General features: G+C 46.1%; 1 protein-coding gene across 1 annotated transcript; it reads right to left on the bottom strand.

The window, feature by feature from the left end:
• Positions 1-214,234: 214,234 nt before the first annotated feature.
• On the bottom strand, positions 214,235-1,019,352 carry RNF138 (ring finger protein 138). Its single transcript, XM_069620970.1, has 8 exons — positions 1,019,197-1,019,352; positions 1,018,656-1,018,947; positions 830,257-830,422; positions 718,432-718,547; positions 461,110-461,178; positions 454,689-454,794; positions 372,227-372,334; positions 214,235-214,416 (listed from the first exon to the last, which is right to left on the bottom strand). Exons 2-8 carry the CDS (start codon positions 1,018,793-1,018,795, stop codon positions 214,348-214,350), a joined length of 774 nt encoding a protein of 257 aa, XP_069477071.1. The 5' UTR covers positions 1,018,796-1,018,947; positions 1,019,197-1,019,352; the 3' UTR covers positions 214,235-214,347.
• Positions 1,019,353-1,084,168: the final 64,816 nt, after the last annotated feature.

Raw genomic sequence — 1,084,168 nt, 5'->3', positions numbered from 1 at the left:
GTCTTGGCTGCTGGAGCTGCCACAGGGCACTGTGGCAGGTCTTGGCTGCTGGAGCTGCCAGGGGCACTGTGGCAGGTCTTGGCTGCTGGAGCTGCCAAGGGCACTGTGGCAAGTCATGGCTGCTGAGCTGACAGGGGTCACTGAGGGAGGTGCTGGATGCTGTTGCTGCAATGGGGCACTGTGGCAGATGATGGCTGCTGTTGCTGCCATGGGGTACTGTGGCAGGTATTGGCAGCTGAAGCTGCTGGGGCACTGTGGCAGGTCTTGGCTGCTGGAGCTGTCTGGGGCACTGTGGCAGGCCTTGGCTGCGGAGCTGCCAGGGGGCACTGTAGCAGGCCTTGGCTGCTGAGCTGCCAGGGAGCACTGTGGCAGGCCTTGGCTGCTGGGGCTGTTAGGGTTACTGTGTCAGGTGCTGACTGCTGTTGCTGCCAGGGGGCATTGTGGCAGGTGCTAGCTCCTGGGGAATAGAAGGGGGCACTGTGGCAGGTGCTGGTTCCTGGGGAACACACTAGGGGGCACTGTGACAGGTGCTGGCTGCTGGAGCTGCCATATAACACTGTGGTAGGTGCTGGCGGATGGAGCTGTCAGGGGCACTGTGACGGGTGCCGGCTGCTGTAGCTGCAAAGGGGCACTGTGTCAGGTGCTGGCTGCTGTTACTAACGGGGAACTGTGTCAGGTGCTCGCTCCAGGAGCTGCCATGGGGCACTTTGGCAGGTCCTGGCTCCAGTTGCTGCCAGGTGGCACTGTGACAGGTCCTGTCTGCTAGACCTGAGAGGGACACTGTGGCAGGTGCTGGCTACTGTTGCTGACAGGGGGTACTGTGTCAGGCAATGGATGCTGGACATTCAAGGGGCACTGTGGCAGTTGCTGACTCCTGGAGCTACTAGGGGGGCACTTTGGCAGGTGCTGGCGGCTGGAGCTGCCATATAACACTTTGGCAGGTGCTGGCAGATGTAGCCGCCAGGGGTACTGTGACAGGTGCTGGCTGCTGGAAGTGCCAGGGGAACTGTGGCAGGTGCTGGCTGCTGTTGCTGACAGGGGGCACTGTGGAAGATGCTCACTCCAGGAGCTGCCAGGGGCACTGTGGCAGGTCTTGGCTGCTGTTATTGACAGGGGACATTGTGGTGTTGTGTTCACTCCAGGAGCTGCCAGTGGGCACTGTGGCAGGTCTTGGCTGCAGTTGCTGCCATGCGGCACTGTGACGGGTGCTGGCTGCTGGGGCTAGCAGGGGGTACTGTGAGAGGTGCTTGATGCTGCGGCTAGCAGGGGGCACTGTTGCAGGTCTTGGCTGCTGTTGCTGCCAGGGGACACTATGGCAGGTGCTCGCTCCAGGAGCTGCCAGAGGGAATTTTGCCATTCGTGCCTATCTATCGTCCTCATCAAATGTTTTGTTAAAACATTTGTGGTAAATGTCATGTCAACACACATACACACAGCACTTAAAAGCCTGTGGAACCGATGTGCATACAGGGCACAGACCGGTTACACTCCTATCCATGACTGATCCGGGGATCTCCAAGTTCTGTACGGCAAAGTAAACACAAACCTCCTAATTTAGATATTAACATCACAGAAAAGGCTACTTCAAGGAATGTCTCCAGTCTTTACCACGGGAAGTGACATAACAAGTAGTTGCCATGAGGAAGCAAAGAAACAACATTTGTGGTGTGAGATACATGTGGTGCAACTTCATGGTTAAGTAAACCATGAGTGGGGCTTTATGACAAGTTAAACAATAGCATACGTTGTGAACTAAATACATTGCAGGGACTGTAGATAAGGCAAAGATTAGGTAATTTGACCAAGATCACACAAGTTGGTTAAGTGGTGAAACTGATGTGTTGGTGCTTTAAGCAATTGCCCCTTAATATTTTCAAAGCTGTAAATACTTGTTTAGGTTTCATGTGTTTAAATAATATTTTTTATTGTCATGCTTTGAAAAGTACACAAATTGCATAGTACAGCATTAAAAAAAAGTATGGTTTTAGCTTTATTTTCCCCATCCCAATAGACAGTCACAGTGGATCTGCCTAAATAAATCTCCCTTGGGTTTTACAATTGTTGTTATTATTTCACACAGCATGCAGCATTATACAGCCCTCCCATTTCTTATCACCCGCCATTCGCACCTCCAAAGGGACGAGAGTCCTTACCAATAACCTCTTCACTGCTTTGTCAGCTTCAGTTAGCCTCCAATTGCTCTAAGAAGAGATTTCTCACATATCATTGAGCCCTCTGCTGCCCTGGACTTCAAATGTCACAAGAAAGTGTGAGTGAGCGGGAAGTCTTTGATCCTGATGGAGCAAGCCGGGACATTTGCGGGATGTCAGACACAACGTATTAACTCGGGGCAGTCATGCAAAATACGGGATGGTTGGCCACCCTAGTTACCAAGGGAAAAGTGGTAAAAACACAACTCCATTGCCTCCACATGAAATAAGTTGATTTATGTGACCGCCACAACATGCAGATCATGCCGCGCAATCCGCCTTTGCTAGGGGGTTTTCAATGTTGCAGGTCAAGGTTAAACTCATTTGCATTTTCATTACCCTGCATTCCAGAGCCTGTAACTCTTTTACTCCCGGGAAAATAAATGATAATCTATTATCCCATACATTTTCTGTACGGTTGGATTGTCGACTAATAATGTTTTTAAAAAAGCTAGTGGGTGAAGGGTGCCCTGTTCATTGCTTCTGGGCACTGGGGTTGTCGTTGATGCTTGGAATATTACCGTTCATGATCACCTACTAAGCATTAAATGATATACGAGTTGCATATTTGCCTGTACCCTTAAAATGCAGTTGGTTACATACACATTTTTTAGTTGGGGGAGGGGGGGAAGAAAAACTGACCAAAACATGCTGTGGTTTGTGTCTGCAGCAAAGTCCCTGTTAAAAGGGTTCTAAAGTTTGTGAGATTTGTGGACAAGGAATGGTGGGTGGACACCCAATCTTTTTGGGACCAGCTATGCTCAAGCCATGAAAGCCTTTTGACCTGGGAAGTGGTAATGTTTTTACGTGAACTGAGCCCTCTGAAGTGAGACACCAAATTAAAGGAATTTATACTCTGAACTGCTTTTCTTTTTCTTAATTTTCTTCTGTTTTCTTTTCTTCTTTTCTCTCGTTTTATACAATGATGATATATGTAATTTAATATGCACTGCTATTTTAATTTTGTGAAAAGACAAGTTCTTTGACTAAAACACAAGTGGTGCTTAGCCGTGTGAAGGTTACCATCTGAACAAAAGTAAAGCAGAACTCTCAATGTAACAACTATACAAAATATCCTCACCGCCTATCACCAGTGTTAGGCAAAGTTTGTATGCAGTACCCTCTGGGACCACTACACACAACTAGGACTACAGGTGTAAGCAAAACTAACCTTTGGTATAAATCTGTACCACACAGTTCTTGGTAGCGAGCTCAGCAGCCAGGCTTATCTCAAGAGGGAATGTGAGCTTGTAAGGGTGTTACACAGAGGTCTAAAATTACAAGTATTCAGATAGACACTTATACTCAAGGTTTCTTGGTAAAACACTTCTTAATTTATTACACAGTCATTTAGAAAACATTCACTAGAAGGAGGCTAGAAGGAGGCAATCAGTATCACATGGAAATATACTACAGTACTTTACACTATCAGGTTCTGAGACATTTAAACTACTTTGGAGTAAGAGCAAAACGGCATTCAGAGCATTTGAATTAGGATCAAAAAGGCATAAATTAATAAAACAAATAATGGAGTTACTCTTCAACAGTACAAATAGTTTGAGTTCACCAGAGGAGTTGATTCAATGCAATAGGTAGGCCAAAGTCAATGGACTAGTGTCTTGTATAGGTAAAAACGGTTCTGGTATTTAAACGGAAAAGTCTTTCCCACAGTTCTCAGAAGTAGTCCACGGAAGAAAAGTTCATATGTCGGGTCACAAGCTGACTAGACCTGCAAGTTGCCAAATTTGTACGCACTTTCGCAGTGAGAGGTAAGTTCTCTTGGTCATGTTTTCACAGTACCTTGTATAGAAGAAAAAAATGCAGCTGAAGACTTCTGTTCCTAGCAGTTTCTGCCGATCTCGCTGTTCCTGAGCCTCAGTCGTGGGGACAAGAGGGAGGATGTCGGGGGACTCTTGTATTGCACGGGGACTGGTCACAAAGCTGGCAAACTGCCAAATCTTCGATTACGGTTGCTGTTCTTCAAGCACACAAGCTGGTGTCCTTCCCTCTGGTTAATCCTAACAAGCTCTGAGAATGGTATCCAGGTGGCTTACGAGTTGATTGATCCTACCAAATCAAAGGGAGAAGTCGTCCTTGAAGGGCTTCTCTGTCGAGATGAACTTGCTGATTTGGACCTGCAGCAGGGCTTCACTGGGCAAACCAACGGTCCAGGAGTTGCAGCAGCTGTCTTCTTCCAGCTCGTCTTTGGTTCTTTCATTCCAGTGGTCGACTCTGCCTTTCAGTACAAGAGACTCGCCTTTTAAACAGTTTTCTCCCATTCATTCCAGCCTAGCTGCCACTCACCCAGCAGGGTGGCTGTCCTTGCCAGACAGTCAGCCGGCCAATCACGCCAGAGTGTATTTGGGTCTCCTAGGAGACTAAGCACAGGGAGTTTCAGGCACCTCCCTCACTTCCTGCCCACCCCAGACAATCGGGCATCAGAGGCAGTTTCAGTCATAAAGCCCGCCAAAGGCGTAGGAACAAAGGGACCAAACCTAGATTGGCGTGGAGAGACAAACTCTAGAAGGACCTTTCCACAAAGAAATGGTGAGAAAAGAAGACCGGACCTGTTTAAACAAAGGGTGCTCAGACACCATCTTGAAAAACATGGCTCCCGTGATTTTTAGCTACCGGTGTTCGCGGTCTGGAAAAATCATGGTAGTTAGTTGTAAAACCACTGCCACCAGCCATTTCAATAGGAACGGGTACCATTAGACTACTACATGAGTTTCGAGACATAGGGGATACTAGGTAACCCCTCCAGCACTCTATAGTAAGATAGTGTGAGCTGGGTCTAGGAATTTAAAAAGTCTAGTAAAGTCAATTTAACTTTACATTCTCTGGGAAACAGTAGTTTATCCCAGAGAAGGTATTTAAAGGCTTCCCTGTGTCACTGCACTGAGGGTGCTGTGTGATAAACATGAAAAAGATAATGCCTATGGAGTTGTCTAAAACTCCGTAATCAAAGAACACAAGAGTAAAACACACATCAAAATACATGAAAGAGTGGGAAAAAAGGATCACACTCTTTCCAGGTAAAAAAATGTCAAGTCCTCAAAATCCAGCAAAGTTGCTGGAGGTCTCTAAGGTGAAGGGAATTAGCACATTTCTAATTTTTTTAAAATTTTTTATTACAGTTTGTTACAAACTTTTAAAAATTTTCACACAACTTGTTACCTAACGAGCGCTCATTGCTTTTAAAAATCAAGCAACATATACTCTATCTACTCACCCTTGTTACTTAACGAGCACTCTGTACACTATATTCTAACTTTTCGCTATCAACGCATATTTAAAGTTTATTTTTTTTCATACAAATTGCTCTTCTCTACACATTCTCCTCAGACGTCATTGCAACCGTTGACTATCTCATCTTTCATCAATAGCTTCTGCAATTCTTCAAGATAAAGTGCTAGTGTTATGGTGTGCCGCTGTTAGTCATCATTATGGAATTTGATCCACCATTCTTCGTGGCTATATGTCATGAATTTCGCCAGTTCCACTCCTAGGTGCCGTGTTCTTAAATCTTTCAGATTGGAACACTCTAGTATGAGATGTTTCAACATCTCCTCTGACTTTGTACCGAATCGGCATAGGTCGTCTTCGCTTCCAGGTTCTTGCCTTAGTTTTTGGATCTTTTTGGTCTCAAATAAGTTTAACCTGAACCTCATATATAAGTTTCTGAGGCGCTTGCGAGGAAATATTTCCAGGTATTTAGCACGAGTGTTCAATCCTCTAGCTTCCATTGGTCTATTTTTCATGCATTTGTGTTGGTCACGTTTCTCAATTGTCTGAATCCAGTCTTGTTGGAATAATTTCTTTTTGACTGAATTTGGGTTCTTAGTTAGAGTTGTTTCGTCTGTGTTCAATTGTCTTAAGATGTTTTTGCATCCGGCTCTCCAACTTGGTAAGAGATCTTCTTTCTTAACGTTTTCAGGTTCCCACATGATCTCAAATTGTGGTATGTTTGCTTCTGCAGTGGTCTTACTGTACAGTGCTAAGGTGTTCCACATGAATCTCGCATTCAGTGTGGAAAGGCTCAATTCATATAGTAGACAGGCGGTCGGAACGCCTTGGGACAGCTGTAAAATCTTCTTCCAGGAGATGCCTTTGCATCTTCTCCAGAGCTCATTTGAGCATACAAACATGCTTTCCGTTCCATATACTAGCACTGGAGTTACTTTGCTTTTATAAAACTTTAGTACTGGTGTATAAGAAAACTTGCCATATTTTTTGTGGATTAAGGCACCTTGCGCTGTCAGTCGTTTGCATTGACTCGCAATCTTCTTTGTCATCAGGTCATCGTTTACACTAGCATTGATGTATTTTCCCAAGTATCTGCTGCATTGTACCTGTTTTATTTCTTCTTTTCCAAGCCTCCATTTGAACTTTTCGTTTTTGTTCTGTGAGCCTTTTAGATTTTTTAATATTAGAATCTCGGATTTCCCTCCGTTGATTTCCAGCCCAATCTCATCAATATAGGCTTCTAGGGCATTCAGCTTCCTCTGTAGGCCTATGGGGGTCCGGTCCAGTAGCACTATATCATCTGCGTATAGTGCCTATCCGATGTGTTTTACTTTGACTTTCGGTGGGAAAGCCACAACCCCATCCATTGATTCGCCAATCTCTGCAATGTAGAAATTAAACAGGGTGGCTCCCAGAGGACAACCCTGCTTGACCCCTCTGGTAGTTATTATAGGGTTTGATAGATGGCCTTCCTGGTCTAGTCTGACTTGTATTTCTGTGTCCGAGTATAGTTCTTTTATTGCCGCTATTAGCCCTGGTGAGCATCTGTGATGATTTAGTTTTGTCCACAGTAACTCGCGATCTATTCCATCGAAAGTGTGAGCCAACCCCACAAATGCCATGTACTCCTTCTGATGGTTTTTAATCGCCTCCATCTTCAATAAATTTATGATGAGAAGATTCAGCCCACAGCCAACACCCTTAACAAAGCCAAACTGTCTCACATCAAACTTGCTGTTCTTTTTAATCCATTGGGTCAACTGTGCTTGTATGAGTGTGGCAAATATCTTGCCAATCACGTCCAGAAGCGCTATAGGGCGATAGTTTGCCAGCTCTGTGCGACATCCTTTGTTAAAGATTGGCACTATAATAGCCGTTTTCCATGAGGTTGGTATTCGTCTTTCCTGGATTATCTTTTTAAAAAGCACATCACAGAACTCCGTCCATTCCTCTGGATTATTTTTTAGCATTTGGTTCGATAGTCCGTCTGGGCCAGCGGCTCTTGATGAGCTGCAGTTATTTATTGCTCTTCTGATGTCATCTTTTTCAATAACAATATCCCAAAACTCCGGACATGGTATGTTTGGCTGATTCGAATCTCCTTGTTTTGCGAACAGGCTACTATAGTGCTTTGACCACTGGGTGTCAGAGACCATGTTTGTTATGGACGCTTTTTGTGGATTTTCAATTTCAATAATAAGCGTCCAGAACCCTCTTGCATTCCTTTGAGTGAGCGTCTTCAATATCGCTTCCGCGTCTCTTTGCTCTAGGGTTCTTTTATGTGAAGCTATCCAGTTCCTATATGTTGTTTTTAATTTTCTCTTGATATCCTTATAGTTATGATTCTGACTCCACTCCAACATACCTATCTCTTTTCTAAGCTCCTTTTTCTTTTAGCCACTTCAGGATCAAATTTGTGTTTTCTGTATGTCACTTTTTTTGTTCCCAATGGTTTAACCTTGTAGATTTCCATAAATTGAGTGTATTCAATCGCATCACCTTCTCCATTCTGTTTTGTGAAGCTCATAGTTTCTGTTAGGTCTCGAATATCATCCTGATCAAGTCGAAGACGTTTGCAATTTGGTTCTAGCGTCACATTGCTACTCCAATACTCTCCAATTTTTGTCTTCTTGTTTCCAGGTTAGTATTAAAAGATTATGGTCACTTTTTGGCATCTTTCTTACCTCTAGGGCTACATTCTCATCGACCATTGACTCTGAGACAAAGAAGTAGTCAATAATTTACTTTTGGGATCCTCTTTCCCAAGTTTCTCGTGCCGGGATATCTCCAGTTATGTTTCAGTTCATCAAGTTCATGGACCTTGTGTCCATTTCCTCTAACCAACACTTTTTTAATTTTTTTTATTTTTCTTTCCACTTGTCTCTGCCAGTTGGGGGTTTTATTTCTTCGATTAATTTGATGTTTAAGTCTCCACATCAGACAATATTGGGGTTCTTCTCCGATGCCATTATGGAGTCTATTACATTCAGTACACTTTGGATGAACGTGTTACTTGTTACTGCCTTGTGGTTCCAGTATATGTTTAGCAAATGAAACTCTTTCTTCCTTGTATTTTGACAATTTACCATCTCCACCTTTGCGCTCTGTAACTATGGAGAATGGTTACATGAAGATTTGATTGATAGTCCACTCTTCAAGTTGGCTAGGATCAACTGCCCTGACATCGGTCTTCCTTTAGTTTGTTGGATTGCTGGATTAAAAGCTATTTCAAATCCATCAATACATGTGCATGCCGCGAGCCATGTCTCTTGCAGACATATGAGTTCCAGTTTTTTTAGCTTGTTGGCGACAGAGCCCAGTAAGTGACTATAGCCTTGTGTGTTCCAGGACCCTATTGTTTGGAATACTCATAGCGTTAACTGGATCGTGGGTCACTTAGTGAGCGCGCTATCCAGCTCCATTGATCTGCTTGCTCACAATTTTGGGTCTTATCGTCAGATGTAGATGCACCTGCAGACTTATCTTCTATGTTCTCTACTGTAATCTTTTTTTCAGCAGCAAGGGTTCTGGCACACGGATATTTTTGCCTTTTATTGTTTTTTCTTCTAATGTTGCTCTTGGCTGGTCCTTTCTTTGGTTTCTACAACTTGCATCTTTGTTCATACTATCGGATATCAGCCTGTTTGTATCTTGTTGTCCTCGGAAAGCCGCTTTCATATTTTTTTGTTGCGTTACATCGGGAAAGGTGGAGCTCAGAAGGCTGTCAATTTCGTAAATTTGAAAGCCGGCTTCTAGCAATTGTGCTATTTTTGCTGATTCAGTGTGCAGAATTATTCTGTCCAGTTTCGGATCGTCAAGAATTTCCACTCTCTTTATATCAGTGCTTTTTGTGGCTGTCAGCGCAGGGATAAAATGGAAAACTTGCACCATCAGACTTCGATTTAAGGTTGGATTTTTAGTTTTTTTCTCTATTCGCCCCACTAGAAATCTGTAGCTATTTTCAGTTGAAGGCAACGCTGTTTTCATGGCTACTTTCTAACTACCATCAGCCACTGTGTCTTCGCTCCAGCACCTAGCCAAAGGTATTGGTTGTGGTACATGTATATCCTGTGTCTCTCGTGTTTTGCTCTTTCCATAAATGTGATCATTTTCCTTTTTTAGTATCCCTCTCCCTTGGTGGTGTCATTGCGGGCTTAGTGCTCGCTCACCTGCTTGTTTAAGGTTCTTTTTAGTTTTTCTTCCATTGTGTAGAAATCTTGTTTTGGACTTACTGTGGATGCATCAACACATTCTCTCTCATCCTTTTTCTTCGGAGATGGCAACATTTTTACACGTCTCGTTCTTAGTTTGGTGTCTTTCGAGAGGGCTTTTGCCTTTTCCGCTCCTGACATCTCACTCTTTTTTTCTCTCAATTCAAGTTCTTTTTCGGCAGGCTTTAAGTTCCCCAATTTCTCTGGGCTTTCTTTAGTTCGTTCTTGCTTTTTTGCATTTATCATCTCTCTCTTTTCTTCTATGTTCTCTTTGAACTGAGCTTTTATTTCTTGTTGGTTAGTTCTTTCATGACATTCATCATCCGGAGTGCTGTATATTGAGAGATTCATTAGTTCTACGTCACTGCCGTCAGATTCTTCTATTCTTGTACAGGAATTAATTTTAGCCTTTTGTGTGCGTGCATCATGTTTCCCACTGTTTGCGGATCTCAACTTTTCTTCCTCAAATTTTTCCAGGGTTTGATCTGAGTTTTTGTTGTTGATCGTCGCATTGAGAGATTTAAGATTTCTAAAGAAGTTTGAAGCATTCTTTGCGTTCCTTTTTGGGGCCACCATGTTTTTAGTCTTTTTTTTGCATTTGCCCTACTTCTTAAACCCATTTTCATTTTTTGGAGGGCTCACTACTTTCCGTGGATGCTGTGTCCTTTCAAAATTGTCATACCATTCTGTGTCTTTTGTTGTAGGTCGATCTTCGCTCGAGGTCCCTGTTAGTTTTTCCCTTGCTGGCTCTTGCACTGTGAGTCTTATCGGTTGTGCGGTCTCTTTTGCTGGAGGTGTCGCCTCACCCACCTTCGATGTTCTATTTTCACTTTGCAATTCTTGTGCTATTGGGCTTGTACTTGGGTCATTCAGTCGGTCTTTATCTTGTGGCACTAAGTTTGACTTCGTTTGTAGTGCATTGGTAGCTGCTTCTAAAGTGGGTGTTGATACACCTATAGTCCTTCCAGATCCGTTTGTCGGTATCATCATGCTTGCATTCGTTCTCAGTTCATTCAATTTTTTGGATTCACTAACTACATTTCCATTTATTGTGTCGGATTTCTTCCGCTGCAAAGCGTGTTTGGTATCTGACCTTTGCCCATTTGTAGAACAGCAGCAGCATTCCAGTTGTTCACGGTATAGGATTCATTCTGGTCCTCTTATCTGATCTGCACTACTAACCTCTGTACTCACTCTTGTGTCACGTTCTTTTGCCAAAATGGCTACCACTTCTCTGGCTACTTTGGCTAATAGGGTTTTATCTTCTGTGTTGTTTTTTTAATGCCTCTTTTAGAACTAGCATCACCAATTCATTCTTATTCCATGCTGCAGTATTTTGCGTAGTCATTTCGTTCATGTTCTTTTCCAGCAACTCTATCTTTGTGTTTAAGCTTATTAGTAACGAGGCTTGATCTTTTAGATTGTCATTGATTTGCTCATAAAGTTTCGTTAGTGGACTTACTGCTATTGATGTTGCAGACATCAGGTTTGGGCGAAGTTCGTTAATCACCTTTGTTACTACTCCGTAGATCTGTGTTGTGTCCATCCATTCTTTATCGGACCGTTTTCTTGAGATTTTTGGTCTAACATTCCTCTCAATTTCGCTTGTCATCTCAGACTCTGATGAGGACGATTCAGAGGATGGCAGGATCAATCCTGGAGCTCTGCCGTTAGGTCCAGATATCCTTAGTTCTTTTCCCGCAGCTTTTTTTTGTTTCGTTGCTGGGCTTTGTTGTAGCTCTCCTCAACCTTTTATGAGAATAATGGAATTCGCTGTCTGAGCTTTTTTCAATTCTCCGTTTCCCTACGAGTTTTACTCGTTCTGGTGTCTTTCCTCCAATGTACTCTCTTTCTTCTAAATCAGTTCTCTTGTCGTTTCCAATGTTGTTTAATCCTTCCAGCTCTGGTGTGTGATCTATCGGTGGGTTTCTGGGATTGAGGCCTTCAATTCCCTTTTCTCCATCTTTTGACGTCCCTGTTGGAAATACAAATTTTGCATTTAATTTCATCAGGTCTCGAATCAGCTGATCTGCCACCGCAATCGAATCTCTGCGTGGTTTTGTGCGGAGTACATCATTTTTATCCTCCTCCGTCAGTAGATCATTGATGGGAATCTGAACTTCCCACAGCTCGTCTCTGATGGGGTTGAGCACCTTGTCATTAATCTCCTCCGTCTCATTTGGAACCCTGTTTGTGCCTAGTTCGGTGTGTACCTCTTTTTTATTTTCTGTGTCTGTTCTTTGTGGTACATATTCGATGTTGTCACTTCTGTTTTGCTCACCTTGGTTTTCTTTCAAACCATTTAGTGTTTTGTTGTTCTGCTCAATCAGCTTCCATGCCAGGTTTTTGAGGGATTGTATTTCCTGGTCTTTATGCCTTAGTGTGGTTGCTTTTTCAGTATTCCTGTGCATGTCTAGTGGATCAAATGGATCAACTAGTCCACTGTTATCCTCAGCGTCTGCGCTCTGCTGTTCATCCAAAGTGCCTTTTGGCATTTGTTTGTCTATCTGAAGCCACTGTGGCCGTGTTGCACTAATTGCATCAGTGTGAGCGTTTTCAGCGATGCTCCCGGTCATTCTTGGAACAACCCGGGTGTTACCATCTTCCATCTCTTCGTTCCTGTCTTCATGCATAGCCTCGCCTGACGGCTCTTCGCTACCCATCGTCCCGTACATGTCCTGTGCATTGCGGCATTGGCAGTCTTGCAGGGGGGCTTGCTTTTTATCAGCACACGTGAGGTCCTGTTTAGCTGCACCCTGTATCACTGGGTAAGTACACTCGCACGCGTTGGAGTTTATTTGGACTATGGGGGTTAAGGGGGGGATCGTAGGCGGCAGCCCGGATGTTGCTGCATTGAGATCGGCTGGTGGAGCGCTACAACTCACCCTCCCTTGCCCATCCCCCTCAGCCTGTTCACTTACTTCAGCATTTTGAAGACCTGCATTTTGGAATCCAGCTTCTTTTCGTCTGCCACACTGACTCGAGCCCCCGGGATGTTCGCTCTTGGTCAGCATTTTACAAGCGGACTCGGTCCCTCCTTGCTTCACTTGCACCCCCGTTAGTGGGATTCCAGTTCTTTTCTCCATCGAGCGCAGGGTCGCCAGCCCGCACGGCCCACGAGGAACACGAGAAACACTCCTGCCACACTCCGCGACACTCCGCGTCCAGCAGGGTGTTTTAAAGTTTTGCTCCTCCTGCAGCAGTTAAGGTGAAGGAAAGACTCACTCTGGCAGCACCTTCACACGAGAAACACTCCTGCCACACTCCGCACATTTATGAGAATTCTCCCTAACAGCTGTCAATGGTGAAGCCTAAGGATTTTGCTGAGTCTGAGAGTTGTGGATCAAATCCTTCTAGGCGCATATCATTGAGCTGTTGACAGACAAGTTGTTTTTTAGCGGGTGGACTGATGACGACAAATTCAGTCTTGGATGTGTTTATTTTGAGGTAGGCATTCGACATCCAGGACTGGATGATGGATAGGTAATGGTTGGGACAAATTATGTCCTGCATGCTATTTACTCTCATGTACAACTGAGTATCGTCTGTGTATTGGTGGATGGCTATTTTGGGATCTTTGAAGAGAGTGCCCAGAGACTGCATGTTAAGGTTAAAAGGATTGGTGAGAGGATGGAGCCTTTGGGGACTCCGCAGGAGAACTGGAGTCGGTTAGAACACAACAAGTTCATCTCGACAGCCTGGTGTCTGCCTGAGAGGTAGGAGGTAAACCAATTCAGGACAGTGCCAGAGAATCACAACCTGTCAGGAACTAGGGGGAGAAGGATGCAGTGGTCAACAGTGTTGAATGCAGCCGAGAGGTCAACGAGGACGAGGAGGCATGAGTCTCCCTTATCCATGATTTGGAGAGCATCATCCACCACCTAGATGGTGGCTGTCTCGATACTACACTTTGAGCAGAACCCTGACTGATAGTCATTTAGGAGGTGGAGTTGTTCGATTCTGGCGAATAGTTGTGTAGCAACTATTTTTTTCCAAGATTTTTCCCATCAACAGGAGGTTCGTAATGGGCCTGTAGTTGGCCAGGTGATCTGGATCTCGTTTTTTGTTTTCAAAATAAGTCATATTAGACCAGTCTTGAGGGTGTCCAGGAATGATTCTTCTCTGAGGGAGGCATTGATGATGCCGAGGAGTGCATTGAGCACCAGGCCCATCAATTATTTAATGATGGAGGCTGGAATTGTATCGTCAGAGTAAGAAGTAGGTTTGAGATGCCAATCATTTTTAGGAGATCCGGTGAAAGAGAGAAGAGAATTTGGTCCAGAGGGGCAGTGTGCGTGCTGGGGTGCAGGGAATGCTAATGCTGTCAGAGGTTGATTTCATGGTCTCTCAGATTTTGTCTATTTTTTCAATAATAAATGTGCAGATTCTGTCACATTTCTCTTGAGTTGCTGGTACCTCGGAGTCGGGTGAGGGTTTGGTACAATGATTTACTACTTCAAAGAGTTTGCTCCTGTTAGAGGCTGCTGCAATGGTGGTGGAGTAGTAAGCAGCTTCAGCCTTGGTAATCAGAATCCCACAGTTTACGTGCACAATTTGAGGTTGGTGAGGTCTCCCGAGTCATGGTTTTAGCACCATCATTTCACTAAGGCTCTGGTTGAGCATTAGTTGGAGGCTAGCTCGGGGGTGTACCATGGGGTGGATGGTTTGTTCTTAGCCCGGCTGGATTTTAGGGGGGCATGAGTGACCACCAGCTTCATAGCAGAGTTGCTCAGTAATTCCAGGATGTCCTAGGCATTCCCTCTGGTGGGGAAGTCTGCAAAGTCTGCTTCTAGCTCATTGACTGGGATGGTTTTTAATGAGCAGTGTTGAGTGAGGGGGCATCATGGAAGCGGTCAGTGCGAAAAGCGTTTGAGTGTGGTTCTCAGCCTGTGACTCTGGAATGTTAAAATCGCTGAGTAAGACATTATTTAAATGTGCTAATTTGGCAGAGGAGAGTAAGTTGGAGATGTCTGCAATAAAAGAGTCACTCCTGTGAGGTGGTCTTTCGATGAGATGGAAGGTGATGGATTCCTTGTGCGATAGAGGGAACCGGCAAGCAAGGTATTCAAATGAGCTTGTTCTGGTAGAGGGGATGATGGAGCATTGCCAATCGCTCCTGTGGCTATTGCCACTCGGCCTCATGCCCTTCCTGGCCAGTCGGCATGTTGAATGCAGTCGCCTTGAGGTAGGAGGATGTCGAAAAACACATGGGGAGGACGGTGTAAACCATGTTTCAGTGATGAACAGGGCATCAAGGTTGTTGTACGCGATGAGTTCAGCGATCTCTGCAGCGTGAGTGACTGCTGAGTGAGCATTGATCAACATGAGAGGGCTTGTGCATGATGTATGTGGGTGTTGGATGGGGCATGGGCAAATACTGATGAGGTTCGCTAGGGTAGCTTGGCGGGGCTGCCCAGGACACATGGCCATTGAAACCCTAGTGATAGTGGGGATGGGCTGTGGAGGGAGGAGACACATGGTGATGTATTTTGGTAAGTAGCAGTAGTAGCGATTAGTTTGTAGGTGAAATGCAGGATAGAGGTCAGGCCCTTGGCCCTATCAGGCCTGAACAGGGAAATAGGTGAGGTCCTTATCTTTGCACGTCCTTTGCTGAGGAGGCCGGCGATGAGGACATCTAAGGAAGACTGATTAAATAGGTGGTGGGCGGAGCAACTGAGTGGCAGGGTGTGGTCTTGTGACCAGCAGCCTACTCACTGTTCTCTGCCTGGAGCGAGCCTACAGTCCTTAAGTCCTTAAGTAGAGGCTTGGAAGGTACGAAAACCCTTGAAAACTCTTAGAGATATTCTTAAGGCCATCTGTGACACAGTACTGAGGCAGCAGAGGTAGGGGGCCTTAGAAATCAGTTAAGTGTAATCAGTGAACTGCGCCAATTAACAATAATACAACAACAGTTAAGTTATGTTTTTAATTCCATTCCACAGCCTGACACGTGTTTCGAGCAAAGCTCTTTTTCAAAGGCTGTACATAGTTTCCAATATAAAGTCAATAACATATTCATTATTGTATACACATCATATCAATTGGGCAAACACCAAGGGGTTGAAAAGGGAAATTTGCCAAAAATGAATGTGTGATACTTAACAACATTGTTTAAATCATTACAATATTGCACAACCATTATGATTAAATAACATTAGATAATAGTGAAAAAATGAAAAATTCATTCAGTCAATTACCGTTTTACAAGGGGCATCCATCCGGTTCCAAAACCAATAAAAAGGATGACAAAACAACATGGTAAGAAAATAAGTGCGTGCGGTGATCAAACAACCCTAGATGAATTAATGGGCTGAATCAACTAAAATGAATCAAGACTATCAAGGTATATTTACCGATGAACCTTGTCCAAGATGAAATCTGTACAACAAGAATTAAAACCAAGGTCACAAAAATTACAAATTGCCGTAGCTATTAACAATCTGAAAACACAAATTTTTTCCAATATATTGCACTTACCACTAGTGCTGTAAACTCTAGGGAACGATTCCAGAACTAAACAGAATAGATATGCCAATCAATGTTAAAGCTCATGAACCAACCGAAATTGCGCGACACTTTGTGTAAAAAATTTTATTTTTCATTTTTTTTATTTTTTTTTATTTTTTTAGAGGAATTACCTTAATATTACTTGCAATTTTGCAATTGCAATGACAATTAGAGCCAATCTGCAATAATCCACGTACGAAGGGGAATTGTTGCCCACGAAGATGCAATAATCAACCAATTCAGGATGACACACATATCCAATGTCAGTAGATAATTGAACAATTAGCAAAAAAGAAAAAGAACCAAGCACGGGATTAGGTGAAAGCGCATGATTGAAAGGCAGGGACCGTATCAAAGGAGCATGAGGACCGCTTACCAGCCTTCCGGCAACAACAGTATCCAAGGGAGAGCGCGCGCGCGTGATGCAGCTCGTGTAGTTAAAGAGGAAAACTAGGTCGAGAAAGCATCAACGTGACAGAACATCCAGCGGCGGCCATATTAGGTGAGGGAAAGGAACGGCTACAGTCAAGTGACATGCTACTGAGCCTTAATTTAACGCTTGGATCAACTAATATATTGTGTGATTAAAACAAATCTGCTGGCGCTATTACATGCATAATTTAGGTGTTAATACGAAATAAAATTAGCGCACTGAAAATTAGTGCATCCTGGTTGTGTAATCAACCACACACACCCATTGGTGCTACTAAGCCTGGGTTACCACTTGAGCCTACAATTTCATTTAGTAAATGATGCGAATCATCTGGCGCAATTATATATATTATTAATGTGGTAAGAAGAGTAAAAGTTAGCGCTCTGAAAAGATATGCCATCCTGGGTTGTGTAATCTGCCGCACACACCTATTGACTCATCACGGGGCATAATCACAGTAAAGTTAGCTCCCATTAAGATCAAAAATAAAAATAAAAATAAATAGCATAAAGAACACGATAGTCGAGTATAGCTACCTGCAGTGTCAATGGCACAAGCAACCAATCTTACTAGTTGCACCCAATATAATCATATATTCAATAACAAAAAACCTGATAGGAAATGTATACAAGATCCAGTTATACATTAGCCAACACATAAGTCAGCGACTATATGCAACCCTATATGAGTCAGAATCAATATGATTAAAGCTGATTAAAACCATACATTAATACGAAATTATCTGCAATAAAGGGTAAATCATAAGAAAACATGAAATTCATGATCGGAATTAAGTCCACAATTGACCAATCTATGTTTACAAATAAGTCTTGCTTCCAATTGTCTGAGCCTGAGTTCCATATTGCCACCTCTTTTGGAAGGACGTATTTGAGCCAACCCAATAAATTTTAAGTCCTTGAAGTCATCCAACTGGTGTAGAGTCTGCCAATGTAATGCCAATGGATATTTAGCATCCTGTTTATTCAAAGAAGCCAAATGCTCACGGATCTGAATTTTGAGTGGCCTGATGGTGCTCCCAACATAGAATAAGCCACAAACACATATGATACAGTACACTACAAACTTTGTGTTACAATTAATAAATGAGTTAATTACATGCTTGCCTGTTGTGCCAAAATCTAGAGCTTCAGATTGAAATGTGTGTGAACACATGTTGCAACTCGACATTTATGAAAACCATTCAAGCGCCCTTGATCTAACCATGTTTTGGCAGTGGGTGCTGGTGCCATAAAGGACGGACATAAGAGATTTTTAAGAGTAGGAGCTCCACTAAATACTATTGATGGGTGTGGTTCCAATAGTTTGGTAAGATGCTTGTCAAGATGGAGCAAGTGCCAATGACGTTTGAGTATAGCATACACACCATTACTATCACTGTTGTACCGAGTGATCAATCTAATTTTATTAAAAGGCATATTAGCTGAATTTGTTCTAGTTTTGGGTTTAAGTAAATCAGCCCTCTTCATACTAGACACTTCACGTTCAACCTTAGTGAGAAGATTTGGTTGGTAGCCACGTTGTACAAATTGGTCATGTATAAACAGTTTTTCCGCATCAAAATCAGCATTGAGAGAACAATTCCTTTTAGCTCTAATGTATTCACCTTTCGGAATATTGTTGATAACAGAACGTTTGTGAGAACTGGATGAGTGTAAAACTGCATTAACCGAGGTAGGTTTACGAAAAGTTTTAGTGATAAAACCCATAGGGGACACTGAGATATTCAAGTCAAGAAAGTCCACAGAATCATTAGAATAATGATGTACAAATTGCAAACCCCAGTTATTAGCATTCAGAAAATTGCTGCAACTATTGATAAAAATTTTAAAACAATGTACAATATATTGAGAAGGCATCAGGATGAGGTCAAAATGAGAAAATGTAGAAAATTCTCTAGAGACGATAGGGATTACCGAGATAACCGGGTCTACACTTATCAGCCCAAGTTTGATGAAGTGTCTAGATCACGTAATAGTAGTGCTGCCTCATCCCCTGCCAGTTCTGATGTAGAAAGTGATTCAGATAGACCTAGGAATAAAATTGCTCCAGGGAATGCACCCCTTGAGGATGAGGCTCAGGATGAAGAGGATGCTGACTCTGTTGAATTGCCTGAACAACCCATTTTGGCTCCGGCACCTTTTTTAGAACAGATGAGAAGATTCAAAAAGGGCAACAGACAAGAGGCTATCAGAAAACAGGTCAGGTTTTGCTTACCACCCGCTGCCAATATCTCAATGCTCGGGCCCAACCAAGGGGCTCAAGGGGCGGCCAACATAGGCAGCGCCAACGCCGCTCCATTAGGTCAATGGCTAACCAGAGCCTCTTACCAGAAATCGATGCAGAATCAAACCGATCCAAATCAGTTCAGATAGATTTAATACATAATTTAAGTCAATATCAGCTCTCTCCAGAAGAACACTCACTGTTAAACAAAGGTTTATCATTTGCTCCATCCTGCATGAATGACTGTGTGCAGGTACAGATCGATCTATTTAAGTTTATCAGAAAGCTCAAGTTAAAAAAGTTTTTTGCCACACAGGTTAAACAATACTCCCCTATGACGCCTGTCGCCGAACTATCAGAACTTACACTGCAAACAATGATGAGTACACACATACTTATGTCTATCGATGAGTCAATGTCTGACAGTGAGTCTAATCTTCTTGATACCATGAAAGAATTAGATATACAGCATCGTAATTTGACAATTAAAGAATTTGCAAACAAATCGAAATTCACTCCTATTTTTTCAGATGATAATGTTATAGATACTTTTCATCGGGTTGTGACTAATGATATCCACACATTGTTTGATCGTTGTTCTTCTCGTTCTCATCATACATATTCCAATCTATCATCAGCACAGCGTTTTGCCCTTCACAAGTTAGCATCTAATGACTCACTTGTGATTAAGGAGGCTGATAAAGGTGGAAACGTTGTAATTATGGATAAAGAAGATTACATCTCTATGGCACTCGACCATTTGAACTCTCCAGGGTGTTATGCCATTTTGAAAAATAATCCTATCGCACATATACGCAATAAAGTTCACTCTCTAATTTACAAATGGTACAAACTAGACATTATTACTGATGTGGAAAAATGCTTTCTGTTCTCTGACAAACCAACAATGCCAACTGCCTATTTTTTGCCTAAGATTCACAAGCCGTTTGATAAAATACCTGAAGGCAGACCCATCATCAGTGGCCAGGGTGGAATCTTGGAACCAATATCAGTTTATGTTAATGAATGTATTGCACCACTGGTTCACTCCACACCCACATACATACGAGATACTATGCATATTCTTGATATTCTTGCACAATTGCCTTATATTTCTGAAGTATTATTGGTCACACTTGATGTTAAATCACTATATACTTCTATTGATCATCAGAAAGCAATTGCCAGCATTACCTACATTTTCCGACACAAATCAGCATCATATCATCTTCATATTGAAATGATCAAAGAATTTATTTTTTGTGCTTTGCTAAATAATGTTTTCCTTTTCAATGAGACATATTACCAACAACTGATTGGGATTGCAATGGGAGCTAGTTTTGCTCCTTCTGTGGCGAATATATTTATGCACCAATTTGAAGAACAATATGTGTTTCAGAACAAAGTTTTTTCTCACTTGATATATCTTTGGAAAAGATACATTGATGATGTTTTTATGATTTGGACTGGCAATGAAGTGGAGCTAAGTGAGTTTGTAAATTTTTTGAATGCTAATAACTGGGGTTTGCAATTTGTACATCATTATTCTAATGATTCTGTGGACTTTCTTGACTTGAATATCTCGGTGTCCCCTATGGGTTTTATCACTAAAACTTTTCGTAAACCTACCTCGGTTAATGCAGTTTTACACTCATCCAGTTCTCACAAACGTTCTGTTATCAACAATATTCCGAAAGGTGAATACATTACAGCTAAAAGGAATTGTTTTCTCAATGCTGATTTTGATGCGGAAAAACTGTTTATACATGACCAATTTGTACAACGTGGGTACCAACCAAATCTTCTCACTAAGGTTGAACGTGAAGTGTCTAGTATGAAGAGGGCTGATTTACTTAAACCCAAAACTAGAACAAATTCAGCTAATATGCCTTTTAATAAAATTAGATTGATCACTCGGTACAACAGTGATAGTAATGGTGTGTATGCTATACTCAAACGTCATTGGCACTTGCTCCATCTTGACAAGCATCTTACCAAACTATTGGAACCACACCCATCAATAGTATTTAGTAGAGCTCCTACTCTTAAAAATCTCTTATGTCCGTCCTTTATGGCACCAGCACCCACTGCCAAAACATGGTTAGATCAAGGGCGCTTGAATGGTTTTCATAAATGTGGGAGTTGCAACATGTGTTCACACACATTTGAATCTGAAGCTCTAGATTTTGGCACAACAGGCAAGCATGTAATAAACTCATTTATTAATTGTAACACAAAGTTTGTAGTGTACTGTATCATATGTGTTTGTGGCTTATTCTATGTTGGGAGCACCATCAGGCCACTCAAAATTCGGATCCGTGAGCATTTGGCTTCTTTGAATAAACAGGATGCTAAATATCCATTGGCATTACATTGGCAGACTCTACACCAGTTGGACGACTTCAAGGACTTAAAATTTATTGGGTTGACTCAAATACGTCCTTCCAAAAGAGGTGGCAATATGGAACTCAGGCTCAGACAATTGGAAGCAAGACTTATTTGTAAACATAGATTGGTCAATTGTGGACTTAATTCCGATCATGAATTTCATGTTTTCTTATGATTTACCCTTTATTGCAGATAATTTCGTATTAATGTATGGTTTTAATCAGCTTTAATCATATTGATTCTGACTCATATAGGGTTGCATATAGTCGCTGACTTATGTGTTGGCTAATGTATAACTGGATCTTGTATACATTTCCTATCAGGTTTTCTGTTATTGAATATATGATTATATTGGGTGCAACTAGTAAGATTGGTTGCTTGTGCCATTGACACTGCAGGTAGCTATACTCGACTATCGTGTTCTTTATGCTATTTATTTTTATTTTTATTTTTGATCTTAATGGGAGCTAACTTTACTGTGATTATGCCCCGTGATGAGTCAATAGGTGTGTGCGGCAGATTACACAACCCAGGATGGCATATCTTTTCAGAGCGCTAACTTTTACTCTTCTTACCACATTAATAATATATATAATTGTGCCAGATGATTCGCATCATTTACTAAATCAAATTGTAGGCTCAAGTGGTAACCCAGGCTTAGTAGCACCAATGGGTGTGTGTGGTTGATTACACAACCAGGATGCACTAATTTTCAGTGCGCTAATTTTATTTCGTATTAACACCTAAATTATGCATGTAATAGCGCCAGCAGATTCGTTTTAATCACACAATTTATTCGTTGATCCAAGCGTTAAATTAAGGCTCAGTAGCATGTCACTTGACTGTAGCCATTCCTTTCCCTCACCTAATATGGCCGCCGCTGGACGTTCTGTCACGTTGATGCTTTCGCGACCTAGTTTTCCTCTTTAACTACACGAGCTGCATCACGCGCCCGCGCTCTCCCTTGGATACTGTTGTTGCCGGAAGGCTGGTAAGCGGTCCGCATGCTCCTTTGATACGGTCCCTGCCTTTCAATCATGCGCTTTCACCTAATCCCGTGCTTAGTTCTTTTTCTTTTTTGCTAATTGTTCAATTATCTACTGACATTGGATATGTGTGTCATCCTGAATTGGTTGATTATTGCATCTTCGTGGGCAACAATTCCCCTTCGTACGTGGATTATTGCAGATTGCCTCTAATTGTCATTGCAATTGCAAGTAATATTAAGGTAATTCCTCTAAAAAAAAATGTAAAAAAAAAATCTTTTTTACACAAAGTGTCGCGCAATTTCGGTTGGTTCATGAGCTTTAACATTGATTGGCATATCTATTCTGTTTAGTTCTGGAATCGTTCCCTAGAGTTTACAGCACTAGTGGTAAGTGCAATATATTGGAAAAAATGTGTGTTTTCAGATTGTTAATTGCTACGGCAATTTGTAATTTTTGTGACCTTGGTTTTAATTCTTGTTGTACAGATTTCATCTTGGACAAGGTTCATCGGTAAATATACCTTGATAGTCTTGATTCATTTTAGTTGATTCAGCCCATTAATTCATCTAGGGTTGTTTGATCACCACACGCACTTATTTTCTTACCATGTTGTTTTGTCATCCTTTTTATTGGTTTTGGAACCGGATGGATGCCCCTTGTAAAACGGTAATTGACTGTACGAATTTTTAATTTTTTCACTATTATCTAATCTTATTTAATCATAATGGTTGTGCAATATTGTAATGATTTAAACAATGTTGTTATGTATCACACATTCATTTTTGGCCAATTTCCCTTTTCAACCCCTTGGTGTTTGCCCAATTGATATGATGTGTATACAATAATGAATATGTTATTGACTTTATATTGGAAACTATGTACAGCCTTTGAAAAAGAGCTTTGCTCGAAACACGTGTCAGGCTGTGGAATGGAATTAAAACCATAACTTAACTGTTGTTGTATTATTGTTAATTGGCGCAGTTCACTGATTACACTTAACTTGTTTCTTACTGAGGGTTCTTGGTCCAGGCACCCTCAAATTTTCAAGTTGAACGCTGCCTTTTTCACACTCCTAACAATCAGTATTAGCGCTGGCTGTTCACATTGGCCTTTGGACCACACTGGCCTTAGAAATCAAGCAGTAGCATAGGCCATCAACACCCGTTAGATCACAATTCATCAGAAAGTCATTGATGTGCACCCAGTTCTAGGGGTCACGACTCCCTTCGCTCTCATTCCTGCGACCTGCCGGCTTGATCTGGGGTCTGTTTCCTATTGGACCTACCTTATGAAACCTATAGTACTATGGTGATCTAGGAGCTCTAAAACCATATTTTCCCATTTCACTTCCCTTCTGGATGCCTTTTGGGGTTTTGTCAGCCAGTATGCATCTTTATTCAAAAGTCTATGCTTCCCAGTATCCCATTCCCACTGCTTCATCTCCACGGTCGAAGCACAAGGTTGACTGAAGGATAAGGAACACCTGTGGCTGGCAGGTGCCAACAAGCATCACACCGTAGGCATGTGATTGTTAGCCAGCTCTAAAAGCCTCTGTTTGCTTCAGTTCAGCGATGGTCATTGTTGCAGGGTTCCTGTTTGTAGCTGGTCCCTTGTTCCATCTTCTTTATTCTATATTTCTAGATCCCAGTTCCTTGATTGTTGTTCCTAGATCCCTGGATTTTGATTTAGTGTGCTTATTAGTGTTTTAGTGCTTTTACACTTGTTATGCTGTTTAGTGCTGTTATCAGTGCTTTTACAATTGAAATGCATCTGAGCTAGTAGTGCCCCTTAGAGGTGTTTGCAACTTCCCTCCTTGTTATGCTAACAAAGCACTTCATTGCATTACATATGCGGATGACACGGTCATCCAAGATCGAATGCCCATAGGGTTGCAACACTCACTAGAGGCCCTCCATGTTTTTGCACAAGAGCTGGGACTGAGCCCCAATCCCACAAAAAAAAGATAATGATTGTGGGTAAAATTGGCGAAGGGAGCGATTTCTTTCCCCTGGAAGTCAGCTGGATGTCATGATGCCTGCCGTCGGGCATCCAGACCAAGTCCATCAACCCAGGAAGCAGGCATCATGTCATCTGGAGCAAGCCCAGCAACCCCTGTTAGGGGCCATCTGGGTACAGTCCTGGCGCCTGTGGCGCCAGGCTCATATGGGACATCAGTCCTGGCGCCATAGGCGCCAGGCTCATATGTTTAAACTTACCTGATGCAGACCATGCTGCAAGGAATCCAAGCCCTTGTGAGGCTTGGAAGGGACTACTTTACCTAGGGAACTATTTTGATACTTGGGCGTGGTTGTGGAGGAATACGTGGTTGTGGAGGAATACTTACCTGGAACTACTTTGGTGCTATTTAAACCACACCCGAAGAGCAGCACATGCTTCGCGTTATTCTGCATCCTGCAGCATGACGCTCACCGTGCCTGCAGTCAGCATCCAGCATCCAGCATCCTGCCACGCCCGCTTCGAGTCCAGAGCACCTAGAAAGGAGGAGAAAGAAGAAGAAAGGTTAGAACAAGAACATTACTGGATTTCTTACTTGATTTCGGATTCAACTCATCTTTGAACCAGAAAAATACTTAATTTTAAACGCGTCGCTTCGCCAGCAGCAGCGCCGCTCCATACTTACCGTTCCGCGCAGCACCACCCCGGTCCGGCGCTGTCTCCATCACTTGGTTACCGCATTCCAGCACCTAAGGGGGAACAAGGAAAAAATGACAAGGTGAGCCAAGGGAACAAACAAGGACAATCTCTTTCCATCATATATTTACCTGATTTTACCGCCGGAGGTATTAATCACCAGCACGCCAAATCCTCTTTCGCCGCACCTGCGTGAAAAGAGAAAGCAGCAAGTTTAACCTTGGCAACTTTTACCGGACAGTGTTGGATAACACAGACTCTTACCTGATCACTTTCAGCTGCCACAAGACGACCTTCTTTTGGATCTAAGCTGCAACAGAAAACAAAGGAATTCGACAGAGTGATTACTCAGACATTGTGAACTCTTTAGAACTCTTCCAATATCTTCAAGCCAGTGAAGTAACTGGCCATCAACGCGCCCCTGCATTCCTCGCAGGATGGAGAGCTCATCGTTCAAAACTATATGGTGAGCTTTGTGAAAGGGAATATCGGAGGTGATAAGTGGGAATGCAGTGAGGTGCTAATACTCGAATCCACGGGTGGCTAATTCTCTTTCCCCGTCTTTAGGAGACTAATTCCACGGGTCAAGCAGACGAAGCTAGGTGGGCCAGTTCAGTCAGTCATCTCTGCACTACGCATCACACTGGTGGAGACCGTGGGAGTCCAGTTCCGTCCGACACCCCTGTGGGATCCAGGTGAGCGTAACAGAACGCGAAGACTTCCTACAAATCCTCACCCGGGTGTCATGGAGACCTCAGAGACTGACCAATTGGCCCAATTATTAGGAGAACTTAGGGCGGAAGTACATGCCGCTAGCCAAGAAACTAATACCCTCAGGAGAGAGCTGATTGTTTCTAAGGAACGCACTGATGACCTTGCTAGACAATTATTGCAAAACCAAGCGGGGCAAACCCCTCTACGGGACTCGGGGGGATGCCAACCCCTGTTACATCAAGCAACCCTGTGCAAGTGATTCTACCAGGAAATATCCCTTTAGCCCCGCCAGAAAGTTTTGCGGGGGATCCGAAAAGATTTGCCGTGTTTATGAACCAATGCCGTTTTCACTTTTTATGCAGACCCGGAGCCTTTCCAAACGATCAAGCTAAAGTAGCCTTCGTATTATCTTATCTCAGCGGTAGTGCAGCGGTTTGGTCAATCCCATTAGTCAATCAGGATGACCCTATTCTTCGGGATTTTCAGGGTTTTCAAATGAACATGGAAAGACTATTTGCCCGACACTACCAAGGACAGGCCCTGGATAACGAACTTTTGCCCCTGCGACAGGGTAACCAGGATCTGCTAACCTACATCGCAACCTTTAATAGGCTGGTGGTGGAAACTGGATGGCCCGAGGAAAAAAGGGTTACATTATTTCATCGTGGCCTTCGAGGAGAACTTAAAGATGTTTTGGCTCAAGTCGTGAACCCACCGCAAGACTGTGCTGAATACATAGACTTAGTGGTCCAGTTAGATCACAGACTTCAAAATCGAAAGGCTGATCGAGCCAAGTTCGAGAACCGGGTGTTGGTTAAACCCAATGCTAAACCCAAAGGAACAGAGGCCTCTGAACCCATGCAAATCGGAGGAATTAAAGGACCCTTGACGCAAAAGGAAAGGGAAAAGAGGCGGCAAATGCAATTATGTCTATACTGTGGAACTTCGAGACATTTTCTACAGGATTGCCCTGTAAAACCACCTAAGAAAATGGTAGGAGCGGTTGATAAAAGCCACAAGGAGCCTGACTCGGGAAACGACCACGCCCGACAAGCGTAGAGGTCCGCTTGCCGAGCTTGAAGAAGAATACTCAGACCTCGCATTTCATCATACCAATGGTCATTATGGATCCAAGGCAGCCATCACGTATGCACGCAGTAAGGGCATACATTGATAGCGGGGCCATAGGAAACTATTTGGACCACGAATTGGCTTCTAGGATGAATCTACCTCTCTGCAAAAAGATCACTTCAGTTGTCATCACCACAGTCGATGGAACTGAAATTGCCTCTGGGTCGGTAACCCATTCCACTGCTGAAATGACACTATTGGGTCAGGATGGGCATCGAGAGACGATTGTGTTTAATTTAATCAAAGCCCTGCAGTTTCAAATAATACTGGGGATACCTTGGTTGGAAACACATAATCCTTGTATTGATTGGCGAGAAAAGAGAATAACCTTCCGGGATTGTGCACATACCTGTTATCTAAAACAGACCTTGAACAAGGACCTGGCCACCGTCGCTACTCCAGCCATGCAGTTACCTCAAGAATATCAGGAATTCCAGGATGTTTTCCAAAAGGAGCAGGCAAACACCTTACCACCTCACCGGTCATACGACTGTCAAATTGATCTCATCCCTGGTGCACAACCTCCATGCAGTAGGATCTACGCCCTTACGGAACCCGAGAACCTTCACCTACGACAATACTTGGACCAATACCTTGCCAATGGCTTCATTCGTCCATCCAAGTCCCCTGTATCTTCAGCTTTGTTCTTCGTGCCAAAAAAGGAAGGTGACCTTAGAGTGTGCATAGACTACCGCGCATTAAATCAGATCACGGTTAAAAACCGATACCCATTGCCTCTGATCCCCGAGTTACTGGACCAAGTAAAGGACGCTTGCATCTACACAAAATTAGATCTTCGAGGGGCATATCATCTGGTACGTGTAAAGAAAGGCGACGAATGGAAGACTGCTTTTCGCACGAAGTACGGATTATTTGAATACCAGGTGATGCCCTTCGGGTTGTGCAATGCACCAGCAGCCTTCCAGTACTTTATGAACGATGTCCTTCGTGAACTCATTGACGTCTGTGTTATTGTATACATAGACGATATCCTAGTGTACTCCTCTTCAGAATCAGATCATGTGGAGCACGTTCGTGCAGTCCTCGAGAACTACGCCAGCACAAGTTATATGCAAAATTGGAAAAATGCGTTTTTCATACTACAGAAGTTGAATTTCTTGGATTTATCTTGACTCCAAAAGGAGTTCGAATGGACTCTCGAAAGGTGGACGCCATTCTCAAGTGGCCATCACCCAGTTCAGTTAAAGGAGTAAAAAGCATGCTCGGGTTTGCTAATTTCTATCGCAGATTCATTCCAGATTACTCGCACGTTGTACATCCTATCACAGCACTTTTGCAAAAAAACAAACCCTTCTTGTGGACTGAAGCTGAGAATGCCTTTCAAGAACTGAAAACTAAATTCACGTCTGCACCGGTTTTAAAGCATCCTCGCCCTGACCTTCCATATATAATTGAAACCGACGCATCCAGTCTAGCCATGGGAGCAGTTCTGTCCCAGAAGGATCCTGAAACCGGTCAACTTCACCCAGTAGCATTTTGGTCCAGAAAGTTCTCGGCACCCGAGTTAAACTATGCGGTTACCGATAAGAAGTTATTAGCCATCAAATCTGCCTTCAAGGCTTGGCGGCACTATCTTCTCGGCGCCAGGCATACCATTACTGTAATCACTGATCACCGAAACTTGCAGTATTTAAAGACAGCCAAGGCCCAATCGTCTAGCCAACTTCGATGGGCATTGTTCTTTGCCGAGTTCGATTTTGTGATCACTTATCGACCAGGCTGTAGAAATGGCAAGGCAGATGCCTTTTCCCGAATAGGAATGGGAGAAGCATATTCGAACCCGGAACCGGTGCCTATAATTTCAGAACAAAGAATTCTTGGCATAACTACTTCACAAACACTAGAGGATATTCAGGGAAAGATCCAACAACTCTTTGATCCAACAGCCCTGCAGGACTGGGTAAAGAAAGGCTCAGACTACTCAGTCATCAATGACCTACCTTATTATCAAGGACGACTATTTCTACCACTCCAGGAACTACAAGAACTAGTCATCTGCAATTATCATGACACCCTGATGGAAGGGCACCCAGGTATCGCGAAAACTGAAGCTAAAATTAAGAGACAATTCTGGTGGCCTACCTGGCGAAAAGACGTAAAGTCATTTGTAATGTCGTGTGGCATTTGCGCTCAAAACAAAAGTCAGAAGAAAAAGCCAGCTGGTCTTTTATAACCTTTGGATATTCCACCTACACCATGGCACACCTTACCACTAGACTTTATTACAGACCTACCTCCATGTGGTGGATTTAACACCATTCTGGTTATTGTGGATCTTTTTTCCAAGATGGCCCACTTTAATCCTTTAAAAGGATTACCTTCTGCTTCAATTCTGGCCAAGGAGTTTCTTGAAAACATCGTTCGAATACGTGGATTTCCCTCCGTATTGGTCTCTGACCGAGGTAGTCAATTCATTTCACATTTTTGGAAGAAATGTTGTCAATTAGCACAAATCTACGTGAGGTTGTCAACCAGTCACCACCCCCAGACCAATGATCAAACAGAGAGGACCAACCAGACTCTTGAACAGTACCTGCGTTGTATGTTACACCAGACTGAAAGTAATTGGAAGGACATTCTATGGATTGCCGAATATGCATACAATAACTCTGTACATTCGGGAACTGGACAAAGCCCCTTTTATACCATATACGGGCAACATCCTCGAACCTCAGAACTTGACTCACCTCAACACTTAGAAATGCCCGCAGTGAACCATCTGCACTCTACTATTACACAAGCCTTCAAGGAAGCAACTGAACATTTGAAACAGGCAAAAGAAAAGGACAAGAAAAATGCTGATCAGCATCAAAGTGATGCTCTACAATACCAAATTGGGAATCAAGTTTGGTTGGCCACAAGACACATACCTCTAAAGGGAAAGCGGACCTTTAACCCTATATATTTGGGACCTTACCCTGTTAAGGCCATTATCAACCCGGTGGCCATCAAATTGGAATTACCTGCTAGTATGCGAATTCACCCTGTCTTCCATGTGTCACTTCTGAAGCCAGTACAACCTGGGACAAGACTAGCCAAGCCACCTGAGCCCCTCCTGATAGACGGGGAACCCGAATTCGAAGTAAAAAGTATCCTGGACTTCAAAATGGTTAAGTCAAGACTTTTTTATTTAATTGACTGGAAAGGTTACGGACCACAAGAAAGGTCATGGGAACCTAGTGACCACGTTCATGCACCTAGGTTGGTGAGAAGATTCCACCGGAATTTCCCAGACAAACCAAGGCCAAGGGGAGGAGCGACTCTAGGAGGGGCCTTGGGGGGGAGTGCTGTCATGATGCCTGCCGCCGGGCATCCAGACCAAGTCCATCAACCCAGGAAGCAGGCATCATGTCATCTGGAGCAAGCCCAGCAACCCCTGTTAGGGGCCATCTGGGTACATTCCTGACGCCTGTGGCGCCAGGCTCATATGGGACATCAGTCCTGGCGCCATAGGCGCCAGGCTCATATGTTTAAACTTACCTGATGCAGACCATGCTGCAAGGAATCCAAGCCCTGGTGAGGCTTGGAAGGGACTACTTTACCTAGGGAACTATTTTGTTACTTGGGCATGGTTGTGGAGGAATATGTGGTTGTGGATGAATACTTACCTGGAACTACTTTGGAGGCTATTTAAACCACACCCGAAGAGCAGCACATGCTTCGCGTTATCCTGCATCCTGCAGCGTGACGCTCACCGTGCCTGCAGTCAGCATCCAGCATCCTGCCATGCCCGCTTCGAGTCCAGAGCACCTAGAAAGGAGGAGAAAGAAGAAGAAAGGTTAGAACAAGAACATTACTGGATTTCTTACCTGATTTCGGATTCAACTCATCTTTGAACCAGAAAAAGACTTCATTTTAAACGCGTCGCTTCGCCAGAAGCAGCGCTGCTCGATACTTACCGTTCCGCGCAGCACCACCACGGTCCGGCGCTTTCTCCATCACTTGGTTACCGCATTCCAGCACCTAAGGGGGAACATGGAAAAAACGACAAGATGAGCCAAGGGAACAAACAAGGACAATCTCTTTCCATCATATATTTACCTGATTTTACCGCCGGAGGTATTAATCACCAGCACGCCAAATCCTCTTTCGCCGCACCTGCGTGAAAAGAGAAAGCAGCAAGTTTAACCTTGGCAACTTTTACTGGACAGTGTTGGATAACACAGACTCTTACCTGATCGCTTTCAGCTGCCACAAGACGACCTTCTTTTGGATCTAAGCAGCAACATAAAACAAAGGAATTGGACAGAGTGATTACTCAGACATTGTGAACTCTTTAGAACTCTTCCAATATCTTCAAGCCAGTGAAGTAACTGGCCATCAACGCGCCCCTGCATTCCTTGCAGGATGGAGAGCTCATCATTCAAAACTATAAGGTGAGCTTTGTGAAAGGGAATATCGGAGGTGATAAGTGGGAACGCAGTGAGGTGCTAATACTCGAATCCACGGGTGGCTAATTCCCTTTCCCCGTCTTTAGGAGACTAATTCCACGTGTCAAGCAGACGAAGCTAGGTGGGCCAGTCCAGTCAGTCATCTCTGCACTACGCATCCCACTGGTGGAGACCGTGGGAGTCCAGTTCCGTCCGACACCCCTGTGGGAGCCAGGTGAGCGTAATACTGGGGTACATTTGGAACAGGTGGAAGAGTACAAATACTTGGGAGCATTAGACCCAGAATGACTGTGGCACACATACATCAATCCATATAGAGCAAAGCACGGAAGAAATGGCTGGTATTAAAGAGAACCATTGATCTTCATGCAGGGCGATCTGTGGAGGCGAAGATAAGAGCATACATGTGCTCTATTGTCCCTTGTATTGTGTATGCCCCAGAGGTCTTTCCAATAAGGTAAGTCAACTGGCTCCCTAAACTAGATGCAAATATTCTACGTTCCCTAGTGGGCCTTCCTGTAATGGTCCCAGTAGAGGCCACACAGTTGGAGTTGGGGCTTCCTTCTTTGATATCACATTTGAGGCTGGCGGTTTGCAGGCTGTGGCAAAAATGGGTTGCAGGAGGTAACACCACTGAATCTCACAGCCTTGCATGCCAGACACTTCTCCAAAAGTGGCTGGTACAGCAAATTGCCCCAACTGGTATCCTCTCACTTTAATGAACTAAGCATAGAATCCCTCCCCTCTCCTGGGAGGAGTTTTACCTACTGTAGCACAAGTAGATGTAATTAACACAACAAGAGAATTTTGAAACTAGAATTCTAAAACCAATCTCTGGAATTTCTTTACTGTGTATTGTTGGTCATGTGAACAGTGGAGTCACCATCTGATTTTTCCTGCTTCAAAAGCAGTTATATGTCCTGAAGATGGCTCTATAAATAGTATATTGTGTACACGTGGGTGCAGTGCAACACGAGCTAAGAGCCGAAACACTTGTTGACAATCTGGATAAGAACGCTGTAGAGATTCACTTATCCTGTGCTCTTGTTAATGAAAAAGACATTTCAACTTTTCCCAAAGTGTCTATAAACATGGTATCATATCACCTACATACTAAACCTCAGTCACAAGTATTGTTGTGTCTAGAACTGCGGCATGAACAAAGTTTTGTAACCATTGTGTATGTCCTTTTAGTACTGTGTGAGTATGTACATGAATGTTTTATGTCAATTTGTTCAGCCATTTCTTGAGGCTCTTAATGTACAGAACAAATAAAAATAGTGTTATGTTAATAAAAAACAAATGAGTGACATGAGCCTAGTAGGTTTCACTCTTTCTCTTGAGCTGGAAGCATAGGTAAAAGCTGGTAGTTTTGTAATTCAGAAATTGAGAGCATTTGTGCTTATTCTACAGTAAGGGAGGGGTAACCAGTCTCCAACAGGCAGATATTTGTATAATCTCTTTCACATTTGAGTCTGGTGCCCTGATAAAAAAAATAAACTAGTGGAAGTACTCAATATATTATCACTACATCAGTTGGAACAGAAAACTAGACAACTGGACAAGTCGCATGCAACTAGACAACCACTTAGCTAAATTACGCCGATATGCAGAATATTCCCAACAAGGGTTTACAGTTGATGCTCCGAGCAGCTATTTAACTAAATTAAGTACCCTTGCATTGACTATGTTTATACTTGCTATGCGCCTAAATTTCCTCCCAGTGTTTGAAAATACAGGGTCATTTATTTTTTATTTTTTTATTTGCATTTATAAAGCGCACAAACAGCCCTTGGGCATCGTGGCACTGTTACATAAGGCTTAGTTAGTTACATAAGTGCTTACAGAAACATACATGGTGCCTATCCCCATGTTGCAGGGCGGCAGCAGCATAAACTGCAAAAATCAATTAGGCGGCAGATACATGGTGCCTAACCCCATGTTCCAGGGCGGCAGCAGCACACAAATGCAAAAGTCAATTAGGCGGCAGATATATGGGGCCTAACCCTGTGTTGCAGGGCGGCATCAGCATACAAATGCAAAAGTCAATTAGGCGGCAAATAAATGGTGCCTAACCCCATGTTGCAGGGCAGCAGCAGCATATAAATGCAAAAGTCAATTAGGCGGCAGATACATGGTGCCTAACCCCATGTTGCAGGGCGGCATCAGCATAGAAATGCAAAAGTCAGCAGCAGCATATAAATGCAAAAGTCAATTAGGCGGCTAGTACATGGTGCCTAATCCCATGTTGCAGAGCGGCATCAGCATACAAGTGCAAAAGTCAATTAGGCGGCAATTACATGGTGCCTAGCCCCATGTTACAGGGCGGCATCAGCATACAAATGCAAAAGTCAATTAGGCGGCAGATACATGGTGCCTAACCCCATGTTGCAGGGCGGCAGCAGTGTATAAATGCAAAAGTCAGTTAGGCGGGCTCTATCGGGCTTGAGAGAATGGGATAAGGAGAGGGGGAGGAAGGAGAGTAATTCAGGGAGGGCAGGGGGATGAAGCGAGAGAGCCAGAGGGGGGGCACAAAGAGCATCATGGGTGACACGAAGGGGCACACACAGCATCATGGGTCACCAGGGGGGTCACACACAGCATCACGGGTGACCAGGGGGGTGGGGGGCACACATAGCATCACAGGCGACCATGGGGGTGGAGTTCACACACAGAATCATGGGTGACCATGGGGGAGGGGGGCACACACAGCATCACGCGCAACCAGGGGCAATGGGGGGCACACTTAGCATCACGGGTGACCAGGGGGGGCACACACAGCATAACGGGTAACCAGGGGGCTAATAGAACATCACAGGTGACCGGGGGGGCACACACAGCATCGCAGGTGACCGGGGGTCACACACAGGATCACGGGTGACCAGGGGGTGCACACACAGCATCACGGGTGACCGGGGGGGCACACACAGCATCACGGGTGACCGGGGGCACACACAGCATCATGAGTGACCAGGGAGTGTGGGGGGCACACACAGCATCACAGGTGACCGGGGGGCACACACAGGATCACGGGTGACCAGGGGGGGCACACACAGCATCACAGGTGACTGGGGGCACACACAGCATCACAGGTGACCAGAGGAGGTGGGAGGGCACACACAGCATCACAGGTGTCCGGGGGGGCACACACATCATCACGGGTAACTAGGGGGGGTCACACACAGCATCATGCATGACCGGGGGCCACACACAGCATCACCGGTGACCAGGGGGGGCACACACAGCATCACGGGCAACCAGGGGGGTGGGAAGCGTACCTAAAGCAGACAGGGAGCAGACAGGGGCCTCGTTGTGGGCCTTGGTTCAATGGACCGGCCCCCAACTCCCGGTTGCTGCTATTGGCTAATGAGGCCAAGGGCAACCAATGGGAGGGGAAGCTGGGCCAGGTCGAGGTGAGAGGCTCCCAGAGATCGTGGTGTGGCCATGTTAGAGAGGCCAAGGCACAATGGAAGTGCAATTCGCAAAAGCACCGAAGTCAGAACAGAACACAAAGAAAGGAGCTGTAGGTGCAGATGTTCTATTTCAGGGGGTCGCAGGTTTGGAGATAGAAAAATGAAGGTAGAAAAGCTGCATTTACAAAACACACGGTGCCGGCATGCACAATCCAGAGCACAGTCCCAGGGTTAGCTAGGGACAGCTGATGAGCAGGCAGATGGTGAGTCCAGCGCTGAGCAGACTGCGGGACGCAGCAACGCTGCATCTTCATCAGATGCAGGGAGAACAAGGGTAAAGGCGAAAGGGCCTTGTTGTGGGCCTTGGTTCAATCAGCCGTCTCCCGCCTCCCAGTTGCTGCTACTGGCTAATGAGGCCAAGGTCAACCAATGGGAGGGGAAGCTGGGCCAGGTCGAGGTGAGAGACTCCCAGAGATCGTGGTGTGGCCATGTTAGAGAGGCCAAGGCTTGGTATACCAAGGGCCATGGCTGGGTATACCAAGGAAATACCGGTTGTGCAGACTGTGCGGGACCCATATTGAGACTCAAAGGCACATACTTACCAACTGTGCAGCACTGGAAGAGGAATATAAAAAAGTTTACAAGAAATGTAGGCTTGCGACAACAGACCAATTTTGGGCTATGATATTTGCAGCTGAATCCCTGGTGATAGCCTCGGCCGCTTATCATATTTGGCAAAAGGCATTGATAAACATTTTAATTGTATGAATTAACTAAGTGAAATTACATGAATTGAATTACTTTTTAGATTTTAGCTAACAATGTTAAGCAGATGCCTTGCAATGAAATGGTGATTTGAATGTTTTACTTTATGAGATCTTTGAGTCTAGCAAGCAACTGAATGATCGAATAATTTTAGTGTTTTGCATAGGGAATAATTGTGTTTCTTGTTTTATTGTATCATGAACAATATTTAGTGTGAAAGGTTGGCGATGTTCTTCCAAATGCACTAAAATAAAAAATAAAAAATAAAGAAACAAATTCGTTTTTTGGTTCCTCTGTTTTGAGTCAGCACTTTCCAGCGCTTTCCTTTTCCTGTATAGCCCAGTTTGTCTTTGTTCTGTATTTCTTTGTCCTTGCGCTGTTCTGCAATTTAAACTGGATCCTTTAGACACTGCTCATTGACAGAATTCCTAGTTTTGTACCTTTTCCTTTCCTTCTCTGGGAGGAGAGGGGGCAATTTTGAGCTGGTAATTTCGTTTTCCCTGCTCATGTTCCTTTGATCCAACTTGGAGTATGTTCCTTATTTTCCCCTGCACTTCTGTCTTGCTTCACTTCAATTGATTGTTAGGTAAGGTGTGCTGCTTTGTGCTGCTCCTTTGTGAATGGCTATGTTTTCCTCACTATCCTGTAAACACTATGCCTACTTGTCCCTTCTCAATCATCTTGTGTGTTAAATATCCTACCTTTGCTCCAGAGAATTTTGTCCCCTCTCCGCAAGGGGGAGCCAGACCCTTTGGGACTAGGTAGGTGAGACCACTAAGACTAACACTCCCTAGGGGACAGGGCAAGCAGGATCCGACTGGGGGTGACCCCACCCCTTAGAGAACAGGACACCGTCAAAAGGGATATGTGTTACCCTTCCTTTTCTCATGAAGCTAAAATCTTTGTTTGATATATGGTGATTGCAAGAGACAACTGTGTACAAATCCCTAGACATGTGGCTGGTGTGGTTTCTGGCTCTTTGCCGTTGCAATCCTTGAATGAAGCGCAGGACCAATGGCTTGCTTCCTCTCATTGCAGGGAGGAGCATAAAGGTCCCACCAGTCTGACAGAGACAAAAAGAGAGAGAGAGAGAGAGAGAGCGAGAGAGAGCGAGAGAGAGAGAGACGCAAGCCTGCAGAGTAACACAGATGAGGGATGGGCCCACTTGAGGAGGAGCCAGGAAGCAGGACTAAGATGCCTTCTATCATGGCCAAGAGCCAGAGAAGCTCGGACCCACTAAATGAAGTAGAGACATGACTGCCTGAGATGCAATTCACCAGCACCTGCTGGAACCGACTATGAAGTCCTGTCGAGGCCAGATGGGTGGAGCCAATGCAAGCGAACCGACGAGGAAGGCTGGAGGGAAACATGAGTCACTGTTCCACACTGATTAAGGGGAGGGCATTGCCTGAGGAACGTTGCTGCCTAGAACAAGGTACGGGGTACATCCAAGGAACCAGGAGTAGGGAGGAAAGGCCTGGTCATAGGCCACAATGAGGCGAGAAACCAGATGCCTCCCAATAAGTGATGGGAAACTGGATTGCCTAAGATGAGGTATGAAATCAGAGACTCTAAGAAATGGAGAAAAAACTGATAGCCCATGATGCGGTGAGACATCAGATAACCCAAGAAGGGTGATAAACTTGATAGCCAAAGACAGGGCGAGACCTCAAAAGGTGGTGAAAAACCTGATAGTCCAGGAAGGGGTGGGAGAACCGATAGCCAAAGACGGGGTGAGAAACCAGATAACTTAAGAAGGGTTGAGAAACCCAATAGCCCAAGAAGGGGCAAGACACAAGATATCCCAAGATGGGGTGAAAGGCAAGACAACCAAAGGGGGTGAGTGAGAGACAGGAGAGCCCTAGGTGGGTTAAGATACAGGAGACCCCAAGACCAAATGTGAGAAGTCAAACGCCAAGGTGTGGTGCGAATAACAGGACCCCAGGGCAAGGTGTGAGCAACAAACCTCTGTTTAGTTTAGTTTAGTTTAGTTTCTTTATTTATACCGCGCGCCGAACCCTGGGGTAGCTGGGCGCCGGAGACTTAGATGCAGTAACAACATGGCAAGACTTAGATGCAGTTACAACATGTCAGGAATATACAATATACAATAATACAAGACTGTGAAATAACAACAATAAGTGTGGAAGACCAGGTTATGGAAGACCAGGTTACAGGCTGGTCGACAGGGACATGCGGAGAGGAAGTACATTAGGCACAGTTTCTGTTGGAAAGCCAAGTTTTAGTTTTGGCTCTAAAAGTCCAAAAGGAGGGTTCTGTTCTGAGGATTAGCGGCATAGCGTTCCATAGTTTGGCAGCTAGGACCGGGAAGCTGGCGCCGCCGGCTTTTTTAAGGGCAAATTTGGGAACGGAGAGGCAGTGTGAGTATGGCGTTCTGGTTGGTCTAGTTGAGGTGTAGTTGTGGAACTTGTCTGCCAGGTATTTGGGTGCATCATTGGAGCGGCATTTATGGACAATGACGAGGGATCTGAGGGTGATTCTGTCTCGTACCGGAAGCCAGTGAGCATCTTGCCTGATGCTGGAGATGTGGGCGTGTCGTGGGATACTGAGGACGGCTCTGAGGGCATTATTTTGAAGCACCTGTAGTTTGTTCAGGTTGCGTTCTGACGTGCCGCGAAAGAGTGTATTGCAGTAGTCAATTTTTGAGAGCACTAGTGCCCTGGCTAGCGTAATGCAGCTGGAGGCAGAAAGGAAGGGTTTGCAGGCGTTGAAAAGCTTATTTGTGTAAGCTGTGGATGAGGCTGTGGCATTTACCTGTCTTTTGAGTGAGAGAGTGGAGTCTAGATAAACCCCAAGGGTTTTAATTTCTTTGGCAACTGTGATTTGGTTACCGTCTATGTTGATGGACGCGTAACGGGGGTCTTGTTTGTTTAGCCGTGGTAGGGAGCCGACAAGAAGGAGCTCAGTTTTCTCATCGTTGAGGCATAGCCCGTGCTCTGCAATCCAGGTTTGGATCACCAAGTATAGATTGTTGATTCTGGTGGAGTCTTCATCATAGCACCCTGATAGGGTGATGAGAACCTGGGTGTCGTCAGCATAGTTTGTGTATGTGACACCCAGGTTGTCTAGGCGGTCAAACAATAGCTTAGTGAAGATATTGTATAGGGTCGGCGAGACGCACAAGCCTTGAGGGACGCCGCATGTGATGGGGACAAGGAGTGCTGAGGCCCCCGGGGAGAAGACCCGGGTGGTTCGGTTAGTTAGTTAGGAAGGACTGGATCCAGGCAGTCGCCTGATTAGAGAAGGCCGCTGACGTCATCAGATGTTCCGTGAGGATCTGATGGTCGACGAGGTCGAAGGCTGCTGATAGATCTAGTAACAAAAGAATGGCTAGATTACCCTTGTCCTTTGCTTCGTCCATCTGGATTTTTAGGTCCAGTAGGGCTGACTCTGTTCCGTGCCTTGGCCTGAAACTGGATTGTCTGAGACCCAGGAGGTTATTGTCTTCCAGGTGCTTCTGTATTTGCAGATAGGCCACTCTGTCTAAGATCTTTAGGATGTAGGGAACGGTGGTGATTGGCCTGTAGTTGGTTGGGTTATTGGGGTCTAGACTAGGTTTTTTTAGCAGTGGCATGACCCAGGCCTCCTTGAGGGTGCTAGTCACTAAGCTTGATTTGAAGGATGCGTTGATAAGGGCTGTTATGAATGGGGCCAGCATGTTGGCGCCTTCCTGGATGATGGGAGCTGGGCATGAGTCCCCTTGGCATCTAGAGGGTTTGAGGCCCTTAATGATGCTTTCTACTTCTTTAGTGGATACTGGTGAGAAGGAGAAGGGGGGGCAGGTAGGTGTTTTGGGAGTAGTGGACGGTAGATGGTTTGTTTTTTTGGTTAGGTTAAGCTTTTTCTGTTCGATTTTGGATTGTAACATGCTGATTTTGTCTGCTAGTGCTTTTTGGATCCTCTCACACCAGTCTGCATTTTTCACGCAGGTTTCTGCCAGAGTGGGGGGGGGATTCGAGTTCTCTGAGGATATTGAAAAGCTCTTTTGTTTTGGATTTGGCGCTCTCAATTCTGTAGTCATATGTCTCTTTTTTGGCCTTGAGGATGGCAGTTTTGTAGGTGGTGGCTGCTATTGAGAGTTGTGTTTTGTTGGAAGGGTTGGGCGTTTTTCTCCAGGTGGCTTCTGCGGCTCGTTTGGAGTTTTGGAGCATTTTTTGGCTCTGGTGTGAACCATTTGTTCATGTGGGCTGCCGGTTTGGCTTTGGTGAGTTTCAGTGGGGCGATGGTGTCAACTGCTGATTCTAGTGTTTTGTTGTATAGGTCAGCAAGTTTCTCCGCATCTAGGTTGACATAGTTTGTGGGGGTAAGGATGTTGTCTAAGAGTGGGCTGAGGTTTTGTAAGGTAATGTTGCGGTTATTTCTGCTGAGGGCTTGGGAGATAATGGGGGTAGGAGTGTTTGGTTGTGGTTTCCCTTGGATGGAGAAGGAAATGGCGTGGTGGTCAGACCATGCAGTCCATGAATCCTGCAGAATCCTCACAAAAAGACCCTACCGTAAGTCTCCCCCCAGGTGGCCAGGGAAAGGCAGACACTTCCTTATTCTGACCCTGGGGTTGGTATTAGCCGGGAGGATCACCTTGGAGGAGAAGGGCCCCAGGGGATCAGGAGGACTGCATTGGGTGAGACACAGTATTTGTCTTCCTCTAGGGAAGAAATATCATCTAGGCCAAAATATTTAATGGCTTGTTGTCAGAGAGAGATTTTAACTTTCCAAGTTGAATATCTTAATGTGGGTAAAAACATTCATAACCACTTATGCATTGAAATGATATGAATATGATAGGTTATTTATAACGTGCTTAATACCCAGAGGTTTCTAAGCGCGGACCTGGGGATCGAACCTGTGTTGCTCCGTGTCGTCTTGCTTCCAAGGCGAGCACGTTGCTGCTGAGCTATCCTCCCGAGACTATTAAATTGGCAGAAATTAAACCCCTTTTAAAAACATGGAGATTTATAAAGGTTGAAAGCGAGCATCCCCCAAAAAAGCATTTAAAACTCCACAGTGAGAGTCAATAATGGACACAACCCAGATGGGAATGAGACCAAGATCAAGTGCGGGTGAAGTTAAAAGTTAAACGTTTATCCAAATCAATATAGGGCAAGCAGAGAACTCTGCAAACTCTGAGAGTGCTCTGCCAAACATCCTCAAACATTCACATTTTGTTACAAAACCACATCACCTATGACGTGGGAGCTAAGGGATACATGAATTGATGAGATTGGGCAGTGGGGTTGAGGCACATATACATCCATAGGGGTGAAGCTCCGGGATTGGCGAGGCTTCTTATGGTCTCATTGTGATGCTTGCAGGTCAGCTGAACTCATCAGGGTGGAGCTCTGGTCAGATGATGGTTGATTGATACCTCTTGGACTATGCTAGCATTTGCCCTTGTGGCCACACATACTCATTCAGCATTCATTATAATTCATAATGCCCTGAAAATCCTACAAGTTGTTAATCTAACATCACAAGAGAAATAGCACATAACTCTGGGTGCTCTTATCTCATCACCAGAAAGACACTGTGCCTCATTACGACCCCAGCGCTAAACCATGGTGCTATTAGCACCATGGTCCATGCCGGGGTCCGCCATGGTGAATGGCGGAATTACTGCCCCATTCCAAGGTTGGCGGGGCGGTAATTCCCCATTCACCATGGGCCCTTCCCCATTCCCATTTTTGCCCCATAGGGCTCAATGGGAATGGGGAAGGCGCTAAGTACGGTGCCGCAAATTGCGGCACCGTACTTAGCACCAAGGTCCCTTTGCGGGTCCCTACTTTAACGGCTGGTAAAACCAGCCGTTAAGTTCGGGTCCCGCAAAGGGACCTCGTAATTAGGCGCTAATAGGTTAACGGCACCGCAGCCTTTTACGGCGCAGTTAACCCATTAGCGCCTGGGTCGTAATGAGGCCCACTATACAATAAGGGGCTGCTTCAGGAGTTCAAGTACTCTATCAGGGGGCACACGACTGGGATACCTCTATCATTCTGCTTTGTTAGATCTAGTGGGGGACATATTTATAGTATGTTAGTACAAGAGTAAATATACTGCCACCATGGTCAGTCGGGGTTGGGGTGAGCTTGGATACTATCCGGACAGAGGGCACATAGGAAGTACATCAAACAGGCAGCGAGATCAGAGGCATGTTACCTATATTTCTTTTAACCAAGGCCTCGGGGTATCAAACATGTTTTATGATGTTATTGTGGGTCTGGGAGTTAAGGGGAGGGCTGATACTGGGTGCAGGCTTAGGGGAGAAGTGAGAGGTTGCAGTTACAACATCACATTATCAATGTAATAAGGGCCTTCAGTTGCCAGCCCGACCTGAGGAGGGGAGGAAGGTGGGGGCTGAGCGTGCGGCGCTGCAGGAGAAGGGAGAGAGGGCCCTGTTGCTTCTAGCTCGTCTATGTTATAGGGTTACATGCACATCTTTTAAAATGCGAGGTAGGATTAAGCCAGTGCAGGTTACACGTACATCAAGCATTATGCGAGCTTATGAACATTGTATATATTACACGTTTATGTTTATCATGAGTACCATGTTAGAAAATAACTTCTATCAACAACAGTCTTGTTAGCATCACATCATTCATAAGGCTAAGGTTTCACATCCGGGCCCAGCCAGAGGGGGAAGGTAGATGGGGGCTACTGTGTGCGAGGTGGTACCTGAGAGGAGTGAGGGGAGAAACGGCCTCATAGCATGTTGGGCCCTATATTCTCTGCGTTGTGAGGGACACACACAAAAAGCTTGCATTCAAAATGAGGTTAGTGTGTGCATTGGTACAGGGAAGAGTCTGCAACGTTCTGCTTATAATATGACTTGCGTAACTCAGTGCTCAGAGGGTAAACAACTGCTACAAAGGACACTCTATTATACAGTCAGCACTCATTACATTAAAAACCATACATATTGCAACACTTTATTGCCAATTTGTAAACTTGTACATTTTTAGGAAATCATCATGTATATATGGATATCATACATTATTTTGTGTATTGCGCAATTTTTCTCAGACCCCAGCTTCAGCCCGGTCATCTGCAGTGTTTGTAATGTAGCTTGTTCGCGCCTAGTCTCCTGTGAGAACAGGCCTGCAGCAGAGCCGCCAAGGGGAGGAGGGTGAGGGAGGCGCTGTGCTGGGTTCGCTGTGCGCGGTCAGGAGGGGAGAGCTGCAGCCCTGCAGACTGCTTGTGCCAATGAGGCCTAAATTATCATGTTCAAAATGGAATCTGAGTGTATCACAAAATGGAGTCTGGTACCGCCCTGACAGACGAGCCGTGTAGCCCCATGTGTCGGCCCGCAGCCGTCCCGCACCCGGGGCCCCAGGTGCATAAATGGCTGCTGGACGAGTCATAGGCTGCATGTTGGTGAAAAATGGAGGGGAGGGGGGCCCTAAAGACCTTTCCTGCCATACATTCCCCCCTTTAATTACTTAAGTAACGAATATTGCAGCTCACCCAACCTCCTTCATTCTTCCTCATCAGCTACTGCTTCGTCCCACGCCGGTGTTCCCTTGCATGGCATCCAAGCCCTACACACTTCCCAGAGGCTCTGTCCTGCTCTAGCATATTGATCAGGAGTGCAGGTCATGTATATACACCCCCCATCTCCCTTCAAGTCCACCCACACTTCCTTGTACCACTCCAGTGTGCGGGGCTCCTTTATTGTAGTGTGGTATAACCTGTCCACTCTGTCCCCATCATAGTACAATGGTACCATTCTATACTTGGGCCCCGGATCCTCACCTGTTTGTACTTGTGCTTCATGTGTCATCTGTGCCACTCCTCTGGCATTGCCCATTGTCACCATCATCCTTGCACCATTGGGGACTGTGTATGTGCAGCACCGAAGACCTAGCTGGCACACACCAAAAATTAGGAGCATAAAGACGATGATGGGTACCAATAATTTGACCGTCATCCCGAGCCAGGAAGATACCCAAGAAAAAATGTCATCAAACCACGAGCTTGGCTGCACCCCTCCTTCTACCTTTATCCATTCGCCAAGGTTGTGCACGGCTGTGATAACACGGGACAGGGTCCCATTGTCCGCGTCTGCAGAAGGTACGAACGTGCAACATGCGCTCCTGACCTTTCGGCAAACCCCTCCATCTATGGGCGTCAGCAGGTCTAGGACGTATCTGTTTTGCATTGTCATTAGCCGTAGGGCCCTTAGCTCTACCTTGATCACGTTGAATCCTTCTTCTGTGTCGTTAGCCAGTTGGATCAGCGCCCAGTGCGTAATTTGGGGCCATTTTGCATTGGCTTGCGCCTGGATACTTGGGACGAGGGAGGCAAAAAAAAGTTCTGCGGAATTGAACAACCGGAACCTCTCTGGAATCTGTGCCATGCCTTAGATATGTAATTGGACAACCTTATTTTTCTTGATACTAGGCTTTGCACGTTCTCTGCGGATAGGGCATACACTGGGGCCTCATCGGTTGGTTGTGGAGCCCCTTGTTCTTGGACAGTTTGCAGCCCCTTCCCTCCTTGAATATGACTCTCCGGGACCACCAACGGGGAGGAATGCAGCATTGCCAGAGAACACGTGCCCCTCCATGACTGTGGGAGGTGCAAGTATGCCTGTTTACTGCAAACCCAGTAAGTGTCCATTAGAGCAGCTGTCCCTTTCTTCATGTCTGGGATAATGAGCGTTTTGTTACAGTTCTTATTTGTGCCCATGTTTATTTTTCCTTTTCCGAGAAAGCACAGTTCGTAGGTAATTTCTTTTTGCAGTTTGAAGGGCTTTTCCACGGCTGTTACCCAAGTGAGCTTTGTGATGTGTTGGGCCAATAACGGAGCGCATTTTTTCTCGAACCACTGCAACTTTTCTGCTGCCAACCCTCGTAGCGCTTCTGCCTTGTATGTAATTTGTTCGTCTTGCCATTTATTGTCCGAATACAATGTCCCCTTAATCACTAAAAATGGTTCCTTCAGGCACACCACCACTTTGGGTCTTGAATAGCATTTCGAAAGAAATTGTGTGTGCCTGGAAGGTGTTCTTTATTCTGCATAAGGTGAGATGAAAGAGACACTGGGCATCTGCAATAGGTGATTCTTGTGGCTGGAATACCTTGGGGGTACCTGAGGCGCGCGGGATGAGAGAGCACACATAACAGCTCTTGTTAGTTGTTTGTTTTGCAGTGGAACTCATGTCTGCATACCACTTGTTGGACTGGTGTGGGTGTCGTGGATCTTTTATTGTGTCTAATCCTAATCCAGAATACTCATCATATTTCCTCTTCCCCGCCTCCCTTCTTTGTCTTTTATTGCCTTTAGGATATACTCTTTCTTTCTCAACATCGTGCTGCGTTAAAGGTGTGCCCCCTGCTCCCCCCTTTTCCCATTCATTGTATAGGGCAAGAAACCTCTCGGCTGTTTCCACATTTTCTTGTTTTGCACTTGTGGGGGATTCATTACCTATAGAAGTTTCAAGTAATGGTGTTACAGCAGTGGTGGTGTCCTCATATAACCAAGGTAATTCAGAAGAATTTGGGTCATTCAGCTCGTAAATGTCATATTCTGATGCATTATAGAGGACAGTGGGACGTGGTAATACCTGTTCATCACTCGTACTATTTATATGCTGAGTGCCACCATGGTGTGTACCATGTCCCCATATTAATTTAAAGCTGTCCCATATCCTTGTGTTATCATGCTCGTCCCATTCCCTCCCCCTCATTTATATCAATTGATATGAATGCTACTGCCCAGTATATTACTAGTCCAAACATCATTGTAAAGAATATTACAGCACACACAAACAGACCACACTCATAACTGTATTTACGCAAGTCAAAATTACTATTTCCATTTCTATCTATTCTAGCGTTGTTTACATTGCGGGCCCCCTCCGTTGCCATGGTTTCTCCTACATAATGACATATAAAAGCATATTAAGGGACTCATACATGACATTTTTATCTTATTTTCATTTTGTACGTTTCATTTTCTTGTCATAACGATTTTCTTTATCTAATTATCGTCAGCATAGCATTACTTTGCATTGTGAGAGGGAAAGAGAGAGAGAGAGAGAGAGAGAGAATAATATTTCTTACATTCCATTAATCTTTATTATACACAGCATTATATTTCTTCATTTAATGCTTCTTGTCACATTTGTACCTCTGAATTTACACCTTTCTCCTTTGTGTTTCTCCTTCTGCCATTCCCTCTTCATTTTCCTGTGTTACACTCTCATAAGCTTTTCGCACGTTTGTTAAATGTATCCAATATCTCAGCCCCTTTACCTTTACGGCAGTGGGTGCGCAATACACCACTTCATATGGGCCATGCAATCTTGGAGAGTTCCACCGACGTATGAAACTCCTCACATACACCATCTCCCCTGGCATTAACTGACCTGTTTGACTGTCTGCCGCTTGTGTCATTGTGTCACTTGTTGCTTCTTGTGTGAACAGGGGTGCTAGCTGCCTGGCGATCATACAGGCTGCTTTTGTGAGCTTAGTCAAGTATTCATTAAACTCTTCCCCTAGTACTGTCGCACTTCTGTGAGTCTGCGGAGTGGAGAGTGGGCTGTATGCATGAGTCTTCATGTCACAATTTCATGGGGGGACAAATGGTGGTCCTTGCTGGGTTGATTTCTCAGTTCGAACAAGGCCAGGGGTAAGCAGTACACCCAATTCTTTTTTAGCGTGAAACACAATTTCGACAATCTCCCTTTCAGAAGGCCGTTTATCTTCTCCACCACACCGTTCGATTGCAGGTGGTAAATAGCACACAGTTTATGTGTTATTCCCAGCATTGCTGTTACTTCTTTGAACAGATCATTGACAAAATGTGTCCCATTATCTGAACGTATTACGTCGCAGATTCCCCAAGGTGGAAACACTTCCTGCACTAGGAACTTTGCAGCGCACTTTGCATCCGGGTGGGCGCACGGTCCTACCTTGAAAATGGGCAAACCACCACTATCATGTAGCGCGACCCATTGCATCGTTCTCCCATGTCAGCATAATCAATACGCAGCTCTCTAAATGGTTTGGGCAATGTTCCTCGCAGTGTTCTGAGTGTCATTCCCGAATTATATATCTGACATGTTATTCATTCCATGGCCATTTTTGATATTTGCTCTGTAGCCCTAGTGCAAACCAATTTTTTTGTATCTCTGCGGCAATGTGTTGTTTGGCATTGTGAGCCAGGAAGTGGAGCTGTTGGAACACTATTTCTATTAATTTATGGGCATTTCTACTTTACCTGTGTTGTTTTTATGCCAAAGGAGGTCTGTGGATGACTGGCTACACCCTCTTTTTTCCCTCAACTCCTTCTCCTCACCTGTCGCCCCTTATTGCAACTCTAATATCTGGGAAATGGGCATTGAATTATACCCATCAGGGTGATCCTCTTCCACACGTTTCTGCACTATGTACTCACCTGCTCTTCCCTTTGCTAAATACGATGCTTCTTTCGTATCATATCTAAAGAGATGCCGTCATTGTTATTTGTATGGGCCTGGCATTTCACTATGGCCACAACTGTAGGTTCCTTTAGTGCTTCTATCAATTCTTTTAGCAGCTCAGCGTGCTGCCTGGGGATCCGTCTGCACTGTGAAATCCTCTTCTCCCCCATCTAGCCAATCCCGTATGTACTGTCGTGGTCATGCATGCAGAGTCTGAAGGGGCCCCTGAGGGACCCTTGTTTGTGGAAAGAAGGCACAATCACCACACACGAACTGATACGCCAGAAACAAGGTTGTATTCCCAAAATCTAGGGTTTATTGCAAAGCAAATAGTCTCAGTTGGCCAACTGGTCCCACGCCCCGCGACGTGTTTCTACCAGACCTCAGGGGACGCAAGAGGGAGAAATTCGTACAACAGTTACATATATACAAAACAAGCATCTAGTAATCAGTAGTGTCACAACTTATACCGCCCCTACTGCATTTCCTTTGAACTAGGCACGATGATTGACAATGGTGACCAGTATGACACCTTCAAACATTAATTTAGTAACAGTTTGCAATTTTGTAAGCTCACAGACATAGGTCTTTGTTTTAAAGAACACAATGCTTCTGTTTCTACAAGCAAGCTGTGCGTGGGGAGAGACACATTCCAGACCTTGCTATCTCCTCGTTTCTATTCGTGTACTGGGGGTCAACTTGCTCTCAAGGGCTCTACCGGGCTCAGGAAAGGGGGGCCGCAAAGAAGAGCATAATTCAAGTCATTTAATGTTTGCTCTAGCATTTCTACTGTGCTTACCGAGATTAGCTGGCACCTGCTGTACTGATTAGAATGCCTTGCTGCTCACTCTCCAAGGATATGCGAGGGAGGGAACCGGGCATTTCTGTCCGGGTTACTGCGTTATGTTTCAACATGCCACTTGCGGCCTTGCATTGTGCATCAGTGAAGCAGAATAATATTTCAGCAAAGCAGTTTTACATGAGGCAAAAAGGCAACGTTAGAGAAAACAAAAAGAAAACAAAATGGCGATTTCAGTCACCTTAAAATGGCAGCACCATGGTTAAGCTTTTGCTACATCTTTCTATTACTAAACACATGAGGCGATTGGTCTTCGGCCAACAAAGTATAGTGCCTTACGATCGAGGGGGTGTCTATTCTTTCTGGACTGACAAAACCCTCCTTTTGGCTGTATGCCAAACACCTCATCCATACATTGCATCCTCCTCCGACCGAGTATCTGGATCAGATTCTGAATCTTGCACACTACTGGTCTCATCTTCATTATCATCAATATCAATTGACATGAATTCTTTTACTGTTCTTGATTCATCATTCCCATGAGGATTTGATTTAATAGTGCTCTCCTTTTCTATCATATGTACACACTCTTCACTTATTTCAGTGCATATTACAGGTAGGCAGTGTATGCAGCAACAACATGTCATGAATATTCCTAGTACTCCTACTAGGATCGCAAATAGTTTCCATCCCCACGAATATAATAACTCCCAGAACCAGGAGCGTATCTCCCAACCCCCTTTTTGGGTATGGAGTTCAGAGCTCAAGACATGTAGCTTTCTTATCGCTTCAAAAATCGTGGGAGAGGAGTCGTTTACAAATATGATCCCACGATTTTGAAAACACTGCCACGATCAACCAGGATTACATCAAGCACCATTCTATTTTATAGTGTCACTAACCTAACCCCTTTCTCCTCTAATGTCATGTTGTATAATATATCTGTTGTTCCATTTTTTGTTTTTTCTAAGATTCTGGATAGTTGTCGTTTATTATAGGAGTTTATTGCTTGGCCCAAAAATTGTATAAATGATTTTGCTACGTCCTCTACTATTAATCCGTCTTCATTACTTCTCCGTGGCCTTGATCTAGATCGTTTGGCTATGTCTGTTGTTTTTAAAAGAAACACTCCTGGGAACAAAAGTTCCAAATAACAAGTACCTCCCCAGTTTCTAGGCAACCAGGGATACGCTTTTTCCCCACATATAAAATATACAGGGTCACCTACATACACTGGTTCTACTTCCCTATTAAGAATCGCTGTATTCATACATCTAGTGAATGTCCCTACTGAATAGGAGCCCTTCTTCTTTAAGCAAAAAGGAACAGAACGTGGGCTGTAGTTTACTGTATGGGAGGGAGGCACTGCACCTTTATTTCCTTCTGATCTCATACGAAATATGATTACAGATGATTTTTCCCGCATGAACAATCTATCGTGTGGCATTGGTTTGGGCGTAGCTTTTGGCATTATCATTCGTGCTCTATGAAATATGGAGCAACCTATAGGTCTCATAATTATCTCCTCAAATTCATTCATGTTTGTGCTATCTAATTGACCCGTTTCACTTTTATTCCATTTCCCATAATATAATGTACTCAGGGATGCACTGCATGCAGAACTTAATGTTAGTGGCTGCACTTACCAACCTATTCCTTTGCCACCATGTTGTGGCAAATGAGCACACACCCAACAGTTATTCTTTTTCAAAATTGAATGTGTCATATTCATTGTTTGCAGTAATGTGTTGTTTCCATAACCTTCCCTATGTTTTCCTTCCATTGGGGACAGAGTGTAAGTAATTACATGAACAGGGCTTTCAGTGGTGGAGATGTTTCTTATGGGCAAGAAAATTTCTAATGGGTGCATGTCTTCCAAATACCATAATACCAATACTGTCATTATTGGGGCCAATATCCTCATTATACACATTATTATCGTTAAGCTCAGCATACAATTTTTTCAACCATTTCCTTTCTGTGACCTTTTATGCGCTACGTTTAATCATTATCAGCAGTGGAGCAGGAGGGGGCAAAAGCTGGTTCCGGCATTTTTCTCTCATGGTCCTTCTTCTTCTGCAGTGTTCGTCTTGAATGTCTCTCGTCATTGCACTTGTTGGAATGTCAATAAGTTCGATAAATGTCAACAGTCTGTTCTGCCAGTTCTTAGCAGCCTGGACTGCTACATGCTGGGCAAGATCTCTGTGCGTCTGCACATTGCTCAAAGAACTCCAAAGCAGTTATCAATTGCCTTCGTACCATGTGCGCCCCGTTCATTCGCACGGGTTCAGGACACATGATTTTATGTTAGCACCGAGGAGCCTCGTTTATTAGGCTGTCCGATTTGCACAACCCTCACGCGGCTCTCCTCTAGGCCTCTGGTTCCTACTTCATCCGAGAATAGGAAACAGAGGCAACAAAAAGATGAACAGAAATGCAGGTTTGATCACTCCTTCTTCCTAGGGCGCAAACTATATCGCCTTGCTCCTGGTATCGTGTAATCAATGAATAGTGCGGATGCACTTCCAGACTGCAGCTCGGAGTCAGCCTGTGGCGCAATAGCAGATGATGGTGGGCGCCATAGTGATGATGCAGCTTTCGTTTCAGGCTGTGGCACAATGAAAGAGGGTGGCCGCCAAAGTGGTACACGTTCTATGTCTGCCAGCATTGATGCAGATTCTGCTGAACAACGTTGGGGCACTCCTTGCCTTTCCTCTTTTACAGCAATCTTTTCAGGCTTTGTTTCAGGATCAGGCAGATTTTGTGGCAAAGAACTGGCAATCGTTTCTTTCGTTTCTGGGACAGCTGTCTCTTTCTGGTCGTCTCGATCAATCAGTTTTCCAGACGGTGATGGGACCTTCTTGGCGTGTGTCGCGTGTATCCATGCCTTCCTCCCATCCACCCGAATTGCCGTCTGCGTAGTTAGGAGGATCAGATAGGGTCCACGCCATCTGGGTGCTAACTATGTCTTTCGCTCAAAATTCTTGATTAGCACCCAGTTTCCTGGCTCCAGTGCGTGTCCCGGGCCAGTGTATCTTATTGGAAATGGCTCCTGCACCTGCTGATGAATCAAATGCAATTTTTGAATTAAAAGATTACAATAAATGCTGAGCACAGGGTATTCGAGTTCCCTCAGCCTTTTTGGCTGAGGTGCACACCAAACATTCGCCGGTCTCCCCATAACGATTTCGTACAGGGAGAGCCCAGTTCTTGCCTGCACAGATGTGCGCATGCACAATAACACTGGCGGTAATGCATCTACCCAGCTTAACTTGTTTCCCGCGCATATCTTGCTTATCTTAGATTTCAAGATACCGTTGTGGCGTTCAATAAGACCGGCAGACATGGGGTGTCTAGAACAATGAATCGCTTATCAATCTGGAAACCTACACAAATCTGTAATATTACTGCGCCCACAAAATGTGGACCGTTGTCTGACCATATGACATGGGGCAGGCCAAAACGGGAGAAGTATTCCATTAACATTACTTTCACCGTGCTCATGGCAGTGCAGTCTTTCAATGGAAATGCTTCCACCCATTTGCTAAATGCACATATGACCACCAGAACATACTTCAGGTTTTGGCATCTCTCCATCCCTATGAAATCAAAATGGATTACCTCAAAAGGCATAGCGGGAGGGCCAAAACTGCCTGTTGGAGTCACTGTTCCCTTCCCCACATTGTGCTGTAGACACGTGATACAATTGTGGACCAACCTCTCGGCATTTTTCTTTATGTGCGCATTCTCCCATACTGTGGCTAAATGTTGGACTATCTTTTTGGCCACAAATGTGAGCAGGGCTGTGGGCCATCGTGACCATTGCAGTTACATAGGAATTGGGCAGCATCCAGTTCCTACTCTTCTTGTCTACCCAGCAACCCTCCAGATCTAATTCAGCAGAGCCCTCAGCCCACCCTTTTATTTCATCTGCAGTGGCTTCTTCCTGCATCTCTTTGGCAGTGGCAATTCCATTCTCCATCATGCAGGGCACTTCCTCTGACTGTACTGTTAACATTTTGGTATTCAGGTCAGTGGCAGTTTGTTTCGCAATTCTGTCTGCAAATGCGTTTCCCTCTCCCACTTTGCATGTTACTTTTTTATGCGCCTCGTATTTTACTATTGCCAGGTGCTTTGGACACGTAAGTGCAGACAACAATCGTACAATCAAAGGGCCATGTTGTATTCTAGCCCCATGTGATGTTAGGAAACCTCTCTCAGCCCAGAGTCGGCCAAAGTTATGAACCACGCCAAAGGCGTATTGGCTGTCAGTATAGATGTTTACGCTCAGATTTTCAGAAATCTCACAAGCTCTGGTCAAGGCTATTATCTCCGCCGCTTGTGCAGAGTTGTAGGGGATTCTTTTACTCTCCACAATACTTTTTAACGTGGTGATAGCGTAAGCAGCAGTTGATGTGCTATCCGGCAATTCAAAACAAGAGCCGTCACAAAACAACTCTCCATCTGGCTCTTTTTGTGGGCTATCTGTTAAATCAATTCTCCCCTTCGTTTCTTCCTCAGTAACCATTAAGCAATCATGGGGAGGTGATTCATTCCCCTCAAGTTTTCCCATGGGTAGTGGCATTAATTCAGCAGGATTCATAGCGCTACAGCTCATAATTTGGATGTGTGGCGCAAAGAAGACAATTTCATATCTAGTCAATCTAGCAGAGGTGAGGTGTTGCGTCTGCGTTCTATTGAGTAGAACGTCTATGGCATGTGGCACCATCAAAATGAAGGTGTGCCCCAATACCATCCCTTCCATTTGTTTCACTGACGCAGCAGCCGCTGCAACAGCTCGCAAACATCATGGTAGTGCGCGCGCTACAGGGTGCAGCTCAGAAGAAAAATAGCCGCATGGTCTATTTCTTCCACCTTGTTCCTGTGTCAAAACAGCCAACGCGCAGCCTTCACTCTCATATACAAACAATCTGAAAATGTTTTCATAATTTGGTCTGCCCAAAACTGGAGCAGAACACAACGCAGTTTTGAGCACCTCAAATGCTCTCTGACATTCTTCATTCCACTGCAAAGGCATCACAACATCCTTCTTTGTCAACTCCACCATTGGCTTCATAATCAGGGCAAAATTCACAATCCACTGCCGACGACAGGAAGCCATGCCTATTATAGCTCTGACTCCTTTCTGCGTTTTTTTGGAATAGGCATACCAGAAATGCTCTCTGTTCTCTCTACTTTCGGAAATATTGAAACTTCTTTAAACTCGCTTTGTGGCCATGTGCTGCCACGTGTGTTAATAGTAAAACAGTACTCTCTTTACAAATTTATTCTGTATCTGCAGCGATCAACAAATCATCTTTATATTGTATCAATACACAACCTGCTGGTAACTCTAGCATGTCTAGTTGTTCTTTCAATGCTCTGCTGTAAATACTTAGGCTTTCTGTGTAGCCTTGTGGAATGTGCGTGAATGTAAACGATCGTCCTCCTAACGTGAAGGCGAACAGATGTCTACTTTCCTTGTGCACTGGAATGCTAAAGAACGCATTCTTCAAGTCAATAACACAAAAATACTCAGCTGAGGCAGGAATCTTGGTCAAAATCATGGTAACATCTGGGACTAACGGGAATTGAGGATCTACCACCTTGTTTAATACACACAGATAAATTATGAAACGGTACGGTACCTCATTACCTCCTTTCTTATACACCGGAAGAATGGGACTGTTACATGTACTGCCTGTAATCTCTTCAATCACCCCCAATGTTACCAAATCAGAAACAATACTTTTCAATCCTTTCTCTCCTTCTACTGAAATTTTATACTGTGGAATACGTGGTAACGTTACTCCTTCTTTCAAAGCAATTTTCACTGGTTCTATCTTCAAACATCCAACATCATTGTCATTTATAGCCCAAATACAAGTTGGCACCTCACTCGATTCGCCTGGCAAAGGTTTAGACACAAATTCGGATACTGGTGCATTCTGTGGTGAAATGGTCAAAAATACTCCATCTGGTGTACAGTGGATTACTGCACTCAATTTCTTCAATAAATTTAATCCCAAAAGATTCTCCCCACAGTTCTCTGTTAAAAGGAATGGACAGTATTCAGTGAATGGGCCTAATGTCACTGCTACTGGTCGGGACACTGGATTTATCACTGGGGTGCCTGCAAACCCTACTGAAATATTTATTTGCCCTGACAGTAGTATTTCTGGAACCAACTGATGGTCTATCGAACACTTTTGTGCCCCCGTATCCACGAGGAATCTGTGCTCACTATTCCCGACTTTCATTTCTACGTAGGGTCCTTTCTGATTCACGGGAATAGACACTGGCTCCAACTCCTGTCTTGGGCTGTCCTATTGAGGAAACAACACATCATCCGATGTGTAATCGCTGCTGTTATTATAGTACGCATTCGCATGAGTATCGAAAATGTTCCCGCCCCTTCCTCTATTCCCATTTTGCATGTTCTGCTGGCTCTGATTCTGATTAGAGGTTTGATTCTGAGCTTGGTTCAGATTTTGGGCACCATTCCCTTGACTATTTTGGTGCTGCTGCATGCTATTTCTGTTATGCCCATTTGCACCTGGATGCCCCCTATGCTGTCTTCTCTGGCCGTACCCATTTCTATTTTGCAAGTGTGGACATTGCGCTCGCCAGTGACCTTCCTCTCTGCAATACACGCATTGATTCAGTCCCAGGGGCCCTCCATGCATGTTCGAATTACCTCTGTCCTGGGCGTGTCCTCTAACTCTATTGTGTCCCGCTACCTGCTGGAGTAGCACCTCAACCATTATTCGTAATGCTTCTATCCTCATTGGCAAGGGGTATTCATTACATATCTCATGTATCTCCATTGTGGGAATACTAGGATCTGAAATCCATTTCAACGCCTCTCGTATACACCCTTTTAGTCGGTCGCCTGTCTGTCTTGACGATGACAAATATCGCCGCTCTATATAGGGCTCTACCGCTTCAGTTCTATCTCTCCTAATATCTCTACTCCTATACCCAGGTGTGGCAAACATTTCAGCATATTCATTATCAAGTTCATTCTTGAGTTCAAAAAGTCAGTCTACATGTTCCCGCATCTCTTCATCCCTCCCTCTACAACGTGCCAATGCATTCAAATCCAATAGTCATTGCTGAGGCAGCTTCCCAATTAACTGTTTCCATCTTGCCACTAAATATTACCCCATGCATTCCAACACTACCTGTCTTTCGTTGCTCCTCCTGAAGTCGATTATTGAAGCCATCGCTTGCGTTTTATCATTCCCATCTATATACATGTCGGCCTGTTCTTGCAACTCTCGCTTCCTCTCCTTACTAATCGCACTACGAGTTACTCTCGTACATCCCCTTTGTTCAGCCCCTTCTTCTGTTTCAACAAGTTCAAGTTCAATCACGGAAAGGGCAGATGGGACAGAACCGATCTCTTGAGAGGGAGGTGCAGATGGGACAGCAGGACCGGGAGGTGACTGTTGCGGCGCTGACTGGCTAATGGAAGGCACTGTTTGTGCAGTGTGGGGCTGGGATTTGGCTAATTGGAAGGGGCTGAGCAACAGGAGGGGCTGAGCAGTTGCTACTGACATGATCGTTTTAGTCTCTCTTTTTGGACCTTGCTTTGTGTCTGTCAATATTTTATCTATTAATTTGTCTGATGAATGCAACTCCCGTTGTGGGTATATCTTTTCTATGCTTAATTGCTCACGTCTATTTGACCTTCTCAAACTATCATTCCACTCCTCCTCTTCCTTTTCCTTCGCTCTCTCTGCTTTCGACTTATGCCTGCGCGCATGTTTCTCTCTACTTTTCCAGCGAACCATTGCTTCCCTTCTCCAGTCCCTAAGGATATCAAATGCTGCAGGGCATGCTTTCTTTTTCATCAACACCTTCTCCAAATTATCTATTCTCGTCATTTCAAAACTCCCATGATTCGGCCATTGAAGATCTTCCTGCCTTCTGGTTTGCCTATGCCAAATCTCAAAAAACATTATCGCTCTACACCATACTTCACATACATCTCATACGCCGGCGACCCCTCGGGTGGTGCGACCTGGCCAGTTTCCAAAGATTGTCCGCCGCAGCGGAAAAATCCTGCTAGGGTGGACAATACCCCAGGCATGTTTTAACCTTACCCTTGGCTAATCAAACTTACACTGGGAGTTTGATTTTGCAAAATCAACTCTCAACCAATATCAGGATCACTTTTGAATTGGGGCACGACTCACCTGATCAATCAAGACACAATTCGTCCGTATACTGACGCAACCAATGACATCATGTCTGCGTATCTTGGCTCACTCTGCCTCGTTTCGGGACGCTCGCCCCCTTGTTCTCTGGCCGGGCACGTCGATCAGGGATCAGTTGTGTGCAGATCTGCAAAGGAATCTCTCATCGATTTCGCAGGGGCGCCCCTAACACCTCTTGATCCCGGCTCGATCGTCCCGTCCTCGCCGTTCTCTCCGCCTTCCTTATTTTACAGCGTACATGATGGAACAAGTGGGGGAGGGTCCCTATTCGGGCACCATCTTGAAGGGGCCCCTGAGGGACCCTCATTTGTGGAAACAAGGCACAATCACCACACACAAACTGATACGCCAGACACAAGGTTGTATTCCCAAAATCTAGGGTTTATTGCAAAGCAAATAGTCTTAGTTGGCCAACTGGTCCCACGTCCCGCGACGTGTGTATACCAGACCTCAGGGGACGCAAGAGGGAGAAATTCGTACAACAGTTACATATATACAAATCAAGCATCTAGTAATCAGTAGTGTCACAACTTATACTGCCCCTACTGCACTTTGAACTAGGCACAATGATTGACAATGGTGACAAGTATGTGTTATAACCCGGTTTGTGATAATGAAACACAACAGATACAGAAGGAATGTCTAAAGTTCACTTAAAGGATACAGACTGGTAGTTGCAAAGGATACACTCGATGTCTTCTCCCATCTACTGTTGTCAGAGGTAGAACGTAGTGTCTCAAGAGAAACCTTCTAACTAATGTCACTCTCTGACTAGTAAAACCCACAGTCAAAGAGAGCTATTAGTGAGAAGGGTAGGAGTGGACCAAGATTCACCAGGCTGTCGATAGAGAGTGGACTAATTAGAAGGCTATTGGTACAAAAGGACAGTAAGAACCTATGTTATATACACTAACCTGGATGTACAGCCACAGATCAATCCCAACAATGTCCGATGAATCCAAGAAAAACAAGGAAGGGTAGTGAGGAATCTAACCCGGGCGGAACAAGGGCCGCACTAGAATCGGGTTGGTGCACACAGGTAAGCGTCCAAAGTTCTGTGCACTTTGTAGTAGGAGGAAAAGAAAACCTTGATCCAGGAAGACAAACCCTTTACAATAGTTGAAGGTCCAGTTGAGTCCTGATCTGGAGTGAGTACAGAGACTGTCAGACTAAACTCTCCTGCAAGTAGGATGGGATTTAGCAGAGGTAGAATATCCACAATGGAAGTAAATGTCTACGGAGAAATGACAAAGAGTAATAAGGTTAATAGTATTGCCGAACTGGATGGATATTGAGTGGAACTCTGCCGGGTATTGATTGCAGTCCGTGGAAATTACTATGTCTCGTAGGAAAGTGGCAGGGCTCTGTCTTGGAACGAAGCAACAGGTTGAAAAGCGTTGCATAGAAACGCGACGGAGCTCCGTTTTGGAACTAGATTAAGTTAGTAGAAAGCTGCGTAAGAACGCGGAAGAAAGGGGTCGCTCTGGGACGAGCTGGGAGGTTGCCTGAAACTGCATAGGAACGCGGGGAAAGGCAACCGCTCCTTGCGATGGAAAGATGAGCGTCTGCGAAGAACAGCAGAATCAAGCTCCGAAACGCAGATACCAAAAACGATCAGAAGCGCAGCTGTAAGGCATCAGCCTCGTTAAATAATGTCAGCTGACGTGCACCTGACCAACGTGATGACGAGTATATTGATCATGTGATGCGAGCTCTTTCAGTGGCGTCTCCCGGCCAATTTCTATTGAGTATAGAACGGCCTGGCCGTTCTGAAGGCTGAGGAAGCTGGAAAATAGGAGCGTTTGGGGTAAGTAACGGATCCTGGGGTGGCAGGCATGACAGTACCATCCCCCAAAGGGCGTCCCACTCCTCTCACCGCATGGAAGCGACGAAGCAACACAGGAGCGTGAATATTCGACAATGGTTCCCATGATCGGTCTTCTGGACCATACCCCTTCCAATCAATGAGATAGTGGGGAACCCCGGCTCGCATTCTCATACCTAGGATAGCATGGACCTCATATTTGTCTGTGCACTTAACTGAAACCGCCAAAGGTCGGACAGGCAACCGGGTTCTTGACGTACATGGTTTGACCAAGGAAACATGGAACACTGGGTGTACCCTCCAACGTGCGGGCAGGTCCAGCCGTACAGCAACAGGATTGATCACTTGTGTTATTTTGTATGGTCCGATGAATCGAGGCAGAAGTTTCCTCTTACCCGGGATCTTTAGTTGTTTGGTAGACAACCACACTGACATGCCAATTCTGTAGCACGGAGCAGCTGCCCGACGCTGGTCTGCATAGTATTTGCCACTAGTTTGGGCCTTTATTAGCCGTTTTTTTATTTTGGTATGAAGGGCGGTCAGAGCTTTTAACTTGTCAGTTGCCTCAGGTACTGTGTCGGTCAATTCCAAATCTACTGGGATGGATCGTGGGTGTTGTCCATAAAGAGCATAGAATGGTGACATACCCGTTGAGGAATGCTGTGAGTTATTATATGCGAACTCAGCTGCCAGCAACAGCGAAAACCAAGAGGAGTGGTACTGAAGACACAGACAACGTAGGTATTGTTCCATAGTTCCGTTAACCCGTTCTGTCTGCCCATCTGTTTGAGGATGATAGGAACTGGACATGCGATCCTCCATAAGCAGAGCAGAAGTTAGTGCCTTCCAAAATCGGGATGCAAACTGTGAGCCCCTGCTGGTGATAATGATAGAGGGCAGAGCAAAGAACCTAAAGACGTGTTTTAGGAACAAATCGGCCAAAATCTTAGCAGTGGGAATGCCCTGACAGGGTATGAACAAGGCCATCTTAGTGAAGTAGTCGACTATGACCCATATCGTGTCGTAACCATGGACGGAAGGTAATTCGACTACGAAATCCATGGAAACCATGTACCAAGGTCTGTGGGGAACCGGTAATTGGCATAGTAATCCCATAGGTTTACTCAGTGTGTTTTTGCATTGTGCACATAGGGCACATGATAAGACATAATCCACAACATCACTGGACATTTTGGGCCACCAGCACCATCGTTGTAGCAGTTCCAACGTTGCTTTTGGCCCTGATGAGCTGCTACCAGGGAATCGTGACCCCAATGCAGTGCCTTGGTACGTGTCTCCTCTGTCGGTAGGTACAGGAGGCCGTTCATAAACGGAAGACCATCTCTGATATTGAGACGCAGTTCATGTACCTCGTGAGGATTACGTGATACCTAATCTAGGATCTCCTTCTTCAATGAAGGTTGAACTGAACAACCACTGACAACGTGTTCTGCCAGTAGAGGTGGTTTGGTGTTGTTTAAGCTATCCACCCCGGAGTGCATACGGGAGAGGGCGTCTGCTTTGGTATGATCCTTAGCGGGTCTGTAGGAGATGCGGAAATCGAATTGGGCAAAAAACAAATGCCAACGGGCCTGGCGAGCCATAAGGCACTTCATGGTTTTGATGGCCTGTAAGTTACGATGATCGGAATACACAACCACCAGGTGTTTTGCTCCAAGAAGATGGTGTCGCCATGTGAGGAATGCGTCTTTGATAGCCAACAACTCTTTCTCGGTCACCGTATAGTTTCTTTCATATGGAGCTAGCTTGCGTGAGAAAAACACCACTGGATGTTCCTGTCATCCGCCACCACCGCCGCAGTTGGCGGCTTCTTCCACGTTGGAGACTGCAACCCAGACGAAAGGGTTTTTAGTCCTTCCTTTGTTTCTGGTCCGGGCCCATTGGCCGGACGCAGGGCTGCCGGGTGTTATCTTCTCTCTCTACCCGGAAGTCGCTGCGTTTCAACCGCTCGCTGACTTCACTCCAGCGCTCCTGTTTCCTTCGCTCCCCTTGGCCCCGCTTGATCCCTCCGCTTGCCTCGGCTTACGAAGCGGATCTTGGCGCCTTCTAGTTCCGCTCTCCTAGCGTTACTATTTTTTCCTGTCTTTTTCCCCTTCCTCTGCCTCTTCCTTTGCGGTTCCCTTTCTCCCTCCGCTTCCCTCGCTTTTGCTGCCTCTGAGGCGTGCGTTTTTTTTTTCTGTTCTCCCTTCTCCTCCCTGGCCGCTCTCTCTCTCTCCGTGGCGGTAAGGCTCTCCTGCTTCTCTTCCCGCTGCCTTCTTCCTTCTCTGGGAACTGTTCTCTTCCCTTCTCTGGCCCGTGTTCCTCGGTCCACCCAGCACCTACTAGCCGCCTTATCTCAGCGGTCTGCTCCTACTTCTTAGGACTGTCTCACCTTCCTACGGAGTACTTCTCGACCCTTCAGCTACCGGTCTCCTCTTCGTTGGACTCCACCGTACCTGCATTTTTGGACTGTGTCTTCTCCAGCCTTGTCTGCGTGGATCTTCCAGACTGCAACGAACACTCTGCATCCTCAAGGGTTTTTTCCCCGTGTGGGTTTTTCCCTTTTCCCGGCTTGTTTCCAGAAAAGGAGTCCCGGAACTGCTGTCCATCCAGCGGTAACTGTGGCTTCCTTCCGTGACAGGCAAGTGCCCCTAAAAAAGGAAAGAGACTACCTGAGTCGGCGGAACCTACAAGACACAGACTCAGGAAGTTCAGGTGAGGAGAGTGTGGAGGTACAGGGGAGAGACGTGGTTCGACAGCACGAACAGTCACAGATTGAAACGCCAAAGGTTATCAGAATGTCTGCAGAGGAACAAGTTCAGGAACTATGGAAGGCTTTCCAAGCAATGTCTCTGGAGTTACAGGGTGTTAAGACTGAGAACCCTCTTCTTAAACAGATGGTAGCAGCCAGGGAAGTTTCCCACCCTCCAGAACTACCCCCATGGCTCTTTCGTCTGGAAAGTTTGATGGTTCACCCAAGAGAGTAAGAGAGTTCCTAGAGGGCTGTGCCATCTACTTTACCTTCAGACCCCACATGTTTTCAACGGATCAGGCCAAGGTGGGGTTTCTTATCTCCAATTTGACTGGGAACGCATTAACCTGGGCCACTCCCTTGGTGACAAGTAGAAATGCCATCCTGCAAGATTTCTCTGGGTTTCAGAGCCTTTTGAAGCAGACTTTTGAACGTCCCGAATTGTCTTTCACTGCCTGTGAAGATTTGCTTGACGTAAAACAAGGTTCTCTAGATGTACTGTCTTACATCTCCTCCTTCAAGACGCTGGCGGCAGGTACCGGGTGGCCCGAACAGGCGCAGTATGCTGTTTTCAGAAGGGGTTTGAGAGAAGAGATCAAGGATGAGTTGGCCAGATCTCCCCGCTCTCCCACGTTCTCAGGTCTACTGGCAGCTGCTCTCCACATTGAGTACCGTCTCCAAGAGAGAAGGACTGAACGCCGAAAACTAAGAGGATCAGGATTTCCAGTGGACCCCCCTTCACACTCATCCTCTGGGCGCTCCTCTTCTAACCCTGCCGACGAACCGATGCAGATTGGCGCCACAAGAACCCCACTGTCATCTGCAGAAAGCAGACGAAGAAGAGAGAAGGGACTGTGTGCATAATGCGGTTCCGATCAACACATCCTAAAAGACTGCTCAGAATTACCAGAGAAGAAGGCGGGAAACGATTACCCTCGGCGCCAATAGGGACTAGTGTCCGGGGGAATTCAGAATTTTTTCATCGTCCCTATGTTACTCTATCTGTGTCAGCATCAGATTCCCAAGATGATTCCAGACTGATGGTAATATCGGTTAGCCTTAACATCAAGGGCAAATCTGTAGAAACCTTGGCCTTACTGGATTGCGGAGCGGCCGGAAACTTCGTGGACACGCTATGGGCAGACAAGATGAAACTGACCCGGATAGCCCGGAAGGAGGGTCAGAAAGTGGAAGGAGTTGACGGTGCGCCTTTGTCCTCCGGGCTCATTACTCATACCACCAAGCAACAGTCTTTAGTCATCAACAGACACACAGAGGTCCTTCAATTCGACATCATCCGGGCCGCCCATTTTGCCATAATCTTAGGAATCCCGTGGCTTCGAAGGCACAATCCTCACATCAACTGGACCGAGAACCAACTGAGTTTCGGTTCCCCATATTGTGCTGCCAACTGTCTTCCTTCAGAAGCCAGGAAGAATCCACAGTCTGTCAGGATTCTCTTGAACGATCATGTGGGGATTCACACTCTCCCTACTTTTTGTGCTGAATTTACTCAAGTTTTCCAAGAGAGCATTCACGCCCGACTACCACCTCACCGGCCAGAAGACTGCTCAATTGATCTCGAACCCAATGCTCTGGTTCCATTTGGGCGGATGTTCTCCCTTACCCAATCAGAAAAGAGGGTACTAAGGAACTATCTTGACACTAATATGGAGAATGGACTGATCCAACCTTCGAAGTCTCCCGCCGGAGCCTCCTTATTCTTCATCAAAAAAAAAGACAGCACCGACCTCAGACCCTGCATAGACTACAGGGGTCTCAATAAGGTGACCGTCAGAGATCGATATCCTATGCCGCTCATAACCGACATCATCGAGGCGGTGCAAGGAGCTCGGGTATTCACTAAGTTGGATCTCAGGAACGCATATCATTTGCTCCGCATCGCTGAAGTGGACAAATGGAAAACAGCTTTTCGCACCCCTTACGGTCTCTATGAGTATAGAGTTATGCCATTTGGTTTGGTGAATGCTCCAGCGGCTTTTCAGAGATTCATGGCTAGGATGTTCTCAGATATGCTTTCAGTCTCTGTCAAAATCTACCTTGACGACATTCTTGTTTTCTCCTCTACCATGAAGGAACACGTGAAACACGTTACTCAGGTATTGTCTCGTCTTCAGGAGAATCAGTTGCTTGTCAAGGCTGAAAAATGCAGGTTTGCGGTTTCTTCGGTGCACTATCTAGGCTTTATCCTTTCCGAAGAAGGTGTTGCCATGGATCAGACCAAGGTTGAAGCTATTCTCGACTGGCCAGCACCTACCTCCATGCGAGAGGTACAAAGATTCCTGGGCCTAGCGAACTACTACCGAAGGTTCATCTCTAACTTTTCTGAAGTGGTGTATCCCATTACGCGACTGCTCAAGAAAGAAGCATTTCCGTTTTCCTGGTCAGACGAAGCCGGAAAGAGTTTCAGTCATCTTAAGAGTCTTTTCTGCTCCGCTCCAATTCTGCAACATCCAGATCAGACACGACCATTTATTCTGGAAACGGACGCCTCAGCAGTCGCGGTAGGAGCCGTTCTTCTTCAGGCCATACAGGATGTGGAACATCCGGTGGCCTATCTGTCAAAAACTCTTTCTCCCAGCCAACTGAATTACTCTGTGCTGGCAAAGGAACTGCTGGCCATGAAACTTGCCTGTGAGGAGTGGCGCCATCTGCTAATGGGGGCCAGACATCAATTCCTGATCAGAACTGATCACAAGAATCTCAAGGTTCTTCAAGAGATGGAGTGTTCAAATTCCAGACAGGCCAGGTGGGCTCATCTTTTTGCACAGTTCGAATTCCAGGTCACGTATATCCCTGGATCCCAGAATAGTTTGGCAGATGCTTTGTCCCGCAAAGACTCCATTAAAGAGCACAAAGCGATCAGGAAGGAGTCCATGTTTAATCGCAATCAGATTCTGGCTTGCATCGGATCTTTCCTTCAAGATGTTAAGACGGCCCTGGTTCAGGAAGGACCTTAATTGTCCTTACGCTCCACTTCCCCCTTTCAACAAAAAGGGGACTGGCTTTTCTACAAGAGAAGACTGTACATCCCTAAGGGTCCTCTACGCACTAAGATCTTGAAGTGGAGCCATGACTCTCGCTCGGCCGGTCATAGAGGAGCAGATAACACTCTTGAGCTCCTTTTCAGAACTTTTCTGTGGCCCAACGCGAAGAAGGAGACCTACGAATATGTTAAAGCCTGCCCGATTTGTGCCAGAGCCAAATATCGCCTGGGTAGACCTTTAGGTCTGTTGGCTCAAGTCGAACTGCCTTCTCGTCCTTGGGGGCTAATCTCCACCGATTTCATAGTCGATCTGCCAGCCTCTGAGTCCTGCACTTGTATCATGGTTACGGTGGATGCTTTCTCCAAACTGGCTCATTTCTCCCCTCTTCCAGGTCTGCCCACTGCAGCCAAAATGGCAGAAGTTTTTTCTCGAGACATCTTTAAGCTGCATGGTCTACCCGATAAGATAATTTCTGATCGGGGAAGCCAGTATATCTCGAAGTTTTGGACGGCCTTGTGCAACCGGTTGGGCATTGAGAGGGCTCTGTCTTCGGGTTTTCACCCAGAATCCAATGGTCAGACGGAACGACTTAACGCTACACTAGAACAATATCTACGGTGCTACATCACCGAACACCAAGACAACTGGGTCTCTTTGCTTCCTACGGCTGAGTTCTCGTATAACAACACCAGGCACTCTGCCACCGGACTCTCTCTTTTTTTCTGTACTTATGGGGTCCATCCCCGTTCAGTGTTTCCAGAGGTTCCCGGGTATACCAACTCCCCGGCTGCGGAGGAAGTCTTAGGAAACATCAAGGAGGCTCAAAATTCTGCTATCCGGAGTTTGGAGGCTAGCAGAAAACGGTCCAAATCCAGCACAGACCGACAACGCAAGGATTGTCCGGCTTGGGAGCCTGGTGATCAGGTCTGGCTATCCACCCGGTTTCTGCCCAGATGGACACGGCCTTCTAAACTATCCCCTCGATTTCTGGGACCTTTCCTCATTCTTTCTAAGGTTAATCCGGTTGCGTATCGCCTCCGGCTTCCTTTCTCTCTTCGCCGTATTCACCCTGTTTTTCACTCTTCTCTTCTCAAACCTTATTATCCTGATCTGCACCTTCAGCCCATCCCTAAGTCTGCTCCAACTCAGTCTCAGGAGTCAGAGGAGTATGACGTATCCCGCATCTGCGATTCCAGGTTTTATCACAGACGTCTAGAATACCTTTTGTCCTGGAAGGGATACCCTGAGTCGGAGGACTCATGGGAACCGGCTTCACAGGTTCATGCTCCGAGATTGTTAGCCCTGTTTCACCGCCGTCACCCAGGGAAACCCGGGGCGGTTAGGTGGAGAGGAGGGCATACTGTCATCCGCCACCACCGCCGCAGTTGGCGGCTTTTTCCACGTTGGAGACTGCAACCCGGACGAAAGGGTTTTTAGTCCTTCCTTTGTTTCTGGTCCGGGCCCATTGGCCAGACGCAGGGCTGCCGGGTGTTATCTTCTCTCTCTACCCGGAAGTCGCTGCGTTTCAACCGCTCGCTGACTTCACTCCAGCGCTCCTGATTCCTTCGCTCCCCTTGGCCCCGCTTGATCCCTCCGCTTGCCTCGGCTTACGAAGCGGATCTTGGCGCTTTCTAGTTCCGCTCTCCTAGCGTTACTATTTTTTCCTGTCTTTTTCCCCTTCCTCTGCCGCTTCCTTTGCGGTTCCCTTTCTCCCTCCGCTTCCCTCGCTTTTGCTGCCTCTGCGGCGTGCATTTTTTTTTTCTGTTCTTCCTTCTTCTCCCTGGCCGTTCTCTCTCTCTCCGCAGCGGTAAGGCTCTCCTGCTTCTCCTCCCGCTGCCTTCTTCCTTCTCTGGGAACTGTTCTCTTCCCTTCTCTGGCCCGTGTTCCTCGGTCCACCCAGCACCTACTAGCCGCCTTATCTCAGCCGCCTTATCTCAGCGGTCTGCTCCTACTTCTTAGGACTGTCTCACCTTCCTACGGAGTACTTCTCGACCCTTCAGCTACCGGTCTCCTCTTCGTTGGACTCCACCGTACCTGCATTTTTGGACTGTGTCTTCTCCAGCCTTGTCTGCGTGGATCTTCCAGACTGCAACGATCACTCTGCTTCCTCAAGGGTTTTTTCCCCGTGTGGGTTTTTCCCTTTTCCCGGCTTGTTTCCGGAAAAGGAGTCCCGGAACTGCTGTCCATCCAGCCGTAACTGTGGCTTCCTTCCGTGACAGGCAAGTGCCCCTAAAAAAGGAAAGAGACTACCTGAGTCGGCGGAACCTACAAGACACAGACTCAGGAAGTTCAGGTGAGGAGAGTGTGGAGGTACAGGGGAGAGACGTGGTTCGACAGCACGAACAGTCACAGTTCCACTCCGGTGTCCTTGCAAACCTGAGAAATGATTGCACCAATAGCCTGATTTGAAGCATCCGCTTCTACGATGTACGGTAGTTCAGGATCCGACTGTTGCAAGACCGGAGCCGTGGTGAACGCCTCTTTAAGTAGATCGAACGCCTCCTGGGCCTCCGATGTCCAGTGAAATGGATTTTTGGGACTGGTTAGTGCAGTGAGCGGTGCCACCCCTCTTGAGGAGAAATGGATGAAGCGTCTATAAAAGTTTGCAAATCCCAGAAAAGATTGCAGGGACTTGATAGAGACGGGGACTGGCCAGTCCAGGATGGTTTTTACCTTGGATTGACTCATTCTAACTCCATGGCTGGTGATGTCATATCCCAAAAACTGTACATCCTGAGAGTGAAAGACGCATTTTTCTGGCTTGACAAAGAGATGGTTTTCTCTTAACCTTTGAAGTACCTTGGATACATGCAGTATGTGTTCCTCTAAGGATGCCGAGTATAGCAATATGTAATCTAGGTATATAACCACAAATTGATCCATGTAATCACTAAAGATATCGTTCATAAAATACTGAAAGGTTGCGGGGGCATTGCACAGACCGAAGGGCATGACGAGATACTCATATAAACCATACCGGGTCTTGAAGGCGGTCTTCCACTCGTCACCTGCCCTGATCCGTACAAGATTGTATGCACCCCTCAGGTCCAGTTTAGAGAAAACAACTGAAGAGCCCAACTGATCCAACAGGACGTTAATCAAAGGTAGAGGGTACTGGTTTTTAACCGTTATGGCATTAAGAGCCCTGTAGTCAATGCAGGGTCTCAAGTCCCCTTCTTTTTTAGGGAGGAAAAACAAAGGAGATGCAGCCGGGGACTTTGAAGGACGAATAAAGCCTGTCTGGAGTGCCTTATTGATGTATTCCTTCAAGACTGCATCTTCCTGTTTGGTAAGAGAGTAGACTCGACCGGTTGGTGTCTTGGCCCCGGGAATCAATTCGATAGGACAATCGTATTGACGATGTGGAGGCAATATTTCAGCCTTGCCTTTGTCAAACACATCAGAGAATTGTTGGTATTCCTGAGGTATCGGTGACTTAGGTGACTTCAGTGCACTTATTCTCGACAACCCTTCGAGGAACGCCAAGACGGGGGTGTCATGAACCCCACCGGAATCCAAAAAGCAGTTCTCATTGCAATGATCCAGAGGATACTGGATATGACCAGTGACCCAATCAATCACAGGGTTATGTAAATTAAGCCAAGATAGACCCAAAATGAATGGATATTGAGGTGCCGTGATTATGTCAAAAAACATTTTTTCAGTGTGACCGTCAGGTAAGGATACTGTGATAGGCAAAGTTTCTTCCGTTACCAGACCAGAAGATAGTGCTGAACCATCGACTGTCTTGACTGACTCGGGTACTGCTTTAGTAGTCATAGATATAGTTGACTGTCTGGCAAAAGTGATGTCCATGTAGCTATTAGTTGCACCAGAGTCTATAATAGCCTGGGTCTGAACAGTGGTGTCGTTAAAACACAAGGACACCGTTACTGCAATGGAAGCATTTAAAGACAAAGCGGGGTCCGTTTTGGTACTCGGCAAAGGGACCCCCACTATTGCCGAGCTCTGGAGTTTCCCGGCTTTTTTGCCGGTTTTTTAGGACAAGAATCCAGTAAATGATCCGCAGAGCCACAGTACATGCATAGATTATTCTTGCGATGGTTTTTCGCTCAGCGGCGGATAAATGACCCCGAATAGCCCCTATTTGCATGGGTTCAGGTCTATTAGAGGCGGTCTGAGTAACTCCAGGTAGGTTTGGCGCGGGCAGGAAGGGTTTCTTTTCACCTTTTCTAGTGGATCTCTGAGCATCGATCTGGAGAACTAGATTGAGCATCTCCATGTATCCTGATGGCACGACAGGGACTGTTGACAAGGCGTCTTTCAATTCCTCGGACAGCCCTTTATAGAAGACCGCAGTCTTCTTATCTTCCGGCCACTGTGTTTCAGCTGTCAATTGATTGAAACGTGTGAGATAGGCCACTAGTGGTTGGCTACCCTGTTGCAGATTCAACAATTCTAAATTGGTTGCCTGAGTGGCATACCTCATGTCAAAGACCTTGCTCATTGCTGACAGCAATTTGTCGCAGTCATATAACAATGGGATGTTGGTCTCCAGCAAAGGGTTCGCCCAGGCTGCTGCATTGCCCCCCAAATGTGACAATACAAAAGCTGCTTTAGTTGTCAAGTCAGGAAATGAACTGGGTCTACACAGGAAGTGGAGACGACACTGATTAACAAAAGTGCGGTAGGTCTTGGGGTCTCCCGTAAACCTTTCGAGTGGAGCCAGAGGGAATTGTGTTGGCATTAGCACCTGAACGGATTCCCTTTGAGGTGCAGACAGGCCTGAACCGGAAGCAATTGGTTCTGGGGCAACCCTTCCTTGTGAGGAGGCCTGTATGGCGTCTTGCATTACGTCCATACGATGGGGCATGGCATCCTGTGCTGTGATCATTTCCTGTCTCAAATCCGCAGTCAGGGGATAGGAACCCTCCATCATGGCTTCTGATTCTGTTATAACCAGGTTTGTGATAACGAAACACAACAGATACAGAAGGAATGTCTAAGGTTCACTTAAAGGATACAGACTGGTAGTTGCAAAGGATACACTCGATGTCTTCTCCCATCTACTGTTGTCAGAGGTAGAGCGTATTGTCTCAAGAGAAACCTTCTAACTAATGTCACTCTCTGACTAGTAAAACCCACAGTCAAAGAGAGCTATTAGTGAGAAGGGCAGGAGTGGACCAAGATTCACCAGGCTGTCGATAGAGTGTGGACTAATTAGAAGGCTATTGGTACAAAAGGACAGTAAGAACCTATGTTATATACGCTAACCTGGATGTACAGCCACAGGCCAGTCCCAACAATGTCCGATGAATCCAAGGAAAACAACGACAAGGAAGGGTAGTGAGGAATCTAACCCGGGCAGAACGAGGGCCGCACTAGAATCTGGTTGGTGCACACAGGTAAGCGTCCAAAGTTCTGTGCACTTTGTAGTAGGAGGAAAAGAAAACCTTGATCCAGGAAGACAAACCCTTTACAATAGTTGAAAGTCCAGTTGAGTCCTGATCCGGAGTGAGTACAGAGACTGTCAGACTAAACTCTCCTGCAAGTAGGTTGGGATCTAGCAGAGGTAGAATATCCACAATGGAAGTAAATGTCTACGGAGAAATGACAAAGAGTAATGAGGTTAATAGTATTGCTGAACTGGATGGATATTGAGTGGAACTCTGCCGGGTGTTGATTGCAGTCCGTGGAAATTGCTATGTCACGTAGGAACGTGGCGGGGCTCCGTCTTGGAACGAAGCAACAGGGTGAAGAGCGTCGCGTAGAAACACGACAGGGCTCCGTATTGGAACTAGATTAAATTAGTAGAAAGCTGCATAAGAACGCGAAAGAAAGGGGTAGCTCTGAGACGAGCTGGGAGGTTGCCTGAAACTGCATAGGAACACAGGGAAAGGCAACCGCTCCTTGCGATGGAAAGATGAGCGTCTGCGAAGAATAGCAGAAGCAAGCTCCAGAACGCAGATACCAAAAACGATCAGAAGCGCAGCTGTAAGGCATCAGCCTCGTTAAATAATGTCAGCTGACGTGCACCTGACCAACGCGATGACGCGTACGCTGATCATGTGACGCGAGCTCTTTCAGTGGCGTCTCCCGGCCAATTTCCATTGAGTATAGAACGGCCTGGCCGTTCTGAAGGCTGAGGATGCCGGAAAATAGGAGCATTTGGGGTAAGTAACGGATCCTGGGGTGGCAGGCATGACAATATGACACCTTCAAACATTCATTTAGTAACAGTTTGCAATTTTGTAAGCTCACAGACATAAGTCTTTGTTTTAAAGAACACAATGCTTCTGTTTCTACAAACAAGCTGTGCGTGGGGAGAGACACATTCCAGACCTTGCTATCTCCTCGTTTCTATTCGTGTACTGGGGGTCAACTTGCTCTCCAGGGCTCTACCGGGCTCAGGAAACGGGGGCCGCAAAGAAGAGCATAATTCAAGTCATTTAATGTTCGCTCTAGCATTTCTACTGTGCTTACCGAGACTAGCTGGCACCTGCTGTACTGATTAGAATACCTTGCTGCTCACTCTCCAAAGATATGCGAGGGAGGGGACCGGGCATTTCTGTCCGGGTTACTGCGTTATGTTTCAACATGCCACTCGCGGCCTTGCATTGTGCACCAGTGAAGCAGAATAATATTTCAGCAAAGAAGTTTTACATGATGCAAAAAGGCAATGTTAGAGAAAACAAAATGGCGATTTCAGTCACCTTAAAATGGTCGCACCATGGTTAAGCTTTTGCTACACCTTTCTATTACTAAACACATGAGGCGATTGGTCTTCGGCCAACAAAATATAGTGCCTTACGATCGAGGGGGTGTCTATTCTTTCTGGACTGACAAGTCAGTATATATTGTTACTGCACATCCCTTTGCTGCATGTAGTGCTTCAATCAGTGCTACTAACTCCGCTGCTTGTGCCGAGTAGTGGGCAGGTAGCCTTTGTTGGATGAGTACTTCATATTCACCTTCCTCTAGTCGCACAACAGCCACTCCCACATGCTTCTCTCCTGTATCTGAATTTATTGATGCTGACCAGTCTATAAAGTATATTTCTCCTTCAGACAAGGCATTTTCACTTACTGTGGGTGTGTCTCCATCTTCTCCTCTGTATGTAGCACAATCATGTGTTTGTATGTCTTCCACTGTGCAGGCTTCTGTGATAAATGTTGCAGGGTTAACTGTTTTACATTTTACTATGTGTATGTTGGCGCTGGATAGGATAATCTCGTAAGCTGTTGCTCTTTGTGTTGTCAGTGTGCTTTCGGATCTTTCTAATATTGCAAATAGGGGATGTTCTACAAATAGGGTCACAGAACATCCCATCACAATCGTTGCACTTTTTTCTATGGTGAACACTGCGCTGCGAGGGATTGCTCACAAGCAAAGTGTCCTTGCATGACTGCGTCTAGTGTACCAATATAGTACGCTAGAGACTTGTGACCCAATTATGTTTTTTTGTGTTAGTACTGCTGTCATGAGTGTCCCATTACAATTGAAAATAAGTAGAACTCGCGTTCATAGTCTGAGTTCGCGAGCACTGGTGCTGTTGAGATCAGTTCTTTAAGTGCTAAAGGCCTTGTGCATTTCCGCTGTCCATTGTATTTCTGTGTTTTCTCTTTGTACTTCTTTGAGTCCCTGCAGTAATGGCTTTGTGTAGCCTGCATATTCTGATATCCAGACGCGGCAGTAGTTGCACATGCCGAGAAATGTCTGCATTTATTTCACTGTTTTTGGTTCACTTACTGCACATACTGAAGCTGCCCTGTCTGGTATGATTCTTTTACCATCTTTTGATATCAGTTTTCCCAAATACAACACTTCTTTCTGACACTATTGTAACTTCTCCTTGTCCACTTTGTAACCTTTGTGGGCCAACAATGTCAAAAGCGTAATAGAGTCTTTCCTGCACTCATCTTCATCTTCCCCGCAAATCAGATCATCGACATATTGAATGATTGTGCTCTTTGTGGCGATATTACCTAGATCTTCATGTAAGATTCTGTTGAATATACTCGGGCTTTCACAGTATCCCTGGGGTAACCTGCAATGCTCATATCTTTTCCCTCCCAGGGTGAATGCTGTCAAATATTGGGATTCTGAGTCCAGTGGGACTGAGAAGAATGCGTTCTTCAAGTCTACCACTCTAAAACATGATGCATCTTTTGGTAAACTACACAAAATTGAGGCTGGATTTGGGACCAAAGGAAATTCTTTTTGTATGATGTCATTAAGGGGGTGTAGGTCCTGGATCATCCTCCACGCCCCACCCTTTACTTTCCTGATGGGGTAGATGCAAGTATTACATGGAGAATTTGAGGGCACTATTATCCCCTGCACTAACAGGGCATATATAGTTTCTTTTATCCCTTCTTCTGCTTCTCAGGAAAAGAGGTATTGCTTTACCCTGGGCAGCAACGCCCCAGGTTTGAGGTTTATTTTTACTGGTGTCACTTCACGCAACAATACTACATCGTGTGGGCCTGTGGTCTACAATTCTTGTGGTACCAATTGCATGTCGTCATCAAAGTAGGAAGGTGGCGCCCATACCACTGCCATTAGCTCTACTGGCACCTGTCTTGTTTGTATCATGCTATCGCAGGGGATCGCGATCTCCATCACTATTTCCCCGTCGTTGTCTGAATCAGTAAAAAGGTCCTTGTCGGACAAGTCTCGCAGCGCGATGTTAGCATTCATGCATAATACTGTTTGCCACTGACACCCAAGTATGTCCATTCCTACAACTGCTATTCTTTGCGCTGACACCTGTACTGCATGCAAATCTAAGGACATCACTGTTCCTGGCATTATTTCTGGGCGTGCTATAGGATGGAAAATAAATTCTGCGGGCACTCTCCATTCTTGGCGTTTTAACTCACGGACCACTCGTGCTAATGTTTTTAGACCCTGGATGAACATGTCTGGATGTGCACTACCAACATTACTCGCATTGGGCAAATCCCTGGGGTCGAGCAAACTATCCCTCTTTCTGTGAATGATATAGTCATGTTGAGCTTGCTGAGGAGATCCTTCCCCAGCAAGTTGATCAGTGATTCTTCATAATACTGTAAAGGTGCTTGCACTGTCTTTCCTCCCACTGTTACATCCAAATCTTGTGTGTAAGGAACTTCGACACCGCCCCAGAGAACCCCTGCGTTTCCAATTTATGATTAGATAGCGGAAACCTGCATTCTCGTAGGCATGATTTTTCAGCTCCCGAATCTACCAAAAAAATGAACTGTTTATTTCCTATCTCCGCCCCCACCAATGATTCCTCTGCTGCATCGAGGGTCGTTGATAGTACTGGACATGCAAGTGCTCTCTGTGGGCTGTCCTATGCTGGGTGCCTTGATGTTCCCCCGTTGTCAAAAACATTTCCTGACACTACTGCCACTCCGCCAAAGGGGGCAGGCACACCATTTGTTGTTGTGACGAAAGGGTTACCTTGTGCATGCATCATGTGTTCACTGTATTGTGGGTATTGATGAACATTACGCTGTGGTGCCCTGCGCTTATCTGTGCATCTCTGATCATATTGTGCTTTTCTTCTTCCGTTGCCCTTTGGCAGCCCATGTGGGCTTCCTGGGTGGGGGGCCATGCTGCTGTTCATTTTGATAGTTATTCATGGGTCTGCTTCTACACTCCTGTGAAAAATGTCCCCACCTTCTGCAATTCCAACAATTCCCTTGTCCTCCCCTTGGACCTGGGCCACCGTACCCGCCATATCCTCCATACCCTGGACCACCTCCTCTTAGCCCTCTGTACCTAGCTTTTCCTTCTCGGGCACTCCTCACATGCCACTGTGGCCCTCCGTATCGTTCCTCACCATTCCACTGCTCCTGTCCATTTCCTGCCCAATTGGCTGCCATCCTTGCTTGTATTACTGCTGACCCTTCCTTCTCCTCTCTGTTCCTGTCTGTGGGGAGCGCGGCTACAGCTGCTGTGACCTTCACTAGTTTTGTCTGAATTAACTTTGCCTCGTCTGCCAGTCTTCTCTGTGCTATCTCTTTCTCTCTTTCTTTGATCCTTTTGCAATGGTGTACTATAATACTTTGTATCTCGGGCCAACCCTTGGCTTCAATCCCGGCTATTTTGTGGAGCGCCTTCTGCACTTCCTTTGGGAGCCCTCTTTTTATTATAAAGTAAAACAGAGAGGTTGACTGATCCCAGGCCGTGCCCGCCTCCGCTCTCCGCAACTCCTGCACCCATAAAATGAAGACCATTGCATCTTCCTCGTCATTCATTGTGCATTGCATTACTGACTGTAAGTCAGGTGTGTCTGTGAATGTGTCCCTTAATGCGTCCCATATTCTGGCCCTTACTGTGTTAAAGGAAGCACCATCATGTCGATCACAATCTAACGTTATTCCGGGGAAGCCCGCTTTCGCCCAAACCCGATCAGCTTGATCACCCACCGCAGACACCAGCAAGCTTTTAACATCACCTACTGCCAATGGGAACCATGCAGTGTTTTTCTCGAATGCATATATCCATTTACTAGCACCTCCTGACAGTGAGGGCAGTAATTTCAACAAATTTGCCTTGTCCATCTGTGCCCAGGGTATATAATTTGACCTCCCTCCTCCCCGGTGTATCAGGGGCAGCTGCAACCTTCCTTTTGTTCATTTCCCCAAACTCACCTTTGTCCCTCGTTTTCCCACTACAGCCATTCTCCCCACTCTGCTTCTTAGTCTTCCATTCCATTCTTCTTCCATTGCCCTCCCCAGAGGTGTTTCATCTAACCTCACTGGCGCCCCTCCTGCCGCAAGCTCTATTCTTCTTCTTTCCCGCTCATCTTCCTCTATGTCACACCATAACTCTTCCGCCCCTCCCGAGGTCATGCCTTCTCCCACTGTGTCTCCCTCAGGCGTGTGTTGCTCTAGCTCTATTATTCTTGTTGACTCATCGTGTATTCAGAATAGTGTTAGTCCAGAAACGACCTATAGATTGTATATATATATATATGTATATATATGTACAAACATATATCATATTGGCCAGAAACCAATCTCATCATGTGAAATACATGTAACAAACATCGCAAACAAAGAACCGTCAATGGAACCAAAGGGTGTCCATTTTGTGAAAATATTCGCCATTTGCTTTTTTCCTTTCTATCTAAACTGCTTTGCAAATGTATTCTATGATTCAAGCTCATACACGGTGTGAGGCCACAGCCTGCATGTTGAAAGATCAACCCAGACAGGAATGCCAAACAGTGCAGAAATACATTTTTTTCCTCCCTCACAAAGTCATTGGAGGCAAGCAGAAACAGCATTTAATCAGCAGCCCAGGTGCCGGCCTGTCTTACCAAAGCTGTAGCAATAGGCAGTTAAAGCATGAATTATATTCTTTTCACGGTCCTTCTTTGCGGATCTGCCTCGGAACAATCTGACCCCTAGTTCACGAATAGAAACTGGTAGATAACATACTAAGGAATGTGTCTCTCTTACGAACAGGATATCCTTGCTGAACAAGTGCTTTATGTTCTCCATAACAAAGAACTGTCTCTACAACTGTTGCTAGAATAAGTATAATTAGATTGAATAAGAAACTTGCAATAATGTGTCATAATTGTCATGATTGTCATTCAGCGATCCCAGGCCCTAAAAGAAACATTATGGGCGGTTTGAATTGCCTTCAAAGATTGCATGTTTGTATATATGTTGCTGCTTGAGCGATGCTCGCTCTCTTGCATCCCACGAGGTCTGGGTGACACACGTTGCGAGACGTTAGACCCCAGCCGGCCGTCTGAGCATACTTTGAAATAAACCATATTACTTGGAAAATCGAACCTCGTGTCTGTCGTGTCACTAGTATATGGTGATTGTGCCTTAGTTTCCATATGCGGGGGTCTTCACGGCCTAGCAAAAATGGCGCCCGGATAGGGACCCTCCCCCTTTTGCTCCATCGTATACGTTAAGTTTGAAGAAGGCAAGAACGAGTTGAGGACGAAGCGGTCAAGCCGGGATCGAAAGGTGTTCGGGGTGCCCCTGTAGAAGTGATGAGAGACTCCTTTGCAGATCTGTACACAGCCGGTCCCTGATCGACGAGCAGCATCCAGAGAGCATCGATGTGAGGGTCCTGAAACAAGGCAGATTGAGCCAGACACGCAGTCACGACGATTCTTGATTGCCTCTGTATACAGACGAATTGTGTCCTGATTGACGAATTGATTGATCAGGTGAGTCGTGCCCCGATTCTTAAACGCCCTGATATTGATTGAGAGTTGCTCTTGCAAGATCAAGCATCCAGGGTAAGAAAAGGGTAAGTATTAATTATGCCTGGGAAAATTGTCTTCCTGCCTAGTGGGATTTTTCCACTGCGGTAGATAATCTTTGGAAACTGGCTAGGTCGCGCCACCCGCAGGGTCGCCGGCATTTGAAATGTATGTGAAATATGGAGTAGGGGCAATAAAGTTTAATACGATTTGGCATAGGCAGACCAGACATGTATCAGACTTGCAGTGGCCTAATGCTGGGAGTTTTGAATTGACATGTATAGAACACTTAAAATCAGTATTGCTATGCAAGAAATCACGCCCAGGGGCATTCGATGTCGTGAGAGACTAGAGGAAGGAAGCTAATCTCCGTCTGAGAAGTGGAGAAACATGCGCGCAGACATAAATCAAATGCAGAGAAAGCGCTAGAACGTGATGAGCATCAACAGACAGAGGATCTTAGGAGAATGGACAGGGCTTTCCAATTTGGCATACAGAAAATATATCCACAACAAGATTTGCATACATCAGATGAGCTAATAAACAAAATCTTGAATGAGCGAAGACATGAACATCCTCAAAGTAGTACTGACCCCATTGCTCCTCCACCTTATCTCCCTCCCCCCACTCCCTTTGTTCCATCTGTCCCATCTCCCCCTGAGTCTGTGATATTTCCTCCACCGCCGTCAGAGAATGAATTAGCAGCCGCTTTGGCAGGCAGTTCTACAGAGATGGGGCCTGCGCCACAAGGAAGCACTAGAGTAACTCGTAGTACGGTTAGCAAAGCCAGGAAAGAGCAGCTGAGAGACTGGCCAAAAATATATATTGGAGGTGACGATGAGGGAGCCGTGCAGAATGCCATGTGTGACTATAGAAGGCTTGGCGAACAGCAGGTATTGTTGGAATGCATGGGGGAGTATCTTGTGGAAAAATTGTGTGAGTTGACTGACACATTGGCACCACAAGAGTTGCATGATCTAAATGTTCTTTCGTGTTTGCGGCATAATGCGTCGAAAGTACAAGAACATGTAGGCCGGCTATAGGTGTTTAAGGAAGAGCTTGATCAATTGGATAGAGAAATAATGAAGAAAAATAAACGGCATTCGTCATAAGTGCAACAACTATTTTTGACGCCATTAAAACCTGTTAATGAGGAGATGAAAATTTGTACACGGAAAACGATAGATGGATTACTGACGCCACCATTTCTCCAATGGAGCAGCATGATACGTTTAGTCAGTATACACTAGAGATACAGAGGAAGGTATTGCAGGTCATGGTTGAATATTTGCAAGATGAATATTTGCAGAACAAGACATGTTGTCCCGCTGATTTCATGACGATTTACAAAAGAGCATTTTCACCTGAAACTGGAATGACTGCCTTTTCTCTCGATTTAGCTTTATTGCTATGCAAACAAGCGGATGTAGAATCACCTAGTTTGCAATTGCCTATGAGAGAAGTGCCCCCCACATTTGTCCCGAAAGTAGAAATTGCTGCCGCTGATGGAAATCCAGCGTGCACGATAGAAGCCCATTATACAGTGCAGTTTGTGCATGTCCCTTTTTCTAGACAGGAGGTAAAAATATTAAGCAGACGATCCCTGATCTTAGGAAAAATCCAGCGGGATTCTATAAGGAAATTTAATCTGTTTTGAATTCCTCTGTTTTTATATTGAGTGATATTGATCTATTGTTTCCCATGATTCTTCCTGTAGACATATGGAAACAGGTTAGAAATATAAATGATGCAAATATATTGGGTGACACATGTGAGAATTTGACTAGAATTGATGGTGAGAGAAAAGCTGGGGAAAAACCGCCGCCGGTCATGTTGGTTTACCAGCGCGAATAGTACAGAAATTGAAAACTTTGATACCTGAGAAGAGAATAGTGTGGGATAAATTAACTGCTTGTTTACAGGGCAAAGATGAAGGTGCGACGGATTATTTTAATTGATTTCAGGAAGTATTTGCAGATTTCAGTGGCCAAGACCTGAGTACTGACCCTGAGAAGAGGTTGTTTGTTGATAAGTTTGTGCGAGGGTTGTTACCGAAAATCCCCAATTTAATAATGACATCTGAAAGTGCATGGCAAGCAAAAACACAATGTGAAGTATTACACATGGCCCAATATTATGTGAACAGAGTAAATGCAGAGAAGGAGAAAGAAATAAGGGACAAAGATAATTTGAAAACAAGGGTATTAATGCAGCAAGTAGCAAACAATAATAGAGGTGGCAGGAACGCACAAGCCAGAGCACAATTCTCCAACATGCAAGGTGGTCAAATAGGGATTAATCAATGTGCCTATTGTAAACAAGAAGGCCATTGGCGAGCACAGTGCCCGCAGATACAGAATCGGAATGGGACTTTCCTGAGAAGGCAGAATAGAGGTCGCCCAGGAACACAAGGACAGAATAGAAACCAAAGAGTGCCACAATTGCAGAACAACCAGGGGAATCACAACCAGAATCAGAACCAAAACCAGCAACAGCAGAATAGCACAGGAGATGGAAATGTTTTTGATAATCAGTCCAATGCATATTACTTTGGCGACTTTACATCCGATTATGTATTGTTTTACTAGGACAGCCCAAGACAGGGGTTGGAACCAGTATCTATTCCCGTAGACCAGAAAGGGCCCTACGTAGAAATGAAGGTTGGGAATAGGGAACACATTTTTCTAGTGGACACAGGTGTGCAGAAATGTTCAATTGACCATCAGCAGGTTCCAGAAATACCACTGTCAGGGCAGAATAATGTCTCAGTAGGGTTCTCAGGTACACCAGTAATTAGTCCAGTGTCACAATCAGTACCTATAACACTAGGTCCATTCACTGAGTCTTGCCCATTTCTTTTGACAAAAAATTGCGGTGAAAATTTGTTGGGTTTAAACTTATTGAAGAAATTGAATGCGGTTAATGATTGTTCTCCTGATGGAGTGTATTTGACAATATCACCACAAAAGACTCCTGTATCACAATTTTTGTCTAACCCATTACTGACTGAATTGAGTAAAGTACCAACTTGTATATGGGCAGTGAATGATAACGATGTTGGTTGTTTGAAAGTAGAGCCAGTAAAAATTGTTTTGAAAGAAGGAATTACATTGCCGCCTATTCCGCAATATAAAATCTCGGCAGAAGGGGAGAAAGCATAGAGATGCATTTTGTCAGATTTGATTAAAAGAAACGTAATTGAACACATTTCTGGTAGTACTTGCAATAGTCCGATTCTTCTGGTTTACGAGAAAGGAGGTAATGACATACCGTACCATTTCATAATTGATCTGTGCGGATTGAATAAAGTTGTTGATCCACAATTTCCATTAGTCCCGGATGTGACTACAATTTTGACTATGATTCCAGCTTCTGCATCGTATTTTAGTGTTATAGATCTGAAGAATGTGTTTTTCAGCATTCCAGTACATCCAGACAGCAGATATTTATTTGCTTTTACTCTAGATGGACGTTCATTTACATTCACACGAATTCCGCAGGGTTACACTGAAAGTCCAAGCATTTACAGTAGATCGTTAAAAGAACAACTAGACATGCTAGAGATACCAGTAGGTTGTGTTTCGTTACGATATATAGACAATTTATTGATACGAGCAGACACAGAAGACATTTGCAAAGAAAGTACAGTTGCACTATTGACACATTTGGCTGCATATGGACACAAAGCCTTGTTGAAAAAATACCAGTATTGTCGAAAGGAAGTGGCCTACCTGGGCTCCCTCCTTTCGAAGGAGGCAAGGAGATTGACACCAGAAAGGATAGAAAGCATCTCTAGTATGCCTATTCCAAAAACACAGAACGAAGTCAGGGCTTTAATTGGCATGGCTTCATATTGTGGGCAGTGGATCGCAAACTTCTCCATGATTGTGAAACCAATAAAGGCATTGACAAGGAAGGATGTTGCCCTGCCTTTGCCATGGAGCATGGAATATCAAGAAGCATTTGACCTGCTCAAAGATGCATTATGCTCAGCTCCAGTTTTGGGCACACCAAATTATGACAAGAGTTTCAAGTTATTTGTGCATGAAAACAATGGTTGTGCTTTGGCTGTTTTGACCCAGGAACAAGGAGGGAGAAATAGACCATGTGGTTATTTTTCTTCTATGTTGGATCCTGTTGCATGCACTTTGCCACGCTGTTTGCGAGCTGTTGCTGGAGCTGCCGCGTCAGTAAAACAAACCAAGCGTATGGTTTTAGGTCACACTTTAACCGTCATGGTGCCCCACTAAGTAGACGTTCTTTTAAATAGAACGCAGACGCAACACCTTACATCAGCCAGGCTGACAAGGTATGAAATAGTTCTATTTGCACTGCATATTCAAATTATGAGGTGTTGCGCTTTGAATCCGGCTGAGTTAATGCCTCCTCCCAATGAAAAAACAGGTGAAAAATAATTCCCCCATGATTGTTTAATGGTTACTGAACAAGAAACGAAAGGAAGAATTTATCGAACAGATACCCCACAGAAAGAGCCAGATGGAGAACTGTTTTGTGACGGTTCTTGTTTTAAATTACCCGATGGTACATCAACTGCTGTATATGCCATCACTTCATTGAAGAGTATTGTAGAAAGCAAAAGAATACCATACAATTTAGCACAGGCTGCAGAAATAATAGCGTTAACCTGTCACGACCCTCGCCCAAAACCCCCTCTGGTAAACCCATTGGCCAGGTGGAGTCAGGACTCGGGCCTATAGAGCCTGGCATCCTCTTCAAAAGCCCTCCTGGGGCCTGTCCTGGCGCCTATGGCACCAGGCTCATACACCATGAAAAAACAATGTGCTTGGGAACTGCTTTATTGTATTGTCAGCCAACATGGAGGCATCCGCATAGCTTGGTTCCTAGGAACCAAGCTATGCAGTCTAGTGTTTTGGGTGTGGTAGCCTAGGGACTACTTTACCTGGACTATTTAGTTGGGGCTATTTAAACCACACCAGAGCAAGACAACACGCTTTGCGTTACTTTGCAGCTTGCAACGCTCACCGTGTCCAGTTATTCCACCCGAACCTCGGAGAAGCAGAATCTGCAAGGAGACAAAAGGAACATCATTAGCAGCAGCATTTCACCTGCAGTCTTCATCTTTAACCACTCGCAGCTCCTGAGAACAGCTTCCTCGAATCTGCACGCCTCCCGGACAGAACGACCTGAAAGAGGAAGATAGAGGCAAGATTAAAGAAAGCAGTGGAGACATTTGCATATTACGAACTGCTCAAAAGGCTTACCTAACTGGTCGCCGCTTGGCTGGCACCACTCCGGACTTTCCACTCGCGCTGAAGAACACCGCGACCTACAAGGAAGGAAAACACAGGTTAGCAAAGTGAAGACTTTGCAGCGCTGCGCATAGCGCTTACTTACCGCATCATAGCACTCTTAATGCGCCATCATTTACCAGCGGGGCTCAACCAAGCCAGTCCGCCACGCTGAAGCTCCGCATATCTAAGGGAGAAAAAGAGACATTTTAAAACAAAGAAAGGCATGCAGGATAGCAACAATACTAAAGAACAGCAATGAAACCTACCTGAACAATATCAGACGGGCCGGCGTCAGTGCAGTAACTGGACCGCACACGCCCACGAAAGACAATGCGCCCCTGCAAGAAGGCAGGACGGAGAGCACGCCTAACTCTACCACAAGGTGAGGAGAGGCTTCCAGAGGGGCTGAAATCATGCGGGGGTGGAGGGAGGCTACTTACCCCGGTCGGTCAGTCTTGAACACAGTCCTCCTGTATTTTCAGGCAGAACCTTCCCCGCAGACCACAACTGGGCAAAGTACACCAGCGAGTAACCCGGCTGGGTGGCGTCCCTGTGGATACAAGGTGAGCGTAACATAACCAGAGTGTGTGAAATGTCTGAAAACCTAAAAGTAAACAAATACACTGACAGTCAGTACGCATTTGGGGTGGTACACAATTTTGGTGGACTATGGGCTGAAAGGGGTTTCCTGACATCACACGGAAGATCCAACATGGCACTTTGATAGTAAGACTGTTGTCTGCACTTGCGCTTCCCTAACGATTACCAATAATGAAATGCAAAGCGCATAAAAAGGTAACATGTAACATTGGAAAGGGAAACGCATTTGCAGACAGAATTACGAAACAAACTGCCACTGATTTACACACAAAAATGTACATTGAGAAGTTGAAAGAGGTACCTCGCATGGTAGAAAATGGAATTGCCACAGTTAAAGAAATGCAAACAGAAGCAACTGCAAATGAAACAAAAGCATGGTCTGAGGGTCCAACAGAATTAGACATAGAAGGTTGCTGGGTGGACAAAAAGAATAAAAAATGGATGTTGCCAAATGCCTATATAACAGCGATGGTCACAATGGCTCATAGTCCAACACTCATAGTCCAACACACATATCTGCTAAGAAAATGATCTAACATCTAGACACAGTATGGCAGAATCCGCACATTAGAAAAACTGCTGATAGGCTAGTTCAAAATTGCATGACTTGTTTGCAACATTACATTGGAAAAGGAACAGCGCCTCCAGTAGGTCGTTTTGCCCCCACCTCCCCCTCAATGCCATTTGAAGTAATCCATTTTGATTTTATAGAAATGGAAAGGTGTCAAAATTACAAATACGTCCTTCTGGTGGTCTGTGCATTTAGCAAATGGGTGGAGGCCTATCCCCTAAAAGTCTGTACATCAATGTCCACACCGAAAGTGATGCTAAAAGAATACTTTTCCCGCTTTGGCTTGCCACGTGTCATATGGTCAGACAACGGTCCGCATTTTATTGCAGCCGTGATACTACAGATTTGTGCAGGCCTCCAGATTGATAAAAGATTCCACTCGGCCAGGCACCTGATGAGTGCCGGTCTTGTGGAACACCAAAACGGTATTTTAAAGAATAAAATCAGTAAAATATGTGAAGGGAGTACGTTTAGGTGGCCTGACGCATTGCCACTAGCTCTGTTGTGCATGCAAACCTCTGTGCAGGCAAAGACTGGACCCTCCCCCTATGAAATTATCATGGGGAGACCAGCAAATGTTTGGAGTGCCCCACAGCCTAAGCAATTGAAAGACATTGAATACCCTTTGCTCATTACATACTGTAAACTGTTAACTCAGAACTTGCATTTAATTCATCAGCAGGTGCAGGAGGCTCTTCCTGTCAGATATACCGGCCAAGGGCATTGTCTGCAGCCTGGAGACTGGATCCTCGTTAAGAACCTTGAAAGAAAATCTTCACTTGCATTGCGGTGGAAGGGGCCTTATCAGGTCCTCCTGGCAACACAGACTGCAGTCTGAGTGGATGGCCGCAAGTCATGGATACATGCCACGCATACGAAAAGAATTCTGTTTCCTTTGAAAGAGCTGCCTGATCCGAACACCGAAAGAGAAACAGCTGCACTTGATCACAAAGATACCATCACCAGTTCTCTGCCAGGAGTGCTTCCTAAGCCCAAGAAAGGGCCTGGGGAGATTGCAACAAAGATTGAAAGGCCAAAGGTGCCTCAACTTTGTCCGACTGCTGCCGCATCATCACTCATTGCATCGCAGGCTGGCACTGATCCTGCATCTGGAAATGAGAGTCCATTGTTCATTGATCAGACAGTACCTGGAGCCATAAGGTACAACCTACGTTCAAAAAGTAGGAAGTGATCTGCGTGTTTGTTTTGCCTCTGTTCCCAACACGGATGGAATGGGAAACGGAGGCCTAGGGAAATGGAGAGTTTGAGCTGTATCAATCCGCATCAAATTGAAAGCTCTGAAACACGGTTTCCCGGTGCTACCTTTGGAAAGTGAAGGACCAGTGCGAGCCCATGCGGACAAGCGGGAGGCATATGGTACCGACACAATTGATGCTTGCTCCTGCCTTTTTGGAGCACTGTGTAAAAACACATAAGCTTGCTATCATTTATTAAGCAGGCTTACCTGAACTGGCCTGAATGCTTTGCTGCTAAGTGAACGCTTTGCTGTTTTACATGTGTTGCTATGGAGAACACTTCCGCAACGAACATTGAAAACTTTTCCTGAAAAAAACATTACAGAAAAATGCCTACACTTGCCACTGCCTCCCCCTCCTCTTCCTGCACCAATGCTGTTGATATTGTAAAAATAGAGACTAAATATGATTTTAGAAAATTCTGGTTTGGAAAGAAGATACTAATAATTACAATACTGCTTTGCATTCTGATCATACTGGTCCCAATATTGTGGTATCTGGAAACTATGCATCCTTTGAATGTTCTTTTGCCCGCTACCAATGTGCCTACCACAAACAGCCCAGTAAACGTGCTTTCTTATACTCTGCCCTCACAAGAAGTGAGACATAAAAAAGGATATGATAATAACACATTACTTCTGATTATGAATATGATGCAAGCTATCTTGAATAGATCCAATTGCTGGGTCTGCTCCCATTTGCCCCAGCATGGTGGAAAAGGAATGGGTTAGTATGTACAGCCTCTGCCACTGAATACTGCATGTTATGCATCATTGAAAGCGTTATTTTATGGAAGATGGAACGACAGTGATACTGGTCAATTTGAAGATACAAACATAGTTGAGTTTGAAAGGGTAATATAAAGGCCGGTGGGTTGTTCCATATTTCAAAGAGCAAGTGTAAATAAAATAAACAAGGTACCAACACATCCAGTAGATAGGCTCTCGATGCCTTCTGAATCCCTAATCACTTTCAACATGGCTCCAATGGGAAACAAAGATGCTGTGCCCCCCTCCTATACTATTAATCACAGTCCACGTTCTGTCCCATTTTGTTTACGAAAAAAGGGCTCCTATCCATTAGGAACATTTACTAGATGTATGAACACTGCCGTACTTGGACAAGAAGAAAAAACATTATACATAGGAGGTCCTGTTTATTTTGTATGTGGAGATCAGGCATACCCATGGCTACCTAGAAACTGGGAAGGGACCTGTTATTTAGGAATACCTTTTCCTGGTGTATTTCTCTCCAAAACATCAGAAATATCAAAACTATCTAGATCTAGGCCACGACGAGATGATACTGCATCACTGATTGCAGAAGATATAGCAAAGTCATGTATACCATTTTGGGGACAAGCGATAAATTCATGGAATATAAGGAGATTGTCCAGAGTGTTAGAAAAAACGATAAATGGAACTACAGATATACTCTATAATATGAAACTAGAAGAGAAAGCAGTTAGGTTAATGACACTTCAAAATAGAATGGTCCTTGATATAATTTTGGCTGACCATGGGGGGGGGGTGCAAAATCGTGGGGTCAGTGTGCTGTGTATTCGTAAGTGACTCCTCCCTCATGATATTCGAAGTAATAAAAAAAATTGCATGACCTAAGTACTGATCTTCTTGTTCCCAGAGGTGGTTGGAGTCTGGATATAAGTTCATGGTTTTGGGAACTGTTACGATCATGGGGATGGAAACTAATTGCAATTCTGGTCATGATATTAGGAATCCTCATGTTATGTTGTTGTTGCATACAATGCCTGCCAATCCATTGCTCCCAGATTACAAATGAATGTGCACAGGCCATTAAAACAAGACACCCGCAAATATTAAATGAAGGTACGCACAATGAAAATGAAGCAATCAAAGAATTCATGGCCATTAATGTTTCTGATGATGATTATAGTAGCATGCATAGCTCAGAATTAGACACATGGTCAGATGAAGATGCAATGTATGGATGATGCTCTTGGCTTACGGCCAAAAGGAGGGTTTTGTTAGTCCAGAAACAACCCTATAGATTGTAGAGTATATATATATATATAAATATATTATATTGGCCGTAAACCAATCGCATCATGTGAAATACGTGTAACAAACATTGCAAGCAAAGAACCGTCAATGGAACCAAAGGGCGTCCATTTTGTGAAAGTATTCTCCATTTGCTTTTTTCCTTTCTGTTTAAACTGCTTTGCAAATGTATTCTATGATTCAAGCTCATACATGGTGCGAGGCCACAGCCTGCATGTTGAAAGATCAACCCAAACAGGAATGCCAAACAGTACAGAAATACATTGTTTATCTCCTTCACAAAGTCCTTGGAGGCAAGCAGAAATGGCATTTAATCAGCGGCCCATGTGCTGGCCTGTTTTACCAAAACTGTAGTATTAGGCAGTTAAAGCATGAATTATATTCTTTTTGCGGTCCTCCTTCGGGGATCTGCCTCGGAACAGTCTGACCCCTAGTTCACGAATAGAAACTGGTAGATAACATACTAAGGAATGTGTCTCTCTTACGAACATGATATCCTTGCTGAACAAGTGCTTTATGTTCTCCATAACAAAGAACTATCTCTGCAACTGTTGCTAGAAGAAGTATAATTCGATTGAATAAGAAACTTGCCATAATGTGTCATAATTGTCATGATTGTCAATCACTGAACCCTAGACCTAGAAGATACATTATGGGCGGTTTGATTTGCCTTCAAAGATTGCATGTTTGTATATATGTTGCTGCTTAAGCCATGCTCGCTCTCTTGCATCTCACGAGGTCTGGGTGACACACGTTGCGAGATGTTAGACCCCAGTCGGCCGACTGAGCATACTTTGAAATAAACCATATTACTTGGAAAATCGAACCTCGTGTCTGTCGTGTCACTAGTATATGGGGATTGTGCCTTAGTTTCCATATGGCGGGGTCTTCACGGCCTAGCAATAGTATCCCCCCTTTTTCCACCCTTCTTCTATGGAACTATCGGGTGTCTGCGCCCACTTTGTTCACACATATCTCTTAATCTGGACAGTTCATTTCGGGCCATTGATAACCTGGAGTCTAAATCTTCTGTTAATTTTTCATTATCTATTGCCGGGGTACTCACCTGTCCACTCGCTCTTGGGCACTAATATGGTGGGGGTGCTGTGGGTCGTGGTGTGGTTGGGGAGATGGGTTTTGACACATACACCGAGTCGCTATATCCCTCGGCGGGCAATGGTTTGTTTAAAGGGGGTATATTCGTGCAACCTCTACTGGCCTTCCTTTTCATCGCCCTCCTTTCCGTTATTCTCTGTTACCAGGGGAGATGCTGCAATCTGCTCCTTTATTTGCTCTTTTCTTTTTATTGGAGGCACCTCTTCAAATAACCTGCAAAGGTCTAATATCTCTCTTCTATTTTGTAATTGTTTTCCTTTATATTTTACAAATAAGCATGTGGCCACCATATCCAACACGCTTTTGTCAAATGATCCTCCATGGGGCCATACCTGTGGTAGCCCTTCCCCTTTTAATTCTGTGATCCACTGGTCATGGTACTTAGTTATACGCTCCGCATAACCCGGTAAGCTCTGACAAATATGGGCCAATGCTGTTTCCGCACACATGTTACTTTCCTGTCCCCCTAGTACCTCTCTTTAGTGGGTGGGTGTTATGTAGTCACAATGCTGATTATGCCAATATTTTACCGCTAATATACCACTTTTATATACCGCATATACTAGGTCTTTGAAAGGTCACACTTACATTGACCACTTATTTATAGAACAACTAGACAGTCATTTTAACTATTTACCAAAACATTGTGATCACAAAAGACATAACCAATTCATACATAACATTGATCGACAGACAGTTCACATACAACATGTAACATACACCTCCCTGTCTGCTTTCCACTGCTCTTTATCCAAAATATCTCTTTTACCCCAGCCCGTTACGCCCCTTTACCCTTAGGTTGTCTGAATATCTTCCCGTAGATTAGAAGAAGAAAAAGAAAAAGGCGTTTCTAAATTGTACTTCGAGTCTTCCCCTTATGCGATACTCCCTCTTATTGCTTCTATTTTCCACTTATTCCCAGTACTAGTCAAGATAGCACTATGCGGAGCCACCTTCTACCCCCTTGCAGAGCTAGCTTCCCGTATTCCTTTTTCACCTGCTAATCTCCTTAACTCGTCCTAATGGCCATATGCAAAAAAAGAAAAAAGTATAGGATAGTATCTATTATATCCCCAAGAGCCCCATTTGCTCTATCTGACCTCGTACACTATGTTCTACATCCAACTCCTTTTAATGTCGCTCGCACTTAATACTCACGTCTTGATCCGAGACCCTCCGGACCCGGTCCGTCCAGGCGGCGCTGCCTCACACTCAATGGCCGCCCCTGGCTGCGGCGAGCAGTACTATGGGTTTTGTGAAGTGGGACCCGTACCCTCTCGCCCTACTGCGTGCGCACGTCTAAGCGTAACAGTTGCCGTAGGCGGGCAGCTCACTTGAGGGGGCGTGCCGTGCATCTCTGCTGTCGCCGGGGACGTCTCGTGCCGAAAGGAATGAAAGGACAAATCACGTCCTAGGGGTCACCACTTGAAAGTGAGCGTCCCACAACAAAGCATTTAAAACTCCCCAGTGAGAATCAATAATGGACACACCCCAGATGGGAATGAGACCAAGACCAAGTGCGGGTGAAGTTAAAAGGTAAAAGTTTATCCAAACCAATATAGGGCAAGCTTTATTTAATTATTTAATTGTTGGGGAAAAATGGAAAATGTTTAATTATTTAATTGGTTGTTTAAAATATTTCTTTAGTTTGTAAGGCCATGGAGCCAGGTAAGCGTTTAATTGTAAGCTTTGGCCTGTCACATTAAAGCAACCTTTTCCACTTTTAAATGAGTCTGGGTTTTTGTGCAGTAAGCCAAAAGGCAAGTTGCCGTGGAAGGAGTCGGAAGCCGAAGAGGCTGAGCATTCTGCGATATTAGCATGGATAGTCATGACCTTGTTAATAAAGAACTGAGATAAGGAGTCACAGAGCTCCTGGATAGGTCAAATACTAGGGGTGCATTTAGTAGAGGAGGATAGAGATTTAACAACAGCAAAGATAGCCTAAGGCTGATTTGTCGGGCAAAATAATGTTTTTTTGCAGCTAAAATGGCAGCAGAGTAGGCTGAAAGACAGGCCTTTTATTTATGTGGGTTTAGCACTGACAGTACCTGTTACAGCAATTGTGGGTGGGGAGATTGCAGACTTTCATTGTAATCACAAGGAGCTTCTAAGTGCTTACCACACATCTCTTTTCAAATATTAGTATAACTTTTTACTTGCACATCCTGGGCTTTAGCAGCATGTATCTTGGTCCCTGAGTGCATGTTTGTTGATACATTTTTATGCACCATGTGATCCTTTGCACATTTCCCTATCCATATCCCCACCCTTTGACTCCCCATGACACTGGGATACACCTGCATAGCACCAGACCCATAAGTTCTGAATCTCGCACCCTTTGGGTGCTGGGAGGGTGGAGTGGGGGAGGACGTTCAGGTAGGCAAGAGGCCTATAATGGGGTGAATGCTGCTGGAAGCTCACCGAACAGATGAACTACAGGAGGGGTACTGACACGATGGATTCATTTTGGCTTATGTGCCGAGTTCAGGATCTCACAGCAAAAGGCCGAATGGCTGGTGCTGCCCAAATCCAGTAACAATGTGGGCCACCAAGGCCTATGCTGCACAACTGTGTTGAGAGCTGGAACACAGACAAAGCACTGAAATCATGTGTATTCCTGTGCAAATGACATCCTCCCTCTCCACACTCACAACATTATGTGGCAGGAAAGTGCCACTGATGACCCAGAACTAAAAGCAGCCTGCGAGAGGCAAGGGTGCAGGGTGTCCTGGAGCCCCTCCTCGCTGTCGCTGCAGACCCCTCCCACCAGCCCATGAAGCATTAAAAAAACTCCCCGGCTGACCCGCAAGGGTGAAGCCTGCGGGGAGGCAAGGGCGCGGTGTGTTTGCATCCCGCGGGGGTGTTTGCGGCCTGCAGGGGATTGCTGCCTGTCAACTGAGAGCAAACATGCCTATTGTCAGGGACCGCTTCCAGCTAAGGTCTGACCTACCCTTCCCATTTTTGGTCTTTGTTTTTGATCTCCGGCTCTCGCAGTGTGGGACTTTCAAGGTTAGAGGATTCTAAAGCATGTAACACAACAGCTAAAACCTATTTTATTCAGTTTGTCACTTTTTGGAAATCTAATCTAAATCACGTAAACGCTAATGGGCACTATCATTGGCACTGGAAACTTTGGGAAACGCTGCATCTTATTCTTTCTTTGCTTTTTTTGCTTCCTTCCCCATGGCACCATTTATATATTTCATGTCTGAGAATTCGGAACTGGCACATGATTCTGTGGAGCAACCCATTCCCCTCCCCATTTTTGAACCAGGGCTTGGCCTGGCTTTTGGACTTGGCCTAGGGCCGAAAAGGAAAATTCTATCTCTGAAGCGCAACAAACAAACTAAAAAACCCAACCATCTTGATCCACTCAGGCGGTGCTGACCCTACACCTTCTCTCAGATTGGATGGTGCCAGCATCGCTGGCACTCTTGGCACCGAACATTTACTAATCTATGAAATCCAACAATTCCTGGATAATCCCAATGCCTTTAACAGTTTGCTTCAAGGAGGGGGGACAACTGCTGGAACTGCTGCCCTTACTGATATTGTCATCAGCGTTCCAGCTCCGGGTGTTCAGACCCCTGCCATTTCATCTAGCATCTCATCCTGTCGAGTGACGGCTGCTCTGGGTTTGACCCCCAGACCCAATTGGATCAGCAGGTCCATCTGGTTCAACATCTGGGTACATGGGTGCTCCCAAACATATTGGGCCTGGTGGGTCAAGTCTTTATTCAGCCACTTAGCTGCCCCGGCCCTACGCAGAGGGAAACCTCAATTGCACCCCTTTCCTTGATGGACGGGCAGGAGGATGTCCGTACCCTAGCCCAGGTATCTACCCACGAGGCCAAGGAGGCCAAGCAATCTTCAACCCGAACTAATGATGACACATATAGCCAACAGCTCCTCCCATCACCAGCAGGTGTGGGTAGCGAGGCTACGGGGAGCCCGGCCAGTGCCATGCCAGCAACCAATTTAGATCAAATGGGATTTCTGCCTTGTCTAAAACCCAACTCGAAAGAAGTGCCCAGCATCCTTCTTATGGCCAATGGGGAGGGGACTTTAGAGGGGAGGGAAAACTGCCATACCTGCAGCCTGCTCCTACCCCTTAGTGAAATGGTCGGAAAAAAGCAGAACCAGCCAACGCACCAGTTAATTTGGGGGGGATGAATGGGACCCTGCCCAGGTCTAATGTACAAAGATCAGGAGGATCTCTTGCCCATGGCATTTGCTCCACCCTCCCCGAGGCAAACAAGGGGGCAAGCGGGAGCCTAGTTGGGAATGGAGCACTCCCCACTAAAGCAATTGTTTCAAACGAAAAGAAGCCGACTCGCGGATTGCAGGTTGGCAATAACATAGGGGTTTTTAAGACACAAACGAATGCAACCAGGGGGTTAGCCGAAGAGCTGCCTAATTCTTTTTATAAATTTATTGTGCCCCCTCCCGTAAAAACAAAATATTTTTGCATGGGGTGCCAAAACCGCCCCCCAGACGAAATGAACAAAACGAAGCACTCTGAAACAAATGTTTACGCTGGTTACACTCTGTGAGGGGGTGCCTCTTTGTAACTATGGACCATATTGTGGATTGCACCAGCAAACCCAAGATGGGGGAGGACGAGACTGACTCTGTCAGGACAACCTTAAGAAATCCAAATTTGGCCAGGGATCTAATGAGTTGGAGATGACAATGTAACCCGCCGTCAAACAGTACTATTGTGATGAGCTCTTCTGTTTGTGGAAATCCACCCTCCGGGTTAGTCCTGACAGGAGCAAATGCTGCTCCCCTAGTTGTGAGGCATGAGGGGTTTTTGCAGCATAGGGTCACTAGTGGGTCTATTATATCACCCGAAGGAGCAATCCTTGCATTAGCCCAATATCTCCTTGGTCCCTGAGATTTCTGTGATTTATTTAGGTCTATGTCTGTTTTGGATATGTACTGTGATGCTTATAATTTGAGATGCCGAAACGTTTATGGCCTTGAGCCGGAATAAAGTTGAATGATGATAAAAGGATACATGTTTTCTATTGATTGACATCTGCAATGCAAGTGAAGACAGTGCATTTCCCTTCAATTAGGACAAGTGTCCCATGAGGACGCTATCATACCTGCAAGGGGCAGCATGCCAACATGGCCACCTTCAGCCATTCCCTTTTTGTGAAAACAACTCTATATGGTGGAAGCTGTTGGCCCTTGGGCTTCTTCTTTCAATAGTAACAGTGAATCTACAATTCCCAAAATGAAAACTGTTTTTGGTAGGAAGAAAAGGAATGCTAAAGGTGGCATCATTCCAGTGAGTTAAGAGTTTTGAAACGACTGCTGTTTGTGCAGCAGCCAAATCTGAGCATGTGACTTGTTAAGGTTATCAACACAACCTTCCCCCAGCCACCCGGCAACACACTGCTCATGGCTCCAGACATGCTACCACAGATGGCGTCACAGATGGCATCACTCGTGTTTCCTCTTGCATAAGGAACACAGAACGAATTACAGGGGGATTATTTATGTATTTTTCGTAATGGACAGTGTTATGTCGATGGCCCGCGGCCTGCGCGCGGGGGCTGGCGTAATGCGAGTAGGCCGCGCGGCCTGTGGCGCAGCTCCAGCGGGAGCTGAAAGAATCATACACCCACGCTCATTACAGGTCGGCCCCGGAACTGCCTCCCGAACGCGGGGGCGGGGCTTTTATTTAGGACGCCCTGCGTCACCGCGTAGCGGGACGCAGGGCGGAACGTAACATTCCTCCTTTATTATAAAACAAAACAAAACACACAACTCTAACTGCCAAACAACGGCGAAGTCCAACATAGGCTTTCAGTCTTCAACACTCAGCCACCCTGCCATTGGGGTTCATGGCACCAATGCACCAGTTACCACACATAGTCACTTAGCTTGGCTGGCGGTCTCGTCGTTGTTCTCAGTCTGTATCGCCCTTCGCGGGGGTCATTCCCCATTGCTTCAGGCTCTGTTCCATCTTCGCTGTTCGGGCCCTCGAGGCCAGGTTCCTCCACCGGCTCCCAGTTTCCATCCCGCGCTCCATTCTCCTCAGGGATGGCCTCCGGCTCTTCTTCACTGGGAGGAGTGTCCTCGCCTTCCCGATGGCCCTCCTTCTCGGTCCACAGTGTACGTGGTATGGCCTTGAACCATGACGCATTCCTCGTCACTTGGCGGCTTCCTCGTGTCACAGTTACCATGGTTCCATGCCGGTTGCTGACGGTCCATGGAAGTTCCTCGTACCTGGTGTCGAGTTTTGACTTGGAGGGGTTTCGTAGCATGATGACCTGGTCACCCACTTGATGATGGGACGGCCTCGCTCTCCGCTTGCCACTCATGTGTTCGTTGGCATCCCTTCTCCTTCTCTCTGTGCGTTCCTCGTTCACCGTGTCCGGGGTTCTGCTTGGGTGATGCGGGATCGAGGATCTGATAACGGTGCCGAACATGAGGTCCGCTGGCGGTACGCCGGTTGTGCTGTGAGGCGTGACCCGGTAATTTCGGAGGAATCGGAAGAGGTCAACCTTCCAGGGGCTGGCGTTAGCCTTGGATACTCTGAGCACCTTGTTGATAGTCCTCATAAATCGTTCTACGTCCCCATTTGCCTGGGGGTGTCTTGGAGTGATGTGATGATATTTCACATTGAGTTCCTGTAGATACTTTTTGAAGTCCTCCCCTGTAAACGGCGGCCCATTGTCGCTTTTGATTGAGATAGGTAGCCCGTGGGTTGCGAACATTTTCTCTAGGGCCGGAATGACCACTTCAGCTGCGGTGGACTCAACTACCTCAACTTCCGGGTATCGGGAGTGATCATCGACGGCCACCAACAGGTGGAGGCCCTCTCGGAGCTTGCAAAAGTCAATGCTGATGGCCTCCCAGCGAGAGCGGCCCCGTTCTGCTGATATGATGGGTTCCGGGTCTGGCGGGGCCCCCGTTATCTGACAGGATAGGCACGTGGCAACGAGTGTCTCGACCCGCTCCTCGATCTGGGGAAACCATACTCGGTGCCGAATGCGGGCTTTCGTCCTTACCAGTCCTTGGTGTCCTTCATGTGCTAGGGCCACTATCCTGTCCTGTAGTTTGAGAGGGATCACGATGCGGTTTCCTCGTAGTAACAGTCCACCTTCCGTGACTGACAAGTCTTGCCGCACTGTGAATATGCAGGACAAAAACCCTTTTGCTTCCGCTGTTCTGTTGTGTGTGTGTCTCATGAAAGTCTTCCAGTCACCGGAAAGGATGGCATCTTTCACTAAGTCACAACACGGGTCCTGGTGCGTTTCCGCCTCGATTTCCTCGATGCTCACCGCCTTGGGCCTCATTGCGCGCACCACTTGGCATATGTGTTCCTCTGTCTCTGCCGCTACTTGGATCTCTTGTTGAGTGGCCTCTCGCGGATGCCTGGAGAGAAAATCCGCCGGGTTTCCGCTGCCTGGTTGGTAGACGAGATTAAAGTCATATTGCTGGAGGTGCAGTAACCACTTGGTGATTCGTGCCGGAGGGTGTGCTGATGTTCCCATCATGAAGATTGGAAGTAGGGGCTTGTGGTCCGTGATCGTCGTGAAGTGACGCCCATATAGGTAGAGGTGAAAATGTCGGCACCCCCACAGCACGGCGATGGCCTCCTTTTCGATGTGTGAGTACCTTTGTTCGGTCTCTGTGAGGGCTCTCGATGCATATGCAATCGGTCTCTTCTCCCCTTCCCTCGTGACTTGCATTAGGATGGCTCCGAGCCCCACGGGGCTGGCATCTACGAATAGTTCTGTGGGCAGTTCAGTGTTATAGTAGGCCATCTTGGTGTCAGCTGAGAGGGAGTCCTTGATGCTTTCGAACGAGTCCTGGCATGTTGGCCCCCATTCCCACTTGACGTTGGCCTTCGTGAGTTCCCGCAGCGGCTCAGATAGTGTGGCCAGGTTTCGGATGAACCTCCCGCAGTAGGTGGCCATGCCTAAAAAACTGCGCACTTCTGTGGGGGTCATCGGTGGGCTTGCCGCCTGGATGTCTGCGACCTTCTGCGGGTCAGGGGAGATGCCTGTGCTGCCAAACTTGTATCCGAAAAAAGTGATCTCCGATTTGAGGAACTCGCACTTTTCCCGGTGTATTGTGAGCCCAACATCTTGTAGTCGGCCCAGTAGGGCGTGAAGCCTCTTGATGTGTGTTTCTTTGTCGGGGGCGTGAATCAGAATATCATCGCTCACGTTGAGAACACCAGGGATGCCCCGGATGACCTCCTGGATGGTTTGCTGGAACACCTCCGCAGCAGACGATATTCCGAAACTTAGGCGTTTGTATCTCCGCAGCCCCAAATGTGTAGAGAACGTTGTTATGTATCGAGAGTCTCTGTGGAGTTTGAGTTGATGATACCCCGCCTTGAGATCAATCTTTGAAAATATACTCGTCCCTGTGAGGTCAGCCACAATCTCGTCGATTGTTGGGGTTATGTGGCGTTCCCTTTTAATGGCAGTGTTGGGGAGGCGCATGTCTATGCAGATCCGCACCTTTCCAGGCTGCTTAGGCTTCCGTGTTACCACCATTGGAGAGACCCACGGTGTGGGCCCTGTAACCTCCTCAATGATACCCGCTTCTTCCAGTGCCTTGAGTTCCTGCTCCACTTGTTCTCTCATGTGGAAAGGTGTTCTCCGGTGCCGGACGGCTTTCGGCTGCACTGTCTCATCAATATGAAGTTTGATGGTTTTGCCTCTTAGACAGCCTATGCCTTCTTGCAAGTCAGGGTATTGGTTCAGCATCTGCTCCACTTCCTTTTCTTCGTTGACATGGCAGATGAATTGGACCACTCCCAAGTCCTCCGCTGCGTCCCCACTCAGGAGGCTCTCAACACCTGCCTTCACAACATAGACTTTGGACCATAGTCTGTTTTTTCCGTGTTCCAGCGTGGTGCGGAACCTGCCAATTACCGGCAGGGGCTTTCGACAGCCGTATGCATACAACAGAGTGTCGGTGCTTTTCAGCTCTGGTGGAGGACTTAGAGTCAGGAAGATGCTTTCAGGCATGACGTTCACCGAAGCGCCTGTGTCGATGGTCATCAGAATGCACTGGTTTTGGATGGTTACCATGCATTTGCGCCTTCGGGCGGCTTTTCTTCGAGGTCCTCGGTCCTGGCATAGTGCAGACACCAGGTATACCTTCCTTCCTTTCCTGTCTGTGTCCTTGGAGGGGGCCTGCAGCATCGCCGAGACATCATCCCCTTCATCCTCCGTGGAAGAGCTGGCCACTGCGACCCTTCTGGCACTGGCTTGTTTCTTTTTCTTGGTCGCGACCTTCTCCGGCTGGTTCTGCAGGGGCTGTATGGGGGTGTCCGTTGATCGGCATACCTTCGCGTAATGGTCCTTCCGGCCACATGCTCCACATGTGGTGCCTTGAGCAGGACAGTTGCGACGGCCATGTCGTGGGCCACCGCACCAGCCACACTCTGTGGGTCCCGGAATGCGCGGTTGCCACCTGTTTTGGCCGTATCCGCCACTGTTGTCGTCTCTCGAGGATTGTTTGTTGCTGATGCGGGCCACCATAGCCGTGTTGAGCGCAGGTTGCAGCCTGTGTAGCGTGGCCTCCATGTTGGCCGCTCTGGTGTGTGCCAGTTCCCTCTGACGTCCTAGTTCAAGGATCCGCTGTAGGGGGATGCCCTTCTCGCTAAGTATCAGGCGCCTCAATTTTTCCGAATGAATCCCGTTGATGATCTGCCTCCTGATTTCCCTCTCCACGTTCGTGAATTCACAGGACATGGCTAGTTTTCTCAGGCGGGTATGGTACGCATCAAGGGTTTCCTCCGCTGCCTGTAAGGTGGTGCAGAAAAGAAACGTCTCATAGTCTGGGTTTAGTTGAGGGAGGAAGTGATCGGTGAGGGCATCTTTCGCGCTTCGGTACCCATCCAGGCCATCATCAACGTTCAGGGAATTGAAAATGCGCAGTACCTCGTCACCCACGCTGAGTAGCAGGTGTGCCTTCAGTTTCCTGGGCGCTGTGATCTCTTTGCACTCCATCGCCATCTCGAACTTCTGGATCCACAGCTGCCATCTGGGTCCGCATGACGACGGATCCGTGAAAGGGTCAAACGGCTGGACCAGTGTCGACGAAGTGCCTTGTGTTCGAAGTGGAGGTGGCGTCATGGACAGGATTGCCGCAATTCCGGACGGCGTGGAGGGCCCAGGCGTGGATGTGCCGGCCGCCATGTTGGCGTGGACCTGATCCGTGTTGTCGTAGGTGCCTCCGACGGCCACCAATGCTGCGACGTTGGGCCTACCTTGGAGGTGCCGCCGTACCCAGGCGCCGTGTTACAACTCAGGGCCTGGCACTCCCCACACACTGTGATGCTGCTCTCTTGTGTTGGATGTCCGATGCCACCTGGTTCTCCCGTTTCCGGAGGGAAGGACTATGGTCTTAGTGGCAGAGAGCATGAATGGATGAGGGAGAGAAAAAAAAAAAATTTTTTTTTTTTTTTTTTTTTTTGGGGTGGGGGGGTCACGTGTGTGATGGCACCCCCACCGGGTGTCCAAAAATTTAGCCGCGATGGCTGTGTGGCGTTATGGTGCCTTCAGAGCACCGAGCCTGTCGTGGAGTTCGTCTCTCCTCGTCGCCATTGTTATGTCGATGGCCCGCGGCCTGCGCACGGGGGCTGGCGTAATGCGAGTAGGCCGCGCGGCCTGTGGCGCAGCTCCAGCGGGAGCTGAAAGAATCATACACCCACGCTCATTACAGGTCGGCCCCGGAACTGCCTCCCGAACGCGGGGGCGGGGCTTTTATTTAGGACGCCCTGCGTCACCGCGTAGCGGGACGCAGGGCGGAACGTAACAGACAGGCTCTCGTAATTCTGCTCTGACAGTCCTTCCCCCTTCCAACAATTCATTTTGAGAGACCAAAAAAAAAAAAAATGATGACACGACACACACACACGAATAACAATATTAATGAGAGTCAAAATATGTGGGAAAGGTGTTGAAGAGTTGAATGCAACCATTTATTGCATGAAATCTACTGCACAATCTGCTGTCTGTCAGCACTTTGCCCCCCACTGCACGGGGGATGGTTCCACCCTCCAGCCGCAGGTTTGCCCTTTCCTCTTTCCTCTTTTATACCTGCATTTGCCTTTTTACTTGCCCCATAATCATTGTCGACTCCGCCCCGCCCCCATACACTCCTGCCTCAAGCCCTCCCCTGTTTCATATCCCCTCCTTCCATTCTCCTTGCATCGCTTTCTTTTTTTCAGCACTAATCTCGGAGGGATTCCTCACCTTCTGCCCCCCCACCTTCATGTCCCAAGCTACATGAAGCCTTAACCCCCCCCCCCCTCCAACCAACCTCCATTCATGTCTACTCCCCACTCCCTGTGAACCCAAAGATTGTTCACTTACCATTTCCTCCTCATGCACGCCCTCTCCGCCCCGGAACTCTATCGCCAGCTGAAAAGGAGCATGGTAGACAATCACTGGCAAGGAAAGTCAATTGCTTTATTAAATGACCTGCAGTTCCAAAAACTCCAAGCACCCAGGAGCTTCATGCTGCGATGGACGCTCCATGGCGAACACACACCTTTCGGGTATGCAAGCACTGCCCATCTGGTACCACATATCTCCTCTTTTCAACAAAAGTTAAACTTCTTAGGTAATGTGTTTCTTTCCAAGTCAGATATCTGCCCGGGAATGTTGCTTCGCTTCTGGGTTTGGTCCTCTGGACAGCATCAGCAATCTGGGGAGAATGATTGAGAGATATTCGTGCTTGAGCTCTACACATTCTCTCTCCAGGGTCCCCACCCTGCTATCATCTGTGAGGACATAGGTGTGTACTCTCTTTAACACTCGCTTGGGAACACTGAACTTGGAGAGCATTTCCTCGTCCTCATGATTGACGTTAGCATAACCCAGTCTCCATCTTGTATTTCAGAGGTCTGGGCTGCTTTGCATGTATCCTACAGCTCTTTTCACTGATGTTGCTTCTTTTTAATCCTCCACCGAATGAATGCCTTCAATGGGCACAGAGGTGTCTTCTCTGATGTCAGGGAGATCGGATGGTTTGGTGGCAGAGTATGCCCCGAGTCCCCGCATAAGTTGAAATGGGGATGTGCCTGTGATGGCGTTAGGGCCGAGTCTGTGTGCTTATATAACTGCACTCATAGTGGTGTAGGGGTCAGTGTGTGATGCCATTGCAAGCTGCAGGCTCCCGTTGAATTGATTGGTCTCTTCTACTGTTTATTGTACTTGTCCAAAAAGTCTGTAATCTCTCCAGGTGGCAGCTGTACTCAGTTATCAGTGATTAGATATGTTGTCAAACCTCGATGGAACATCTTCCTGAGAGTTCTAATCATTGTGGATGTGATTTTGGGGATGACGTGTGTCTCTATTCACTTTGTTTGCTTGTCCACTGTCACAATACTATATTGGTGGTCATGACCCATGTGGTCCAACGGGTCATTAAGTTGATCCTTCTCCCAGGGTTAGTTGAGCGTATCCACATTACAGATGCTTGTCTCAGTTTAAGCCTTGTATCAATTTAAGCCTCTTGTCACTGTTAACTTATGTGTGGTAATGTTCCAGTGCACCATTAATATCTGCATCCATCTGTGGCCACCAGTACGACTTTCTGACACATCCAGGGGCGTTGCTAGGAGGGGGGCTAAGGGGGCTATAGCCCCTGATCTTTTGGTTGTAGCCCCGGATAGAATCTCAGGAGCTACAGCCAAAAGACTAGCTAGCCCCCAGTCCCAACAGTTCCGACATCAGCTTAGCCCCGGGTCTTTTCCAGACCTAGCAACTCCCCTGGACACATCTATTGGTAAGTGTTCCGCCAAGGTTTCCTGGTGAGCTCTCTTTACTATGGACAACCTGACATGAGGAGGGGAGCAGGTTTGCTCCCCTTGAAACAAGACGTCTTGGGATATGGGCTATTCCGCTGTTATTTGTCTGCATATTTGAAACGCTGGTAACAGCTTTCTCTCTTCCGGGTACCCGAATCAGGAAGTGCATTACTTTCTCTAGTGTAGCGTCCACTTTCATGGCACCTCACCATTCTTCTGCATTAATAGCTGGTGTGTTTTCCTCACAAACGTCTTCTAGCATGGCAACTATACGTTTGTCTTGCAGGAAGGTTTGTACTCTTAAAGAGTCTTGACATTCAGTCTGCTAGATTATCTTTCTAACCCTGTAGATGATGGAGAGAGAAGGTGTATTGGGGAAGCTTTGCAGCTAGTCTTTCTAGCCTATGGGTGGATGTTTTGGTTCCACCATTGCTAAGCATGTACAAGGTTTATGGTCGGTATACTGATTGAATTTGCTCTATATATGTATACACGTGGACATGTTTGGAGGCCCACTCCCAAGCTAACATCTACTTTCCAATAACCGAATAGTTTTATTCTGCTGTTGACAAGGACTTTGAGGCAAAGGCTACTAAACATTCCTCCTTGTGGCCCTTAACGCCTGGGTTGGAATGAGGTCTATAGTGCCTGTAGGATGTGCCCTTTGTCTTCTTCAAGCCCTTTCAAATGGATTGTGTCCCCCCACGTATTTCTCATCTTAGATATTCGTATTGTCAACTTTGCTGCTTCGGAAAAAAAAAAATTCCACACCTGGGGGCGCTGTGTTAGATGGTCATGGTGTCCATGTCCCTTGAAGGCTGCCGTCAAGTATCAATGTCATCCACAGTATAAATAGCTCAAGCCACGCCCGTTAGATTCAGTTCTGTTTTTCCGAAAGCTTTCGCTTAGTGTGTATGAAAACGGTGCTCATCCAATCCTTCTACCCCTAAAACTGTCTTTAAAAAGTGCCAGAACTGCGGGAGGAAAATGTCTATAACTGATCGCCATTGAGTGTGCCTCTGGTGCCTTGGTCCCGACCATCGAGTGGACGACTTGTCAAGCTATGACAAATAAAGCTCTCAAGGAACGCTGAGGTAAATTGGCGGTGGGGGAGGAATCTTCAAAGGGCTCTTCGAAGAAAAATAAAGGCTCTGCGGAGTCTAGGGACAGGTCCCGTTGTAAGTTAAAAAAATCTAGATCAAGGAGTCGGTCAAGAAATTCTTTCTCTTCTTCTTTGAAGAAAACCAAGAAAAGGCATCACCGAAATCCCTCTTCTTCGACTTCTTCATCTTCTGATACAGGGGTTATCACTTGTCCTTCTAAACATGATTCCCCTAGAAAATGGGAGGCTTTTAGAGCCTCGATGATGCAAATCTTTGAGAATGCGGCCCAACCCCCTTGAAGAAATCACGTGAAGCCCATGCCCCAGCTCATTCTAAAGATGACAGAGGAAGGTCAGAGACTAGACGCTCTAAATCCGGCAAGAAATCGTTGAGGGTGTCGTCGAGAGAAACCTCTCTGATACCTCATAAAAAGAGCAAAACAGGCCTATTGGTGCATAAACTGAAGGCAACATCAGACAAAATGGCATCAGGTCAGTCATCGAAACCTGTGTCGAAGGTTTTTTCAACGCTTTTGTCAAAGACTTCCTCGACATCTGTGTCAAAGTTTTCCTTGACGCCTTTGTCGAGGGCTCCGTCGATACCTTCCTCTGCGGCGCCTCTATCGAAGGCATCTTCGACTCTATCGAAGGCGGCGTCCACAGCGTCGATGCCATCAATGCCTTTGTCGAGGAAAACACTGATTCCGGCACCATTATCAACGCCATTGGCAAAACCAAGGTCGATGCCTTCACAAACCACAGATAAGATGTATACCCATGTACCAAGAAAATACTTTTTCAAGTCCATGGCCTCTATTTATGAGGAAGAACAATCCTCAGAGGAGGAGACTTCCCCTTTTGGGGTTTCATATGATACAAAAGATGTTCCGGAGGAACTAATTGACCCTCAATAAAAAATGTCTGACCTCTATGACTGTCCCCAAACAGCTAGCGGCATAGACACGTCACCTGAATTGGAATTCGACAGGCCTGACCCAGCTGATCATGCTGACTCAGCTTATAGAAATATCATGAATAGGGTAGTGGAGTTTATGGGATGGGAAAGAAATTCACCCATTTATGAACAGGATGACATGACAGATATCCTCAGTCAAGGCCCTAAAAAGGATCCTATTCTCCCTTTCCATACAGCACTTCAGAGGAAGGTTATGGCCGCATGTGAAACCCCAGATTCTGGACCGACGGTCCACAAACATTTTGCAAGAAAATATAGACCCTCATCCTCTGACTCTGAATATCTAACTAAGCACCCCACTCCGGAAAGCTTAGTTGTCCAGGCAGCTACGTCCACCAGACAATCTGCATACCCTTCTATTCCCCCAGATAGGGACGATAAGAAAATTGATGCCTTGTCTCGCAAGATTTTTTTCTTCAAGCAGTATGGTTTTAAAGCCAACAAATGTGACTCGCACCCTTGCAAGATTCACATACACCCTGTGGCATTGTATTACTGGGGCGGCTGAACACATTTCTGAGGGCGAGGAACGTGATGGTTTCCTGGCGATTGTTAAAGATGCAAAGGAGGCTATGGGGGAATGTCTCCAGTCAGGACTGGACACTGCTGACAGCATCTGCAGGTCCATGGATTCTAGCACAGTGCTACGCAAGTTTGCATGGCTGAGGAAGTCAGGCTTCACACCAGATGTGCAGGCCAGACTTCTTAATATGCCATTTGACGGCTTGAGGTTGTTCGGCAGCAAGGCGGATGAAAGTTTGGAGAAGCTGCAGACCTCTAAGGCGGCGGCTAAGTCACTTAGCGCTTCCATACGACAATCTCAACAACACTCCTAGTCAGGCTCATCTTCCTGGAGGAGTCATCCTTTTCATTTTTATTCCTCATTTGTAAGAGGAAGAGGACAGGCTAGTCAAAGAGGACAGCAAAGAAAATGTCCTCGTGGTGGAAAAGGAAAGGGTGCTAGATCAGTGAGAGGCAAAATCTCTCGGCATCTGAACGAATGGCGGGGCATTACTTCAGATGCTTGGAAACTGCCTTCCTTTTCAGAAAAGGCCTCACGATCATCCATCACGATACAACTCTATCAAAATTCCGGAACTGCTCCTTGTGCAGGAGATTTTAACCCTGCTAGAGAAAGGTGCAATAAAACATGTACCTGTAGCGGAAAGAAACAAGGGTTGGTACTCCTCTTACTTTCTCATCCCAAAGAAGGACCGAGGATTGAGACCCATCTTGGACTTAAGAAACTTGAACAAGTTCCTCAGGAAGGACAAGTTCAAGATGGTAACCCTTTCTCAGATCCTTCAGGCTCTACAACTCCAAGACTGGTTGGTATCATTAGACCTTCAGGATGCTTTCTTTCATGTGCCAATTCATCTCAAGCACAGGAAGTACCTGAGGTTTGCGGTTGGCAGTTCTCACTATCAGTTTCTAGTTCTGCCATTCGGGTTGACCTCCACCCCAAGGGTTTTCACCAAGCTGATGGCAGTAGTGGCAGCAAGTCTCAGGAGAGGGGGGATTCACGTCTACCCCTACCTAGACGATTGGTTGATCAGGGCACGTTCACCCGAACAGGCCCAGGAACCTCTGACCATGACCTGCCACTTCTTACACAGACTGGGCTTCTCCCTCAATTGCAAGAAGTCACAAATACCATTCCAAAAGCTCCAGTTCATCAGAGCAGTCCCGGATACTTCCTCGGGGAAAGCCTTGCCTCCCGAGGTGAGAGCTCAACACATTCTGCAGATGGTAGCAAAGTTCCAGAATGCCCAGCATCTGCCGGCCTTCAATTTTCTGAGGTTGCTCATCCTCATGGCATCCTGCCTTTTTCTGGTGCCAGAGGCAATATTGAGAATGAGAACCCTTCAATGAGCCATTAGGACTCAACGGTCCCAATTTTCAGGAAATATGTCAAATCTTCTGCAAGTTGCAGCCAGAGTGGCTCAAGATCTTCTATGGTGGGCTTGCAAGGACAATATTCTCAAGGGAGAATCTTTTTGGCAACCATGGCTGGAGTTAACTGTAGTGACGGACACCTCACTCACAGGGTTGGGATCTCACACCAACAATCTGACAATCAGCGGTCGTTGGTCTCCATCGGAGTCCAAACTACACATCAACCTTTTGGAGCTGAGGGCAATCAGACTAGCGCTGAAGGCCTTTCTGCCCTCTGTACGGGGAAAGAATATCCTAATAATTACAGACAACACAGTGGCCTTGTACTACCTCAACAAAAGAGGAGGTGTGGGGTCACTATCACTGTGCAGAGAGGCAGTGCAACTCTGGTTCTGTGCAATACAAGAAAGAATCTCTCTGTCGGCAGTTCGTCTAGCCGGAGAGAAGAACACAGCGGCGGACGCTCTGAGCAGGCAGAGCACAGTCTCCCACAAATGGGAAATAGCTCAGGAAGTCCTTCAAGAGATCTTTGCCATTTGGGGAACCCCTCAGGTGGATCTGTTCGCGACCTGTGTCAACCGGAAGTGCGATCAGTACTGCTCAAGGGAATTTCCTTCAGGAGGAGCTTGTTCATTGTGTAGTGGGAATTGCCACTCCTGTACGTGTTTCCTCCAGTCCCTGTGATTCCTCACGTAATTAGGAGGTTGGGAAAGTTCAGGAAAACCATTATCCTAATTGCCCTGGATTGGGGCAGGAGGACTGTAAAGACTGGAGGGGGGTGTCTGTACTCCTGCTCTCTATATGGCAAAGGAGAGTCACTGCGGACCCCAGCCAAGATTCTCTATTATTGGTAGCAATGGACGAGCAATCAGAGCCTAGCTTCTCAGGAGGTGATGCAGGCTGGTTCTTAAGTATAGTGTAGTCCCCAAGCCCCCACAAAGGAATGTCCACACACTGTATTAGTTAAAACACAGTCTTTATATAATTAAGTTCAAGGTTATGTACACAATCACAATAACTCACTTTGTGCTCAGTGAATCTACAATGGCAAATATATACAGTTCTAAGCGGTACCACAATTATTATTAGATTCCTTTAAAGTGCATCAACTGTACTCTGGTTAAATGTCACACAAATCAATTAATAGAGGTAACCAACAATAGACATAGGAGGAAAGCAGTTGGTTATAACAATTGGCAGAATACTGGCTCCGTTACCTAGACACAGTTCTGTGTGGAGATCCCCCCACCTGGGCAACCTGTAAATAAAGATATCATACAAGCCCAGTCCATATATTGTTCACAAGAGCCTTATTTCCTTCTAAAATATTTCTACCACCCCAATGTACCTGGAATAGCAGAGTTCATCATTGGGTCGTCGACAGATCCTTCTTGAGCGACTCCCTTTAAGGCAGGAGCCACGGATCGTCAAGATCCCACAAGGAAAAGGGTTGAACGACGACGGTGAGGTGGCAGCTTCATTCCTAGCGGTGCTCGTCGATGACCGAGCGTTGGCGTCCTGCAAGGAAGAGGCGTGCGGGGCACCTCAATGACGATAGATCAGGACCGCAAAGAGTTTGAAGAACTGTGGGCCAGCAAGGGCGTCGAGTCGTCGGCATCTCTGTGGTCTTTAGGTGGCGGGAAACTCACTGGTGGATGCTTTTGGTGCGTGGGCGGCCTTGGCTTTCTCCGGCGGGACAAAGCTGTCGACGGTGCAGGCGAGAGCGTCCTTGGATCAAATATTACTTAGGCAAAGGGAGCACGGCGGCTCCGGTCCGCGATGGTGGTTGTGGACGGTGATGGACAACAGTGTCCGGGCGCTTCTCCTTGTGATTCCGCGGCGGCCCCCGTCTCAGGTCGTCAGCCTGTCGTAGGTCTGTCTACCAGGGAGCACTGGCAAAGATTAGCAGTGCACGATGGTCCCTCGTAGCTCGAGAAGAAGGCGCCTAACCAGGTCCTCTCTGTGTCAGTCCTTGGAGACACAGCAGCTTTCAGATTGGTGAAGTAGAGCAGCAGCAAGACTTCTCTTCCAGCAGGGCTTCAAGGTTAAGCTTCAGTTTCAACTCCAGCTTCTCTTCAGCTTCTGAACACTTTCCAGTGGTGAGAGGTCCCCAGATATACTATTCTGTCTCTCATCCACACTGCAGGGTCACACTCAGCAGCCAATCATACAGAAGGGCATTTATGCAGTCAGTCAGCCAATCTGACATACAGTGCATTCAGGCCATACTCCTCCCTCTCAGACACTCACAACAAGGAATGTGTATTGGGACAAGTACCCAGCCATTCAACACTACACACTGCATTCATACCAGTTTCGGGCAGGGCTGTCTCAGTCATTGTGTCAAACACCAGAAACCAGACATCCACAACAAGAAGTGCATATTGGTCACACACTCCATTCACCCAGGTCCCACCCACAGGGTGTACCCACAACATACATTCACTGGGCGGGCTCCAGCCAGTCTGGCCTGGACTTCACAACAACACCATATATGGAACTTCCACCCAACAGTCAGTCAGGGGGAAGGGACAGAGTCAGGGCTTCCCAGGACTTTGGGAAAACAAGGTAGCAGGCAATAGAAAGCAAGAGTCCACAGGGGGCATCTTGTTTCCTATCAGGAATCAACTGATTCCAATGGCAGGGCCTGGGTATCCCAAAATGGAGGATACTCAGAGCACCTGTCAAATTCAGCATGGAGCTGCCACCAGCCCATACCCTGCTCTGTGGGCCACAGACAGGCGCCCAAAAACATACACTAGGGGCACAGGGTTGTACCCCCACCCATGGGTGCCATAAGGGTATCCCATGGGTCTGTACACCAAACCAAAAACAGGAAGGGCTGCACTGCCAGGAGTCCCACATGGACTCCTGGGCAGAAAACAATACATAACACAAATGAAAAAGGACTACAGGACAAGGTGGCCCTGTCCCTCCAATGCATTTCTAGCATCACAAGGACGTGGTACCCGGATCTTCTGGACATGTCCATCTGCCTTCCAATACATCTTCCACAAAAAGAGGATCTTCTCTCGCAAGAGGACGGTCGGGTTCTCCATCCAGAGGTCAAGACACTCAGCCTTCACGCATGGTTTCTGAGAGGCTGAGATATAAGGATTGGGACTTTCCGGACGACGTAATGGAGATTTTACTTTCGGCCAGGAGGCCAGCAACAAAATCCCTGTACCGGTGTCGTTGGAACAAGTTTAGTAACTGGTGCAAGGATAAGAATGTGGACCCGTTCCTATGTAGTACACCTATGGTACTTTCTTTCCTATTGCATTTAGCCTGGGGCTCCAGATTGGTACAATTAAGGGATACCTAGGTGCGCTTTCTATTTTTAAGCGCTCCTCAGAAGAAGTGTCTTAAAATTCCACTGATTTTGCAGTTTTTAAAGGGTCTCACTAATGTGTACCCTCCAGTCCAATTTCAAATACCCGTTTGGGATCTAAATTTAGTACATGGGGCCTCATTAGGACCCTGGCGGAGAGGGTATTACGCCAGCGTAGTGCATGGCGTACCTCTCCGCCATACTACGAGTTCCCGTAGCGCCATGGAGGTTTTCTCCGCCTGGTTTTACCAGCCGGAGAAAACCATGGCGCTACGGGACCTCGTTGTTAATTACGCCACCGTATTTTACGGTGGCGTAATTAACTCCTTCCCCACTCCCATTATACCCTATGGGGCAAAAATGGGAATGGGGAAGGGCAGAATGGGGATTGGGGATTTACCGCTCCGCCGAGGTCGGAATGGGGCGGTAAATCCGCCAACCCCCATGGCGCTATCGGCGGCTTTCCGCCATGCTTCGCGGTGCATTTAGCACCGCGAAATCCGCCTGGGTCGTAATGAGGCCCATGCATTCCTTTCGAACCTTTGCATTCTTGTCCGCTAAGGCTTCTCACTTTAAATACAATCCCACTAGTGGCTATTACATCAGCCCGCAGGATGTCATGGCCACTGGTCCAGGGCCATTCACTTTATCTCCTGCAGGGTCCCAAATGAGACCCAGTCTTGGCGCCTCTGGCACCAAGCTTATTTCAAAGTGTGCTCTGCAGACAGTATGCTCAGGGCATGTGCATCTAGGCCGGGCGGGGCCATACAAATGCATGGAAGGCATGTGCAGAAGACAGGGGGAGTGGCAGGGTGGGGCCACAAGGCAGGGCCTAAAGGGAGTGGCTGGGGCCAGGCTATATAAGCCAGACCCACCCGCATGCTGGCGCTTCGCTTTAGTCTGCTTGTGCAATGCAACGCTTACCGCCGTCTACAGATCCTTACCTGTTCAGAACGAGCATCTTCAGTCTACGGAACCCATCCAGCATCTTACCAGGAATCAGCCACGCCATTACTGGAAGTACCGCTGTCCGCTTCCCACTCTGCAGCTACCACGCACATCTTACCTGAGATCAGCCTCCCAGCACTTCTACTCGCTTCCAACCCAGCAGCGGCCACACGCCTCTTACCTGTCTCCTCGAATCCACTTCGGGCGGTGCCTTGCACTTACCTGCCCCGAACTCCCAATCAACACGGGGTCATCTTCCAGCGCAGCATCCTCACGGATCTTCTCATCTGGCAGCCGGCAGGAGTTCGGAGAACCGCTTGCCATCACCTGCAAAGGAGACAGAGAGCACAAGGTTAGCAATTGCATACACTCTAAACGCTGGCCAGCGCAGCTCGCGAACTTGGTGCATCACCCGGAAAGTCAATTTACCACTTGTAGGTTTTCCGGATTAGACTCTCTTCCATCACCACGCACTCGTGGGCCATCTTCATACCTAGAGAGAGAGAAAAGGACAAAATAACATTAAGGACAGTAATCATTGGGGAAAATCACCACAAAGGATACAGACAATAATCATTGTTATGAACACCTACCTTCAAGGCGTAACAGGTCGCAGCCGGTCTGGACCTCCACACTAAGGACCAGTGACGCAACTAGGTCCATCCATGGCGCCACTGCTGAGAGAAAGCAGGACTGAGTGCTCATCCTTACATTAAAAACAGGTGAGCTTGCATGGGCAAACTCTTGCTCACTCCATACTGGCACAAAAGGGTTGAGGGGGATCACAACACCACCACGCCACTCTCACTGCCTCTCATCTTCTCTCAGGGGCAGTACCAGTATCCTGAGTATTCGATTTCGCAGCAGCTGGGGGAGAGAACAGATCCAAGAGAGCCAAGTCCTGGGAGGGCTCCAACCGTGCCACAACATCCCCGCAGAAACCAGGTTAGCGTAACACAGGGTGAGTGAGTTACAGGCTCTCTCTTGTAAACCTCCTCACACCATATTCCATGAAGACAAAGTTATGCTTAAAGTCAAACCTTCTTTTCTACCAAAAATAGTCTCTGACTTTCATTTGTCTCAGAAGATCACTTTGCCTTCTTTTTACCCACCTCCTCATGCAGGTAAGGAGGAGAGGCTCCCCAGGCTGGACCCAAAAAGGGCTCTAAGCTTTTATATTTCTAGACTGTCAAAATTTCAGCAAAGTGATCAGCTTTTTATTGGATATACCGCCCGCAAATTGGGCCTACCAGTAACAAAACAGACTTTAGCCAGATGGATAATCCTAGCGATTACAGAATGTTACAGGCTGGCGCGTAAAGAACCTCCAGAGGGGCTAATGCCTCATTCCACTAGGGGCATGGCGACTTCCACGGCTCTTCAGAGGGGTGTACCGGTGCAAGATATTTGTGCAGCAGCCACCTGGTCTTCAATGCACACTTCTGTGAAACACTTGCTTGGATTCGACCTCTTCCAAAGGAGGTCTTTTTGCTAAGGCCGTTCTACATACGGTCCATGAGTAGAATTAATCAGTACGCCCTCCTTCAAATTCTCACTGCTTTGGGAGTCTATCTAAGATGAGGAATAAGTGGGAGGACACAATCCATTTGAAGAACAAGTTACTTACCAACTGTAATGTTCTTTGAATTGGATGTTCCTCCCACATATTTCTCACCGACTCTCCCAACCTATCCCGCCGTACAGTTTATGTTTTTACCCTCTATGTTCCTTGAGAGCTTACAGTCTAAAGGCACGCCTTACCAGCTCCTCAGTTGAGAATATCGAAAAACAGAACTGAAGCCAATGGGTGCGGCTCAAGCTATTTATGGGTGCGGCTCTGTCTGAATACAATAGACCAACTGATTCAATTCACGTTTGAGTTTTCGAAAGAGACAATCCACTTTTTGGATGTGAACATAAGTACCACCGCTATGGGTTATAAAACCAATGTGTATCAATGTGTATCAAAAGCCAACAGACCGAAATAATATCCTTCATAAACATAGCTTCCACCAATCAAGTTTGATAAGGAATTTACCCTACAGCCAAATGTTGAGGGTGAAAAGAATTGTGAGCGACCCTACAGATTACGAAGAAGAAATAATGCGAATGGGGGAGAAATGTCTAAACCGAGGTTATACAAAGACAGAGATTAAATTGGCGGAAGCACGACTTGCAAACCAAAGAAGAGAAGAGTTGTTGAAACCCAGACAGAAAACTGAAGGGACACCTCCAATGGTGTTTGTATCAAAATATTCTAAACAAAGCAATCGTATCAAGAACATAATAAAAAAGAATTGGAGAGTGTTAGCATTGGATGAAAGGGTTGAACCACAGTTCAAAAAATTACCTACCTTTGCTTATCAAAGGAGCCAGAATCTCAAAGACAAGTTAGTGAAAACTAGAAATCTGAGCACCAATAAAGATAGAAAAAAGACTGGCACATACCCTTGTTTAAGCTGCAGTAATTGTGGATATGTACTCAAAGGGAACATTGTGAACCATCTACATACAGGAGAGAAAATAAGACTCCGCAACTTTGCGACCTGTGCAACAAGCAACATAATTTATTCCATCAAATGCCCTTGTGGTCTGTACTACGTGGGCCAATCCAAACGAACAGCCAAAATAAGATGGAATGAGCATCGGTCCTGCATACGAAATCACAACATGAATTCTGCGGTGGCACGCCATTGGCAAGACAAGAAACACAATCTATCGCAAATTAAGTTTCAAATCTTGGAAGCAATAAGAAAGAGAGAACCACATGAAAACATCCAAAGGAGATTAGGCCAAAGGGAGTCCTTTTGGATAGACAAATTATGAACATTGGCCCCCAAAGGACTAAACGAAGAGATAAACTTAGCTTGTTTCTTGTGAAAAAATAGCCAGAAGTGATTTGACACAGTGTGAGTATGCTACATGTTGATCTCTGAACACAATTGTTTATCTTTCCTCAGTCTCCTTACCTAGTGCCAGTTGTGGTTCGATAACAGACACCATTCATTTGTATTTGAATGTTCATAGGCATGACAACCAGTTTTTGAACTTTGCTTAATACTAACAGACTTGGAGGTAGACATTGTTAACACATATCCATCTTTTTTCAGTTAATGCATATTGTTGGAGATACACAACTCCATTTAACACAACATGAGCATCTGCATTACATTACAGTAGGAAGACAAGACTATCTATATAGCACTGCAGTGTTTGTACACCATCCCTAGATGCTCCAGTTGGAGGCATCAAAACCTTGCATTAATAAGGAGGGCAAGGGAGTTTGAGCACCATATGGTGCTCGTAAAGTATGTCATTTATTCATCTTTACATTTCATTTCATTTTTTGTTTTGTGAATTAGAATTGAGGTCACCAGCTGATCTGGAACTTTGCAATATACGTATATAGGTATGGATGCACACTCCTTCTGTTTTCGTCAAGGTTAGAGATCAATAACTCCATTGATCACAGCATGAATACGCCCATTGTATTATAAGAGGAAGGTTAGACTAACCACATTCGAGTTGCTGAACAATTCGCTGTGATGTACATACATCGCTGGATGAATTGGAGGCAGCACAGCTTTTGCAACAGTGGACAGGACCTAAGATTCTCATTCCAGTTTTTTCAGGGGTTGACAATTATGAGTAAATGTACAGATCAGCATACATTTTAATCACCCATTTACAAACATACAAATATGCATTTTTTGATAGCAAGGGTGAAGCTATCATCACCATTCATATTTATATTTACATTGAGAAAGGTTTGAACACAGAAATTCTGCATCGCTTTGAGCGAACGTCGCCATGGTAACCACCCATCCCGCCTACCCGTTTCTATGGGGAAGCGGGACGCGAGGTGCGCCCGTGACAGCCATTTCCGGCCGTCGGGCAATGCCTGCAGGGTCGCCAATGATAACATTTAAAACAATGAAACTCTGCGCGTTCGCGAGCAGTGTTTCACGGCATTTAGGTTGGAGAAGGAGAACTCAAGAGGTAAGCACTGAGAGAATCTACAATAAACTGACAATTGACGTGCTAATAAAGGTTAGATGGCCACAATATCCTGTATGTATATATTACAGGCAGACCTATGACATCCCATGTCAAGGATACATGCTCATTCAGAACATGAACGCTAAGGTAAAATCACTCCCACTAATTGGTAAATCACAGGGTGAATCTTAAATCATGCTTACTGGATGGTGGTATTTATTGCAACTCTCCTTTTGTTTTCTTTATGAACCAGACCACCAATAGTACACAATTTGGAAATGTAATTCTGGTATGTCCGCTTTATGTTGCAATATTTTGTGATTTTTGTGTTATTGCGAATATTTTTGGAATAACTCTATAATTGCTATATATTGATGTTGTGAATTGTGAACATACAGCCCTGAAGATGGTGTAAGACACCGAAATGCATTGGCAATAGCATGTTCATAACAGACCATTGAGTCTCCTTTACGCCTCAACAAATCGTGTAAATAAAACACGTTTTATATTAATTCAGAATACTTGGATTGTAAATATATTTTGATCAAACACTTGTGAAGAATTATAATAACATTTTTGAAAAAATTGAAAAAATTGAAACTTATTCAACCTCTACATAAGAATAACAAAGACGTATTTGAAGCAAATAAAGGAATTTAGCTCCCAAAAGAGCAAAGTGTGAGCACCAGAACCCATTGGGTGGTTTCCACCTGATTGTTTTTGTCTTGCAGTAATGAACTAGACTTCCCCATTGATGAACTGAATAGTTTGCTTGTTTGTTTGTTTGTTTATTATTTATAATGCGCATCATACCCTCGGGTAACATGGCGCAGCAGTTACAAGTATATGCAAAGCTTGGTTACACAGCAAAGTATACAGTTTTACATATAGGTAAATAATTACAATAATTACATTACAGGGTGTATATGTAAGGGTACATATATACAGGCATAGAATACAGAAAGTTTAAGAGAAATGAGATCAGTGCAGGAAGGTTACCATAGTAGTTCAGGTATCATGTCATATGGTGGATACCGGAAATTGTCCGATCAGTTCTAACTGTGTCCTAAGCAAGGTTATAAATGCTGGTTATTAGTTTTCAACCATAAGATAATATTGGATCTAAACTTGTGGTAAGACTGATCTATTCTTAGACTAGGAGGCAGCAAGTTCCATAGTTTGGCCGCTTTCACTGGGAAGCTATTGCCACCAATTGTTGCACGTTTGAAGTCTGGTATGGCGAGACAGTGGCCCTCATTACGACCCTGGCGGATTTTTTCCGCCATCGGCGGACTTTTCCGCCATGGCGTAAAGTCCGTTTACGCCATGGCGGATGGCGGACTTACCGCCCCATTCCGAGGTCGGCGGGGCGGTAAGTCCCCATTGACCCATTTACCCTTCCCCATTCCCATTTCGGCCCCATAGGGCTCAATGGGAGTGGGGAAGGCGTTAATTACGCCACCGTACATTACGGTGGCGTAATTAACACCAAGGTCCCATAGCGCCATGGATTTTTACGCCCGCAAAAAGCGGGCGGAAAAGTGACCATGGCGCTTTGGGAACTCGTAGTTGGCGGTAAGGGGTCGGCGCAGCTAACGCTGACGTAAACCCCTTACCGCCAGGGTCGTAATGAGGGCCAGTCTCTGTTAGCTAGTCTTGCTGGTCTCAAAGAGGTTTGTTTGTGGAATCTCTCCCTTAAGTAAATAGGTGCGGCACTGTTGAGTGATTTGTAGGTAAGCGACAAGGTTTTTAGGAGTACTTTGTCGTGGGTTGGGAGCCAATTGTTCTGTCGACAGATCTCTGAAATAGGGTATCTTCTAGAAATGCCTAGGGCTGCTCTAAGGGCATTATTTTGTAGGGTTTGAATTCTTCTAATAGTGGCTTTCGTCGATCCTAGATAGAGGGCATCATAGTAGTCCAGGCGTGACAGGATAAGGGCTCTGGACAGAGTGATGCAGCTACTATCAGAGAGGAATGGCTTACCGGTGCGTATCAATTTGCACGTGTTGGCCGTAGAGGAAGCTAGTGAGTTGACCTGTTTGGTGAATGAGAGGTTTGAGTCAAGGTAAAAACCAAGTGTTTTTATCTCGCGTTCTACTTTAATAGTATTGCCATCGATTATGAATGAGGCGTAGTTGGGACCTAGTTTTTTTAGGTTGGACGGTGTGCCCAGGATGATGAGCTCAGTTTTATCATCATTCAGGCACAGACCATGTGTGGCCATCCATGCCTAGATGATGATATACACTCTATTTACCAAGGCCAAATCCTCTTCATAATCCCCTGAAAGCGGGAGGAGGATCTGAGTATCATCTGCATAGTTAGTGTAGGTGATACCAAGATGATCCAGATCATCGAAGAGGGGCTTAGTGAAAATATTGTAGAGTTTGGGTGACACAAAAGATCCCTGGGGCACACCACAAGTGATAGGTATGGGGTCTGCAGCTGCTAGCGGTGAGAAAACCCTCATTGTTCTGCCGTTTAAGAAGGATCTGATCCATGTAACCGCATCATCAGAGGAGTGTGCTACTGTGTTTAGGTGGCTGCATAGAATAGTATGATCGACCAAGTCGAAAGCAGCTGACAGATCTAAGAGGAGGAGTAGTGCTGATTTGCCAGAGTTTTTAAGCTCATCGATTTGGGTCTTAAGATCGATAAGGGCAGTTTCCGTACCATGTTGGGGACGGAAGCCTGATTGTCTGGCTCCTAGCAGGTGGTGTAGTTCCAAGTGCTTTTGTATTTGCGTGTATGCTACCTTGTCCAGGATTTTTAAAAGGAAAGGCACAGTAGTGATAGGTCTGTAATTGGTGATTATGGATGGGTCAAGAGTGGGTTTTTTTAAAGAGTGGGAGTACCCATGATTGTTTCAAGTTAGAGGTGATGATGCCAGTAGAGAAAGACGCGTTCATGAGTTTGGTGATGAAGGGGGATAGGTTTCGGGCAGCATCCTTGATAAGCTGCGCAGGGCATAGGTCGCCCTTGCAGTTCGAGGGTTTGAGGGACAGAATAATTCTTTCCACTTTGGGAATGGAAACTTTGGTAAAGTTGAATCTGGTTGATTCATTAGTGTTGGTATTACCAGTTATTTTGGGTGCAGGGGGGTCATTTAAGACAGTTCTTTTGCATGAGATTTTGTTTTGTAAGGTGGCAATTTTATTGGCTAGGGCGTGTTGGATGTCCTCACACCATTTTTTGTCTTTCGTACATGTGTCAGGTACTGCTATCGGGGTCTCTATTTCTTTGAAAATGGAGAAAAGTTCCTTTATGTCCGATTTAGCGTGGGATATACGGGTGTCAAAAGATAATCGTTTTGCTAGGAAAATTTCTTTTTTTATAGAGGGAGGACAGTTTAGTAAGTTTGATCCAATTTGCATCAGACGGATGTTTTTTCCATGTGGCCTCACAGTTTCTTTTTTGTTGTCTTAGATTTTTTAAGTAGGGTGTATACCATTTATTCAGGTGGGTTTTCTGCTTGCTAGGTCTCAGTTTGGCAGGGGCAATCTGGTCTAAGGAAGTGGTCATGATTCTGTTATATTCTTCAACCAATCTTTCGGGATCAGTGTTGTCTGGGAGAGAGTTGAGAGTGGGAAGTAGTGCTGGGATAAGTCTATCCACAGCAATACTTTTTTATTTCTGGTTAGTGTAGATGGAGCCCTAAGGGCAGGAGGGGGTGGAAATCTATTAGTGGAGAGCATAAAGGACACAAGGTGGTGGTCCGTCCAGGGTAGTGGTGAGATAGACAGGATATTAGCCTGGCAGTTATGGTCTGCTACCCAGTCAAGTATTCTACCTTTGTTGTGGGTGGCGGTATTACTTCTTTGAGTGAATTCTAGTTCTGATAGGGTATTGGCTGTGGTTGTGGCAAGCAGGTCTGATTGGTCATTGAAGCCCATGTTCAGGTCACCGAGTAGGAGTACCTGCGATGAGCTTTTAAGGTTATTGGTTAAGATAGTATTAATATCATCTACAAAAGTTTCAGATGGGCCAGGTGGCCGTTATATCAGATAGATATTCAGAGTTTGGGCATTGGTCAGGGGGACTTTGGCTGATAGTAGTTCACAAGAGTGGATGTCAATAGGGGTAGTAAGTCTCATATCAAGGCAGCATTTGTATATGATAGCGATATATCCTCCTCTGGATTTTAATCTATCATGTCTCAGGATAGAGTAGCCATCAGAGCCTGCTAGCATTAGCATAGGGCCTGCAGCAGGGTGTAGCCACGTCTTGGTGATAGCGAGAAAGTCTAGGTCATCATTCTGGACCAGATCTGCTATTTCCATGGCATGTCCACCAATAATCTGGCATTTATTAGGGCTCCTTTTATCTGGGGGCTCGTAGTGGTTAGAATAGTTGGTTGGGGACTTTGTGGGGTTTTTTGTTTCCTGCAATTGGCAGTGTTTTTGGTAGGCCTAGGGTCACGATGAGGAACTAAGGGTGTACCTAGAGTCCTTGTTCCTGGGAAGGTGGGGAGAGACCTGAGGGTGGGCTCATATAATTTAGCTAGTCTCGCTCTAATGCATAGGTTCCTGTCTGTGGTTAGGCATGGCTTAGATAAGATGTGGTTAGTGGAATCTATCATGTCTATGGATGGTATAGTGGTCGAGTTGAGCAAGGTAGTGGAGGTCAGAGTAGGCAGAGATTTGCTAGTGGGAGTAGTGAGTGTCATGATATAGAACGTAGTGCACAAAGTAGGGACTATCATGTAGATAGGCAGGTTAGTCACTGAAGGGAGCATACTGATGCTCGGTCCAGTATGGACTAGGCGCTAATGAATAGGGTAGGTGTCACAGTAGTATATTAGATGGCTATGGGATAAAAGACAGTAGGTATAGCACGTAGGTCAGCAACAGCTATGATTAGTGCAAAATAACTGGGTAAGCATTGTTGGTCGCATAAGGGTATTGCCTAGACTAGAGGCTTCAAACAAGGTAGTCAGGTGATGAATCAGGTGTCAATAGTGGCATGTGCAAGGCTTTAAGGTACAGCAGTATTTACAAAGGTTGGCCTATTGGCAATTCTAGACAATCTAAATGCAACTATGCAACTGTAGGCTAAAATAGGTTATGATATGATATGATATGATATGATATGATATGATATGATATATGATATGATATGATATGGTATTTATGACGTGCCTTTACACAAGTGTTTCAAGGCGCGACGAGGCGGGGAGGGGAAAAACAGTGGAAGACAGACAAACGATCCTACTAGGCCAAGTGACATTCAGATCGTGCAAGTGCAAGGGAAGGGAGAAGGGAAAGTGCCAGGGGGAAGGGAGAGGGGAAGTGCAGTACAAGGGATGGAGGAATGGATACGGTAGGAAAAGGCCTGCGAGTGGCAAGTGCAAGGTAGAGCAGAAGTGCAGGTGGGGGGGACTGAGGGGATACAGAAACAGTCCCTAAGTGCAGGGGGTTCCAAGGGATGCAGTGCAGGAGTGCAAACGGTGGGACCTGGCCCCAGGGTCAGAGGGGTGGCCAGGTAACCAGAGCAGGTTAGGCCGGGGTTTCAGCAGGGGAGAGAGGCAGAGAAAGCAGAAGCAAAGAGGAAGGTTTTTAGGTGTTTCCGGAACCGGAGATGGTTCTCCTCAAGTTTCAGGGAGGCTGTTCCAGAGCGAGGCTCCTGCCGAAGAGAGAGATCGACCACCAACTTGTTGCTTGGAGAAGCGGCTGACCCTGAGGGAGTTGGAGGCAGATGAGCGGAGAGCCCGAGAAGGAAGCTATTTAGGAAGAGAGAGTTGAAGGTAAAGCGGCCCCAGGCCCTAGAAGGACTTGTGGATAATGCAGAGGGTTTTGAACTTAATCCTTGCAGCCACTGGGAGCCAGTTCAGAGATTTCAGTCCTGGAGAGATACCATCCCTGGGCTTGAGGCCAAGGACAAGTCTCGCAGTCCTGTTTTGGATGAGTTGCAGAGGGCGGAGAGTAGAGGCAGGCAGGTTTAGATAGAGGCTGTTGCAATAGTCCAGCTTAGAGAGAACCAGAGCTCTGGAGACGGTGAGCTTCTGGGGGAAGGACAGGAGAGGAAAGGTTGGCAATAGGTTGAATAGTAGTACAAGCAACCACTGCACACTACCAAGACATGCAACAGAGGAGATAGGGAGCAGCAGAGTTGAAACCTGTGCAGTGAATGACACAGGCCTAGGGCTGACCAGAGAACCCTCCGCATAGCCTTGATGGGCATTGCCTCACTTGGCACAGGAGACAACCAGAGAATAATTGACCACAAGGACCCCATATCTGGATGGAGGAAAATGGAGGTTGGAAATGCGGTGGGGTTACGGGCGCTTATAAAGACTTCTTATGGAAATTCCAGCCCGCAAGGAGAGGAGATGTGAGGAGCTGTCAGAAACCTAGAGAGAGATTGGCCCAGGGAGCAGCTGACTGGAATGCCCAATGGGAGCTGAGAGAACCTTCTAGACAGGAAATGGGGGGTTATAGAAAGTTAGCAGAGTCAGTTGTCAGTCAGAGGTGTTCAGGTGAGGACAAAGTTGGTGAAGTAGGAAGACCAATAGGCCAGAGATGAGGGTGAAGAAGGTGGAGAAGGACTTGTGAAACTGTTTGGTGTTTGGAGACAGTTAAGGTAAGGTGTTGGGCTTGAGAGAGTGGTACCAATTTGGGATAATTTTACATATGTAGGTGAATGTGTGTGAGAGAGAGAACTGAGACCAGAGGTAATGGGAGTAATGGTGGTAAGGAGAAGGAGGGGCTGTATGTGTTTTGTGAACCGAGCACTATATTGCTGGGTGTGTTTTCAGTGAGCAGAACACTATATCCCATTGGACAGTTAAGTGATCAGGGAACTATGTCTGTGGATGTACTTTTCAGTGAGCAAAGCACTATATCCCTTGAAGATGAGTAGGGCACCATATTCCTAGAAGAGGATGGAGGAGAGTAGAGGTAGGAGTATTGATGGGGGCCAAGATCAGGAAGGAGGTGGAGAGAAAAGAGACATGAGAAGGGAGAGAAGTGATATGATAAGGGGACAAAGTGTAGACAGGGAGATAGAGTCAGGATGATACAGAAGAGTAGGAATATGTTTAGTGAGAGGAAAGTGAAGTTCAAGTTTGCATGCTGGTCATCCAGATAAAATACATGCCAGGGAAATCCAACAACCCCATTTTGGTGAGCTAGGAAGTTCCTGAGGGAGTCAGAGAGATAAGGCCAAGGCCTTTAGGCCTATCAAGATTATGGAAGATTAGACAATAGGGAGGGATACCCTGGCTTTAGTAAGCCAATCATGGACCAACCCAAAACTGTAGCCCCAATTGTCTGTTTTTTTTTACATATTGTGGCGAATCATGGGAATTTGTCCCTTTGAAGTTAAGGAGGAGAGCCCGCTCCGCAGCACCCTCCCTAGGGATCGAGGCATGCAGGACCTCACCGGGAGAGACTCCCTATATGGGGACAAGGATTCCCATTCCTGTGAGGAGCTCCCTAACGATCCTTCCAATATTACCTCTTCAAACATATTCCACCAGGATTTATATGATGAAGGAACAAGGATGTGTTATTGCAAAACAGAAAATGTGGATATCCTGTTGAATGGAAAACACCATTTAACTGGGATGAGGAGGAGAAAGCAGGAAAACAAGAGGTTGCAGGAAGCAGAGAGAGAGAGCGAAACACACAGAGTTATGCTGGGGAAAGCCCATGCCTCTGTCACAACTGAAATTGGAGGAGACTGGTAACTCCAAAGAAACTGCGAGTTACGAACCGGCTGGTGAGCCGAAACAGAAGTGCTGGAAGCATTGTGTCTTTAAAAATGGAGAGTGAGAGAAGTAGCGAGTGGTGGCATGACCACAAAGAGCCTGTGGGGGACCGAAGATCCTTGTAACGATGCTGAGACCACTACGCAGTTGAAACCGCATAACATTCTGGAACCATGGATACCGGCAGGCTATCCTGGATGAAGATACGTAGTACAAGAGGCTGAAGGAAGACAAGAAGCCAGTCAGGCGAAGAGGAGAGCCCAACCCAAATGAAAAGAACCCCCAGTGACGTTATCCCTGAAGTTGACAGGTAACTGGCAAAACGTGAGTCCCAGGAGGGAAAAAGAGAATCGTTATAAGAACATTCATACTCATCTCAGTCAAGATAAAGAGACAATATCAGTGAAAGCAAGAGAAGTGAATGAGAATCGTTGAAAAACATTGTCTATAGGCGCATTATAAAAACCTGATAAATAAATAAAAAATAAGAACATTCATACTCGTCTCAGTCAAAATAAAGAGACAATATCAGTGAAAGCAAGAGAAGTGAATGAGAATCATTACAATAGTATTCATGGTCGTCTCAGTCAAGATAAATAGACGATATCTGTGTAGGCAAGAGAAGTGCATGAGAACCATTACAAGAGTAATCATACTTGCCTCAGTCAAGATAAGGAGACGATATCAGTGAAAGGAAGAGAAGTGAAGGGCAATTGCTATAACAGTGCTCATACTCGTCACAGTCAAAGTAAAGAAAGCCTCAGCAAGGAAAAGAGTACAGCTTTAAGAGAAACCCCAGAGCACAGTGATACATTAACTAAAACCATTGATAAGAAAAGAAATAGTAGCCTGGAATCAAAGAAATATTGTGAGAAGAAACCAAAGTATAAGGAAGTATTGAGAGAACTGTGTGAACTGATCAAAGAAGTCAAAAGAAACATTTTAAAAATCAGCTATTGAATAAGATGATTGCAAGAAGCAAAACCCAGAAGGAAGTCATTCTCCTCTCTTTAGTTGTTAAGTTGTAGGGTCAGTTACGGTTAGTTTGGACGGTGGACAGATTCTTTTAAGACATTCACTGACGACTGATGGACACCTTAGCTAGTTTGTTAGGTAGGGAACACCCCATTTAAATAGGGAAAGATGGGCATTATCCTTTCTTTAATGAAGACACCCTTGAAAATGTCTTACAAGAGTCTGCATCCTTCTTCTGAACTGCCACAATAATTAGAATAAAAGTTGAAAATGTATCTACATTCACTTATTGAGCAGTTTTTCACACCAGCAATAGAATATATACAGGGAAAAGTATTACCAAAGACACAGGGCCTCATTAGGGTGAGGGCGGTAAGGGGTTAACGGCGCCGGTAAAGGTGCCGGAGCCGTTTACCCCTTACCGCCCCATTACGAGGTCCGCTCGCGGGACCCGCTCAGGACGCCTGGTTTTACCAGACGTCCTGAGCGGGTCCCGCGAGCAGCCCAGCATGCTAACAACGGGCCCGTTGTTAGCATGCTCCACATTCCCATTGAGCCCTATGGGGGCTCAAATGGGAATGGGGATGGACAGGGTTCCCTGAATGGGGAAATACCAGGCCCTCCAAGGTCGGAATGGCCCGGTATTTCCCCATTCAGGGAACCTGGACCCGGGTTTAGGGGTAGCCATGCCCTTAATAAAGGCATGGCTACCTCCAAACTCGTAATGAGGCCCACACACAAGGAACCACTGAGATCCATGATATATATAAAGATTGGACAAATAATAAGAATATGTATATCGTAGACTCTATAATTTAGTCAATTTTCCACTTTGACCATTTTGACTTGTGGGTGAATATATTTTGGATGAAATCTAAGATGAAACTGGTGATATCATGTGGGATAACATAATTGATGATGTGATATGCGAAAGTCATCTAATATTTTTTTGCAGTGAGTTTGTAAGTCTTCATACTGATAGATAAAATGCGTTTGTAGGGAGGCAATCTTACTTCACATTAAAAAAAAGATCAAAAAGTGCCTTTCTTGCTTTTTATAAATACTATGATACATCATAGTTACACACCGCAGGAAACATGGATACTTGGCTACAGGCTGTTTTAGGTGTATTCTCGGTGCAACACTCAGTGCACATCATGTGTGCATCTAATATGGTTTGAGGGCCTTTGGCTTTGTCCCATGCTTAATGCATTTGTAGAAAACATACTGTAGAAAACATACAGACCTCATTACGGGTTTGGCAGAGTGACAAACAAGTGGTCATAACAGAATTAACATTGCTTTTGCCACTCTACAAAATCCTGAGTTTGGCCTTGAAGTGGAGGATTTACCTCCAGCACCATATTGGAGGTAAGCCCTCCACCTTTGCGCTGATAAATCTGCAAAATCAGTGCACTTACCAAAGGCAAAATTACCACCAGTGGTAATTCTGCCAAAATTCCCATGGAGTCCTATGGACTCCACAAAATAGGTACTTACATCGCCTGCCACCACTTGTCATACCACAGTAAATCCGAGGGACCAAGTGTTGGTAAAGATAATTCTGTTTGGTTATGGTTCAGTGGAATTATGGCCAACTACCGCCAAACTCGTAATGCGGACAGCTTTTGACCATGCACAGTGTGTATCACACGCACAGTGTGTATCACACAGATGCACTTAACGACGTCCACAGACAATGCCAGTGTCCTTTGTTAAGTGCATGTGTCGTGTGCACAAAGTGCATGGCCTGTGGCTCTGTACTCTTTATAGCCAAAACATAGAATGTACAAGGCATGCTGTTGATGGTTGTAAGTCTTGTAAAATGAGTCTGATTGGAACACATACATGTTAAAGAAATGGAGTGTATGTTTTGTCTGTGTGCTGTGAAAAACCTGAGGGTATTCTTAATCCGATTCCCCCTGGATCCTCTCTGTAGGTGATAAGGGACAAGCCATCAATTTTGGATCCAGATCCTGGGGGTGAACAAGCGAGGGAGGATCACCTAAATGGAGGGTCCTTGAGGATTGGAATTGGGATGCCCATGGGTGAGACACGGTATTCCACATCCTCCTGTCAGAAAGGAACCGCTTTCCCAGAAGTGGTCATGGGATATCGTTCATCTTGTTCCCGGGTATCTGAGAAAGGTAGAAGACACTATCAAACCAGACCTGTTAAATAGAGGAAGATACAGTGTGGGAAGGAGCTACTTTGTAACAAATTATGATATCCCCCTGATACTCATGATAGCCAATGCAACCTCCCCCCGACCTTTATGGGTCATTATTAAAGAGTTCCACTTCATTCCCCCTTTGACACGCATAACAGTACGAGGAAGAAACCATTAGGATGAATGAGGATTACATGCTTTACTAATTTGAATACTGTGACGAAGATGATGTTTGGAGCTCAGGCTTGTCCCATTGGTTTGCTTAATTGTGGTCAGGCAAGTCAGATAATGCAAAACCCTAACTCACACCTGCAGCCTGTTCACCCTACAGGTGTATAACAAGAGGGGATGCTGGAATGAGAAGGTGAAGGTGAAGGAGAAGGAAAGTGGAAGCCATGTGAAAGTAAGAGAAGCCAGGACGCCAGGACGCCAGTACGCCGAATGAGACCCTGGGAGTCCCACTGGATGGTGCACGCAGACTGGAGCTCTCATAGAGGGGAAGGTGGCAGCAGGTGCTGCCGGAGGGTGAAAGTGAAGCTACTCACAGCAGCCGGCAAGTGCTTAGTGGAGCACCAGGCTCTAGCTTTCCTTCAGGAGTTGCCAAGAGTGGGTAAGTGTCGGGGACACTTAAAATACCCAGGGCATTCGAGCAAGACCATGAATGTAGTAACGGTGAATGAAACAAGTGTGTGTATCTTATGGAATTGAGTGAAAAGAGGAGAGTAACTTCTATTGAATGCCGAACTGAATGAAACAAGTGAAAGTAATTTATGGAATTGAGTGAAACGAGGCAAGTTACTTTTATTAAGTACGGAACTAAATGAAACAAGTGAAAGTAACTTATTGGATTGAATGAAACAAATCAGAAGTAATTCTTATTGGATACTGCATCGAATGAAACAAGCAAGGAGGCATTTATTTGAATACTGAATTGAAAGAAACAATCCAAGGTATACTATATCAAGTAAAAGCCACAGTTATAAGGGAAAACAACATCTTTGGCAAACTGAAATACTTGCCTGAATGAAAGAAACTTTGAATAAAGCCAAAGCAAGATTAAAGAAACGATATATGTGATAAAGCTGTGAAGTTGTGGTTGATAATAATACGTTTATTGTGAATTAGTTCAAATTTGAACTTTACACAAACAATACAAATATGTATAATAACTTAATACAAACATACATACAATCAAAACATTCAATATGAAAATTATATAAAATTGTATACAAATTGTATAAAATTAGACATATATGTAGAAATCAGACACAATACAGTACAGGGATAATACAGTACAAGGGTAATGTGTTGCACATTCCATATATATCGTATACAGCCCAACAAAAAAAATATCTGACACAAATAAGCGCATACCACAAGCACTGAGCACCAAGTGACAATCATAATAATCAAGCCTCGAGCTTCGGGCTTAGGGACTGATTCCTGGGGGCCCTCTTAATGTTCCACTAAAGCCGGCAGGTTTGGTAATAAACTTTTAACTTTAACCCAAACCCTTTATAGTGCCAGCTGTGTCCTGATTGAGTTTGAATTTAAGCAATAATCCCAGAAGGACTTGCCCTTGATGGTCTCATAATTGTTTACCAACTTTCCCAGCAGACACATATACAATGGACCCAAACGGGGGCACATAGTCAAGACGTGCCTGGTGGTTTCTAGATGTTCTCCCTTCTTGCAGATATAACAGAACCTTCGTACCTCTTCAAGGTTGACGGATGGATGTAGTTCTGAGTCCAGTCCCATTTGTTCATTTTTTGTATGAAGGATTTTTTTTTATGGATAAATGGCATTCGCCGCTTCTTATCATGAGACCAATCTATGTCGGCAAAGAGAGACTTGTTTAGCTGTTTATAGCTATTGCCTTGAGGTGACTTTTCATTATCAAAGTTAGCACCAGCCAAGCTGAGAAGTTCACATGATAAGGAGAAAATAGCTTTCAGGTAAGACACACCTCGAGCTCGCAATGCCATGCCTTTCAGGGAGGTTAAACCCAGTTCTAACCTAAGATACTGAACCGAACAAGCCGGGCCCAAACCCAATAATGCTCGCCAGTACAGCCCCTCAAGTATATTGAGCCAGTTCATGTCTTGTATGGCTAATGCCTCCAAGCCATACAAGACCGCGGGGACAAAGCACTGTTGATAAAGTCTGATGATCCCCGCAATACTAAACCCTGCTGTTCCTTTGGCGAATTTACAAGCCTGCAGTGTAAGAAGTTTTGCCCGCCTCTTTTTTTTTGCGAGATGATCAAATGATTATTGGGTTAAGTATCAAATTCTAACCCCAAGTATGGGTATGACTGATCAATACTTATTCTCCCCAGGCTTGTCTCGACCCCTGAACGACAAGGGCCACTTTTGGCTATTACCAATATCTTAGTTTTCCTTAGGTTAATAGTAAGCCCCAGTTGCACCGAGTATAGGGACAACTCCTCAAGCATGCTCTTTGCTCCAGACAAAGTGCGATCAAACAATATTAAGTCGTCTGCATAGAGCATGCCTACAATAGTTGTGTCCTGGGGGGCAATTTGCTTTGGCAGCCATCCGGGGTAACAGGTCAGCTATATACAAATTGTAGCACATGGGTGCACCCACACAGCCCTGTTTTACTCCCGTATTAATAGGAATGAGATCAGTGGCCTCTCCCTCGTTAAGTCTGACCCTGGCACTGTTGTTACTATGTAAGCTCACCAATACATGTAGTATCCAACCAGGGCACTTTAAGTCCCATAACTTGTCCCACAGGGTCTCCCTCTTAACTTGGTCAAACGCACTACAAAAGTCAACAACAAGTATGTACAGGGTGGCATTTTTGTTGCTCAGAGTGTTATTGATCAATAGATCCAGGACCCTGATGTTATGTGCTGTCCCAGAACTAGGTCTAAACCCCGTCTGTGCATAGTTCAGGATATCATTTGTTGTAACCCAAGTTTCAAGTTCTTTAAGGACAAGTGTCATGAACATTTTGCTGGTTACGTCAAGCATGGAGAGAAGTTGGTAATTACCAGCATTACATCAGTCTCCCTTTTTATGCACTGGTATAAACACCAACCTTCTCCATGAAGACGGAATCACAGTCGATCTACAGATACGTGAAAAGAGTGTCAGATGACTGTGGTTGAAGGAACTGCTTGTTGAACAAATCATTGAACTCTAAAAGAAACCTGGAAGTTCCTGGTTGCGTGACATGTAGTGGGTGGGCCATGTGGTCTAAAACTGCATCAAGACCAGAGAGGTACTATTTGTGAAACAAAGGATAATGGAAATTTCAATGCTAAGTTCTTGGTAGCGTGACCTGTAATGGGTGGATCGTGTGGTCTAAAACTGCGCCTAGACCAGAGAACCTATCCATGCCAACAAGGAAGTTTACTTGGATGAAAACAGGAAAACTACTGATGATGAATATCAGCCTTGGGGAAGGCAACCCTGAGTTATAAAGCATTGCAAAAGCCCAGTTGAAAGGCCAAGCTAAAAGATACTTCTTTTGGTATTTACTTTAAACTTGGTAAAGGGAACCGCAAGAATTGGTGCCTTGGAACTGTGTTACCCTGGAACTTTGTTGAACTTGGGGAAGGGCACCCCGATCGTTACAGATATATGAAAACTGTATTTTGGAAGACACATTGAACTTTGTGGTGCACTTATTGACATTTGGGAAAGGAAGCTAAAGAGTAAGCCAGAGCTAGCAAACAGCTCAAAACTTTATGTTTGGAACAATCTTTTGGTTGCCATCCCTACACATTGCTTTGTATTAGTTGTGAGGGCCAGCATAGAATTTGGACAGAGACAGACTCTTAAATTGAACATATTGACACAGACTTTCCTTCGTTTCTTTAGGTAAGGAAATCCCACCTTAGTATAGGGCACGATAGACCTTACTCCATCCAGACATTTTCTTAATAGAATTCTATTGTTCAGCTTGGAATCTATAGTCTGTGTCTCCTTCCATGATGCCAACCTCACAATGCCATGTTTCATTTATCTGAGTGGTACATTTGAAGTAACTACTGCTTGGGCTTTCTTTAGAAAAGCCTGTGAATGTGACCTGTTGCTTGTTCCATCCATTGAAAAGTGTATGCCAGGGATCTACTGAATGTGTCATCCATTGAAAAGCTTGTGACTGTGACCTTTTCTTACACCAATACTTCACAAGCGTTTCATTGCACCATCAAATGATCAGCCTATGTTTGTGGCCATTAATCAAACCAATCCTTCAAAAGTGTGTGATTTAATTACTAATTGCTTGTTACATTTATTGAAAAGCTTTGATGGTGACATCAGGAATCAGCTCTGATTAACTTACAGATTTGCGGCACCACATGTCGCGGTGCTCTCTGGACGCATCATAAAGGTGAACTCTGTCTAGGTTTGTTTGCATGTGCCCAGCCATTGTATTGTATTGTGTTGGTTTTTGTAGAGCGCATACAAAATCTGAATGGCATCAAAGTGCTAGGAGGTGTGAGAGAAAGAGAGCCACTTCAGCCCAGCAAGGCTAGAACAGGACATTTTTCAGATTATTTCTTAAAAGAAGATATTCAGGAATGTTGCGGGGTTCGGGTGGCAAAGCGTTACAGAGCATGGTGGCCAGTACAGTAAAGGATCTTCCTCTGGCTCTGGCCCGGCGGAATCTGGGAGTGCATAGCAAAGATTGGTTAGTCGAGAGAAGAAGTCTGCTGTGTTTGTAGGGTATAAGCCTAGATCGAAGAAACTCTGCCCAGGTATTATGAGTAGCACGATGAGCGAGGCAGACGATTTTAAATTTGACCCGGCTCCTAACAGGGAGCCAGTCCAGTTGGTGGAGTAGGTCCTGGGAGTGTGTTAGTCTGGGAGCTCCCAGAGCAAGGCAGGCAGAATCATTCTGGAGAGCCTCAGATTGGCCTAGATATATTCTGTTACAGTAGTCTAGGGATCCCATGATGGATGCAGTCCCAATTTTTGTCCTAGACTCAAGCGGTAAGAACGGTAGGACTTTTTTCAATACTTTCAGTTTAGTGAAGCCAAGTTGGCAGACTGCAGAGATGTGGGCTTCTCTAGAGCCTGTGGTCATTAATTTGACCCTTAGGCACTTCATTGACTAGTCCATGTTGTCCCGTCACTATGTCCTTGTCTTCATGTAATGCGCTCTAAGGCCGGCGGGCTTCAGCACTTTATAAATACATAAATAAATAAATAGGCTCTTCACTACCAAAGTGGGCTCAGGACATGGGCCAAGGGAAGTAGGGCAATATTCACAAGTCCAAGGCTGTCCTATATTGTTAGACCTAACCAGCAAGACCTCTGTTTTATCTCTGTTGAGTTTGAGCCAATTATTGGCCATCTAGTCCCCAACCGCAGATAAACAGTCTTTCAGTTTTGGGTTGGGGGTCAGAAGATGGCACGTTAAGGCGAAAAAAGGGTCTGCGTGTCATCAGCATATGAGAAAAATGAACCCCATGCCTAGCAATCAGGTTGGCCAGGGCCCGCATGTATAAGTTAAACAAGAGGGGAGACAGAGCAGACCCCTGGGGCACCCTGCAGTTAAGAGATGTAGGAAAAGAGGTGAAAGGGGGATGAGAAACCGATTGAACCCAGTGTTAGGGAGAATTCTCATTTCTGTGCTAATCCCCTTCAACTTTAGAGACCCCCAGCTCTTTTGCTGGACTTAGGACTTTTTAATTTTAACCCTGGTGCGAGTGAAACCTTTTTCTTACTCTCTTGTGTGTTTTTACCTGATTTGAATTTTGTGTTTTCACTGTTTTTGGAGTATGACAACTCCATAGGCATCTGCTTTTTGTATGGTGACACACTGAAGCTTCAGTGCAGTGTCACAGAGAAATCGTTTTAGTTTTCCGATAAGGTTTAACTACCTTTTCTTGTGTGAGAATAGTAAAGTGAAATTGACTTTACTTACCTTTTCTCTTTGTAGGTCCAGCACACACCATTTTATGTGGAGTGCTGCAAGGCTACCTAGTAGCCCCTTATCCTACTCTCATGTAAAATAATTGATGTTATCCTCACTACTTTAAATGACTGGTGGCAGTGGTTTACTTTTTCCTACCATTGTGCTTTTCTACCGCAGACTGAACCCTCAGCTGCAGTACAGCACCCATGGGTGACTATTTTGTCAAAATGGCCACTGTTTTCATTTTTTCACTTTTTTCTGTTTGTGAGGCCTTTCTTGGGTATTACTCTGGGAGGTGAGATTTTAGCCCTTTGTCTGTCTTGCCTTTGGCGGGCTTCAGCCCAGAAGCCCGCCCCTGGCTCCAGTGTGTCTGGAAGGACAGAATGTGAGGAAGGGTCCCAAAACTAACCTGTCCTTTGTCTCTAGGAATGCACAAATGCAACTAGTCCTCATTGGCTGGTTGACTGTCCTTTTAGGACAGCACCCCTACTGTGTGATTGACAGCCTAGGCTGTGCATGAATGGGAAAACCTGCTTAAAAGGTGAGGGTATTGGGACTACCGGCAGAGTCGACCACTGGGAGAAACACCCGATGAAGAAACCATGAACAAAGCTTGCTACAACCTCCTGGACTTTTGAATTGCCCGGTGAAGCCATGCTGCTGTGCTGAACTCCTTTTTTACCTCGACAGAGAAGATCCGGATGGAACGACTTCTCCCCTTGGGTTAGTGGGACCAATTAACTGCAAGACGAACTCCACTGGACACCATCCCTGACTGGCTGTGCTTCATCGTTGCTGTGAGAGCCGAATGCCCGCGGTCGAGTGTCCGTAGTCCAGTGCAACATCTGCCGTGGAAGGAATCCGACTAGAAGCTCCAGCATCTTTATATACAAGGGTCCATGTTCCCGGCACTCCGTAGGAACGTGGGGGGCCGATTCAAGTTTTTGTTTGATGCCGAATAAGCGGCACAACCTGCCCTCCTTTGGTATAACTAGCTCGAGACAAGTAGCTGCTACCACGGGTAGTTTATTTACACGTAAGAGTAATAGAAATGTCCTCAGCTCAGGGGATTGGCAGAGTGTCAGGTACATTTGCAGGGTCTTACATTTGTGGATTAAGTTCTCCATTGGTGCGCGATAATATTTCAGAGCTGCCAAATGGTTGTAATTGGCACACCCATCCCATTATTCTAATTTCAGTATCATCCCCTTCTTAATCGTGTGGAGGTTTTCCTTCCAATTCGGCCATCTCGAAGGTCTTAATGACCAACAACTCAAGGGTAGAGCAAACAGAGCGTCCATGTTGATTCCTCATCAGTTGAGGCAGAGGGCAGTATGGAGCTTTCTTTGATTTTAAATACAGAACACAACTCCTTTGAGCGCCATAGTGCATAATGATATAAGGCCTAATTCAAGCCCTATTATTTTCATCGGGATCCTAGGCCCCAGCTGGGGAATAATGTGCCAAAACTTACCTTCAATTACCCGGAGCCTGGAAAAATCCTCCATACTAATTGCTTCTAATCCATACAACACGGTTGCACAAAAGCATTGTTTGTATATAGTTAGTATACCCAGTATACTAAAAACCAGACGTAACACCAACAAACACATTTCTATATTGTGTTTCTTAATGCATTTTCCTTTTTTTTCTTTCCCACAATTAGAGTCTGGTAACCACTCCGAGAAGTCATCTGCAATCCGAGATATTTAAAACAGGTTACTTGTTCAATGTGTTTACCATTAATGTTCATGCTCAGAGTGGAGATCCTCTTATTTGTAAAATGCATAATGTTTGTCTTTTCATAGTTCACAATCAGCTCTAGGTCATCTGCGTACCCCTGCAGTGCGATCAGTGATCTCTTAAGTCCAGACAAAGTGTGGTCGCTCACCACGAGATCGTCAGCATAAGACAAACAATGCATAGTTTCAGCAGCTACTTTAGGGGGGCAATTGTTTACCTGGGCCAACAGAGCCGGAAAAGCAGCGATATAGATGTTAGAGAGCAGGGGTGACAATACGCACCCCTGCTTCACTTTACGTCTGGTTTCTATAGGTTGAGAGACAACCTACACTCTAATCAGATTGGTACAGATGTTTTCTCATAGAGATCACGTATGGCAACTAATAGACTCTACAGGCAGCCGTAAGCTTCCATTTTATTCCAGAGCTATCATCTATTAACAGTATCAAAAGCTGGCCAAAAATCTATCATGGCCACGAATAGATTTGGTTGTCCCTTCGCTTTTGCTGCCCTCATAGAGTCCATCAGCCACAAACAATGTGTAATACCTGAGCCAGGTCTAAACCCCATTTGGAACTTTCCTAGTAGATCTGCTGAATAGACCCACTATCCAAGCCTGTCTAGTAGCAAGGATGAAAACATTTTTCCAGATATATCAAGCATGGCAAGTAGTCTATAATTTTCTGTTAGAGATCTATTGCTGTGCTTGTATATTGGCACCAGAATTGATCTGCGCCAAGAAATAGGTATGCGCCCCTCTTCACAGACTTTAGAGAATAAAATAAATTACAACCTTGCCCAAAAAATAGAGGTTCCCTTAACAACAACATCAGACAAGCCATTAGGTCCCAGTGCCCTTGACTACTAAACCTACACATTTTTGCTTCAATGTCATCTGCATCAAAGGTTATACTAAACCTGCTGTTAAGATGCTGAGAGGGGACTACAGTATCACTACCTTGGAACACATCCTTAAGATGGCTCAGCCATTTCTGCTCACCAAAACCACATACTACCTGTGTTTCCTTTGGACTATTAAATGTCCCCAGCAGCTTCCGCAGCATCCTGCTGGTACCTTTAAGTTTGGCCACCGCTATCAAGTGCTGCCAATGCGCATTTAATTCTGAGGCAAACCATGCTTTCACCCACCTCCTATACTTCTTCTAAGCTATTCAAGAGGCACGTGTAGCGTCCTTAAGGGAGTGCAGCCCGTTCTTAATTTTACATAGTTCACTTCGCAGTGAACGGTTAGCATCACGTACAATTAAATCAAAATGATGCCTTTTATTTGTCTGATTCAAATGTGAATAATATACCTTTTCAATAGCAATCCTTCACATTATTTTGGATACTAAAGCCTCTATGCCGTCAGCCAACAGGTGAAAGGCCTGTTCCAATAGCCATTCAGTATTTTCAAGATAAAACTCATTGGCCCTCATTAGGACTCCGGCGGAAAACCATGGTGCTATTAGCACCATGGTCGATGCCGGAGTCCGCCATGGCGGAATGGAGAATTACCACCCCATTCCAAGGTTGGCGGGGCGGTAATTCCCCATGCCACCATGGCCCTTCCCCATTCTCATTTTTGCCCCATTGTGCATAATGGGAATGGGGAAGGCAGTAAGTACGGTACCGCAAATTGCAGTACCGTACTTACCTCGCGAGTCCCTTTGTGGGCCCCTACTTTAACGGCTGGTCTAGACTATCTATACTATCTAATAGCACCATGGTCCATGCCGGTAACTATCCGACTCTGCCATGGCGGAATGGGGAATTACCGCCTCATTCCGAGGTTGGCGGGGCGGTAATTCCCCATGCTGCCATGGCCTTTCCCCATTCCCATTTTTGCCCCATAGGGCTCAATGGGAATGGGGAAGGCGCTAAGCACGGTGCCGCAAATTGCGGCACCGTAATTAGCACCAAGGTCCCTTTGCGGGTTGGTTTTTTAACGCCTGCTGAAAGCAGGCGTTAAAGTGTCACCCGCAAAGGGACCTCGTAATCAGGTGTTAAGGGTTTAACGGCGCCGACACCTTTTACTGCGCCGTTAACCCCTTAACGCCTGGGTCGTAAAGAGGGCCGAAGTGTTGTAGATCACATCTGCACCATCTACTTGTTCATCCTGTCCATAGTCATTGCCCTCTATATCGATGACCCCTAGAGATTGATGCCTTGCTCATTGATCTTCACTATCTGCTTGCAGTTCTACAGCTGCAATGAGGTCACCCGCCTCATTATTCGATTTAACTTTAGACAGACCTGCTAGGTCCTCCATGATCTTCCCACACATTCGCAACAGAACCTTCATAGCGAATTGCAGTACAGATAATTGTGCTTGCGTCTTGTTGTGTTGCATCGTTTTATCCGCCAATGTGTTTAATACCTACAAGGCTGATTCCGAGCCAGCATCCAGTGGGCACGTAGTAGGAGATGCCGATATTCTCTTTCCTGTGCCATCAGTTTGCGGGAAGATTTGCTCTCTTGTCAAGGCATCTGGACCTACCGTGACCTCCACATGAAATGGTTGAGAGATAATTGTTTCCGGGGTCTTCAGAGGGTTCAAAGCCGAAAGATTATCTGAGGTCAGAGTGTCACGTAGCGAATAGCACAGAACAAAGAGGGAGTTTTTATTGTCGATAGCAGAGAAAGAGGGATTGGTATTGTTAATGGCTTTCTCCGTGCCAGAGGTTGATGGGAGACCTTCAGTTACTTGTACTGTTAGTGCCCTAGGTGGGATAGCAGCTTCACGTTGAAAATAAGCCTTAATTGTTCCCGCTCCGCCCTCACTCATTAGTTTACCCCCGGGTAAGCCGGTAGATTGTTGTTTTGGGTTTACGCTTCTCGTATCCCTGGAGCATTCACAAGTACCAAAAGTAGCCTTGTCTTTTTTGTATGGGGCATTTTTCCTTAGATTATAGTTATTCACCCTCGGCCTTAATTTACCAGGCATTGTGGATATTGCACACACAAATGAGTCTCAATCTTAGTTCCAATATTACGTTGCTGACCCCCCCATATCTCCTATCACTTATGGCAACAGTTGAGGCAAGCACACAATGGCACAAAAAAGTCTTGGCAAATTAACAAAATCACTTCCTACCAGAAGCCATGCAGCCGACAATATCACGATACAATAGGGTGTTAACAAAGGTCGCCTAGCTTGATGGTTTCCTGCAGAACTGGCCGGTACTCACGAAGGGCATGGTGTATAAATCAACAAAACACCGGTGAACACCGTGAGTGGTCTCACCACACTCTGCCATGCTCCACTTGTGATTGAGGTTTTTAAAGGTGAGTTCCTCCTCTGTTCCAACAGCACTGAAAAAGGACTGGCAAGGAAGCAGTCCCAGGTAGAGAGAAACACTGTGGCATACCATGAACACTCTCCCCACACTGGAGACAATGAGAAGAGACAAACTGAGGGAATGGAGTTGCCAAAGTAGATCATCTCGGTCTTCATAATGTTTAGGCAGAGTTTGCTATCTATTTGCCAGCCCGGAATGTAGATTAGGCATTCTGAGATATGATGGAGAGCCGATACAGATCCCTGAAGACAGACGGCCATCCCCACATCATCCACAAAGGGTTGAAATATGGTGGTGATTGGGGTGATGACGTTTGTCAGAGGTTTTCGGTAGGCAATCTTTTGGTATTCTACATAGTTGAGTGGTGGACTTCTAGAGGAAAGGATCTGACTTGGCCTAAATCTCCCTGGCCCTCATTACGACCTTGGCGGAGGTCCATGGTGCAATTTGCACCATGGTCCATGGCGCTAAGCTGCCAACTCCGCCATGGGGGTTGGCGGACTTACCGCCCCATTCCGAGGTTGGCGGGGCGGTAAGTCCCTAATCCCCATTTACCCTTCCCCATTCCCATTCCTGGCCCCATAGGGCATAATGGGAGTGGGGAAGGCGTTAATTACGCCACCGTAAATTACGGTGGCGTAATTAACAACAAGGTCCCTTAGCTCTCATAGGCAAATGGGAATGAAACAGGCATGTGTCTCTGAGTCAGAGATAGTGTTAGGAAAGATTTCATCAATATGTCATTTTCCCTCCATTTGTGGACCCCCCAAACTTTTGTTTGGCTTTCGTATACTGACTTTTGCCAGAGGAGCCCAGCCTTTAGCTGCACTTCACTGGGCTTTTACTCACTTGTTATGGGGAAACTGACACTCCTTCAGACTGTCAGTACTGGAAAACTATGTTTCCCTTAGTCTTTGACTATGTCGCCATTTCTTGGTAACATTTTAACAGTGCACAATGTACTTTCCAATAGTGTGCTGGGGTCCTTTTTGTTTTATGGCCCTAGACACCCTTGAAGGGTGTTTTGCTGATTGTACGAGTGTGCCTAGGACGAACTGGTGGCAGCACTTACTTTTTATAAGTGTTTTACTTCTTTACATGGTATCATATCGCGTTTGGTTCAAGACTGTGGCCTGGTCCGAATATGGCAAAGCCACAACGTCTTTTGTTCTGTCCCATGGCCATTTTGTCCCTTGCCTTCACCCAGGTCGAGTAACCTGGGTTTTCCTTATTTGGGTATGCAGCCTCCCGTGAAAAACAATCTCTTTCGCAGGCTTCTGTATGTCACATGTGTGTGCCCAGGAAGCGGGTTGGGACTGTCTAGTCCCAATCCACACTACTGGTGCCAAGATGTCTGGAGCTCCTGAATGACTGGGACCACCTCGAACCATGATTGGTCCATGACTGGGATGCCTGCATGAGAGCAGAGCTTCGATTGGAAATCCTCGATTTTGGCATGAAGCTAATCTTGGATAAGAGAAGGGGCTCTGCATCCATTCCAGGTTGATCACCTGAGTCCTCTCCGAACTACAGAAGGAGCCAAGTATCTTGCAATGAAGTAATGGACTTGTGGAACTGCCAGAGATGCTTTGGAAGGTTTGGCATCTTTCAACCTCTGCTGTCCTGTCGTAACCCTGTTTCTTCATCGATCAAGAAGGCCTGGCAAGGTGCTTTGCCCCTTTGGAGTAGTGGGAACAACTACATTCGGCGCCTCCTGCTTACTCACCGAACAAGCCCCTTCGGAAGTGTTCCTGGGCCATCCAGTGAACTGCCCAGCTCTACCTCAGGGTATCCTGCAGAATCGCCTCAGTCTCAAGTTAATACCCGAGACTTGGGACATTGCTTGCTTGTGGTCCTGTTAAGCAGAATCCTCTGCAGTACCCTTAGGGAACACTACAGACAATTAAGTCTACAAGTGGCAGTACAATTACACCTTTGGTACAAGCCTGTACTACACAGTTATAGTGGTAGCAGTGGCGGAGCAGCCAGACTTATCTCAAGAGCAAATGAGCAGTAATAGGGATTACACAAAGACCACAATTACTGTGACTCAAACAAACACTGACTCAAGGTTTCTGGTTAAAAAATATAAGTACATTTATTTTTAAACCATCTGTTCACAAAACACTTCACTTCTATTAAACAAAACCATACTCTAAATATACCACAAACAACCAATTCCTTTGGTTCAGCTCAATTCAAGGTAAGTACATTGGGGTTTGACAGATCGGTGTGCGAAACAAAAGACGTTACAGGGGGTTTAAGCAGCGCTCACTTTTTGACAGTAATGACAGTTCGGTCTTATGAAAAAAAAGCGTACCCGCGGGAAGAATTGTAACCGTCGTCAAAACACATTTAGCACATTGAATAAAAACCAAGGAAAAGGGGATAAAAATCATAGGCAATACTTTTGTCAAGGCACTCGAATCACAGGATGTATTCTAAGAGACAGATAAAGTCAATAGGATCACACGATTAGAACAGTTCGAGCTTAACGTTGCCAGGAGTACTTGGATATTGTCAAAGGGAGGCAAAAGTTATAAGAGGGAAGGAAGAAAGGACAAGCCTTCGGCAAGAAAAAGGGTTCACCCCGATTCCTCAAGGTCGGACTGAGAGAACGACCAAATGGACACAGTACCTTATTCGAATGAAGAAAGCTGGTGCCACAGCAGTTGTTCCTGGTAGTTCCTGCAGACTCACGGTTCCTAAAGCTTCGGTCGTGGGGACAAGGAGGAGGACGTCTGGAGCGATCTGCACTACCCAGGGATGAGGCCAGCAGCAGCAAAGCAACGATGAATAAAAGGTGCGCGCCTTTAAAACAGGAGAGGGCTCTTCCGATGGCTATCCGGACCACTACAGCTTTGTGCAGCGATTACGACCCACGAGAGGATTCTCTGGCTGTAAAAAGGTGAGCTGGTTGATCCCTCCGAGCTCAAGGGAAGAAGACTCCGGACTGGATCTCCTCTGTCGTTGAAGGGTAGATAGCTCAGGACTGCAGCGGGGCTTCACCGGGACTCGGGAGTTGCAGCAGCCATCTTCTTCTCTGCTTCTCTTCGGTTCTTATAGTTCCAGTGGGGACTCTGATTTCCAGCTCAAGAGTCCTGCCTTTTATGCCAAAATCCCCCATTCACACAGCCTGGCTGTCAATCACACAGCAGGGGGGTTGTCCAGCCCAGACAACCACCTCAGCCAATGGGCACGAAGTGCAACTTGGGTCTCCAAGGAGACACTGTGCAGGGGGTTACTAAACCCCTCCCTCACATTCAGCCCACCTAGACACCCAGACGCCAAAGGAGGGCTTTTTAGCAGAAGCACGCCAAAGGACGGCGAACAAAGGAGGCAAACCTGGTTTGTCGCGCAAAGTAAAACACAAGAAGGATATTAACACAAAGAAATGGCGACTAAACCCAACCGGAGCCAAAATAAAATGTATTTGGTCAAGCGGGTTTATGTTCGAGGCTAATGCAATAGCCTAAAACAGTACCACGTTTATATTGTATAATCGCGGTAGAAAAGATAGGGTAGATACAACTGCCATCAGCCAATCCTTAGTGTTAAGGGAGCGAAACAAGGCTCAAGGAGGTACAGACAAAAAGGGATCAGAGTTAACCCTTTCCAATACTCCATGTGAGATGGGGTGTACTGGGTCTGTAGGTAAAATGACTACATAAAGTCAATGGCAACTTTACCTGTTTCTGGGGGACAGTAGTCAGCCCCAGAAAAATGGAGTCAGTGGGAAGTCTTAGAGACAACCCTGTGTCACTGCACTGAAGGTGCTGTGTAACACACACAAAAAGTTGGGCTCATGGAGTGGTGTGGCTCCAGAGCCCAAGATCACACAAACAGCAGAAATACACATGACAAAACACATGTAAGAGTGGGGAAAAGGTTCACACTCTTATCAGGTGGACAAAATAAACCCCAGAAATCCAGCAAAGCTGCTGAGGGACTCACTAGGTAAGGGAAATTAGCCATAAATGAGAATTCTCCCTAACAGGTCCAGTGCCCTCTTCCGCCAAATTTCGCAGCCCTAGCTGCTCTAGGTCATGAATTAGGAGAGTGCGTAACGCTGCCTGCATCTGTGATTCCCGCATCACTACCTGTTGGTCACGGTCACTGTAGGTGCCTTGCTGTTCTGCTCTCCTGTGCCCTGAATCCTGCTTCACCAGAATATTCTTCATACCACCTTCGGAAGCTGAGGAGATCGTTCTATCCTGCAGCCGCTGAGAGCCAGAGCATCGCGAAACTGCAGGACTCGGACTTACTAGCGACATTGACTAAACTGGAAAAGTTTGGTCCAGACCATGCTGTGGGTCGGTGAGTACTTGCATCACTTACCAGTGGTCCACTGGCGCAACCGATATCCTTTACGAATGAATATCCCTAAAAAGGTATTCGCTTTTGGCTGGGTTAGCCTGTGCTCCTTAGTTATTCTCACCTTTTAAAACTGCTCTGCTGCCAAGTGCATATCCTATTAGAATAGTGGGAACCAATTCATCATCGCATCAAGCCCCTTCCTGACTTGCTACAGCTCTCCCAAGAAGATGCACTTTTCGTTCTGTCTGCACGATCGTGCGTTTTTAAGCACACCTGTACTGTTGAGCACACGGCTCCCCACTTCTTAGGGCTGGACTCGAAAGTTAGGGAACGACTCCAAATAATTGTTTAATACTCCTACTGTGTTAACTCAACCTTCTCTTTACAGGTTGTGACTGTGTTTTACTCCTTTGTCGCATTAGGAAACGTACTGTATATATGTTGTATAGTAGAGCATTTTGTGTGGTAACTGTTTTCATATAACTAAAGTTTACTGGTGTCTATTCGTCCTGCTGACAATAAATGTATAGATAATTTTCATATACACTTGTCTAAGAGTAATTTGTGGGTCGTTACTGTGTGTGCTCATTGTGGGCTTCCGATCACTCTCACCCCTCCTGAGACTTAGTCTTGACCACCTGCCAAGCTACCTAGATTGGTCTGGCTTGTACAGAAGGTTCGCCTGTTTCATTAAACTGAGCGTAGCCTCCTAAACTTCTGCCCACAAGGTCAGAATTTAGAAATCCATCTTAACAAATTGATTGCAGCGGTGGGATAAGATCGGAGGTACCCAATTTTGCACACTGGTAAGGTACCCAGGTTATTGTTTGTTTATTGATTTTGTATGGCCCGCCAAACCAAAGGTAGCTGGGCGCAACAGAGAGCAGAAAAAACATGAGTACTTAAAAGCTTAGTTACAGGGTAAGGCACAATATAAATATAAAACATTACATTGCAAATCAGTTAAAGAATATACATATATGCAGTCAGATTGAGTAGGATCTGTTGGTGTAAATAGAGGCATGGTTAATCTTGGACAAGAAACACAGTGTCCTTAGGATAAAGCTAACTGTAAGCCACCTGCCTTTACTTATAATATGAAGGCAATTACGGACATTGCTTTGAGTGCCTCAAATTCTAAGACACTAAGAAAGATTTGTACAGAAAGGGGCCTGGCGGCCACAGGTACCAGATCCGAAATGGTCCAAATGATCATAGATTGGCAGGAAATGAGGATTCAAGCGTTGCCCTCCTATGATAGCGCAGAAGGTAGTGGGGCAATCCCAAGTACCAGTAATGAAGTAACTGGTGCTATTATAGAAAGGGACTATGATGATGATGGTGTGTCCCATACTTCACTGACCGGTTCAGACGCTGAGGCCATGTTGTAATTCAAGAAGCAAGAGCTACTGTTTAGGCAGAAGGAGCTTGAATTCCGCATGGCTAAGCTATACCTGGAGAGGTCAGAGAAGCAGAAGGTCAGGGTCCACCAATTGGAGCTTGCTATACTGCAGAATACCAATGTTTCTTCTAGAGTGTCTGGCAATGGATTTAGCCCCTCCTCTTATCCAAGATTTCCAAAAGATCTGCTTAGTGTATATGATGACAAGAATGACATTATGGACTGGCTGACTGCATCTGAGTATGCATGTGAGAAGTAATGGATGTTGGTATGTTTGTGTGGTTGCTCAGTGACTACACAAAACAGAAATCTGAGAACAGCTTCTCCCGAGCTAGTTACTAAGCAATCAATGCACAGTCCTTACACTCTCCTTAATTGGAAAAAGGTATCTATCCTGTCCCTTCGTGGTGCCACTAGCCCTAGGCAGCGCTGCAGTACCGACTATCGAAAAAGGATAGAAGAAGGGAAAATCACCCTATTCTTTACATGTGGTGAAATAATTTACAAATATCCATTGCCACAATATGTTTTTATCGATATCCTAATTTTTGCACAAAGTGATTATAAAATTGCATCTTAGGAACACACATCTCCTATCTGCACACTATGGTACAACGGACAGTTCACGTGGGACTAGACGTCACAACTTTGGACCATTTGCCCTCCGCGAAGTATGTCAGATTGTGCCAAGTGTAGTAGAAAACATTTAAGAATATAAATAACTCTCTCAACATGTTGTCATACCCCCACACATTGTCTCTCCCCTTGGAGTATACACAAGGTTTGGTGTTCGTGAGAGAACGTGATTTTCACATAAAAAACTATTTAGAATGTCCACATCATAAATTCAATTATCCAAATTGCTCAAGTCCACTGTGTGTCGCTCTTATTGAAGCGGCATCTAAAAGTCGGGTCGACCGGTTTCAAAGATCTTCTTTCGTGTATCATCTTCATCAGGACCCATTACTTCTTTTATCAGACCCAATCTGTGCGCCCCTCAGAAGCGTAATTACGGCAAGTTCTGAGTTTCTCGTTGTACGTGCACTTCTGTGGCATGCCTAATTCAAGGATTTTGGACAGTTCTTGTTAACCAGGTCAAATCACCTGTGTCGATGCCTGATCTGACTGAAGTTTTGATATCACACTCCAAAGCTGGTTGAGTCAATAGTGAAGAGAACTGTTGTTGTTATATCTGGGACGGTCTTAATCTGTTTTACCGGCAAGGCTACCTCCAAACTTGTATCCGGATCCGGCACCCGCGAATGGGCAATTACAGGGCTATTCCGGCCCAGCTGCACCTGGTAATTACCCTTTCGCAGGTACCAGTGCTACCATCATGTTCTGCTCGCGGGTGCTGGTACGACCACCAGGTCAGACCTGGTGGCTGCAAGGGCACCCGCAAGCAGAACTCCTAGTATGGCGGTACGGTAGCAACGGTGCCGGTAGTGATACCGGTGCAATTGTTGCCTTACCGCCAGTGACTGCCAAGTCAGTTGCTCAAGCTTCCTGGCATATTTACTAGGGTTGGCTTCCCTAAAGAAGTTGTGTTTGACATAGGCAGCAACTTGGTGGATAACTTGGGTGCCTCCAAGTACCTTAGCACATTTGACCTTCAGGGTATTGGCAAATAGCCCTAGCGGAGCATGCCAAGGGGAAGACAGCATTTCCAACTCCAGAAGGCCTTTACCAGTTCAGGGTAATGCCCTTAGGGTTGGAAAATGCACCTGGCACTTTTCAGACGCTTGCATATCATGTTCTAAATGGGATGGATGAATTCTGCATAGCATATCTGGATGGTATAGCAGTCTTCAGTGCCACCTGGGAGGAATATGTGGAGCACCTTAGAATTGTGTTACAGGTTCCTCAGAAGGTCCACTTAACCATAAAGGCCAGCAAGTGACAGATTGGTCAAGGATATGTGGTCTACCTTGGGCAAGAAGTAGGTGGAGGGATGTTCAGCCTCTACCCAGTAAAGTACAAGCAGTACAAGACTGGCCTACCCCCACTACACAAACCCAAGTTAGAGTCTTCTTAGGACTCACTGGGTACTATTGAAATGTTATGGCAGACTATGGCACAATAGCTGCCCCTGTGACTGTTCTCACAACTCCAAAGAAGCCTAGGAAGTTATCTTGGTCTGAGGAGTGTAAGAAGGCCTTCAATTACTTAAAAGACTCCCTGTGCTAGGCCCCTGTCCTCAGAGGCCTTGACTACAAACATGCTTTATTGTGCAGACAGATGCTTCTGAAACTGGGATAGGTGCTGTACTATCACAGATAGATGATAAAGGCAAGGAACACCCGATTGGATTCATTAGTCGCCAGCTTAAGGACAGAGAGCTCAGGTGGTCCACTGTGGAGCAAGAATGTTTCTCTGTCGTGTGGGCCCTAAGGAAGCTGAGGCCCTACCTCTATGGGACCTAAATCACTGTGCAAACTGACCATAAGCCCGTAAAGTGGCTAATAACTATGAAGGGAGATAATCCAAAGTTGCTTAGGTGGTCCATAAGCCTGCAAGGGTTTGACATCACCATTGAGCACAGGCCAGGTGTCCAACATAGTAATACTGATGGGTTGTCCAGAATGTTAAGCCGACCTGAACATGAGGGCCATCCAGGGGTGTATTAGTTCCTCCTGTCCTTGGTCTGGAAGGGGCGAGTGTTAGGAAAGATTTAATCAATGTATAATTTTTCCTCCATTTGTGGACCCCCCCAAACATTTTTCTTTTGTTTGGCTTTCCTATCCTGACTTTTGCCAGTGGAGCCCAGCCTTCAGCTGCGCTCCCCTGGGCTTTTGCTCACTTGTTATGGGGAAATTGGCACGTCCATCAGACTGTCAGTACTGGGAAACTATGTTTCCCTTAGTCTTTGGCTATGTTGCCATTTCTTGGTAACTTTTCAACAGTGCACAATGTACCTTCGAGTACCATGCGCTGGGGTCCTTTTTGTTTTATGGCCCTAGACACCCTCAATGGATTTATTGGTTATTGTACAAGTGTGCCTGGGATGAAATGGTGGCAGCAGTTACTTTTTATAAGTGTTGTGCTTCTTTTTACAAAATCATATTACGTTTACCACGTTTGGTCAAGACTGTGGCCAGGTCCAAATATGGCCGAGCCACAAAGTCGTTTGTTCTGTCCCATGGCCATTTTTGCCCTTGCCTTCACCCAGGTCGAGTAACCCGGGTTTTCATTATTTGGGCATGCAGCCTCCTGTGAAAAAGGATCTCTTTTGCTGGCTTCTGTGTGTCACCTGTGTGTATCCAGGAAGTGGGTTGGGACTGTCTGGTCCCAATCCACACTGCTGGTCCCAGGATGTCTCGAGTGCCTGAATGACTGGGACCACCGTGAACCATGATTGGTCATGACTGGGATGCTTGCATGAGAGCAGACCTTCGATTGGAAGACCTAGATTTTGGCGCAAAGCTAATCTTGGATAAGAGAAGGGGCTCTGCATCCATTCCAGGTCGATCACCTGAGTTTTCTCCGAACTACAAAAGGAGACAAGTATCCTGCAACAAAGAAACTGACTTGTGAAACTGCCAGAGATGCTTTGGAATGTTTGGCACCTTTCACCCTCTACGGTCCCATCGGAACCCTGCTTTCATTATCAATCAAGAAGGCCTGCAAAGGCAATTCACCCCTTTGGAGTAGTTGGAAAAACTACTCTCAGCGCGCCCTGCTTACCCACTGAACGAGCCCCTTCGGAAGTGTTCCTGGGCAATCCAATGAACTGTCCAGCTCTACCACAGGGTATTCCGCAGAATCGCTGCTGCCTCATATTGAAACCTGAGACTTGGGACATTGCTTGCTCGTCATCCCGTGCCCTCTCCTGCCAGATTTCGCAGCCCTAGCTCCTCTGGGTCCTGAATTAGAAGAATCAAATTGGACACCCCGCCCAGGCTCCAGTCTGTCTGTGAAGGCAGGAAGCGAGGGAGGAGTCCAAATCTCCACAGCCCATTGTCTTCCTCCTTGCCTGAATGGGGACAACTCCCAGTGGGGGGCTGGCTGTCCTGATTGGACAACCAGACCGCCCCTTGTTGTAAAATGCAAGGAGAGAATGCAGAGGTTGTGCTGTAGTCCCTCTTAAATATTCGGAACCTGCAAGATGAAGACAAGTCGACCACTGGAACCAAATCAAAGAGGATGATGAATGAAAAGTGGCTGAGATGATTTCCAGCGACCGGAGAGCCTGCTGTGTAACCTGGGCCTACTATAGCCCTTCCTTTCAATCAACCTGGAAATGGTGACCCTGATCCGAAATCTGGTGAGATCCACTAGACTCAAGAAGACCTGCATTTTGAGCCATCCCACGTTATGCTGTGACCTCGCGGGCTGCAATACCCCAATACCCTGGGACCTCAAGCCATGCAGCGGTGCATGGTCTTCCAGATTGCGAATGGTACTAAACCTTTGTGGGCATCCTGCTGGAACTCCAGAGACATGATTCAAGTGCAAACAGTCCCCTCACCAGAGTGCTGGACCTTTGTAACTACGAGAATCCGATCTGTAATATTAGTTCTTCATCAGTGCTGTTTGAAAGGCCCTGAAACCACAAAGAGCCACTGAATCTAAGAAAATCCATAGCTGACGAAGCCCTCTCCTGAGTACTGCTGCAGGAGCCTGCCAGAAGTCCTCCCTCTAGTCCCCACGACTGAGGCACAAGAACAAGGGTCTGCTTGGCAATGAGGAATCCAGCTGTAAATCTTTCTTCAAACCAGAGGTACTGTGGGAGCTTGAGGTACTTACCTTATTGCCATAAGTCGTGCTTTCTCACTTGAGAAGTGCATTGGCTTACCTCTCTGAGTTGATCTCAACTCCCCTCGCAGAGGCTTAACAGCTTGTATTCCTCCAGTAATTTTCATGAACTATCTGACTTTGTGAAAGATTTTATCCGAAGAAGTGCATCAGAACTATTGATGTAGTCCAATTGACTTTGGCTGGCTTGGCTCTTTAAAGGCACCCTTCTACATCTATTGACTTTGGCATTGCTTGTCCCCTCATAGGTTGTCCCCTCACTGCTGGGAAAGGCTTACCTAGATTTTATTAGAGGATTCAAACTGTCTTCACATTATAAGAAAGTGTGTTCTAACCTTTCTGGAAAGAAAAGAAATGTTCTGCCATTCTGAAAAGTAGATATAAGGTTATTTTACTCACCTGTGAATTGGTTGTGCCTCTTCCCCAAAAGTAATGCTGTTGGCTTCACTTAACTATTTATTTCAGAAAATCAGTGTGTACGTTTCCCACCTTCGTCTTGCTTCCTCTGACTTTCTGTTAGCCTGCCTGAATAAGTCTGCATTAGGTTTTACCTACCTAGAACAACCTTGAGTCATTTTTTAAGAGTAACACTGGGCCTCATTACAACTTCCCTGGTCCGGACTGCGGTGATTCAGCGGCGGTGGTAATAAAGTTTCCGCGTCCGCAAGGTTGCAGAAAGACCGGCCGATTACGTGCTGTCGGTCGTGCACACCACACGGACGCGGAAACGGTGTAACCGCCGCCACGGAAAAACCCACGGAAATGGACATAGCGACGCCACAAGTAGCGCAAAACCCGTTTCCTCCACTGTCGCCACGGACATGGAACCGGAAATACCATGATCGCCAAAACAGGAAACAGAGAGGCGGTCATCATATAAACCACAATCCATTGCCATCCAGAGTCAGCACAAGCAAAATCCACACTTTGAGAAGCCAGAAGGGACCACCAGCATGTCTGCCAGGATTCCAGCCCAGAGGCAGTGCAAACAGCGCTTTAGCGAGGCAGAGCTAACTGTTCTGGTTGAGCATGTTGAGATGCGGTTCAGTGCCGATCAACGGCGTGCTACACAGCAGCGGAGGAAGGAAGCGTGGGCGGAAGCAGCACGCAAGTGCACCGCTGTGGGCGTGACTGTGAGGAGCGTAAAGGACTGCCACAAGTGGTGGGATTACCTCAGGCTGAGGGTGCGGAACCTGACCCCACTGAGGCTGCAAACATGGGAGGAGCGCTGCAGCAGTGTCCTCCACCTTGAGGGCATCCATGGGATCGGGGATGCTGAGGCAGGAGTGAGTCCACCTGCAGATGCTGGTAAGTGCGCAAATTTGAATGCCATATGATATTGAGGCCAGGAGCGGCACAAAGGACCCATTAACAACCCCCCCCACCCCCAGGCAGTGCATGACTGGGCCGAAGGACCCATTAACAACCCCCCCCCCCCAGGCAGTGCATGACTGGGCCAAAGGACCCGCATGACTGGGCCAAAGGACCCATTAACAACACCCCCCCCCAGGCAGTGCATGACTGGGCCAAAGGACCCATTAACAACCCCCCCACCCTCAGGCAGTGCATGACTGGGCCAAAGAACCCATTAACAACCCCCCCCCCAACCCAGGCAGTGCATGACTGGGCCAAAGGACCCATTAACATCCCCCCAGGCAGTGCATGACTGGGCCAAAGGACCCATTAACAACCCCCCCACCCCCAGGCAGTGCATGACTGCGCCAAAGAACCCATTAACAACCCCCCCCCCAGGCAGTGCATGACTGGGCAAAAGGACCCATTAACAACCCCCCGAGGCAGTGCATGACTGGGCCAAAGGACACATTAACCCCCCCCCCAGGCAGTGCATGACTGGGCCAAAGGACCCATTAACAACCCCCCTAGGCAGTGCATGACTGGGCCAAAGGACCCATTAACAACCCCCCCCCCAGGCAGTGCATGACTGGGCCAAAGGACCCATTAACAACCCCCTCTCCCAGGCAGTGCATGACTGGGCCAAAGGACCAATTAACAACCCACCCCCCCCATGCAGTGCATGACTGGGCCAAAGGACCCCTCATGATCCAGATGGTGACCCATATCACTACAATGCATTACCGGCAACAAGCAGATGCATGGAAATGCTACAATTAAATGATCAACCTGTATGATGCATGTGATGCACCCATCAGGCACCACCACATAACTAAATGCATGCCCTTTGTGTCCCCACAGCTGTATCGAGTGACATTGATACTGCACAACAGCCCAGGCACTCAGCTCCTGCACGTGTGCAAGCCAGCGCCCCTGCCCAGGAGGATGCTGCCAGCAGTTCGACATCTCTGCCCCCAGTAGCAACTACAACACATGTGCCGGCCACCATCACCAACATCTCCACCATGTCCACGCTGCCTGATGCAACACAGGTGCCACGGGCACCCATCATGCCAATGCAACCCACCACAGAGAGCATCTGTAGTGCAAAGGAGGCAGCATGTAGTGACAACAGTGCCCCGGCAGTGCAGTCTGATACAGGGCCACAGGGGGAGGTGCCCACCCTGGATGACTTGGAATCGTTCCATCAGCTGGAGTTCAGATCCACAACACTCCACAGTCCTAAGAGGTCACCTAGCCCCTCAATGGCAGAGCTAAATTCCAGCATGCAGCGGATGGAGGACCAGCAGGCTACCCTCACCCAGCTGGAGGAGAGGCAGCTTGAGGAATCTAGGCTGCAGAGGGAGTGCTACAGCACATTGGTACGTCGCCTCTCAAGGTCCATTGGACGCTTTGCCAGCACTATAGTCACCCTGGCACGCCATGTGCAGGAGGGCAATGACAACACCTCGAGGATGATTGAGTCCATGTTGATTGGCCAACAGGCGAATCTTGCACATATGCCACCTATTCCAGATTCTGTGCCACCCAATACCACCACCCCATCCAGCTCCACCACTGACAGTCCACGGAGGCGCTCGAGTCGGCTAACAGGGCTCTCGGGCAAGGATGCACATAAGCGCACACGGAAATGATGGCATGTGTGTCGGACACTGCAGGACACATGTGGACTAGAAGGGTGTGTGGGGGTGGGTACGTTTGGGTGGTGGGGAGGTCCATTAGGGGGTTTGAATATTGGGGCCTGGTTGGGGGTGGGTACGTTTGGGTGGTGGGGGAGGTCCATTAGGGGGTTTGAATATTGGGGCCTGGTTGGGGGTAGGTACGTTTGGGTGGTGGGGGAGGTCCATTAGGGGGTTTGAATATTGGGGCCTGGTTGGGGGTGGGTACGTTTGGGTGGTGGGGGAGGTGCATTGGGGGTTTGAATATTGGGGCCTGGTTGGGGGTGGGCACGTTTCGGTGGTGGGTGGGCACGGGTGTACAACTTCCCTAAACATTGCACCTCCTTCCCTGTTGTTAATTCATCAATATATCATCATTTCAAAAAAACATACTTGAATGGACATCCATCATTTCATTTGCAGTACAACAATTCATTTATTGGCATCACCATAGCCATGCAATGCTGTGAATGTGCTATCTCTCAAAAGTAAATGTGAATCAGTGCATCCCGTGCTCGTTGTCCATCTAGTGGACCCCCAGGAGAAGGTTGTGCCATCCCATCCCATCCCCATTCCCATCTCCGTCTCCATCTCCATCCCCATCTTCATCTGCGTCTGGGGGCATTGGAATGTTCCTGCGCAGGCACAGATTGTGCAGCATGGCAGAAACGAGCGTGATTTTACCCGTCTTCGCTGGGCTGTACAGCAGTGATCCGCCAGATCTGCTCAAACAGCGGAACCGGGCCTTGAGCAGTCCAAATGTCCTCTCAATCATGCCACTTGTGCGGACATGTGCCCTGTTGTACGCCTCTTCATGTCTGTTCCTTGGCCTCCGTACAGGCGCCATCAGCCATGGCGTGAGTGCATATCCAGCATCACCTACATGGGATGTAGATGGGGGGGACATGTCAGTGTTTGTGGTATCATGTCTTCATCAGATGCAGTGCAATCTTATGTCATTGTTCATTCATGCATATGTGGCATGCAGTGGTGGATCGGTGGGTGGTACTGTTCTTTGGCCAGCGCAGAGGACTTTGGCAACTGGACATTGACCAACGCGTTGGTGTGCATGTGTACTCTGCCCTGCGGGTGACATTGGCTTGTGAGTATGGCATTGTGCAGTGATGTGCACACATAGCAGAGTCAGTCCACCGTGATGAAATAGTCGATGCAGGACGTCTCATGTACAGGCATCATGTGCATTGGGTGGGCAGGGTTGCATATTGTGGGTGGGTGTTTGCAGTGGCTCCAGGTGTAAGGGCCAGTGATAGTATCGGCTGTGTGTGGTCATGCGTTGCTTTGTGATGATTTGGTTCCGCTGTCTATTCAGTTGATGGCCGGGGGGGTGATGCATGTGCAGTCACAGCGGCACACTCACATTGCTCATTGCCCTGGACACACACACACCACTTCCACAGGATCGCTGCATTGGCAGCTGTACTCACCCAATAGCCATGTGCTTTGTCCAGCATAGGGTTCCATGTACCGTGGCAATGTGGAATTCCGCAGTACCATTGAGTCATGGGTTGAGCCCGGGAAACGTGCGCAGCAATGTGTTATCACTTGCGTGGCATCACATACCATCTGTACATTAAGTGAGTGGTACTGTTTCCTATTGCGGAACACCATCTCAATTGTACGTGGTACTGTCAGCTCAATGTGGGTGCAGTTGACTGCACCTATGCAATTTGGCATGCCTGCTATGGCATGGAAGGCCAACTTGGTGGCAATACCCTCGGGGAGGGTACGGGTAGGGCTATCTGTTCCGACACATGGCGCAACAGGTCATCCAGTACCTGTGCCATGATTTTGGAGAGACAGGGTTGTGATAGGCCGTGCAGCTCACCAACTGTGTGTTGATAGGTGCCGGTGCCGAGGAAATGCAGAACAGACACAACCTTCAGGAGGGGGGATGGCGGTGGGGGTGTCTATGTGGCTGCTGATGTCGTCCTCTATCATGGCGGTGATGTAGAGGATTGTTGGACGGTCCAGCCGGCATACTGTGTGGATCTGTCCTGGGGTAAGGTTCCAGGGTGAGGCCCTGATGCGTGGTATTGCAGGCTGCCTGCGGGGTGGTGCCGGCTGGACAATGGGATTTGCCATGGGTACAGGGTTAGCTGGTTGCCGCCTGCACCTCCTCCTCTGCAACAATACTGCCATCATGTGCAGTGCTACCTGTTGGTTGAGTAGGCCCAGTCCCAATGCTACTAGAGCAGCTGTCTGTATGGTTCTGTTTTGTGTTGGGCTGGGTGTGGCCCTTTTGTAGGCTCCCAGTGGCCTGCTGGGTCCAGCTGGGGTGATTTGGTGCACCTGTGCCCTGATTCAGGTCAGCAGGGACTGTTTAACGTCATGTTCGCGGTGGCGGCGGTACCGCCACCGTGATCATGGTTTTAACGCCATTTTTCAGGCGTTGTTTCCATGTCCGCACTAGTTGTGATGCTCGCGGTGTTTAGTATTGCCGGTAATGGAGGGGTTTCCGTGCAGGCGGAGTTTATGGGAGCCTAAACTCCGCGGTGGTGGTTGGAGGTGGTGCTATTTCCGGGTACGCAGGTCATGATTGGGCAGATGCGGAAACAGTGCCGGTATGGTTATACCGGCGGCATTAAGTCCGGACCGATGTAATTGTAATGAGGCCCACTGTGTTTTGCTTTCCGGTTCTGTTTTAGACAGAAACAAAACAAGTCTTAGGTTTATACCGGCCCCAAGTTGCTGATAGCTCCTTGAAAAAGTATATGGGTTTTACTTACCTTGAGTTAGCTGTGTACCATCCTAAAATAAGTTACAAGAGTTACTTCTTATGTCAATCTGTGTTTCACTGATCTCAAAAGCACCTGCAATTGAATATTACATCCTTAGGTTTTACTCACCTAGTATAACTGTGTGTTATCACAAAAGTAGTTATAGGTTTTTACTGTACCTAAAATAAGTGTTCCACTATTCACAAAAGGTATATTGCCCAGTTTACTTATTATGTGATTTCTTGCTGAGCATCACGGTACAACTGTTAGGGTCTACTACCCTGGTATTACTGAATGCACTCCCTAATAATAGGTGTGTCCTATACTGAATGTGTTTAAAAAGGTCTGACTTCCCTAGAACTACTGTTGGGTGTTCCAAATAAGGTTATATGCTTTGGTCTGTGTACCTTCAAGCATTGTGTGTTTTTCTTTATAATGTGTTTGACTTTGACCAGTACGTACCCCAAGACGTAACTTGTCCTAATTGTATTTAAAATAAACCTTTATTTTGTATAATTTTTAATTTTATTTTTATTTTATTTATTCTTGGTTTAACCTAAAAAGGTTTTTACAAGGTGAATCAACAAACTTTTTCTAAAATCTCTGTCTTGTTTCTAATTGGTTTCGTTTTGTTTGGTTGTGATTTTTAAAATCAAGTCCATGATGTTTGCCGTGAACGTCACCCATGCTGTCTTCTCACCTCCCATCAGCCGAGTCCACCAAAACTCCTCCTCGTATATGTAGGCCGAGGCCAAGAGGTTTTTCAGGTATGGTTTTCTAATGTGATCGACCTCTGGGCATGAAAGTAGCAGGTGTTGGATAGTTTCCACCTTATTTTGGTTGTTACAGAATCTGCATTTATTGGAATCGGATTGGCTTCTAATTTCCAAGATTTCATTGGTGTGGAGGAGGTTCAGTCGTGCTCTCAGGAATGTGTTCCTGAGCTTTCGGTTGGATATTTGGCCAGGAAAGCTTGTGGCTTGTGGAGCTTCCATGCCTGCGGTGGTAGATGGGTGGCCATTTTAAATGTTTCAGCTGTGTCCAATGTTGTGATCCAGTCTCGTTCATTCAGTCTCTTTTGAGTTTTTGTGGGGTTTTTGGTCAGTTCACTTATCGAGCTTTGGATCTCTTTGATTTTTGCCTCCTGGGCTTTGGCCCATTGGTTTAGGAGTTTACAGCAGGAGCCTATTAGTTCTTTGTATATGACTTCCAGAAGCTTTGGGTGGTCTTCCAGGAGGGGTTTCCTATATATAGCATCAGGGTGTTCCGCTCTACCACTGCCTCCAGTGACAGCTGGCTCAGTTTGCGTCTTATGAGCACGATTGGTGTTGAGTTTGGGAAGTTAAGAACCTTTCTCCAAAAATAGCTTTCCAGTGCTTTCCAGATCTTTTTGGGCAACGACAGCATAGCTTCTGCTCCATAGCAGATCGATGGTATGACCTTTGCTTTATAGAAATGTATGACCGGCACTAGGGAGAAGCAGCCAAATTTCTTATCCACTGCTTGAGCCTGGGATGTTAAACTTCTCATTTTTTCTCATAAAGTCTGCATGGCCTTCTCCTGGTTTGAACTGTCCAGCATGACTCCGAGATATTTGAATTTGGTTACGCTTTCAATCGGCGCACCTTCAAGCTGCCATTTGAATTTTCCTCCGCCTTTACACAATGACAGAATTTTGGTCTTGCTCTTGTTACGCGAAGTTGGTCAACTGTCTCTGGAGACCAATGGCTGTTTGGTCTAGCAATATAACGTCATCAGAGTACAGCAGTCTTGAGATTGTTACTTGTCCTAGCTGCGGGGGAAATGAACGCACTCTTTGTTCTGTATCTTTATATTCTCCCATGTAGGACAGGAAAAGTGCCAGGGCCAGCGGGCATCCCTGTTTTACTCTGCGATTTGTAGTTATTGCTCCCGAAAGTATGCCTTGGTTGTTGAGGCGAACTTGCATGCTGGTGTTGTTGTGTAGGGATATGATTGGTTGGAGAAGTTTTTCTGGGCATTTCCATGCTCGTAGTTTTTCCCACAGGTTAGATCTATCAACTTGGTCAAAAGCCTGGTAGGTCTATAAAGGCCAGAAATATTCAGACTGCTCCTGTCATCGCCTTGCCTTTGAGGATGCTCAAGGTCAGGATGTTTATGGTGGTGCCCACGTTCTTCTTAAACCCCGACTGGAATGGGTCGTTGCATTCCGCATCTTGTGACCAGCTTTGGAAGGGGCATAGCAGGAGAGATCCATAGACTTTTCCGATCACATCCAGTAATGCAATAGGGCGAAAGTTGGTTGGATCTTCTCTGTTGCCTTTCTTGTAGATCGGGACGACCACAGAGGAGGTCCAAGAGTCTAGTAGCTGCTTGGCTTTGGAACAGCATTCGAACACTAAGCTGATGAAAGACGCCCATTCCTCCGGATGTTTTTCCAGTTCGATATTTGTGAGTCCATCAGGACCAGGGGCCCTGGAATTTTTGAGCTTTTGAATAACTTCAAGGATTTCCACCCTGTCATGGAGCTTCAACCATGGTGTCTTTTCGCTGGGGTTTCCAATGTTTGTTCCTCAACTCCAGTTGTTTTTTCCTCGGGTCGCGCCGTGAAATAGGGTCTTATAATGAGTCATCCAAACATCCTCGCCTATGGAGTTAGTTGGTGCGTTGTTTGTCTGACGGTCAAAGATCTGATCAGAGACCAGAATTTACGTGCATTTTCCCCACAGAGCTGTTTCAATATGTCCTCGAAGTTGTTTTGGTAAAGAGTAAGGCAGTAGTTTTTCATCCATGACTTGTAGTTCCTGGAAGCTACCAGGAGAGATTTTCTGTTTGAGGCCGTATTGTCTCAGGCTGCAGCTCTTTTTAGGCTTCTTAATGATTTTCTTTTTAGGACCAAGATTTTATCATACTTGTGGGAAAGCTTTTCTGGTCTTGCTCCCTTGTTAGCAGTCCGTTTCTTGTATGCAATGAGAAGTGGGCAATAGTCCGGCTTGGTGTCTGTCAGGTCGTAAAGTCCCAGCAGAGAGTAGTTGGTGGTAAGCTTAGTGATGTTTCTGGCACTTAACGTGAGGCGATTGCACTTATTGTTCACTTCCAGCTCTTATTTTAGTGTCTGGTTTGCTGTGTGGAAAGAGGTCCATGTGGTGCTCAAGAGATTGTGATCACTTTCTGCGGTCTTTAGTACATCAAAAGAGGTAATCGCCGGAAGTAGTGTGCAAGAGGCGAAGTTGTAATCGATCGTTGCTGAAGATTTTTCACCTTCCCAAGATGGCAAGTGGCTTTTATGTGCATATATACTATCCAGGTTGACCAACTCCCTTGAGCCTATCAGAGACAACCAGGCACAACCTCGTTCTTCTGCCAGTGTGGTGCGAAGAGACAGGTGTTTCTTTGTGCATACTGCATTTAGGTCTCCGCAGATGAGGAGGTGGGTGCCTGGTGTTCAATGTAGAACAGGTCTATCTCGTTTTCCAAAAGGCTGAGGAAACCGGCGTTGGAAATGGCCTCCGGATTCCAGTAGGTGTTAATAAATATTGCTTGTACTGCAAAGATCTTCCATGTTTCCGCATTTTGATGATTCCATGTGACTAGCACAGTTAGTAGGAAGAGCGACGTTGTGAGAATTTCTTTCAGTATAATTCCTTTTACCAAGCGAATTGCTGTTAGCAGGCCAAAGAAGGGGCAATCTCTTGTTCCTTTTTTTGCTGGTGCGAGAGCAAGGACGAAGCCATCTAAAGTTGGTTTCTCCATTAGCCATGTTTCCTGAAGGCATAGGATGTCAAACAAGGCCAGATCTACGTCGCCAGCAACCGTCAGATGTGAGAAGCCTCGGGTGTTCCATGAACCCAGTCTCATGGTAGCTGCTTCTTGCCTTTGCGTTGCAGCCAGGTCGAGGCTCCGTGGTTTCATGGATTGCTACTTTCGGTGGGAAGACAGGGCCTTTGGAATCCAAGCCCACAATTGGTGTAAGGGGAGCAGTTTTTCCTTCTCTTGGTCTGTTCCTGCTGCTTTTGCCGGCACCTGGACCAAGGTTCTTGTTATTGCGGGTAGGGGTCCCAAGGGCCTTCTTCCCGATCTTTCAGGCACAGGTGCCAAGGAAGCATTGCCTTGTTTCAGGCTTCTTGGAGCTATGATTGATGTAGTAAGTGGCGGACCATTTCCTCTGTCTATCATTTCCCTTGTTGTTAACTTCAAGTCGATGGGTGGTAGACCCGAGTGGTCTTTAGAAGTCAGTTTCTGTCCATGGCTGCTAATCTGAGCAGGTCTCGAGCTGCTGTTGACTTCATCGCTTTTTAAGGTCCTTGAGTGATGTACTGTTGATTTCTGTCCATGGCTGTTTGACTGAACGGGTTTCGAGCCGCTATGGCCTTCGTCGCTTTTTGAAGGCCTCGAATGATGGAGTGGAGACTTCGAGGTGTTTGAGAGTAAGCGGGCTTGTGCAGTTCCTGTTATTTCCCTTAAGTCGTATAATACTTCTGGTTGTCAGTGTTTCTATTGATTTATTTGAGTTTTATAGAATTTTAGTACCTGTCTACAGCCCTCTCCCCCTCCTAAAATAAGCTTGGTTGCTCTGTCTACGCTACCGCAAACTCAGGTGGAACAGCCTTATATTAAGAGTGGAGTCTTGTACTGTCTCAGTTGAATGGTTTTGATGAAGTTGGGTAGAACTTCAGAAAAACTGTCCTAACAATTATATAGTGCAGTGCATCTAGCTCTTTAATGTCTCACAGCCCGTGTGACTTTCATAATAGCCGAGTCATGTGAGCCAGGGACCTGAACATAACCGAAAGGCCGGTCTCTGTGGAATCAATAATTTAGGGCATGTCACACCTGTGGATGTGTTGGAAAGGATTTATCCCCAAAATGTTACAGGCTAGTGCGCATGAACATGTATAGTATGGGCCGGATTCACAGAGTATTTTCCTATGGGATTGCACCATTGTAAAACGCTTCTGTGAATCATGCCCTATGTGTGCAATCACCACATCATCGAATAAGAACTTCTTTATATGCAGTTGGCTTAGTTACAACGTTCGGCGCCCCACCTGATACAGAGCCTTGAGCCAGGGTCATAGGCCTCTTAGGTCTCATCAGTCAATAATTATTCAGGCCCGTGACAGTGTTTCTCCATGGGGATGTCTATAGCATCTCATACTCCTTATGTGTGCCTACATTATATCCTTTTTCTTCCCAGTCTTGACTACATGTGTCATAGCATTCCAGTGGAACTTATATTATGCCCTTCCCATGAAGCCTATGTCATGGCCAGACAGTGCCACTCTACTGACTCAATGAGTCCTGCTTCCTCTGTCCTCAGCTAGAAAATCCTACATTATGTTACATGAAACACGTTAATGTACCTGGCTCGGTTTTCCACCAGTGAGTGGACCCAGGGATATTTCTCACTACAGAAGTTAAGAAATGCATCCACATATGAACTCTTAGATGCAATGATTACCTGAACATGCAGCTTTGTGACACTGCCCGCTGTTCTCCCTTTGCACCTTGTAAACTGTCTGCGAGGTGCGCCCTAAAAACATGCAAAAGCAGCTGCGCCTCCCGCAGTGTGGTAAGATAAAATGCCGCCCGCAGCATGGAAAGACAACCTTATTGGGGGAAAAACACCTTGTGTGGTTGCATAGCACTCAGAAGCAGAAGTACAAAAAACGACTGCCTGTTGGGAAACAAGAGCCGCACAGATATAAAACCACCCTCGACCCAGAAGTAGCTACCAACTACAGGCCCATCACCACTGTGCCTTTCCTGCTCAAGATTCTTGATAAAATTGCCTACACACAAATCCAGGATTATCTCGAAACCAACCATATTCTAGGCAAAAGACAGTCAGGCTTCCGACCAGGTCACGGAACAGAGTCAGCCTTACTTGATCTGAAAATACAACTTGCAGACACTATGGATAAAGGCAAACCGGCACTCCTTCTCCTACTGGATCTATCTGCCGCCTTTGACCTTGTCAACCACGACATCCTAGGCATGCACCTAAAAAATGAAGCACACTTCTCCCCGGAAGCCATTGCATGGGTGGCCTCATTCCTAAAAGGCAGACTCATGAAAGTCTTCTCAGACACTGCCTCGGCAACCCCTACTACCATCCACTGCGGCATCCCCCAAGGCTCCTGCACCGCCCCCACTCTCTACAATATATTCACCCTTCCTCTCTTCAATGACCTCGACTGTCGTAACATAGCGTACACCAACTACGCAGACGATACACAGGTACTACTCCCGCTAACTGGGACCTACGAAGAAGATGCGACAGCACTAACCAAAATCTACACAGCCATCCAAACTTGGATGGCGGCCAACGGCCTCTGCTTAAACGGGGACAAAACCGAAATCCTCATAGTAGGGACCAATGAAATTCTCAACAAACTCCCCCCCCAATACAAATCCTTCAACATCGACAACTCCACCATCACAGTCTCCAAGACTGTTAAAACCTTAGGTGTTCACCTAGATGCCTCACTATCTATGTCTCGCCAGGTCAACGCCATAGCCTCTTCCTCAGCACTCACCACCAAGGTGATAAATGCTGTCAAGCCTTTTCTCTCCACTAAAAACTGCCTGTCCATCGCCAGAGCCACTATAGGTACAAAAATAGACTACTGTAATGCCCTGTTCCTAGGCACCTCCGCCCACAACCTAAAAAAACTCCAAATCACGCAAAACAACGCGCTCCGGGCAGCGCTGTCCATTCCAAAAAGAGAACACATCTCGCAAGCAAGGAAAGATGCTCACTGGCTACCCGTGAAGGAACGCATACTTTTCAAAGCCATGACCATCACACATAGATGCCTCTCCCTGGATGCCCCACCCTATCTCGCAGAAAGAATCACACCGAAAGCCTCCATCAGACCCACCAGAGCTCACCGCACCAACATGATTGATGTCCCCACGTTTCAAAGATCCAGGGCGGGAGGAACCAGCTTCCAACACCTCGCACCTAAAAACTGGAACTCCTTACCTACCTCACTAAGGAACGAAAAATCATACCACACCTTCCGTAAAAACCTCAAAACCCTCCTATTCCGCTAAAAGTCCTCCACATGCACATTCATGCTTGCATTGTAACCACAGCATAGCATAACCCCTAAGCTCAATGTTTATTACCAATGTGAAACGTACTCTGTAACTCGGTTTACATCTGTAAACATATTCCTATGTTTGTGTTCAAGACTAAGTCTGCTGTAACAACGCCACGATGCCCCAGGGCAGTTTTGTGCGCTTTATAAATGCAAATAAATAAATAAAATAAATAAATATTCAACGTATACTTTCTTCACCTCACATCATGTCAATAAAGCCTGTGTTTCCAGATTGTGATCTCCTTTCTAAAGACATTGGGCCTCATTACGCGGTAGGAGGTAGCCATGGTGTACCCCCTTACCGCATACGGGGTCCGGGTTCTCAGAATGGGTACTTATTCCAACCTTGGAGGACCCGGTAAATCCCCATTCTGAGAACCATTCCCCATTCCCATTTGAGCCCCCATAGGGCTCAATGGGGAAGTAGCTAATAATTTGCGGTACCGTTATTAGCTCTGAAGTCCCTTAGCGGGTCCCTTCCTTAACGCCTGGTCTGACCAGGTGTTAAGGTCGGGATATGCCGGTAATCCCTTACCTCCTACCGTGTAATGAGGCCCATTGTGGGCGTTGACGAAATTCACCCACGATGCCTGATTTACACGTGACCATTTTGGAAAAAACAGATAGTTCTTCAACATAATTTCCGCCATTCAGGTCCTCTCCTGCTGACCTTTACCCCTTACCTGCCCCCACACACACACACACAACTCACACACCCAACACACACAGAAACAGCACATATAACACCCGAGGTCTCCAGAACGTATGTTATGCGCCCAGGCATATAATACATTTAATAGGCAACCGTAGTAGAGATGATACCAGAACGAACATAACACTAATAATTAACGTATTGCAATAATCGAAAGCATGTAAGGTACTACAGTCACAAGAAGGTAGCGTTAAAAAAACGGAGGCAGCGCCGCCTTTTTTCGCTAGAAGCTATTATCAACATCAAATAAGAAACAAATGGAACTTTGCAGGCACAACACAAGCCGTTAATATACAACACAGTCCCGCATTGATACACTGTACTGGTCTAGGCCGCTGTGGGCACAAGAAGGAAACGTAGGGTCCATTTACACTTGTGTGTTCGAAGGAGTCATTCTCTATTTCGCCCTGTCAACAGCACATGTCGATAGATCATATGTATACGAAAATTACGGGGTTCGCCAATGTGTACAGCAACAGAGTAGTAGAGGCCTTTTCTTTTTAATAGGTCATCAATGCACTGAAATCCCGACCTTCGGGGGTCTAATTGGATCCTCTTACAGATTTTCAGGGATGGACATCGAATTGCCTAGATGTTTATGCAGAAAGAGAGTCCGAAAATTCACGAATTTAACATTCCCATTGCCAAATGTGCAAACTCTATTCCTGATATTTGGGAAAAACATACAGCGGCCACAGATAGAAATTAATTTAGGTTAACAATTTTTGGGGAATGTATTTCTCAAACATTCCGCCAGATGGCAGCGCCGCTTTAGTTTTCTTTATTTTACTACCATACGAGCACATGATTTCCTACAAGCTTTTTTTCATTTTAGTTCTAGGATTATTGTGTGTTATATTAAATTCCGGTATTACTGTTAATACTGTTGCCCAATCTATACATTGAGTCATAACATATGAATGCTGAAAACCTAAGATGTCATAACAAATACGTAGTGTCCTGTCCCATGTCGGTATCCATAGATATGTGATATGTAATCGAGAAGGTGGAATAAAGAAGCTGATACATTCCGAGCTCCGTGGTGAGTCTGCAGCTCATTACTACGTCGTTCCCGCTGCATGCCTTGTGCACACAACACTGGCGACGAGCGGTGGTGTATGCTGCGTGTCTATAGGGTCTCGTCACGAGGTTTGTGGAATCCCATGGTAATTGTGCCGGGATACCGGCAACACAAATAGCGTTACTGCTACTCGGTCCAGCGCAAAGTAGTGGTAACGCAGTACATCCCCATTCCCCATTGGGTCAATAGGGTTTTTCGGCTCTATTATCGCCGGTGCAATTTACGCCATGCTAATAGTGCCGGAAACGGGAAAAAAGTGGAGATTCTTACCTCCAGCAAAAAGCTGTAGGTAAAACTCCAACTTTCCGTCCCAACTCGTGATTGGGCGGACCCTTAAATGGAGCAGTAATAGCGTTAGCGCCGCATTTAAGGGCTACCACCCAATTCATGATGAGGCAGCGGCTGTGAACCCGACACTGATCCTCGTGCTGGGTCGTGGCATACCAACATGTGCAGGGTCCATCCTGCAAGCCAGCCCATACATATGCCACAACGCACTGCAGGGTGAGGGAACACTCAACATCTCAGAGCGGCCCAGGTAGGGCTTCCGGTCGACGTAAGACGCATACTGCAGAACGAGGGAGCATGCGTCTGCTGTGTTGCACCCTGGTGGGACTTTATTAAAGGAACGTCAACACAACACGGCCACCAGCGGTTCATTTTGCAACCACATTTATGCGCTGCAGCAACTACCCACCGGTACATTGGGAAAAAGCCAAGAAGACCCCTTACAAAAGCTCACACCCCAAGAAAGGATAGGGAACAGACCCAGTGCTGCAGGTTTAACCTGTATTCGGCCTCATGATATCAGAAAGTATCATTCAGCATCCTATGTTTGATCTGATAGTTCGGTTACATTGGGCTTCATTATGAGTGAGCTGGTTCGGAAACAACGGTGCTGGTAAGCGTTCCCGGCACCGTTTCCAGACTGGCACACTGCGACTCTGTGGGCAGTTGCTGTCCTGTCTGCCACGGTCAAATCCTGGCGTGTTGAACGGCACCGCCTGCAGGGTTTCACGGAAGCACCGGCACCATTAGTAACGGTGCCGGTGCTTCTGTGGTCACCATTCCCATGGAGCCCTAGTTACCGGCGCCTGACTTTCCAGCCGTGAGGTTCAGAATACCCCAGCGTTACCGGGAAGTCAAGCGCTGGTAAAATTCACAAGTCCGGCAGCAACCTACCAGTTTTACCGGCACGGTTACCGTCGGGCTTGTGATGAGGCCCATATTGTGGATGACGCTTTTGGCAAGGCCCCATAAGTAACAGAAATTCTGCCACTTGAACGTTATTCATATTACAACAAACACAAAACAAGTGGGCGTAGGTACAAGTCTGATACATTTCTTAGAGCTAGGAGAGGAAGAGTCAAGGTGGTCCGTTAATATCTAAATGCTTTCTGGAGCAGAAGTTAGAGTCATAAGGTAAAAGTGTGGTAGAGTCAAGCATATGAGTCATGGGTGGGGAGGGCACATGATTTGGTTATTGCGTGCATGTATATCTTGGTTAGAATCTTCTGTTCATGGCGCCACTTTTTCATATTAGTTTTTAACCTCTTCTGGATGTATTCTGTTTTTAGATTTTTAAGGTCAGGCTTGTATAATAGGGTAATGCAAATGAGCTAGACCGTAATATAAAAACTAGTTTGTTATTTCAAGAGAAAGCAAATGTCAGGTAATGGCTGTGGCTTGTGCCTTATTACATCTTTTTGAATAGGTAAGATCCGTCTGTGTGCGCTGCTAAAAATCATCTGAGCAGTACCCAAAACCTAGCTTGGCTAGAGCAAATGCGCACAGCTTAGAGGGTACATTGGTAACAGGGCAAATTGAAATTGAATGAATACTAATATCAGAGACAGCAATGGGCAAAGAGCAATCAAAACAGGTGGAGGAACCCCCAAAAGGGTCGCCCTCTGTGACGATTCACCTGGACTTGTCACTTTTCCCCAGAGGGGAGCCCTTTCCTCTGAGGCATGAAGAGTGCCAAACAGACTTTCCCAGATGTTGTTGACATTATGCAAGGGCGGAGTCAACAATATAAAGAAGAAAGCAGGGACGGACTAGAGCACTCTCATCGCGGAAGTCAGCAGCATGTAAGTCCTGCTGGGAGATTCAGACCGTGAGGGCCAGAGATGAGGAAAAGCTGTTCCTGCAGGTGGAGGCCGCAAAGAAAGGGATGCTTCTGCAAGGTCGCAGGAGCCAGTTGGGAGCTGTGAGAAACCAGAGGGTGTTTCACAACCTAGTCCCTGGGGATCCCGTACTCAGGTGACCGGGGGAAGGCAATCGCTTTTGGATCCCGACCCTGAGAGTGGACAAGTGAGGGAGAATCACCTGGGTAGGGTGTCCTCAGGGGGTGGGGAGAAATACTCAATGGCGAGACATGGTATTGCCCTTTTTCCACCAGCCATTTAACCCCTATTCCCTCTTATTTTATGCGAAACTACAACTCCCATAACTCCTCCCTACTTCTCTCAGACAAAAGTACTGCACCAAAGAAGATGAGGAATGAGATTAGAAGGATTGTCTCCCCTGACTTTCATTGGCCCTGTCCCTGTAATGAGGCCAGGCAGTCAGGCATTTAACTTCAACAATGTACAGCTGCCACTTATTACCACTCCATGTGAAGATAAAAGGTCACGCACACAAGCACACTTTGAGCGAGGCTGGGGACGAGAAGGAACAGCTCTTCCGAGGCTGTTGCAAACCAGGATGAAGAGAAAGCCAGGCAAGATTTCCATGCTTTTGGGAGGCCATGAGCGTTCGAAAAGCAAAGCCGGGCGAGCGGAGGAAAGAAATCTTCAAGTTGTCCGAAAGCTGCCCACTACCCTCACAGGTGAATGGCGGAGTTGGGGAGGAGCAGAAGAGGCGTTGGTAACGGCCTTGAGCTGCAGAAAAGAGATGAAAGAAATTCAATTAACATAGTCGGTACGTTATTGAGGGAAGCAAAAGTCTGGTTGATGTTAAAGGGAAAGTGACTGTAATTTGCAAAGGTGAAGATGACGCGTGTGCCAATAAAACACGAATGAAGAGAATAATTCTCAGGATAAAAGACAAAAATAAAAAGTAGCAGAGTGGTCCTGCGATAGAAAGTCGCACATTTGAAAGTCTCTGTGAAATGTTTATGGAATATGAAAGATACTTAAAGCGGAATGAAAAGGAAACCGCAATAAGCAAAGAAGATTGAATAAAAGGAAAGTGATATTTGTGAACTGTGAATTACGCCAAGAGGGCAAAAGTAAACAATAACAACTGTGGAGAAAGGCCAAGAAGGCAAGTGGGAGAGAATAGAACTACAAGTACCAAGAGGCATTGGTGCTACCAGAGAAAACTACAAATTGAAGGATTGTTGAAAGAGAGGTCGAAGTGGTCATGAAGAGGTCTACATAAATTCCTTGCCTTCTCAAAGGTCTTCGATAGTGAGAAAGATATATGAGATAAAAACATGGGGAAGGGAACCCCCACAAAAACAGGACAGGCTTAAGCCCGGCAGAGGGATGCCTGTGCAGAACTGTGAGAAATTGTGTAGTAATGTGAAAAAAAACAGGCTCAAGCCTGGCAGAGGGAAGCCTGTGGAGAACTGTGAGACATTGAGAATATATGAACTGGGTATTGATGGCAAGGCAGGCGAACCTGAAAGAAGTGATTGGGCTACCAGAAGTTGAAAGCCTAAGGGTGAACTTTTCAATTGTGAATATGATACAGGTACACACATACCCCAAGTGTTGACCCAGTGCAGGGCAAACCTAACACCATTGTCTGGAATAGGACAACATCTAATAACTAAGAGAGGAGATAGAAAAATACAATGTATAACGATTTCAGAGGTCACCCGCAGCCTCTCCCAACACATCAGGTCCAGTACACAAAATAATTGGAACTAGGTAGTCTTAGTCTAAAAATACAATTCAATTTTATTTCATAGATAAATATAAGTCAAAAATATATTCAAAGCACCCAAACAACAATGTTCTGATACGCAATCCGGACACAGCTCATACATCAAAATATATTTTAAACAATACTATTTTGTGAATATAACATAAAGACACAATGAGACACCAACTAAAATAACTACTGTGTCTCCAGAGAAGAACCCAACATGTTTCTGTCCTTAACACCACTTCGGTAGGACATTCATCAGGGAGTATCCTGTTCCGGTTCTTGTTAAATTTCCGAATTGATGTGTCTTGGGTGAAGTTTCTTTTTTTTAAAAACTGTTTTTCATGCACAGTAGAATTCTGTTTAATGGAAGGAAAAATTCATTAGCCCTTCTGAAATCGTTATACATTGTATTTTTCCATTAACTGTTCAATTGTACCAGTAAGCCAAAGTGTGCAAGACTGACAGAATTGTGTAATCCACACATCCTTTGTTTTTTTGAGAAACTCTCTAGACCGTGTGGCGTTGAACCTGGGGAAGGGAGTTGGTGCTGAAGCCATTCTAACATTTCCTTTTGAGACACTATTTTCATTTAGTATTCCCTTAACACATTTGTTATTCTAAGAAGGGGGGCAAGGTTAGGATTTCATAGTATAGGCCTTTTTATTTTGACCAGACTGACTTGGACGTGTTTTGTTATTGTTTAATGGTTGAGAGTACTCCCATTGTAGAGTTAGGGCGTGTTAGGAATTCTACCATCCCAGTCAAAAGTGTAAATAAAGGTTTTCAAAAATTGTATCCATTGTGTCGGTGTCTACTATTGATACCATGCCTTCCTCACAGAGCCGAATCGCCAAAAGGAAGAAGCAATTGAGGTGGTGGCACGGCCACAGAAAAGTGGACCGTGATGTCTGGAAACAGTGCAGAGACCACCAGCTGGAGCCTGCCGCGGAGCCTCACAAGTGTTGGAAATCGCAGAGGAAGGAACACATGACCCCAGGAAGAACCAGAGCCATGTCCCAACAGAGAACAAGGTAACAGAACGGCGGGAAGACCGGGAGGGGTCCGGGAGCCCAAACCAAGGAGCCAGAGTGCATCAAGAGTTATGTCCCCATCGCAGTATTCAGCCAAATACCACTACTCAAGCAGAGTGTCATGCCCTCTTGGAGATTATGGGGTAAATGGCGACGCCATTACTAGTTCCATCACGCTCAGGCCATACTTCCATTAACGGTCTAGTTGTTTATTTTTCCATCATGGCTGCCGCCGTGTATAAATACACACGCTTCCCGCAACATCACGCGTTGCACTTGTTTTTTTGTGCTCACGCTGCTGTGTGACTAAGCACGGATCCGCTGCCTATATTTTTTCTGCATTCCTCCCTTTGTCTGTGTTTCTCTTCGTCTCCTTACCTGTTTCCCGTGCCCTTTCTTCCTGGTTCCCAGTTGTCCTGCTACGCTTCCTCCAACAACTGGCCTCCTATTATTCCTTACCTTGCTTACTGCTCAGTTCTTCCGATCCGGAGTCACGACCACCGCGGCCCTGCTTGCCATCATCATACCTGGGACTGTGCGGCTCAACCTAGCAGCAGTAGAAGTCTGCAACTCCTTCTTTCTACACGAGAAGTCCGGCCATCCAGGGTTTTTCTGCCGTCAGGCTTTTCCCTATGAAATCTTGGGCTCACTCCCAGGGAGGCCACTCTGTTCGGGTTTACCCAGCCGACAGGGTGGCACCCCGAGGAGAGAGACCTTACTTACTACAAAGAAAGGAAAAGAAAGGAAAGCAAGAAACTATGTACGCCAAAAGACAGAGAAAGAAGCAAGGAGGAGAACAAGAAAGAGATCAACTGGAAGAGACATGTGAGGAGGAAAGGAGGAAGGAAGAGTCTGGGATTGACAGCAAGTGTATTGGGAATCATCTCTCTCATCACAGTGGGCAGCCAAATACCACTGCTCAAGCAGAGTGTATTGGGAATCATCTACCTCGTCACAGTGGTCAACCCAATACCACTGAGCAAGCAGACTGTGCCAGGAGTAATCTCCCTCATTGCAGTGGTCTACCCAATACAGCTGCCCAAGTAGAGTGGAACGGGAGTCATGTCCCTCAACAAAAAGGTAAATGGAAGCCAAATAAGGCTATGAGTTTTTTCTACTTCCTGGAAGGAGTTAAAGAGACTAATCCAAGTTTTCTGCAAGAGTGCTTAAAAATCACGGTGGAGAACTTTGATAGAAGGACCAGGAGAAGGGTGTCATTTCCCTGGTCCTTTGTGATGGAACATTGACGGAAATACTTCTATTATAAGACAGAAGCAAGACACCAAGCAAAGGGAGTCATTCTCCTGGTAAAGAAACACAAACTTCACTTTAGTTAAAGGCTTATGTTTATAGAGTTAGGGTTAGATTAGTAGGTTTCTGACAGGGCGGAGAGAATTTCATTTTGATGGACTTTCTGACAACTCAACAATGTTCTTCTAGGTTGAGGCACAGCAAGCCCCTTAGAAGTAGTGATAGGTTTCTTTAACTAGCTTGGTTTAATACATGTCTGTAGCCAACAAGATGACTCCTTGTCAGTCTCCTTCTTCTACACCCTCACACCGGCCATTATACCTTTACTAAATGTAATGGTACTACTTGCGATTTTTCAGAGTCTTGGCATTTTTTGACCCGATGTCATAAACAAACACAGTTCACAATTGAAGGGGCATTTAATTTGGACACGTTAGGGGCCGTCAGACGAGTGCTGGAAGCGCAGGCGAAAATAACACTGAAACAGTGGGGAGCATTATCAAAGTGGTTAGAGGAAGGAACAGCAAACTGGAATGACAGTATGGGCTGAGGGTTGAGGGAAGTTAAGGACCGATTGCAGGGACAGGTAGAAATCCTGAGCTTCTCGGGGGCGGCAGACAAGAACGTGCCGGTCAAGTGGCACAGCGAGTAGAGCGCTCGCTTTGACATCCGTGCAGAGCCTGCTAACGCAGGTTCGAATCCCGGCGGGGCCAAACTCAGCCTTTCATCCTTCCGAGGTCGATAAATGAGCACCACACACTGTGGGTAATAATAAGCAGCGCTCAGATACCTGAGGGTTTGTAGCGCTATATAAATGCTAAATTATTATTAAATTATTATAACCCCAAATAGTGCAGGAGAAGGAAAAGGAGAAGGAAAAGAGCAAAATAGAAAAATAGGAAGATCAGAACAGTGAATCAACAGAAGACAGTAGCAAATTCTTTAATAATGGGCAGGCGGCTGTGAAAGCAGGGTAGAGACAATAGCAATCAGTACCACCAACGCAAGGGGAATCTTTAGCTCAGGATTCTGTACCATTTTTATCTTCTGGACCAGTGGCACCAGGGCCAAGCGGTCAAGGTGCCACTGGGACACATGCTGATAGATGCACCTCACTCATTTACTTGGCCTGTGATAAGGGGCAGTACAACATGGAGAAGGGACCCTCAGGTCTTTCAGGTGCTTCTTAGACAAGTGTTCATTGAACACCCAGAGATTTGAGAAATTTGGAAGAGTTCCTAAATATTAGGGAGGAACTGCAATGTTTTGTGGAAGAATTGAAGACAGTTTTACAATGCTCCAGGGCTGGCACGAATCAGCTCATTATGCCACCTGAAGTAAGACTACGGTTGATAGAGCGGGCTGCCTGGTGCTCTCTAGACACCTAGTTCAGTTGAGGGAGAGAATAGTACCTACAATTCCTGAAATATGTCAGATAAAAATGGATTGGGCCTACATTTCAAACTGTAAACAGACCAAAAGCGAATTCCCGGCTGATCATTTGGATACATTGAAAGTGGTGCTTGCCCAACTTTCTAGCATCACTAAGCCAGATGAGACAACACAGGAAGCAATAGCAAATTATTTTGTTACTGGCATTTTACCTAAAGCCCAGGCACAACTTAAGAATGTGTGCATAGGGTACCTGGCCAAACTCTGTCGGAGGTGGTGGCGGTTGGTTGCAAATCACTGTGTCATGTGTCAGGAACAGAAGGAGACCTCTGAAATTAAACTGATGATCTTACAGATGCAGAGCTTGCAGGGACAGGGACAGATGCAGAAAGTGTAAACTAACCCACAAGATTGGGCAGATCAAGGAGTAAATGCTGGGGGGCGCCAAATGGACGACAATGTAAACATGGCAAATGGGCAGCTGCTCAGAGGAGCCAACCCAGCAATGACCATTGGGGTCACCGAAACAACCAAAGTTGTGTGGCCCACAGGCCAGTCGAGACCAAAGGAATTGCTGAATCAGCAGGTCCCAAGGGTGGCCATGCCTGCTCCCTTAGTTTGTAACTATTGCAGACAAGAAGTGTTCATATAGACCACAGAGGCAGTACCAGCAAGGGAATGTTTGACCTGGGAGTGTCCTGATTCCCCATCTGGGAGGACTAACCACTATACCTGAAACTTGACAGGGGGCTCCACCTCTTCTTCCCAATCCTACAATCCTAATGTAAATCAATTTTTTCCTGTGGAGCCTAAAACTACCCTGATGGATCAGGATACTTTCTGACAACCAGACGGGAGGGAGCCCAGTAGATCAGGAAAGCCCATTTGTCAAATGTCAGGAAGAGGAAAAAGCTGTTAGATCCTGGGGTATAGATGCTTTCCCAGATATCCCTATATCTGCACAGAATGTCAAGTATCTCAAACACTCCTATTGTCCACCAAGTTGCAGTGCCCCTCACTATTACAGTAGGACCTATTACTGCCTAGCATGCATTCGTTTTGAGCCCAACTGCACTAGTGAATTTCTTACACAGGGATCTGCTGTGTAAGTTTAGATGCACCATCTATTGCACCCCAGATGGAGTGTTTCTGGGTGTGCCCCCCTGCAAATACAGAGGCAGGTTTGGCAACTCCGGGACGAGAAAGGAGATTAATCAGAAATTAATGAGTAAGAGTGGGCAGATGATTTGAGGGTGCTGATTGATTCAATGACTGATTCCTTGTGGTCCAGGCATGATAATAAGGAAGGATTCCTTGTGGTCCACGCATGATAATGAGTAAGGATATATATGTGTTGTTATATACACACGCTGAATCTGTGTAGATCAAGACAGATCTGTTTAAGAAATGACCCAATATTGCTCAATACCACCTGAAGCCTGAGGCCGAATCTGGTATCACACCTGTCCTTGAGTCTCTCTTAAATCAGGGAATCATTGTTCCTAACAGTAGCCCATGCAACGCTACGATTTTACCAGTGAAGAAACCAGGAAAATAAACATAGGTTTGTTCAATATTTAAGGGCTGTTAAACCACCACCTTTTCCCTGCCACCATACTTTCATGTAGCCCTCCCGAAGCCATTTATTTTATTGTAGTGGACCTATGTTTATACATAAAGATAGTCAGTATCTATTTCTGTTGGTACATAGCGGGGTCCAGTACACATGGACAACATTAACACAGGGTATAAAGATTCTGCCACTGTGATAAATCTTGAGGACTGAACCCTGATTCCCATGTGATGATCTCCTCTCACATGGCCTGGGAACGGGAGCCACTGCCTGATCCTGACACTGGGGGTGGTATTATGAGGGAGAATAATGTGGGAGGGGACTACTGGGAGGAGGTGATAACTCCCTTAGGAGAGATGCAGTATTCTCCCCCCCCTTATGAAGAAAACCCTATGACACCTAGGATTCTGACGGCATACTGTCATTTTGAGCAGAATGCCATTCACAACTCATATATACATAACACATGCATAACATCTCCTGTCTCTGATGTTTTTGTGCTAACCAAAAATCCTAAACAAAATCACCTTAGAAGTCCTATAAATCATATGGACTCCATCTCCCATAACACCTCATGTACTGAGACAAGGAAGAGGAAGAAGGAGTTCATATGGATCAAAGGAAACACTAAGCTGAACATGCAGGCTAGTTGTTGTAATGAGACCCACCTGTGCTGGACATTTAAAAATGGTGTCCGCATCGGAAGAACAAAGAGAATCAGAACGGAAGAAGAAGGAAGCAGAACCATGGGAGAAGGAGGCCCCATGGGAACGGACAGCGCTGAAGAAAGCAGGTGCTTTCAGACTGTCGCTTGCAAGCAGTACCTACTAGCATGGCTGGAAGCTGCAGAAGACACCACATGCACTGTAAGAGAACTGCTGAGGCAGCAACAGCAACGCTACCAGGAGCGCTGTCGTGTCCAGAAGCAGCAGGCTTACCGACGAATTAATGCAGAACTGGCGGGAGAGCTGAGAGAAGGTCTGCAGAGCAGAGAACGCCATCCCAAAGTGAAAGCTTCACCTCGGCAGTGTTCCATGGTTGGATACGCTACCAGACACTGGTGAGTCTGCCCAGAGATGTTGGGGACCCCGGGGCATACCTACAGGCATCTGAGCCATTAAGAACTTCTTTTGAGTATCAACCAAGCAGAATACAAAGACAGCATTTGCCCAAATCCTCATGTTTGAGGTGTAAATATGGGGAAGGTTGGAGCAAGTATTGCCACAAGCCAATGAATATTAGTGAAGGAGTTAAAAGACAGAACTTGAACAAATCTCCATATATGAGATATCAATGTGGGAAAAGTTGAAACAAGTAGCACCTCAAGCCAAAAATGTATAGACAGTGAAGGAATACAACTGTGCTGTATTGAAAGACAGTGAACACATTAATAGAAGCCCTGGTGAAAAAAGCACATCAGACACTGAGCATTTGGGGAGATGATAATTGGCAGAGAAGCATACCAGGAGATCTGAAATCCCCAGAAATATATTCCTGACAGGGGAGTACACCAGGTAATCCATTTGAAATACACAGAGGAATAAGACATTGTGGGTGGAGAGTATACCAGGGGATCTGATGAACCTACTAAAGACTTCCTGGTAGGGGTGTATACCAGGAGGTTCTCCGTAAGAAGTGGTTGCTTGAAAGAGACACTTTTGGCATCTTTAAGGAGTCATCGTGCCATTGTACCTGAAACATCCAGAGGAGGGCAACCACTGTCTGGATCCAAGGATTGTTTTTGAGCACATTTTTCCAAACCTACATCAGAGACACTTGCCTTATACACTTAGTTGTTCACTTCTAGTGTGAGGGTTAGATTAATATTTTGGACACAAGGACAGTGTACATCATTTTGACAACAAGACACAGACTGATCTTTAGTTTTAGTTTCCTCAGAAGGGAAAGTCTCTTTATGATCGGGACAGATAGGCCTTTATCCAACCCTTTTATTTGTATAAAGATGCCTGACGTTGAAAACATTACTACTTTGTGTCCGCCTCTCATTTGTGACCCCTCAAATATGGTGTCAGTAATGGGATCGGATTCAGTTGACACAAACTGGGAACCCATAAGTTTGAGAAACTTAGTAAGAGATCCCCTGATCCTGCCATTGCTACTGAACATCCTATAGGACTTGGTTTATACACTAGTATGGGAGAATTGCTTCAACCTCGGGATCAAACCTTGATACCCACTAATTCAGTCCTGCTACTTACATTATACTGGCCTCTAAGTCAGGTTTGGTCTGGCAATATCGGTTAGACATATTGACTGGTGTCATAGACCCCAACTAAAGAGGAGATGTAAAAGTGATGATACAAAATGATGGGAAAAAACCCAGCCAAATTAGAGCATGGGAGAAATTAGCCCAAGGGATTTTGGAGAATGCTCTACTTCCTAAATCCCAAGAAATCAAGGGTTGTGACCAAAGTGGGAGAGGAACTAAAGGTTGTGGAGAAGCAGTTATAGTGCTCGCAATTGAACCAACAGTAATACCAATCCCTATAGCAAAAGAAGAGTCTGAGGTTATTCGGATCTAACCTTTGCCCAAAGAAATGATACCTTTTTTTTTATTTTATTTTAATTTTATTTTTGTATGGGTTAAAAGAAAACCTTTTAAAAAAAAAGAAAATTAATTCTCAGTTACAACACTTCATACGAACACACACCACTTAGCATAGGTACACGTCTCATAAGGGCATTGTAGGTGTGGGGTTCGATTCAGCCAAATGGGTTTTCAAGTCCTTCAAGAACAATACCAAACCAAACAAGACTTTGCGTTCAGAACAATCAAACGTAGCTTTCCACCAATCATTAGCAGGATATTTGCAGAAACAACAAGTGAGGTTGGAGATTTTCTTCGATGCCCAGGTTCTTGTACGATCTTTGGTCAAGAAAAGGTTAAGTCGAAAATAGTAATCTCGAATTCTGATCCGGAGATTGGGTCAAACAAAACTGTAGTTTGTCTAACTCTCTTGCTTCTGATGGTGCATCTTTTATAAGACAAGAGCTTGCTCTGTCAGCACAAGTTTGGTGCCAATCCGATCTCCACAGCTTTAATTTAGCCTTGTCTGGATTTTCCAATATGTTTGTGATTTTTATATTGTTTGCATCAAGAATTTTTGTGCATAAATTACTCCATTTGGAAAGGATTGTGTATTCCGGGTCTGTGTCTGGTTATGTAAGATTTTAAATTGTGGGACTGGGTTTGAAAGTAGGGACTTTCTGTATAGATTTAGTGCATTCCAACACACTCCCGTTTGTATAGATGTCAGGCCCAATTCATATCTTATGTTACTTGTCGGGCATCCCTTGGGGAGGTGCAGCGCTCTAGTCCAGAAGTTATTTTCTAATGTATTCCACAACTCCTGTGGACAACCAAACATATTTTCCGCACCATAAATAAGAGCCGGTATGGCCTTTTGCCGGTAAAAGTTGATCATGGGTTTTATGGAACATTTTCCAAATGTTTTGTTTGTAATAGCAGCTTGGCAGGCTAGCTGTTGACACTTCTGTTTGGTTGCCTCAACCCATGGATTGTCGTTTATGTTGGCACTTATCAAAGATCCCAAATACCTTATGTGTGAAGAGATTCTAAGGGATGTTTTTAACAAGTGCCAAACAAATTGTGTAGATCCTCTTTTATGAGATGCCAAGTTGCGTAGAATCAGGACTTCACATTTTTGCTTGTTAATGTGAAGCTTGTTTTTGTTTACGTATCTTTCCAAGGCATCTAGTCTCTGTTGCAAGCCGACAGGTGTGGCGTCAGAGTATTAAGTCGTCAGCATATAAAAGCCAGCCTAGTTGTGACCCATGAATTTTCAGTGGAAAAACTGCTGCCTCGTTAAGTGAGTCCCCAATATCAGAGACAAAGAGATTGAAAACAATGGCAGCCAAGGGGCAGCCCTGTTTCACACCTAATCAAGGTTTTGATTAGAGGAGATAAAGTGCCTCCTTGATCCAGTCTGATTTGGATGGTCGTGTTGGAATGCAGTTCTTTTATTGCATCCAGAAGGTCAGGTGGACACTTCCAGGCTTTAAGTTTCTCCCACAAGATTTGATGGTCGACACTATCTAAAGGCATGTGAAAAGTCGATAGTTGCCACATAAATCGCAGTGTTGGTTCTTATTGTCTCCATTTTTATTAGGTTCAGCAAGAGAGTGTTGAGGCCACATCCACCACCTTTAACGAAGCCAGCTTGCCGGTGGTCATTATGATGGTTTTCAGTTGACCAGGATTGCAGCATTTGTTGGAGTTGGCTTGCGTAGATTTTACCACGTACATTGAGAAGGGCAATCGGTCGGTAGTCTCTCGGGTCCAGTCTGTTGCCTTTTTCAAAAATGGGTACAATAATGGCATTTTTCCACAATCTTGGGGTCGCATGTTTCATTCGTATCCTTTCAAAAAGGATGACACAAAGGTTTGCCTATGCCTCAGGATTTTGTTTCAAAGTGTAGTTTGTGAGGCCGTCAGGTCCCGGAGTTCTCGATGCACTAGAGGTCTTGATTGAATTCGTGATGTTAACTTTATCGAACTTCAACACCCAGGGGGCTCCAACTTCAATCGTTCTTTCGGGTTCGACTTTCGATGTGCTAAACAAGTTTGTATAATTTTTTACCCAGGTTTCTTGGGAAATTGGGGAAGCTTGAAGCGCCTCCCGAGGAGCGGCAAGATTGTTTACAAGGCTCCAGAATTCTGCAGAGTTTTTGTTCTTGAGTTTTTGTAGCATCTCCTCAGAATCATTCTGGAGTAATACCGCATTGTGGGTTCTCCAATTTCTGTATTTTTGTGCTGCACGTTTTTTGCCTGCACAATAAAGATCTTTATCTTCTCGGGGCAGCTTCCTTAGTTCTCCACGTAGTAGACATTTGTGTTGCAACACCTGGATGTCGAACTTATGTTTATGTTGCATCTTACGTTGCTTAAGACCTTGTTTATGTTCTGAGAATTGAGACAGAAGGTGTTGGTATTCAGTCTCATCCGGTATAGCCGACAATGCAGTTGCTAACGAGTTAACATCACTTGTTTTAAGGTTGAGACGAATCCTTCCGGATCGATAGGTATGGCGTGAGGCCATGATTTTTGTAGTGTGTTATAACAAGTGTTAAACGTCATCTTTAACATGTCATGATCGCTATGTTCCATCTTGACGATCTCTAGGTGATGGACTTTTGGTGCAAAAGATTCCGACACAAAGAAGTAGTCCAGTGTTGAGGAGTGTTGGTCACGGCTCCATGTTGGATTTGCGGGAATCTTTCCAGGGGTGTTCCCATTCAGAAGTGTTAGTTTTTCGGGAATTCATTTCGGCCCCCCATGTGTAGGCAGCCGCTTTGTTGACCTTTTTGCTGGAGGACTTTGTTTTTGTATGAATATTCATATTCAGGAAATCAATGTTTAGGTAGCCGCAGATTATAATTTGAGAGATGCTTGAATTTTCCAGTATCATGTCTAAGATCGTGGTCACTTGATCAATGAATTGAAAGATTCCAGTTGCAATTTGGTTCCAGTAAAGATTAATAATATACAAGAACTCAGGTTTGCGAATACCAGGTGTCCTCACTTTGGCAGTTTGAATGTATTGTGAGACATTCTTTGTCTCTACGATTCTGAGGCCACAATCTTTGTTTGCGGCTATCAGGAGCCCAGCCATAGGCCTACCTTTAAGGGGCTTAATCGCAGGATTTGCGGGCTATCTCAAACAAAGAAGAGATAGGGCAAGTCGTTAACCATGTTTCCTGTAAACATATCAGGTCCAGATTACACATCCAGGGGAAATGGAACAGGTGGGCAAAGCCTTGTGTGTTCCAAGATCCAAAAGTCATGGATCAGCTTTTACGCTGTTCCTGGCATTAATTGCAATGTTTATTATTGAGATTTGCAGCCAACCATGCCCAATTTTCCTTTTCTGGAGTGCTTCTATTCACATCCTCGCACGGGGCTGTGTCGTCGTTTACGCTTAGAATTTCAATGGTTATTTGAATTTGCACATTTTCTGTGAAATGGATTGATTCTTTGTTTTCAGATTTTGATATAAATTCTGACGATACCTTAGACTCTTGGCCTTTAAGGATTTTATGCCTTATGTTCATGGTTGTTGCTTTCTAAGTTTTCAAGATTTTGTCGTGCATTCTGTTGGGAGAGAGCTCCGCTGGTAGGACATCTTGGCACTGAGAATATAAGTCGAAGCCTAGTGACAACAATGCTGGTACAGCATCTAGTAGTATATCACAGATTATTCTTGAGGCAAGATGCAGAGTCACCATATCATTTCTTTTTTCACAGTGGAACTCCACAATTTTCAGATCGTCAGAATGCATCATTCTCAAACTGGGCACGAGATAGAATAACTTAGTTATGTACTGTCCTTTTAAGATCTAGTTGTCGCAAGAGTCTAGTCTTTCCATAATTCGTTTTTCATAGGCTGATACCTTTTTCGTTATTTTGGAATTCATCAAGTTATGTTTAAGGATTGACTGTGTTGCAACTGAGGTATGGCCGTGAGGAAACTGGGACTCAAGAGACGTTTGACTTAGTTTCGGGTTAGATCACTTCCCAATTTTTAGAGAGGCATGAGTTGCCTAAGGTTGACTGGTTTCGCGTTCAGTTTCAGTGACTCTTTGCCATTATTTTCAAGCGCTTTTCCGCCATTGTTAGAAAAAGGGGAATCAGGTTCGGTAATCTTTTCTGTATTCATTGCAACTGGTCTCACGATCTTGCAAGTCCTTCATAGCCTCATTAATTTAGAGGCTCTTGGTAAGTCAAGAAGCAAAGATTTGTCTTCACAACTATTACCAGAGTTTGATTGCACCATTCAGGTTCAGCGCATGTCGGGGCTCGTGGTTGGAAGACCAGCCTGCTCGATTTGGAAGGTTTCTTCTTCATCATCATACATTGATAACTGTATCAAATCAGATTCATCATTCTGGATCACCTGAGAGGGGTTTGAGCCAACGTTGGAACTTGCTGCTTCACACACCGAGTTTGAATTGGGAGGGGTAGGGACTTTGCATCCAGTGTTGTGAACTGTTAAGTTTACAGTTTTTAAGTTGTGCAAGAATTTCCCAGAGCCATTTCCACGCCGTATCTTAGTTGCAGGTTGATTTTTGGATTTTTTTCTTGGAACTTGGGTTTTCCCAAATGCAAATGTAGGTGCTGGTATCGCCGGACATTGGGTACCCTTAAAAATATCAAATACATCTGAAGTCTTTGAGGTAGATGGATCAGCTTCGCATGCTGATACTTTGCCATCTTTGGTGCTTTTTCCGTGAAGCGAGGAATCAATTCTTGAGGAGGAAGGCATTTGGGGGTTTGATAGTACAAGGTTGCTGGGTCGGCGGCTAATTTCGAGCACCTCGTCAAAGGATGCCACGTCATGCTGTGCCAGGTCCTTAGCATGAATGTTAGGCTCAACTGGATCGACACCTATAGGTAAGAAGTCAATACTTGGTGTCCTAACGAGCTTCTTCATAGGGCAACAGGAAATTTCATAAACGTCAACATGGACTTTGTTATTGCTGGTTGAGGAATCATAAGGGGATCATTTGTTGACTTTGGATCTCGAATTGCGAGAGGCAGTATGAGTAAACTGCAATCATCTGACAGTGACTTGGGGTTTGTTGATATTGAATCGTGCACCAGGTCTTTGTCTTTTACGACCTTGTCAGGGGGGGTTGCTTCCAGGTCAAGAATCTGAGAGCGAGCATCAGATTTATGCTTAAAGAGTTCCAGAGCTTCTTGTGAAACTTCTGCCAGAAGTTATTTGTACTAATTATTGTTTTGAGTGGATCCGGAAATATATTTTAACATTAGGTCCATTTTGCTGCTCATGGTGGTTAAGTCTTCTTTACAGACAGTTCCTTTCCTTTTAACTTCAGTTATTTTTGTATTGAGGAGTGCAGTCAGTGTCGTGAGATCTTTAATATTTTCGTTCATATGTTCATAGAGTTTGAGAAAGGGCAGAATGGTTATTCCCATTGATTCCATGATCGTTGTCTGTAGCGCTTTAGGAAGAGATGAGTTTCGAGGAGCATCGAGGTTCCAGTTGGTACTTGCCTGTTTGTGTCAGTAAATGCACCTACTTGATCTGATTTTAGGATAAGGGCGCTCCATAATTGAAGAATCAGTGGAAGAGGTTTCTGAAGCAGAGGAATGTTGGGGTTGTCCATCAGTAGCCTCTATGAATTGTGCTTCACGTTCAGGGGAAGAAGGCGCAAGTCCTTTTTTTGTTTTCTCAACACAGGTTTGTGGGTAAGTTTCAGTTTTTTCAATTGAGAACATTGCAAGGAAGGTGAACTGCTTACATGAATCCGCCTATGTTTTGCCCCCACAATGTCTCTGGTTGTGGGGTTGGTCATAGTATTTGAGTCAGTGGGCCTTATTACGAGGTTGGAGGTAGCCATGGTGCTATTAGCACCATGGCTACCCCCTTACGGCATTCCGGGGCCGGGTTCTCAAAATAGGGACTTACCGGGTCATTCCAACCTTGGAGGACCCGGTAATTCCCCATTCGGAGAACCATACCCCATTCCCATTCGAGCCCCCATAGGGCACACTGGGAATGGGGATGGAGATAATAACGTGCCCACTATTAGCGGGTCCGTTATTAGCTCCCTGGTCCCTTAAGGGCTCCCACAAAGGGACCTCAGAATACGGAGGTAAGGGTTTACCGGCACCAGAATCCTTACCGGTGCCAGTAAACACTTACCTCCAACCTCGTAATGAGGCCCAGTGTCTCGTGCATCTTGTGTTCTCCATTGATTCATGTGTAAAGGGTTTGCAAGAGGTACAGGCTCAGAATGCAAGTTGTGGCGGGCTTGGCTTATCTGCACTAATCCGATACTAACTTGTTTGCAATGTCTAATGAATTAAGGCAGTTCTCTATAATGTGTGCAGAGAGTAGTGCATTTGTAGGTTTGAGGTTTTCTCTGATGAGGGACTAATAATTGAAGTAATCTGCACATCAGTAAGCAAACTGCCTTTATAGAAAACCTTGTCGCTGAAGGTCTTGGGGATTTTGTCAAGAGGTGTAGCCGAGGCACTGAGAAAGATAGAGCGACTGTGTTTAGGTGAGACCATGTCCCGGATTGGGATTGTCGTTAGCGGTTGGGCGCGCTCATCACCGCAACTCGGTGGTATTGATCCGGTGAAAACAGGTGTTTCATGGGAAGGGGAAAGGCAGGGGCCCAAAGAAGCTGTTTTAGCTGCACCATCTTCAGGATTGATATTAGGTTCTACAGCCCCGGAGCAAAGTGACTCCACGCTTCTATCTTAAAGTTTCCCACCACCTCCTAGAAGCATAAGCTCAGGTACTGCTTTATTAGCTGCCAGGGGTAGGTGGATAGCAGAGGAGCAGGAAGGAGGTTTGGTAGTGTTTACAGGCAAGTGGGACTTTGTGTCTGACATTTTTTCATTCTCGCTAACATTATCGGATGACACAGGCGCTGCAGGCACAGCGTTTGGACAGCCGTCAGCATCTGTGTCAATAGAAGCGATATCTTGATCTCGTAAGCATGAAGGACTTACTTGGGCCATGGTGGGTCAGCGTCTCTGGAGAGCAGGTTGGTTTGTGACGTCTTGCAGGGGTTCAGAGGGCTTCCTTTTTTAAGTCTGCGCTCGCGTCTTAGGAAGGGGCTGATGTGCGGCTGGGGCTGGAGATGGGACAGGCGCCGCATCGGGGCGAAAAATAATTTCTGCCGGCTGTAGTGCAGAGACACTAACGAGAAGGGACTCCGCTTTCGCCACCAGACCACCAAACAGCTAAACAGCACAATGTTTGCCCTTTCGCCGAGGGCTTACGCCGCAAGGGCTTGGAGGCGGCCTTCTTATAGTCAGCTGACTCTGCTGACTTAGTGTTTTTTAAAGGCACATGCACCTCCGTATGGCTGATAGATATTGCAGGTATTGCTGCTGTATATATTTCTACAGGGGTACTGCCCCACACAAATCTGGTATTGACCCCTCCTACTAAGTGGGGATATAATCAATTTAAATTACAAACAAAGGAGGAGTACTCATCCTTAATATACATTGATATTGTCAGAATTGCACAAAAAATGGTAAATACCTGGACATCACCACAGACACTCAAAACTTGTCAGTATATGTCCTCAACAAAATGTTCCATATAACATATTTTAATATTCAAAAAAATTCAAAAACATTAAAAGCTACAAGACCCTGACAATTAGATCTAAAACACTTAAAAAGCATATGCACATGTTACAATACAATATATACAAAGCAATAAACAACAAATGTTGACATTTAAAAGACACAGGAAACAAAAGTTAGAACCTGAAAAAAAACCTAGTACAGTGCCAAATTAATTGTTATTGTTACACACTGTGCCCAACATAGCCCGACTTATATAAGTTTCTGGCCTTAATGTTGTGTGTTAACTGGACATTCCTCAGGGGCAATCATATCGCTTGTGCTCTGAAATGGCGGTCTTTTTCCACTCAAAATTCTATTCTTAGGTTTCAAACAATGGTACTCCAAAATCTGAAAAATTCGTCCCAAGAGAACAATTTTCTTAGGTCAATTAAGTAACTCCTCAGTTCTGTTGACACTGGTCGTCCTGTCCAACAACAGTGCACACGGTCCCACTTAGTGGAACCGTTCTGAAGTGTAGCAATTCCAATAGATTGTAAGTGTCCCAATAATCTTCAACCGTCCCCAAATGGATTAGGTAATCAAATGGTATTCAACCTCCAAAGTTGGTCCTTACCAAGGGCTCGTAGTGTGTCTACATGTAAACACCCTTTACTGAGACAAGAAAGCAACTTCACTCGCTCACTCCGTTTGGAACAAAGCTCAAATGCTTGTATTGAGCATGTATTGCTGCTGAAAATACGGGTCTCTCTCCAGGTATCCAGGCAAACTCCAAACTCCACAGCTAAACAGCACAATGCTCGCCCTTTCGCCTTATTGGCTGAGTCCTTTTTACAGGGCTTACCCGAGGAGGAAGGAAGAGAAAATGGTGGGCCATTCTTCTTCTTAAAAGCTGGGTTATTGTGTAGGAGTGATGTTGGACCTGATGGTATTCTTAGGATGCAAATAGTGGTGCCTAAAAGTCATAAAACAATTGTTTTAGAAATTGCTCATTCTCATCTGACAGGTGGGCATCCAGGAACAGCTAAAACCCAAGCCCAAATTGTGAACCGATTCTATTGGCCAGGGATAAAAACAATGTTGTCAGTACGTGTACCCTTTGTCAGAAAACAAGTAGCCAAGTACCTTCTCCGCTCCCTCAAAACTCTTACCTATCATAGACATACATTTTCCACATATAGGTATGGATATAGTTGGATCCTTAGAACCAACAAAAGTTGGGAAACCGATACATATTAGTGAGACTGGACTATGCAACCCGTTATCCTGAAGCTTTCCCTTGCAGAATAACACCTCACAACAGATTCTAAAACATTTAATTCCCTTTCTTTCGAGAGTTGGTTTCCCAAAGGAGATCTTGACGGATCACAGGTCTACTTTTATGAGTAAACTCATGTCTGAGGTGAAGGAGATTCTTCAGATTAAAATGTTGCATACTTCTATCACCCTCAAACTGATAGCTTGGTTGAGCGATTCAATATGACCTTAAAACACATTTTAGAGAACCTAGTAGAAGTGGACGGAAAGAAATTGCATGTTATGACACCATGGTCCCTTTTTGCCTTTAGAAAAACTACACAATCTTCCACAGGATTCTCCCCATTAGAATTATTCTATGGGAGAGAACCAAGAGATGTTTTAGATATGTTACGGGAAACATGGGAAGAACGAGAGAAAGCCTCTCTGCGGTTATCCCAAGCTGCTAAGCGGTTGAAAGAACATATGGCAACTTTTCAGTCCATAGTACAGACTAATATGACTAGAACCCAGGAACAACAGAAGGAGTAACATGATAAAAAAAAGCTGTGTTAAGATATTTTTCTGTTGTTCATAAGGTCTTAGTGCTCCTTCTGTCTTGAGAAAATAAAATGCTCTCTAGGTGGCGTGGTCCCTATGAGATTACAGAACAGACATGAACTTCTAACTATCAAGTCTCACAACCAAACAGAGAAATAAATACTCACATCTATCATACAAATCTTCTCAAAGAATGGAAAGCAAATCCTGTTGAAGACACCTCAGTGATGTTAACTAGTCTGTGATCTGATGAAAATTACACCAATAATGTAATCCTTCCAGATTTGGCACAAGATCAAAAACAAGATTTAATGGATTGTGTAAAACAGTTCCCTGATATTTATAGAACAGAATCAGGAAGAGTGAAAGTGTGTATCATTATATTCATACCCATCCAGAAAAGGTTATTCATTTAAAACCTTATGGAATACCTGAGAGTAGAAAGAATATAATTCAAGAACAGTTCGAAACCATGTTAAATGCCGATATTATAGAACCATCTCAAAGCCCATGGTCTTCTCCTATTGTGTTGGTCGCTAATCCAGATCAATCATGGAGATTTTGTATTGATTTTAGAAAAGTCAATGAGGTTTCCCAATTTCACAGTTATCCCATGCCTAGAAGATGATCTTATTGACAGGTTGGGAACTGTGGTATGTCTCTCCACGATTGATCTTACTAAGGAATACTGGAAAGTTTCAGTTAATCCCTCAGATAAACCAAAAACAGCTTTTTCCACTCCCCTAGGTCTTTTTCAATTTAAAGATCTGTTTTTTCGTTTAAATGGGGCACAAGCTACCTTTCAAAGGTTGAAGGATCAAATTCGTCAACCCTATGCTTCCTTTTGTGGAGTACATATTGATGATATTATCATCCACAGCAAACCTTGGAGAGAACATATGTATCATGTATACTTGGTTACTAGAGCCCTGATAAAAACAGGACTTACTGCAAATCCAACGAAATGTCATCTATATAGATCTTTGTAGGGAATGGACTAGTTCAACCCCAAACTGAAAAGGTCAAATCAGTGAAAGAAACCCCTCCCCCAAAGACAAAGAAACAATTGAGAGCCTTTGGGGCTTAGTTGGATATTATGGATGGGGTATTCCTAATTTCTTGTCTGTAACCTCTCCTCTCACAGATAAACTCAGAAATGCAGAACCTCAGAAAATCTAGAGATGCATAATTTGCTAACATAATAATGTGGGGAAGTCTGTTTCCTCCATACAGGGGCACATCCACCTATTAATGGTCCTTTGTTGGGTCTCCAAATTGATTTCTTACAGTTGCTGTGATGCAAAAGCTGTAAGTACCTTCTTGTTATTGTGGATGTGTTCTCCGGATGGGTCAAAGGCTGTCCATATAGGAAGCAGGTGCAGCAACAGTTGTTTTTATGATTTTGATACACTTTGTTCCAAAAAAAGGGGGTTATGACGATTCACAAACTCTTGTTACGTCCCCCGAGAGGGGAGCCTCTTCCCAGGAGGCTAGGGAGGTCAGGCCGCTACCCAATAGTCCCTGTAGGGGTGGTAATATGCAGGAGAACCTCATTGAGAGGGATTCCTCCCTTGGGGACAAGTACATTGATCTGGAGAAAGTCTCCTCTAAACCCCAACCCAGCAGGGTAACAATAACATCAAATCCCTCTGGGTTGAAAGGCTTTTGGTCCCATGAGTAAACTCCCTCACCCTCTCATTCTTCAGGCCCCGAAACCTGTAAGAATTATGGAGGGTTTTGCCAAAGATGCCCTTTGTCTTATGTAGTACCTGATGGTAATCCTCATTTGAACAGGATTAGGAAGAGGAAGATTAAAGGATTCACACCAACCACTCCTCTGTTAAATAAGAAGATACCAGGACAAAGAAGATCACCAGAGACACAAAGATTTCATACTCTTCAACTACTGGTGTGAGGTGGCCCAGAGGAGGCATAAGGATTCAATCATCAACCAAAAGAGTCAAAGGACACTTGCAATCTGGCTGCGAAGAACTGGATACAAAGTATAAAAAGCAACAAAGGACAAACAGATGGGAGAAGCCCAGCCGCAGAGCTGAACACAGCTGTAACGAGAAGCACAGTGGTGGCAGAAGCAGTAGTATCTGGTCCAATTGGGGAAAGCATCTGGTACCCAAAGTCTCCAGCACGGGAGATTCAAACGCCGACTGAAAACTGTGAAGAAGAGCAGAGTGGCAAGAGGACGCCAAGGAAGTTCTACACCCATAGAATGAAGGCAGACCGAGAAGTGTGCCATGGTCCCAGGAAGTCCCAGTATGGTACCAGAGGTACATGAAAACCGGAAGGGACAAAGGGGTTGACACAAATGCTAGAGTGGCTTTTCCCCAGACCAGTATTAGCAAAGAAGTTAATGGGCATAACAAGAAAAAATTCTGGACCCCAATAGTATAAAGAAAAGCATAAGAGAAAATCTTCCTCGGCGTAGTGGACAAGCTGGCGACTACATTCTGATAAAAGGGCACCAGCAAACACTGCCCTGGCCCCTATGTGAAAAGATGTGTTCCCTGTCTTCATGACATCTGACTCGGCAATGAAGGTGCATTATGTGACAAAGTGCAAGAGAGGGGTAGCATGAGCAGAATGAAATATTTGGTTGTTATAATCGTTTTTCTTTTTCTACTATGCTGTACCCTGATCTTTGCTATACCTAACATTATTGTTTTTCAATCTGTGAAATAATACAACATGACTAACATACTTACCACTTCTGGCTGTGGTATATAAATAGGTTTATAGTGCATGGCAAAGGGGATATCCTATTTAGGAGGGACCCGGGAGTGTGGGGTGGATTTGTGGCAAGGGTTTATCCCACGGACAAATGTCCATATGGAGTTGTCCCTTATCCATGTGAGGCACTTCCGAATTGGATGAATGATGAGGACTACATGCAGGCTTTGCAGCAGAGTCTCTCAGATTCTACCAATAACCTCACTACCTGAAACTAGGAATAGAAATTAACTAGTAGCTATTAGCCCTACACCAACCTCTGCAACATTTGTACGATATCAAGAGCCTTCCATATATGCAATTTGATTTATTATTGCTATTCTGTACTTTTCACTAAGAGAAGAAACAGGATGATTTCCAAGCTGATCTATTGGTCAAATACCAGGCACTACGGTAGTGATGGCGTGAAAACAAGTTTGCAGTAATACAAGCCTAACATCCGATACAGTGACTTTCCTCTTGCAATGCACCAAGTTGTTATGCCAGGGTATTGTGAGATTGATTACCTCAATGAGATACTAGGCAACAGTAAAGGGCATTCTGTATCGTTGGAATGTTAACTGGTGACTATATAAAATTATAAGACTGACACTACAATGATAAAGATCTGTTCTAACTCTACTAACGCCCTCTGCCATTTTTCTGAGAATCTAGATAATGGGACTTGTACGATGATACAACACTGTGTGAGAAACCTGAAGGTGTCTCACCTGCTAGTCCCTGGAGATCTGTCATGCAGGTGGCCAGGACACAGCCATCGCTATTGGATCCAGCTCCTGGGGGTGGACCAGTGGCGGAGGATCACCTGGATGGGGGGTCTTCGGGGAGTGGAAGTGGTACTTATAACAATAGAATACTCAATGCCAAATCTGGGACTAAGGAGCTTTTTAGCATCCTAAGGGAACTGGAATCCCCAAACCCACCCACAGACGCATGCATAAAGGACGCAGATTGGTGGACCAAAATACAGAAAAGCATTGCTGACAAAATCTCATTGCTTCAATCCAAAATAAAGGATAAGAATACCCTGGTCAATAGCTCCAACACCAGCCAACCACCGGACCATAGCGTCCCTCCCTGCATTCCGTTTTCCTTCTTGCCAGTCTCACCGACTGAAGTTTAAAACAACATCCGAGGTCTAAAACCATCTAGGACTTGGCACCATTCACTGCAATCCTGATCAACTCCTCGTTCAAGTCCAGTACAGTCCCTAATAATCTCAAAGAGGCTTGGGTCATGCCCCTTCTAAAAATAAAATGTAGACCCTAACATCCAGACTAATTACCGCCCCTTTAACACTGCCCCCTTCCTCCTTAAAATATTAGACAGAGTGGCTTCCCTCCAAATCCACAACAACACCTGGGGGCTAATAACTTACTCTGGCTCAGACAATCTGGTTTCAGACCAAAACATGGCACCAAAACGACCTTCCTTGACCTTAAAATCCAAAAGGATACAGGTAATTTGGCCATCCTCCTGCTGTTAGACCTCTCTGCAGCATTCGACCTCGTCGATCACCAGATCCTCAGACCATTTGACCACAGCTGCTCCCTTCTCCAGTGACACTTCTAATTGGATCCAATCATTGCTATCCAATAGAACCACTAGGGTCTTTGCTCCTTCAGCCTCAGTGGACTCAATCCCCATCCACTGTGGCATGCCACAAGGCTCGTGTGTGTCTCCTATGCTTTATAACATCTTTACAAAGCTCCTCTTTGACCGTCTAGATAACTGGGATGTCCCATAAACGAATTACGCTGATGATACCCAAGTTCTCATCACGTTGACTGGGTGTTATGAAGATGACACTAAATGGATTAATGATATCTACCTTGAAATCCAGGCATGGATGGCAGGCCATAGCCTTTGCCTCAATGACGAGAAGATGGTGCTCTTGATCGTCGGCCCACAAATTAGGATAAAAAAACTTGACCCCCAATACTCATCATTCGATATCGACGGGAATGCCATCAAAGTGGCCAAGGAAATCAAAACTTTGGGAGTGTAACTAGATTCCACCCTTTCCCTCAAGAAACAAGTGAGCGCCACTGCATCAACAACTGCCTATACAAACAAATTGATCAATGCCTGCAAAGCATTTTTGTCACCTCACAGCTGCATCACGCTTGCCAGGGCATTGGTACTTTCTAAGATTGATTATTGCAGCACTCTGTTCCTAGGTTCCTCTGAACGGAACCTCAATAGACTTCAAGTCTTACAAAACAATGCTCTAAGATCAGCGTTAAGCATACCTAGATCCAGCCATGTCACCAGTTTCAGACAGAACACCTGCTGGCTTCCGGTGCGTGACAGAATTTCGCTCCGCACCATTGTCATCACCCATAAATGCTTATCCAACTCTGCCCCTATATATCTATTGGACAAATTCTCCAAACATCAATCAGATAGACCAACTAGAACCTTTTACTCGCACTGCCTTACCATCCCGAGGTACAAACTCAAAAGAGCGGGAGAAGCTAGCTTCCCAGTTCTGGCCACTAAATGCTGGAACACTCTCCCTCTAACCCTCAGAATGGGACCTTCCTTCTGGACCTTCAGAGATAAAGTAAAGAGCTGGCTCTTTGATAAACAACACTAACCGACCACCACTTCTACCTTCTTCACCTACACACCTATGCCTATCCCAGATCCTCTTCGCATATAACTGCTATCCACGCGGTGTGTTTATATTTCTCTCTACTTGTACTCCTGCCCAAGATTTAACCACAGACAACCTTTTCATGTGCTTACTTGTATCTATTGCAAAATTGGCTTATTCTGTAACCTCCGGTCGACTAGCACTTCTGTTGTAAATTTGGATGCCTGTGACATTGCTTTAAGTTCCAGAGCCATGATGCCTCAGGGCTTGGTGCGCTATACAAATACTAAACTAAACTAAACACTGATGGATGAGATGCGGTATCCCCTTCCTTATAATACCTTTTCCCCATCCTACTCCGTAGGATACTTAGAAGCTCTACCCCCACCCCACTTTTCGACACAAACACTTTCTTAGACTGTGAAAAACAATGGACTAACATCAGAGCCGTTTACCTGACGTGTCCCAACACCAGGGTAAAGCAGAGTCAGACAATTGACAATAACTATACACACCTGCTGACCATTTCGCTTCCCCACATGGATAAAAGGAGGAGCACAGGAGCACACTTGGAGCAAGGACAAATGCACGAGGAAGCAGCTATTCCAGGATGGCAGTCCAAGAGGAGAAGAAAGGCGGTGAGACCGGAAAGAACAACAAGGAGGGAAGTACCCTTGCCTTTTTGACCCAAGCCCGCAAAGTCTCTGTGGAAGAAATCATAAGACCGGGAGCTACAGCTGAAGTGTGGTGTAACTGGTGCCAAAGGTACATATGACCCTCCCGCACTAATAACCAAGGCGGGGAGGAGCATTTGCAACCGTGGTACCGTCCTTGACTCCAGAGACAAGAAATGACAAGGAGGTCAGCATAGCCGGTGAGTTGGAGGGAGAACCGATAGAAAACCAGACCGTATTGAGCGAAGGATGCAAATGGCAACTTGTTATGAACAAAGGACTTGGGTGGTAGTGAACTTTTAAAGCCCAGGGAAAGACCAGCTGTAGAGTGGTCTGGCTCCACGTGGGTGTTCATTCGAAAGACTCTGACTGGTCCCCTTTTCTTGTGAATGTTACAGTAATAAGCGGCCGTAGGAAAGGCTGACTTGAAGAGTTAAGGTGGTCATACAAGGGTCAAGCCAAAATCCCTTGTACAATGGAAAGTCCTTAACCCATTACCAAAGTTGTGACAGTGTGAAAAAGGCGTGTGCACCCAGATGAGGGAAAATGATTTATGAATGATAAATGTGGAAAGCGTAACTGGGGGCTCGAGAGAAAGCCTGACTGGGGGCTAGAAGACGCTAAGGGAAGGGAATCCTGCATGTTGTTGCAACTGAATAAACTGTGTTAATCTGGCAAATGTGAACCCGGCTGAGGGATGCCCACGAATAAGAGCAAAATGTAAAACCCCACAAACATTGTGTCAAATAGCGTGAACCCGTCTGAGGGATGTCCTCAATGAGCGATTGTTTGAAAAGACATTGAGACTCTTGAATGTTACAAGTTGCTGATATCTGGAACGAAAGGTTGTAGTGAACCCGACCTATGGAGGACAACGCTGCAAAAGAGGATCGGAGCCCGGTTGAGGGGCATTCACAGGTGAAGGGAAATCACCCGACGGGAAGATAACTGAAAGGAACTTTTTGCTTGTAGTTTAAAGTATATCAAACCCTGTGAGGCAAGAGACTTGGTGTAAAAGAGACTTGGCCCCAGAAGGCCCTGATATTTTGGAAACAAACTGTATGCTTGTGCTGGAGAAGCCCAAGAGTGTGGAGACCCCAGTTATGCAATCCTAACTTATCATTTTTGAAAACTTCTTTCTTTTCTGATGAACATTATCCCACACTATTTTGTAACTTAGCGGTAAGGATTGGCAATCGTTTTTTTTAGTATAGACCCTTTATATTTGACAAGACGCCACTAGGACTGCCTTATTATTATTTGATGGTCGTAGCTTGCTCCCATCTTAGCTTTAGTTTTAAATTAGGCGTTTTTCTCACCCATTTATAGAGTTTAATAAACACTGTTGAACTGTGATCACTTGTGTCTGTCTTTATGGTTGCCACCATGAGTTTCTTACAACTGGCGTTCCCCAGAGTTCAAGGTCAGTGAGTTTATGAGATATACTCAGATACACAATTCAAAACATTGGTACAATACAGTCTCTAAGCTATATAGGGCAGGATACCTGTATCTTGTGTTAAAAGCAACCTTAGATACTGACATAATTACTGTTGCACAAACCATTTTCCCAACTGCTCATGAGGATCTGGAATATGGCTTCAGCAACAGGGAGACGAGCTGTTCGGAGGACAACAGAAAAGGGAAGTAGTCAATAAAATATGGAGTGTGACAAATACTGTGCTTGCAGCATGGTTTATATATATATATATAAAGGGACACATTTAGACGCCCATGTGGACCATCTTGAGGAAGTCACTGGACTTATATCTGTGGCAGAGCTTTCTGATAGTAAGGCACATATCAGTGAGTTACATGTCATTGGCACCTTCAGCTGGTTGACCCGAGATGCACTAAATCGACCGATGAACAGTGTGTTAAATGCTAGAAAGAATCTAAAATGGCATATGTCTTGTGCAGAGGCGCAAGTCTACCTGAAGTTGAGTAGGTCTCTATCTGAAATGATGTGCAACACAACAGCTGGCCAAGACTGCTGTGAAAGGATTCGGGAATCGCACAGTATATATATGTGGGCGTGAGAAACCTCTGGATATACAGTGTATGGTTCTGCAAAGCAAAAAACTGCTCCTTTACAGACAAAGGCCCAATTAAAGGGCTGTGATCTCCAGTGAGTCGAATACTGGCTGGTTCTTGGGCAGGATGTAGCCGGAAATGAATGACTAACCAAGAAGTATCGGAAGTTACACTGACATTGCTGCCCATTACACAAACTCTGCCACTGGTATAACCCCTAATTTTGGTTTGGAATTGGCTTCACTTGGGAATTATGGCCTTTGCATCCACCACAGTTACAAAGTCTAGATAAATTAGATTGCAGTCAGATTATAGTGGTAGGGAATCGAATATGCTCGGAAGGAGAGACATCTGGATTTACTTTGGCATGGAGAAGATTATTCCGAGGTACAGATCAAGGTATAGAACATGTTTTACCACCTGAAACTGATATCCACATTGCAGTGCATAATGAGACAATACAGTTCAATGTGTTCTGGCCTGCAGCAGAAAGAAAGATTGTGAAGGCGCTGTGACAAATCTAGGGAATACATCCCTTTTTCCCAGGGGGGGAGTCACCCCCTTGGAGGCTGGGGCAGTGGGTCTGCTAAACAAAACCCTTTGTAGGGGTTTGGGAAAGTGGGACCTCATTGGGATAAATACCTTGTCTGCCTATATGGGAGTGGAAGAGACTGATGTTATATCCATTGATTGGAATCCAAAACATGCTGGCATTGCTGCCATACCATTGGCTAAAGGTAATACTGGAATCCCCATGAATCCAACAGCTGTTGGGGAACAAAATGCCCCTTGGAAGTACAGTGGCGTGTATAATCAGACGACAAACCTTGAGTGGCGGATGAGAAATCCTACGCAGAGGCGAGCCTCTTACGTGAAAACGTCCTGGAGGGATGGAGCCGTGGCATGGAGAGAGACCAATTCATGGAAGAGAGACACCGGGAGTCCAGCATAGAGAGGTGCAATTTTGCGGAGGCAAAAGCGGGAGAAACCCTTTCTTACCTGGTAGTATGACCACGCTGCCTCTGTGGTGGACCTGGGGCCTGTGAACAAACGTCAAGACCAGGGTGCAACAGAGGAAGGAATCCTCTGTTCTCAGTGCTGGAACCGAAGAACGTGCCAAAACGAGCTGAACAAGGAAACTGAACTCTTACATAATGGAGAAACTGTAGAGAATAAAGAACAGCAATGTCCCAGCTGAGACGCCACCCCGTTGGAGCACACCCAAAGGCGGTGAAGGTACCCGGGTTTCTCAAGGTGAAGGGAGGCAAGCAAGAAATGGGAAAGAAAAGCAAGTGGCATAAAAATATGTACGGGTCAGTCAGACCCCCAGACAAGGAATATCCAGCAGGGTTACAGGGAGCCCTAGAAACCCAAGTATTGAGCATTGGCAGAGGCCCAAAGAACAGCCCCAAGAGCTAAAAAGGTTTGAGGGCCAGAGTGATCTGGAGAGCCCTATTGAGATAAGTGCAACTTGGCAAAATACAAGTGAAAGGGAACCCTTGAGGATTCAACCAGCTAAACCAAGTGCAGGAACAAGGGAAATGTGGTGGCTTTCTTTGTATAAAACCAGTAGAAAGAGAGCGACATAATTGGTGGAGACAGATTATGGGAATCATCCCTCCAATAAAAGAACATTAGCCATTTCCTTTTGTAAAAACTTGAACCTCGCCTTGAGGAACCTAAGGAAAGACTTGGGAATGTTTCTTTGATGAACTGTCAAGAACGAACATTGCATCTATGACATGAACTCTGGTAGAAACCCTAAGAGACATGAGTCAGATTGATCTAAAGACGCCTGAGCAAGGGAGACATTTTTATTTTGCATTTTTAAAGCGCTCACACAGGCCGCGGGAATCGAGGCGCTGTTACAGGAATTGTTTTTGTTTTCGTTGTGAAATTGTTTTTTTTTCCTAGTTGCGTATTTATAACGCGCAACCCAGGGATCGAACCTGTGTTGCTTCTGTGTTGTCTTGCTTCCAAGGTGAGAACGTTGCCGCTGAGCTTCCTCTGGCTTATTCTTATGTGGGTTTTCTTAAAGTGGTAGGGCCAGATAGTTAATAGGTTTTGGACTGAGGACTATTGTTTTGTTTTGCCTAATGACGAGCAACTTTAGTTTGGTGATAAGAAGGGAAGTTCCTTATACCAATAGGGACAGATAAGCAATTGCCTTTTTGGTTAAATAAACACCCTTTAAGTGATGTCCTCAAGTTTGACTACTTCTTCTTGTTCGCCACAGTGCATGTAGCACACTGGCCAAAGTTATTGCACCGAAGATTAGAGGAAATAGAGAAGGTTGAGATGGAAATGAGAAAGATCGCTAATATCAGTAAGTGTTTACAGGTGCTAGAGGGAGTGTATAGTGCAGAAAACTGTGCTTTCTACCCATACTGCTACTTTGTGTACACGTGGAGATATTTTATGTGCAGTTCACCAAGAAGTAACTGAACAACCTTACAGTACATTAACCGTGTGTCTAACCATATTCTTTTGCATTTTGGCAGGAGTAGCGTCCTGTTGTCGTAAATGCTGTCCTAACATAGTGAAACCATAATGATCAGCACATCACCCTTCAGCTCAGCTCCCATTCGCTCAGCTACTGATAGGTATGCTTCATTTGCCATTTTGGGGGTGCATCAAGAAGCCAAAGCACTGGAACAAGAGTCAAACAGTTACTAAATGCTTGAGAAATTTCTCATAATAATTGCCCTAACTGCAAAACAGGGAATACATTAGAGTGCTATAGTTAGACTTTTGCTGTTTCCCTACACAAAAGAATAGCAGGGAAAAGTGATAGAATTCCCTGTGCAAAGGATAAACAGGTACATTGAGTACACAATTGCTACGGTAAGGAACGTTATGTTAGTTGTGCAGAAAGTCCAAATGGGGCCTCTTTCAGCAGTGACACCCTATAGATTAGGACAGATGAGAAACATGATATTGTTTCCTTGCCTAGTGAGTTTAGTTGAGGGTATTCCTTGGACTATTGGCTGTTGACAATGTTTGCTCTGAAATCCAGCGGTGGAGCGTGCACCATAGGGAGTGCTAGGCTCAGCACGTTGGGACTTTTTGGGGCACTGGGGGAAAGGACACCCAGGCGTTATCTTTGGACTGCTCAGGTTATACCCAGTCTTACCATTGGAGTCTTCTTTTCTAGCAGATACACGTCACAGGGGGTGGACCTTCGCCCCTCCCCTGAGGAGGACAAGACTGGAAGTTGCTGATGGGATTGAGGTGAACTGGATGTACATTGTCACATGATGTTGGGCGGGTACTAGAGATAAATGATGGATTATAATAAAATAGGAAGAGTTTGTCTCATGGGGTGGGAAAGACTGGCCGGAAGCCATGTAGGGATGACTGTGGTCGAGTCACTGGGGAGGTATAAGGGGAGGTGAGCTGAGGAGCGAGGCAGGTTGGTTTAGGTTGCAGGGTAAAATGGGATGCTGTCAGCTTCTTGCAAGAGGTGGAAATAAAGGCCTTGCTTGTTCATCTCTTAAACATAAATTTGTTAATTTTTCTGTTACGTTAAGACAACCTATGCTTTCCACATTACACCAGCAGTTGTAACCATGCTTCGTGCGGTTATTCCTACTAAAACAGATAAATATTAGACAAAGGTATATATATATTTTATACTGTTTTTATTGTCTACACCATGGAACCTACCCACATATGCGTAATTTCAGGTGTGTAGCATGTTGGGAAGTAGGCTGAATATTTCGAATAGACAACACACACATCCACTAATTGCCCCCAAAAATAAATTAGAGAAATTTATATTTATACATATACGTTTTACATTGTCTATACCGTGGAACCTACCCACATGCCATATTTCAGGTGTGTAGCATGTTGGGAAGTATGCTGAACATTTCAAACAGACACACACACATCAAAGTATTGCAGACGGCTTAAAGAAAATGCTTAAAAAGAAAATGTAAATTTGATACTTTTTCCATTGTCAAGACCATGGAACCTACCCACATTTTACATTGTCTACAATATGAAACCTACCCACATGCCAAATATGAGGTTTGTAGCATGTTGGAAAGTATGGGGAACATTTCGAACAGACACACACACATATCCACACATTTCCACCCCAAAAATAAATTAGACAACGGCATATATATAATTTATACTTTTTACATTGTCGACACCATGGAACCACCCAAATGCCAAATATGAGATTTGTAGCATGGTAGCAAGTATGCTGAATATTCCAAACAAACACAAACACATTTCCAAGCAATGCAGACTTCTTAAAAAACGCTTAAAAATAAAATTAGAAAAATGTATATTTTATTCTTTTTACATTGTCTACACCATGGAACCTACCCACATGCCAAATTTCAGGTTTGTAGCATGTCGGGAAGTATAAAGAAAATTTTGAACAGAAACACACACATATCCACAAATTCCCCTCAAAATAAATTAGATAAAGGTATATTTATAGTTTATACTTTTTACATTGTCTACATGATGTAACATACCCACATGCCACATTTCGGGGGTTGTAGCATTTTGGGAAGAATGCTGAACATTTCAAATAGACACCCACACATATCCAAGCATTGCAGACCGCTTAAAAAAACACAACTTTTTTTTTACAAAAATGTATATTTTATACTTTTTAGATTGTCTACACCATGGAACGTACCCCCATGCCAAATTGCAGGTTTGTAGCATGTTGGGAAGTATGCTGAACATTTCGAACAGACACACACACACACACACACACACATATCCACAAATGTCCCTTTTATATATAAAGAGATCCAAATATAGATAGCTGACATATTTCATTGCTGTAGTTAAATTGAGTTTTGAAATTAGTGGTGTAATATGGGAACACGTGTGAGCTAATAATACAGTTCAGTAGGAAAGTAAACCTGGGGTGTTGTCCATGTCAAGTTAGAATTCAAGGTTTGTCAAATATATGGCAGAGCTCAATTTCATGATCTGAGAGAGTGGCGCATGGGAGACTAATGAAAGCAAAATCTATTGTTTGTGATTGGTTTTTTAACGTTCCATGTTTAAAGTTTTTAAATAATATGTTGTATTGTACAGCCATGTACTTTGTTTCAATTTCCTGATTTTGTTGGTTAATAGTGATATAACACTTTCACCAAAAGAAGAAACTATGAACTGCATTCGTGTTTTTATCTATTCAAACAGGACAGTATTTGCGACTAGCTAAATTATGTATTTTCGATCCGGGGGGGCAATGCCCAATTTGCCACTGGTGGGAAACTGATGGGAAATAAATCTAGCTTCCTAACCATAAGACCCCTTTCTTACAAATACTCGGTTTTTCCTCTTTCATTTGGGGTTAGAGTAAGATGTGGTGGGTTTGTGATTCTGGGGTCCTGTGAGCTTGATTCTGTTCTTGGCATACTACCTGCCTATATGGGTATAGGGTCACTGTCCTTAGCTAGGTTTCACCTTGAGCCGAAAGATCATTATCATTAGGTCACAACTTAGTGTTAGTATCCTAATGGGTGAACTAATGTTATTTCAGATTGCTAGTGTTTCTAGCCAAAAATATTCATCTTGAATCACTGACAATAGGTGAGTCTGGGTTTCCTACAACAACTCGTGAGTGTTAGCAGAGGCATAGTCAGGGTAGGGCCTGAGCGGGCAAGTCCCACACGAAATCTGTAAATGCCCACTCAGCAGCGATGTGTGGGTATTTACAGATGTTAATGTCCCTGCAATGGCCCCAACTACATTAGCTTCAGGCCCCACTTGTTCACAATCCTGGCTACACTTCCGAGTATGATTAATTAGTTCAAAAAATACTTAAATAGGTGAATAATACATTTATATTGACTTAACATTTTTATGAACAGAATTTATGATAACTACAAAAAATGTGTTCCACTGAGGAAATGAGAATTCATCTCAACAGGTTAGTGAGGTACATGTTTCTATTGAAAATGTCATACTTTAGTCCAAAATTAATTAAATGGCTGTCTTATTAATTGTAGGATTTACACTCAGGACTACCCCAGACAAAGAATATAGAATTATTTGAAACGTGTTGGGTTACTATACAATGGCCCTACAGTGTCTGAAGAACCAAGGCATTTCACATTGGAGCATCAACGAGAGATGCAATTTGGTTAATAATTTGTCAATAGATTTAACCACAAATGAAAAACCGATCATTTATTGTATTGTATGAAGAAGTGATGAGAATCCATTTTTGTGATGTAAATTGGACGAATTGTTTATTAAATATGCCTATGTATTATTAAGGACATTATTTATTACATTTTTTCTGCAACTAATTTGGACGATTAAGAATATTCCTTAATATTTGAAATAATTAAAGGTGAAAAGTGTATTACTCGATCAGAGTGCAGGAGGTATAACACCAGCAGATCTGTTGTGATTATTTGATTGCATTTTCTAAGGGTTTCTAAGGCTAGGAAAACGCAATTATTTCTAGCCCCGCGAAACCTGTCATGATTTAGTGAATGACACATTGAAAGTTGCTAAATATCTGTGAAAAAATATCGAGTTGCCCAGATTCCCCAGATTTTCTCAATATCGGAAGGTCACCTGGAGAGAATGTAAAGTGCACTCTCAGCTCTTTCTCTGCAGCTGGATCAGCTCTGCCCTGCTGCTCTTCACTGGTCATGTGCGGTGCAGGGTGGTCTTCTCCCAAGTTAGCAGGTTCCTTGTGCAATTAAGTGGTATTCTGCCAACGTGCACATCTCCTTGTCCAGGGGAGGTGCCTTGCGATTGCACCTACTGGCAATGTGCATCAATCACTGACAGAGGTTATCTTGCTCTGGAGAAATTCAAATGGCTTTTGAGATTCACAGACCAACGGATGTCAGCCATCTTTGGGTGTGGGGATCTTTGTTTTATTATTGACAAACTGGGCAACCAGAAGGTTTGAGTTCTCATCACAGCTTCATAACTTGACCTTCTGCAAACTACAAACTACTTTCTCCCCTTGTGCCTCAATTCTGTTAGGCAGCAAAATTGGAAGCACTTGAAGCAGACAGACCACCAATAAAAGACACTATGCAACGTTAGGCACCCCTTTGTCCGACCTATTACAGCCCAGAGGTGATTTCATTTCAGGGCTGTGCTATAGATGTCTGCATGCTAAGAATACTACATGTTTTGGAGTGATTTTGTAAACGTATATTTGATTTGTAATGCCATTTTAAAACCAATCTGGCACTTTTCCTTGTGCATATTTTCTGTTTTATTACTCACTCACGAGTCCTTTATTAATTACTGTAATTTTGAATTGTATGGCTCCTCAAGTAAAGCAATTCAACGTCTTGGAGGTATTTAAAAACTCTTTGCTAGATTAGCATCTGGCCTGCAAATCAGCAAATAAACCTCGGCAATGATATGATATGGCATTTATAGCGCGCCTATACACAGGTGTTTCAATGGCTTCAGATTGCTCGTTACCTATTCTCTGAATTCACATACCTTTCTCAGTGGGTTCCCCAGGTGAGATCGCCCGTTTCCAATGCCACAGGGTGTGTACATGGCAGAGGGGTGAGATACAAAAGTGGACTTTTTCAAATCAAAGCCCCTTTTGTTCCATTATTTTGATTGACTTCAGCATGTGTAAACATGACTGTGTTTCAGCGCTCACATATGTTCATTTGTCCGGCTATAGTATCTTTGCAAGGTTTCAAATGTGTGTGTTCATTGTACCATAAGCATTAAGAGCAAACCTACCCTATAAAGCCTCCTCCCCCCACCAGAAAAACTAGCACAACCGTAACAACTTGCAATAAACAGATTAATAGGAAATACAGCATTGTGTTATTCAAGATAAATCTTGGGCAACAGCTAAGTGTTTTTGGAGGTTCTATGTCATTTCAACGGAAATAATTACTTCGTTGTAATTTACTTCGTGTAGAATACTTCGAATTTTACTCTTGATTTATTTTGGGGGGCACCATGCCCCCCTTCCTCTTCACTACCACCCCCACCCTAATACCCGCCCGACCCCCCCCCCCTCAACTCCTTAACCCACGAATACCTACACACATTAAAAGTAATTCGATGTAATATAGACGAAGTAAATTACAATCGTGGAAACAATGGGAGACCGTTTTTGGAAGCCAAATGAAACAATGGGAATTTGCTTGTGGCAATATCGAAAAGTGCAACACACGTTGTGGGTCGTTTTGTATTATTAATGACCATGCACTAGGGGCAACACAGCGCCTTGGGGAATTTCACATTTGAAACCCTCCCATGCATGGGCTACAAAATTGCCATGTGGATGACTTGGTAGGGGGTCCTGCAGTATTAGATTCCCTTACAGTGCCCTAAAGCTTTGTGGCGCAGTCCACTCCACAGCCACTGCTCTGATCTTTGCAGGGGAGCCAATGGGCTTACACAAAAAAGTGAAGTCGTTCTTTCACCTTTAACCCCCACTGAGACATTTATAAAGGCATAGGGGTTTCCACAAAAGGAAGCGTAAAAACGGTACAATTCATGATCTATGCACACCTTGTGTGCATGTTTCAATACGGAAATGCGCCATCTAGCTACTCGGGCTAGGCTTCTCGACTAACCCAACAGAAAAATCCCATTGGATTTTAAGGACATCTACAATGAACCTGCATGAGAACATTTTACATAGAATGCCATGATTTACACATGGTAATCCATGGTCAATTCCACTACCTCGTCACCTTATTCGTTACATGAGGTCTCCTCCCCACATATCAGGACTTTCACAAAATCATTTGCTTCATCCCTACTATCTGTGAGCCCTCCCCTACTACCATGAACACTAAGCAGTGTCTGGGGCATTGCATTTCCTCTTATAATCCTTGCTCATCGACCTGCCGCACCTCTGGGTTCCGGGCATTCAGGTCTGACTAAGGTGACAAGGGAGTAGAGCTGGAATAATGGAGAATACCATGCGTAATCATGGCATTAGCCACCAGCTCACCTACCTTGTCGCCTTCCTAATGACATACCCTAGAGAGTAACACACTACCTTGACACGCAACACCTTCTTCTGTGCAAGCAGCCCATCACACAGATTATATCTGATACATCATACTGAATACTAAAGCACCAACACCTGCCCTCTCCAACATTGAGATTTGAAGTCGATAATGTTCCATGTAAGTGACTAGGACACCCACATAGCCGCTTTACAAATATCGGCCATAGAAACATTAGGGCCTGTTTATATGTCCTGGAGATGACCTTTCTCATCCAACACCTCAGAGATGAAATTGCTGGTTTAAAACCATGTCTCCACTTGCCAAATGTTATAAACAAATTGTCACATGTCCTGAGGGGCTCTGTCCTGCCCAGGTACTCTATGACTGCCCTCCACACATCTAAAAGATAAAGATTCCTTAGTTCCTCTGAACTTCCTGCCTAGCCCTGATTGCACTTGCCTTTTCCCTCTCTTTGCCACTTCCCTCTCTCCCTTCCTCCTGCACTTTCTGCGCTGTCGACTTGCACGATCTGAATGACACAAGGCCTACTATGATCGTTTGTCTTATCCTCCCTTTGTCGCCCCCTGTTCTTGTCCCGCCTAGAAACACTTGTGTACAGGCGTGTTGTAAATGGCACATCATATCATATCATATCTGGCCTGTGCCTGCTGGCCCTTCAGTGTCATCCTCTAACCTACCTGACTAGGTTCTTTTGTCAACACAATGGAACATAATGTTATCAGGGACATCCCTTATTGCAAGTTCTCTGGAACAAGTCACCATCCCAATACATTTTTATATCCGGATATATTGGGATTTTCCCTTCATACAGCTGGAATGAGGGAAAGCATATAATTGACCATGTGTTTCAGATGATAATGAGCATAGGCCACCAACGGTACTGTCACGCTATCTGCCCTTGCACCCATAACCATTCCCTCGCTGCTGCTTTCTCTAATGACAGCAACAAACCCAGAGAAAACCTCAGTTTCTTGGCTTCACTACTGGAGGGAACACCAACCCCTGATCCACTTATATTGTGACTCCAATTAAGTCCAGTGTTTGACTTGCTACCAGATGCGACTTCTTCCGATTGACATCCACATCGATCTACTTCCTGACAAACTCTGTATATGCAACACTGATCTTCAACTGTTATGTAAAATCAACTAGTCACCCAGATAAGTGTGGGCTTGGGTTATCACTTTTTGAAGGAGTGCTGCCACTGGAGAGACCAGCTTGGGAACATTGTGTTGGGCTGACTTCAGCTGAAACGATAGCACTGCACACTCAAGATGCTGAATGGCAATGACAAACCAGAGAAATATCACAAGCTTGGGCAGAGTTGAGAGGTGATGGTATGCATTCTGCAGTTCCAATTCCATCAATAATAATAATTAGTACCCGGCGAGGGCGCAATCAGAATGCAAGAGCCATTCTGATTGGCCCTTGCCGAGTCGTTACCAGGCCGGGAATCCCTCCGTCGGGATTCTACGGCCTTTATCCCCGGCGGGAGGGCGTGGCAACTCCTCAGCCAATGAGGAGGCTGAAAGCGGGGCCAAGTAAGTCTCCACACGGCTGGAGGCTTCTCTTGTCCCTCGCCGGGGACGAAGGTAAGTTTTATTTTTTTCCCCATCCCACTCCTGCCCTCCCAACCCCACTTACCTTCTTTTTGATCCTTTTCGGGAGCGGACGCGCTGGGAACACTTGTGTTCCGATGGCCTCCATTTTCCCTTTCCATGGCGGCGGCCATTTTCTTGGTCGTTTCTTTTTTTTTTTCTGTCCCGAATCGCAGTAGTGTTTCGAGACACAAAAAAATGCTTTTAATGCCCGTCACGCACATAATGCGGGCCGGGGTACTAATAGCAATATGACCCTCGCGGCAGGGGCATTACCGACTCAGGTAATGCCCTGGGGCCTTCGATAAGGACCTTATACCTATGGGCCCCGGGGCATTACCTGAGTCGGTAATGCCCCCGCCGCTCGGTTCATATTGCTTAATTAATAATAATAATAATAAAAAAATATCAAATACATCAAATATATCCCTGGTCGCAGCAGGGGCAAGATCTTTTGAAGAGGCTCTCATTTTATCAGGTGTTTCCAATTCTCCACAAAGGCTCACAGTCTTCCCTGATAGGGACAATCTGACTGACTCCGGGGTGTAATCAAGACTGCTGTGGTATTGCTGATGACATGAAAGGGGCCACCTGATATTTGCCTCAAAATCCTGGCTTCACCTTTGGAAATCCTCTTCTCCTAAATGACCAATGTTGGGATCCTGAATATGCCATTTCCAACTATGGATTACCTTGAAAGCGTTCATGGGGTTCAGAGTAGGTTCGACCTTGGTAAGAATTTTTAGCCATGGCGTCCAACTTTGGATTAAGCATCAAATGACCTTGGAAGGGCATGTGCAGCACTCTACTGGGCACCACCCGCTTCCAGTCCTTAATATAAATCTGGCGCCTAGCTACTGTGATTGCACGACATTGAGAGCTGCCAATGAAATGACATCCATAGTGGTAGCCAGCACTATTTGTACCTGTTTGATCTTGTACAACCCTTTGCTACAGTCCTCCTCAGCGTCCATCTTGGTATGCATCCCCTGCAGATCTTTAAGGATGGCATCTGCAGTGTATACTTGGTAGACACTTGACCTCAGAGGCAGATTATGTTCCCCTTTTCTAGGGCAGAGTCTGTTCCTCTGTCGGTAAAGCCCTGGGTGCCCTGTCGTCTGTGGGCACGAATGGTCTCCCTGCCAAGTTGCGGATCAGTGACTCTACTACTATGAGCTGCCAGCTCTCGATCACTACCCGTCACATTATGTAAGTTTGACAAAAATGTAGGCACAACAAACCTTTCTGCATCTTGCCACTCCCTAAATATCGTGTTCCGGATGGTTTCGATAATTGGAACATTGGATGCTGCAGGGATATCACATCTACTGCGGAAGTTCTTCTGCCACTCCTCGGTAATTTCTTTAGCTGGAAAATATGAAAATCTGGAGTCTCCCAGATGTGCTGTAATAAAGCTGGAGGAACCCGCGTCGATATGTATCTGTCATTTGACGCCGGGTGACATCATTCCCTATGGATTAATGTGCTTTATCCTGCTTCTCTCTTTTTCCAGTGCCTCAGTAATAACTGTATCAATGAGGAGTTTGAGTTCTTCCTTCAACTTAAGGGGGCCCAGGGACGTGCAGCCCTCACGCCATTCTTTTCTCAGATTGCCCTGCAACCTGGTGCATTGCCTTCTGTGCTCTGAAAACCAACTGGGGTAAGCAAACATTGTAGCGGCCTCTTGCACTTGGTGGAATGGGATCTGGAGCTGACCGACCATTCTCATGCCTAGATATGCAATAACATATTCTCAGTAATACTTTGGGACAGGGGTCTGCAACCTTTGGTTCTCCAGATGTTTTAGACTCTACATACCAAGATCCCTAATCAGCATTGTTAATGACAAGGGGTCATGGGAGACGTAGTCCAAAATATCTGGAGAGCCACAGGTCTCAGACCCCTGCTTTAGGCTAATTGTTCTGTGGGATAGCAGCAGGTGCTATAACTGCTCAGCCTGAGAGATCTCTGCATTATCAGCGATTGGATACAGTCCCATTGGTTCAAGGCACTGTCATCACAGACGCTCTCTCAGCCCAGGACAACAGCAATCCACTTACATGTGTGTCCCACTGCCATCTTGCATGGTCTGTGGAATTTCCCTTCTGGAAAGCCCTGGAACAAATTGGCCCGGATGCCACCCGCACCTCTGTGCCTCTATTTTCCTGCATCGATTCTGAGCCTCTCCTGTATTACTGCAGGCCATGAAGCTCCTGGATCCTTATATTACATTCCTGGAAGCCACCCAGTCCCACCCACAAGAATCAGTCTACCGGCCCATCTCCTCTAGTAAGTGCTATGAACTATATTATGGCTGGACCAGCCCAGGCGCAGACTGCCCATACTAATACTGCAGAGAAAAGAACAGAAAGTGTAATGCCCCAGACTCTGCTTATAGACAACCGTTGTGGGGGAGGAGTCAGAGGCAGTAGGGGAGGGGCGAAAGATCTTGTGAAAGTTCTGATATGCGGGAAGGAGACTTCATGTAATGAGGAAGGTGGTAAGAGAGCTTGGTGGGGAGTGGGGGAGGGGGTGAATTAATGAATTTCAATGGATTTTGTATGCAAATATTTCCGTTATTCTGAAACCATTACTGAATTTTAATTTGCAGGAGTCTGAAAAGCCATTTGTCACTTGAACGTTATACTATATAGCACATGTGGCGGGTACATCTAATTGTTCTTACTGTGCATCCCATATTGTATATTATGGAATTCAGCCCTCTGTTTTATATTTTGAATGAATCACCTCCCAGTGTGAGGTTGTGGGAATGCCAAACAAGATGTAAAATAAGCGTTGAGTCTAGATTTCTCAAAACTCTTATTCTAATACTCCTTTGCCTGCATTTAGAAAGATCTAAAATTAAATAAATGTATTAAAAACAGCAATGAAATTAACCGAAGTACTGAAATGAAGACGGACACCTCAGCAGGAAAGTTAAGAGGATATACCCGTAACACCCCATGAGTGTGAAAGATGCAGCCAAAAAGAGAGGTGAACGGCTTCCCCCAGGTCTTCTGGGTTGATTCTGCCATGTGAGCATGCCCTGGAGCGTGACACATGCAGACACACCACCCACATACAGTGCCAGAGCATACCAAGATACCTTCACACTCTGAAATTCGTGAACCCTCTGAAATTGCAGTGATTGTGCCCGGTTTTATTGAGCCAGAAAAAAACAGCATCAATGAATACTCTTGCATGATGAGGGTGGAGCAGGCACAATGATGGCTGCCACTGTAATAACAGGCCCCAGCATTTCAGATCTCTACCATGCACATCTGCGCAAATGGGAAGATCCAACCAGATTCATTGTATATCTGCATGAAAGAACCCTGCTAAGCATGGATTAGCTGCATGGAGCAGACTCTTATGGAAAGGGTGTCCTCTGGCGTTGCTAACTGCATGGTGGAAACTTCTCCTTCACTCACCCGACATTGCGAGCAGGAACGAAGCTCCTGTCGGCTTTCCTGCGCTTCCTGGAGGAGGCGGGGCTACAGCGGTGCACGTGACCTATCACGTGACACAGGCCGCCTTCATTAGATCGAGGCTGCCGGACGAGCGCTGTGTCCTCTGGCGTTGCTAACTGCATGGTGGAAACTTCTCCTTCACTCACCCGACATTGCGAGCAGGAACGAAGCTCCTGTCGGCTTTCCTGCGCTTCCTGGAGGAGGCGGGGCTACAGCGGTGCACGTGACCTATCACGTGACACAGGCCGCCTTCATTAGATCGAGGCTGCCGGACGAGCGCTGTGTCCTCTGGCGTTGCTAACTGCATGGTGGAAACTTCTCCTTCACTCACCCGACATTGCGAGCAGGAACGAAGCTCCTGTCGGCTTTCCTGCGCTTCCTGGAGGAGGCGGGGCTACAGCGGTGCACGTGACCTATCACGTGACACAGGCCGCCTTCATTAGATCGAGGCTGCCGGACGAGCGCTGTGTCCTCTGGCGTTGCTAACTGCATGGTGGAAACTTCTCCTTCACTCACCCGACATTGCGAGCAGGAACGAAGCTCCTGTCGGCTTTCCTGCGCTTCCTGGAGGAGGCGGGGCTACAGCGGTGCACGTGACCTATCACGTGACACAGGCCGCCTTCATTAGATCGAGGCTGCCGGACGAGCGCTGTGTCCTCTGGCGTTGCTAACTACATGGTGTAAACTTCTCCTTCACTCACCCGACATTGCGAGCAGGAACGAAGCTCCTGTCGGCTTTCCTGCGCTTCCTGGAGGAGGCGGGGCTACAGCGGTGCACGTGACCTATCACGTGACACAGGCCGCCTTCATTAGATCGAGGCTGCCGGACGAGCGCTGTGTCCTCTGGCGTTGCTAACTGCATGGTGGAAACTTCTCCTTCACTCACCCGACATTGCGAGCAGGAACGAAGCTCCTGTCGGCTTTCCTGCGCTTCCTGGAGGAGGCGGGGCTACAGCGGTGCACGTGACCTATCACGTGACACAGGCCGCCTTCATTAGATCGAGGCTGCCGGACGAGCGCTGTGTCCTCTGGCGTTGCTAACTGCATGGTGGAAACTTCTCCTTCACTCACCCGACATTGCGAGCAGGAACGAAGCTCCTGTCGGCTTTCCTGCGCTTCCTGGAGGAGGCGGGGCTACAGCGGTGCACGTGACCTATCACGTGACACAGGCCGCCTTCATTAGATCGAGGCCGCCGCCCTCGCGGCGTTAAGCCCGAGGGAGTAAAGCACATCGGCTGTTGTGCGGCTGTTAGGCGCTGGTGGTGCTGGAGGGAGACTGTGGAGACTAAACTCTCTTTGATCCCCCCAGCAAAGATACACATATCCTGCAAAACCAACACACCCTAATACACGAGCAGAACATACAAGGTAATCGTGTTGGGTTGTAGCCAGTGGCAGGCAGCCAGCTACCAGGAAGACTCTTGCCCATGGATACCCGTTCATTGACTCGTCTCAAAACAAAACAGCCCTTGAGTGAATCTGGCCGTGACTCCCCTTTGATTCAGATGTCTGGTGACTCAGACTCCATTCCCCCGACAGCTGTGCTCGGGGGCAAAAACAAGCTCAACAACCCAGGAGTGCCTCCCCCAACATCAGCACTTCCTCCCTCAACACCGACCATAGACATTGCACAAAATGGATTGTGCCCTGTGGAGAGCCACACTTCACTTGCTGCATCCATAGCCAAGGATATCTCAGCTTCTGTCTCCCAGGAAATTGTGCGAGACGTATTGGATCACCCTCACCCCAGAGAGACGGCAACCCGTGAACGAACTGGTTGCTCAGATGTCCAACGAGACCTGCCAAATGCGGGTCTCCGCGAGAAAATTGCAAATTCTCCTGAACACATGCAATCGAACACAGAACTTGCTCCTGTTTTAAACATTGATTGCCTGGAACAGACATGCAAAACACATTTCGACGCTGCATGCAAGATACAACATCCACGCTGTCCACCAGAAGAGAGTAATGAAGATGGAGACGAGCGATTTTACTCTCCCTTTGAGGTGTCGGATGCCGAGCTTCTAAACTCGGATACCTCACGCATCAACCAAATCCCTAAAACGCTACGCTTTCATTTTCGTAATAAGGATGTGGCTCATTCTGCTGTCACTTCAACTTCCCGCAGATTGTCTCAGAATAGTCATCCCCTGAGCAATCAATTGACAAACAACACACCGTTCAACTTAAGTACAGGACACAGTTACAAACCAGCTCACAGCAATAAAAATAATACGTCAGTGAACGCTACACACTCTACTCCCTCCATAAGACCATTAAACACTGTAACCGATTCGTCTGGTCGGGAGGCTCGACTTACACAAAGGCTACAAGCCGATTTTGACTTAATGAAAGCAAAACTCTCAGAAAGTTTCCCTGAAGGAAAAGACGAAAATGGTCCTAACAATCACACAAGGTTAATTTTGGGGTCACCTACCAATGTTGAAGCAGGAACAATAAACCACCAACAGAAATCTAGTCCTCAAGATAAGGAAGAATATACATTGGTTACCTCACCGAATCGGGGGAGAGGTGTCGCAAGTCCACTTCGGCCCCATATGCTGAAAAATGATCGAGCTGAGGAAGTGGGAGAGATTATGCTCAGACCAAAGCTCGTGACAAACAAAGGTGGTGACACAGCCCCAAAGTGTTCGACCCCTTTGCATGTTCACAAACTTGTATCCGCTGATGCAGGTCGAGAGAAACAACATCTACCATTTCAACCGGACGACTCCGAATATAACGGTCATCACAAGCCAAAACTGCTTAATCCAATGGACTCAATCTCTGAAGCAAAATCTAATCTTTCGGTCGCTGCAGCAATTCAAATACATAACAACGTGCTAGCAGCGACATCTCAGGCTCTAATACCCTTCATAAAGTTATACGAAAGCATGAATGAAACACTTCATAATAATGGTGCAATCATTGGTCACCTGACAGAAAAAGTATCTCTGCTGGAATATAACTTTAACCTGCAGCTAGAACAACGAATAAAAGATCATTTAGAGACGGAAGATGGCCTCAGAAAAATAGTCCTGCTGATCGAAAAAAATTCAAATGAAGCAAAGACTCAAATGGATGACCTGTCGACATTCATGCAAAAATCTCTTCGGCACACAGGTCCAACCCTGTCAAAATTGTTAAATTCCGAAAACGGATTTCATCATTACATAAACTCGGGTGACACAGCTGCACTGCCAATAATACCCCCAGGGGAAATAGCACAGGTGAACGTGCAAGGTGTTACTTATCCTCAAGCAAATGCGGAAGTAAATGCACTAAAGCAGGTATCAAAAGCGAAAGAAACAAGCTCCAAATTTGACACTCCCGCGACACCTCAACCCTGCTCAGTGGAAGGCTCTCAATTGCCTAATGAAAGCGAAGTACATCAAAATTTAAAAGGAAAAGTCCCTCCCAGTATCTGGGACCTCCCCCCAGCAGCTCCTAGCTGCTCAAATCTAAAGGCTTCTTTTGGTATTTTCCATGGGGGCGCAAAAAACCTCCAAACTGGAAAGATTCCTAGCTCCATACAAAATAGAAAACCAGGAGGTCCTCCAAGTAGTAATCCTCACAACAAAAAGAAAGAAAAGACCAGATTTACAACGGCCCCAAAACAACCCCCAATCTCAAAGAAATTCATTAGAAACTTAACAACACCTTCAAAACCAAAAACTTTTGTCCGTGACAACACGTCAGGAAATTTGTTAAAGAGACAATCTCTATTCCAGACCCCGGTCTCCAACAGAGAAAATTGCAAAAAAGCAGAAGAAAAAACACCCAACCATCCACCCCTGAAGAAAAACACGCAAAATTATGCGACTAAGTCAATGAAACCAAATCCACACAAGCGAAGGAGGGTCGTCTCGGATTCTGGCAGCGTCTCAACCATAAATGACCTTGAGGAACTTTGTAACCTGTCCACTTACTCACACGACGTGAGTGTGGGCGGCGGCCATATCCACGACGTTAACATGTCAAATATTGACAAGTCCCCCCTTGAGCATCACATTCAACTACACAACAACCCTTGGAAAAAAAAAGAAGAAAAGCAAACATGTTTGCCAACAAAACTGTGTGAGAAATACACACAAGATGCAAGAAAGTCTGATAGCAAAATGATTGGAGAAAAACATCTTAACCTAAAGACCAACGAGGAAAAGCTAGTCGCAGTTCTAAACCCAAACCGTACAATCGCCCAGAATCTTAAACTCAGGGACACAAGAGGAAAACGCTCCCCTGTCGACCAACACCGAATCATGACAGCAAAGAAAATCAAACTGGCTAACGTGTTGGCTGACGACTCTGATGTAAACTTGAATCGTGGCAATGTCATGCGCCTTCTGCATTCAGTTCCTTCTTTAAGGACAATTTCATCGGACGACATCCAAATTGTCGAATACTACTCCGAAGAAAGACTCGATTGCGTATTACTACATGTCAACTCACATGCAGTTAGAAGATCTATGATGGGAGCAAGAGAAGACATATTACGGCTCGGCTTTGAAATCCTTGAATACCTGGAACCAGCCAAACAGTACAGAGATAACCCATCTGAGGATCCTGAACAAAAAACCATCCTGAGCTATCGGCGTGAGCAGATTCGAAGGCATCTGTACTCAAACTTGACACCTGCCAAGACAAACAGGACCTCACAACACGATAAGAACAAACATTAACTAGACAACGGTGCACCCGAGGCCGCTAACACCCTGATCTCATGGAATACCAGAGGATTCGGCCACTTATACAACAACTTCCCAGTGGATCTCGAAGACAACTTTATAATATGCCTGCAAGAGACCTGGATGCGACAGCTTCCCGTAAAAGACGGCTACCAAATACTAATAAACCCTGCAAGCAAAAACGCGAGAGGTCGCCCGTCTTCAGGCTTACTAACATTGATAAAAATAGGAACAGGTTGGGAAGTGGCAGATACATTGAACCCTAATGGCCATGTCCAGTCAACTCTACCCGTAAGAAAAACCAGCGAACCTAGAAAAGACCTCAGCTCACCTCAACATCTGTTGCTAATTAATGTATATTGGAACCCTGCAAAGATCTCGGCTGGGGTTTTTATTCACTCAATAACTACAATAATCGACATAAATATAAGAAATCTTCACAATCTCTGGATAATTGTGTGTGGTGACTTAAATACATCCTGGTTCAATGGAAACCACTTAGACGTCAATCATCGCTGCAATAAGAATCTTAAGGACTCTTCTAAAAGAACAAGATGGCAGGAAGCTATGGAAGCAAGAGATTGTACAATGTTAAACGGCAATGTCCCGGGTGACACTCCACCGCAAACTACGTGGACGAACATGGGATTAAAGAAAACTCTGGATTACATCTGGGTGTCAAATAATCTGATGCCATCAATTATCAATATGCAGATTACGCCAACGAAGAACAGCGACCATTTTCCGTTGAAAATGCACTGGCAACCTCACTGTAAGCGTCTAAGCAGCACGACATGCACCGACTTAGAGGTGAACGCCAGCCGAAACAGAATTCGGATGTCCTCTAAACAGATACAACACCTCACTGCCGACTTTCAATCAAGAAATGAAGCATCGACAACCTTTACCGATTATCCCGCCATTCTCCTAACCGTGGCCAGCTCCTACCCAAGAAAGAACACGTCAGTGTCCAATCATAAACACACATGGAGTGTAGCCCAGAACAACGAGAAGAAGAAACTGAGGAAAGATCTGAAAGAACTAAGAGCGGAAAGCAGTGTTAATAAAGTAGCAAAAATTAAACACCGAAAACAACTATACCGAAATTGGACAAAAGCTTTTGCCCTCCAACGTGACCAAGAACGTGGCGAGGAGATGTTGTCCTTGATAAGATCTCAGAACACCAGAAACATTTGGAAAATCTTAAATATGGATCAGCCAAATCAAGCTGTAATCATGGCAAATGGTATTCCCGAGGCGGCCTGGGTAGCACATTTTAGAAACATCTTCTCACCCTCTAGCACCATGTTGGTGGATGGGAAAAATGGTGGAGACGTACGCTGGGATATTGCTGAGACCGCAAAGACCATACATGGTGCCATATCAAAGTTAAAAAATTCCCGAGCAGCAGGCCCAGATGGCATATCGAACATCATGCTTAAACAACACCCCCACGAATGGGCAAAGTTCATGGCCGATCTATTTGTGACAATAGCCTCATCCAGGATAATTCCGTCTTCCTGGTTGGAGGCCATTATCGTCCCGATTTATAAAAAGGGCAACAGAGATGTACCTGCCAATTATCGCCCTATCGCGTTATTTGATACTATTGGGAAAGTCTTTGCCTCGTTCCTTCAAGAAAAGATCTCAGCCTGGGCACGTTGCTGCGGATTAAACGATGTACGTCAAACTGGCTTTACAAAAGGAGTGGGCACTGAAAACAACCTTGCTATACTCAATCTACTAAAGTTGGAAGCCATGAGACACAAGGGAACCCTGTTCTTTGCATTTATAGACCTGCAACAAGCTTTCGACGGAATCAACCGAGAAAAACTTTGGGGAAAACTGAATAAATGGAACTGTCCTCCAAATATATTAAATCCCATAAAAGCCCTACATGAATCTACATCAGTTAAAATAAGGTTGAACAAGGATGGTGTTCTTTCTGAAGCTATTCCAACGAAAAAGGGAGTGAAACAAGGCTGCCCCCTAGCAGCGGAACTCTTCAAATTATACATTGCAGATGTATCAGACACATTAATAAACACCCACTGCTTTCCTCCCAAACTCAATGGATTCCCTGTAAGTTATCTGATTTACGCCGATGACTTTGTCTTAGTTGACAAAACGCAAATAGGGCTACAGCGGCTACTAAATGCATTGAACACCTATATGATGGATCATGACCTAAAAATTAATGTGGACAAAACAAAAATTCTGAAATTAGGTCATGGCCTAACTCAGAAAAATAAGAAATACAAATGGTTTCTAAACAACGTCCCGATTGAGGAAGTGACCTCAATTCGATACTTGGGCATTCCATTCTCTATGTCCATAAGAGAATGGAGCTGGGTGTCCGAACTTGACAAAAGAATAAAAACCTTATCTTTACAAGGTGCAAAGATACATTCACAATTTGGAAAATTCTCTCTGATTCCAGTACGAACCTTTTACCAAGAAAAGGTGATACCATCCCTGACGTTTGGTGCAGAGACAGGCTGGAATATCGACTTCAGAGTCTGGCCTAAATTTGAGGGCTTATTCTGGCGCCGCGTACTAAGATTACCTAAATACCTGTCAGTAACAGTAATCCGCCATGAATTGGGACTTGAACCAATGTACGGAGCTGTCATTTGGAAATCAATGACCTTACTACGAAAGATATCGTTGGAGAAGGTTGAACCAGCATATAAATTGTTCAACCCACAAACAAACTTAAATTCAAACACCCTACAAGAAGTATGGGCCGAAAAAGTAAAAACAATTATGCAAGCTGCTCATATCAGCATGGAGATGCTGATAGAACGACCCCAAAATGCAAAAAAAAAACTGAGACGTCATCTCTGGATTGCCAACTTGGAAAAACTCAATGAATTAAAGATTGCAATAGACCTAAGCATGATTCCGAACAAACTAGACTGCTTACCAAAATATCTGAGTACATTCCCGTCTCGCCATCATAGAGATGGCTTTTTACGCCTAAGAACAAACCTCCACAAAACCAGACAAATGTGCTTTCTACGACACATTGACAACGTAAAAGACCCCTCATGTAGGTTCTGTGGCAACCACTCAGAATCACTAAAACATCTTCTGACTGATTGTCACTCACTGAAGGACACAAGGTCTCTGCATTTACTTAAGTTCGCCCCTCAAACCGACTGTATGGATGAACTATGGTTGAAAATTTTAAGCGGGACCTCAGTTCACTTGACCTGTGCAGTTATAAACTTTCTGGAGCAAATTTTGAAGTCATGAACCAAGGAGCTAGCAAAATCCAGATGTTAACGTAAATGCAGGGTGAAGCGATTAAGGAAGAAAGTTGCAATAAAAGTTTGTAAGAAACTAGAAATTGCAATAAAAATAAAAAAAAGAAATAAAAAAAAAAAAAAAAAAAAAAAAAAGAAAGGGTTCAGATTACTCAAAGGACCCTAAATGGAATGCGAGCCTTGTCCAACCAGAGTTCATACTAGCTAGTGCCTCCATGTAATTAGAACTGAATTAAAAGTTGCACCTGTGTTTAAATCGCCAGTGCGGATGGGATAGCTACTGTGCAAACCTCACCAATGGGGATTCCTGAAGGAGGGGAAGAAGTGGACTGGACCCCTACAGTCCTTGGTGCACAACCATAAATGCAATGGGCAGTGAAGAACAAATTTGAAATAACTGCAGCAAATTAAACACATTCACAATAAAGCGAGGAAATGGGAGACTTAAGGCACACACAAGAATGACTGCAGACCCAAGGCAATGATTACTGGCACCAGGGATGCCAGGCAGAAATTAATTTTAGTAGAAAATGAATTGGCAGAACAAAATGCAAGGTCAGTGCTAGTAATAGACAATCATGGTAGAATAACATGCAAGGTACATGCAAATGATACAGCACAAGGCTGAATAATAACAGCTAACTCTGACACGGGCAGTCTGATGTGAAAATAGTAGTTATACAGTTCAATGGGGGAAGACTTTACATGAGGTTGAATATTAGAGATGCAGAATAAATGCAGACAGTTCAAAATATGCACGGATATTCTATATACAGAGGCAACTGAAATTGTTCAAATTAAACACTGTACGCTGTAACTTTACACAAAAGATAGTTCTTAGAACAGCTTCCAAATATACATACCCAAGAGTATGGCGGTAGGGATTTACCGGTACTGGTAAAATACCGGTACCGGTAAATCCCTACCGCCTTACTACGAGGTCCCTTAGCGGGTTGGTGCATTAACGCCTGCCTTTTGCAGGCGTTAAAAACCAACCCGCTAAGGGACCTCGGAGCTAATTACGGCACCGCAAAATTGCGGTGCCGTAATTAGCGCCTTCCCCATTCCCATAGAGCCCTATGGGGCAGAAATGGGAATGGGGAAGGGCAATGGCGGAAGGGGGATTTACCGCCCCTCCAACCTTGGAATGGGGCGGTAAATCCCCTTTCCGCCAAGGCGGTGCCGGTATTTTACCGGCATGATCCATGGCGCTAATAGCGCCATGGCTCACCGCCTACCGTGTAATGAGGCCCTAACTATGGTAGGGTATCTGATTAACTACAAACAATTCCAAAAAGAGCAGGGAAACGAGTGAACCTACTCCCAATAACCTCGTATTATTCAGCTACAACTTGAATATTGATGCTCAGCACCTGGGGCCTATTTGCAATAATTTCACTTATTTACGCTGTTTTTTAGAGACATGTGGGTATTATCCAAACAGTACGTAAGGGGGGAATACTGGTCGGGTCAAGGGCTAACATACTTGGAACAAGTTCGGCTAGAGGTTAATTTAGGGGATATAAGGCAAGTGGGAGAGGAGATCCACCACAGATGCATTCCACAGAGCGGGGAAAGAACGTACTGGGCTTCCAGCGATCGGGAGACCTTTTCTTTCTCCTCTCGTCCTCCGACACTGCAGCCAGAAAGGGGTGAGAAAGGGCAGCTGGGGCAAGCTTCTGTCTCCTTACAGTTTCAGGGGATGGCGAGCTCAGGGTAACAGTACAGTCGGTAATAGCAGCAATGTCGTGGACCTTCACCCTCTTTCCTGTTTGATTTTCAGGCTTTGTAGCTGGCTCTCTCCGATGCTTAAGTGGGCTGCGTCTCAGCAGGGGACACAGCTACCTCAACTGAGTCCCCCACAAGAGCAATTTAGTATGGGTGCAGGAGAGGATAGGGCACAGGGTAAAACACTCAGCAACAGGGCCTCAGAGCAAGGCCTAGCTCAGAGCACACTTGGGTGCAGGAGGTTGGCCTGGAAAGCGCAGCGTGGTGCAGCAGCAGGCTCTCAAGAAAGGGGCAAGATAGGTATGCCAAACTAGGGCATGGCTCAGTTTTTTAAGGGTGTGGGTGTGAAAACATATCAAGTGCAGGTGGGGGTTCAGGAAATAAAGGCGAAGGGTGCGTGAACTATACATTTTTCAACACAGACTGTATGACTGGAAAGCTGGTGAAAAACAGTGAGCAAGGAATTAAAATTATGCAAATCCGAACATGGGTATAGGCACATGATCAAATAAAGTTAATTAATTAAAACATCCACACATTCCTGATGCACATCCAGGGCAGTACCAGGTCAGAGGTGTGGGCATTCAGCTCCTCTTCCAGATCCCATGAAGTCTGAAAAGCAACTGAATGTAAAGTATAGGAGAACAATAGGTGGCAGGAAAATTGGTTTGCATCATGAGGGTTTCATCTGAGCTGACAAAGAAGCAAACACAGGCCAAAGGTGGAAGCGGAGGAAACTTGATGGCTGCAAAGAGTTCTGAGATTAGGAGAGATACAGCTCTGTTCAATCATTGGGCCTCATTATAATTGTGGCGGGAACGGTATGAACGGTGCCGGTAAGGCACCGGCACCGTTCATACCGTCCCGCTGCATTACGAGTTCTGCTCGCGGGTTCCTGACAGGTCTTACCTGGCGGGCTGTGCGGCAACCGCGAGCAGAACTCGTGTTTGCACCGGCACCGTTATCAACAGTGCCGGTGCAACCATGCTCCCCACCCGCATTCTGCCCTCTGGGGCAGAATGGGGATCGGGAGCCCGGCAATATCGCCACCCGCGAATGGGCAATTACCAGCCCATTCATCTCGTAGTGGGCCGGTTATGTCCCAATTGCAGGTGGCGGGGCCGGTAGCGAGCATGGCGGTAGCCGTGCCTGCCATACAGGCACGGCTACTGCCATGCTCGTAATGAGGCCCATTGTCCCTTGAAACACATTGCTGCTCATTCAAAGACCTGGATGTCCTTATGGTTCAAGGCAAAACATGGACACGAAAAATTGGTTACCCCTTTCTATGCTGACAGGAATTTCGATTGGTGGTGTTTTTACACACTCTTCATGTTTATATAAAAGAGGTTGCTAAATCTCAGCCTAAATTTGAACAACTCATCATGAAACCACATATTGTCGTTAAAAAACTGATTTATTTATTCATCACAGAGAGATTTTTAATAATCACAAAACATTTCTTAAAACAAAACAACATATATATGCATATTGTCAGAAACTCAACATGCATATAACCTTTGTTATTAAAAAGCAGTTCAGAAACTTATAAATGACACACATTGTGCCGGGGTACCGGATGCCATGTATATGTCTGTACATACACACTCAAATCTTAGGTTCCATGTAATAATGCCCCTTCAAAAATATCGCCATGCAAAAATGTCACAGAAAAATAGCCGTTTTTTGTGGGGACATTATTGCATGGAACATGCGGGGGACACCCCCGCAAACCCCAAACCCTTTTTTATTTTTTTTGCTGCCCCTATCCCCATATGTATGGTCACCCATATAATATTGCCACAACCTTTTCCCAGCGATATTATGTACGGCGACCATATATATTGGGATAAGATTACCTGATACCAAATCTTATAGGAACAAGCCAAGTAAGATAGAGAAAAAAGAGAGATTGTTCTTATTTCAAAACTCTTTTAGATCGTCAACATGTTTCGCCAATGATTACATTACACACTATCTCTAGTGTATTTTCCTTCTAGTTCTGCAGGTCTTCTTCAGGACAACAGTATTTCTTTGAATAGTGGTTTACTCCTGTATACCCCTTTGATTGTTGATCAGACACACATTTTTTAACTACTGTCAGCATGAAGGTGAATGCTCTCTCTTTGGCGGAGAAACACATTTCTTCTAGGACACTGTTGAGTCCAGGTAGCAGATTAATTTATCATTCACTTATTCCCCAGAGAACAAAGTTGGAATATTCTCCTTGTTACCTTTGGGTGGTGTGAGAAAAAGCTTCCATTGCTAACTCTGAAGATTTGTTTTCAGAGAACACTCCTCTTGTATCCACAGTTATTTAGTAGGCCAGGCGAGTGGCACAGGGTGACACCATCGGATGTTATTTATGTGTGCTCAGGTCATCATGTTATTGACGGGTCACATTTTATGGCGTCGAGGAGCACAGTAACGATTTTCACACGAAGCCTCAATGCACTCAAACCCCACTGGTTAGATGGATTTGACCGAAGGTCAGAAAAAAAGAAGAAAAAAAACTAACCAGTGAGGTTTGAGTGCATTGAGGCTTCGTGTGAAAATCGTTACTGTGTTCCTCCACGCCATAATAATGTGAGCTCACAATGCATGTTGTGCATCCGCGAAAAGTGGTTGTATGTGAACTACTGTACATTAGGGCTAATGCAATAATGCATGCACAAAAGCCGATTGCAAATGCACTATTGCATTAGCGCTTGTGCAAATTCTATTTGCACTACCACTAATACGTTACACATGTACGAAAATGCTGTTTGCGCATACACAAAAGGCATTTGCGCCTGTTCAATGTTTTGATAAACTGACCCTAGTTGGGGGATTTTTGGAAACAATAAAAAAGGCTACGAAATAAAAGTAAGAATGTGTGCCAGTCTCCATGAGGATCCACAGTTTAATACAACATTGCCAGTTTTACATGAACACCGTATCCGTTGATGCTAGTCACGCAGAATGCCGCAACCCAATTGCACATGGAAGCAAGTGTGTGCTGCATTTTAAGTATTCACTAGCACAGCGATGATGCTACAACACTTATTCCTGCCACAATGGTCTTGTTGATAGTGAATCCCCTTTTTATTTTGTATACATTTCAGATTACTGAAAAGCCAAAGGTTTTAGCTTTTCCTTCGCAGATAGCAAAAGGTTACGGGACGGTTGCAGCTTCAGAGGCTTAGATTGAAAGACTGCTCCACTGCAGCTTGGAATTGCGTTTCTTCATCAAGCTGAAAATCCTGAAAGTAAAAATAAGAACCCATTAAAAAGAAATGTGCATATTGGTTTCCCACAAGTATCCTTTTTTTTATTCATAAATGGGTCTGATTACGAGCTCAGCACTGCACTTAATAAAACGGCAGCAAAGGGTCAGCCATTCTGTTACCGCCACTTTATTGCCTCATTATTGCACTGCTGTACCATGTGTTTTGGTGGTAATATGGAGGAGAAACCTCCAGCAAAAAGCCAGATGTAAATCACCCAATTTACTGCCAGAAATCACCAGAATTGCTGCAAGCAGTGCAGTCATTTAAAAAAGAAATCCCCATTGAATCCTATGGACTCCAAAAATGAGGACTAACAAAGCTGTGTACCCACTCGTGATCCCTTAGTAATTCCATGGGACTGAGTAGCAGTAACGATAATCAATCGAACCATCAAATGCGTAATAATCCCAAACGTGTTGTTATCTGCATTGCACTTAGGTGCTTGGCATGGGAGGTCCTCTACCCTCCAAACAGAATAATCACACCTTAGTTTCCATATACAGCATACCTTTCCTTGATCTGTGATTGTACACAAAAGTAGGGATTAATCAAGCATACGAAGACACGTTAGGTAGGAGATCGAGTACTCTAATCTTAAAGTGTGTCTAAACATAGAAAATACAAAAAATTTGAAAGCGACATGAAGTCCCCTTTCTAGTGCCTTATGTACTGGTAGCCCTAGTTCCATCCAAATTACCAACCAATGGGACCTGTTGTTATCTTGCGAAAGAGAGCAAAAAAGATTTGTTGGGGCGTGGCTGGCTGCGCACAAGATGGCCGCTTAAGCGAAATTCCTGTGCATGAAGCTCAAATTTAAACATAAACAACGTGTATTAGAATACTCATACCTGCATAAATGCACTGTAATTGAGCAGCAGAATGAGGAGAGATTAAGCTGGCAGAGAGGGGAGAGGCGGACACGATACCACCGGTGGGAGATAACAGAGGAGTGCAGAGGCCTTGAGTTATCCCACATGCGGCCTGCTAGGGCTTTCACTGTACACCTGCAGAGGCAGCAAACAGCACCGTGGGGAGTCGGCACGGGTGCACGCTCTGAAGTGGAGGAAAAAGAAAAAGGAGTGGAGCTACCTGGCAGCGGCATCGTTGTAGCACTAGGTAGTAAGGAGAATCAAGAGAAGGTTCACTGTTTAGTTAAGCCACCTAACTCTGGGAAGCAGAAGCATAGTCTAGTAAACACATACTAAAGCAAGCTACTGGGAGCATATCTGGTGGCCCATTGGAACAGCAACTCATACCTGATATAAAGTACTTTCCATGGAAAGAGGCAAATACCACACCCAGCCTAGCAACAAGCAACACTAACCACGTCCAAGTGACCTGCACCTAAAAAAATTAAAAAATAATGCCAATGTGCAAAGAGTTGTTTGCTGGCAAGGAGAAAGGGAAGATCAATGCCGGCCAAATACAACAAACAAGAACAACACCACTGGAGATACGACCCCCGAAACTAAACCTTACGACACAATATTATGAAAGTGCTAGAAACGAGGAGAAATGAAAGACTGCTGCAGTGAATTAGTGAATGACATATATGCTAGACGAAATACAATGTATTAGAGAGTAAATGAGATCACTAGGTGGTAGAATAGCAGACACCAAACAGCACATCTCCTGGATGGAAGACCTCATTGAAGGACTGGAACATCTCCAAACAAGACCCAGGGAATTGGAAACAGCATGCATGAACATGAAAGACAGAAGCAGGAGGGATAATATTTGCTTCTTTGGGCTCTCTGAAAAAATACAGTAAACCAATGCAGTGAAATTGATGGGAGAGCAGATACCACCTGCGCACCAACTAAAATGTCATCCCCCTTTCGAGATTCAAAGTTTACACAGAATACGACCACGAGAAGCAATGAATAAGCATGTCCCCAGACCCTTAATATGGCTCCTGAAGCACCAACAAACACAACTCATACTGCAAACTGCAAAGAAGCTTTTGCAGATACTATACCAAGGTAACAAGATATACATCTCGGAAGACTACTCCAGGGAAACCAAGAATAAAGGTAAGAAGTCCTTGGAATTTCATCTGGAACTACGCTGCAGCATGGACTGAACAGCCCAGAAAAAATTATCACAACAAATAAGGAAGGTGGCATGAAATAATTTTTCATAACCAGAAGATGTCCACAGATTGTTTCAGCTCAGCTGACCCAAGAGAGATAAGAGGGGAAGAACCAACGTTGAGGATCTCAAAACGCAACCTCAAAATAAAGTTGATAGCTGGTGAAGATTCTGCTATTATAAAAGCACCCAAGCACCTCGAAAGACGACATCCCACCACAAGAGCATCTGGACATGGCACACAAAGACGTGCATAGAGACAAATCAGGTTCTCCAATCAAATCTTGCACAACATGAAAATAGCATGGCTGTACCATAGAGGGCTGAGAGAATCGACACAGCCCTGCCACAAAACCTGCTCAATACTGGCCCAAAATAGTAAAGCACGCCACCTAGCAATCTGAAATCATGTGCCTGCGCACTCCCACTCGCCTCACACCTCTACGCCCCAAACAAGAGAGAACTTACAAAGGTAACCTGGGGAGTAATGCAGGGCTGTAGGGCACTGCAGCCCTTACAGCCAGTGCCCCATGACGGAGTGTCAATTGGTGGCAACCAGCAACCCCCATCATGGTGTCACACGCATCACACTCACACAAGTGATCTTGACGCAAACCAACTCTACTACATTCAGAGCTTCAGTTGGGTCAAATTTATTATCCACAGAATGGCTGAATAGGAGGTATCCAATAATGCCATGGAGACAACCAACAAGGTGTATGAACCCCCACTACATCTCTGTCCAATCCTTTCCCTGGCACGCTACCAATATTAATGCCAGAATATCAGTATGAGCACTACCCATTAAACCGAACGACATGGCAGGACTAACAATCATCTCTTAATGCAATGGGTTAGACCATCGATGTTCAAAGTAGAAACAGAGTCTTGCTTACTTTAGGACCCAGAAAGCAGATGTCGAGCTACTACAAGAGACTCCTATAACCACAGAAGAAACCCAAAAACCTAAACGAGGATGGGTGGGGAAAGTATATTATAGCTCTGCATCTGCAGGCAGGAAATGCAGATTAGCAATTTTGCAATGAATCCTACGGACTCCTCACTAAATCCCTGCGTAAAGTCTCCTCCCAGGTGGCCAGGGAAAGGCAGGCACTTCCTGATCCTGACCTTGGGGTGGTGTTCTGCGGGAGGATCACCAGGGAGGAGAAAGTACCAGGGAAATGAGAGGACTCTGTGGGGTGAGACGCTGTATTTGTCTTCCACTAGGTGGTATAGTTGTACAAATGCCAAAGTATATAATTGCTTGTTGTTACAGCAATCTGTTTGTTTTGCAACATCTTAATATGGGTTAAACCAATCCAAAATCCTATGGCATTGAACAAAATATAAACCATTCTAAAACCCGGGAGACTTATAAAGTTAAAATCTCCCCTAACTCCCAAAGAGGCAGAAAGTCTGTGGATAATAACGGTTTGAACTACCAGAAACTCTTTTCCTCTTTTCAATTAAGTATGATGACTGATCCTTTTGATAATTTGTTAAAGGAAAGTATCTGGAAAATAAATAAGTTAAAGACTGAACAAGAAGTGAGAAAAACTAATTTTGTCACTCAGGACTTCAACTCCCACAAGTCCCTAAGTTCTGGGAAGAGGAAGAGGGCTGAATAGGATCAATGCTGCAGGAGTGGTTGGTCCATTCATGTGAATTATCCATACCTGAGGCAGACTGAGGGGCTTAAAAGGCCCCCTCAGGAGTTCAACAACCGAATTCAGCAATATTGTTAAAAGCTCAGGCATACAACCATTACCCAAGCCAAGAGAAACCAAAAACTAAGCAATTCCAGTCCAACAGATATTGCCAAAGGTGAAAGGGGAGTAATGGAAGGCTCAAGGTTTGTGAAACTTGTTATTAAGAAACACATAACAACAGCTGATACAAACAGACATTCCCAAAGCCAGGAAAGAAGCAGAATAAGACTTTGTCATTATCAGTATTTGGTTACTTGTGCAGTGGGGCAAATGAGAGTAGCACAAAGGCTGCCCTTCTGAAAAAAGTCATTTAGAAGGCGAGGAGCATAATTTGCACACAAGTATTACAATGTGAGCCTTGTTTTCTCAGAAGAGTTGCTAAAAATATTTAATGCTACAAAATAACGAACATTGTGAAGCTGTTGTAAAGCTGTTTAAGTTAGAGGTTACCACTGATGCTCATTCTGTTTCGTGGAATGCTGTTCGGGCAGGGGAGTATACCCGGATGACAAACCTTTGAAGTATTAGGCCTGGCATGGGAGTAAAGCAGGTAGCTGTTGATGAGGTGCTGCAAAGTGGTCCTGACAAAGACAATGGCCCTCATTACTAGTCCGGCGGTAGCCGTGCCGGTAAAACCGGCAGGCTGCCGCCAGACCTGTGGGGATTTACCGGCTCTGGACTTGCCAGAATTACCGGGGAATTACAGCCCCGGTGATCTGGTCATTCCGGAGCCGGCATTCTGTAAATCCCAATTCATGTGGGGTCCCATAGGACTTCACGGGAATGGGGAAGTGGAAACACCGGCACCAGGTGGTAATGGTGCTGGTGTTTCAGCATCCGTCTGCGGCCGGTGGCGTTACGCCCGCCAGGTCAGACCTGGCGGGTGTAACACCACATGGCCACAGAACTCGTAGTTAGCCAGTCCGGAAAACGGTGCCGGTACGGTTTTACCGGCACCCTTGAATCCGTATCGGCTAACTTGTAATGAGGGCTTATGTATGGCATTTGTGGTGCGGAAGGAAGAACTGTATAAACCTGCTGTAGAAGAGTTACATTTCTTCAGAAGTATTCAGTTGAGGCAAATTATCCTGACAAAGACAATTATTGTTGCTTATGTGAAGAAGATCATTCTGAGACTCATTCTTGCTGAAAGAAGGGAAAGAACATTCTATTTTCTTTGGTCTATCATTGAAGTGTCAGAACCTTCTGTTATCAAGTTGAAGTTACAAAGAACTGTGTTGGAACTTTGTTACAAACAAGGATTTTCTTATTTATTTTTGAACTGTGTAGCAGATTCCTGCTTCAATCTGGGGAAGGGGAATTCACCCAGATGATAAGGGATTGTGTTCATATTACAAATTCAATTGTTACATTAATTTTGTTGCTTTGAACTGCCATGTATTTCCTTATTGATTTATTGAAGGTACAAGTGTGAGTGACATATATCCTTTGTTAGATTGTTTCCTTTAGTTTGTTTTAGGCAGGGAAATACTTGTCACGGTAGGGATCATGAGGCATTTATCCAACCTTTTTAAATGGCAAATATATTTTGACAACTCTTCACAAAGTTGTAAGCCTCACATTTGTTACCCCTCCCACCACAAAATATCAACACCGGAATATCTAAAACTTGATCCGATGGAGAGGGAAGACTAATTTTGGCTAAAATTCAAGTAGCTATTAAACCCATTATCATTGGCTCAGTATTCACCCTTATGTCGGAACACAACAGCCTTCTTAAATTATCTAAATAGAATAATAACTGATCAAGCAAATACACTGCTGATAATGGGAGGAAATTGAAACCTAGCAGTGTATCCCTTCATACACAGGACAGGCAAACCTGATCTCAGCCACAACAGAGAATGGGGAATTCTTAAAGACGTTATGCAGGAGAATGGCCTAAAAGAACCACAGAGTCTGCTACACCCTAACAGTAAAGACTTCACATTTATCTTGTGTGTCTATGGGACACTTCCACAAATAGACTACTCCATTATGTCACAAACACTTCTGTCTAGCATACAATCCTGTGAAATACTAGCAGCAGGAATAACAGACCACTCGTCCATACTAAGTCAACTGGATCTGGACACCCCAAGGTCAACACAGAGTAAATTGAGAATGAACATCAACCTCTACAAACATCCAAGGTAAAAAAGAATCTCTGCAGTGGAGTGTGACATACTTTCTTGAAATCAACACAAGTGGCCCGCGGTGACACCCTATGGGTGGCCAATAAAGCATACCTAAGGGGTATCATGATCCAATAAGCTTCATTACACAAGAAACAAGACACATAGACATAGAAAAGGAAATAAAGCACATATTTCAAAAACCATCTGACGTCCTTCTGAGGAAAATAACAAAAACAAAGTGTACCTTAAATACCCTATTCTCGGAAAAGGCACAATATGCACTTTTCCGGCTCAAACAAAAACAAAACGAGCAAGGTGAGAAATCTGGAAGGCTACCTGTATTTCAACTACGTCAAAGAGACCATTTTATGGGGATCCTACTCATCAAATTGACAACAAAGATACTATTACCAACCCATAGCTCATTAATAGAGTTTGGAAAGTTCTACAGAAACATATACACTTCAGAATCCAGCCCCACATCAGCAACCAACATGCAGACTTTTCTACAATGCATGAACCTACAAACTCTATCAGAAGCAGACAGGATCACGAATAACAGAAGTTGAAATACGAGCAGCTAAAAGGTTCCACCAAGAAAGCACCCGGACTAGATGGCCTACCAAGCAAATTCTACAAAATCTGTAGTTCTCAAATTTTGTCAGTACTGAAAACCCTCTTCTACGAAGCAACACTCGACCAATACATTAGACCAGAATTTAATCAAGCGTTAATAACACTAATCCCAAAATCAGGCAAAGATCACACCAAATTCTAAAATTACAGCTCTTTCTACTCCTAAATACTGACATGGAAATCCTTGCCACAATATTATCAACAAGGTTGAGTAAATACATACCACACATAATCCAAAAGGCCCAATCAGGATTTCTACCAGGAAGAATGGCAAGGGATAATATGCAAACACATCTGCATATTCTCTGGAATGAGAAACAATCCCCAAACTCGGCTGTCATTAGATGCCAAGAAGGCATTTGACAGGGTCGAGTGGCCATACCTCTTTGTGATTATGGACAGGTTGGGCTTGGGACGAGAATTCATATCTAAAGTGGGCATATCTCAGACCCTTTTGAAATGCTGAGGGCAACCAGTCAAGCATGCCTGTTGTCCCCGCTGTTTCTAATCGCACTAGAGCCATTAGCATGAGTAATCCGAGACCATCAAGAGATAACAGGAATAGAAATCCCAGGGAGCCACACTAAGATGTTCTTATTCACAGATGACAGCTTACTTACCTGTATCAACACAAATGCCTCTATCAGAAACACTATTGCTCAACCTTGTCAGGCTACAAAATGAATTGGGAAAATTGAAGCACTACCCCTGCCCCGCACCCAATTAAGAATGAAGTCACACAGTTTGTGTTTAAATGGACACCCTATAGGTTAAGGTTTCTAGGCATCAAGATCAACACAGTACTCAAAACGGTTTCGTACAAAAAGACCGAGTTGAAAAGACCTACCCAACCAAAAGTCTGAAACAAGGTACTACCAAATGTTCTACCTTCTAAAAGGTCGATTTTTGGTTGGGTAGGTCTTTTCAATTTGGTCTAGGGCTGCAGGGGCTGTGGGAGTGTCCCCATGACCCCTGCTCACTATACTGTGAACAGGGATTACGGGGTGTCCCCTGCAGCTGTTCCGCAGTCCCAAAACCCCCCAATAAAGGGCTGCAGGTGTGTCCCTTGCGACCCCTGTTGACTATACTGTGAGCCGGGGTTGCAGGGGTGTCCCCCACAGCTGTCCTGCAGTCCCCCCAAATAAAAGGCTGCAGGGATGTCCCCCACAAACCCCCGGTTACTATACTATACAGCATAGTGAGCAGGGCTTGTGGGGGACAGCCCCGCAGCTGAACCGAAAAAAAAAAGAAAGGACCCTGGAGCGCTGGTTCCCGATCACGGAAGTGAAAGGGAACCGGCGTCGCAGGGAACGAGCGAGAAATAATCTTCTGTCTTTTCTCCCACTTCGGACATTCAACCCCAAATCGACTCAAACACATGATAGAGTACAACTACCACCCGATATACAAAAATATTAAAATCGTCTTTGACAGATGGTTTGCCCTTAACCTCTCCATATGGGACAAGGTCCAATGTCTGAAAATGATGGTAATACCTAGACTACTGTACATTTTCAACATGGTGCCTCACACTCTTAAAAGATCTTGGTGGGCAACATTAGAGAGAGATATAAGGAAATTCCTATGGGGCCAATAAAAACCGAGAAGCATGACAAAAATGCAATCTAGTACCCGAATGAGGGTTACATCAGCCTGCCCAGAATTATACTTCCTTGCCTCTCAACTCCATCAGGTGATATTCCTATACTCAATACACAGCAAATGCCCTTATGGTCGAAAATAGAGAGGAACTTGTTGAAAAAAAGCTGTGGTAAAGAGGAACTGTTCAGTATTAGGGCCTCACACCTCACCCACCTATCTTGAAAACCAATGCAGACACCTTGGAATGAATCCATAAAATCACACGTATTCCAGCCTATATCCACAAAGAAGCCACCCTATGGCTCAACACAGCAATTAAGATAAACAAAAAAACAATACATTGGGCAACATGGTGTGAGGGGTCAGAAATGAGAGACGGACCCAAAATTGTATTTTCATCAATGTTTGGCATAGTTATTAAAAGTAAAGATGGGTGAGATGAAAGCCTATCTTTCCCTATCGTAACAAGAATGTTCCTGCCTAGCAAAGTAAAACTATAGAAAAAGGGCCTTGTATCCAAATGTATCTGACCCTCACAATAACATATATAACCAAAGTGCATACAATAAATGTATCTGTTTTCAGTTCAACAAAAATGTGCAAACGTTCACACTTCTAATCCTCACAAAGCACTCCTTGTGACCAGGGTGTGGTCCTCTTCCCCAGAATCAATTCAGGAAGACCTTTGAAAAAGACCTGATTCCACAAAGTTCTATTCAGTTCAAAGCAAAATGTCTATTTAACTTGGTAAAGTAAATATCTCTTTCACAAAACACTTGAAGTAAATGTCTCTCTCACAAAACACTTGTTCAAAACCCAAGCAACTGTTTCTGCCACACAGTGATTCCACAATCATTGGTTCCATGATCGACTACTGCAATGTCTTATTCACAGGCACCTCCTCGGGAAACATCAATAAACTGCAAGTCATACAAAACAACTTAATATCCCTTAATATCCCGAAATGAGAACACATCTCCAAAGCCAGGAGAGAAGCGCACTGGCTCCCCATCCGGGAGTGTATCGCCTTTAAAAAACACTCTCCATTGCCCACAAGTGCCTCTCCAATTCAGCGTCCCCCTACCTCACCCAAAGAATCACCAAAATTCACTCCACAAGACCTACTAGGGCCCCTTACACTGACGAATGTTCAATGTTCATTAATGTGTACCATACGTCCAATATTGAACATTAATGCCTCTGAATAAGCAATACATGGAATGCTATTAAACGTTCATTAAAACAATAAAGCTAAATGGACGTTTTACTGCCATTTGTCAACAGGCAGCACCACAGCTTACAGCAGTGAACCAAGTGACCGAGCTACAAAGCACTTAAGCTGTTCATCTTGCATCATCACTAAACTAAGAGTGGCACTGAAGATACACCTACACAGAGGTGTCCTTTGTAAGTTTCTAGCTCCTAGGAACTTTTCTCTAAAAAAAGTAATAAACAAGCAATTGATTAGGCCTTCATTTGTTATGTTCCCTCTAATGCAGGGTTACGGATACTGGAGAAAAATCAGATACCCAGTAGTCACAACTCAGTGGTCCCTATTAAAGGTGCGGATCACAGGTGGGTGCAGTGCGTTTGTCTAGAATTCAATCAACTAGCGATCACCTTTAGACAATCAAACTGGGAAAGTTTTTTTCATATTATAATATATGTCTCATTTATGTTGTAGATATGGCATGTTATGTGAATGGGGAATGAAATTAATCTTCTAAGAAAAAATGAATGTCCTGAAGATGGCCCAACATCTGTTTTATTGACCACCGCAGACAACGGTGGTACTTTATTAAGGGCCGAAACATATGTCGACCGTAAAGGGAAACTAAATGTTTTTTCCTATGTCATGCATATCACAAATAACTAATATGCTAGAAGAAAATCTAAATTGCAGTACCCCGTGTTTGTAAAATGTATGAGTGGAATGATAGGTATGATTGCTTTGCGTAGAAGTGAAGAACATGTTTTAAAGATGATTTAATGAATTTATATTAAAGTGATTTATGTGTTTGCCATATTGCATTCAATTGTAATAATTCTTTCCCACAAGGTGCTTAGTCTGCACAATAAATAATTAGTTTTACTGTACCTAGCCCTGTGTCTTCACAGGCCCACTAGAGAGGGGAAGTCAGTCTGTAATGTATTTTTTCTCTTTGTAGACTATCCCACCAGACTTGACCCACCCGATAACAAAAATAAGGGAGTACCCACTCATATAGCTTCCCCAATTCTGCTTCCTGCTGCGCGTACTCTGCAACACGGAACACCTTCTCTTCCTGCGTCTGCTTCTGCTGGTACTTTCCCTTCTGCTTCGACTTTGGTTTCTTTCCTGACTGCTTCTATCTCTGCTACCCCTTTCTCCACCTGTGGATAATTCAGACATTTAAATGTCCTGCTTAGGGGATGTGAATTGAAACAACTAGACTGCATGGTCTTCTTAGTGGTACCATTGATCATCATTAACTCTTTGCTCCTCTTCCTCATTCTAGTACCATAGGCATTATGGATCTTGGAATCCATAATGGTTTTAGGTTTTCCATGGTTATTTAGTTTTGATTGATTTGTGATTAAGGGATCCTCATCCTCATAAGGAAAAGAATACCACATCTCTCCTAAGGGAGCCACCACTTCCCCCTGACAGCCATCTCCTCCCATGTGATTCTCCCTCATAAAAGCACCCTCAGGGTCAGGATAAGTTAGCGGCTGCCTTCCCCAGACCACATGGAAGGAGACTTTAGGCTGGGGATCAGTGATGAATCTGCAGGATTCATCACAATGGTTATAACGGGGGATACATAAACTACAAGATATAATAGACCCACCCAGAAGCATAATAGCAGTTTGCACATTGCAAGAAAGACACTGGCTCCACAATTCGGAGTTCTGGAGATATCACCAATTGCGACATTCCATACATATTCTGTGGGACCAGGAATCAAGTGCACTATCGCTTCACCCTGCTCGTCTATGCTGAACAAAAACATAAGGAGAGAACCCACCATAGCCTCTCTCTACTTTTCACTGACAGAGATTACAACATCTGCAGTAATGAGTGTATGGGTACAGAAGGAGGAGACTGACACACACATGGTACAGTGATTGCTATAGATTTATTATTTTTTTCAAATATTTCTTTTTTTGCAATTTAAACTTTATTGAGCGTATTTTCATCTTGCACAGTTGGTCAATACATTACATCAACACGTAACTTGACAACAGTTGTCATATTTCCTGTACGGTTCCATTGACCATTTCATAGTTAAGCCTAGTAAGCATGTGCCAGAAATCCTTGCTGCGCATTGAGGCTATAATCTGTAAGAAATAAAAAAAACAAGATCTAAAACGAAAAAGAGAGACGCTCAAACCCAAATCAATATCATAAAAGAGAACCGAATCTAAATGTATACTAGACTTTTATTATTTTGAGAAATAAAGAGAAAACCTAACTTTCCCTAACTCTAAGAGGGGTTTCCCTGCCTCTATGGGACCTCTGGGTTCTGTCAGAATGTCCTTGTAAATAAATAGTCCACCATCCTGTGTCAAAAAACCTACTTCTGTCCAAACACTTAATACTAAACTAAAGATAAAGTAGACCTTCTTGGTTAAGAGGAATGGCTCCCTTCTTCAGGCTGAGGGTAGAAGTTTGTTTCAAAGTGTTGGCTTCATCTTAGGGGTGGTGTGGGTAGTGCAACAAACTCGACACATTCTGATAAAGGATCTGGAACAGCTTCTGCTTCTGCTTACAGACTCACATACCAAAGTGGCTAAAGCAGCAATGCAGCACAGCTTCTCCCCCATGCGGGCAGTAGACAAGCATGAAACAAGGTGGGTCACAACAGCAATAATGGCAGCCAAAATAGGAATTAGCAACACGTGGAAAAGGAAGGATAGCCCATCATATATAGTATTGATGGAAAACATGGCATCTGTGGGAAGTTATGAAAAACTGTCCTACAGACTGAACTACAAGGAAAACACATTCCTTGAGGTATGGAAGCCTTTCCTACAGTTATTATCAATGAAGCGTCCAAACACACGCCCACATTTCTCCCTTCTCCCCCACCATCATGTCGATCACCACTCTGTGACTCCTCACCCAAACAACAAACCTATACAGGCTTACCAAGGAACAGCGTTATGTACAAGATACCTCCATTCAAATTGACAAGGGGGGTCCTGGGAGTCTCTCTGCCAGACATTAGTCCTAGTTGCGAGAGACCTACCCAGAGGCTTTAGCTCACTATCTTTCACAGAGAAGAAATATCCCAAACATATCAATCTTTGTCCTACCCTGGGGCAGTCCAGCACCGAAATGCTAGGCAATTCTCCTCTGAACAAGAGTACCAACAGCATCCCCAGACACGTGTTTCGGTCTGGTTGGACCTCATCAGTAGGGAGGAGCTGTGCCTCTCTGAGAATACTCTCTGTGGTATCCCACAATACTTATATTCAGTAAGAGTTGCACTAACTTAAGACAGTTTTAAATAGGCATGTAAATTCTTAGGTGAGGTGTATCAGCATAAAATAGGGAAGAAAGGAAGGTAAGTTGTGAACAGTGGTAGAATGCTTTCTTTAGTCTATATGTACAATTCTGTGTGAAGATACCCCCACCTGGGCAACCTGTATGGGAAAGGTTAGGGAGTAACTTATCTTGTCTTTTATAGCCCAGTCCAATAATGTTGAATAACCTGATTTAAAAAAAAAAGGTTCTACCACCCCAAAGTACCTGAGAGGCCACAGGAGAACAGGATCCAAGATGAATGGGGGACCCCGGGACGACTCCTGAGGCTATAAGATCCTCCTCACGCCACAGTACCTTTGGTGCCTTGGCGGCGAAGTGGCAGAGTTTCTCGGTTTTACTCGACGATTCCCTCCGAGGATGGACCCCCCCTTGGATGAACGAGCCACTGGGATGTGGACTCCAAGAAGAAAAATTGAAACCAAAGTCTTTCTGCAGCAGTTTTACTCTTCGTGGTATTCTTCTTTGGTCGGCAATTTCTCTGATTGTCGAGGCCCTGTGAAGATAAAACTTGCTGTGGGCTCCTTAAAGGTTTGGCAGATAGGAGTTAGACACCTGAGACCTTTCAATCACCTCTTGCGGTGACGGAGGCATAGGTCACTTTTGGTGTCGGGTTTCGGAATATCGCGTTTTTTTGACTTTTGGTTCTTTGGTGCTGCAGCCGCAGCAAAGACATCTGCACAGTTTCTGGAAACCTGGACTCAACCAATGAAGTGGACCACAGACTTTCATCAAGTCTGGAGACTCGGGACGTCTTCATTAGCTTCTGGTGGCAGGAAACCCACTGACGGACCTTCCTCTGCACTCAGCGACTCCGGACTCTTTCTGGCAAGAAAAGGTGGTCTGTGATGATGGCAAGGATGTCTCTTGAAATGTTCTTAGGCAGTTTGGAACTTTTGCAGCTCTGGGTGTCCAGCAGCACTATGCCAGGGTACCCCCTCTTCTGGGCAGTAGACAGCAATGTCTTCCAGCGGTCACGAAAACGCACCTGCGGACCCTGTGTGACACCAGTGGACTTCTTTGGCTCAAGATGTCCGGGCACTCCTCTTCAGGGCTCACGAAGACCCCTTCTCTGGATAACAGGCACACAGGACTGGCTTCCAGGGTAATTCTGATAAAGAGTAGCAGATTGCACAATGGTCCCTCGTAGCTCATGGAGAAGTCTCCTTTGCAGGTCCCCCCTGGATCAGTTCTTGGAAGTATCTCTAATAAGGGTTCCTGGTGAGCCTTGGTCGTCCAGGTATACTATAGGCAAAAAACAAAAATTGCCAAGTCTATTATGTCACACTCCCCACCTTTGGTTTTTCAAACCAGTACCATGACACTTTTTAATTTCTCATAAAAACATCTGTTTTTTTATTTTGTACCAGAATGACACATATAAACTTTTTTTGTTTTTTAAACTGTTCATTTACGTACAATCATTGGACAAAAACAAGGCCTTCGTACAGTATTTTATACAATGATAATAACACATATCAATTATCAATTTCAGGCACAAGATCCGGACCCTGGTGTTTTCCAGTGTCCTATTTCAATTTCTTTTTTCTCTTTTTTGTGTAAAACCTTCCCTTACCTAAGCAGTGCTGGTGGTAGCTGCATATAAAGGTCGACACTGTAGTTTCTAACGTACACAGCCAAATGTGTATTGTCTCTACAAGAGGAACAAAACACAAGGGGGAGTGACATATTTCTTAGATGAGGACATATAATTGCATCTAAACATAAACTTGATAAGCCAACAAATGGCACGGCTTCCTGCCTTGTTGAGTAGTAGCCCAGCAATTTCACCAAGTGGAGACAATCCCCATATTTGGAGTAATTTCCACTAACTGGGCGTATTCAGGGCCATCTGCCTACAAAGGAAATACATTGCTTTGAGTCTCCAGCGTAATTATGCGAGGTAAAAATAGCATAACCCCAGCTGGATTCCTACCTTACAAAAGGAGGCCTCATCACAGAGATGTGGATTGCCTGCATTTAGGAGTGATGAAGACCAGCGCCAATCTCAGTGTAGAAGGGCAGGTCCCCGTCCATGTCCTAATTAGCGAGTACAAGAACCTAAGGACAGAAACCGAGGCATAGGGCCATCAGTACTGGCACTGTATGTCCATTATACAAAACATGTCTCAGGCACCCCGCTGTCACTGTGCAGAAAATCCATTATTTTTAACTATACAATTTTTACATGCTTTTATTCAATGCCTAGTGGTAAATCCCAGGAACGTCCTGTGCGCCTAGCTGTAACCATGCAGGGATTCTTCTGTTTTTAATATTCATTTTTGCAGATTTTTTTGTGCCCCGTGGTAAATCATGGGAGGCTGTTCTAGATGTAGGAGAGCTAGGTCCCTGTCCGTGTGATGGACAGAGACGTAGAGTGGGGGGGCGCACCATCAGTCCCGGCACTGTATATCCATCTTACAAATTACATTTTACAAAATTCAATATGCCCTCATATTGTGGCAATTCTCATTTCTTTAGTATACATATATACATATACTTCTTCTGAGGTGCCTAGGTCCCACTACAGTGTCCTACGATTTACATGTATAAAGTGCTGCTAGCGCAAAGTTGCTCGTGAGTGCACACAGGTGACCATCCAGTGTGTGATGACACCATGCGGCTAGTGGATAGCATCAAACTAATCAATGTTAGTAGAAATGAAATAAACGATAATTAATAATAGTGTTGATTTACCACTATGCATTGAATAAAAGCATGTCAAAATTGTTTAGTTAAAAATAGTGGATTTTCTGCATGTTGACGGCAGGGTGCCTGAGACGTGTTTTGTATAATGGACATACAGTGCTGGTACTGATGGCCCTATGCCACAGTGTCTGCCCTTAGGTTGTTGTGCTTGCTAATTAGTACATGGATGGGGACCTGCCCTTCTACACTGAGATCAGTGCTGGTCTTCATTACTCCTGACTGCAGACTATCCACATCTCTGTGATGAGGCCTACTTTTGTAAGGTAGGAATCTAGCTGTGGTTATGCTATTTTTACCTTGCATAATTACACTTGAGACTCAAAGCATTGTATCTCTTTTTTAGGCAGATGCGCTGAATACGTCCAGTTAGTGGAAATTGCTCCAAATATGGGGATTGTCTCCGATTGGTGAAATTGGTGGGCTACTAGTAAACAAGGCAGGAAGCCGTGCCATTTGTTGGATTATCAGGTTTATGTTTACATGTAATTATACATCCTCATCTAAGAAATATGTCACTCCCCTTGTGTTTTGTTCCCCTTGTAGACACAATACACATGTGGCTGTGTACGCTAGAAACTATATTTTGTCCTGATGAAGGCTGTACACTTGTGACACTGCAGTGGGTGAAGAGACGGCTGAAACACACTGTGCTGCAGCTACCACCAGCACTGCTTAAGTTAAGGAGGTTTTACACAAAAAAGAAAAAAAAGGAATTGAAATAGGACACTGGACAATACCAGGGTCCGGATCTTGTGTCTGAAATTGATATGTGTTGTTATCATTGTATGAACTACTGCACAAAGGCCTTGTTTTTGGCCAATGATTGTGGGTAAATGAACTGTTTTTTTTTTGTTTAAAGTATATAAGTGTCATTCTGGTACAACATAAAAATAGATGTTTTTATGAGGAATTAAAACGTTTCATGGCACTGTTTTGAAAAACCAAAGGTGGGGAGTGTGACATAATAGCCTTGGTGATTTCAGTCTTTTGAAGCGCACAGCAGCTTTTGGATTACACAAAGAAAATGCAGAAGCAGACTTCTCCAGCTGGGATTCAAGTAGCAGCTTCTTCTTGCTTCAGTTTCGACTTCAGCTTCTGAACAAATTGGTAAGTGAGAGGCCCCCAGATATACACATCTGTTCCCCATACACTCTGGCTGAGCCAGGGTCAGTTAGCCAATCACGCAGAACGGCATTCATGCAGGCAGGCAGCCAATCGGGCTCACAGGCATTCAGGCTATTCACTCCACCCAGACGCCAATAACAAAGAATGTGAATTGGGCTAACTATCCAGCCTTTCAGCACACTAGACTGCATTCATGTCAGTTTCCGTCAGGGCTATCTCATTCATTGTGTCACACACACAGCAACCAGGCACCCACAACACAGAATGTGAGTTCACTTCAGACTCCATTCATACAGGTCCAACCCCTAGGGTGTACCCACAACACACAACACCTGGGAAGGCGCCAGTCAGTCGGGCAAGAGGCAGCGCCAGAGCCATATATGTTATTTCCACCCAACAGCCAGTCAGGAGAAAATAATACCACTTTGTACTTGGAAATACCTATTCCAAGAATGGCAAATATATACACTCTATGCGGTACCACAAAATACTTACATTCAGTAAGAGATGCATTGCAGTCAATTTTAAATGGCATTTGAATTATTAAGTGATGTGTATCAGCATAGAATAGGGAAGAAAGACAGGTTAGTTGTGAACAGTGGTGGAATGCTTTCTTTAGACTAGCTATACATTCTTTTTTTTAAAAATGTTATTGAGTGCTTGTTGGTCAAATTTGACCTTTTACACTTTAAAAATATATACACAATTTATAAAACACAATTCATAAAACATTTCAAGACATCTCATCCAAGAATTGATGTTTGATTAAAAAACACATTCAAATTACTTGCCTACATAAAATTCATATTTAAACCCAAAAACCTAGTTAGTCAACTAGTATGCATCTAGCTATTGTCCCGGGGTTGTCTGTCCATGAGCAGCATCTCTCTTAACCCTTTCAATCTTGCCCCAAACCCTTTGCCAGACATAGTATGCCGCAGCTGTAATCACAAGTGAGTCTGCTCCAAAGATTGCATTCCAGAGTTGGTATGCCTACTGCATTTTAAACTTAGCATACCCCTTCTCGTATTCCCTAGTGAGTGCTGGACATTTTGTGAGTATGTGTCTCTAGGATTCCACTGGACCAGCTCACAGGTGACACCGCCTTTCAGTCCATGGGATCTCATCCCATGCCCCGGAAATTTCCAACACCGGGAGAATGTTTAGTCTCAATGAGAGGATGAATCGCGTTAAGGCGGGGGTGCTAAGTTTTGTATGGTAAGTTCTTGGCGAGTCCCTATCAAAGCCCTGGTGGGAAAAGGTTGTATATTTTCGCAAGGGTAGCCAACTGTTTCACCCATAGTGAGATATCGTGGAATTTGGTTTTCCTCACCAGCTTTATCATTAAAGTGTTGTGCCACTGTGTTCCCCAGTCGCATACACCAATTGCTTTTCTTCCATTGAATTGAATGGGGAATGGTGAGGCTCAGTATTGTCAGCTCCCCAGCATCTCTAGGCTGTATTTTTACTTACAGTTTGCAGGCTGCGGTCTTCCAGAGTGAGAGCAGTGAAGGTAGCCCTATTTCAAGACGTACTGCTTCTACTGGTACACTAGATGGAAGACAGAGCAAAGAGCGCAGAATTTCTGCCTCTAGCTTTGGGAGCCAGTCTATCAGATTTAATCGATAGATTTGTAGCGCATATCGGATTTTGGGGACTATCGACTGTCTATATACTGTAATCTTGACCTCCCTAGAATGGCCACCATGGGTGTCGATGATCTTTTTCAGCACCAGCCATTTTTTCCAGACTCTGCTTGTCACTCCCTGCCTCAAATGAGTCTGGGTCAGTTTTGCTCTAATCATCGTTCCAAGACACCCATATTCTTACATTTGTTCTAGATTAACCACACCTAAGTTCCATCTAAATTAGGGGGCCCCATATGCTCCTCTCCCCACCGTGAGGACTTTGGCCTTTGTGCTATTAGGGTATAGCCCATGTTCTCTGGAATAGGTATACAAGACATCTAACGAGCGTTGTAGGCCTATGGCCGTCTGATCTAGGATAACAGTATCACTGGCATTTGTGAGGCAGCTGAGGACCTCCGTTCCAAAATGGGGTTCCGGGGTGATTATGTGCCTTCTCAAGGGCTTGTACTAGCTCTGACGTACATAGGTTATATAGCAAAGGGGCCAGAGGGCATCCCTGCTTGAGACCTATATTAATTGAAAGGGGCTCTGCTAGGGTTCCTTCCTGGGAGAGTCTCACCTGAACCTCTGTTTCGGAATAGAGTGCCTTGGTGAAGTATAAGAATGAGGGGTCTACTAACTTCTCCCATAACTTTTCTCTAATTACGCTATCGAACGCAGCTGTGTAATCCACAAAAGCGATGTAGAGCGCAGTGCCGGGATAGGCATGGGTCTCTGTTATCAGGGTCATCAGAGCCCATATAGAGTGGGTTGTTCTGCATCCCTTCCTGAAACAAGTCTGGTGTAAGGGGATCAGACTTTCTCTCTTTACACACTCAGCCAGGAGTTATAACAATAAGGTAGCAAAAATCTTTGCGCTAGTGTCCACCATTGCCAGTAGTCTAAAATTTGATGGTGTGTTATGGGGGGGCCTTCTTATGCACTGGTATGAGTATGGAGCTTCTCCAGCTCTTAAGTAGGATCCCTGTTTCGCAGATATGGAGGACGAATAATTGCAGTAGCGGTCCCCATAATTTCGGTCACTTTTCATCACTATATTACAAAGACCGTCAGGCACCATTGCCTTTGAGAGTTCCATTTTAACTAACAACCCCTCCATATCAGATCCTCTTATGTGGTTTTCCACCTCTGTGTATCTCATTGTGCAAGCCTCCATTTGGTCTCCTGGCTCCTTGTCCTGTCTGAAGGTTTTCCCGACAAAGACATCCCATTGTACCTCGGTTACCCCACACACCCCCAGAGCTATGCTGCCCATCCCACTACTGCGAGTGAGATGTGAGAACTTCTTGGTGTCATTCGTTTTCATCAGTTTGTCTACATATCTCCAGGCAGCTGAGTGTTGCCCATGTTTGTAATTCCGCAGCTATACTTTATACCTCGTTTTGGCCTTTTTTGGTAGTTCTCTCTTTTCTACTAGTGTTATGCTCACCTGGTATCCACGGGGACGCCGCCCAGCCCTGGTTGGATGATTTGCACTCTTGAACCCTCTCCTGGTCCCTTGGTAAGGCCTCTGGTTAAAGATGGGTCTGCAATATAGGAGAGCTGGATTCAATACCAGATTGTCTTTATGTTTTCCCACCTCCCTTGGCCTCAACTCCTTCCTCCCCCTTGGGCCTTATCCTCACCTTAATATTGTAAAAGATGGATTCTCCGTCCTGCTCCTCATGGCAGGGGCGCATAGATGTGGGGGGCAAGCAGCGACCAAGTTACTTCACTGGTGCAAGCCCCCCTGTGGGAATCCAGGACTGATGAGACTCCGTAGGTTTGCTGCTTTACAGTCTTTATATGCAGTTCTTATTTTCCTCTTAGTTCGAATAATAATGTCTTGCTTCTTTCCTTTTAGGTATGGAAAGGTATTTTGGTGTTGTCATGCAGTTTGAAGATGAGCATGGGCAGGTAGCCGAAAGCGATGTGTGCGCGATGCTGTCCGAAGAGTAATGCGTGATGCGCGGTGCTGTTTCGCCTTTTATATTGCTAACCTGTGTCTTTTATCTCCTTGCAGGTTGCAATGTTCCTCGCCGAGTGCCGTAATGTTCCAGCAATGATACTGACAAGGAGATGACTACCTAGGTAAGAATTGTGTGGCTTTCTTCATTCGGGAGGAAACGTGAGTAAACGCTTACTAATGCTGTCTTTCTTTCTCCTCTTTCCAGGTTATGGTATTCCAGGATGCATGCAGTGCCGGATGATGGAGTTCGTACCTTCAGGTGAGTGGAACTGAAGTCAGCGATGGATTGAAGACAGGATACTGTTCCAGGTAAGTTTCATACTGTTCTTTCTCTCTCTGCAGGTCCTTGGCTTCAGGTAAACTGGCATCAAAGAACTGGACACAGTGAGCGTTATGCTGCCCACAGCAGAATAACGCAAAGCATGTTCTGCTGTTTGGGTGCGGTTTAAATAGTCTCAGGTAAAGTAGTCCAGGTAAAATAGTCCCAGGCCTGCCACACCCAAAGTGGTCCTGGTAAAGTAACCCAGGCCTGCCATACCCAAAAGACTAGACCGCATAGCTCAGTTCCTTGTAAATGAGCTATGTGTGTGCCTTCATGTTGGCGGAACAACCCCAAGTTAAATAGTCCCAAGTAAATAGTCCCATTCTAATGTTGGTCTTCATGATGGTTAGTGGCTGGCGCCAAAGGCGCCAGGACTGACTCCAAGAGAGTCTTGGATGAGGTTTTAAGGCCTTTGACCTGGCCCTAACTGGAAGGCTGACTTGCCAGTGAGGGCCAGGGGCAAGGGTCATGACAGCACACCCCCCCAAGGCCACTCTCACGGTGGCACTTTTGCCTGGTCCTGGTTTGGATGGGTAATTCTGATGGAACTTTTTAATTAAGCGAGGTGCATGGATGTATTCACTAGGTTCCCATGATCTGTCTTGAGGGCCGTATCCCTTCCAATCAACTAAGTAGTATAGTTTGGATCTGGTGTATTTTGAGTCTAGGATACTTCTTCTGAGGTGCCTAGGTCCCACTACAGTGTCCTACGATTTACATGTATAAAGTGCTGCTAGCGCAAAGTTGCTCGTGAGTGCACACAGGTGACCATCCAGTGTGTGATGACACCATGCGGCTAGTGGATAGCATCAAACTAATCAATGTTAGTAGAAATGAAATAAACAATAATTAATAATAGTGTTGATTTACCACTATGCATTGAATAAAAGCATGTCAAAATTGTATAGTTAAAAATAGTGGATTTTCTGCATGTTGACGGCAGGGTGCCTGAGACGTGTTTTGTATAATGGACATACAGTGCTGGTACTGATGGCCCTATGCCACAGTGTCTGCCCTTAGGTTGTTGTGCTTGCCAATTAGTACATGGATGGGGACCTGCCCTTCTACACTGAGATCAGTGCTGGTCTTCATTACCCCTGACTGCAGGCTATCCACATCTCTGTGATGAGGCCTACTTTTGTAAGGTAGGAATCTAGCTGTGGTTATGCTATTTTTACCTTGCATAATTACACTTGAGACTCAAAGCATTGTATCTCTTTTTTAGGCAGATGCGCTGAATACGTCCAGTTAGTGGAAATTGCTCCAAATATGGGGATTGTCTCCGATTGGTGAAATTGGTGGGCTACTAGTAAACAAGGCAGGAAGCCGTGCCATTTGTTGGATTATCAGGTTTATGTTTAGATGTAATTATACATCCTCATCTAAGAAATATGTCACTCCCCTTGTGTTTTGTTCCCCTTGTAGACACAATACACATGTGGCTGTGTACGCTAGAAACTATATTTTGTCATGATGAAGGCTGTACACTTGTGATACTGCAGTGGGTGAAGAGACGGCTGAAACACACTGTGCTGCAGCTACCACCAGCACTGCTTAAGTTAAGGAGGTTTTACACAAAAAAGAAAAAAAAGGAATTGAAATAGGACACTGGACAATACCAGGGTCCGGATCTTGTGTCTGAAATTGATATGTGTTGTTATCATTGTATGAGCTACTGCACAAAGGCCTTGTTTTTGGCCAATGATTGTGGGTAAATGAACTTTTTTTTTTTTGTTTAAAGTATATAAGTGTCATTCTGGTACAAAATAAAAATAGATGTTTTTATGAGGAATTAAAACGTTTCATGGTACTGGTTTGAAAAACCAAAGGTGGGGAGTGTGACATAATAGCCTTGGTGATTTCAGTCTTTTGAAGCGCACAGCAGCTTTTGGATTACACAAAGAAAATGCCGAAGCAGACTTCTCCAGCTGGGATTCAAGTAGCAGCTTCTTCTTGCTTCAGTTTCGACTTCAGCTTCTGAACAAATTGGTAACTGAGAGGCCCCCAGATATGCACATCTGTTCCCCATTCACTCTGGCTGAGCCAGGGTCAGTTAGCCAATCACGCAGAACGGCATTCATGCAGGCAGGCAGCCAATCGGGCTCACAGGCATTCAGGCTATTCACTCCACCCAGACACCAATAACAAAGAATGTGAATTGGGCTAACTATCCAGCCTTTCAGCACACTAGACTGCATTCATGTCAGTTTCCGTCAGGGCTATCTCATTCATTGTGTCACACACACAGCAACCAGGCACCCACAACACAGAATGTGAGTTCACTTCAGACTCCATTCATACAGGTCCAACCCCTAGGGTGTACCCACAACACACAACTCCTGGGAAGGCGCCAGTCAGTCGGGCAAGAGGCAGCGCCAGAGCCATATATGTTATTTCCACCCAACAGCCAGTCAGGAGAAAATAATACCACTTTGTACTTGGAAATACCTATTCCAAGAATGGCAAATATATACACTCTATGCGGTACCACAAAACACTTACATTCAGTAAGAGATGCATTGCAGTCAATTTTAAATGGCATTTGAATTATTAAGTGATGTGTATCAGCATAGAATAGGGAAGAAAGACAGGTTAGTTGTGAACAGTGGCGGAATGCTTTCTTTAGACTAGCTATACATTCTTTTTTTTAAAAATGTTATCGAGTGCTTGTTGGTCAAATTTGACCTTTTACACTTTAAAAATATATACACAATTTATAAAACACAATTCATAAAACATTTCAAGACATCTCATCCAAGAATTGATGTTTGATTAAAAAACACATTCAAATTAGTTGCCTACATAAAATTCATATTTAAACCCAAAAACCTAGTTAGTCAACTAGTATGCATCTAGCTATTGTCCCGGGGTTGTCTGTCCATGAGCAGCATCTCTCTTAACCCTTTCAATCTTGCCCCAAACCCTTTGCCAGACATAGTATGCCGCAGCTGTAATCACAAGTGAGTCTGCTCCAAAGATTGCATTCAAGAGTTGGTATGCCTGCTGCATTTTAAACTTAGCATACCCCTTCTCGTATTCCCTAGTGAGTGCTGGACATTTTGTGAGTATGTGTCTCTAGGATTCCACTGGACCAGCTCACAGGTGACACCGCCTTTCAGTCCATGGGATCTCATCCCATGCCCCGGAAATTTCCAACACCGGGAGAATGTTTAGTCTCAATGAGAGGATGAATCGCGTTAAGGCGGGGGTGCTGTGTTTTGTATGGTAAGTTCTTGGCGAGTCCCTATCAAAGCCCTGGTGGGAAAAGGTTGTATATTTTCGCAAGGGTAGCCAACTGTTTCACCCATAGTGAGATATCGTGGAATTTGGTTTTCCTCACCAGCTTTATCATTAAAGTGTTGTGCCACTGTGTTCCCCAGTTGCATACACCAATTGCTTTTCTTGCATTGAATTGAATGGGGAATGGTGAGGCTCAGTATTGTCAGCTCCCCAGCATCTCTAGGCTGTATTTTTACTTACAGTTTGCAGGCTGCGGTCTTCCGGAGTGAGAGCAGTGAAGGTAGCCCTATTTCAAGACGTACTGCTTCTACTGGTACACTAGATGGAAGACAGAGCAAAGAGCGCAGAATTTCTGCCTCTAGCTTTGGGAGCCAGTCTATCAGATTTAATCGATAGATTTGTAGCGCATATCGGATTTTGGGGACTATCGACTGTCTATATACTGTAATCTTGACCTCCCTATAATGGCCACCCTGGGTGTCGATGATCTTTTTCAGCACCAGCCATTTTTTCCAGACTCTGCTTGTCACTCCCTGCCTCAAATGAGTCTGGGTCAGTTTTGCTCTAATCATCGTTCCAAGACACCCATATTCTTACATTTGTTCTAGATTAACCACACCTAAGTTCCATCTAAATTAGGGGGCCCCATATGCTCCTCTCCCCACCGTGAGGACTTTGGCCTTTGTGCTATTAGGGTATAGCCCATGTTCTCTGGAATAGGTATACAAGACATCTAACGAGCGTTGTAGGCCTATGGCCGTCTGATCTAGGATAACAGTATCACTGGCATTTGTGAGGCAGCTGAGGACCTCCATTCCAAAATGGGGTTCCGGGGTGATTATGTGCCTTCTCAAGGGCTTGTACTAGCTCTGACGTACATAGGTTATATAGCAAAGGGGCCAGAGGGCATCCCTGCTTGAGACCTATATTAATTGAAAGGGGCTCTGCTAGGGTTCCTTCCTGGGAGAGTCTCACCTGAACCTCTGTTTCGGAATAGAGTGCCTTGGTGAAGTATAAGAATGAGGGGTCTACTAACTTCTCCCATAACTTTTCTCTAATTACGCTATCGAACGCAGCTGTGTAATCCACAAAAGCGATGTAGAGCGCAGTGCCGGGATAGGCATGGGTCTCTGTTATCAGGGTCATCAGAGCCCATATAGAGTGGGTTGTTCTGCATCCCTTCCTGAAACAAGTCTGGTGTAAGGGGATCAGACTTTCTCTCTTTACACACTCAGCCAGGAGTTATAACAATAAGGTAGCAAAAATCTTTGCGCTAGTGTCCACCATTGCCAGTAGTCTAAAATTTGATGGTGTGTTATGGGGGGGCCTTCTTATGCACTGGTATGAGTATGGAGCTTCTCCAGCTCTTAAGTAGGATCCCTGTTTCGCAGATATGGAGGACAAATAATTGCAGTAGCGGTCCCCATAATTTCGGTCACTTTTCATCACTATATTACAAAGACCGTCAGGCACCATTGCCTTTGAGAGTTCCATTTTAACTAACAACCCCTCCATATCAGATCCTCTTATGTGGTTTTCCACCTCTGTGTATCTCATTGTGCTAGCCTCCATTTGGTCTCCTGGCTCCTTGTCCTGTCTGAAGGTTTTCCCGAAAAAGACATCCCATTGTACCTCGGTTACCCCACACACCCCCAGAGCTATGCTGCCCATCCCACTACTGCGAGTGAGATGTGAGAACTTCTTGGTGTCATTCGTTTTCATCAGTTTGTCTACATATCTCCAGGCAGCTGAGTGTTGCCCATGTTTGTAATTCCGCAGCTATACTTTATACCTCGTTTTGGCCTTTTTTGGTAGTTCTCTCTTTTCTACTAGTGTTATGCTCACCTGGTATCCACGGGGACGCCACCCAGCCCTGGTTGGATGATTTGCACTCTTGAACCCTCTCCTGGTCCCTTGGTAAGGCCTCTGGTTAAAGTTGGGTCTGCAATATAGGAGAGCTGGATTCAATACCAGATTGTCTTTATGTTTTCCCACCTCCCTTGGCCTCAACTCCTTCCTCCCCCTTGGGCCTTATCCTCACCTTAATATTGTAAAAGATGGATTCTCCGTCCTGCTCCTCATGGCAGGGGCGCATAGATGTGGGGGGCAAGCAGCGACCAAGTTACTTCACTGGTGCAAGCCCCCCTGTGGGAATCCAGGACTGATGAGACTCCGTAGGTTTGCTGCTTTACAGTCTTTATATGCAGTTCTTATTTTCCTCTTAGTTCGAATAATAATGTCTTGCTTCTTTCCTTTTAGGTATGGAAAGGTATTTTGGTGTTGTCATGCAGTTTGAAGATGAGCATGGGCAGGTAGCCGTAAGCGATGTGTGCGCGATGCTGTCCGAAGAGTAATGCGTGATGCGCGGTGCTGTTTCGCCTTTTATATTGCTAACCTGTGTCTTTTATCTCCTTGCAGGTTGCAATGTTCCTCGCCGAGTGCCGTAATGTTCCAGCAATGATACTGACAAGGAGATGACTACCTAGGTAAGAATTGTGTGGCTTTCTTCATTCGGGAGCAAACGTGAGTAAACGCTTACTAATGCTGTCTTTCTTTCTCCTCTTTCCAGGTTATGGTATTCCAGGATGCATGCGGTGCCGGATGATGGAGTTCGTACCTTCAGGTGAGTGGAACTGAAGTCAGCGATGGATTGAAGACAGGATACTGTTCCAGGTAAGTTTCATAGTGTTCTTTCTCTCTCTGCAGGTCCTTGGCTTCAGGTAAACTGGCATCAAAGAACTGGACACAGTGAGCGTTATGCTGCCCACAGCAGAATAACGCAAAGCATGTTCTGCTGTTTGGGTGCGGTTTAAATAGTCTCAGGTAAAGTAGTCCAGGTAAAATAGTCCCAGGCCTGCCACACCCAAAGTGGTCCTGGTAAAGTATTCCCAGGCCTGCCACACCCAAAAGACTAGATCGCATAGCTCAGTTCCTTGTAAATGAGCTATGTGTGTGCCTTCATGTTGGCGGAACAACCCCAAGTTAAATAGTCCCAAGTAAATAGTCCCATTCTAATGTTGGTCTTCATGATGGTTAGAGGCTGGCGCCAAAGGCGCCAGGACTGACTCCAAGAGAGTCTTGGATGAGGTTTTAAGGCCTTTGACCTGGCCCTAACTGGAAGGCTGACTTGCCAGTGAGGGCCAGGGGCAAGGGTCATGACAGCACACCCCCCCAAGGCCACTCTCACGGTGGCACTTTTGCCTGGTCCTGGTTTGGATGGGTAATTCTCATGGAACTTTTTAATTAAGCGAGGTGCATGGATGTATTCACTAGGTTCCCATGATCTGTCTTGAGGGCCGTATCCCTTCCAATCAACTAAGTAGTATAGTTTGGATCTGGTGTATTTTGAGTCTAGGATATCCTTTACTTCAAACTCTGTTTCTCCGTCAACTAATACTGGTTTTGGTGGTGTTGTAACCTGAGTATCAGGTTGTACCGGTTTCAGGAGTGATACGTGAAACACAGGATGAATCTGCATAGTGGGTGGTAGGGCTAATTTAACTGCCACTGGATTTATTATGGATTCAATAGAATAAGGTGCCAGATATCGAAGACGAATGGTCTGAGTCCCTTTTATGGGTACATATTTTGATGCTAACCAGACCTTGTCTCCAATTTGATAGTCGGGGGCTTTACTACAATGTTGGTCAGCAAATCTGTTTTGTCTGTTCTTGGCTTGGAGTAAATGTTCTGCTGCTTCTTTGAAGGCCTGGGAAATAGTTGTATGTAGGGTTTTAACCGCTGGCATTTCCAAGGGGGTTGGGAGATCCAATTCTGAAGTACGTGATGTCTACCATATATAGTGTAGAAAGGGGTTTGTCCAGTGGTGGTGTGCAATGAATTATTATAGGCATATTCAGCTATCCATAACAAGTCCTTCCAATTTCTTTCCACTTGATGTAACATGCAACGTAAGTATTGCTCGATGGTTTGGTTTGTTCTTTCTGTTTGGCCATCTGTTTGTGGATGGTGTCTTGTGGATAGTCGAATGTCAATTTGGGCCATTGAACTGCATTTCCTCCAGAAGTTGGATACGAACTGACTACCTCAATCTGAGATCAAGACCGATGGAAAGCCATGTAGCCGTACGATTTCCTCCAGGAATACTTTTGCTGAATTGGATGCATTTGGAAGACCCTTAAAAGGAATAAAGTCTGCCATTTTAGAGAACAAGTCTACAACTACTAAGATGGTGTTGAATCATTGACTGGGAGGTAGATCTGTAATGAAATCAAGGGACAGTGTGTGCCATGGTGCGGGAGGAATTTCCAATGGTTGGAGAAGACCAGCTGGTTTCTGCTTTTGGGACTTGTTTTGTGCATACACACCGGAAGATTGGATACATTGTATGATGTCTTTACGCCATGTGGGACAACAATAGTTTTGTTTTACTTTAGCTAGAGTATTGGCAATTCCAGGATGACCTTCAATCAGGGAGTCATGATAACCCAAAATAACCTGCTCTTGTAAATCTTTACTTGGCAAGTATAGACAGTTCCTAAAATATGGTAACTGGTCTTTAATGGTGTAATGTTCTCCTTGAGTACACCACTCTTGTGAGAAAGTGGGATCCATTAAGAGTTGGATCTTGTTTTGGCGTTCACCCTGTGTCAATATTGTTGTAAGACCCAGGAGTTTGTCTTCTGGAATGATGGCTACTGGATCTGGAGTTATGTATACCTTTTCATCAACACCCATGCGGGACAAGGCGTCAGCCTTTCCGTTTCGGACTCCTGGCCGGTAGGTGATCACATAGTCATATTCAGCGAAGAAAAGAGCCCACCGCAGTTGACGGGATGGTTGAGCATTTGTTGTTTTTAGGTATTGCAGGTTTCAATGATCAGTTATGACCGTGACAGTATCTCTAGCACCAAGGAGATAGTGTCGCCATGCCTTGAAAGCTGATTTTATAGCCAAGAGTTCTTTGTCTGTGATAGCATAGTTGAGTTGGGGAGGTGAGAGTTTTCATGACCAGAAGGCCACAGGATGTAACCGGCCAGTTCATGGGTCCCTTTGTGAGAGAACAACTCCCATAGCCATGATAGAGGCATCTGTTTCATCTATTGTCATGATTCCTGCCGCTCATGTCCCAAGCCCTCCAAGATGTCAGGCTGGAGCCAGGCCACGATCACCTACATGGCCCTCAAAGGCCTCTCCATCCCTCCAAAGACCCACTTGGAGTCAGACTTGGCGCTTGTGGCACCAGACTCACTCACTCCCATAGGATAACATTGGGGATTGGACTTGTAGTGCATTGATGGGGACAAGATGGATGCCTCCACATATTTCGGTTCCCAGAACTGCATGTGCGGTCTAGTCGTTTGGGTGTGGTTCAGCCCAGAGACACCTAGAATACCCAGAGACTATTTAAGCCACACCCAGGCTGAGAAACATGCTTTGCGTTTTCTGCACCTGCAGCGTGACACTCACCGTGTTCGGATCGGTCTCCAGCAGGCCTGCATCTTTCTTCTGCGCTCAGCTCCTGCAAGAACAAGAACACTGTTAGGGACAGCCTTACCTTGCGGCGCTACTGCCCATCATTTTTTTTATTTTTTTTATTTTACTTGTTATAATTCACAAAAAATGTTTACAAGAAAAGAAAAAGAGAATATAATACAATTCTCAACTCCAATTGTCCCATCACTTCATCTATCGAATAACATCAGTAGTTTCAGTAGTCCATAGACGGATCTTTTTCAGGTCACATCCCCCGAATGATTCCACCTTGTGTTTTTAATGTTTCAAATTCATGAAGAACTGGGAAACCGCTATTACGTAACTGATGTTGTCTCCCTCGATTAAGCGGTTCCACCAGTCCTCCTCGTTGCACGTTCTTGACTCCTTGAATAAATGGCCCAAGTGTGCCATTCTCAGCCTTGTTAAAGCGCCACACACTAAGAGTAAGTGCCGCAGCGTCTCTAGTTGCATCTTGTTTTTACAGAATAAGCAACTATTGTCAGATGTTAATTTCCTGATCGCTTTGATCTCATTTGTTGGCAAGAGGTTCATTCGCACTCTTAGGAAGGTTTCACGTAGAGTTTTACTCGTTATTGGTGGCAAGTGGCTTATCAGTTTACTTCTTTGGTCCAAAGATGTTGTCTGTATCCAGTCATGTTCCTGCAGTTTTCGTTTTACTTTATTCGGATTCAAGATAAGTTCTTCCTCAGAGCTATTTATTTCCACCAGTTATTTTTCGTGTTCTTTTGTCCAACACATCAGAATTTTGCTTTTCTGTGCTTCAATTTCCGTGTGAATAATAGACATTACATTCGGGCAGGTGCTAGTCAGTGACTTCCTGTATAGCATTAACGAGTTTCTAGCAACCATCGATTCCAATGATTGCAGACAAAGTTCCTGGCGTATGGTCTTTGCCGGTGTGGATTGCGGTAGGTTCAAAGTATGTTTCCAAAACATACCTTCTAGTCGTTTCCAAAAGTCTGAGGGTATCGCCAGTAGTGCGTCTGCACCATAGATCAAGGACGGGACCACCTTCCCTTTGTAAAATTGAATAAGTGGAATTGCTGTAAATCGGCCAAATCTTCTGTCAATTATTTTTGCTTGACATGTCAATTTATTTGCCTTCTCTAATAGGTGCAGTTGCATAGGGTGCTCTTGTTTGTTATTGCTGAGGATTACCCCCAGATATTTAAATTGCACCACTTGTTCTATTTTCTCATCTTCCAGGGTCCAGGTAAAATTCCCTGTGTGGGTAGTTTGTTTCTCCATGATCATAACTTTGGTTGTGGCCCTGTTGATCTCCAAGTTGTTCTTCTCTATATATAGTGCCAAAGCGTTTAGTTGGCGCTGGAGACCAATCGGAGTGTAGTCCATTAAAATAAGGTTGTCCGCGTAGAGTAATCTTGGGATCTTGACCTTCCCTACTGTAGGTGGAAAGGACCGTATCTCCTGGCCGCTTTCTTCGATATCCCAGAGATAGGAGTTGAACAATGTTGGTGCAAGAGGGCATCCTTGCTTTACTCCTCTCCCCGTGGGAATTAACTCAGTTAACATCCCTCCTTTGTTTAAACGTTCTCTAATATAGGTGTTCTGGTGTAATGCTCTAATGGGCCCCAAGATGTTTTCCGGACAGTTTCTCACTATTAGTTTTCCCCAAAGTATTTCACGATTTACCTGGTCAAAAGCCTGGACCAGGTCAATAAAAGCAAGGTAGATCTTTTGATCTCCTTCTTGTATCTTGCTTTTTAGGGTGGTTAGTAGGAGAATGTTTGGTGCCGTTCCCCCATCTTTCACGGACCCTGATTGTAGGGGGTCCTCGTGTCCTGATTCCCTAGACCATTTTTGAAAGTTTTCTAACAACAGTGAGCCGAACACCTTCCCAACAACGTCTAACAGTGCGATCGGTCGGTAGTTCTTAGGTTGGTCTCTTGGCCCCGACTTATAGATTGGGACAATTGTTGCTGTAGCCCATGACACGGGTATCAATCTTGTTTCGTTGCATTTTTTAAGTACCTCATATATAAAGTTTGACCATTCTACAGCATGTTCCTTCAGGTCTGCGATAGTAATACCGTCGGGTCCAGGGGCTCTTGAGTTGTTCAGTCGGACAAGTTTTCTTCTTATGTCCTCCCGATCCCATACGTTTTCCCAAGTTGGATTTGGCAGTTCTTGGTTATAACACAAAAATCCATGTTCTTTGTTGGGAAGATCGACATAGCCCTCTTTCCGGAATACTTTCGTGAAGTGGGTTGACCATGCTTCTTCTCCCACGTAATTATTTATCAGATCTTTTTGTGAGTCTGACGTATTCCTGATTAGGGTCCAGAAATCTCTAGTTTTCCTACTGCATATTGTCTTCAGCATACCTGCTGCATCGGCTTGGTTCATGCTTTCTCTGTGTTGTCTTAGCCAGTTTTTATAGGTCCTTGTTGCTATTTTCATTTCAGTAACTAATTCAGCAGTAGGTGATTTCTTAACTTGTTGCTTTAGTTTCCTCATTTTTTTCCTTTCTTCCACAATTCTTTTGTTAAATTCGTGTTGATGGATTTTTGATTTATCATTTGGCCGCAACTTTCTTTTGACTTCATATACTTTTAACAAAGGTTGATAGTCAATATTATTTTCCGTGTTTGCTCGGTTATTTACTCTGCTGGTATTTATGTATGAGTCTGTTAGCTCCACAACTGCACTAGCCGACAGTCTTAATTTTGTACCGCTACTGTCGGTCTCAATTTTTGCTTCCATGGTTGATTTTATTCTTCTTGTGCACGCCCATTTTACCTTTAATAGGTTGTGATCACTATTGGCCGTTCTCACAACCTCGTACTCTGTTATGATGTTAAGTAGCTCATCAGAAACAAAGATGTGGTCTAAGTTTGCTGCAGAGTTATCTCTCTCCCATGTCGGTATTCTCGGATTGTCTCTGTGTACTGATGTTTGTAAACTCTGCAGATCCCAGGCAGTCATTGCCTTAATCCAGAGATGCCCACGTACCATGTTCAATGGCACCTTCTTACCAGTCCCGTATTTCGAGTTGGGTTTTGGGCAGATCGCGCTAAGGTCTCCACATAAAATGACAAATTTTGGTGTCCATTCAAGATGTATTATTTCCAGAATGTTGTCTGCCATTTCCAGGTAGTCCTCGTTTTTAATCACTGCGGGATTCCAATATGTGTTCAACACAATTATTACTTCGTCCTTTGCAGTGTTTTTACTGTTTACTGACAGCTGATTCGACCAGTTCAAAAGAGACCCTTGGAAATGGCTGTTTGAGATCACCTATTCGACGTAATGTAGTCCCGATCCAGATCTAATGGCAGTCAGCAGGCCTGAAGAGGGGCGTCCTTTATTTGAACGATCCGCGGGGGCTAGATAGGTTTCATAACCCTCCAAAAATGGCTTCTTAGTTAGCCACGTCTCCTGCAGGCAGATGACGTCAAACTCTCCCAAGTTGACGTCACTCTCTGTCAGGAGGTGGCTAAATCCCCGAGTATTCCAACATGCCATGACGATGTTATCCTCTTCCAAAGGCCTCACGACGTCGGTCCCGGGTCCTGCCTTGATATCCTTCCGTGTCTTGCATGGCTACCTTCTTTTTCCTGATGCTTTAGCGGCAGCCGTCTTAAGATTCAGATCTTCTCCATCTCCAGGGTTAGTACTTGCTGCTGGTTCATCGTTGACCATTTCACTAACTTCTTGAACAAATGTGATTTTTATCTTCCGTAGGGACCTTTTGGGTATCTATCGTTGTTCACAGCATCATGATCAATGCTTACATCTTCGTTCGCGTTGTTTGGTTTTACTCTTTGATCATCTCTGTCTAGGATGCTTGTCTGCTTCTCTGTCTTTGTTCCTTCTTTTCTCTGTGTCCGCTCTTTGGTTGAACCAAAAGTAGTCTCGTCCTGATTGTTAAATGAATCCTTTTGACTTAATCTCAGATTTGCGTTTTGTGACTGTTGTAGTTTCGCACCAGTTGTTCGACAGTCCGATAAGTCATAGCCCAACATTTGAAAGCTTTCTTGTTCTAAAGTCAGTATTTGTCTGATTACCGGGGAGGGAATATATAAATAAACACAATCTCTTTTACCCGTGGTACTGAACTCCACGATCTTAATGTCATCAGTGTTGATCTGCCTTAATTTTGGAATGCAGTTCAATAGGGCCATGATGTTTTTCCGATTCAGGATCAAATTATCTCTGTTCTCCCCTACCCGTTCCAGTTTAAAAGTTCTTTTGCTGCCTAGCTTTTTACTGTACGGAGTATGGGTGTCTTGTTCTTTGACTCGAGCTTGTTTTCTATCAGCCTTTGTATTGCGCTCCTTAATTTGATCCAATATGAATCTGCTCTTTTCCTCTTTGTTGTTGTGAGTTGCAGATCGCGACTTCTCCTCTATACCGGAGTTCGTTTCTCCCTTGGTGTGAGGGGCTATAGACTTTGGATTTATTGCTACGGCTGTCCTAGTGCTCCTTTTGTGGTCTTTCTCTGAGTTCGCCGATTCCAGAGGATATCGATTCGAAAGTTGTTTTCCGCCATATGCCTTAGCTACTTTTTCCCGTCTTTCTGCCAAAGTAAGGAAAGGGCTCAAGTATTGGGCATCTTCATTTGCTTCAGTTCCGCAGTCCTTTCCCGGAGCACTCACTTTTTGCCTCTCTGATAGGGATTCTAGTTCCGAGTTTTCAACCGAGTATACCCAAAAAGCCAGTAAATCGATACTTTCTGCAGACTCATCTATGATCTGGTAGTTCTTGGCTGGGTTGTCGGCCAAGCTCGTTTCTTCTGTATTCGATGGTTCCGTATCCTGGAATACCACCGCTCTGTTTTTTGGTTCTTTGTTTTCCCTGACTTTTGTTTTCTGGTTTTCTCTTTGGTCCTTTCCTGCTACTACCTTAGAGGGTTGGAGGTCCTCAGTTGTTGCATTTTCCCCTCTCTTGTTCGGTGGTCTTTTTCCCTTTGCAAAGAGCGGGTATAGTTTTGTGGTTTTCCCTCGATTGTCAAGTTCTTTTTGATCCCTGGGTCCGGGATTATTTGATCTCTGAGATTTACTTTGTGGCTCTGTTTCCGGTTCCTCCACAATCTCATCTATAGTGAATGAGTCGTTTTCTGCAAACGTAGTTACACAGCCACTTGATGGATGCTTCTTGGATATAGGCGGGGCGGCACGCCTCTGTTCTTTGCGTGTTTTTGTTGACTGTGCTTTTTCCAAGGTTTCCTTAACTTCCTCTAAGGGTTTTGATTTGACTACTTCGTTCTGTTGTTCCCTCAGTAGCTGCACGTCTTCTACCACGATTGTATCGGAGGCTACTTTTGTAGGTGACTTCATTTGTCCAGCCAGCGTGACTTTCCCTGATATCGTCTCATTCTCCACTACCACGGCTAGATTATCCGGGTTTCCTGTGGCATCACCCTGTGGTTTATTAAATGGCATAGTTCTCCCATTTCTCATTTCTAATGCTGTGATATACCCTTCAATAAATGTCATTTTTGTATAGAGCATTGCCACCAAAGTTGTCTGGTCCTTTAATGCCTCGTGGATGGATTCGTACAATTTGCAGTATGGTGTCAAAGCAATAGTTATTGCCGACATTACTGTCAAGATGTCAACTTGTTTTGTGGAGGTTTCTTTCTCATTGTTCGAGTCCATGGTTGAAGATCTCCTATTCCTCGATGGGGATTGTAGATGGGTATTGTGCAAGGTGTTCGACCCCTGTTCTGTGTTCTTTGTGTGTTTCTCAGCATCACTGATCACGTCCCGTGGGACTCCCGATGGTTCCTTCCTTCGGTCCACGCCAGTCCTTGGCGTTTCCTTCGAGCTGGGCCTCGAGTTTGTTTCTCTTAAAGGGAAATCTTTATAATCTTTATCAGATATCATTGTGTGGAATGTTTCTTGTCTAGGGGTTGATTCAAAGCTCTTGCCTATGTTTGCCTTAATAGTTTCACTCAGGGCCAGAACACGTCCGTTTGTCGTGTGATTTTTGCTCGTCCCCGGACTGTCAGTCCGGGACTTCGGTGAATCCTCGTGTGATTCCTTAGTTATTGACCATTTAGATTGTTGGTTCCCTTCTAGTTGTAATTCGGGGTCTTTGAAATACCGAATTCCTGTTTTTAGGAATGGACCGGAAGGGTACGTTTTAATTCCTGGCCAAACACACTCCCCCCTAAATGGGGTTTCATTTGTAGACATGCTGGTCCCATCTAGTAAGTCCGCGTCAGACACTTCCTCCAGCATCGTTTGATCCTTCCTTAGCGTGTTTTGGAAAAATCTTGTAATTGAATTTGAAGCTGCAGTCTTTGCTCTCCCTCTCAGGGTGGTTTTACGGATTACTCTCCTATTGCTTAGCTTAGAGGATTCGTAGAAGGACGTTTTGTACGTCAATTTAGCTGTTCTTTTTGTGCTGCCTTTTCTGGCAGAATTTTCCCTAATGTGTTTTCCTTTAGGGTTTAAAGTCATTGGTTTATCCTCTGATAGAGGAGAGTTGTTGCTTTGTTCTGCTTCTTCGATTTCGTCTCTATTGCGATCTCCTAATCCATCTTCTTTGTCTATGTTTGTTCCCTTTCCATCAGTGAACTTTAGTACTCGAATGGCCCCTGGCAATGTTAGATCTTCTTTTCTGGGTTCTTCACTTGGGCTAGTTAGGTCTGGTCCTGTCATTTGGTGATGAATCTGGATAATAACGTTCGACACGTTATTCGGGTTCACTTTAGCTGCGCCGACGCCTGCAACTCTCTTAAGTGTTGCCGTGCCTGGGGTCTGTGCCGCCCCCTCCACGGGCTGGTCCGGCGAGGGCATCTCTTGGGCCATGCCCCCCCGACTCCCGGTGACGACGGACCCTGGAGCTCCGCCCCTCTCGCCTCGTCGAGCAGCTCTGCATCGCCCACTGTTTGGTCCGGGCTCCTCTCTCCCTCCATACCCCCTCCCGTCGAAAACCGCAGCTCCGGCAGCGGCTCCCACAGAGAGGGCAAAGACGGCTGCTCGTCCACGCCGGGGAGCACCGGAGGACTTCCTCCTGCTCCAGCAGGGAGCACGCCGGCCCCCCCGACTCCCACGCCCCCCTCCCCCTCTCCAAACCCACCCCCAGGTAGGGGGGACTCCAGGGTTGGGCGGGAGGGTTGAGGGGGTGTTTGGGGGTGTTTGGGGGGTATTTGAGGTGGTGTTTATGTTTTTACCAACAAGGAGGAAGGGGGGGCAGGGGAGGAGGAAGAGACTAGCTCCTGAGCATTGTCCACGTTCTCCTTTTCCTCCTCGTTTTCGATCGTGGAGTTTTGAAATATTTTAATTATTTCGGATGTTTCATCCACGAGTGGTGGGGAAACACAAGGGGCTGTGTTGTGGAGCGTTGATTTTGGAAAAAGAAAGATGTTCTGTTGCGTACCTGACTCCAGCTGTATGTTTATAGGTGACGGTGAGACCAGTCGTCGTTGGCGCAGTCTGGGTAACTGCTTCAGTAGGCTTCTCTTGTCCAAACCAAAGTCCTCACAACCAGATCGTTTGCTCCGCGTGCTTCATCCTGTGTCCTCCATTTTTGGATACAAGCAGACGGGCAGGCCACCCCCGTGCAGCCCCGGACTGCACCAGACTGCTTCCACCTCAGCTTCCAACTCCGCGTCCGCTCCGCGGTGTGTGGTGGTTTTTCAAGGGTGGGCTCCTCCTCCAGTAGCAATGGACAACAGACTGCTCAGCACAGGGGGGACTGCACCAGACTGCTTCCACCTCAGCTTCCAACTCCGCGTCCGCTCCGCGGTGTGTGGTGGTTTTTCAAGGGTGGGCTCCTCCTCCAGTAGCAATGGACAACAGACTGCTCAGCACAGGGGGGACTGCACCAGACTGCTTCCACCTCAGCTTCCAACTCCGCGTCCGTCCGTGGTGTGTGGTGGTTTTTCAAGGGTGGGCTCCTCCTCCAGTAGCAATGGACAACAGACTGCTCAGCACAGGGGGGGCTGCACCAGACTGCTTCCACCTCAGCTTCCAACTCAGCGTCCGCTCCTCGGTGTGTGGTGGTTTTTCAAGGGTGGGCTCCTCCTCCAGTAGCAATGGACAACAGACTGCTCAGCACAGGGGGGACTGCACCAGACTGCTTCCACCTCAGCTTCCAACTCCGCGTCCGCTCCGTGGTGTGTGGTGGTTTTTGAAGGGTGGGCTCCTCCTCAAGTAGCAATGCCCATCATTCATTGCTCCTTCTGTTCTGCAGGCATCTTCGCCGGTGTCATTCCCATCCCGACACGCCGCTTCCTAAGGAAAAGGGAAAAGAACAGAAAAAAGGCATTAGTAAGCATTCTGCAAATCTTCGCTTATTTTTAAATACTGTACGAGCTTCTGACGCTTACCTGAATCCCAGCCGCTCTGGGGGAACTCTGTCTCCGGAACTTCTCATCCATCTGCAAGAGGGAAAAGACACTCCAGGTCAGTGTGGAAACATCTAGAGGTGCCGCATACCGCGCTTATCCACCGCATTTGTTCTTCATAACCAGCATCCACGCTGAAAACGTTGCGGCACCTAAAAGACACAGAAAAAGAACTCAGTTCAATGCAAATATGAAAGGGGTGCATCGTGCATCGCTTTCTCACTCACCTTCAGCGCTACTCATTTCAGCAGCACACCGCCATCCCCGGACGCCGGCCATCATCTAAGGAAGGAAAGGAACGAAGTTAGAGAACTGTTCAAAAGACTCATTATACTTACCTGTCGCACTCTTTCCAGTGAAGTAACTAGGCAGCAACGAGCCCGCATCAATCAACGTGCCCCTGTGCTGAAAGCAGGATGGAGAGCACACTATTCAAGAAAACAAGGTGAGCTGTGGAATCAAAGGGAAGGGTTGGACCCCGGGGAAGAAGGGGTTCAAGCACACAGAGACAATAGGAAGTTAAACTCTACCAATCCTGTGTTTCAGGCCCAGTCTCCAGTTGAATAGCCTCCAGGGAAGGGTTTGAGGTTGTAAGAGGTCGGAACAGGCTGAGTGATGTCCCCGTGGATACCAGGTGAGCGTTACATCTATATAAGGGAGGTCTGGGCGAGGATGGCGTAGAACTGGAGCAGAAGTGAATTTTTTCTTAAGTTCTTGAAAAGCCTTCTCTGCTTATTCGGTCCAATGGAACTTTTTATTGTTTTTTCTCAATAGTGATGTAATTGGATGCACTATTTGGGAAAAATCTGGGATGAATCGGCAGTAAAAGTTTGCAAAGCCCAACATACTCTGGATTCCTTTAAATGAAGTTGGTGACGGCTAGTTAAGAATGGCATCTACCTTGTGCCTATCCATTCTGATACCTTTTGGTGTGAGGATAAAACCGAGGAACTCACCTTCAGTGACATGAAAAGAGCATTTTTCGAGTTTAGCATACAGTTTATGTTGGCAGAGTTTAGTAAGAATGGAGCGGACATGCCTGACATGGTCTTCTTTTATAGCAGAATACACTAAGATGTCATCAATGTAAACCAGGGTGCAAACGTCGATTAACTCCTGCAAAACATCATTCATAAAGTACTGGAATGCAGCAGGACCGTTGCAAAGTCCAAAAGGCATTACCTGGTATTCATACAAGCCGTATTGAGTACAAAAGGCGGTTTTCCATTTGTCTCCTTTCTTCACTCGAACAAGATGGTACGCCCCCCCTAAGGTCCAGTTTGGTATAGATTTGGGCGTCTTTGACTTGATCCAATAATAAATCCATTTGCCAGGTACTAATCAAGATAAGATTTCAAATGGAGGTTTTCTGGTTCAGTAAGTGCATAGATTCGACCACAAGGAATTTGCGCACCAGGTATGTGGTCGATCTGACAATCGTAGGGCCTGTGCAGTGGTAGAGTATTGATTTGTTCTTTCTGGAACCTGTCTTAAAAAGCTTGGTATTCATTTGGTAGAGTACCAGTCACACCTAGTACAATCGCCGCCGTACTGGGAGTAGCAGATGTACATAAGTCTGTTTTCCCCTTTTCTTGGTAATAACAGGTGCGAGCACAATCATCAGAAAAGGCCAACTTCTTGGTACGCCAATCTATTAGAGGGTTGTGAGCTACCAACCATGGCATCCCTAAGATTAGTCAAAACTGAGGAGCTTTGATGAGATTGAATGCAATAGATTCTCGGTGTCCACCCTGGCACACTAGGCTTACTAGTCCGGAAGCTATTTCTGTACCATCAACAGTAGTAGCTTTTTCAGTAGTCGACTTAGAGCATAAGGGAAGCCCCATCTCTGCTGCCAGATCTTGGTCTACATAATTCCCAACAGCTACGCTGTCTATGTATGCTTTGACAGCATGCATCCGAGACGGTTGTTGGTGATTGATCAAAATTACTGGTAATGCAAAGTGTGAGGTCTGTGGCTCATCCTTCTCGCTAGACAAGCGGACCTCTACACTTGCCAGGCTTGGTAGTTTTCCAACTCCTTATTATTATCTTCCTTCTCTGTGGCTCCAACAGTTCTCCTTGGTGGTTCCACTGGTCATTCTTTGAGGAAGTGGCCTGATTTTCCGCAATATAAGCATAATTGCTGTTGCCTTCTCTTGTCTCTTTCAGTTTTAGTTAAAGGTGGCCGTACACCTCTGATTTGTATGGGTTCTACCCTGTTTTCTAATGTATGTGGAACATTATCTTTTGACCGGACATACACAGCTCGAGTGTCTAACCTTATTCAGTCCGCTTTTCAGTATTTTAATCTGTGATCTAATTGCACCACAAGGTTGATGCATTCTCCACAGTCTTTAGGTAGGTTAACCACTTGAGCAAGGACATCGTTTAGTTCCCCTCGTAGAGCCCGATGAAATAGTGTGGTCCTTTTTTCCTCAGGCCACCCAGCTTCAACGACTAGTCTGTTAAATGTTGCTATATATGTAAGCAAGCCTTGACTTCCTTGACGGATTAACAAAAGTTTGTTGTCTAATGCTTGGCCGTGGGTATGACGAGCAAAGAGTTTTTCCATTTCCATCTGGAAACCCCCAAAGTCAATTAACAACGGGTTATCCTGACTTACCAATGATACCGACCAATCCGCAGCACTGCCACTCAGATATGACAAGACAAAAGCAACCCGCGCTTGGTTGTTAGGAAAAGAGCCAGGTCTGCAAAGGAAATGAAGATGACACTGGTTCATGAACGTTGCGTACTTCTTGGGGTCCCCTGTAAATCGTTCAGGTGGAGCTAAAGGAACTGCCCCAGGAAGGGTTATTTGTACTGGATTGGTGGAAGAATTTGGTACAGGTGCTGGCAGAATGTTACCCTGCAATGGGGTCTGTCCTGCCTGTGATTGGAGCAATTGTCTACTTATTCGTCGGTACGATCCTTAGTAACAATCAAATCCCTCCTAAGTGTGTTGGTTTCTTGCCTGGCTGAATGTCCTACAGCGCGTAATTGCCCCAACAACTGAACTAACTGGTCAGTCTCTGAAGTCTCCATGACGCCCAGGTGGTTAATATTATTGAGGCTTTGCTTTCTGTTACGCTCACCTAGTATCCACGGGAACGCCACCCAGCCCTGGTTGGATGATTTGCACTCTCGAACCCTCTCATGGTCCCTTGGTAAGGCCTCTGATTAAAGATGGGTCTGCAAAATAGAAGAGCTGGATTTAATACCAGATTGTCTTTATGTTTTCCCACCTCCCTTGGCCTCAACTCCTTCCTCCCCCTTGGGCCTTCTCCTCACCTTAATATTGTAAAAGGTGGATTCTCTGTCCTGCTCCTCATGGCAGTGGCGCGTAGATGTGGGGGCGAGCAGCGACCAAATTACTTCACTGGTAATCCAGGCCTGCTGCGACTCTGTAGGTTTGCTGCTTTACAGTCTTTATATGCAGTTCTTATGTTCCTCTCAGCTCGAATAATAATGTCTTGCTTCTTTCCTTTTAGGTATGAAAAGGTATTTTGGTGTTGTCATGCAGTTTAAAGATGAGCATGGGCAGGTAGGTGTGCGCGATGCTGTCCGGTGAGTAATGCGTGAGGCGCGGCGCTGTTTCGCCTTTTATATTGCTAAATTGTGTCTTTTCTCTCCTTGCAGGTTGCGATGTTCCTTGCCGAGCGCCGTAATGTTCCAGCAATGATGCTGACCAGGAGATGACTACCCAGGTAAGTATTGTGTGGCTTTCTTCATTCGGGAGGAAACGTGAGTAAATGCTTACTAATGCTCTCTTTCTTTCTCCTCTTTCCAGGTTATGGTATTCCAGGATGCATGCGGTGCCGGATGATAGAGTTCGTACCTTCAGGTGAGTGGAACTGAAGTCAGCGATGTATTGAAGACAGGATACTGTTCCAGATAAGTTTCGTAGTGTTCTTTCTCTCTCTGCAGGTCCTTGGTTTCAGGTAAGCTGGCATCAAAGAACTGGACACGGTGAGCGGTACGCTGCCCACAGCAGAATAATGCAAAGCATGTTCTGCTATTTGGGTGCGGTTTAAATAGTCTCAGGTAAATTAGTCCAGGTAATATAGTCCCAGGCCTGCCACACCCAAAGTAGTCCAGGTAAAGTAGTCCCAGGCCTGCCACACCCAAAAGACTAGACCGCATAGCTCAGTTCTTTGTAACTGAGCTATGTGGGTGCCTCCATGTTGGCTGAACCCCCCCAAGTTAAATAGTCCCAAGTAAATAGTCCCATTCTAATGTTGGTCTTCATGATGGTTATGAGCCTGGCGCCAAAGGCGCCAGGACTGACTCCAAGAGAGTCTTTGATGAGGATTTAAGGCCTTTGACCTGGCCCTAACTGGAAGGCTGACTTGCCAGTGAGGGCAGAGGCAAGGGTCATGACACCAGTGGTATGTTGTGGAATCATTTGATTTTCCTTGTTGGTGAATTTAATTCCCCTTTTGACTTAAATATTCCAAGGTCAAATCTAGGTCTTACTTCTCCCAAATGTTTGGCAACCACTGGCTGTCTGGTGGGGGGATATTTGGACAGTATATACCCCAATCTCTTTAAGTCTCAATTACAATTGCCCAGGATTTCTTCTTCACTCTGACCAAGCGCTCTACCTGATTGGCTAAAATGGGAAACCCCGGCCCCTGACCAGAATAATCTGTTTCCCTGCAGGTTTACCATGGGGTTGGCTGGTCCCGCAATGGTATGTCTATCCATTTTTCCATTACACTTCATACTGAGTGTAGCATGGTCGTTTCTCGGGGCAGGGAGTATTTCAAACTTGGGGGAACCCCTCTTGATGGTCGTGTTTACAAAGATGAAATTGATACTGCTCTTATATGTTCCATTTGACCATGTTGTTTGTGCTTCCCTGACTGTTACTACCAAGGGGAAGAGTTCAAACTCGTCTAGGGCCTCTCTCCAGTGGCCTGCTCTAGTTCCCAGGCCATCCTTTCTCCCCGAACAAATAAGGCCTGCATGATTGTAAACACAGTCAACACTGAAATCCCCAGTCAAAAATGTCTACCAAGACCTTTCTCAGAAACTTCGTACTCTCCCACTCCTGGGGGGGTCACATGGCATTATGCAATTCTGTTTGAAGATCCCCCCACCTAGGCAACCTGTAAGGGAAAATTCAGGGAGTTACTTATCTTGTCTTTTACAGCCCAGGCCAATAATGTTCCATACTCTTCTGCTTTCTTGTAAAAGGTTCTACCACCCCAAAGTGCTTGAAGGGCCACAGCAGAACAGGATTCCAGATGAATCAGGTACCCCTGAACGACTCCTGGGGCTATAAGATTATCTTCCTCATCACAGTACCTTTGGTGCCTTGGCAGGCTAAGTGGCAGAATTACTTGGTTTCACTCGATGATTCCCACCAAGGATGGACCCCCCCCTTGAAAGAAAGAGCCACTGGGATGCTGAGTCCAAGAAGAAAAATGGAACCAAAGTTTTTCTGAAGTGCAGCAGCTTTACTCTTCGCAGTGCTCTGCTTTGGTTGACGATTTTTCAGACTTTAGAAGTCCTGTGAAGATGAAACTTGCTGTGGGCTCCGGCAGATGCAAGTAAGATCGCTTTGACCCTTTGATGACTTCTGTCGGCGACGGGTGCATAGGTCACTTTTAGTGTTGGGTTTCGGAATATTGCAGTTTTACGAATTTTGGTTCTTCAGTGCTGCAGCCACAGCACGGACATCTGGATGGCTTCTGGAAACCTGGACTCAACCACTGGAGTGGACCTCAGACCTGCACCAAGTCTTGACCCTCAGCACGTTTTTCTTAGCTTCTGGTGGTGGGAAACCCACCGTCAGACCTTCCTTTTCATTCAGCGACTCTGGACTTTCTCTGGTGGGAAAAAGTGGTCAGTGATTATGGCAAGGTTGTCCCTTGAAATGTTCTTAGGCAAATTGGAACTTTCGCAGCTCTGGGTTTCCAGCAGCACTATGCCAGTGTACCCCTACTTCTGGGCGGTAAACAGCAACGGCTTCCAGCGGTAACAAAACGCACCTCTGGACCCTGAGTGACACCAATGGGCTTCTTTGACTCGAGATGCCTGGGCACTCCTCTTTAGGACTCACAAAGACCCCTTGTCCAGATGACAGGCACAAAGGACTGGCTTCCAGGGTACTTCTGATGAAGAGTAGCAGTTTGCACGATGGTCCCTCGTAGCTCGAGGAGAGGTCTCCTTTGCAGGTCCTCTCTGGATTAGTCCTTGGAAGTACACAGCAGCTTTTGTATTACACAAAGAAAATGCAGCAGCAGACTTCTGCTCCTCTTCAAGGACCAGCTTCTTCTTGCTTCAGCTTCGACTTCAGCTTCTGAACTAATTGGTAAGTGAGAGGTCACCAGATATACACATCTGTTCCCCATTCACTCTGGCTGAGCTAGGCTCAGTCAGCCGTTCATGCAGAACAGCATTCATGCAGGCAGGCAGGCAGCCAATCAGGCATTCAGGCCATTCATTCCACCCAGACACCCCATAACAATGAATGTGGATTGGGCTACGTACCCAGCCTTTCAGTACACTACACTGCATTCATGTCAGTTTCAGTCTGCGCTGTCTCATTCATTGTGTCAAACACACAGAAACCAGACACCCACAACACAGAATGTGAGTTCATGTCAGACTCCATTCATACAGGTCTCACCTCTAGGGTGTACCCACAACACACAGCTCCTGAGAAGGCTCCAGCCTGTCTGACAGGGGCAGCTCCAGACCCATATATGGCATTCTCACCCAACAGCCAGTCAGGAGGAAAGGGAACAGCGACATATATGGTGTTGCCAACCAACAGCCACTCAGGATGAAGGGAACCAAGACAGGGCTTCCCAGAACTTTTGGAAACAAGGTAAACGGCGATATAAACCAAGAGGCCCCAGGGGGCATCTTGCCTTCTATCAGGAGTCCATTGATTACTATGGCAGGGCCTGGGTGTCCCAAAATGGTGGACACTCATAGCCACTACCAAATTAGCATGTAGCTGCCACCAGCCCATACCCTGCTCTGTGGGAAACACAGAGGTGCCCAAAACACTCATGAGGGTTACAAGGGTGTTCCCCCTCCCATGGGTGCCATAAGGGTGTCCCATGAGTGTTGTTCTCCAAAAGATAAAATGAAGAGCTGCACTGCCAGAGGTCCAGCTGGACCTCAGTAGCTGAAACATAGAGAAAACACACACAGAGAAGTGGTAGTACAGGCCGAGGAGGCCCTGTCCCTCACTAAAATATTTCCAACATCACAGACACCAACTCGTGCACACACCCATGTGCCTAACTGTACACCTAGCTGTGCACTCACCTTAGTCGCATGACACTTCACAAAGTATGCCCAGAGAAATGTCTGGATATTCTCTATGCCACAGCTATCTGGGGCAGAAGCAAAACATATATAAAGAACAAGTCCATCATCCAGATTCTCCTCTGGGTCCTGGGCAGAGAAATATGATTTTGTTATAAATGCATCTTTCTCGTACTTCAGGATCTCTGGGGCTCCTTTGGAATGGGCTGCTTTGCCTCAGGTCTGAATGTACCCCTCAGGCTATTCTTCCGTTGGCAGCCAAATCTGGGGGCATAAGGGTGGGACTTAAGGAGCAGACCAGACCCCCGAGAGGACGCAAAGGGTCAGGGCAAAGGGGAAAGGTGTAAGTGCAATGACCAGATTATTTCACGCTGAAGTCATTGCATATTCTCTGTGGGCTTCTAGATTTGGTTGCCAAGAGCAGAATAAGAGACAAGATGTATTTTAAGTTCAGAAGCAAACAGGTCCATCTCCATCAAGACTGTTTTGGTGGTCTCATTGCAGAAAAAAGGAGTGGTAGGTGAATTATTGAGATACAATATGGATGCAGATGTGAAAACCGAGGTGTTTATGGGCGCACGCTATAAGTCCCTGAGCTAGAGTCACAGTACTGTTCTATGTGGTTCTTGGCAGTAGTGCTCACGTATGTGCTTTTATCCAGAGGGGACAGTCAAAGATCTATTACATTATAACCAGAAAATGTGATGGATGAAAGGCTGTGAGTTAATCTCAGCCACTGGGAATGCTCTGGGCAACCTTTCACATCACACCACAATTTTTAATCAATCTATGCCATCGCAGAAGGGGACCAGCCATATGCAAATCAGTCTGATACTGACACCAATTTAAGAAGTCTCCTTCCCAAACTGCTAGGGTACGTTCTCCTCTGCACGAAAACTAAAGCAACCCCTGACATGTGTTGGGTTTGTTTGGCCTCTTCAGTGAGGTGCACTTTATTTTGGTTCTCTGTGGCTCAACGTTCAAGGGACCCATGTCTGGGCAGCCATGGCAGAAGGTTTCAAATGAATCTTAAAGGAATAGTGCGCTCAGAAATATTATTGTCCCGAGGGTTCGGGCATGTGTTTTTAAGCATACGTTGATCGATCGCACAAACATTTCCAATGCACCTTACCATAGTTTTCCTCTTTTGTACACATGCAAAATAAGGCAGCAGGGTGCGGCCATCTTGTGATAATCTGATCAGTTGCTGCATCGCCCAGGGTGGACTTGGACTGCCCTGGCGGCACTAAATCATATCCCCCGCCCCTGAGCCTGACATCACTAGACGCGTACCGCGCATTTCACAACGCCAAAGCACGTCTCGTGTCAACATTCTCTGCGCCTCAGCTAATGACGTGTCACCATGGAAATGGCAGGACGCCTCTTTCCTCAATAAGTATAAACAGATCGCTTCACAACAGACAACATCAGATTTTCTTTTCCATTCCTCTCACTGTATTTAGAGTATTCTGTGCCTCGTTTCTGCGCTCTGGTCAGCTACCTTTGTTGCGTGTAGCCCGTGCAAACAGATACCAGTACCATTACTATAAATTATTTTTGTTTGTTTCCCCCACAATGGCAACAATACAACCCTGCCAGTACAAGCCAGAGTATTCCGAGGCGGAATTACTCGAAAGAGAAAGATGTGGAAATGATGGGCCTTCGGACGACATTTGGGAGGACGATTCAACAGATGAAGATCCTGGTCCTAGCCGCATGGACGGTGTTTCCACTTGGTGTACCTGCAATCGGTGCGCACTAATGCCAACTGAGGAGGAAAACTGGTGCTGCCGAGAAAACTCTGGATGCTTGTTCTATATATCGCAAGGCGAGCCACGGCTGCAATGCGTTACCGAGCTGCCAGTCGTCAGGGAAGCCTGCCTCACGCGGTCCGTGTTGAGGATTTTGATGGTGCTTATGCACAAACTTCACGCAACAGTTCGCCCTCGGAATCCAAGTAACGAGTAGGTATACTCTGTTTGTGAGGTCACTTAGGCCACTACTATTTCAAGGTTGTCTCCTACATTGTCGTAACTTCAATATATCATTGTCAAATCAATTTAGTCTTGCAATTCTCTAGTAATATTCGTATAATAGTCGTTCAATATTGTACAGTGTCTAGGTAGCATTTGCACTGCCAACAATGCCATTGGATACAAGAATTGTCATTGGCAACTAAGGTTTAATACACTTATCTTGGTCATTTAAAACAGTGTGTATCTTTCTCTTTCACAGGTGGTACGGGCTAGTGGTCTATCGTTCATACACATGGTGGCTTCATGGGAGGCTTAGACACTGCGTTCAACGAGTAATACCCGCCTGTGCCGTTGGTGCCATTAGAGACACATTTCCCAGTGGCATCGGTCAATACAGGGGATTTTCCCTCACTGTGCTGCAACCTGAACTTTATAATGTGTAGTACATTTGTGTCATAAAATTAAGAAACAAAATAATGCACTACAGAACTTTTATCAATGGTTGTTTCAGTTTTTCAGTGAATCAAGTGTGTCTCCATTCAGCAGTGTTCAGGCCCATCCATCCCCCCTCCATTATCAAAGGCAGTTGGCATCAGTGGATGTGTGCTGCCAAAGGGGGCTGGCAGGGGCGGGAACGGCCAAGGTGCCAAACACCATGTACACTTCAAAGGTATCTTCTGCACAGGGGCCATTCTACACATGGCCTATGTAGACCCCGTGTCTCCAGGCAGGATCCCCTGAAGCAGGCCGTGCCCCTGCAATCCACATAAGTGTGTCTCCATTCAGCAGTGTTCGGGCCCTTGTCTGCACGCCTGAGGCCCACCCATCCCCCCTCCATTATCAAAGGCAGTTGGCACCAGTGGATGTGCGCTGCCAAAGGGGGCTGGCAGGGGTGGGAACAGCCAAGGTGCCAAACACCATGTACACTGCAAAGGTATCTTCTGCACAGGGGCCATTCTACACATGGCAAACGGAGAGATGAGTGGGCACCACAAAATTCAAAAATTAAATATTAAAGTCAAATAAAAAGAAGAAGAGTTAAATGTTCAGAATAGTAGTTCTGAAGGAGCTGGCTGTGATAAGTCTGGAGACACCCTGGCTCAAAAAATACAACAAAAGCTAGAGACCAAGTGGCAATACTAGGTCACACAGCCGCTCTCTTTTGGGCCCAATCTGGGTATGTAGTTATTCAAAGTTCAAAGCAAAATGATCAGGTATCAAAAATGTATATTGCTTAATCAAAAAAGCGGCTGTGTGACCTAGTTTTAACACTTGCAGGGTAATTCATAGAATTTCGCAGAAAAGTGTCGCAAGCGGCTGGCGCAGAGTGTCCGCGTGCGATTGTCTGCGCCAGGCGCGTGCGCCAAAACCGATTTCTGCGCACAGCGTATTCATGGATTTCAGGCTCCCAAACCAGCCGTGGCGCAGAGTATCGCAGCGACCCTGCAGCAGCGGCAGTAACGCCCCCAAGAAAGCCCTCGCGCAAGGAAAAGCCATCAAAATCGCTAAATCATCGCAAAGGGCTGCGCCAACCCTGGACCAGTTTACAGGGCTGCCAAACAAGGAACGCAAAGCGGGTAACGTTCATATCAGGGGTACGCGGGAAGTATTACATGCGATTAGCCAGGGTACGTGTATTACAGGGGTACGCGGGAATTATCACACGCGATTTGGCTGGGTACGTGTATGACAGGGGTACGCGTGAAGTTTTACACGCGATTAGCCGGGGTACGTGTATTACAGGGGTACGCGGGAATTTCCACACGCGATTTGGCTGGGTACGTGTATTACAGGGGTGCGCGGGAATAATCACACGCGATTTGGCTGGGTACGTGTATTACAGGTGTGCGCGGGAATTATCACACGCGATTTGGCTGGGTACGTGTATTACAGGGGTGCGCGGGAATAATCACACGCGATTAGGCTGGGTGGGTCCTCACAGGTGTTTCCTGTACACCCCCCACCCCCCCCCCAGCAGTGTGGGGCACCCTCCACCAGGCCACCACTCATGTCCCCTATCACCCCCACCCCCCAGCCACCATGGGCAGCCCCAACCAGGCTCCCACCCATGTCTACCACCACCCCCACCCCCCACCCACCATGGGCAGCCTCCGCCAGGCCCCCACTCATGTCTCCCACCACCCCCCCAGCAGTGTGGGGCACCCTCCACCAGGCCCCCACCCATGTCTCCCACCACCCCCACCCACCATGGGCAGCCTCCGCCAAGCCCCCACTCATGTCTCCCACCCACCCCCACACCCCCACCAGTGTGGGGCACCCTCCACCAGGCTCCCACCCATGTCTACCACCACCCCCACCCCCCAGCAGTGTGGGGCACCCTCCACCAGGCCCCACCCATGTCTCCCACCACCCCCACCCCCCAGCACTGTGGGGCAGCCTCCACCAGGCCCCCACCCATGTCTCCCACCACCCCAACCCCCCACCCACCATGGGCAGCCCCCGCCAGGCCCCCACTCATGTCTCCCACCACCCCCACCCCCCCAGCAGTGTGGGGCACCCTCCACCAGGCCCCCACCCATGTCTCCCACCACCCCCACCCCCCAACCACCATGGGCAGCCTCCGCCAGGCCCCCACTCATGTCTCCCACCCACCCCCACCCCCCCAGCAGTGTGGGGCACCCTCCACCAGGCTCCCACCCATGTCTACCACCACCCCCACCCCCCAGCCACCATGGGCAGCCCCCGCCAGGCCCCCACTCATGTCTCCCACCCACCCCCACCCCCCAGCAGTGTGGGGCAACCTCCACTTGGCCCCCACTCATGTCTCCCACCCACCCCCACCCCCCAGCAGTGCAGGGGCACCCTCCACCAGGCTCCCACCCGTGTCTACCCCCCAACCCCCAGCCACCATGGGCAGCCCGCGCCAGGCACCCACTCATGTCTCCCACTACCCCCACCCCCCCAGCAGTGCAGGGGCACCCTCCACCAGGCCCCCACTCATGTCTCCCACCACCCCCACCCCCCAGCATCCAGGGGCACCCTTCGCCAGGCCCCCACTCATGTCAAATTGTGTGGGGCACCCTCCACCAGGCCCCCACCCATGTCTCCCACCACCCCCACCCCCCACCCACCAAGGGCAGCCTCCGCCAGGCCCCCACTCATGTCTCCCACCCACCCCCACCCCCCAGCACTGTGGGGCAGCCTCCACCAGGCCCCCACTCATGTCTCCCACCACCCCACCCCCCAGCCACCATGGGCAGCCCCCACCAGGCCCCCACTCATGTCTCCCACCCACCCCCACCCCCCAGCAGTGCAGGGGCACCCTCCACCAGGCTCCCACCCGTGTCTACCACCCCCCCACCCCCCAGCCACCATGGGCAGCCCCCACCAGGCCCCCACTCATGTCTCCCACCACCCCCACCCCCCCAGCAGTGTGGGGCACCCTCCACCAGGCCCCCACCCATGTCTCCCACCACCCCCACCCGCCACCCACCATGGGCAGCCCCCGCCAGGCCCCCACTCATGTCTCCCACCACCCCCACCCCCCCCAGCAGTGTGGGGCACCCTCCACCAGGACCCCACCCATGTCTCCCACCACCCCCACCCCCCATCCACCATGGGCAGCCTCCGCCAGGCCCCCACTCATGTCTCCCACCCCCCCCAGCAGTGTGGGGCACCCTCCACCAGGCTCCCACCCATGTATACCACCACCCCCACCCCCCAGCCACCATGGGCAGTCCCCGCCAGGCCCCCACTCATGACTCCCACCACCCCCACCCCCCAGCAGTGTGGGGCACCCTCCACCAGGCCCCCACTCATGTCTCCCACCCACCCCCACCCCCCAGCAGTGCAGGGGCACCCTCCACCAGGCTCCCACCCGTGTATACCCCCCACCCCCCCAGCCACCATGGGCAGCCCCCGCCAGGCACCCACTCATGTCTCCCACCACCCCCACCCCCCCAGCAGTGCAGGGGCACCCTCCACCAGGCCCCCACTCATGTCTCCCACCACCCCCACCCCCCAGCATCCAGGGGCACCCTCCGCCAGGCCCCCACTCATGTCTCCCACCACCCCCACCCGTGTGGGGCACCCTCCACCAGGCCCCCACCCATGTCTCCCACCACCCCCACCCCCCACCCACCATGGGCAGCCTCCGCCAGGCCCCCATTCATGTCTCCCACCCACCCCCACCCCCCAGCACTGTGGGGCAGCCTCCACCAGGCCCCCACCCATGTCTCCCACCACCCCCACCCCCCAGCCACCATGGGCAGTCTCCGCCAGGCCCCCACTCATGTCTCCCACCACCCCCACCCCCCCAGCAGTGTGGGGCACCCTCCACCAGGCTCCCACCCATGTCTACCACCACCCCCACCCCCCAGCAGTGTGGGGCACCCTCCACCAGGCCCCCACCCATGTCTCCCACCACCCCCACCCCCCCCCAGCAGTGCAGGGGCACCCTCCGCCAGGCCCCCACTCATGTCCCCCTGCCCACAGTCCCTGACAATCCTCAAGCATGTGCCTCATGGCCAGCCACCACAGCCCAAAGACACAACCAAGTATTACATGTGCCCATGATACTACTCCAATGGAAACAATGTAAATCAACACATGTGTCTCACACACACACAATGGTTGCAAGTGAACCTGAAAACCCATATCATGACATGCATGAAAACAATGAGATGAAACCACACATTGAAGAATGAAAAAATCCAAATAATGTATTAAAAACAACAGCAATGGCAATCAAAATTAACCAAAATACACAAGTAAAAAAGATAACAAAATTAAGCTGGCTGTCCCATTTCAAATTAAAATCAATAAATGATAATCCAAAAAAATATCTTCCAAAGTTCAAGTCCATGAAAAGGAAATAAAGGGAAAAAAGAAATAGAAAACCATTGCTCCATGGGAAAAAATATTCATAGTAAAAAAAATATCCAAATCCAAAGTCCAACTATGTACAAAGTATTCAGGGTCCATCATCCCAAGAGAAGAAATGAAACCTACCAAAAAACCTATCTAAAATGGAACTATATACAAAAGGTGGAGCAGTGTCCGTCGACTCCAAATAAAAATAAACTATAAAGGAAACCTATCACTAAATAACTATATACAATGGCGGCGGGCCAGTCCAGCGGCTCACTTAGTGGTGTTCCGGGCCAGGGCATCATCGAACTCCTCGTCTATGTCCCGGAGGCGGTCCTGTTCCATGGCCCGAGGGTCCGCAGGGACGCCGACATGTTCACCTCCAACTCCCTGCGGATTGCCTCAAGGCACTCGGCACGCCTCAGGGCCCTCCGCATGGAGTACTCCGCCCTGACCATCGTGAGCCGCGCCTCTTCCGCCCGCCGCCGCTCCGCATCTATGGCGTGGCCCAACCGCTGCCACACGGAAGACACTTCCCGTCCAGGGTCCTACTGCCCTCCGGCCGATGCCTGCCCCTCCGATGTTGAAGGCCCCGAGCTATCGTGGCTCCCACCTACAGCCTCCTGCTGCTGCAGCTGCTGCTGTCCATGTGCCCTGTCCGATGGTGCCTGCACATCCTCCTCCAGCTGGGGTGCAGTCGTTGATGTGGCCACCCCTGCTGGACATCCGACTCCCGACTGTGGCAGGGATCTGTTGTCCACCAGCCTGGCCGCACGGTCGGAGGCAGCTCCACAGGGCACCCAGGTGACACATGGGTGGGAAGATGGCATGGAGGACGACTGGGGCATAGGGGGTTCTGTGGAGAAGGGGGTCGGAACAAGGTCCAGGAAACGGAGGAATCCAGCCCTGGTGAGCTGTCTCAGTGGGTCAACGCGGTCAACGAGCCATGCAAGAAGACGTGCAGACTCATCATGAAAAGACTGCAGGTCAGCTCGCATGGCCCGTTGACGCAACGCCACCCCACCCTGGACAGGCTCAACCTGGTGCAGGATAGCCACATCCGCATGGAGAGGAAGGCCAGGTGTTGTAAGCCAATCCTCTCCCTGAGAACGGGTCTGGAGGTAGGCATCCCCGCTGGTGCAAGATGATGCAGTGACAGGAGCAGGGACAGGATTGCACACAGGCACCTCCGCGGCGGCCTGTGCTGCCTCCTGTCCCTGATCCTGCACTGCACCACTAGCACCAGTGGAATCCCCGCCTCCAGACCCCGCCACTGTCGCTTGCACGGCCTCCTCCTCCACCAAACCCCCCACCAACCTGGATGACTCCGTGCCATCTTCCTCCGTTGGGCCCTGTGGGGTCCCATCTGCCCCTTCTGCTACCGAGGAGTCCAACTCCAACCTCCGCCTCTTGGACCTCCCCTTGGCAGCTGCGGCCTGGGACACGGCACCGGACTCCTCCGACTGGTGGTGCGACCCCTGCCAATGTGCTCCACAGCACCTTCTCCGCCCTCTTCATCAGTTGACGCTGCAGACAAGGAGAAAGAAAACACAGGCATCAGGGCAATGTAAAATGGACTCATACACACATGACAGTTATACATGAGTGGCATTGGTAAACCTCAGACATGGCATCACAATCCCCAACACACATGTCATTTCAACTTGCACACATGAGCCATACCACAGCCATATTGCAACAGCCAGCACCATCCATTCACATACAACAGCATGAGCAGCCAAAGGTCATCCACACATCACATGCAACATAGGGAGTACACTACACATGCACACACAACACCAAACTTGCATGCATGAATACACCTCCACCAACTGTCGCAGTGTTTTGATCGACATCCATGTCACACCTGACAATCATTCCTCCACATCCTGTGCCATGCAAGCCCACACACACAAGCACCATCCATGTGTCACACATGAGACCCCTCGCATGTGTCACCCTCACGGCCCTGTACACCCCCCCTACTTGGCCACATAAAAATACATGTTCAACCTGCACACTCCTGGCACACCACCACACGCACAGCTTACAATCAGTATGCATGTACACTTACCGCTCGACTCCAGACGGGTCTGCTTCTCAAGGACCTGGATGTGGAGCGCTGGGGATATGCGTTCCACGACCCTCATCTGATCTTCCGACAAGTGGCCCCGGCGCCCCTTAGCATCCGCTGCCTTCAGGAGGCGCCTGGCCTTGTTGAGGGTCCTGGACCTGAAGTCCTCCCAGCGCTTCCTGACAGGTTCGTAGTCGCGGACTGCCACCTCCTCCGCGTTGATGGCAGTCACGATGTCCATCCAGATCCGAGTCCGTCCTTCCTTGTCGGCGCGCAACCTTCCGAAGAGGGCATCATACTGCCCCAGGACATGCTCCACCAGGACACCAACTTCGGCGGCAGTGAAGCTGGTGCCCCTCTGCCTCCTTGGCCGGGGGTTGCCACTGGTGCCAGATGTTGCAGTGCCCGACATGGCAACCCCAGAGGCAGGAGTGGGTGGGCAACTGGGTTCTGGGGATGGGCTGTGGGGCGATGGAAAAGCAGTCGGGAGTCTTCGGTTCCAGCAGGGGTGGTCACAGCAACAGCACCCCTGGCTGATGTGCAGGCAGCAAATGGCAGGGCACGTGGGCAGCAGGCAGTCAGGCAGCAGCAGATGGCAGGTGGGAGCGTGCTCAGGGCTCTGGGGGGCAGTAATTTGGCCTTCTAGGCAGGAGCGTGGTCTTCCGTGTGTGAACGCGTGGCCAGCTTGATACGGAGTGATTTGGCACGTGAAAATCCAACACGTCTGCGTGTAATTCGAGGAAAGGCCCTTAGCGCGTAAACGCGTCAGCACACTGTACATTCATTGGCCCAAAGGCCACCAGCGTATGCGCGTCTATGAAGTCACGTGCACGTTGAATAGGACACACGTTGGAAATGTTGCGTGTTAAAAAAATGAAAGACACGTCCGAGTGTCAAAGCGTGTAATTGGTGGAAATGGCCCTACACGCAGAAGTGACAAAGCGTGTAATTGGTGGAAATGGCACTAGCGCGTACACGCGGAAGTGACAAAGCATGTAATTGGTGAAAATGGCCCTACACGCAGAAGTGACAGAGCGTGTAATTGGTGGAAATGGCCTTAGCGCGTACACGCAGAAGTGACAAAGCGTGTAATTGGTGGAAATGGCCCTACACGCAGAAGTGACAAAGCGTGTAATTGGTGGAAATGGCCTTAGCGCGTACACGCGGAAGTGACAAAGCGTGTAATTGGTGGAAATGGCCTTAGCGCGTACACGCGGAAGTGACAAAGCGTGTAATTGGTGGAAATGGCCCTACACGCAGAAGTGAGAAGGCGTGTAATTGGTGGAAATGGCCCTAGCGCGTACACGCCGCGTAAGTGACGCTGGACGTGTGGGCCTGCATAAAAGGTACGTGTAGAACACCATTTCCTTGTACGTGCTTTTCGTGGAGAGCGAGTGGGTGAATTCTGTACTTCTTGTCATTTCACACGCGATTTACTTCACGGCGTTTCAAGTTCGTACTCCCTGTTACCTCTGACAGCTTTTTCTCTTTTTTCTCTTTTTCTGGTTTTCCTGGGCCTGTTCCCTCAAACAGTGTTCCCTTCTACTGTTGTCCTGTCTCCTCAGACAGCGTAAAAATCTTCTTTTGGCGGGGGTGTTGCCAACCAAAAGCGCTTCTTTTTCACGCTGTTTTTCCTGGCAGACGGTGAGTCACGCACGTATCTAACATCTGTGCTTGCCCCGTGTGTAGCCTACCCCTTCAGAGGTCATTCTAGGCTGCGTGTGACACGCATACGTTCATTCTTGTGTTACTGGGTGCCACAGCGTAGTGCAGGTTTTTTTTCCGCACACGTGTTCTAGGAGGGGTTGCGTGCACGTCATCTCCCTTTTTTGGGCTTCCTGTGCGTTGCGTGACCCGTCATCTTTCCCCAGGGTTCACATTCAGCCTTGCTAGAGCACTAGGGTACAATTACCATCTGGTACCCAACCCCTTTGACCCCCAATTGCCCAGGACAATAGTTTACAGCCACTCCCATACGCACATTAACATCAGTGCCATGGTTGGGAGGCGAGGATTCCGTAAGGGTGGCAAAGGTGGACGAGCCACAAGTGGTGGCCGTGGTGGATCCGGTAGGGGACGTGGTCGTTACTTGCAGGGTGACCCTGTCCCCCCATGTGTGGAGGACCAGTCAAGGGCACCCATAATCCCCCCCCCCCGGTTGAGGCTGATGTGGCTGACACCATCCATGCTCAGCCCTTGTTGGACCAGCCCATTGTGGCACCAGACCTGGCTGACTCCATGGCTGACTTCCAGGTCAGCAGGCCTATGACACGTGCGCTGGTGCACGTTGATGTCATCAGGCCACGTGGATCAGGGGCAGCAAGGTCATCTGCTGCCCCAAGTAGGCAGAGTGGAGAGGCTGCAGGGGCAGCTGCGGCTCCATCGACCCCAGCTCTCACACACCCAGCTAGGACAGTGTTGGTCCTACTCCATCCTGCTGACATTCCCCCTGACACCATTACACTTGAGCCAATGCCTGCACCAACTCCCATGCTGAGTGTGCAATCCCACACTCCTGATACAGAGTCCACCAGGGCTCCTGCCCCTAGTGTCCAGAGCGGCGCAGGACACTCAGGATCACCACCACCTTACAAGCGGAAGAGGAAGAGTGCTCGTCCGGCACAGGCTGATGCCCCAGACACGGCTACACAGTCCGGCCCGTCGAGGAAGCCCAGCTTCACGGATGCCGAACTGAATGCACTTGTCGAGTATGTGTCCGCACATGATAACGAGATGGTCATTGTTGCAGGATCCAAGACCACACCCGCACAACGCCAGGCACACTGGCAGACCGTTGCGGACATCGTAAGTGCCTTGGAATCGTGAGGCGCACAGCCAATGATTGCTATAAGCGCTGGAATGACCTAAAGCGCAGGGCAAAGAATAAGCTGGCCTCAAGTCATGCCGCAACTCTAGTGACTGGAGGTGGGTCTCCAGTTGAAGACATGGAACTCACTCCACATGAGTCAGTCGCTGGGACCTACGTCACGGAGGAACAGATCCAAGGCGTGGGAGATCTGCCTGATTATGAGGCATTGTCCGGTGAGTGCACATGCATGTGTGTGTCATCCATGTGCATGGTGTGTGTGTGAGGGCTTCTGTTTGTGTGCCAGGTGAGGGTGTGTGCGCCTGAGTCGTTTGGGTCACCCATGTGCTTCATGCAATACATTCTGCGCAGCAGCATTTGGCCATAGCAGTATCCCTTCTGCCAACAGTAGACATCTAGGCCAACAGCACGCCAGTTGCCCTTGAAGTGTCACCTTGCCGCAACATTGTTGCTTATTTTTCTTTGTTCATTCAGGCAGATTGTTTGCATTCCACCACTTTTACTAGGCATTTCTCAGTCCTGTAGTCACATGTCTGACATGGCTATGGTAAAGTGGAGTGACTTTGTTACCTGGATATCATTTGTTCATACATGTCCCTGTGCAATCGGACCATTTTGGACTGGCAGCTCCAGGTGAAAAATCAGACCTGTTTGAATTAGAAAAGCTATAACATGCGGGAACTGGACTGAATGAATAAGTGCTGCCCTCCTCTCCATCTTCACTCAATAGCAATGGTACATGCCATCTGTGTGATGGCATGTGTATTTCACCTGGCAATCACAGGCCAATGTGTGATGCCACTGCCAGGCAGCATGCAGAAAATGTGTTCATCTTCCATCTTGGTGTCATCAGTGTGTGCCATTTGCCTGCCCTTCATACGCAGTGAGGGTGCATGCATGGGAGGGTTTTAGTCATGTGGGACATGTGTCAATCAAGTACTGGTTCTCTTGCTTCTCAGCCCTCATTGTGTGCCATGGTGCTAATGCCTGTTTCCATTTGTTTTCTTTTATGTCTTTGCAGGGGAAGACGCACCTGATACTGCTGGGGTTGTGGAGATGGTGCAGACCCAGGAGGGGTCCGAGGGCCGACCGACCACCAGTGAGGGACGTGGTGTGGTGGTGGGTGAGAACCCACAACTGCTGCAGGTCGTGCTCTCAAGGGGTGTCTCTGGCTGCACCTCCCCCGAGCTGTACTCAGGTGTTGATTCGGATGATGAGACCTACGTGCCGTCGCAGGTGAGTGTTCCTGGGAGGGATTCTGTTCTGTCCCACCCACCTGCACCAGGGTCAGAACCCTCAATGGGGATGTCAGTGTTGGCAGCTACGCCTTTGGTGGTTACGGATGCAGGGTCACACTCCGCGACATCTGATCCTGTTCCTGGGCCAGCAGATCAGAGGGGGAATGCAGTCCTGCAGCCTCAGGCAGTGCCGGCACAGCAAGGCGCAGTTCGCCTGCCCCAGACAGGTGTGGTGCCCGCCGATGTGGTGGCCGTACGCCACCTGGCAATACCGCATGGGAGCAATCCATTTACGGTATGGCAACCCAACAGGCAGCATCATCAGAGATGATGGCTCAGGCCATGGATAGGGTGGCCACTTCCATTGTCCCCCCTGAAAGGCTGATGGAGCGACTACAGCAGGCAACCGACTCCATCTGCCAGTCACACAGGGAGGACATGTTGGCGTCCAACAGGGACAGGCGGGCGGCACTGGCGACTCTGCAGGAAGCCATCTCCATAGAGTCCCAGGGCCACAGGGAAGCCCTGAGGCAGGAGCTCCTTCACCTCAGGACGACTCTTGTTGAGCTTGAGGCTTCAACAAACCGAAGGACAGAACAGCAGCTGGAGCGTCTCACCCGTACGCTCTCAGCTGAGATGCAGGCAACTAGGGCGGAGGTCCGGGCATCCCGTGAGTTGTTGCATGGGGACCTCCGCACACTCATCCTCCAGAACGAGACCTACCACACCCGCATGCTTGCAGCCATGGAGGAACAGACTAGGGCCTTGCGTGGGCTGCCTCCCATAGTGCAACCACCTCCGGATGTAGCTGCACAGGGTGATAATAGTGACAGCAGTGATACTCCCACAATAGGGTAGCCATGTGGGCCATGAGCCCATGGAGGTGTTTTTTTTTTCCCAAGATCCACACAGGTGGGTTTTGGTGTGCACCCTGTCCTCGGATCTCCTGGGTGGCCTCCCCAACCCCGCCGGGCCCATTAATGGCCATTTTTGATTTTTTTTTTTTTTTTTTGGGACAATGTGTTGCCTTCCGTGGCTCCTGTGGGCATACGCTGCATTGTGGCTGGGCACATGCAGGCTTGTCATGTATTTGGTTCAGAGGCTTGGGTTTTTGTCACACACACCCCTCCTGCTTCCCGTTTCCATGGGCTTGCAAAGGGTGTGCCCAAGTGACATTGACGTACATGGTGACATTGGACTCCCACTACATGTGTGGGTAGTCTAGTCAATACTGTGTATACATTCCTAGTGCATATTGCTGTTGTGTTGTACACTGCATGTTGCATTGATGTGTAACTCATCATCCGTGTCTACCTCCTAATTTGCAGGTCCTTTCCTCATGTCTACACAAGGCCCTCTACTTTGGAGATGGGGTCCATGTTGGCAGCAGTGCACCTACAACTGTCATGATGCCTACCTCTAAGGAGCCAGGCCGGGCCCAGCAACCCCAGAGGCAGACATCATTTTCCCCAGGGAAGTCTCAGCGGGCCCAAGTCGGGGCCCTTTGGACTCAGTCCTGGCGCCTTAGGCGCCAGGCTCATAGCGGACCCCAGTCCTGGCGCCTTAGGCGCCAGGCTCATAGAAGAGGATATGTGTTTAAGTGCTTGGGTGCACACTTACCTGATGCAGACCTTGCTGCTTCATCCAGGCCCTCTTGAGGCCTGAATGGGACTATTTAACCTGTAGGACTACTTCACCACCCGGGTGTGGTCGGGGAAGGATACATACCTGATTGGTGGAAGGATACATACCAGGAACTTCTTCCAAGGCTATTTAAACCCCACCCGAACAGCCACACATGCTTCGCGTTGTTCTGCACCTAGCAGCTGGACGCTCACCGTGTCAGCTCCTGCATCCTGACTTCAGCCACGCCTGCCAGCACCCTGGAACACCTGCAAGGGGAGAAAGGAAGAGAATAGGAGAAGAAAAGCCCTTACCTGCTAAATCTGCATCCCGGAGTCATTTCTCCAACGGCCCTGAAAAGGAAGACATCATTTTAAAGGCATTTCGTTTCGATCGCTGCAGCGCTGCATTTTACTCACCTTTGCAAGGCGCTTCCATCTTCAGCAGCGATCTTCCGGATTCAGCTACGCTCCGGTGCCTAGAGGAAAAAAGACAAGAACAAAGGTGAGAGGGAGAAAAGGAATAAGGAAAGCTCAGTTTCCTTTTAAGTCTTACCTGTTGGATTATTCCCACTGCATTTCGGGTCCTGCCGCTTCCTGGCATCTCCGGACCCCGGCCCCTATGGGGAAAAAAGACAAAGACATTGAATGAGCGAATGCAAAGACATTACCTGAGCGCTCATCCAGAACTGTTTCACTTCGGGTCGGCGTCATATCTCCGGCACTCCGAACCCCGGCCCCTAAGGGGAAAAAGACATAAGCATTAGCGCTTGCTGCAATTAGACAACGAACATTATTATTAAGCTTGAACTTTTGAACAGAACTTTTACAGCGCCTTACCTGAACAGTCAAGCTTACCTGAACTCCCATCAATCCTCAATCCAGTGAAGTAACTGGGTTTCAACGCGCCCCTGCATCAGAAGCAGGATGGAGAGCTCATCCTTCCAAACCCTAAGGAGGGTATCCAACGAGCCAGGGAAGCCAGAATAGAGGGGCCCTTCCTGTCCATTTTCAGAGTTCTGCGCCTTCGACGCCGCGCCTCCGTGGGAACCAGGTGAGCGTTACAACAACTCTACATGGCGGCAACACTGTACAGTTGGAAGTGGTGGGAGTGCAGGCATTTCCAGGTGATGAGACTACTAATTCCTTACATTCGTAATGTCATGTTAATGGTAGTTTTGAGGGTCAGTGGCTGATAAGTGTTATTGCTAAATACCTGCTCAAGTGTGTTGTTGGTCCTGCATTACTGTGAGCATTTCAGGTGTTGCGAGTTTCAATTAGGGACACTGTACATTGTGACACGTGTGTCATGTTGTGGGGATTACTTTGTTTACCTGCACATAGCATGACATGGCACGGTGTGTCGTGTGGCGGTGCTGGGGATGGGTTGGGTGACATGGCACTGTCCTCATGTTGCATTTTGCAAGTGGGTATTCATTTTAGCTGCTTGAATGTGTTTTTTCACAAAACTGCATTGGTGGTGTCTGTGTAGGTAGGGATGCACAGATTGTACACTTCCAGGTGAACAATCTCAGGCTGATATGGTTTTGACGGTTGATTCTCCAGACATTCAGGATCAGTGTCAGGTTGAGTCATCATTGATTGTCAGATGGTATGTGCCAGGGCAGTGTGCACTCCACAGGGGTGTGATTTCTAGGTGAAGTAATTAGCCACTAGCTGTGTACGGGCTGCCTCCCCCGTGCCCTTTCCCCTCCCATGCGCAGCAGCCGTGCATGTGGTTGGGGATGTGGGGCCACCACCATGTCCACGGCCAGGCCCCGGCGTGTTGCAACGTTGTGCAGGACACATGCTGCCACTATGATCCTGCACACTACTGGGGGAGCATATAACAGCTGCCCGCCAGAACGGTCAAGGGAGCGAAAGCGTGACTTAAGCACTCCGAATGTGCGCTCCACTATGCCCCGGGTTGCAATGTGGGCTGTGTTATATCTTACCTCGGGTGGCGTGGTGGGGTTCCGAATTGGCGTCTTCATGTGGGGGCTGAGAGGGTAGGCACTGTCCTCTGTGGAGGTGGTGATTGGTATCATTGGTGGGGTTGTGACCTTGCTCAGTATCTGACATGCATGCATGTGCAGTGGCATTCATACTCACCAATCAGCCATGTATCGCCATGCCGCCCAGCTTCTAGGTCCCGGCTTAGGGTGGACATTCTGTAAATGAAGCTGTCGTGGGTGGACCCGGGATAGTTGGCATATACTGAGGTGATGATTCCCTTGGCATTACATACTACCTGCACGTTGATGGAATGCCAGTGCTTGCGGTTCCTATAGATGTGCTCAGATGCCCTGGGGGGACGTAGAGCTACATGGGTGCAGTCGATGGCACCTAGCACTTTGGGGAATCGTGCCACACCGTAAAAATCCAGGGCGGCAGCATGCCTTTCTGCAGGTGTTCTGGGCAGGTATATGTGCCTGCGGACTGATGGGCGTGCAGTGATGATGTTCAAGACCTGGTGTAGGCAGCGTGACTGCGTGGCCTGTGACACCCCACCCACTATGGCACTTGTCCGCTGAAATGATCCGGTGGCTAAGAAGTGCAGTACATTGAGGACCTTCTCCAGGGGGCTGAGTGCTTGGGAGCACAGGGTGGGTGATGTGAGGTCATCCTCCCACTCACTCACCAGGTCCAGTATTATGTGTGGTGGAAACCTGTACCTCCCATAAACCTGGTCATCAGGCATCCCGAAAAGGCTGGTTCTGGGTGTGAATATTCTGGCCCTAACTATCCTCCTCCTCCTCCGTTGGTAGCCCATGGCCACTGCTGCTAGGAATGGTATATTCATCCTGGCGTCTGAGCTTGTTATTTTGTTTGCGCGCAAATGTATGCGTCGCGGGTCGACGTATGCCTTCTTCCTACTGGCGTACGTGTTTCTTTGCGCGTGTTGTAGGCGAGCGTGTGAAACTTCCCACGCACCCCTGAAATCCAGTACCCAGGCCAATAGCGTGTGGAAATTCCCGCGCACCCCGGTATACACGTGCGCTGATGTACTCGCGTGTGAAACTTCCCGCGCACCCCTGAAATCCAGTACCCAGGCCAATAGCGTGTGGAAATTCCCGCGCACCCGGTATACACGTGTGCTGATGTACTCGCGTGTGTAAGTGCCCGCGCACCCCTGAAATACACGTACATAGGCCAATCGCGTGTACGCGCACTTTTGTCCAATTACACGCGATGACACTCTGACGTGCAGTCTTTCCACGTGTGCTCCGTCATCACGTGCTATGAGGGAAACACCCGTGCGGGTCACGTCACAGACGCGCTTACGCGCTGAGGGCCTTTGGTCCAATAGAATCGCGTATGCGTGCTGACGCGCTTACGCGCTAAGGGCCTTTCCTCGAATTTCACGCTGACGTGCAGGATTTTCACGTGCCAAATCACTCCGTATCAAGCTGGCCACGCGAAAACACACGGAAGACCACGCTCCTGCCCAGAAGGCCGAATTACTGCCCCCCACCGCCCCGAGCAGCCTCCCACGTGCCATCTGCTGCTGCTGCCTGCCTGCCTGCTGCCACCGTGCCCTGCCATTTGGTGCCTTCACATCAGCCATCTGCAGGGGTCCAGTTGCTGTGTCCACCCCTGCTGGAACTGAAGACTCCCGACTGGGATAACATCGCTCCACAGCCCAGCCCCAGGACCCAGTTGCCCACCCACTCCTGCCTCTGGGGTTGCCATGTCGGGCACTTCCACACAACCCCAGGCCAGAGGGGCAGAGGGGCACCAGCTTCACTGCCACCGAAGTTGGTGTCCTGGTGGAGCATGTCCTGGGGCAGTATGATGCCCTCTTTGGTTCGTCCCGCGCCAGCAAGGAAGGACGGGAGAGGATCTGGGCCGACTGTGTGGTTGCCATCAACATGGAGGGGGTGGCAACCTGCGACGTCCAGAAGATCAAGAAGCGCTGGGAGGACTTGAGGTCCGGGACCCTCGTGAAGGCCCGGCGCCTCGTGGAGGGGGGCCGCATGAGTTCCATCCAGATGAGGGTCCTGGAACGCGTACGCCCAGCGCTCCACACCCAGATCCTTGAGGGGGGGACCCGTCTGGAGTTGAGCGGTAAGTGTCCAAGCATTGCTGTGTGAGACAGGGCATCTTGCGGTGTGCTGGTTGTCTGATACTTGCCTGTATGTGTGACATAGGCCATGTATGCATGTATGTGTGCAGGGACATCATGGTAATGCATGTGCGACCAGTGATGTGTGAACCACATGGTTGTTGCATGTGTTTAAATGCCACATGGGGAGCCCTATGCAGATTTTACACATGAGAGCATGCCAGTCTCTGTTCCTGGACATGGGTGGGGGTGAGGGATGGGTGCTGATGCCAGGTACATATATGGTAGCCATGTCTGTGTGTCTGACCTGCGTGTCTGTGACTTGTGAATGCCATGGATGCATGACACATGTGTGTGACAATGCACAGATTCACTGATGCAGCTTAGTTACCCTTGTATCCGCTGTGTTTGGGGTGTATGAGGCCAGATGGATGTGACTGAGGTGATGTGTGTGCATGTGATAGGCATGACCCATGATGCATGTGAGTTCCATATCATTGTATGTTTCAAGAGTCCATTGGACATGTATGGAAATGTCCATGGCATGCACCATGCCTGTTACTGTGTGTGTTTTGCCTGGACTGACCCATGTGTTGTGGAGGGACATGATGGAAGTGCACTTTGACAGTGGTACTCATCTGCTATTGCTTCCTGTCTAGGGGACCATTGAACAGTACCCTGATGCTTGTGTTCTATGTCTCCCTCTACGCAGCGGCTAGTGAAGAAGAGGGCGGAGACGGCGCTGTGGAGCAAGGCGGCGGGGATGCCCCCACGGCTGCAGCGGAAGGGGTGGGTGAGCCCCCACAGGGGCCTGCTACGGCGGTAGACGGTGAGGAGCCATCCAGGTTGGTGGTTTCCACAGAGCAGGAGGAGGCCGCCACTGAGGCACACATGGGGCCTGGTGGGGGCATCCCTGCTGGTGCAAGTGGTGCAGTCAACGGGCAGGAGGCAGCACAGGTCACCGTGGAGGGGCCTGTGCATGTCGCTGTCCCTGACCCTGTGAGTGCACCACCATGCACCAGAAGGGATGCCCCGTCCGGAGGTAGAGGGGATGTCCATGTCACCCGACTCCCCTCCACCTGCGGACGAGGGGACCCGTGTCCGTATGGAGAAGGTCCTGATTGGGGTCACGATGCGCGCGGGGGCAATTTGTGATGACGTGCGTGCTTCCCGGGAGGAGCACGCACATCATCACGAAGAGCACCGTGCCGACGTGGCCCAATTGGGATCTTCCATGTTCGGGGGTTTCCTGCATGTGTCGGCCAATCTGGCGGCCCTCTCCTCCTCTGTGGAGGCTATACGCCGGTCGTTCTCCTTGCCGTCTTCCGGCCCAGATACCACCAGGGCCCCCTGTGGACCTGCCCTGACCAATGCAGCCAGCTCGGTGGGGATCCCATCCCTGCCACAGTCGGGAGTCGGAGGTCCAGCAGGGGTGGACACCACAGCAACTGTACCCCAGCAGATGGAGGATGTGCCGGCATCATCAGGCAGGGCACGTGCACGACGGCGTCGGTGGATTCCACCAGCCTGGATGCTGTCGTGCTGGCAGAGGCAGTTGCGTCAGAGGCAGCAGCAGAGTCAACGTGGGAGGCATCATGGCTCGGGGCCATCAACATCGGAGGGGCAGGCATCGGCCGGAGGGCAGGAGGACCCAGGACAGGACGTGTCTTCCGTGTGGCTGCAGTTGGGCCAGCAGATAGGTGCGGAGAGGCGGCTGGCGGAAGAGGCGCGGCTCACGATGGTCAGGGCGGAGAACTCCATGCGGAGGGCCCTGAGGCGGGCCGAGTGCCTCGAGGCAATCCGCAGGGGGTTGGAGGAGCAGATGGCGTCGTCCCTGCGGACCCTCTGGGCCATGGAACAGGACCGCCTCCAGGACATAGACGAGGAGTTTGATGATGCCCTGGCCCGGAACACCACGGAGTGAGCCGCTGGACTTGCCCGCCGCCTTTGTATATAGTTCTTTAGTTTTAGGTTTCATTTGTTTCGTCTTATGATTTGGAATCGACGGACACTGCTCCACTTTTTGTATATAATTGCATTTTAGTTAGGGTTTTTTGTAGGTTTCCTTTGTTCAGTTGGGCTCATTGACCCTTGGATGTTTTGTACATAGTTCTTCATTGGATTGTTTTTTTTTTTTATTTTTTATTTATTCTCCATGGAGCAATGGTCTTTGCATTTATTTTTATCTCTCGGATTGTTTTTATTTTTAATGTGACTTTGAACAACATTTTTTTGGATTTGGATTTGTAGTTATGATTTTTTTGGACGGACATGCAGCTTATCTTTTTTTCATTGCCATTGTAGTTTGTTTCATTTCATTTGCATTCAATTTTTTTTAATACAATTTTGTTTTCATACTTCACTGTGTGTATCATCTCATTGGTTTCATGCATGTCATGTTGGGTGTTTTCCCATTCATTTGCAACCATAGTGTGTGACGGACATGGGTTCATTTGCTTTATGAACATTGGGGGTGTAACATGTAATTTCCATTTCCATGTGGGTGAATGGGTTACTTGGTAGGGCCTTTTGGCTGTGGAGGCTGACCATAACGCAGATGATTGGGGATTGTGAGGACCTGGGTGCAGGGGGACATGAGTGGGGGCCTGGTGGAGGGTGCCCCTGGATGCTGGGGGGTGGGGGTGGTGGGAGACATGTGTGGGGGCCTGGTGGAGGGTGCCCCTGGATGCAGGGGCGTGGGGGTGCAGGGGGACATGAGTGGGGGCCTGGTGGAGGGTGCCCCTACACTGCTGGGGGGTGGGGGTGGTGGGAGACATGAGTTGGACATAAGTGGGGGCCTGGTGGGGGATGCCCATGGTGGCTGGGGGTGGGGGTAGACATGGGTGGGAGCCTGGTGGAGGGTGCCCCACACTGCTGGGGGGGTGGGGGTGGGTGGGATACATGAGTGGGGGCCTGGTGGAGGCTGCCCCTGGATGCTGGGGGGTGGGGGTGGTGGGAGACATGAGTGGGGGCCTGGTGGAGGGTGCCGCTGGATGCTGGGGGGTGGGGGTGGTGGGAGACATGAGTGGGGGCCTGGTGGAGGCTGCCCCTGGTGGCTGGGGGGTGGGGGTGGTGGGAGACATGAGTGGGGGCCTGGTGGAGGGTGCCCCTGCACGGCTGGGGGGTGGGGGTGCAGGGGGACATGAGTGGGGGCCTGGTGGAGGCTGCCCCTGGTGGCTGGCGGGTGGGGGTGGTGGGGGACATGAGTGGGGGCCTGGTGGAGGCTGCCCCTGCACTGCTGGGGGGTGGGGGCGGTGGGAGACATGAGTGGGGGCCTGGTGGAGGCTGCCCCTGGTGGCTGGGGGTGGTGGGAGACATGAGTGGGGGCCCGGTGGAGGGTGCCCCTGCACTGCTGGGGGGTGGAGGTGCAGGGGGACATGAGTGGGGGCCTGGTGGAGGCTGCCCCTGGATGCTGGGGGGTGGGGGTGGTGGGTGACATGGGTGGGAGCCTGGTGGAGGGTGCCCCACACTGCTGGGGGGGTGGGGGTGGGTGGGAGACATGAGTGGGGGCCTGGTGGAGGGTGCCCCTGGATGCTGGGGGGTGGGGGTGGTGGGAGACATGAGTGGGAGCCTGGTGGAGGGTGCCCCTGCACTGCTGGGGGGTGGGGGTGCAGGGGGACATGAGTGGGGGCCTGGTGGAGGTTGCCCCTGGATGCTGGGGGGTGGGGATGCAGGGGGACATGAGTGTGGGCCTGGTGGAGGGTGCCCCTGGATGCTGGGGGGTGGGGGTGGTGGGAGACATGAGTGGGGGCCTGGTGGAGGGTGCCCCTGGATGCTGGGGGGTGGGGGTGCAGGGGGACATGAGTGGGGGCCTGGTGGTGCCCCTGCACTGCTGGGGGGGTGGGGGGGTGGGAGACATGAGTTGGACATGCGTGGGGGCCTGGTGGGGGCTGCCCATGGTGGCTGGGGGGTGGGGGTGGTGGTAGACATGGGTGGGAGCCTGGTGGAGGGTGCCCCACACTGCTGGGGGGTGGGGGTGGGTGGGAGACATGAGTGGGGGCCTGGTGGAGGGTGCCCCTGGATGCTGGGGGGTGGGGGTGGTGGGAGACATGAGTGGGGGCCTGGTGGAGGGTGCCCCTGGATGCTGGGGGGTGGGGGTGCAGGGGGACATGAGTGGGGGCCTGGTGGTGCCCCACACTGCTGGGGGGGTGGGGGTGGGTGGGAGACATGAGTGGGGGCCTGGTGGAGGCTGCCCCTGGATGCTGGGGGGTGGGGGTGGTGGGAGACATGAGTGGGGGCCTGGTGGAGGGTGCCCCTGGATGCTGGGGGGTGGGGGTGGTGGGAGACATGAGTGGGGGCCTGGTGGAGGCTGCCCCTGGTGGCTGGGGGGTGGGGGTGGTGGGAGACATGAGTGGGGGCCTGGTGGAGGGTGCCCCTGCACTGCTGGGGGGTGGGGGTGCAGGGGGACATGAGTGGGGGCCTGGTGGAGGCTGCCCCTGGTGGCTGGGGGTGGGGGTGGTGGGGGACATAAGTGGGGGCCTGGTGGAGGATGCCCCTGCACTGCTGGGGGGTGGGGGCGGTGGGAGACATGAGTGGGGGCCTGGTGGAGGCTGCCCCTGGTGGCTGGGGGGTGGGGGTGGTGGGAGACATGAGTGGGGGCCTGGTGGAGGGTGCCCCTGCACTGCTGGGGGGTGGGGGTGCAGGGGGACATGAGTGGGGGCCTGGTGGAGGCTGCCCCTGGATGCTGGGGGGTGGGGGTGGTGGGAGACATGGGTGGGAGCCTGGTGGAGGGTGCCCCACACTGCTGGGGGGGTGGGGGTGGGAGACATGAGTGGGAGCCTGGTGGAGGGTGCCCCTGCACTGCTGGGGGGTGGGGGTGGTGGGAGACATGAGTTGGACATGAGTGGGGGCCTGGTGGGGGCTGCCCATGGTGGCTGGGGGGTGGGGGTGGTGGTAGACATGGGTGGGAGCCTGGTGGAGGGTGCCCCACACTGCTGGGGGGGTGGGGGTGGGTGGGAGACATGAGTGGGGGCCTGGTGGAGGGTGCCCCTGGATGCTGGGGGGTGGGGGTGGTGGGAGACATGAGTGGGGGCCTGGTGGAGGGTGCCCCTGCACTGCTGGGGGGTGGGGGTGCAGGGGGACATGAGTGGGGGCCTGGTGGAGGGTGCCCCTGGATGCTGGGGGGTGGGGATGCAGGGGGACATGAGTGGGGGCCTGGTGGAGGGTGCCCCTGGATGCTGGGGGGTGGGGGTGGTGGGAGACATGAGTGGGGGCCTGGTGGAGGGTGCCCCTGGATGCTGGGGGGGTGGGGGTGCAGGGGGACATGAGTGGGGGCCTGGTGGTGCCCCTGCACTGCTGGGGGGGTGGGGGAGGGTGGGAGACATGAGTTGGACATGCGTGGGGGCCTGGTGGGGGCTGCCCATGGTGGCTGGGGGGTGGGGGTGGTGGTAGACATGGGTGGGAGCCTGGTGGAGGGTGCCCCACACTGCTGGGGGGTGGGGGTGGGTGGGAGACATGAGTGGGGGCCTGGTGGAGGGTGCCCCTGGATGCTGGGGGGTGGGGGTGGTGGGAGACATGAGTGGGGGCCTGGTGGAGGGTTCCCCTTGGATGCTGGGGGGTGGGGGTGGTGGGAGACATGAGTGGGGGCCTGGTGGAGGCTGCCCCTGCACTGCTGGGGCGTGGGGGTGGTGGGAGACATGAGTGGGGGCCTGGTGGAGGGTGCCCCTGGATGCTGGGGGGTGGGGGTGCAAGGGGACATGAGTGGGGGCCTGGTGGAGGCTGCCCCTGCACTGCCGGGGGTGGGGGTGGTGGGAGACATGAGTGGGGGCCTGGTGGAGGCTGCCCCTGGTGCCTGGGGGGGTGGGGATGGTGGGAGACATGAGTGGGGGCCTGGTGGAGGGTGCCCCTGCACTGCTGGGGGGTGTGGGTGCAGGGGGACATGAGTGGCGGCCTGGTGGAGGCTGCCCCTGGATGCTGGGGGGTGGGGGTGGTGGGATACATGAGTGGGAGCCTGGTGGAGGCTGCCCCTGGATGCTGGGGGGTGGGGGTGGTGGGAGACATGAGTGGGGGCCTGGTGGAGGCTGCCCCTGCACTGCTGGGGGTGGGGGTGCTGGGTGACATGAGCAGGTGTGCAGGGTAGTCCCCTGTGGTGTCGGCTGCCTGCAGGGGCCGTGGAGGGTGTACAGGGAATACCTGGGAGCACACAGCCAAATCGCGTGTGGAATTTCCCGCGTACCCCTGTCATACACGTACCCAGCCAAATCACTTGTGGAAATTCATGCGCACGTACCCTGCCAAATCGCGTGTGGGACTTCCCGCGCACCCCTGAAATCCACGTACCCAGCCAAGTCGCATGTGAGACTTCCTGCGCACCCCTGAGATCCACGTACCCAGACAAATCGCGTGTGGAAATTCCCACGCACGTACCCGGCCAAATCGCGTGTGGAACTTCCCGCGCACCCCTGAAATCCGCGTACCCTGCCAAATCGTGTGTGAGACTTCCCGCGCACCCCTGAGATCCACGTACCCAGACAAATCGCGTGTGGAAATTCCCACGCACGTACCCGGCCAAATCGCGTGTGGAACTTCCCGCGCACCCCTGAAATCCACGTACCCTGCCAAATCGCGTGTGAGACTTCCCGCGCACCCCTGAGATCCACGTACCCAGACAAATCGCGTGTGGAAATTCCCGCGCACGTACCCGGCCAAATCGCGTGTGGAACTTCCCGCGCACCCCTGAAATCCACGTACCCTGCCAATCGCGTGTGAGACTTCCCGCACACCCCTGAGATCCACGTACCCAGACAAATCGCATGTGGAAATTCCCGCGCACGTACCCGGCCAAATCGCATGTGGGACTTCCCGCGCAACCCTCAAATCCACGTACCCTGCCAAATCGCGTGTGAGACTTCCCACGCACCCCTGAGATCCACGTACCCAGCCAAGTCGCGTGTGGAAATGCCCGCGCACGTACCCGACCAAATCGCGTGTGGTACTTCCCGCGCACCCCTGAAATCCACGTACCCTGCCAAATCGCGTGTGAGACTTCCCGCACACCCCTGAGATCCACGTACCCAGACAAATCGCGTGTGGAAATTCCCACGCACGTACCCGGCCAAATCGCGTGTGGGACTTCCCGCGCACCCCTGAAATCCACGTACCCTGCCAAATCGCATGTGAGACTTCCCGCGCACCCCTGAGATCCACGTACCCAGCCAAGTCGCGTGTGGAAATGCCCGCGCACGTACCTGGCCAAATCGCATGTGGTACTTCCCGCGCACCCCTGAAATCCACGTACCCTGCCAAATCGCGTGTGAGACTTCCCGCGCACCCCTGAGATCCACGTACCCAGACAAATCGCGTGTGGAAATTCCCACGCACGTACCCGGCCAAATCGCATGTGAGACTTCCCGCGCACCCCGGAATACACGCACATGTTATTTTTCAGTCAGCGGGTGTCCGTATTTGTGGGTACCCCTTTGCACGTCATATGTCCCGGAGGGCCACAGTATAGGACATTCATCATGGCTGTATATAGGTGCTATTTGTTGGCGCACCTTTTGGCGCACATTTATTACAGGCGCAGAGACGCTACCGCCTGCTTTCTTGTGGCGGTCGTGTTTGTGCCTGTGCACTGGTTTGACTGTGCGCTTTTTTGCCCTATTCGATTCCATGAATACGGGTTGTAGGCGAGCGTGTGGGCGTTCCGCGCACTTGCACCCTGTACTTCCCCCGTGACGCCCACATTTTGGCAAGTTGTTCCCCATTCCGAGTGTTACGCTCCGTGTTACGCCTACTTTTGTTGTGTGCGCTGCGCTATGTGCGATGTTCACTGTGGTCTGTGCGATTTTCGCTGTGACCTGGCGTACGCCGTTAGATGGCCTGTGCGCCAACGTGCGCCGCGCACTTTTTTAGCGCACATCCGATGGTTTTCTCGCGCACGGCCTTCCATGAATCGATGTGCGCTGCTTTTCGTGCGATTTTCGCACTTGCACTGCGATTTTCGCTATTCCACTGCGAATCGCACGTTTTTGGCCACTTGCGCCGCGCTAATTATTCCATGAATCGGCCTGTTGGTCTGTAGCTTTTGTTGCCATTCTACACATGGCCTATACAGACCCCGTGTCTCCAGGCAGGATCCCCTGAGCAGGCCGCGCCCCTGCAATCCACATAAGTATGTCTCCATTCAGCAGTGTTCCGGCCCTAGTCTGCATGGCTCAGGCCCATCCATCCCCGCTCCATTATCAAAGGTAGTTGGCACCAGTGGATGTGTGCTGCCAAAGGGGGCTGGCAGGGGCGGGAACGGGCAAGGTGCCAAACACCATGTACACTTCAAAGGTATCTTCCGCACAGGGGCCATTCTACACACAGCCTCCCCAGACCCATTGTCTCCAGGCTCCCCTGAAGCAGGCCGCGGCCCTGCAATCCACATAAGTGTGTCTCCATTCAGCAGTGTTCCGGCCCTTGTCTGCACGCCTCAGGCACATCCTTCTCCCCTCCATTATCAAAGGCAGTTGGCACCAGTGGATGTGTGCTGCCAAAGGGGGCTGGCAGGGGCAGGAACGGCCAAGGTGCCAAACAGCATGTACACTTCAAAGGTATCTTCCGCACAGGGGCCATTCTAAACTTCTAGCCAAATAGCTTTATTTTTTCATTCTGTTATTACCAAAAGGGACTTTGTGAACTTATGTGTGAAACAAAAGTCTTATAATTGAGAGTGTGTTTATCAAAAAGGTTTTGAAAAAATTGTACACTTTGATTAACATAACCCATGGAGGGTTTTTCTATTTCTCTAACGTTGTAAATCTTTGTATCAAGGAACTGATCTTACTGACATTGGTTGGATCTATGAATTGTCAAAACTTGTGAATTGAACTAAGAGCGTAAAACACAACTGTCTGGTGAATTAACATTATCTCAACATCTCGAAAACTTAGCACTTCAAATCCCAACATAAGAAATTATAACCACATTGAAATTTGTAATAGCAAGCAGTGGGGCCCTTATTAGACCTCACGTGCCTGCGACACTAATGAATTTTGGGGATTGTATTCCCTTTGGAGTGCCCTCAGGGTTGGCAGGTAGCAATACATGCCTTTTCTCCCTAGTGCCATTCTACACATGGCCTTTACAGACCCCGTGTCTCCAGGCAGGATCTGCTGAAGCAGGTCGCGCCCCTGCAATCCACATAAGACCACGACATATACACGTCATTCATTCACATACAAACCCTCTTTTCTAATTCTTTATAAACCACTTCATATTTATCATGAAAGCATCTTTGAGCACTGCAAGTCAACTTGTGAACATGCTACATGAGAACCTCGGTGACCACTACGAATCTGCTCGTCATCGTGCTACCTGAGAACTTCTGTGACCACTGCGAATCTGCTCGTCGTCATGCTACCTGAGAACTTCTGTGACCACTGCAACTCTACTCGTTGTTGTGCTACCTGTGAACATCTCCCTGTTCTCCTGCCACTAACTACCGTGATTGCTGAATATAACTGTTTGTTGGTCAAGGTAAGGGCATGTCTCCTAATAATATCTCCTTGATCTTTAAATTTCTATCTATTTCGAGCGAATGTACCCAGTAGCGTTATGTTCATTCGTCTCATTGCCATTGACTTGAATTTAATTTGTTATGTTATCGATATATCAATTGTCATCAGTGTCAATTGGCATCGAATTGCATCCTTAGTGGACCGTGTCAATATTATAAGCATGTTTCCTTTTGATGCACGATAGTACATTCAAGGGACGAGTAACATGCTCTGATTTTCGTCACATCAAAGAATTGTTTATGAAAGTTATCCTATAATGCAGCTGCCCACACTAAACTGGTTTTGCTGTGGTGAACAAAGCATACCTTGCATAGAAGAATGTATGGTATTATCCTTCTTTCTCACGTTTTTATGCAAAGTAATTTTCGAATAATGTTGACTTTTTTTTTGTTGCAGAATTTACAATGCCTGCATGTGCGATTTTCAGTTGCCCTTCTAAAACCCATGAGAAATCTGAAGGCACTACAAGGCATGTATTCCCAAAGACTGTAGATCAAATAAGAGAATGGGTCAGATATTGCAGATATGCGCTGGAAGAGCTTGAAAGTAGAGTGAAATATGTCTTGGAGGACAAGAGGGGTGATCGATTCCGCATCTGCAGCCTACACTTTACCCATAATATGTACGACCCATCCATGTACACAAAGAAGAATCAACTCAGAACGACTCGAAAATTGCTCCCAAACGCAATACCGACTCTATTCGTTCACATGCCGCCTCAGGTGAGTCACGGTTCCAGATTTAGCTGTAGCACTTGGGGTAGTGAACAGGTAACTAAATGGACGGATTGGTGTTGTAGGTGTTTTTGTCCCTTATAATACTTTTCATATTAGTAAGATTGTATTGCTTTTTAAATAAAGACCATTTTGCTAAACATCTGTCCTTGGTTTTAGAAGCCTCATAGAAAATTGATTTATGGGCACAGATAACTATGCTATAGTGTCCTTTGAAATAAGCATAATGTTTTCGTAATCTGTCTACTTACATGCCAATTTTTAAGATTAGCATTTCTAAATCAAATAATATTTTCCCTTTACAACTCCATGACTATGCACTGAATATGAAGGAGCAGGATTCAGCATCCATGTCTTGCCTGGAGTCGACAACCACTTTGAGCGCGTATCAGGCAGTCTTACTTAGCTATTCAGATCCGGAATTGCTTTATGCATGGAATTCGAGATAATCTGATCATATTTACGTACCGTGTCATTCGTTTACACCATGTTTCATTCGTGGATTGCTATTGATATGTACCAATGTCTGCGTCACAATGTGTGTGTTCAATTTCAAGTACTGTGTTTCAGGGAGATGCTGAAGATTCGACTACAATTACATCATCCCTTGTAGTTGATCCAGAGACAGATGTATGCGTACTGACAGTTCCATCGAATGAGATAATATCATATTTACATATTGGGCCTCATCACAAGGTTGGCGCTCCGGTAAGAACGGCACCGGTAAGGCAATACCGGCATCCATTACCAGGCCGGTATATCATGACCCTAGATGCCCTTGCTACCGGCATCATCAAGGACCCGCTGTGGCCGTGCACCACCGTACCGGCATGCAGGCACGCGCGCAGATGGGGAGGCCTTAATACCGGCATGCCGCAAAGAAGATGACACCACGAGTCACACGTACAAGTACATACCGGCACCGAGATGCCGGTAAGAAGGGCCACCATGATGCCGGCAATACCGGCATCGCTGACCACCCGTAAACTGCAAACTGCTGTGTAACCAAGTGCCAAAGGTGCACTCAATCAGCACAGGTGGAGGCAATGGAGTCAGGGTCAGCACAAAAGGAGCACACCCACACACCACACCCCCCTCCAAGGCAAAATGCTACCACTTGTACTTGCCATACTGGGCCTGGAGGACATGCCTGCACTGCTACTCCTTGAGCAGGCAGTACAACAGGAAACACAGAGGAGACGCCGGAGGAGAAGGAGGGTGAGACATGCCCAGCAAATCCCACCAGTGCAGGCAGTCGCTCCCCGCAGACAGCCAACAATCCAACGTATAAGGGCCAATCCATTTGACTTAACCCCAGCACAGATCCACACCCTGTACCGCCTGGACAGAGACACCATCACCAACATAGTGGAATTAATACAGGATGACTTGGTCAGCCTGATCAACATCCGCACAGCCATCCCCCCTTTGCTGAAGGTGGCATCTGTGCTCCACTTCCTGGCCACAGGCACTTATCAACACACAGTGGGTCAAATGCATGGCATGTCCCAATCATGCTTCTCTGTTGTGTTAAACCAAGTGCTGGATGCACTACTGAAGCACGCAAATGCCTACATAGCCTTACCAAGGACACCACAGGAGGCAAATGTCACCAAAATAGCATTCCATGCACTGGCAGGCATGCCCAATGTAATTGGTGCCCTCGACTGTACCCATGTAGAGTTGGTAGTCCCACATGCCATGGAGGCGGTGTACCGCAATCGGAAACTATACCATTCCATCAATGTGCAGATGGTGTGTGATGCCAGCCAGATAATAACACATTGCTGTGCCAGATACCCAGGATCCACGCATGATGCCATGGTGCTGCGGAACTCCTCACTACCCCGCTACATGGAAGGAGACGTACGAAGTGGCTGGCTGTTGGGTGAGTCTGCCCTCTGGGCCATGGGGGCAGATGGATTGGGGGGGAGGTACATGCATATGCTAGGGGAATGCCCTCTGGGCCATGGGGGTAGATGGATTGGGGGAATGGTAGTTTCTTAAGTCATCCGCCGACACACAGCCCTCACATTTGCATGCAAAATGCCCCTAGCCAAGACATACATTGCCTGGTGCTTTAAAATCCTAGGACCCTAGGTTGTGTATGTCACACAAGGGTCCCTCTATGGATTGGCATGCACTGTACAGGGCTGACAGTCATGTGGATGTGGCTGCCAATGACGAGATAGTGCATATGAACTTGAATGGTGTACAGGCTGAGCACACCTGTCAACTGAGCCTCATCCTCACACATACCTCCTTCTGCTCCCATGTAGGTGATGGTGGATATCCCTTGAAGCCGTGGCTACTTACCCCTGTCAGGAACCCGCAGAACAGGCATGAGGAGGACTTCAATCGTGCACATACGCGTACACGTGTGGTCATTGAGCAGACGTCTGGCCCTTTGAAGGCACGGTTTCGCTGCATCAGCAGGTTGGGAGGGGCACTCATATACGGGCCTGAGAAGGTGGGCAAGATCATCACGGCATGTGTAATGCTACATAACATGTGCATCCGGCGGAACATACCCCTGCCACCAGACGTGGAGCTGCCACCACCTGGTGAAGTAGAAGGAGAGGAAGGAGTAGAAGTAGGACATAGGCCAGGACGCGAAACTCGTGAGGGTCGCGCAGTGCGCAAAATGGTCATAGACCAATCATTCTGATGTACTTTAATGCAGAGGGTGCCATGTGTTGTGTACTGTGGGCACTGGTTGTGTGGGCACATGTGAACGAATCACCATGAAGCAATAAATTGACATCCAAAAAATCAGCAATGTCCACTCATGTGATGTTTGTTACACAACTGGTGTATTCGTGAGAAATTAAGTACAACATGATTCAACAATCCACGCCCCACCACCCCTCCACCTCCCCCAACCTACTCCCATGCCCATAAACACCCCAGTACTACACACTACACCCACCACCACCCTCCACCTCCCCAACCTACTCCCATGCCCCCAAACACCCCAGTACTACACCCACCACCACCCTCCACACAACCCCTAACACCCAAAGTCAACTATGGCACGACATGTGTCTGGATGTATGCCCAAAGGGATCATGCAGGGTGGACCTGCTACTGCGCGAACTCCGCAGGGACATGGGCACGGGGCTGGTCTGCCTCGAGCCCGATGGCGTGGATGATGCGGATGACCCAGATGGTTGTGATCCAAGGGGCAGGGTTTGCCGTTGGTCCATGCGGTCAGCAATCCTGGTGAGGATCTGACCTAAGGCATTGAAGCCATCACGCACTTGCTGTGCACTTGAGTTAATGGCCTGGATAACGGCCGCGGTGCTGTCCTGGATAATACGGCGTGTTGTCTCCCCTTCAGCAAGATACTGCTGCAGATAGCCTTGCATCACCTCCTGCCGGGCCTCCATCCTGGAGAGACGTCCCTCAAGGTCCTGTATGGCAGTGTGGGTTGTGGTTGGTGGGTGATGTGGTGGCACAGCATGGATCATGGGGCTGTGCTTGGCCGGAGATCACTGTCCATGGCTGCCCTGTTCGGATGAGTCCCACTGAGGTGTGTTCTGTGGGGTGGCCTGCGGGCTTGGTGTGTGCACTACAGGCTCTGAGTGGACAAGTCCTGCATCGCCCTCATTTTCCGGCCCAGCTACCTCATCAACACTATGATCTGCCGATGCAGGCATCTCCCCAATTGTGCTGGCAGCAGCAGAATGTGTGCCATCCTCCATGCCTGCTGTGTCCTCGGCCAGTGTGGATGGTGTGACCACGGATGCAGGTGCAGGTGTCAGCTCGCCTGTGTACTTGTCTGTGGTGCTGTTTTTGCACCGGTTCTTGGCCCGCTTCCCGCATGGCCCATCCTTGGTCCACTTGAGGTTGATGGACCTGTGCCATCAGATTGCCTCGTAGGCCTTTTGGCTGGTGTTGTGCATTGTGCACTCCCTTGCGTTTCATCACTGTCAGCATCCGTACCTGTGGGGGACAGAGAGTGGCAGGATATCAGTGATTGTTCCACTTGCATTGTGCATGCATTAGTCATAGGACATGTGGCGCCATCTGATCAGTTGCATTCGTGGCTTTGTAGGGGACTGTGTACATGCAATGTTGAAGAGTGGATTTTGATAGCGTAGTCGTGTCCACATGTACGCATTGTTGGGTGCAGTTGGACATTGATGTGTTTTGGGAGGGTCGTCCTGGGTGGCACATGCCCATGAAATGTGTCTTGTGGGTGTATTCGTGTATGACCGCAACATGCATTGGGATGGGATGGTGGTAGACCCAGAATGTGTACATGGATATGTGTAGGTGTGCATGATGGCCCATTTGTTGGCTGGTGTAGCAGCCACATTTGGGGGAGGATGATTATGATTATTTTTACTGTTTCAGTAGGGACACTCACCTTCATCTGCCGATGTTGGCACGCCAAACTCTGCTTCACCGACTCCTTCGATGGACTCCACGTCTATGATGGAGCTGCAGGTCTCCTCCCATCTGGCCAATTTCAGTGGGGAGTGTGGTCCTCCTCCTTATGCCAGCCCCTGGCTCCGATTAGCTGACAATATGTGCCGGACTCTCAGCCTGAGGTCGTCCCAACGTTTTTTGCAATCAACCACTGTGCGTGCGGTGGTGCCGACTGCACTTACTTTCTGGGCAACTTCTTCCCAGATGGCCTTTTTCTTGAGCTGGGCTGGACGCCTGAGGTCGTTGCAGAACACCACTTCTGCATTTGCCACAAGGGTGTCGGCCAACATGTTCAGCTCATCGTCTGTAAAACGTGGTTTGCGCAGGCGGGCCGTGCCTCTCCGGGTGGTCTTCGACATGTTGTCCGTGGTGGCCTGGGAGTTGGGGTGTAGAGGGTCCTGTAGGTGGAGGATGGCAATGGATTGTGTTTTTAAAGATGGCCACCATGGCATTTCCCGTTCCGGCTGTTAGGGAGAATTCTCTGTTTAGGCTGAATTTCCCTCCCTAGTGAGTCCCCCAGCAGCTTTGCTGGATTTCTGGGGTTTATTTTTTTCTCCTGCCAAGAGTGAGACTCTTTTACCCTCACTCTTGGACATGCTGAACTGTGTTATCTTGGACAAACCTTGTGTTGAATGGGCTATGGGGTCTTTTACTCCATAGGGCCTCATGTATTTTTGTGATGTGGGTTACACAGCCCCCTCTGTGCCGTGACCCAGGGGTGTCCTAGGGACCCCCCAACATAGACTCCATACCCTGGGACTGACTACTGTCTCCCAGGGCATGTAAAGTCACCAAAGACTTTGCTAGTCTTGAATCCTGAACAGAACCAGTACAAACCATCATATTGTGGACGTACTGGCTGGGGCAATTCGATTGCCCCAGGGTCTGTTAGTCGAGGGGGCACGTCTCCGTCCCCCCTGATCGAGTTTTGGCTGGTGGCAGTGGAAACTACGTTTTATATTCGACCGCGAATATTTTCCTATGGGATTTCCCATTGTTTTAGGCTAACACATTTAATTATTTATTTACGGTAGCCTTAAACATACCACCGGTTTATGTATTTATTTTTATAACTCCGGTTGGGACTTTTTGCCAAAACTTGATTCTAAAATGGCGTTGGTGTTCGCCTCTGTAACTCTGACCCAAAGTGGAGCCCTTTGTTCCACTTTTGGCGGGCTTCTCCACAGAAGCCCTCCAAAGTGGTGCCACTCTGTCTGGGGTACTTAGGAGGGGTGGAGGGGGATTTAGGCACCCTGGACTGAGTTACCTTGGTAACTCAAGTCGCACTCCGTCCTGATTGGCCCAAGTGGTGAGCCGCCCGGCTCACCACTTAGCATGTTTGAGTGACAGCTAGGCTGGGTGAATGGGGGTTTGCTGCATAAAAGCAGGGCTTTGGGGACTGGAACTTCAGAAGTCGCCACAGGACCAAGAATCCGACGAGGGAAGAGCTGAGCCGACCTGCTTCGACGACACCACCCGGTGGAGCCCTGCTGAACCGTCTCACCACTTTTCCCGACGACCGAGGAGAACTCCTAACAGAGTGGCTCCTTCCCTTGACTGGTGGGGACAACCAGTTTTCGCCTTCTTTTCGCTTCTCGAGGTATCTCGTGGCCGCCTTGCCAGTGCCAAGCACCCCGGCAACCGGAACCCCACCACTTTTACCCCAACCACGAAAGTCGGTACAACCCTTTAACCGGAGGACTCCGCGGCTGGTTTCTTCCCGGGCAGTGCAACGACCCTCTTCTTCTACTCTTCAGCGAGAACTTCTTCTTCCCTGACCGACGTCGAGCCTTGCTGCCACTGCCTGGAACAACTGCCACCGCTGGAGGACCCTTTTCGCTTAAGGTACCGTGTTCCGCCTGGCTTCCCTTGCCACCGACTGTACGGGGTAGATTTAGCCCCCGGCTTTCGAACCTGGGAGTGCCTGGAACACCCTGGCTAAACTTTCTAAGCCACTCTAACCTCTTTCTAACTCTTTGCAAGACTTTGAATCCCTAATAACAGTGTGATCTTGGGCACATTTTCGCTCCGGCTACTCTAAGAGTGGGCCCTGCCTAGTGACTTTTGCTCACCTGTGACTTTGTGCTTCTTTGAGCCTATTGCAAGTGTTCTGGACCTTAGAGTGGTGTGTTTAACCCATTTCTGTTTCTTTTTTATCCCTTTCTTGAACCTACTAGAGTGTCATCTAACGTTAAGCACTCACCTCTGTTCGAATTATGTGGTGTTAACCTAGAGTTGTCTAGATAGGAGTAAGGGTTGAAACTGCTTTCATTATAACTGTGTTTGAAGTGTTTTTACTATATTTTTTTCTAGAGTAATTTCAACTTATGTGTGTTTAATAAATAACTATATACTTTTGAAACCAAGCTCTGGTCAGTGTTTGCTTGTGCTATTGTGTCTGAGTACATATTGTGTATACTTTGCATACTGCCTAACTCTTCTTGATGGAAGTCTGACTGCTCAGCCACAGCTACCAGGTAAATCTGGGTGGTGCAGACTGCTACCAAGTGGGTTTACTGCTATACCTGTAGTCTTAAATCTTTTGCAGTGTTCCCCAAGGGAACTGCACAGGTTTCTGCCTAACACTGGTGTACAGCGGTGGGATTTGTATTGAGTATACATTTTATTGTGCTTTAGATACCTTAGTGCAACTAACCACAAAGCTTAGCACTGAAAAAGTAAAACCTCTAACATGTCAGTTATAGAAAGCTATAGTCAAGAGTCCCTTGCAGCCAAAACTGCTGATTGTTTAAGAGTGCTCTGTAAACATAAGGATCTCCTGACTAAGGGCAAGAAAATGGAGCTGATTGAAAGATTGTTAGCTAACCAAAGTCTGGGTGATGGTTCAGAGGAACCTACCACTCCAGCAACTGTAGATGACAGTGTTGAAGTTAACATGGAGCAAAATGTTGATGATTCTGAGGAAGAGTCAGAAAAGGAGGGTGAGGCTGTTGTAACTGTCCCCCCTAGGCCTCTGCCTGCTCTACCTGCTGTGCCTACTGGACCTTTACCAGGTCCCACATTTAGTCCTCAGTACTTTGAACTGGAGAAAATGAAGCTAGAATTGGAGTATAAGAAACTTAATGCTCAAACTGACAAAGAACTAAGGCTAAGGGAAATGGAGCTCAAGTATGACTTAGAAATGAAGAAATTATCTGTTGAGAATGTTTCTCTCTCTGGCTCCTCTAGAAGTTCCAGTCCTAAAAGACCCCGGATGCCTAAAGAATTGGTTGGTATGTATGAGCCTAAGTTGGATGTGTTGGATTGGTTGTCTCTGTTTGAATATAATCATGGGCTCCAGAACATCACAGGAAATGACTTACTCACCTGGTTGTTCTCTAGGCTTCCCCCTGTTGCAACTGATGTGGTAATGGAGATGGGGGAGGAGGATAGGAAGGACTATGAATGTGTGAAACTAGCTTTGATAGCTAGGTTTGGGAAGACCCCTTCCCAGTATCTTAAGAGGTTTAGGAACCTCAAAAAGCATGATGGTACCCCTTGGGCTACCTGGGTGAGTGAATGTTTGAAAAACTTAGAGGGATGGATTAAGGGTTACAAGGTGAACACTTATGAAGGTATGAAGAATTTGTTTATGTTGGAGACTATTTATGATGCCTGCTCTCCTGAGCTCAGACAACACTTGGCTGATTCCAGGGAATTGGATTCCCGGAAACTAGCTAAGGCTGCTGACTTGTGGGTTGCCAACAGGGCCACTCACAAGGATTCTGGGGTAACTCAGAAGAAGGATGGGGAGAAACAGTCTAAAAAGGACTCCAAAGAGAATTCTAATACTACAAATTCCAAAGAGGGCCCCAAACAAAACTATAAGGGTAAGCCACAAGGGAAACCAAATCAGGCTAGTGTACCTTCTGGTCCCAGACCAGAAGGAGGTCAGAACAAGCCTCCATTCCAGCGAGCCTTTGGCTCATGCTTTGTTTGTAAGGCTACTGACCATGTGAAAGGAGATCCCAGATGTAAGGGTAAACCTTCAGGGGTCCAGCTTGCCTCCTTAGCCTTCGCTCCAGAAGAGGAAGTACATATGGCAAGTGGAAACTTTCTATTACTAGCTGATGAACCCACTGGAGTCTCAGCTAGTGTTTCTTTAGTCTCTCTGGGGTTGTGGGAGCAACAGAATTTAGATGTCTATAACTCTATCCCAGATAATACTAAAGAGTATTATAAGGACAGTGTCCAGGTGAATGGTCAGGAGACTCCTGCCATTAGGGACACTGGAGCCAGCATAACTGTGGTGGATGAATCATTTTTCAAGGCAGAGGATGTTGCTAAGGCACCCAAATGCCTCACCAAGTTAGCTGGTGGGCCTGTGCAGATGTGTCCCCAGTTACCAGTTCTCATCCAATGTAATGATATGGCTGTAAAAATACCTGTCAGTGTACAATGTGAAGTGCCAGGTAGGGTTCTGTTGGGTAATGACCTCAAAGCTCTTGGAGTTGTATCTCATACCCCCAGACCTCCTAGCAAAAGGTTCCAGGAACTCACAAAACCTGCAAGGGAGAAAACCCTGAGAGGGTTATCTCAGAGATGATGACAGAAATCACTCCTCTACCACTGGAGCAACTTACTGCAGTAACTACCAGATCAGGAGCAAAGGGGCAACCCAAGACTCCTAGGAAAAAGCCAGCAGCAAGCACTCCAGTGCTTCCAACAAGGACTTCCCCTAGGTTGTCCAAAGTTACACCTGTAACTCCACCTCCAGCTGAGGCTGAGAGGGAGGTACAACCCTGTGTGGTTGAGCTAGACTCTGAGGAAGAGCTAGAAGGAGGCCCCAACCTTATTGGAGATTTGGACCCTGAGGACCATCCTGAGCTGCAGTCTTTACTGGCAGAAGGTGGGCCTAGCAGGGCAGCTTTTCGTAAGGGGCAAAGAGAATGTCCAACTCTGGAAGGTCTCCGCCACCAGGCAGCTTCTCAAGCTGATGGGCAAGAGCCTGGGAAGTATAGGTTGCACTGGGAAGATGGCCTCTTCTACAGTGAACCCACTGAGTCTGAACCTGGAGACTACAAACGCCTTGTAGTCCCACAAGAAAACAGACAACAGTTCTTACAACTAGCCCATGAGATACCTTTGGCTGGCCACTTGAGTTTCAAGAAGACCAAGGAAAGGCTCTCACTCTACTTTTATTGGCCAAAGATGGGGGCTGAAGTAGATAGATATTGTAAGAGCTGCCATACCTGCCAGACTTCTGGTAAGGTTGGTTCCAAGAATGTGGCACCTTTAGTGCCTCTCCCAGTTGTGGGAGTCCCATTTGAGAGGGTAGGGATTGACATTGTTGGTCCCCTTGATCCTCCAACCTCCTCAGGCAACAGGTTTATCCTTGTTGTAGTAGACCATGCTACTAGGTACCCTGAGGCCATTCCTATGAGGACTGTTACAGCTCCGGCTGTGGCTAAGGCCCTCCTTGGTATTTTTACCAGGGTTGGGTTTCCTAAGGAGGTAATCTCTGACAGGGGGTCAAACTTTATGTCCCACTACATGAAGGCCATGTGGAAAACCTGTGGAGTTACCTACAAGTTCTCAACCGCCTACCACCCTCAGACAAACGGGTTGGTTGAAAGGTTTAACAGAACCATGAAGAGCATGATAGGTGCTTTGGAAGAACCCCTTAAGAAAAAGTGGGACCTTCTACTGCCATGCCTTCTCTTTGCTTATAGAGAAGTCCCTCAGGAGGGAGTAGGTTATTCTCCCTTTGAGCTTCTCTATGGCCATCCAGTCAGAGGTCCATTGGCCCTGATTAAGGAGGGGTTGGAAGGTGCTCCTCCCCTCAAGCCAGTCAGAGTGACTGACTATGTGATAGGTCTCCGGAGGAGAATGTCACACATGATGGCAGAAGCAAGTGACAACTTGAAAGCTGGTCAAGCCCTGGTCAAACATTGGCACGACCAGAAGGCTAACATGGTTGAGTTTACTCAAGACCAGCTAGTTCTAGTTATGCTCCCAACAAGGCAGAGGGCCTTGCAAGACAAATGGATGGGACCCTTCAAGGTTGTGGGAAAACTTGGAGAGGTCAACTATCTGGTGGATCTGGGCAGACCCAGGGAAGCTCCTAGAGTCTTCCACACCAACCGACTAAAAGCATACATCTCCAGACCTGATGTAGGAGCCTTGCTTCTAGCTTCAGCTGCAGAGGAGGAAGAGAGTGAATCTCTCCCTGATCTCCTCAGAGGTGTACCTTTAGATGAAAAAGTTGAAGGAGTCAATCTCTCTTCAGACCTGACACCTGAGCAACAAGAGGAGTGCAAATCTATGTTAAATCAGTTTGCCTCCCTGTTCTCACTGTCACCAGGCTTGACCCCTTGGGGCCAGCATGAGATACTCACTGGTGACTGTCTGCCAGTCAAAAGCAGAGGATACAGAATGTCAGAACATATCAGAGCCCACATCAAAGGAGAGGTCAAGAAGATGCTTGATCTCGGGGTAATAGAGCCCTCTACTAGTCCATGGTCTAGCCCAGTTGTGTTAGTACCAAAGGCAGGATCCAAAGACTTGAGATTCTGTGTGGACTATAGAGCTCTAAATGCAGTCACCAAGACTGATGCCCACCCTTTGCCCAGGACAGATGAGTTGGTGGATAAACTTGGCGCAGCCAAGTACCTCAGCACATTTGACCTGACGTCAGGCTATTGGCAAATAGCCCTGACAGACCATGCCAAGGAGAAAACTGCATTTTCAACCCCAGTTGGCTTGTACCAGTTTAAGGTCATGCCTTTTGGACTAAAAAATGCACCTGCCACATTCCAAAGGATGGTGAACCAAGTTCTGGCTGGGATGGAAGATTTCTGCATGGCATACTTGGATGACATTGCAGTCTTCAGCCACTCCTGGGAAGAACATGTGAACCACCTAGGACATGTGTTGCAGGCTCTGGAACAGGCCCATTTGACAATCAAAGCCAGTAAGTGCCAGATTGGTCAAAGTAAAGTGGTCTACCTTGGACATGAGGTAGGAGGTGGAGAAATAAGGCCTTTGCCCAGCAAGATTGAAGCTGTGCAAAATTGGACAACACCAACTACTCAAACCCAAGTGAGAGCTTTTCTAGGCCTCACTGGATATTACAGGAATTTCATTGAGAACTATGGGACCATAGCTTCTCCACTGAATGTAATCTCCTCTCCCAAATTCCCTAAAAAGGTAAAATGGAATGAGGAGTGCAATCAGGCCTTTGAAAAACTGAAGAGAGCTCTTTGCCAAGCTCCAGTATTGAGAGCTCCTGACTACCACCAACCTTTCATTGTACAAACTGATGCTTCCAATGTAGGTATAGGTGCAGTTCTAAGCCAACTGGATGAGAAGGGTAGGGAGCACCCCATTTGCTTCATCAGTAGGAAACTGAAGGATCCTGAGACAAGGTGGGCAACTATCGAAAGAGAATGCTTTGCTATTGTGTGGGCACTGAAGAAGTTTAGGCCATACTTGTATGGTTCTACTTTTGTTATTCAGACTGACCACCAACCCTTGAGATGGTTAATGCAAATGAAAGGGGAAAATCCAAAACTATTGAGATGGTCAATCTGCCTGCAAGGGTTTGATTTCACCATTGAGCACAGGTCAGGGTGTCACCATCAAAATGCTGATGGACTCTCTAGGATGTATATCATCGACTAGAGGTATGAGGTTCATCCGGGAGTGGATTAAATCCTCCTGTCCCTTAGTCTGGGGGGGGCGAGTGTTAGGGAGAATTCTCTGTTTAGGCTGAATTTCCCTCCCTAGTGAGTCCCCCAGCAGCTTTGCTGGATTTCTGGGGTTTATTTTTTTCTCCTGCCAAGAGTGAGACTCTTTTACCCTCACTCTTGGACATGCTGAACTGTGTTATCTTGGACAAACCTTGTGTTGAATGGGCTATGGGGTCTTTTACTCCATAGGGCCTCATGTATTTTTGTGATGTGGGTTACACAGCCCCCTCTGTGCCGTGACCCAGGGGTGTCCTAGGGACCCCCCAACATAGACTCCATACCCTGGGACTGACTACTGTCTCCCAGGGCATGTAAAGTCACCAAAGACTTTGCTAGTCTTGAATCCTGAACAGAACCAGTACAAACCATCATATTGTGGACGTACTGGCTGGGGCAATTCGATTGCCCCAGGGTCTGTTAGTCGAGGGGGCACGTCTCCGTCCCCCCTGATCGAGTTTTGGCTGGTGGCAGTGGAAACTAGGTTTTATATTCGACCGCGAATATTTTCCTATGGGATTTCCCATTGTTTTAGGCTAACACATTTAATTATTTATTTACGGTAGCCTTAAACATACCACCGGTTTATGTATTTATTTTTATAACTCCGGTTGGGACTTTTTGCCAAAACTTGATTCTAAAATGGCGTTGGTGTTCGCCTCTGTAACTCTGACCCAAAGTGGAGCCCTTTGTTCCACTTTTGGCGGGCTTCTCCACAGAAGCCCTCCAAAGTGGTGCCACTCTGTCTGGGGTACTTAGGAGGGGTGGAGGGGGATTTAGGCACCCTGGACTGAGTTACCTTGGTAACTCAAGTCGCACTCCGTCCTGATTGGCCCAAGTGGTGAGCCGCCCGGCTCACCACTTAGCATGTTTGAGTGACAGCTAGGCTGGGTGAATGGGGGTTTGCTGCATAAAAGCAGGGCTTTGGGGACTGGAACTTCAGAAGTCGCCACAGGACCAAGAATCCGACGAGGGAAGAGCTGAGCCGACCTGCTTCGACGACACCACCCGGTGGAGCCCTGCTGAACCGTCTCACCACTTTTCCCGACGACCGAGGAGAACTCCTAACAGAGTGGCTCCTTCCCTTGACTGGTGGGGACAACCAGTTTTCGCCTTCTTTTCGCTTCTCGAGGTATCTCGTGGCCGCCTTGCCAGTGCCAAGCACCCCGGCAACCGGAACCCCACCACTTTTACCCCAACCACGAAAGTCGGTACAACCCTTTAACCGGAGGACTCCGCGGCTGGTTTCTTCCCGGGCAGTGCAACGACCCTCTTCTTCTACTCTTCAGCGAGAACTTCTTCTTCCCTGACCGACGTCGAGCCTTGCTGCCACTGCCTGGAACAACTGCCACCGCTGGAGGACCCTTTTCGCTTAAGGTACCGTGTTCCGCCTGGCTTCCCTTGCCACCGACTGTACGGGGTAGATTTAGCCCCCGGCTTTCGAACCTGGGAGTGCCTGGAACACCCTGGCTAAACTTTCTAAGCCACTCTAACCTCTTTCTAACTCTTTGCAAGACTTTGAATCCCTAATAACAGTGTGATCTTGGGCACATTTTCGCTCCGGCTACTCTAAGAGTGGGCCCTGCCTAGTGACTTTTGCTCACCTGTGACTTTGTGCTTCTTTGAGCCTATTGCAAGTGTTCTGGACCTTAGAGTGGTGTGTTTAACCCATTTCTGTTTCTTTTTTATCCCTTTCTTGAACCTACTAGAGTGTCATCTAACGTTAAGCACTCACCTCTGTTCGAATTATGTGGTGTTAACCTAGAGTTGTCTAGATAGGAGTAAGGGTTGAAACTGCTTTCATTATAACTGTGTTTGAAGTGTTTTTACTATATTTTTTTCTAGAGTAATTTCAACTTATGTGTGTTTAATAAATAACTATATACTTTTGAAACCAAGCTCTGGTCAGTGTTTGCTTGTGCTATTGTGTCTGAGTACATATTGTGTATACTTTGCATACTGCCTAACTCTTCTTGAGGGAAGTCTGACTGCTCAGCCACAGCTACCAGGTAAATCTGGGTGGTGCAGACTGCTACCAAGTGGGTTTACTGCTATACCTGTAGTCTTAAATCTTTTGCAGTGTTCCCCAAGGGAACTGCACAGGTTTCTGCCTAACACCGGCGCGATGACGTTACTTCCGGGTCCGGTATTAACGCACCCCTTATTTGCACTATGTTAATAACGGCAACGGTATTTATGGGTTGCCGAGGGAGGAGCTGTTCTGTGTGTATTGGTCGATGCCGCTGTGTGGGGGTTTGGGGGTCGTTACCGGCATGCCGGTACGGCCGTAACCGGCGTGCAGGGATGCACGGGGCTGCGCACTCTTGATCATCCGCAATTTGTGGGTTGGTGCCAAGCCGGACATGTTATTACCGCCATGCCGGTACGGGCAGATTTTTAGCGCCAACCTTGTGATGAGACCCATTGTGTAGTTCGTTTGCACAAGGGGCCTCATTACGAGGTTGGCGGTAAGGCAAAAACGATGACGGTATGGTAATACCGGAATCGTTTACCGCTCCGTTGTATTCCGACCCGCAAACCCGGTATTAGCGGCACCCTAAATAACGGTGCCGCTAATAGCGGCATAGGCGCGTACACGCGCCCCTTTAGGGAGCAAATACTGGCATGCCGGTAATAGGGGAAATCCCAACCCACGCAGACATGCATATACCGGCATCGCAAAGCCGGTAATCATGGGCTGCACGATGCCGGCCATACAGGGATCATGGACCACCCGCAAATGGCAATCAGGATACAAGGCAACTGCTACAGGTGCACACAATCCCCACAGGTGGAGTCAATGGAGGCTGGGCCAGTATAAAATGAGCACACCCGCACACCACACCCCTTCCAACACCAAAATGCTACCACTAGCTGTTGCAATCATGGCGCTGAAGGACATGCCCATACTGCTACAACTACAGCAACAACAGCAACAACAACAACAACTACAGCAGCAACAACAGGCAGCACAGAGGAGACGCAGGAGGAGAAGGAGGGTGAGACAGGCCCAGCAATTACCACCAGCACAGGCAGCAATGCCTCGTAGGCAACCACCAATCCCTTGCACCAGACCCAGCCCTTTCAACCTAACCCCTGAGCAGATCCACACCCTGTACCGGTTGGACCGTGACACAATCACCACCATAGTGGACATGATACAAAACGACATTGCCAGCCTCATTGAAATACGCACTGCCATCCCCCCGCTACTAAAGGTGGTGTCTGTGCTACACTTCCTGGCCACAGGCACCTACCAACACACAGTGGGCCAGCTGCATGGCATTTCACAGCCACTATTTTCACACATGTTGAACCAAGTGCTGGATGCCCTCCTGCATCACGCAAGCAGCTACACATCCCTACCACGGACTGCCCAGGAGATAACAGACACCAAAGTAGGCTTCCATGCACTGGCAGGCATGCCCAATTGTGTCGGTGCACTCGACTGCACCCATGTGGAATTGGTAGTCCCCCATGCCATAGAGGCGGTGTACTGCAATCACAAGCAATTCCACTCCATCAATGTGCAAATGGTATGTGACTCCAGCAAGATCATCAGACATTGCTGTGCCCGATTTCCTGGATCAACACATGATGCCATGGTACTGCGTAACTCCACCCTACCCCATCACATGGAGCGACATGCTGGACCACGTGCCTGGCTGCTTGGTGAGTTGCACAACCGTCCCATGGCAGTGCTTCGGGGCACTGATGTGTGGGGATGCATAAGGGGGGGGAATACTGCACCTGGGTGGGAAAGGGGGACTACTGCACCTTGGTGGGAAAGGGGGGGATACTACACCTGGGTGGGAAAGGGGGGGGATACTGCACCTGGGTGGCAATAGCCGGTGATTGGAGAATGCATGCAGAGCTAAACACTCCTGACCTGAACCATTCAAACGGAACATGACACATCACTGGGCCACATATCACAAATAATGCATATCGATGTCAACAAGTAAGAGGCACAACCAGGCCACCATGTTGATGGCAAGCAATGCATGAATGAACAGGATGGCAACTGTGGCAATGTGGTCAGTGTGACCATGCATAGTGGAGAATGAACAGCATGCATTGGGGCTAAACATTGTTGCAATAGCACTGCACATCTGCCTCAGCATGCATGATTACACCCTGCATCATCTATTGAACGCCATCCAGACTACCACACCTCATGACAGTATAGATTACATCTAGGTAACATCGTTGCATGCGTACAGGGACATGTGCATGCCCACACTAAATAGCTGCCGCCATGCCTGTGCTCCCTGAAGGTGGCAGTTCAGAGTGACACACGCCTATTTGTGTCTGCTTGCAGGTGATGGAGGATATCCCTTGAGGCCGTGGTTACTCACCCTTGTGCGGAACCCGCAGAACAGCCATGAGGAGGAGTACAATCGTGTGCACACCCATACCCGTGTTGTGTTTGAGCAGACCTTTGGCCTGTTGAGGGCGCGGTTCCGCTGCCTCAGCAGGTCTGCTGGGGCACTCCTATACAGGCCTAAGAAGGTGGCAAAGATCACCATGGCCTGTGTCATGCTGCACAACATGTGCGTCCGGAAGAATGTACCACTGCCACCTGACATTAACATGCATGGGCCGGGTGAGATTGAAGGGGATGAAGACGGAGGCGAAGGAGCACCCCTGCCAGTACGTGATGCACGGGATGGCCATGCTGTACGCCAAGCACTAATCCACAAATACTTCTGAAACACACACTGGACATGCACACTTGTTTTGTTTGAAGTTCGCCACTGTACACCATCACACATTAAATGTACATGCACAAAATGAAGTATGTCCAGCCATTGATTTTCTTGCACACAACGGGTGTATTTTTCAGACAGGTAATAATGTAAACATTCCCCTCACAACCCCCAGTGAACTCCCTCACCCACCCTACAAACCCCATAAATACCCTAGTGAACTCCCTCACCCACCCTACAAACGCCAAATGTCCCCAAATGTACACCAAAGATTGTTCCCTTGACCAACGTCCATTTGTCCAACAACTTTGTCTGGCCACTCTACTTCTTCGCCTTTTTGGGATCCGGGGGTGGCATGTCCAAGCGTCGTGCACTCCTCCGGGTCATCCACACGGGGCTTGAGGGGGCTGAGGTCGAAGGGGTCGTAGCAGTGGATGTGTCAGTGGCCGGTCCCATGCCTGCTCCAAGGTGTGGGCGCTGCATTTGAGGCAGGTTGGACATCAGGGCTTGCGTAACTGCCCCCAGACACTCCCTCATGGCAGTTGTAGACGCCTCAACGGCAGCAGTGTTAGCAGCGATGGCTGTAGCGATGGCCCTCATGGAGTCCTTCCCACCGGCAATATGTTTCCGCAGTAGGTCTAGCATTGACTCCTGTCGTGCCTCCACCCTCGACAGGCGAGCCTCAAAGGAGTCGTTGGAAGCGGGAGTGCTGGTGGCTGGGGTGGTGGTTGCCAGGTTGGTGGTAGCCAGGGTGGTGGTAGCAAGGGTGGTGGATGGCGCTTGCGTGGGGCCCACGTCCAGAGAACTGTCCTCCTCGAAGGGGCATATGTCGGACTCTCCGAGGTCGGAGTCGTGGAGGCAGGGATCGTCGCTGCTGTCGGCCTCTGTATGGGGGGGAGGGTGGTAATGGGGCTTGGGGTGGGTGTGGTGGACACAACTGTGTCACCCTCGTTGTCCACATCAGCATCCGCAACGTCCGCAGTGGTTGGCAGTGCGGGAACGGAAACACCTGCCACTGTTATGGGTGGCTGCTGCTGGACTCCATGTGTGTGGCCCACACTGGCTGCAGGTGTTTCCTGCTGGGTTTCTGCCCGGTCTGGCACACTGCCTGTTAATCTGGGCAGTTTCTCGGGCTGTGGGGTGGGGGTGGTGGTGGCCCTTGTCCCTTGCCGTGATGTAGATGCCCTTGGTCCCCTGTCCTGCCTGCCATCTTCCTCATCGGTGCCTGGGGGATAGAAGAGATGCAGGTCATCAGTAATGGTGTCACATGGCAGCGATATTCTATAGCGCTGTGATATGTTCATACATTCATGCAACCAATTATTACAGAGGTGTGGCATTTGGTGTTCTGAGGGGGCATGTGGGCAATCAATGCATGGCTGGTGGCATGGCATTGATATGGTGTGTGTGGTGAGTTACATGGGCACGGTCGAGTCATGTTGCCCGTGTGTTGGGATTGGGATTGGCACTCAGCATGCATTTGTGTGTGGCAGGGTGTGGCATGCATTCTTGACTGGATATGTTGATGTGGGCCTGGGACATGCATTGCCTTGCCTAGTCTCACTTCCACGTCACTTGTGCCACATCATGATTTAACCTACAGGGATGTGCTGGGTCACTCACCTTCTTCTGGGGATGATGCGGTGCCCATCTCCATCTCTCCGAATCCCTCTATAGACTCGGGATCTATGAATGAATTGGCTGTCTCCTCCCATGGCGTCAGCTTTGCTGGTGAGTGTGGCCCCCCGCCTGTCGCCATGGCGGCCCTCCTGTTGACTGCCAGGATGTTCCTCACCCTGAGGCGGAGGTCGTCCCACCGCTTGCGACAGTCGCACACAGTCTGTGGGGTGGTTCCCACAGCTGACACCCTCTGGGCAACCTCCTGCCAGATTCTTCTTTTTCATCTGGGCAGCATGCTTCATGTCGTTAGACCTGATGATGTCTGCATGCTGGGCCAGGGTGTCTGCCAGCATATTAAGCTCAGCGTCAGAGAAACGCTGTTTCCGCTTCCGGGGGGTCATCTTCCTGGTTGCCTTGGACATTCTGAGTATTTTCTGGCACAGCACAACACAAATGGACTGGTGGTTGGGGAGGATGGCAATGGATTGTGTTTTTTAAAGATGGCCCCGGCCCATTTCCCATTCCTGCGCGATGATGTAATTTCCGGGTCCGTTTTTTGCGAACACAGTATTACCATGGTGGTATTACCGTGCCGGTATTTAGGGGTTGGTATGAAGCGGTACCGCTATGGGCAGGTCCCGCGATGCCGGTATAGGGGGGTTGGAGGGTCTTTAGCGGCATGGCGGTATTGCCATTACCGGCATGGGGGAACGCGCGTGCTCGCGCACTCGTAATCACCCGCTATTAGCGGGTTCATACGAGCACGGACCCGCTCATTCTGGCATTCTGGTAATGAATCCGCTTTTACCGGGCTACTCATAATGAGGCCCAATATTTCATTTGTGTTTTTTTTATAGATATGTACCATTGTCTAAATTTCAAAGTTTTCCAACCATACTAATACAAGTACTGTGTTACAGGTAGATGATGAAGCTTCGACGACAATTACATCAACCCTTGTAGTTGATCCAGAGCCGGAGGTATGCGTACTGACAATTCCCTCGAATGATAGAAAGTCAGTCCTAGATCTGATACTATTAGACAGTAACAGTATTAGAAACAAGCAGTTTTTGCAAATTGCTTGAGTGCAACATTTCGAAGAGTGTGCTTCGGACAGTCAACTTTGATCGAGTAAACTAGCCACCAATCAGGTGAAATCCCAAATGTATATTTTGACTAAATGACGTACACGATGTACGGGTTTATCTGAGTAAGCCATGTGTGCGAAGGAGTAATTCTATTTTGAATACAAATGACTCAACAAATTACTTATTTTAAATGGGTACTCTTTTCTAAGGATGTATACAAGATCCAGCTATAGAAGAGGAGGCACGTGAACCCAGTTTGGTGGACCAGCTTGCTGTTGCTGACGTTACAGTAAAGAAGGTTTCAACGAAAAGCAAGAAAAATAAGGTAATTTATAAACAATTTCAATTTTTAACCAGTGTTTTGTGCTGGGGCCTTCATAATATGATTTTTTTTAATGTAAACTGTCCAATACTGTATGTTGGATTTACATTGAACATCTTTTTCCAACCTGTCTTCTAGTTGCCTGATGGTGTACAGACTATGCAGACACATGAGAGATGCTGCTTGCCAAACTGAAATGACAGAGACTGAAGCATCAATACAATTGACTGAGGAACTAGACAAAGATCTCGACTACAGTATGTCCAGTTTGGCTGATATGCCAACCACAGTTCAGTCAGAAACAACATTAATGCAGGATGACAGTCTAATAAAGGAGGCCAAATACATAGTATTCGACAGCAGCTTGATGGAGATTATAAAGATGCTGAAATGTGTGCATTCAATGAGAGGGGAAATATGTGGGAAGCCATTGGTGAATGTGACTCATGTATCACAGGGCAGTAACCTCAGAATACATGCCACCTGTGAAATGTTCCATGAAAAATGTTCATGGTCCGCTCAACCAATACTGGGGAAACTGCCAGCTGCCAATCTACTGTGTGCAGCAGCTTTACTTTTCAGTGGCTCTAATTTCATTAAGTTGTCCAGTTTCTGTCAATTTCTGGGACTCCATTTAATTTCTAAAACGCAGTACTACAAATATCAATGTCAATATCTTTTCCCTGCCATTAGTGAAGCTTGGAAAATTCAACAATTGACAATTCAAAGTACATTCTCCGAAAAACGGTTCAGGTTAGCTGGCGACAGCCCCGGATTTTCAGCAAAGTACTGCACATACCACTTTCAGGACATGGAAAGTAAAAGAATTGTGAGTTTGGTGGTCATGCAGGTGTCCGAATGTAAATCCTCAGTGGCCATGGAGAAACTTGGTTTTCTAAAATCACTGGAAGATCAACAATCGAGGGGAATGCAAATTGCCCTCATAGCCACGGATAGACATGTTTCAATAGCCAAGACAATGAGGGAGCAGTTTCCAAATGTTCGCCATTAATTTGGCACGTTGCCAAATCCATCAATAAAAAAAGCTTAGCTGCAGGGAAAACAAATGGACTAGAAAAATAGCGGTCACTGATGCACTACTGTTCCAACGTTCACTCTTGGACAGAAAACCAACATTTCCACCAATGTGAACATGGGCCTTTGTCGCTGGAGCAGGAAAGGAAGATGAAGTGGTTGATTCTATCTTCGCCTACACACAAAGCCCTTGATAAGATTGTGTTTGATAAAACTCTATCAAGAGATCTGAAGTGACTCACAGCATTCTGTCACACGGGAGACTTGGAGGTGTTCCACAATATGTGCCTAAAGTACAGGCCAAAGAGATTGCATTTCGGCATTCAAGGGATGAAATATAGGACATTACTAGCGGTATTAGCGCATAAGGAGATTGTAGGCTGTGCACAATCGAGGACTGCGGGAAACCTTGGGATGCTACACTACACTATGGCCTTTACAAAAATAAGCAAGAAATGGGTGGTCAAGCCAGTATATGAGGAAATGGAATTTGATTTTGTGAAAGATCTTATTATTAATGTTTTGGAGAAGCATAATCATGGAATTGCATGCGATTTTGTTCCGAGTACACATACATTGCCACAAAGCATTGCCAACGTGCCCTGTCCACCTAAAGCAGAGCTCGTGGAACAGTTCAAATCCAGGTACAAATGATTACCATCTGTTTTTTTGATCAACAATGTTTTTATGAAGTGTCCAAATAAAGCATCCAATTTGTCTGTTAAAATGTATCCTCTTTGTTAGTTGTTTTTTTCAACTAGTGCAGTTTTTATAATTGCCTTAAAATGTAACGCTGTGCTTTCACAGTTCACAGTTTCGTTGAGCTACTGTGGGACCTTCACTGGTCGTGAGAGGGCCAGATGTATAATAGTGTGAAATAAACTTTGCGGTTCGGAAGTTGCCTTGCCATACAGTTGCCCAAATAGCTGAATAACTGCTTGTCCCACAAAAGGGATGAGACCTAGGCTACATAAGGGAAGGAGGCTGTGACATAAGCAGAGGTGGGCCTATTGCTAGACACACTTTGACTCCATTTTGTGTACCCTCCACTCCAATTTTGGAGTAGGGTGCATTTTGTCCTTGCCAAGTTTCCCCTACCCCTCAGCAGCGCCACGAACATCGAGCAAGGACAGCCCCTGCATTTTTCCTCCTGTGCCCGTGCATCACAATTCCAGTTCTCATGGATGCGGTGAGCCGAGAGGTTGCAAACTAAGAAAGTATCTTCATTCTGAGTGAAGGTCACCAGCTTTGAATTTTTGCTTGTGAGCAGAGGAAGCCGACGCATCGCACACATAGTATAAGGGTCAATTGTTTTTTTACCTTGAGAGAAAGGGACCATTCCGAAAGGAATTAAATTAAAGGAGGGGTGTAATAATGTAAGATATGCAAAGGTTCTCCATTCCAAAACTGGACTTAGGAACATGTAAGTTCAGCTCATGAAAAATCATTGATGCGAACGGAGTCTGAATGGAAATGGCAAATATAATATAAGTTTGACTTTCGGCGATTTTATACCCGAATGAGCATCAACTTATCATTAGCTGACCGTTATTGCTGGGTTACATTGTACTTGTTTGTTCTGTGTGGCATATTGCAATGAAATGTAAGTACAACCTTTGTGTGTACTAGTCTTTCTACCGGGAACATGGGCAATCCAGCATCGAGATGCATGTAGACCACCACGCGGTTCCCCCAGGTTCAACGTTAATATTTCATTAAAATGCCATCTATGTGCACCCCGAATTGTAGGGTCAGCTTCCATATCCCGTTTAGAGCTGAACATACTCCATAGCACTATCCTCGGAAGCAAATTGTGTAGTACTATCATGGTTACTGGGTAAGGGCCCAGTACTTCACTTCCTGAAGGGTCCCAATGGACACCGTCTTGGCGCCTATGGCACCAAGCTCATTACAAAGTGTGCTTTGCACACAGAACACAGAAAGCACGTGCAGCAAGGCCTGGCGGGGCCCTATTAGTACAAGACAAGACACGTGCAGGAGACAGGAGGAGGAGCAAGGTGGGGCCACAAGGCGGGGCCTAAGAGAAGTGGCTGGGGCCAGGCTATATAAGCCAGACCCAACCGCATACTGGCGCTTCTTGTTAGTCTTCTAAGAGCAGCGTAACGCTTACTGCTGTCCAGAGACCCTTACCTGGTTCAGCACGTGCGTCTTCAGTCTCCGAATCCCTCCAGCATCTTACCTGGTCCAGCACGTGCATCTTCAGTCTTCGTAAACCTCCATTATCTTACCATGAAGCCTCACCATCGCTGGAAGCACTGCCATCAGCTTCCCACTCTGCAGCCGCCACGCGCATCTTACCTTGAAGCCTCACCATCGCTGGAAGCACTGCCATCAGCTTCCCACTCTGCAGCAGCTGCGCGCATCTTACCTGGATACTGCCACGCCACCGCTCGAAGAAGCACCGCTATCGCTTCCGACTCTGCAGCAGCCGCATTCATTTTACCTGTCTTCTTGAATCCTCTGCGGGTGCCGCCCAGCATCCTTGCCTGTCCCGAACTCCCATCAACATGGGGCCATCTTCGGGCGCAGCACCCACGCGGATCTTCATCTCCGGCAGCCGGCAAGAGTTCGGAAACCGCTCACCAGCTAATACCGATCAGCCGCATCTGCAAAGGGAATAAGAAACACAAGGTGAGCAATCACATAGACTTTAACACCTTAAAGCAGCGCAACTCACTAACTTGGCGCAACTTTTGAAACTGTCTACTTACCACCAATGGGTCATCCGGAATAGACTTTTTCACCATTACGCGCTCCTGAGCCATCTTCATCAATAAGGGGGCGAGAGAACTATATATGGTTACGAACAATAATCATTGGGGAAGAATTAACACAAAGAATACGGACAATAAGCATAGTTATAAACACTTACCTTCAAGACGGAATGGTTGCAGCCGGCCTGGACCTCCACAATCGGGACCAGTGACACAACTAGGTCGATGCACAGTGCCCCTGCTGAAGGAAAGCCAGACAGAGAGCTCATCCTTACATAAAAACAGGTGAGCTTGCATGGGCAAACTCCTGCGTACTACTTTTTGGCATGAAAGGGTCGAGGGGAACCGCGATACCACCACGCTAGCCTCACTGCCTCTCATCTTCCCTCAGGAACAGTTCCAGCAGTCCGGGTCCACGGAAACGCAGCAGTTGGGGGAGAGAAGCGATCCAAGGGAGTCAACTCCTGGGATTGCTCCAACTGTGCCCTAATGCTCCCGCAGATACCGGGTGAGCGTAACAGAATGCGAAGCTTTCCGAATCTCTGCCTGGGCGCTATGAATACCTCTGAGACCGACCAGTTAGCCCAATTGCTGGGTGAACTATGGCTGAAGTGCATGCCTCCAGACAAGAGACAAAGAGCCTCATTACACGGAAGGCGGTAAGGGTTAACGGTCACCGGTAATGGTACTGGTGACCGTTAACCCTTACCGCCTGATTACGAGGTCCCTTTGCGAGTTGGTACTTTAGCGCCTGCTTTTTAGCAGGTGGTAAAAAACAACCCGCAAAGGAACCAGGGTGCTAATTACGGTACCGCGATTTGCGGTATCGTAATTAGCACCTTCCCCATTCCCATTATGCCCTATGGGGCAAAAATGGGAATGGGGAAGGGCAATGGGGCAAGGGGGAATTACCGCCCGCCAACCTTGGAATAGGGCGGTAATTCCCCTTTCCTCCAAGGCGGTGCCGGTATTTTACCGGCATGGACCAAGGTGCTAACAGCACCTTGGTCCACCGCCTACCGTGTAATGAGGCCCAAACTCTTTAAGCAGGGACTTAATCGTTGCCTGAGAACGTACTGACGAACTGGCCAGACATGTGCTTCAAACTCATGCAGGGCAGGTCCCGTTACCTGGAATCGCGCCAACCCCTTTGCCACCATCACCACCAGTTCAAGTGGTACTCCCAGGGGCGGTACCATTGGCTCCACCTGAACGGTTTACCGGCGACCCCAACAAATTTGCTGTATTTATGAATCAGTGTCGCCTGCACCTTTTGTGCCGCCCAAGTGCATTCCCGAACGATAGTTCCAGGGTGGCTTTTGTACTTTCGTATATAGGAGGCAGAGCAGCGGACTGGTCAATACCCTTGGTCAACCAGACAACCCTGTGCTGCACAATTTCAGGGAATTCCAATGGGAATTGGAAAAGCTGTTTGCAAGGCACACGCAAGGACAGGCCCTGGATAACGAACTGTTGTCCCTAAAACAGGGGAATCATGATTTACTGGCATATATAGCCACATTCAATCACTTAATTGCACAAACCAACTGGCCTGAAGAAAAAAGGTCCACAGTATTTTATCGAGGACTACGTGGGGAACTAAAGGATGTGTTAGCCCAGGTGGTCAACCCTCCTGAAGCCTGTGCAGAGTAAATGAATCTAACGCTGCACTGGATCACAGGTTACAAGACAGAAAACTGGATTGCACAAGAACTGAAGGGAGATCAGTCTACATGCGACCCAGGGACAATCCAGGCAGGGCCCACGAAACAACTGAACCGATGCAGATAGGGGGGGTTACGGGCCCCTATATCTAAGGCAGAGAGAGAGAAAAGGAGGAAGCAACTGTGGTTATACTGTGGCAAGGCAGGACATTTTCTTCAAGATTGCCCCACTAAACCACCCAAACAAACCCACTAAACTGTAGGTGCAACGGATAATACCAATAAGGAACAAGACACGGCTTCAGAAAACTCCAGTGCCCGACAAGGGTAGGGGTCCCCTTGTCGAGCAAAAACAAGAAGGTAGTTCAGACCTCACATCTAGTCATTCCAGTACTCATAGTTCACTACCAGCAACCATCAAGGGTACACGCCTTGGAGCCGTATATAGACAGTGGAGCAGTAGGTAACTATATTAATCAGGCTCTAGCCGCATGAATAGGCCTCCCTCTTCGGCATAAACCACAGGCGGAAAACATAACTGCAGTGGATGGCTCCCCACTATCCTCCGGACCAGTAACGCAACACATCGAAAAGGTTACGCTGATATGTTAGGACGGTCATCGAGAAGACATCTCTTTTGATCTTATTGGAGCACCGCAGTTCCAGATGATCCTAGGAATGCCGTGGCTAGAGACCCATAACCCCAGAATTGACTGGAAAACATGAGTGCTGACCTTTCTGCAAGAATGCGCGAAAACTTGTTATCGTAAGGATCTGCAAAAACCCAAAAGCAAGGCAAAAACACTTCTGGCTCTTGCTGGTGCCTTACCTCCAGAATATTTAAACTATCAAGATGTATTCCAAAAAGAACAGGCAAATACTTTGCCTCCACATAAACCCTATGTTACGTCATGCTACAAACGTTGGTCTTTTTGGCATCGCGGTAGGTCTTGCCGTTCTGAATTCATTAGACCTTCCAAGATGGCCGTAGGCCTTTCCTGTTATTCCATGAGCAGCGGTTCGGTTTCTACAAGTTCATCCCCTACGTTGCCGACTGGTCATGTGAACGCATATATGGGCCTGAGGGAACTGGCTCAGTGCTTTGCTACTCCTAGTCAAGACGCTACGTAAGTTATCGCCATCTAGGGATATCTATCGTTTTCTACCTCTTACCATCCTCCTGACCTTTCTTTCTTTGTGGGCTCAGGTTCGGCTGTTCCCGGCTTCGAAACTTCTCTGGCTCCGCCCCCCGAGATTCTCGTCCTTTGCTCTATGGAACTCTGTTGTCAGCTCGTACATCTGTTCCGCTTGTGACCTGCTCGCAAAGACCATTCTTGCATATCAACACGATTGCATCCATACAGTACAAAGTATTTGTTTTCCTATGAAAGCACACGATTATTCTCGACTCCATTAGACTAACCCTTTCACCCCTTGTTTAGGAGACATTTCATCTTCCTGCAGCCCTTTGCATTTCAGAAGGTAGAAAGTATAACGGATCTATATTAAGACCCCCGAAGTTGATCTAAGGTGGGTGGTATTTCTCTGGGGTTCCGCTCTGCTTACCTCTTTAAACACCTTTCTTACCTGTCCCTTTTTCATCCGCAGAAGCGCCTTCCCAGCGAACTTGAAACCTGCTCCCGAAGGCATATCCCGGCTGCATTCCCGCTCCAGAAGACACAAATTCATCTGACTTTCCACATCTCTGCACAGGGTTTTTCTCCCCTAGAGGGTTTCCCTGGGAATGCTGTCCCCTCTGCCCCTGGTTATTCTACCCAGGTGGAGGGTGACAGGACTTGTGGGGAAGTTCTTACGTTCATCCTAAAAGAACTACTACCGTCCAGGTCACTGCTGTCTATTTAGGTTAGTGAAATTTAGAGTTTATTTGTACAAATTGATCATTTTCACCGCTAAGCCGTAACACCCTACGACTGCCAGATCGTCCTGATACCCGGAGCTCAAATCCTGTGCAGCTGAATTTATGCTTTGACGGAGCAAGAAAATCAACGTCTGCGAACCTATCTAGACCAGAACCTAGCTAACGGATTCATCCGCCCATCTAAATCTCCTGCTTCCTCAGCGCTCTTCTTCGTACCCAAGAAGGAAGGTGACCTCAGAACGTGCATCGACTATAGCGCATGGAATCAAATAACGGTTAAGAATAGATACCCCCTGCCATTCATCCCAGAATTACTCGATCAGGTAAAGAGCGCTCAAATTTACACGAAACTGGACATACAGGGCGCCTATCACCTCGTATGAGTTAAAAGTGGCGACGAATGGAAAACAGCATTCCGGACCAAATATGGACTTTTCGAGTATCAGGTGATGCCCTTTGGGTTATGCAACGCACCAGGGGCATTCCAGTTCTTTATGAATGATGTACTCCATGAACTACTGGATGTCTGTGTTCTCGTTTACATTGATGATATACTGATATATTTACAGTCCAAAGAAGATCATGTTGGCCATGTAAGAGCAGTGTTGAAAAAGCTCTGTCAGCACTGGTTGTTTGCTAAACTAGAAAAATGCTCCTTCGACGTCATGGAGGTCGAGTTTTTGGGCTTCATGCTTACTCCATGAGGGGTTCATATAGACACACGTAAGGTTGAAGCTATCCTTAAATGGCCATCCCCGACATCTACCAAAGGGGTACAAAGTGTACTGGGATTTGCTAACTTTTAAAGATGATTTATACCACAATTCTCGCAAATCGTCCATCCCAGGGCTCAAGTCGAGGGTACACGCGGGGGACGTAGTCCACCCATTTTATTCAGAGGGTGGACTCAGTCCCCCCACCTAAAATGACAAACATTGGATGACCTCTTTGAATTCATGAATTAAAGATGACCTCAGGGATCAAACCACAGTCATCAGGTTTGTGGGCTGAAGACTTCACCACTGCACTTGATAACCTGATGAAAAATAATAACCAACTAAAGGTGAAATGTCGCATTTCAGTACTGCAAGTTCCAAGGAAAATATTTGTATTGGTTCTTGGAGTTTAAAACATGCACACCTTCTAATGTTTTCAAAAACACTATTAGAGGAAAATATCTTCCCTTGGTTTTGTGTTTGTGTTGATTTTATGAAAGGCACATTCCATTCGTCCTGTGCAATTTGGGTGGTTATGCAAAGCCAATTTAATGAAATGTGCATATTTCACCTTGATATGCTCATTTCTGGCAACATCGCATCCAATTGCATTTGTTGAGGAGTCCCCCACTTACATTTTTAGGACTTGACCCCTGGTCCATCCGATCACATCTCTTCTAAAGAAGAACAAGAAATTCTTTTGGTCAGTTGAGGCTGAAAACGCCTTTCAGGAATTAAAACAAGCCTTTACCTCAGCGCCTAGACTTCGACACCCTCTGCCTGATCTACCATATGTGGTCGAAACTGACGCCTCCAGTATTGCCATGGGAGCAGTGTTATCACAAAGGGACCCTGAGATGGGGCAGCTCCATCCCATAGCATTCTGGTCCCGCAAGTTTTCTGCACCTGAACGGAATTACACAATTACCGACAAGGAGCTCCTGGCAATCAAGGGAGCCTTCAAAACTTGGAGACATTTGGCCTAATTACGACCCTGCCGGTCGAGAAAGAACGGTGGTGGTAAAACTGCTGCCACCATTCTTTCGGGACCGGCTGATTAAGAGTCCTGCAGGCAAGAGGTGTCACTCCCTCCAGGTCTGACCTGGTGGGTTTAACACCACCCGCCTGCAGGCAGACATGTTAACACCGGCTCTGTCATAGACTGAATCCGGTGTTTCCATTGTCCCCATCCCCATGAAGTCCTTTGGGGCTCCATGTGAATGGGGACTTACACAATTATGCCTCTGGAATTCCCGTGTCACCGGGGTCGTAATGCCCCGGTAATTCCGGGAATCACAGAGGCGGGATGGTAATACGAGTCCGGCAGTAACCTGCCAGTTTTTCCGGCCCAGTTACAGCTGGACTAGTAATGAGGCCCATTATCTTTTGGGAGCAAAACACACGGTTACTGTTATTACCGATCACCGTAATTCACAATATTTGAAAACAGCCAAGGCACAATCCTCACGCCAACTCCGTTGGGCTTTATTCTTTGCCGAGTACGATTTTGTAATAACCTACCGGCCTGGAGTGTGTAACGGAAAAGCAGACGCTATATCAAGAATGGGAGAGGACAAAGACGCCTTCAATCCATCTGATCCCATAGCCATTATTCCCGAGGAACGGATTCAACACCAGATAGCTGCCACTACCTGCTGGGAAGATTTAAAGACTGACCTCCAAGCTCAGATGGACCTGACCGCCCAAAAGGAATGGTTGAGTAAGGGAGATCAATACTCCATCCGAAATAATCTGCTGTACTTCCAGGGAAGACTATGTGTTCAGGACAAGGAGATACGTACTAAGATCATAGCCAATTACCATGAGTCATTGGTGGAAGGATACCCAGGGATCGCCAAGACCAGAGCCAAGATCCATAAGAATTATAGGTGGCCCTCTTGGAGGAAGGATGTCACGCAGTTCATTACCACGTGCGGTGTCTGCGCACAAAAAAAATACCAAAAGCTAAATCCGGCAGGACTATTGAGACCATTGGAAGAAACACCAACGCCATGGCATACATTGTCCATGGATCCATCACCGATCTACCACCCTGCGATGTGTTTAATACAATCCTGGTCGTGGTAGACCTATTCTCCAAAATGGCACATTTCATCCCACTGAAGGGGCTTCCCACCGCTGCTACTTTGGCCACAGTATTTTTGGAACAGATCGTCTGACTACATGGTTTCCCATCTGTATTGGTTTCTGACAGGGGAACTCAGTTCATTTCAGCTTTTTGGAGAAGGTGTTGTAAACTAGCCCAAATTGATCTTCGGCTTTCTACGAGTCACCATCCTCAAACCAATGGTCAAACGGAGAGGATGAACCAGACTCTCGAGCAGTATCTGAGATGCATGTTACAACAAAGGGCAGGCTCCTGGAAAAACATTCTCTGGTTAAGTGAGTTCGCCTACAATAACTCTGTTCGTACCAGCACCAGACAAACCCCATTTTACAATATGGAAGTTTTCTACTTTTGGTTGGTGTGGCCTTAACTATATAATACAGCCTACTGAGACCTGCCCAAGGCAAGATGGAGTTTCTCAATAGGAGCTCTGATTGCCTAGAGAGGACAGCAAGATTAAAAATGAACATTCTAAACTGCCTCTCTCTGCCTTTCATCGTCGTAGCTCAGCTGAGTGGCCTTGTCTTGTAGTTGCTCCTGCTAAAGCTTGGGCGTTGTGGATCTGAGCTATCAGGTCTCTAGCAGTCGAGCAGCTACTCTATGGGGGTTTTCAGGTAGAGGTGTCAGGACTTTCAGGAGATAACTTTGGAGATTGGAAATCCTTAAGCAACATTTGAAGACCATACTAAAGATAAGTGACTTTGGGGGTCATTACGACACGGGCGGTAAGGGATTACCGGTACCGGTAAGGGCACCGGTACCAGTAATCCCTTACCACCCTATTACGAGGTCCCTTTGCGGGTCCTCCCTTAAGGACGGGACCCGCAAAGGGACTTTGGAGGTAATAACGGTACCGCAATTTGCAGTTCCGTTATTACCACCTTCCCCATTCCCATTGAGCCCTATGGGGGCTCTAATGGGAATGGGGAAGGGCCCTGGTGAATGGGGAATTACCGCCCCCGCCAACTTTGGAATGGGGCGCTAATACCTCCATTCACCAGGGCGGAGTCGGTATGGGTTTGGAGGCAGCCATGGTGCTAATAGCGCCATGGTTACCTCCAAACTCGTAATGACCCCCTTTGCCTTTAGATGTAAATACATTTGTCAGTGATTACCTTGAATTGTCATTCTGAGGAATTCAAGATTTTGGCATGTAAATAGTTTTTTCTTGACGTGAGAGAACAATTATCCACACTTTTTAAAGGAGCGTGTGTTTGCTCGTTTTCACCGGTTAAAGGCGCGCGAGGATTGTGTACGTTTGCTCTGCGCGTGCGAGGCCTCGCTGTGACGTGTTTTCTTCAACGCTTGCGTACAGACTACTCTGCTGCGTGTGAACTCCTTTGCGCGTGTGTTAATTCTTCAGCGCGTGTGCGTAGACATTTTAGCTATGTGGTTTCTTCTACGCTACTGTGCGGTCTTCAAAACTACAAGTTTTCTTCAGCATGTGTGCATGGTTTTCTTCACTACGTTTTTATCTACTACGTGTGCATGCGGTCATCAAAAACTATGTGTTTACTTCAACACGTGTGCACGGTTTTTCTGCTACGTGTTTTCTCTCTCAAAGTATGCACGCGATCTGCATTTCTACGTGTTTTCTTCATCGCATGTGCGTGTTTGGTGTTCAAAGTATAGAAACATAATACTTTAAAAATGAACATTAACTGGAACTAAGTACAAATAAAAAGCAAGAGTCAAGGTTTATAAGGAGTGCTAGAAAATCGAAGTTAAGGTTTGCTGATTATTTCAAGAGACTCAAGAAAGAGGTAGAAAGAATTCAGTAACCTGGATATGTTGATGTGGGCAAAATTGTACAATCTTCTCTGGGATATTTAAAGAGAACAATCAGGTATGTTTTTTAATTCTTTAGTTAAGGATAAGAATTTCCAGCTTTGATATCAAGGAGTAATGAGGGAATCTGGATTTGTTTATGTATTTACTGCAGGATCAGCATCAGCTAGTCTTGACGTCGCCAACCTGATGCTTTTTATGTTATCCACTTCCCCCTTTCCCTTAGGAGTGTAGTAAGCAGAGCTGTATAATATCTAGTTCTGAGTGTTACACTTCAGGGGGATTGTCGGGGGTTCAGCAGCTTCCGCGGATGCAGGAATACTCTCAGCCTGACATGTGTTGGAGGAAAGTGGTCTGAGTGAGGTAAACCTTGAGAGAAGCAAACTAGTTCCATAACAGAGCTCTGATTGTTTATATGACAAGAACAGAGGGGAAATGTATTGAAGAGTTCTGTAGGCAGTGAGAGGAAGTTTGCTGCCAAATGGAATCATATTCAAAAGTCACCATAGCAAGGAGAAAACCAAAAGCTTCCAGAAAGAAACATTTGACATGTTGAGAGGTGACATCACATAGAAAAGGTTGAACTAAGGTAAATGAGAATGTTCAGATGGGCAGATAGAGATGGAGAGAGTTGATATACAAGGAAAAAAGAGGACAAAATAAAAAAATGGAAGAAGAGAGAGGAGCTTGATGTGAAGAGAGGAGGTTTGGGCCTTCTGACTGCTGTGGGTTGAAACTCAAGAGGTCTGCTCTTGGGTATTGGATTTTGGTCATGATAAAAGATGGTTTAAGGACTAGACTGGGGAGAGCGGGTTTTGAAAAAGCCTTATCTGGCAGTGAGTTTGTGGGAGATGAAAGTCCAGACTGTGGAAGAATACAGTGACGAATAACCGAGGCCGGGAGGAAATTTGTCCCAGACAAGGCCAAGGACATAGAACACAGGGCGGCAAATAATCATTTAGAATTGTAAGTTATATCATAGAAAAAGTAAATAAATAAAGTGCATTGCATAGCTAATTGTCAGTCAAAGTGTCAAATTTGTGATAAAACAGCATTTTGCTGACCTTCTGATACTGAGAGTTGATGGTAAAGTGGCCAGCAAAGGGAATAAAGACACAGAGCTTTAAAAGCACAATGGGCCTCATTAGGACCCTGGCGCTCCTGAAATGAAGGGGGCCGGTACGGGACCGGCCCCCTTCATTACGGGAGTGCCGATTACGAGCTTCCCTTTGCGGGACCCGGATCGGACGCCTGGTAAAACCAGGCATCCTTTCTGGGTCCCGCGAGGGGAAGAGGGAGGTAACAACGGGACACATGTAATGTGCCCGTTGTTACCTCCATCCCCATTCCCATTGAGCCCTATGAGGGCTCAAATGGGAATGGGGAATGGTTCCTGCAAGGAGGAATTACTGGGTCCTCCTATGTCGGAATGGCCCGGTTAACCCTCATTGCAGGAACCTGGTAAAGGAGCCCGGTTTGGAGGCAGCCATGGCGCTAACAGCTCCATGGCTGCCTCCAAACTCGTAATGAGGGCCAATGTATTTTTTTCGAAGGTTATTTAAATTGGCACATTAACTTATGAATGCGGTAACCACAATAAATTGTTCATTTTGTAATTTTAATGCTAGGTTAAATGTTGGTTTATAATGTAGATAAAAATAACTTTCATATATGTTGTAGACTGTGTGTAACATTTTGTACATCAGAGAAAACTGTTTAGAGTTGTTGAGATTGTATAACTATACCATAAAGATGTGTTACGATGAGAATGTGTGCACGGTTTTATTCATGTCATACAGTGACTAAAAACACTTTGCATAATCACATAACATTTTGCTAAGTATGATAATGCCTAGTTGAAGGTCCATTAAAAGAAAACAAAGGGACATAAAGTGGAGAGACAAGCAAAGCTTCCAACAAGAGGTGTCTTGATTTGAATGTTTTATAGACAAGAGTAGGTTGGACACGTGTAAGTGTCTACTGGAGGAGACAGAAGTCTCGGAGTTATGACTGTAACTGCTCCTGTCTTGCATTGCTGTAAGCTTTTATAAACTGATCATAAAATAAATAATTAGTAAGGACATATTTGTTTTCTTCATTTATGGTTACTTAACAACTTGTATAATGAACATGTTAATGTATGCAAATCAAATAATGAATAAATAAATAATTAGCACATGGGTTAGTCTGGCCTGGTTTAAGTTGTATCCACTGCCCCAGTTTCCCCACCTTTCCACCCAATTCCAGGGAATGCACAACCTGTCGCTATACCCCTCTTGCTCTCCATCCCCCACTACAATGCCAGTACCACTTACAGCTCCCTGGATACCCACCAATGGAACAGAGATTGTTTAGAATAGCGCAGAGTGGTATTGGCAAAAGGGCCAAAGGCTCCCTTTAATCAACAAACCCCCTGGTAGGTATAGGGGAATATGACCATCTAAGGTGCTTTGGAGTGGGTTGACTGACTGAAGAGAGTGGAGGAACAAGGATTACTAATAGAGAATGTATCTAGGGTGATTAATTGTTTGGTAGGATAATGTGTAACCATATTGCCTCACTAACCCCATTGTTATAACCTCTCTTAATATTATAAAGAGAAGACAGGTGACCTGCATGCTAAAGCACACAGATTAGGGGCTTGGGTGGGGGCAGTGGAAGCAGGCGAGTTGACCAACGGGCCCCAGGTAATAGGGATATACTAAATCTAAATATATATGTGTGACATATTGTGGGCTTAGCCAGAAAATTGGGTGATGGAGACTGGCAAGAGTTTGTGGCACAGTATCTGAGTGCCTGATTGGGCGATGAAGACTGGCAAGAGTGTGTGGCAAAGTATCTGAGTGCCTGCTTCCAAAAACCCTGGACAGTGAGGGAGGTAGTTAATGAAGGATATGTAACCTACTCAGTTCCAGCAATAAAGAGGCCAAAGGGGCACCGAAATGTAGGTGTTCCGAACTGGGTTTCTGTACCTTTAGATGTCTCCATTGATGTTATATTCAGTTCTTTTGGGAGTATTGTCTGTCTATGCTTAGCCACAAAATGTCTCCTAAAGCTGGTTATTCAAATGTGTATAACACAGGTATTCATGTTCAGGATCATTCCCGAACCTTTGGGGCACTGGGAGTAATTCTTATTTTATGTAGATCAACACCTAATGGCAAAGGAAGAAGCTGGATCATCATAGAAGACTTTAACACCGCATTGAGGGACTGAGAGAATGTCATATGGACAATGAGATGTATGGTACACTGTCGCCTGTTCCTCTGGTTACAGCCTTCTACGAGGCAGGAAAGTACTTGACAGATCTGGCAGTGTGCAAAGGGTTCAATCCTCATAATCAAAGAACGACATCTGACCAGCCCCAAGTGTGAACATTTTGCTTATCATGTTATTGGAGCTTAATCGACTATGGCATGGTTGAGGTCCAATCCTGGGACATGGTGGTGAATATGAGGGTGGTCCTGTGAATTGAAAGCAAACATAATCACTTGGTTTCTTCATCTAGGGGATGAGAAAAGGTCATTCCCAGCATAAATAGGGTTTTACCAGCAAAGGTGGAAGTGGTGACAGCGCTGCAGTGGTTTTCTGGGGCGCTGAGAAAGAAAGGCCTAACATCTCTGTATAAAGGGGCTATGCTGATCTTGGCAACAGAACCTGCATGGTTCGCTCCAATTCGCCATATGAGTGCCCAGCCCTACAGATATGAGGTGTCTCAGCCACCTTTACTCCCAAAAATGGGCATATACTTTCCAAAAATAACAAAAAGGGAGTATAAACGCTCCCAACTACAAATAGGAAACCAATACATAGGACCTTGTGCCCCTGATTTTGCCCACATGGCTCCATGGATATGTTTAGACTAGTCCTGTATGTAGTACTACAGGAAGAAACTACTATTATTACTGACTAATTTTTGGAAGAAGTAAACATTGATCTTTTAATGTGTATGAATAACTAGGAGCAAAGAAATTTTTTCAAAAACATTTCTGTTTTCCAGTTAAAACATATATGTACTCACTTATAAAATACTCCCATTGTGAATTGGACTTGGATTTTACACCCTAAAAATCATTTTACTCACAACTTTAAAAAGTAGGGAGTAAAATCTTATCTGCAGCACTGTGAGTGCCTAACACTTGGCCACTGCCCATATTTCCTGAGCCCTGATGGCCTGAAGGCATTGAAAAAAACACTCCCAAAAAGAGAAGGTGCAATACACCTTACCCAAGCCAGGAGAGAGTATGGAAAGTTGGTTAGATCAAAGAAGAATGCAATATCTCAAAAGGCCTGTCCGGAGTTGGAGGAAGCAATCTCTAGTGAAGATATAAGAGTTTTGGGAGCAGTTGGGTGGGGGCATAGTGGATGTGGTTTGGCTGTTTTGACACAGGAACATGGAAGAAGAAGCAGACTGTGTGCTATTTTTCCTGCAAGTTAGACCCTGTTCCATGCGCTTTGCCGAAATGTCTTAGTGCTGCAGCTGCTGCTGGCGCCTCAGTGAAACAAAGTGAGGGTATGATTTTGGGTCACTCCTTAACCGTGATGGTACCTCACTCAGTGGATGTTCTGCTGAATAGAACACAAACTCAGCATCTCAATTCTGCCCAACTAACTAGGTATGAGTTGAACCTATTTGCACCTCACATCAAAATTAAGAGAGGCTGTTCTTTGAATCCGGCTGAACTATTGCCTCCCCTGAATGAGGGCTGCACCAATGACGTATCCCACGATTGCCTGTATGTCACTGAACAGGACACAAAAGGCAGGATTAAATTGAGTGATACACCCTTGCCATCTCCTGATAGAGAGCTATTTTGTGATGGTTCTTGTTTAAACTGCCTGATGGCACTTCTACCACTGCCTATGCAATCACTACCTTAGACACTATTATCTAGAGCAGGAAAATTCCTCACAACTCTTGCACAGGCTGCAGAGATAGTTGCTTTAACTAGAGCTTGTGAGATGTCCCAGCGGCTTAGTGTAAATGTCTATACTGATAGTCAGTACGCCTTTGGAGTAGGTATGGGCTTAGAGGGGATTTTTAACATCTCATGGTACAAAGATTCAGCATGGTCTCTTGATAGTGCAACTGTTATCTGCACTGGCTCCCCCTTAACAGCTACCTATAATAAAATGTGCAGCTCACCAGAGGGTGACTGACGACATTGGGAAAGGGAATGCCTTTGCAGACAAAATAGCGAAACAAAACTGCCACTGACCAACAATCAAGAATGTATGTGTTGGATCCTGCTAGGTGAGTTGCTGAAACTGGCACGATGGAGGAGAGCATTAGAAGTGTGAAGGAAATAAAGGCTGAAGCCACAGCAGAGGAAATTAAGCTTTGGGGTTCCAGACCTGCAGGGTTGGATAATGATGGTTGCTGGGTTGACCACGAAAAACAGAGGTGGATGCTGCCCAACGCTTATGTAACAACTGTAGTTACTATGGTACATGGACCAGCTCACATCCGTGCAAAGAATATTGGTAAACATCTAGACCACGTTTGGCAGAATGACAACATTCCCAAAATTGCAGAGCGTCTAGTTCAGAACTGTATGATTTGTCTACAACACAACATTGGAATGGGAGCACCAGCACCTAAGGGTAGTTTTGGACCTCCCTCTGTGCCATTTGAAGTGATTCACTTTGACTTCATTGAGATGGAGCGATGCCAGAACTACAAATATGTGTTAGTAGTAATATGTGCATTCAGTAAATGGGTTGAGGCTTTCCCTTTGAATGACAAAACTGCCTTAACCACTGCCAAAGTTATGCTGAAAGAATACTTACTTAGATTTCGGTTACCCAGAGTAATGTGATCCGACAACGGACCTCACTTGATAGCCACTGTCATACTACAGGTTTGTGAGGGGCTACAGATTGATAAACGTTTCCATTGCGTGAGACATCCTCAGGGTGCCGGTTTGGTGGAACGTCACAACCGTATCCTTAAGAACAAGCTAGCAAAGGTGTGTGCACATAGCAAACTGAAATGGCCTGATGCCCTACCACTAGAATTGTTGTCTAGGTGAACCACTGTCCAGACTAGAACGGGGCTTTCTCCCTATGAAATTGTAATGGGGAGACCTAAGAAGCTGTCAGATATTAAGTACCCGTTATTGACTGATTATTGTGACCAATTGACTCAAAACCTGCGTTTGATTCACCAATAGGTTCGAGCAGATCTTCCTGAGAAATACGAGGGACCTGGTCACCGCATTCGACCTGGTGACTTTGTTCTCATCAAGAACTTTGAAAGGAAGTCCATTCTTGCTGCACGTTGGAAAGGTCCGTATCAGGCGTTACTCAGACGGCTGTTCGCGTCGAAGGTAAAAGACACTGGATCCATGCGGCGCACCTGAAACGAGTGCCCTTGCCTTTGCCCTACGACAAGTGGGTTAAGGAGGGGGTTGATGATCTTGAAACCAAGTGTGTGCCTTTCAGTGATGACATCCATTCTAATCCTGAGCACATTTCTGAGCCCATGCAGCCCAGTATTTCATCATCTTCTTCAGATACTGATCCTTTGTTCATGGACCACTCTGTGCCTGAAGCATCCAGATATAATCTTCAATCACAGAAATAGTTAGGGAATGACATTTTTGTAGAATAGGAAAGTGTAGTATGATTACTGCACCCACAAGAAACCAACAGAATTCCGCTCCCTCCAATACCCCTAATGATGCTTTAAGGAGTTGCAGAGGGGGGCAGATAAAGAAGACTACAAGCAAGATCGGCCATGTGGTCAGGTGTCACCCACGGATGAACTTATAGAGTCTGTTTCAGTGAGGCTTCTTAACGGACACTGAAAACTATGCCTATATTTGGGTCATGTAGAAACGAGGATCTGGTTAGTTTCACTACTGGAGGGCCCACTTTTCAAGAGCTTTGGTCCACAAGGGACAAATGTATTGTCATCATCTTGATATCTGTATTATGGTATTTGGAGAGTTCACATCCACTCAGTACACTATTGCCTACTGTTAGTTCAACCACGTTGTCTCCTTACGATGTGCACTCACATACTCTTCATCCGCGTGATCTCAGACATAGAGAAGGGTATCACAACAACACCCTTATCATGATTATGAACGCCACACATGGAATCTTGAACAAAACCAACTGCTCACCTACCAAAACACGGTCAGAAAGGTTTAGGTTGGTACATACATCCACTTCCACTATCAACTTCTTTCTATGCATTGCATCATTTAGAGCTCTATTTGTTGAGAAGTGGAATGATAGTGCCACTGGTAATTTTGATGGCATAAACCTTAATGAGTTTGACCAATTAGTTTTGTTATCTCTAGGTGTTCTGCCTTTGCAAATAAAAGCACAACCATTACTGCCTCCACCAGGAATACTGATATGAATTCTAGACCCTACCAATCTATGATCTCATTCCGAATGTCCCCAGTAGGAAACAGGGAAGCGTTTCCTCCATCCTACACCATTAACCATGATCCTGATACAGTACCATTCTGTTTATGTAAGGAAGGTTCCCAGTATATGGGCATGTATGACAAATGTATGACCACTGCGGTTTTGGTAACTGAAAATAGGCCCTTATACATTGGGGGATCCATTTACTTTGTCTGTGGGAAGGAAGCGTATCCATGGTTACCTAAAGATTGGAAAGGAACTTGTTACCTGGGGATATTATTGCCAGGAGTTTATGTTACATCAACTGCAGACATACTGAAACATCGCACTAGGAGGGGGATCGATGATGTCACTCCTCTCCAGATTTTGGGAGCTGTAGTGAAATCCATGGTTCCTTTTTGGGTAAAGTAATAACTATCAGGATATTAGAAGGCTAGCTGGAATTCTGGAAAACACTATCAATGGAACTACCGTTATACTGTTTAACATGACATTAGAGCAAAGGGCCATTAGGTTAGTGGCTCTTCAGAATAGAATGATTTTAGACGTCATGTTAGCTGAGCGTGGCGGTGTATGCAAAATGGTTGGATCAGCGTGTTGCGTGTACATATCTGACTCCTCCCCTACTGTGTTTCAAGCTATTAAAAGGTTACATACGCTGAGTTCTGAAATACACATTCCTGAAGGGGATTGGGACATTAGAACCTGGGCTTGGAACATGCTTAGAACTTGGGGGTGGAAAATATTCTCAGCACTTGCTATTATCATTGGGATAATCCTGTTCTACTGCAGCTGTATACAACGCTTGCCTGTTCGAGGTTCTGTACTAGGTAATTGCTGCTCCACATCATTGATGAGATTGAAAGTTGGTCCTCATCCCCCTCTCCATATGACTAATGCCTTGATCATGCAAGATGTTGTGATCAAACAGTTTATGGCTATCAATATATATGACTGTGATGATTCTGTTGATTCCGATGATGAAATATGACTTCAATGTGTTAGCTAAGGCTAATAGGAGGATTTGTAAAAATGCATTCGCTCTGTGAGATAATATGTTAGCCTTAGCACACACATTGAATCGCTCCATCCCAACTCCATCTTGGCTATTCTGCTCATTTTCACTGGGTTTTCATTCCGCATATGCTAAAAGGTTCACAGACCCACAGCTTGGAAAGCTCTTAACGTGTGAAATGCAAAAAATGCTGACTGTATTGTTTGTCTTTAACTCAGACTGGCACAAATGTAGATAATTGGTTGTTTACATCCCTTTTTGTCTTCCTGGCTCCTGACTCTCTAAGGCTAATTGCGCGACTCGATGATTAAAAGAAGCACAAGTCAAACCATGTATATTTCTGAGAGCCTGAAAGGCTGACTTACTGAGACGAAATGTAGGATGACCTTTTAGTTAGAAACAACATGTAGACAATAGGGCGCGAGGAATGTTACCTTGTGTTAGGGCATGATGAACTCCCACACTTCGCTCTGCTCTGTTCTCAGACAGTAAATTGTCTGAAGAATGACGCAGAGCAATGCAGCACATGTTGCCATAGCAAAATGCCCACGTCTTATGTCATGACGTATTAACACACAAGGAACTGGAACCAATTTGAACCACTCCAAGAAATGTATAAAGCATGTCTGCTCCCCCATACTTGTACTCATCTTCTCTATGACTGTCTTTCTGCGCCATTGCATAAGGGGACCAGTCAGATGCAAATCAGTCTGAACCTGCCACCAATGGGAACCATCCATCCCGATCTGCTAGGCGATGTCCCCATTGCACGGAAACACAAGCAACCCCAGACATCTTTCTGCCTTGTTGGGCATCAGAAGTGAGGTGCAGCTTGGGGCATCAAGCAAGGGTCACAAGTCTGGGCATACCCTCTCTCACATAAGGAGACAAAATGTAACCAAAAAAGTGATGGGTGGAAGGTTTTCAATGAATCGTAACCACTGGCAATTGCTTTGGCCAACCTTGTACACCACCATTTTTTAAACCTGGCTGTGCTATTGCACGATGGAACCACCCATATGAAAATGAGTTTGGACTGCCAACCAGTCTCTATGACATGGAAAATGTCTTTGCTGAGGTGGCAATATATTTAAAAATCTATGGGGCACTATTCCATGGCATGTTAAAACTGTTAATTATCCCTGCATTTGGTGGGCTAATTGAAAGTACCACAGATCTAAAATACTATGGGCTTACCGATAAAAGTAATGTGCACAGTTCAGATAGTATCATGCAACCAGACTTCCCCTAGAACTCATGTTGTTAAAGTAGCATACAAGTGGAATTAATATGCTGTACAGAAACGCTCATGCAGGGCATGTTTCTTTCTGGCCTGGGTTCTGCTTGGCCTTCGCTTGTTAAGACCACAGGAAGTAGGCGGAGGAGTGCATTTCTAAGCACATATGTCTAGGCTGCTTTCATTTCTTAAGTTTGCACCTCAAATGGCCTCATTTTGGATCCACTAAAACCATGTGTAAGTAGTGTATGCATGGTTTAATTTCTTTTTAACCACTCTGGACGATTTTGTTGTATTTATCAGGTGGAGCAGGGGCGCAGATCCTAAAGGACAAAAAAAGGAGCATCTCCACACACATGTAGCTTGTGGGAGGACAGCTAGGGACTCCTAAGGAATCGGCCAGCTTTTTGCAAATGCTCAAAGCTGCCGGATTCCATAGTCATCCATGTAAATGCCTTCCACTAAACAAGAGGCATTTTGGATTGCTTGTATCACATGAAGGAAAATGCAGGGAAATAGGGGACCACCCCAATTTACATGCATTGATTAGACCTTGTAGTGCACAGAGGGAACTCCATGCATGGATGCGCACACAAATGATCCCTTATTAAATTAGGAATACGCACTGGCCTTCCCTTTTCAAGTCTAATTTGACATGATTTGTATCTGTCTGGCATAGCCAGGACAGAGAAACTTGTTACCATGCAGTGCATTTGTTACCAGCTTGTTTTTATTTTTTTAAACAATTTTTAGTAACTTTTTACAACAATCAACACAAAACAAACTTAGCGGTATATGTTATACATTTTACATAACTCGTATTCGTGTCATATTAAACCATAGCCGCTGATTACTCTTTACCATCCCCCCTAAACCTAAGCCTACTCCATTTCGCCTACCGCCCTATCCTCTGGGGATGTTCCCTCTTCTGTGTCTTGGAGGTATCATCTTCGATTGGGCTTGTTTGGGTGGAACCCGATAATGTGGCCACTAAGTGCCTCCATGCCGTCAAATTGTCTGTCTCTTCTTCCCCCGCTTTTGACTGCCTCAGTCCCGACTGCCGTTTTGGTCTCAGCCCATTTCTTAAGATCATTCCACCTAACCTCCACCTTAGGTCTGTTGCATGCTTTCCAGCCCAAAGGGAACCCCGCCACCATATAAGCCCACACCGACCCCACATCTAGCGTGATGCCTTTCTCTGTCAGGCAGTGGGCCACTTCTTTTCAAAATTCACCAATTTCCAGGCATGCCCAGAACATGTGTGTCATCCCAGCATTCACTTCTCCATATTTGGGACATGTCTGTATTCCTGTGTTCTTAAATCTGGCTATCCTCTGGGAGGTCATATATGCTTTATGAGGTATATATAGTTGGATTTGTTGCAACCTTGCATTCCTAGACACATTTTATGATACCTCTGAGCCCTCCCCCATTGTCCATCATTCGTGCTTTCTCCCACCTCCTCTTCCCAATCTCGCCTTAGCTGGGTCACTTCCTTCCCCACCCTGGTCATCAGCAGCTCATAGGTTCGGTATACCTCATGACCCCCTCTGCAATGTCATATATTGTGTCTATGACTGTGTCTGGTTGGTCTTCTAGCGCTATTTCAGACCACGTTTCTTTTACTCATCGTACCAGTCTGGTGTATGTGATATATTGCCCGTAGGCCCGTTTCCTCTACCAAAGTGTCAAACTCCAGTATTTTCCCATCTTGCCATATATCTCCCATTGTTGCAATACCCATCGATTCCCAGTGCTTGCGTATCGTCTTCCTCAGTTGCACATCCCCTTTTGTCAGTGCCACTAGCGGCACTTGTGGGGAGCACAGAGTCGGGTTTTCCATGGCCTGGCAAGATTTCCGCCACATTTGCCATCCCAGTTTCAGCATTCTTTGACACCCTTTTAGCTCTGTTTTGGGCAGCCATATCCATTCTTTCAGAAAAAATTGTCATGATCTCTGCTTCCAAAAGATCAGGACTTGCCCGACTCCCTTGGAAGCAGACCCATAACCCCAGTTCCGAGTGCCAGCCAGTCCCAATTGGGACCTTTTGGACCCTGTCCTGGCGCCAGTGGCACCAGGCTCATAAAGATGCCCAGTCCCAGCGCTGGAAGCGCCGGGCTCATAATGCTTGGGTGGACTTACCTGCAGCAGACCATGCTGCTTACTTACCAGCCAGTTGAACCCCTGATCCTCTTCTGTTTGGGACTACTTTTCCTGTTGGGTGGGGCAGGAGCCACTCCCTAGGTTCAGAACACTGGAACTCTTCTGGAAAGCAGGAACTCTTTTCTTAGGCGTGGCTGTGGAAGGAGACACCTAAGCACTACAGGAGGCTATTTAAACCACACCCGATGGATGAATCTTGCTTTGCGTTATTCTGCATTCTCTGCAGCAGAACGCTCATCGTGTCTTCTGCTTCTGATCCTGGGCCTAAGGGAACAAAGGCTTACCATCCTGGAATCCAGTCTTCAGCAGCACCTGTAAAGACAAAGAAAGAACAGGTTAGCACTACGGTCTTCAGTGGCAGCGCATCTCTTACCTGGTCCATCGGCTGTCACCAACGCCTCGCGCTGCATTCCGGCATCTGAAAGACAAAGGCTTACCTACTCTTTGCATGCTCCGGAGGTCTTCGCACTGCATTCCGGCATCTGAAAGACAAAAGCTTACCAGCTCTTCGCACGCTCCGGAGGCCTTCGGCGCTGCATCCCGCATCTGAAAGAGAAAAGAAGGTGCGTTTAAAGACATTGGGGAACTTTATTACTCACGTGCCATTACTCCTTCCCACGCCGAATCCAGTGGGTATTCCAGAACCCTTCAGCTTCTCTAAAGCTCCGAACTTGTACCTGCAAGATAAAAGGGACAGTTAGTGCGCATCGTGAAGCAGGCTACAAGCGCTTACTTACGTGCTTCTAGGCGCTTCTATTCCTCACGCGGGTTCGATCCTCAACTCTCATCAGCCCGCCATCGCCGGAACCCTGCAAAACAAGAGATATCATTACAGAAGACTTTTAAGACATTTGAAGTGCCCAGAACTTACCGTTTGTGCAGTTAACGACGGACAGCAGTCCTCTGAGGTCAAGAGGCCTGCACCCTTATCCAGTGAAGAAACTGGTTACGGCACCCTGCCCCGAGGCAGATGGAGAGCTCGGCGTTCACTTACCTAAGGTGAGGGTGTTAACCTTTGGGGTTCTACAGGAGAAGAGAAAGGGAAGAGGAGAGAGGCACCCAATAACCCCAGTTCATTAAATCCCATATTTTCTATCTGCAGACATCTTACTCTTCGAGTCAGACATACAGTGCACAGAGGTCCAGCCCAAAGAGCCAACCGTGTGTTACACATCACCTTTGAAGATACGGCATTCACCCAGTCAAGACCGGCGCCTCTGCGGGAATCAGGTGAGCGTTGCAGAACGCAAAGCCTATCGCAAAACTCCCACCCAGGCGCTATGGAAACCTCGGATACCGACCAGCTAGCCCAGTTACTTGGGGAACTAAGAGCAGAAGTGCATGCAGCCCGTCAGGAAACAAATGCTCTAAGAAGGGAACTGATTATTTCCAAGGAGCGAACAGACGGTCTCGCTAGACAATTGCTACAGTCACAAGCCGGACAAACTCCGTTACCCGCATCAGGGGCAAATCTTCCTTCAACATCCTCTACGAACCCAGTGCAGATCAACCTACCTGGGAATGTACCTCTGGCTCCGCCCGAACGGTTTTCTGGTGACCCAAAGAGGTTTGCAGTATTTATTAATCAGTGCCGGTTGCACTTCTTATGCCGGCCAGCAGCCTTTCCAACTGATCAAGCTAAGGTAGCTTTCGTGCTTTCGTACCTTAGTGGCAATGCGGCAGACTGGTCGATCCCTCTAGTTAATCAAGATGATCCGGTTCTCCATGATTTTCGAGCTTTTCAGCTCAGTATGGAAAAACTGTTTGCAAGACATTCACTGGGGCAGGCCTTGGACAATGAGCTCCTTTCATTGCGACAGGGTAATCAAGACCTTTTGGCTTATATTGCATCTTTCAACAGACTGATAGTGGAAACTCGATGGCCTGAGGACAAAAGGATTACGCTGTTTTATAGAGGTCTACGTGGAGAGCTCAAACATGTGTTAGCCCAAGTAGTGAATCCCCCGCAAGACTGTTCGGACTATATTGACTTAGTCGTTCAAATTGACCACAGACTGCAGAACAGGAAGGCCGATCGTTCCAAGTTTGATGCTCGAGTATTTTCCAAACCACCAACTCCTACCAAAGGAGTAGACTCCGGGGAACCCATGCAAATAGGGGGCCTGAAAGGACAACTAACACAAAAGGAGCGGGAAAGGAGAAAACAGCTGCAATTATGCCTCTATTGCGGAAACTCGGGGCACTTTCTTCGAGACTGTCCGGTGAAACCAGCCAAGAAGGCAGTAGGAGCTGCAGTTACCAGGGTCACAAACTCTGAGCAGGGAAACGACCTCGCCCGACAAGAATAGAGGTCCTCTTGCCGAGCGTTAAAACCAGTTCCGTGACCTTGCATTTCGTGATACCTATGGTCCTCATTAGCCCTGAACATCCGGATCGATTACATGCGATTGAAGCTTACGTCGACAGCGGTGCCATCGGCAATTATGTGGATCATGAAATGGTTTTGAGGATGAATCTGACTCTTTGTCCAAAGGCTGTAAAGGACGTCATTACTACGGTGGATGGTACGGAGATAGCCTCCGGACCAGTAACGCATACCACCCAAGAAGTGACGCTAGTAAGTCAAGATGGACACCATGAGAAGATTGTGTTCGATGTGATCAAGGCCCCCCAGTTCCAGATTATTCTAGAAATTCCTTGGTTAGAGAAGCACAATCCTCAGATCGATTGGCGAGCAAGAACGGTCCAGTTTCCAGAATGTGTCTCTACTTGTCACCCTCGACCTGGTGTTGCACTGGCAGCAATTTCCTTGGAGGCTCCTCAGTTACCTCCTGAATACCTAGAATTCCAAGATGTTTTCCGGAAGGATCAGGCTAACTCTCTACCTCCTCATAGGTCTTATGACTGCCAGATAGACCTGATACCTGGATCTACTCCTCCTTGTAGTAGAATTTATGCCCTCACCGAGCCTGAGAATCTTCACCTCCGACAATACCTGGATCAATACCTAGCGAATGGGTTTATTCGTCCTTCCAAGTCCCCTGCTTCCTCAGCTTTGTTCTTCGTTCCAAAAAAGAAGGGGACCTTAGAACTTGTATAGATTATCGCGCCCTGAACCAGATCACCGTTAAGAATAGATATCCGTTACCTTTGATCCCTGAACTCCTGGACCAAGTCAGAAAAGCATGCACATATACAAAGCTGGATCTTAGAGGAGCCTACCACTTGGTACGAGTAAAAGAGGGCGATGAATGGAAGACGGCCTTCCGCACCAAGTATGGGCTATTTGAATATCAGGTCATGCCCTTCGGACTTTGCAATGCCCCGGCCGCCTTTCAATATTTTATGAACGATGTCCTCAGAGAGCTCATAGATGTGTGTGTTGTTGTTTACATTGACGACATCCTCGTTTATTCTTCATCGGAAACTGAACATCGGAAACACGTGAAAATGGTCCTCGAGAGATTGCGTCAACACAAACTTTTCGCTAAGTTGGAAAAATGTGTTTTCAACGTGACTGAAGTTGAATTCTTGGGATTCATATTATCACCTAGCGGAGTGCGTATGGATTCAAAGAAGGTCGATGCAATTCTCAAATGGCCATCGTCATCCTCCGTAAAAGGTGTTCAAAGCATGGTAGGCTTCGCTAACTTTTACCGCAGGTTTATCCCCGAATTCTCTCGAATAGTCCAGCCGATCACCGCCTTGTTAAAGAAAAACAAACGTTTTGAATGGTCTACCGAGGCGGAACAAGCTTTCCAGAATTTGAAGACTAGATTTATCTCTGCACCGATCTTAAAACATCCTCGCCCAGAACTCCCCTACATCGTTGAAACTGATGCTTCGAGCCTTGCCATGGGGGCAGTTCTATCACAAAAGGACCCAGTAACCAATCAGTTGCATCCCGTGGCATTTTGGTCCCGCAAATTCTCGCCTCCTGAAATCAATTACACTATTACTGATAAGGAACTTCTAGCTATCAAGTCCGCCTTTAAGGCTTGGCGGCATTATCTTCTGGGGGCCCGACACACCGTTACTGTGATTACAGATCACCGAAACCTGCAATATTTGAAAACTGCAAAAGCTCAATCCTCTAGGCAACTCCGTTGGGCACTATTCTTTGCCGAGTTTGACTTCATAATTACCTATCGACCTGGTACAAAAAACGGTAAAGCTGATGCCCTTTCTCGGATGGGAGTGGAAGAACATTTGATCAATCCTAAACCTGTACCTATCATTCCCGAACAAAGAATTCTAGGTGTAATCGCCACACAATCCATAGAGGAAGTTAAGGATAAAGCCAGGCTACTGGTAACTCCAGCAGACATACAGAATTGGCATCTGCAGGGAAAGGACTTTACGGTGAAGGACAACCTATTATATTTCCAAGAACGGTTATACCTGCCCAGCACAGATTTACAGAAAAAGGTAATCTCTTGTTATCACGATTCTTTAATGGAAGGACATCCCGGTATGACCAAGACCTTGGAAAAGATCAAGCGCTACTTCTGGTGGCCGTCTTGGAAAAAAGATATCAGAGACTTTATAATGTCCTGTGGAGTATGCGCCCAAAACAAGAGTCAAAAGGAAAAACCAGCCGGCCTCTTATGCCCTATTGACATCCCGCCTCGCCCTTGGCATACGCTTTCTATGGACTTCATCACCGATCTACCTCCATGCTCCGGATACAATACGATCCTAGTAATCGTGGACCTATTCTCCAAGATGGCGCATTTCATTCCACTCAAAGGCTTACCAACAGCAGCAACTCTGGCCCGAGAATTTCTCGAAAACATCGTCCGACTGCACGGTTTTCCTTCAGTTCTAATTTCGGATCGAGGTAGTCAATTTATTTCTCATTTTTGGCGAAGTTGCTGTCGGTCGGCTCAAATTGATGTGAGACTTTCGACCAGCCACCACCTTCAAACCGACAGACAAACCGAGAGGACCAATCAAACTCTGGAACAGTATTTGCGCTGCATGCTACAACAAACTAAAAAAACTTGGAAAGATATCCTTTGGAAAGCCGAATATGCCTACAATAACTCTGTCCACTCGGGAACTGGGAAGACCCCGTTTTTTCTTTTATACGGTAGTCACCCTCGAACCTCGGAATTGGATCCACTCCAAGATCTTGGAACACCAGCAGTAGACCACCTGCATTCTACAATCACCCAAGCCTTTAAGGAAGCCGTTTCTCACCTTCAAAGGGCTAAAGAACAATACAAGAAAGGAGCAGACCAACATCGGAAGGAAGCCACCCAATATCAAGTAGGAGATCAAGTCTGGTTATCCACCAAATATCTACTTCTAAAAGGACCACGCACATTCAACCCAAGATACCTTGGTCCCTATTCCATCACTACCATAGTAAATCCAGTAGCGGTCAAGTTGGACTTGCCCCCTCACATGAAGATACATCCGGTCTTCCACGTCTCTCTATTAAAACCTGTGCAACCTCAAACCCGACTAACTACATCTCCAAAACCTATTCTAGTTGATGGAGAACTCGAGTTTGAAGTCAAAAGCATCCTGGATTCCAAGATCTCCAAATCTAAACTATTTTACCTGATTGACTGGAAAGGCTACGGTCCCCAAGAAAGATCCTGGGAACCTGCAGAATATGTCCACGCGCCTCGTCTAATCAAAAGATTTCATTGAACATTTCCTAACAAGCCCAAACCCCCGGAGAAGCCCGGTTTGGGAGGGGCCTTGAGGGGGGGTGCTGTCATGATCTCTGCTTCCAAAAGATCAGGACTTGCCCGACTCCCTTGGAAGCAGACCCATAACCCCGGTTCCGAGTGCCAGCCAGTCCCAATTGGGACCTTTTGGACCCTGTCCTGGCGCCAGTGGCACCAGGCTCATAAAGATGCCCAGTCCCAGCGCTGGAAGCGCCGGGCTCATAATGCTTGGGTGGACTTACCTGCAGCAGACCATGCTGCTTACTTACCTGCCAGTTGAACCCCTGATCCTCTTCTGTTTGGGACTACTTTTCCTGTTGGGTGGGGCAGGAGCCACTCCCTAGGTTCAGAACACTGGAACTCTTCTGGAAAGCAGGAACTCTTTTCTTAGGCGTGGCTGTGGAAGGAGACAACTAAGCACTGCAGGAGGCTATTTAAACCACACCCGATGGATGTATCTTGCTTTGCGTTATTCTGCATTCTCTGCAGCAGAACGCTCATCGTGTCTTCTGCTTCTGATCCTGGGCCTAAGGGAACAAAGCCTTACCATCCTGGAATCCAGTCTTCAGCAGCACCTGTAAAGACAAAGAAAGAACAGGTTAGCACTACGGTCCTCAGTGGCTGCGCATCTCTTACCTGGTCCATCGGCTGTCACCAACGCCTCGCGCTGCATTCCGGCATCTGAAAGACAAAGGCTTACCTACTCTTCGCATGCTCCGGAGGTCTTCGCACTGCATTCCGGCATCTGAAAGACAAAAGCTTACCAGCTCTTCGCACGCTCCGGAGGCCTTCGGCGCTGCATCCCGCATCTGAAAGACAAAAGAAGGTGCGTTTAAAGACATTGGGCAACTTTATTACTCACGTGCCATTACTTCTTCCCACGCCGAATCCAGTGGGTATTCCAGCACCCTTCAGCTTCTCTAAAGCTCCGAACTTGTACCTGCAAGATAAAAGGGATAGTTAGTGCGCATCGTGAAGCAGGCTACAAGCGCTTACTTACGTGCTTCCAGGCGCTTCTATTCCTCACGCGGGTTCGATCCTCAACTCTCATCAGCCCGCCATCCGCCATCGGCGGAACCCTGCAAAACAAGAGATATCATTACAAAAGACTTTTAAGACATTTAAAGTGCCCAGAACTTACCGTTCGTGCAGTTAACGACGGACAGCAGTCCTCTGAGGACAAGAGGCCTGCACCCTTATCCAGTGAAGAAACTGGTTACGGCACCCTGCCCCGAGGCAGATGGAGAGCTCGGCGTTCACCTACCTAAGGTGAGGGTGTTAACCTTTGGGGTTCTACAGAAGAGAAAGGGAAGAGGAGAGAGGCACCCAATAACCCCAGTTCATTAAATCCCATATTTTCTATCTGCAGACATCTTACTCTTCGAGTCAGACATACAGTGCACAGAGGTCCAGCCCAAAGAGCCAACCGTGTGTTACACATCACCTTTGAAGATACGGCATTCACCCAGTCAAGACCGGCGCCTCTGCGGGAATCAGGTGAGCGTTACAAAAATGGAGCACAGTCAGATCTCAGCAGTCTGGACTCAGCTGTTAGGTCTTCCGATAGCCACCTGGCCACATATTGTAGCTGGCTGGCCCAATAGTAGATCTCAAAATTGGGAAGTTTTATGCCTCCTTTATCATATGTGTTCTGTAGTTTCCACAGCGCTATTCTATTTCTGGTGTTGTGCCAGATGAAGCCTCTACATATGCTCTGGAGTTTAACAAAGAATCACTTAGGTATCAGGTAAGGTATATTACTGAAGAAGTGTAACAGCCTCGGCAGCGCCACCATTTTCAGTAAAGCTGCCCTCCCTACCATGGCCATAGGGAATTTAGCCCAGAATCTCATGCTGTTCTCAATGTTTGCTAAAGCCTTTTCTGTGTTACATTTGTGTTTATTTTCAACAGCATGGTAGATGTTTATTCCCAGGTATCTAAAGGTTTTGGTCTCCCAGGGTATTTGTAGCCTGGGTAGGTGCTCTCGTGGAATATCTTTATATCTTCCCTGGGGGAATATACATGATTTTTTGGGGTTGACTGCAATGCCCGAGAGCGACGCGAATCGCTCCATCACTTCTAGGATGTATTGCAGGTTTTCCTCCGGGTATCTTAGTATAGCAACATATAATCTGCATAAAGTGATATTAGATGTGGTCCTCCTTTCGTGAAAATCCCCACCTCTCCATAGTGTTGTCTAAGGTATATTTCTAGGTGTTCTAATGCAAGAATATATAGCATCGGGGAACAAGGGCATCCCTGCCTGGTACCTCTGCTAAGTTGCCATCTTTCTGAAATAACCGCACTCGTCTTAACTCTGGCCAGTGGTGAACTATACAATAGTTTAACCCATTTCAGATACTCTGGCCCTATTCCATATTCCTGTAAGGCTGCCAACAGCCACGGCCATTTAACAGAATCGAAGGCCTTCACTGCGTCTAAGGAAACAATTGCCACTTCCTGCCCCTCTCCTTCTGTCTGTTCCATGATCCGGTGGAGTCTCCTAAGGTTATCGGATATACTTCTGTGCGGGACATATCCAGTCTGATCGGGATGCATAACTTTGTGTATCACCTGTCTCAATCTCCCCGCCAAAACAGCTGTGAAAATCTTGCTATCCTGATTCAACATGGATAGTGGTCTATACGATCTGCGATGCAAGCTCGGCTTATTCAGTTTAAGAATTGGGACAATTATTGCTTACCGTAGGGATTCTGGCAATGTTCCTATTTCGAGAGCTTCATTTAGCATAGCCAGCAGTGGGGGAAGCATTTCTGTTTCATATGCTTTATCGCACTCACTAGGGAGTCCATCCGCCCCCGGAGCCTTGCAAGTGTGTAATGCCTCAATCACTGCTTCTAGTTCTTCCAATGAGATTGGGGTTTCTAAATTCCCTCTTTCCTCAGCACTCAATTTGGGCAGGCCAATGTCCCAAAGTGTTTCCACTATCTCATCCCATTCACCTCCCTCCGTATTTCCATACAATTGTTTATAAAACTCGAGGAACCCTACATTCACTCCCTCCTGGGTATCAAGTATCTGTCCTTTCTCCCCTTGTATTGCTCTAATTGTCGGCCTAGGTGTCTCGCTTTTGTATAACCATGCAAGCAACCTCCCTGGTTTGTCCCCCCAGCGTGCTGTCTCTCCATGTATTTCCTATAGTTTACGTTACATAGTCTTTCCCAGTGTTCTTCACAGACCTGCCGTAGTTTCTTTATAGTGTCAGCCCCTTCCAGGGTATCATCGCCCCTGTGCATAACTGCCTCCAGTTCCTCCTCCGCCTTCTGCAGCCCTTGCAATATGCGTCCTTGCAGCCCTTTGGATTTTGCTATCGTTGATCCCCTCACCACCACTTTAAATGCTTCCCATAGGGTGCTGGTTGATTTTACGCTACCAGTATTGTTTTCAAAATATTCAACTATTTCACCCTCAGGTCCTCTCTAAACGCTGTGTCTTTCAGTGCTTTGGCCCTCACCTGCACGTTGGAATTCTAGCTCTGGGAGCTTGGTGCTGCCATGTTAAGATCAGCGGTGAGTGATCTGAAAGGACTCTAGCTTTATATTCAGTGTGCACTATCTCTCCTATTATCTCCGGGGAGGCAAACAAATAGTCCAGCCGTGTGTACAAACTATGTGGTGCCGAATAATGCGATTAGTGTCTGTCATATGGGTCGTGTAACCTCCACACGTCTTCCATCTTAAAGTCTTCACCAGCTTGTTAATGCATTTTGTACCCACAAGATGGAACACTTCTTTGTCAATCGGACACTATTAACTATAGGGCAATAGACCTATTTGTTTCCTTTGAGTCTGGCGATTTACTGTAACATCTGCTCATGGATCTACGTGAATACAACACATTTTGTACTGCAAATCCAAAACCATTGATTTTTTAGTGGTTGATTTATTTTGCACATTTCATCGAAAATATGTGGTGGGAGACACCCCTGTGACGAATCAACTTCCGGGGCACCAGTGGTCCAGGGATGAATATCGGTTTCTAAACCATCAATCAGCCCCACACCTCTAGTACACCAGAAGTGATCCAAACAGATTGGAAACACAGGCAAATTATAAACCTCCTTGTCCAATTTTAGTAACGTGGACTGAACGGCAGGCTTCTCTCTCTGCAAGGTCGTCGATCGCTGGTTAGTTGCAACTTAGCGAAAATACAATTATTACCCAGTGATAAAAGGGACTGTCCAGTCAAGGTTGTATAGAAATATCTACGTTATTATTATCACAGCAGACAGTTCTAGCACACTACAAAATACGAACCACTCTGTAAAGGAATGCAGAGGACAGACAGCTCAAAGAAGGAAAAGGGATGCACTCTGGATGCTGACAGGAGCGTAGTCAATAAAGTAATTAATCGCAAAAGTTCAAGGATACTTGGTTTCAACACAAAGGGAGGAATGGGTCGTAAAATGTCACTAGGGGCCTTTGGAGAAGGGACAGGGGGACAGAACCACAATGTACCTTGTGCTTGTAGAAGTTCTTGGTGTTCGACAGTGTAGAATCGGATTCAGGGCTTTTGCAGCTTCTGCGACAGAGTTCAAGAAGGGAGACAGCTGCGGGTATCAGGCGGCAGACAGTTCAGCGAGTGAAGCTGGACGGTGGCTCAGGGTCAGGAATCGGTATCTCAGTGCTGGTCGGTAGGTTTGAAGTACTGGTCGAGGCATCTCGGACAGCGTGAGTCAAAGGTGCAGTTGGTTGCAGCTTGAGGGGCTCGATTGGCTCGAAAATTTCCTTTAAGGCGGACACTGGTGGATGCTTGTCGATGCACTCCTCCTCGCTTCTTCACTGGCTTGTGTCATCCTTTATGCGGATGGCCCAAATCTGAGGAGAGTGTTACAGGCAAAGGCCTTGTCCTTGGCTTGGCTCAGAGACTCTCTGGCACTTCCCACCTAGGAAGCTTGCTTGCAGAGCCTAACAGGGCACGCTGTGTGCTGGCTGGGGACCGGTTCTGGAGCTCCCTGAGGGTCCTCTGGATTCAGTATCTCCCCCTGTTCCCCGGGAGATGTTTAGGGGAGGGATCTTGCTTCCCTCTTTGGAAATCCTGGCCTTCCTTCAGTGGCGGAAGCTGTAAGGAAGACTGTACCTTCAGCCAGGGTCCAAATGAGTTCTTCTTATTACTCCTTGCTGTCCAGGTCTTATCTTAGCCCTCTGTAGGAGCTGCTGAACCCCACAGTCCTTCACCCGCTGCTCAGAGCCTCACTTTCAGTTTACAGTGGGGATCAGGTCAGCTGGAGGGGGAAAGGGGAAATGGGACAAAAGAAAAAATGACACAGGAGCTCTTCTGCCGCTGGTTGCACCCTGCATTAGGTTTAAAAAGGGTTAACATACATATCTACACAAGAAAACTTCCAGAAAATAGACCTTTGAGCAAATTGTACCTGTGACTCCTCCGCACCCTGCCTGGAGGCGGGGATATGCATGTGTTTTCACTGACTTCTTATTAAAAGCCTTCCAGTTCTCACACTCTCTCTACAAACAGTATTCTTAGGCTTCTCAAGAAGATTAAGTCATTATATTGAACTGAACTTTTTACATCACAGTTGTTTCAGAGGAACAGTTATCCATGTGCTGCTTCCTCAATTACCACCTAGTTTGTTCACAGTAACTCGCTTTATAGTACAGTTTGCCCTTCATAAGGTAGAAAACAAGCTCAGCAACTTTTGAAGAAATTACTGCTTTTGAATTGACTTTATACTCCTAACTGCCTTAAGTGCGCACCTCTAACTACGTGTCCCAACCTGCTCAGCAACAAACAGCTGTCTTTCCAAATGCGCATGCGCGCCTTCATAGAATCACTGAAACAAGCAAGGCCATCAAAGTTATACTTTTCCAGCAGCACGCGAGAACTTATGGCTGTCACTCTACATTAACTCAGCGTAGGAAGGTAATTCCTATGCTTTCTCTGCCTTCCCTTTGTTTCTTGCGAACGCTGGTTAATTTCACTTTCGCCCAGACACGTAAGCTGAAAAAGTCGCTGTGTGCATGGGTGAAGCGCCGACTCCTTGCCTAAATGCGCAGACACCGGAGCGTGTCTTTCCAGTATATAACACGCGAGGTGTCGCGCATTTTGGGTAGCTTCACTAGTGTGTGATGTTGTCATTTGTTCCCTTGTCACGTGGGAAAGGACACGGGGCAACGGGAAGGGGAGGGACGGGCAGTACGCTCACTCAGGCAGTTCCTGGGTAGCTGTGTTTGAATAAAGACGTGTTAATCGAACCGCAGTAGTGTCTGTCCATTTCTTTGGAGAAGCCCATCGATATGAGTGCATGATCCTGTGTGAGACCGATCCACCTCTTTACATTGGCGACGAGGAGGAAGAACCACCGCCAACACAGCCACGCAATCCCGGTGTTTTCGCGCTCGGAGACATCGAGTGCCGGAAGAGCAGCAGGCTGCGACCCTGCCAAGACGCGACGGTGAAGGTAAGGCGGGTGGGAGTGAGAAGACTCCCCGCCAGCCACAATCCTCGTTAGGATTCCGGGCGGAGTACCGCACGTACCCGCCAACGGCAACAAAGCACCCGGCAGGTGGAGCGCGTCGGCTCCCTGCGACGGCAACACAACACCCGGCAGGTGGAGCGCGTCGGCTCCCCGCAGCAGGGGCGGGTCATCCCATCAACGGTGTTTGGGCCCGGGGGAAGAAGGAGGCTGCCCCACGTCCAGGAAGGGAGACAGCGGTGGGTGGAGCACATTGGCTCCCCATGTGAAGGTAGGCTGTCATTCCCCATACTACTCGCCAGAGGCGGACACACGTGAGTGGAGTTCATCGGCTCCTCACACCATTTCCCGCCAAGAAGGCTGTGGCCCAAGTGGGTGGAGCGCATCGGCTCCCCACATGCAAACGGAATCCCACTACTCGCGCCAACGCACGTGGGTGGAGCACATCGGCCCCCCACGGGATTGAAAAAAAAAATATATATATATATATTATATTTTTTTCTCTCCTCATTTCGTCTCGCATTAAAACGGAAATTCACGTGGGTGGAGCACATCGGCTCCCCACGTCTCCTTTAACCAACCGCACAAGCAGCGAAGCTGCATATTCACAGTATACCAAGGAAGATTTGTGTACTTTTGATAAACAACACACACAAGAACAACGAGAACCAGATATTGAGGCGGGACCTAATTGCTGCCACCTACTGCGACAAACAGTAAGTGAACGAGTATAAAAACTGTGTCATGCTGGATGATTCATCAGAGGATTCACTTACTGTACAAACAACACCTGTCCGGGTAACTCGCACAAAAATGACGGACAGCCTAATCTCACAACTGCCCCCCAATTTTGATCTCAGTGACTCCAGCACATTGGGGCCCAGGTGGAAGAAATGGCTGAGGGACTTTGAAGTATGCCTCAAAGCAGTGGGCCCTCTGGAAGATGAAAGAAAACACAGTTTGCTCACTCATGCCATAGGATCTAACGTAAGAGACATTCTAGATGAAATGCCTGAAGATACCATAGACACCTATACCAGCTTAAAAATGACTCTCACCGACTACTTCACACCACACACCAATGTGGACTATGAACGGCACATCTTTCACACCACGAAACAAGTGAAAGGTGAGACAATGGACGCGTTCGTGATGAGACTAAGAGTAAAAATGAAACACTGTGATTTCAACAAGTATTCGAATGAGGAAGCACTTTGCTCGCAAATAATAGTAGGAAGTGGTGACTTCAGGAAAAGACTATTGCAAAAACCACGTAACCTGGAAGAGATTCTACGCCTAGCACGATCAGAGGCAGCCCTAACAGCACAGGTGGAAGGTCTTGATGGCATCACCATCACCCACGGGAAACATGAGAGTCTACATAAACTGGAAAACACCCCAAAAGGGAACACAGATCCATTTTTCTATCGTTACGGACATGAATACCCACATGAAGGCACATGCCCCGCCATGGGTCAAATCTGCTCTGCATGTGGGGGAGAAAACCACTATAAGGCTGTATGTTTCATATATCGCAGTAAAATGCGAGGAAGTGGAAGAAACAGAAGATCCACACCAGAAAGAGAGCCGAGACGTCCAAGTCCCAGTCGCGACTCACACAACAAAACCGAGTCGACACGTCACAGGAGTCGTGAAGAACCAACAGACCGAAGACAAGCAAGGTCATCACAGGATTGGAGAGACAACAAATCTGCATCCTCAGGGCGAAGAAGGCTCCCTCGGAGATATGTCAGGTGTTTGGTGGAACAATCACAATCGGACAGTGTCTCCAGCGCCTCTTCAGAGGACAATCCCAGGAATTAACTGAAACCACGAAAAGGAGAACCAAGGGTGAAAGGCTACTTATATGCACTCAGGAACACCACTGCGAAAGAAAATAGCCCCACTCTCATAATACAAGTCAACAAGGTGGCTGCTGAATTTCTGGTGGACACGGGAGGCACGGTCAATGTAGTAAGTGAGGAGGTATATAACAACATGCCAAATGCACCACGCCTGCAACGAGCCCGAGCGCTCATATTTCCATATAGCTCCAAGACAACCCTTGCGTGTAAAGGTTTCTTCACGGCCTCATGTAAATACAAAGATCACGTGAAAGAAATACCCATGCATGTTCTAGAAGCCGCCACACACAGTGGATGCATTCTCAGCTATAAATCGGCTGTCGAGATGGGGCTAATACATATTCTATACAGACTCATGAGGCACAAGCATCTGGATCCCACTGCAAGCATTGAAGTCTTCCCTGCACTATTTAAAGGACTAGGAAAATTGAAAGACAGACAAATTGAACTACACATAGACAACAACATCACGCCTGTAGCCCAACACTACAGAGGAATTCCTATTAACATACAAAAACAGGTAGAAAACAAACTGATCAAACTCCTAGAAGCGGACATAATTGAACCGGCAGAAGGTCCGACCCCTTGGGTGTCCCCCATAGTACCCGTACCAAAAAAAGACTCCCCAGCCATTCGCATTTGTGTGGACATGCGAAGACCAAATGAAGACAATTTTAAGAGAACGTCATCAATCTCCCAGGATCACAGATATGGTACATCTACTCAATGGCGCCACCGTCTTTTCAAAACTGGACCTCAACAAAGGGTACCATCAACTAGAACTGCACAAAAGATCCAGATATATCACCACTTTTGCTACTCACCTGGGTCTCTATAGATACAAAAGACTCAGTTTTGGAGTCTCTTCAGCAGCAGAAATCTTTCAGTCAGAAATCCATAACGTAATCAACTATGTGCCAAATTGCCTGAATTACAGCGACGACATTTTAGTTTTCGGACAGACTCAAGAACAGCACGATGATACACTCATGCGGGTGTGCATGGCGCTGGAAGAAGCGCATCTCACTCTGAACAAGGAGAAGTGTGAGTTCAGGAAAACAACACTACGATTTTTCGGACACATCTTCTCTGAAAGTGGAATGACACCGGATCCTGAGAAGGTCAGTGCCCTCACAAACACCACACCACCAACCTCCGTCACCGATTTGCGATCATTTCTGGGTTTGGCAAGCTATTGCACAAGATACATCAAAGATTTTGCATCGATCAGCGCACCCCTAAGAGCCCTCACCAAACTCATTGCAGAATTCAGATGGTCAGACAAGTGCCAACAAGCTTTCCAAATCATCAATAATCGCATTGCGGATGCCATAAACATGGCCTATTTCGACCCCCAGAGACACACAGAACTAATTGTGGATGCAAGCCCAGTTGGCCTAGGGGCCATTTTGACTCAACACGGGGACACGGGGCAACGGGAAGGGGAGGGACGGGAAGTACGCTCACTCAGGCCGTTCCTGGGTAGCTGTGTTTGAATAAAGGCGTGTTGATCGAACCGCAGTAGTGTCTGTCCATTTCTTTGGAGAAGCCCATCGATATGAGTGCATGATCCTTTGTGAGACCGATCCACCTCTTTACATAGTGCTTCCCTCTTCAATCATGAAACACAAACACACCCAAGTCATAAATTACTCCAAGCCTCTTGAAAACTGTTCTTTTTCTCGCAAAGATGCTCGCCACGTTAACAAAATGTGCGCTCCGCTGACTCACTAAAACTTGGTTTGCACATCGCGTTTTCAGCAAAAACTCTCTCCCACTTTCCTTTTCACTTCAAGGTTTACGGTTGATTCACACTTCTGCTGCACTGTTTTCATTACTCAGTTTCCTACACTGTTGCGCTTCCTCTCCAAGTTCCTTTCGAATTACTAACTCCTTATTTACTAACTGCTACTGAAATTGATTTAAAAAGCTGCACTCCCACCAGTAAACAATAGACTGTAGATCTTTTCAAACTTGTTTCTCTAAGCTGATCTTCAGGTCCAACTGGGGTAGGCCTAAGGGGGAGCTAACTAAAACATGACTGACTGAACTAAGAGAAAACAATGAAAGGCAGTTTAGAATGGTTTGCCTCACCCTAGCTGCCTTAAACATTCCAATTTAGATTACTGCTGTATGCTGCCACCATCTTGGTCTGGGCTAGAACCCAATCCTCCATTTTGTGAAACCAACTCTGCAGCTCTCTGGGAACATATATTAAGGAAAACAGGCATCAGTTTAACATGGCACTTAAAGCTAAAACCCCCAACTTATACGTTCTACAGACTCTCTGCCACCTAATGTCCCTGACACTTGCAAAGTCTTCAGATGATCCGCCCAAAAGAGGGACTTGAACCTCTTTTAAACCAAATGGTCCACAGTGATTGGTGTAGGCTAAGCCTACCTTAATGAACCAATCCTGGGTCCCCACCAACAATCTCCTGTATGCCCGACGTCATAACCATAGTGCTTTGCAACACAAAAGGTAAAGGGGTGAAAATATCTAATACTAAGTCCCACCCATCTTCCTGTCTGTTGTGGATCAAAGGGTCTCTCTGGTTAATTGAGCTCTCTGTGGTTCCTGATTAAAGCGGCAGGTCTCCCTTGAAGCTAGTGCAAGAATAGACTTTCTGTCTCCATCAATCCATATACTTGTACCTTCTGAATGGTGTCCCCCTGCGGGTGTTCCTTACTGTAAACACATAGTCGCAGACATGACAGTTTACTGCCCTTGATTCTTAGAGGCGGGAGCTGGCTTCAGGTTGACAGTGCATATCAAAGTGTGTTGGGGTTTTCTGTCTCCTTTGTTCAACTCTACAGCCAGGCCCCATGTGGGCCTGTTTGAAGTATACTCTCTTAGTATGTTAATTATGTTAATTACTACCACAATCTGCAGAGGGTAAACAAACGGACAGGGCGGATCCATGGAGCCTTTGATAGTTAATTAGGCTGCCCATGGCAGGAGGAAGGTTTTGGCCCTTACCCTTCTGTGATGCATCATGTACTCCACCTGTGAGATCCCAACTAAATATGATAAGGAAGACTGCACCTGTAGGCTGTGTCCACCCAGAGTACACAGGTCTATGTGTATGTTGAAGTAATAAGCACATGGATGCCCAATAACATTCCCTTCAGGGGGTCTTTGCACACAAGAATCCAGTTAGAGAGAGGTTTTCCATTACGCCAATTACGCAAGATATGCTTAACTTAGATAACACTAGGTGTTCCTAACAGTCACCTCCCGAAATGGATACGGATTCAAACCATGGTTACCTAGTGGGCAGACAAGTAACATGATGATTTACCGACTCAACAAGCATTCGCACTAATAGACTGTATTTATTTGCGTCTAAATGATGATATTAACGTCACCCGCTGACGTTGTAAACACAGTGACATCATCACGTTTCTACGTGATGACATCAAAAAGCACAAATAGCATTCATTTTGTGCGTAATTCGCAAGGAGCAGCGCGGAAGACAGCATCTACTCCAGGAGCCCGCTTCTTCGGAGGCCGGTAAGATAGACGCAATGAGCAATCTGTCCAAGTCCAAGTGTCAGCGCATCGACACTATGGGATAACACTATGGGATAACTAGTATTTTTCCAAGTAATTTGTATACACTCGGCAGGCACAAGCTGTTTGCTCACTAGGAATCAGGGACTTACTGTTTCCATAGAAGCAGTGATTTGTTCTCTAGGTTACTATGTAAATAAATTCTAAATAAAACCTAAATCTTACGACATCATAACCATCCATTAAACACATGTACATGTGTTTTTCAGATACGATTTGGGTACTTATCTAAACCCAGAAAATCTCCACACCACGGGACTTTCCCAGCGGTCTAGCGGTTGCATTATCCAACTAATGAAGTGGCACCGCACGTTAAGATACGACAGGTAAAAATTTAGTTGCTATGTAAAACGTTTCAATAATTTTAGAATTTTAACTTCTTGTGGAATGTGTTCAGATGTATGTAATTTTAAGGTTTTGTAAATAAAGTTATTAAAAAAAAGATACGACAGGTAAATTTTGATGCACTCAGTGTACGATATTGATTATTGATTTCCCTTTACTGTATATAAACTCTATACTATAATTCAGGACAAATCCCCCCATTGTAATTTAGCCTTTTTCTACTGTTTTTCTATTGTTTTTATAGGGTGCATAACTAATTGTGAATGCATACAAGACATCAATTTTTATGAACATCAAGTTATGAGATTATAATATTGGACATCCAGGTGATTATTATAGAATCGGTGATCAAAAATAACATGACAGATATTAATTAAGGCAAAGACCTGAATACTGTATTATATATTGTAGGTGAAAAAAGTAAAAAGAAATAAAAGAGGGCAAACAACTCTTGAAGAAGGGGACAAAACCAACCCCGAAACGCGTTGAGTAATATATGTCAACACTTTCTATGAACAATATATGGTATAAGGCAATTCTCCACAGAATTGAGGGAAGTGTGATAAACATATTGTGTGCCCACAAAGAATATTGCGCCAAAATTGAGTGTGATTTAAAAATGTGTATGTTCATGCTATATAAGCAAATGTTGAAATCCCATTAACACAGTTGCTAGAATATCTAATGATTGAAAATGCAAATTTGGAACTTGTGCTTTATAGAAAAATTAAATTGATGGTCATCATTTTTTTGACATAATCAATGTCTCAAGCCATTTTTTACAAATATTGCTCAAAAACAAATTGTTACAATTGATGAATTGTTGATTGTTTTTACAATTGATTGGGTGTGCAGGGGACGGGAGAGTTCCACAAAAGTGTGGACATCTGTTGGTTCTTTCTATGTGAATGTCGTGCAGTGAGCATAGGAAAATGTGTGCCCTTTAGCCCCACACATTTTCCAAAGGTTGATCTACCATCATTCAATTTCATATAAAATTTCAAAAAAGCCTAGGTGAGCGTACACCCACTGTGCGAATGGTCGAATTCCTCACACCGCTGCAGCACCCCAAATCTCCCCACCTCATTAATACCTCAACCCAACCCTCAAACTATTTATGCGATGAAATGTGCAAAAATTCGATGTAAGCATTTTTTGTTTTCTGATTCGCAGTAATGGTCTGCAATGTTTTGTAGTGAGCCCTTCGCTAAAATTGAAAATCTCAATTAGCATTGCTGCATGGGGTAATGATGGAGTAACAGTAATCCTCTGCATTATTCATCTTAAAAGGGAGATGCGTTATTTATCCTTTTGGAGTCCATAGGGACGTACATTATTATCACATATGGTAACACCAAATAGGTCAATACTGCCACAATTACCATCATTTTAAGGCAGTTATTACTTCCACTCCAAAGCAGGCAGTTTCCTAGGATTCGGTACCGAAACTCATAATTAGGTGCACTGGTAAAACAAGCAATATTTAGAACTACCACCTATTTTACCACTATCATCTAAATGGTAATGAGGCCCATACGTATCAGTTAATATATGTGCTTCGGAAACCAAAGCAGTTTGAAACTTTAATTCATTATTTCAAAATACCAAATAAGAAACAGTCAAAAAAACTGTAAAATAATATTTTGTGGTAAACTCATAACGATTTGGAAAGGATATTAATGGAAGCTGAGACATAATTAAGGTTCACAGTTATCTTACTACTCAGCATATTTCGTGGATTAACAACCTTTTTTCTAATGGTGGGGATCTGACACTGTAATCCTATTGGTTTTATGAACAGCTGATGATTCATTAGGAATTTGGTGGTATTTGCAATGCTAACACCTCCAAACAGAATTACTGAGTTAGTTGACTTTTTTCCGCATTCTGACATCGTACCGCTAATTCATTTTCGGTGTGCTTGCTATCTAATGTTACTTGTTACCCTCATTAGTACCCACAATGTGGCACTTCACTTATCACAGGAAGGGCTGGGGGTGGGAGGTAGTGCTGAGTCAATCCAATCATGGTATCGAACAAATGCCACACGTCATCTCCCCTGTTCCCAACACAAGCACATTGCACTTGAGCTATCCTTCCCCTTCATTGGGATGTGGAGGTAGTGGTACTACCAACAGCACCACCTGCACCATTGTCTGGAAGTATAACTGCCATGAACATGCAGGCATATTTACAGGAGGTTGCTGGTAAGTTGCTGGTTGTTAACGGTGCAGGTTGGCCCGAACCACCGGCAGGTCAGGCCTGACAGTAGTTCTCTGCCCCTAGCGGCAGACTTGGAGTATGCCGGTCTGGAAAAGGTGCCGGTAACCATTGTTACCGAAACCTTTTTCTGGACCAGCATGCTGGTAATGAGTCCCAAGGTTTTACAAGTCGATAATCAGGCAGACCGAAAAAACAGGTGGTAACACTGTGCACCATTACTGCCTGTTTTTTCAGCTGACATCACACACATAATGAAGACCAAAGTCTGTCTCTGGAAAAAATCAGAAAGAACATCGGCGGAACTGTTTGCTGTCTGAATGCCAACCCTGTCCTTGAATGACACCTTACAGAAGTGCAACCCGCACAAGAGTATAGTCATTTGTTCCGAGCTCAATCACACATTTTAGGGGCAGGGCATAGAAAGCGGGCTTTCTTGAATTATTGAGCTTGAAGTGAAGCTGGATCCTTTACCTGCGATTCTTTCGATATCGTGAGATACGCCATGATAGCTGACTAGCAACATGCATAAGGAAGGTGATCAATATTACTCATCTCTACCCCACCAAGACAGTCTGCATTTTTTTATGATGGGTATCCTCATAATACTGTTGTACACTGGCACGGAATTCATTAATTTTATAATAGTTCTAATATTTCCACTGTATTCTGTTCCGTGCTTAGTCATATGGATATGGAAATTGTGAATTTTATAACAGTTTTTAATATTTTATTGCAATTCGCTATGTTATATGCTGATTGCATATGATACATGTTTTATGTGTTTTGTCCGAAATAAACATTATTTGATTGATGTATTTCAAAGTGTTACATTCATCAGTGGAGTAACTTTGCAGAAAATGTTAGGTGGGGGGGATGACATCTGATGAAAAGGTGCCCCAGCCAAATGAATGGGAACAAAATGGTGTGCCATGAAAGTTGGGGGGGGGGGGCAAACACGCCCGCCTCTTCCCCTAAAATTACGCCCATGACATTCATCCCATGAAGGATTTTTGTACATCTGGGAAGGACGTCCCCAATCCCTGCAGCCGCTGCATCAGTTACCACGAGGAGGTAGGATGGTGCGTCGGTAGATGTAAACAATTGCTTCCCCAGTATGAAACCACTTCTTTGAGCCCTTTGCCCCACAAACCAAGAGTGTGTGATTGTCCCAAGTCCACCCTGGACGCCTGAACATTTCTATGGTTGCCTCACTTCCCTTTGCTTAACATATGAGCGGAAGCGTTACTTCCTCTTAGTATCATTCAGCTTTTCTAATGATTTTTTCCTGTAGTGATCTTTTGAGTAACATATTCTATATTGTTGTATTTTCCTTCCTTGATTGACGGCTTAAACTCTCTTCAAAGGGTATTATCCTATGCTGGGTTTTTAACGAGGACGCTTCCCTCGTTTGGACATTAATCATGCATTTTTCACCAGAGTCGTTTTTGTCGATTATTTTTTATATACATGGTATGTGTGGGGGTAGAGGATTTAGGCAGTGGGTGGCAGGGTAAGGTGGGTTAGATGGGGTGTTAGGAGAACCCCCCATTTAAAACAAAAGAAAAACTTTGGTGAAAATGACAGTGTGGAAAAATGTACCAGTAATGTGCAAACGAGGAAAATGACCTCGTTAAAAACAAGTACAGCCGGGATCCGGTGTGACCTAAAGACAAACATGTAAACATTGTCTGGCCTATATAGCTAAGTGATATCACAACACAGTGCAGCTCTTGAAATAAAGTATTGTGTATAGGCGCCAGATTGCAAATAATGCCCTCTGCTTCTTTCAATTCATTTGGGGTTTTGTATAGCACTAGTGTAGCGCAAGTCAGACTGTGGTCACTTTGTAAACACCAGTAGAGTAGGACAGATTGCAGGTAGCTAGAATCGCTTTGAACTGGGTGGAGGAAAGACCTTGGATAAAGGACAGGGTGAACAGTTGCAAGAGGACGTTACAGTTCAGAGATGCTGTGTGTTTCCTGCAGCTGTGACTCACAGAAGTGCCAGCTGGCCATAACGGAAGTTGCAGTTTGCTCGACGCAGTGGCTGGCTGGAACTTCTGTAAATCACAGCTGCCTGACTTGATCATGGCGGCGCGTTAATCTCCTGCCGTGGCGTGGTTGGACAGGGGGGCCCTGGCAGCCCACTTAAAGTGTCACTTGCATAAAAGACTGAATCAGGATCTTAGGAATCACATGAGATGATTTTGATGTTTTCAGTCTCAAGAGCAGAGTCAAGCATTTGAGTGAGTTCCCAACTGTATCCATACTGAACGTCCCAGCGGCCAGGGGTGGATTTGCCTATATGGAACTCTAGAGATTTCCCAGTAGGCCTCTCCACTCATGGCCTCTTTTGTGTGGTAACCTATTTTATTTCCAAATGTTCTCATAGCAAAAGGGTTGGGCTTGCTGAAAATGTGTAATACCGGGCCTCTATTTCCAGGGCCTCATTTGGATCCTAGTTCACCCCTGCCAGAGGCAACACGTTTATGGCGCAAAATGGCGCAACCTAAACAGACATTTCAGTAGAAAGGCGGTGTGCAAGCTGCAATTTGTATGTCTGATGTGGTAACAAGGCTGCTGCTGTGCCATGTGGGCACGCAACAGCGAGGTAACATCTGAACATTAGCACAATCATGTCCTTTCCTGGAATCTGCTGTGTTGAAATGTAACAGAAGTTCCTCTCCCCCCATGAGTTTTTGCCATCTTTGGGGTGCCTCTAACACTGGGGTGCACAACATATGGCCCGCGGGCCATGTGCTGCCCGCCCTATTGTGTTTTGCGGCCCCCCAGTGGGTAGAACTATCATAATGAAGTGCGGCCCACTTCAAGCCACAAAACAAAGAGGGCTGCACTTCATTACAAAGTCTTTTTTGACTGAGATACTTGCCAATGTATCCCTAGAGGGCTCTAATTGCCCCCCTAATTGATAGCCTGCTCCCTACCTCCAATCCCCCTCTCCTGCAAATAACTTTTTCCAGGAGCATCAAAGGTGCTTTGTCCATCTGTTCACACACATTAGCAGGCTAATTTGCACAGCCTGTGTTCTTTCTTCTGGCCAGAAAGGGAAAACACTGGAAGCAATGGCCATGAATATCATTGGAGTGGAGGCCACCACTGATAAAAGCAGGCTACCTCCATGGTGGACACACTATTGTTTTCCAAATGTGTAGCTTACACTTGTTTAGAAAAAAAGCACATTTTTCAAACTTAAACATGCTTCTTGAACTTTCATTAGTTTTCTTTGAAATCAGTTTATTTTTTTGTCGACTGCCACGGAAATACCCTGTGATTTATGTGTCCCTTCCTTTGTGTTATATTTCTAAAGGTTGTCAAATTGCTTAATCACAAATAAATGCTTCTATTGCACTTACGTGGTTGCCAACTTTTGATTTTCACTATGTGGGCAAAATTCCCCCACCCTCGCCCTGAATATAAGCAAGCCCAACACATCCCGTGGTCAAACACATTTTATAGCACTTGGTTTTATAAGGAATTACAAAAAGTCTAAGATTTGCAGCCAGGGATGGAGGCGCGGGGGGTAACTCTGTCCTACCTGTTTCTGCGTGTGTGTGTATATGTGTGTGTTGTGTGCATGTTGAGATGCGAGGTGGGAGGGATGTGTCAGGTCTGCCTGTATTTTTGTTTTTGTGTGTATGGCCAGTGTATGCTGAGATGGGGGTGGGGGGTTCGGTTCTGTATGGGTGCATGGTGTATGCTTGTTAGTTGTATGCTGAATTAGCGGGTTCGGGTCTGTATGTTTGCTTGGTGCATGCTTGTTAGTTGTATGCTGAGTTGGGGGTGGGGGTTCGGGTCTGTATGGGTGCATGGTGTATGCTTGTTAGTTTTATGCTGAGTTGGGGGTGGGGAGTTCGGGTCTGTATGTATGCATGGCGCATACCTGCCTACATTTTAAAATCAAAATTCATGAGATTTATGCCCCGCCCACAGCCAAACAAGACTGCCCATTTGCACGTGGCTCCGCCCACACGCTCCGCCCACCTGTCAAAAAGGTAAACTCGGTTGTTGTAGTCTTCCTTTTGCTTACTATAGCATTGAAAATAATGTATTCAATGATATAGTAAGCAAAATGAAGGTGGCGGTGCTGCCGAAATAATAGTGCCTACAATCCATGTCATTGGATTGAAAGCACTGTTATTGAGGCGGCGCCTTCAGTTACCCATTCATCACTTACCCACGGCAGCAATTATTTAATCTGGTGCAAAGCCTAGTGATGTCGTGTTTTAACAATCCTGTTTCCCAATAAAACTAACAACTCTATAAATGACTCGCGCATCCTACCTGGGAAACCATTGAGGGGTTATCTCAAATTAAACTACAGACAGAGGAGTACTGATGGCCACTCCCAGCTCCATGGCATGCAGCTATGGGAAAATGCCTCTCGAGATTTCCTTTTCATTTCTTTCTCCACGCTGTACCACCAGTGCAAAACCTATTGAATGCCTCTATTTGACACTGCATGGCCTTTCTTTCCTTAATGTTCTGCTCAATGAAAAACAGTATCTATTCCCAGTGATTCACTGTGCCCTAGCCTGGCTCTCCACATCACCAAACAGAAAACATGTATTGTTGGTGGCACCCTGGCCAGGCTCTCCCAATCAGCAAACAGAAAACATCTATTGCTGGTCATCAACGGCACCGTGACCAGGTTCTCCCAATCACCAAACAGAAAACATCTATTGCTGGTCATCCTCTGCACCCTGACCATGCTCTCCCAATCACCAAACAGAAAACATCTATTGCTGGCACAGTGTTTGGTTGGGGGGTGGGGGCCATGGGGCATAGTGTTTAGTTGGGGGGTGGGGGCCATGGGGCATAGTGTTTGGTTGGCAGCCATGGGGCATAGTGTTTAGTTGGGGACCATGGGGCATAGTGTTTGGTTGGGGGGTGGGGGCCATAGGGCATAGTGTTTAGTTGGGGGGTGGGGGCCATGGGGCATAGTGTTTGGTTGGGTGTTGGGGGCCATGAGGCATAGTGTTTGGTTGGGGGTGGGGGCCATGGGGCATAGTGTTTGGTTGGCAGCCATGGGGCATAGTGTTTAGTTGGGGACCATGGGGCATAGTGTTTGTTTGAGGGCTGCGGGCAATGGGGCATAGTGTTTGGTTGAGGGTGGGGGCCATGAGGCATAGTGTTTGGTTGGATGGTAGGGAACATGAGGCATAGTGTTTGGTTGGGGGCCATGGGGCATAGTGTTTGGTTGAGGGTGGGGGCCATGAGGCATAGTGTTTGGTTGGATGGTAGGGAACATGAGGCATAGTGTTTGGTTGGGGGCCATGGGGCATAGTGTTTGGTTGGAGGGTGGGGACCATGAGGCATAGTGTTTGGTTGGAGGGTGGGGGCCATGAGGAATAGTGTTTGGTTGGGGGCCATGGGGCATAGAGTTTGTGTTTGGTTGGGGGCCATGGGGCATAGCGTTTGGTTGAAGGGTGGGGGCCATGAGGCATAGTGTTTGGTTGGGGGCCATGGGGCATAGTGTTTAGTTGGAGGGTGGGGGCCATGAGGCATAGTATTTGTTTGAGGGTGGGGGCCATGGGGCATAGTGTTTGGTTGGCAGCCATGGGGCATAGTGTTTGGTTGTGGACCATGGGGCAAAGTATTTGGTTGAGGGCTGTGGGCCATGGGGCATAGTGTTTGATTGGGAGTGGGGGCCATGAGGCATAGTGTTTGGTTCGATGGTGAGGGCCATGAGGCATAGTGTTTGGTTGGGGGCCATGGGGCATAGTGTTTGGTTGGAGGATGGGGGCCAAGATGAATAGTGTTAGGTTGGGGGCCATGGCGCATAGTGTTTGGTTGGGGGCCATGGGGCATAGTGTTTGCTTTAAGGGTGGGGGCCATGAGGCATATTGTTTGGTTGGGGGCCATTGCGCATAGTGTTTGGTTGGGGGCCATGGGGAATAGTGTTTGGTTGTGAGTGGGGGCCATGAGGCATAGTGTTTGGTTGGATGGTTAGGGCCATGAAGCATAGTGTTTGGTTGGGGGCCATGGGGCATAGTGTTTGGTTGGAGGTTGGGGACCATGGGGCATAGTGTTTGGTCGAGGGCTGGGGGCCATGGGGCATAGTGTTTGGTTGGGGGTGGGGGCCATGAGGCATAGTGTTTGGTTGGATGGTGGGGGCCATGGGGCATAGTGTTTGGTTGAATGATGGGGGCCATGAGGACAAAGTGTTTGATTGGGGGGGCCATGGGGCATAGTGTTTGGTGGGAGGGTGGGGGCCATGAGGCAAAGCGTTTGGTTGGGGGCCATGGGGCATAGTGTTAGGGGCCATGGGGCATAGTGTTTGGTTGAAGGGTGGGGCCATGGGGCATAGTGTTTGGTTGGAGGCCTTGGGGCATAGTGTTTGGTTGGAGGGTGGGGAACATGGGGCATAGTGTTTGGTTGGGGCTGGGGGCCATGAGGCATAGTGTTTGGTTGGATGGAGGGGGCCATGGGGCATAGTGTTTGGTTGGGGGCCATGGGGCATAGTGTTTGGTTGAAGGGTGGGGGCCATGAGGCATAGTGTTTGGTTGGGGGTGGAAACCATGGAGCATAGTGTTTGGTTGGGGACCATGGGGTATAGTGTTTGGTTAAAGGGTGGGGGCCATGAGGCATATTGTTTGGTTGGGGGCCATGGGGAATATTGTTTGGTTGGAGGGTGGGGACCATACGGCATAGCGTTTGGTTGAGGGCTGCGGGCCAAGGGACATAGTGTTTGGTTGAGGGTGGGGGCAATGAGGCATAGTGTTTGGTTGGATGGTGGGGGCCATGGGGCATAGTGTTTGGTTGGGGGCCATGGGGCATAGTGTTTGTTTGAAGGATGGGGGCCATGAGGCATAGTGTTTGGCTGGGGTCCATGGGGCATAGTGTTTGGTGGGAGGGTGGGGGCCATGAGGCAAAGTGTTTGGTTGGGGGCCATGGGGCATAGTGTTTGGTTGGAGGGTTGGGACCATGAGACATAGTGTTTGTTTGGGGGCCATGGGGCATAGTGTTTGGTTGGAGGGTGGGGGCCATGAGGCATAGAGTTTGGTTGGGGGCCATGGGGCATAGTGTTTGGTTCGAGTCCATGGGCATAGTGTTTGGTTGGAGGGTGGCGACCATGGGGCATAGTGTTTGATTGAGGGCTGAGGGCCATGGGCCATAGTGTTTGGTTGGGGGTGGGGGCCATGAGGCATAGTGTTTGGTTGGATGGTGGGGGCCATGGGGCATAGTGTTTTGTTGGGGGCCATGGGGCATAGTGTTTGGTTGAAGGGTGGTTGCCATGAGGCATAGTGTTTGGTTGGGGGTGGAGATCATGGAGCATAGTGTTTGGTGGAAGGGTGAGGGCCATGAGGCATATTGTTTGGTTGGGGGCCATGGGGAATAGTGTTTGGTTGGAGGGTGGGGACCATGGGGCATAGTGTTTGGTTGAGGGCTGCGGGCCATGGGGCATAGTGTTTGGTTGGGGGTGGGGGCCACGAGACATATTGCTTGGTTGGATGGTCGGGGGCCTTGGGGCATAGTGTTTGGTTGGGGGCCATGGGGCATAGTGTTTGGTTGAAGGATGGGGGCCATGAGGCATAGTGTTTGGCTGGGGGCCATGGGGCATAGTGTTTGGTGGGAGGGTGGGGGCCATGAGGCAAAGTGTTTGGTTGGGGGCCATGGGGCATAGTGTTTGATTGGGGGCCATGGGGCATAGTGTTTTGTTGGAGGGTTGGGACCATGAGAGATAGTGTTTGGTTGGGGGACATGGGGCATAGTGTTTGGTTGGAGGGTGGGGGTCATGAGCCATAGTGTTTGGTCGGGGGCCATGGGGCATAGTGTTTGGTTGGGGGCCATGGGGCATAGTGTTTGGTTGATGGGTGGGGCCATGGGGCATAGTGTTTGGTTGGAGGCCATGGGGCATAGTGTTTGGTTGGAGGGGGGTGGGGACCATGGGGGATAGTGGTTGGTTGAGGGCTGCGGGCCATGGGGCATAGTGTTTGGTTGGAGTCCATGGGCATAGTGTTTGGTTGGAGGGTGGGGACCATGGGGCATAGTGTTTGATTGAGGGCTGAGGGCCATGGGGCATAGTGTTTGGTTGGGGGTGGGGGCCATGAGGCATAGTGTTTGGTTGGATGGTGGGGGCCATGGGGCATAGTGTTTTGTTGGGGGCCATGGGGCATAGTGTTTGGTTGAAGGGTGGTTGCCATGAGGCATAGTGTTTGGTTGGGGGTGGAGATCATGGAGCATAGTGTTTGGTTGAAGAGTGAGGGCCATGAGGCATATTGTTTGGTTGGGGGCCATGGGGAATAGTGTTTGGTTGGAGGGTGGGGACCATGGGGCATAGTGTTTGGTTGAGGGCTGCGGGCCATGGGGCATAGTGTTTGGTTGGGGGTGGGGGCCACGAGACATATTGCTTGGTTGGATGGTGGGGGCCTTGGGGCATAGTGTTTGGTTGGGGGCCATGGGGCATAGTGTTTGGTTGAAGGATGGGGGCGATGAGGCATAGTGTTTGGCTGGGGGCCATGGGGCATAGTGTTTGGTGGGAGGGTGGGGGCCATGAGGCAAAGTGTTTGGTTGGGGGCCATGGGGCATAGTGTTTGATTGGGGGCCATGGGGCATAGTGTTTTGTTGGAGGGTTGGGACCATGAGAGATAGTGTTTGGTTGGGGGACATGGGGCATAGTGTTTGGTTGGAGGGTGGGGGTCATGAGCCATAGTGTTTGGTTGGGGGCCATGGGGCATAGTGTTTGATTGGGGGCCATGGGGCATAGTGTTTTGTTGGAGGGTTGGGACCATGAGAGATAGTGTTTGGTTGGGGGACATGGGGCATAGTGTTTGGTTGGAGGGTGGGGGTCATGAGCCATAGTGTTTGGTTGGGGGCCATGGGGCATAGTGTTTGGTTGGGAGCCATGGGGCATAGTGTTTGGTTGAAGGGTGGGGCCATGGGGCATAGTCTTTGGTTGGAGGCCATGGGGCATAGTGTTTGGTTGGAGGGGGGTGGGGACCATGGGGGATAGTGTTTGGTTGAGGGCTGCGGGCCATGGGGCATAGTGTTTGGTTGGAGTCCATGGGCATAGTGTTTGGTTGGAGGGTGGGGACCATGGGGCATAGTGTTTGATTGAGGGCTGCGGGCCATGTGGCATAGTGTTTGGTTTGGGGTGGGGGCCATGAGGCATAGTGTTTGGTTGAAGGGTGGGGGCCATGAGGCATAGTGTTTGGTTGGGGGTGGAGATCATGGAGCATAGTGTTTGGTTGAAGGGTGAGGGCCATGAGGCATATTGTTTGGTTGGGGGCCATGGGGAATAGTGTTTGGTTGGAGGGTGGGGACCATGGGGCATAGTGTTTGGTTGAGGGCTGCGGGCCATGGGGCATAGTGTTTGGTTGGGGGTGGGGGCCATGAGACATATTGTTTGGTTGGATGTGGGGGCCTTGGGGCATAGTGTTTGGTTGGGGGCCATGGGGCATAGTGTTTGGTTGAAGGATGGGGGCCATGAGGCATAGTGTTTGGCTGGGGGCCATGGGGCATAGTGTTTGGTGGGAGGGTGGGGGCCATGAGGCAAAGTGTTTGGTTGGGGGCCATGGGGCATAGTGTTTGATTGGGGGCAATGGGGCATAGTGTTTTGTTGGAGGGTTGGGACCATGAGACATAGTGTTTGGTTGGGGGCCATGGGGCATAGTGTTTGGTTGGAGGGTGGGGGTCATGAGCCATAGTGTTTGCTTGGGGCCGTGGGGCATAGTGTTTGGTTGGGGGCCATGGGGCATAGTGTTTGGTTGAAGGGTGGGGCCATGGGGCATAGTGTTTGGTTGGAGGCCATGGGGCATAGTGTTTGGTTGGAGGGTGGGGACCATGGGGGATAGTGTTTGGTTGAGGGCTGCGGGCCATGGGGCATAGTGTTTGGTTGGGAGTGGGGGCCATGAGGCATAGTGTTTGGTTGGATGGTGGGGGCCATGGGGCATAGTGTTTGGTTGGGGGCCATGGGGCATAGTGTTTGGTTGAAGGGTGGGGCCATGAGGCATAGTGTTTGGTTGGAGGTGGGGGCCATGAGGCATAGTGTTTGGTTGGGGGTGGAGATCATGGAGCATAGTGTTTGGTTGAAGGGTGAGGGCCATGAGGCATATTGTTTGGTTGGGGGCCATGGGGAATAGTGTTTGGTTGGAGGGTGGGGACCATGGGGCATAGTGTTTGGTTGAGGGCTGCGGGCCATGGGGCATAGTGTTTGGTTGGGGGTGGGGGCCATGAGACATATTGTTTGGTTGGATGTGGGGGCCTTGGGGCATAGTGTTTGGTTGGGGGCCATGGGGCATAGTGTTTGGTTGAAGGATGGGGGCCATGAGGCATAGTGTTTGGCTGGGGGCCATGGGGCATAGTGTTTGGTGGGAGGGTGGGGGCCATGAGGCAAAGTGTTTGGTTGGGGGCCATGGGGCATAGTGTTTGATTGGGGGCAATGGGGCATAGTGTTTTGTTGGAGGGTTGGGACCATGAGACATAGTGTTTGGTTGGGGGCCATGGGGCATAGTGTTTGGTTGGAGGGTGGGGGTCATGAGCCATAGTGTTTGCTTGGGGCCGTGGGGCATAGTGTTTGGTTGGGGGCCATGGGGCATAGTGTTTGGTTGAAGGGTGGGGCCATGGGGCATAGTGTTTGGTTGGAGGGTGGGGACCATGGGGGATAGTGTTTGGTTGAGGGCTGCGGGCCATGGGGCATAGTGTTTGGTTGGGAGTGGGGGCCATGAGGCATAGTGTTTGGTTGGATGGTGGGGGCCATGGGGCATAGTGTTTGGTTGGGGGGCATGGGGCATAGTGTTTGGTTGAAGGGTGGGGCCATGAGGCATAGTGTTTGGTTGGGGGTGGAGACCATGGAGCATGGTGTTTGTTTGGGGGCCATGGGGCATAGTGTTTGGTTGAAGGGTGGGGGCCATGAGGCATATTGTTTGGTTGGGGGCCATGGGGAATAGTGTTTGGTTGGAGGGTGGGGACCATGGGGCATAGTGTTTGGTTGGATGGTGGGGGCCATGGGGCATAGTGTTTGGTTGGGGGTGGAGATCATGGAGCATAGTGTTTGGTTGAAGGGTGAGGGCCACGAGGCATATTGTTTGGTTGAAGGATGGGGGCCATGAGGCATAGTGTTTGGCTGGGGGCCATGGGGCATAGTGTTTGGTTGAAGGATGGGGGCCATGAGGCATAGTGTTTGGCTGGGGGCCATGGGGCATAGTGTTTGGTGGGAGGGTGGGGGCCATGAGGCAAAGCGTTTGGTTGGGGCTCACGGGGCATAGTGTTTGACTGGGGGCCATGGGGCATAGTGTTTGGTTGGAGGGTTGGGAACATGAGACATAGTGTTTGGTTGGGGGCCATGGGGCATAGTATTTGGTTGGAGGGTGGGGGTCATGAGGCATAGTGTTTGGTTGGCGGGCCATCTGGCATAGTGTTTGGTTGGGGGCCATGAGGCATAGTGTTTGGTTGGGGGTGGAGACCATGGAGCATAGTGTTTGGTTGGGGGCCATGGGGCATAGTGTTTGGTTGGAGGGTGGGAGTCATGAGCCATAGTGTTTGGTTGGGGGCCATGGGGCATAGTGTTTGGTTGAGGGGCATGGGGCATAGTGTTTGGTTGAAGGGTGGGGCCATGGGGCATAGTGTTTGGTTGGAGGCCATGGGGGATAGTGTTTGGTTGAGGGCTGCGGGCCATGGTGCATAGTGTTTGGTTAGAGTCCATGGGCATAGTGTTTGGTTGGAGGATGGGGACCATGGGGCATAGTGTCTGATTGAGGGCTGCGGACCATGGGGCATAGTGTTTGGTTGGGGGTGGGGGCCATGAGGCATAGTGTTTGGTTGGATGGTGGGGGCCATGGGGCATAGTGTTTTGTTGGGGGCCATGGGGCATAGTGTTTGGTTGAAGGGTGGGGGCCATGAGGCATAGTGTTTGGTTGGGGGTGGAGATCATGGGGCATAGTGTTTGGTTGAAGGGTGAGGGCCATGAGGCATATTATTTGGTTGGGGGCCATGGGGAATAGTGTTTGGTTGGAGGGTGGGGACCATGGGGCATAGTGTTTGGTTGAGGGCTGCGGGCCATGGGGCATAGTGTTTGGTTGGGGGTGGGGGCCATGAGACATATTGTTTGGTTGGATGGTGGGGGCCTTGGGGCATAGTGTTTGGTTGGGGGCCATGGGGCATAGTGTTTGGTTGAAGGATGGGGGCCATGAGGCATAGTGTTTGGCTGGGGGCCATGGGGCATAGTGTTTGGTGGGAGGGTGGGGGCCATGAGGCAAAGTGTTTGGTTGGGGGCCATGGGGCATAGTGTTTGATTGGGGGCCATGGGGCATAGTGTTTTGTTGGAGGGTTGGGACCATGAGACATAGTGTTTGGTTGGGGGCCATGGGGCATAGTGTTTGGTTGGAGGGTGGGGGTCATGAGCCATAGTGTTTGGTTGGGGGCCATGGGGCATAGTGTTTGGTTGGGGGCCATGGGGCATAGTGTTAGGTTGAAGGGTGGGGCCATGGGGCATAGTGTTTGGTTGGAGGCCATGGGGCATAGTGTTTGGTTGGAGGGTGGGGTCCATGGGGGATAGTGTTTGGTTGAGGGCTGCGGGCCATGGGGCATAGTGTTTGGTTGGGAGTGGAGGCCATGAGGCATAGTGTTTGGTTGGATGGTGGGGGCCATGGGGCATAGTGTTTGGTTGGGGGCCATGGGGCATAGTGTTTGGTTGAAGGGTGGGGCCATGAGGCATAGTGTTTGGTTGGGGGTGGAGACCATGGAGCATGGTGTTTGTTTGGGGGGCATGGGGCATAGTGTTTGGTTGAAGGGTGGGGGCCATGAGGCATATTGTTTGGTTGGGGGCCATGGGGAATAGTGTTTGGTTGGAGGGTGGGGACCATGGGGCATAGTGTTTGGTTGGATGGTGGGGGCCATGGGGCATAGTGTTTGGTAGGGGGCCATGGGGCATAGTGTTTGGTTGAAGGTTGGGGCTCACGGGGCATAGTGTTTGACTGGGGGCCATGGGGCATAGTGTTTAGTTGGAGGGTTGGGAACATGAGACATAGTGTTTGGTTGGGGGCCATGGGGCATAGTATTTGGTTGGAGGGTGGGGATCATGAGGCATAGTGTTTGGTTGGGGGCCATGGGGCATAGTGTTTGGTTGGGGGCCATGAGGCATAGTGTTTGGTTGGGGGTGGAGACCATGGAGCATAGTGTTTGGTTGGGGGCCATGGGGCATAGTGTTTGGTTGAAGGGTGGAGGCCATGAGGCATATTGTTTGGTTGGGGGCCATGGGGAATAGTGTTTGGTTGGAGGGTGGGGACCATGGGGCATAGTGTTTGGTTGAGGGCTGCGGGCCATGGGGCATAGTGTTTGGTTGGGGGTGGGGGCCATGAGGCATAGTGTTTGGTTGGATGGTGGGGGCCATGGGGCATAGTGTTTGGTTGGGGGCCATGGGGCATAGTGTTTGGTTGAAGGATGGGGGCCATGAGGCATAGTGTTTGGCTGGGGGCCATGGGACATAATGTTTGGTGGGAGGGTGGGGGCCATGAGAAAAAGTGTTTGGTTGGGACCATGAGACATAGTGTTTGGTTGGGGGCCATGGGTCATAGTGTTTGGTTGGAGGGTGGGGGTCATGAGGCATAGGGTTTGGTTGGGGGCCATGGGGCATTGTGTTTTGTTGAAGGGTGGGGCCATGGGGCATAGTGTTTGGTTGGAGGCCATGGGGCATAGTGTTTGGTCGGAGGGTGGGGACCATGGGGCATAGTGTTTGGTTGAGGGCTGCGAGTCATGGGGCATAGTGTTTGGTTGGGGGTGGGGGCCATGAGGAATAGTGTTTGGTTGGATGGTGGGAGCCAAGGGGAGTAGTGTTTGGTTGGGGGCCATGGGGCATAGTGTTTGGTTGAATGGTGGGGGCCATGAGGCATAGTGTTTGGTTGGGGGTGGAGACCATGGAGCAGAGTGTTTGGTTGGGGGCCATGGGGCATAGTGTCTGGTTGAAGGGTGGGGGCCATGAGGCATATTGTTTGGTTGGGGGCCATGGGGAATAGTGTTTGGTTGGAGGGTGGGGACCATGGGGCATAGTGTTTGGTTGGATGGTGGGGGCCATGGGGCATAGTGTTTGGTTGGGGGCCATGGGGCATAGTGTTTGGTGAAGGATGGGGGCCATGAGGCATAGTGTTTGGATGGGGGCCATGGGCATAGTGTCAGGTGGGAGGGTGGGGGCCATGAGGCAAAGTGTTTGGTTGGGGGCCATGGGGAATAGTGTTTGATTGGGGACCATGGGGCATAGTGTTTGGTTGGAGGGTTCGGAACATGAGACATAGTGTTTGGTTGGGGGCCATGGGGCATAGTATTTGGTTGGAGGGTGGGGGTCATGCGGCATAGTGTTGGGTTGGGCGCCATGGGGCATAGTGTTTGGTTGGGGGCCATGGGGCATGGTGTTTGGTTGGGGGTGGGGGCCATGAGGCATAGTGTTTGGTTGGATGGTGGGGGCCATGGGGCATAGTGTTTGGTTGAAGGATGGGGGCCATGAGGCATAGTGTTCGGCTGGGGGCCATGGGGCATAGTGTTTGGTGGGAGGGTGGGGACCATGAGCCAAAGTGTTTGGTTGGGGGCCATGGGGCATAGTGTTTGATTGGGGGCCATGGGGCATAGTGTTTGGTTGGAGGGTTGGGACCATGAGACATAGTGTTTGGTTGGGGGCCATGGGGCATAGTGTTTGCTTGGAGGGTGGGGGTCATGAGGCATAGTGTTTGGTTGGGGGCCATGGGGCATAGTGTTTGGTTGGGGGCCATGGGGCATAGTGTTTGGTTGAAGGGTGGGGCCATGGAGCATAGTGTTTGGTTGGAGGCCATGGGGCATAGTGTTTGGTTGGAGGGTGGGGACCATGGGGCATAGTGTTTGGTTGAGGGCTGCGGGCCATGGGGCATAGTGTTTGGTTGGGGTGGGGGCCATGAGGCATAGTGTTTGGTTGGATGGTGGGAGCCATGGGGCATAGTGTTTGGTTGGGGGCCATGGGGCATAGTGTTTGGTTGAAGGGTGGGGGCCATGAGGCATAGTGTTTGGTTGGGGGTGGAGACCATGGAGCATAGTGTTTTGTTGGGGGCCATGGGGCATAGTGTTTGGTTGAAGGGTGGGAGCCATGGGGCATAGTGTTTGGTTGGAGGCCATGGGGCATAGTGTTTTGTTGGAGGGTGGGGGCCATGAGGCACAGTGTTTGGTTTGGGGGCCATGGGGCATAGTGTTTGGTTGGGGGCCATGGGGCATAGTGTTTGATTGGGGGCCATGGGGCATAGTGTTTGGTTGGAGGGTTGGGACCATGAGACATAGTGTTTGGTTGGGGGCCATGGGGCATAGTGTTTGCTTGGAGGGTGGGGGTCATGAGGCATAGTGTTTGGTTGGGGGCCATGGGGCATAGTGTTTGGTTGGGGGCCATGGGGCATAGTGTTTGGTTGAAGGGTGGGGCCATGGAGCATAGTGTTTGGTTGGAGGCCATGGGGCATAGTGTTTGGTTGGAGGGTGGGGACCATGGGGCATAGTGTTTGGTTGAGGGCTGCGGGCCATGGGGCATAGTGTTTGGTTGGGGTGGGGGCCATGAGGCATAGTGTTTGGTTGGATGGTGGGAGCCATGGGGCATAGTGTTTGGTTGGGGGCCATGGGGCATAGTGTTTGGTTGAAGGGTGGGGGCCATGAGGCATAGTGTTTGGTTGGGGGTGGAGACCATGGAGCATAGTGTTTTGTTGGGGGCCATGGGGCATAGTGTTTGGTTGAAGGGTGGGAGCCATGGGGCATAGTGTTTGGTTGGAGGCCATGGGGCATAGTGTTTTGTTGGAGGGTGGGGGCCATGAGGCACAGTGTTTGGTTTGGGGGCCATGGGGCATAGTGTTTGGTTGGGGGCCATGGGGCATAGTGTTTGGTTGAAGGGTGGGGCCATGGGGCATAGTGTTTGGTTGGGGACCATGGGGCATAGTGTTTGGTTGAGGGCTGCGGGCTATGGGGCATAGTGTTTGGTTGGGGGTGGGGGCCATGAGGCATAGTGTTTGGTTGGATGGTGGGGGCCATGGGGCATAGTGTTTGGTTGGGGGCCATGGGGCATAGTGTTTGGTTGAAGGGTGGGGGCCATGGAGCATAGTGTTGCACTCCGAGAGTGAACCCAATAATAAAGCTAAAACAGCCACCATTAGGAGATGTACCTCCTTTGCTTTTTGTGGAAACCTTATTCAAAGAAGGCCATACTCCTCTTGGCCAACCCAAACAGCAAAGTATAGCAGTCCAAAATGACGGAATGTCCAATTAGTGGTCAATAAAATATATATACCTTAATTAAACAGACGATATGCAATAACTAAATAGAAATAAATAAATGGAAAATGTGTAGTACAAAATGCAATTCTGAAATACAAATAAACACTGTTACACCTCAAAAACGTATTCTTTTTCCATGTTTTTAATTATAAGGGGGGTGTTGAAAAGGCCTCCTGATACGCCATGCCCCGTCACGCCTATCGCCACACCCACATTTACCTTTCGGCCATGTAAGGTATTTTCGGCCCTCTGTCAAAATCAGTTGTGCACCCCTGCTCTAACATATCTCTAAAGATTATCCCTGACTGTACCTTCAGCAGATACACTGAGCATCTTACTACATGCAGCAGGATATTCCAAAAACGTGTTTTCATCATTTACAAACAGGTGCATTTACCTGACAGAAAACCATATGTCTGTGACTTCTCCAGCCTGCCAATTAAAGTTGCTGCAACCTGGATAACTAGAGACGGATCCCTGTCCTCTCAGAAGTCTTAAAACATCTCTCGTCGAACATGCATGGGATAGACGCCACTTAGATGTCTACTGTGCATATATCGATTTCTCTGCAGCTTTCGATACTGTGCTACGCAATAGATTGCGGCAGAAATTGAATATGTGGGGCATACCACAAGGTCTCCTAAAAATGCTCATCTTGCTCCACTCTGATACCACAGTTCGAGTAAGGCTAAATGCAGTAGGGCGTTTATCACATTATATGTCAACCTGCTGTGGTGTTATACAAGGACGTATGATTGCAGCCATCCTGTTTAACCTATATCTGGCTGACATGAAAGAGGCATTTAACTTATCTGAAGCAAACCCAGTTAAGATCAATAATGTCACTATAGGATGGCTTGCGTACGCAGATGATCTGTTAATACTTGATTACACACCTGCTGGCCTGCAGCGTATGCTCGATTCCCTAGCAATATATTCTGAGGCTAATGGTTTGTCAATTAATATTGAAAAAAAGTAAAATTATGGTTTTTACAAAAAAACATAAACCAAAGAGATATAGGTGGACATTACAGTCGAAAGTGACCGAACAAGTTAGCACATATAAATACCTTGGCATCGTTATCAACGAGAAGTTAAATTGGGAAGCTCATTGGTCGGATTGAAGCAACAGTGTCTTATGTCCGCCAATGCTTTGAGTATTTACATTGGAAGAAATAATGGCTACTCTGTATCAGCTATTATTCCAATCTATATGGTGTTTGGTTGAGGGCTGCAGGCTATGGGGCATATTCCAATCTATATGGCAAAAGTAAGGGCTGCATTATTATTTGTAGTAGAGATTTGGGGCCATAAATATGAAAAACATCTTGTAGTCTTTGAGTCAAAACTTCCGAGAAAACTACTGCGAATTTCTGTATTTAGAGTTTAACATAAAAGGAATCTGGTATGCCTATGTCAGGCAATGTGTGATGTCCTATGAAAAGATGTGTACTCTGCAAATAGACACGATAATTGTACCATATGTAAAAGCGTTCTTGCGGTTGGATGGAAATGTGTCACTTGGTACCATGGGAACATTATATAAAATACATAAGAAATGGACAATGGGTAGGGAATCCGTCCATACCATAAGTGCTCTGAAAAGCTGGGTAAACAGGAGACTGAATGATTTTACCTATAAGCAAAATATGATAAAGATAGCATCACATGCACATAGTGGTGCATATTGTGAAGAGCAACTTACTAGAATTATGTCCCCAATGTACACTTTAGCCCATCCAAGCATAATAACGTTCCTTACCTACTTACTTTTAAAATGTAATGTGTCTGAGGCATTGGAGACCAAAGGTGATAGATTAGGACTATCGATTGAGTCAAGAAAACACTGATTATGTGGCAACCAAGTGATAGAATCACTATGCCACCTGATCATGAAATGTGAAAGTCTGATGTACTTGCGAAATAGGTATTTTAAATCCTACGATAATGCTATTGATATTAAGGAAGTCCCTAATTTATGGATGATTTTTATGAGAGGAAATTATATTAATTTAATATATTTTATTGTGCTATTTTACATGAAGATTGTAGAAATATTAAGATACACTGAATAATATTTTTAAGATGTTGTGACATGTATTACAGTGTATGTTTCGGACCACCGTTTTTACCTTTTTGGAAAATGTTTAATTGTTATATGTCATGTGTTATACAAAGCCCAAGTTGGCTGTAAGTATATCTAATAAAAACGTGAAACTTAAAATATTACAGGGTTCTTGGACACCTAGGACAAAGCACTAAGTTTGCAGTGGGAAATCAAATGGCACACCTACTAAAGCAAGGGTCTGCAACCTTTGGATCCCCAGATGTTCTGGGCTACAGCTCCCTTCAGCACTAGCTGGAATACTTAATGATGATAAATCATGTGAGTTGTAGTCCAGAACACTGAGCAAGCCTCAGGTTATAGAGTAGATAAGGCATAGGATCCACACCAATTGATTCATGCACCATAATATATCACATACAATGTGGTTCTAGGAATTCAGGTGCAAGTGAACAGCTACTTTTTAAATATCAAAAGGTAAATTACACATCTCAGTAACAGGTGAGATGAAAAATGAAAAGTTAAAACAAGTGGTTTTCAAGAGTTATATATGTGTGTGTGCATGCCTTACTATGGTTTGTGCACTTTTCAAGTCATCTTTTATAAACAAAGAAATATGTAACATATTTCTATATTTACAAAAGATGGCTTGAAAAGTGCACAAACCATAGTAAGGTACACACACAAATCGCTTTATATGTTAGGCAAAACGTTTACAATTGTGACCACCCCCACATCTTGATGGACTGCAAATACCAGAGGGTGCTCAGTGATCTAATCTGCAGCAGATTAGATCACTGAGCCCCCAGCTTCGCTCACGGATAAAGACGCCTCAGGCTCAGTGATCTGTGCACTGCAGAGCAGATTAGATCACTGAGCCCCCAGGTGCGCCGAAGGTCAAAGACGCCTCAGTGACCTGGGCAGGGGGTGCAGGCATGATTCAGCCCAATTTGCCCACAGGCAACAAAGGGACTGTAACTTCCTCTTGTGACCCCTCGCAGGGGTCGCGAGAGAAGTTACAGTTTGGTGACGCTGTGTGTTTCCTGCAGCTGTGACTGACAGAAGTGCCAGCCAGTCACAGCGTCACGCAAACTACAACGTCCTGAGGAAGTTGATCATGGCATCGGCTGCGGCCGTGGTGGGATAATGTCTTGTCGTGACGTGGTGGGGCCGGTGGGACCCAGCAGGGCCCCGGCTCAGCCTTACTTTTTTCCAACTTAAAGCACCGACCAGGATTATTATTTCATGTCATCCTCTTGGTTCACTAACATTGACCTTTTGGACTGCGATATTTATTTATTTATTTATGTATTTACTTGTATATAATGAAAATATATGATTTTTACAAGGCTGAACATCAAACAGCAAAATCAAGCGAACTAATCAAGTTAGCAGAATGCAGAATTCAAGTCTGATAACAGGTAGACTACGCTTGACCTGTGTGTAACAAAGAGAATTTCCGTGAGGCACCTTACATCTTGCAAAATCAGGTAGCGCGAAGCACCTTGCTAAATTTCGCTAAGTCCCACGGCGTTGATTTTAATAAACGCTGCTTCCAACAGTTTGGCTGATGCTATCACCCAGCGGGTTTTCTCCCCTGAAATGAGACGGCATCACCAAGTATTTTCTTCTGTCAGACGGGGGTCGGGCCAGCAGGGTGATAGGAAAGCGGTGCGTTCATTCGTTAAGGAGGGACAATGCAAAAGAAGGTGACGAACTGTCTCAATAGAGTCTGGGGCTTTGCATAGCCTACAGCTTTTTGTGGCTGTTTGTTGTCTTATTGTCAAGATTTCTCTTGTGTGGAGTAAATTCAAACGTGCTCTTATAAAGGTAGATCTTAATTTTCTGTCTGGAAATTGTGAACAATAGGCTAGAGGAGTGTGCAGTCTATTGAACGTAGGAGGAAGATGGGTCAGCAGCTTACATGCTTGTACTTGTTCGTTGGTTGTTATCCAATCCAGATCCTTCAGTTTTTTGGCGACTCTAACTGGGTTGGTGATAAGATCGTCCACGGAGCACATGGACTGCGATATTGCAACTAGTTGTATGCTGGTTTGGGAACATGTTTTTATAATAATGAAAACTGTAAGACATTAATTAAAGAGAGAGTAACAGGAAATATTTACCACATATTCGCCATAGTCAAACTGGTGTCTCACGTTCAGGTGTTGAACAAGGTTACTTATCGGATGGTGAGGAACTCCCCAAGGCGTTGACACACAGATGGGACACATCTAAGTAAAAAATGGAAAAGAAAATTATTGTATTTCAGATAATGGAGTAGCATTTGGAGTGTGACATTCTAATGCTAGCAGAAAGTCGGTTTGGTGATGCCTGGTGCCCTTCCATTGCTTTACTGACTCTGCAGGACCTCAAAGCCACCACTGGCCTCTGTGCTGATAAAAAAACTGGGGGAATGGGCTGCGAATCTCCCACAAGGAAGGGCTCTCATTCCCGTCTTCAGCATTATAAACAATTCTCTTAAGACACTCTAACTTCCCAGTAAATGTGTACTGCCCCGCTGACTGTGATGCAGACTTCCTTCATCTCCATCCTTAACCAGAATGCTTGTGATGATTCAAACATCTGGATCGATGACACTAAAAACTCCATGGCATTCTCTTTCTTCCATGGCATTGCACCTTGACGGTCTTCCTGAATGGTCTAGGTACCACCCACAATGTTAGTTGCACATTATATCTGGTCTCGACTTATGATCCTCCCCTTTCTTCCCCAAATCTCTCTTGTCATCTACTGCAAAATATATAGCATTTCCTATTCCTCCAGCTCCTCTGCAGCTCACACAGTACATCTAAAGTCCCCACTATTCAATTGAAATGTATCTAACCAGAAAATTGCCTAAATCACCAAAGCGTTAATGTCTGCTTTTTTCGCTTAAGCAGGATTCCCTTTTTTTGATCAAACATGTTGCCTAGTTTATGCCTGCAACCCTCCCATCACATGCTCCCTAGATGAGATTACTCCCCTCAAGAACATGTGCTTTTGTAAGAATGACAGTAGAAGTTGATTCACAAAAACCCCATGCCTCTGAGGTCCTAAATAAAAGGAAAGAAAATAGAGGAAATTTAAACTTCATGCATCTCACTACAAAGTCACGCATATTGTCTACAAAAGAGCCGCCAATCCACCTAAAACATCAAACTCCTAACCACGCTACAATATTGCTCAACATGTTCGCTCCATTTAAAGCACCTCATTGTCTAGTTCCTCTCAAACTGGTGTGCCGACATCTGGAACAATACGCTCTGACAAATAGTTAAAATAAAAACTCTGTTTACCTTAAATCCTAAGTGCTGATTCACCGAACATTTTCCTATGGGATTGCGCCATTATAAAATGCTTCTGTGAATCAGGCCCTAAATATTTACCTCTGCCTTTCCCCAACAATATATCCTCCCCTCCAAACACCTTCACCATTCGCAAAGTCTAAAGGAAGTGTGGAGCCAAAGAAAATAAAGCCATACCCCTGAGGAACCCATTGAGATTGCTGCCGTCCTCACACCAGCAAATACAACCGTAACATCATAGGCCATGCAGTACCCAAGCCTTGTGATCTCTCGTTCCCTCTCACTATCTAAACAGCTTCACATACAAGCATGGATGTTAGGCAGAAACCTGTGCAGTTCCCTCTGGGACCACTGCAAAAGATTTAGGACTACAGGTGTTTGGCAGTAAACCCACTTGGTAGCAGTCTGTACCACACAGATTCAGTTGGTAGCTGTGGCTGAGCAGTCAGACTTCCCTCAAGAAGAGTTAGGCAGTATACAGAGTATTCACAATAGGTCAAAAGAACACAGTAGAACAAGTACACACTGACCAGAGCTTGGTGTAAAAGAGATATAATTATTTATTTAAAACCACATCTAGAAAAACACACAGGCACTAATAGTAAGCAATTCAAAAACACGGTCACTAAAAGATATACACTCCCTTAAAAGAATACTTAGACAAGTCTTAAGTAAAGCCCCACTTATTTTCAGACAGCGATGAGCGCTTAACGTAGATGGCACTCTAATAATTCGTTTTTAAAAAGGGAGAGAAAAGCAGAGAATCAAATGTAACAGATCCCAACACTTTTTCACGAACACAACAAGAGAGGAAGGCAAAGTAACACTGTGAATTCAGAGTCAGTAGGCCGGACCCGCTTTAAGAGGATCAGAACGAAAGGTGTCCAAGGTCACACGGTTGCAGTGCACAAAAGTCTTGTAACGGTTCAAAAATAAGTTGGACCAAAGAAAGGGACCAGTTAGAGGGTCAAGGCGGCCAGCCCAGTCCAGAAGGTTAAGGAGTTATTATTACCTTGTAGCAATCTTTAGAAAGGGAGGCCTGGCGGACACGGTACCTTAAAGTGGTGAGAATACTCCAGCGGGGGCAGTTGTTCCTGGCAGCGGATGCAAGTCGGTGCTTCGTCCGGGGGAAGAGAGGAACTCGTCGGGGAGGAAGACAGGAGTCCGTTGCACTGCCAGGGAAGAAACCAGCCGCAGAGTTTCTCAGGTACAAGGAGCGGTCCGTCAGCGGTAAGTAGCTATCCGGCTGCCGAGGTGCTTGGCACGGGCAATTCTACCACAGACCGGTCCGGGGTGCGAAGAGAAGAAGCTAAACTGGTTGTGCCCACCAGTCAGGAGAAGAAGCCACTCCAGCCGGGAGATCTTCTCTGTCGTCGGGAAGTGGTGAGTCGGTTCCGCAGGGCTCCACCGGTGGTATCGTCGTGGTAGGTCGGCTCAGCTTCTCCCTCGTCGGATTCTCAGGTCCTGTGGCGACTTCTGAAGTTCCAGTCCCCAAAGCCCTGCTTTTATGGAGCACACCCCCATTCACTCAGCCTAGCTGTCAATCAAACATGCTAAGTGGTGAGCCGGCCGGCTCACCACTTCGCCCAATCACACAAGAGTGCAACTTGAGTTACCAGGGTAACTCAGTCCAGGGTGCCTAAACCCCCTCCCGCACCCCCTGTGGTACCCAGATAGAGTGGCACCACTTTTGGAGGCTTCTGTGGAGAAGCCTGCCAAAATGTGGAACAAAGGGCTCGACTTGGGTTGGAGTCAAAGAAGAGAACACAAACGCCATTTTAGAATCGAGTCCTGGCAAAAAATACCAACCGGCGAATTAATATTAATTAAATAAACCGGCGGTATGTTCGAGGCTATGAGAATTAAATAATTAAAGTTGGTAGCCTCGAACAATGGGAAAATCCCATGGGAATATATTCGCGGTCGAATATAAAAAGTAGTATCCACTGCCACCAGCCAAAACTCGATCAGGGGGGACGGAGACGTGCCCCCTCGACTAACAGACCCCGGGGCAATCGAATTGCCCCGACCAGTACGTCCACAATATGATGGTTTGTACCGGTTTCTGTTAATAATTTGGGACTAGTAAAGCCAATGGTGACTTTACATGCCCTGGGAGACAGTAGTCAGTCCCAGGGTATGGAGTCTATGGTGGGGTGTCACTATGCCACCCCTGAGTCACTGCACGGAGGGTGCTGTGTAACACACATAGTAAAAACACATGAGACCCTATGGGGTAAAGGACCCCATAGCCCATAAAACACATAAACAGTCAAAGGAACACCATAAATCATGTCCAAGAGTGGGAGAAAAAGAGTCTCACTCTTGGCAGGAGAAAAAACAAACTCCAGAAATCCAGCAAAGCTGCTGGGGAACTCACTAGGTTAGGAAATTCAGCCTTAAGAGAGAATTCTCCCTAACAATGGACCTTATCAAGATTGTAGAAACCTGCATATTTATAGGCATTATGATAATACCACCTATTATCCAGTGCCCATTCCGTTGGCTATGTCTGCTTTATGTAATGTTAAAATTATAATATAAATTTATTATGACACTCCATCCCAAAATACCCTAAACTTTCTTAACGTTGTCTCTGGCTTCTTCTCAAAAATATTCAAATCCATTCTAACAATACAGCACCACTTCTTTCTCAATCACAACTTTATATTCAAGGCTCTATAATGTGGTTTGAGTCCTTCCCATGAAATTTGAAACTGCAATTTTCAAGGTCCTGGGTGGAATTTAGGTCCATAGAGAGACGTGTCTAATACCGAGGAATATGTATCTGTACACATGTATCTCTACTGCATTCTAAAGACTGTTCTGATGAATTCCTACTTTCCAAGAAGTGGGATGGTCATCCTGGGAATTCGGTCAGAGCAAGAAAACACAGCATGACAAAGCCCCTTACATAAAACATAGCAAAGGAAGCTGTGAAGAATGAACACATCAAAAGGAATCTGAATAGGGGGGCGCTGTTGCGCTCGAATGTAGATGGCCGCATAAAGAGAGACCTGCGAGGAAGGGCCCCGACGCCTCTGAGAATGGGGTGCCCGACTGCTGCCGTACTCTGCACTCTGCACTTGATCCCCCTGAGACCGCTGGAGCGGCCGCCGAGGACCTCCTGCCTACTGGACTCCGGCAGGGTGCCTGGGCTAGCTGCTGAGCTCCTTGCCGCCTGCAACTAGATCGCACTGTGGCACAGGAGCCTCGAGGTGGTCTCCTTTCCCACTGATGCCTGCCAGGTCCGGCTGTGCACATTAAGGTAGGAGCCGCTCCACTACTTCCCCACTACATCCAGCTCCATAGGATAGCGCATGGGGCTGAAGCGGGGACGGGGTCCTGTTACCTTTGCTTACTGGATCGCAACCCCATCAGTTGGTCCGGTGCCCATCTCTGTGGAACCTGGGAGCCCCCGGACACGAACACGCTTGTGACCCCCCACCCCTGAGCCACACGCCCAGAGACACAAGCTCCGGCTAATACCATACTGTTGGGGGGGGGCAGCCTGGTTACCCCCCTCCCTCCCAACCCCCTTTCTTTTTTTTTCTTTTTTCATCACTGCATTAGCCACAATAGGCCCAAGCTATTACTATAGGGGGGTGTGTGGACACGCGGACAGAGCCGTGGGGCCCACTTCTACTTGGAATCCATAACAACATGATCTGATCATTGTCATTACGTTGGAGGCCACGATCCACCCCCCGGAAACACGGGCAACACCACTTCTGGTGGCATTCACCTATAATTCCCCCTGCCCTGGCACAATTGATATCCAGGAGTCGCAACAATATTACGATAACTGAGGGCCTTGTGTGCCTTCATCCTCTGGCAATTAGAGATGGGTGTGGTGCCGGAATCCACTACTTGAGGGAGTACCCTTGGGCAGCATGCCTAGAGGGGCTAATAAAAGGCAGAGCTCGATTGATATGTTCACGAAAACAACGCAGAAACCAATGGAGCCACAACCGGAGCGTGGGGCAGCCGCGGCATCAGTCCCGGACAGTCCCGAAACGTCCAAAATGCTTGAATACATGCGTGAGGGATTCACTGCTCTCCACACCAAGCTAGACGACATGAGTGGAACAATTTGCTCTATCAAGGCCCACATGGAAAAAACAGATGGCTGTGTGACGGAAGTCGAAAACAGAATGAGCACGGCCGAGGACGGCATCAGCGCCCTACGAACGGAGGTGAACACATTGTTCAGGCGAGTCCATGAGATCGGTAAAAAGAATGAAGATCCCGAATCGCGCTCCCGGCGCAACAATATCCGCATTATTGGCATCCCTGAACATGGCATCGAGGGGCCCATGGAGGACTACGTCGAGCGGACCCTGTTGTCTCTGCTGGACTCCCCAAAACTATCTCCCCAATTCGCTATTGAAAGGGCCCATCGATCCCTGGCGGCCAGGCCCAAGCCCGGGGCCCCGCCCAGCACTGCCCCATCATAGCTAGGGTATTAAACTACCGTGACAGGGATGCGCTACTGCGGGCTGCGAGGGTCAAGGGGGACCTCCATCTGGGATCCGCTAGGGTCCACCTATACCCTGATTTCTCTACTGCTGTCTTCTCTGTGTCTTCTCTGTGAAAATACTCCATGCTGTACCCGGCCAAGCTCAGGGTAGAACACGCAAACCAGACCTTCTTCTTTACCATTCGAGAGGAGGCGAGCAAATTCATTGAAGAACACTTCCCTGGGTGACGGTGCCTCTGCGGGGATGCTCAGTGGCGCTCTCACCCGAGTCACCCAGAGGGACTACTCCCAGGGACATTTCCCGGCAGCCTCCTGAGACGTGCCACTTTCCATGCGAATCAGACATTGAAGCGCTGTTGTCATTCATCCATTTGTAGAAGCATTTTACTTGGCCCTGGGCCGTGCCCCACATGTTTGTAACAGATTGCAATACTGAAGTTTTTGTCAAGTGATCTTATGCCGCAATGATCTAGTTAATATCCCAGCATGTGCGTGCTCTAGTTCGTTTTCGCTAAGACCCACAGGCATAGTAGTCGATGGCTGAGTTTTGTTTTGGTTCAGGGTCGGGGCTCATCCTTCCAGTTGGGGGAGGGAAGGGGTTATATCAAGAAAATTGCTTGGCACGCACCTGGGGACTGATGTCTTTTTAACACTTGGAACACTGAACCTCCTGCTTCACAGACTGAGGCGGGGATAGAGGGGAGAGACTATTGGTCCAACCTAATACTTACTGGTGATACACAACCCAGTGAGGGATGGTTGATACGGTTACTTCTATGAGTTGGAACATAAGAGGTCTGGGTAACTTCTCCAAAATGCGGAAACTACAGCTATATGCCGAAATACATCATGTCAACGTGCTGTTTTTACAGGAGACACAAAGTCTGGCAGGCACCTGCGATTAGCTTTGCTAGGGCTTGGCACCCGCAACAATATTATACTGTTTATTCCTCTCACAACCGGGGTGTAATGACCATTATTCACAAAAGTCTCCAATTTACACAAAAGGCAGTTCACATTGATCATGTGGGGTGATATATTTTACTCTTTGGCACTCTGCAGTGCAGGGAAGTTGTACTATTGAATGTGTATGGCCCGAACATCGATGATCCTGATTTTTATGAACAACTCTCCACACTACTCTCTGGATTCCTGCTTGTTCCGATACTCTGGGGAGGCGACTTTAACACCATTCTTGATGTTCAATACGACAGATCTGGCTCCAAACCTCGCCAACTTACCAAGGCAGCTAAGATAATTCTAGATTTACAAGCCCACTTTGGGCTGGCTGACCCATGGCGGGTGCTCCACCCCGACTCTCGCACATTCTCCTTCTACTCGTCAGTACACGACTCCCACTCCTGCCTCGATAGGTGGCTCATCACAGATGCCTTACTAGCAACCATCACCCACACCGCCATCCTCACTAGGGCATTTTCTGATCACTCGCCAGTGACAATATCCCTCTGATGGTCTGTGAACAACCCTGCAACTCGGACATGGAGATTTAAACCTCACTCTTTGCTAGAGATCGCATTCGAAAGAGATTTGGGTGGTGATATTGACAAATTCTTTACACTAAACATTGGCTCAGTCACATCCCAAGCTACCTTGTGGGAGGCGTTTAAAGCATACATTAGGAGAATGGCGATTTCTAGAGAAGCAGGGGTGCTCCGAACTATTAGGAGAGACATATCCAAAAGCGAAACTAGAATTGCCACCCTAGAAACACAATATGCCGCAATACACTCACCTGACATACTAGCCGACATAAGCAATGAACTGGATACATTCCGCGCCCATGACGAACGCAAATGCAAATTCCTAGATAAACCTCAGGTGGTGCGAAGATACGGCGAGAGTGAGCGCCCTGGTCGAACTCTTGCCAAATTGATTCGGTTTGAAAGGGGGTCATCGTTTGTACCGGTGATAGAAAGGGCAGATGGTACCCGGCAACTGACGTCGCAAGAGGTAAACGCTGAATTTCGCTCATTTTATGAGAAGCTCTATGCCAACTCCGACACAGCTACAGACGACGATATCAACACATTCCTGGTTGCTCTCCCACTCTCGATTCTCTCTGCGGAGACGAGGGAGGCCCTAGATATCCCAATCACTGCCGAAGAATTATCCAACGCTATAGACTCTCTGGCCTCGGGAAGAGCAACGGGTTCCCGATCGAATTTTATAATTATAAGTCTCGCCTTATTCCTCCCTTACTATTCCTCTGTGATGAAGTGTGCCTCACTGGTATCTTACCCCCCTCCCTCCGTGAGGCGATAACAGTATTGCCTAAACCAGGTAAACTCACTACACAATGCGGGGTCTGTACTAACAATCGGTGTTCAACTCAATTCCAGATAGCAAGAGGCACTAGACAGGGGTGCTCATTCTCCCCCTTGATATTTGCGCTGGTCATAGAGCCACTGGCCGACAACATCCGACAGCGTCATGCACACAGAGTGCTGAGCCTGTCTGGCCCCCCCGAGATAATTTCGCTATATGCGGACGATGCTCTTCTCTTCGTCCGACAACCTGAAGTTAACCTTTCCCCCATACTGTAGGACGTCATTCGATTTGGCGAGTTGTCGGGTCTCCGAGTGAATTGTACTAAATCAATTATTTTCCCACTGACGGAGGCCACTGTCCCCCCACCTGATCTTCAGGGATTTACGTGGGCCCAATCCGATTTCACGTACCCGGGCGTAGTGTTCACATGGCACCCGGTCTCCCTATATGGCACAAACTACAGCAACTACCTAGCCAAACTAGCTTGGAAATGCGATGGGTGGGCAAAACTTCCAATAGCCCTAGCAGGCAGGATCGCTGTACTTAAAATGGTGATACTGCCCCTACTACTGTGCAGGTTCTTAAAATGTCCCGATCTGGCCGGGCAGAGTCTTCTTCACCACTCTAGCTCGAATCACCAACAACTTCCTCTGGCACTCAGGCGCAGTCCTTCTGAAGCTCAAGACACTGACAACCCCTTTGGTGGGGGGGGGTCTCGGTACTCCCAACTTCGAGGGGTACTGGATAGCAGCCCAAGTCCACTACGCATCATTCTGGTTTATGCCCACAGACCCGCCTCTTCTTGTTATCCACTGATGGCTATGACATTCGTACCTTAGTGCTCCCTGGCTGCACGGCTAGGTTCGAAGCTGATGATCCATTTGGAGTTACAGTCCAAGCCTTAACCAGGCTATGGAAACAAACAGTTAACATGCACCCATTCCATGGAGAATTCCCTCTCTGGAATTTGTTTCTCAACTCCCCCCGGGTAGACAGTTCAACTGTGGACCGATGGGCAGCGGCTGGTCTGCTGGCAGTCCGAGATGTCTTCAAACAAGGCACCTTTACGGAGTGGAGTGCCCGCCCGCGCAACTTTGAGGCAGGCCTACCTGCTGGCTACAATACGCCAGCCTGCGGCGTGCACTTAAATCCAGAATCCCTGAGTTTCCCTCCATCCCACAGGATGATCCAATCCTCTCAGAAATCATCAACATCACGACCCTTAGAGGTAGGGTCTCTAGAATATACACTATATTCCAGACTCAGGCATCCCCCTGTTTACCAAACTCAAAGAGTCCTGGGCCAGGGATCTGGAAATCGAAATGACCGATCAACGTTGGGACTATATGTGCTCCTGCACAAGGGCAATTTCTTTCAACTCCCGTTTCAAACTGATCCAGTTTAAACTACTACACAGATTCCATTACACACCAGCTAGGTTACATCGTATGTCACGAGATTACCCCACATGTGCCCAAGATGCTATGCTGCTGATGCAGACTGCATACACATGATATGGACATGTTCCCGAGTCACCCAGTTCTGGACATCAATATGTGCTTCACTGTCAGACATGCTAGAATGCACCACTGCCCCATCCCCAGCAACCTGTCTTGTTTACGAACTTCCTACATTAAGCTGAGATTCTAAGAAGTTGGCGAGCCTGGGGCTCCTGTTGGCAACCCGCTGCATCCTCCAGGTATGGCTCCGGCCCAGCCCTCCTACACATAAGCAATGGCTACGCTCTCTAACGTGGGCCTCAGACACTGAGGAATGCTGGATGCTAATGCAACCGAGTAGATCCAGACCAAGGGACATTTGGGGTCCCTTCTGGCTTTACCTCCATGTAACAGGCCGACAATTCCTCCTCCCACCCCATCCCCCCACCCCCTGGCATGTTTGAGAGGAAGTAAGTGATTAACTAGATTCTACCTACCTCTGTGTACTGCAATCCTGTCTGCGCCCCCTTGGGCCCCATGTTATTGTAAGTGTACCAAAAGTGAGCTCATTGAATTGAAATGATTGTTCCCTGTTGTGATGCCAAGCTAATTTTAAATAAAGTAAAAAAATAATAATTAAAAAAGGAATCTGAATAGTGACACTAGGAGTTAGAGAACTAATACGTGTTGGGACTGTGACAAGGTACCATGCCTGGCTCGGGAGGGCCCTTATATGGTGACTAGGTGACTCCCCAAACAAGTAGATGATTAGACTGGGGTATTTATGGGTAGATTCCCCTGGTCACCCCGACTTAGGACCCATCTCAGGGCAGGGGATGGTCTCATGAAGCCTAATGACTACGTCCCTTTTAAAAGGATCAGCCTTTACTTCTTCTTCAAACATACTTTTATTCGCCATTTTAACCTTTAAGTTATAAAATACAGTTCATACAAAAAGAATACAAATGTAAAAATATTCAAATTTGATAAAAAGAGATCCATACAGTGACACTATTTATGACATAATCGGCAAATAGGGCCAGAAATTACAATACAAGGTAGTATAGATACTGGACTTCACAATACAAATTCCTGCTATTGTTTGTCAATGTTTGTCTATGATCCTGCCAAGATATAGGTGCAGTGACTTTCGGGGAGACCAGAGCTCGCAGCCACTGAATTCCCTCACCCATATCTATGTTGACAGGGCCATACTTAATAATCCTGACTCTCAACAGCCATGCCCTATAGATGAAACGCACAACGCGACAAACCATATAGGGGAGGAGGCATTCTCTTAGGAATCATAGAGCTGGAACTGCTTGGCGAATTCCTGCATTGTTCAGAATACGTTGCAGGTACATGCATCTCAAACACTCTGTTTTTTTAAATAGTAACAGGAAATGCAGCATATTTTCGGATCCAGAGCCACACATTGGGCATAGCTCTGATTGGGACCCCTGCCACCTCCTAGTTAGACAAGCCACTCGAAGGGATCCAAGCCTGAAGCGGATATAAAGAGATTTCTCGAAGGGCACAAGAGTGGAGTCAAGGTAAGTCTTGAACCTCAGTTCTACTGAGTTATCAAGGCATTCCCAACCAAACTTCAGTTTTGTGGCATTGACTCCAAGTTTGTCGTGCATTTGCTTTTTAACCATTTTTCTTAGGTCAGTCAAATTCCATACCAATGGTACCTGGGGTTCACTCCATAGCTCAGACATGCCTAATTCTAGGAGACAGTCCTTCACGTGTGCTAACCACTTTAGGCTTTCCCCCCCTTCGAGGCTCATTACATGTGACAACGCCTTCCTATGTACTTCCAACCCTTCCCTATTCCAAATCCTTTCCCAGAACATAACTGGTCTATTCAAAATTCAATCCGTGAGCCTATTGTTATCTAGTTAAAGGTGGATCAGGACTGATGGTGCCGACACTGGTAGGAGAAATAATTTCTTTAGAAATGTATTTTCACATGCACATAGAACACAGGAGTTAGTATGTCCCCATAGTTCCGAGCCATACATGGCTGCTGGCACTGCTTGTTATAGGGTTTCAGCCTTTACATCAGGTAATCTAAAATTGACTGACCATATTGTTATACATATTCTCCTATCCTCATTCAGAACCCATTAATTCTGCCAGGAAGTAGTTACTGTTAGAGATACTGTTCCTATAAGAGAACACAGCTCTGCAGCACAAAGCAAGCCATGCTCAAATCTTTACCCATGAAGCCCTGCTGCTGAAGCACTGCAACCAATCCAATTATATATGTTTAACCAGCTTGTGGAGACCGTAAACCCAAAACAGAATCTTCTCATGACACCACCTGAGTAAACCCACTGTGAGAAACCTGAGGACGTTCTCACATCTACTTCTCTTGGATCCTCTGCGCAGGTGGCCAGGGAAAGGCCATCACTTTTGGATACTGACCCTCGGGGTGGAAAAGCAAGGGAGGATCACCTGGGTGGAGGTTTCTTGGGGAAGGGAAATGAAATGTCCTCAGGCGAGAAGCAGTATCCCGTCTTTCCATTCTATTATGAATCCCTAGTCCCAGAAGCCTTGATGGGATATTGCTGCCCCAATCCCTTTGGTCAGAGTAACATCAGGAGAAAAGAAAAACCTCAAAGACCCAGAAGGAGAGTGAGAAAGAATAAGGTGCCCTTGGGCGAGACATGTTAGCCCTCTTTCCCTATTGACAGCCAACCCAACCCTTCTCCAACCTTCATGGGCTGTTATAAGCCAGTTCCCCTCATTTAACCACAATTAACACTTGACAGTGCTGGGACGAAGAAGAGGCAACTAAGAGAATTGAAGACCGTGCTCTTTTACCACTCTGGTACTGGGGCAAGGAATATGCCAGCTAAGAGTTGTAAGGGTCAGGCAGGCCCAATTAATTGTGGTCAGGCATGACTAATTGAGCCCTCACACCTGCAGCCTGTCAAGGGGCTGCACGTGTATAAAAGGAGCTCAATAGAGCAGCAAACGAGTCACTCTCTATAACCTTGCAACGGTTTCAGGACCCAACAAGTGACTGGCTCAACAATTATGATATAACAATTATCATTCAAACTCTGATCATTCCCAAATTGGATGCTTGTAACGTCTTACTAGGGAGCACCAACTCACTGTAATTCAGACATTTCATTTTCTACAGAGATCAGTAGTGAAGCCAATTTCAAAGTCAGGAATATACCACCTTGTGGTCCAAATGTTGAAGGATCGTTACTGGTGACAATTCAAAGAGATATGCAAATTAAAAGATGTTTTCTGCAACCACAATGCACTTTATGCTATGTTATGTTATGAATATTTGTAGCACGCATGTACACCCAGAGACACCTTGGCGTGGAAAAGTACATAGCAATGCCACACAGGATGGAAAAAAGCAAATCGGCAGAAAAGAATAGTCTTAAGTAGGTGACGGAATGTTAGATAGAGGCCTTTGAATCACATCAGTTCCCACACTCTGACAAGACCCATTCACTCCTCCAACATGAATTTGAGTGGTCCCCCACTTTACAAATCCCCATCCAGGGTGGTTGTCGATTGTTAGTGGAGTACAATCTCCATGGAGTGCTTTACCCCATAATATCAGAGTCATCTATGATCTTATGCCTTTCAGAGAAAATTGGAAGATTCTTCTCTTTAGATGATTTGCCTAAACCATGTATTTCATCCAGTCACAAATTGTAGCCATCTCTTCAGGAACATTGAAGGCATGATGAATGCATGCTTTACAAATAACCAAAATAACAACATTGGTAATAATATTGTGAAAGTGCTACTTTCCACATATTTTTCTATTTTGGGGTGTGTCATGTTACGTGTCAAAGTAACAAACACAACAACGTTATAGCAATAAACACCATGTTCTGGGATTGCCAAGGCTGGTAATGGCAAAGCCAATGGAGCCAGGTAGGCCCAAGCACAGCAAGGGACCCATGAAGGCTCAGGGTTGTTAACACCCCAGAAAGCAGTGTTTATAACTATTAGCATCGCAGGGCTTTTGTCCAGGGTGAAAATAGTTTTTTAAGAGAGATAATGTGGCTGCTGTTTGTGTGCATGCCCATTTCCCCTTAAAAATCTAAAAACAAACATGGCCACTTCTGAAAACAGTTAACAGAGTAAGTCCCTTTACTATGTTCATGATGGCCATTTTGGGAAAGGAAGAGGCGACCTGTATCAGTTACCAAGCAAGGAAATGGATGGACAGTGAGGAGTAGGGGTATTGAGGGAAGGAGTGGGAAGTGATTCCAGGGAGTGGTGTGTTCGGGGGCCACACAGGAGAAGGTAAAGGGCAAGAAGATAATAGCACACCTGGGGAGAGGCACAGGAGGCCAGGAGAGAATGCACATTATTGTTATATGAGTTTTCAGTAGTATGTTGGTTTATTATGATACACCTTATGAAACAAGAAACAAGGATACAACCAACTAACAATGTTCACAACTTTTCTTTGTACATTAACAAGTGCCAGAGATTAAAAAAAAAAGGTTCTGACCATTTGTTTGGCAATGAACAACTAAATAGGAAACACTATTGGTTTTGCCAATGCTTGTTTGAGGAGTTTCCAGTCATATGTCCCTTCATCATGATACACTTTACAAATGGAGGTGTGAAGCTACAGCCATTTCCTTGTCCTTAAACAACTAAAAAGACCAAAAGATTGGCTTTGCCATTTCTTGTTAGATTAATTTTCACTCGTATGTTCATATATGTTCCTAGGGAATGATATTGGTATTTATGTCATACGTTGATGCTAATTCCACTATCTCCAGGTGCTTTCGCAGGTCAGAAAGAGAGGGGTGTGTGTGTTAGTTCAGTGGAGAAAGATGGGAAAATGCAAGATAGCTCTGCTGTTGTGTTGATGAATGCAGACCAGAAGTGCCCTGATCCCTGTGTGGGGGTCCTTTTCAAGGTGTTCTGTGTCAAGGGCATAGATGCATGTGTGTCCAAAGGGAAGGCTTGCGTGCCTGTGGTGCTAGCATGCATTGGCTGTGAAATGGTACATAATGTTCCAGACACCCATTTCAAATTCCCCATTATGTGGTTTGGTAGGCTGACCACCATCTCAAACCTCACTCTAACTTGCCCAAGTGCTGTGCTCTGTGGCTAGCTGTGACTTTTGCAGATCAGGTTAATGCCCAATTGAATTACGTTTGTCAGGTGTGCATCAAGCGATGTGGGCAGGGGTTAAAAGTAAGGTTTTATTGCTAAATATGGATACATTGTGGCATGTGTTACACAGTAAGACCGTTTCTTGTTTATTTTGGGGGATTGAAAGTTTACAAAAATAATAAACTTTCAAATGTAGTGTACATTGTTAAATGATTGCATATGTAAAAATTATGCATTTTGCATATAACACATTGATATGTAAATGGTCCTTTGTGCATGCACTTTTGTTCCTTGTTTTAATACACATGCCATATAAGTACACTGCCTAACATTACTATGTATGCACAAGCATGTATAGAATGCATATACATGTACATTTCCTGATTTAAAAAAAAATAGTTTTTTAAATTATATGTTGTACAGAAGTTTTAAGAAAGTATATAGGAACTCTTGCTTAGTATACATTGTTACAAGTGGCGGTATGTTAAACATATGCATTTTACGTGCAACACATTTATACATAAACAGTCCTTTGCACATGCACTTTTGTTTCTTGTTTTAACATGCATGAGTTATAAATACATGGCCTAAGGTTACTATATGTACAAGTGTGTGGCAAATACACATGCACTTACATTTTCCTGATTATATATGAACATCATAATAAAATTACATTTATTTTTTGAATTAGATGCTGTTACAGACATTTCAGAAAGTATAGTGGAATGTGAAGTTATTTTTATGAGGTTATAAAAAAGTAATAGCATTAATAAACACATGAAAAAGTGAATGATGTTCATATCACATCTTTAAATATAAAGTGCTTAAAATGAATCAAAAATGTACAATTCATAAAATGCCAAACACGCAACATAAACATAAAAAATATATTTTTTAGAAACATGTCTTATATCATATGATTTTAATTTGTTCAGGTGAGTTGCAGCATTTGTTTCTCTGACCGCAATAATAGCTCCACATTTAATGCATCTGAAAAAGGTGTTTGCATATTCCATATTAATACTGGGTCAAGTTGGCAGAGCCACACACTCACAAACCTCAAATTTATTTTACAATTTTGAAAGGAATGGGTTAATTAAGTGGGTTATCACTAGCACTTGAGGAATGTTTTTTCTTCTGTTTAGGTTTTGCATAGTGGTGGGAATTGCACTACTTTCAATTGGTGCTTAAATAGCGGGGGGTGTCTTTGTTGCCATGTTTAATATAAATGGTATCATGTTTGTTACACATTTGTGATACCACTGCAGAATTTCTAAAATGGTATTTTGTGGGATTGCACCTTTTTAGGTACGCTTTGCATATTGTGCAAATACATTCAGATAAGTTTCTGACATCATTCAGTTGCAGAATTTCAAAGTAATCCCAGAGCCAAGATCTTAATTTTCCAAATGGAATGGGTCCAAAGGTTGCTAGATTTCTTTGTGTTTTTTCTGTTTTTCAGAATGAACAGCAGTGGCAGCAGTCGTACATGTACTTTGCAGTTAAGGTTTTTTCAGTTGAATAGGGGTAGTTTGCACATTTGAGACTGAGGGTATGTAGGGATTTTTAATTTTAATTATTTGAATGTATTTATTTTTGTTTTTTTATCGATAGAATCAGGATAATGAGGCATGCTTTGCACAACATTAATATTAACATTACTACTATCAACATAAGGGCACAAGGGACAGCATCGTCTCACACGCTTCTCGTAACCTAGCTAATTCTGTATGTGTGGTAGGTCTGGCACTCACCCCAGTATGGGTGGACACGGCTGGGGTCTGCTAGGATTGTTCCCCCCGACACGTAGGTCAGATTTATATACCCTGATACGGGTCGGTTTAATAATAGGTAAATCCCCTTCATTTACTTCGCCGTCTTCTCAGTTTCCCCTGTACTGTTTGTCTTCCCATCATCTCCTCCTTTTCATGGGCCACTGTTTCCTCAAACTATCTCCAGAGGTCCAATATAGTATCTCCCTTCTGTTCTGTAGTGGTCTACCCCTATACTTGGCAGTCAGGTAGGTAGACATATGGTCTAAGGCACACCTCTCGAAGGACTCCCCCTCTGGCCAGGAGTTGGGCATCTCTTCTCCTTTTGTTTCGTTCACCCATTGGTTGTGGTATTTCTTGATCTTGTCACAGGCAGGGCTTTGCATATGTGGTTTAGTGGCGTGTCTGTCCACATGCTGATACTTAGTCTATGTCGTGTCAGAAACTGTTAGTGCTCACAGGCTCCCCACTCAAGATAAAACAATGTGATTCCCCTCTTACCCCTTTCCCGTCACTTTTTGGGCCATATCTATAAGCTGGTCATACCTAAGTGATCAGTCAATACAGTGGACAGTATTCATACCAAAACCAAACAATTACTTAGATTCTTTCCCCCAGACCACCTTCTTTCACTCCCAGAGCACTCCTCTTACACACACTAACACACACACACACCATACACGCCCCTCCTGGGCCTCCTCCACTCTATCTTTGTTTCCTGCACTGGTTGAGACAGTGCACTGTGGATCCACCTTCCCCCCTCTCTCTGGGGGTGGGGGCTCCCAGAAAACAAACTATACTTTCACTTCCATTGACTGCGTGTTCCCCCTTTCACACTGCTCCATATCCTAACCCAAGCATTGTTATACCTTGCAATCTATACTCGCGTTTTCACGTTTTTACAAAAGCCTCCATTCGCAGGGAGTCCACACCAGATCTAGGCCTCTCCCTGGGGCCACACCCCACTCAAATGAGCAGGCAGGATTTCTGTGAAAACAGCACCCACAAGGCCACACAGCGTACGCGTTTAAGGGGACTGGTCACCGTAGGTGGGCGCGGCCCTTCCGGAGAGCCCACCTGGATACCGCTGCAAGTACAGGAGCTATGGAATCATGTCATACGGGTCATCAAATGAAGGCAGGTCCCTCTATGCGCACACTCCAGAGTAAATACAACCCGCTAGGGAAATAGGCCAAGAGATAGCTTTGCAAGGACAACAAGGTTTAATTGTACAGAATACAATTGCCAGCAAAGAACTTTGCTGCTCGAGAGCCCTCTGGTCTTGCAATTACGAACAATGGCTTATGAACAAAAAAATTGTCACAACATAGGGTACGATCCGGGGCCATTGATTGGAGGCACCCTACACATGGGCTTGCTCCATAGGGGATGCCAAGCAGTAATTGGCTGGCTTTTTCCTGTCGATCTGGATCCACGTGGATCAGCTTGGCTCATCCTCGCAGTGAAGGTCAGATCATGCATAAACTACAATGTTTCCTATCTAAACTAAACAAGCTACGACAGAATATTAACTCATGGTGGCAGGCACCTGGGCAGCATGGGAAACGGTGCCAGGAAGAAGGGAGGATAAAACACAGTCGTGCCGACCCATTCATTCAGGGCTTCATTGATACTGCAGTTCCCACACCAAAGGTCTGATATTTAATTTACCTCTCCCAGTGCCTCATGTTACAGGGGACGTGTTGTTGCGGCTAGAAAGAAATACAGTCGCATAGGCTTAGATCGTTGGTGCATAGTTTATGGAGGTTAGGACCTGGGGGTCCTGCGCTTTATCAGGAATCCAAGCGTGTGGGATTCGAGCCAGTAGTTGGAGGCTGACTCCGGCCTGGCTGGGAGGGCGTTAGGGGCCTGATGACAGTTTAGTAGAGATGGATGGAAGCAGCGTGGAGCCTGGTGCTGTCTCACTCTCTTGCAGAGCGCTTTTCAGTGAACGATAATAATTATTTGCAACACTAAAAGGATGAGAGGGAAGTGGACTTCTGTGGGAACAAGGCTAGCATGAAGCCAGCATGCTGTGCAGAAATTGTGCTTTGTGAGCAGTGTGAGTCTTCAGCCTGTCCCTTCTGGGTCTAACAAAAAATGCTGTTGTGGGTTATGGACATTTCTAGTGTTATGCATCAACTTCTATGTGTTGTGGGGTGGCCAAATAGAGCCCGACCAGTTGGCTCGCTCCCCCTTGTCTGTTATATTGCTTTGTATGGTGATCGCCGTATTTGGAAGCATTTGGGATAGGCTCATTTCCATCCCAACATGACCACGAAGTATGACTTGAGGTAAAGGTCTAGGTGTAAATAGCAAAAGTGAAGAAGGTTCCACCAATGTTTTAGTTGTTGGTGTGGAAGCTCTTGAGACAATGTTCATGTGGCTCTCTTCAGGTTCCAAATCATTTTGTAAAGTTGTGTTTGGTAGAAGTTGCCCGCAAGAACGTGTGAATGTTACAGCAAGTAATAAGCTACTTTCAGCGTGTGTGTCTTCATTATATTCATCAGTATGTTGAGCCTTTTAAGTACTTCTAGTAATTTTTTTCCTGGATACTATTTTTTCAACCAAATCCTTCTCAATGTCCACCTATTCTTCAATTTCAACGGAAACAATGGCATTGGGTTTCTTTTCCTATTTTTGTGTTTTCTTTTTTGTTTGGTGATGGTGCTTCTCTTTATGCATGTGTTTTCTTTTTTTATTTGCTAGAATGCTTATGTTTTCTGATTGAAATGAAATAACAAAGGACAAGCATGTTTGTCATTTTTAATGTTTATGATTTGGACAATTTATTATAAAAATAAGAATTATTTTATTTACTAGTCTCATAGTGATACTTTTTATAATACTTTCCCTTCTTTACATTGTGTTGATACTTCTCTGGAATAACACTTACTGTTATATGTTCCTGCATTCAAGGCACATTTGGCTTGTTCTCTGTGAAAAGAATCAATATAATCATAGAATGTGGATATGTGTATGTATATAAACATGACATTGTGATAAGCTTTGTATGTTTATTTCTTATTTGTAAATATAACTGCATTTATTTGTAAATATAACTGCATTTATTTGTCAGTACTTTTTAAATATTGACAGGGTAATTCATGGAATAAATGTGTGCCGAAAAGGGGAGCACAAGCGTAAAAATCGCAGCGCATGCGTGCTAAATCCGCGCATGCAGCCGTTCCTTGATTCATGGAATACGCTGCACGTGTAAATCCTGGGATGTGCGCCAAATCCGTTGGTGGCGCACACGGGCGCACACGTCACTAAACGCTGTGCGCGATGCGCACAGCGAAAGCGCACAACGTGTAGCGCACACAAGAAAAGTGGGCAGAACACGGGGAATGGGGAACAATGCGTGAAAATGTGGGCGTTACGGGGGAAGTACCAGAGGTAAATGCTCTCAGCGCCCACACGCACGCTAACAACACGTATTCATGGAATCGAACAGGGGAAACCCGTGCGCTGAAAAAGACGCGCTAATCCATAAACACGTACGCCAGCAGGAAGCAGGCATAAGCGGCCCTGCGCAGCATAAAAGTGCACGCAAACAACAAACACGTATATACAGCTACGATGAATGTCCCATTCTGTAGCCCCCTAGGAGAAATGAGGTGTCACGCAACGCTCAGGCACCCCAAAAAATAGAGAAAAAGAGATACACGACCCCTGTAGCCCACGTGCGTGTGAAAAACCCTGCGCACCCCCGAAATACACGTACCCAGGCCAATTGTGTGTGAAAATCCACGCGCACCCCCGAAATATGCGCAGGCAGCCCATTCAACCTCCCCATGCCCCGCAGGTAGCACACACCATAGGGGGGACTTTTTCCATGCTACTTACCTGACGCATGCGGGGTACACGTATTTGGAGGGGTGTGTCTGGGTTTTCACACGCGATTGGCCTGGGTATGTGTTTTCCACGTGTTTTGGCAGCCACAAGCGGGGTACGCATATGGAAGGGGGTGCGCAGGGAGATTTCCATGTGTTTTGGCTCCCGCGAGCGGGTTACCCGTATTCAAGGGGGTGCGCGAGTACATTTTCACGCGTTTTGGCTGCTGTGAGCGGGGTACACGTAATTTGTCACGCGATTACAGTGTAGCGGTCCTGTAAATTGGTCCAGGGTTAGTGCGGCCCTTTGCGCTGTATTGGGGATTTCGATGGCTTTTCCTTGCGCAAGGGGCGTTCTTGGGGTGTAACTGCTGCTGCTGGATGTTCGCTGTCCCACGGCTCGAAATGGCTTGGGAAATCCATGAATACACGGTGCGCCAGGCTGCTATTTAGCGCACATGGCTGGCGCACGCTGGCGCACATGGCGCACGCTCCCTCTCTGCGCTGCTCGCGTGCGCTGCTTCTGCGCTGAATTCTATGAATTACACTGTGAGTATGTTACATGTCTACATTTTATTGTAATAAACCCTTTAATAAACTTAGACAGTTTTGTTATATTTTTGACATGTAGTGTTTTGCTTATTATTATGTAGAGTGTGTATGCCAACTAGGGGTGTACCGAATAGTAGATTTAAGTATTCGGCCGAATACCGAATAGTTGGACAAGTATTCAGCCAGAGACGAATATCGGAGCCGAATTGTTGCCTTTTCAATAAATACATTTATGTAAACAAGAAAAGCACTTCGTAAATTAAAAACATGCTTAAGCAAATCCATTCTTTATTGCATTTCTTTACTTTGCTGTCTTCGGAAGATGTTTGTGTAAACCATGAAAGGAATACATTATTAGAAAATAAACTTTTCAATAACAGCACTGGTTGTATTTTTGTGCATTCATAGGTGTTGTTTGTTGGGCAGAGGCCAAGTAACTAAGGCTAGCCCAAACGTATAGTATGCAATCACTGGGTGGGGAGGGGAGGAAGACTCGATGTGTCTACTTGTGCTTTCAAATGTTCCTTTTAGGTCTGCTCATCTTTAGCCTTCTGGCTCCAGCAAGACACTGACACACAAAAGGAGTGATTGCCTCAATTAGCACCTTGCTGATTTCTGAAGTGCTACTAAATACAAACCTTTGGGATGCTGAAGCCATGCTTTCTACCTGTGGTACGGAGTGGGGATGAGGCATTTGAAAAGTGTCTTTTCATTAATGAATAGTATTTTTCTTTCTTTTTCAGGTCGGGTATGTTTGTGGTGGTTCGGGGCATGGTAAAAGACACCAGACAAAAATATATAGGGAATGCTGAGTCCTCCACTTTTCTTCGCTGATCCTAAAGGGAAGGGGCAGTATTGATTTTCGGAACTTTAATTGGCAGCTGCATGTTTATTTTGCTTATTTGATTCACTTGTACATCCATTTGGTCCAATGTTTCTAAACTGTAAAATGTTATCTTCTTGTATTTATTACACACATATCCCTCTTTTTTAACTCTCTAATGGGAGGAATATTTCTGCTGCCACAGACTGGGGCATTTTGATTAATAATACCACGTTCTTTAGTAGCATCTGTCACTTTTACTCCATTTAAAGAGACTCATTTTGGCAATGTGAGAAAGTAGGAGGGCAGGAATCATAACCTATGTTTTGATATTACAAGCACATCTCTGCCACAGGCACACTCCCCATTGAGCAATTTTACTTGCTTAATGATGTTGGCCAGAAGGCTGAATGCAGTTCCTTTCTGCAGGCACACTACATCCTGAGCTATTTTACTCTGGGTTTGGAACTTACTAGGATCTCTGAAACAGCTATATTAATCCACTTAATGATATTATTTGCGTTGGAAATTGGCTGGATTGGAACCTGTAACTTTCAGATTTCTCGCACAGGTCATCTATAAATCAATTAGTGCCATTTTCCAAATTCCACTCCAAAAATTATTGTTCCAGATCAATGGTTTTCAACTGCAAGATACAGGGGAGACCAAAGATAAATTCAAAATATGTATAATTTTCTTTCAGCTCACCCATCCCCAGCAAAAACCAAGTGGAAAGTCTATCTGTCCAGCACATGAAAGGCAGGGACATTGTTTGCACTTCCACACCTCTGCTCTGCCTGTACTCAATCAAAAAAGTGGCAGCAGTACTTGTTTAATGGTCCTTTTAAAGGATAAACATGACATGCCTGAATGGTGCCAGGCAGCAGTCAAAGCAGTCCTTAATGTATTTTGCAGGGGAACCTATTCGGCTTTGGGTGATAATTAAAGTATGTTGCCGAAGCCAAATATCTAATTTTCAACCGGAATTTGGCTGAATACTTACTCGAAGCCGAATTTCGGTACACCCCTAATGACAACAGAGTAATTAGGCATACAAAGTGCATATAACACACATATTAGCAATCTGACTAAACATGTATAAACATTTACAACATATACACTATATGGAAAAATGTGTTTTTCATACACTACATAATCAAATAAATTAACATATTAAAAGGACTAAGTGATACATTTAACATTTTTGTAAAAGGTTTAACAATAGATTGCTAGTATTTTTTAAAAGGAAGGGTACTGTACACTTTTACATGTACATTTTTAGTAAAAGCTGTAGTACATTGCATACATAGCTACGTTACTGCTTAAATACAGCACGTGTGATTGTGCATATGTTTTATAAGCATAGTATGCATACTTACACAATAATATGCATAAACCATTGTAGGGAGCTAAAACCATATATAATATTGAGTACCTTTGTAAAACATAGCACCTACCCTTCCTTTATGGCATTGCATGTGCATTTACTACGTTTAGATAGGGTACGTAAATTATACATATACTATACAAGCGTATACCTAATTGTGAAGGTTGTGCATTTCATAACATAAAGTAACAACACATAGTAGGTGAGTTGTACATAACTCGGTACATATGAAAAAAAATATAATTACATGTAACATTGTACACATGAAAAAAAATGTATACATTGCATTTTTTAGTAAATCTCCAGATTTTATAATTGCATTTATACATAATTACACAGGAATGTGTAACCTTTGTTGGCATAGCATATACCTTTGTCAAATACTGTTGACCTACATTTACTGTGCACAGCTCAAAACGGACATACATACACATCAAAGGATATTGTGTACAGTTTTTGAATATTCAATTACATGTGTTTTGTGCTTATTTATGCACACAGCATATATGTGCACATTATTGCATTTTTTTTAATTTAGGTGGCTACACCAAATTAAAAGGTAACATTGTGCTTTCGTAATAATGAAAGTGTTTTATTACATGTATACATAATTCAAAATAATATCTAACTTTGTGGGTATTTTATAAACCTTGGTAAAATACTGAGTTTACTACATTTACTGTCGGAAGCTGAAGTCAGGCATATGCACATATAAAAGAATCCTGTGCATGTTGTGTTAATATTCAATTGTAAGCGTATCATGCTTACAGTAATAAATTAACTAAATGTAGACAATGTATACTGTGGCAAGCCAGAAGAACTCGGACCAGAGGACATACTGTTCAACTATCTTTGTTCAACATAAAACGAAAACTTCTCACTAACCCTATTGCTAATTCCAATCAAACTAAATTAAGGTGCTTGTCAATAGTCAACAGGAAAATAGTCCTCCATCCAACCCTATCCACTAAACAGACCCTACCACTTGGACAACAAATAAAATAAATGTAGGTGGAGTGCCCTGCACTCAATGTTGGATACTACAATATTGCCATGGGTTTCCAGAAATCTCCTGTGGTTTCAGTGTTCTGCAATTTAACAGTTCCCCTTATTTCACAGTTCCTGGCAGTTTATCGAAATTCCTCAGGTTTCCAAAGTTCAATAACAAAACTAAGTCTTAAGTTCCAGAAAAGACAAAATATCCAATGTTCCTTAGATCCCTCTTCATGACTTGTGTTGCTCTGTCCTCACTAGGTTCAGTGTCTGGTTGCCTCCGGCCCCCCTCGTGTATATTCTTTGTTTTCTTTATTGGGCTTCTCTGGCTTCCTTGGATTTCTTGGTCCCACTACTTCACTTAGCTCTCTGGAGTATCTGTAACTCCTCTCTTCTTCTTGTGGATCTCTCAGCTCTTGTGGAGCCTTGTGTCCCTTCTGGAGGTTTATCCTGCTCGAGTTTCTCAGGCTCTCGTAATACCTTTCATTCTCTAGTTTAGTCTTTCTCTTGGGGTCTCTGTGTGCCTGTATTTCATTTAGCTCTCTCTGTTCCTCCTCGACCCGGGCAACCCACGTACCTTCTGTATTGCAGGGTTCGCTCCAGTGAGGGTATGTTTCTTCAGCAGCAGTCGAGCTCCTCTCCACCTGCGGGTCTTCCATGCTGGATACGAGGGATTCTTGGACTTCACTCGTCGTAGCATTCTCTTGCCCTTCTGCTCTCTCGTTGGGAGTGGAGGATTCATTCCTCTCTCGCTCCCTAGTTTTGGCATTAGTTTGCGGGCACCGGGGCCACCACATCCTCAGCGTGTTCACGCCACCAGGTAAGCTTTGCTTTAGTTGGTCTTGACTTCTCAGCCCCAGTAATGCTCTGTATCAGGTTGGTGGCTTCTCCCTTTGGCGTTCACCTCTCTCCGTGCCATATCCGGTTCACGTCAGAGCCTCGCCTCTGCATGTGGATTATCCTCCTCCACTCAAGGGTCATTAGCCCTTTATTCTCGCTCCTGTAATGAGGGAGGGAGTAAAGTTCACCACAGGTTGTCGAACAGGTGTAAAGTTCATCATTACCTTGAGCCAAGCACAGGGAGGTCTTGTCCGTATTATAAGCATTACTGATTCCCATGTAAGCAGATAATATCTGGTGTATAGGGAGTTCACCATGGTAATGGGAGCCCTTGTCACCTGAAGGGGAGCCACTGGCAGTGCACTCCCACCTTCCCAAACCTCTAGGGAAGGTTTTGCTTTGCAGGCTCACCTCCCTAGCCTCAAGGGGGTGGCTTCCCCTAGGGAAGAAGCAACGAAGTCTCCAGATTCATCATACTACATAATTATACAAACAGTGCACATGTGCATAGCTTGTTATGAATATTGCGTAGTTTGAGAAAATATTTAAAATGTAAATGTTTTACTGTAAAAGTGTTTAGGGAACATTTCAGCTATACTTAAGTAATGGGTGGATTGTACCTAACTACGTAGAGTTGCAAATGTAAATAGAAAACAAGCATTGGTAAAACTAATCATTTTGTCTTTTTAAATTGTTTATTGCATTTTACATTGAGAAGTAAGAATGCAGTAAATACCAGAGTCCTACTTTTCCCATAATTTAAAACCTGCCTGCAAGTTACTCTTTGCAGACACATACAATTAGTTATATATTTAGCAAAAAGACTTCTGTTCACTGTGCTGTATCAAAGTAATTTACCAATTTATATTACTCGTGTCAGCAAACACTAACTTTTCAGATGTGTGGAACTTTTAAAGTAAGTATGGGTATTTCAGGGGTTAGCTGGAGTGGTGGAGCAGGGGCGAGCTAAAATTATAGAGGGCAGAGTGACATTGGACGGAAGGCAGGGGTGGGCATGGTAGGCTTGTGTGAGCTATGGTGGGTGAGTTGGTAGGGGTAGGCAGGGTTGATGTAAGGAGGGTTGGTGGCAGAGAGGTAGTCAGTGGGCAGAGAGGGGTGAGGTAGAAGTAGTGGGAGGAGTAAGAGGGAGTGAGCTACAGTACGGTCAGAGAGGGGTGAGGTAGAGTGTGGGCAGAGGAGGAGGTGTTGGTGGCTGCAGAGAGGTGGCCAGGTGGTGGGTGAGTAGAGAGTGGGTGTGAGAGGTGAGTCAGAAAGTGGTGGGGAGGCAGGGTGGAGATTGCAGGGCAGAGAGGGTGTGCGAGGGGGCAGAGAGGGGTTTGGGAGTGTCACTGAGGTGGTGGTGTGAGGGGCAGAGAGTGGGGGGGTGAAAGGGGCAGAGAGTGGGTGGGTGGTGCAGAGAGTGGATGGGAGGTGCAGAGAGTGGGTGGGTGGGACAGGTAGAGAGGAGTTGGATGGGTCAGAGATGGGGTGGGTGGATGGGGCAGAGATGGGATGGGTGGATGTGAAAGATATAGAATGGGGGATGCGCAAGGGAATCAGCATGCTGGGGGAGCATAAAAGACTAGTGGGTGCTAGGAGGAGCACAACAGAGGGTGGCTGAATTGTCAGTGCTGAGAAGTTGGACGTGTATAAATGAATGTGTGGGGAAATCATGAGGTAAACAGTGAGTGAAAGGAAGGGGAGGCACGATGAACTTGAGTCCAATATTATCATCAAGATTATATTTATTAATGTGAATTACTATAAACTAGGAGTGTGGCCTTGCAACAACCCTCTGCATATAGCACAGGAAAAAAGGTGGGAAAGGGAGGAACACAATTCAGTAGAAAGGTGGAATAAGCAGAGGCATTGCTAGATGGGGGCTGAGAGGGGTATAGCCCTGGGTCGTTTTGTTGTAGCCCCGGAGAGAAGCTCAGGGGATACAACCAAAATGCTAGCTAGCCCTGGGTCCCAACAGTCCCGACATTAGCATAGCTCCAGATGTTTTCCAGACCTAGCAACATTCCTGGCAGCAAGAGATAGAAAAGGGAGTAAGGTGATGGCCAAGACACTATATTAATGGAGTAAAAGAAAAAGATTAAAAAAGCGCTGAACCAGAAAAGAAAAGGAGGACCCACCCCACGCACACACAAGTAAGAACCGCAACATGGGCCACTGCAGAGCAAACATCGCAAACACAGAAGACGAGCATCTTCAGAGCTGGCTACCAGAGGTCAGTATAAGCTTCAACATTAAGGATCAATGCCGAAGGAAACAGCTTGCTTACATTAAGGTAAATAAAAGTTGTAACCCAGCCACTATGGCATCCTGTGATACATGAATGGTAGACAAACGGTGCAAGGCATAGCAAGGTGAGGCGTATGACAAATGGGCTAGAGAAAAAATAACACTTGTATTGATAAGAAAACCTTCTAGGCAAAGACAGGCTAGTGGTTTTAAAGCATTTCTATGTGCTCCCAATAGTTGTAAATAAACTGTCTCAATAATCATACATATATTCACGGAATAAAACTTTAGTTGCAGGGACGTTAAGGTGAAAACTTAAAGCTCCAAAACCCTGGAAATTCAGCTAAAGCACCTTAACTTTATGCCATTATCGATGTAATCAGTTAAATACAATGTAATTCGAGTTGTCACCAGTGATGGAATTAGTAATGCCATCAGTGTTCTCCTGCAACAGGTAATTAGTGATATCATCAGTGATGTCAACATTGAGGTCACGGCTGCGCAACAGGGGGTGCAAAGTTAAGGTGGCTTTAGCTGATTTCCAGGGTTTTGTTGCATTAAGTTCTCACCCTAATGCCCCTGCATCTAAAGCTTTTTCCTTGAATTTCAAGTTTTGTTTTTAGAATGTATTACTCACCTTAACGTTCCTGCAACTAAAGGTTTTGCTTGAATTTCAAGGTTTTTTTTTACAATTTATTATTCACCTAAACATTCCTGCAACTAAAGGTTTTCCTTGAATTGCAAGTTTTAATTTCTTTTACAATTTATATTACTCACCTCTACATCCCTGCAACTAAAGTGTTTGCCTGGAATTTCAAGGGTTTTGTTACTCCATACATAATTGACATTAATAATACAATCAATTGGGCTAATGAAAACGATGTGCCATGTGTAGAAAGTAAAATAAAAATAAATTGCGCAAACACACTCCCCCCAAATAAACCTGTTCTTAAACCTTGCATATTTACTTAATTTCTTTAAGTGTTTACATTTATATGCACTGTTGATGATTAGAAAGTTTTAAAGTGTTACAGTAACTGTGTACAAACACTACACTCAATATATCCTGAAATAAATCTTTACAAGACTACTGCCCACATATATATGTAGATATGTTTTTGTTTTAAACTGTTTTATAGCCGCGGCTACCAAGGATGCATGCACGGCTGAATGCAACAACAACTGGGGGGGCTTACCCACGACTTCCAGATGGGTTTACCGCCGCTAAAATGAAATACATAAGGATATGTAATTTTTTTTAACACAAACTGGGCCTGATCATGAGTTGACCGGTAGCCCTTAAATGCGGCGATAATGATGTTACCGTCGCATTTAGGGGTCTAACCAATCTAGAATCTGGAGTGTTTACCCCCAGCTCAGAGCTGGGGTAAATACACCAGAAAAATTGCAATTTTCAGCGCAATTACCACCAGCGGTATTACCGCGTGGTAATTGTGCCAACAATTCCCCAGTGGGTCCAATGGACCCAATGGGAAATGGGGAGTAATAGTTAGCGCCCAACCTGTGATCCGGCGATACCAGCCGGGATACCGCCCAACTCGTGATAAAGCTCACTGTATTGAAAGGATCAATTAAAGGTCTTTGATCCATATATATACAGTATGATTTTTTATTGTCTATTTTTATAACTGAAAAGTTGGCCCTGAAAAGGACCATTTTGGGGGATAAGGAAAAAAAGAGGTAGGAACTAGGAAGGGCAAAACACTAGGATTCGTACATATAACAAACGGTTAAAAAAAAGAACATTTGTTTTGCATTTTATATTTTTAACATTTTTTTCTTTTATTTTCTTCTAAAGAATGGGGTAAAAAGATGGACACTTAAAAATATACCTAGTGTTGGAAATTAGCCGTATATTCTGAAAGAGCCTTGCCCCAAGCGTGTTGAGTGCCACCTCCCACCTCAATCAAGCTGTGACAGGTTTTGCACATCACAATAAAGTTAGAAAGATCGGGTGCAGGCAGGATGGACTGAGGTTGGGTGTCAGTTGGTGGTAAATAGCTAGGAATGGTATTATAAGTTTGTGGCGCAGATAATAAATATTGCTTTGCTGATCTTGCTCCATGCGCTTTCACCTTATGTTTCACATGAGCCTTCCTATATGAGTCATCCACTTCATCCCAATGAACACGGACAAGATGTTGAATTAAGGTGGATGTGCCCAAGCTTTGCAACGGCTTGTGAGAAGGTCCCTTCCGCAAAACCTTACCACAGAAAAATATTGCCAACTGTCAGCTACGTTTTTTGTGCACATTGCTTCTTCCGTGGCGGTAAAGCTGAAGCTACCCACACCAGCTCATCATTACTGCTGGTCGTTGTCATTTTCAAATGCAGGACCGTGGAGAAAACATTAGAACTATAAAAATACACAAAACAAAAAGGACTCTCAACTAAATATCAAAACACTTTTTTTTTTTAAAACAACAAGTTCAAATAACAAAAACGGACAAACTACAAAGCACAAGACAAAGGACAAAGGTATAGGAAGAAGAATGCTAAAAAAAGGAATGGACACTGCTTTTGAAAAATTCCTGAAGGCTCACAAAGAAGTTCACCCGCCAAGAGACAAAAAGCTATGACAGAAAACAGAAAAGAGGTGCTTGGGAGAGCGTCTAACCACATTTATGCAATATAGCGAACAGGGATGTGTTTTCAATAAGCGCGGGTGCGCTGAACCGCAATGATATGTTTGTGCTTAAATTATTGACCAATCTCCTAGCTTGTTGACATGGCTATGCAGACTCGTGACTGTTTTTGACAGCCAATGAGATCACAGGCTGCACTCACCCGCCTAGCTGCGTCAACAAACTACAAAATCACACAGTGCCGAATATTGACGCATCTACAGCCACGCCTTCTGATGAAATCCACGCGTTGCGAAATTGCCCAATCTGACATCATACCTTGTTGATAAGTCTACGCATCTTCGTGCTTCATGCGGCAGCCAATCAGAATGCACAATGTGGTTACGTGCCTGCATATGACTCTTAGCCTCGTCAATGAACGGACCAATTGCACGCTGCAGTGTCTCAACGCGGCTACGCCCGCGGCGTATGATGACATTTGTGCATGCCAATTGGCCCAATTGGACATCTGTCCTTGATGGCGCATCTTCGTGCCTCATGCGGCAGCCAATCGAAATGCGCGTCTACATGTGATTCCTATCTGTGAACCAATCACACATTGTGGTGTATTGACACAGCACCCACACTGTGTTGAAGTGGGAGAATGGGATAATACCCTCCCCCCAATCTCATCCAGACCATGGCCTAGGGGATCACGGCCCAGACACCCTCCACAAGACGAATTTGCCTATCTGCTAGATGACAAAATACCCTGGTTCAGGAACTTACACATAAGAGGAGTATGCCCACCAGTACGACGAACACCAGCCTGCACGGCTGATGACGACAACTGCGGCATGGATGAACTCGATTAGAACAACGACTACCAGTATCCACATCGTTAGAGATGCCATGATGACATAGCTAACAGACAAGAGCACACGTGCCACCATGCACACTGGTCACTCACACACCAATCTACACGAAGAACATACTCAGTGCTATGATGTAGCGGACTGTCACACCCACGGACGTGCATCGTTTTTATTTTTCACATAGTCCTTCGGCAGCACCGCAGAGACGCAAAACGTTTTTGCGGCATTGTCTTTTTAGTGTTGTCATTTTTGGTATTTTACATTTTCTTTCCCAGTTGGACATTTCGACATGTCTAACCATGACAACAGTAGCAGTAGTGATACAATGGCATCTGGGCCCCCAATCCAGCACCACCCAGGCAGAAATCTACAGGAATAAAAAAACCTGCACACAGTTGAAGATATATCAAGGTCTAACGACAGTGCTCTAAAAATGAGGCGGAGGATGTTGTGCATGAAGACTCTAAGAGGTGGTCCATCAAATGTGCCGTCGCAAAGCCTCTGTGATGATCAGTCATCTGGTGAGAGTGTATTGGAATGATATGGACGATACATATCGTAAATCGCACGAACACAACAAAACTAAAATGCATGAGGCTCATGCATTACGTGCACGGAAATCGGCACCACGTCCAGGACCTGATTCCACCAGTACAGCGCCATTGACATTGAATGAACACGCGACTTCGGCAGCAGTGTTTTACCCGTTCCCAATGATGTTTCAGTTATGAGAGTCCTGTGCGATCTATTGCATGCATAGGTAGTGGTGGGAGGTGCCGCAACTAAGGATTGGGACAAGTTAATCGTTGAACACCAGATTAATTGTCATCTTAAGTTTGTTTTTAACCAGAAATTTCTTTTGCCACTTTTTTCAGAAATAAAATGTAAATACAAAAAAAGAAAAGCCCCCCCAAATATATATGTTCCTTTTTATTTTCATTCCCTTTGTTATATGTTTCATCCTTATATGTTTTCCTTCCCTGTTCCACCCCTCCTCTTTCCTTCCCCCAAATAGCCCTTTTAAGGGCCACCCTCCAAGTTACAAAAATAGATGAAATTAAACACAGACTGCAAAAATACATTACAATATATATTGTAATTTATTTTATGCAGTTTGAGTGTCTTAAACCAACAAAAATGTTGCATTCATTAATCATGCTACAGAGGAAAAAAAAACTCTTGTTGCCGAGAAAAAAACCTCTTTGACATATGTAAAATATTTTACAATAAATATATGTATATATATACAAATTATATACTATCTCACTTTATACAAGTATCTCTATATGAGTGGTTTAATAAAATTGTTAACAATTGTATAAATAAACATGTCAACAAAAATCTTAAAAGAATAACAGTTTCAAAGAGAAGTGGTATCTAGAGTATACTATAGATAAAATAAATGCTGCATGATTATCTCAACTACACTAAACATTTAGGTAACTACGAATATGGTTTTGCATCAGCAAATTATAAATAGAATGGCCCACAATGTCAATAGTTTGTGCACCTATAAAGTCATTTTACTACAATAAAACTGTGTTTCAATTCTGTACAAAAATGATAAAATATTAAATGATGAGAAATGTGCAGATTAATTTATGCAACCTTAACCACGAAACCAAGACATATAACTCAAGTATGTCTTCAGTTTTACAAATAAATGTATAAAAACATGCAAACATTGTAACATTATTTTGAGTATAAATCTTTTTAAAGGCTAGACATACCAATATTTTAAAAATAGATAGACAATAAAAATGTTTGTGTGCGTAAATGTAGTAACACTTAGCACAAGTCACACTAAGAACCTAACAAATGTACAAGGTATGTCCCTTGCTTTGATGATGAAACAAGATTTGGAAAAACACCATCTTTATCTTTTCCAATCTGACTCTGATGCAAAAATTGGAGATGGACCACCAGATTTAATGGTAAAATTGAACAATCATGGCGAAATGTTACTAAGGTAGTTTTAGCATTCATGACAGACCACAACCAATTATGTATTTCAAACAACAACATACAGTTCTACATAACCATTTTGTATAAACATGATGGCATACACCTAATCGATGAATGCAATGTGATCCTTCATAACATCAAAGCAGTACTCCAAATGTGCTAAAATACTACACTAAGTGTACCCCAAAACAGTTCTTTCAAGGACTACATATCACATATAAATACACAAAACCAATGAAAAAACACCCAAAACATTCTTCAGTATAACCGCGGCTAGAGTTAATTGACTTTTTTTAGCTGTGGTTACAAGATGAAACTTGGGGCAGAGATTTACATGGGCATATACATACTTATGTAATAAGTAGTCCTTAAAAGGATTGTTTTGGGGTCCACTGAGTTCAGTATTTCAGCACATTCAGAGGACTACTTTCATGTTATACTTTTTTTATTCTGACAATGGGCCTCATTATGACCCTGCCGGTCCAGAAACAAGGGTGCCAGTAAGCTCACTGGCACCCTTGTTTCCGGACTGGCAAATTACAAGTGTGCCTGCTGGAGCTGCTGTGCCCGACAGGTCTGACCCTGCCAGATGCCGCAGCTAAGGTAGGCAGAGCCGTCACGGTAGTACCGGCACCGTTAGCAACAGTGCCAGTTCTTCCGAGGCCGCACTTCCATAAAGTTCAACGGGAATCTATGGGAATGGGGACTTACATTTTATTGGCGCCTGACTTTCCGGGCCGCCGGACTTGTAATCTCCTGGAGGCATCTGGTGTAGTCTCCAGGAAGTCAGGAACCAGTAAAATGTTACAAGTCTGGCGGCAACCCTCCGGTAGCACCGGCAGGGTTACCGCCGGACTCGAACTGAGGCCCAATGTGTCAAAGTCTGCAATTACCTTATGAGGTCCATAAGAAGATTGCAAAAACAAATTCAATGTGTCTCTGTGCACTTTCCTCAGATGCTGTATTAAATGCCTTTTCCCAGATATAAAATATCTTCTACTCCCTACCAAAAATCGCCTTTTACAAATCATATATCCCACTACTCTTCCCACATGAACTTAGCCAATGCTTCTTAAAATATTCCCCCATTTCTTCAACATCATTGTTTGATGTTAAGTCGAAAACGCTTATTCCTCTGCAATCCTCTAAAAAAGATTCACGACCTGAGAAATCAGTAAAAGAGTTTCAGCGTCTTCTTCAGTATTTCAATCCATTTTTCAACCTATAACAATATTAACATAAACAGTACTCCTTTCTCTTCATTATTTTTATCTTTGAGGAATTTCCATTTTAAGAACAACACTCCATTTTGTATTGAGTTTTTTTTTGTACAGTTTTCTTCCTTTTTTCTCCACAGTCTCACATGTAAGAAAATCTGGAAACACACTGCCAAAATAAATAAGACTCCCAAATACTGTCACTGGCGATGGCCAATTTTCACGCCTGTCGTCACTATACCTATAAAAATACCTTTTCAGAATGCATAAAACACAAACACCCCAAAATCTATTGCAGTGGGCAGGTAATTACTGACACCCAAGGCTATCTGTAGTCCTGTATAGCCCCGAATATAGCTGCAAATATTGGAGAAACAGCCACAAACCCAAAAGCTTTCATGTCCCTCATGCCCTCACAAACTGGCCCTCTCATCTGCGCCAGCTCCCTCCACTCTCCAGATGGCCTCCTCAGCTCCCCTGCCATCTTTGTTTCCCCACACAACACATGCTGTTTCTGTGACGCAGTTTGCTGTGAGATGTTGACTATTCGAGGCTATAACCGCAGCTACAGAAAAGTTTGTGTTGCAAACTCAGCCCCTGGACCTCCTATAACTTCCCAATTTCACTTGGTATCCTCCAGCAACCTCCCCACCTCTAGACTAATGTCCTTTGGAATTATTTTAGCCTGCAAACCACGTTTTAACTACTTTTCTTTTACCATTATCCTCGGCTATAACCCTCTCAATGACCATCATTTGATATGAACTGCGATTGCAATCATTAACCTCAATAGTGTTATGAAAGATCTTGACCTTTTATAGGAAATCCAGATTGGGAAACCTAGCGGTCCCGACAGAAATATTAAAATGCCGAGATTGTACCCAAGACAGCTGCCTAAGGAGATGGGAAAAAATGTGGAGGCCACCCTTAGTGAGTTGAATGTTAAGTTTGAGGACTTGGTGGCCAACCCAGTAAGCGTGAAAAAATTGCTTCAGATTATCGACTGGATAGCAACGGTGAAGAGGAGAGGTGCTGACTGTCTGAAACCGATCCTGAGTAGGGAGCAGAGGGGTTTGAATCAGCGACCACTCTATTTGCAAAGGTTTCCCTCTGCCCATTATAGATCCTCTTCTAAGTTGCAGATTGAATATTATGCACACTAGAGAGATTCAACTCTCTAGGAAGAAAATTGATTAGTTAAATTCACATTGTAGGTATTGTGGAGTGGGGGGTAGGACGGAAACTTTATTGCACCTAATGACATCTTGTAAATTGCTCGCTCAGACTCAAGAATACTTTTTATGGGGTCATGTCGCCCACTCTCAAACTCTATCGACTGAACAATGGTGGGAATGGGTTCTCTTTGGTGTGAGAACTAGCCTGATATTGGTGGCCATGAAGTTTCTTGTATTTGTCCCAATCCTGGATGGAAATCTAGGAAGGGAAGCTGACGTGCCTTCTTTTGCATTTTAAGAATGGATTGGAATCTCCTCTCTGAGGAGCTGATGTTGTCAAATGTGTAATAGGTTTTAACTTGTGAAACCAATAAACATTAGTAAAAAGAAAAGTAACCACGGTTGTCTCTTGCATTGAAAGAAAAACAAGATGGCGGTCGTTTCAGTTCTAAAAAAAATGTTTTTGGTTATTTAACCAAGATACAGCTATCTAGGTTTGAGAAGGGGGCACCCTCTTCTCCATCAAATATTTATTCTGCACCGAACAACCCCAAACCAAAAATGGATCGCGAGTCAATGCCTCATGCCCAAGTTGTTTTGGACCTGGTCCAAATCCGTCCAGCGGTATGGGCTGTGCGCTTTGCCAAAAACTGACCTTGTTTGTCTATGGGAAAATGAATGGGAAGTAGGCCACAACTTTGCGAAAACATTTGTTGTCTTCTTAATAACATTTTCATTTTTTAACAGATCTTAAAGGAACTTTGCAGGCTTGGGGGGCCCGCGAGTCCCTAATCAGTTTCGGAATTTCGGTTAAATCGTTACTCGAATAAAAGGTTATTAATGATAGAATTTTGAGGGGTTCCTATGGGAGACCGACACACCTTAACAATAGGACGGGAACACCGCCCTATTATATATATTTATACATATATCTATATATATATATATCATCCGCAAAAACATTGTTTAAGGGATGTTATGGTTAAGTTGCACTACTAAAAACCTATGAAATTCAATGGAAAAACGTTGCTACAGGGACGTTATGGTTACAGGTAAAACCGAAAAATCCCACAAATTCGCCAGTTATGGTAAGGTACGCAACCATAACTCGCGCCACCACCGTGCATTGCTAAGACTAACACCCAGGACATCAAAGATGACATCACAAATGTCATTGATGACATCACTGATGGCATCACATGTGAAAATAATTTTGATGAAAAGTTCCTCTTGGAGGTACGGGAAAAATGATGCTGGTAAAGGATTACCGGCATTGCTTACCGCTCCGGGCTATTCCGACCTGCCAACCCGCTATTAGCAGCACCGTAAATAACAGTGCCTCTAATAGCTGCATGGGCATGGGCATTCGGCCCTTCGTGCCGGCATGCCGTAAACAGGAGGACATCACAAGTCAGGAGCACATGCAAATATCAGCATCAAGAAGGCACTAAAAGTGGATACCGGCATGCCGGCAATGCCGGCATCGCGAACCACCCGTAAACTGCATGTGCAGTGTTCTCAACTGCCACAGGTGCACACAATCAGCACAGGTGGAGGCAATGTGGACTGGGCCAGCACAAAAGCACACCACACCCCTTCCCACACCAAAATGATTCCAATTCTAGAAGCAGTACTGGGGCTGGAGGACATGCTTGCATTGCTACACCAGCAACAACAACAACAACAACAGGCAGCACAGAGGAGACGCAGGAGGAGAAGGAGGGTGAGACAGGCACAGCATGCCCCACCAGTGCAGGCAGTTGTACCACGCAGGATGCCCCCAATCCCTCGCATCAGAGCCAGTCCATTCAACCTAACCCGAGCAGATCCACACCCTGTACCGTCTGGACCGAGACACCATCACCACCATTGTGGACATGATACACAACGACATCACCAGCCTCATTGACATCTGTACCGCCATCCCCCCTCTACTGAAGGTGGTGTCTGTGCTCCACTTCCTGGCCACAGGCACCTACCAGCACACGGTGGGGAAGATGCAACCATTATTCTCACGCATGCTGAACCAATTGCTCAATGCCCTCCTGAAGCACACAAGGGACCACATATCCCTACCACGGACTGGCCAGGAGATTTCCAACACAAAAATTGGCTTCCATGCACTGGCAGGCATCCCAAATTGCTCTCGACTGCACCCATGTGGAATTGGTGGTCCCACATGCCATTGAGGTAGTGTACCGCAAATGTAAGCTATACCACTCAATCAATGTGCAAATGGTATGTGACTCAAACAAGATCATCACACATTGTTGTGCCCGATTTCCCGGATCAACCCATGATTCAAATATCCTGCGGAACTCCACAATACCACACTACATGGAGCGACATGCCGGACAACGTTCCTGGCTACTTGGTGAGTTGCATGGCAAGCACATGGCAGTGTGATGGGGGAGATGCATACTTCACCTGGGTGGAATTGGGTGGGGGAGAGATGCATACTTCACCTGGGTGAGATTTGGCAGGGAGGGGGAGATGCATACTTCACCTGGGTGAGATTGGGGGCGGAATGCATACTTCACCTGGGTGAGATTGGGGGGGGAGATGCATACTTCACCTGGGTGAGATTGGGGGGGGAGATGCATACTTCACCTGGGTGGTATTAGTTGAGAGACTGAACAATGCCCATCCTGAAATACACTGTGCCCCAAAGCAGCCCAGACTGAACCTGACACCTGAAACCAATATGCAAGACATAAGCTGCACAACAATGACAACATGCCAGTACTGCAACCATATCATATCCATCATATCCATAACTTCACATCATAAAACCGTACCCTCTGCAACACAATGCAGCAACATGCTGTCAGTATGCCCAATGCAAATGACCGCTGAACAGCATCACACCGGACATGCGTCCATGAGTGCGTACAAAGGAATCACAAAAAGCCAATATATAGAAAGTCACTGGCACACCACCATAGAAGTGCAGCATGACAGCATGAGGACATCAACCGTGGAATGGCAGATCATTAAGAGTCTGGTTCCAACAGTGACAGGATCAAAGCATACGATTAACTACATATCACCTAGATCATGGCAACAACTGCCGTAGGCATCCACGGTGCATGAACACTAGCAAGGAATGGGACACCCTGCATCAACTAGACGATGCTACACACACCTGTGGACCATGTGACTTCACACATTGCGGTTACTTTGAACATCTCCATTCATGCAGGGATATGTAGATGTGAGCAACACATTACTGCAGGCTTGTGTGTGATAGGTACAGGTTCCATTTGATGAAATCACTTACACATAACCAATGTTGCACCCATGCAGGTGATGCTGGCTATCCCTTGAAGAGGTGGCTCCTTACCCCCGTCCGGAACCCGCAGAACAGGCACGAAGATGACTACAATCGTGCACATACCCGTACCCGCGTGGTGATCGAGCAGACCTTTGGCCTTTTGAAGGCACGGTTTCGCTGCCTCAGCAGGTTGGGTGGGGCACTCCTGTACGGGCTTGAGAAGGTGGCCAAGATTATGATGGCATTTGTCACGCTGCACAACATGTGCATCAGACAGAACGTGCCTCTGCCCCCTGACATTGAACTGCAATCGCCTGGTGAGGCTGAGAAGGAGGAAGATGGGGTTGCACGTCAGCCAGGTGGCGATGCACAGGAGGGACGTGCTGTGCGCCAGAATCTGATAGACCAATATTTCTCACATGGATGCGGAGGGTGCAATGGATGTTGGACTCAGGGCACTGGCTGTGGGGGGGACATGGACACTGTGCACTGTTCACCAATAAAGCACACATACACAATAACCAGTGTCCAGTCATGTGATTGTTCTTGACACAATGGGTGTATTAACCATAAAGCGTATAGAAAGTGCATAAACCCTCCACCCCAAACACCCTCTCCCTCCTCCACATCCCCCCACAACTCCCCCAAACACCCTCTCCTCCTTCCCCCCACAACTCCCCCAAACACCCTCTCCCCTCTCCCCCTCCTCCTACAACTCCCCCACACATGGTGTGCACTTCAGTGCAGCATTAGTCAGCAAGAGTTAACAATAAAAGGCTGCCCCTACTTCCCATGTCCTCTACCAGCATTGGGTTGCTGCATGTCTGGCCGTCGCAAGGTCCGCGCGGACCTGCGCAGGGGGCTGGTCTGCCTGTAGCTGACAGAGGACGAGGTGCCTGGTTGCTCCAGTCACTGTGCGGGTTGCTGGCTCTCCATGGCATCCGCGATGCGGCTGAGGACCTGCCTCACAGCTGCCAATTCATCACAGATGCATGTGGTACTCGCTTCTTTTGCGAGTTTAATGGCCGTAGCGTATTCACGGCACTCCTCCCTCGCCAGGGCACCTTCGCTAACGTGCTGGCCAACCAGCGTAGTGTGCTCCTCCTGGCGCTGTTGGATGAGGCTGATTTCCTGGTCTCTGTCCCTGACACAGGTGGATGTTGACGCAGCGTGCGGCACGGGTCTGCCACGGGTCTGCCATCAGGTGAGCTCTCCCTGGGGCTCCATCTCCCTGGCAATGACTCACCACCAGACAGCTCATGGCTGGTGGCATTGGATGTGGGGTGTGGGGTGAGGTGGGGTGACAGCTGCGGGCTGGGTGTGCCATGTCCTACGGGTGTTTGGCATTGTCCCTCTTCATCCAACAGGGGTGTCGTGGAAGCTGCTTCTCCAACCGAACTGTTGGCAGCGGACAGTGAGCCTTCTGCCACTGGCTCCTGTGTGGTGGTAGCAGCTGTTGTGGGTGCTATCTCAGTGTCAGTGCCCCTTTCACGCCTTGGTGACGTTGCATCCTGAGTGGCTTTGGGCTTCTGCAGCAGTCCTGGTTTGCCAGAGCCCCTTGATGTGGTAGGCCTGTTGCCTCCTTCCATGCCCCTGGCCTTCTTCATGGGTGTTGTGGCCTTCGCCGCGGAGTCCTGGTCCTCACTGTCAGATTGTGAGGCTGTGGGGGACCAAGAGAGACACAGCATCGGTGATGGTTCTACGTGCATCATGCATATATTGGTATTGTTGCAGTTCTCTACATTTGAGGTTATTTGGACTTTGAGTTGTGACATACAGGTTGCTTGCCATATGGGTGGGTCATGCAGGCATACGTCTGGTTGACACATGTATGAGGTGCTGCATGCAAGGGGATGTGATGGTGCTGTGGACAGCCTATAGGCAGGGTTGTGTACATGTGTGTGTGATGCCCCATGCTTTGGCTCATTTCACTGTCACATTTGGGGGACATTGTCATGCTTTGCATTACAGTGGTTTGTGTGGACACTCACCTCCATCAGTCGATGACGGCGCTCCACGCTCCATTTCCCCCACTCCCACAATTGTCTCTATGCCAATTGTGCTGACACATGTCTCCTCCCAGTGTGTCATCTTGATCGGGGAGCCTCCTCCACCACCTGTTCCCATGCCCTGGCTCCGATTGGCTGCAAGAATGCTCCTGACACGTAGGCGCAGGTCATCCCAGCGCTTGCGCATGTCCTTTACAGTGCGGGGGATGGTACCCACCAGCACCTTTCTTCAGGGCCTTGGGCATTCTGATGGAGTGTTAGGTGAAGTTGGGGCTGCTGTTGTGCTGATGCAGGTCCTGGGTGCTGAGGATAGCAATGGATTGTGTTTTTAAAGATGGCCGCCATGCTCTTTCCCATTCCTGTGCGATGACCCTACTTCCGGTTCCGCTTATTTACGGTCACCGCTAATGCCGGATCCATCGATGGCGGTAGTGCTAACAGCGCATTCCTTGATGCTGCTAAGGGACATTTTTGGGTCTTTAGCGGCATGCCGGTAATGTCCTTACCGGTATGGCGCAAAGCTTGTGCCTGGGAACTCATAATGGCCTGCTATTAGCAGGCTCTTTACTACACAGACACGGTATTTGCTCCATGCGGATAAGGACAGTTACTTACCTCCAACCTCGTAATGAGGCCCATTGTGTTTATATAGTTCAGGTGATCGGAAGACCTATCATGAACAACATAATCATTAAAGAATGTACTCATCTAAAGTCATAGTATGGGAGTGTTGTTGTTAATACAGGAACCTCAACATATGTAAGCATAAGCAATGAGGGCAGCATGCAGCATAAAAGTGCAATATTTCTAATCTTGTAATTTTGGATAGTACAATCATGAATGCTACCTTATCAGAGTTTAGAGTGATGGCTAACATGTAATAAGTAGCTAACAATTGAAGACTTACTACACTTGTGCTCAAACAATATATATGAAGAACCACAATTCCTACAAATCAGAGGCACATACAGGGAAACTAAAGTAAGGACAAAATAAACAGGATCATGAGAAAACGTTAATTATATTAAAGTTTATCTTCATGTATACAAATGAATTGTGTGTTTGAGGCCTGCTTATTTCCCCATGTATATGCACCATGAGCTGAGACCAAACCTTAAGGAAAATACGTTAAGACCATATGACAAGTTTAACGTCCACTTATATAGTACCTTTTCAATGTTAATATTCTGATTGTCAGTGAACAAAACAACCTAGCCTAGATATGTCAGTGAACAAAAACAAGTAGCCCAGAAATGTGATGTCATCAATGACATTTGTGATGTCATCTTTGATGTCCTGGGTGTTAGTCTTAGCAGTGCACTGTGGTGGCGCGAGTTATGGTTGCGTACCTTGCCGTAACTGGCGAATTTGTGGTGGTTTTCGGTTTTAACTGTAACCATAACGTCCCTGTAGAAAGGTTTTTCCATTGAATTTCATAGGTTTTTAGTAGTGCAGTGTAGCCAGAAAGTTCCTTTAGCATAGTACTTTCAGTACAGGGGGTTTGTTTTTAGTAGTGCAACATAACCATAAGGGTCCATTACCAGTGTTTTGTGCTAGTGAATGTGGTAGGTTTTTAGTAGAGCACTGTAACCAGAATGTTACTTTAGCATACTGTTGTCTGTGAAGGTGAAAGTTGTGAGGTAGAGCAACTGAACCATAACGTGCCGTTATCAACATGTGTTCATGTAATCCTCATGAGGAACTTGTTCAAAGTGCAAATGCCCTACTGTATGTATCCATTAGTGCTATGCCTTCCCTTTGGTAATTGTGTCTCTGAATCGTAGAAATTAAAGGTGTGGATGTGAAATATTGGGGAGTGTGTGAGTGGTTTTTCTTTTTCTGTTAACAGTGCATGGTGAATCTGTGGCGCACAATACTGTATCAGATGGTTGCAGGGGAGTAATATGCAGGTTTCCCAGGGAGACGGCACTTGGCTGCCATATGTGCAATCACAGTACAAATTTCCATTGCAGTCCAGTACTGGGCGCATCTTCCAATGCACGTGTATACATTTGTGGGTGTGGACATCTGTCTGTTGCACAGCTATTCACATGCGTAGGGCATCCTCTGTGTGCTGGTAACACCGCCCCTGTCGCCAGACCTATAAATTCATACAATAGGCTACTGCATTTCAAGTAGTCATAGCGACGGCGTGGCTTGTTGTGCAAACCTACCAATGGATGTCTGCCGCATGCCTGCCTGTATGAGGCGCACTGGAAAACAAGGAACAGCAACTTCCAATGTATGGTGAGCGTCTTAAATGTCACATTAATTTGATTGATGTACTGCTTGCCTTTCCATGACCCATGAAACAGGCGCGCCGTTTTTGCAGTGAGCACTGTGACGGAAAGAGTAAAGGGTTTGCCGGTGGGTCGTACAGTTGCTGTAAACATTTAATTGCAGGTGTAACAGTCTGCAGTGAGACTTCACAATGGCAAAACTGGTGCGCCCTCCTCATTGAGAATGTAATGAAAAGTGCACAAACAGAAGATTCTTTGGAGTGCAAACATTATCAGTCTTGAGTACAAAAGTAATGTAGCCGCATGGGTGTCGCTGAATGTTTGTCTTCCTGCTGCACGTAAGGAAGGTGCATTTCAAATTGTTGTAAACATTGTTTAATTTCATAATGTATGCATGTCCGTGAATGTTGCTTGTACAGCTAATGGCATACCATGAAGTGTCCATACTGCATGTGATGAGAACTTAAATGGAAGCACATAGCATCAGTCGGCAGGGTACTGCCCTACCAGCAGTGCAGTACAATCATTTCATGTGCAGAATTCTGCACAGCGGCTCCAGCCGCCAACAGGAACAGTAGTGTATGGCAGCGGATCCTTAAAACATCCTTGCAGGGGAGGCCACCAGGGGGCGCGCAGGCAATGGCTGCCTGAATGTACTGCTCTCCCCGAAGCCAGGTGTCTAGAGGGAATTGAGCCCCCCCTGATACCCCCCCGGCAGGCCCAACGCGGTGAATGGGACAGGTGAACCCTCGGGGCGCCCCGTGAGAGAAAGAGCGGAGTCCGATGACCCCGGGGTTCCCGAGATCGGGTCCAGCGGGAGAGGGCGCGGCCTGAACACCTGAACGCGGCCCGAACGGGCCCCACACCAGAGGAGGGACGAGGCCTCCTCGCCTTGACAAGAGGCCGAAAGCACTGCGAGCCCGGCGGCGGCTCGGGAGACGGGCTCCCCCTTCCCCTCCCCCCCACCGCCCGGACCAGAGAAGCGACGGATCAACGCCCCCGGCCCGTGAGACCGTCCCGGAGCGCTCGCGGTTGGATCCGCTTGAGAGGAGCGGACCGGCGCTCAGACGCCCTCTGCCCCCATCAGGAGTCCCCGGGGCAGGCTGCCGCGGCCCTCGGGGTCCCGGAAGAGGGAGGCGAAGAGAGTGAGCGGCAGCGACGCGGGGAGACCCGGGCCCGCTCCCCCACTGGCGCGGGTGGGGATACCTCCCCGCACACCCGGATTAAGTGCGGGGGGGGCCCCCGGAATGCATCGACCCCACTCAGGAGGGTCCAGTGTTGGGCGCCCCGCCCCCCCCCACACCACGAGAGCCTTCGGGCAGGGCGTCGGGGTCGTGGTGCCCAGGCGACACGTGACACCCTTCTATGGGGCGGCCAGGAGAAGCCCCGGACCACTGCGGCAGACATCGAGCGGGGTGTGAGGCCCCCACCCAGGGACAGGTGGGGCGTGTGCCCGCACCCCTCCCCCAAGAAAAGACTAACCCCCAAGAAACAGCCAAGGCCCATCTGTTTCGCGAGCGGAGCGGCCTCGCCGGGCCTCCCCCCCCCCTTGCACCTGCGCCCCGGGAGGGAGATCGAGTACTGACCCGGAGTGGGCGGGGGTCGATACTGCGAGGTGCAGGTAAATACCAGATGAACTGGCGAGAAGCCTTACAGGGATACCGTTTCCAGGAGACCCCCAGAGGTAACATGGGTATGAACCCCAAAGGAACTATGGCCCAACCCGAGGATGCGGCCCCCTCATCGGCAGCAATGGAAAGAGGCTTCGCCTCAATCTTGCAGGAAATCAGGGATATGCGTTCCGATATAGCCCAGAAGTTTGAAAAAATGGACCAGAGGGTGGACAAGGTCGAAGATAGACTATTACAAGTGGAGGCCAACCAATCTTCAACAGCAGCCCAGGACATACAACTATGTATGAGGCTGGAGGCCCTGGAGAAGAGGGACGAGGAAAGGGCCCGACAGATGGTTGACTTTGAAAACAGGGAGAGGCGGAACAACCTCAGAATTTTCGGGGTACCTGAAGCGGAGGGGGAAACGGAGAGGGACGTCACCCGAATAGTGAAGGACATTATCACCCTCCTATTCGCAGAGGAGATGACAACCGAGCCCACATTCGACAGAGTGCATAGGGCAGGGGGCAGAGCGGGGGCCCCCCGGTCAATTTTGGTCCGGTGCCACTACTACTCGGAAAAGACGAAGGTGCTGGAGGAGGCCCGAAAGACCAGAGAAATCACCTACAACAATGCTCAGGTCTCAATATATCAGGATCTTTCCTCCTACACGCTGGCCAAGCGCAGAATGTGCCGACCCCTTACGCTATTATTCAAAGAAAAGGGCGTGCGTTATAGATGGGGCTACCCCTTCTCCCTGAACTTTGAATACATGGGCCAACGCTCAACCCTGATCACGGAGGAAGACATTCGGGGTGCTATTCAAGAGTACACAGTGGACCCACATCCCCGGAGGGGACCAGTGGGACCAGAGAACCTCAGAACAAATAGCCCCGGCCCGTCCGGAGAGAGGAGAAGGCAAACCGGTGCAAGGAAATTTCGAAAAATGAACACCCCATCCCCAGCAAAAGCGGGAGAACGAAACGACCCTGAGGACTGAGAACGGGGGTAACCCACCGAATCCGGGACGGATATGCACAGATTCGGAGATTCTACCACTACTATCGTCCCCACGAACAGCAAGTACAGGGGACACATGGTCGGATTACAGCCGGTGGGGAACACTGGGGGCTCGAGGGGATGAGCTTTATGTGTGAAATGCCTGGCCGAGGTGGGCAGGCTGGTGGTTCGGCCAAAAGCCAGCAATGGCAGAACTAATTGGCTGGACGCCGGGGAGGGGGGTGGGGGTGTTTACGGGAGTTGGGGTTGTTCAGACATGGTTGGGGTACGGGGGGCAGTTGGGGTGTTTTAGGCCCACCCGGGGGGGAGGGGAAGGGAACAAAGGGGACCACAAAGTAGAACCAAGGGAGCACGAGAAGAAAAGAGATACGAGGGTATTGACCGAGAGGGAGGGAATCTGGGACTATGGCTGATAGTCTGCCTGCCCTGGGAGTGGGCTCCCTCAATGTACAGGGATTGAACACGCCCACAAAGAGATCCCTGGTCTTCAGAGAGTTTAGAAGGGCCATCCTTGACATCCTCTTTTTGCAGGAAACCCACTGGCCACGGGGAAAGGAACCCAAAATTCGGGGAGGAGGTATTGGGGAGGTCTTCAGTGCATCCCACAAAAATAAAAAGAGAGGGGTGGTCATCTTGGTGGCGAGGAACGTGGGGCTCGAGAAAGAGGCCGTGCTGAAAGACCCAGAGGGTCGCTACCTTATGGTGCGGGGATCCCTGCAGGGGGCCCCACTTACCCTAGCCGTTGTCTACGGCCCAAATGAAGGCCAAATTCAGTTCTGGGAGGAGGTGAGGGACAAACTCAAAGGCTTTGTCCACGGGACGGTGGTGGTGGGGGGACTACAGGCTCCAACTAAAAGACTTCCTCCTCCACAAAACAGAGAGAAGCCCCCACCTGGTTAAACAAAAGTATTATGAAAAAGGGGACAGGGCGGACAGGATCTTAGCTTGGAGACTGAGGGAGGTACAGAGGAGTAGAATGGTGAAAGCAGTGAAGAACGAGGTGGGGGAGCTGGGATATGATACTCCCCACATTGGAGAGTCCTTCCGCCGATACTATGAAAGGCTATACTCGTCCGAATACAAGGGGGATGGGGGGGAGATCGAGGAATTCCTAAACTCCATACAGATCCCGTCCCTGACTAGGGAGATGGCGGAGGGGTTGGAGGGTCCGGTGACCGAGGAGGAGGTGGAACATGCGATCAGTGGCATGAAGGTGGGCACTTCCCCGGGCGAAGATGGCTACTCAGTCTACTTTTACAAAAGGTTTTGGTCAGCCCTCGCCCCCCACCTGGTCAGGGTGTTCAATGCGGTACTGGAGGGGGGCCCTCTCCCGGCTCCATGATGGAGGCAATCATTGTAGTGCTCCCCAAGGACGGTAGAGACCCCTCGGAGTGCTCCTCCTGCCGCCCGATCTCCCTGCTGAATATTGATGTCAAGATCCTGGCCAAGGTCATTGGGAGCCGGGTGGAGGGGATCCTGCCGAAGCTGGTCCAGGGTGACCAGGTGGGATTTGTTAGGGGGAGACAGGGCTCAGATAATATTCGTAAGACTATAGACTTGTTTCACTACGCCCAGGTGTCAGACCTAGACGCGAGCGTCCTTTCCCTGGACTCAGAAAAGGCATTCGACAGGGTCGAGTGGAGGTTCATGGAACTCACCCTTCAGAAGATGGGCTTCGGGACACACATCAGGGACTGGGTGGCCGCGTTATACAGGGCCCCAAAGGCCAGAGTCCAAGTGAATGGTAGATTGTCAGACCCATTCCCCCTATCACGGGGAACAAGACAGGGATGCCCACTCTCCCCGCTGATCTATGTCCTAACTATGGAACCCCTGGCAATAGCAATCAGAACACACCCAGACATCAGGGGGATCAGGAGAGGTGATGTAGAATTCAAGCTCTCCCTGTTTGCGGATGATATCCTGGCCTATCTGGTGGACCCAAGATCCTCACTCCCCCCCCCTCCTGTCCCTGCTGTCCGCATTTGGGCGCTTTTCAGGCCTAAAGATCAACACATCTAAATCAGTCCTCCTCCCCATGAGAACTCGGGACCCAGGCCTGGACTCCCGGGACAGTCTGGGGGGAATAGCGGTGGGGAAGACCTCTATTCGATACCTGGGGATCTTTTTGACCTAGGACCTGTCTAATCTCGCCCCTGCCAACTATGACCCCGTTATGTCACAGGTCACCGCCGATTTAAGGAGATGGGGCTCCATGATCCTGTCCTGGTACGGCCGTATGACGGCAGTGAAAATGAATATACTCCCGCGCTTACTATACCTCTTCACTGCTCTCCCTACCAGCGTCCCCGACCAGACCTTCAGGGTTCTTCAGAACGCGGTGCGCGAGTTTGTATGGCAGGACAGGACCCCGAGGACCGCAAAGGCCATTCTTACCTTACCTAGAGAGGAGGGGGGGTTCGGGCTGCCTGACTTCCACCTTTACTTCCGCGCCGCCCAACTGCGCGTCCTCCTGGAACACATGAGGGAAGGGATGGGCACATACTGGTCGTACCTGGAGGACATGGATGCGCACCCACTCAAGGTACGCGACCTCCTATGGGCCCCACACAAATTCATCCCGAACAGACTCAAATCCCACCCAACACTGGGAGTTCTCTGGGCAATCTGGAGGGAGGGCCCCCAGACGGCACATCTGACATCATGGCCGTCCCCGATGTCATCCCTTTGGGGTCACCCCCTTAGACTGGGAAGCAGGGGGTTCCGTAATGCACAGTCCTGGTCAGATTCAGGGATAGAATGGGCTGGACAAATGTTTAAAGAGGGAGAATTCCTACCATACGAAGATTTGAGGGTCGCTCTCGGCCGGGAGTCAATCTCCATATTCGAGTACCTCCGCCTGAAGGGTATCTTATGTGATCAATCATGGGGCCAGAGTCTAAAGAGACATATGACCCCCTTCGAGAAACTACTCGACACTGCAACCTCCAGGAAGGGGCCGGTATCTGCAATGTATAAAATCCTTAACACTGCTGACCTGGGGAGAAGGAGGGGGTTCCGCACTTTTTGGAACGACCTGGCCGGGGAAGAAATCTCGGAGGACTCCTGGTCGAGGATATTTAAAATAGCATTCCACGGGAACTTGTTCACAGCGGACATGGAGCACAAATTTAAGATCCTACAGGGGTGGCACAGAGACCCCGTCAAACTGTCAAAAATGTTCACGGGAACATCCCCCGTCTGCCCGAGGGGATGTGACCAGGTAAGCACGAGGGGCCACATGTGGTGGCACTGCCCGAAAGTGCAAGCATACTGGGAGAGGGTAAGGGGTTGGATCGCTGAAGTCACGGAGGAACTGCTTCCCCATAATCCCCTGATAGTGCTGCTGGGCCTTCCCCCAGAGGATACGGATGTATACAGATACCCGAGAATGTGGGAAACAATGCTGAGGGCTGGGAGGGTGGCCTTGGCCCAGAAATGGAAGAGCAGGGAGACTCCCGCAAAGGAGGACTGGCTACTTAAGGTTAAAAACATGTTCTTGATGGACAAATTAACGGCGATGATGAACAATGACATGAACTCTTTCCAGACTAACTGGTACGGGGTGCAGCAGATCTGGGGATGGGAGGTCCACTGACGCTCTGGGAGGGAACATGGATGGAAAAGGGCGCCCACGGCCCGGGGGACAGCGGACGACATACAGCCAAACATGCAGTTGAAATCCTCGCTCTTTCCCGAACTCCGGTCACACAAAGTTTGCAATGCGTCTCCCTGTAAAGGGGGTTCTACTGGGTTCAAGTTATTGGGGGGGAGGGTTTGTCTTTTTGGGAGGATGAGGGGGGGAGGGGCTCTTTTTCTTTTCTTCCTTTTTTGGGCCTGTGACTTGTATACTCTATGGTAAAGCTTTCAGCCTGTTTGTTACATTATGAAAATGCTAATAAAATAAAGTTTTAAAAAAAAAAAAACATCCTTGCACACCTTATGCTGCTCTGCACACCCATACCTGCCAAACGGAATTGTATTGTGCGTGTACTGCAACGTTGCGACTTTACAAAGTAAAGTACTTCTAAGTGCCTGGGAAAGGTTGGTCTGGTAGCATGACAATGACTGACACCTATTTAAGTGAGGGCCACCCAACATTTCCCGTTCTCTTTCTGCATGTCCCCTATGTTTTGCCTCTACGTGGTGCCCCTTCCGTACCTGGCCTTAACTTCTTTTCGTTGTGTGTGGAACATTGCAAGAGCAAAATAAATGGAAAGCAACAGTAAGAGGAAACAAGGTCAATGAAAAAAGCTGCTTTTACAATTCAAAAGGCGCAAATAGATCTCTTCACAATGTACTGCGCTTTCTGCATTCCCACACGAAATGAAAAATAACGCTGACATATATGTGTCTGCGTAATACCATAAAGAGATATGCTTACAATGGGAAACATGCGCATGACCTCGGCAAGTGCCTCCTTTATCGCAAATGGTACAGAAACTCTGGTAACATATTGTGCAGTTTACCCTCCACAATGTACAGCAATACTGAAGGCATCATTGCGCGCCACCAAAGTCTCATAAACAGAAACCAAAAGCTGGCACTGCATTTGAGGTACTCCATAGCAGTAGAAATCCACATAAAGGAATTCAAAATGAGCAGCTAATGCACATTGTGCTCCATTCATTTTCAATCCATGTATTCCGACCTCCCCCAAAAACTGTACCCTGTGCCTCGTGAAGCACACAGCCTTAACCGCTACTTCAGTATTTGTATGGAGAAGTGCACTGTGAATTCAACTTTGGCCGTTAAACCCACACCCAAAAATGTTAATCAGCAATGTCGTTGCGTGCACAGGGCCATTGCTATGGCGGCCATCTCCAGTAGGGCCGAATGTGGTATGTGCAACCTTTCATCTATCGCGATGTCCGCTGACTTGTGCTGCTGTGCGCGCAGGAGTGGGTTAAAAAATGACAACCTGGGTAGTGGATTCGGTTTGTAGTGGTGGCTCTGAAAAGAGCTGTTTTGTATTTTTGTGTTCTAGGTGGGTCAATAGAAACAATTTATTTTTTCTCCAGTTTCCATAAGTGTTTTTGTTTGTTGCACTTCGTCTCACATTCTTGCAATAGCGTCTTCACTGCAGTCTGCAGATTGGAAAACAAAATGTAATTTCCACTGGCCGACAATGAAAGGCCATTTCCATTGAGAAGTTGCACATATCGATAGCCAACGTTGTCAGACAGGAGTACATCCCAGCAGCACGCAAAAACGTACACATGCTTCTTTTGATAAGACGCCTTCCAACCTCTGGCTGATGACAACTTTCATTGGAATAGTTATATACTGGACTTGGTGGTATACATGAGAAAATTAGATTTGCAGTAGGAAAAATGCACTTCACTGCTTTCATCATCTTTTTCAGTAGACGGTACACACGTGAACAAGCTATTGAACCCAAAAGCAAGGCTCCGTAGTGCACGACCACTACGTGTACAGTACCGAAAGTGGCCACTCGCCGACATTCTGCAATCAAATGTGCCAAAGTACACACATCCACACCGCACCATAAAGCCTCCACTTCCTCCAAATTTAAATTGCCATTAAACCTCTTTCAACGGCATACTGGAGCAGATTTTGGAATCTCCCACTATAAAAACTGCGACTCGCCATCTCTGCCAGCCTCACTGCACACAGTACTCTAACTAAATATGGCCACCCTTTCCTGTGATGCACACCCTGAGCACCTGATTGGACAATTCCCACCGTTGCATTTCCATTGGGCAGCAAAGTGAGAAGCACAGATTGTGCCACGTGCGCTCTCCATTTCACATTAGTGATTCGCTACAACGTTTCCCTGCGTACACACCACACTCACAAACGTTGTTGCGTAATCCCTCAGCTTCCACAGTCTCATTTCCATGGGCACCCTCCTCAAATTTCCCGGATGACCCTTTCGTGCTGCGTGCGTGCGTGCGTGCGTGCGTGCGTGGGGGAAGAAATATCAACCAGGGTAAGGGCTTTCGTCTGTAGGAGTGACTCTCAAAAAAGACATTTTTTTTTTATCAGTTATGTTTTTTTTGTTGTTATGATGAGCTTCCAAAGAAATAGCTGGTTTTCGGTTTCATACAGTTGTGTGTTTCCTTTTCATCCTCATATTCTTACATAAACCTTTTAAGAACATCTTGGAGATGACCATAGAAAACAGCGTTACCAATGGACGAGAACGACATGCCATTTCATTGGAAGACATCCGCATTTCATGAACTAATTATGTGATTGTTACAGAAAAACATGCCAAGAGCGCACATAAAATCAGACTTGCTTCTGTTAAGCTGACAACTCCCAGCCTCTGCTGGGTTCAACAGCCAATATGACTGGTCCATACTGTCCTTGGTGGTATGGCAGAGCACACCACCTTGGCAGTGCGAAGAAGCGTCTTCACTGTATTCATCAGCCTCTTCCGTCGACGGAGCTAACGTAAACAACACACGTAACCCAAATGCAAGCGGCCATAGTGCATGACGCCACCATGCACAGCTCTCTGCAAACTCCTTGCATGCCGGCTAAACTGAGGTCATTGACAGCGCACCACAATGCGTCGACTGCTTTGAAACCCACATTGGCAATAAAGTTTCTTTCTTTGGCATACTTGTGCAGATCCATCACAAATCCATCACCCGACCTCAACACAATGCCTTTCTCCATGTCAGGCAGCCTCACTACGCATATTACTGATTACCAGTATTACCACCCCTTCCTGTGACCCACAACCTCAGTACCTGATTGGCTAATTCCCATTATGCCAATTCCATTGGCCAGCATGCTGAGAAGCGCAGATTGTGGCATGTGCACTTCCAAAACTGCCGTTAGGGCCGCACCCAAGTGCAGCAACACTAGTCCTTCTTCCCTTTCCACTATCCTCTTCCCAGCACACCCTTATTGGGTGTTGTGAAGCAGTCACACACGCATCCACCAATGCCATCCAAGACGTCAGCATCTAACACTGTCAGTTGTCCATAAGACCTAAAATGTACCGTTACAAATTCAGCCTACAAATGTGCTCTTATTCCAAAGCACATCCAGTTGAAAGTTCAGAGAAACATCACACGATTTCTGCATACACATTCATCAACATGAGCTGGCATAAGCACAAAATGAAGGTATGAAGATTTTTTGTGGCAGTATGTGTACAACTCTGTTATAAGTGCCTCTGTGCACGATATCTGCCACTAAGCATGATATGATATGGCATTTATAACGCGCCTATACACAAGTGTTTCAAGGCGCGACGAGGCAAGGGAGGGGGTACAAAGGGAGGACAGACAATGTTCCTACTAGGTCAGGTGTCATTCAGATCGCGCAAGTGCATGGGATGGGGGGGAGGGACAGTGCAGTACATGGGAATAGATAATAGCAATAAGTAAGGTAAGGGCCAGCAGGTGGCAAGTGCAAGGGTAAGTGCAGACATCAGGTGTCAAGTGCTGGTAAGGGAGACTGCAGGGATACAGAAACAGCCCCCAAGTGTGGGGGTTGCCAAGCATGAAGTGCAGGTGTGTGAGACTGGCGGGGGAGGACCATTACCTTTTCCAAAAGCATACTGGTTTTCCTCCCATCTCCTACCATAAACTACCTATTTTATGGTATGTCCTTCCACCATTTCCATTTACCCATATCATACAGTATATTAGCCAAAGTGGAACTCTCGTCTTTCCTTGTGACAATGCTATACATTGGGCCTCATTACGACCCAGGCGGAAAACCATGGTGCTAATAGCACCATGGTCCATGCCGGTAACTTACCGACTCCGCCATGGAGAAAGGGGGAATTACCACCCCATTACAAGGTTGGCGGGGCGGTAATTCCCCCTTCCTCCATGGCCCTTCCCCATTCCCATTTTTGCCCCATAGGGCTCAAAGGGAATGGGGAAGGCGGTAATTACGGTACCGCAAATTGCGGTACCGTAATTAGCACCGATGTCCCTTTGCGGGTCCATTCCTTAACGGCTGGTAAAACCAGCCATTAAGGTGGGAACCCGCAAAGGGACCTCGTAATCAGGCGCTAAGGGATTACCGGTACGGGTACCCTTACCGGTACCGGTAATCCCTTAGCGCCAGGGTCTTAATGAGGCCCATTGAGTTCCCCACTAACCCATCTCCAACACACATTGTAAAAAGATACCACCAAATGAACCACTGAATGTGTTTTACCAACCTAAAGGCAGTTCTGAAAAGGTCATTGGGTGCATGAGTGTGGTTCTTTCTATGGTGCACTATTGCCACAACCTCTTTTTAACTGTGCCAGCTTTCACTCTACACCCCCACCACCTCCTGCATCGAAGGACTGCACGACTTGTCCTTCGCCTGAACACCAGGGATCATATGTGTACTGAAGTACAATATCTGCCATTGCTCCCAGTGGCTGCAAAGAATACAATGAAAGCCCTGTACATTATGCAGAAGGCCTTCTGGTCCGTGGAACCTCAATACCTTGCACTCTCACTTCCAAAATATGTGCTTCCCCGCCTTGCTCCCTCATCCACCTCCTACTCCCTGACGATGAGTTGCTTCTGCACGTAACCACTTGCTGTTAGATGTCTTTCTTCCTCTGGGGCCTCCCTCTGAAACAGGCTCCCTCTCTCCCTGGAACTTGAGCAGAACCATCTTAGGGTTTGCAAGCACCTCAAAACTTTTCCATGTGCTTCTTTTTTTCCTCTCCTCTCCCCTGCTCACTTCCTGCCTACAAATCACTGTGCACTGGTTTCCTACCCACCCTCTATTCTGTGCCCCAGGCCAATTTCCTCCCAACAGTTCCACCCCTGCACTGCCTTTCTGTAAACCTCCGCACTAGGGGGATATTTTCTGTAACCCTAACAGTCCAGCCACCACTTCATGGCTACTCTTCTCCTACCACTTGCAAGCACCGGCCATAGCGCACTTATTGCTATTTCTTATTCTTCCCATTTACTCCCCTGTCACCTCCCCCGTCCCATTCACTTTCGTACTCTGTGTCACCTGGCCTAGTGGCATCAATGTCTCTGTGTGGCCTCTATTCCCGCTCCCTTTCCTCGTCACGCCTTCACACACTTGTGTGTAGGCGCAATAGTAAAGACACAAAATACCATATCACATCATATCAATCACATCATATCATATGATACACACACTGCATTCATAACAGCAGGATGCCGGCCACGTAACTTCTAAACTTCACAGAATGGTATTTCCACTGTAAAGCATGCACTACAAATGTAGGAGAAGTCATCCGACAAAACCACCACTGAATGTATGTTAGCAACGTTAAGCACGCCCGTGAAGTGCATGCATACAAACAGGATGTCATGCATCTTGCACACTTTCACCATAGCCTCCTACTTTTTTCATGACAAATACACCTTCTGCCACATTCTTTGTCTACGCAACACAAGCAGCAACCACATTATGCAATGGCTTAGCCTCAACAATGGCAATGCCGCAGCTGGCACCCTGAAAAGACCCGGATGTGATACGCCTACTCCTGAAAGTACTGCGGTATCTGCAGATTCACCATCCTACAAACAGGAGGTGTAGGAGGTGGCGGGGGCTGGGGGGCAAGGTGAAAGTGGGTAGGGGATTATTGTGTCTTCAGTTTTGTCTCTGAAAACACTTATTTTTGTATTTTTGTTTTTTTATGTTTTTGGTATGTACGTGCGTGCATAAATTTTTCTTTTTTTTGTCTCTCTTTCGCTTACTGTCTGGTTGCTTCTCACATTTTTTGCGAGTGAAGGTGAACGCTTCTCTTACATTTCTACAGGATTCTCTGCAACGCCTCGGGCAGAGTGGCAAACAAAACTGCATTGCAAATGGAGGTAAAAATAATATCATTTCTTTTGAACCACTGGAAATCTTGCTGGTTCTTAATGGTTTCGTAGTTGGTGCAGAACATCCACCTCTCCACATAAAGTCACACATGCTTCTATTTATCTAACACCTCCCAACCTCTGGCTGTGGTCAAATTACACCCGCATGGTCCCATGCTCCTCTTGGTGTTAGCGATGAGAAAATCACCTTCACGGTTGGAAACATCAGCAAAACTTCTGTCATCAACTTCTTTAAGTCAGCGAGCAAACGTGAGCACAACATGTACCCCAATTGTAGTGCTCCAAAATGCACGACCACCACATCAACAGTACCGACAGATACAACATATGTGCAAAGGAGATCCATGCAACCGAAACCCCACTCATACACTGTGCCCCAAAACGCCTCCACTCCTTCCAACTGAAAGGTCGCTGCAAAGCCTCTTTCCACGGCATACATGTACAGATCGTGAACAAAGGTATCGCCGACGATTAGCACTCTGCGTCTCGCCATCTCTCCCAGCGTCACTGCATCGAGTTTTGGGTGAAAAAGTTACTGCCTCTTCCTCTGAACCACACCCTCCACATCTCATTGGACAATCCTCATATTTCCGTTTGGAAAGGTACCATGCTCATAAGGGCAGGATGTGATACGTGCGCTTACCAAGCTACAGCGAGGGCAGCACTGGCATTTCTCCAACACTCCCTCATTGGATTCAGTCAAATTTGCAAACACCCGTGCACCAAGCACATACTAAACCTCTGCATTGCACACTATCATTTCTGTTCAGCACTCCATATTTACCCTTACACACTCTCATTGCACGTTCCGTTTCCTTCCAAAGCCCCTCCTCCAAACACTTCTGTTAAAGGGTGCACTATTTCAGCATCGGCAAAGATCCTGAGGGCCACCCAGCACACCTTTGCCCATGCACACAACAGTACAGCCCTTGCCCACACCCATCACACCACTACGGATCCATGCATGCTACCATGTGCCCACCTAACATTATGCACAAACACATCATACGTGGCTGCACTTCTGCCCTGCTACCCAACACCATAAAACGCCCACTCATGGCAACAGGTCACAATCAGCAGAATTCACAAACAAAACAGAGCCTCCACCACCCCTACCCACTCTATTCACAAACTATCGTGTCACTGCCAACAAAACTACAACATTTCCACGTCATTGGCCCACTTTGCCATGTCTGCACACAGCACAGTAACCAAGCACATATAAGCTCCACTTCAACCATACCCTCTTCCATACTGACGCAAACACTGCACCCAGTGACATCTCTAACCACACATCGACAACTTCACCATGTTCCAACAGTGACCTCACCTGCGAAACCAAACATACTTGCATGGCAGCCCACTTCTGCTGTTCTATGGCTTCTAAAATGTGTTCCACACCCATTCTTTACACGTCACGACCTTCTAACTAATGCACAGTCAAAAATGCATTACTCGCGTGGGTGGGCTGAACTCCTATGCTCTTGAATGCATGGTGTATGGCCTACGGCCTTCAGCCATGCTCCCTATTCGCTAGTCCTTCAACACACCCACCGCAACATAATGCCACCATTCTTGTCACCATTTCACCAACTATGACAATACACATACACACCACTGCCACAAACACTCCTACCCAACCTGTGCACCCCCATAGAGTTTTGCAGCAAACAATTGGAACAGTTACCATATTGCCGAAACAATATACATTGTGCAGCCCTTGCCCACACCCACCACATCACTATTCATGCATGCATCCAACCATGTCGGCAGCCAACATTATGCACTCACGTAACAAACGTAGCAGCACTTCCACCCAAATCCCCCACACCATAAAACACCCATTCATGAAAACACGTCACCATTACCACAAATCGAAAACATACCACAGCCTCCACCACCCCTACCCACTGCCATTCACAAACATTTGTGTCAAATCTGCACATAGCAGAGTAACCAAGCACATATAAGCTCCACTTCAACCGTGCACTATCTCTAACCACACATCAACAACTTCACCATGTTCCAACACAGAACTCACCTGCAAAACCAAACATCCAAGCATGCCAGCTCACTTCTCCTGCTTTATTGCATCAGAAATGTGCTCCACAACCATTCCTTACACCTGCCAACCCTCTACCTAATGCAGAGTCAACATTCGATTACACCCGTTGGTGTGTGCAACTCCTAGGTTCTTGAGTGCGTGGCATACGGCCTACTGCCTTCGGCGATGCAGCAAACAATTGCAACAGTTACCATATTGCTGGCAAAAAAAACACTGTCCGTCCTTTGCCCACACCCACCACATCACTATGCATGCATGCGACCATGTCGGCAGGTAACATTATACACACACGTAACATACGTAGCAGCACTTCTACCCAACTCCCCCACAGCATAAAAAACCCATTCACGCAAACAGGTCACCATCACCACAATCCACAATCATACCAGAGCCTCCACCACCCCTACCCACTGCCATTCACAAACTATTGTGTCACTGCCAACAGTCACCTCACCTGCAAAACCAAACATACACTCATGTCAACTCACTTCTGCTGGTCTATGGCGTCTGAAATGTGCTCCACAACCATCCTACACAGGTCATGACCCTCTAAGTAATGCTGCGCCAAAAAAGCATTACTCCCACGGGTTTGCTGCACACCTAGGCTCTTGAGTGCATCGCCTTCGGCCATGCACCCAATAGTCTAGGCTTGCAACACAACCACCGCAAAGTAATGCCACCATGCATGTCACCATTGCAGCAACTACAACAATCCACATACACACCAGTGACACCAGTACTCCTACCCAACCTGTGTGCCACCATACAGCTATGCTGCAAACAATTGCAACAGTTCTCTCCTGCACCCCTCTACACTTCCATTCACATACTACGGACGTACCCACTTCCACTCATAAAGTACTCTCTCACTGGCAACCTGGCCACATACTGTTTGCAACATTTCCGTACTCCAACCAATCTGCACACACTACACAATGCAAGCACCACCCTTTACCGCATGCCCACTGACAAATGCATTTCTGCGGTGGGTATGCTAAAGCCCTACGCTCTTCAGTGCATGCCCTGGGGCCTGCGCCCTTTGGCCATGCACCCAATAGTGTAATCGTTCAACAGACCCACCGCTACTTTATGCACCCACATGCATGCCACCATGTGCCAAACTACCGCCATCCACCTCCGGAGCACAGCCACCCACACTCCCACCCAACCTATGCCATGTGCAATTCAGTCCCCTTCTCAAATTCACCTGCCACCACTCACCAAGGAAAGAGGTCGCTGCAAACAGTTCACGGCGGAAGATATCAGACCGTTACGACAGCTGCCTCCAATCACCACACAAAGTAGTCGCCTGTCTACGTACCCGTGAATTGGTGCAATACACACTAATACTGCAGCCACTCCTCCATCTTCTTCCACCTATTTACATATATATCACATTAACCACTTGTCACTCCCCCACCCTTTCCCTCCTTTCGTGCTGCCAACACATGGCGTACGGTATATTTTGCTGACCCTTCCACCGGCGCACTGTCCTCCGATACACCATGGCAGCGTTTCTCAAAAAATTTTGACGCACAGCATGCTTCCCTTCAGCCAACCAGCAGCCGCGTCCAAAGTTCTCTGACAGCATGCCGCATCGCAAGCCAATGACACTTCTGCCCGCGGAGCGAACAGGGAGATGAGTTCGCGGAGCAGACCCAGATATCAATAATTTTTAGAGATGTACTTTTCAGTTCTTTGCAACAGCACTACTGCTCAGATTTCCACCAAACACACAAAAGCGCAATTTCTGACCCAAGAACCCGCCCCTGCCGCAAATTTTGTGAAAATCTATCCAGCTGTTTGGTCTGTAGCCGTGCGCAACGTTTTTTTCGCATTCGGTCTATGGAAAAAAATAAATGTTGGCACCCCCCTATAACTTCAGCCCCCTTGCACCAAACCGCACCCAACTTGGCGAAAGAATTCAGAGCCACCCATATACTTTCTTTTCAAAATTTGGTGCAGATTCGTCCAGGGGGAGCCAAGTTAAGAGCCGCCGAAAAAAGTTAAAGAAGTTAAGGTGGGGCCTTAACACAACAAAACCCCTGAAATTAAGCTAAAGCCACCTTAACGTTGTGCCCTCTGTTACACAGCCTATGAGCACAAATCATAGATCACATCACTGATGACATCACTAATTACATTACAACAGTAACTGGCATTAAGCATGGCCTTCAGCCATGGTCAGTGTGCATGGCCAAATATATTTTAACACATGAATGGGTACTAGTCATGACTTTCAGTTATGGACAGTGGTCACAACCTTCACCCATGTGCACTGAATATTTTAAAACACTAACAGGCTACCAACCATAGATTTTGGCCTTTACTAGTGCATACAGCTTTCAGCCTTGTCCACTGTATATTATATACACTAGTCCTGGACTTTATCACAATACTGGCTAGTGGCCACAATCTTTGGCTGTGCCCACTATATATTGTAACATATAAATAGACCTCACTAGCCATGCCCTTTGACCATGAGCAGTATGTACATCTTATGGCCATGTCCACTGTATATTTTAACATAATAAAATGCCATAAGCGATGGCCTTTGGCTGTGCCCACTGTATATTATATACAATAACCAGCTACTAGCCATGGCCTTCAACACAATACTAGCCAGTGGCCATGGCCTTTGGCTGTGCCGACTGTATAATCTAACATATGAATGGACACTAGCTATGGCCTTTGCCCATGGCCACTGACTACAGCTTTCAACGCTGCCCACTGTATATTTTAAAACAGTGATGGGCTACTAGGCGTGGCTTTTAACCATGCAGATTGGTATTTTTTAACTCTAATCGAACACTAGCTATTGCCTTTGCTGCTGGCCACTGACCGCAGATTGTCATGGCCAAGTCCACGGCTTAAATTGTTATTAAGGTAATTTCATGAGCTAACTTATAAATTATGTTCTGTCTAATTCCATTATTGATGTAATCAGTTATGTACAATGTAATTAGTGTTGTCACCACTGATGGCATCAGTGATGTGAGTTGTAATGTCATCAGTGTTCTCAAACAACATATAATTAGTGATTTCATTAGTGATGTGATCTCGGATGTCATCATTATGGTCATAGGCTGTGCAACAGGGGGCGTGAAGTTAAGGTGGCTTTATTGAATTTCAGAGGTTTTGTTGCATAAAGTTCTCACCTTAACATCCCTGCAACTAAAGGTTTTTCCTTGAATTTCAAGGGTTTTGTTATTTCATAGATTTTTAGAACGCTTCCAGACTCCTAGCATGGTCTTCGGCCATGGTCAGTGGTGCCCACTGTCCATTTTAAAACGCTACCAGACCACTAACGATGGCCTTCGGATTGCAGGCTTTGAGAACTCAAAATGTTTTTAGGCAATGAGCAGTCAGACTAGATTTTTTGCCATGGACCACACACTTTGGTTAAGCAGCGTGCTCCAGGCACTACACCCCCTTTTCGCCGCCGTCATTTTGCCACACGCCGATTTGGTGCAGCCATTCCACCACAGCGCCCATTTCGGTGCACCCTTTTTGGCACAAAATGTACTCCGGCGCTGTTATTTTGGTGCCAGGGATGTTTGGACGTGGCTGACATTGCAGCCACGTCTAAATGCACTCATGCCAAATAAGATCACAGGACTGCACTGCAATGAACCTTGCCACCTCCCAGTTGCGTTGCTTTTCTTTTAATTACATTAAATTAGTTCAATAAAAAAAATACAGTCTTGAACCCTGGTCTGCCAGAGTTCAAGGCACAGCATTTAACCAGTACACCACAAAGGCTTGCTGTTTTACATGGCATACATTTAATACTTTGTCTATAATTTAATATGTTCAATGGTAAAAGGCTAGGTATGACACTTGTGAGAATCCAAACAATAACATCATTGTAGCATAATGGTCAAGTGCTGCATCTCGAACTCCTGCAGGCCTGGATTCTCCAATGGCAGTTTTCAACAAAAATGTGTGTTGTTTTATTTCAGTTTTTCTGTTTTATAATGTTGACCAGAGACGGTGTAGTCCCCTTTCTGAATATATGTGCAATATAAGGGGGAATGTGTGGTACAAGGGTGTGCATGTCATCTGAGAGGGTGTGCATGCAATGTGTGTGTGTTTGATGTGAGCGTGTGTGTTTGTACATGGTGTGAAGGTGTGTGTGAGAGATTGTGCGTGCTGTGTGCATTTGCTCCATGATGGCGAGTGTTATTATGTGCCCACGCATGTGCACCCATGTGTGTTTGTGAGCATTGTGACACGTCGAATGTGGGTTTTAAATGCAAAGTAAAAAGGAAATCCGAATGATCATCTTCCAAATAACAAGGGACGTGTGGCATATAACAATATATACAACACATGTAACTTGGCTAGATTCATGATTTCCCCTGCACCTCTATTGGTCTGGGTTGAATGGCAGTAGGGGATCTGTATGTTGTTGAAGGAGGAGGTATGTAGTGTAGAATCAGAGGCGGGGGGACAAAAGTAAAATATGTTTTTTTAAGTTGGGGAAAGTGAGAAGAAGAGGCTGTAGAGGAGTGGTGTCTACCTGACCCACCGTTTTCAAAGTCTAAAAGTAGCGCAATAAATTAAGGGAATAATGGGACTGTGTGGCAAGCCCCTCCCCTGAGCTGCAAAGAAAGTCTTGTTTGCGCTGGCTCACGTGTATTGGAAGACACACAACTATTATTAACCCATTGGTAGTGCAGCTCAAAAGACCTTCTAAAATCATGCAGTGATTGGGTGAACGTTTCCCTGAAGGAGGCCACATGGATCAAAGGCATTCCTGTTAAGACTACATAGTGCAGAATACAGAGTGTTTACCAAAATAGACTGTTTTAAAATAAAAAATAAAAAAGTCTTGAACCCTGGCCTGCAGGAGTCCAAGGGCCAGCATTAAAACACCACACCACAATTGCGCAGTGCTTGATGGTGCATACATTTCATACTTAGCCTACAATATAATATGTCCAATTGTAAAAGGCTAAGTATGAAACTTGTGCAAATCCAAACAATAATATAATTTTAGCATAATGGCTAAGTGCTGCATCTTGAATCCTGCAGGCCAGGGTTCTTGAAGGCAGCGTTCAGCAAAAATTTGTTTTTTTTCGTTTTTTCAGTTTTATAATGTTGCCCAGAGATGGTGTAATACATGTTCCATTCTGTTTTATAATGGTGCAGTAAATAAATGTGTTTCATGTTTAATATGTGTTCAATTTTGCAACAACGCTGTAATACATGTCCCATCCTGTTTTATAATGTTGCAGTAAATAAAGGTTTTTCATGTTTCATTCATATTCCAAAATGCAAAGTGCCTGCAGGTTCATGCCAATTGTGTCCTCTCGCCTCTAACCATCCTTTCACAGAGAGGTACAAAATCCAAAGTGCCTGCAGGTTCATGCCGTGCCAATTGCTACCTCTCGCGTCAAAACATCCTTGCGCTGAGAGGTCCCTGCGCCCAACTCGCTGTGTCTAACTGGGCACGCCCAAACAGGACCTGCGGTGAAACAGTCACGCCATAATGCTGTGCGCCTAACTGGCTGTGCCGCACACTGCAACATGCCCTGTCTCACACAGCAATGCTTGGCCACTTACCGCGCAACTCCAGACGGGTCTGCCTCCAAAGGATCTGGGCGTGGAGCGCTGGGCCTACGCGTTCCCGGACCCTCATCTGGATGGTACTCAGGCGTGCCCGGCCCCTCTCCACGAGGTGCCGGGCCTTGTGGAGGGTCCTGGACCTGAAGTCCTCCCAGCGCTTCTTGACGTGCTTGATGTCGCAGGTTGCCACCCCCTCCGCGTTGATGGCAACCACTACGTCGTCCCAGATCCTCTCCCGTCCTTCCTTGTTGGCGCATGATGTTCCGAAGAGGGCATCATGTTCCAGCAGGGGTGGACACAGCAACTGGACCCCTGCAGATGGCTGACGTGCAGGCACCAAATAGCAGGGCACATGGGCAGCAGGCAGACAGGCAGCAGCAGATGGCTGGTGGGAGCATGCTCGGGGCTCTGGGGGGCAGGAAAATGGCCTTCTGGGCAGGAGCGTGGTCTTCCGTGTGTGTACGCGTGGCCAGCTTGATACAGAGTGATTTGGCACGTGAAAATCATGCACGTCAGCGTGTAATTCGAGGAAAGGCCCTTAGCGCGTAAGCGCGTCAGCACACGTACGCGATATCATTGGACCAAAGGCCCTTAGCGCGTAAGCGCGTCAGCACACGTACGGCATATCATTGGACCAAAGGCCCTTAGCGCGTAAGCGCGTCTGTGACGTATTGTGCACGGGCGTTGCCCTTTCGCGTGTAGAACTTGCCACGCACCCCTGAAATTCACGTACTCCCTCGACCAGGGCCCTTTCGCGTGTGAAACTTCACGCGAACCCCGTAATACACGTACCCTGCTCAAATTGCGGGTGAAACTTCACGCGAACCCCAGGAATACATGTACCCTGCTGAAATCGCGGGTGAAACTTCACGCGAACCCCGTAATACACGTACCCTGCTGAAATCGCGGGTGAAACTTCACGCGAACCCAGGAATACACGTACCCTGCTCGGCCAGGCCCAATCACGTGTGAAACTTCACGCGAACCCCTGAAATACACGTACCCAGGCCAATCGCGTGTGACACTTCCCGCGCACCCCAGTAATACACGTACCCTGCTCACCCAGGCACTATCGCGTGTGAAACATCCAGCGCACCCCTGGAATACACGTACCCCGCTCCCCCAGGCCCGATAGTGTGTAGAACTTCACACGCACCCCTGAAATACACGTACCCCGCGCCCCCAGGCCCGATCGCGTGTAAAACTTCCCGTGCACACCCGCAATACACACACACGCTATTTTTCACACAGCGGGTGTCGCTGTTTGTCGCGTACCCCTTTGCACATCATTTGTCCTAGGGGCCACAGTATGGGACATTCATCAGAGCTGTATATTCGTGCTTTTTGTTAGCGCACATTTTGGCGCACATTTATTTCCAGCGCAGGGACGCTACCGCCTGCCTTCGTGTGGCGGACGGGTTTGGGTCTATGCGCGTCTTTGCCGTGCGCTGGTTTGCCCTATTCGAATCCATGAATACGTGTTGTAGGCGAGCGTGTGGGCGTTCCGCGCACTTGCCTCCTGTACTTCCCCCGTGACGGCCACATTTTCACGAGTTGTTCCCCATTCCAAGGGTTACGCCCCGTGTTCCGCCTACTTTTGTTATGTGCGCCGCACTATGTGCGCTTTCGCTGTGGCCATGGCGCACGCCGTTAGATGACCTGTGCGCCGGCGTGCGCGTGCACTTTTTCAGCGCACATCCCTGATTTTACTCGCGCACGACTTCCATGAATAGATGTGCACTGGTTTCCCTGCGATATTCGCACTTGCACTGCGATTTTCGCTCTTTCACTGTGAATCGCACATTTTCGCACGCTTGCGCCGAAATTTTCAGCGCACATTAATTCCATGAATCGGCCTGTTAAGATTTTGAACAAACGAACCTTTACATTTTTATTTATATATGTTAGGCAAAAACTGTGCAATTGTGGCATTATTCCTCCCCTCTTGACTGTGAGACTACAACTACCAGAATGCAATTCAGCAAAAGGCAAAAAATGGTCTCAGAGTGCAAAACTTTCAAGGACTGACAGTAGCACGGTTTAAAAAAAATAATAATTTGGATGCCCATTTGGTCGCCCATCCATGCAGTAACCGGGACTATCCCTGCTTAGCTTCAAAGTGGGACTGACCCTGCTTAGCTTCAAAGCAAGGAAAGGGCCGGCACATTTCTCTAAGCGGTCTTATGACGTTGGTTTATTTATTGGGAAACATGGCCTAAGGAGGATGGCACGTTCCTCATTTTGAAGCTAAGCACAGTCTGTCCTGGTTACTGCATGGATGGGAGATCTGGATGGCAATTGCGTAACTGGCCATTCCTTCGGTCATGGCCAGTGATTTTTCAACCCCGACGTCACTATAGCTGTAAAATATCTTTTGGAGAAAAAAAACTGTAACCGTGAGTACTGAACTACACATACCGTTGGCTGTCCGTGGTCCTTTATAGCTGCGAATATCGGCAAAACGGCTGGAAACAAAATGCTTTCCTGCCACCCTAGCCCCTCACCAAGGGCCCCCTCATCGGTGCCAGCTCCCCCACTCCCCAGATGGCCTCCTCACCTCCCCTGCCCTCTCCCATTCCCCCCACAACACACGCTGTTTCTGTGACGCAGTTTACTTTGAGATGTCAGCTATTGGAGGCTATAGCAGAGGCTACAGAAAGCTTTGTGTTGCAAACTCAGTCCCTAGACCCCCTCCAACTCCCATATTTCACTTGGTGCCCTCTACCCACCCACCTCTAGCATGATGGCATTTGCATTTTTTTTACCTACAAATAGCCTTTTTCCTGTGTTTCATTTTCCCATATCCTCAGCTATTGCTGCGGATATCTCTCGCATCGAGAGAAAAAAAAAGATGGCGGTCGTTTCATTTCTAAAAACCCCCAGTTTTGGGTAAATCCCCAAGATATCTCTATCTATTTTTGGGAAGGGGGCACCCTCTTCTCCGTCACATATTTAAAAAATGACTGAACGGAATAACTCCAAACCATGTATGGATTGCGAGTCAACACTTTGTTCCCAAGCTGTTTCAGACCTGGTCCAAATCCATCCAGTGGTTTGAGCTGTGCACTTGGAAAAAAATGTACCTTGTTTGTCTATGGGAAAATGAATGGGAAGTAGGCCACACTTTTGGAAAAAACATGGAGTCTGACTTACCTTAAATATAGGGCAGCTATCGCCGCCCTATAATGTGTATTTATATATATAGACAGACATGATAACACTGATCCTCTAGGTTGCTGTTCCAATTCGCTTATCGCTTGATGTGCTGTGCACCCTGAAGTAAACTGCACTGAGAATGGGTGCATGTGGGTGAATGACATACCCCGGAGCAGACATTGGGGGGAAGCGAGAGTTGGTGTGCTGCTGCATACTAGGACCTTCTGTGCTCTCCCCACCTGCCACCTCACCCTGGCATGGTTCAGTTCATTGCGATGCATTGCAGTGCAAATATCTTGGAAACCATGCATCCTAAGGCATGGACCTCGAGTTGTGTTCCTTGTGCCGGGACCGGTGCTTCTATGACCACATTGATGTTTCGCCGATTTCAGACAACCGTCTCATGTGTGAATGTGCTGAAATCTGGGGAAAGGGGTGGGGTGTTCAAATGTCATGTAACTAGTAATGTCCAGAGGGTCCTAACAGGTAACTATGCAAAATGTGGGGCAAATTGGTGAAACAGTGTGGAACTGTATAAGGAACTATGCTTTGCCAAGCCACAAACCCGCAAATTTTGACTTGTGCTGAAATCTGGGGAAATGTCATGTAGCCAGTAATATCCGGAGGGTCCTAACAGGTAACTATGCAAAATTCGGTACAGATTGGTGAAACGGTGTGGAATTGTTAAAGGAACAACACTTCATCAAGTCACAAACCCACAAACAAATGTTGACTTTTGCTGAAATACAGGAAATGGGGTGGGGTATCCAAATGTCATGTAGCCAGTAATGTCCTGAGGGACCTAACAGGTAACTATGCAACATTTGGTGCAGGTTTGTGAAATGGTGTGTAATTGTATAAGGAACAACTCTTTGCCACAAACTCTCACCTTTTTCTGCTAAAGATGAATCCTCCTCACCTGTTGCACTTGTTGCAGAAGAGGAGGAATGTTTTTCCATGGTGGTGATCTTTCTTCTTGAGGATTTCCACCCCTCATAGAGAAAGCGTCTACCCCGAGAGGAAGCCACAATGCCAAGCTAAACAATGCAGTTCGGGTAAGGGGCCACCCCTCAGGTGTAGCCCAATGCTGGGAAAAAGCTTCCTTGGCAGAAAAAAACCAGTCTTCCAGGATTGCACAGAATGGGTTGAGGAGGGCTAGTAGATCTTTAGTAAAGGAAGTCGGTAGGAATGCTTGGTAGTCAGGAAAGTGCTGCAAGGTGTTACCTTCACTGTAGAAACAATAGGGTTCTGAGGAGGACTTCAATGACCACAATGCTCAGCACGGTAAGAGGACCTTGCCGTTATTGTAGTAGAAGTATCTCTGTAAGCCTGGGGTGGGAAGGCCAAGCGAAAATGGTAATATCCAAGACTACGGAAGACAAGATTAGGCAAAGTAAGGAGCGGAGAAGATGATCCGGTAAGCGACCACAATACAGCTGTGAGGTAAAGAGAGGGAGCAGCGCGGGAAATGAGTAGGTGCTGGAAGGATACGGCAAACCGGTCAAGCAGAAGGTAGCAACAAAAAAAGAAACAAGCAGGCAAGCAAGGCAAAGAGTTCTTGACAAAAAAGGGGATTAGCATCTTACCCAATGGCTGATGGACGAGGGTTGCAACGTTAAATGCAGCCAGCAGCAGAAAAACCCAAGGAAAACACTAGACTGGCAATATGCGTTTCCGGAGAACATAACGGAACACAAATGGCGGCTCCTCCACGAGTCCCACAGCTTCCAGTGGGTTCAACTCGTGACCGTAGCCCACAAACCCACAAATTTTGACTTTTGCTGAAATCTGGCAAAATCTGACAAAAGGCGTGGGGTGTCAAAATGTTGTGTAGCCAGTATTGTCTGGAGGGTCCTCACAGGCAACTATGCTAAATTGTATGCAGATTGGTGAAACGGTATGGAATTGTATAAGGAACAATACTTTGACACAAATCCCACCACAAACACATTTTTACTTTTATATATATATATTTATAGATTATGCCTTCACACTAGCGTACGGCATAGTTAAGGTTAAGGTGAAGTCTCTATGCCGTTTCAGAGATTACTTTTCTTAAACTTTCGAACACTTGCAGGAAAAATTCTGAAAATATTCTTAAGTAATTTTCCAGGGCAGCCGCTTGGGCATGCAAAATTTCAGAAGTGTACATTAACAGCTTCATAGATAAATGATTTTTTTACTTTGATCGCATTTTGAACAGCTTTTAACGTGTGGCCTCTTCGATTTTTCTATTTTTGCAGACACTTAGATTTTTCATGGAATTAGTGCACTGAAAAAGAAGTTTAAAAATTAACTTGCCCAATTCTTAAATAATAGGGTTTGAAATATATATATATGATGCATGCACAGAATGAATGTGCATATTTCATATGAACCGTACACAGAGGGAATGATTTTTACAGTTTGTACATTACAAGAATACCAAAAGAAATATATTTTTCATAGTTAGAAAAAGAGTAGCGAACAGGCAGTAGACAAAACACATTTTACATTTACAGCATTAAAATCGTTCTTATCAAAAATATCAAATATTAAGATCCACACCCCTTTTTCAACATGGCTCCATCACTAACACCATCGCCATCGCCAAATAAAAGTAGTAACGCTACAAACAATCCTGTCCATCTCTTATTTCTAATTCATATACAAAAGCCTGCCATACCCTTATAAGTGCCACTGTTTTTGCTAAACTGTGTGGCAGTCAGTGATCGAAGTGAGCGGGAACGATCGGGAGCAGTGTTCCACTACTTTGTACGGCCATATTCCCCATTCTATATAGAAGATTTGTCCTTGTGCAAGTGTAAAGGTGTAATAGGAGCCTTAGTTGCTAGTCAGTTAGACTATTGTAATGCCCCAGTTGCAACACCTTGTTACTTTTTGTACTATGCTTCCGTCTGCCCTCTACCTTGCCGAGACCACAGTTCCACTACTTTTTTCGGTACAATTCTACCACTGGTGGCAGTTTAACCAGAACGTTTCATTGCATACTTTGTGCCAAGTGTCCACCTTCGCTATGTAATACCTAAAATAATATTTTAGCATTCCCTTACATGAAGTACATGTCAAAATGACTCAATTGTTTCTACTTCTTTGCATAGCTGACATGCGCGTTCTTTAACAGGTATCTTTAGCCACGCACCCTTGACTTCCAAGAGACCGGTAGCTTATTTAACTGCATTAACATGAACGCACATCTGAATGGCGGGCATGGAAATTAATATATGTATTTTTGAAATTTCCTATAAGAAAAATACAATTTACTAAATGTCTGCAATGATTTCAATTGCCCTATATAATCATGGTTTTCTGCCTAATCCTATCTTTGAGCAATTTTTCAAAACTGCTTAATTGTGTCCCTATACCTTCTCCCCCTTCTGGAGACCACATCATCTTATTAAAAAACTTCTCATTTATGTTCCTAAATTCCCTTAGCACTCTACAATGATCAATGATAATCTCATTCTTTATCAACAATACAATTGACTGACTCTCTGTACACACTGGGCCTCATTACGGGTCTGGTGGTAACCCTGCCGGTGCTACTGATGGGTTGCTGCCAGCCCCGTAATATTTTACTGGCGCCTGACTACCAGGCGTGACCCGCTCATTACGGGTCCAGCGGCCCGGGAAGTCAGGCGCCGGAAAATTGTAAATCCCCATTCCCATAGAGTCCAATGGGACTCTATGGGAGTGGGGACATGGAAGCAACAGCACCGTTAGCAACGGTGCCAGTGCTTCCGTGAAAAGTCTGCCTACCGTGGCCGCAGCGCCCAGCAGGGTCCGACCTGTCGGCACAGCGGCCATAGCAGGCAGACTCAGAGTTTGCTGGTCTGGAAACAAGGATGCCCGTGAGCTTACTGGCACCCTTGTTTCCGGACTGGCAAGCACATAATGAAGCCCATAATCTCAATATATAAATTGACCCTATTAATTGCAATAGTTGTGTTTGGGGAAGTTATGCCCAATTCCACTCTTCTTGCCTGGATCAGAGTTGCTTTGAATAGCCCTAAAATACAACAGCATATGTGACCTTCGGCCCATTTGTCACAGGCTGTATAAGAACATTCCACAGCATATCCTATGCTGGTGACACATTTCTGATGATACAATGTTACTATACCAGCCAGGCTAAAACCAGCATCCGTAATTGTTAATGGATTGCATGTTGGCAATAGCCCTTGCGTGTGTACTTGCCAGTATCACCTTTTCTTTAGGCTTTGCTTCCACCTCATAGCCCAAGGTTCATACATTACACAATTAACAGTTTGTACATTACACGATTAGCATCTCCTAAAAACTCACATCAACGGCAAGCCTCCGTTGGCTTTGATGTCAGTTTAAAAGCGATGGAATAAATGTGCACTTTCATATATATATATGTACATTTTGTACATGTTTCATACAAACATTTACACTTTAGAAGCCATGCAGTGCATGAGCAGAATGAAGGCCTATTTTATATCAAAACCCTACACGTACATTTGCAATATTAACATTGTGTATATGAACACTAATAACATTCTCTTATGACACATGCACCAAATACGTATGTGCTTACTACACATAACATGTAGACATATGACAAGTACGACACATGCACCTGCCACACATGAATCTATGATACACGTGCCTACGACACACGCTCCTACCACACATCCTCCTTCCACACACGCTCCTATGACACACTTATTGCACACTTTTACGACACACTTTAATGACACACACTCCTATGAAACACGCTGCAATAACATGTGCTCCTACAACACACACTCCTATAAATCACTATTGTGTTTGTGTGATCTATAGATCACAGGTTCAAATCTAAGAGCAACAGCTATTTCATAAATGCAAGATCTGCAGAAATATGTATATAACGTGTTTATCACATTGCAGGATCATTGAGATATTGCAATGTTTTAAGTGTCTGCTGCTGAAATGTGTGTACATCTGCAGATCACTAGCTCCAATCTTGGTTGGGGTTTCCTGAATATCTCAATGGTTCCTTTGCACCGATGTGCGCACTCTAACCTCAGTAAAATAGATCCATTGGCTGAGTGCCTACAAAAGAGATCTGTTCATATCTGGAGGTCCCTGGTTCCTTTTTATGTGACATCTCTAATTGCATTAACATGTTTACAGCATTTCCTTCTCATTTTCCTCTCCCTAACTCTCCTTTCTCTGCCATTCATTCATCCCTTCTAAACTTGCATATTCCAAGCTCAGACATTATTTCTTTGCTCTGGTTTGCACACCTGCAGATTTTCTGTCACTCCTCCTTTCACACCCCAGAGATACCCCTTCTCTGATTTTCAGTAGACCCCCACTAGCTTATCACCTCTCACCATTCCATCCTATCGCCCTATTCAACACTCCCATGTCACTCTTCTCTCCCACCAAGTACGACCATACCTTTGAGGAAATGAGCAGGAGTATTTAGACTAGGAAGCGAAGGGGAAGCGTTTTGCGTATTTGGAAGCACAGCAGCCTTCACTGTTAAGGTCCGGTGTCCTGAAAGACTTGTGAGATGGAATGATGGCCAGGTGGCTGGTTACAGCAGGTCTTGCCTGTTACTGCCAGTTGGAGGGCCGCCGTAGGGCCAGCGGTTGAGCATGAAACCTGACATTATGTGTCTGTCTGCCCATGCCCAGTATGAAAAGTTTAACAGCCACCCCATGCAGTGATGTATAAATGAAGATAAATGGTGGATACTTAAAATGTCACTTCCGTAGCTCTATTCACTCAACTTCCTTTCTCTTTGGCTCTCTCCCTTTGCACCCTGCCATCCCCTGCATATGTGCTCTGCTCTGCCACTATATGACATTGCCCTTTCTTATACCTCTCCATTTTCCCACTTCTCTTTTGTTTTCTGCCACTCTCCCTTTGTGTCTCTCTCTTCTCTCCTTTATTTATTTATTGAACATTTGTATAGCACCTATACACAGGTGTTTCCAGGCGCCACAAGACAAGATAGGGGGTGGGGGAACATGGGAATCAAAAAGGTAGACAACAAAAACGGTTATGACAATCCATCCGTGCAAGTGCATAAAAAAGGTGGTAGGTGCAAGGGTAGGGGGAGAAGTGCAGGAGTGGGGTATCCCCAAGGGAGGGGGCATGCAAGTGCTGGGTGGGCCAAGGTGGCAAGTGCCAGGGGAAGAGGGGGGAAGGGAGGATGATTGCAGTAAACAGGGAGGACCAAGTTGGACTAGTCTGGGAAAGGGAGCCCGAGGGCAAGTGCTGGGATAGGTTGCTGGGATACTGGTAGGGGGTGGTCTGGCCCCTGTAAGACTTTGAAAGGACCAGGCCCAAGTTGCAGCAGAAGATGGAGAGTTAGCACGGGGGAGGGAGAGGGAAGGAAGAGGAGAAAAGGAAAGTCTTGAGACTTTTCCGGAGCTTAAGAAGATCCGGCTCAAGTCTGAGGGGGGTAGGGAGGCGATTACACAGGGAGGAGCCAGCCAAGGAAAGGGATTATCCTCCCACTCTCGGCTCAGAGAAACGTTTGACCTGCAGAGAGTTGGAGCCAGAAGACCAAAGGACTCTGGCAGGAGGTATTTGGGGAGGGAAAGCTGGATGTAAAGAGGTCCAAGGCAGCCTTGTGGATGATGCAAAGGGTCTTGAATTTGATCCTTGTGATCACCAGTCAGTGGAGAGATTTTAGGGCTAGAGAGATGTGGTCCCTGGGCTTGAGGCCAAGGATATGTCTTGCAGTCATATTCTCGATTAGTGGAAGGGTTGAAGGGAGGAAAGAGGCAGGTTGAGGAAGAGGCTGTTGCAGTAGTTAAGTCTAGAGAGAACCAGGGCTCTGGAGACATTGAGCTTCTGGGGGAAGGTGAGTAAAGGTAGAGGAGATGAAGTTGAAAGTTGGACTTCTTGGTGAGGCCCATGATGTGTGGCGAGAAAGAGAGAGAGGAGTCAAAGATGATCCCACGGTTTTTTGCCTCAAAGATGGGTGAGGGCAGAGGACCCAGGGAGTCTGCCCAGAGAGATGGGGGGGGGGGCAAGGAGCAGGCGTCCCAATGAGAAGGATCTCTGTCTTACTGGCCTAAAGGCAGAGATCACTGGCAGAGCACCATGCCTGAATAGCAGTCAGGCAGTCGGGTATGAGGGAGGAGAAGGCGAGGTAGGGGAAGGCAGTGGGTAGCCAGTGCAGAGCAGAGGGCCTGGGAGGGTGGAGGAGAGGAGGAGACTGCGGTAGGATCGGCAAGTTCTTTGCAGATTTTAAAGAGTTCAGCCATGTTACTGGTGGCTCCAGAGGTGCTGGCTTAGACATGAGCCCTCTTCTTGGAGCAAATGGAAGAGAGCTTTGTGTCACCTGCGTAACACTGGAAATGAGGGGAGAAAGTGAAGATCAGGTGGGCCATAGGGGCCAGGTAGATGGTTATACGAAAAAGCCCTGAGGGACGCCACAGGTAGAGTGTGGGGTGGAGGAGAGAAAAGGACCGAATTGCATTTGAGACAGTCTGTTTGAAAGGAAGGAGGTCAGCCATGCCAGTGCCCTGTCCGTGAAACCTAGGGTATCATGGAGACAGTTTATGAGGATGGAGTGGTTGATTGTGTCAAAAGCAGAGGAAATATTGAGGAGATCAGAACAGAGGGAGGGTCAGATTCCAGATTAGAGAGTATGTGTTCTCGGGTGTTTATGAGAGCAGTTTCCTGGCCTCTGGCTGCCCTGAAACCGGACTGGTGGTCAAGGAGGCAGCCCGCCATTTCATTGTGGAGGGTCAGTTGGGGGATGACCAACTTCTCCATGAGTTTTCCGAAAAAAGGGGTGATAGAGATAGGACGATAGCTGGGCAAGAAGGGTCAGCAGACAGCCTTTTTAGGAGAGGGTGCACAAGGGAGTGCTTAAGGGGTTGAGGGAAGGAGCCAGTGGTAAATGAGTGGTTGCAGAGGTCAGCCAAGGCTGGAGAGAGAGACGCAATGTTGTCCTTGATGGCTCTGGAAGAGCAGGGGCACCTGTTTAGAGGCGACTTTCATAGAGCTGACAATTCTAGAGATCTCATCTGGTGTAATGGAAGAGAAAGAGGAGAGTATGGGAGGATGTGTGGGGCCAAGGGAGGCACAATAAGGGGGATGGGGGGATGGGGGGAGCAGACGACAGAGAGGACAGGATTTCCAGAGTTTTTGAGGAAAGGTGGGTAGCCAGTGCAGAGCAGAGGGCCTGGGAGGGTGGAGGAGAGGAGGAGACTGCAGTAGGATCGGCAAGTTCTTTGCAGATTTTAAAGAGTTCAGCCAGGTTACTGGTGGCTCCAGAGGTGCTGGCTTAGACATGAGCCCTCTTCTTGGAGCAAATGGAGAGACGGTATTGCCTTTGAAGTAGGTGGCAGGCCAGTTTGTCAGAGGATGAGCTAGATGCCTGCCACTTCCCCTCTGAAACTTTGCACTTGCGTTTCAAAGCGGCCAAGTCGGAGTCATACCAAGAGTTGTATTTGGAGGCATGCTTCATGCAGATCGTCCTGATGGGGGCAAGGATGTTAAGGATGTTAGAGATAGAGAGATGAGGTTAGGTAGAACAGAGTCAGAAGGAGAGTCTGATGAAGGGGGCAGAGGAGGGGAGAAGGGAGAGGCAAATGCAGCGACTGAAACGGTTCATCGGTCGAATGAAGGAAAAGGAGACTGGCAGTGCGGGCGGAAGCATCAGGGAACAGGGGAGGTCAAGGTGGGTAGAGAGGAGAAAGTGGTCAGACCAGGACAGAGGGGTAGTCAGAGGATTGGGGAGAGAGATGACAGTGGCCACATCAAGAGAGTCGAGATGGATATTGAAGTCCCCAAGGAAGATACGTTTGGGCGAGGAGGCAAAAAGAGAGGAGGACAGGTCTGCCTATGCTGAGAGGAACAGGGAGGTTGGTCTGGGGGGTCTGTAGATGGTAGCGAGAGTAAGAGATAAAGTTGGTGAGACAGACAACATGCAGACTAGGCTTTCAAAGCATGAGTAGGTTTGAGTGGGGATGATGGAGGCAGGAACCCACTCAGGGAAGATCAGAGCCACTGCACCACCAGGCCGGGAGGGCCTGAGATTGGACAGGATCTTGTAGCTTTCAGAGAGGCAGTAACAGAGCTGGCCTTGAACCACGTCTCAGTGAGAGCAAGGGCGTCAAAGTCAAGGTCTTGAAGGAGGTGACAGATGTCTGAGGAGTGTTTGATAGCATAGCGCAAATTTAAGGTAGTTAAGTGAAGCTGGTTGCCCCCTTTAAAAGATTTGTGAGGGGGGCACGTGGGTGGGGTGCCACCACTGGGGGAGAGAGGGGATGAGGGAAGCAGAGGGGGGAAGCTGAAGAGAGATGGCAGACACCTGTCAAGAAGGAGGAGGTTGGGCTGGGAGCCCTGGGCCGTGATAGTGCCATTACGATACACATTAATGGTGCATTTCCCATCTGGTGCCACCAGTAATGGGTGAGGAGGACAAAGGGGAGAAGACCGAGACAATATGGAGTCCATCGGTTAGAAGAAGAAACAGCAAAGAGAATGTCAGTGAGCTAGGAAACACATGAGTGGAGGCTGTATTCTGGGCCTTTTTTGAAAGAGGGGGGCAATGGATTAATGGAAGAAGTGAACAGGGGGAACGTATAAGAGAGTCTATTGGTTCAAAGTCACTGATCCCATATATTGGTAGATAATAGCATTTCCTCTTGAGGAGCACATAAAAACGTTGGGCTTGTTACGGCAGCGTAACAGTGTCACGGCTTTCACTGTGCAGTCACATTCTCAAACTCAGCTACTGACTTTATTAGCAACGGCATAGCAATGGTATACCGCTTTCTGTTCTGTTGATTTTAATCAGGGATTTGAGATTAATTACAGCCGGGAGACTGCAGGTAATATCCTTTGATCCTGTTTCTACTGTGTGCTGCAATTTCCTTTTTATCCATCTCCATATCCAGCATAACCGCCTGCTCCCGGCTGTTCTCTTCTGTTTGCTGCTGCCTCAAAGAGCCACCTTACCTATCAGCATAAGGCCATGCTGCAACCTTCACTTCATTTTTAAAAGTTGACCATGGCGGCACAAAGTTGATTAGTCTTGCGACAAACGCTTAGCCATTTGCCCCTACCTGAGTAGTGTTTGCAATCTGGGACAGTTAATAATGAAGTCATCTAACAGCACTTTAATAACCATCAAAAGTCTATTAAGTGCCTGAAGCTAAGTACACATGCTTTTCCCCCAAAAATAAGAACAAAATATACTGTGAAACCTGAGCGTGTCCGTCACATGCCGCCTTCCAAAAAAGGTCAACAATCTTTCTATAACTTGCTAAAGCGCATCAACAAACCAGTTGTGAGTTTTAACAGCGGTACAATGAGCCAATCCAAATTAAAAAAACAAGAGCCTCTTACCATAGGAGCAATAACCAAATTCTTCTCAACTAATGATCAAGTGGGAAAATACTATTCAATTACAGATGAAGTGGAACCAGCTAATGCAAACATTACTATTCCCCAGGACGTCACCAACTATGGCGACATAGACAACAACTCACTTCTTGAACTGTGCTTATCTATGCAGAGATCAATGACCCCGGCTCCGACGAATTTACCAGGGACACACCCTCAAGGCTCGAATCCTGGAGAGTTTCACTCCCCATGGGAGTACTTTGCAGATTATCGGCATCTCCTAATCTAGCCATACACCAGGAACCATCTGTTGCCGGAAGCTGCAACGAGTCCAACGAAACTTCATTGTTCAACCCAACAGCTCTGGCCGAGCTACAATCATCTATGGCTGCCCTACAATTTGCCCTAAAAATACTCCTAAAAATGTGCGGCCGCATCATTCCACTCTAAGCCTTGGGCCGAGGGGCCAAGCAATAGATAATAGTAGTGCTGAGGATGTTACAAATCCAACTCTAGCAGATGGTGGCTCAACAAAGCCAGCGCTGGATCTTGAGCCAGATTCTGCTGCGGCTAATAACTCAGTTGTGTTTTTCTCCCGTAAGCAACATAGGGCCTCATTACACGGATGGCGGTAATGGTTAACGGCCACCATTAATGGTAACAGTGACCGTTAACCATAACCGCCTTACTACGAGGTCCCTTAGCGGGTTGGTGCTTTAACGCCTGCTTTTTGCAGGCGTTAAAAACCAACCCGCTAAGGGACCTCGGAGCTAATTACGGCACCGCAAAATTGTGGTGCCGTAATTAGCGCCTTCCCCATTCCCATAGAGCCCTATGGGGCAGAAATGGGAATGGGGAAGGGCAATGGCGGAAGGGGGATTTACCGCCCCTCCAACCTTGGAATGGGGCGGTAAATCCCCTTTCCGCCAAGGCGGTGCCGGTATTTTACCGGCATGAGCCATGGCGCTAATAGCGCCATGGCTCACCGCCTTCCGTGTAATGAGGCCCATAGACTTGCCAGAAGAACGGCAATGAGTAAGAAGCCCTGTGAAGTGGCCTCCCCCCTGCCGCCAACTGCTACCACGGGGAATCCCTCCAAGAAGGCCAAAAAGAAAGCTACTAAGGCCAAAAAACGTAAGGCCAACGTTGCAGGAATATTAACTAGCTGGTTTATCCCAGACAACGAGAATGAGTCCCTGAGAGACGCAGAGGAGTCACTCGACCTGGGGTCTTCACAATTAAACAACGACCTGGATAAGATCTCGTCGACTCCAAATAAAAACCCTGTAACGGCTGACAAAACAAAACTCTCCGATATAAACAAGACTAATTCAACTGATCACTCGGGTAGCCGTATCTGTATTATTATTAAAAACCTCTACCAACAAAGTGAATGCAATTGGCTAACCAGATCAAATGGGGGAAGAGAGAGAGGCTGATAAGATGTGGACATGGAGGCCGATTCTTAGAACTATTGATGACCAGACTCTATTCTGTGCCCCAGCTACGAGTTCTTAGATCTGAAGATTTTGAATATGTTGAGCCTTTACATGTGACAAACCCTAACGTATCAGCCATCCACTGTAAGTTTCTATCCTCTGCCCAAACGATACAAAGCTATAAGGAGAGCCTACTTGTGGTGGATACAGAGATCAATGACGATCCCGAAATGGAAGATCCAAGCTGGCCCAAGACAGACAATAAAGGGACTGCAGAAAGTGCTGCAGTTTCTTCCTTAGCCATAGCTGAACAAGTTCAGCTTGCCAATATCCAGAGGGTGTTGTCCTGGCTTGCAGAATCGCTTCCTCTAGCTATAAATAAACAGTGAGATCATACCATCGTCTCATGGCATTGTTGTAGATTCTCCCATCTTTTGTCCCCAGACAGGTCCCTCTCTTTTCTAACCGATCATTCATGCATTTGCCTACAAGAAACTTGGCTAACCCCCCCCCCAGTCACCCTTAACGGCTACCTGATTTATCAATCACTTGTCAAAAAAGGAATAAGGGGAAGACCTTAAGTGGGGCTGATTGTGGGAGTCAGCGGATCAAGAGGATAACATCATTGCCATTGAACTGGTAGGGTCTTTTGAAGATGTTATTGAAATAATACTACTTATAACCATATATAATCCCCCAGGTGCTAACATCAGCAAGAATATCCAGGAGGCCCTTCATGACCTTCTTATTCTTTGGACCATGACAGCAGGGAACAAATCTGTTATCATCCCTGGCGACTTCAACTGCCGCATAAAATGCGCAGTGTGAGCTACCATCAACCCCCTATTAAAACCGACAAGTGAGATGCCCTACACCCCTGCAGATTCAGAAGGTCTAGGTTGGATGAACTTCTTTTACAACTGGGACCTGGAAATCATTAATGGTAGGTCACATAGCGACAACCCGGGGAAGTACACCTGGAGTAATGGCCGGGATCATAGCACACTCAACTATGTGTTAGTCAGCCCAGATATCGCTTCTCGAGTTAAAGACTTGGGCATATGCCCGAATAATTGGAGCGACCATAGTTCACTTACACTATCAGTCACTGCCGATGACATAGCCCCCTATGTTAGACCTATGGGCGATATGAAAGTCAACCAGGCAGGGACCAATCCTTGTTGGCACAAAAAGAATATCCACAATGCGGCCCATTCTGCGCAATCAGAGCTAACTTATGTTACCCACCTTTTACCTCATTGTCTGTTAATGAGATTAAAAGGAGGATCGCCTCATTTGCTTCCTCCATGCCACAGTTTCCACTAATGTTATAGTCAAAGTTGATAAGCAGAGTAAACCCTTTGACAGAATCATGAGAGATGCAAAGCGAGAACTCAAAGCAAAAACCACCAGCATATCTCAAGCTTCCTAGGAATCAACATGCAGAGCACTTAAGAACAAATATAATGCCTGGATTAAGTCAAAGAGAAGAGCGGAAAAGATAGGTCGCTGGCAGAAAATGGTCCAGGTTATGTGCTCAAAGAACACCAGAAACATCTGGGGCTTGTTGGGTAAATCTAGGGGCTCTGGGAATACTCATAGTTTGACAAAATTATGGTGACCAGTCAAATCCCGGCCTCTTGGCAAACCTCCTTCTTAATCCCAATATTTAAGAGAGGACACAGGATGGAACCTGGTAATTACAGAATACTTTCTATGCTCGACTGTACAGGCAAACTATTTGCGTCGCTATTGCTAGAAAAGCTGGAGCAGTGGGCTGATAAAGCGGGCATACTGAACCGGTTCCAAAGTGGTTGTAGAAAAGGCTATACAACTACCCAAAACCTGACAATCCTAGATCTTCTGCGCACCAGGGCCAAGAAAAACAGCAATCTTCCACTCTATGCCCTGTTCATCGATTTTCGAGCCGCCTTCGACCTAGTACCACAAGACAAACTATGGCGGAAACTGGAACAACTGGGTTGCCCTGAAGAACTCCACTATTACCTGAGGCTTTTACATCAGAACACCACCACTAGACTCAAATTGGATTCTCAGGGCACGATGACTGATTTAATCATCCAGAATAGGGGAGTCAAGCAGGGTTGCATGACGGCTCCCTTTTTGTACAATGTATTTACCCACGACATCCCCGCAGTGGTTTCTGCAGTGCATAACTGTCCCCCTACAGTCAGAACTGCCCTGTACTTGCTTATGCCGACGATCTCATAATTTTGGACCACACATTTAGCGGGCTACATAGGTCGGCCATCGCACTGTGGGGTTATGCAGAGACAAATGGCCTAATCATTAATCAAGAAAAAACACAACTTAGGGTATTCTCAGGATGGACGTTTGCTCGCCCCAGATTGATCATTCAAGATCATGAAATAAAATATACCTCCACATATAAATATCTGGGAGTGGAGATTGACGCCACCGGTGACTATACCTCCTGTATTAAATCACGCACAATCAAAGCTGCACAAATAACAGCTCTCATCTACCAATTCACTATTAAGAATTGTGGTGACACTATAAGAGGAGCTTGTCAGCTATATACACAGGTTCTCGTCCCTATGGTGGTCTATAGTCTGGAGGCGTTGTTATCCATTGATTTGAAATGGCTTCAAGTGGTGGAGGGAACATTTTGGAGGAGGATATTGGGCCTCCCTCAATGCATACCAATGGCCATTGTCAGACTTGAATTAGGACTTGCATCCCTAAAATCAATTGTGATGAAAAGAAGAGTCGAGATGTACCGTAAGATGAGTAGTAATACTGCGAATTTGCTTATGGCCTCCATTTATCAAGAACTTTCCAAGGAGTCCACCAATGATCCCTTATAAGCGAAAATGTAATGTTTTTATAAGGAGATATGTTGGACTCCTAGTCGGAGTGGAACTGGCGATTCAATGAAAATTGCTTTGTCCAAACGGGTAAACCTCTGGGACTGGCTGGAAAATTATGAGCATTTGAGCAAACTTAAAAAATACCAGTTTGTACTTTATATGCTGTACTATTCTTTTTTTTTTTACTTTTATTTATTTGGCTTGGCAACACAAGAACAGGCGAGTAGCATAGAAGGCAATTACAATCAGAGCAGTGGAAATAATACAGACATATAATGCAGAATCAAAACCAGTCTGAACACATCAGAGATGTACAAGGGTGGGTATGTGGCAGAGGGGGAGTAGCTAAGGAGGCGGAGGGGGAATGGGAGGGAGAGAGGGCTGGAGATGTAGTGTCTGAAACAGTATCGTTGGGAGACATATAAGACCGAAACTTTAAGCAAACGTCTCTGGGCCTTGAGTGGGTTGGCTGTTGTACAGCCCAGGATTCTTCAGTATCTGAGGCCCATGTGACTGCCCTGAGCCATTGAGTGTGGGTAGGTGTGGTAGGCCGAAGCCAGCAGAGTAATATGGAGCGTACTGCGAGTACCATGCAAACACCAGCTAATTTTTTGGAGTCTCGGTGGAGTTCAGGGAGTTCATGGAAGAGACATCTCATTGGGGATGGAGTGATAGGGACTTCAAGAATGTCTGACATAGTTGAGCACACTGCGCTCCAGAATTGGGCGAGGCGTGGGCAGGACCAGATCATATGAATATAGCCAGCGTTGTCGGAGCCGCACCTAGGGCGGCCAGGGAACAGGTCGTTCGAGATATGGTGCAGCCTGTTTGGGGTATAGTGGTATCTATGAAGTACCTTGAATTGGATCAATTTGAATCGGGAATTGTAGGATACTCCATGAGGTGAGCACACACATGGGCCCATCGCTCGTCCGTCGTTGTACTCATTTAAGAACACCCAGAACTACCTGAACTTGTGCCCTTCCAACAGACTCAGACGTTTTCTTCTTCTCTTAGACTAGAATAGACAATCTACCGGTCCTTGCCAACAAAGGAAGCTATAACCAACTGTCCTCTACTGAAAGATTTTGCCGGGTGTGCAAAAATGTTACAATCATTGAAACAGCTAAATACCTACTGACTGCATGTCCTTCTCTGTTAAAAGTATATCACTTGTACTATGGCAACCATGTCCATGACCTGGAATCTGTCGAGGAACGTATGTTTTGGTATGGTTGTGTTAATTTGAACACTCTAAAAGTACACATGGCAATGTATAGCATATCGCTCACGATTGAAACATTGTTGGGCATCTCTAAGACAATACTATTTGCTCATAGTGTATTTTTAATTGCTTTCTTCCATCAAATCCTATTACCATCATTCTTTACTTATCTATTTTATATTTTAATGTTATATCGTTCCTTAGTTACTTTTCTCGTTATCATTGATCATCCTTTATTTTTACTACTGTCTATTTTAAGCTCCTGAGTAACGTTACAATGCAAATTAGTATTTTATCGTCAAAGACATACCCACTAAATATTTAATTTCTATTCTTGAGAAATATGTGGTAACTAATTGGTGTATTATGTGTTTCTTAAATTTGCCAGAAATTATGATATTTTTCTTTCTTTTTTTATTTAAATATGTGTAACGTTTATGCATAAAGTGTATCACATTATTAATAAATAACTAATTTTGATAAGAACAATTAAAATTGTGGGATCGAATTACACCAAAATCATTCACTTTACAGGAGCCTCTGACTACAATCTAAATTTGGTGATGTTCTATTCAGCACTTCTCATGCTTCATGAGAACCAGACTCTAACATGGAGATTTTAATAAGAAAGAGCCTTCAGTATCCATCCCACCACCTACGTATTCTGGTACCTCTTGAACATTCTGATCAAAGGCAGCTAAATATTATTAGTTGGTCATCTGTGCTAGAAAGTTTGGTGAAGAAATTTCAAATGTATAATGCTTATCATTTGTCATTGCATGAACATCAATAGATTATTTTCCACAATACATGGGAATGGCATAAACCCTGTGAATTACAGATTTCAACCAATGGAAACATAATTGGTGTTGATCATTGCACAAGCAGAAGCTCTTGGTGTGCATATTTTCAATAGGAAACAGACAAGGGAGCAAAAGGAAAAACACAGATTGATAGAATCACAAGCAGTTTCAATTTAGGAGTTACTTAGTGAGAATGATAGACAAGTCAAAAAGATGTCTAACAATCACCCACAGAGATGAGGCAGAGTTGATACACACATTTATTTATCCTAAACTATCATATATATTTACCACATTGATGATCTCAAAGCGGTGCCGGTTGTTGCAATGCTCCAGTAAGCGTCTCCTGCATAAGTTGCTTTCTGAACACAAGGGACATTTGTATTTGGGAAGTGTCCTAATGAACAGAATGTAAAATCATAATTTAGGATAGTGTTACCAACTAAAGCACATTTTGCCCAACTATTAACCAGTGCTGATATATAATTCACAAGGTGGAAATCCTATAAGAAATTGCAAAGTTGATGAAAAGACCATTGTGAAATCTGTCACCTAATGGACAGCCATATTTTGTCAAACGCATAGTACCTTTGCTAACCGCTCAAGCAGCCCAAGGATTTAGAAGCTGCTCTGGCACCAGGCTATGTCCTGAGGCCAAATCCCAGGTACAGTAAACTATCCTGCAGTTCCCACTAGGCTTTGGCCTCAGCCTTCCCATTGGTCACCGATCAAGAGGCAGAGCTATTGGCCAGGCCCTGAAAACAGAGTCCACAACTTGCATGAACGCTAGGCATGACCTGCATAATCAATAACATCATTTATAACCTCACGACAGCCATGCCTTATGGATGCTGTGCTCGTTGCATGCCATATACACACATACGCATACCCCAAGCACAGTAACCTGGCTCAAAGTACCCACAGGCATGGATGCAGCTATGCCCAGAGAATCTCACACCCCATTAACAATACCAAAAGGGCCTGCCTAGGGCCATGCCTACGGGTACTGGACGCCGTGCATGCATATGGATATGGACTGTGCACACTACCCTCTCCAATTTACCCTGAGAATGGGAACAACACACACTGAAGTACATAGAGTCATGCACAGAGCACAGCATGCCTCCTATCAAAAGTACTGAGCATAGAATATGCACATGCCCTATGGCTATTAGAGATAACAAATTTATTTTGCTCTACAAACCAGGATAGGAGCAACCGTTAAACCAACACAGTCAAGGTACTAGTACTGATAAGTGCAGGGAATGTGTGTTAGGCTCACGGTCGCTCTCTATTGGGGTTGTGCCCTTGGACAATTTCATGAACAGCAACAGTTCATAGTTAAGGTGTCCACGACAAAGTCGCTCACAGTTCTTGGTAAGCAGGCCTTCCTCTTGACAAAAAGAACAAGGTCCTTCCCAGTTACTTTGGCCTGGTGCTGCAAAGCCCTTGGTGATAATAAAACATCTCTGATGGTTCACAGTCCTAGGTTTCAGAGGCAGGGATGAACTTGTCACATTTGATTTCTTGGGTCTGAATCAAGTAGCCCTTGTATGCTTTGGAAGTCTCCAAGCAAAGGCTGGCCTTCCTAGACCTCTGATACAATGTTGCCTTTGTCAGTCTATTTCTTCCCCATCTGTCCAGGGTGAATTGCCAGGCCTTCATCTTTATATCCCCCCTGTAGGCACTGTATCGTGTGGTATTCTTCTCTTGATGCCCAGACTCATATTAGCCTTTTACAGGCTTGGCTCTTTGGCTCTTCTTGCTTATATCCCACATCCTGGATCAACCTCTGGGACTCCTTCTGGTCTCACATGCACAAGGCGCCTCAAGGTTCTGGAATGCTAGGCAAGTGTTCTGCAGTGTCATTGGTTGTCCTACAAATTCCACAAGATTCGGTCAATGGCTACCTCCTAGCGTGGTTTCTCCTTCTGGTCTCAGTCATTCCTTCTTGGGTCAGGTATTCTTTAGAATTGTTGGTAGACTTGATATTTGCAGTAGATCTGGTCTACAAAAAACAGCTAGCCTCATTATGGCTTACTTGTTCAAGACTGTTTCTGTTTAGGCCCTGCCATTTTTCAGTCCCAGGTCAGCAAGGCTTTCCACTATCTGAATCTGATGGCCTTGACCTTTTTTACAGCTTAGAACCCACTCTATCTGCCAATAGGTTTCTTCTGAGTCTACTAGACATGGCCTCCAGCCGTGGACACTGTACATGTTGGAATAAAAGCTTTCTTTGTGGCCCACTTGCCATGGCCCTTGGTCGTAGCCAGTGGCCAAGTTGCACCAATAGGTTTCTTTGGGGCCCTTTAGACATGGCCTTTGGCCATGGCCACTGTATATGTTGCACCAATAGGTTTCTTTGGCACCCACTAGCCATGGCCTTCGGCACAGAGACCCATTACCCCCTGCCTAGCAGATGTAATCGCTGCAGGTGTAAAATATAAATGTTTTCACCCTCTCCCCATTTTTGCAGGATTCCCCCGATATTCCCACAATAATGGCAATGAACTAAACATACAGCAGCATTGAACTACCCAAGGCGATATTCCTCTGATAACGCTCGAAATTTCCAAACTCTTCCCTGTCCTCACAGGTACTAACTAAGAGCCCCCCTGCTCTTTCCGTGGTCCCTCCACAGCCCTCAATTGCTTTTTTCCTCCCTTCCCCTCTTCTAGCTATTACCCCCTATCACTGTTTGGTTCATGTGATTCATTTTCATCTCCAAAGTGGACTTGATTGAAATGCAAGTGCTGAACTTCAGGGGTGTTGTTGTGTTAAATCTGATCACCTTAAATCTCTCTTAACAAATGTTTATTTACTGAATTTCAAGGGTTTTGCTATACCTTAGTTTCCACTGGGCCCGCTAGCCATGGCCTTTTGCCATGGTCACTGTACATGTTATACCAATAGTATTTTTTTGGGTGCACTAGCTATGGCCTTCAGCCATAAAATAATTTGGCTGAAAACTGTTGTGTTTTGTTTTCTTAATAACTTCTTCATTTTTCAACGTATTGTGCCTAACATTTTCAGTTTGGGTGAGCCCTTGGCAAAAGTTTGGCTTTCGTAAATTTCATCCAAATCCATCCAGCCAGTCAAAGGTTATTAGCAATAGAATTTTGGGTGAAAATGTCTGCTTTTTCTTTTCCGAAAAGCCTCTCAGCCTCCCTGCTGCAAAACACCATGGGAGATATAGCTATCATTTTGGGAGAAGATGGCAACCCCTTCCCCATTGAATATTTTAAAAACTACTGGATGGAATAACCCCAGACCCATCCCAGAAACTGACTCAACGCTTCGTGCACAAGTTGTTTCTTATTTGTTCCAATTCCGTCCAGTGCTATTGGCCCTGCATGGCGCAGAAATGTGGATGTTTTCTATATGAGAAAATGAATGGGGTTAGGCTGAAAAGAGCATTTTTTTTTTCCTTAGTAACTTTTTTAACAAATCTTTCTCAAAAGGTCCAGTCTGGGGGAGGTCGTGACAAACCTTTTGTCTGCTAAAAATCAGTCAAAAGGTATTAGCAATACAATGTTTAGGTTTCTTATGAATCATGCTAATCACATTAACGACTGCCACACTATAATATATTTCTTTGTTTATTTTGTCCCTGGTAGAAGTCCCACTATTTTTAATACACTCATAAACTGGTTTACCACTTGTTCTCATCTTTTTTATATTGTACAGGCACCCTTTGGGGGAATGCCTCCACCATCTGTAAATATGTTATTTTAAGTAATTTCTGATCAAAATTGACACGTCTGCTCTTCAAATAAATACAAAATAATACAATAAATACATACTTAACTCTATCCCCCTTCTCCCATTCGGCTTGTGCTCTACTTCACTCTTCTCTCCCTCTGGGATCTTGAGTTTTTCTTCTGGCCAGGGCATAGTTCATTCTACGCTGTGCCGCCTCCATTCTCCTTATTTTGTTCACTTCTGAATTGTGTCTGTTAGACAGGATTCTGGCCCCCATTTACTTTCCATCTCTATTCCGAGGTTGGCATTGACTTCAATTCCCATTATACCTCTTGCTGTGGAGTTAACATCTTGCCTTCTCTCCACCTTCACTCTTCCAACCACTTCCTTCATCCTTTCCATTTTCTTGGACCACTGCTTCATCTTTCCGGCTCTTCTGACATCCACTGCTGCTTGTCTAAAATCACCCACCAGCTTGGCAATTCACCTTTTCTTTTTACGTGGAATGTGTTTGTCTGACAAGTCAGTTGCAGAAGGGTAACATAACTTCTGGAGGCACGCCAGGTCTGGGCCTCCAAGTTTGCAGAGTCCAACTTTACTGGTCCTCTTCCGGGTCACACCGCCTAGGGTGTCTTGTTGGTCCAGGGCTTCATAGTTCCCTTTCTGGCCCACCTGCCTGCATATGACATCCATCCCTAGTTCTGCGCCATCTGGGAATGAAACAAAGGGTCGCCATTTTAGGGTCAGACTGTGCTCGACTTCTGCTGAAGACTGCAATTGGCCTCCCACTCCACCATCCGTCAGACACCTCTCAAATCCCCTGCCAGCTGAATTATCCAGGTAGATCCCAGGTTCCTGGAGTACTTCAGTCCTTTCCTAAAATGTGCTGCAGTCTCAGTTGTCTCCGCACAACTGGAACGCTTTGCTCTTCCTCTGGTCCCATAGTGAATAGCAAACAGGAAGTTCACTGGGCCTAGCAACTAGAGAGAGCCATTCACTTTTGACCCATTAAGTCATTCCACTCTGTGGAATTAAAGGTTTGGCTAGCTAAACCTGGGTCCAAGTCCAGGCTATCCCATGTCACGATGCCACATAGGCAACCCAGGTTTCCTTGTTTTTTGGTGCTACTTGTGAGGTTTAAACATACATGAGAAGAGTGGCAAGGTAAATGCTCTCCTGAGTTTGTGTGCATGCTCTCTAATTGTTGTGCTCTCTAGCTCCTTCGTAGTGTAGATCTCACTCTTTTAGTACTGTACACAATCTTTATGCTCTATAGTGCATCCGCCTGCACCATTGAGCGGACAAGGCCCAGTGTGGCATCTCTGGCACCCAATATATACATACATACACTTTAATAAATGCACAGACTGCTAATTAATGGACGACTAAATTAAGGCTCACTCGCTCAAGAACTATAGCACAACACCACAAGTCTTGTGTTTATCTCATGTCTACACTAGCAATAGTCTCAATAGAAAATGTGTCCCACTATTCATTTGAAATGATCTAGCCCTTTTTAAACATGTTTCTTGTGGAGGATCTTTGTATGGGACCCAAAGTACAGTTCCTTTTAAAACATACATGTACTGTCTACATAGGGACTTATGGAGGAGGGTTATTCAGGTGTCCCTCTAAGGTGGTTTAGTTCATGTTTGAGTATTGCAGAAAGCATGAATTGGAAGCGCTTACTGTTTTCAAAGAGGTGGGGGGGGGCAGCCACTCCCTAATGTGGAGGCCGGCATTGTTACAGGCTAATCATGGTCCTCTTACCTATACTCAACTTCAAGGATCTCTGCCTCCTAATGGCTTCACACTGACAAGTGAACAACCCTCCTCTCTCCGCTTAAGCTTTCATGCCAAATCTCTCAAAGATGCACCCCATTGGGATGGGTCACCTCTCCCAATGTCCTTGCACACTCCAGGCCTGGCCCTTTGTAATCTGCCTAGCTGTTGCTTGGTAAAATGTATTCAATTACGTAAAATGAAGTGGACAGCCTTTTCCGGTATGCACATGAACTAGGTTTTTCTAATTTATTATTTATTTAGAAAAACATCTTAATTGAATAAAAAGTAATACACGTGAAGAAAACAGAAAGAAAAGAAAAAACAGCAATAAATAAATAAAATAAGCTTACAAATACTGTCAAACAATAGTATATCACCCTGGAACAGACACATTGGCCCACATTTCTTAACATGTACATGCTTACCTGCAGCAGAAGACCTACCCCACATCACCACTTTGGAAACAACCAACCTTGCTACCCTCACCTTATCCCACTAACCAGCCCACTCTCCTGCTTCACTTTCAAGAAGCAAAGTAGAGGGTATTCAAATGTCAGAGGTCGCCTTACAAAAGGCCAAATAACATAACAAAAATGCAGATCACACATTGATGTCAAAGTAAAACTAAATCAGATTGTTAAGACGTAACCCCCAGAGGAACCTATGAAATACCTGTGTGTATTATTTGAGTGTAATTATATGATTTCACTGCTCTCATATGAAATGTGAAGAAGCAGAGATTAATTAGAGAAACTATCTTGTAATCCCGGTTCCGTATAAAGAAGACATTATTCTGGGTGGGTAGATGCAGATCGGTTATAGGGGAAAGGGTCTAAATACAAAGGATCGAATGGCATTTTTTCGAGTCAAAAGGATCGGAAAAAAAAGGGTCGAATGCATTTTTTTTATATGGTGGTTCCCACCCCAACCCCTCGTTTTCTTTAAAAAACTTTTTTTTAAGTATATTTAATTTAAAAAAAAGAAACATAAAAAAAATGCATTCGTAAAAATTGTTTTGCGATCCTTTTAACTCAAAATGTTTGTCATTCGATCCTTTGTATTCGATCAAATTACTGGACACCCTGCAGATCACAGCCCTTGATTAGAAAAAAAACTCAACAGCCTACAGATTTAATGGAATCGACCAGTACCCCTACTTCTTGAACAGACCATCTAAATCACTGTAATCAACATTTATCATTCAATAATAAAAGAATATACCAACCTTTCATTGTCTGGAAATGCTGCACAATTAGATGAGTCTCTTGTGCTATCCAATGTTGATGTCCTGTTACTAAAATAAATAGATTGCATAAATAGAGTAACATTAATGTAACAAACAAGTAAAGCAGTGAATTGTATTAAAATTGGCATCATGGTCTGCCTATTCATTGCCTAAATACTGTCCCTTTTAATATATGCCTTTGTTGTTATACATACATATATGTATTAACAGTGGGCCTCGTCATGTAGCTGGGATCCAAAACCTTTGGCTCTTCATTTGTCAACTACTACTACAACTCCCATCAACCGTACACAGCATAGGCAATGGTGAGCCACCATGGAGGTGGCGGTCCGTTACATCTGGGGAGGCGCAGGTTGCAGACCCCTGCCCTATAGTTAGATAGACTGCTTGATCAACGGACTTTCCCAAACTTCTATGGCTAATAACATTTGGCCCATTTGACAAATCAGCTCGGCACTTTACAAACAGGTTTGTCAGCCCAGTACACAGAATCTGGAAGGTTTGGTGCAAATTTGTCAAACTGGTCAAACGTGTTAAAGCACAAAATAAAAGTGTGATTTGAATTTCTGCACTGACTTTCTAACAGGGAAAAATTGCCAGTAGTTTTCTTTTCATTGTCATAGAGCAGGATATCTTGGGCACCCAAAAACATTTAGATAAATATCGCTTTCCCATAGTGCACTGTGATATCTGTGCAGGATTTTCAAGAGGAGGCAGTACCTGGGCTGAGCGAGCACCTCTAGGGTTTTTCTAGGGGGCAACTCTGCTTCACCGGGAGGGGAGCTCAGGAGTTTTCTTGTGTGAGGTGAATTTAATGTATTTTTATGTGTGTTCTAATGTGTTTGCTACCATGTGTTGTGAGGGGTCAGAAATGAGGTGGACACACAGTTGTAATGCTTTCAACATTACTCATTTTTATTAAAATCAAAGGGGGTTTGGATAAAGGCCTATCTGTCCCTACCTATGAAACTAAAAGTAAAGCAAGCTGACCTTATGTCTAAAATCTCTCTGACCCTCACACTAGCATACACAATCAAAAGCTGCAAGGTAAATGTCTCTGTTTCCAATTCAACAAAAGTGTGTAAAAATCCAAATGTGTAATTCCAACAAAACAATTCTGGTATCCAGGGTTTGGTTCCCTTCCCCTGAACTGTTTTAGGAAAACTCTTGAAAATGTTCTGGTAAAGTTAATGAAAATGTCTCTTTCACATAGTGCTTTGCTCAGGATGGCAAAGAAAAATGTATTTTCTACAACACTGTAGGAGTATACAAAAAAGGAAGTCTTTTCTACTTTACAGGATGGTAACAATGTTCAATTTCAACAACTGCTCTAAAATGATTTCCTGGTATACTCTCCTGCCAAGAATGTCTCAACTGCATCTTTAGATAGCCTGGTTTGCTCTCATGCCAGGAATTCCTTCTTTTGGCTCTTGCAGATCCCCTGGTGTAATCTTCTGTCCAGGTCTCTTTCCAAAAAGGGTTCACTGCCTGATGTGCATCCTGCACCAGGTCTTTCTACAATGTTCACTTTCCTTTCAAGTATAACACTGTTGCACTTCTTCACTGCTTATACTTCATTGACTTCAGCTATTACTTATTCCAACTTCCCCCGTATTGACATCCCATATATGGGGGTTTGTTCAGTTTTGTCTGTCAACTTCTTACTATCTCTTGGCTATTGACAATGCGTATTCCAATTTTCACCCAAATTGACGTTTCATATAAGGAGATTTGTACAACTTTAGCATTTCAAGGTCGTCCATAGTGTGTCTGGCTTATGGAAATACTTGTTTCAAGTTTCCCAAAAATGACATCTCATATAAGGAGATTTGTACAACTTTTGCCCTTCAATTCTACTCGACTTGTATTCAAAATAATTACCCAAGTGTTAACAAATGTGTTGGCACGCCCTGGGGCCCACAACTTCTCTGGGTCAACTCACTGGTGTAACGTGCAGCTGAGGTCAAGGTATATTGTTGGGCAGGCTTCCCCTGTCAGGCAGACTCTCATTCAGTTCCTGTGTCGGCTTTTCACCTACTCGCAGATGAAACCAAGGCAACCCCACAGGACGGCGTCTTCTACGGTCTTGCCGCCACTGTCTTTGTTCCTGTGGTCCCTCCAGGGCACCTGCTGTGTGTTTATTGGACTCTTGTTTCTCTAGTAAGATATGCCTCCAGGCGGTTGTCTGTAAGCATTTGGATCATCTAACACGACTCATCTCCTTGTGTCTGCCTCTGCCTTTGAGTTTGCTTCCCGCTTTGCTTTCTCTGCAGCTCTCCTCTCCCTGTTTGCCAGTGATCTTCAGGTTTAAATGTCCCACGCAGCTGATTGTGAAGCTGACAACTAGACCTCAAGTTGAACTTTATGTTACTTTCATTCCATATTGACTCCTTCCTCCTCTTCTTCGTCTCGGTACTTGAGGCTTTCTGGGACTTGGAGTCTAAAGGATTTTTAAAGTGTTTTAAGTTATATTGCTGTACACCTTTGTTTAAATAGCAACCATCATAAAGATTAGATGTTAAAAAGAATTAGGGGTGTTATGTACACATGAAGAGTGAATAGTATTCTGCCTGGAATGTTTGACAAAAGGGGGTTTCAGAGTTTTACAACTGAGTGGTTCTGAATAATCACAACATGCCATCAGGAACTCTGGAATTAGAGGGTCTTAATCACAGGAAAGAGAAGAATATTGCGTCTCTCCTGTTGGAGTCACCACTTTTCCCCAAAAGCCATCTCCTCCCATATGATTCACCCTCAGAATACCACCCCCAGGTTCAGAATCAGATCACGGCTGCCTTTCCCTGGCCACATGGGAGGAAACTTTAGGCTGGGGATTAGTGATGACTCCATAGGATTCATCACAATGTGCTTTATGTGCTTCTGATATATGGTGAGGTAGGGGTGACTGCAAGCTTGTGTACATGTGTGAAAGAGTGAGTAATGTGGGAGCCTGAGAGTCTGTGTCCGTATGTGCAGGAATGGGTGCCTATGCGTATATGAATGCATATGTGTATATGAATGCGCATGCACATTAGATGAGTGTCCTATAATAAAATCCTTTCTTGTCCTCTCTGGGATCAGTGTTAATGAGGCCTGGATCAGGGATGATTGAACTAACATATCCCATAAAAGCTTCCGGGACTTCATCTCCCTCACTTATCGTTCCGTTGCGATACCACATCTCACCTTCGGACACTCTCCCCGCTGTTCCCATGGACCCCTTGCCCAGGTGATCCTCCCTCGCTTGTCTGCCACCAGGGTTTGGATCCAAGAGCAATGGCCCTCCCCTGGCCACCTGAACAACGGATCCACGGTGACTACTTGTGAGACGCCCTCAGGTTTCTCACAAGTCCTAACTTTGATGCGCATTTTCATACGTATATTAGTGTACATGTGCAAAATGTACCTTTCCTACATGCACATGTACAGGTCAAATAAAAGAAGTACATTCCTTCTGTGCATGTGTGATATATAGATATAACTTAAAAGTTTAATATCTTGAAATTGGTGTCAAGATGCAAATCCTGCATCCCAAAGGTGGTGGAAGTACAGGCTATAAAAGATACTTAGCAAGTCCTTAGGCCTGGGTACTGACGCAGTGGTCACAGGGTTTGGTGATGTCACAGGGTAATGAAGATATACAGATAGTTGAGCCACACATCAGGGAGCTGTTAGGTTGGGAGCTGTGCAGAAAATGACATGTGCATGGGGTAGTTTTAGAGGGAACTTGGGTCAGTGCACCTATTGTATTAGGGAAAAGGGCAGGTAGGTTGGGCTTGGTTTTATTGTGTAGGTTGAATTGTATTAAGCAGCATTTTTGGTTTCTGCAGGGAGCCAGAGGACGGCCACATTGGAGCCAGTGAGTGTTGAAAGTTGCAGAGTATCATGGTTTAGCTAAAGGCCACAGTATCAGTTCAACTGAATTTTATTTTCACTGTTGGGCAGAGAATCTCATGGGGTGAAGGTCATGATGGAAAGGGATGCCAAACAGCCCAATTAATTGTTGCAAGGGAGTATTTCCTCATGGGCATGAAGTCGCTCTCCAGACTGAAGGTGCCTTCCCAGACGATACTAATGAATACACAGTGATTGTGAAAGACACATTCTGGTGCACAAGGGGGCTCAGATCACAGCCATGCGAATATAGAGAACTGGGATGGGAGCAACAGCGCCCCCATTGCCAACAGGGCCTTTGAATCAAGAATAAAAGTGTGTGGTAGAACAAATAAATAGAAGGAATTCATTTCTAGCAGCAAGGTCGTGCACACATTTTATTTTAAGCAGCTGTTCATCGTGAGAAGATAACTAGAAGGTTGGTGCAGAGTTGGCAACATGCATCGAAACAGGAGGTAGTGAGCGAGCGGGTTCAGGGGATGAGAGGATAAGGAATCCATACAGGAGGGGATTGCATTGTTCTGGGAAAAGTAACATAGCTTTCTCCTCACTGATTTCCACTCATAAGGTCATTGGTCCTTCTCTGTGGGATGCTATTGTCTGGCGCTGTCTCCACCATAAGTGCCCAATCAGCACCTAGCATTCTATCAAGTTGTGCTACGAATGATGCCAACCAATCCAAGTGCTGAGTATTGTGCTGACTATCACATCAGGTAATGTCCAAAGGGTGGTATCTTTATTTGCCACGGGAAAGGAACCCACCAGTTAGATTTATCAATGCATAGCGTTCGTTAGGGGCCTGATTTCGAGCAACCAATCACCATGTCAGAATTATACTAATTGTTCCAATTCTTTGCTTTAAAAGGAGTAGGCCAGAAGTATACTGTTGAGAAAATGGTTCCAGTTCAGTTCCACAGAGCCGTCTGTTTTTTCTCCCAGCTGTGTTTGTTTAATAATAATTGTATTTTTTCTTGCAACTTGTACACTCAATTTTTGACTACTTTTGGATTGTTACTTGGATTGCTTGGGGGACCATGCTTTACATTTGGATGCCCCAGTGAGATCCCCAGTTCCCCGACAAGGTTATGGGCTCCCTGCCACACACAGTGGAGAAACTTTGCTGAAAATGTTGGGGGGGACATGACCTCTGAAGAAAAGGTGCCCCATTCAAATGAATGGGGACAAAATAGTGTGCCATGAAAGTTGGGGGGGACAAACACCCCTGCCCCTCCCTAAAATTACGCCCATGGCCACACACCTTCGGTGTGCGGCACTGGCCTGCACAGACTAGATTGAGTGCACAAAACGAGGAGGTTTTGCAGACGCCGAGTTTGCCGAAGGTCTGCCTGATCCTGTGGGCCGACCGTGATCTGGGTGTTTCCGGAGTTGAGAGGGGAGACTCAGCATCGAGGGGACTCAGAGGTCTCAGAGTACATGAGTGTACCAGTGCATAAAAAGATAAAAATTTAAATTTTTTGGTTGATTATTATATCAATTATTAGAGTAGATTGAAAGGGATCTCTGTTGTGGGAAAATATGGCACTTTGTAGTATTGTAAGACTTTTGATCAGATATTGAGGAGGAAATATGAAGTCATTAGTATGACAGAATTGTGAATTGGTTTGGGAACTCCTCTCAGGAGTGGACAGAGATCATTGTAGAATATATTGTAGAGGTAGAATATTTGTTTTTGTTGGCCCAATAAGTGGAGTGAGAAAATATTATTGTTGTATGTAGGAGCGAGTTTTGTTTTGTGCATGTGAGGCGATTTATGGTTCTATGAGTATAGTGGATTTGTTGAAGTGTTGTAGGATTGTAGTACAATTGTTAGGGTGGTGCGGGTATCAATGTACTGGAGTGAGTGAGGATTGTGTTTTGATTGGTGTGAGAAGTAGGAAAGGTGTGTGGTGATTGAAGGGTGAGGTGTGAGTGGTGGCAATGTGAAAAGAAAAAAAAGTGTTGAACATTTGAGGTTTTCAAAATTGTTTTTGGGGAATTGGGGGACTGTTGTAATACGATTGAAGTTTTTCCAAATTGGGTTATTGCAGTGCCACAGAAGTGTGGTGATACACAACCCTGTTTGATTAGTGTCGGTTGGTCACGCTCCGCAAAGTGATGGGCTTAATTGGTATTATGGAAACTCGGTTGGAAAACATATGCAGTACACTGCCACAGTATAGAGATACAATAATAAAGTACCACATAGAGTGGGTGCAGGACACAGCAGGAACAATTTTCAAATCCTGGCCCTCAGAGGGTACCTTTGAAAGGGAAATTGTAGAGAACATGTACTCATATTTATTGGCTGCACACAAACAAGCAAACTGAAGAGTAGATAAAGCATATTAGAGTTGTGGAAAATATTTGAGGAGGAGGAAGCTCCTGACAAAATGGCAGCTAACAGTAATGACACGGTTACAGTACCCTCTGCCCTGCACCCTAATGGGTTCTTTCTGGCTTTGCAACCCGTGTCAGGCTACACCAACCCCGATCATGTACCTGCACCTGAGGATCAAAAAGGGGCGACCAAGAAGAAACAAGGAGCTAGTACGACTACCTAAGCGGGTACCTCTAATAACATAACTACTACCCACACAGCAGCAGACACTGTTGGGAGCACACTATTTTTGGAAAAGGGGAAGAGCACACAAAGGCAGATAGAGGTTGTGCTGAAGGAAGCAGAGGGGGAGCTTGCAATCGCTGCACGTGAACAGGCAGAGGGGCGATGCACATGGATCACACCAGAAATATGTAGTTTAAATTAAACAGTAAACCCTATTTTGAAGCGGAACTCCCCACTTTAGAAGCAGTGAATAGTGACTCATGTGAGGGGTCAGAAATGAGACGCGGACACAAAGTTGTAATTTTTTCATTATCGGACATTTTTATTAAATAAAAAAAGTGGTGGATAAAGGCCTCTCTGTCCCTATCCTAAAGAGGGTTTGCCTGCTTAGGAAACGAAAACTAAAGATCAGTCTGGGTCAAGTCATCAAAACATATATATATATAAATATATATATATATTGAAACGAAAAAAGAGGAGAAAGTAAACCGCACTCTCCGTGGTCAGTTGAGAGACCAAGATCCATGAGAAAAGCACAAATAGCACAGCTCGCAAGAGAAGTAAAGGTCTTAAAGTGTTTTAATATAACCAAAGAAATGGACAAAAAAATATACATATTACGGCTGGGGAGCAGCGGCAAAAACAGAGGCAGGACGCCGGTACGCACGGCCCGCACACAACGCGTTTCACACTCAACTGAGAGCGCTTTTATAATTTAATAAAAATAGTCCTTTTACTATTTCCCTGGAATAACTTGAGTACCTGCATAGACGAACAGGCGGCGGCCATATTGGAATGGAATGGAATGGCAAAGAATGGACAAAATGAAAGGCCAAGTGGCGCCACAATAAATAGAGCGCAAAGTGCATGAGAATATAAACAATGGCAGAAAAGCCCATGAAGTAAAAACTGGCGCACGCCTTCCGTGTAGGGCAGGGCCATGGTTCCAGGGTACCACCTAATATAAATAACAATAGTAGTACGAAGTTGTAATCAAAGATACACTAACACAGTTGAAAAAGTATTAAATACACTACTCTAATGAATAAAACCATTATATGAGATAAAATGGAAGTACACATGCCGTCTAGCAGCCACACTAAAGGAATCATGACATCAATCTGGAGCATCATAGGACATAAATATACATGACTAATGCCGATGGAATGAACATGATATTAAAAGCATTACTAGCAGCCAATTAATGTGCAAAAATACAAAACAAAAATAACAATGATAATATGTGTAAACAAGGCAGATAGCAGCATTCGGGCAAATGGAATAAAGTGCAAATGCAGGTGATAATAGCAGCATGATTATGGAGCGCAAATGCGCTACAGCGAGGTAGCAATATAGAAATCTAAAACAATGCAAGAGACAGAATAATGGCCCTATAAAAAGTAGTAGTAAGGTGCAAGTGCAAGCAGCATACTAATGTGCAAATATACGGGGCCATTATTACAGAGTCAAAAATTGCAACAATTGCAAAGTGTCAGCACCATTAAAAGGAACAATCGCAACCTCGAAAGATGTAATATATAAGAGCCGGAATGATAGCAAGAAACACATATAAAATCACACAGTATATGGCTAGCCAAGAAGGGAGAAAATGTTATAAAGGATGCCCAGAGGCATAAGCCCTGAAAGAGTGGTGGAAAGACAGAATAATTAATATTAACAGAAATATGCTAATACAAAAGTACAAATGAAAAGAGGGGGGAACGACTGTGAAGCTACGTCAGGGAAAAGGTGGAACCGCAAAAATGGGAGAAATAAAAGGACAATTAATAATAGTAGTAAGAAAAAAAACAATAAGGAGCTCAAGTCCCATCAAATCGTGCTGCAGCAAATAGACAAATAAACATACATAAGTCTAATAGAGGAAAAAATAAATACAAGGACACCAAGAAAATAAGGTGTAAGGTAACTCAATTAGGCCAAGGATACAGAATATAAAGGCAAATGGAGGTTAAAGACACCGAAATCAAAGAGAAATCGAAAGAGTCAGCAAGAGGGAGAGCATAGCTGAAAATGAAAATGTCAACAGCCTTAAGTCCCAAGGAACGTATAAAGCTCCTCATCGAGATTGAGCCCATTAGGGAACTTGGTATCAAGGTCCAAAATAAATAGTGTCTCCGATTGTCTGAGCTTTAGAACGCGGACTCCCCCCTAGGATGAATGGGAATGTGTCCCACTGCAAAGAAAGTAAGCAGGTTGGAATCATTCGCATGTTCATGCAAGAAGTGTTTGGCCATGGGGTACGCGGGATCAGAGTTTTTAATTGCCCTAAAATGCTGGAGAATCCTAAGTTTAATCTTAACAGTAGTGCTCCCAACGTACCACTTCCTGCAGGGGCATGAAAGAACATAGACAACATAGGTAGTGTCGCAGTTGATGGAATAATTGATAATTTGCTTACTTTTGGTAACTGGATGTAAGTAAAATTTGCAGGGAGAAAGAAGCGTGGGCACACGCTTTACATTTAGTACATTTGGTAAAGCCAATGGGGGAGACCGCCAGCCAATTGGAAGAAGGTGGACTTTTATCAATGGGTGACAGAAAGCTGGAGACTAACTTGTCTCTGAGTGATGGTACTCTTTTGTAGGTGATGGTGGGGCGTTTGGAAAGTACAGAACATAAATCTTGGTCCAAAGTTAAAACATGCCAATGTCGCTCAATAATCCTGCGAACATTCTTGGAGGCATTATCGAAGGAGACAATGAGTCTGGGTTCATCATCCGTGGCAGTTTTACACGGTTGAATGCCATACAATAATTTGTCCCTACACAGTCCTCTGGCCTTGTTGTAGGCCATTTCAATGTTCTTTTTGGTGTAACCTTGTTGCAAAAAGTCAGAGGCAGCTCGGGCACAATGCTGTATATATATATATATATATACCGTCCTTGTGCCTAAAACCTACTAATCAGACCCTCACCCTAAAACTAATCGGACCCGCACCCTAAAAATGAACAACTAAGGTTGCAAGGTTGTTTGGCAAAACATGCTCACAAAAGCAAGAAAATAAACCCAACAGAAATAGTCTTTTCCAAGGTGAAAACCGTTGGTTACAGAGGGTGGTTTGCTTCCCCTGGATATTTCAGGTAGGATGGCAAAAGTGTCTCTTTCGAACAACTGCTTGTTAAGCACAGCAAAAGTTCCTCTTTCAAACAATTGTTTCTTAAGGATGGCAAAAGTATTTCTTTCAAACAACAATTCCTTTGGTTCTTTATATTAAAGTCAGCAAGCTCTTGTGCAAACAATATATCTCATACCATTTAGCTTTTCCTAGACTTTCTTTATACTGAGTTCACAAAAAAGGATCTTGTTCAAATAAGATATTCCATGTAAGGTTCTTTTTAGTTTATGTGGGTATCTTGGTAGATCACCTAATGCACTTGTCTATAAGGAATCCTCCTTTGAGCTCCCCATGTCCTTGGGTTTTCCCCTCTGCCAGATATTTCAATCTCAATATTAAAAACAGGTTTTCGATCAAATTCTAAGCTTCAAATATCTGCTATTCTAGAGTCTTTGATACACTTTTCTACCATATGTTCTACAAAGTAAGTATGTTTCTTTCTGTGACCTTAGTGAACCTCCTGGTATACTCCTCTCCCAGAAATCCTTAGTAGGTTCTTTAGATTCCCCTGGTGTACTATCCTGCCAGGTATCGTCCTACAATTTAAAAGTTCTTAATTACCTTCAAAGTGCCTGTTGTGCTGTTTGCCAGGAATCCCTTTCATCAACTTCTTAGATTGCCTGATATACTCCCTTGCCAGGAATCCAGCCGCAATGTCTTATATTTCCATATACTTGGAGTGAATTGCCTGGTACACTCCCCTGCCAGGAATCCCTTTATGGGGTCTTGCAGATCCCCAGGTATACTTCTCTGCAAGTTATCTCCCCAAATGCTCATGAACTGTTGTGTTCATTATACCAGGTATTCTTCTCCTGGTTTCAATGGGGGTCATTACGACCCTGGCGATAGGCCTGCCGGTAAATACCGGCACGGCTGCCACCGGAGTCATGAATTTTCCAGCACCCAGGAATGGGCATTTACCGGAGCATTACAGCCCTGGCAGACCCAGTAATCGCCCATTCCCGGGCGCAGGAAAATATGACTCCCCATTCCCATATTAGTCCCATTGGACTCAATGGGAATTGGGAGGACGGATGCACCAGCACCATTCATGAAGGTTGCACCGGCACCATTGATGAATGGTGCCGGTGCATCTGTCAAGGTCTGCGAGCGGGTGCCTTTCTGCCCACCAGATCAGACCTGGTGGTCAGAAGGGCACCGGCTTGCAGACTTGTAGTTTGCCAGTCCGGTAACAACAGTATCGGCAAGCTTACCGGTACCATTGTTACCGGACCGGCAAACTTGTAATTAGGCCCAAATGTCTTTAAATGTAGCACAGTTTTATTACTTGACTGTGCTTTCACTTCATTGGCTGATGTACTACTTTTTACAACTTTCCCCACATCGGCATCTGATGCATGGGGACTTGTTCAAGTTCTGCCTTTTAAAATGTTAATTAGTATTTATTGGCTTGTGGTAATACTTGCTCCAAATTTCCCCACATTGACATCTCTTATATGGGGAATTGTTCAAGTTCTGTCTTGGTACTTTACTTGGTCGGTATTCAAATATTTGTATTTGCTTATGTGCCTGTTAGTACGCCCTGGGGTTCCCAATGGTTCTGGGCTGACTCACCTGCGTTTTATAGCGTTCTTGACCTGTACCACACTGCTGCAAAGAAGCCTCCTCTCCTGGGCAGCCTCCCTCACACTGCAAACTCTCCTCTAGCATGCCTGGCCACTCCACGCTCAATCGCTGGTAAGATTGCTGCCTCTCTGTACAGCCGTGGCTCCAGTAACTTTGCTGTAGTTGCCAGTCCTCTGACGGTCCTCTCACAGTCCCTGCTATGTCTTTCATGGCCTCTCGTCACACCAGCATTTAGTTGCGAGCGCCTGCCTGTCCTTCGCACTTGTGTTCCATCAAAACAATTAGTCTGTATGTTTAATTTTGTGTTTCTTTCAGTCTGGAAAAACTCCTTCTTCCTCTTCCTTGTCTCAGTACTTGCGGCTTAATGGGAGTTGGAGTCCATACAATTTTTAGGATTCCCAAAGCAATACTGTTTAGGATTTTTTATTAGAAAAATATTAGAGATAGGAGGTGTTAGATGTGTGTATGAGGTATGAATGGGCTTTTATGGCGACAACAAGCCATCAAGAATTTAGGAACTATGAGGTCTTTTTCCACAATAAGGGAAGAATACTGTATCCATCCTGATTGGGTCACCACCTTCCCCCGACAGCCAGCGCCTTCCAGATGATCCTCCACCATGGTACCACCCCCAAGGTCAGGATCAGGTAGCGGCTGCCATCCCCTGGCCACATGGAAGGAGATTCTTGTTGGGGAATCCGTGATAACTCCATAGGATTCATCACACTCTGCAGATGACTATTGTCAAGTAGATGATAACGATAGGGAAAGGGAGAGAGTTAGAGAGAGGGAGAGAGGTAGAGAGAGGGAAAGAGAGAGAGAGGTGTACTGAGATTGGTCAAAATGACTTAGGAAATGGCAACCCAGGATAGCAGTAGCAAGTAGCGCGAAGGGGGACAGACCTTTGCAGCTTCAGAAGCGGTTCTTACTTTTAAAGAAAGGTAGAGGTGGATCACAGTATGCACCATGGCCAAATATGGTTAAGGAAAACGTAATAAACAGCTTGCCATCACTCACAGCAGGGGCAGGCACATGGATCTACGCACTTCAAAAAAGATAAAGCAGGTGTTATCTTGGCTATAGGTGATATGAAAAGCTTATTATTTAATGGGCAAGCAGCTGGATGGGATTTGGAAACGGGCACGGTATGATGGGGTAACATTGAGCAGTAATTCCTATCATTGTGGCCCATTCAATAACTGTTTAGCACATGTATCGAAAGTGTTAAGGATTATGTACCCAGATACCTCAGACATGCAATCAATTTTAGCACTCACTATGAGACCAGAGGAGGACCCTGCATTATAGATACAGAAAACACAGGAAATGTGGAGGTTGGAGACGCAACAGCCATGGGATAGGAACATTCCCGGTTTTTATCACATATTATCCAGGGATCTCACTGCAAACGTGCAGGCATTGTTGGGGAAAGTGGGAGAAATTGAGACAAAGGGATGGACTGAATGTGAATGTAGAGTAGGCCCCAACCACTGTATGGCCAGGGTGAATCCCCAGCATATCAGACACTTACCTGTGCCCCACAGCCATAGATGCAGCCCCCTCCGATGCAAATACAGCCACCAACGCAGCAGATGCAACCCCCACAACCACAGATCCAGCCACCACAAATACAAGTACTGTTTCCCACAAATGTTCAAGACACAACGCATCAGTTGCCCCCAGTATTACAAGTTCCGTAGAGCACTATACAGCAACAGCAGATGCCTCAATAACCACAACTGAAAGCCCTGCGAGCACAAGCATAATCACAAACACCAGCCCAAAAATGGAGCAATCATTTGTCACCCCAAAATACAGTACCACACCACACAAGAGTGACCGTGTTCAGGGAAAGCCCTTTCTCATTTGTAGGGGCATTCACAACCTCCCAATAGCAAAGCTCACAGAGAGCTCTAATGTGCACAGTCCTTTCAGTGACTGCAGACCCATAAGCGGAACGAGAGGTTGCAGTGAAGATAGTCAACAAAGAATTTTCATTTTTGGTCGATGCGGGAGCCACCAAGTCCTATATTAGGGAGGGAAGGTTTCCCATGTTGGACAAAATAATGGACACGCAGGGTTTTACGGGGGCTCTGGTAACGGTTCCTGTCATTGAAGATTTACCTCTTACCATAGGTACACACGAAATTGTAGCGCCCTCGCTGTACTCACGGGAAACATCAATCAACATATTAGCCGAGACATTATGAGCAAACTGAACACGACCATTTCGCTTTCAGAAAAGGGTACCATGTGTTCCACTCCAGGCATCTATCATACACTATCTATCATACACAGGTCGCGGTACTGATACAAGCAGTCTGCGCACACAGCACTTTGCGTACACCACTCTACCTGAAGTTATTCCTTTATGGAGTACAGGTATTGTTCAGATGAGTTACCAGGATTAAGGACCAAACCATTTGATTACCCACCAAGACTTATTCAGACCAGCAGTGTACAGGGAAGTAGCACAGGGCACCACTATCTTTATCTACTTAGAAACAGCACTCACAAAGAGAGACATGGTGGTTTTGCAGGGCACTGTTACGCTCACCTGGTCTCTGCGGAGGCGTTGGGGCATGGTTGCAGCCCTCCCTGGAGTTAGATCTCTCTCGATGTTGTTTTTTTCACTGAATAACGTTCCTCTCTGTTTTCTCTCAAATAGGTGGAAATGTGGCCTAACAACGGCTTCAGAGGCGCGGAAAGCGGCTGAGTGGAAGATGGATGCAACCGCGATGTCCAGCAGCAGGTGAGTGATGGCTTCAGGGAACGCGCAAGGTTTTAATGGCAGCGCACCCTTAAAGTAATGTCTGTTTAGTGTCTAACCTTGTCTTTTGCCTTTCTCTTGTAGGTGCTGCATGTTCTGATGGCGTGCGTCGTGCTGTGGTGCCTAGATGATGCTGTCTGCATTCCGAGATGTTTGCCGGTGAGCCGCTTTACCAGGAAGAAGATGTCTGCGCTCCGAGATGCTTGAAGGTGAGCCACGGTGCCAGGAAGAAGATGCCTGCACTTCGAGATGTTTGCAGGTGAGCCGTGGTGCCAGGAAGATGTCTGCGCTCCGAGATGTTTGCAGGTGAGCCGCGGTGTCAGGAAGAAGCATACAGATGAGAGCAAGATCCTCCAGATGGTAAGTACGGATGAAGATGGCAGGATCTCTCCAGGTAAAATGAATCCCAGGCGATGGGGAGCGTTACGCTGCACGGAGGTGCAGAATAACACAAAGCATGTGCCTTTGGGTTGGGCTGCCTTTTATAGCTGAGCTCTTAAGGCCACGCCCCCTAGCATAGTCCTGCATGCCGCACCCTGCCACTCCTAGAAGTTGCACATGCAGATGCAGATGGAGACCACACCCGGACAAGTTACACACAAATGAGAGTTCTTGAGAGTATTGCTGCCCATAATAAAAGAGTTCCTGTTCCATTCCAAGCACTTCTGCCCATAATGAAAATGTCTTGTTTAAGTTCTTCCATGAGCCTGGCGCCAAAGGCGCCAGGACTGTGTCCAACCAGGCCCCCCATGTATAAACATCCCAAAGGGACCTGTGTGAACCATGATGCTCCCTGCTCCCTCCACTTGATGGTGCCGCTCCTGTGATCCTGGGCAAGTGGCCATGACAGGCACATACAATGAAGGTACTGAATGGTGCACTGTCGTATGCAGTGACCCAACACTTCACAGACTTGATGGATGAAAAGCTCTTTACAAATGACGATGACGCTGGGGAAATGGTTTTCCAAGCATGCATACCATGTCAGTTGGTTCTAGAACACAGAGAGGCTCCCCAGAAAATACTTATCACAAAGGCATTATCAACACACTTACAAGTAGATTTAAACAAGGTGCCCAAATAAATATGGACCAGCGGCCCCCATGATGTCGGCCTGCTGAGGGAATAGAGGCGGTTCGCATCAAGCTGAAACAAGGGGCAATTTTTCTCAGTGTAAAACAGTACCCCCTGTCACAGGAAGCTGATGAGGAAATGTATTAAACAATCTTAGCTCTGTGGTGACAAGGAATTATTAAGATATCAGAATCCCCATGTAACAGCCATATACCCTGTAAAGAAGGCAAAAGGAGGTTCTTGGAGCATGATTCAGGGCCTCTGCCCTTTAAATAACATAGTGGTGTCGTAGTTTCCAGTGGTGCCAAATCCAGCCACAGTTTTCTGTAACATTCCCACAGGAGCAATGTTCTTAACAGTAATACACTTAAGAAAATGCTTTTTCTCGATTCCCTTGCACCCAGACTCACAGTATCTCACCGCGTTTACCTACCACAGGACCAGGTTCCAACACACTCCTTTATCACAAGAGTACTTCGAATCCCCAAGCGTTTTCAACAGAGTACTACAAATGGATTTAGGTAACTTGCAAATGTATAGCATAGTGATTCAATATGTTGATGGTCTCTTAGTGTGCATCCACTGGAGAGCAGTGCAGAGAGGATTCAGTAACACTCCTGACACTATTGGCTGACAAGGGATACAAGGCTGACAAGGACAAACTGCAATACTGCCAAAAAGAAGTTGTGGCGCTAGGACAGATAATATCCTTGGATGGGAAGAGGCTTACTACCATACACAACACACCACAACCACGCCCATTAAAAGAGATGCAGCAATTTCTGGGACTGTGCAATTACTGCAGGTCCTAGAACTTTGATTATTCCACCTACACCAAGCCCCTCCTCCAGGGGTTGAGGGAAGCACAGAAAGAAAAAAGCCCCATAAATTGGACAGCAGAAATGATCGATTCTTTCCAAGAATTAAAGAATGAACTCAGCAATGTACCTGTTTTAGCAACTCCCGATTATACAACAAATATTTTTTTTCTTTTCTCAAATACTAATGGTTAGGTGATGATGGCTGTCCTTGCCCAGAAGACCTCACAAGTACACACGCCATTGGCTTATTATAGTGGTCTTCTAGACCCAGTTATGCAGGGACACTTACTATGTGAACAGACACTCGCAGCAGCAGCTTTTGCAATACAGAAATTATCCACAATCACTATGGGTTGTCCAGTGATGCTCTATGTGGAACACGCAGTATTTGTCATCTTGGCCAAATCCAAATCTACCCTTACCACCCAACAAGTTTCTGGGTATGAGGTAATACTGTTCAATCCTTCCATTAACATAGTGCGATGCCACATTGTCAACCCATCTACATTTCTCATGGAGCCAGTGTAGGAAGGTCCTATGTACACAACTGCACTAACTACCAGGACGTATCAGATGATCTCACTACAGTTAAGAAGATCCTTTTTAGGGAAGAGAGATAAGTTTCATTGATGGGTCATTGACGATTGATCAGAACTCCGGTTTACGGCAAATGGGAGCAGCTGTAGTGCGCTATGTGGAGGGGGAGATTGAGGTAATGTCAAAGGTAAGACTGCCCCTACACTACACTATTCTCCACAAGCAGCAGTACTGGTGGCACTAATAACAGCAATAAAAATGTCGAAAGGGCATGGTGTTACCATCTACTCAGATTCGGCATATGTCACATCCACAGTACGCTCAGGGTTGTCGAGATGGAAGAAGAGAGGGTTCAGGAAAAGTGATAGCACACCAGTGCAACATGCAGATTTACTTTCCAGACTATTAGAGGTATTGCCCCTTCCATCAGCACTAGCAGTTGACAAATGCACAGCGTACACCAAAGCTACAGATTTATTCGACAGGGTAATGATGCAGCAGAAACCACAGCTAAAGAAGCAGCATATTTGCAAAACTTTACAGAACAAGTCCCCATGTTCACAAATCTCTCATGGCAATGGGTAGTATAGCTCAGTGGCAATGTGCTTGTCATGGGAGCAAGACGACACAGAGCAACAAGGTTCAAATCCCGAGTCCGCGTTTAGAAACCTCTTTGGTATTAAGCGCGTTATAAAAAGCCAATTATAACACACTATAACAAGTGCCTCTCATGGACCCATATAATGCTCTGCCCATGGTCTAGATCATAGAGCAACATGTACATGCCCCGCAGCAAGAACAGGACCTATGGACAAAGAGAGGGTGTTCCTTATCACCCAGAGATGTAACATGGAGACAGAACAGTACAGGAAAGCCTGCAATGCCCAGGAGGTGCTTATGCTTTCCCTGGATAAATTGCATTACCCAGCGCACACATCCAAAGAGTTTATTGCAGTGTTTCTTCAGGGACAGTGGTTTGTTCCAATTTACAGGAACACATGGCAGACTTCATCAACTTTGTGACTTGCCCGTGGTACACCCCTAGGTACACACTGAAAACAATTAAAGCAACCCCTCCACGCCCCTCAGGGCCATTCCAACATTTACATATTTATTTTGTAGACATGATTACCAGGTGTAACAGATTTCACTATTTTATTCTTGTTGTGTGCCAACTCTCCCATTGGCTTGAAGCAGGACCCTGTGCTCAAGCTGATGCCAAATCAGCAGCTACATTTCTAGTACTTGAGGTTTTCCCTCGCTGGGGTGTCTGTTAGGTGTTGTGGTCTGACAATATGCCAAATGTTTTCAATGACCTCTTCAAAGAGATAACTTCCCAATTGAGCATAAAACAGAAGTTATGCTCTGTGTATCACCCTTAGGCCAATGGAATAGTGGAGCACCTCAACGACGTGCTTAAAGAATGCCTTACGAAAATATGTGAAATGCTTCACAAGAGTTGGCGGCACTGCCTGCCACTTGCTTTGTTTGCTTTGCATAACCAGCCTAGCTCTGGCCACCACCTCACTCCGCACAAGACTGTTACAGGCAGGAAATTGCAAGCACTGTTCACTCCTGCACATACCATCTTGGATGCTCACAGCTCTGCTCCTCGCAAAAGCTGGTTGGCTGCATCATCTGCAGAAACCCCCACACCACAAGAGGAAGAGTCCCCACCGCAGCAACCGCCACTGTATCCGAGGGATAGGTTTGTCATAAAGAAATTTACAAGGCAATGGAATGAGCCCCGCTTCATGGGACCTTTCACGGTCACCTATGCAACCCCGACAGCAGTCAAGGTGGAGGGCCGGCGGGTATGGATCATATCACGGACGTCTGCAGGAACAAAGGCAACACACCCGTCCCGGGAGAAGAAAAGCATTAAGAGTAAAATGTAGTATCCTCCAATGGACTGTTACATTGTTAACATCCTTTTCGTCTTTTCAGGAGGCCAGACTATTTGTGTTCCACCCTGCAGCACACACGACCTGGAGGAATGTGGAAATGTAGAAATGTATTGTGGTTTTGGTTGTTTCCTTTTTTCTCTCTCTTCCTTTCCTTTTATTCAAAGTAGCATGTCCCAATGGTGATGAAGATGTAGCAAAAAATGGTAATATGTTAGTGATCAGAGGTAAAAGGGAGATGTGAACATCAGAGTTGATTTTGGGTAGCGGTAGAGGAGAGCATCACACCAAAACCGACAACATGCGGTATAACCACATGAGGGAAGTGGGAAGAGAGAAGGCAAATGGCACATGTTACGTCTGCTCCCTTATTTCACATATGACGATGGCAGAAAACGAAGAAACAAAAGATGTGCTGGTACGGTGTTAGGAAAGATTTCCATTTATGGGTAATTTTCCCTCCAGTTGCAAACCCCCCAACTTTTTGCTTTTGTCTGACCATCCTAGCCTGACTTTTACCAGTGGAGCCAAGCCTTCTGCTGTACTCTGCTGGGCTTTTGCTTATTTTGTTATGGGAAACTGAAATGCCCTTCAGACTGTCAGTACTGGGAGACTGATTCCCTTAGTCTTTCACTTTGTAGCTAGAGTGCGCTGGGGTCTCTTTCATTTTTAAGGCCCTAGACTCCCTCAAAGGACTTATGGTGAATGTACAAGTGTGTCCAGGACAGAGATGATGGCAGCAGTTACTTTTAAAGCATTTTTGACTCTTTTCTATGGTCCAAACCGCGTTTACCGTGTTTGGCCTAGGACAGTGGCCAGTGCCTAAAATGGCCATGCCACAAGGTCCTTTGTTCTATCTTTTGCCCATTTTGTCCCTTTGCCTTCCCAAGGTCGAGTAGACCCGAGAATCCCCTTATTCGGTCATGCAGACTCCTGCGCAAACCAAAGCTTTTGCAGGCTTCTACGTGCCTTGTGTGTGTGCGTTCAGGATGTGGGCTGAAGCGGTCTAGTTCCAATACACATCCTGGGTGCCAGGATGTCTGGTGTGCTGGGAGGACTGGAACCACCATGGTCCATGATTGGTCCATGTCTGGGATGGCTGAATGTGGGCAAATCTCTTATTGGTTTCTCTCAGTTTTAGCACGAAGGTGATTTTGGATAAGAGCACCCTAACCCCATTCCAGGTCGACCCTCTGAGTTCACACTGAGCTTAGTAAATGAGCCAAGTATCCTGAAACGAAGAAGCAGATCTGTGAAACCACTGGTGACCCACTGGGAGGTTTGGCACCTTGACCCCACCGTTGTCCCATCAGAGCTCCTGTTTCTCATCGATCACAGAAGACCTGCAAGGGCACTTGAACCCATTAGAGTAGTGGGACTAACTACTCTCTGCACCTCCTGCTTAACCTGTAAGCGAGCCTTTTTGGAAGTGTTCCTGGACTGCCCAGTGAACTGACCACCTCGTACAGGACTTTGCCCTGGAACCGCCGCCATCTTGAGTTTCACCTTGAGCCTTTGGGGACTGTAAGCTCTTGTTAGAAGGCACTCTCCGCCGAGTTTCGTACACCTAGCATTCCTAGGTCTGGAATTAGGAGAGTCCACCTGAACCTGAGCATATGCAGTTCCTGTGTCGCCCCGCTGTGGTGACGATCTTCGAGGGTGCCTTGCTGCTGTGCCCCCAAGTGCCCCAAGATGAGCTGCAGCTGAACTGGCCAGATCCATTCACCAGAAGTGGAGAAATCGCCACTGTCCTGCCATGGACTGAGGTCCCGAAACCCAGCCCTTGAATGCGGGAGAGTGAATCGAAACTGCGAACAAACTGGACTTGACTGGCAAAGTTTGGTCTGGATGCGTTGAGGGTCTGTGAGTACTTTCATCACATAATGGTGGCCCCTGGCGCATCTATAGACTTTTACGCACGAGTGTCCCCTGAGGGCCACTCTCCTTTTGTGAAGGTAGCCTGCGCTACCATCCTATTCTCGATTCCTAAAAATCGCTCTGCCCTCTTGTGGAGACCCTCCTTGAATAGTGGAACTTTATTCTTCATCACCTTACCCACCTTCGTGCAACACTACAGCCCCTTGAAGAGACCCATTGTGTATTTTAAACGCACGATTGAGTGCTGGCGCGCAGAGCGTACTTTTGAGCACAAGGCTCCACACTTCTCAGGGATTAGACTGCCTATTAGTTAGGGTTTGAGTTGTTGAAGGACTGCCTAAAGTATAATTACACTGTGTAATCCCTTTCTGTTTCAGGTTGTGGATCTCTACTTATTGAAAATTCCTTTAGGCCACGAGTTACTGTATATATGTTTTATAGTATAATGTTGTGTTTGTTTTGTTAATATTGCTGTGGTTTCACTTGTTGTTTGATTTAAAAGGCCTTTAATAAAAGTATATGTATTTTTGATATATACACCTGACTGAGAGTATTTTGTGGTGTCGTTTGCTGTGTGTGCTCATTTTGGACTTTCGATCACCCTCACTCCTCCTGCGACCTAGTCTTGACCGCTGCCAATGCTACCTTGATTGGCTGGCTTGTCCAGAAGGTTACCCTGTTCCAAAAACTAGGCTGGCCTTCTGAACCTCTGCCCACCAGGTCATAGTTCAGAAATCCATCTTAACATATGATTTGAAACAAAGGGAGCGAGAAGGGGGATCTATCATTTACAATGCAACACACACTGTCCTGTGAGAATGAAACAGTTCATGTACTGCCTGGTGTAGAACGAGGCTGTGGCTGCATATAGAGGTTGCTGGTTGGTATAACGATGAGTGGGTGGAAGGGTTGGTAGGGTGGAAGGGTTAATGGGGGTTTCTAAAGAAATGGCTGTACATATCAACAAAATTTGTTTTAGCATCTGGGAAAACAATGTACAGGCATTGACCTGGATTGATGAAAACGATCCACCAGTACAAACAAAGGTCCTTACACAATGTTCCTTATGTTTCAGATCCAAGGGGAACATCCACCTGGGTACCAACAAAGCATCCCGGAGACCAATGGAGTTCCCAAGAATGTGAGCAGGTATACTCATGGACTACTAATGGGCCTGCAACACCTGTGCGTATACCCAGCTCCCACCATGCTGGGATGGACTGTGTTCATTGGACATCCTGCATTCCTGCGCACTTGTAGTGCCTCACTCGGACCTTATACCAATTTCTGAACATCCTGCTCTTCAAAATGTGCATCACAAATGCATCACGAGATGCCTGAACTTGCAGATGCACAGTTGTATTAATAATTACTGTTCACAGAAATGCGCGGACAGACTAGTAGCTATGCCCGTGAAGTTTTGCCACCTTAGTAAAGTGGAAGTATTTTTCACATCACTTCTTGCAGCAAGCATCCAAACTGCTGCCAATACCAAATGACTGCAGATAACCCACTATGAATTACTGCAGCTGGTCAATGGCACAGAAAGGAGGTTGAATGCCATCAGGGAAGAGTTGAGGGTAGTTAGTTTGACCACTCTGCAAAATAGGTATGTGTTAGACATGATAACAGCGATGGAAGAAGTGTGTGCAAAAATATGGAGCAGTTGCTGCATATTTGAAACTGCAAATGATGCCCAGAACGGAAGCTTGCCTCAAGCAATAAACACACTGCACACTCCATGTGACTATGGAAAAGGACACAAGCAGAGTGGTTGATGAGGACTGGTTCAATAAAATATTTTCGTGGGTGCCCGCCTAGTTAACAAAGATTGTAATGGTGTTTGTCCCGATTCTCAGAGTGGCTCTCATTGTTCTCTGTGCATGCCAATATATATATGTTGTCACTCACAGTGAAAAGGTCCCAGAGCGCCACACCCCTGTTCAGAACTATTCATACGCAAACAGACTAATGGAGGGGGGAACAAGAGAACTGCATGGTTTTAATAGGTGATCTGATTGGTCCCCCCGGGACACTGCCTAGCACTCCTGCAGCCCCTGAAAACTACAAAGAATATTGTTTGGATTGTTATGGTGACGGTGGGTGTTGTTTCCAGACTTGTACAGCAGAGGAGTGTGAAGCAAGCTCGGAAGGTTTACGCAGGGTTTGTAAAATATGGATTCCGAAAGACGATGGAGATAGGAAGAAGGAGAGGTTATCAGTTAATGAATTAACTGAAAGGGATTTGATTGATTGATTATTTATATAGCGCCTATATACAATCTGTTCAAAGTGCCTCAAGGCAGGGAGGGAACAAGAGAGAATACAGTGACATTCTTACAAGTCCTTGATACATAAAGAATGAGAAATTAACTATCATACTCGGCCTAGCGACATTTCTCATAGTGCAAGAGCTTTGACAATAAAAAGGAGGGCAACGAAGGCTGGAAAGGAGACCGAGTCAGAAAAGCAGCTACCTTACTAGGCCTGACGACAATTGAGATAGTGCCGGAATTTAACAAGAGGTTTGGGGGGAACAGGGAGAAAGAGAAGAACAAAACAAGCAACTATCGTACTAGGCCTAACAACATTTCAAATAGTGCTGGAGGGGGAGAGGGAGGAAAAACAAATGCGGGAGGGGGGAGGAGACAAACAGGTTGCTAACATACAGGTCAGGAGACATTTCTGATAGAGTAAGAGCTTTGACAATGATAAGGAGGAAAGTGGGGTTGGGAGGGAGAATAAGACAGACCTTACTAGGCCTGACGACAATTGTGGTAGTGCTGGAATTTAACAAGATGTGGGGGGGTAAAGGGAGAAGGAGAAGAACAAAACAAGCAACTATTGTACTAGGCCTGACGACAATTCAGATAGCACTGGAGGGGGAGAAGGAGGAAAATGAAGTGGGGGGGAGAAAAACAGACTCCTATCATACAGATCAGTTGACATTTCTGATAGGGTAAGTGCTGAGGATGGAAACAATGAAGGGAAAGGAGAGAGAAGGGGACATCAGGGGGCGACAGACATCTCAAGCAAGTGGCACGGGGTCGAGATAAATCAGGCAAGCGTGCAGGCGTCCAGGGGGGAGGGGGGTAGAAAAAAAGGATAGAAAGAGAGGTAAGGATAGGACAGATGATTGCAACTAAGCTAAATGCATCAAAACACAACCAAATTTGAAACAAGCTAAATACATCAAAACACAGCCAAATTTGAAACAAGCGAAATGCATCAAAAAACACAGTCACATTTGAAACAAGCTAAATGCATAAAAACACAGCCACATTTGAACCAAGCTAAAATGCATCAAAACACAGCCAAATTTGAAACAAGCTAAATGTATCAAAACACAGCCAAATTTGAAACAAGCTAAATGCATCAAGACACAGCCAAATAGGAAACAAGCTAAATGCATAAAAAAAGACAGACCTGACAAGCACCCAGATACAGAAGTTATCAGAGGGTGTGAACAAGCAGTGTAATCAGAAGTGCAATCATGGGGAGCGAACAGAGAAGGGGGCTGACGCAAGAGAGGGTAGAAGTGTGTCCTGGGTAGGGAATGTGCCCATAGTTATGGAGGAATGATTATGGAAGTGCGGAAATCAAGCAGAGTGGGGTTGAGGCTTCAGAAGGTTTGAGTGAAGAGGTGGAAAGAGAGTACCTCCAGTAGCGTTCTGGTAGAAGACAGGGGCCTTTTTTGTGGGCCTTAGATAGTGGTGGCCGGCTCCTGCCTCCCGAGTGCTCGGATTGGCTTAAAAGCCAGTGCAACCAATGGGAGGGGGAACTGGGCCAGACCAAGTCAGCAGGACCAGAGGAGAATGGGGAGGCCATTTTTAAATGGGAAAAACCATGAGGCAGGGCTGCAAGATGCCCAAAAAACAGGTGACAAAGGCAGTGAGAGTGAAACACTGCTGGACAAGTGGATTCCTTGGGGTGCGGCATGAGTGAGGCATTTTTCAATGCATTTTTCTTTTTTGGTGCAGAGAAATTATGTCGCGCCAGCGAGCGCTGCAGAAAATAAACCAGGCTTACCCCAGTAATCTTGATGTTATGGCAGCATGGTGAGGAAGAGGGAACGTCTCACACGGCAGCATCGGTAGCAGGAGCAGGCAGCAGGGAATTAGCAAGATGAATGCAGGGGCCTTGTTGTGGGCCTTAGTTAGTGATGCCGACTTCCGCCTCCCCGTTGCTCAGATTGGCTTAAAAGCCAAGCGCAACCAATGGGAGGGGGGAGCAGGGCCAGGCCAAGTCAGCAGGGCCAGAGGGGAATGATGAGGCCATTTTGAAATGGGAAAAACCATGAGGCTGCGATGCAAAATGCCCCAATAACAGGTGACAAAGGCAGTGAGAGTGAAACACTGCTGGACAAGTAGATTCCTTGGGGTGCGGCATTAGTGAGGCATTTTTAAATGCATTTTTCTTTTTTGGTGCAGAGAAATGATGTCGCATCATTGAGCGCTGCAGAAAATAAATCAGGCTCACCCCAGTAATCTTGATGTTATGGCAGCATGGTGAGGAGTGTAAAGATGCAAATCCAGCATATCAAAGGGGGGGGTGCATGTAAAGGCTACAAAAAGTACTTTAGCAAGGCCTTAGGCCTGGATAGTGACACAGTGATCAGGTGGGTTGGTGACATCACAGGGAATATACATATAGTTGCACCACACATCAGGGAGCTGTTAGGTGTGGGGCTCTGCAGAAAAACACATGTGCAGAGGGGTAGTTTGAGAGGGGACATGGGTCAGTACACCAATAGTATTAGGTAAAAGGTAGGTGGGATTGGTTTTATGTAGGTTGAATTGTATTAAGTAGCATTGTTAGCTGCTTCGTGGAGCCAGAGGATGGCCACATTGGAGCCAATCAGTGTTGAAAGTTGCAGAGTACCATGGTTAAGTGAAATGCCACAGTATCAGTTTAATTGAATTTTATTTTCACTGTTGGACAGAGAATCTCATGGGGTGAAGGTCATGATGGAAAGGGATGCCAAACAGAGTCCAATTAATTGTTGCAAGGGAGTATTTTCTCAAGGGCATGAAGTTGCTCTCCAGACAAACGGTGCCTTCCCAGACAATAAACTACTGAACGCACAGTGATTGTGAAAGACACAGTGTGGTGCACGAGGGGGCTCAGATCAGAGCCATGCCAAAATATAGAACTAGGATGGGAGCAACAGCGCCCCCACTGACCACAGGGCATTTGGATCAGGAATAAAAGTGTGTGGTAGAAAGAATAAACAGAAGGAATTAATGTGTATGCTGCTGTTCATTGTGAGAAGGCAACTAGAAGTTTGGGTCCACAGTTGGCAACATGTATCGACACAGGAGGTGGAGAGCCAGCAGATGCAGGGGGTGAGGGGCTAAGGGATCCAATCAGGACTAGGGATTGCAGTGTTCTGGGGAAAGTAACATTTTGCTCTCGCTGATTCCCACTCATAAGGTCATTGGTCCATCTCGTGGGATGCTATTGTCTGACGCTGTCTCCACCAAAACTGCCCGATCGGCACCTAGCATACGATCAACCTACACTATGAAAGATGCCAACCAATCTATGACTATCACATTAGGTAATGTCCGAGGGGTGGTATGTTTATTTGCCATGTGAAAGGAATTCTCCAGTTAGATTGTCAATGTATAGTGTTCTTTAAGGGCCTGATTTCCAGCAACCAATCAACAAGTCACAATTATTCTAATTGTTGCAGTTATTTGCTTTAAAAGGTGTAGTCCCAACGTAAACTGTTGAGAAAATGGTTTCCAGGTCAGTTCCACAGAGCTGTTTGTTTTTTATCCCAGCTGTTTTTGTTTAATAAAACTTTTATTTTTTCTTGCAACTTGTGCACTCCATTTTTGATTACATTTGGATTGTTTCTTGGATTATTTGTGGAGCCACACCTTTACATTGGCAAGTTGGATTTTCACATTTTTTTTCATCGCGTCACATCCTGATAAGATCTGTGTGCATGCCAAATATGTTGAAAATCTAAGCCGTCCATTTTGACATATTTGGGAAGATTTTGTTTCTTTTCCCTATGGGAAAACCTCGTGTTAAACGCTGTTCAAAACGCAATAAAAACATTTTGGATACAACATCCATGTAAGATTCTGAAATGTTCCATGTAGAGGAGAATGCCTCCAAATTTTACTGTGGACGTTGTTCAGATATTTCCATGGAATGGTACAAATGCTATTAAAAAATGTATTTTCTGCAGCTCCATACACAATTGGACTTAAACTTAGCTATGTCATGCGCTAACGTGGTCCCATAATATGTGTAACCCCAGATACATTTATAAATGTATAGTCATTAATATTCATGAGTTTGAATTATACAGAACATTCCATGCCCCTTGAAAATATAGAAAGATGCATGAAAATTATTACATGAGCTGTGTTTAACTGTAATACGTATCTGTGTGTTCAAATGTAAACAAAACCTATGGAGAAAATAGAATTGGGCTCTATTTCACTGCTTAGAACTTACCCGATTGGCCATTTTCCATAAAACGACTTCCAGGGGTTGTGTCCGAGAAAGAGTACACCTGGATTGGCTGAGGAAACTCCCCAAAATGACCAGCGTTGTAGTGTTAATGCAGGGATGACATGAAGATAAGGCAAGTACATATGAATTTTCTTTGAGCAGGGAATATAAATTATAACACAGTATCTACTCTGTCAACAAATGCCCACAGTTCCCCCAAACTTCACTTACCGAATCTTGGAGCCCCCAAAATTCTATCCCTCGCTCAGGTCCTTGTGCTGCACACAGCGTAACAGCAACTTCTTCCTTACTGGGCCAAGAACATGTAAGCTGCCTGTTGCGTGCCCCAGAGTCTTGGGGAAAAATCAAATCCACAGTCCTGCAAAATCATATCCAAGGTCCTGCAGGCATTTCTCCCCCACGATGCACAAGATGGGGATACTAAAGAAAAAACCTTCACTACTGTTGAGAAGCTGCATGAAGCAGTCAGGAGATGCACAGGGCACCATAGGTAGGTTAGTAATTTGCTATTGATATAAAGCGCGACAGCCAAGCACATACAGCAGGAGAGTAAACAAGAAGGAAGAACAGACAAAGTAAATGAGAACAATTAAACAGAAAGAAAAGTTGGACTGCGATGGTGAAATAGAAGGGATGGGAACAATGTACTGGACAATGTACTGGACAAACAATGAGGAATCTCGCGAGGGGTGTAGCCAGGTCAGACGTGAGACTACCCACAGAAATAAGGGAAGCTTAATGTCTCTGTGCAAGGTACTCTTACAGGCACCACACCCTGCAAGCTCAGGGACGGGGGAAGCAAGAGTGGCTTCTGTATCTTAACCCCTATGTGCAAACAAGGAGTGTACTCAAGACAAGCCTGTTTGGGTCCATCCAGAACATACAGTGGATACCTTCTTTGGGAACAGCTAGCGATACACAGTTACATGAAATACACTACAGACTACAGGCAGGACAAGACACAGTAAAGGGCAGAGATTGCCTCTTGAGTATAAGAGCCAATCGCTGTACAAAGTAATACACAGAGGCACGGGTGTAGACACCATCCAATCCTTACCAGACACTGAGAGCCCTAAAAGGGAAATACGAATTCAGAACAGTAAAGCAGGAACTGGTAATGTATAAAACTGTAGCACAGAGCTGGTACGGGGAAACAGAGACACGAAACTGGTACACGGTAACAGAGGAAAGGTACTAGAACAAGGAAACTGAGGCAAGGTACTGGTACAAGTTAATAGAAACAAGGTACTGATACAAGGTAAGTGAGCATGGTTCTGGTAGAAGGTAAGTGAGCAAGGTACTGGTACAAGGTAACTGAATCTATGTAACAAAATCAGGCTGGAAAACGGGTCTGGAAACACAAAGTATGCAAGGCAAGACTGTGGAACACTGGACTAGAACTAAGGCAAAAGGTACAAACAGAAGCAGGGGAAACCAAGCCTTACTAAGCTTAGCAAAGCCTGAGACAAAATAGACCTGAAAGTCAAGAGAAGGCAAAGCAGGAAACAGAGAAGGAGACTGATGGGAAACAGCACCAGTAACAGAGGTTGAAAGGTGCAATAAACGGGGCCTGTGAGTTGCAGGAAATCAGTACAGGAACAGGAGTTGACTGCAGAGACACTTCACAAATGTAGTAGAATATACACTGGCATCCAGCAAAAAGGAGTGGACTGAGCCACAGTGCAGGGCTGTGGAATTGGAGCAAGGCTACACAGGAGCAGGGATTAGGCACACGCACAAGGCAGAATGGTCAGCAAAGCAGAGAGATGGTTTTCATCTCCACGTGGTTCAAAGTTCAATGCATTAACATGGAGCTTGAGGATGTGGCACCGTATAAGCACTGCTAGCAGGGAGGAAAGCCACGGTGGAGCTGTATGATTGGGCTGCGCACAAGCAATCACAGGTGTTGTTAATGGAAATGCCTGGCATAGACACTGCTGACAGTGCTGACAAACTCCAGGTGTTTTTGAACAGAAAAAAGTACAATGGTATTTCGAGTGTTGTAGTCCATAGAAATGCACCTGACTCCTTCCAGTCACTGTGAAACCAGTGTGCATGCCACTCAGGGTCCAAAAGAGTTTCTGAATTAGGCTGCCAGGTTTTCCATATATCTTGCAGGTGCATTATGGAAGTGGTAGCCCATGTTTATGGAAATAAAGTTGTGTGCCATGAAAGAATAAATAGTGATTCAGGGTAATCTCAAGTGATGGTTGACAATGTCCCACCAGACTACAGACAACGCCACCAAGAGGCATGAAGAGATGTGATACAAGCTATCCCAGCCCCATCTGTCTTTGCCACTGGTCTGCAGACCAGATTCCATCCTGGTGAGAAACATAAGTCTGCTGTTCTTTTTCCATTTTTGGGGGGCACTAATACATGTTTCTGTTTTGTTTTGGCAGACTGCTGCTGCTGCTATTAGTAAGCTGGGGGGTTTAGGTTTATGGCTCTTTTGGGCACCTTAACTGAAATGAAAGCACTGTTTACAGTTCATTCATATTTCCTTTTGGCATATGCCATGCCTCTTATTTATTGGCATATGCTTGCCTAAAACTTGCTAAAACATACTGTAAGATCCCCATTGTGACTATATGTACTGCATTTGAAAGTTCCCTCTGTGAAAGTGTAGAGTTGAGGTAAGATGCCCTATACCACTATTCTTTGTTTACCGCTAATCCAAAAACATAGGGATTCTGACCTTATCTGCAACCCGAGTTAGAGAGAAAATACAGAAATATCCCATAAGGGGGTTTTATATTCACCTTTCTTCTGCTTCTGTATTATTTCACACTGGAGTTATAAGATTGGGTACTCCCAGTTTTTTGTTATCGGGGGGCGGCACTATCTATGGGAGACTTATACGTAAACAGCAAGAATTGATAGGTCGCCTACCCCTACCTTGGGACCCTGAGTCGCACACGGCTATGTCCAAAGAAACCTCATATAGTTTTAAGGTCACCGAAACAACAACATCCCTCATTCATATATGTAAATTATTTAACAGTTTACAATTTATTTTTCAAAAGATTCATATAAAAAACATAGGTATGAAAAACAACGCCTAAGACAATATAAAAACAAACTGTGCTATTCACTTACAATCTGGCTAGTGAAAATGCACCAGGCCTTTCAAAGAGGTCAAACAATCATCTCGAAAGGTAACGGGAAGCAAACAGTATAACTTACTGTCAAAGTGTACATGTGTACTTTCAAGGGAGAGTCAACTTGTATTGTGGTCTCCCAACTGCTGATGTATACCTCCAGGGTTTATAACCTGAGTGAATGGTCTAATATTGTGTGTTTTGATTTATTGATCACTCTGTTTGGAATAGCTTATATAGATATAGGGTAGATATAGGGTAGCTAGGGGGTATTTTATACACACCAGCTATCCTATTATAAATAGTTCAATCTGAGAGGTAGGAATCGGCTAATACACACGTTCCTAATAACACGTCGACATATGTTTCGGCCTATGTGACTCATACGGGACTCTCTCTGGAGCCGTTGGTCATGGTGTGGATAGTGGCCGTCTTCAGGACAGGAGCGGATTGATTTTTTCGTAGTGAATACTTTCCCATTAGAAAAACATCTGTGAGAGACTCAATTTCTTGAGGTCCGGTGGTAAATATCGATGAAACTAGATCAATTCAAGTGGGTTCCTACAGGAATACCATCCCTTTCATATAATATAGGGTGTCTTTCATGATACGGTCTTGATAAACTGATAGGCTAAAGAGGGCTTCACTTGGCTCGATTTAGCAGAAATGATGATATTCTTCCATTTATTGATGTAGCGCTCAGGCTTCCACAAGAGCCAAAAACATGTCCGTTCCGGAATAGGGTCTTGTTAATACGCCTTGTTTCACACTGGAGCCAGGCAAACCAGGAGTGGAGCCACCCTAGGCCGAATGCCTATGCCATGCTTGATATGAGGTTAGAATCAACCCCCGGGCTAAAGTCCTGGCCTGGCCTGTGTTAATTTGTACCACTGTTGGTACCACTTAGTTCTTCAGGCTTTTATTTTTGTTGTAGACCATCATAAGGGAAGGCCCTCCATGTTGCAGCGCAAAAGGGGGAGTGGGTATTATAAAACAGTCTATCAACCCCTAGAGCAACTGTCCACAGTTGAGGGCTCCGCTATACTTTACATGCATAACATATGCACACTGAATAACATGAGGTCACTTGCAAATTACATGCATAATTTTCAGGTATGTCAAAGGAACATTTAACACATGTCCTCTTATCTGTACCATTTGGTTATTGCCCTACAAATGTCTTTTATTGGATGCAAGTGGGAAGGTGGTAATATACAACCATCTATATGATTATTTTATGTATTTATTGCGATATAGTTCAACAATTGAACTTTTCGCATATAAGTGCAAAAGATATGCATGCAAATACACTCAATTTATAAGACCATCTTCTTAAGAATGCACATTTAGATAAGAATCACAAGAAATATTAAAAATTAAATGGAAGCATATCAACTTTAATATCAGTATCAGCAACATATACAGATGATTTAAACCGTTGGGATAAAATTCTTTAAAAATCTTATTAAATTGATTTTACATAAAATGTGAGGGCCTTCAAGTAAAACAAACGATTAAATCAGTAGGTTGCACTGTAGTAAAGTGATTACAAATGCACCAAGAAACTTTGCTCTGAGCTCAGTGGCACCTCTACGTTCCAGTACGACTTGTGCCATTTATGTTTGGTCAGCAAAGGAAACTGACTTCTAAAGATCATGCAGCCTTGTGGGCCCCCATCCAAGGTGGAGACCCTGGGCACGTGCCCCTTTTGAATCGTATCTTTTCTTTGTACAAGGCCGGCCTTTTAACTCTACCACACCAGAAGTTCCGGTAGTGGATCTTAGCTTTACTTGAGTTCCCGAAGATAAAAACAAGTCCCAAACAAGCTACCCAATTATGTTGCACATTTCGTTGGGGATATAATTGAACACAGAAGGTGGAGAACCATCTTTTTCAACAAATATACAAGATGGGACAGATCAGTTAGACCATATATGATAAGATTTATTTAAACAGCAAAAAGCAAAACACATTCAAACTGATCACTAGATCAGATGTTGAAAAACAAGACTTTTTGAAAAAATACACAAAGTCCTTCAATACCTGTTTCATGTACTGCCCTGCTATACTGATTTCATGTATAGACGAGAAGTGATGTTAGTAGACTAATGAGTGACTTTGTATAGTTCAAATAGATACAGCACAAGCCCTCATATATACATGCTTACCGCCTATAAAGTTTTTTTAAAGCAACGTTTATTCCTGCGCTCACTTCTAGGGCCTATGTATATAGTTTTAGGATGGAAGGAGATTCCTTGGAAAACATTTTTTTTTAAAACTTTGTTTATTCGACTTGACAACACACAAAGACGCACAGGTCAGCAAATGCACATCGTGACATTAATTTGCAAGTCACAAATACAGAGGTTTCACTGTACAATGCAGTATTAATAACACAGAACTTAACAGGCTTATAACAAAGATAGCTTTACAATTCGAGTGGAAGAGAAAATACATCCCACCCAGGTTCAATGAGGGGAGTGGGTCGGAGATGAAGCCTCCGAGTCTGAGGGACGGGCGGACAGGTAATCACGGAATCTGCGCCAGATATCCCTTGGCCTTGAGTGGGGGTGTTGTGTAGCCCCCCATGCCTCCTCAGTGTCGTGTGCCCAGGTAACTGCCCGGAGCCATTGTGCGTGCGTAGGTGCATAAGGGCGAAGCCAGCACAGTAGAATACCGCCGACTGCCAGCAACATACAGAAGCCTGCAATTTCCTAGAATCGCGTTGCAGTCCTGGAAGGTCGTGAAAGAGGCATTGCATTGGGGAAGGGTCTATGGTGCAGTCTAGTATGTCTGATATAGTGGAGCATATGTCCTGCCAGTACTGTGTCAGGTGTGGACAATCCCAGAGCATATGGATGTAATTAGCTTGGTCAGCGCCACATCTGGGACAATTAGGCGAGGTCTCATGAAACATACGATGCAGTTTAGTTGGTGTGTGATGATACCTGTGTAAAACCTTAAATTGTAGTAGTTTGAACCTGGAGTTGTACGAGACTTCGTGGGTTCGCGCACACATTCGGGCCCAGTGTGCGTCCGCAATCTGGACTCCTAGATCTTCCTCCCATTTAGCTCTGAGTTTGGCAAAAGAGGGGGCGGCTCTGGTCTGCAGTAGATTATATAGTCTAGATATTTTCCCCCTGAAGGAATCGGAGTTGCAGAGTTCAGCTATTATAGGGTCATCTGGCGGAACTGTAGGAAATTCGGGGAATTTGGTCTTTAGATTTTCCCGAAGTGAGGAGAATTGTAACCATGCTGATGGTTTATGCCTAAGGTCAGGGGGGAGGTCCGACCACTCCAGAAAATTACCACAGACAAAGAAATCCCGAATACTTAAAAAGCCTGCCCCCGTCCATCGGGCAACAATGGATTGGGGAATATACGGTACTTCAGGGAGAAAATTCCAGAGTGGGAGGTCCCCGTGAAAAGGATTAGGGGTTGCAACCGCTGTCCATATTTTGCTAAGAGCAAGCGACGTGCTAATCACTGGGTCAGGGGAATCGGGATCTGGCGGGGGTGGTTTGAGAATGAGGGACCCAATCGTTCGCTCGCTAACCTTTAATTTTTCAAGCCGGACATGAGGAGGGGGGTTCGTTGTACTAAACCAGTAAGAGGCAAATTGGGATTGCGCAACCATCCAATATCTGAGAAAGTCGGGGGCACCGAACCCTCCCAGCTCCTTGGGAGCGGTGAGAGTATTCAGTTTGAGTCGGACTGCACCGGAGTGCCAGAGGAATTTGTTAGTAATACTGCGTAGTGTCTTAAAGAATCCATCACCCGGCCAGAGTGGAATGTTTGCAAAGCGGTATAGGAGTTGGGGAAGTACGACCATCTTTAATATTCCTATTCTACCAGCTAGGGAAATGGGGAGTCTGGTCCAACTTGCAGCTTTGGTGGTCAGAGTGGCTAGATAATTTTGATAGTTATCGTTGCGTAGTTTCTCAACTTGACGGGAGACCGATATTCCCAGGTAGGTGAAGGTGGATTGGGACCAAGTGAAACCCATCAGGTCAGAGGGTGGTGGTGTATTGTCAGTAAGTGGGAATAAGGTCGATTTAGAGCAGTTAACCTTAAGACCAGATATGTGCCCAAAGCTGGTAACGTCATTTAGGATTGGAGCGAGGTTTATTTCTGGAGAACGGATGTAGAGCAAGGCATCGTCAGCGTATAAGGAGACAATATCAGCTAGTCCTGCTGAGCGTAGGCCTCTATGAGAGTGTGATTGGCGCATCATGTCAGCGAAGGGTTCAATTGCTATTGCAAAGATTAACGGGGAAAGGGGGCACCCCTGTCGCGTTCCTCTGGCTATCTGAAAAAGGGTGGAACATCTGTCTTCGGTGCGGACTCTTGCCACTGGGTTGGTGTAAAGTAGTCCGACCCAGGACCGAAAGTTGGGGCCAAACTTACATTTTTCCATGACTCGCCACAGATACTCCCAAGACACCGAGTCGAATGCCTTCTACATGTCTAGAGTGGCCGCCACCGCCTGTGTTTTTGGATTAATCCTACTAACCACATTAAAAAATCGTCTAAGGTTTAGGGCTGTGGATCTACCCGGGACGAATCCCGCTTGATCGGGGTGTATGATATCAGGCATGAATGAGGCCAGGCGGTTAGCCAATAGTTTAGCAAATATTTTAACATCACAATTTATTAACGATAGGGGGCGGTATGAGCCACACTGGGTGGGAGGTTTACCAGGCTTGAGAAGGACTGTTATCATGGCCTCGCGGAGCGAGGGGGGAAGTGTGCCTTTTTCACATGCCTCCTCCCATAAAGCGAGTAATTGTGGGACCAAAATAGATTTGTAACGCTTATAACAGTCTATAGGCAGCCCATCCGGACCGGGGGCCTTCCCTGCAGCGAGTGCTTCGATGGCCTCAGTCAGTTCCTCAGAGGTGAAGGGTCTGTCTAGAGATACAGTAGCGTCGATGGAAAGGGCTGTGAGAGGGAGTCCTTCCAAATAGGAATCAATTTCTGAAACATGGAGTCCATCAACCTTCGAATATAGGGACGAATAGAATGTGAAAAACTCTGTGTTGATGTCATGCGGTGAAGTAGCCAACGTGCCGTCCGGTCTCTCTATCGCCGGAATGTTGGGGGCTCCAAACTCATGGCGAAGTAGCCTGGCCAACACTCGGCCTGGCCGCTCCCCCTCCCCGTAACGTCTAACTGCCCGAGGGTCCTCAAGGAATTTAACTTCTCGCTCAGCAAGATTACTGAATCTTGCCAATTCATGACTCAGTGACGCCAGTGTGTCAGGGGAGTGATCGTTAGAGTATTGGGACTCAAGGCTAACAAGGGTCGACTCGCTGTCAGCGATATCTTCCCGGATGTTTTTTAGGATGCCACCCCCTTTAGACATGGCGATGCCCCTGATATAGGCTTTGAATGATTCCCAGAGGGTGGCTCTAGAGGGTACTGAATCTGTGTTGAGCTCAAAGAACTCCTCAATGGATAACTCGAGCTCTGAGGCAAAGGTATGGTCTAGGAGGGCATGGGGTCTCATTTTCCATTGCTTTGATTTTCCGGGATCATGTCCCCAATTCAGGGAGATGACCACCGGGGAGTGATCGGATAGAGTTCTGGGAAGAATCGCCAGATTGGACAGGGACCTAATTAGTATGTCAGACAACAACCATCTATCTATCCTAGAGTGTGAGTCGTGAACTGAGGAATAGAAGGTATAAGTACGGGAGTCAGGGTACATTAAACGCCAAGCATCGACCACCGCCAGTCGGGGGAGAGTTGTAAGGATCGTGTAAGCTGCCCTTGAGAGCTGGCGGGGTCTGGAGCCTGATCTATCTAGGGTGACGTCTAGAATTGTGTTAAAATCGCCGCCCCATATTATTGGGATCTGAGGGTAACTCTCAAGGATCGAGACTAGGTGAAGATAGAATTCCGGGTCGTCTACATTGGGCCCATATACATTCAAGATAGCTACCTCTTGATTCTGCAATTTACCGACAATAAGTACGTATCTACCACAGGGGTCCACCAGTGATTGGGAGCAGCTGAATTTAATATTTCTGTGAATTAAAGTGAGGGTACCTCTGCTTTTCGTAGAATAAGCTGTGTAATACCTCTGGGGTCCCCACTGTCTAGCGAACCTTTCGCACTGTTCAGAGCATGCATGAGTTTCTTGTATACCTAGGATTTGTGTACCATGGCGTTCTGCGTAAAGTTGTATCTGCCCCATCTTTTTGTGGTTACCCAGCCCCCTAACATTCCAGCTCATAAAGGTTAAGTTTCTATCCGCCATTAGTATGGAGGGGTCGTTTGGGTTTTTTTATATAAATTTGATATGGACCAGACCATTGCGGGCTAAGCCCGCGTTCCATACTATCTGTAATTCTGTGTTGCAATAGCATATCATGTGTGGTCTCTCTTGTTTGCCAAGACTTTTTTAACATAACTACCCCTCCCGCCCTTTCCCACCCACATCCCTCCCCTAACTTGAGGAATGAATCCCAAACCCATCCATAACAACAACAAACTTCTCGGCATCAGTGCCTGGGGGCCTGTTGACTAACCGAGCAGTGGCGCAACGGACTGAAGAGGGTGAGGATAGTGTAAATACAGCCGGAGTCTCTAGTGTATTCAGTTTACAGTGTACACGTGCACGTTCACGGTCCCGACACGAGGGGGCTGCCACAACATGTTGATGCATCACCATAGGCGCCAGGCATAACCCCCCGTAGTCACAACTCTCCCGGCCCCTGCAAAAAACAGCAGGAAGCCTGTGTGTGTTTGGAGTCTGAAAACACCCATAGGGTATCAATAACCCAACCAAGGGGTCAAAGCCAAAAGGATCAATATTATAAAAAAACAAAACAAACATTCGATAACTTTTTGAATAGCCACAACCAACGTGAATAAGGCTAAATACTGTCCAACTCAACCAGGACCCACTTCTTAGGTAACATTACGGACTAAATAGCGGTGACTAGTGATCAGCCAGGAGAGTGTTCATCAAGGAATTTAGAAGCTTCCTCTGGGATCGTGAAAAAAAAGGTCTTTTTGGAGTGTTCAATGCGCAATTTTGCAGGGAACAGCATGGAGTACTTGACTCCCAAGTCTCGGAGTCTTTTTTTCACAGCCGCAAACGTTTGGCGTTCCCGTTGCACCGCCACAGAGTAGTCTGGATATATATGGATTCTGGCTGCTCCAAGTATAAGTTCACCCTTGATCCTGGCCGCTCGTAGGAGTGCATCACGGTCCCGAAAGTTTAAGATTCTGGCTATAATGGGCCGAGGGGGTGCGCCTGGTCTGGGTTTCGCGGTTAGGGATCGGTGTGCTCTCTCGATAGCAAACTGTGGGGAGAGTTTAGGGGAATCCAGGAGTGTCATGAGGATCCTTTCGATGTAGTCTTCCATGGGTTCTGTAATATTGTCCTCCGGTATTCCGACAATGCGCAGATTATTTCGCCTCGATCGGGATTCGAGGTCATCATTCTTCTTCTCTACCACCGATACTCGGTTGGTGAGCGTAGAGACCGCAGCGCGTAAAGAGCCCAGGTCATCCTCCGCAGCCCCCAGTCGAGTCTCGACCTCTGCGACTCGTCCATCTGTTTTCTCAATGTGGGCTTTTATGGAGGAGATGGTCCCATTCATGTCATCTAGTTTAGTGTGAAGTGTAGTAAAGCCATCACGTATGTATTCAAGCATCTTCTGTGAGTCGTCGGAAGTTGATGGGGCAGAGACGGGCAAAAGATCCTCAGGGTCATCTGGGGGAGGTTTGGACGGCGTTTTTGTGAACATGTTCAACGAACTTTGTTTTTTCCCAGTGCCGGCTCCTTTTGTCATGCTGGAGGCCGGGTCGGGGGACCAGAATCTTGAAGGAAAGCAGATAAATTAAGACAGTGGAGTCCAGGGGTATCCGGGTGGCAGGCGTGTGGCTCCTGTGTCAGTGGGTCAGCGTCAACGCACGTGGAAATGCAGCTGTCAGTGCCGGGGCCCCGGGAACGTGTAAAGCAGGCCCAAAAGTGCAGGACCGGGCTCTCCTCACCTCCAGTGCCCGTGTGTTAAGTATGGTAGGTATGGGGCACGGCGCTGTCTCAGGCCCACAGGGCAGGCCAGCTGGGTGAGGCGTGGGGGTAAATTTGGGTTAAGGGCAGTGATTATGTTGCATTCGCTACCTCCCAGCAGGTTCTGTCATATAAAAGGAGGGATAAGTTGGTATGGGGGGAGGGCAATCCCTCGGATCGACGGAGGCACTGTCCTGGGCACCCCGCGGCCTCCCCCACTCAAGGGCGCTCTCTCCGGTGCTCCTGGAGGAGTCCCGTGCGCTGTAGGGTGTATTGGGGCTGAAGAGGGAAACCACAGACCTCAGCGGGGCCCCCCCCAGGGTGCCGCGGCGACAGCGACTGTGGGCAGCAACCCCGCCGTAACTCCAACAGGATTCCACAGGTTAGGGGGGAGGGAGATCCAGGCAACAGCCGCGGGGGCCAACCCAGGGGGGGGGGTGTCCATCCGCCCACGGCCAAGCGAGCTCCTCACCTCGTCGGGATCCCCGCTGGAGCACTCCATCCGGGGGGTATGTGTGCCGGCAAGGTGGTCACGGCGGTTCCAGCGGCGCCGGGGCGTTCAGTCCAGAGCGGAGGGACCCGCGAATCCCGGGCTCCCGTCGCCAGCACGCAGTAGTGTAGGGCGATCCTCAGGCTTTCGGCTGGTCCGGTGGGCAGCACGGTGCTCCGCTCGCCACTGGAGTCCCGCTGCCCCTCCCCCACGCAGGCCACCCACGCCAGGGCGCCGGGTGGCAGCGTGAGTCGGCGATCCCCAGAACCCTGTATGGGACGGGATAGGCGTCCCCGGCGCCGCGCCTCCCACAGCGATAGCGCAGCTTGCAGAAGGTCTCCGAGCCCCAGAGTCGGGATGGTCGCAGGGGGCAGGTTTACGTCGCGGCTACAGAAGTATGAATCGGCACAGCTGTATTTTGGAGGATAAATCTGCGGATACGTGCCCTCGTAGTCCGGAGCTTCACACTCAGGCGGCCATCTTGTTTCGGCGCAACAGCGCCCCCCCCTTGGAAAACATTTGATGGAATGTTCTGGAAACAGTGTTTAGGGCTCCCTTGAGGTACCCCCACCTCTCAGCTCTGCTATGAGTTATGCCTTCTTTCACTTAAGGCCATAGCTATATGGGAAGTGTTTTCTCTGCTGTGAAAAATGTACACAGCATCTAATCCCTCGCTACTACTTTCTATACTGATAGTTTCTCAGACTAGTAGAACCTCTATTTTAGCTACTTGGGTGAATAATTGTACGCAGTTATTATCGGTCATGGATGCCTCCCCTGCATCTTCGAATCCAAAATCCCTTAAAAGTAAAAATAAGATTTGGGAGGCTGACTGCAACTCGCTCTCCCAGCGCCATTATATAGTTCCTGATGGTAAAAATCAAACACACACTATATTATCAAATTTCCCGATTCAAGATGGCGATCATATTATTTAAAAGTCAGGTTCAGCGTATTGCACACTAACGAAATACTTGCTGAGAGGTGGAAGTACCTAAAGGGAGATCAAATTACTAGAGAAGAGGAATGCTGCCGTTTTTGTATGTCCCTAAACCTTTAAAAAATGTCACCCCTCAGAGTGATTGCGTTCTCACGGTATGGTCTTCAAAAAAGCCTTGCGCATCCCTTCAATAGCTACAATGTTACTTCCCCTATAATAATAGTGAGCCTTTATATATTGCACACCACAACCACTTGTTTCTTTGCTCTCCAATGCTAACACTGCTTGAACAAGCATTGGCAAAGCCAACAGTTTTGACTTGTATATAAGTATTACGTATGTTTGTCCCAAATCCTCGTTCCCTGCTGCTTACGGACTTCCTCACTGCATGGCATAACTAGCCTCCTCAATCTAGTCAAGGGCTGCTTTGGAGGGGACTAAACCACGTTAAGAAGCTGTGACACTTTGTGAACACGAAAACCGCATGCATCTTCATTGTTAGCTGGTGACAGTAGTCATCCACATAGTTTATGTTGACTTGCAGGATAGCTTGCTTATGTATTGTTTGTAGGATGGGTCTTACTGCATGTCACATGTTCAAGTCCCAGAATGGCCAATTAAGTTTTCTCTTTTACTGGTATTGTTTAATTGTTTGCCCATTAAAATGGCCAAGGGCGGCGTTAGGGCCGTTCAACCTTTTCAGTTGAAATCGGCCCGAGCCCCATGGGGACTAACCCCCACCACCCACCCCCAAAGCCACTGCCCCCTTGAATTATGTCGTTTTGTACATTAAACTGTATTTTGCCATGTACGGGAGACATGCTGTCTTTGTTGCTGCCATCACCTACTTGAGACTTGTGGTATACAGTAGAGCACTAATGTTATCACATCAGTTCCTTTCCACACAGGTGTTCAAGGACATTAGCATTCATCACGTCGGTGCTGGCAATCAGAACCAGTGGCTTGTGTTCTTTTCACGTCTTTGTCATTCTAAAACTAAAGCTCCTATCCATGTACCCTGCCGCGCTGTTTTTTTAGCACCTCATTCGAGCATTTACATAACATTGATGTGGAATCCCCCTTGTGGTCACGAGGCAGGTTGCTGTCTGGGACCGGGCTACGAAATAACTGCAGCCGGTTTGCTGCTTTTATTGTGCTCCTGTCTCACCTGCGATCTGGCGCGAGCTTTGCAGCTTGAACGTTCTCTCAAAGCAGGTTGCTTGCGTGATTTCCTGGCCTCACTGCTGTTTACCAATCTTAGCCTGTATAAGCTTCCAATGCCCCAAACTGACTGCCTTATTCAGTGTTTGCCTTGGCAAAAACAAAGAAAACATGCCCTATTTGACGTGTTGCTGTATCCAAGCCCATGTGCTCTTTCCTGGTGTGTTGCCCTCCTGTTTTGTGACTCCTTCGCAGCACCCCATATATTCTCTGCTCCCATCGTTTTTCATGAATTTCTTTCTTGCACTTTTCATTATGTGTGGCCAGGTTGCTTGTATCCGTGTATCTGTGTTTACATTAGAAATTATAGGAGATAGTGTGTCAGGTTCAGCGACTGTAGCTGAAATCTGTGCTAAGCTACACGGCACTGCTCTTTTCTGAATGTTGTGAAGCCAAATCTGCCTCTTTATTTTTTTCAGAAAGGGAGTTTTGTTTTTTGAAAACCTGTTTCTATTTGACTTTTTTTTTATATACTACCAGCTTGATATTTCATGTTAGTCGTGTATTCCAAGACAGATTTACCCAAGAGAGTACCTGCACAGGGTGCATGCAAAGAACAGCACGCAGGTGTACCCGTCTGGCATGGTTGATCCCAATCAGACCTTTGAAATAGGCCACTGTTTATCTTCAGCTGCCCCTGAAAATGGCTTAAGCGACAGTGCTGTGAAGCAGGGCACCAGTCACTATATAAAACACATCAGCACTATCCGTTTATCTGTAGGCACATGCACGACGCATTTTCCAGATTCAGGGCAAAATGCACGAGAGAGAATGCGGGAGTGCTATTTTAGAAATGGGTGTAAAATATTTGAGATTCAACGCTACAGTCTCGTATTAAACTCCCCCTCACTTGCACTGCAAGAGTCCTAAACACACTCCACGACTTCACATCCCACTCTCACCTGCTCCCGAAATCGCCTTCCTTCCCCCATACTTCAACCCACAGCCCAAATCCCCACCCCCAGGCGTATCCCCCAGAGTGTTGAGTTGTAACGGGGATTCATTCATTAAAATAGAAGTGCTGCTAAAATGTAAACATTGCATTCTATGGCATGACAGGCGGCTTCATATTATGCATTACAACCTTTACTCTGAAACCACAGCAGCAAAGAAAAACTTTTACAAACAAAAAAGTTTCAATAACAGAACTAAATAGAGTTCAATGTCAATGCAAGGGGAGCTCCCCAATCCATCATGGAGGACAGGTCATGCCCTGTAGGGAACCAATGAGCAGGGACTCTCCTCTATATATGTCCTTTACTCTAAACCCAACTCCTCTTTCTTTGCTGCTGACACCGCAGCTAAGTCACGCCTTTTAGTTGTGCTTTGCATGTTAGTCAGTGGTTGCCATGTGAATTTGTGTTTCATATATAATATGTGGGGTGCTTTACCCATGTTCACCTTGGGAATTGTGTTTCCTTATTTTGAGTTTATTATTGCAGTATTGTAAGAACTGCCACTTACTTCGTGGCCTTTAACCAAAATATTGGGTTGTGAGCGCTCTTGCTTTAATTGTGGTGTGGTTTCCTGAAGTGAGTATTTCACTTTTCAGAAACCTTTTGTATCTACCCAACGCCCGTCACGCGTGGGTTTGGGGCGCCGGGCAATGCCGGCCTCTGTGTTTATTTATTTTGCTTTTCTTTATAAAACAGAATGCGAGCTGTGGCGCGCGGGTCTTTGAAGCTTTGGCTTCAGACCTCGCGCGCACAGCCTTTTGTTTTTTTTTTTTCACGTGCTGCCCTTTTAGAAGCTGTAGCTTCAGGCCTGTCACGCGTGGGTTGGTGCGCCTAGAGCGCCAGGTTATGTTTCCTTTGTTTAGCATTATGTTGTCAGCTGTGCGCGCGGGTCTTTAGAAGCCTTGGCTTCAGACCACGCGCGCACAGGTTGCTGTTTCTGCTTTCCTCCGTCGAGCGTGGCCCTTTCAGAAGGTTTCGCTTCAGACCCGACGCGCGGCGGGAAGCCTTCTGATTAACACGTTCGTCGGCTATGCGACGACCACCCCTCCCTCCCCATTCACCTCGCGCGCGGGTATTGAATCCTTGCTTTGCTCCCGACGCGGCGGGGGGCTTGGGTTGGGAATTTTTTCCCTTCTGGAGCAGCGCTCTGGTACTTGTAGGTTCGTAGCGCTATATAAATTAGGAATTATGAATGACAAATTATTCAATTTGTATTCAATAAGGTACTAGAGTGATGGGAATTGTTTCCCTTCTCATACGCTGCCCCAGGCCCAGGGGTAGGGTTGAGCAGCGCTCTTATACCTGTGGGTTCGTAGCGCTATGTAACTGCTCAATTATGAATGCTCAATTGTTATATACACAATAAGGTACAAGAGTGAGGGGAGGTTGTTTCCCTTCTTATACGAGGCCCCAGGCCCTGGGGTAGTGTTGAGCAGCGCTCTGATACCGGTGGGTTCATAGCGCTATATATGAATGCTGAATGCTAAATTGTTCAATTTATACCCAATGTGATACAAGGGTTTTTCCCTTTAAAGGAAACATTATGGGAAAAGTGCAAGTTTTCCACATGTCCCCACCCGCGCCCTGGCAACAGCTTTGCTTACTGATGCGCAGGTCAGGGGAGCGCCATGTACCATCTGCCTTACATTTTGGAAATTAAATACAAAAAATACAAAGTGTCTCTCACTGTTTGGGGTATATTGTGTCAGACCTTCGGCACATACATTTTGAGTGCCGCTGCCTGCTCGGCTTCAGGTTTCATCTGAGTTTGGATGCAAGGGTTGTTCCCTGGCGGGCTGTTGGTTTCCATACCCTGCTAGGGTAAACAGCTTGTGGTGCGCTTGCTCAGCATATTCCTTTGTTACAGCAATGGTTAAGCTGTTGTGAAGCATTAACACTTCCCTTTTGTTAAAAGAATGATTTTGTTTTATTTATTTTTCTCATTTTATCCTTCAAAGAAAAAGACAGGGGTTGGTGGAGGAGGTCGTTAAGTGACCTAGGGGGGCTTGGGCCTTCCTATCCAGCGATCATGATGGCACAATCCTGTACTAGCATGATATTTCATGTGCCTTTACGGGGGAAAAAATGTCTGTTTAGTTACCCCTCTCTCTCTTTTTTCCATTAGGTAGGTTCAGGACAACTCAGTCTGTTTACTTCCCTTAGGTTTTTCTCCTCCCCTGAAGGGGTCAGGTACGCAGGTTAGGGGGGGTACCCACAGTTCTGGTCTGTTCCACATAGCCTGTTTTCTTAGTATATATCTCCGCCACTGCATGGTCCTTGTTTCTGTGACAGATAATTTGGAGGACCCTACTTGCCTTCAGAGCTAACCCTCTCGACATGGATTGGACAGTCCTTGGTATCCTTCTTTGCCCTAGGGGAAATAAGGGCAAGGACCCTACGAAGGAAGAGTGGTAGCTGTATATTTAAAACATGTATAACCCAGTTTGCTCAGCTGGCTAAAGAGGGATGTAACCTCTGTTTTCAATATTTGATGTCCAAGTACTGGGCTACTTGATTGAAATCTGTTTGCCTGCTCGGCAACGACGACGCCTCTGCTCTTACAGAGCGGCGTAATTACCCCTCTTGTGAGGAGGGATGGCTCAAGGGCAACGCACTCCTCTGAGAGGTAAAACAATACAATCCAGGTTCGAATTATAATACTAGCACTTAAAAATGTGCCGATCATGAAGGATTGTATTATAAGAGCGATTGCCTGCTCGGCATCGATGAAACACCTTCATGGCCACAGGATGACGTAAGCCCTTTTCCGTGCGTCTTCATCTCAAATTATTATTGAACAGGTGGCTTTTATTAAGAGCTTTGCCCCTCAGGAGAAGGGAGCCAGCTCCTGTGGGTGTTTTTCCCTAAGTCTACCTATCCGGTAGAAGGCGCATCAAGAGTTGCGCACAGTTACTCCTCTGCTCGCTGGGCTTGAGCACTGTGTTTTTGTTCCTTTGGAGAGATTGTGCCGGCAGGAGCCCTGCTAGTCATAGGATATCTCCTGTAATGCCTCAGGTGTTCACCAGATTCTTCTTAAAGGATGTTCACCTCAAACCCCTGGGGGTTGCTGTAGGTTAACAAGGATCCAATGTTGTACATTTCCTCTGTCAGTTTTCCCTTGCCTCCTTCCCCAGTAGTCACTAAGGCAAGTAACATTTTTTGGAAGGGGCAGTGATACCAGCCTCCCTCAAGGTTTTTCAATTACGAATGAGATAACCCTGCACCCACTAATTGGGAGTGGGCATATGGAGTACTTCTAATAATTACCTTGCCAGTCTTAACATCTATTTGGGGCACCTTTAAAAGTGGAAGAGTTTTATGCTCGTTGTTTCCTGTCCCTTGCCGGAGGGTATGGTCAGGTTAGGCCTCGAGGATGAGTGCTGGGAGTTCCAGTGTTTCCTCCTTATCAGGAGTTTCCTCTTCATTTCCACTGATGGGTTCACTCTTATCAATGTCCTTCCCTTTCGATTTGCCTTTCCCATCAACCCCCTGGTGCGTTGTCAAGTTAATGAAGAGGGTGATAACTCACCTCAGTTACAAGGGGTTCTGGATAATGTTCTTCTTGGATACAGTTCGAGGTGTCCCTTCTGCAATCATGGAGTTTGTTCTTGGGTATAAGAACAACATTAAAGCTCTACATCTTATCCTTTGGGATGATAGACTCTACTTAAGTAAGGAGGTATCCGTCTTTTCCCCTATTAAAGGAGGTTTTTTCCCTCAGCTAGCTAGTCTGGATGGGCCGATGGCTAGCTCCTTCCATGTCATTGTTCCAAACATCTTCACGAGAATAGCGTTTGCATTTAGATCAGCCTTTTGGAATTGTTAGCGCCTGCTGACGCAGGATCGAATCCCGGCAGGGCCAATCTCAGCCTTTCATCCTTCCGAGGTCCATAAATGAGCACCACACTCAGTGGGTAATAACAAGCAGTGCTCAGATACCTGAGGGTTTGTAGCACTATATATATGAAAGTTAAATTATTAACTATCTCTTTGCCGCTATCTTGTACGGTTGGAGTTCCGATTGAGTAATCTCTTTTCCCTTGTGAGAATGTGGGTGCCAGTGCACTGTCTTCGGTCTGTTTCTCCGGGATTGCTCAGTTCCTTTTGGTGTGTCTTCCTCCTTTGCCAGGATGGTAAGGGTTGCGAGTTCGGCTGCGCGAGCAGGAGACAAAACTAGTGTTGGCCTTCTCGGGGGTGGGGGGGGTGTTGGGGGAGTTGGTTCCCATCCCTATAGGATTTTACAGTGCATATTTTTCTAATATCATCCCTCTCCACCCGCGGCCTATATCTGCCCGACAGTTTTATGAATGGTTCCTTCAAGGGTCCTCTCTGTTATTCATTAGAATATATCTTCATCTCTTACTGGAGCTGCCGAGGTTTTTCGCAGTGTTCTATCTGGGTCATCAAGGACTTTGGGATAGCCTTTAATAAGTCTGTTCTTTTAGCTGGCAACGGTTCGGTGAGTAGCTATGTGACTCAAAAAATGTTCGCTTCTGTTTCTCCCTTAGCAGAAATAAGGGTTTCTGAGGGAGCTGTTTACAAACGGTAACATTACATGTCGATCATTGCATTTAACTGCCATTATCTCAGAGACACATGGTCACTAGGGGTGAAAACAGTGGTTTGGCAGTTCTTGGTGCGCATGACCTTCAGGTCCATTGGCTTTGGGGTTCCACCTTCACTAGGTGTTTTCTTATAAGCAACAATTACTTCATATGGGATTACCGCATTTTCTCTTTCCAAGGAGGGATTGTCTGTGCTACAACTGTTTTTCAAAGCTATCCATGTGGGTCTTTCTTCCTGTTAAAGTGCGTCTCCTGTATCAGTCCTTCAGATGGACAGTTGAATGTTTCTCCCGGAGGGCGGGGAAATCGCTTTTTATTGCCAGAGGGGGCACCGTTGGGTCTCCTCCATCTATTATCCAGGTTACCAGGACATTTTGTAATGAATGAGTTATTAAGTGTTTTTTAAAATGCTTAAATTGGACTAACTCCTAATACCTCTCAGCTGCCTTTCCTGTGGGAACTCTTTTGCGGGGTCTCCTGCCCTTGGCCCTTTGGGTTAAGTAGGTTTTACAGAGAGAGGGAGGCAATTGCTCCTTTGGTGCTTCAGGAAGATGCTATAGTGTTTAGGACATTCTCCTGTGGGGAGGGAATTATCTAAGCAGCTGATTGGCCATGGGATACTGATTGGAATAATTTTATTATTACAAGCGTATTGCTCAGGTTGGGATTGGGATGCCAGGGCTTTTAACTTGCATAATATGAAGCCTCCCGTCATGCCATAGAATGGAAAATCACCCTCACTAACGTGACAGGGGGTTTATATTCTATTAAATACAGGAGGCGAGTATTATCCCACCCTCCCTTTGTTTTTCCGTTTCTTATTGCACCCACCCACCCTGTTCTGTTTCATTTTGTTTCAGCTATCGGGTGAGAAGTTCTATCCAGGAGAGCGTCGTTATGTCTTCAGGATGCGGAGAGGTTGAGATCCCTCCAGTTTCGCTGGATCCTTTCTCCGCGCTACACAGTTGAATCGTTTCACTGGGCGTCTGGTGCAAGACAGCTGCAGAAAGAGGAGTTGGGTTTAGAGTAAAGCACATATATAGAGGAGAGTCCCTGCTCATTGGTTCCCCACAGGGCATGACCTGTCCTCCATGATGGATTGGAGAGCTCCCATTGCATTGACATTGAACTCTATTTAGTTCTGTTATTGAAACTTTTTTGTTTGTAAAAGTTTTTCTTTGCTGCTGTGGTTTCAGAGTAAAGATTGTAATGCATAATACTCGCCTCCTGTCTTTAATAGAATCTAAACTCCCTGTCACGTTAGTTAGGGGGATTTTCCATTGTGAAGCATCTAACCGGAAACCATTTTATTTACCACCTCCGTTCATAGGCGTCCCTAGGGGAGTGCTCCCCTCATTTGCTGTTTTGCCTCCCCTCCCCCATTGGTGACCCCCTGCCCACCGGAACCCACCCACACCCCTTGTGGCAAAGAACTCTTTCCAGGCGCCTTTAAGGTGCACCGTCTCCCAGCCTTCATTCGAACGTTGGCAGGCTTTATTTGCCTACCCTGAGTTCGTTCTTTTGGCCTGAAAGCGACACCACGGGAATCATTGGGGCATGACTATCACTGGGGTGGGGGCCATCATTGTTAAACGCAGACTACCTACATGCTGGGTGCACTATTGTTTTCCAAATGTGCATCATACACTTGTCTAGAAAAAAAAAGAAGTTTCCAAACTTAAACATGCTCTTAAACCTACATTCACTAGTTTTCTTTAAAATGTGTGTTTTTTTTGGACTACTATGCAAATAACCTGTGATTTATGTGCCCCTTCCTTTGTGTTTTATCACAGGATATATTTCTAAAGCTGTATATGCTTGTCAGCCTGCTTAATCACAAATACATGCTTCTATTGTGCTGACAGCAGCTATTAGGAAATTAAACTGTGGATTCATAGGTGCCAGCTTTTGATTTTCCCTATGGGGGTAGAAACTCCCTCACCCTGAATATAAGCAAACAACCACCCCAACCCATCCCCTGACTGAACACATTGTATAGCACTTGTTTTAAAAAAAAAAGGAATCGCATAAGTCATAAGATTTACAGCAAGCTTTAAATATATAACATCTTAGCACCAGTCACTCAACCTGCTGAGCTACCCTGATAGCCTTCTATTTTAGGACATGTCTATGGATCCTTTAATGTGTGAAAAATCGCTAAATTAGCAACAGTGCAGTTCATGTACGTGACTTCAAAGTCAACAGTATTTAATCTCCAGCTCCACTGACACTGTTCATAGATTCATTGACGGTGTATCAGTGGTGGCTTCTCCATAATGGGAAAAGAGCGCCGACCCACACGCACCCTCACCCATTATGGAGGAGCCAAAGAGCCAGTCCAGTGTAAACACTGAGCACTTGCTCAGCTGCTTTTTTTTAGCTGAGGGAGTGCTCGTTGGCTGGCTTGAACCGTTAAATGAAAACACGGTTTCCGTTTGACAGTTCTGCTCCCCAGCTTTGCACATCCAATAAGCCATGCAAAGACGGGGGTGTTTTGCTTCCCCAACATTGCATGGCACATTGGGGATGCCAGCTGAGGAATTGAATGTTTGTATGTTCGATGGGAAGCGCTATTGTGGCTTTTCACACATACAAACAATGCGGGCCACTTCGTCATCAGCGCTCCAGCTCTGTGCACGAGCCAGGAAGCACTGTTTCCTTCGTGCTTCCTGTTCATGCTGCGTGGAAGCTGGAGCACTGGGAGGGAACATCAGGACAGGGCAGAAGGTATGTCAATTTAAATATGTTTATGTATGTGTGTATGCTTGTGTTGTGTGTTATGAGTGTATGATGATGGGTATGTGTGTCAATGAGTGACTGCATGCTGTGTGTGAAGGTTGTGTAAATGTGTGTGCGCATGTGTTTGTACTGGGACATGGAGCTTTTTTTGGCAGGAAGGGGGTTGTGCATCAGCCAAAATCAGCTCCCTGTGCAAGGCGCTGGGAAGGCCCACAGGGCAGGCATGGTATTTGTTTTACTGCCTATCTATGATGCACCAAGTCTATCCATTTCTTTCTGTGGCATGATATTTTGTATTGGGCCTCTGAAAAAGTGAGCATTATAAGTGTTATTACATGGCTAGACTGGCCTTTTGATGCAGCCAGTCTAGCGATTTCTTGTTGTGGTATGCCATTTGTATTGGAAATTTTTGATTAAGCAAACATGATAAGTGCTACTGTGTAGCTAGATTGGCATTTTGGTGCAGCTTGTCTAACCATTTCTTACTGTGGCATGATATTTTGCATTGTGCATCTTTAATAAGGCAAGCATGATACGTTTTATTATATAGCTAGAATGCTGGCATTGTGCGTGAAGAAAACATGAATGTGTGCTTAAATGGGAACACTGGCATATAATGGTGCAGCCAGCATGGAAATGTATGTGTGCAGCCAGCATGAACATGTTTTTATATTGGCATATATTGTGGGCAAAAGCCACCTGAAAATGTGTTGGCGAAATGCTCCTCCTCACTGTTGGTGACTTGCATCTATTGGATTTTTTCATGCATTACCGTACGAAACCAATTGCAAAAAGTTAGTAATTTTACCCAATTTCTTCACCATTTTAGGCCATTATTTAGAAAAAATTCTCTGGGTGGGAAGCCCCCCCAACACCTCTTCATTGGTTCGAGCTATGCTATGCTCCATCACACTGGCATATTTGGGGAAATATTTATGCCCCTCCAATAAAAAAATTCACCAGCCACTACTGGGGTGTACAGCAAAAAACTGAAAACTGAACAATTCTGCGGAGGCAAAGTGAGATTCGTGCAACCATTGCTAAAGAACCAATGGAACAGTTACCTCCTTTTCCCCAGTACTTGGCACCTTTATGTGATATTTCATCGGTTAAACAGACTGTCCTTGACTATCATTTGAAACTGACGTATGATGGATATCTCTTCTGTTAAACAGACTATTTTTGACTAGCTATTATTTAAAGCTGAGCAGGAAGTGATATCTCTTCTATTAAAAACGACCTCGAAGTACACATTATTTAAAGCTGTGCTGGGAGTGAGGTCTGCTTGAAGTAAAACTGCAAGGGCATTTTTGCAACTGTTGAACATGAGTTAACATTTTATGATGTATATTAACAATGTAAAACTTTTATTGCATTAAACCTACTCTGAACATGATTGGAAACATTACACAGCCACGGTAGTGACTGTGTAGTTATGGTTAAGTTGCTGTTTCCATAGGAAGAGCACTTTTTTGGGCGGCGTATAACTCCGCTCCCCCTGGACGAATCCTCACCAAACTTTGCAGAAAAAAAGGCATATGGGCCACTCTGAATTATTTTGCAAAGTTTGGTGATGTTTGGTCCAGGGGGGATAAGTTATAGGGGGGGGGGTCCCAAAATGTCTTTTTTTTCCCATAGAATGAATGGGGGAAAAACTTTGCACACGCCAACAGGCCAAACCGCTGGGCGGATTTTCACCAAATTTGCGGCAGGGCCAGGGGCTTGGTCGCGAACGCGTGCTTTTGTACATTTGGTGACAATCCGCCCAGTAGTTTCCATTAAAACGACCAAAAAGTATGTCTCAAAAAATGTGTGATATCTATGTCCGCTCCGCGGTCACACTTCCCTGTTCGCTCCGCGGACAAGATACCGATTGGCTAAGGGGCTGGCGTCATGACCGCGGACACGCGACAACTCCGCCGATTGGCTGCAGTGAGCCGTGATGTGCATCAGATTGTTGGGATGCGCCCGACATCTTTGATCCGCCAACAGCGCAGCGGCGACCAGAGGCGAAATGCTGTTTCGGAAACTGTTTTGGTGTGTCAGAGTGCTTGGGGAGGTTCAGAGAGTAAGAGATGGGTGAAATACTGTATTTGTTTAGGCGGCAGGTGTTAATGATGTATTCCTTTTGCCTGCCTTGTCCGGGATGTTTGTAAGTACTGAAAATGAGGGGTCTAATAAGGATGGTACTTCAGTCCGTGCTGTGCGCAGGCAACTTGAAACAGTTCTAAGGACACACGTGGTGTTAGCGAATATTAAAATTAAGTACATGCCACAATGGGTGTAATATGCTGTGGTGGTTCTGGCCAGGACTTAGAGTCTTGGGTGCATGGCCAAAGGCCATGCACCCAAGAACAAAGTTATAAGCAGTGAAGTTATAAGGCACCATGGGTTTTATATGTTGCAGTGGTTGTGGGCAGGACGTTGAGTTTTGGGTGCATGGCTGCAGACCGACCGTAGGCCATACACCCAAGAGTGTAGACCAGGGGTGCACAACTGATTTTGACAGAGGGCCGAAAGTACCTTACATGAGGGCTATAGTGGGCCGAAAAGTAAAAGTGGGCGGGGCGGTAGGCGGGACATGTCATGAGGCTTTTTCAACCCCCAATTTGTATTAAACACATGGAAAAAGAATATGTTTTTGGGGGCTAACGATTTTTATTGCATTTCAAACTTACATTTTGTACTATACATTTTCCATTGTTATCATTTATTTCGATTTAGGTATTGTATTTCGTCTGTTTAATTAAATTATATATATTTTATTGACCCTTGATTGGACATTCCGTTATTTTGGACTGCTATAGTTTGCTGTTTGGGTTGCCCAAGAGGAGTATGGCCTTCGTTGAGTCAGGTTTCCTCAAAAAAGCAAAGGATGTACATCTCCTAACTGTGCCTGTTTTAGCTTTATTAATGAGTTCACTCTTGGAGTGCAACACTATGCCCCATGGCTCCCACCCCCAACCAAACACTATGCCCCATGGCCCCCTCACCCCCAACCAAACACTATGCCCCAAGGCCCCCTCACCCCAAACCAAACACTATGCCCCCTGTCCCTCATCCCCCAAGCAAACACTATGCCCCCTGTCCCTCACCCCCAACCAAACACTATGCCCCCTGTCCCTCACCCCCAACCAAACACTATGCCCCATGGCCCCCTCACCCCAATCCAAACACTATGCCCCATGGCTCCCATACAGACCCAACCCCCACACCCCTCCAACTCAACACACACACTCTCAAACATGCACCCATACAGACCCAAACCCCCAACTCAGCACACAAACTCTGAAGCATGCCCCCATACATACATCTCAATATACACAACACAAACATACAAAAACAAACATTCATGCACACCCGAACCCCCCACGCCGCCAACTCAGCACACACACTCTCAAGCATGCACAATGCACCCATACAGACCCGAACCCCCCACCCCCAACTCAGCACACACACTCTCAAGCATGCACCCATACAGACCCAAACCCCCCACCCCCCAAATCAGCACTCTCAAACATGCACCCATACAGACCCGAACCCCCCACCCCCCAACTCAGCACACACACTCTCAAGCATGCACCCATACAGAGCCGAACCCCCCGCCCCGCAACGCAGCACACACATTCTCAAGCATGCACCCATACAGACCCGAACCCCCCACCCCCCAACTCAGCACACACACTCTCAAGCATGCACCCATACAGACCCGAACCCCCCACCCACCAAATCAGCACACTCTCAAACATGCACCCATACAGACCCGAACCCCCCACCCCCCAACTCAGCACACACTCTCAAACATGCACCCATACAGACCCAAACCCCCCAACTCAGCACACAAACCCTGAAGCATGCACCCAACATACACAACACAAACATACAAAAACAAACATTCATGCACACCCGAACCCCCCACCCACCCAACTCAGCACACACACTCTCAAGCATACACCATGCACCCATACAGACCCGAACCCCCCACCCCCCAACCCAGCACACACACTCTCAAGCATGCACCCATACATACCCAATCCCCCACCCCCCAAATCAGCACACTCTCAAACATGCACCCATACAGACCCGAACCCCCCACGCCCCCAACTCAGCACACACACTCTCAAGCATGCACCCATACAGACCCAAACCCCCCAACTCAGCACTCAAACTCTGAAGCATGCACCCATACAGACCCAAACCCCCCAACTCAGCACTCAAACTCTGAAGCATGCACCCATACATGCATCTCAACATACACAACACAAACACTCAAAAACAAACATTCATGCACATCCGACACGCCCCCCAGACCTCCATCTCAACATACACAACACAAACACTCAAAAACAAACATTCATACACATCCGACACGCCCCCCATTCCCCATCTCAACATACACAACAAAATCACTCAAAAACAAACATTCATACACATCCGACACGTCCCCCCACCCCCCATCTCAACATACACAACACAAACACTCAAAAACCAACATGCATACACATCCGACACGCCCCCCCACCCCCATCTCAACATACACAACACAAACACTCAAAAACAAATATTCATACACATCCGACACCCCCCACCCCCATCTCAACATACACAACACAAACACTCAAAAACAAACAATCATACACATCCGACACCCCTCCACCCCCATCTCAACATACACAACACAAACACTCAAAAACAAACATTCATACACATCCGACACCCCCCCACCCCCCATCTCAACATACACAACACAAACACTCAAAAACAAACATTCATACACATCCAACACCCCCCACCCCCATCTCAACATACACAACACAAACACTCAAAAACAAACATTCATACACATCCGACACCCCCGCACCCCCGATCTCAACATACACAACACAAACACTCAAAAACAAACATTCATACACATCCAACACCCCCCCCATCTCAACATACACAACACAAACACTCAAAAACAAACATTCATACACATCCGACACGCCCCCACCCCCATCTCAACATACACAACACAAACACTCAAAAACAAATATTCATACACATCCGACACACCCCCCACCCCCCAATCTCAACATACACAACACAAACATACAGCTGAACAGACCCGACACACAAACAATCACACAGACCACTTACCGGAGACGTGCTGGAAGGCAGGTAAGCTGGAACGCTGGCGAGGTAAGTGGAATCGTACTACGGCTGGCGTGGCAAGCAAGGCTGAAATGCCTTCCGGCATCAAGCCTTACTGGCCACGCCAGCCGTAGTGCTGGCACTCCATTGGTGTAGCACACACGCACTACGTGGCTCGTAGGAGTGACGTGGTGCGTGTGTGCTGAGCCAATGACGGCCAGTGTTTTGTCCGGCCCAGAAGACAGCAAAGACTTTCCTAATGGAGGGCGGCCGATGCTGCTTGCGGGCCGCCCTCCATTAGGAAAGTCTTTGTGACTTGCGGGCCGGAAAAAACAGCATGGCGGGCCGCAACTGGCCCGCAGGCCGTATGTTGTGCACCCATTGTCTAGAGTCTTGGGTGCATGGCCGCAGGCCACAGGCCATAGGCCACACACCCAAGACTCTAGGTCCTGCCCACAACCACCGTAGCATATCAAATTCACACATCACACCCATACAATCGAATATCTATCTGGTAGGCGTGGGCAGGGCCTACAGTCCTGGGTGCAAATTGAGTGTATGCTGCAGTTAAAATGTGCCATTCTATCCGTGTGCTATTGATTTATAAGCCACCTTGTGTGTGATATGCTGCGGTGGTTGTGGCCACAATCACCGCAGCATATCACAGCAATAGATACACCCGTAGTATCGCATATCAATCAGGTGGTTGTGGGGAGGGCGTAGCCAAAGGCCATGCACCCAAGACCAAATTTATACGTAGTGAAGTTTTAAGCCACAATGGGTATGATATGCTGTGGTGGTTGTGGGCTGGACCTAGAGTCTTGGGTGCATGGCTGAAGGCCATGCACCCAAGAACAAACATATAAGTACAGCAGTTATAAGCCACAATGGTTGTGATATGCTGCAGTGGTTGTGGCCAGGAGTTAGAGTCTTGGGTGCCCAAGACTGAAGTTATAAACACTGAGGTTATAAGTCAGCATGGATGTGATGTGGTATGGTGGTTGTGTGCACGACCTAGAGTCTTAGGTGCATGGCCACAGGCCATGCACCCAACACCAAAGTTATAAGCAGTGAAGTTATAAGCCAGCATGGTTTTGATATGCTGCGATGGTTGTGGGTAGGGCCTACAGTCTTGGTTGCTTGGCCGCAGGGTGTAGGTCGTAGGTTATACATCCAAGACTCTAGGCCCTGCCTACAGCCACTGCACAATATTACTGCCATAAATCAGACGTATAGATTTGAATATGTATGACATGTGTGAAATGATACTTACTGTTTACTTTGTTGAGATTCAATATATTTCTTACATGACTTTAGTACTTGGCGGAAATATCCTTTTTAAATGTCTGTGATAAAAGAAAAGAGCATGTTAGTGTTTGTATTTTATAAAGACTTATTACATTGCACAATAGACATTTTATCTTTTTTTTTACCCTCTTATTTAGTTTACAAACCAGTGTACTGTGCATTTTGCTCAGTTTCTGTGTTTGTTTTTCAAATCCTTGGGTCTGGGGGAAAAAAATCCTTGTCGGATTAAAAAAAAACTTTCTTTGCTATGCTACAAACTATTTCTTTGTTTCCTTTGAGTGTTCACTTGTTGTTTCTGATTAATGTTATGTATGTGGGCTTGTTGCAGATTTTTTAAACAGTTAGATACCTGTTGCCGTATTCTAACTGTGTATCTTTTGTTACGGATCTGTGGTATTCATTTATCTGTGTGGTTGTTATACACTCTTGGGCAGTCAGATACCTGTTGGCGTATTCTAAGTGTTTCTAGTGTTTTACTTGAATTCTTGTTCATGTTGAAGTACACATTAGTTATTAAATTTTGGCTTTAAGAAGATTAAATATGCGTTTGTAAGATTTGCTGGCAATCTCTGCTTTAGAGTAATGGTACTATCATTACATTCAAACCATCAACATTTCTTTTTAATATATGCAGTGTAGTGACCTGCATTGGTTGTGGCTCCTGCGTGGAGATTATACCTATTGTTGTAAAGGTCTTCTTACCAAGTGACACTTGACCGTGTGTGAATCCAGTCAGCTTGCAGTTGTTTTTGGTACCATCTGCATTGTAACGAAGAAGCATTAGTATTAGGTAGTTACTATGTGTTTTTATCAGTAAAGTGGAGCGATTATCTGAATTGCAGATAGTACATAATCTGCCATGGTTTGCATTCTGTAGAAGTTGCTGAAATGGAATGGATTCACAATTAGGTATGGATACATACACAAATCGCTCATTTGGGATTTGTCCCTGTGTCACATTGTTACAGAGAGTGCATGTATGTTTCCACATGTATGAAAACTGGAAGATTTCATTTATAGGTATGTTTTTGTTTTCCAGTACTTGTAGTAAGTACATTAGACATTCTTGTGGATCCTCTTGTGAGTTTATAGTGAATCTCACCATTCCAGCACAGTAGTCCAATTCTTGTCTCATTCTGTGAACACTATACGTGTTGTCAGGATTGTTTGTTGCGTTTCTATGAAGGACTAACATTTGCAAACACAATTGGTCTGTACTGTGTAAGTAAATGTTGTTAACAATTGGTGGCAATTGAAATAGAATATTCATTGCTACATTTGCGTAGCAACTTACACCAGTTTCATTTGAAAATTTGAATGGACCAGCTAGTTCTGTCTCTGAGTGATTTTTTCGGATTTTCTGTTCCTTCTTTGAAGAAGTACCTGATTTACTTTCCCTAATAGGTTCTTCTTTGCTTGTGGTAATTGATGAAGTTTTAGCTTCTTTTGTTTTCTTTGAAGGATTTGTCGTCAGATTCTGTTGCATTTCTGTTTGAATTAGTTTTCTTTTACCACGTTTTCCTTTTTCTGGAACAGGATATGATTTCAGATGGGGGTGTACAGTGAACGCAGTCTATTGTATTCTAAAATACAAGGAATACCAGTGTTCACTTTACTTGCATCAAAGTTGATTAGAAATAGACCGTCAAGTGTACGTAAGTGCTACGTAGCTCATGTCTTCTTTAAGGACTGTGTTTCCTATATCTATCAATACTTTGTCTAGGATAAGACCTTGGGATTTATGAATGGTGACTGCATATGCAGGAGTTAGAGAAAATTGTTCTCTACGTTCATACATGTCTTTAAAGAGAAGGTTGAGCTGTTGAGCGCCCTATCCTTTTCACTTTTGAAAGTTTGTCAAAGTGAATATTGAAAAACTGAATGTTGTTGTCACGTGGGTATGTTTAAAAGCCAACAACTGTACCCAGTGCCCCATTAACTAGCCCTTGCTCCACGTCAAGGTTACGTTTAAGCATTACTCTACAATTTAAGGATAAATGTAATATTTTTTCCAACACAGCTGTGTTGGAGATTGAATTTTCTAAGGTGTTTAGTCTTGTTGTGGCTTGCTGACACATGGGTAGTGTCATACCATGTACGTCCAGTTTGTCTGTGGAGCAAATTTCCATTATTGGTTGAATTTCTTTTTTAACATTGTTTCATTGAATTTAAAACAGCTTGCAAGAGTTGGCATTAAGGCCATACAATTGCCATTTTTGTGCGCTAATTGTTCCATAACATCAGTAGCACATGCGTTATCGCCATAAAGTGCATGAATGTGCCGGTTTTTCAATATTGCTTGTGCTTCTTGAGATAGTACACCAACTCTAATACTTTTTAAAATGTTGGCGTAAGTGAGATCTGCAGATTGAAGGATGTTTTCTATTAATTCTCTGTATTGGGAATGTTTCCAAAGGTTGACATTTCCTATGCTGCCAACAGTTTTACAGCACAGTTTGTGTCCTAAGGTTTTAAAAATAGGTTCACCTTTCACTGGTGTCAATTGTAGAAGATCTCCGAAAGCTATAATGTGTTTCCATGCAAAGAGTTATTCGTAGTTTGTTTTAAGTACTTCTTGCAATCTGAGGTGAATCAAAGCCAACATTAGGTTGGAGACCATGCTCACTTCATCTAGGCAGCTAAACCTGTGGGGGGCAGTCACAACAGCTGACAGTTTGTTGTTTGTCAATTGTTGAAGGAATTTGCTGATGACTTTGATTAAGAATGTTTTTCCTGACCCAGCTTCACCACTGACGTACAGCAGTATAGGTTTGTAATTTTGGCAGGTACATTCTTTATTTTTGTGTTCTACACCATCTGCAATTGATTTTGTTACTTCTTCAAAAATGGTGCGCTGATCTTTATTAAGTTTTGATTGTAGTACAGTTAAGTCTTCTATATCTTCTTCATAGTGACACATGGGGCCTCATTACGGGTCGGGCGGTCCGGAATTAACAGTGGCAGTAAACCCGCCGCCACTGTTAATTCCGGACCGCCCGATCCCGACCCCTGCAGGCGGAAGGTGATCTTCCTGCCAGGTCTGACCTGGCGATTGAACACCTTCCGCCTGCAGGCGGACGTGGAAACACCAGCACCATCACGAGATGGTGCCAGTGTTTCCACTTCCCCATTCCTATTGAGTCCTATGGGACTCAATGGAAATGGGGATTAACACCATTCCACCTCCGTGACTCCCAGGACACCGGGGCTGTAATGCCCTGGTAATTCCGGGAGTCACGGAGGCGGAATGGTAATACGAGTACGGCGGTAACCAGGCGGTTTTACCACCGCGGTCACCGCCGGACTCGTAATGAGGCCCATGGTGTTTTCCACTACTGTCATAGCTAATTCTGCCTCATTTGCTATTAGTGGCTGTCCTAGTGGTTCTTGACTTCCTGTTACAGAAGGTTGACTACTGTCGGAAGTGTCCTTATCTAGTTGGGCCTGAAGTTCTTCTTCGTGTTGCTGTTCATTGTGCAACATTGTTTTGTACTACATAAAGTTCACATCAGTGATAGTGCTTTCATTTGCGTTGAAAGCATTGTCATAGGAATTATAGTTATCTAGTATCTCTTCCTCTTTTCTCCATGGTTTAAAAAGTTGTAGCAGGGACATGTAATATATTTCTTTCTGTTGAGGAGTTTTTAATGCCAATTTGACATGATTAATTAAGCTTCGTTTGATAAGTTTCACTAAGCTGCCTTCACAATCTGTCACTCTATATCTACCTTTGCTTTCATTGGATTTTATATTATTTTTGTATGTATGCAAAGTTTTGAGCGATGTGGTATGGACAGATGGTTTCCAAAGTGGTACTCCTGTTCGGGTAGTACGTGTCCAGTAAATTGTTTTTTAAAATGTCTTGGCTGTTTTGATCATTTTTGGCAATTGTTTCTATGTCCTCATATGATTTCAGAACTCTTTCTCTAGATTCAGCAGGACCAAGACTTAGCCATACTATATTTTCTGATTTTCCATACAAAGCAGTACCGGTTAAACGATCTGAAGCTTCATAGGTGCCGCATTCTCTAAGAGAGAGCATTTATATGCCTAGGCTGTGCAATTTCTGAGATAGTGTTTTGTCTGATGATAGGTCATTCCAGAGGTCTTGAAGCTCTGTTTTTTCTGCTTTTGTTAAGTAGGCTGTAACATATCGTGCAACTGAAGTGGAATTGTCTGCAATGTACTGCACATCTATGTTTGCATTCCATAAGAGGGCAATGATTGCATTGTAATCATTGATATATTTTGATTCTTCTGTTCTTTTTATGTTATATGTGTTCTTAGGTGATTTACCTTTAACACTATGTCGAACTGAAGACATGAAGTTGTTCACTTCACCTGTTTCTGTAACTGGTCTAGGGAAACCAAAGCAGCATTTGGTGTAGTATTTCCCTTTGCTTTTGTATTTGCAACAAACATATTTACCACATTTGTGTCTTTGAAATTGTAGAATCTGTCTATGAAGGTCACTATGTGTCCGTTGTGAAGGGATTTCACAATTGACATATTTTTGGATGAACTGCAACACAGTGGCATCACTGTCCTGACCAAATTTAGGTGCACCTTTGATCCATAAAAACATGTGAATATGTGGTGCTCCTCTGGCTTGGTATTCTTTTCTCCAAAAGAAGTGTTGCACTTCTCCGGGGGAAGGAACAGTTTTATTACAAATAAAGTGTAGCATAGCAATGAAACAATGATGGAAATATCTTGACACATTAACAGGATCTAGAGAGCAATGTTCTCCAGGTGTTAGTATATTTATGTTGGTTTTGTTGTTGTTTGATATGCATAGGAAATCATGTAAATCTTCCCACGCATATTCTGCTCAATTTAATGTAACAAACCAAGTGGGTGGTCCAAGGTTTCTGATCATACAACGTACATCTCTGTGCCGTCAGAACCAGTAGTCTTTTGTACCACCCATGTTTGCAAACAGATTTGTTATACTTGATCGTAAAACCTCATCTTTTTCTTGCACCTTTTGTATTAATTGCGTAGCTGACATATTTTGAAAGTGGGTTCCAGATTTCAATATGTGTGCAACTCCGTAACCTAGGGTTGCTAGTTCACTTTCAAAGAGTAGGTGGAATATGTATTCCACATTTTGTCTAAATCTGGGATCTTGAGAATACATTCGTAATGAGCAGTATTCTGATGCTGTAATCTGAGTGGGTCTATCATCCTATCTTCCGCCTTTGCCAGTAGGAAATAGCAGTGGAAAAGCATGTGCTTCTATACTTTTTTCCCATATGCTCATTGGTGACCCTTTGGTTTGTCGCATTTGGTAAGTTTCTAGTGCATCATCTATGCTCTCATTAGAGTGCAATGGATGAATTGTGTAATGGTCCAAAAGAGTGGTTACTGCAGCAGGATCCAGAAGTTCAAATTTACCAGTTTTTTTTAAATTTTTTTATTGTTGCATGAATAGTTTACATAAAACCTTATACAACATAAAGTACATTTCAAACAAATAGCAAAATATATTTCATTTTACGAAGAAAAGAACATTTTTGACACATTTATCAACTTTTAAAATCATTCCCAGCCGTAAAATCAATATTCCATATGTTTATATACAAATTACATTTCATATATCATTTCATGTACCATTGGATCTATCTAGTCTCTACTCGTTGAATTCATTATTTTTAACTTCCAGTTCCTCCTGAATATTAAGAAGGAGTGAATTCAATGCGAGGATTAGGGAGATATTTGCACCCCACATGCAGCGACTCCAGAACAGATTCTTCGACATTTCCCAGTCCCCCTCAAATCTATCTGCCAGGTAGAGAGATCTTTTATTCCCAAAATGGGTGCATGTCAGAAGAAGGTGCCTGAGAGTTTCTGTCATGTCGGTCGCTCCACAAAATCGACATGCGAGATTTTTAAAATTATCCTTCGATCCTTTTTCTCTATGGTTCCAATGGTAGATTCTTTCTAGAGTGGGCATCTGATTTAGTCTGAAACGCATGAATGTATTTCTCGCCTTCTGGCAAGGAAATCTTTGAATATATAGAGGAATTGATTCCCTTGCATGGAAAAATTTAGCGTACTCTTTGTAGGTAACATGGGATTCAATATCATTTACTGTGTCTACCCAGTCTGACCTAAATAAAGATTTTTTGACTAGTCCCGGTCGTTGAATCAGATCGTCTAAACAGAGTCCCAGCGATTCCAGCAACAAGAGCATTCTATCGCTGAAACTCTTAATGGATGGTACCGTCCCTGTTTTGACAACCCTATTCAACAACTCATATAAAGTATTTATCGGAGGAACATATATTTTTCTAAAAGAGGAGAGTTGCCTCCACAAGTATCTGGCTTTAAGAGATATGAGACATAACTCGTGCCGAATAATGGAATTGGGGATAGCCCTAGAAAGGCCCATAGCTTCCTTCCACAAATTCCCCTGGATCACATTAAGATGAGAGCTCAAGTCTTTTGTACAAATATCCAAACCGTATAAAAGAACCGGTTCACATTTCGCAAGGTAGAATCGTCTAATAGGCAGAAGCGAAAATTTACAGACCTTTCCCCTCAGAAACTTCATCTGATTCTTTAGTTTAGCTGTTTTATTCCCAAGATTCAGTTTCCACATCTTTAAGCTAGATTGGTTGGAAAAATTATAACCTAGATAGGTTATGGCCTGAACCTGATCCACCGAGTTATCTCCCATCTTCCAGATACAAGGTTTGGCAACTCTTTTCCTAGAAATTACAATCGTTTGGGATTTCGAAGCGTTGGGGGAGAGATTATTCGCCAGAGCGTATTGATAAAAAATATCCATCTTTCTGCGAAGGCCCCTCGGGGTACGATCAAAGAGGATAAAGTCATCTGCGAAGGCCATCCACTCGATAGCCAAGCTACCCAACCTGACCGGAGTAATAGAAGGGCCCTGCCACAGGTCCTCCACATCGCTGACGTACAGGTTAAAGAGCGTGGGTGCAAGGGAGCAGCCCTGTTTGACCCCAACCTCAGTAGCAACTGCCTCGGAAAGGGAGCCTTCTTGAGATAAGCGTACCCTAACGGTGGTATTCCTGTGTAAGAGGGCCAAGATTTGGACAATCTTGCGTGGGACGTTCATAGCTAACATTTTTGTCCACAATCTAGCTCTAATGACCCCATCAAAGGCATTAGAGAGGTCCAGGGAAGCCATGTATACATCTCCCATTTTAGTTTGGTGGACTGTATCCCTTAAATGAGCCAAAATCATCCCATTTAGGTCGGTTCCCAAGCCCTCTCTGAAGCCCACCTGGAATTTACTATAGCAGGCCTTCCCTCTAATAACCTTATTAAGGTCCCTCAAGAGCAAAATGCCAAAGACTTTGCTCGCTGCATCTAACAGTGCAATAGGCCTGTAGTTCTGTGGATTTAGGACATCCCCTTTTTTGTAGATTGGAATTATAATGCTCTGCGACCAGGTTTTAGGGATAGTGTGATATCTAAATACATCATCAAATATGGGTTTGAGTAACTTAGCCCACATTTCTGGGGCCGCCTTTATAACAAAGGGGGGAATACCATCGGGGCCCGGTGCTCTAGAAGGTTTGAGCTTGTTAATGGCCCATTTGATATCTTCTATATCCCACAGACACTCACTTACAACCGGAGGGCCCAAGTTCACATCCTGTTCCCTAGCGAGATTCTCGGGTAGAGCGAACTTTGCTTTATAAAAGAGAGTCCACACATCCGCTTGAATGGGGCAATCTAATTTGTCTTTAGAGGGCGTTAGTATGGAGTTGATGGTAGACCAAAATTTAACCTCTCTGCCCTTACATAGATTATACATCATCAGTTGATGTGTTTCTTGATAGTGATCCATTCTAAGAGACTTGATAAAGTTTTTATAGTTCTGAATTATTTTTTTCTTTTTCAGCCTAAATTCCTCGAGAGGAATAGATCCTTTTTTCAAGGCTTTAATTTCCCTATATTTAGTATGCTTGGCTGTTTGAATTCTGGGATCAGCCACCCGCACCCTCAGTGTCGGCACCTCCAGATCTCTGGCCCTACTAATTTTATAAACACATGACAAAATAATGTTATAGTAGGAACCTCCCAACTCAATGTCATCCTCCCTGATACTTTGAAGCTGCACCTGTGACAAATTTTCCAACACCATGGTATTAAATTTCTTAATTATTTTCTTATTCCAAATAACTCTTCTCCCATTGTTTCCCACCTCTAAACCTTGCAACATGGGATTGACAGAAATACTCCTGACGGGGATCAAGAGAGAAAAACATAAGGGAACGTGGTCGCTTAATTCGACCTCCATATGTGATAGTTTTCCACAGGCTTGCTTCCAGCCATTAGATACATAGAAGAAATCTATTCTAGAGCTCTTACTTCCTCTTTTCCAAGTATGTTTAGGAAGATTCCAATCTAAGGCGTAGTCTAAAAGACCCAAATCCCAGTTATCTAAGTAGTTGTCCCACCTTATACCTCTTTTTGTCGTCGTACTAAGAAGTCTAGGTAATACCCCTCTTTCATTAAGCACCGAACCATCGGCACAAGCTGAGTTGAAATCTCCTCCCAAAATAATGCGATTTCCTAACCCTTTCTCAAACCAATTTCCCAAGATTATATCTAGAGAGTCCTCCACTTCCTCAATGTCTACTTTTAGCGGATTCCAGTAGAGGTTCAAAAGGAGAATCGGCTCTAGATTATTCTCCCTAGATAGCATAAGAGCCAGGAGCCAGTTACTCCTAAATATCACCTCACCTACTAACCCCAAATTGCGATCGATTGCAATAACCAGGCCTCCGCTGGGTCTGCCCAGCTGACCCCTGGTAGCTACTGAAGAAAAAGTGTAGAAACCTTCTATGTGCATGTCTGAAAGCATCATAGTTTCCTGTAAGAAATAGATACGGGGGCGTACATAATTTTCCCTTTTATTCAAAAACGTGTTGAGATTGATTCCCCCACAAGAGTTCCAAGAGATCACCTCAATCTCTATATAGTTAGGAACACCTTTTGTCTTGTCTAAATGTTTCCAGGGTTTTGAGTGCCGGTTGTAACCATGACCAATCCTGATTATTATTCAGGAGGCTTGAAATCAATGCCAACCCTGGGCCCAAGTTTTCAAATTTATTATTATCAAGTTGAATAATTTGTTTGATTTGACTGTTATTCGGTTCCTGATATTCAAGAAAATTATTGGCCTCTTTCTTATCTGCTAATGAGAGTAGATCATAGCCCAAAGAATTAAGATTTTTTTCTTGGGCACGCACCATATCTGCCACCATTTCTGAATGAAAGCAACTTACCATTCTGTGGTTGTTGCAGTTGGGAAGAGATATGGCATCTATATCATCTGTAGTTATAGCTCGTAACACAGGGATCTTTTTAAACAGATTTAAAAGATGAGTTCTGTTCAAGTTAACATGTGAGTCTGTTATATTATTGTTAATCCAACCCACTATTTTCCCTGTACAGAGCTTAGTAGGGGCCTGAATAACAGTGGATTGTTTCTTTGTATGATCTACTCTAAAAGGGCTCATAGCTTCATCTTCCGGATCTTGTGTTTTAGGGGGTTGTATATTTTGAGGATTTCTTTCCATAATATTAGCGGTAGAACTGCTAGCCCCCCCACACGATTCGGTCAACTCCTCAACGGTATTGGCATTAATATTTACAGCCGGCTGAATTTCTTGGGAGACCGTGGGGAATTTGACCTGTTGTGTGCCTAAAGATGTTCTGGCGTGTTTAGTGCTAATTATTGTGCCAAAAGCTGTCATCTTTGTTTGTTTGGTTTGAATAAGTTCCAATCCGCTTTTCGGCAAGTTATTCTTTTCCTTATTAGCATCTATAGTAGTTTCCCCACAAGCCACCGGGCCTTTATTTTTCTTGCCCTGGACTGAATTATCTTCCTTATGGGCATTCTTGGGACCCCCCCTCACTTCCGTCTCTTCCGGACACACGATGTTTCTAATTCCTTTAAGGTTGGCATTTCTACCTTTGATTTTCGTATTGGGCATGTTTTTACTTTTTTTAAGTGTCCTCCCTTGCTTTTTAGATTTATTACGCTTACCCACTGGGGATTGGGGCACCTCATTTATATTGTAGTCAGAAATATTCACAGGCACTTTTCCGTCCTTATTACTCTTTGCCTCCAATTCCATCTCTTGAGTTGGTAATTTATTATCTCTATATTTGGTCTTGTGTTTGCTTTTTAGCCCTTTAATTGGTGTAGTGTATTGAGGGGATCTTGTATCTTCACTGCTGATGTTCAATAGTTCTATGTCATTGAGGGATACTCTCGTATGCATCTGTGTACTATGGTTATCCAACTCCTGATCTTCGGAGCCTCCTTCAGTTGCCATCATTATGACATCTATGAGTGTTGAAGGACTATCGGGAGAAACCATTTTCTTTCCGTAATTATTATTATTGTCCTCGTTATCTTTTTGGCCCTGGGAATCGCGTTCCCCTAGCTCTCTCTTAGACGAAGTGGGGCGGTCTCCTGAAAGCATAACTTCCAACAGAGTGGTAATTTTTGCATCCATGGTAGTTAATCTTATGTCCTGTTCCTTTCTAAATTTGTCACATCGACTCTGTTCTTTAATGATGTGCTCCTTCATGGTCTTGCCCTCTACTATTCCCTCCAAAAACGCCAGACGAGACACCAGCTGATTGAAAGCCGCCTGTTGCCCTATCATAGAGCCCGCCATGGTCTCTTGAGACTCCCCCAGTGTTTTCAAGGCCAGATTGAGACTAATGTGTAGGTTTGATAGGAGTGGTAACAAATAATCTCCATTCTCCTTCCTACTTAAACCAGGTGTTTCTTGTTTGTTTTCCTCTACTACCTGGATTTCTCGTAGAAATTGCTGGGAATCCGTAGCTTTGTCTTCCATTTGCACTATAGTTTCCTCCCCTTTATCTGTTTGAGTAGAGGCTGTTTTGTTGTGTATAGACGAATTGACCATTTCTAGGGGCAATTTAACCAAAGATTGTTGCGTACCCACTAGTTGATTCCCAGTTATGTAGTTGTTTTCATCATCTGGATTAAAATAAGAAGGTGCTCCCTCCGATAGGCTCCTTGTCCCCTTTCCATTATGCACAGATCTACCTGCTGGAATCTCAAAATCCACAATTTCTTTAAGCAAAACACCCGTAGCATCTGCCATAGTAAAGAAGGAGTCATCTAAGTCGCTTTCCCCAATAGGTTGATTCGGATTATACTTAGGCCGACTAGAGTTCCCTTTAGGATGGCCCCCCCCCTCATTTAGTTTAAGGGTTTCTATCCTTGGAGAATTTATGGGAGACTGCACATTATCGTTAGTCTCCTTTCCGAAAATGAATGTAGCTGGCGAAATATGTGGAAATTGCATGAATCTGGGTGGGTTTATACCCTTCCAGGGTAACGATTCTGAACTTTGTCCAGCTTGTGATTTAGTATTCAGAATCTTCCTCTGAAGGGGGGTAGAAGCGTGATAGCGGACTACCTTTTTAATACCAATAAAACTTTGTTGGAGGCATTCTTCATCTGTAAGTTCCTGTCTGAATTCTGGTTTGTCCTTATGGACCCCATTAAATTCAGAATCTACTGATTCCATAACCCCATTACCAGGGGCTACGTTATCGGACACTACGAGGTCGGTAGTAGAGGAGCTCCTTTGACCCCCTTCAATACTTAAAATAGACTTTTCTTTAGTCTTATCCACGATTAAAATAGGATTAGGCATATTTCCAGTGAGATTTGTGTGCACAGATGTGTCGCTAAGCCTCCCTAAGCCGGGTTGAACCTCCATTGTAGGTGCTTGGTTCTCAACAGTTTCAAACCCACTTCTAAGTGCGGGCATGTTGAAAGTAGATACACAGGTATTAAGTTACTTACAGAGGGGAGCACAGCTCGCAGCCTCTAGATATAAAAAATGATCCCTCCGAAAAGGCTCTGAGTAAAAGCAATAAAAACAGTAGCTGGGAACAAAAGATATGCGATTAAAAAAGCATATAATGTTTATCAAGTACTTTTAAAATCAATATCACAATCGTATGAAAGCATCACCTTGGGAACGCCCGATGGCTTGAGGAGCAGCCAGAGTCCGTCTCTCCTCCCCAGTGTCCAGCTAATAGCAGCAGTTGACCCCTGTAGAAAATACTTTATAAATGAGACCCAGCCGGGCTTCCTGCGCCACCCAGAGCCAAACAGCAGCAAAACAGTACAGCTAAAGACAGACTGCAACGCCCTTTACTCCGCGGACGGGCTGGTGGTTTGGGCTGGTCTATCAGGCTGCACAAAGTCACGTGATTGCCCACGTGATCGCCGGTTGGCTCCGCCTCCTCCAGGAGCGAGCGTGCCTCAGCAAGAGCCCTCCGTGGCTCGCAGTGCCAAGGATACAGTTTCCCAAAGAACGTTCGTGCAGGTGTAGTAGCTCTCTCCTCTCACAGCAAAATGCACCACAAGGGCGGTTTGGGCTGGTCTATCAGGCTGCACAAAGTCACGTGATTGCCCACGTGATCGCCGGTTGGCTCCGCCTCCTCCAGGAGCGAGCGTGCCTCAGCAAGAGCCCTCCGTGGCTCGCAGTGCCAAGGATACAGTTTCCCAAAGAACGTTCGTGCAGGTGTAGTAGCTCTCTCCTCTCACAGCAAAATGCACCACAAGGGCGATTTGGGCTGGTCTATCAGGCTGCACAAAGTCACGTGATTGCCCACGTGATCGCCGGTTGGCTCCGCCTCCTCCAGGAGCGAGCGTGCCTCAGCAAGAGCCCTCCGTGGCTCGCAGTGCCAAGGATACAGTTTCCCAAAGAACGTTCGTGCAGGTGTAGTAGCTCTCTCCTCTCACAGCAAAATGCCAGTTTCTGATGACTCCTGAATTATTTCAGTTGTTTCCCTTAAGCTTTCTTCAATATTTATTTCTTTTTAGCATTCATTATTGTCTTTCAGATATTGCAAAGCCTGTCTAACTTTATGTAAGTCCACCAGTTGTTGGCAATTTTTTTTGTCTTTTGTTGGTACACCATTTACTAAGATAATTAAAGAATGCTCTATTGGACATTGCACTCCTAGAGTGTGCACATTTTCTGTCAGATCTAATGGCAAATAAACTACTTTGCCACCAATGCCTTTCACCAATTCAGAGGGAGGTAATTTTGCTGTTTTTGGTTGAAGGCGTATTATTGCTTGAAATGGGTGAACTGTTTGAATTATGATGCTCTCATACAAATTGAGTTGTTGCAGGGGTTTTGGTAGTGGGAATAATATCCAAATTATTGGTGATAGCATGTGAAGGAGTTTGGTTATTGTCCAGTTTTGTAGTGCAGTAACTGTAACATATTAGGGGTTCACTTATATGGTATTTGTTTTCTGCTAAAAGGTAGAGAGCTAATTCAAACCATTTGGAATCTTCATTGTCTTCTATTTTGTATGTTACGTCTATATTTTTTGTGTTCCTTTTGTAAAACGTTCTGCGGCAACACACACACACACATGGTTTGGTACTTCAGCCGATGTACTTTTAAATTTTAGTATTTCTTTTTTGTATGTGTGTAATAGAAGGTTGCTATGTGCAGAATTGTTGCTAGTCTGTTCTAAAACTATTGCATTTTGTAAGTGGCTTTCACTTCCAAAATATTTTCTCTGGATGCGGTCGACTTCTTCTTGTAGGTATTTAGGTGTACCATGCAGAAGAGTGTTATTTAAATTGGCTAATTATAAAACTGGACTTTTAGCATAGTGCAGTTTATACACCAGATTTCTTACATTTGAATGATGTATTGATATCCTTTTGATATCATGGAAAGTGCTTTTGTAAATAGGTCCTGAAATGCAGGCTAATGAATGACCTTGTAGTCCTGTGTATTTGCGCACTGGACAGATATCCATATTTTGCAGCACTTTCATTTTGATGTTGTCTTTACCTTTCACACACTGATTGAGGAACTGACAAAGATTTGAAAGATTTGTTAGGAATGTTACACATTGACATGCACAGCAATTTGTATACTGGACGGTCTGGTTCAGTTGAATGGAGAGGTAACTCTGAGTTTTCAGGGCATACCTTTGTAAGCAGTGTTTCTTGTTCCATGATGGTATTATTGATTTTTTCATACCCTCGTCCACTGCTATGGATTGCAATTGTGTTTGTTTGATTTTGTTTGTATGCTTCTTCATTAAAATATGGTTGTGTGGTTGTTGTGGGACTCCATTCACCTCCACAAATATTTAAGAAGTTATTTTTGTTGACATTCAGTTTATTGAGAAGTTTCTTTTGTAGTTTAGTACTTAGTTTTGTTAGTGGTTTCATCCTATTTAACACTAAAATAAATAACTTCCTTTTGAGAAGGATTGCACTGTCTAGGAGAGCTTGTAGGATTCATTTTCTACGGTAGGTTTTAAGGGTTGAGGATGATTTCGCTCCTCTTCTTATAAGATTCTGAAGGACTCTGTGGCGAAACATTTTTGCTAAAATACTTTTTTTACTATGGGTTCTTGCTAGAATATCAGGATTCATAGGAGCATTGTTAGCAGTACTGGTAGCCGAATTTTTGTAAAGCGTTTTCTGTTTCGTGTCACATTTTGATAGAGGAGCCAAAGTTTCGGTAGTTGAAGCTTCCTTTGTTTCGCTAAATGACTGTATTAGCTGTTTTGTTTCAACGTTCTGTACAAACTCTGCTAGAGATGGATGTTTACTTTGGACACTTTGGACACTTTTATTTTTATTTGCTCTATTTCTGCATTCCTTTCTATGGACTTGCTTTTTGGTAGGCATTCTTTGGGGTCTATTGAAAAAAAAGAAGGCATGGTTTAGTCTGTTTTACAATGTATGTGTGCTGTGTGCATGCGTGCATGAGTTTGATGGGGAAGCTGTTTGTGGTGGTGTGTGAATGTGCATTGGGCAGTTACAATGAGTTGGGAAGGCTGTTTGTATATTACTACACTTTGCTTCAGATGAGAGTAGAAAGTGAGCTAGTTGTGAGGAGAAGCATTAATAGTAAACGTAATGGTATAAAATTAAAACAGCTATTTGTTTTGTAGTACTAACATTCTAAGGCTTTGTTATGTTATTTGTGTTACAAAAACACAGGGATTTGTGTGCCATTCTGCCTGTTATTCTTTGTTTAATAAATGGGAATTTGTGGGTAGAATGGTTCAGAAATAAATTTATTTTTGTTGCGCAAATTACATAAATAACCCACACAGTCTCTTTGAGGAACAGTAAGAATATAAAGGTAGTACTGTTCTTACTTTTTTTTGCAGAATGACCAGGTTTCTTTGGATATGTTGTTTGCAGTGTAGATGCTGTTGATTTTCAGGAGAGTAGTCTTCACTGCAATTGTAAAAGGAAGAAGTTAGTAACTTTGTCTGTTTATAAAGCAGTGATGTTAATGTACAAGTTCATTTTGCATCTTTCGTTGGAGTATTCTCCTTTGATATCTGAACACAGTGCATGTGTGCATTTCATTTCACTATGTGCAGCCTTTATATGTTATTTGCAGTATGTTAGTTGAACCTGCTTCGCAAATTAGTGCAATTTTCAGTTCATGAAATTCCCTTGTTTTTTTAAAGCTGTGTTGTCCATAGCAGAGAGGTCTGGAAGTGATCGGTCATTATAGTAGATGGGAAAAATTTGACTACTTTCATATTATAAGTACGAATGCGAAAAATTGGGACAACGTCAGAGGGAGATGTCACCACAGCAATCGGGAACGTTTATTTTTCTCATACGATCGCATTGGAAGTAGCATCAATTTAGGTAGAAGACAGTAAACAATTGTGACATTTTCTAATGGAAAATCGAGTTTCGCGCCTAAATCGGGAGGTTTGTTATGTATGTATAGGTTTTGTGGGAGACAGTAAGAATTAGTGCGGTTTCTTAATTGAAAAAACGGAAATCTTGCACTTCAAGGGGGAGCGTTGGTATGTATTGGCTGTGCAGATTTAGTGGCATTAATTTGTTCAAATGGAATCATAAAGGTTGCACATGTTCTCTGAATAAAATATGCATACCTGTACTTTGTACTCATGCATGTGCGTATGCATGGAGCTGTAAGTAGAAATCCACGACACTTGCAGTTATTTTTGAAGTAGGTGCTTTGCAATGATATGCGACTTGCATGCAGAGTGATCAACAGTACATTTGAAGTGCGGAACTCTGATGACGGAGTTAGATGTAGAGATCTTGAATGTGATTGGTGGATGGTTGTGTGACTGCTTAGCTGTGTTCAATGAGGGAATGGATTCGCAAGTGATGTGGAAAGGGTAGAAGGACTGGCTAAGAGTTACGTGCCGCAAAGACACCGCGCTTGTCGGTTAGGGCGTGCCACATACGGGGTTCTACAGCAAATCCAGCATGGAAAGGGGACTGTACGCATCAGCCAATCAGATGTTCACATTGTTCATTTGTGTCGAAAGACAGTGCGTGCAGTGAAAATGGCAGAGGTGGAGACAGTCAGGGTGTTGGTGCTCGGAGATATTTTTGTCCATGTTTACAGCACTATTCCGAAAGTATGCATGTGGCACACAATTTCGATGTCGGAGGAGTGGAGGTGGTGTGGAGCGCTGTGACTGATTGCAATGTTGTGGCAATTCTCCAAGTTTGCAGAGATATACGTAGGATGACCAGTCCCCATGTGGTAGTTTTGCACTACGGTGCTTGCCATTTGGGCTACGTGAGTTCACCTACTTTTTTGGAAGATTTGGAACAGTTGGTGCAAGCAGTCATTAATATCTTTCCAATTTTTTTCTGGCTTACTCCCTAGAGGAAAATGGGACAACAGTTCTGTTTTTTGTCCTGATCAAAGTATTGGGAGGTGTACCATCAATCGCGGCATGCGTGCTTTCATGTTACGAGATGGTATGTTTTTCTGCAGCCACAAGAACATTGTTTCCAGTAATGCGGCTTATTTTGAAGCAGATGGTGTTTTGTTACCTTTTTTGGGAAATGCTATGTTCTTTTGGAATGTAAGGCTTGCTTTGGAGAAGGTTCTGTAATGATTGTAGGAGTAAAGTAAGAAGAAGAAAATCAAAAAAATACAAAATAACAGGTGTCTGTCAGGCATCTGCCAAAAAAACGGCTCTTTTCAGAGCCCACCTTAAAGGGAAAAAGGGGAATACTATTTAAATGTACAGTCGTCATGCTCAGATCCTCTACGTGACCGCGGACATGGCGGTAGTCATCAATGACATTTGTGATGTCATCTTTGATGTCCTGGGTGTTAGCGTTAGCAGTGCACAGTGGTGCGGCAGTTATGGTTGCTTAGCCTACCATAACTGGCGAATTTCAGGGGTTTTCCGGTTTTACTTCGAACCATAATGTCACTTTTGTTTTAGTGAATTTCATAGGTTTTTAGTAGCGCAACTTAACCATAATGTCCCCTTAACAAAGTTTTTTTTAGTGAATATAGGTATACTTAAACCAGTTTGGCCGGTTGACCCTTATTTGGTGTGCCACCACCCCGCCCCACCATGTTGTATTTTTGCCGCCCAGTTTGCCCCCCCCTCCCCTAATACTGATTTCTAGTGACGCCACTAGAATCATACTCCTAATACAAATTAACCCTCTCTCCAAATTACAACCCAATATATAGCTATTCCCAGATGAGCACCCTGACAGTTTCCCTTGAAATGCTACTTGTTTATCACTTTGATTTCAACAAGAATTAAGAGGGTAAGGAGCCTGAAGGGATCCTGCACAGGATCAGCGGTCTCCGCCTTTGTCATTGACTGTGCATGGCCTCTTCCCTTGTAGCTCCCTCAGAGCCTGGCTCTGCCCACACTACTGTGATCCCACAAGCCAAAAACTCCTTACCTGTTTTGGTACAACCCCATTTAAGAACTCAATGCCCCCTCCAAGCTGCATGTGGTCTGGTCTTCTTCAAACTGTGGGCTGTGGCGTTACAGCTTTTGTACGCAGGGCTATCTTAAGCACTTTTGGGGCCCGGGGCACGGACACCTTTGGGGCCCCCTCCACCAGACCAAAGGAATTAAGGGATATAGAATATCTAGTGCGCCCCACCCCCCCGTGTCACGATCACAATCCATAGCTTGATATTCTACCTCGCAGAGATCACAATAAACATGGTAAATCCCCTTCAGGCTCCTTACCCTCTTAATTCTTGTTGAAATCAAAGTGATAAACAAGTAGCATTTCAAGGGAAACTGTCAGGGTGCTCATCTGGGAATAGCTATATATTGGGTTGTAATTTGGAGAGAGGGTTAATTTGTATTAGGAGTATGATTGGGGGAAATTATTTGAGGTGTAATTATTTTTCGAGAAGGTTTACCTTAACTACAGTCTAGTGTATTGACAAGAACCGAAGCCAAGATGGAGGACCCGGACTGTGAGCTGATTGGTTGGGAATTCTTTTTGTTTGGTGGATTGGAAATTCCAACTGCCTTTCATCATTTGCCTCCATCTGAGCAGGTCTGGTGAAGCAGGTGATTCAGTGTTTTAGGCCTTTCCCTAATGATGAACAGGAACAGGAGTTTTCAGGAGAGAGATTAAATCCAGAGCTGTTAAGAACTGGTAGCTGAGTTCACAAGGAGCTGTAAATACAACATCCATGAAGATAAGTGACTATAAAGTTTGTTTATTCATCTGCATTGTGTGGAGATTGGAAAACATTGCCGTTGGTTTTACTAAGACTCTTTCTCATGATATTTCGTTTTTTATTGTACTTTGAACCTCATTATTCTTAATTAGATTTTTAAGCGCTGGGTTTATTGCGCAGTTTATTTTATTTCCTGCGCGAGCTCTGATTGATCAGTTAAGCCAATTTATGGCCGCCTGTGCAGTTGGAGAGCTATGCAATGAATCCTGAAGACTTGCTCTTGAGTCTTGTCTTTGTAAATAAAAGCGTTATCTTTACCCTCTCATGCAGGTTGAAGCCGTGTTTATTTACAGCCGTCAGCTGTAATCCAGCGTGTGCGGTTCGCAGAAGTAAACAGACCCTTATTTATTAATTGGTTTTCCGTTACTGCCCGCACTGCTTTCAATGTGAAAAAGCAGGACATCAGCTGCAGTGTTGCCGCCTGAGTTTCGGTGGCAGCACGCATTGGGCCCAATGGACTAAAGTGAGAATTTTATTTATATATAAGTAATTCATTCCCATTTGAGAGCTCAGAGTGGACAGGGAATTGTTGCACTAATATTAACTGGTAAGCAGGAGTTTATGAATACAGTTTCACTCAGGAGGCACAGTTTTATTTATGTATTTAAAGTGGAACCACGTGACAATGTGATTGCGCGGAGACAGATCCATTCATCCGTGGAGACAGGAGCGCGGGTGAAAATTGGTCTGACTGCAACAATATGTTTTGGAAATAGAAGAAGTCAGAATTTAGACAAGGCACAAGTAATTTCAACATCCTTTATGTAACTCATGCCATTCTTCAAAATATTTATTTGTGTTAATGAAAACTGTTAACAGTACAAGAACTCCAAAGGTGTGGGAGTCTTTTGGAACAGCATTTACATAGAGGTACATTCAGGTTATTTTTGAAAAGCAGAATTTTTAATTAACTAAACTTTATTGAAGACGCAAAGTTCCTAGTAGAAGAAATTGCTGAGAGTGCTTTTTCAAGCTAGGGTGAAGATTCATCCTCTGGGCAATAAGCAGAGGATAAACAGGTATGCAGTAATAGTGGTTACCAGTAATATGGGAAATTAAAATGGTAATAGTATTTGTGTTGCCAAAACCTGTACTTCTCTCCTATGCTGCAGATGATCCTGAGGGTCTGGAGGTCCGGAAGGAGTCTGTTCTTTGTTATTTTCTCCCTTTCCCCCTTTCCCCCGAGGGTGTGAGATGCTTAGCTGTGTTTATAGTAGTTGAATGTCTTACATCTTTGTGGGTCTGGAGGGGTTCAGCAGCTGCCGCAGATCAACGGCTAAGGCTCAGCATGACAGAATGAAAGGCCAAATCTTTTAAATCTGCCTGACCTGCTGTAATCTCTTCCAGACCACAATGGATGTGTTGAAGGACATGATTAGAGAGTTGAGAGAAGAGTTGAAGGTTTCTCACGCTGAAACCGAGAAGTTAAGTAAAAAGATGGAAGAAATTAGTGAGAAGGTGACCAGTTTACAGGAAGCTGAGAATAGAAGGGTAGTACCTCTTAGCGTCCAGAGGGAGGTGATCCACCAGTGTTGCTTCGGGGGGATGAGAATAATGCTCAGGCAGGGAGCAGTGGAGTGGTAGGGAGTGCCGATCTTTTTTAATGCCTTTTCCTTTGGCCGCTCCCGAGAGGTTTGGGGGGAGGCCAAAAGGTTTCAGACTTTTAACACCCAGTGCGAGTTACATTTCCTAAGCAGGCCTGGGTAATTTACTTCTGATACTGCCAAGGTAACTTTTGTAATGTCCTATTTATCAGGAGAGGCAGCTGCATGGGCTGGGATATTGGTTAGTCAGAAACATTTGGCTTTGAGAAATTTTGCACTCTTTCAGGAAGAGTTCCGAAAGATGTTTGATCGGTGGCAGGTCACTATGGAAGTTGATGGAGAATTATTGGAACTCAAGCAGGGAGGAAGAGAGTTGGACGCTTATATTACTCAATTTAAGTCACTAGTGTTGGAGAGTAAGTGGCCGGAAGAAAAGAGATCTTCACTCTTTTATAGAGGGTTGAAAGAGGAATTGAAGGATGCGTTATCTACTGTGGTAAATAGGCCAGCTTCATGTGATGAATGAATGGACTTAGTCATTCAGTTGGATTTCCGTCTAAATGAGATGAAGGTAGACCAGAAAAGAGTTTTTGGTGAGGTCAGAGGTTTGGGTAGAGGAGAGCGTTCTTCCAGAGTAGAATTTGTGAATAAGGATTTTAGAAGTCGGGGAGTTGAGTTAAAGGGGTCTGATTAAGGTACGAAGGTGAGGGGCCCTTTGACTAAAGAGGAAAAGGAGAGAAGGCGGGTAAATAAACTTTGTTTGTATTGTGGTAGAAGTGGTCACTTTTTGCCCGTACACTCCAAAGAGACCTATCACTTCGGCTATTAAGGAACAGCAAGTGGCGAATACTCTGCAAGCAGCGGTTCCACACATAACAGTAAATGTATCCTTATTGGTAAATACTGAATTTAAGGGTTCTGGGCCAGTGGTTATAGATTTGGGGGCCACAGGAAATTTCATGGATTGGGGTGTGGCTAAGGCACTGGGAATTACATTTATGCACAAAGGAGTGGTGGAGCAGGTCAGGGCGGTGGATGGCACTGCATTGACTTCAGGCCCCATCACTCATGAGACTGAGTTAATGAACATGGTTATGGCCGGTGGTCATAGAGAAGAGATCTCTTGTGAGTTAATTGATGCACCGCAATTAAAAATCATTTTAGGTATGCCATGGCTTACTTCCCATAAACCTAGGATAGATTGGAGTCGGAGGACAGTGGAATTGCCATCTGACTTTTTTATGGAACACTGTTTTCAGGGAGAGTTTCAGGTAGAGGAAATTTCTGTATCAAGAATATTGGCTGAGGAAGGAACATCAGCATCTTCTTACACTATTGGAGTGTTGGTTGGAGAATTACCGGATTGTTATCAAAATTTTTGGGATGTGTTTGATGAGAAGATTGCGGGTGAACTTCTTCCGCACAGACCGTTTGATTGTAAGATTGATCTAGAGCCAGGGGCGGTGTTACCAAGTAGTAGAGTTTATTCCCTCACAGAAAAAGAGAATGAATACTTAAGAGTACTTGACTGAGAATTTGAGTAAGGGGTTCATTCGGCATTCACAATCTCCTGCGGCCCCCCCTTGTTTTTTGTTCCGATGTCAGACGGATCTTTAAGAACTGGTATCGATTATCGCGCAGTAAATAAGGTGACTATTAAAAACAGGTATCCTCTTCCCTTAATTTCAGAAATGTTAAACCAAATTCAAGGTGCCACAGTCTTTTCAAAACTTGATTTACGAGGAGCTTACCACTTCGTTCGAGTTCAACAAGGGGATGAGTGGAAGACAGCCTGTAAGACTAGGTTTGGGCTTTTTGAATATCTTGTCATGCCATTCGGTTTATGTAATGCCCCTGCAGCTTTCCAGTTTTTTATTGATGAAGTACTTCGAGAGTTCCTCGATGTGTTTGTGGTGGTGTACATTGATGATATTTTGATTTTTTTCTTCGGATTTAGTTCAACATCAGATTCATGTTCAAAAGGTACTTCAGAAATTGAGAGATAATCATCTATTTGCTAAATTACAGAAAAGTCAATTTCACACTGACTCTGTGGAATTCCTTGGATTTATTATCTCTCCTAAAGGTTTAGAAATTAATGCTTGAAAGATTCAAGCGATAATAGATTGGCCTTCTCCTTTCAGAGTAAAAGAAGTGCAAAGTTTTATCGCCTTTGCTAATTTCTATCGCCGTTTTATTGAGGGTTTCTCTCAAATTATCTCTCCAATGACTAAGCTGCTCAAAAAAGGGGTGAAGTTTTTGTGGAGTGCAGAAGCTGAGAAGTCATTTCAAGTGTTAAAGGCTTGTTTTATTTCTAGTCCCATTTTGGTACATCCTGATCCTGCAAAACCATTTTTTGTTGAGGCAGACACTTCAAATTTGGCAATCGGGAGCGGTATTGTCTCAAAGACATCCAGAAACAGGACAACTGCATCCTGTGGCTTTCTTTTCCAAAAATGTTTTGCCAGCGGAAGTAAATTATACTATTTCAGACTGGGAATTATTGGCAATAAAGTCTGCTTTTGAGGAATGGAGTCATCATTTGTTGGGAGCAAGAAATACTGTAACAGTCTTAACTGATCATCGCAATCTGCTTTTCTTGAAATCAGCTAAAATGTTAACTCCTAGACAATTACGATGGTCATTATTTTTTGCAGATTATGACTTTGTAGTCACTTTTAGGCCAGGAAAGTTAAACGGTAAGGCAGATGCCTTGTCTCGCCAATTCCCAGGAAGTGAATCGGTGAAAAGTGGGTGTGATCCTCAGCCCTTGATTGCTTCGGAGCGTTTTGTGTTGGCAGTTACTCAGATTAACAGGAACTTGGCTGAAGAGATTAAAAAGGTGATGACGGCAGAGCAAATGGAGAGTTGGGAGCGGCAGGATCCAGTCCGCAGAATCCAGAATGGTCTTCCTTTTTTTGATGATCGATTGTATTTACCATCGCTGAAGTTGAGAGAACGTGTGTTACAGGACTGTCATGATTCAGTGTTTTCTGGACACCCTGGATTTGGAACAACTTTGGAATTAGTTCGGAGGGAGTTCTGGTGGGAAAGGATCCGGCAAGATACATTAAACTTTGTAAAAACATGTTCAGTCTGCGCACAGGCAAAACATCATTCTGGAAAGCCCATGGGATTGTTGGAGCCTCTTGCTGTACCCCCTCGTCCTTGGCATACCATAGCTGTGGATTTTATTTTGGATTTACCCAGAGACCAAGGCTGTACATCAATCTTAGTGGTAGTTGATATTTTATCTAAAGAAGGACATTTTATTCCGATTAAGGGAGAGGTTACTGCAGAGAGTCTGGCTCAGAATTTTCTTCAAGGGGTGGTCAGGTTGCATGGATTACCTAGTAGAATCATTTCTGATAGAGGACCCCAGTTTATTTAAAGGTTTTGGAGGGCATTTTGTAAAAGTTTGGGAATGGAGATTAGTTTATCTTCAGGTTATCACCCAGAGACGAATGGACAAGTTGAGAGAGTTAATCAAGAGTTAGAAAAGTATTTGAGGTGCTATTTGGATGGAAATTCGGAATGGGTAGATTTAATTTGGCTGGCAGAATTTGCTTACAATAATAGTGAAAAGGATTCTACCTCTATATCTCCTTTCTTTGTTGGAAGGGGTTTTCATCCTCGTTTTTTGTCTGAGGTCATTGACAAGGAGGAGTCGAATCCAGCAGTTGAGGCTCATTTACATGCTATGAGATTGAATCTATTAAGAGCTAAAAAGATTTAAATGGAAAGTAAAACTAAGTATAAAAAGTATGCAGATGCCAAGAGAAGCGAGTGTCCCCAGTATAAGGAGGGGGATTTGGTCAGGTTGTCTACGAGACATTTGAAAATTAAAGGGAGAAGTAAATTCAGTCAAAGATATGTTGGTTCATTTGCGGTGGAGAAGGTGATAAATCCAGTTGCAGTGAAATTGAAATTACCACTAGTTTAAAGGTCCATCCCACATTCCATGTTAGTTTGGTTAAACCTGTATTCAGGAGGACTAGATTAAGAGTTCCTTCGGGTCCTATTGTGGTGGAAGGTGGGTTGGAAGAGTTTGAGGTCAAATCCATCTTGGATTCCAGGTTGGTAAAGGGAAAATTACAATACCTTATTGATTGGGCAGGGTGTGGGCCAGGAGAGCGTACTTGGGAGGATGTTGACGCTGTTCATGCCCCATGTTTGATTGCCAAGTTTCATAAAAAATGTCTTTGCAAACCAGGCCCTGAGACAGGGCTTTGAGGAGGGGGTATGGTTATGTATTGGTAATTTGGAGAGAGGGTTAATTTGTATTAGGAGTATGATTGGAGGAAATAATTTGAGGTGTAATTATTTTTCGAGAAGGTTTACCTTAACTACAGTCTAGTGTATTGACAAGAACCCAAGCCAAGATGAGGATCGGGGCTGTGAGCTGATTGGTTGGGAATTCCTTTTGTTTGGTGGATTGGAAATTCCAACTGCCTTTCATCATTTGCCTACATCTGAGCAGGTCTGGTGAAGCAGGTGATTCAGTGGTTTGGGCCTTTCCCTAATGATGAACAGGAACAGGAGTTTTCAGGAGAGAGATTAAATCCAGAGCTGTTAAGAACTGGTAGCTGAGTTCACAAGGAGCTGTAAATACAACATCCATGAAGATAAGTGACTATAAAGTTTGTTTATTCATCTGCATTGTGTGGAGATTGGAAAACATGCCGTTGGTTTTACTAAGACTCTTTCTCATGATATTTCGTTTTTTATTGTACTTTGAACCTCATTGTTCTTAATTAGATTTTTAAGCGCTGGGTTCATTGCGCAGTTTATTTTATTTCCTGCGCGAGCTCTGATCGATCAGTTAAGCCAGTATATGGCCGCCTGTGCAGCTGGAGAGCTACGCAATGACTTCTGAAGACTTGCTCTGGAGTCTTGTCATTGTAAATCAAAGCTTTATCTTTACGCTTTCATGCAGGTTCAAGCCGTGTTTATTTACAGCCGTCAGCTGTAATCCAGCGTGTGCGGTTCGCAGAAGTAAACGGACCCTTATTTATTAATTGGGATTCCGTTACTGCCCGCACTGCTTTCAATGTGAAAAAGCAGGACATCAGCTGCAGTGTTGCCACCTGAGTTTCCGTCGCAGCACGCATTGGGCCCAATGGACTAAAGTGAGAATTGTATTTATATAGAAGTAATTAATTCCCATTTGAGAGCTCAGAGTAGGCAGGGAATTGTTGCACTAATATTAACTGGTAAGCAGGAGCTTATGAATACAGTTTCACTCAGGAGGCACAGTTTTATTTATTTATTTAAAGTGGAACCACGTGACAATGTGATTGCGCAGAGACAGATCCATTCATCCGTGGAGACAGGAGCGCGGGTGAAAATTGGTCTGACTGCAACAATATGTTTTGGAAATAGAAGAGGTCAGAATTTAGACAAGGCACAAGTAATTTAAACATCCTTTATGTAACTCATGCCATTCTTCAAAATGTTTATTTGTGTTAATGAAAACGGTTAACAGTACAAGAACTCCATAGGTGTGGGAGTCTTTTGGAACAGCATTTACATAGAGGTACATTCAGGTTATTTTTGAAAAGCAGAATTTTTAATGAACTAAACTTTATTGAAGACGCAAAGTTCCTAGTAGAAGAAATTGCTGAGAGTGCTTTTTCAAGCTAGGGTGAAGATTCATCCTCTGGGCAATAAGCAGAGGATAAACAGGTATGCAGTAATAGTGGTTACCAGTAATATGGGAAATGAAAATGGTAATAGTATTTGTGTCGCCATAACCTGTGCTTCTCTCCTATGCTGCAGATGATCCTGAGGGTCCGGAGGTCTGGAAGGAGTCTGTTCTTTGTTATTTTCTCCATTTCCCCCTTCCCCCCCCCCCCCGAGGGTGTGAGATGCTTAGCTGTGTTTATAGTAGTTGAGTGTCTTACATCTTTGTGGGTCTGGAGGGGTTCAGCAGCTTCCGTAGATCAACGGCTAAGGCTCAGCATGACAGAAACATTAGCAGTCTACAACAAGGGCACTGTGTTCTAGCATAGGCACAGTAAACATTTCATCAATAGCAGCCATGAGGAAGATGTTCCGGACATAATATAACTGCAGGGCACAGATTTTAGGACAAAGATGCACATAATCTAGAATAGACAAAACGTTCAGATTAGCTGCCTCACAGACAGAAAAAGCTACACATACCATAGCATAGAGAGTGGATGCCGATTTGAAGATACCAGGAAGGTGTCTGTATCCAGACAGACTCAGATTAGAAGTGGGACATGTGTTCAAGCAGTGTTGCCATTAGAGAGCAAATAAACAAGTGGCTGTGGTGTGCAATATATCAATGCTCACTATTATTATAGAGGAAGCAACGCTATATGTAGTCGGTGAAACCTGTCTTCTTTAAAGATCATACCCTGAGAACGAAATCACTTTGAAGGGCTGACAATTTTGAAAGGTTTAGGGACTTCCAATCTTGACAGGTAAGGAAATACAAGATTAAATGAGAAACCCAGGTTCGCACATTGGTTAAGAGGTGAAGCTGGGGTTCGCACCCACTCTGCAATTTATGCTCTTTACCAATTTCTTTTCTAGTTCTTACCCGGAATTAAGATGATCCCATTTTACAGAACTGACTTGGAAAATATGCAAATAACATAACCCAATGTAAACATGTTTTAAAACAAAACGTTATAGGAGCATATTATGCAAAATGGGAATGTTTCTAGCTTCTTTGGCTCCATCATCAAGGGAAATATATAAGTACCAGCATAGCAATGGATTTGAACTTAAAGGATTTCAGATAGGTTACTCTTTTGTATGTTAAAGCTTTAAATACACACCAAACACAGGCTTGTGCAATGGTATTTAAAAAAACATGCAGAAAAACTTTGTGCAATGGTATTTAAAAACGTGCAGAAAAACCTTTGAATTGTACAAAAAAGCAAACTGTGTTGTTGCATAAGTACACCTTAAAATATGCTTGCCAGAAGCACACAATATCTGGTCTGCTCTCTTCTGTCTAGAACGCCTTCCATTCAAATGTCCTATACAATGGTAAAGATCAGGTAATTAGCTAAACAATGTCACCAGTATGTGAAAAGGCAAGCCTTTTCATAGAAGGCAGCACAGTACTGTCAGTGATATAAGATTTGTCCAGGATCACTGTATTGTCTGTTGGCAAAGCAGAATCCAGGCAAGAACACTTTGGTTCTACAGTCTGAAATTTGGATGCATAAGCACCTCTTTGGACTAACACTTTGTCATCATTGGAGGTGCCTGCCTAGGTTTTACAACCCCCCATTTAAACAAACCAATTTCTAGACCTTCACCACACTCAAGCTATGTCAGTTTCTATAGCAACCGCGACCTGGTGCAGGTACATTGTTGATAACAACTGGAGTGCTGAAAAACAAAGTACATATACCTGCAGGCCTAACCACTTCATACATTGAAAACGCTGAGCCGGCCTTGCTGGAATTTGGTACTGTAATCTTGCATTCGAACACAGATCTCTGCAATGAGTGCTTAACACACTGAGCTGTCCTCTGAACCATCGGGGCACTCACATTTATCAATATCCATTTCAACTATGGCTATTGCACATGATCATTATAATCCTCACAGAATGGTGAGAATGCTAGAAGTGTTGTGCCACACAAACAATGCATACCATAGAACACAGATTTACAGGATGAAAAGATCAGAGCAGAATGTACTTGTCAACAACAGACAGGCAATAGGTTTATAGACTCAGCAGCACACTATAAAAAATCCTGATGTGTGATATCGAATTTTGTTTACTAATGGGAACTGACATTTTTAAATAAGGCTGCCTTCTGGGGGCCCGCTCCAAGGTGCGGGCCTGGGCCAAGTGCCCCTTTTGCCCTCCCATAAAGACGTCTCTGTTTGTACGGCGACAGAGGACCGCTCCGTTGCCAATTATTACACCGGACACCGCCAATATGGCGTTGTAGCTTCTGTACAGCGATTGAGGACTGCTGTGTCGCCAATAATTACACTGGACACCAGCGATGTACTTACTCTTCTTTATTCCACATAACATTAAACTCCCTCAACCTGGAACCCCATCCCACACCCCGCGTCACTTCCTTCCCCATTCGTCACGAATGTGGGCCCTCCCCTAACCCAACGACAGTGATGGGCTGTGCTACCAACTGCACAACATCACAACAGCCGCCTTTTTAACACAATAGATAACATTTTACCCCATCTCTTCAATCAGTCTTCAGAGTTTTATACGAGACCGCTGAAGGCGTCTCTATTGTCCTGGTGGTGCTGTCTCATGATCATCACCGAGTCTGGTGGCCTCCTCCTCGTCCTCTGACAACTCACCATCTCCCAAATATGAATGATCTGAGTCAGAGCCTCTTCAGTTAACCCGGGTGGGGTACCACGGGTGCGTGTCTTCACCTAGACATTTCCTGAAATGTGAGGTGTTGCGTGTGATTGTCTTGCAAGACCCTCCTTGTGCGGTCATCATTGTTCCCCTCTTATATGTTATGACCAGCCGTTCAGGGGTAAAAGGGGGATCTTCTTTCTGGTGTTGGGGTTGTTGCACTACCACCTGGTCTCCCACTTGTATATCGCTTTCCCTGTCCCCCCGCCTGGCATCCACCCTGTCTTTCATTTTTCTCTTCTCCTCCTGGTTACGAGCCTGGTGCTTGAGGGGACTCTTGGGGTGATTAATCGGACCTTCTGGTATTCGGGTGTGTACTGCCCTTCCAAACATGAGGTCATCAGGACACACTCCCATGGTGCTATGCGGGGTGTGGCGGTACTCTCTAAGCAGTTGGTATAGGGTGTGGTCTGCGATTCCGTTGGCTTTTGGCCACAGCGGTGTGATCCTCTTATGTTGGATCCCCATATACCTTGCAAAATTCGCAAAGTCCTGGCTGGTGAAAGGAGGGACTTGTCGGATTTGATGACTTTGGGTATTACGTATGTCGAGAGCATTCGATCTAGTACGGGTATGAGACAGGTGGCAGATGTGGACTCAATCACCTGGGGATCCAGAAAAACGGGAATGTTCATCAATCAGTACCAACACATTTGACCCATCTCCCAGCAGGCCGAAGAAGTCCATGGACAGTTCCTCCCACACACCCTGCAGGAGCAGGCACATGTGTAGAGGGTTGGGGTGAGGTGGCAGTGCTACCACATGACATGAGGCACAGTTCTAGATTGTGTCCCCTACTATGGCATCCCGCTTGGGAACCAGACCTTCTGTCTTAACAATCGTTTTGTGGACACCACCTCACGGTGCCCTTCATGAACGAGATAAACAACTTGTTGCCGGAGCGTGCTGGGCAACACGACCCTGCATCCCTTCATGACGATGCAATCTTCCACCACTGTGAATTCATCGTACACCAACTCCAGGCTGCGCACATCCTCCTGCACGATCCCAGCCTGACTCTTCACCTGTGCTCTGGCATGTTTCATCTTTCCTTTTTTCAGACAACTGGTGATGATGTATAACGTGGGATTTGATCCGTTTCACTTCTCAGGGTGGCCCAGTCAACCGTGAAAGGTTACATGTGGTGCACTACATAGTTGAGGTACGCATCTGCAATGGATGGGAGCGCCCCTGCCAGCCCTGTCGTGTGCCTGGACAGGTAGTCAGCAGGGGTTGCTTCTTTCCCTGGGCGGTACACAATAGTGAACTTGTAATCCTGTAAACTAAGGCCCCATCTTGCGATCCTTGTGAGCATTCGAGCAATGAACGCCTTGCTGTATAAAAACAGATGAAAATACTCAAAGGCCCACACACCAGCCAGGCTCTCCTTCTCGGCCTGTGAGTATGCCTGCTTTGTGTGCATGAGTATCCGGCTGGCATACGCTACTATGAACTGGTTATGCCGATTGGTCGCTCTTCCAAGATCTCTGACCGAGGATTCTTAAAATTCTTGGATAAATATTCAATCCATCTTAATTCTGGAACCAAATTGCAGAGGGTAACAGCATAATTGGTTTCCAGTTGGCCCACAACTGACCAGACCTTCTTGAATTATTTTCATTAACCAGCCTCAACATCTGCTCTCCGTCAAGTTGTAGGCGGGCCATCCTTCGATTTACAGATCATTGCCTATAATCATGACGTACTTTTCTGGCTTCCAATGTATATATTTTCATAATGGGGTACTCTTTCTTCAGCCTTCTAAGTTTAAGTCTAAGCTCTCTTTTCCTATCTCGAGTTTCCTCATTGAAGGAATGCATATAGGCTTGCTTCTTTCCGCTGAGCGAATCACTGGGAGGGAGAATTGACCAAATAAAATGTATGAAACTTTCCGGGTGACAGTTTCCCACCCAAACTGAGACTGGGACTTTTTCCAATTTTCTATTTTTTTTTTCCATCCTGCCTATATTTCACAAGCCTGATAGGGTTTCATGTCAGTCACAGAATGATGCTGTCTCTGCGTCTATAAGCTCGCCCACAATGTCCCTTACTGCGGGGCCAACTGCAAACAAGAGCACATTTTTCACCCTGGCGTCATCTATCGCCTGTTACCTTGTTTTCCCGAAGTCCTGGGAATCCCTGACTCTGTCCCTTTCCCTGACTGACTGTTGGGTGGTAGTTCCATATATAGTATTGTGGGGAAGTCCAGGCCAGGCTGGCAGGAGCCTTCCCAATGCCTGTATGTTGTGGGTACGCCCGTGGGGTGGGACCTGGATGAATGGAGTGTGTGACGAATACGCATTTCATGTTATGGGTGTCTGGTATCTGTGTGTGTGACACAAAGAATGAGACAGCCCTGCCCGAAACTTACATGAATGTAGTGTGGCGTGCTGAAAGGGTGGGTGCTTGTCCGGATCCACATTCTGTGTTTTGAGTGCCTGGATGGAAGTGAATGGCCTGAATGCACTGTGAGCCTGATTGGCTGCCTACCTGCCTGAATGCCCTTCTGAATGATTGGTTACCTGAGCGTGACCCAGCAGACTGAATGAGAGACCGAAGAGTATATCTGGGGACCTCTCACTTATGGAAATCGTTCAGAAGCTGAAGTCAAAACTTGATGCTTACCTTGAAGCCCAGCTAGAAGAAGAAGGTTTTGCTACTGCTTTCCTTCGACGCAATCCGAAAGCTGTCGTGTCTCCAAGAACTGATCCAAGAGAGGACCTAGCTAGGAGACCTCTTCCCGAGCTACGAGTGAATATTGTGCAACTGCTAACCTTCACCAAGGCTCCCTGGAAGTCAGTCCTTGAAAGGCTGCCGACCGGAGACAGGGACCGCCGAGGAATCTGAAGTTTAGCACCAGGACATCGAAGCCGTCGACGACCATCACCGTTGATCGAGGTTCGGAGGACCGCTGCAAACTTGTTGGCCCGGAGCAGCAATGCTCCATTGCCTAAGACACTTTGAAATGGTTCCATGTAATAATGTTGCTGTTAAAAAGTTGTCAGGTTCTGGCGACATTTTCCGGGCTACCAAAATTCTTTCTCCAAATATTCTAGAAGGGCTATAATTATATATTATTACCTAAAGTTCTAGATTATTTGGGGAAAGTGTTTGATAGCCTGGAGGGTGCATCATGAATGCATTTTTTTTCTGATACCTGATACCTTTGAAATCAAGAACTCCGTTGCTCATCACTGCCGACCGCTTTGTCCTGCCAGAGAAAGTCAAGGTCGCCGACGAACCGAGGAGAATCTACCAGTGGGTTTCCCACCACTTGAAGTCCTCAAAGACGCCAACAAAGATCTAGAAGTCCCGATCGCCAATGCCAAACGTCGACGACCCGACGCATTTGCCGGGCCTACGTTCTTCATTGTCTCTGCTTTGCGGCAACAAACTCTCATCATCATGCCTCATCTTTGCAGGACGTCCATGACCGATCCTCGACGAGCACCGCAAGGACCGAAGCGGCTGCCTCGACAACATTGTTCACCTCCTCTTCAAGGAATCTCGGCGATCCGTGACTCTGCTAAACCAGGTACATTGGGGTAGTACAACATTTTTATAATGGAACAAGACTCTACAAAACAATATATGGACTGGGCTTGTCAATATACGTTTTTTACAGGTTGCCCAGGTGGGGAGATCCTCACACAGAACTGTGTCTTTGGTAGGGACCCAGTATTCTGACAACTGTTTAACTACTTGTTTCTCTCCTATGTCTGATGTTAGTTCACATTGCCACTAGACTGGTATGTCATTGCAACTGTCGACTGTTGGTACATTTTAAAGGAGTCAAGAGTGAATTGGCGTACCACATATTGTACATATTTGTCATTATATGATTGCTACACTGTGTTATTGTATGTGTATATATTCTGAACCTTATTTACATAAAGAACTGTTATCACTAACATAGTGTGTGGATATTCCTTTGTGGGGGCTTTGGGAACTACACCGTACTTAAGAACCTGCCTGCATCACCTCCTGAGAGCTTAAGCCTTGATTGCTCGTCCATAGCTACCCTATGGAGAATCTTGGCTAGGGTGCTCTGTGCTTCTGCTCTGCCATATAGAGGGTAGGAGTACAGATACCCACCTCCAGTCTTTACACTGGTGGCAGCGGTGGGATGCTTATGGTTTTAAGAATCAGTGTGTAACCTTGCCACTTACAAAATATCCACCCTTTGTGAATCTGAGGTTTAGTTGTGTACTAGATAACGTCAATACAAGCAATGGAATCTATTGCGAATGGTAAACTGACTTGGATGAGCTTGGAGGATCTCCAGAATGCTAGAGAAGCTAGGGAGTTAGACTTTGAAGATAAGTCTAGGGCTGGGCTGATAGCTGCCCTGGTGGATTACCAGACCGATTGTGAAACTCTTGATGAAGGTGGATGCAACTATTGGGCACCCTGCCCCTGGGGTTGTTATTTAATCTGTTTCTGGGAGTGCCACCACTCCTGCTGCCTCTATTCCGAAACCCAGCAATGTTTCTTCAGGAAATTCCTTGGAACTTGAATTATTGAGGATGAAATTGGCCTTTGAATATAAAAAGTTGGAAACTGAACTTAAGAAAGAGGAGTTGGCACAGCAAGTGATCCTTAATGATTGAGATCTTGAACTCAAAAACAAGGACACTGAATGTCAGAGAATCCAGCTTGAGAAAGCTAGAGTGGAGACTTCAGTTAAACTAGTTCAACGTGTCAGGTCCCCTGCCACCATCTTTATGAAAGATTTGGTTGGTGTGTATGTGAAGGGTTCTGATATCCTCCAATGGATTGAAGCATTTGACATGGCTTGTGGAATCCATGATGTTGATAAAAGAGATTGGGCTAAGTGTTTGTTAAGTAGAGTGCCTCAGACTGGGTATGACTGTATTCTGAAACTGAGTGTGGAAGAAAGGGGTCAGTATGAGTGCATGAAGTCTGCTTTCATTGCGAAGTTTGGCAAGATGCCTATCCAATACCTTCAGAGGTTCAGGGAATTTAAGAAAAGAGAGAATGTCTCTTGGATTGACTTGGCGAGTGCTGCAGATATGAGCATGATGGGATGGATTGATGGATACAAGGTAAAAACATTGGTTGAATTGTCCCACCTTTTGTTTTTTGAGCATTTTTCTGAAGCCTGTTCACCAGAGCTGCGTCAGTATATTGCTGATCAGAAAATGTTGGATTCCTTTAAGCTGGCCAGGGTGGCTGACAAGTGGGTCTCCCACCGGGAGACCCCTAAGGAACCCAGTCGGAAGGGCAAGGTCAAAGAAAAGGGGGTCTGTCAGAGGTCTGAGGAGTCCCAAAAGCATTCAAAGTCGACTAAACCACAACCTTCCTCTCCTAAGACCCAAAAATCCAGTGGGGATAAGTCCTATGTGGGTGGGAGTAAGAGTAATGTTTCTCTTCCTTGTTTGAATTTGTTTGGAAATTATAAATAAAGATGATTTAAAAAAAAGAGTAATGTTTCTCCTGCTGTAAAGCAGGTTCCCAGTGGCTCCAGTACCATACCTCGCCTTCCGGCCACTTGTTGGGACTGTGGGGCTCTGGACCACAAGAAGTGTGACCCCAAGTGTAAAGGTAAGGCACTTGGATGCCAGGCTGTCAGCATGACTTACCCTTACTTCATGCCTGAGGTGGAGGTCACTGTCCTCCCCTCCTCTGCAGGAATCTCATTTGGTGCTCCTGCAGAGATTTCCCTAGTGTTCCTTGGGCCTGGGACCAGTATGCAAAAGTACTGGCTAAAATCCCACAAAACACTTGCAGATATTTGAAAAGTGTCCTCCTGACGGCCAGCCTTCTACTAGTTTGAGAGACACTGGGGCAAGTATGACAGTGGTGGACAGGACACTGCTTGTGCCAGAGGACTATGTAGGTGCTCCTCTGAGAACTACCAGGTCAGCTGGAGGGCCTCCCAAATTATCTCCTGTTGCCCTAGTCACAATCATGATTGGAGACAAGACAGCAAAGCTTCCTGTTCTGGGTTCAAGACAATGTACCTGCTAACATTTTGTTAGGTAATGATCGAGTGGATTTGGGGTTGATCTTGGATGGTCTACCCTGACTACTGCTGCAGTCACTAGGTCACAGGTCGCACCGGGTCTGACTGGGAGTCAGGTACCCAAGCCGAAGGGGAGACCCAAGGCAAGACGGAAGAGTAAGAAGGCCACCTCTGTGAAGGGGGCTCCTTCTCTTCCTGCTGCTTTAGCAGCCCCCACAGGGATTCATGCTCCGGACCGGCTGGGTCCAGTGGTAACCCGAGACTCGACTCCTGAGGGAGAAGAGCCAGAAGACCCTCCTGCGGGAGACGTATTCAATCCAGAGGATCACCCTGACCTTCAATGCCTGCTGGCTGAAGGGGGTGCCCTCTAGGGGTGACTTCTGTAAGGGTCAGAGAGAGTGCCACTCTCTTGAGGGTCTGAGAAAAGGGACAAGGGGAAGTGCCTAGATCTTTCAGGATTTATTGGGAGGGTGAGCTGCTTTTGTAGTGCGCCCACTAAGCCTGAACCTGATGCCCTCAAGAGGTTGGTGTTACCGCAGGTTTACAGGCCCTACCTGTTGCAGTTGGTGCATGAGGTACCCTTAGCGGGTCATCTTAGGACGAAGAAGACGAAGCAAAGGCTCTCTGCCCATTTCTACTGGCCCCAGATGGGAGTAGAAGTGGAGTCCCACTGCAAGACCTGCCCCACTTGTCAGATGTCTGGCAAGACGGACGGGAGGCAGTGTCATTGCCACACTGCAGCCATTGCCAGTGGTTGGCACACCATTTGAGAGGGTTGGCATCGACATTGTCGGTCCGCTTGACCCTCCTGCTTCAAGTGGACATTGGTTCATCCTGGTCCTGTTTGATCATGCCACCAGGTACTCTGAGGCAATACCCCTTCGGACTGTGACTGCCAAGGTGGTTGCCAGGGCTCTCCAGGACATTTTTACCAGCGTTGGATTCCCTAAAGAGGTTGTCTCTGACAGAGGACCCAACTTCATGTCGAATTACATGAAGGCGATGTGGCAAGAGTGCAGAGTAGCCTACAAATTCTCCACCTCCTACCATCCCCAGATCAATGGTCTGGTTGAGAGATTTAACAAACCCACAAGGGCATGCTGGGTGCTTTGGAAGAGCCCCTAAGGAGGAGATGGGACCTCCTCCTGCCATGCCTGTTGTTGGGAGTGTTGGTTGAGTGGTTTCAGCCCCTTTGAGTTGCTCTTTGGACATCCAGCGAGTGGGACCCTTGCCTTGATCACTGAAGGTTTAGAAGCTACCCCTCCAGGTCCTGCCAGGCAAGTGGGGGACTATTTGTTAGGCCACACACGGAGGGTGACAAAGATGATGGGCCAGGTGACAGCAAATCTTAGGGCAAGCCAGGAATTGAACAAGTACTGGCATGACCTTAAAGCGTTGCAAGCGGATTGGACTCCAGGACAAGAGATCCTTGTGATGGTGCCTAACAAGCCTTGAGCTTTGGCAGACAAATGGACTGGACCCTTCAGGATCATTACCAAGAAGAGCAAAGTCAATTATCTGGTTGACATGGGAGTCCCTGGGGTAGCCGCTCAGGTATTCCACGTCAACAGGCTCAAGCCTTTCCACAGGCGAGCAGAAGTCTCATGTCTCTTGCTAGCTTCAGAGCAAGAAGAGGATGAGAGTGAGCCCCTTCCTGATCTGCTGCATAGCAACCCTCAGGATGGCTCAATAGAGGGAGTGCATCTCTCTCCAGATCTGACACCAGAGCAGCAGAGGGTCTGCAGGGCTTTGCTCTGGCAGTATGACCCTCTGTTCTCACTGACGCCAGGCCTCACCCCATGGTACGGGCACGGAATTGACACTGTTGACAGTGTGCCTGTCAAGAGCAGGTGCTACCGAATGTCAGACACGGTTAAGAATCACATTCAGGCTGAGGTCGCCAATATGTTGGATCTGGGTGTAATTGAACCCTCAACCAGTCCCTGGTCCAGTCCAGTGGTCTTTGTCCCCAAGGCAAGTTCCCAGGCAGGTACCAAGGATTGGCGGCTCTGCATGGACTACAGAGAAGTCAATGCTGTCACCAAAACTGACACACACCCATTGCCCAGGGCTGATGAGGTCATGGACACCATAGGTGCTGCCAAATTTGTGCGCACCTTTGACCTTACCTCAGGCTATTGGCAAATAGCTCTGACGGACCATGCCAAGGAAACGACTGTGTTCTCAACACTTGAGGAACTCTACCAGTTTAAAATCATGCCTTTTGGGTTGAAGAACGCACCTGCCACCTTCCAAAGATTAGTCAACCATGCGCTCAGTGGGCTGGAGGCCTTTTGTGTGGCCTACCTAGACGACACTGATGTCTACAGTTCCACCTGGGAAGAGCATTTGACTCATTTGGATAAGGTGTTGCAGGCCTTGAAAAGGGCTAACCTCACTATCAAGGCCACCAAGTGCCAGAGAGCTCAGGGGAAAGTCACTTACCTTAGTTATGAGGTAGGAGGGGATCAAATCCAATCTCTCCCCAGTAAGGTACAGGATGTACATGACTGGGAGACTCCCACTATTCAAACCCAGGTGAGAGCTTTTTGGGCCTCACTGGTTATTGTCATAGCTTCATGGCGGACTATGGAACCATAGCGGCCCCTCTGACAGCTTTGACTTTGCTCAAACAACCGAGGAAGGTTAATTGGACGGAAGGCTGTCAGAAGGCCTTTACTGGCTTGATGGAAAGTCTGTGTAGGGGGCCTGTGTTGTGTGCGCCTGATTACAGCAAACCCTTTATCGTTCAGACTGATGCCTGCGACACCGGAATTGGAGCTGTCTTGTCCCATTTGGATGACAAAGGGAGGGAACATCCTATCATATTCATCAGTAGGCAACTCAAAGGTAGAGAACTTAGGTGGGCTACAGTTGAAAAGGAATGTTTTAGCATAGTTTGAAGCCTTAGGTGTTTTAGACCTTACTTTACAGGGTCTACCTTCAAGGTCTAAACAGACCATACACCCTTAAAATGGCTTATGCAGATGAAGGGTGAAAACCCAAAACTACTCAGGTGGTCCATTAGCCTGCAAGGGCTAGACTTCACCATTGAGCATAGACCAGGGAAGAGTCATAATAACGCAGATGACTTTTCTAGAAGGTATATTGATTGTCTGGATGAGGGTATCAATCTCGTGGGAGATTAGACCACCCTAATCTCAGTCTGGGGGTGCGACTTTTATGCTGGAAACGCATTGGAGGGACAGAGCCTCCCTCTCCTTGTCCTTTACTCCTTTTTCATGTGTGTTCTGTGTTATTTTTGGACAGGAGTCCCGCGGGGACACCTTGCAGTGCAGCTCTTCCTCTTTTTGGTCATGGTGAACAGACCCTTAGGATACCCTTATGTCACCCAGGGGTGGAGGCACAACTCAGGTGCCCAAAAACATACACTAGGGGTACAGTGTGTGGCCCACAGAGCAGGGTATGGGCTGGTGGCAGCTCCATGCTGAATTTGACAGTTGCTCTGAGTATCCTCCATTTTGGGAGACCCGGCCCTGCCATAGGAATCAGTGGATTCCTGATGGGAGACAAGCTGGCCCCGGTGTCCTCTTGATTTCCATCACCTGTTACCTTGTTTTCCTGAAGTCCCAGGAAGCCCTGACTCTGTCCCTTCCCCCTTCACTGACCAGCGGGCAGCGTTCCATGGTTTACGGTGGTTCAGAGCTGGAATCCTTTTCACCCTTTGTCAGATTTGATCTGCAGGAATAGATCGACCCTGCAAGCTGTTTTTCAAACAGGGTTAACCGCTACCCTAGGCTCCCCTGGACCAACGAGAAAACACCTACATCACCCATGGGGAGTGTCCCCTAAACGTTGACAAGGTGCCACAATGAGATAAAACAAAGGCATTGATACAGGAACTAAGAGCAGAATGAAGGGGGACAGAACATCTTTGATCCCCTTAGACCATCAGAGAGACATGCAAACCCGCGGTACAATTCCATCAATTATTGCCAGAGTTTTTCAACAGCTTGGCGCAGCCCAGCTTGACAACAATATAGTTGTAGGGGCGGAGTGTATAATATGGAAGAATCAACATGTTTTTAACAGCTGGGAAAGAATTCAATCCCACACCAGCTTGAGATGCTTTTAACTGTTTTTTACATCTACATGTCCTGATGAGGTGCACTGGTTGGAAAGTGTTTATCGATTAGTTGCCCGAAACTTGTGTCGAAACAACCATTGTCCTGACTCGCTCCAGGAGTTGGACATTACTTGGGTTATTTATACAAACACTGTGGTAATTGAATATATTGAAAACAATGCGATAATATATACCAACTTTTAAAATTTATACTGATGCACTTTATGACTATAAATAATAGGTAGCATCCATAGGTCTATGGGTTAGACTGGTTGTTCTTTTTTAGAACATACAATATAGATTGCAGTTGTTGCAAAAGTATGAATGATATGGGTTTGAATGGGTATGAAAGGTTATGAAGATGAATGTGTTTGTAATTTAAGGTTACAGGTTGGTGTGGTGCTTTTTTATAACTCAGTTTTTAACGATTGTTAATGAATTGATTGTAATGTTTTTTGTAGACACATTTCTATGATAATATCGGGGAGATTATTAAAACAAGAAAATAAAATAAATCAATTGGTGATTTCTGCCTACACTTATAATTTGTTCAGTATTTGGTCCCCATTGGAAGGGATTATTTGTTTTTCTTCGGAGTGTTTTATACGTAAATGCCAAGAAGGTCGGTACTTGTCCATTGACATTTGTACCCTTTGTATGGTCTCTGACCCTTGCCCCGACTGGCTGTTCGTTGAAATTTCTATATATGCTATTGTGCTGAAGTCCAGGCCAGACTGGCTGGACCCTTCCCAATGACTGTATGTTGTGGGTACGCCCGTGGGCTGGGAAATGGGTGAATGGAGTGTGTGCCAAATGTGCATTTCATGTTATGGGTATCTGGTATATGTGTGTGTGACAAAAAGAAAGAGAAACCCTGCCCGAAAGTGACATGAATGCAGTGTGGTGTGCTGAAAGGATGGGTGCTTGTCCGAAACCACATTAAGTGTTGTGAGTGTCTGGATGGAAGTGAATGGCCTGAATGCACTGTGAGCCTGATTGACTGCCTACCTGCCTGAATGCCCTTCTGAGTGATTGGTTGCCTGAGTGTGACCCAGCAGAGTGAATGAGAGACCGAACAGTATATCTGGAGACCTCTCACTGATGGAAATCGTTCATAAGCTGAAGTCGAAACTTGATGCTTACCTTGAAGCCTAGCTAGAAGAAGGTTTTGATGCTGCTTTCCTTCGATGCAATCCGAAATTTGTCGTGTCTCCAAGAACTGATCCAAGAGAAGACCTGGCTAGGATACTTCTTCCCAAGCTATGAGGGAACATCGTGCACCAGCTAACCTTCACCAAGGCTCCCTGGAAGTCAGTCCTCGAAAGGCTGCCGACTGGAGACAGGGACTGCCGAGGAATCTGAAGTGAAGCACCAGGACGTCGAGGCCGTCAACAACCATCACGGTTGATCGAGGATCGGAGAACCGATGTAACCTTGTCGACCGGAGCAGCACCGCTCCATTGCCTAAAACACTTTGAAATCAAGGAATCCCTTGCTCATCACCGTCGACCGGTTTGTCCCGCCAGAGAAAGTCACGGTCGCTGACAAACTGAGGAGAATCCGCCAGTGGGTTTCCCACCACCCAAAGTCCTCAAAGACGCCAGTGAAGATCTAGAAGCCAGCCGTGGTAGAGTCCTGATCGCCGACGCCAAATGCTGATGACCTGACGCCCTTGCTCTTTATTGACTCTGCTTTGCAGCAACAAACTCTCATCATCAAGGTGCACTGCACGCCTCATCTTTGCAGGACGTCCATGACCGATCATCAACGAGCACCGCAAGGACCGAAGCTGCTGCCTCGACAACATTGTTCACCTCTTCTTCAAGGAACCGCGATGATCCGTGGCTCCTGCCTTAAAGGGAGTTTACTCAAGAAGGATCCATCCATGACTCGTCAAAGAACTCTGCTAAACCAGGTACATTGGGGTAGTAGAACCTTTCTAGAAGGGAACAAGACTCTGCTAAATAATATATGGACTGGACTTGTCAATACACATTATTTACAGGTTGCCCAGGTGGGGGGATCCTCACACAGAACTGTGTCTTTGGTAGGGACCCAATATTCTGCCAACTGAAGAAACTACTTGTTTCTCTCCTATGTCTGGTGTTGGACCACATTGCTACTAGACTTGTATGTCATTGCAACTGTTGACAGTTGGTACATTTGAAAGGAGTCAAGAGTGAATTGTGGTACCACATGCTGTACATATTTATCATTATAGAATTGCCGGAGTACAGAGTGTGTTATTGTATGTGTATTTATTCGGAACCTTACTTATATAAAGAACTGTGTTATCACTAACATAGTGTGTGGACATTCCTTTGTGGGGGCATGGGGACTGCACTGTACTTAAGAACCAACCCGAATCAGCTTCTGAGAGTTTAAGCCTTGATTGCACGTCCATAGCTACAATATAGAGAATCTTGGCTGAGGTGCTCTGTGCTTCTGCTCTGCCATATAGAGGGCAGGAGTACAGATACCCACCTCCAGTCTTTACAGTCGGGTGTGTGGACAATTCTTTCCTACACTTTCTCTCTGTGTCTTGGCCAAAAGGGCCTTGCCGTCGGGATCAGCTGGCCCTCACTGCCCTGCTGTGATGTGCTCCTGCAACACTGCAAGCACGTGTGTTAGAAGAGACTGTGCTTTCATGCCATGAACACTGAAACTGGTGTCTGTGCTCTCAGTCCTTGCTCACACACTGTTATTTACCAGCATTCAATGAGCCGACCTTGGTGTCCTTTATTTTTAGAGGTGCTTTCCTTTTTAAGGATTCCCTGGATGACGCTGTGTGTTGCAGCCGCACTGTGCCTGCTTCTGGCGTGAAACCGAAAGATGAGAGAGATGCGTCAATGCACTAAATTGCTCGGCCGCACCGTCCCGCAACGCTGCCCGCCTCTCTGTGTTTTAGGGTCAGGAGTGGGGCACACCTACACAGCCACACGCTGCAAACCAAACACAGCCAGTTATGACGCGGCTGGACTTCCACGGCTTTCCTCACCACTCTAATGTGCACAAATGTGCGGATCGGGCGCCTTCCGGTGGGCTGGTCCTGTCGTTGCCAATGTGGCGTTGTAGCTTCTGTACAGCGATGGAGAACTGCTCCGTCGCCAATGATTACACTGGACACCAGCGATGTGGTTACACTTCTTTATTCCACATAACATTAAAATCCCTCATCCTGGAACCCCATCCCTAACCCCTTGTCACTTCCTTCACCATTCCGCCCAAACCTGCACCCTCCCCTAACCCAACGACAATGATGGGATGCGCTACTAACTGCAGCACAACATCACATGGATCAACTCAGAGCAGACCGATGGGCAAAAATACAGCCATGTCAAGCTACCCATTCCCCCCAATACACGTAAAGATCAGCCGTACCTTAAAGGCAAGATGCACTTACTAACGGCAGTCAATACTCAGAAGCGTCTTAGGTTCAACTCAAAATAGCAACAGCCATCTGACACCTAGGCCCTCATTACGACCCTTGCGGAAATCGAAAAACGATGGCGGAAATGCAATACCGCCATCGAATAGCGCTCGGTGCGACTATGACCCGTCACCGTAAAGTACGATGCCATTAGCGACACCGTAGTGAACGCCAACGCTAACTGCACCAAGTACGCGCACGCGCGCCATGCCAAACCGTAATTACCACCATGGCGCAACGGTACGCGAATTCTGACCCTAGCGGACATGTACCTAACGCCATCGAGCATGGCGGAAAGTACCATTCCGCCATGGTGAGAAGTACGGCATCGCGAACCAACCGTAAAAGGCCCTACTGAGTGCCTGTACACCACTCCCTGGCCACATTGCACAACTCCTCGTAGGTGCAATGAAGTCACACAATGCAACCAGTGAAATGTACAAGTCACCCATGCATGCCAACGGACAAATGAATCTAGGGGCTCCAAGTGCCTTGTGAGTGGCCATCCATATTTGCCATGGCACCATTGCCGTACTGATGCAGCACAGGCATGTGAAGGTTCAAGTACAGCAACATGAACTGAAATATGAGACAAACAGAAACAGGCCCCCCATCGCCTGACACCAGTGTAAGGCAACATTCAAAGCAGTATCCTGAGTGAGACTGCACCAGCCCTGTACTCCTGCCAGTAACCAAACCAACCATCAGCATAAGCATGTACCACACAAGTTGGCAGAGTGAATGAGCAGCCAGGCTCATCTCAAGAGGGGCCAATGGGAGCTGCAGGGCACAGATGGCATGAATACAGAAGCTATTCCAATGGACATGACCTCAGTCTCCCTCCAAGAAACGCACGCAAACACAGGCACCTGTGACCAGCCATATTCTGATAATCACATCATTCCACCAATCCACCTGGCTGACCGGCATCTGTTACACAAAAGCTAATCCCCCGCCCCTGAGCATGACATCATTAAAACAGTCATAATGGCAACCCCTATCCCTGACCTCACTGGGCTTCGTAGGCAAACGCGCCCAGCACAGTACCACGCAACTATACTCAGAAGCCGGAACCCAATGCAGATCTCCTCACAATACATCGCTCCACAAATAGGAATATGCCACATTACTTGCAAAGAATAACGCTACACGGTCAATATCATAAACAAAATTTAATGCACAACAAAATCACCAAGCCCATACAGCTATTAGGTCATGAACTCCAAAATATATTTCATCAATGTGGGCTGCATCCGCAATAAATGACCAGCTTCCTCTTGTGTGACGCCCTGTTCCTTCATGGTACACAGGGGCTACATTCACGTCCAAAAAGGCAACATGGAAGCGCCTAGAACCGCAGGGCCGTCCCATTAGGTAGGCACTAGTCCAGGTGAAAGGTCGATATGTTGCTCCTAGCCACTAGTACTGCGTAAGGGCATGTGGCCCATTGGCGATCGTCCCATAAGATCGTAATGCTGCTCCACTGATTAACACGAAGCAGCAGGTGTCGGGAGTAAAAGCCATCTGCAGGAGTGGCATACAGATGGCAGTGGCAAAAGGGGAGGAGATACCTGTCACCCAAATGAAATGAAAAAGAATAGTATGGCCATCAGAACTTCATTTGAATCACTCACTTCAATGATCACACTAAATCCACAGCCATATGCATGCTAGCCCACTCAAAAGGATCAATCCCACCCAAAAACACTTGCGAATCATAACTATATAAATCGAGGTGAAAACACTATTACAAACGAGTGTTTGTGTGCATGCGTCTGTCAAAACAGAATACATTAGATGGGATTAGTAACGTGCATAGACACAAGTGTTTGAAGGCGCGTCGAGACAGGGAGGGTTCAACAAGGGCAGATAGACGATGGTCCCACTATGGCAGCCCTGCATCACATAGCGCAGGGGAAGTGGATAGATTCCAAAAAGCCATGTACATGGCAAACTCACTATTAAATCATCTGTCCATGCATCCATGCATCATTCCCTCATCCCGGTATGAAAACGCCTGATCATTTACTCACATAACATGTGAAATTTCCATTGAGTCTGTGCGTAATGCAGCCTGCAAAATCCACTGTGCGCCAGCCCGGAATTCCAGTGTTGTGAAGTAACATGTATTTGGGAACGTCCGGCCTTATCGTCCACTACGCTATTGCGCATCCCATACCATTCATATCAATCATTGCATTCTCGCCATGGCCCCTGTCCGAAGGACATTAAACAATAGAACTCCATATCTGCAGTCAGACCTGTGGGCGTCTCCTCGCCGCTAGCTGAAAACCGAAAGCGCTGTCCTTCGAATTCCTCATTTGCAACATCACGTCGAAAAAAAGGCATCTGTGACCGCTTGGAATCACAAATTCATCCATGTAGTGCGGCAGTGTGTGAAAATGGCAACTGGCTTCACTCACAAATGGGACGCCCCGCCCGTCGGTGAACCTCGGTACAGTGCTGCATGAGGGTCCACCGTTAATCGAGTACTACATTCCACTGACCCTTCACAAGTTTGTTCGCGACTGCAAAGATAGTATGTGAAACAATGGGACCATAGCAGAATGAACATATGAACCAATATTTCACTGCCATCGGGATCAAATACATGATTGTAATAGCAAGATGCCATGCGTCGAATTGCAGCGTTGTGTGCGGGACGTGCTCGCCCAAAGGGGATAGCAGCTTGCACAGGTGGAATGAATCACCACAGGTGGAGGCTATACAGCCTGAGAACACATAAATTGCACACCCAACCCCCTCCCACAACCACACCCACTCCAAAATGCTACCGGCAGGACTAGCGATGTTGGCCCTGGGGGACCTGATAGCACTGCAAGTACTCCAACTTCAAGAAGAAGACGAACACAAACTACTACAACAACCGGCCGCACAGAGGAGACGCAGGAGGAGGAGGAGGGCAAGGCAGGGCCAGCAAGGGCCGCCAGCACAGCCACTACCACCACGCAGGCAGCCCGCAATCACACGCCTCCGAGCACATCCGTTCAACCTCACTGATGAGCAGATCCACACCCTCTACCGTTTGGACCGGGACACCATAACCGCCATTGTGGACATGACACAGGCTGACCTTGTCAGCATGATAGATAGCCCAACCGCCATCCCACCCCTACTGAAGGTGGTGTCTGTACTCCACTTCCTGGCCACAGGCACCTACCAGCACACAGTCGGACAGTTGCATGGCATTTCACAGCCAGTGTTCTCACGGACACTATTGCAAGTGCTCGATGCCCTCCTGAAGCACGCAGACGACTACTTCTCTCTACCACGCTCGGAGCAGGAAATTACGAACACAAAAGTGGGATTCCATGCACTTGGCGGCATACCGGGTTGCATTGGTGCCATCGACTGCACCCATGTGGAATTGGTTGTCCCACATGCCATGGAGGCCCAGTACCGCAACCGAAAACAATATCATTCTCTTAATGTACAAATGGTGTGTGACTCCAACAGGATCATTACACATTGTTGTGCCCGATTTCCTGGATCAACCCATGATTCCATGGTCATGAGGAACTCTACAATACCACGCTACATGGAGCGACACGCAGGGAACAGATCCTGGCTACTCGGTGAGTCTCATTCCATGCATGATAATGTGGGGTATGTGATGCGGCAATGACCTGCCAGGAAGGGGGGGGGTGCGTACGTAGCAATGTCATTCCACAAACATCCTTTATTGTCCACATACAGGTGATGCCGGGTATCCACTGAAGAGATGGCTCCTTACACCGCTCCGGAACCCACAGAACCAGCATGAGGAGGACTACAACCATGCCCACTCACGTACCCGTGTAGTCATAGAACAGTCATTCGGCCTACTGAAGACTCGTTTCCGCTGCCTCAGCAGGTCTGGCGGGGCACTCCTGTACCGCCATGAGAAGGTTGCAAAGATGGTCATGGCATGTGTCATGCTACACAACATGTGCGTACGTAGAAATGTGCCCATGCCCCCTGACGCAGAACTGCAAGCACCTGAAGATGGTCATGATGAGGGTGGGGATGTGGCAGCACCTCAAGGAGTCCGCGAGGCACAGGAGGGCCGTGAAATTCGTCAGATTATCATAGATTCATGCTTCTAGCACTCACGCCTGGTGGCTGATACATGGACACAGGACTTGTGGCACTGTGTGTGTCTGGAACATGCACAATATGGACTGTACGCCTATAAGGGCCTCGTACACAAAGATCAATGTCCACACATCTCATTGGATGATTGTGAAATATTTATAGCATATGTGGAATTAAGTTACACACCCCATCGACCCGCCACCCAAGTAAGCCCAACACACCCCCTCCACCCTCCTACCTCCCCCCCGAACACCAGTGTCCAAAGATGCTCATTGTCATTGGGCAGACGCTATTGCAAGCCCCCTCTCCGGGTATCAGGGGCACCCCTGCCTGTAGAGCGCAGGTTCCTCCCAGATCTACGTTGGGGGCTGCCCTGGACGGAACTTGCAACGGATGATGTCTCTGCCTGCTCACATCCATGCATGTCCCTAAGGGTTTGTGAGAGCTCAGTGAGCACACGGCGCACAGCGGCAAGTTCAGCACATACGTCTTTGGACGTCGCATGCAGTTCCCCCCTCAGGCTCTCGGTGCTTCTCTCCATTTGTGCCCTTAGTGTCTCTGTACTTCTCTCCATTTCTGCCCTAAGTGTCTCAGTTGATGTTTCTATGGCTGCCTTAGTACCCCCACATTCATCAGCATGGTCCTTGAGGAGCGTGGCCAGTTGCTGCTGTTGCACGATCACCTGGTCGAGGGACTGTTGCCTCTGCTGTGCCATGGCCATTTGCGGTGGTGTCACAGAGGGGCTGGTCACCTCATGTTGCCTTGCCACGGGGCTTGGGGGGGATGGCCAGTCGTCGTCTTGTGGGTGCCCCTGCGTGGTATCCTCATGGTGTACGGGATGAAACAAACAGGGGGATTGAGACAGGTCACGGATGGATCCTAGATCGACATCCCCGTTTTCTGTGTCGGAGCATGCTGCCATTAATGCAGTGTCACCTATGGTGCTGCTGCCACCAGAAGCAGTGACTTCTGTGGCATCCATTGGGGGGACCTGTGGTGGTGCTGTTGTGGGCATGCTGGCTGCTGGGGTGCCTGTTGAAGTTCCCTCCTGTGTGCTGCCACTTGATTTGTGCTGCTGCCGTGTCTTGATCCGTGCAGCTGAGGTGGAGGGTCTTTGGCCGTTGGTCTTGGCCCTCTTTGCAGGTGTGCTGGTAGGGGTGTCCTGGAGCTCGTCGTTTGAATCGGACCCTGTGGTGGAGTAAAGGAGGGCGGGCGTTATTAATGGGTCTGTGGAAATTGGAATGGCAATGTATCACATGCATCGGGGTGGTACCTGAGGGTGATTTGGGTCAGGGCCTTGGAGGTGGTTTGATTTTTGTGTGGATTGAGGATGCAGTTGTTTTGCAGCCTGCAGTTAGGGTGTGCCTGCTGCACGTGTAGAGGGTGTTTTTAGGATTTTAAATTATTTATCTATTTAATGTGACTTTTAAAGTGCGCTATCAGGCCTATATATGTGGACGTTCTCCTGGACATGTGTTTCTGTTGCATTATGTGGACACGTGGTGCTTCACATGATTGGACATTGTGGATTTGGCATTGTTTTATTTGGCCCACCTACCTGATTCTTCGGATGTCTGCACTCCTTTCTCCATCCCTCCGACTCCCTCTATGCTCTCCATTCCAATGGTGGAGGCACAGATTTCTTCCCAGGGGGTCAACTTGATGGGTGATTCCGATCCTCCCCCGGTAGCTGTGGCAATGTTACGGTTGGCGGATAGTATGCTCCGTACGCGTATCCGCAAGTCGTCCCATCGCTTTCTGCATTGCTGTGGGTTGCGGGGTGCGGTCCCCACCGCACTTACCCGCTGTGCCACCAGGGCCCATATGGCCTTCTTGTCCGCAAGTGCCGTCCTGGTCATTTGCGTCGAGAAGACGACGGCAGCATTCTCCTGGAGGGTCTCTGTGAGCACGGTGAGTTCCTCACGGGAGAAGTGGACCTGCCGCTTGCGGTCGCACGCTTTTTTCGCTACTTTTCCCATTTTAATTGTTTTCACTGGGGTGGCTACCGGTTTGGGATGTGTCTCAGGGTAGTATTTTTAATGGTTGTGTGGAAATTCTGATTTTATAGGTGTGCGGCGTGCGGTTTCCCGTTCCGGGACCATGTTTTTACTTCCGTTTCCGTATATTTACGGTCACCGTATTTTCCGATTGCCGCTCATTACGGTGACCGCTATGATGGGTGGCGGAATTGCACCTAGGGCGCCGTACGACGGCAGTGAGGGGCGTTTTGGGGACATTTCCGCCATCGCGGACTTTGCACTTCCGCCATGGCGTAGTGCTCGTGCCCCATGGGTCAGAATTGGCCGCACTTTACTCCGTCGTGCAATGGCGGAAACGCTATTTACGCTATGGCGGTCCGGTCGGTTACTTTCCGCCAGGGTCGTAATGAGGGCCCTAGTCTTTTTTTAAATATAAAAATATCCATTATAGTCTACAATTGGAAGAAAGAGTGTGACGGTGTGTGCAGGGTCACATCTGAAACTTGATGAGGAAAAACAAATTAAATCACAACATTAATCCTAAATGGAAATACTGACACTGCAATTATGTGTAAATACATGTATATGATAACATAAAACATTAAGGGTCTCATGGCTGGGAGGAATACAAAAAAGATCAATGTCTGAAAGTAGCCCAAAAATAACCCAGATGTATGTGAAATAGCTTAAAACAGCCCAATAAGGCAAATCACATTGCAACTGGGAAATGGAAAGCCCGGCCGACTTGCTTCTTATAAAGCTGATGATTGGAGCAAATCTTGTTAGGGAGCTCCTCATTGGGTGGTACAGGGTAAGAGATTGGAAAAATACATTTTAGTGAGTTGGCCATTTAACTCCGTGGCATTGGTGGTTGCTAGGCCAACCGGATATTCTCAGTTCAGAATCCCATTTCCTGCTCTCTTTTGTAAGATTGGTTTTGGTAAATTTGTGGCTGCACTACAAAAATTTGCCACAACCCAAAATATGCTCTTCTAATCTCAGTCTGTCTGGATACGGATCTGGACCCCACTTGTTAATTTGCATATTTAAGTAACTTTGGATCTCACCCTAAGTTACTAGGGGAATCCAGACGTGGACCCCTTGCTCACTATTCTTAGAGAGGTACAGCTCCACCCTACTGATGAGGTCCAACCAGACCAAAACACCTGTCTGGGGTTGCTGTTGGTACTCTTCTTCAGAGGAGAATTGCCTAGCATTTCGGTGCTAGACTTCCCCCGGCCAGGACAAAGATTGATATGTTTGGGATATTTCTTCTCTGTGAAAGATAGTGAGCTAAAGACTTTGGGCAAGTCTCTCGTAACCAGGACTAATGTCTGGCAGAGGGACTCCTAGGACCCCCCTTGTTAATTTACATCAAGAATTGTACAATTTGTTCTGACAAGGCCTTTGCACTTCCCGCCATGGGAAAGTCTCCTGTGAACATTTCATATGTCTCACATTCATTCACTCTGCCCCATTCCTTTCTGCCACTACATATCCTTCTCTCACCTTGTCTAGTCTGTTTGCGACTTGAGCCCAGGACTTTGTGCTACCTCCTACTTTGCGTGGCCTTCCCCTTGTCGGCCATTATGAAGCGCAGTTTCCTGTGCTCCGACCTTGGCCACTATTACAGCGCTCTCTCCACCACCTTATGTCCAGAAGTCTATTCCATCATCCATCCATCCATCTAACTGTCCACCACTCAACAATCCGTTACTTATCTATCTCATTGTCATCGTTCAATTACTCTGCATGTGTGTAAACATTCAGTCAGTGAGGAATCTAAATTTGGATTTCTTATCTGCAAAGTGACTTGTAAAGCAGCTGTACCACAGATTTGTTTTTAGGGAGAACCGGATAAACAGCACTGTAGAGAGACATGAATCCTATTGGATTTGGAAGCTCAGCTGCTGCTGCGGAACTGCAGTCATTTAGAAAGGTATCTGGTGTAGGTATGATTTGCAAAGGAAGCATAATATAGATATATGTGACAATATAATGGCACTTTAGTGAAAAAGCATGCAAACAGGGCAAGGCACTAGTGCAAAAACAAATATGTGTGAACATTAGGCAAAGGTAGAGATACAAAAATTGAGCTCTGCAACAAAAAGAAATATGGATGCAGAATGCCATAGTACAGTGATAATCAGTATGCAAGCATGAATACAAGTACTACTATACTGATGAGAACTTATGTTGAAACGTGATATTAAACTGAAATAAAAATACATGACTGGCTGAGCAAAAGTAAGCTGTTTGTCTATGGCTGGTCAGGGAGTTCAGCTTGGACTGCCCAAGGCAAATTTTACTGGTATGAAATGAGACCAGTAAGTAGGATATGGATATCATGGCACTTTATATCATTAAATGACACTATAATGAATGGCTGTGCAGTGCCATGATAGAATGCAATAGATTTCATAAAAATCAAAACCAATGTACAGAATTGCCTTCAAACCCCAGTATAACAACATTAGACTTGCAATAGTAATTTGAAATGTACCTGATGTTTTAACAAGTAACACAGTTTTCCATAACTGCAGCTATATGCTCTGCCATATTAGGACAGAACAATTATTCCCCCATGTGTGCAGCAAGTACCACTTTGACCATGTGAGTAGGGTAATGCAATTGCATGAGTCTAATCTGCAATAATGCTATTCAGATTACTAGTACTAGTTTGGCTTTGCTTTCCTGTCGCCACAAGGCATCAGTGGAGATATTGAACATCCCCTTCGTATCCACAACTGTTTCTCCTCTGCCGAAGCACTCCCATGAAATTACATTATTTGCCTGACTGGTAATGTATTGTAGCCTTCCTTTAAAATCATGTTGCGCACACGAATACGTGTGTTCAATTTGGTATCAAAGTCCGTTATTCCTAGACAATATTCTGCGTGCTTTGCTTGTGCATCTGCTGCTTTGTTGCCCCGGGAGACTGTGTCCTCTCCCCTTGTGTGGGCCTGGAATTTCACAACACTATTGCTGCTGGGAGTTGAAGCGCATCTATGAGTCTGCCCAATAGGAGCGCGCGCTGCACTGGTGTGCCATCAGCATGACAGAAGCCCCTCCTCAGCCATAGTGACAGTCCAGAGTGTACGGTAGACATCACATACGCAGAGTCAGAATACACTGTGATCTCATGGTCTTTGCGTGCTTCTAATGCTATTATAAGAGCTACTAATTCTGCTGCCTGTGCTAAAAAAACGTGAAGGCAATCTCACGCTTGCTATTGTTTCTGCTGTACCGTATGCTTTTTATATAGACTGTGTTGATATGATCCAGGTGTGCCAGGGCTACCGCTACATGATAGTGGTTCTATGCCAGTTTTCTGATGGATTCAAGCTGATCCCTGTTTGCACCCCGATGCCGTCAGGGCTGGAATATTCCTCACTAGAGAGGTGTTCCCATGATGTGTGGTGTGTGAGGTCCTGCGGTCAGACAATGGACCACATTTCGTGAATGAGACTTTTGAGCATATCATAACCCTACTGGAGATACAGCACACATTCTCCTGTACCTATCACCCGCAAGTGAACAGCATGTGCAAGTGTCTAAACGGCCTTCTAAAGAAGAAATTTGCCAAGATAAAAGTAACTTTGAAAAAAGGATGGCTTCAATGTTTACCTGTAGCATTGTTCCGATTGCACAATCAGCATGGTTCCGACCACCACCTAACACCCCATGAGGTGGTAACAGGACGGTGCATGTGACTTCCCCAGGCTCCTCCCACTAGGGCATTAACAGATGCAAATGCAACATGCAATGTTTTCGGAAATTAAATGTATGAATATGTGGCATCTTTGATGGCTAGTGCGTCTTTTATTTCTCGTCAACTGCAGGTGAAGAACAGTGAAGATGACAACAGCACGACAAAACTGAACGATTACTGAGACAACCACTGTTGTACCCAGAAGCTACCACCTTGCTCTGCAGCTTTGTGAGGCCGTGGCACAAACCACAATTTGAGGGTCCCTTTATTGTTGAGAAAGCCACAGACTGTGCAGTAAGGCTACATGGCAAAAAGGTCTGGAACTACTTTTGAGATGTCAAGCCCTGCTGAGGTGAGGCCTCTTCCTGTCTAAAAGAAGACAATTTCATGCATGAAGAAGACAAAGACAAAGAAGAAGAACCACAGTCACGAATAACTAGATCCAGAGCAAGGAAGCGAGTAAAGGAACAATACATACACATGAATTAGGTTCCTTTCCTTACAAGCAGCATTGATCGAGGAAGTAGACTGTTTTTACCGTATGATCTTTCAAAGACGTAACTCGTTCTAGGAATGTTTAATTTGACATGTCAATCTGACAGAATCGGAGCGAATGATACCTACAAGACTATTTTCTCATGCTTTTCTCTTATATGTATGCCACACCTATCCACAAATGACATATGGAGACCCATTCATTGTTTCTTTACTGGGAAACCCGAAAATACGTATAGTGTGGAAACGATTGTTCTATACAGCACTTGCCCAATATTACCGATGTACAGCTTGAATTAACACACTAACTCGATAACAATGCATATTTTAGGCTTGTCAGCATTAATTCACAGACACCTGGAGCACTGCAAGACATCAGAATGGGAAATATCATACTAACTGTTGTGATAATGTTTTGTGCTTTCTTCTGTTTTGACTTCTTTGCACTCCTTGTTTTATGAAGATTGTTGTTTGCACATGCACAAACATTGACCCCTGCTAACATGACCCCAGTCCATGCTGTTACGGAAGCCATATCCAGGCAGGCAAAGAGCACTGCTAAAAAAGTAAAAACAGTTAAGTGCAGTGCAGAGGTAGATTTCAATCATGTAAATTCATACATAACTAATTCATTCCCATACATCAAATAACATGTGGTATAACCACATGGCTAAGATGGGGACACAAACAACAAGAGAGAGCCTTTATGTATGCTCTTTCATACCCTGTGCCATGAGTGCTTCCAGACGTTCATGGCCACTGAAATTCCAGCGGCAAGAGCACAATGCCTCATGCATCTATCACTTTGTACCACAAGAGGTTTATTTCAAGGGAAGCGAGCAACACTAATGTGGATGTCTGAGAAAGCATTTCCGTATGAAGATAACTATATAAAGACTCAAGAAAAAACAGGGCACCTAGAGATGGTAGGAATGCCCAGGATGTTGGGAAAGACTGCATATGCTGGGGTATGGACAAGTATACACCTCAGAAGGATGGAAAGAGGGAGTAGGTGGGAGCAAAGCACATGCTCTCCTAACGATTCCAGTGGAAGTAGTACAGCAAGAAAATGACAAGTGCCTCAAGGAATGGGAAGCGAGCGCCAAATTGCTCACATGGGTAGAAAACGAAGCATGACCCATGCCCATCATACCGCTCAAGGAAGCTGCTTTATGATTCCAGAACACTGGAGGAGTAGAGGTTGGGGAGAATGAAGGACGCAAACAGATTTTGAAGATACCAGACATGAAGGTCAGACCAGCAGACCTCATGAACCACTACTGGACCTGTGGGTCAAAAGCATACCTGCAGATGCCACCCAACTCGGGGGGAATATGCTCGATAGAACATCTGAATTCCCCAGCATTAGTAGTGCCTCAGAAGGGCATAAAAATGGAAGGATCCCCAAAGATGGACAACAACAAAAGAGCTAAGAGGTCGGCATAATGGACATGAATAAAAAGGGGGAACTATGCCTCATCAGACATGGAAAGGGATTAGATACTATACCACCTGAGCACAGTCTGTTCAGCAGAACTGAGATGTTCTTTGCACCCATTGTTCCAGCAGTACAGACAAGCACGAATGCCAAGTGGCTCCCAATGGGAGCTGATGCAGTTGATAAACTCAACAGTCAAGGGTTTCAACACATCAAGGAAGAGCTGAGATCGTTCAGGCTAATGGCCCTCCAGAACAGATACGTTCTGGATCTCCTCACAGGCATGGAAGGAGGCGCTTGTGCCAAGATCGGGTCTCCCTACTGTATAATTGTTCATGCCAATGAGATAGATAATGGGACGCTGACAGAGGCTATAACCAGGCTTTCTGAAGTACACACGAAGATGGAGGTAGAAGCGAAGAATGTCGGGAAAGATGGAGGCTGGCTGTCATACATATTCTCATGGATGCCAGCATGGATGGCAAATGGACTGGAGGTATTAGCAGCAGGATTAATATTCATGTTGCTGGTACTTTGTGTCATCCGGATAATAATAGGGCAGTGTAGAAAAACAACTAAGACTTGGATGAAGGTGCTGATTGACATAGAGACAGAAGAAGATAAGGAGACAAAAGCACAAACTGCATTGAGAACACAACTGATGCAGTGCCCTCTGTTCCCGACAGGAGCAATGTTTGAGTACCCATACAATACCTGTGACTATTGGGGAAAATGAGTTTGGTGCACCCCTGACAGAGACTGCAGTTATATCACATGGAGCCTGGATGACCAGGCCAAGTATTATGGAGTTCTCGGAGGGCTAGCAAAAGTGTGGCTCCCTAAACTGGATGTAGGTGATTATTTCGAATATGAACATTTTGAAGATGAAAAGCTCACATTCTAAATGTTTGTATTCAATATAGGCACCCCACTACTAAATGCCCTTTCTACACCCCGCTCCCCTCAGCCCCCTACCTACCTTTTTTGCAGCACCCCTCGCTGTGTGCCAGCGAATCCCCTCAGCGCTAGTTCCCTTCACTTGCGTGCAGGGTCCTTTTCTTTTTTCTTCTTCCAAAACCTTTTATTTTGGATGAGGGGGACACCCCCGATTCCATTATAGCGAACAAGGGTACGGGGGATATCTCTGCAACCCCCCGCTTCCTTTGTACGCTATGATAAAAACAAATGGTTGAAATGTTCGGTATTTTCGGCTGTATGTAATTTTGGTACAGCCAAAATCCAAACTACAGATGAGTAGTGACAATCGTGTAGGTAGTGTGGTTCAATTGTCGGACAGAGGGGTCATTGAAGATGAGGGGCCAACTCTGACCCTCATGCACCCCACACGACTCTCGACATGTAGACAGCAAAATGATAGAGGCCCATCACACTTGGGCCCGTCACTGCACTCATCGATGTATTGCAGGTGTGAAAAACAATATTCTCTTAGACAATCTTTCAGACCATACCCAACTGATGATTTGGACGACATGCAATTGACATCAATCGATCAGGTCGACTGACTGGGAAACCAGAAACCAATGACGTCATCATTGACATCATGGCATAGCTGCAGTTATACATGAAGCACATATTCATCCATTCATGAAGCTACACAGACCTGCACTAGTTTACTGCATATAGGCACACAGCAGATGCTTATGACCCACTTAGGCAGAGGACGAACATTTGAAGGGGATCGGGTCCTCCGACGTATTCCATATCTATGACAGGTAATCACCACAGCTGTGCTGCTTTGGAAAACTTTCGGCGTCTGCGTCCTGCATCAATGACATCGATACGCTGTCCTCGAGGGCCTCCGTCGAGCCGACGTCACTGGATGTTATAAGTAGGACACATGACGCCCGTAGCCTCAGTTCTGTTTTTTCTGCGAACGTGTTCGCTTCGGAGATCTCGGCGCGCCTCGGTTCTTCTGAGTTATTTCTCTATCGGTTCTTCGAACCTGCTCATTTTGTGAAGTTGTTATGTCTTCCTCTTCTTCTACCCCACGGCCGGGTTTTAAGAAGTGTCGGGACTGCGGTTCCAAGATATCGCTGACGGTCCCGCACGATGCCTGCATCTGGTGCCTCGGTGAGGACCATGCTACGGACTATTGTGATGAGTGCCAGTCGTTAACATCAAAGGCCTTGCGGGAGCGTAAGAAGAAGCTTTCGGTAGGTAAGGTGTCCAAGCCCCAGAAGTCGAAATCCACTGGGCTTTCGACTGAAGATTCGAGGGGGCGACTCTCCGCATCGTCGGCGTAAGTCCAGGGGGTCTCGGTCCCAGAGTGGGTCCCACCATTTCTCTGCCTCTTCGAGGCACTCACAGAAGCGCTGTCACCGGTCGCCTTCCCCGTCCTCGTCCGAGGACTCCACCCGTCAGCAGGTTGCTTGTCCCAACAAGCATTCCACTCCTGCGGAATGGGATTCATTTCATAAGGAGATGATGGCGATTTTTCAGTCGCAGGGCTCTGTTCCGTCTGTGCCATCGAAAGACACCAGCAGGGAACATGCTAGAGACGCTGTTTGCACGCCTTCGGGCTCGAGCGGTCGTCGCAATCACCAGGCACCTTCGAGGTCCCGGTCGGACAAGGTAGATCGCTCTAGCCATGCCCGCTCCAGGTCCCGGTCCTCGACGCCCTCAAGACCGTCGGAACCTGTGAGGTCTTCGAAGAAGACTTCGACGCCTTCGGAGCCGAGGCCATCGAAGGACTCTCTCGAGGCTCCGCCTCCGAGGAAGCCGTTGACACCATCGGCACCCAGGCTGTTGAAGGACACGCTCGGGGCTCCACCCTCGAGGCCTGTGTCGATGCCTTCGGCGCCACGCTCGACGGCGACGCCGATTCTGTCGACGCCCTCAGCGCCTTTTGAGGAGGCTTTATCGGAGGTGCCCCGGAGACCGGTGGACACTCCGAGAAAGGCCCTGCAGAAGTCAGTTAGGCCTGTAGTTGAGCCTTTTTCTGTGCCCTCATCCAGGGATTTATTCCAGCCTCTGGATTACATCTCTGAGGTGGATGAAGGGTCTGATGATGGTATGGTTCCTGAAGAGGTTCCTGATGAACTCCTGTCTGGTCACTGTAACGCTCACCTGACTCCCACGGAGGCGCCGGCCTGGTTTGCGCTGCTGTGACCTCTTCTAAGGTGATGTGCAGGGTTCGGAAGACGGACTGGACCGGACCCCCAAATCTGGCTTGTCTGGCTCGCAGAAGTATCCTTCTGTAGGCGAAAATAGGGGATTAACTGTCTGCGGGGTGATGCAATCAGCCTCCCACTTTCCCCTCTCACCCTCCTCGAAACCCTTCTGTGATTCCTCGTAGCGTCTCACCTTAGGGTCTGGAAAGACGAGCTCTCCATCCTGCTTCTGCTGCAGGGGCACGTTGGTATCCAGTTACTTCACTGGATTTTCGGATTGATGAGAACCAAACTTGCTTGGCTTCCAGGTAAGTTTTTTGATAAGAGGTTCCCCTTGTGTCCATGCATTAATGTATTAATGCTAGTGTCTTTTTCCCCATAGGGACCGGGGTATGGAATGCCGGGGAACAGGTACCGACCCGAGATGAGAGGTGAAATCCTTGTAGAAATCAGGTAAGTCTTTAATGAGTGTTTTTTTGTAATGTCTTTTCATTCGCTCATTAACGCTGATGTCTCTTTTTCCCCTTAGGGGCCGGGCTCCGGAAATGCCAGGATGCGGCGCGGATCCGAAATGAAGAGGAAATGAATCAACAGGTAAGTCTTAACATGGAGATTTAGCTTTCCTTATTCCCTTCTCTCTCTGACCTTTTGTTCTGGTCTTTTTCTCCCTAGGCGCTGGGGCGTGACTGCGAATCCGGATGATCGCTGCTGAACATGGAGGCGCCCTGTAAAGGTGAGTGGAATGCGGCGCTGCAGCGATCGACGCGATGAGCTTTTAAATAAAAGTCTTCCTTTTCAGGATTGTCGGCGATATGTCTCCGGGATGCGGATTTTAGCAGGTAAGGACTTTTCCTTCTTCTGTTCTCTTCTTCTCTTCCTTTGCGGGTGATCCAGGATGCTGACAGGCGTGGCAGAAGTCAGGATGCAGGAGCAGACACGGTGAGCGTCCAGCTGCTAGATGCAGAACAATGCGAAGCACGTGTGGCTGTTCGGGTGGGGTTTAAATAGCTTTGGAAGAAGTTCCAGGTATTTATCCTTCCTCCAATCAGGTATGTATCCTTCCCTGACCACGCCCGGATGGTAAATTAGTCCCACAGGTAAAGTAGTTCCTTTCAGGCCTCAAGGAGGCCGGGATCCTGCAGCATGGTCTGCATCAGGTAAGTGCACCCAAGCACTTCCATAATGAGCCTGGCGCCTATGGCGCCAGGACTGATGTCTTTTATGAGCCTGGCGCCATAGGCGCCAGGACACTGTCCAAAGGGGCCCTACATGGGGTTGCTGGGTCCTTCCTTGGGGATTGGATGTCCGCTTTCGGGGACGCAGGGCTTGAACCGGCTCCCCGGGAGCGGGCATCATGACAGTCACAGCCAGCTAGAAGACCTGCGTCAGTCGTTGCACGACACCAGTGGTCTGGACACCTCTCCGGAGGTTGAGTTCGGTAGGCCTGAGCCTGGCACGCACGCTGGGTCCTCGTACCGGCGCCTTATGTTGAGGGTGACAGAATACTTGGGGTGGTCTGTGCCACCAGTGGATTTTCTGCAGGATGACCTGACGGATATCCTTGACCAAGGTCCACCAACTGACCTGGTACTGCCATTCCATATGGCCTTGCAAAGAAGGGTGGCAGCGGCTTGGACTGCTCCGGAGAGTCTCCCGCCAGTGAGCAAGTCTTTGCCAAAGAAATACCGTCCAGCCAGAAGCGACCCCGGCTACTTGACAACGCACCCTACTCCGGAGAGTTTGGTGGTGCAGGCGGCTACGGCCCCAGCAAAACAGGCGTCGTACCCTACCATCCCTCCTGATAGGGACGACAGACGTTTTGATGGCTGGGCGAAGAAAGTGTTTTCTTCAGGGGGTATGGCTTTACAGGCAGCCAACTCCATGTGTGCCTTAGCATGTTTCACTCATACTCTGTGGAATTGTGTTTCATTAGCGGCTGAACATATTCCCAAAGGGGAGGAACGGGATGGTTTTCTTGCCCTCGTTCAAGATGGCAAGGATGCCATGTGTGAATCCGTTCAGTCGGGTCTGGATATGGCAGATTGTGTCAGCCGGTCCATGGCGGCGAGCACCGTGATGCGCAGATTTGCGTGGTTGCGGAAGTCAGAGTTTGCTCCTGACGTACAAGCCCGGCTCCTCAACATGCCCTTTGATGGTGAACATCTTTTTGGCAGCCAGGCTGTCGAGAGCTTTGAGAGGTTACAGACCTCCAAAGCTGCAGCGAAGTCGTTGAGCGCTGCAGTTCGCCAACCTCCGCCTTTTCATTCTAGGGGACAACAATGGAGGGGAGGTTCCTTTCGGTATTACTCATCCTTTGGTAGATCAAGAGGAGCTGCAAGTCAAAGGGGCCACCGTAGGAGTACCAGAGGTTGAAAACAAGGTACTGGAGGTGCCAAGGCCGCTCGGGCAGTTGCCTCTTTACCCTCAGGAAATGCTGCAGCCGCTTCAGCTCAGTCATGAGGCCATGTCCCATGGTTCGCCGGTTGGGGGAAGGCTGGCGCAGTATCTTGTAGAATGGCATGCCATTACTTCAGATGTGTGGGTTCTGGAGATCATAGCCCATTGCTACTGTCTTCCTTTCCGGCAGAGGCCTCATGACAATCCACCAGGGAATCTCTCTTTGAAGAGTCCGGATCCGCTCCTTGCGCAGGAAATACAAGCCCTGCTGGAGAAAGGCACCATAGAACTGGTGCCTGTAGCGGAGAGGAACAAGGGATGGTATTCCCCTTATTTTTAGATTTCGAAGAAAGACGTAGGAATGAGACCCATCATGGACTTTCGTGTTTTGAACAAGCTCCTCAGGAAGGACAAGTTCAAGATGGTTACTCTCTCTCAAGTCCTCCAGCCCCTTCAACTTCAGGACTGGTTGGTGTCTCTCGACCTCAAGGACGCTTACTTTCATGTGCCGATCTATCCCAAGCACAAGAAGTACCTGAGGTTTGCGGTTGGTGACTCGCACTTTCATTTTCGGGTCCTGCCGTTTGGATTGACCTCCGCCCCGAGGGTCTTCACCAAGCTCCTGGTGGTGGTGGTAGGGTATCTCAGGAAAGGGGGGGATTCACGTCTACCCCTACCTGGACGATTGGTTGATCAGGGCGTGCTCTCCCGAGCAAGTCCTGGATCATCTGTCAGTCACCTGCCACTCCCTTCACAAGCTGGGCTTCTCCCTCAACTTAAAGAAGTCCCATTTGACGCCAACTCAGCGGCTCCAGTACATCGGAGCAGTGCTCGACACGTCCCTGGGGCAGTGTTTCCCTCCCCAGGTGAGGGCTCATCACATTCAGCAGATGGTGCACAAGTTTCAACATGCCCAGAGTCTCCTGGCGTTCGATTTCTTGAGGTTGCTCGGCCTCATGGCATCCTGCATTCTTCTGGTGCCAGAGGCCAGGTTGCAGATCAGATCTCTGCAATGGGATCTCAGGATGCAGTGGTCACAGTCCTCCAGCAGGATGTCGGACCCCGTTCAGGTGCCGCCCTCGGTCGCCCAGGACCTTCTGTGGTGGGCCGTCGAAGGCAATCTGATGAGAGGGGGCTCCGTTTTGGCTACCCTGGCCGGAGGTGACAATAGTGACTGACGCATCCCTCACAGGATGGGGAGCTCATGCCAACGAGTTGACAGTCAACGGCCGATGGTCTCCGTCGGAGTCCAGACTCCATATCAATCTGTTGGAGCTGAGGGCCGTCAGGCTTGCCCTGAAGGCTTTTCTGCCGACTGTGCGAGGGAAGAATGTTCTGATTCTGACAGACAACACAGTAGTCATGCACTACCTCAACAAAAAGGGGGGGGCAGAGTCACTTCCTCTGTGCAGGGAGGCGATACAGCTCTGGTTCTGGGCCATCCAGCAGGATATTTCGATCTCGGCAGTTCATCTGGCCGGAGATGAAAACGAGAAGGCGGACGTTCTGAGCAGGCAGAGCGTGATCTCTCATGAGTGGGAGCTGGCTCAGGAGATTCTCCTGGAGATATTCGCCCTTTGGGGGACTCCGCAAGTGGATCTCTTCGCCTCCAGTGTCAACAAGAAGTGCGAAAGGTTTTGCTCGCAGGAATTTGTTCCAAGAGGAGTCTTAGGGGACGCGTTCGTGGTGGAGTGGTCCTTCCCACTTCTGTATGCGTTTCCTCCAGTCCCTGTCATCCCACAAGTGCTGCGGAGGTTACGGAGGTTCGGTTCCTGGATGATCCTGATTGCTCCGGCATGGGCCCGGAGGACGTGGTACCCGGACCCTTTCGACTTGTCCATCTGCCCTCCACGCCGTCTTCCCTACCGAGATGATCTGCTCTCATGGGGGGGGTCAGGTTCTCCATCCAGAGGTCACATCCAGAGACACATCCAGAGATCCATAGGTTGGATCCTCGGAGAGCTTTAAGTTTCTACATTTCACGCATGTCCTGGGTCAGAGTGGACGATCAGCTCTTTATAGGTTACGCTGGAAGGCGTTTGGGACAAGCTGTTACTAAGCAGACTTTGTCTAGATGGATTATCTTGGCAATTTCTGAATGTTACCGCTTGGCGGGTAAGGACCCTGCGGTAGGCTTACAGGCCCATTCTACTAGGGGTATGGCTGCCTCTACTGCCCTGCAGAGGGGTGTTCCTATTCATAACATCTGTGATGCAGCCACTTGGGCTTCGGTCCATACTTTTGTAAGACACTACGCCCTAGATTCTATCCATGGGCAGGATCTGGCCTTTGGCAAGGCGGCCCTTTACTCTGCAATTTGATTGGGCATTCTAAATTTCTATATTCTAAATTATTTTCCCTCCTCCATACGTTGGTACTGCTTTGGGAGTCTGTCATAGATATGGAATACGTCAGAGTACCCAATCCCCTCGAAGAACAAGTTTCTCTCTTACCTGGTAACCTTCTTTCAATGGAATGGTCTGACGACATATTCCATATCGCTCCCTCCCTGCCTGCCCTGCTACAGAATTTCTTATGAGATTGCAGCTTACGTTTCCGCAATGCTTTCTGTGGTCATACTGGCAGAAGATTGGTATCACACGTTCTGGGGAAAAAACTACAACTGAGGCTACGGGCGTCATGCGTCCTACTTATAACATCCGGTGACGTCGGTTCAACGGAGGCCCTCGAGGACAGCGTATCGATGCCATCGAAGCAGGACGCAGACGCCGAAAATTTTCTGAAGAAGCACAGCTGAGGTGATTACCTGTCATAGATATGGAATATGTCGTCAGACCATCCCATCGAAAGAACGTTACCAGGTAAGAGAGTAACTTGTTCATCTCTATAGTCATATCTTTTGCCAAAGGTGAAACCGCAAAGTATTTGTATATCGAGCTTGCACATTCTTGACAGCTACTAACATGGAGAAGCCATAAGGAATACTTGAGAGGTTATATGCCTTTGAAATGAACAAGAAAGGAGAGACAGATTCTGACTGCGCGGACAAGCTGACATGATCAATGCAGCCCGAGGCGAGCAGAAAACAGGACACCCTGCCAAGGAAATTGGAAGTGGGAAAATTCGAGCTACCGAGATAGTGAGCCACATGCAGAAATTCAGGCTAAAATCCTCATAATTACAGACGAGAGGGCTTAATTTCGCGGTCTCGACACATGTGTCCTAGACAGAGACAACTGTTCCCAGAGAACCAGAGAGAAGAAGATACGCGTGTTTCCCATGATTCGTTAACTGACTGCATACTCAGAGGCTTGGGTGATCAGAGAATAGCAACATTAGGGAATGCTTCGCACCTCCATGTTCTTTCTCATTACCTTTAAGAGGTACATTTATTCTAAAAACTGTCTAGGGTCCCAGGGATGGGAAGACACATTCTTCTCAATCCAAATTCACCTTTCACGTGGGGATATCATTTGTTACAGTAACTTTGCCTCTTGGCTGAGTCTTCCGCTTGTGGCTGGGAGTTTCAGAGGGGAGCAAGTGTACTTATCTCTGACTGTCTGTCTGCTATCCAGGAGTGGTGTGTTGCCAATGACCTATGCCTTAATGCCAGTAAGACTGAGATTCTCCTCATCGGCACACCCGCTCCCTCCTTTCCTATCACTCTCTGGCCGGCCTCTCTTGGCCCTCCTCCTGCTCCAACCTGTGAGGCTAAAAACCTCGGAGTGATCTTTGACTCCACACTCTCCTTCTCTCCTCACATCTCTGACATCTCTAAGAAGTCACACTACCAGCTACACCTCCTCAGAGGTATTCTACCTTTCCTCTCCTTCCCCCAGAAGCTCACTGTCTCCAGAGCTCTGGTTCTCTCTAGGCTGGACTACTGCAACAGCCTCTTTCTAAATCTGCCGCCCTCTACGCTCCGCCCTCTGCAACTCATTCAGAACAGGACTGTGAGACTTGTCCTTAGCCTCAAGCCCTGGGATCGTACCTCTCCAGGACGGAAATTGTTGCACTGGCTCCCAGTGGCTACGAGGATTAAGTTCAAAACCCTCTGCATTGTCCACAAGGCCTTCTGGGACTTGGGACCAAAATACCTTCAACTCTCTCTTCCTAAATATCTTCCTTCTCAAGCTCTTTGCTCATCTGCCTCCAACTCCCTCAGGGTCAGTCACTTCTCCAAGCAACGAGTTGGCGGTAGATCTCTTTCTTCGGCTGGGGCATCCCTCTGGAACAGCCTCCCTGCCTCCCTGAAACTTGAGGAGAACCATCTCCGGTTCCAGAAGCACCTCAAAACCTTTCTCTTTGCATCTGCCTTTTCTCCTCCTCTCCCCTGCTGACCTGGCGGATTCGGAATCAGCACCGGTGACCTGGCCACCCTCTGTTCCCGGGCCCAGGCCCCTCCCACACCAGTCACACACTCCTGCACTGCCTGCCTGGCATCCCCGCACTTTGGGACTGTTCTGTATCCCTTCAGTCCCAGCACTTCACACCGGATGCCTGCACTCACCTTTGCACTTGCCACCTGCTGGCCGTTACTTTACTTATTGTTATTTTATTCCCATGTACTACACTGTCCCTTCCCCCTCCCACCCCCCGCACTTTCCCCTTTCCCCTTTCCCATGCAGTTGCGTGATCTGAATGACACCGGGCCTAGTATGATTGTTGTCTGTCCTCCCTTTGTTCCCCCTCCCTTGCCTCGTCGCGCCTTGAAACACTTGTGTATAGGCGTGTTATAAATGCCATATCATATCATACTCAGCTAGTAATCGTGGTGACTGCTAGAGGAGCCCAACCACGCTATACACAATCTGTCACTTAACTTGTTTATAGCACTCCTTCCCAGCAAGCTCTCTCTTTTTGAACAACACAAATATTTCAATACCATCAATCTCCTCCTGTGGCACATCATCTTTCAACACTGCCAAAAACATGTTTTTCTTGACACTCAGGAGTCTCTACTATCTTGTCTCCTGCCTTCTGTTCTTCTCTCACTGCACCTCTCTCTCGCTTGTGGTTTGTCCTCACCTTTGTCCCATTCACCCAGATCTGAAAAATGCTGAATAGCATTCACTACTTCATCAGTTGCCTACCCAGTCATGCCCACTAACAAAGTCATAATGACACTCATATGCGGGTGGGGCAGTTCTTATGACCATATTTCTTGTTGACACTGACAATGACACCACCCCCATATGCATTGGTTCATCTACATAGCATGTTGTCTGATTTTCTGAACTGCCTCCTTCAATGTATACCACTTCATTTCCTCAGTGGGCCAATACGTGGTGATAAGATATTTGCGGTTACACCCTTGGACTTCTAAGTGCAACAGAGATACCTGCGCAGCTTGGCCGTTCGAATCTGGAGGAGGCCCTGCCCACAATGCTTCTTGTATATTAGTGTCACTGGACAGAGGCAGGAAACATGTGGAATCAACTAACAGGCGCCCAGCACCCCATCATACATATGCACCATCCAGGTGAGTATAGGCTCCCCTAACTTCTGCCTCGGATGAGTGATAATCTCACCATCTTCCTGTTGTGTGTAATCTCCCAGTGTGGTCAAATTTACAACCCCCCGTATTATGGGGATGGGGGCCATCCTTGCGCCTAGTTACTGGCTTAGCAGTTGCAGCCTTTTCATCCTGTTTTAATTCAGATTCTGCTCTCACCTCTGGGATACACTCCGAGTCAGTAGAATTCCAAATATCAGGACCCCAATCTGCCCATGCAGTGGCAATCACAGCAGCAACTTCCCTGTTATTGACACTGCCACAATGCTTTCTATATTTATATCGAGCAACTCTGACAGCCGCCCTTTCAGCAACCTCCTGATATTTCTGTGGTTTATCATGCCAGATTTTCAATTTTAATTGCTGCATCAGTGAAATGTGCTTCTCAGCAGCGAACTCCTTTTCCAAAAGCAAAACATCCCCGCTTAATTCAACATTCCTCTGGTGCATTTTTCTATATGCATGCAAAAGAATCCACCCACATCTCGCAAGAGCGGTGAATTCTTTCCCTTTACCCACATGGACATGTTATAAACAAGACGTTACCTCAGCGGGCCCAGCCAGGCCCATATCTTCCTCCCATGGCTTGCACAGCCTAGCACTGCATGCCAATCCATTTGCTAACTTATCATATGGGCCCTTCGCCCAGCCAGGAATAAGGACACTAAGAAAATCTCTGCCTGTGGAAGACACCTTATCTCTCTTCTTAAACAGGGTATTCATATTTACAATAATGTATAATGATCTATGCACAATAACTTATTCACTGCAGCCTGAAAGCAGTCACGCAAAGAGCACACACAAAACGCCAATTAACAAAGCCAGGCTCTCACTTCAAAGAAAGAGAGAAAGAAAAAGCTTGCACCATAAATGTTGCCTTTCAATGTACAGGCACAGATTCCAAGATGCATGGAACATTACATCACAAGACAACCTCAATGCTCACAGCGCCATATGTTTTGCTTCTCATTAGTGCACATTAATCTTTTTTCACAGCCCCAGCACACAATGAAAAGAGAAACATTACTCGCTGAAAGGCGATAATCCACATAGCACACTTAGCGAAAATGTAAAATGGCTGTTTATTCAAATCAGCATACATAAAAGAATAAAAGCAGTAAAAAGAATACATTAATGTTTAAAAATACTTCACTGTTAAAGCAGCAGTCACAAAACTCCTCATCTCGCCAGCACTGCGCTGGAAAGCCCCAGAAAAGGCAGGCACAGAGATTTGCTTAACAGGCATAGAAAGCAGTGCATCCACTCTTTCTCCAAAGCTTTTCTCTGTCTGCTTAATCTGGTGCTCTCCGTTTTAAACCTCCCCCAAATGCAGGATGGCATTTTCCAGAAAGTTCTGACTCCCAAAGTCCACCTGCTGCCAATTCCCATGGATCCTTGGCCGAAATGACCCATGGCAACCTCAAGAGGTAAACTCTTCCATTTCTCATGAAAGTGCAAAAAACAGCATAACTTTCCTTCCACTCTACAACGTTATTGGACATAATCTGCCACCTTTATTCAAAACAGTCCTTGAAGCAATGCAGACAAACATAGGTGAGAAAAACACGTGTTTCTAGTGATTCAGAGTTCACATTAAAATGCAGCTTTCACTGAGGCTTGAACCACTATGACCCTAGGCGCACCCAGAATGCATTTCGCATAGACGCCATGTTTTTTGTCAAAAGCATTATTACTCAAAAGCATTACAGCAAAAGTGCCTCAAATGGTTGAGAAGGCGAACATGGTGCGTATGGTGCAGGGGTAAGAGCACATTAGACTAATAACCATTATCGCAACTGTAAGTCGGTTGTGTGTTGACCAGAGTTCGTTATCAAAATCTTACTGATAACAGTCATGCCAGAACTATATACCAGACGTGCAAATCCCAATCTTATATAGAGCTATGATGATTGATTTGTCATTTGTAATGCACACAGTCAAGTACTCCTCAAAACTGGTCTACAATTCATTAATTGACTAAGTGTTCAGGATGGAACAAAACAATCAGTTATGTAGTAACACTTCATTCGGTAAATGATAACATAACAATGTTTGACATGTTCAGACCATAGGAAGTGTTATGTGGGTCCACCCACAAACAATGGAGACAGCAAACAGACTGTCTCAGGAGAAAACGTAATGGAGACTGCCAAAGACTGCAGTCACCTCTGCGGTCAGCTTCGTGGCCGCTCCACGGCCATATGAAGTGTTATGTGAGTCCACCACAAACAATGAAGAAACCAAACAGACTCTCTCAGGAGAAAACGAAATGGAGACTGCCAAAGACTGCAGTCACCTCTGCGGTCAGCCACGCAGTGCGGCCATAGGAAGTATTATGTGGGTCCACCCACAAACCATGGAGACAGCAAACAGACTGTCTCAGGAGAAAACGAAATGGAGACTGCCAAAGACTGCAGTCACCTCTATCAACAATCTATGGATTATGAGCTTCAACTTCCTGGCTTAGTAGCAAATCTAAACAATGAGCAAGAAGCAATTTTCAAAGAAGTTATTGAATACATTTCTCATGGTCTTGACCATGAAAGAAAGGTATGTTCATGCTCCGATTTTTGTCATTAGTTGATGTATGTAAGTGGACAAACTGGAACAGGGAAAGTTTTCTTAAATCATGCCTTGAGAGCTGTTGTCCATGAAAAGACCAGCTCTACTCTGCCTTGTGTTCTGACTGCTACCACTGGTTTGACAACAGTTAACATAAGAGGTGTTGCTCTGCTTCGCTTGTTGATGTTACCTGTTGAAATGACAACAAGCTGTATTTTCGTAAAATCTCTGAAGAAGCTGCTCGTGAAGTTGACAAGATTCTCAGTAAAATGAAAGTTCTCATTATTGATGACATTAGCATGGTGTCCAAACTCATGCATGCTTGCTCTCATATATTTGAGAATGCAGGAGGTGCTGAAGACAGACTAAGAGGAACTGTTTGGTGGAAAACATGTGATTGTTTTTTGGTGACCTCCTGCAGTTAACTCATGAAAAAGGTCAGCCTGTTTTTAAGATCCTGAGTAGTAAAGATTCTCAAAAGTGTATTGGCAGTATAGGAAATGCAAACCTCTGGTCATATTTCCTGTCAACATGAGACAATCTACAGCTTTTGAGTATGCAGATATCTGAAAAAATGTCTGTGTGTGAGTGTTGAATGATGGTGCACGCACGCTAGGCTTATTTCTAGCATATTCCAGAAAGGAGGCAGTGCTTCAGAGGTTGTGTTGGATTTGTGACAAAGGAAAATAGAATGTGTTTACTTGTTGTCCTCTATTGCAGAAAGTGACCGATTCAACTCTGTAATGATGGCAAGAGAGCATAAAGATATTGTAGAAATAAAATGTGTAGATTTTTTGGAAGGCCAAGCAATGCCATTAGATTTAAATAGAAAAACAAAGGCACGCCTGGTTGACTTGGAAAAGTAAATATGGTTAATCAGATTTAAAATTGGGTGTGAGACGTAACTTAAATGTGGAGTTGGACTTGTTAATGGAGCAATGGGAAGAGTAGTTGGTTTTATGCTCTAGTCCCAGAGTACTTCAGTACAGTTTATTCTTGTGCAGTCTGACCACATTAACCCCTTAACTGCTGAGGGTTTTCAATCCCAGTGCTGAGCTCTTTTTTGGACATTTCAGTATGTCCCATTAACTCGCTTGTAATTCTTTTGTTACAAGTGATGTCCCGCTAACTTTGCACTCTTTTCTTCCCACATGTAGGCTGTCATAATGCCACCAAGGATTAGTCATTTGCTGTAGGGGGGGTGTGAGAAAGTAACAAAAAAGTGACCACATTTTTTGTTTTAAAAAAAATGCCAATAAATGCCAATAAAATTATGTACAAAGAAGACTGTGTTTTTTTTCTTATAAGAGCTTAGAACAAATGCTTTGCAGTTCTGAATTCACCATTTCCCAAGCTTTCAAGAACAGGTTGAGTGGAAACAAAAAAACATTTTTCATAAGATTACCATCAGTTTTGAAGTAGGTGATTTTTCCCTTTTTATTTAATAGGACATGCTTGGATGGAATGGAAGAGGAGGGTAGGAAAGCTCAATGGGAACACAGAGAGACATACATTTATAGAAAGTAGACAACATTTCAAGTTCAGGAAGGGGTCATTTGCACAGGTCAGGCAACAACTATGTACCTAAAATTCCCATAGTTTGGGAAAGAATTGGCAAAGTGACAGAAAAAAAAGGATGTGCTGGACATGTTTGCACTTAAAAGCAATGCACCACTGCATTCCCCCGACTCTTCTAGTTAGGAAATCACACATTTTCCGTAATGTTTCACAAAACAAGGCATACCACAAGCCAAAAATGGAGCCATGGTACACAGGATTTGTATGCTGACGGCCTAAACAGACGTACTTAGCATTTAAAAGTAAGGAAAACAAATGTGGTGAAGAATGGCAGGCATACATTTTTTGTAAGGGCACAGGAAGAATGTTTGAAGGGTTGGTGGCTTGTGCAGGTTACAAAAGTGTACAGTGCCTAAAGCAGCGACTAAATGTAGGTCACATTTGGGAAATAGAAGGGTTGTGAAACAAAGTGCAGTAGGACATGTATGAAAAAGTTATCAAAACCAAAAGAAAACAACAAATGTCTTGAATTGTTTGTTTGATTGTTTATTTATTTATTTATTTGCGCGCCGGACCCTGAGGTAGCAGGGCGCATGTGACAAGAGGGCTTACAGCTTAGTTACAGACGTTACAAGTTTGCAGAAGTTACAAGTTTACAGAACATGGTAGAACAGTTTTCTTGGCTCCACAGGATGAGGGTTAGGCAATAGAGTACAAGTACAAGCGGTATGCTGACAACAAGTCAGCAGGCTGACGTAACAAGATAGCAAATCTATATCAGGTACAATATATGCGGTAGGTGCGTGGGGAGAATTAGGGTTACATAGCATTCTCAGTGAGCCATTTTATTGTGTTCTTTCTGAATTTGTTGAACGTTAGGTCAGATCTAAGTGCGTGAGGTAGGGAGTTCCACAATTGAGCTGCCCTAACTGGGAAGCTGGACCCTCCAATAGTGGACAGTTTAAATCTGGGCACTAGAAGGCAGTTGGGTCTGGTTATTCTTGTTGGTCTAGTAGAATTGTTTCTAGTAAATCGTTCTGTTAAGTAGCTAGAGGCTTTGTTGTTTAAGCATTTGTGGATGAGGGAGGCAGATTTGAGGTTGATTTTTTCTTGGGTAGAGAGCCATTTATGTTTCCGTCTTATTTCAGAAATATGTACTCTTCTGGGAATACTTAGGGCCGCTCTAAGTGCATTATTTTGGAGAACTTGCATTCTGTAGATGGTTTGTTTAGATGCCCCTATGTAGAGGGAATTACAATAATCTAATTTTGAGAGGATAAGGGCTCTAGATAAGATTAGGCAACTGTCATCTGATAGGAATTGTTTCCGGCTCAAATTAATTTACATGTATAGGTCGTGGATGAGGCCAATGAGTTTACCTGTTTGGTCAAACCTAGTGGTTTTACTTCTCTGACGACCTTGATGGTGTTCCCATCGATGATGAATGGTGAATAGTTAGGGTTGAGTTTAGCGATGCGAGTTGTGGTACTCAGGATGATAAGCTCTGTTTTATCATCGTTCAGGCATAGGCCATGGGTTGGCCATCCATGCTATAGACTCTGTTCACAAAAGCCAGATCTTCCACATAATCCCTGGTAAGTGGTAGGAGAATCTGGGTATCGTCTGCGTAACTGGTATAGGTGATACCCAGATTGTCAAGATCGTCAAAGAGAGGCTTGGTGAAGATATTGTAGAGTGTTGGCGAGACACAAGATCCCTGGGGCACTCCACAAGTGATAGGTATCGGGTCTGCTGCCGCAGAGGAGGGAACACCCTCATAGTCCTGTCACTAAGGAATGACTGTATCCAGACTATAGCCTCCCCTGAAAAGTGGGCCGCAGAGTCCAGTTGATTACACAGGACTCTGTGGTCCACCAGGTCAAAGGCAGCTTAGAGGTCTAGTAGGAGGAGGAGTGCTAATTTACCCTCGTCTCTGAGTGAGTCTATTTGGGCCTTTAAATCGATAAGGGCAGTCTCTGTGCCATGTTGAGGTCGGAAAACCAGATTGGCGGGTGCCAAGAAGATGGTTTACCTCAAGGAAATTCTGAATTTGGGTGTATGCTACCTTATCTAGTATTTTTAATAAGAAAGGCACCGTAGTGATGGGCCTGTAGTTTGTGGGAATGTTAGGGTCCAGTGTTTGTTTTTTCAGAAGGGGGAGTACCCAGGATTCTTTTAGGTTACGCAGAATTGTGCCAGTAGTGAAGGAGGCATTGATGAGTTTGGTGATGAAGGGAGCTAGATCTCTAGCAGCGTCCTTGATCAGTTGTGCTGGGCATTGGTCACCTTTGCAGTTAGATGGTTTAAGTGCAAGAATAGTTTTCTCTACATCGAGCACTGAGACCTTAGAGAAGTTAAATTGGGTGAGTTCTTTGAGTTTCGGTACAGGTGTTTTGTTCAGGGGAAATTGGGTTTGGGCTGATAGTGTAGCTTTCTTTAGAGCAATTTTAGTTTGGCGGTTGGCCACTTTGTTGGTTAGTGCCAGCTGAATGTCTGTGCACCAGGTTTTATCTTTAATAGAGTCATCCTGTGCTACAATAGGGGTTTCCAATTCTTTTAGAATAGAGAAGAGCTCCTTCATACTGGAATTGGCTTGGGTAATCCGGTTGTTATACGTTTCTTGTTTGGCCAGGATGATATCCTTTATGTATTGCGTTGAGATATTTATTAGATTAGTTTTATTTTCTGCAGTGGAAAAACGGGTCCATACCGTTTCAAGTTTTCTTTTCTGTAGTCTTAGGTTTTATAGGTGGGGTGTAAACCAGGAGTTAAGATGCTTTTTTGGTACACTTTTCCTAAGTTTAAGCGGAGCAATGCTGTGGAGAGCATTGGTCATAGCATTATTGAATTCCTCCACTAGGAGGCCTGGGTCAGTATGGTCTGGTAAGGAGTTGAGATTAGGTATGATATGTGGCAAGATATTGTCTGCGGTGATATTTTTCTTGTTTCTGGTTAGTGTGGGTACAGCGAGGGGTGTTAGAGCCGTGGGTCTTTTACTATTGAGAGTAAAGGAAATTAAGTGGTTGTCAGTCCATATTTGGGGGGCGATGGATGTAATGGAGAGGTTACAGTTGTGACTGGCAACCCAGTCGAGAGTTCTCCCTTTGGTATGGGTGGACATATTCACTTTCTGCATGAAACCTAGTTCTGTCAGGATGTTGGCTACGGAGGTGGCCTGGTGATCATTGATATCATTGTACCCTAGGTTAAAGTCTCCTAGCACTAGGGTTTGAGAGGATTTTTTAGCTTCTCAGAGATAACAGCGGTGATATCTTCATTGAAGGTGCTTATTGGCCCTGGGGGTCTGTAGAGGAGATGTATATTTAATGTTTGAGAGTTGGCGGTGGGTAGTTTAATGGAGAGAGACTCGCAAGATTTAAGGTTGGGTGTAGAGGTGATTCTCATGGAGAGATTGGTTTTGGAGATGATCGCTATTCCACCACCTCGTGCATCTAGTCTGTCAGCTCTAAGGATAGTGTAGTTGTCTGGGACTGCTAGCGTTAGTGCTGGACCTGCTGCCTCATGGAGCCAGGATTCAGCAATGGCGATGAAGTCAAGGTTATTTTCCAGGATAGTGTGTGCTATATCTGTAGCATGAGCAACTAAAGATCTAGCATTGATTAATGCGCTTTTAAGGTTGGGTTCTGTCTGTATAGTAGGACGCAGTTTGGCAGTGGTAGGTTGGTTAGTAGTGGGCTTGTTTCTTTTAGGGTGGTGTTTGCGGCTAGGAAGAACGTTGGTTACCAGAGGTGGAGGTAGTTTCGGTCGAAGGTGATCCAGGTTAATGTTATGTTTATAGACCGGTTAGAATATTTTGAGTAGTCGTGCCCGGAGTCTGTGGTTTCTCTGTGCTATATTGCACGGGAATTTGGAGATAGGTTGCATATGAGGGGCTCCTACGCCCTCTGGGGGCTGTATGGAGGGCATGGAGATGTAGATAGTAGTAATAAATAGAGCTATCAGATTAAAGAATGATGCTCAAGAGACTGGGGTTGGCAGGTGAGAGTACATAGTGTTGTGGCTAGTCGAGCTGGGGCCTGCTATTACATGCATCGATCGAATATTAGATAGCATAGGGCTAGTTATTCGGCAGAGTGGGCTGGCTATTGGGCAAGATAGGCTAAGTGCAACAATCAGATAATGGGCAGCATAGGCTAAATGCAACAATCAAGTATTGGGCAAAAGTAGGCTAAATGCAGCAGTCAAATGTTGGGCAGCATAGGCTAAATGCAACAATCAAGTATTAGGCAAAAGTAGGCTAAATGCAGCAGTCAAATGTTGGGCAGCATAGGCTAAATGCAACAATCAAGTATTAGGCAAAAGTAGGCTAAATGCAACAATCAAGTATTGGGCAAAAGTAGGCTAAATGCAACAATCAAGTATAGGGCAGCATAGGCTAAATGCAACAATCAAGTATAGGGCAGCATAGGCTAAATGCTACAATCAAGTATTAGGCAAAAGTACGCTAAATGTAACAATCAAGTATTGGGCAAACGTAGGCTAAATGCAACAATCAAGTATAGGGCAGCATAGGCTAAATGCAACAATCAAGTATTTGGCAAAAGTAGGCTAAATGCAGCAGTCAAATATTGGGCAGCATAGGCTAAATGCTACAGTCAAGTATTGGGCAGCATAGGCTGAATGCTACAATCTAGTATTAGGCAAAAGTAGGCTAAATGCAACAATCAAGTATTGGGCAAAAGTAGGCTAAATGCAACAATCAAGTATAGGGCAGCATAGGCTAAATGCAACAATCAAGTATAGGGCAGCATAGACTAAATGCTACAATGAAGTATTAGGCAAAAGTACGCTAAATGCAACAATCAAGTATTGGGCAAACGTAGGCTAAATGCAACAATCAAGTATAGGGCAGCATAGGCTAAATGCAACAATCAAGTATTTGGCAAAAGTAGGCTAAATGCAGCAGTCAAATATTGGGCAGCATAGGCTAAATGCTACAATCAAGTATTGGGCAGCATAGGCTGAATGCTACAAGCAAGTATTAGGCAAAAGTAGGCTAAATGCTACAATCCGTGTGCTGATCTGGAGCCGCTTAGACCTTTCAACGCCATGGGACTATCAGCGTGAGCCGTTAGGAGAGAGGTATATAAAAGGGCTTGTATGTGCCACCTAGTGCAGATTATAATATGGAGCTGCACCCAGTGGAGGAGCTTAGGAAGGCAGTGGGCTTGCGTGCAGGCATGAGCATAGGTAGGGCACTGTTTGAACAGGATGGAGTCTGGCTGGCTGCTATAGCGTAGGAGCATACATTAGGTTGCAATACTGGGTTATGGTACAGGTAATATTGTACTTACATCAGATATGCAGGTACCTATAAGTAGAAGTTGGTTCGTGCAGTATTGTCCGCATTAGAGTGTCACTTAGCTCCGAACCGTGGCGAACAGGGGCAAACAGGGCAAGCAGCCTTATGTTGGCCTTAGGTGGCTGCCGGCTTCCGCCTGCTGGCAGATTTTTTGCCTCAAATGCAGGCTAGACGACGTTGCTTAGCAACGGTTTGGGACGCCCAACCTCTCTTTCAGGCCGCATCGCGCCCGACATTTTGTTTTTGGAAATGTCGGCGCGTGCGGTCCTAGGGGGCTGTAGAGGCTGCAGGGGGCTCCTTTGTTGAGGTAGAGTGCTCGGAGGGGGCAGGTGCAGGAGCAGATGGATTCTGCTTTTGATCCTGTGAAGGGATCAATGTCGCCTCATGTAGCTGAAGGATTTCGGTCCGCGAAGTCCTGGTCGAAGTCCTGGTCGGTGGTGGGGGGCTCCTGCCTGCTCCACGGTGATGGTGGTCTGTGGGGGCAAACAGGGCAAGCGGCCTTATGTTGGCCTTAGGTGGCCGCCGGCTTCCGCCTGCCGGCGGATGTTTTGCCTCAAATGCAGGCGAGACGGCATTGCTTAGCAACGGTTTGGGACGCCCAGCCTCGCTTTCAGGCCGCATCGCGCCCGACATTTTGTTTTTGGAAATGTCGGCACGTGCGGTCCTAGTGGGCTGGAGAGGCTGCAGGGGGCTCCTTTGTTGAAGTAGGGTGCTCGGAGGGGGCAGGTGCAGGGGCAGATGGATTCTGCTTTTGATCATGTGAAGGGATCAATGCCGCCTCATGTAGCCGAAGGATTTCGGTCCGCGAAGTCCTGTTCAAAGTCCTGGTCGAAGTCCTGGTCGGTGGTGGGGGGCTCCTGCCCGCTCCACGGTGATGGGTGTCTGTGGGGGCAAACAGGGCAAGCGGCCTTATGTTGGCCTTGGGTGGCCGCCGGCTTCCGCCTATTGGCGGATGTTTTGCCTCAAATGCAGGCTAGACGACGTTGCTTAGCAACGGTTTGGGACGCCCAGCCTTGCTTTCAGGCCGCATCGCGCCCGACATTTTTGTTTTTGGAAAAGTCGGCGCGTGCGGTCCTAGGGGGCTGTAGAGGCTGCAGGGGGCTCCTTTGTTGAGGTAGGGTGCTCCGAGAGGGCAGGTGCAGGGGCAGATGGATTCTGATTTTGATCCTGTGAAGGGATCAATGCCGCCTCATGTAGCCGAAGGATTTTGGTCTGCGAAGTCCTGGTCGAAGTCCTGGTCAAAGTCCTGGTCGGTGGTGGGGGGCTCCTGCCCGCTCCAGTGATGGGAGTCTTAGGGGGCAACAGGGCAAGCGGCCTTATGTTGGCCTTAGGTGGCCGCCGGCTTCCGCCTGCCGGTGGATGTTTTGCCTCAAATGCAGGCTAGACGACGTTGCTTAGCAACGGTTTGGGACGCCCAGCCTCGCTTTCAGGCTGCATCGCGCCCGACATTTTGTTCTTGGAAAAGTCGGCCTGTGCGGTCCTAGGGGGCTGTAGAGGCTGCAGGGGGCTCCTTTGTTGAGGTAGGGTGCTCGGAGAGGGCAGGTGCAGATGGATTCTGCTTTTGATCCTGTGAAGAGATCAATGCCGCATCATGTAGCCGAAGGATTTCGGTCCGCGAAGTCCTGGTCGAAGTCCTGGTCAAAGTGCTGGTCGGTGGTGGGGGGCTCCTGCCTGCTCCGCGGTGATGAACTTCCCACATTCCCACAGTTGTCCTGATAAAAATGGTACCTCACATGTTTGGGTGCACTGACCTGGGCGCAAAGGGAAAAGGCTAAACCATTGGTACATCAAACGCCCTGGCGAAGACTGAATATGGCTTTTTGGGTTGACTGTCCCCAAGTCCAGCGGCGGTCCCACAGAGCCCTTTTAGGGTCATCATCCGTTCCTGGAGGGAAAAGCTGTCGGGGTGATATCCCTGGACATGGGCGCCTGTCTCCCATGTGGGTTGCTCGCCCCCAAGTCCAGCGGGAGTCCCAGGGAGCCCCGGCAGGGTCCCCATCCTCCCCGGAGGTAAACACTGTAACGCAGCTCAGCCAGAGCTCTTGGATGGCTGCGGATGATGGCCCCAGCCTTGGGCGCCTGTCTCCCATGTGGGTCGAATGTCCTCAAGTCCAGCGGTGGTCCCAGGGAGCACCAGAAGGGTCCCTCTTGGATGGCTGCAGGTGATGTCCATGGCCTTGGTCGCCTGTCTCCCATGTGGGTCGAATGTCCTCAAGTCCAGCGGCAGTCCCAGGGAGCACCAGCAGGGTCCCCATCCCTCCATGGAGGGATAATCTGTAACACAACCAGGCCAGAGCTCCAGGATGGTCAGAGGTGATGTCTGCAGCTTTGGGCGTCTGTCTCCCATGTGGGTTGACTTTACCCAAGTCCAGTGGCAGTCCCAGAGAGCCCTGGCAGGGTTACCATCCCTCCCCAGAGGGAAAATCTGTAATGCAGCGTAGCCAGAGCTCCAGGACGGCCGGGGGTGCTGCCTTGGGCTCCTATCTCCCATGTGTGTTGACCGTCCACAAGTCCAGCGGCAGTCCCAGCAAGCCCTGACTGGGTTCCCATCTCTCCCTCGAATGAATACCTGTAACGCAGCCAGGCCAGAGCTCCAGGATGGTTGGGGTGCTGCCCCTGGCCTTGGGAACCTGTCTCCCATGTGGGTTGACCATCCACAAGTCCAGCGGCAGTCCCAGCGAGCCCCGGCTGGGTCCCCATCTCTCCCTCAAATTAATACCTGTAACACAGCCAGGCCAGAGCTCCAGGATGGTTGGGGTGCTGCACCCGGCCTTGGGCGCCTGTCTCCCATAGGAGTCGACGGTCCCCAAGTCCAGCGGCAGTCCCCACGAGCCCCGGCTGGGTCTCCATCTCTCCCTCAAGTGAACACCAGTAACGCAGCCAGGCCAGAGCTCCAGGAAGGTTGGGGTGATGCCCCCGGCTTCGGGTGCCTGTCATGTTGGTCGACCGTCCCCAAGACAAGGTCCCCATCCTGCCCTGTAGAGAAAAGCTGTAACGCAGCATGGCAAGAGCTCCAGGACGGCGGGGGGTGCTGCCCTCAGCCTTGGGAACCTGTCTCCCATGTGGGTTGACCATCGACAAGTCCAACGGCAGTCTCTGGGAGCCCGGGCAGGGTCCCCATCCCTCCCCGGATGTAAAAGCTGTAATCCAGCCCAGCCAGATCTCCAGGAAGGCCGAGTTTGCCGCCTCTGGCCTTGGGTGCCTGTCTACCATGTGGGTCGACCGTCCTTAAGACCAGCAGGGGTTCCAGGAAACCCCAGCAGGGGCCCCATTCCTCCCTGGAGGGAAAACCTGTAATGCAGCCGGGCGGGAGCTCCAGAAAGGTCGGGGGTGATGTCCCCATCCTTGTGTGCCTGTCTCCAATGTGGGTCGACCATCCCCCAAGTCCAGTAGCAATCTCAGGGAGCTCCGGCAGGGTCACCATCCCTACCTGGAGGGAAAAGCTGTAACGCAGCGCAGCCAGAGCTCCAAGATGGTTGGGGGTGACGTCCCTAGCTTTGGGCACCTGTCTCCAATGTGGGTCAACCGTCCACAAGTCCAATGGCGGTCCCAGAGAACCCTAGCAGTGTCCCCCTCCCCAGGGTAAAAGCTGTAATTCAACCCAGCCAGAGCTTCAAGGCGGCTGTGGGTGCTGCCCCCGGCCTTGGGCGCCTGTCCCCAATGTGGATCAACAATCCACAAGCCCATCAGTGGTCCCAGGGAGCCCTGGCAGGGTCCCCATCCCTCCACAGAGGGAAAAGCTGTAATGCAGCCAGGCCAGAGCTCCAGGAAGGTCGGGGTGATGCCCCCGGCTTCGGGTGCCTGTCATGTTGGTCGACCGTCCCCAAGACAAGGTACCCATCCTGCCCTGTAGAGAAAAGCTGTAACGCAGCATGGCAAGAGCTCCAGGATGGCGGGGGGTGCTGCCCTCAGCCTTGGGAACCTGTCTCCCATGTGAGTTGACCATCGACAAGTCCAACGGCAGTCTCTGGGAGCCCGAGCAGGGTCCCCATCCCTCCCCGGATGTAAAAGCTGTAATCCAGCCCAGCCAGATCTCCAGGAAGGCCGAGTTTGCCGCCTCTGGCCTTGGGTGCCTGTCTACCATGTGGGTCGACCGTCCTTAAGACCAGCAGGGGTTCCAGGAAACCCCAGCAGGGGCCCCATTCCTCCCTGGAGGGAAAACCTGTAATGCAGCCAGGCGGGAGCTCCAGAAAGGTCGGGGGTGATGTCCCCATCCTTGTGTGCCTGTCTCCAATGTGGGTCGACCATCTCCCAAGTCCAGTAGCAATCTCAGGGAGCTCCGGCAGGGTCACCATCCCTACCTGGAGGCAAAAGCTGTAACGCAGCGCAGCCAGAGCTCCAAGATGGTTGGGGGTGACGTCCCCAGCTTTGGGCACCTGTCTCCAATGTGGGTCAACCGTCCACAAGTCCAATGGCGTCTCACAGAACCCTAGCAGTGTCCCCCTCCCCAGGGTAAAAGCTGTAATTCAACCCAGCCAGAGCTTCAAGGCGGCTGTGGGTGCTGCCCCCGGCCTTGGGCGCCTGTCCCCAATGTGGATCAACAATCCACAAGCCCATCAGTGGTCCCAGGGATCCCTGGCAGGGTCCCCATCCCTCCACAGAGGGAAAAGCTGTAATGCAGCCAAGCCAGAGCTCCAAGACTGGCTGGGGGTGCCACCTCTGGCCTTGGACGCCTGTCTCCCATGTGGGTCGACCGTCCCCAAGTCCAGCTGCAGACATTGGGCGCCCAGCGGGCTCCCGTCCCTCCCAGAGGGAAAAGCTGTAAGGCATCATGGCCAGAGCTCCAGGATGACCAGGGGGCTGCCTCTGGCCTTGGGCGCCTATCTCCCATGTGGGTCGACTGACCCCCTAGCCCAACGGTAGTCCCAGAGAGCCCCCGAGCCCCCGCAAGGTCCACATCCCTCCCCGGAGGGAAAAGCTGTAACGCAACACGGCCAGTGCTCTAGAATAGCCGGGGGTGTTGCCCCCAGCCTTGAGCACCTGTCTCCCATGTGGTTAGATCATGCCAAATCCCAGCAGCAGTCCTTAGGAGCCCCGGCTGGGTCCCTTTCCCCCACTGGAGGAAAAATCTGTAATGCAACCCAACCAGAGGTCCATGCCTACCAGGGGTGCTGCCCTTGTCCTTGAGCACCTGTCTCCCATGTGGGTTGACCGACCTCCAAGCCCAACGGCAGTCCCAGAGAGCCCGGCAAGGTCCATATCCCTCCTAGAAGGGAAAAGCTGTAACACAGTCCAGCCAGACCTCCAGGATGGCTGGGGGTGCTGTCCCGTGCCCTGGGCACCTGTCTCCAATGTGGGACAACCACAAGTCCAGCGGTGGTCCCAGGGAGCCCCGGCAGGTTCCCAAACACTCCCCAGAGGTAAAAGCTATAACACAGCCCAATAACAGCTGGGACAGCTGGGGGTGATATCCCTGGTCTTGGGCGCCTGTCTCCCATGTGGGTTGTCCATCCCCAAGTCCAGCAGTGGTCCCAGCGAGCCCCGGCTGGGTCCCCATCTCTCCTTCGAATTAATACCTGTAACGCAGCCAGGCCAGAGCTCCAGGATGGTTGGGTGGTTTGTCTTCGACCTTTGGTGCCTGACTTCCATGTGGTTCAACCGTCCCCAAGTCCAGCAGCAGTCCCAGGGAGCCCTGACAAGGTCCCCATCCTGCCCCGTAGGGAAGAGCTGTAATGCTGCACAACAAGAGCTCCAGGATGGACGGGGCATGCTGCCCGCAGCCTTGGGCACCTGTCTCCAATGTGGGCCGACCATCCACAAGTCCAGCCGCTGTCCCAGGGAAACCCTGGCAGGGTCCCCATCCCCACCAGAGAGAACAGCTGTAGCACAGCCGAGCTAGAGCTCTAGGACAGCAGGGGGTGCTGCCCCCGGCCTTAGGCACCTGTCTCCCATGTGGGTTGACCGTCCATAAGACCAGCGGTGGTTCTGGGGAGCCCCAGCAGGGGCTCCATCCATCCCTGGAGCGAAAACCTGTAATGCAGCCAGGCCAGAGCTCCAGGTTGGTCGGGGGTGATGTTCCCATCCTTGAGTGCCTGTCTCTCATGTGGGTTGACCGTCCCCAATTCCAGCAGCAATCTCAGAAAGCTCCGGCAGGGTCACCATCCCTCCCTGGAGGGAAAAGCTGCAACGCAGCACAGCCAGAGCTCCAAGATGTTCGGGCTGATGTCTCCAGCTTTGGGCACCTGTCTCCAATGTGGGTCGACCATCCTCAAGTCACAGGGAGCCCTAGCACTGTCCCCCTCCCTGGGGGAAAAGCTGTAATTCAGCCCAGCCAGAGCATCAAGATTGTTGTGGATGCTGCCCCCGGCCTTGGGTGCCTGTCTCCAGTGTGGGTCAACTGTCCACAAGTCGAATGACAGTCCCAGGGTGCCCCAACAAGGTCCACATCCCCCCCCCCCAAGGGAATAGCTGTAACTCAGCTCAGCCAGAGCTCCAGGATGGCCAGGGGTTCTGCTCCAGGCCTTTGGGGCCTGTGTCCAATGTGGGTCGACCGTTCCCAAGGCCAGCGGCGGTCCCAAGAAACCCTGGCAGGGTCCCTATCCTTCCCCAGATGGAAAAACTGTAACGCAGCCCAGCCAGAGCTCTAGGGCAGCCGGGGGTGCTGCAAAACAGCAGCCTTCTGCCCCCAAAGTAGGCAAAACAACATTGTGCCATCTGGTTGCCATTTCCCGGGGGTGAGGGTGGACTGGCCTGAGAGAGTGGGGGAGGCCCACCCGGAGAGCCTGACCCAGGATCATATTGCTGGTGGCCTAGTGGTCCTTGCTGCTTCCCATCGGTGGCAAAAGGGCCAGAACCTCAATTTTGCCCCCACCAGTGAAGCAGCAAGGGGCTGCCCATCCTTGGGGTTGGGGGATCCTAAGTGGGCTGGCACACAGGCACAAGGCCATCTCCCTGATACCCCCAAGCATTCCACTATATGTGGAGTGTAATGTTGTGTTGCCTTACTTGGGGGCAAAAAGGTGCAAAATTACACTGATCTGCCCCCAAATAAGGCAAAACATCAATATGCCATCTGGTTGGCCTTTTCTGGGGGTGGTGTTTGGGGGCTGATTGGCCTAGCCCCCCTCCCATCACTGGTGGCCTAGTGGTCCTTGCTGCTTCCCTGGAGTGGCAAAAGGGGGTCAGACCCTCAATTTTGCCCCCCAGGGATGCGGCAAGAATCTGCCCATCCCTGGAGGGATTTCTGGGGGGGGCTGGCCCACAGACACAGGGCCAGCCCCCTAATGCTCCCAAGTCTGCCTTTTTGGTAAATGGTTTTTGTTGCTTTCCTTGGGGGCAAATGGGGGCAAAACAGCACACGTCTACCCCCAAAGAAGGCAAACCATTGTGGCATTTATTTCTTTTTTGGTGGGGTAGGGGCCTGTTTGGCCTGTTGGGAGCTAGGGGGGCCCACCCCCAAAATCAATGTGCTGGTGGTATAATAGTCATTGCTGGTCGAGGATCCAATGATCCTCGACCAGCGATCTCCTGGAGAGTCTCCCCTTTCTAAGGAGCCCTCACTCAACGAAATCAGGCAAAAAATGCCCTTACAGCACGCAAAAGCGTGTCTGCAACATTTTCATGCTGAAGACTTTTCGCACCAGCATGTACATTTTATTTCCTGATGACGTTGGTGCACGTCACATGCACCGATGACATCACATCTGCGCCCAGACCCCCAGACATGGAAGGGGATGTCTTCCCCTTCAAAGGATGGGGGTTGGGGAGAGCAGTGCACCAGCAGGGGGGGTGATCCATCCCCCTAGAGGCTAGTAGTGCAGAGGACAAGATAGCTTATCCCCCGCACTTATGGGTTTAAAGAACCGCAGTTGGGAGGAAGGGCTTCAGCAAGGTTTCACATTTTTAAAGACATGTATGCCCAAAGGGCACAGTTCTCTCTGTGCTCTGGTTAGACCATCACAGAGAACGCATCTCAAGGTTTAAGTTTAGATGCTGCACTAGTGGATGTTGAGTGGACTGTCTTTAACAAAGGCATGTCAAATGTGGCATTGTCTCGTGTGAGAGGTTTGCAAGGATTATATTTAATAGCGTTTGAGGAGTCCAAAGTTGCTGTTGATGTGGAATGTGTTGTAGAATATAACTGTTTATATTAATACAGATGGTGTTACTGAAAGACAAAGAGACAAATTATTCCATTGAAAAAACAAATATTGGGGAAGGAAGAGAACCGTACTGTTTCTTTTCATAGTTTCACTGAATTAGCTTTCAGTAACACAACACGAGTTGAATCCTATTGCAATTCAACTGTGACTTTGCTGTTTCAGATGACAATGTTAATGTAAAGTGTAAATACTTGTGCAGAGAATATTCTCTGTGGGGAATTAACTACTTTCGAAATACTGATTAAGGCAGCTCCACAGGATGTATATTGTGCATCTTCAATTCGCCACATGGTTGCACCTGCAAGTCAACGTTCATATTTTTCTGAAACCTCTCAAGATGCATGAATTTCTCATGTCAATCTTTGAGGTTCTGCAAAAGGAACATGCTCCTGTTGACTCTTTTTTCGGTTTGTCATATGAGTGGTTACATGGTTGTTCTGTTGTCATAATCAAATTGTGGACTGTGAACCCTTTGAGCGGTTTGTGAACCATTCAGTACCAGACCATGACAGTGTTCAATTCTGTGATCTGGTTATTAACGTTTGTCAGGACATGGTCTGTGGTCAATGTGTTGCTTACTACTACAACTCTACATTAAGATATTTGCAGTTTCAAAAGTATTTGATACTTTTGTTGCAGTGAAATAGAGATGACAGTACAAACATTAATATCAACATTTTGAGGTTTATACACAGTCAGGTTTCAATATCCCAAAGAGCATTTGAAACTGTTGAAATTATATAACACAAGGAAGTGAGCAATCACAGCGGCCATAATACCATTTGGCTGTGACGAGAAACAAAGTGGCTTGTCTGCAATGTTTGTGTTTCTTTCAAGCCTCCATTGCCTAGATATCTTAAAAATGATAACTTAATATTATTGAAAGCAAAATGTACAGTGTAGTTTTAGTTTTAAATAAAGATGAATGTATCATACTCAATTAACATTGATTTTGACAATCATCAATGATTTTGAGTTTTTAAAATGTTTATTTAAATTGTAATGTAATTAGGTAGTTGTGAGTAAGCATATTATATTGCTTCTTGTGACGAATCTGAGGATGTCGCCCCTTCTTCCCTAGCGGGAGACCTTTCTCAGGGGGCCAGGATGGTGCCTCCAATGTACAATAGTCCCCCTGGGGGTGGTTCACCGAGGGAGGATAACATGAGGAAGGAATCTCTCTAAGGAACTAGGGATGAACATCACCAGAGAATGTGGTATGACCTCGCTTCAATACCTTTTACCTCTTCTTCAACCCTAAATCTTCCTTCCCCCTCTCCAGAGTTAACATATGTTGTTGTCAAATCAGTCAAACAAATACACATGACTGGACTGAGAAACCAAAACTACAAAGTGTTTTTATGCAAGTTGGAAACTGGTACTATGAAGAAGATGACCAGGAGTGTGAAGATCACTCAGGAGAAGCAAAGTGAGTGGTCTAGCTTCCTACTACAAGTGATTGATCCAAAGTAGTATAACTATCCCACCTGGTAGTTTCAAAGCAGATCAGCTTGGATACCGACGAGAGAGAGCAGTCCTCTGAGGAGGAACAGCAGGAGCCATGCAGCAAGGCAACTGACGCAAGCCACAAGAGAAGCTGAACGGAGAAGAAAGGAAGAACACAAAGGTGGTCCACCAGGAAAGCACTACTTAGGTTGCCGCTGGGTATATTATCTAGGCATCCCAGGCATTGGCGAAGTGCGCAAGAAGGAGAACGTTTAGCCGAGGAACATCAGGAGGTTGCTGAGCCACTGCAGACCCCGCTGGAAGCCCAAACGCTACTGGAGACTAACAGAGGGTCGCAGCTGCCCGGGAACCACAGATACCTGCAAGAAGGAAGGCAACAGGTAAACAGGGTGTGCAGGAGGTGTAGGAGGACTTGGGAAGTAACGGGAACCCTACACACCTTGAAGAAGAGAGTCTGGGACCCTGAGTTGTATACTTGGCAGGAGAGTGAACCAAGTGTATTCAGAGTAGTGCAAATCTGGGACCTGCACCCAAATAAGAGAATCAGGGGGACTGGGTCCCTAAACGAGTTGTGTACTTGGCAGGACAGTGAACCAAGTGGATGCAACACCACAGTGCAAGTCTGGGACCCGCACCCAGATGAGAGAAAGATGGTCTGGCACCCTACCAGTATAAATAACAGACAGTGTGCTAAATAACACTGGTTTGGCAGGAGAGTAAACCAAGCTGTGTGAAGTATTGCAAATCTGGGACTCACACCCACTTGAGAGATTGAAAGCAAGAGGATAAAGAACCCTGAAACTGACAAAAGGAATCCTACGCTTGATAGCGAACTGTGCCAAGTTGCTTGGATAAAGAAAGCTGAACACAAGATGCCATACCTTGTGAATTACACAGTAACATTTTATATGAGAGAAAATAGGGCTTATTAGCCCTAAAAGAATAATCACAAGACAAGAAAAAGTCTAGAGGAAAGGATAACAACCCTAGAATTGGAATCTGGTATTTCTGCATCACATTTTATTACCAGAGAGACTGGTAACTTTTCTGTTGATTGAAAACACAAAGAACACTTTTAAACTTTGAGACAAGATCACCTGTGTATGGTTATCTTAGATTGTTAGTGTTGGGGACAGAGGTAGGTTTGTGACACAAGAGTGACAGACATTTTAGTTTTGGACTTCCTGACAATTTAACTATTTTTCATTGAGTTTTAGGAAACCCCTCTTAGTAGTGTAACAACTTGAACGTGGCCCAAGTGTGGATACACACAATTTTAGATTAGTGTTTTTATAAGAATTTTTACTACAGTTTTCTATAGATAACTCCAGGATTTCAAAAGTGTATTCATTTAGATCTTTTTTGTAAAAACAGTATATTGATTGTGCATATAGTTTTTAAAGAAGGTCCTAGTTTAATATAGGAATTCATGAAACGTCTGAATCATCAGTACTATTGTATCTTTGTATATAATACGTACTTAATGCTTTTGCATTCTACTGAATTAGTCTAGAAACATGTGATTGCATGGTGTAAACAATTCCAGAAAATAATGTAGCCTGCCCTCGTGGCTTTATAGAATTCCGTAAAATGTATGATACAATTTAATGTAAGTATCAAAGTTTCTGTGTAAAGAATTGGAAAATAATTATGCACGTATTACTAATATGGTTTTTATATTGGTTTTTATATTCGTCTTATGTTATGTTCTCATCTATCTATATATCTATCTATCTATCTGTCTATATATAAAATGAAATTTGTGGATATTTGTGTGTGTCTGTTCCAAATGTTCAGCATACTTCCAAACAACACCTAAAATTTGACATATGGGCAGGTTCCATGGTGTAGACAATGTAAAAAGTATCAAATATACATTTTTTCAAATTTATTTTTTAAAGTGGTCTGCAATGCTTGGATATGTGTGTGTCTCTGTTCGAAATGGTCTGCATACTTACAACATGCTCCAAACCTGAAATTCGGCATGTGGGTAGGTTCTATGGTATAGATAATGTAAAAAGTATAAACAAACCTTTTTTTGGTGGTCTGCAATGCTTACCCCTGCCATATGGCTCTTCATGCCATAGTTCTGCTGTAGTTCTATGTTCATTGTTCCTAAGGTTCTTCAGTTCATTGTTCCTACCCTTTCCACACTATCAGCATTCTAACTGACATTAGCAGCACTCCCTTTTGAAGTTATGCGGATGACACAATACAGTGCTTTTGTAGTGATGTGGGTGACAGGAAACGGTGCATGTCTCTTAAATAGTGTCCGCAGTGACGTTGTCTGTCACATTGTGGCAAATCTCTCATGAACATCTTAATTTCCCACGGAAGTTGATGAATGTATGCCATCTCAACAATACGAAGCTTACATGCTTCAGCTGTACACGTACGAGTATGGCACTACAAGCTTACATACTTCAGCCCTACACGTACGGCACTTATGCTGAGGTAGCTGCTGCCTTGGATGTTGATCGGGGCACCAATAATGTTGATCGGCACTCAAAGTATTTATGTCAAATTCATAGTACATTTACAATCTCATTCTGTCAATGAAGCAGAACAACGCATACCATATATGATGATCTCAAAGTTACATTAATCTCACATCCATATTCCTATTATTCAACCTCAAAGAACTAATAGATAATGATTAAAGGCAACTTCATTGCACATTTACAATCTAATTTCATCAATAAAACAATCAATTTGATTCCATGTATGACAATATCAAGATACCATTCATCTAACAAAAAATGTTGATATTCATGTTGTTCAACCTCTTAAGTTATTTAATCCACAAAATGTACTACAAAAATGTTGTTTAAATCATTCTGTGAGTAAGCTATTATATGAAACATAAAAAATCCCAATCTACATTAACTCCCCTAGCTTCCAATGCACACATCTTTTCATACCAATAAATTCCTCTTTGCAGTAAAATTGAATTTATATCTCCACCTCTCCCGAGTGAAGACACTTGTTCAAAAATAACACATTTCATTTGTGCTACAGTGTGTTGTTTTTTTACAAAATGAATAGCAACTGGAGACTTTTCATGCCTTGTTTTTACATTTGATTTGTGTTCTGTCCATCTCACTTTTTCGCCTTACGGCTAGTCAACACAACATAAAATATTCCACATAGGCATCTAATGCCATAAATAACATTGAGAGAATCACAAGTTGATGAATGATTTAATGGAATCTTTTCTCCTGTATTTGGATGACAAATTACATTACCTCTTATGATATTGTTACAATGCTAGCAATTAGTAAATTGCCTAGTTCCTTGTTTAGAGATGGACACTGTAGAAATAGGTGCATTGTCTGTCTTCAACAAATAATTCCTCAATGAATTGCTCTTTTTGTATGCAAATGTGGGAACACATGGGAATAATGTATCTAATGCTTTTTTTCCCAATTTCAATATCTCCCAATTTATTTTAATGATAATCTTGTAACTTAAAAGTGAATCAGTTATAACGTATAACAATTCTAGAGATTGTTTATCTTTCTTCTCTTCTAGTTGTGGCTTCCTAGAAATTAGTTGGACTTTTCCTTCTATGGCTGATAGATCTCTTACCTTGCGATTTCTCACACAAAACATCTGCTTCAATGCAGCGCTCCTTTTTAAATATTCCATCTGGTCAGAAATAATATGTCTATATCTTTAAAACGGCTTTATGGAATACTTTCCAATTTTCTAACAGTAAACTATTTCTATCCATTGTTTTGAATATACAGTGGTCTGTAACTTACCTTCTACTAAATATTTGTATATAAAGAAATTGGATTCTGGTCAAGCTATGGTGACAGGTAAACTTGATTCTAAGATGTACGTTGTTAATATATATTTTTTAAAATCAAGCAATTCTTTCAAAGGCCCATGACAAACTCCAAAAATGTCATCTATATATAGTGCCAGTAACTCTTAATTATTTAATCCATTGTTTCGATGTTAGAATGAAACATGAACATATTTGCAGAGTGGGGCCATCACTGCCCCATTGATGTTCCCGAAACTTGCAAGATAAATCGATCTTGATACATACATAAATAAATTATTAATTAGAGCAATCTTCAAAAAAATCAATGTAAAGACGTTATCTGCTCTACACTCCTCTGTATTAATCAATAGCCATTGCATGGCTGCCATTCCTTCTTCATGAAGTATATTAGTGTAAAAACTCATGAAATCCATAGTGAATGAAATATCCTGTTCCTAAGAATAATCAATCTCATTCAATTTTGTCAAAGTGTGACCCATGTCTTTAATATATGTCTAGCTACCTTCTAAAATAGGTTGTACCACCATATCTACATATATATTGTGACACAGGTTCCAGAATACTTTTTGTGGCTGCTATAATTGGTCAACCAGACAGTTTGATCAGAGTGTTATGAATCTTGGGTAGTATGTAGAATACTGGTATGATTTAACTATTTACATTAGCTAAATACTTTCAATATCTGATTAATTTAAAATAGTTAGCAACAGCCTTTTCTGTAATCACTTTTTAGGAAGAAAGTTTTATACAGCTCTAGAAGATGGATATAAAATATCCAAAATGCATTGAGCTATGAAAAAAAGAAAACATCTTTTAACATTTGTTCACTGAAAACTGTTAAAAAAGAAGTCAACATACAGATAAAGAAGAGTTTTGTGAATATGTATGTTGTACATTCGAATTGTTGAATATTGTGACTTGTAAAAAAAACATTCTAAGATATCAACTTTATGAAACCAATTAAAATAATGTTTGATTTGATGAACATAGCTACATTCATTTAGGCAAGGTTGATCCAAGTTAAAGTGCCATTGGGATCTGCATTAGTAATAATGGGATACATGCACATTTATTCATGAAGATCCTCTTAGCCAGGGATCGATCGTACCCAGGAGCACCATAATTTGTAGAGCGAATGAATTAGAAAGTTCAATAAAAAAACAATATTCTATATAAAACATTACTGTGCTTCCCATAAGTTCTATTTAGAATATAACAGTTCCCAGACATGAACGGGCAGAGGGGGAAAATCACGTTCATGCCTATGTGGGAGAAGGGGAATTCAATGATGGGTATGGGGGATCCTTGCCTACATTTTAGCATGAGGCATTCTGGCACTCAGGGCATTCTTAGCAGAACCTCTGAATATCTTGGTGAATGCCCGGACACAAATATTGAAAACTCTTAAAAGTAAAAGTTGCTCCTCCAGTAATGCCAAGTCCCACCAACGGTCCATGCCCACTTCTGTGGCCAGTCATTTAGGCTAACTAGATGCAGGCTTTCCACAAACCTGGGTTCAGGATTGTATCCCTGGACCTCTTTTCCTTTTGATTCACTGATCTGAAAGTAACCTTCCTGTCCATGTCTCGTTCCTACTCCCAGCATCTGGTGCAAGCTTGGGCTGACCTGATGGAATTTTCCATTCCTTGCTGCCTTTGTCACCACCTTCCGCTGTGGTTATGGCCTCCTCCTTCAGTTCTCTACCCTCTCCTGATGTTGCTATTTCCATAAGACTTCTGCCACCTCCTTTGCTTGTCACCGCCTTGTCCAAGTCTTCACTCCTCCTCCTTTAATGTTACCATTTCCTTCCAACTCTCACCATCTCCTCCAAGTATAGCCACCACCTGTATGTTACTTCCTGCTCCAGATCTTAACCTCCTCCTCCTCCTCCTGATGCTACCACCTCCTCCGATCACCTAGCACCATTTCTGATTCCCTAATACTCTTCTCACCTCCAACAGTCTCCTATCCTCAACAGTGTTTGTAGAATGCTCCAAGCTCCTCCAAACATCAACACATACTGCTCCAACAACATATTGTGCACCCTCTTCCACCTGGATGGGTCTTTGCCTAAGGGTCTGCACAAGCAAGTGGTAACTGAGTGAGGGATAGGGCTGGTTGGCTCCTCTGAGTGCACCTGGGGCTACTTGAGGCCTTGGGGGTTGGACCAAGTCTATATTTAGCCTGCCACCACCTTGGAATTAGATGTAATCTCTGACCCTCTCAGGCTGTCTGCACTGAACTGAGGACTGTGTTACAAAATAAACTGTTAAACCTTCTAGATTTTTAGATCCGTTGTCAGTATTGTGCGAGCGAGGAGCGCTGTTTCCCCAGGGTATGATTTTGTCACCAGGGAACATGAGTATTGTGACTCTGCTTCCTGTGTTAGTTTCTTCATGTTTGGAAAGTCGCAGGTTGGAACTATTGTGTCCATGGAATCAGGGTGCTCATTGTGGGTTCCGCAGACTGCCAAACATAAATCTTTTGCTGTGCCAGGGACCCTACAATAGTAGCACTATATGCGCTACCTTCCACCTATTCATAGGAAGGGTCTCCCTTAAACGGAAACCCCTTGTTTCCAGTATGGGGGACTTAGTTCTGGGTAAAGTCAGCTTTATGCTCTCTCAATTGCAAGGTCTCCCTCTAGCCTGCTGAGTATTACAAGAGTTTAGGCCAGGGTTAAAGCCTTTAGGGTTTGTTCTGCCTTGTTGGACCAGTGGGTTGGGAAGGGACTGGAGCATTGAGAGGGGCCTCTGATATGGCAATGTGACTGTCCCCTGCCCTGTGTGGTTATCAGTATCCACTGGCTCAGGGTGGCACCCAGTCTCCTGAGTCACCTTGCTGATAGACCTCCAAATCAGGCAGGGGAACGCTTCTCAGGGGGTACTCTGAAAAGACAATTCACCTGGCTAGAACCGGGGCAGAAATTATCTCTAGAACCTCACTTGCCATTCCCAAGTACAGAATAGACAGACTGTGTAAAACATCAGATTAATCATGACATACTCAGAACAAAGTACCAAAGTCTACAACATTTTGAAAAAGGATTGCTCACCATGGACACTGACCCAGAAGATGTCATACAAAGCACACCACAGATTACTTTCAAACCCACTGGGAACCTGCGCTAAACCCTGTGCCCTAGCAAAATGAAGGAATCTGCCACGGCAGGGGTTACATAGCTACCACCACAGCCATATAGTTTATAAGCTTGTATGAAATGTAACTAGGGATTGAATAAAATCAAACAATTTCAGTAAAACACAACCATACAATCTTCAACATTAAACAGTCTATTAATTGCCAATTTGACATTCATCATGTTTGCTCTAATATACCCCTGCAAAATATCTATGGGGATTGGTACTAAAAGACAACCAAAACCAAGAATTTCTGAACACATGACAGACAGTATCAGAACATAAGCTTGCCTGTAGCTATACATCAGAAAATGAATTTGACAAATGACAAGTTTCATTGTGCTGAACGGATGCTGCAACCGTCACATGGGGAGCAACAAAAAACTGCTACTACGCCAAGCTGAATCACAGTGGATCCTGCCTCTGTGATGTACAGGAACTCCCCATTTCACATGGTTCCATTACACAGCACTGCAAAATTAAAATTAGCTCCAAATATAAAACCAATCTAGCTCTCAGGCTTGCCAACGCTCCACCCAACCAATCCTGCGAGACCCTCACTGCCAAACTCCAACTATCTCACAACCGGACTCTAACCATACACGTGGTATATAGACCTCCTGGCCCACTCGGCTCTTTCGAAGATGACCTAAACTGCATCCTAGCCCATAATACCAAAGACCATTCGCAAACTTTGCTTATGGGTGACTTCAATCTTGGATTTAATGATAACAACGACATACAGGCTCTCTTGGTCACTGCCATGCTAAAGGATCACGGCCTGACACAAAATGTCACTTCCCCGACACATATCAAAGGAAGGACCCTTGACTGGGTTGCTGCCTTAAACTGCAACATCACTATCACTAGCACCATACCACAATCATGGACCGACCACTCCCTAGTCACCTTCTCTGCATCCCTTGACCTCATCCGCCCTAATACTATAGACATGGCACCTTCCCTCCCGACTAGGAGCAAAAAGGACATCACAGCAGAAAAGCTACTACCACATCTCCTCCCGGACCTCAATAACCTACCCAACAATATAGACCCCACCTCACTAGTCGAAACCTATAACCGCACCATGACCAAAGCTTTAGACACTATTGCACCAATCAAAACTCGTAAAAGTAAACAGAAAGCCCACCTCAATGCATGGTTCACACCCCATCTGAAGGAACTAAGGGCAAAAAAACGCAAACTCCAATCCATTTGGAATCACTCTCCCACGGAGGAAAACAAGCTTAGACTAACCAACCTATCCAAACTGTACAAAAAAAGAAATAATTAGCACAAAAAAGGACACGTTCAACAATAGAATATCGAAGGCCAAATCAGACACCAAGGAACTCTTCGCTATCCTCCGTGAAATGGAATCTCCCATAACACGGGTGGATAACACTCCCAAGGATAAGCCATGGTGTACTGAAATTCAAAATGCCCTCTCGAATAAAATTACCTCCCTCCAGGTCAAAATTGCTAAAAAGAAAGACTCCCTGCTCCTCCCAGTAGTGACCATACCCCAACAACAACCACCTCCTCTCACCCATGACTGTACCACCCCCACCATTCAGCTTCAGGAAAGTCACTATTATCGAAACAGAAAAAATAATTCTCTCGCTCAAACCTTCCAATTGCAAAGGTGACAGCTGCCCACCCCAAATCATAAAGGATGCAGCCAGAGATCTAGCTCCTTTCATTACTAAGCTCATTAATGCCTCGTTCTCAACTAACCAAGTGCCAAACAACCTCAAACACTCCTGGGTACTCCCACTGCTCAAAAAACTAACTCTTGACCCCTCCATCCCAACGAATTACAGACCTATCACTACAGTTCCTTTCCAACTCAAAATCCTTGACAGAGTAGCGTACCTACAAATACAGGACCACCTAGATGCCAACAACCTACGAGGTACTCGCCAATCCGGCTTCCACCCCCTCCACGGCACAGAAACAGCCTTGATCGACCTCAAGACCCAAATTGACGAGCTAAAGGACAAAGGGAATTCAGCTATGCTACTCTTCCTTGACCTATCAGCGGCTTTCGACTTAGTGGATCATACAGTCTTATGTGACCACCTCAGGTCAGCTGCCCATTTCTCAAGTGATGCCATAACCTGGGTTCAATCCTTCTTAGCAAATCACACAATGAGAGTCTTCTCCCCTCTGGCAGCCACAGACCCTATTCAAGTCCCCTGTGGGGTACCTCAGGGATCCTGCGTCCCCCCCACCATGTATAACATATTTATAAGCCCCTGTTCGACAAGTTGGATGGATTGGGTGTCACCTACACCAATTACGCAGATGACACCCAGATCCTCATCCCCCTTTCGGGCAACTTCCTGGAGGACTCAGCCTTTATAAATAGGATATACCACCTCATTCAGGCATGGATGCCATCCCATGGCCTCTGCCTGAATGACGATAAAACTGAACTCCTAATGCTAGGCTCTGACACTGCCTTAAAAAAACTCGACCCCAACTACGCCACCTTCAATATCGACAACAACGACATTAAAGTGGTACCGGCTGTCAAAACACTTGGCTTCTATCTCGACTCTGCGCTTTCCCTTAAGAAGCAAGTCAACTCACTATCATCCTCCACAGCTTATACCTGCAAAGTGATCTGAGCTTGCAGACCATTCCTCTGTGAAACTAGCCACGTCACCCTAGCCAACGCACTAATACTATCGAGACTGGACTGTTGCAAGGCACTCTATGCGGGCTCCAATAAATACATCTTAGACAAACTACAAAGACTCCAAAACAATGCCATTAGAGCAGCTCTCAATATTCCTAACAGAGAGCACATTTCTGCATTCAGAAGAAATGCTCATTGGCTCAACATAAAAGACAGAGTCCTACTCAAAACACTATCCCTGACCTCCAAATGTCTAAACAATATTGCGCCCCCGTATCTTATAGAAAGAATCAATAGGAAAACCTCTAACCGACCCATGAGATCAGCCAACGCCTTCACCCTTGAGACTCCCAGGTACAACCTGAAGAAAGCCGGCGGCTCCAGCTTCCCAGTTACGGCTGCCCAATCCTGGAACAAACTCCCACTTGAGCTCAGAACCGACCAACCCTACCCCGCATTCAGGCGAAAACTCCTAGCATGGCTATGGTCCAATGATGCCTAAACCCAGCGCCAGAGGTACCTCCCTTACCCAGACAGCGCACCATACCTCCCGCCATCCGCATATATGCCATCCCACCACCAGCAGATACTCTAACTTCTTCTCTCAGTAACCTGATCACCTACTACAGTCAATTGAACTGATGTCTATGTCTGTACTATAACCTGTATATAAGCCTGTTTTGTATATAAATACTATGCATGTAAATCTTGTATATTTATAACAATGTGTAACTAAGCTGATAAGTATCCTTGTAATGCTTGCGCCCAACTACCTCCGAGTCTCGTCTGCGCCATATCAAATAAACAAACAAACAAACATTATGGAGCACAAGTGTTATTGAACTTCACCTTGATTCCTTCTGGTTTGCATGGGCCGCAGCCACCTTTCAGCGGTTTATGGGTTTCCTACTTTGACCACACCAAGAGTATGCAGAAGTGTACATTGATAAACTACTCAAGAAATTATACTCGCAGGAAAAATAGTAATTCATGACAATCATAATATATGACAGTGCCTCTGCATAGGTCACCATATCTCAGAGTCGCTCAGACATGGAATGCTAGTGTCTATAAATAGCTGGCTAAGTTTAATGTACATAATCATTTGAAAACATTCACATTTCATGAAGAACTGCATGGCTTAAATGTTATATTCAGCACATCTTTCATCACCAACCTGTGCACATTTTGAACCAACACTGGGCACAATACACATAAAACACCTGTAAACATTCAGGCTTTTAAATGACTGTAGAAATATCCAAGGCCGTGCCTGCTGACGTTCAGGCTTTTCTAAGGCTGTAAATTAACAGGGGGGGTCCTGGGAGTCCCTCTGCCAGACATTAGTCCTGGTTACGAGAGACTTATCCAGAGTCTTTAGCTCACTATCTTTCACAGAGAAGAAATATCCTAAACATATCAGTCTTTGTCCTGCCCTGGGGCAGTCCAGCACCGAAATGCTCGGCAATTCTCCTCTGAACAAGAGTACCAACAGAAACCCCAGACACGTGTTTCGGTCTGGTTGGACCTCATCAGTAGGGTGGATCTGTGCCTCTCTAAGAATAGTGAGCAAGGGGTCCACGTCTGGATTCCCCTAGTAATTTAGGGTGAGACCCAAAGTTACTTAAATATGCAAATTAACAAGGGGGGTCCTGGGAGTCCCTCTGCCAGACATTAGTCCTGGTTACGAGAGACTTACCCAGAGTCTTTAGCTCACTATCTTTCACAGAGAAGAAATATCCTAAACATATCAGTCTTTGTCCTGCCCTGGGGCAGTCCAGCACCGAAATGCTAGGCAATTCTCCTCTGAACAAGAGCACCAACAGAAACCCCAGACACGTGTTTCGGTCTGGTTGGACCTCATCAGTAGGGTGGATCTGTGCCTCTCTAAGAATAGTGAGCAAGGGGTCCACGTCTGGATTCCCCTAGTAACTTAGGGTGAGACCCAAAGTTACTTAAATATGCAAATTAACAATTAGAGAGGCACAGATCCACCCTACTGATGAGGTCCAAACCAGACGCATTTCGGTGCTGGACTGCCCCAAATCTGCTTTTCTAAGGCTGTGACACAAAGAACAAACTAGTTTCGGCAACGCTTACTGTAAATGGCCACCTTCGTCAGGGTGAGTATAGTTGTACATACACATCTTAACAAACATTGCAACACATTTATAAATGCTCCTGGGTCCCTCGGCCGAGGAAACCACCTGCAGTGTCGCAGCACCAATAATCAAAACACCAGGTATGTTAGAGTTGAATCAAGATGTGCATGTAGTCAGACATCTGCATACTTGCCAACATTCTGTGGCCAAAAAGATGTAGGATTTTTCAAACGTAATACTTCGAATAACAATTACATCACAGGAAAAAATACAATTCACGCTGTTGGCACCACAGGAACATTCTAAAATACACAACCCATCAAACAACCCAACATGGAAAGATATTCGAATGTTTAAAAGGTATAATTCTGAATGGCAAGTTAACACCGAATTCAATTATCTAACTTCACAGAAAGTAATCACACAGAGCTGGTAGGCAACGTTTGCCACTGCTCTGTAGCAGCAGCATGGGCAATACATATTTATTCCTGCAGTGCAAGATGCATAACAACAACAACATGGAGACTGATCCCCTCCTCAGTCCGATATGCAGATGCTGTTTGATGGTCTGACACGTGCCTTCACTGGTGGTACACCTAAGACCTGTCCCTGCCATAGTCATGTAGTTGTAGGGTCACTGGATTGGACTGAGCCCATCACTCAAAGTAATCACTTACCCGCCAACCGCACAGACAGACAAACTAATGTGCTGCATGCTTTGTCTTGGGGCAGTCTCAAGCAGCCTGCCTTAGAGTCACATAAATGACCTGCCCCTGTAAAAAGCAGTACGATATGTCACCCAAATCTGTAGGCGGTAGGACTGCTTAAAAAGCATTAGCCTACTGCCTAAATCAGTAGGGTTGGCAAGTATGCATCTGTACTACAACGCTGGCATTACAACGTGTTTGTGAATGCTCCTAGGTCTTTCAGCCTAAAGGAACCATCTTCAGTACTGCAACCTCAATAATAAACACATGGAGTTGAATAGAGGTGTGCATATGGTCTGGCATCTGTGCTACAATGCCGGCTTTGACGCCGATTGAGAAGAAAAACGGAACATTGATGACATATTGTTACAAACTGTAAAACCTAGAAGGCGCGGAGTCCAGGTGCAGAGTCCCAGTCTGCCCCAGTCTCCCTGTTCTGTTTGTGTGAGAGGAGCTGCACGACAAGCAAGTCCTGTTTCTGTTTCCATCTGGCAAGGAGTTTAAAAACTCTAATCTTGCATGCGGCGCGGAGTCCAGGTGCAGAGTCCCAGTCTGACCTAGTCTCCCTGTTCTGTTTGTGTGAGAGGAGCTGCACGACAAGCAAGTCCTGCTTCTTTTTCCATCTGGGAAGGAGTTTAACAACTCTAATCTTGTGTGCGGCGTGGAGTCCAGGTGCAGAGTCCCAGTCTGCCCCAGTCTCCCTGTTCTGTTTGTGTGAGAGGAGCTGCACGGCAAGCAAGTCCTGTTTCTGTTTCCATCTGGCAAAGCATTTAAAAACTCTAATCTCGCGCAGAGCATGGCGCGGAGTCCAGGTGCAGAGTCCCAGTCTGCCCCAATCCGCCGCCGTCCACAATGACTGCAAATACTGGCCACGAGGGTCCCACGACACGGCGTAAAATGCTCCAACAACGCCATATGCAGAATCCGTGGAGTGCATTGAAAGCCGACACAGTTACCAAAATTCTGAATGTAAGCGTCCCGAAGCAAACAACTCTTGACATTTTTGCCCCCTTGCATGAGTCTGCCTTTGTCCTTTCCACTGGCACTAATGTGCTGGTGGAGACGCCGGAAGAAGCTGCAGTGATCGTGTCCACGGCGAACTCAGGATCTCGTGGAGAGGAGGCGTTCCCTGCTTCACAACAGCCGTACAACTCGGCGGATGCTGAGGCTGTCGAGAACGAAACTGAATTATCCAAAATTGCTGCAGTCACGCAGTCACGCACTCGAGTGAGGTGATCTCCCTCGGTAACATTTTGATTGAGCCTGCTCAGGAAGTGGGATCAGTGAACAAGCAACAGCATTTCAAACCTCTTACATTAAATGATCTACCACTTGTTTCACTTAGATCTCCCCTTCCAATGTTACTCACATCAAGCGAGAGGGAGAACACAATTCCTACTCCTGAACCCGCCAACGTGTTTTTTTCTCCTTTTGACTATACAGATGCAGAGTTAATGGAGGCTTCTCAAGACGAGGACGCGATTATATTCCACCCCAAGTTAAACATCCCTACCAAACAAATAACCGCCATAACGATGGAGTCCCCTCCAAAAACAGCTCTTGTCATTGACAATGAGTTTAGACTCAAGAAACAATTGGTCTCTAACGGTCACAATCAATGTCCAAGTCCCGTAACCACAGTGCACAAAAAGCTTGATGTGAACGTAAATCAGATAATGGGCCTCATTACGACCCGGGCGGTAAGGGAACAACGATGCCGGTAAAGGATTACCAGCATCGCTTACCGCTCCGGACGATCATGACCCGCCAATCCGCTATTAGCGGCACCGTAATTAACAGTGCCTCTAATAGCGGCATGGGCGCGAGCATGCGACCCTCCATGTCGGCAATACAATACTGAGATAGGGGAGGGAGAGATGCATATTTCACCTGGCTGAGATGGGGGGGGAGAGATGCATACTTCACCTGGATGAGATGGGGGGAGATGCGTACTTCACCTGGCTGAGATGGGTGGGGGGGAGATGCATACTTCACCTGGCTGAGATGGGGAGGGAGATGCATACTTCACCTGGCTGCGAGTGCCTGAGAGAATGGACCATGCTCATACCCCAAAGCAGGCCAGACCGGACCTGACACCTGACCACATAATGCATGATGTAAGCTGCCCTTCCCGTGTGAATGATGCAGTGTCACAACCATTCCATAGCCATCTACATGTGCACTGTAGTCAATCAGACCATATCCCCCGCAACACAATGCAGCTACAAGCAATTAGTATGGCCAATAAACAGCACCAAATACCATCAACAGAAAGGACCGTCCTCCATTACTGCGTACAAAGGAGTTACATGAGGGTCAAATACATTAATACACCACTACACTGACACAGAGGTGCAACAAAACTGCATGTCACCATTTGTTGGGCATAGTGAGATCATCATGAGGCTGCCATCAACAGTGACAGGATGAAAGCATACAAATGACTGCACATCAGCCAGATCCTGGTAACAACCGGCGTGGACGAACACAGTGCATGAGCACTCACAAGGAACAGGACCCCCCCTGCACCCACTAGACGATGACATGCACACCTGTCCATAAGTGGAATACACACATAGCAGTCACATTGTGTGTATATCCATTCATGCGTGGAAATGTGGTTGCAATCAGGAAATAAATGCATGCTATGTTGTCATTGATACAGGTCCCATATGATGTGATGACTTATACATATACATTGTTGCCCACATGCAGGTGATGCAGGCTATCCCCTGAAGAGGTGGCTCCTTACCCCAGTCCGGAACCCACAGAACAGGCACGAGGAGGACTACAATTGTGCGCATACACGTACCCGTGTGGTGATTGAGCAGACATTTGGCCTCTTGAAGGCACGGTTTCGCTGCCTCAGCAGGTATGGAGGTGCACTCCTGTACCGCCATGAGAAGGTGGCCAAGATCGTCATGGCATGTGTCATGCTACACAATATGTGCATCAGACGGAATGTGCCTATGCCCCCTGATGCTGAACTGCAACCACCTGACGAGGAGGATGAGGAGGGTGGAGATGGGGCTGCACTTCAGGGAGGCAGCGATGCACAGGAGGGACGTGCCATGCGTCAGACTCTGATCAACCAATGTTTCTAGCACACATGGACGGGGAGTGTGACATGGAGGTGGCACTCAGGGCACTGGGTGTGTCAGGGACATGGACACTGTAGACTGTTCACCAATAAAGCACACGTATACAATAAGCAATGTCCGCACATGTGAATTATGATTTCTCAACAGATGTATTAAAGAAATATAGCAAAGTGCACAAGCCCTCCACACCACACACCCTCTTCCCCCTGCCCCCTCATCTCCCCCACACACCCTCTCCCCCCTCCTCCCTCAACTCCCCCACACACCCTCTCCCCCCTCCCTCCTCAACTCCCCCACACACCCTCTCCCACCTCCCCCTCCCCCCTTGACTTCCCCACACATGGTGTGCAGTAGCGTGCAACATTAGTCCATATGGCACCAGTATGCCTGGCTGTACCTACAGCCCTCCCCCTCCTCCAGCACCAGGTACACCCCTGTCCGATCTGCGCAGGTTCCGGGCAGACCTACACACGGGGCTGGTCCTGGTTGAACTTGCATTTGAAGATGTCCCAGGTTGTTCTGGCAACTGTGGTGGACGCATGGCCTGCATTGCTGCCACCATTTCGGAGAGGACGTGCCGCACTGCTGCCAATTCGGCGCAAATGTCCTTCGAGGTGGTCTCGGTTGCTGTTTTCAGGGATGCAGTACATTCCCTAATGTCATCCCTTGCCCGGCCAGATTCCGTTATATGCTGCGTCAACAGCCCTGTGAGCTCCTCCTGGCGCCTCTGAATAGCCCAGATCCCCTCTTGGCTGGTTGGAACTGGGGTGGATGTGTGAGGGGTTTCTACCATGCTTTATTCATCATGCACAGTTGGCGTGTTGCTGGAACTTGCGGGCCATGAATCACCAGGTGACAGCCAGTGCATGCTGCTGTTCTGCAAGCTGCATGGGGATAGTTGTGGTGAGTGCAGGGGGCCTGTGGCGCGTGTTTTGCGCCATGCAGCTGAACGTCTGCCTCATCGTCCGATACGGCTGCTGTGGCAGCTGTCTTACCCACTGTGCTGCTGGCAGCCGATGCTGTGCCTTCTGCCACTGCCTCCTGGGTGATTGTGGCTGGTGTGGGTGCTGTTGTGGGGGCCGTAGTGCACATTGGTGCTGTGGCCGCTGGGGTTTTCTTGGCCTTCCGCAGTGGTGCAGGTTGGCCTCTACCCCTTGAAGTCGAGGGGCGGTGTTCTCCCTCCTCGCCCCTGGCCTTCTTTTGTGGTGTGGCATCTTCCTCCCTGGTGTCCTCGTCACCGCTGTCTGAATGCGTGCCTATGGGGTACCAATAGAGGGAGAGGGTTAGTGATGGGTCTACAGGCATCGGGCATGCATTGGGGTGGCTGCATTCATATGGAATGGCAGATGATTAACATTGGGGGAGTGACATACGGGTTGCTTGGCTTTTGGGTGGGTGATGCATGGAGTCGTCTGGGTTGAAACACATATGGGGCGCATTATGCATGTGGACAAGATGATGCTGTGCACTGCCTGTAGGAATTCTTGTACATATGTGTTTGGTGGACCCTGTTCTACATCCTTGCACTGTCAGTTCTGGTGGACATCATCGTGGTGGTATTAGCATTGTTTTATTTGGGACACCTACCTGCATCGGCTGATGACGGGGCTCCTTGCTCCATGTCCCCCACTCCCTCAATTGCCTCCGTCCCTATGGTGCTGGTGCATATCTCCTAACATGGTTGAAACTTGATGGGGGAGTCCGCACCTCTGCCTGTCGCCATCCCCAGGTTGCGGTTGGCGTAGAGGATGCTCTGCGCGCGTAAACGCAGATCGTCCCAGCGCTTACGGCAATCGTTGGGAGTGCGGGGTGTGGTGCCAACGGCACTTACTTTCTGGGCGACCTCTGCCCATATCTGTTTCTTGCGCTGCACTGCAGGGCGGGATATGTCGGAGGAGAACACGACATTGGCATGTTCCTGCAGCGTCTCCGCCAGCATGGTCAACTCCTCTCGGGAGAAGCGCTCCTTGCGCAGGCGATCTGTGGTTTTTTTAACAGCTTTCGGCATGGTGAGATGCAACAGGTAGTGTTGGAGGTGTGGCAGAGTTAGTTCTGGGGGTCAGATGGCTCCTGATTGTGGTGGATGGCAATGGATTGTGTTTTTAAAGATGGCCGCTGTGCTCTTTCCCGTTCCTGTGCGATGACGCTACTTCCGGTTCCGCTTATTAGCGGTGACCGCCAATAGCGGTTACCGCTACTAGAGGTGACCCCGGTCACTGCTAATGCCGATGGCTTGGATGCCGGAGGAGCTATTTGCACTACGTACGATGCCGTAAAGGGGGATTATTCGCCCTTTTACGGCATGGCGGTGGGGTCATTACCGGCATGGCGCAAAGCTCATGCCCGTGTACTCATAATAGACCTCTTTTAGCGGTCTACTGGCAGCACAGACACGGTACTTGCGCCATGCCAATAATGACCAGTACTTACCGCCCGGGTCGTAATGAGGCCCAATGACTACAAACGAGATGCCGGTAAATTCCTCTTCCCACATGACTGACGGTCCGGGGAGGCAGTTAAGTAAAATCAAGTCTTGATTACCTGAGCAAGCCCTGATTAATAACACGCACCTCGGCCATCAGGGTCCTGAAATACGCTTTAATGGCAATCTGAAATCATTTGCGGTGTGTGAGCTTTCATCTGAATCGACTAATACAAATCCAGAGGAACCAGTCATATGTATGTTCGATGATGCTTTACAGCCGTTGTTCGTCGAAAATCCAACACACTGCGAAACAGAAAGGCTTCTTCAAGCACCCCACGACCGGCAGGATTAAGTCCTATACTATTAAATCCAATGAGTCCCTAATGTGCTATGCCAGCAATAAATACATCAATAATGGGCGATTCTCACTCTGACACGGGTACCAGCCTGCATTCGTCCACAAATGAGAACTCTGGCTCAAGTGCTAAACCCAGCCTTTCCTCAGCAGCTGCCATGCAGATCTACAACAACGTCCTTGCAGCATCCTCAACAGCGTTGCTACCTTTTCTGAAGATGTACGAATCACTCCTTGATGCCGTAAAAGATCAGACTTCGCTAATTTCAAACTTAAAAGAAAAAAATGGAAAACTTTGAAACTGTGAATTTGTTTCTTCAGAGCCAACTCCTACGTGAAGCAGATCAAACCACTCGTTGGCAAGAAAGGTTGAGCGATTTAGCAGCACGACATCACTGTCAGAATGACACCCTGACAGAAGGCCTGCTTGAGGCTGTCAACTGGATGCAACACTCGTCTGCTGGGACGCTTCAAAAAGCACCAATTCCACTGGTTTACGACATAATATCTGCTGATTCCAGAGATATGACGAAATCTAATCATCAACAACACACTTCCCGATAGAGCGCGAAGATCGTGACGTCAAAAGCCACGCCAAATACTGTTTAGCAAACAACACATTTAGATGACGTGGCCGAAGGAAGACCTCCAAAAGAAGTCGTAAATTTGTCTAACACTCAAACAACTCCTGAGCCTCAGCAAAGTAACTCTGAAAACTTTCCTTTGAACGAGAACGATCCAATAGTCGAATCTTCTGACGAGCCTAGTCGGGCAACACAACAGAATCTTTGTAAAAATATGTCTAACAACTTGGCCAGTCTACCGGTATCTCTTGCGATTTTTGAGGGCGCTGCAAAATCAATAACTTCAATCCCGACGCTTGACGCCAAAACAACTGCAAAGAAAAAAAATCTTCAGAAGCAACCGATAATTAAAAGAATCCCAGTTTTAAAAAGAGCACAAAGGGCAATGAAACAAAGAAAATGTATCAGAAATATGGGCCCCCTAACTAAAACTGGGTTGTTTAGCAGAAATAGGACATCGACCTCCTTGACCCCTACAGACATCGAATCCGAGGATCTTATGTCGCCTGAACAACGTAGATTAATAGTATGCTCAAATAAACGACGCACAGTCGACTCTGAAGTTGACGGGTCCATAGAAGAGTCAACCAGGTCTGTCACTGACCTCTGTAACTTATCAACCTATTGTGACGACCAACCTGAGTTGTCCGCGGGTCGCGAACCCGGCGACTAATCGCGCCGCAAAAGAAATCCAAAATCAATTGAAAACACAAAACAGGTTGAACAGTGCAACAAGCAAGTGGAAAGAAAGAGAGGATCGTCGGTGCACAAATCGTCAGTGATCTCAAGACTAAACCCAAAACAAACCAGTGTTCAGAATAACACCTCAACCCACTATATTTCCCGTGTTCATCAAGTTGAAAGGTCCGGCTCCACAAACTGTAAACTGCGGTTACAGAATCTCCAGTCGGAGGATGAGGATCTAAACTTGAACCGCCGAAATATGATGAAACTCTTTAGCTGCATTTCTTCACTTCGCACTATCACGTCGGACGACATAAAAATAGTCGAGTACGCAACTGAGAGATGTTGTGATCAAGTTCTACTCCACACTGTATCTGCATCAGTGCGCAAAACAATTCTGAAGGCTGCAGAAGAATTGCTTGTATTTGGCTTTTATCTAACTCTTGAACCATCTAACACTTGTTCAAGTGTGGGAAATCCGAGACTGAGACCTGAGTCTCATGACACTCAATCTGACAGACGTTCTGAGATACGCAAAGCCATGAAAGTTCCTGCCAACTCTGGCCAAACTAATATCAATTCTCAAAGGAGCCTCTCTCATACCCATGACACTCTGAAAAACACAGCAAATTGTAATTAGCCACGACAAGCCGTATGTGACCAATCATGTGAATTCCTATCGTGGAACACAAGAGGATTCACTCATCTATTCAACAGGTTCAATGTCTCATTGGAAAACGTTTTTGTCATATGTCTTCAGGAAACTTGGTTAAGTGAGGCTCCATCAAGGGATGGTTATGTCACTTTAATGAATCCAGCCATTAAAAGTGCACAAGGGCGACTGTCTTCTGGCCTTTTGACACTAATAAAAATAAATCCCTGGTGGTCAATTGTGAACTCTCGCTGTCCAAATCCCTTTGTTCAAGCTGTCCTGATGCAGACTGGTGATGAAAATATATCCACAAGGAAACATCTGCTAATCATAAATGGATATTGGAATCCTGAAAAAATCAGCACAAAGGCCCTTCTAAATTCCATCACATGCTGCATAGACGAGGTCATAACATTGCACTTGAATATCTCTATCATATGCTGTGGTGACTTAAATTGTACCTTGTTTAAAATCGACCCTGCATCACAGCTCTTTATTCCTCTACCAACTGAAGAAGTAAATGTAAGAGGTCAGATGTGGAGTTTGGCATTGCAAAACCGAAATTGTAAAATGGTCAATGGTAATGTGAAAAGCGATCAACCACCTTGTGCAACTTGGTCGAACTCAAAATCAAGATCAATCATTGACTATTTTTGGGTATCTCAAACCCTTTTTGCCCAAGATTTGAAGTTAGTGGAACGTGAGATGACAAATAGCGATCACGATCTGCAGTGCTTGACTTGCATGTTGCAATGGTCACAATGCGCTAAGAAATATGCTTTCGCGCTATCAGTGAACGCAGGGGGTGAATAACTCTCAAATTTACACTTTGAGTCAACAACTCTTCAAACAGAATGAAGATCCGTCGGTTGACTATGCACCACTTCTGGCTAACTTCATCACTGCCAAAATATCCGACAGGGTGATGGGCATTTCCCACAGACACAGACATCTCTCATCTTCATTAATAACAACTGCAAAGAGGATGATGCATCGAGACATAAGAGCACTGAAAAAGTCATCTCTTACAAGACTGTGTGATACCAATCTTAAAAGTGCAATTCGAGTTCGACGACAAACATATAGGAACTGGTTAAAATCTCAAAAATGATCATCAAACAGGACAAAGCCGAACTAATGATGAAACAACTACTCTCAAAGAACTTGCGCAAAATTTGGGCAATTCTGAACGCAGGAAACTCGCATCACTTGCCTTCTTTGTCAAATGAAATCGAAGCAGCCACATGGGAGACTCACTTTGTGACTATTTTTAGTACTCCCTTGAGTGAACCATCGATTGATTTACTTCACAATCTGACCTTGTGGGATCTGCAAATCTCTCAAGATGACATCAAAATTGAAATACGTGCTTTGAAAAACTCCCACGCTGCCGGTCTGGATATGATATCTAACATGATGCTAAAACAAAATGAAGCGCAATGGTCAGTCTTTATAGAGGCCTTGTTTTCCTTACTGTCTTCCTCAAGGACATTCCCTGAGTCCTGGCGTGAAGCCATCATCGTGCCCATACACAAGAAAGGCAATCGGGCAAATACCAACAACTATCGCCTGATTGCCTTGTTAGACACGATAGGAAAATTGTTTGCCTCTTTCTTACGACAACAACTTGTCCAGTGGTCTAGGAGTGAAGAGATCTACGATGTCCGCCAAACTGGTTTTACCAAAGGAGTCGGAGTAGAAGTCAATCTACTGATCCTAAACATACTGAAATCCGAAACATTAAGGGCAAAAAGAAAACTACATCTGGCATTCATTGATCTTCGGGGTGCGTTTGACAGTGTCAATCGCGGCAAGCTTTGGCAGAAAATGTCAAATTGGAACTGCCCGCAAAATCTGCTGCAACCAATCAAGGCGCTACACTCTAGTACCTCTATTCGAATTCGCTTAAACAACCAGGGAGATTTATCAAGGAAAATACCAACCGAAAAGGGAGTGGAACAGGGATGTCCTCTGGCAGCTGAACTCTTCAAACTGTTTATCTCTGACCTCCCGACACATCTGGAATCTGTCCGTTGTTTTCCGCCAAAGATAAACAACACAGACAATAGTTGCATAACCTATGCCGATGATCTTGTTCTATTAGATCTCACGCAGATTGGTCTTCAACGTCTTCTAACAAATCTGCATGAATATCTTAACAAGAATGATCTCGTATTAAATATGGAAAAAAACAAGATTGTGACCATTGGGGCAGGTGGAACCAAAAAAAAAATTTTTTTTTGTGGAAAATGAATGGTACCACACTGAGTTTGGTGAATTCCATTCGATATCTTGGTATAACATTCAATACTTCTATCAATGAACATCATTGGAAGTTGGACCCTTGAACCAAATGATTCAATTCAGTATCCAAGCATCAAAAATAAACAAGTCATATGGAACATTTTCGCTCAAACCAGTCCTAATCTTTTATGTACAAAAGGCCCAACCTGCAATCACCTTTGTGTCCGAATCAGCTGGAATATCAATGTCCAGTTCTGGCAGAAGCTCGAAGGTCTATTTTGGCGTCGGGTACTGAACCTACCCTCTTATATCTCAATGACGTCTCTTCGCTATGAACTTTCATTAAATTCAATGCACAACTGTGTCATGTGGAAATCTCCGATGGTGCTGCGCAAGATGAAGTTGAATCCACTGACTCCGTCATATCAAATCTTTGAACACCTCCCGTGTTGTGGGCGACCGGGTGTCCTTGAAGAATGGCAGCAGTTACTGGAAGCAGTTCTAGCCAATGCTGATCTAAATCTAGCTGATCTGCTTAGTCAACCTCAATGTGTTAAAAAGAAGTTTGACTCGTGGTGTTGGATTCAGAACTACGACCTGTTGCAAACGATGCCTACGTTCTTGAGATCAGGGATCAGAGAACACAAACTCAATGTTGAATGTCGATATCTGGTAGCCTGTCTATCACAACATCACTGTGATCAATTCTTGAGGCTACGTTTGAACGCACTGAACACCAGGGAAATGCAATTTCTCTGACATATCAACGAAGCAAATGACAACCTTTGTCGTTTTTGCAACCTTCAAATAGAATCCATTGAACACCTAATCGCTGGATGCCCCGCGATAACCTCATGACAGTTGCGCCACCTAGGGGATTTTATACCTGTTGAACTTGACATCCAGAATTGGTGGTCTTACGCTGTTGCTGGGCATAACATCAGGTTGACTTGTGCCATTGTGATTTTTTTAGATTCTTTACACCTAAACGAGAAAATGATCCCAAAATGAACTTGACAACCAATGTCAACTTAATGGTAATGACACATAACACTTTTGAAGGACGGAAGACACTTCATAGACTGCCAATGATTTCATGGGAAATACGAAAGAACAGGATGTTTTGCTGTAATAAAAGTTCGGCGTCCTGTTAGTTCACTTTCAGGGTCGCTGAGCTGAAGTTTCAATTAAAAAAAAAAAAAATAGAAGACCATATGGCATATCTAATTTTAGTATCACAAACCCTCAACAAGGTGGGATTGAGCACAGATCCAGCCAATTGTTATCTGGCAACCACTACAGTCAAATATTCTGGCTTTCAAGTCGGTAATGTACCTGAATGAGTACAATCATGAGGGGGGCGTGGCCTCTGCTCATGTAGAGCAGACGTGACCTGCACAAGCTCCCACTGAGATCCTGATTTAGATCCTGCATACGGAGCCAAACTGCATTTCTAGCACAGCAGAAAAACATAGAGAGCGGCACACACACGGGACCGGTCTGTGCTCTGAAACGGGTAAGAAACGGAACTTCTGGAGCCCAAATAACTGCACCGTAACATTGCGAGATGAACAGCAAGATGGTGACCTGACCTGGCCTCTCCCGCCAGACGACTTGCAGAGGTGGACGTGGAGAGGAAGCTGTGTCAGACTGCCACAGGCTGATGTCGAGACATCCGCTGCATTGGAAAGCTAAGGTGCGCGCAGCCCCCCGACGATGGGAAGAGACTGCTGAGGAGCTGCTGGAGTTGAGGGACAGAGGTAGCAGCAGATTACGTGGTGAGTGTGCCGGGAAGGGAAGATCCTCCAGTAAAGTCGGAAGCACGGGCAAGACCCGAACTGCTGTGATGGAGGCTGCAGGAACACACAGCGTGTGCAGAAGGCGTTAGCAGGAAGTGGGGACTGCGTAGGCACAGGGGCAGCAGGAACCGGACCGGGAGCATGCTAGAGAAGGTGCAACAGTGCTGGATGTGGAATGAAAACTGCGCAGACTCCTGACACATGGAGCAACAGAACGGGAGGTATTGGAGAACTCTGAACTCCTTGACACATGGGGGAGTGGAGCGGATTAGAATTGGTGAAGCACACACTTAGACTAACTAGCTTTGGTGCTAGAAAATGGGCAGGCAATACTTAACACTGGTGCTCAGAGCTAGTGGAGGCAAGGTTCTGTTTTTGGGCAGACATTGTGGAATCTGCTAACCGGCCTGCTTATTGACACTGCACAGGAGCCAAAAGCTAGGTGAGGATTGTGGGGATTTAGCTGGCATTGGATACACTGCTGCTAGTTTCACAGATGGTAAGCACATTGGATAGTATGCAACCACTTTGTGGACCTTCGCAAGCACTGCTAGCTGGACCAGAGCGAGTCACGCACTTACTCACGGTAGTCGCCACGAGCTGGATGGTGCTGCAGGTGACCAACCTGTAAATCTAAAACTGGTTGGACAATACCATAGCACAGCCACCTAGAATATGCCACGCACAGACAACACTTCAGGTATGTCCCCCATGAAGAACAAACAGAAGGGTTCAATAACGGAATCCTTTGTAGGACAAGCAAAGGCCCAAGATGCGGCACCCTTGGCTGAGGCAACAACGGGAGAAGCATTAGTGTCACAGGGGGACCCTCAGGAATCTAAGGTTCTGGCTGCCATCGCGGACTTGAGAACATCATTGAAGGGGTAAATAGATGCAGTGAGGATTGATGTGCAGAAACTTTGCCAGGACATACGCTCACTTTCTAAGAGAGGGTAATGAAGGCAGAGGCAACCCTGAAGGATACGCCCACTGCCACGCGCGATCTGACAGTGAGAAGGAAGGAGCTGGAGTCGAGAAATGCCATATTGGAGTAGCGAATGGAAGAAAGTGAGGGAAGATCTCACAAGAACACTATAACGGTGATAGGTTTACCAGGGGACATGGAAGGCAGAGACCCGAAGAGATACATTGAAAACCTGCTCTTACAAGAGGTTGGCCCAGGGAAGCTGTCACAGGAATTTGCAGTACAAAGGGCGCACAGGACCCTCCAAAAGAAACCCCTGCCTGGATCCTATCCTAGACCGGTCATCAATAGGATTTTTTACTTAAGAGACAGAGAAGTAATACTTCAATTTTCCAGAGAGGGTGGGACATTACAATGTGACAACGCAGCAATAGCGATATACCCGGACTATACACCCATGGTGCAACAAAAACAAAATAGGTTTGTACCCATTAAAGCACAGCTACAACAGCTAGGAATAAAATGCATGTTGATGTACCCAGCCAGACTGAAGGTTATATATGGCGGGAGAACACCATTTTTGGAAACACCATAGGCGGCAAACATGTGGCTTGAACATAACAACCTGGGGAATAGAGAGGAAGAAGACACCCATGGACCGAATGAGCCACCTATATGATCTGACGCTGGATGAAAGCACTAAAAGAGGTGTGATTTGCAGCAGAGACTAGATCCCTGCTCACCTGTTAAGACTATTATAATCTTTCAGAAACTCCCTGCTGCATTTGGGACAAACAAACTCCAGTATTTGCTGTAACGGCCCTGGTCTTATGGAAGCCACAATGTAAGGCAGCGCGCTGGACAAGACCGTTTACACAACACACTGATGTGAGAAGGTCACGGTGTGACAGCTGAGAACAGGGGAGATGTGCAGCGTCACTGCTGGGTGGTGCTTGGGCAATGCCAAGTTTAATGTTAACTGTTGCCAGCTGTTTGCTGGCCTTTACCTGGTGCACAATGGCTAAGTATAGCTTTGGTGGTACGGGTATGCCCGGATGTGGACTTTCTGTTGGGCGATGTTTATCCCCAGGGTTCAGGGGGTTGTTGAACCTCGTTATGTTTGTTTATTTTATAGAGCTCAATGACGGTGTGATGGGCGAGGGGAGGCGATGGCTCAGTTACAAGAGCTAGGATGGACTACATTACAAACTATCATATGGCCAAAAGGTGAAGTGTTGGGCCTACAAAGTATTGGGGAGTAGGGTACGAGATAACAAAGTGACACGGACCGCAGGGGTCTCAGAACAAGGTAAAGGGTGGCTGGATGTTAAATACCACTATGACACAAGTAAAGTTTTTGTCCTGGAATGTTAGAGGACTGGGATCTTATATAAGAAGGAACAGGATGAAGTCTTATCTTCAAAGGAAAAAGATTTCCATAGCTTTGCTGCAGGAGACCCACCTGCTGCCTGAAGGGCAGGAACAACATTTGTCAAGATAGGGTGGGTTGGGATATGGCTCCACGTTCTCGCAATTTGCTAGGGGAGTCCTTATATAGGTGGACGCAACAGTTCCCTTACAAGTATCAGATGTGGTGATAGACAAGGTGGGGGAGATATGTCATCCTGTGTAGCTACCTGGGTCAAAGGGGTGTGTGTATTGAAACTCCTACTTTCCTAACAGCGCTATTCCGGTGCATTTGCACACACTTGTGCGCAGTTTGATTACACTAAAACGGGATGTGATGTTATTGTGGGGAGATGATTTTAACTGTGTACAAGATGTGCTTCTGGATAGATCCTCACCTGCCCCCTCGGCCCCGGACGCTCCTCCCCTGCTACTGATGCTCTGAATGCAACCATTTCAGAGCTTGCTATGAGGGCTATATGGAGGGAACTACACCCGAATGCTAAGGGGTACACATTTATCCCCACATGGCCTACACACAAGAATCGACTACATATTCGCGGGGTGGAATACCTGATGGAATTTCCAAGTGCAGAATATGCAGATCGAACTGTGTCAGACCATTCACCACTGATGGTTACATGGGAAATGGGGTTAACCAGGGTCCCTATCCCGGCATGGCATATGCCTACAGATGCCTTACTGAATGGGCTATTTAAAGACATGCTACACCTGGATAAACCTATCTCCTTGGAGGAGGTGAGTGAGGCAATAACAACACTTGCTACTGGTAAAAACCAGGGGAATGACGGACCTCCGTTGGAATTTTACAAGACGTATAGTTCACTGTTTGTGATTCAGCTAGTAAGGGTTTATGAAGAAGCGTACGAGAAAGGCATTCTCCCGCTGGGTATGAGAGAGACGATGGTAATACCTATACCTAGGGTGCTTCTTGTACATCGCAGAAGCAGTATGGCATCCTGCGGGAGCTCCTGGAAATAAACGACCGCTGGTCGGGTTTGTACATCACTCGTGTCACAAGCATGCGATGACAGCTATGGAAGTTGGTTTACTTCGACGTTCCTTGTGCATGGATGATGTAAAAAGCTTCTATAATATCGTCGTTTTGTGGGGAGATGATTGCTCAACTCACATCGTGAAAATCTAATTCTTGCTCTAAGGTTGCCAGCACCTTACAAGCTTCCACTTATATTGGAAGCTATATTTTTTATTGTACTTTCCTGATGAAGAACTTCTACGTGACCCTTACACGTCAATACCGGTCGAGAGAAAAACTGGGGATGTGATCATGTTATGTATTGTAAGGATCCACGCCTTGAGTAGACCAAATAGGATATAATTATTTTGGTCTTGTACATTGAATGCACTATTCTAAAACCAAAACGCCAATGTTGGGCGTTAGGTTCTACCACATTTTTGATAGCACTTTTATTGATTGTTGTATGGATGATGACTGTCTGTGGATGAATGAGTGTATGATCTATTGTCAATTGTATGCAATGTTCTTAATAGTTAATTCCCCTGCAATGTAAATCATGTATTGAGTTTTGATTAAATTATGATTAATTAATTTATTTAAATAATGTATCAGGTTTAATAAAATTCCTTTTGATACTTTATTTATAAATCAGTTTCCTCTGGCCTGTTTTCTGAACCCAATTATTTTAATAATACCACAGCCCAGAGTGTAGGGTTCCCTGCGCCTTTCAGTGATATATAATACCTATACCTAAACCAGGGAAACCTATGGAGTGCTGTGACTCTTATTGGCCACTGGCCATGCTGAATTAGGATGCCAAAATCCTTACAACTATATTGGCGGGTTTCCTCTGCAAAACTATAACCACCATAATACACACTGATCAGACGTGGTTTGTACCTGGCCATAGCATGGCTTCTAACCTGTGTAGGTTGCACCATGTCATAGATCAGACCAATGGGAAGCCGGAGCAACTAGTGGTTGTATCACTTGATGCTATTAAGGCCATTGACTCGTTTTTTTGGGAGCGGATGTATGCAGCACTAAAAGGTTTTAGGAGGGATGAGTCATTCATTCAGTGGGTTAAACTACTGTACAACACCACGGTGGTTAGGGTGAAATCTGGGAAGTGCGTATCAGAGATATGGAACATACAAAGGGGAACCCGGCAGGGGTCTCCCTTTTCACCAATGCTGTAAATACTGGCGCTAGAGCCCTTGGCGGTATAACTTAGACAAGAGTACATAGAAGTGGGAGTGTGATGCTGGAAATGCATTGGAGGGACAGGGCCTCCATGGCCTTGTCCTGTACTCCTTTTTATCATGTGTGTTCTGTGTTATTTTCTGTGCAGGAGTTCATGTGGGACTCCTGGCATTGCGGCTCTTGCTCTTTTTGGTTTGGTGAACAGACCTTTGGGATAACCTTATAGCACCCATGGATAGGACGACAACCCTGTACCCCTTGTGTATGTTTTGGGCACCTGTGTGTGGCCCACAGAGCAGGGTATGGGCTGGTGGCAGCTCCATGCTGAATTTGACAGCTGCTCTCAGTATCCTCCATTTTGGGATACTGAGACCCTGCCACAGGAATCAGGGGATTCCTTATGGGGACAAGATGGCCCCTGTGGCCTCTTGCTTTCTATCACCTGTTAACTTGATTTTCCGAAGTCCAGGGAAGCCCTGACTCTGTCCCTTCCCCGGACTGGCTGTTGGGTGGAAGTTCCATAAATGGTATCGTGGGGAGGTCCAAGCCAGACTGGCTGGAGCCATCCCAATGACTGTATGTTGTGGTTACGCCCATGGGGTGGGACCTGGGTGAATGGAGTGTGTGACGAATATACATTTCATGTTATGGGTGTCTATTTTCTTGTGTGTGACACAATGACTGAGACTGCCCTGCCTGAAACTGGTATGAATGCAGTGTGGAGTGCTGAATGGCTGAGTACTTGTCCCGATCCACATTCCTTGTTGTGAGTGCCTGGATGGAGACGAATGGCCTGAATGCACTGTCAGCCTGATTGGCTGCCTGCCCGTCTGAATGCCCTTCTGAATGATTGGCTGCTGAGCTTGGCCCTGCAGAGTGAATGAGAGACCAAACAGTATATCTGAGGACCTCTCACTTATGGAAATTGCTCAGAATCTGAAGTTGATACTTGAGGCTTACCTTGAAGCCAAGTTAGAAGAAGCAGCTTTTGCTGCTGCTTACTTTCAACGCAATCCGAAAGCTGTTGATTCTCCAAGAACTGATTCAAGAGAGGATCTGGCTAGGAGACATCTTCCCGAGCTACAAGGGAACATCGTGCACCAGCTAACCTTCAAGAAAGTTCCCTGGAAGACAGTCCTCGAAAGGCTGCCGACCAGAGACGAGGACCGCCGAGGAATCTGAAGTTTAGCACCCAGACAATTTAGTCCACCACCGTCGACCGAGGTTCGGAGGTAATGCTGTAACCTTGTCGACTGGAGCCGCAACGCTCCATTGCCTAAGACACTTGGAATCAAGGACTCCCTTGCTCATCATCGTCGACCGATTTGTCCCACAGGAGAAAGTCAAGGTCGCTGAAGACCGAGGAGAATACACTAGTGGGTTTCCCGCCACCCGAAACCTCAAAGATGCCAACGAAGATCCGGACGCCCGCCGTGGTCCCGTCCCGTTCACCTATGACACCGCTGATGACCCGACGCCATTGCTGGGCCGACATTTCTTCATTGTCTTCCCTTTGCAGCAACGAACACTTGTCATCGAGGTGCACTGCACGCCTCACTGTTGCAGGATGTTTACCACCGATCGTCGATGAGCACCGCAAGGACCAAGGCTGCTGCCTCAACGACATTCTTCACCTTTTCCTTGTGGAATCTCGACGATCTGTGGCTCCTGCCTTAAAGGGAGTTCACTCAAGAAGGTTCCGTCGACGACTCATCCAAGAACTCTACTAAACCGGGTACATTGGGCTAGTAGAACATTTCTAGAAGGCAACAAGTCTCTGCTAAATAATATATGGACTGGGCTTGTCAGTATACTTTATTTACAGGTTGCCCAGGTGGGGGGATACTCACACAGAACTGTGTCTTTGGTAGGGACAAGTATTCTGCCAACTGCTTAACTACATGTTTTTCTCCTATGTGTGGTGTTGGTTCACATTGCTATTAGACTTGTATGTTATTGCATCTGTCGACAGTTGGTACATTTTAAAGGAGTCAAGAGTGAATTGTGGAACCACAGAGATATTGTGTACATTTATCATTATAGTATTGCCTGAGCACAAAGTGTGTTATTGTATGTAAATATAACTTGAACCTTATTTATATAAAGAACTGTGTTATCACTAACAGTGTGTGGACATTCCTTTGTGGGGCTTGGGGACTACACTGTACTTAAGAACCAACCCACATCATGCCCTGAGAGCTTTAGCCTTGATTGCTCGACCATAGGTACCAAATAGAGAATCTTGGTTGGGGTCCTCTGTGCTTCTACTCTGCCATATAGAGGGCAGGAGTACAGAAACCCCCCTCCAGTCTTTACAGGGAGGCACTAGACATCTTATATCACTATATGCAGATGATGTTTTGCTATACTTGTGCGAGCCTTCACACCCTCACCCTATTATTTTAGAGGTCCTAGATGATTTTGCAAAATTGTCAGAGATTATGTTTAGTAGGCAGAAGTTGTGTCTTTTTCCTCTTGTGGGAATTAGAACAGAAGTTATGGAGGATCTACCGGAACTGGGGCTGAAATGAGAAAAAACTACATTTAAATACTTAGGGGTACAGATAGCACACATGCCACAGGACATGCATCGATATAACACCATTAGGATAGTGGATGGGATAAAGAGGTCCATGAAATGTTGGTCCCATTTACCACTCTCACTCATGGGTAGGGTATCCATGACCAAAAAGGTCATTCTTCCTAGACTGTTGCATGCATTCACAAATGTGCATTACTATGTAGAAACAAGGTTCATTCGGAACCTCAAAGCCACACTCAGGGACTTTTTATGTGGAAAGGACCACTGTAGGAATGCACTTAGGACACTTTATCTACCATACCGAGATGGAGGAGTACAGCTCCCGAACATGGAGCTGTATTACTTGGCTGCTCAAATGCGATATGTGACTTTGTGGTTATCGGATGGAGTCACTGCTGAATCTGAACTGTTACAGGCGGTAGTGAAGCCTTCTAGACTTAAAGACATTCTGTGGGTTCCGGAAACTTGCATGAGCTCCCAATGTTTGATAGTGGGACTGGGCAGAAAGATTTGGGTCAAGGCACTGAAGTTGATGCATTTGCAGCATCCTTATTCCCGAAATGTTCCTATAGCAGCGGAAACCTGCTCAGATCTGGCTGAACTGGGGGTGGCCAAAACTTGGGAAAGACATGGCGTCTACACATGGGGAGATATGATTGTGAATGGGAAATTTAGGGAGTTGAACTGCCTGATGCAAAATGATGGACTACCTGGCGGTCAATTTCTAAGGTGATGAAGGTGGCCAAACAGAAATGGGAGGGATGGCCTGCTGAGGCAGTAGAGTAAGCACTTATGTTGTTACTGTATGATCTGGAGGATGGTTGTAGGCGGACAGCTAGAATATGTGAATGCCTCCACGGTAAATTCACCGCACATGAGAGGCTGAAATGTAAATGGGAGAAGGATGTGGGGTCGCAGATCACAAGGTCACAATGGGAGCAGGCCCTGACTTTTGTTAAAAATGTGTCTCGCAACGCGTGGGTCTGTCTCGTCCAGCTCAATATATTACACTGCACATATATGGATCCTAGTAGACCTAGTTGCACCACCCAATTCAACTAATTGGGCCTGCAGTGTTTTTTCTACTATAATAGAATTTTGTAGAATCCATTTTCTTGGTGCCTAAGTAAATAAAGGAAAACCTCTTGAGCATTTAATTACTAACCTGTGCACTGCCCATGAAAACATAGAAATACTTTTTGGAGTGGGACTTGGTCATGCACGATATTGCGCTCTGGCTCTGAATAGACAACCGCCAGACTTTGCCTAAATGCGACTACATCCCGAGTAAATGACCACATCACTTACTACTCAACATTCACCAGGGGCAAAAAAAGAATCACTGTTTGATACTGAAGAAATCGCTGTCCTGAAGATGACCCTAAACATTTGAATTAAAAGACACAAGGGATAGTGTTTAATGTATTAAAACAGGCCGAAACATGTCGACAATCTAAGATACCCACAGTAATATAATTCTGGGTTCTTCCCTCTAGAAACTAAATGCTAACTAAGTTTCTTGGTTTGAAACTAAATGTTGATCTAGTATTAGTGCTGTTTCATTTAACTCCCCTGGTTGTTTTTTAATTGTTGTGATTTGGTCCATTGTGTATTGCGTTTCCATTCGTGGACCTTGTTTTAGTCTATATTTTTATCTGTGTCAACCATGACAAAATAATGAAGTCTAAACGTCTGTTCATGTTATATCCTAAAGAGTGTATTGTCTCTCATGTGGTGATAATTTAATAAATCAGTTTTTTGTATAATTATAGTTTGCACTCTATCACATCTCTCGTGTGTAATATGGATCATTGTAACCATATTTGTTTATTTCGCAAGCATTATCAATCTAATTGTAAGGTGGCGTAAAGAGGGGTAATCAGTCTCGCTGTTGTGTATATATCCTTGTTGATTCCAGTTCCCTTTGAGCACTGATCCCCCATTAACAAAAAAGTGGGAACTTACCTGATTTAGGTAAAACTCCTATTAGACTGGCCAGCTTTAATAAAGAATTGGTGTCCAAATGCCCTTGGTGTAACAAAGAGGGAGCTGATCTGATGGGAATGCACTCGGGTGCGGACACTGGTTTTGTGTTGAACAGGCATGCAGGAGAGCTGGTGTTGTCAGGTTCAAATGGAGCTCAGTGGAGTGTCTCTTGGGAATATACCCCAGACCCGCCAAATATAAGCATGTGATTACATTTATGGATTTGGCATGTGTTCTGGCAAAAAGAGCATAGCCATGTCATGGAAAAATAAGCAGGGCCCCCAATACACTCTGTGGTACAAGGAATTTGAATGTTGGTTTCTTGCTGAGACAAAAGCATGGGCCCAGAGTACACGAGACAGGGAAGACGAACAGTCAGATACGTATGATGCATGGAGAGGTCTATATGTATCAGTGTTTCCACCGCAGACGATAAACTACCTTGAGCAAAACAGGGTATTATGCTAAAGGCTGCAAAATGTAAAGTTATGTCCACAACTGCACGGTGAGGCAATGCCCCATGGAACATGAGTGGACGTACCCTTTTGTATCTGCAACAGGATTCCCTGTCCCTAATGCCCCGAGGATTAGCTGGGGGATTGGTTAAGCTGAGCTCTTTTGCTCTTGATTTGTTTTTTGTTGTTAATGTGCTGCTGTATACGAGTTTGAACAGCACAACATACATCGGGAGGTACTTTATATTAATGTAAATATAACTTGTTGCGAATAATACTTTCATTTCAGTGATAGTGACTGATCTGTCTGTGAATGTACCATGGATAATAAGGAAATTAATAAAACAAATTTAAAAAAGAAAAAAAGAAAAGAGTACTATCTTGAAAGGAGGAAACGGACAAGTGAATTCATGTACCCATGACAAAGAAGGCATTCTTTGGAGTTGTGGGGGACTATAGTTCTCCAGAATTGGATATTTTCACATGCTGATGAATTTCTCCTGCCGTTAGGCTGGGAATCTGTGATATTAATGAAGCAGTCTCAATGAAAAACAAGAAACTGCACTCACTTAGTGTTCTATTCAGTAATGGGCCAAAATGTCGCGCTCATAACTGCGACGGCCAAAATGCCCGACCTTTTTTTTAACACCTCCTTTACACCACATATATATGTGGAGGGTATGGGATATTATAGTAATATGGGGCGCTGCAGGGGGTCTCCCGCCGCATATCTATGTGGTGTAAAGAGGGTTTAATAAAAAAAAAAAGTCAGCATTTTCGACCGTCACAATTATGGGTGGTTGCAGTGATCACATAGATCCTTCTTTTCGACTATTAGACTAATTTTGTGTTGTTAACCTTCCAGCCAATAGGCAGTGCCTCCCTTAGCTCCACCCTTAAAGACTGTCTACAGATTATTTACTGCACGTTCAGAGGCGGGAGTCCTCTCTATAGTTCTCACTTTATTAAATAATGTTCCACACAAACTCTTTGGGACCTATCCTCATGCTTACTTTTGGAATGCTGTTGAATTTAATCCACACATTTCCTATTCCTGCCACAAGGTCTTTTTCAGCATCATTTTCTACGTGGTAAGCACATCCATCTAACAGCACAGTTGGTAAATCCTTACATGTCTCTTTGTTGAATGCCTGGTGTGGGGATTGCTCAAATTCATTTAAACTTTTCTCTAGCTCTGTGTCATCAGACGCACAGACAGCTGTACAATCGTGCAATTCCACTAGCCCTTGAGCAACTGGGCTCTTTTTATTCTGTCTGTATCTCACTTCTACTGGAAATCCCTGAAGTGCTAATGTCCATGAAGTGATTCTGGACTGGGCCAAATTCCCTGATCGGATCCTTTTACTTTGCAAAAATTGCAGAGGCTGATGATTTGTTTCAACAATCAGCTGCACCCCTTGAATTATGGGATGGAAATGCTGTAATGCCCAGACAGTGGTCAGAAGCGCTTTTTCACAGTCACTAAATTTGGTCTCTACCTGTGACAATGCCTTGCTAGCATATGCAATGGTTTTGTTATTTGCATCATGTTTTTGATATAACACTGCTGACTTACATTGATCTTTGAATCCTATTTCTACAAAGAAATCCTGTTTTTCATTGGATATGCCAAACATGGTGCTTTCATTAGACAACCTTTTAGCATGGCCACTGCCACACTTTGTTCCTTTTCCCATTTCCAGGGTACACCATGCTTCAGTAATCTTGTCAAAAGTTGTGTAATCTCTGCATAATTTTCAATAAACTTTCTGTTGTAACTTGTCATTCCAAACAAGCTTTTTAAACTTTTCAAGTTAGTGGGATCTTTTAGTTTCTGAATCGCTTCCACCTTTTTCTTTGATGGGTTTAATCTATGCTCTGTCACTTCATGGCCTAGGAACTTTACTCTTTTTCTGCAGCACTGTGCTTTCTGTAAAGATACATTTGCCCCAGCATCCTTTAGCTGACTGAGTACACATCTAATCTCAATGAAATGGCTTTTCAAATGTTCATTTTTCATTAGCACCTCATCCACATAAAGAACAAGTTTATTTCTTACCTGGTAACGTTCTTTCGATGGGATGTTCCTCCGACGTATTCCACATCTATGACAGTAATCACCACAGCTGTGCTGGCTCGGAAATTTTTTCGGTGTAGGCATCCTGCGTCGATGATGTCGATACACTGTCCTTGAGGACCTCCGTCGAGGGTTGACGTCACCAGATGTTATATCTAGGACGCACGGCACCTGTAGCCTCAGTTGTAGTTTTTTCCCAGAACGTGTGGCATCAATCTCCTGCCAGTATGACTGCAGAAAGCCTTGCGGAAACATAAGCTGCAATCGCATTAGAAATTCTGTAGAGGGGCAGGCTGGGAGGGTGCGATGTGGAATACGTCGGAGGAACATCCCATCGAAAGAACGTTACCAGGTAAGAAAGTAACTTGTTCTTCGAGGGGATTGTGTCCTCCGAGGTATTACACATCTATGACAGACTCCCAAAGCAGTACCAACGTCTGGAGGTGGGAAAAAGAATTTAGAATTTTAGAATGCCCAATCAAATTGCAGAATAGAGGACCGCCTTACCAAAGGCTAAATCTTGCCCATGGATAGAGTCCAGGGAATAGTGTTTTACAAAAGTATGGACAGAGGCCCATGTGGCTGCTTCGCAAATATTACGAATGGGAATACCCCTCTGCAGAGCAGTAGAGGCAGCCACACCCCCAGTAGAATGAGCCCGTAGGCCTACTGGAGGGTCCTTACCCGCCAAACGGTAACATTCAGAGATCATCAAACTGATCCATCTGGACAAGGTCTGCTTGGAAGCAGCTTGACCCAAAAGCCTTCCAGCGTATCCTACAAAGAGCTGATCGTCCACTCTGGCCCGGGACATCCGTGAAAAATTGAAGCTCAAAGCTCTCCTAGGATCCAACCTATGGAGCCTCTTCTCTTCCTTATCAGGATGCGGAGGAGGATAGAACGCTGGAAGAATTACCTTCTGGCTCAAATGAAATTCCGACACAACCTTCCGAAGAAAAGAAGGACGAACCCTAAGGACAACCCTGTCCTTATGGAACACCGTGAAAGGTGGCTTGGTGGAAAGTGCCTGCAACTCACTCACTCTGCGAGCAGAAGTAACCGCAACTAAAAATACAGTCTTAAAGGCCAACAGTCTCAATGGACAAGAATGTAAGGGCTCAAACGGAGCTCCCATTAGGAACTTTAGAACTAAGTTCAAATCCCATCCCGGGACCTGGAAAGGTGACGGTGGAAACACATTAGTTAGCCCTTTTAGAAACTGAGGAATCAAAGGAATCTTAAAATAAGAACACTCCACATTCTGTACCCTGCACCAGTCGCAGAACTTTCTCCAACGGCAACGGTACAGGGATTTTGTTTCTGGTCTTCTGGCCGAAAGCAACACCTAGCATGAAGGCTGAGAGACTTGACTTCCGGATGGAGAACCCGACCCACTTCCAGTGAGAGCAAATCGTCTCGATAGGGAAGACGGCGTGGAGGGCAGATGGACATGTCGGGAAGGTCCGGGTACCACGCTCTACTGGCCCATGCTGGATCATTCGGAAACCGAACCTGCATAGCCTCTGCAACACTTGCGGAATGACGGGGACTGGAGGAAAGACGTACAGCAGTGCGAGGGACCACTCCACTACGAACGCATCCCATAAGGCTCCTCTTAGAGGAAATTCACGTGAGCAAAACCTTTCGCACTTCCGGTTGACACTGGTGGCGAAGAGATCCAGTTGCGGGGTCCCCAAAAGGGCGAAGACCTCCAAAAGAACTTCCTGAGCCAGCTCCCACTCGTGAGGGACCGTGCTCTGCCTGCTCAGAGCATCCGTCGCCGCGTTTTCATCGCCGGCCAGATGAACTGCCGCAATTGAAATTTCCTGCTGGATGGCCAAGAACCAGAGTTGCATCCCCTCTCTGCACAGTTGGAATGACCCTGCCTGCCATTTTTTGTTTAGGTAGTACATGGCCACTGTATTGTCCGTCATAATCAGGACATTATTCCCCCGCACAAAAGGCAGAAAAGCCTTTGAGGCTAGCCTGACGGCCCTCAGCTCTAACAGATTGATGTGGAGTCTGGACTCCGACGGAGACCAACGACTCCTGACTGTCAACTCGTTGGCATGAGCTCCCCATCCCGTGAGGGATGCGTCCTTCACGATCGTCAATTCCGGCCAGGGTAGCCAAAATGGTGCTCCCTTCATCAGATTGCCTTCAGCGGCCCACCACAGAAGATCCTGGGCAACTGAGGGCGGCACCTGAACGGGATCTGACATCCTGCTGGAGGACTGCAACCACTGCATCTTGAGAGCCCACTGCAGAGATCTCATCCGCAGCCTGGCCTCCGGCACCAATAGAATGCAGGATGCCATGAGGCCGAGCAACCTCAAGAACTCGAACGCCGGGAGACTCTGGGCATGTTGAAACTTGTCCACCATCTGCAGAATGTGATGAGCGCTTACCTGGGAAGGTGAACAATGCCCCAGGGATGTGTCAAGCACTGCTCCAATGTACTGCAGGCGCTGGTTGGTGTCAAATGAGACTTCTTTAAGTTGAGGGAGAAGCCCAGCTTGTAAAGGGAGTTGCAGGTGACGGACAGATGATCCAGGACTTGCTCGGGAGAGTGCACCCTGCTCAACCAATCGTCCAAGTAGGGGTATACGTGAATCCCCCCTTTCCTGAGATACGCTGCCACCACCAGCATTAGCTTGGTGAAGACCCTTGGGCAGAGGTCAATCCGAACGGCAGGACCCGAAACTGAAAATGCGAGTTGCAGGTACTTCTTGTGCTTGGGATGAATCGGCACATGAAAGTAAGTATCCTTGAGGTCAAGAGACACCAACCAACCCTGAAGTTGAAGGGCCTGGAGGACTCGAGAAAGAGTAACCATCTTGAACTTGTCCTTCCTGAGGAGCTTGTTCAAACCACACAAGTCCATGATGGGTCTCAATCCCCCGTCTTTTTTCGGGATAAAAAATATGGGAATACCATCCCTTGTTCCTCTCCGTTACAGGCACCATTTCTATGACACCTTTCTCCAGCAGTGATAGGATTTCCTGCACAAGGAGCGGATCCGGACTCTTCAAAGAAAGCTTCCCCGGTGGATTGTCGTGAGGCCTCTGCGGGAAAGGAAGACAGTAGCCGTAGGTTATGATCTCCAGAACCCACACATCTGAAGTAATGGCACGCCACTCTACAAGATGCTGCGCCAGCCTTCCCCCAACCGGCAAACCTTGGGCCATGGCTACATGACGGAGCGGAAGCGGCTGCGGCAGTGCCTGAAGGCAAGGAGGCAACTTCACATATGGCATCCTTGCCATCTTGCACGAGGGCTAGAAAGCCATCCCGTTCCTCCCCTCCGGGAATATGTTCAGCCGCCAAATATACACAATTCCACAGAGTGTGGGTGAATCTTGCTAAGGCACAAATGGAGTTGGCTGCCTTTAAAGCCATACCCCCAGATGAAAATACTTTTTCGCCCAAACATCAAAGCACTTGACGTCCTTATCAGGAGGGATGGTAGGGTACGCAGCCTGCTTCGCTGGGGCCATAGCCACCTGCACCACCAAACTCTCTGGAGTGGGGTGCGTAGACAAGTAGCAGGGGTCACCAATGGCTGGATGGTATTTTTTCAGAAACGATTTACACACTGCCAGGAGACTCTCCGGAGCAGTCCAAGCCACCGCCACCGTTCTTTGTAAGGCCATATGAAATGGCAGCACCGGGTCAGTGGGCGGAACTTGGTCCAATATATCTGTCAGGTAGAAAATCAACAGGTGGCGCAGACCACCCCAAGTACTCAGTCACCCTCGACATGAAACGCCTGTACGAGGATTCGGCATGTGTACCAGGATCAGGCCTGCCAAACTCAACCTCCGGAAAGGTGTCCAGACCACTGGCGTCATGTAAGGACTGACGTAGGTCTTCCATTTGGCTGTGACCAGACAGCAGGTCATCAGGAACCTCAGGAGGTACAACCCCCTCCTCATCCGACCCTTCTTCAACATCTGAAATATAGTCCTAAGGCTGGAATAAATGAAGCCTGGGTGGATGACCAGAGAAGGGCTCAAAGACAGGCCTCACTGATTTACTCAGGGCCTTCCTTGGAGTTTCCACAGCCCTCCGGGGCACCCCCGGTAAATCCTCCTCAAAAGGCGTTGAGGGCGCTGATGTAATCAGCATCGATGTCGACCGAGGCACCGACGACTTCGACAACGGCTCAGAGGCCGGAGACCCGAGCGTGTCCTTCGACAGCCTCGGCGCCAATGGCGTCGACTTCCTCTGAGCCGGAACCTCGAGAGAGTCCCTCGACAGACATGGCGCCGACGGCGTCGATGCCTTCTTCAAAGGCCTCACAGGCTCCGATGGTCTCGACGGCGTCGAGGGCCGGGACCTGGACCTGGCACGTCAATGGCAATCAACCTTGACTGATAGGGACCTCAACGGCTCCCGATGATCGCGCCGACCGCCCGAGCCCAAAGGCGTGAGAGTGATAGCTCTAGCTTGTTACTTGCCGGCTTCTCTCAAAGGCGCGGACGGAACAGTGCCCTGTGATTTGAAAATCGCCATCATCTCCTTACGGAACGCGTCCCATTCCGCCGGTGAAGAATGCTTGGTGGGACAAGCAACACGCCGTCTAGCGGAGTACTCAGACGAGGACGGGGAAGGCGACCGATGACAGCGCTTCCGGGAATGCCTAGAAGAGGCAGAGGAATGGTGGGATCTACCCCCTGGACTTACGCCGGCACGGAGAGTCGCCCCTCGAGTCGTCGGTCAAAAGCCCAGCGGATTTCAACTTACGGGGTTTAGAAACCCTACCTACCGACAATTTCTTCTTCCGCTCCCACAAGACCTTCGATGTCAGGGATTGGCAGTCGTGGCAGTCGTTGGTGGCGTGGCTCTCGCCAAGGCACCAGAGGCAGACGTTGTGCAGGTCCGTAATGGACATTTTGGCACCGCAGTCATAACACTTTTTAAAGCCCGACTTCGGGGTAGAAGAAGACGAAGACATATTCTCAAACTTTCTCAATCGAAGTAGAAGAATCGAGTGCACCGAGATTCCGAGGCGAACACATTCGCTGAAAAGACAGAACTGATGTTACGGGTGCCGTGCGTCCTAGATATAACATCCGGTGACGTCAACCCTCGACGGAGGCCCTCGAGGACATCGTATCGACGTCATCGACGCAGGACGGCGAAAAAATTTCTGAGCAGCACAGTTGTGGTGATTACTGTCGTAGATGTGGAATACGTCGGAGGACACAATCCCCTTGAACTATTGTTCCTCTTTCAGCTGCATCCGGGATTGCCTTTTACAGGAATATCCCAAACCCAGACCCACTATTGACATACCCAAATGGGGTCCGGGACCATGCATATTGTGATTTGTCAAATTAAAATGCAAATACCTTTTGAATATGTTCAGCTAACCAGTATCTAACTGTAAGATCTAAGGTACTAAATACCTTTGACCCGTGAACCTTTGCAGGGCCCTGATCAATAAATAGAAGGGGCCACCTTGAAACGGGTACCTTTTTGTTTAATTCTCGCAAATCTGCACACAAGCGCCATTGGGTTTTAGCATAGCTAATATGGGAGTATGTGATGTACTATGAATAGGCCTAATCATTCCTATAGATTTTAAATTTGTGATTATTTCAGACAGTGAGTCTAGAGATGCCAAGGGCAGCCTATATTGCCACACAAATACCAGCTCCCTATCATGTCCTTCTGGTAGTTTGGCAACATGCAAACCGGTCAGCCCACAGTCATAGGCATCTTTGGCAAAAACCTGTTTGAACTCCATAAATATTTTCCTCAATTGGTCTTTTGTCTTCTTCATTTGTGCAAGCATATGTAGCTTGGATCTGCTCCTCTACCATTTTAGAAAACTCTGGAAATCCTCCATAGGATGAACCTCTGTACTTTCCTCTAACCGTGTGGCAGTGTCTCTTTGGAGAGTTGCTACCCTCAAATGTTTTGGAATATCGACCTCCACTTCAATATACTGCTTTTCTCTTTTATGTTCACCTAATTCGAATAGGACACAATCATCCTGATGACAGCATACCATTTCACCAGGCTCATAAGGGTACACAGACTGAACTTTAAAGATTCCCTTTGGCTTAGAATCCAATGATTCTGGTAATTCACCCTGTGCAATCAGATAGTTTTCAGTGATATTCCCAATCACTTGATTACTGAAATCAACAGTGTAGTAAGATTTGTGTACCGCCATTCCTGAAGCTTTATTTTCTTCCAAATTAATGTCTTCACACCCTTTATTGTCCACCAGGATTTGAATGGGTCCATCCCCAATCTCTACCAATGGTGTATATTCACATTCTAATCCTTGCTGCTTTATGGGTCCATTTAGGCACACAAATGCCTCAGAATGTTTTATCTGTGTTCCCTTCCTGTATTGTAATGCTACTGTAAATTGCCTGATAAATGCGGGAATGGTAACATCCTTTTTACACTTGAAGTTCAATTGCATATGGCATCATTTAGGCACAATGATTAGCTTTGCTCTTATCTTCAAATTCAGGTGCAGTACCACCCAATCTGGACCAGACTGTTTGATTTAGAAAGTCAAGCACCATACACATTCTGTGCATGATGTCATTTCCCAAATATAATTTGTTTTGTGTTCCGCTCACGATCCACACATTGTGATGAATGTTTTCAGAGCCAATTGTAATCTTTAACATGCATCTTCCTACAATTCTTTGTCCCAACTCGGGGCTACCAAGGCCAAAGATTTGTGGTTTTTTATTTTAAACTTTGGGATCTCCTCTCTGTCAAGTATTTGCCGGAGTACCTTTTCACTAATGAAACTTCTTTCATACTAAAGCGCCAAACTGGCCTCAATCATCTCAGAATGCACATTCACATGGATAGGCATCCATGACTGCCCTTCTCCCATGTGTATTTCTGCAACTGTTAAAATTTGTTTTTCCTGGTCTGACTCTGGAGTAATATTTGGTTTGTATTTTTCTTCTATTAGATCAAAATTGAGTTGTTTAATCTATTTCTGTTTGCCAGTTTTCTGTAGAGTCCAAATAAATCTCAAAAGACTGCTTTTCTTTTTCTTCTCGCATTTCATCTTGACAGATGAGAATGACAGTGACGCTAGGCACACAGCCATTCTGAAGATATACTTCCACTGAACTTTCTGATTTAGCAATTGTGTGACAGTCTTCAACACTTTTGCTTTGGGTCATTATTTTCTTAGGTTTCAATGGCTTTTTGGTTAAGAACCACAATACACCATTTACCCCATTAATGAGGGGCGATAGTCTCCTCAGGCAATTTGTCCCTATGAGGAAGGGTACTTCATTAATGTGAGTGACCAACACTTGCTGTCTCATCCTATGCTTCCCTATCTTTATGTCTTTGATGGGTATTTCTTCCCACTTGAAATTGTCCACAGGGCTTTCACTTTGTCTCACCTTTACATGGTTTTGTGGGGATCTCCCTTCATTGATACTTTTTATCAGTTCCTTTCACATTATTGTTGCTTGGGCACCTGTGCCAATCATTGAAAATGCATTACATTTTTCTTCAATAGTGATAGGAGCATAGTATCTATCCTCAACCTCTTCTAGTACGCATACAAAAATGTGAATTACTATTAATTTCAGGACTTACTTTTCTTGGATCATTTTTACTTCTTGCTAAGCAATGAGGCATATGAAATGCCATTTTACACTTCTTTTTGCCCACTTCATTTTGAATATTTTTGTCTATTCTCCTGGGGTCAGAACCCATTTGGAATGTAGCCACTGACTGCCCCTCTGACTTTGGACCAGCAGTGTTCTCACCCCAATTTCTCACTGTGCCTTCCCCATTGTCAGGGACCGCTCTGCTTACTTCCACACTGCCACCCATTGGCTGTGTATTTTCACAAGTGTTACATGACAGCATGTCAGTTTCTGGTGTGTGACACTTATCTGCATTTTGTACAAAGTCTGTCATTGCTGTCCCTTGGAACATCTGTGGCTCAAAATACGCCTCAGGTGACTGACCTGCACCTGCCTTTTGCGCAATTGTTTTCTCTGTGGGGTATCAACAATATTTTGATTATCAATATTTTGATTATCAATATTTTGATTATCAAGTAAGGATAACCTAGCTGTTGATCCTAACTCTTCATTTTGTGTTTTGCTTTCACATCGGAAATTCTTTTTAAATCTGCTTCCATGTTCTTTGGGTTTTTCTTGTTCATTTTCCCCTTTTTGCTCTTCATCTTCACACACTTGAATGGTCTGGTTTAGTTCCAAGTTAAACCACATTCCCTTTCTGTGTGTGCTATAATTCCATCTCACTTTCATTCATTTGTTTTCTTGTTTTTAAATAGGCAAGCAATTCAGTATTTGTATTCAAAGGGGATTCATGGGCATCTGTGTTTTCATCATGGGAGAGGTGATTATAGCTAGTCACTTGTCGCTACATATAAGTTCACTCCTATGACCTTCTGCACCTTCAGTTGGCTGTTGCTTTTGACCTGCACATCATTTTGCTATTTGCTCAGACAACAGTTTAACTTGTGCCTCTAAGCATTGAATCCTGTCTATGTCTCTGAAATCCTGTCTTTGTAGTCTGGGCCGGTAATTATTAAACTTCCACTGATTAGGCCTGTTCTGGTATGTTTCAGGAGATTGATTTCTGTTTGCGTTACCCCTGAATTCACGTGACAAAAGAGGTGGAGAACATGGAGTGACCAACCTTTGACCACTGTCAATCTGTGGTGGGGACTGATTATACTGGCGAGGTACATAATTAATATTTTGTGTTTCATTTGGCGGGAAATATTCCCTATGCTGGTTTCCATCTTCAATTAATCTATCCACATATCCTGGTCCTTCTTGGTGGTCATACATGATTGTGTTAGGGAGAAATCTACTCTGGGCCCCTAATGTCTGATATGGGCTGTTGTACATTTGATTTTGATTGTTATTTAGGCATGGCATATCATGGCGAAACCCCACTCTGGAAGAACCACCAAGGAATGTAGGACTAATGTAAGACCTTCTGTCACTGGGATCAATGGATTGGAACATAGGAGTCTGGGGTGATGTCCTCTGTGGTGCCATGCCCCTTTCATGCTCCCAAGTCATGATGTTCTTTGCCTGAGTTTGGGCTGATTCAAGTAGCATCTTTACAGACTTTACCTCCAACATCGCTGGTGTGGATTCCTTAGACTTTGGTTTTGAAACTGTATTCCTAGGCCCCTACTCTTTCTGACCAAATATCACTTCATACAGTTTGGTCCCCTGTTCTATTATCCATTCTACTAGTTGTTCCCTGTCAAATTCACAGATTAATTGGGAGACTATTTCTTTTGGAGCCCATAAAAGCATGCAGTTTTAAATTCTACTGAGTTAGGTTTAAAGGTCACATCAAAATGTGAAAATGCTCTTTTTATGAACTGGTGAGGGGATTCATTTTGTTGTGCACCCATGCTATTCACAGCTTTCTTGGCTTGCTGTATAGACTGATAGGGTGAGAACTGGTGTCTAATCTCTTTCTCAAAGTCTGGCCATGACACATTTTCCTGTTCATTGACACAATGAATGATACTAGCAGAAGCTGCATCTAAAGTGAGGTGAAAATGCATCCATATTGTTTCCTAGAAATCTGAAGAGTCTTGTATATATAATGGAGCACTTCCAAATGATCGTCTATACAACAATCCCCTCCTTTCTTGAATGGTTTAATCCAAGTCTTGATAGATTTAATAATTTCTAAAGCACTACATGGTGCATTCTGGTATATACCATTTTGTCGCTCATTCCTGTTCTCTTGTGGGCAAGAATGTGTGTGAGTATTTGCAGGTGAAAAAGGGTGCATGAGGTGCACTGCTTTGTCAGATTATCTGTTCAGTAACCAATGTATATAAAATGTTTGTTTTCTAAATATCATTTCAGGTGCAACTGGTTAAGAACTCTCTGGCCAAGGAGAAAACAAAGAGAATAGAAAATAATCGTACCAACTGTCACCAGTAGGTGACCCAAATGCACTCCTATGTGGATGATACCCCAAATTCAATTAATAACATTATAAATATTTTGCAAAACAAACCAGTCGATCAACTGTATAAGAACAACGTAAAACAATGTTCAAAGATATTTTTGATTATATATAAAAGACACCACCTATTCAATGCGGTAGTGTATATACAAACCACAGTTGAAAATTAACTCAAAAGGTACAAAGATAATAATTATAAATGTTTTCATAAGCAAATCATAACACTCTCAAACCCTATATCCCCCAGTGTTTCCCAAGCAACACTGAATTTACTCCTATTATATAATCAACCAACACTGAACAATATTCTTATTTGTCGAGGTAAGTCTGCAGTTATTCAGTTAGACTCCTCCAGAAATTAAAGCCGACGCGTTTCGGCTAAATTAACTGTCTTCAGGGGCTGTACAGTGTTCTTCTAATCTAGCATTCAATTAAATAACCTACAAAATATGTATACAATTACTCATTAATAGCCACTGAAGGTCTGTACAAAAGTCCAAGAAAATATATCGTAAATCATGTACACTAACCTTTACATCGTAGACACATCACTCTTCATTGTCAATCTGAAACCCAACATGAAATAGAAATATATAGCCCTTCACACCAAAAAAACATCCAAGTCAATCAGAAAGTTTTCCCCATAAATTACAAATGGTGATCTCTCACCTGTATAGCCTTCCTGATTTTACAGAGGCTAACTCCTCTGCTGTTTGTTTTACACAACAATGCTGATTTCCTTAATATTGAAAAGTGACACATCAGTCAGTCACAAATCACTCACAGTACCAGGGACCCAGTGTGTCTAATCCCCCACTGCTAATGGCCTCACTGTCTTTCCCTTGCATCTTTATGGATCTTTGCAGCAGAAACCAATGTTTTGCACAGAGCCAGATTATTCAATTCTTCACCTCTGTGCGTTCTGGTGTTCGGAAAAGTCTAAGGAGGCACACCTGCACAATACTTCCTTCATCAAAAATACCTTCAAAGGCATCTTTTTCCACTTCTGTGATAATCCTATTTTTCCATGTTGTCAGATTTTCAGATGATCAGTTTCCGTGAGCATAGAGTTTTGCTTCGAGGTAATCTGATAATTCAGAAAATTCTGCCTGAATCTGGGACATGGCGGTACTATTGCCAGTAACACTATAACAAGAGTCAAGTGAACACACAGTACTGCACTACTTCACAGCTCTAATTCAGGGAATGAGTGCACAAAATGGTTATGCTTTATGATACAAGGCCTCGCCCAGTAATTACTTTACCGGTTCCCGGCCAACGCACCAAGCTGTAAGAGATATTTTTCGGCTGTATTTTTGGATGGTGGTATTTTTGTGGTATAGTGGTATTTTTGGTATTTCATGGTATAGTGGTGAGCCTAACTTCAGAGTACTGCCTGATAATTGTTCTTATACCATGATCACTAACTAATGCTGGACTTGGTACACTCTATACAATGAATTTAACCCCATCTTATTTACAATACCACATTATGCCCTTTTGGCTTGCACCTCAGAATACATTTACAATGTAAATAAAACACGAACATTCATTCAGATCCTCTGTACACTGAGGCGAATTCACCTTTTTCGAATTTGTATTCTTTATCAGAAGTTAGAAATATGCAAGTTAGACAGAATGACATGTACAATGCACGACATCCATGTTGTATTTCAACCATAACCTAAGTCTTTCCCACAATAGGTCTCAAAACATTCTATTTGCGATAATGGCCAGAGTTCTGTCAGCATTAACCTTGAACTTTGCAACAAACCTTGGCAGAGCACAGGCTTCTGTCACAGCTGAGTTTTATCACATTAATGGAGAAACATGAACACAGTTATACATGTTTAAAATGTCACTGTGCAGCACCTAAAAATGAAATGATTTACCGACTCTACACTATCTAACATCAAGCATTCACTAATTAGCATGCACCTTTAATTAACTGTACTCACCAAAATAATCTTCAATCGTGTGTGTCTTGAACTGCTTGTGACCCCAATCTATTTGTCAGACAGAAGAACTCTTTATCTGGTCAGCTCCCTTTTCACCTGAATGAACCCTCTACCAGCCTTTCTGCCACACGCTTCTCCCGAAGTCAGCCATAGCAAAAGAGCGCCTGGGACTGCAACCTCGACAGCTGCCAGCTCCCGAGCGAGTGAGGGAGAGAGAAGGCACAGTCCCTTCCTACTGGCAGCCTTTTTAAGCCTTTTTCTGAGACCTCATGTGTCATTCAAAACCACCTCCCTATTTGTCAATCAGCCAATCCAAGAATGTTCTGACCATGTTCATCCCGATCGCTTAGAAACTGAAGCAATAGCTACATCTCAGTGCTGTTTTCCTGCACATTTAATTTATTTCCATCAATCTGCACCAAGTTTTTATAACCGGCATGGACTGGTTTGCACTAATTGTTAGTATGGGAATCTGTTATATGTTAAATGGATAAGGTAAATTAGTATGTTCGTCTCATGTTCGTTTTTATTTTAGTGCAGCTCAGCCCACAACCGCAGTATCGTGGTGCAAAGTGAGAACACCCTGTGCCTTTATTTTTCAAGCATGTGTTCTGTGCATTCCCAATATTTGCATCTATTAGATTCAGCATGAGTCTCACACATGAGTCACACACACGAGTCTCACACCGTTGGCCCTCGTTAAAATTCAGACCTTTGCTAAAATATGGATGTTGAAATGTGGAGCTATCCTCCCTGAAATTCAGAATACATTTCCCTACGGTGCATCCCTTAGCTCCGCTCTTAGAGACTGTCTACAGATTCTTTACTGCACGTTCAGCATCAGGAGTCCTCTCTATAGTTCTCACTTTATTAAACGATTTTCCACACAAACTCTCAGTTTGATGATGGATATAGATTGTCCACCTCCCACTTACCACCTTGCTTGATGCTGGGTGGTGGATGAGTGGGCGCAATGAGACAACAAATCTTCCCAAACTGCTCTTTCTGAGACGGTACAGAACTGTAAGAGGGAGTCTGAGCACAATGCCCTCGACGGCCCAAAACACAACCCAGGAATGATGGGAAATAAGTTAAAGGTCATCTGCAACTGTAACAAACCATTAAACATTAATAAAGAATCATCCAGACCATTAAAACCCAAGGAACTGTGAGTGACTTTGTTTATGGGGTAGGAGGCTAGTTACAAGAACTCCCCATCTTACCATGTCAGAGGGAAACGCCGCTAGGGACTGGGTTAGTCATTCACTACTTGCTGTGCCTCCCAGAGGGTGGAATCCCACAGGCTTGCCTCCATCCCAAAGATGTGACATCATACCCACTAAGGCTTCATAGACCCCTGCTTCTGGGCCCAAAGAAGTAATGGAAGGGACAACTGGCCAATATCACACAAAATGTTTGTTTTACACTTTTTATTCTCAAACAAATGATCAGAATAATCAGGGATCCTAGGATCTAACAAGTATCAGCTGGTCTCCCTGTGCTTGCTGTGTTCTGCCATCGTACTTTACACAGTCACTTTATTTACAAAGCTTCTCAGCTGAGGATCCAAGCAACCACTAGATCCCAGTCAACCTCCTTTCTTGTCGCACCTAATGTCAATAGTTAATTTGGTTGCTTATGCAGCAGCGAACTATAGTTCCCACAATGCAATTCACTTTATTTGAAATGTTTCTGTAGTCATTTGTGAGGCAGCAGACAATGATTCTGTTGCATCTAAAAGGACAAGGGCTCTCCACGCATAGTGCCAGCAAAGAGTCATTAGATGTAGAGAAAGTATGTTGTACATATTTAACAATAAAGCAAGGAAATCCAATTACTCTTGAAGTTATGTCGACAGGGGAGACACACACTGGTCCATCCGGAGGCACACCAGTTTAGGTCTAACTGACTAATACATGCATCAGACTCAACCAACATCCTTTGAGCTGTCAATCGCTGACCGGAGACATCAACATTCTACCACCATGCATGGATGACTAGCCACAAACCTCCCTTTGTACACAGAAATCAAACAATCCACACAGATATGTCTCTCTCACACACACACATACACACAAACACACACACATCAGGCACATGTTCTCATGATGCACTCACAGCAGAGAGATAAAGGAAGAAGAAATGAGCATAGCAACAGTGCAATGCAAAAGTCAAGATGGTACACGGTGTGTGCACCACACAGGTGCAGGCATCCACAACGCAGCCCCCCAGCAATATACACAATACACAACAGCCTCAGGTGTTGGCAGCACCAAAAACACACTGGGCCTCATTACGACTCAGGCGGTAAGGGGTTTACGGCAGCGTAAACAACGCCGACCCTTACCGCCTGATTCCGAGGTCCCTTAGCGCCATGGCGGATTTAACACCTGCTTTTTGCAGGTGTTAAAATCCATGGCGCTAAGGGACCATGTTGTTAATTACGCCACCGTAATTTACGGTGGCGTAATTAACGCCTTCCCCACTCCCATTATGCCCTATGGGGCAAAAATGGGAATGGGGAAGGGTAAATGGGGATTGGGGACTTACCGCCCCACCGACCTCGGAATGGGGCGGTAAGTCCGCCAACCACCATGGCGTAAACATAGTTTACGCCATGGTGGTAAAGGTACGACCCAGGCGGTAACTTACCGCCTGGGTCGTAATGAGGCCCACTGATCGTGTCTGAACGCACGGCATGGGAAAGGACAAAGCACCAACCCCTCATTGCATGCAATATTCTGACCAACACAAAATACAGGGGCCCACAACCTGCTTGCACTACAGCTGTAAAGCAAGATGCCGACCCACTGAAAACTCCAGGAGCAACGAAGCATACAGATCTCACAAGAAAGCAAAACGCAGGTACATTTGCGTAGGAGTTTTCTTGCCAATCTCCAACAGACACACAGGTCTCAGCAAGACGAGAACGCACCAACATCGTCGGCCTGCTGACCCCAATCAAAAGCCAGACACTCACATGAAGGCAGACCTTACTATCCAAAACACTGCAACACAATCAACAACTAATCAGCACAGTTGCATGTTCCCTCTGGTAGCCATTCACACAAGATACACTCACAGCATCAGAAAGAAACAGATGGCTCCAAACGCACTCAAAATAGCAGACGTCATCAGCACTCAACAGAACCAAGCAGCAGTAAACCAAGTATGAAGACCAAACATCAAACTCCTGAACATCAACTGCCATTAACACACACATAACCAGAAAACCTTTCATTGCAAATGAGATAGTACTATTGAAGAATGTAAGATGCAGTACAATAATAAGGTAGTCAGCTAGGAACGTGGAGCGCACCAAGATAATAAACAAGGGAAAGATGGGCGATGCACAGTCATGTCTGCCGTCCTGAAAAGCAGAGCATAATGGCTGAAACCTGAGAACAATTTGTACACTTGAAAAACATGCTAGCCATCCAACAAACTACTACTTAAATGTTTTCTAAATACACATTAACTGCTAAAGGTCAGAAACGTGAACAGAGAAAGTACTTAATACTACATTTAAAAGCAGATACTAAATCTGAAACATGACAGTCGATTGAGGCCAACATTTTCTAAACATAATGTAGTATTCTCACTTAAATATTAGCACCTGCACAAAACAACAAACCCTACGAATTAATGTATGATAAAAGATGACCACCAAAAACAAAAGAACTACTCAAGAAAGTTAGTCTCTGGGCATCGAAAGTCATCTGCTGTCCCTGTGCAGAAAAGACCCTTGCATTCCAATATGAGTTGCAGTACATCTGTGTTCAGTCCACGGACATTAAAGCGGAGTAAGGGGGGAGAAGGATTGAGTGGCCAAGGGTCCTTTTGTCGTCTAAGGGCCCCGAGCTGGGCCAAGCCTGAGCAAGCTTGGCAGTTGTTGAAGCGCCAGCAGCCTTGGTAAGCGAGGGGAAAGCCGTCCTGCTTCATAAAGATATAAATAACATGAGTCCAATTGAAGTACAAGCAGTGAGCCAGGCAACAGCAGGAGGGCTCAAGTCCTAAAAATTAAAGTGGGAGGACATATCAACACACGCAATGGGATGTGACGTCGCCAGAAATGTGCATTTCAAAGTGAAATATGCGCATTTCATAAAATTGGCTTTGAATAACCACCCAAATTGAACAGGACGACTGGCATTTGCCTTTCATAAAATCAAAACACACACAAAACCAACCCAGGATATTTTCTTCTACTACTGTTTTTGAAAACGTTAACATTTGTGCATGTTTTAAACTCCAAGAACCAATACAAATGTTTTCCCTGGCACTTGCAGTATTGAAATGGGATATTTCACCTTTAGTTGTTTGTTATTTTTGATCAGGTTATATGGTGCAGTGGTGAAGTGTCCAGCCTACAAACATGACGACTGTGGTTTGATCAACGAGGTCTGCATACATTCAAAAAGAACATCCTATGTTTCTCTTTTAGCTGGGGGGACTCAGTCCAACCACTGAATAACGCGTGGGCACTCCGTCCCCCGCGTGGAACCTCGACTTGAGCCCTGGTTGTGTCTGTTGAATGACCACTTTCTTAATCTCTTGCTGAACCATTGGTACATTAACAGGGATTGCAAGCACGGCTGTTTGTTGCTGCATACACACTTTTGAGATGCTATGGAGTGTTTCCTTCCCATGGTTTCAAAGAGGTATGGCTCTGCTATTCTATTTTAAGGTTGCTTCATAATTGTGGTCAGTTATTACAATCACAGACATTCATTTTGGGGTTTCCTTGAATATATTTTCAGCAGTGAGAAAAGACCCTTTTATACCGCCACTTTACCTGTTGTGGGAATAGCAATATATTTTGAAGGGATGTTTTACCCCCTGCATCCCATATGTGCTGACCAGGTTTCCCTTATATTTCATTGAATGTAAACTGTGCCACGATCTTCACCTTTCACTTACACGTGTGTACGGTCCATGGCAAAATCTACCTCCGTCTTTCCATTGTACTAGCCAACTGGTATTCTCTGCTTCTTTGTTGCTTTGCAAAGAAAACATACTGCTGGTTCCAGAATGAATGTTTGGTCAAGTGGTCACAGCTTGGTCTTTGAAGAGCATATATTTGAGGGTGATAGAGTACACCCCCTTGGTTCCCTGCACATAGGCTTCACTGTTCTGCACAGAGTACTGCTGCTCTGAACACAGGCGTCATTGTTTTTTGTTGTTGATTTCTATAGTGCTTTAGGCCCAAGTGCTTTAAAATAGTAATTCATTGGTTCAAATAATAATATGATGGCCAGAATGACAGAGACAGAACAGAAGAAGAAAAGAGAGCAAAGAAAATATAAAAGAGAAATACATTCTTTTGATGATTGATGGAAACATTACACAATGCAAATCCTGCATCCATATGGATATTGCAGGACCAAATCAAGCCTCTAAACCACGCAAACACAGAGAACATAACTTGGCTCGGGGGCTGTCATCACAAGGTTAAAAAAAAAAATCCAATAATAAGTCATAGTAGTTTGTATGTGAGCCGATGTATAAGCAAGTTCCACATGGTCCCCATGGTGGCTAAAGCGGGAAAGAGTTTGTGCTAGCTGACATCATTCCCTGGAACTACTGCTGTGGCCCAAAGACAGCGCTCCACCATGCACTCTAGAACAGCACAGTAGGCAAGCCCTCCGGCACTGCCTGCAGGAAAGCACAGAGGCCGGAAGAGCAGCTGCACACCCAGGCAAAGGAGTGCAAGAAGTCAGGCACACCCCCACCATTTCTAACACCAGAGGAAAGCAAATGGCGAGAACATCCACCCAACCCCTCCCCCCTCCAGTTCCTGCTGCATACGCTCCAGACACACGACACAGGTCAAAGACGGGGGCACAGACTGCCAAATGGCCTCGGAATGCGGTAATTGCACATAGTGTTTTACACATGCTGTTGCTAGTCTGCACACAGTCATCACACCTAGCACACACGACTCCAAGCACAGCTCTTACTGATTTGCCGGCATAACCCTCACAGCTGGTGCACACTACTCTGCATACTGCCCTCGCTGCTCTGCACACAATCTTTGCAGCCAGCACATGCTGCTCTGCACAAAGTACTCACACACTGCTGCACACACGCTAAAACCACAGCTGTCTGCACACAGCAAGTACATGCTGCTCTAAACACAGCTCTTGCTGCTCTGCATACACATCTAACACTGCTCTTCAAACACAATTCCGCAACCAGTACGAATATCTCTGTATCAAGTCCTCCGATGTGCTGCGCATTTCCAGAGCAAACTGTACAGCTCTGCACACTATCTTCAATCACTGTACAAAGCACGTGCTGCATAGGTTTGTGAATGTTAGCCAAGGCCACTTTTAGATAGAATTGTGAATATTAGCCTGCGTCACATCTAGACAGGATTGTAAATGTTAACAGTGCCACATTTAGATAGAATTGTGAATGTTAGCTCGCGTCACATCTAGACGGGATTGTAAATGTTAGCCAGGACCACTTTTAGATAGAATTGTGAATATTAGCTTGCGTCACATCTAGACAGGATTTTACATGTTAGCTAGTGCCACATTTAGATAGAATTGTGAATGTTAGATTGCATCACAGCTAGACAGGATTGTGAATGTTAGCCAGGACCACTTCTAGATAGAATTGTAAATATTAGCTTGCATCATATCTAAACAGGATTGTGAATGTTAGACAGGACCACTTTTAGACAGAATTGTGAATATTAGCTTGCGTCACATCTAGACAGAATTGTTAATGTTAGCCAGGAACACTTTTAGATAGAATTGTGAATATTAGCCAGAGTCACAACTAGACAGGATTGTAAATGTTAACCAGTGCCACATTTAGATAGAATTGGGAATATCGGCCTGCATCACAACTAAACATGATTGTGAATATTGCCAGTGCCACATCTAGAAATAATTGTGGCAGTCTTAGTTTGATCTGTCAAATCAAAATGGCCTATGCTAACAAAAACCTAATGCCTGCCCTATATCTTGCACAAAAAGTGTGAAATGGGAGAATATGTATGCAAAGGAAAGTCAGTGTTCAAATATAAAGAATACAGGTGGCTGAGTCAGCTCTCCTGCCCACGTTGGACAGCACCGAGTAAGGTGGTCCCTGTAGGCAAGGTGACACACTCTGGCTCAGGCTCCTAACACAAAGGCAGTTCAAGATGTGAATTGAGGCCCGCCTGCCTTCCACGTTAAAGTCTCACTTTCCAATTTCCAAAACACAGTTCACCAAAAATGTTCACTTCAGTCCCCCTCTGTTGGGCTCAGACCTCTAAAGCAAAAGTTCACGTTGGTCCCCCTCTGTCGGACTCAGACATCTTAAAGCAAAAGTTCACATCAGTCGGGCTGAGACCTTTCACAGCAAAAGTTCACGTTGGTCTGCCTCAGTCGGGCTCCGACTGTTTTCTGATGTTGAAAACTTTCGAATGTGCGTGGCTTTTTTTCTACAGACCTCTGCTGGACCAATTAGACTTTGCAGCTTTCAACTCACACTCCTATGTTAATTTCCCCAGTGCTTCCTGTTCTGGGTAGTTCACTGTATTATGCACCAAAGTTCAATGTTCAACTTTTCCTCTCCCCCTCGCTTTTCCAGTTCATTCACTTTATTGTTACAAATGTTTCACCTTTCACAGAGACTTTCGAGTTGGCTACTTCCTTTCGCCGGAGCACTCCGTTACTCAGTATCACTGACTTTACAGTTATCATTACTTCAAGGTTCATTTGCAGGTGTGCCTTTCTTCGCGTCTCATCCATACGTGTGCAGCCTTCAATTGTGCGATATAATGTTACCACTTCAATCTTTCTTTAGCACACACTGGTCTCTCATGTTGCTTGCCAACTCACCGGCTGTGTGTGTTCTTTTCTTGTCTTTAATGTCTTCCAGTTTACGAGTCAAGGTTAGTACCACAGGCTTGGCCTCGCCTCCCCAACTTTGTTGTTCGCCTGGGAGGGTCGCTGGCATCCTTGAAACATAACCCAGCCTTCTTGTTTGAGATTCTGCCTTCTCCACATGTCTTTCGTGACCTTTTGGAGGCAACAATCTCCTGCAGGGAACTCCTGGGGTGTCTCCACCCGTGGCTCTCGTCCCTCGGTCTGCTCCAGTACATTTGCCTTCACTACGGAAGTTCTGCTCTTACTCGTGTTCCACCTTGCTCAGACTTTGTCTCTATGTTCCGCCTTTTATCCATGTGAGGAGAGTTAATTGGTATTAGATGTATGCACAGAGTCAAGTGCCTGACTTTGCCTGACCCAATTAGCGGGACATGTCCAATGTGATCTATAAGAGTTAGCGTTCCCTCTTCCTTGGCCCAGTGTTTGTGTGTAAAGGGGGTGGGGGAGTTGGGACATCAGAGAATCCTATGTAATAGGAGGAATCATGGGTATGGGAAAAGGAGGAATACTGTGTCTCGCCGCCGGTTGCGACACCCTCACTCCCCAAAGACCCCTCACCCAGGTGATCCTCCTGCACTAGTCCACCACCAGGGTCTGGATCCAAAGGCGATGGCCGTGCCCTGGCCACCTGAGAGAGAAATCCTGGGGACTAGCAGGTGAGACACCATTTGGTTTCTCACACCATATAGCCTCAACAAGCAGAGGGTGAAAGTATACACAAACTCACTGCAACCACCAGCGGTGTCTCCAGGTGCGGAGACCCCACGTGTTTTAAGTGTGGCTATGAATATCCCCTTGTGGGCGCGTGCTCGGCGCTAGGGCAAAAGTGTGCTGCCTGCGGAGGCAAGGATTACTTTCAGGCTGTCTGTATAAATGGCCCGCTACTGCCACAAGGAAGAAGAATGCCTAAGGAGAGATGAGAGCCACTCAGACCAGCCCATGTACAGCAGGGGCCGGCAGCGAACCAAGAAGATATAGGGTGGAGGACCACAAGAGCAGAAGGTCGTACCCCCACAGAGAATGCTGAACATTTGATGGACAGGGACAGTGGCGTTCCAGACGAGATGTCTGATACATTGAGGTGCAGTTGCCATCAAGCAGCGACTCAGTATCGTCTATGGATGATGTTTATCTGTTTATTTGGTAATGTGCACCAAACCCTCGGGTAGCTGGGCACAGCAGTTACAAAAATATTTCAGACTTAGTTACAGCATACAGGTCAATACAGTACATGAAACAAACATTTACAATGCATAAAATATGGGTAGGGGGGGTGAACAGTGCATGGTAGGTACAGTAATAGAGAAAAAGAGCTGGTATACACATGGGGTCGCACAGATTTAGACAGAGGTCAGAGGCATTGTTGGATAAACTCCAGTCCGGCTGTAGACCAAGCTATGCAACAGAGACTCCCCTCCTATCAGTGTAGAATGATTTGTTGGCGGCCACGGACCAGGGCAAACTTTGCCTTTTGGTGATGCTGGAAATGTCCGCAGCCTTCACTACAGTGAATCATTCAATCCTTCTAGACAGACTGCAGGTGGTAGGAAGGGTCCCTTAGCATGCTGCTGGCTGGTTTAAATAATTTTTGACAGACCGCCATCAGCAGGTGAGATTGGGTGAATTCCTGTCAGACTTGATTAAGTTGAACTGTGGAGTTACACAGTGATCATCACTCTTGCCCTTATTATTCAACCTGTACATGCGTCCCCTGCTGGAGATCTTGAGACGCCATGGGATGAATTTTCATTCCTATGCAGATGATACCCAGACCTTCGGCAGGTTTGTTAATCCTGACAAAGCATTTGGTAATCTGCAGCAGTGCTTGGATGAAGTTGATCACTGGATGTCCAACAATCAACTGCAATTAAATGCAGCCAAAACCGAAGTGTTTTTATTCGGCCCAAGACATCTCCTGATTGCTTCCAAAAAGCTATCTATCCCGACCCTTTTAGGTACTATGAATCTGGGCTGTGTGTGGCAGGACGATCTCGGCAGTGAGTGCCAGGTTGGAGCAAAGGTTCAGGCAGTACATTATACTCTGAGACTTTTAAGACAGGTAATTCCCTATATCCCTGAGGAGGATCATGGATCGGTGGTGGGGGCCCTAACTAATGCTCATCTGGACTACTGCAACAGTCAGTTGATGGGCATTCCGTCCAAACAAGTTCAGAGACTACAAAATGCTGCAATTTGGATGATTTTTAAGTTGGCCAAAACTGCCAATATGTCTCCATCTCGCCGTGCCCTACATTGGCTAGCAGTGGAAGGTTGCATTAGATTTATGGTGCCTGCCTCCTTTTTAAATGTATGAATGGGCTTGCACTAGCCTATTTGAGTGAACTGCTTCAACCTTATCAATCCTTAAGAGATTTGTGATCTAGAGATTGTAATCTCCTGTCGATTCCTCACTCAGTACCCATCACAAGAGGAGACAGAAGATTTGCTCTTTTTGGACCAACATTGGGGAACTTGCTTCCAATTGAAATGAGGACCATTAAATCATTATTTCAATTTCACAAGGCCCTTAAAACATTTGTGTTTAAGTAGTCTTATTTGAATCTTCTCCTTTTACTGCTCTCTCTTATGGCCTGGCTCTGTTTTATAGAATCTGTTATATCATGTGCGCCGCTATACGGTTTGGTCTGTCATGTGCGCAATAAACAACAACAAAAAAAATCAAAAGATCACCACATGCAAAACACTATGAAGGTTGACTGCTGGGGAACATAAGTTTTGCAGTCTCTTCTCAGTGAGTAGGATTCAGCACTGTTTTCATTTCAAGTTTTATTTTTCCATACCCAATAATCATCTCTCTTCCCATGAATTCCCTAGGTGGTCACAGGTTTCCAGTAGAGATGTGGATTGATACGTGGGCAGTGGTGGTCGGTGGGGTCTCATTATTGTGGGCGGTCTCAGCTATCTGGTAAGACAATGAAATCTCCACTGTTTCTTTTAGGGTTAGCAATGGTTCTGTCTAACCCAAATCTATATATCCGAAGGTAATGAGTCAAGGAACGGCTCTATGATCCGTACATCTATGATTCCCTGGATGGTATTCATGAGTTGTCAGAGCCACTTTACTGCTTGATTCTTGTCTCAATAGCAAAATTGGTTGGTTGTTTCGTGGGGAGCTAACCTCAGATCTCTAAACCTTTCCTGGTAAGCATCCTGGTCTAAGCCAAATAGATTTGAGATACACTTTTTAATGTTCATATAAATGCCCTTCCAAGCAGGATTTACAGCTTGGTATACCAGCTGCATGGCTCCTGCCAACAACAGAACAATGCACTGCCCCAATCCTCCTTCTGGCCAGCTTGCTGTACGGGCAACCCTCTCGAAGTTGGTGAAAAAGAATTTAGGGTCAGAGGATCATGCTGCAGTTCTGTTGGAATATAAAAATAATTCTTCTGTGTTATGTTTTATCTTTATCATTGACAATAATTGTAGAAGAGGCAGTATCGAAGATCAAAGTTGGGATCAGATTATCCTAATGGGGGATCTTAATATTGCATGGGACAGGGAGAAGGACAGGGTCGGGAGGCGGGGGGGTGGGGGAGCAGTAATGTCCGCGGAGCTGAAGGAAAGGATCGGCAGGATGGGGTTACGAGATGTATGGAGGGAATTGAAGGGGGGTGAGAAGGGTCACATTTTTCTGTCAGGGGTCCATGGATCACAATCTAGGATTGATTATATATGGGTGTCGGTAGGCCTAATTGGGGGCATTCGGGAGGTATTCACCGGTCCAATAGGGATAGCGGACCACAAAACGGTTTCTCTGGTGATGGAGCTAGGTCGGAGGGTAAAGGGAATTTGGGGCTGGAAATTACCAGGGGCCATTCTGAGAGACCCGGAAATTCGGGGGTGGGGGGTATTGAAGAGAAGATCAAGGTCTTTTTCAATATCAGCAGGAAGGAGGATACTGAAGAGGGTATAAGGTGGGATGCTTTCAAGGCCACTCTCAGGGGGGAACTTATTGCTATATCGGCCCACCGGGTGACGCAATTGCAGGCACTAGAAGCCCAGTTAGAGGCAGAGGTGGAAGCAGCTAGACAGGCGGCGGGTAGTACCCCTTCCTGGAAAGCAATGCAGGAGTACAGGAAAGCGGTGGGGCAGCTGGAGCTTCTGCGTACAAAAAAGGCAGAGCGAGCCCTACTAGCTGTGAGGCAAAAGTATTATGCTAAGGCTAATAAACCAGACGCACTCTTGGCGGCCTATTAAGGGGCAAAAAGGCGAGAAATGCGATTACTGCATTGAAAGTAGGTTATGGGGAGCGGGTCACAAGGCAGGAAGAGTTACAGGAGGCTCTAGAGGAGTATTATGACTCCCTGCATGCCTCGCAGCATCCCGTAGTGATCTACAAGAGGCACAGGGAACCAGGCTGCACCTCACTGAGGATGTCCAGCAAGGCCGAAACATGTCTTGGGTTGCCTGGTTTTCTGTGTAGATGGGACCTGGCCTAGTAGTTCGGGCTGGGCTGCTACCTTCGGTGGCGGCAGCTGCTGACTGATTTGCACAGGGCTGGTCCCCTTTTGCAATGGCGCAGACGGGCTAAAAAACGGTGGTGTGGAAGGTTGCCCAGAGCATTTGCCAGTGGTTTAGATTCATTCGAAACCTTCCACCCATCACTTTTGTGGTCAGTTTGTTTCTCCTTGTGAGAGAGGGTATGCCCAGATGTGGGTCCCTTGCTCGCTGCGCCACGGGGAACCAGGCTGCACCTCACTAAGGAGGTCCAACAAGGCCGAAACATGTCTGGGGTTGCTTGGTTTTCTGTGCAGATGGGACCTGGCCTAGCAGTTCGGGCTGGGCTGCTACCTTCGATGGCGGCAGCTGCTGACTGATTTGCACATGGCTGGTCCCCTTTTGCAATGGCGCAGACGGGCTAAAAACGGTGGTGTGGAAGGTTGCCCAGAGCATTTGCCAGTGATTTAGATTCATTCGAAACCTTCCACCCATCACTTTTGTGGTCAGTTTGTTTCTCCTTGTGAGAGAGGGTATGCCCAGACGTGGGTCCCTTGCTCGCTGCGCCACAGGGAACCAGGCTGCACCTCACTGAGGAGGTCCAACAAGGCCGAAACATGTCTGGGGTTGCTTGGTTTTCTGTGCAGATGGGACCTGGCCTAGCAGTTCGGGCTGGGCTGCTACCTTCGGTTGCGGCAGCTGCTGACTGATTTGCACATGGCTGGTCCCCTTTTGCAATGGTGCAGACGGTCTAAAAAACGGTGGTGTGGAAGGTTGCCCAGAGCATTTGCCAGTGGTTTAGATTCATTCGAAACCTTCCACCCATCACTTTTGTGGTCAGGATGGGATCCTCTGGCACTGTCCTCAATAGGTTCCCATCCTACCTCTCAGGCAGACACCAGGCTGTCTAGATGATCATGTTGTGTTCTTTTTTTTTAACTTGTTTATTTTTGGTTAGCGCACAGGAAAACAAATTAGCATATCAGTTCCACACTTTGTAACAGCATTAACATATAGTTGCATATCCCCAGACACCTGCCCCCACCCTTTAGTTCCGGCAGTCTCCTGTGGACTGTCTCTTCGCCCATTAAGTCCAATCCCCGACTCATCCGCTTCTGTCATCCCCTACACCGCTCAGTCTTCCTCCTCCATCTCCGAGTTTACGTCATCAGATCCTGATTCTGGCTATCCTCCGGGGACTGCTCCTCTATCGATTGAGTCTGTTCCCCGTCTGCCGCACGCTGGGCATATGTCACTAGGCGCGGTTTGTATGTCAGCGCCGGGAAGCGCAAGTCATAGTCTATCACCGGCGACCAAATGTTTATGAAACGGTGGAGGCGGCCTTTATTTGCTGCCATGATTTTCTCAGCAATGAAGATGTCCCAGATTTTCAACCTCCACAACACCGTTAACAGGCCTTCCGGAGACTTCCATGTCCGTGCTATTGTGATTTTAGCGGCCAAGAGCAATTGTGTTATGAGGGCCGCGTGTGCGCCCGATTTTGGGTAGATGCCTGGAATCGGGGTCCCCAGCAGGAGTGGTTCCGGTTCTAATGGCAAAGAGATCTGGGTTATGTCTGCGATGATACCTATACATTGGGCCCAAAAGACCGTCACCAACCGGGCATGACCACCACATGTGTAGGTAAGAGCCTGGCGAGCCACAGCGACGCCAACACTGTGGGTCCAGCGACTGATTGAAGTGGTGTAGTTGAAGCGGTGGGAAATACCATCTCATGAGCAGTTTATGTGCGCATTCTCGGTTGGTGATGAAGAAAGAAGATGAGTGCGTGCGGGACCAGATATCGGTCCAGTCCTCATCCTGGATTGGATGCCCTAGGTCTCTCTCCCACTGCGACATATATGTTGCTCTAACTGACAATAGGTTCACCTGGAATAATCGCTGCAGCGTCGAGATCCGCCCTCGGGCTGGAGGGTCTGCCACCGTTAACTCCAAGGCGTCCAGGTCCCGGGTGGCCGCCTCTCGCGTCTGGGGATGTGAGCACCAGTGCCTGATTTGGCAGAATGAGAATCTGTCTGACTCAGAGAGATTAAACGCACTTTTGCATTGGGCAAATGTCAGCGGCTGGGTCCCTTCAAACAGTTGGCTTAGGGAGCTGAGGCCTCAGGCGATCCAGTTTTTAAAGTTCGAGGGGGAGGATCCAGGTGAGAACGCCGGATTGTGGAAGACTGGAGCTGAGGGGCCCAGGTCTCTCGGGATGCCTCTGGATTTGTGGGCCCAATCCCATGCCTTCAACGTCTGCTTAGTCGATGACAAAATGGCTGGCCACGACCGCCGCAGTGAAGTCGGCAGGTGCAAGAGAAAGCACAGGGGGAGAGGTAATCGGGATCGTTCTATGTCCATCCATTTGGGGCGCCCTGACGCTATGGTCCAAGCCCGGGTGTGAGCTATCTGCGCCGTCATTTGGTATTTTTGGAGGTCAGGGACCCCCAAGCCTCCCGGTCGGGGGCACACAGCTTGGTCCTCCGCGTGATGCAAGCTTTCTTCCCCCTCCATATGAATTCAAATATCTTCCTCTGAAGTCGCTGCAGCTGGGGGCGAGGAACTATGATGGGAAGAGCTGAGCAGGCATACAGAAATCGTGGCAACAAATTCATTTTACAGGCCGTAATACGACCTATTAGCGATATTTCCTGCTTGAGCCAGGCGTCTAGGTCTTTTTCCAGCGTTTTCATCAGGGGCGGGAAGTTTATCCGATAGGTGTCTCCAGGGATAGCAGGGATCCGCACCCCGAGGTAGGGGATGGAAGTTTCACTTAGTGGGATCGCGCACTGGGAGCTGAAGGATTCCTTGTCTCTCTGGTCTAAGCCTATCCCTAACGCTGTTGATTTCACAAAATTGATGGCAAATCCGGACACCTTCCCGAATCTGTGGATTTCTGCTAGGGCGGGTCTTAAGGACTGGGAGGTGTCTGTAATGGTTATCATCACGTCATCAGCGTAGAGCGCGATCTTGTGCTGGGTGGGGCACACTTGGAGGCCTTTGATTCTGGTTTTGAGGCGGATCCGCTGGGCCAGAGGTTCCATAACCATAGCAAACAGTAGGGGAGAGAGGGAGCAGCCCTGTCTGGTGCCGCATGTTAGGGAGATCGGGCTGGTTAGCAGGCCGTTCACTCGGAGAAGGGTGGTTGGGGTTTGGTAGTTCGCTAACATTAGCTTTAAGAAGGTGGGCCCCAAGCAGAACGATTCCAGGGTGAGACGGAGGAACGACCAGTCCACTTTGTCAAAAGCCTTGGTTGCGTCCAAGGCTAGCAGGGCGAGTTTCTGCGAGCCTTGCCTAGCTATCTCGACCAGGTTGAGGGCTCTACGAGTATTATCCGTGGTGGCTCTGTTTAGAATAAATCCAGTCTGGTCTGGGTCTATAATGTCCGGAAGAAGCTTCGCTAATCGGTTTGCCAAGACCTTTGAATAAATATTCGCCTCCAGGTTTAATAAGGAGATGGGTCGATATGCTGCGATATCTCTGGGGTCTTTTCCTGGTTTCAGCGCTAGTACTGTGATCGACTCTTTCATCGATGGGGTTGTTGATCCAGAGGTGGCGAAGGAGTTGAAGATGGTCGTCATTTGAGCTAGTAGCTGGGGCCGAAAGAGTTTAAAAAAATCGAGACAAGAAACCATCCGGGCCCGGGGCTCTAGTTCTTAAGCTTTTAACAGCCTCGTCGATCTCTTCGCTGGTAATCGGGGCCTCCAACTCTTCTCTACTTGTAGTTGAGAGCTTGGGTAAGGTGGCTTCCCGCAGGCAGGACTGCTGCTCTCCACAGGGTTTTTGGGTAGCCGACATAGTTTCGGTCACGTGAGCCTCTGCAATTCTCAACTTATCCCGATCTGCAAACTGGACTGCACCCTGGGGGTCTCGGAGGCCTATTATAGTGTTGCTCCTCTTGATTCTTGCCAGTTTTTCCACCAGGAATTTATTCGCCTTGTTTCCTCTGGCATAGTAGCTTTGCTTAGTTTTGGTTAGTAGTTGGGCTGTGTCCTCCGCATAATGGGCCTCTAGTTTCTTTCGGGCCGTCTGCAAGGCTCGGTAGGTTCTCGGGGACCAGTTTCTGCCCTTACACGCCGTCTCCGCCTCCAGGACCTTGGCTTCTAGGATGCGGCGGGACTGTTGTTTTTGTTTGTGGTAGGCCGCTCCTCGGGAGATCAGTACCCCTCTCACCACGGCCTTCTTTGTGTCCCATGTATTCGCTGGGGAAGTATCTTCGTTTTTATTATCTTCGAAGAACTGCTTTATTGTTTTAGCTACTACGTCTCTGGTGGCCATATCGTTTAAGATCGGGCCATAAAGAGACCATCTGCGTCTTGGGGACGGGTCTGGATTATGAGCTCTTAGCGTTAACATTATGGGTGCGTGGTCTGAATGGATTCTGGGACCTATGAGGATATCATCTGTGTATGACAGGATCTGCGGGGATGCCAACACGAGGTCGATGCGCGAGTAAGCTTTATTCACATAGGAGTAGCACGGGTAGTCTCGTTCCTCGTTTGGGTGGAGGATCCTCCAGGGATCCACCACGTCGAAGGTCCGGAACAATTTAAGCAAAGCACTCGCCAAGCCAAAGTCTCTGCGGGCTAGGGGGTGTGATCTGTCTACTAAGGGGTTGTGGACTCCGTTGAAATCTCCACCGATGATGGTCTGACCCTCAGCAAACAGTAGGAGGGTGCTTTCCAGGGCCGAGTAGAATGCCTCCTGCTCTTCATTCGGGGCATATACTGAGATCAAAGTGTATAGTTGGCCGAGAATTCGGCACTTCACCGCTACAAAGCGGCCATCAGGGCCCAGCTTAGAGTCCAGGATTTGCGGCTTCAAATCTTTGAATTAAGATTGCTGTGCCACCCTTCTTTGTTCCGTTCGATGCCAGGAACTGTAGTGGGAATTGCCGATCTCGGAGCCTTGTGAAGTCCGCCGGAATCAGGTGTGTCTCCTGTAGGAAGACAATGGAGGTCTTGTCATTCTGAATGCGTCTTAGGATCGCTTTCCGCTTCTGTGGGGCGTTGAGGCCTCTAACGTTCAAAGTTAGAAATCTTAGGCCCTCATTACAACCTTGGCGGAGGACCATGGTGCTATTAGCACCATGGTCCATGCCGCTAAGGTTACGATTCCGCCATGGTGAATGGCGGAATTACCGCCCCATTCCAAGGTGAGTGGGGCGGTAATTCCCCATTCACCATTTGCTCTTCCCCATTCCCATTTTTGCCCCCATAGGGCATGATGAGAATGGGGAAGGGGCTAATTACGGCACCGTAAATTACGGTGCCGTAATTAGCTCCAAAGTCCCTTTGTGGGTTGGATTTTTAACGCCTGCTAAAAGCAGGCATTAAACACCAACCCGCAAAGGGTCACTTGTAATCAGGCGTTAAGGGTTAACGGCGCCGACGGCGCCGTTAAACCCTTAACGCCTGAGTTGTAATGAGGGCCTTAGTGTCTGGTGTGGAGGGGGAGCCTCCTGGATGTCCTCTGTGATGGAATTCTGCTCCTCGTGGTGGGGCTGGGGGTATTCAGTCTTCATTTCGTGACTCGGAGTTTTCCTGCGGCTGGGTTTTCTTTATCCTCCAACGGGAGGGTAACCTTTTATCTGAGTGGGCTAACCAACGGGAGGGTGAACTTAAACGGGAGGGTGAGCTCAAGAATGTTTGGGAGGCCGGGGTTTTCTGCACAGCCACCACCACGGCCAAGACAATTTTCCTCGCCAACGGGGCGGGGGACGAACCATCGAGATGGTTCGGCTCCAAGGGTGAGTTGGTGACATACTCCTCGGAGTGGGGAATGGGCCGTTCGGGGCCCGCGGCATTGCTATGCTTCATTTTGGCTCCGGGGTCGATATTAGCACAATAGAAGAAGATATCTAAATCATTTCATCTTCCGGCGTCTTTGTGTTTTAGACCAGGGTTGTTGCTGCTGTCTTTGGGGTGATTGATCTGGTTCCTCTGGCGGGAGGTGCAGACTGGAGGCGAGTTCTCTGGAGAGCTCGGGTGTAAGATAGATTTTGCGTCTTCCAGATGGCTGATTTTGCGCAGGGTTCGCTGGTGCGAGAATTGTAAAGTAGCGGGGAAGAGCCATCGGTAGCGGATCTGCTGGCTCTGGAGGAACAGGGTCAAGGGCTTGAGAGCTCTCCTTTTCTGTATGGTGATCAGGGAGAGATCTTGGAATATCTGCAGGGCGGTACCCATGAATGAAAGTTCATCTTTGGTGCGGCTTATTGCCGAGATGGCCTCCTTGGTGGCATAGAAGTGGACCCTAGTGATCACATCCGGGGGGCCGTCCGAATCTACTCCTCGTCTCGGGGGCAATCTGTGAGTTCGGTCCAGGACGAGTTGGGCTTTGTCCATAAGCGGGAGGAGAGCCTGGAAGAAATTGCTTATATATTCCGGTAGCTCTTTATCTTGAATAGCTGATGGGACCCCTCAGATGTGCAGATTATTTCGTCGAGCCCTATTTTCTAAGTCCTCTTGCTTAAATTCGAGGATCTCGTTACTGGACTGGAGCGCTTGGATCTCGCGTCGAATTTCTATTATCGTTGCTTCATGGCTCTGGGTCAAGTCTTCGACCTCTCCTATCCTCTGTTCGGCTTCAGTGAGTCGCTGGTCCGTTTGTTCTAGCCGTGTGGTGAGTTCGGTCATGCATGACCGGAACTCAGCTTTGATGTCCCGCATGAAGGCCACAATGTCGTCTTTGGTGGCGAGATTGCCTTGCTCTTCCGGGGGCTTCTGCGGGGTGAGTTTAGGAGGGGGGTCCGGTTTCCTTTGCCTTGTCTGCTGCCAGGAGCATGGTAGAAATGTCCAAGGTTTTGGATGGTTTGGTGAGTCTCGACATTTTGTTAGCCCCGAGACCCAGGGGATCCTCTACTGGCTGAGTTGCAGGAGAAAGCCGTGATGCGGCACTCGCTGTATCTGGGATTGCCGCTACTGAGTATTATGGGGAGTTGGTCCAGTTTTAGGTGGTTGCACTTACCCCCAAGTGGCTGCGGCCTTCAGGGGTGGTAATAGCAGGGGGTGGAGTGGGCAGGAGCACCCCAGGAAATGATGCAGGCAGGAAACGTGGGAATACCTTTAGCTAGTGGTCCCAGAGTGGGATTGTGCCATCATAGGGGGTCAGAGTGCTGCGATATGCCGCCTGCGCAGGACTACCAGGATCTAGAATAGCAGGGGCCACTCTCAGCCGGTGAGGTGTTTGGTGGGCAGGGGCGCCCCAGGAAGCTGGAAGGGAGCAATAAAGTTAGCCCCGGGGTGGCCGTAGGTGGAGGCGCATCAATGGATCCTGCCAACAGTGAGCAGTGATCTATCCCAGAGAAGGCAGACAGCTGGAGAGGCCCCACTTCAGGAAGTGTGGGAGGCAGAGCAGGATCTGGGCTGAGGGGGAATGAAGCCTTCCTCCTTTAATGGAGACGTGGGGGGGGGGTAGGTGCTCACCTGGCGTGTCCTTCGTTTCTGCCTCCAGGGAGCCAGGCCGCAGAGCCGCCAGTGGGCGGGAAGCTTTAGAAGCTCCCCTCCTGTGGGAGCGTAGGAGGACAGACGGGGGCTCCACTGGGGCTTCAGGCGATGACAGATGCAGGCGAGGGGGGGGCGGATGATGTGCTCTCACCCCACACCTGGTCTGCAGGCAGGAGGGCTCTGGGGGGCCCGAGCTTCCCTCCTGGGAGTCGGGCGCGGAGCGGATGGTCGTTTGAGAGCGTCAGAAGACGGATGGGGGGGTCCACCAGGGCCTCAGACTGTAGGCGGAACCGCTCGGGAGGGAGCCGGGCCGTGGAACGGAAGATCGTTCGGGAGCTCCGGAGGCTCTCCTCCAGGAGGGCCCCCCTCCGCTATGTGATCAGCAGGCAGGAGGGTCGGGTGGCAGGGGCTGGGGCTGCAGGAGGATTAACCCAGGCCAAGGGGGGAGACGGAGCTGTCCCGAGTCCCCACTCCACCAGCAGCAGGCGCGGAGGGGGGGGCGGATGGAGCGCCCCCACTCCCGCTCTCAAATTCCGAGCCGGAGGGACTCGGGGTCCGGAGCGACAGCAAATCCCCACAGTCTCTGGCAGCGAGACCACGGGCCGGATCGAAGTGGAGGGAGGGAGGAGTAGGAGGCACTGCGGGCACTCTGATTCCGGATGCCGAGGGCGACGAGGGGACAGGGTCGCAGCCTCCATCTTGGCTCGCGGTGGGGAGCACCAGCTTCCAGCTCTCCGGTCGCGTTCTTGGGGATCCTGCAGCGTTAGGCTCCGGGAATGAAGCTATAGGTGCAGGAGTGGGTGCGCCAGCTTCCCCCCGCCAAAGGAAAGCAGCAGCTTCGCCGGAGCCGGCAAAATCCTAGTTGTAGCCACGGGTCCCTACGGAGGCCATCAACAGAGCAGCCTCATCAGTGGCGCTCCAGGCCACGCCCCCGATCATGTTGTGCTCTAACCGACTCCAGGTCTCCTGCTGGGTCCCCTGAGGCTCCATCCTCTCACCAATCCTTTTTATTTTTGACATGGAGCCTCTGGGCACTCTCCTCAAAATTCACAATATAGCCATCCACAAATTTGCGGGTGATACTCAGTTGTACATGACAGTAAATAGTATGCAGGACATCATTGTTCTCTGTGATTACCTAGCCATCATCCACTCCTGGATGTCAACTGCCTAAATCCAACTAAACCCTTCCAAGATTGAATTCGTCATCATCAGTCTGCCACTAAAAAACAATGTGTCCAACAATGGCTCAATGATATGCGCCTAGAAAGATTTGATACACAACTCTCAGAATTCTTGGGCTTCACCATTGACAGCAGCATGTCCTTCATGAAACACATAGCCAAGAAGCCCCAAACAGCCTGGTTCCGAATCACTACCATTTGAAAAATGAAGCCCTTCTTCCCGCTGCAGGACCTCCGGACTGTAGTGCAGGCTCTTGTGATTTTGCACATTGATGGGGGAAATGCTCTCCTGACAGGGCTCCCAGCTGCTTATTTGGCTCCCCTAAAAGCAGTCCACCATGCTGCAGCACATCTTACTATGGGAACAAAGAAATTTGACTGAATCACTCCCATCCTACACAAACTATATCGGCTTCCTCTCCAGGCCAGAAAACTGTTCAAGGCTGCAGGTATCATCTACAAAGCATTCACGAGTAGCACACCAGCATACCTGTCAGATAAGCTCCACATATCTGGTGGCACACGCTCCTTGCACAGCAAATCTAACAACCGACTTGAATGACAACTCGTCCGCAAAGAGAGGGCTCGCAAACAATCCTTCTCTTGTCATGCACACACCCTCTGGAACACAATCCCGGTTTCGGTTCGGAATGCCCCCACAATTCTCCAATTTCGCAAATCTCTTGAAACACGGCTCTTTCCACAACACCTGACTCAGGACTAATTCCAATGGACGGGTATACCGACCTTAACAACTGTACTGTGCTACTGCTAAAAGACTCCAAAATAGGTCTGAGAACCCCTCTACCGAGAATTAATGCAGCCAAATAACCTGTTCTATGGGTAGGTGCTCACTCGGGCGGGTCTATAACCACGTTTTAGCTCAATGTACCTTTCACAGAGAAGAAATATACATTTGCATATCAGTCTGGTCCCACCCACCTGAGCAGTCAAGCACCGAAATGCTATGCAATTCTCCTCTGAACAAGAGTACCAACAGCAAACCCAAACACATGTTTCAGCCATGTTGGGCCTCCTCAGCGAGGTGAAGCTATGCCTCTCTAAGCACAGTGAGCAAGGGATACATTTCTTGTGGGTGGGACCAGACTGATATGCAAATGGTTATTTCTTCTCTGTGAAGGGTGCAGTGAGCTTAAATGTGGTTGTAGACCCTCCTGAGTAGGATAAATCCCATAGAACAGGGTCTTTAACCCATGTCAGTTCTCAGTAGAGGGGCTCCTGTCCCCTTCTTAAATTTACTGTTAAAAGATGGCAGCCCAAATGCTAGATACCCACACTCCACACAGCACTATGCTGCTTTTCAACTAGGTCAGTGCTTTAAACAATAAAATAAATATGAAAAAAGGTTATCAGTGAAAATACCCTATTATTTGCTAGCCTATATGTCTACTCAAGATGAGTCAACCATCTAAAAAACAAATAGCTAATTAGTGAGAATTGATGAGCATGCTATTACTTTTAAACAGCCTTATGAAATTAACTGCCTTCTCAAAATGCTCATCATTTCTCACTAAACGGTGGCCTAGTGCTCATGGAGTGAAGAGGCAGAGGCTCTGAGCTCCGGCTAAGATCCTAAAGCTTGATCCTCTGTAGATGGCCAAACGCTACTAATGAATGAAATAAGGATGCCCAGAGGTGTGCGAACTACAGGCGGTCACTAATGCTGAAATCCCGAGCGAAATCGCACCCCAGGAAGCTAGGAAAATACCCCGGAGCACTTTGCCCCCTGGGCACAGCAAAATGGGAACGCGCCTGTCTGCCCTTGTCATTGAAGGGGTGGAACGCAGTCACAGAACGAAGACTGCGCTTGGTTTAAAGCGGCACTGGTCACCGGAGTGTTGCAAATGAACGAATCCAGGCGGGTAGTGGGCGCATCCCCACACAGGGGCTCTACTTGCCTTGACATCGGCCACCTGTACCTGAGTGAGGCGCTCGGTGGGACCCAAGACCGAGTTGCAGAACACTGCAGCTGGGCAGGACTGGCACCCGTGATCGTAGACACCAACGTGGAGGCTGAATGCCTCGAAGCCCGTAATGTGCCCCGCGGAGCTGCTAGAAACCCCACCATCATCGGAGCAGTGCACAGAGCTGGTGACAGGGTTGGAGTGAGAGCCCGGCCTTTGAACTCGCGGAACTCTGCTGGAGCAGGGAAGACCGCTGAGTGACGAGGAACAACACACGGCATGAGGAGGTGAGCGTACATATGATTGTGAGCGTGAGGAACTGCGAGCTTGGGTGATGAGCTGACGCCGGCAAGGGGCATGCATGATACGCAGGAATAATAAGGACCTGAAGATTAGGCGGCATGACGGAGGTGGCACACGAGGCAGCAGTGCGTGGGTCAAATACTGACAGTCTTCCGCCTGGTGCATTCAGAAACGCTATAATGGACCCGACCCCTAGTCAACACACAAACTTTGGGAATGCTGCTTGACCACAGGCGATCCATATGAGAGTGCTGCCACACACCACCGCACCCTCAAACTCCCAGCATATTAGGAACAGCTGACTGATGCAGGATAACTAGAACAAGGAATAAACTGCGTGTGATAAGCAGGTTGACGGATGCAGACACAAATGTGGAAGTAGGCCTGATGATCATAGCAGAATAGGAGCTCACCAGGGACATCCACTGAGGTCACTAATCCACAACCATATGCCACATGGTCCACAATAAGAGCGCCCCCACTGCCTAAGGCTCAAAAACAAAGGGACACGCTCCCGACCTGGAACCCCTGCTGGTGTCAGGTATAGCCAGTTGACCCACACCGAAAGGAGACAAGCTCACACAATATTCTGGCCCAGCCCAGTTCCTGCACTGCATCAGCACTGGAGTGAATAAGCCAATGACCGTCAAGACGGCCGGTGCAACCTGCGAACAACTTGCACCCAGCACTCTTGACCATTAAACAGAAAAGACACTGCAAACGACAGGGGAGAAAACGGCTGGACACCTGCGCTCTGTGAGGTTCCGAGGGGCAAATTATAGCTACACCACACCCTGAGACTACACATCCCCTGATGCCCAAAACTAAAATGTCACCGTCCAAAAACAAAGCAAAGACGATGATAATGGACTCAGTTAATGCCACTAAGCCCCATGCCACAACACACAATGGGGCAACCGAGGCTACAACCCAGAAAGAGCCGGACGGAGACAACAGGGATGGACAAATACTGGAAGCAATCGCCGCGCTAAGATCCTTCATCGACACCGAGATCGATGAGGTCAAGTCTGACATGCAATTAATACGCCAAGATGCACGCAATCTGACGTAGCGGGTCACCAACGCAGAGACGCCACTCCAGGAGACTACTGAGAGCACTACCGACCTGAAACGTAGGGTCAGTGAGCTCAAAAAACAAGTTGCTATGCTGGAAACAAGATCTGAGGAGGCGGAAGGACACGCCAGACGCAGTAATATCAGGATTTTAGGGGTGCCTGAGGGAATTGAGGTGCCCAACCTGACCAGATATGTGGAAACATTACTGCAGCAGGAAATTGGTGCCGGCAGACTTTCGCAGGGCTTCGCTTTAGAAAGGGCCCATAGATCCCTCCAAAAAAGACCACCACGGGGCTCACGCCCTCGGCCAATGATCGCAAAGATCTTCAATTTCGAAGACAGGGAAATTATCCTCAAGTACTCCAGGGAGGGTGGAGTTATAGAGCCTGACAACTCCAAGATAACCATCTACCCCGACTACACCGCCGCAGTGCAAAAGGCGAGGAACTCCTTTATACCGATCAAGGCGAGGCTACGGCAATTGAACTTGAAGTACATGCTTCTCTACCCGTCCAGACTGAAGGTGATACACAATGATAGAGCAGTGTTCCTGGAAACACCGGCTGCGGCCACGATTTGGATGGAGCACAACAACCTGGCAGACAGGGAAGAAATGGCTGCTTAGAAGAACCCACGGCTACTATAGAGGCGCACACCAACAGCCAAAAACATGTTTGGCCACCACTGAAGATTTGGCTCATTGATATTGAAACACTACTTGACCATAGCGCTGCTACGAAATGGCTGGTGGCCAGAGCTCGGTCTCCCCAACTGTGCACACCGACCCACCCAGTGAAACGACAAGTGCAGGCCTGTTGCTAGCACGAGAAAATTTGCGCTTCAAACCCAAGATGGGAATTGACAGCGCAAGGGCGCCTGAGTGCTGCAGGTGCAATGCAGCAGCTGGGCGCAACTGTTTGGTTTGTGGTATTTGTTCCACATGTTGGTCTGTATTTGAGCTGTTGAATCCAGGTAACTGGGGGGAAAGTGAGCACTAAAGGCGCAAAGGCTAGAAAGGGGCATGCTCTGGTCAAAGAGATGCTGAAAAGGGGCAGACCTGTACTGGAAATGGGCAGGCAGATCCACAACAACATGGCACAACATCTTAAGGTATTGACATGGAATGTCAGAGGTCTGGACATATACTTGAGGAGAAATAGTGTTAAATCCTTCCTAAACAGGAAAAAATCTCAATCGCCCTACTACAAGAGACCCACCTCACAGCTGAGACCACGGCCAAACTAAAGGAACACTGGGGAGGGCAGGGGCACAGAGCCTCCTATTCCAGATATGCCAGAGGAGTGTTCACGTGGGTGAGCCCAGAAGTACCTTTCCAGTTAATCGAGTTATCAAACAAACCAAGGTCTGCATAGTGAATTCTTCCTCTCCCAACCAAGGCATACCTGCACACCTCAGGCTGTTGCCCGCCAAGGTAACTCCCCACCGGAAGGGCTTATTCTTGTTGAGGGGGGGCCTCAATTGTACAAGGGATTTGGCACTAGATAGATCTAACACCCCCCAATACCAAACACACACGAATTCCCAATCACTGAACACGATGGTGGAGCACTTAGATGTAGTAGATGTGTAGCAGGAACTTCACCCCCCTGACAGATGCTATTCTTATTACTCCTCTCCCCATGAACTATACACTAGATTAGATTTTCACACGGATAGGGAATTATTAGAACACGCGCAATATCTGGGCAGATCGATATCTGATCACTCACCACTGCTCATCCACTGGACCATCAGAGGCCCTGGACCCCCTATACCAATGTGGCGGATGCCCACAGGCACCCTCACAGATCAGATTTTCAGGGAAGAACTAGGGGACAAGTTGGAAGACATCGTGCGCAGTAATCAAGGCAGTGTGTCACGCTGGGGAACACTCTGGGAGACATTGAAGGTGGTGGCATGGGGGAAACGATAGCTAGTGCAGGTGGTATAAGGAGAACGTTGAGAAATGAGCTTGAGAGTTGGGAGGGAGAAATACTACAGATGGAGGCCAACACCACAGGATCCAGGGAAGAGGAGGCCAAACTGGCAGAGATTAGAGATAAATCCCAAAAAGCATAGGGCAGGCTGTCCAAGTTTGATTATGCCACTTACTCTGTCAGAGCACACAAAGAAGCAGACAAGCCGAGCAGATTATTAGCGTGGATATGCAGGAGAGAACACCCTAGACACCTACCCATGGAAATTAGAGATGAGGGAGGGGTGACAAATAAGACACAATCGTTGATTAACAACACCTTTGCCACATTCTACTCCACATTATATACCCACGAAACCCCGATAGAGATATCCGAAATAAGGGACACGCTGGAGGAGATAGGGCTCCCCAAATTAGACACACCCCAACGTGAAGCACTAGATGAGGCAATAACCCCTGAGGATGTGACAGACGCGATCAGATCGTTATCCACTTGTAAGACTCCGGGGAGTTCTAAAAAGCCTACTAGCCCATACTTACCTCACTGCTACATGAAGTCTTCACTGAAGCATACGAGACAGGAAGCCACAATATATGCCAAGATGAACGCCAAACTGAAAAGGCAGTATTTCATTTCCATTTGTCACATATCATAAGGCTGTTTCAAATAAAGAGAAATCCACTTACTGATTGGGCCTTGCATGTGATTGACAAAGCAAAGATAAATGAAAGGCTTATTCGAAGGGATTGTGTCCTCCCACGTATTCCTCATCTTGTGATAAATCGTTATCTCCAGCTTCGCTGCTTCGGAAAAAAAGATCTCCAGAAGGACTTCCTGAGCCAGCTCCCACTCGTGAGAGACCGTGCTCTGCCTGCTCAGAGTGTCTGCCGCCGTGTTCTTCTCTCCAGCTAGGTGAATTGCCGACAGAGAGATTCCTTCTCGTATTGCCCAGAACCAGAGCTGCATTGCTTCTCTGCACAGTGGCAGTGACCCTACATCTCCTCTCTTGTTTAGATAGTACATGGCCACTGTATTGTCCGTCATTATCAGGACATTCTTTCCCTGTACAGAGGGCAGAAAGGCCTTCAGAGCTAGTCTGATTGCCCTCAGCACCAATAGGTTGATGTGTAGTTTGGACTCCGATGGAGACCAACGACCGCTGATTGTCAGATCGTTGGTGGCATTCTCGAAAAACCTCCATCATCTTTTTCGGAATTCTTCCCACTTACTGGGAGAATCCGATTTAGTCGGACAACAAATTTCTTCGGTCGACTCTGAAGAAGAAGATGAGGAGGGAGATCTATGTTTCCTCTTCATTTTTTTCGATGACGACGAAGAGTGTCTCGATCTACTCCTAGATCAAGATCTCTTCGAGTGCCTATGGCGATCCGATTCCTTAGAATCAGTCGCTTTCTTGTGTCTTTTTGACAAAACCTTTTTTGAGGCCTCCCTCCCCACCGACAGTTTAACTCTCCTCTCATGCAGAGCTTTTTCGGTCATAGATTGGCAGGACCCGCAGTCGTCGGTTCGGTGACTGGAACCGAGACCCAGAGACAAATCCGGTGGGGATCGGTGATCGGCATCTTAGATCCACAATCTGCACACTTTTTAAACCCAGTTCTGGGTGTCGAAGGTGTCGAAGATGACGACATTTTCTTCACAGAAAATAGAAGCGTGCCGTTCTCAATAGCGAAGCGATCGGAAAAAAACAGAACTGAAGCAACAGGCGCGTCTCGAGCTATTTATACCATCGGTGACGTCGACAGAGTACGGAGTACGTCGAGGGACAATCGACGCCACGACCTCGAGCACAGTGCCCTCTGCCGAGAATATTTTTTTCCGAAGCGGCGAAGCTGGAGATAACGATCTATCACAAGATGAGGAATACATGGGAGGAACATCCAGTCGAAGAACGTTACAGTTGGTAAGTAACTTATTCTTCTACATGGAAAGCATGGCCTTTGCAAACAAAGAAATTCTGATCATGGAAGTGGGTGCATTTTACAGCTGAAATAATACTGGAGTTCACATTTCCCTTGCCAACATGAACATATCATGATGAGAAATTAACAAGTGGCGTCAAGACACAATTATATTAACAATAAACAGAAGGCCTCATCTGCCCAAGGAAATGTAACCTTCACAAACATAAGTGTATGTTTCTAGAGGCATGACTTTATGTTTATATTTCCTGAGTAGGGCTCTTTTTCTATTCAGAACACTCAAGCAGTGACCAGGAAGGAATTTTATTGGGGCTTGTTGTCTGAGATAAGCAACAAGATGACCATTAGCCTTGGGAGAAGAAAGGCTGATGACTTTACACCGGGCAAAAGTCAACAATGGAGTAGATGTACTGTTCAGAGTACAAATGAAGCTTAACTGTGAAATGAAAGCCAGAGTTACAACCTAAAATGTGTTTTTAGCTCCCCAGAAAATATCACAAAGCTGAGATTTGGGGATGTGATAACGTATAAAATTAGAAGTCTGGGTAGGACATTTCACGTTCATTAACTTGTAAAAATCGATGGCCGCACCTGCAACCTCTTGCCGAGACGGGAGTTAGTTAATTACTACCGGCATTAGAGGAACAACAATATATATATTACAGCAAGCGGTAGCGGCTGTGTAGTTATGGTTAAGTTGCTAAACTCATAAGAAGAGCACTTTTTGGGCGGCTTATAACTTCGATCCCCCTGGACGAATCCTCACCAAACTTTGCAAAAAAAAGTATATGGCCCACTCTGAATTTGTTTGCATCCGGGGGGGCAAAGTTATAGGGGGGTCCCAAAATGTCTTTTATTTCCCATATACTGAATGGAGAAAACATTTCTGTTGTGCCTACAGCCCATATCCGTCCAGTAGTTTCTTTTAAAACAACCAAAAAGTAGGTCTAAAAAAATTAGTGTTATCTATGTCCGCTCCCGCCTTTATGGATGCGCAGACATGTGCTGGAAGTGAGCATACATCCAATTTTGGGGAGTGTGTTGGTGTATATAAGTGCTTGGAGAGGGTGGGGGAGTAGGAAATGGGTCAAATGCTGTATTTGTTTAGGTGGGAGAAGGCTGTGATGTGTTTGCGGTGTCTGCGGACATAATAAACACTCTGTGCACTACTGGCTATTTTAGTTTAGTGTGATGTTGGTTTTGGTTCGTTAGAAGAGCATTGGGTGATGAGGGTATGTATTGAAGAGTTTCTACTTGGTTGTAATTATTTTTTAGAATGTTAATTGAAGTGGTTAGGTTTTGAGGTGAATGTATTATGTTTTTGGGTTGTGGTTATTTGGTAGATGTTTGTTTCTATGGGTGTGTTATACTGCGGTGGTTGTGGCCAGGGCCTAGATTCTTGGGTGCATGGCCAAAGTGCTGTAGGCCTTGAGCCATGCACCCAAGACTCTAGGCCCTGCCCACAACCACTGCAGCATAACACACCCATGTTACCTAAGATTTTGACTGTGGTATGTGGGCTGTTTAGGGGATATGTTTTTGAAAATGTGTGTACTGATTTGGTAGTAGTGTAATAGTATTTATAGGACAGTGAGATGATGTGTCTTACTTTGTTTGTTGGATTATGTTCAGAATGTTGGTATTGAAGACATTAGGCATTTTGGGTTCTATTTATTGGTGAGGTGTTCGTTTGCATGGCTGTGTTATGGTGTGGTGGTGGTGAGTTTAATTATTATATACTCAGTGTTTCTTTTGGTGAGGCTGTATGAAGAGTTTTGGCCAGGCCATGCAGTCAAGATTGTAGTTTTGTTCTTTTTATTTTTATTTTATTTAAAGTGCATTAGCCAACATATGACTTTTAACACATTTCATTGGACATATAAAACATAACAATAAAATCAAGCATTTACATATTTGAGTAAAAACATGTATCATGGTTCAAGGAAACAAGGAAGAAGGTAAAAGAAATCTAACCAAATAATTTTAACAAAATGAAAATCAAATTGTTACTAACTTCAAGGCAATTAGAACTCTACCCACTTCAATTGATAAAGCCAACTCATTGCCAGAGGATAGTCTAGCCCAGAAATCATCTGTGTTCAACCAAGATTCATCATGAACAAATCTGCCAAAAGAGCCAGCCCTGATATTCCAGGTCCCAGAACACTTAGAAAGTGCTTAGTGGTCTGAACTTCCATAGTTGAGCACCTTTCACATATTGATACAGTACTCCCTTCTTTATCCCTTATGGCTAGTAATTCCAGGGTAGGAAGTAAATTAAGGCGGAATCTCAGAAAAGCCGATCTGAAGATTGTAGTGTTTGGCAACAAGCGCTGCAGCATAAGATTCCCATGGAAGCAAACATTTTGGATTGCGGTGTATGGTCAGGTGTTTGCTTGAATGGGTGTTTTATGCTGTGGTGTTTTGCCTTTTTGGAGTTGTATGCAGTTTTTTCATGCAAATAACCGAGAGGGGTTCTGGGAAGACATTAGTCCTGGTTACGAGAGACTTACTTAGAGTCTTCATCTCACTATCTTCCACAGAGAAGAAATATCCCAAACATATCAGTCTTTGTCCTGCCCTGCGGCAGTCCAGCACCAAAATGCTAGGAAATTCTCCTCTGAAGAAGAGTACTGATAGCAATCCCAGGATACCACTTGTTTGTTGCATATTTAAGTAACTTTGGGTGTCACCCTAAGTTAGTAGGGGAATCGAGATGTGGACCCCTTGGTCACTATTATTAGAGAGGCACAGCTGCAACCTACTGATGAGGTCCAACCAGACCAAAACACATGTGTGGGGTTGCTGTTGATACTCTTGTTTAGAGTACAATTGCCTAGCGTTTCGGTGCTGGACTGCCCCTGGGCAGGGAAAAGACTGATATGGATGGTATATTTCTCCTCTGTGAAAGAATCTGGGTAAGGCTCTCGCACCCAGGACTAATGTCTGGCAGAGAGACTCCCAGGACCCCCCTTGTTTTTTGCATATTTAAGTAACTTTGGGTCTCACCTTTAAAGTTACTAGGGGAATCCAGACGTGGACCCCTTGCTTACTATTCTTAGAGAGGCACAGCTCCACAGTACTGAAGAGGTCCAACCAGACCGAAACACGTGTCTGGGGTTGCTGTTGCTACTCTTGTTTAGAGGAGAATTGCTTAGCATTTCAGTGCTGGACTGCCCCTGGGCAGGACAAAGACTAATATGATTAGGATATTTCTCCTCTATGAAAGATAGTGAGCTAAATAATCTGGGTAAGGCTCTTGTACCCAGGACTAATGTCTGGCACAGAGACTCCCAGGAACCCCCATGTTTTTTGCAGTTTTTACATGACATGGGTAGTTGGAGCAGAATTTTTTTTTCAATCTGTTTGATAAAAGAAAAAAAAACACATGTTAGTGTAGGTAGTTTATAATGAGTATTGCACTGCATAGCCGACATTTCAGTTTTTTGTAGACCCTCATAGTAAGCACTTTAGAAGTACTATATTTCAAATCAGTGTACTGCTCAATTTGCTCAGTTTCTGTGTTTGTTGATTACATCATTGGGTGTGTGGAAAAAAAATCCATGCTGGATTTAAAAAACACTTTCTACGTTTTGGTACAATACATTTCTTTCATTGAGTTCAGTAGGAGGAATTGAATATGTGTACGGTTTTTGATTTGGAAGATGTGGTAGTATTGTTGCAATTAGATAGCCATTAGTGTATTTTATTTGTTTATTTTGTTTCCCATTTTAGTGGTATGCATTTATCTGTTGGCTTGTTGCAGATTTTTGGGGCAGTGAGATACCTGTTGGCATATTGTAACTGTTCATTTCTTGTTTCATTTTAATGGTATTCATTTATTTGTTTCCATGTTGCAGAATCTTGGGGCAGTTAGGTACCTGTTGGCGTTTTCTAAACGGTTATAGTTTTGAAGTTCAAGTTTTGTTTACGTTCATATACAGATTAGTTAGTAAATTTTGGTTTTAAGAATATTAAGTCAGTGTTTAGAAGATTTGCTGGTAATCTCTGTTTTACAGTAATGTTAGTATCATTACATTTGATCCATCCACAATTCTTTTTTATATATACAGTGTAGTGACTGGCATTGGTTGTGGCTCCTGCGTGGTAGATTAAACCTTTTGTTCTGAAGGTTTCCTTACCAAGTTATACTTTACCATGTGTGAATCCACTTAGCTTGCCATTGGTTTTGGTACGATCTGCATTATAACGTAAAGGCATTACTATTACGTATTTACTATGTGACTGTATGGTGGCAAGACCCCCACACTGTTCACCTCCCTAGTGACCCAAAGTGGGATAGTACAAACACACTTGTGCAAATCATAGGCCTCTAATATATAACTGCGGTCATGGCGTCAGGGGACCGCAGCCTGGAGGGAGGGGGTTGCAGCAGGGCTTGGTCAGACATTTTCGTACAAGCACATTTTGTCAGGGCTGGAGACCTGCTACTTGCAAAGAATGTTTACGTGATTTGCTGTGTGAAGAGGAGGTGGGCTGAGCTGACAGGTGGTGTGGCCTGGCTGTGGCAGTCTCTGGGAGAGTGCAAAGTTCTCCAGAGGAAGAAAATAAATGCGTAGACGTGGCGCCCGCATTGATGAATGATACCAAACAATTGATGTATTTTTAGAAAATATTTCTAATGCCAGTATGGTCTGAAGGGTTATTGGCTCCCTTTTTGAGTGAAGGTCACCGCCGTTGAATTATCGGTTCAGAGCTGAACAAACCCACGCATTGTACACAGTATAAGGTTCAATTGTTTTTTGACCTTGAAACAAAGAGAGGATTGCAAAAGGAATGCAAGAAGGGAGGGATGTAACACTGTCAAATATGATAAGGTTCACCATTCCAAAACTGGACAAAGGAACATGTAATTTCATTTTATGAACATTCGTTGACCTGAACCGAGTGTCTGCATTACGCCGAGAGAATGGAAATGCCAAATATTATGTAAGTTTCACTTTCAACGATTTAATAGACCAACGAGTCAACTTATTCGCCGACCGTTATTGCTGGCTTATATCGTACTCAGGTGTTGTTTGTGTCATATTGCAATTACGCGCAAATACAACTTGTGTGTGTACTTGCCTTTGTCTCAGGCACAGGAGCAGTCCAGGATCGATATGCGTGTACTCCACTAGTGGGTTCCCCCAGGTTCCAAAAACGCCTAATTCAACACCAATATTTAATTAAAATTCCATCTATGTGTTCTTCGATTTATAGCATCAGCTTCCGCATTCCATTTCAAGCTGAACATACTCCATAGCACTAACCTCTGAAGCAAATTGTAGACTACTTTCCACGTTGTTTTGTCTGTGTTCCCATTGTTTCATGTCCGTGTTCATCATTAGTTTTAACACAGGGCCGAATTAATGGGTAAAATGATAAACTGGATTAAAGATTGGCTGCTGGGACACATTTCTGTTATTGTTTACAAACAGCTACATCCTGCCTTTCTGCGATTGTCATCGATTCCAGATACCAACTGACGGGTTTTTCAACCGGCAGCTGCAGATACACGGCTGGATAGGAATTACTGTTTTTTGGGACGATCGCCATGGGCCCATATGCCTTTACGCGGTACCAGCGATAAGGAGCAACCTGACGTCATTTACAGTGGCCTAGCGCCAAGCTGATGCCAAAGCCTTGCAATTCACAGTGCGTCCAACGCGCTTTTTATACCCAAAAGGAACACTGCATGACTCATGATAAACATTTGTGGATCGAGAACGAAAAAAAATAAATCCCATTTGCTTGAATATGGCAGTCGCCGGATGTTCTCACAGCGTTTATTGTGAAATAAAATTACTTAAAAATTGTACAGTTTTGCTATTTCCTTTAAAAGTAGGTTTTATATTCAAAATTGGGACACGCTGTGTTGTGAGATGATGTGTGTTGATATTCCGGCTACTGCGTCAAGTAACGTTATCACGTAGATGACTGGGTGCGCTTGGATACGCTATCCAGTAACGTCCTGGAGATAGGCAGAGAATATCACTAGGTTTGGTGATGTCAGCCTCAGAGGCGGGGCATATGAATTAGTGCCGCCAGGGCAGTCCACCTTGGGCGATGCAGCAACGGATAAGATTACCACAAGATGGCCGCGCCCTGCTGCCTGATTTCGCATTTGTAAAAAACGAGGAAAACTACGGTAAGGTGCATAGGAAATGTTTGTACGATCGATCAACGTATGCTTAGAAGCATATGCCCGAACACTAGGGACAATAATATTTCTGAGCACACTATTCATTTAATGGCTGCACTTGGTGCAGATGATTTTCCAAGGTCTCTGTTTCTGTATTATTTTTAATTTCTGTATGGTGTGTTTAAAAAAGAAATGTGGTAAGTACACATATAGTAATGGGTAATAATTGGTTTATATAGAGAAGTGTAGTGTCTATCATTAGTATCACTGTTTTCACTCATTTCATCACGAGGAAAATGTTCTTCCAGGCATTCCAAAGTAGCAGACATTTCTGGGTCATACATATACAGTTTCTACTTCTTATTTATTATTGAATGTAATGTATTTATGTGCTGCTTTTTTAACATGTTTAGTGTATTTTTTTTGGGATGATATAACAATGTAAGATACCCCCTGAGTTTTTGGATAGTGTTGATGTTGTCCGAGTCTGTCCACGAACAGGCGCATGGTCCGCGGATATCTGACCCACTAGCGCAGGTAGAGGGTTCAGTGTGTTCTATGTTATATGTATATAAACTAAGGGCATCCTAGTAAACATTTATCAAATTTACATTATCTATATATCTATATTCAATGAAAAAACTTTGTTACAGGAACGTTATGGTTAAGTTGCGCTACTAAAAACCTATGAAATGCAGTGAAAAAAGTTTGTTAAAGGGACGTTATGGTTACACGTGAAACCAAAAAACCCCTGAAATTCGACAGTTATGGTAAGCTAAGTAACCATAACTCGCGCCACCACCGTGCACTGCTAAGACTAACACCCAGGACATCAAAGATGACATCACATCGAGTTTCGAAAAACAAACTGTAATACTCTGCAGCTTCCACAAGATGTCGGCCTATGCACAGCATGTGATCTAAGCAGATTCCACAAGCCTCAGAAATATATGTTGTTAGGTTTATGTGTAAAATATACAAAGTTGCCATGTAGTGACTTTTTAGGTGAAAGCTTATAAAGGGTAAAATGAAAACTCCAGTGGGTGGATACATCCTTCCCATCATTTCAACTGTATAACTCCGGGAGCCTATCCACAGAGACGGGCTGGGCCTTGTGGATGGAGAGGACCGTAGGGGTCCAATTAAAACTGAGGGTTAATAAGGTAGCACCTCCTAATTTTAAATTTTCAGAGGTGTGGTTTAGAGGTTAAAAAGTGGATTCCTGACGGCACGGATGGAGAAAGCAGGATAGAGACCCTGCGTGTACCTGGCCCCTCAACTTGGCAAAGGTGCTCCCATTTGCCCCCGAGCAAACAGTACTGCAACGGCCAGTGGGTCGGCCAACCAACGGAGCACACTACAGGCGAAAATCTGGACGAAAATCGGCAAACGACTCACAAAGAAACACCCCCGTACCCAAGGCAGGCTCCTGATAGTGAGAGCACAATGCAGAGCATGCCTGCACACTTACTGGAGAAAACCATTTAGATGCGGAAAGGAAGAGATTACCCATAAACAGTACCGCTTGGGTGATGGTGGTCTGGAGCCACACGAACTACGCCAACATCCCACCTTCAGTGGTTGAATCATCTGCACATCTGAAAGCTCCGAGCTCCTGAGACGCTCGACACTGGTCCTTGCAGCAGAGGCTCCGGTTGAGATGGCCCAACCGCAGGACACGACCCACGGAGCATGAAAAGGTAGGACGCTGAGGGAAAAGCGTTGATCGCATACGTCACGAATGAAAGGGAGGATCAGTCTGCTCGGAGAGATGAAGAGTCCAGGAGAAGAACGGTTCATGGGAGGCGACCAAGGGCTGTGACCACCTGCATCTCCCCGCCATATCCCAGTCCAGCGGTGTCTGCACCACCCACGTGTGGAGACCGGGCAAAGCACTCCGAGAAGGAAGAGCTGGCGAAATGCACAACCCGTGAACTTCTCGCCCCAGGCACTCGGAGCACCGTAAGGACATCGAGCATGGTGCAGTAATAAGCTCACCCGTAGAAGAATAAACCTTTCATCTGAGGTGCATCCATACCGGGCCTGATAGGCACCTCTGCAACACACGTAGCAGAGGATTATGCACCGGGGCACATCACACAAAAAAGAAAACGTCCACCCCCCAAGCTCACTACGCAGCGAGGTGCTTGGACTGATAGATAACATTCTACTCACATCTCCGGACACAGTTGGCAATTGTTAGAACTAGTGCATGGCAGTGGAGAGAAGCAGCGCACACAGATAACCAGACACGTCATCTTTGTTTCCTTAGCACAGAATCCCAAGGTGTGCACGACATAGGAGATCCTGGGAAGACAATTAGACACAGCAAAGAAGACTCCAGCACGGAACGAGAGGTGTGGGCCTCCCTCTGTGAGGTGTAAACTCACGTTGCAGACCAGGCACAATTGCCTTAACACCCAGCACAGAGTAGGCCAGCCAACAAGTAAGATCTGGTCTCCTCCCCTCCGTGAGGTACAAAAGTGTGCACGGAAAGAAGAGGTCCCAAAACAGGACACACTAGACGGCGGCCCTACAACACAGCCTCCCCACAACATAACACATCCAGGCATCCTAGGAAGTGGCACATTAGGCAATCGAAGTGCAAGCAAGCCAAGGACCCAGAGAAACCCTCAACAGCTACATTCTACAAACGCCATGATTGGATGCTAACCCTGCAGTGACACAAGGAGTATCCGCTGATCAAGGTTGAACTACTGCAGGGCAAGAAAAGGGTGTGAAAGGTGTATGGCCCCCAAGTCGGGGCATGTGCCCGCCTGCCACGGATGTCCTAGACCAAATACAGCCCCACCGCAATGAGCCGGGTGACCCCTCAGCAAAACAGTGCCCACACATTAAATGATGGATTATCGCAATGTCAAAGGATCATGCATATCCAGTATTCCGCAACAGCAGCCCTTCCTGGTGGCAACAATCGACCACTGCTGGTGACCTCTGGAGCGGTATTCCCAAACACAGAACACGCCAGACATCCGAACGCTGATGAATAGTTAAAGGCAGAAGTGCTGATTTATGGAACACAGAGACAGGCTGGAGGAATTTGCTTATTCTAGAAGAAAAGACAACTGCGACCTCACTGAAAACGCAGCCATGGCATCAGGGAGTCACGACTCAATGGCCACAAAAGCTGATGTCGCCTCCCTGTTAGACAAAAGTAGGCGCATGTGGGCGGACATAGGCGGCAAAGTCGCCAAGGTCCACCCACATAAGAATGGACAAAATGGAGGAGGGACTCCAAGAAGTGGAACACAACGAGTCTTCCTTTGATACCTTGGAAATGCAAATGGACGTCCGGCTAAATGACAGAGAGAAGGGAAGCAGACATGATCCTAAAATTGGACGATTGTGAAAATCGAGAAAGAAGGAACAACTTCTGTTTTTCGATATTCCAGAAAAAGAGGGAGAGACAGAAGGTGACCTCAAAAATGTGATTCACCAGATTGTCAAACACCTATTTGACGATGACTCAATTGACGTTAAAAAGATTGAAAGACTCCACAGAGCCGGAGGACCGCACGGGGGTCCAAGATCTGTTTTAGTGCGCTTTCACAATTACCCCGACAGGCTTAAGATACTTGAAAAGGCCAAGACTGAGGGCCTCATTAAACCCTTAACGCCTGATTACCATTTTAACGCCTGCTTTTAGCAGGCGTTAAAATTCAAGGTGCTAACCCGCCTTGGTGCTAATTACGGCACCGTAATTTACGGTGCCGTAATTAGCGCCTTCCCCACTCCCATTATGGGAGTCCCCATTTATGGGAGTCCCCATTTACCCTTCCCCAAAATGGGAATGGGGAAGGGTAAATGGGGAATGGGGATTTACCACCCCACTCACCTTGGAATGGGGCAGTAAATCCGCCATCCACCATGGTGTAAACAGAGTTTACACCATGGTGGTAAAGTAGGGAACTTACCGCTTGGGTTGTAATGAGGCCCTAAATGAGCAGTAATGCTGGGCACAATGCGCATCATCATATTCCAAGATTTGTCATCACTCACACTTGCAGAGCGACGATTGTGCAAGCCATTGGCCAAATGGCTCAGAGACAAGGGAATATGCTACAATGGAGGTTCCCGTTCGCGATCACTTTTGAGCTGGACATACAGAAATACAAACTCGTAACAGAAACTGAGATGAACAATACCACACAAGAATTACTTGGAGGCGAAGAACACAACCTGGGTAACCAACAGAAGCTGGTAGAAATGCGAAATGGCAAGTGAAAGAACCAAGGAGGAAAAAGATACCAGGATCAAAAAAGTTCATGAAACTCAAAGCATCCTCACCTAACGCACCATGAGGACACAGTAAAATTGAAAATTGGAGAAAAGGCGGTGTAAGAAGACACTCACATAGGTGAACTCATTAATGAATGGCGGATGGAGAGTGGAGCAATGTCCCACACGCCAGTGTGGCGCAAGTTGTTAAATGGTCTCACTAGGGGACGGTGGAGTCATAAGCAACCCGATAAAGTTGTAATATGTTAAAATATGTTAGCAATGTTGGGACTGTTATAGTTAAGTGATGAATCATTGCTCAGGGTTTACGGGGGCACCCAACATGGTGGTGTAAAGTGCAGGGATCTGGAGCAAAAACCTCGCTGGTGGCCCAGTGAACGCAACCGGGAAAGACCAGGCACCTCAAACGGAGGGAAGTATGGGTCGAGAAAGGGGATATCGGAGGGGAAAGTAGGGGGAAGTTGAGGGGGCAGGGAGATTCCAAGGGAAACTTTATAAGTCACAAGGCTCAAGAGACGGCTTCTATCACAACTGATAACACTACATTGGGGGGACTTATCCAGCACATGAGGCTAGGTGAGAATTGCAAATTCCACAGATGGCGGCACTAGCAAAATGATCTTTGGTTGCCAGAGCATTCAAGAGATCTGGTACGGATATCCTATTCCTACAGGAGACCAGATATCAAAGAGGCGAAGAACGTAGGATACCTGGTGGCCTGAAAGAAAAGAGAACGTGCACTCAAAGAAAAAGGGTTAAGAGGCAAAATAGAAAAAGCAGAGAGGCTTGCACAGTCCTCTCCCAGAGACAGACATAACTATATTAGAGAAGCCAGAGACTTAAGAGATGAACTGAAGTTACTTGAAGAAGGAAAGATTGTCTGAACCTTGCAGTTCCGCAAACAAAAATGTTATGAAAAGGGGGACAAGGCTGATGCCCTCCTGGCCGCATGACTGCGAAAACAACAAGCCGAGAGATGGGTCGATGAGATAGAGGGATCAGATAAAAATAATATGGACAAGTGTATTCAGGAGGCATTTGCCTCCTTCTATGAAACCCTAAGACAGCACCTGCTGGAGACATTGAGAAATACCTTATAGAATCTCACCTCCCCTCACTATCGAGCGAAGAGGTTGACACCCTCGAAACTCTGATCACAGGAGACAAAATAGAAAAAGCCATCAGATGCCTCAAACTGGAGAAAGCGCCAGGCGAAGATGGCTTCACCCCAGGGTCCTTGAAGACATTTTCGCCAGCCCTGATCCCCTTCTTAACTGCACTCTTTAATGACATAATAGAGACGGGGAAAGGCATGCGACTCATTCGCCCAGGCCCTCCTCACAGTGATACCCAAAGAGGCCAGACAACCCAGATGGTGTGGCTCCTACCGCCCAATATCGCTCATCAACTTTGATGCCAAAATATATGCCAGGGTCATTGCAGCCAGACTAGAGGGTCACCTGCCAAAGCTGGTACACTCTGACCAGGTAGGATTTGTATCAGGATGCCAGGGAGCACATACAATGAGGAAAACACTCCACCTAATAAACGAAGCTCAGGCAATGCAAGGAGAATCCCACCCTCTTTTCAATAGGCGCGGAAAAGGCGTTTGATAGAGTAGCACGGGAATTTCTAGATGGGGTCCTCTTGAAGGTTGAGCTCGGTCTGAAACTCCTACGAGGCATCAAAGCACTATATTCTTCCTCGAAGACCTGCATTGCGGTCAATGGGGGTTACTCACGATGTTTCGACCTGAGAAGAGGGACAAGACAAGGGTGCCCACTATCCCCACTACTCTTCGTTTTCTCCTTAGAACCACTCGCTCAGAGATTGCGACTAGATCAGAGGGTGGAGGGTATTAGGGTTGGGGGCAAGACATATAAACTGGGGCTTTATGCAGATGGCATGTTGCTGCACATAACAAAACCCCTAACATCAATCCCAGCAGCGATAGAGGTAATTGAAACATACGGTCAACTGACAGGGCTCAAAATAAACCCTGGAAAATCAGTCCTCCTGCCAAGAGATAAAAATAAGGACACAGATGAGGGCGGTTCACACCCCTGGGCATGAGAGTAATTCTGGGGATATTACGATACTTAGGCATAAATGTCACCAGGAACCTTGAAGAGTTATACAAGGCAAATTTCCCCTCCCTGATGACGGTGGTAGAAAACTACCTCACATGATGGAGTCAATTAACGCTCTCATGGATGGGACGACTTAACGCCATTAAAATGATGATATTGCAGAGAATCCTATACCTGTTTCAGATGCTTCCCATACAGATACCCGATGACTACTTTGCGAAAGCCAAGGTCTCCCTATTACGATTTCTATGGCAGGGCAAGAAAACTAGGGTCCCTTATGCATTGCTACATCTCAACAAAGACAGTGGAGGAGTGGGGCTTCTAGACATACGCCTATACTATGAAGCCACCCAATTAAGGATCCTAGTTCCACACCTTAGATAACGGAAGGACATGCAGTGGGTAGGCCTGGACAACTACCACCTTTGTTCTGTAACTGTAGGGGAGTGGCTGTGGGTACCTAGGCCAAAGTTACTTAGAAGGATACAGGAACACCCCCTACTGGGTGCAGTATCTGGCGACAGAGGGCGGGGATGAAGGGTGTCACAACATGGCCGCCCCCTCTGGGACAAATATGTGTACCAGGAATCAGGGATGCCATCCCAGACCCAGAGAGGTTTCAAGTGTGGTATGAAACTGGACTCGAAAGGGCAGGACAGTTATGGAAAGGGGAAACTATATCACGATACATGAACTCGAGGAGGCACTGGGAATTGGGTTGCCTCCCGTCTTTCTCTATTTACAAATTAACGGAATCATGACCCGAGCAATCTGGAGAGACAAACTGCAGTGAGAGCTCACTCCCTTTGAAAAGATAGTGAATACTGGTACAGGCTCCAGAGGTCTAATAGGTGCACTATATAGATCTCTGGTAGAAACGAAGAATTCCCCATCCGACAAACTAAGGGAAAAATGGGAAGCTGATTTGGGGAGGTAGCTGTCCCCACGTTCGTGGCTCAAAATATGTAGAAGAACCTCACAGACATCCATAGCCTGCCAATACAAACTCCACAGTATTAAACTCCTCTACAGATGGCAATACGACCCAGTTAGACACGCTAAGATGTATCAGGGAGTTAGTCCCCTTTTCTGGCGTGAATGTGGAATGAAAGCTGATTATTGGCACATGTGGTGGGGTTGAACAGCGGTTCAGTTATACTGGGACGAGGTTCTTAGTTGGTTTAAAAACTTAGATTGGGAAACAAGGGAGAAAGTACCAATGTTAATATTGTTTGGTCTAGAAGAGCAAGATGACGAACTTGTGAAACTATCAAAGATGGTTCATGGTTTGCTTCTAGCTGCAAGGGCATGTCTCACGACATCTTGGAAAAGAAAGACTCTGCTGACAAAGACTGAATGGATTCATGTGACACAGAATTTGTATCGAATGGACCGCCTGACTGCAGCCATCCAGGGGAAATAGGGCGTCTGTTGAAATGTCATGGTCTGACTTCTGTGCGAATTATGATCACTGAAATAATGATCACTGACTTGTTACAGCCACGAGAACTACGATTAAGCATGTAAAAACCCTATGAAAAGATCTATGTGCCAAATGGAATGCAAACACCCGATGTGTTGTGGGGGTCCCTCAGATGATGTCAATTGGTAAAAAATGATATAATTGAGCCAGTGGTGTAATGCGATGGGGAGGGGGGGTTAATAAGGAGGGATAGGAAATATAAGGTAACAAACCAGCACAGTCTGTTCATTCAATACGTTGATATATTTCATTATATGGTCTGTCATTTAGACTGAAGAAATGCTTTATGCTAGTGTTTGATGTGATTCAAAAAAGTGGACACACAAGCCAGAGAGGGTAGAGTTACCTAAAAATCATCTAGGTGCATCTATTGAAACAATTCTGCAGACTTAACATTACCTGGGAGACAGCAATTGAGGAAGACTAGGATTTTTGCAAGGAGAGCAAAATAGAGGGATCAATGCTGGTGGCTATCCATGACTGAAGTGACTGGCCAGATCCCTGTGCTTCCCCAAGAGAGGGCCCTGAAATGCTGATGTATTTCCTGTGCACCAAACCCAGAAATACAATGTAGTTTGTCCAACAGAACCAAGTGTGGGGATTTGTTTGATTTAATACCTTCCCTTTAGTTAATGGGTGGGGGTATGGAAGTAGACCCGTAGAATATATTGATAAATACTAATTCAATTAACTCCACTATAGCCAAAGGACACAGGGTGAATGTGTTAACAATCGAAATTAACAAACTCACACCCAGTGTGAATAAAAACTATAGTCTCTTAATGTAATCGGGTACACCTATTTTCCTTGTCAACCCCAGAATTCCCTAAAGGGAAGGGATGTCCTTGTCTAAAAACAAAATTCCTAACTGTCACCATTCCTCAGACCTGGCCTTTAAGAATAGGCGTACTGAATGTTACTGAACATCTGGGTTTTTGGTGCTGGGTAGAGAAGTGCTTTGCTAAATGAAACACAGTATAGTTGCTAATTGAAAAATGCACACTCTCCTGAGAGTGAGAAAGTGACCCTGATAGAAGACAGCTTTTGGATTGCTTCAGGGTAAAAAAGGAAAAGTATCCATGAATGATAAATGTGCTTTCACATTGTTAGTTTATGCGCGCAAGGAGATTATAAGTCAAGCGCACTGCATGGGAAAAGTTGTTTTACACAAATGAACAATGGTGCTGTGATTTAAATCCAACTCCAGAAAAGGATTACCAAGCTCATGATTTTGTAATGTTCCATGATATTGTTTAATTTTGGCATTCAGGGGTTTTTGTGGGACAGGAGGTTTTATCTGTTTATTTGGCCTCTGTTCCATGCATATGAGACCCAAAAATGAAATCCCAAAAAGGGAGTTTTTGTATTGAAGCTTTGTTTTGGGCCACAGAGAAGGTGGCGTGTGTAATCATTTGGTGGAAATATTCATTGGACATATTTATTATTCAATACATATATATTCTGTCTGTACTCTGGCCTGGTTCTTGGCTTATTGGTAGCACAGGGAGCAGGATCTACGTGACTCTATATGAGTCATAGACAGGGCTAGACTGAATCAGACAAATTCTATATATGGGCAGTCTCTAAATATATATTGTTACGCCTCAATCAAAAAGTTCTACCAGAAAGCAAAATGAAAAGGCTTTCTGAACCTCTGTAGCCCAAAAATGCAACTTCGATGTTTCAAAATCCAAGCAGAAAAAAATCACAGAATTAGCCCCCCCACCTTTCCCCGTACACCATAATAGGGAGAGTATTTACAGCCTGTTGCAGATCCTCCAGCTCTGCTCTCCAGCCTGACGGCGTTTCAGGATCTATGATCAGCTCTGATCTGCCCCTCCCAGAAACTGGATTTTTATAGCTTCTAGCTTGTTTGTTTACCAGAATCCTCAGGAATATGGTAACCAAAGGCTTTTTCTACATGTGCAATTGGATTCTGACCTTGCATGCCCGGAAGGATTCTATCCTCGGATGCACTGCAGGCACATTTATCTCCATGCTCATCAGTCAACAATCTTACTCGCATCCGACCTAGCCTGGAAACTGCATCAATCTTCTACTATAGTGCATCGTAGTCTTTCAGAGCCTTAGTTATTGTTTACTAAAACACTGGGTACTATTTTCATAAACAGAATCACCATTGGAACACAGCCCAGACCATTGGATTACAGCCCATAAGCTATGCTAGCTACAATGTCCCTCTGTGTTCCAAAACAAATGATTAGCCTAGCTTGAAGTCCAGACTTGCACTGTAGATGGTAATGACTTTTCATAATTGTTGATGTATCCTTAATGCATGAGTACATTTCAAATGCAGTTTACTACTTACATGCTATCGTGAAAAATGACTACATGGCTTGAGATATTTCTAAATCTACTGGATGTATTCCCCCCTTTTTGACTAGAATACACAACACTTGTTCCTTGCCTAATCCATAGACATAGATGCAAAACTTTCTTGGTCAAGAAAACAGTTAGTAGAAGATAAATATAAAACACACAATTATTAATAATTGAATGCTGTAGAAAGTTAGGTGAACACATGCCAATTAATGTGCTCTTTCATACTATTTCATGTGTTTATTTAATTTAACGTATTTGGTCAATTGCAAACCTTCATTCAAGGGCAAACTAAGCACTGCACATATTTACAACAATAGGTACATAAGAAACACCTCTTCAGAGAATCGCCAAGATACTGCATTCAACATTTGGCAGTGGATGGATGCGTGGGAGGAAGAGGTGAGAAAAGGGGCAGAAAATGAAGCAGCCAATCTCTAGGTTAAGGGAACAGAGTCTGAGGTTGAGATTTAACATCCTTTGGGATCAATAACACCAACCAATTACAACTATGAGAAGTAACAGAATAACCTAACAATTGGAGTTTGGAGTATAAAGGTTTCAGAATCAAAGCTTTACAAGTTAAGTCAGGATAGTATAGTCAAAAAAATGTATTCTACAGGCAACTAATGCGGAACAGCCAGAACAAGCCAGATTTGGAAAAATGTTGTACCCCAGAAACTAGCTGAGTGGAAAGTAAACGTGAGCAGTCACAGCGCTTCATTGGTAACACCAGCAATGTATTGCCCTCTTCAACATGACAGACTGTATCACCAGGCTAAAATGTTACGTAGGATGAACATTTTTCACTCTGTACAAGAGGTGAAGTTGCCATTACCTCAGTTAAGCTTTCATGAAGAAGTTAGATTTTAGAGACATATTTTGGATCCAGTAGCAAAGCTAAATAGCAAGCAGATCCAACTAAAGAGGGGAGAATGTCCCGATGGGATAATTCTGAAAGCCAAGATTGTATTGCATGGGCTAATTATTAGTGCAAAATAGCAAAAACGCACTGTATGAGAAATGTAACTTTAGGTTCACCAGCCATTTCCACATACCATCCCATGGGTTTGAGATCCTTCAAATGATGGAGTGGATGGAGACACTGCAGCCAGCAATCAGACCTCCCAATTGCACCATGTAGAGTTTGAATAGTAAGGGTGAGAGAATAGACTGTGGCGGCACACCGCAGTCCACAAGCAAAGAGCCAGACCTGTAGAGACCCATCCTGATGGTTTGAGATCTATCAGATGGAAAAGAGTGAAACCAGCCCAGAACAATTCCCCTGTTGCCCATACAGGACAATAAGATGGAAAGGGGCACTGCACGATCCACTGTATCAAAATCTGCAGAGAGATCTAACAATACCAGCAAGCATCCAACCTTGCATTATCGTTTCTCCCTAAGGTATCTGAAAGGGGGTGGGGGCAGCAACCTGTAGGAGTCATGAGCATGGGATATTTACATCTTACTGCACATATGTGCAAAATGACAACCCAGGGGGTGATGAGTGGTCTCTCCTATGATGACCTTGTCTGCCCTCAGCGTAGACAGTATGCTTTGTGGGAGTGAGGGTGCTCTTCTGTGAGCCGGTTAGCCCTGGTGGCTAACTCAGAGTGGTTTACACCATGATTAAATAAGCAGTCACAGCCTATTCTCATTTGACCAGCTTGAAAGCCTTTTTTATAAGACAGAAATTTGTGCAGTTAAAACCCTTGTATAAAATCATGACATAACATCAACGGTCATACTTGAGAAAGGTCAGTTAACATTGAATCACATAGATTGGGTCACTGTGAGCAAGTTAATTCACCTCTAGTAAATAATTAAATATTAGCATTTAGAGTACTGGTAAACTAGTCAGTTCGCATTTGGTACATAAATAAGTGAATGACATGGTTTGGGTCAATTTAGAGCAAGTTAATTCACCTCTGGTAAATAAATAATTAACCTTCTTAATACAGATTATAGCAGCGGCCTGAACCCAATCAGGTCAGTCCTCACCTAAAATCACAGAAACGGTTCTCTTTACCAAGTACATCTGTGAAACGCAGGCGAAGAATATTTTGCCACACAGTTTGTATAAACATACGTTTCTCTCCCTACATTTGACATGAATTGAACTCTTTACCAAATACATCTGTGCGACGCATGCGAAGAGTATTCTGCCACACAGTTTGTAAATATACGTTTCACCCCCTCACTTTCTCCCTCCTGTCTCGAAGCCAGTACATGAGCAGCGCCGGCAGCAAGGAATGCACTGCTCAACCGTACTCTCACAGTTCCGGGCAGACCCACACTCTCTACCCAGGAATGCGGAGAGAACCAGGCCAGCCTGAAGTAAGGATGGCCTCAGGGGACATCCCGTCAGTACACACAGAGCCTCGCTGCTCTCTCTGGTTCCACGGCAGCTTCTCTCCCTGCGCCACGCCGGGGCACCTTTTATCAACATCCGCCCAGTCCACCAGTTGTGGACCTGTGGGGGCCCCCTGACAGGAGTTAAGGTGAAAACACCTCAGCCACACGCTCGCTCCCCCTGTTGGCAGAGCTTACCAAGTGCACTGGGACTTCGCACACTGGAACCCCTCTACGGAAAGCTAGAGGGCGCATTTTTAAGCAAACACTAACCCAGGGTCCATTTAACACAATAAACCCACACGAAATGCAGGTGTACACTCACCCCTCCTCCTTCAAAACCCTTGTCCCTAAGGGTTTATATGCCGTAGAGGTGCAGACAACAAAAACTGAAACTTGCCATCCCACAACAATGGTACAGTCCACCAGTGCTGAGCATAACAAATTGGTTTACAAACAGTTGAATCTGTAAATGTAGAAGCTTGAACAGAAAACCCTTTCCCAATAGTCTCAGTTTGGATTCCAGGAGCATCATAGCTCAACATTCGGACAGGCCTGACCTCTCATTGAGATCGGCGGAGCTCCCCATAAGCTTCCAAAGGAGTTTCAGAGGCTACTTCTGGAGTACCTACTGATGCTGGTGGCATGTCCAATGTCACAGAGGTGGGTCTTGGTATGTTCCTTTCTTGTGGTGTGACAAAAATGTCAGTGTCTCCAATAGCCGATACCTCTCTCCTGTTCTCCGACAATCCAGAGGGACCCAGAGTTGGGTGCACTATTTCACTCTAGACTTTCGGAGTCTCTGTCTCCTTCCTGTTCTGGTTGACAGGCCTGAAATTCTGAGGGCCTGTGGGCTGTTGTTTGGGTTGACAGCTCTGCATCCTTATGGGTCTCATTTGAGCTGGAGGCTACAGACAGTACAGAACTTGGTCCTGCGCAGCGTAGCTCTACCCCATGTGGTGACTCCGGATGTTTAGTTCGGATGATCCTCTTACTGGGCGAAAGAGGAGCTTCGGCAACCGTTGGGTCCATTTCCACACCATCCCCTATGGGTAGGAGGAGGGGATTCCGGTGGAGTGTCTTCACATCCCTCGGGGTGCCTTCCCTTCTCAGTCTGTACACAGGCAGCCCTGTCAACTGTTTCTCCACAGGGTATGGCTGAGATTCCCAGCGGTCTGCCAGCTTGTTTCAACCTCTTCTTCCTAAACTCCAGATGAGCACACGATCACTGGGTTGTAACTTGTGGAACCAGACTTTTTCATCATATCTACTCTTGTTTTGTTGCGCACTCAGTTCAGCTGTGGCTTGTGGTAGCTGAAAGGCCTGTGCCAACTGGTCTTGTAGGTCTCTCACATACTTGCGATAGTTCTCTGCACCTGTTCAATCAGAGGATACCCCAAAACTCAGGTCTATGAGTAGGTGAGCATCTCTCCCGAACATCAGCTGGTAGGGTGTGAACCCTGTGCTGTCATTCCTGGTACAGTTGTAGGCATGCACCAGAGTAGACACATGATGGCTCCACTTGAGTTTCTCCTTGGCACTAAGTGTCATCAGCATACCCAGTAAGGTGCGGTTGAAGCGTTCAGCTTGGGCATCCCCTTGGGGGTGATAGGGGGATGTCCTAGTTTTCTTGACCCCAATCATCTGCATGAGTTCTTTAATGAGTTTAGATACGAAATCTCGCCCTTAATCGGAATGAAGGCGAGCAGGCCAGCCATAATGCGCAAAGAATTTGTCCCAGAGAACTTTCGCTATGGTAGTTGCTTTCTGATATCGGGTGGGATATGCTTGATATCAAGTAAAATGGTCGGTTACTACCAAGATGTTCTGAATCCCACTATTTAAGTCCACTAAGTGCATGGGTCTAGAGCTCTGTAGATGTTGGAGTGTTGCAGCCTGGTGGCTGAGAGTTTTTTGGGTGATGCATCCGGCACAAGTGTGGCAATATTCTTCCACTTTGGGGCCTAGCCACCGACAGTAAAATCGGCTTCGTACCAACTACTCTAAGGTTCTCTCACTCCCCAGGTGTCCATGTTGATCATGGAGGGCGCGCGACGCCTGTGGACGTAATGACCGTGGTAGTAACAGCTGGTGTAGTTGCACCCTTGGATTGGACTCTCCTTGTGCATCACTCCTCCCTTCATCACTAGTGATCTCCACTCTCCGATACATCTGGTAATTGGGTATATTCCTGTGGTATGGTAGCCCTGTTGTGCCATTCTCTTTGCTCTGCAGCACTTCACGTAGTTCTGAATCTTGTGTCTCAGGTCCGCCTGGTTCATGTGCGGCAGTTCAGAAGACATTAGATTGGTTGCTTCACAATAGCTTACAGGGACCGCCTGGGCAGTACCCCCTAGGCAGTCAATGAAACGCACAGGTTCCCCTGGCTGACCAGTTCCTTTCTTCAATAGGGCTTTCATAGCGGCCACAGAAGGCATTTCAATAGGGATGGATTCCGAACTGTCCTCGGAGTGAGATCTGCATGACAGTTCGTCAGCATCTATGTTAGTGACTTCAGGGCGATATTCCAACTGGAAGTTATACATGGACAACACAGCTAACCATCTATAGCCAGTAGCATCCAATTTAGCGGACCTGAGGATGTATGTGAGTGGATTGTTGTCTGTCCTCACAGTGAAGGTTGCTCCATAAAGGTCATGCAGTTTTTCAGTCACTTCCCACTTCAGTGCCAAGAATTCCATCTTGTGGGTGGGGTAGTTCATATCTGAGGGGCTTTGTCGACTGCTGGCGTATGCCATTGGTCTGATTGTTCCCTGCTGTTCTTGGTAGAGTACTGTACCTAGCACGTTAGAACTGGCATCCACATGTAAAATATACGGCAGTTGGGGGTCGGCATACGCCAATACAGGTACCTCAGGAAAGGGTCCTTTTCAGATGAGTAAAGGCGTGTTCGCACTCCGCACTCCACCACAGATTGGGTCACCTGGGAGCAGGTTAATTCACCTCTGGTAAATAAATAATTAAATATTAGCATTTAGAGCACTGATAAACCAGTCAGTTCACATTTGGTACATAAATAAGTGAATCACATAGATTGAGTCACCTGCGAGCAAATTAATTCACCTCTGGTAAATAAATAATTAACCTTTCTTAATGCAGATTATGGCAGCGGCTTGGCCACTCTGGTCGTATAACTTAGTTTGCTCTGATCTACTCATGTCCTCTGTGAACACTTGCCTCCCAACCTTTCCCTTGAAGGGGAAAAGTAAACACTACAGTAGGGGTTAGACCACCCAAACTGACAGAAAGACACGTGTCAGTCTCTGAGGAGGCACTGTAAGGGATTTTTATTTAACGGGTCTATGACCACTCCCCTCACTTTCCCTTGCTTATGGGTTTCTCTTTTTCAATATCTTCATATTCTATTTGGCAATCCTTTTTATTTATTTGACTAACATATCTCATAGGTCTCTTCCTCACCCTGAACTACCCTGCTGGGGCCCATTCAGTGGGACTGAGTACATATTGTTGTGGGATGAATGAACCCAATCGGGTCGGTCCTCACCTCAAATGACATAAATTGTTCACTTTACCAAGTCGTCTGTGTTACGCATTTAAAGATATTCTGCCACACAGTTTGTATAAGTAACAAGTTACTTACCTGTAACTGTTGTTCTCCAGCATGGGTCTGGCATGAATTCACATGCTCATGAATATTCCCCGTCAGGCTGGGAATCCTCGGTAAAAGAAAAAAATCAGTTTCAGTTTCGTTTCTGAACTGTCTTTCTCCTAATAACCAATCACTCGTCTCTGGGTCATACTGCCCCCAGCCAATGACTGCCCTCTACCTAAGCCCCTGCTCAGGCTGCCATCTTCAGATTTGGTAGCACGTAAAATGGCAGTAGGACCAAGAGAAGAGCTCAGAGGGGTGGGCGGGAGCATTTGCATGTGAATCTATGCCAGATCCATTCTGGAGAACAACAGTTACAGGCAAGTAACTTGTTCCTTCTCCAGCATGGGGTCTGGCATGGATTGACATGCTCATGAATACAAGAATACATAGCAGTACACACATGCACAACCACTGGAGGTGGCAAGGCTCAACATAAAGCATTACAACAACTCAACATTAAGCATCTCTTACCTCCTCACCAGGCTCACCTTCAAGCAAACAGGTTGTGCAGCACTGCTTGGCTGACTCTGGACTCCTCCCTTAAATCCCGGTCGATGCAGTAGAATTTCATGAAGGTGTGCGTCGACCTCCACGTAGCAGCCCTGCAGATGTCCAGCAGGGGCACGCCAGAGAGGAATGCTGTAGTAGCAGCGATCCCTTTGGTCAAATTGGCTCTCGGACGGCCAGGTAAGGGTCGGTTTCCCAACCGGTGACAGTGTGTGATGCAGTCGGAGAGCCACCTGGAAATGAAGGCCTTTGATAAGGCCTTCCCCTGGTTCACAGGGCCAAAGTTCACAAACAGCTGTGACGTCTTGCGAAAACACTTTGTGCAGTCCACGTAGAACTTCAGTGCTCTAGCCACATCCAGCGAGTGCAAAGTCCTCTCAGCCGGCGACGAAGGCGATAGGGAAGAAATCAGGTAACACCAAGGGCTTGTTGAGATGGAAGTCTGACGGCATCTTGGGCATGAAGGAGGGGGTGCATCCTCAGCACGACCCTCGTTGCGTGGAAAGTCAGGTACAGAAGCTTACAGGAGAGGGCCTAGATCTCTCCCACTCGTCGTACGGAGGTGATGGCCACCAGGAACGCCGTCTTCCACGACAGGAATTTCAGAGGTGCCGAATGCAGAGGCTCGAACGGGGGACCCATGAGCCTAGTCAGCACCACAATGAGCTCCCATACTGGGGCCGGGGCCTTCATCGGTAGGAACGAGCGGAAAAGTCCTTTCATGAACTCCTCAACCAGGCAATGCGACCACAGCGACGATCCCCCGGAGTTCTGGTGTAGCAGGAGATAGCCGCCAGATGAATCTTGATAGAGGCGTGCACCAACCCCGCCTTGGCCAGCAACAGCAAGTACAGCAGCACTTGAGGGGCCGTAATCCGTAGAGGGTGTATCTTCTGTGCACGGCACCAGACGGTGAACCTCTTCCATTTATGTCTGTAGCACTTAAGAGTCAAAGAAGCCCTTGCCTTGGCAAGCACCTCCTTGCAATCCGCCGTGATCTCGTATCCACCAAACTCTAGCAGGAGCCAGGCCTGCAGGTTCAGCGACGATGGGTCGTAGTGCAGGATCGCGCCTCCTGCCGTGGCGAGCAGATCTGCGTCTGCCAGGAGCTTGACTGGAGAGGATGCTGACAAGTCCAGAAGGTCCCGGTACCATATTTGCCTCGGCCACGCCGGTACGACGAGGATCATCCTGCACCAGGACCGTCCGAGTTGACTGAAGAGTCGTAGGAGCAACAGCAACGGTGGGAACGCATAGAAGAACAGGCAGTCTCAGGGGAATGAGAACGCATCCCCCATGCACCCCGGATGGGGAAACCTGCTGGCGAACCTCTGGCACTTGGTGTTCATCGCCGTCGCAAACAGATCGATCTGGGGATTGCCCCATCGTCGAAACAATAGGTCCACTTGATCCTGCCAAAGTTCCCACTCGTGGCAAGAGCACAGCTCCCTACTGAGTCAGTCAGCGACAGTGTTCTTCACTCCTGCCAGATGAAAGGGTACCAGGAACATCCTTTGCACGACGGCCCAGTGCCATAGGTCCTGCGCTTCCTTGAGAGAGCATGGGATCTGGTGTCCCCCTGCTTCCGGATGTAGAGCATGGTCATGGTGCTGTCGGTGAAGACCCGCACCACCTTCTCCTTGAGGGATGGGAGAAATGACTTGAGGGCCCAAAACACGGCCCAGAGCTCCAGGACATTTATGTGCAACGGCTTCTCCTCCGAGAGCCAAAGACCTCTTGCGTGGAGATCTCCGGTGTGTGCGCACAATCCCTCCAGGGAGGCGTCCGTTATCACCGTCTCCTGATGCGCCGGGGTCTGGAAGTCCGTGTCCGCTTCTAGATCCGCGCAGACCCCCCACCATAGAACCGCCCAACAGAATGTCTCGTTGAGGGCGATCCTGTCCTCGAAGCTTCCCTTTGCCTGCATCCAACGGGCATCGAGGAACTCCTGCAGCGGCCGCATCTGCAGTCTGCACAGCCAAACGAGGTAGATGCATGACGACATCATGCCAAGCAGGGACTTGATGGACCTCACCCTGGCAACCTTCATGGCCAACAGCCGTTGTACCTGGCCAGGATGGCCTTTATTCTGTCCTCCGACGGTCCGGCTAGGTGCGCCACCGTGTTGAGTCTGGCTCCCAGGAACAGGGCGTCCTGCGATGGCTCCAAGGAGGACTTTGCATAGTTTATTGAGAACCCCAGTTCCGTGAGCAGGCGGACCGTCCTCGCTGTGTGTTCGACGGCGAGGTCCTTTGACTTCGCTCGGATGAGCCAATCGTCCAGATAGGGGTAGATGTGGATCCCCTGCAAGTGTAGCCTCGCCGCCATCGGTGCCAGGCACTTGGTGAAGACCCTTGGGGCCAACTTCAGACGAAGGGGAGGGCCCTGAACTGGTAGTGCCGTCCTTGGACCACGAAGCGCAGAAACTTTGGTGCCCCTTGTGAATGGGGATGTGGAAGTAGGCATCCTCCAGGTCCAGCAACGACAGGAAGTCCCCTTCTTCCAGCTGTCCCAGCACGTGCTGAAGAGTGACCATCCGGAATTTCTGGAATTTTATGTATTTGTTGAGGCGGCAGAGATCTAGGATGGGCTCCAACCGCCAGTCTTTTTTCGAACGAGGAAGTACCATGAGTATACTGCTGAGCCTCTTTGGGACATGCTCTATTGTGTCCTTCTTTAGCATTGCTCGTACCTCTAGAAGTAGTTCAGGAATGTGGTTTTCTTTCCTGGCTATTGGGGGAAAACTGGGACACTTCCTTTGGAACTCCAGAGTGTGCCCGTGGGCCAGGGCATCCAGTACATAATGGTCGGTGGAGATGGATTTCCACGCGCTGACGAAGTTCACCAGCCGGCCTCCCACCGGGGTGTCGGGTGGGGGCCCGACGTCACGGCCGGTTCAGTCCTGCTTCGCCGAGGGCTTACCACCTTGGGCCCCTTGGTGACGACGACGATGTCCGCTGCCCTTGTTGCGACCTCTGTAGGCTTCCTGCAACGAAGAACGGGCCGCCTGACGGTATGAGGAAGAGGTGCCACCGAATCCTTTGGAGGCACCTTGTGACTTGCCTCCGGAGGGCCGAAAGGACGGCCGTCATTGATGGAGTGTGCCCAATGCACGGGCTGTCTCGGTGTCTTCCTTGATGGCCTGCAGCAACTTTTCTACTGCCTTGCGGAACATGTTGTTCCCGTCGAAGGGCATGTCCAGTACCCTTGTCTGAAGTCGGTGGCCCTGAGCCAGCCCCGCTGGCGAAGGCAAACGATGTTGCCCATCTGGCGGAAGCCGGTGTCGGCAATGTCCGTGGCCACCGTGATGGCATGGTCTGAAGCCACCTCGCCTTCTTGTAATATTTCAAGGGCTTCCGCCCTCTTGTCGTCTGGGAGGACGTCCAGAAGGGGGGCGATTTTAAACCACAGCTCCCTATTGTAGCAGGCCACGATAGCGAGAGCGTTGGCCGCCTTAATGGTCGTCGCCGCCGACAAGATGACTCTACATCCCATGGTGTCCAGCTTCTTCCCCTCGCCACCCAGCGGGAAGTGGAAGGCAACGCCGTTGCCCCAGCCGATTTCTTCTTGCCCGCCACGGAGACCACTGAGTCTGAGGACGGCTGCGCTCTGAGGCACATTGGTGCCGAGTCTGGAACCCGGTACTTCTTTTCGTATCGGTCCATCTTCGCCGGGGCCAAGGATGGGTTCTTCAGGAAGGCCAGCCCCTCGTCCCAGATGTCGTCCAAAACGGGACCGAGAGCACAGTCTTCCTCTTGGCCTCTCGTCCTTGGTAAAGGAATCCCTCCTTTTTCTGCTCTTCGGGGCATAGCTGAAAAAGTGCTGAGGCCCTAGCGATCGTGGCGTGAAAGGAGCCAATTTCGTCAGGAGGAGAAGCCCGGGGTGGGGACGACAGAAGATCAGTTCCATCCTCGCTGTTGACGTCCGTCCCTGTCGTCGCCGCATTTGTCTCGTCCCTCAGTAGAGGGGATAGAGGTGAAGGATGGAAGGGCGGGGGAGGATGGACCCACCTTTGCTTGGATGATGGGCTCTCCAATGGTCCAGGCGCGGCTGGATTGTCCGCCGGAGGCAAGGGCATCCTTGTCCTTATTTCTGGGCACAGCGTTTGCAAGGCTAGCAAGAGGTCCTCCGACCTTTCCACCGGTGGAGGCAGCAGTTGCGATGGTAGCGTCGGCATCAGTGTAGAGTCCTCTGGCTCTTCATCGATCTGCCGTTCCTCGCCATCCCCCCGTCGCTTTCCACGTCCGCCTCGTCGGGGTCCTTCCCGTAGGCTCTGACCTCAGTGAATTTCTGAGAACCGTCTTGAGTCCTGAAAGCTCGACCTCGGAGGAGATATCCGAGTCCGGTAGGACTATCGTGCCCCCCCATTTTTCTCACCCAGGGGCTTCACAGGGGTCTTATCGATGGGCGTGAAAGAGGATTCTGTCCAGCCGGGCAGGGAAACTCTTGGCTTGGGGGCCATCTCCACTGGGCCGTCCCTGCGGTCTTTGCCAGGGACGCTGCCACCCCCTCAACAAGGCCTTAACCTGGTGAATCTGGGCCTTCACGTCCTTAGGCACGTCTCAGGCCTTCACCATGGCGGGAGGGCCACTGCCTCGCTCCCCCTTGGCTCTCTCCGTCGGAAGCTTCCTTGGGTTGTCCGACTTCCTCTTCATCGAGCCGGAGCGTTGGCTCGTGGTTGACGGGGTTGGTGATGGTACGCCCGGCCTGGCAGCCGAGGAGCCCGTACCAACGGTGCTCCCGGTGCCCGCGGACTTGTGGTGCTTAGCCTTATGTTGGGTCGCCGGAGCACCCTCAAAGGTCTTAGAAGACTGCTCGGATTTCCTCTTGGGAGAGGTAAGTTGCTGGGGCTCACCTGCTGCCGGGCTCTTCGACTCCAGTCAGTCAGCGAGTCGCTTGTGACGGTCCTTCATGATCCAGGAGGACATGTCCTTGCAGAATGCAAAGGCCTCCTCAACGTGAGATGTATCCGCGTGAAGGCAGTAGAGGCACCAGGAGTGGCCATCCTCCTTGAAGACGTTCTGTAGCCCACATCCTGGGCAGATCCTAAACAGAGGCATCGAGTCTCCTTTGTCTTCAGCCATGACCACGAGGGGTAGGCCTCTAAGATCTTCTAGACTCCTCCAAGAAGTGAAATTCGACCTCGAGGGGCGTAAAGATTTCCGAAACGGGTCCCCATTGATCAGAAGATGAATCGGTGGAGCTTGAGGCTCAAATTGACTGAAAAAATAAGAGTAAACGCTTTAGAAAACGCGATACGCAGTAAACGCTCGAGAGCTAAGCACAAGGACTCCCAACACTTGAACGTGCGGTAAAAATCTGAAGGAGGGGCTTAGGTAGAGGGCAGTTATTGGCTGGTGGCAGTATGACCCAGAGACCAGTGATTGGTTATTAGGAGAAAGACAGTTCAGAAACAAAACAAACTGATTTTTGCTTTTACTGAGGATTCCCAGCATGACGATGGGGAATATTCATGACCATGTAAATCCATGCAGACTCCATGCTGGAGAAACATACGTTTCTCCCCCTAAATTTGACAGGAATTCTACACTTTACCAAATACATCTGTGCGACGCAGGCGAAGAGTATTCTGCCACACAGTTTATAAATATACATTTCTCCCCCTCACTTTCTCCCTCCTACCTCGAAGCCAGTACACACGGATTAGCGTGTGAGCGCCCCAACTCTGTCTTAACAGAGCAGCGCCGGCAGCAAGGAATACACTGCCCGACCGTACTCTCACAGCTTCGGGCGGACCCACACTCTCGACCCAGGATTGAGGAGAGAAACAGACCAGGCTGAAGTAAGTAGGAAGTAAGTATGGCCTCAGGGGATGTATATTTAGAACCCATCTTATCTTATGGCTCATGTAGTGCAAGCTGTTATTTACATCAGTTGGTTTATGAAACAGATTGGTAATTATTTTGTCATTCTTGCACTACATGAGCCAACATCCAAAACATCTATGGGATAATCTCCCGTACAGCCAAATTATTCGGGCCAAACGTATAATTTCTGAAGAATCTATGCTCACAATTGAAATGTATAAGATGTCTTCTAAATATACAGAAAGGGGATATCCCGAGATCCAAGCGGCAAAGGACAGATCTACCCTAACTACTTGTGAGGATCTCCTAAAACACAAAACTAAGAACAAAGAGATCCCCTTCCTCAACACACTGAAATACTCAAGCCAAAGTCATCAGATCACACTCCTAATTAAGAAAAATTGGAGATTAAGAAAATTGGATCCTCAACTGCAAAAATTGTTCCCACAACCCCCATTAATAGCGTACAAAAGAGGTAAAGATCTAAGAGATTAACTAATGAATGCTGAGAGAAATATCGAACAGAAACAATAGACACTGCAGACCAAGAAACTGGGTACCTTTGCATGTTTACATTAAAGTAATTGCAATAATGTGATGGAAGGTAATTATGTTAGACACCCAAGGACAGGTGCCAAAATGAAGCTGAAAGACTTTGCTACATGCTACTCCAAGTCACTTATCTATGCAATAAGCTGTCCATGTGGAATATATTATGTTGGACAAACCTCAAGGAGAATGAAGGAACGGTGTAATGAACACAAAAGCAATATTCGGACGAATAACATCCACACTCAAGTAGCAAGGCACTACAATGAAAAAAGACAGAGTGGCACAACTCAGATTCATGATACTAGAGGTAGTCCAAAGATCACAGAGAGGAGGAGATCATGCTAAGAAACTCGAACAAAGAGAATTGTTTCGAATCGATAAATAAGACATCCATTAGACAGCCATACCCCTATGGGATGAATGAGGAGTTCTACTTGGAAGCCTTCATATGAGCCATCCAGAGGACTCCGGATATCTAAATATCCTAACTTTGAACACAGTGGCCAGCTATACATTAGCACCACTAACAGACTAATCCCTCAGACAATCTTCCCAACATAGGACATTGGCACTACCAATATAAGATTAATTTACCCCGTAAGTAAAATTCCCTACATAGGAGGTCTGTTGAATGATGATATAACTATATATGTTTGGGAATAATTGATATCACAAGATGTTAGTACCAATATGTTGGACATACTAGCTGAATAGCAACATCTGCTACACAAGTAATTTATCAAAGACTCTCCAGGTGACCCATCCCACATGGGATATATCTAATCTGATGGAAATGGCTGAACACACCCATTTTGGGCACATCATGTACGTTAGTAAATGTAATAAATGTGAAATATACAAAATAAGTCAGACTGTGAACGTGGGTGCCCTCTGGTTACCTACTCAGATCTAGTTCATTTATTCATTTGTGATTGTTCCATATCATGGGATATCAGCATGAATTAGTTGGGTTCCTTAAGAACATCAGAAGCATCAGCTTATGACTATTGACTTGCTTGATAACCGTCCCATCAAGGGATTTATGGAATATCTCTATTTCACTTGACATGACCATAAAGCTGCACTATACACGTCATCCGTGCCCGTCGCGCAGTGACGTCATCTGATGCATCTTTTTACAACAATTGACTCGCTAGACATCTGTCCCAACTAGGGGGACGTATAGATATGAATAGTCTACTATACCCACTTTAGACACATCCATAAATCTGTAGCTGGCAGATTATGAACACGGGTGCCCTTTTTTCGCCCACTTGTGCTCAGCACATGGAGGACATAAACTCTTTTTAATATGATCATTAACTTGATTTACATTATACACATCATGCGTGTCTGCCACGCCTTGACGTCATTTGTTTACATGTGATGTCACCGCGTGAGCAGAGGTGCATGCAAAACGCTTTAAATGCCATCCACACAACGACTGGATTCCTTTTGATATGGGGACAGCGTTCGTCTGATTTTAGACGCATCGGCTACCAAACAGGATCGCCTTCTTGACAGTAATCACGGTAAGCCAATATCACTTAGGGAGTACAGCCATATGATGTAGAAATGTCCTTACTCACCATACTTATGCCATTCTCATGACTCCAATTTAGAGTGACAATACACTTACGAACGAAATACAGACCTCGAGCTGGGTTTAAACCGCCATGCTGTGGACACAGGGAGACAATCACCATTTATACAAAGTTACCCTAAGACTTCACCTACCAGCAAGTTGGACTCATACCTCCCTTACTAGTTACCTATTGATGTTGAATGTAGGAATGTCCCGCTTACACTATCCTTATGATTTCTATTCAGAGAGAGCACATAGACATTTCCCTTCTTTGAGCATCCATGCTGTGGACAAAGTGAAACTATTACGCTTAATGCAACACTTCCCCCAAAACCTCACCTGACATCAAGTAGGATTTTGATTTTCTCTATGAACACAACCACTATCAGAACTGGCATTTGTAAAGCTGAGTAACATTAGAAACTCTGATATACTTACAAATCTCCAATTCCTTTACGGCATTTAACATTGGGTGACGCTACACCTAACCCCCCGGAGGAACTCTAAGGAACCCATTCTGGGGACCTACACAGTGACCTCCAGGCGGCACACACGAGATGTAGGAATGTACAAAAATAGGGATAGTCACAATTGGAGAGACCATAAGATGACAGTAGCTATTGAACATTATGTTTACTGTCTCCTCTCACTCCATCATATAGAGTTTACAAAGTTAAGAAAATGAATAAGAGGACCAAATGAAATTTTGCTCCTGAAGAAGGGATATAAAATCCTGAAACGAGTTGAGCATATTTTTATTGTTATCATCTTGAAGACTGTTATGTTTTATGCATTATGAATACTTGATATTTACAATGTACAATATGAATGAAATATTGTAATATGACAATAATCAGAAATCTATCATTACACATTTTTAAGAAAATGTTTGAGTTCAAGTCCATGAGATTATTTGTGTTTGTATAACCAAGTGGACATCCCACTTTTAATAACTCTTGGTCAAACTGAGACTTACACTTTCACGAATATCCTTCATCAACAGTAAGACAGACACAAGTGTTCACAGTCAAGGGTGTTTATTGAGCTTCAAAAAGGGTTTGAAAAACACATATCTAATCCTAAATCTACGGATGGGAGCAAGCTACGACCATCAAATAATAATAAAGCAGTCCTCATAGTGTCTTGTCAAAATAAAAGGGCCTATACTAATACAACTATTGCCAATCCCTACCTCTAAATACGAACAGTGTGGGAAACAATGTTACGAAAAAAAAAGAAGTGTTCGTAAAAGATATATCAGGATGTTCAGGCCCTTACCTGTGTTTTCAGCATCGGACAAGGCGGTACACAAGAGCTCTGCACAGTCTCTGGCTTCTCTGGCACAAGGATACAGTTCTATCATTAACATCAGGGCCTTCCGTGTACAAGTCTCTTCATTTAGGGGTCCTGATGCGAAAAACAAATGATACATTTCCTTTCCTTTTTCAGATTTTCACAGTGTTCAATTCTTTAGGCGATTCACTATTCACCTTGGATCCCCCTCAGCCGGGCTCGGATCCCTTCAACACAATTTTCATACTTTATTTATGCATTGGATTTCTCATAAAGTATTCTTGTTCAGGTGAATCACAGTTCACCCCGGGTTTCCCCTCAATCGGGCTCAGAACTTGGATCCCCTAGATCGGACTCATATCTTGGATCCCCCTTGGTCGGGCTCAGATTCCTTTAAACACAATGTTCATAACTTTACATAAACTTGCTTTAACCAAAAGCTTTTTAGCTGATCTCCCTCAACCAGGCTCGGACCAACTTCAACACACGATTTCATCAACTATCGAAAACCTTTGAATGTGCATTAGGTTTTTGCTTGACCCGTTGCAGGACCACTTTGATTTCACAATTCATTGTCACATTTGCCACCTTTCAGTTGGATAAGTAACAGAGACTTTCAAATGACCACCCACGTGGCGCTGTACCGCTCTGTCTAAGGTATTGTATCTTGGTTTCGAAGTTCAATCACTCATCTGCTGGTTTAATTGTGCTTGTGCCGCTTGCCACATATGCTTCATACACTATTCTCTGTAGTTTTCACTATAGAATATTGCTGCTTACAACCTTGGCTTCAACACAGACCGGCCTGATATTAGTCTCCCCAGCTCATCGGCTGTGCTGACTTCACTGGTGCTGCTTTGTTGTAGGAGCCAAGGACAGTACCAGAGTGGCAAACGATTCTCCCCACCTTGCCTATCGATGCGGTAGAGCCCTGGGTACCTCCGACACACAATGGAGGATTCTTCAGCCTCGATTTCTGGTCTTACATTTCTTATTCCTGGAGGTTCATGAAAGCAACTGTCTTTCGGTGGAAAGGTCAAGGGCACTTCCCTCCTTGCAATCCTCTTTGGTTATGCCGTTTTTCACCTTGTATTAAACTGCCATCTTGGAACTGCTACTTCCTCATGTGCTTTGCCTTGCTCAGAGTGTGCTTTCGTGCTCCACCTTTTATCTGTGTGGGGATGTGTGATGGAAGTCAGGTGTGTGTGTAATGATCAGTAATTGCCTGAACTTGCCTGACCATTGTATTGGGACATGTCAGCTATACAGCTCGGGTGTTAGTCCGTCGTTTTCCCTCATAGTGAGCTGTCTGTGAGAAAGTGTTGGGAAAGGGGGTAGGGAGTTGAATTCCTAAGTATCCTACCTGGTGGCACGGGGTAAATATGTGACAGGGAAGGGGATACCCCATCTCGCTGTCCTGTGTCTGACTTCCACTTCCAAAGGACCCCTCACCCAGGTGATCCTCCTGCACTGGTCCACCCCCAGGAACTGGATCTAAAAGAAATGGACATGTCCTGGCCACCTGGATGACCAATCCCCGGGGACCAGCGGGTGAGTCTCCTTCAGGTTTCTCACAATGGCCTGTGGCAAAAAGTCGAGACACATACCGGGCACTTTAAATACGGCTCACACCATAGGGTGGTCTTAAAGCATGAATAATGTACAGTCTGTGAGGCAACCGCTCGGCCATTAATAAAGTGCTTCTGTGACCAATTTCCAAAAAGACTCTAGACTCTTGATTTTCTCCTTTTTAATATTCGTAAATGTATAGTTCTTGTCCCACACATTTAATATTTGGGGCTTGGAAAGTATACATTTTACACATTCAATCCATTTGCAGTGTATACCCTGATGGGTGAACTCCCATAGAACTGCCTTATGGAATCTCAGATCTTCCAGCGTATTGATTCTCACCCAGAATGAAATAATTTTAAGACACCGGTAGTACTGTATAGGTTGGATACCCACTTCCAAATAGAAGGGGATTGTAGCGTAATTTTCCATATACCTAGTAATTTCTTTAGGAAACGCTTTTGGGCCAATTCCACCTCATTCATTTGTGTGCCCCCATGGCTCCCCCATAAAGAGACACAGAAGCAACCTGTGCTTTGTATACTTTTAAAGTATACTTTCCCCCAAATGTACTCATAAAACAGTGTCGCTCCATTCCGTTGTCTCAGGGTTCAACTACTTCTCTCTACTTGGCTTGTCCAAGAGCCATTTTTTAAGAATCTAAGTACCAGATATCAAATTGTTCCTGCTCGCTGAATATTTACATTCTTAAGTTTAAATGTTACCTTCATGGTTTTGTGGCATGCCTTTGAAACTTTTTTTCCATATTCACTTCCAGTGACCACTCATCACAATACTCTTCTAAAATATTAGTTGGGGGCTAATGCCTTCTGGAAATTTAGATATTGAGACAACATTGTCTGCATACAAAAGCCCAACTATCTTTCATCCGATTTTTGGCACATCACATTCCATATTTTGGATAGCTAGTGCTAAAACATTAAAATTATTGAAGAAATAACAGAGGGGAAAGGACACACCCTTGGCTCGCCCCTCTGTTAATCTTTTAAACACAATCAGTGCAATCACCATTCATACTGTTTCTGACCCTAGATGTGCTATTCATATAGAGACTGAATAGCTGCCAAATCTGTCATAACGTAACCATGAGTGAATCAGATGACATAGGTCAAAGGTGTTAAAGGAGCATACATAATTCTGATGAGGATATGTCTACTTACTCATATCATATTATTTTTGCATCAAATAAATTGATAATTGAATTAGAAAATCTACCATCGAACAATAAGTAAAGATGTGGTCAAGGGTGAATTCCAACCTATTTCTAGTCAAGAGACTTGAGGGTGAGGACCCTCTTTGTGAGAAAATTGTTCCAAAGGCTATATTTCAATTCAGAGCTCAAGTCTGCCCCTACACTAAACACTTGAAAGTTTGGCTATTATCAAATGGAAACACTTTATACTCTGAAAACTGGAAGCCCTATAAACGACATTTCTTTTTGTGCCACTCCATGACAAATGAATATCCTCTTGGCTGATTCTAAATCCAAACATCTTTATTACGGACCAGAAGACGCACAAATATATCTTGTGGTGAATAAGGCACATCCCCATATTGATAGATGATCTAGAGTGTGCTCTATTTGCTACTGTAGCTCCAGAGACCAATTTGCACAACATCACATTTGAAGAGCTCACCAACACAGAGGATTGTATAGAACATTTGGAAAAGATGAGTCGGAGTGTGTTTTTACATGCATTATTACAAGTAAAGGTTAATCAGATAAATCTTAAAGGGTATACTTGGGACAAACAACATTCAGATGAAAGTTGTGTCTAGTTTGTCATATATTGTTTTTTGCACAGTAGATAACTGATATTTGAAATGTAAAAAAAAAAATCAAAGTCTACCAGAGAATTATTTAACAAGAATTGGTCAAGAGAGAGAATTCCATTTTCTATCCATGACTTTTAAGAATGTTTCTGGTGATGACTATCCTTAACAACCGGTTGAGAGAACTGAGTCTCCCTGAATAGTTCAGAGATTATTTTCATGCACTGCTGGATCGATAGCTTTATGGAGAGCCCATTTTGATACACCTGAATATTGAGACAGGCATCTCAAGTGCATTAATCCACAATAATATGAGCATATTGAAAGGCAATCAATGTTGTTTTAAATGTCTTGTTCTCAAGAAAGTATATTGAACATCTGTTAATAAAGGTGTCTTTGCATTACTACTCATAAAATAAGGGGGGACCCCCACCTGTCTTTCCTTTTCTTACTGATGGGTGAAAACCATAAAGGGCTCCTCACAATCTTTCTGTCTTCTTCTCAGTCCCCCTTTTAATCTCCACACACATCTGTTAACTCAATACCCGATAATGTGATTTGTATCACCTATTATTGTTTTCATATTTTTAAATATGATGTTATAAAGTTAATTTACAGTTTTCAAATTTAAGAATTTATACTACCAAAAAAAAAAAGGACCCTGGGATGGTTTTTGAAACCTCAACATTTATGTAAGAGGGGATGTGAGTGATTTGAGGGTAAAAACTTTGCTCAGGCAAATTTGGACAATTGAAGGGCTCAATGCATTATTGATGTTTTCATTAATAGCTGTTGTGACATGACTCTCCTGTTGCATTTAATCTTTCCAGTATAAAACCTAATGCTGAATGGTACCCTGTCGGGTTGATAGTCCAACTACTCAATCCTTATTCTTAACAGTCAATGTGAATGCCACAATACACTGCACATTTCTATTAGTACACATCCGAAAGCTTAAAGCAGAGTCAAAGTTATTTCTATGTTCAATAAAAGCAGCCAAACCCATATGTGGTATTGTGTAATATATGTTCTGCTAGCAGTGCTTTATTTAAATGTTATCATGCGACCGCCGTCTGGTGAAGAAGTCTCTGGGACTTTGAAAACTATTGAAACTACCATCTCAGAATAATATTTCAGTTAGTCCAATAAAAAGGTATCCACACTTGGATTTTATTTTAATTTTGCAAAGATACATGTATATAGCTACACTATATACATAAGTGTACTGCTCCCACATTGCTGTATTGAATGTTACTTTCAATGTACAATTAATTGGTTAAGACTCATCATTTGGTTGGCTAGACATTTGGACATTTCATTTCATTACTGTCTGTCAAATTTATGGAAGTAAGCATAATGGAAGTAAACTTCTTCTGGGGTGCAACCACCCCATTATATATTTGAATTATTTGTTGCATTTATTTTTCAATTGTACAAATTGTTCATTATTTATTTCTTGTTGTAAGAAAACACTGAACTTTCTGTGTCAGGTTTTGATTAACACAGGGATTTTGAAATGTACATTGTGTATTCATGTTGGAAACATATTTAATGATATGCATCTCCAGGTATATTCAAAACCAATTAAAGAATAAACAATTGTATTACCTAAGGGAATTGCAGGTGATAGGATCTTTCACAGAGCTATGTCTCAACACACTGCTAATTCACACTAAATCAGTATGGTTGTACAGCTCAAAGTGAAATACCCCAAGATCAACAAGCTTATTAAGAGGACAATGTTCCAATTAGAAGTAAAGAAGGCAGTCACTGGTCGGACATCTGATTCTATGACTAAACAGATGGAAAAGAAGAGTATTGCTGTAGAAAATATCACATGCAAAAGGATTTGTGGAGTCAAGAGTTACAAGTATATTCTGTAATGCCTGCCCAATACCATTTCGAATCTAGATGCCCCTGTGCTGCATCGACTGACCCGATTTGCATTGCTGCTAGCTGACTAATTGTGCCTTTCCAAATCTAGATGCCTTTGTACTGTGCCTATTGACCTGATTTGCACTGCTGCTAGCTGCCTAATTGTGCCTGATTTGCATCACTGTTTCCAAATCTAGATGCCTGTACACTCTGCCTATTGACCTGATTTGCATCACTGTTGCTAGCTGCCTAATTGTGCCTCTCCAAATCTAGATGCCTTTGTACTGTGCCTATTGACCTGATTTGCACTGCTGCTAGCTGCCTAATTGTGCCTTTCCAAATCTAGATGCCTTTACACTTTGCCTATTGACCTGATTTGCATCACTGTTGCTAGTTGCCTAATCGTGCCACTCGAATCTAGATGCCCCTGTACTGTGCCTATTGTCCCTATTTGCACTGCTGCTAGCTGCCTAATTGTGCCTTTCCAAATCTAGATGCCTTTACACTTTGCCTATTGACCTGATTTGCATCAATGTTGCTAGTTGCCTAATTGTGCCATTCGAATCTAGATGCCCCTGTACTGTGCCTATTGACCTGATTTGCTCAGTCCCTGAGAAATACAAGCTGCGACATGCAGCTAAGAACCTGTGCCAGCACTGACCTTATATTCACAGTCCTCTTAGGACTATTAGCCTGCAATGCTGCCACCTACCGTGCAAGCACCACTAAGACCTTCCACAACAGCCAACCCACTCTCCCTTCAACCATGCTCTACCATCCTGACCCTCCATCGAACCCCTACCTCAATGACCCAGCCCTTTGGCTCAAGCACTTTGCTACCAAACCCACTCCAAACATTCCATGTACTCTACAACAAAGGAATAGCAGACTTAGAACTAGACTGCCTAGACCACCTTGTACTGTGCACAATCGTTCTGCCCTCCCACTGCCCAACTCAACCGCAACGCCTAGTCCTCCACTTTCCACCTCACCCGTCTCAGCACTAAAGGGAGCCCTTATCAATGCAAGATCCCTCACGGCTCATGCCCTTGACATCGCAGACCTCATCACTGTCCAGAACCTTGACTTCCTACCTATTACCGAAACCTGGTTACATGATGCCTCCGGCCCACTCCTCGCTCTATCCTTACCTAAGGGCTATACCATTATTAGAAACGACCGCCACTCCAACTTGTCGAAAGGAGGAGGAGTCGCTTTTATACATAGTGACAAAATCGTTTTGAGAGCTGCTCCCCACACACAACTTAGTTGTGCAGAATCTCTCTCAGTGAAACTATCGCTCTCCCCTACCAATACAGCAACACTCCACCTTATATACAGACCTCCAGGCCCACTGGGCTCTTTCATTGATGATGTTGCCTCCACCCTGTCGACTAGCACTAAGCCCAACTCTCAGATATTGCTACTAGGCGACCTCAACCTAGGCCTCTCAGATCCCAAGGACCACATGGCCGCTGAAGTAGACACCACCCTCTCCAACCTAGGCTTCCAGCAGCACATTCGTGACCCCACACACATCAAAGGTAGAACGCTCGACTGGCTAGCCGACCTCAACTGTAACACCAATGTCACTTCTAACGATGCCTGCGCCTGGTCCTACCATCATGTTATTACCTTCCTCCTACCTGCCACTAACCCCCAGCCCACACCTACAATAGCCCCCGCTATACCTACCAGAAACAAAAAAGATATCACCAGGGAGAAATTGCTTCCTCTCATCCTCCCTTGTCTGAACACTCTTGCTGCACAGCACAAAGATAAGGACCCAACTGCCTTAGTAGACACCTATAACAGCCTAATAACCATTGCCATTGAGAGCATAGCTCCACTAAAGATCCGTAAAGCCAAACAACAGTCCCACCTGAACTCCTGGTTCACCCCGCAGCTCAACGCTCTGCGCAAAGAAAAGCGCAAGGCCGAAGCCCTCTGGAAAAGTCACCCTAGCGCAACTAATAAAGCCTCCCTTCTGATTACCTCTCTTAATTATAAGGAGGCCATACTACAAGCCAAAAAGGAGACATACAATTCATGAATATCCCAGGCAGAATCTAACACTAGAGAATTATTCAAAATCCTCAAAGAGCTAGAATCTCCCTCACCCGCCCCGGACACGTGCACCAAGGACAGCACCTGGTGCAACAATATACAAAGCGCCCTTCTTAACAAAATATCCACCTTGCAATCCAAAATCAACGCCAAACAAAATACCCTCCACACCCCTATATTTAGCAATACCAGGCCACCTAAAATAACTACCCCTGACTCCCCGGTGCCTTTCAGCTTCACACCGCTCTCCGTTCATTTGCAACTTAAAACCTTCGAACTGCCAAGGGGACGCCTGTCCAGCCCCGATCAATAAGGATTCAGCTCATGACCTCGCCCCTTTTATCACCACTTTTATTAATGCCTCCTTTCAATCGGGAGTGGTCCCCAATAACCTGAAGGATGCTTGGGTCATTCCTCTCCTAAAAAAACCCACCTTACACCCAGAGGTTCCAACCAATTACAGGCACATCACAACGGTCCCATTTCTACTAAAAATCCTAGATAGAGCAGCCTACCTCCAGATACAGAACTATCTGGAATCAAACAACCTACTAGGCACGAGACAATCCGGCTTCAGACCGAAGCACGGCACGGAGACTGCCCTCCTCGATCTCAAAACCCAAATCGAGGATCTCAAAGACAAAGGGAAACTAGCCCTCTTACTACTCTTAGACTTATCAGCTGCCTTCGATCTGGTTAATCACCAAATCCTCTGTCACCACCTAAAAACTGCAGCTCACTTCTCCGACATGGCCACAAACTGGATTCAATCCTTCTTGGATAACAGACAGATGAGGGTATTCTCGCCCACCTCCGCAGCTGACCCCGCACCAGTCCCTTGCGGAGTCCCCCAAGGTTCGTGTGTATCCCCTACCCTCTATAATGTATTTACTAAACCCTTATTTGATGTGCTTGACTATCTGGGTGTCACCTACACAAACTATGCTAATGACACCCAGATACTCATCCCCATCAAGGGTGATTACACAGAAGATTCAAAAGCCTTAAATGACGTTTACCATGTCATTCAAACATGGATGGCCCAACATGAGCTCTGTCTCAATGATGACAAGACAGAGCTCCTCATCCTAGGCACTCGGCAAAGACTAAACAAGATACCAAAACGTTGGGAATCTACCTCGATTCCACCCTCTCCCTTCACAGACAAACAAATGCAGTTGCGCCGCCGCCGCCTATACCTGCAAGCTGATCACAGCATGTCGTCCTTTTCTTTCCACGCACAACTGTACTATCCTTGCTAGGACCACGGTCATGTCCAAACTGGACTACTGCAATGCACTGTACCAGGGCACTAATCAGGGTAACCTAGACAAGCTCCAGATCATACAAAATAACGCCATCAGGGCAGCCCTCAACATTCCCAGATCTGCATAAATTTCGGATACCAGGAAGAACCTTCATTGGTTGTCAGTCAGCCAAATGATTTCACTAAAATCGCTTGCCCTAACCTACAAATGCATGAATAACCTGGCCCCCACTTATCTCTCCACACGTTTCACGCTTTACACCCCAGCTCGCTCACTTAGATCTACCCTGAACCAGAGCCTACTGATACCTAGATACAAGCTCCAAACAGCTGGTGGATCTAGCTTCCCAGTCCTGGCAGCCAAATTGTGGAACGCTGTCCCCTTGACTATCAGAAACCTCCCCTCCTTCAACCTATTCAAACACAGAGCCAAATGTTGGCTAGTCACTACCAATGCCCAAGCTACATTCTAAAACGTGATGCAATAACCTATGTACGGATGTACTATCGACAAACCATGTATCGCTGCACTACTTACCTTTGCCTACTTCTATGCTATATATATTGACTGTTATATAATCACTGTATGCAATTTATGTAACCATTGCTTTCAAGATATGCGCCCGGTAGCCTCCGGGCCTGGTTTGCGCTATACAAATAAATAAATACAAATACAAATACAAGAGGAGTGTGAGTGGTCTTATGGAGCATGTTCCTTAGACTGCAAAGAATATACGCCCTTTTGAATTTCACTGTGTTCATTCTGGTGCTAATGGATTCCTACTGAATCCGCCTGATATTACCACCTGGAGTACAGGCAGAAATCATCTTTGTTTTATTCATAACATTTTGACTAGCGGGTGCAAATGAGGAAAATTGCACAAAAGCACAAATGGAGATCCTCTGTGCAAATAATGTGGGAAACCAAAATGGCCCTTCCTGTTTTGCCACTTCTCCTAGATTCCTGTCCTCTATCCTTATTTAAGGCTCCTGGTCTAGTCAAACTAAAATATTTAATTTACTGTCAATCTCTGATGATCCATTGTGATGGGGGTTATCCCTTTTGCCAGTGCTTTAAATGTCTATGCACTCTCCTGAATAACGTAGAAGTCACGACTGTCCGTACCTCTCCCACAATTGCAAACTCACTCACAATTATTACGTCTAAGCATTACTCAAAGCTAAACCAATAGCAAACGCTAGAAGTTGTCTGTCTGCTATCTTTATTATGGATGGCTTCCTGTTTTGAAGCCAAAATGAGACCAATATTCCTAAACATCAAATGAATCTGCAACTTTGCCTTGTTTTAAACACCACGGCAGTCTTGTCAACACACTAAATTGGGGTCCAGAAACATTTAGTAATAATAATAATAATATTTGAAGCGCCAGATGATTTGGACAACAACACCAACAAGCCCAAGACAGTATAGTCAATGCTGAGGGATCATGGAAGTTGTAAAAAATCTGCTTGCTTGCAGACCCCTGCACTAAATAGTAAACATAGCCAGGTTTTTAGGTTAGCTACAATGACTCAACAAATATAGATATTTTTTTGGAGATTATTTGCAAATGTCCTGGCAATTCTGAAAACCTCACTGGATTTTACTACTCAACTTGGGTGAATCAATTAATCCTAGGAGGCACCCCTTGGTTCAACAATTAGCAACAATTAGCCTCAATCTCTGGTTTGTACATTCCATCACTACCGCTCACTACTCAGACTTATTATTTTCCTCACTCCTCTGGTTAGTAGAGGGAGTTACCACCAACTCGTCATCTGATGGACTGATCAAAGACTGTGAAGCCCTTGGTATTCAGGCAAGCAGACAGCATCATCTGCAAATGATAATATTCGAATGGTCAACCGTGGCTGAATCACCATAATATAGAGATTAAAGAGTGTCACCTACCTGCAGCCTGCAGAGTCTTGGCAGATTTGCACTTTTGAATCCTCCGGACTCGGGCCATATTCTTCCTGGTATTTATTGCATGTTTTGTAATGACGCCTCATCATGTAATATTTGACCTGTGAGACAAGATAGCAATAAGATTTGAGAATTCCTACCAGGCAGCAGAAATAAATTTGTGACTTTAAGTATCTTGCACACATTGCTACTTCGAAGCCACTTCGACACACTCCTCCTTTACTCCCATGTTTCTGTGGCAAGAAGAATATTTCCCATTTTCGAGAACTCAAGGCAATGAAACATGTCATACAGAGTGGGGTTCAACAGATCTTTATTTCATTAACAAAGTGGCCAAGGTTAGGTAATCACCTTGCAGGCAACTAAATGGGGATGTCAGAATAAGAATGTGTCCGAATGAGTTCAAGTAAATGTTAATTTCTTAGTGCTCTCCGGATTAAATAAAAAAAGCTCCAAAGGCTTGGTCAACAGAACAGTCTTGAACCTAATCTTTATGTGTCCATAGTCTCCTGGCTACCATAAACCAATATCAAACTTCCAAAGAAAGGGCCAAGGCCAACAGTTCATAGCCCTATTAGGTCTGTCCAGAAGATACTACAACACAGACTTGTCCATTGGTTTCCTCAGGGTTTACCACAGGCCCGTTCTGGACCTTGGATTTCAGAATACACAACAGGTCTCACCTGGATCTTGGCTTTGGGATTGTGAGACAGGCATATTATCAATAGATGACACAGACAACAAATATAACAGTTTCAAAAACCTTTATTAAAGTATCAGGATGGATGCAACACCTAACTTTCCCTATAACTATGATGGGGATGGCCCTACCTAAAGAAACTAGGAATCGTCAGTTTCTAAAAGTCCAAAACCAAATGTCTGTCTGTGTCACAACCTATGCTTGCCCTCACAATCAACACCTTCTATGTAGTGTAGGGATATTCTAACTCAAAATAGTGTTTTAAAGTATAAAGACTGGAGCAATTTCTAGCTTGCTTTACCACGTTCAGGATACAGTTCAAAGGGACAATGTTCTCAAAAGGCTAGGGCTCCCCTCCCCAGGCTTCAAGTTCGGATGCATAATAAACAAAGTTCCAAAGGAGATCAGGGCTCTTCCCCAAGCCTCAAGTTCAGATGCACAATGACTACAGTTCCAAGAGAGCTCAGGGGTCTTCCTCAAGCTTCCCACCTTGATTCATAATCCAAATGTCAAAGGACTCAGGGGTTCCCTTCCCCAAGCTTCAGCCTCCTTCTGGAAGGGCTGGGACCTGCCTGGTCTAGGCGCAGTTTATGAGCCACACAGCCCACCCATTACAGGTCACGCAACCAGTAGTCCCTGCCCCACTGTCTGTGACCTTGGTGAATCTTTTAGGCTGAAAAGTTCACAATAACTGGTATAATAGAAGTTTCTCTCTCTGTTGATTTAATGTGGGTTGCTGTTTTAACAAATCTGCTTACTCAGTATTTTGTTCCTACTTCGCTGGCTCCTCTCGGCTATATGTTCACACTACCAGCATGTTTAATTTTAGCAACTTAAATTTCCTTGCTTTCCGAACTTCAAGGATTTAGTCAATTTCAATTGGAGGCTTTCCGAGACGTTCCGACTGCACACAAGCACTCCTGAATTTCAAGGCTTTTTGTCTATTTCAATTGGAGGCTTTCAGAGAAGTGCCGGCCTCATGCGAGCACTCCGGATACAATGTAATGCCTTTGCTTTTCAGTCTATTTCATTTTCCGGTTTTCTGAAACGTGCCGACTGCATGCGAGCACTCCTAATACATTGTAATGTCTTTCCTTTGCTTATGCGCACCGGGTTTCAGGACATCATCTTACTGAAACACACCGGTTGCTGTGCTTGTTTGTAGTTCACAGCCTTCTGGGACTTGAGGTCAGGATTACTTTCGCCTGCCCCTCTGACACCCCTGTAGGTTTCCTCCTCTAAATGTGATTACTCTAACAGCCTCTTCCTTCCTCTTTCCTCCCTTCACCCCCTCCAACTAATCCAGAATAGAGCTGCTAGACTTATCCTTGGCCTCAAGCCCAGGCACCGCATCTCTCCAGCCCTAAAGTCGCTCCACTGGCTCCTGGTGACTGCAAGGATCAAATTCAAAGCCCCCTGCATCATCCACAAGGCTGTCTGGGGCCTGGGACCTCTACATCCAGCTTTCCATCCCTACATACCGCCCAGCCAGAATCCTTCGGTCCTCTGGCTCAAACTATCTGCAGGTCAGATGCCTCTCCTAGCAGAGAGTGGGAGGTAGATCCCTCTCCTCGGCTGGCGCCTGCCTCTGAAACAGCTTCCCTCTCCCCATCAGACTTGATCCGGATCTTCTTAAGTTTCAGAAACTTCGCAAGACCTTTAATTCTCCTCTGCCTTCCATCACCCCCTCCCTTGCTAAACTCCCCACCTGTAACTGGGGCTTGGTCCCTTGTGAGTCATGCAGGGACCAGACCAACACCCTACCAGTTCTTCCCAGCATCCTTTGCCAGCACTTGCCCTTGGGCTCCCTTTCCCAGACTATCCCTACCCAGTCCGCCTGCCCACTGCACTTTGCCTGCCCCCCCCCTGTCACCTCTGGCACTTGCCGCCTTGGCCTGTCCAGCACTTTGCCCTCCCCACCCCATGGGGTCCCCCTACTTTTGCACTTCTTCTAGAACCGCTCCACCCCCGGCACTTTTCCTCAAGCACTTACAGGGTAGGATTGTCACAAGGCCAATATAACCGTCTTTTTTCTTGTTGCTGTTTTTCGTATGATATCCCATGGTCCCCCTCCTGGGGGACCGTCCATCTTCACGGCTCTCTTCTCTCTCTCGTACTCTGGCTTCTTGGAGACACGGCTCCCTCGCCACATATTGACACTTCACCACACAGGGCCTTCCTCTAGTGACTTGGGGGTCCTGTTCTCCTCTGGTTTTCCACGCGTTGTGCTAGCTTCTCTACTTCTCCTCTGCTCTCTTCCTCCGGACTGTCCCACCTTTTATACACCTGACCATTGATAACAGGCTGCCGGTGCATGGTCTTGGGCTCAATTGCCTGACCTTGTTTAAGCCAGTTAGTGGGACATGTCTGACCTGAAAGTCTAACTCTCAGGCTCCCTCTTCTTCGTCCAAGTACTATAATGCCACTGCCCATAGGTAACCTGCATTACTCTTGGGATGATCTTCTTCCCAGTACTGGACTTCACTTCACAAATGGCAATATCCTACAAAAGCTGGGGAAACGGAAATTACATCAATTTCAGAGAAGGGGGAATACTGTGTCTCGCCCTCTGGCACTCTTTCCTCGTTCTCCAAGGACCCTCCCCAGGTGATCCTCCCTCACTAGTCCACCCCCAGGGTGGGGATCTGGCAACCTTATCTTCCTCTTGGTCATCTGAGTGGGGGTTTCTAGGAGGGTTAAATGTGAGAATGCCCTCAGATTTCTCGGTTTCAGAAAAGATTTCCCAGGATTCAAGACAGGCCCGTCCTGGACCCTGGCTTCAACATTCATGAAAGGCCTCTTTCATTTGCCTCAGCATTCACCACAGGCCTCCCTCCTAGGCCTTGTATTATTGTATTCACAGTAGGCCTTTCCTAGCCCTTTCGTTCAGTATTCAAAGTAGGCCACTCTCATAGGCCCTAGCCTCTCATGCCAGGGCCTGGAACCTCTATTATCTTTCCTCAGCAGTCAATATTGGAAAGCCAAAGCTTTGGCTTTCCAGTACTCCAAGGAGTTGTGAGCAACTATTGTGCCCATCTGGTCAGCCTTCCTCCTCCGGCACTTACACTGCTCAGCAGCTCTCCACTTCTCCAGGTTTACCCAGTCTTCCTACAGGCAGCAATCCTTCCAGAAGTCCTAACCCAGTAACCAATCCTTGTATGAAGGGTGCATCAGCAGGTACGTGTACTTATTGCAGGCCCAAGACACTGAATTACCCCTTCCAGACCCTTTTACACACAACGGGCTATGGTGCAAGGGACTCTGAGTGGATCCTTGCTAGAGTCCTTGGCTCCTTCAATGGGATTGGCCAGGGTCTGGTAACCTCACTTTCTACCAAAAATATAGACTGATTTGTTCTTGGTATTGCATAATGAGTGTATTGGTTTCTTCGCCTCTAAACTGAAAGTAAGATGTGTCCAAGAGATCTATAGCATGTGGCTCCACCTTGGAAGTGCCTGGATCCTGTTTGGGTGCTCTGCAGCCTTGCAGCATCTTCACATCTTGGGAAGTTTGTTGTTCTGGTTAGTGACACACTTTGTTCAAATAGGAGGTGTTCTGGGAACTGAAGTCCTGCAGTTGAGTGGTCGGCGGAGTAACATTGTGAAGAAAGTTACTGGGCCTCATTATAGGGTTGCTGGTCCGGACACAACGGTTCCAGTAAGCTTACCGGTACCGTTGTATCCAGACTGGCAAACAAACTGTGAGTTGGGCCGCAGGTACCTTTCATTCCGCCAGGTCTGCCTTGGTGGAATGAAAGGCACCCGCGAGAACAGCATGTCTGCAGCACTGGCACCGTTATGAACAGTGCCGGTACTACAGGCATCCCCATTCCCATTGAGCCCTATGGGGCTGAAATGGGAATGGGGATCTACCGGCACCCGCGAAAGGGCAATTACCGGGTCCGGAGGGGTCGGAATACCCCTGTAATTGCCCATTCACGGGTGCCTGACTTTCATGCCGGTATGGAGGTTGCCTTGCCGCTCTTACCGGCAAGGCTACCTCCAACCTTGTAATGAGGCCCACTGCCTTTCTCTGGGGTCCCTGGTAATGCACACTATCCTGTGCCCTGCATGCAAGTCAAGAACACCACCTTGCCCCATTTGGTGGGCTGCTAGGCAATATAGTTTGCTTAATGCAGTGATACAGGCTCAGGAAACTAATTGAGCACCAGTGAGCATGGAGGGTGACTGGGTTCCCACAAGGCCCTTTCCAATCATTCTTTTGGCCACTGTATGACAAGGCCTCAAGACAACCAGACAATAAAAACACTCCTCTAGGGAAAAAATCTTGATGCACCGCTTTGCAAGGAAAACAAGATTTATTTTGTACACAATAAGGAAAAGAGTATCAGAAGGTCCCATAAAACCAAAATGGTATGAACCTCTCTATTAGTTCAAAGCAAGTATGAGGTTTTAAGGAAAGAAATCATCACTCATGACGTGAACAATATACAGTGTTAATCCTCCACCCTAATTGGCTTACACCTATATGCATACTACCAGTCCCCTATAGTCCCTTGACCGACTGGCCACATCCTAATCTATTCCTACCCTCTAGCATGTGGTTCCCCTATCCAAGTGCCTTGGTTCCCAGCTACTGCATTGGTGAGTTACCTGGAATGTTACCTGCCCCATCAGCCTAGTCACACAGTGTGCACCTGGTCATTAGCATGAGCCTGGTGACAACTCCAAGGTCAAATTAGCCCTTTTGAAATAATAGTGCGCTCCTTTTGTGACCAGACATTCAGGTGCCTCAACCATGTCCTCTCCCCCCCCAGCTTTGGACTAGATTTGCCGGCATCACCTCTTTGTATCACAAATCATGGGATGTTCTGCTGCTTGCTCCCCCTTATCAGTTGCCCACCGCAGTACACCTCCTTGCTCTCTCGAGGACCACATTAATCGGCCCAATTCTGATGGATTTATTTACTCTGTTGCCCCGGGGTGCACCAGTGCCCTAAATCTAAAAGGAGCATTTTGGAAGCTCGAGACCTCCGATCTGGCTCCTATGGATTTGTCCTTCGGGACGGACGCAGCCCAACCCTCGCTCTGCTGTTTGCCTTCAATTCTGGTTCAGCAGGCCTGCTACTTGATATAATTAAACATTGCCACTATTCTCAGCTTCACTCCTGGGGCTTGGGAAAGGGAAATTATTTGAATTCCTCATTATACCACGCTGCTACACCTCCAACAGAGAATACAAAATGCAAGGACTCATTTCCAATATGGCAATGCTTCAGTGTTTCATGCACCCAGGACCTGCCCTTACATCCTCATCATTACAGATTAAATGTCACTACTGCTACACAATATCATCCATGCCCTATACCCGGGCCTACCTAAGCTTCTATAACTACTTTAAATATACATTTTGTTGCTCCTACCTGCACTCACCACCCTCCTGAAGCCATGGACCTGTATCATATGACCTTGTATGGGAGCTATACGTGCATCCCGAAACCACATATGGTAGCAACATGGTCAACCCCTGCCTATGTGTCCCGCTCCCCCATGCAAGAGTGTGGGAGTTTCCTCCAACTCACAACAACATGTAACAGTCAAAAGGTAGAGTCATTATATGGAAGGAGGACCAAAAATGTACTGTATTTACAGACATAAAGAATTCAAATGACTGGACAAAGCAAAGTAAAGCTGATTAATACAAGCATCGTAATATGTTACTGGTTTCTAGGTTCTGTAATTGCTTTTTTCACTCGATTTAACAATTCTGCATGTAGAGTTCAATGTTTACTCTAGGGCCTATCTTACTGTTAGTGGAGACCACAGCAGACACCCTTAGACACCCTTACCTGTTGTCCCCAGTGGGAATGGCTTTTTCGCAGCAAGGATAAGGAGGCATGCAAGCACTGTCAGACCAAAAGACTCACTGTGCCATTGTTGAGGATTGTTTACATTTTCTGACTACACTACCCACCTTTTCCCTGATGAGGACTCACCAGAGACACAAATACTGCCTGTGGCACATGAGGAACCTTAGGGCCAGAGTATAACTGTGCCCTGCTCTCCCCTCTCTGTGCATGTCTCCTTGCACCGTTGGCTATGTGGGTTCCACTGGTTGATGGAGGCCTTTTAACAATTATCTTGGGACACAGCCTCCCATTTCCTGAGGGCATCTCTATCATGAACCCCATGGAATATTTAGTATTGTGGCCAACAGCCAATCATTGCTCCTACAAATGTCTGAGCGGGAGACAGATTTGGCCATATATATACTATCTTCCTGCAGGAATGAGGGTGAAAGTTGGCGAGACCAGATAAGAGGACTTTTTATATGAAGTCTCTGATTCAACCAGAATCCCCTCCAGAGAGAAAGCTGGCAGGAAGCCATAAAAGGTGATGTGTCAGCCACCACTGATTGGATGGCCACCAGAATGATTGAAAGGGTGGCCAAAAGGCCCACTATTTCATTGCTGTGCAGGATTGAGCATTGGTTTCATTCCCTAACTTGGTTAACCAACCTATCCCTGATGATTAATCATCAGAGACATAAATGATGTGTGTAGCATGTGAAGAACATTAAGCCCCTCAGGTTCAGAGTATGCATTGTGCCCTGCTTTCCTTGTGCAAGTCTATTTGCACAATGAGTTATGTGTGCTCCACTGCTTGGTGGCAGCATTTTAACAATTCTATTTTGGCACAGCCTTCTATTTCCAGAGGATGTGCCTACTATGAACCCCATGTGAAATCCAGTACCGAAACCAACAGCCATTCATTGCTCTTACAAGTACTTAAATGGAATAGATATTTGGCCAAATATGGTCATGGCTATTGCCCATGACACGGCCAGTGTGCTACAGTTGAAAACTCCAGATAAGAGCAGTTTTTATATGAAGTCCCTGATTCAAACCTTAATCCACTTCTGAGAGAAAGCCAGAAGGAGGCTGCAAAGTTGAAGTCGGTGGCCCCAAATGACTGGGTGGCCATCTGAATGTTTGAAAGAAAGCAACCTAGTGATTAAGGCATGGGTTTAGGACACATCCTCAATGCCCCATTAAAGTGGAGATTCTGTCTGTTACCCTGCAGCACCTTGGGGCGAGTCTCAAAGCATGGAATAAGACTGAAATCAAATGAGGGATTGTGAGGGGGTACTGCCTGAACCTGCGCTCACCCAAGACCTTCCTGACGGTGAAGCGCTATTCCTGTGATGACTGTATCAGACTTCTAGCTGCCAGAGAGACCAAGCACAGTACTCTTCTCCTGACAAGATGGGTGGACCCTAGCCACATGACCATGAGAGCCTGGGCCCTCAGGAAGCCTTGCTGCAATACCTAGACATACTGTAAATGACACAAAGAGGTGAGAGCACCGGACACCATAAGTACCAGTAACTGAGAGTGTCTGAGATCTATGACAACTAAAAACCCAAGTTAGAAATAAAACTACAAATAAGGTGTCAGAGTGAACATCAGCAATTTATGGATTTTTTCTCCTTCCTGAATTGCCAACATTGGGCCCCATCTGGGCCTTCCACCACCAGTACTGCACCATGGCCAAATTGTACAGCTGCACTGCACACGTGGTTCAGTAGTTTATATTCCTCAGAATATCTGACAGCTGCCTGCCACTGCCACTGAAGAACTTCCACCTTTGAGCCCTCACTTCCCTTAGAGGTGAGCATTGACCGGCCATGGTAATAAACTGAAAGGATATATAACAACTAATTGGTACAGGAGCAAATGTGCCTCTGCCGTATTTTCCGTATTGACATTAGGCCTAACCCTAACATTGAGGGACCATACAGCATCAAAACAATCTCTGTAAGCCAAACAGAAGCTTGCCTGCCTCACCTACTAATTCTAATGTGAGACTATCCTGTTGTTGATAGAAAACAGTTGTGCCCCCCATGAGTAAATGTCATTACTAAGGCATAGGATCCTGCGGCTGACCCTAGCAGGGTCAAGACTAAAGAATAAGCCCTCAAAACCTGAGACTTTAAAGTCACAATTAATTACCTGTACCAGCACTCTCATCTAAGTTGTAAAGGATACAGAGTATATTTCCATATAGACCATAGTGTACAATTTCCAACTACCTTTCTAAATGCTAGACTTGATTTGTCAGTTACAGATACCATTAAGTGAAGCAAGGAATATAAGGTATAGACTCATTGCCTAGATTTGGTAAGGTGATGGCTGCTTCCAATCCCAGGATGAGAAATTACTCCTAATGGCAGTGTATAGGTAATGACTAGTGCCTCTGCAGGACTTTGTCTAGGGTTCCTTGTTTTACCCCTGTTTTATGACAGTATTGTTGACTGCATCAAACTGGAAAGTAGAAATATAGTCGACACGTATGACAGATACCAAGGATTTGAGATGGGAAAGAATGCTGAAGTTGGCTTACTATGTCCGAGCTTAAGCCCTCTTTGGTATTCTTAGTGCAGCTCCGTCCCATGTAATAGTTATGAGCCATTGGGTCTGCAACGTCATCTTGGAGCTGTATAGTCTCAGTGGAAAGTTTCCTCCAGAGGTTTGTAGTGTCATATTTAAGTATGACATTTTGCCTCTCTGATTCTTTGGTTTGAATGCTTCTGGTTTAAATTCTCTAATTTTGCATTCAGACATTCCAGGTTGGTGGTGCCCTACATGGTAACCATGGATGACACTTGGTACTCCGTAAGGGCCGGGTGACCTGCTTTTCTGCATGAAGTGGAGGGTGAAGAGGTTTGTGGCATGGTGCTATCTGGAGAAGAGCTAAGGGGAGCAAGACATGTGGATGCAACCCCACTAACAGCACCACAGTGTGGTGTGATGAATCTGGTGGAGTCATCACTGATTCCCCTGTGATGTACTCCTCCTGCATAGCCAGTGGATGGCAGCGACTACCTGAACCTGACCCTCGGGGTGGTAAAAGGAGGCAGGATCAAGCAGAAGGGGATGACTGCCAGTGGGAGACGATGACCCCATTGGAAGAGACATGTTTTTCCCTTTTCTTCTGAAGAATATTGTATAACACCTAAGATTATGATGGCATGTTGTTATTTCAATCAAAATTCTGTTAATCCCTCAATGTTCTGTTTCTGATGTTTTTCTAAGAGAAACTCCTAACCAACATCATTTTACAAATCCTTTGAATTCTAGGGACTTCAGCTACCACAAAGCCTCAAGTACCGAGACAAGGAAGAGGAGGAAGGAGATAATGCAAAGTGAAAGTGACTCAAAGTTGAATATGTGGACTAGTTTATGTAAAGCACAAGTATGCGGAACATTTAATAATGTTGTCTGCATTCAAGGAGAAGAACCATAGAACATGGTAGCAGTGGCAGAGAAGGAGATAGAACAACAGCGGACCGTACCGAGGCAATTGCAGGCACATCCAGATTGCAGCTCGCAACCGTGGGAATTACATACCTGCTTGCCGTGAAAGGAAAAGATATGCAGCAGGCACTTGTGAGGACCGTCGAAGCTCCGGCAGCAGGGTTATCGGGATAGCGGTGGTGCTGAGGAGAATCAAGCAAGGGGGCCGGCTGTCTGTGCCTGTCCCGCGGCTCCCCAGTAACTTTGCTACTTTTGGCCATGCCCCCGAGGAAAGAAACGCTCTTAACTTGCTCTGGGTCACCCTTGCGGCGTAAGCCTGCTGCAAGCAAGGGTGCCGGCTGTTTGTGGCTGTCCGTGGGTCGAGTGGACGCAGCTGCGGCTAACACTGTACCTGCTGTGTCATCTTGTTTCAAGTTGGAACCACCTGCAGCAGCAGCGTAAAGTACATTGTTTCCCAAACCTCGGTGCTCACATGATTTTATGAGTGGGTACCTGCCCGACTGGGACGAACAGCTGAAGAACGCAGTGAACATACCCGGGGCACTTTTTCACATTAATTGAAGCCCTTCTCTGGCAAGAATGTTTGAGACAGAGGCTTTTAACCCTTGGTGAACACGCAATTGATGTTAAGTGCATTTTTAGTTAAGACTTGACACGATCTTACTGCGTGCCGTACTCATTGATGAAACGTTTGGATACAATGGTGGTCTAAGTGGACTATCTGGCTACGCCTTTGGTAATTTTACTTGGAGGGTAGCGGCACAAGCACGAGGCAGGAAATAAAGAATTAAAGGTGGGGCATGAGAAAGAGACTGACTCTGGCAGCTCCCTGAGCAGTCGAGCGTTCCCCGCCTACCTTAAATTCCTAATCTTCAATTACCTACTCTGCCAACTTAATGGCTGATTATTTCCTTGCTACACCCCAGGAGTTGGGATCACAGAATTAACACACTCCAGCCAACTTGTGCTCCCCTTGTAGTATGGACCTAGAGCGACAACCTACAGCAGCTCCTGCATCAGTGTTAGCACATAGCATAAGCTTTTCAAGTATTTCAATAAACACTAAAGTATTCATGTTTTTGTTACCTGGGTTACTGTGTTTTATATAGAAAATCTCCACCTTTTAAACTTTTTGAGGTTTTATGTGCAGCACGTGCACAAAGTGTATTGTAATTATCTTGTGACTGTTTTTAATGTTCTGAAACATACGGTTTATATATGGTTTGTGACACCTTAAGCCTGCTGCTCCAGTTGTGGGAGACCTATTATATTTAATCAGTACATTGTTACAATACATAGGCATATAATAATATACCCTGACAAGAAAATGTCCAAACGGAGGGCAGCACTCCCCTTATCGCCTAAGTGTTCCAGCAAGAGGGCACGGAACCCATTAAGGACATCAATATCCTAATAACTGAAATTCAAGGCCTATTACATGATATAGAGGTCCCAAGGGTTCAGAATAATAACTCCAAGTCCTCCCCACAAAGGAAACCAGCTGCAGCCCGAAACTGCATTATGTAAATGGATGACCATGGAATCCTGTTGGAAAGTATAGCCCCTATCTTAAAACCCCTGGGGCATCCCCCAGAGCTCGCCCATATGGCCCAAAATAAAGCTAGAGACCTGATGGCCGAATATGAAATAGGTCTCTTTTAGGGGGAGGAAGGGGGTAAGAACTATGCTATACAATGTACCCGGCAAGGAGAGGAACGTGCACAGGTGATAGAGATACGTAGTAATAATGGCTATTCCTCACCTCCACATAGCCCCGCAATATCACCTGTGAAAGAGGCCCACATATCCCTGGAGGATAGAAGGGAAAAAGGCCTCATTGGATCACGGGCGATAATGAGGGAAGGGCAGCCTAAGGTAATGGTGCCGACCTCTTACCGCTATGAGTACTTAGGAGAGGGGGATCAGCAATGGGAAGTTATCACCAGTCCCAGCATCCCAGTAAAGGAGGTGGTGGGTAAGGACAGAGGGGCATGGACACATGTAACACGATCACAGAGCAAAACAAAACCCCAACAAGAAAGAAGAGATATGGGGAGCCAGACGGAGGAGGCTGCTCCTACTGTTAATATCAGTATGGGGGTAGGCCCCAAGTCCCTTGGGAGTGGCAAATGATCCGTCGGGGCTAGTGGACATTTTATGTACACGGGTGGAGAGGCTGATTAAAACTTATCTAGCCCAGATCACAGTCGAACTCACTACCGTAAAGACAAAATTGTCCCTGATACATGGTTGCGGCGAACCAATGTGCACGAACCAGCACCAGAATAGGATAGGGATATGCCCAGTACCCTCGGTTTTCCACAATACCTGGGCTCCGGAACCCATATTGTGATGGAACAATGTAATCAAGGTAACCAGAGGGCCTTGAGGAGGGGGAAGGTTAAGGGGGGGCACCTCTGAGGTGGATAGTGTGAAGCCATATGAGGATAATGTCCACGGTCCAGGGGTCCTGGGTATGGGGAGGAGGGCTTGGAAGGGGGCCCACCCCGATCCAGGCCCACAGATGGTGGGCTGTCCAAGTTTATCCAAGCCCAACTCTTTACCACTGGGTCCCAACCAGAGGGATGGCCACCGTTACGGAAAGGGGGAGATGGCTATGGACTTGATTCATTCTAAAAGGCTCAGACAGGAAGGATGCTCTGTGACTCTGTACAATGTGGGAAAATTGGGAATGGGGTTCCATGACAACCCGGAAGCCTTGACTAATAAGGTGATACATTACCTGAAGGTGACTAGAGGTTGCAAATCTACCATTAGGCATGATATCGTAGAATGCACAAGGGAGAGAGGCCTCCCGAACGAGGACAATAGGGGTTGGGTCACCTTAAAAAATGGCTGGCTGAGGGATGGCCTTTTGTCCATTGAAGCAAGGACGTATCCACCCCTGGGATCTAGAATTTCCATAAGACCATCCAGGGCACCTTACTGGTTGGCAGACGAGAATCAACCTAGCATCCAAGCCATTCCCTTTTACCAGCAGGTGGACACAAGGGGTGCGAGGGGTCCAGCAAGGTTCATGCTCGGGAATATGGAGGATAATGACTGACATGAAGTTGACGCCGCTAAAGGGGAACAGGCTAGAGAGGAGGTGATAGCTTTACTTTCCAGGGATATAGCAGGTCTTAAGAAGCATCTTGTGGATCGGGAGTGGTGCGATTGGGAAGGGGCTATGATATGATATGCTGGCAAGAGACGTGGGATTTACAGCCCTCTACCTTTCAGGATTATTAGACATTTCACGTACCGGCCTAAAAGGGAACAATGGGAAGGCCATATGGTGGTCTAGCAATCTGGATCAACACAGCCTTAGACCTACAAATTGACTACATAGATACAGGCTCTCTGGATGTCCAGTACCTGATCTTGAGGGGCAATGAAGCAAACTGGGTCTCCTTATGTAACATATATAATAGAGTTACTCCAAATGACCAGCCCAATTCCATTACCCTGGCAAGGTACTTAGTAACAAATCATTTGGGGCAAACAAACCATCGAATTATCTTTGTAGGGGACCTAAATGTTCAAATAGAGCCTCTTAATGATCTAGAGGTGATGTGGGATGACTTAGACGAGGTGTGGGACATACCATCTCTGGCCCCGGCGCCACGGAGGAGAACCCATCCTTCAGCACTCAAAGGTGCTACTGGTCTATTGGGGCTCGGAATGAGCACATGTAATGGCCAATTCCCTAAAGATCAGTCACCTAAGCCAACATTTGAGGGGCACGGTGGCTCCTCTCGCATTGATTATATATTAGTATATGTGGAGCAATGGAGCAGGATAAAGGATTTTGAAGTCCTAGACAAGGAGGGAAGTGACCACAAACCATTATGAGTAAAAATGAATGAGCGGAGGAGGGCCCTAAAAAATAAGACTAATATCTGTCAACTTAATAGTGTCCCGGTATGTGTACAGGGTTCTGCCAAACAACGAATTAAATGAACAGATCTCAATCTTATGCAAACCAAACCACAGATATATGAGGCAATAGTGCCACTAATAAATGATTTGGCACAGACAAATATAAGCGAGGCAGACCTTGCAGCCACTTTCTGTAAAGTCATAGTGATCATTCGCCCCTTTGTATCAAAGCCAACCAGGAGTATAAAAAGTCATGCAACGATGCATTGCCCTTAGTTTGATAGGGAATGCAGAAATGCAAAGAGTGCCATCCTTAATTGTTTAAAAAGCCGATAAATTTGAGTTTAGAGCACTTAGGGCCTAATATAAAGCAATAAAGGAAAGTAAAAAAGATGTATTTGCCCAAACTAAATGGGACATCCTGCAGGAGGCAGTATCCAGGGGCGATATTCAAACATTTTGGAGGTTACTGAATGGCCTAGATGATGGACGGGATAAGGGAGTGGTCTCAGAAATAAGTCTACATGTATGGACCAGCCATTTTGAGGGGTTACATGCAGGAGAAAAAAGGCATGAATGGGCAGATACCCTGGCAGGCCAGACGGGAGGCTGAAGAGGCCACTAGTAGGCCCTTACTATTAGAACTCAAATCAGAAATGAGATAAGACCCCTGGACCTGATCTCATCCTCACAGACTTATTTAAGGATGAGGCTATGATATGGGGCCCCCTGCTATGGCTCCTCTTTAATGCTTGTCTGAGATTGAACTGGGTTCCTGCATCATGGCGCTTGGCAATAATAATTCCAGTTTACAAAAAGGGAGGTAGGAATGACCCATTCAATTTCAGGCCTATATCGCTATTGGATGGGGTAAGAAAAGTTTTTGACAAGTCAATGGGCCTCATTACAACCCAGGCGCAAAGTGAAAAACGATGGCGGTAAAGGATTACCGCCATCGTTTTCTGCTAGGTCCGATTAAGACCCGTGACCGTTAACTACGATGCCATTAGCGGCATCATAGTTAACGCTGCCGCTAACTGCACCAAGGACGCGCGCACGCGACCCCCCACACCGTAATTACCGGCATGGCGGAAAGGTACGCGAATGCCGACCCAAGCAGACATGCACCTAACGCCATCACCCAGCCCGTTAAGTACCTTACCGCCATGCCGGTAATTACGCCATCGCGAACCAACCGTAAAGGGCCTTGTGCAGTGAATCCAGCTGCCACAGGTGCACAGAATCAGCACAGGTGGAGGCAATACAGACTCAGGAAGTACGAAAAGAGCACACCCAACCCCTTCCCAGACCCAGTCACATTCCACAATGATACCAATAGGACTAGCAATGTTGGGGCTGGAGGACCTGATAGCAATGCAAGTGCTACAACTACAACAACAACAACAACAACAACAACAACAACAACAACAGGCTGCACAGAGAAGACACAGGAGGAGAAGGAGGGCAAGGCAGGCCCAGCAAGGCCAACCAGCACAGCCAGTACCACCACGCAGGCAGCCCACAATCCCACGCATCAGAGCCAGTCCATTCAACCTCACTGCTGAGCAGATCCACACCCTGTACCGTTTGGACCGGGACACCATCACCGCCATCGTGGACATGACGCACAACAACATTGTCAGCAAGATAGAAACACCAACTGCCATCCCACCCCTCGTGAAGGTAGTGTCTGTACTCCACTTTCTGGCCACAGGCACCTACCAGCACACAGTGGGGCACTTGCATGGTATTTCACAACCATTATTCTCACGTACACTGATCCAAGTGCTCGATGCCCTCCTCAAGCACACAGACGACCACATCTCATTACCACGGTCTGCCCAGGAGATTGCAAACACCAAAGTGGGTTTCCATGCACTAGCCGGCATACCTGGTTGCATTGGTGCCATCGACTGCACCCATGTGGAATTGGTGGTCCCACATGCCATGGAGGTACCGTACCGCAACCGTTAACAATTTCACTCAATCAACGTGAAGATGGTCTATGACTCCAACAGGATCCTCACACATTGTTGTGCCCGATTCCCCGGATCAACCCATGATTCAATGGTCCTGAGGAACTCCACAATACCACGCTACATGGAGCGACATGCAGGCCCAAGATCCTGGCTACTCGGTGAGTCTCACGTCATGACCTTGGTATGGCAGAAAGGGGGGGGGATGATGCATACTCCACCTGGCAGAAAGGGGGTGGGGAATGATGCATACTCCACCTGGCAGAAAGGGAGGGGGGGAATGATGCATACACCACCTGGCAGAAAGGGGGGGGGGAATGATGCATACTCCACCTGGCAGAAAGGGGGGCGGAAAGATGCATACTCCACCTGGCAGAAAGGGCGGGGGGAATGATGCATACTCCACCTGGCAGAAAGGGGGGGGAATGATGCATACTCCACCTGGCAGAAAGGGGGGGGGGATGATGCATACTCCACCTGGCAGAAAGGGGGGGATGATGCATACTCCACCTGGCAGAAAGGGGGGGGGAATGATGCATACTCCACCTGGCAGAAAGGGGGGGGGGTGATGCATACTCCACCTGGCAGAAAGGGGGGGGAATGATGCATACTCCACCTGGCAGAAAGGGGGGGGAATGATGCATACTCCACCTGGCTGTGACTAGCAGAGACGATCATACCCTAAAGCAGCACTAACGTAATCTCACACCTGTAGACATTATGCCTGACCGAAGCAGCCCCACCATGTCAAAGAAGGTGTGTTCCAACCATGACACAACCATCTGCAAGTGCATTGTACCAATTTGGACCATTGACTCCAACGAAATGCACCTACATGCACGTCACTATACACCATCTACTGAAAGGCATGTCCCACATAACAGCGCACAAAGGAGGCACATGACGAACAGAAACCCAACACCACAGCACAGACAGCAAGGCCCACTAAATGTCCCTATCAACATCCGGATAGTTCACTGGGGTCATAATGATGCAGACAGCAATGTAGCAATCATGTGAGCATTGACATCACAGGACACATGCCAGGTCACCTAAACATACGGCATGGACGGACACAGTGGATGGGCACTCACAAGGCACTCGACCACCCTGCTTACATGGTTTGTTGGCATGCAAAACTGTCCATGAGAGCCATGGACATATACCGTTTGCATAGCGTGAATCCATCAGCGCAACTGAAAGTGGTCCAAAGTAACAGTTCAATGTGCATGTTGGCACGTCATGTTCAGAATTAGATGTAATGACTGACACATACATTGTTTCCTACATACAGGTGATGCTGGCTATCCCCTGAAGAGGTGGCTCCTTACACCAGTCCGGAACCCACAGAACCAGCATGAGGCGGACTTCAACCGTGCCCATGCACGTACCCGTGTGGTGATTGAGCAGGCATTTGGCCTACTGAAGGCACGGTTTCGCTGCCTCAGCAGGTCTGGCGGGGCACTCCTCTACTGCCATGAGAAGGTTGCAAAGATTGTCATGGCATGTGTGATGCTACACAATATGTGTGTCAGACGGAATGTTCCACTGCCCTCTGACGCAGAACTGCAACCACCTGACGATGAGGATGATGAGGGTGGGGATGGGGCAGCGCCTCAAGGAGGCAGCGATGCACAGGAGGGCCGTGAAATGTGTCAGAATATCATTGACCAATGCTTCTAGCACACATGGCTGGTGTGTGTAACATGGAGACGGCACTTGGGGCACTGTGTGTGTCTGGGACATGCACACTGTGGACTCTACACCAATAAAGCACACATACGCAATGAGCAATGTCCACACATTTGATTTGTGCAAATCAAAAAAGTGTATTATCAATGTGCATAGGTCTGAAACACCCTATCGCCCCTCCCCCTCCCCCCTGAACTCCCCAACACACCCAATCCCCGCCCCCCTCCCACCTGAACTCCCCAACACACCCAATCCCCACTCCCCCTCCCCCCTGAACTCCCCAACACACCCAATCCCCCCTTCCCCTCCCCCCTGAACTCCCTGCAAAGGTGTGACGGTGCCCGTGGTGAAGGGCTAGGTAATGTTCCATTGGTGCACTGGACGGCCACTATTGGCAGCCCCCTCTCCCGGGACCTGGGGCCCCCCTGCCTGTGCTCCTCAGGTTCCTGGATGACCTGCGGACTGAGCTGGCTGGGGCAGAACTTGCTGCGGAGGAGGTACTGGCCTGCTCGCTACGCCGTGTGTCCATGATTGTCTTATGAGTTCACTTATCATATTCCGCACCGCAGCTAGTTCTGCACAAATGTCCTTGCCTGCTGATTGGATGGCTGCCTTGATGTACTCAGCACATCTCTCCATGCCTGCACTTGCGCCTCCACAATCAGCAACATGCTGCGTCAGTAGTGAGGACAATTGTTGTTGCCTCGTTGATATTTCGTCCAGCGATTGCTGGAAATCAGGGGCAATGGAGGTTGCAATTGCCGGCCCAATTGGACTACTCCCCTCCTCCCCTACTCCCACTGTGCTGGGAGTGGCTGGCCATGAATCTCCAAGGGATAGCCCCTGTGTGTCGTCTCTGTGCAGGCTACATGGGGACAGGTGTGGGGAGTGAAGGTGGGCGTTGGGGGAACCTTCAGTGTCATCCTCCATATTCCCCACGTCGCATGCTTCCCCACGTCGCTGTCGGAGCATGCTGCGACGGCAGCAGTCTCCCCAATGGTACTGCTCCCCGCAGACACATTGCCCTCAGTGGGCAGCAGTTGTTGTGTGTCTTCCGTGGGTGCTATCATGGCACTTTCGTCAGGGGTCATTGCTGCCCTGGGCTGTCTTTCAACAGGGATTTTGGCCTGGTGTGGTTTGGGCATGGGTCCAGCAGAGGTGGAGGGTTGTTGTGCTCTTCCCTCTGTCCTGGGCTTCTTGGCTGGGGTGGTGCCACTCTCGTCCCTGCCGGTGTCCGATTGTGAGCCTGTGGTGGAGCAGAGGAGGGAATGTGTTATTTATGGGTCAGCGAACATTGAGCAGGCATGAAGATTGCCATGGTTTTGAAGGATGGATGGTGGACTTGGTAAGCTGTGACATACAGGTTGTCTCCCTTTTGGGTGGGTTGAGCATGCAGAAATGTGTGTGTCTGCTGTGGAGTGTGCATGCTGCATGTGTGCAGGGTGTGGGTCTCCTGCTGATGTGTTGTGTTTCCCGTATGGGGCGACATTGTGATTCCCATGTAAGTGTAATTCAGGGTGTTTTGCATGGCTGAATTGGAGGCACCTACCTGTGTCTCCTGATGTCGGGGCTCCTCTCTCCATTCCACCAACGCCCTCAATGCACTCTATGCCAATCGTCGAGGCACAAATCTCCTCCCATGGCTGCATCTTGATTGGGGAGTCTGCTCCCCCGCCAGTTGCCAGGCCCAGGTTTCGATTGGCTGACAGTATGCTCCTTACTCGGAGCCGGAGGTCATCCCACCTTTTGCGGCACTGTTTGGAGGTGCGTGGGGTGGTACCTACGGCACTGACCCGTTGTGCCACAAGTTCCCATATTTCCTTTTTGCGGGCTATGGCTGCTCTTGTCATTTCTGGCGAGAAGAGGATGTCCGCCTTTTCCTGCAGCGTTTCTGCCAACATCGTTAGTTCTTCCCGACTGAAGCGGTCCTGCCGCTGCCGATCGCAGGCTTTCTTCAGAACTTTGGGCATGTTTAGGTGGGGAAATGGGTGGGTAATGGGTTTTACAAGGTCTGGGGGTCAGATTTGGTGTGGTTGGGTAGGATGGCAATGGATTGTGTTTTCAAAGATGGCTGCCGTGCTCTTTCCCGTTCCGCCGCGATGACGCTACTTCCGGTTCCGCTTATTTACGGTGACCGCTAATTGCGGTCACCGCAATGATGGGTGGCAGTAGTGCACCTTGCGCGGCGTACAATGCCGGTAAGGGCCGTTTTGGGGTCATTTACGCCATGGCGTAGTTTACATTACCGGCATGGCGTAATGCTCGTGCACGATGGGTCGTAATGTGCCGCACTTTACGGCATCGGACCAAGGTGTAAACGCTAATTATGCCATGCCAGTAATGTTGGATACTTACCGCCTGGGTTGTAATGAGGCCCAATCTGTGTACACTTGCAGGAATGGGTATTGCAAAATTACATTATTGACCACCTGCAAGCAGGATTTCAACAAAGAATTTGTACCCTAGACCAGGCCTTTCGGCTGCATCTTGTAACTCAGAAGTATGCAGCACTAAAGAAAATGAAGGTGTATTCTGCCTTTGTCGATCTAAGGACCGCTTTCGACTCTGTGTCAAGGGCAGTTCTCTGGAAAATCCTGGTCAAAAGGGGAATTCCCCCCGGGTTACTTAAGATAATTATACAGTTATACACAGACAACAAGACGGTTGTTAGGTGGGGACTGGGGGGGAGAACTGACTGAGCAGCTTGCAGTTCAAAGAGGCGTTAGGCAGGGTTGCATACTGGCCCCCTTACTATTTCTGATATACATGGATGAGGTGGTGACTCATGTTAGGTGAAATTGTTTGGATCCCCCTAAGCTGGGAGCAGGGAAATGTCTGATACTATTGTTTGCCAAAGACACTGTTGTACTGGTCACTTCCCTTAAAGGGCTCGGGACCACTTTGGAGGCATTCGTGGACAAATGCTCCGAGCTGTGCCTAGAAGCACTCAAGCGTTTCATCCTAAATCCAGCAACCCGCCCCCACCACTGACTGCAACACGAGATTTGAGCAGGATGGTCACCTCTCTCCCACCACTGACCGCAACACTGAGCTTTGAGCAGGATGGTAACCAGAGAACTCCTTCTCCCAGCCTCCATGCTCCGTCACTCAAGAATGCTGCCCCTGCCTCCCAGCACTGCTATTGGCCACATTGTTGCAGGAAACCCAGCTACCCATTGGCCGAATTGTTGCCATGACCCCACCGACTAATTCAGCCCCAAGGTGAGGCTCTCCCCATTCTCCCCCTCGTCAGCCTTGCTCTAACCTCATTCCCCCCTACATTTGCCCCCCACCCGCACAGGCACATATTAGCAGTCAAGTGCTGCATCCTCCATCTAGCAACCCGCTACCACCACCGTCCACAACACAGTGAGCTTTGAGCAGGGCGGCCGCCAGAGGACTCTATCTCCCAGCTTCCGCTGCTCCATCTTTCCACACTGCTGCTCCCGCCTCCCAGCACCACCATTCACTTCATTTTCACTGGAAACCCAGCTCCCAATTGGCCGCTCCCCTTCACTACCACTATTTTACCTCCTGTCTTTGGCACGACCATAGCCCCATAGCATCCCAACAAAGGCCCAACTGTTAAGGGCCATTATTCCAGTCTTCCGCCAGGCTCTTTGCCTCTTCACCTATGAGCTATTGCTACAACCTACCCATGTTTTGCTCTTCCAACTCCTTCCTCTACTTCCTACTTCTCTGCTCTCTCTCCTCTGCCCATAACCAGTTTACTGCCCTCCCTATTCCCATCATCACATTTTCTCAACATCACCCCTCCTCTCATTTCTCTACTCTCCCTATCCACCGTTTATCTCCTCCCTATTTACAACTAAACTCCCCTTCCTGCATCTAGCCCATTGTCTCTCCACCTCCCAAACTCAACATCTCTATGCCTCTACATCTCACTCTCTTTCTATTGCTCTCTGGAACGCTCAATCTGTCTGCAACAAAACTAACTTTACTGCTGACTTCCTTCTTTCTCACTCCCCCTCTCTTGGCCTCATCACCCTCACTGAAATCTGGATCTCTCCCTCTGACTCTGCTACCCTGCTGCCCTTCATGACCCTTCAAACACCTTCACCCACTCTCTTCGCCTTACCTGTAGGGTGGCGGTGTAGGAAGTTTCTCTTTCTCCAAACTACTCATGTACACTACTCCTGTAACTCCTGTTGTCTCTCCCTCTTTGGAATTCATGTTATCTACTATCACTGTCCCCTATGGGATCCATGGGATCTCCCTCTATCAGCCACTTAGTCCTCCAAGTCTATTCTTTGATCCCCTCTCTCAGCTAATTGATTCCCTCCCCCTAACCACCACCTCATAATCATTGACGACTTCAAACTACCCTCTATCTCCACTCTTCTGTCCACAGAATCCAGCTCTCTCCTCTCCAGCCATACACTATCCTCTTTCCACACCTTGCCCACCTAGTGGCAACTCCTTCGACCTTATTCTCATCTCCTCCCAACTCTCTGCTCCAATATCGCCACAACTCCCTTGCCATCTGACCACTCTATCTGCTTGCCTCTGTCTCCACTCCTACCTTCTCCTCTCCTCTCCTCTCTCACCAACTCACCACTACGATTACCAAGCGCAGGTTTCTTCTCCCCCTACCCTTGTCTCTCGTTATCATGTCGTTCTTTACCCCAACAAATGCAAAAGAAATTCTTACCCTCTTCCTCAGGGCTAATCCATCCTGCGCCCCCTAATGACCCTGTATCGCCCCACTTAGTCTAAATCATAGCCCCAAATGTTGCTCCACTACTTTCTTCCCTCATCAACACCTCTCTAAGCCATGCCACTTTTCCAGACTCTTACAACTCTGCAACTGTCATCCACATCTTTAAGAAACCTGACCTTTATCCCAACTGCCCAGCAAACATCCTCACTGTCTCCCTTCTACTACACGACTCTAAAATTCTTGAGTGTGTTGTACGCAACCGACACACTGAATTCCTCCATGACAACAACCTCTGAGACCCTCTTCAATCAGGCTTCTGTCCTCTGCACTCTACAGAAACTGTTCTACTCAATGTCAACAATCACATATCTTCTGCCTCTCATGACAACCTCTCTAGCATTCTCATTCTTCTTGACCTCTCTGCTGCATTTGACACTGTCAACCATTCTGACCTTCTCTCAACCCTATCTCTCCTCAGCATCTGAGATAAGGCCTTAGCCTGGTTTGCCTCCTATCTTGCCTTGTCACTTCCAAGTCTCCTGAAACAACATCATCTCTCCACCCACCCCTCTTACTGTTAGCGTACCCCAAAGTTACGTCCTTGGTCCTCTCCTCCTTATCTTGTATACCTCCACTTGTGGCACCCTTAACTCTGACTTCAGCCTCTCCTACCAGCTCTATGCAGATGACACTCAAATCATCTTATCCTTTCACTCTCTATCAGACAAACTGTTATCTAAAATATCGGTTTAGGTTGAAATTACCAAAAGTTCTATAAATGCTACCACCAAAGGTTGAACCACCAAAAGTTCGAACCTTTGGTGGTAGAGTTGAAAAAAAAAACAGGGGCTGCTGGGGTGTCCCCCGCATCGCCCTGCTCACTATACTTCATGGTATAGTGAGCGAGGGTTGCGGGGGACACCCCCGCAGTCTTCCGTTTAAAAAAAATAAAAAAACGCGCCCGTCCCCCGCATCACACCACTTACTATACTTTATGGTATAGTGAGCGGGGGACACCCCCGCAGGCTTCTGTTACTAAAAAAAAAAGAAAAGCACCCTGCAGCGCCGGTTCCCGATCACGGAAGTGAAAGGGAACTGGCGCTGCAGGAACCCAGCGCGAAGATGTAGGTAAGTGGGGTTTGTTTATGTTGGGGGTGTGGGTGGGGGTGTGCTGATGGTGTGGGTGGGGGGGTGTTATGGGTGTGTGTCGGTGTGAGAATGTGTGTGTGTTTGCATGAGAAAGTGCAAACTTTTGGTAGTCTGCACCTTTCTCATGCGAACGATTTGCCCGCGGTTCTTTCAGCCGCGGGCAAATCACTCGGATTCAAAATATCTGACTGTCTCTCTGCCATCAAACATTGGATGGCTTCCCACTCATACATGCTCAACTCGACTAAAACTGAAGTTTTCTTCTTCCCCGCTAAACAAACAATGAATGCCTAATTAGAACATGCACCTCGAAGGACGACAAAGGACTGTTTACTGTGGGGAATTGCCGTTGGAGTTAATTGCCATTCGTGTGAATGCGCCAGCGCCACTTAGAACTCAGCGTGCAGCTTCCACGAATAATAGAAGGAGGACGTCTCATCGTGCAACACAGGGAGCTGCCTGGAGGCAGCTCCCATTGGTCTGGTGTTGTGTGACACCCCCCCTTTAACCCCACCCACACTCTATAACTACCCAAGGTGCAGCGCACCTGCGCGCGCACCTCGAAGGACGACAAAGGACTGTTTACTGTGGGGAATTGCCGTTGGAGTGAGTTGCCATTCGTGTGAAGGCGCCAGCGCCGCTTAGAACTCAGCGTGCAGCTTCCACGAATAATAGAAGGAGGACGTCTCATCGTGCAACACAGGAAGCTGCCTGGAGGTGACTGATGAAAGTTGGCTAGAGACTGCCTGCATAGAGTGTGTTAGTTAATGGACATTTAATGGACTGCCTGTTTACAAGCCTGTTTACAAACTGCCTGTGTTTCTATAACTACTTCAAGAGGGTCTTTTCCTTCTTTCTAGGCAGCTCCCATTGGTCTGGTGTTGTGTGACACCCCCCCTTTAACCCCACCAACACTCTATAACTACCCAAGGTGCAGCGCACCTGCGCGCGCACCTCGAAGGACGACAAAGGACTGTTTACTGTTCACTGTTAACAGTTAGCTACACTACGATAGCCATCTTTCAGCTGAACATCTTTTCAAGGAACATAGATCGAGGCTAGCACAGGTAATAAAGAGGGAACTACGGATTACGGGTATTAAAAGTTGACTTCTTTTGACAAAAAAGGGAATTGTAATTATGAAAAACAAAAGATCTAAACTCCCAACTGTCATGAAAGACCCACGGGCTGACTTCTTTGCAGCAGTATCCACGCGCAGCGCCAGTTTAGCGAGAGCTGCTGCCTTACCGCTCCCTCCGCAACAATCTGATGAGGAAGAGGTATTAATAGAATGTGCGATTAACTGTTCAAATAATCTGAAAGCAAGCAAAGATAAGGGAATTGAAGAGCTACAATTGAATGTTAACTCGCAGTCCCTATTTGCTGAAGAACTAACTGACCTTCCTCAAAAAGAGGCTTTGAAAGGTTTGTGGAACGAGTTAGCCAATACACAAAGGGAAGTAGATACAATTGAACAACAGTATGACGACACCCCTAATGTATTCAGAACAGCTGAATTGGACACCTTTCAACCGAATGATACCGCTGTCTCAGAAATCTCCAATGGAAGAGACTCTAATAATGAGCTATTTTTGGATAAAACAGATAATACAGATATCTGCACTTTGATGGGGATTTTCAACCGCCTAATCGTGAGTGAATTAAAAAGACAAACGGATCTACTACTACAAATTAACATATCGGTACAGCAGGTACCGGCTAAGCTTAATGAAATCCTAGCCAAACCTGTAGTAAAACCTGCAGTGATACCATCAAATGATAAAAAAACAGAGGAGAATCCTAGGAATTCAGAAAAAATATCTATTCCCATAGCAATTGTCATAGAAGACTCGCAGACACAAGGTAATCCAATCGAAATAAATTTACCAGGGACCAAGACATCGGCCCAGACTCAGGAACATGGCTTACTGTCAAATGATGAAAAACTAGGAGAAAAACCTAATATATTGAAAAAAGAAAAAAAAAAGCTACTACAGATGCAAAACAAAAACAAAAACAAGCATTTTGCCAAGACATCGCATAAATTCCTAAGAGATGTGAACTTTAAAAATATGATAGAAACGGAACGGCAAGATCTAACCAGTCCGGACAAGACGGAACACACAAAAAAACAAACAGATATAGAAGAGGCCACAAATGTAAGGGGTGATGAGTTTAATGCTACCCAGTATGGGCAGCAGGAAAAATACTACCCCTCTGAAAAAACCATCTCTGAAACTATGAAAAGAAAAAAGGAATCCTTAGATATCGCCTCACAGTTGTCCTCATTAAAATCTGGCATAAAGGACATCTTTGAAATGTTTAAAGCCAATGCCACAAAACCAATTGCAATGTCGAAATCTAAAAACATGACAACTGAGACTGATGATTCTCTGGGAGGCACTGCTGTAGGTCCAATCACGATTTTAGAAGACCATGAAGTCAAACAAGTCTCAAACTCGAATCTAAGTCTCAAGATTAAACCATCTGGCCCAATTATTTCGGCCAATTCTGGACGTATGCAACAGCAAAAAAATATACAAGAAAATATTAGCCTGAAACAAACCACTAGCAATGACAGAACTAGCGAGGACAATACCTTGATGCAAAATGAAACGCGAATTTCTGATAGTGAAATCCAGAACGCACTATTAGAAGATATCAATGACAATCTAGAACCGAAGATCGAATGTGCTAATGGTAAAGGTGAAATTGAGGCTGAAAAGACTCTTAATCAACAAGATATTAATAAGATAGTAAGAAAAATTCTTGAAGAACAAAACTATAACAAAAATCCAGTTGAAGATATTAAACCTTACTTAGAAGTGAGAAATACACAAAAGTGGTATGAAAATTACGAAGACAACGATGGAGTATTAGATTTAAAAAACCCAGCTAAGGCTGACTTACCAAGTCTAATACTCACTACATTATTTCCTGAGGATAGAATGTTAACCCAGAACCGCCCCTATATCATGTCCTTATTTGCTATGATCCCGACACTGGAGATGATATCCCCTGCTGAAATTGTTTTGGTAGACTTCATTCATAGAAAAAGATTTGACTACGTTCGATTGGTAATTCCATCAGCGTTAGTCAGAATGCAGTTGCTGAAAGAAGTCGAAACTTTGCAATGCAAAGGCTTTGACATATATCAATATAACTGTCCTGACCGTAAGCAAGGTCGTAATAATTCGACTCAGGGGAGAAACGTTTATTCCAACCCAGAAATAAATAAAACATCGGAAATGGTTGATGTTCGCTCTGACAAGGTGGAACTAAGAGGCTTGACCCTTGCTTTAAAAAATGCAATTTAATCCCTAAAGACTTTGGCGAAGCCACTTTAGTGACAATGGTAAAGCCTCGATAGCATCCTGGAATTCAAGAGGTTATTCACAGCTGTTACATAACACAGAAGTAACTGATTTTTTGAGTAACTTTGATGTTGTGTTCTTTCAAGAAACTTGGGCAACCACACAACTGTCCTTGGAGAACTATTACACTTGGCAGATACACGCGGTAAAAGGCGATAAAGGAAGACCTATGGGTGGCCTACTTACTGCGTGTAAATTCACTTTGGATCCGGTGAATGTAGATGTATGGGCAGAACTAGAAATCTTCCTTGCTGTTACGTGTAACATCAGATTAGGAAATACTCGTATTAATGTATGTACTATTAATATTTACTGGAACCCTCTTAAATACACTGAAATTCAATTGTTGAAAGAAATTAACACTCTTACAAACAAAATTGATGTATGGAGGGAAACTATGTCGAATAATTTTGTGTTACTTGCTGGGGACCTAAATGCTGATTGCAATCTCAACAAGGTGGAGATTGATGAGTTGTTATGGGATATAGACGCGGCAGACAATAAATCAAGATCCATGTTACCTAGCAGTAAACGAAGAGGTGCGATTTGGTTGAACTTTTTGAAAATTATGGGTTTAACCAAAATACACAACGACAAACAGACATGGCATGCGAGGGGTTTTGGCTCTATAGTCGATTACCTTTTTGTAACTCAAGGTTTTGAATGCTTTATGTCACAGCTAACTGTAGTAGAAATGCCTACAAGTGACCATAACTTACTTGCAATTGAAATTCCACACACTGAAAATTTAAATAAATATTCAGTCTATGATGAAGAAATACTTACCAATATCAAAGGTACGAGGATTCGATGGTCTTACAATAAAACAAAAAAATTCACTTCCGCATTGTATAAAGACTGGGGACACATGTCGAATGAAGAGAAAATAATAAATCTGTCAGCTAATGGGTTTACTCATTATATAAATACAATTACACAAAAATCATGTATAAACAAAATAAGCAACTCTAAGAAAAAGACACACATACATGTGTTTGACAATCAGACCTTATCTAAAAAAAAAGAGTTGAGACAAGAAATTCGTAAGCTAAAAAATGGGTCTGACCCAATAGCAAAGAAAAGTATTCAAATTAAAAAATTGAAACAAGCATACAAGAACTGGCAAATTGCTAGTAAAGTGTACAGAGATCAAATGGATGGCGAAAAAATGTTGGCAATATGTAAAAGTAAAAATACTTTCAATTTCTGGTTATTGCTTAATGACACTTTGATTACGCAAAAAGAGATCCTGTTTGCGCAAATCAGCGAAGATATTTGGAAAAGGCACTTTGTAGCTTTATATGAGGTATCTTGTGATGAAAATATAATGAACACCAACACTATACAAGAAAAGGAAACGGTTAAATGGGATTTGGATATCTCGGCTCACAATATATCGAAGTTGATTGGGAAAGCTAAAAAATCGGGAGCCCCGTGGCCCAAATAATTTATCAAGTTTGATAATGAAAACTGATATTCACCTGTGGGGAGAAATTTTACATATACTGTTTACTGACATAATTACCAACAAATTAATACCAGAATCATGGAAGCTCGCCATAGTGATTCCTATATATGAAAAAGGCCTGAGGTCTGCTCCGGAAAGTTATAGGCCTACAGCAATATCCGACCCTGACTATAAGATTTTTACGTCTATTATATTAAAAGAATTGGATGATTGGATTGGCAGATGTAAAATCCTTGATGTTAAACAAATCGGTTTCAGAAAGAAATTGGGCACAGATTGTGGTGGTTTGGTATTGAAAAGTCTGCAATCTAAAGCTCTCAAAACACAAGGTGCCACAATTTTTGTGGCGGCAATGGACCTCTCTAAAGCGTTCGACCTGGTGGACCGACACACGCTATGGGAAATGTTAAGAGATTTAGCGATTCCTGCACATCTCCTTGAAATGATTATAGCGCTATACTCGAACACTAAAATTAAAATCAGACTAAATTCAGAAGGGAAGTTATCTTCTGAACAGGTAATTCCAAATGGGCTGAGACAGGGATGTAAACTTGCTGCCACTTTATTTAACCTTTATGTTTGCAGAGCGTGTTATGAAATGAAAGGGAAAGGTTTGATAGCACCCAAATTAGGTGGTATCACTATAGAACGGCTAGCTTATGCTGATGATTTTTTACTTCTCGACTGCACTAAGGTCGGTTTGCAGAGACTCATAAATGCTTTTGTACTGTTTATCGCTAGCATTCGGTTAAAAATCAATGCGGATAAAACAATGATTATGTGTCTAGGTAAGTGTTGTAAAAATCTTTCACGTTTATCTTGGTATTGTCAAGGGAAAAAAATTACTTGTCAAAAGTATTTTAAATACTTAGGATACCATTTTAGAGGCAACGGTTCCATGGCAATTGTGAAAAGACAGTTAAGAACTAAAGCTGACATGATTTTAAGACAGATGCGTAAATTTGACGCAAAATTTTGGAGATTTACAGCTATAACGCTAAAACAGTTTTACACCATGTCTGGTATTCCTAAATAAGTATATGGTCTAGAATTCTATGACCTGGAAAAAACTGACCTGATGAAAAAATTAGAAAGTGTAATTTGGAAAGGTGTGTTATACTTTATTCCCAAGTGTATATCGATTGAATTTAATCAGATACGAATTTGGCTTACAGTCGTTGAAATCTATTATTGTGTGGAAGAAAATACTATTATGGAGGAAATGTTCATTGATCAATATAAATTCACTGTATACGCTAGCAGGGAAAGATACAACAAATGTGTTTTGTACAAATTTGAAAGAAGAAATTGAAGAAATCCTGGGGGATGCAGGTATATCTCTTGAACTGCTCGCTAATAATCCTCTGAAAGTAAAAAACATCTTGAAATGTAATGATTGGCAACAGACTCTCGACGCAGTAGCGCAATCTAAAACTGCGAATCAAGCCTATTCATGCTGGAAATTTAAACCCCGGTTGGAGTATTACTTGGAAAAATACCCGTCAAGAAATTTTAGAAATACTTATATGAGAATCCGCTTTGATGTGCTTAAAACTAACCATGTCTTAAAAAGATGGAATATGCTAAAAGATGAATGGCGCTGGTGTGAATACTGTAAAAAAGAAGGGGTGGAAGAAACTTTGAAAAAAAACCTTATTTTGTTTTGTCCTGCACTCCTGAAAGAACGAATACGATATTTTGAGTTACTTACATTGTGTAGATACTGAGTTGTTATGGTTCCAGATTCGACATAACAACTAAACGGTCCTGAAATTAAGAATTATTGCCTTTTTAAAGAATTTTTGTGCACTTTCATGATATGTTATACTATGAAATTTTAAATTCATAAATTCATAAAATTATGATATTAGGTTTGTTTTTAGGAAAATCAAATGATAATGTATTACCGTAGTTTTAAAACAATTGTTTATGTAATATTTATTGTGTTTTTCTTCGTTTTCTATGTGATCTCTTTTTGTAACGGTTTAAACAAACCATACACAAATAAATAAAATAAATAAAATTAGAACATGCTGATAGGAGAAAATGTTATGGATAATACAGTGAAGTCTTTTATTGTTTGGCCAAGGCCCATCTTATTCAAGCATGCCAGTTCAGTAAGTGACAGATAATGACCAGATTGGTTTAATTTCCAATGTAAGCAAATACGATGTTCTGCTCTATTGTTTCTACTCATTAAATCAATTACATCATATTGGGAAAAAGGCGTGGGGCTTAGCCTTTAAAAGACAGCTGTTTTCAGACAGTGGAAAGAGTTCCCAAAATGTCATGAAAGGCTATGGGATTGTGGATTGTGAGTGGGCAAGAACCTGGAGGAGTGCTGACCCTCAATATCTAGACCGGCCTGGGTAAGTGTCAGGTTTCCTTCTCTTATTCAAGTTTCCTTTTTATTATTATCCTTTTCAGATTAGCTTTGTGTGGGTGGGAAGTTTTCCATTATAGTTGGTTAGGCCTTAACTTGTTAATTCAGAATCCTGGTTCTGACCCAAGGCAAGATGGAGCCTCACAGTGACAGCTCTGATTGGCTGGAAGACAATGCTGAACAACAATGAACATTCTAAACTGTCACTCTGTGCCTTTCATCATCAAAACCCCATCTGAGAGGACGTGTTCAGTGGCTGCTCCTGCTTTAGTATTAGGCCTGGTGGATTTTATCCTTCAGATCTCAGCAGTTGAGCGGCTACTTTCTTGGGGGTTCAGGAGAAGTCTTCAGCTGGCAGGAATTCGTTTTGAAGATAGGAAAAGCAGGAAATCTTTGTGAATTCGCTCAGGAGATAAGTGACTTTATTTCTACTGCAAATCTGTTCATCTTAATAACAGTCTCCTTGAAAATTCGTTAAAAGTAGTGTTTCTACTAAAACTATTGAACTATCGGAGTGCGGTTGTGTTTCCAGTGCGGTGTTCCTTAGCGCGAGATTTTGTCTGTCGCGTGCGTATTCAAGTGAGCTCGTGCTTTCTAGCATGTGTATTTCGAGCGCGAGTAGAGGTTGGTCTCGTGCCATTTTAAACGCGCGTGTGTTTTATTGCGCGGGTGATCCTTTGCGCGAAAAGCTATACGCTGTGTGAGAACTACAAAGCGCGTGTGAAATACAAAGCGCGTGTGAAATACAAAGCGCGTGTGATTTTTAGCGCGAGTGTACAAAGCGCGTGTGAAATAAAAAGCGCGTGTGAAATACTAAGCGCGTGTGATTTTTAGCGCGAGTGTACAAAGCGCGTGTGAAATACAAAGCGCGTGTGAAAATCAAAGCGCGTGTGATTTTAGCGCGGGGGTACAAAGCGCGAGAATCTGTTCGTCGTGTGCCTTGTGAGTGCGCGTGTGTTTTTTCCATCGCGAGTGATTTTGCGCGTGAGAATCACTTTGTTGCGTTTGAACTCAATAGCGCAGGTGTTCTTATTTCGCGTGTCTCGCAGGAGAACATTATTGCGCGTGTGGACTATTGCGCGTGTGGATTTTTTGCGCGTGTGGATTATTTTGATCGCGCGTCTTCATCCGTTTGCGCGTGTTCTTAAACCAGGAAGATTTCTATGTGAAGTTCATCGATAATTTTAATGGAAATAACCTGCGTGTGCAGTTAGCACGTGTTTCCTCTTTCTTCAAGGATTCAAAGACTCAAGATAATTATAAATAGTTTGAAAAGTTTTGAAATGACAAGAAAGAACATTTTAAAGACAATCTAATTGAACTACCAGTGCATGTTGGAAAAAAGACAAACAAAGAACTAAGACTTCCAGTTTTGCCTAATGTAAGAAGTTGCTGGGAATTTCAAGTATCGCAAGTAAGAGAGATTTTCAGCTTCTTATCCGCTTCTCTAAGAAATTTCAAGAGAAGAACCAGGTAGGATTCTCAATTATTAGTTAAGGATTAATGACTTCCCATTCATAAGGTTAAGTAAGTGAATTAAGGAAGTGTATATGTTATTCTTTATCCTCTGCAGGTTCAGCACTGATTAGCCTTGACGCAGTCTGCCTGGTGTTGTTTTGTTGTCCCATTCCCCCTTTCCCTTTGGGGTGTAGTTTACAGAGCTGTATTGAAAACTAGTTCTGGGAAATACATCTCAGGGGGATTGTCGGGGGTTCAGCAGCTTCCGCGGATACAGGACCTCTCAGCCTGACAGAATGAAAGGCCAATAATTTAGTCCGCCCGAGCTGTCATGAACCCCGACGAATCCATGGAGATGTTAGGATCTTTGATTAGGGAGTTACGGGAGGAGTTGAAAATTTCTCGGGAAGAAAATGCCTTACTTAGTCAAAAGGTAGATGACTTAAGTGTTAAAGTTACACAAATTCAACAGAGGGGAGAAAGGAGAGAGGATGAGGTTTCAGGGGGCGCAGGTTCTCCACCTGAGTTAGAAAGAGAAGATCAGTTACCACACATACAACGGGCGCCTTCAGTGGCAGAAGGGGTAAGGAGTATAATTATGCCAGTTTCTTTGGCACCCCCAGAACGTTATCATGGGGATTCCAAGAGATTTAGGGTGTTCTTAACACAATGTGAATTACATTTTATGAGTAGACCAGAATTATTTCCATTGGATGCTTCTAAGATAACATTTATGTTGTCATATCTTTCTGGGGAGGCATCTGCTTGGGCTGGGTTGTTGGTGAGTCAAAAGAGTGCGGTTTTAGAAAATTATACCAGTTTTTTAGAGATATTCCGAAAAATGTTTGATAGAAGACAGTTATCTCTGGAAGTAGATGGTGAACTTTTAGAATTAAAACAAGGTAATAGAGACTTGATTGCTTATATAACACAATTTAAGTCCCTTGTGTTAGAAAGCAAGTGGCCCGAGGTTAAACAGGCCTCGTTGTTTTATTGGGGCCTTAGAGATGAGTTAAAGGATGCTTTGTCTGGAGTAGTAGAACGCCCTCCTACTTGTGAAGGTCTGATTGATTTGGTTATTCAATTGGACTTCCGTTTGAGTGAAAGGAAGGCAGAGAGACGTCATGGTCAGAGTGATGTAAAGTCTATAATTAGAGTAGATAGACCTAAAATAGAGAGTAAACCCAAAGGGAATAATTCATCTCCAAGAATCAGAGGCCCGTTAACAGTGGAGGAAAAGACTAGGTGGAGAGAGTAAATCAAGAATTGGAGAAGTTTTTAAGGTGTTATTTACAAGCTAGAGAGGAATGGGTGGATTTGGTGTGGTTGGCAGAATTCTCTTACAACAATTGTGGAAAAGATGCTACTTCTATGTCCCCTTTCTTGTTGGGTCGTGGGTTTCATCCTCGTTTTCTGAGTTTTGAGGTGTTGGAGGAAGATTCAGGGAATCCTAGAGTGGAAGATCGTTTGTTGATAATGAAAAATAACTTTGATAGAGCGAAAAAGGTTCTGGGAGAAAATAAGTTGAAATATAAGAGGTATGCCGATTTGAGAAGAAAAACTGGACCTGAATATAAGGTGGGAGACTTAGTTTGGCTTTCTACCCGATACCTGAAAATTAAAGGGAAGAATAAGTTCAGTCCAAGATTTGTGGGCCCTTTTGAGGTAGAGAAAATCATCAACCCTGTGGCAGTACGATTGAAATTACCCAAGCAGTTGAAGGTACATCCTACTTTTCATGTTAGTCTTTTAAAACCAGTTTGTTCAGGAACTAGATTCAGAACACCACCTTCCCCTGTGATTTTGGAGGATTCATCTGAGGAATTTGTGGTTAAACAAATTTTGGATTCTAGGAAAGTGAGGGGAAGGTTGCAGTATTTGATTGATTGGGAGGGATATGGACCGGAGGAACGATCTTGGGAAAATTCAGTTGATGTACATGCCCCCCGTTTAGTGGCTAAGTTTCATGCTAAAAACCCACACAAGATAGGCCCAGAGACTGGGCATTAGGAGGGGGGTACTGTCAGGTTTCCTTCTCTTATTCAAGTTTCCTTTTTATTATTATCCTTTTCAGATTAGCTTTGTGTGGGTGGGAAGTTTTCCATTATAGTTGGTTAGGCCTTAACTTGTTAATTCAGAATCCTGGTTCTGACCCAAGGCAAGATGGAGCCTCACAGTGACAGCTCTGATTGGCTGGAAGACAATGCTGAACAACAATGAACATTCTAAACTGTCACTCTGTGCCTTTCATCATCAAACCCCCATCTGAGAGGACGTGTTCAGTGGCTGCTCCTGCTTTAGTATTAGGCCTGGTGGATTTTATCCTTCAGATCTCAGCAGTTGAGCGGCTACTTTCTTGGGGGTTCAGGAGAAGTCTTCAGCTGGCAGGAATTCGTTTTGAAGATAGGAAAAGCAGGAAATCTTTGTGAATTCGCTCAGGAGATAAGTGACTTTATTTCTACTGTAAATCTGTTCATCTTAATAACAGTCTCCTTGAAAATTCGTTAAAAGTAGTGTTTCTACTAAAACTATTGAACTATCGGAGTGCGCTTGTGTTTCCAGTGCGGTGTTCCTTAGCGCGAGATTTTGTCTGTCGCGTGCGTATTCAAGTGAGCTTGTGCTTTCTAGCGTGTGTATTTCGAGCGCGAGTAGAGGTTGGTCTCGTGCCATTTTAAACGCGCGTGTGTTTTATTGCGCGGGTGATCCTTTGCGCGAAAAGCTATACGCTGTGTGAGAACTACAAAGCGCGTGTGAAATACAAAGCGCGTGTGAAATACAAAGCGCGTGTGATTTTTAGCGCGAGTGTACAAAGCGCGTGTGAAATAAAAAGCGCGTGTGAAATACTAAGCGCGTGTGATTTTTAGCGCGAGTGTACAAAGCGCGTGTGAAATACAAATCGCGTGTGAAATACAAAGCGCGTGTGATTTTAGCGCGGGGGTACAAAGCGCGAGAATCTGTTCGTCGCGTGCCTTGTGAGTGCGCGTGTGTTTTTTCCATCGCGAGTGATTTTGCGCGTGAGAATCACTTCGTTGCGTTTGAACTCAATAGCGCGGGTGTTCTTATTTCGCGTGTCTCGCAGGAGAACATTATTGCGCGTGTGGACTATTGCGCGTGTGGATTTTTTGCGCGTGTGGATTATTTTGATCGCGCGTCTTCATCCGTTTGCGCGTGTTCTTCAACCAGGAAGATTTCTATGTGAAGTTCATCGATAATTTTAATCGAAATAACCTGCGTGTGCAGTTAGCACGTGTTTCCTCTTTCTTCAAGGATTCAAAGACTCAAGATAATTATAAATAGTTTGAAAAGTTTTGAAATGACAAGAAAGAACATTTTAAAGACAATCTAATTGAACTACCAGTGCATGTTGGAAAAAAGACAAACAAAGAACTAAGACTTCCAGTTTTGCCTAATGTAAGAAGTTGCTGGGAATTTCAAGTATCGCAAGTAAGAGAGATTTTCAGCTTCTTATCCGCTTCTCTAAGAAATTTCAAGAGAAGAACCAGGTAGGATTCTCAATTATTAGTTAAGGATTAATGACTTCCCATTCATAAGGTTAAGTAAGTGAATTAAGGAAGTGTATATGTTATTCTTTATCCTCTGCAGGTTCAGCACTGATTAGCCTTGACACAGTCTGCCTGGTGTTGTTTTGTTGTCCCATTCCCCCTTTCCCTTTGGGGTGTAGTTTACAGAGCTGTATTGAAAACTAGTTCTGGGAAATACATCTCAGGGGGATTGTCGGGGGTTCAGCAGCTTCCGCGGATACAGGACCTCTCAGCCTGACAGAATGAAAGGCCAATAATTTAGTCCGCCCGAGCTGTCATGAACCCCGACGAATCCATGGAGATGTTAGGATCTTTGATTAGGGAGTTACGGGAGGAGTTGAAAATTTCTCGGGAAGAAAATGCCTTACTTAGTCAAAAGGTAGATGACTTAAGTGTTAAAGTTACACAAATTCAACAGAGGGGAGAAAGGAGAGAGGATGAGGTTTCAGGGGGCGCAGGTTCTCCACCTGAGTTAGAAAGAGAAGATCAGTTACCACACATACAACGGGCGCCTTCAGTGGCAGAAGGGGTAAGGAGTATAATTAAGCCAGTTCCTTTGGCACCCCCAGAACGTTATCATGGGGATTCCAAGAGATTTAGGGTGTTCTTAACACAATGTGAATTACATTTTATGAGTAGACCAGAATTATTTCCATTGGATGCTTCTAAGATAACATTTATGTTGTCATATCTTTCTGGGGAGGCATCTGCTTGGGCTGGGTTGTTGGTGAGTCAAAAGAGTGCGGTTTTAGAAAATTATACCAGTTTTTTAGAGATATTCCGAAAAATGTTTGATAGAAGACAGTTATCTCTGGAAGTAGATGGTGAACTTTTAGAATTAAAACAAGGTAATAGAGACTTGATTGCTTATATAACACAATTTAAGTCCCTTGTGTTAGAAAGCAAGTGGCCCGAGGTTAAACAGGCCTCGTTGTTTTATCGGGGCCTTAGAGATGAGTTAAAGGATGCTTTGTCTGGAGTAGTAGGACGCCCTCCTACTTGTGAAGGTCTGATTGATTTGGTTATTCAATTGGACTTCCGTTTGAGTGAAAGGAAGGCAGAGAGACGTCATGGTCAGAGTGATGTAAAGTCTATAATTAGAGTAGATAGACCTAAAATAGAGAGTAAACCCAAAGGGAATAATTCATCTCCAAGAATCAGAGGCCCGTTAACAGTGGAGGAAAAGACTAGGTGGAGAGAGTAAATCAAGAATTGGAGACGTTTTTAAGGTGTTATTTACAAGCTAGAGAGGAATGGGTGGATTTGGTGTGGTTGGCAGAATTCTCTTACAACAATTGTGGAAAAGATGCTACTTCTATGTCCCCTTTCTTGTTGGGTCGTGGGTTTCATCCTCGTTTTCTGAGTTTTGAGGTGTTGGAGGAAGATTCAGGGAATCCTAGAGTGGAAGATCGTTTGTTGATAATGAAAAATAACTTGGATAGAGCGAAAAAGGTTCTGGGAGAAAATAAGTTGAAATATAAGAGGTATGCCGATTTGAGAAGAAAAACTGGACTTGAATATAAGGTGGGAGACTTAGTTTGGCTTTCTACCCGATACCTGAAAATTAAAGGGAAGAATAAGTTCAGTCCAAGATTTGTGGGCCCTTTTGAGGTAGAGAAAATCATCAACCCTGTGGCAGTACGATTGAAATTACCCAAGCAGTTGAAGGTACATCCTACTTTTCATGTTAGTCTTTTAAAACCAGTTTGTTCAGGAACTAGATTCAGAACACCACCTTCCCCTGTGATTTTGGAGGATTCATCTGAGGAATTTGTGGTTAAACAAATTTTGGATTCTAGGAAAGTGAGGGGAAGGTTGCAGTATTTGATTGATTGGGAGGGATATGGACCGGAGGAACGATCTTGGGAAAATTCAGTTGATGTACATGCCCCCCGTTTAGTGGCTAAGTTTCATGCTAAAAACCCACACAAGATAGGCCCAGAGACTGGGCATTAGGAGGGGGGTACTGTCAGGTTTCCTTCTCTTATTCAAGTTTCCTTTTTATTATTATCCTTTTCAGATTAGCTTTGTGTGGGTGGGAAGTTTTCCATTATAGTTGGTTAGGCCTTAACTTGTTAATTCAGAATCCTGGTTCTGACCCAAGGCAAGATGGAGCCTCACAGTGACAGCTCTGATTGGCTGGAAGACAATGCTGAACAACAATGAACATTCTAAACTGTCACTCTGTGCCTTTCATCATCAAAACCCCATCTGAGAGGACGTGTTCAGTGGCTGCTCCTGCTTTAGTATTAGGCCTGGTGGATTTTATCCTTCAGATCTCAGCAGTTGAGCGGCTACTTTCTTGGGGGTTCAGGAGAAGTCTTCAGCTGGCAGGAATTCATTTTGAAGATAGGAAAAGCAGGAAATCTTTGTGAATTCGCTCAGGAGATAAGTGACTTTATTTCTACTGTAAATCTGTTCATCTTAATAACAGTCTCCTTGAAAATTCGTTAAAAGTAGTGTTTCTACTAAAACTATTGAACTATCGGAGTGCGCTTGTGTTTCCAGTGCGGTGTTCCTTAGCGCGAGATTTTGTCTGTCGCGTGCGTATTCAAGTGAGCTCGTGCTTTCTAGCGTGTGTATTTCGAGCGCGAGTAGAGGTTGGTCTCGTGCCATTTTAAACGCGCGTGTGTTTTATTGCGCGGGTGATCCTTTGCGCGAAAAGCTATACGCTGTGTGAGAACTACAAAGCGCGTGTGAAATACAAAGCGCGTGTGAAATACAAAGCGCGTGTGATTTTTAGCGCGAGTGTACAAAGCGCGTGTGAAATAAAAAGCGCGTGTGAAATACTAAGCGTGTGTGATTTTTAGCGCGAGTGTACAAAGCGCGTGTGAAATACAAAGCGCGTGTGATTTTAGCGCGGGGGTACAAAGCGCGAGAATCTGTTCGTCGCGTGCCTTGTGAGTACGCGTGTGTTTTTCCCATCGCGAGTGATTTTGCGCGTGAGAATCACTTCGTTGCGTTTGAACTCAATAGCGCGGGTGTTCTTATTTCGCGTGTCTCGCAGGAGAACATTATTGCGCGTGTGGACTATTGCGCGTGTGGATTTTTTGCGCGTGTGGATTATTTTGATCGCGCGTCTTCATCCGTTTGCGCGTGTTCTTCAACCAGGAAGATTTCTATGTGAAGTTCATCGATAATTTTAATGGAAATAACCTGCGTGTGCAGTTAGCACGTGTTTCCTCTTTCTTCAAGGATTCAAAGACTCAAGATAATTATAAATAGTTTGAAAAGTTTTGAAATGACAAGAAAGAACATTTTAAAGACAATCTAATTGAACTACCAGTGCATGTTGGAAAAAAGACAAACAAAGAACTAAGACTTCCAGTTTTGCCTAATGTAAGAAGTTGCTGGGAATTTCAAGTATCGCAAGTAAGAGAGATTTTCAGCTTCTTATCCGCTTCTCTAAGAAATTTCAAGAGAAGAACCAGGTAGGATTCTCAATTATTAGTTAAGGATTAATGACTTCACATTCATAAGGTTAAGTAAGTGAATTAAGGAAGTGTATATGTTATTCTTTATCCTCTGCAGGTTCAGCACTGATTAGCCTTGACGCAGTCTGCCTGGTGTTGTTTTGTTGTCCCATTCCCCCTTTCCCTTTGGGGTGTAGTTTACAGAGCTGTATTGAAAACTAGTTCTGGGAAATACATCTCAGGGGGATTGTCGGGGGTTCAGCAGCTTCCGCGGATACAGGACCTCTCAGCCTGACAGTAAGGAAGCAAATAGACTTACTAAATAGGTTAAGATTGTAATTCTAGTCTATGGGGCAAAAGATTAGGAATTTGCCAGTTTCCCCGGATTCTGAGTTTAACGCTTGGTTCAGTAATTTCGATGCAAAACTAAATTACAAAACTGAACTGCCTTGGAAAAATGCAACAAACAGCTTTCAGATGCCTTCAGCCTGCTTATGGGGCTATAAATTGGGGCTTGGACAATGATTCCCCTTTTTTGTACTGTGTCAATCTTTTGGGGGCTGAAATAAGCTATTTGTAGCAATTTTTCTAACATATTTTTCATTCCATGGTTGCCCCAATAAGAGACACCATTATGTATTTTTATTAGGTTAGCCTTTTAACTTTCCCAGTGGTGGAGAAACACTGAGTTCATTGTGATACACATTCTGGCACTGCATCCATATATGACTTGTGTTACCCATCATACTTTTTTGGCCTGGCTAATTGAATCCATCAAAACACAGAGGAAGTGAGAGGAATCCTTTGCAGTGGGATTTAAATTGCTTTACCTGTATTTCCTTTTTATTATCCATGGTTCTAGATGTCTTTTAGAATGTTCCTAGTTAACTACCCATAGTTTGTAACCCTTTCCACCTACTGGTCATCCAGATATTGGTCTGTTTAACCTCACCTGTCTCCTGGATTGCCAATCCACAGCATCATAATTGTGAATATGTTTTTAAGTTTTACTTGGCCACAATGGCTGTAAACATACTAATGATTAGTTGGTGGTAGTTTTAACATGTTAGAAAAGTAGGATGCTGGATGTTTACTCCACTACCTTTATTGCTAATATAAGAAACTGTATATTGCATGACTATTCTATTTTTAATGCTCATATATTATCTCTACAAGAGAATAAATATACATAAATGCTAAACAAGAGAGTGAGAGCATTATCAACAGGTTTCTATTGATGAGTATATGAAGTGCAACCACATTTTAATAATAATAATAATAATAATTAGGCTTTTATATAGCGCTACAAACCCTCAGGTATCCGAGCGCTGCTTATTATTACCCACGGTGTGTGGTGCTCATTTATCGACCTCGGAAGGATGAAACGCTGAGTTTGGCGCTGCCGGGATTCGAACCTGCGTTAACAGGCTCTGCACGGGTGTCAAAGCGAGCGCTCTACTCGCTGTGCCACTTGACCGGCTTTTAGCCAGACCATTCACCTTATGGCGATTTTGCGATTTGCAAAAAAAATCGCAAAATTTGCCATTTCCCGCAATTGCCGCTATAAATCATTAAATGAGCGCAAAAAAGACACGTTAGCTTAGTGTGTCTTTTTTCGCGCTCATTTAATGATTTAGAGCGAACACAACTGGCTGCTGATTGCAGCAGCTTGAGGGTTAACACCTCGGCTCTGCGTTGCAGGCCCAGGATTGGGGGAGGGTCACGCAGGCCTGGGAGATGCACAGCATTTGGCTGTGACCCCAGGCACCTCCAAGGCTCATTGAGTGCCCAAGCTGACAGTTGGTGAAGCTAGCCAGGTAAGCACTGGCCTGTCCACTCATCTGCCCCCAACTCAGAGCACCCAAAGAGGCCACTGGACTGTTTTCATTCCCGGCGCTCAACAGGAAAGTAAATTACTTTCCTGTCGAGCGCCGGAAAAGAAAGCATAAACTTAATGCTTCCTGACGCTCGTCTACAATTGGTATCATGCAGCCCAGCCTCAAGGCTGGGCTGCATGATACCAATTGAAGACTCTCGTAGCTGTATTAATTTCAAATTGCTTTACAATTGGTATCATGGGCTGCATGATACCAATTGTAAAGCAATTTGAAAACGAATACAGCTACGAGCGTTTGTATCATGCAGCCCAGCCTTGAATCAAGGCTGGGATGCATGATGCCAATTGAAGACTCTCGTAGCTGTATTCGTTTCAAATTGCTTTACAATAATTGTAAAGCAATTTGAAACGAATACAGCTACGAGCGTTTGTATCATGCAGCCCAGCCTTGAATCAAGGCTGGGCTGTATGACACCAATTACGCACAAAATTGGGTGTTAAAATTTATGAAAGGCAAATGCCATTCGTCCTGTGCAATTTTGGTGGTTATGCAAAGCCAATTTAATGATATATGCATATTTCACCTTGATATGCTAATTTCTGATGACATCACATGCCATTGCATTTGTTAATGAGTTCCCTCCCCCACTTTAATTTGTAAGACTTGACCCCTGGTAGTGTTGTGATGTTTCATTTCTGTTTGTGGGTGTGTTTAGTCACCATGTGTGGGTGGCATAACCAAGGAATTATGACCACCCAAGAGAGTTCATTGTTTGGCTAGTTATTATGAGCTTGCAGTTACTGCCACTGCATTGCCCCTGTGTCTTGGCCTCATGGATTCCTTCCATGGAGAAGTGTAGAGTTGTTCCCCCTCTCTCCTGGGGTCATAGGACAAGCGAAAAGCAAACCTATGGGCTTCAGCCAGGGTTACACTTTTGAATTCAAGCCTATCTGTTTAATTGCTTTCCACTTGTCTGCTGGAAGTAGTGGCACAGCACCATTTCCTTGGAGCTCATCAGGCTGTATCCCCCTTCCCCCACCACAATCCAAAATGTTAGGCTGTGGTGATTCGACCTGGCTGTCCTACAGAGCGCAGCCAGACAGAACACATTTTGTTCCTCACTAACAAAAGCCTTGCAATTACTTGGTTTTAGGCTAAAAAAGATGTTAAATGATATATTTTTCAACGTTAGAAAATGCCGCAAAAAACGCAGTTGGGTGCCGCAATTTTTTTCTTTTTTGTGCCGCAATATTTTCCATTTCATGCCGCAATTTTCTGGAGGATCTGAGCATACAAAGGTAATAGGCATTGGTACAGAGATGCCCCAGAAGGTAGACCCAAGATACTTTTGCTGTCCTATATTAAACCTATTAGGTGATCAGGGGCTGTAGTTTCTCTTGCACTAAAGTTCAGAGGCCCAACTTTCCCCAGAACTTTGCTTCAGGTACAGCATTATTCTTTGCCGCCAAACCTGCCACAGCCCCAGGTAGGCATTTAGACCGCATTTGGGCTGGAGGTTAGGCTCTGGCATTCAGAGTATTGCCATGTAAACCATGACAATACTCTGAACTAATAGTGACAAATAAAGTGGGAAGTCCAAGGTTCAAACAGCAAACATCAACAGGTCACCAGAGCTTGCTGTGTTTTGCTGCATTTTTACATGTTTGCTTAAAAGTGCATCTTTCGCAGCTGTTGGTTTCGGTGAATTAAAAAAAAAAGTTGTAAGTGTTATATGTTTAGGGTAGGTGATTGGGTTAGAGAGAGGACTGGGAGAAAAACACCCTAATCCCCCATTTACAAGAAAAATTTAGTGAAAACGATGGTAGCAAAAGTGCACACGATAAATGCAAACGTGCAAAAGAAAACAGTGACAAAACATGTGGATCTGTCACCAGAACTAGATTTCCTTTGTACCTCACATACTGACCAAAATGTTGGTAATGCTTGGCTCCAACATTTTATCTTTGATCTATAGAACAAGCTTGCTCACTGACATTTTTGCAAAACGAGTGAAAGTTTTCAATATGTGGGCAACACAATAGCATAATGAGGCAAGTTTGTTCACAACAACAGTTGAAAGAATAACTCAATGGGCCTCATTACGAGATTCGCGGTAATGGAAAAACGATGCCGGTAAGGGAATACTGGCACCGCTTACCGCTCCGGCCTATTACGAGTAGACAACCCGGTATCAGCACCGCCGCTGAGATTGTGCCACTCTGTACCGCATGTGCGCGGGCACGCGGCCCTTCGGGCCGGCAATACCGGGATGTCGCTAACAGGAGGACATCACAAGTCACGTGGACATGCACCTACCGGCATCTCAAAGGCAGTAATTAGGGATACTGCGATGCCGTCACTACCTGTATCGCAGAACACCCACTACTAGCAAAGTGCTGTGTTCCCAACTGCCACAGGTGCACACAATCAGCACAGATGGAGGCAATGGAGTCTGGCCCAGCACAAAAGGAGCACACCCACACACCACACCCCTTCCCACACCAAAATGATCCCACTTGCTGTTGCGATATTGGGGCTTGAGGACATGCTTGCATTGCTACTCCATGAGCAACAACTACAACAGGCACTACAGAGGAGACGCAGGAGGAGAAGAAGGGTGAGACATGCCCAGCAAGTCCTATCAGTGCAGCCAGTGGTACCACGCAGGCAGCCACCAATCCCTCGCATCTTCCAACCTAACTCCTGTGCAGATCCACACCCTGTACCGCCTGGACCGGAATACCATCACCACCATTGTGGACATGATACACGACAACATTGTCAGCCTGATTGAAATCCGCACCGCCATCCCCCCCTCTACTGAAGGTAGTGTCTGTGCTCCACTTCCTGGCCACAGGCACCTACCCGCACACAGTGGGGCAGATGCATGGCATATCACAACCTTTTTTTTCACACATGCTGAACCAAGTGCTGGATGCCCTCCTGAAGCACGCAAGTGACTACATATCCCTACCACGGACTGCCTAGGAGATCTTTGACACTAAAATTGGCTTCCATGCACTGGCAGGCATGCCAGATTGTATCGGTGCCCTCGCTGCACCTACATGGAGTTGGTGGTCCCGCATGCCATGGAGGTGGTGTACCGCAAGCAACACCCCTCCATCAATCTACAGATGGTAGGTGACGCCAGCAAGATCATCACACATTGTCGTGCCTGATATCCTGGATAAACACATGACTCAATGGTCCTGGGGAACTCCACGCTACAGCGCTACATGGAGCGACATGCAGGACGACGTGCCTGGCTGCTTGGTAAGTTGCATGACAGGCACATGGCATTGAAATGGGGGGATAGATGCACACAGCACCATGGTGTCATTGTTGATGTGACACACGATGTGCACATCACAAAACACTGTGCCTCAAAGCATCCCAAACAGAACATGACAAACAAATCCCATAGCAATGAAGTGAGCTGGACACCTATCACAACATGCCAAACTTAAAAACACCCCTCATCCCACAACACGTTCAACACCCATCATTGTACCTCACCCCCCATAACACAATCCAGCAAAATGCTGTGAATATTCACTATGTAAACGTCTGCACCAAATCACTACACAGGACAAGCATCCATGGGAGTGCACTGAACAAAATCACCAAGGGAATCCACAGCTCGTCACAGGGCTGACACCACCACAGAAGTGCAGCATGTCACCATCGTAATAATCAGCGCTGAATGCCTAATATTGCAGAGCCTACTGCCAACGCTGCCAGTTAGAAAATCATACAGAACACAACACATCACAAATTTGACACAAACACAGCGGTATGCATCCACAATGCATGAGCAACATCTTGGAGATGCAACCCACACCATAAGTCCATGGCACAGAACACACTGAGGGCATTAAAAGTGCGTGCATACAACCAGGCACATGTGCATGTGACCAAAAATAATCTGCAGGCATGTGTGACTAGTACAGCTGTCTATCATGAATCGACTAACATATACCTTTTATTGACTCTCATGCAGGTGATAGTGGCTATCCCTTGAAGCCGTGGCTCCTCACCCCTGCCCGAAACCCACAGAACAGGCACGAGGAGGACTACAATCGTTCCCATACCCGTACCCGTGTGGTCATCGAGCAGACCTTTGGCCTTTTGAAGGCACGGTTTCGCTGCCTTAGCCGGTCGAGTGGGGCACTCCACTACAGGCATGAGAAGGTGGCCACGATCATCATGGCATGTGTCATGCTGCACAACATGTGTATCCGATGAAACGTGCCCCTGTCCTGTGACATTGAACTGCAACCACCTGTTGATGATGAAGGGGATGAAGAAGATGTGGGTGCACATCATCGTGGTGCCGATGCACAGGAGGGACGTGCTGTGCATCAGTCAGTGATTACACAATATTTCTAACACACATGGGTGCAGAGGCTGACATGAAAGTTGGACAGATAGCACTGGGTGTGGGAGTACATGTACACCATGCACTGTATATGAATAAATGACACATATGCAATAAGGAACTGTCCAAATAAGATTAAAGTGCTCAAACCCTCCACCTCACACACCCTCTCCCTCCCCCCACAACTCCCCCACACACCCTCACCATCCCCCTCCCCCACAACCCCCCCACACACCCTCACCCACCCCTCCCCCACAAATCCCCCACACACCCTCACCCCCTTCCCCCACAACTCTCCCACACACACCCACCCCCCTCCCCCAACAACGCCCCCACACACCCTCCCTCCCCTCCCCCCAACAACTCCCCAACACACCCTCTCCCCTCCCCCACAACTCCCCTACACACCCTCACCCCTCTCCCCCTCCCCCCACAACTCCCCCACAAACCCTCACCCTCCTCACCCTCCCCCCACAACTCCCCCATACACCCTCACCCCCCTCTGCCTCTCCCTACAACTCCCCCACACACCCTAACCCCCCTCCACCTTCCCCCACAACTCCCCCACACATGGTGTCCAAGCAAATGCCTCATGTGTCAGTTGCCTTCATCAGGCTGCCCCGTCTACATCCTTCCACTTGGCGGCGGCATGTCCGAGCGGCGCAGGGGGGCTGGTTTGGGTGGAGCTTGACGAAGAAGGGGTAGCCGCTTGCTCCATTCTGGGGGCTGGATGCTCAGCCTCCGTGGAATCTGCAATGCGGGTGAGGACCTGCCTCAGGCCAGACACCTCCTCGCATATTCTATTGGTGCTTTCCGCAATGACCTGCCTCAGGGACGCAGTGTTGTCGCGTCCCTCATGCCTTGCTTGGGCACTCTCTGCGACAAACTGCCTCACTAGGGCAGTGAGCTCTTCCTGGCGCTCTGCTGCATGTTCTGCCTGCTGCACCCCCGCCTGTACACCAGTGGAGGTGGAGGGTGCATGTGTGACATGGGCAAATCCATTTGGGTCCTCTGTGGAACTCATGCTCCCTTGTACGGACTCCCCACAGACTGCTCCGGGGTGGTGTCGTGGTAGGAGTCGTCCTCGACAGGCACACACACCTGGCCCTGCACGTCATCATCTGTCAGGGGTGCCGTAGCTGCCGCCTGCCCAACAGAGCTGTTTTCTGCAGATTGTGCCCCATCGACTGTCTCCTGTGCAGTTGTCACAGGTGTTGTGGGGACTGTGGTGATGGGCCTTCGCGGCACCAGTGCTGTGGAACCCTGGGCTGTTTTGGTCTTCATTGCCTGTGGCGGCTTGTCTGGGCCTTTCGAAGTGGAAGGCCTGTTGCCTTCGTCCCTGGCCCTCTTCCGGGGTGTAGTCACCTGTGGGGGAAGAGTCCCGGGCCTCGCTGTCAGGATCTGAGCCTGTGGGGGACCAAGAGAGGGACGGCACGAGTGATGATTTGTAATGATGCATACATTTGTATTATTGCTCTTCTACACATTAGAGGGGATTAGGCAGTGGAGCTTTGATGATCACGTTGCTTGCTAGATGGGTGGAGCATGCAGGCATCCGTCGGGGTCACTCAAGTTGGGGCGGGCGTATCCTATGTGACATGCATTTCTGTTGTGGCCTGCGTGCATTGTGATTTATGCCATTTTCATGTATGTGTGATGTGTGTCAGGTATGGCATTGCCAAGCTGCATGCATGTGCATGTCTCTGTGCTGCGGATGACATCTAGGCAGGGAATGTGTATGTAGTGGCCCATCCATTGCCTCTTCAGACAGACAAATTGGTGGACTATCATCATACTTTGCATTACAGTGTTTCCTGGACACTCACCTCCTTCCGCCGATGAGGTGGCGCCACGCTCCATCTCGCCCACACCTTCGATGGCCTCTATGCCAATCGTGCTGGCGCAGATCTCCTCCCACCAGCTTAGCTTTATTGGTGAGCTTGGTCCTCCACCAGTTGCCATGGCCTGGCTCCTGTTTGCGGACAGGATGTTCCTGGCTCCCAGGTGCAGGTCATCCCATCTCTTCCGGACATCCTTTATTGTGCGGGGGGTGTTGCCTACCGCGCTGACCCTTTGGGCAACAAGTTCCCGGATTTCTTTTTTCTTTAACACTGCCTCTCTCTTGAGGCTGTTTGCGAAAACAACCTCGGCATTGTCAGCCAGGGTCTCAGCTAGCATTGTTAGTTCATCTTGATTAAAGGGCTCTTTGCGCTGGCGGGAGGCGCCTTTTTTAACTGCCTTGGGCATGATTTTCTTGTGGGAGGTTGATGTCTGTAGTCAGCTATATGCTCCAAGTCCTGAGCGCTGAGGATGGCAATGGATTGTGTTTTTCAAGATGTCCGCCATGCTCTTTCCCGTTCCTGTGGGATGACGCTACTTCCGGTTCTGCTTATTTACAGGCACCGCTAATAGCGGTCACTGCTAATGCCATTTCCATTGATGCCGGTAGTGCTGTCTGCGCTTTCCATGATGCCGCTAAGGGCCATTTTTGGGACTTTAACGGCATGCCAGTAAGGTCATTACCGGAATGGCGCAAAGCTTGTGCACGCAAACTCGTAATAGCCTTCTATTAGCGGGCTCTTTACTACACGGACAGGGTATTTGCACCATGCCGGTAAGGACTGTTACTTACCTCCAACCTCGTAATGACCCCCACGGTCTCAACTGACCCTTCCCTGCACTAGATCCCAAGATGTTCTCCTTCCACTGTACTACTGTCCCTCCGATCTCACACTCCACCTTCCTATCTCCACCCTTTGATGTTACCACTCTTCCTGCTTCCCAACTCCTCCATTTACTACTGTCAATCCTGTCTGCTAACTCCAGTGTATCTTCTCCTCTTTCCTTCCTCCTCCTTGCCTCCGCTGCTACTATTACCTCTCTGTTCTTACCCCTAGTTCTTACTCTGCTACTCCCCTCCTCTTCTGCCACTCATCACTACTATTGCTCCCACTCTACTGCTACTACCACCGTGTTACTACCACTATGTCTCTACTGCCTCTTCTAGCTCCAGGCTTTTCTTCACACACCGCTACTACTACTTACTACCTCTCCCTGCTACTCCCACTACTTCCACTCCCAACTAATACTCCCAGCTCTCTACTTCTTTTCTAGCATTAATGTACTCACTCCTCACTCATATTCTACAGACCCCCTCTCTGCACTCCTGTTGCACTCGCCACCTCTGGTCTCTTCAACGTCCGCCTCCACCGCCTGTCCTCACCCAACTGCAGCTCACACTAAACAACTCCCAAGCTCCTTCTTAAATACCCTTCGCCTTCTCAAGATTGGCCACCTTACCCTATCAATTGCTTACCTTTCTCTCAAGGGGTTTGACTGGGGAGGGTTTGGGAGACTTGATAAGAGCTTTAAGCCCTACCCCCTTTTGTATGCAGCCCTGCCGCGTTAATGAGTTTCTCCTGGTGTGCGGCTCCTCTCCGTTGCTAGTCCGCTGTCTTTGTTGCTGGGCTTTATTGCAGCGTGATGCCGGGGTCTGCTGAGCCAGCTTCTACAGCCTCTTTCCTCTGCGCCTCTTTGCGATGCAGCCGCCACCTTCTCTACGGCATCCTGCCATGGTGCCATCCTAGCAGGTAAGGAGGTGCTGGGAGGGGGGGTTTGCCTGCACATTCTCTAGCGCTTGGACAGTTGGGGAAGGGCTTCTTCCCACCCCTGCTGTCAGAGGAGGATTAAAGGTTGCATTATATTGACCGATGAAAATAACTGTTTTTATGTCTATTCAAGCAAGAAAATGGCTAGAGCACAAGAAAAATAAAAAGTGTTATTGGTAAGAACGTATGAAGTGTTTTACTTACATTTTAAATCAGGAGGCAGGTGGTGTAGAAAAAGGGCTACTGTTTGTATCAGTTGTCTAAAGAAACAGTTACACAAGTGCATTGGTAAAAAGAGCCGAGAGTTTGCCTTTTAATATGCATGGATGAAATGTGTGACAAGGCATGCTTAAAGGCCGTGTCAGGGAAGGGAGGGAGTCCTGACTTTCTCCTGTTTAACTGGTGCTACCCAGAAATCCAGGCAAGGCACAGTGCATTAGGAAAACCACAGATTCAAAAAGAGAAAGTCCAATCCGCAGATACCGGCTCCAATACCTGACTTCAAAATCTGGAATCTAGCAAGCTAGGACCAAAACAGGGGAAGCATAACCCAGAGATCAACTGTAAAGCAAAGGTGGAGGTATGTTACAAGGCCTGCTTACAGGCCCTGTCAGGGAAGGGAGAGAGTCCACCCCAAACATTCGCTGGGGCTCACACGAGTGTGTAGAGAACCCCCTCCCACCTTACCTGTGACAATGGCAAACAATGATGGAGGACAACCGCAGTGGGAGGTAGCAGAGGGAAGCCACCATGCAGCAGCAGCTCGCACTTCTTCATAGCACACAGCTAGCAGCCTAACACTGGCCACGTGAGAAAGCAGTGTAGCAAAGTCTCCAGAAATCTACACACCATGCAGTAGAAGAGGCCTTATTAATGAGACTGCCACCCGCTCACCAGAGATATTAAGATTGAAAAGGCCTATTAGAAGGCCTTATGGAATAGGGACTCCAGGTCCTCAGAAATCTTCCACTTTTCTTGCCAGAGATGCTTCCAGAAAAAGGGGCGGAGCTTACAAGCCTGTTTGAAGCCTCTCTAAATACTCCACCTGCCACTCCCCCTTGAGCCAGGAAAGTGATTGGACAGTGTGAGTGGCCAATTCTGGGAGCGGGTGGGGTATTTAAGGAGGTGTGTTTTAGTGTGTAGGTTAGTTGGGTGAAGACGTCCAAGAGACCAGAGGAGGCGAGAGCGACTGGAGCGCGGAGACTATTGTTAAGGAGGTCGTCTGTGGTGTGTTTGTGTGAGAGAGAGGAATGTGAGCAGTAGAAGTAGAGTAGGAATAGTGGAGTGGGGTAGTAGTGGTTGTAGTTACAGACACCGAAGAAATACGTATCATCACCAGGGACGCTCTCAGGTGGAATTTAGATGTTAATGTTAATGTTAAAGGACATTTGTACCGCGCACTATCACCACCGGAGTGGTCCCCTGGCGCTCTGGCGGCTCTGAAAGAGGAGGGGAGGTTGAGTTAGTGGGAGGAAGCAGGAAAAGTGCAAGAGAGCAATGATGTGCTGTTGGTGGCCTCAGCCCGGTGGGTCCGAAGTGTTGGTGGGATTGTCTGAGGTAGTTGACTCGGTCTCCGTGCGTGCCGCCTGTGTTTCAGTCTATCCGGTGTCACCTGTCCAGGTCCCGTGGGAGTTACCCTCTCGGGTCGGGGATGTCCGTCTCCTTTCCGGTTTAGTCCTCCTTTTTCTGGTTTGGTTTCCAGATTTAGTCTGTGGTGTTGAAGAGCCAGGTTTTTAGCGATTTCCTGAATTTTAGGTGATCTTCAGTGTTTCTTATTTCTTTTGGGATGTTGTTCCAGGTTTTTGCGGCTAAGTGGTAGAAGGAGGTGCCTCCAAGTTTTTTCTTAAGTTCCAGGCGGATTTCGTTGCTTGATCAAAGGGGTCTCGTTGGTTTGTAGACTGTATTTTTCTTTTGTAGGAATTCTGCTCCTTGTCCACTGATTGCTCTGTGTGTTATGCACATTGTTTTGAAGGTGATGCGATGTTTTACTGGGAGCCAGTGTAGTGTTTTTAGGGCTGGAGTGATGTGGTCTCTTCTGGATAGTTTGAGGAGTAGTCTTGCTGCTGCATTTTGGATCCGTTGCAGTTTCTTCAGGAGGTATTCTGGTATTCCGAGGTAGAGGCTGTTTGCATAGTCGATTTTTGACATGATGAGGGCGGCGATAGTGAGTGTTTTGTGCGTGAAGGAGAGGAAAGGTAGAATTCTTCTTGTCGTGTGGAGGAGGAAAAAGCATTTCTTCACTGTTGCATTTATTTGTGATTCCAGGGTTAGGGAGTTGTCCATTAGGACTCCCAGATTTTTTACTACCTTCGATGGTATTGGTGCGTTTCCCATTTCCATAGGCCATGGAATGGTAGTTTCGTTCTCTTGGTCTTTGGATACAATCATGATTTCTGTCTTTCCTGGGTTGATTTTCAGGTTGTTGGCATCCATCCAGTTGAAGACTTCTTTTAGACAGTTGGTTAGGGTTGAATGGTCGGTGTCTTTGATTTTGTAGATGATCTGAGTGTCATCTGCGTAGTTGTAACACGTAATGTTGTATTTTTTGAAGATTCTGATGACCAGAGTCTGATAGATGCTGAAATATAGTGGGGATAGTGAGGATCCTTGTGGCACTCCACAGTCGTTAACTCATGGAGTGGATTTGAAAGGTTTTATCCATACGGTTTCTGTTCTGTCTGCTAGGAATGATTTGGTCCAGCATAGTGCTGAGTCTGTTATGCCTATGTCTTCTAGACTTTTGGTCAGGGTGTCGTGGCTAACTGTGTCAAAGGCTGCGGAGAGGTCGAGCAGAATAAGGGGTGAGGTCGAGCAGAATAAGGGATGAGGTAGTGTTTAAGTCTGCGTTAGTTTTGAGGTCGTCCCAGATGGATAGTAGTGCTGTTTCTGTTCCTCTCGCTGGTCTGAAACCGATTTGAGCTTGGTCCAGCAGGTGGTGTTTTTCTACGTGTTCTTGGGTTAGTTTATATACATAGGTTTCTAGAATTTTTGCTGGGTAGGGGATGTTAGAGATCGGCCTGGAGTTGGAAAGGTCATCTACGTCACCACTTGTGTTTTTCAAGAGTGGCTTGATGTATGCTGATTTGAAGATCTTCGGTACAGTCCCTGTTGATAGTGATAGATTTAGAAGGTTTCTGTAGTGTTCTGCTGGCGATCCTTGCGCGCGGACTGATTTGTAGATGTCTGGGGGACAGGGGTCCATGGGTGATCCCGCTTTCTTGCTTCGTTTTACCAGAATTGCGAATGCCTCTGCTGATATTTCTGGAAAGCATTGGAGTTTGTGCTGTGGTTCCGTGTTAGGTTCGTTGGGTTGTATGTTGTGGTTGGTTGGTCGCTTTTGTATGGTTTGTCGGATGTCATTGATTTTTTTTTTGAAGTGGTCTGCCAGGTTGTTGCATAGTTTTTCTGAGGGGGTTGGGGTGTTATCGCAGCCTGGTGGGTTTCTCATTTCTTCAATGATGCTAAACATTTCTCTCCCCTATAGATATCCATGACACCTTTGTTAAATATTCCTCAGCAATGCAAAAAAAAGTGTTACAGATAATGGCAGAATACTTACAGGACGAATGACTTAAAAGAAAATGATGTTCCTTGGGAGATATTATAAACATATATTAACACACCTTTGCAGACAACATTCCACGCACTTCACTATCTCTTGATTTGGTCATACTTTTAAATAACAGATTTGATAACCCGACCATACAGTTACCAATGAGGGAAGCACCCCTATTCGCATACCACATAAGAGAGGCACCAGGAGCGAATGCGGGCGAGCCTGCAGTTATTACCGAGGAGAGTTATCTCAAGCAATTCATATACGTCCCTTTCTCCAGGTCAGAGATACATTCCCATACATTAGGAAAAATCCCACAGGCTTCTATAAAGAGGTGCAATCAACTTTGCTTTATTCAATATTCACTTTGAAAGACATAGGGCCTGATTAGAAGGATGCTTGTCTGGAAGTAGCGCTGCCGGTAGATCCGTACTGGCACCTTTTTCCGGACTGGCATAGTTGGAGTTGCGATGCCGGTAACACTGCCACCACTGGTGACCCACCGCATCCGTTGCCGGAATCTGCAGAGAGACGCAGCAGCCAGGCCTGAGATACCGGCATGGAGTTAGTAAGTGCACATTCCAAGGTCCATGCACACGCAATTACCGGCATGGACATGTCGGTAGCAATATGAAAACAAACCCGGTAGAACCGGATTCGCGAACCAGGCGTTAAGTAGATTCAGGTGTGTAGAAACGTGCCACAGATGCACAAAATCAGCACAGGTGGTCCCAATGAGCAGTGCTACAGCACAAAAGGATCACTTCCACCCCCCACATCCCTTATAACACCACAATGTTAGCAGTAGTACTGGAGCCGGAGGCCATGCCTGCAGGCCTATTACTTGAAGAGGCAGGGAGGCAGAGGATGCAGCTGAGGCGCTTGAGGAGGAGGAGGGCCATCATGGCCCAGCAAAACCCCAATGTCCAGCAGGTTGCACCACGCAGACAGCCACCAATTCCACGCTTAAGGGCCAACCTGAGCCAAAGCCAGATCCACACCTTGTACCGGCTAGACAAGGACACCATCACTTCAATAGTGGACCTGATCCATGACGACCTGTCAGCCTCATAAATATCCATACAGCCATCACCCTCTTGCTCAAGGTAGTGTCTGTGCTACACTTCCTAGCCACAGGCACATACCAGCACACTGTTGGTGAGCTGCATGGGATATAGCAACCCTGTTTTTTGGGTGTCCTGTTCCAAGTCATTGATGCACTCCTGCATCACGTTCGAGACCACATCAGCCTACGCAGGACTGCTGACCAGGTTAATGGAATGAAAATAGCCTTCCATGTCCTTGCAGGCATGCCTAAAGTAATCAGTGCTTTGGACTGCACACATGTGGAGCTGGTGGCCAGGCATGCCGTGAAGGCAGTCTACCGCAATGGAAAACGTTTTCATTCACTGAACATGCAGATGGTGTGTGATGCCCCCACCTCATCACCAATTGCTACGCAAGATTTCCCGGTTCAACCCACGACTCCATGGTGCTGCGGAACTCCACGCTGCCTCGGTACATGGCACGTCACAGTGGATGTTGGGTGAGTCTAACTACAAGGCCAAGTGCAGTGTTGAACTGTGGGGGGGGGGTGGAGAAAACAGCATAGCTTTCCTGGCTTCTGGGTGAGTCTAACTACAAGGCCATGTGCAGTGTTGAACTGTGGGGGGGGGGAACAGCATAGCTTTCCTAGCTGCTGGGTGAGTATAACAACAAGGCCTTGTGTAGTGTTGAATTGGGGGCGGGGGGTGCAGAAAACAGCATAACTTGCCTCGCTGTTGGGTGAGTCTAACTAAAATGCCATGTGCAGTTCTTGAATGGAGGGGGCAGAAAACAGCATGGCTTTCCTGGCTGCTGGGTGAGTCTAACTACAAGTCCATGTGCAGTGGCTGTGCACAGTGTATGGATCAATCCATTATTCCTCCTACTTCTATGCGCTCATACTATTACAAAAACACCATACAAGTGCACTGAGGCCGGATAGGGAGGTTTAAGAGCAAGGATAATTAATTGCAACAATAGTACAACAAGTAAAGTTACAAAAGCTAAGGGGAGATGAACCTACTTTGTGTTGTGACTACATTAAATGTGCAAGTGTTACTCAAGGTGCAACAAAGTAATAGCATGCCTGAGTGCAAGGCCTTGACAGGCGTGTCTCAATTTTGGAAAATGATTCAGTGCATGAATGACAACATCAATTCCATACAGCAATAAACAAGAGAACTACATGTACCAGAATGCCCCACACCAAAGTGACAACAAGAAACACAAACACAGTCAGGAAAACCCACAACACCTGATGCACAGACAGAGAATACTTATGCTCCCACCCACAAAACACCATTTGTCTGCACACCAATTGGAAAGGTCCCCTGCCTGTTAGAACCACACAATCACACATGTATCTCTTTAGAAATCTAAATGTACCCTAGTACATGAACATATTGCTATTATTTATTTGTAACACAATAATGAAATGTACAGCAGTTCCATGTGTGTCAGTTGCACTAGAAGGGTCAGAGGTCATGTTGTCTGTGAATGGGCCATGTGAGTTCTACTGAACACCACACACCCAACACACATTCTGACAAAGTGCATTTCTGGTACCCGAAAAAGGACATATGCTAGCTAAACTGCATTTTGCATGTGCATGTTTGTCTTATCAAATGAACACTATACAGCCTATGCCAACATGATATGGCCAGAAGAATTACATTGTACACTTCCTGTTGCTCCCGTCCAGGTGATGCTGGTTATTCCCTGATGCCATGGTTGATGACCCCCGTGAGGCAACCACACAACATCCATGAGCAGGCATACAACCGTGCCCATGTACGTACTTGGTGCACCATTGAACAGACATTTGGCCTGTCAAAAGCGAGGTTCCGCTGCCTAAGCAGATCGAGGGGAGCACTAATATACAGCCCGGAAAAGGTGGTAAAGATAGTGCTTGCCTGTGCCATGTTGCACAACATGTATATCAGGCTCAACGTCTCCCTGCCCCCCGAGATGGACATGCACCCACCAGAGGATGAGGACGACAGTGATGATGAGCTGGTAATTGCACAGCGCCGTGATCGCATAGATGGACGTGTCGCATGAGATGAACTTATACACCAGTATTTCGAATCACCTGTCACACACGTGGCACAGGCCAGCTAGCGCACTGGGCACTGCACATAAATAAAATCACTCACAGTGAAAGATCAATGTCCAGTCATGATTTCCTTGCAACAGCATCTATATTTTGTGATAAGAAAACATACAAATGTGAACTGACTTAACTCCCAATACTATACACCCCAACTATCCCTCCCCACTCCCCCTTCCCAACTATCCCTTCCCACTACCACTCTCCAACTATCCCTCCCCAACTATCCCTCCTCACTTCCCCTCCCCAACTATCTCTCCCCACTGCCCCTCCCCAACTATCCCTCTCCACTCCTCCTCCTCAACTGTCTCTAGCCAACTCTGGTCATGTTTTGCTATATACATTAGCACGATTCACAGACAGGGCATGTATGCGTCCCCTTTTTGGCCCCGGTGTGCAGCTGTGTGAAGGGCAGGACAGCCACATGGAACACCGCCTTGGGCTACTCTGCACAGAACTAGCAAGCGGTGTGCTTGCTGATGGAGCGGGTGGTAGTGCCATGGTCTGTCGTCCAGCAAATCGTGAAGCAACATAGCCATTGTTTTGGCGATGGAAGACATCACGCTGTTGCCCTTTCTTACCCTCCGTGACATCTGGACAATGAAACGTATGCAGTGACCAAGTGCACGTGCATTAAGTCTTCCACTGGCCTGCACACTCTTGCGCATTAGCTGGGCCTCTTGAAGGTGCTGCTGCACTAGGGATGTGAGTGCATCCTGCCATTGCTCCATCATGGTGAGGCGGCCTTCAAAATCCCTCACACTGTGGAAGGGGGGAGGTTGGGGGCTAATTGGGCCCTTGGGGCTGAAGTGCAGGGCCTCCTGTGGTCTGTCGTGTCTCCAGTTTCCAGACCACCCTCATCCACTGTGTCGTTTTCAAAGCATACATGTGCACTGCCTTGTGGCAGTGGTAGTGGTGGCGGCACTGTTGCTTCTGGGGCTGCCGAGGTGGGTGCAGCTTGTGGGGCCTGCCATGGAAGTGCTGGAGGGACCACAGGTGCCTGCGGTGACAGTGCTGGAGGGACCACAGGTGCCTGCGGTGGAGGTGCTGGAGGGGCCACGGGGGCCTGCGGTGACAGTGCTGGAGGGGCCACGGGGCATGCAGTGGCAGTGCTGGAGGGACCACAGGGGCCTGCAGTGGAAGTGCTGGAGGGACCGTGCGGGCCTGCAGTGGCAGTGCAGAAGGGACCACAGGGGCCTGCAGTGCCAGTGCAGGAGGGACCACAGGGGCCTGCAGTGGCAGTGCAGGAGGTATCATGGGTGCCTGCGGTTGATTGACGGATGCAGCTTGGGTTGCAGTTGCACACCTGTCTGTTGAAGCTGTGGAGTCCTGGGTTGAGGTGGTGGTGGTCCTTCGGCATCGATGCCTGGTGCCCCTTGGTGTGCTGGGATGGGCATCCTCATTGCCAGATGATGTGCCTGAGGGAGTCAGAAAGGCAGGACATCAGTGATGAGTGTGGATTGAGGAGGCAGACATTAATGCTTTGGCTTTTTTGATGACAGTGCTGTGTCAGGGACATGGCGGGGAACATGGCATGGTGTACACATGCTTGTGTTATGGATACTGTGCGGGTGGATAGGTGATGTACCTACATGGTGTGTGGTGTGCCGGAGATACTGTCGTGGTGTACTTGTAATTTCTGGGTACGTTGTTAGGAGCATGGCACACAAGCTGTGTGATGTTGTGTTATGGAGGGTTGTGCCATGGATGGGGTCCCCATGTGCCTGCTGCCTGTAAAACATACAGCGATCAGTGGAAATGTGGGCTCATGGGTCGGGCTGGCTGGGACGAAGGAGTCAAGTGTTTCCTTGGTGTGTTATGCTGGTCATTTGTGAGTGGTGTAGGTGCTTGGCACTGACGTGACATTGTGCCTGGGCTAGCATGACTGTAACACACCAGTTTTGGTGTGGCAGGGGATGTGTGTCTGAGTGTCAGCAGGAGCATGTTATGTTGGCGATACAGGGTGCCTGTGGTATGTTTTATGTGTAATTGGGGTATTAGTGAGGTTTGGGGTGAAGGTGTATATCGCTGTGTGCAACCAGGTTGCAGGTGGGGGAGGGGGAGCGGCAGGGCTATGTTGGTGTTTTGCACAACGCACTTGATGTGTTTTGAAGCTGTAGTGTGTGCAGGGTGGAGAGGGAGGTTGATGTGACATTGGGGTTACGTATACTCACCAGTCTCCTCGGATGTCATCCTTCCTGTCTCCGAAGCACTAACACCTTTTATGGACTTGAGGTGCAGTACACTGCTGCACATTTCCTCCCTGGGCTGCAGGTGGATGGGGATGTGCTGCCGCCACCTGTGGCCATTCCCTGGGTGCGCTGGGCCGACAGGAGGTTGCGCACCCTCAAGCACAGGTCATCCCACCTTTTGTGGCAGTCACGCACAATGCAGGGGTTGTGCCAACGGCTGTTACTTTCTCTGCAACCTCCTCCCAGATTGTCTTCTTTCTGAGCTGTGCCTGCCTTCGTTGGTCGGTGGAGAACAGTTGGTCTGCATGTTCAACAATGGTGTCCGCCAACATGTTTAGTTCTGCCTCGCTTGCGCCTCCGGGTTGCACAGACTCTTGATGTCATCTTCAATTAGCTAAATCTGAGCTCGGGATATGGGTATGTGTCCTGTGCTCTGAGGATTACAATGGATTGTGTTTTATTAATGGCGCCGTCAATTTCCTGTTCGGGCGATAACTATTTTAGGTCACAGTAATTGCAGCACCGTTGTTACCGGTGCCCGTGGACCAGGGAGCGTGATGCTGGATTTGGAGTCACCGGTTGGCATTTTGGGGGAGGGTTGTTGGAATTACTGGCATGCCAGTGCCAGCATATCCAGCATCCCTGAATGGGCTTGCATGCCAACACAGAATCTGCCAGTGTTTCCGGCAGCTGGAGTTCGCGGGTGACGGTAGCACCGGCATGCCAGTAATTAGGATTTCTTACAGGCAACCTCGTAATGAGACCCATAGAATTATTATTTTATCTCCCAATTTATGGAAACAAATCAGAAATGTAGATGGCAGTGAAGGGCTGCGTGGTACATGGGCCGATCCCATACACACGGACAAGGACAAGAAGGCAGGAGAGAGGCCATCACGGATGATACTTGCACTACCTAACCACATTCTTAACAAACTTAAAATATTGGCACCCGAGAAAAAGATTAACTGGGACAAACTAGCTGCCCGCATGCAAGGGAAGACTGAGGAAGAAACTGAATTCTTTAATAGATTTGAACAGATATTTTCTGATTACAGTGGACAGGATCTGAGTACTGAACCTGGGGAAAAGATTATTTGTTGATAAATTTGTACGTGCACTTGTGCCTGACATTCAGTGTCAGATCACAGTGTCGGAAAGTGCGTCGCAGACAAAAACCCTCTCCGAAATTTTACATATTGCTCAGTATAATGAGAACAGAGTGAATTATGAGAAGGAAAAGGTAGAAAAGAAAAAGGTGGACCTAAAGACTAGAGTGCTCTTGCAACAAGTAGCTAGGGGACCAAGACTAGGATAAGCCCAACCCAGAGGACAGTTTACCCCACACACAGGAATTGTGAATGTAAACCAGTGTGCCAACTGTAAACAGGAAGGCCATTGGAAGGCACAGTGTCCGATTCTCCTGCAGAAGGCGAATGGAATGTCAGGTAGAAGGCGGAGAGCAAGGAGCAATGGCATGCAGGGGCCAAACAGAAGTCAGTTCTCCCAGAATCAGCCGTAAGACAATAATACAGGAAATCAAAATGGTCAACAGAATACTAGGGGTGCGAACATTTTTCGACAACACTTCCCACACTTATTTTTCGGGGATTACACATCCGACGATATACTGTTTTACTAGGACAGCCCGAAGCAGAATCTGGAACCCACTCCTATCCCCGTAGATCTGAAAGAACCCTACGTAAAAATTAAAGTTGGGGATAGGGCGCAGACTTTTCTAGTGGACACAGGAGCTCAGAAATGCTCCATTGATCACTTAACGGTTCCAGATATCCCACTGTCAGGACAACAAAATGTATCAGTAGGGTTTCCTGGCACCCCAGTGGTAAGCCCGGTCTCTCAACCAGTGCTTATTTCTCCAGGACCGTCTACTGCCTCGTGTCCCTTTTTGTTAACAACCAACTGCAGTGAAAATTTGCTGGGGCTGAACGTATTGAAAGAATTACACAAAGTCATTTAATGCTCTCCAGATGGAGTTTACTTGACAATTTCCCCCAGGAAAATGCTACCTCTCAATTTATGGCTTTGCCTTTACCCAGTGAGCTGCACCAAGTACCTACACATCTGTGGGCAATCAATGACAATGATGTTGAAATTTTAGATGTTTATAAAACCGGTGCCACGTTGCCTCATATTCCCCAATACAAAGTTTCAGTTGAAGCAGAGCAAGCACTTAAAAGTATTTTCCCTGACCTCGTACATCAAGGTCTCATGGAGGAAATTTCTGTTAGCACATGGAATAGCCCAATTTTGCCTGTTTACAAGAAAAGAGACAATGCATTACCTTACAGTTTCGCTATTGACTTCAGAGCTGTTAATAAGGTTGTTTCGCCCCAGTTTCCCATTGTTCCTGACATCACTACCATTCTAACGATGATCCCTGCACAGGCTACTCATTTTTTGGTGATCGATTTGAAAAATGAATTTTTTAGCATACCCATACACCCAGATAGCAGGTATTTGTTTGCCTTTACTCTTGGGGGACGTTCATTTACTTTCACCAGAATACTGCAGGGGTACACAGAAAGCCCTACCATTTACAGTAGGGGTCTTAAGGAACAACTAGATGCACTAGAATAATCTTCCTCGTGTATGCTAATACAATACATAGATGACTTGCTTATCGCTGCAGATTCAGAGAGCGCTTGTATATATTATTGTTAAAACATTTAGCTGACAATGGACATTAGGCATCTTTGAAAAAATTCCAGTATTGTCAGCAGGAGATTGCCTACTTAGGTTACCTTCTGTCGAAGGGGGGCCTTGCACCTGAAAGGGTACAAACTATCTCTGACCTGGCGATACCAAACACTCAGAAAGAGGTTAGGGTTTTTATCAGGATGGCTTCCTATTGCAGGCAATGGATTCTGAATGTTTCCCTTTTTATTAAGTCAATGTTAGCAATAACAAAGAAGGATGTAGCTCTACCTCTACCTTGGGATACAGTTTGTCAAGATGCTTTTGATATGCTCAAAACGGCTCTGTGTTCCGCGCCTGTATTGGGCACACCAAAGTATACTAAGGAGTTTGTGCTATTAGTTCATGAAAGAGATGGTTGTGCTTTGGCTGTTTTAACGCAGGAACATGGGGGAAAGAACAGGCCATGCAGCTATTTTTCCTCCGCGTTGGACCCTGTTGCATGCGCTTCGCCAAAACACTTAAAGCTGTGGCTGCTGCAGCCGCCTCAGAAAAACAAAGTAAAGGCATGATTTTGGGTCACTCCTTAAGCGTGATGGTGCCTCACTCGGTAGATGTACTACTGAATAGAACGCAAACTCAGCATCTCACATCTTCCCGGCTCACTAGATACAAGCTAATTCTATGTGCCGCCCACATCACAATCAAGAGATGCAATTCTTTGAATCCGGCCAAAACATTACCTCCTTTAGACGAGGACAGTACCAATGACACTAATCATGATTTTATCTATGTCACTGAGCAAGACACAAAGGAAGACTTGATCTAAGTGACACCGTTGCCATCCCTGGATGAGGAATATTTTGTGACGGCTCTTGTTTTAAACTTCCAGACAGCACTTCTACTGCTGCCTATGCAATCACCACCTTGGACACCATTGTTGAAAGTAGAATAATTCCCCACAATTCTGCCCAGGCTGCAGAAATAATCACTTCAACTCAAGCTTGTGAGATATCCAAAGGGCTCAAAGTGAATATTTATACTGACAGTCAGTGCGCCTTTGGAGTAGCTCACAATTTTGGGAGACTATGGGCAGAGAGGGGATTTTTAACATCACATGGCACCAAGATTCAGCATGGTACCTTGAAAGTGCAACTATTGTCAGCATTGGCTATTCCTAAACAACTGGCCATAATGAAATGCACAGCACACCAGAGAATTACTGACTATAGTGAGAAGGGGAATGCATTTGCAGACAGAATAGCCAAACAAACTGCCACAGATCTGCGATCAGGAATATACGTATTAGGACCTGCCAGGTGGGTCGCTGAGAGTGAGATGATGGAAGAGGGCATTAGCAGTGTAAAAGAGATTCAGGCCGAGGCCACAGCCAAATAAATCAAAGAGTTGGGATCGGGACCAGCCCGTGTCGATGAGGATGGTTGTTGGGTTGACCATGATAAGCAAAGATGGATGCGACCTAATGCCCATGTCCAGGCCATAGTAACCATGACCCATAGCCGAGCCCACATAAGCGCAAAAGGCATTTGTAAAACACCTAGACCCGGTATGGAGGAACTCCAACATGCCAAAAAAATAGCAGACCGACTGGTCAAACACTGCATGATCTGTTCACAGCACAAAATTGCGAAAGGGACACGAGCACCTAAGGCCAGTTTTGGCCCCCCCTTCCATGCCCTTCGAAGTGATACACTTTGATTTCACTGAGATGGAAAGATATCTGAATTTTAAATATGTTCAGCAAATGGGTCGAAGATTTTCCTCTGAAAGATAACACTGCAATCTCAACAGCAAAAGTAATGCTAAAAGTGTACTTTCCCCGTTTTGGTCTACCACGGGTAATATGGTCAGATAATGGTCCACACTTTATAGCATCAGTAATCAAGCATGTGTTTGAGGGACTACAGATAATTAAGAAATGTCATCACTCGAACCATCCCCAATCGGCAGGGTTAATCAAGAGAAATAACAGCACACTGAAATCCAAACTGGCAAAAATGTGTGCGCATAGTAAGCTGAAATGGCCTGATGCCCTACCCTTAGCGTTAATGTCAATGAGAACGATAGCCCAAGCAAAAACACGTCTGTCCCCATATGAGATTGTGATGGGGAGACCTGCTAATGGTTGGAATGTACTTAGGCCGAAGAAATTCCCAAAGATTGAGTATCCATTATTGGTAGACTATTGTAACCAGTTGACTCAAAACTTGCGTTTGATTCACCAACAGGTGTGAGAAGCTTTGCCTGACAGGTACATGGGTCCTGGCCACACCATTCGGTCTGGCAATTTCGTTCTGGTAAAAGACTTCCAGTGGAAATCCAGCCTTGAAGGGACATTCCAAGTCCTATTGGCCACCCAGACTGCTGTATGTGTCGAAAGCAAGAAGCACTGGATCCATGCAGAACATCTGAATAGAGTACCCTTGCCTTTGCCCTATGACAGATGGGTAAAGGAGGGGAGCAGCTGACGTAGAACACAAATACATTCCTGAGCACGTGCCTTTCATTGACGGAGAATCCACTGACCCAAACGTTACGCAGCCAGAAGTTTCATCCTTGCCAGCCCCTGATACATTGTTTGAGGATCACTCTGTGCCCGGGGTGTCCGGATACAATCTTTGACCATGGAATAGCTAGGGAAGAACTTTTTGCGAGTAGGAAAGTGTGGTATGTTTGTTTATAAAATACTGCACCTACAGGAAACTAACAATATTCCATCCATACCCCCCAAAGATGTGTGGAGGTAGAGGGAGGCAAGATAAGGAGACTAAAAGCAAGATTGGCCACGAGGTCAGGTGCCACCCACGAATGAACCACTAGAGCCTATATCAGTGAGGCTTCTTAACAGACACTGAACGACTATGCCTCTGTTTGGTGCACGCAGGGGCAAGGACATGGAAACTCTTGCCACTGGAATTACCAGGTCCAAAGGATTGTGGTCAACTAGGGACAAATGTGTGATTGTAACTATTGTGGTGTATATTGTTTCTGGAGAGCTCACACCCCCTTAGCTCACTATGGCCTACGGTCAGCTCCACTACTATGTCTCTTTTTCATGTGCACTCCTACACACTTCATCCCCCTGATCTTGAACACAGAGAGGGGTATCTAAATAACACCCTCATAAGAATAATATTCATGCAATACCAAGCAAAACCAATTGTTGGGTATGTTTCTACCTTCCACAACACAGTGAGAAAAGTTTAGGCTGGTACATATATCCTCTCCCATTATCAACTGCTTGCTATGCCTCCTTTAGGGCCATGTTTTTTGGTAGATGGAATTACAGTACCACTGGTAACTTTGATGTGACAAATATAAATGTGTTTGATCAACAGGTAATACTACCTTTGGGATTCTCAGTGTTTGCCAACAAGAGCACTACCAACACTGCCTCTACCAAACGCTCAGACAGGAATTCTAGGCCATCCCAATCAATTTCGAATGTCACCAGTAGGAAATAGGGAAGCAACTCCTCCAGCATACACAATCAACAATAATCCTGACACAGTACAGTTTTGTTTAAGTAAAGAAGGTTCTAGGAATAGGGGTACATATGACAAATGTATGCATACTGCAGTTTTGGTGAATGAGACAAAGCCCTTGTACATTGGGGGGGGATCTGGTTACTTTGTCTGTGGGAAGCAAGCATATCCATGGCTACCCAAAGATTGGAGAGGAACATGTTACTTAGGGATACTCTTACCGGGGGTTTACTTGACATCAACTTTAGAAATATTGAAGCACCGCCCTAGGAGGGATATTGATGATGACACTCCCGGCCAAATATTAGGGGATGTGTCAAAAGCAATAGTTCCCTTTTGGGGTCCGGCCATAAACTCCCGGGATATTAGAAAGTTGGCCCAAGTATTGGCGAACACAATTAATGAGACAGCCGATATAGTATTTAATATGAAACTAGAACAGAGAGCTGTCAGGCTGGTTGCACTTGAAAATAGAATGGTGCTAGACACAATGCTTGCTGAAAGAGGAGGGGTCTGCAAAATAGTTGGGTCAGCTTGCTTTGTGTACATAGCAGATACTTCTCCTACTGTGTTTCAGGCTGTCATGCGGAAGCACAATTTCCAATTAATATTCCGTTCCCACTAACCTGGATCAAGTGCAGCAGCCGTATGTGAGGAATCCCCCCGAAACCCCTACTCCTCTGACTAACAGTCATAAGCGCTCGAGGAGCAGAGACCTCAGGGAAACCCTCTGGGGTAGAAAAACCTGATAGCTGGAGTCGGGAGTGTTGTCTTCTGGTTGTCATGACCAGAGCGGGCAGAGCTCGAAGGTGAGTCGGAGTATCGGTGGCTCTTTGCTGAGGTCTTCCCCGGTGAAGGCTGAAGAGGAAGTAAGAAGAGGTTAGCGGAGTGAAGAATTGGAGGTAAGGTAGAATGTAGGAAAGTAGAGGTGTAACCTGAGAGTTTGTCTGTTGCCGTCTTACACTCTGCGGGGAACCCCGGAATGGATGAGAGGGCTTGAAGGGAGACTCTATAGTTGAAGAGAAGGAATACGGTAAGTCTGTTCGGCGTAGTGGAAAGAGAGAGGAGGTGTGAACCAGGCTTACCGAGCAGGGCGGATAGTAGTAACTGATATGGGTTCTACCGCAGGAGCGGGGAAAAAGGTAAACACAGGAGATGTCCGAGTGAGCACGCCTGGAGCTGGAGAAGAAAGGCAGGAAAGTGGTGAGTGATAGGATCAGGACGGGGTTTGCGAAGGATCAAAAAGATTCTCAGTAGAAACTTCCAAAGAGTACCTAGATTTGAACTTCGGAGCACCACAGTAATGAGTAGCAACGCGAAGCACGTCTTAATTCGGCTGTTGATAAGGCAGGCTCGCTGAGCGTAGAGCAATGGATTCCGCCAACACTGGCAAGCAGAAACCTGTCTGAGTGGGAGGCAGTACGGCGGCCATCTTGGGTGAGGAAAAAGGTGTAATGACACTGCACCGAATGTTTCCCCTACGGCGCAACCAAGACCAGTGCTTGTAGGGAGGCAAGACAGTATGCTGCCCCCCGCAGAAGCGACCCACCAGGTTTGCCCGGATGAAGGCGATGGAATCGGCGAACCAGGCTGGGAGCATGAACACCTGAAGCAGGTTCCCAAGACCAATCTGCTGGTGAGTAGCCACGCCAGTCCACCAGATACTGAAGTCGTCCTCTGCGATAACGGGAGTCACAAATCCCAGAGACTTCAAACTCCATACCAGTGGCAGTAGATACAGGAGGAGGTCAGGCAGAAGACCCCCACTGAAAACGATCCGGAGGTGCAGGTTTGATTTGGGAAAAGTGGAATACCGGATGGATCCTGGACCCAGAGGGGGGAAGTTTGAGACGTAGTACAGCATGGCCTACTAGTCGCAAGATTTCAAAGGGTCCAAAATAACGGGGAGAGAGCTTTGATGGAACCAAATGACGGGGACTGAATTTAGAAGCCAACCATACGAAGTCCCCAACTGCGTACTGCGGGGCAGGAGACCTATGTCGATCTGCGAAGCGTTTCATCCGGTCCTGAGCATCCAGTAGCGATGTTTGGGCCGCCTGATGACCACGCTGAATGTCGGCTATCAGAGCGTCCACGTCAGGGAATTTGGAGGATGGTGGCGTAAGTGTAGGGGCAAAGGCTGGATGGAAACCATAGGTACAAAAGAAAGGGCTAGTCTTCAAGGCCGAATGCGGGGAGTTGTTGTAGGCATATTCAGCCAAAGGAAGAAGTTCCATCCAATTGTCCTGGGCTGCTGATACGAAGCAATCTAAATAGCCTTCCAGTGTCTGGTTCAAGCGCTCCGTTTGCCCATTAGTCTGGAGATGGAAGCCAGAACTAAGGGAACGTCGGATATGAAGTCTTGAACAGACTGTCTTCCAGTAGAGGGAGGTGAATTGTGGGCCGCGATCCAAAATGATGGCCTCTGGTAGGCCATGGCGAGAAAAGATGGTATTGATGATAATTCTCGCTATTTGGGCCGCAGTAGGAACCCCAGGCAAAGGCACAAAATGGGCTAGCTTCGAGAAATAATCTACCACTACCATGATAGCAGTGTGATGTTTGGACGGGGGTAGATCTACAATAAAGTCAGTGGAAATTATCTGCCAGGGTTTGTCAGGTATAGGCATGCGTGAAAGAAGAGCTGACGGGAATTGCCGGGGTGACTTGGTCTGGAGACAAATCGGGTAAGAGGACACATACTCTTGAATGTCCTTGTCCATGTTGGGCCACCAGAAGTGTCTCTTAGTTAAGTTAAGCGTGTTGGAGATGCCCTTATGTCCCGCGGCTAGAGATTCGTGGCACATCTGCATAGTTTCCAGACGAAGCTTGGGGGTAGGAATAAACAATTGATGGTTATGGAAAAGACATCCTTTTTCAGGGGTCAATATGTTTTGCCTAAGAAAGTCCTGACAAGTTGCTAAATGTTCGGCAGTGGCAGCCTCAACATTCCTGGAGGAAGTCAGTGATGACAAGCAGGAACTTGGCTTTGGGAAATATTTTTTCGGTCTGAAATCTGATAGTAGAGTGATCCTTACGGGAAAGAGCATCCGCTCAGAGGTTTTGTCTACCAGGGAGAAATGTAAAGAGAATGTTGCAGGGGGAGAAAAAATGGGCCCATCTGGCTTGTCTACTGTTAGTAGTATGTGCATACTGTAGGGCTTTGAGATTTTGATGGTCCGTGCGAACTTCGATTGGATGATGAGAACCTAAAAGGAGATGCCTCCATTCCTCGAAGGACTTCTTTATGGCTAGGAGTTCCTTTTCTAACACCGAGTAGTTAAGTTCCGAAGGACTCAAAGTCTTAGACAGGTATGATACTGGGAGTTCTTCTCCAGACTCGTTTTCTTGAAGTAGCACGGCTCCAATAGCATAATGAGAAGCGTCAGTATCCAATATGAATTTCTTGTTTTGGTTAGGAGTAATAAGGATGAGCTCTCGTGAAAAGGCCTGCTTCAAAAGTCAAAGGCGGCTTGTGCCTGTGTGTCCCACAAAAACGGAACATTCTTCTTTAGCAATTCCGTAATGGGTAAGATGATCTGAGAGAAGGCTGGGACAAACCTTCTATAGAAATTGGCAAACCCAATAAATCATTGGATCTCCTTCACCGAGTTGGGTTTCGGACAATTTAAGACGGCAGAGACCTTGGAAGGATCCATAGAAACCCCTTCTGCGGGCAAGATATATCCCAAGTAGGAGACTTTGGGCTGATGGAATTCACACTTTTCTCTCATGCAGTACAATTGATGGGTCTGGAGGCGCTCCAGTACTAGGCGAACGTGTTTCACATGATCCAATTCGTTAGAGGTAGAGGAAAAAATCAAGATGTCGTCGAGGTAGACCACGACATAATGTAGGAGGACATCCGAGAAAATGTGATCCATAAATTGCTGAAATATGGCCGGTGCATTTGAGAGCCCGAATGGCATTACATGGTATTGAAAATGGCCAAACGGAGTTCGGAAGGCCGTTTTCCATTCATCATCCTCGGCAATCCGTATCAAATGATACGCTGCACGTAGGTCTAACTTGGTGTATATTGTAACTCCTTTAACTGCCTCCAGTATGTCGGGTATTAAAGGCATCGAATAACGGTCAGGGATGGTTATCTTATTGAGGCCTCGGTAGTCTAGGCAAGGACGGAGTTCGTCTGTGTCCTTCTTAGGTATGAAAAATAAGGAGGCACCAGCCGGGGGGAAGTAAACTCCGAGATAAGACCGTTCTGTAGGTTCTTTTGTAGGTAATCTTTGAGTATCGCCTTCTCCCTTTGTGAGAGCATATACATTCTTCCAAAGGGAATGGGTTGGTCGGGCATTAAATCAATGTGACAATTGTCTCGTCTATGGGGTGGCAACATTGCAAATTTAGGGGAGGAAAACACCTCCATGTAATCTTGGTAGGTAATAGGAATGTCACTCACTTGACTTAGGATCTTGTGCGACCCTTCATGGTTGCCCACAGGTACAGTGTGAACACCAATGGCTCCTTGGTTGAGGCACCAATTTAAACAGTATTCAGATCCCAAAAATATAGTGCCTGCCGTCCAATTTATGTAAGGATTATGAAGTCGAAGCCAGGGTAGACCCAAAATTATAGGGAAATGAGCTTCCCGTATGATGTTGAAACTTATTAATTCCAAATGGGTTAAGATTTTGCAAGTGACCTCCGAAGTCTGTTCTCGGATCGGTCTGGAAATCAGAGGACTACCGTCCACCCCCTGAACCGGGATGGATACTGATTTGGTGAGACGGTCCAATCCGTTTTCTTTGACCCAATGGTCATCAATGAAATTGCCGGCGGCCCCACAATCTATTAGGGCAGGTATTTTCTGAATGGTCTTATCTTTGAAAGCAATATGTAGATATATGACTACCATGGGGTTTCCCACAGTCTATGCGTTTTGTGAAACGAGAGGGTTTGAGGAACCTTGTAGATGCTGCCCAATCGTGGTTCCTCTTACGATTGGAGTTTGGCGTTTCCCGGTTTCCATGCATTCTTGCGACGAGGAGGAACAAGAATGCATTCGGGAAGTAGGTGTTCAGAAGACCCACAGTACATGCAACAATTATTGGACCGTCTGCGATTCCTTTCCTCCTGGGAGAGAGGTCCTCTTGCCGTTCCCAATTGCATAGGTTCATCTGGGGAACCCTGGCTGGACGGATGTGTCATGGACTCCGCTTTACCTTTTGACCTAGGACGCGGTAACTTCCATTTGCGTCTCTCGTGTTGGCGTTCTTGAATGCAGTAATCCATTTGCATAGTTAACGTGATCATGTCTGCAAGATTGGCGGGTCGAGGTACCCTGGAAAATTCATCTTTCAGTTCCTCCGTTAGCCCCCGCCTAAAAAGGGTCAACAGACCTTCGTCTGGCCAAGCTATTTCCGATGATAATTGTTTGAATAGAGTGATGTATTCCAATAAACTAAGTTGTCCTTGTCGCAGGTTTAGGTGTTTTTCTTGGGAAGTAACCGTTATTTCTTGGCGGCTAAACATGCTTTTAAGACTATTTATGAAAGCAAGATAGGCATCCAAAAGAGGATTGTTAGACGTCACTAAAGGAGTGGCCCAGGCAAGCAGAGGGCCAGATAGATGGGAAATGAGAAACCCGACCTTATCACGGTCAGTTGGGAAGTACGTCGATTTAAAGGAAAATTGAATGGTACAACTGTCCAAAAATTCCCTTAACTTGTGGGGATTTCCATCGTATTTGCCCCCAGGTAGAGAAGTAGGAGGGAGTGCTGGTCCTACTGTCGGTCGGGCTACCTGTTGTCGGAGGTATGTATTCTCTTACTTAAGGGTTTGTACTTCATGCGTTAATGATTGCATGGCTTGCATGAGCTACTGCATTTGATCCATGCTGTCGGCTGATATGCCGTCGCTATCTCTCATGCGGAAGCACAATTTCCAATTAATATTCAGTTCCCACTAACCTGGATCAAGTGCAGCAGTTGTATGTGAGGGATCCCCCCGAAACCCCTACTCCTCTGACTAACAGTAATAAGCGCTTGAGGAGCAGAGACCTCAGGGAAACCCTCTAGCTGGAGTCGGGAGCGTTGTCTTCTGGTTGTCAGGACGAGAGCGGGCAGAGCTCGAAGGTGAGTCGGAGTATTGGTGGCTCTTTGCTGAGGTGTTCCCCGGCGAAGGCTGAAGAATAAGTAAGAAGAGGTTACCGGAGTGAAGAATTGGAGGTAAGGTAGAATGTAGGAAAGTAGAGGTGTAACTTGAGAGTTTGTCCGTTGCCGTCTTACACTCTGCAGGGAACCCCGGAATGGATGAGAGGACTTGAAGGGAGACCCTATAGTTGAAGACAAGGAATACGGTAAGTCTGTTTGGCGTAGTGGAAAGAGAGAGAGGTGTGAACCAGGCTTACCGAGCAGGGAAGATAGTAGTAACTGCTATGGGTTCTACCGCAGGAGCGGGGAAAAAGGTAAACACAGGAGATGTCCGATTGAGCACGCCTGGAGCTGGAGAAGAAAGGCAGGAAAGTGGTGAGTGATAGGATCAGGATGGGTTTGCGAAGGATCAAAAAGATTCTCAGTAGAAACTTCCAAAGAGTATCTAGATTCAAACTTCGGAGCGCCACAGTAAGGAGTAGCGACGCGAAGCACGTCTGAATTCGGCTGTTGATAAGGCAGTCTCGCTGAGCGTAGAGCAATGGACTCCGCCAACACTGGCAAGCGGAAACCTGTCTGAGTGGGAGGCAGTACGGTGGCCATCTTGGGTGAGGAAAAAGGTGTAATGACACTGCACCGAATGTTTCCCCTACGGCGCAACCAAGACCAGTGCTTGTAGGGAGTCATGACACAGGCTATTAAAAGGTTACACACATTGGGGTCTGAAAATTCACATCGATGAAGGTAGTTGGGACATTAGGATCTGGGCTTGGAATCTGTTTACGGCCTGGGGTCAGAAAATCTTCTCTGCAGCTGCAGTTGCAATATTTGTTCGAGCTATTTCATTCTGCTGCTGCTACATACAATGTCTACCAGTTTTGGGGTCCATGCTGTGTAACTGTTGATCTAGAGCTCTGGAAAAGTTACAACCTGAATGCTGTCCTCCCGTCAATGTGACTAATGCACTCATTATGCAAGATAGGGAGATCCAAAAATATATGGCCATTGATATACATGATTACGATGATGTTTGAACAAAATGTGTTAGCTTAGGCTAAAAGTAGGGTTTGTCAAACTGCATCCATTTTGGTTAGTCTAATCCTCCATCTTTGGTTCACAAACAGACTCCATTGTGTGTCTCCTATTTTCTCTCCTTAAAACTAAATATGTTTGCGGCATGAGAATGGTGTGGTGCACGCAAAATGCCTGACTCTGTGTTTGTACAGCCTTGGACCTTGAACAGTCAGGTCCCGGTGAGAATGTAGATAATATATGCCTTCCTCATCTGCCTCCATCAATTGTGTGGGTCCCAAGATGTATGTACCAAAGATAAACGAGGCAGGAGATGTTCAGTGCATTCTAGGAAAGGGTATCCTAAATAAACAGATGCACAGTGACCTTTGGTCAGAAAGACAGATTAGGTGGGTGAGAACGTGTCTTGGTGCTTGGAACAGCCTGAACTCTAAGAAGGTTAGAAAATGTAATTACAAATACTGATGACTGATGCATGTTTATACATGTCTTCGCAGAAAATTCTATATGTTGTAGGAAACCATGAACTGTCTGGGAAATGACAACCTCGGCAGATCTAAATGTATAAAAGACGTAGCAATCTTGCAACAAATTACTCACTTCTCTATGACTGTTCTTCGTTATAGATGAACCTGGGTCCGCTTAAAGCGGATAAACTGTTGTTAATATTTTACTTGTGACTGTTGGTCTTCTCTTATCTTGTTTGCAGTTATCAGATTATTTGTATTTATTTGTATTCATTGTTTTATATAGCACCTTAATCCAAGGCGCTTTACAGTGTTAACAACAAGAACACATATACATGGAACAGTAGAAGCAATAACAGTAAACGTGAATCAAACCAGAAAGTCGGCATGTAGAACCATTTGCATGAGAAAAGGGGAAAGGAGAGGAAGGGGGTGTGGAAGGAGGGAAGAGCGAGAGAAAGTAGGGAGTAAATTGAATAGTAGGAGGAACGAGAATTTAGAAGAAAAGGGGAAAGATAAAGAGAACAAAAAGAAGGGTACTAGAGGGAGGGAGAGAAGGATGAGAGGGGGAAGGATGTCAGGGAAGGGAATTAAGAAGGAGTGATTTCAAAGAGGAGCAGAAGGAGGAATAGGTGAGGGAGGAGTGGATAGTAAAAGGTAGGGAGTTCCAGTGTAAGGGGCAAGGAGCTGTAGAAAACAGTGGAAACGAGAGGAGGGACAAGGGGTTGGGGGGACCGAGAGTAAGAAAAGATCAGAAGAATGAAGAGAGCGAGAGGGGGTGTAGAATGAGAGAGGAGAGGAGAGGTAAGGAGGAGCAAGGTTGTGAAGAGATTTAAAGACAAGACAAAGGAAGTGAAATTTAAGCTGGGAGTGGAAAGGAAGCAAACCTAAGTGAGAATGGAAATGGAGTTGTGAGGGGAGAGAAGACAGAGGGTGCGGATGGCGGAGTGGTAACGGGGGTTTTGAGGGGGGCAAGATGGGAAGCAGGAAGACCTAAGAGAGAAGAACAATAGAAGAGGCGAGAAAAAATGAGGGAGGATATTAAGAGTTCAGTAGCATGAAAGGTGAGAGAAGGACGGATTTTACGGATGTTAAAGAGATGGTAGCGGCATGCCCGAGAGTTGAGGGAGATATGATGAGTAAAGGAGAGGGAAGAGTCAAAATGAATGCCAAGATTACGAGCATGGTTGGAAATAGGAAGATTAGAAGGAGAACATAGAATAGAAGGAGGGGGAGAGGAAGGAAGAAGTGAGATAGAAGGAAAGAATAAGACTTCAGTCTTATCAGTGTTAAGAGAGAGATAGTGAGATGACATTCATATTTGAATGGCAGTAAGACAGGAAGAGAGATTGAGGTGTAGGTCAGAGATGAAGGAAGAGAAGGAGAGGAACAGTTGGGTGTCATCAGCGTAGAAATGGTGAGAAATCCTGAAGGAGGAGATGATGGGGCAAGGAATGAAGTGTAAAGAGAGAATAAGAAGGGTCCAAGAACAGAGCCTTGGGGAACGCCGTAATCAAGAGGGAAGGTAGTAGAGGTTTGTCCGCCCCAAGAAACGGCGAAAGAACGGTGGGAGAGGTAAGAGGAGAGCCAGGTAAGGACAGAACCTTTGACTCCAAGGGAGGACAGAGTATTGAGAAGTAAGGGGTGATCGACACTGTCAAATGCAGCAGAGAGGTCAAGGAGGATGAGGATAGAGGATTGCTTAGAGTAGCGAGCAGTAAGGAGATAGTTAAGGACACAGGTAAGAGTAGACGCAGTGGAGTGTTTGGGGCGGAAGCCAGATTGAGAAGGGGGAAGGAGAGAGTGGGTAGCGACAAAAGTTGAGAGTTGAGAATAGACTAAGCATTCGAGCATTTTAGAGAGAAAAGGTAGAAGTGAGATTGGGCGAAAGTTAGAAGCGAGAAGAGGATTAGCAGAAGGCTTCTTCAAAATAGGGATGATAGTGCCATGCTTGAAGGCAGAAGGGAAGGTGGCCGTAGAGAGACAAGTATTGAAGAAGGAGGTTAGATGAGAGAGGGGTAAATCTTAGGAATAAGAAGGGTTGGATAGGATCGGAAGGAGCAGTGGTGGGGTGAGATTTAGTTAGGAGTAGAGAGCCATCAGAAGGGGTGATAGGAGAACATTTTGACATGCCAGCCGAGGGGGGGTGGTGTATGGAGGGGAGAGGAGAGGAAAAAAGAGGAGAACAGACAATTTTTTGGTGAAGAGAAATAATTTATTCAGAGAAGAATTTTGCAAAGTCAGGAGAAAGAGGAGAAGTGGAAGAGATGTCAGGAGCGGGAGGGGAGAAGAGACGAGAGAGGGTTTGAAAGATACGACGAGGATGAGAGGCTTGGGTGTGAAGGAGGTTAGAAAAGTATGCGCGTTTGGCAGAGTTAAGGCAGGAATCATATAGAGAGGGATAGGAGAAGTAGGAGGTTTACAGAGGGAATGTGACGTGGTGGGAGGAGAACAGTTAAAAGGTTCAGTGTAGTGAATGGTCAAGAATGTGAGGATCTGAAAGGAGTGTGCGTGACGCTGGGTGAAAGAAAACACCACCCCCTAGTCCCAGAGACTAAACAATGATAGGAGAGGGAAAGCTAGAAGTTCCCTAAGGAGTCAGGTAGCCATCGTTTTAGGGGAAATACCTAAAGTGTAGAGAAGAAAAGAGATAGGTGTTACTGATCAGTAGTGACTAACTGCCCATTAGGGATGTCTGGGGCTCGGAGGTGGGTCCCAGGCCCATGGAAGTTGAGAGAGCTAAGTGACAGCCCTAGAGCCAATCATCTCCAGTCAATCTTAGACTCCAAAGAATGAAGAACAGAAGCAGCCATTCTGACCATTAAGTTTTGAAATAAACACCCTTGGACTTTCAATAAGAGTCAGCGTGGTTATTTGGGGCAGGCCGCCCCATCACACGTGATGTCATTGTGGGATATACCAGGTCCCGAAACAGAGATCGCCTACACCTATCCAAGAGGAACGACCACTGATGTGAAGATGCTGAAGGTAACACGCCTTACCCAAACTGCGAGGCTACCCACTAGAACTCCATTGTCAGCTGCCGGTTATGACTTATATGGTGATAAGGATGTGATAGTCAAATCGGTGAGGAAGGTGCTTGTAAGGACCAGTTTGAAGATCAAAGTCCCTGAAGGAATCAATGGGAGTGTTACACTGAGATCCTGTTTGTTGCACCAGCATTCTTTGGATGTCGGGATGGGGATTATAGAGAGAACTTACATCAGTGAAGTCAAGGTCCCTCCTCTTCAACCTGGGAATTCACACCTGCCACATTCCATCGGACATGTCATTACCCAGCAAGTATGTGAAAGTGTACTGTTCCCGAGGTTTGAAGAGGTTAAGGTTTTCAGGAACCCAGTGCGAACTCCTATCGCGCCTAGAATTGGGCAAGCCAGGCCCAGAGAAGATCAATGTTTTCAGAACTGGCAAGAAAAGGGAAGGAAGTGAACCATGGTGGACCCAGAGCAAACTCTTCAGAGAAAACCTGTTCTAAAAACAACCAACATTTTTAAGCAGACTGTGGAGAATTCCACCCGTATTTCGACAAGTGTCTGTTGGTCCCAAACAGCCAGCCAGCCAGTGGAGGTTAACTATGTAGACAACCATAAAATTGTTGGTTCAGCTGCCAATGAAACCTCAGTACCCTGAGTGAAGCTAGAGGATGGTCCGAATACTGAAGCCAGGGATTCAGTCCCTGTTGCCCTGTTGTCGGCTTCGAGGTACCGAATGATTTGAGACCTCAAGAGGCCGAAGAAAGAGATGATCGAAACGGGTGTGAGAACAAACCACCAACTCTGGAACCAGATCCTGGGAGGACATCCTCAGAGTATGAGGACACCTCAACTTCAGAATCTGAAGACAAGGAGGGAGATGATCCCCAGACAGTATGTCATGTGGGGCCCGAGTCTGAAGAAACAGACCTGAAGTGGTCAGCATTGGAGCCTGAGACGATCCTGAATCCTGTTTTGGGGTAAGTCGAGAAAATTAAGCTGCAATAAGAGTTCCCAGGTCCACCCAACAACCTAAAAGCAGAACAACCTAAATGCGCATTGGGAGGTTACCTTGGGGTCCTGGCCCCCATACTACCAAAAAAGAAAATTACTCTGGTAGAGCCATTGATAACGGTCAAGGAAACTCTGGTTACTCCCTTAGATTTTAAGTCAAGCAAAGGAAAAGTGGACCAGAGAAACTTGCTTGAAGTGGTCATATTCATGTTCGTGCAAAATATATCGAAGACATGTTCACATGCACAGCCCACATATCAGTTTCTTCATCCACTGGGAGAAAGAAACCAAGCACATGTGATGTTAAATTGTGTCACGCATTGTACTCCCACACCGGCAATCGTCGTAGGAGATAACATGTTGCCGTTTCTTAGCCATAAACATTTTACAAAAAATGTGTAGAAATAAATACAAAGCGACATGTTGAACCCTAATTATTTACGATGTTTGAAAATAAATATACGTGCATACTCAATTGTTTTATTGTAAGAAAAATGTGTACGCATCATTTTTGAAATGACATGAGAAGTGCTTTAAAACAGGGGATAACTAAGTATTAGGATATATTAGAAGAATGTTCATACATGGGTATTGAAAAAATGGATATTACTCTAAATGTATATATAGATAGAAATAAATGAAGTTTTAAAATTCAACTTTTGCTGGAAAACATGCACATGGATGCATATTTATGTGTCTTTTGTAAGTGATTAACATGTTAAAATTGAAATATAACATACTGTACAAAGTAAAAGTAATGTTTAAATAGTATCCAATTTTTTTTTTAAACTTAGTTTTTTTATTGGAGTTTATATCAAACAGATTACAACATACACATCCAAAATTAACCATCATAACCTAGAAGCAGGTTTTACAGTAAAATAGAGAACAACTTTAAGATTCAGTGTTACATTGCAGCAAAATTCTTGTATTCTGTCCTATCAATAAGTAGCTCCTCTTTACAGCGTCAACAAACATTGACTAATCTTCTCCCATTTTGCCCCTCCCTCCCCGCCTCCATCTACTCCACAAGACTTTATACTCTACCGCCAAGGGATGTATTGTCTAGCAATTGGGAGATTGGTTGATAGGTCTGTCAGGCCTTGAGGCCTACCTTGTTAGGGAGGACATTATGATGTTTCGTTACCCATGGCACTCATCGTCTGTTAGGCGTTAGTGAGCTATTCCGGGAATGTATTTATTGACAAACTCCAACCATAAGATATCACATTGCGTGGCTTTCCCATGTATAGATGCTGTGATTTTTTCCATAATACACATATTGGAGGCCACGTTAACCCATTCTTTTTCTGTGGGGGTAACTGGGGATTTCCATTTTGTGGTCAATAGAGCCCCTACAGCTAGTAAGAGTGGTGCAGCTATGTCTGTGACCCTTCTCAATTCATCCTCGATTTTCTCAAGACCAAATAAGATCAGGTAGGGGTCTGCTATTCGTTGGATCCCGTCTAGATCCCTTATCCAACCTAGCACCTCGTTCCAGTGAATTTTGATCTGACGACAACCCCACCACATGTGCCAGTAATCCGCTGTGGACCCACATCCCCACCAACACATTGGACTAGACGACTGATACATCTTAAAGAACCTGCACGGGTCATATTGCCACCTATTCAGCAGTTTAATCGAGTGTAGCTTATACTGGCATGAGATCGAGGCTTTGGGCGCAATCCTACATATCTTATCCCATGTCTCCGGGTCGATATCCTCGGCGCCATGTCCCTTTCCCATTTTAGCCTAAGCAGTTCTGTTGAGCCCTTTCCAGCTTCCATTAGTGTTTTATACAAAACAGATAGCAACCCTTTTGTTTCTGTCCTGGAGTCGAGTATGATTTCAAACGGGGTAAGTTCCCTGCTCAGTTTATCCTTACATTCTGGTTTTGTCAGAACTCTGTTAATCTGCAGAAAGTGAATGCTGACAGTGTACCTATTCCGATTGCCTCTTCTAGTTCAGGAAGCGTGATGAAGGAGTCCTTCCTTAGGAGCTGTCCCACCCTCTCCAGGCCTGCCTCATACCAGGCTTGAAACCTCTCCACATTAGGGATCTTGTCGTTAATGCCCGGTGACCAGAGGTGACTTAATGGTGATGGCCATGTGGTAATTCTCCCCATATCTCCCCCCTCCCGCCATATGTCCCATATGGTTGCGAACATCGGGTGTGCCTTAGATTTCCTCAGTACTCTCCATCTAGGGGACCACAGCCATTCAGAGATTGTTGCTGGGGACAGATAATGATTGTCCATAGAGATCCACTGGGGCATTTTTTGGTTAGGGAGATGGGGAATAAGGATTCGTAATTGAGCCGCCTCGTAATATTTTTGGATGTCTGGGAGGCCCACTCCACCCTTGTTTGTCGGTAATGTCAAGTTGGAGTAAGCAATCCTGGGCTTTTTCCCTTGCCATAGAAATTTCAGAATCGCCTTATTGACTTTGGTAAAGAATTGGCGTGGCATCTGAATGGGGAGCATTTGAAAGGGGTATAAGAATCTCGGGAGACAGGTCATTTTTATCGTGTTTAAACGCCCCAACCAGGATATGGTTAGGTTGTCCCATCTGGCGAGGTCTGCGTGAAATTTTTGCAGAAGCGCTGGGAAATTGGCTTCATATAAATCTTTTAGCGACCTTGTGACCTGTATTCCTAAGTACTTCATTTTTTCATGTTCAATCATAAGGCCCAGGGACTGGTATTTTTCAGTGTTTGCTTCCGATGAGCCCTGTAGGGGGAAAAGTGTGGACTTAGATTTGTTGACCTTGAACCCGGATACTTGGCCGTAGTTGTCCAAGAGGTATAACGCTCTGGGAATGGATGTGGTGGGGTTCGTTACATGAAGAAGTAGGTCATCGGCATACAGCGCTACTTTAAATTCCTCTTCCCCCAGATGCATGCCTGCTACTTCAGTATCCTGTCGTAATTTTTGGGCCAAGGGCTCCACGGAGAGGGCGAAGAGGATGGCCGATAGGGGGCATCCCTGCCAGGTACAGCGTTTCAGCTTGAACCATCTCGAGTACTCCCCGTTAACAGAAACCAAGGCTTTTGGAGTGGTGTAAACTGCTTTTATCCCCCTTCTAAATTTTGGTCGTATTCCCACGGCATGGAGGACTGCGGCAAGGAAACCCCATTCCACTCTGTCGAAGGCTTTTTCAGCGTCGACGGAGAGTAAAGCGGGATCACTGCACATGGTTTGGGAGGCCTCGATCAAATGGAGAGTCTTTCTCATGGTGTCTGCGGCTTGTCGTCCAATTATGAACCCTACCTGGTCGGGGTGGACCTCTAACCTGGCTGCCAGGACTCGTGTGTAAATTTTGGCATCATGATTGAGCAAGGATATGGGGTGGTATGATCCGCAACACGTGGGGTCTCTGCCTTCCTTGGGAATGACCGATATGAAGGCTCGGTCGAAGGAGTCCGGGACAGTCCCCCGTGTCAAGGATATCGTTAAATAGGGTGGTCAGGAATGGAGTTGGGAGGGCACAAAATGTTTTGTAGATGCCGGCAGTGAAACCATGTTCACCAGGGGACTTGCCCAGTGTAAGTCGTTTGATCGCCTCGTGTATTTCATCCTCAGTTATGGGGGATTCTAGATGGGCCGAGTCAGCGCTTGCAACTTTTGGGAGGGCAATGCTGGCAAAGTAATCGTCTATCTCCTGTGAGTGTGGATCTACTTCTGAGGTGTATAGGGACTCATAGAAGTTTGCAAACAGTTCTGGGATGGGGGATGTGTGTTGCGCTTGGTCAGGGGTTGGATCCGTAATCTCTTTCACCCTACGTTCTGCTCGTTGGATCCTGAGTCTAGCCGCTAGCAGCGCATCTGCCTTATATCCCTTCTCATAGAATTTCTGCTTCAATAAATGTAGTTTACGTGCTATCTGGCCATGTTCTAGGTGGCGGAGTTCTTCCAGTTTTTTCCTAGCCTCTTGGATCTTTTTCGGGGTCTATGGTGTCCCCCACCCTAGCTTCTCTATCAAGTTGACATATTTCACTCCAGAGCTTATTCTCGATAAGGGCTCTCTCCCTTTTCTTTCTAGCCCCTTCCCGTATCAGGATCCCCCTCCAGGTTGCCTTGGCCGCCTGCCACACACTCTGCTTAGAGACCTCCCCAGTATCGTTGGCTTTGAAGTATTCTTTGATCTCTGTTTCGAGTTCTTCTTTGAAAACAGGGTCTCTCTATAGGGCCTTGTTACATCTCCACTTCCCATCCTTAATTGGCAGATGTTCCCATTGTATATCAACTGTGACCATGTCATGGTCGGACCATGCTATTGGAGTAATCCCCGAATGTGTGGCGGTGTCGTTCAGCTCTCGCGAAAGGTAGATGTAGTCTATTCGGGTAAAAATATTGTGTGGAGGTGAATAAAATGTGTACCCTCTTTCATCAGGATGCATCGCCCTCCATGTGTCTACCAGCGCATATACCTGCATCATGTTTACCAAGTCACTACGTTCCCCTCTCACAGCAGCTTCAACTCCCGGGCGCCCTGCTTTCCGGTCCAGGTCGTAATCCGCCCACAAGTTGAAGTCGTCGCCTAGTATAAGGTGGCCGGTGGCCTCCAACATTATTTTGGGGACAGTTTTAGAGAGGAATCGGAGCTGTCCTATATTGGGGGAGTAGATTGTGGCAATCGTTACTTCCACCTTTCCAATAGTCCCCACAACTAGCAAGGCCCGCCCTTCTGCATCTGACCAGGTCTTGGAGACAAGAAAATCGAGTCCCTTTCTGATAAGGATCCCCACTCCCCCTTTACGCAGTGCCCCCGAGCCCCAAAACTCTATGCCGAAACGTTTCCCCAGAATGGACCTCTCCTCCACCTTCATATGGGATACATTACTCACCGTAATCGTATTTCTGATGCTTGTATATGCTTAGATTCACATGCTGTGCATAGGCCGACATCTAGTGGAAGCTGCGGAGTATTACAGTTTGTTTTTCGAAACTCGAAAATGGGCATCGACACAGGGCGTGCCAGTAATACTATCCCTAGTGTGACGTCCACTGTACCCAAGATCCCTCACGCATCTAGGATCCTCAGATTGTATTTTTTCTGACATGAGGTAGCATGAGGAGTAGCGTGAGTACAGATAATCCAAGCAGATAGACAGAAAGGTAAGACTACAAGCAATCATGCGCCTTCTCTCAGAGGGGAGGAAGGGTGGGTCGCATGTGAATCTAAGCAGATACAAGCATCAGAAATACGATTACGGTGAGTAATGTATCCCTTCTGAGGCTTGTGGAATCTGCTTAGATCACATGCTGTGCATAGATTAGCGAGCAGTACCAGAAGAAGGAGGTGGGATGTGAGAAGGGTCATGAGCAAATAAGTGTCTTAGAACCGCTTGTCCCACTTGTGTATCTGGCTTGGAATGTGTGTCAATGCAGTAATGCTGAGTAAAAGTGTGAATATAGCTCCAAGTAGCTGCTTTGCAAATGGTGTCAAGGGGTACATTTGCAATGAAAGTCAGAGTGGCCCCAATGCCTCTAGTAGAGTGGGCCCTTGGCGTGAAAGGCAGAGTTTTTTCAGAGAGTGAGTAACACAGCTGGATACAGTTAATAATCCACTTCGAGATGGCACCTTTAGAGACGCGATCCCCCTTTCTGCCTGTAGCTACGGAGACAAACAGTTGATCTGTTTTTCTTAGCGGTCTGGTTTTATTTACATAGTAGAGGACCGCCCTACGCACATCTAGGGTGTGTAGTTTCACCTCAGCCGAGCTTTGCGGGTTCTGGAAGAAAGCCGGAAGCTCGATGGACTGGTTTACATGGAATTTTGATATATATTTAAGTGAGAACCTAGGGTGTGTGCGTAAAACCAGTTTGTCTTTATGGACAGTAAAGAAGGGATCCTGCACTGACAGAGCCTGAATTTCACTGACCCTTCTTATAGAAGTAATAGCTACTAAGAAGGTCGTTTTATAAGTCAGGTGTTTGAGACTGCTCTTATGCATGGGTTCGAAAGGGGGGCCCATGAGCTTGGCTAGCACCACATAAAGGTCCCACCCTGGCGGTGGGTTTGAAATAGGAGGGTGAAGTCTCTTTACTCCTTCCATGAAGGCTTTAACTACTGGTACTTTCCACCACGAAACCTTGGTATGGGAAGTGGTGTAAGCCGACAGGGCTGCCAGGTGTACTTTCAGTGAGTTAAAAACCAATCCTGCATCTACCAGGTGAAGCATGTATGTAACAATAGTGTAAGGAGTGCAATCAACTGGGTTGATTTGTCTATTCTGGCACCAGATAACGAACCTCTTCCACTTGTCAAAGTAACAGTGCCTTGTGTTTGGTTTCCTAGATTCCTTTAGGATGTCCATACACCTCTGTGGCAAATTGAGGTGTCCAAACTCTATGACCTCTGGAGCCATGCTTCCAGGTTCATTGAGTTGGGTTGCTGGTGCACTGTTTGACCTTGGTGCTGAGACAGTAGGTTGTACCAGGCTGGAAGTTTGATGGGCTCGCACACCGCCATCCTGCGTAGGTGTGGGAACCACGGTTGTCTTGCCCACATGGGAGCAACTAGGACGAGCGTCATCGATTCCCTGTTCATCTTGTTGACCACTTTCCTGATGAGAGGAGTTGGTGGAAAAGCGTACGCAAACATCCCTGACCAGTTCATCCACAGGGCGTTCCCCTGGGAGTCTGGTTGGGGGAACCTGGATGCAAATCCTGGGCATTGTCTGTTTTCGCTTGTGGCGAATAGATCTATAGTGGGGAAACCCCACTGAGAGAAGATATCTTCTACGACCTCTCTGTGAAGAACCCATTTGTGTTCCTCTGGAAGGGAGTCTCTGCTCAGAGCATCCACTAGGGAATTGAGCTCCCCTGGAACATGTTGTGATGACAGGAAGATGTTCCGTCTGAGTGCCCATATCCAGATTTTCTGGGCAAGCTTGGACAGATTTGACGAGCGAGTCCCTCCTTGCTTGTTCAGGTAGAACATGGCTGTAGTGCTGTCCGTCCGGATTTGCACAGACAGGTTTAGTAGGTGGGGCTCGAATGCCTGAAGCGCTCTGAATACTGCCAGAGGCTCTAGCAAGTTGATGTGGTTCTTGGCCCCTGAGTGAGACCAGAGACCCTGAGCTGTGTGGTGGAGATGGTGAGCTCCCCACCCCGTCAGACATGCATCTGTAGTGACTACTGCCTGTACTTCGGGATCGTAAAAGGGTTTCCCCTGTGCGAGATTCTCTCTTGTCCACCAGTGAAGGCTTTGTACCAGTGTTGGCGAAACGACCACTAGATCGTCCCACTGACCACTTACCTGAGACCAATGTTTCGCCAACCATTCCTGCATGGGACGCATGCACAGGCGCGCGTGGGGGACCAGGTAAATACATGACGCCATCATGCCCAGTAAACGCATTGCTTTGCGTACCGTTATTTGTTGACCAGACTGATAATGCGGAATTTGCAGTAGTATATTCCGAATTCTTTCTTCTGAAGGAAAGGTCAACCCCTCCTGGGTATCCAGGATTGCTCCTAGGAATTGTTTTGAGGTGCTTGGCACCAGGCTGGACTTCTTCTCGTTGATTGAGAAGCCTAACTCGTGGAGGAGGTCGATAGTCCTTTGAATGTTTGTCCTGCAAATTCCTGGGGTTTCCCCCGTTATGAGCCAGTCGTCCAGATAAGGGTACACTGGGATTGCCTCCCTGCGTAGGTGTGCAGCCGCCACCGCCAGTACCTTGGTGAATACCCTTGGTGCTGAAGCTATCCCGAAGGGCAGTACCTTGAATTGGTAGTGTCGACTGTCCACCTTGAAGCGCAAGTACTTTCTGTGCGCTGGGAACATGGAAATATGAAAATAAGCATCTTTCATATCCAAGGTTGCCATGTAATCCCCCTTTTTTAGGAGGGGGATTACCTCTTGTAGCGTGGTCATGCGAAATTTTTGGGGCTTGACATACTTGTTGGCAGGCCGTAAGTCCAATACTGGGCGCATTGTCAAGTCTTTCATTGGCACAAGGAAGTAAGTTGAATAAATACCCTTGTTTACCTGGTGTCCCGGGACGAGTTCTATCGCGTCCTTTTGTAGAAGAATGGCGATCTCCTCGAGGAGAATCTTCTGATGTTCTAAGGAGTGTACTATTTGTCGTGGAGGATGGTTCCGGGGATGCTGCAGTAGCTCTATACAATATCCTGTGGATACTGTTGACAGCACCCATCTGTCTGATGTGATCCCTTCCCAAACCTGGGTGAAGTTTGAAATGCGTCCCCCTACTGGGGTTGCGTGAGAAGGGACCCTGAACTGAGCGTCACTGCTTTGGTGGAGGCGTGCCGCCTCCCTTGCTGGGGCTGCCTCTGCCTTTACCACGACCTCTCCTATTACCTCTGCCGTAACCCTGGGTAGACTGTTGGTTGTTGTTCCACTGTGTACCCTGCCCCTGTGAATAGTTAGATCCTCTCTGGGAATTTTGGCCGCGTGGGTGACGAAAATTACTATTCCCTCTCTGGTTAGGGGGTTTATTGGTTAACTGGCGAAGGGATTTGAGTGTCTCGTATTCGTCCTTGGCATTTTTAAGTGCGTCTTCGACCGCCTTACCAAACAACAGATCGGTTTCCACCGGTTTGTCCAACAATGATGCATGGGTTTCTGCTTTAAAACCAGACTGCCGTAACCACGCATGTCTCTTGATAACAGTGCCCTCCGCTATCAATCTGCCTGCGTTGTCCGCGGCGTCGAAGGTTGCTTTCAAAATGCAACCAGACACGGCTCTCCCCTCTGCGGAAATCCGAGCTAATTGGCCCTTTAATGGTTCAGGAGCAGAGGCTATGAGTGCCGCGACTTCTTCCCACTGATGGCAGTTGTAGCTGGCCAACAGGGTGGTGGAGTTAGCAATCCTTGCTTGATAGGCGGACGTTGAGGCTACCTTCCTGCCAAAACCGTATAGTTTTTTGCTCTCCTTGTCGGGAGGAGCTTCTGACGAAGACAAGGGTGTCCCAGCCCTCTTACGAGTGTTGGTGACAACTAGGGAGTCTGGCTTCAGATGTCCTCTTATATAGAGAGGGTCATACTGTGCCGCCCTGAAAAGTTTTTCAACCCTGGGATTGACTGCTCTGGTGAGGTTTGGGTTCACCAGGGACGGATCTATTCTTCGCTGAATGGATTTAAGGATAGGGATGGTCTGGGCAACAGGCCTCCTTTCTCCCAAAAACTCTTCTGCGAAGTCCCTTTCCTCCTGGACACCGTGTGTGTCAATGTGGAAATGTTCTGCTGCGCGAGCGAGATCCTCATTTAGGAGGGGTTGGTTATCGACCGGGGAGTCGGTAACCGGGGCTTCGTTCTCTACCGGGGAATCTACTCTGTATGTTTCCGGGTCATCCTCTTCTTTTTCCTGGTCCTCATCATCCCCATAGTAGCCCGTCCCGGTTTGCTCTTCTATCATACCAAATTCTTGGTCCTCACAAAAGGAAGCCTCTCTTTGATACCGTGAGTATGTTCTTGCATAAGGTTGTACCTCGAAGGGTTCTGATCTCATCGGAGTTTCAAACCGGGTCTTTTTACTCGGGGGGATAGGATCAGTAGAGCCTGAGGCTGTGGCCCCTTGTGGATCATACGAGAGGAAATGTTCTGGATTTGTATCATAAAAATCAGCTAAAGAAGACATTCTTGACATGACCCTATCTATGTCTTCACTGGACCATTTTTTGGAACTGGGAATGACTCTCTCAGCAAGTCTATGGGATTTCTCTTGATTAGCTTTGCTGGTTGTGGACCTATCAGCAGACCTGGGCTTGTCTGTCTGTTTAGGGGGGGTGGAGTGTTTCACAGGTGTGGAAGAATGCACAGGTAGTTTCTTCTGCTGTTTTCCCCCCTCCCCGTGCGTAGAAAAATGTTTTCCCCGTCCCTTAGTGGCTCCGGAGTTTTTCGACGCCTGGCGTCGAGGATCGGGAGAGGTGTCCCTGTCCTTCAAGCGTGGGGCCTCGCTGGCTTTAACTGCGGGCTCTGACTCCTGGAGCGCGGTCTGGGGGTGGAAGTCGTCTTCGTCTTCCGACGATCGAACTTCTGCCAAGAGTGCCTAGGGAGCGAGGCACTCTTGGCAAGAGTGGATGATTGCCTGGAGTCATGCGGCGATCTTGATCGAGAGCGCCCAGAGGCCACTGAATCGGACTGTTCTGTCTGTGCCTCTTTCAGAGAACTCGACGTCGTCGAGTCTCGGTTGGACTTAGTGTGTTTAGTGTGTGTAGTATGTGAAGCGCTTGTGTCGCCGGGGGTCTTCCCCATAGCCGCCCTGCCGGACGACCTTCCGAGGTCGGGGACCTGCGCTCGGCTGTCTTTCGACGCCGTAATGCCCTCGCCGTCCGAAAGTACGGCGTCGCTGCCATCGCTGAAGGCGCCCTCCGCTGCCATGGCCGCCTGCCTGGCGTGGTGGGCCCAACGCTTCGTCAAACGGTCCTTAAGTGTCTTAGGTTTAAACCTACTACACGCTCTGCAGTTCGCTTCGGGGTGGTCCCTCGGCAAGCAGAGATTGCACGTGGCGTGCCTGTCGACCCAAGGGTATTTGCGATTGCACTTGGGGCAGAATTGAAAAGGGGTACCCTCCATACGCACCTTGAGGCAGCGGGCTGTTAAGTCTAGGAAATGTATAAGGTGTACCTATATACCAAGAGTGTAGAGTATGTACCACCCCCCACTCTCCCTACTTGCAGGGCCAAGGCCAGCGGCCTTCCAGGCCCGGGCCGAGGCCAGCGGCCTTCCTAGGCCCAAATCCGTCGTGCAGCAGCCGACGGTCGATTTCTTCTCCATCCGGCGTCGAGTGTTGAGGTTCGACATTGGGGTGGGGAAGGATGTCAATAGATTATTATTTTAAATTTTAGCAAAAATATGGCTAAGGCCAGGGGACTCCGCAAGATGCTTCCGACCAGTATGGCGGAAAAAAACAATCTGAGGATCCTAGACACGTGAGGGATCTTGGGTACTAGGGATAGTATTACTGGCACGCTCTGTGTCGACGCCCATTTTCGAGTTTCGAAAAACAAACTGTAATACTCCGCAGCTTCCACTAGATGTCGGCCTATGCACAGCATGTGATCTAAGCAGATTCCACAAGCCTCTAAAATTTTGTTTCCTGTAAGAGTAGGATATCAATATTAGCCCTTCAAAATTCCTGTAGCACTAACGACCTCTTAGTTGGTGAGTTAAGGCCTTTGACATTAAGGGCCTCATTACACGGATGGCGGAGAACCATGGCGCTATTAGCGCCATGGTTCATGTCGGTAAAATATCGGCACCGCCTTGGCGGAAAGGGGAATTACCGCCCCATTCCAAGGTTGGCGGGGCGGTAATTCCCCCTTCCACCATTGCCCTTCCCCATTCCCATTTTTGCCCCATAGGGCATAATGGGAATGGGGAAGGCGCTAATTACGGTACCGCAAATTGCGGTACCGTAATTAGCTCCACGGGTCCCTTTGCGGGTTGGTTTTTAACGCCTGCAAAAAGCAGGCGTTAAATTCCCCAACCCGCAAAGGGACCTCGTAGTAAGGCGGTAAGGATTTACCGGTACCGGTAAAATACCGGTACCGGTAAATCCTTACCGCCATCCGTGTAATGAGGCCCTAAGTGTCCCGACTTTCAAGGGGCCTTGTGTGTTACCATCAGAGGTGGCCATCATTATGTAACAGTACAATATTCACAACAATGCATTGCCATACCTTGTGTTTAGAGCCCTCAACCAATCTTAGTGTTTGTCCCATCTCAGCAGCGAGTAAAAGTTCTATAACAGTTCCACCTTCCCCCTTGTCTTGGATATCCCTCCCTCTCCTTCCCACGCACCCCCTCCCCCCCATGTGTCGGCGTCCAAGCAAGTCCAGTTAGATTCACTGAACTAGCCCCGAACCACCAGTAGGGACCATCGTTGCACAGTCCTTTAAATATCAATGAACACCACATAGGTCTGAGCCCCCCCAAGCCCCCATCAACCACAACTTACAACTATCGAATATAAATTTTCTGTTGGGCCGAAAACGGCCCGTGTCTCGAACATATTCATAGTGTCAACGTAGTCGCCGGTAGTCCAGTTCACTTGTCCTCCTCCGGGGAGCTGTTACCTCTCCGAAATGTTCTCGACCCTTTGACTCTCTGCCTCTTAGGTCCTTGGAGTTTCCATTCTCTCCCTTCGTTTCTCGGGTTATTTCCTTCTTCCCCTCGTTCGCGAAGATCAACAAGTTCGGCTATGCAGGCCTTTATTTCCCTCTCCGACCGTAGTCTGATTCTCGTGCCTTCGTGTTCAAAAGAGAGCGAGAAGGGGTATCCCCACCGGTATCTGGTATCTCGTTCCTTCAACCATTTCGTCAAGGGGCCACACATCCTTCTCAGCGCCAATGTCATGGCACACAGGTCTTGATATATGGTGACCTGGGCACCGTTGAGGGTGATCACGCCTCCGCGCCTTGCCTTCTCGAGAATCTTTGCTTTGTCCTGGTATCTATGGAAGCAAGCGAGGACCGATCTCGGGCCACCGGGTGGGCCACCTGCTCTGTGGATCCGTTCGGTTCTCGGTTCGTCAATCTCATCATCTGCTGCCAAGATTTTGATAATATCATGAAGTGTTGCCTTAAGGCTCTCCTCAGTCTTCCCATCCTGCTCCGGGATCCCAAAAAAACATACATTTTTCTGCCTCTCCCGGTTTTCCAAATCATCTATCTTTAGCCTGTATTCCTCTTCCCGCTGTTCTAGAGCTGTGATTCTGTGTTCGAGTTGTATTTCCATAGTATCTATGGAGGTTTGGTTGTTTTCTACCCCCTCCAACCCGTCCTCAATCTTATCCATACGTTGGGTGATTTTATCAATCTTGCCGCCTATGTTGGCCCCCATATTCTTTATGTCCATCAGGAGGGCTGCTATGCCACCTTTCGTGGCTGCTTTCTCTCCATGTGCCACGGATTCCGTTGCCATCGTGGGGGCGATGAGTGTGTGGACAGAAGGAGCGTAAGCATAACTGGCTAGCTCTATTTTGGCCTGCATATACGTAGGTGCTTCACCTCGATGTCCCGGGTTTGGGCAGGCGTGCAAGGGACGTGTGGGCCTCACCCTCAGACTGCTCTGTAGTCTCACGCAATTCTCAGTCGTCCGCCAGTGGGAATGCGCTCGCCCAGTAGGGGGGATAAGTTGGCGACACCCTCCAGCAGGTAATCTTCGGAATTTGCTGGATCCCCGGTGCAGGAGCGCGGCCGGAAGATGTCTCCCTGGTGTCAACTCCGATCGGTACGGGAACCTGAGGAGGCAGACGCCCCTGTTTCGGGGGCCCTACCCTCAGTCCGAAGGATCCGTGCCCTGTGCACTAGGAGGGGCAGATGATATGCGGTGTGCAGGGCTCCCAAGGCAGGGGTTCCTCAAATCGTGGGGGTCCCGCTTGGTCCCACGTGTCTTTCGTGCGTGCCGGGGCCCGAATCCACGACACGCAGAACGTTCGTCGTGGAGGCACACCACTTTGTGAGCCCAGCTAGTTCCTCTGAGAGCCGGGGCCCTGCATACAGGCCGCGGCGCTCTGATGCACCGCGGTTGCGTGAGACAGCGTGGGCTGCGCAGGGTTGGAGGAGCAGCTTACCTCTTGGCAGGGCCTCCGCCGTGTTCCAATAGTCCGCGGGCCCGAGGGCGCGGCTGGAGGGTCCACGCCGTGGGTCGAGTGGGGGGCACTGCACAGGAGCAGCTCTGTGGGTCGGAGGGGGGGGGCGCGTTGGCCAGCGCCGCACAGGCTGCGCGTCACTCTCCCGATGGGCCCGTTCGCCGACCCGGCCCGTCCGCTTCCGATTTCGCGCCGTCACCAGCGAAGAACTTCACTCGAAGTTTAATCTGGCTTCCCGGGTCCGATTTCAATCAGGTTTTCTCCAGGGAGGTGCAGGAGTATTCCAACACAGGATGCTCTGCTCTTTTCGCCGTGGGGGGGGGGGGTCACGGGGTGGGGGCTCAGGTCACCTCGCAGACCTACGGGGACGGAGCTCACACGGAAGAGGACATCATCCGTGCGCCCCCTGGTGGCCGATCCCTCAGTATCCAATTTTTTAATACATTGACTTGTGTGTATGTCATAGATGATCGCATTAGTGGTGTTACCAGTGATGTCATCCGTGATGGGGAGGAAGGATAGTTCAGGGGCAACACGTTTGTCTTGGAAGCAAGACAATGCAGCGCAACACAGGTTTGTATCCTGATCCCACGCTTAGAAAACATTTGTTGGTATTAAGTGCATTATAAAAGAACAGTTATCTCTGATGTCATGATTGTGGTCATGGGCTGCGCAACAGTGGACATTAAGTAAACGTGGCTTTAGCTGAATTTCAGGTGTTTTGTTACATTAAGTTCTAACCTTAACGGCCCTGCAACTAAAGTTTTTTTGCTTGAATATATATATATATATACATATATATCCATGCGTAGAAGGTGAGGTGTCCGCTAGCGGCCCATTTTAAAGCCTTTTAGCTGCTATTTTTAGGTATGTGTGTGTTGGAACTCTTTTTTACTTATTGAATTAATTCCTGCAACGTGTTCAGTGCTGTAACCCGACCGCGGGGGACACGATACTGCAATCCTCTTTCTTTGCCCATGAGAGAGGGCTTCCCCGGCTCCCACGTGTCATCCACTGACATTAAATGTGTCAGGGCTTCCGCTCGTGCAGCGGGCGGGCGCGGCGGGCGCGCCAAAGGCGCGTTTAAGGCAAGCCCGTCTGTGCCAGGTATGTGCCAGGAGGACTAATTGGAGTCCTGGACCGCCACGCTCTGATCTCCCTGGCACCCCTTGAAACCACTTGGCTCGTTGGTTTCTCCAAAAGCCTCCCGGTACCGGTGTCGGCCATCCAGAAAACTAACATCCCACCTAGTAACTCCCCCATTACTAGCAATTCCTTGCTTCATTGCTGTCTACTTAATACGCGCTCACTGTTCGCGCATGCCATGGACTGCCACGATCTGATAGTTACAACTCAGCCTGACTTACTGTTTCTCACTGAAACTTGGATCTGTGACTCCTCAGGCCCCTCCATTGTACAAGCCCTTCCCTGGAACTACAGTTTTATTCATGTTGATCGTCCCTCTATACATCCTGGTGGGGTGTGGGTATTATACATAAAGATTCCCTTAAAATGTTTTATTCAATACCAGCTCACTTACTGAAGATGGAATGTCTTCTTGCTATTATATCTATATCGGCCTCTATGACACTTACTGTCCTATTTGTTATGAGTCGGCGTTCATCCCCGGCTATCAGCAAAACCCGGTCACTTACGCCGCTGGCGCTTCGGGTTTCCAAATCTACTACCAGAGGCAGTAGGAAATTTATAGCGCTCCCCAAAAGGATTCGGCATCAAACCGCGTCGTTTTATGCACGATGGAAGTTGCCGTGGAAGTTAGCGGCTCGGAGACTACACCCCCCAGGAAACCTGCTTCCGTACGGTAGTTCACCGGAAGAGCCTCACATTGGCTAGCCCCGCCTTTCTCCATTATTTAGTTCCCGGAGACGGCCAAGACGCTGCTTCTGTTTACAGCTACTACCGGTAATTAGAAGTTCCTTCTTCGATTGCTATGTGCTTGTGGTTCTTACGGTTTTCGACTCGGATTGTTTACTGGACCTTCTATTTGGAATTCCCTCACCTTCTGATCTGCCTTCCCGTGTACCGAAAATCCTGCTTTCCTCCTGGACTCCTCTTCTCCACGTTCTGTTATAGTTCCTGTCAGCCAGTGTACCAGACCTTGCCTGTTTTTGACCTACCTGTCTCAAGAGTCATCATTCCGATTGGTTGCTCTGTATCCTGCCAGAATTTACCTCCTTAAAACCCATTCACCTGGAAATACCATCCCGACTGTCATCGTCCTTAATCTTTTTCCATCAGTGGGAAGACTTTTGGTGTTAAACGGAACATTGGGTTTGTGCATTTTCAGGACGCTCTGCAGCAGTGCACCATCCCGAATCTAGCGCGACCCTCGTGCCGCCCGGGTAGTAGAACCCTACTAACCTTACCTTTTTCTTATTTTCTCCCTGTCGTTGTGTTCTAACATTTCAAGTACTAAGTCAATTCCCACTGGTAAGATCCTACCCACCTTTTTGTTTGTGTAATTATTTAAACCAGTTAGATACTAAATCTTGTCCTGCTCTTAGGTGATTCCCGGGTTAATTCCTTCATCTATCCTACGGGGGGAGGAAAACAAGAACCCAGGTACTCCTCAGTTAGTAAGGCTTATAAGGGACAACCGTTACCTTTTGTATTACTTACTTGTTGTTCTTTTCTTTTCAGCCTGGTTCGTGGCGGTACGAATTCTCTCCGCCCTTCTGGGTGATCAGTCCCCTTGTCTGGTTAACTACAGCAAGTGGTCATATCATTTTGAAGGTCTATTTTCCCTCGCAGAGAGGAGGCTTAGGTAGAGGCCCTACTTAAGCTCCTTCAAGCAAAATTCTGGGTTTGGATGCTTCCTGGTTCCTCGCACTCATCCCACCGGTGAGTAACAAAAACAGAAGCCATGGAAGAAGCGGATCCTTTGGCTGCTTTGTTTCGTTTAGTGTCTGAGTTACGATCAGACATGACATTGGCCCATGACGCCATGCATCAAAGGATCGACAGCTTACGGAATATTCAAAATCCCCAGACACTCGGAGTAGACATGGAAGGTGCAACCGCCTCAGGTTCTGGTCTACCTTCAGCTTCAGCCTCAGGGTTTTCTGCGACACCGGTTTTGATGGCCACGCAATTCCCGTTGGCCCCTCCGGAAAGGTTTACTGGAGATCCGAAACAATATCGAACCTTTATAAACCAATGCAAATTGCACTTTCTGTGTCGGCCCGCCGCCTTTCCAAACTCCACAACCAAGGCAGCCTTTATTCTTTCACATCTAGGAGGTACAGCGGCTGCATGGGCCAACCCTTTGCTTGAGTCCAACAGTTATGTTCTTTATGACTGTGACGAACTCATATTGGCCATGAATAGGGTCTTTGACAATCGTTATAAATCCCAAGCCTCGGATCTGGAGCTGCTGGGTCTACGACAAGGCAATTCTTCTCTTTTTTCTTTTCTTACCAGATTCAATCAGCTGGCTGCGGAGACAGACTGGCCCGAAGAAAAGAAATCAGCTGTATTCTATCAGGGGTTATCTGAAGAATTAAAAGATATCCTAGCCACAGTACCGGTTGTCCCAACCTCTTTTGGTGAATTGTTAGACTTAGTCTTACAAATAGATGCTAGAAGGTCTGAAAGAAGAGGAGAACGTAAAACAGCCATCCCTACACCCACTCCGGCAGATTTAGCTCCTCCTTCTGTTTCGAATCCCGAACCCATGCAGATAGGGGCCGTGAGGGGTCCCTTGACTCAGGCACAACGGGAATACAGACGTTCGCATAACTTATGCATGTATTGTGGGTCTTCGGAACACCATCTGAAAGATTGTCCTAAAAGACCCGTTAAAAAGGCGGGAAACGCCAAATCCCGGCGGTAGATAGAGTCCCTACGCCGGGAGTGTCTTCTTTGGGCTCACAGAGTACCTTATCCGCCCCTGTTAGTCTACCTGTGTCCTTCACCACTGCCGATGACGCCACATTTTCCTCTTTGGCTATTATAGACTCAGGAGCTACAGGGAATTATATGGATTTCGACTATGCTACAAAGAACCATGTCTCATTTCTACCAAAGGCTCAACCTGAGAGGGTCCATACTGTGGACGGCACAACCTTGGTATCCGGTTTGGTCACACAAAACACCACTCTTGTTAGCATGAAAACCGAAGATGGTCATGTAGAATCAATCTCGTTTGATCTAATCAAAGCTCCGCAATATCAAGTCATATTGGGAATTCCGTGGTTACAACACCACAATCCTGCTATTGATTGGGTAAAGAAGAGTGTTCGTTTTCCTTCTCCGGAGTGCAATGAGAACTGCTTTCTGGACACATATGTCTGCCCTGATTCTTCTTGCCAGGCTCTTGTGGCTTCCGTGTCTCTCATAGGCGCCATTATTCGGGATCCTAGTACAGGTATTCCCCTTGAATACGAATCCTTTCGGGACGTGTTCGACAAGGGTAGGGCAGATCGATTGCCGCCTCATAGGCCCTACGACTGCCCGATAGACCTAATACCAGGGACCAAAATACCAACCGGAAGGGTCTATTCACTTACTATACCAGAAGACAAGGTATTGAAAGAATATATCGATAAAGCCCTGGCCACAGGCTTTATTCGAACCTCAAAGTCCCCGGCTGCATCACCGTTGTTTTTTGTCCCTAAAAAGGAGGGGGACCTGCGCCCTTGTATAGATTACAGGGCATTGAATGCTATTACAGTTAAAAATCAATATCCTCTTCCGTTGATATCAGTGCTTCTGGATCAACTTGGTTCATCAGTGGTATTTACTAAACTTGACCTCAGGGGGGCCTATAATCTCGTCCGGATTAGAGCCGGGGACGAGTGGAAAACTGCCTTCAAGACACGTTACGGTCTGTTCGAATACTTAGTAATGCCATTTGGACTCTGCAATGCCCCGGCCACCTTTCAGGCTTTCATGAATGACATTTTCCATGATTATCTGGATCAATTTGTTGTAGTTTATCTAGATGATATTCTCATTTACTCATCCTCCATGAAGGAACACCTTATACACGTGCGTCTTGTGTTACAGAGGTTAAGGGAGAACCACCTGTACGTCAAGGCAGAGAAATGTGTATTTAATTCTCCGGAGGTTGAGTTCCTTGGCTATGACTTGACCAATCGTGGCATTCGTATGAGTCAATCTAAAGTCAAAGCGATTCTGGAATGGCCCGTTCCTACATCAGTCAAGGCACTTCAGTCTTTCTTGGGGTTTTCCAACTTCTATCGACGTTTCATCCATTCATTTTCGTCGATCTCTTCTCCTTTAACGGCACTCACCAGCTCCAAAAAACCATTTGCTTGGAATCCTGAGGCACAACAAGCCTTTGAAATCCTGAAGACCGCCTTTTCGACGGCCCCGGTACTGCAACACCCGGACCCTCTCCTCCCTTTCTTTGTAGAGGCGGACGCCTCCGGTTCAGCTATTGGGGCGGTTCTGTCGCAGGAGTGTCCTGATTCGGGAGAAATCCATCCTGTGGCATATTTTTCCAGGAAATTGACCCCGTATGAACGCAATTATCCCATCACAGAGCGTGAATTGTTAGCTATCAGGGATGCCTTTGCGGAATGGCGTCATCATCTGTTGGGGGCCCGTCACCAGGTTGTTGTTTATTCAGATCACCGCAGTCTCCTTGCATTCAAATCCATGAAATGCCTTACAGCCCGACAAGCTCGTTGGCATCTTTTCTTCTCCCAGTTCAACTTTGTCATCACATATCGACCGGCTCGCCTCAATGCATGTGCCGACGCTCTGTCAAGATTACCTCACAGTTCTTGTATTTCTAAATCTGATCGTCCCTTGTTGTTGCCTGAAAGGGTGGTTTGTGCTTGCACTCCTCAACCTTCGCTCCGTGCCCTTATATCATCTTGGGTGACCTCAAACAAGGAGGAATGCGAATCGTTGAATCTCGACATTGTTCAGGATCTGCCTTATATCCAGGGTCGTCTCTTCATTCCTCCTGGTGAAGCACGACTTCGAGCTTTAACTTGGTCACACGATTCATTGATGGCAGCCCATCCAGGACAGCAAAAGACGTTGGAGTCATTACGCCGTTGGGCCTGGTGGCCTTCGATGTCTAGGGATGTCATCGACTATGCGAAGTCTTGCTCAGTGTGTGCCCAATGCAAGGTTTCTAGATCCAAACCTGTAGGTCTTTTGCATCCCCTTCCAGTACCGCATAAACCTTGGTACATGGTTTCCATGGACTTCATCGTGGACCTACCCCCTCTCGACGGTTATGATACCGTTTGGGTTATTATTGATTACTTCTCCAAGATGGCTTTGTTCATCCCTTGTGCTGGCTTGCCTTCGGCCCCTGTCCTGGCTTCATTGTTTCTCAAACATGTCTTTCGTTTCTTTGGACTTCCCTCTATCATTGTATCGGACCGTGGTCCTCAGTTTACGTCCCGCTTTTGGAGGGCTTTGACTTCTTCACTAAACATCGATGATCGTTTCAGTTCTGCCTACCATCCACAAACCGATGGACAGACTGAGAGGACAAACGCCACACTGGAACAATTCCTCCGATGTTTATGTCTCCAATTCCAGTCTACCTGGCTAAAAACGCTTGCTCCTGCCGAGTTCGCCTACAATAACTCGGTACATTGTGCCTCAGGGGTATCGCCGTTTTTTGCCTTATATGGTTTCCATCCACGTTCATTGCCTTTAGACCCGTCGCTCCCCATTGACAACCCGGCTGCTCAGGCTTGTGTACGGGACCTGGATTCAGTCCGTAGGGAAGTTCGATCCCACCTTCTACTTGCACAGGAGAGGGCTAAAAAGTACGCTGATCGACATCGGCTTACCGCTCCAGAATACAAAGTAGGCTCAAAAGTCTGGCTGTCTACACGTAATCTACGTATTCCGGGCAAACGTATGCTTCTACCAAAGTTTGTGGGTCCTTTCTCCATTAAGGAGGTGTTAAATCCAGTGGCAATGCGTCTTTCTTTGCCGCCTTCATGGAAGATACATCCCGTATTTCACGTCAGCCTCATCAAACCATGCCTTCTTACCACGCGTCTTCCAACTCGGCCTTGTGCTGTTCGCGTGGATGGCGAGGATGAATATGAAGTGGCTGATATTTTGGACTTTCAACTCCGTAGGGGTCGACCCTTTTATTTGGTCGACTGGAAGGGATACGGGCCTGAGGACAGGTCTTGGGAGCCCTTGGGCAATATCCACTCGCCTGTTCTTCTGCGCCGCTTCCATGCCCGCAGGGGGTTGCCGCCGCCTTTGGGGGAGGATACTGTTATGAGTCGGCGTTCATCCCCGGCTATCAGCAAAACCCGGTCACTTACGCCGCTGGCGCTTCGGGTTTCCAAATCTACTACCAGAGGCAGTAGGAAATTTATAGCGCTCCCCAAAAGGATTCGGCATCAAACCGCGTCGTTTTATGCACGATGGAAGTTGCCGTGGAAGTTAGCGGCTCGGAGACTACACCCCCCAGGAAACCTGCTTCCGTACGGTAGTTCACCGGAAGAGCCTCACATTGGCTAGCCCCGCCTTTCTCCATTATTTAGTTCCCGGAGACGGCCAAGACGCTGCTTCTGTTTACAGCTACTACCGGTAATTAGAAGTTCCTTCTTCGATTGCTATGTGCTTGTGGTTCTTACGGTTTTCGACTCGGATTGTTTACTGGACCTTCTATTTGGAATTCCCTCACCTTCTGATCTGCCTTCCCGTGTACCGAAAATCCTGCTTTCCTCCTGGACTCCTCTTCTCCACGTTCTGTTATAGTTCCTGTCAGCCAGTGTACCAGACCTTGCCTGTTTTTGACCTACCTGTCTCAAGAGTCATCATTCCGATTGGTTGCTCTGTATCCTGCCAGAATTTACCTCCTTAAAACCCATTCACCTGGAAATACCATCCCGACTGTCATCGTCCTTAATCTTTTTCCATCAGTGGGAAGACTTTTGGTGTTAAACGGAACATTGGGTTTGTGCATTTTCAGGACGCTCTGCAGCAGTGCACCATCCCGAATCTAGCGCGACCCTCGTGCCGCCCGGGTAGTAGAACCCTACTAACCTTACCTTTTTCTTATTTTCTCCCTGTCGTTGTGTTCTAACATTTCAAGTACTAAGTCAATTCCCACTGGTAAGATCCTACCCACCTTTTTGTTTGTGTAATTATTTAAACCAGTTAGATACTAAATCTTGTCCTGCTCTTAGGTGATTCCCGGGTTAATTCCTTCATCTATCCTACGGGGGGAGGAAAACAAGAACCCAGGTACTCCTCAGTTAGTAAGGCTTATAAGGGACAACCGTTACCTTTTGTATTACTTACTTGTTGTTCTTTTCTTTTCAGCCTGGTTCGTGGCGGTACGAATTCTCTCCGCCCTTCTGGGTGATCAGTCCCCTTGTCTGGTTAACTACAGCAAGTGGTCATATCATTTTGAAGGTCTATTTTCCCTCGCAGAGAGGAGGCTTAGGTAGAGGCCCTACTTAAGCTCCTTCAAGCAAAATTCTGGGTTTGGATGCTTCCTGGTTCCTCGCACTCATCCCACCGGTGAGTAACACTATTGGTATATACATTCTATACTGACTTTCCTGATTTGGTATTGGCTCTCCAAGTCAGTCCCCCCCAATCTATGGGTGCTAGGAGATTTCAACCTGCCTGCCAGTTCCACCTCGGCGACTCAGGTTGAACTCTTTCTGTCGCTGATGAGTGATCTGAATCTTCCTCAACTGATTCAAGCACCCACTCATCAGTTGGGCAATATACCTGATTTTATTTGTGCCTCCAAGTCTCTCATTACCGTCACTTCTTCTTGTCCGGTACTTTGGTCTGAACACTATCTGATTTCCTTTACGTTGGTGCTTCCCAGTCCGCCGCCCTTCTAAACCGCCCACCTTTAAAAGGAACTGGCGCCAGGTCGATCTCTCTACTCTCTCTCTGCTTCCCTCCTTTCTCACTGTGCTCCCCCTAAATCTTGCACGCTACAGAACCTAGGTGTGTCCTTCCTGGCCGTTGCAGACCAATTTGCGCAAGCCAAGCTTGGTAAAGGAAGAGCTCATGTGTCCGAACCCTGGTTTTCAGACGAGCTCAGAGTTCTCAAGCTTGGATGCACGCAAGCGGAATGCAAGTGGAGGGCCTGCTATACTAACAACACGAGAACAACCTATCAAAAAGCCACTTTAGCCACTTTAGCTGCTAAAAAACTTTTTTAGCATGAAGATTGAGGATGCTGTTAACAAGCCTAAGACGCTTTTTGAGCTGGTGCAATCTCTATCTACGCCTTCAAACTGGTCCATCGATCGAGCCCTCACAAGCTCTGTGCGAATCTCTCTCCTCCTTTTTTCATTCTAAGATTATTGCCATATGCGAAGACATCAAAGTCAAACTAGATGCCTCAGACACAAGTGCATCCTTCCCTGACCCTCTTACTCCCACTGCTTCTTGGGTTACTTTTCCGGTGGTCTCTGAACAGAACATTCTAAAAGCCATTCAAGGTCTCAAGTCAGCATCCCCCGCTGATGCCATCCCTTTAGATGTGCTTAAAGCCATCTCCCCTTATATTATCACTGAAATCACTACTGCTACTAATACATCATTCCAAGAGGGTTGATTCCTGGCTCCCTGAAATACGCTTGGGTGCTTCCGCTTCTGAAAAAGTTCTCTCTGGATCCTGCTCTTCTGGCAAATTTCCATCCCATCTCCCTTCGCCCAGCCATGATGAAATCACTGGAGGCATTGGTCTCTTCCTTCCTCTCTTCATATATGGAGTCTTCAGGCTCGGCCCTGTCGCCCATCCTCTTTAATATCTATATTCGGCCTCTGCTCCTTCTCATTCTATCTCACGGTTTTTGATTTTATTCCTATGCTGATGACACGCAAATCTTGGTGCATCTGGACCTCTCTAGGCCTGAAAATGCAGCCCATCTTAGGAACTGCCTTGAAGATTTTGGTGCGTGGATGGCCACCAACTCTCTCAAGTTTAATGGTAGCAAAACAGAAGTCTTGGTGGTAGGGTCAAATACCCCCCTCTACTACTGGAACCCGGACTTCTGGCCCACGTCTCTTGGCCCCTTCCCTTTCCCATCTCCTACGGTGAGAAACCTGGGTGTTAAGTTCTCTTCTTCTTTGATGATGACTGAACAATTGGGCGCCATCTGCAAAGCCGGCCATTTTAAACTGCATACATTAAGAAAGGTTCTCCCTTTCATCCCTGGCCAGTTTCATGCCCCAGTGGTTGGAGCATTGGTCCTTAGTACAGTGGATTACTGTAACTCACTGTACCTCGGCCAACCACACTATCTGCTCAATCGGATCCAAATGCTCCAAAACGCTGCTGCTCGCACAATATTGTGCCCGCCAGCACGCTCGCACATGGTCCCCCTCCTGCGTCAGCTACACTGGCTCCCCATTGAACAACGGATCCATTTCAAATCTATGTGTCTTGTTCATCTGGCTTTCTACAAGGTGGGAGCTGAATACTTGCAGGAGAAGTTTACTCACTATGTGCCAAATCATCCTCTGCGCTCCCAGTCCGCGCTACTCCTTCTGGTTCCCCGTGTTAAACGCACTCGCACGGGAGGCCGCGCTTTTTCGGTGGCCGCAGCCAAAGCATGGAACCTACTTCCTTGGGCTCTCCATGCTACTGCCAATCATCTGGCCTTCAGACGTGCACTGAAGACTCTTCTCTTCTAGCTCTCCCCGAATCTCTTCTCTCCTTCTACCCTCTAGCGCCAAGATGCCTTTTGGCGTACGCTGCGCTCTACAAATTCACATAACATAACATAACATGAATTTATTGCTGTTGCCTTACTCAATAACCTACTTGTTTTTAAAATCCTGCCTGTTCCTGTTCCCCCAAATTCCTTCTTGGAATGTTACATGTATGCAATGCTGGACCTCCCCTGGGGCACGTCCCAGTTTTAGGGCCTGCACATAGGGTCTTTCATTACTGCGGCCATGTTACTCTTCAGGGTTTAATGGCTTCTTTGTCTCATGTGATGAGTAAGCACATCTGAGGGTGGAGCCCTGTCAGGTTGGGCAGTCCCTGGCAGCCAGAAAATACCTTTTAAATTCAGGCTAGGTGTAAGAGAGGTAAAATCTCCCGATAGCCAGGCCAAGTCCCTTGTCATGAGATGTAGGCTGGCTTTAATAGATGAAAGGGAAAACATTGCAATGACCTGGACATGGGTTTTCCCCTGTACTTCTGTCTTGAAACAAATATGAAATCATGCACAACCCACATATCAGTTTCTTCATCCACTGGGAGAAAGAAACCAAGCACATGTGATGTTAAATTGTGTCATGCATTGTACTCCCACACCGGCAATCGTCGTAGGAGATAACATGTTGCCGTTTCTTAGCCCTAAACATTTTCAGGTAAAGGAAATGTGACGAACACTTCACCAAACTTACTGAAGGGGATCTCTATGAGAAAAAAACACATGCTGAACACACAGAGGGGAGCAAGAAGTCCCGGGAGAGATACCAGGGGAGGGGAATGAGAGCACACCCATAGTCTATGTCTAGGGCAATTTGCAATCCAAAATGGTGTTGAACCTTCCTATAGCTTTTGGCCAACCCTGTGAGAGAACACCTGGCCCCAGTTCCAAGGGTCAGTTGGGGAATAGCACAGCATCCAACACCCAGATGAAAGCTATCAACTTAGAGCACACCTGAGGAAAGTAGCAGACACCATGGAAAAGGCAGCCTGCACAGTTGGAATGTGTCAGTCCTTAGAGGAGTCAAGAGGAAGACAAATCCTAGGAGATTTCAAGTCAGGGGACTTGGCAGCATATGGTCGGTCTCTGATAGAACTTCCTGCAGGACGTTTGGAGTACCAGAGAGACCCCAAGCAGAAAAGCTTGGGCATAGGAGGAAGGCAAACCACAGGAGAACGTCAAGAAGGGCCATGGGAGACTAACCAGGGAAGGTCCCCAAGAATTCAATGTAACAGCAACGTTCTGCCCTGGTGAAAGTTATATTGGTACCCTTACTGAGTAAGAAGGGTATTGTGAAAGAAGTTTGAAAAATAAATGTATAAAGTACATGCGTCATGATAGACAATATTCACAAATAAGATGATGTTGCCCAAGCACCCCAATTGTGTCCAAGCCCCCAAGCTCCTTAGTTTTTTTTTCTAGCATACATTTTTGACATTTCGAGATTCTATTGACTTTGCCTCCACTTACCTATTTGGTAGATGTTCAAAGCATGGACCCTGTGGTGGACTAAAAAGTGTTGTTCAAGAGAACGCTGTGCCAAGGTTATTGGCACCCATGTGATTGCGCCAACTAGACGAAGCTGGTAGAGAAAATGGGACTGCTCATCAGCAAATGGAAGACATCATGGGCACGGAGGACCTATACCCCTCATTGGGAATTGCCATACCAAAGTCTTCATATGGTGTTATAACAGGACGTTAACACTGTGGAGGTGCTATGGATTGATTAAAGAGTCTGTTGTGTTTGGCACAAGGTGGGATGTGCATGCCGAAAGGCCTAGTGAGGATTCTAATGTTCTTAGGTTTCCGTTTCCTCAGATGTCAAAAGGTGAGGGGTCTAGAGGGCAGGTTAGGTTAGAGCGGTCAGTACCATGTATATGTGGGATGTTGTTTTCCTTGACTTACAAGACAACAAATACATCTACCTCTGTTTGCCATCATGCTGAAATTGGTGGGTGAGGCTCATTTATCCGACAATACCAACTTGGACAGAGAGAAAAGGGATACGATCATGGTAGAAAGACAGTGAAAAAGAAGAAAGGTTTGAAATATATGGAGTGAGTTGAAGAGACTGGGGGAGAACAGCTTATTCTGGGAAGTAAGAGGGAAAGAAAACATAAAGTGTTTGGAGAAGAAGAAACAGGTTGTTTGTAAAGAAAGCAAGAAGGGTGCCAGCTTGGTGAGGGAAACACAGAAGGCAAAATGGAACATGGAACACAAGCGAATTTTAACAAAGCTAATTGTTTGTGTAGAGAGAGGAGGGTACCTACCACCTTGGAGAAGGAGGTGAGGGGCACCAACTGGGAACTAAAGGCAGGACACTGTGAAGACAATGAGCTTACACTGGATAGAGAGACTGATTGAAGAGTGAGGCTGAAGGAAGGACAGGAAACCAGAAAAACGGTTTCTGCTGATGTAGGCGACTCTCTACTCAGCAGCGTAGATGAGGAAAGTTGTACGTGCGTCTTTCCTGATCTCTCGCTCACGCTAGTTAGAGACATTCTACAGAAGAAATCGTATTGCGGAATAAGCTGCAGGCGGAAGTCGGTAGAAGCGTGTGCTTCTTTTCTTTGCAAGACAGCGAGGAGACAGTTTATAAAAATATACGTATTTGTCCAGAAAGCACAAATGCGGGTTTTTGACTGGCCGCGGCATGGTTTCTGGGACATTGTAGAGTTGACGCAATCCTGCAGTCTGTTGTCCATTGTTGCTGTTGTGGGTGGACCCACTTAACATGTGCTACTTTCCGCGTACAGGAACGCGGAGTTGAGCACAGAGTTGACGCAGTCCTGCAGTCCTTGGCAGTCGGAGGCATGGGAGACATGCTGGACCTGAGTGGGACCCTGCCGGAGGCCAAGACCAGCAGACGCTGACTCCGGAGCAACTCGAGTCACTCGAGCCAACTCGAGAAAAAGTCCCCGGTGAAGCGAGGTAAGATCCTTTCCGCTTCCCGAGGGGACTCCCTACCCTGCACGCAGCCCTCCCAACTCCCCCTGTCAAACCCCCACTGGGCCCCACTCTGGAGGACTCGGACGATCCAGATGCTCTCACCAGCCCGGAAGCCTACGAAATCTGCGACGGAACACATGACAACATACCTCAAACTGCCGGCGTGGGGGGCTGCAAACCTGAAGCGACCGGTCCCATGATCCTGCTTGATCTTCCTGCACAGTGTCCGGACACACACTTGGCCGACACACCTCCGGCCCCTCCAGTCCCGCCTTGCCCATGCCAGAGCTCCGCCTTGGCGAGATGTATACCAGCCGAGACCGTCGGAGGGCGGGGACCTTAACCTGGCCACGTGAGGCTGTGCTGGGAATAACATCTGGAGCGACCCACCGCAGACAGGCTTGGACCAACTACCAGATGGAAAGAAAGAGAAGCACCAAATTTACAAACTAAGTAAAATTGATGCACTGGAGCTGCAGAATGAAATGCCCACAGAACCATGGGGCAGTGATCAGCGGCGGATGGAGTCCCCGTCTCAGACAATTCCAAACATGCCTCCCTGAGGGATTCCATAAAGGACTTACTTCAACCTGCAAATCTGCCAAGAACAACTGGAAATGCACCTGTCAGGGCGATGGCCCTAATACAAGTGGAGGCAAAGATTGATGCTTTAACCAATACGACCCCTCAAAATCGCGATCTTGCTGATCTTGCTGGTCGAAAGCTACTTACAAACTTATCTAGTGTGGGGAGTGATGCCCTCCAACCAGACACCACTGCAAAACAGGATGAACAAAACGAATCAAGAACTAGCACAGACTGCTCACATATCGACCTGGTGAGATCCATCAAAGAGGCATCCACACCCAAAATAAACTCGCCTCCCACTACGAAAAGAATTTTAGAAATCCTGGAGGCACTAGATGACACACCTCCGGCAAACAAGTCCAGGAAAATAGACTATCAGTTCAGCAAGCACAATGAATCACCTGTACCACTGCCTGCTAAAGACACAACTTCAAGGGCCTCGCCAAGTGAAGCTCAACTGGCGATTCAACACACGAGCGATAATACGTGGCCCTCAACCAGTCAACCAGAAGTGGGGCAAAAAAAAATCATATTGTCGAGCAAAACGTAAAACAGGTACTCGCTGCAGAGCCGCAGCTGAATACAAACAACCAGGTAGAAAGGCCATCCAACCAGCTTGCCGGCCACTCCAGCAAGAAGGCCCTATAGGGGGCTTGATGGGTCCCCAACCTTGGGAGAAAGAACATTTCAGCATCCCAAAACGGTCAGCAAACTGACAAATACGCCTTGTGAAGCAACAGCCCTGATCTTGAGCAACGGCAGAGTACAAACATCGCCCCCAAGACAAACTCCAGCAGCAGAGGTGTTTATTTCGACTGAGAAGTCAACGTCCCTGCCCCACTGAATCATTGCCCAGAAACCGTTCAAAAATAGAAGATTAAGCGAACTGTCCGCAGAACCACAAAAAGAGTCGCCAAATAAGAAATTGGACCTGACGACAGTAATGTCAGCAATAACAATCGCCCGGCCCTGTTTGGCAAGCTATATGAAGAAATCAATGTCCAAGGAGGATAGCTTAACGGCAACGTGCGCGCCTTGGAAGCAAGACGACAGGAAGCAACACAAGTTCGATCCCTGGGTCCGCGCTTAGAAACCTCTGGGTGTTTAAGCGCGTTATAAATACGCAACTAAGATTAACAAAAAAAGAATTATGCAACTAAAAAACAAACAATTCCTGTAACAGCGCCTCGATGCCCGCGGGCTGTTTGAGCGCCTTAAAAATGCAAAATAAATAATGACTCAACCAAAGACAATAAAACAATGCTGGCAACGATGCATTCATAACTCATCTTTGTCGAGGGCTTTATAACGGCCCTAGAGTCAAAAAATGCTGAACAACAAGCTATATGGGAAGCAAAGCTGGCACGTCTAGAAGTCAAACTGAACGAAACTAGAACCACCCACCTGGACGGGGCAACGGGAATGGAAAAGGCCACGCAGACTGTCACTGATAACATCTCTTCTGGACTTGTCCTGATCTTCAACAAACCAGCCCTGAAAGAGGCACGAGCAACAAACGTACTGCACAACAAGTACTCCCCAACCCACTCTGATACATGACTATCAAAATACAGAAAATAGTCCTGCGACTGGCAAAAGCCGACCAATCAGCCAACACTAAAACAAAGACCTCCGTGCTCAACTATGGGCCAAAGACCCGACTTAATATACCTTGATCTCAACCGGTGACAAACAAGCATGTTCAAGAGACGCCCCAGTGACTTTAGACCTCAGTGACTTTAGACCTTACTCAATGACCTAGGGCGACCACAGAGTTCTTCCACAGAGTTCTTAGCATCGAGCGTCTTAATTGATCTATCACAAAATTGGGAATCGGACCCCAAAGCAGAAGAAATCCCAGAAATAAGCCACCCGAAAACCATTCCATCAGCAAGTCATGCTGTGACAGAGACGACACCGGCAACCATCATGAGGGCCAGTACCCGGCTACCCTCGGACAGTGGCGCTCAGCACAAACCGGCTCCTCGTCAACACGACGCTCAAAGTGGACCATTATCTGGCGTACAAAAAACAGACTTTCCACCCTCAAGTGCTGACATAAGCAATCTATCTGATTACCCAAAAAGCCAAAGCCATTGACGACAAGAAGCCCCATTGGACATCCACCAACGCTCTGTCCAGCCAAAGTGGGCTGAAAATCCTACAAGGGGGTCTCGGATCTTTAAATTGGAACAAGCATTGTGCAAAGACAGCTACATGATCCTAAATCGGTGCTCGAAATCCTAAGCAAAATAGAGACACTGCGGTCACTAAGAACGGAAGATTTCACACTTATTGAGCCGTACCATAGAGACCTAAAAGCAAAAGCTTACCTTCACATCAAAGCCTACGCACTTCAATACGTCTTTCTGGAGGTGCTTAGCGATCTCAAGCGCGTCAGCTTTATTCTTTCAGAAATTCGGAGGCTATATGAGTAGACCTGTAAAATCATACACAATGACATTCGGGAACAAAAACATCACTATACATCAAAAACTCAAGAACTGTACAATAATAAGAGACACGAGACGAATTGGACTGCTCGAGAGAACATCCATTAAAGAGCGCACAGATATCATCGAGAAAGATGGGCATCTGTCAACGATCGTGCCAGAAACAAGAGCGAAAAAAAAAGAAACGAAAGACAAAGATCCGACAAGATCTACGAACGCAATCGGCTCACAAGCTCGCAAGAAACTCGATCGAACCGAGATACCCTGGAGACACCAAAAAGACTGGCACATAACGACAAAAAGAGCATCTTGTTTAGAGGCACATCGCCAGACCAAACGAAAAGAGAATCCCGAGGGGCCCTTGGAAATGGCTACAAGCAGCCCTAACCACAAACTCTGGTAGATAGCAATTACAACCCAACGACATGCTGGAGTGGGGGACAACCCAGCATGAACTAGAAGACGCCTCCAAAAAAGTTTTGAGTATGGCCTCATGGAACACTAGAGGACACGCCCAATTAACCAACCCTGAAAATCAAGACTTGGGGGCCTTTGACATCTTGTGCCTCCATGAAACCTGGTTGGTGGAGAAGCCATCACTTGACGGCTTCTCGATTGAGATATCACCTGCCTCAAAAGGACTATTTGGCTGCCCTGCTTCTGGTCTTCTGCTGGCGACTCGTCTGGTCTCAGGAATCAAGGTCATCAAAAAGCTAGTAGAAACATATGGAATCATAGCAGTCCTAACCTCACGGAGGCACCAAGACCCTAGTTCCCGCGTCTGGACCACGACACAGTTAGCCACCGTAAACCTATACTGGAACCCGCAGAAAACATCAACAGTAAACTTCTACAACTCAGTACTGGACGTCATTGACAACATCTGCGTACACCAGAACACTACGCACACAATCATATGCATGGATTTAAACGCAAAATGCACAAGTGACTCCAGCAACACCAACACCCAGCATATCCACTCCGCGGCGGAAGAAAAAGGAACAGCATGGCTGACTTTAATGAACTTGCATAATTTTCACAACGTGGCATGGTTGAAATCCTGGCAACCAATGATCCCAACATGGGAACACAACAACACCAAAGCCACCCTAGACTACTTCTTCATTTCATATGGCCTGCTCTCATATATTGAGTCATATGAAGTAACGAGAACCAAAGAAAGTGACCACAACCTACTCACAATGTCCTGGGCATCTGTATGCCCCCCAAGCAAAATGTATAAACCGACCATGGAGGCCAACAACCAACAAACCTGGCTACGTTTGACAGCCACAAACATCAAAGATATCACGGAAAAATACAGAAGAGATACATCAAATAATCCCTCCTCTGTAAAACTGGCATGACCTAACTACCTACCTTTTCTGTTAAAGTACAAGGTGGCGACAAAAGGAGAAAAATGGCCACCACCAAGACCAACCATGTGTATGACAAGACTTTGGTCGAAAAAAGATGACTCTTGAGAAAACTGAAAAGATCTGCCACGACGAATAACACAGAAAAGGCCTGGTTGAAGTGTCAAAAAGAAGTAAAGATCTATAAATCATGGCTACAAAACCACATACATAATCTCTATCAAAACGATGTGGAAGCCATGCTAAGGACACTCAGCACCAAGAGATCTTGTGACTTCTGGTCACTCATAAAAAAAATCATATTCCAGCCATGAGAACCAACTGGCCAACTCGGTCCCAGAAGACAAGTGGGTAAAATTCTTTGAAGATCCGTTTGCCGCTCCCGCTACTGAAAAAAACAGCCCTTCCATCAGACATAGAAGTTCCTTGGATCGATCTAGCAATCAAAGACGGCATAAGAGGAGCCATAAGGAAACTGGAAACATCAAGAGCACCGGGCCCAGATGGCCTAATGAACAACGACCTCAAACAACACTCTGAGGAATGGAAAAATTTCATCAGCATCATCCCGACCTCGTGGACATGAGCAGTGGTGGTCCCCATCTTTAAACGGGGCAACAGAGAAGATCTAGCCAACTATCGCCCGATCGCTCTCCTAGATATTATTGGAAAAATCTTTGCCACTTTGCTACTCAAACATGTCCAGACTTGGGCCAGAACATCGCCGTGCGCAGACCCCTTCCAAATGGGCTTTCAAAAAAATGGAAGTACAGCAGTAAACATTTTACTATTGAACATAATAAAATCAAAAATCAAACAAGGAGCACTGACAGTTTTCTTGGCCTTTGTCGATCTCTCTGAGGCTTTTGACAAAGTGGACAGAAGCATTCTGTGGAGCAAACTGAAAGGGTGGAAGTGTCCCACTGACATTTTAGATCCGGTTATTGCTCTTCACACGCACACTAAACTGCGAGTCCGCCTGAACAGTCAAGGTCTACTATCGAAGGAAATATTGTCTCAGCGTGGAGTAAAACAGGGCTGTCCCCTAGCACCAGCGCTCTTCGCCGCCTTCCTGGGGAATTACAAGGACTTCCCCCCCAAAATAGGCAACGCCACTGTGTAACGCATCCTGTATGCTGGCAACCTGATTTTGTTATATCAAACCAAATCGGTCTTCATCGCCAGTTAACCAAACTTGCGCACTACATGGAAGCAAACAATCTGGAAATCAGCAAATCCAAGACAAAGATTATGATAAAAACATCTTTCAAAGAATAAAAACTACCGAAAGTGGTTCCTAGACAGTACTAAAATTGAAGTGGTACCCCACTTCAAATATCTAGGAGTGTTAATTGACGGCTCTGTAAAAGAGCAAAAAATGCAACAGGTCCTATGGGAAAAAACGAAGAACCTTGCAGCGCAAATGAGAGCGGTTGATAAGAAACATGGCAGATTCTCATTACTTCCAGTCATCCACTTCTACAAGGGAAAAGTGGTACTGACCCTAACATACAGGATGGACGCGAACCTCAACATGCCAGCCGCGATATGGCCTAAACTAGAAGGTCACCTGTGGAAATCAGTGCTTGGCTTGCCCAACTCGATCTCAATAGCAATTGTCAGGCTGGAACTTGGTCTTCTGTCCCTGGCTTCAACAGTAGAGCAGAGCACCATGCGATTATTCAGGAAAACTCTACTGACGGACACCCTGCCGATATATAAGATCATCGCTGAAGAGATCAAAAGCCAGCACTGCAAAACTTTAAGTGCTTGGGCAGAGAATCAAAAGGCCAAGCTGAACGACTTAGCTTGTACCGAAGATGACCTCGAAGCGAACCCGCAAAGAGTTAAATTTAAAATGGAATGCCAAGACTGGATTGCAACATCTGAAAAAGCACAAGCCAACAAATTCCTAAAGCACCTGCCTCCAAATTTCAACAAATAAAAAACTCCACTGGCCTACTGTTCCAAATTCCCAGACAAACGGCTAATGAAAACCTTTATGAGAGCACATTTGAACCTTCTTCCAACTCGAGAAATTCTAGCCATCAGACTACAGACAAACGTCAATGAGTGCAGACTCTGCGAGCTGCCACAACAAACAGAAACTTTAAGACACTTCCTGATGCACTGTCACGAGATGAGACAAGACAGAGCAGCATATCTGACTCCACTATACGCGGACCTACCCATGGCAGAAGAGGAAGTATGGTGGAACCGGTTGATGGCCGGGGAATGCACAAAATGGACCATTGCTTCGGTGAAGCTGTTTGAAACTGCCTTCAAAAAGATCACTGTATCTCTGAATCTGGACTAAGCCCTTCTGGCCTTCTTTCTGGTTTCTACACAAGAACTTCTGCCTTGTGTCTGTTTTGTCTTGCCCCTTCACCTTGCCATTTCCTTCATCGATCTGTACAGTTCTTGTAAAAATCGTAACACGATTATACACATGTAAATATATATATATATTTTTTAAACGGTTTCGAACGATTTGTTACAAGAGACGATGGGGAAAGAGGGGCTGCAATGAGAATGAAGTAACATGCCAGGCTGAAGGAAGGACATAAATATAGAGAAACGGTGGGAAAGATGTGCGATAAGAGATCACAGAGAGAAGAGAGTTGTTGGACCATAAGGCTGAAGGAAGGACAGGAAGATAAAGAAAATGTGGGGAAGATGTCTTGCGGGAGAGTCCTTAGAGAGTTGGAATATGAATTTAAAGGAAGGACAGGAAGAGAGAGAGAATGTGGAGAAGACTTGGAAAGAATTGGAGTAAGAGAGAGACGCCATACAGAGGAAGCAACTGGTTGCAACAAGGAGGTAACCCCCCTCATCAGCAGAAGAGGTGGGTTAATGATTTGGGATCAAAAGGCAAAGGAGAGGAGAATACCAGAAGTAGCAAGAAGTGTAAGGCCAGCATTTGTCACTTTATGCACGTCATTTAGGTAGACCCTCTGCACATACTGTGCATGCACAGAAATAGTCACTTCAAAAGTGATCAGCACAAATGTGTCTGGTGCAATTTTTGAAATGTGCACAACTTAAGCCTATCAGAAGAGGTGGGCGCACATCAAAGAAATAGGAAATGCAACGAGAAAGGGGTAGTAGCAACATTGTTAAATGTTTGTTTGATTAATTCCTGCTGCTTTTTCCCTTCCATGCATTTTACACCTGTTCCTGTAGCATACATTACAAAAATTTAATGAATACTTCCTGCACCAAACATTAGTAGTCAGATCACCCTCCAGAGAATATTCCTATGAAGGCCAAGAGTTATGCTTCAGATTATAGCGGTAGTGAAAAATGGGTGTTGGGGGCACATCTCCGCCAATTATGGACAGGCCATCACTGATTCTCTGATTCTCTGTCATGCCCAGTGCTCCCCATCAGGAGTCCTCTACATGGCAGAATAATCCCCCTAGTACCTGCAGGGCGCAGGCCCTACAAGTCCTCAAGAAGATGCTGTCCCACAAGGAGGCCTGATGAGCCCCTGCCCCTGCAGGCACTAGATTATGCTGGGGAGGACTAACTCGTACGAGATCAAGGGGGTGTCAGATTTAGACACTCTTATAGCCTTGCAGGTGCCATGTGAAGGCGAGACTCAGGGAGGAAAGTTGTTAGTCACTGACAACCTCCCTCCCTGCTTCTTGTGTGGGAGAAGAGGACCTAAAGTACAGCCAAGAGACCAGACAGAAAAAAAAGATATGTGTGAAAAATGTGGGTGCGTGCATGTGTGAGTTTTGATTGTAGGTGCTTGTGTGTGTGTGCGCCACATTGGGAGGAAGTCAAAGGCACAAAGAACATTTTAATTTTAAATAGCAATCCTGGCATACATTGAGCACTGGCTCACACACAACATGTTTACAGAGCTGTAGTGGAATATCATGGGCACTGGCTTCAGGGCAGTGCTGGCATATATTATGCCACAGCTATCAAGAGCATTTCTTTACAGTGACAAAACTGTTATGCGTAGTACATACCAAGGATATTTATGTGCGCAGCATTTTGACATTTATAGGGGACATGCAGCATGAACCTTTTTTATAGAGTCAGTACTGGTGTATGTTGGACACTGGCAGCCTGAAAATGTATTTTACTGGCCAATACCAGGATACATTGTTGAGACGGGCCTCATGGTTTTTCTTCAAACACAGCCAGCATAGAAATGTGTGTAACATTGCTGGTTTACTTGTACTGTTGGTGACCTTGCACTACTTGGAGTTTTTTATGATTTTGCTCGACAGAACCAATTGTACATCGTAGGGCCTTAACCCATTTATTTCTGAAATTCGTGCTGTGAAATGCACCAGTTCAACTTAATATTTACAGCATTTTCTCAAGGGGGCCCCGAGACCCCTCATAGCGAACACGTAATGTGGTTCTGGTTTTCTCAATATTTTTTTTAAATGCTCAGCCAGACACTGGCTGCAGGGTCCACAAATTACATTAGAAGGATATTCAAATACTTCTGTAAAATAGGTCAGTCCTTCTCTGTATTAACTAATCAACTCAATTTTGTTTCACATTCCTCTGCAAATATGTATGAATAAATTAAAAGGTACCAGAGCTAATACAAAACTTACTAGAATATTATTCCAGATTCCTTTAAATAAGATCCTAATAGACTGCGCGGCTCGCACATTTAACATTTGTAATGCATAATTCGGGATTTTTGTAAGACATTCATTCAAATCCACTTAACCTGTCTTTCACAGCTTTTGCAGTTGCCATTTAACTTCCGCATTTTTTCTTCAATGTCAGAGGCTCGTTTGGGTAAAGATCTCTCTTTCCTGCTCACAGGCCCACGGCACAGAGGACAGTAGACTCCGCTCGATTTCATTGCATTCAAGAAGCATCTCCTGCAAAACCTGCACCAAATCATAAAGATAGAACAATTGGAATTTCTAAAGTGGTCTTAGAGATGAAGACACATGGCACTGGGACTACTAACTTGAGAGTAAAAAAGCTTATTTAATTTTTCCAGTTAAAAGAGAGCACATATCACAGAGCTACAGCATCCAATTTACATATTTATTAATGTAGCTGCACAGAACATGCTGGGCACCCAGTGAGATTGCAAGTGATCTTTCAGTCGCCCACAATAGTGATCCTTCACAGGTGAACATCCAGGATCTGAGGCTGTGGACATGTAGGGGGTGGGAGGCAGACCTAATTTGACTCACAGCAAAAACTACAAACAGTCTTTATATGGAAAGCAATGGTGCTATGTGTCAGTGGTTCGCGCCCACCTTGTTGTCAAATGGTCGCAATAGTTCCTGATTCAGGTAGGACAGGGCTTCCCAGCGTTCCCGGGCTCACTTGGTCATTGTGGTGGCCCAGCAATGAATGCCTATATCTCCGACGGGGTGAGATGGATGAGATATAGGCTAAAACATGTCTATAAATAGGAATGCAAACACAAATGTGTGTTTCTAGATATATTACCCCTATTAAAAGTATGAGAATTGTGAATTGTACATTTGCACCCAGGGAAGGGCGCTCAGCCAATCAGGTGGCTGGAGCAGCGGGCGAGAGTACACTATGTACTGCCCGCTGTTTCAAGCCACCTGAGGCCCTTCCCAGGGTAACGGCATCTTGATTGTGGGGAGGCAAAAGGGAGCCCCTCCCTGTTGCCTACCCCACGTCCCTAACCTCCCTCCGACCCTGAAAAAACAAACCTTACCCATTCCCCACCTCCCTCCCTCTCCACCTGCCTGCTTAACTTGGAGCTTTGTGCTCCAGTCCAGGCGCTACTCCCTCCCGCGAAATAGAAATTATCCCTTTTCCTATAGCGGCAGCCATGGTTTTTTTTTCTCAGAAGAATGGGCTGGCGCAATACAAGTGGAGCCCATCTCCCGAAAAAAATAAAACTCGGTATAACCCCCGGTGTGCGAATGAATCATAGGGCAGACATGGCCCGTAACAGCCCTCAGCCCTCCCAGAGGCCTTGTTGGGCTGGTGGGCCTTTAGTAGGTATGCCTGCCCATGACATGTGGGTGATTGCCATAGTTGGGGTTAAAAGCAAAATTAGAAGTAGTAGGTCCCAAGCCTTAATGGTGGAAGCATTCATAATCACCTAACTAAAAAGAATGGGAACAACCCTGTGGTCAGAAGCAATTCTAGGACTCAGCAGAAACCTGTTCAGTCGGTGTTTGGTGGCGGTGTCTCCAATTATCCCTGATACAGGGCTACATCAAGATGCAGGTTTGCAATCTAAGCAGTGGAAGATGGTTTGTTGTTGAGCCTTTAACTGGGTCGATTAGCACCTTATGGCTGGGACTTTTCAGCCGCCTTCAGAAAGAAGTGTCAACCACTCAGGTTCTCTGTGGTCCCAAGCTCCACTGGTCCTTTTGGAAGGCCTATCTACTCGTGTTTCCAACCAGAGCTGTCCGATTTTCTGCTCCAGTTAGAGCAAGGAGCTGCTGGAGTGTAGTACGGCCGTTCCCATTTCCGCTGTGGTGTGGGGTTCAGCTGTTCAAGGTTTCTCCATGATTGGGAAGCAGCTACAGACCATGGTGGTAGTTTACTGGATCCGGATACGTTGCACACATTGATCTGGGGAGACGCTGCTTTGTTTGCAGAGAAGTGCAAGCGTTCGTCACTGGTATTGAAACGGGAAAGAATGCAATGCTCTGAATGCAAGCATCAAGGGTAAATGGTTACGCTTATGGTTCAAGTGTCTTAGGCTGCAGGTTTTAGCTGCTCGTGCATCATGGCGCTAGTGCTGTCACCTCATCATGTCTGAGGTTACTACAGTGACTGGGTCATACAAGGGAGGCCATTTATTGCATGCCAGGAATGGATGGTCCATCCATTCCTGGCCTGACGAAAACGGTACCATGTACTTCCTGACAGAAGGCCTTCACTAGACAATTGAGCCTACACAGTTAGCTCTGCGAGGTTACATGCATAGAGAAAAAAGGATGTATAGTGTACCCTGACCATGAGGGCCTTATAGTCGCTTAGGGAGGTATCAGTTTTTTCAGTGCCTAATGAACTTTATAATCAGGCAAGTGAAAGTGAAAATGTACAGGGACTCTACCTTACAGTCACACCATGGGATTGCCTTTCCCACACAGTTGTGCTATAGCAAATGTCCTTCTGTGTCAATAAATATTTTAAGAAGGTTACAGGGAACACTGTGCTACGTTCTCTCCCCATTACTGACCAAAAAACAAAGCATTGACAAAGGGAATACATTTGGCTCCTAAAAAGTGTAATGTTTCTCTGTTGCTCTGTTGTCAGGTAGTGCCTTCAAATGTCTAGGCTCCAATACTATTTGCCATCATTTTCCCAGGAACTTCAATGACTTGTCATGTATTACTGTGGCGTTCATCCCCAGTTCCAGGGGCTGGAACAGGGGGATAATGGCCCGGTAGCTCAAGTTATCGGCCCGAGCAAACCGAGGGCAGATAACGACCTCCCCTGGACGTTATCCCCCGTTCCAGACCTTGGAATGGGGATGAAGGCCATTAGCAACCCGGGTTACCAAAGCGGTAACCCGTGGTGTTAAAAAAAGGATTTTCCTTCCTACAACGAGATTGAGATTTGCGCGGCATACTGCTGTAGGGAGGAAAAACCCTTTCCAAGATGGCCGCCATGGAAAGGGAAGGCAGACCTCTCCATGGTGGCGATTGGAAGCTGAGAGGAAGGTGTGGCTGCAGCGGAGAGGGCAGCTATAAGGTATGGAAATAAGGTATGTGGGGGAGGGGTTAGTAAAGAAAAAAAAAACAGGGCAGAGGGTGGAGGGAAGATGGCAGTGGAGGAAGCCGGCCGTCAGGCTTCTTGGAGCGCAGGCTTGTACCGGCGGTTCATGCCTGCGTTCCTAGCCACCTGTTGCCTGGCTCCCCCATGCCAGGTGCTAATATGGCATAGCTGTTAAGTGCCCTTAGGTCATGTGTGGCATCTTGTACCAAGCTTCACTTTTCAGCCAAAACTAGAGCATCCTTGGACTTATCATATGGTTTCACAAAGGCATGTGTTTCACCAGGGGTGTCTTATATCTCAACAATAAATATATAAACAGACAAATGTCATTTTCCCATGATAAGTATGGGTCTTCAATTCGCAGCATGCAAAGTACCATTGGCTAAAACCTTAAGACTGGTTGGAGGTGACATAAAAGACCTAGGGCCTCTTCGCAGTTATGCATTGATTACTAGCTGGGGGCAGGACTAGGTATCTTTACACCGCAGGCTTCTTTCTCTCCCACACTGTGCTTATGTGACATAAATCACTGCATGTTTGTTATTAGCATAGACTGCCTCATAGGAGATATAGAACTGGCATTAGCCACGGTGAAGCAATGGTAGTAATTGTTTTATACCACATTTCCCGCCACCCCTGTCAGCCGGGACAGTACCGTAATTGTGGTAGAATAAACAATCCTTCCTGTCTCACAACTTTCCTTATGGATTTTTGCTAATTAGTTCACGTAACCATTACTAAAAAAGGTAAGCATATATAAGTTCATTTTACCAATTATGATGGTCATCTGTAAATAGATATAATACTGCTTCTTTTTTGTATTTTTAATTTTTCTGTTCTGGATCAAAACATATATCAATAATGTGTTGAGTTGTGCTATACAAAAGAATGCTAGAGATTATCCTAAATAATTTCAAGTAAAATGCCATTTCACATGCTTCCCATTTCTTTAGATGTAGTTCACTTTTAAACTATCTTTGAATTGCCCAATTGATAAGATGAACTTATATATCTATTCTAAAGTACTGTCAAACCGGTTGGCTCCACTTCTCCCAACAGTGATTGATACTGACCAAACAGGTTTTATTATGTGGAGGAACACTGGCGATAATATTAGGCGAGCCCTGAATTTGACAGAAATAACAAAAGCAGGGAGAGGAAAATTGGCCCTTCTGGCACTAGATACCAACAGAGCATTCGATAAGGTGGATTGGACCTTCATGCGATTGACCCTAACGGCATTCCAATTTGGACCCTACTTCCGTAAAATGGTTTTGGTGAATTACATATCCCCGAACACTCTACTGCGGGTAAATCGAGAACAAACATCCCCTGTTCATCTCACATGCGGGATGCGGCAAGGTTGCCCTCTTTCCCCTCTCTTATTTGCCCTAATTATGGAGCCCTGGCTAAGCGTATATGGAGTAATCCGACAATTAAGGGAATCATGATCCAGGGCTCTCAACACAAGGTGTCTCTCTATGCGGACGATGTTCTACTCTCAATAACCGAGATTGCGGGACATCTGTGGAATTGAGGGTGGGGGTGTCCGCGCAGGAGATGCTCCCCTTTCAATCTGTCTTTCCGATCAGGTGGGATAACAAATCCATTGAATACTTGGGGGTTCGGAATACGGTTTCGCATACAGACTTATTTGTGGCTAATTTTCCTCCCCTCTTTAAATCACTTGAAACAGATTTGAAGAGATGGGCATCCGAGGAAATCTCTTTGATAGATCGTATCATGGCTGTTAAAATGAATTTACTCCTGTGCATTCTTTATTTCTGTTCATCCCTCCTTGTGGAAATCCCAAAAAACAAACTGGATCATCTTCAGCGAAAAACCTTGGGTTTTATTTTTTTATTTAGGGGGGCAAGAATGCTAAAATCCCTATGAAGGTGATGATGGGAGGTTCCCTGTTAGGTGGGCAGGGGGAACCAGATCTATACAAATACTCAGAGGCGGCCCACATCTCACATCTTCTGACATGGATGTCCCCAAACCCCCTTCCAAAATCGGTTGACATTGAACAGTCCAGACTTCCGCTCCCTCTCCGTTTTCTGCTTTTTGTCCCCCATACAGACAAAACAATGACATAGCCTGCTCTACTCTTCAAAAGCTACTTTAAAGTCATGGAATGGGGCTCTGAGACAGAAAAGGATCCCTAGAGGCATAGGCCCACTCTCGCCAATCTTTTATAACCCTGCCTTTCCACCAGGTATGCAGTCAGAGGCCTTTAGAAACCGGGGACGGAGCGGCCTTCAAACGTTAGCCCAGCTGTTTGAAGGGGACCAACCACGCACGTTTGAGAAATGTAAAGAGGTATTTCAACTCTCGGAGTCAGACCGATTCTCCTTTGCCCAGGTACGGCATTGGATCACTCATCTTGGGATAAGACAAAAAGCCACACAAGTACTGAGTCCAATTGAGATTACTGTTCTGGAGGGCCTGCAGCCTGGAGGGGTCTCCAAACTGTAAACACTTTTAAGAGATGATATGTTATCTGAACGCCCATCCTATATGAATCGCTGGGAGATGGACTTCGGCCACCCGCTGGAGGAGCAATCTTGGCTAGACATTTGGGCCAGGAACCACTGTATCATTCCCTTAATGTATCCCACGAAATGTCCCCCAGATTGCATCTTATTGCATGTCTGCTAGCCCCATAATAGCACACAGCGGTTATTTGCACACTACAGTATTGTATCCTGGGTACCACTGTATCATTGCCTTAATGCACTCTACATAATGTCCTTTGATTTCAGATCCTTGCATGGCTGCCTGCCCTGTTATAGCACACATCAGTTATTTGCACACTACAGTATTGTATCCTGTGTATCACTGTATCATTGCCTTAATGCACTCTACATAATGTCCTTTGATTTCAGATCCTTGCATGGCTGCCTGCCCCAATATAGCACACAGTGGTTGTTTGCACAATACAGTATTGTATCCTCTGTACCACTGTATCATTGCCTTTATGCACTCTACATAATGTCCTTTGAATTTCAGCTCCTTGCATGCCTACTAGCCCCGTTATAGCACACAACGGTTATTTACATGCTACAGTATTGTATCCTGTGTACCACTGTATCAATGGAACAAAAAGGTTCCCTATTTGGGGAACTCGCGTCCCCTGCACACTGTGATTGGCTCAATAAATAAGCCCAAGCATTTCTCTAACAACTCCAATGGAACATGAATGAGTAACCTTTCTCACATAGAGAGGAGGATGAATCATATGCGTGAAAAAGAGTTACGACTACTAGAGGTAGCCAGACACCTAATAAACCTATCCCGACCACAGTAACACCAACACTCAAAGAAACCCTCTATCAATCCCCTCCAGACGAATTGCTTTTGCCACTTGCGTACGGCCGAAGTACTCCCTAATCCTCTTACTATCCCACCGTCACTCTTACTCCCTCAGACACACCCTTTCAAACCACCTGCCAAACCCCCCTGCACTATGACCGCCCGACCCACTAATAACCGGGAGTTGGCCATACCCAGCATCACACAAGAAATCCCAGCCTCGCAGTTCATCTCACACATAACTTCTGCTTACTCCACTCTGCCGAGCATGGACCACAAAGGTACTGTACCCGCAAATAAATCCAGCCTTCCAGAACATAGACTGGAACAATCCACCCATGTCAACCCGACACAGCTATAACCACCACGCAGGCCACCTCGCGGAGAAATTAAAGACTCAGCGACAGGACGAAAGCACCACTTTCCACCAGAAACCGACGTCAGCCTAGAGGGACCAACCTCCTGCCCCCTTGGGGGCCTCATTCCTAAAGCAACTAAGACCAGCCTAATTGTCCCTTGTGAAACCACTCAGTTGAACTCGCTCATGAGAAATAAACCTGTAGCCGCTTTGAGAAAACCTCAAAACCCTAACCTGAACAAAGCGTCCACGTTGACCAGTAGGGCTAGAGAAAGAGACACCCTAATACATATTAAGGGAGCCCTCATTAACGCCAGATCCCTCCCAGCACACACGCTTGACATCTCAGACCTCATTACCGATAAGGATTTAGACTTTATCGCCATCACCGAAACCTGGCTGCACCTTGCTGCAGCCCAGCCCTCACGCTTGCCATACCTGATGGATATTCCATCATCAGGAAAGACAGAATGACATCCAAAAGGAGGTAGAGTCACTTTCATCACCAAAACAAACCTCGAACTAAGAGAAACAACCAATCAAGCTTTCCCTTCAGGAGAATGAATGTCTGCCAAATTAGCCCTATCGGCCACATCGTCTCTCTCTACACCTTTGTGAACGTCAGCCTGCACGGAACCCAGACAAAATTGTGAATGACAGCAACTACCACATTTAGACAGAATCGTGAACACTAGCCGACGCCAGACCCAGACAGAATTGTGAATGATAGCAATACCACATTTAGTTAGAATGGTGAACATTAACCTACGTCGCATCCAGATAGGAATTTGAAGGTTAGCAATCCCACACTTAGATAGAAGCGTGAATGTTAGCAAGCGCCACACTCAGATAGAATTGTGAACATTAGCCTGCGTCACATCGAGATAGGACTATGAATGTCGGCCAGTGCCACATCTAGATAGTATAGCGAAGATTAGCCATTGCCACATCTAGACTGCACTGGGAATATTAACAGTGCCATATTTATATTGAATCCTGTATGCTAGCTTGATTTGCATCTAGACAGGCTCGAAGGTAGGTCAGTACCACATCTGGATACAATAATTAATATTGGCATGCATCATACATAGACAGGATTGTGAGTATTAGCCAGGGCAGGATTTAGATAGAAATGCAGAGATAGTCACGTGCCACACCTAGAAAGAACGTGGAAATTTAGCACATATCACCTCTATATAGCGTGGCAAATAACCTACCCACTAAAATTCTCACCCCTCTGCATACACCTCTCAAAGTCTACCCAAACACAACCACAACCCTAAAGCGCAACAAACAAACACAAACTTCACTACACTGCAACAACAAAATAAACGACACATAGCTTCGCACAACAGCACACGACGGCTACCGAACGGTAAACCACCCCAAGCTCAGCAAACGGTGTTCACTGAGCTGAAGCTGCCAACAGCACATCACTGCTCTCTTGCACTTATCCCGCTCGCTCCCACTAACTTCACCCCCTCGACCCTCTTTTTCCTTTTCAGATCTGCCAGAGTGCCAATGATACTACTCCATTGGTGAGAGTGCCCGGTACAAATATCCTTTAACATTAATACCTCATTTATAGACCACCAGGTCCCACTTCTTCATTTAAGGAAGACATAGCCTCTCTTCTGGCAAAAGATACAAAGCCCATCTCCAAAGTGATCATCTTAGTGGATTTTAACCTATGACTTAATGGCAGCACTGACACCCAAGCTCTTGCAGTAGCTAACACTATTGAAGCACAAGGCTTCACCTTGCGCATCTCGAACCCAACTCATGCTAAAGGCTGCACCCTGGACTGGCTTGCTGACTTCAACTGCATCACCAATATTTCCAACTACGACCCATGCCCTTAGTCGGACCATGATATTATACTTTTCTTCATCAGCACTCCCGCACAACTTAGCACTCCTATCATCCTCGCTCCAGCGGCTCCTATACGCAACCATTGCAACATCACTCCTGACAACATGTTTCCCATGTTATTGCCTCTCACCTCCCACACGGATCACACCGCTAATCCTACATCCTTAGTAGCTCGCTACAACCAAACTCTGGAGGCAGCTATTAACGAAGTGGCACCCCTGGGCATCTGCAAAGCTAAACCCACAGCCCACATCAACCCCTGGTTCACCACAAGTCTCAAAGACCTGCACAGCAAAAAAGAAATGCAGAGAGTAATTGGAAAAAAAAACCATTCATGTTAACAAACAGACAGTATTTCATTACTCTAGCCACTGAATACAAAGAAGCCACTTTCCAAGCAAAGAGTAACGGATACAATATGAGAATTGAAAACGCTAACTCAGGCACCATAGAGGTCTTTACCATCCTGCAGGAACTGGAATCACCCTCCCAGGCCCCACACCACTGTACTAAGAACCAAGCATGGTGTGAAAATATTCAAAAGGCCCTCACAGAGAATATCATATCCCTCCAACACAAAATAAAAACAAAAAAACTTAAGCTTACTCCGACTGTTCAGCCCATAACTGCGGACACCAAGCCACTAACCTTACACCCTAGGTTTGAATTCGCACCCATCACTATAGCTGAAACCATCAAAATCCTAAAAGGCTTAAAACCTTTGAGATGTCAAGGTGCTATCTGCCCGGCCACACTTATTAAAGATTGCACAGACAAACTGGCCCCATTTATCACAACACTGATCAATAATTCCTTTGCTTCCAACAAAGTACCTGAAAACCTGAAAGAAGCATGGGTACTCCCACTGCTGAAGAAATCCACATTAGAACCTAATGTGTCCACCAATTACCGGCCCATTACAATAGTTCCCTTTCTACTAAAAATAATAGACAGAGTAGCTTCTGTACAGATTCAAAACCACCTCGAAACTCATAACCTTCTTGGTCTTCGCCAATCAGATTTCCGCCCAGGTCACGGAACAGAAATGGCCCGTCTGGACCTCAGAATCCAAATGGATCAAATCAGAGACAGGGGCAATGTAGCAATCCTCCTCCTCCTGGATCTCTCAGCAGCGTTTGACTTCATAAACCATAACATCCTGTGCCAACATCTAGCCCGGGCAGCCCACTTTTCAAATAATGCCATAAACTGTATCGAATCGTTCCTCTCCAGTCGCACCCCGATAGTTTTTTACTTGTCCGCCACAGCACCTCCCACCCTGTCACATGCGGAGTACCACAAGGTTCCTTTGTCTCCCAAACATTGTACAATGTTTTTACAAAACCTCTCTTTGACCTCCTTGACAAACTGGGTGTTACGTAAAAAAAATAACTCTGATGACACCCAAATACTGCTGCCTATCACTGGAAACCATGACACAGGGGGTCATTACGACCCTAGAAGTAGCCATGCCGCTACTTGCGGCATGACTACCCCCATTCCGGGTACCGGGTCCGGGTTCCTGGAATGGGGAAATACCGGGCCATTCCGACTTTGGAGGGCCCGGTATTTCCCCATTCCAGGAACCCATCCCCATTCCCATTCGAGCCCGCATAGGGCTCAATGAGAATGGGGTGCATGCTAACCATGGGCCCGTTAATGACGGGGCCGTTGTTAGCAGGCTGGTCTGCTCGCGGGACCTGCTAAGGACGCCTGGTCAAACCAGGCGTAATGAGGCGGTAGGGGGTTAACAGGGCCGGCAGCTCTACCAGCCCCGCAAAACCCCTACCGCCAGGGTCGTAATGACCTCCATAGACTCTAAGTCCCAGAATACCATCTACCTCACCATAAATGCCTGGATGGCGCAACACAAACTCTGTCTTAACGACGATAAAACGGAAATTCTCATTGTGGGTAGCTTATCAAGGCTAAAGAACCTACCACCAGCCTATAAATCCTTTGACATCAACGGCAACAGTATCACGGTAGCCAAAGAAGTAAAAACATTAGGGGTGTACCTGGATTTGTCACTCTCTCTAACCAGACAAGTCAATGCCATCACCTTGGCTACAGCCTATCCTGCCAAACGTATCACTGCTTGCAGACCTTTCCTAACTACGGATAACTGCATCGCACTTGCCAGAGCACTTATCCTCTCCAGGATCGATTACTGCAATGCCATCTCCACAGGATCCACTGTGAAAAACATTAAGAAACTTCAGACAGTACAGAATAACACAATCAGAGCGGCTCTCAATATCCCTAAAACAGACCACATAACCACAATCAGAAGAAACATCCACTGGCTACCAATGATAGATCGAATAAAACTCAAAATACTATCCCTAACACACAAATGTCTGTCCAACACTGCCACGCTATATCTAACTGAACACATCTCTAAAGTACAATCCACCAGACCAACCCGCTCGTCATATGTCGGCCACCTGACCACCCAGAGATTCAAATGACAAAAAGCAGGAGGCTCCAGCTTTCCTGTTGTCGCATGCCAAATATTGGAATGCTATGCCCTTGGAGCTAAGAATAGACCCATCACTCTGGTTCTTCCGTAGAAGACTCAAAACATGGCTCTTCAGCCAAGACATTGAGAACTGAATCCTAACCTATCACTGAGCATAAGGCACCCCCCTAAGAATATGCTCAACCTATGTATGCAAGGAATGTACATTCGAAATGTCGTAATCCATGTATATATTTCCTGTATCTTGACCAAGAATGTGATGTAACTGACTAAGTATGCAATGTAACCGTCTTCTTAAGCGCCCAGATGCCTAAGGGTTAGGTGTGCTCTATAAATGTAAAAATAAGTAAACCACACTTTCTCCAGATGCGTGACCAATAATAAATGTGCCTTAAAACTCTTATTTGCCTGGTACTATTCCCCAGTAGAACTGCATCATTTTCAGCGATTAGTGACACCTACTTGCTAGCGAAATTGTGTGGCACAGGCCACATACTTTAATATGTGGTGGGACTGTCCGCTCATTCATTCCTTTTGGGAAGGTATTACCACCATCATTGAATCCATCACCCATACCAAACTTCCGATGTGCCCTGACACTCTTCTTCTGGGTGCCCCAACTGAAGAGAAATATCCTAAATATGGGAATCGGGCGAAATTAATCACACACTATTACTGGCCGCACGCATTACGATTGCTCGCTGCTGGAAAGCCTCAGAGGGGCCCAATGTATCTCTTTGGTGGATTAAAGTATGGGACAACTTGGTGGCAGAAAAAGTTACAGCAGCAAAGGAAGGAAACCTCGCCAATTTAGGAATATGTGGGCCCCATTGTTGGACTATGACCAGACTTTTCCAGCTTTAACATTCAAACCCATTCTGGCAAGACTTTACCTTCGGACGGCTAATAATATCAAGGGTTTGGACTATTTGGGAGGGAGTTATATGTCGGGAACGGGTTGTTTCGTCCGTCCGAAAGTGCGCAAAGTGTACTACCAGTACTGTATAATTGTATCTGCATTTATTTTGCACATTGTAATTTTTCCAAGTATCCAACCGATTAATAAAAACTGTTGTTAAAAATAAAACTTTGATTCTGCGTGACAGGGCCAGCTGAGTTCTGACTCGTATAAAACTCAAAATGAGGCCATGAGTCTATTTTCATGATATAGCATTGTATTTAAAGCAGAACATCTCATGCTCACATTATCAAAGATGGCATTCAGCAAACCCCAGGAATAAACACAGCCACAGGATAGGATCACAGATATGTAAACTTTCTGTCAAATGTTTAATCTTCAATATTTTTTAATGATACCGCAAAGGAGGGCCTTTTTTGTAAACCTCGAGGGAAAACAGTAAGCTTCCTTTCTTCTCCTTTTCCCTCTCTCTCTCCTTGTCCCTCTCACTCTTCCCCTGCGCTCTGCTACGCTCCCCTACCCAGCCCATCCCTTCACTTCCCCTGTCAGCTATATGGATTTGCATATGATACCATGAAACAATGGTAATGAGTGATTGGTAAACAACAAATCCATGTTTCCCAAAGCAGAACATTTCAGGCAAGAGAAAACATGAATCTCTTTATTCGTTACTACATGTCTGCAAAAGGCATTCCTTGGGTTGTTTCTCCTTGAAACCAGCTGCCCTTAATGATGCATTGAATCACCATAGGTGCCAGTGTAGTGTAGATACTGCTGCATTTCTTCTCTGCAGTTGCTAAGAAGTGGGGATACTATAGGGCACTGCTGGTGCAGCATTTTTGGCTATTTCCTTATGAGCATGCTATTATGAAGGTGACAACTCTTTATATTCAAGTTGAAGAAATTATGTCAAAAGAGTTCAGCTCAACATGACTGCAGCAGCATTTCTTTTCTGCCTATCTCCAACTGCCTCTGAGAGCAGCCTTCCACATTCCAAGAACCTTCACTCACTTTCCACGCCACACATTCCATACTGCAGCCAGTCCTGGCTGAGTATACTAGTGTGGTAAAAATGCAAGTTCAGCATGGTAAAGAGCCACAAACCTATGAGCTGTGGGATTAGCACACTAAAAGAGGGAGCTTAGTTGATACCACACAGTCCTACCTATGCACTAAGCTGACCCCAACAAATTGTGTTCTAGGTAAATAACCGCTAGGTAATGTAGCCTGAATTACAGGTAAGTATGTAAGGCTTACCATTAGACCCAGACACTGTAACCAGGCCCTGGAGCTTGATTTCATTAGAAATTAATTTCCATTTTATTAATCTGCCTAACAGCTGTAGAAGCTGGCAGGACATTGCAAACTACACGTTCCCAGGGTGATGTTGTAAGAGATGAGCAACCTTTGATACTTTCGAGGTCTGGAAGCAATGCTCATGGGTGCCTGGGAAGGCAGTGAATGCACAAGCATTTTAGAATTCAGCATACTAGTTTATAAAACTGGTCTACTGGCGGTTTCAAAATGTCCCATGGCAGTTTCAAATTGCCCTTTAGTACATCTGAGCCTGGGAAGAGGTCCAAAGAGTTCCTAAGATGTAACATTACACGAGTAGCTTGTTAACAGTTTGTGTTCCCATTAGAAACAGAGGGAGATGACCGGCGGCAGATGAATAAAGATACGCTGATCATCTCAAATGTCTCAATGTTTTGGCACTATGATGTGGGAATTATGTGCTGGACTGTGAGGTCACAGAGGGGGATCGAGGATGGTGTGGTAACATTTGCTGGATCCAATTATTTTTCGATAATGTATGTCCCACTATTGGGGAGCAACATAGAACTGCCAATTAGCCTCATTTGGAGGACTATCCTAATGTTGCAATATGTGTTGATGCTAATATGTTTGTATGATTATAAAAGCTTTAGTTTTTGGGCCGTATCTTTGACAGCGCTTTTCATGCAGTTCTGTTCTGCATTCTGTTGGAATTTCACTTCCCAGCTGTATCTGAGCCCAGAATAAATTGCGTTACTTCTTGCTTGGTGTACACTCCTTATTAGACTACTTTTGTCATTTTTACTGGTGAGTTCCAAAGTGACCCGCAGTACATTTTTGGAGGCCCGCTCGGGAAATCGGCTTTCCCGACCAGACGTAGGGATTCCAGCCGTACTCCCGTAGGAGTGCGGGACAGCATTTGCAAAACCAGACCTAAAATCTCAAACACATAGGAGGCCGTGAAGACAGCAGGTCTGCCTGGTCGGAACGCTCCCCTGCTCTCGAAAGGGGTATTGGCCTTTAAAGGAAGACACACGGGTCGAGAAGACTCGAGAATCTCCGAAGAAGGTTACGTAGGTGTACCCGTGCATGAACGTGCAGGGCGAGGGAGGGATTATTTTTATGGTCTATAGGACACTCCATTGAGTGGTGAAGAGCGATTGGCCATAGTAATCATAGATTTTAGGTGCCCTCACCCAATAGGGAGTGAGTGGGTGGTGACACATCTGCATTAGAGCAGGGGGATGCGTGGTAAGTGGTGGACGTTGTTAGCCGAGAGTTGCGCGTAGTGCAGGTAATTGGTATAGTTGCGTCATTTTTTATTTACTGGTTAAGGAGTATTGATGCTGTGAAGAAAAGAAGAAGAGGCATATGCAGTAGTGTTTTGTTGAAACAGTAGTAGTTTGTGGTGATAAGGTGAAGTTACTGTGTTTTATGTTTATTGTGGCTGTGGAAATCACAGAAGAGCCAGAGCTGAACTAATATGTAAATATCAGAGGAGCTGTATAGCACGTGTAGGGAGTGTGGTTGAACGGAGGTAGGAGCAACCAATGCTAGGCACATTAACATAGGGCATAATTGTTAAGGTGGCGGGCCTGTGGAGAGGGCCATTTTGTATTAACTGAAACTAACAGCACGGGCCTGTGGAGAAGGGGGTGTGTGTGTGTGTGTGTGTGTGTGTGGTGTGTGGTGTGTGTGTGGTGTGAAAGGGCAGGGCCTGAGGAGAAGGCTAGCGTAAACGAAAAAGGGCAAACGAGTAAGACAGTAAGTATAAGAGTGAGTGTGTGTGAGTGAGTGAGGAAGGGGTAAAAGTGTTTTAAGATATAAGTAAGACAGGTCAAGAATAGAAAGGGAAGGGAGAGTACTCTAAAAAAAAATTGGGAGAAGGGTACAATAATGTCATATGATTATATGGACGCACCCCTCAATAAATGTGTAAAAGGTTACCCCAATATCACGATAAAATATTAAAATCTCACTTTAAATGGGTGAATGACACAGTGAGAAAGTGTTATCAGGAATGGTCCGGAGAGAGAACATTTCAAAAGGAACTAATCGACAGTATGTACTCATATTTGTTGGCAGCATACAAAGATGCAAAATATATTAGGTCTCTGGAAACTGCACGAAGAAATTAAAAAAGAGAAAAAGAAGGAATGCATTATATCCACTGTTAAAACCATCTGCAGGATATAAAAACCCTCGCTCGAGCATCCCCAGACAAGGAGAAAATAAAGAAAAACAAGGCAGAGTCAGGACCTCATTCTGGGGATAAGTAAGAGAAAGGGAAAAAGAAATACTTAGTAGACATTAAGAAAAGCACACAACAGCAACTTGACTCAATGTTTAGAGAAGCAGAAAAGACAGTGAGATAGAGAAAAAAGGAAAGGAAGGGGAGAGAAACGAGGACCAGCAGGGATGGACAGCGGGACGTATGCAATTTATAATTGATGACTGATTGATATTTTTTTTGGGGGGGGGACAGGACATGGAAGAGGACGAGCAAGACACGACAGAAGGTAATAGTACTGCATCAGATTGGGAGGACAGTAGTAACAATGACAGTAGGGATAACGAATTTGACCCTTGCGATTTAACAAGTGTGGGGAGAGGAAGGAGGAGGTAAGAAGAGGAAAGAGAGGAAGTAACAGGGGACTGGGGAAATAGGCTTTGAAGCAGAAAGGCAAGGATGGCAGCAGTGAAAAGACCACACAAGGGGTTAAGCCCAGAGCACAAACTCAATTGCCCCTTCTACAGAAAGCAAAAATGAAAGTATATTACGTACCCTGGCAAACGATTGATAGGATTTAATTTGATTTATAGTTTGCCTTCATTAATGGCAGGGAATAGCAAATGGATATATGTGTTTGTAAAAGACAGCAGGGATCCCATTGGCAATAGGAGACATCAAGAGTTTACTGGCAGTTTTGGTGGGGGAACAGAGAGACAACATTTGGCAACAAGCAGAGTATGCAGGGGTAAAAGTAAGCACTAACATACATGACAGAACGCCCTTTAACAATTATCGAGCACATGTGTGGAAAGCTCTGAGAGTGCTGTATCCAGATACGTCAGATATGGAATCTATACTGGCGTGTAAAATGAAGCCAGATGTGGACCCTGCAGAATACATACGATTAATACAAGAGATGTTGACACAAGAGAATAAACATTCATGAAATGATAAAATACCCTTATTCTGTCACATTCTAGTGAGGGGGCTCCCCACCGACGTACAAGCTTCCCTAGGAAAAAGTTGTCGGAATCCAAGCAAATCGATGGCCTGTGATACAGGCGACTATTGTACATTATTGTAAAAGAAAACAGGAAAAAGACAAGCCGGCAGTAGACAACGCAGTAAAAGCAGAAATCAAACTTGTGCAGAAAAAACTGGCTAAGATAAGCATGGAAGGGGCAGTGCTCACAGGACGGTTCACCCACCCAACAAGGGGGGCTTCCAGTGACTCGATACACACAAGAACCATAAAACCCACAGTGGGGAATACAACAAATGCAACAGCAGCACGGATTCATAAATAAGCAACAGCCTGGGTTTGCACGTGCAGGGGGAGTAAACGCATACATGGGGCAGCATCAAACAGGAAGGGGATATTATCCAAGGGGCGGAGGATTCGGTTATTGGGGTATGGAGGACAGTGTTTTGCCTGCAAACATTTCAGCCACTTTGCATGAACATGCCCACTTATTCAACAAACAGGACTTCAGAAGGAGTGCAGCCACAGCAGCAGTATACACAGACAAATGCACAGTCTTAGCAGGCACAAATGGTGCCGCAGCCACAAATGCAAGTGGGAGGGAAAAATCAAAGGGAGGGACATGGCATTTCGTACAAGATTGACGCCCTCTTAATAACATTATCGAATCAGAATCTCGACTAGTTCCAAACCTTGCAACAATTTTCTGCAGCATCCCAGCAGAGGCGAGCTACTTCACTGTAGTAGGTTTGAAGAATGCTTTCTTCTGTATTGCCTTGCATCCGGACTCCAGGTATCTCACTGCATTTACGTATCGTGGGATGAGATTTGAACACACTAGAATTCCTCAAGGGTACTGTGAGGGACCCATCATACTCAACAGGGTAATACAAATGAATTTGAGCAAACTGCAGGTTGCAAGTACAGTGATACAGTATGTGGATGACCTTTTATTGTACAGCACAACAGAAAATGAGTGCAGGAAGGATTAAGTGACACTACGTACGTTACTGGCTAACATTGAGCTGCTAATTTCTGGATTCCTTAGCATTAGGTTGCTCGATTTCCTAACATCTTGCATTGAATACCGAAATCAATTACTGCCTCTGAATCATCCAGTAAAGCTGAAATGTATAATTGTTATTCAGAGTCACCTAGATTCGATTTTTGAACAAACGTGTTTATTGGTAAACGGAAAACATTGCAAATATTGGGTGATACTACTTATTTTGCACTGCATAACGGATTGAATCATTGTGTGTGCTAAATTAACAGCTTGCCTAATTACATCTCCTTGTGTGAACACATGTACCGTTTGAGCTCCCCTAGTATCCCACGGTGCTCATTTCATATCTGGCAGAACTGGGCAGGAAAAACATAATTTCCCAGCTGCTCCAGCCTATTTAGCTATTTGGTCTTCCCTGGTAATTGACGTACTCGACGGCCAGGCGGGCATTTATTCCTAACTACAGGTAATTGCTTGGAGCTCTTACGCCCACTTATTTCAGCCTTCCTGGACAATAATGGGTTTCACCTCAAAAACAAACTTTGTCGTTGGCCGTTCAACATGCCAATCAACTCTCCCTTATTAACAAACTCAACAAGACCAAACTTGGTGCCCTGAACAACCCTTCGCCATCGACTGGAAATCTGAAGGGGCCCTCTTCAAATTCTACCACTCCTATGTTGCGGAAGTCACCTAAGGTTGCAGTAGTAGAGCATGCAACGCCTACACCAATCAGCAACAACGATGTTGAAATGCTCACAGAGCCCTCAGTTAGAACAAAGGTTTCCGACTCTGACCAGTTGACCACTATTCAGGTCAAACAGGGATTGATTACTTCTCATTCATCAAAAGGGGAACTAGAACCCTTCCCATCCCCCAAACCTAGGATAACTACCGAAGACACCAGATCCCTCCATATCGGAAACAGGATGAGCATGAAAATGGCCCTCCTCAACACAAGATCTCTTAACAACCATGCGTGAGATATTCATGATCTTATTATTGATAATGACTTGGACATATTGAGGGTAATTCATGGAATAAATGTGCGCTGAAATTTGTGGCGCAAGCGTGAAAAAGCTAGCGCACGCGTGCAAATCACACGCGTGCAATTCATGGAAGGTCCTGTGTGTGTTTTTCCCAGGATGTGTGCCAAATCCGCGCTTACCTTACACGTCACTGCGACTTTCCAAACGCGTGCGCGCTCTCATTCCGCAGGCACATATACATGCCCATAACACACGGAGAAAGGCAGGCCGTGGTCCAGGACTTCTACAGGGTGGCACACTTCCCCAAAGTGCTTGGTGCCATAGATTGCACCCATGTGACCCTATGTCCACCTAGGGCCACTGAAAACATCTACCGCAACCGCAAGCACTGGCATTCCATCAACATGCAGGTTGTATGCAATGCCAAGGGAATCATCACCTCTGTCTATGCAAACTATCCAGGGTCCAATCATGACAGTTTCATATACAGAATGTCCGCCCTGAGCCGGGCCCTGGAAACTGGGAAGCATGGCGACACATGGCTCATAGGTGAGTACAAATGCCTGTGCACATGCATGCATGTCACACACAGACAAATACACTAGCCCAACTAATGACAACCATTATCAGCTTACCAGGGGACAGTGCCTTCTCTCTGAGCACCTACATGATGACGCCAATACGGAACCCCACCACACCACTCCAGGTAAGATACAACGCAGCCCATATTGCAACCAGGGGCATAGTGGAGCACACATTCGGAGTGCTCAAGTCACGCTTCCGCTCCCTTGACCGCTCTGGCGGACAGCTACTATATGCACCCCCAGTAGTAAGCAGGATCATTGTGGAAGCATGTGTCCTGCACAACGTTGCAACACGGCGGGGCGTACTGATGGACATGGTGGTGCCCCACCTTCCCAACCACACGAACGGCCGCTGCGCAGCTTGTGGGCACATTATTCACCTAAACTCCAACCCCTGCGGAGTGCACACAGGCCTGGCACATACCAGGTGACAATTGATGATGAGAAAGGGACAGTCACAACATTACCACCCTGAGAATGTGTCCACGGAAGTGCCACATTGTGTGCATCCCTAGCTACTTAAACACAACCAATCCCATGTGACCAAAAGGAGCACATGCAAGGTGCATATCCCACCCCCTTGCAAAACAGGCCATGAAAGTACTGGTATGCCACCCAAACCCTCCCAACCCCCATGACTCACGTCTGCCACACCATACCATGGTATGCAACAGCAAAACATCAAACTATATGCACAACACATGACACAATAGTCATGAAGTGCCATGTGAGAAATGTAAATAGGCACAAGACAATTACATCTGACATGTGTAGGTGCCTTTCCCCGTCTTACTACGTGTGAGAGAGAAAATAAAATAGCAGACAAAACCTCTTGTCGGGGAAAGAGGCACTGAGACCCGACTGCAAGAGTTCAAATGATGGTTTATTTCTCCAGCTAGGAAATAACCCAAAAAAAAAACTCTCCCACATTTACATCAATGCCAACATTTATATTAGTTAAAGTAACTCTAACAAAAAATACTAAATGGACCCGATTGGCCAAACGGTGTGGTGCTGTAGGTGTGGGTAGCATCTCTTCCTCCTGGTTGGTTGAGCAGCTGACGGACGTCAAACATCTTGTGCTCCATGCAGGTCAGGGTCCGGTCACTGTGGTCACTACCTAAGCTAATATGTTTCATACTAAATAACAAATTATTTAAAACATTTTCTGCTACTTGTCACATTTCTACATAAGTCACACACAATGATCATTGTCAGTACAATTGGGTCATTTGTGGCTTTAATTGAAGGCCTTGACCTTTATTGTGCATGTAAAAGAATCAGGCTATGTTTCGCATCTCTTCCTAGGTTTCAAACTCATTAGTACAAGTAAAAACATATATAGTAGTAAAAATGCTTAAGGTTAGTAGTGGGTGTGTTGGGTGGGTTTCGCAGCACAGGCGAGGGTCTGGCACTTGAAAGAAATACCTTACAGGGGGTGCAGGGTCAGGATGGCAATAAATTATTCTAATGGGGGTGGGTGGCTTGCACGTTTATGAGGACGAATCGAGCAGAAAGTGCTTAGCTCATCCTGGTTCACCTGCCGGTTCTCAGACGAACAGTGATCTCAGAGGAAGAAAACTGTAGCATATTGATTGTTGCAACTTTCTCCAGCTTCAGCGTGAGAATGGAAGCGCAGAGCTTTCCTTCGCAGGGGGAGTGCAAGGGTGGGGGCCAGCCAGCTGCATGCGCGCCTTGTGTGTGTGTCTCTGTCCTTGGCTGCTGCGGTGGAAAGGGAGCTGAGCATTGCTGTACTATCGCAGTGAGGCCTGTTTACCCAAGATGGAGTCGAAAGGAGGCACAAAAGATGGATGCCCCGTGTCCTGCTCAGTAGTCCCATCTATGTAGCAGTCAACCGTGGTTAACTTTACATAAGGGCAAGGGGCAATCCCACTACCGGAGGCATGCGGTCCATGCCTTGTATTGAGGAGCGTACGACGCGAGGGGGCCTGAGGACCCTGAAGAAATGACTGACCAAAACCTCACACCCTGAAAACTGTGGCACAAATGCATGCCACAAGTGGTGCAAGCAACAAAAGTCAGAATACCTGTTGCCATGCACATTGGAGAATAGCAAATTGGTATTACGAACACTGTGTGCTGCGTGTGTGTCCCTGCTACACACCCCTCACCAGACAGCACAGTGAGTGTGCATTGCGTTGGGGAAACCCCTTGAGCATCATGAAAAATAAGTGCAATCAACAAAATAGTAGCCTGTGATGCATGTACACGATGAATGAATCAGAAGTGAACATGGATTGTAGGGACATAGCATGCCTGAGAAGGCAATCTGGGTGCACGTGTGTGCATGGTGTCACCGTAGTTGGGGTGAGGGGGTGTTGCCTAAGTGTTTGTGTCAGTAGGGACATGCATCAAATACATGCATGTGAAATGAAGTGAGCCTCAGTGTCCTGTACACAGCACATGTGAACATTGCACTCAAAGACCCCCCTGTGTGTTAAACCACACCAATCCCCTGACACCTCAAAATCAAACCCAACATAGGATCAGCCATTGCCCAGCAGAACATATCATGCACAGAGTACCCCACATCGACAATGGCAGACAGTGAGCAATCACTGATTCTTTGAAAATCCTTATAGGGTCTACACACAAAGTGCATCAAAGCGCCTCAAGGAGGGAGGGAACAAGGGAGAATAACAGTACATTCCTACAAGTCCTTCAAACAGTCCAGAATGTGAAAATGAACTATCAAATCAAAGTACATAGTACAAGTGCTTGTAACAATAAGGGAGACTCTAGGGAGGGAATGTGGGAAAACAAAACTAGCATCAACATTGCTATGCCTGACGGCAATAGTTGCAGCGCAGGAGTCACATAAGGAGGGGGGTGGTGAGGGAAGAGGAGGGAAGAGGTGAGGAGAGTAACAAAACAAGTGACAAACTGTGGAAGGTCGATGAAGAATCAAGTAGTGCTGGGGAGGGCGAGAAGAAATACAGAAGGGAAAGGGGGAACAGACAACCTGTAATCAGTGGTGGAGGGACTGATGATAAAAGTAAGTGCCAAAATAAAACTCAAAAAGGTGAAGATGGGGTGGATGGACGGAGGCAGAGGGGGAAGTGTCTGCAAAGAACAAGCGGCTACGTATCACCATGCCTGACGGCAATTGTGGTAGTGCCAGAAAAAGACAGACAGAGGACAAGGAGGAAGGGTGGTGGAGAGGGAGAGGGGGAGAGAAGGGAGGAGGGGGCCAAGGTGTAAAAGCAGGAAGGGTGAGAGTGGGAAAGAAAGCACACACAGGGGGCAGAGGGAAAGAAGATGGTGCAGAAGGGGAGGGTGTGTGATGGTGAAGGGGGGAGACAGAGGGAGACTGGCAGGGGGCAGATGGAGACTGGCAGGGGGCAAGGGAGTCAGGGGGAGACTGGCAGGGGGCAGGTAGAGACAGGCGGGGGGCAGGGGAAACAGGGGGAGACTGGCAGGGGCAGGCAGAGACAGGTGGGGGCAGTGGAGACAGGGGGAGACTGGCAGGGGGAGACTGGCAGGGGGCAGGTAGAGACAGGTGGGGGCAGAGGAGGCAGGGGGACAATCAAAGGACCCAGAAGGGTGGTGGACAGGGGTGGACAGGGGCAGACAGGGCCTCCACTGTGGGCCTTTGGTAGTGGTGGCAGGCTCCAGCCTCCTGGTTGGCCAGATTGTCACAAGGGCCAAGTGCAACCAATGGGAGGGGGGAGCAGGTCCAGGCCACAAACTTGACAGTCAAGTCAAAAGCAATGCGGCCATATTTCCAATGGCACGACAAAACACCAGGCAGGGCTGCAAAATGTCCAAAGCAGGGGAAGCAAGGAAATGGGGGTAGCTGAAACGCGTGGTGACAAGGATTACTCAGCGTGCAGCATTCACGTGGCATATCAAAATCACTGTAGGCCAAGTGTCCGAATGCAACATTGTCAGCGCACGGACCCCTCCCACCATCAGTGTGTGTTACACAGCCAAAGGGTGCAGGGTACCGCCTACAGCAGGAAGTGCATGAACATAGACAGTCAATTAATAAAAAAATCATAAGTAACATGATGAAATGCACAGTCAACAGAATACTCACCAAAATGAAGTGCAGACATGCATTGAAGAAGCCATCTGGAATACCCACTAGGGGTGTACACACAAGGAGGACTGCAGGCTGACCATAGATATGACGGAAGCCCAATGCCCCTGTGTGAGATGCTGTCACACTGAGCCATCCTTGCGAGCCCAAAAGGAAAGAGGAAGCAGGAGTAGCATGTGTGTCAGGACCCCAAGCAAAATACATACACGAGACAAGCCTGAATGGGCCCTGCTGGAACACACAGTGGATGCCTTCAAATGCCACAAAGCACCACACTGTCACATGAATGCACAATAGACAAAAAAAATAATTACTTACAGAAAAAAAATGAAAAAAAATCTAAAATGGCCTCATATGACCTGGGGGCGGAGGGCCCCCAGGTGGGGGAGGTACAGGGTGCACCTCAACACCCACATGTGTTGATGTTGAGATTACAAAAAAACTCACTGGGCTCAGCGCCTGAACAGCCCGGCCTATGTGGGAGATAGGTTGTCGTTGTCACTCTCTGGATGGAAATCAGAAGGTGGACACGGCACAGTTGCCTCACCACGCCTATCCACGCCTTGCCCCTCAGCAGCAGGAAGCATGCAGGTCTGGTAAGCCAGGTCCTGCATGGCAATGACACATAGGTCTGCATGCATTACCTCACGTGTCACACGTGCTTCCTCCTGCAAGGACTCGCGTGTAAGACGGAGTTCAGCCTGCATGGCCTCACATGACATACAGAGTACCTCCCGGCTTGCATGGAGTTCAGCTGAGATGGTTCTTTCAAGCCGCTCCATCCTGTCTTGTGCCCGCCTACTGTTGTCCATCATGAGAGCACCCAGAGTATATCGGAGGATTTGGTGTTCGACCCTCAGGGCCTCACGGTGTGCCTCTGCCTGAGCAGAAATAGCTTGATGCAGAGCCACCATTTCAGCCCGGCGCGCCCTGTCAGAGGCTGCCATGACCAGCCAGAGTGCGCAGCACGTGGACCGCAAAGCCTGCTGCTGGAGCTGCACTTGCCTTTCAAGAGGGGGGAGGATGGAACAGTCCACACTTTCCATACCTTGAGCCATCATCTCAACTGCTCCCCCTGTTGCTGTGCTATGGCAATAACGGCATGCTCCCACTAAGTTGACCCCGTTATCGCACAGCCACCGCGTTGCCGGACACGACACCTGCCGGGCCCAAGGAGCCGTGGTCCTAGCTGTGTTGGGGCCGCCCGCGGCGGCAGGACTGCATCCCTCCATTGACCTGATGCCCCAGGAACATGGCCAACTGGTGTGGAGTGTGACCCTGCACCCGTAACCACCACAGGTGGACATTGCAACCCGCCTGGCCCCCTACTGCGGGTGTCGCGGACAGAAGATCATCCAACACAGGATCACTTACCGGCGACGACACGTCATGATGCAGATCAGGCTCAACATAGTGGTCAGAGGATACATCAGAGACTGACTCAGAGTACGCTCTGGACACATTGGCCTGGAGAACCAGTGGGTTCTTGTGGGCTGCCACCCCACGACTACCACTGGTTCCTGGATGGTCATGTGAACTGACCACCATGTCTGGGATGACATCTTCATCCTCTGCCTCCAGTGCTTCATCACCTGCAACATAAACAAAAGAAACAAGAACACGCATGTCAGTAGCACATACCACACACATACAGATCAGAACATTGACAGCCAACACATGAAGCAGACATGTCACACACAACGCAAAGCCCAACATGCATCCAGTGGCATTGCAATGCAAGTGTATCCCGAAAGCAGAAAAGGATGTGTGCAAAATGTGAAGTCAATACATGTTTTGCATGGTGCCCATCACCTGCATCACACACAACCTCTAGCAGGCACATATCCAAGGCAGAAATGAGAGATGGCAACAAAGAGATGGCACGTAGCATAAGCATATGGGAACACACAAATAGTCACAGCTGGCATTCACACCAAACACACCATGACACATGTAACATGTATGTTCACGTGCAGCACTCAACAACCATTGACTATGCAGAGTACATGTGTCACAGGAGGCACCTAGGCTACTGCGTTTCGATACAGTGAAAGGAGGGACATGGGTACATACATGGCAGGTCACTATTACACAGTAGCATTCTGTTGTCATGTTGAAGGGCTGAACTTGGCACAGGAGTGGGTGTGTGCGGTGCAGTGCATGTGTACCCCCTGAACTTCCAACATCAACACGTACGTAGTGATGTCAATCTCTAAATGTGACTGTAGTGTAAGGGCAATTGCAGCCATCATGTGCAAATGGCATGCACAATGTAGCATGGATACCGTGAAACACCCACCCTCTGGGCAATAGCAGGGAGGCACTGCATGGCAATGAAAGCTTCACCACAGAACTGTGCATTGGCAGACAGTGTTGGCATGCGTCTATTGCATGTCGTCAGTCAAATGTCACTACAGCCGATGAGAAGTGGACATGATGCAGGACAGATGAGGAACCATCAGTAGTACACCCATGCATTCAGAAGACACAACACCAGTTGAAAAGAAGCAGTGAGCCTGTAACAGGGAGAGCCATGTGCACGACACAGATGTGGACACCCTAAAGTTGTGTGTGATGACACACAGACCCACAGTGAGCATGAAATGGCTGTCCAAATAACATGACACTTGGATCTTCCTGGAGACATACTACAATGAGCAGGCGGTCAAGGACACCTAGGGGCATACATGGAATGCACATGGAACAGGAATGTGCACAGGGAGCCACTGCCATCAGCACAGTCAGAGACACACTGCACCAAGGACAAAGGATGTATATGACATGATATGACATCTCATCAAGATTGCCCTCGTACACAAGTGGCTCAGAGCGCAACCAAGCAAAGGGAGGGGAACAAGGGAGAAAAGGAATTGAAAACAATGATCATACTGGGCACAGTGACATTGAGAACACGCAAGTGCATGGAGAAGGCATAAAGGGTTGAAGACCCTGGAAGGGGGTGAAGTGGAACGTGCCAAACAGAGTAGACCAAAGAATGAAAATGAAGTCCAATGATAGAATAGGAATTCAAAAGGTGGTAGTGCAGCCAGCAAGTGGCAAGTGCAAGATCATTTGGATAGGGCAAATCTGCTTTCTAAATTTTTATTTTCATAATAATCAAATAAGAACAAAACATGGCATTAATCCATTGCGCATATAGTCAATCAAAGTCAACACATACTAAACAATTCATTATAAACTAACTCTAAATAGCATATACAAGAGAAAGAATAGAGGTGTAGTAAGGGAAGAAAAGAAGAAGAAAAGGAAAAAAGAAAAAGGAAAAATATTGAAATCAAAAACTGAAAATTACACATGCAATAAACCATGCAACAGATAAATGAATGTTATAAAACCATTACATAAAATTGTAAGCAACTATACATAACAGTAATATTCAAAGCTAGGGACTTATCACTCCTGAAATAAAGCCCAAACTCATCCATAGACATCAAGAAAACAGCTCCAAATGTCCCAAAATGTGGCAATTTCATCAGTGTTCTTGTAAATGGCTTTTTCATACGTTGAAATAGTAAGAAGTTCCTCCACCCAATCATCAATATTAAAAGAATTACTTGATTTCCAGGACCTCAGTATGAATTTTTTTAGCAACCATGCATGCACGCAACAACCACATTTTCTTTCCAAAGTCAATTTCATCCAGCAAAGAAACATCGCCTAGAATCAATAAAGAAGCATTCATGGGAATTGTAATGCTTAAGACTAAACTTAATCTTTCACAAACCCTTTCCCAAAATTGCTTCAAATCAAGTGACTGAGGGAACCTCTTGAGCACTTACATTTCCAACAGAGATCACTGCCCAAAAGCTGCCTCCTGAACAACTTCTCCAGTGTCCAATAGGCCCTAAATAGTAATTTAGTTTGAGAAGTTCTGAGGCCCCAATCTAAACTCACCAGACGACTGTTTTCACAGCACCTTCGCCAACATCGCAAGCCAACATCTTCTCTCAATTCTTCTGCCCAAATTGCTGGCAATCTTGGATCTCGTTTACGATGAGCTTTTATGATTCCGTACATAGTAGAAGCAGGGTGTGATGCACTTGAGCATATCTCCAGAGCTGCCCAGGCGGTACTCTGAATAGTCAATTGTGGCATCTCAACACAAGCTGAAACAATAATCTTTAGTTTCCTATATTCAGCAAATGAGCATTCTGCCATGTCATATATCTGTCCACGTTGAGTGTATGGTATCCAATTCCCTCCTTCAAACAAATCCTTAAAATATTTTATACCAGCCACAAACCATACAGTCCAAAAGAGGGTCTTAACATGTTATTTCAATGCTGGATTATTCCATATGGAGGCGTCTGGATGCAAATAGGGATCAGCATTCATACGATTTGAGAGCTCACACCATCAGTCTTGCAAAAATGAAGTGAGTGCGCTGGTCATTTTTGATTTACATCTCTTAGAGGTTAGCAGGGCTTTAGGACAATGTTCTCTCTAATTATTTTTCTCTAAGTGCGGAACTAGTTGCCTTTCGTTCGCACTTTATTTTCCATGTGTGCAATTGACTCATGAGGTAAGCCACTTTGTGAGCATGCATAGTTAGTGAGCTACCCTCTCCGAAGAGAGTTTGGAAAGGAATTGCTCCAGCCGAACCACTGCAATTCTTTACTAATCTGCATAAAAGGTGCATCTTACAACACTTTTTTCCAAACACAAAAGTTAAAAAAAAATGTTTATATGTTATTATAAGGAGAACTCATCAACCAGTTCAAGACCTCAAGGTGTGCCACAGTAGCTAGCAAAGGTACTCCTGTGCAGAGAGAAATGTTTGCTTTATGTCATTGGAAAAACGCTTGTGTGTATTGCAAAAAAAACAAATTGCTTTTCGTAACTGATGTGGCTATCAAAAATCTGACTAGATAAATATTTGCAGATGGAATAAAGGCAACTAAAAGGAATGTGTCCGTAAACATTCCAATAGGAGTTTATGTGCCACTTTAATGAAGCAAGTCAAGGCCATGTGAGAACATGCCTCTCATAATATGTGTAAAGATTATCATTGCATCAGAATAACTGCACCACTGAATATGATGATCAAAATTCCCTAGTTTCTACTTACTATCCACATCATGTTGTCCTGTAGTTACTCAAAACCGAATAACAAGGAGGGGGGATACTGGCTGTAGGTAAACAGGCTACTTGGATGTCTACCCTCATCCCATGCTTCCTATTCTTAGTACATATGTTACACAAGCGCTTTGAAGTGGTCCCTTGTATGTTAATGCATTATAAAACTCAAATAGTAATTTGCTCTCTAAGAATTTTGAGTAGACCAATGTCATGCTCAGTGTCTCCTACTTTTTCATTGCTAACATACCCTATACATGGAGAGCAACACTGCAATATCACTTACTTGGCATGCAAGGGATGATGGGTATGGGCTATGCCAGTAATTACTCGTATATAGTATTAGGGCAATGGATATTCAGCCAGTAGAATGTATTTCACACAATCTGCATCCTTTTTAAGTGTTCAGAGGTGCATTGGGCATAGACCTTAACAAATTATACTGTAACTTAATGCTATCCAAAAACGATTTCACTTATCAGTTGTATAAGTGTACCCAACAATATAAGGGTGGAATAAGTTACAAATGATCTTGTATGCTCTGCAAAATAATTGTGTACCTGCAAATTCATGACATTTTCTTAAAATGCACATAATATCATGGTGAGACACTAAATATGTTTTGCTTACAAAGTATTATGGGTATGCAAATATCCCAGTGAGTTTTTCACTGCTACACTCTCTCATGTTTAACAGTGCTCTGTCAACTAGTATTGGAGGCTGGCACAGAAGCTGGGGAAGGGTAGGAGTGAAAGGGCACAGGCGAACACTCCTTGCAGGTGATGAACCAATCAGTAACTTTAAAAAACCAAGACAGTTGTTTTGGCATTACATTACAGTGTAGACAATGTGTTTGTTTGCTGAAGGAAAGGGAACTCTAGTAACAGTCTAGGGTACTGCACTTACTGTTTCTTTACATGCTCAGCTGCTGAGAGCATTTCAATTTAAACATGTGTTCTGTGTTTACTGACTGTAGCATCCCCCTGCATCTTGTTTAACTGATATCAATGAATTACAGAGGGACTCCTGGTTACAGAAGAAGGCTCTCAAGCTGTTGTACAGAGTTCCTTCCTATGCTACTGCTCTGCTGATCACTGATTCAAAATATTATCAGTGAAGCTTTGTGGGCAGAAGCCTGGGGTTGGTTCCTATGTGTACATTGTTTCCCCTTTTTTGGGCACTTTTTTCTGTTTTTAGGGATTAAAAATGGATGGTGTATATATATCTAAGCTTTTTATAAGGCATGATAATAACAGAAGTTCTGGTACTTGAAAGCTATTCAAATTACAACAAACATAAAATAAGTGGATGTAGGTAGATGTCTGGTAACCTTTCGCAGGGCCAAGAGAGGAAAAGTCAAGGTTGTCTGGTAATATCGAAATACGTTTTGGGGTAGAGGTTAGAGTAAGTGTGTGGTAGAATAAAGCATAGGATTTATGGGTAGTGAGGGAACAGTTGTCGGTTAACGTGTGCGAGCATATCTTAGTTCGATTTTTCTGTTCATGGAGCAACTTTTTCCTATTAGTTTTTACCTCTTGCGGCTGCATTCTGTTTTCAGGTTTTTTAAGGTTACGCTTTCATAGTATGGTAATGTAAATGAGCTACACCAGAATATCATGACTACTTAGTTATTTTAGGAGAAAACACATGTCAGGTAATTGCTGTGGCTTGTATTTTATTAAATATTTATGCATTGGTGAGATTTGCCTGTGTGTGCTGCTAAAAATCTTCTGAGCGGCACCCAGAAGGAAGCTGGGTAAGCTCACATGCACACAGCTTAGAGGGAACATTGCTTTAGGGTCTAGTTGGGAAACCGCACCACATTCCCACATGAAGAATTCAGACAGTTCAGATTGTTCATTGTTAGAGTCAACAACCCTGCACGAGTGGCGAGTGGAGAATGATAAATGGTAGTGTAGGAAGTTAGGCAAGTTAATTCCCCCCAATTTCAATGGGAGTTGAAGTTTCCAAATTGCGAGCCTTGGAGGCTTCCCACTCCAAATAAAGTTTTGCATAATTCTATTGACCTCTTTAAAGATGCTTCTTGGTATCTTAATAGGGAGCATGCTTAAGATGTAATTTATCCGAGGCGCCAGATTCATTTTTATACAGTTTATTCTGCCCCAGGTTGACAACTTTAAGAGACCCCACCTTTCCAAATCTGACTTGAGTCTCGGGAGGAGCCATGTAAAATTTACGGTTGGTAACTTCACTATATCCGCTCCAATCCAGATGCCAAGATATTTCATCTTTTCTGTACACCATCTAAATTGGATAGGGCAAATCTGATGAGTGCAGAAAAAGAGTGGGGGACTGTATGGGTACAGGTACAACAGGACCCATTGCAATGGGAGGCCTGGAGGCAGTGCAGCAGGGGGGCAGGGTGAGCAGATTCCTGTGCCGAAGGACAGAGGGGGTCCAGGTGCACAGTGCCAAGAGAGGAAACTGTTCAGCTGGGGAGGAGAGGGGCTAATACAGGAGCAAATAGAAAGGTCTTGAGGTGCTTCCGGAAGCAGAGATGTTTCTCCTCAAGTTTCAACGTGGCAGGTAGGCTGCTCCAAAGGGAGGTCCCAGCCGTAGAGACAGATCTGCCCCCAGCTTGTTTCTTTGATAAACGACTGACCCGGAGGGAGTGTGAGGCAGAGGAGCAGAGGACTCGAGAGGGAGGTATTGGCAGAGGGATAATTGAAGGTATTTTGGACCCAGGCCCCAGAAATCCTTGTGCACAATGCAGTGGGTCTAAAGTTTCATCCTTGCATCCACTGGTAGCCAATGAAGGGATTTCAGAGCTGGAAAGATAGGATCCCAGGGCTTGAGGCCAAGGACAAGTCTTGCAGTCCTGTACTGGATTAGTGGTAGAGGGCGGAGTATGGAGGCAGGTAGAAGTTTGAAAGACCCTGTCACAGTAGTCCAATCTTGAGACAACCAGAGCTTGAGAGACTGAGCTTGTAGGTGAACGAGAGGAAAGGCAGAGTACCCCTGAGGAGGTTAAGCAAGAAGTTAATATATCTCAAGAAACGTCACAAATGTGTGCGGAAAAGGGATGTGTGGAGTCAAAGGTGACCCCGAGGTGGTTGGTCTTGCAGGTGGGGGTAGGAGGAGGGCCAAGGGGGGCCAGCTAGAGAGTGAGGGGAAATGATGGTGAAGGTGTACCGATGAGGAGGATATCAGTTTTGCTGGCATTTAGACAGAGATCATTGGCAGTACACCAATTTCAAATGTCAATGAGGCAACCAGAAATGAGGGAGGGAGAAGAGGTGGCCAAAGGCAGCCTGGAAATGAGTTGAGTGTCATCAGCATAGCACTGGAAGTTGTAGCAGAAAATAAAATTGCAGGATGCGAGAGCTGCCAGGTGCTCTTTGGAAAGCCAGGCCGAGAGGTCAGACCCCTGTGATTGATGAAAGGGAGGACCCAAGTTGTAGCTGGGAGGGTCACACACGCCAAACACACATGTCATTGAGTAACACGCATCAATACTAACCGGACAATGCATCATAATCCATCCTCTCTCCCACTCCACGGATTTGTTCTTCCGGGATGAACTCTGCAGCTATCTACTCGTGCTGAATGAGTTCATCCTCCTCTGGTGCTGGCCCACCACCAGTCACCAGAGACATGGAATAATTGGAGGCACGCTTATGTTTTGTACTGCGTTGGAGGTCAGTCCAATGTTTGTAGCAGTACTGAGCCATGCGCACCTGGAATCCCATGGATGTCACACCATCTGCAACATGCTGCCAGTGGACCCAACTCTGGTGATGTGTTGTATGGCACTGTGGGCCCACTGTGGGCCCACAAGCATATTGCGTTGGTGTGCCGACACGCAGTCCATAAGGAAGCCCAGTTCCTGCTTGCCGAAAGGCTTCTTCCTCGACGTGCCAGAGGCCGGAGCCGTGTCTGGGATCTCAGCCTCTTGCGCAGGATCACGCTTCCTCCTTTTGTGCGGTGGTACTGACCCTGAATGGCCAATGTGGCCCTGATCAGTGGGGGCAGTAGCGCTAGTGGACTGGACCAAGGGAGTGGGTGTTTGAATGAGGACGGAAGGTCTGGCTTGGGTCTGACTCACTGCTGGGGTGGTGTTGGCTGCATCTGACCATGCAGTTACCACCGCCCGGCTACTTGGGGCAGCAGATGTCATAGCTGCCCCAGATACGTGTGCCCTGGTCACAGCTACACTGGACACACGTGACCCGCACCTCCTGACAAGATGGAAATCGTCCAGGGAGTCCTCATCACGCAACGCAAAATGTGCTGCCTGACCCCAAGCCCGGGTGGTGGTCCCCACAGCTGCACCTGCAGCTACCACCACCGGTGTGCCCGTGACAGCAGATGAAAGTTGGGAGGCCCCGGGCAAAAAAAAAAAAAAAAAAAAAAAAAAAAAGTTGCTGTTGGGTCATATGGGCCACAGATTGTGATGCAACAACTGCATCACCAGGAGCCACAGGGGGTGGTGGCATGTCTGCACCAGCACGTGGCTGGGCATCCTGCCCCAGTGGGGCAACCCTGCCTCTTCCCGCTATGTGGCCACCCTGTCCCCCCTGATCTAGTCCCCGCGCCCACGTGCCCGACCACGCACAGCCCTGGGAGGATGCCCAGCTTTGCCTCCCTTACCTTTTGGTGGCCTCCCAACCATGGCACAGATGGTAAGTAGCCGATGGGAGGTGTACTCAACAATTGTCCTGGGCAATTGATTTGAAGGGGGCAGGGTACTGGATGGATGTAATAGGTACCCCTGTGCTCCTGCAAGGCTGTCTGTGACCGCTGGGGAAAAACGACGGGTCACGCAACGCTCAGGCCCCCCCCCAAAAAAAGAATTTATTAAAAAAATAGTACAATCACAAAAGAAAAATGTGCACGCGACCCCGGTAGCCCACATGCGTGGATTTTACCTCCAGCAGTACGGTGTGGCACCCAGGGACACAAAAAATACGTACATGTGGAACACACGGGCTACTATGACCTCGAAAACGGTACGCAATGCACAGGGAGAACCACAGTGGGAAAAATAGCATGCATGGCTCCCCGCCTGCCTTGCGTGGAAAAGAAAAAGAAAAACACACATGCGCTTGTGCGCGTAGGCAACACCCCGCCAATAGAAGAGGTATGAACTTCAAATGCTGTGAAGTGACCTCTTTAAAGATGCTTCTTGGTATCTTAATAGGGAGCATGCTTAAGATGTAATTTATCCGAGGCGCCAGATTCATTTTTATACAGTTTATTCTGCCCCAGGTTGACAACTTTAAGAGACCCCACCTTTCCAAATCTGACTTGAGTCTCGGGAGGAGCCATGTAAAATTTACGGTTGGTAACTTCACTATATCCGCTCCAATCCAGATGCCAAGATATTTCATCTTTTCTGTACACCATCTAAATTGGATAGGGCAAATCTGATGAGTGCAGAAAAAGAGTGGGGGACTGTATGGGTACAGGTACAACAGGACCCATTGCAATGGGAGGCCTGGAGGCAGTGCAGCAGGGGGGCAGGGTGAGCAGATACCTGTGCCGAAGGACAGAGGGGGTCCAGGTGCACAGTGCCAAGAGAGGAAACTGTTCAGCTGGGGAGGAGAGGGGCTAATACAGGAGCAAATAGAAAGGTCTTGAGGTGCTTCCGGAAGCAGAGATGTTTCTCCTCAAGTTTCAACGTGGCAGGTAGGCTGCTCCAAAGGGAGGTCCCAGCCGTAGAGACAGATCTGCCCCCAGCTTGTTTCTTTGATAAACGACTGACCCGGAGGGAGTGTGAGGCAGAGGAGCAGAGGACTCGAGAGGGAGGTATTGGCAGAGGGATAATTGAAGGTATTTTGGACCCAGGCCCCAGAAATCCTTGTGCACAATGCAGTGGGTCTAAAGTTTCATCCTTGCATCCACTGGTAGCTAATGAAGGGATTTCAGAGCTGGAAAGATAGGATCCCAGGGCTTGAGGCCAAGGACAAGTCTTGCAGTCCTGTACTGGATTAGTGGTAGAGGGCGGAGTATGGAGGCAGGTAGAAGTTTGAAAGACCCTGTCACAGTAGTCCAATCTTGAGACAACCAGAGCTTGAGAGACTGAGCTTGTAGGTGAACGAGAGGAAAGGCAGAGTACCCCTGAGGAGGTTAAGCAAGAAGTTAATATATCTCAAGAAACGTCACAAATGTGTGCGGAAAAGGGATGTGTGGAGTCAAAGGTGACCCCGAGGTGGTTGGTCTTGCAGGTGGGGGTAGGAGGAGGGCCAAGGGGGGCCAGCTAGAGAGTGAGGGGAAATGATGGTGAAGGTGTACCGATGAGGAGGATATCAGTTTTGCTGGCATTTAGACAGAGATCATTGGCAGTACACCAATTTCAAATGTCAATGAGGCAACCAGAAATGAGGGAGGGAGAAGAGGTGGCCAAAGGCAGCCTGGAAATGAGTTGAGTGTCATCAGCATAGCACTGGAAGTTGTAGCAGAAAATAAAATTGCAGGATGCGAGAGCTGCCAGGTGCTCTTTGGAAAGCCAGGCCGAGAGGTCAGACCCCTGTGATTGATGAAAGGGAGGACCCAAGTTGTAGCTGGGAGGGTCACACACGCCAAACACACATGTCATTGAGTAACACGCATCAATACTAACCGGACAATGCATCATAATCCATCCTCTCTCCCACTCCACGGATTTGTTCTTCCGGGATGAACTCTGCAGCTATCTACTCGTGCTGAATGAGTTCATCCTCCTCTGGTGCTGGCCCACCACCAGTCACCAGAGACATGGAATAATTGGAGGCACGCTTATGAAAGAATTTATTAAAAAAATAGTACAATCACAAAAGAAAAATGTGCACGCGACCCCGGTAGCCCACATGCGTGGATTTTACCTCCAGCAGTACGGTGTGGCACCCAGGGACACAAAAAATACGTACATGTGGAACACACGGGCTACTATGACCTCGAAAACGGTACGCAATGCACAGGGAGAACCACAGTGGGAAAAATAGCATGCGTGGCTCCCCGCCTGCCTTGCGTGGAAAAGAAAAAGAAAAACACACATGCGCTTGTGCGCGTAGGCAACACCCCGCCAATAGAAGAGGTATGAACTTCAAATGCTGTGAAGTGATCGCGTGTGAATCCAGAAGTGTAAACCGATGCGTCGGTCTCCACGAACAGCACGTACAGTGGACTGCTTCCGCGCTGGACCTTTAACCCGTGCTGAAGGCATCGCCCGCGCATTGCCTTCACGCATTCACATGTGGACGTGCTGTTTTTGCACGTGCAGATTCACTATGCACCCGTATGAGTGAAACGCTTGCATGCATCACGTCACACGCTTACGTGCTAAGACCCTTTCCTCGAGTTACACGCAGACATGCTGTTTTTTCATGTGCCAATTCACTCTGCATCAAGCGGGCCACGCGACAACACACGGAAGACCACGCTCCTGCCAGAAGGCCATTTTTCTGCCCCCCAGAACCCTGGGGAGCCTCCTACGAGCCATCTGCTGCTGCCTGTCTGCCTGCTGTCAACAGTGCCCTGCCATTTGGTGCCTGCACATCAGCCATCTGCAGGGGTCGCGTTGCTGTGACCACCCCTGCTGGAACAGAAGACTCCCGACTAGTGTTCCATTGCTCCACAGCCCAGACCCAGGACCCAGTTGCCCACCCATACCTGCCTCAGTGGTTGCCATGTCCGACGCAACACCATCTGGCACCAGTGGCAACCCCCCAGCAGAGAGGCAGAGGACTGCCAGCTTCACTGCCAATGAAGTTGGCATCCTGGTGGAGCAAGTCCTGGGACATTATGATGCCCTCTTCTCACCACCGCGCACCGACAAGGAAGGACGGACGAAGATCTGGATGGACATAGTGGGTGCCATCAACGCGGAGGGGGTGGCACCCCGCGACATCAAACACGTCCAGAAGCACTGGGAGGACTACATGTCCAGGACCCTCAAGAAGGCCCGGCGCCTCTTGGATGCAGCGGATGCAGTGGGGTGCTGGTACCACCTTACCACCCAGCAGATGAGGGTCCTGGAGCGCATTCGCCCAGTGCTTCACCACCAGATCCTCAGGATGCAGGCCTGTCTGGAGTCGAGCAGTAAGTGCCCATGCATTCCCGTTTAAAACAGTGCATGTTGCAGTGTGATGGTAGTTAGCTACTTAGCTGTATGTGTGACATGGGTCATGTATGGATGTGTGTGTGTGCAGGGACATGATGGTGTTGCATGTGAGTCCAGTCAGGCGTGACCCACATGGATGGTGTATGTGTTAAAATGCATCATGCGGAGCAGCATGCGGAATGCACACATGTATGCATGCCTGTGTCTGTACTTGGACATGTTTGGGGTGTGAGAGATGGGTGCTGCTGTCATGGACATGCATAGTGTACATGCCCGTGTGTCTGAGTAGTGTGTGAGTGACTGGTAAACGCCATGGATACATGACACATGTCAGTGACGATGTGTTGATTCACTGATAAAGCCTACTCATCCTTGTATCCACTGTGTCTGGGGGTATACGGGGCCAAATGCATGGCCCTCCGGTGATGTGTGTGCATGTGATCAGCATGTCTCATGATGCATGTGAGTTTCAGCCCACCATTGGCTGTTTCTATGGTGCCTTGGACATGGATGCAAATGTTTGTTGCATGTGCCATGCCTGTTCCTGCATGTGTGTTGCCTGCACTGACCCATGTGTTGTGGAAGGACATGATGGAAGTGATGCTTGACAGTGCCACTCATGTGCTATTGCTTTGTGTCTAGGGGAGTATTGTACAGTACCCTGATGCTTGTGTTCAATGTCTCCCGTTACACAGTTGCAAGTGAAGAAGAGGGCGGAGACAGTGCTGTGGAGGAAAGCGGCATGGATGGCTCCACCGGCCGGAAGGTGGCGCCGCATAGTGCTATCTTGACCAGTACTGGGGATAGGTGAAAAATAGAAGAAATAAGTGTGAGTCTCGCATGAAGGGAAGACTCGGAGTACAATTTAGAAACGCTTTATTCTTTTTCTTTTCTGATCTACGGGAAGATATTCAGACAGCCTAAGGGATAAGGAGTGTAAAGTGCTGGGGTAAGGGAGATCCTTATTAATAAGAGCATTGAGAGAAGACAGGGAGGGTATGTGTTATGTATTATATGTGACCTGTCTATTGGTAAATGTCATGTACTGAATTTGTTATCTCTTTTGTGATCACTGCATTTTTGATAATGGCTAAAACAACTGTACTAATGTCCTCTGAATAAGTGGTAATTGTAAGTGTGACACTTTTTAAGACTCGGTTTCTAAGGTGTAAAGAAGTGGTATATCAACAACAAAATACTGGTATAGTTAGTATTGTAACTACATAACACACACCAGCCAGAGGTATAAGGGGGGACGAGAAGTTAACATGGCCGCGGAAACACCACTCGCCCATATTTGTCAGAATTTACCAGGTTATGCGGAGAGGATAACTAAGTACCATGACCAGTGGATCACAGAATTAAAAGGAGAAGGGCTATGGCCACTTGCCTATTTGTAAAATATAGAGGAAAACAATTGCAGAATAGACGAGAGATATTAGACCTATGGAGATTATTTGAAGAGGTGCCTCCAGTAAAAAGGAAAGAGCAAATAAAGGAACAGGTTGCATCTCCCCTGGCAATAGAGAATAATGGAAAGGAGGGGGCAGAAAAGGAAGGGCCAGTAGAGGTTGTATGAATATATCCCCTCTTAAACAAACCAGTGCCAACTGAGGGATACAGTGACCCGGTGTATGTATCAAAACCCACCTCCCCAACCACACCATGACCCACAGCACCCCCACCATATGAGTGCCCAAGAGCAAGTGAACAGGTGAGTACCCCGGTAATAGATATTGGAAAGTTCACAGAAGATTTAGACTCAAGGTTATTGTTAGCCCGGTGTGAATTATCCAGGTTAAGAGATATTTGCGATATGTGAGATATGTGCGAGCAGAGTGGATCAGGTACTCCCAGGGTCGATCAAACACAGAGATCACGGACACCCGACAGATCTATAGAGGAAGGGTGGAAGAAGGGAGAGATACTGTTTCGAATAAATGATGAGCCAACAAGTATAATAGAGTTAGAGCAACACACGCCTGAGGGGGGAAACGATGGGGGAGGGTATGGCATCAGGAGGAGCGGAAGAACTGTGGTGTGATACAGAGCAAGAGGAATTAGAAGGAAGGAGAATAGGGATCGCAGCAGGAAGCGTACCAGTGAGACTTGACGAAACACCTCTGGGGCGGGCAATGGAAGAAGAATGGAATGGGAGGCTAAGAAACAGAGTGGGAAGGATGGCCATGTTCGGAAAAAAAGGGACAAAGATGAGTACGGGGAAAAGGAAGGGAAAGGAAGGCTGCAGCTGCCCCTGATACATCGGGGAGGAGGGCAGCCAAATTATATACCCTGGGCACAGATGGATAAGGCAAATTTGTTGAAATTATTACCCCCACTCTCATGAAGTGCAAGTAAATGGATATATGCATTCGAAAAGAACACTGCAGGGGTTCCTTTGGCAGTAGGTGACGTTAAGAGTTTGCTGATGTCCGCAGTGGGTGATCAAGCTGATCGGGTTTGAGCGAAAGCAGGCTTCTCCGGAATAACATTAGATTGTGACTGCCATGATGGCGCTTCCTTTAACACAGTAAGGGCAAGAATCCGGTACGCATTGAGACACATTCCCAGATACACCTGACTTACAGTCAGTAATGCAATGCACAATGAATGACGAGGAAGATGCAATGGCCTTCATTTTATGGGTGCAGGAGATGTGGAGAGCAGAAACAGCACAGCCTGGGATCAGTCAACATCCCTGTTGTACTTTATAATAAAGAGAGGGCTCCCGAAGGAAGTTCAGAAAGCACTCGATAAAATTAAAATAGCTGGGATTGAAGCCAGAGGCTGGCCCAAGATACAAAGCATCATAGTGCACCATTGCAAACGGATCAAAGAAAGGGAGAAGGAGATAGCACAGAGAAGACTGTCAGACGAGGCAAAATTAATTCAGACGAAACTAGTGAAGGTCATAGCATCTGTAGCCGCACTCCCCACAGTCAGGGATAGAGAGGAAGAGGAAGGTCAGCATTAATACAAGCAAGAATGGCAGCCAATTGGCCAGGAAATGGACAGGAGCAGTGGAATGGTGAGGAACAATACGGAGGGCCACAGTGGCAAGTGAGGAGTGCCCGTGGAGGAAGAGGTGGGTACAGAGGGCAAAGAGGGGTTGGTGCAGGGTATGGAGAGTATGGCGGGTACGGAGGTCCAGGTCCAAGGGCAGGACAAGGGAATTGTTGGAATTGCGGAAGATGGGGACATTTTTCAAGGGAGTGTAGAAGCAGACCCATGAATACTTATCATAATGAACAGCAGTATGGCCAACCCCTCCCAGGAAGACCATATGGGCTGCCAATGGGAGGCGGAAGGAGAGAAGAACAGCAGGATCAGAGATAAACAGATGAGCACAGAATACCGCAGCGTAATGTTCAACAACACCCACAATACCGCGAACACATGACACATGTACAAGGTAACCCTTTTGTCACAACGGCAAATGGTGCACCTACACCCTTTGGTGGAGTGGCAGTGGTATTGGGGAATGTTTTTGACAATGGGAGAACATCAAGGCACCCAGCATAGGACAGCCCACAGGGAGCACCTGCGTGCCCAGTACTATCAACGACCCTCGATGCAGCTGAGGAACCATTGGTGGGGGCGGAGATTGGGAATAACATTTTTTATGGTAGACTCGGGAGCCGAAAAATCATGCCTACGAGAAGGCAGGTTTCCGTTATCTAATCGTAAATTGGAAACGAAAGGTTCTCTCGGGCGGGGGTCGAAGTTCCTTACAAAGAAGATTTGGATGTAACAGTGGGAGGGAAAACAGTACGAGCACCCTTACTGTACTATGAAGAGTCACCTATTAACTTGCTGCGGAGGGATCTCCTCAGCAAGCTCAATATGGCCATATCGTTCACTGAAAGAGGGATAGTATGCTCAATGCCAGGAATCTGCCCATTGCGAGTAATTGTGGTAGTACACACACGAGCCACAGCGCCTGAGGTGCGCGGCATACCGGTTGACCCAGACATGTTCATTCAAGGGCTAAAAACACTAGCACGAGTGGTCCCCGAGTTGAAACGCCAAGAGTGGAGAGTACCCGCAGAGTTTGTTTTCCGCCCTGTAGCAGCCAAGAAATAATGCCAGGAACAGTTATGTCCTTAGATTTGCATGCAGTACAGGTGTCCGCTCAAAGAATAGTGGTCATAGGAATGGACATACATGGATGTCAGTGGCGAACAGTATTGTGCATTAATGCTAACATTGCACTGCGAGATTTGTCCGACGAGGACCTTTTCACCGATTTAGTAATCAAGATAGCGATCCCCTGCGACATCATGATACAAACAAGACAGGTGCCAGTACAGTTAATGGTAGTGGTAGGGGCGCCATCTTCCTTTTTCAGTGATGATATGCAACTGGTGCCACACGAACTGTGGACAACAGGACCACATGATGTGGGTCTGCTGCACAAGGAGACACCAGTAAAAATAAAACTCAAACCAGGGGCGTTGCTGCCCCGAGTAAAACAATACCCCCTGTCCCGAGAAGCAGAAGACGGGATAAAAGAAACAATATATGCACTACTAGTGCAAGGAATAATAGTGCCCTCAAATTCATCATGTAATATTTGCATCTACCCCATCAAGAAAGCAAAGGGCGGGGTGTGGAGGATGATCCAGGACCTACGCCCCCTTAATGATGTCATACAAAAAGAATTTCCTTTGGTCCCAAATCCTGCATCAATTTTGTGTAGTATACCAAAAGACGCATCACACTTTACAGTTGTAGACTTGAAGAACGCATTCTTCTCCGTCCCATTGGACCCTGAGTCAAAATATTTGACAGCATTCACCCTGGGATATGAGCACTGTAGATTACCTCAGGGATACTGTGAGAGCCCAAGTATATTCAACAGAATTTTAAATGAAGATCTAGGCAATATCGTCACAAAGAGCACAATCATTCAGTATGTAGATGATCTCTTGATTTGCGGGAAAAGTGAAGATGAGTGCAGAAAAGACTCTATTACACTTTTGACATTATTGGCCCACAAAGGTTACAAGGTAGACAAGGAAAAGTTACAGTACTGTCAGGAAGAAGTGTTGTATCTGGGTCAGTTGATATCAAAGCATGGTAAAAGAATCATACCAGACAGGGCGGCTGGAGTCCGTGCTGTAAATGAGCCAAAAACAGTGAAAGAAATGGAGACATTTCTTGGCATGTGCAATTATTGCCGTGTTTGGATATCAGAATATGCAGGATAGACAAAACCATTACTACAAGGACTCAAAGAAGCACAAAGAGAAAATACAGAAATACAATGGACAGCAGAAATGCAGGGTGCATTCAGCACATTAAAAGAGATTATCTCAACAGCACCAGTACTCGCGAACCCAGATTATGAGAGCAAGTTCTACTTATTTTCACATTGCAATGGGACACTCATGACAGCAGTGCTAACACAAAAAAACATCTTTGGGTCACAAGCCTCTGGCATACTATAGTGACACGCTAGATGCAGTAATGCAAGGACACTTCGATTGCGAGCAGTCTCTCACAGCCGCAGCGTTCGCAATAGAGAAAAGTGCAACAATTGCGATGGGATGTTCTGTGACACAGTTTGTGGAACATTCACTATTCGCAATATTAGAAAGTTCAAAGAGCACACTGACAACACAAAGAGACACAGCATAAGAGATTATCCTATCCAGCACTAACATACACATAGTGAAATGTAAAACTGTCAACCCTGCAACATTTATCACAGAAGCATGCACAGTAGAAAACATGCAAACACATGATTGTGCTACATACAGAGGAGAAGATGGAGACACACCCACAGCAAGCGAAAATGCCTTATTTGAAGGAGAAATATATTTTATAGCGGGGCCAGCATCAATAAATTCGGAGACAGGAGAGAAACATGTGGGGGTGGCTGTTGTGCGACTAGAGGAAGGTGAATATGAAGTACTTGTCCAACAAAGCCTACCTGCCCATTAATCAGCACAAGCAGCAGAGTTAGTAGCACTCATCGAAGAATTACATGCAGCAAAGGGATGTGCAGTAACAATTTATACTGACTCGGCATACATGACCACAACAGTACATGGGGGATTGCCTAGATGGGGAGATGAGGATTCCACAGAGCGGACGGATCTCCAGTACAGCACTCTGAGCTACTAAAAGAGTTGATAGAGGCGCTGAAAGAACCTACAGTTGTGGCCATAGTAAAATGCCAGGCCCATACAAACAACAATGACGTAATCTCTTTAGGAAACGCGGCAGTGGACACTGCCGCGAAAGAAGCATCATATTTAGAAAAGGGAAAAGCAGGCAAGTACATATTACAGAAGCATGTGGAAGAGGATCACCTTGATGGGTATAATTCAATGCCCATTTCCCAGATATTAGAATTGCAAGAAGTGGCGACAGTTGAGGAGAAGGTGTTGTGGGAAAAAGAGGGTGTAGCCAGTCATCCACAGACCTCCTTTGGCATCAAAACAATACAGGTAAAGTAGTGATGTCCCATAAGCTATTAGAAATAGCATTCCAACAGCTTCACTTCCCAGCTCATAATGCCAAACAACACATTGGCGCAGAGATACAAGAAAATTGGTTTGCACCAGGGCTGCAGGAGCAAATATCAAAAATGGGCATGGAATGTACAACATGTCAAATGTATAATTCAGGGATGACGCTCAGAACACTGCGAGGAACATTGCCCAAACCAACCGGCCAATTTAGAGAGCTGCATATAGATTATGCCGACATGGGAGAAAGATGCAATGGGTCACACTACATGATACTGGTGGTTTGCCCATTTTCAAGGTGGGTGGAGGCAGGGCCGTGTGCCCACCCAGATGCAAAGTGTGCTGCAAAGTTCCTAGTGCGGGAGGTGTTTCCGCGCTGGGGAATCTGCGACGTAATGCGCTCAGACAATGGGACAAATGTTGTCAATGATCTGTTCAAAGAAGTATCAGCAATGCTGGGAATAACACATAGACTGTGCACTATTTATCACCCGCAATCGAACAGCATGGTTGAGAAAATAAATGGCCTCTTTAAAGGGAGGTTGTCCAAATTATGTTTCACGCTAAAAAAAATAATTGGGTGTACTGCTTGCCCCTAGCCTTGTTTGAACTGAGAAATCAACCCAGCAAGGACCACCATTTGTCCCCCATGAAATTGTGACAGGAAGGCGTATGCATACCGCCCACTCCCCACTTTGCAGACATTCAGATGCTCACAGAAGTGCAACAGTACTAGGGGAAGAATTAAATGAATGCTTGACTAAGCTCACAAAAGCGGCCTGTATGATTGCCAGGCAGCTAGCACCCTCATTCACACAAGAAGCAACAAATGACACAATAACACAAGCGGCAGACAGTCCAACAGGTCAGCTAATGGCAGGGGAGATGGTGTATGTGAGAAGTTTTGTACGTCGGTGGAACTCTCCAAGATTTCATGGCCCATATGAAGTGGTGTATTGCACACCCACTGCCGTAAAGGTGAAGGAGTTGAGATCTTGGATACATTTGTAAGAGTGTAACACAGGAAACAGAAACGGGAATGAAGAAGAAGAAACACAAAATGAAAAGGAGAAAAGTGTAGGCTAGGAGGTACAAACGTGACAGAAAGAAGAAGCATTAAATGAAGAAATATAATTATGTATATAAAACGTTAATAGAACAAAGATATATTGGCCCTCATTACAACACCGGCGCTAAACCATGGCGCTATTAGCACCATGGTTGGTGCTGGTGTTGTAACGGGTCCGCCATGGTTCAATGGGGAATTACCACCCCATTCCAAGGTTGGCGGGCGGTAATTCCCCATTGAACCATGGCCCTTCCCCATTCCCATTTTCGCCCCATAGGGCTCAATGGGACTGGGGAAGGCGCTAAGTACAGTACCGCAAATTGCGGTACCGTACTTAGCACCAAGGTCCCTTTGCGGGTCCCTACTTTAACGGCTGGTGTAGACCAGACGTTAAGGTTGGGTCCCGCAAAGGGACCTCGTAATCAGGCGTTAAGGGTTTAACGGAGCTAACACCTTTTACGGCGCCGTTAAACCCTTAATGCCAGGGTCGTAATGACCCCCATTGTCTCTCTCTCTCTCGTTTGCTCTCAGAACTCTAAGTAATAAGATGCTAACGGAAATTGAATCAAAAAATGATTATGACAAGAAAATGAAACGTACAAAAATGAAAATAAGAAAAAAGAAAATGTTATGTATATGAGTTGCTTAATACACTTTTATGTCTCATTATGTAGGAGAAATCATGGCAACGGAGGGGGCCCCCGATGTCAACAACCTTAGAATAGATAGAAATGGAAATAGTAACTTTGACTTGCGTAAATACAGGTATGAGTGTGGTCTGTTTGTGTGTGTTGTGATATTCTTTTCAATGATGTTTGGATTAGTAATATATTGGGCAGGAGCATTTATATCAATTGATATAAATGAGGGGGGAGGGAATGGGACGAACATGATAACACAAGGGACCCACCTCATATGGGATGGATTTAAACTAATATGGGGACATGGTACGCACCACGGTGGCACACACCATATAAATAGTACAAGTGATGAACAGGTATCACCATGCCCTACTACCCCGTACAATGCCTCTGAATACAACATTACGAGCTGAACGACTCAAATTCTTCTGAATTACCCTGGTTATATGATGACACCACCACAACTGCAACACCACTATTTGAAACTCCTATAGGTAATCAATCCCCCACAAGTGTAAAGCAAGAAAATGCAGAGACACCCGAGAGGTTTATTGCCGTGTACAATGAATGGGAAAAGAGGGTGCGGGGGGAACACCACTAATGCAGCATGGTGTAGAGAAAGGAAGAGTGCATCCCAAAAGCAATAGAAGAAAAAGAAGGGAGGTGGGGAGGAGGAAGTATGATGAATATTCTGGACTGGGATTAGACGCGATAGAAGATCCACGACACTCACACCAGTGCAACAAGTGGTATGCAGAAATGAGTTCTACTGCAAAACAAACAACTAACAAGAGCTGTTACGTTTGCTCTCTCATCCTCCACGCCTTGGGTACCCCCAAGGTGCTCCTGCCACAATAATTTCCTATTGCAGATGCCCAGTGTCTCCTTCATCTCACCTTATGCAGAATAAAGAACACCTTCCAGGCACACACAGTTTCTTTTGAAATGCTACAGAATGAAAAAAAACTTGCTATTCAAGACCCAAAGGAGTGGTGTGCCTGAAGGAACCATTTTTAGTGCTTAAAGGGACATTGTATCTGGACAATAAATGGCAAGATGAACAAATTACATGCAAGGCAGAAGCGCTACGAGGGTTGGCAGCAGAAAAGTTACGGTGGATTGAGAAAACATGTGCTCCCGTATGGACCCAACACATCACAAAGCTCAGTTGGGTAACAGCTTTGGTAAAGCCCTTCAAACTGCAACAAGAAATTGCCTACGAACTGTGCTTTCTCGGAGAAGGAAAAATAAACATGGGCACAAATAAGAACTGTAACAAAACACTCATCATCCCTGACATGAAGAAGGGCACAGGTACATTAATGGATACGTACTGGGTTTGAGGTAAACAGGCATACTTGCACCTCCCACAGTCATGGAGGGGCATGTGTTCTCTGGCAATTCTGCATTCCGACCTGATGGTGGTCCCGGAGAGTCATATGCAAGAGGGGAAGGGGCTGCTGGCCGTTCAAGAACCAGAGGCTCCACAACCAACCGATGAAACTCCGGTGTATGCCCTATTCGCGGAGAACATGCAAAGCCAAGTATCCAGAAAAAGAAAGTCATCCAATTACATATCTAAAACATCCACATAACTTGGCACAGATTCCAGACAGGTTCCGGTTGTTTAATTCTGCTGAAACATTTTTCGCCTCCCTCATCCCAAGTATCCAGGCACGAGCCAACGCAAAATGGCTCCAAATTACGCGCTGGGAACTGATCCAACTGGCTAACGACACAGAAGAAGGATTCAACGTGATCAAGGTGGAGCTAAGGCCCCTACGGCTAATGACAACGCAGAACAGGTACATCCTAGACCTGTTGACGGCCATGGATGGAGGTGTTTGCTGAAAAATCGGGAGCACATGTTGCACATTTGTACCCTCTGCAGACGCGGACAATGGAACCCTGTCCTACGTTATTGCAGCCGTGCACAACCTTGGCGAATGGATGAAGGCAGAAGGAGGGGTGCAGCCAAGCTCGTGGTTCGATGACATTTATTCATGGGTACCTTCCTGGCTCGGGATGACGGTCAAACCATTTGTACCAATCATCGTCTTTTTGCGCCTGATTTTTTGTGTGTGAGAGCTAGGTCTTCGGTGCTGCGCAAACGCAGTCCCTAATGGTGCAATGATGATGGTGGTGACAATGGGCAACGCTAGAGGAGTGGCACAGATGACACATGAAGCACAAGTATAAAGGAGCCCCGCACACTAGAGTGGTATAAGGAGGTATGGGTGGACGGTGATGAGGGTATATATATATATATGACGTGCACTCCGGATGAATATGCCAGAGCGGGGCAGAGCCTCAGGGGAGTATATAGGGCCTGGATGCCATGAAAGGGAACACCGGCCTGGGACGAAGCGGTAGCTGATGAGGAGGAACGGAGGAGGTTGGGTGAACTGCAATATTCGTTACTTAAGTAATGAAAGGGGGGAATGTATGGGAGGAAAGGTCTCCATGGCCCACCTCCCCTCCATTTCTCCCCAGCATTCAGAGTATGACTCGTCCAGCAGCCACCCGTGCGCCTATGGCCAGGGATGCAGGATGACTGCGGACCAACACATGTGGCTGTAATGCTCATCTGTTAGGATGGTACCCGACTCCTTTTTGTGATACACTCAGACTCCACTTTGAACATGATAATTTAGGCCTCATTAGCACAAACAGTCTGCAGGGCTGCAGCTCTCTCCTCCTGACCATGCACAGCGAGCCCGGCACTTCCCTTATCCTCCTCCTGTTGGCGGCTCTGCTGCAGGCCTGTTCTCACTGGAGACTTGGTGCGAACAAGCTACATTACAAACACTGTATCTTTCAACTTCCGCAGTCCATCATTGACCTGCAAATGACCGGGCTGAAGCTGGGGTCTGAATAAAACAAGCTGCCTCCATAAAACTTATCCTGTCCTCCCGCAGCCCCCCCCCATTCATGACATATGCTGTGGATAACCCCCAACCCAGTTCCCCGTTTAAAATGCCAGACATGTATGCTAAGCCATTGTGCCACCCTGTTTCACCCATGCAGTTCACCCATTTGAAGGAACAATAAATTTGCTTCGAGTCCATGAGATTTATCGTACATATTGAAATAAGACGGCCCTCGCCCATCCAAGATCGCACACGAAACCATGAAGAGTATGATTAGGCCTTTCATTACTACTCAAAGATTACTATTGCTGCACAATAAACAAAGTAATGTATGATATCCATATATACACAATTATGTCCTAAGATTGTATGATTTCAAATGTATCCAATTAAGTATTGCAAATATATGGCTTTAATGAAATTGGTGCCAATTGTATAATAGCGTGTCCTTTGTAGCATTTGTTTACCCTCTGAGCAATGAGTTATGCACGTCATAGTATAAACAGAACGTTGCAGATTCTTCACTGTACCAATGCACACACTAACTTATTTCTTCCTCAATTGAATGTAAGCTCTATGTGTGCCCCTCACAACGTAGTGAATTCACGGCCCAGTGTGCTACAGGGCTGTTTCTCCCCTCACCCCTCTCAGGTACCACCGTGTGAACAGCCCCCCCACCTACCGTCCCCCTCTCACTGGGCCAGGATTCAAAGCCTCAGCCCTGTAAAGGATGTGATCCTACAACTGTAACCTCTCACCCCTCTCGCTGAGCCTGCACCAAGCATGCGCCCTCTCCTCAACCCCTGTAACTCAAGATGCTACCATGAATCTGCCTGGCACCCCCAGAGTCTGGTTAATGAAATATGGGCAATAAGCCCCTCACCTCAATCAAAATGCATTTTGAAGTAAGAGTGCATGCCCTTCCTGAAGTGTGCAGCCCCAGCTCACCCTGAACCCCTGTGTGGCAATATATTCTTCTCACACAAACAAACAATAAATAATTACCTTAGGAGATCTAACAAAATGATTGATGAATGTGACACCATAATCCTATGAGTAATTTTGACACCTGGCCCCATGTGTTCTCACTTTTATTGTTCCTGTCAAACGTTTAAAAGTATGTCTCTCATGTGTTAACCTAGATAGATGATGTTCAAAGTATGTGTGGCCACAAGGGCAACTGTTATGTAGCATAAATTGTAACAGCCCGAACTTCCTCTGACCCAGCGCTCCACCCAGATGAGCCCAGCTGACCCGAGCACCCTGCACTAGCACCACGCGGATCTCCGCCAATCATGGAGCACCACCCGTATATACCACATAGTATCCAGTCTTTGCTACCCAATCCCCACGACTATGTGCCCCCTATAGCTTACCTCACCAATGATGTTATATTGTAATAAATATGAATGTCTTCCTATTGTCCAGCAGAGCGCTCTCGGAGTTTGCAGAGTTCTCTGCTTGCCCTATATTAGTTTAGATAAACTTTTACCTTTTTACTTCACCCGCACTTGGTCTCATTCCCATTTGGGGTGTGTCCATTATTGACTCTCACTGGGGAGTTCTAAATGCCTTGTTGGGGGACGCTCACTTTCACTAGCTTCACTTTTACCACAGAGCCAAGTTCAGAGGTTCAGTCCTGAAACTCATGCCCACTGCATAGTTTTGTGGAAATGTCCTCCACATAAAACCATTACTACAGCCGGTCATTACCACATCTGGTCATAAGCAACCTCCAAGGAGTCCTAGGGGACTCCAAAATGGGGAATAACTGAAGGGTCTGCATGAATCTAAATAATAAGGACCCTCCAGATGACCATATGTATACGGCATGCAGAAGCAGTATTTGCGTTTGGCAGAGTTACCAGAGGCGATCTAGCCAAACTCTTAATGTGGGCAAACTGTATTCTAAAAACCTACTGGCAGCCAGTAATTTTTCCTTTCAACCCCTCCTCCAGGTGGGGGTGCAATTTAGATTGTAAAATATAATGCATTGCTGCCGAACAGCGCCAGAATATATTAGATCGGATCACCTATTGGAAGAAGTATTTATTGGCAATGTGTGCAAAAGAGAGTAACTGTGCCTGGCCTCTGCATCTCATATAACTATTCACATATTTGTCTTTGTTATGGGAGTCATTTGTCTTTTACAATGAATGCATTTTAGTCTTTCAAACAAAAGGAAAAAAACCCAATCTATCATGCAGTGAATGTATCATTTCCTTTCCTGAAAAGTGAATACAATTCTGTATATACTTTAGTAAAGACTACAGTGCAGCATTTGAACAAATCTCTCGTTTGCATCTGCTGAATCGGCCAGAGCACCAACAGATTTCACCACTATTTGTCCCCAGTTCATCTCCTATGCACACCACGCACACCTTCTGAGACAATATTTAGCAATTGGTCTTGTCATTGCACTGGGGTAGAGGCTCCTGCTGCACCTACATTCCCTGGCTACAAACCCACAAGGACGCGCTTTTAAGCCCAGGAGTGGCCAGGTGCCCTGTCATTCCCTGCAACAATGTGTGACAGACTTGTCAAGGGAGGGAGAGGGAGCCTGACCACTAAACCCCACAACCCCGCTAGAGCACAGGAAAGTTGGCCAGGCAGGCCCCTCTCCATACCTGTCCTTACTTTTTCAGATGCCGCCGTCCAAGCAGAGACCAGACAGACAGAGAACAAGGCTTACTCCAGTGTGCGGGGAGGCTGGGCTGCACAGCAACTACCAGCACAACACCGTGGGATGCAGTTACCTGTACTACATCGGTCCCAGACGAGCAAGAGGCACTGGAAGCGACATGGGCCATCCCATCTGCTTGGACCAAAGCGGGGCTCCCAGAGACAGTCATACAAAAGAAAATCCACTAAACCACCAGGAATCCATTTTTTTGACTGAAAGACTCCACAAAGGCCATAATTAGAAAGAAACACTGATAACCATGGAGGAATGTAATATATTAACACCCACTAGCCCAACAGGGATGTCATTATCTGTGGGTTATGGTGTAACCCCGGGTCAGAACCGCAGCAACACAGAATGTAAAAGGGGCAGGCTTACAAGCCTTATGAACCCTTCCCAAGCCCTGCCCTCGAAACACCCCTTGAAAGACAGGTAAGCTATTGCACAGGGTAAGTGGACCAATCCTGGGAGGGTGTGGTGTAATTAAGAAGGAGTTTGGGAATTCCTCGGTCTGGGTAAGTTGGGTGAGAACCGGAGGTGGAGGAGGACATTAGAGAGACCAGACGAGGAGAGTGTGAAAGGAGTGCTGAGGTTATTGGAGAGTGTGGTCTGTGCAGTGTTCGCGCATGGGAGTTAGTGGAGTAGGAGTAGGGGAGGTGGTAGTAGTAGTTATGGGAGCAGTGAAGGCATATGGTAGTGAGAGTAGAGAGAGAGAAGTGATAGAAAAGTAGTAGTAGAAGTAGAGAAGTCATGGTAAGGAGGCAGTGGTAGTGAGAAGTGGTAGTGGAGTAGGAGTAGCAGTAAGAGGGGAGAGGTGGTAGCAGTAGCAGAGAGTAGTAGTGGCCAGAAAATTGACTAGTAGGGAGGAAGAAAGAGAAGCTAACAGCGGAGGAAGAAGTACAGTGTTATTTGGAGATAGAAGTATAGTAGGGAGATAAGAAGAGAAGCCAAAGCAAAGGGTGGAGGTAGGAAGGCGTAATGTAAAATCAGAGGAATAGAAGCAGGGTGGGGAGAATAATAACCTGGGAGAACAGAGTAGACAAGGGCTAGGTGAGACGCTACGAGAGTGATGAGCAAGTGAAGAAAACAAATATGTGTCACTTGGTGGTCGAACTAACCCTGTTACGGACGCCTGGGTTAGGAAGGGGGAAAGCCAATGGGAAACAGAGAGAGGACAGCCCTACAGCCAAATTTCCCAATACCCCACCTTTCCAGCTAATCTGGCGAGATCTACCAAGCCTATCAATTGTTGTAAGATCCTGAATAAACACCTTTGAGCTGACAGAGTTGGAGTGTTTGCTCCATCACAGTTGGTGGACTCAGGTGTGAATGCCTGCTTAGTGTACCTGTAATCAATCCTAGAAACCCCCCTTCAAATGGGTGGACACCTTAATTATCTGGGCAGCAGGTTTCAATCTGCTCCACCAATTTTATTTTTTGACTGTACTCCATAGAGACTACTGAGCATGCTGTATTTTGCTTTTATTTATTGTTTTTACTTATTTGCTGCTTTTTTGGAGTCAATGGGCCTCATTACGAGTTGGGTGGTATGCTGTACAAGTATAGGTAAAATAATTACTGCCACATTCACCACATCACTGAATCAGGGGTTCATGGAAGGAAGAGCAGCACAGAGCACATGGCACAGAGAGGAGGAGGAGACGTCATTCAAGGCGAGTACCAGGCCCTCACCCTTGGCACTGACTGATGCCCAGCTCATTACCCTGTACTGGCTGAAGAGGGAGGCGATAGCAGAGGTACTGTCCATGATCCACAACAACATCCAGAGCAGGATTAATATCAGGACTGCCCTACCACCTTTGCTGAACCTTGTGTCAGTGCTAAGCTTTCTTGCCAGTGGCACCTTCCAGCACACTGTGGGCATGATGCATGGCATGCCCAAGCCCACTTATTCACTTATACCAGGCATCCTGCCACATCTCCCTTCCCATGGTGGCACATTTTCAAGAAAAAAAAAACAGTCATAATGACATCTTTTGGTTTATTCTTCAAACAGCCAAAAACCCATTCAGAGGAGGAAACAGAGACTTAACTCTTTGCAAACTAGAACAGTGGATTTTTCGTCTAAATTCAGTTAAACAAGGCTTGAATGTTTGTATTGAGTGGAATATTTTCTTCAGATAATCCACTCCTCAAGCACTGTGGCCTGAAAGATCACTATAGACAATCGGAAAATCCACTGTGTAACCCCATGTTACTACTAGAATTAGGAATAGCACAAATTTGTTGCATTGAATAACAAAATATTCAGACTTACATTTCCCTTGCTGAATAGATTACTGTGATCATGAAATAACACCAAAAAATGTTAAAAACAGTGGTGCAGTAAAATTGTTTTGTTTTGGAATAGACAAAGATGCTACCGACTTATAACAATAATGGGCCTCATTACACGGAAGGCGGTACCATGGCGCTTTTAGCGCCATGGTTGCCGCCGGTAACTTACCGATCCTGCCATGGTGAATGGCAGAATTACCACCCCATTCTAAGGTTGGCGGGGCCGTAATTCCCCATTCACCATTGGCCCTTCCCCATTCCCATTTGAGCCCCCATAGGGCTCAATGAGAATGGGGAAGGCGGCAATTACAGTACCGCAAATTGCGGTACCGTAATTGCCTCCAAGGTCCCTTTGCGGGTCCCGTCCTTAACGGCTGGTAAAACCAGGTGTTAAGGTAGGGACCAGCAAAGGGACCTCGTAGTAGGGCGGTAAGGTATTAGTGGCACTGGTGCCCTTACCGGTGCCGGTAATCCCTTACTGCAATCCGTGTAATGAGGCCCAATATGAATACACAAATTGTGCAGTGTAATGTGCTGTTTATTGATACCACACAGCTTATGCCAACAAAAACAACATGTTAATTAATAGTGTCTAGTATGTAAACACTGTTGTCAAATGTCTAAAAATATCAAGTTTTGTGATGTTCTAGTGTATCAACAGTAACTATGCCACAGCGTTTGACATCAAATTGAGACTGTACAGAGCACTTTATGGTTGGCAATAACACTGTGTTCTGATATGATATCAATTAATGTTTAATCATCAGCCTCCGACCTAGTGTGTCATTTCTTTGTCATGCACAATTCATTTTCAGACTATAACACATAACACCACTCTCATGCCATGTCTACCCCGGCCAGTGTCATCTACTGCAGCCCAATAAAGCTTCATTCATCTCAATTCTTGCGCAATGCATAGGCTACACGATATGCATGCGCGCAGTTTGTTCACTATCCGGCAACTGACGGTGCTATAGCTCGTCAGCCCCATAGATGCAACAGCCTTTTTCCAGCAACTTACGTGCTACCCGGCAGCAGATAATGCTATAGATCATCAGCCTTTTACATGAGGTAAGCTGACCAACTAGCCGTGACTCCCTCTCTTCAGCGGGATATTTAATTCTGTGTGAACTCATGTGTGAACTCATGCAGGCACCTTTTTGGGTCTCATTAGCGCCAACCACCCCTCTACTTCATTGATAACCATAGGATAGGAATCATACATACTGTCCCTGGTTCCACGCAGCCGTCTATTTTTGGGTCTCACGCACTGGTAATAATCCCAACCCCAGGCACTGGTTTAAAAATTGATTTTTCCTAGATAACTGCATGTAGCACACATGTGCCTGCCATTAAGCAGGTCCTTCATTCCGTGCACTTTTCACCAGTAACAGCTATTTATTTTCTTTTGACCCCAAATATACGACAAAAAATACATACATACTGTCCCACGTTTAATCATTCACTGCTGCCTTTTTAGTTTTTTAGTTCACAGCCCCTAACAACTATTAGTTAGATAAGAGCTATGACACAATTAACTATGTCAGTTAGAGTCACATATACCGCTAAGCTATGTATTGTGTTCATTGTTTAGGCAACCCCGCCATCCCATCCATAGCCTCACGATTTTCTCCATCGTGGCAACATCAGCCAACCTCAGTTCGCCTGGTTCAACTAATTTTCCCAGGTATGTTCTTCTACATTAATCGCTCCACTGCAGTATGATCCATTCATATCAGACATGAAGGTAGGATCAAATCATCTTTCGCCAGTACCATGAACGGCTGAGTCTATTCATTTAAGAACACCTGACGACATTATTAAGGTAGGTCCCTGACCTGCAGCTTTTTAATACACGTTACACCCTTTGGTCACTTACCCGACACACATCATGTCATCTATCTTTATAGGTACTTTACATTACTTGGTCTTCCACCAACCTCGTCCTGATGACAGTTTTGGTTGCTTCAGACAACTTGCTACAATACAGCACTTTCTGAGGGCCACTAGCATTCCGAACCAGAAACACCAACTACTTAATGTGTCGACAACAATGGCATACTATTACCAATAAGTAGTATATGAATTTGCACAAATATCTATGCTACTAACCCTCACTTTAATGTGTAGTTGAAGCATATCCTTGTGTTTGTCCTCTTGGGCTTATGTTTTTAAGGCCTCATATTGAACATATAGGCCTCCATTTTTTAGATGTCTGTCCATATTTGAATTAAAGTATAAAGTGTTTTAAATTTACTTTGCCCCTTTTTGTGACCTTGTTTTTCTTTGGCTAGTATTTGTTACACCTAGCTTGCTGCTACTCATACTTACCTCCAATGCGTTCTTGAATAGGGGTAGCTTCTGTCTCTTCCTTTTTCCTACATCTCCCTTTCCCACCACCCTGGCACAGATAAATGCCACAAAGGCCTGTTCCTACGGAGATGCCCACATGGCAAACTTAATTGCTGTGCTGAACTGCAACCATGTGGCGTTGGTTGTCGCACAGGCATCCGAACAGGCATACTGCAGCAGTAAGAAGTTCTGCTCTAAGAATGTGCAGGTTGCGTGCAACGCTGTTCTGACAATAACACACTGCTGCACCTGCATTCCTGGTCCACCCACGATGCCATTGTCCTGCGTAATAGCAACCTGCCTGCATACATGGCGAGTCACAAAGGGCAATGGACATGGATGCTGGGTGAGTGCACGTGCCATCACCCAATACAATCTTGCAGCACATGTTGAATTTAATACGGAGGGGGAGGGTAGAACATACTACTACTGACCAATGGATGCCCTGTCAAGGCCCCGTACACGCAGGACCGTCGCTCTCACACCGCACATGACACACACCAACCCACAGCACTAGGCCCCGCAGGACTATGCAGTAGTATGACAACAATGCATATTGCCTCAACAAGTAACTCATACGCAGAGGACTGCAGGTAACCACAATGCAATGGGAACACATACCTAAAAAGTCAGTGCAACAGTTAAACACTGCACAATGATAATGCAACACTTCTGACAGTGATGGCATGTACACTACAAACCATGTTTGTGAATTCATTGCGACAGGAACGCTGAAACCACAAACATGCAGAAGAACAACCAATCAGCCAGCAGGGCACTACTGGACAGGACAGCACAGACCCAGCACAGTCAAAATGCACATTTGACTATCAGAGGCCACATCCGGCACAACTTGTGTGTGAGCTGTGTGCACAGTTTATCTCTAAGTGACAATGCACCCCTATAGTATATAACACTCCAGTTAATTACTGCGAATGAAAGCCTTTGTTGTACAAATGCACCATGACTACACCAAGAGTGTCCATCAACAAGACATGTAACATTCCACACCTCCTAAATTCACTGTGACTGATGATATCTGTGTCCTATACTCTTAAAAGTGACTCTCGTTACCCTGAGCTCCCATAGCTGATGACACCAGTGTGAAATCCACATAGGATACAGGAGATGAATTACAATGAGACACACGTCAGGACCAGGCTCTGCAATGAGCGGACCTGTGGCCTACTGAAGGGACATTTCCAGTGCTTCGACCGTACCAGAGGGGCCCTGATGTACAGGCCAGGGAAAGTTGGCTACATATTTGTTGCCTGTGCCATGCTGCACAACATCTGCCTCAGGCGAAATGTCTCCCTGCCCCGATTTAGAGATGCTTCCCCAGCAGACAATGGTGCACCATCTGCAGATGTAGGTCTGCCTCACATGGAGCGTGGGGAACCCAGGCACGGATGTCTGGTGCAACAAGAACTTTTGTCCTAGAATTTCTTCAAGTGAACTTGTGTTTTATTTAGAACTGTGGTGGTCATCCATCCCCAACACCCCTTTGCATCCACCTCCCAACCCAAACACCCCTTTTTACCAGCCTCCAGCATCCCCAATACCACTTAAAACTCCCCTCCCCATTCCCAAATCCCTTTCCACCCATCTCCCTTGTGCCCAGGGAAATAGTATCATGTAGATATGTCAGGGACAGCAAGTGGCCAGTAGTAGTACATATAATTGGGAGGTGTTTTACCCTGGCAAGGTATTAGTGTGGGGATTATATCGGTAAACAATGTTTTCCTTGACTATGTTTTTCTCAGGAATCCTAAGCCAAGATGGAGGAGCATTGACTGAAGTTGACTGGCTGGGAGAACGATGACAATCATCTTGGAATGTTCCAATAATTCAATAACTGCCTTTCATCCAAGTTTATCCACAGGCAGGTCATGTTTTCTTTAGTTCCTTCGTTTTGGGCCTTTAGCATTCAGAAATCTGAACATTGAAGAAACAGTTCACATGGATTTGTTCAAAACCATACTAAAAGCCTACCTCCTCACCTCTGAGTTACCCTCTTCACCTACCTCTCATCTGCCTGATAGCTGACATGTTTCCATCGCCTCTAATCTTCCTCTGTGCCTCACATCCTCTGCCTCCACTCTAGCACTTTACCCATCATGGTCACATCCTGCGCACAGCTGGCCGTACCGCCTACCTGCACTTAATAATGTCCAATGTTTGTTAGCGTTGTGTCTGCAGTGAATACCCGGGCGTCTCACTGTGAAACTGTGGGAGAGGGAGCGTTCAACGAGCATGAGGAAGCGTTGTCGGCTTTGGTGTAAGTTGCGAGTCGGGTTCCGAAGCAGCTTTCGAGATTTTATTGCTGTGCGGCAGAGGCATGTTGGAGGCACACATTACCGTTGCACATGTGCGGTGTGTTCAAAAGGATCTTTGAAGCGTGTACCCAACGTATGATAATAAAGATTAGGCACTCGTCCCAGTACTTTTTTTGAATTTGGGAAATCTGAATCTGAGAGACTTTAGCAACTGCTGTGGAGAAGCAGGTGGACACGTCATCCCTAGCTCCCGCCCCCTCACCTCCATCATACTAGAACAGCAGAAGAGCCCTATGTGGGACACCAGGTATCATATCAATACCACATAAAGTGTATGTGAAACTATATGGACTCAGACAACCGCATCAAATGTACCCTTGCACTGAAAGGGTGGAAGGATGTCGGCACACACCACTGGACATCATAGAGCTATAAATGAAATCTGACGAGAGCAGAGTGACTTCATGAAGGAAAGATACTGAGACACACTAAAACAATACGCAAATACTTAAGAATAACAATGTCGGGGGGGCGTGGCTTGGAGCCACCACGAGTGGAATGGCTTCTTAGGAGCTCCTGAAAGGCCCACCGTGCCGCTGCTGCAAACGCTGCTTCCAGTCCCCGTTATGGAGAGAAACTAAAACAACCGTTGCATGAATACCGCCAGCAGCTGTCTACCGAGTGGGACCCCCGCGCCGTGGCCGGATTATGAAGTTTCGGCAATTTCTTTCACACGGGTCCCCGCTCGTAACCAAGATGGCGGCCGCGGAGCACAAACAGAGGACTACCTCTGTGTGGGGGTGGGGCTGGCGCGCTAAAGCAAACAAAGCCGCCTAGCGCACACAGCTCTCCAGCCCGCACTGACTCCAGCATTCTCACGCCCTGAAGCCGGGACAACCCCAATCATCCTGCACAGCCCCGGAGACAGACCATCACACGTAGAACTGTGGGCCTGCATAGAACTGAGCCAACTTTACCAGAAGCTGTTCGGGACTGATGTGCCTCCCGGCCCCGGCTTTCTTCCCCACCGCCTCCCTTCTATCCCACACGGGGGGTACTGGCTGCAGTCGGCCGGGACGCAGATGCTCCTCCTCCGGGAAGTGGGGAACGGCAAGCGATGAACATCTCATTCGATCATCCCTGGCAACCACTCTGGCGGCGACTGCCCTCCTGCCAGCCAAATCTCCAAGCCCGGCCGGAGGTACCTACCACGACACTTCTCCCGCTTTACCCCGCAAGCCACAGCCGGATTGCACCCAGACCTTCAGCCCAGCGTTCCTCGACACACAGTTAACCGACACCAGCACAGATCGCCCTGATCATATCTCACTGGGCCTGAAAAGCCACATACTTGCGGGTCTGCACAGAGTCCTCATACCTCTCGGAAAACACAGCAGAACAGCACCGACATCTTTAAGGTGTGGATAGGGGAGGTCTGCCCGCCCGTATCATTAATAACAGCCCCCCCGAACAACACTGAACGCGAGGGGCACCACCCGCCTAGCCGCGGCTTCATTCCCCTCTGCCTATAAGTCCACCGCACCTTCTCAGGTCATTGGGACCCTTCTTACTGCACGCCGAGGCAAGCCGCACTCTCCCCCGGTGATATACTAGCAATAATCCCACGCAGAAAGTCCTGCCACAGTGACCCGGCAGCACCAAGATGTCAAGAAGCGGCAAGGCCTCTAGGCAAGCGGACATCGTCTCCCTACTAGCGAACACTACTACAGAGAGATCCAGAAAGGGGGACCTACCAGAAGATCCCACCAACACCCCCATGTCTACATTACCGGCATCAACCCAGTGCCCATCCCAATCAGTCACTAAAGCCGAGCTGCAAGATCTACTGTCAGCCTTGACTAAAGAAATCCCAAAAAGCGCAGAAGAGGTCACTAAGAAAATTAACTCTCTAGACGGGCGGGTGGGAGAAGTAGAACACTGAACGGCCGAGCTTGAAACGGAGGTCTGTGACCAAAGATTTGAAATCGATCAGGACAGGGACAGGATCGCGGCCTTAGAGGCAGGATGCAACCTCCTAGAGGCAAAACAGGAGGATGCAGAGAACCGCTCTCGGAGGAATAACATCCGCTTACGAGGAATACCATCCTCCATCCCAGATGCAGAATTAAAAAGCTATGTCACAAATCTACTTAGATTCATAATTAGACTTCCAGACAGCGCACCCTTGGAGCTAGATCGGGTGCATAGAACCTCCCCAAGAAGGGAATCCACATTCTCACCGGATGTACTAGTTAGAATCCATTTCTTTCAAATGAAAGAAGAAATTATGTGCGAGGCGAGGCAAATGCGCCAGATCACGTTCCAGGGCTCCGCAATCTCGCTCTATCAGGACCTAGCCGCCTCCATACTCCAAAAGCGGAAAATCATGCGACCTCTAGCGGAATGGTTTCCCGACCTCAGCCAAATTTAAATGGGAAGGAGCCCTGAGGCAAATTCACACGCCTAAAGAGGCGGATAAATTCATGGGCCTCAGAAAGTCTGACGGGGAGTCGGAATCAGAAGAACCGTCCCGACCCCCTCGGGAAAAGCCTCCCACAGGAGAATGGTCAAAAGCCGGCAGAAGACGAAGACTCCGGGGTCCCCCTATGAAAGACACCTTGCTGGGATGACCAACCTGGCAAGAACTTACCCGAGTCCTGGCAATTCAATCTTGTGGGGAGAAAGCCTCCAGAGTCATCAACTCTCATTTACGCCAACAGTGCGGGAGCAAGGATGAGCTCCAAAAGAATTAGAATCAGTGGCCCAGTTGGCCATCGTTAGGCGCCTTGGTGCCACCAGTTCCCCAATGGCAGCAGGACAATGGTTCTATTACCAGTTCAAGTTGGGGGGGAGAGGGTAAGGGGGGAGATAAACTATCATGGCAGCCAACCTGGAGAGGAGCAATCCGAGCCCCACAGGTTCTGGCCGCTAACAGAATCCTGGCCCAGGAGCCAGAGCAAGGCCAACGACACACCGGATCCTAAATTGCATATCAATGGCCGATACAAGTGAAATAGTGATACTCACGTGGAATGTGCAGGGCCTGAACTCGCCAAGAAAGCGTAAACCAGTAGAACACAGGCTGGGTCAGTTATCGGGCGACATCGTACTGCTCCAAGGAACTCACCTATTGCAGGAAAACGAATCCCGAGTAAGATTCAATAGATATAAACACAGAGCATACTTTGCCTCATCCGGACATAAGAAGAGAGGAGTTCCAATCCTATTAAGCGACAAAGTCCCGCTATCAAACATCACCATAAAAAGAGACCCAGAAGGCCACTTTCTCCTTCTAAAGGGCCTGTTTGAAGAACTTCCTATAACCATTGTCTCAGTTTACGGCCCCAATGCATCTCAGGCCAACTTTATCGCAAAGTTAATTCCGACCATTCTAGCCTTCCGTGAAGGCCATCTGATCATAAGTGGTGATTTCAACTGCATGCCAAACCCACAAGTAGACAAAACTCTGCCCCCCACGAACACAGACTTCGCGCAAGCACTAGCAATAGCCAAATTGCTAAGAGAAACCGAATTCGTCGATGCATGGAGGCTATTCAATGGCACCGCAAGGGACTACACTCACTACTCATGTGTGCATAAACGCTTCTCAAGAATTGATCTCATACTCCTATCAGGTGTCCTGTTCCCTTGTCTTAACAATGCAGAAATCCACACCTGCATGATACCAGACCACGCCCCAGTATCAACGAATCTAGTTATCTCAGGTCAAAAACAGCCCGTTCAAAGGCATTGGAAACTTAACGACTCATTGCTATTAGACGAATGCATCCGAACGGAAACCGAAGAAACTATCTCCAATTATTTCAAAGAAACACGACGGAGCATGCCTCCATCAACATTATCTGGGATGCCTTGAAAGCGGTCGTCAGAGGCACTCTGATTAGTGCCGGGGCAGAACAGAGAAGAGTCTCGAACATCGTGGCTGCCAAGCTGGAGGGAAAAGTAAAGCAATTAGAGAGCAAACTAAAATCACGCAACTCCAGGAAAACGGAGAGAGCTCTGAGGAAAGCGAAAACAGCGCTGGAGATGCATTGCGCCGACCGCACAGCATTAGCATTTACAAAGCAATTCTACTACAGCAAAGGGAACACAGCAAACAAGGTCCTAGCACAAAAACTGAAAAAGTCTGCACCTGAAACAAAATTTTGAAACTAAGAAGGGAAGATGGACAAATGCTCTACTCTGATTCAGAGAAAATCAAAGAACTATTGAAGCACCACAAATCAATCATGTCCGGAGAACCCACGGTACTAGATAATCCAGCAGACTATCTAAGCACCATGCCCTCCCGGGACACTACCCTCTTGGACTCCCTAGAACTACCCATCTCTACTGAAGAAATCATAGACGCCATCAAATCTCTCAAATCAGCTGTCCCTGGCCCCGACTGATTATCTGCAAATTTCTACAAAAAATACGGCAGAATTCTAGCACCTCAGATGTCGGCCCTATTTAACTCTTTCCTCACCTCCAAGTCAGCAACCGACTCAATGGTTGAATCCATCACAATTCTGCTACACAAACCTGGAAAAGACCCCGAACTAGCTGCCTCGTACCGGCCTATCTCACTCCTAAATATCAACGGGAAGATTTTTGCTTTTGTACTGGCCAACAGACTGGCTCCAGCCCTACCAACCCTAATTGATCAAGACCAAATGAGATTCATCCCTGGGAGAAGTACCCATGACAATATTAGAAGGACGATCAACATTATCGAGAGTGCCCACAAACTAAAGGTAGGAATGGCCGCCATATCCTTAGATGCACATAAGGCCTTTGACCTGGTTGACTGGGGTTACATCCAGGCAGTCCTGAGACACATGGGCTTTGGGCCGAACTTTACCACATGGGTAATGGCTAACTATCATTCTCCCACCACACAGCTGCAGGTCAACGGCACAAGGTCTAGCAAAATCCACATATCCAGGGGCACTAGACAGGGTTTCCCACTCTCCCGCCTAATCTTTGCTCTCTCCATGGAGCCCTTTGCAGCAAGAATCAGGCAAAATACGAACATAAGTGGGTTGTCCGTGGGAGGCCATGAATATAAAATTGCGCTGTACGCTGACGATGATCTAATAACGGCAACAAACCTGGCATCGTCCCTGGGTGCTATATGGGATGACATTTCAGATTTCGGGACTCTGTCAGGGTTCAGGGTAAACCTATCCAAATCCGTAGCACTACCAGTGAATCTCTCTAGACAGGAAAAAGACACTCTCAGCCCTCTAATGCCAATCCCCAATGACCCACTGCGCCTATACTCAAGCAACTTCTCGCAACTGATCAAAGATCTTCAAAAGGATCTCAAAAGGTGGAAACACCAAGGAAATTTCATGGTTTGGCAGAATCACAGCCATCAAAATGAATCTGATTCCCAGATGGCTCTACCATTGCACAGCACTCCCAATCAACATCCCGGGCCCAGCCCTCGCAGCCCTGCAAAAGCAAATCCAAGCATTCGTATGGGGGGGAAAAAAACCTTGTATAGCCAAACGAATAATGATGATAGGAATTCCACAGGGAGGTCTGGGAGTACCGGATCCTACTAGATACACCCTAGCAGCACAACTCTCTCACGCCTTCACATGGGCCCAAGACACAGATTGACCGAAGTGGACACACCTCGAAGAATCTTGGTGTCCGGTGGCACCATCATCCCTCCCACACCTTCCACCCGTAAAACCACAAGCAAACAGCAGCCCGCTACTGCCAACAATATCGACAGCCCGCTGCTGGAAGGAAGCTGCCTGGAAATGGCACATCCGCGGCTCGCTAGGCCCCCTGACTCCCATCTGGAACAACCCTGATTTCTCCCCAGGTCTATCGGCTCATGGCTTCCAACCCTGGATGGAAGGTGGCTTACATAAGACCAGTGACTTCCTGGAAGCAGGAGCACCTATCTCATTTGAAAGATGCAAAGAAAAATTTGGAGTGGGTGAAGGTGAGAGATTCCACTATGCCCAAATCCGACACTGGATGTCCCACAGAGTAACCAGGGAGAAATGCTCCAGAGAATTAACAGCCTTGGAACTATCATTAACAACCCCTACAAGCAAAGGCAGAATTTCGACCCTGTATCGACTCCTAGACAGGGCAGACCCCTCGAAAAAGGAAAAATACATGATCGAATGGGAAAAGGACCTGGGAAAAAAAATTGAGGTCGAGGAATGGGGGAAAATCTGGGCCAGGCTAACCAAAAGCTCACAATGCATTACAAACAGAGAAGGGGGCTATAAACTCTGCTACAGGTACTACATAACCCCTGCCCAAATCAACAAGGCCAACCCAACCATTCCCGGAACTTGTTGGCGTGGGTGCCCGACTACCGGATCACTGCTACACATGGTGTGGTCATGCCCGAAAGCGGAAATCTATTGGAAAGAGATACTCAAACACATCAAGGAAATCTCGGGCCTCACCATCCCATGGGACCCTGTGTGATCGGAGGGATGTGGACGGCATGAAAGGGAAGAGGCGAGAGGAGGGACCATATGAGAGAGAGCACCCGGTCGAAGGAAGACCACCTGAGAGGGGGTACCAACCAGCCAAGCTACGAGGTCGGGAGAGCACAGTCCAGATAATTAACAGTCTTGGGACCCCGGAAGTCAGCATTAAGAGAGACATGGGCGAAAGGACTATGGCTGACACCGCTTACATGAGTATAGGATACGTGGAAAGAGTTTGTTCCAGCAAACAGAAAAACCAGAACGGAGGCGATTGGGCCGTCCTTCCCAGACAACCGCTGGCTTACCGGGGCGGGGTTCCGCTCCGAGTGCAGCATGGACCGTGGCAAGCCGAACGCCTTCACAGGCAGAAGCCGGCTCCCCACGCGGTTCCTTTCACAACATGGTCGAGGCCGTACCCAGTGACATGGAAGGCAGAGACCCGCTTCCGAGTTCACCGCCAACACTCACCTTCAGAAAGCGTCACAGAGACCTCGAGGGTGCCAGACCTCTTCAAGACGGGGGTTCCTCGCGGGGACCCGGACTTTGCGGGCCGGGCGGGCAACCCTCCTTCAAACCAAGAGAAAGGGGGCGGGGCTTATGGGGATATTTATAGAGAACCAAGCCAAGTCTGTGCGGATTGGCTACCTAGACCCCAACCCATATATGAGGTAAAAACAAATGATGGACAGTGTGTCTCTTTGCCAACTCCGAGAGAGAGAGAGCTGTCCCTGAGACGCTGTGGGCTTACGAGGACTAGCTGCAAGGTCGAGAAGCCACATCCATATTCCAAGAAAAAGAAGAATCATTCTTGAACTTTTTGTTCCTTTTTGAATTCCTGTATCCTGAATAAAGGTTTTACATAAGTTCCACTCCTGGCTGCCTGTCCCTCTTTCACACCCTGGAATCATCCTTCTTGGCGGCACAGGCGATGGAGCATTCCCAATGTCAGGCCAAATCCCCAGACTATGCACGCATCTACTCCTAGGAGCAAAAATAGCAATGGCCCGAGTGTGGAAAAATAAAGAGGGCCCCTCCGTGGCACTTTGGTGGGCGAAATGCTGGGATATAGTGGTGGCCGAAAGAATCACTGCGATCCGGTCAGGCTCCCTGAATAGAACTCTAAACATATGGGACCCATTTATGGATTACGCCGCCAGGTTCCCGGCCCTCACCACGAGGCCTCCGTTAACAAGATGGCTCCAAAGCAGCCCGCTGTATTGAACCACGGCCTCACACCATAGCTATCCAGCGCCCCACAATCCGCTTGGCGAAAAAGGACAGGACAGACCGTGGTCAGTAGTGGCCATTCTAACATTTTTGCTCCCTGCACTCCGGCCCTCCCATGAGTCGCTTTTGCTAATTCATACTGAATGATTGCTGTCCTGCGATTGCAGTTGTGATATATGTATTTCTTATATGTAAAACCAAATAAAATGTTGTTATGAAAAAAAAAAGAATAACAATGTCACTGAAGTAACAAGAGAAACATGTAATCCGAAATGAAGAAATCATATATGCAAAGAAGATAAAGTAACATGATGACTAATAATTGTAAATACACAGAAACGCAAGGCAGATAAGACATGTAGAAGCTTGCTGCAGAAGAAAGCATAATGTGGCTGGGGCGGCCATGATGAAAAGATGGACGCCTGGCTCGTATTAAAATCAATCAAGCTACCTCAGAGACAGAACAGAGAGGCAGAGTCAGGAGACGCTGGCAAAAGAGCTTTGTGTGAGGAATAAAAGAGGAGTCTATTGGCCTGGGATCTAGGATGTTATTTCAAGTAACAATTGCAAGGCACAACGGGAGTCAAAAGGATAAGCCATGTACGTAAGATATATTTCTCTTAAAACACAATAAAGAAGAAAACATCTGCAAGGGCCAAGTATTGGACAATTAGAGATGCAAAAGGTCTATGCAAGGTAGAGTGAGCAAGTCTCTAAAGGCAGAGGGAAATAATGACACCCAGCACAATTGAAACAAATAGCAGTAAATAGAAGTTCGAAATGGACAAATTGGTGGTCTCCTCACATGTGATTCAGACGTCAAAAATAAGGGCTATTCATTAAGCTCCAGATGAAGATAATGGTGTGCCTACACTCCCTTAAAAGTCCCAAAATCAAGAACAGGCTGCAAGGTCATCTACAAAGGAGAAGCCTTGGCTTACGGCTGGACTGATAAGAGATGATGGACTAATTGGCAAAGTGGGGAGTAGTCTGATGTTATGCTCTGCACCCGAGTTCCATTTTGCTTACGTGCTGTTAACGAATCGGAAGTCCAAGGTTGAGAAAGCATGCCAACCAATCAGAGGGTCTTTGTAGCAACATGCTATACAATGTTGCGAAGACCAATCCGCTGCCATTATTCGGCTATAAATAGTATTATGCGTATTTAGAGGTTTTTCAAGGTGTGCCAACCAGATAAGGGGCATCCAGTAATATTGTTAATACTTACATGATATATAGGTACATATGTTCCTTTAACCAATTCCTCCCTTCAACAGGTTTTACGGTTTGCCACATAGGATGATGTCATAGATAATGCGTATCAAGGTATAAAACCTTTGTATAACCAAATTTGAGTGTGAGTGTGTGGACTACAGCGTGTTGTTGGTCAGATTGCCCTAATTTATTTTATACTGATAATAAAAGTAGTACATTTCCATATTCTTTGAGTCTGTCTGGTTATTTGTGTCTAAGATCGTTATTGGTAATTCCATTTAGCACAAGAAACACTTCAAGGTGCTAGAGCACATTTTGGTAGCAGTGTAATCGACCTAAGCCCAGATCTAGACTCTCTGACTCTTGATTGCTTTCACCATTAGCCAGAAGACCAGGGAGCTTCCTGTGGAGATCGGCAAGCAAAGAACATGTGAGAAGATTCAGTTGACAGGTGCCCCTTTGACAAAATTCTCGATTTTTGGGGATTAGAAAGAAGAGAAATGGATGCATAATTTTCCTGGTTCCAAGAGGGGCTGAAGGGTACGCACTATAAACGACTCCAAGTAGGGGTATTAAGGATTCCTGAGGCAAGGCCAAAAAGAAGAGTGAATATAACACTCCGAAATGGGGTAAAAAGAGATATGAGATACATTTACTAAAAATAGTAAAGGAGGGCATATGCAGAAAATTAAAAAGTGCACATGGGTATGGGGTTATACATATGTCAGTATAAAACTGGCTAGATTAGGAGATATAAACGATAGTAAAAAACTAGGGTGATCATTAGGTTTTTAAATGAAAAGATTGACATCAACCAGGAGTGTAAAAATCAACGAAGGATAATAAACAAATAAAGAAGAGATTCTTAAAACATTAATAACAAAACAATGAGACAGCAAAAATTGATAGAATGTGTAAACGAAGGAACAAAAAAACATCATTGCATAGATTTTTAAAGTGGTTTAAAAAATGTTTAGTAATAAGTGGCAATTGATTGTGCCTACTCAAATTAATCAGTTTGGTATACTTGATAAAATAAATAAAAGACTAAAAGATCTTGTAAGTATTGACAGTTAAGATCGAATTATCACCATGGGGGACACACCTCTTTTACACCTATGTAGGACACTGTCGACATGTACAACCTAGATAAGGCAGCGCCACAAGGAAAGGGTCACAGGTGCAACTAATAAAACACTCATGCTGTGGTCTCAAGAGGGTTTGTTGTCTAAGACAGTATTGCAAAATATGACAACATATGCTACACAAAAGGGGAAGAAGTTACAGAAATGGTTGGAAGTTTTAGAGTTGTGGAAGATGTATTAGAGCGAGAAAGAAGATCTGCATGAGATGGAGTGGGTGCTTAATCAGTATCAGGAGGAGGATGTAATGCCTTCAGCTCCTCTTTCCACTTCTGAAAACAAGAGTGTAGATACAGAGGAGCAGGGATTTTATCCTTTAAAGGAATTGAAAGCAGCGGCGGGGTATATTAATATAGCTTTAACCTGCAGCGAGGGTCGTACCAGGCGTTATGGGTCCTGAGGACTGAGTTAATGGCCCAGCGAAGAAAAGAGAAATACTGCAGAAAATGGCGAGGGTAAAAAATAAACCGTTATTTTTCCAGGAAGACTTTGAGAAGTGCCAAATATTTCATGGACCACTAGTCCATATGACCTGGGTCTATTGAAAGGAGTAGGAGCAGTTAAAATCAAGCTTAATCTATCTGGAAATACATTATCTATTGTATTATCACTATGCAACTTTGTAACTGTAAATCTGTTCTTCAAATGTATTCTATTATGTAACCTACTATGTATTCAAATACAAGCACCCAGTTACCCTTGGATTAGGTGCGCTATATAAGTAATAAACTCAACTGAGCTAAACTTAACCAGGAGCAATTGTGCCACAAACAAAGCAATAGCCAATGCCTAGAGAAGCTGATAAAGGTATATTTGGGACCATTTCATGGGGATTTTTTCAGGATCTCCGCCCCCTAAACAGTATTGTTGAAGCAGAGTTTCCTTTAGTTCCAAATCCTGCTACAATATTATGCAATATCCCATCCAAGGCCAAATATTGTAGTCATAGATTAAAAAAACACATTTTTCTCAATTCCCCTCCAAAGATTTGACTTCCTTTTCATACAGAAATATCTGCTTTAAAGATACTTGTTTACCTCAAGGGTACTGTGAGTCCCCTTCAGTCTTTAACAGGGTCATCCAGATGGATTTGGGAAATGCTTAGCTTGAGAGTGCAATAATTCAGTACATGGAAGACATTTTAGTGTGCAGTGAGTTAGAGGAAATATGCAGAGAAGACTCAGTCCGACTCGTGACCATACAAGCAGAGAAAGGATATAAGGTAGACAAGGAGAAGCTACAGTATTGTTAGGAAAAAGTCCTGTACATAGGACAGTTCCTCTCTCAAGAAGGGAGAAAAGTGACGCCTGAAAGAGCAGAAGCAATAATGAAGTCTTCAGAAACTAAAACAGTGAGGGAAATGCAACAGTTTCTAGGCCTATGTAACTATTATAGGGCCTGGGATTTCGATTAAAGCACATATAATCTACCACTTTTAAAAGGACTTAAAGAAGCACAGGTAGAAAAAAGTAAAATAATATGGACAGATGAAATTACTGAACGATTTGGGGGGATAAAAAAGGCAATCAGTACAGCTCCTGTGTTAGTAATTCCAGATTATCATGAAGAATTTTATTTATTTTCCCATTCAAATGGAGAAGTCATGGCAGCAGACCTCACACAGAAAATGACATTAGGACATGGACGTAAACCAGTGGCTTACTACAGTGGGATTTTAGATCCAGTTATGAAAGGGCATTACTCTTGCAAACAAGCTTTAGCTGCTGCTGCATTTGCTATTGAGAAGGCTTCAAGTAAAGCAATGCAGTGATCAGTAACATTATTTGTTGAGCATCCATTATTTGCTATTTTAGAAAAACCCAAGAGTACACTGACCACACAAAGAGCATGAGGGTACGAGGTAATTATCTCAAACCCTGCGATCAAAATTGTTAGATACAGATTAGTGAACCCAGTAACGTTCATAGCAGAACCAGTAGGGGAGGATGACCATGTACATGACTGCACAGTGTATACTGGATTTTATGATGACATTCCCCATGTTAGAGAAAATGCTCTCACAGGGGGTACGGGGGGGAGTTCTCTTAATTGATAGTTCTTCAAAGATTGACCAAACATCGGGCAAAAGGCATACTGGATCAGCAGTAGTAAAGCTGAACCGAGAGGGTGAATTTAAAGTAGTGCGAGATTGCCTTCGCATTGCGCAGCACAGGCTGCAGAATTAGTGGTGCTTATCGCCACACTCCAAAGATACGAGGATGAGGAAGTGACAGTGTACTCTGACTCCGCCTATGTGATATGAACTGTACACGCAGGTTTGTCACGCTGGAAAAGGTGGGTCTTCCTCCACATAGACGGCACACCAGTGCAACATGCGGCCCTACTGGATAAGCTCATTGAGGCATTAAGACTCCCACTGACTATCACATCATGAAATGTGCAGCCCACACTAAAAGAACAGACATGATTTATCGCAGAAACAAAGCCGCGATTATGAAGCCAAAAAGGTAGCATTTGCCCCAAATATTTCTTATTTCGAGCTAAGAAGTGTTAAACAAATGACACAATGGTGCATGTTGGTAAAGAAGGGCTTTAACATGCTGTCTATTGTTCAGTTAATTGAGTTCCAAGGACGAGCCCTGCAAGAAGAGCAAGATTTATGTAGAAAACGGGGGTGTTCTTTATCCCCCATTGAGGCAATCTGGAGTCAGGATAGCAATGGAAAGCCAGTTATGCCTGTAGCATTATTGAGGGTGGAGCTGGAGTAGCTTCACTACCCCGCGCATATAACTCGAAAGAGTCTTGCTGCTACAATTGCAGAACATGTGAACATTGTGTTATTAGAACATGTGGCACAGTTTATTGTGAATTGCATGGTGTGCCAGAAATGTACTGTAGGGCACACTTTGCGAACAGTGAGAGGCGGAATCCCTAGACCAAATGGCCCATTTCAGCATCTATATATAGATTATGTGGATATGCTGCAGATATGCAATGCCTATGCTGGTCGTGGTATGTCCCATTTTGTAGATGGATTGAGACAGGCCCATTGTACGCTCTCCAATGCCACATGTGCTGCCAAGTTCCATGTGCATGAGGTGTTCCTGAGATGGGGTGTGTGTGAGGTCCTGCGGTCTAACAATGGACCGCATTTTGTAAATTAACTATTTGAACAGGTCACTCTTTTATTGGGGATAAAACACATGTTCTCTTCTGCCTATCCCTCACAGGCAAATGGAATTTGTGAACGTGTAAATAGATTACTTAAGGAGAGGATAGCCAAGATTAAAATGACTTTGAAGAAGGAGTGGCTAAATTGCATGCCCCTCGCGCTATATGCACTGCAAAATCAGCCTAGCTCAGATCACTACTTAACTCCTCATAAGTTTGTGACTGGAGGCCGAATGAGAACACCTCTTGCTCCTCCGAACAAGGTTAGAAACTGGTGCCCACAGTGTAGCGAACATATTAGGTGATGAAATGCATGATTATTTGGCAACTATTGCCACCAGTGTTTCTTTTATTTCTCAACAGATTAAGAAGCGGAGAGAGGGGTCAAAGAGGATTGAAGAAGAGAGTCAGCCAACTGATCCAGACTGTTTATTAAAACAACCCAGCTTATATGCAGGTGACCAGGTGCTTATACGCTAATTTCTCCTCACTTGGAATAAACCCCTTTTTGAGGGACCCTACGAGGTGGAAGTAGTTACTACCAAAGCTGTCAAGTTACAAGGAAGGTGAGCCTGCCTGCGTCTGCACAACATCCAACCGTACAAGGCAGAAACTTCTACCCCTCCTACATGTACTGACAGTGAAGCAAGAGAAGAAGATCCATGAATGCAGATAAGATCAGCAACCAGGAACAAAGAAAAAGAGTCTATGGAATAATGTATGGGAGCGAGGGATCTCAGGCCCCCTCGCGTCGTACGCTCCTCAGTACAAAGCTTGGACCACGTGCCTCCGGTAGTGGGATTGCCCCTTGCCCTTATGTAAAGTTAACTACGGTTGACTACTGCATAGATGGGACTACTGAGCAGGACACGGGGCATCCATCTTTTGTGCCCCTTTTCGACTCCATCTTGGCTAAACAGGCCTCACTATGATAGTACAGCAATGCTCAGCTCCCCTTTCCACTGCAGCAGCCAAGGACAGAGACACACACACAAGGCGCGCAGGCAGCTGGCTGGCCCCCACCCTTGCACTCCCCCTGCGAAGGAAAGCTCTGCGCTTCCATTCTCACGCTGAAGCTGGAGAAAGTTGCAACAATCAATATGCTACAGTTTTCTTTCTCTGAGATCACTGTTCGCCTGAGAACCGGCATGTGAACCAGATGAGCTAAGCACTTTCTGCTCGATTCGTCCTCATAAACGTGCAAGCCACCCACCCCCATTAGAACAATTTATTGCCATCCTGACCCTGCACCCCCTGTAAGATATTTCTTTCAAGTGCCAGACCCTCGCCTGTGCTGCAAAACCCACCCAACACACCCACTACTAACCTTAAGCACTTTTATTATTATATATGCTTTTACTTGCACTAATGAGTTTGAAACCTAGGAAGAGATGCGAAACATAGCCTGATTCTTTTACATGCACAATAAAGGTCAAGGCCTTCAATTAAAGCCACAAATGACCCAATTGTACTGACAATAAGCATTGTGTGTAACTTATGTAGAAATGTGACAAGTAGCATAAAATGTTTTAAATAATTTGTCATTTAGTATGTAACAATACTAGCTTAGGTAGTGACCACAGTGACCGGACCGTGACCTGCATGGAGCACAAGATGTTTGACGTCCGTCAGCTACTCAGCCAACCAGGAGGAAGAGATGCTACCCACACCTACAGCACCACAGCGTTTGACCAATCGAGTCCATTTAGTATTTTTTGTTAGAGTTACTTTAACTAATATAAATGTTGGCACTCATGTAAATGTGGGAGAGTTTTTTTGGGTTATTTCCTAGCTGGAGAAATAAACCATCCTTTGAACTCTTGCAGCCGGGTCTCAGTGCCTCTTTCCCCGACAAGGGGTTTTGTCTGCTATTTTATTTTTTCTCTCACACGTAGTAAGACGGGGAAAGGCACCTACAATAACAAAACACCATGAGATAAAGATCGACATTTCTTAAGTCTAATAAGAAATTAATGGACTTGCAACTACTCTGGAACTATTTTAGATAGGCACAAGGAACAATGCACTGATGTACCGTAGCCAAAAGGAAAAAAAGCACACTGCATCTTCTATGCTAACCATCATAATAACATTGCAAAACATTCTTGTATGCTGTTTTTACCTACATATTACGGTATTACACAGCTCTGGACATTATAACATTTCTCAGCAATCTTAAAAACAATCCTATTATTTTCCGAATCATTGTGGCAATTATTCTGCAATTTTTGATATAAAAGCCCGATTTATAAACAATAACAAAATTACATATTGAATTAAAGTAAAATGGTGAGGTGCCAAAATATGAGAGACTGACTACCATCAAGAGAATTAATGAGTTGTTCTGAAATGGTGATTGTGATTTCATTTTGTTTTATGATTTGTCTTTTCTTCTTTATCATTATGGCATTTAGACACATAGTGATTAAAAATGCAGATACAGTGGGGGGACAATGAAACATCCTTTATAATCCCTAATAAAAGCACAAGCAGCATCTTCCCTAACTTTACTATGTGAAAAACCAGAGGGTGTTTCACAACCTAGTCCCTTGGGATCCCGTACTCAGGTAGCCAGGGAAAGGCCATCACTTTTGGATCTCCACCCTGGGGAAGGACAAGTGAGGGAGGATCCCCTGGGTAGGGGGTCTTCGGGGAATGGGGAGAAGCTCCCGATGGTGAGACATCCCTGATTATTTTATGGGAAAATACAGCTCCCATAATTCCTCCCTAATTTACATTGACAACACTACTGAGCCGAGCAAGATGAGAAATGAGGCCAAAAAGATTACCTCTGTTTGTGGCTCTGTCCCTGTAATTAGGCCAGGCAGAGTCAGGCACGCAATCCTAACTATACAAACCTGCCACTTGTTAACACTCCCTGTCAGGATGAAAGGTTGTGCACACAGGAACACTCTTAGTGAGGCTAGGTACGAGAAGGAACTGCTTTTTTGTGGCTGATGAGAACCAGACTATGGAAGTTCGAAGGCCAAGGTGCTGATCGGCAGTTGCGAAGAAGAAGAGAGAGCCAGGTGAGAACTCTGCACTTCCGTGAAGCCATAAGCATTCCAAGACTGAAACCGAGTGAGCGGAAGAGAGAAACCTTCACGGTGCTTGGAAGTAGCCCGCGACCCTCCCAGTGAACAGTGGAATTGGGGAGGAGCGGAGGAGGTGTTGGTAACAGCCTTGACTGCTGCATGAAAAGCATTGATTAAAGAAGAAGAATTAACACGGCTGGTGAGTTATCAAAGGCAACAAAAGCCTGGTTTGTGTTAAAAGCAAAAGTAACTGTAAGCCAAAAGGTGAAGCCATCTAATTTCCACATGTTTGTGCCAAAAAAGCACCTCACTCACCTACCCGCTTCCCAATCCACTTCCATCCCGCCTCCCAGCCCTCCTACGCACCCTGATTTGTCCCCGCCCGTAACCACAACACAGCCCTATTCACCTGGTGCACAGCATGCAGCCCGAGCCAGTTGGAACATCCACAAGGCCGAGGTGAGTGCTGCCAATGCCCCGACCCACACAGCCATCTAATTTCCACAAGTTTGTGCTTTAAAAGCATGAAAAGCGTGCTTTGCGCATTTTGTCCCATCTCCCCATCCCGCCTCCCAGCCCTCCCACATGCCCCGATTGGTCCACATGCCCATAGTAGAAAATCCAACCAGGACAGTCCGATGCCCGGCAGCCCCTCCGGCTAAGGGCCACAAGGCAAAGGGCGGCTCCAGAAAGTGTCTGCAGCTGTCAGCAGGGGAGGCCAGTGGCCAGCTGTCAACCAGCAGCGACCATCAATGTAGGGGTGGCCTGGGTGGGGAGTAGAGCAATCATTATACTCCAGAATCCCTGCCACTCTACCTATCCTCAGAACATAGCACACCAGACTGTTAGTACTAAACCAGCTTTGCAACTAGTGAGGATTGTGAATAGTGACTGCTGCCACATCAGGATAGAACTGTGAATATTACCTTGAGTCACATCTAGAGAGGACTGTGGTTATTAGCCTGTGTCACACTAAGATAGAACTATGAATATTAGCCTAGGCCACACTAAAATAGAACTGTGAATATAAGCCTATGTCGCATCCAGAGAAGATTGTGAATATTACCTTCAGCCACACCTGGAGAAGACTGTGATTATTAGCCTGTGCTACACTAAGATTGAACTATGAATATTAGCCTATGCCACACTAAGACATAGCTTTGAATATTAGCCTGAGCCAAACTAAGATAAAACTATGAATATTAGCCATGCCACACCAAGACATAACTGTGGTCATTAGCCTGTGCCACACTAAGATAAAACTATGAATATTAGCTTATGCCACACTAAGACATAGCTGTGATTATTAGCCTGTGCCACACTAAGACAGAACTATTAATATTAGCCTATGCCACACTAAGATAGAACTATGAATATTAGCCTATGCCACTCGAAGACATAACAGTGAATATTAGTCTGTGCCACACTAAGATAGGACTGTGAATATTAGCCGGTGCCACACTAAGACAGAACTGTGAATATTGGCCTGCGTCGCATCTGGAGAGGATTGTGAATGTTACTGTTATGATGTGACTTGGATGGAGTTCCACCATGTCACATGGAGTTTTGCCTGACAGAGGTTCTGATGCTGTCTGAGTGTTATTGTTTACTTTCATGAGATTCCAGGATTTGCCAGTTGAAGAGCTGCAGAGTTGCCTGTAGCCGCACTGGCTGTGCTGGGGGTCTTTATGCTTAATAACTTGCAAATATAGCACATATACTCAGATTACAAGCCTCTTGGTCATCAACTTAACATTGGCGACGAGAACCTACAACAAGCAGACCCCCAGCAGCAAGAGAAGCCGCTCTGCTGTGTGCGTACTAGCAGCCAACGAGGGAGAGGTTGTTGGTGACAGTGGTTGGTGCCGGTGCCGGTGCTCAGCGCATATATGCCAAAATAAGAAATAAGTGATCGATCCTCCTGGCCCCTCCCGCCCCTTTCCCTGCACCTTTCTCACCCGCAAAGGATCCCTAAGCTCTGCCGTGGCCGTCGCCGCTCGCGAGCGGAGCCTCTGTCAAACTCTGGCTATTACAGTATAATACGGCATAGAGGCCCCCGCGAAACCTGAGTCGTCGTACAGGGAGGAATAGAGGAGCACCTGGAGCAGCTCCAGCCCTAATGAGGATTCCCAACCAGTGGAGCAGCCGCGAAGTGCCAAAGAGGGGAATATTCTGAGGAAGGACAGGAGAAACAAAGACGGGAGGGGTACGGACTAAAAAAATAAAAGGAGGAGGGAGTTAGAAGTACACCAACCAGCAAGAAAGTTAAGAGTAGCAAGAAGGCACACTGTACGCTAAGCAGCAAGCAAGTGGTGACTAAGTGAGAAGAAGTACATGAAGTACACTAGTACATGGGTAAACTCAGTGGCAAGAAAGTCGTGACTGCACGTTTCAAGGAGGTGTGAAGTGCAACCACGAGGGGTTTAGTCAGCAGGACCAGAAGCAAATAGTGGCATACAGCTTGCATAAAGTTCACACATCAAGTCTGGCGCCACAGCAGTGAATATAAGCGCAGAGCAGCTGGGAGGTGTCTGTTGCACCAACAGTGCAGCAGGGCAACGCTTCGTCACTAGAGAGAGTGACCAGGGAGGACAGAGAGCAACGTCCTGCTAGGAAGGAGTGAAAGGGACAGTGAACTTTACAGGGGTGATTTGTAATAAGAATTGAGTGAAGATGGCTATGCCAGGCATAGCGGGGCCCCATGTATTCATGCCTATGCCAGGTCCTGTGAAGATATTGTGGGCTCAATGGCGGAAGGGATTTATACACTATGTTAAAGCGGCTGGTGGTAACTCATACTCCAGTGAGAGGAAACTAGCGTTATTGATGTACATTTTGGTCTACGAAGGGCAAAGGATTTTTGAAACGCTTCCACAGTTGTTGAGTGATGGAGGAGGTGATTCTGCAAATGAATTTGAGAATGCCCTTCTCAAATTGGACTTACACTTTAATCCTAAATGAGTACGTTTCAACTTTCGCATGAAATTATGTCACTGCCTTACGCAACTTAGCCTTATCATTTAAATTCCAAGGGTCCTTCGATGTACATATAAGGGACCAGTTTTTGACCCACTGCTGCTCGAATAAAATCTGTGAGGAACTGAGGCGGAGAGATGAGCCCACCCTTCACAAGGTATTGGACATAGCGAGATGTGTGGAACATTCGTTGGCATGCGTGGCGAAGTTAACGAAGAAAGAATGCAATGAGTAAAAAGGAAGAGAAAGTGGAAGTATTAACTGTGGGCGAATCCAAGAACAAGAAGAAGGGCAAGGACAAACAAGCAACACAGGGATCCGTAGAAGACAAAAGAAGACAAGGAAATTACCAGAAAGGAGAGAAAAGAGAGGAAAGTTTATGTTTCCGGTGCGCAAGCAGCAGTCATTTTGCAGCATCAGTGGCTTGCCCAGGATGAAGGGCCACATGTGCAAAGTGCAAGGGAAAGGGGCATTTTGCAAGGGAGATCTTCGGATGAAGAAGGGACATTACCTGTGCCGCATATAACTGTTAATACTATAAATGTGTGGAATGGCGAGGAGGAGGACAGATGTGAGCATCCATATGCGTCTGTAAGAGTGAATGGAAATGATATGTGGATGATGGCAGATTCGGGATCTAAAATTACCTTGATATCAAGGGATGTCTTCAAAAGGGAGGTGAAGGGAGACGTCCGGAATTTGTTGAGGCCCAATATTAATCCTGGAGGATATAACCAAGACAGGATAGAATTATTAGGTTATTGTATGGGAAGGTTTGAGTTTAAAGGTCACCACTGTGAAGGGAAAATGTATGCCACAAAGAAGGGACTTGCCTTGCTGGGATGGAAAGAGCAGAGAAATCTGAAGATAAGACTTTATCCCAATGAGGAGGAGCAAGTGCTACAGGTGGGGTGTACGCCTGCTGAGAGACATCCCAAGGTTTTTAAGAAGGGTGTTGGTAAGATAAAGGGCGTCCCAACATCAGATAATTATAAAGAAAGTAAATGTGCCTGATGTTGCCAAGTTGAGAGCTGTTCCTTTGGCCCTGAGGGATGGAGTTAAGAAAGAATTGGTGAAATTGCTGCAGATGGGTGTTATTGAAAAGGCAGGGGTGTGGACTCAACTTCACCAGTAGTAGTGGTAAAAAAGGGATCTGGTGAATTGAGGCTATGCGTGGATTTGCGTGAGCTCAACAAGTGTGTGTTGGTTGACAGACATCCATTACCAAATATGGGAGAGATTTTAGCGAGTGTGGGGCGTGGTATGGTTTTTACTAAAATGGACATGGCGTCGGCTTATCACCAGGTGGAGTTGAAAGAAGGATGTCGGAAATTGACAGCGTTTATCACACATGAAGGTGTGTTCCAGTTCAAGAGGATGCCATTTGGGCTGGTGTCTGCTTTATCCGTATTTCAGAAAGTGATGGACAGACTATTTAAGGGAGTGAAAGGTGTCTTCTTTTCAGGACGATGTGCTAGTGTGCGGGGAGACAGTGGAGGAGCATGATAAGGTATTGGACACTATGTTGAGGATATTTGAGGAGAGAGGGATCACATTGAGAGAGGAAAAATGTAAGTTTAGTGTGCCGAGGGTAGAGTACCTGGGTCATGAAGTATCTGGTGAAGGGGTGAAACCGAAGGGAAGTCTGGTGGATGTCATAAAAGAGGTGAATAGTAAGGTTGAATTGAGGTCATTTCTTGGGATGACAGAGTTTTATCAAAGGTTTGTGGAAAATTAAGCGGTTAAGGTGATAGAGATGAGGAAATTGTTGAAGAAAGGCAATGGGAGTCATTACGAGTATAGCGGTAGGGGCTTAACGGCACCATTAAGGATGGCGGTGCCGTTAAGTCCCTACCACCATATTCCGAGGTCCCTTAGGGGGGCCCAGCAGGAACGGCTGGTCTGACCAGCCGTTCATTGCGGGACCCGTTAATGGACCTTGGAGCTAATAACGGGCCTGCAATTTGCAGGCCCGTTATTAGCGCCTTCCCCATTCCCATTGAGCCTAATAGGGACTCTAATGGGAATGGGGAATGGTTTACTGAATGGGGACTTACCGGGTTCGCATAGGTCGGAATGTCCCGGTAAGTCCCCATTTAGTGACACCAGACCCGGACCCGGGTTTGGAGGCAGCCATGGCGCTAATAGCACCATGGCTGCCTCCAAACTTGTAATGACCCCCAATGAGTTTGTGCGGAGTAAGGAGTGTGAAAAGGAATTTGAGAGGATAAAGAAGGAGATAAACTTAGCGCATCCGTTAGGTTGCTTCGATACGAGGAGAACTACAATCATTACGGTGGATGCGAGCGATGGAGGTGTTGGTGCTGTGCTGTCACAGCTTTGTGATGATGGGAGTGAAGAAGTGATTGCTCATGAGTCTCGAGGTTTGAGAGGTGCAGCGGTGAGGTATTCTGTGTTAGAGAAGGAAGCCTTGGTGTGCTATTGGGCTGTGGAGAGATTCAAAAATGTTGTGTGGGGAACTGATTTCATTATTCGAATGGATCATAAACCTCTCAAGGTGATTTTTGAGAATAAGGGTTTAGATAAAGTGTCCTGGAGGGTGGCTGGATTGGTCACCAAGATGCAATGTCATCGATTCAAAATGGAGGTGATTCCGGGAAGGGGGAATACTTTGGCTGACAGCTTGTCGAGATTGAAAGTATCGTCTTGTGATGTGGTTGAGGATGTGGGCATGGAGATGGTTTTTGTCAATTCTGAAGGTATTGTGTCCACGGAGGAATGGTTTGAGGAAATGAGGAAGGACGAGGTGATGAGTCGTGTGATGGCTTATGTAACGTCGTCTATTTGTTACCTCTAAACAGGTAATCTCCCTCAATTTTTGTTTACGGGGAGTCAAAGTCTCGGAACGGGAGAACAAAGCTGAGAGCATTATACAAAAATTAGACTATTGACTACCCCACTCATAGTCCAAACAGGCTAGGCTTGGTGGTATATGTTATCTACTTATTTTGTGATTAATGCCTTCCAGATTGGTGTCACATTCACAATTTTCAAAAATTCATTTTTTTGCAACAGTTATCAACAAATGCCGCATGCTATTGCGACAATACATGGAACCATATCGCTTACACACCCTCAAGAGTGAACACTAAAAGTCATCAGTCATAAATTAGTCCATATCAATTTATTATTAAGACAAATTTAGAAAAGTTAAAAAAGAGAGAAAGCAGAACATACAGATATATGTCACAAATCAATGCTGCAAGATCGACTTAATCTAATCCTAAAAACAGAGTCAACTATAGGGGTTAGTTGAATTAATAGAAACTGACTTATATCAATGAAGCAGTATTTAGATACAAGACTTCAAAAAGTTGGTAAGTCTTTTGTCAAGTGTCGACATGTTTCAGCCCTTCTGGAGATTGAGGCACTATCTCTAGTGTCTCTACAACCATAGTTTTTTCAACGGCCTTCTTCAGGACAGACAATTTCTTTAAATCAGATAGGAAACCGCTTTCATATACCCCGACAAGTTTAGCGCAATCTAAAAACAAACATACAAATAATTGTAAGCGACAACGGTTCGATTACTCCAAAACAGTGCATATTATCTAAAACACATTGTACTTGTACCAATATTCACAAAAGTTTTTCATAGAATTTACAAAATATTTACATCCTTCAGATCAAATGAACAAAGGGAAATGGAAGACAACACAAATGATACTGGTGTCCCCACTAGGGAACAACAGTCAATATATATCACCAAGCCTTAACTTACATCCTCGATGGACGTGAGATCAAGAAATCCGCCTCCAAAATAGCTGTGACAGATTAAGAGTTCTGATTTTCTTGTCACCGGATGTTTGTGGATCACCCTTTATTTGTTCACCCGGCCCGACATCTAATGGGAACCTGTATAAGGTAACGGACAAACCTCCTTATTTCAGTTTCTATTTTAATCAGCAGCGACTCACTCACTAAACAGCAACTTGATTGCTTATAAAACAATGTATTCTCTGTTTTTGCATTTACCAAAAAATACCGAACCATAACATTATTACTATTATGGTCATGTTCACTAAGTACTCTTTAACCGGCTTTTTCAAGAATTATTAATTCAAAAATGATTTAGAAATTATTATCAACAGGAGAGATAACTCACTTGGGTCTGCTAGATGTGAGGAAAATATTCCACAGCGTTGTTTTAACTGACCCAATAGTGTACTCGGTTGCCCTTCGGAAGGCCACAGTGTATACGGCTTCGAGTCAACCTCGTAAGTAATTTGCCTGTAAGAAATATGAAAACCGATTATGAAGTCGTGGACAAACACACAAAACCTTCACCTATTTTTCAGAAGCACCCAAATGGGTGCACTTTTTGAGGGACTGCTACTTGATCCGGCTATTCCCTCCCACACTGAGGACATCTGATAGATAGTGTCTATTGGCCCAGCCACGTTTATGGTGCATTTCGTACGCTTCAAAACGAAGAAAAAGGAAAGCGGGGCTCGTGTCTTCCTTTTAGCGCTAGCATGTCTTACCTTCAAAAAACTCGTCCAAGCAGCGAAAAACAGCATCCCATCGGTTACGCTCCCGCACTCGAATGCCGACTGAGCTGATTTATCCTCCTCGGCGAAATCATGTGATCAATCACGTGATCGTGCATTCCCTGAGTTAAAAGCGCAGTGCTCATTGAGCTTCAGAACCGCGACCAAATACCCAAATGGTATTTGAAGCGGTCAACAAGATGTTACTTTTGACTTCATGTACACACATAATGTCCTCAATGTTTCTTTTTCATTTCTTATATGAACACAGAAACGGAACACTTTAGAATTACAAACGTCATTTAAGAAAAAAGGAAAACAAACTCATCACCGACAGTGTGCCCAGCTGGTGGCCTGCTTCATGACAGGGAAATAAGGGAGTTCCATTCCACAGCTGTATTCAAACCCCTGGTGGCGGTATTAAGCGAATAAATCCAGCGTTGTTCGCTCAAACTCAGGAGCATCTCTCTGTTACCTCCTCTTTCAGTTGCAGGAATGGTTTGTAGTACAAACCAGAAAAGATCAGTATACTGGTGTTTTTTCTGTTCATAATGTGCAACTGAGAGTTTATAGGCTACTTTATTCTTTAAACAGGATTTATGTTCACAAATGCGTTGTTTCACGCATCTTTTAGTTTTGCCTATATAAATCAGATTACAAGGGCATTTTATGCCATAGATTACCCATGATGAACTACAATTCGAAAAATTGCGAAATACCCAATTTTTGCCGTTGAGGTCAAATGATTTCAGGTTACTTGTAAGGGGGCAAACTACACATCTGCCACACTTGAAATACCCGATAACCGGTGGCAAATGCCACAAACTGGTTTTGTTGGATATCACTTCCTTTTTTGGATAGGTATGGACTACTAAATCTCTGACATTCTTTTGTCTCTTAAAAACAAAACGTGGGATGATAGGTTTAAAATCCGGGGTTTGTAAGATGTGCCAGTTCTTTTTTATACTTCTTCTGAGTTTATTACTAATGGGGCTGAATGTCGTCACACATGTCAGTTTATCCTGTTTTACCTTGGGTTCCGGGTGTAAGCATCTGCCTCTATTCGAGTGCCTAGCTCACTTAAAGGCAGCATGCATTATTTTATTGGGATAGACTCTTGCTTTAAGTCTTACCTTCAGATCCTTCTGCTCTTTCCGATAGTCAACAACATCTGTACAGTTTCTCCTGATACACAGGAATTGTCCGATTGGGAGGTTTTCCCGCAGGGCCAACGGATGGAAACTGTTAAATTGGAGGAGAGTGTTTTTGTCAGTGGGCTTGCGAAACAAACTTGTAGACAAAACACCATTGTCACACTTTCGGATCAGTAAGTCAAGGAAAGGAATTTCAGAAGTATCCCATACCATGGTAAATTTGATGAACTCATTTTGGTTGTTTAACCACCCTAGAAAATCCTGTAGGATGGTGATGTCACCTTTCCATACCATAAAAACATTGTCTATATACCGATACCATTGTCCTAGATGTTCTTTAAATGGATTGTTAGTATGGTATATAGACATGTTTCCATAATAATCCATATATAGGTTTGCTAGGTCCGGGGCAAATGTTGTCCCCCATACTTGTTCCATGGATTTGACGGAAGAAAACTCTGTCACACAAAAAGAAATTTTCTGTGAGTGCTAGACGAATACACTCAAGAATGAATGCTGTGGAAACTAGCTCAAGAGTAGATGTCCGTTTATTTAAAGATTCTTCCATAATTCTCAAACACTCACCTTGGGGTATACTCGTGCATAGAGCTGTGACATCTAATGTCACCAGAATCGAATTGTGACATCTAATGTCACCAGAATCGAATTTTCTTGACTTGGGAGCTCATTGATGATATTTACCATGCTAGTTGTAACTTTTCGATTCTGGTTTGAATACAGCTGTGGAATGGAACTCCCTTATTTCCCTGTCATAAAGCGGGCCACCAGCTGGGCACACTGCCGGTGATGAGTTCGTTTTCCTTTTTTCTTAAATGACGTTTCTAATTCTAAAATGGGGCTCTGTGATTGTCCGCAGCGTTCCATTTCTGTGTTCATATAAGAAATGAAAAAGAAACAGTGAGGACATTATGTGTGTACATGAAGTCAAAAGTAACATCTTGTTGACCGCTTCAAATACCATTTGGGTATTTGGTCGCGGTTCTGAAGCTCAATGAGCACTGCACCTTTAACTCAGGGAATGCACGATCACGTGATTGATCACATGATTTCGCTGAGGAGGATAAATCAGCTCAGTCGGCATTTGAGTGCAGGAACGCAACCGATGGGATGCTGTTTTTCGCAGCTTGGACGAGTTTTTAAAGGTAAGACATGCTAGCTCTAAAAGGAAGACACGAGCCCCGCTTTCCTTTTTCTTCGTTTTGAAGCGTACGAAATGCACCATAAGCGTGGCTGGGCCAATAGACACTATCTATCAGATGTCCTCAGTGTGGGAGGGAACAGCTGGATCAAGTAGCGGTCCCTCAAAAAGTGCACCCATTTGGGTGCTTCTGAAAAATACGTGAAGGTTTTGTGTTTTGTCCACGACTTCACAATCGGTTTTCGTAATTCTTACAGGCAAATTACTTAAGAGGTTGACTCGAAGCCGTATACACTGCGGCCTTCCGAAGGGCAAGCGAGTACACTATTGGGTCCGTTAAAACAACGCTGTGGAATATTTTCCACACATCTAGCAGACCCAAGTGAGTTATCTCTCCTGTTGATAATAATTTCTAAATCATTTTTGAATTAATAATTCTTGAAAAAGCCAGTTAAAGAGTACTTAGTGAACATGACAATAATAGTAATAATGTTATGGTTTGGTATTTTTTTCGGTAAATGCAAAAACAGAGAATACATTGTTTTATAAGCAATCAAGTTGCTGTTTAGTGAGTGAGTCGCTGCTGATTAAAATAGAAACTGAAATAAGGAGGTTTGTCCCTTACCTAATACAGGTTCCCATTAGAAGTCGGGCAGGGTGAACAAATAAAGGGTGATCCATAAACATCCGGTGACAAGAAAATCAGAACTCTTAATCTGTCACGGCTATTTTGGAGCCGGATTTCTTGATCTCACGTCCATCCAGGATGTAAGTTAAGGCTTGGTGATATATATTGACTGTTGTTCCCTAGTGGGGACACCAGTATCATTTGTGTTGTCTTCCATTTCCCTTTGTTCATTTGATCTGAAGGATGTAAATATTTTGTAAATTCTATGAAAAACTTTTGTGAATATTGGTACAAGTACAATGTGTTTTAGATAATATGCACTGTTTTGGAACAATCGAACCGTTGTCGCTTACAATTCTTTTTATGTTTGTTTTTAGATTGCGCTAAACTTGTCGGGGTATATGAAAGAGGTTTCCTATGTGATTTAAAGAAATTGTCTGTCCTGAAGAAGGCTGTTGAAAAAACTATGGTTGTAGAGACACTAGAGATAGTGCCTCAATCTCCAGAAGGGCCGAAACATGTTGACACTTGACAAAAAACTTACCAACTTTTTGAAGTCTTGTATCTAAATACTGCTACATTGATAAAAGTCAGTTTTCATTAATTCAACTAACCCCTATAGTTGACTCTGTTTTTAGGATTAGATTAAGTCGGTCATGCAGCATTGATTTGTGACATATATCTGTATGTTCTGCTTTCTCTCTTTTTTAACTTTTCTAAATTTGTCTTAATAATAAATTGATATGGACTCATTTATGACTGATGACTTTTAGTGTTCACTCTTGAGGGTGTGTAAGCGATATGGTTTCATGTATTGTCTCAATAGCATGCAGCATTTGTTGATAACTGTTGCAAAAAAATGAATTTTTGGAAATTGTGAATGTGGTACCAATCTGGAAGGCATTAATCACAAAATAAGTAGATAACATATACCACCAAGCCTAGCCTGTTTGGACTATGAGTGGGGTAGTCAATAGTCTCATTTTTGTATAACATTGTCTATTTGGCCAAAAAGAGTTGATTTGTTAGAAAGGGAGAAGCCGTTTTGGGAAGTGAGGGATGAAATGTGTATGTCGGATGGTGTTTTATTCAGGTGGGAGTGTGCAGTGGTTCCCGAGGGTATTCATGGTAAGGTGGTTGATTTGGTTCATTGTGGTCACATAGGTGTTGCCAAGGGTGTTTTGAGATGTGATTATTGGTGGCCGGGGTTCAATAGAGATATTGGGAGGCGGTAGGACGAATGTCCAATATGTGTTAAAACTGGTAAAGGTGTGGAGGCGAGGAAGCAACCTATGGTAGACGTAGGTGTCGCTCCAGCAGTGTGGTGTGATTTGGCTATGGACATCTTGGGTCCTGTGGATCTGGGTTATGGTAGGGGTAGGTTTTTGGTGTTGTTCATGGACTTATTCTCGAGGTGGTGTGAATTCAAGGTGGTGAGAGAAATTTCTGGGGAGAGCATGGTTGCTATTCTTTAAGATTTGTTTGCGAGGGAAGGTGTGCCGGAGTGTATTCTTACGGATAATGGTACACAATTTACTGTAGGGTGTTTTACTAAGTATTTGCGGGAATGTGGAGTGAAACAAGAAATCAGCTCTATACCATCCAGAGACTAATTGGATGGTGGAGAGAATGAATAGGTGTATGATGGAGAGTATCCGTATGGCCCAAGAAAGTGGGTATGGCAAAAAGGTGGCTATACAGGACAGGTTGTGGGCCTTGCGCATGCCTCTGCATGCTTCCGCATGCTACCAACGGTCTGTGCCCATTTGAATTGATGAGGGGTCGGAAGCCTAATTCTTCAGTAAGTTCTCCGTGGTTGGGTAAGGAGTAAGGAGGATGTTGAAGAAAAAAGGGATAAATGGGTTATGCGAGAAAATGAGAGGAGGGGCAAGAAGGAGTTAAGAGTAGAATGTGGTGACAGGACAAGGATCACAAAAGGTGTTAAGAGAAAAGGAGATTCTTTGTATTCTGAGCCTGTGAAGGTGGTTGCTGTCTTGAAAGGAGCGGTTCAGGTGTCGGGTGGTCAGGTGTGGAACAAGGACAGGATTGCGGTGGTACGGAGGGGGAAAGGGGAGGGAGGGGGGTGTGTGTGTGTGTGTGCGTGCGTGCGTGTTTTATGATGTGACTTGGATGGAGTTCCACCATGTCACATGGAGATTTGCCTGACAGGGGTTCTGATGCTGTCAGAGTCTTATTGTTTACTTTCATGAGATTCCAGGATTTGCCAGTTGAAGAGCTGCAGAGTTGCCTGTAGCCGCCCTGGCTGTGCTGGGGGTCTTTATGCTTAATAACCTGCAAATAAAGCATATATACCAAGATTACAAGCCTCTTGGTCATCAACTTAACAGTTACCTTAATCCGCACCTAGAGACGACTGTGGTTATTAGCCTGTGCCACACTAAAATAGAACTATGAATATTAGCCTATGCCACACTAAGACATAACTGTGATTATTAACCTGTGCCACACTAAGAGAGAATTATTAATATTAGCCTATGCCACACTAAGACATAACTGTGATTATTAACCTGTGCCACACTAAGAGAGAACTATTAATACTAGCCTATGCCACACTAAGACATAACAGTGAATATTAGCCCGTGCCACACTTAGAACTGTGAATATTGCCCTGCGTCGCATCCAGAGAGGATTGTGAAGGTTACCCTGAGCCACACCAAGAGGGGACTGTGATTATTAGCCTCTGCCACACCAAGCTAGAACTATGAATATTAGCCTGTGCCACACTATGATAGAGCTGTGAATATTGGCCTGTGCCACACTAGGACAGAACTTGAATATTAGCCTGTGCCACATTAAGATAGAACTGTGAATAATAGCCTGCGTCGCATCCAGAAAGGATTGTGAACATTACCTTGAGCCACACCTGGAGAGGACTGCGATTGTTAACCTGTGCCACGCTAGGATAGAGCTATGAATTTTAGCCTACGTCGCATCTGGAGAGGATTGTGAATATTACCTTGAGTCACACCTAGAGAGGACTGTGATCGTTGGCCTGTGCCACACTAGGAAAGAGCTGTGAATATTGGCCTGTGCCGCACTGGGATAGAGCTGTGAATGTTGACCTGTGCCATGCTGGGTTAGAACTGTGAGTGTTAGCCTGTGACGCATCCAGATAGGATTGTGAATGTTGCCTTGAGTCAAATCTAGAGCACTGTGGTTAATGCCCTGTGCCAAACTAGGCTAGAACTGTGAATATTGGCCTGTCCCTCATTGGGATGGAGCTGTGAGTGTTGGCCTGTGTCGCATCCTGAGAGAATTGTGAATATTACATTGAGTTGCACCAAGATAGGGCCCACGAAATGAGTGTGCATCTTTTCAGACAACAATGCTAATAACCAACCCTACTAAAACCTCACCCCTCTGCATGCACCTCTCAAACTCCAACTAAACACAACCACAGCAGACCACATGCACTTCACTACACTGCAACAACAAACAAACCACACATAGCCTTACACAACAGCAAACGACGGATACCGAACGTATACCACACCAAAAGGCTCAGCGAACGATGTTAACCGAACTGAAGCTGCCAACAGCACATCACAGCTCCCTTGCTCTTTCTCCAAATATTGTCCTACTAACGTACCCCAACCTACCCCTTTTTTCAGATCCGCCAGAGCGCCAGGGGACCACTCTGGTGGTGATAGTGCACGATATTAATATCCTTTAACATTAACATGTATCCATCCCTGATTGGGGAACAAATAAAAGTCGTTGAAATGAAGAGGATGGATTGTTCAGACATAGTGGAAAGATCAGGAATACCAGGTAGCTGGGAGAGACCTCAGCTATTGGTGTATCAATGAGTCACCACCAGTACAGGATGGGAAGAAGGAATGTTATCTTTCCCTGCACACTTATTGAAGAAGAAACCAGTAAGCGTAGTGCAGATAGGAATGACATGTGTTTAGAGTTATGAGCTAAGTACTCTAAGCTACTTGGGTGGACAATGAAAGAGGGCCAGTATCTATTATACCCATAATAAATAAATGTGACAACTTGCTTCAAGAATGAATGGCTGATTCTGGTTAGAGAAAATAAAGGATGTGAGCAGGTGCTCAAAGTACCAGGAATGAATGGAGGAACTGCCGTACTGATGGATCGATATTGGGCCTGTGGATCCAGAGCTTACATGCAGTTGCCTAAAAATTGGGAATTAATATGTTCCATTACGATCATACATGTTCCTGCATTAGTGATTACCCAAAGTGACCTCCATATTGAAGAATTTTCAAATATGAATCAACACCAGAGAAAGAAGAGGTTGCTCGACCTCTGCCGGCTGAAAAGGGAGAACTATTTATCCTTAAAGTCAATAGAGTCCAATAACAATATTCCAGATGAGAATAAATTATTCAGCAAGACGGCTATGATAATGACATCTATATTTATGTCCGGACTTCAGACTGCAGTGAATGCCAAGTGCTGCAGATTACTAGATGGAAGTTGCTGCAAACGATTAACGCAAAAATAAAAGGATTAATGCAATCAGAGAAGAACTGAGACCATTAGGCTTATGACCCTCCAGAACAAGTATGTCCTGGACATAATTACAGCAATGGAAGAAGGCATTGTAACGCTCACCTGATTCCCGCAGAGGCGCCGGTCTTGACTGGGTGAATGCCGTATCTTCAAAGATGATGTGTAACACACGGTTGGCTCTTTGGGCTGGACCTCTGTGCACTGTATGTCTGACTCGAAGAGTAAGATGTCTGCAGATAGAAAATATGGGATTAATGAACTGGGGTTATTGGGTGCCTCTCTCCTCTTCCCTTTCTCTTCTCCTGTAGAACCCCAAAGGTTAACACCCTCACCTTAGGTAATTGAACGCCGAGCTCTCCATCTGCCTCGGGGCAGGGTGCCGTAACCAGTTTCTTCACTGGATAAGGGTGCAGGCCTCTTGACCTCAGAGGACTGCTGTCCGTCGTTAACTGCACGAACGGTAAGTTTTGGGCACTTCAAATGTCTTAAAAGTCTTTTGTAATGATATCTCTTGTTTTGCAGGGTTCCGGCGATGGCGGATGGCGGGCTGATGAGAGTTGAGGATTTGAACCCGCGTGAGGAATAGAAGCGCCTGGAAGCACGTAAGTAAGCGCTTGTAGCCTGCTTCACGATGCGCACTAACTGTCCCTTTTATCTTGCAGGTACAAGTTCGGAGCTTTAGAGAAGCTGAAGGGTGCTGGAATACCCACTGGATTCGGCGTGGGAAGGAGTAATGGCATGTGAGTAATAAAGTTGCCCAATGTCTTTAAACGCACCTTCTTTTGTCTTTCAGATGCGGGATGCAGCGCCGAAGGCCTCCGGAGCGTGCGAAGAGCTGGTAAGCTTTTGTCTTTCAGATGCCGGAATTCAGTGCGAAGACCTCCGGAGCATGCGAAGAGTAGGTAAGCCTTTGTCTTTCAGATGCCGGAATGCAGCGCGAGGCGTTGGTGACAGCCGATGGACCAGGTAAGAGATGCGCTGCCACTGAAGACCGTAGTGCTAACCTGTTCTTTCTTTGTCTTTACAGGTGCTGCTGAAGACTGGATTCCAGGATGGTAAGCCTTTGTTCCCTTAGGCCCAGGATCAGAAGCAGAAGACACGATGAGCGTTCTGCTGCAGAGAATGCAGAATAACGCAAAGCAAGATTCATCCATCGGGTGTGGTTTAAATAGCCTCCTGTAGTGCTTAGGTACCTCCTTCCACAGCCACGCGTAAGAAAAGAGTTCCTGCTTTCCAAAAGAGTTCCAGTGTTCTGAACCTAGGGAGTGGCTCCTGCCCCACCCAACAGGAAAAGTAGTCCCAAACAGAAGAGGATCAGGGGTTCAACTAGCAGGTAAGTAAGCAGCATGGTCTGCTGCAGGTAAGTCCACCCGAGCATTATGAGCCCTTCGCTTCCAGCGCTGGGACTGGGCATCTTTATGAGCCTGGTGCCACTGGCGCCAGGACAGGGTCCAAAAGGTCCCAATTGGGACTGGCTGGCACTCGGAACCGGGGTTATGAGTCTGCTTCCAAGGGAGTCGGGCAAGTCCTGATCTTTTGGAAGCAGAGATCATGACAGCACCCCCCCTCAAGGCCCCTCCCAAACCGGGCTTCTCCGGGGGTTTGGGCTTGTTAGGAAATGTTCGATGAAATATTTTGATTAGACGAGGTGCGTGGACATATTCTGCAGGTTCCCAGGATCTTTCTTGGGGACCGTAGCCTTTCCAGTCAATCAGGTAAAATAGTTTAGATTTGGAGATCTTGGAATCCAGGATTCTTTTGACTTCAAACTCGAGTTCTCCATCAACTAGAATAGGTTTTGGAGATGTAGTTAGTCGGGTTTGAGGTTGCACGGGTTTTAATAGAGAGACGTGGAAGACCGGATGTATCTTCATGTGAGGGGGCAAGTCCAACTTGACCGCTACTGGATTTACTATGGTAGTGATGGAATAGGGACCAAGGTATCTTGGGTTGAATGTGCATGGTCCTCTTAGAGGTAGATATTTGGTGGATAACCAGACTTGATCTCCTACTTGATATTGGGGGGCTTCCTTCCGATGTTGGTCTGCTCCTTTCTTGTATTGTTCTTTAGCCCTTTGAAGGTGAGAAACAGCTTCCTTAAAGGCTTGGGTGATTGTAGAATGCAGGTGGTCTACTGCTGGTGTTCCAAGATCTTGGAGTGGATCCAACTCCGAGGTTCGAGGGTGACTACCGTATAAAAGAAAAAACGGGGTCTTCCCAGTTCCCGAGTGGACAGAGTTATTGTAGGCATATTCGGCTATCCAAAGGATATCTTTCCAAGTTTTTTCAGTTTGTTGTAGCATGCAGCGCAAATACTGTTCCAGAGTTTGATTGGTCCTCTCGGTTTGTCCGTCGGTTTGAGGGTGGTGGCTGGTCGAAAGTCTCACATCAATTTGAGCCGACCGACAGCAACTTCGCCAAAAATGAGAAATAAATTGACTACCTCGATCCGAAATTAGAACTGAAGGAAAACCGTGCAGTCGGACGATGTTTTCGAGAAATTCTCGGGCCAGAGTTGCTGCTGTTGGTAAGCCTTTGAGTGGAATGAAATGCGCCATCTTGGAGAATAGGTCCACGATTACTAGGATCGTATTGTATCCGGAGCATGGAGGTAGATCGGTGATGAAGTCCATAGAAAGCGTATGCCAAGGGCGAGGCGGGATGTCAATAGGGCGTAAGAGGCCGGCTGGTTTTTCCTTTTGACTCTTGTTTTGGGCGCATACGCCACAGGACATTATAAAGTCTCTGATATCTTTTTTCCAAGACGGCCACCAGAAGTAGCGCTTGATCTTTTCCGAGGTCTTGGTCATACCGGGATGTCCTTCCATTAAAGAATCGTGATAACAAGAGATTACCTTTTTCTGTAAATCTGTGCTGGGCAGGTATAACCGTTCTTGGAAATATAATAGGTTGTCCTTCACCGTAAAGTCCTTTCCCTGCAGATGCCAATTCTGTATGTCTGCTGGAGTTACCAGTAGCCTGGCTTTATCCTTAACTTCCTCTATGGATTGTGTGGCGATTACACCTAGAATTCTTTGTTCGGGAATGATAGGTACAGGTTTAGGATTGATCAAATGTTCTTCCACTCCCAACCGAGAAAGGGCATCAGCTTTACCGTTTTTTGTACCAGGTCGATAGGTAATTATGAAGTCAAACTCGGCAAAGAATAGTGCCCAACAGAGTTGCCTAGAGGATTGAGCTTTTGCGGTTTTCAAATATTGCAGGTTTTGGTGATCTGTAATCACAGTAACGGTGTGTCGGGCCCCCAGAAGATAATGCCGCCAAGCCTTAAAGGCGGACTTGATAGCTAGAAGTTCCTTATCAGTAATAGTGTAATTGATTTCAGGAGGCGAGAATTTGCAGGACCAAAATGCCACGGGATTTCCCTGTCATGAAGCGGGCCACCAGCTGGGCACACTGCCGGTGATGAGTTCGTTTTCCTTTTTTCTTAAATGACGTTTGTAATTCTAAAATGGGGCTCTGTGATTGTCCGCAGCGTTCCATTTCTGTGTTCACATAAGAAATGAAAAAGAAACAGTGAGGACATTATGTGTGTACATGAAGTCAAAAGTAACATCTTGTTGACCGCTTCAAATACCATTTGGGTATTTGGTCGCGGTTCTGAAGCTCAATGAGCACTGCACCTTTAACTCGGGAAATGCACGATCACGTGATTGATCACATGATTTCGCCGAGGAGGATAAATCAGCTCAGTCGGCATTTGAGTGCAGGAACGCAACCGATGGGATGCTGTTTTTCGCAGCTTGGACGAGTTTTTAAAGGTAAGACATGCTAGCTCTAAAAGGAAGACACGAGCCCCGCTTTCCTTTTTCTTCGTTTTGAAGCGTACGAAATGCACCATAAGCGTGGCTGGGCCAATAGACACTATCTATCAGATGTCCTCAGTGTGGGAGGGAACAGCTGGATCAAGTAGCGGTCCCTCAAAAAGTGCACCCATTTGGGTGCTTCTGAAAAATACGTGAAGGTTTTGTGTTTTGTCCACGACTTCACAATCGGTTTTCGTAATTCTTACAGGCAAATTACTTAAGAGGTTGACTCGAAGCCGTATACACTGCGGCCTTCCGAAGGGCAAGCGAGTACACTATTGGGTCCGTTAAAACAACGCTGTGGAATATTTTCCACACATCTAGCAGACCCAAGTGAGTTATCTCTCCTGTTGATAATAATTTCTAAATCATTTTTGAATTAATAATTCTTGAAAAAGCCAGTTAAAGAGTACTTAGTGAACATGACAATAATAGTAATAATGTTATGGTTTGGTATTTTTTTCGGTAAATGCAAAAACAGAGAATACATTGTTTTATAAGCAATCAAGTTGCTGTTTAGTGAGTGAGTCGCTGCTGATTAAAATAGAAACTGAAATAAGGAGGTTTGTCCCTTACCTAATACAGGTTCCCATTAGAAGTCGGGCAGGGTGAACAAATAAAGGGTGATCCATAAACATCCGGTGACAAGAAAATCAGAACTCTTAATCTGTCACGGCTATTTTGGAGCCGGATTTCTTGATCTCACGTCCATCCAGGATGTAAGTTAAGGCTTGGTGATATATATTGACTGTTGTTCCCTAGTGGGGACACCAGTATCATTTGTGTTGTCTTCCATTTCCCTTTGTTCATTTGATCTGAAGGATGTAAATATTTTGTAAATTCTATGAAAAACTTTTGCGAATATTGGTACAAGTACAATGTGTTTTAGATAATATGCACTGTTTTGGAACAATCGAACCGTTGTCGCTTACAATTCTTTTTATGTTTGTTTTAAGATTGCGCTAAACTTGTCGGGGTATATGAAAGAGGTTTCCTATGTGATTTAAAGAAATTGTCTGTCCTGAAGAAGGCTGTTGAAAAAACTATGGTTGTAGAGACACTAGAGATAGTGCCTCAATCTCCAGAAGGGCCGAAACATGTTGACACTTGACAAAAAACTTACCAACTTTTTGAAGTCTTGTATCTAAATACTGCTACATTGATAAAAGTCAGTTTTCATTAATTCAACTAACCCCTATAGTTGACTCTGTTTTTAGGATTAGATTAAGTCGATCATGCAGCATTGATTTGTGACATATATCTGTATGTTCTGCTTTCTCTCTTTTTTAACTTTTCTAAATTTGTCTTAATAATAAATTGATATGGACTCATTTATGACTGATGACTTTTAGTGTTCACTCTTGAGGGTGTGTAAGCGATATGGTTTCATGTATTGTCTCAATAGCATGCAGCATTTGTTGATAACTGTTGCAAAAAAATGAATTTTTGGAAATTGTGAATGTGGTACCAATCTGGAAGGCATTAATCACAAAATAAGTAGATAACATATACCACCAAGCCTAGCCTGTTTGGACTATGAGTGGGGTAGTCAATAGTCTCATTTTTGTATAACATTGTCTATTTGGCCAAAAAGAGTTGATTTGTTAGAAAGGGAGAAGCCGTTTTGGGAAGTGAGGGATGAAATGTGTATGTCGGATGGTGTTTTATTCAGGTGGGAGTGTGCAGTGGTTCCCGAGGGTATTCATGGTAAGGTGATTGATTTGGTTCATTGTGGTCACATAGGTGTTGCCAAGGGTGTTTTGAGATGTGATTATTGGTGGCCGGGGTTCAATAGAGATATTGGGAGGCGGTAGGACGAATGTCCAATATGTGTTAAAACTGGTAAAGGTGTGGAGGCGAGGAAGCAACCTATGGTAGACGTAGGTGTCGCTCCAGCAGTGTGGTGTGATTTGGCTATGGACATCTTGGGTCCTGTGGATCTGGGTTATGGTAGGGGTAGGTTTTTGGTGTTGTTCATGGACTTATTCTCGAGGTGGTGTGAATTCAAGGTGGTGAGAGAAATTTCTGGGGAGAGCATGGTTGCTATTCTTTAAGATTTGTTTGCGAGGGAAGGTGTGCCGGAGAGTATTCTTACGGATAATGGTACACAATTTACTGGAGGGTGTTTTACTAAGTATTTGCGGGAATGTGGAGTGAAACAAGAAATCAGCTCTATACCATCCAGAGACTAATTGGATGGTGGAGAGAATGAATAGGTGTATGATGGAGAGTATCCGTATGGCCCAAGAAAGTGGGTATGGCAAAAAGGTGGCTATACAGGACAGGTTGTGGGCCTTGCGCATGCCTCTGCATGCTTCCGCATGCTACCAACGGTCTGTGCCCATTTGAATTGATGAGGGGTCGGAAGCCTAATTCTTCAGTAAGTTCTCCGTGGTTGGGTAAGGAGTAAGGAGGATGTTGAAGAAAAAAGGGATAAATGGGTTAAGCGAGAAAATGAGAGGAGGGGCAAGAAGGAGTTAAGAGTAGAATGTGGTGACAGGACAAGGATCACAAAAGGTGTTAAGAGAAAAGGAGATTCTTTGTATTCTGAGCCTGTGAAGGTGGTTGCTGTCTTGAAAGGAGCGGTTCAGGTGTCGGGTGGTCAGGTGTGGAACAAGGACAGGATTGCGGTGGTACGGAGGGGGAAGTGGGAGGGAGGGGGGTGTGTGTGTGTGTGTGCGTGCGTGCGTGTTTTATGATGTGACTTGGATGGAGTTCCACCATGTCACATGGAGATTTGCCTGACAGGGGTTCTGATGCTGTCAGAGTCTTATTGTTTACTTTCATGAGATTCCAGGATTTGCCAGTTGAAGAGCTGCAGAGTTGCCTGTAGCCACCCTGGCTGTGCTGGGGGTCTTTATGCTTAATAACCTGCAAATAAAGCATATATACCAAGATTACAAGCCTCTTGGTCATCAACTTAACAGTTACCTTAATCCGCACCTAGAGACGACTGTGGTTATTAGCCTGTGCCACACTAAAATAGAACTATGAATATTAGCCTATGCCACACTAAGACATAACTGTGATTATTAACCTGTGCCACACTAAGAGAGAATTATTAATATTAGCCTATGCCACACTAAGACATAACTGTGATTATTAACCTGTGCCACACTAAGAGAGAACTATTAATACTAGCCTATGCCACACTAAGACATAACAGTGAATATTAGCCCGTGCCACACTTAGAACTGTGAATATTGCCCTGCGTCGCATCCAGAGAGGATTGTGAAGGTTACCCTGAGCCACACCAAGAGGGGACTGTGATTATTAGCCTCTGCCACACCAAGCTAGAACTATGAATATTAGCCTGTGCCACACTATGATAGAGCTGTGAATATTGGCCTGTGCCACACTAGGACAGAACTTGAATATTAGCCTGTGCCACATTAAGATAGAACTGTGAATAATAGCCTGCGTCGCATCCAGAAAGGATTGTGAACATTACCTTGAGCCACACCTGGAGAGGACTGCGATTGTTAACCTGTGCCACGCTAGGATAGAGCTATGAATTTTAGCCTACGTCGCATCTGGAGAGGATTGTGAATATTACCTTGAGTCACACCTAGAGAGGACTGTGATCGTTGGCCTGTGCCACACTAGGAAAGAGCTGTGAATATTGGCCTGTGCCGCACTGGGATAGAGCTGTGAATGTTGACCTGTGCCATGCTGGGTTAGAACTGTGAGTGTTAGCCTGTGACGCATCCAGATAGGATTGTGAATGTTGCCTTGAGTCAAATCTAGAGCACTGTGGTTAATGCCCTGTGCCAAACTAGGCTAGAACTGTGAATATTGGCCTGTCCCTCATTGGGATGGAGCTGTGAGTGTTGGCCTGTGTCGCATCCTGAGAGAATTGTGAATATTACATTGAGTTGCACCAAGATAGGGCCCACGAAATGAGTGTGCATCTTTTCAGACAACAATGCTAATAACCAACCCTACTAAAACCTCACCCCTCTGCATGCACCTCTCAAACTCCAACTAAACACAACCACAGCAGACCACATGCACTTCACTACACTGCAACAACAAACAAACCACACATAGCCTTACACAACAGCAAACGACGGATACCGAACGTATACCACACCAAAAGGCTCAGCGAACGATGTTAACCGAACTGAAGCTGCCAACAGCACATCACAGCTCCCTTGCTCTTTCTCCAAATATTGTCCTACTAACGTACCCCAACCTACCCCTTTTTTCAGATCCGCCAGAGCGCCAGGGGACCACTCTGGTGGTGATAGTGCACGATATTAATATCCTTTAACATTAACATGTATCCATCCCTGATTGGGGAACAAATAAAAGTCGTTGAAATGAAGAGGATGGATTGTTCAGACATAGTGGAAAGATCAGGAATACCAGGTAGCTGGGAGAGACCTCAGCTATTGGTGTATCAATGAGTCACCACCAGTACAGGATGGGAAGAAGGAATGTTATCTTTCCCTGCACACTTATTGAAGAAGAAACCAGTAAGCGTAGTGCAGATAGGAATGACATGTGTTTAGAGTTATGAGCTAAGTACTCTAAGCTACTTGGGTGGACAATGAAAGAGGGCCAGTATCTATTATACCCATAATAAATAAATGTGACAACTTGCTTCAAGAATGAATGGCTGATTCTGGTTAGAGAAAATAAAGGATGTGAGCAGGTGCTCAAAGTACCAGGAATGAATGGAGGAACTGCCGTACTGATGGATCGATATTGGGCCTGTGGATCCAGAGCTTACATGCAGTTGCCTAAAAATTGGGAATTAATATGTTCCATTACGATCATACATGTTCCTGCATTAGTGATTACCCAAAGTGACCTCCATATTGAAGAATTTTCAAATATGAATCAACACCAGAGAAAGAAGAGGTTGCTCGACATCTGCTGGCTGAAAAGGGAGAACTATTTATCCTTAAAGTCAATAGAGTCCAATAACAATATTCCAGATGAGAATAAATTATTCAGCAAGACGGCTATGGTAATGACATCTATATTTATGCCCGGACTTCAGACTGCAGTGAATGCCAAGTGCTGCAGATTACTAGATGGAAGTTGCTGCAAACGATTAACACAAAAATAAAAGGATTAATGCAATCAGAGAAGAACTGAGACCATTAGGCTTATGACCCTCCAGAACAAGTATGTCCTGGACATAATTACAGCAATGGAAGAAGGCATTGTAACGCTCACCTGATTCCCGCAGAGGCGCCGGTCTTGACTGGGTGAATGCCGTATCTTCAAAGGTGATGTGTAACACACGGTTGGCTCTTTGGGCTGGACCTCTGTGCACTGTATGTCTGACTCGAAGAGTAAGATGTCTGCAGATAGAAAATATGGGATTAATGAACTGGGGTTATTGGGTGCCTCTCTCCTCTTCCCTTTCTCTTCTCCTGTAGAACCCCAAAGGTTAACACCCTCACCTTAGGTAAGTGAACGCCGAGCTCTCCATCTGCCTCGGGGCAGGGTGCCGTAACCAGTTTCTTCACTGGATAAGGGTGCAGGCCTCTTGACCTCAGAGGACTGCTGTCCGTCGTTAACTGCACGAACGGTAAGTTTTGGGCACTTCAAATGTCTTAAAAGTCTTTTGTAATGATATCTCTTGTTTTGCAGGGTTCCGGCGATGGCGGATGGCGGGCTGATGAGAGTTGAGGATTTGAACCCGCGTGAGGAATAGAAGCGCCTGGAAGCACGTAAGTAAGCGCTTGTAGCCTGCTTCACGATGCGCACTAACTGTCCCTTTTATCTTGCAGGTACAAGTTCGGAGCTTTAGAGAAGCTGAAGGGTGCTGGAATACCCACTGGATTCGGCGTGGGAAGGAGTAATGGCACGTGAGTAATAAAGTTGCCCAATGTCTTTAAACGCACCTTCTTTTGTCTTTCAGATGCGGGATGCAGCGCCGAAGGCCTCCGGAGCGTGCGAAGAGCTGGTAAGCTTTTGTCTTTCAGATGCCGGAATGCAGTGCGAAGACCTCCGGAGCATGCGAAGAGTAGGTAAGCCTTTGTCTTTCAGATGCCGGAATGCAGCGCGAGGCGTTGGTGACAGCCGATGGACCAGGTAAGAGATGCGCTGCCACTGAAGACCGTAGTGCTAACCTGTTCTTTCTTTGTCTTTACAGGTGCTGCTGAAGACTGGATTCCAGGATGGTAAGCCTTTGTTCCCTTAGGCCCAGGATCAGAAGCAGAAGACACGATGAGCGTTCTGCTGCAGAGAATGCAGAATAACGCAAAGCAAGATTCATCCATCGGGTGTGGTTTAAATAGCCTCCTGTAGTGCTTAGATACCTCCTTCCACAGCCACGCCTAAGAAAAGAGTTCCTGCTTTCCAAAAGAGTTCCAGTGTTCTGAACCTAGGGAGTGGCTCCTGCCCCACCCAACAGGAAAAGTAGTCCCAAACAGAAGAGGATCAGGGGTTCAACTAGCAGGTAAGTAAGCAGCATGGTCACCCAAGCATTATGAGCCCTTCGCTTCCAGCGCTGGGACTGGGCATCTTTATGAGCCTGGTGCCACTGGCGCCAGGACAGGGTCCAAAAGGTCCCAATTGTGACTGGCTGGCACTCGGAACCGGGGTTATGGGTCTGCTTCCAAGGGAGTCGGGCAAGTCCTGATCTTTTGGAAGCAGAGATCATGACAGCACCCCCCCTCAAGGCCCCTCCCAAACCGGGCTTCTCCGGGGGTTTGGGCTTGTTAGGAAATGTTCGATGAAATATTTTGATTAGACGAGGCGCGTGGACATATTCTGCAGGTTCCCAGGATCTTTCTTGGGGACCGTAGCCTTTCCAGTCAATCAGGTAAAATAGTTTAGATTTGGAGATCTTGGAATCCAGGATTCTTTTGACTTCAAACTCGAGTTCTCCATCAACTAGAATAGGTTTTGGAGATGTAGTTAGTCGGGTTTGAGGTTGCACAGGTTTTAATAGAGAGACGTGGAAGACCGGATGTATCTTCATGTGAGGGGGCAAGTCCAACTTGACCGCTACTGGATTTACTATGGTAGTGATGGAATAGGGACCAAGGTATCTTGGGTTGAATGTGCGTGGTCCTCTTAGAGGTAGATATTTGGTGGATAACCAGACTTGATCTCCTACTTGATATTGGGGGGCTTCCTTCCGATGTTGGTCTGCTCCTTTCTTGTATTGTTCTTTAGCCCTTTGAAGGTGAGAAACAGCTTCCTTAAAGGCTTGGGTGATTGTAGAATGCAGGTGGTCTACTGCTGGTGTTCCAAGATCTTGGAGTGGATCCAACTCCGAGGTTCGAGGGTGACTACCGTATAAAAGAAAAAACGGGGTCTTCCCAGTTCCCGAGTGGACAGAGTTATTGTAGGCATATTCGGCTATCCAAAGGATATCTTTCCAAGTTTTTTCAGTTTGTTGTAGCATGCAGCGCAAATACTGTTCCAGAGTTTGATTGGTCCTCTCGGTTTGTCCGTCGGTTTGAGGGTGGTGGCTGGTCGAAAGTCTCACATCAATTTGAGCCGACCGACAGCAACTTCGCCAAAAATGAGAAATAAATTGACTACCTCGATCCGAAATTAGAACTGAAGGAAAACCGTGCAGTCGGACGATGTTTTCGAGAAATTCTCGGGCCAGAGTTGCTGCTGTTGGTAAGCCTTTGAGTGGAATGAAATGCGCCATCTTGGAGAATAGGTCCACGATTACTAGGATCGTATTGTATCCGGAGCATGGAGGTAGATCGGTGATGAAGTCCATAGAAAGCGTATGCCAAGGGCGAGGCGGGATGTCAATAGGGCGTAAGAGGCCGGCTGGTTTTTCCTTTTGACTCTTGTTTTGGGCGTATACGCCACAGGACATTATAAAGTCTCTGATATCTTTTTTCCAAGACGGCCACCAGAAGTAGCGCTTGATCTTTTCCGAGGTCTTGGTCATACTGGGATGTCCTTCCATTAAAGAATCATGATAACAAGAGATTACCTTTTTCTGTAAATCTGTGCTGGGCAGGTATAACCGTTCTTGGAAATATAATAGGTTGTCCTTCACCGTAAAGTCCTTTCCCTGCAGATGCCAATTCTGTATGTCTGCTGGAGTTACCAGTAGCCTGGCTTTATCCTTAACTTCCTCTATGGATTGTGTGGCGATTACACCTAGAATTCTTTGTTCGGGAATGATAGGTACAGGTTTAGGATTGATCAAATGTTCTTCCACTCCCATCCGAGAAAGGGCATCAGCTTTACCGTTTTTTGTACCAGGTCGATAGGTAATTATGAAGTCAAACTCGGCAAAGAATAGTGCCCAACAGAGTTGCCTAGAGGATTGAGCTTTTGCGGTTTTCAAATATTGCAGGTTTCGGTGATCTGTAATCACAGTAACGGTGTGTCGGGCCCCCAGAAGATAATGCTGCCAAGCCTTAAAGGCGGACTTGATAGCTAGAAGTTCCTTATCAGTAATAGTGTAATTGATTTCAGGAGGCGAGAATTTGCAGGACCAAAATGCCACGGGATGCAACTGATTGGTTACTGGGTCCTTTTGTGATAGAACTGCCCCCATGGCAAGGCTCGAAGCATCAGTTTCAACGATGTAGGGGAGTTCTGGGCGAGGATGTTTTAAGATCGGTGCAGAGATAAATCTAGTCTTCAAATTCTGGAAAGCTTGTTCCGCCTCGGTAGACCATTCAAAACGTTTGTTTTTCTTTAACAAGGCGGTGATGGGCTGGACTATTCGAGAGAATTCGGGGATAAACCTGCGGTAAAAGTTAGCGAAGCCTAACATGCTTTGAACACCTTTTACGGAGGATGGCGATGGCCATTTGAGAATTGCATCGACCTTCTTTGAATCCATACGCACTCCGCTAGGTGATAATATGAATCCCAAGAATTCAACTTCAGTCACGTTGAAGACACATTTTTCCAACTTAGCGAAAAGTTTGTGTTGACGCAATCTCTCGAGGACCATTTTCACGTGTTTCCGATGTTCAGTTTCCGATGATGAATAAACGAGGATGTCGTCAATGTAAACAACAATACACACATCTATGAGCTCTCTGAGGACATCGTTCATAAAATATTGAAAGGCGGCCGGGGCATTGCAAAGTCCGAAGGGCATGACCTGATATTCAAATAGCCCATACTTGGTGCGGAAGGCCGTCTTCCATTCATCGCCCTCTTTTACTCATACCAAGTGGTAGGCTCCTCTAAGATCCAGCTTTGTATATATGCATGCTTTTCTGACTTGGTCCAGGAGTTCAGGGATCAAAGGTAACGGATATCTATTCTTAACGGTGATCTGGTTCAGGGCGCTATAATCTATACAAGTTCTAAGGTCCCCTTCTTTTTTTGGAACGAAGAACAAAGTTGAGGAAGCAGGGGACTTGGAAGGACGAATAAACCCATTCGCTAGGTATTGATCCAGGTATTGTCGGAGGTGAAGATTCTCAGGCTCGGTGAGGGCATAAATTCTACTACAAGGAGGAGTAGATCCAGGTATCAGGTCTATCTGGCAGTCATAAGACCTATGAGGAGGTAGAGAGCTAACCTGATCCTTCCGGAAAACATCTTGGAATTCTAGGTATTCAGGAGGTAACTGAGGAGCCTCCGAGGAAATTGCTGCCAGTGCAACACCAGGTCGAGGGTGACAAGTAGAGACACATTCTGGAAATTGAACCGTTCTTGCTCGCCAATCGATCTGAGGATTGTGCTTCTCTAACCAAGGAATTCCTAGAATAATCTGGAACTGGGGGGCCTTGATCACATCGAACACGATCTTCTCATGGTGTCCATCTTGACTTACTAGCGTCACTTCTTGGGTGGTATGCGTCACTGGTCCGGAGGCTATCTCCGTACCATCCACCGTAGTAATGACGTCCTTTACAGCCTTTGGACAAAGAGTCAGATTCATCCTCAAAACCATTTCATGATCCACATAATTGCCGATGGCACCGCTGTCGACGTAAGCTTCAATCGCATGTAATCGATCCGGATGTTCAGGGCTAATGAGGACCATAGGTATCATGAAATGCGAGGTCACGGAACTGGTTTTAACGCTCGGCAAGAGGACCTCTATTCTTGTCGGGCGAGGTCGTTTCCCTGCTCAGAGTTTGTGACCCTGGTAACTGCAGCTCCTACTGCCTTCTTGGCTGGTTTCACCGGACAGTCTCGAAGAAAGTGCCCCGAGTTTCCGCAATAGAGGCATAATTGCAGCTGTTTTCTCCTTTCCCGCTCCTTTTGTGTTAGTGGTCCTTTCAGGCCCCCTATTTGCATGGGTTCCCCGGAGTCTACTCCTTTGGTAGGAGTTGGTGGTTTGGAAAATACTCGAGCATCAAACTTGGAACGATCGGCCTTCCTGTTCTGCAGTCTGTGGTCAATTTGAACGACTAAGTCAATATAGTCCGAACAGTCTTGCGGGGGATTCACTACTTGGGCTAACACATCTTTGAGCTCTCCACGTAGACCTCTATAAAACAGCGTAATCCTTTTGTCCTCAGGCCATCGAGTTTCCACTATCAGTCTGTTGAAAGACGCAATATAAGCCAAAAGGTCTTGATTACCCTGTCGCAATGAAAGGAGCTCATTGTCCAAGGCCTGCCCCTGTGAATGTCTTGCAAACAGTTTTTCCATACTGAGCTGAAAAGCTCGAAAATCATGGAGAACCGGATCATCTTGATTAACTAGAGGGATCGACCAGTCTGCCGCAATGCCACTAAGGTACGAAAGCACGAAAGCTACCTTAGCTTGATCAGTTGGAAAGGCTGCTGGCCGGCATAAGAAGTGCAACCGGCACTGATTAATAAATACTGCAAACCTCTTTGGGTCACCAGAAAATCGTTCGGGCGGAGCCAGAGGTACATTCCCAGGTAGGTTGATCTGTACTGGGTTCGTAGAGGATGTTGAAGGAAGATTTGCCCCTGATGCGGGTAACGGAGTTTGTCCGGCTTGTGACTGTAGCAATTGTCTAGCGAGATCGTCTGTTCGCTCCTTGGAAATAATCAGTTCCCTTCTTAGAGCATTCGTTTCCTGACGGGCTGCATGCACTTCTGCTCTTAGTTCCCCAAGTAACTGGGCTAGCTGGTCGGTATCCGAGGTTTCCATAGCGCCTGGGTGGGAGTTTTGCGATAGGCTTTGCGTTCTGTAACGCTCACCTGATTCCTGCAGAGGCGCCGGTCTTGACTGGGTGAATGCCGTATCTTCAAAGGTGATGTGTAACACACGGTTGGCTCTTTGGGCTGGACCTCTGTGCACTGTATGTCTGACTCGAAGAGTAAGATGTCTGCAGATAGAAAATATGGGATTAATGAACTGGGGTTATTGGGTGCCTCTCTCCTCTTCCCTTTCTCTTCTCCTGTAGAACCCCAAAGGTTAACACCCTCACCTTAGGTAAGTGAACGCCGAGCTCTCCATCTGCCTCGGGGCAGGGTGCCGTAACCAGTTTCTTCACTGGATAAGGGTGCAGGCCTCTTGACCTCAGAGGACTGCTGTCCGTCGTTAACTGCACGAACGGTAAGTTTTGGGCACTTCAAATGTCTTAAAAGTCTTTTGTAATGATATCTCTTGTTTTGCAGGGTTCCGGCGATGGCGGATGGCGGGCTGATGAGAGTTGAGGATTTGAACCCGCGTGAGGAATAGAAGCGCCTGGAAGCACGTAAGTAAGCGCTTGTAGCCTGCTTCACGATGCGCACTAACTGTCCCTTTTATCTTGCAGGTACAAGTTCGGAGCTTTAGAGAAGCTGAAGGGTGCTGGAATACCCACTGGATTCGGCGTGGGAAGGAGTAATGGCACGTGAGTAATAAAGTTTCCCAATGTCTTTAAACGCACCTTCTTTTATCTTTCAGATGCGGGATGCAGCGCTGAAGGCTTCCGGAGCGTGCGAAGAGCTGGTAAGCTTTTGTCTTTCAGATGCCGGAATGCAGTGCGAAGACCTCCGGAGCATGCGAAGAGTAGGTAAGCCTTTGTCTTTCAGATGCTGGAATGCAGCGCGAGGCGTTGGTGACAGCCGATGGACCAGGTAAGAGATGCGCTGCCACTGAAGACCGTAGTGCTAACCTGTTCTTTCTTTGTCTTTACAGGTGCTGCTGAAGACTGGATTCCAGGATGGTAAGCCTTTGTTCCCTTAGGCCCAGGATCAGAAGCAGAAGACACGATGAGCGTTCTGCTGCAGAGAATGCAGAATAACGCAAAGCAAGATTCATCCATCAGGTGTGGTTTAAATAGCCTCCTGTAGTGCTTAGGTGTCTCCTTCCACAGCCACGCCTAAGAAAAGAGTTCCTGCTTTCCAGAAGAGTTCCAGTGTTCTGAACCTAGGGAGTGGCTCCTGCCCCACCCAACAGGAAAAGTAGTCCCAAACAGAAGAGGATCAGGGGTTCAACTAGCAGCATGGTCTGCTGCAGGTAAGTCCACCCAAGCATTATGAGCCCTTCGCTTCCAGCGCTGGGACTGGGCATCTTTATGAGCCTGGTGCCACTGGCGCCAGGACAGGGTCCAAAAGGTCCCAATTGGGACTGGCTGGCACTCGGAACCGGGGTTATGGGTCTGCTTCCAAGGGAGTCGGGCAAGTCCTGATCTTTTGGAAGCAGAGATCATGACAGGCATATGCGCCAAATTCAGGCCTTCTTGCTGTACATTCTTACCCGGAGAAAATGGAACCCTGACAGAAGCAATAACTATGCTGACAACCCTGCATACGAACATGGAGGATGAAGTTGATGAGGCAGCAGGAGATGACCGGTTTTTGTCTCTGTTTTCATGGATTACAACTTGGCTGGCAAATGCCTTCAAGCTACTTGGATCAATACTAGTGCTGGTATTGCTAGGATTCTGTCGTATAAGGATCATTTTGGGACAATGTCAGAAGACAGCTAAGAAAGCTGTTGGGGTGAAGTTAATGATTGATATGAATGGGGACCATACACCGCTGACTGAAGACACCACCCGTGAGAACATAAAGAAAAGTCCCCTGGAACCTCCAGGAACAAAGTTCTACTACTGCAAGGAGCACAAGAAATATGTAGGGCGTTGGGTGTTGGGTATTCTGTCAACCAAGAAGATAAAGTAACCTGCTGACTAATAACTGTGTATACGCAGAAACGCAAGGTAGACAAGACATGCAGAAGCTTGCTGCAGAAGAAAACATAATTTGGGTGGGGCAGCCATGATGAAAAGATGGACGCCGGACTCATATTAAAATCAAACATGCTACCTTAGAGACAGACCAGGGCTGCAGAGACAGGAGACGCTGGCAAAACAGTTTCATGTGAGGAATAAAGAGGAGTCTATTGGCCTGAGATCAATGATGCTACCTCAAGGAATAATTGCAAGGCACACAGGAGTCAAAAGGATAAGCCATGTACGTCAAACATATTTCTCTTAAGATTCAGTAAAGAAGAATACATCTGCAAGGGCTAATTACTGGACAATTACAGATGCAAAAAGTCTATGCAAGGTGGAGTGAGCAAGTCTCTAAAGGCAGAGGGAACTAATGCACCCAGCACAATTGAATCAAATAGCAGTAAATAGAAGGTCGAAATTGACAAATTTGTGGTCTCCTCAAACATGATTCTGAAGTAAAAAACCCGGGCTATTCATTAAGCTCCAGACGAAGATAATGGTGTACCTACACTCCCTTAAAAGTCTCAGAATCAAAAACAGGCTGCAAGGTCAACTACAAAGGAGAATTATTGGCTTAGGGCCGGACTGATGAGAGAAGATGGACTAATTGGGAAAATGGGGAGTACTCTGACGTTACTCTCTGCACCTGGGTTCCATTTTGCTTACGTGCTGCTAACGAGTCGAAAGTCCATGAGTGAGAAAGCATGCCAAACAATCAGAGGGTCTATGTAACAACATGCTATACAATGTTGCAAAGACCAATCCGCTGCTGTGATTCTGCTATAATCAGCATTATACGTATTTAGAGGTGTTTCAAGGCGTGCCGACCAGATAAGGGACATCCAGAAATATTGTTAATACTTACATGATATATAGGTACATATGTTCCCTTAACCAATCCTTCCCTTCAATAGTTTTTACAGTTTGCCACGTAGGATGTCATAGATGACGCTTATCAAGGTAGAAAAACTTTGTATAACCAAATTTGGGTGTGAGTGTGTGGATTACAGCTTTTTGTTTGCCAGATTGCCCTTCTTTATTTTATGCTGATAATAAAGTAGTACTTTGCCAAATTCTTTGAGTCTGTCTGGTTATTTGGGTTCGAGATCATTATTGGTAATTCCATCTAGCACAATAAATGCTTAAAGTTGCTAGAGCACACTCCAACAAGAACAGAAAAGGAATATTCAAAGGAAGAATAAAGACCTTTCAATAGGAAAGGTATTTAACACTTTAATAGGTTAGGTATAGTAATAGGGCAGTTAGTAGGTACTAGGCAAACCAAGAGTAACACACATTCTTCTTGCTAATTTTCAAGTAAGGAGTGCTGCCTTCCTATGTTCCTGTTATGCGCGACTAGTTTTATGCTTTGGAAATATTTGTTTTTAATATGTGAATATTGTTGTACTTACCCTTTTCCCAAAACATCCTTGGTGTGCGTTCTGATACCACTTGGTTATTAATTTTTTACTGTATGCTGCCTTGCTAACGGCAGTATTTCTTTAGTGTCTGCCATTCCGCTCACGCAGTGGGTCAGATGATCTTTCCTTCAGCATTATGTTCCGGTAGATTCACCAGCACAGCGGGCGGACGCAACGGGCATGCCTGATGCGCACCGAAGGCACACAATTGGCTAGCCCGTCTGTGCCCGTCGGGGTCACAACTGCGCCGTAAAGCCTGTCAATATAAATCTGCTGAACTTCCCCTTATGTGCCGGCCTGCTGCCAGCAACAGGCCTCTTAACAATATTATCAAACACCCAGGGGCTGAGCTGATCAAGCTTGCACCTGAGGCCACGTTTCCCTAGCAACTGGCCATGTAAGGTACCTGTAGCAGTCAACACAGCAGGCAACACTTATCCTGTGGGGAGGGTTCAGGCCTGTAACACGGAGCCCATTGATTAGCTGTTGTTAGACGTTTTGATGAATATCCCGTCAGTGGGAGCACATCGCCACGAGATTTATGACTTATTAATGGAATATCAACCAGGCATGCTTGGCCTAACAGAGACGTGTTTTCCTGATGCCTCTGTGTCTTGTCCAGCTTTTGTCCCCTTCTTATCTAATCCTCCGGGCTGACTGTGCCAGCCCTCAGAAAGGTAGAGGTCTCGCTTTTATTAATTTAGCTTCTTTGAAGTGTTCCGTCATTCCATTAAATTATTATATCGCCTATGAATTAATGCTGATTAGGTTGCGGCCTTTAAGCAACATTTCTGTGCACCTACTGGTGGTGTATCGCCCTCCCTCCCTCTCACCTGACTAATGATTTAATTATAGTTTTTCTCAACGGGTAGCTGAGTTGGCCCTTGTCCACACTAATTTGATTCTGTTAGGTAACCTCAATATTCGAGCCATTGATACACAGACGGCTAACTTAATTGCCCTTGCCACCTGCAAAACTATCTTCTGACTCATAAAAGAGGTAATACCCTCAACTTAATCTTTTCTGGTCTGATAATTTTTTACTCCCATTCCTTGTTGTCCTGACCATACATAAACAGTCACTTTTTAAACCTTACTCTAGCCATCGCCATTGGGCTAAAGTCTCTTTGGGGCAATTTGCAGATGCCTTGAAACTTAATGTCCAAACAGTTCTCTCAGGGAATCAAGTTGATGCCTGTGGAATGCTAATATCAGCTATGTCCCTCACAGCTGACCTGTTGGCACCTCTGAAGAGTGTGGTGTTAAAAACCTTCCGCTCCCAAGGTTTTATTGCACTTGAGTGCCCTGAAGCAGAAGTGTCGTAGTGAAGCGCAAATGGCGTGTTTCCTATGAGTCTCTAGCTAAAGCAGTATATATACAGATTTTGTCTCAATATAAATTGGCTGTTAAACCTGCAAAATCTCAGTATTACGTTGATCGTATTACATTTTCCTGTGTATCACAGGAACTGTTCAGAGTGACAAAGGAGTTTTTGCCCCCATCTCTGCCCGCATTGATCCTTCACACTCTCAAGAGACCTGCAATGAGATTAATCTGTTTTTGCTGAAGAAAATCGATAAGATTAGGAAATCATGTTGTCCAGACATGGGATTGTTGAGTTCTGCCTCCAAGCCCCCATCAGTGGTGAAAGCTTCTCCTGCTTCTAACCTGTTCACAATGAGATTGTATTGGTGGCCATGTGTAAACTCATATCATCTTCTCCGTCTGATCCCATTCCATTGCATCTGCTGCAATCACTGCCTTAGGATTTCATTGCTCTGTTTATGGCTTGCGCTCCGCCAGTCTTTGAGAGCAGGGTTGTTCCAGCTTCTTTGAACCATAATAGTGTCACTGCACTTTTGAAGAATCCATCACTGGATACTTTTCCCCTGCCAGCTACCGCTGAATCTCTCTTCTCGCAGCTGTGATGAAGCTGATGGAAGTCATTGTCACCCCTCAGGTTTCTAGTTTTTTAGAGAGTAAAATGCATTCCTTTCAGTCTGTATTCAGGCCGCTCAGGGGTACTGAATTGGTCATGGTCTCAATCCTGGATGATTTTTCTCTGCTCCAGGACCACGGGGAAGTCAGAGTTCTTATCCTCCTTGACCTCTCCATAGTGTTTGATACCACTGACCACAATATTCTCCTGCAAGACCTGGAATATGCTGGATTGTCAGGTCCAGTCTTGGCCTGGTTCTTTTCATTTTTGAGGGCTCACTTGCAGACAGTGTCCTTTTCAGGTTTTCGTGCCCCATCTACACAAATTCTGTGCGGGGTGCAGCAGGGTTCCTACCTGTCGCCTTTGCTTTTTAATCTATATCAGCGTCCTCTGGCCAACTTAATCGAGTCATTCGGCATATGTTTTTATACATACGCCGACGACACATAATTCGTTTTTAAATTGAATAACCTGGCATCATATCCACCCTCCAAACTCAAATCTTGTTTAGCAGAGATTGACTGTCGGATGTCCCAAAATTGGTTAAAGCTTAACAGCGGCAAGTAGTTTGGGATTCCATAAACTGAGACTGCTCAAAAAAGTGCTGCCTTTCATGCATTCGCAGCTCCGGGCTACAGTAGTTACTGTTTCCATCATCAGCGCTTTGGACTACTACAATGGCATTTATCTAGGCCTACCTGAAATCCAGGTCCACCGACTACAAATCCTCCAAAAAGCTGCGGCGCGACTGGCGCTGAATAATCCGAGTCGGTTCTCTGCCTCGCTGCTGCTGGCCAAACTCCATTGGCTTCCAGTCAAAGCTTGGATAAAGTTTAAGGCACTGCGCATTAGACATCATGCTTTTTCTCACACAGGACCCTGTTTTTTTTATCTAAATTGTCCCACTATCTTCCCATATGCTCCTTGCTGTCATCATCTACTAGCCTGCTTAATGTTCCTAATTTCTGTAAGGCCCGAGCAGGAGGGCGTTCTTTTTCGGTTCTTGCTCCTGCATTATGGAACTCCCTCCCAGCTTCCCTGGGAGAGATTTCAGATCACCTCCGCTTTTGTAGTGCACTCAAGACTTTCCTGTTTTGAGACTTGGGAGGGTTTTCTTTTTGCTCTCTTCTTATCTGTTTGGCTAGAGCCCAGATGCCTTTTTGGCCTTGGCTTGCTCTCAATAAATTATATCACATTACATTAATTCAATCCTTACCAGTAAAGCCAGTAAAGGTAATACAGAGACTTGGTTAACTTCACCTCCCATCTTATATAGGAGGTAAACAGATCTTAGATGAGCAGACACCTCATGTGTTATTTTTCTTTTTTTTCCACTACCCATTTCCCTTCCCCGGGCTTACTGGCTCAGTTTTTAATCATTGGGTTGAGTTGGGAACAATGGCAAAGGGTCTGTTGGATTCAGCAGCTCCTGCGGATTTGGCAAGACCTGAGAAATTATTTGTATTTGTATTCGTATTTATTTTATTTATAAAGAGCACCAGGCCCAAGGGCATACGGGCGCATAGCATGGGTTTCAGACATAATAGGGGCACATCGCTAAGATGCCCGGTATAGTACAAATTACATACAACAGAGTACACGCAATACAATAAATAGGTAATTGAGGCTAACAAACAGATACTATACATAATATCGACAGTGAGGAAAAACATTTATCAGGGTGTCGCTGGTGTAGCAGGTCTGAGTGAGCAAATACAAGTCATTTTTGTGGCCTCTTGTCCTTGCCAGTCTACTCGGGTGTGTACGCCTCTTGCCCTTGCCAGTCTGTTCGAGCAGTGTACAGGTCTAGCCCCTAGATGTGTTGCAGGTTGAGGAGCATGCAGGCATACATAGGTTCAGCAAAAGCCGACATGCCCGCTATGTGCTCCCTCTTCCACTGACCCACAGTTGTGACTGCAGCATTCGCCATGTACAACTGGCAGTCCAATGACCTTGCTATTTCTCATTAATTGCCCTGTACACTGTCCTGTATTGCCTGCAGATGCTGCACCTGCATCTCCGTCAGGTTTGCTATAGTGACCTGGCACGGCTCCATGGCATCCAGCTTCCCCCAGATTGCATCAACTGAATACTGACGCACAGTCTGTGTACAATGGAGTGGGTGAGGGCTTAAGCAGGGGGACCTTAAGACAGTGTCATCCCCATTAGTGTACCACTGCCATCACTCCCTGTATGTGGCTCCCCCTGGTGATGGGAATGGCTGTCTGCCTCAGGTGATGAGGCGGAGAAAGGGGCAGGTGGGTGGGTGCAGGTGTTGTGCCATGTGTGACACCTCATCCAGAACAGGACTGCAAGACTTGTCCTTGGCCTCAAGCCCAGGGATCATATCTCTGCAGCACTGAAATCTCTGCATTGGCTCCCAGTGGCTGCAAGGATTAAGTTCAAGACCCTCTGCATTGTTCACAAGGCTTGGGTCCTCAATAGCTCCAACTCTCTCTTCGTAAATACCTTCCTACTCGAGCTCTTTGCTCTGCCATCTCCAACTCACTCAGGGTCAGTCGCTTCTCCAAGCAACAAATTGGTGGTAGATCTCTTTCTTCGGCTGGGGCCGCCCTCTGGAACAGCTTCCCAGCCTCTCTGAAACTCAAGGAGAACCATCTTCGGTTCCAGAAGCACCTCAAGAACTTCCTCTTTACTTATGCCTTCTCTCTTCCTCTCCGCTGCTGATTTCCTGTCTGATGCTGCACTAGTCACCTGTCTACCCTCTGATTTCGGGCCCAGGTCCCTACCCGCCCAGTTGCACACCCGCATTGCCTCTGGGCAACCCTTGCACTTGGGTCTGCATCTGTAACCCTACAGTCCACCTACCTTAACTTTTGGACACCTGCTGTCTGCACTTACCCTTGCACCTGCTGGCCGCACTTCTTGTTATTGTTTTGACCCCATGTACAGAACTGCCCCCTCCCCTTTCCCCTGGCACTTCTCCCCTTCCCGCTCCTCTGCACTTGCACAATCTCGATGTCACTTGGCCTAGTAAGATCGTTGTCTCTGTCCTCCCTCTGTTCCCCCTTGCTTGCCTCGTCGCACCTTGAAACCCTTGTGTATAGGCACGTTACAAATGCCATATCATAACTAGTCACATAATGACTAGCACCTGTATATTTTGTGGGCACCATTGTTGTGCAAAGTCGCTTTTTAGAAAATAATTGTTTTCTCCCCATTCCTTCTGGAACCTATCCGCATCCCCTTGGATCCTATACGTGATCCACTCCATCGCTACTATGTCCCATGGTTTCCGGAGCCAGGATACCACCCTAGGTGGGCTTTTTTGTTTCCAGTCTTTTGCAATTACCATCCATGCTGATATTAATAAGGTAATTAAAGCTCTTTTCTGTGACTTTAAAATGGTAAATCGCTCCGGTTCCACCAACCCCCCCAGGGTCTCGGCCAATGAGAGGGGTAGAGCCTCTGGTACTATTCCCTATAGAAATCACATGATCTCCTCCCAAAAGCCTTTAATCATGGGGCAACCCCACCAAATATGCAACCAGTCTCCCTCCCTCTTGCACCCCCTACAGCACTCCAAGGACACCCAACTAAACATCCTATGTAGTTTGCTGTGTTGTGCTAGGCCTCTCGTAACTGTAGAGACCTGGTCAGTTTTGGTATATTCCTCCATAGTTCTTCCCAATGCCCTGCCGGATCCTCCTTCCCCAGGGATCATTCCTAGGAACTTTGATACGGCCATGTCTTTTGATCTGAGCATTCTTGCAGTATCCTATATAAATCCGCCACTAAGTGTTTGTCCCCAGTGTGAGAAGTGACGTATGTTTCAAATTTCGTAAGCAGCCTTATTGCTGTTTGACGGATCTCCTTCTGTCTTAGCCAATGCCTCAATTGAGCGTACTCAAATCTGTTCCCTTCCATCACCCCTGTCTGTCTCTTGTAGTCCTCGATTGACAATATTTCCCACTCAAACACCATATCTCTAGTCTTTACGCATCCCTTTTCTTTCCATTGTGTAAATGCGGCCTTCACTGTGCCCGAGGAAAAGTTTGGATTATCAAATAAAGGGGTAAAGAAGACAGAATGGTGGCTAGATGTCCCCTCCTAATCTATCTGTCCCATATATTGCATGTCGTAGGAAGTACGCTACTACGTCTAGCGTTCGGGGCCTGTCCTTCCCATCTAACCACAGCAGACCGGCCAATGATCCACCTGCTACTGCTCTATCGATGCAGGCCTATATTTTATCTTTGCTATCTGAGAACCATTCTCGAACCAGTGTAAATTGGGCTGCTTCATAGTATCGGAGCAGGTTTGGGAGCCCTATTCCTCTCCTTTGCCTTGGGGTCATCAGAAGATCTAGCGCTACTCTCGGTCGTTTATTCTGCCAGACAAATTTGGACATTGCTTTGAAGAAGGCATTCAGAATCGCTATCGGTAGAGTATGAAATCTATATAGTACCCTTGGGAGAGTCACCATCTTCACTGTATTTATATGACCGAGCCACAATATCCGCATCGGAGTCCACTTTGTGTAGTCTATTTGTGTTTTCCTAATCAAATCGGGGAAGTAGGCTTTATACAGTGTTGAGACTTTACTAGTCAATCTTATCCCTAGATATGTCAAGTTTCCCCCGGCTGGGCGAAATGGGGAGCAGTTTCATATCTGCATGGCTAATTTTTTAGGGAGACCCACTTCCAACATTTCTGATTTCCCCATATTTATTTTCAAACCCAACAAGCTCTCTTGTTCTTCGAGAATACCCACCAAAGCCAGAATGGATGTCATAGGCTCCACTAATGTTAGCAGCATGTCATCGGCATATACTGCAGTTTTGTGCGTCTCCTCCCCCAAATGGGACCCCCTTAATGTCCTGGTTCTGCCTAATTGCAGCCAACAGGGGTTCCAAATAGATGGCATATAGGTGCAGAGACAGGGGACATCCCTGCCTGGTCCCTCATTCTATGAGTATCGTTTCTGATATGTGGGCCTTTACCACCAGACTTATCGTAGGGTTTCTATAAGTTGCCCTTCAATTTGAATACATTTTGGCCATAAGCCCATTAATTCCATCGTCTGAAATAGATACGGCCATTCCACCCAGCCAAAGGCTTTTTCAGCTTCCAAAGAAATCAGGGTGGCCGGTATTTGTTTTATTTCCAGTTTTTCTGATAAATAGATCACCTTTCTGGTATTGTCCCATGTTTGTCTTCCCACTATAATGCCCGATTGATCCTGCCCTTTGACCCCCCAGGAGAACCCCCTTTGCTCTTTCCACTAATATTCTGGTGTACATTTTGGCGTCTATATTCAATACCGCTATGGGCCTATACGACCCACAGCTTGTTGGGTCCTTATTTGGCTTTGCAAACAGAACCAACTTTGCTTCTGTCATAGAGCTCGTCACGCTCTCTCCATTTCAGAACTTATTATACCGTTTTGTGAGGAAGCTTTTTAGCTCAGTACACAACACCTTATAGAAAACCTTGGTATAACCGTCCGGTCCGGGTGACTTATTGTTCGGAAAGGTTTTTTATCACTCTTTCAACTTCCTCTACCTTTATTTCCCTTTCCAAGCAGTCCCTCTAGTCTTCTGAAATCTTGCTCATCTTTATCACTTCTAAAAACGTCTGTACCTTGTGAATCTCCGGAATCCCCAAGGAATACAGCTGCTTATAATATGATGTGAAGGACTGGATAATCCTGTTCGATTCTGTTACTAATGATCCGTCTGCCTGTTTTATTGCCCCAACATGGCGCTGGCCCTTCTGCTGCTTCAGGAGCCTGGCCAGCATTTTATCCGCCTTGTTGGCCCCCACATAGTAACGCTGCTTAAGGCTTAATAAGGCACTTTCCACCTTTGTGGTCTTCATTAACCGCATTTGTCTCTGTGCCTCCTTCACTTTTCTATCCTTCTCCCTATTCTTCTGCCCCGCCAGCTCTATTTGAGCCTGTCCGAGTGCCGCCTCCAAGTCTTTCTCTAATTGATCACTCTCCTTACGTCTTTGGGCTTTTAAAGAGATCAGCTCCCCCCTTATTACTGCCTTAAAGGCATCCCATAACTTCCTCAGGGGGACTCCACCTGTATCATTCAGTGCAAAGTATTCTACCATTTTATCCCTCACCGTTTCTCGCAATGCTGCATCCGTAAGGAGTTCTCCAGGCAATCTCCATGCCCAAAAAGGATTGCTTGGCTTTCGTCCCCTGAGATATATTTTAAGCGGTGTGTGGTCTGATAGGGAAATCTGGTCTACTTCCATCTCTGTTAATGCCCCTAGTATTTCGGGGGTGCCCCAAGCACAGTCTATTCTGGAATAGGTTCGATGAACGTGGGAGAAGCATGTGTACCCTGGCTCCTGCCCCTTTTTGGCTCTCCATAGGTCTGCCATTGCCAGTCCATCTAATCATTCCCGTACCGCTGCCGATGGGTGTGGTCCCTTATTCGTACCATGTCTACTCCTGTCTACCTCCAGGTCCCAGGTCATATTGAAGTCTCCGGTAAGAATAATTTCCCCTATCGCAAACTTTTCTAATTTCACTAGTGTATACAGGAAGGAATCTTGGGCCTCATAAGTTTGCCGGTCCGGGTACTACGGTACCGGTAGCTTGCCAGTACCATTGTTCCTGGACCGGAAAACTACGAACTGTGCTTGCGGGTGCCTTTCTGCCCGCCAGGTCTGACCTGGCAGGCAGAGCGGCACCCACACGCACAGCATGTCGGTACATACGGCTTCCCCATTCCCACTGAGCACTATGGGGCTCAAATGGGAATGGGGAAGAATTATTTCCGCAACCCAGGAATGGGCAAATACCGGGTCCGGCAAGACCGTAATGATCCGGTAATTGCCCATTCCTGGGCGCCGGAAAAAATAAAATATCAGCGGCAGCCGTGCCTGTGCCTGTGTTCCAGGCACGGCTACTGACAGCCTCCTAATGAGGCCCTTTGCCCTATATTAGAAGTATATAGTATACCTATTGTCATGACTGTCTTTTCTATCTGAACCTGCAGCAATATGTATCTTACATCCGGGTCTGCTATAATTTTAAGTATTTTTGCTCCTAATGTGTTTCTTAAACCAACCATCACTCCTGCTGTCCTATTACGTGTGTTTGCCTGGTATACTTGCACGTAATGCTATATGTGTATTTTGTGGCTATCTCCTTTCTGGATGTCTGTCTCTTGAAGAAGGATTTTTTATCTGAGTAACTACTTTCTTCCTTTTTATCAGAGTATTTAGGCCCTGTACATTGTGTGAGAAAAGCTGCAATGTCTTAGTCATTATTTCTTTATCTTACTCCTCCCCTGTCCTGCGAGCCTTAAATGTCCTCTTTCCCTCCTGAATGTGCTTAGTCACTTGTGTGGTTCCCCCTTCCCATCCCACCCCCCCTCTCTTTCCCACTCACCCCCTCCCCCATCCCTTCTGCCCTCCCCATCTCCGGGTCTGACTCGGTATCCAAGGATACATACCAACCAGTGGGAACCGACCCATGTGTAACGCTCACCTGATTCTCGCAGAGGCGCCGGTCTTGACTGGGCGACTACCGTATCTTCAAAGGTGATGTGCAGCACCCGGTTGGCTCTTTGGGCTGGACCTCTGTGCACTGTATGCCTGACGTGTAGAGTAAGATGTCTGCAGATAGAAAATATGGGGGTTAATGAACTGGGGTTATTGGGGTGTCCCTATCTCTTTCCTCTTCTCCTCTCCTGTAGACCCCCAAAGGTTAACGCTCTCACCTTAGGTAAGTGAATGCCGAGCTCTCCATCTGCCTCGGGGCAGGGTGCTGTAACCAGTTTCCTCACTGGATAGGTAGCGCAGGCCTCTTGACTTCAGAGGACTGCTGTCCGTCGTTTACTGCACGAACGGTAAGTTTCGAGTAACTCAAATGTCTTTAAAGTCTTTAATAATGATGTCTCTTGTTTTGCAGGGTTCCGGCGATGGCGGATGACGGGCTGAAGTGAGTTGAAGATGGAGCCGTGTGAGGAATAGAAGCGCCTGGAAGCACGTAAGTAAGCGCTTGTTGCCAGCTTCACGATGCGCTCTAACTGTCTTTTTATTTTGCAGGTACAAGTTCGGAGCGGCTGCAGGGTGCCGGAATACCCACTGGGTTAGATGTGGAAAGGAGTATTGGCACGTGAGTATTAAAGTTCCCCAATGTCTTTAAACGCACCTTGTTTTGTCTTTCAGATGCGGGATGCAGCGCCGACGGCCTCCGGAGCGTGCGAAGAGTTGGTAAGCTTTTGTCTTTCAGATGCCGGAATGCAGTGTGAAGACCTCCGGAGCGCACGAAGAGTAGGTAAGCCTTTGCCTTTCAGATGCCGGAATGCTAACCTGTTCTTTCTTGTCTTTATAGGTGTTGCTGAAGACTGGATTCAGGATGGTAAGCCTTTTCCTTTCAGATGCCGGAATGCTAACCTGTTCTTTCTTGTCTTTATAGGTGTTGCTGAAGACTGGAGTCAGGATGGTAAGCCTTTTTCCTTAGGCCCAGGACCGGATGCAGAAGACACGATGAGCGTTCTGCTGCAGAGGGTGCAGAATAACACAAAGCAAGATTCATCCACCGGGTGTGGTTTAAATAGCCTCCTGTAGTGCTTAGGTGTCTCCTTCCACAGCCACGCCTAGGTAAGAAAAGAGTTCCTGGTAAGAAAAGAGTTCCTGCCTTCCAGAAGAGTTCCAGTGTTCTGAATCTAGGGAGTGGCTCCAGCCCCACCCAACAGGAAAAGTAGTTCCAAACAGAAGAGGATCAGAGGCTCAACTGGCAGGCAAGTAAGCAGGATGGTCTGCTGCAGGTAAGTCCACCCAAGCATTATGAGCCCGGCGCTTCCAGCGCTGGGACTGGGCATATTTATGAGCCTGGTGCCACTGGCGCCAGGACTGGGTCCAAAAGGTCCCAATTGGGACTGGTTGGCACTCGGAACCTGGGTTATGGATCTGCTTCCAAGGGAGTTGGGAAAACCCTGACCTTTTGGAAGCAGAGATCATGACAGTACCCCCCCTCAAGGCCCCTCCCAAACCGGGCTTCTCCGGGGGTTTTGGCTTGTCAGGAAATGTTCGGTGAAATCTTTTGATTAGGCGAGGAGCGTGGACATATTCAGCAGGTTCCCAGGATCTCTCTTGGGGGCCGTAGCCTTTCCAGTCAATTAGGTAGAATAGTTTAGATTTGGAGATCTTGGAGTCCAGAATGCTTTTGACTTCAAACTCGAGTTCTCCATCAACTAGGATAGGTTTTGGAGATTTGGTTAGTCGGGTTTGAGGTTGCACGGGTTTTAATAGAGAGACGTGGAAGACCGGATGTATCTTCATGTGCGGGGGCAAGTCCAACTTGACCGCTACTGGATTTACTATGGTAGTGATGGAATAGGGACCAAGGTATCTTGGGTTGAATGTACGTGGCCCTTTTAGAGATAAATATTTAGTGGATAACCAGACTTGATCCCCTACTTGATAGTGAGGGGCTTCCTTCCGATGTTGATCTGCTCCTTTCTTGTATTGTTCTTTAGCCCTTTGAAGGTGAGAACCAGCTTCCTTGTGGGCTTGGGTGATTGTAGAATGCAGGTAGTCTACTGCTGGTGTTTCAAGATCTTGGAGGGGATCCAACTCCGAGGTTCGAGGGTGACTGCCGTACAAAAGAAAAAACGGGGTTTTCCCAGTTCCCGAATGGACAGAGTTATTGTAGGCATATTCGGCTATCCAAAGGATATCTTTCCAAGTTTTTTCAGTTTGTTGCAGCATGCAGCGTAAATACTGTTCCAGAGTTTGATTGGTCCTCTCGGTTTGTCCATCGGTCTGAGGGTGGTGACTGGTCGATAGTCTCACATCAATTTGAGCCGACCGACAGCAACTTCGCCAAAAATGAGAAATAAATTGACTACCTCGATCCGAAATTAGAACCGAAGGAAAACCGTGCAGTCGGACGATGTTTTCGAGAAATTCTCGGGCCAGAGTTGCTGCTGTTGGCAAGCCTTTGAGCGGAATGAAATGCGCCATCTTGGAGAATAAGTCCACGATTACTAGAATCGTATTGTATCCGGAGCATGGAGGTAGATCAGTGATGAAGTCCATAGAAAGCGTATGCCAAGGGCGAGGTGGGATGTCAATAGGGCGTAAGGGGCCTGCTGGTCTTTCCTTTTGACTCTTGTTTTGGGCGCATACTCCACAGGACATTATAAAGTCTCTGATATCTTTTTTCCAAGACGGCCACCAGAAGTAGCGCTTGATCTTTTCTGAGGTCTTGGCTATACCAGGATGACCTTCCATTAAAGAGTCGTGATAACAAGAGATTACTTTTTTCTGTAAATCTGTGCTGGGTAGGTATAATCGTTCTTGGAAATACAATAAGTTGTCCTTTACTGCAAAGTCCTTTCCCTGCAGATGCCAATTCTGTATGTCTGCTGGAGTTACAAGTTGCCTGGCTTTATCCTTAACTTCCTCTATGGATTCTGTGGCGATTACACCCAGAATTCTTTGTTCGGGAATGATTGGTACAGGTTTTGGGTTAATCAAGTGTTCTTCCACTCCCATCCGAGAAAGGGCATCAGCTTTACCGTTCTTTGTACCAGGTCGATAGGTAATTATGAAGTCAAACCCGGCAAAGAATAATGCCCAACGGAGTTGTCTAGAGGATTGGGCTTTTGCGGTTTTCAAATATTGCAGGTTTCGGTGATCCGTAATCACAGTAACGGTGTGTCGGGCCCCCAGCAGATAATGCCGCCAAGCCTTAAAGGCTGACTTGATAGCCAGAAGTTCCTTGTCAGTAATCGTGTAATTGATTTCCGGAGGCGAGAATTTGCGGGACCAAAATGCCACGGGATGCAACTGATTGGTTACCGGGTCCTTTTGTGATAGAACTGCCCCCATGGCAAGGCTTGAAGCATCAGTTTCCACGATGTAGGGGAGTTCGGGGCGAGGGTGTTTTAAGATTGGTGCAGAGATAAATTTAGTCTTCAAATCCTGGAAAGCTTGTTCCGCCTCGGTAGACCATTCAAAACGTTTGTTTTTCTTTAACAAGGCAGTGATGGGCTGGACTATTCGAGAGAACTCGGGGATAAACCTGCGGTAAAAGTTAGCGAAGCCTAACATGCTTTGCACACCTTTTACGGAGGATGGTGATGGCCATTTGAGAACTGCATCGACCTTTTTTGAATCCATACGCACTCCGCCAGGTGATAATATGAATCCCAAGAATTCAACTTCAGTCACGTTGAAAACACATTTTTCCAACTTAGCGAAAAGTTTGTGTTGACGCAATCTTTCGAGGACCATTTTCACGTGTTTCCGATGTTCAGATTCCGATGAAGAATAAACGAGAATGTCGTCAATGTAAACAACAACACACACATCTATGAGTTCTCTGAGGACATTGTTCATAAAATATTGAAAGGCGGCCGGGGCATTGCAAAGTCCGAAGGGCATGACCTGATATTCAAATAGCCCATACTTGGTGCGGAAGGCCGTCTTCCATTCATCGCCCTCTTTTACTCGTACCAAGTGGTAAGCTCCTCTAAGATCCAGCTTTGTATATATGCATGCTTTTCTGACTTGGTCCAGGAGTTCAGGGATCAAAGGTAACGGATATCTATTCTTAACGGTGATCTGGTTCAGGGAGCGGTAATCGATACAAGTTCTAAGGTCTCCTTCCTTTTTTGGAACGAAGAACAAAGCTGAAGAAGCAGGGGACTTGGAAGGACGAATAAATCCATTTGCCAGGTATTGATCCAGGTATTGTCGAAGGTGAAGGTTCTCAGGCTCGGTGAGGGCATAAATTCTACTACAAGGAGGAGTAGATCCAGGTATCAGGTCTATCTGGCAGTCATAAGACCTATGAGGAGGTAGAGAGTTAGCCTGCTCCTTCCGGAAAACATCTTGGTATTCTAGGTATTCGGGAGGTAACTGGAGAGTCTCTGAAGAAATTGCTGCCAGTGCAACACCAGGTGGAGGGTGACAAGTAGAGACACATTCTGGAAACTGGACCGTTCTTGCTCGCCTATCGATCAGAGGATTGTGTTTCTCTAACCAAGGTATTCCTAGAATAATCTGGAACTGAGGGGCCTTGATCACATCGAACACGATCTTCTCATGGTGTCCATCTTGACTTACTAGCGTCACCTCTTGAGTGGTATGTGTTACTGGCCCGGAGGCTATCTCCATACCATCCACCGTAGTAATGACGTCCTTTACAGCCTTGGGACAAAGAGTTAGATTCATCCTCAAAACCATTTCATGATCCACATAATTGCTGATGGCACCGCTGTCGACGTAAGCTTCAATTGCATGTAATCGATCCGGATTATCAGGGCTAATGAGGACCATAGGTATCACGAAATGCGAGGTCACAGAACTGGTTTTCACGCTCGGCAAGAGGACCTCTATTCTTGTCGGGCGAGGTCGTTTCCCTGCTCAGAGTTTGTAACTGTGGTAACTGCAGCTCCTACTGCCTTCTTGGCAGGTTTCACCGGACAGTCTCGAAGAAAGTGCCCTGAGTTTCCGCAATATAGGCATAATTGCAACTGTTTTCTCCTTTCCCGCTCCCTTTGTGTTAGAGGGCCTTTCAGACCCCCTATTTGCATGGGTTCCCCGGAGTCTACTCCTTTGGAAGGAGTTGGCGGTTTGGAAAATACTCGAGCCTCAAACTTGGAACGATCGGCCTTCCTGTTCTGCAGTCTGTGATCTATTTGAACGACCAAGTCTATATAATCCGAACAGTCTTGTGGGGGATTCACTACTTGGGCTAAAACGTCTTTGAGCTCTCCACGTAGACCTCTATAAAACAGCGTAATCCTTTTGTCCTCAGGCCATTGAGTTTCCACTATTAGTCTATTGAAAGATGCAATATAAGCCAAAAGGTCTTGATTACCCTGTCGCAACGAAAGAAGCTCATTGTCCAAGGCCTGCCCCTGTGCATGTCTTGCGAACAGTTTTTCCATACGAAGCTGAAAGGCTTGAAAATCATGGAGAATCGGATCATCTTGATTAACTAGAGGGATCGACCAGTCTGCCGCATTGCCACTAAGGTACGAAAGTACAAAAGCTACTTTAGCTTGATCAGTTGGAAAGGCTGCTGGCCGGCATAAGAAGTGCAACCGGCACTGATTGATAAATACCGCAAACCTCTTTGGGTCACCAGAAAATCGTTCGGGCGGAGCCAGAGGTACATTCCCAGGTAGGTTGATCTGCACTGGATTCATAGAGGATGTTGAAGGAAGATTTGCCCCTGATGCGGGTAGCGGGGTCTGTCCGGCTTGTGACTGTAGCAATTGTCTAGCAAGATCATCTGTTCTCTCCTTGGAAATAATTAGTTCCCTTCTTAGAGCATTAGTTTCCTGACGAGCTGCATGCACTTCTGCCCTTAGTTCCCCAAGTAACCGGGCTAGGTGGTCAGTATCCGAGGTTTCCATAGCGCCTGGGCGAGAGTTTTGCGGTAGGCTTTGCGTTCTGTAACGCTCACCTGATTCTCGCAGAGGCGCCGGTCTTGACTGGGCGACTACCGTATCTTCAAAGGTGATGTGCAGCACCCGGTTGGCTCTTTGGGCTGGACCTCTGTGCACTGTATGCCTGACGTGTAGAGTAAGATGTCTGCAGATAGAAAATATGGGGGTTAATGAACTGGGGTTATTGGGGTGTCCCTATCTCTTTCCTCTTCTCCTCTCCTGTAGACCCCCAAAGGTTAACGCTCTCACCTTAGGTAAGTGAATGCCGAGCTCTCCATCTGCCTCGGGGCAGGGTGCTGTAACCAGTTTCCTCACTGGATAGGTAGCGCAGGCCTCTTGACTTCAGAGGACTGCTGTCCGTCGTTTACTGCACGAACGGTAAGTTTCAAGTAACTCAAATGTCTTTAAAGTCTTTAATAATGATGTCTCTTGTTTTGCAGGGTTCCGGCGATGGCGGATGACGGGCTGAAGTGAGTTAAAGATGGAGCCCGTGTGAGGAATAGAAGCGCCTGGAAGCACGTAAGTAAGCGCTTGTTGCCAGCTTCACGATGCGCTCTAACTGTCTTTTTATTTTGCAGGTACAAGTTCGGAGCGGCTGCAGGGTGCCGGAATACCCACTGGGTTAGATGTGGAAAGGAGTATTGGCACGTGAGTATTAAAGTTCCCCAATGTCTTTAAACGCACCTTGTTTTGTCTTTCAGATGCGGGATGCAGCGCCGACGGCCTCCGGAGCGTGCGAAGAGTTGGTAAGCTTTTGTCTTTCAGATGCCGGAATGCAGTGTGAAGACCTCCGGAGCGCACGAAGAGTAGATAAGCCTTTGCCTTTCAGATGCCGGAATGCTAACCTGTTCTTTCTTGTCTTTATAGGTGTTGCTGAAGACTGGATTCAGGATGGTAAGCCTTTTCCTTTCAGATGCCGGAATGCTAACCTGTTCTTTCTTGTCTTTATAGGTGTTGCTGAAGACTGGAGTCAGGATGGTAAGCCTTTTTCCTTAGGCCCAGGACCGGATGCAGAAGACACGATGAGCGTTCTGCTGCAGAGGGTGCAGAATAACACAAAGCAAGATTCATCCACCGGGTGTGGTTTAAATAGCCTCCTGTAGTGCTTAGGTCTCTCCTTCCACAGCCACGCCTAGGTAAGAAAAGAGTTCCTGGTTAGAAAAGAGTTCCTGCCTTCCAGAAGAGTTCCAGTGTTCTGAATCTAGGGAGTGGCTCCAGCCCCACCCAACAGGAAAAGTAGTTCCAAACAGAAGAGGATCAGAGGCTCAACTGGCAGGCAAGTAAGCAGCATGGTCTGCTGCAGGTAAGTCCACCCAAGCATTATGAGCCCGGCGCTTCCAGCGCTGGGACTGGGCATATTTATGAGCCTGGTGCCACTGGCGCCAGGACTGGGTCCAAAAGGTCCCAATTGGGACTGGTTGGCACTCGGAACCTGGGTTATGGATCTGCTTCCAAGGGAGTTGGGAAAACCCTGACCTTTTGGAAGCAGAGATCATGACACCATGTTTCATCCGGACCCCTAAGGTTGACTAACCCTCCCAGGCTCCTAATGGTGCCCCACTCCCTCCAGACTGTGCCCTTTCATTCCAATAAGTCCCCGCTGCTGTTCTTAGGGTGGCTTTGGGCGCCCCACTTCCATGTAGGTGCTCCTGTAGGGCAATCCGTTGTGGTTTTCAGCCACGGATTAGTATAGATCTCCTTCCCTTCATTTCCTGAGTGGAGGGCCCTTCAGTTTCTCTCTCCACTTTCTGTGCACAGTTGACCATTCCCAGGGCTTGTGACCTTGTTGTTGTGCTCCACGAGCTCCCTCCCCGGCGACCGGATCTACTGCTTCAATCCCTAGGACAGCCATGCCTTTGCCGCATATCGTAACTCTATGCTGCCTTCCTTACCAGGGGAACACCAGACCAAAGGGGAAGGTCCATTTGTATGGAACATTTTTTCCCCTGCAATTTCCTTGTTCCCGTTCCCACCGCTCTTCTCTTCTGCAACGTCTTTGATGCCAGATCTTGGGATAAGCTTACTAACGAACTGTTGATCGTTATCGATTCCTGTCCTCTAGCAGCCCTTAGAATTCTCTCCTTCTTTTCGTAGAACGCTAAAGCTGCTGGGACGTCCCTGGGCCTGTTTCCCTATCCACCTCTCTTTGGGCCCACTCTATGTATTTGGTCAATCCGGATTTCCTCTGGGGAGCTGTCTATCAACAGGAAAAGCAGTGCTGCATCGTAGATTTCAAGTCGGTGTCAGGTATCACCTCTGCCAATCCCTTGATCCTTATGTTAGAACATCTTGAGTGATTTTCTAAATATTCTGACTGAATTTCCAGGTTTTGCGTTGCTGCCGGTATCTGTTCCAGTAATTCAGAGTTCTGACATAGATCCTTTTCCATTTCCGACAGGCCTTGTTCAGCTAAATCCACCCTGTTCCCCAAGGTGGTGATGTCATCTCTAATTTCTTTTAGTGAACTTTTCAGGTCTTCTTTCAGGCACCCTATTTGCAGCTGGAAGGAAGCTGTGAGCCTTTCTTCCATGCCCAGTAGGCACTGTTGTAACTCATCTTTGCTTAAGGCCATTCCTCCCGTTGCCAGAGTGACTTCCTCGTCCTTTTGTGCGTGGCTGGCTTCCCCCCGTTCCATCAAGGAGGAAGACCGTTGCCAGAACTTGTCCAACTGTCCTTTCTTGAGGCTTTTCTTCGAAGATTGCGGCCCCAGGGTCAGCTTCCCCTTTGATGGCATCTGCGTGTGGGCCTTCCCTCCTGCGTATCCCTTCGGTCTGACCTGAAGGGTCCCCCTCTGTGTTTTAAAGGGCACCTGTTCGGCCTCTTCCACGTATTTTACAGTTCTCTAGGTATGCTCTCTTCTCTTCCGTCTCTTCTTCCCCTACTGCCCCTGGTACTCCTCCTCCTCCTCAAATCACTACTCTTCCTGCCTTCTAGTCACCATCTCCACCATCGCACGCAGGTTTTTTGTTATTCTAGTTACTTTCCTCTTCTTATATATTTTCCAGGCTATGCCATATTGAGTAGGCTTGTCTAGGAGGTGTTTCAGCGTCCAGTGACTCTTAACTGGAGCCTCTTATGTTGGGGTCCCAAGACCTTGTGTGTGCTGCTGAGTCATTGCTCTGTGTTTGTGCCAACTTTTGTGTGTTCCCGTGGGTCTGTGGTGCTTGTAAATACTGTGGTACTAGGGTCCGCATCTGGGGTACCTGCAGTTGCATTTTTGGTGCTTGTGCTTGTGGCAGCTGCTGGTGTGTGCCCTGTATCTGTCCTGGCTGCTGTTGGTCGTGTGCATAGTAGTCGTCCTGGTCCCCTTGGTATGGCTGCTGACCTGTGCTCTCCAGTTCTGCTGCATCCCTCTGCTCCTATACATACTAGAAATATGTCCTATTCGCCCACACTTCCAGCACTGTGGTGGCTCCCTCCCTTGACCTTGGAAACCCCCAAAGAATCCCCTGGGCCTTGCTGTATCTGCTGTCCATACCCCCGAAACCCTCCTGGAGCACTCCCTTGGTTGTGATGCATCTGCGGTCCGAACTGCATAATCTTGGTTGCCCCACTGCTTCGAAAACCCTTGCTGTGTGTTCCCCCACCCCATGAACCCTCCCCCCATGGGCGGTGTAAACTGCTGCTGCTGTTGCTGCTGTCTGGTCCCATGGGTCGTGGCGCTGGTTAGTACCGCCACCTCCATCGTGTACTTCGATCGTTTTTGCTGTACTAGTTTTGCTTCATCTATCTTCCTGTCATCCGCCTTTTTCTTGACCTTCTCCTGCCATAGCCTACAATGGTGAACTATCGTGAGCTGTATTTCTGGCCACATTCTTGCTTTCATGTCTATCAACTTCTTTAGTTTTTTCTGAACGGGCTATGGCAGCCTCTGTACTAATATGTGATAGAATATTGCTACTGTTTTGTCCCAAGGCTCTCGAGTTTCAAAGCGCCAAAGCTCTTGAATCTCCTGGATGTACTGCAAAGAGTGTTCGTCCTCCCTCATTTTCCGGGACATTATTTCCCCAATGTCTAAGGTGTCTGGGTAGTGTTTCTATAATGCTTGCCATACAGCAGCTATGCAGTTTTCAAACAGTGAACCATCGTGCACCGTGTTTTTGGTTGTCACTCCAGGGCACTCTGTAGTTTTCCATACATCATCAGCAGCGTCCCCGAGGATCGCCACTAGAAGTCCCTTTACGTCGCCCACTGCTAATGTGTTTGCCGATGTCATTCTTTCCATCTTGTGAATCCACTTCCCAGCCCCCGCACCCAACAATGGCAGCCTATACTTTACATTCTCCTTGTCTGCATGTTTCCTTGGTATATACTGAGGTCGCACCCCTCCCCTCTCCAGTAAGAGCATCTGTGTAAACCCCTCCACCCCGTACATGGTTCTAGTCAATCTGACCTGCATGCTCTCGCTTTTGATGCCTGTGCATACATCTATCGGCTCTAGTATGGGTATCCGGACACAGTTGTCATATTTCCTCGCTAACCTTCCCCTTGAGCAAGCTAAGGCCGTTTCCCCTTTTCTTCGTCCTGGGAGATCTCCAAGCCTATTGACTAATGTAGTGGCGTCATGTAGGGTGTGCAAGTCATTCGCCAGCCGTGCCTGCTCATCTGAGCTTCCCCCTCCTGCTCCTTCTGTGTGCGTCCTGTACTCCCATGACACCCGCTTGTCCGTCTTTGCCCCTGTTGCCCGGGGTCGATATTGCTCCCCCCTCATCCCCACTGTTCCCGTCTTCATTGTCAGACACAGAACCCATGTTACTGCAAACATCATCTGCGAAACTCAGTCTCCTAGATGTCAAATCTGTGTTAGGTTTCATACTGAGGTCAATATCCCTCAAGTCATATCTACTTCCTCCTGGCCAGGCCCCTAGGCCTGCTCTGTCTGTTTCCATTGTGCTCCTGCCCTGTGAGCTTGTGCTATCTGGTTCTGTTCGTCTATCCTCCTCAAGTTTGTTGCTGCCTCTGTCCCTTGTGTCTTTACTGCCCTTATTGCTCGCTCGTCCTCATGGTCTGCAACTTCCCTCCACCTCTCAAGCTCTTCCACATCCCTTGTTTTTCTTTCCTGCTGCTCCCGCTCTACTCTCTTCCTTTCCTTGCTATCCCTTTCGATCCTCTCTTCACTTTCCCTCTGCATCTGCTCCTCCTCCTGCTTCCTTCGTTCCGTATCCTCTCTCTCCAGTTGCTCTTCTCTTCTCCTCTCCCTGTCCCCTCTCTCTAGTTTCTCCTCTCATTCCCTCTACCACCTATCTGTCTCCTCTATTATCTCAGCCCAGTCCGATGCTTCACTGCTTCCCTTTAGGCCTTCCATTGCCTTAGCCGCCCCTTCTCCCTCCCCGTCCGTTTTCCCTTCCAGCTTCAGGAGTATCAGCCCTCCTATTCACTCCTTCGCGGCTATGCTCCCGAGCCCCTCCTTCGCACCCTTCGGCACCTCACTGCTTGTCTCTCTTTGGGTAGCTGGCTGCCCTGCACCCTTGGCCCTTCCTCCTTTGTATATGGTGGTGGCTTATATGTCAGATTTGAAAACCCCTCGGCTGCTCTCGATTCCTGTAAAGCTCTTATTTCCTGCAACGGGTGCATCCCTTGCTCATCGTCTGTGTCATCTGATGCTACACTCAGAGGTACATGGGGAGGGGTGGAGGGGTGAGCCCCTGGCTCTTTCACCTCCTGCTGGCTCAGCATTCACTGACGCCTCACTGCATCCTCCTCACCCTCCTGAAACATGCACCACTATTCGAATATGGCCATGCGCTTTGCTAACTTCTTCCCCTTATATGCACCCTGTATGTGTGTCAGTAGTGAATGCTGCACGTCTTTGGAGAAACTTCTGCATAGTGGCCATGGTTTACTTAACTTCCACTCAATGCTTTTGGACCTTTCTATGCTATATTTGCATATCTTTTCCCTGCAAGGTGGGAGTGACTTACACAGGTTCTGCAGGGGTGGGTCATTCCCACACTTCACCCAATACATTTTTTTGTGCCTTTACCTGACCTCAAGTCGAGGGTCTCGACAGTCTGCTGTTCAGGGAGAAAGGTACAACGTAATGACAATACTTTTCAGGTTACAGCGAGCCTCTCAGGCTCTATAACTTATCAGGCGTGCTCCATGCACCTCCGCTTTACAAAACTTACCCTCACTGCCCCCTCATGCACACCCACAATCTTGCACATGCGCCTTCCGCACACCCCCACTAGTTCACCTCGTCTGCCAACCCCAAGTTTCCAATACTAGCTCCCCACCATCTCATGCTCTCCGTGTCCTATGTGCAAACCTATGGGTGATGTCACCAATTACTAACCAAGGTAGTGCTGACAAATCAAATACCCCACAGCTGTCTTCCAGCCTCCAGTCAGATTATACCCATATTCTCTTGTGATCACTGTACCCGCTGTGTCGCTTAGTGTGCAAAATGTCTCACTCCAGGAGACTTAACCAGTCTACTCACCTTCTGCAACCTACGCCAGCTTCCCTTGCTAACCCTTACAGGGATACTGTCATCTATGACCCCAACTAAAACACCCAGCCCACAGGAAATCCACTATTTAAACATGTTTGTCATCCGCGCCCTCGAGTCAAAAGTCTAGGTTATTCACCAGAACAATTTACCTATAAGACCAAATGTGCCTTAAACTTAGAAAAGGGACATCTACCTCCGCTCCTGTCCCTACTAACTTTGACAATGCTAGACAATACCTTGACAATACTCAACAATACTATGCAATACTCCACAACCGGAAGTTTGGTCACTTCTCCCTGACCCCAGTTCTAGATTTCTATAGGACAAAGATTGTTCCATCGGTAACCTACGGGGGTGAGAACTGGGGCCTACCGCCATTAGTGGATAGTGATGCCTTGGAGGGTTTGTTTTGGAGGAGAGTCTTACAACTACTGAATGGTGGCTGTTATTCAGTATGAGTTGGGACTGTCTTCGATAAAATCTATAACAGATGTCTGGGGTTGCTATTGGTACTCTTGTTCGGAGGAGAATTGCCTAGCATTTCGGTGCTGTACTCCCCCAGGGCAGGACAAAGACTGATATGTTTTGGATATTTCTCCTCTGTGAAAGATAGTGAGCTGAAGACTCTGGGTAAGGTTCTCGTAGCCAGGACTAAGGTCTGCCAGATGGACTCCTAGAACCCCCCCTCTTGTTATTTGCATATTTTAAGTAACTTTGAGTCTCACCCTGAGTTACTAGGGGAATCCAGACGTGGACCCCTTGCTCACTATTCTTAGAGAGGCACAGCCCCACCCTACTAATGAGGTCCAACCAGACCGAAACCCATGTCTGGGGTTGCTGTTGGTACTCTTGTTCAGAGAAGAATTGCCTAGCATTTCGTTGCTGGACTGCCCCATGGCAGGACAAAGACTGATATGGTTTGGATATTTCTCCTCTGTGAAAGATAGTGAGCTAAAGACTCTGGGTAAGGCTCTCGTAACCAGGACTAATGTCTGGCAGAGGGACTCCCATGACACTCCCTTGTTATTTGCATCAGTTTAAATAACAAAATATAATGTGGAAAGGAAAGTGACTTCATGTGTTACATTTGTACATGAAACCAGCCACATTGGCTAAAAATCAAAATGGCATTTTCTCTGGCCCCAACAACACTGCTGAGGAGACCTTTTCAAAAGAACTGAAACGAAGGCATGGAGGCTGTTTTTTTTTAACTTCATGGCAGAATTCTTCCAACAAAGGATCTAATGCCCCCTTTGCTCTGGGATGCAGGCCGTAGTAATAAAACTAATGATGCTCATTAACAGTTTCAATTTGTCACTGGGTCTGTCCAAGAATTCTTCAAAAATACAGAAATATATTCTGAAGCCTGGGCTCACAAAGGACTGGCCAAATTACCAGCAACTTTCATCAAACATTAAGGAAGCTATGTATGCATTCGGAGACATGTAATCTGGCATCTGTGACAACCAGTTGGTATAATCACTTAAGAGGTCAAGGACTGCGTCAACATTTGAGCTTTGAGCAGCCTAATTTCAAAGAACCTTTTGAAAATAATGCAATGACAACTAGACTTCCCAGGCATTGTAAATGTCATATATGGCCCAGCTTTGAGCCTCAAGGGACTGATAACATCTTGCTGCCAGGTCAGGAAATGGTAGTGCTATTTAATATTTTGTTAAACCTATTGCATGGACAGGAAAAGAAGCAAATCTTTATTTTTCCAACGTACTATTTGTTTTGATTGTTCAGATTGAAAAACTTTAGCAGCTGAATGTAAAACGATATTTTTGTGGAATTCTTTTAATTATCCAAATTATATGACTGTAGATATTTTTGCACAGAAAACTCAAAAGGCATAGATTATTATACCCCAGCATACCTACAAACTAGGGAGATATTCTGAGATGGGAATATTTGTGTGAAATAATCCGAGAATAGATAGCAAAAATTGTTCGCATGCACATCACATTTCATGCCGAAATGAGAATAGCATCATTTTATTCACTTCAGTGAGAGCAATCTGGCAAACTAACTAGTAACTTAATCACATGTGTGGAACATAATTATTTAGAAATTCACAACTGTTTAATGTAAAATCTCCAAGATGACCTAGCATTAAATAGGAGGGGAACAGAGTTAGACTTTTTCTCTCATTAGACTGTTCTCTTCATTTAACAAAAAAATGTTTTAGTCCATCTGCAGTATGCTTCTGTTCGGGGGTGGGGGTGAATGTTGAATACAATGATTTCTTTTTAATCTGTGTGAGTAATCTTTGTAATGTATTTTTTACTGTTAATGGAGAAGTCCTATTTAATAAATTGAACTTTAAATATTCATTAATGTGCCCAATTAATACAAAGGGGTGGTTTAGTGTGATATCACTTTTGTGGAACACTGTCCAGTCATATAGACTGCCCAATTAAAATCAAGAAATTACACATACCTCTAAAGGCAGGTCCAAACCCCAGATTTCAGGGGACTGATAACTGACTGAAGGGGAGAATGATTGGAAAAAGGGAGAGAAAGAACAATTAACAACAGAAAGGATAGAATAGCTTGCTTTCCTTTGAACTCATTTTCCATTGCTGTCAGACCACTTTCAGAAAGGATTATATGGAGTTCAATCCCAAGCCTTCCTCAGTGGAAAATGAAGCAGACAGTCCCAATACAGAAGGAGAGAGTCCAGGTGGTAGAGGGAAACTGACCTATCTTGCCAACTGATGCCCACCTCTTACTCAAGGGGGAGAATTGAAACAGCCCATGAGAGGTTATCCAACTGCCTGTGAGACAGCCAAAGAAAATAAATTCCTATGTGAGCATAATGCCAAGAGGAAATATAATTGTATGGGGAGGTATAGTCTAAAGTGAAATAGATTAAATTGCAGCCCCTGTTATTTGTGAAAGTAATGACAGGCTGGGGGTATATTAATTGGCTGTACATCCAGGGGAATTAGTGAATATTTCAGTGTAAGTGCTTCTGTAAAACGTGGATTTGATCAAATAGATCCAAATGGTGTGTATATTGGAAGAACCCTGGCGGTTTCTGTGCAATGGCCGCATACAGACTAGGAGCCAAATCATATCTCACTTTGTACATGCCTAGGAAAATAATGTGATTGAAGTCATTGCCTTCATTGCCTGGTTAAACCACTGAGCAGGGTCCTATTATTGCCTATGAACCACTCAAGGAGAAAGGAAAAGGGTTTTTAACTGCCAATCATTTTTCCCCACTTTAAACTACCCGTTGAAAAATTGCCAAATTTGCAATTCCTGCATATTAATGCAATCGAAACACCAATAAAGAGAATCTAGCAAGCATTCATGTTAAATAAGTATTTTTCTTTTTGCAAATGATTTACACGCAGGAATGTCAAGTAGCCTCTCCTTATTTTTAGTTTTCTGAAGTGCTGTTTGAAACACGGACATACCCATTGAGAAAAATTAAAGATACTTATTTTTAATAAATGAAACATGAAGAGATTTAGATAGACATGAATTTTCTGATTTAATTTTGTGTCCTATAAAATGAAATCTTTTTCCTGAATCCTCATTCACTTTTCAACGCATGGTGAAAAAGCGCTCAGGGTAAACCAAATGTATATATGGTGACGTGTGTGCTTTTAAAATATCTACATTCAAGTTGTATGCAGTTTCAACAATTGAATTGACCAGTGTATTGATCATTCATCATTGTAACCATTGATATCAGGTTTTCAGAGAGAATGATAAAGATGTTGTGACAAATCCCTCGATGTCGTCACTTCTCCCGGGAGAGAGACCCGTCCCCTGGGGCAGGCAGGTGAGGCTGCTACCCGATAAGTTCCCCTGGGGGTGATACTCAGTGGGAGAATCCCATGGTTATGGAGAGATGAGGACTGTTGATGGGAGAACGCGATACACACACTATCATACTGTCAGACATGAGTCATCCAGCCCTACATATAGGACTCAGATGCCCCATCCTCCCTTTCTCTTTTTGCTTCTACTAATTTCCTCATACATAGTAATTATGTATATCACGCAGATGAGACTATGATGAGGAAGAGTAAGGGAAGAGTGAATACCACTGCCAAGAGGAAGATCAGGGCATTGCAGAGCCCTACCTGGAACCGATGCAAACATGTAAGCTATTAGACTCTAGGAAGAAATCAGGACATCAAAACTGACAAGGGAGTCTCCTCAGAGTCTGTCCTGCCCCAAAGTAGCTTCATGCCAGGTAATAGAGCGCAGTGCAGAGGTCCTGGGGAAGAAGGAACGCCTGGAACAGAGGTGGGGAAAGACAAGGTGGGGAAGAGCCTCAATTTACCTGGTTGTGGGAGAAACCAGCGTCTGGTGGCAGAAGCCAAGCCTCTCCAGTGGTCGAAGCGAGACCTGACGTGCGGAGAGAAGGCAGCATGGTGAAGCCGCCGAGAACAGAAGCAAGACTGAAAGAGCCTAGGGGAAGCCGCAGATGCTTGCCCGTGTTGCCGAGGACCAGAACCCTCACAGACCAAATACAAAGGTATGCAGAGCGGACCAGGGAGGCACAGGGAGACATCAGAGGCTGTGATTGGACAGACGTGCAGAGCCATCTTCCTTGTCCCATTGGGACCGAAGAGAGACACCGGTTGAAAACAGAGGGGGTGAAAGAGCGCCCCAAAGAGACTGAAAGATGGGCCTGGCAGAATAGTGAACCAGGCCCAATTAAAAGACATCTCACAGCTGAAAAAAGGGTCAAGGACGCAAACATCGAGAGAGACCAGTTGAGAACAAAGGGGGTGAAAGAGACTAAAAGAGAGGCCTGGCAGGAGAGTGAAAGAGACATTATAGAGTTGAACAAGGGGTCTGAGGCCCACAGAACTAGGCAAGAACTCCAGGTGAAGAGAACCTTTGGCAGAAAGGACAAGAATCCCAGGGGACAGGTTAGGAGAAGTTCATGGGAAGAGAACCTTTGCAAGAGGTCTAAGGTAAAAGGGCCATTGGCACAAATCACGAGAAGCCCAGGGGGGGTGGGGGAGAATGATCCTTTTGGCACAAATCACAAGAAAACCAAAGGAAGGGAGTCATATGCTTTGGCAGAAGATAGAACTGTGATAAATAAGGGTATACATGCATTTCGTCAAATGATTTTACATCGTGGGACTTTTCATCGGCAACCCTTTCATCGCCAAAAACTTTTTTTTGTAAACTTTTTTATGGGGGGGGGGGTGTTTGGTGTGGTTTGGGGTATGATTATTTAAGTAAGTGGGGGTTTGGGGGGGCGAAGCCCCCCATAAATAAATTTTAAAAAAGGAGTTTTTGGCGATGAAAGGGTGGCGATGAAAAGTCCCACGATGTAAAATCATTTGGCGAAATAACGTAGAACCATAAATAAGACTATTGACAAAGAGAATCTGAGGAACGCTTGATAAGAGAGAGACACCTTCCCAATATCCTTTTGGCACAAATCACAAGAAGGCGAGAGGAAAGGAGACATATCCTTTGGCAGAAATAGAACTGTAATAAATAAGACTATTGATAAAGAGAACCTGGGAAATGCTTGAGGAAGGGCGACGCCTTCCCAATATTGTTTTGGATCTTGGAACTATGTAAGTCAGTCAGGGCTGGTAGGCTGATGGTCAAACCCATTAAGAGAGACATCGGAAGCAGCACACAAAACAATGCTGGAACAGCTTGTACTGAAGTTCCTCTGTACAGTCCGGGAGTCCATGTTTTAAAAAGAGTAAATGGACAGAGCAGTAAATTGTGTGCACAAACATGAGGCTTTGTGCACAGGTGGATGTGTGTGTTGCACCCGGACAGTGAGCAAAGCCAAACCAGGCCACTGTGTTCCGTTGAGACATAGAGCCAAATTTGCAAACGTTTTTCGCACACAAAGAAATTGATGTGTGATCCCATCCTCTTCATTTTCACCAGAAAAATGTGACTTCTATTCAAAAAGGTGTTGGGATGAACGTCCTACATCCCACATGTGAGAGGAAATATAAACAAAGAAAACCCATGAAGTATGTGCCAGGACACACATCAAAGGCCAAAGGTACAAGTCACTAGCAAATTACACTGTCATTCCCACCATATCCCTTCGAAGAGAAAGCGCGGTAGGACAAAGAGCAACCATTTATTGGACAAGCACGCTGCAATAGATTTAGGCTATGAAAATAATGTGCCAGCAGTACGGATAGTTCTCGATGTCACACGAGAAGGATAGCAACCAGCAAACAAACACACAGAGAGAAAACATACATGGATAGGCAAAGCCATGCAATTGATAGCGATGACAGAATAACATAGGGACAGACATTAGGCCCTAACCAAAGTACATATAAACATGTTAGCATAGATAATATGAACCAAGACAAATACACTAGGTAGTAAGAAGTGTGTGATAGCAACACTAAGTAATAGTAAACATGACATGATACAGCTATAAGTATATGCATGCCCTCATCAACACTCTATAGTTGCTTAAACTTTAGTAGGCCTCAAGATTGAAGACAAGGCCTAAGCCGTTCGAACAATAGGTCTTGGTGCATTAGAAATTCTCTTGCATAGCAAAGGCAGTCAGTTTAGGACACTGCAGAGGAATGCAGTGGCAAGGTCGGCAGCCTTGAGCACAGTGTAAAGTCATATAGCAATTGGTCAGAGTATGAGGTGAAGCCCTTTCCCAACCAGAGTACAAGGAAGCATGACCTAATCAAATGTTGCTAAGGAAAGCAGGGTCTGCAGGGTAAGGGGTAGAATGCTGCATAGCGATTGGCTGAGGAGGAAAAAGTAAAATCCCGTCCCGCACATTCAGCAAGTCAAGCATATAACGAGTATAAGTTCTGCTCATGTTCCTAAAAACTAACCAAGACAAGGTCACAGCACTGGTAAGAATCAGACCCCGTGTAGAGACAGGCACAGGACAAAACCAGTCAGATAGAAGGGACACATCGCCCCCTGCAGGAAAATATCCTCCCAAAACTGGAAACACATACAGGAACTAAGTATATAAAGGTTCAGAGACCCTAGATTGGCAACAAAGATATCACAAAGGTTATGCATCAATTAAGACCTCTTAACAAAGTATAGGGATGTTTTAAGTTGCCATAGCACTTGTTCATATGGAAGTAGGACACACATGGTCTCGACAAGTGTTCGACCCAGTGCAACGAGCCCAAGAGCACAGCACATGAGGTCATGCACATCAGCCATGAGAAAGGAAGGAACAGAGTTGCATGTTTCCAATCAGACATTGCAATAATATGCTGCCGGTTGACGCAGCTGCAATGGGAAGAACGGTAAGATGGTGCCAGGGTTTATTTCCCACGAGACCAGGATGTAAAACATACAATGGTTGCCACACTGTCCGTACCTCTGACTATCATTGGTTAGCAGTGATCAAAGTGGCCCGCCCCAGGACAGCGACAGGCGCTCCACCAATTAAACAATTAAACACCAACAACTGAATGAAACAAAATTAAACTTTAACTATCCAATAGCAAATCTGGGGAAGTAGCTGAGACGAACATGAAGTCATTTTTATGAATTAATTAACAGCATAGTTACGAGGGTCCGGATAAGCCAATAGGGCCAGTGATTGTATAGATTCACCTATAGAGCAACCATGAGCCACCAATCGGAGAATGATATTGCCAAAGTATTCTGAAGCATTGTTGATATTGAAACTCCACACTTAACTATAAAACACCACTATTGTGTATTAATCACTGAATTTCCTTTGAATGATTCCAAGCTGTGGCTGCATGTAATACATTTTAGTTTTTATTGCTCCTGTGCACTTTATGGACTCATCTGGATTACTTTTATTATTGATTTTTGGGTCTTACCCTACATTTGGTGACCCTGTTTCCATAATCTTAGACTCTCAGAACCAGAAGACCCTTTGCTGCATTCCCTGGGTACGCAGTAGCAGCCTGCAGGGAGCAGAAACAGTGCACACCACGAGGAGGCCAGCAGGTGCCAAAATTATCCATTTGCCTGTCTGATCGCTGGATGCAGAGGTGCCACCCGCAGGTGTGCAGGCCTTTCTGAGGGAGAGACGGCATCGGAGGACCTCAGGCGAACGTAGCAAGCAAAGTGCACCTGACACAAGAACAATGATGGAAAGAGTGAACTGCGTATGGAGTGGTCCACATGGTGTAAACTTGTTTGAATATGTTTGGTTATTAGTAGAACTAGAAGAGGTCTTCCGAAGAGAGGAAAAGGTGATGTTACGGCAGTAATAAGTTGTGGATATTGTAGTTGTAACCGCCTTTCGAAGAGGAGAGGGGGCAGCGCTGTTTAGCTAAGACTGGGAAGCACGCACTAATGAGGTCTGTAAACCTCGGTTCCACGGGTATGGGAACAAGAGGAAAAATAAAAAAGTATGTACATAAGTGTTGAATTTGTATGTAATTGTATTGTAAAAAAGTGTAGATACATTAAGTGCATTTGATTAGAGGCGAAAGTGGTTTAGTATGAGTGTGGAAGAGTGACTTTGAAAACGTATAGAAGGAGATTGTTTTGAACTTTGAATTGGTGTGAAGATGCACAGAATAAATCCATCTTTTCCTCTCTCTCTCTCTCTCTCTAACTCTCGTTGACGATTTATTAGATTATTGTTTTGTGTTTCTTGGGGTAACTCAGGGGTGCGCCGTAAGGGGTGACCTCAGGAGATAGGTGTTGTTAACCTTTGGTGTTTTATGTCCACTGTGATAAGCCCTTGTTGATCATTATTGTATTGTAGCATTAACTGTGCCAAAAATTAGTACTCTGATTGAACACATGTGCTGATAGCTCCGGAAATAAAGGGATCAGATCTTGAAGTATAATTTGGAGTCCACAAGAGCTTTGTACAGATCATTTATGTACAATGTAAATACAATTGGGGCACGTACACATCCTTGCCTAACTCATTTAACCACATAAAAGTAGCTGGGGCATTGTCCCTGCTCCTCATAGCGCACACATGCCTTGGTCCCTCGTGCAACAACCGAAGGACCCTCAACAGTCAACTCAGACACCAAATGGACCCAAGCAATGCCCAGAGTTTAGTTCTATTATCCTTGTCAAATGCAGTGCTCAGACCCAAAAAGGCCAGGTAGACTGGTTTGTCCTTCACATAGACCGAGTGTGCCCCCACCAGATAAAACATAATGCCTCGTTGCATGTCCCCTCACCTGGTCTGAAGCCTACTGCACATCCGTCAGCACTGATTAGGCTGCAATCCAGGTCTCAATACGGCCCAATAGTATACAACCAAATATTTTGAAGGAGGTATCCAATAGTGATATCTGCCTATACGCCAAAGGGCTACCACAGTCACCCTTTTTAAATATTGGGTATATTTTTGTGCCTTTCCATGACTGTGGAAATTCCCCAGTGTACAAAAATGCATTGAAACTTATGTTCAACAATGGAGCCTATAGGTCCACCTACTGCTTGTATAAATATGAGTGAACCACATCTGGGCTAGGCGCTCTGCTATCTGCTTGGTGGCCCATCGTTTCCACCACTTCCCTTAAAGAGAATTGGATCATTGTACCCTGTGACCCAGCAGTCAACTTCTCTGCTGTGCCCCCAAACAAATCCGAGCAATGGTCCACCCATGATTTAGCCTCAACATGTGTTTTTCTCTGTGTGTGAACTCTTTTATAAGGCTGGCCTCCCGCCACAAACTCTCAAACTTTTTTGAGTCATTTGCCGAAACAGCAGTCAATAGTTCCTCCCAAGCTTGTTGCTCCAAAAGGGCCTTCCTGGTTTTTACTGTTAGTTTATAATCTCCCCTCTAGCTGGCCAGGTTCTTAAGGACCATCAACAAGAGCTTCTTTGCTTGATTGCATCCTTCATAAAACCAACTATTCATCCCCTTTGTTCTTTTTGAAGTCACATTGCAACATGTTCATGAGGGATACGACCAACTCCTCAAACATTTTTGTTGCCTGCCCCGAAGAGTCAGTACTATCAAGAATGGGCAGAATTAGGTGTACATTTGGAAGCACAAAATCATACTGTATATCCCTAGAGTCACGTTTGGCCCAATTCAGTCTTCTCTTACAGTGCGGGTTGACCTCACAGTGTCAACCCACACTGTAACTGTGGGAATATTAGTGTATTTGAAGGAATGCGCTCTCAATGTATAGTGAGCCTCAATGAAAAATGATTGCTACAAAGTTCCCCGACTACCTCAAAATATTTTATCAAATGCCAATGGTGGACATGTATAAAGAAAATTGTCTATTGTGGATGGCCCCTGTGTGTTTCTGAATGTAGGGCCTCCTGGTATGTCTGGTGTTACTCAAACGTTTGTGGATCTTAAACCCCAATCCATTAACCATTGGCCCACCTGTAGGCCCTTGGCACAGATTATTTTGTCCTGCATTTGTGGATGTGCAATGCCACAGGCAAAGTCTGCAGTGTCGTCGTACAAGTCTACCACAATCCCATTGTCTAATTTGATGTTGAAATCTCCCCCAACACCTAAACTGTCTGGTTGTCTAATTTTGGGACAATGAAACTCTCCATAAAATCTTTCATTGACCCCAGGGTGTTCTCTTCTGATATATGCGGGCTGTTATAAAAATTAACAATTAATAATCGTTCTCTGCGGGTACGGGTCATGATGACATGTTGAATACAATTTGACTGTGTGCATAACCTCTGTTTGATGCAACATTGATACCTTGATCAGTATCACAAGACCGTCATAGCGTTGCCCTCTCTTATTTTTATCTGCATGTATTAAAAATGAGATATAAGCATCAATCACTATATCCTACATTGCCCATGTTTCCTGCAGTAAAATGACATCTTGGGTTTTCAAATGTGGCAGAATATCGGGGTCCCTAAATTCGGGTCCTGCCCCTGCAATATTCCAGCTAAATATGGCTAATGAATGTGCATCCACTTGGATAGACTCCTGAGATTCTGCATGGTCATTCATTATCGCTTCTACTTGGGCCACTTTAGCTGGAGGTATATCTAGTAGGATAGACTCCTGTTCTACTGCCATAACATTCGTTGACAGTGCTACTTGGACCAATTTTACTGGGGGTGTCAGTCAATCCATTTCTTCAATTGATGAAAGTGCTTCAAACCAGTTAATTGATAACACTGCCCCACTAGCTTCAGAGTTTCCCTGTTGTTACTGCCATCCATCCACTGTTTTTCCCAATCCATTATGCTGTTCAGGGCCCTTGGCCATGGGGTGTCACAAAGACATTGAGCCCACTGTGAGGGGGGTAAAAGAAAGTAAGTGGCACAAATTCGCCCCCCCTACCCTCAGTATTAGTATGCACATGTTTTGATTCCAAATAGCTGCGGGTTGCTGGATTAGAAACTGTGACTATCACACAGTCGCCCCTCATAGTTTTAGGTGTCTTACCAACCCACAATGCTCTCCTTGCCATAGGTATAATATAAGGATTCATTTTGGAACCAACTCAATAAGTGTTGATCCAATGGCTAGCTTTGTTAATTAATGAGATTGCTGACTCTTCCACCCCAACCTCTAACGTCAGGGCATTGGTTATTACCCCAAACAGTGGTAATGCAGCTGGTGGCAAATCAGGTACTGTTGTGTTGCCTGGCAGTGCCAATGGGTTTACATTCTGGTCTAGCCTTTGCTTGGGGAGCATCTTCTCCTTCTCGTTGCCCATATCTACTTCAACTGTGCCATTAAGAGGTGTTTTCCCATAGTTATTTGCCTCCTTTTCTGCCACTTCCTCTGTGACCACAATTCTGTGCCCATTGTCCTGTTGTGTTACTAAGGGGCCTACTTCAGGGATTACCTTTTTTAGCTACAGCAGATCTTTTTTGATCCCTATAATATTATTGTCCATTATAGCAAATGCTGTATTTACTGTATGTTTAATTGAATCGATACTTGCTAAAATACAGCGTAGTTTCCTCTCCAACATCTATTCGAGGAGCTTAATGTCACTATCCACTGAGAGAAGGCAAGAGTCCCCTTGGAAAGATAGAGGGTCACAGCTGCCGACTATCATCCTTACCTCATCCTCCTCTGCCTGTGAACCATTGGGCTTCGGTAGGCCGTCAATTGGGAGGTTGGAATGCACCTTTTCAAGAAACCCCTCTATCTCGAGGGTCACTCCTCGCCCAGGAACATTAAGGCTAGCCATCCCATTGCTGCTAACCACTACCACTATCACCCTTTCAGTGTTTGTTATTCTTTCTTCTATCTTCCCAGCTATCTGTTTAAGATATGCAGTCAGTGTTGGCTTTGATGACATGACAATAATAGCTTTCTTACTCTTCTTATTTTCCCTGTCCATGGCCTGCGCTTTCCTTTGCCTTACGTTTTACCACATTCTAGGAGCTATCAACTAACGAGTGCAGGCAATACCTAAAGACTCTATAACAAATAGTGTATTAAATATACAATATGTTAAATAGATAGCCAATCACACAATTAAACACATATGACCAAAGATATTCCAAATGGACTGCGAAAAACAGGCTAAAAATCCAATCTAATTGTTAACAACCAAACTTGTATAAAATAAACAGTATAGGTAAAATATTAGTGCTCTGTTGATGTAAGGAATACAATTTGGGTAAACTGGCACAATTAATGCAGTCCTTATAAGAGGAATGAAAACACCTTAAACTAAATGTTAAGCCTGTTCCAGTCAAGGTGCTTGTTATGAAAGGAACGAGTTGCAGATTCTACTAAACCGACTACAGATCAAGTTCTAGTATCCAGAATCTACAAGTCTGAAAATCAGGGACGTCATTTGGGGGTCGGCAGGGGTCGCACCTGCAACCCCTGACGTCTACCTTGCTACCCCTAAAAAACTAAAGTTATTTTTGTATTTCTTTTTTAATTGAATCTCCTGGTCTGTGGTCAGTGTCATGTGGCTCTTTGTTTCTGGAGTGGCTGGCTTTCTTGTTCGGGACTCTTAAATAACAGGGGGTTACACAAGTGTAACACTTTGGGCAGTGGCGCCCTAAATAAGAAAGAACAGGAATAACAAATAATTTGTCTTTTTGGAATTCTATACAATAATTGCTAGACTCATTAAAGATTTACTTTCAAGCACACTTCAGGGGTGAGTTCTTAAACACCTCAAATAAATTCGCAATGCAGACAAAAACTTCCAAAAAGCATTCAGAGTATAATAAGCATCCATTCAGGACTATGTATATTGCTTTCCAAAGGTTGCAGTTATAGCATGTTTTTTTCTGCAGTTGTCTCTGTTACGAATAACAATCATCACAAGATATTCCATCTCGGTGTCCTCAGTCACATGAGAGAATTCTTGCGCCTAAAAGCTTGTGTACAGTGTAGAAATGTTTGACCATAGCACATAAAGGTGCCCTTGATTTCATTGTGCCACAATTAATGCTTTGTTGTAATGTGTCTATTTTTCCTATCGCTATGACATGCTGTTCAGGATGTTTGTTTGCATGTATGAGGTAACGAGTGCCCAGAGTACGAGATGCTGTGTGAGAGCGCTGCTTTGCATCCGCTACTCTAAATTCTTTAATAAACAGTTATGAACCCTCGCAATGGTATTTTGCCAACCTCTGAAGCCTGAAAAGTAGATCCACGCAGGCTTGACATGGGGCCAACTTTGCACCAGACTTGCAGATGAACTGGCCTGCTGTTAAATGTCAGTTACCAGTTTAATGGTATCCACTACAGAGTGTAATTTGCTTTCTGACTTTGAGAACATTCAGACATGTAATTGCTAATTTTACTATAGCCAGTAAGATAGCTATAGCTGGTAAGATAGCTCAGTGGGTTGAGCACTCGCTGCTGCAATGTGTGCGTGATCTGCAGGTTGCAGGTTCGAATTCCAGCAAGGCCAACTCAGCCTTTCATTCTTCTGTGGTTGATAAATGAGTACCAACACAGGTTCGGTGATATTGTATGTATATTTGTTCTATACGAATCGCTTAAGCGAAAGTGCAATATAATAACGCGTCATTATTATTTGGCCTTGGACGTCTGCTCGGATTCACAGTAATTTGGTAATATGGGTTTGTACACACTGATATTATTAACGATACAAATGGTGATCAATTTTTGTTTGAAATGTATATCAATTTACAGTGATATTGTAACCATATTTTTCGCGTACTTGGGAACAGTGCTATGTGATGCCACTTCTTGATTTGTCAAAGTGTGAAAGGTCCTGTTCCATCGCTTCCCGTGATGTCATTTCAGGGTGGGGTCAAATGCCATCACTTCCTGTGATTTCACCAGAGGTCAAGGGTTGTGTGATGTCTCTTCTACTACCCTTGGCATTTTGGTGAAATAACGTCCTTGCTGAAAATCAGAGTTCAGTATCCAAATACTGGGGTCCACAAAGGTCCAACAATGTGAGCCTCCCCAGAGGAACACCAGACTGGCTGACGTCTCCCCACCCTCTGGGCAAGACACAGCTTCCAAGAACAGCTTAGGAAGCGGCCTGTAATAAAGCTGGCAAACAATAAGACAGGATGGGGTTCAGTTTCGGGATCTTCAACTTTATTTAGGTCAAAGGCATGGGCCCCAAAACGTGCACACTTTCACACTTCCCAAAGATTTCCCAACTAAAGTGCGGAGAAGATAGACAGGCGTCTTCGTGTGTCAATAGATGTAATGGTAAAAAAAGAAACACGCCCAGTGGTCGAGGTGGGCTGGAGCGGTCGGGAGCAGTGCTCCTATACTTCTTTTAAATAGGTGTTACTGTTCCTATACTTTTATTTTAAAAATAAACCATTCCGGAACGGTTTTGTTTTAAAATAACGGTGTAGGAACACATTGAAACTTGCACTTTCAGTGCACTGCTCTGGGTGTTCCCGTAAACATCAGGCGCATGTGTTTTGGGGTTTGTATTGTGGATGGGGGGAGGTGAATCAATGGGGTTTGTTGGGAGCGATGCAGGCCAGTAGGGAACATAGTTCCACTACTTCTTTTCGTACACTTCGACCACTGAACACGCCAGGTAGAGGGAGCCCCTTTGCCTCCTTTATCACGCTACTGGCGCCACAAACAATTGCAATACTTGGCTGTTCAAAAAATCAAAGTCATTCATTCAGCACTGGTGCCCCGCCTTCGCCACTATAATTCCCACTTCCCGTGCTGGGTTACCTGGACACAGAAAACAGTCTCATCGGCCGCCTCACCCACCTCGCAAGGAAAAAAGAATTTGCAGCGGAGGTGACTACTAGCGTGTCCAGTATCCAGTGGGGGACCAGGAAAATAAAAGAGCAATCTAGGTGTTCATAGTCAAAATCAACTTAGTGGCTCATTACTTCACAGTGCTCCCTTTCTTAGCAAACACATATCAGGGGAGTGAAGAGCTACAATGCAGAAAATTGGAGGCAAGCGTCAGGGCAGCCTGGTCAGGGCAGCGTGGCTGCTAATTGGCAGTACACTCCTGCTCTTACTCACTGCAAGCACTGATTGCTGTCTCCTCGGGAATGTATAAACAGATTAGGCTGAATGGACTGGGTAAACTGGATATACACCAGCCGCTGCCCTGCAGCCTGCATGACTGCAGGAAACTGCCCTTGTCCGCCTTTTGCTTGCGGCTCTGCAGAGGTAAGCCGGTCTAAGGTGTTAGGAGAGGTGCAGGCAATCAGCCCCTCCTCCTCACGCAAAATGATCCAGTAATCCTGCTCCTGGACAGGTACTGCCCTTGTCTGCCCTTCGACTAAAAGGATGTTACCATACCACAGTGCCAAGTATGATAATGCCTAGTTGGAGGACATATATAAGATAACAAATTGACAAAGTGGAAGAGACAGATCTAACACTTCCTGGTATACACCCCTACACCATAATTCTGGTACAAGAAAGAGGCTGCGTTAATAGTTGAACATTGAATTTATTCAAATAACAGACAGTCAAAGGTGGTCCCTTTACTTTATTCAGGGGAGAATGACCACAATAAGATGCCTGGGCCTCATTATAGGTTTGGCGGTGTGGGAAAAGTGCTGGTAAAAGTGGAAGTAATTCTGTTATCAGCACTTTTCCTGCCCTGCCAAACCACAAGTTTGCCGGTGGGGGTCGCTGATTTGCCTACAGCCAACAGCTGGAAGTAAATCAGCCCCGCTGGCCAAAAAAAAAATGCTGGTATTACTGCCACCAGTGTTACGGGTGCAAGTAATACTGGCAATCCCCTCTATGTAATCCTCCATGGAATGGGAATTTAACTCCCCTTCCGCTGCCAGTAATATCCCAGTAATACTGGGCTATCAGGTAGCAGAAACATGGGTCAGTTTGCCGGTATCGTGCCACAATTACCGTCGGGATACTGGCAAACTTGTTATGACCACCGTGGACTTTGATAGTTGGTTTACACAGACCCAGTGTGTTTTCATGATAAAAGACAAGCTCATCTATTCCCTCCAAGTGGCCAAGGCACATCTTCTGGGACACTTAACATTTTCCCCCCTTTGATCATGAATTCAGGGCTAGAACAGAAGTGGGGAGTTTCCCAGAGGTTTCAGTTTCACTTGGCACTTTAAAGAGCCAAGACATACTGGAAAAACATTGATTTCTTATACATTTAAATGGCAATATATCCCCTATTTTAAAATATTGCATGCCAAAATAATTGTATAATCACAATATGCTTCTACATACATTCATAGAAGTATCTCTGTAATCTTTGAAACATATATATTTTTGAAAAACTAACCAAGGATTCAATAGCTGTTGGAAATGGAATTCACGTCTTGTATTGGAACATTTTTAATACAGTGGATCATTTACCCTTCATTGACATGTATTTGTTTCTAGATTCTGGTAATATACATTGTTTCAGTGTAGCAGTGGCACCATTTTTCATGAATGCAGCGAGTTCCATTTTGAACTGGGGCTCCCAGCATTTCCAGTTGTCTCAGGGCCATTGCAAAGGATTGTTCCTGGTGTGGGTGAAAATCTATGCCATGTGTAGGGTTCTAGCTCTCAAAGAAGGTAACCACCTGAATACCATTGGGGCACACTTTCTGGTGTGCATGATATATTAGTTGATGGTGAGGTTGCTCCATCAGGGCAAGGCTAGGTTGTTCTTGCTCTCTTGTAAGAAGGAGGTTGTGAATGCTCTTAAGAGTAAGAAGGAGGATGCATGTTTAAATGAAAGTGTAGCGACATGCTGTGTCGATGATGAATGGCACAGAGGAATGGAAATGTTGGTGTGTAATGCGTGTATGCAGTATGGTCCAGAATGGCAAGCAATGACTGTCGACGGTTAGAAGGAGAGGCTGACATGGAGGGGATGTGCTGCTGATCTATTGTACTATATAACTTAATCTCTTAAGTGCTGGGGGTGTATATTTTCATCCTGAATTACACAGTAAATCATTGTAAGCCCTGCCTACTCCCACTGTTAAGCATACTTATCTGATCTGCTGTGCACCTTATGTCACAGATGGCACAAGACTCACTCAGAGTCTGAGATAGTACATGGGTTTTTATTGAAGGCTTTGTGGGCCTAGAGCCCGCCCCTTCTATTGCATCCGGTGTAGCACCTCCACTCTAACCCAGGTGTGTCAGACCCAAGGTTGGTAGATGCAGAAGATTTACCCCTGCTGCCTTCTTCTATCTTCTGCTAGGAGCGAGGACCTAAAGGATGAATTTCTTGTCTCACTAAACTCCTTAAGGAAGGAACTACCTACATTACCATACACTATCCTGTGGTTGGTGTTCTACCCGGACTTTGAGAATGTGTGCTTTACAAATACTCTTTTTGATTCAGGCTCCATCTAAGATGGTATTTTTGCCCTCTCCTTTTCCTACTCTTCCCTCTTACCCACTCTGTCTCACTCCTCCCTTCAACATTCTCACTCCTCCTAAATCTTGTCTCCACCCTTCCTTCCTTCCTGTGCGCTACTACTCCCTTTTCAACCCTACTACTCTCTATAATTCACTACTCCTCCCTCCAAAACCACTACTCCTCCCTCCAAACTATAACGACTCAAATACCCTTGTTCCACTCAGTACCATTCACTTGACAGTCACTCTCTAGCTAATACTTCACCTGCTCCAGATATCTCTGCTCCTTCCACCCTCCGGCTAGTCTCTTGGTTTTCCTCCACCTCCAACCTCACCCAAATAAACCATACTTCCTGCTTATATCCCTGTCAGGTCCTGCATCAGTACTTCAGCAGGAGCTGCTGTACGCCACAGACCCACAAAGGCGTAACGCTCTCAACCAACAAAAATAGCTGTGCCCGGAACACCCCTGGGGGATAGGGGAATTGATAAAAAGAAAAACTCAGATTCAGGATCTTCAACTTGAACTAAAATCTGCATGGGGCGAGAAAAGAACAAGCAAGGTGAGTATATCTACCTTTCACAAATCTCCTTCACTCCCAAACCTCCAAGAGAGTAACTTTACCTGAGAACCCTCAGCAAGATGCCCAGAGGGATGGTCCTAATCTCGAGTCTAGAATTCATCTGCAACTTGGAGAGTATTCTTTTTTTCCAAAACAAAGACTTAATTGCCTGGTGCTGTGGATTTGTGACACTTTCTTGAAAAGATGTTCCAAAGCTTACTTATGGCTCTGCTTGGTATTGTTTTATAATTCATAAAGTAGACTCTTTTGAAGGGCTCCTTAATTAAACTAAACTATTTACAGTTGACTTTTTGGCTTGCCTAAACTGTTTCCTGCTTATTCAAACTCAATTTACATGTGATCATTCGTGACAAAATGTAATTCTCCTGCTAATTGCGCAAACAGTTACTATTCCTCCTGACCTAGAGGCTCAAGTTATATTCTTTTCTGAATGTCTACCTAACACAACTGTCTACGTGCTCCCATACGCTTAAGTCAACAATTCACCATTTTATTTTGATAAATGTTGCTGCACAGACTCCTTAAACGCATCTCACCTCTGTGCAGACCACGCCGGTGGGGAGACTTCCACATGCCACACTGCCTCCTGCAACTCTCTCTTTCTCCATTGTGCGGATTGGGTCACCCACACTTCACTTCTGATTTTGCACACACGCGCTAGACGGCGTCAGAAAAAAGAAATAGACACAACGCTGTGGGGGCTGCTGTAACCATGGCAATCTTCTTCCTGCAACCAACGCCCTCATGCACGCTTGCAAGTTCCTTCCTCAAAATCCCTTGTGTGCTGACAAACCCCTGAAAACAGTCTTCAGAAAACTCCTTACTTAACAGTTTTGCTGGCGCTTGAAATGAACAGTTTTTACAAGGTACTTGAAAATTATTTACACTATTTAGTTAGTTTCACAAGTCATACACCATTCTGCACTGTGTGATGCAGGAAATGCATCAGAGGGACAGGGCCTCTGAATCCTTGTTCTTTATTGCTTTTTATCATGTGTTCTGTCTTGTTTTCTGCACACAAGTTCATGTGGGACTCCTGGCGGTGCGGCTCTTCCTTTATTTGGTTTGGTGAACAGACCCTTGGGATACCCTTATGGCACCCATGGGTGGGAGTACTACCCTGTACTCCTAGTGTATGTTTTTGGACACCTGTCTGTGTGGCCCACAGAGCAGGGTACGGGCTGGTGTCAGCTCTGTGCTGAATTGACAGGTGCCCTGAGCGTCCTCCATTTTGGGATGCCCAGGTCCTGTCATTGGAATCAATGGATTCCTGATAGGAAACAAGGTGGCCTGTGGCCTCTTGCTTTCTATCACCTGTTACCTTACTTTTCCCGAAGTCCCAGGAAGCCCCGACTCTGTCCCTTCCGCCTGACTGGCTGTTGGGTGGAAGTTCTATATATGGTGTTGTGGGGAAGTCCATGCCAGACTGGCTGAGCCTTCCCGAAGACTGTATGTTGTGGTTACGCCTGTGGGGTGGGACCTGGGTGAATGGAGTGTGTGATGAATACGCATTCTGTGTTATGGGTATCTAGTATCTGGTGTTTGACACAATGACTGAGACAGCCTTGCCCGAAACTGGTATGAATGCAGTTGAATGGCAGAGTGCTTGTCCGAATCCACATTCTGTGTTGTGAGTGTCTGGATGGAGAAGAATGGCCTGAATGCACCAAGCGCCTGATTGTCTGCCTGACTGCCTGATTGGCTGCCTGACTGCCTGAATGCCCTTCTGGATGATTGGTTGCCTGAGTGTGAACCAGCAGAGTGAATGGGAGATCAACAGTATATCTGGGGGCCTCTCACTGCTAGAGATCGTTCTAAAGCTTAAGTTGAAACTGATGCTTAACTTTGAAGCCCACAGTAAGAAGAAGAACTGCTGATGCTGTCTTCGCTAATCTGAAAGCTGCTGTGACTTCAAGGAACTGATCCAAGAGAGGACCTGGCTAGGAGACCTCTTCCCGAGCTACCAGGGACCATCGTGCACCAGCTGATCTTTGCCAAAGCTCCCTGATAGATAGACCTACGAAAGGCTGCCGACCGGAGAAGGAGACCAGCCAGGAGAACGAAGAGAAGCCCCGGACAGCCATCCACCGTCGACGACCGCCGTCGCCGACCGGAGCCGCAGTGCTCCTTTTGCCTAGGAACATTGAAACAAGGACTCCCTTGCTCATCCGCGTCGACTGATTTTCGTCCTGCCAGAGAAAGTCAAGGCCGTTGACGACCGAGGAGAATCCGCCAGTGGGTTTCCCGCCACCCGAAGACCTCAGAGACGCCGATGTAGCTACTGAAGCCAGCCATGGTCACGTCCCATTCGCCGACGCCAGACGCCGTCGACCCAACGCCCTTGCTGGACCAAAGTTCTTCACTGACTCTTTGCGGCAACGAACCATCGTCGTCGAGGTGCACCGCACACCTCCCTTGTTGCAGGGCGTTTCCGACCACTTGTCAATGAGCACCGCAAGGACCGAAGCTGCTGCTTCACCGACAACGTTCACCTTTCCTTCATCTCGGAAGTTTGACGACCCGTGGCTCCTGCCTGAAAGGGAGTGCACTCAAGAAGGGCCCATTGATTCCCCGATGAAGAAACTCTCCTACACAAGGTACATTTGGGTTGCAGAACTAAAGAAGAAGATAAGACTCAAATAGACAATACATATGACTCAAATAGACAATACATGGACTGGGCTTGTAGTGCATCTTCATTTACAGTTTGCCCAGGTGGGGGGATGCTCATACAGAACTGTGCCTGATGCTCATACAGAACTGTGCCTGACGGTAGGGGCGCAGTATTCTGCCAATTGTCTACCCAACTTGTTTCGTCCTAAGTCTATGGTTGATATTGTTTTGCTCCATTGATTTGTATGCTATTTGAACTGAGTACAGTTGATGCATTTTAATGGAATCAAAGTAATTGTGGTACCACATAGAACTGTATATATTTACTATTTTAGAATTGTCGGAGCACAAAGTGTATTATCATGATTGCGTATATAACATTGAACCTTATTTATATAAAGAATGTGTTTTAACTAACATAGTGTGTGGATATTCCTTTGTGGGTGCTTGGGGACTACACTGTACTTAAGAACCAGCCCGCATCATCACCTCCTGAGAAGCTAGGCCTTGATTGCTCACCACGTTTTTCCAATATAGAGAATCTTGGCTGGGGTCTTCGGTGCCTCTCCTCTACCATATAGAGAGCAGGAGTACATACACCCACCTCCGGTCTTTACACACTGTACTTAGCTGAAGGTGAGTACTGAGTCTCTCTTTTCTCTTACTAAACTCTTGAAGTATTTAATTGAATTCTCCACTTTCTGCGAGAAACCTGAGGGTATCCTCACACCTACTCCTCTTGGATGCTCTTCCCAAGTGGCCAGGGAAAGGCCATCGCTTTTGGATCCTGACACTGGGGGTGGAGATCCAAGGGAGGATCACCTGGGTGGAGAGTCATTGGGGAGAGGATGCCCACAGGCAAGACATGATACCCCCTTTTCCTTGTAATAATCAATTTCCACCTGCCTTTATAGGCTGTCGTTAATCAATTCCCCTCATTTCCCCTAATTCATACCATTATGGTGCTAGGACGAGGAAGAGGCAACTAGGAGTGATACACACTAACATGTCATTTCACCACTATAGTACTGAGATGAGGAAGAGGTATGCAGGCTATTGTGAGGGTCAGGCATGTCCAGATAATTCCACTAACTATAGTCAGGCAATTGAGCTTGAGAATTCACACCTGCAACTTGTTAGATGGTTGCAGGTGCATAAAAGGTGGAGTGACCAGCAGAGAAGAGACCAGCAACAGAGAAGTCGGGCCGAATGCTGTGTGCCTGGAGGGCGAGAAACCCTGTAGAGAAGGAGGCTGCCGAGGAGGGTCTTGTCGGCAAATCAGGATGCTGGCAAGTTCCTGAGAAACTCTGCGGATGAGGCCAGGGCAGGCCGCGCGAAGGTCCCAGTGGTGGGAGCCTTCCTGGTCAGATGCCCGGCACAGGAGCTGCTGGCAAGGAAGAAAGCCGGTTGCTGCAAGAAACCGGCAGCGTCCACGAAAGGTGAGTGCAGCTGCTGGAAACTCACTGAAAGAAGACCGGGATGCAAGCAGGTGTTTGCAAAACTATGAAAACATGTATGCGGAGTGGAAGAAGAGGAAAGCAGCCAACCGGAAGAGCCGTCAGGAACCGGTGAGTGAACACAAAGGAACACTTGTATCGGGGCACACTTGGGGACTGGAAAAAGTCAAAAGCAATTGCTGAACTAACCAAATGAGATGTGTGAGATAAAGGGAACCCAAAGTGAAGGGTTATAGTGATCAAAGCGAACAAGATGAACTGTGAATAAAAGAATAAGAATTGTGAACTATTGAATATCGAACTAAAGGAAGGCTTTTGACAAGCCTATGAAAGCAAAGAACGAATCTTGTGAAATACAATAAAAAGCAAGGAATTAATATCACGGAAGAATGTGAAAACAAAGTGTTGAAGGAAAGAGCACCACGTAGTGAACTGTATGAAATAACATATTGTGGCAAAAACAAGAGACTGGCAAAGAGGAAAACACATTGTGGCAAGCAAAGCCTGTAATGGGTAGACTGTGTGGTCCGACAACTGCGCCTAGGCCAGGGAGACCCTATCTGTGAATTCCAAAGAAACATACAGAGAGCAACGTCCAATGTATGAAAGAGATTGCTGAAGTGAAGCAGAAGAAAGCAATCTGTATGAGCTGTCAAGAAGCCAGAAGGAGTGTAACATTCACCTATAACTGGTTTTGAATATTGAGAGACTGAAACTAGTAGTTGGCAAGCTGGAAAAGCTGACGTCTTGGGGAACCTTGTTGCTGCCTTGAGGAAGGGCACCTCGAGGCCCTTTATTTGGAACTGTGTTTTCTTCTTGGGAAGGGAACCCCAAGACGTTATGGGACTGTCTTGAACTTGGGGAAGGGGAGCTGGAAAGTAAGCCAAGAGCTGGAAGACGCTCAGAACTTAATTTTGGACACTATTTCTTGTGTTACTGACATCCCTACACATTGTTTAGCTTTAGTTGTGGGGGCAAGTATAGGTTGTGGGCATAGACAGACTTAAGTTGAACTTACTGACTCAGACATTCCTTAGTTTCTTTAGGTAGGGAAATCCCACTTTAGCACAGTGCCTGTTAAGCCTTCAACCATCCTGACATTTAAGTAAATAAACTATTTTTATTTTAACTTTGAATCTGTTGTCTGTGTCTTGCTTCATGATGGCTTCACACTTCCTGTTGCTGTTTTGGCGTCTACCCTGGATCTCTCTGGCCTAGTAAACTGGAGTACACAAAAAGAGAACCTACTCAAAGGGCAAGTACTAATGAAAAGCAGTTTAGAATGTCCAGCTTAACCCCTTTGTCCTTTCAACACCCAATTAGGAATCCGGTTCTCTTCCTCCATTGTGGCCAGGGATCATCCCAATACTCTGAATACAATCAGTTACAATCAGTTAAGGCCCAGAAAATGTAGAAAGACTAAGCAGTGACAATTGTGTAAAATGAGACTTGTGTACATTGTGTCTGACATGAAACCCAACAGTACGACCTCTCAAAGGACTGTCCCAGTGCCTGGCTTAAAAGGATACCTTCTGCGAAACCCAGTTAACAACAGAGGAGCATGCACATCAACAGCAGACTCCCAAGAGCATTATTCACAACCAAAAACCTTTCCAATCAATCAAATACTGAAGTCTCCCTCTGACCCTCCTGGAGTCAAGAATAAATCTAACTCCAAATTCCTCTGATTGATCCTAAAAACTGACTGGATTCGGAGGAACACCCAACCTAATCCCCTTGTGCAAAGGTTTTAGCTGACTCACATGGAAAGTTGGCTGTACCTTAGTTAGCAGGTAATTTTAATCTGACAGCTCCAGAAGGAATAACCCTTTCCACCTCAAAAGGCCCCACGAAACGCGGGATTAATTAAGTGCCTAGTAGACAACCAGACCTTATCTCCAATATCATACACTGGACTTGATTTTTGCTTTTTGTCAGCAATTCTCTTGTATCTGGCTTGACTCTGGTGAAGTGCCTTAACAGCTCGCTCCAAATTCTTCCTCATAGCTTGCAACCTCTAGTCAACAGCCAGACAGGCTGTCACTTCAATGACCAGCTCCCATACGAATCGTGGATGAAACCATCTACTACAAAAGAAAGGGAACATTGTAGTAGAATATTTCACTGAATTATTATAAGCTAACTCAGTAGTCACCAAATTAGGTCCACCCAACTATCACCAACTTGTAAATAACGTTTCAAATACTTCTCCAACTGTTGATTGACACACTCCGCCTGAACATTGTTTTCAGGATAATATCCTGTAGACAATTTAACCTCAAACCCAAGCACATTGCAAAATGACCTCGAAAACTTTGAAAGAAACTGTGATACCCTGTCAGAGATTACCTGACTCGGAATCCCATACAAACGAATGAAACCTTGCACAAAACTCTGCACTAGACGTTGAGCCGTTACCTCTCCTTTGATTGGAATAAAATGTCCCTCCTTAATAAGAATACCCACTACAAACAAAACTGAAGACCATCCCTGATCCGTGGGGTGGTCTACAATAAAATCCATCGAAATAGTATGCTAAGGATGTGGAGGAATGGGAAGAGGCTCTAACAGACCCATTGGTTTCCCCACAAGAGCCTTTGCACGAGCGCATACTTCACAAATCTTAACAAATTGTAATGTATCCACGTGCATAGTACTCCACCAGTTCCCTCCGAAACAGTTCTTGAGTCTTCTGAAACCCAGATGCCCAGTTAAAACTGATTTGTGACATTCTTTCAAAACCCTCTCTCGAAGATCTTGAGAAGAAAGGTATGACTTTGTATCCAAATAGGGCAAACCCGCTCTTATGTTTCTTTCTGGGTCTTGTCGTACCCAACTTTCCAACTGTTTTTGAGTCATGCTCTCTTCGACATCTTTAAGAATACCTTAATTACCATGGGTTCCAGCTAAAATAAATCGTTCCAATGCAATCAAGGGTTGTGGGCTTAGTTCCTCTTCTTGTTTACAACCTGGGAACTGACTAGACAACGCATCTGCCTTTCATTTAATCTTCCTGGCTTGAAGTTCACAACAAAATCATACTCGGCAAAAAACAAAGACCATCTCAGCTACCTCGGAGTCAAAGGGCCACATCACGAGTTGGGCGGTATCCCGGCGGTATTACTGCCAGGTTACTGCCCGCGCTAACAATGTTACCGCCAACCGGTCCAGCGCTATTTACCCCTGTGGCTGGGGGTAAACATGCCAGGCCCATGTTTGGGCGGACCCTTAAATGCAGCAGTAATAGCATTACCACCGCATTTAAGGGCTACCGCCCAACTCGTGATGAGGCCCAAAGTCTCAGTCGATTTCAAGAAAAGCAGATCACGATGATCAGTTCTAACTGTAACCGTATGCTTAGCTCCTTTCAAGTACTAACACCACTCTAAAACCCCAAAAATTCCACTGGCTACATGTGGAACTGACTGTTCTCCAATTTAGCAAATAAATGGTTCTCCCTTTGTCTTTGAAGTACCAAATTGACATGATGTTGATGCTGTTCTAGGTCTTGGGAGAAAAACAAAATATCATCAATGTACACAATGACGAAGACATCCAAATAGTCTGGGAGAACCTCATTTGTAAAGTACTGAAAAGCAGCAGAAGCACTGCACAGGCCAAAGGGCATTACAAGGTACTCAAATTAACCATTCCAGATCTTGAAAGCTGTTTTTCACTCATCACCTTCCCTGACTCGCACAAGATGGTAAGATCCCTGAAGACCCAACTTCTGAGAAAATTACAGACCCTTGAATCTGATCAAGCATCACAGAAATCAACGGAAGGGGTTACCAGTTCTTTGTCACTTCGTTAAGAGTGCGGTAATGTATAGAGGTTCCAAAGTGCCTTCATTCTTTGGAACAAAAAACAATGGTGACGCTGCTGGGGATTGAGAATGCCTGAGGAACCCCTTAGCCAAATTCACAGCAAGATATTCCTATAAGTATTTAATTTTCGTTCTCGGCCAAGGCATAAACTCTACTGCAGGGTAAATTGACGCCCGGCTCCAGGTCAATCTTACAATCATAAGGCCTGTGAGGAGGAAGTTCACCAGCTTCAACCTCATCAAAAACATCCAGGATCTCCTTATAGCACTCTGGTAATTCCCCTACAACCGTCCCAATAGAGTGAAATAAAGCTCTTCCTACCGCCAGTCTCTTAACTGCTGAATCCTCCTGAAACGCAGGAATCTTTTGGACCTGCAACCCCAAACAATGGTCCTTGCAGAAATCTGAATGTAACTCAATCACTTGCCTACTCCAGTCAATTCGGGGATTATGAAATGTGAACCATGGCATACCTAAGATAACCTTCAACTGTGGACCATCTATCAGTTCAAACGCCAACTCCTCCCCATGGTTCCCAGCCAAAGTCATAGTCAACAATGCTGTTTCATGCGTAATTGGTCCAGAGGTTAACACTGAGCCATCTATGGCCCTTACCTGTTCAACCAAAGTCTTTTGTACCAATGGAATGCCTAAAGTCTTTGCCACCCCCTTGCCCATAAAATGTGCTGTTGCCCCCAAATCTATGACTACAGGTCCACTCACCACTAAGGTTCTTTAAAAAAACGAGGATACGTTAACTGTGATGTGAAGAACAGCTGACTGGAGGGTGTTGGCGACTTGTATCTTGTTCACTGAATACTGGAATCTCTTCTGAGTTATGTGATGAATCCTACGGATCCCTCACTGAAACCCTGCCTAAAGTACCCTCCAGGGTGGCCAGGGATAGGCAGATGCTTCCTGATCCTGACCTTGCAGGTGGTGTACTGCGGGAGGATCACCCGGGAGGAAAAAGGGTTTGGGGAGTGAGGGATAATTTTAAGATAAGGTGTGGTCTTTAACCCCTTCTGAAGAAAACATCCTACAAATACCACAGTATGTAATGGCTTGTTGCTGTCATAATTCCATTATTCCACAAGTGGACCATTTGAATGTGAGCAAATTCAGCCATAAACCTTGTGGTGTTGAAACTAATAATAATAATAATAATAATAAATCCCCTAGCTCCCAGAAGCAAACTAAGAGGAAGTTGTATAGTAATGGAAATCTTAAGACCAAAGATCAATATTCATCTTCTCAAACCAGTCCTGGGACTGATTCTTGTAATATTCCTTTGTTAAAAGTCTTAGAAAGTCGAAATAAAAGTTGTCATAAAGAAGGGGTCAAGAAAACAAACTTCCTCATTAGGGACTTCAAGTCCCATAATTCCCTCAGTACTGGGACAAGGAAGAGGGATGCAGCTAATTAACAAGAATGACCTACACCTGAGGAGGACTGGGAGGCTTAAAGGGCCCCCTCAGGTCAAGGTAATGAAGAAGCAGGTAACAGAGAAGCTGCCGAGTGCAGGGAAGCTGCAGACTCCAGGGAAGCAGAAGAAGCGGTACTGGAGAAGGCAGCGCGGACCGTGCATGCAGTGGTAGGAAGAAGTACAGGAACTAGAAGATGCTGGAATCGTTGTGAGTCCTGAGAGGATCTGTGCCTCTATCATCCCAAACTGCAGAGGTCGCGCAGTGGGAAACGTGGGGAAGGAATGCTTACTCAGGAAGACTATATTGTACAGAGCTTTCGCAGCAGGAAGCAGATGTGGTGTGAGCAGCCGAGAGGTCTCAGGTGGCAGGGCTGCACCGGAGACTCTTAGGACTCTCAGAGCGACTCCACATCAGCGTGGCGGAGACGGCGGTGACCAAAGTGAGAGTGTGTGCCTGGCCTGGAGAAGCCACAGGTCCAGCAGTCCTGCAAACACAGAAAGGAACACCTGGAAGCGACTTACCCGGTGAGTCTGAGCTGAGAGAGTGACTCTGGGGCACTCCAGTGCAGGCCACGTGTTCAGAGCAGGCAGGATGACTCGCGAGCAAGTGAAAGGCAGATTAAGCTGCATTGTGAATACCGAACTGTTGTTAACGTACAAAAACAAACTAATAAGAATTACGAATACCGAACTATTGCAAATTTACAAAGGCATGCTAATAAATCTTACGAATATAGAACGATTGCAAACTTACAAAGGCAAGCTAAAACATCTTACGCATACCGAATGGTTGAAAACGTACAAAAGTGGCTGATATTAAATCAAACAAAGCCTAGAAATGAAAATGTGAGTTTAGGCAAACACCAAGAACCAGTTGGGGAGACCTTATTAGAAACCCAGGCATACCACCAATACCCAAGCCAAGAGACCCTGAGAAACCGGCTACACCAGTGTAACAAGGGTTGCCAAACACAAGAGGGGAGTGGTGAAAAGCCCCAGGGTTGTCAAGATGGCAACCCAGGTTCTGGGACACCTAACATTGTGGCTGGTGTAGATTCACATTGCTATAGCCAAAACAGAAGCAGAAGCAGGAAAATACTATCCTGTTGTTAAAGCAGAAGGGAAAAAAAGATGGCAAAGAAGCTGCCCTTCTGAGAGAAGCTATCCAGAGAGAGAGATGAGCATGGTTTGTAGACCATTCCTAATGTGGCTCAATGTGAATTTTCTATTCCCTCAAAGCTACTAACATTTATTAAACCAAAGAAGACTACTGAAGACTATTGACGTTGCTGTTATTCTACTTTGAAAGTTACCATTGAAACACTTTTCTATTTGTGTATTGAAGAAGTAGATGGGCAGGCGAGATACCTGTAGGGCAAGAACTGATTGTCCAAAAGGAACCTGGTGAGAGAAATATACACGAGTCGTAGAAGGTGCAAATGCTGAAGAGTTTTATTATTAGAAAACAACATGTTACTTTGTGACATTGGGGAGGAATTGTCTATATCGTAGAAGAGAATGTTACAATTCTTTCTGCAGTTATAGTTGTGGAAAACTATCTTGACCAAATTATTTGTTGTTGCTACAATCATGAAAAGGTTCTTGTTCCAGGATGAGTGAGAACTTATGACTTTTCCAAGGTACTTTGTTGGAGCAACAGACCTTTTTGAATTTGAGTGCCAGAACTTAAGTACTGTGTTGGAACTTTGTGTTAAATCGGATTTCCTGGTTTTTCCTTTGAACTGTGAAGAAAACCCTTGTTTGGATCTGGGGAAGGTACGTTTGCCCCAACCACAAGAGACTGACCATATTGTATCAGGTCATATGTTATATATGTGTTGAACTGAATTGCCATATGATTCCTTTTTTGCTTCGATTGTTGTATACGTGTGAGGGTTAGATATCCCTTGGTTAGAGTGTTCCCTTTAGTTTACGGGCAGGGAAATCCTCATTAGCGGAGAGATAGTGAGGCATTTATTCAACCTGTTTTATTTAATAAAATGGCAAAAGTTGCAAACTCTCTACAAAGTTGTCCGCCTCACATTTTGGACCCGTCACATAGGGTATCAGTAGGTGATGCAAACGGTGGGTCCAATAAATATATGGGCGATTCTGATCAGACAGAAAAGGAGTTAGAGGAAAATTTGTATAGTCATACTCCCTCCCTTCTTAAAAGACAGGCTTCCCCTAAGGTACCCGGTTCGAAAACCTCCCTTGTTAGGGAGGAGCTGAATTCTAATTCATTTTCCATCAAGGGGACAGGCCGACAGAGAGGTTCCAAGTAATCAGTGACCTCTTAAGATGAATATCAGACTACATTTTTTTAGACTCTCAGTACAAGATATTTACCCAAGAAGACAACTAGTGGAAGGGAATGTAGATCAACTTTTTCCCCCTCAAAATCATATCGCCAGTAAGGATGAACTTATGGTTTCCTTAATGTTGGAAGTGGAGTTTCCTATGTATATAGCTGCGTATATTGCACCTGACCAAGGTCCAAGTTTCAAGCGATACCCCCCCCCAATCTCTAATGGGAAAGAATTGAAAGTCCTGAGTTTAAATCTTTCAACAACTTCATATCAAATACTTAGAGGGGAGAGGGTTGGGAAACTAATATATGATGTTGCCTGGGAATCCTGGAACCCTGAGAGAGTTAAACCATTAACAGATCCATTCAAATGAAAAGGTACTGAAACTAAATATGGGCCAGGAAAACAAAAGGAAGTGATGAAAGAGATGTTGCATCGTTTGGAAGTAGATTCCCCAGTAAGAGAAGGGGAACTTGCCTGCACCTTGAGCCCTTGAGCAGATATCTATCAGGCAGTTCAGGGGATTCAGAGGTTAAAGAAAGCGGTGAAGGAGGAGGTAAATTCCAGAAATTCTGTGAGAGTAAATCAACTATCAACAGGAACTGTAGGTTATCCAACACTGAACATTTTTCTCCTACTGAGTGTCACGAAAGGCTTGCTTGCTGGAATCCACATGAGCTGATGCTGATCCCACAGACCCTCACAGGCACTATCTGCTCAACCCCTAAACAACGGCTGAGTCGAGAACCCCAGGCAAGGGAAAGGGGTAGTGAATAAAATAACAAACTTCAGACACTTCTGGCTCCCGACCTCCTGGCCTGGCTCTGATATCTGTAGTGAAATAAATACACCAGATTACTTAAATTCTGCTCAGAGTATGTAAATTATTACTATATATCTAATATGTTTCTTGGTTACCTGTTTTGCCTCTGCTATTTGCCAAGAGGTGTTGAAAATGAAAGTGTTTGTGGTCACCTTTAACTTTAATGATGATGCTCCTGAACTCTTCTTGATGAAAAGAATGTTCTCCAAGTGCACCCTAACTAGCTATCCCTAACTAACTATTTAGCTCTAAGAGCTATATTACACAGTCTTTATTTTTTCCAATCTTAAATATCTTCCTTCTTTTTGCTGCAAGGGTTTACTTTTCTCTATCTGCTTGAACAATGCTTGTACGTTTGTATTAACTGATATTTCCTGCAAAGCTTAATTCCCACTGAGCTTGCTGAAAACCTTCTGTGGATTTAAAACGTTCACGCGCACTGGATTATTGATTTTTTCTATTGCGCATGCGTAGAAAATGTCCTTCATATAGAAATTCTACGAAGAAGTGCGTAGCCCAATGCCTATTTCCATGAATGAACAAGGACACGATTCCTTGTTGCATTACGAAACGCCTCTGCAGCTCTGACTAGCGCGCTGACATCCCTCAGTCAGTCTCTCGCTGAGGAACCGCTGCATCCTCATTCACTCTCTCTCTCTGGGGACCTGCCGCCGGCTCTCACGCGATTGCTGCACCCACGCATTAAAGAAGCGATCAACACTGATCTTCCCTGCTATGCTTCCTCTAAAAGAACACGCGCTGTCTCGTACCCACGCATAACGTTCCCACACACGCTTGCTCTTCACAGATCAACTTAACTCTGGGTTGCGTTATAACTTTAAATACATTTTCAAAGGTAAACACAGTGCCTACCGCAACAAGGCTTTTCCTAACTTGACATTAACATGTACATTTTCTCTGAACACTGCTGCATAAATTATTTTGCACTTCAATCAAATTCTTGAACTCCATATAGTCTCTCAAATTGCTGTGTTGCCACCTGTGGCCTTCTTATTAACTGAACCTCTTCTGCTGTAGTTGACTTCTTACTTCTTTAGTTGAAACTCTGAACTCTGAATTGGGTCTACGTTAAGGAGCTAAATAAACACACATCCTGTCAAGGATTTCTATGCATGAACGGTAGTTGTAGAACCCCGAGTTCAAGCAAAGCACTTCAGGCTATTGTTCTCTCAACCAATCAAATCAACCCTCTGCTCCACCATCTTGGCTTGGGAGACCTGTCATTTATAACATGGTGAATAAAAGAAATAAAGTCCCTCTAACATCTGACACTTTTCCTTGATGAAAAATATCCTTGCACTCTATGAATCACCACAGGCCACCTGTTAGACCTGACAGTCTTCCTCTTTCTCTATCAACTCGGGTGAAAACTCTGGTCTCAGAACCACCTCTTCTACGCTCTGCCCTGCTTTCTCCCAGACGATAATCTATTTGCATAACTAAATTCATCCCGGTTGGCCAGGAAAAGGCTGATGCTTCCTGATCCTGACCGTGGGGATGGTGTACTGCAGGGGGATCACCCGGGTGGAGAAAAAGGTCAGTGGAGTGAGGGATATTTCTAGGATGAGACGCATTATTTAACCCCTTCTGAAGAAACATCCTACAAATACCACAGTATGCAGTGCCATCATAATGCCATCATTCCACAAGTGGACCATTTTAATGTGAACAAATTGAGCCATAAACCCTGTGGTGTTGAAACTAGTAAACATCATGTCATAACCCAAGAAATGTCTATGGTTATAAAATCTCCTAGCTCCCAGTAGCATGGTAAGAAGAAGTTGTATAGCAATGGAAGTCTTAAGACCAAATATCCATATTCCTCTTCTCAAACCTGCCTTAGGACTGATTCTTGTAATATTCCTCTGTTAAATGTCTTAGAAGGCTGAAATCAAAGTTGTCATAAAGAAGAAGTCAAGAAACTAACTTCCTCATTAGGGACTTCACATAGGGATGCAGAGGAACAAAGATGGAGGAGTGGCCAGCTAATTAACAAGAATGCCCAAAACCTTGGGGAGACACAGAGGCGTAAAGGGCCCCCTCAGGTGCAGGTAATGAAGAAGCAGGTAACAGAGGAGCTGGAGAGACACGGGAAGCTGGAGGAGCCAGAGAAGCTGCAGACTCCAGAGAAGCAGAAGAAGCAGGACTGAGGGAGGCAGTGTGGGCTGTGTATGTTGTGGGAGGAAGACACAGAAGAGCCAGAAGACACCAGGACCATTGTGAGTCCTGGAGGGTCTGTGCCTCTATCATCCTAAACTGCAGATGTCGCGCAGAGGGAAACGTGAGGAAGAAACGCTTAGCCAGGAAGACTACGTTGTGCAGAGCTTTCGCAGCAGGAATGTGATGCGGTGTGAGCAGTCAAAAGGTCTCAGATGGAAGGGTTGCACCAGAGACTCCCGGGAGTCAGAGCGACTCCAAATCAGCGTGCTTGAAGTGGCAGCGACCAAAGAGAAAGAGAGGGTGCGCCTGAGAGAAGCCACGGATCCAGCAGTCCTGCGAACACGAAGAGGAGCACCTGGAAGCGACTCACCCTGTGAGTGTGAGCCGAGCGAGTGACACTCGGGCTCTGGTGCAGGTCGCGTGTTCAACGCAGGCAGGATCATTCGCGAGCGGGCGAAAGGTAGATTAAGCAGCATACCGAACTGTTGCAAAATTACAAAGGCAAACTAATAAATCTCATGAGTACCAAACTGTTACAAACTTACAAAAGTGACTGATATTTAATCAAACGAAGCCTAGAAATGAAAATGTAAGTTTAGGCAAATAACAACAACCCGTTGGGGAGGCCTTATTGGAAAACCAGGCATACCACCAATACTTAAGCCAAGAGATCTTGAGAAACAGGCAACATCAATCTAACAAAGGTTGCCAAACACAAGAGGGGAGTGTCCAGGGTTGTCAATGTGGCAACTCAGGTTCTGGGACACCTATCATTGGGGTTGACGTAGAGTCACATTGCTAAAGCCAAAACAGAAGCAGGAAAATACTTTATCGTAAACACTATCCTGTTGTTGAAGCAGAAGGGAAAGAAATGTGACAAACAAGCTGCTCTTCTGGGAGAAGGTATCAAGAGGGAGATGAGCATCGTTTGTAGACCCGTCTTAATGTGGATCAATGTGAATGTTCTATTCCCTGATTGATGCTAAAAAATGTTATACCAGTCTCTTGAAGTTGCTGTTATTCTACTTCGAAAGTTACCATTGAAGCACTTTTCTGTTTGTGCATTGAAGAAGAAGACAGGCAGGCGAGTATACCCAAAGGGCAAGAAGTGATTGCCCAAAAAGAACCTGGTGAGAGGAATACACCAGGTAGTAAAAGGTGCAAGTGCTGAAGAGTGGCATTATTCGAAAACAACATTGCTTTGGGACATTTGGGGAAGAATTGTGCAAGCTGGTTGAAGAGAATGTTACAATTCTTTCTGTAGTTCAAGTTGTGGAGAACCATCTTGACCAAATTATTTGTTGTTGCTACAATCATGAAAAGGTTCTTATTCCAGAAGGAGTGAGATCTTATGACTTTTCCAAGGTACTTTGTTGGAGCAACAGAACTTTTTGAATTGGTGTGCCAGAACTTAAGTACTGTATTGGAACGTTGTGTTAAATCAGATTTCCTTATTTTTCCTTTAAACTGTAGAGAAAACCCTTGTTTGGATCTGGGGAATTTCGCCCCAACCACAAAAAGAGAATGACCATATTGTGTATCAGGTCATATGTTACATATGTGTTGAATTGAATTGCTTTGATTGTTGTATACATGTGAGGGTGAGATATCCCGTGGTTAGAGAATTCCCTTTAGTTTACTTTAGGAAGGGAAATCCTTATTGGGGGAGAGATAGTGAGGCATGTATTCAACTTGTTTTATTAAATAAAATGGCAAAAGTTGCAAACTCTCTACAAAGTTGACCGTCTCACATTTCTGACCCCTCACAATATTCAGACAATTACCAAGAAAATGACTACTCCTACCACAATAAAGACATAAGTTGTTTACACGTCGCCTATCTTTCTCCTCTTTCCATAGGGGGCCCCTGACTCTACATGGAGCCTCTGAAAACCCTAGATTTAAAATCTCTATTTACAAATTCCAACCTAGGCCTATCAGCTCTGGGATTTTTCTTCCCTTCTCCAAAAACTCTTCTTCGCTTAGCCCTCCTTTCACTCTGACAAAAGTCTAACTGAATCACTAAATCAATTAAGGCTTTGCAGGAAGTAAATCGACTAACCACAACTGGCAAGGCATCCTTCAGCTCATTCCCCAACCCTCTATAAAATAGGGAAGCAATTTTTTACTCTGGCCAATGACTTTCTAACAATAAAATCTTAAACTGAGTGATGTAGCTCACATAACCTCTATTACCCTGACTTAGTTCGAACAGTTCTCCATCCACCTGCAAGGAAGCCTGATCCCTATCAAACAATTTACTAAACTCCTCAATGAAAAGACAGAAGTCATGTAAAGCTGGGTCCTTCTGACTAACCAGCAACCCTGCACAACTTGCCACCTCTCCAGACAGGTAAGATAAAGTGAAGAAAACCTTTTGAAGTGTCAGAAGAAAATACTTCAGGCCTGCTAAGCAAATGTAACTCACGACGACTTATAAATGTCTGAAACTACTTGGGCTCCCCTCCAAACCATTCCGGGGGTGCTAAACGGACAGGAACAAAAAGTGGCCTCAACCTTCCCTCACTCCCCTTTCCAGGTTCACCACCCCTCCTACTTACTCCCTGACCAGCTCTGGAGGTTCCTGATTCTCCTCAACTCTAGTTAGATGAAATCTTCCACCCGTTAACTTGTGAATATGTGTAACCTTGTCACACAACTCCTCAACCTTCTTATTGAGATTCACATTCTCCTTATGGGCTGCTCGCAAATCCTGCCTGAATTCCTTTATCATCTCCCCCAACACTTCCATTGTGGTCTCGGAGGGGTGGGGGGTTATAAGAGCAGAAGCAGAATTATTTACTTGGGCATTTCGTTCTGTCAGATCCTGCCTTGCTACTTCTGCAGGAGCTGCTGAACCCCACAGACCCACAAGGGCATAACGCTCTCAAGTAACAGAACAGCTGAGCCTGCAATACCCCTGAGTGGAATTGGATAAAATAAAAAACTCAGATTCAGGATCTTCAACTTGAACTGAAATCTGCATGGGGTGAGAAAAGAACAAACAATGTAATTGTATCTACCTTCCTCTAATCTCCTTCACTCGCAAACTTTACCTGAGATCCCTCAGCAAGGTGCCGAGAGGGATGGTCTAGAATTCACCTGCCACTTGGAGAGGATTCTCTTGTCCAAAACCAAGACTTAATTGCCTAGTGCTGCGTATTTGTGAAACTTTCTTGAAAAGATGTTCCAAAGTTCACATATGGCTATGCTTGGTTTTATCTTGTATTTTATCAACTAGACTGTTTTGAACGGCTACTTAGTTAATGTCAACTATTTACAGTTTACTTTTTGCCTTGCCTAAACTGTTTACTTCTTATTCAAACTTAATTTACATATGATAATTTGTGAATAGATGTCATTGAGCCTCATTACAAATTCAGTGGTAACCCTGCCAGTGCTTCGGGCGGGTTGCCGCCGGACTTGCAACACTTTACTGGCGCCTGACATCCCAGTGCCACCGGGACATTACAAGTCCCACCGGATCGGGAGGTCAGGCGCTGGTAAATGTTAATCCCCATTCCCATGGAGCCCCATAGGACTCCACGAGAGTGGGGAGACGGAAGCACCGGCACCGTTAGTAATAGTGCCAGTGCTTCCGTGAAATCCTGCGGGTGGGTGCTGTGGCACCCAGCATGTCTGACCTGCTGGGCGCAATGACCACCACCCACAGGGTTGTAGTGTGGCAGTCTGGAAATGGGTGCCGGTAAGGTGCAACCGGCACCCATATTCCAGAACGCTGCACTCATAATGACTCCCATCCTCCGGCTAATGGCCCAAACAGTTACTATTCTGACACAAGTTATATTCTTTCCCGAATTTCTGCTTAAAACAACTGTCTCAGTGCTCCGACGCACTTTAGTGAACAATTTAATGTGTTCTTTTCCTAAATGTCGCTGTGCACACTCCTTTAACTCCTCTCACCTCTGCGCAGACCACATGGAGACTTCCACATGCCGCACTCCCTCCTTAACTCTTCCTTTCACCGATGTGTGGATCGCATCGCCCACACTTTACTTCAGTTTTTGCGCTCATCGCGCTGGCCATTTCAGAAAAAAAGAAACTGACATGACGCAGCTGGGGATGCTGTAACCATGGCAACCTTCCTCCTGCAACCAATGCTCTTGCGCATGCTCTTGCGCATGCTTGCAAATCCCTTCCTCAAATTTCATCACGTGCTGACAAACCTCTGAAAAATGTCTCCAAAATACTCCTTACTTAACAGTTTTGCCAGTGCCTGAAATTAACCGTTTTTACAAGATACTTGAATACTATTTATACTTAGAGAGGCACAGCTCCACCTCACTTATGAGGACTGACTAGGCCGAAACACATGTCTGGGGTTGCTGTTGGTACTCTTGTTCAGAGGAGAATTGCCTAGCATTTCGGTGCTGTACTGCCCAAGAGGGTGGGACAAAGACTGATATGCAAATGGTTATTTCTCCTCTGTGAAAGGTACAGTGAGCTAAAACGTGGTTGCAGGCCCTCCTGAGTGGGCACCTTCCCAAAGGACAGGTTATTTGGCTGTGTTTGTTCTCGGCAGAGGGGCTCCCAGACCTCTTTTTGTATGTTTAGGAACTTGGGGTTTCACCCTAAATTACCCTGCGTTATCCAGACGTGGACCTATAGCTCACTGTGCTTAGAAAGGCACAGTTTTACCTCACTGATGAGGCCCGACTAGGCCGAAACATGTGTCTGGGGTTGCTGTTGGTACTGTTGTTCAGGAGAATTGTCTACCATTTCGGTGCTGGAATGCCCAAGTGGGTGGGACAAAGACTGATATGTAAATAGATATCTCCTCTGTGAAAGGTACAGTGAGCTAATATGTGTCTGCAGACCCTCCTGAGTGGGCACCTTCCCAAAGAACAGGTTATTTGGCCGTGTTCGTTCTCGGCAGAAAGGCGACCAGACCTCTTTTTTTCTGTTTAGGAAATTGGGGTTTTACCCTAAATTACCCAGGGTTATCCAGATGTGGACCCCTCGCTCACTGTGCTTAGAGAGGCACAGCTTCACCTCACTGATGAGGCCCGGCTAGGCCGAAGCACGTGTCTGGGTTGCTGTTGGTACTCTTGTTCAGAGGAGAATTGCCTAGCATTTCGGTGCTGGACTGCCCAAGTGGGTGGGACAAAGACTGCAAATGATATTTCTCCTCTCTGAAAGGTATAGTAAGATAAACATTGATTGCAGACCCTCCAGAGTGGACACCTTCCCAAAGAACAGGTTATTTGGCTGTGTTTGTTCTCGGTAGAGGGGCTCCTAGACCTCTTTTTATATGTTTAGGAACTTGGGCTTACCCCCGGTTATCCAGACGTGAACCTATTGCTCACTGTGCTTAGAGAGGTACAGCTTCACCTCACTATGAGGCCCGACTAGGCCAAAACACATGCCTGGGGTTGCTTTTGGTACTCTTGTTCAGAGAATTGTCTAGCATTTCATTACGGGACTGCCCAGGTGGGTGGGACTGATATGCAAATAGATATTTCTCCTCTGTGGGCACCTTCCCAAAGAACAGGTTATTTGGCCATGTTTGTTCTCAGTGGAGGAGCTCCCAGACCTCCTTTGTAACATTACACTATTTAGTTTGTACCATACTTAGCTGAAATGCTGAGTCTCTCTTTTCTCCTGCTGACTTCTGGAAGTCTTTAATTGAACTCTCCACTTTTCTTTTGCTGTTTTGACTTATTGCCAGGATCTGCCTGGCCTAGTGAACTGGATGTTACAAAAACAGAACCTACCTAAAGGACAAGTACTAATAAAAGTCAGTTTAGAATGTCCAGCTAAACCACTTTTTCCTTTCAAAATCCAATTAGGAATCCAGTTATCTTCCTCCATCTAGGCCAGGGATCATCCCAACACTCTCAATACAATCAGTTGGCCCAAACCAACTCCACAGAAAATGCATACAATAAAGATCTTAGAAAATGTGGAACGACTAAGCAGTGGCAATTGTGTAAAATGAGGCTAGTGTACATTGTGTCTGACATGAAATCTGACAAACCCCCTCTTTCTGGTAGGATTGCATGTTTCTCCCTGGACAATCTGGCCCTGCCTTCCCCACTCCGGGTGTGTGTGTAAAGTGAAGTCATAAGAAGGAGGGTAAGCGCTGCCCACTTTTTCCATGTGGGCTCGCCGCATAATGGAGATGGCAGCCTGGGAAGGCAAGTGTTCATGTTCGTGTTTCAGGAACCTGTTCAGGGCTTCTCCAAGGTAAGCTCTCTGGGGAGGATGGGTACTGCTCCCCTCTCTGTCCCCGTGGTCTAGGCTGCACATGAGTTGTTGTGCAGGCTTGCCGGTGTTGTTCAGCAGCTCTACAAAGGTCTTGTGTTTGCCGCGTAGGAAGACGGCCTCTCCCTGCCACCTCCTTTCTTCCATCGCAGCTCTTTGCAGCATCCAGTGCGAGTCTGCAGCAAAGCTGTAGCTTCATTTCTTCTCAATGAATGATCTTTTTATCTGCAGCTGATCACTACAGCTGTCTGTTGGCAATTCAGAACTACCAAGTATCGGATACTGGCGCTAAGGCTTGGGATAACAGTGGTCTGCACATATAAACAATGGCACAAGGGGGAGGGACAGGAATTGGTGTGCTCTCGTCTGCTACTGTGCACCTCAGGGGTAGGACTGGCCCTGGGTTTCCTCCTGGTAGGCCTCACCAGGCTGAAAGGGTATGCCAGCCCCACTTGACAAGGCTGGAATACTGGCCTTGTGACACTTGCCTAAAGCCTGAACTGCTTACCTCCTTCAAGAAATAGAATAGCCAGAACTCAAGAAGAGCTACAGAATCCAGTTGTACATGATGTACTTGATCTAGCATCTTTACAAGTCCTAGAGAAAGAGGGACTCCCACTCCAAATGAAGGACAAGACTGCAGAAATGTTAACCCCTTATGTTACTGTCCTTGAGCCCTTAAACCAGTTGTCTACATTACATGCCAGCCCTCTGGTCCATGGTACATTTGAAGAGTCTAATGCCCCCAATCCGAGGGTGACAAGGTTTGGTCCCAGGGCCCTCTCCTCCAAAGTCTGACAGCACTAAAAATATATTGAAGATGCAAAGAAAAGAAATCCATATCATATAGAAATATCATACCATATTATATCATATCAACCTGGTATGTGTGGCTTTTGTAAATACTCGTTACCCATCCAAACATGGTGGTTCTCTGAGGCCCAATGTACCTGGTGGGAGTCACCTCCATCAGCTTCCCAGCTTGCCTGTAGCAGACATCAGGAGCAGTGCTGAATGGTTCGCAGAGGTCTGAATTATTATACCATTTAGGGCGGCTGGCAGAGGGAGACTTGGCAAAGGGAAGAGCCTGTTTGGTGAGCTCACCTTTCACCATTTGTCTTAGAGTCAGGGTGTCTTATACCTGCCTCGTAATTGTTGCTCCATTTCCATTCTACTCCCTGTTGGAAACTCTTCTGATGTCTGTCTGTCTGTCTGTCTATATTAATTTACCCTCTTTGTTACCCTTCTTTCTCCTCCTCAGTCCCGTCCCTGCCAACCCACTCTTATCTTGTGTCATTTAGTGAATACCTTGTACCTCCACCTTTCTAAATCTCTTTGTGATGAATCTGGACAATTTGTCCCTTCTTCCCAGTCCCTTTGAGGCTAGGGAGGTGAGCCCTCTAGGCAAGATCCTCCCTAGGAGTCTGGGAAAGTGGAACCTCACTGAGAATGACTCCTCTCTAGGGGACAAGAGGCCTCATTCCGAGTATGGCAGACCGCCACATTGCAACGCTGCCTACCTGGGCCATTGCGCCTGGCAGTCCTGACCTGATGGGTGCAACGGCCCTGGTAGGCGGAGCTGTCCTGGAAGCACCGGTGCCAGTGCTTCCGTGTCCCGATTCCCATGGAGTCCTATAGGACTCCATGGGAATGGGGACTTGTAATGTCCCGGTGACACCGGGATATCAGGTGGCGCAAACGGTGTTACGAGTTAGGCGGCAACCCACTGATAGCACCAGAGGGTTACCGCCGAACTTGTAATGGGGCCCAAGGTCTCCAATTCCTATAAGGAACTCCCTAAGAAGAATGCACTGTCTGCATGGGAATAGAAAAGACTGATGTTACTTCTGTTCTACATGCAACGAAGAGGGACATTGCTTACATCTCTTTGGCTTCAGGTAATTCTGGTTTCTACTTGAACTCAAAAACCAAAGAGGAATAACATGCCCCTTTGAAAGATAGCAGTGAAAATAAAGAGACAAGCAACCTTGAGAGGAGAGAAAATCCTATGCAGAGGCGAGCCTCTGATGTGCAGACATCCTGGAGGGGCAGAGCTGCGATACCCCGTGGACCCAGCGATAGCGTGGAGAGAGAGAGGGAGGGAGGGAGCGAGAAAGCAGGGATGCCAGAAGACTGGCAATGAGTAAGACGATACAACCAAGAAAGACAGTGACGGAAGGACCGTATTACCTGATGGCGTAACCACGCTGCAGCTGTGGTGGGTGAGGGACCCACAAACCCTCGCCAAGAACAGGATCGAGCAGAGGAACGAATCTTCTGCTTGGAAGGCGAGAACCGTGGAGATAACAAAGAGCAAACGCTCACAAGCCGGCAGCGCCAAGGAGAGGGGCAATCAGCAATATCCCTGCTGTAGCGCCAACCCGCTGGAGCACACCCAAAGGCAGAGAAGGTACCAGTGTTGCCCAAGGTGGAGGGAGGCAAGCGGAATCAAGGAAAGAAAAGGAAACTGACCTAGAGGGTTACGGAAGCCCTAGAAACCTAAGTATTGAATGGTGGCAGGAGGCACTGAAACCAGTACAAAGGGTACAGACACCAGAAAGCCAGAGGGTCCCAGAGAGCCCTAGAGAAGTAGAATGGAGGCAACTGCCAAGCAACTGCTAACGAGCTACCAAGGCCGAGGAGAGGGGCAAATGGCCACATTCCTGCTGGAACACCAACCCGCTGGAGTACATCTTAAGGCACAGGAGGTACCATGGTTGCCCAGGGCAGAGGGAGGCGAGTGGAATTAAGGAAAGAGATAGAAACTGACAAAGAGGGTTACCGGAGCCCTAGAAATCCGAGCACTGAATATTGACATAAAAGACAAACTAGTACCAAGGTTAAATAAACTAGAAAGCCAGAGGGGCCTAGAGAGCCCTAGAGAAATAAGAGACATTTTTGAAAACATACATAGGGGGGGAACCTAGGGGGTTCAATCAATTTGCTTAGAATAGAAAACAAAGGAGGAGAAAGTGACGAAAGTGGTGGACAGGAAATAAAGGAGATATACCTCCACCCAAAGATCTTTACACATTGGATTCAGATAGAGATTTGCAAGGTGGGGAAAACAGGATCAATGGAATAATTCCTGCAAGTAAAGAACTTGGACCATTTAATTTACAAGATGTATACATTCTTATAAAGAGCTTAAAAGGAAAGCTGAAACAATTTCATTTGTGAACTGATTTTTGCACCACAAACTATCTCTGCAAAAGAGACCCATCAAACATTGGCCGGACAAGCCTGTGTTGAGAGGCCAGTGACCTGGCGTATTTTGAGTTGACTTTCTACAGTGGTAAGGCCAGATAGTGAACAGGTTTTTGGACTGAGAACTACTTTTGATTTGGACGACTAACGAGCACCCTTAGTTTAGTTTAATAGGTAGGGAAATCCCTCTTAGCAGAAGGGACAGATAGGCGCTTTCCTTTTTTATTTTAATAAAGACCATTCAAAATGTCATCCTGTTGTCCCACTACTTCTTCTGGTTTACTACTTCTTCTATGGTTACTGTTATGAACCCTCTTCCACCTCCTTACCCGCTGGTTTTCTCAAGATACGTCCTGTGCCATCTACGTCTGCCCACTGGCACTGGTCCTGTCATGTTACTGAGATTTACACCAGGAACCGCTGTCCTTTGCATGGTCTCCATGCACTCTGGATACGGCCTGCAGCAGCACCTCTGAGTCTTGACGCGCCTGCTGACAGGTTCCCTCCTCACCCTGTCGCTATTACTTCCTAGAACTCTTTTTATGTAATCAACGCCTTTGCACTAACTCCTCGATCCCCCGCCAGAGCCAGCATAATATTGAAAACAGCATGACAATCTCTTATCATGCATATGGCACAATATTATGTATTCACAGTGATAACATATCGAAACCTTGTGATACTGTGACATATTGTGCACACTCACTTGACTTTCTCCAGCTAAAAGGCCACTTTCCCCTCACTAGCCCAACACTACATATAAATAGTATTTCCTCCATCCTTGCAATGCAATATACCTAACATAACTGCTCATTTGTAATTCCTTCGACAATTTCTTATTTCGGTTAGTGCTCTGACTTCTTGCGCTCCCCAATCCCTCTGAACTTCTCCCATGACTTTCAGAGAGCACCCACCCCTCACAATCCATTCCTATCTCTCCTGGCCTGACTACTACAAGTCTAACGCAGTCCACTCCCTGCCATTTGCTTCACCCTCTCTCAGACACAGCCCCAACCACCCTGATAATGGCCCTACTGTCAGGAACCCATGTAACGTCTGCTTTGGCTCTGTCAACTGTTATTCCATCATTAAGCATGTGGCCCAAATCTGCTGTTTGCAAATCTGACATTGACATCATACCCATGTAGAAACACGACTTGCTGACAAATGTATTATTCATTCATTTGTTTGTAATTATGGTCCCCAAGTGGTTTTGGTTGAACGCCCTTGAGGGGTAGTGGGGCCGGAGTCCAAAATGGGAGCAAGGCAGGTGCTATTATGCATGTATGCATTTCAGCCATTGAAGTTATGTGAGGGCGGCCAGGACCGTGCTAGTCACCCATACAATGAACTCTGGAGAGATGGATTGTGTTTGAGATAGAGAGTTATGTGGGAAACTACAGTTCGGATTCTTTGTCGTTAAAGGTAGCTTCATTCTTTATTTTTTTTAACACTTTATTTTTCATCTGACAGTTACATGTCAACAAAATCATTATACATTTCAGTTGAATGCATAGTATCACAATATTGGGGAGCTTATACACCTTGTGGTGATTGAGTCCATATCACTTGAGACTGAGCGATGCAGGTACTTCCCCATCCCCATCCTGGCTTTTGGTTAGGTATTGACGCAGTGGTGCCCAGATGTCTTTTGGCCTGCATGTAGTCGGGACACCCTTGGTATAACTTTCTTCACATTCGTATACTAGTAGCAGATCCCTGAGCTATGCCCGAGTTGTGGGGTCCAACTTCGCTTTCCAGCATTTATGTATGTTCCATTTAGCAACTGCCCCCGCTACAGAGAATAGTCTACAGATTTTAACTGATACTTTTCCAATGTCACCCAGCAGGTATTTCTGCGGCATGGCTGGGATGCGTGTATCAAGTATGATACTAAGTGTGTCGGCCACTTCCTCTCAGAATCGCCTGATCGGTGGACATTCCCAGTTCATATGGATCGAAATATGCTTCCGGGGCTTTGCATTTTGGGCAGATTGCCTGGCTGGTCCGATCAAATTTGGTTAACTTGCTGGGTGTTATGTGTAAGTGATTTAACATCTTGAACTGTATTAGTCTGATGTTGGCACACAGGGAAATAGATTTGGTGAAATAGCAGTATTTCGCCCATTGTGACTCTTCGATGGTTATGTTGAGATCTTTTTCCCATTTGGTCTTCATTTTGTTTTGGGAGGGAGAGTGTGACTGAACCGCATTGTATAATGTGGAGATACCACCTCTGAACTCGTTCTGTGTCATGACGCTCGTCAGAAAGGGGTGTGGAGTTGGGGCTGTTGGAAATGATGACCATTTGCCCTTGCATGCTGCTTTCAGGCGGTGGTACTGCAAAGTTATGGTGAGACTGGCTCCGACCTTTTCCTGAACCTCCCCCAGATGAACAAACCTCCCTTCGGGGAACAGGTCACCCACGTGCATTTCCATACCCGGGGACCAACTTTTCTGAAGCGTTGTGTCCAGCGTGGGTATGGTTCTGTGCAGCCTACCCTGTGAAAGAATGCCCTCCAAGCTAACGTCATTCAGGAAACATGGTCTACCTCGTCCTTGTTATATGTAGACATAGCGTATATCATGGTCTGTAAATTCATGGGGGCAGCTACACATTTTTCCACTTGAATATGGGCATACTGCTCTGTGCTGGGGGACCAGTATTTAGAAAAGTGTGCTTGTGCAGTGTAGTAGTACAATAGAATGTCTGGTGCAGTCAGCCCCCCTGTGTCGTAACGGCATAATTTGGGCCAGTTGAGTCTCACCGTGTCTCCCCCCCATACAAAGTTAGAATCGAGCCTTTGAAGTTTATCAAAGAAGGGGCACCCAGGCAATATTGGTAGATTAGTGACTAGATATAGTAGTTTGGGCACCACCACCATTTTAAACAGGGTTATCTGGCCATATAGCGAAATCGGGAGCTTATTCCACACGCTCAACTTAGCCTCAAGAAGCGTCAGGTAGGGTTCATAATTTGTAGCATATGGGGTTTACCTGTCCGTGGCCATTATAATGCCTAGTGTATGGGAGGAAAGGCCGTTAGGGCCCCATCCCCTCCATTTCTCACCATCATGCAGTCTACGACTCGCCCGGCAGCCATCTATGCACCTGGGCCGGGATGCGGGATGGCTGCGGGTCGACACATGGGGCTGCACGGCTCATCCTGTAGTCTGATACAGACTCCATTTTGTGACACACATAGACTCCATTTTGAAAATAACAAAGTTAAGCCTCACTAGTACAAGCAGTCTCCAGAGCTGCAGCTCTTCCCTCCTGACCACGCACAGCGAGCCCAGCGCATCCCTCCTCTCCTTGGCGGCTCTGCTGCAGGCCTGTTCTCATGGGAGACTAGGCACAAACAAGCTACATTACAAACACTGTATCTTTCACCTTCCGCAGTCCACCATTGACCTGCAGATGACCGGGCTGAAGCTAAGGTCTGAGAAAACAAGTTGCTTCCATAAAAGCTGTCCTGTCCTCTCGCAGACCCCCACATTTATGATATATGCTGTCCATAATCCCCAACCCTGTTCCCCGTTTGAAGTGCCAGACCTAAGCCCGTGTGCCACCCTGTTTCACCCATGCAGCTAAGCCATCTGAAAGGACGATAAATTTGCTTCAAGTCCATGAGATTGAGTGTACATATTGAAATAAAATGGCTCTCTCCCATCCCAGATCACACACAAAATTATTAAATGTATGTTTGAGCCTTTCATTACTAATCCAGGATTCCTGTTGCTGCATAATATATAAAGCAATGTATGATATCCATATATATTCTATGATTTCCTAAAGATGTACACGTTTACAAATAGACAATTAAGTGTTGAAATATGTATGGTTTCTAAATGTAATGAGTGCTGACTGTATAATAGAGTGTCCACTGTAGCATTTGTTTACCCTCTGAGCATTGAGTTATGCAGTCATATTATAAGCAGAACTTTGTAGACTCTTCCTGGCCAATGCACACACTAACCTGTTTCTACCTCATTTTGAATGCAAGCCTTTTTGTGTGTGTCCCTCACAACGTAGAGAATATACGGCCCAACATGGCACAGGGCCGTTCCTCCTCTCACCCCTCTCAGGTACTACTGCGCGCACAGCATCCCCCACCTATCCCCCCCTCTGGCTGGGCCCGGATGAGAAACCCCAGCCCTATGAATGATGCAATATTAACAAAACTGTTGTTGTATTATTGACAGAAGTTATCTTATAACATTATATTCATAGCAAATGTAAAAGTGTAATATATACTATGTTCATAAACTCGCATGTTTGATGTATGTGCAACTAACTGGTTTAATTCTACCTCGCATATCAAATGATGTGCATGCAACCTTATAACGTAGGCAAGATAGAAGCAACAAGTCACTCTCTCCCTACCCGTGCAGCTCCACAGGCTCAGCCCACACCGTCCACCTCACCTCAGGATGGACGGATAACTAAAGGCCATTATTTCATTGATAATGTGATGATGTAGCTATAACCTCTCACCCCCAGCTAAGCCTGCACTCATTATCAGACCTTCCCTAAGCTCCCCGACCCACAGTAAATCCATAAAACATGTTTCATACCCCAGGGCCTTGGTCATCCCGCTGCCTTTTTGATATACTAGCTATGCGCCCTCTGACCAGATAGTCTCCAAGCTCACCCCAACTCCGACTGACCATGGTGGCAGTATATCTACTCTTGTACTAACATACCATAAATGTGCCCCCCTTAGATCTAACAAAGCAGGATGATGGAGTCATGTGCCCCTTGATAGAGTACCTGAACTTCTGAAGCAGCCCCTTATTGCATAGTGTTCTTAAGATGTTGAAATACGAGCACCCAGAGTTATGTGATATTTCTCTTGTGATGTTAGCTTAACAACCTTTTTGGATTTACAGGGCATTATGAATTATAACGGACGTTGAATGAGTATGTGTGGCCACAAGGGCAAATGCTAGCATAGTCCAAGATGTATCAATCAACTATCTTCAGACCAGAGCTTCACCCCGATGAATTCAGCTGACCTGCAAGCATCACGATGACACCCCAAGAAGCTTCGCCAATCACAGAGCTACACCCCTATGGATGTATATGTTCCCCAGACCCACTGCCCAATCTCATCGATTCATCTATCTCTTACCTCCTACATCATAGGTGACATAGGTTTGTAACAAAATGTGAATGTTTGCTGATGTTTGGCTGAGCGCTCTCAGAGTTTGCAGAGTTCTCTGCTTGCCCTATATTGGTTTAGATAAACTTTTACCTCTTAACTTCACCCGCACTTGGTCTCAGTCTCATTCCCATCTGGGGTGTGTCCATTATTGACTCTCACTGGGGAGTTTTAAATGCTTTGTTGGGGAACGCTCAGGGTCCAGTGGAATTGCGAAGTGGCGGCCGATTGCACTGCTTCCTGTGTCAGGGGGATGATTTCGGATTTGGAACGATTCATTTTATAGCCAGAGAACCTCGCAAATTTCTGGATCTCCTGCATTACTGGGAGGAGGTTGCGTTCAGGGTCCCTAATATAGAGCATGGTATCATCGGCGTATAATGATATGAACTGAGGGGGACCCCTAATTCGAATACCCCACTATGAATGCTTGTGTCGCAGGCATGCTGCCATGCCTTCAATGGTGAGGGCAAAAATGAGGGGGGACAAAGGGCAACCCTGACACGTACCTTTGTGCAAGGAAAACTCTGGTGATATAGTTATATTTGTTTTGACTCTGGCCTTCGAGTCTTAGTACAATACCTGAATAAATCTCAGGAATCCGGGGCCGAAACCCATCTTCTGTAGAATGGCGTACATGTAGCACCGGGAGACAAAGTCAAACGCCTTTTCGGCGTCCAGGGCGACTGACACCCTTTTGGCCTTTGGGTCTAGTTGTGATGTTATGGCGAAAAATCTCCTCAGGTTTAGGGCTGTGGAGCGCGTGGTGACGAATCCCGACTGTTCTGGGTGTATTAATTTGTTCATATATGTTAGGAGACGGTTGGCAATCGATTTGGCAAAAATGTTGGTATCTGAATTTATTAGGGAGAGGGGACATAGGATGCAGGGTCGTGTGGTGGTTTATGAGGTTTGACAGGACTGAGATCATGGCCTCCCTCAGGGAGCCCGGGAGTTTGCCGGAGTCCAGGGCCTCTTCCCACATTTCCAACAGTTTAGGGGCTAGTTCAGCGCTGAATCGTTTGTACAGGTCAGCGAGGAGCCTGTCAGGTCCGGGTGCTTTGCCGGACGTTAAGTTTTTAATCGCCTGTAGGACCTCATCATGTGTGAGGGGGATATCCAGTATATCCCTCTCCTCTCTTTCTAGCTGGGGCAGTGGAAACGAGGCCAGATACCGTTCGAGTTCCTCAACTGTAGGTTGGTCTGTGTTTGCATACAGAGTGGAGTTGAACTCTGAGAACACTTTGTTCACCTTTTGGGCTTCCATATGAGTTACCCCATCTGACCCGTTCAGTCCAGTAATAGATCTTATCCCTTGTTCGGCCTTAATAAAGTTAGCAGAAATTTCCCTCCCTGTATCTGCGAACACAAATTGGTTGTGTGGTGTACATTACTTGATATTCCGCTAGGGATTTAAACTTTGTGAGCTGGGCTTACAAAGGCCTTAGCGTTTCAACGGTTACCAGACATTTGGTCGAAAAAAATTGGTCGACCAGACAAATGGTCGAACCAATTTGGTCGAAAACCAAATGGTCGAATTTTTTTTATTTTTATTTTCACCCCTTTTTTTTATTTTTTTGGGGGGGTCCCCCCAACCCCCTTTTTTTCTCTAAAAACCCCTTTTTTTAAAAAACGAAAACCCGAAAAATAAATATATAAATAAAAAAAAAAATTCGACCATTTGGTTTTTGACCAAATTGCGTCGACCAAATGTCATTCGACCAGTTTTCAGTCGACCAAATGACTGGACACCGTTTCAACCCCAGGGGCCTGTGAGTATGCGGTTTCAAGGGATTTCAGTGTGTCCTCTGTTTGGTTTAGTTCCCTCCTTATTTCGCAAAGTGACCCCAGCGAGAGGGACATCAAGTGACCTCTCAACCAGACCTTAAACATTTCCCAAACAGAGGCCATGGACCCCCACCGTGCCCATATTTTGCTAAAAAAAGTCAACTATTTCTACCCTTAGAGGCTCGATAACAGAATCATCTTTCAGCATTACTGGGGGCATACGCCAGCATCGTGAGGTTTGTTCGGCGACCAACGTTGTTATATGTAATAGGAGGGGTGAGTGATCTGACATTGTGCGTGGGAGTATGACGCATTCGTGTGTCAGCTGAATAATTTTGTGGGAACAGAGCCAGTAATCTATATGTGAGCTGGATTTATGCACGTGTGAATGGAATGTGTATTCCTCCTGAGAAGGGTGGGACTCTCTCCATACGTCAACGAGGGGTAGGGTTGACATGATTTGCAATATGGACAATGCGGCTTTGGTATGGATCCTTTGACCCCTGGATGTTCTGTCCTTCCATAAATATAGGATTGTGTTCAAGTGCCCCCCCCCAGATTAACCTGGCCTCCCCCAGTGGCATGAACATCGAGACAATCTTTAGGTAGAACTCTGTAGTGTCTAGGTTCGGGCCATATGTATTGACCAGGACCAGTTCTTGGTTGTCCATTATCCCCCAAACAATTACATATCTGCCCTCTCCATCCACTTTGGATTTTGTGAGATGGAATCCAGAGCGACGGTGGATAAGGGTCAGGACCCCCCTGGATTGTGACGAGTAGTCTGTACCGATCCGCATCGGACCCCAATCACAAGCAAATGATTCCGTCACTTTCCTGATGGCGTGCGTCTCTTGTAACAGATGATAGCAAACTTGTCTTTTTTATTCTAGCTTTTATGGGATTCGCCAGCCCTCTGATATTCCTTGTTCAGAGTCTAATAGTCTGATACTGCGCTGGTGTAGCCATTTCATGTCTTTATGTCGTTCGAAAGTTGAATTATTGTCCTTATTGCATATTTTAAAAGGTACATGTAACCGCCATATTTTTCCATTAAACAAACTCCCCCTTGTGTCCCTTGTAACTCTAGCTAGGCAACAAACCCCCCCCTCCCACTCATCCCACCCTCACTATCCCTCCAACTGGACATTATATATCAACCTTTTACGCTAAAACTGCAACTGTGGGTGGTGCTGTGTGACCAGCTCTTTCTGTTATGCTTCAGGCCGCCTGTGGTAGCCGCCCCCTGTTTCCTTGCTGTTCAGAGAAGTTGAAATTGTGCTCTTTTGTCATGCCGTCGAGGTTTGTTTAAGTGTCCTTTTGTGGTCTAAGGTTGCTTGGCTTTGGATTCGGAGGTGCCGGGATGTTGCGGTTTATGTATGATATAGCTTCCTCGGGTGATTCGAAAAAGTGGGCTCTTCCTGCATGCTGTAAACAGAGTTTTGCCAGGTACATCATGGCGTATGGGATGGACCTTATTCTCAACGCCTTTTTTACTTGATCATAGGTGCGTCTCGCTGCCTGGACTCCGCTTGAGAAGTCAGGGTATATATCAACCCTCGTTGAGTCAAATGTTAACGTGCCTTTCTCTCTTGATAGTCATAGTTTCAGATCCCTGTCTCGATAGTTGAGCAGGCGCGCAATGACAGTGCGCGGCGTGAGGCAAGGTTTAGGGAGAAGGGCGAGAGATCTGTGGGCTCGCTCGATTAGGAATTGCTGGGAGAAATGGGCTTCTGGTAGCATTTCACAGAGTGCCTTTTCCAGAAACAGTTCCATCATGGTATTAAGAGGTTTCTCCGCCAGGTCCACCATTCAAATGTTGTTCCGTCACAATCTGGATTCAAAATTGTCACATTTAGACTGTACAGTTTTTAGGGCTCTTTTTATGTCCTCAATATCTTTGTCATGCGTTGTATTAGTATCTTCTAGCATGGACACTCTGGCCTCCGCTTCGGTAACTATAGTGTTCACTTTCTGTAGGTCGGATATGATGGAGGAGATGTTATTGACAATTTCGTCTAATCTTCTATTGACTGCCGCAAACCCAGCCTGTAGTGCCATCATGCATGGGTCCACCGGATCTTCTGCTTGTGGTTGGCTGGGTGTTGGGTTAGATTGTGGGGACCTCGACTCTTCCTCAGCCATGTTAGTGCTTGTGAAGGCGTCCATAAGGCCCTTCATATTGCTTTTTCGCCCCTTTTCTCATATCTGCACCTGAAGGGTGCGTTGATGCATATGGCAGGATGGTGCTTGTACTAGATGTTTATTGTTGAGCTTGGGAGGCACTCTGGGGCGGCTCAGGATGCAGCTGTATGGGTTGTATGCACGTAATTGTGTTAGTTATGAAAGTTTGTAAAGGTGTGGCGCACCCTACTGTATACTGTGCCCAACTGAACTGGGGCTTTAAAATCCAAAGTGCGTGCCTTGCAGCGACTGGGTTACACTGGGCATTTGAGTTTATATGGCAGCAGTTTCTCTCCGGGGTTAGATCACGCATTGCCCGGTAGGTGAATGAGTATTGTTATCTGTCCCGTAAAGGGGAGCTTGTATTTGGCCAGCTCCGTCCCAGGGGGCTCTAAGCAGTCTCAGGAGTGTTGCATCTCGTGCCACCTTCGCTGTGGAGTGGTCTAGTTGCTGTCTGCTTGCTTGCTGTGTGGGTTTGGTTTAGTTATCTGAGCACCAATGACCCAGGGCGCCTCGTTCGTAGTTTTAGCAGGATCTTCACCTGCAGTCTCAGATAATTAGTGGGGGATGAAATAGCAGCACTGCAGCGGCCCTTCTAGCAAAGCACCTCGACCCAGCCTGGCGGACGACATGATTATTTGTACGTTAGCTGCTAGTTTATGGGGAGGCGGGGCTGACTCTCTAGGACATATAATAATGGCAGATCGTCCTCTTCCCGATCTGCCCCTTATCTTAGGGGCCCAACAGAACTGCTCAATCAATCCGCGGAGTATTTGCTATCGCAGGTGTATTCTCTGATCCCCCGCAACTGCATTCGTTGCCCAGTGACACGCGCAGAGCTTGTACCTGTATTTGCAGCGTGACAGCTGCACCGCTTCTTCTCTGTCCTTGTCAGTGCATCATCTGCCGGTGCCGGTGTGGGGGGTCACTTGACCCTGCTCTGCGCTCCTCCAGTGCCTGCCGCGCGGTGGTCTAAGGTTAATAACACAGTAGTGTTACTGTGGTCGCAGATCTGCTCAGTCGGGCTGTGTGGCTCTACGTTTTCAGCCACGTTGGCTGAGCAGGAGCACGGAGAGGCGGGAAGTGTTTCTGACTGATGTTTATACCGATCCACACTCCAATTTCGCCCGAGAGGATCAGCAACCGTGCCACAAATGTTTCAATTCTGGTTACTGCTCTCATCGACCAAAGTAAATGCTCGGATCCGCAGGTTATGAACTTTAGGATATTTATTACAGTGCAGCTCTACACCTAAGCGGCCATCTTAGTCAGCGCACAACAGCGCCGCAGTAGCTTCATTCTTATGGGAGAGGTGTTGTGCAATAGTGTGTGTGTGTGTTACGTGTGAGTGCATGGTGTGTGGAATGAGCCTCTCGCCCGCTAAATTACAATGGTGCAATGTGCGAGAGGAGAAAATGGGTTAGTTGTACAAACAACAATGTATACCTCCTGGATTCCGTCTATGCACAAGGAGTAGTGCTATTTGTTTTCAACCAATGATCTAAGTGCTAAATGAATACCTAATACTCACCCTCTGAGAGGATCCAAGTGTGATAAATGTCCATCCCTAGTTCATTCTAGTGCAAACAAATCTCTTTCATGTTTATATGCGGCAGCATGGCCCACCCACAGGTGCTTTAGAGATTACAAACAGTGCTGACTACAAGGGGGGTCCGATGTGCCTGATTGGCCTCCTCCTGGATGATCAGAGTGACTTTCCTAAGGTGCATTTTAAGTGCGATGCATTGCCCACCCTTCACGCCCATCCGAGAGCAATACCCGGCCCACTGTCAGGAATCTTATCAAGAGCAGGTTACTGGAATATCTTCTTGAGTCCCCCGTATGGGATTGGCGGCGCCCAAGGTGGGGTTAGAAGTGGCAGAGCATAGAGGATGAAGGAGAGATGAGGCTGGTAGCTGAGATAGGAACAAGAGGGTAGGCTGGGGGGGATCAGGAAGTAGGAGAGAACCACCAGGTTCGGAGGGGCTTAATAAAGGCTAGGTGATCCTCAATGAGGTGGAGTGTGAGGCGGAAGACGTTCCAGAAGGTGGGGGTGAGGATGGAGAAACAGGCACCTCAGAGTGTGTAGAACTTGAATGGGGAGGACTAGGAGGAGATGTGCAGAGCCTGATCTGAGGATTTGGGAGGGGTGGTAGCTTGAGAGCTTGTTTTGTAAGAGTTTGGGGTATTTCTTGTGGATGGTGCAGTCTGTGATGCACATGGCTTTGAAAGAAACCTGTTGCCTGATGGGCAGCCAGTGAAGTGTCCTGAGTGCAGGGGAGATGTGTTCGCTGTGGTAGAGTGTGTAGAGGAGCCTTGCTGCAGATTTTTAATCCATTGGAGATATCTGAGTTGGGAGGTAGGTACACCTAGGTAGAGGGAGTTGGAGTAGTGTAGGCTCAAGAGGATGATGGCCATGATTGTGGAAACTCTACAGGGGTAGGAGAGATAAGGAAAGATCAGCTTGAGGATGTGGAGGTGGAAGGTGCACAATCTGAAGACTGCATTGATGTGACGGTAGAGGGTCAGGTTGGAGCTAAAGGTGCACCCTAGGTTTTTGACTGCAGGCGATGCAGTATGCGTGGGTCCTAATGAAGGCAGCCATGGGATAGGTTGGGGAAGGAGAGATGTGTTTTGGCGCAGATGAAGATTTCAGTTTTCCCGGGGTTGAGGAGCAGGTGGTTGTTCATCATCCATAGGTCAATGCCTGAGAGGCAGGATGCCAGGTCTGGGTGGGGTGAGGAGGGGAAGTTGGGAATCTTGAGAATGATCTGAGTGTCATCAGCATAGTTGTAATAGGTGAGGCTGTTGGAGCGGATGAGCGTGGGGAGGGGCGAGAGGTAGAGGTTGAAGAGGAAGGGGGAGAGGGAGGCTCCCTAAGGGACCCTGTGATGAAATGGGCGGTGGCAGAGGAAAAAGAATGGATAAAGACGATTTGGGAGTGGTCGGATAGGAAAAGGGAGATCCGTCTGAAGGTGGAGTCCCTGATGCCTAGGTCAAAGAGTCTGTTTGTGGGGATGGAATGATTGATCTTGTTCATCTCCACCTTGCTGCTCCATCACTTCAGCATCCTGGTCAAAAATCGCATGGCTTAAAAGGGATAGGGTGGAGTTGAATGACACTTGTATTTTCCTCCAACCTCACCATAACTTCAGTCCAAAGCACTCCCACCTGTTCTTTCGAGAAGCATGATGATACACTCCTTATCAATGCCAACACATCTTCCACCATCCTTGTGGCTGATTGGCCCTTTTGCACAAGCCCTCTTTTCCTCACCCAATTCTGTCCACCCTCCAAACAAAGGATAAGCACATCCTAATCCTTGCTAACCTGACCATCTGGCTGGATCGCCCCGATACCAGACTCTTTGAAGCCTTCTCCTTACCCATGCACAATCTAATCTTTTTTTAATAGGTAGGTGCTGAACTGATCTCAGAGCAACTCTTCATGCAAACACTAAGTCAGGAAGTCGGTTAATTAGCCTCCATCTCCTTCTCAATGACACCGTACTCAGGGTGCTGTATAAAATGTTCCCTGATATTTTCAAATGCTTGTCGAATACAAGGGATAGTCCACAGTCAGCATAATATATGTAGCAGCAACAGTCCTTAGTTGGAAACATCAAGTTGCCTTCCATTTAATGTTATGCTCAGGTGAGGTCCAACAAATACTGATAGTAGGCAAACCTGGAGACAAGCATGATCAAGAGATGCTAAAAGACTTTCCAGTGACAAAAACTGCAAGTTTCCAATCCGAGCATGAGCCAAACAGTGCTCAAGCTCTACTTAACAGGCTCGAACAATAGTTCCCCACGGTATGCACTATCACCACTGAACAAGTCAAACATTTTAAGCATTGCAATACACTCAAGAGCGATACAGACAGTCGAACACCAAATGTGTAAATTGCCATTTCATTTACAAGGCCATTTCATTTACGGACAGAGCTTATTACTGAAATGTTCGAGGCATGCATCATACAAGTTATAGAAGGCATTAAATGGCTAGCACGAATAGTTTGGGCCGCAAAACAGACAGGGAAGCCAGAATGCATGCCCATCTTTGTAGACTGAATATATACATAAAAATCGGCACACACCCATTACCAAACACTTTGGAGATGGTAAGCAAAATGAGTGGAGCCAAATTCACCATATCCCAGGTTTAACCATTAAATGCTCGTGCACTCACAACATTTGGCAAGTATTGTTATATTTTGTCTCAGTATACAGATCACCCCCCCCCCCCAATTCCTGTCGAGGAACTGCGACCTGAATGTACAACGCCTAGTAAGCTAGTTTGTCTTGTTCTCGCTTTTGTCTCCCTCCCATGCATGGTTGCGCTTTGAAACACCTGCTACAGGTGTGGCTTTGAATTTCCCCACAATGGCCAAAGCCCAGCCATAGGGCAGATGTGCATAAGATGTGGACAAGAGAACCACTTTCAAGCAATGTGCCAAGAGAAAACACTGATGCTATCCGCATACAGACCACCACCACTGTCACTAAGAGATACGACCCACCGAGAGGACCCGTTCCTCGACCATTCCAAGGAAGAGACATTGGGAGAACTCTCCCAAGCAGGAATACAGCGACATACCCCACCCACCAGGGGTTCATAAGAGCGGTGGAGAACCTGAGCATTGACCCGCCGGGGAGATACTTCGACACACATGACTATGCCCCCCACCTTGCAACCGAACCATGCAGGGGATAAAAGGTACAGGCAAGATTACATCACCCATGATCCCTACGAGAACCCACAGAGGGAGGAAGAACAACACTGGGCAGGAGAATCGTATTATGAATATGACAGATACAGCAAGGAATATGTCCGACTGATTTATGACACCTCAGATGACAGCACAGCTGAAAGTCGCAATACAAATTGGGGGCTGAACAACCAATTCATTGTAGACACAGGGGCGACAGTTAATGTCATGGAATGAATGAGCCTACAATGTCATAGCGAGTGCATACCGCCTACAACCTTCGCAGGCCCACATTTTCCAATGGTGAGCGACCATCCCACTCCAATACGAAGGCCAATTCAGCTGCGACCTGATACACAGAGGATGACGGATATCTACCACCATCCATGTCATACAGAGCCCGACAACAGGGAGATGTCTCCTCAGTTACCGGACCGCCAAGGCTCTAGCCCTGATTGACATTCAATATGAACCGTCCAAAACAATACAAGGCCTACCTACAGGCACCCAAGTCCTCAGGGCGCTGTCCCAACACGAACTGGATATAGAGGAACTTAAATCAACATTCCTGGAGTTATTCGAAGGAGTGGGGAACTTAAAAGACACAGTCATAAAACTCCACATTGACCCAGCAGTCAGACCTGTGCCGCAGCATCCCCGCAGGATAGGATTCCACCTACAAGCTCAAGCAATGCACAAGTTGCAACTCCTCCTCAATAATGACATAATTGAGAGGGTGGATGGTCCCACACCATGGGTGTCCCCCCTGGAAGTAGTGCCTAAAACTGACGTCCGCCTACGCCTCTGTGTGGACATGCGAATCCCCAGCACCACAATCCAGAGGGAGAGGCACCCGGGACCCAACCTCAAAGACATGCTGGTGAGACTCAACCAAGCCACTCGGTTCTCTAAATTAGACCTCAACCAGGAGTATCACGAGTTGGTCATTGACCTTGCTTCCAGACCAATCACCAAAGTCACTATACACAAGGGACTGTTCTGCTATAAGCGAAGCAGCTCAAGTTTGGGATATCGTCCGCAGCGGAAATATTTCAAGAAACAATCCGATGGTTGATTTCACCCATCACAAATGCGTTAAACCATAGCGACAATATCCTAGTGTTTGGGATCACCCAGGAACAACATGACGCAGCGCTAAGGTCGGTGTGCAGAATCCTTCACAAAGTCGGCCTCACCCTCAATGGACCTAAGTGCACCATTAACAAATGAAGCCTACGTTTCTTCGGCCACATCTTTTCTAATCGTGGGATCATGGCCAACCGTGACATGATAAGTACTACTGTCAATCTGGAGGCCCCGAACAACGTCACAGAGTTGCGCTCTTTCCTGGGCATGGCGGATACTGCACCCGCTATCTCCCCATTATGCCACCCTCAGAAACCCCCTCTGGAAACTTCTCAAAAAAGACTCCCCTTTCGAGTGCGACAAACACTGCTAGGACGCGTTCCGTACCATCAAGGACGTACTGGTCAACAACCGGCGGCTGGCGTACTTCAACCCGGAATGAGACACTGAATTCACTGTTGATGCTAGCCCGGTTGCCTTGGGAGCCATACTTGCCCAAATAGACCCAAACAACCGTGGCAAGACCGAGATAGTGGCCTACACCAGCAGAGCCTTGTCCACCATCGAACATGCATACTCCCAGGCCGAGAGGGAGAGCCTGGCAGCAGTCTGGCCGTGTGACAAGTTCCATCACTTCATCATCAGGTGGAGATTTGTCCTCATCGCAGACCATCAGCCGTTGCTCTCCCTCTTCGGTAACCCCAAAACCAAAATGCCCCCACGCGTATTGGGGTATTAGACTACAGGAGTACGATTATACCATCGTCCACAAACCAGGGGGTGACGCCAACCCAGCCGACTACCTATCCGGACATCCAGAAGGTACAGCGGACAAAGTAATGGAGCAGGAGGCAGAAGCCTACATATCTTACCTGTCACTTAACACCCTTCCTCCCGCCATCACGAGTGAGCTATTCGCAGACAGAAGCAGGGCAGACGCCACATTCCCGTCAGTGGTACGCCTAATGAACACCAACATGTGGAGACACCTCCTTAAGGAACACTTAGGGAACGGGGTGGTGGACAAAAGAGATCTCCAGAGGGTGGCGAAGATCCAGAACGGGCTTGCCACGAAAGACCAAGGGACACTACTGCGGGTCAACCGCCTAGTGGCCCCCAAGAGCCGAAGGAAAGCGTTCGTGATCATCACCCTAGAGGGCCACCGGGGGGTTGCTAACACGAAGAAGATACTGTGTAATCAGGTGTGGTTCCCATATATGGACACCATTGTAGAGGACACACTTCTGCACTGCATACCGTGCCAAAAGACTGCAGCGAACAGCCCCCCGTGCCCGCTCCAGACAGTACCCCTACCGGACGGACCATGGCAAAGAGTAGCAATGGATTTCTATGGCCCTTTGGAAGAAGCGGGACACCTCCTGGTGACAATGGAGGAATATTCACGCTTTCCCCTCATAGAAAATGTACAGTCCACAGTATTCCACCTTGTGGTAGGGGTGATCGACGAACTATTCAGCAAATGGGGAATTCCCAACACTGTGAAAACGGACAATGGTCTGCCCTTCCAGGGCCAAGATTTCCATAAGCTTTCCACACACCTAGACTTCTGCCATCAAAGAATCACCCCACTATGGCCACAAGCCAACGGCATGGTTGAACGGTTTATGGCCACCATCAGACTCGCCAGAAAGCAGCCGTGGACCAGATGCCGATGCCTCAAGCCATATCCCAGATGTTAAGAAGCTAGCAAAACACCACCTACAAAACAACTGGATGGACACCCCTGGAGCTGATGATAAAATATAAACTGAGGACTCAGCTCCCACAGCTGGAAGACTATACACCTGAGGAGGTCGCAGAGATCAGAGAAAGAGAGGCTGAGTAGAAAAGGAAGGCCAAGGAGTGGACAGACCAGAAAAGGAGGGCTCCTAATCAGCGATGTCGTACTCGTCAGACAGAGGCAGCAAAAGAAGACTGACTCTCTGTACGTGCCGGAGCCACTCCTGGTGACTGAAGAGAAAGGACCAATGGTCACCGCAACCGGGGAAGAAGGAGAGATTACCCGCAATGCCTGATTCTTCTCCAAGCTTTATCAAGAGGAACCCGACATGGCCCCGGAGACCATAGGAGAAGAGGAGCCGAGAACAGAAAAGACCAGAGATCTGCCAGTCAGAGAGCCGGACGGCGAGACACGTGAGTCGCCAGGCCGCTCCCAACAAATCACACAGAGACCTACACGTCTCAGTGAGCAGATATAGACTGCGAACCTCCCCGATAAGCAAAGGCGGGCCTTGCAATGGGAAAGGAACAGAAGCCCTTTAAGAGGGACGGACTGCCGCGCAAAGGGGAAGGCAGGAGGAGGGAGGAAAGGTAGGGGCAAGGAAGGGGAAGTCAGTTGTATGGAGGAAATAAAGAGGTGAAGACACGAGCCGCCGTTGTCCCGTGTCATCCTTGTCTGCATGCGTGGGAGTGGGCCTTAAAAGCTGTATAAGCGCATAATAAATAAACAATCAATCAATATGGCAACATGACTGCTTCATGTCATAGCCTTCCTACTTCTGACTTCCCCTAAAGCGCTTTGAATTCGTTTCAAGGCATTCTTTATAATCTAACCTTACTGAATATAGCTGGGAAAGCCCTTCTTTTTCACAATCAACTATTTCCCTTTATTTGAGTGCTCTTGGTTCTTGTTACACTTTTAATTGAGAGCAAAATTGTTGGAAAAATATATTGCAGGATTAGCTATAGATCTTTCGTGGAAGCATCAACTAGGAGAGCGTCCTTCATTTAAACAACGAACAAAAATAGAGATAGAAAATGAATTCCTGTTTGAAACATTGCTGTATACGTTTTCTACTTATTAATGTTAAGCAACAGTCAATATAGAGGTGGAGGAGCAATGTGGTGGTGGGTGGGGCGTATTCTGGTGTTTCGCCCTGGGCGCAGTATTGGATAGAAAGTAACTGCCTCGTTTGAAACATGTATGTAAAGGCTCACCAACTGGTTCTCTTACTTACACGTGCGCACAGGACAGAGTTCTCACAGGCGTCTGGAAAATCTCCTTGCAAACAGGGCAGGTGAAATCATCGTCCAGATTAGAAAGTGAATGACGGGAAGCAGATGTTTCGGCCATGTTCCGAAATGGCTTGGTGTGCATTCAGCGTGTGTGCTGGGACGATTCAGGAAATGGATGCTTCCTGTCCTCAACCGGATGCTGTCTTCGTGTCGCAGGTGATAGATTTCAATTCTTTTTGGAGCGTCTTTAAACTGTCTGCTCCTGACCCGTTCAGCTTTACGTCTATAAAGTACCTAGGGAAGGATGCGGTGAAAAAAACATTTATTTTTGTTGAAGGAACATTAGACTGTTTAAATAATAATAATGTATCACAGCTATGAAACACGTTTCTATATTATGTGCTGACTGTGGGTTCATATTTTCAAATGGCTAAAACAGTGGCACGTCACAGGGGAGGGCTGCCTACTTCAAGACCCCCTAAAATGCATAGTTTGGCTTCAAGTACCAGCTTAGTTTCTTGTCCATGGGAGTCAACAGCCTACCTTTTACAGGATATGTCCGTGAACTTCGTTGGATTTCTGCTCTTTGGGAAAATGCCCATTATATTGATAATCATTGGGCATTCCCATGCCAGTTCACGCCTGGCGCACGCCCTAAGGGCTGTGTAGGAGGATCTGCTCGCACTGTGCCTTCGCAATGGTTTCCATGGTGACTGGCTCTTGGTTTCTGCCTAGTTCTATGACATAATGGTGCACAATCGCCTGTCTGTGATGTACGATGTAGAAACATATACTAGTAGTTGGGTTATTTGCATTTTACGTTTCACCTCGAACACTCTGACGTTTCAAAAACCAGAACACCCTCGCCTTTTTTTAGATTGTACTAAATGCATTTGGTGAGCTCTTTCTTGCCAGTAGCTGCTTCCAACCCACGTTCAACTCTTGCCACACGTCAATGCTCCCTTGTCCCCAATGGAAGTCAGGAGAAAGCGTTTGGTTGACCACTTTGTTTTCAGCTCTCGGGTCTTCTGGTAAATGCCACACCGTTGGATTTTCAAGCTGTTAAGGTATTTCACTGCCTTGTTTGGGGTTTGTGTCTTGTTTTAACTTTATTTCAGAAATAGACTAGGATTAAACATTACCTGTAGACATCCGAAGCCTTTTCAAGCGTATATGACTGCATGTTTGCTTGTAAGAACCTAAACTGACCGTATACGATATTTTTATTTACAATTTTATTTATGGCAGTCCATCCTGCCATTCTGCTCAAATGCTGTTGTGGGAATGGTGGACGGTGCAGGGTCCAAGGATACACGTACCTTCCCTAGTTGAACCACTGTACATTTGCATGTAGTAATTTTTTTTAAATTTGACTTTTCAGAAAATAAAAAATATATCCAACAAAGTACAAATGAAAGAAAATTCAATTTACATATTAAAGAATTAAAAGAAAAAAGAAAAAGAAAAACGAGTTTTCAAACTCTTAATACATAAAGCACGAAACTTCTCAACTTCTTAAAAATGTAACCAAATTAATTTACATATCAGCATCTATCAAGGTATATATAGTAAGGATGTAGTGATTGGCGAACCACTGTAACTGCATTTCTTAAAATATTGACGTACAGGCCAGGAAGTTACAGGTTTCTCAGAATCCCAGACAGAAAGAGCCGTGCCAAGAGGTGTTTTACTGCAGAAGAAATGCCACAGTCTATAGAAGATGTGTGCAATCTGCGACTCTCAGTCTCCAGATGTTTTGGACTATGACTCTTACTACGGGTGTATTAGACCTCATTGTAGGGTGCAGGATTCTGAAGAATCTGATCTGGCAGATGGGGCTATCCCAGAGTGAAAATATGTAATCCCTGGATCTTGTCTGTGTCAGTGAATGGTCCCTTTATGGTTGCATGCCATGCAAAAGGTTTTTGCTATGTGCCTCTTGTCACAGCGGTAGCAATGATCACGCTAGAGCCTACAGTTTAGATTCAAACTTCCTTTATTATTCATAGGTTACAGGCCTCAGTTTCAGGTGATATCGAGTAGAACCACCAAACGATGCCCAGGGAGGGGGCTGTGGGGAAAAGGCTCTTCAAGTAGGGATTACGGTGACGGTTTACAATAGAAAATACAACCGTGGCAAGACCGAGATAGTGGCCTACACCAGCAGGGCCTTGTCCACCATCGAACAAGCATACTCCCAGGCCGAGAGGGAGAGCCTGGCATCTGTCGGGGCCCAGCAACAATATTTTTACTCAAGGGTGGGGCTCGACAGCAATATTTTTACTCAAGGGGTGGGGGGCTCAGCATAAAACAGTTTGAATCCCATTGCTCTACATCTTTCATCTACAAAGCTACTCACGCTTGCCACTGTTAGCATTCCAACCTACCTCACTTAAGTATGTCCCTCACGCTCATCGTCATGCCACTCACAGGTCACAACAAGATAGGGCATAGTATTCCTGAAGCAACGCAACGGGACATAGGCTGGGCATCATACTGCACAGACATTGCATCTTACTACACAGACATGAGGGAGCACAGGCCAAGTCATCTCTTTTATTCACATACAAAATAGGGGACAAGTGAGACAGCCAACAACTTGCGCTCACTCTCATAGAAAGAAAGAAAACCTGCAAGAGAAGGGAAACAACCTTCATACAGGTGCAAACAAAATTGCTTCCGTACACTGGACTTCCCTGCACACTAAGGGCCTAATTCACAGAAGCGTTTAATAATGGCAAAACCCCATTGGAAAACGCTCTGTGAAGTAGGCCCCAAGTCGAGTTCCCTGCTGAAATCTGGTATGCCGAGGGTTAATCTCTTTCGCATTTCTCATAGCAGCGACATCATTTCAGTGATTATCTCTAAGTTTAGTTTAGTTTATTAATTTATATAGCGTTGATAAAGGCCCGTAGGCATGATGGCGCTAGACAAAACAAAACAGAAACACAAAACACAAAAAGGATAAACTCTACACACAGAGAAAAAAATATACAGTATACAATTTAAAAGGGCGAATTGGTTCAACACAGTCCAAAAATTGAAGGCAAGTAACATATTGGTCAAACTTTTACATAAGCTCAAAAGTGTCAGCAGACAACCCAAGCTCAAATAGAAATGGCTTTCCGCACGGAACCAGAAGTCATACTATACAAATATGTAAAAAAAAAATGTGAATTCAGAACAATCCTTAAATTGAAAACAGCTGAATGTTGGTCAGATTTTTATGTAAACTCAAAAATGACAGCACACTGAAATGACCAAAACCTATGATGGTCCAGTATGTATTGTCCCCAGTGCACCATTCCTTTAATGTGCAGCCTACGCAAAAGTCTAAAGTCCTGTCTTCTAACACTCCCATGACCCACTTTGGAGTGTAACCAAGATAACACCTTATTTCTAAGTGTCCTCTGGTTTCAGTCCTCTCTGGTGTAAGTACATTAGCGATGATAATGTTCCTACCATGACCATCCACAACAAGCTCTCTCTGAAATAATATCACTGGCATCCTTGACTTCTTAATGCAAATATCCTTGCCATGAATAGGCATAGCCGGTCTGAATAAGGGATTAGCCCATTTCCAGAATGTTTAAAGGGTACAGAAACCTCTCCCTCATGTTCTGGCGCATGTTCTGTCGCAGAAGAGCTGGTATCAAGGCCGATGATGTTAGACTGAGAAACACTGGACTGCTTCGCACTAGTTGGCACACTGGTTGGTATTCATAGTCAAGTCGGTTTGACAAACCATATCCCTCCTGTTAGAGTGAAATTAATTTGGGTCACATTGACATGCTTTATCCACCCTATCTGGGGGGAGGGGGGGCAGGTATTGTAAACTCATCAAAGGAGTCCACCCAAGCACAGAAATCCTGATTCGTTTTGCATTGATTCAGGTCCTCTATAATTATCTCCTTCATAAGTTGCCAAATTACGGATTCACTAGGGCCACCAAGCGACTCATTATTTCCATGGCTGGACCATGACATGGCTTCAGCAATCACTTTATCCATACTTTTCAAAGGGAATTGTGGTGCCTCCTGTAAGGATATTTGGCGTGTTACAGTACACAGTACAGCAATACTGCACAAGTAGCACAAAATTTTTGCAGCACCACCACCACAAGGGTGCGGTGCATTGCTATATGGGTTAGCAGATTAACAAGGAAAGACAGACTATTCAGTCAAAAAACGATTTTAACATATAAGATGCAAATCTATTTTTACAGTTAAAAGCACACGTGTTCATTTAAAAATGCACACTATTTTTCACCTGAAATGCCTATATTGCTAGAGACACATTTGAAAATTAACAGCTAACATATTAACCATTAACCCGACTAATAAAACCTTATTTTAATATAACTCACTAATAAAATGTGTTCTCTACTGCAGAATTAGGCATACTTTGAAAACCAGTTAAATGAGTGTGCAGATTTTTTTTTCCTCTCTTCTCTGCCTGATTATCCGTGTTGTTGTGCACAGTAACTGCAGGAGGAAGGAAGTCAGATTTGCAACAATTGCAAATGTATAAGCGAAGCTATTGTTGAAGAGTAGGAGGATGAGAGATGATGGATTTCATTGGAACACGTCATAAAGAGGGCTGAGAGGAAAGTTTTAGTGGGCAGTAGCAGGGAAAAAGAGAGGAGACATCTTTCTGCACTACTGGGGAGAAGACCTGGCTGTGGGGGTGTCCTGCTGCAGTCGAGACTGGGGAAAGCTGAAAGAATTACCTTTCCACTGGCAGAGGCAGTCCTATCTGAAAAAGCTGAGAATTCCAGGCAATGACCCCGGCTTGAGAAGGCAAGCGTTCCTTTTTGCTGGAATTAAGCCAAGAGAGCCACATTCACAGAGAGAAGCCTCTGAACAGATAAGGTAATTACCTAACTGGGGGAGCTGTGTGTGCGCACGAAAGTATGCAGTCAGTGTAGAAAAATGAAAGTCCCGTGCGTGTCTTAATCAAGTGCTAATGTTGCAATTTAAGTTCTGTTCTCCGCCACTATAATTGCAGTGTGTCATTGAAAATGCTTTGATTGTTCCATTTTATTGCTGTAAAGAATGAGATCATGTCTAAATGCAACTTTTATAATACAGAAAATATTTGAAAACAGACGGGTGGTTTATTTTCTATTTACCATTACAATGCCAATGATGTGGGGAGATTTTTAAACAGTGCAATGGTCATTTTAAGACAGATGTGTGTATGTCAGAATCAGTATGAATAATTGTGAGTGACTGTAGTATAACTTGTTGGAGGTACATGAGCCAACGGGAAGAGAGACTCTCTGAACATAGCTCCCTACCGTATATAAGGTAGTGGAAATTACCACAAGACTACCACATATAGCTCTCTGTCGTAAATAAGTCAGTGAGTTTGCCCATGGTGGCGCACCAACACTATCACTGGAAATTGTGGTATCTCTAGAATGCAGGTCTGAGGTCTCTCTAGTGATCACACGAAAAATCTAAGCTAAGATAAGGGATTCTGGACATTGGGGCCACAAATATAACAAGGGAATTATGCTCACCAAAATACCACCAACCACGTATACCAAATATGCAGGTCTGGGTGCTGAAATAATGCATGTCCATTGTATTATTGTTGCACATGGCCAAATCTGAATACAAAGAGTGATTATTGCTAAGTTATTTTTCGGCGGTAATAAAATACCGTCAGGCCCCAAATCTCCACAAAATACCCTACATATTTATGGTGCGTTGCAGGCCGGGAAAGTGATCACAGAGTACCTACTGGGCGTGGCAAGTGTGTCTCACACTGCCATTTGCACATTAAAGGGAACCCATTTTATAATAGCAGTGTGCCACTAAAAACGAATTTCAGAATGTCACAAAGGGAAACCACATTCTCAGATCTAGTGCAATATTTAGAGGCAAAGTTATTTGCACATGGGAATTGGTCTTCGAACAGTACCTTAGAATGGAGTAACCGCATTCAGGGTGAGGTGCAGAAAGAAAAACTAGACAATATTTTTGCAGAAGGCAGCATAATTCAGGTCTGCCTTACAAGATTATTGAATGCAGCCGATAAAAGTGCAGAGAAAGACTGTTTAATACGGCTATGCGGCAAAATATGGTTTATTTTAAACAAGTCCCTGCGAATGCAAGAGAATGATACTCAGCTAATTAACAGGTTAAAGACTGAATTAGATGGGGCAAGTAAAAATCAGGAAATGTTGAGAGCAGAATTGGATGTATGCCAAAAAGACATGCAATTAAAATGCAGAGACTTTGATACTCAGTTATCCAAAAGCAAGAAACAATTTGAAGATAGTGAGCAAGAATTGACACACTTAAAAGCCTTAGTGGATCACATTAGGCAGGATAAAGATGAGGTTGTTTCAGAAATGCAGATTTTACAAAAAGAACATTGCGAAAAAGAAGGTGATCTCCAGAGTGCGGAACAAGAAATGATTAAAATGATCCAAGAAAGATACAAGAGAAATAAAGAGTTCAATGAATGCCAAATGCAAATGTGCGATATGCAGGAGGCAATTAATAAAATGAGTGATGAAAATAATTATTTGCATGATGAAGCCAACAGACTCCTTAAAAAGTGTAAGGACTTAGAACAGCAAATGTGCATTCCCAGGTCCCAGGAGAGGCGGCAGGGTACCACATTCAATGGAGTGGAGGTGAATTCTAGCTCTGCCCAAAGAGCTAGTGCCCCAGTGACTGGGCCGGTGACTGAACTTGGTTGCAGCGCCCTTGGGGGATTTGATACTCCCATTGGGGGCAGCCACCAATCTCATACACCTGAAAACAGGATTGAATCACAAAATAGTGCAATTCCATGCATTGCAACAAGTAGCCCCATAAAAATAATGAAATCCATTAAAGCCCTGATCAAACCATTTAAAAAGGGAGGTGAATGCTGCATTGAGGATCACTTAGAAGCGGTGCATGACATTTTTAAAGCGCTCCAGATACCTAAGGAACAGTACAGACAATATTTTCATTTAACTTTAGATGCCCCGACGGCCAGCATCATAAGGGGATTAAATGAACAGCAGAATATGACATGGCTGGAGTTTGAAAAAGAAATTAGGCGTCATTTTTCTCCTTTTCAGTCATTGCAGGAGGCAAAGAAAGTCGCGTACACTATTACTGCTGGACCTAATACATCACCTCGCCAATTTTTACAAGACTTAAAAAGAGCATTCTCTCGCTTTGATGTATCTTTTGACTCAAATTCCAATGAGTTTAAAACTGCATACTTCTATGGGCTACAGAAAGACATCATATCCCAATTGGTCCGTGAATTTGACCGTGACAAGTCCCTTGAATGGATTGTACATCAAAGCACCAAGCTATATGAGGTACTCTATTGTCAGGGTAGAGAAAGTGATAAAATGAAAGATACTAGGCCTAAATCTAAAGAACCCTCAGCCACAGTAATGGAAATCAGGTCAGCCAAAATGTCCCTTGAGTCTGCTCAAAGCCAAGGTAAAAATAATGTGACACCTGAACAAAGGGGTAATCAACAAAGATCGCCATTTCCTGTACCAATGTTCCAATCACATGATCCTAGTAATAGAGAGAGCTACATCAGCCCTAGATATTTAGGAGATAGACCCCGGGTAAGGTACCGGTCTGATATGGCAGGTATGAACAATAACCAGAGACAAAATCAAGATCAAAGAAATGATGGTCCCTACCAGTCATTGGGGACACAGAGCAGATTTGATCCCAGCACCATGATATATGGTAATCAGGATAGGCCCCGATATGTGGATCGATTTACTGATAATGGAAATCAATATAGGGGCCAGTACCCACAATCTGAGAGACAGGACATGAAGCAAAACGTGAACTACAGTCCACGCCAGTACAATGATTCCCCACCAGGGGACTATAATCAAAGGATGGGTGCACCCCGCTCCCCTCCACAAATGAATCAAGAGTTCAGAAACCATCCCAACCGGTATCAATCACCTGAGAGGTATCAGAATAGATCCAATCAGGGGGAAAACAACCAATATCGACCTAGGCCACAGAAAGAGGATCCTAGAGAAGTGGAAAGGTTCCAATGCCTTGAGGCCCAAGTGAAAATGTTAGCTGAGCAAATAGGAAAGCTCTATACAGCGCAAAAACAACCTTCCAAAGAGGGGGCTGATGGCCATAGCAATGACCGGGGGGCTTCCGAAAAGTGACTAAGTACTCATGATAACTGCAGTGCCAAAATGACAGATTGCTCTGATATAACTTTGCATAACGACTCTGAGATGACTAATGGATTAAAAATGAAAGTACCAGTAAATGAAATTGTGATAGAAAGTGCAAATACTTCTAAAAAAGAGGTACGGTTTAACTTAGAGCTAAATAAAACAGTAAAGATTTGCACAAATGAAAAAGAAACATTAGGAATTCCAAAAGAACAAAGGGACAGATTTAAGAAAAATGACTCATGCATGGGGAATACCAGTGAACAGGGAGTAAGTGGGGATGCCATAGCTCCTTCCCTGGGCAAGCAAAACAATGACCAAACACAGACAGAAAAAGGAAATACTCACAAGGAGGGTACAAGTCAATCACCTGAAAAATTCTTTGAGCCACATATTTTTGAAGAGGCTGAAAGGGCTGGTATTACACCAAATGATCACAAATGCACAGAATTAAAAAATGACGAATTGCTGAATGATGTTGTTACACATGTTCAGTTGGAAGGTTGTAATGTGGTCTCTGATGTTACCCAGATGGATGGGCGAACGGTGGCCACACTCCAAAAAACCTCTGAACATGGAGAAATGAATAAAATATCTCGCACAGAAATGGGTAAAAAGGAGGGAAAAATGTCTTTTCATTTACCAATGTGCTTAGCCAAAAGTGAAAAAGACCTGAGAAAGGTGAGCCCTGAAATCAGTAAGAATTCACATTTCTTATGTGTATTAGAGGAAGTTGAGGACAGATATTATGCACCCATCACTGTAGAAGAAAAATGCCACACCTTTGCTATGATTGACACTGGCGCACAGGCCACAATTATGTCCAAGGAGCTGGTAAAGAGTATCAATGAAGGGAGGCCTCCACAGAGTCAGATCACAGTGAAGGCAAATCAAGGCCCAGTGCATAACTTTAATGGGGAGGAGGTGCCCATCATAGGTGTAACTGAGATTGACATAAAAATAGGAAAGCACAGAATGAAACAAGAGGTATTGATCACATCTATTTGTGAAATTCCATTTCTGATGGGGACAGATTGCCTGAAAAGATTGTCTCCTCTCATAGATGGGGTGAATGGAGTGCTGTGGTCCTTAACCAAAAAACCATTGAGGCCTAAGAAACTAAAATCACAAAACAGCAATATAAAAGAATGTCACACCGTTGCCAAAACAAATGATGCTGTGGAGGTATATCTCCAGAATAGCTGCATACCTAGTGTCACTGTTATATTAATGTGTCAAGAAAAAGATCGGAGCGACAATGAAAAACTACCTGTACAAATATACTTGGACCCAAGGAAAGATTGGCAGACTGCCATAGACGAACACACATTACGTTTCTATTTAAAAGAGAATACATGCAAACAGAATATTGTTCCTAAAACAGATTCAGAAAAACACATTACCACTCTGGCAGAGATACACATGGAAGATGAGCAACCATGGGTTCACGCTGGTATAAATGATTATCTTAAAACAATAAAAGCCACTTTAGCGCTTGAACATGAAAGGAGTTTCATTAATGAGAAATTGTTGCAAAAAATTATGGAGAGGGAAGAAATCCCGAAATTTAGGATTAAAAACCAATATGTTTCTGGGTTGGACAGTCCAGACTTTGAAAACCGAATTACAGGCAGATGCATGCTTAAAATTAGCATTGGGCAGAAAACAATTTACCATAATGTATGGATAGTGAATGGAGCACAAAATGAATTTTACATGGGCAATGACATCATGCACAGAATGTGTATGGTGTTAGATTTCCTTAATCAAAAAATATGGTCACGCCTAGGTGGGCCGGCGCCTGAATTTGAAGACAAAAGAAGGGCTTATCATTGTGCACAACTAGTTCCTTATGCAGTCGAATTACAAATGAGGAAAAATACTATTGTTCCTGCATTTACAAAACAGTTTGCAATAACACTGAAATGCAAAAATGGACAGCAGATGAAAGGCTCTGATGCATTTGTATGCCTGAATGAATCCATAAAACAGCAAGGCCTGGATTATGAATACATTCCATTGGTAGACATTGGTGAAGGATCTGTAAAAATCATGGTAAATAATAAAGGTTGTCAGGACATTCATTTAGAGGAAAACTCCCCATTAGGAATGGCCATACAAAAATCACATTATACGGCAGATTTAAATAACATGGTGATTGGGAATATTCCTGAAAAATATGTAAATGCCAAGGGCGAGTTGCCAGAACACCTGGACTCTCAGCCCAAAGGAATATTTAAAATTGATTCTGTGTATCCTTATGATTCCAATGAGACAGTGTGCTGCCATCAAGAGGATTGCATAATATTTAATTTAAATGAAAATGAAACAGGAAATCAGCCCATTGAAGTGGAAGCTGATATGCCAAAATATTTGAAAGTGGCAGCTCTACAAAAAGACACAGCCACACAGTTAGAGGAAAGCGCTGAGATTACTTTACCAGAAGAGTTTCCAGAATTTTCCAGAATGGTAGAAGAGCAGATCTCCTTAGCGGATGCATGTGACAGCGATGAGGATCGACGCAATCTGAGGGAAATATTTATGGAGTTTAAGGATGTATTTGCAAAAGATGCTTATGATTGTGGTTTAACTGATTTACATGTGGCCACACTACCAGAAGGTTGTAGCAGAAATCCAGTGTTTGTACGCCAGTATAGACTACCGCTGGCCTGTTTAGAATCATTGGCAGAGATTATTAAAAATTTGGAATCACGGGGAATAATTAGGCCCATTCATAGCACATCCAATACGCCTATTTTAGGTGTGTTAAAGCCAAATGGTCAATGGCGGCTGTGTGCAGACTTAAGAGAGTTAAATAAAAGAGTACCAGTATCTAGATGGCCACTACCATTCATTGATCAGGGCCTAGCTCAGATACATGGTTCAAATGTATTTACCACGTTAGATCTCACATCTGGATATTGGTGTGTGCCATTGGCAGAGGAGATACAACATCTATTTTCCTTTACATTTGACAGGACTCAATATGCCTGGCTTAGAGCTCCGTTCGGGTACATCAATAGTGGGAGTGAATTTGGCATATTTTTGAGAAAGGCCATGCCGGATGCAGCGGAAAGAGGGACAATAGTTTATGTGGATGATGTCTTGATAAAAAATGAAAACCTTAAAAGCCATTTTGATGAAATAAGACATGTGCTTGGCCAATTGCAGAAAGCAGGCGCCAAAGTATCTTTGCAAAAAGCACAATGGTGCAAGAAAAAAGTGAACTTTCTAGGGCATGAAGTGACTGAACATGGGCTAAATCCACAAAGGAAGAAAATAGAGGCCATACAAAGATTAAAAGATCCTAAAAATGTGAAAGGAGTAAAAAGTTTATTAGGGATGACAGGCTATAACAGAAAGTTCATTGAGAATTATGCAGAAATAACTCAACCATTGACTAAACTGCTTAAACTAAATACTCCCTGGAGATGGGAAAGAGAGCAATCTGATGCAGTGGCTAGATTGAAGGAATGTCTTGTAAAGGCACCATGTTTAGCATACCCCATAAAGGACAGGGATTTCTTTATAGAAATAGGCTTTTCTGAACATTGTATGTCAGCAGTGTTATCACAAAAACACGATTTGAATCACAAAACCATTGCATATGCAAGTAAGGCATTTTCCCAAGTTGAAATGAAATTTAATGAATGCGAAAAGGCCCTATTAACCACTGTGTGGGCGCTACAACATTTCCGCCCCATTGTTCAGGGAGAAAAGGTGATTATTGAAACAAATCATCAACCTTTGCAATTTTTAGAGAGTAAAAGAATTAGATCAGGCAATCTAGCGCAATCCAGAATCACTTCATGGACACTGGCATTACAAGGTTTTCCCGTAGAAGTAAGATATGGACAAAATAAAAAGAGCCCAATTGCTCAAGGGTTAGCTGACTTACATGACTGTGCAGCTGAACAAATAACAAATGAAATGGATGTGGAAGCTAGTTTACAGGAATTTGAACAATCACCACACAAAGCTTTTGATGAAAAAACATGCAAGGATTTGCCAACTGTATATGTGGATGGTTGTGCTTTTCACATTGAAAATGACAGTAATAAACAATTAGTGGCAGGAATAGGAAATGTCTGGTTGAAATGTGAAGGCGTTCCTAGTATAGGGATGAGGATTGGAGATAGGAGCAGTCAGGTGGCGGAATTGGCAGCCATCTATAAAGCAATTGCTACTGCAGTTGATAAAAAGTTCAGTGAAATTGTCCTGGTGACTGATTCTGACTATGCACGGAATAGCTTTGTGGAGTATTTGCCTGGTTGGAAAGCAAGAGGCATGGTTACATACAACAAAAAGCCACTTAAACATGGAAAAATGATACAAGCCATAGACAAATTGGTGTCAGAAAATAATTTAACAATATACTGGAGAAAAATTCGTGGGCATTTAAAAACACCAGGAGAGGATAAGGAGGGAAATGATAAGGCAGACCATCTGGCTAAGATTGGGGCTGTGATGGGAGAATTGCTACCTATTGATTATTTAATGGGTGAAATACAAATTGATGCAGTCACACGTTCTAAAGCACCAAAGGAGGTAGATCAACCGGTGGTGCAGTGGAGTCATGACACGCCAGACCAAGATTTGATTGAGGCACAAAAGAATGATCAAATTTTGGGAATCTATTATAATCATTTGATAGATCCTGAACAAAATCCTTTAACAGAAAAAGATTGCATGGGAAAAGAAGAGTTGAGGGTGTTATTAAAGAACAAAACACGAATTAGATTACAGGATGGGCTCATGATTAGAGAGTCCATAACAGGGCAAATACAGTGGGTAGTACCCCTTTCATTCAGAGGACTAATGCTACACCATGCACATGATGCCATAACTGCAGGCCATAGGGGTTCACAAAAGACATTAGAAATATTAAAAGATTATGCTTACTGGCCACATATGTCCCAAGATGTGGAATTATATACTAGAGGATGTCTAGTATGCGCCCAATTTAAACCTGCTTCACCAATGCATAGAGCACCATTGATGAAAAGAGGCCTAACTCTCCCATGGTCAGATTTGCAAATAGACTATGTAGGTCCTTTAAAAAGGTCGAGCAGGGGACACCGCTATATTTTGAGTGTGGTATGTTTGATGTCAAAGTGGATTGAGTGCATTCCCGCACCAGATTGTAGTGCGCAAACAGCAGCCACATTGCTGGTGAACCATGTGTTCTCAAGGTTTGGGTTGCCACAAAGAATTGAGTCAGACAGAGGAAGTCATTTCACAAGTACTCTAATGAGTAAGGTATGGCAAATACTAGGTGTGAAAAGGAAACTACATATCGCATATCGGGCGGCGTCTTCAGGTACAGTTGAAAGAAGCAATAGGTCTGTTGTGGACATTTTAAAGAAATTTGTGGCAGAAGCAGGTTCCAGCTGGGATTTGCGTTTACCATTGGTTTTGATGGCAATCAGGTCGACTCCTGCCAAAGCAACAGGTGTTAGCCCCCATGAGGTCTTAACAGGTAGGAAAATGGTGTTACCACAACACCTACTATACAGAACACATGAGCAAACTCTAGTGAGTGCATCCACAGTTCATGAATATATTGATGAACTGAGGAGGCATTTGCAACATGCATTTGCTTTTGTGCAGAGAAATCTGGAAAGAGCTGCTGACAGTGCTAAGTCATATTATGACAAAAAGACATCAGTAAAGGAATACAATGTAGGGGATCAGGTGTACAAGTTTCATTTTGGAAAAAGTAAACAGAAAAATTCTAAATTTCTTGCAGCCTGGCAGGGGCCATTTCGAATTATAGATAAAGTCTCTCCTGTAGTGTACAAAATTTTGAAAAATGAAGGTGAAACAGCAATAGAGCAGTTTGTCCATGTAAATCAAATCAAACCATGCCATCCCAGACATGAGATCAGGCAGCTTGAGCATGTGGAAACGGATAGAGTCCCTTGAGAAAATAAATGGGTGTGATCAGGAGGCAGTGACAAAGAAGTTAAAAAAAAAAGTTGATTGTTAGGATGGCACATAAACACTGTAATATATGTGAAAATATATAATATAAATAAATAAATAAATAAATAAATAAATAAATAAATAAATAAATGCACATATAACGGAAGATCGTGGTTGGTGTGCAGAGAGAAAGTGTATTAAATATTGAATGCTGTTTTATATGTGTTTGTTTTCTTTTAACTTGTGTTTAATTTCAGAAAAAAGAAAAAAAAACGAAGTATTTTTACCAAGCATGTTTTATTTTTGGCAAAAGGATGAAGTTAGTATTGTGCTATGTACTTAATCTGTTTATTTTCTATTTTGATTTAGACAATTAACATTATTTGATCGGAGGTTCCGGGATCAGAGGCCACGGGAGACGATGGAGTCCTGGAGTCCCCTGGATGAAGACCAAAAGATGCCTGCCTCCAGGTGGAGGTGAAGACAAAATAACCGGAATGCCAAAAGAGATGACTACTGTGGATTCAAGATTGCCAAGATGAAAGAGTACTCGAATGAACCGAATAACATCGCTGGTCGGGACATACCAAAAGAGACAAAACAAAAGTTCCGGCATATGAAGTTCCACGTATTTATTATTTTAATTATTTATTTTAACTTGTTATATTACTTATTTGTTTTAGTTAGTTGTTTTATTTCATTGTTTTTAATTGACTTGGAAAATTTAAACTTAAAGTAATGCCACTTCCACTGAGAAGGCAAATGTGGAACATTTTATGGACTTATGGACTCAGATGAAATATTGATTGCAAATTTTCATTGATGCACATGAATATTCATTTTGTTGGATTGATATATTGTATAAAAAAAAAAAATAGAACAAGTTGTTTTTAGGAATTGGCTTGGATTATAGCCAAGTTCTAAAAACAAAAGGAGGGTATATGTAAGGATATTTGGCGTGTTACAGTACACAGTACAGCAATACTGCACAAGTAGCACAAAATTTTTGCAGCACCACCACCACAAGGGTGCGGTGCATTGCTATATGGGTTAGCAGATTAACAAGGAAAGACAGACTATTCAGTCAAAAAACGATTTTAACATATAAGATGCAAATCTATTTTTACAGTTAAAAGCACACGTGTTCATTTAAAAATGCACACTATTTTTCACCTGAAATGCCTATATTGCTAGAGACACATTTGAAAATTAACAGCTAACATATTAACCATTAACCCGACTAATAAAACCTTATTTTAATATAACTCACTAATAAAATGTGTTCTCTACTGCAGAATTAGGCATACTTTGAAAACCAGTTAAATGAGTGTGCAGATTTTTTTTTCCTCTCTTCTCTGCCTGATTATCCGTGTTGTTGTGCACAGTAACTGCAGGAGGAAGGAAGTCAGATTTGCAACAATTGCAAATGTATAAGCGAAGCTATTGTTGAAGAGTAGGAGGATGAGAGATGATGGATTTCATTGGAACACGTCATAAAGAGGGCTGAGAGGAAAGTTTTAGTGGGCAGTAGCAGGGAAAAAGAGAGGAGACATCTTTCTGCACTACTGGGGAGAAGACCTGGCTGTGGGGGTGTCCTGCTGCAGTCGAGACTGGGGAAAGCTGAAAGAATTACCTTTCCACTGGCAGAGGCAGTCCTATCTGAAAAAGCTGAGAATTCCAGGCAATGACCCCGGCTTGAGAAGGCAAGCGTTCCTTTTTGCTGGAATTAAGCCAAGAGAGCCACATTCACAGAGAGAAGCCTCTGAACAGATAAGGTAATTACCTAACTGGGGGAGCTGTGTGTGCGCACGAAAGTATGCAGTCAGTGTAGAAAAATGAAAGTCCCGTGCGTGTCTTAATCAAGTGCTAATGTTGCAATTTAAGTTCTGTTCTCCGCCACTATAATTGCAGTGTGTCATTGAAAATGCTTTGATTGTTCCATTTTATTGCTGTAAAGAATGAGATCATGTCTAAATGCAACTTTTATAATACAGAAAATATTTGAAAACAGACGGGTGGTTTATTTTCTATTTACCATTACAATGCCAATGATGTGGGGAGATTTTTAAACAGTGCAATGGTCATTTTAAGACAGATGTGTGTATGTCAGAATCAGTATGAATAATTGTGAGTGACTGTAGTATAACTTGTTGGAGGTACATGAGCCAACGGGAAGAGAGACTCTCTGAACATAGCTCCCTACCGTATATAAGGTAGTGGAAATTACCACAAGACTACCACATATAGCTCTCTGTCGTAAATAAGTCAGTGAGTTTGCCCATGGTGGCGCACCAACACTATCACTGGAAATTGTGGTATCTCTAGAATGCAGGTCTGAGGTCTCTCTAGTGATCACACGAAAAATCTAAGCTAAGATAAGGGATTCTGGACATTGGGGCCACAAATATAACAAGGGAATTATGCTCACCAAAATACCACCAACCACGTATACCAAATATGCAGGTCTGGGTGCTGAAATAATGCATGTCCATTGTATTATTGTTGCACATGGCCAAATCTGAATACAAAGAGTGATTATTGCTAAGTTATTTTTCGGCGGTAATAAAATACCGTCAGGCCCCAAATCTCCACAAAATACCCTACACTCCCATGCAACTGATGGCATTTGGACTGTAAGACTATTTTATTTAGCATTTGTTGCAGTGCCACTCCATGGGTTTAATGCATTGCTATAATGTGGTACAGCAAGGCATGTGTTGCCAATGTGACATGGACATGTAAATGAAGACAGGCTATTCAGTCAAAAAACGATTTCTACATCTAAAATGCAAACCATTTTTTTACATGTAAAATGCACATTTTTTTTTCTCATCTGAAATGCCTCTGTTGCAGGAGACACATTAGAGGATTAATGAATTAACACCATTAACCGTACTAACATAATTCTAACTTTTAATATGGTAATGTGTTTTCCAGTGCAAAATGAGGCAGGCTGAAACTCACACTAGACTGTGTGCAGATTTTTTTTTTCTCTCTCTGTGCTCTGTCCACAGTATTTGTAGGAAGCAAAAACTCGAATAAGCAGGAAATCAGTTTTGTTACAGTTGCTTGCTGTAAAAGTAAGCCATTGCTCAAGAGAAGGAGGGTAGGACATGATAGAATTTCATTGGTTGAACTAGTTTTGTAGGCTGTAACAGAGCTTTTCTAATGAAGCTCGGAGAGAAAGAAGGGGAGAAGGCATTTGGCACAGCTGGGAGAAAGATTTGGCTGGTGTGGCTGGGGAGTTTCCTGATTGAGAAGAAGTTCCCAGTGCACTGCTACACAGGTTGGGAAATTCCAGTCAATAAATCCTGGCTTGAGTGACGGCAGATGCACGTCCTCGCTGGGGTGATTTAAGAGGGGGCACTGAGCCAATTCCAGAAGGCGACCAGCCTGAGGAATTCGCCTGCAGCACAAGCTCGGTAAATATATTGCAGAGTGCGGGGGCGGTGTGTGTGTGCGAAACCTATTCAGGCAGAGTAGAAGAGGAAATTCCTGGATTTAATCAACATGTCTAATGTTGCAAATTGAGTGTTCTCTTGCTGTATTCCTTTTCATTTTGGTACAGATAAAGTAAAGTGAATATTTCTACTGCTTTGAAACTTCCAGTTATTTCTGTAAAAAGGGTAAGATGGTGTTGAAATGCAATTATTTATAATACACTAAAATATCTGAAAACAGACGGGTAGTGCGTTTTTCTTTTTTTTTCTTTTCTTGGTGCATATATCATTATAGCACTGGTAATATGGGGAAGATTTTAGACAGTGCATTTGTCAATTTTCATGTAGATAAAACAGAAAGAACAAGGTAGCTAAAAATCAGACTTGGCAGTGAAATAGCTGTGTGCATGGTTCCACTCAGTATATGTGTGTGTGACATTTGAGTGGGACATAATGGAATAGTCTGCTGGAGGTAAATGAGTCAGCAGAAAGAGAGACTTCTGGATATAGTTCAAAATGTAATAAATTAGTGATATACCACATGATTTAGCTCGCTGGTGTAGATAAGTCAGTGAGAACAGCCCAAGGTGGCACTCCATATGAAAATGTGGTGTTTCTGAAATGTAGGCCTGAGGTCTCTCTAGTGATCACACGAAAAATCTAAACAAAAATAAGGGGATCTGGATGTTGGGGCCACAAATAAAACAAAGAAATCATGCCCACAAGTAAAAATGCACACCAACTAAATAGATCTGTGTACCGAAATAATGCTCACCACTATACTACCATAATACCAACCCAATCTAAATGTAAGGAGTGATTATTGCTAAATTACTTTTATTTTGGCGGTAAGAAAATACCGCTAGGCCCCAAATCTACACAAAATACCCAACATATTTGTGGTGCGTTGGCCGGGAAAGTGATCACAGAGCACCTACTGGGCGTGGCAAGTGTGCCTCACACTGCCATCTGTACATAAAAGGGAATCCATTTCATAATAGCAGTGTGTCACTAAAAACGAATTTCAGAATGTCGCAAAGGGAAACCACATTCTTAGACCTAGTGCAATATTTAGAGGCAAAGTTATTTGCACATGGGACGTGGTCATCGAATAGTACCTCAGAATGGCATGACCGCATTCAGGGTGAGGTGCAGAAAGAAAAACTAGACAATATTTTTGCAGAAGGCAGCATAATTCAGGTCTGCCTTACAAGGTTATTGAATGCAGCCGATAAAAATGCAGAGAAAGATTGTCTAACACGGCTATGCGCCAAGATCTGGTTTATTTTGAATAGGTCCCTGCGAATGCAGGAAAATGATACCCAGCTAAACAACAGGTTAAAGACTGACTTAGATGGGGCAAGTAAGAAAGAGGAAATGTTAAGAGCAGAGTTGGATGTATGCCAAAAAGACATGCAGTTAAAATGCAGAGATTTTGATGCTCAATTGTCCAAAAGCAAGAAACAGTTTGAGGACAGTGAGCAAGAATTGGTACACTTAAAAGCATAAGTGGACCACATTAGACAAGATAAAGATGAGGTGGTTTCAGAGATGCAAGTTTTACAAAAAGAAAATTTTGAAAAAGAAAGTGACCTCCAAAATGTAGAACAACAGATGATTAAAATGCTTCAAGAAAGAGACAAGCGAAATACGGAATTTAATGAATGCCAAATGCAAATGTGCAACATGCAGGAGGTAATTAATAAAATGAGTGATGAAAACAACTATTTGCAAAACGAAGCAGACAGGCTCCTTAAAAAGTGTAAGGACTTAGAACAGCAAATGTGCATTCCCAGGTCCCAGGAGAGGCGGCAGGGTACTACATTCAATGGAGTGGAGGTGAATTCTATTTCTACCCAAAGAGCTAGTGCTCCAGTGACTGGGCCGGTGACTGAACTTGGTTGCAGCGCCCTTGGGGGATTTGATACTCCCATTGGGGGCCGCCACCAATCCCATACACCTGGAACCAGGGTTGAGTCACCAGGTAGTGCAATTCCATGCATTGCAACCAGTAGCCCCATAAAGATAATGAAATCTATTAAAGCCCTGATCAAACCATTTAAAAAGGGAGGGGAGTGCTGCATTGAGGATCACTTAGAAGCGGTTCATGACATCTTTAAAGCCCTCCAGATCCCTAAGGAACAGTACAGGCAGTATTTTCATTTAACTTTAGATGCCAAGATGGCCAGCATCATAAGGGGATTAAATGAACAGCAGAATATGACATGGGCGGAGTTTGAAAAAGAAATTAGGCGTCATTTTTCTCCTTTCCAGTCATTACAGGAGGCAAAGAAAGTTGCTTACACAATCACTGCTGGGCCTAATACATCCCCTCGCCAGTTTTTACAAGACTTAAAAAGAGCATTTTCTCGCTTTGATGTATCTTTTGACCCCAATTCTAATGAATTTAAAACTGCCTACTTCTATGGGCTACAGAAAGACATCATATCTCAATTGGTCCGTGAATTTGATTGTGACAAGTCCCTTGAGTGGATTGTGCATCAAAGCACAAAACTATATGAGGTACTCTATTGTTGGGGTAGAGAAAGTGATAAAATGAAAAATGCTAGACCTACATCTAAAGAACCCTCAGCAACAGTGATGGAAATCAGGTCAGCCAAAATGTCCCTTGAGTCTGCTCAAAGTCTAGGTAAAAATAATTCGGCACCTGAACAAAGGATTAATCAACAAAGGTCATCACACTCTGCACCAGTGTTTCAATCACATGATCCTAGTAATAGGGAGCGCTACATCAGCCCTAGGTATTTAGGACATAGGCCCCGGGCAGGCTATCGGCCTGATATGTCCAATATGAACAATAACCAGAGACAAAATCAAGATCAAAGAAATGATGGTCCCTACCAGACATTGGGGACACAGAGCAAATTTGATCCCAACACCATGATATATGGTAATCAGGATAGACCCTGATATGTGGATCGATTTGCTGATAATGGGAATCAACATAGGAGCCAGTACCCACAACATGAGAGACAGGACATGAGACAGAACATGAATTACACCCCACGGCAGTACAATGATTCCCCACCAGGGGACTATAACCAAAGGATGGGTGCACCCCGCTCCCCTCCACAAATGAATCAAGAGTTCAGAAACCATCCCAATAGAAATCACTCACCTGAGAGGTATCAGAATAGCTCCAATCAATCAGGGAGAAAACAACCAATATCGATCTAGGCCACAGAGAGAGGATTCTAGAGAGATGGAAAGATTCCCGTGTCTCGAGGCCCAAGTGAAGATGTTGGCTGAATAGGAAGGCTCTGTACAGTACAAAAACAGTCATCAAAGGGGGGGTAGATGGCAATAGCAATGACCGGGGAGCTTCTGAAAAGTGACTAAGTACTCAGGATACATACAGCGCCGAAAAGACAGATTGCTCTGATGTAATTTTGCATAATGACTCTGAGATGTTTAATGATTTAAAAGTGAAAATGCCAGTAAATGAACATGTAACAGAAAGTGCAAATACTTCTAAAAGAGAGGTACGGTTCAACCTAGAGCTAAATCAAACATTGAAGATTTGTACAAATGAAATAAGAAAACCTGAAACTCCAAAAGAACAAAGAGACAAATTTAAAAAAAATGACTCATGCATGGGGAATACCAGTAAACGGGGAGTAAGTGGGGATGCTATAATTTCTTCCCTGGACACTCAGAACAATGACCAAACACAGGCAGAAAAAGGAAATACTCAAAAGGAGGGTACAAGTCAATCACCTGAAGAATTCTTTGAGCCACATATTTTTGAAGAGGCTGAAAGGGCTGGTACCACACTAAATGATCACAAATGCACATAATTAAACAATGACAGATTGCTGAATGATGTTGTTACACATGTTCAGTTGGAGGGTTGTAATGTGGCCCCTGATGATACCTGGATGGATATGCGGACAGTGGCCACACTCCAAAAAACCTCTGAACATGGAGAAATGAATAAAGTCTATCGCGCAGAAATGGACAAAAAGGAGGGAAAAATGTCTTTCCATTTACCAATGTGTTTAGCCAAAAGTGAAAAAGGCCTGAGAAAGGTGAGCCCCGAAATCAGTAATAATTCACACTTCTTATGTGTGTTAGAGGAAGTTGAAGACAGGTATTATGCTCCCATCACTGTAGAAGAAAAATGGCAAACATTTGCAATGATTGACACTGGCGCACAGGCCACAATTATGTCTAAGGAGCTGGTAAAGAATATCAATGAAGGGAGATCCCCACAGAATCAGATCACGGTGAAGGAAAATCAAGGTCCAGTGCATAACTTTAACGGGGAGGAGGTGCCCATTATAGGTAGAACTGAGGTTGACATAAAAATAGGAAAACACAGAATGAAACAAGAGGTATTAATCACATCTCTTTTTGAAATTCCATTTCTGATGGGGACAGATTGCCTGAAAAGATTGTCTCCTCTCATAGATGGGGTAAATGGAATGCTGTGGTCCTTAACCAAAAAACCATTGAGACCTAAGAAACTAAAATCACAAAACAGCAACATAAATGAATGTCACACCGTTGCCAAAACAAATAATGCAGTGGAGGTGTATCTCCAGAATAGTTGCATACCTAGTGTCACTGTTATATTAATGTGTCAAGACAAAATGCAGAGTGACAATGAAAAACTACCTGTACAAATATACTTGGACCCAAGTAAAAAATGGTAGACTGCCATAGATGAGCACACATTACGTTTTTATTTAAAGGAAAAGACATACAAACAGGATACTGCTCCCAAAGTAGGTTCAGAAAAACATGTTACCACTCTTGCTGAAATACACATGGAAGATGAGAAACCATGGGTTCATGTTGGTATAAGTGACTGTTTTAAAACAATAAAAGCCACTTTAGCGCTTGAACAGTAAAGGTGCTTCATTAATGAGAAATTGTTGCAAAAAATAATGGAGAGGGAGGAGATCCCGAAATTTAGGATTAAAAACCAGTATGTTTCTGGGTTGGACAGTCCAGACTTTGAAAACCGAATTGCAGGAAGATGCATGCTGAAAATTAGTATTGGGCAGAAAACAATTTACCATAATGTATGGATAGTGAGTGGAGCACAAAATGACTTTTACATGGGCAATGACATCATGCACAGAATGTGTATGGTGTTAGATTTTCTTAATCAAAAAATATGGTCACGCCTAGGTGGGCCGGTACCTGAATGTGAAGACAAAAGAAGGGCTTATCACTGTGCACAACTGGTCCCTTATGCAATTGAATTACAAATGAGGAAAGATACTATTATCCCTGCATTTACCAAACAGTTTGCAATAACACTGAAATGCAAAAATGGACAGCAGATGAAAGATTCTGATGCATTTGTGTGCCTGAATGAATCCATAAAACAGCAAGGCCTGGATTATGAATACATTCCATTGGTAGATATTGGTGAAGGGTCTGTAAAATTATGATTAATAATAAAAGTTGCCAAGATATTCATAGAGGAAAATTCCCCATTAGGAATGGCCATACAAAAATCACATTATACTGCATATCTAAATAACATGGTGATTGGAAATATCCCTGAAAAGTATGTATATGCCAAGGGTCAGTTGCCAGAATACCTGGACTCTCAGCCCAAAGGAATATTTAAAATTCATTCTGTGTACCCTTATGATTCAAGTGAGACAGTGTGCTCTTATCAAGAGAATTGTATAACATTTGACTTAAGTGAAAATGAAATGGAAAATCAGCCCATTGAAATGGAAGCTGACATGCCAAAACATGTAAAAGTGGCAGCTTTACAAAGAGACACAGCCACACAGCTAGAGGAAAGCGCCGAGATTCCCCTACCAGAACATTTTCCGGAATTTTCCAAAATGGTAGAAGAGCAGATCTTATTAGCCGATGCATGGACAACGATGAGGATAGAAATGAATTGAGGAAGATATTTATGGAATTTAAAGATGTATTTGCCAAAGACGCTTATGATTGCGGGCTAACTAATTTACATGTGGCCACACTTCCGGAAGGGTGTAGCAGACGTCCAGTATTTGTACGCCAGTATAGACTACCGCTGGCATGTTTAGAATCATTGGCAGAGATTATTAAAAATTTAGAATCGCGAAGAATCATCAGGCCTATCCATAGCACATCCAACACTCCCATTTTAGGTGTGTTAAAGCCAAATGGTCAATGGCGGCTTTGTGCAGATTTGAGGGAGTTAATTAAAAGAGTACCAGTGTCCAGATGGCCACTGCCATTCATTGATCAGGGCTTAGCTCAGGTACATGTTTCAAAAGTGTTTACCACATTAGATCTCACCTCTGGATATTGGTGCGTGCCATTGGCAGAGGAGATACAGAATTTATTTTCCTTTACATTTGACAGGACTCAATACGCATGGGTTAGAACTCCGTTCAGACGTTAATAATGGAAGTGAATTTGGAATATTTTTGAGGAAGGCCATGCCTGATGCAGCGGAAAGAGGAACCATAGTTTATGTGGATGATGTCCTGATAAAAAATGAAAGCTTAAAAAACCATTTTGATGAAATAAGACATGTTCTTGGCCAATTGCAGAAAGCAGGCGCGAAAGTATCTTTACAAAAAGCACAATGGTGCAAGAAAAAAGTGAATTTTCTAGGCCATGAAGTAACTGAACATGGACTAAATCCACAAAAGAAGAAAATAGAGGCCATACAAAAACTAAAAGACCCTAAAAATGTGAAAGGGGTGAAAAGTTTATTAGGAATGACAGGCTATAACAGAAAGTTTATTGAAAATTATGCTGAAATCACTCAACCATTGACTAAACTGCAAAAACTAAATACGTCCTGGAAATGGGAGAAAGAGCAGTCTGAGGCAGTAGCCAAATTGAAGGAATGTCTTGTAAAAGCACCATGTTTAGCATACCCCATAAAGGATAGGGATTTCTTTATAGAAATAGGTTTCTCTGAACATTGCATGTCAGCAGTATTATCGCAAAAACATGATTTGAATCACAAAACCATTGCCTATGCAAGTAAGGCATTTTCCCAAGTTGAAATGAAATTTAATGAATGTGAAAAAGCCCTATTAACCACTGTGTGGGCGCTACAGCATTTCCGCCCCATTGTTCAGGGAGAAAAGGTGATTATTGAAACAAATCATCAACCTTTGCAATTTTTAGAGAGTAAAAGAATTAGGTCAGGTAATCTAGCGCAGTCCAGAATCACTTCATGGACGCTGGCATTACAGGGTTTTCCTGTAGAAGTGAGATATGGACAAAATAAAAAAAGCCCAATCGCTCAGGGTTTAGCAGATTTACATGACTGTGCAGCTGAACAAGTATCAAATGAACTAGAAGTGGAACCTAATTTACAGGAATTTGAACAATCATCACACAAAGCTTTTGATGAAAAAACATGCTGTCATGATCTCTGCTTCCAAAAGGTCAGGGTTTTCCCAACTCCCTTGGAAGCAGATTCATAACCCAGGTTCCGAGTGCCAACCAGTCCCAATTGGGACCTTTTGGACCCAGTCCTGGCGCCAGTGGCACCAGGCTCATAAATATGCCCAGTCCCAGCGCTGGAAGCGCCGGGCTCATAATGCTTGGGTGGACTTACCTGCAGCAGACCATGCTGCTTACTTGCCTGCCAGTTGAGCCTCTGATCCTCTTCTGTTTGGAACTACTTTTCCTGTTGGGTGGGGCAGGAGCCACTCCCTAGGTTCAGAACACTGGAACTCTTCTGGAAAGCAGGAACTCTTTTCTTACCTAGGCGTGGCTGTGGAAGGAGACACCTAAGCACTACAGGAGGCTATTTAAACCACACCCGATGGATGAATCTTGCTTTGCATTATTCTGCATCCTCTGCAGCAGAACGCTCATCGTGTCTTCTGCATCTGATCCTGGGCCTAAGGAAAAAGGCTTACCATCCTGAATCCAGTCTTCAGCAACACCTATAAAGACAAGAAACAGGTTAGCATTACGGTCTTCAGTGACAGCTCTTCACTTACCTGGGCCATCGGCTGTCACCAACGCCTCGCGCTGCATTCTGAAAGACAAAGGCTTACCTACTCTTCGTGCGCTCCGGAGGTCTTCACACTGCATTCCGGCATCTGAAAGACAAAAGCTTACCAACTCTTCGCACGCTCCGGAGGCCTTCGGCGCTGCATCCCGCATCTGAAAGACAAAACAAGGTGCGTTTAAAGACATTGGGGAACTTTAATACTCACGTGCCATTACTCCTTTCCACATCTAACCCAGTGGGTATTCCGGCACCCTGCAGCCGCTCCGAACTTGTACCTGCAAAATAAAAAGACAGTTAGAGCGCATCGTGAAGCAGGCAACAAGCGCTTACTTACGTGCTTCCAGGCGCTTCTATTCATCACACGGGCTCCATCTTCAACTCACTTCAGCCCGTCATCCACCATCGCCGGAACCCTGCAAAACAAGAGACATCATTACTAAAGACTTTAAAGACATTAGAATTACTCGAAACTTACCGTTCGTGCAGTAAACGACGGACAGCAGTCCTCTGAAGTCAAGAGGCCTGCTCCCCTTATCCAGTGAAGAAACTGGTTACAGCACCCTGCCCCGAGGCAGATGGAGAGCACGGCGTTCACTTACCTAAGGTGAGAGCGTTAACCTTCGGGGTTCTACAGGAGAAGAGAAAGGGAAGAAGAGAGAGACATTCAATAACCCAGTTCATTAATCCCATATTTTCTATCTGCAGACATCTTACCCTTCGAGTCAAACATACAGTGCACAGAGGTCCAGCCCAAAGAGCCAGCCGTGTGTTACACATCACCTTTGAAGATACGGTATACGCCCAGTCAAGACCGGCGCCTCTACGGGAATCAGGTGAGCGTTACAGAATGCAAAGCCTACCACAAAACTCCCGTCCAGGCGCTATGGAAACCTCGGATACCGACCAACTAGCCCAGTTACTTGGGGAACTAAGGGCAGAAGTGCATGCAGCCCGTCAGGAAACGAACGCTCTAAGAAGGGAACTGATTATTTCCAAGGAGCGAACAGATGATCTCGCTAGACAATTGCTACAGTCACAAGCCGGACAGACCCCGTTACCCGCATCTGGGGGAAATCTTCCTTCTACATCCCCTATGAATCCAGTGCAGATCAACCTACCTGGGAATGTACCTCTGGCTCCGCCCGAACGATTTTCTGGTGACCCAAAGAGGTTTGCAGTATTTATCAATCAGTGCCGGTTGCATTTCTTATGCCGGCCAGCAGCCTTTCCAACTGATCAAGCTAAAGTAGCTTTCGTGCTTTCGTACCTTAGTGGCAATGCGGCAGACTGGTCGATCCCTCTAGTAAATCAAGATGATCCGGTCCTCCATGATTTTCAAGCTTTTCAGCTCAGTATGGAAAAACTGTTCGCAAGACATTCACAGGGGCAGACCTTGGACAATGAGCTTCTTTCGTTGCGACAAGGTAATCAAGACCTTTTGGCTTATATTGCGTCTTTCAACAGACTGATAGTGGAAACTCAATGGCCTGAGGACAAAAGGATTACGCTGTTTTATAGAGGTCTACGTGGAGAGCTCAAAGATGTGTTAGCCCAAGTAGTGAATCCCCCACAAGATTGTTCGGACTATATAGACTTAGTCGTTCAAATAGATCACAGACTGCAGAACAGGAAGGCCGATCGTTCCAAGTTTGATGCTCGAGTATTTTCCAAACCGCCAACTCCTTCCAAAGGAGTAGACTCCGGGGAACCCATGCAAATAAGGGGTCTGAAAGGTCCTCTAACACAAAAGGAGCGGGAAAGGAGAAAACAGTTGCAATTATGCCTCTATTGCGGAAACTCAGGGCACTTTCTTCGAGACTGTCCGGTGAAACCTGCTAAGAAGGCAGTAGGAGCTGCAGTTACCAAAGTTACAAACTCTGAGCAGGGAAACGACCTCGCCCGACAAGAATAGAGGTCCTCTTGCCGAGCGTGAAAACCAGTTCCGTGACCTCGCATTTCGTGATACCTATGGTCCTCATTAGCCCTGATAATCCGGATTGATTACATGCAATTGAAGCTTACGTCGACAGCGGTGCCATCGGCAATTATGTGGATCATGAAATGGTTTTGAGGATGAATCTAACTCTTTGTCCCAAGGCTGTAAAGGACGTCATTACTACGGTGGATGGTACGGAGATAGCCTCCGGGCCAGTAACGCATACCACTCAAGAAGTGACGCTAATAAGTCAAGATGGACACCATGAGAAGATCGTGTTCGATGTGATCAAGGCCCCTCAGTTTCAGATTATTCTAAGAATACCTTGGTTAGAGAAACACAATCCTCTGATCGATTGGCGAGCAAGAACGGTCCAGTTTCCAGAATGTGTCTCTACTTGTCACCCTCCACCTGGTGTTGCACTGGCAGCAATTTCTTCAGAGACTCCCCAGTTACCTCCCGAATACCTAGAATACCAAGATGTTTTCCGGAAGGATCAGGCTAACTCTCTACCTCCTCATAGGTCTTATGACTGCCAGATAGACCTGATACCTGGATCTACTCCTCCTTGTAGTAGAAGTTATGCCCTCACCCAGCCTGAGAACCTTCACCTTCGACAATACCTGGATCAATACCTGGCAAATGGGTTTATTCGTCCTTCCAAGTCCCCTGCTTCTTCAGCTTTGTTCTTCATTCCAAAAAAGGAAGGAGACCTTAGAACTTGTATAGATTATCGCTCCCTGAACCAGATCACCGTTAAGAATAGATATCCGTTACCTTTGATCCCTGAACTCCTGGACCAAGTCAGAAAAACATGCATATATACAAAGCTGGATCTTAGAGGAGCTTACCACTTGGTACGAGTAAAAGAGGGCGATGAATGGAAGATGGCCTTCCGCACCAAGTATGGGCTATTTGAATATCAGGTCATGCCCTTCGGACTTTGCAATGCCCCGGCCGCCTTTCAATATTTTATGAACGATGTCCTCAGAGAGCTCATAGATGTGTGTGTTGTTGTTTACATTGACGACATCCTCGTTTATTCTTCATCGGAATCTGAACATCGGAAACACGTGAAAATGGTCCTCGAAAGATTGCGTCAACACAAACTTTTCGCTAAATTGGAAAAATGTGTTTTCAACGTGACTGAAGTTGAATTCTTGGGATTCATATTATCACCTGGCGGAGTGCGTATGGATTCAAAGAAGGTCGATGCAGTTCTCAAATGGCCATCACCATCCTCCGTAAAAGGTGTGCAAAGCATGTTAGGCTTCGCTAACTTTTACCGCAGGTTTATCCCCGAATTCTCTCGAATAGTCCAGCCCATCACTGCCCTGTTAAAGAAAAACAAACGTTTTGAATGGTCTGCCGAGGCAGGACAAGCTTTCCAGGATTTGAAGACTAAATTTATCTCTGCACCAATCTTAAAACACCCTCGCCCCGAACTCCCCTACATCGTGGAAACTGATGCTTCAAGCCTTGCCATGGGGGCAGTTCTATCACAGAAGGACCCGGTAACCAATCAGTTGCATCCCGTGGCATTTTGGTCCCGCAAATTCTCGCCTCCTGAAATCAATTACACGATTACTGACAAGGAACTTCTGGCTATCAAGTCTGCCTTTAAGGCTTGGCGGCATTATCTGCTGGGGGCCCGACACACCGTTACTGTGATTACGGATCACCGAAACCTGCAATATTTGAAAACCGCAAAAGCCCAATCCTCTAGACAACTCCGTTGGGCATTATTCTTTGCCGAGTTTGACTTCATAATTACCTATCGACCTGGTACAAAAAACGGTAAAGCTGATGCCCTTTCTCGGATGGGAGTGGAAGAACACTTGATCAACCCTAAACCTGTACCAATCATTCCCGAACAAAGAATTCTGGGTGTAATCGCCACACAATCCATAGAGGAAGTTAAGGATAAAGCCAGGCAACTTGTAACTCCAGCAGACATACAGAATTGGCATCTGCAAGGAAAGGACTTTGCAGTAAAGGACAACTTATTGTATTTCCAAGAACGATTATACCTACCCAGCACAGATTTACAGAAAGAAGTAATCTCTTGTTATCACGATTCTTTAATGGAAGGACATCCCGGTATAGCCAAGACCTCAGAAAAGATCAAGCGCTACTTCTGGTGGCCGTCTTGGAAAAAAGATATCAGAGACTTTATAATGTCCTGTGGAGTATGCGCCCAAAACAAGAGTCAAAAGGAAAGACCAGCAGGCCTCTTACGCCCTATTGACATCCCACCTCGCCCTTGGCATACGCTTTCTATGGACTTCATCACCGATCTACCTCCATGCTCCGGATACAATACGATTCTAGTAATCGTGGACTTATTCTCCAAGATGGCGCATTTCATTCCGCTCAAAGGCTTGCCAACAGCAGCAACTCTGGCCCGAGAATTTCTCGAAAACATCGTCCGACTGCACGGTTTTCCTTCGGTTCTAATTTCGGATCGAGGTAGTCAATTTATTTCTCATTTTTGGCGAAGTTGCTGTCGGTCGGCTCAAATTGATGTGAGACTATCGACCAGTCACCACCCTCAGAGAGGACCAATCAAACTCTGGAACAGTATTTACGCTGCATGCTGAAACAAACTGAAAAAACTTGGAAAGACATCCTTTGGATAGCCGAATATGCCTACAATAACTCTGTCCATTCGGGAACTGGGAAAACCCCGTTTTTTCTTTTGTACGGCAGTCACCCTCGAACCTCGGAGTTGGATCCCCTCCAAGATCTTGAAACACCAGCAGTAGACTACCTGCATTCTACAATCACCCAAGCCTTTAAGGAAGCTGTTTCTCACCTTCAAAGGGCTAAAGAACAATACAAGAAAGGAGCAGATCAACATCGGAAGGAAGCCCCTCAATATCGAGTAGGGGATCAAGTCTGGTTATCCACCAAATATCTACCTCTAAAAGGGCCACGCACATTCAACCCAAGATACCTTGGTCCCTATTCCATCACTACCATAGTAAACCCAGTAGCGGTCAAGTTGGACTTGCCCCCGCACATGAAGATACATCCGGTCTTCCACGTCTCTCTATTAAAACCCGTGCAACCTCAAACCCGACTAACTAAATCTCCAAAACCTATCCTAGTTGATGGGGAACTCGAGTTTGAAGTCAAAAGCATTCTGGACTCCAAGATCTCCAAATCTAAACTATTTTACCTAATTGACTGGAAAGGCTACAGCCCCCAAGAGAGATCCTGGGAACCTGCTGAATATGTCCACGCTCCTCGCCTAATCAAAAGATTTCACCGAACATTTCCTGACAAGCCAAAACCCCCGGAGAAGCCCGGTTTGGGAGGGGCCTTGAGGGGGGGTACTGTCATGATCTCTGCTTCCAAAAGGTCAGGGTTTTCCCAACTCCCTTGGAAGCAGATTCATAACCCAGGTTCCGAGTGCCAACCAGTCCCAATTGGGACCTTTTGGACCCAGTCCTGGCGGCAGTGGCACCAGGCTCATAAATATGCCCAGTCCCAGCGCTGGAAGCGCCGGGCTCATAATGCTTGGGTGGACTTACCTGCAGCAGACCATGCTGCTTACTTGCCTGCCAGTTGAGCCTCTGATCCTCTTCTGTTTGGAACTACTTTTCCTGTTGGGTGGGGCAGGAGCCACTCCCTAGGTTCAGAACACTGGAACTCTTCTGGAAAGCAGGAACTCTTTTCTTACCTAGGCGTGGCTGTGGAAGGAGACACCTAAGCACTACAGGAGGCTATTTAAACCACACCCGATGGATGAATCTTGCTTTGCATTATTGTGCATCCTCTGCAGCAGAACGCTCATCGTGTCTTCTGCATCTGATCCTGGGCCTAAGGAAAAAGGCTTACCATCCTGAATCCAGTCTTCAGCAACACCTATAAAGACAAGAAAGAACAGGTTAGCATTACGGTCTTCAGTGACAGCTCTTCACTTACCTGGGCCATCGGCTGTCACCAACGCCTCGCGCTGCATTCTGACAGACAAAGGCTTACCTACTCTTCGTGCGCTCCGGAGGTCTTCACACTGCATTCCGGCATCTGAAAGACAAAAGCTTACCAACTCTTCGCACGCTCCGGAGGCCTTCGGCGCTGCATCCCGCATCTGAAAGACAAAACAAGGTGCGTTTAAAGACATTGGGGAACTTTAATACTCACGTGCCATTACTCCTTTCCACATCTAACCCAGTGGGTATTCCGGCACCCTGCAGCCGCTCCGAACTTGTACCTGCAAAATAAAAAGACAGTTAGAGCGCATCGTGAAGCAGGCAACAAGCGCTTACTTACGTGCTTCCAGGCGCTTCTATTCATCACACGGGCTCCATCTTCAACTCACTTCAGCCCGTCATCCACCATCGCCGGAACCCTGCAAAACAAGAGACATCATTACTAAAGACTTTAAAGACATTAGAATTACTCGAAACTTACCGTTCGTGCAGTAAACGACGGACAGCAGTCCTCTGAAGTCAAGAGGCCTGCTCCCCTTATCCAGTGAAGAAACTGGTTACAGCACCCTGCCCCGAGGCAGATGGAGAGCACGGCGTTCACTTACCTAAGGTGAGAGCGTTAACCTTCGGGGTTCTACAGGAGAAGAGAAAGGGAAGAAGAGAGAGACATTCAATAACCCAGTTCATTAATCCCATATTTTCTATCTGCAGACATCTTACCCTTCGAGTCAAACATACAGTGCACAGAGGTCCAGCCCAAAGAGCCAGCCGTGTTTTACACATCACCTTTGAAGATACGGTATACGCCCAGTCAAGACCGGCGCCTCTACGGGAATCAGGTGAGCGTTACACATGCAAGGAGTTGCCAACTGTATATGTTGATGGTTGTGCTTTTCACATTGAAAATGACAGTAATAAACAATTAGTGTGAGGAATAGGAAATGTCTGGTTGAAATGTGAAGGCATTCCCAGCGTAGGGATGAGAATTGGAGCTAGGAGCAGTCAAGTAGCGGAATTGGCAGCCATTTATAAAGCAATTGCTACTGCAGTTGTTAATAAATTCAGTGAAATTGTCCTAGTGACTGATTCTGACTATGCACAAAATAGTTTTGTGGAATATTTACCTGGCTGGAAAGAGAGAGGCATGATTACATACAACAAAAAGCCACTTAAACATGGGAAAATGATACAAGCTATAGATAAATTGGTGTCAGAAAATGATTTGACAATATACTGGAGAAAAATTCGTGGGCATTTAAAAACTCCAGGAGAGGATAAGGAGGGAAATGACGAGGCAGATCACCTCGCTAAAATTGGGGCTGTGATGGGAGAATTACTACCTATTGAACATTTACTGGGTGAAATACAGATTGATGCAGTAACACGTTCTAAAGCACCAAAGGAGACAGAGTAACCAGTGGTACAATGGAGTTACAATACACCAGACCAAGATTTAATTGAGGCACAAAAGAATGATCGAATGTTGGGGAATCTATTATAATGATTTGCTTGATCCTGAACAAAATCCTTTAACAGAAAATGATTGTGTGGGAAAAGATGAATTGAGGGTGCTATTAAAAAATAAAAAACGAATTAGATTACAGGATGGACTCATGGTTAGAGAGTCCATAACAGGACAGATACAATGGGTGGTACCCCTTTCATTCAGAGCGTTAATGCTACACCATGCACATGATGCTATAACTGAAGGCCATAGAGGTTCACAGAAAACATTGGAAAAACTAAAAGATTATGCTTATTGGCCACATATGTCCCAATATGTAGAATTATATACTAGAGGATGTCTAGTATGTGCCCAATTTAAACCTGCTTCACCAATGCATAGAGCCCCATTAATGAAAAGAGGCCTAACTCTTCCATGGTCAGATTTGCAAATAGACTATGTAGGGCCTGTGAAGAGGTCGAGCAGAGGGAACCGTTACATTTTAAGTGTGGTGTGTTTGATGTCGAAATGGATTGAGTGTATACCTGCACCAGATTGTAGTGCGCAAACAGCAGCCACATTGCTAGTGAACCATGTGTTTTCGAGGTTCGGGTTGCCACAAAGAATTGAATCGGACAGAGGAAGTCATTTCACTAGTGCTCTAATGAGTAAGGTATGGCAAATACTGGGTGTGAAAAGAAAACTACATATTGCATATCGGGCGGCTTCTTCAGGTGGAGTTGAACGGGGCAATAGGTCTGTGATGGACATATTAAAGAAATTTTGGCAGAGGCAGGTTCCAGCTGGGATTTACGTTTACCTTTGGTTTTGATGGCAATCAGATCAACTCCTGCCAAAGCAACAGGTATTAGCCCCCATGAGGTCTTGACAGGTAGGAAAATGGTGTTGCCACAACACCTGCTATACAGAACACATGAGCAGACACTTGTGAGTGCATCCACAGTTCATGAATACATTGATGAACTGAGGAAGCATTTACAACATGCATTTGCTTTTGTACAGAGAAATCTAGAAAGAGCTGCTGACAGTGCCAAATCATATTATGATAAAAAGTCAACAGTAAAGGAATATTGTGTAGGGGATCAGGTGTATACATTTCATTTTGGAAAAAGTAAACAGAAAAATTCCAAATTCCTAGCAGCCTGGCAGGGGCCATTCCGAATTATAGATAAAATCTCACCTGTAGTTTATAAAATTTTAAAGATTGAAGGTGAAACAGCAACAGAACAGTTTTTGCATGTGAATCAGATTAAGCCATGCCATCCCACACATGAAGTTAAACGCCTTGAGCGTGTAGAAACAGATAAAGTCCCTTGAACATAAAAAGTGAAATAAGTGAGTCCAGACAGAAGGTAGCGACAGAGAAGTTAAATAAAGATGGTTGATTATTATAAATGGCACATAAACACTGTAATATATGTGTGTGTATATATATATATATATATATATACACATTATATATATATATATATATGTATATATATATAAATAAAATAAAAAAATAATAAATATAAGAAGCTGAAGTTTATGGGGTTGGTGTGCAGAATGAAAATGTATTAAATATTGAATGCTGCTTTATGTATGATTGTTTTCTTTTAACCTGTGCTTAATTTCAGATGGCGAAAGAAAAAGGGCGAAATGTTTTACAAAGCATGTTTTATTTTTGGCAAAAGGGTGAAATTAGTATTGTGCTAAATACTTAATTTGTTTCTTTTCTATTTGATTTAGAATATTAACATATTTGTACCGGAGGTCACGGGAGACGATGGATTCCTGGAGTCCACGTGGACGGATTCCGGAGAAGCCCCGGTAGGGGGCGAAGACCAAGGCTGCAAAGCAATCGGCATTGAAGATGACACCAGCAATATGGTTAATGATGATGATATTCGGAGGGAACTTCAAAAATTCAGAAGCACAGGTTGTCATTGAGCCTGGACCAGCATCTGGTATCGCGGTAGAAGAGGCACCAGGGTTCATCATGAGCGATAGGAGGATGATTTTCCAGAATATCTACGTACCATTGAATCCTGAGATTTTGATTGAAAAACATTTGAACCATACTGGAATTAAGGTTGAACAGACTAAAGAGTGGTTGGAAACAAGAAAAGAGGACGCTAAGCAGTCAATAAGAGATATATTGATGCAATTGGAAAAAACATTTGTGAATTCAGCAGACATTAAGAAGAGGAGAGGAAAAAGAGGAGCGATGATGCTCGCGATCTCATTGGTAATGTCTATAGTTGGAGCCATAATAGGTACCACAATATCAACAGCCAATGCCATTTCAGTAGGAACGCTGAGTGCTAAAGCACAACAACTGAGTGTTGACCTAGAAATAATACAAAAAACATTAGATGGGATTAGAGGAGGATTGGATGAACAGATAAGATTCATAAATGAAACTGCAATTGTACTGAATGAACAAGCGATGCGATGCAACGACTAAGCTAATTATTAAGCATGACAGAACCTTAAATGAAATATTGAATATAATGAGTCCTGTTGATAGGCTATTAACGAATTATATGAGAGAAGTTCAAACTGCAATTTCACAATTGATTCAAGGACATATTCCCTTGTATTTTATTTCGCAGGATATTATTCATCAAATGATAGAAAGGTTGACCAGGAGGGAAATTGATGAGGTACAGGTAAAAATTGCATTTGAAATGGGTAATGCAATGCCATTATATGTGGACTTGGAAAGGTTGGAGATTGTTTTTTTACTATGCATCCCATATGTAGCTCCTGAACTTATTTATCAAACCAAGTGGGTACACAACGTGGGTTTTGGCAAGAGGACAAATTTATCAAGATTAAGACTCCAGAAGTGGTGGCATTCCAGTCATGGGAGCCTGAAGTTTACTTGATACCAAACTTGTAAACGTGTGTCAAATTTAAAGAACAAAATTATATGTGCCCAGGTAAACCGTTTGTTCCTGATGCCACAAATGCTATTTGTGGTTTGAAATCTGACCCAAGTATATCAGAAGGATGTGAAGTGATCATTAGCAATATGGGGAGTGAAGAACTGGCACAGGCTAAGATGGTCAGAGATTAATGGTTGGTCAGCACATGTTTAAAAAACATGACAGTAGTGCACTTGAATCATGGAACATATGTGGTTAAACAGGTGAAATATAATGTTTTTTACTTACAGGTTCCAAAGGATACAATTGTGTCAATTGGAGGGTTAACATTGTTTCACGTGACAAATGATATTTGGGAAAGCCAAGTAGAAAATATTGAATTTTTTCAAAGGGATGCATTTCCAATAGACCCGGATGGGGAGTTTTTATTGAATCATAAAGGGAAACATGTAATGAAAATGAATCTAGGAAAAAACAATATTACAGTTAGTAACTTGGGTATAATGGAAGTGGAAAGGTTTAATTGTGGAACATGGGGGGGAACGTTCAATAGTGGGTTTAGCTGTCCTGGTCCTAATCATGGGTGGATGGTTGATGGTGTTATCAATAAAAATGAAAATGTTGCTAATGTTAGTAACTACAACAGGGAGAGAAAGATATCCCAATACGCATACATTTTAAAAGAAGAAAAAGTTTTTTTTTCCCAATTGGCTTGGATTATAGCCGAATTTTTAAAAAAAAAAAAGGAGGGAATATGTAAGACTATTTTATTTAGCATTTGTATGCAGTGCCACTGAATGGGTTTAATGCATTGCTATAATGTGGTACAGCAAGCCATGTGTTGCCAGTGTGACATGGACATGTAAATGAAGACAGGCTATTCAGTCAAAAAACGAGTTCTACATCTAAAATGCAAACCATTTTTTTACATGTAAAATGCACATTTTTTTTTCTCATCTGAAATGCCTCTGTTGCAGGAGACACATTAGAGGATTAATGAATTAACACCATTAACTGTACTAACATAATTCCAACTTTTAATATGGTAATGTGTTTTCCAGTACAAAATGAGGCAGGCTGAAACTCACACTAGACTGTGTGCAGATTTATTTATTTTTTCTCTCTCTGTGCTCTGTCCACAGTATTTGCAGGAAACTCGAATAAGCAGGAAATCAGTTTTATTGTTCAAGAGAAGGAGGGTAGGTCATGATAGAATTTCATTGGTTGAACTCGTTTTGTAGGCTGTAACAGCTTTTCTAATGAATCTCGGAGAGAAAGAAGGAGAGAAGACATTTGGCACAGCTGGGAGAAAGACTCGGCTGGTGTGGCTGGGGAGTTTCCTGATTGAGAAGAAGGTCCCAGTGCACTGCTACACAGTTTGGGAAATTCCAGTCAATAAATCCTGGCTTGAGTGACAGCAGATGCACGTCCTCGCTGGGGTGATTTAAGAGGGGGCACTGAGCCATTTCCAGAAGGCGACCAGCCTGAGGAATTCGCCTGCAGCACAAGCTTGGTAAATATATTGCAGAGTGCCGGGGCGGTGTGTGTGTGCGAAACCTATTCAGGCAGAGTAGAAGAGGAAATTCCTGGATTTAATCAACATGTCTAATGTTGCAAATTGAGTGTTCTCTTGCTGTATTCCTTTTCATTTTGTTACAGATAAAGTAAAGTGAATATTTCTACTGCTGTGAAGCTTCCAGTTATTTCTGTAAAAAGGGTAAGATGGTGTTGAAATGCAATTGTTTATAATACATTAAAATATCTGAAAACAGACGGGTAGTGTGTTTTTCTTTTTTTTTCTTTTCTTGGTGCATATATCATTATAGCACTGGTAATATGGGGAAGATTTTAGACAGTGCATTTGTCAATTTTCATGTAGATAAAACAGAAAGAACAAGGTAGCTAAAAATCAGACTTGGCAGTGAAATAGCTGTGTGCATGGTTCCACTCAGTATATGTGTGTGTGACATTTGAGTGGGACATAATGGAATAGTCTGCTGGAGGTAAATGAGTCAGCAGAAAGAGAGACTTCTGGATATAGTTCACTAATGTAATAAATTAGTGATATACCACATGATTTAGCTCGCTGGTGTAGATAAGTCAGTGAGAACAGCCCAAGGTGGCACTCCATATGAAAATGTGTTGTTTCTGAAATGTAGGCCTGAGGTCTCTCTAGTGATCACACGAACAATCTAAACAAAAATAAGGGGATCTGCATGTTGGGGCCACAAATAAAACAAAGAAATCATGCCCACAAGTAAAAATGCACACCAACTAAATATATCTGTGTACTGAAATAATTCTCACCACTATACTACCATAATACCAACCCAATCTAAATGTAAGGAGTGATTATTGCTAAATTACTTTTATTTTGGCGGTAAGAAAATATCGCTAGGCCCCAAATCTACACAAAATACCCAACAGGACAGAAATGTCACCTTGACCCGAGACAGACATTTTATCAAGCAAACTAACTTGATCTTTCTCAACAGCAGCTTCTTTCAACTCTGCTATAAGGTTTGTCACTGGGATATCCAAAGTAACACACCCATCTTCCTCAGTTGAATCCCTGCTCTCTTTATGGAGACGCTGTCTCCTATGGGCACTCCTTGCTATGACCTCCAACACCCGGTTACTGCCGTTAACTATTCTGCTAGGCGAATCACCAGCTTCAACATCATTAGACTGAGGGGCAGCTGTAACCTCAGTTAGTAAACCCTGCTTCTTTTTTTAGCAATCTGCATTTTAGTAGTGGGAAAAGTGGGCATATTAACAGCCCCGGGACAGACTAAAGCTCAACAGGACTCATGTGTCAGCGTAGACAGATAACACGTTTGACCCAAGCGATAGAAAGACCTCAGGAGCTAACAAGACCCCTGCAGTACATTGAAATTAAGGTATGCCAGGCCCTGCACTCCTCACCTCTCCTCAGCGCCTCTCCCTTCACACCCACACCGGTTGTAACAGCCTTTCATGGGCAGAGGGAACAGAAGCTCAGGAACCAGAGATCCCAAAACGGGATGCAAATGCTGAATAGTCAGTCCAGATCGTATTTTGGTATTTCGTATTTATTTGTCATTTATAAAGCACCTTGAGCCAAGGCACTGTACAAAACCAATTTACAGTACAATTGAGTGAAGACAGTAATACAATGGAGAAACATTAAAAACTACAATGAGACTAAGATACAATTAAGATTGAAGTAAGAGCGTTTTCAGGGCAGTACGGAAAGTAGGATAAGATAGAATAGACCGCAAAGAGAGTGTGAGAGCATTCCAATAGAGAGGAGCCAGCAACGAAAAAGAGCGGAACCGTGGAGATGCACATGGAGGACGGTGTACAGTTAGAGGAAAGTGGGATTGAGAGCGAACAGCACGAGAGGAAACATAAAAGGAAACAAGGGATTTAAGATAATTAGGAGTAAGTCCATGGAGGGACTTGAATACAATACAGAGAAAGTTGAATTACAATTGAGAATGAAAAGATAGCCATCGAAGAGAGGTCAGAGAGGTAGGAATGGAGTCATGAATAGATAAAGAATACAAGAGATGAATAGAGGAACTAAAAACAGACTTTAGAGGAGCTAGGCGAGAGACAGGGAGACCAAAAAGAAGTACAGAGCAGTAGAATAGTTATGAAAAAGTTTAGGAGGAGATTGAAAGCTTAGTGGCACTAACATTTAGAAGAGGTCTTTCCGAATGTTGAAAAGGTGGATACGACAGGAGTGGGATGTGATAAAAATATGATAAGCAAAAGAGAGATTAGTGTCAAGATGAAGACCGAGATTGTGGGCAGTACGAAAAATAGGCAGATGGGAAGGAGAAAATAACAGAAAGGGAGGAGGAACAGGCAAAGGGATCATATTAGCTGGTAAAAAGAGAACTTCAGTTTTTGTGGGATTGAGGGCAGGAAAGTGATCGACATCCAGGTTTTGAAAGCAGAGAGACAGGCTGAGAGATGTGTGTGTATAATAGGTGTAAAAGAAGAAAAAGATAGAAATAGTTGGGTGTCATCAGAATAAAAATGATGAGACAACCCAAAAGAAGAGATAATATTAGCCAATGGAGATGTAGAAAGAGAAAAGAGAAATGGGCCAAGAATGGACCCTTGTGGAACACCGTGCGAAAGAGGAAGGGGATCAGGACAAGCACCAGCCCAACATACTGAGTAGGTGCGGTTAGATAGATAGGACTGAAACCATGCAAATACAGAACCAGAAAACCCCAAGGTGGAAAGAGATTGGTGAAGTAGTAAGTCATCGACTATATCAAAGGCAGCAGATAAATCCAAAAGTATAAGAATAGAGGAGTGTTTAGCATAGCGGGCAGAGAGTCACAGACTGAAAGAAGAGCAGTTGCATTAGAGTGAATAGGTCAAAAACCAGATTGAAAACAAGGTGAAATAGAATTAATGGTGACAATAGAAGAAACCTGGGAGTAAGCAAGATGTTCCAACAATTTGGAAAGGTAAGGAAGGAGAGAGATGGGACAAAATTTGAAAGAATAGCTGCGTCCAAAGAGGGTTTTTTCAAAATGGGAAGAATAATGGTATGTTTAAATAAAAGAGGGAAAGTAGAAGTAATTAGATAACTATTAAGAAGACTAGCAAGATAGGAATTAAGAGAGGGATAGTTTTGAGGAATAAGAGTAGAGGGGACATGATCTTTGGGAGAAGCAGTAGGATGAGCCCATAAGATAAGCAGCGAGGAATCAGAATTAGAGATAGGTGAGAAGGAAGAAAGAACCATCGTAGGGGAGGGAGGGGAAGCAGAGTGAGAAGAAGGCGGAGAAGAAAGAGAAATGGCAGAACAAAGAGAATCCATTTTAGAAGTGAAGAAGCTAGCAAAGTCAGTCACAGTAAGCGTTGAAAAAAGAGAACAATCATGCAAGGGGGCAGTCAGTAGACGAGAGATTGGAAGAGGCACCAGAAATGGGATGATTGAGAGTGCAGGAGATCATAGTAATAGAGACGTTTAGAAGAGAGAAGTGCGTTATCATATAAAGTATGATAAGAAGAAAATGACACCTTGTCGGACATAGATCGAGATTTATGCCAGCTACGCTCCAGGCGATGGAGTTCCCTTCGCATAGAGCAAACGTAAGGAGTAAGGCAAGGCGTTGACCTGCGCCTACCTAGCCTGCAGCTTCCAGAATTAGAGGAGGGAACCTGGAAGCATGGCATGCAGAGCGCCGTCACCCGCCAAGCCGCACTGAAGGAGCAGTCGCTTCCAACACAGTGTATCACTGGATGGGATGCAAAAGGAGGTTTATTAGTGCAAAGGTAGATGAAGGTGAGTTAATGCAAGGAAGAGGTTTGAGTTTGTGGGTTCAGGTAAGATTTCTTTATTCAGTGAGTATTAGAGGTAGAGGATTGAGAGACCCACCGGGGAGCACCACCCAGGCAATCGCCGACTGTCAATGGGGGGGAACAGATGGGGCACAACATTCTACAAGCTTACATCACACACGTTACATCACAGCCCAGTGACTGGGTAACATAGACACTCCAGTCTAATGCCATTCATACAGGCACATAAACCGGTAGCAGACCCCCACATTATTCTTACTGTTGCTACACTGTGAGCATTTTTAAGTAACTTCATTATAGCCAATAATATTATATTAAAAAGGAATCCTGAGTAGTAAGGTTTGGCAAGAGTCAATATAGTCCCTGTATTTCGAAATAGGTGCTTTGCTAGATCTGATCCAGCTGCATATAGGCTAATATTTGTTTTAAAGCTACAGGAAAAGTATTTGCCAAACAGCTGCTGAGTATTTTACAAGATTGGATAGAACTAGCTGATGCCTTCCAAATGATCAAGATGTGTTTAGAGCTGGTATTGGGACACTATATCAGGAGTTTCCCTTGCAATATCTGTCAGCATTGCAAGTGTGGGGAAAAAACATTCCCAATATCACCCTTGCTCCCCCGTTTTATTGACTTTCTTATAATGGCAAAAGTTGTTAGGGTTAGGTTTCCCTGGTTGGTTGCAGTATGTGCTTCAAGAATTTCATAATAACTGCTGGGTTCGAGTGCAGTGCAATAGTAGGAGCCAAATGTTGAGTAGAATCAAGAAAGAAAAAGGCCTTTGTCAGGGTTACATTTTGGCACCAGTTGTATTTAATATGTATCCAGCTGACCTACCTTCTACCCTACTGGGTGCTTGCTGCATTCAACCTAAAACAAATTACTTCAGCATTTGCATTCCATGATTAACGCATGCAGATAATATTGTCATTTTATATCAGGCAGTCATCAGTCTGCAGAGAATGTGGAATAGGTTACATTCTCGCTACAGTGATAAACATATTATATTTAACAAAAAGAAAGCCAAAATAATGGTATAGGTGAATAGTAGGAAAACTTTTACAATCGATCTGGGGAACGAAAAGGTAGAACGGGTTATGTTCTTTAAAAACTTAGGGTTGGAGTTGCCTTTTAGTTTGAGAGGGGATGGCACCTTCAATGCTGCACTGAATAAAGCTAAAGCTGTAGTACAAGGCTTATTGTGATTCAATGCTTTATATGGAAGCCTTACACTCACCACATCGAGGGGAGCATATATTATCAAAGCGGCAGCAATAGTCCTGTATGGCAGTGTTGAAGAGGGTCAGATGAATGTGGCCCTTTTCACTCGGGTCCCTCCCTCATCTCGACGTTACAGAAATGAAAGGTGTACATCGTTCCTGGCCCCCTCGTCCCCATCACCACTGTATTGCAGGTGTGAAAAATGCTATTCACTCAGACAACTGTTTAAACCTACCATGATGATGTCATGGAGGAGATCAGCTTGCAGACAATAGAGCAAGTAGACTGAATGTGACCGTGCAGAGAGTCAATGACGTCACGACCAAGACCAAGACGTGGATGCATTGGACCTGAAGAACGTATGCATCCCTGCACGAAGCAACACAGACACTTAGGTTAAACTACTTTTAGACATGAAGAACATGCTTTCGACCCACTTAGATAGAGAACATATACTCTTTTGCTATGCCAAAACACCTGATATACAAGATTAAGACATAAAGCTTGCTTGACACGCAACACAGTTAATATAAGTAACAATAGGAATCAAAATGGAAGATGCAGCCACATTAAAGTGAATGGAAAGCACAGACCAGACTGTTTGTTCACCTTCTGTGCATATTTTTGCCACGGCTGGCAAGGGAGAGAGAGTTTCACATTGGCAGCTGGAAGCACAGATGAGGGCAGACACAAGAAACAGTCTTCTTATATTAGGAGAGAAACAAAGGCCAAAGATACACCACATTAGCTAAAAATCCACATAAATGTTGAGCAGGAAAATCAAGTCAGTGGTCTCTACACACGTGATCTGAGACTGGAGGACAAAGCCTATTCTGCAAGCCACACAGAGACCAGTGTCCCCATCCATCTTAGGACAGAGGATACAAAATGATATGAGGTTGAAAGCTAAATGTCCTGCCTCAAGGCCTAGAGGATCGGAGATGGTAACCATATGGGTACAGACAGCACCATTGAGACTGTTCTCATCACCATGAATTGTTGTTCATGTGCTGGTCACCAACCAAAGTGCTGAGAAGACCTTCACTGACCAATCCCTGCCTACCATCGGCAGTAGTTCACACTTTGTTGCAGCGTCCAATGATAATGCGCTAACCTGACATATCTTTAGGACATTTAGGAGGTGGTCGCAGGTAGAGCCACCAGTTAGTGTGTAGCCAATAAAAACACATTACCACATATAGCTTCTATATGTAGCTCAACTTACTAACCAATCCCAGCCTGCCTTAGGTTTTTGTAGAATAACGTGTCACTTCTGACGCACAACCAGTTAACTCTTGGTGACAAGCGCGTAACCAATGGAGAGAGCATTGGAAATTTTGAGATGTCCGTGTTTGTCCCCGTATTGCGAGATCTCTAATAAACTGTATTTTGTCACATTTTGTGGCTTTTTCCATTTCTTGGCAGTGGGGATTTTTCTACCTCTCTAATTCAAAGTGGTATCAGAGGATGGTTTGCCAAGACCCCCAATGGCATACCTTTTTTTTTCGGTGTCGAGCCAAAGGATCTAAAACAAAAGTATCGAATGCCTTTTGTTCGACACCAAAAGGACAGAAAAAAAATAGGGTTGAATGCTTTTTTATTTATTTATATATTTTTTTAGTTTGGTATGCATAAAAAAAGTAAAAAAGAAAACAGGGGGTTGGGAGTGAACCGCCCCATAAGAAATAATTTTAAAAAAAAAGAATTCCACCCTTTTTTTCAGTCCTTTTGGTTTCGAAAAAAAGGGCATTCAATCCTTTTTTTTCGATCCTTTAATCTATAACCGTTTTTTTCCACTAAGAGCCTGAAGGGATGAGCCGCAACCCACAAGGACCAGATTGTTAATCACATGTAAAAAATGAGATGGTTGTCAGAAACCCCCTTGCTGAAATTCCTACCTGCTCCCCGTGGGACGCCCAGCAGACCAGAAGGCAGAGTGGCAGATTGTGGGAGTGACGGTGTTCGAAGGGCTTTGGCGGATCCACAAAGTGTAAGAATGAGTCCAGCAATCTGACAAATTTAGGTGGGATCAATGTTGTGTTGTGACTTGTTATTTATGTTATTTATGAGAGAATAGCTGGTTTCCCGGTTTTAGCTGAGGTTTCGGATGAAAAGAGTATCCCTGTTTCTAGTCGTTCGCTTTGGTTACGGAAGGTGGCACCTTGTTGAATACTACAGACAAAAGAAAAAGAAGAAAAAAAGAAGAAAACGGTTATCCTATGCTATTGTGCAGAAGAAGGGCCACACCTCTGAGTGGGCAGTGGCCACTTTAAGAGATGAATCCCCTGTGAGTTAAAAGCAGGAAGACGACCGTAGGGTATTTATGTTGGGGTATTTTGAGTACTGTGGGGGTTTAAGAGTGTACCCAAATGTTATGCATGCATAGCGCCTGATGACGTCAGAAGGAGGTTGCAAATAGAACATAGCACATTGGCTGGAGGTTGTCAGCCCGGAGCAGGCACAGAGATGTAGGCGAAGAAAGGGTTTTGTTTTGTAGCGTTATAAGGTGATGGGTGATGGGTGAAGAGTGAAGGCTCACCGAGCTCAAGAGTTTGTTGAAAATGAAAAGATTGTAGTACCACTGGGTAGGGCTATGGGAGCACTTGGAGGTTTGGATCAGGGTTTAAGGGTTGAAGTTAGAGTGTGGGCGACTTGTGGTATGCGCCCTTGTTGATGTTGGTGAAGTCAGAGAGGCTGGTGGAAAATATCGGATATTGTTGCATTTTGGAAGAGTTGATTTATTGTTGACAAGAACTGTAAAAATAAGACTGGTATTGTTTGAAACGTACAAAAATCGCACTTTGAGGTCAAGTAAGTATCGGCAGTGAGAACGTGACGTGCCATCATGGGGGAACACTCCCTTCAGACATTTGTGCAATTCTCTTCCACGGTATAAGGACAAGATATGCAAGTATAGCGTGGAATTCACTTGAGATACAGAGGGCCAAATGGCAAGGCCATGGCACCCAGAGGGCAGTCTTTCAAAATCTGTGCTGCAACACATGACCACATATTTGCATGCTGCATACAATGGAAAGACATTTAGCAACAGATTAGCGATTTTGGAACTCTGTAAGATGTTTGAGGAAAAGGAGGTGAACCCACCCAAGAGAGAGCGGATTCTCAGCAAGCACGGCGTGGGAGGCAAAGCGCTCACGGCTCCTCCTCCTCAGGCACCTACCCACCAACAGGAGGACAGGGCTTCTACCCCTTGAAAGAATTAAAAGCAGTGACAGGTTACACTAACCCTGTGTATGCACCTCCAGTGTAGTATTGATGACACACTTAGTGGTGCTAAGTTAACAAATAAGAAATTAGGGACCATGACTGACAAACGCAAAGAGCACAGCAAACTGCAGGCAAAGTTCATAGGGAGTGAGGAGGTGACTGATAGATGTAAGAAGGATGAAGAGATGGCAGTCTCAACATATGAGTGGGTGGGAGGACAAATATTGCTTAAACTAGACAGAAGGGGTATAACGGAGCCTGGAGACCCAGAGGGGGAAGCTGAGAAGCAAAGGGAAAAGGAGGAAGATGATGAACGAAAGAGAATAGAGGAAGAGGAAAGAGAATGGGTAGAGCTAATGGAGGAAGCAAAGAGAAGATAAAGAGAGGAGAAGCCAGAACAGATGAGGAGGGGGTTATAGAAAGTAGAGAGGGAGAAGGAAAGAGAAGAGAAGGAAAGGAGGAGAAAGCAGAAGAAGTGAGGGCAACAAGAAAGGCTGAAGAGAAAAAAGAGAGGTAAAATTGAGAATGGAGAAGAGGAAAATGGAGATCGAGAGGATTATTAAAGAACAACAGCACAGAGAGAAGAAGGAAAGGAACGAAAAACAACAACGGGATGGAGAGGAAAGTAGGGAGAGATGCCTTAATGAAGTGGAAGACATAATAAGGGTTCCCAGACTTTTGGGCGAAGACAGGGAGGCGTGAATACGAAGGAGGATTGGGACAATGCATCGAAGCAACAGAGACAGTGCTTTTGCCATTAAGGCAAGTAGAAGCACAGTGGGATCCCAGCAGAGAGAGGGAAGTGACCCATTGGGTAGAGCAATGAGGGGGCGCCAGAGAGAAAATATGCTGAAACGACTGAGCTTTGAGGACGAAGGGGACAAATGGAGTAATGACAATTTAGAGCCAATGGGGTCAGACGAGGAGCAATGGGAAAGCGATGCCGAAGGTGCGAGGAGATGTTTGCACTGTCCCTCCAAGGGAGAAAGCCTAGAACGGGAGACACTATGGGGTGAAGCGTCGGGAATAGAAGGAGGGCAGCTAGAACCTGAAGGCCAGTCACATAGAGCAGATGAAGTTACCCTGAATGCGCAGAGGTTGAGGGCATTACCAGTACAGAAGAGAGCTAGCATGATGGGAGCATTTATAATAACAAAAGACATAAAGAAACCCGAGAGAACTGTGAGGTTGGCACAATGTTCGCTGCTAGAAAAGAGTGGAGGACGTCCACAATATATACCTTCGCAACAAATGGACAAGGATAATTTGAGATGCAAACTGCCATTGTTGACTGCAGGGGTGGGAAAATGGATTTATGAGCCAGAAAGGTTAACAGCAAAGACAACATTAGCAGTGGGCAACATGAAGAGCTTGCTCTCTGCCATTCTTAGGGAGGTAGCTGACAATGTTTGGAAGCGAGCAGGGCATCCTGGAGTGATGGCACAACACACTGTGCACAACAGGGCACATTTCAGCGATGGGGAGAGGAGTGGGATACCACGCACAGCAGGGAGAGGAAGGATTTAACGGGGGACAACCCGAGCCCATGGGACACACACCGCAATGTTGAACATGCGGGAAGATTGGCCACATAGCCCGAGTGTGTAGAAACAGGGGAAGGATTCAACAGAATTGGCAAAACCCCCACCAGCATACACAACAGAGCAACCCGACTATTATGTCCAACATCACACATAGACACAGACTTATGTGCCGCATCTGGCACCAGTACAACAGGCATTGGCACAGTTGCAACAATCCATGATGCATACACCGCAAGCACAGGTATACACACTGCAAACGCAGGCAACACAAAAAACACTGACACAGCAGAACACCTTAGCCACAAGCAATTCAGATACTGCAGTGCAGACTCCAACACTGAGGCTGGGGAATGTGGCCATAGTGGGAAGGAATCCTTTCACAGGGACAGGGATGAGCTTATACCCACAATAGGACAGCCCACAGATGGACTTGATGTGTTGAATAAAGAACCACACGTGGGGGTAACCATAGGTGACAAGACTTTCTCCGTTCTTGAAGATATGGGGGGCCACCAGGTCGTGTGTTAGGGAGGGGAGATACCCCATGTCAGGCATTGCCATGAATGCTCAAGGTTTTTCTGGGGCCACAGATTTAGTTCCATTCACTGACGAATTGCCAACATCAGTTGGAGAGCATGATCTTACCATGCCACTGTTATATTCCCACCAGACACCAGTTAACGTAATGGGAAGGGACATGATGAGTAAACTTAAAGTGAGCATCTTGTTCACTGAGCTGGGGATAGTGTGCTGTACTTCAGGGATTCACTATATGAATGCACAAGAATTAATTCAAGCATTCTGCAGTCAGACTGTACATAGGTGTGACCCTAGATCCCAAGGTGTTCCAGTAGGGGGTGGACATAATGCTGGCATTGCTCCCAGCCATACATGGCAAACTGCTTCACTTGCCCAACAAAATTTTGTTCAGACCAGAAATTCCCTTGGACGAGGAGGAAGGACATGTATTCCCATTAGAATTGGAAACAGTTATAGTAAGGGAAGAGAGAAGAGTTATTCATAGGGCTGATGATACAGGGAGAGCTTGGAGAGTAGTAATCACAATGGGAGAAGGATACAAACTGGCTGACTTGACAGACGAAGAACTGTTTTGGGACAACTATTCAGATGTGGAGACAGTTTCTTTTTACTAACTGGATGAGAAATAATTACAGGGAAGTACCACATAGTATGGCCCTGATGAAACAGATGCCACCATTTCTTAAGGACTATCTACCACACGTGCCAAGCATATTGTAGACCAACAACCTGTATGACGTTGGCCTGATAGGAGCAGTTAAGATCAAACTAAAGCCAGGGGCGATCTTACCAAGGGCAAAGCAATACCCTCTGTCTAAGGAGGCAGACATTTTTGACACTATTTCCACACTAGTGCAACAAGGAATTTTAGTACCGTCAGAATCTCAATGTAACATGGCTGTGTACCCAGTGAAGAAGTGGGTCGAGGGGTTGTGGCATTTTATACAGGATTTTCACCCTCTGAACAATATTGTCAAAGCAGAGATTCCCTAATCCAGCAACAATATTATGTTGCATCCCACCAGAAGCCACACATTTCATGGTAATTGACTTGAAGAACGCATTTTTCTTGATTACTCTTCATGAAGAATCACAAGATTTGACCTAGTTTCAATATAGAAACCGTAAGTGGAAACATACAAGGCTGCCACAGGTGTACTGCAAATCCCCCTCCATATTCAATAGGGTCCTTCAAATGGACCTGGGGAACGTACATTTAGACAGCACAGTGATCCAATACAAGACTCAATACAGTTGATGACAGTTTTGGCAGAAAAGGGGTATAAGGTGGACAAGGCAAAATTACAATACTTCCAGGTGTAGAACCTATACATTGGACAGTTAATCCCACAGATTTGCTGGAAGGTGACTCCTGAAAGGGCAACCGCGATTAAGAAAACACTACAGCCAAAGACTGTGTGGGAGATGCAGCAATTCTTGGGTCTTTCCAATCATTGCAGGGCCGAGGTGTTTGACTACAGCCCATACACTAGACCCCTTTAAAAAAAGGACTTGATGAGGCGAAGAGGGAGGACAGCAAACTAATATGGATAGGTCAAATGACAGAAGCATTTGATGAATTGAAAAGGGCAATATGCACAGCCCCAGTTCTGGTAACCCTGATAACAGTGCAGAATTTCACTTATACTCACACTCGAATGGAGTAGTTGTGACAGCAGTGCTCACACAGAAAATTACATTGGGGCATTAACCAATAGCTTACTACAGTGGGATTGTGGATCCGGTAAGGAGAGGCCATTATCCTTGTGAACAAGCATTGGCTGCTGCCGCCTTTGCAATCGAGAGATTCGACAAGTGTCACCATGGGCTGTCATACAACGCTCAATGTGGAGCATCCCCTCGCCATTCTCGAGAAACGCAAAAGCACACTAACCACACAGAGACCATCTGGATACAAGTTGATTACCTCAAACGCACCAATAAAAGTAGTGAAATGCAGAGTTGTAAACCCAGCGACATTCATAGCAGAGCCAGTGGAGGAGGGAGGCTATGCACATGACTAGACTAAATATACAGAATACTATGATGATATCCCAAGAATCAGAGAAAATGCCCTCAGGGGAGGGGAGGTAATCTTCATTGGTGGGTCCTCAACAATTGACCAGACATCAGGGGAACAGCATACTGGGACAGCAGTGGTAAAATTGAGACAGAACGGGACATTAAAGTAGTGGCAAGGGCGAGATTGCTCTCACATTTCTCAGCACCAGCAGCTCATAATAGCACTAAAAATACATGAGAATGAGGAGATCAGTGTAATCCGACTCCGCATATGTGACATCAACAGTACATACAGGACTGTCATGATGGAAAAGGAGGGGCTTCCAACGTGCTGATGGCACACAAGTGCATCAATGGCCCTATTGGACAGTCTTATATATGCACTACAACTACCATCAACTATTGCGGTAGTGAAATGCCAAGTCCACAAAAGGGGGAAGGACATGGTTTCCCATGGCAGCGAAGACGCAGATCAGAAGCAAAATGAGCAGCCTACTTTCCAGAGATAAATGAGTTTGATACTCCTCCCAAAAGACACACATGAGCGTGTAACATGGTAATGCAAGAAGTGTTTAATTTGTTGCCCATTACCCAAATAATGGAGTTACAGGGACGTGCACCAGTAGAAGAAAATTAATTGTGGATAAGGAGAGGGGGTTCAGCATCCCCCACGGATGCGATTTGTTGACAATAGAGCACCGGAAATCTGGTCATGCCCTTGCACTCCTGCAGACAGCCCTAACGTAATGCAGCTTCATTACCCAACCCACATAAGCAAAGAGTCTTGCAGCGCATATATGGTAAGACTGGTTCTGTCCCAACTTGGCAGAGCATGTTGCCACCTTCATGTATAACTGCATTATTTGCCAACGCTTCACAGCAGGACACATGTTGTGAGTAGTTAGAGAAGTAATGCTCTGGCCTAATGAGCCATTCCAATGTTTACATATAGATTATGTGGACATGATTCAGAATTACAATGGCTAAAGGTACATGCTAGTAGTCCATTTTCTTAATGGGTCTAAGCCGGTCCATGTACCCAGCCCGATCCCATCTGTGTGGCAAAGTTCCTCATTAGAGAGTTATTCCCACGGTGGGGGTTGTGCGAGGTCCTGTAGTCTGACAGTGGACCTCACTTCTAAAACAAAGTGTTCGAGCATATCATGATGCTACTGGGGATTAAGCATACCTTTTCCTGTGCTTATCACCCTGGGATCTGTGAACACCTCAACATCCTGCTCAAAGAAAATATTTCAAAGGTTAAAATGACTCTGAAAAAAGGGATGGCTTCATTGCCTACCCATAGTCCTGTACGCAATCAGCCTGCCTCGACCACCATTTAACTCCCCATGCGGTGGTGACAGGAGGACGCATGCGCCTCCCACTTGCTCCTCCCACTAAAGCACTGAATGATGCCCAAAATGCTGCCACTGGCTAGTGCTTCTTTATTTCTCAACAGCTAAAGGCGCTCGGCAGAATAGGTCGAAGAAGAATGATGAAGACAGCACATTAGTAGTTCATCAAGAACTGCTCCTCCTCTTTACCCGGGGGCTCAGGTCTTATTACGAAACTTTAACAGAAACTGGCATAAACCTGCTTTGATTGACCCTTTATTGTAGAGCAAGCCACTGATAAGGTTGTGAAGCTGGTAGGGAAAAAGACTTGGAATTACCTGGGAGAAGTCAAGCCCTAGAGAGGTGAGACCCCCCCTTGCCCAAGAAACAGATGGTGCAGCACAAGAAGAAGAAGAGTGATAAATTCAGATGCGTTCCAATACCAGAGCTAGTCAGGAGCATACAGAAAACTGGCCTCATCGCAAGTTGGGCGGTAAGCCTTAAAATTGATCTTAACGGAATTAGTACGGCAAAGCTGATCAGCCGGATCATGTGCCGGCCCAAATACCTCCGTCTGCAAAACAGCCGGCACAATTACCGCCAGAGCTATTATAGCCAGCACAATCTGAGCCAATGCAATGAAACGCAATCACTGCTGCACCACAAGTTCCTTTATGGCGGTATTAGTGCTGCAAAATGGTGCAAATAATGCTGAAAACACAGTGCAATTACCCCCAGCCTCCAGGTAGAGCTAAATGAACACAAGTGGCAGAAATGAAACCACAGGTGATCCCGATGCACTCCAAAGGGCTACATAAGGCATACGCCTTCCCCAAATGCAGTCATAAACACTATGCTGCCACTAGACATTGCAAGAGGGGACATGCATCTGCTCATGCTGTGCCTGGAAGTAGAGAGGCAGGACATCCAGCCCAGGGCACAGGGAGTACAGGGGAGGAGGAGGAGGAGAGGCCAAGCAAGGCGTGCACCGATCCCCAGGGTCAAACCCTCACACTGTACCCTCACTGACAGCCAGTTGGTCACATTGTACCGCCTCAACAGGGAGAGCATATGTGAGCTGCTCACCACAATCCAGGGTGACATAGGGAGCAGGATTAACATCCGGACCGCTGTGAGGCCCCTGCTAAAGCTAGTGTCCTTCCTACAATTCCTAGGAACTGGCACCACCCAGCACTCTATCCATGATGCACGGCATGGCACAGGCCACATTTTGTGCAGTGTTGGCCCAAATGCTGGATGCTCTCCTGCGGCATGTTCTATGCCACATCCCACTGCCCACCACCCCAGCAGAAGTTCTCTGCAATTGCTCAAATGCAAAATGTCATTGCAGCCTTACACTGTACCCATCTTGCGTTGGTGGCCCCCCAGGCCCACAAAGCAGTATACAGCAACATGAAGCACTACCACTCTCTGAATGTGCCGGTGACCTGCGACCCCAACCTGTACATCACTCACTGCTGTGCCCGCTACCCTGGTTCCACCTATGATGCCATTGTCCTACGGAACAGTACACTGCATGGCTACATGGAGAGGCACAGAGAACAGCGGACATGCATAGAGGGTGAGTAAAACTGTCAGCACTCAGACACTGTGATGCACCTGACCAAATGGGGGCAGGGCTGAAAACTGCACAAAGCATGACATGAAAAATGAATGCAAAAGTTGGACCTGCCCACCTCCCGCACCAACATCATAGTACAGCCCTGGGAACATGCACATGTCCAACATACCTAGAAGGAGAAGCTGATGAACACATACAGTAGCAACTCAAAGCACACACATGACTACAGGTACCACAATGTAACTTGCATAATCTGAACCAATGTCAACCTAAGTGCACATCGCATCACACAACATCAACCCTGCCAGTACCACAGCTATTTACCCATGTACACTCAGCCTGCAATGCTGATCCGCTGACCCCAGAAGCCTGGGGAGGGCTGATGGGAAACCCATCAGGCCACATGCACAAGAGCAATACACTGCCACAAGACACCCTCCATATCAGCTTGACATGGCACTGACAGACACATAATGTAACATCTGCTGTTAAAAACAGGGTGCATGTTAAGTAAATACAATGCATGATACGAGTGACACAACATACACAAACATCGCAAATACACATGCCACGCAATGAACACCCATATGCATGCACATGCTCCCAAAGCCCTGATGCTGTGAAATGCCCCCAGCCCCACAATATACTGTGACTCATGGCTGTGCCTCTCTCCATGCAGGTGACTCCGGATACCCTCAGCTGCCCAGGCTTATGACACCTTTGCATGATCCACAAACACCACAGGATATTGCCTACAACCATGCTCACAGCAGGACCTATGTGTCCATAGAGCGAACATTTGGCCTCCTGAAGACCTGTTTCCACTGCCTGGGCCATACAGGAGGAGTCCTGATGTACTCACCTGCAAATGTGGGCAAAACAGTGCTTGTGAGTGCCATGCTGCACAATATCTGCCTCCAGCGGAATGAACCTGTACCCCCCTGATGTCGACATGCCACTCCCAGAGGATGAGGATGCAGTGCCTGAAGCAGAGGCATCTGCACGTATTGCCAGAGACAACTTCAGGGATGGCCGACTGGCTCGCCAGGGATTGATAGACATTTTTTCAGAGACATTCACATGGCACAAGCCATCCACCACTGTTTGCCACTCATGCCAATTAATAAACACAACCATGACACAATGAGGAATGTCCTTGCATTGATGAAATTGAACTATTTTAAGGTAATTAAGCGCACTAACTAATCCACCTCCCGCCACCACACCCCAGCACACTATCCCCCCTCCCACCACCAACACACTATCCCCCCTCCCACCACCAACACCCCAGCACATCCCCTGTGGGCAAAAGGTGCGTCACATCTGTGGCCACTTCCCCCTCAGAGCTTCTCCTAGTGATTTTGGCCCCAAATGGCGCTCAAACCGGTGCCCGGGTGTGCTGGGCAGTCACCTCTCAGTAGGGGTGGCCGAACTTAAGGGTATTGACCCTGGCCACTGGATGTGCTACAGAGTGAGATCTATGCTTTGTCGCATCGACTCTGCAAAGGCCGAAATCCCCTCTGTCATCTCCCTGATTCGCTATACATATAGGGTCAGGACAGCAACACTAGCAGCTGCCTGTGCCTGGTTCCTCTCCATTGTCCTCACAATCCTGTGGCTGGCCACTTGCAGGCAATTGGGTATGGCCTGGAGGTGCAGTGAATGTGTGTGGCCAGTGGCCTCCACCTCCCATTGAATGGGAGAAGGGTTCTGAAGAGGGTTAGGGCTGAAGGCCGGTGAGCCATATGATGGGGTGTTTACGTCTGGCTTGGTGTGTCTGGGCACCCTGGCGGCGGGTGGGGCTTTCAGTGGTGTGTGACCCTTCATCCCACTGTGGCACCTGGCTTGTGTCCTCCTGGGTATCAATGGAGGCCCTGCCAGCAGGTGTGGTCTCAGTGTCTGCCCCTGCACCTGCCAGAGTGGGTGCAGTAAGTGTGGAGGTTGTCCTGGTGTCACATTGGGTTGGCGTAGGGCCTATGCTGCCACCTGCAGGCTTGGCCTTGCCGTGTCCAGGTGTGACATGACGGTCCAGCATCTTGGCGTGGCATGTGACCGCCCTTGAGGGGTGGTGGTGTTGGACCTTGAAGGCCTGGAAGCGCCACTTCCCGACGGGCTTTACTCCCATTCTCCTCAGATGCTTCCGCAGATGCATGAGTGCCTGTAGGGTCAGGTATGGTTCTTTCACATGTGTCGGCATTCAAGACACATATGTGTGAGAAACTTGATGGTATTCTCCCAGCTACTTCCCCGGGATCTTCCATTCAAGTGGCCAGGGGAGGTCATTCGCTTTAGGATCACGACCCTGGGGGTGGACAAGCAAGGGAGGATCACCTGAGTGGAGGGTCATGTGGGATTGCGGGGAGAATACCCAAGGGCGAGACATGGTATTCCCTCTTTCCCAATCATACACCAACCCAATCTCCCTTAGCCTTAATAGGGTATTTCCAAGCACACACCATCTCCCCCTCCCCATTGCCAATACATACTGAGACGAAGAAGAGGCAACCGAGAGCAATGATGATTACCCATAGAAACAACATAGGAATACAAAGTGAGGCCTACCATGTAACACCTTTGAATTGTCCCACTAATAGAGTCAGGCATTTTACTCCAAATGTGCACACCTGACTCCAATTGATTCTCACCTGTATTATAAAAAGGGAAGTTCTGCCAGAAGCAGAGAGCAAGCTGGGGATGCTGATGGGACCAGAGGAGCCAAGGAGCAGGGAGCTACAGACAAAGAGGCCTGATGGATCCAGAGGAGAGCAGTGGGCTGACACGCTGCCCAGTGTTTGTGAGGGGCTGCAGCAAGGCTAGGGAGCCGTGCTTCCAGGGAGCCGGAGCGAGGCCGTCTGTATCCTGTTGATGGTGTTCAAGGAAATGCTTATTCCCTTGGGATGTGTTCCAGTCCCAAAGTTGCCTGAGGGGCAGGTCGTGAGACCCTGACCTCGACCCAATGCATCCAGGAGAGATCGCTCACCTGTGCTACGCTACCCTGTGAGTTTCAAACAAGTGAGAGAGAGACACTCGAAAGTGTGTGGCTGGCTGGAGCGGAACAGGAGAAAGACAAGATTTTGTAAAGTGGCACGGAGCGGAAAGCAAGAGTGAAAGCCTAAAAGGACAGAAAGTAAGAAAGAAGGAACCAGGAAAGCGGATTGAAGGAGAAAGCGCCCTATCGGTGCAGAAATAAAGCAAAGTCCTGAGTAAAGACCGTTAAAGGGCAACAAAAGTAAGAAAAGGGTGCAAATGACCTGAAAGGAGGTGCAACTATGCACCAGCCAAATTGAAAGACTGGAAGAAGTTGCAAGGATGCACAAGGAAAAGTAAAGAAAGATGGAAAGAAAGAAGAGCACAGTGAAAGAGGCACCAGAGAAGAAAGGTGTCAAAGGAGTGATTCAAAGTGCAAAGAGAGGCGCCAGAAGTCAGAGTGGTTGCGCAAGGGAGGAACAAAAAGCCCAGCATTCTCTGACACTGTCCCATGAAAGAAAAGAAAAGTGTTCATGGATATATCCTGACAAGGTGAACTTTTATTTGAAACCAGAGGGGCCTAAGCTTGGGGAAGGGAACCCTGAGAGGCCCACAAAGACCTTTTTCAACTCTGAAGAAAAGGCCTAGACTTGGGGAAGGGAACCCTGAGAGGCCTTAAAGCCTTAAAGGAACTGGAAGGATTGAAGCTATATAGAGGGGATCTCACTTCAGAAGTGATACCCAAACACAGCTGGTGGTTCCCCAAAGTCACAAACAGTGCCCGGGATCGCACACATATCTTAATCTACACACATATCTTAATATCTACAGGAGGACATCTGGGCCAGGCCAAAGCTCAGGCTCACCTAGCCAGCAGATTCTTCTGACCAGGGAAACATGTCGACACGGAAAATGTCATCATGCCTTGTGAAATATGTCAGCGCACCAGCAGTCACCTACCACCACCAGCCCTTGTAAATCCTTTGCCCATTATCGAAATAGCATTCTCGAGGATTGGGATGGATATTATTGGGCCCATTGCAAAATCTGAGTTAGGGAACAAATACATGCTGGTAATTTACTTCACTTCTTCTCTCGAGTGGGCTTCTCCAAAGAAATCCTCATGGACCAGGGTACCACCTTTGTGAGTAAGGTCATGGGGAAGGTAAAAGAGCTACTTCATATAACCACGTTGAGGACGTCTGTTTACTATCCCCAAATGGCCAGATAAGTTAAATGGTTTAACAAGACTCTTAAGACCATTCTTAGGAAATTAGTCGACAAGGATGGAGCCAAATGCGATCAGATGATTCTGTGGGCCTAGTTTGCCATAAAAAAAACACCTCAGGCCTCCACTGGTTTCTCACCCTTCGAATTACTGTACGTGCAAGAATACAGAGATGTTTTACACATGCTTTGCGAAACATGGGAAGAAAGTGAAGAAGCTCCAATACCACTCTTACAGACAGCCTCTCAGTTAAAAGAATATATGACAGTTGCTTGATTCCTGCTACAAGACCATCTTGGTAAAGCCCAAAACCAACAAAATACATCTTATGACAAGAACATCTCCCTTAGGTTATTCTCCATCAGTCAAAATGTCCTTGATCTTCTCCGTACCTCAGACAACAAGTTTATTTCTAAATGGCATGGGCCATATGAGGTATTGGATAAGACAAGTGTTACGCTCACCTGGACCCCACAGGGGTGTCAATCGGACCTGGACAGCTGCGGTCTCCGTCAACTTGATGCGTAGTGCAGAGATGACTGTCTGGACTGGCCCGCCTAGTCTTGTCTGCTGGACCCGAAGAAGTATTTTCCTGCAAGTGGAGACAGGGATTAGCCACCTTTGGGTTTTAGTGATGGCCTCCCAACTGTTCTCGTTCTCCCCCACTAATCACCTCCGATATCCCCTTAGTAACCTCACCTTATGTTTGTAAAAGATGAGCTCTCCATCCTCCGTGTCTTGCAGGGGCGCGTAGATACAGTTACTTCACTGGTTTGAAGGCGTTGGGAGAGTTCCGGTAAGCATTGACTCTGAAGTCCCAGGCGGGATTGGTAAGTATCAAGTTCAAAGAATTCAATGTGCCCGATGTTCACTCTTGTCCCCTTCCTTCCTTAAGTTGCAACTGAGTTTGTGAGAAGAAGGTCTCGTAGCTGCTGCTGGCGTTCAGGTAAGAGTCTGTGTTACCCAACGCTGTCCGGTAACTATTACATGCGTTAACGTGTTGTTTTTTTCCCTCTTTACAGATGCGGCATATGAAGATATGGAGAATAATACAGCCGGTGGTAAATCAGGTAAGTCTATGGTGGTAAGAGGTATTTGTTGATTCTCTTGGCTCACCTTGTTATTCTTGTGCCCCTATGTGCCGGAGTACGGCGTAGAAATGGAGACAGTGCTGGATCGAAGGATGCTGTGAGAACTGGTGAGTATGGCGCCGTGCTGGAGCTGGCGAAGCGACGCGTGCAGGACTGATGTACTTCCAGGTCGGGAGATGAAATGGATCCGGAATCAGGTGAGGAATTTGAAATAAGTTCGTTTCTAACCTTGTCCTTTTCTTCCTCTTTATTCTAGGAGCTCCGGATTCGAGGTGGGCGTGGCAGAAGACTGGATGCTGGCTGCAGGCACGGTGAGATTCACGCTGCTGGATGCAGAATAACACAAAGCATGTGCTGCTGTTCGGGCATGGTTTAAATAGCCTCCAAAGTAGTCCCAGGAAAGAAGTTCCCCAGGACCACACACAAGTAAAAAATAGTCCCTGTAGTAAAATAGTCCCATCCAGGCCTCACGTTGGCTTGGATTTATTTGCAGCATGGTCTGCATGAGGTAAGTAATGTCTATGAGCCTGGCGCCTATGGCGCCAGGACTGATTTTTATTATGAGCCTGGTGCCTACGGTACCAGGACTGAACTCAGACAGCCCCTAGCTGGGGCTGCTGGGGTTTTTGTAAATGTCTGGATTCCTGCTCCTGGGGCTGATGGGCTTGATCCGAATGCCCGGGGGTAGGCATCATGACAGCACTCCCCCCCAAGGCCCCTCCTAAAGTTGTTCTTCCCCTTGGCCCTGGTTTGTCTGGGAAGTTCCAATGGAATTTCTTCACCAACCGAGGTGCATGAATGTGGTCACTATGCTCCCATGACCTTTCCTGTGGTCCGTAACCTTTCCAGTCGATTAAATAAAAAAGTCTTGATTTAACCAACTTAGAGTCCAGGATATTCTTTACCTCGAATTCAGGTTCTCCATCTATTAGGATGGGGTCGGGTGGTTTGGCAAGTCTTGTCCCGGGTTGAACTGGTTTCAGAAGTGAAACATGAAAGACAGGATGGATCCGCATATTAAAGGGTAATTCCAACTTGACGGCCACCGGGTTGATAATGGCCTTAATAGTGTAAGGTCCCAAATACCTAGGATTAAAAGTCCGAGTTCCTTTTAGAGGTATGTGTTTTGTAGCCAGCCAAACTTGATCCCCAATCTGATAGCGTGGAGCATCGCTTCTATGTTGATCAGCATTTTTCTTATATTTCTCTTTCGCTTGTTTCAAATGTTCTGTTGCCTCCTTAAAGGCTTGTGAAATAGTAGAGTGTAAATGGCTAACTGCAGACATTTCTAACTGCTGAGGCGAATCGAGTTCTGAGGTTTGAGGGTGATGTCCGTATATGGTATAGAAGGGGCTTTGTCCGGTTCCAGAATGTACTCAGTTATTGTATGCATATTCAGAAATCCATAAAATATCCTTCCAATTGCTTTCGGTCTGGTGCAGCATGCAACATAGGTACTGTACAAGGGTCTGGTTGGTCCTCTCCGTCTGACCATCGGTCTGGGGATGGTGACTGGTTGATAACCTCATGTTGATTTGCGCCAATTGACAACATTTCTTCCAAAATTGTGAAATGAATTGACTGCCTCGGTCAGAGACCAATACGGAAGGAAATCCGTGTATTCGAACAATGTTTTCGAGGAACTCCTGGGCCAAAATTGAAGCAGAAGGTAATCCTTTTAAAGGAATAAAGTGGGCCATCTTGGAAAAAAGATCCACAATAACTAGGATGGTGTTAAATCCATTACATGGAGGTAGATCTGTAATAAAGTCTAAAAACAAGGTGTGCCATGGTGTAGCTGGAATATCCAAAGGTTGTAAAAGGCAAGCAGGTTTTTTCTTCTGGCTTTTGTTTTGGGCGCAAATGCCACAAGACATCACAAATGACTTTACGTCTTTTCGCCAAGTGGACCACCAGAACTGTCTCTTAATTTTCGCTTCAGTTTTTGCAATACCTGGGTGCCCTTCCATCAGGGTGTCATGGTAATTGGAGATGACAAGTTCTTGTATTTCCTTGTGTGGTAGAAATAGTCATCCTTGATAGTAAGGTAGGTAATTGACGACTGAGTAGTCCGGGCCTTTCTTTACCCAGTCCTGCAGGGTTGCTGGATCGAAGAGTTGTTGGATTTTTGAATGAATATCTTCTAGTGTCTGTAGAGTAGTTATGCCAAGAATTCTTTGCTCAGGAATTATTGGCACCGGTTCCGGGTTTGCATATGCTTCTCCCATCCCTATTCGGGATAAGGCATCTGCTTTGCCATTTTTGCGGCCTGGTCGATAAGTGATCACGAAATCGAATTCGGCAAAGAACAATGCCCATCGAAGTTGTCGCGATGATTGGGCTTTGGCTGTTTTTAAATACTGCAGGTTCCGGTGATCAGTGATTACGGTAATGGTGTGCCTGGCACCAAGAAGGTAGTGCCGCCAAGCCTTAAAGGCGGATTTGACAGCTAATAGCTCTTTATCGGTAATCGCATAGTTTAACTCAGGTGCTGAGAAATTTCTGGACCAAAACGCTACTGGGTGAAGTTGACCGGTTTCAGGATCCTTCTGGGACAGGACAGCTCCCATGGCTAAACTGGATGCATCAGTTTCTACTATGTATGGAAGCTCAGGGCGTGGATGTTTTAAGACAGGTGCTGATGTGAATTTCGCTCTCAGCTCTTGGAAGGCCTTTTCAGCCTCTTCGGTCCACAAGAAGCGTTTATTTTTTCGCAAAAGTGCTGTGATTGTGTGTACAACATGAGAGAAGTCCGGAATGAATCTGCGGTAGAAATTAGCAAATCCGAGCATGCTTTGTACCCCTTTGACTGAACTGGGTGATGGCCACTGGAGAATTGCGTCCACCTTTCGAGAGTCCATTCGGACTCCCTTTGGTGTCGGGATAAATCCAAGAAATTCAACTTCCGTAGCATGAAAAATACATTTTTCCAATTTTGCATATAATTTGTGCTGGCGTAGTTTCTCAAGGACTGCACGCACATGCTTAACATGGTCTGATTCTGAGGAGGAGTACACTAGAATATCATCTATGTATACGATGACACAGACGTCAATGAGTTCACGTAGGACATTGTTCATAAAATACTGGAAGGCTGCTGGTGCATTGCACAACCCGAAGGGCATCACCTGATATTCAAATAATCCGTACTTGGTGCGAAAGGCAGTCTTCCATTTGTCGCCTTTCTTGACACGTACCAGATGATATGCCCCTCGGAGATCTAACTTAGTGTAGATACAAGCATCCTTTACTTGGTCTAGTGATTCGGGGATCAGAGGTAATGGGTATCATTTTTTTACCGTAATCTGATTTAATGCGTGGTAATCTATGCACGTTCTAAGGTCACTTTCCTTTTTTGGCATGAAGAATAAAGCTGAGGATGCAGGAGACTTGGAAGGACGAATAAAGCCATTAGCAAGGTATTGGTCCAAGTATTGCCGTAGGTGAAGATTTTCAGGTTCCGTGAGGGTGTAGATTCTACTGCATGGGGGTTGTGCACCGGGTAGGAGGTCGATTTGACAATCATATGATCTGTGAGGAGGTAATGTATTGGCCTGTTCTTTTTGAAAAACATCCTGAAATTCTTGGTATTCCTGAGGTAACTGCACGATTGGGTTAACGACTGTAGCCAGGCCTTTGTTCAAAGTTTTCTCCGGTTAACAGGTGTGTGCACAATCCGGGAAGGTTATTCTCTTCTCTCGCCATTCTATACAAGGATTATGTGTTTCCAACCATGGCATCCCCAGTATTATCTGGAACTGTGGGGCTTTGATTAGATCAAACACAATAGTCTCTCGATGCCCATCTTGACTCAACAGTATCATTGTAATGCTCACCTGATTCCCGCAGAGGCGCCGGTCTTGACTGGGTGAATGCCGTATCTTCAAAGGTGATGTGTAACACACGGTTGGCTCTTTGGGCTGGACCTCTGTGCACTACAGAAGAGTCTGACTCGAAGAGTAAGATGTCTGCAGATAGAAAATATGGGATTAATGAACTGGGGTTATTGGGTGCCTCTCTCCTCTTCCCTTTCTCTTCTCCTGTAGAACCCCAAAGGTTAACACCCTCACCTTAGGTAAGTGAACGCCGAGCTCTCCATCTGCCTCGGGGCAGGGTGCCGTAACCAGTTTCTTCACTGGATAAGGGTGCAGACCTCTTGACCTCAGAGGACTGCTGTCCGTCGTTAACTGCACGAACGGTAAGTTCTGGGCACTTCAAATGTCTTAAAAGTCTTTTGTAATGATATCTCTTGTTTTGCAGGGTTCCGGCGATGGCGGATGGCGGGCTGATGAGAGTTGAGGATCGAACCCGCGTGAGGAATAGAAGCGCCTAGAAGCATGTAAGTAAGCGCTTGTAGCCTGCTTCGCGATGCGCACTAACTGTCCCTTTTATCTTGCAGGTACAAGTTCGGAGCTTTAGAGAAGCTGAAGGGTGCTGGAATACCCACTGGATTCGGCGTGGGAAGGAGTAATGGCACGTGAGTAATAAAGTAGCCCAATGTCTTTAAACGCACCTTCTTTTGTCTTTCAGATGCGGGATGCAGCGCCGAAGGCCTCCGGAGGGTGCGAAGAGCTGGTAAGCTTTTGTCTTTCAGATGCCGGAATGCAGTGCGAAGACCTCCGGAGCATGCGAAGAGTAGGTAAGCCTTTGTCTTTCAGATGCCGGAATGCAGTGCGAGGCGTTGGTGACAACCGATGGACCAGGTAAGAGATGCGCTGCCACTGAAGACCGTAGTGCTAACCTGTTCTTTCTTTGTCTTTACAGGTGCTGCTGAAGACTGGATTCCAGGATGGTAAGCCTTTGTTCCCTTAGGTCCAGGATCAGAAGCAGAAGACACGATGAGCGTTCTGCTGCAGAGAATGTAGAATAACGCAAAGCAAGATTCATCCATCGGGTGTGGTTTAAATAGCCTCCTGTAGTGCTTAGGTGTCTCCTTCCACAGCCAAGCCTAGGTAAGAAAAGAGTTCCTGCTTTCCAGAAGAGTTCCTGTGTTCTGAACCTAGGGAGTGGCTCCTGCCCCACCCAACAGGAAAAGTAGTCCCAAACAGAAGAGGATCAGGGGTTCAACTGGCAGGTAAGTAAGCCGCATGGTCTGCTGCAGGTAAGTCCACCCAAGCATTATGAGCCCGGCGCTTCCAGCGCTGGGACTGGGCATCTTTATGAGCCTGGTGCCACTGGTGCCAGGACAGGGTCCAAAAGGTCCCAATTGGGACTGGCTGGCACTCGGAACCGGGGTTATGGGTCTGCTTCCAAGGGAGTCGGACAAGTCCTGATCTTTTGGAAGCAGAGATCATGACAGCACACCCCCTCAAGGCCCCTCCCAAACCGGGCTTCTCCGGGGGTTTGGGCTTGTTAGGAAATGTTCGATGAAATCTTTTGATTAGACGAGGCGCGTGGACATATTCTGCAGGTTCCCAGGATCTTTCTTGGGGACCGTAGCCTTTCCAGTCAATCAGGTAAAATAGTTTAGATTTGGAGATCTTGGAATCCAGGATGCTTTTGACTTCAAACTCGAGTTCTCCATCAACTAGAATATGTTTTGGAGATGTAGTTAGTCGGGTTTGAGGTTGCACGGGTTTTAATAGAGAGACGTGGAAGACCGGATGTATCTTCATGTGAGGGGGCAAGTCCAACTTGACTGCTACTGGATTTACTATGGTAGTGATGGAATAGGGACCAAGGTATCTTGGGTTGAATGTGCGTGGTCCTTTTAGAGGTAGATATTTGGTGGATAACCAGACTTGATCTCCTACTTGATATTGGGGGGCTTTCTTCCGATGTTGTTCTGCTCCTTTCTTGTATTGTTCTTTAGCCCTTTGAAGGTGAGAAACGGCTTCCTTAAAGGCTTGGGTGATTGTAGAATGCAGGTGGTCTACTGCTGGTGTTCCAAGATCTTGGAGTGGATCCAACTCCGAGGTTCGAGGGTGACTACCGTATAAAAGAAAAAACGGGGTCTTCCCAGTTCCCGAGTGAACAGAGTTATTGTAGGCATATTCGGCTATCCAAAGGATATCTTTCCAAGTTTTTTCAGTTTGTTGTAGCATGCAGCGCAAATACTGTTCCAGAGTTTGATTGGTCCTCTCGGTTTGTCCGTCGGTTTGAGGGTGGTGGCTGGTCGAAAGTCTCACATCAATTTGAGCCGACCGACAGCAACTTCGCCAAAAATGAGAAATAAATTGACTACCTCGATCCGAAATTAGAACTGAAGGAAAACCGTGCAGTCGGACGATGTTTTCGAGAAATTCTCGGGCCAGAGTTGCTGCTGTTGGTAAGCCTTTGAGTGGAATGAAATGCACCATCTTGGAGAATAGGTCCACGATTACTAGGATCGTATTGTATCCGGAGCATGGAGGTAGATCGGTGATGAAGTCCATAGAAAGCGTATGCCAAGGGCGAGGCGGGATGTCAATAGGGCGTAAGAGGCCGGCTGGTTTTTCCTTTTGACTCTTGTTTTGGGCGCATACTCCACAGGACATTATAAAGTCTCTGATATCTTTTTTCCAAGACGGCCACCAGAAGTAGCGCTTGATCTTTTCCGAGGTCTTGGTCATACCGGGATGTCCTTCCATTAAAGAATCGTGATAACAAGAGATTACCTTTTTCTGTAAATCTGTGCTGGGCAGGTATAACCGTTCTTGGAAATATAATAGGTTGTCCTTCACCGTAAAGTCCTTTCCCTGCAGATGCCAATTCTGTATGTCTGCTGGAGTTACCAGTAGCCTGGCTTTATCCTTAACTTCCTCTATGGATTGTGTGGCGATTACACCTAGAATTCTTTGTTCGGGAATGATAGGTACAGGTTTAGGATTGATCAAATGTTCTTCCACTCCCATCCGAGAAAGGGCATCAGCTTTACCGTTTTTTGTACCAGTTCGATAGGTAATTATGAAGTCAAACTCGGCAAAGAATAGTGCCCAACGGACTTGCCTAGAGGATTGAGCTTTTGCGGTTTTCAAATATTGCAGGTTTCGGTGATCTGTAATCACAGTAACGGTGTGTCGGGCCCCCAGAAGATAATGCCGCCAAGCCTTAAAGGCGGACTTGATAGCTAGAAGTTCCTTATCAGTAATAGTGTAATTGATTTCAGGAGGCGAGAATTTGCGGGACCAAAATGCCACGGGATGCAACTGATTGGTTACTGGATCCTTTTGTGATAGAACTGCCACCATGGCAAGGCTCGAAGCATCAGTTTCAATGATGTAGGGGAGTTCTGGGCGAGGATGTTTTAAGATCGGTGCAGAGATAAATCTAGTCTTCAAATTCTGGAAAGCTTATTCCGCCTCGGTAGACCATTCAAAATGTTTGTTTTTCTTTAACAAGGCGGTGATGGGCTGGACTATTCGAGAGAATTCGGGGATAAACCTGCGGTAAAAGTTAGCGAAGCCTAACATGCTTTGAACACCTCTTACGGAGGATGGCGATGGCCATTTGAGAATTGCATCGACCTTCTTTGAATCCATACGCACTCCGCTAGGTGATAATATGAATCCCAAGAATTCAACTTCAGTCATGTTGAAAACACATTTTTCCAACTTAGCGAAAAGTTTGTGTTGACGCAATCTCTCGAGGACCATTTTCACGTGTTTCCGATGTTCAGTTTCCAATGAAGAATAAACGAGGATGTCGTCAATGTAAACAACAACACACACATCTATGAGCTCTCTGAGGACATCGTTCATAAAATATTGAAAGGCGGCCGGGGCATTGCAAAGTCCGAACTGCATGACCTGAT

This window comes from Ambystoma mexicanum, chromosome 5q (genome assembly GCF_040938575.1).
Source record: "Ambystoma mexicanum isolate Mex_15411 chromosome 5q, UKY_AmexF1_1, whole genome shotgun sequence".
Lineage (NCBI taxonomy): Eukaryota > Metazoa > Chordata > Amphibia > Caudata > Ambystomatidae > Ambystoma > Ambystoma mexicanum.
This window is presented reverse-complemented; position numbering and strand designations above follow the sequence as displayed.

What these genes read in the sequence shown, in the direction of transcription:
- RNF138 (XM_069620970.1), bottom strand. Translation starts at nt 1,018,795, where the DNA reads ATGCACACCAAGCCATTTCGGAACATGGCCGAAACATCTGCTTCCCGT. An exon ending in GCAAAAGCTGTGAAAGACAG is followed by an intron (nt 718,548 to 830,256) that starts GTTAAGTGGATT and finishes CTTGTCTCACAG; the next exon opens with GTCAAATATTACATGATGAG. An exon ending in TTGACTATGGCGAATATGTG is followed by an intron (nt 214,417 to 372,226) that starts GTAAATATTTCC and finishes TTTTACTTTCAG; the next exon opens with GATTTTCAGCTTGATGAAGA.